The sequence below is a fragment of the Ambystoma mexicanum genome, chromosome 13 (genome assembly GCF_040938575.1).
Source record: "Ambystoma mexicanum isolate Mex_15411 chromosome 13, UKY_AmexF1_1, whole genome shotgun sequence".
Lineage (NCBI taxonomy): Eukaryota > Metazoa > Chordata > Amphibia > Caudata > Ambystomatidae > Ambystoma > Ambystoma mexicanum.
This window is the reverse complement of record NC_090938.1, coordinates 609,997,287-610,958,517: the sequence shown is the minus strand read 5'-3', so window position 1 is coordinate 610,958,517 and position 961,231 is coordinate 609,997,287. Positions and strand designations below refer to the sequence as shown.

The 961,231-nt window shown below is 47.0% G+C and overlaps 4 protein-coding genes, 1 long non-coding RNA gene and 1 other non-coding gene across 6 annotated transcripts; all 6 read right to left on the bottom strand.

Annotated features, from left to right (window-relative positions):
• Positions 1 to 50,236: 50,236 nt before the first annotated feature.
• On the bottom strand, positions 50,237 to 51,429 carry LOC138521550 (heat shock protein beta-11-like). The gene has a single exon (XM_069634475.1). The coding sequence runs from the start codon at positions 51,335 to 51,337 to the stop codon at positions 50,582 to 50,584; it is 756 nt and encodes a 251-aa protein (XP_069490576.1). The 5' UTR covers positions 51,338 to 51,429; the 3' UTR covers positions 50,237 to 50,581.
• A 33,130-nt stretch (positions 51,430 to 84,559) lies between these two features.
• Positions 84,560 to 85,757, bottom strand: LOC138521549 (heat shock protein beta-11-like). Its single transcript, XM_069634473.1, has one exon. It carries the CDS (start codon positions 85,662 to 85,664, stop codon positions 84,936 to 84,938), a length of 729 nt encoding a protein of 242 aa, XP_069490574.1. The 5' UTR covers positions 85,665 to 85,757; the 3' UTR covers positions 84,560 to 84,935.
• Positions 85,758 to 187,421: 101,664 nt separating this feature from the next.
• LOC138521548 (heat shock protein beta-11-like) lies at positions 187,422 to 188,640 on the bottom strand. The gene has a single exon (XM_069634472.1). It carries the CDS (start codon positions 188,550 to 188,552, stop codon positions 187,797 to 187,799), a length of 756 nt encoding a protein of 251 aa, XP_069490573.1. The 5' UTR covers positions 188,553 to 188,640; the 3' UTR covers positions 187,422 to 187,796.
• Positions 188,641 to 264,082: 75,442 nt separating this feature from the next.
• LOC138520640 (uncharacterized) lies at positions 264,083 to 264,764 on the bottom strand. Its single transcript, XR_011282831.1, has 3 exons — positions 264,657 to 264,764; positions 264,448 to 264,573; positions 264,083 to 264,202 (listed from the first exon to the last, which is right to left on the bottom strand). It is a non-coding gene; the product is annotated as an uncharacterized lncRNA (long non-coding RNA).
• A 166,023-nt stretch (positions 264,765 to 430,787) lies between these two features.
• Positions 430,788 to 897,511, bottom strand: RAB5C (RAB5C, member RAS oncogene family). Its single transcript, XM_069634471.1, has 6 exons — positions 897,372 to 897,511; positions 755,711 to 755,990; positions 659,735 to 659,886; positions 616,096 to 616,218; positions 479,046 to 479,139; positions 430,788 to 434,741 (listed from the first exon to the last, which is right to left on the bottom strand). Exons 2-6 carry the CDS (start codon positions 755,874 to 755,876, stop codon positions 434,626 to 434,628), a joined length of 651 nt encoding a protein of 216 aa, XP_069490572.1. The 5' UTR covers positions 755,877 to 755,990; positions 897,372 to 897,511; the 3' UTR covers positions 430,788 to 434,625.
• A 29,138-nt stretch (positions 897,512 to 926,649) lies between these two features.
• On the bottom strand, positions 926,650 to 926,800 carry LOC138522180 (5.8S ribosomal RNA). The gene has a single exon (XR_011283279.1). It is a non-coding gene; the product is annotated as a 5.8S ribosomal RNA (ribosomal RNA).
• Between the last annotated feature and the right edge of the window lie 34,431 nt (positions 926,801 to 961,231).

The following is a 961,231-nucleotide window of genomic DNA, read 5'->3' as shown; positions in this document are numbered from 1 at the left end:
TCTGAGGCATCTGTGCCGTCGGTTTCCCACAGATGGTGATGAATGCCTGGTGGTCTGTGATGATATTGGACGGTTTACATACAAAAATAGATGGAAATGTTTGCACGGCCAAACAACCGCCAGGACCTCCTTCTTGGCCTGTGAGTAGCGTTGTTCCACCTCCGAGAGGCTCTTGCTGGCGTAGGATACAATCCTTCTCTGAGCATGTTCATTGCCAGAGTGTTGGGCGAGAATTGCTCCGAGACCCCCAGGGCTCGCATCCACCGTCACTTCAGTGTGCATGTTGGGATCGAAGTACGACATAAAAAGAGCCGCTGCTATGTCCTTTCTAATTCTCTCGAAGGCCTTCTGCTGTGTTGGACCCCACTCAAATGGTTGGGTTTGTTTCATCAAAGACCGCTAAGAGGCGCTTGTGGAGGCAAAGTTTGGCAAGTAGCAAGTACAGTAGCTCACCAGGCCCAGGAACGATCTCACCTGCACACTGTTCGTCGGGTGAAGGGCCTCTGTTAGTGCTCTGATCTTGTCTGGATCTGGTTGGATGCCCTTTTCTGAGAAGATATGACCAACACATTTTAGTGTGGTCTTGCTGAAGGCACACTTGTCCTTTTTCAACATTAGGTTTGCATTGTTGACGGCTGCACAAATTTCCAGCAGTGTTGCATCATGGGCCTGCTGGGATTGACAGAAAATCAGAATATCGTCACTGTAGTTGATACAGTGCGGTATATGGCAGATGATTTTATGGATCTCTTCTTGGAATATCTCTGCAGCTGGATATAACAACACTTAGACGTTTGTAGCTGAATAATCCCAGGTGGGTGGTGAAAGTCGTGATATATTGCGATTCCTTGCAGAGTTCTATCTGGTTATAACATTTATTCAGATCCAGACGGGAGAAGATTTTTTCTCCGTTCTGTAGATGCATCATGCCCGTGATGCGCAGAGATTGATGGTGTTCTCTGAGTATGGCCTGGTTGGATGCACACATGTCTGCACACAACCTTATTTGTCCTTTTGGCCCCTTCTTGGGCACCGGTACCAAAGGGGACACCCATGGCGTTGGGCCCGGGTTGGTTCAATGATGTCGGCTTCTACAAGGGCGAGAAGTTCTTTTTCCACCAGGTGTTGGATATTAAAAGGAATGCCCCGGAAGTGTTGCACAATTGATTTGACAGTCTTGTCTATATTTAGTTAGATCTTTCATCCTTTTAACTTTCCAACTCCCTGCCACTATCTTGCAGCTGGCGATATGTATTTGTCCACCATCACTTGATATAGTATGTGAATGAGTACCATTTGTACAGCTGATTTAAAACTTAATATGCACCCACTGGTTACTTCCATAGCAAGGATGTGTATTAATATACGGTCCTGCTTGTCCTTGTGTCTGCACAAGGTTGTAAAAGCCCTGAGGCATGGAAGGGGCTCCTTCGCTCCAAATGCGTAAATAGCAACACATGCTTTCTTGAGTTTCAGAGTCTGGTCGAGTTTTCAGTATTTGCACTCAGGCATTGCATTGATCGTGGCCCCTGAATCCATAAGGAAATCAAAGCCTTTTCCCTGGATCGATGGCGGTAGTGTGGGGCTGTGGTCTGAGGCGGTAGGGTTGCCAAGTGCATACAGGTAGCCTCTCTTTGACTGGGATTCAGACGCACTCGTGGATGTTGTGTTGGTGTGCAGGTAGTGAATCCGCCTTCTTCCTTTGTGACGACCTTCCGGTGATGGTGAGTTCTTTTGTCGAGTGTGACGCCTCTCTTTGTGGCATCTTGATTCTGAGAACTTGGGCCTCTCTTCCATGTATTGGCGAGGGGGGGATTTGTAACTGCGCTGTTTCTGATTTGACGGGCTTAGTGTGGAGACCTTGGGATTTCTGCACATCACCCGGAAGTGGTCTTCTTCCCTGCAAGCCGAACAAACTTGGCCAATAGCTGGACACGATCCTTCATGTGGTAGATCTTAGCCACAACGAAAACATTGTCTTTCCTCCGATCTGTTTTCTTGGAATGTGGGTTGATGCCCCACTAGCTTATTTACGACCTCCTCTTGATGTTGGATGCAGAGGAGATGTGCGTTTTGCTCAGGGTGGATTTCTAAACATCTAATGTCGATGTTTTTCTGGCTAGAACAAGGATTTCAGCCAGCGAGTGGGGCACTTGTAGTAGTTTTCTCTTCAAGGGCACTGATTCACATACTGCTATTATTTGCGACTTGATGTCCTCGTTGTTATATAGATGAAATTTGCAGTGCTTTACCTTGGATTTTAGGCGTGTGACAAACTTGTCCATGCTCTCACCTGGGAGTTGCATTGTGGTATGGAACCCGTGTCTCTCGTAGTCTACATTCCTATGAATTGCAAAATGTTCATTCAGTATTTTTTTGAGGTCTTGCTATTTGTATTCAATGTTCGTGGTAATTCAAAAATGATGTCCCGTACTTCCGGGCCTGCAGTGACAGTGGGTAGTCCTATGATGCGCTTGTTGTCCTGCGGACCGATAGCATCCAGATATGCATCAAATACCTTCATCAATCTGTTCCATCTTGGCCCAAGACTGGTCATGTCAGTGGTGTCAAAAGGAAGTGGGGATGGCAGTGGGAATGCATTGCTCCCTTGTGGCATGGGCGCGGTTGCTGGCACAGGATCTTGAGCTTGTGCCTGATGGACATGCTGCCAGTGTGAAGATTGGGGTAACCCACCCCTTTTTAGCCACCTTAGGTGATTTTAGGGCTCTTCTTTGACCCAACAGGGTCTGTTGCCCCCGTGTCGTAGAGGGCTGGTGCCTGGCCAAAATACCTCCGCTGACTCTTAACCCAGAGTGCAGTGTCTGGGCCTCCCTCACTTTCAGGGACTCTCATCATACCTTCATGCGTGTGTGTGTTTCTCTTGGTCAGTTGGGCCAGATTCTCTCTGCATGATATGCGCTCTGTGGCTCCCACATGCTGCAGCCGGAAACTTTCCTTCCAGCCAGCCGTCGTAGTGGGGAGTCACTCAGAGCATGTGATCCACTGTCTCAATGTGGAGCAGAGCGGGCAGGCCGAACGGTCTCTCGCTGAGGCCCGAACCATTTTTTGGAGGTTTCTTTCCTCCATACCGGTGAGGGACACAGCCGCCTCACAGATGTGCTGGCGCACCAGGGAGCGCTCCCTTGAGGTGCCTTGCTGCCAGCTGGGAATCCCTCCTCGTTGCCAGTGTGAGATCCCCATCGGGGAACAGGTCGCGCCCAGCTACGCGCCTGTGTGACAGAAGACACGACCACACATGTAGGGTATTAAACATTAACTGATTTATCGCGTGCTTTGTGCGCCTCCCTGACGCTGGTCATGTGACCTGACTTGGGGCACTGCAGCGTGTCCCGTGGGGTCAGGCGGTCAGGTGCAATGCTACATCTACTAGATTTTAACAAGCAGCAGAGCATTCCAGTCAGGAGATGGTAGTTCAGTCCTGGTTTTAACTATTCATTCTGGGGCTTGTTTTACAGGGCTTGTAATGTGGAAATCCAGGACTAAAAGTTCCAGAATGCAAAATAAAAACCCGTACTGGACTACCATCTCCTGAATGGAATGGGACATGTTGGCAAGCATTCATAGGAAATATGGTAAAAGCTTTCTGCAGATGCCGCAATCTGAAACCTGCCTAGATTTTAATAGTATTTTACATTGACTTGTACTTGGCAAAGGGATATTTTAAGAGTAACAAAGTGAAAAAAGACAGCATAAGATGTCTCGTGGAATAGATTGTTGTCTGGAGAAAACACCGAATGGACTAATACTGCAGCAAAACTATTCGACATCGCTTTAAAAAAAAATCAACTCTCGCAACAAATAGGTGATCTAACGATCGTCAAGCACGTGCAACTCTCTGTCCATAGAGAATCACAACAAACAGTTCTTCCTTGTAAAAATCACTAAGTGATTATACACAAGTAATAAAAAAATATATATTTTTTTAAAAAAGACAGCATTACAACAGTTTTGGCAAAAGAATCAAGGGTATCCTGCCTAAGTAGGGGAGTGTGGCATGCATGTGTTAAGTTAATGCTAAATGAATATCAGGAGTCTGAAACCAAGCATTCTCTAATTTAAGATTTATTAATTTCAAAGACAGTTCAAGCAAGGTAAAATGTACTTAAATGCACAGGGGAGAAGCTCTTGCGGACGTCTCAGCATAGACCAGCTCTGCGTCAAAAAGTGGCAGGCTTCATGCTGTCAGCTTGCGCATGCTCTGTTACCCACATGCCCCTTCCATGGGTCCCTGCGTCAGCACACCACCACATACCTTCTTTTATTTGGAGGACACACTTGTCTCTGGATGAGATTCCGTTCATAGTCATGGCATGCATGCTAACCCTCAAGATTTGGATGGGAGAATGTACAGAGCAGTAAGTGTGTTTTTAGAAATTTTGAAATATAGAAAGGGACTGGAACGTGATCTTAGATTTTGTGATTAATGGGTTTTCTCCATTCCACTTTAAGGATAATACCAGGAGGGTGACACTTAGAAAGATGTTGGACACAGTCAGCTTAGATGATGTATTGAGGATAATGAATCTGGTGTCCACGTTGGTACTGGTGTCCAACATTCTGGAGCACCTGGAGGGAGAATTTGTCACAGAAAACGGGAGAATTGAATTTTCCCATTGGATTGCATTGGGGTTAGAATTATTTTGCTACGCAGAAAGTAAAAAATAGCATAATTTTTCATTTAAAAAATCGTGAGAGTTGGCATGTATGGTATAATAATACTTTTTTCTCGGCCAGGCATAAAACCTTTTCAAGGATTGGTTTCATATTGATTGCCTCAAGGCTTTTGATCTACACTGTAGATTCTAGATCTGTCTGGGGCGCTTTCTGATAATTCGGTGAAGACTCTTCTTTACTCTGTCGAAGCTGATCTTAAGCCTTGATCTTTCTCAATTATGAACCACACTAAACTAATAGTTTTTATTTAAGGGGGAAGGTTTAGTTACCCCCAAAATAATATGGGATGCATTTAAGATGATAGTTCCTGGAGAAGTATCAAAGTTGTATTTCTGCAAGAACCGGGTTCTAGAGTGCCTTGTGTTACTGGAAAAATCTGTTAAATCTCTAGAGATGTCTTATGTTTCGGATCCATCTGCAGAATCCTTTGGAAAGCTAAATAACGCAATAGAACATATACAGAGAAAGCGCTCTGTGAGGATAAAAAGTCAGTACAAGTTTACAGTCAGGGTAATAAATCAGGATGTCTGGTAGCTCATTTGACAAAACAAAGGCAGCTGTCTCACCACGTTTTTCCGGTTTACATTTCTCATGAAGGAATTACTGTGAATCAGAAATCAATCAATAAAGCAATTAGTTTCTTTTACAGCGTTATATACTTTGTATTTGACAAACTATGAAGCTGAGTGCACTACACATTTTCAAGATTTAAATATGTCTAATCATTCACCTGAAAGTACGGAGGAATTGGACCATCCGATAATGTATACTGAAGTTAAGGAGGCAATGGCACCTTTGGAAAATAATAATGGTCCAAGACCTGATGGCTTCACTTCTGAATACTATAAACAATGTGCAGATGTTCTGGTACCAGTGGTGAACCCCTGTTTTGCTAGTCAGTTCACCATGTTTCCAGAACTGGAACTCAGAGGCTAACGTCTAGTTTAAGGCAGCGGTGCACAACTGGTTTTGTTGGAGGGACAAATACACCACACACGTCTCATATAGTGGGCCGGAATGTCCATGGGAATGAGCGGATTGTGGGTGGAAGGTGGGATAGTTGTTAGAATTTGAATAAATAAAAATAGTAAAGGATTTTGAGGTATACTTGTATTGCTTGCTTGATTGAATAACTGTAACCCGTGTGATACATGGCCTTCTAATGGCATTACTAGATTGATTTATTTGTATTATGGGACCTCTGACGATTTGCACAGTGTAGTCACCTCTCTACAAAGGGGAGCCCTTTCCCATGAGGCTGGAGATGGCGGCCGCTGCCCAATAGTCCCTATAGGGGTAGTTTAATGCGAGAGGACCACATGGGGAGGGACTCCCCCTCTGGGGACAAGGACAATCACCTAGGGTACAGCTTGTTGAGCAGTGCCACTCCCCAACATTCCCTAGCCCCCCTCGGCACACCCTCTGCACTGGAGATTCAGACTTTGCAACCAACGCGGCTCCTGGCCCCATAGCACTAACCATACCTTGCACTTCATCTGCGGCTCACCCTCAAGCACAGACACCACTGCACCTACCCCACTGCCCTCTTCCACCCTGCACTTGCATGTTCTGAGTACTCACAAGGCATAGTAGGTTTGTCCGTCCCTTGCCCCTCTATTGTTTGGATTTAATTGTACTGTTATCCCATGTTCCCTCCCTGCTGCCCTGTGGGCGCTTTGACACAGAATTTATTTCCTGTATAAGCACCTAACAAGCAAACAATAAATAAATAAATACATTTAATTGAGAGCAAACCCATGTATCTTTGTAGTATATTAGTTATAGCCATAACAGAACATACTGAGACAAGGAAGAACACAAGAAAAATTATGAATAACCAACTATTAAGTACCGCCATGAGGTGGCTCATCGAAGGCATGAGGCATGCCAAAGAAACATTGATTCAGGTGTTGACGTGGCGCTGGAGAGGAGTCCCGGAGATAAAAAGGACAGTAAATGGACTAAAGAGTGTCCAATCACAAGGAAGCCAGGAGCTCGGGAGTTTCAAACTCCCAGTGAGGTCCAGAAGAAAAGCTGTGCAGAGGATGCCGGCCGCAGGCTGCCAGAGTCCATTGTGGGTCTGACAGGAGTAGACCCAACTGCGAGGCCCATCGGAAGAAGCAGTGGTGTGATCGCAACAAGGTGGACCATCGGGTCCAAGAGTAAAGCCAAGACCGTAAGGAAACAGAGGACAGCAAAGGTGCACCGGGCCGTTGAAGCTGACGAGAAGAGCAGAGAACCCCATTCCCGGAAGGACCGGTGGTGTGCTGCATCCCATGAGAAGGTAAGTAGAGGCACAGAAGACCCAGTAGGGATACAGGGGGGGCAGAGACAGGATTGTTTCTGACCCCAGTGGCAGCTATGAGGCTATTGGGGAACAGAACTGTGTAGAGGGCATCAGGGAGGATCTCCTTCGTCCCAGTAGTAATGAAAAAAGTACTGGATGACATAAGAACACTGACCACTAGAGACGGGTCGGGGACCCTGAGAGTTGTAAACCAGGCATCAGAGAAGAACGTCCTTGTTGCAGTGGCAACAATAAGCCCACTGACCAGCAGAGACGGGTCAGGGACCTAACAATAATGAATCAAGCATCCGAGGAGAACGTCCTCACCACAGTGGCAGTAAGCCCACTGACCACCAACAAAAGGGAACTGAGCATCTGAGGATAACTTCCCTGTCGCAGTGGCAGCAATAATCCCACTGACCACCAGAGAAGAGTCTGGGGCCCCAACATAAGTGAATTGGGAATCCAAGGAGGACTTCCTTGTTGGAATAACAAAGATGAGACCCTTGATCACCAGATTATGGTTTGGGGCTTAGCTAATGCTGAGAAAGAGTGGCAAAATATACATCAAGTGGAAAGACACGAAAAAGAACTGTTCAAATACCAGGGGAAGGGAGTCATTCTCCCAGAGAAGGAAGTAAAGCCCTTGCAACATACTCGAGAGATGGCAGGGCAAGGGAATCATTTCCCCTGGACTTATTGTGAACTGTACAGACCAATACCAGGAGAAGGGAGTCATTCTCCTGATCCAGAAGTTCCATGGATTTGTGCAAAGATTGTGTGGATCCTGCAAGCCAGGGGAAGGGAGTCATTCCTCCTGGCACCCTTTAGGTAAGAGAACATTTCTTTGAACATTACCTGAATATCAGGAGAAGGGGGGTATTCTCTGGGAAAAGGAAATTTCTGTTGGAGTATTCCTTAGTTGTAGTGTAAGGGATAGAAGTAGGTTGTGACACAGGACAGTGGAGTTTGATTTTGACAGACATTCTGACAGATCCTTTAGTATTTGTTTGAGGTACGGAAACCCCATCTTAGAAGATAGGGTTAGTGAGGGACTTTTTTCCATAAATACAAGTTTATAACTGTTGTAATCTATGCTTAGTAATTAGGTACGTTGGAGTATGGAAGTGGAACGTGGAAGGTTGTGTGTGAAGGTTTGGGGTGAGTGCTGGTTGAGATGGTTAAGGGAAGTGGCAGTTTATGTGTCATGTTCGTGTGACCTTATATTTAGCATGTATCTGACTTGTGATGACAAATAAAGAATACAACTAACGCTCACCCGCTTCGAGATTACTTCAGATGGTGACGAGGATGGGATGGAGCTGATTGCCCCACAAAGTTGGCGATGCAACTATACTTGTAAGGAAAGGTCGCACAGCACTACGTCCGCAAGGCAAGGCTTCCCCCGATTGCCTTAACGTTAATGATGGGAGTAGTGGAATCACTGTTTTCTGCCTTTTGCAACCTTATTAAAATGCTATGCTGCACGCGCGCATGCTGCCTTCATTAGTCTGTTACTTTCGGCAAGTCGATGCGCTGACACTTCTGACGAAAGGACCCTCATATTCGCCATGTGTGCTACCATCTTGGATCCAGGCAGTTCATTGTAACTCTTAAGGAAGTGTTATCCTTGGTACAGCATTTCTGCAATGTTTCAGGTATATCTCAAGAACCAATTGCCTTGTGGAGTACATCGCTCATTAACTATATTATAGTACAAGCACAGTAACTGCACCGTTTGAATGCATTGTTAAAGAAGTACCATTATTAAAGAAGTACAAGTCAGTTATTAAAGGAGCACCATTATAAAAGTTGTACCAGCCACACATCAATAGTTACTTGGTGCAGTGCAACAAAATGTATATTCAAGCACCTTGTTTCTGCCTTTTTTTCTCCCCTTTTTCAGGCAACATGCAAGGTGTAACTATTCATCCACCTCAACCATTTCTGGCAACAGCAGGAGAACCTTTAATTCCATGGAGGGAATGGAAATAATATTGGGGAAATTACATTGATACTATTGAAAACAAAAATGCTATTACAGCAAAGACGAAAAAGTTGCTTGTACATTCTTTAGGCCCTGAAGGACACAGGATTTACAGGGAACTACCTCCCTTAACAGAAGAAGATGGTGTATCATATATCATAGGGAGTTGGTGACCAAATCGGCTAAGGTGAATGTTGTCGAACCCAAGGAACCGGTGAAAGAAGCGTCAATGAACAAGACCAGGGATTGGGAGAGCAGAGAACCGCTGAAACTGATCACTTCATAGAATCTTGGAGAGGAGTATGGGAAGAAGACTTGGGGAGGAAATGTTTCTGCTGTGGCAGAAAAGGACAGTATGCCAATTCCCAGTTGTGTCCTCCTTTCAAGACGAAATGTACAAATTGTGGAGTCAAGGGTCCTTTCAGTGTGGTTTTCAGGAACCAGGAACAGAAAACAAAATCAGAAAGTAAAATGTGTACAGGATGGTGATGATGAGGAGCCAGAGTAACAGGAGGTTGAAGTAATCACTGTTGTGAGGTAGCGCAACAAAGGTGCTCCCAAATGTGTATTTGGCATTGATGGTATTAACTCTGAGCTCATGGTAGATTCAGGCTCACGTTATACTATAATCTCAAAGGATAAATGGTTGGAACTATGCAAAAAAGGATATAACACTGATTTAAAAAAAATAGACATTAAAAACCCTGGGGTTTTTGAAGGCTTAGTGATACAAATGTTAGGGCGCAGGATTGCATTAGTGGAATTCAAAGGCAGGTTAGCTGAAGTTAAAGTCTATGTAGCACAGACAGGTGTTAATGTTTTAGGCTGGGAAGACCAGGCTAAATTGAAAATCAAACTTAATCCAGGGAGTGAAGAAACCATCTCTATTGTTACAACCAACAGCATTGGTGACATTTCTAAATTTGCAAGAGGAAAGGAAAAGGAATTATTCCCTAATGTATTTAAGGAAGGAATTGGCAAGTTAGTGGGTTACAAGCACAACATTGAACTCAAGGATGGTATTAAACCTATGTCACATGCTGTAAAACATATTCCTATAGCTCTGAGGGATGATATTAAAAGGGAGTTACACAGATTGAAGGTGTAGGGTGTGATAGAAGTAGATGCCTCTGAATAGGTCTTTCTGATTGTAGTAGTCAGGAAATCTAATGGAAAGGAGATAATCTGCATGGACTTGAGAGAGTTAAATAAAGATAAAATCATAGAAAAATATCCTCTAGCAGTGATCTCAGAAATGTTGTATTTGGTGGCTGGTGCTGATATGTTTTCCACCATAGATCGTTCCTCAGCCTATCATCAAATACAGTTACACCAAGAGTCTAAGAAATATACTACTTTCATAACACCATTCGGTATGTACCGGTATACTAGAATGCCATTTGGTTTGGCTTCTGCAGCTGCTGTCTTTCAAAGTATCATGACGCATTTGTTGGGCGATTTGTCTGGAGTGTATGTCTTCCAAGATGATATCCTGGTGTGTGGGCAAGGAACTGAAGAACATGATGAGAGGTTGCATAGAGTTTTGAAAATACTGGAGGAGAAAGGTTTAACTGTTGAATGCAGTAAGTGCCAATTTAGATCTAGTGAAGTGGATTATTTAGGGCATACGTTGTCCCAAGGTGGATATAAACCCAAGTTTAAAGCAATAGAAGCTATTGGAAAAGCACTGTATCCCTGCAACAAGGACGAGCTATATTAATTCTTGGGTTTAGCTGAGTGTTACAGTACATTTGTGGAACGTTTTGCGGAAATTACTCAGCCGTTGAGAAAATTATGAAAAAGAATGCTAATCTACTTGGTGTGAAGAGCATGAGAGGACTATTGATGCAGTGAAGAAATGTATCATGGAAGCACCTTTTTTAGGAGGATTTGTACCAGGTAGGAAGTGCACTATCACAGTGAATGCAGGTAGTAAATGTTTAGGCTCTGTATTATCTCAGGTTGAGGGTGATCGAGAGAGGATCATAATGTTTGCCTCCAGAGCTGTAACTGATACAGAGGCATGTTATTCTGTAATTGAAAGAGAACTTTTAGCATGTTGTTGGGGAGCATAGCATTTTAGACAGTACGTGTAGGGAGAGAAATTTGTTATAAGGACGGATCATAAACCTTTGGTTGAAGTGCTGACTGTGATGGGTATGTCCAGAGCCATGCCAAGAATTGCCAGGTTAGGTCTTAGATTGATGGAATATAATTTCAATGTTGAATATTTTCCAGGGAAGCGGAATTATGTTGCAGATTTTTTATCTAGGATGCCCAATGAGAGTTGTAAAACTGGTACTGATGCTTATGAAGATTTCGAGGAACAGGTGTGTGGTGTTTTCAATGTTTTGAGTCAGGAGAAACGGTTAGAGAATGTTGGCGAAGATGAAGTTTTGACAAAAGGGTGGGCTGGAAGGGATGAAGTTGAGGAGAGATATAATGGTTATTACACGGTTAAGGATGAATTGACGATTGAAGGGCCTTGGATATTGAGAGGTATCAAGCAGATACCACTGGTTGGTTTGAGACAAAACATTTTCTATTTAGCTTACAAGGGTCATCCCGGATTGTAAGAGGATTTTTAGGGAAAAATATTGGTGGTCAGCAATGGACCCGCAAGTGGAAAGGATTTTACAGTCTTGCTCACCATGGAACCATTGTGACAAGAATCTGGTCACCAAGTGGTTACCTTTGACTCCTATACCAGTTACAAAGGGACCATGGATGGAACTTGCTATTGATGCTGTTGGTCCTTATGATGGTTTGGGGCGAGGGAATAGATTCTTGTTGGTACTTGAGGACAGATATACTATGCGGCCGGAGGTTGCTGTTATGGATTGTGTTACTTCTAAAAAGGTAATTGATTTCTTGAAAAAGATGTTTAGGAAGGAGGGTGTTCCGGAGGTGATTTTGAGTGATAATGGTTCCCTATTTAGGAGCAAGGAAATACATATGAGAATTTACTTGTAAAATGAGTTTCCAATGGAAGTTTTCATCGGTGCATCACCCAGAGACGACTAATGGGATGGTTGAGAGACAAAATATGGTTATTGGTGTTTGTGTGCAATTAGCGCTAGTGGATAGATTGGATTGGAAAGAGAATCTGTGTGATTTATTGTGGGGCATCAGAATAGTGCCACAGGTGTTTCTCCTTTTAGGTTGATGAGGGGCAGGGAACCCAATTGTAAACCTTTCCCTCTTGGTTAAATGAGGGTTTAGGCATTGCTTTGGTAAGCAAGGATTTTGTGGCCGATAAGATATTGACACAGCAGAAGAGCAAGGAGTATCATGACAAGAAGTTTAAAGGAAAAAATTACCATAATAGGGAGGATTTTCATGCTGGTGATGTGGTGAAAGTTAAAAAAGGAAAAAGGGGCTGTAAATGGGCTTCTAAATATACCAGTTCTAAGAAAGTGATTGAGTGTTTTAAGAGAGCTGTAAGGGTAGAAGGAGGCGCAGTGTGGAACCTTAACAGAATTGTCAAGTAGCCACAGCACGGTGTGACAACTAAGAGCAACACTGTAGAGAGAGAATGGGATCATTGGGATTATTCTTTGTCATGAGAGGGAAGTGAGAGGTGTAAGGAAGGCATGGTATCAGCAGTAAGACAAACACAAGTCACCACAGTTCAAGGGTGTTTATTGAACTTTCACAAGAGTGAGATAAACGCCTTTCTAAACCTAAATCTACAGAAGGGAGCAAACTATGAACATCAAATAATAATAATGCAGTCCTAGTGGAGTCTTGTAAAATTAAAAGGGCCTATAACACAAAACCTATTGCCAATCCTTACTACTAATTTACAAATAATATGGGGTGATGTTCATGAAAAAGAAAGAAGTGTTCACAAAATAATAAGTTCAGATGTTTGGGCCATTGACCTCCCTTCCCCACGTTTTCAGCATTGGAGAAGGCGGTTCACTCGAGCAAAGCACACACTCTGGCTTCTGTGGCACAAGTTCAAGATCATCTATGTCCAAGCTTCTTTACTTCTTGCAAGTCTCTTGACTCAGAGGACCTGGTATACAAAAACAACACAAAAATGTTATTTTCCTCTTCCAGTATTCAATTTGGGTGTTCACCCTGGATCCCCCTCAGCTGGGCTCAGATTCCTTTCAAAACAAAAGTTCAACATTGATACCCCTCTCCCGGGCTCAGATCCCTTTCAAACAAAAGTTCAACGGTGGATCTGCCTCTTCCGGGCTCAGATCCCTTTCAAACAAAAGTTTAAATAATTCCTTCTCGGCTGACTCACGGTTCACCCCGGATCCCCCTCAGCCGGGATCCGATCCCTTTCATTCACTCAATTAATCTCCCTCAGCCGGGCTCAGACCAATTGTGATGTACTTAAACTATTAAAGACTTTCAAATGTGCACAGTGTTCAGCTTGACCCGGTGCATGACCAATTCGATCTCAATATTACTTTTTCTCCCACTCAGCATCAGTTGGATAACTAACAGAGACTTTTGAATGAGCACCCACGTGGCGCTGGACCATTCTTTGGTTTCCAAGTATATCCACGTTGCTTATTACAAACGCCTCACACACTGTTCTCTTTATCTCTTTATACAATGTTGCTGCTTTGAACCTTTGTTCAAAACACAAGCTGGTTTGGTATTAGGCTCTCTGACTCACCGGCTGTGCTGTCTTTTCTGACATCGCTTTGTTGTAGGAGCCAAGGACAGTACCACAGCGGCAATCGCTTTTCCCCGCCTTGGTTATCGACGCGGGAGAGCCCCAGGTACCTCTGACACACTGTGCAGGTTTGATCAGCCTTAGTTCCTGGTCTTCGGTTTCTTACTTTCGAAGGCATTCGAAAGTATTGGAATTTAGAGGTCACAGGTACTTCCCTCATTGCGACTCTCTCTGGTCTCGCCGTCTTTCCCCTTGTATTAAACTTCCATCTTGGAACTGCTGTTTCTTCATGTGGATTGCCTCGCTCAGAGTGTGCTTTTCGTGCCGCCTTTTATCCGTCAGGGAAGTGTGATGGAAGTCAGGTGTGTGTGTAATAATCCATAGTATCCTGACCTTGCCTGTCCATGGTGTTGGGACATGTCAGGTATATGGGTCTGGTGTTAGTACATTGTCGCTCACGCTGAATGTCTGTGAGAAAGTGTTTGTGTCAGAAAAGGGGCGGCAGGGTTAAGTATCCTTCCTGTTAGGATGGGGAAAAGGTGTTATAAACCCTCATCCAGGGGATCTTCCCGCACTGGTCCACCCCCAGGAACTGGTTCCAAAACAGATGGCCGTGTCCTGGCCACCTGCATGACAGATCCCCGGGGACCAGCAGGTGAGACACCTTCTGGTTTCTCACATACCCTTCCCCTACTCGCACTGGATATGACTGGTGTTTGTCCAGATCAATCATTGTTAAGACCTGGGAAAGAACAGGGATGAGATATATCCAAAGACTCTCGCATATTCCACTGATTTCTTTTTGACTGTGTAGGTAGAGGCGAGGTGGTTTTATTGGTCTCTCAAAAATAACCAAGGGGTTGACTCTGTTTTTATGGGTTCTTTATATCTTGTGGGGGGTTCATGGAATTCCGTATTTTCCCAGTCTCATATTGGAGAGTTTTAGGAATAGTAATTATAGTGCCAGCAGTCCTAGGGTGAAAACTCTCTATAGGGTGGTGGGGTGTCCTGCAAAAGAGTGGAAAACGTACGGAAATCCCGACCCATAATGACTTCCTCAGGGAGCCCAGGAATGATGGCTGAAGATATTAAACATGACTCGCCCCTGATGTTAATGGGGTATATGTCATTGTCCCCGTGTACACAGGTTACTCTAACTAGGGTAGCATTCTCGAGGTCCACTGTTGTGACCAAGTCAGCTCTTATGGCGGTTTGCTTGCTACCAGAATCAATTAACGCCTTCACTTGCTTCCCATTCACCCAAGCATTTTCACATGTGAAGTCAGCAGAAGACTGACATAAACATATGCTGAAGGTCTCTAGATCTTCTTCAGGTTCTTCCCACTCTTTGCCCTTTAAACAGCATATTTCATAGGTTCTTCTTTTAAATATTTCAGACACTGTCTGGCCAAATGACCAGTTTCTCTGCATGAAAAGCAGATAGGGGGGTGGTCTGCTTCCTATAGGTTCTCCCTTTTACTTTCTTCTCTACGTTTAGGGTAAGATCTTTTGTCTTCTATTCAGTATCCCTTCCTTGATTTTATATGATCCTCCTTGTTTATCTACTCCCTGAGGTTGGGGTTGGTGGGTAGGTTTGTAATCTTTCTGTTCCTCGCCTCGATGTACCAAGTGGAAGTGTTTGGCAGAATCCGAGTGGTTTTGTGCAGTTTCAAAGGCCATGGCTAGGGTAGGTCGATTTAATTGCAATATGGCCTTTTGTAGAAATGGTGGAAAGGAATTGGTGAACTGTTCTAACGTAATCATTTCTATCAATTCTTCAAGGCATTTGTTATTGATCCAAAGGGCTACAGTATGTTTGATACATTTACCCAGGCTCTTCAATAGCCCTTTTTATATGGATACAAAGGTGGCTCCCTGGGCAAGACTGAGTAGTTGCTAGGTGGTCTGTAGTTAACCTTTCAACAGGGGCCCCAAATAACATACTTTAAGGTTTTCTTCCCATCCTAACTGTTCGGCTAACCGTTTGAAATTCAGAAAGAAGTTGCCTAGAGCTTTGTCTTCTTGGTATGGTTGAAGTATCCCCTGTGGTAGTAGGGGTCTGTCTTACAACACGAACAATTTTGTCAAGTTTTCTTGGGGCCTAGTTTCAGCCTGCATTTGATGGGCCGCCGACTGGACGATGACAGCTACTAGGATGGCCATTTCTTCCGGTAGGGTAATGGTTCATTCGGTGGTCTTTTCTGAATCAGAAAATTAACAGGTTTTGACTCCTTTGGATAAAGTTTCAAAGTCGTCTGATCCTTCTGAGTCTGATTCCGCCGAAGGGAGGGACTAAGATACATTGGTCTCTAACCCTGATGGCCCTGCGACTGATGGTAATTGGATGCCAAGAAAAAAAATAGGTTCAGGAGCGGGGGATTTACGGTACTAGGTCTAATGAAGGTAAAGGCTGTTAGAATTTTCAATGGTATTCGATCCCACTGTTGGATATTATAATGAGCGAGTGGGAGGGTAACTAATAGCACTTGAGGTTTAAAAAACAGGTCTTATTGGCTAGTTGGTATATGTAGTTGAGACAGCAAAACCTCTTTAAGAGTCGATACATGATCAGAGGCAAGGAGTTCAACAATTCCATTTTCCCCTTTTGGTGGTACGCTAATTATCACCATGCATTTTACATTTTTGGCAATTGAATCATATCCCACTGCTGACACCATATATAAGGAAGGCATGGTATCAACAGTAAGACAGACACAAGTGACCACAGTTCAAGGGTGTTTATTGAACTTTCACAAGGGTGAGATAAACGCCTATATAAACCTAAATCTACAGATGGGAGCAAGCTGCGACCATCAAATAATAATAATGCAGTCCTAGTGGAGTCTTGTCAAATTAAAAGGGCCTATACAAAAAAAACTATTGCCAATCCTTACTACTAATTAACAAATAATGTGGGGTGATGTTCATGAAAAGAAAGAAGTGTTCACAAAATGATAAGTCATGATGTTCAGGCCGTTGGCCTCCGGTTCCCACGTTTTCAGCACGGGACAAGGCGGTTCACTCAAGCAAAGCACACACTCTGGCTTCTGCCGCACAAGGGTACAGTTCCATTTTCACAGTTCAAGACTTTCTGTGTCCAAGCATCTTCACTACTTGCTAGTCTCTTGACTCAGAGGGCCTGGTATACAAAAACAACACAAAAACGTTATTTTCCTTTTCGAGTATCCAATTTGGGTGTTCACCTTGGATCCCCCTCAGCCAGCTCAGATCCCTTTGAAAACAAAAGTTCAAAGTTGGATCCCCCTGATCCGTGTTCAGATCCTTTTCAAACAAAAGTTCAATGTTGGATTCCCCTCTTCCAGGCTCAGATTCCTTTCAAACAAAAGTTCAACGTTGGATCCCCCTCTTCCATGCTCAGATCCTTTTCAAACAAATGTTTAACTAATTCCTTCTCGGGTGACTCACGGTTCACCCCGGATCCCCTCGGCCGGGCTCTGATCCCTTTCATTCACTCAATTTGTCTCCCTCAGTTGGGCTCGGCACCAATTGTGCTGTACTTAAACTATCAAAGACTCTCTCACATCCAAACCCTGATAACTGTGGGAAAGATGGAGGTTTGGCAATATGCCTCTTTCAACCCCTCATTAACGGACTAGCCATCCATTGTTCAGCCCTACATATTGTAGCTACGCCCCCTGCTCGTAGCGTTGCAACTTTCCAGTTACAGACGCTCGAGCTGCTTACCGCTGTTCCGTGGATCTTTGCTCCTTTTCCTCCGTTGCCTACCGCTCGACTTCCCTACCCTTGTGGTTCCTTTCTGCCTCTTGTACTTCCTTCGCTGTGGGCTTATGTGCCGACTATGTTACTTTCATTTTCAGAGCTGGCTTTATTGATTCCTCTTGACACGCGTGTCCTTCCTTTTCGGATACTTTCTATCCTTGCCTTTCAAAGCATTGACTCCTCTCTGCTGGCGTTTATGAGCGTGCATTTTTCCAATCTAGGTGAGCACGTCTGTCACTATTGACTCCTAATTCTGAAGAGAATTACAGTCAGATTGTGAAACCTTAACAGTGGCAACAAACAAAGAACAGATTATAAAACCACTGACCTGCTCTTGATCTACGTAGAAGTCGTAATGAAAAGCTCACCTGGAACTCTCCCACTGCACCGAAAGAATTTGGAGCCGGGGGAAAGCTCCAGGGAAACCCTCCAGGGGAAGAAAACCCTGTAAAGCTAGTGAGCGTTGGTGTGGCTAGAGAGCGTAGACGTCGCCGTTTCTGAAGCAGCTGGGATGCCGAATTAAAGCTGGTAGTACTCGCCAGGATACCAGGTGAGTGGAACCTTGGGATTTGTAGGAGGCTGTTTAAGAGAGAGAATAATTAGGGAGGATACTGAAAAGTGAAAACTTGTTGCAAGGACGGCGTACCTTTCTGTGTGCTTTACAAGACTCCTTGAGGAGGTGAAAGGCAAAAGGACGTCGGGATCGGACAGGTTAGTGGATAGCCTTGTGAGATGAAATGAATGTTAGCGACAGATGTGAAATGGAAGAGGCAGATAAGTTATCTAGTTCTTGGACCTACCGACAGAGTCTGACTGCCCGAGTGTTCGCTAAAGTTCCTAGTCCTGGAAATCACAGCGGAGCAAGTAGGGAGTTGTAGTCCTGTCGGGATCGGGGTTCCCTGCATTCAAAGTGAAAGGTGAGATACCATATGTGAAGTCGGAAGACTCCTAAATCAAAGAGATAAATGCCGGCTGGGAAACTTACAAGGAGATTGTAATCCGTATAGCTTGAAGAGTGCGAGTGATCGCAGATAGCGAGGTAGTTCTAGAGGGGGAAATAGAGGTTCTGAAAGAAAAAAGGCAACTCAGAGGGGTCCTCTAGAGGTTGAAATGTAACTACTAAGAGAAAGGATGTTAGTAGTCTAGTGTCAAACTTACGAAGCGCAGCCTCTGCAAATAGTAGCAATGCGCCGCGGTGTAGGAGTCACAAACATAAATACATTTTCCGTGTAAAGAGGAGGAGTTTCCTCTTCAGGCTCCGGCTGAATGAATGGACCGGCGCCCTGCTCTTCAGACGCCATCCTAAGGGAGGAGACGTTGTTGATGGAAACATGGCGCCAACGTCGCCATAGCGACCATCTTCGGGCCCGTAAACCCTACCACTCGTGACAGTATGCCCCTTCTAAGAGAGGACCGCCCGGTTTACCCGGGTGGTAACGTGTCAGGTTCATAGTAAATAGGTGGTAATTAAAGAATTATTATCCTTATGTTCTTTGTTTATTTCATTGTTAGGTTTAAAAACTAAATATAGTCTTTTCACTGTTAAAATGGTTGGGCCTTAACTTCATATTCAGAGTACTGCAGATACCCCAAGCCAAGATGGAGGGCAGAGGCAGGAGTTCTGATTGGGTGGCAGGTTGACAATGGTGTGACTCCCAACATTCTAAATTGCCTTTCATTAGTTTAGTTTTCTGAGCTGGTCATGTTTCTGTTTATCTCCTATGTTTTGGGCCTTGGAAAACTCATAAGAAAATATCTTCAAGACTAAAAGAAAAAGAAACAACTCATTCAAGTTACATCTACTCTAAAGAAATTAATTTTCCCTGTGGAAGAAAACGCTGTGAGGTCTTCTAAAGCAAAAAATAAGCTAAGTACTTTTTATGTAATTAATCTAATTGAACTGCCAAAGTTAGCCTTATCTTCTGTCATTTTCTCCTCTAAAGTGCAAGGATTAAAGCTTTGTCTTTTTTTTAACATTGACATTGGAAAACCAGGGGAGCTCTAGTCAAAAGTTGATTGCGTGCGCGCGCACAAGAAACTGTTTATTAAACACTGCACTTACCTTGTCAGATCGCATTCTGGATGACGAAAAAAGGTGAACTCATTCTTGTTTAAAGAAAACAAGGTAAGCCTGCATGTTTAATTCATTAAAAGACGTCGTGTTGTGAAGCCAGTGTTTTTACATGGCAAACTCATTCATCAGAGATTAAGTCATGAAAACATGATATTTAAAGGCTATTAAAGTTAATGACTGCACAGGCAACCTTGTTTTTTAAAAGCAGCACAAAGAAGGATATTTATTTTTGAGCCAAGGTATTTTTAACAAAGAGGAAAATATATAAGACTTGTGTACCATATTATATGAGGAATCTTCCAAATGCATCTCATTACATGCAAAGACGTTTTTTGAGGAATAACTTTACTTTAAAACTGCACTCAATATTAAATGGTATTTCCTTTGGTTGTTGAACTATTTCCATAAAGAGAGGAAAATGAAATGGAATGAACTGATTAAGGAAATAGTATCATTTTAAGGAAAACAAAAGATTATTTCTGTGTTTTCAACTATTTTTTCAAGTGTGCTTCATTCAAAAGACTCATCTTCTTGAGACATTCTGGGGTTTGTGTTCACAGTTTTATTGACATTGTTTGGAAACACATTTTCTTTTCTTCAAGTTCATTTATATCCACAAGGAACCTCCATCAGTTTAGTCACTTGAAATGACATTCAGTTCATTGGTTTTCAGCAGCACAGTTATGAAACATGACCACCAAAGTTTGCTTTTAGGGTAAAAGAGTTGGAGTTATTTCAAAACTAAAAAAAATATATAGAAATAATTATCATCCTCTGGGCTCTTTGCAGAGGGTATTCAGGTAGGTTTGTTGATATTCATAAAATAATAGTTGTTTAGTTTTGTAATATTATTTAATGCTTAACAATTTTCATTCATGCAGAGACCGGATGAAGATAGAAGATCCAGTGTCTGATTTGTTATTTTATCCACTTTTCCCCCTTCCCTCAAGGGTATCTAGTACTCAGCTGTTCAGTTTAGTTGTGAGCTAGACATCTTAGTGGGATCGTGGGACTCAGCAGCTCCTGCGTTGGATGTGGATATTACCAGCCTGACATAACGGTGGAAAGAGCGGACCAACCTAGGGGCATGAATTGCCGAGGCCGGCTCCCAAGAACGTTCCGCCTGGGAACACCCCTTCCAATCCACTAGGTATTGTAGCACCCCCCACCGGTATCTGGAATCACAAATAGCCTATACTTCATATTCTGGACCAGATGCAGTCAACACTGGGGGCGGGGGGTACACCAGCCAAGAGTGGGTGAAATCGACTTCTAACGTCAGATTTCAATTGTGATACATGAAAGGTGGGATGGATACGTTTCCATGAATCAGGTAACTGCAGCTTAAATGCAGAGGTTCCTCTCTTAGCTAATACAGGAAATGGCCCAAAGAATCTCAGAGATAGCTTGGAAGGAACAAGTCTCCTAGGAAGATATTTACTCGCCAACCACACCCTGTCCCCGATGTGGATTGAAGGAGCCGGAGTCCGATGTTGATCCGTGAGTCTTTTACTTCTATCCTGGGCATCCTGCAAGGCTACGTGCGCCCTCTTATGTCCTTGCTGTATTAAATCAATCATACTATCCAAGCTGGGAAGTGGAGTAGAATGAGGTACTGCAGTTGGGAAGACCGAAGGGTGAAACCCATATGTACAGAAAAAAGGGCTGGCTCTGATAGCTGAGTGAGCCGCATTGTTATATGCAAATTCCGCCAGAGGTAGGTGACTCTTCCAGTTGTCTTGGGTTGCCGATACAAAACACCTTAAATAACCCTCTAAGGTTTGGTTTAGACGCTTCGTTTGGCCATTGGTTTGCGGGTGATATTCTGAACTCAATGCCCGGGAGATCCCTAACTAAAATGTCGCAGAGATGCTTCCAGTACTTAGATGTGTATTGTGGACTCTATATCAGATATTATGGTTTCAGGCAAGCCATGAAGAGAAAAAATTCAGTCCAAAAATACTCTTGCCATGTGAGAAGCCAAAGGAATGGATGGTAACGGGAGGAAATGTGCCATTTTAGTTAAAGTGTCAATTGTGACCATTATGGTGGAACACACTTCGGACAGGGGTAAATCAACTATAAAGTCTGTCAAAATGATCTGCCAAGGTCTTGTGGGCAAAGGCATCCTTACTAATTCTCCAAGCGGAGGTCTTTGAGGAGTTTTGTTTTGTAGACAGATGGGGCAGGATGCGATGTAGTCCTGAACGTTCTGTCGGAGATCCGGCCACCAGAAATGTCTTTGTATCTGTTCCAAAGTATTGGCTACCCCTCGGTGTCCTGCTGCCTTGGAGTCATAACAAAGTCTTAACACTTCCTTTTGTAGATTTTCATCTGGAATGAACACTTTCTCTTCTTTAAACAGCAGACCCCTACTCTTTGTTAATCCGTACTTGGGGACTAGTTCATGCTGAGAAATTTCCAAATCCTTCGATTTATCTTCTAGTCTTCGTAGAAAATGATGTACGACGGGTACAAATACTGCCTTGGGGAAGATTTGTTCGGGTTGAAAAGAATAGTGTTCTCTGGAATCTCTTTGCATCCGCTTTATGGTTTAACTTGCCAGGGATAAATGTAAATATTATCCAAAAGGGGGGGAAAATGTGCCCATCGGGCTTGCCGACTGTTGCATGTTTGTGCATATTGAAGAGAGTGCAGGTTATGGTGGACTGTTCTGACTTTGATGGGGTATTGGGCTCCTAAAAGCAGGTGACCCCATTCCTCTTACGCCCGCTTGATGGCTAGTAATTCCTTCTCCAATACCGTGTAGTTGATTTCAGCGGGAGTGAGGGTCTTGGAAAGATATGCCACTGGTCTTTCGATGTTCCTAGCGTCGGGTTGGAGGAGAACTGCACCTAAGGCCTGATTGGAAGCATCAGATTCTAATATGAATCTGCGTTGTTGGTTGGGCACAGCTAGAATGGGTGCTTCTGTGAAGAGTAACTTGAGTCGGTTAAAGGATCTTTGTGTTTGTTCTGTCCATTTGAAAGTCTTTCCCCTCTTGAGTAGAAGAGTTAAGGGCTGAGTCAGAGAAGAAAAATGTGTTATAAAGCAACGGTAAAAGTTGGCGAATCCCAGAAATCTCTGTAGTTCTTTGATCGACTTAGACGCTGGCCATTCTGGAATTGCAGAAACCTTGGTAGGGTCCAAGGAGATGCCTTGTTCAGACAATACATACCCTAAATATGGATCAGTCTCTTGGTGGAACTCACATTTTTCTAGCTTACAGAACAAATAGTTCTGTCGAAGTCTGGTTAACACTTCTTTTACATGAGCCAGGTGATCCGTCAAGCAAGAGGAAAAAAACAATATGTTGTCTAGATAGATTATGACATAATGTAATGCTATGTCTGCGAATATGTGATCCATGAACCTCTGGAATACCGCGGGTGCATTAGATAAACCAAAGGGCATGACCCTAAATTGGAAATGGCCAAAAGGAGTCCTAAAGGCGGTTTTCCACTCATCGCCTGATTTAATACGGATAAGGTGATAAGCACCTCGTAAATTGAGTTTAGTATACATACTGGCGCCTCCCACTGCTTCCAATTTATCAGGGATTAGTGGCGTGGGATATTTATCCGGAATGGTGATTTTATTCAAACCCCTGAAATCGATGCAAGGGTGTAATTCTGTGGTGTTCTTTTTTGGGATAAAAAAGAGAGATGCAGCCGCAGGTGAAGTGGACTCCATGATTAAACCATTTTTTAAATTTGTGTGTAGATATTCTTTCAACACTTTGTTTTCTCTGGACGAAAGGATGTACATGCGACTGAATTGAAGAGGACTATCTGGAAGTAAATCGATGCACAGTCATCTCGATGGTGAGGTGGAAGTTCTGAATATTCGGTCTGAGTGAAGACTTTCTGAAATTCCTGATATTCGGGTGGAAGAGAGGTTACTTCATTCAATACCACGGGATTGGGCTTATTTTCAAACTTTTATGGACTACTGTGAGATAGGGGGAGTTTGGGCGTGTGACAATGATGAATGCACTTTTCAGATCCCAAGAACAAAGTTCCAGCCATCCAGTTGATGTACGGGTTGTGGGCCCGCAGCCATGGTAAACCCAGAATAACCAGGTAATGTGCTGTCCTTGTAATATCCAAGTCCAATGTCTCTGTATGATAAGCAATAGTCATGGTTAGCGAATAGGTGTGACTATCAATGGGACCCGATGTGAGAGGACTCCCTTCCACACTTTCAACTGGGATCGCCATATTCTTCGCTGTGTGGGGAATGCCATGGGTCTTGGCCCAATGATCATCTATAAAATGACCTGCTGCCCTGCTATCAATAAGAGCAGGCACATTTCTAATTGTATATTGTTCCAGGTCAACGAGACTCCTAAGACTCTCATGGCATTTTCGGTAGGAAGTGCTTGGGAAGAAGCATGAGGACTTTGTTGGGAACTAGGTGTTAAATTCGAACCCTGAACCGTCGTTCCCTTTACTGCCGGGTACTGGCATTTTCCGTCTTCTTGGGAGGAATAAGGGGACACTCTTTGATTGTATGATTATTGGCTCCACAGTACATACATAAGCCTGAAGACCTCCTTCTGAATCGTTGTTCGGTGGAGAGAGAGCCTTGTGTAGTTACCAATTGCATTGGTTTCTCAGTGAGCATAGGTTTGACCTTGGAGGAAAGACCTTCAAGATGGGACCTGGGACTCCAACCCTTTCTTTTCTCACGATGTCTTTCCTGAAGTCTATAGTCTAGCTGCATGACAACGCTATATATTCAGACAAGTTGTGGGGACGGGGCACTCTAGAGTCCTTGTACTTTAGTTCCTCAGACAAGCCGCGTCTAAAGATTGTCATCAGGGCGTCATCCGACCAGGCCGTATCGGCCGCCAACTGCTTAAATTTGGTTATGTAGGTTAAGATGTCTTGCCCACCTTGCTTAATATCCATTAAACGTTCTTGGGCTGCTACAGTGACTTCTTGCCTGCCAAACATATTTTTGACACTATTGCAGAAGGCGGAGTAGGAATCAAGTATGGGATTATTGCTAGTGACTGAAGGAGTGGCCCAGGCTAACTATGCTCCTGTCATTTGGGCAATCATGTGACCCACCTTGTCTCTATCTGTAGGGAAAAAAGCCGCCTTAAAGGCAATTACCGTCAAACTTTTCAGAGGGAAAAGGACCAGGAGGTACTTCGAGCTCTTGGCGGATCGACCTGTTTGCTGTCTAAGCATTACATTTTCCTGTTTGAGCTGTGGACTTCAGCCGAAAGAGCTTGAACCGCTGCAAGCAGCTGTTGAACCTATTGCTCCATGTGGTTTTCTGTTATACCAAATTGTTGCCACAGAAAAGTCAAATAAAACACCCGTAGAAAGTTCCTTAAAAAGTGTCTTGTTTTTGTATCATTTTCATATTCAGGCATTGCTATCTGTCACTATTGGCTCCTAATTCTGAAGAGAATTACATTCAGATTGTGAAACCTTAACAGTGGCAACAAACAAAGAACAGATTATAAAACCACTGACCTGTTCTTGATCTACGTAGAAGTCGTAATGAAAAGCTTACCTGGAACTCTCCCACTGCACCGAAAGAATTTGGAGCCGGGGGAAAGCTCCAGGGAAACCCTCGAGGGGAAGAAAACCCTGTGAAGCTAGTGAGTGTCGGCGTCGCGTGGATAGAGAGCGTAGACGTCGCTGTTTCTGAAGGAGCTGGGATTCCGAATTAAAGCTGGTAGTACTCGCTGGATACTAGGTGAGTGGAACCTTGGGATTTGTAGGAGGCTGTTTAAGAGAGAGAATAATTATGGAGGATATTGAAAAGTGAATGAAACTTGTTGTAAGGACGGCGTACCTTTCCGTGTGCTTTACAAGACTCCTTGAGGAAGTGAAAGGCAAAAGGACGTCGGGATCGGACAGGTAAGTGGATAGCCTTGTGAGATGAAATGAATGTTAGCGACGAATGTGAAATGGAAGAGGGAGATAAGTTATCTAGTTCTTGGACTTACCGACAGAGTCTGCATACCTGAGTGTTCGCTAAAGTTCCTAGTCCTGGAAGTCACCGGGGAGCAAGTAGGGAGTTGTAGTCCTGTCAGGATCGGGGTTCCATGCATTCAAAGTTAAAGGTGAGATACCATATGTGAAGTCGGAAGGCTCCTAAATCAAAGAGATAAATGCCGGCTGGGACACTTACGAGGAGATTGTAATCCGTATCGCTTTGAAGAGTTCGAGTGATCACCGATAGCGAGGTAGATCTAGAGGGGGAATCGAGGTTCTGAAAGAAGAAAGTCAAGTCAGAGGGGTCCTCTAGAGGTAGAAATGTAACTACTATGAGAAAGGATGTTAGTAGCCTAGTGTCGAACTTACGAAGCGCAGCCTCTGCAAACAGTAGCAACGGTGTAGGAGTCACAAACATAAATACATTTTCCGTGTAAAGAGGAGGAGTTTCCTCTTCAGGCTCCGACTGAATGAATGGACCGGCGCCCTGCTCTTCAGATGCCATCTTAGGGGAGGAGACATTGTTGATGGAAACCTGGCGCCAACGTTGCCATCGCGACCATCTTCGGGGCCTGTAAGCCCTACCACTCGTGACAACGTCATTTCTTTCAACTTTACTCCTTATTCATTTTGTTTCCATTTTACAAAGTGTTTGTTCGCTTCTCTCTCTCCCTCTCTCTCTCTCTCTCTCTCTCTCTCTCTCTCTCTCTCTCTCTCTCTCTCTCTGGCTCTCTCGTGATCCTCTCGCCTTTCTTGTTCTGTCTGATTCCCCCGAGTTTTTAGAGCATCTGTTTCAGTACTTCTTGCTCCCTTAGGTATCATACTCAGTTGCTTTTCTCTGCTCGCTCGATTTCTCATCCTTGGGGATTTGCTATATTCACTTTTCCCTCTTGTCTTTGCACCCTGTACCACTGTCCTAGGTCAGTGGGTCCTAACTTCCTCTACGCTGTCTTGACATATGAACCTCATTTTAGTCCAGACATACACATATATACTACCGCCATTATTTATCTCCATTCCAACACTTGGTACGGCACCCTGCAGACAGCAGCACCGGGTTTTTTCTGCTTATTACAGCTTTTTTCCTGTTTGGGGGCTGGCTCCTCTGGATACCCCTTTGGCTGTGTTCCCTTTGCGGTCAAGGTGGCTTCTGGAGGGGCCCGTCCCTACCTTTGCGAAAAGAAGAAAGATAGGATAGAAGAACGAAGAAGAGAGAAGAAGAGGAAGAGGAAGACACGAAGAAGACACGAAGAAGACACGAAGAAGAAAGAAGACCGACCCTCCAGGCAGAGTTTCAGAAGCCTCAGGTGAGGAGAGCCAGTGGGAGGAGTTCTCTGAAACTGACAGCTTGCAACACCAAGAATCCAACATGGCTTTGCTGGAGCAATAGCAAGAGATCATCAATGCTCTTCAAGGACTCCAGGTTGAAGTCCAATCTCTTCATGCTGAGAACGTAGCCCTAAGACAACAAGCTACTGCTCGAGAAGATAACTGAGGCGACTTACCTCCCCTGGCTTTCCCCTTTGGAAAGTATGATGGAAACCCAAAACTCTCAAAGAATTTTTGGATGCCTGTATGGTGTATTTCACTTTAGACACAAGGCCTATGAACTGGATAGAGCCAAGGTCGGGTTTCTTGTCACCAATTAAGCGGGCAATGCCCTAGCATGGGCAACTCCCCATATCACCATGGCTGATCCTATGATGAATGACTATGCTCTCTTCACCCAACAGTTTAGAACCAGATTTGACCGTCCAAAGATCCAATACTCATCATATGAGGCTTTGTTGGATCCTCGTCAAGGAAATCAAGACGTACAGACCTATGCCTCCACTTTCATGAAACCGGCGGTTGACGCAGGTTTTCCAGACTCCGCACAGCAAACCCTGTTTGTAGGGGGTTACATGATGACTTGAAGGACGATCTGGCTGGAGTGGTTAGCCCTGCGTCATTTCAGGATCTGGTGACGCTCACCCTTCAAATAGAATACCGACTGTCGGAGAGAAGACAGGAGAAGAGAAGAACGAGGTTCCCCCCTTCTATCGGAACTCCACCAGCTGTGCAACCCAGTCGAGTTAAGACGGAAGAACCTATGCAGATTGGTACGGCAAGAGGCCCCTTGTCTCCAGAAGAAAGCAAGTGATGCAGAGAGCAAGGTCTTTGTATGTATTGCAGTTCTTCTAAACATCTGCTACGCAACTGTCCTGAAGTACCACCCAGGCATTCGGGAAACGCAACCCCTTGGATCTAAGCAGGGAGAGATCCCGGGTGGAAGTTGCTGGTCCCTGCAATGTTACCCAACCAGAAGGAGATACTGAAGACAACAGACTCATGGTGTTTCTGGTTAAACTGAACTTCAAGACTTCGCCTACCTTGGAAGTATTAGCTGTGTTGGACTGCGGAGCAGCAGGCAACTTTCTGGACATACAGTGGGCCCAAGAACACCATATTCCATTGTGTGACAAGAGCAATCCCCTTCCGGTAGAAGGGGTTGATGGGTCACATTTAGTCTCTTGCCCCATAGTCCAGGAATCTTGTTCTGCTGTATTAACCATGTTTCAACATCAGGAACAGATCACATTTGATGTCATTTGGACAGCCCACTTCCCGATCATCTTGGGCATTCCCTGGCTCCGAAGGCCTAATCCTATGATAGATTGCAAGGCCAACACCATCTGTTTTCACTCTGAATACTGCAATCTAAACTGTCTGCCACAACCCACTCCGGAGTCCGGCGAGGGGACTGTGGTCTCCATGTCCACAACAGTCATACAAACTATCCCTCCATATTATGAGCAATTTTCGGACATTTTTGAAGACAAGCTTCCTCGAGTCTTGCCAGCCCATCGCCCTGAGGATTATGCTATTGCTCTGATTCCAGGAGCATCGGTACCCTTTGGTCGTATGAAAAAAGGGCCCTCAAGGAATACCTCGAAGCCAACCTGCAAAATGGACTCATTCAGGAGTCTGAGTCGTCTGCTGGGGCATCTATGTTCTTCATACCCAAGAAAGGAACATCTGAGTTGCACCCCTGTATAGACTACCGTGGCTTAAACAGTATGACTTTGAGGGACCGTTACACTATGCCCCTAATTAAGGAGGTGCTCGAGGTGGTACAAGGGTCGAGTGTGTTTACCAAGCTTGACTTAAGGGGGGCCTATCATCTGCTGAGAATCAAGAGAGGCGACGAGTGGAAGACGGCATTTAGAACCCAGCTGGGGCAGTACGAATACAGAGTAATGCCCTTCGGCCTGGTAAATGCTCCTGCTGTCTTCCAAAGATTTGTTGATAAGGTGTTCTCTGACCAGTTGTTTTCTTCAGTAGTGGTATATCTTTATGATATTTTGGTCTTCTCCTCTTCACTTACGGAACACCAACGACATGTCACAGAAGTATTGCAAAGATAGCGGAACAACCAACTCCTGGTTAAACTGGAGAAATTTACTTTTGAGGCTCCTTCAGTTTCATATCTGGGATTTATTCTCTCAAAGGACGGGGTCCAGATGGATCCTGACAAGGCCAAGGCTCTGTTAAAATGGCCCACTCAAAGGTCCACCAAGGATATACAGAGGTTCCTGGGCCTATCCAATTTTTATCAGAGGTTTATCCCCGGGTTCTCGGACATCATTTTGCCTATTACCAATCTCCTCAAGAAAGGAAGAAAGTTTGAGTAGAACAGGAACGCTGATGAAGCTTTTCAACATCTCAAGACAGCCTTCCCCAAAGCCCCTATACTGGTCCAACCCAATCAATCACAGCCGTTCGTAGTAGAAACTGATGCCTCTGGAGGAGCTATTGGGGCAGCTTTCTTACAGAAGGGGGAAGACAGCAAGGAACCTCCAGTGGCCTATTATTCACAGACTTTAACCTCTTGTGAACACAATTATTCTGTGACTGAAAAAGAACTGTTAGCCATCTGCCAAGCCTGTATTGAATGGAGACACTTATTACAAGGAGCGACACATCCCTTTCTGGTTCGTACCGATCACAGAAATCTTAAGGTGCTGCAAAAAATGGAATGTCGTAATTCCCACCATGCCCGTTGGGCTTATTTCTTCTCGCAGTACGATTTTGTCATAACGTACCTACTTGGGAAGGAGAATACCCTTGCAGATGCATTATCCAGATGTTTGGGAGAAGCTATTGATCAATCTCAAGGAAGTGAAGAGATATTAGCTGGGAAATGGATCTTGGGGCGGTCCACTCCTTTCTGAAGGAGGTCAAGAACTCAGTCCGTCTCTTACCGATGATCCATGGTCAAAAGCAAGACTTGGCAAAACAAGGGGATTTATACTTTCACAAGGGCTTGCTGTTTCTTCCATCCAAGCAACTACAGACACAAGCTCTCTCCTGGTGCCATGACCTTCCTTCCGCTGGCCATAAAGGACATAGGACAACATTAGACCTACTTACCAGACATTTCTGGTGGCCTACGATGGTTAAGGACATAAAGGCTTACGTAATATCTTGTCCAGTATGTGCTATGAACAAGTCCTCTACCCAACAGACGGTGGGTCTACTCCAACAAGACCCTATACCTTCACAGCCCTGGGAACACATTTCTACTGACTTTATAGTCGATCTCCCACAGTCACAAGGGTTTACGGCTATTATGGTTACAGTATGGTTCCTCCCTACCGGGTTTATCAATTGCACCTAAGGCCGCTTCAGTATTTCTGAAGGATGTGGTCCGCTTACATGTCCTTCCACACACTATTCTATCTGATAGAGCGTCCCAATTCACATCAACATTTTGGTTCACTCTCTGCAGGCAGCTGGGTATCAGATGTGCACTTTCTTCAGGTTACCATCCACAAAGCAACGGCCAGACAGAATGTCTCAATGCCACTCTAGAACAGTACCTCTGTTGCTTCTGCAATCAAGAACAAGATAGATGTGCATCCTTTCTGTCACTTGCAGAATTTACTTACAACATTGCCACGCACTCAGCTAGCGGAGGTAGTCCTTTCTACTACACCTATGATTTTCATCCCAGGCATATTCCTCTTTTTGGACTCACTCCCACGACAATGCCTGCTATAGATCAACATCTAGAAGACCTTAGGCGTATACAAGGAGAAGCACTACGTGACCTTGAAGCCAGCAATAAAAAGTATAAGGTCTATTCCGATAAGAAACGACAACCAAACCCCTCATGGGAAGCTGGCACACTTGTTTGGTTGTCTACCAAGTATTTGCCATGGTGTGTTCACCCTGGGAAGTTTTCAGCCAAGTATATAGGCCCTTTTCCCATCGTGTCCAAGACTAATCCAGTAGCCTTTCGACTACGGCTGCCTTCCAGACTCAAGAGGATTCACCCAGTCTTCCATACCTCACTTCTGAAGGCTTAACATCCTGATCCCCAAGGATTCACGATTCCTTGCCTTTCAGTAACCAAGGATCCAGAGCCCGAGGAATACAAAGTAGAAAGACTGGTGGACTCCCGGTACAGACGGGGAACCCTCCAGTACTTAGTCCACTGGAAAGGCTATACTTCAGCTGAACGAACTTGGGAACCCAGGAGTCACATAGATGCCCCGAGACTACTCCACCAGTTCCACAGGCTCCATCTGGTAAAACCCAGAGTGAGCTGCATGAAGAGGGGGCATATTGTCACATTGCGACCCTGGAAGCTGGGGGAAAGATGGAGGTTCGGCAATATGCCTCTTTCAACCCCTCATTAACAGACTAGCCATCGGTTGTTCAGCCCTGCATATTGTAGCCACGCCCCCTGCTCGTAGTGTTGCAACTTTCCAGTTACAGACGCTCAAGCTGCTTACCGCTGTTCCGTGGTTCACTGTTCCTTTTCCACCGTTGCCTACCGCTGGACTTCCCTACCCTTCTTTGACATCTGAACCTCATTTTAGTCCAGACTTCCACATACATACTACCGCCATAACTTACCTCCATTCCAACACTTTGAGGTACGGTGTCCTGCAGACAGCGGCACAGGGGTTTTTACTGCCTATTAAGGCTTTTTCCCTGTTTGGGGGCTGGCTCCTCTGAATATCCCTTTGGCTGTGTTCCCTTTGAGGTCAAGGTTGCTTCTGGAGGGGCTTCTCCCTACCTTCGCGAAAAGAAGAAAGAGAGAAGAATGAAGAAGAGAGAAGAAGAGGAAGACACCAAGAAGACACGAAGATGAAAGAAGACCGACCCTCCGGGCAGAGTTTCAGAAGTCTCAGGTGAGGAGAGCCAGTGGGAGGAGTTCTCTGAAACTGACAGACTCTCAAATGTGCACAGGGTTTAGCTTGACCCAATGCATGACCACTTCGATCTCAATATTCCTTTTTCTTGCATTCAGCATCAGTTGGATACCTAACAGAGACTTTCGAATGAGCACCCACGTGGTGCGGAACCACTCTGTGTATGGTATCTTTTCTTGGCCTTCCAAAGTCCAACTACTCCTTTGGTTTCCAATTATATCCACGTTGCTTATTACAAACTCCTCACACACTGTTCTCTTTATACAATGTTTCCACTTGCAACCTTGGTTCAAAACACAAGCTGGTTTGGTATCAGTTTCTCCGACTCACCGGCTGTGCTATCTTTTCTGACACTGCTGTGTTGTAGGAGCCAAGGACAGTACCACAGCAGCAATTGCTCCTTCCCACCTTAGTTATCGATGCAGGAGAGTCCCGCCTACCTCTGACACACTGTGCAGGTTTGATCAGCCTTAGTTCCTGGTCTTCGGTTTCTTGCTTTCCAAGGCACACGAAAGTAACAGTCTTTAGAGGCCACAAGTACTTCCATCCATTCGACTCTCTCTGGTATCGCCATCTTTCTCCTTGTATTAAACTGCCATCTTGGAACTGCTGTTTCCTTGTGTGGTTTGCCTCACCCAGAGGGTACTTTCGTGCTCTGTCTTTTATCCATGTGGGGAAGTGTGATGGAAGTCAGGTGTGTGTAATCATTTGTAATTGCCTGAACTTGCCTGTCCATGGTGCTGGGACATGTCAGGCATATGGATCTGGTGTTAGTCTGTTGTCGCTCACGGTGAACTGTCCGTGAGAAAGTGTTTGTGTCGGAAAAGGGGGTGGGGGGTTTGAATTCCTAAGCATCCCTGGTAGGATGGGGACAAGGTGTTATTGGGAAGGGGATACTGTGTCTCACCGTCCGGTGTCCCACTTCCACTTCCCGAGGACCCCACATCCAGGTGATCCTCCCGCACTGGTCCACCCCCAAGAACTGGATCCAAAAGCAATGGCCGTGTCCTGGCCACCTGGATGACAGATCCCTGGGGACTAGCAGGTGAGACACCTTCTAGTTTCTTAGAGAGGTCAGTTCAGGATACCAGTGGTAGTGTGGAAGATGGAGTTGTTGATTTGTGTGCTCACAAGGCAGTATGAACGATTGTGAGTATACGTAATTTGCTTAATAAGTTTCAGGAGTTTATGATGTAAAATACATGATTATATTCTTAACACATTTTCAGGAATTGAATTCTTGTGATGTATTTCTATTGGTTTTTTTGTTACTAACTTTTTTCCTTGCATGGCCAACCATGCCATCCTGCTCTGTGATAATCTGGGTATCACTGATCAGGCTCTGGCCTGGCTAACTTCTTTCCTGTCTGACCGACCCTCCCAGATCCAACTTGGGTCCTTCCTCTCTTCTATCTCTCTCTCACCACCTGTGATGTTCCCAAGGAGTCTAACCTTTCTCCCTGGTTGTTCAACCAATAGCTGGCACCTCCCGCCCTCCACATTGCTGCTCTCTGCTCCATCTTCCAGTGCAAGGCGGATGACACCCAGCTCGCCTTCAGACACCCCTCTGCTGCCCTTTCTCCTTCTTTCATCCCTGTCTGTCTGCAATCCAGGAGTGGTGCACCGCCAATGATCTCTGCCTGAATGCCAGTAAGACAAAGATCCTCCTTATTGGCACACCTGCTTCTGCCTTTCCCGCCACTTTCAGGCTTCCCTTGGCCCTCTTCCTGCTCCCACATGTGAGGCTAAAAGCCTTGGAGTTACCTTTGACTCCACCCTCTACTTCTCCCCTCACATTTCCAACGTCTCTAATAAGTCAAACTACCAACTGTACCTCCTCAGAGGTATTTTTCATTATCTCTCTTTCCCCCAGAAGCTCACTGTCTGGAGAGCTCTGGTTCTCTCTAGGCTTGACTAATGTAAAAGCCTCTTTTTAAATATACCCTCCTCTAGTCTCTGTCCTCTGCAACTCATCCAGAACAGGACTGCAAGACTTGTCCTTTGCCTCAAGCCCAGAGATCGTATCTCTCCAGCACTGAAATCTCTCCTTTGGCTCCCAGTGGCTGCAATGATAAAATGCAAGACCCTTTGCATTGTCCACAAGGCCTTCTGGGGCCTGCAACTAAAATACCTCCAGCTTTCTCTTCAGAAATATCTTCCTTCTCAAGCTCTTTGCTGTTCCACCTCCAGCTCCCTGAGGGTCAGTCATTTTTCTAAGCAACGAGTTGGGGGCAGATCTCTGTCTTCGGCCGGTGCCTTCCTCTGGAACAGCCTCCCTGCCTCTCTGAAACTTGAGCAGAATCATCTCTGATTCCGGAAGCAGCTCAGGACTTTTCTCTTTGCGTGTGCCTTCTTTCTTCCACCTCCCTGCTGATCTCCTGTATGATAATGCACTGGTTACCTGGCTACCCACTGAATGACGGACCCAGGTCCCTGACCTCCCAGTTGCACACTTCCACTGCCTGCTGGCAACCCTGCACTTGGGAGCTGTATCTGCATCCCTACAGTCCCCCTACTTGTACTTATCCAACACTTGTCTGCACTTAACCCCTGCACTGCCATCTGTTGGCTGCACTCTTTTCCCATGTCTTGATCCTATGTCTCGCACTTCTCCTCCTCACCTTTGCCTTGCACTTTTCCCCTTCCCTCTCCCCCGCACTTGCGCAATCTCAATGTCACTTAGTCTAGTAAGATCGTTGTCTTGTCCTCCATTGTTCCCCCTTGCGTCATCGCGCCTTGAAACACTTGTGTATAGGCACACTATAAATAAAATATCATATCATATCATATATCATATCATGGGTGAAGGACAATATATGGACATTTTCTCATATGTAACAAAACAAAGGGGCACCTGGCTCTTCCCTGACCGTTCCAGGTACTACAAGATATGTGTAAAACAATTGGTCAGGGTGAACCCAGACCGAACCACAGTAAAGGAAAAAAGACTATCTATTGAGTCAATTTGATCAAACAGTCATTGCTGTGTATTTATACAAACCGTTATAAATGACATATTATACCAAAGGCGTGGTGAACCCAACACATTTCACATAAAAACAAAATGCTACAACATTGAGTACATTTTTCAATCGTATAGTCACTTTTTTACATACAGAACCTTGATTTGTCAAGGGGTTACAGTGATACAATATAGAATAGAACATGAAACGTTTTGCCCAATTGACATACTAAAACAGAAAAAAGTCAACACAATAGTGTTTTGGCCTATTGCATTTTAACAGCTTCAAGTGTAACGGCCTTCATCAGGATGGGAAATGTGGAATAAATTCCTCACAGCTTGTGGTATGTATCTATGAGAAATTAAATGGATAAAAATTAGTGTTCTGCATCCGGATATCTATTGAAAGCTCTACAAGTAGCTAAGAAAAATGGTCCCAGACAAAGCTTACCATGCTGCATGGCGTGGCACAGAGAGTTTGAAAAGCCAACAGGACTATCACCATGCATGCATTGAACTGAGGCAGAAAAGCAGTAGTTACCCTGTGAAAAGCATGCACAGGATGGTCACTGCCGAGGTCTTTTGTGTATCTCATTTGACATATGGACATTAGCTGATTATTCCCAAAAACGGTTGAAAATGATGATCTTAATGTCTTACCTTGTGTTCACAGTGGGCGTAGCTCCTGGCAAGGTAATGTTTTTATGTCATATTTGGAATTCCTATTAGTGAATGCCTCCACTTCCCTATGAAGAGAAAGGATGATTTCTCGCTGTGAAAGTGGAACCTTATAACGGATCACGAGCATATGTGATCCAAGTAACATCTTACCTCTAAATGGAGCGTATGTTGTCACGGAGACCGCTCCTAACATTCGAGGGATTGCCTGCAACGACATGAAAATCTGTCTGTAATCCGAACCGCTAGGATGCCGAGGTGCTTCCACGTAAAAACATTTGGAAAAACGCATTACTTTTAATGCGACTGAACTCGTATTATAACCCTACCTTCATGCTCACTCGACCGTGGTGTTGGGTAGTGCAGAGTTGTTGTGCAGCATTAGTGACTTGGTTTATATTTTTCCATGGCATTCGTTGACATGGCAACCCCCTTTGTGACCTTGGAATTGAGGAAAACGGGTCCCCTATTTTAAGCGTGATAAAGCGCTAATACTTCTGAAGAGAACATATCTCCAGTCACGATGTATGTGTTGAAAAATAAACAATTCAGGGATTATATTTGTACCCATGAGTTGTGTCATGCCGCGGCATAATGGCCCTAGTGAGGGAATTAAAAATTGCTGTGCAGGATCGGACAACGCCAAATCTCCGCGTTTTTCTCAGAATGAGGAAGTATTGTGTAAATCGCCAGATTATACAAATGATGTTGTTGCATTTAAGGAAGTTGAGTGGTACAGATTACTCAGGAGTCTTAAATGACATAAGTAGTCTTTACTGGATTCTTTTAATTACAGGTAGGTATATTTCGATATATATAAGACAAGTTCATAGGAGAGAAGCATCCACCGGTCCCCCTGTGCCAAACATAAATTCCCAACGGACTTTTCTGGAACACAGGCACTCACATCATAACATTCCAACCAGAACACTCCTCCATACCCAACATTCCAGGCACAGACAACCACACATACAGGAAGTAGCCTGATAGCCAGATTAGGTAAAACCCAACAGATGTCCCCCTTGGATCTAATGCAACAAGCACGTTGAAGAGACACTCTATAATGTGAGTCCATGCAGTGTATACATTCTTGAGAATTACACTGAATAACATAGATATACATGCAAGATGGAGAATGGTCTGCGGGTATAGTGTTAATCAATCCAATGTGTACAACAAAAATGACACCCCTTGACCCAAATATACATACGACACAGCAAAGACTGCCAGGAATGGGTTTTAATTTCACACAACTCTCAAAGGTTTTCTCTCTTTGTGGTATTGGCAATGTGGGTTCCAGGTTTACCCAAACTGATGTCCCAGATGAGGGGAGTTGTACCATAGTCACCCTTTTTCCTCCACTTTATATGTTCTTGGCTGTTATGATATGATATGGCATTTATAACGCGCCTATACACAAGTGTTTCAAGGCCCAATGAGGCAAGCGAGGGGAACAAAGGGAGGACGGACAACGATCCTACTAGGCCAGGTATCATTCAGATCGCACAAGTGCGAGGGAAGGGGGAAGGGACAGTGCAGTACATGGCAACAGATGATAACACTAAGTAAGTAGCAGCCAGCAATTGGCAATTGCATGGGTAAGTGCAGACATCAGGTGTCAAGGGCTGGGAGGGGGACTGTAGGGATACAGAAACAGTCCCCAAGTGCGGGGGTTGCTAGGTGGGCAGTGCAGGTGTGTGACGCCTGCGGGGAGGGACCTGGTCCCGAGATCAGAGGGTGACCAGGTAGCCAGTGCCAGTGCAATTTCAGTTACAGCTAGGAGGTCAGCAGAGGAGAGGAGGAGAAAAAGCAGAAGCAAAGAGAAAGGTTTTGAGGTGCTTCCGGAACCGGAGATGGTTCTCCTCAAGTTTAAGGGAGGCAGGGAGGCTGTTCCAGAGGGAAGCACCAGCTGAGGAAAGAGATCTACTACCAACTCGTTGCTTGGAGAAGCAACTGACCCTGTGGGAGTAGGAGGTGGATGAGCAAAGAGCTTGAGAGGGAAGATATTTAGGGAGAGAGAGTTGAAGGTATTGAGGCCCCAGGTCAGACCAGGCGTTAAAGGAGGGACCCGCTAAGGGAACTCATATTAGGGCGGTAAGGGATTACCGGCACCAGTCTCTTTACCGGTGCCTGGTATCCCTTACCGCCCTACTCGTAATGAGGCCCAGTGAGCTTCTGGGGGACGGAGGGGAAAGGAAGAATACCTCTGAGGAGTTGCAGCTGGTAGTGTGACTTCTTAGAGACGTCAGAGATGTGAGGAGAGAAGGAGAATGTGGAGTCGAAGATGACCAAAGGTTTTTAGCCTTGCAGGTGGGAGCAGGAAGAGGGCCAAGAGAGGCCGGCCAGAGAGCTGCAGGGAAGGAGGGAGCGGGTGTGCCAATGACGAGAATCTCAGTCTTGCTGGCATTAAGGCAGAGGTCGTTGGTGGCACACCACTCCTGGATAGCAGACAGACAGTCAGAGATGAGGTAAGGAGAGGAGGAGGCCCAGGGTAGCCTGAAAATGAGCTGGGTGTCTTCCGCATAGCACTGAAAGTTGGGGCAGAGAGCAGTGATGCAGTGGGAAAAGATTGCCAGGTATTGGTTGAACAGCCAGGGAGAGAGGTTAGACCCCTGGGGGACACCACAAGTAGAGAAAAATTTATCAGAGAGGAAGGACCCAAGTTGGACCTAGGAGGGTCGGTCAGAGAGGAAAGAAGTCAGCCACGCCAGAGCCCGACGAATGATAACCAGGTTATCACGGTGACGGTTGAGGAGGATGGCATGGTTGACAGTGTCAAAGGCAGAAGAGAGATCAAGCAGGATGAGGATGCAGGGGGTGTTAGCATCAAGGTTGGAGAGCAGGTTTTCACGGATGTTCAGGAGAGCAGTTTCCGTGCTTCTGGCAGCTCTGAAGCCAGACTGATGGTCATGAAGATAACTCACAGATTCAGAGTGGGGATTAAGCTGGGCGATGGCCAGTTTCTCCAGGTCCTTGCCCAGGAAGGGAGTGATGGAGATTGGGCGATAGTTAGCCAGGCACAAGGGGTCGGTGGAGGGTTTCATAAGAAAAGGGTGCACAAGGGAGTGCTTCGGGGCATGGGAAGACTCCAGTGGCAAAAGAGTGATTGCAGAAATCAGCCAGGGTAGGAGCCAGGGAGCCGATGTAGTCCTTGATAGTTTTGGAGGAACAGGGGTGAACCTGTTTCGATAAGAATTTCATAGATCGGACTTGTCTAGAAACCTTGTCTGCGAGAACAGGGGAAAGGCAGAGAAGGAGGGAGGGGAGATGGGTGCACAAGGGCCAGAGGAAGAGCAGGGAGTAGAAGGAGGGGTTGGGGGAGGAGGAGAGTGAGGACAGGATGTGCTGTGTTTTAGAGATGAAGTGAGAGGCCAGTGCCGTGCAGAGGGCCTGGGAATGGACAGGAGAGGTAGAGACTGCAGCAGGATTGGCCAGTTCCTTGCAGATTTTAAAGAGTTCAGCCGAGTTGTTGGATGCCGCAGAGACGCGGGCTTGGATATGAGCTCTCTTCTTGGTTAGGACAGAGAGCCCGTATTGCCTGTGGAGCAGGCGGCAGGCCAGTTTTTCAGAGGGTGTACATGAAGCAAGCCATTTCCTCTCGGCCATTTCCAATCATTCACACTTGACTCCACTTGACTGTGTGTTCAGCTATAAAAGGTGTGGTCAATCACAGAGATTTGAACAAGCTTGTGATTCAGTCTAGAGTGAAGCCCAGAAGTGGAGAGAGATGGTGTACAGAAATGCTGGCCCGGTGTGTGTGTGCTGCAGCGTGGTGAGGGAGCTGGGCTTCCAGGGAGCCAGAGAAGCGCTGCCTGCATTCCACAAGCTGAATCCAGCAAAGTGCTTGTTCCCTTGGGGCCAGTGCGACCCCAAGGATGTCTGAGGGACAGCTGGTGAGACCCTGACCTCAAACCCGCATTTTCCGGAGGAGCCGACTCTCAAAGTGACACTGCCCGGTGAGTTTCATGAAGCATGTAAGAGAAACTCAGCAGCGTGCGTTTAAATGAGAGTGGAGCGGGAGAAAGGCAGGAGCAGAGAAAAAGCAGCACAGAACCGGAAAGAAAGAAAAATGTGAAAGTTAAAAGTGAAAGCGAATAGGCTGAAAGTGCAGCAAGGAGACAGAAAGCGAAGGAAAGCAGTGAGAAATGCAGATCGGGGCGAAAGGCAAGAAAAAACCTATTGAAGCTGAAAGCGAGAGAAAGTGAAAAAAAGCAGCAGGTGGCCCATAGTGAGAGAGGGGCATGAGAGAAAGACAAACAAGAGTGCTTTGGGCACACAAAGGAGGGTGCAAGTGTGCACGGAACAAAACAGGGTGCAAGAATGCACAGAAAGAACAGTAAAACAGTAAAGAGGGTGCAAGTGTGCACAGAAGTAAAAACAGATCAGCAGAGTGCCAGGGCCACTTTAAAGAGGGTGCATGTGTGCACGGAAAGGAAAGCAAGCGAAAAGGGGTGCAAAGGGCACCTAAAGGAAAAAAAAACAGTAACAGAAGAACGTGAGAGAAAAGAGATGGGCAAGAGGGTCAGAGTGGTCATGCCTAGGAAAAGCAAAAAGGCTGGCATTTTTGAAAGCCTCTGATTCTACCCCACGAAAGAATAGTTTATGAATTCAAGACAGAACTGTAATGAACCATGTGTTGTGTTTAGAAGCTGGAAGAAGCCTAGAGCTTGGGGGAAGAAAGAAACCCTGAGAGGCCTGTTTAAGAAATCAAAGTACATCCCGATAAAGAACTGATTTTGTGTTTCAAAGTTGGAAGAGGCCTGAGCCTGGGGAAAGGAACCTTAAGGGGCCTAACCAAGTTAGAGACTTGTTAAGTTTGTGTTGAACTGGTGAGAGGATACAAGCGTGGGGAAGGGAACCCAGAGAAGCTTACAAAAGGAACTGTGTTATTGTTTTCTATGGTGTTTTGAAACTTGATGAAGTTGAGCTTGGGGAAGTGAACCCCAAGAGACTTAAAGACACTTAAAGTATTTGGAATAGCTGGAGGGGACCTGTGGAGAAGGTCTTGCGAATAGCTCTGTTGCTTGAACTCATTTGTGTGAGGTCGACCCAGCAGCACCTGGTGAAAAGACCACCTGAAACCAATCCTGGTTTCCATTTCTGTTAAACCACTATGTTTCTTATTATTGAAAAGACTTCCTATCACATTTTTGTATAGAGTGAGGGCAAGCATAGGTTTAGATACAGACCGACTTTTGTTTGGGACTCTTAGACAACGACAGCCATTAGAAACATCAGTTGAGGGAATGATCCATTTAGAGTTTGGACCAGTCAGGTATTACACCAATCCAGGAACCTAAGTAAATAAAGGTTTTCAAACAAACCCACTTTACTCAGTGTCTCTCTTGATACTATGCCTGTCTCACAGTATCCATTACTCTTAGTTGCTTCTTCCTCATCTCAGTACCCGAGTGGGGGCGAAAAGTGTGTATTATTCACAACTCTCAGTTATTTATTACTCATTTCAGTACTGTTAGGTACCCCAAGAGAGGAATAAGGGGGGACTGACTTACAATAACCCATGAAGGTCAGTGAACGGGTAAGCTGGTTATAACGAGATGAGAGGGATACCATGTCTTGCCTAAGGATACCCCACTCCCAAAGGACCCTCCACCCAGGTTATCCTCCCTCACTTGCCGACCCACCTGCCACCTGTATAGAGGCTCCAAGGGCATTAGGAGTGAGAATACCCTGAGGTTTCTCACAGTTCGTCTGACACCTTACGGGAAGGGTCAGAAATGCGCTATGGACACATAGGTAGAGTTTTCTCACAAGCAGCCATTTTAACAAATGAAAATGCCTATCTCTCCCTGACCTAACAAGGATTTCCCTACCTGACAAAGTAAGGCTAAAGGAAAGTAACCTAATGTCCAAATGTACCTGTCCCTCACACTGATACATACAACAAAATCATAGAGGAATTATCTGTCTATTTCAACTTCACAAAATAACATATAAATTAAAACCTAAAAGTTATAAACAAGAGTCTGTGTGACCATGGTTGGATCACATTCCTCTGGATCAATTCAGGATGTTTCAAACCAAAGTTCAATGTACAGAAAGTTCTTTTCACTAGATCAAGATATAATACAAAGTTATTTTCCTTCTATATGTCTTGTGCTTGACAAAGTGGCAGTTTTAGTACAAAAGGGCTTTTCACACTTAAAGACAAAAGCTTCCCCAACCTGCTACTTTGCTAATCAACAAGACTTTTCTCTGAAGACCATTCACTTTTCATCACATCTTATTTCCTTCTTCATGAACAATACTTTAGTCAGGATGGTTCATTCAAAAGAATATATTTTTGGCAGGATGCTTATGCAATAGTTCAGCAAAAACAGTAGTGGAATTGCCTTCCAACCACAGCCTTTTACCACATCCAGAGTACTTCAAAGTATCTTCTTCCTGGTCTACTTGCCTAGGACTAACTACTACTTGTCCCTTTCCTGGTTTACTCGCCTGCCAGGATAAAACCCCTACTACTCCAACTTGTACTTTGTGGTAAGGCTTGTTCACAACTTTCCACACTTAAATCCTCAAAGGGGAAAGATAAATCAACAACTGCTTTTTGGGTTAGTCTTTTGACTTTCAACACACTTGGCTTACATCTTGTACCACAAGTACACTGTATAAAATGACAATGATTCCTATATTGATATGGTTGCCATCAGCAATGCAGTTTACAGTTCTTCCCCCTGATCCATTTAATCAGGAGGGCTTTTCTTCTGCAGGCTTTAGCTGTTTACACACCCTATTGGCTGTTGGCAACATAGTTTACAACTTTCTCCCAAGGGGCATTTTGTTCTGTGTTTGTTATATTCAGTTTACCTTGCTGTTACTGTCAGCCTTCTTTGGCTTGGGCAATGCAGCTTATAATGTTCCCTCTCACTTTAGGCAAGTTGTATTCAATCCATTTTGTTATTGCCGCTTGATGGCTTTGGCAATGAGGGTTACAATATTCTCCCATTTGACCTCTCCTACTAGGAGATGTTCACCCAGTTTACTTGAATACGAAAGATTGGTATTCAAAATATTTACTTTCATACAGCGGTCTACTTCGGAGAGACCCGGGGTCACCTGTATCAGGCCAACTCATCGGTATGTCCTGATGTCTCCTTCTGACTCGCCGCTTCTGCTTCTGCACTCGTTGGGTATCCCTCAGTGTATTACAGCTCTAGCCAGTCTTCTGCTCCTTGCGATGGCTCTCAAAGGACTTCTCACTGCTCTGTTCGCTCACCAGTGACAATCTCACACTGGAGCGGGGTATAGGATGTAGAGAGCTTCTCTCTCCTGTGAAGTAGATGGCCTCAATACCGCTTCCCGCTGTGCGGCATCTGCATTCCACAGGGATTTCAACTTTCTACAAGTTCTCTGTACGGCGTCCCGCTGTCAGCACAGCAGCAACTGCTTCTTCCTCTGCTTCTGTTTGGCCCACACCTGAAAGGACTTAGAATGTTTAAAGGTCCCACTCAGGTGTGGGCAATTACAACAACTAGACCGCTCATTGCAACTTGGTTACTCAGGACCCCTCTTCCTCGGTTCAGTACTATGAGCAATATAGGACTCCAAGTCCATAATATTCTTATTTGTTTGAACATTATTTAATCTACTATGTTGGAGTGATTTATAGAATGTATGGTTAAGGGACGAGCTCAAAGGAAGTAATGATTTCCTCTTGGGTCCATAACACAAACACAATGCAGAATTATAACTACTAGAAATAGTAGTATTAACCCTGTGACCCCTATACACATCATTCTTAGGTCTACAAAAAGGGTTTTCATACTTAGCACCTTGGGTAAGTTTGGGGGGGAGCTTACTGTAACAGCATGCCATTAAATATTCATGCATTAGGGAAACTTCCTCCTCAGAAGAAGATGACTACCACGTCTCTTCTGTTGGAGTTAGTACATTCCCTTGACAGCCTTCTCCTCCCATGTGATCCTTCCCCCTAACACTACCCCCAGGGTTACGATCAGATAGCGGCTGCCTTTCCCTGGTCACATGGCAGGAGATGTTAGGCTGGGATTCTGTGTTGATGCTGCAGGATTCATCACAACCCCCTAGGGAAATGGGGTCGTAGTCTCCAGATTCGTCAAAGCACATAGCTACCAATATGGCACTTCATCACAGTGCTGTCAGCATACCCTGATGGGACAATAAGACCTTACTAAATCACACCAACTTACGAGTTTAAGTGTAATGTTTATTCAGGGTTTCTCAAACATTAGTCAGATCAGGTTTGGGAATGCTAGATAAGTAAAGAAAAACTAAAATAGTATATTTTGTCCTAAAAGGTTAGCCTCCTTCGCCGTCTCTAAGTCTCATTATCTCCTAGATGGGTTCACAAGTATATCAAAGTAGTTGTTGTAAAGCATTGATCAGGATAGCAATTATTTCAAAGTATTTGTATTCTCAGCCTACATAAAAGGAGTATGTTTCAAACATCTCACTGGCCTCATCCCAGTTTCACTCACAGTCTCGAGGAAGAAAAGGTTAATCGAAGAGCAAGTAACTACGCATTGGGATTTGTGGGTCTCCTGTGTAAGGATTCAGTTCTCCGGTTTCAGTCTGTCTGGGAGAGTCGCAGTCAATGTATGAAATCCACAACAGTGACTGAGTCAATATCAATATGTGGTTTCAAAGTTCTTGCCAGAATGGGTACTGCACTTGGCTTTCAGCTGTGGAGTGGCCGAGTCTGTGCCAGAGGTAGGCTGGGTTTGAGGCACCCGATGGCACTCACTGGGGCACTGACTCTCCCTTATCCCAATGATCCTGATCCTATGGGCCCTCAGCCCCCTCTTACTATACATGTCGCCCCAACTTTAACATGTAATTAGGAGTTGGACCTCCTCTGTACCACTAAGCTCTGTGAAACTCCACACCACAAGTTTATTTCTCTGCACTCATACATCCCCATAAGCGTGGGGTGTGTGTTTCCCCATCTAGACTCTTCTCTTATCCTCCGACCCAGCCCCTACTTTCACTGCTTCTTCTGGGATTTCTCAGCTCCCCTCCCTCATTTTCTCCACTTTTCTCTATCTCCTCCTTTGTTCCTCTCTGTATCACCTCCTTGTCTGATCTTATCTTTGCCCCACCTTCTGCTTCATTCTTCACCCCTCCCCCTCTCAGCTTCTTCACCTTCCCCTCTACTCCCATCATAACAACCTCCTCTTATCCTTTTTTCTTCACCCCACCTAATCTGATATTTTCTTTACCTCTGCTCCTTTTTTCACCACTCTGTTTCTTGTCTTATGTCTGCCTTCTTATCCACTACTGTTTTCTTTTCCACCTCCTCGAGAGTTTGCGTCACAACCACCACCACTGATCTTCTCTCCACCCTCTTCGCCTCTGCTCTTTTCTTCACTGCAACCTCCTATTTTCTCTTAATGATCTCCTCCTCTGCTTCTTTTTTCAAAACCTCATCTCATCTTCTCTTTACCCCCTCCTCCTCTGCTCCATTCATCACATCATTCTTATCTCCTCTCCTCACCACCTCCGCTCTTAGATCTTACCCTCTTCACCACTACCTTTGTTCCTCCTGTTGCCCCTATTCTCCTCTATGCCCCCACCGGCTATTTGCTTCAGCTGCCTCCAAGCTAGCACTAACTGCTTCTCCAAACACTGACACCTAGGCACTCTCGAGGCTTCCTTAGAGATACCAGTGTCCCCTGCTCTTGGGCCAGGTTACCTGTGAGGGTCCGCACTTGTGTATGATTCTGTGTGCTAGTCCGAGATAGGGTGTGTCTTAAGTGATTCACTGCATCAGGTGCTTTTGTATCAGGTGGATGGTTAACGCAGACCAACCACATTCTCTGGATAAAGTCCATACAAAGCCGGTCTGCCATCTTGGATTTTGGCCAATTCTCACACATGCATTTGATCGCAAAGTGCTCTACGCTAGGTGAGCGAACTTGGTGTGGCTCCGACACCAATCCAGCCATCTGTTGCTGTCAGTGTCACTGTGCCAGTAAGAGGTATTCCTGCCTGCTCTGTAATACAGGTTCCAGTATCATAATACAAAGTGCTTCTCGACACAAAGCCTGTCTTAAAGGGCCCGTGAAGCTCTTATATTTTCTACCACATGCAGTGATGCTCTGTAAATATGTCCTTAAAAGTGTCAGATGTTTAAGTAGTACACATGTGACAAGTCCCTGTCCCCAGATCTCAGTGTTGTTGGGGTGACTAGGGAACCCCCCTCCCTCTGGGCCCTGTATCACAGAGTGGGTGATGGCATCAGGCCCCTCTGGTATCTAGTAACCTCCCCACACACCCGAAGGGTCATGAAGGTGGATTATAGCTGTACACAGACACCTCCAACTGCAGCCACTCTTCTCACCACTCCAGATAAGGTCATAAACTTGGACTGGATCTTTAATTGGCTTTAGGAGGGTTTATCTTGATTGTCAATTTCTTTTGGATCTGTAGAAGTTGGTCTGAAAATGGGGGAACAACTTTTTAGATTATATATGGCATTACTACTGTCTTCTAGGATATGTCGGTACCACAATAAAGAATAAACTTTCAGGATTCCGAATTCCCATAGATCTCTACAATTCCTAATCATTTTCTTCCTAGTTCGTGTTCATGGGGCAGGGTGGGTTCTAGACAGATAGCTGTTTGTTTACTTCCAGAGTCAATCATAGCTGGAGCTTTGTAGTTCTGAGCTTTGATGGATAGTATATATTGGTCAGTGATATTCCTATCTAAGTGAAAGCTCAGGAAATTCAGATCACAAGCCCAGGTTGAATTATTTTTGCCCCAATGACGGGTTCTAAAATTCTTCTTCCCCGAAGGCACCAACAGGAAGATCACCAAATCCATACTCCTGATGCCCAAGTGGGAAGCTCCTCTAAGAGACTGTAATGATAGTACTTGTGCATAGCCCATATTGCCATAGTTTCTTCATATGTTATGTTTAGACAATGCTATGTTAGGTGACTTGTATTGCCACATACAAAGCTTCACTTTGTCAGGGTGGACTAGGTAATGGGGTTGCCTTTCTACCAGGTTTAAAAGGCTGTCTGGTTTACCCAGGGAGGCCTTTGTGGCAGATTAAATGGACTGGTAGTCGTATCATTATGCTAGGGTGAGGTAGTGCTCTTATTTGTCTATGGTGAGCTAACCCAGTCTATATCTTCCTGTTGGTAATCTATAGAAATGGTGAAGTCTTTCTCCAAGCTTGGTTTATGAAATTGTGTGACAATTGCTCTATATGCATGGGCAAAGACCCTAGAAATTGTTCCAGGAGCACACCTCAAACATTTTAGATGCATCTGAATAAGGGTAGCCATTTAATTGCCAAAACGCATAGCCGGTAATACCTACTTTTATTCACCAAGAGTTTGTACAGTAACCTTTTTGGTAGTAAGATTACTTATCTTGACCGAAATCTCAAGTAAGGCTTTCTTGTTTGCCATATAATTGGTATCTGCTGAGGAATTGGTGCTCTGATAAGCCAGGTGTAATTTCCCCCATTAACAGGGGAGCTGAGTTTTGGATTCAGATCTCTCATAGGATAGTGGCATTCTGCCCGACCCTCTAAAAGTTAAAGAAGAATGCTGGGCACTCTTGTCCTTAACATTTATTTGTAGGACAGAGGGCGGATGCAGGGATGTACCTCAGATGAGGCAATACCTTCCCTTAAATGTGTACTCACTAAATGCTGGCTTTCTTGGGATGCTGTTTGCCTATACCCCTGGAACTTCAAAGCCTACTGTGGTTGTCTTCGTCATTCCACCAAAGCTTAGTTAAGTGCTTCTATGGCAGTAGAACACCCTTCTGGCCACTCAATGGGCTGGGAATGGAGGGTATTGGCTCTCACGGTTCCTTCTTAATCAGTAACTGGACTGTTCTTACTGTGTCTCAGGATAGTGACTGGGAGTGAATAGGGTGGCTATCTAAAGCACAGCATGCTCACCTTGGGAATGAGATGATTAATTGCAACATGGGTTTGAAACTATGATTCGGCCGTATCAGTCTTTCATCATCCCTCTGGGGTCAATAAATCGAGTACCATGAGTGGGTAGTAACACTGATTAGATACTTGTTGGTGTTGGGTGTGAAGGTGGCATGAGAGGCAGGTGTGGGAAGCGCTCATCCATGTTGTGCATACTTGCCTCCTGTCTCCACTCTCCACCCCATGCAATACTGATCTGCGGAGACAGCACAGCAGGGTGACAGGAACGCATACGCAACATAAAATGATGGGTACCCATCAACAATGGCGTGCATTTCAACATGGGATTCCTAGTGACATATAAGACCAGAGCAAGGCCCCAGGTGCCTATTAGATGTCACTCAAAATAATATGGAACATATTCCCCGTGTGGATAGTTTCCCATTTCTAATTCTATTTATGCTTGTGTCTTGATCTGGATACGCTGTTTGAAGACCTCCGAGCAGTGTGATGACACATGTCATATTGACAAGGCGCCCTTACAAAGTCCCTCAGAGACTACTTTTTCATACCTGTGTTTTTATTTCACACCCTGATGCAGTCTGGGATGTGTAGTTGTTATTACCTCTAGTTGAACCAATTTAACTGAAGCACCCGAGACAAATGATTGGCAAAAGGAAAGCAAAGGACTGGAAAAGGTGGTTCGCTGGTGACATGACGGTATTTGCCCTTTTGAAGAGTTGTATAAACAAGAGTGTGATCAAATCATGCACACCCGGTCATGCCTAGTGCATCTTAAGCACAGCAAACAAGAAATGTTAAATAATTATAGGTTGGAACTACAGTATTGTGTTCCTTTCATCGTGGCTTCTGGAGGGGTGATGATTTTGCAAAAATAAGTTCTTCATAGATTGTGGGGTCTTGAGAGTTCCTTGCAGGGGTCCAACGACCCTAAAGTTCACCCCTTCCTCCAAGGTAGAACCTTAAAAACAAGAAGTTGGCATCACCGAACTGAGCACCATGGGCAGCTAAGGAGTGCATGGTGTGCTTGTGCCATCTCACTAAAGGCTGAAAGGCTGATCTCAGAGTTCTTTTTGTCCACCTCGATAATGCTCACTTTGACATCCAATGGTTCCCATTCAATTTCTAACCCACCACACACAGTGCACTCTGGTCTCTCTGCAGCAGGAGCAACAATCCAATGAACTAACTTGACACCTTGTTTTTTCCTGTACAAGTTGAGACAGAGAGGACTGTTGCAAATGCCAGCCAAACCTAGAAACTATGAGTGTTTAGCCCAGAATATCCTGGATTAAGGTTTAAGGGCGGATGCAGTTTTCTCAAGGTATTTCACAATTTCTACCCACTGTATCCGGCTGTCTTCCGTCAATTTATCTATGGAGAGTTTTAAGTTTATTCGATTATATGTGTGTGAGGGAGTGAGTGGGAGTGTGTGTGTGTGTGTGTGTGCGCATATGCTGTTAGGCAACACAGCAATGAAAGCAGAATGTCTGCCATTTACTGATCACAGAGTGTGTCCTCATGATCTGGGGACAGGTTCAATGTCATTTTCAATTGTGGGTTTGCCTGAGAATGGGCTCCTTGAGATGGATTGGATTTTTCAACTATCCCAGAAAACCCTACCCTAATTTTCGAGAAGATAAATGTGAGCACTACACAGGTCACACACACTGCAATAACCGGCAAGTGTTGGGCTGCAAGTTACCAGCTTTCGTGGGATATGCCATCTTTCCTCCATCTACCTAAAAAGTGAATAACCTAGGATATCGCTATGTCATCAATGAATCCCAGTGTCAGCAAATCTCTTCCGTGGTGAGGCCAGCACTCCCCATTCTAAAATGAATTAATCTTTTATAAGGCGCTTAATACCGAAGACCAGTCTCTAAGCGCAGAACTGGGATTCAAACCTGTGTTTCTCTGCATTGTCTTGCTTCCAAGACAAGCACATTTCCCCTGAGCTATCCTCCCAGCAAAGAAGTGCTCCATGCTCCTACACCCTACAGAGGATACCTCTACATACACCCAGCAGAGATGAAAATGTCATATATTGTTCTTTTGTGACTTTTTGTAATTTGAAAACACACACAGTTTGCAAACACTATACTAATAATATGGGGGTTTATTTAGCCATTCCCAACAGACTCCTCCAGCTTCTAAGCGTTGCATAAATACCTGCTATTGCCCCATTTAATGATCCTCAATTTTTCAACCTCAGAAGGATGAAGGGCTGAGTCTGTGATTTCAACTTGCAAAGTGGAGTTTCCCCCTCGTGTCCGAGGTGAGCATGGTCACATCTTAAAGTGTGTGTGAGTGGGGTGAAGGACTGAGGAGACGGAATGAGGTGTGGAATGAGGAATGAAGAAGACTGATGAGTGAGGCATCAGATGGACAAATGAAGAGTAAGGCACAGGAGTGAGTGGGGGAAATGGGGCTGTCCTAAAATGAATGCTGTACCTGTGCAGGGGTGGATTGGCAACTAAAAGAGGCCCTGGAAATAGTTACTGGGGACCAAAAGAGGCCCAGGAAAAGAGGCCCTGGAAATAATGTTCAAAGTGGCCCTATATGACACATGTTCAGCAAGCCCGATGCTTTTCCTATGAGAAAATGTGGAAATACCACAGAGAAGAGGCCCAGGGTGAAGAGGCCCACTGGGAAATCTCCAGAGTTCCCTATAGGTCAGTCCTCAGTAACACACCTAAATTAACTCACCAACAATGGTCACCATTGAAATTCATTACATGATTTTTTCAAAAAGGAGCTAATTCAATTGAAATAAAGTTTGGAAGGGGCGTCTACCCAAGGATGCAGGAGGCTCCTGTTTGAATTAACTATATGTTTTAATGGAGCTCAAATAGATTAATATAATATGTTAACTATGAGGGGAAGAAAAGACAAATGCTATTTTACCTAGAACATCTCAGCACACACACCTGATCATTTTTCCAACCTTGGGAAGAGGTTTTGTTTCCCTTACCACCTGTGTGCGCCAGAGACTGGCAACTGCCCAATCACTGTAGCTTACATTTCAAGACGTGCAGAACAAATGTTGCAGATCAAAGCAGGATCAACCAACCCATGTCCACGAGTTACACATTTCAAAGAATGAAAAGGTTTATTTGGCTATGCTCAACAAAACAATGGCTAGCGTTTTAAATAGTGTCCAATAGTGTTGCCTCTGCCAGCCAGTCCTTTGGGCCATTGCCTCCTGTCAGTGTCCATAAGTCTCTTGCCTTACACCTCAGTGTCCATCAGTCTCTTGCTGTGGTCTGTACTTTCTTCTCATTGTCCCTCTCTTACTCTGGCCCCTTTCCTCTCTTTGCCCCCCCAGCCTGGCTGTGGTTTGTACTTCCCTCCTCTTGCTCTTCGGTTTTGGTGTTATCATTTTACTCCCCGTGCCCTTCCGTCTTGCTTTGGTCTGTAGTTTCCTCTCCTGGCTCCTTAGTCTTGGCTCCCAGTTGTGCTTTTAAAGTGTTGCGTTGCCTCTTGGCCATCGGTCCTGCTGGTGTCCCTGTGTTCCTCGCCTTGGCTCTTGCTTTGGTCTGTACTTTCATCTCCTTGCCCATCAATTTTGCTCTGGTCTTTATTTGGCTGCCATTTGCTCTCCTCTCGAGACCTGGCGGTTACAGCTGTCACAGGGCACAGTTGGATTGGCACATCCCATTCTGTCTTGGATGCCAGCGCCTGCCGTGGAGCTTCGATGCGCAATTGTTCCTCACCAGACAGCGAGCAGGTCAGGCGCTCCAGGTTTACGTCCTCGGGCAGCTCTGCTTCCCGCCGGAAGAGCTCGTACTTGTAGAAGGTGCCATGTCCATCGTCGCTCTTGGTCTCCTTGGTGCCCGTCATCATCAGCTTCCTACCAACCAGTTTCACCGTCAGTTCATCGGCGGAGAAGCCCGCAACATCCAGGCAGAGGGTAAAGGGCTCGCCAGACCTTCCGGTGTGTCTGCAGCCCGATACACTATCAATGGGCGCTCCGCCCAGGGCCTTGCTGGGAATGTTCACTTCCTGCAGCATCTGTCGATGGAACTGGTCCATCCAGTCCATCGTCCTCGCCATCTCCTTCATCATTTGGAGCATGTCTCGCTCCGCCCATGCGCAAATGGCCCGAGGGGTGGGCCAGAGGGTGCGCATGGGCTCCAAGAAGGGCAACAGGGAACCGGAGGGAGGCTGGGCGTGCAGGCGTGGGCACAGCATTGCCAGGGACAGGGCGGCTTTCTGAGGGGAGAGAAGTTCCTTACGGCCTCTGCAGAGCTAGGTAACGCAGGCTGCGATTCTTCGACACCCTCGCTCGCAACTACATATATAGCGTCCGGCCAGGTATTCTGGGCCCTTCTGTAATCATCTCCCCCTGACACAGCCACGCACACAGAGAACATGGGACATTTCCCAACCATGCGAGGAATGAGCGTGACACACTAAGAACTAAAATAGAAGCGGCCCAATGGTGTCGGCGCGCACACACAGTGCAAGTGTGGGCCAAGTGCCCTGGAGGATGAGGCGTGCGCGCGAGGGGATGCCTCGCCCCATTCCAGAAAATCATTAATACAGTCGCCATGACTATTGCCAAGAAAAACAAAATGATGGTGCAAAGAAATTAATTATAGAAATGACCACGGCGCTGGCTCAGACTTTCGTTGTTCAACAGTCGATCAATGGAGAACTAATAAAACGGATGCTAAAGTAATGGGCAATTTCACCGTTTCTGGAGGGCTTTGTTTTATGATAAGGACATTCTAAATATAAACATACAAGGAGTTCAGCAGAAGCCTACCAGGCGTTGTTCATCGGGCATATTATACAGCACCCGAGCATTTTCGCCCAGGGTATAGTTACAGGGGTGCCTGAGCCAAACCAGCCTGCTCCTCTAGGCCAGCGCACGTACAGGGTCCAGGGGCCACAAAGGGTTCAGGGCTCTAATAACCTGCTCAGCACAGGTCCATTCTGCGGTGTAGACAATCCAGGCACACAGCCAGACTGCCCATTCCAGATATAATAGCCGGTATTCTACCATACCGAGGGGAACTGGGGCCTCAAACCAACTGTCCCTGCTAGACGTCTCTTATGCCCCCCCCCCAAGCGCCTTTCCTCAGAGTTCAAGCTACCTCCTTCAAGACCTCAGCCAGCCTATGCCCGCACTGCCAGGTAGGCCGGATACCATGAAAATACACGGCTTGCAGCACCCTACCAACCTGCCCCTACCCTTGACAGGTATAACGACTGTCACAATGTAACAATGATTCCCAGCCCCTACCAGCCTGTCCATGCCACAAAGACCAGGCAAATTCAAGGCACCAGAACCCTGTCAATGCCAGGCACACCACGATAAAGATAAGCAGATATGTGGGCTCTACCAGCCTGAACCCCCCCCAGGCACCGCCATGAAGATATAGGATTCCCAGGGCCTTACCGGGCACAGTGGCATAAGGCTATATATAGATTCCAGAGCTCTGCTATCCTGTCCTTGCCAGGCAGACTTCCATAAAGAGACATGGTTTCCAGGCAGGGTCTTACCTTTGTCAGCCAACTTGCCACACGGATTCCAGTGCCCTTCAGCCTGTCCATGCCAGGCACACAGCCATAAAGATATGGGGCTACCCGGGCCTTTCCAGTCTGTCCCTGTTCCTGTGAGACACACTCCGATATAATACATGGAGTATTAATACATGTCCCTGCCTGGCACATGACCAAAAGATTATTCAGGACGCTGCCAGATTTTCCCTGCCGGACAAGTTGACAGAAAGATAAAGGGATTCCAGGGTACTGCCCACGTCTCCCTGCCAGACTCATTTCTACAATGATAGGGATTGACGTACCCCTTTCAGCCTGCCCCTGCCATATAGGGATTCCCAGGCACTGCAATAAGTATATGGGGTTCCCAGGGCCTTACCAGTCAGTTATTGCCAGGTACACTGCCATCAAGACACAGGGAATCCAGGGCCCTACCACCTGCCATCGCCAGCCACATTGACTTAAAGATACAGGGATTCCAGGGAACTACAAGCCTGTCCCCCGAGGCTCATCAACAAAGATACAGGGCTACCAGGACCCTCCAGCCATCCCTGCCAGGCCCACTGACATAATGACGTGGGGATTCCTGGGCCTTACCAGCCAGTCTCTTCCTGACTCACTACAATGCTCACACATATTCTTTTACCTTCCATTTCCCTTTCCCCGCCCTAGGACACCTAACTGTAGGAAGTGGCCATTAATAAGCAACAACAGTAAGGGAAAAACTGTTCTCCAGGCAGAGTCATTTCAGCACATGCACCTACTCAAAGCTAGACCTAGGTAGAACATGTATACTCCTAGCAGAAAATGAACATATCATTTATTTTTATTAGCACTTTGGTTTACATAAAAAAGGAAAACCTTTGGCTATTCCAACAAGCAAACAATCTTTTTTTAAAAAAAATAAAACAAGCTCAGTAAATCGATAGGAGAAAAGTATAAAAAGCGAGGAGAGTAGAAAGAAAAGAAATAAAATACCGCTGAGTAGCAAACCACCGTTATTCTCAGATAAAAATACAGATCTCAGCTAAAAAGTCTCCTAAAAAACAAGAAAATTGGAGGAAGGCTAAGTCACTTCAGAGTCTCATTGCCATTTCTTTCCCTCTGGCCAAGGTGGTCCATTGGCAAAATGACTCTTTTGTTGATCGTAGCTGTATTATGATCCTGGACTTGGAAGTTTCCCCTCTATTTTTCCAAAGCTAACCAGCATGAATTCTGCTACCGCCAAGTTGTTTTAGATCTTTTCTCCTTCCAGCAAATATCTCCAACAGAGATCAATTTCTTTGGACCGATAGTCCTGCCAAATGTGGCCAATGTGAGTCTGTTGTTCCTTTCTTACGGTCGGGCATTCCAGCAACAGGTGTTTCAAGGATTCAACCGCCTTTACATTTTGACATAATCTACAGTCCTTTGGTTCATCTTTTATTCTCTTTCTGTATTTGTTAGTCCTACTAGGCCATAGGTTGAGCCGGAGTCTTAGGAAGCCAGTTCTCAGAAACCAATTTGGAAATAATGATAAGTATTTTGGTAATGTGCCCAAAAATCTTCGTATCCTTGATATTTGTAAAGTTCTTCTATGGTTTTGATCCAGTCACTGGTGTACATTCTTTTTTTCGCCTGATCCGGATTGGCTAATAATGATTCTTCCAATTCGTTCAAGTTTCGTAGGATTGCTTGACATGTTTTAGACCATTGAGATAGTATCGGCTCGATCTGTTGTCCATTGCTTTTTTTAGGACTGAGAAACCACCAGTTGGCGGCGTTTCCAGGCATTTTCTGAAGAAAGACATTATCTTTCACTCTGAGATGACTTTCAACGACGACCGTGCCAATTCTCTTCGAATTATTTGGATTAGAAAGGATTTTGGCAGTCCAAGGGTCGTTCACCAGAATATACCATTTATTCGCGACCATATGTTGGCGTCCAAAAGGAGAGAGGTTTGTGCTCCATACGTGAGGATTGCCACCACTTTTGCTCGATAGAAATCTATCAAGGGTTTCAAGAAGAATCGACAGAATCGTGCCAGTAAGATCTTTGCTTAGCCCGTCAAGTTTCTTTTATTTCTCAGGTCCACGCGTCTAGGAGCTTCATTTCTGTTGCTCTTAACACAAACCCCTAAGTATGTAAAGGCAAAGACTTCCGTAATCTTTTTGTTGTTTAGAAACCATTGGTCTGTTTTTGTTTTTTTTCCACTTTTTGCGCTGGCAAATCTTAAAATCCTTGATTTTTCCGGGTTAATGATCATTTTATTTTTGGCCACGTAGATCTCAAGAGCTCTTAGTTGGTGTTGGAGGCCTATTGGGGTTTGATCAATTAGGACTATGTCGTCCCGTAGATTAATCTGGTACATTAGCGATTTTTGCCGGGAATATTCTTAAATCCACAAAGGCTTCTTCCATGTCTGAGGAATATAGATTGTATAATTCGGGTGCCAATGGGCAACCTTGCTTTAGCCCGATGGTCGTGGGGATAATCTCAGACAATAGGCCAGCTTGGTTTAACCTCACTCTCACTGAAGTCTTTGAGTGTAGATCTTTTATGTTGTGGAGAAGAACCTCCGGACAGTTCCATTTTTTTCGCTTTTTCCACACCTCTGCCCTGTCCACCATATCAAAGGCCTTTGATAGGTCTATAAAGGCCACAAAGAATTTCGCCTCTTTATTTCTTAGGGTTCTTGCTTTTAGCAGGTTTAGGATGAATATGTTCAGCGGAGTACCTTGTCCCTTTACGAAGCCTGATTGCCATTCGTCTTTGTGACCAGATCGTGCCGCCCATTTGGTCAAGGCTCTTAACAGGATAGTGGCAAAGATTTATCCTGCCACGTCCAATAGGGCAATTGGCCTATGATTTTCTGGGTTGGTTCTTAGGCCCTTTTTATATATGGGTACTACTACGCTCATCTTCCATGAAGTTGGTACTCTTCCTGATTTGAGGACGTATTTGTATAGTTGATGTAAGATCTTTGCCCATTCTACTGGGTCCTTTTTCAGTCCTTCGTTGGTCAAGCCATCGGGTCCCGGTGCTCTGGAGTTCTTCCGTTTTCTAATGAGCTCTTCCAATGTTGATGTATCAATGTCAAGCAGGCTTTCGTCCATTCTATCCGGTTTGCATCTACTTATAGGGGGGGGGTCAAATGGAAGTTGCCTTTGTTTATAGTATAATTGCCATTGTATACCTGGGACTGGCTTGGGTATTAGGGCGTCTTGCGCAGTGTCCTTCCTGTTTATCAGGGCCCACATCTCTGCGGTGTCTCTTTTGCAGATAGTAGATATCATTTCCTGAGAGTCATGGTTTAACATTGATTTATTGTGCATTCTTATCCAATTATGATAGGTTTGTTTTATTTTCCGTATTTCTGCGATTTTGTTCATCTCATTAGATTGCTTCAACTGCTTTAGATGTTTCCTTAAAGTTCTTTTCTTCGTAACAACTGCTCTGTCAAATACATGCCGGTTTGTCATTTTTGGTTTAGAACTTCCTGGTTTACTTGTGGTGTTAAAGATTTTAATAGCGGGACATAGTTGATTACCTGCAGAGTTGCCTGTGATTGAAGCTCTGTTATCATCGTCAACAGATTACCATTCAATGTCGGCAGTTTTCGCTGGTTGCATTCTTAGTCGATTTCTGCCAGCATTGGTTTCCAAGTTGAATGGATACATTTCCATTTCCCTTTTGGCAGAAAGATTTAGACAGGTCAGTTTGACCGGGTTGTGATCACTCGACTATGTAGTTCCTACCTCTAGTTTTTGAATAAATATTGAGAGATTGGACAAAACTGTAACGTAGTCGATGAATGTAGCTTCAGATTTCGGGCCCCGCCATGTAGATTTCCCAGGGATGTCTCCCATTGTGACCCCATTTAGGATTATACAGTACCGGTATTGTATCGCGGTCCTCCACGTTATTCCTCTTCTTTATTTTGTCATGGCCGTTGTTGATTCATCTTTATTTGCATTATTACTCTCATCGAAGCAGGTACAATTGAGGTCGCCCACCATTATTATCCAGGCGTCGTGCCATTTACCTCTCAAATCGTCAATTGTGGTTACGACTTCCTTCGGGAGTGATTTATTTGCTTTTGCTCCTGGCGTCCAGTATATATTGATGAGAATTACACACTGTGAATGTCGGTCTCTTGGGTTCCCTGATACTTCCGCCACTAAGATTTGAATATATGGTGATGGATTCACCGCTTGGATCACGTTCCAGTTTAGTTCATCTTTTATTTCTATAAGCAGACCAGCCATTGGTCTTCCTTTTTGCCCTTTCCTGGCTGTGTTTATCTTTACAGAATAGCCTTCAATCAAGGGAGTTTCTCTCAACCAGGTTTCTTGAAGACATAGGACGTCTGGCATATTTTTTGCGAATTCGTTTCTTGTTAGTAGGTGGTTGAATCCCCTTGTATTCCATGTTATAAGGGCCCATGTTTCTTTCCGGCGGTCTTTTAGGCATTATTGGGGCTTTATTTTTTCTGCTGCTAACCTGGCCAACCATCCCCATCTCGCCTGTTCTCCATCCATGGCCTGAGTCAGTTAGGATTGTTAAATTGCTTTTTTATGCTTGTCATATGCCTCTTGAAATAGTGCTTTCTTCATTAGAATTCCCTGCTCTATTACGTCCGGTTCCACTTGTTTGTTGTTTTTTTCCCGTTAACTTGAATCCCATGCTCCATAGGGCTCTCTCTTCTGTCAACAATAGTTGATGGATCACTTGTGAGCATGTTGATACCCGTACTCTGTCCATGTAGGTTTTATCAGGAAACTCAATTAGGGATATGTCACTCGAGCTTATTAGTCTCAATGCTGGGACGTGGTGCAACAGTCTTAGCACATTGGCCGGTTTAGAGTTAAACCGTCATTTGTGTGTACTAGTCTTTCCAGGAGAAGTCCCCTCCCTTTCTTTTCAGGGTTTAGCCTTGGTTTAGGTAACCTCACTGGACTTAACAAGAATTTTTCGTCTCCAATATTTTGTATTCTTTAATCTTAAGTTTGGGAAGGGTGCTATTTTGGCTCAAAACTCCCAGCTCCAGTGCTGGAATTGTAACCAGGGTTACTGAACCACCCTCCTTATTGGATTTTGATTTTTTCCTTTGGCTGCTTTCTGGGTTTTTAATCACTGTTTTGTTTTCAGTTCCTGGGTCATCTGTATAGCGTTTCTTTTTTGCTGTTTTTTGTTGATGAGTCTTTTGGTCAAGTGTTGTGTTTCCGTCCTGAGTTGTTTTTTGTACAGGACGGCTAATTTCTTCAACTTCTGATTGCTCCTCATTGACTTGTTCTAATACTTCTTCTTCCGAGTCACTTGAGGACCCGTCGTCTCCGTCCGAAATTTAGCACGTGGAAAGATCCATTAGGTCCAACTCCGATTTGTCCTTTGTTGCTTCCTCCTCATCCTCTTGAGTTATTTCGTCCAGCTTATTAGCCTTTTTTTGGTTACTGACACTTTGGTTGGCGTTAGTTGTCGTGAAATCTTTTGGCATAGTCAAGCATTTGAAGAATGTTTTACTTTTATTTGATTTCCGTGGCCTCTGGCATAATTGTTTTTTTGATTTTTTCACCGACGGTAGTGTTGGAGCTGTTCTTAGTTTCTATTTGACGGTGATGGTTTTCTCTTTGGCCCGCACTGAGGCGTTCACTAGCGTCAAGTCGCCTTTTGTTTTGAAGATTTCACACAATTTAGATTTGGGTTTGTCAGCCTAGGGTGATACAATTTCCATTTCAGCTTGTTGGGTTGCCGAAGTTGCTGGTTTTAAATGTTTCCCTTTTCTGCTCTTTTATTTTACTTCTGCTTGTGGCACGTTGTCTGGCCTGGTACTTGGACTTGTTTCATGATTATTATTTGATGTCTCCTGCTCCTGTTGTTCTTGGGGTAGCTGGTCCCTGGGGGTGATTGTGTAGGATTACAGTCCTCGTTTCTTTCTTCAGTGACATTCCCCATTGGAGTAACGGCTTCGATATTAAAGCCCTCTTCTGGTGATATTTTTGGGTCCTTAATCAGGTCTCCTTGCCCCTCTAAATTCTTTCCTTGTGAGGTTACTTGAAGATGCCCTTCAAGTAGCTCTTGGTAAAGTATTTTCTCCTTGTGTAGTTGATCTTTTGTTGTTTCCGTTGTTTGTAGCACAGAATTATCGGGACCTCTTAGTGAGTCTCTTCGGGAGTTCTTCCACTTGACTCCCTTCTCTTTCATAATTGGTTCTAGGATGGTGTGCAACATGTCTGAGATTCTTTGCTCGACATTATGCATGTTCTTTTGTAGAGCCGTTATGAATCCACCAATAAAAATTGTCCTTGACTGTACCATAGCTAGAAGTGTGGTGTGATCTTTTAGGGTATCTGTGGCATCTTCATGTAATTTCATGTAGGGGGCCAAAATTGCGGCCATTGTAGTGACCATCAAGAAGATGTCTTTTTCTGGTCTTTCTTCTATTACATCGTCCTTAAAATGGTGTCCCTTAGATGTATGAGCGGGTTCTGTTATTAGTGGTGACTCAGACGATTTTGGTTCTTGCCGGTGATTTGTTTGAGTTAACTGGTTTCTATTTCCCCAACACGTTGTTTGTGTCGCTGTCTCTATAGTCAAAATATCTTTTCACGTAAGCAAAGAGTTTTCCAACATTAAAGCGTCAGGGAGTTCGCTTGTTACAGTGTTTTTATGAGACTTTTTCTTGGGAGGTGGGTTGCCGTCTCCCCTGCCCCAATTTAGTAGAGATTGTTTCCCAAAAAAATAGTTGTTTCTGTCTTGGCCTTCTCCTGAAGATAATGTCTGAGGTTTCCATAGTTTTTTTTCTAGGTCTGAGGCCCTCATTAGGACTCCGGCAGAAAACCATGGTGCCATTAGCACCATGGTCGATGCCGGAGTCCGCCATGGCGGAATGGGGAATTACCACCCCATTCCAAGGTTGGCGGGGGCGGTAATTCCCCATGCCACCATGGCCCTTCCCCATTCCCATTTTTGCCCCATAGGGCTCAATGGGAATGGGGAAGGCGGCAATTACGGTACCGCAAATTGCGGTACCGTAATTGCCATCAAGGTCCCTTTGCGGGTCCCTACTTTAACGGCTGGTCCAGACCACCCGTTCAGGTCGGGAGCCATAAAGGGACCTCGTAGTAAGGCGTTAAGGGGTTAACAGCGCCGCAGCCTTTTACGACGCCATTAACCCCTTAACGCCTGGGTCCTAATGAGGCCCTGTGTATCTTATGAAGTCCATTCTAATTGATTTGGGGGTTGTTCTTCTTCCACTTGTTGTGGGAGAATTCCCCTATTGTAATCTGTCAGCTTGTTTACAGGGGACGTTTAGTTGTGCCACTGACCTTCTTTCTGGTTTTCAGCCCTTTTTGGTAATTCTGGCACTTGTTTGTTGGCATCAGAATCGTCATTTGACTCGATTAGTGCGGCTGCATTATTTTCCTTCAGGTCATCATTACCTTCTTGTCTTTCAAGTGGTTGCTCATGCTCATTTGTGTTGCATGTGGTATTAGTTGTGTTGTTGGCCATACTAGGGGTCTTCCCTTCCTCTAGGGTTTTGTGCTGTACGTCATCTGTTTCCATCTTCACTTCAATCGTGAACGGGCATGGGGCTCCCACCTGATTTAAGTCTTTGTTCTCAGAGCCTGCAGAGGCTTAATTTAAGCTTCCTGTGGCTCGATGGGCGGTGCCTAGGTCCTTAAGGCAACAGTAGGTGCAGATCAGTTTAAAGAAATTATCACGCCCCAAACAACAACGCCCTTGTCTCTGCAACAGGCTTTTCGCAGCGAGGGCTGCAGAGGCTGAATTTAAGCTTCCTGTGGCTTGATGGGATGTGCCCAGGTCCTTAAAGGAATGGTTCGGTCAGAAAGTATTATTGTCCCTATGGGTCAGCCATGTGCTTTTAACCATAATTCGATCGATCGCACAAACATTTCCTATGCACCTTACCCGAGTTTTTGTCTCTTGAACACAAGCAAAATCAGGCAGCAGGGCGCGGCCATCTTGTGATAATCTTATCACTTTCCACATAGCCCGACCTGCGTTTGCGGCACTAAATCATATCCCCCGCCCCTGAGCCTGACATCACTAGACACGACCGGCCATTTCACAACGCCAAAGCACGTCTCGTGTCAACATTCTCTGTGCCTCAGCTAATGACGTGTCGCCATGAAAACGGCAGATTTTCTTTTCCATTCCTCTCGCTGTATTTCTTTGAGTATTCTATGACTTTGTTTCTGTGCTTTGGTCAGCTACCTTCGTTGCTTGTAGCCCGTTTGAACAGATACCAGTACGACCGCTATAAATTCTTTTCGTTTCTTTACCACACAATGGCAACAATAATGCCCTACCTGTACGAGTCTGAGTATTCCGAGGAGGAATTACTGGAAAGAGCAATCTCTGTAAACGATGGGGATTTGGACAACAGTTGGGCGGACGTTTCAACAGATGAAGAGCCTGGGCCTAGTCGCATGGACGGTGTTTCCACCTGGTGTACCTGCAATCGGTGCGTGCTAATGCCAACCAAGGTGGAGAACTTCTGCTGCCGAGAAAACTCTGAATGCTTGTCCTACATATCGCAAGGCGATCCACAGCCGCAATGCGTTACCGAGCTGCCAGACTTCACGGCAGTCTGTCTCACACAGTCCGTGTTGAGGATTTTGATGGTGCTTATGCACGAACTTCGCACAACAGTTCGCCCTCATAATCCAAGTAATGAGTAAGTATAGTCTGGTTGTGATGTTGGTTAGGCCACTACTATTTCACGGTTGTCCCCTATATTCTCGTAACTTCAAGATATCATTGTCATATCTGTTTAGTCTTGCAATTCTCTAGTAATAGTCGCATAAAAGTCGTTCAATATTGTGCAGTGTCTAGTTAGCATTTGTCCTGCCAAAAATGCCATTGCATACAAGAATTATCATTCACAACTGAGGTTTAATACACTTATCTTGGTCATTTAAAAACAGATTGTATCTTTCTCTTTCATAGGTGGTACTGACTGGTGGCCTATCGTTCGTACACATGGTGGCTTCATGGGAGGCTTGGACACCGCGTTCGACGAGTAATACCCGCCTGTGTCGTTGGCACCATTAGACAAACTTTCCCCAGTGACAGCGGTCAGTACAGGGGATTTTCCCTCGCTGAGCTGCAACCAGACCTTTACAATGTCTAGTGTTTTTGTGCTATCAAAATAAGAAACCAAATAAAAAACAACATATTTTTTAACAATGGTTGTTTCTGTTTTTAAGTGCATCAAGTTTGTCTCCATTCAGCAGTGTTCCGGTGCCTTGTCTGCACGCCTCCCGGCCCATCCATCCCACCCCCCACCATCAAAGGCAGTTCGCACCAGTGGATGTGCGCTGCCATGGGGTGCTGTCAGGGGCGCGAACGGCCAAGGTGCCAAACAACATGTACACTTCAAAAGGTATCCTACGCCCAGGGGCCATTGTTCACATGGCTTCCTCAGACCCCGTGTCTCCAGGCAGGCCTCCCCTGAAGCAGACCGTGACCCTGCAATCCACATAAGTGTGTCTCCATTCAGCAGTGTTCCGGTGCCTTGTCTGCACGCCTCCCCACCCCCCACTATCAAAGGCAGTTTGCACCAGTGGATGTGCGCTGCCATGGGGTGCTGTCAGGGGCACGAACGGCCAAGGTGCCAAACAACATGTACACTTCAAAAGGTATTTAACGCCCAGGGGCCATTGTTCACATGGCCTCCTCAGACCCCGTGTCTCCAGGCAGGCCTCCCTGAAGCAGACCGTGCCCCTGTAATCCACATAATACCACAACATATACACGCCATTCATTCACAAACACACCCCTTTTTGTTATTCTTTATAAACCACTTGATATTTATCATGAGAACATATTTGAGCACTGCAAGTCAACTCGTGAACGTGCTAGTCTGTGACCGCTTCGAGTGAACTCATCAGTGTGCTACCTGTGAACATCTCCCTGTTCTCCTGCCACTAATTACTCTGCTTGCTGAGTCCAACTGTTTGTTGGTCAAGGTAAGGGCATGTATCCTAATCATATCGCCTTCATTTGTAAATTTATATCTATTCCGAAGTAACTAACTCTGTAGTGCTATGTTGATTTGTATCATTGCTTTTGACTTGAGTTTCTTTTGTTATGTTATCGATATATCAGTTTTTATCAGTGTCAATTGTCATCGTATTGCATCCTTCACGGACCGTGTCCATAATATAAACATGTTTCCTTTTCATGCACGATAGTACATTCAAGGGACGACTAACATGTCCTGATTTTCAACACATCAATGAATCGTTTCTGAAATGTATCCCATAATACAGCTGCACACGCTGCACTGGTTTTGCTGTGGTGCCCAAAAGAAAGCGTGCAATGAACAATGTATGGTCCAATTCATTCTTTCTCACATGTTTCTGCAAAATAATTTTCTAATAATGTTGACCTTTATTTTGCAGAATTTACACCAATGCCTGCATGGTCTATTTTCAGTTGCCCTTCGAAGACCCGTGACAAATCCAAAGGCATTACAATGCATGTATTCTCTAAGACTGTTGATCGAATAAGAGAATGGGTCAGACCTTGCGGATATCCACCGGAAGAGCTTGAAAGTAGAGTCAAACAAGTCTTGGAGGACAAGAGGGGTCATTGATACCGCATCTGCAGCCTGCACTTCGACCCAGATATGTACGACACATCCTTGTACACAAAGAGGAATCAACTGAGAACAACTCGAAAATTGCTCCCAAACGCTATTCCAACTTTATTAGTGAAAATGCTGCCACAGGTGAGTCACGCTTCCGGATTTAGCTTTATATTTTTGCCTGGTTTTTCAGTGTAAATGTCACTTATAGTACTTTCCATATTTATGTGATTGAATAGCTGTTGAAATAATGACTATTTTGCTAAACATCAGTCCTTGTTTTGTAGAACCCACATAGAAAAATTATTTATGGGGACGGATAACTATGCTATATTATGCATTTCAATAAGCATAATTTTCTCTTATTCAGTCTCCTTACATGCCACTTTTTAATGTTGGAATTTCTAAATCGGATAATACTTTCCCTTTACCACTCCATGACTATCCATCGAATATGAAGCAACAAGATTCAACATCCATGTCTTGCCTGGAGTCATCAACCACTTCGAGCGCGTATCAGGTAATCTTACCTAGCTATTCTGTTCCAGACTGGTTGTATGCATGGAATTCTAGATAATGTGATCATATTTCCGCAACGTATCATTGCTTTACACAATGTTTAATTCCTACTTTACTAATGATATGTACCTTTGTCGTCTTTCCAAATTGTGTGTCCAGTTTTCAATCTTTTCATCCTTACTAATGCAAGCACTGTGTTTCAGGGAGATGCTGAAGCGTCCACTACAGTTACAACATCCCTCTTAGTCGATCCGGTGCCAGTGGTATGGGTCTTCAGAGTTCAATAGGACGATATAATCGGATCATATTTACATATCGTGTAATAGTTTAACACAATGTTTCATTCCTACTTTACTATTGATATGTACCTTTGTCATCTTTCCAAATTGTGTGCCCAGTTTCCAATCTTTTCGTCCTTACTAATGCAAGTACTGTGTTTCAGGGAGATGCTGAAGCATCCACTACAATTACATTATCCCTTGTAGTTGTTCCGGAACCAGACCTTGCAGTTGATCCGGAGCCAGAGGTATGCGTACTATAGTACCATCTAATGAAAGAAAGTCAGTCTAATTATATGTGTAATGCAAATTACTTATTTTAAATGGATACTATTTTTTGGTAGGGATGTGTACAAGATCCGTATATTGAACCGGAGGTACGTGGATCTGAGTCAGTGCACCAGTTTGCTGATGTTAGAGTAAAGAAGGTTTCAAAGAAAAGAAATAAAAATAAGGTTAGTTATAAACACTTTATATTGTTGGCAATAGTTTTGTGTTAAGGCCTTCATTATATGCTTTCTTTTAATGTAAATTGTACAACACCGTATGTTGGATTCACACTGAACATCCCTTTTCCTATCTGTCCTGTAGTTGCCCGATGGGGTATGGACTATGCAGACACAGACAGCGATACAAATGACAGATGCTGCTTGCCAAACTGTTTTCACCATGGAGGAACTATTCATTGAGGCACGGCGTGTTCACACTCGAGATGCCTATGTCAAATGGCCAGAAAATGAATTTAATATGACCGGCGATTCCAGCAAAGTGTTTTTGGACCATTGCTACAATGTGCCTGCTCCGCCAGAGGAAGGTGAAATTGAATTTATAGATGATAGTTTAACATTACTAGATGAGCACTTGACACAATCGACACCTGCCAAACAATTTCCCTCCAAAAAACAGTCTACATTGATGTTTTCTCCTATCCATGGTCAAGTAACAGATGTTGAAATGACAGAAACTGAAGCATCAACACTGTTGACCGACGAAACAGACAAAAATATCGACTATAGTATGTGCGGTTTGGCTGATATGTCCACAACGGTTCAGTCCGAAACAACAGTGTTGCCAGATGACAGTATAATAAAAGTGGCCAAATACATAGTATTCAACAGCAGCTTGATGGAGATTATAAAGATGCTGAAATGTGTGCATTCAGTGGGAGGGGAAGTATGTGGAAAGCCATTGGTGAGTGTGACTCGTCTAACACAAGGCAGTAACCTCACAATACATGCCACCTGTGAAAAGTCACATAAAGCATTTTCATGGTCCGCTCAACCGATGCTGGGGTAACTGCCAGCTGGCAATCTACTGTGTGCAGCAGCTTTACTTTTCAGTGGCTCTAGTTTCACAAAGTTATCCAGTTTCTTTCAGTTTGTGGGACTCCATTTCATTTCTAAAACGCAATACTACAAATACCAACGTGATTATCTATTCCCTGCCATTAGTGAAGCTTGGAACATTGAACAATTGGCTATTCAAAGTACATTCCCCGACAAATGGTTCAGGCTAGCCGGCGATGGACAGTGTGACAGCCCCTGATTTTCTGCTAAGTACTGCACCTACCATCTTCAGGACATGGAAAGTAAGAAAATTGTGAGTTCGGTGGTCGTGCAGGTGTCACAATGGAAATCCTCGGTGGCCATGGAGAAACTTGGTTTTATAAAATCACTGGAAGATCTACAATCGAGGGGAATGCAAATTGACCTCATAGCCAGGGACAGACATGTTTCAATAGCTATGACAATGAGAGAGCAGTATCCAAATATTAAACATCAATTTGATGTATGGCATGTTGCCAAATCAATCAATAAAAAAATCTCGGCTGCAGGGAAAAAAAAGGTTTGGAAAGTATTTCGCCATGGTCACTGTCTTTCAGCAACCATCTTTGGTAGAGCTCCAAAACATGTGAGCGGTCTGTGGAAATTCTACTGGAAAAATGGCGGTAACTAATGCACCACTGTTCCAACGTTCACCACTGGACAGAAAACCAACATTTCCACCAATGTGAACATTGCACTTTGTCCCCAGAGCAGGCACGGAAGAAGAAGTGGTTGATCCCATCTTCACCTCCACACAAAGCCCTTGAGAAGATTGTGTTTGATAAAACTCTATCAAGAGATCTGAAGGGACTCACAGAATTCTGTCACACAGGAGATTTGGAGGTGTTCCACAATATGTGCCTAAAGTACAGTCCAAAGAGATTGCATTTTGGCATCCAAGGGATGAAATGTAGGACTTTACTTGCGGTATTAGCGCATAACGAGAATGTAGGCCGGGAACAATCTAGGACTGCAGGAAATTTAGGGATGCTTCGCTACACTATGCCCTTTACGAAAAGAAGCAAAAAATGGGTTGTCAAACCAGTATATGAGAAAATGGAATTCGATTTTGTGAAAGATCTTATTGTTAATGTTGTTGAGATGCATACTCATGGAATCGCGCACAAATCTGTTCAGAGCACACATACATTGCCACAAAACATTGCCAGCGTGCCATGTCCACCCAAAGCAGAGCTTATTAAATCGTTTAAATCCCGGTTGAAATGATTACCGTCTGTTTTTATTTTTGCAAAAAATGTTTCTATAAACTGTACAAATAAAGTATGCAATTTGTCTTTTGAAATCTACCCTCTCAGTCCTTTTCTTAAAAATGTATTACAATTATTACGATTGCTTTCACATTTTACAGTTTAGTCGAGATACTGTGGGACCTTTATTTTTCCTATTAATGACCAATGGGTAACAGTTTGTAAGAATATTTGGGTTTTGGCAGTTGCCTTGCAATAAAGTTCAGCAAAAAGCTGAATATCTGCTCGTCCTACAAAAGGGATTAGACCTAGGCCACAAAACATTCTAGGCACGCAAGAAGTACTGACTGTCAAAACATGCCATGGGGTAGGAGGCCATGAGATAAGCAGAGGTGGGCCTATCACTAGACACATTTTGACTCATTTTATGTGTTACATCGACTATAATTTCGGAATAGGGGGCATTCTGTCGTTGGCAATTTTTCCCCTACAGCTCAGCAGCGCCACGAAAAACGAGCGGTGACAGCACCCATTTCCCTGTGCCCGTGCTTCAAAATTCATGTTCTCATGGATGAGTTGACACAGGATGTGGCAAAGTAAGAATGTATGTTCATTTTGAGTGAAGGTCACCAGCTTTGAATTTTTTACTTTGGAGCTGGGAGGCCCACGCGTCCCGCGCACAGTATAAGGTTCTATTGTTTTTTGACCTTGTGACCACTGACCATCCCCAAAGGGATTGAATTGAAGGGGTGTTGTAATAACGTATGATATGATAAGGTTGCCCATTCCGAAACTGCACCTAGTTACATATAAGTTCAGTTTATGAGAAATCGTTGGCACGAACGGAGGAGTCTGCATTACGGTATGCATTACGCCAAGAGAATGGAAATGGCAAATATAATGGGCCTCATTATGACCCAGGTGGTAAGGGGTTAACGGCGCCGTAAAAGGTGGCGACACCGTTAACCCCTTACCGCCTAATTATGAGGTCCCTTTGAGGGTTCCCACCTTAACGGCTGGTTTAACCAGCCGTTAAGGATTGGACCCGCAAAGGGACCTTGGAGGTAATTATGGTACCGCAATTTGCAGTACCGTAACTACCGCCTTCCCCATTTCCATTGAGCCCTATGGAGGCAAAAATGGGAATGGGGAAGGGCCAATGGTGAATGGGGAATTACCGCCCCGCCAACCTTGTAATGGGGCGGTAATTCCGCCATTCACCATGGCGGAATCGGTAAAATACCGGCGGCAACCATGGCACTACTAGCGCCATGGTTACTGCCCGGGTCGTAATGAGGCCCAATGTAAGTTTCTCTTTAGACGATTTCATACCAGAACTAGTCCAAATACGAATAGCTGACCGTTATTGCTGGGTGACATTGTACTTGTTCGTTCTGCTTGGCATATTGCAATGAAGTGCTAGTACAACCTTTGTGTGTTGGGCTATCTACCGGGCACATGGGCAGGCCAGCATCGAGACGCATGTAGACCACCACTCGTTTCTCCCTGGCACTACGCTAATAAATCATTACATTATTTTTGCACCTCCAATTCTTGCCCCAGTTTACGCATTACATTTAGAGCTCAACATTCCCGATCACACTATCCTCGGAAGCAAATAGCAGAGTACTTTGATATTCCACATTGTATTCTCTCGGTTCACATTGTGTCACCTCTGCGCTAATAAAGAAAATGATTAATTGTAATAAAGATCGGCTACTGATACACATTTCGATTTTTATCTTTTGCGAACAGGTACATCGTGCTGTTCTGCAATTGTCATCTATTCCAGACCCCGACCGATGGCTTCTTCAACCCCCAGATCAGCTACATGTCAATCGCTGGATCTACTTAACCGTCTTCCGGGATGACAGACAAGGTCCAATATGTCCGTACGCGGTACCGGCGATTAGGAGCAACATAACAACCTTTACGGTGGTCTGGTGCCAAGTTGATGCACCAGCCTTGCAATTCACATAGCGACTGAAGTGCTTCATTTAGACAAAATGAACACTCTGTATACCAAAAAGGAACAGCGCGTGACTCACGATAAACATTTGCAGATTTATGGAACGAGAGCAAAGAAAAGAAATTCAATTTTCATTGATTATGTCAAATGCCGAATGTTATCGATACATTTAATGTGAAATAAATGTACTTTACCAATTGTACAGTCTTGCTGTTTCCTTTAATTGTGACGCGCTGTGCTGTGAGACGACGTGTGTTGTTTTCCGGGTTCCGCTTCTAGTCGCATAGGTGACGACTGGGCGCGTTTGGCTACGCTTCCCAGCAACGTCACGGGGAGAGGCGGAGAATATCAATGATTTGGTGATGTTAGGCTCAGGGGCGGGGGATATGATTTAGTGCCGCAAACGCAGGTCACCCAGGGCGCTGCGGCAAGTGATAAGATTATCACAAGATGGCTGCGCCCTGCTGCCTGATTTTGCTTGTGTTCAAGAGACGAAAACTCGGGTAAGGTGCTTAGGAAATGTTTGTACAATCGATCGAACTATGGTTAAAAGCACATGGCCGAACCATAGGGACAATAATATTTCTGACCGAACCATTCCTTTAAGGCAACAGTAGCTGCAGATCAGTTTAAAGAAATGATCACGGCCCAAACAGCAACACCTTCGTCTCCGCAACAGGCTTTTCGCCACGAGGGCTGCAGAGGCTGAATTTAAGCTTCCTGTGGCTCGATGGGCGGTGCCTAGGTCCTTAAGGCAACAGTAGCTGCAGATCAGTTTAAAGAAATTATCACGGCCCAAACAGCAACGCCCTTGTCTCCGCATATTTAAAAGTTATCGACTTTAATGACTAATGTACAAATAAACATTTTTATTTCCTTACAGTGTTTCTGGGTACTGTGTCTACTAAAATGAGATCTTCAAGTGGTTACCCCCCCTCTGTGAAGACCAAAATGTGTAAGTGAAATACATTTTTCATTTCACAAACCCAATCTAGTTTTCCTACTTCATAATTAAGCCACTTCTTTTGTAGAATAACTTTTGACTGAATTCATTGGAGCTCTTTGTTTTGTTGTTTATGTAGGGGTCAGTACCTCTTTTTTCTGGGTCCTGATGAAGGTGCTAAACTTATGTTATATATGCCAAAACTTGTAGGTCAACCATTGCTAGATCGTTACCAGATTCCACTAACATACTCTGTCAAAATCAGACTGATTTGACATCAATAAAATATGTTTAATGAGATGCAAAACAGGATAGGAACATCTATTGATTATGCCTTTCCTTGATTTGTTTCTGCTTGTTTTTTTTCCCTTTCCTCTCTCATTACTATTCCATAGTAAATATGTATTTGTATGAGGAGTTGAGAAATGTTGATGTGTAATAGCCTCTCTGCCTCTCCCTCTGGAGCAGGTTGGGTCTCAGGTATCTTAGTTCGGGGAGCAATTGCTTCCACTCCCTTTTAGATCTACCTTTACCTTGGTTAGAGGTCTCCCTCCTAACACTAGGACTTATTATTGGCGATCCATTCTTGTATCAAATGTATATCACATTATAGTGCTATCGTAACCATATTTTTCGTACTGTACTTATGAACAATGCTATGTGATGCCACTTCCTGTTTTGTCAAGGGGTGAAAGGTTGTGTTCCATCGCTTTCCATGATGTCACTTTGGTGTGGGGTCAAATGACATCACGTCCTGTGATGTCATCAGAGGTCGTGTGATATCACTTGCGCTACTCCAGGCATTTTGGTGAAATGACGTCCCTGCTTGCACATTTCATCTAATTCAGTATTCAATAAATGTAACTTTGTTCTCTTCATTCAATTTAGTATTCCAAAAATGCTGCTTTGTTTGATTCATTCAGTTTGTTAATCAACAATTGCAACTTTGCTTGTTTCATTCAATTTTATATTATAGAAAGGCAACTTTGCATTTTCATTCAATTCGGTATTCAATAAAGTAACTTTTACTTGTTTCATTTGTTTTGCTATTTAACAAAGGCAGCTTTGCGTGCTTCATTCAGTTTGGTATTCAATAAAGGTAACTTTACGTATTTCATTCGTTCAGCATTCAATAAAGGCAGCTTTGCCTGTTTCATTCAGTTCATTATTCAATAAAGGTAACTTTACGTATTTCATTCATTCAGTATTCAATAAAGGCAGCTTTGCTTGTTTCATTCAGTTCGGTATTCAATGAAGGTAACTTTGTATGTTTAATTAGTTTTGATGTTCAATAAAGGCAGCTTTGTCTGTTTCATTCAGTTCAGTATTCAATAAAGGTAACTTTATATGTCTCATTCGTTTCAGTATTCAATAAAGGCATCTTGGCCGGTTTCATTCCGTTTGGTATTCAATAAAGGTAACTTTGTATGTTTCATTTGTTACAGTATTCAATACAGGCTGCTTTCCATTGCCGCAAACCGCTAACAACTTCACATCCCTTGGAGCGGCTCGGTTGTTCCAGTGTCCCCGACACTTACCTGAACCTGGCAACTCTGCTTCTGTTAACGGCCTCGCCATTAGCGGGAAAGCCTGCTCGCCGGTGCTTCGCTCAGCACTCTCCAGACATCGTGCAAAGGTTTGCCTCTGCTTCTCGGCAGCGCTTGGTGCCAGCCTTCCCTTCTGTGGGCTCTCCATCCTATCCTATCATCTAGCAAGAGTCCTGGGGTTTTAGTTGGCTAATCTGTGGATTGGCTTCTCCTGCTTGCATGGCTCCATGATCAGCTTCTTACTCTTTCTCTGCCTCTCTCGTGGGGTTCAGACTCCCACCTTTTATACATCTGTGGTCCATTAATGGGCTGCAGGTGTATACCATTAACTAATACTGCCTGGCCCTGATTACATGGACATGCCTGACCTTCATGCATCTTCTTCATCCCAGTACCAATGTGGTGTGAGGAAATGGTATTCTGAGAAACCTGGGGGTATTCTCCCATGTAAACTCCAAGAATTCTCTACTCAGGTGGCCAGGGGAGGGCCATCACTTTTGGATCCCAACCCTGGGTAGTGGACAAGCGAGAGAGGATCACCTGAGGAGGGGAGATCAGGGTTGCCCTTGGGAGGATACCCTAGGGGAGATGCAGTATTCTAACCAGACAGTGGTGGAAGAGGAAGTCCCAGATGCCTTCTTGGGATATCTTGATTCCCGTAACCTAAACCCGGGTGACAGAACCCATATATCTTGCACTACCCATCATGGCCCCAGGGTAAGGAGGGAAGGAGCTACTGACCCAAGAGGGAGAGGGAGGAAGGTGCAAGTGACACATGATCAGAGCACTGAGAATAAGAATTATTCATTCTCCCCAACTCACAGAGAAAACCACTTAAAGCCCTATACGCATAGATCATCAGCAGACCGAAAAGAGGGGACAATTTCCTCCCGTGGAGACAAAGAAGCCAGGAGAAATTCATATATCCCCTGGCAGATAAGGTGAACAGAACTCAACTTAAACCCGGTTATCCCTTTAAACACTCTGTTTATGTAAGGTTTGTAATTGTTTATTTATAGAGCGCTTATACACAGGTGGAGTGCTTCAAAGCACTATAAAACAGGAGGGGAATAAGGGAATACAGTAATCATTCTTAGGCTGTTAAGTTTCCGAATGAATCTAAACAGAAAAACTAGCATACTAGACCAGACATCATTTCTCCTAGTGCAAGTACATGAAATATTACAGTTGGGGGGGGGGGGGGTTCAAGTGGGGACAGGACAGACGAACAATACCAGTCATAGTACATTTAGGTCATGCATGCATGCATGCTGACGGAGGTGCAAGGGTTGTGGAGGGGAACAAATGCGTCCAGTCCAACAAGTCCCTGGGTTAAGTGCAGTGAGGTTGCCTCACTCGTGGAGCATAAGATGAAAGTGCAGTAATGCTGAACATAGTGCAGTGGCCCGGAGGCAAGTGCAAAGACTGGCGGGGGGCTGGGACCCGTAAGGCTCTGAGGTGAGCCAGGCAACCAGTCAGCAAAACTGAACAGAGTTAGGGAGGCGTAGAAAGAAGGAGGGTGGAGAGAAAAAATAACTGAGTTTATCAGAGGAGAGGGAGAGAGAAGGAGGAAGAGAAGAGGAAGGTCTTGAGGAGTTTCCAGAACTTACGGTGCTCTGGCTCAAGACGGAGAGAGGTAGGGAGGCTGTTCCAGAGGGAGGCACCTGAAGTTCCCCTAATCTCAAGGGAAGATTTATAATCTCACCTCATCTTCCCTCCCATTTTGACATAATACTAAGAGGAAAAAGAGAAGAATAGGAGCAATATGGATTAGCAATAGGGATAACATGGGGAAAGTAAGGGCAACCTACTTTAAAGACAATGGGGGTCATTACGGCCCAGGCGCTAATTGCGCCAACTTTACCACCATGGTGTAAACTACGTTTACACCATGGTGGATGGCGGATTTACCGCCCCATTCCAAGGTGAGTGGGGCGGTAAATCCCCATTTCTCATTTTCCCTTCCCCATTCCCATTTTTGCCCCATAGGGCATAATGGGAGTGGGGAAGGCGCTAATTACGCCACCGTAAATTACGGTGGCGTAATTAGCATCATGGCAGGTTAGCGCCATGGATTTTAACGGCTGCTAAGAGCCTGGGTCGTAATGAGGCCCAATCACTATCCCACTACTAGAGTCAGGCAGAGTCAGGCATTGGTAGGTAGTCATTCACACCTGAGTCCACGTGGATTCAGCTATAAAAGGTGTGGTCAATCACAGAGATTTGAACAAGCTGGGGATGCGCTCTGGAGTGAAGCCCAGAAGTGGAAAGAGATGGTGTTCAGAGATGCTGGCCCGGTGTGTGTGTGCTGCAGCGTGGCGAGGGAGCCGGGCTTCCAGGTGTGATGCCCACCTGAGATGTGATGTCCACGTGACCTTCGTCAGATGGACAAGGAAATAAAGGGAGGCAGAGCCTGCCAAAAAGGCAGTTCTCGCTCGAAACACTGAAGCTGCATGTCCTGTGATTCCTTCCGCACTGCGAGACATGGCCGTGCAGCGCCACCCCTCCGGCCCGACTCACAGGCCGGAGTAGATATCACAACAGGGAGCCAGAGAAGCGCTGCCTGCATTCCGCAAGCTGAATCCAGCAATGTACTTGTTCGCTTGGGGCCAGTGCTGACCCCAAGGGTGTCTAAGGGGCAGGCAGTGAGACCCAACCTCAATCCCGCATTTTTCCAGAGCAGCCACCTCTCAAAGCGACGCTGCCTGGTGAGTTTCAGGAAGCATGTAAGAGAGACTCAGGAGCGTGCGTTTAAATGAGAGTGCAGCGGGAGAAAGGCTCGAACAGAGAAAAAGCGGTGCCGTTTCGGAAAGAAAGAAAAATGTGAAAATTAAAAGTGAAAGCGAATAGGCTGAAAGTGCAGCAAGGAGACAGAAAACAAAGGAAAGCAGTGAGAAAAGCAGATCAGGGCAAAAGGCAAGGAAAAGCCTATTGAAGCTGCAAGCGAGAGAAAGTGAAAAAAAACAGTGGGAGGCCCTAAGTGAGAGAGTGGCATGAGAAAGACAAACAAGAGTGCTTTGGGCATGCAAAGGAGGGTGCAAGTGTGCACAGAACAAAACAGGGTGCAAGAGTGCACGAAAAGGACAGTAAAACCGTAAAGAGGGTGCAAGTGTGCACAGAAGGAAAAACAGATCAGCAGAGTGCCAGGGGCACTTTAAAGAGGGTGTAAGTGTGCACGGAAAGGAAAGCAAGAGTAAAGGGGTGCAAATGGCACCTAACGGAAAGAAAGGTAACAGAAGAACGTGAGAGAAAAGAGAGGGGCAAGAGAGTCAGATCAGTCATGCCTATCAAAAGCAAAAAGCCTGGCATTTTCAGTCTCTGATTGTACCCCATGAAAGAATGGTTTATGAATTCAAGACATAACTGTAATGAATCATGTGTTGTGTTTAAAAGCTGGAAGAAGACTAGAGCTTGGGGGAAGAAAGAAACCGTGAGAGGCCTGTTTAAGAAATGAAAGTACATCCCGATAAAGAACTGATTTTGTGTTTCAAAGTTGGAAGAGGCCTGAGCTTGGGGAAAGGAATCCTAAAACCAAGTTAGAGACTTGTTAAGTTTGTGTTGAACTGGTGAGAGGTTCAAACTGTTCAACCACTATGTTTCTTATTATTGAAAAGACTTCCGATCAAATGTTTGTATAGAGTGAGGGCAAGGATAGGTTCAGACACAGACAGACTTTTATTTGGGACTCTTAGACAATGACAGCCATTGGAAACATCAATTGAGGGAAGTATCCCTTTAGAGTTAGGGCCAGTCAGGCATTACACCAACCCAGGAAACTAAGTGAATAAAGGTGTTCAAAAAACCCCACATGAGTCTGTGTCTCTCTTGGTACTATGCCTGTCTCACAGTATCCATTAATCTTAGTTGCTTCTTCCTTATCTCAGTACCAGACTCGGGCCGGAAAGTGTGTATTATTCACAACTCTCAGTTATGTATTACTCATCTCAGTACTGTTAGGTAACCCAAGAGAGGAATAAATGGGGACTGTCTTACAATAACTCCTAAAGATCAGTGAAGGGTTAAGCTGGTTATCATGAGGATGAGGGGATACCATGTCTCACCTAAGGATACCCCACTCCTAATCCCAAAGGACCTTTCACCCAGGTTATCCTCCCTCAATTGCCCACCCAGCTGCCACCGTGTAGAGACTCCAAGGGCATTAGGAGTGAGAATACCCTGAGGTTTCTCACAGTTCGTCTGACACCTTAAGTGAGGGGTCAGAAATGTTAGACGGATACATAGGTAGAGTTTTCTCAGAAGCAGCCATTTTAACAAATGAAAATGCCTATCTCTCTCTAACCTAACAAAGTAAGGTTAAAGGAAAGTGACCTAATGTCCAAATGTATCTGTCCCTCACACTAATACATACAACATAATCATAGAGGAATTATCTGGCTATTTCAACTTCACAAAATAACATATGAATTCAAACCTAAAGGTTATAAAGAAGAGTGCTTGTGACCAGGCTTGGATCCCCTTCTTCTGGATCAATTCAGGATATTTCAAACCAAAGTTAAATGTACAGAACGTTATTTTTACTAGCCATGTTCCACTCAAGAAATAATACAAAATTATTTTCTTGAATATTTCTTGTACTTGGCAAAGTGGCAGTTTTAGTTCAAAAGGGTTTTTCACACTTAAAGACAAAAGGTTCCCCAACCTGCTACTTGGCAAATCAACAAGACTTTTCTCTGAAAGACATTTACGTTTCATCACATCTTATTTTCTTCTTCATTAACAGTACTTCAGTCAGGATGGTTCATTCAAAAGAATATATATTTTGGTAGCATGGTTATGCAATAGTTCAGCAAACACTGTAATGGAATTGCCACTTCTTTTCCACCACAACCTTTTACCACATCCACAGTACTTCAAAGTATCTTCTTCCTGGTCTACTCACCTGCCAGGACTAACTACTACTTGTCTCTTTCCTGGTTTACTCGCCCGCCAGGATAAAACCCCTACTGCTCCGACTTGTACTTTGTGGTAAGGCTTGTTCACAACTTTCCACACTTAAATCCTCAATAGGGAAAGTTAAATCAACAACTGCTTCTTGGGTTAGTCTTTTGACTTTCAACACACTTGGTTTATATCTTCTTCCACAAGTACACTGTATAAAATGACAATGATTCCTATATTGATATGGTTGCCATCAGCAATGCAGTTTACAGTTCTTTCCCCCTGATCCATTCCACAAGGAGGGCTTTTCTTCTGCAGACTCACTTTTTACACATCCTCTTGGCTGTTGGCAACGTAGTTTACAACTTTCTCCCAAGGGGAATTTTGTTCTGTGTTTGTTATATTCAGTTTGCCTTGCTGTTACTCTCAGCCTTCTTTGGCTTAAGCAATGCAGGTTATAGTGTTCCCTTGATAGATATCTCACTTTAGGCAAGTTGTATTCATTCTATTTTGTTATTGCCTCTTTTTGGCCTTGGCAATGCGAGTTACAATATTCTCCTATTTGACCTCTCATAGTAAGAGATTTTCACCCAGTTTGCTTGAATTCAAAAGTTTGGTATTCAAAATATTTACTCTCTCACAGTGGTCTACTTCGGAGAGCCCCGGGTTCACCTGTATCAGGCTAACTCACCGGTATGTCCTGGCATATCCTTCTCACTCGGAGCTTCTGCACTCGTTGGGTCTCCCTCAGTGTTTGATAGCTCTCATCAGTCTTCTGCTCCTTGCGCTGGTTTTCAAAGGAGCTCTCACAGCTCTGTTCGCTCACCAGTGACAATCTCACATTGGAGCGTGATACAGGATGTAGAGAGCTTCTCTTTCCTATGAAGCAGACAGCCTCAATACTGCTTCCCACTGTGCGGTATCTGCATTCCACAGGGATTTCAACCTTCTACATGTTCTCTGTACAGCGTCCCGCTGTCAGCACAGCAGCAACTGCATCAACTGCTTATTCCTACTGCTTGTGTTTGGCCCAAAACTGAAAGGTCTTAAAATGTTTAAAGATCCCACTCAGGTGTGGGCCATTACAACAACTAGACCACTCATTGCAACTTGGTAACCCAGGACCCCTCTTCCTCGTTTCCGTACTATGAGCATTATAGGACTGCAGGTCCATAATGTTCTTATTTGTTTCAAAATTATTCAATCTACTATGTTGGAGTGATTTATAGAATGTATGGTTAAGGGACGAGCTCAAAGGAAGTAATGATTTCCTATTGGGTCCATAACACAAACACAATGCAGAATTATAACTACTAGAAATAGTAGTATTAACTCCCCGAACCTTATACACATCATTCTTAGGTTTACAAAAAGGGTTTTCATACTTAGCACCTTGGGTAAGTTTGGGAGGGGAGGCCTTACTGTAACAACATGCCATTAAATATTCAGGCATTAGGGAAAGGTCATCCTCAGAAGAAGATGAATACCACGTCTGTTCTGACAGAGTTATCACATTCCCTTGACAGCCTTCTCCTCCCATGTGATCCTCCCTCCTAACACTAGCCCCAGGGTTAGGATCAGATAGCGGCTGCCTTTCCCTGGTCACATGGGAGGAGATGTTAGGCTGGGATTCTGTGTTGATGCTGCAGGATTCATCACATCCCCTAGGGAAATGGGGACGAAGTCTCCAGATTCGTCAAAGCACATAGCTACCAATATGGCACTTCATCACAGTGCTGTCAGCATACACTGATGGGACAATAAGACCTGACTAAATCACACCAACTTAGAGTTTAAGTGTAATGTGTATTCAGGCTTTCTCAAACATTAGTCAGATCAGGTTTGGGAATGCTAGATAAGTAAAGAAAAACTAAAATAGGATATTTTGTCCTAAAAGGTTAGCCTCCTTCGCCGTCTCTAAGTCTCATTATCTCCTAGATGGGTTCACAAGTATATCAAAGTAGTTGTTGTAAAGCATCGATCAGGATAGCAATTATTTCAAAGTATTTGCATTCTCAGCCTACATAAAAGGAGTATGTTTCAAACATCTCCCTGGCCTCTTCCCAGTTTCACTCACAGTCTCGAGGAAGAAAAGGTTAATCGAAGAGCAAGTAACTACGCATTAGGATTCGTGGGTCTCGTGTGTAAGGATTCAGTTCTCCGGTTTCAGTCTGTCTGGGAGAGTCGCAGTCAATGTATGAAATCCACAACAGTGACTGAGTCAATATCAATATGTGGTTTCAAAGTTCTTGCCAGAATGGGTACTGCACTTGGCTTTCAGCTGTGGAGTGGCCGAGTCTGTGCCAGAGGTAGGCTGGGTATAAGGCACCCGATGGCACTCACTGGGGCACTGACTCTCCCTTATCCCAATGATCCTGGTCCTATGGGCCCTCAACCCCCCTCTTACTATACATGTCGCCCCAACTTTAACATGTAATTAGGAGTTGGACCTCCTCTGTACCACTCAGGTCTGTGAAACTCCACACCACAAGTTTATTTCTCTGCACTCATACATCCCCATAAGCGTGGGGTGTGTGTTTCCCCATCTAGGCTCTTCTCTTATCCTCCGACCCAGCCCCTACTTTCACTGCTTCTTCTGGGATTTCTCAGCTCCCCTCCCTCATTTTCTCCACTTTTCTCTATCTCCTCCTTTGTTCCTCTCTGTATCACCTCCTTGTCTGATCTTATCTTTGCCCCACCTTCTGCTTCATTCTTCACCCCTCCTCCTCTCAGCTTCTTCACCTTCCCCTCTACTCCCATCATAAAAACCTCCTCTTATCCTTTTTTCTTCACCCCACCTAATCTGATATTTTCTTTACCTCTGCTCCTTTTTTCACCACTCTGTTTCTTGTCTTATGTCTGCCTTCTTATCCACTACTGTTTTCTTTTCCACCTCCTCCAGAGTTTGCGTCACAACCACCACCACTGATCTTCTCTCCACCCTCTTCGCCTCTGCTCTTTTCTTCACTGCAACCTCCTATTTTCTCTTAATGATCTCCTCCTCTGCTTCTTTTTTCAAAACCTCATCTCATCTTCTCTTTACCCCCTCCTCCTCTGCTCCATTCATCACATCATTCTTATCTCCTCTCCTCACCACCTCCGCTCTTAGATCTTACCCTCTTCACCACTACCTTTGTTCCTCCTGTTGCCCCTATTCTCCTCTATGCCCCCTCCGGCTATTTGCTTCAGCTGCCTCCAAGCTAGCACTAACTGCTTCTCCAAACACTGACACCTAGGCACTCTCGAGGCTTCCTTAGAGATACCAGTGTCCCCTGCTCTCGGGCCAGGTTACCTGTGAGGGTCCGCACTTGTGTATGATTCTGTGTGCTAGTCCGAGATAGGGTGTGTCTTAAGTGATTCACTGCATCAGGTGCTTTTGTATCAGGTGGATGGTTAACGCAGACCAACCACATTCTCTGGATAAAGTCCATACAAGGCCGGTCTGCCATCTTGGATTTTGGCCAATTCTCACACATGCATTTGATCGCAAAGTGCTCTACGCTAGGTGAGCGAACTTGGTGTGGCTCCAACACCAATCCAGCCATCTGTTGCTGTCAGTGTCACTGTGCCAGTAAGAGGTATTCCTGCCTGCTCTGTAATACAGGTTCCAGTATCATAATACAAAGTGCTTCTCGACACAAAGCCTGTCTTAAAGGGCCCGTGAAGCTCTTATATTTTCTACCACATGCAGTGATGCTCTGTAAATATGTCCTTAAAAGTGTCAGATGTTTAAGTAGTACACATGTGACAAGTCCCTGTCCCCAGATCTCAGTGTTGTTGGGGTGACTAGGGAACCCCCCTCCCTCTGGGCCCTGTATCACAGAGTGGGTGATGGCATCAGGCCCCTCTGGTATCTGGTAGCCTCCCCACACACCCGAAGGGTCATGAAGGTGGATTATAACTGTACACAGACACCTCCAACTGCAGCCACTCTTCTCACCACTCCAGATAAGGTCATAAACTTGGACTGGATCTTTAATTGGCTTTAGGAGGGTTTATCTTGAATGTCAATTTCTTTTGGATCTGTAGCAGTTGGTCTGAAAATGGGGGAACAACTTTTTAGATTATTATGGACTTAGGTAGATATGGCATTACTACTGTCTTCTAGGATATGTCGGTACCACAATAAAGAATAAACTTTCAGGATTCCTAATTCCCATAGATCTCTACAATTCCTAATCATTTTCTTCCTAGTTCGTGTTCATGGGGCAGGGTGGGTTCTAGACAGATAGCTGTTTGTTTACTTCCAGAGTCAATCATAGCTGGAGCTTTGTAGTTCTGAGCTTTGATGGATAGTATGTATTGATCAGTGATATTCCTATCTAAGTGAAAGCTCAGGAAATTCAGATCACAAGCCCAGGTTGAATTATTTTTGCCCCAATGACGGGTTCTAAAATTCTTCTTCCCCGAAGGCACCAACAGGAAGATCACCAAATCCATACTCCTGATGCCCAAGTGGGAAGCTCCTCTAAGAGACTGTAATGATAGTACTTGTGCATAGCCCATATTGCCATAGTTTCTTCATATGTTATGTTTAGACAATGCTATGTTAGGTGGCTTGTATTGCCACATACAAAGCTTCACTTTGTCAGGGTGGACTAGGTAATGGGGTTGCCTTTCTACCAGGTTTAAAAGGCTGTCTGGTTTACCCAGGGAGGCCTTTGTGGCAGATTAAATGGACTGGTAGTCGTATCATTATGCTAGGGTGAGGTATTGCTCTTATTTGTCTATGGTGAGCTAACCCAGTCTATATCTTCCTGTTGGTAATCTATAGAAATGGTGATGTCTTTCTCCAAGCTTGGTTTATGAAATTGTGTGACAATTGCTCTATATGCATGGGCAAAGACCCTAGAAATTGTTCCAGGAGCACACCTCAAACATTTTAGATGCATCTGAATAAGGGTAGCCATTTAATTGCCAAAACGCATAGCCGGTAATACCTACTTTTATTCACCAAGAGTTTGTACAGTAACCTTTTTGGTAGTAAGATTACTTATCTTGACCGAAATCTCAAGTAAGGCTTTCTTGTTTGCCATATAATTGGTATCTGCTGAGGAATTGGTGCTCTGATAAGCCAGGTGTAATTTCCCCCATTAACAGGGGAGCTGAGTTTTGGATTCAGATCTCTCATAGGATAGTGGCATTCTGCCCGACCCTCTAAAAGTTAAAGAAGAATGCTGGGCACTCTTGTCCTTAACATTTATTTGTAGGACGGAGGGCGGATGCAGGGATGTACCTCAGATGAGGCAATACCTTCCCTTAAATGTGTACTCACTAAATGCTGGCTTTCTTGGGATGCTGTTTGCCTACACCCCTGGAACTTCAAAGCCTACTGTAGTTGTCTTCGTCATTCCACCAAAGCTTGGTTAAGTGCTTCTATGGCAGTAGAACACCCTTCTGGCCACTCAATGGGCTGGGAATGGAGGGTATTGGCTCTGACGGCTCCTTCTTAATCAGTAACTGGACTGTTCTTACTGTGTCTCAGGATAGTGACTGGGAGTGAGTAGAGTGGCTATCTAAAGCACAGCATGCTCACCTAGGGAATGAGATGATTAATTGCAACATGGGTTTGAAACTATGATTCGGCCGTATCAGTCTTTCATCATCGCTCTGGGGTCAATAAATCGAGTACCATGAGTGGGTAGTAACACTGATTAGATACTTGTTGGTGTTGGGTGTGAAGGTGGCATGAGAGGCAGGTGTGGGAAGCGCTCATCCATGTTGTGCATACTTGCCTCCTGTCTCCACTCTCCACCCCATGCAATACTGATCTGCGGAGACAGCACAGCAGGGTGACAGGAACGCATACGCAACATAAAATGATGGGTACCCATCAACAATGGCGTGCATTTCAACATGGGATTCCGAGTGACATATAAGACAAGAGCAAGGCCCCAGGTGCCTATTAGATGTCACTCAAAATAATATGGAACATATTCCCTGTGTGGATAGTTTCCCATTTCTAATTCTATTTATTCTTGTGTCTTGATCTGGATACGCTGTTTGAAGACCTCCGAGCAGTGTGATGACACATGTCATATTGACAAGGCGCCCTTACAAAGTCCCTCAGAGACTACTTTTTCATACCTGTGTTTTTATTTCACACCCTGATGCAGTCTGGGATGTGTAGTTGTTATTACCTCTAGTTGAACCAATTTAACTTAAGCACCTGAGACAAATGATTGGCAAAAGGAAAGCAAAGGACTGGAAAAGGTGGTTCGCTGGTGACATGACGGTATTTGCCCTTTTGAAGAGTTGTATAAACAAGAGTGTGATTAAATCATGCACACCCGGTCATGCCTAGTGCATCTTAAGCACAGCAAACAAGAAATGTTAAATAATTATAGGTTGGAACTACAGTATTGTGTTCCTTTCATCGTGGCTTCTGGAGGGGTGATGATTTTGCAAAAATAAGTTCTTCATAGATTGTGGGGTCTTGAGAGTTCCTTGCAGGGGTCCAACGACCCTAAAGTTCACCCCTTCCTCCAAGGTAGAACCTTAAAAACAAGAAGTTGGCATCACCGAACTGAGCACCATGGGCAGCTAAGGAGTGCATGGTGTGCTTGTGCCATCTCACTAAAGGCTGAAAGGCTGATCTCAGAGTTCTTTTTGTCCACCTCGATAATGCTCACTTTGACTTCCAATGGTTCCCATTCAATTTCTAACCCACCACACACAGTGCACTCTGGTCTCTCTGCAGCAGGAGCAACAATCCAATGAACTATCTTGACACCTTGTTTTTTCCTGTACAAGTTGAGACAGAGAGGACTGTTGCAAATGCCAGCCAAACCTAGAAACTATGAGTGTTTAGCCCAGAATATCCTGGATTAAGGTTTAAGGGCGGATGCAGTTTTCTCAAGGTATTTCACAATTTCTACCCACTGTATCCGACTGTCTTCCGTCAATTTATCTATGGAGAGTTTTAAGTTTATTCGATTATATGTGTGTGAGAGAGTGAGTGGGAGTGTGTGTGTGTGTGTGCGCATATGCTGTTAGGCAACACAGCAATGAAAGCAGAATGTCTGCCATTTACTGATCACAGAGTGTGTCCTCATGATCTGGGGACAGGTTCACTGTCATTTTCAATTGTGGGTTTGCCTGAGAATGGGCTCCTTGAGATGGATTGGATTTTTCAACTATCCCAGAAAACCCTACCCTAATTTTCGAGAAGATAAATGTGAGCACTACACAGGTCACACACACTGCAATAACCGGCAAGTGTTGGGCTGCAAGTTACCAGCTTTCGTAGGATATGCCATCTTTCCTCCATCTACCTAAAAAGTGAATACCCTAGGATATCGCTGTCATCAATGAATCCCAGTGTCAGCAAATCTCTTCCGTGGTGAGGCCAGCACTCCCCATTCTAAAATGAATTAATCTTTTATAAGGCGCTTAATACCGAAGACCAGTCTCTAAGCGCAGAACTGGGATTCAAACCTGTGTTTCTCTGCATTGTCTTGCTTCCAAGACAAGCACATTTCCCCTGAGCTATCCTCCCAGCAAAGAAGTGCTCCATGCTCCTACACCCTACAGAGGATACCTCTACATACACCCAGCAGAGATGAAAATGTCATATATTGTTCTTGTGTGACTTTTTGTAATTTGAAAACACACACATAGTTTGCAAACACTATACTAATAATATGGGGGTTTATTTAGCCATTCCCAACAGACTCCTCCAGCTTCTAAGTGTTGCATAAATACCTGCTATTGCCCCATTTAATGATCCTCAATTTTTCAACCTCAGAAGGATGAAGGGCTGAGTCTGTGATTTCAACTTGCAAAGTGGTGTTTCGCCCTCGTGTCCGAGGTGAGCATGGTCACATCTTAAAGTGTGTGTGAGTGGGGTGAAGGACTGAGGAGACGGAATGAGGTGTGGAATGAGGAATGAAGAAGACTGATGAGTGAGGCATCAGATGGACAAATGAAGAGTAAGGCACAGGAGTGAGTGGGGGAAATGGGGCTGTCCTAAAATGAATGCTGTACCTGTGCAGGGGTGGATTGGCAACTAAAAGAGGCCCTGGAAATAGTTACTGGGGACCAAAAGAGGCCCAGGAAAAGAGGCCCTGGAAATAATGTTCAAAGTGGCCCTATATGACACATGTTCAGCAAGCCCGATGCTTTTCCTATGAGAAAATGTGGAAATACCACACAAAAGAGGCCCAGGGTGCAGAGGCCCACTGGGAAATCTCCAGAGTTCCCTATAGGTCAGTCCTCAGTAACACGCCTAAATTAACTCACCAACAATGGTCACCATTGAAATTCATTACATGATTTTTTCAAAAAGGAGCTAATTCAATTGAAATAAAGTTTGGAAGGGGCGTCTACCCAAGGATGCAGGAGGCTCCTGTTTGAATTAACTATATGTTTTAATGGAGCTCAAATAGATTAATATAATATGTTAACTATGAGGGGAAGAAAAGACAAATGCTATTTTACCTAGAACATCTCAGCACACACACCTGATCATTTTTCCAACCTTGGGAAGAGGTTTTGTTTCCCTTACCACCTGTGTGCGCCAGAGACTGGCAACTGCCCAATCACTGTAGCTTACATTTCAAGACGTGCAGAACAAATGTTGCAGATCAAAGCAGGATCAACCAACCCATGTCCACGAGTTACACATTTCAAAGAATGAAAAGGTTTATTTGGCTATGCTCAACAAAACAATGGCTAGCGTTTTAAATAGTGTCCAATAGTGTTGCCTCTGCCAGCCAGTCCTTTGGGCCATCGCCTCCCGTCAGTGTCCATAAGTCTCTTGCCTTACACCTCAGTGTCCATCAGTCGCTTGCCTTACGCCTCAGTGTCCATCAGTCTCTTGCTGTGGTCTGTACTTTCTTCTCATTGTCCCTCTCTTGCTCTGGCCACTTTCCTCTCTTTGCCCCCCCCAGCCTTGCTGTGGTCTGTACTTCCCTCCTCTTGCTCTTCGGTTTTGGTGTTATCATTTTACTCCCCGTGCCCTTCCGTCTTGCTTTGGTCTGTAGTTTCCTCTCCTGGCTCCTTAGTCTTGGCTCCCAGTTGTGCTTTTAAAGTGTTGCGTTGCCTCTTGGCCATCGCCTTGGCTCTTGCTTTGGTCTGTACTTTCATCTCCTTGCCCATCCATTTTGCTCTGGTCTTTATTTGGCTGCCATTTGCTCTCCTCTCGAGACCTGGCGGTGACAGCTGTCACAGGGCACAGTTGGATTGGCACATCCCATTCTGTCTTGGATGCCAGCGCCTGCCGTGGAGCTTCGATGCGCAATTGTTCCTCATCAGACAGCGAGCAGGTCAGGCGCTCCAGGTTCACGTCCTCGGGCAGGTCTGCTTCCCGCCGGAAGAGTTCGTACTTGTAGAAGGTGCCATGTCCATCGTCGCTCTTGGTCTCCTTGGTGCCCGTCATCAGCAGCTTCCTACCAACCAGTTTCACCGTCAGTTCATCGGCGGAGAAGCCCGGAACAGCCAGGCAGAGGGTAAAGGGCTCGCCAGACCTTCCGGTGTGTCTGCAGCCCGATACACTATCAATGGGCGCTCCGCCCAGGGCCTTGCTGGGAATGTTCACTTCCTGCAGCATCTGTCGATGGAACTGGTCCATCCAGTCCATCGTCCTCGCCATCTCCTTCATCATTTGGAGCATGTCTCGCTCCGCCCATGCGCAAATGGCCCGAGGGGTGGGCCAGAGGGTGCGCATGGGCTCCAAGAAGGGCAACAGGGAGCAGGAGGGAGGCTGGGCGTGCAGGCGTGGGCACAGCATTGCCAGGGACAGGGCGGCTTTCTGAGGGGAGAGAAGTTCCTTACGGCCTCTGCAGTGCTAGGTAACGCAGGCTGCGATTCTTCGACACCCTCGCTCGCAACTACATATATAGCGTCCGGCCAGGTATTCTGGGCCCTTCTGTAATCATCTCCCCCTGACACAGCCACGCACACAGAGAACATGGGACATTTCCCAACCATGCGAGGAATGAGCGTGACACACTAAGAACTAAAATAGAAGCGGCCCAATGGTGTCGGCGCGCACACACAGTGCAAGTGTGGGCCAAGTGCCCTGGAGGATGAGGCGTGCGCGCGAGGGGATGCCTCACCCGCATTCCAGAAAATCATTAATACAGTCGCCATGACTATTGCCAATCCTGCATTTTTTTTTCACACACAAATAAAAAATTATGTTTATTGCAGGTGAAAACAAATTGATGGTGCAAAGAAATGGCCAGGGCACTGGCTCAGTCTTTCGTTGTTCAACAGTCAATCAATGGAGAACCAATAAAACGGGTGATATAATAGGGTGGATATAGGAAACTTTTACTACTATCTTCATTTTAATAAGTAATGGGCAATTTCGCAGTTTCTGGAGGGCTTTGTGTTATGATAATGTCATTCTAAATATAAACATACAAGGAGTTCAGCCGGAAGCCCACCAGGCCTTGTTCATCGGGCATATTATACAGCACTGGAGAGCATTTTACCCCAGGGTATAGATACAGGGGTGCCGGATAGGGTGGCCAACATTTCAAAATGGCTTCACAGGACACTTTACAAGTGGAGGCTCAAAAATGGTTTGTGGTGTGCTTGTGTTTTTGTCCAGCGCCATTTGTTCGTGCCAACCTTTGGATTCTTTTGTTTAAATGTCCTGTCCTGCTGGCCATCTATGTATGCAGAGAAAATGTTGGTGTTTGGAATGATTGACAGCTCAGGAGAATGTTGATGAGCGCTTGTTGTTGAGTGTTCTCTGAGTGGCAGTCAGGGGTTTGTGTGAGCTGGTGTGTGTGAGTATAGCCGGTGGGTGGCCTGTCTCCTTGTATATAACTAAGAGTAACTGGAACCCATACCTGTATGTGTGTAAATAAAGCTTACCTACCTCACAACAATGACACTTAACACATAGTTTGAAGCCTGGCTTGTTGCTGCTCAGCTCACTAGTATAGCCTTGTGACGCTACAGTGAGCGACACGAAGCGCCGATTTAAAGGTTTGTTTATATCCTTGATGCCTACTATCTTGACATGCGAAGCAATAAAGTTGCTTTAAGTCACTAATCAAATGTTTTCAACATCATGAATAACACCAAGCTGGAAATGTATCACAAAGAATCTGCATATCTATATTTGTTTATTACACAACTTCTTTTATTACATGTCTTAAATCACAGAAAGTACAGTGGGGTTAACTAGATTTTGCAAGTTGGCATTGCATTCTGGGAGTTATAGTTGACATTAAAGCTACAATCCTATTATTTTGGCTTAACATGTTTCTAAACGGATGCACATGTTGTAATATGGCTTTTTATGCAATTTGTTATTTTTCTAAGCACACTCTATAAGGCATTATTACTGTAGACAATGAAATCCAACTATTTGAGCAAAGTTTGCGATCCTGGTCACCCCCTGACCCTCAATCGACACCGTACCCCGCCCCACTCCATCTGACCATCCCACTCCCTCCTTTCTGACTGCAGGCAGCCAGGCACAGTACCACTAGTTCCGGTTTTTCACTTCCATTGCACTTGCACTTACCTGCCTTCGAGCCCTTGGGGGGGACTAAGTAAGTAGGTCCAGCAGCAGCACCTACATGCATTGGACGAGCTTGTGCTTCCCAGACCCCACGACAACAGACAAAATGCCACAGCAGAACAGCTACCCCTTCAGGATTCAGCAAGCCAACAAATGGACAGGAGGAGGGTGACAGAGGAGAAGGAAAGTCACTGTCACAAAGGCGCAGCACTGGCTGCACAGCCTGGGGCAAAAGGAGGCTTTGCTTGCCAGCAACTACTTGCAACTAACTTGTCTTGCTCGGGTTCACATCAACTGCGGCCTCTGCCGCAGAGACGCTGAGAGAAAGAAGAATGCAGGCAGCAGCAGGCAGCCGCGTCGTGGTGTATAGACAGTCACAGTGACATTTTCCACGCTGTGCTGCTGGCATCCAATGAGTGCAGCGGGAGCGGGTGACGGGCCTGCGCTGCAGTGGACTGTATGCACTCTGCGTCACCATCTCCCGCTTTATGGGAGAGGGACAAGGGAAGATTTTCTGCACTGAAACGGGGCTGAGCCGCTGGCGATTGGCGAATCAGACAGTGGCAATTGGCAAGGGATTGATACTACTGGTCTGCGCCTGCTGCCGCCCGGCCCCAACGTGACTATTTGTGTGCCTACTGAGAATCACGCTCCAGGGAACAAAGCAAGCCAGGACAACCTGCGTCCCGCACAGCCACTCTGCAAACTGCGGGACAGAGTTCACAATTACGGGACAATCCCCCAAAATACAGGACAATTTGCCGCCCTATTGCCGGTAAGAAACCAGCCTGCTCCCTAGGCCAGCGCACGTACATATACAGGTGCCACACAGGGTTCAGGGTTCTAATAACCTGCTCAGCATAGGTCCATTCTACGGTGTAGACAATCCAGACACACAGCCAGACTACCCGTTCCAGGTATAATAGCCGGTATTCTACCATACAGAGGGATCAGGGGCCTCAAACAGGCTGTTCATGCAAGACATGCTCTTATGACCCCCCCCCAGAGAGCCTTTCCTCAGAGTACAAGCTACCTACTTCAAGGCCTCAGCCAGCCAGCCTATGCCCGCACTGCCAGACAGGCCAGATACAACGAAAATACAGGGCTTGCTGCACCCTACCAACCGGCCCCTACCATTGCCAGGCAGAGAGACTGTCACAAAGTAACAATGATTCCTAGCGCCCTACCAGCCTGTCCATGCAACAAAGACTAGGCAAAATCAAGGCACCAGAATCCTGTCCATGCCAGGCACACCACCATAAGGATAAGAGGATTTGAGGGCTCTACCAGCCTGTCCCCTCCCAAGCACTGGCATAAAGATATAGGATTTCCATGGGGCTACCCGGGCCTTTCCAGTCTGTCCCTGCCACAAAGATGGTGCTCCAGGTCCCCAAAAGGCTGTATCTGCCAAGCACAGTACAAACACAGACCCTACTACCCTTCCCCTGTCAGACACACTGCCATACAGGCCTGAGGAAGGCAGGGCCCTACCAACCTGTCATTCCCAGACACAATGCCATCAAGACACAGGGATTCCAGGGCCCTGCCAGACTAATTGACATAAGGATACAGGGATTCATGGGCACTATCGGTCTGTTCCTGTCAGACTCACTTCCACAGATATTATACTTGGATTACGTGCCATGCCAATCTGTTCCCTCCTGGTACACTACCAGAAACTGATTCCAGAAACCTGCTGGATTTTCCCTGCCAGACATGTTGACAGAAAGATAAAGGGATTCCAGGGCACTGCCAACCCGTACCTGCCAGACTCATTTCTACAATAATAGGGATTCACGTGCCCCTACCAGCCTGTCCCTGCCATATAGGGATTCACAAGCACTACCAGTCTGTCCCTGCCTGGTACACTACAGTAAGAATATGGAGTTTCCAGGGCCTTGCCAGTCTGTCATAGCCAGGTACACTGCCATCAAGACACAGGGAATCCAGGGCCCTACCACCTGTCACTGCCAGACACATTGACTTAATGATACAGGGATTGTAGGGAACTACGAGCCTGTCTAGCCCCCCCCCGATCCCCTCCCCAGGCTCATCAACAAAGATTCAGGGCTACCGGGCCCTCCAGCCATCCCTGCCAGGCACACTGACATAATGGCATGGGGATTCTGACTCTTCCTGACCCACTAGCATACTCATACATATTCTTTTACTTTCCATTTCTCTTTCCCTGCCCTAGGACACCTACCTATAGGAAGTGGCCATTAATAAGCAACAACCGTAAGACAAACTGTTCTCCAGGCAGAGTCAATTGCAGCACATGTATTTACTCAAAGCTAGCCATAGGTAGCACATGTATGCTCCTTGCAGAAGATGAACATATTTAAAGTTATCGAGTAGCGACTAATGTACAAGTACACATTTGTATTTCCTTACAGCGTTTCTGGGTACTGTGTCTACTAAAATTAGATCTTCAAGTGGTTATCCCCCCTCTGTGAAGACCAAAATGTGTAGGGGGAATACATTTTTAATTTGGCAAACCCAATCTAGTTTTCCTACTTCATAATTAAGCCACATCTTTTGTAGAATAACTTTTGGTTGAATTAATTGAAGCTCTTTGTATTATTTGTTATGTAGGGATCAGTACCTCTTTTTCCTGGGTCCTGATAAAGGTGCTAAACTTCCATTATCTATGCCAAAACATGTAGGTCAACCATTACTAGATCGTTACCAGATTCCACTAACCTCAGAATGAAATATGTTTAATGAGATACAAAACAGGATAGGAACATCTATTGATTATGGCAGATAAATCACTGCCTTAAGTGTTTCTTTGATTTGTTTACACTTGTTTTGTGTCCCTTTCCTCTCTTATTACTATTCCATAGAAATATATATGTGTATGAGGAGTTGAAAAATGTTGATGTGTAATATCCTCACAGCCTCTTCCTCTGGAGCAGGTTGGGTCTCAGGTATCTTAGTTGGAGGATTAGTGGCTAAGCATGGTACATAATTACACTCCCTCTTAGATCTACCTTTACCTTGGTTAGAGGTCTCCCTCTTAAGACTAGGATGTATCATTGAGTCTCCAGTAGAAGATCCAACAGTCCCAAGGTTTTTAGCCTTAGACTTAAGATTTAAGTGTTCTGGTTTTCCACCAGTTATGAGAACTACCAGTCCTCAAAGGCCTATATAGGTTTCCAATTTTCCTATCCACCTCTTCCTCATGCGTAGTGTGGGACAAAGGCTTTATAGTTGCAACTGAAATGGTAGAGCATGGTTTAGGCTCCCATTTCCCTATAATTCTAGTTTTTGATTTGCCTTTGTTAGAGGTAGCCCTACTAATATAAGGTTTTACAGCGTGGTCCTCTGTAGAGGATCCCACAGATTTAGAGTTGTTTCTTGTTCCTAGCCCTTTCCGGAAACCTATCCACCTCTCCTGTAGGAGTAGTTGGAATCACAGGCTTTGTATTAGAAGGCCTAATAAGAAAGCAATGTTTAGACTTCTTATAACTCTTTTTGGTTTTCAGATTTTCAGGCCTGGAAGTTTCCTTCTGGGCACTCTGAACCAATAAAGGAGAACATTGAATTGCTAACTTTCCGGGTTGGCCAAGAACACCTACGTTCTGGACACCCTTCTGGATCCCCTCTACGGTAAGTGCATTTTCAGGAGCTCCTAGATTTCGGATTGTATGAACCACCTCCACAATATGTGGATTTTCAGAAGGTTCAGCCACTTCAGATTTAACTGAAGGTGCCTTTAACCTAAAGGACATACACCATATGGGGTGTGTGACAGGAACACACAGGTTCTTGTAAGCCCTAGGAATTGCCTCCACAGCATGTGGTCGAGAATCCATGTTTTGAGATTCAAGAACCCCCTCCACTGTCAGTGAGATTTCAGAGGGACTTGCTACCTCAGCCTCACCTGAAGGCAGTCAGATCTGCGACTGGAACAGTGGCATTACACTCTGGTATTGGTTTGACAGAACAGTCACCTTTTATCAAGATTATGAATCATCTCACAGGATGTAAGTTTTCAGAGTGTTCAATCACCTTAGTGTTAACCAAAGGTGGGGTCACCTCAGTGACCTGAACAAAGTTATTACACAATGTTATGAGTTGAACAGGAACACGTATGTTCTTGTCAATAGTGTGAACCACTTCCACTGTATGTGGGTTTTCAAGGGGTTCTTTCACCTCAGTGCTAACTGAAGGTGGGATCACATCAGTGACCTGTGTAATGGCATTATACTATATTAGGGAATACATAGAAACATTTAGGTTTTTGTCTACATTACACAGTATGTGGATTTTCAAGAGACTTAGCCACCTTAGTGTTAGCTAGAGGTGGTGTTACAGCAGTGACCTTCATCTTTGTGGGCCTAGGGGCTTGGTCCCTATTTAAAGCTATGGGTTTTTCACGCAAGGGCCATTCAGAGTGGCAGGTTATGCCTTTGGTCTCCGAGGAGGGGGTCCCCTAAATTGACCTCTCTGGCTTCTAGTTGAAGAGCCTCAACCTTTTTACAAGTTGGCTCAGCTGAGTCTAATACCACAGCTTTCCTGCTACATTCACTGGCCACAGGCCCTACAGGGTATACAGAGATGCGACTGACAGACCTATCTTTATTCTCATGTTCCCTTATGGGGTTTAGATATGGAGAAGGTTTCTTCTCTTATATAGTTTTGAGAGCTTGTCTCACCCTACTATAGGTAACTCTTTCAGCCTCATGCTTATCCAAGATCGCATGGTAGTCATTCCTGGGAAGCCTAAAAAGAACCTAGGGTATCTGATCACCCTCACACAAGCCAAACCTTTTACAAGTAAGGTCAAACATTTTCAGCCATACAACAATGTCATCCTTCCTGTCATATAGACTCACCAACTCTTGGATCCTGGAAGCTTAAGGAACAGTCCACAAAAACCTTTTCGATAGATGAGTTAGAAATGTTTTCCATGTTTCTGGTCTATAATAAATTTCCTTTTGTTTAATTCCATCAACACTCCATGAGTTAGGGTATTGGGCCAGGTGAGGACAAGAGAGGGGGTGGAGGGTGAGCTATCATCCTCCTCATCAGAACATTTATACTCATCCTCAGAGAAATTGTGACTGGTGCCTAAAACACCATCATCCTCACTTGCACCACTACGGTTAGAAGAAGACACAGGTACTGTAGAGACTTTTTGGTGGTCCCAAAACATTTCTATTATTTCAAGCTTACTTCCTTTACAGGAGACGCCATACTCCTTATAAAATGTGAACACGTTTTGCATTGGTACATTAAGGAATGCCTCAGGCTTAAAGAATTCCATGGTTATTTTTAAATTGAAAATACAATGTGTACACTTTTCTTTGGCTAAACCAAACCCACTGGATGGTTTGCTTTGGACACAAAGTATCTCAATAGTCAATGTAATCCAATCTACACAAATCCCACTGCATGCCAACAGTGTTACCACGTTCTAAAGTCAAGCTAAGGGCTTCATTAAACCATACATCTGAGACAGTACATAAGCTCCACTCTTAATATAAGGCTGTACCACCTGAGAATGATAGTAGCATGGACTGAGCAGCCAGCCTTATTTTAGGAGGGAGAGAGGGCTTTATCTTGGTACAAGGAAATTGTAGCATGCATATGTTCCAAAGAAACACTGAAACATTATGTATTGTAAAAATAAAGGGTTTATTTAAATATAAGTAGGCCAAGATAAATCTTGGGGAAATAATTACTATAACATTATATAACACAATTATGGAGGGCCCGGGGGGACCCAATCATTGCTGGTCTTTCATCATCTTGCTGGGCCTCACCCACATTGGGGGGCTGTGTCTGTGTCTGTAGTCAGAGGACTGCAGACCACACTGCTTATTCATATGGAGCATCCACAGTGCAGGCCTTTAATTATTGCCGCCCGTATCAGCCTGGATTCACAACGACCAGCGGTTCCTGGTGCTGCATGCACCAGATTGGGTGGGCCCACTGCTTTTACCCAGCAGCCCCGGGGAGCAGGCAGTTGAACGTCGTCCCCCACAAATGGCTGCCTCTAAGGGTTGTGTCCTACCCTGTCTGGATCCTGGAGGGCCCGGAGGGACCCCAACGTTGCTGACTCACTAGACCCTCCAGCGCACCTTAGCTGATAAACCCTCTACTCCCTGTGACATATGTGAGCCCCCCATAATGTGGTCTACACCTCTTGCTTATTAACTCATAGCCTGTAGATTCTCTGTTTTCTCCTGGGAGCGCCGACTACCTTACTATTTGAACTTTCTGATCTACTCATACTGTTGTATATTCACCTCGCGTGACCTCTAATGTTCCCTGTACTTGGCTTCTCACCTATGCCTCATGGATTCCACTTCCATTGCTTCCTGGAATTTTTCAAGCTTGTGTACGTCTCTCTGCTGCATGTTCTAGTGTAAGCTGTTCCTCAACAACTGCCTATCTTATGAATCATAGGCAACAATAAACTGGTGCTTGTTCCAATTTAGTGTGTTGGCCTTACTCATGACTAAATTGGACTATATTTCAAATCTTAGTAGTCTTCACATGTACACTTGATTCTTGGTGTGCTTCACACATACTTTTGTTCTCAAATCTAGGTGTGTTTTACATGCGTTTTTGAATCTCTAATCTTGGTGTTTTACATGTGCTTTTGACTGTCAAAAAAAAGTGTGTTTTAACTGCATTGTGTGGAAATCGAATCTAGCTGTCTAACATGTTAGCTCTGCTTTAACGTTGTTTTTTAACTGGATGCCTTACTCAAAGTTGCATTTGGACTGTGTTCTGGATCTAGGGCTGTTTTTACATTATGCTGCCTTGTTGAAACATTCTTCCCTGTACATTATGTTTACAACTTGGTTTTCTTAAAATTGTTGCCCTTGCTTAAACTCCACTCAAAGGTCCTTTTTCATTTGACGGTTGGCTACTAGGCCGCCTGGTGAATTCATCCTGCACAGTGCAGTCCCTCTTCCTGACCCAACTTCCCCTGTACTCATGGTGCTCTCTGTCTCTCCTATCTATTCTAACTGCTGCTCTCTTACGAAGTCTGGACGGAAAATGTTTAGGAAAGCGCACCTGGGCTCCAACCCAGGCTTACCACTTTTGCCAATACCTACGTCAGTGCTTCCTCCAAACAGACTATCACTGATCACTGACATCCTCTTCACTGTCCCTTCTCCTGACCTGTGGACTCCCCATATGGGTTCTATCCTATCCCTTCTTCCTCCTTGCCCAGTAATGGTGTAACCAGATGGGAAGTTCTCTTGGCATACTTCTCGTCATCTAGGTCCCTCATTATTAATGTCAACCAAAATGGCAATATCATGGCCCAGGGCTCTCAACCCAACCTCCTCCTGCTGCTGGATGGGCATCTCCCTTCCCTCTTTAACTTCCTCCCCTCTCCTGTCACCCCCCAAGCTGCCACCCCATGGCCTCTCCACCCCACCGATGGGTGTTCCACGTCCCTGTACCCCACCTCGGACAACCTTTAACGATGGCAACCAGCTTCACTTAGCTACCGTCAGTTCCTGCTCTGCTGCTAAACACTCCGACATCTGTCACCTCCTTGAAGACTTCAACCTCGCCATCCTGGCTCTCACAGAGAGGTGGTGCAATGCCAGCTCTGTCACTGCTTTTGACACTCTCCTTCCTGAAGGTTACAATATCTTCTCCAAACCCAGGACTAATCGGTCTGGTGGTGGAGTTTCCCTTGTCTTCCCCGATTGGATTCCTGCTACTATCATTCTCACTGAACTTACTCTTCCTTTGAATTACTTGTCTGTAGGCTGGATGTCTCTCCTACCCTCTCCCATACTTTTGTCACTTTCTGTAGGTCCCCTGGACCTACCTCCCTTTTCCTCTCAGAATGGGACGACCTCTCCTCCTCTCCCCTGACCGCCTACCCTAAACAACTCTTCCTTGGGGACTTTAATATTCATCTAGACTCTTCTGATATAGCCTCTGTCCTTTTATGAGTCCTCTGTGACTCTCTCTCCCTCACTATTCTTCCCTCCGGCCCGACCCACTCTGCTGGTCACACCCTGGATGCGCTCCTCTCAGCAGACATCACCCTCTCCAACCCGCTAACTACTCCTCTCTCCAGGTCTGACCATTCTCTGCTCTACTCCCACTTGCAGTTCCCTGGTCCCCAGGCAATGCCTCCACCCACATTGCCAGTCTCGTTCTCCGTCATTCGACTGATGAAGCCTGTGTCAGTTGATCCATTTTCCGCCACCTTCGTTCCTCCTCCCACCCCTTCTATTGACTCACATTCCAACTTAGTGCTTGCTAACCTTCATCTCCAACACTCTGGACATTCTTGCCCCAGTCATGAGGATCCGCATGAAGCCGGCCTTCGAGTGCAACTCTTGGTATGACTCTGACTTGGCCACTTTGAAACGCAAGTGCAGAGCTGCTGAGCTGAAGTGGCAGTCCTCAAGCACATCCTCTGACAAACTGGCTTGCCGCCTGCTCCAAAGGCAATATCGTCTCTCCATCTGCTCCATGTAGAGTGCTCACGTCCAAACCCATATTTCTGGGACCATCAATAACACGGCTGAACTTTTCAAAATCTGCAAGGATCTTGCCAATCCTTCTTGCCAATCCTCTTCCCCCTTCCCTCCCAGAGCCTCTGCACCGCTCTGGCATCCCACTTCTTCACCAAAACTCAGCACATCCTGTCCTCACTCTCCTCTTCACTCCTCCTGCCCTCCTGGCATGCCTCCCCTGGTCTCTCCGCCCACGCCCATTCTCTCCTCGTTCTCTTCCATTGCACCGGATGAAGTCTCTAGAGTCGCCTGCTCTATGTAAGTCTCCCCCAAACAGGTGCTCCCGTGCTCTTCCTGAATCATCAAGGACAATATCTCCTCCCTCGCCCCTGCTCTGGCTGATTTCTGTAACCATTCCTTTGCCACTGGCTCTTTCGCACAACCAAAATATAATTCAATATACAGTTTCCAAAAACAAGTTTCCAAAAGTAAAGAACAGTGTTACTTGACACACTTCAATGTCCAAACGATATCTACAAAATTCATAAGTGATGAGAAAAAACTGATAATAGTATTTGCATTGAATTCCACAACAATTACATCAACAATTTTATGACTTATAATTCACAATAAGAACTAGACACTGGTCGTCTGCTTCTAATTTTCCTTGGTGAGATTATCTTGATATCTGGGACAAGGAATCCCTAAATGAATGAACTCAACGGTACTCAGTCTGTCTAATACTACACGTTTCGGGCGTTATACCCTTCTTCAGGTAATGATACCGCAGATATTCATTCTGAAATTTCAACAGAAATACATTTGTTTCAGTCTAAATTATATTTACTGATTTTCACAAAAACAGATCAAACTCAACGTCAATCTTGATAACTTTAACTGAATATAGAAAGGTTCTGTTGACTAACCTGTCAAAGACATTCAAGTAGAATGAAGGTATTGTTCATTTGTTGCCAGAACAATGTTCCACTTCTAAAGCTGAGTGTAGAAAAGATAAAGAGTAAGGTGGTGTAACCATCCTATACACGGGGTATCAGACATAAGCATTTTGATCGTAATTCCCTAAATCCCCTTCACGTTTGATGTGAGGCGGGACAATGTGTTCAAGAAACGTGGTGTCCCGCTCAATAAACAGATCTACCTGAAGGCTGGGGAATCAGAAAATATTATTGAAACAATTAATGAGTGTGACTCACCGATAGAATGAGTAATTTTTGAGATCACGTGTTTATCTTCGTCTTAGTGTTCTCCCTTATTTCGTGTCCACTTGCTGTAATAATAAAAGCATTGCGGTCACTACCTGATTATATGTAATATATCTCAATTTCAGTGGCATTATGACTAGATGTACCTTACTGGATCTCAATCACTCCACAGTGAGTCCGCAGCACCGAGTCTTGAGTGGTATTAGTTGTTCATCAATAGCTCTGCACATGTTCAATTGGATTTAGCAGTTTGCAGAATTTTTCATTTATTTCCCTAAAGGAGTGAACAGGGAAATATATTCAAATATGCTAATTCATCAAAGGCGGTCAGCCTGTTTATCAATATATAAACTAAGGAATTATATAGTCGCTTACCCGAATAAGGCAGCATTGAGGTCGCTGTCCGGGTGAGACAGTTGAAAATGTATTTGGAATCAACAGCTATACGGTAGCGTGTTCCCAAAATTCCTTGTGTCCGCACTGTGAATTTAACCAAATGATACTGTCACTAACTTTCATGTCTAAACGATTAGACAAGCGGTAAGTAAGATGGAAGCTGTTAATCTACCTACTGTGCATATGCTATTTTTCCTCAGTTAGCGAATGAAAACAAAGTTTCCCACTGTTTCTGTGTGTTCCAACGTTGCGCAGCGATCGAACCAACTTGTTCCTGTTTGAGACAACTAGACTTGTACTCTACATTTGGGTAGCCATTTTGGAATAAAAAATGGCGGTGTAGCGGACTCAATGTTGTTAAAGTGGTACTTCTCTAATTTTAAAAGAAGCGTATTTAGATACTTACTAGTGATCGTTTGATGTTAAATGGAATCTCAAAATAGAATTCGCCTGGTCTGACGGATATATAATTTTTTTTTATTGTAGACAAAAACTGCTACTGTTGATAAGTTGCATTAAAACTAGTCGCATTAAAACTAGTTTCGGGAGCATTATTAGCAATTAATCGATATTCTCAGGTGCCCTACTAGTAATAGTTTCTATGAATGTTTAGTCAAACTCAAATTAGTCAGCAGAGATACCATATGCCACATTCTTAACATGTGAAAAATATACAACATTACTTTTTAGAACTCAGTTCAGAGTTGGTAAAACAACTCATATAATTTCTGGAGGGGCCTTAAGCTACTCAATCACAAGTTTTAACATGCAATAACTATTTCTGAATGCACTCAGCAATTCAAGGAAAGTAAAACCCAATTACACTTTAAGAAAGACCAAAGGTATTTCAAGGTAAGTAATGGACCTTATGACTATTTTGGAAATGCTCTAAGTAGATTCAGGGGAGGCTCAATCCAGTGTTACAAGTTTAGAAGAGAAGCAGCTGTTCAAGTAAGGCAAGGAACCATATACTTTTAAGAGGCGCTTCAAGCAACTCAAATGCAAGTTTTAACTCAAGGACTGTTTTAGGTCTGTATAAAGTAGATCCGGTAAAGAACCACCCTATGCAGGCATGTCATTTGGGGGTCGCTGAGGTCTCCCTTGCTACCCCTAAAAAAAGGGGTAGCTTGCTTTCACAGTAATTTGGTAATATGGGCCTATACACACTGATATTAACGATACATATGGTGATCCATTCTTGTATGAAATGTTTATCACATTATAGTGATATCATAACCATATGTTTCGTAGTGTACTTAGGGACAATGCTATGTGATGCCACTTCCAGTTTTGTCAAGGGGTGAAAGGTCGTGTTACATTGCTGCCTGTGATGTCACTTCGGGGTGGGGCTCAAATGACATCACTTCCTGTGATGTCATCAGGGGGTCAGGGGTTGTGTAATGTCACTGCCGCTACCCCTGCCATTTTGGTCAAATGACGTCCCTGCCCCTATGGTACACTTTAAAAAGAACACAATGTTATTCAAGGTAGGTAAACCCTATTGGTAAGCTTGTACACTTATTCAGTTAAGCAATGATAAAACAGTACCAACACGTATTACTTTTGAGAAGGAGGAAACACCATTCAATGCAAGTAGATCAATTTATATACTTTTTTAGAGGGCACACTGCAACTCAATGGTAAGTATAACTTAAGGACAGTATGTAACTTTCTTTCACAGAGATACAGTTACCGCACTCATTCTTTCAGCAAGTAAGTACCTTTACACTTGTTATACTTTTCAAGACAGAAGCCTTTTCTTATCCAGTCCTTCCTTAGTCTATTGCATGAGTTTTCTCTGAGGCAGATGAGGGACCCTAGTGGTCAAGGTGCCAGCTGTAGGCAGGTTGAGACAGGTTTCAGTTGCAGGAAAGTCAAAGTTCCATACGAGATCTTCGTAAACAAGTTTTTTTTTTCTCCTTCGATCCTCTGCACCTCTGGAGCCCTCGTTTTTGCTTTAGAAGACCTCCTGCTGCTTTACAAAGAAATCCAGCAAATACAGCACCTCTCAATGGGTAAGGGCTACATTTTTGGTGTGTTTAGCGCCTGATACGGTGCGCTCAGCGTTTTGTGCTTTAAATTGGAAAAATACCTTGCTGGCAAAGCACTAACTATCTGGAGAGCCCTCGCCTGGCTCATTTCTTCGAAAAACCCTGGTTTCCAATCTATTTTTGCCTCTCCCCCATTGGGGCCCATTGTTTCTTTCCTGCCTCCAAGATGGCTGCTCATTTTCCCTTTGTCTAAGCTCCACTGGGCCTGCACTGGTCTCCCCCTCCCATTGGTTGCGGAGGTCGCCATAGACCAATAGCAGCAACCGGGAGGCGGGAGCCTGCCCAGTGCACCCAGGCTCACACAAAGGCTCCTGTCAGCTTCCCTGTCTGCTTTACAGGCTGCAACATGATATTTCTGCCACAGCCAAACCCTCCCTGAGGCTGCTACCCCTGGACTATTGGACTACCATGACTCTTACAACCTATTCTGCTGTGGTTAGTCCCTCCTTTCGGACTTCCTTTGTACTACCTACTCTGCTGGTACTCCTTCAGCTCTCCTTGTTATGTCCTCAAATTGTAGTCGTGTCTGTACTCACCCTTACCATCTGACTCCATCTTGTCTCCTTAACTACAGGACCTTCATCTATCCTTAAAGTCAAACTTGGGTGTATTTTGCATTTAACTTGAAAGTCAAACTTGGGTGTAATTCTGCATTTAACTTGAAAGTCAAACTTGGGTGTAATTCTGTATTTAACTTTGCCCATTGATTGTAATCCTGCTAGCCCAGTGACTGTTCCATACCGATGCACCTGCTTTCTCCTCCCCCTGCCTCCTCTCTTCATGCTCATGGCGATGTCTGTTTCTCCCATATTTTCCAACTGCTTCTCTATCAACTATCCTTCCCTTCTCACTAAGTCTGGAAAGAAGAGGTTTAAAAAGGATATCTTGGCCTCCAACCCTGGTCTCCCTATTGCTGATACCTATACCAGCGCCTCTTCCAGACAGACCGTCACCGACATCCTCCCATATGATCTCTGTGCTCTGTCCTGTCTCCTCCTCTCCCATAAATGGTGGCACTCGCTGGGAAATCCTCATGGTTTCTTTTGACTCCTCCAGAGTCATCCTTAACGTCTACCTAAATGGCACTGTCATGGTCCAAGGTCCCCAGGCAAATCTCCTCCTCTTCGATAGGCGTTTCCCTCGCCTCATCAACTTCCTTTCTTCTCCGGCTGTCCCCTCCTCTCATTCCTTGGCTACCTTGCCCACTCTTCCCTCCTCTGCCCATCTTCTGGCTACCGCCACAACTCCGCAGGGCGTACCTCTGATTTGTACCCCTCCACGGAAGGTATTTAAGGCTGGCAACCTTCTTCATCTTGCACTCTCAACTCTCACTCTGCTGTCAAACACTCATCTGACATCTGCCACCTCCTTGAAGAACTTGATTCTTGGTCTTACAGAGACATGGTTCACGGCCAGCTCTGTCACGAGATTTGACACTCTCCTCCCTGATGGCTACAAGATCCTCTCCGCACCCAGATCCACTCGCCCTGGAGGGGGTGTAGCCTTGATCTTTCCTGAGTGGATTCTTGCCACTATAATTCCCACTCACATCTACTCCTCTTTCGAATGCCTCGTCTGCAGGCTCTCAATCTCTCCTAGCCACTCTCTTACTGTTGCCGCTCTCTATCAGCCCCCTGGTCAAATCACCTCTTTTCTCTCTGAGTGGGCTGACCTCTCCTCCTCTCTCCTGGCCTCAACCACTCAACTCCTCCTCCTTGGTGACCTCAACATTCACCTTGATTCTCCCTGTCCCTCAACATTGCTCTTTCACGACCTCTGCGATTCCCTCTCCCTCTCTATCCTCCCATCTGGCCCAACGCACTCTGCAGGACACACACTTGATGTCTTGATCTCCTCTAGTCTCCCCCTATCTATCCCTCTCTCCACTCCCCTCTTCTGGAGTGACCACTATCTCCTCTCCTCTCATCTCTCTCTCTCTCTTCCCCCCAAGCCAAGCCTACCCCAACACTGCCACCTACTTTCCAGGACATCCGGCCCATGAAGCGTGTGTCAGTCGAGGCTTTTGCTTCCACCTTCTCCCCACCCCCTCTTCCTCTGGCTGACTCACACCATGACACAGCCCTGTCTTCTCTCTATTCTTCTATTTCTGATACTCTTGATGTTCTTGCCCTTGTCATGAGGATCCACCTGAAGTCCAAAGCCAAGTGCAATTCCTGGTATGACTCCGACCTAGCTACACTTAAACATAGGTGTAGGGCGGCTGAGAGAAAATGGAGGGATTCATGCTCATCCTCTGACAAACTGGCCTGTCGCCTTCTCCAAAGGCAATACCGTCTCTCTGTCCGTACCAAGAAGAGAGTGCACATTCAAGCCCGTGTCTCTGCGGCATCTAACAGCTCGGCCAAACTCTTTAAAATTTGTAAGGAGCTGGCCAACCCTGCTGCAGTCTCTACCCCTCCCCTTGCCTCTCAGGCTCTTTGCAATGCCCTGGCCTCACACTTTATCTCAAAAACCCAGGACATCCTGTCCACACTCTCCTCCACCCCCTCTCCTCTCCCCTCTCTGTCGGTACTCACTGACCCTCCTCCAGCCACCCCCCCCACCCTCCTTCTCTTCCTTTCCTCTCTTCTTCCCTGATGAGGTCGCCGGACAAGTCCGATATATGAAAGCCTCGTCAAAACAGGTTCATCCCTGTTCCTCTAAAACTCTCAAGGACCACATTGATACCCTCGCTCCGGCCCTTGCCGACTTCTGCAACCACTCCTTTGCCTCAGGATCCTTCCCCTCCCATCTTAAGCACTCCCTTGTGCATCCTCTCCTCATGAAACCCACAGCGGATCCCTCTTGTCCGCCCAACTATCACCCAATTTCCATTCCCCCTTCTTAGGCAAGCTCCTTGAAAAGCTGGCCATCTCTCGGCTAAACCTTCATTCTGATTCTGTTGGCTGTCTCCATGACCATCAGTCTGGCTTCAGATCTGGCAGAAGCACGGAAACTGCTCTCCTGAACATCCGTGAAGATCTGCTTTTCAACCTTGACTCTAGCATTCCCTATGTTCTCATCCTACTTGATCTCTCCTCTGCCTTCGACACTGTCAACCATACCATCCTGCTCTACCGTCTCTGGGATAACTTGGGCATTACCAATCAGGCTCTGGCCTGGCTGACCTCTTTCCTCTCTGATCGACCCTCCCAGGTCCAACTTGGGTCCTTCCTATCATCTGTCTTCCTCTCCACCTGTGGTGTTCCCCAGGGGTCTAACCTCTCTCCCTGGCTTTTCAACCAATACCTGGCAACTCTCACCCGCTGTATTGCCATTTTCTGCTCAAACTTCCAGTGCTACGCAGACGACACTCAACTCATTTTCAGGCTTCCCTCGGCCACCTCCTCCACCTCTCTCAGCACTGATTGCCTAACTGCCCTCCAGGATTGGTGTGCCGCCAACGATCTTTGTCTTAATGCCAGCAAGAGAGAGATCCTCCTCATTGGCACACCATCACCTTCCTTTCCCCTCACTCTCTGGCCAGCCTCCCTTGGCCCTCCTCCTATCCCCACCTGCGAGGCCAAGAACCTTGGTGTCACCTTTGATTCCACACCCTCCTACTCTGCCTACATCGCTGATGTATCAAAAAAGTCAAACCTCCTACTGCACCTCCTCAGAGGTATTCTTCCTTTCCTCTCATTCCCCCAGAAGCTCACTGTCTCCCAGGCTCTGTTTCTCTCTAAGCTGGACTATTGCAACAGCCTCTGTCTTAATCTACCTGCCTCTACTCTCCACCCTTTACAACTTATCCAGAACAGGACTGCAAGACTTGTCCTTGGCCTCAAGCCCTAGGATCGTATCTCTCCAGGTCTGAAATCTCTCCATTGGCTCCCTGTGGATGCAAGGATTAAATTCAAAACCCTCTGCATTGTCCACAGGGCTTTCTGGGGCCTGGGTCCAACATACCTTCAGCTATCCCTCCGCAAATGCCTCCCATCTCGAGCACTCCGCTCCTCTACCTCTAAATCCCTCAGGGGCAGTTGTTTCTCAAAGAAACAAGCTGGGGGTAGATCTCTGTCTTCGGCTGGGGCCTCCCCCTGGAACAGCCTCCCTGCCACTCTAAAACTTGAGGAGAACCACCTCCGGTTCCGGAAGCACCTCAAAACCTTTCTCTTTGCTTCTTCCTTCTCCTCCCCTCTCCCCTGTTGATTCTGCTCTCCCTCGGCACCATGCACCTGGCCACCCTCTGTCCTCTCGGCCCAGTTACCTGCTCATCTTGCCACCCTCACGCACTGCCTCCGGGCCACCCCCTGCACTGGGGTCTGTATCTGTGCCCATACAGCCCTCCCCTTTTCTTCCTGCACTTTCAGACCTACACGGCCTGCTGCCATAAACCCAGCACTTGCCACTTGCTGGCTGCACTCCCATTGTTTGTTGCCTTTTTATTTATTATTTTATTATTATTTTTGTTTTTTTTCCTTCTCGCTCTGCACTCTCCTTTTGTTCCCCCTTCCATGCACTTCTCCCCCTCCTCCCTCTACTCTGCACTTGCACGTTCTCAATGTCACTGGGCCTAGTAAGATCATTGTTTATGTTCTCCCCTGTTCCCTTTCCCTGCCTGGTCGCGCTCTGAAACACTTGTGTATGAGCGCAATAGAAATAAAATATCAATCAATCAATCAAAGTAAGTATTCACTTTCAGAGTAAGTTAAAGTGTTCAGGGACTTCTGAGAAGGCTCCCTATATGGGTTTCAGCATTAGGCCTGGGCAAGTTGTATGAGCAAATTCCCAACCCACGAATCACCCACTCAGCCTCACAGGATGCACACGAGACTTAAAGTATTACCCAATCTCACACAGTGCCTTAGGAGAAAATAAGAGCTTTAGAGTGGATGCCTTCAGGATACAGTAGCACAGGACCCGGTCCCTGAATTCTTGCTCTGGAGACGAAATAACTGGATACTGGACAGGAACATGCAGCAGTAGTCATCAGAGGAGGCTTCCAGCAAAGGATACTTCATGGATTCTCGTGGCTCTCTGGATTTGGCACCTTTTTTCAGCAGCCAGATGAAGAACAAATGTCGCTCGTCGGATCTCTCGTTCCTGCACTCTGGTGAGGGGACTTCAAGGGTTCGAATCATGTCTCTGGAGAGCCAGGAGGAGGTCAACAAAGGTTCGGATGGATTTGGACTTCGGAAGCCCATGCACCGCACAATGGCTGGAGGTCCCAGAGTATTGGCGGTTTGCAGCCCAGCAAGGTCACAGCACATCGGGGGATGGCTTAAAATGCAGGTCTTCTTGAGACTACTGGATCTTCCTAGCCTCTGGGTAGGAGTTTTCACGTTTGGGACCCCCAGGTCGATTGGAAGGAAGGGTTACATCAGGCTCTTGTTACACAGCAGGCTCTACGGTCGCTGGAAATTGCTACAGACATCCTTTCTTCATCTTCCTCTTCGGTTTCAGCTCCAGTGGTCGACTTGTCAGTAGCTTCCAGGTTTGGAGTATCTATCAGGAACTACAGCACAACTTCTGCATTCTCTCCCTGCATTTTACAGAAAGGGGTGGTCTGGCTGTTCAATCAGGACAGCCAGTCCACCACTGGGAGTTGGTCCCTTTCAGGCAAGGTGAAAGACAAAGGGCTGCAGAGGTTTGAACTCTTCCCTCACTTCCTGCCTTCTCAGACACTCTGGAGCCTGAGCGGGGAATACAAAGGAATCCCACAAAAGATAAAATTTACACTGAGGTTGTTCCTGCCTAGAATGTCAGGGGAAGACCTTAGAAACAAAAAGCATGCTTAAAAATGGCTAAAACGAAGGAACCTACCATTCTAGCAGAATGGTGGTCCTTCTGTGCATTACCGAAGCTGAATTAACAGTCTGCGAGTAATAAGACTAAAAAGTCACTAAGGTAAAAGCACTGCCACAAACCATTCAATCATACACTATGGAGAGACATAAAAAGGTCACATTTGAAAAGAGTAAAAGACTAAAGAAATAATCCCCAGGTCCAGGAAACACGTTCTGAGGTTGATACAGTTTAGGAAGATTTATCACAAATATGAAGAACAATAAATGTTAGCAAGTGCCACGCTTAGATAGAATTGTGAACGTTAGCCTGCGTCGCATCTAGATAGGATTGTGAAGGCTAGCAAGTGCCACACTTAGATAGAATTATGAACATTAGCCTGCGCCGCATCTAGATAGGATTGTGAATGTTAGCAAGTACCACACTTAGAACTGTGAATGTTTGCAAGTGCCACACTTGGAACTGTGAATGTTGGCAAGTGCCACACCTAGAACTGTGAATATTAGCAAGTGCCACATTTAGATATAATTATGAACATTAGCCTGCGTCGAATCTAGATAGAATTGCGAATGTTAGCAAGTGCCACACTTGGAACTGTGAATGTTAGCAAGTGCCACACTTAGATATAATTGTGAATATTAGCCTGTGTCACATCTAGATAGGATTGTGAATGTTAGCAAGTGCCACATCTAGACTGCATTGGTAATATTACCAACGCCACATTTAGATAGAATTGTGAATGCTAGTTTGCTTCGCATCTAGACAGGATTTTGAAGGTGGGCCAGTGCCACATTTGGATATAATTGTGAAGATTGGCATGCGTCAACTATATATACAGGATTGTGAACATTAGCCAGTGCCGGATCTAGATAGAAATGCAGAGATATTTCCGCACCACATCTAGAAAGAACGTGGACATTTTGCACATATCACTTCTAGATAGCGAGGCCAATAAACAACCCACAAACAATTTCACCCCTCTGCATACACCTCTCAAACTCTAACCAAACACAAGCACAACCCTAAAGCACAACAAACCGCACAAAATTCACTACACCGCAATAACAACAAAAAACACACATAGCTTTGCACAATAGCACACAACGGCTACCGACCGGAAAGCACCCCCAAGCTCAGCGAACAGTGTTAACCGAACTGAAGCTGCCAACTGCACATCACTGCTCTCTTGCAGTTATCCTGCTCGTTCCCACTAACTCACCCCCTTTCCTTTTCAGATCTGCCAGAGTGCCATTGGACCATTCCGGTGGTGATAATGCGCGGAACAAATATCCTTTAACATTAACATAACATCTAAGGCACCTTCTTTCAACTAACATGTTTCACGCTTAATGGCCAATTCTGCACTTTCATCTGGTTACCAGTACTTCATTGCTTTCTCCTGCTCGTTCCTCTTCAACTGGCTATTGTGTTATTAGTTAGTGGTTCACAGCATCAAGCGCTCTGTGGATCATACACCAAAGTCACAATGTAACAGTAATTGATCCTTTAGGTTGTGAGAGTGGCTAATTTAATTTTCTTTCTTGCTCCACCACCATTTTCCTGTTTCTTGAGTTTTAGATGTTTCGGTTCCCTTCTGTTAAAGGTAACCGGCGACCAGTGCTTATAGAAAAAAACACATTCCCTGTTACTATGGTCAACAAGAAACCTAGTGCTGCCCATTTCTCTTTGCATACATTTTGACCAGAATATGTCTGATATTGTGTGGGATCCCTCTTCCCTCTCCAGGGTAATTATAATCCTTTCTACTAACAGCCTGTTCTCCTTTTTGCTACTAGGTGCTGGGAAGTAGCTCTCCTTCCCCCAAATGTAGATTGAACAATACAGTAATCGAACTAACCACCATTTGCCTCACTAAAATGCAGGACAATCTGCATGAGTTTTCTGCATGAGTTTTCTTTCCAACCATTTCCCTTCTAACCATTTCCATGCTTGTCCCAGCCCAACTTGCGCCTGATCCTTGGGTCTCCCTGAGCAGGAAGCTGGCTATATTTTACTGTTTGTTTTAAACATTGCAGGCCTCAGTCAATTTAAAACGTGGGCCTCTTTATGGCGGCGGCCACACAACCATTGCAAGTTCCACTGCACTACTGATGCCACTCATCCCAACCCCAATCACTTCACGCCTCCCATCTTAGCAGTTTTATCATTTGTGGCATTTCCCTCTTTGCACAGTGTTCAGATGTGACATGGCAATATGTTGTGTGGCACGTTTAGGAAAGAAACTAATAATCGTCCCGGACCTAGCCGACGCAGTCCTCCAGTCTCCACCATCTACCAGCCTACTCAACGAACAACTAACCCTTGATGCCTTTGACTCATGGCTCAATGCATCTCTGACGCTGTTCACACCCCCTTGCAAACCATCAACCCGCTGCGGCCTCTTCCCCAGATGGTTCACTCCTGAGTTGAGATCACTTAACAACTATATAAATACCTAGAACGCAAATGGCAGAAAGACCAAACCCAGGTGAATAGGGCCACCTTGACCCGACACCTTTATCAGTACAAGGCCGAAATCCGGAAAGCAAAAAAAGCCCACTACAACTCCCGAATCCAAAACTGCAAAAACCCAAGAAAAGAACTCTGCAAAATCATCTCCGAGTTCACCTATCCGGCTTGCAACACGACCGTCCCGACTCCCTCATAATCACTGTGTGACTCACTCTCCCTCCACTTCTTCACCACGGCTCTCGAAAGAACAAATACTCTAGCCACCAACCTAGCTCTCTTACATCCTCCAAGCAATTCTCCCCCCAAACCGGTCACCCCACCAGATGCAACCATTACGCAACCAACATTTGAATCCTTTAGTCCAATAACACCAGAGCAATTTCACAAACTTCTATCTGCCCGCAAACCATCTGGCTCGCCACTGGACCCTTGCCCAGCCACAACCCGCAAAGAAACTTTCACTTCCACCTGCACAGGTGAACACACAAGATCCATCATAAATACCTCCCTTTCCTCTGGTATCTTTCCCGACGCATTCAAAACGGCTTATGCCAAACTTCTAATTAAAAAACCTTCGCTCGACCCTCTCGAGCCCAAAAACTACCGCCCCATCTCAAACACCAGATTCCTTGCCAAACTCATTGACCGAACTGCCTACTCCCAACTAAATGCCTTTGTCAAAGCCAACAATCTCCTAGACCCCGCTCAATCAGGCTTCAGAGCCCGTCACAGAACTGAAACCACCCTAACCTCAATTTGGGATGACCTTAAAATGACTGCAGACTCCGCGGGATGCACGGCACTAATCCTTCTTGACCTATCCGCAGCCTTCGACACAATCAATCACTCAATCTCCTAGACCACCTCCACTCCCTAGGAATTTGTGGAACCGCTCTTAAATGGATAGCTTCAGTCCTCCAGGATCGGTACCAAATAACGATACTCTCCAACTATACCTCCCGAGCCCGACCAGTCGACACGGGAGTCCCACAAGGAGCGTGCCTATCCGCCCTCCTGTTCCAATAATTCGTTCGCGCAACATCCTGTGCTACAACTACGCCAACGACACTCAACTAATTCTAAAACTCCTGAACTCAAAACCCAACTGCAGACCTGACCTGGCCTCCTGCCTCCTTGACATAGAACTCTGGATGACCCAAAGCCACCTCCTGTTAAACCCCTCCAAAACGGAAATCATTTTATGGGGCAACCTGGAACTTCTTCCACAACCACTACCCTGGCCATCCGCCATGGGCAAGTCTCTGACCCCCTCCAACTCAGTGAAAAATCTTGGATGCACCCTTGACTTTGACCTAACACTCTCGCGCCAAGTCAACAACATCTCAAAGTCCTGCCACTACCACCTTAAAACCCTTAAGCGCATCTTTCCATATCTCTCCTTTCCCAACAGACTCTCTGTGGTCCAATCAATCGTTATATCAAGACTGGACTACGCAAACCCCCTATACCTCAGAGTCCACGCGTACCAACTGAATAAACTCCAAAGGGCACAAAACGCAGCAGCCAAATTGCTTCTTGCGCTTGGCCCAAGAGTCCACATCTCCCCAGCCCTTAAAACGCTGCACTGGCTTCCAGTAGACCGCAAGGTGACTTTCAAAACCTTGTGCATCTCCCATTGAGCACTGCATAAAACCGGACCTCAATATCTTCAAGACAAGCTAAAACCCTACAACCCCCCACGCACCTTAAGATCAAGCTCAGCCGGCCTCCTAGTCATTCCGAAGACAAACTCAATTAGGTTAGGCTGATCATCATTCTCAGCCTTGGCCCCCACGCTATGGAACTCACTCTCACCCCACATCCGCCAGACTGAGGATTTAATGGCTTTCCGCAAACTGCTGAAAACCTGGCTCTTCCCCTAAAGCCAACCCGTACCAAACTAACCCAAACAGACCAACAGCAACTCAATGACACCAATCCATCAAACCACCTGATGTGAGAAACTGACAGCTAACGACCCCCAATGTAAACTAGAAGGGCAAACAGAATTAAATTAATAAAGTAGATCAAAGCAGTGAATTGGTTAATAAGAGTAAATCATACGGGAACAGGAAAGAGATTTAAACTCCCAAAATGGATAGAATGCATGCAGAGTGAACAAAGTGAATGGCGTGGATGAATTACTTAGAACAGATAACTATGTAGTTTGAATGGAGGTGGGAATCGAATGAATATGTAGACCGGATGAGTGTATGGAATGGATGAACATGTTGAGTGGATGAGTGTGTAGAGCGGCTGGGTGTGTAGAATGGACAAGCGTGTAGAGCGGATGAGCGCGTAATACAGGGAAGCGAGTAGACCGCAGAAGTGCATAAAACGGATGAATGTCCAGAACGGATGAGCGTATATGGGATAAGTGTGTAGAAAAGACGAGTATGTGAACCTGATGAGTATGTAGAGCACATCAATATGGATAACACATGAATATGGAAGTGTGGAGAATGTGTAGACCTAGCGAATGTACAAAGTGGATGAGCGTATAGAGCGGAGGAGTGTACAAAGCGGAGGAGTGTATAGAGCGGAGGAGTGTATAGAGCGGAGGAGTATATAGAACGCAGGAGTGTATAGAACGCAGGAGTGTATAGAGCAGAGGAGTGTATAGAGCGGAGGAGTGTATAGAACAGAGAAGCATATAGAGCAGAGGAGCGTATAGAGCGGAGGAGCATATAGAGCGGATGAGCGTATTGAGCGGATAGAGCGGATAGACCGGATGAGTGGATAGACTGGATGAGCGGATATACCAGATGAATGGAGAGATCGGATGAGTGGATAGACGGGATGAATGGATAGACCAGATGAGTGGATAGACCGGATGAGTGGATAGACCGGATGAGTGGATAGTGTGGATGAGTGGACAGAGTGGATGAGAGGACAGAATGGATGAGAGGATAGAACGGATGAGAGAATGAGTGGATAGGGTGGATGAATGGATAGAGCGGATGAGCGAATAAAGTGGATGAGAGGATAGAACGGACAAGTGGATAGAACGGATGAGAGAATGAGCCGATAGGGCGGATGAGTGGATAGGGCAGATGAGTGAATAGAGTGGATGAGTAGAAAAAGCGGATGAGTGTTAGAACGTATGAGTGGATAAGTGTACAGAGTGAATGAGTTTACAGAACGGATGAAGGTATAGAACAGATGAGTGTAGAGATGAATATATAAGACAGAATATCGCTGTTGAATGCATGAAAGGCACAAGTGCTTAAAGCAGATAACTACGGGGAGCAGATGAGTGCGGGGAGCAAATGAGCGCGGGGATCAGATAAGTGCGTAGAAGGGATGAATGCGTAGAGGGATGAGTGCGTAGTGGGGATGAGTGCGTAAAGGGGGTTGAATTGCGTAGAGGGGTTGAGTGCGTAGGAGGGATGAGTGCATAGGCGGGATGAGTGCACAGAGAGGAAGAATGCGTAGAGGATGAGTGCGTAGAAGGGATGAGTGCGTAGAAGGGATGAGTGCGTAGAAGAGATGAGTGCGTATAGAGCGTGAGTGCATAGAGAGGGTGAGTACGTAGAGGGGGTAAATGCGCAGAGGGGGTGAGTGCGTAGAGGGGTGAGTGCGTAGAGGGGTGAGTGCGTAGAGGGGGTGAGTGCGTAGAGGGGGTGAGTGCGTCGTGGGGGTGAGTGCGACATGGGGGTGAGTGCGTCATGGGGTGAGTGCGTCATGGGGGTGAGTGCATCGTGGGGTTGAGTGCATCGTGGGGGTGAGTGCGTCGAGGGGTTGAGTGCGTTGAGGAGTTGAGTGCGTAGAGGAAGTGAGTGCGTAGAGGGGGTGAGTGCGTAGAGGGGGTGAGTGGATAGAGCGGATGAGCGGATAGAGCGGATGAGTGGATAGTTTGGATGAGTGGATAGAGTGGATGAGAGGATAGAATGGACAAGTGGATTGAACGGATGAGAGAATTAGTGGATAGGGCGGATGAATGGATAGGGCGGATGAGTGAATAGAGTGGATGAGAGGATAGAACGGATAAGTGGATAGAACGGATGAGAGAATGAGTGGATAGGGCGGATGAGTGGCTAGGGCAGATGAGTGAATAGAGCGGATGAGTGGATAAAGCGGATGAGTGTTAGAGTGTATGAGCGGATAAGTGTACAGAGTGGTTGAATGGATAAAGCGGATGAGTAGATAGAGCGTATGAGTGGATAAGTGTACAGAGTGAATGAGTGTACAGAACGGATGAAGGTATAGAACAGATGAGTGTAGAGATGAATATATAGGACAGGATATTGATGTTGAATGCGTGAAAGGCACGAGTGCTTAAAGCAGATGAGTACGGGGAGCAAAAGAGTGCGGGGATCAGAGAAGTGCGTAGAAGGGATGAATGCGTAGAGGGGTGAGTGCGTAGTGGGGATGAGTGTGTAACGGGGGTTGAATTGCGTGGAGGGGTTTAGTGCGTAGAGAGCAAGAATGCGTAGAGAGGATGAGTGCGTAGAGGGGATGAGTGCGTAGAAGGGATGAGTGCGTAGAAGGGATGAGTGCGTAGAAGGGATGAGTGCGTATAGAGGGGGTGAGCGTGTAGAGGGGGTGAGTGTGTAGAGGGGGTGAGTGCGTAGAGGGGTTGAGCGCGTAGAGGGGTTGAGCGGTAAGAGGGGTTGAGTGCGTATAGGGGTTGAGTGCGTAGAGGGGTTGAGTGCGTAGAAGGGCTGAGTACGTAGAGGGGTTGAGCGCATAGAGGGGTTGAGGGGGTGAGTGAGTAGAGGGGGTGAGTGCGTAGAGGGGGTGAGTGCATAGAGGGGGTGAGTGCATAGAGGGTGTGTGTGCGTAGAGGAGGTGTGCGCGTAGGTGGGATGAGTGTATAGAAGGATAAGTGCGTAAAATAGGTGAATGCCTAGCACATGTGAGGGGATAAAGCGGAAGAATGCCGAAGCGAACGAGTGCCTAGAGCGAACGAGTGCCCAGAGTGAACGGACATGTTGCGTAGAGCGGAGGAGTACGTAGAACGAACAAGCATGGACTGCATACTGATGAGTGCATAGAATGGACGAACATGTAGAGCTGCGAAATGCGTAAAGCATGGGGCAGACAGGAGTGCATGCGTAGGGCAGACAAGAGTGCATACGTGAGGCAGACAGGTATGCATCCATGGGACAGACAAGAGTACATGCTTGAGGCAGACAAGAGTGCACGCGTGGGGCACACAAGAGTGGATAGGAGGGCATGGAACAGAGTGAAGCGCATAGAATTGCGTGACGTATAAAGTATTGTTTGGAACGCAGAGAACGTTTAAAGAGCATATAACCCACAATGACTGGAGTACGCACGGTGAACTGGAGTGCACGGAGCGAAATCGAACAAATGCGGCAAGCCGGAATGCATGAATGCGTGACCGAAATATATGGAGCAGACTGGGATGCATGGAGTGGATAGGAGTGCATGGAACGGCTGGAGCACGAGACGTATATAGTATGATATGGAATGCAGAGAATATCTGTCAGGGCATATAACCCATCTTATCCCACCAGCACGCTTACTCTCTCCTTACATCACCACTCAACTAGAACACAGTGATACTATGACACGATTCGGTATAACTGTTCTCATACCAACACTCGCCGCTCACTCCACATCATTCTAAGTAATCACTGCCGGTAACACACCCCCCAGCCAGGCGTTCTCCTCAGGCCTAACGCAGCCACATCCGATCTGGATAAATCCTGCCAGAACGAACACATACTCCTGACCTCTCAACCAGCACACCTACCGCTAGAATGCAGCTATTACACGGATACCGCACGAGCTGCACACATACCCGGTGCTCACACGCACCCTTTTTGACTCTCTCTACTCTCTCTACTCTCTCTACTGATATGAACTTCGGTTCCCAAGGGCGTTCAACCTACCAGCGCCTTCAGACCATACCAATGGTATATAAGACGCTATATAAATGCAAAATAACAATAACAATAACACTGTACCGCAAGCTGAGCAAAGTGCTCTCCATGCAATGTGCAATTCAGAAAATAACCTCTTCTTTCTTATGCGAGGGCGTTGCCCTAGTTTGCACACTTCACGCATGCTAGATATACAAGGCCTCTAATGTACTCTACTGTCCTTCCACGTTTGTTCCCGGGAAACCAATGGCACTACATATAAGCATTGGCAATGCCAGAAGTATGGACTTTTGAATGGGCATGGGAAAGGCACTGGCTGGGCACCGCAATAGTAGTATTAACTGGCTATTGATGGTAGCAGGTGCAAAATGGTGCAAGCACTTAGGCATCTAATAGCTTTGCCTGGCAAATGCCAAATACTTATCCACAAACCAACACTGTTGGTTTTGCCAATGCTTGTTTTGCAGAGGACTTCAGTGAAGGATTTGCATAGTGCTTATAAACAGAGCAGGTGAAGCCAGACCTGGTTAAGAGAAATGTGTATTAAACCAGTTGCACATTTACAACTCCAAATAAGTCATTAACTCTCAGAAGACTGCTTTGAAGAAACACTGGCAGGCCCTTCAAGTGCAACATTTGATAGTAAGGCTTGAATAAAGCGAGCTCAAAGAGTTCCCATGAGAAGGTATTTTTTGGGCGGGGTGGGGAGCAGGGACTGGGTGGGAATGGCCACAGGGATTTGCATGGCCAGTCAATGGGTGGGCAAATAATCAAACAACACCTACACGCTTCATGTCCTTCCTCATGTGCCATTTCTCCCTATCTGTAATTAAATGCAATAGTTTTGGCTTATAGGCGGTGCTAATACACCACCCAATAGTCCAACCTAATAAAAGGCATACCAACATGTTTTTGTTGACAGGGACTTAGGGAAAAATGCTTAAACCATTGCAGATTCTTATTCCGGTGACATTCTGAGTGCCACACAGAAATGCCATTGTACTATATGGAACAGCTGAAACAAATAAAGGATTTTTTGGGGGTGGGGGTTGGCATTGCCTTAGCTTTTCACATCAGGCGCACACGTCAGGTTTTCTGGATTTTACAGGAATAATATATGACGATCATAGACACTGACTGCCTTGGGCTTCTATAGTCCACCTCAGGCCTCCCTTTCCTCTCCTGCGAGCCCATTTCAGGAGGGTGCCTAATTCTACAGGCTCGAGGGGGTAGGTTGCAGAAAAGAACATGCATCGGCCCAGCCCATAACTTCGTCATTTGCATCATGAAACACTCATGTTATCAGCCGATGCTGGATTGAAGGCAGATATTCCTTTAGGGGGCCCCAGAGCACTACCAGTTCCACGTCCCGAGGCGGGTCCAGTTCTCCCCTGGCTCCCGAGCCCCTCTGGCAGCTGGACCTGATCCTTTATACAGTTCTAATGATGGGGTATTTATTTGGAAGGGGAGGCTGGTGCAGGACTGTAGGGACGGTGAAGCAGCAAGGTGCCTAGAATGTTGCTTACTGGCATAGCGCTGCACCCGCTGCCAGGCCGAAGTGGCGAGTGTCAGGAACAACAAAGAGGAGCCAACATGATAATATTAAGGCTCCTTGTTAGGATAACATCCACACGTTGAAATGATTTAACCGGATTTATTAGGATATGAATATGCGACAGCAGGCTCCGTCAAGTGACAGAAACCAACTGAAAAATCACAACAATTCGGGAATATTACAACGTAGGAATACATTCTATGTTGGAACTATGTGAGTTCACAATGCCTGCTTAACATCCTATAACCTACAAAACACGCTTACTTAACTATTGGACATCACCTGTCACCAAGACCTGTATGAACTGTAAAGTGATTAAGGACATGAAGACACATAATTTGTATTTATATACCTTAAAAGAGGAATGCAACTAAACACCAAACTTAACACATCTCCTCCCTTGGCATCTGCTAATTGAATTTCATTCTACATAGAAGTCTTTGAGCCATGTTGGTCTATTTCTTACTCTATCTAGGCTCAGTCCTGTGTTTACATTAGTATCAGACACTCCCACAACCTCCTTATTTTTACATTGTTCCTCATCCCTTTAACACATTTTAAACTTAACCTGAGATTCTTGATCAAAACCATATTACCCTTCTCCCATTTTGTTTCCTTGGTTTTGTTGACCTCGTCAAACTTTTGTTTATACATTTTCTGTGCCTCTCTGATGAGTACCATGATTTTCTCACAATCGATATCTTCACTTTTTGCCCTTTCCAGCCAACCTGGACAAAGTTTGGTTCCAGGTTGTCTGCCCTTGAATGACATAAATGGCGATATTTTCGTTATCGAATGTGGTGTTGTACAATAGTTCCAAATCAAGCAATTTTGACCATCCTAACCCTGAAGTCAATGCCAATTGTATTCCACTCTTCGCAAACCTGTTAGCCCTTTCTACTAGGCCATTGGCTCTAGGATGATATAGCGCTGTTCGCACATGTTTGATACTGAATTCCTCAAAAATGTTAGCATCCTGTCCGAGCAAAACTGCACACCATTGTCGGTGACTAACTCAGATGGAAAACCCTCCCTGTAAAACACTTCTTCCAAAAATGATATCATCTCTGTCGTGGTAGCCTCACAAAGTGCTTTCCATTCTATCCATTTGGTATGGTAATCCATCATTACCACTAAGTACTTATACCCTTCACCAAGTTCGTGTATCGGTCCCACCAGGTCAATTGCCACTTTCTGCCATGGCTCACTGGGCACACTCACTGGAGCAAGTGGAACTTCCCTCACAACCTTGCCTTTATCGCTTTTCACACATTCCCTACAATTTCTAACAATTTTCTCTACATCACTGTCTATCCCAGGCCACCAGAATGATTGCCTTGAATACCTCTTGGTGCCTCCCATTCCCAAATGGCCCTGGTTAGCCACCTTCACTAATTGGGATCTGACACCACATGGAGGCACTAATTTACTTCCTCTTCTGAGTTTACAACCATCTTCTGACAAGCTCAGTTCCTCTTTCACTTCATTATATCTCTCAAAACTTCTGTCAATTTCATTTTTTTGAGGCCACCCTTCTTTTGTCCAGATCTTAACTTGATTCAATACCAAGTCCTCCTTATCCGCAAGCAACCATTCACTCTTATCTATGGCATTACACTCTATTTAAGAAATACAGAACTCTTGTTCCTTGGTGATTTCAGCATCTTCATCACTTTCAGTCGGCAACCTGGATAAACAATCAGCCACAACATTTTCTTTACCAGGTATGTAGCATACGTTAAAGTTGTATCCCAACAACTCCACCATCCACCTAGATATCCTTGGTGAGCCCTTGGCCCAGTCAACACTGCTCATTAACTGCACTAATGGTTTGTGGTTCGTTCTTACCTGAAATGCTTGGTCCCATAAGAAAAACAAAGTGATATGGCCCATGACATTGCCAATGCCTCCCTCTCGATTACGGAGTAATTCCTCTCCGCACCTCTCAGTGGTCTTGATGCAAAGGCTATCACATGTTCAACTTTCCCTGAGTCGTATTGGGCCAACGTTGGGCCCAACCCTAGAATACTGGCATCAACTGATAATGTGGTTTTCCTGCTTGAAATGAATCCACCTAAAGATGGCGCCTGTGTAATTCCCTTCTCAATTGACATAAAGGCCTCTTGGCAATCTTTAGACCCCTCAAATCTCACACCTTTCTTAAGTAAATCCCTAAGTGGAGATGATATTACTGCAAACCCATTCACAAATGTGTGATTGTATTCTGCTAAGCCCATGAATGAGCGCAATTGGTCTTTGTCCTTAGGCAGAGGGGCATTACTAATACTTTCCACAAGTGATCTTTTAGGTGAAATACCATCTTTAGAAATCCTGTGACCTAGATACTCTACTTCCTTAACAGCTGTTTTGCATTTACTTCTTTGAACTGTCAAACCTGCCTCTTTAAGCCTATTTAGTAGTTCTCAACACTCTCTCATGCTCACATTCATTTTCTGCATACACCAATATATCATCTTGAAAAACAGTTACTTTGTCTAGTCCCTTCAAAATTTCCTCCATAACTTTCTGAAACACGGAAGCAGCTGATGCCAGGCCAAATGGCATACGACTAAATTTGAATGTCCCTTCAGGTGTAATAAAAGCTGTAAGATATTGAGATTGTTTGGAGAGTGGAACCTGGTGGTACGCTGCCGACAGATCAATTACAGAAAACCACTTGGGTTCACCCAGGGTGGCTAGAGTTTCAGATATAATCGGTAGAGGTTGTCTCTCAACTAAGATGTTCTGGTTCAAACTCCGCAGGTCCACACATAGTCTTAGTTTCTGTTGCTTTTGGTGACTAGTACCACCGGTGATAACCATTCCGTCGCTGTCACAGGCTGAATTACACCTTTGCGCATGAGATCATTCAGTTCTTCGCGTAGTTCTCTCATGTTCAGAGGTACATGTCTCACTTTGTGAACAATCGGCTGGGCATTTCCGTTGAGCTTGATGTGATGTTCAAAATGTTTAAGTTTGCCTAGCCTTTCAGTGAATACTTCTGGAAATTCCCTGGACCATTTATCCTCCATTTCTGCAATGGTGACTGGATCTGGTGCACTCGCTTGAACTCTCACCCCTAATTTCCTCTGTTCCTCCCATCCAAGTAATGAGGCACCCTTTTTCGCTACTAAAATGTTTGCTGGGCACTTCCTGCCTTTGTACATTACTTGCGCATGGAACTGTCCTAGAATGTCTATGGAGGATTCTCCATAACCACAGGGTTGAACATCCGTGGGCTTGAGTGAGTTCTGATCTTTTCCTAGTACGTTTTTGAGGGTTTCTCCTGATATGATGGTCCACGGCAAACATGTGTCAACCTTAATCACCATTTATGTCCTTCAATTTCAAACTCATCTATAGGTCCCTTCTGTTCACCCGAGATGGCTGAAATCTCAAAGACATGCCTCGGAGCAGTCTCCTGAGTGGCTGTCATCTCTGGTGTGTTATATGTCGTCTGGTGTGTCTCTACATTGCTCCATCCTGATTCCACCAGATTGATTGACAAACTCTTGCAAACATTGGCAAAATGTCCTTTGCCCTTACATTTAAAACATTCAGCAAATCTGGCCGGGCAAGTAGGGGAATTCGGACCATGTTTAGGGCTACCACATCTTGTACATTTTGAATTCCATGTTTCCCTTCTGTTTGCGCTGAAACTAGGTTTCCTTCTTTGACTGACTGCGCAGACGGCATGAGGAGCCTGCTTATCAACCTTCAACTCCTTAATGTATTGAGTGGTCTGCTCTATGCTTCTGGCCAATTCAACTGCATCTTCCAATTTAATGTCTTTAGCAAGTAACTTCTCTTGAATCCTCATGTTGTTTATGCATCTCACCAGTTGGTCCCTTATTAATGAGTTAGTCAATGACTCGAAATCACATGTGTGACTTAATGTTCTCAGGGAGGCTATATAGGATTCTACAGACTCGGATGGATCTTGTGTGTGCTGGAAAAATGTATGTCGCTCAAATGTTAAATTTTTCTTCGGTTCATATGGTCTTGTAATTGCTTTAAAGCTGTGGCATATTCGTCTGCATCTCCTCCTTCTGCCCCCTGGGTCCTTGACAACCCATCAAATATACTGCCCTCTTCTGGTCCTAGGTTATGTAGCAGCAATGCTTTTTCTCTTGCAGAGCTGAACCTATCTCCTCCCATGGCCCCATATAGTTCTCAAAAAAATCTTCCACCTATCCTACCTAATAGTAGGACGACCAGGCTCATCAAGGAAAGATGTGGGTCGAGGTATTGTTGCTGCCATATTCGATAAAGTGTGGATTGCCAATACTGATTTGTATCCCTGTGAACTGCTTCCTGGTAGTCTTCCAGATGAGATGAGGCACACAATGTGTGAAAGTCAATAGTTGAGCAATAGAAGAACTCTATGCACTGTGCATTAGCCTCTGCTCAGCGGTCCTGAATCGTTTATCTATTGCTTTGCGAGGCACCTCCCCATGTGCCTGCTGCAGCGAGTAGCTGACATCATAATCCCCAGCTGGGAGGGCGTAGGATTGCTACCTTTATTGACGCACGTTGCCTGGTAACTGGCGTCACAATGCTGCAGCAATGCGGAGCTCAGGAGCACACCCGCTTTGTTAATTGCAGGCGGCCACGCCCCCTGGCGCGCGCAGAACAATGGTGAGAAACCACCGCTGATTTCTAATGTGAGCCGCAGCTTGCGGCGTAAGCCAGGCGCGTGACAGGCACTTAGCCGCTCGAGCATCAGCGGTACCCAGCCTACGTTGAGGCCCCCGCTTTGGCCAACTAAACAGCGTTGGCGCTTGTAATCGAAATTGACACGTTTCCCTGTCACACCTCCTGAACTCAAATCTTCCGCCTGCTGTCGCGCTCAGCCTTTGAAGGTCTGCCGGTAGTGCAGTCACCACGGAGACGTGCCCGACGCAGTCGGGGGGAGGGTCGCCAATAATCCTCGTCGCCAATGTTAGGATAACATCCACACGTTGAAATGATTTAACTGGATTTATTAGTGTTGGAGGGTGGAGCTGGCCATGGGACATCAGACCAGCTCCCCCATCAGATGCTATGGGACACCAGCATCAGGAGGCCCAGGGCCTCGGAGGTCAGAAGGGTGGGGGCTGGCCATGGGACATCGTACCAGCCCCACTCTGTAGTGCTATGGGACACCAGCACTTGGGAGGCTTCAGTGCCTCAGTAGGTGGCAAGGCTGACCTTGCTGACTTGGGCAGGCTTGTCTGGCTGGCCGTGTAGGAGGCCCCATGACGCCGTGGCCTGCACAAGAAAGGACACACACACGATTAATTGGTCATGGTGTCCGCAGCCGTACTGCCCGCATGTGCCTGCGGGCTTCCTTTTATTATCTTGGGCCATGACGGGCAACACAGTATAAAGGTACAACGCCCCCTTAAAGGGGAAACACATATCGGAGGTCCACTCCGTAACAATTAGGATACAAATACGCGACAGCAGGCTCTGTCAAGTGACAGACACCAACTGACAAATCACAACAATTCCAGAATATTACAACGTAGGAATACATTCTGTGTTGGAACTATATGAGTTCACAATGCCTGCTTAACATCCTATAAGCTACAAAAAACGCTTACTTAACTATTGGACATCACCTGTCAACAAGACCTGTATGAACTTTAAAGTGATTAAGGATATGAAGACACGTTGTATAATTTGTATTTATATACCTTAAAAGAGGAATGAAACTAAACACTAAACATAACACTCCTCATATAGGTTTCTCAGTGCTTTAAGTGAGCCGAGAAATCGAGAGGGGGCGTTGTAATGAGGGTGTGTGGCCTAAATGATAGGCGTGGCCTGGAGTGTGCCCAGCACGGGACAATAACTGAAAAGTGGCTTTCCTTGTCGTCTGCTTGCTTTTATTTCTATTGTTCTGTGCTGGGAATGCCACCACTAACCATACATTCCCAATCCAACCCCTCGACCTGGTTGTTAATACTGGGGCCTAGCGAATGAGCGGAAGTTAAGAGCCGTTGAGACGCTCTCTCTCTTGCTGCCCATCTATGGACCAGCCGTCCAATAGTCGCCTTCTCGCAGCCTGGCGGCCCACCCCCATGCAGCAATAAAGGCATCACTCCCACAACCAGGCTTTCAACTAGTGAGTACCAGGAAACAATGCATAAGACTAGGAGGTGTTGGGGGTCGCCGGCCAGGTCCATCTGGCAGGCGCCCCTGGGGTGCTGCTTCCTCACCGCACCCAAACAGGCCCAGCGCCTGTGGGAGTTCGGGGCCTGTCATGTCCATCCGGCAGGCCCCGCGGCACTATGGGACACCAGCGCCATCGGGGTGGGGGCACAGCCTGCCAGGGTCCTGACCATGCGGACCTCGCCACCGTCCTGGCCCGAGAGTCCCATGGCAACAGGGCCTGCAGGCCTGTGCCTCCCACAGGTAGGCCTGCGGCCTACATCAATCAAGAAGACACGGACTCAGACCAACCTTCCACGGAGTCTGCAGCCGTTCTCCCTCACGTGCCTGCAGGGGCTCCTTTTATTAGCTTGGGCCATGACACAGTCATGGCCCATCTTAAAGGGGCCATACACGTGAGGAAAACACATCCCCTTAAAGGGGCAACGCACACACAGGAGGGTCCCACCTAACACTCCTCCTTTTTCATAACGAACAAAAACAAACAAATATTGAAACACACAGGCATCCCACCTGTTATAAAACAATGACATTCTTGTCGGTTTAGAACTTGTGGGGTAGACAAATAATAAGATATTCCACCACCACATACTTTGCTTACTCAAACAATTAAAGACCTAACGCCTACTAATTACAGACTTAACATATATTGTCCCATTTCTAAACACCCTCAACAGGTGACAGTCGTGGCAGGTGGGCTGCCAGAGGACCACCGGCCTTTCCGCCACAGTTTGCAAAACCCTTTATTAACCTGGGGCTCTGAACGGTAACATAGAAACAAACGCCGTGGTTGGCGGTTGGTATTACATGCAACTGTGGGATCACAGCCTCACCTTATTATTCTTTACTGAGACCCCTTAAAGCATGTAGTTCCTATGCAGGTCAACAGCATCACAACACAAGAATATTGAGTCCTCTTTAAACAATCGCGAGGCAGCAGGAGACCCGTCCATTTCCCAGCAGCGTCCGTTCAGGAGTCACTTCCCGAGTTCAGGTCCATTGATGGTATAGTTCACGGCCGGCAAAGCTGCACCTGGCGGGTACCAGGGGCCACATCGGCATAGTCACTTGACGTTCGGAGCAGAGTAGCGAGACGCCGGTCACAGGGCATCCAGGCTGCTCATGTGCTGTTGACAGATTACTGTGGTGTTGATCGAGTGCGGAGTGACATGGCAGCACTCACCCCTTTTTGTTGGCGATGCTCCCCTGATCTGGCACATCTCTTTCCTCCAAGGGGCACAGCAGGGCGCACAAGCACTCATGATGAGCTGCAACCCATTTCTCGACTGATGCACTGAGTCTTGGTTTTAGGGCCCAGAGCTGCCTGGTCAATTGTTCACACCCCAGGTGTCGATTGAACTCAGGGATCCGGCCGGTGTCTTCACCAAACCCCATTGAGCTTGCCCCTTCGATGGCATCGCAAGCAGAGTGTCATTAGCAGCAGGCAGCCAGGGTGTTCCCAGTAGCGGACAGCCCGGGCTACTAATATGTCGAGCAGACTCGCTTGTGTTCGATGGCGTTGATCCGGGAGATGATCACTCCTCTGCTGATTGACCCTCCTTTCCACTCACTGTAGCGTTGTGCCAGGTCTTGTCTGGCTGCCACCTCTGGTTTGAAATTGCGCATCGCGCCTCTTCCCCGGTCCTGGAGGGTCTTTTCCTTTTCCTGCCCTGCCAGTGCCACATCCCTCGCTGGACCACACTGGCACCGAATGTGGGCAAGGATACCCGGTTTTACGGAGGGCCCGGTAGTACAGAATGTCTCCTGTCCCATGTAGCACCTCCTGGAGGGCACTGTTAGTCCGGTGTACAGTGCACCGATCGCTCCAACGTCCTGGCCTGACACTTCAATGAACATGAGAGTGGAGGCCCTCCGGTAGAGGCATTGCGGCTCTGTGGGCACCGGTGCCGCAGCTCTGTTACGTGTCCCATGTGCTCAGAGCGGGCCACGCCGTGGGACTAGCTGCTGGGGCACCTCTGTCCCAGAGCCGCTACCTCGATTGCCACCCGGCATCTTGGGACCTCGCGGGGCTCTTGATTCTTACTGCCCTTGCCCGGCGCCAGATCTTCCTTGGGGTACTTTGGGCAGCATGGCCCTCCCCAGGCACCACCTCAAGTCTGGGCCCTGCAGGGCAGGGATGTCGCATTTGCCCATCTTTGTTTGTGTGCTCTGGCCCTCATGATGGTCACTGACTGTGGCCAAGATCCCACTGGTGGTCGCCCAGGATCATGCCATGCACCCACAGGTGCCTCTCCATGCTGGAGCACGCCTTTTCCTTCACCGCCGGGCCCGATATCATGCTGGGGGTCCGGCAGGTGTTCAGTCTGCCCATCCCTGAGCACTGCGGCCCTGCCCCAGAACCAAGCACCCTCCAGATGCGCCCACCGCCGGGCCCGAAGACAGGCAGGGGCTCTCCCCAATGCCGCTCTGAAGTGGGGCCCCATGCCATTCGTTCACCACCACATGGCCCGGGCAGCTGGAACTGCGTCCGCTCCGGCAGGGCCTAGCATTCTAGTTCTCTCGTCACCGCCACGCGCCCCGGGCCTTGCTTCAGTGGTGCTCGATCTAGCAGGGGGCATACCTTCTTCCTCCCCTTTCTGATCTTCCTCAACGCCGCCACACACACCGCCCGCGGCCCGGGATCACTACGGGGGCTCCGACTGCGGATGATACTTGAGTGTGGCGGACACTGTTAGGGTGTGGGTTGGATCCTCTCCCCAGGTGGAGAGTTCTTTATTAATTCGTGGCATCGCCACCAGCACCTCCTTCCGTGGGGGCAGCGGGCGCCCCAGTTCTTCTTGGGGGCTGCTGGCGGGATCGGCTGTCTGACATCTCTCTTAGGGCAGCGGGCGCCCCAGTTCTTCTTGGGGGGCGCGGCCTCTCACATCGCGGCAGATGCCGCCCATTAGGTCTCGATTGGGGGTGGGGGGCACAGCCTCATGGCCGCGGCGGCTCATTTGTCCCTTTTTTTTCTTTGGGCACAGCCCCCTCACCCACGACAAGGTGTAGGCATGCTCCGCCGCCCCCGGCCGCACGAGCAACCTCCTCAGAGGGCCGCGGCCAGGGCGGAGACATGCAGGGCATATCCCCTCCCCGCGGCGATGGTGTTCCGCTCATTCTCCTTGCGGCTGCGACCGTGGATGCACCATTCCTTCCTCTGGTGCATCCGGGGCCACACCCGCAGCGCCAGCACAGCGTGCCACGTGGGTGGGGGAGGGGCAGGCAGCTCACCTCACCGCCGCGGCTCCAGCGGGGGAGGCGGGGATAGACATCCTCGCCGCCGGGCAGCCGGCGGTCATTCTTCACCCGCGGGAAAAAGGTGGGCAGCCACCTTCACTCCGCCCGACATTTCCTCCTGCTCCGGTTCCCGGAGCACCACTCATTCTTCATGGTCCCTGATGGTGGGGTTTCCGGCTCGCGGCGGGGCGGGGCTCCGTCTCCCCCGCACGCGGCAAAAGGCCGCTTGTATTTGCATCTTCGCGCGGCCGACGCCGCGGACCAAGCCTCCCCCACATGGTTGGGGAAGGCAGCTCCATCTGCGACTCCATTGCGGGCACTGCTGGGAATCGGCCCGCACCCAAATTATCCTGCGATGTTTGCCGCTCCTCCCCGGCACACGGGTGGGGGGGCCTCAGTGCCTCCTCCTTGCTTCTTTGCGGTGAACACCGCAGGGAGTGCGTCCCACCGCGGGGCAGCCCGGGCCCACACCGCCCACGCAGCGGCAGTGAGGCGCAGGCCACGCTGGACCCGCGGTGGGGTCGAATGTTCCTCTCCCCCCCCCCAAACCACTCACTGGCAGCGGGGGGGGGCACGTGGACACGTCCTCGTCGCCATTGTTGGGGGTCGCCGGCCAGGTCCATCTGGCAGGCGCCCCTGGGGTGCTGCTTCCTCACCGCACCCAAACAGGCCCAGCGCCTGTGGGAGTTCGGGGCCTGTCATGTCCATCCGGCAGGCCCCGCGGCACTATGGGACAACAGCGCCATCGGGGTGGGGGCACAGCCTGCCAGGGTCCTGACCATGTGGACCTCGGCCACCGTCCTGGCCCGAGAGTCCCATGGCAACAGGGCCTGCAGGCCTGTGCCTCCCACAGGTAGGCCTGCGGCCTACATCAATCAAGAAGACACGGACTCAGACCAACCTTCCACGGAGTCTGCAGCCGTTCTCCCTCACGTGCCTGCAGGGGCTCCTTTTATTAGCTTGGGCCATGACACAGTCATGGCCCATCTTAAAGGGGCCATACACGTGAGGAAAACACATCCCCTTAAAGGGGCAACTAACACACAGGAGGGTCCCACCTAACAGGAGGGGGGAGGGGCTAATTCATTAGAAACAAAATATTGTGCTATGAAAAACCTGGCCGTCACTGGCCCGGCAGCGTGACTGGTCATAAAATGGATGTATTTTAAGTGAGGGAATGGGATGTTCCCGAAAGAGGAGTCCGTGCTCTTCTATTCCGAGCCATGAGTTTCACAGTGTGGTGACTCAAAATATGCAGCCTACGACATAGGACGGGAAGGGACACTCACGATCGCAACGAGTCATCCATTGCCAGCTCCACTAAAATAGAATCGGGTTTGCAAATTGCACTGTAGTGGTGTGCATGTGCTTGTGTGTTCATGCAAGTGGGAGTATGGATTTCTGGAAGGAACTAAACATCTTTCGGCACAGTGTAAAATGAGTTACCAGAGTCAGTGTAACTTTTATAGGGGAAATGAACCACCTTTTATTGAATCCTCGATTGGGAAAATCAGACTGACAGCCAGGGTGCCACACTGCTTTTCTGTTTTTGCTACTACAAACTCAGCAGAACCTGGGAGCACATGTTTAGTAAAAATATGTGACAAATAGTGCTTTCTAATGAACAATAGGTCAATACCATTGGTAAAAACTACGAGCTGCACAGTACGTTAACCCATCAAACTGGCCGCACTAGCCAGGTGGGCAGGCCCCTCAGGCATTTGCCTATTCCTCGGTGGTTCAGTCCAGCCTGCTGTCAGTGAGTTGCCTCAGCCATAACCTGGTCCTCAAGCCTCGGCCGGGCTCCTGGAGTCCACTTACTGGGACCCATGGTCACACGTTGTTCCACCGCATTTTCGCTGAGCGGAAGCGCGACTCAATCCAGAGGATGAGGATCCAGGATGATGGCCACTCCTGCTGTGATGCAGACCAACACAAAACAAAGTCAGTCACTGGGTTAGTCTTATGGCAACCGACTGGGTGACAAAGAGCAGGCCGGAAACGCCTTTCCCAATCCCAAGCATTTTAGGGATTTGCTGCAGATGACGAAACCATGAAACTGGTAGGTAGGACGTTGCTGGAGAAGATCCACATAGGCAAGAGCAAGGATGAGACAGCTTTTTCTCCTGGAAGAGTGAGATATTCAGGCAGAATGACACATGCTGGTGAGGTAAGCCTCAGAGGCTTGACCTGCTCCTTGTCCCTTGCTGTCTATTGGCTTGTTGAAGCTCCATGGCAGGCACTGCTGGCCAGTACATTAAAAAATGGACGAAGAAAAAGGAGCATCGAAACGACTGTCCTGTTCTGAGGAGCAGGGCAAAGGGAAGGAAAGCTCATACCGCAGCACGACTGGAGGCCGTGGTGGCAAGACAACAGTGTAGGAAACTGATAGCCATAGGCGTTAGGCCACAGTGAAAGTAACTGGTGCTCAAAGTGGCAAGACAACAATGTAACAAAGTGATGGCCAAGAGACCAAGGTGTAATGAACCGTTGGTATAGGAGCCAAGGCAAAGGTGCACTAAGCTGGTGGCCAAAGCAACAGTGTGAGGGACTGTAGTCCAGAAGGCAAGGAAGCAGGCTAGAAGCATGACAATATTAACAATTTGTGTTACTTATTGAGCTCTGACAGATGGAAGGCAGGATTGGCCCTACAGCAGGATTCGAACTTGCGAAGTGCAGGCTGCCTCATGTGAGAGGAGAGTGCATAACTCTGGAGATATCCGCCACATTGGCCATGGAGGCAAGGCAATAGCTTTGCAGCCTGATGAATGGGCTCTTTCAAATCCATCATTTGTAGTGGATCCGTCACTTGATTTTGGATAGGTGAGGGTGGCGTGGAGGTGCATCTGTATAAATCTTTATATATAAAGCGAAATGTGTGTATGTGTGTATGTTTGTCCGGCTATACAAATCCACACCATTGAACCCACTGCTACCAAATTTTGCATGGATTCCTCATTTGTCTGGGGCAAGATTGTAGTCTATGTTAGGATGCAAAAATTCACTCCATAGACACCCTTATTTACTGATGCTCACCCCGATTCACTACAGTTGGTACTAGGAGGCAACATTTTGAAAAGTGTCTGAAGCAAGATGTTCGATGTGTTGGTTATTCCTTTGAAATCTATCACTACTGTATACAGTTTGAAAGTGTTTATTAAAGCTTTTTTAAAGGGAATAAAAATAAAATGTTTTATCACGCCACTCAAAATATGGGAAATGGCAAGGTTACAGTTTACTTAAGTTCATTCACGAGAAGAGAGCACAATCAATCAATCTTTCTTCGACATTTTCTCAAATGTGCTGAAGCCATTGAGTGACTGAAAAATGCCGCACAAAAAATGAACATCACTTGGAAAAGCTCCATCTGACGTAAAGCAAAAAATCAATATCAAGAGCTTCTGAAACATAATAACAAACAGAAGCATGACTTGTCGACATGAGGAAAAGAGCAACCTCCGGGTCACATGAGACAGCACTCGATCAGGACACATGCAACGCCGGGTACCCCAGCTAGTATTTTATATATGCATCTGTAAATATTTCTGACAATGTGGCTGAATTTTCTTGTGCTCAGTCTTTTGTTTCCAGTTGACAAAGAGAACTCTAACAACCAGGGAATAAGACACCACTGGGAGCAAGAAAAAACCCAATTCATTATTGCAATAAAAAAAGGTGGTGGAGGTAGTGGTAGAAGTGTACCAAAAAAGTAGTAGAACTGTGACTCCGGCAACGGACAGGGTAGGAAGGAAGGGGCAACGTGCAACACATATTCCAAGGGGTGCAGTCATGCTGGTTGACAGCCAATTGAGTTGAAACAGATTTCACTTTAGCTGTAACTGATATACCGTGGTAAAGTGAAGACGTGTGCTTCACCTTCACAGAAACAGTTCCGGAATGGTGAAAATGGTTGCAAAAAGTAGTGGGGCTGTTAACAGTTAAAGATGAAAGTAGTGGAACACTGTTCTCGACCGTTCTTGCTCACTACAACCATTGGGCAGGGGTTGTGCACCTTAAAACGGTTGTAAACAACAGTTCACTGCCGCAGTCTCTCCTAGGCACATCACAAAGATATGAAAAGACATTGCCAGACAAAAAAGAAATTGGGCACAACGTGTCCCTATAACACTCCACTTAGGGCGGTGTTTGTTACAAAGTAAAACCACATAAAAGTGTAAATGGGAGAACCAGTCTCCCTGCACGGGCAGCATTGGGGACAGACCAGTGCCCCAAGATCCCCAGACCATGACAGTTGAGCAGGTGAGTAAGGCTAACTCAAAAAGTGAGAGGGAAAAATTAAGGAAGCAAGTAACAAAACGTTCATGGTTCTCAAAAAAGGGCAAAGAGAGCACCCAAAATTGAATTCTGATGAACACAGCTACACAGAGTTAGGGTTGGGGACTGTATGGGTATGTATTTCAGTATTGCTTGCCCCACTTATGCATCAGCTATTGTATTACATACAATACAGAAATGACTTGTACATTAGAAAGTGCATCCCATATTAAAAGGTGTTCACGTTTGTCTCAGCACAAACCAAGGAATGGCTCCTCCCTAACAACCAAGCCCACACGCCCTCCACTCCCGACCCACCCTGTGACTGAGTGTTCCGTTACCCACTCCCCTGGTTGCTTGTAGATCCCTTGCTGCCGAATTGCCCGCCCTCGCCCTCCTCCGTTGTTAGCTCCTCACTCCCTTGTATCTCTGCTTCCCTCACAATATCCTTCCCCCTATGTTTTGTAAAATTATCAGTTGCTTCCCAGAGCTAGGTCCAGGCTTAATAAATGCCCTAACAATAATAAATGATAACACCACTCCCAGTTTATTCTGGTCAACAGTATGTACTGTGGCAGGTCGGAAGAAGGAGTCGGACTCATTGAGGACATCATGAATCGCCGTTTAACAGAATTATATTTAGAAAAGGCCTAGCTTTCCCCATTGCTAAAGGGATCACCCTGCCTATCTACAAAACAAAGGGTGCTTGTCTTTTGTCAGGAAATACCAAAGTAAAATGTCCTCGGTGCAAACCTAACTCTACCTGACCCTACCACTAGTTTAACCAAATTAAACTCAGCCAAGAAAAGGTCTTTCTGCTCGTAAGTCCTGGTCGTCTCTGTATGGAAATGTGTCTCTCTTATACTTGAGTTTCTTTATACAATCTTCTTTGGTAAGCTCTGGATATCTCCCCCATGAGCTCTTGTAAAACACTTGTGGGAATAGTTCTCTTTAAGCTGATGCTGGTAACAACCTGTTTTGAGATAATCTCACACACTCTTGTCTTCACTTAGGACTCTTTCATAGTCTCTCAATGTATCCTTGGCTACTTTGCATGGGACTTAATCCACTTTTAGATTCCTGCACTCCTGGTTTCTTTCTTTTATACTCTTTCTTCTAGTCTCTGGTTCTCTTGATATTCTTATCTCATATTCCTTAGATGCCCTGCTGGGGCTTTCCTTTAACCAGTCTTTGTGTCTTTTCTCAAAAGACCTTTTCCCATCTTCCCAGAGTAATTGTCTCAAGTCCCTCTTTATTGTTTTCAGTGGGCTATTTGTTACTCCTTTATGAACTTTTCACATTGGCAATCAGAAAACATAATTTTGTGTATCTCGTCTTTATCACTGGGGCTAGTTGCACTCTTTATATACGCCTGTATTCCTTGTATATCGTCCTTATGACTGGGATGAGTTGCACTCTTCATATACTCTTGACCCGGCGGACTCCCGTTTTTCCCTCTCCACTGGTACCTTCTTCTGCGTAGGGGAACGTTGTAGGGTTCGGCACGCACTCATGTTTTCTTCTTAGTTGTCGTTTCTCTCATTCTGGCTTTTCGTCAGAGTCCTGTTCTCGGCTTCCCCTTGGGCTGCAGCTGTCCACTAATGCGGGCAATAGGGAGTTTATTCTCCCAGCTGTAATGTGTCGTTCAGCAGGCATCTCACCCACCACAAGGCGAACATGGTCATGCCACCACCAGCTCCTGGATACTACTTTCTGCCCAGGTAGCAGTTTTCCATTGCTGTTCTCGACGGCCTCCCAGCGTCTAACTGTGGCATTCCTCGCTGATTCAAATGCTGCGGGCTCTGTGGTTTGGCTCTACTCCACCCTTCCAAGGCACAATCATGCTAGGGGGCTTCCCCTGGATACTATACTCTCTCTTCCTTCTTCCTACACTCGTATTAAATATACATCTCGTCTTAAAGAGACATCGTCTTTTCCTCTTTCTGATAGATTCACTTCAGCATTGCCTGCAGCCAAATACTAACATGTTACATTCTTTTAAGCAGGCAGTCCTATATATGCCCTAGGGAATCTAGGGAGTTCCTCGTAGGAACAGGAGTCCTTATCCCCTAAGGGGGAGTCACTCCCCTTAAGGTCCCACTGGCCCATACCCCTAGGGAGGGTATCGCGAATAGGCGCGCACCTCCCTAGCCTCAAAGTGGGTGGCTCCCCATTGCAGAGAAGTGGCAAATACTATTGATATGTCACAGTATTTGAAAAATCCTGTGTTGCATTCTGAGTCACTATCATCTGCAAATGCTACATCTGTATGGCCCATCCAGGCACAATTAGAACCAGCTGCGGATGATTTTAGAGTGTTGGTGAAAATAATATATGAAAGTACCTTTTAACAACAGACCCACAGAAAACTGCATCAACCCACAAAAGGAAACCAGTGGCTCGTGGCATATTTTCTTTTTGCAAATGGAGAAGCTGGCCCATTTGTGGCATTGCTCATTATTATAATATAACTTATACCGTTGGCATCCCATTTCGATGACTAGTTAAGTGTTTTCAAAATAGTTGGTATACACTCTGCCTAGCTCTCTGGTTAGACTTCAGTGCTATGAGAGTTGGGCCGCCCTATGTTGCTAGAGAAATTGTTCTTCCTTTGTTTGATGGGGTATATTGTCATGGTATTGTCTGTCTTTATCAGAATCTGTTGGCGTCTGAATGGGGCTTTAAAGGATTTCAGTGCTAGCGCCCCAGTAGCTTTCATTCGAATCACTGGTAAAACCCCACTTTGGATCATCAGACACACCGGCTAAACAACATGAGGCTTGGACATTCAAGTCATGGCAGAGGCACGCTTTACCAAATGCCCAACAAAATAACTGTTGCTGTATGGGCCACCTTCATATATCAAGTGCAGTCGTTTACCAAAACAACAGGAGGGGTCGTGTGTTCTAGGTTGGAGGTATGGGATAGAGTGTTGGACAGGTTTCAATAGGGAACCGTAAAAACCTGGATGGATTATATATTGAGATGGGAGTTTTAGTTCCATGGCTACTGGATTAATAATACGTATAATCTTGAAAGGACTGATGTAGCAAGGTTTGATCTTTTTGTTACAGGCTGGAAGTTTAATATGAACAATGGACAACAAGACCATATTATTGATTTGGTATTCCGGAGAAGCTCTCCTTTTTTTGTCGGCATAAAGTCAGTCTTGGTTTTGAGTATCTTGAAGATGAAGTTTGGCCTTCTTGAATCCTAATGATTGGCTGCAGGGACCGGGCTTGATTTAGAGGAGGGAACGGGAATAGAGACAGGATGTATACTGAGTGAAAGATGAAAAGGGCTAATGGTAGAAGTCATTATATGCGAATTCCGCTAATGTTAGTAAGCGGGTCCACCCTGGGTGCTGCTCAGTGACATAAAATCTTAGGTACTGCCCTATGGTTTGGTTGACTCTTTAGCTTTGTCCATCACTCTGGAGAAGTTTAACTGGACTCCCAATCCTATACTGATAGCTCTCCAGAAGGAAGATATACATTTGAGTACCACGGTCAGTAATTATGATTTTGGGGAGTCCACAAATCTGGAAAATGTTTTGTATGAAGCAGGCAGACAAATCCATGGCCGAGGGTACGTCAGGGAGGGCTACAAAAGGGGTCATTTTTGTGAAGGAATGATCCTCTCCAGGAACGCTGTGACACCAATGCAGCAAGGTATGTTGACTAGCATGGCTGGGTAGCCATAGTTTGTTATCATGGAACAGTAATCCTTGTTCTTCTGTATGGAGAGGCAATTGTTGTAGAAATTGTTCCTTCAGATGAGGAGCAGAATGTTTTCATAAGTCCTCTTCATAGGTTTGCAAAGGGTTATCGATCATGGAGATTATCTTTTTTCGGAGGAACGAATGGTATACCTTTATGAGGGTCAGAGGAAACCTTGTAGGCTCGGGAAAGAGCGTTGGCTTTGGTGTTTTCATTGCCTGGATATGGAGTCAATCTAACTAGATTGTTGTTTGACAAGGATGAGGTAGGCTGAGAGAAAGTGCATTCTAGTGGCTATTGTGAAGTAAAGAAGGTGTTGTTGTCTCCAATCTATGAAGGGGCTGTGGTGTTGGAGCCATTGGGTACCCAGGATGACTTAAAAATGTGGGGCAGGTATAGCGTAAAAACCGAGTACCTCATGGTGGCACTGGGCACATACCATGGATAGAACTTCAGTACCTACGGTAATGGGCCCAGAAATGAGCAGAGAGCCATCTCCAGACAGAATAGTTTCTGATTGCATCTGGTGTTTTAAGGGAATATGCTTCTTATGAGCAAAGAAGATGTCTATAAAATTCCCTGTGGCTCCCCTGTCCCCTGACTCCTGTCCATTTTTGTTGTTCGATGTGTAAATCTACCTCAATGAAGAAATGCATGGCTTGAGTAGGCATGAAAGAACATAAATCTTAAAGGGAACACTTTACCTGATTGCTCGCTCCCCAATTCCGGACTGAGGGTGGGCTGAAGCATTTCCCGAAGGAGGAGATGACCTTTTCGGACAAGCTCTCACAGAATGTCCTGCATCTCCAGAGTAAAAGCAGAAGTGCAGATGTTGTCATTGTTCCCTTTCTTCCGGGTACACTGGGCCTCTAGTGCTCACCAACTGCATGGGTTCTGGCTCACTGGAAAGAGGTGTTTCTTTATCCCAACGGAGGTTTGGTCTCCAAAACTCTATTCTCTGCTTCTCACCCTTTCAATAATTCAATAATTAGCCCTTTGATCAATCCTAATCACAAGAGCTATATGGTCGGATGACGAGTCAGGAGGATCTACTATTTGACTAAGAGCATCTTTCAGTTCTTCTTTCAACCCTTTGAGGAAGATGGTTAATTGGGCACCCTCAGGTCTGGGTGGCCAATCCCTGGAACTGTGCTATGTAGTGAATATCATCACGATTCCTTTGATGTATTTCAAGCAGCTCTGTCGGTATAGATTGGCCTGCATATTGTTTGAAAAGCAGTCAAGAAACCATTATAATCCTGGAGTTACGGACTGTTTCCATCTATATTAGGCATTGCCCAAGCCAAAGCGTTTTCCTCCGAATTTAACAAAATAAATGATACCCGATCCTGATCGGATGTATACACTTGGGGTCGGTCTTGGAAATTGATTTTGCATTGGGTCAGGAAAGGTTTCAACTCGTGAGGGTCCTCTCCATATTTGAGGGGCATAGATGGGGAGGGAACTGTGTGAGCAGCAACTGGTGGGGTAAAGTGGCTGCGTTAAGAATGGATCAGGTGTCAGACCTGGATGTAACTCCAGAGGCCGCACCCATATTTCCCAGTCCCCAAGGGTTACCTATAGGTTTTTTCTGCCTTGACTACCTGATCTACAGTACTCTGCAAGGCTGTCATGGACTGGGAAAGCAATGCGTTCCCATGACGGCATTTAGCTACATCTACCTGGAGTTTTTGCACTGTGGCCACTAAATCCTTTAGTAGGGCCTCCATGGCTGAGGAGGTAAGAAGGTTCTCGCAATCTGTCAGTCACTGAGACATCTTGATCACGGAAGTCGAGTCTTCGGGAGCCACAGACGTAAATGCTTTCAAACCCCGCAGAAGTCTTAGTTACTTACCTGTAACTGATTTCTCCAGCATTGGTATCTTTCATAGATTCACATGCTTGAATATTCCCTGTCGTCAGACTGGGAATCCTCTGTGATTTTAAAATAATTATATATACACTATTTCCATAGTAAAAGCAATGAGAATTGCTCATTATGTCCAATGAGACATTGGGCCTCATTATGAGTGCGGCGGTAAGGGTTTAACGGTGCTGGTAAGGATGCCGGTGCCGTTAACCCCTTACCGCCGCATTCCGAGGTCCCTTAGCGGGTCCCACTAAGGCCGACTGGTAAAACCAGCCGTCCTTAGCGGGAGCCGCTAAGGGACCAGGGAGCTAATAACAGGCCCGCTATTTGCAGGCCCGTTATTAGCTCCCTCCACATTCCCATTGAGCCCTATGATATTTTGAATGGGGACTTACGGGGTCCTCCAAGGTTCAATGACCCGGTAAGTCCCCATTCAGAGAACCCGGACCCGGACACGACTTTGGAGGCAGCCATGGTGCTAGTAGCACCATGGCTACCTCCAACTCGTAATGACCCCCATTGACTTGTGTAGTCCCTCCACCTCACTGTGGTCCTTTATGACCCTAACCTAACCAATGAGGTGGCAGGGCTTAAGCTCCACCCAGGAAGCCATCTTCAGATTTTGAGCCGTATGTATACTACATGTATGATGACTGCCGGGCCTTGGAGCAGCCTCTTAGGGGAGGCGGGCAGGCACATGTGAATCTATGAAAGATACCAATGCTGGAGAAATACAGTTACAGGAAAGTAACTAAGACTTCTCCAGCATTGGATGTTTCATAGATTCACATGATTGAATAGAATACAGATTTACGGATGATCAGAAGGAGTTGGGAATATTGTGTTCTCTTGTCAATGTAGACAGGTGTTAACAATAGATGCCTAATGAAAACTTGTTCTATATAAAATTCTAGTACCAGAAAACCAATGTACTAGGTAACAGATTGTCTATGGGACAAAATTGTCCCAATATAAAGCATTTTTAGAATTTGGTTTTGAAAGATGATGAATAATGTCTTTTATTGAAATGCATTTGATAAAATGAAAGTAAATTGATATTTTTGATAAAAAATTGGTAATAGTATGTTGTAATTTAATAGACAATAATGCATACGACTGGGCTGAAATAAAAAGGTACTCGAGAAGCAAGGGACCCTTTAAACAAATTTGTTGTTTTGTTGAATAGAATACCTAGCAGTTAAGCATGTGCAGAATTGGATACACCCTGAAGGTTAATCTTCAGTATCCCTAGTGTATAGCAACTCAATTTAAGCCACATTTACTAGAGAAGGCAAGAGAAAAAAGGCTGCTCCTACCTTAAACAAATAGGTGGCAGAGGACTGCCTGTCCAACCACTGATTCCTTGTTGGCGTCTTCAGTTAAGCAATAATGCTTGGCGAATGTCTGTAGCGTGCTCCAGGTAGCCGCTCTACAAATGTCTTTTATGGCTACTCCTGCGTGGAAGACGACCGAGGCTGCTCTTCCCCTGGTGGAATGAGCTGTAGAAGGTCTAGTGAGCGGGTCACCTTTAGACTGATGGCAGTTAGTCACCCAACAAGAGAGGCTTTATTTAGACATTTTTTGTCCCTTCGTGCGACATGAGAATGCCACGAAAAGCCTTGGCGAAGCACGGAACTCCTTGGTTCTTTGAATGTAGAATTTGAGGACTCGCGCAACATCTAATGAGTGCAGCGCTCTTTCAGCCATTGAAGTGTGGTTGCTGAAAAAAGTAGGGAGCACAATCTGCTCTGAGAGTGTCATTTCTGATACTACTTTAGGTAAGAATTGAGGTTGTGTCCGGAGGATGATGCGGTCCTTCTGTAATAGGGTGAACAGCGATTCCGACGAGAGGGCTTGCAGTTCACTGATTCTTCTTGCCGATGTGATCGCTATTAGAAAAGCAACTTTCCAGGATAAGAACTTTTGGTCACATCGATGGATGGGCTCATAGGGTGACTCCATGAGTGTTGATAGAACTGTGTTGAGGCTCCAAGAAGGCACCGGTTCTGGCATTGGTAGAAAGGTACGTAGCAATCCCTTGAGAATTTTATTTTAATCGCTGGATTGGTAAGTAATGACGATTGACTAGGGTTGGTTGTATAAGCCGATATGGCGGATAGATGTACTTTAATGGAGGGCAAGGAGAGCCCCGTTCTTGCCAGGTGTAGTAAATATGGTAACACTTGCTCCACTGATGTAGTAAGCGGATCTAAATGTGAAGTTTCTAACCATTTAGTGAAACAGGTCCACTTCCGAAACATATGTGGTCTGTGTGGACAAAGCTCTAGATGCTTTAATGATGTCCCAGCATTCTGACGGAAGCGTTAGGTTCGCTAATTTTCGCTTTTCAGGAACCATGCTTTGAGCACCAGGCTCGCTGGATTGTGGTGGACAACCTTGTTGTTCTGTTGCGTCAGCAAACTCTGATGCACTCTGAGTTGAATCGGCGACCCTTGGGAGAGGTGCCGGAGGGTAGGGTACCACACTTGTCGAGCCCATACCACGGCTATGAGTATCATCTTGCACGATTGCTCCTTTACTCTGCATAGCACTCGCGCTATCAACAGAGTCGGTGGAAAGGTATCCAGGAACCGGCCTGTCCAGGTTATTGAGAATGTGTCCCCCAGTGACCGAACCTCTGGGTATCTCAAGGCGAAGAGGTGGCATTTCTGGTTGTCGCTGGTGGTGCAGAGATCGATCTCTGGTTGTCCCCACATGCAGAATATCCGCTGAGTCTCTTCCTTGTTTAGTTCCCATTCATGAGAGGTCGTGTAATCCCTGCTCAATTTGTCCATGAGGACATTGTCTACTCCTGGCAGGTGTTCTGCTTTCAGCTGGACCTTGTACTGTAACTCCCATGTCCATAGTTTCTGTGCTTCCTTGGATAACATCTCTGATCTTGTGCCTCCCTACTTGTTGGTATAATGCATGGAGATTGTGTTGTCCGTCTGAATCGTGACTACTTGCCCTGGTAGTACAGGTAAAAAGGCCTTCGGTGCCCAGCGTATTGCTCTGAGCTCCAGGGCTTTGATGTGTAGTTCAGACTCTTGGGTTGACCACGTGCCCTTTTTCTGTAGTTCTGCCAAGTGTGCTCCCCAGCCTGGCAGGGACGCGTCTGTTCTGAGAAGAAGCATTGATGTGGGAGCTTGAAATGGCATCCCTTGTGAGATTTTGTGGTGTGCCCCAACATTGAAGTGCTCTGCGGAAAATTGGTGGAAGTTGGATGATGTCTTCCCATGACCTGTGTGCTTGGGCCCATTTGTGGTCCAGAGACTCTTGTATTGGCCTTATTAGTAGTCTGCAGTTGGGTATGAGATATATACATGAGGACATCACGCCCAGGAGCGATTTGAAAGATCATCCCGTGGTTGTACTGTTGAGGAACCATGAAATTAGTTGCAGCATCGTGGATATTCTGTCTGCAGAGGGTTGTACCCTGGGGATGCAAGTGTTCAACTCTGCTCCCAGGAAGAGGGCTGTCTTGGCAAGTACTCGATAGGATTTGGTTTCCTTTATGGAAAATCCTAGATCTTTCAGGATATTCATTGTCGGTTGCGAGGTTGAACGAACGTGCCTTTATTAACCAATCGTCTAAACATGGAAAAACCTCTGTTCCGGAGCGTCTGAGGTTTGCTGCCACAGGTGCCAGGCACTTGGTAAAGACTCTTGGTGCTGACATTAGGCCGAAAGGGAGAACCCCGGAATTGGAAGTGTGCATCTCCCACTGAGAACCTGGGAAATCCTCTGTGTGCTGGGTGGATCGGGATATGGATACACATCTTCCAAATCCAGGGTTTCTAGGAAGTCGTTTTTGTTTAACCATTGGAGAACATTTTGTAAGGATGTCATTTTGAATTTGATGCGCTTGACTAATTTGTTTAGCGCCCTTAGCGCCCTTAGTTCCAATATTGGTTGTCACTGGCCGTTCTTTTTTCTGATCAGGAAAAACCAGGAATACAAGCCTTTTCCCCTTTGGTCTACTGGGACTGGTTCTATGGCTGCTTTTTGGAAAAGTTTGCACATTTCTAGTGTGTTTTGCGTGGTTGGGGTGGGAGGGAGGGAGGATGGCTGGTCTAAAAATGTGACTGTGTGCCCCTTACGAATGACTTGTAACACCCACTTGTCTGATGTTCTGTTTCGCCAATGGTGGTAATGTTGGCTTATCCTCCCTCCCACCAAGGTGTTCTGTAGGAGGGATGGGTTGGATTGTAAGTTCTGTTTAGATTGTGTTTTGGTGTGATTTGAGCCACGTCTGCCTCTTTGAGAATTGAATCTCAAATTCATCGGGCAATTCATGGTCAGGGAGCCGAATTTTTGCAGCTTAAATTTACCCGATACCGTCCGGACAGGGACCTCCGCTCTGCTACTTCTAACCTGCTTACTGTCCCTAGGTTTAACCGGGCAAGGCTTGGAGGTAGAGCCTTTTCTGTCACCGCGGCCAAACTTTGGAACAGCCTCCCTGTATCTCTTAGGGCCACTGTTAACCATCTTGGATTCAGAAGAGCGTTGAAAACTAATCTGTTCTAAGCCCGACCACTCCATTGGTCTTCTTCGATTGGGTAGCTTCCTTTCCAGCGCCATGATGCCTTTGGGCGAACGTGCGCTTTACAAATGTAAAAAATAAAAAAAATAAAAAATCTGGCCATAGATTGGTGATATTTATTGTCTTGCAAGGTACTGCCCTGCATTCTCCGACCATAGGCTGTCTGCTTTAACCTCTGAATCTGGGGATTGGGCCCCAAAAAGACCGAAATGTGCGGCGGTCCTTGTCTTTGTCTTTCAGCAAACTGATAGCTCTAGCTGTGTCCGATTTAATGCCTTTAAGATGGTCATCAATCTTTTTGCCAAAGAGGTCATGTTCTTCGAAGGGCATATCTAAAATTTGTGCTTGAACTTCTGGTCTGGAATTGGTTGCTTTCCTCCAACCCTGTCTTCTGAGGACCATTCCGTGGACCATTTGCCAGAAACTTGATTCGGCAACGTCTACCGCTGCACCGATCATGTGATCGGAGGTGGCTTACCCATCAGTTATTATTGCCCTTGCTTCCTCTTGAAACTCAGCCGGTAGGTGTTTGGTTAGCTTTGATATACGAAGCCAGAGTTCTCGGTCAAATCGAGCTGTCCTAGCTAGAGCCTTACCTGCTCTGATGGTTAGAGAAGCTGATGATGAGACCTTTCTGCCCATGGCTTCAAGTTTTCGTCCTTCCTTGTCAGGTGGTGCTGTCAATGGTGACGAGAGGTTTGCTAGTTTCTTTCTTGCCGCAACTGTGATGACTGAGTCGGGTTTTGGGTACCCTCTTAAGCATACCGGAGCCGTGTCTGGGGACTTATATTTTTTTCTCTGGTCGTGATACCAGAGCGGGTGTATTCAGAGGTGTAGAAAGGATTCTTACGCCTGCATCCCAGACTGTCTAAAAGAGGGATAGGAGTGACAGTCCTTCTTCGCTTAGCCCGGTGGTCGTATAGGACTGATTTCTTCTGCTCTGAGGTTACCTGAATTTTGAAAAGGTCTGCTGCCTTGCCAATAATGGTGTGAAACTATACCAGGTCATCAGGTGGTAAGGTTTCCCCTGGGGAATCACGTTTTCTTGGTTTCTCTATTACATAGTCATCCCACTCACTATGTGTGTCTAGGTCGTGTGTGATCTCTCCTTCCTCTGGTTCCTCTGTGTCCGTGAAGTCAGAACGGGTCCTCCTGCCAATCTGAAATTGGGCATTTACGGGCTCTACTACTTGTGGAAGAGCCTCTAGAGTTACTGTAATGTGGTGACTTGTCTCTTTGTGGCATTTCTATGTCTGGGGGCAGAAGGTGCCAATGGTTGGGATATTTGGCGCCTATTGAACTCATCTGTGATTCTTTGCATGGATTCTATCAGCATAGGGTCATATGGGTACGTGACGTCCTCAGTGGTAGGGTGCCATGGTGGACTACTCTCTTTATGGGTATAAATGGGTTGTTCCCCCATGATTTCAGTGTCAGAGAACCCCTCTTGCAGAATGATGCCTGGTAACTCCTTGATTGGTGATAATTGTATTATTACAGGTTCTTCCTGTCCTCCCGGAGTGGTTGGAGTTGTGTCTTTAGCCTTATTTGCATTATCCTCCATCAACGGTGTTCCTGCTGCTGACGGAGTGCCCGTGGACGTTTTTTTCTGGCTTCTTTTTCCTTGCCGATTTTGGTGCTGATGCTTCGTCGACGATGATTTTGTGGGCGAGTGTTGTGACGTTGACTCCATCGAAGAGAGCTTCGTGCACAAATGGTGTGTTTCCTTCACCTTCTTCAATGATTGTTTCGTTGACGATGATTTTGATGATGAGGATTTGCTCATCGACAAGGACGTTTGGAGCGTGGTTGTACACGGTTTTTCCTTTGTGGACGGTTTGGACGTCGACAAACCCTTTTTATTACTACCGCTCGTAGACGGCGGTCACGTAGACGACCGTTCCCCAGATGAAGATTTAGAAGTTATCTCCTTACCTTTTGAGGTAGTTTTTTCTTCCGTATGATGCTTTTTCTGACACAGAGAGCTCAAGGAAGGCGTAAGGGAGCTCTTCTCTACATTTACATTTTTCTTGCTATGATGAGGAGGGGAGGACCCCCTTTCCACTGAACAGGCCTTTCTTTTAGAAGTTTGTCTATCAGTTGGTTTGTGAGATGTAACGGGCTGTTTTGGGAGATTCCTCATCCGAGGAGTGACACTTGGATTCCAGATGTAATAGTAGTCTCCTGTGCCTGTCTTGTAAAGTCTTGTTGGTGAAGGTTTTACAGATTTTACACTGGTGGATATCATGAGGGTATAAACCGTAGATGCACTGTTCATGTGGATCCCTCATGTACACTAGCTTCTTTCTGCATCTGCTGCAATCCTTGAACAAGGAAGGCTTCTTGGCAGTTGGTGTTTCCTCAGCCATGGTGTGTAGTAAATCTTCACTCTATGAAAAAAGGTTGACACCTTGTGCTTTCTGATCCCAGAAAGTCACAAATGGTAGTCCTTGACTAGATGAACAAGATAGAATGAAATTTGAAATGTAGCTTGAACAACTAAAGATAGTAAAATCAAAGAAAGCTCAGAGAGCTGGAGGATTCCCCCTGTCTGTTAGACTGCAGTGACAAAATCTGAAGATGGCTGCCCAGGGTGGAGTTTAAGCCCTGCCACCTCATTGGTTAGGGTCATAAAGGACCAAAGTGAGGTGGAGGGACTACACAAGTGAACGTCTCAATGGACATAATGGGCAATTCTCATTGCTTTTACTATGGAAATAATGTATATATATAATTATTTTAAAATCACAGAGGATTCCCGGTCTGAGTAAATCTATGAAAGGTCCAATGCTGGAGAAGCTCAACTGCTGGTAAGGAAACTAACATACAGTCCACCTCCCTAAGGGCAGGAGTGCTACTCGACACACCCCTTCCTGAAGATAGTGTAATGAGGACAGAGCACAATAGAGCTGTTAAAAGGGCAAAAAGTATATGGAGTAACACAAGGTAGGCACAGATTAGACTAGAACACATTCAGTTTCACATGTGGCAGCAAGGCTTACCTGGGTGTTGCATGTGTCCAGCCTTGAACCTGAAGTCTGAATGGGGAAGTGCACCAATATAACTTAAACAGTAAACTCCAATGACCTAAAACATAAAATGTAGAACTGGTTCATGATATCAAGGACCTCTAGGAAAGTTCTTTTAGCAGGGGAAGTTTGGCAGCGAATTCAGCAAAACAAGACCGTTGGGAGAACAGTGCGCCCTGCTCTCTGCTATCTGAAATACAAGACCTCACTCCCGAGCTTCCGGCCCTTGCGCGATGTGCTTCCACACTAGAGGAAAGTACTCAACAATGTGAGTGCGCACCACACAGGGAGCCGGAAGTATGGAGGACGCAAAACCACGTCAGGGATGTGGATATGCTTTGCAGAGGTCCTTAAGTCTCCACGTCAATCGGTGTCGTAATGGAGGTCAATGTGCTTTACCTACCCAGGTGCACGGCAGCGAGTTCCTGACAATGGGCGACAGGGAAGGAAGCAGAGAGAATGCGAATGAGAGTTGGCGTAACAGTGGTAGAAGTTCAGTAATGTATCAAATCTTTCTTGATGTTCCGAAGTGGCCTTCTATAGTGTACTCCGGGACCCCCAACCGGCCCATAGAGTCAGGGTTTGCCCAGAAGCACTTTAAGATAAGATAGCAGCATCCGTGAGATGGTTGGGGGTGCAGATTAAATCTCCAACACCAAATCAATAATGACAATTCAACGGTTTGGCAAAGGGAGTCCGTTTAATGACAAGTACAAACAACGGGGAGTCTCATGAATATCAGCGGATGCGTGATCTTCTCTCTCGCTTCACAACTCCAACGAACTTCATAAAAAACACATCATTTATACTAAAAACTTGTCATCAATGACGTTTTAACGCTTAAACGTTGGCATGCAATTCTATTGGTTCAGGAAAGGTAACTTTAATATAGGTACTATATCTGTATAGGGTAACAGAGTAAGGGGATTGGATAAACACTGTCAGGTGGGGCATCTAAGTCCTCCCCTCAAAATGGCTATTGTAGACGTCATTAAAAGTACGACGTCCCATTGGTTCTACTAACTATAGGACCCTAGATTACATGGTCCACTATGATTGGGTTGGCACCAACCCCACTCATACTTTTCCATTTTGCCTAGCAGCACGCAGAATGGTCGGCTAGGTGCAGGGTGCCCCTTAGCTCCCCCGGTCATCCTCCAATTATTGTTACAATCAATCATCACTTTAGTGTCCATGTGTCAATTATTTCACTGTGGTTGGCCTCGAGATTGCATCTCCTGTCTGGAAAAGTTCTGATATCTTCGCCTGGCCCACTGCCATGCGTATGTGTGAAAGTCTTGCTTCTTCTCGCTCAGCTGGTCACGTGATTCAGACACCGTGAATTTGCCTCTTCTTCATGTAATTTGTGTATTTGATTTTCGTTTCACCCACCACCTGCCTTCAGTTTCTTATCTTGACCTTTCTGAAGCAGGATATTCTGTTCTTTGCTTCAATTAATTTAAGTTACTGTTCGTCCATTTTAACTGATACGACCTTGGCTTTCTTGCCACAATTTTCCTCTGCTGAGTTTCGTTTCTGCCGCTTATTCTCGATTTTGCTAAATATGAAGCTCTCCTCGTGTGGCCTTTAGTAACCTTGGTTAATTCTGCTTCTTGTGCAAAGTGGAAGTATACTTATATAACGCTTCTTTTGAGGTAGATATGTATAGGTGGCGCTTGCCGCACTATCTTTCTACCAAGCATAGCAAGCCGCACGATTTTCTTAGCTTTCTTGCGGTTCCAAGCATATGTACATGCGTAAACTGGTCGAATATCTCCGCCATGCTTACAGCTTAAGCTTCTTATATTTGACATCGTCCTTTCACTTTAGGCTCACGATGCCCCTTGTCCATGGAGTTTTCATCTCTTTACGTCATTCTCTGGTCGTCATTTCTTCTATATGTGAGTCAGTCCAGGTTCTTGTGTCGTCACCATTCGTCTTCCATTAAGAACTTTTTGGCTTCTTCAGGGACTGTACTTAGACGATCTTCATTTCGTTTCATTTTTTTATATGGTTTTCTCAATGGGTACCATAGTGTCCATGGTTTCCTTGGTATTGGTACTTCAATAGGTGTTGTTCTTCTGATGGGTACTGGACAGAGCCCCACTGCGGCTCTCTGCTGGTTTATTTGCTCATCATACATCACATATTTCAGCGTGAATGTTCCTAGTACTTCAAAATGGACGGTTGGAGTGCGGGCTGTACTTGGAACCTCCTCTACACTCCCCCCTATGGGCGATTCATCGACCACTTTCACCTCTTTCTTTGGATCCATCTTCTTTGGCTCCTCTGTAATGACCTTCACTACATCGCCTGGGTCCATTCTTTCTTCATCTTCTGGGTCTATACATGATGGTCTGAAGAAATGTCTCTTTGGGGTCCATATCTTTATGACTCCTTTTAAACTTCCTGCTGTTCTCTCGTGTTCGTCCTTGTTCCACGTCATCAGTTGACACTGTCCATTTGGGCTGCAGTAAACCCATCTTCCCACATAATTTCTATGCTTCCTGGGATATAGAAACTTTGTTCCTTCTGGTGCATGATTGTTGGCCTTCACAAAGTCTCTTATTTCTTCATCAGGTCTTTAGGCTTCCATCCTGGTTCGACATCAATCATGATCTTCATCCCTATGGCCTTTTCTCAGTTTTCTGGCACTGAGAGATTATTATCTTGATAAGACAGAATCCTAGCAATATCATCACTAGCAGGGCTTCTAGGAACTTGAATGCATCTGCCATCCATTGTTGAACCCATGAGAATAGTGATCCAAACCAGCTGTCATCGTCAACTTCGTCAGTTTCATCAATCATCTGATTCTTTCATCAGCATACCTATGGCCTCTGTTAGAGTTCCATTTTCTTCATTGTGAGATGGTATAAATGTGCAACATGATTCTCCAATTTTTGCACAAACACATCCATCTATAGCTGTGATCATGTCAAGTACATATCTGTTCTGGAGAGTCATCAGTCAGACCACCCTTAACTCTTCTTTAATTGCGTTGAATCCTTTTATGGTCGTGTTGATGGTCTGCAGTAACTCCCACCTGGTTATCTGCAACCATTTAGCATTTGCTCCAACTTGAAATCTTGGCATGAAGATTGTCGTGAACACTGATGAAGTGAGGCTGAACAGCCTGTGTTCATATGGGATCACATGAAAAGCTTCTTCTGATTTGGCAGAAAAATAATTCTCTCTCTTCATTCGATCCAGCAGTTCCACAGTTCTCTTCTTCCTCAGGTGAGCATCTTCTTTCGGGAAACTGTCAATATTCAGGTCACTTTTCGGGATCACCAATGCTGGACCGTGGACATTCACTATTGTGCATATATCTCCCCAGTTTCTCGGCAGTCTGATGTATGCTTTGGATCCACATGCTGTCATGCATGCTGGACGTGGTTCTACCTCTTACGCGCATAGAACAGCTAGACCGTTCTATTCCAAATGGCGGTTGTTCGATACGTTGCCGGGAAAACGACGTCTGCACTTTTCACGTCGCTAAATTCACGTGTATTCTGCTTCGTCACGTGAACTACGGCATTACGTATATAAGTAGCGTGGAAACTTCACTCGCTGCTTCTGATCGAATCATTTGGCGTTGTGTAGCTGAACCTCCGATCTGCGTCCTTGCAGTTATTACTCAGCTGCTTCTTGGGCCTTCTATAGCGTGTTTTCCGCCACACGCTGATTCCTGGAGCTGTTTGTTCACGTGTAATTCCACACGCGCACGTTGTCTTCAAACGCGGCTGTCCTGGGCTGCGTGTATCCTGTTAGCGTGCAATCCACAAGCGCACGTTGTCTTCAAGCGTGGCTGGCCTGGACTGCGTGAATCCTGTTCGCGTGTAATTCCACACGCACACGTTGTCTTCAAGCGCTGCTGGCCTGGGCTGCGTGAATCCTGTTTGCGTGCAAATCCACAAGCGCACGCTATCTTCAAGCGCGGCTGGCCTGGACTGCGTGAATCCTGTTCACGTGTAATTCCACACGCACACGTTGTCTTCAAGCGCTGCTGGCCTGGGCTGCGTGAATCCTGTTCGCGTGCAAATCCACAAGCGCACGCTGTCTTCAAGCGCAGCTGGCCTGGACTGCGTGAATCCTGTTCGCGTGTAATTCCACATGCGCACGTTGTCTTCAAGCGCTGCTGGCCTGGGCTGCGTGAATCCTGTTCGCGTGCAAATCCACAAGCGCACGCTGTCTTCAAGCGCGGCTGGCCTGGACTGCGTGAATCCTGTTCGCGTGTAATTGCACACGCACACGTTGTCTTCAAGCGCTGCTGGCCTGGACTGCGTGAATCCTGTTCGCGTGTAATTCCACACGCACACGTTGTCTTCAAGCGCTGCTGGCCTGGACTGCGTGAATCCTGTTCGCGTGCAATTCCACAAGCGCACGCTGTCTTCAAGCCTGCTTTCAAGACTGCGTGAATCCTAATCACGTGTAATTCCACACGCGCACACTATTTTCTTCGCGGCTGTTCAGAACCGCGTGTACTTTATTTATACCACAAAAGGGCGCTATTTCCAACTCCTGCACCTGTGATATTAACAGGGGGATTTATTCATTTCTATACTTTTCTCTACGTGGGAAGGAAGCTTTTCAAGGACTGTTGGAAGGCGATTGTGAACAGTACTTTGGACGCTATCCTGTGGTGCATTCAACCCGGTATCTAGCGTGAGCCTCGTTCCGTTCGGGATAAGTCTCCCTTACTAACCTTCCCTTCCTTGTCGTTTGTTCTACTTCTGGATTTTCCTCAAGAGACTTCTGCTGGATTCTTCTGCCCTAGGCATAAGGTCAGTGTGTAAATTAATGTCAAATACTGTTCTATCATAGTGAGTCAATTTGGGGCAGTTTCTTATGATACTTTATTCTGTTCTAGGCTGACTTCCTATACCTTACCCACGCCCTTTCCAGTGATCCATCTCTCTGCCTGTTTTATCAGTCAGAGAGTTGTATCATTTGGAAGGTCTAAACCTGACTTCACAACTATCAAATCGTGTGAACAGGGATCCGGAAGACCCTACCATCTGTATCCTTTTGAGTACCGTATCCTTTTCAGTCAATACTTTGGTGCTTTATGACACATGCCCAGTAATGATCCATAATTACTGCAGTTCCATGCATCAATCCTGGAGCATAAAAGATTTGTCCACAGTTCTGATTCTCTTCCATCTTTCTAGTGCCATTATTCCTGAAGCAGAATTTTGGGCTTTCCAGTGGCACTATCTGCAAGGGTCCTCCTCTGTCTTCGACCCATGTCAGCAGTTTTTCAAGCTTTGGCCATAATGGCATGCATCCGTTTTGTACTATGTCAATGGTGCCTTGGTAATGACCAGTGACCAGCCAGGCTCTACAAATTACTACTCCTTTCTCCTATACGTCTGGTGAACGCACTGTTCTCCAAATCTGCATTTGTCCTTTGTTCTTCCAACTCTGAGCCTCTTCTGGAGTTTTCCCTTGGACATTTAGCTTCTGGTTTGCTTCTCTTCTGATTTCAGCTCGTTTAACTCCAGGCATCTCATATCTGATCACAATGTGTTTCATCTTTCCATTGTTTCTTGTCTTTATGTGCTGGACATAATCATCTTCATTTGGATCAGTTGCTTCAGTTGCCCATTTCACTGAGGCATCACTACCCATGAACTGGCCTCTGGTCTTGCACATTGCTACGTGTGAAAGACAGTGTGCTGTCTGGACATCAATTTCCACAGCTACAAAGATCTTTGATTTCCCCATGCTGTAAGGTAGGAGTGCACAAACAAAACATTCCCCCCCTGAACTGCGTCTTCCAACTTCTTTCATGTGTTGGTACCAGATGTTGTTTCCCAAATGTGCTGTGCTGTCTAAGTAATCGTTTAGTTCACTGTCATCTCCATGTAGGCTTCTCTTGATTCTTAAGGTTTTCATTTAGTTTGCTACAACTACATCTTTGAATGCGTCCGTATGGCTTCTGCTTGCTGGAGGATTCTCAGGTATCTTGATCCATGATGCAGGTACCTTCATCTGTGCCATTTGAGTAGACAAAAGTCTGGTGATTCTTTCCTTGTCCTCTTGCATCTTTTTTCTTCTTGTTAGAAATGTCCACATCCACTCTGCCATTGGTCCAGTATATGGCTGTATTGTAGAACTTGTACTTGTCCCCTTCATTGGATCACGTGTGCTTGTCAATGTTGTCTCTGTTGGTTTATTCTCCAACTCCTCTTGTCTCTTCATGAGCTCAGCTTCCTTCATGTGACTCTTAACTTCGTTACTCGTGGAGCTTCTCATTGTTGGTACTTCACCTTTCCCCTCTTCTTTGCCCTGTGGTCCTGTAGTTATTGACACTAGGCCTGGCGTGTGTGCATTCAATGTTTGCATGTGTGTGGTTGTCAGTAACCTTTTTACATTCATACTCTGCCGACCCTGTCTCCGGCTTTTCAATTTGCTTGTTACCATAACTGTGTGTGTCATTGCTAATCACATGCATCTCAAGTTCATTCATTCCACCATCAGATCTCCCAGGGACTGGAATTACTATGTAAGGTCTGGGGGCCTTCGTAGGCTTCATTCATGCATCATTAGGTGGGTGCACTGGAATTGGAACGCTTTGTGCACCAATAAAAAAATGCAGTTCTTTTTGTCAGTGGCAGTAAAACAATGATGAATATAAGGCATAAATACATAATACTTCTGTAGGTCAATCTACAGCATTTACTTCCAGAAATGTACGAATGTCTCGCCTCCTGAGGGAGGATGAGATTGCTGCTTTGGATCCCCATCTCGATCATCTGTTGAAAGATGCTAACTTTTAATACACTCTTAAACAGTATTATTTCTGGATTCTGTCAGTTCTGTTTATGTGTTGCAGGTACTAAAACAATTGCCCCTCCTTGTCTGAACAATGGATTGTCTATTATCTCTGGATACAGTTATCTTGCTAGGCTATGGGAAGTGTCAAAATCAGGCAATAATTTAGCAAGTCTCTTTACTGTGCATGTTCAAAATATATGAGTTCCCTATCAGTGCCTCTGATCTGCCTCATTCCCGAAGACATGTTTTGTCCTTATCAGTATAACAAAAATGAAGTCTCTCGCCCTACTTTCTCAATCTGTCCCTCAGCGGAAAGTTTAAAATCTTCTTAGATAGTTCTGCTGATGGTTAGAAAGTTCTACTTGCATCACCATACCATGCAAGAGCATGCTCATCTGCGTAGAATTAGCTGGGTCTCCGATGGATGTGAGGACGTCAACACCGACAGGTCTCCCCACAAGCTCTGGAAAATCCTCGTTTAGGCGGGAAAAAAAAAGTTACTTGCCAATCTGCTATCTTCTGGTGACAGGGACATTTGTCCTGCCTTTGCTGAAGTTTGGGACTGTTTGGCCCACACTCACTGTGAACAGTTTCTGCAATTTCAGTGTGCGTGAAGAGCAACTTGAATAATAATTCCGTTCAGGATTATACTTAAACGTTCTGTGTTTGCTGGATCTCAAAGAAATGTTAATATATCTGTAGTTCTTCCAACAAGATCTGGACAGTCTTCAATTAGGTTAAAGAACAGTACGTTAATAAGCCTATTCGCTTCTTCCTCTGCTTGGGACATTTGTTTTTTTCTCGCTGTATTCCGGATGTAGGAGGAACTGCTCTGCAATTACAGTGAGCAGTCTTTTCGTTTTCAGGATCTTGAAGAAAGTCAGTGATACTGGTGAGCCTCCCCACCCATGACGGGTACGATCTTAGCACTAGATCGAAATATGTTACCACGTACTTTGTGATGTCACTACTGTGGGACACTATAGGTGATTCCGAACAAAGGCTCTGTGTTGAAAGAGTCTGGATAATGTATTTTCTTCCAATTATTTGTCCTCGATCAGAATTTGGCATATTCTTTTCTGTTGCGGCTTCCACGTGCACTTTTCTTCCTCACCCTGCAACAAGGATGCACAGAGTGTCCGTTTTTATGTCCTTAACTTCCTTTTGCTCAGAGGAATGTCCAATATGAAGCCACAACTGTTGCACAAAAGTTTCTTGTCTTTGCCTTGCTGCTGGTCATGCGTCCTTCTTCCTTGTCATGGATCGCGTCTGCACGTGCTGTGGTTCTTCCCCTTTGTCCGTAGTCTCTTCGCGGTCAGGTGCAGGCAGGGGGCCTTCTCCGATGTATGGCTTGATGTCACCCAAAAAGACCCAAGCTCTTTTTCCTTGCAGCTTCACTGCAGAGGTAGTGCAGTATTCCACTGTAAAGGGACCGTTAAACCTTGGCTCATCCCACTTCTTTCTCATGTAGTTCTTCACCAGGACGGTGTCTCCAGGGAAGATTGATGGAATACGTAGTCCTTGAACTTGGTCACTTGTAGTATCTCCTTCTGTGTTCCGTGCTGCTCTGCACCCTTTTCGTCGTCGCTGCAGCTGGCCTGAAATTACAGTAAGACAAGATGTCATGCAATTCAAGTAATTTTGCATTTCAGACCCTAAGATTTCTCTTGTCGAATGGGCATCACATCTAGCTCTGTCTCGGGGTGTCAGGGGAGTGCGCATTCTTCTTCCTGTGGCTATTTCGTGTGGCGTAAGATGATGGTCAGAACCAGGCTGGTTTCTGAGTGCATACAGTGCCAAAGGAAGGCAGTGTAACCATCCCTTTGTTAGAGTAAGCTTCAACTTGGCTATCCTTTCCTTTAACAAGCCGTTGAGCTGATCACATATTCCGTTACCTTGCGGGTGATACGCTGACGAAAACCTGTGTTTTATACCAAGCAACAAGCTAATCTGTTCAAAAACTTAATTTACAAAGTGTGTCCCATTATCTGATCTCATGAGTTCACATACTCCCCACCTGGGAAATACCTCTCTCACTAGAAATGTGGCCGCACAGGTAGAGTCTGGGTGTGTACATGAACCTGCTTCTTTCCATTTAGAGAATGGACACACCACAACAATTAGATACCTCTACCCGTTACATACTTGAATCATACTGACATAATTGACATGCAAGTGCTGAAAAGGTCCATTGGGCCTTGGGATGACTCTTCTAATTACTTTTAGTGTGTGCCCAGCCGTGAACTGTTGGCAAATTATACAGTTCACCATAAAAAACACAACATGCTCTGCTAAGTTTGGTATGAACCAGTCTTCAGCTAGTGTTGCTGTGAGATTCTCTTTTGTCATGTGTGCTGGATAGTGTAACTGTTCCAGAGCTATTATTAACAGGGCTATATGCATTACTGGTTTACAAGTGCTGTCTTGTCGCCAAAAGCTTTCGGAGGTGGTGTAATGAACACCCTCGCCACTTCCAAAGTTCTTCTCCTGTGGTGCCTCCCCTTGGAGTTCCATTAACTGTGTTTGTCCCATATTATTGTAACTTTCAGGTTCACTCTGTGCGACAATAATTCTTTCATTTAAATTTGTGACTTCCACATCCATGATCGCCTCGCTCTTGGATGCCATACGCTTGGCTTCTGTGTCTGCTGCTTGATTTCCACGTGAGATAAAATCTGTCCCCCTTCGTGTGGGCAGCGCATTTCACGGCCGCTATGCCCACTGGGAGCTGTAGTGCCTTAATCAGCCTATCGAATAAGGCTGCGTGCTGCACTGGCGTGCCATCCGCTCAGAGGTAGCCCCTCCTTTTCCAGCGCGCTAAGCCTGCGTGCACTGTTGATTTCACATAGGCGGAATCACTGTACACTGTTACTTCCTGGTCTGCGTGATTCTCAACCGTGAGTATCAACGCCAATAATTCTGCAGCCTGTGCAGAATAATGAGATGGTAATCGTGCACTAAGAAGCACTTGAAACTCTCCATTTGCTGAGTGCTTCATTACAGCAGCGCCTGTATATCTTTGTCCATCGTTTTGATCGATTCTCGAGGAACGAAAACAATTTTTCTTTCTGCCAATGCATGTTCTTTTACTCTGGGAATTTCATCATAGAATTCTTCATAATTTGCACAGTCATGTATTGGCTCTCCTTCAGTGACTGGTTCTGCTATGAACATAGCTGGGTTCACTATTTAGCATCGGACTATTTTAATCGATGGATTTAATATGATCACTTCATAGGTGGAAGCTCTCTGAGATGTCAATGTGCCCTTTGGTGTCTCTAGAATAGCAAATAGCGAGTGCTCGACGTACAACGTCATTGAGCATCCCATTACAATGGTTGTAGCCTTCTCGATGGCGAACGATGCGGCAGCTAAACTTTGTTCGCAAGGGAAATTACGCCTCATCACTGGGTCCAAATTTCCACTATAATATGCATGGGGCTTGTACCCCAATGTGGTTCCCTGTGTGAGTACTGCCGTCATAACGCTGCCATTCGTGTGTGAAAACAGTTAGAATTCCTCTGCATAATTTGGAATCCCTAAAACTGGTGCCGTGGTCTCAGACCATTCAATCTTTTCTTTCGTCACCTGTGCCTTCTTTAGGGCCTGTAGTAAAGGCTTGGTATATGAGCTGTAGTCGAAGACCCATGCCCTGACATAATTGCAAAGGGTTATAGGTCAAAGTATTGAATTAAAAGGATCGAATGACAAAAGGGTCGAATCAAAAGGACCGAAAACAAAAGGTTTGAAATGTATTTATTTATTTTTTTACATTTTTTTGGGGGGGGGTCCCCCTAACCCCTGTTTTTGTGGTAAAAAGCACTTTTATTACCTAAACGGAAACTCAACAAAAAAAATATAATTACAACAAAAAAAATTCGAACCTTTAGTTTTCGATCAAATTGACTCTCACCTTTTGCATTCAAACCTTTTGTATTCGATCCTTTTAACTGGACACCATTGCAAAGACCTAAAAAGCTCTGCATCTGTTTTATCGTGTGTGGCGTAGCCATATTCAGTATGGCTTCAGCCCTTTCTTGGGTAACCCTTTTCCCCTCATGTGAGATCAGCTGATCTATGTATAGCACTTCTGGTTGACAATATTGTAACTTCTCTTTGTCAACCTTATATCCTTTTTCAGCCAATATAGTTAATAGCTGAACAGAATTGTGTCTGCATCTCTCTTCTCTCATGCTGCAAATTAAGATGTCATCCACATATTGTAAGACAACACTTTCTAATGCAATATTGCTTAGGTCCATCTGCAGGACTCTGTTAAAAATAGAAGGAGACTCACAGTACCCCTGGGGTAGCCTTGTGCTTTTCAGCCGCATTTGTCTGAACGTAAATGAGGTCAGATCTTGCGAGTCTCGGGGCAATGGGATTGAGAAAAAGGCATTTTTCAAGTCAATCGCTGTGAAATATTTTGCCTCAACAGGTATATTACATAGGATTGAAGCCGTGTTAGGGACTAAAGGTTACTAAAGGGAACTCGGCCTCAACAATATCATTTATTGGGTGTAAATCCTGAATTAAACGCCAAGACCCTCCCTTTGATTTTTTTTTATAGGGTAAACTGCAGTATTGCATGACAACTCTGACGTCACTAAGATGCCCTGCTCCATCATAGCCGAAAGTGTCTGCCTCCCTGGAAATGGGATATTGTCGTGCTTTTGGAAGAATTGCTCCTGGCTTCAGTTTAATTTTCACTTCTCCGACTCCTTTCAATAAGCCCACGACATAGAGGCCTGTGGTCCATACTGAGACAGGCACCTGGGCCATGTCGCCCTCGAAATATTCTGGACGGTTCTGTGCCAACATCATTCTCTGAGGCACTTCTCTTTTGATCATTTTCACCCAAAAAGTGAGGTTCGCCTCAACTGCTGTTTCTCCTCTATCTGCTTGCTCGTCAAACAGATCGTCATCAGTGACGTCAGTCAATCTGTATCCTTCTTCAATGGCGATTACTGTGCACCATTGTCGGCCTTCATCATCACAACCATCAATCAATTTTCCCTTGTATCGCAGCTGTGTGTATCATCAAGGGAAATACTTGTCCCTTTTCCTCGTGCATAGGTATTCTTGGCCTAAATAGAAATTCATCTGGGGTCCTCATGGTTTTCTCAGCAAGGTCTGGCAGCCCTGCCATTATCATGCATACTCCATACGTAAATATTTCAGGCTCTAATGGTACAGCCCTCATAGCTGTGTGTCCTGCGTATGCTCTAACCATTTCGCATGCGTTCAAATAGTGCATTCCTGGAGTTGAACATACTATGCCCTCCTCCGTGAACAAGACTGTCATGTTTAACTTCGTCATTAGATCTCGGCCCAAGATGTTTACTGGGGTTTGTCGCGAATATAATAGCGGTACATTCATATCACATTCTCCTATAGAGACTGGAAGTGCGTCTGTAAAAGGAACACGACTTGTAGCTCCTGTGAAACTCTGGGTAGTCATAGCATCGCCGGATAAGGAAAACTTGCCTTCATGCATACACGAACGTGTTGCACCTGTGTCAACTAAGAAGGAATATTCTTTATCCCCTATAACGACATCCACCCTTGGTACCTGGTGAGGGTTTGGTGTCACTGATAGGATAGAACACATCAGGGTTCCCAGTGAGCTGTCCTAGTCCATATATAATTTTGTCCCACCTTGTGAGAATGGACTTCCCACATCACCAGTGTTACTCCTCATTTCAGGGTTCGCAGCCTGTCCTGCACTTACTGTCTGTGACAGTTGCATCAGCGACTGGTGAGACTGTCCTTGTGGAAAAGTCATCAAATTCTGAGATTGCAAGCTTTGCATTGCTCCTGGCGTTTGTTGTTGCACCGTATGATTCTGTGCAACTCCATTTCCTCCCTGATGTAAAAACACAGGTGGATTCGCCATACCTGCTCTTGTTCCTTGGTCGTTTTGCATCATGCCTTGACTTCTGCATGTGCATGCTAGATGCCCTGTCATCCCGCACAACCAACAAATTGGCGATGGTCTAATTATTTGCCCATTTGACATATCTTGATTCCCATTTTGCACATTTTGAAAGCCTCCTTCATTACTCTGCCATCCTCTTCCTCTGAATCATCTTACCCTGGGATAAAACCCAGTATTGCCCTGATTATTCGGCTGTGGATTATTGGCCTGCTGCATGCTCGACCCGTCTGTGCTAGTTATCATTGCCCCTTCAAGGGCATATTTTGACAATTTCTTCTGCACTCATTTTGCCTCTTCACCCTTTCGTGTAGCCTCTTTTTTGCGATTCTTTTCTTGCAGCACCCTGCAATAGTGTGCTATGGTTAACTGTATTTCAGACAACAGTTTGGCCTCGATTCGTACCAATTTCTTGAGCTGTTTCTGTACCTGATCTGGCAGCCCAAGGCATAATATATGGTAAAACACGGGTATGGATTTCCCCCAAGATTCACCAGTCTCGAGTACTCACGCATCTTGGAAATTCTGGATGTAAATCAAAGGGTCCTCTGACTCCTTCATTTTACGTGTCATTATAGCTCCCATGTCGTAAGTATCCGGATATAGCAATCGTAATGCTTTCCATACTGCGGCTCTGGAATTGTTAAATGGAGCTCCGTCATGCGCATTATTAACTGTGGTCACACCAGGGTAACCTGCCCGTGCCCACACATCGTCTGCTCTATCACCAAGTATGGTGATTAAAAGACCTTTGATATCCCCTATAGCTAACGTGTTGCTTCCCGTCATTTTTTCTAGCTTGTGTATCCATTTTCTGGCTCCCGATGTCAATATTGGAAGCTTATTTTTCAGGTTTTCCCGATCCATGTGTGGCCATGGAATATACTGTGGTCTCGTTCTACCTTTCTCGAGCAACGGAAATTGGGACGCATAGCCCTCTCTCTTTTCTCTCATTGTTCTTCTGTCTATTGCAGGAGTAATATTCCCACATCGCCGCCTACCTGGCAATGTCCTTAGCCGGCTCACTTAGGGTGGTGGAGACACCCCCCTCTGGCCATGAGATACTTCTTCGTGTCGGTCTGACTGTGGGGCTGATGCTGATGCCCTCGGTGCAGACCCACTAGAATCTGACCATCTTATCCCTTTCCCTCCTGGGAATCGTTTATCGCGTTCTCTCTTCCTCCTTTTCCTCATGCTCCTCTCTTTCGGTGTCTGACATTGTCTGTGCCCAACTTCTGCAACTTCTTGTATCCTCTTTGTTCTTATTGATTTCCAACCTGTCTAGGGACAGTTCTCTAATTCCACTACTTCGGAGGAAGTCCTCAGTATCGTAAAGCTGAGTGCTCTCCAGGCGCTCGTCTTCCCCCTCCCCTTGGGGTACTTGTTGTAGCCCCATTTCATCATATATTCTATCGATCGTCTCTCCGATGCTTCTGATGTCGAAGTCATCCTCGATATTCGCCCTAGACGTGCCTGGTACTGAATCGTACTCAGGAAATAATTCTTCTATATCTTCCCAATGTGCTACTGGATCGGGTGGTTTTTTAACCTCCCTTTTCAGATATTCAAGATTGCATGCTCTTTGCCTTTGCTTATGTCCTACAGCGCCATCGAATTCTCTGCGCTTCCTCGCTTCTTCTCTGACCCTATATTCTTCCTCTTTCTTTGGGTCTCTACGTTCATTTGCCCTTCGGATTTCCTCATCCCTTCGTCTCTTTATTCTTTTCTCCCGTATCCTTTGTTCTTCCTCCATTCTTCGCTGCTCCTGTCTGTCCTGATCATTGGCTGCTCTCTGTTTATGATCGCGTTGCCTCTCTTGCTCTTCGCGATATAACTGTTCTCGTCTCTGCCTATCTTTTTTCCTTATTTTTTCATCTCTCAATCCCTTTTCTTTTTCCTTCTCTTTTCTCTGTAAATCATCTAGCTTCTCTCTTTGTTTCACGTCATCTATGCCTTTGCCATCGAGTTTCAATAAAATGTTCCCGTCTCCCTCCATTACCTTTCCCTCACTTGTTCTAAGGCATGCACTTTTTGCCAAAGCATTTAGTCTTTTTCACTCACTGTTCGCATGTTTCCTCTCTTGATGCTCGTGATCACCGCCTTCGTCACTGCCTCTCCTGCTGTTCGCTCGCTCAGCTGCCCGTAGGAGTGGGAAGGGGTTACGTGGGGAAACATAGGTCCCTTCAGACCTCTGCCTGCAGGTTAGGTGTTGTTCTTCTGATGGGTACTGGACAACAGCGCCCCACTGCGGCTCTCTGCTGGTTTATTTGCTCATCATATGTCACAAAATGGACGGTTGGAGTGCGGGCTGTACTTGGGACCTCCTCTACAATACTTAGGCCAAGTTGCAATAATACATCTCTCATATTCAACAATTTTGGTTCACCAAATCTTCCTGAAGTTGGTTCAAGATTACGATGTCCTTTTCCTCTGACTACATCCTTCAAAGACCAGTTTCCCCATTTCCTTTTCTAATGTTAGTGTTTTTGTTGGATTTAATGACATGTTGAGGTGATGTGATCTTAGACAGTCCCTTTGGCATTTGCTGAGGTGCCTTTACCCTGACCCGCTCTTGCGCCTCAATTCGAGTTGGTCCAACATTTATGGTCATATTATTGTTCATAAGCCATTTGTTTACAACTAACTAGCACTGACTCTTGGTTAGCATTTTGCTTACCCATGGGGGAATTGAACCTGCTACATGAAGCCCTGCCCCTAATAAGTATAAATGGTTTGATGAGTGTGGGGTGACTTTGTAGGTATTGAGGGTTTGTTACCATGGCACGGAACTTGCTACAACCAGTTGTATACTGCCCTTTATAAAATGATTCATTCATCCTTTCAACTAACCCTTTTTTTGGCTCGGTGGTAGAAGGCCATTAGCAGGTTTTCGATTCCATTATATTTAAAAAATGCCTACATTTCCTAGCATATGATCTATATTCCATTGCCTGTGTTGTTCTCTTCAGGGATGCCTTCTCTCTCAAACATAGTGAGGAACCTGATTACCTTTCTTGTGGTGACACTTTCTTGAACCACACCAATTTGGCAGTGCAGTCCATTAGCACCAAAACATAAATCCTATGTGATTCTAGTTATGTCCCTTGTGAGTGTCTTCCAGACAATCTGTAGTATTTCACTTGGTTGAAGGGCAATCGCACATGTTTTGTGGTCTGATCGCTCCACTCACATGGTTGGCATTCCTTCACCAATTCTACTTCAAGCATCACTGGCCACCAGTACTTCTCTCATGCAACGTTTTCTCATACTTCTGCCCAAATGCCTTTCATGACCCAGATGTAGAACTTTATGTTTAAAGGAGCATGGTAAGATAAAACTGTCACCACCAAATATACTTCCAGAATTTTCTGTAATCGCCACAATTCTTTGTACTCTGGAATTTCGAGCAATAGACTGCCATCCTTCTTGTAAGTGCTTGCATAGAATGTTTGCATCTTCACCCATTTCTGGGTCTTTTGCCATTCTTCTTTGGAAATATCTGGATGGATCGCAGCAACACTAGATTCATGCTCCTCAGATGACTGTAGGCATGATGAGTTCTCTGTATCATTCTGTTGTTCCATCAGCAGCAATCTAGATAGGCAGTCCCCCAGTGCTTCTTTCCCTTTGCCTTATCTCCACCATCCATCAGCCAATTCTCTGGGCGATGTATGTCAGACCATTTGTACTAAAGAGAGGTCTGGGGTTTGTGATGCGTTCTGATGATGGTTAGGCCTCTAATCCTTGTTTTAAAGTTTCATAAAGCCCAGAACACATCTAGTGCCTCTCTCTATAACGCAGTACCTCGGTTCTGAGCCACCAAGAGCACCGGATGCAAAAACTATAGTTACTTCTCCACTCTCTTGAACCCAACTCAGCACTACATCAAGTCCTTTATTTCAAGCATTAACATTTATCACAGTGATTTCAGTAGGTTTGAACACAATAAGAGTTGTGGCTTGGTTTTTATCCGTTTTTATTTTCTCAAAGTATTTTTGGCAATATACTAACCAACCAAATCTGACCTTATTTTTCATCAAATCCCTCAATGTTTTGGGTTAAATCTGCAAAATCCTGAATCCATTTCGAGTAGTATTGCACCATACCTAGTGTGATGAATCGCGCAGAGTCCTCACAGAATCCCTGCCTAAAGTCTCCTCCCAGGTGGCCACGGGAAGGCAGCCGCTACCTGATCCTATCCCTGGGGGTGGTATTAGCCGGTTGGATCACCTGGGAAGAGAAGGCCACCAATGGAATAGGTTGACCAAAGGGTGAGACTCCCATAATGCCGGAATACCTGATGGAGTGCTGTCGGAGTAATGCTCCCCTTTCCAAAAGCACCAACGTGTTAGTGGTAAAAACCTTTAGGGCCAGCATGGGAATATAACAGGTAAGGATCAAAGCATCAATACCATTACTCCTGATAAATGGGATTCCCTCTTTTATTTGAGCTATGAAATAAAGAATCAACCAGTGATTCCTCTAAAGCCCTTTCCTAGAGGTATATTTTATAGACAGAGTGAGTTAGATGAGGTTAAAAATAAAGCCTTTGAAAACATGGGAAACCCAAACATTAGGGACGTCAAGTTCCATAATGCCCTGGGTACTGGGAAGAGGAAGAGGGGCCCAGAGGCACAGAACTGCAGTATGCAGCCTAGTGTTTCTAATGGCCCACACCTCAGCAGGACTTTTGATTATTTGAAGCCCCTTCAGGTGCAGGCCATTAGAAGCAGTAGGAGAAGTAGTCAGCAGCCGTGTATGCAGAGAAACGAAGATGCTGGGGTCCCAGCTGCTGTGTTTGCAGCAGATTATGGTGCAGAGGGAGTTGCAGGAGTTAGAAGCCTGAACTGCAGAGGTCGCACAGCGGGAAGTAGTGCTGTGACAGCTGCCCCATGGGAGAGAGAAGCTCTCAGTTTCTTATGCCCTGCTCCGGTGGCTGGCGAGAATCGGAGAATGCAAGGAGGAACGCAGGCTCTTCTGGTGAAAGGCGCAGGACACAGGAAAACGACCAAGCTGTCTGAAGTTCCAGACCCAAAGCAGCAGCAGGGTAAACGGACACGCAAAGAGAGACTGGTGAGTTTGATAGGTGACCCTGGGGCACACCGTAATAAACCGCTGGCTGCTTACAAACGTTTTGAAGACAGAACTACTGAAAAAGTATTTTTTGTACAATTCTCTTATTGAAAGATAACAAGATGAGGACGTTTGCAACTATCATTGCCCAAGTAAGGAGTGGGCAATATTGAAACCAAACTGTAACCAACATTGCCAAAGTAAAGAGGAGGAAATATTTAAGCCAGATAACAACCAGCATTGCCTGGGCCAAAGAAAGGCCATTACAAACAAAAAGGGAAAAATCTTTCTCAAAGAGGGAAAATTGAATCAGAAACATTACCAGCAATTACCTGGTGTTAGTAGAAACCCAAAGGTGACAGGAGAGACACCCTCATTGTGGAAAGTATCAAGGGGGAGAGGAATATAACCTGCATTCTTCGTGGCAAATTAATCAGTGGAACAAACAGCATCCATGTGTTGTATCTTTATGGAAGAAGTTGTGAATCTTCCTGTTGTGGAAAGTCAAAGACTTTGCTAATGTTTGAAGGAAGACTCATCACAGAGAACTTGTAGTACAGGTAGGAGTTTTATCTTGGCAGGCGAGTATACCAGGAAAGGTACTGAAGTACTGCATTGTGGTGAGGGGCTGTGGTGGAAAGAAAGTGTCAAGGCCACTAGTATGTTTGATGAACTGTGGTAAAACCATCCTGATGAAAGAAGAAATGTGAAGTAGTTGTCTTTTCAAAAGAGGATAAGTCTATTGCATTATTCATCAGAAGTGTGAAGACAAAGACGTTTTGGTTTGACAAACAACAGCTTGTGGAATACTTTATCTGGAAGAGTGATGAACCTTGTTTAAAAATAAGACAATCCAAGTGCCAAGCGAAAACCTCACAGAGGGTAGGAACTTTGTGTTGTAAGCAGAACTTGGCTATTGAAAGGAACGTTGTGTTGCTCTTGAAGCAAAACTTGGCTATTGAAAAGAAAATAACTTTATTAATTGGAACTTTTATTTTGGAAAATCCTGCATTAATCCTGGGGAAGGGGATCCGACCCTGGTCACAAGGATATTTGGATATAAAGCTTGTGATGACTATAATTTTGTTGAATTTGAACAGGCATATAAATACCTATATGATTTTGTTGTATACATATGAGGGACAAATACATTTTGACATTAGAGTGTTTTCCTTTAGTCTTAGTTTTATAGGCAGGGACATCCTTTTGTTAGGTTAGGGAAAGTGAGGAGTTTGTCACAACCTTATAATTTAATAAAATGGCTACTTGTGTAAAACCACTATCAAGTTGTCCGCCTCGTATTTCTGACCGCTCTCATTAGGAACAACCTTAAAGGATCTTTGCTGGGTTGCAGCACTTTCATTATGGTGTCAATTAGACCTTTTTATGGGCTTGATGCCTTCTTCATTAATGGTGTGTCCCAGGTATTCCAATTCAGGTACTCTTATTTGTAATTGTTCTCATTTTATTGTGAGCCCTTTCTTTCTGATCACATTCAGTACCATGTTTAACTGAGTGCCATGATCTTCTGCATCTCTTCCTGTTACATGCATGTCACCCTGGAAGAAATTCACTCCATCAAGGCCTCCAAACCGGTGTTGAATCAACCTTTGGAAAATGGCTGCAGCCAAGCAAGTCACGCTGCACCTGTTTAAATCTGTATGGTCCTAGTGGTGTTACAAATGACCCGAGAGCTCTTGATCCTTCATATAACTCAATCTGGTAGTATGCCAAAGAGAAGTCTTATGTTTTACAATATCTTGCTGGTTTCATAGTGGGGGGGTCAACATCTGATTGCAATTGGGTAGTGGGTGTCTGTCTACCCACAAATAAGTATTTAAATCCCACATGTGCCTAGTGTCATTTTGTTTACGTACTATCACCATGGGAGGAAGCCAATCAGATGATTCTACTGGCTCTATTATTCCGCCTTCACATAGTTTCTCTAATCCATTTTTGAGTTCTTCTCTGTTGCCAATGGGTATGGGCCTTACTTTGTGCACACTGATTTTGCTCCTTGTTTCAAGATTAATTCATGTTTGAATCCTTTGAGGATTCCTATCTCTTTGAATATCTCAGGGCTCTCCACGTGTAGACTCTCGCACAGGCCATTGGGGGAGATGCAGAGGATGGGGCATGCATTTCTTGAATGAAGTTTCATTTTTAAGGCTGCTTGTTCCGCCCAGCCCACCAATGATTAACCTTGATATGATATGATATGATATGGCATTTATAACGCGCCTATACACAAGTGTTTCAAGGCGCGACAAGGCAGGGGGGGGAACAAGGGGAGACAGACAACGATCCTACTAGGCCAGGTGTCATTCAGATCGCGCAAGTGCAGGGTGGAGGGGAAGGGAAAAGTGCAAGGGGGAAAGGGAGAGGAGAAGTGCAGTACAGGTTTAGTAGAACAATATAAATAATAAGGGCCAGCTGGTGGCAAGTGCAGGATAAGCGCAGACAAGTGCTGGGAGGAGGGGCTGTAGGGATACAGAGACAGTCCCACCGTGCCGGGGTTGCCAGGGAGGCAGTGCAGGGGAGAGTGGCAGGGCCGCGGACCGGGATAGGTAAGTGGCCCCGTTGCAGATTCAGTGCAGTTTCAGTAATATTAACAGGGGAGAGGGGGAGAGAAAGTGGAGGCAAAGAGGAAGGTTTTGAGGTGCTTCCGGAACCGGAGATGATTCTCCTCAAGTTTCAGGGAGGCAGGAAGGCTGTTCCAGAGGGAGGCCCCTGCTACAGAGAGAGATCTACCCCCAACTCGTTGCTTGGAGAAGCGGCTGACCATGAGGGAGTTGGAGGTGGATGAGCGAAGAGCTCGAGAAGGAAGATATTTAGGAAGAGAGAGTTGAAGGTATTTTGGCCCAAGGCCCCAGAAGGCCTTGTGGACAATGCAGAGGGTTTTGAACTTAATCCTCGCAGCCACTCGGAGCCAGTGTAGCGATTTCAGTCCTGGAGAGATACGGTCCCTGGGCTTGAGGCCAAAGACAAGTCTCGCAGTCCTGTTCTGGATGAGTTGCAAAGGGCGGAGAGTAGAGGCAGGCGGATTCAGATAGAGGCTGTTACAGTAGTCCAGCTTCGAGAGAACCAGGGCTCTAGAGACAGTGAGCTTCTGGGGGAAGGAGAGGAAAGGTAGGATACCTCTGAGGAGGTGAAGCTGTTAGTGTGACTTCTTAGAGACGTCAGATATGTGATGAGAGAAAGAGAGTGTGGAGTCGAAGATGACCCCAAGGTTTTTAGCCTTGCAGGTAGGAGCAGGAAGAGGGCCAAGAGAGGCCGGCCAAAGAGCTGCAGGGAAGGAGGGAGTGGGTGTGTCGATGAGTAGAATCTCAGTCTTACTGGCATTAAGGCAGAGGTCATTGGTGGCACACCATTCCTGGATAGCAGAAAGACAGTCAGAGATGAGGGAAGGAGAGGAGGAGGCCGAGGGTAGCCTGAAAATGAGCTGGGTATCATCCGCATAGCACTGAAAATTGGGGCAGAGAGCGGCGATGCGGTGGGCAAGAAGTGCCAAGTACTGGCTGAACAGCCAGGGAGAGAGGTTAGATCCCTGGGGGACACCACAGGTAGAGAAAAAGATGTCAGAGAGGAAGGACCCCAGTTGGACCTGGGAGGGTCGATTGGAGAGGAAAGAGGACAGCCACGCCAGAGCCTGACCAGTGATACCCAGGTTATCACGGAGACGGTTGAGCAGGATGGTATGGTTGACAGTATCAAAGGCAGAGGAGAGATCAAGCAAAATGAGAACACAAGGAGTGTTTGAGTCAAGGTTCGAGAGCAGGTCCTCACGGATGTTCTGGAGAGCAGCTTCCGTGCTTCTGGCGGCTCTGAAACCAGACTGATGGTCGTGAACACTACCAAAAGATTCAGCATGGAGATTAAGCTGGGAGATGGCCAGTTTCTCCAGGAGCTTGCCCAGGAAGGGAGCGATAGAGATTGGGCGATAGTTAGCCGGGAAGGAGGGCTCGGAGGAGGGTTTCTTAAGAGGGGGGTGCACAAGGGAGTGCTTGAGGGGGGATGGGAAGACTCCAGAGGCGAAGGAGTGATTGCAGAAGTCAGCCAGGGCAGGAGCCAAGGAGTCGATGTGGCCCTTGATGGTTTTGGAGAAGCATGGGTGGACCTGTTTTGACAAGACTTACATAGATCGGACTTGTCTCGAAACCTCGTCAGCAGAAAAAAGGGGAAAGGTAGAGAAGGAGGGGATAGGGGTGGCTGCAGAAGGGCCAGAGGAAGAGCAGGGAATAGACGGGGGGAGGTGATAGGAGGAGAGTGAGGACAGGATGTCCTGAGTTTTTTAAATGAAGTGAGAGGCCAGTGCCGTGCAGAGGGCCTCGAAGGGGACAGGAGCGGTAGAGACTGCAGCAGGGTTGGCCAGCTCCTTGCAGATTTTAAAGAGTTCGGCCAAATTATTAGATGCCGCAGAGATGCGGGCTTGGATGAGGGCTCTCTTCTTGGTGAGAAGAGAGAGCCGGTATTGCCTTTGGAGTAGGCGGCAGGCCAGTTTGTCAGAGGATGCACATGAAGCACGCCATTTCCTCTCTGCCACCCTGCACTTGTGTTTAAGGGTGACGAGATCCGAGTCATACCAGGAGTTACATTTGGCTTTGGGCTTCAGGCGGATTCTCATGACAGGGGCAAGGATATCAAGAGCATCAGATATAGCAGAGTGAAGCGTGAAGAGGGCTGTGTCAGGGTGGGAGTCAGCCGAATGGGGAGGGGGGGGCGAGAAGGTGACAGCGAAAGTCTCAACTGACACGCGCTTCATGGGTCGGATGACCGAGAAGGAGGGTGGCAGTGATGAGGGTGGCTTTGCCTGTGGGGTAGGGAAGGTGAGGTGGGAGGATAGGAGAAAGTGATCACTCCAGGAGAGAGGAGTGGAGAGAGGGACAGAGAGGGGAAGGTCAGAAGAGATCAGAGCATCAAGAGTGTGCCCTGCAGAATGGATCGGCCCAGACGGGAGAATAGAGAGTGAGAGAGCATCGCAGAGGTCGCGAAAGAGTACAGAGGGGGGACCGGATGAATCCAGGTGGATGTTGAAGTCTCCAAGAAAGAGGAGTTGAGTGGTTGAGGACAGGAGTGAGGAGGAGAGGTCCGCCCACTCAGAGAGGAAGGAGGAAATTTGACCAGGTGGTCGATAGATAGTAGCCACGGTAAGGGACTGGCTAGGAGAGAGAGAGTCGGCAGACAAGGCATCCAAAAGAGGAGTAGGTCTGCGTAGGAGTGACAGTGGCAGGAATCCACTCAGGGAAGATAAGGGCCACACCCCCCCAGCACGGTTGGGCCTGGGCACGGAGAGGATCTTGTAGCCGTCAGGTAGGAGAGTGTCAAAGCTGGTGACAGAGCTGGCTGTGAACCATGTCTCGGTGAGACCGAGGACGTCAAGGTCCAGTTCCTCAAGAAGGCGACAGATGTCAGAGGAATGTTTGACGGCAGAGCGAGAGTTAAGAGTGGCAATGTGGAGAAGATTGCCAGCCTTGAAGGATTTCCGGGGAGGGGTACAGATCAGAGGTACACCCTGCTGAGGTGAAGGAGCACAAGAGGGGGCAGGGAGGGAGGGTGGAGGCAAGGTAGCCGAGGACAGAGGAGGGTGGACAGTAGGAGAGGAAAGGAAGTTGATGAGGCGCGGGAAGCGTCTATCAAAGAGGTGAAGGTTGGCCTGAGGGCCTTGGACCAAGACGGTCCATTAGCATAGACATTAATAATGGCCTTAGAGGAGTGGAAGGAGGCCAAGAGGACATCCCAACGGGTGCCACCATTAATGGGAGAAGAAGAGAAAGGAGAGAGCACAGAGACCATATGAAGGGTCCATAGGTCAGGCGAAGGCACGAAAAAGAGGATGTCAGTGAGAGTTTCCTTGGAGCAGGCACTGGTGCAGGTGTCAGCGATAGGGAGGCCTGGGTTGGAGACCAGGATGACCTTCTCTTGCTATGTACAGTTTGCAACATGTGGTTCTATCACTAAATTGGAGTTATCCATGCATACCCTACTACACATATGAGGTGCCTGTGGGTCTGATGGAGTGGAGCGTTTCTGTCTTCCTCAAGTATATGCTAAAAAGTGTGCATGTTTATCATGGTGAATGGTGAACTTGAGTCTATCATCATCATCTTAATTTCCATACCAATTATTAGTAAACGCTCCCAGGGTCCTTTGTCTCAGGAGATATGGTGAGTAGGAAATCCAGTTCAACACTCAATCATCAGTAGGCTGCTTGGCCCACCACTTCGTCTAGAGCCCTTATTGTATTGACTTACTTTGTTCTTACAATTTCTGCACACTCCCCCATAGTGTCCTATTATCGCACACTTGATGCATTCAGCGCTTACAGTTGGGTATTCTTTACACCTGTTGGGTTGTTTGAATCTTCCGCACCAGTGGCACTTGGGGGTGTTGCGTGCGCCTTGTGTCATTCTATTCTCAGGCCTGTCCTGGATAGGTTTATCATAATGTGGTGGTCTGCGGTTATGTCCTTAGTTTTGTACTGCGTCTGGTCTATACCATTTCCATGGGGCCCACATGCCTCCGTTTGGGTTATTTTGACTTCCGTAGTGTTTATGTCATGACTTTGAATCACTGTAATGCACCCGGCTCCCAATCCCATTGTCTGTGCAAGATCAATGGCCTGATGTAATGTAGTCGTCAGCTGTGTGCAACATTAATTGGTCTCAAGTAATCCTCTAAGTTGCCTGTAAATTTGCAGGAGACGATTAAGCTTCTAAGAGTTGCAATGTAGTCTACTGACTGTCTTCCGTTGTCTTTGCTTGAAGAAATAATAATTTTCCAGGACATTTTTCCCCTGCAAAACGCCTCTCTAATTTGGAAATTGCTGATTCATATCACTTAGTGGTGCCACTGGCAGATGCATCTCCTGCTCTCTCTAGAGCCTGAATACCCGATAAAGTATCTATAATCCTTCTGCAGCGAGGCTGTTAGCAAATATTACTTCCTTCGGATCGTTAAACATTGTTCCTCCTATCACCATTAGGTAAACATGGAAGGTATCCACCCACTGTTACCATGTGATGGAAGGCACTCATGGAGTGGGAAGATACGAGCACGGAGGAGTTATGTTCTGCAGAGTATCAGCGCTGTGCTCTCAAACTAAGGTTGTCGCTTTCCCTTATATTTTGTTTTTTTGAATGTCTGCACTTGGTTGATAAATTCTATCTGTTTTGAGTCTTCTGGACCATGAATGTACTGTCCAAGGGCCAATGGTTTGTGATTTGAAGTTCCTGCGGTAACTGCATGGTGGTATTATGAGCTCACAATATTTGATGATTTAATGGAGGGTGATTGTTCTGTGCCTTTTATGACATCCGTATGCGATCCCTGAGATATTTGGTGACCACATAGAAATTGTGAGGGCCTGCTCCCACCGCCATACATACAGAGTAGGATCCTTTCTTTCTGGTGCAGCCTAGGCTTACTGTATGTCTTCCATCTGCGCTCCAACATTCCTTCGTTTTCACTGCAATCTCCCACTTCTGCCCTTCTCAACGTCACTCCTGACTTTGCCGCAAAAGCGACAGCAGGTTCTGGTTGAAGGGTGGTCAGCTTATTTTTTATTCTTGTTTCGCTGTTCAGATTGAAACAGTGCAGCCAATGGACGTCACAGCTGGCAGCGTCCAGATGCAGGGGTTGTCAGGTTTCGCTCCTCACCAAAATATGTAGTGAAAACCCAACAAGATGACTGTGAAGTACCTTTATTCGGAGGACTCCACCGGTGAGCCAGCACCATCAGCAACTCAATATGTCTTGTACTTGGCAAAGTGGCAGTTTTAGTTCAAAAGGGTTTTTCGCACTAATAGATAAAAAAAAGTTCCACAACCGGCTACTTGGCAAATCAACACGACTTTCTCTTCACACACAAAAAGGGAGGTAATTTTTCTTTTCTCTGAAGGCCAATCACTTTCGATCACATCTTATTTTCTTCTTCATGAACAGTACTTTAGATAGGATGGTTCATTCAAAAGAATATATTTTAGTCAGATGGTTATGCAACAGTTCAGCAAACAGGGTAGTGGAATTGCCACTTCTTTTCCACCACAACCGTACACCACATTCACAGTACTTCAAAGTATCTTCTTGCTGGTCTACTCGCCCACCAGGATAAAACTCCTACTACTACAACTTGTACTTAGTGGCAAGGCATCTTCCAAACTTTCCACAGTGAAATCCTCAATGGGGAAAGTTAAATCAACAACTGCTTCTTGGGTCGGTCTTTTAACATTCAACACACTTGGCTTACATCTTCTTCCACAGGGACACTGTATAAAATGACAATGATTCCTATACTGATCTGGTTGCCATCAGCAATGCAGTTTACAGTTCTTCCACCTTGATCCTTTTTACAAGGAGGGCTTTTCTTCTGCAGACTAACTTTTTAGACAACCTATTGGCTGTTGGCAATGTAGTTTACTACTTTCTCACAAGGGGCATTTTGTTCTGTGGTTGTTATAGTCAGTTTATCTTGCTGTTACTCTCATCCTTCTTTGGTTTAGGCAATGCAGGTTATAGTGCTCCCTTATTAGATATCTCCTTTTAGGCAAGTTGTATTAATTCTTTTTTGCTATTGTCACTTTTTGGCTTTGGCAATGCAGGTTATAATATCCCCCTTTTTGACCTCTCCTAGTAGGCGAATTGTACCCAGTTTGCTTGAATTCAAAAGGTCAGTATTCAAAGGATTTACTCATACAGAGTGGTTTACTTCGGAGAGCCCCGGGGTCACCTGTATCAGGCCAACTCATTGGTATGTCCTGGTGTCTCCTTCTGACTCGCCGCTTCTGCTTCTGCACTTGTCAGGTCTCCCTCAGCATTTGACAGCTCCAGTCATTCTTCTGCTGCTCACTCTGGCTGTCAAAGGAGCTCTCACAGCTCTGTTCGCTCACCGGTGGCAATCTCACACCGAAGCGGGGTACAGGACCTAGAGAGCTTCTCTCTCCCGTGAGGTAGCCAGCCTCAATATTGCTTCCCGCTGCACGTCCTCTGCATTCCACATGGATTTCGATCTTCTCCAAGTTCTCTGCATGGCATCCAGCTGTCAGCACAGCGGCGACTGCATCAACTGCTTCTTCCTGCTCCTTCTGTTTGGCCCACACCTGAAAGGCCTTTAAATGTTTAAAGTCCCGCTCAGGTGTGGGTCATACCAACAACTAGACCACTCATTGCAACTTGGTAACTCAGGAACCGTCTTCCTTGTCTCAGTACTAAGAGCATTATGGGACTTGGAGTCCATAATGTTATTTCTTATAACATTATTTAATCCACTCTGTTGGAATGATTTATAGACTGTATGGTTAAGGAAGATCTCAAAGGAAGTAATGATTTCCTCTTGGGTCCATAACCCAAACACAATGCAGAAAAAGGGTTTTCATACTTGGCTCATTGGGTAATTTTGGGAGGGGAGGCCTTACTGTGACAGAACGCCATTAAATATTCAGGCATTAGGGAAACTTCATCCGCAAAAGAAGATGAATACCACGTCCCTCCTGACAGAGTTATCACATTCCCTTGACAGCCTTCTCCTCCCATGTGATCCTCCCTCCTAACACTACTCCCAGGGTTAGGATCAGATAGCGGCTGCCTTTCCCTGGCCACATGGGAGGAGACGTTAGGCTGGGATTCTGTGTTGACTCCGCAGGATTCATCACATCCCCCTAGGGAAAAAAGGGACAAACGGCCTCATTGCGAGTTAGGCAGTAAGTGGTAAAATTGGCAGTAGCTGAGTTACCGCCAATTTTACCACTATGGCAAATTATGAGTTTTGGTTTTGAGGGGAGGATTTACCTCCAGCAAAACCCTGAAGGTAAATCTTCCCACTCAATGCCCAAAAATCAGCAGAATTGGCAGAATTACAGTGGCAAAAATTCCGTGGCAAAAACCCCATTGGGTCCAATGGACCCAAAATAAATGGGTAATTGCACCGCCGCCGCCACCACCACCACCACTTGTAATCAGGCAGAAATTCAGCCTGACCAAGTGGCGGTAATGTTAATTCCTCAGGGCTATTTTTTGGAGGATATACCTACCAACATGGGACTTCATTACAGTGCTGTCAGTGCACACTCATGGGACAAATCACACCAACTTAGAGTTTAAGTGTAATGTTTATTCAGGGTTTTTCAAACATTAGTCAGATGAGGTTTGGGAATGCTAGATAACTAAAGAAAAACTAAAACAGGATATTTTGCCTAAAAGGTTAGTCTCCCTCGCCGTCTCTCAGTCTCATTATCTCCTAGATGGGTTCACAAGTATATCAAAGTAGTTGTTGTAAAGCATTGATCAGGATTTATTGATTTATTAAAATTTTTATAAAGCGCCACACGCCCATGGGCCTCAGAAGGATGGCAGTTCTTTCAAAGTATCTGCATTCCCAGCCTACATAAAAGGAATATGTTTCAAACAGCTCACTGGTCTCATCCCAGCTTCACTCACGGTCTTCAGGAAGAAAAAGTTCATCAAAGAGCAAGTAACTAAGATTTGGGATTTGTGGGTCTCCTAGATAAGGATGCAGTGCTCCAGTTTCAGTCTCTCTGGGAGAGTCACAGTCAATGTATGAAATCCACAACTGTGACTGTATCAACATCAATATGTGGTCCAATGTTATTGACAGAAAAGGTACTGGCACTTGGCTTTCAGCTGTGGAGTGGCCACGTCTGTGCCAGAGGTAGGCCGTGTCTGAGCCACTGGATGCTGCTCACTGGGGCCCTGACCTTCCCTTATCCCAATGATCCTGATGCTATGGGCCCCCAGCCCCTCTTACTGTACTTGTCCCTCCAACTTTAACTTGTAATTAGGAGTTGGGCCTCCTCTGTACCACTCATGTCCGTGAAACTCCTGCTCTGCTTCCTTGATGCCACACCACAAGCTTGTTTCTCTGCACTCATAAACCACCATAGGCGTGGGGTGTGTGTTTCCCCCTCTATGCTCCTCTTTCATCCTCAGATCTTTCCCAGGCTCCTCTCGCCCAGCCCCTACTTTCACTGCTTCTTCTGAGATTTCTCATCTCCCCTCCCTCATTTGTTCCACTCTTTTCTCTCTCCTCCTTTGTTCTTCTCTGTATCACCTCCTCGTGTGATCTTATATTCGCCCAACCTTCCGCTTCATTATTTACCCCTCCTCCTCTCAGCTTCTTCACCTCTTCCTCTACTCCCACCTTAACAACCTCCTCTTCTCCTTTTTTCTTCACCCCACCTAATCTGATCTTTTCTTTACTTCTGCTCCTTTTTACCACCCTTCCTCTTGTCTTTTCTCCACCATCTTATCCACTACTGTTTTCTTGTCCACCTCCTCCAGACTTTGCTTCACAACCACCACCACTGATCTTCCCTCCACTCGCTTCACCTCTGCTATTTTCTTCACTGCCACCTCCTCTTATGTTCTCTTAATGATTTCCTCCTCTGCTTCTTTTTTCACAACCTCATCTCATATTCTCTTTAACCCCTACTTGCTCTATTCATCACCACGTCATCTCCCCTCTTAGATCTTACTCTCTTCGCCACTACCGTTGTTCCTCTTGTAATCCTCTCCTCATTGCCCCACCCGGCTCCTTACTTCAGCTGCCTCCATACTAGTCTGAGACCTAGGCACTGTGAGAAACAAGAAGGTATCTCACCCGCCAGCCCCTGCAGATCTCTCTCTCAGGTGGGCAGGGCACGGCCATCGCTGTTAGAGCCAGAACCTGCGGGTGGACCAGTGCGGCAGGATCACCTGGGTGAGGGGTCTTTGGGGAGTGGGACACTGGATGGTGAGACGCGGTATCACTCCTCCTGCAACACATTTACCCCATCCTACCATGTAGGATATGTGGGAACCTTCCCCCCTTCCCTTTCCCTTTCCCTTTCCCTTTCTCCTTCCCAGCACTTTCACATGGACAGCCCATTCTGGGAGAAAACAGACTCACACTCGAGCAGTGTATCTCGCTACTGTGGTCAGGTGAGGTCAGGCAATTACTGACAATCACGCACACCTGACTTCCATTAGACTTCCCCACATGGATAAAAGGCGGAGCACAAAAGCACACTCTGAGCGAGGCAAAGCACACAAAGGTACAGCAGTTTCAAGTCGGCAGCTGAACGAGGGAAGAAAGATGGTAAACCAAGAAGGGTTCGTAAGAAGGGAAGTACGCTTAACCTTTTCGGCAAGACGCCGTTACTTTCAAGAAACCTTTGAGGCAGAAAGCGTAAGGCCAGGAAACCAGACTGAAGAATCCTGCATTGTAGATACGGATGGCCCTCCCGTGTAACTGACCAAGGCAGGGAGGAGCAGCAGCAGCCACTGTGGTGCCGTCCTTGGCTCCAAGAACAAGAAGCACCAGAAATATCAACACAGCTGGTGAGTTGGGGAGACCAATCCAAGACCGATCTGTGTTGAAGTCAAGGTTGCAAGCGGCAACATTGTTTAACAAGCGCTGGAACGAACATTGTTAAACGCGTGTGATGAAAGACGCGAGTAAAGCTAAACTGCTGATGAATGTTTGAGCTCGAGAAGGAAAGATACTATAACGTTGACAGAGTGATCTGGCACTGTGGATGTGCTCAATCGAAGGTCTCTGTAAAGTATCCCGCTAAGAGAAACAAAGGTAGAAGATTGACGAGAATAATTGTGTGAAGTTAATCAAAGTGGTGCTGCGATGGTTTAAGCAAAACCCATCCCACATTGGAAAGTCTTTGATTTCCATATCAAGAGGATCCAGGCCCGAACGAGGGAGGCCAAGTGTGAACATTGTGATAAAACGGGGGCTCAGCCTGAAGATGGAGACCCATGATGAACATTGAAAACGAGAACTTGTGCATGTGAAAATCCTGATAGGAATGGAACTTTGGGACTTTGTTTGTTACGACAGACACTCTTCAGTAAGATACTGTTATTGGAAAAGAGGCTTTGGCAGAAGCCCTGATGTCTGTGCTATGAACTGTATCCTCGTGGCCGAGAAGCCAGAGTGTGTGCGAAGCTCGAATGTGCCACCTTGCCCCGTCCTGAAAACATGGGGAAGGGAAGCCAACTGCTCAACCGTCCTGGCATATTATTTCTTGAACACTTTTTTTTTGTTTTTTGCTTACACCATTGTCCCACATACTTTTGTATTTAGAAGTAAGGATTGGCAATAAGTTTATTAGTATAGGCCCTTTTATTTGAGAGAGACATTTCTAGGACAGAGTTATTATTATTTGATGGTCGTAGCTTGCTCCCATCCTTAGATTTAGGTTTAGATAGGCATTCAACCAACCCATTTGAAGTTCAATAAACACCCTTAAACTGTGATCACTGGTGTCTGTCTTCACTGTTTGATACCATGCCTTCCTTACAGCACTCTGTAGGCTTCCTTAGAGATGCCAGTGTCCCCTGCTCTTGGGCCACGTTACCTGTGAGGGTCCGCACTTGTGTGTGATTCTGTGTGCTAGTGCGAGATAGGGTGTGTCTTAAGTGATTCACTGCATCAGGTGCTTTTGCATCAGGTGGATGGTTAACTCAGACCATCCACATTCTCTGGATAATGCCCATACAAGGCCGGTCTGCCATCTTGGATTCTGGCCAATTCTCACACATGCGAGTGATCGCAAAGTGCTCTACAGAGGGTGAGCGAACTTGGCGTGGCTCTGGCACCAGACCATCCATCTGTTGCTGTCTGTCACTGTGCCAGAAAGAGATTTTTCTGCCTGCTCTGTAATACAGGTTTCAGTATCATAAGACAAAGTGCTTCTCGACACAAAGCCTGACTTAAAGGGCCTGTGAACCTCTTATCTTTTCTACCACATGCAGTGATGCTCTGTAAATGTTTCCTTAAAAGTGTCAGATGTTTAAGTAGTACACATGTGACAAGTCCGTGCCCCCCGATCTTAGTGTTGTTGGGTTGACTAGGGAATTCTCCCTACAACACCCCTGAGCCCTCCATCACAGAGTGGGTGATGGCATCCAGCCCCTCTGGTAACCTCCCCCACACACCCGAAGGGTCGTGAAGGTGGATTATAACAGACATCTCCCACTGCAGCCACTCTTCTCACCACTCCAGATAAGGTCATACACCTGGACTGGATCTTTAATTGGCTTTAGGAGGGTTTATCTTGAATGCCCATTTCTTTTGGATCTGTAGAAGCAGGTCTGAAAATGGGTGAACATCTGTTTAGATTATTATGGATTTAGGTAGATGTGGCATTACTACTGTCTTCTAGGATATGTTGGTACCACGATAAAGAATAAACTGCAGGATTCTGAATTCCCATTGACCTCACAATTCCTAATTTTCTTCCTAGTTTGTGTTCATGGGGCAGGGTGGGTTCTAGAACGATAGCTGTTTGTTTACTTCCAGAGTGTTTCATGGCTGTAGTTTTGCAGTTCTGAGCTTTGATGGATAGTATATATTGGTCAGTGATATTCCTAGCTAAGTGAAAGCTCAGGAAATTCAGATCACCAGCCACAGTTTGAATTATTTTTGCCCCAATTACGAGTTCTGAAATTCTTCTTTCTCGAAGGCACCAACAAGAAGATCACCAAATCCATACTTCTGGAAGCTCCTCTAAGAGACTCTAGTGATGATACTTGTGCATAGCCCATATTGCCATAGTTTCTTCTGATGTTACCTTTAGACAATGGTATGTTAGGTGGCCTGTATTGCCACATACAAAGTTTCACTTTTTTAGGGTGGACTAGGTGATGGGGTTGCCTTTCTACCAGGTTTAAAAGGCCTTCTGGTTTACCCAGGGAGCCCTTTGTGGCAGATTAAACGGATTGGTGGTCGTATCATTATGCTAGGGTGAAGTATTGCTCTTATTTGTCAATGGTGAGCTAACATAGTCTATATCTTCCTGTTGGTAATCTGTAGAAATGGTGATGGCTTTTGCCAAGATTGGTTTATGAAATTGTGTGACAATTGCTCTACATGCATGGACAAAGACTCTAGAAAGTGTTCCAGGATCACACCTCAAACATTTTAGACGCATCTGCAATAGGTAGCCATTTAATTGCCAAAACACATAGCCAGTAATAATAGTTTTATTCACCAAGGGTTTGGTACAGTAACCTTTTTGCTAGTAGGATTACTCATCTTGACCTAACTCTCAAGTAAGGCTTTCTTGACTGCCATATAGTTGGCATCTGCTGAGGAATTGGTGCTCTGATAAGCAGGGTGTAATTTCCCCAATTAACAAGCGAGCTTAGTTTTGGAATCAGATCTCCTAGAGGATAGTGGCATTCTGTGCGACCCTCTCAAAGTTAAAGAAGAATGTTGGGCACTCTTGTCATTAACATTTATTTATAGACAGAGGGCGGATGCAGGGATGTACCCCAGATGAGGCCATGCCTTCCCTTAAATGTGTACTCACTAAATGCGGGATTTCTTGGGTTGCTGTTGTCCTATCCCCTTGGAAATTCAATGCCTCCTGTGGTTGTCTTTGTCATTCCACCAAAGCTTGGCTAAGTGCTTCTATGGCAGTAGGACACCCTCCTGGCACCTCAATGGGCTGGGAATGGAAGATATTGGCTCTCACGGCTTAATCAGATACTGGACTGTTCTTACCGTGTCTCAGGATAGTTACTGGGAGTGAGTGGGATGGCTATCTAAAGCACACCGTGCTCACCTATGGAATGGGAGGATTCCATGCAACATGGGTTTGAAACTGTGACTGGGCCGAATCAGTCTTTCATCCCGCTGGGGTCAATAGATCGAGTACCATGAGTGGGTAGCAACACTGATTAGATACTTGTTGGTATTGGGTGTGAAGGTGGCATGAGAGGCAGGTGTGGTAAGCACTCATCCATGTTGTGCATACTTCCCTCCTGTCTCCCTTCTCCACTCCATGCAATATTGATCCGCGGAGACAGCACAGCAGGGTGACGAGAACGCATAAACAACATAAAATGATGGGTAGCTATCAACAATGGCGTGCATTTCAACATGGGATTCCGTGTGGCATAAGACAAGAGCAAGGCCCCAGGTGCCTATTAGATGTCACTCAGAATAATATGGAACATATTCCCCTTGGGGATAGTTTCCCATTTCTAATTCTATTTATTCTTGTGTCTTGATCTGGGTACTCTGTTTGAAAACCTCTGAGTAGTGTGATGACACAAGTCATATTGACACGGCGCCCTTACAAGGTCCCTCAGAGACTACTTTTTTATACCTGTGTTTTTATTTAACACCCTGATGCAGTCTGAGATGTGTAGTTGTTATTACCTCTAGTTGAAGCAATTTAACTTAAGCACCCAAGATCAATGATTGGCAAAAGGAAAGCAAAGGACTGGAAAAGGTGGTTTGCTGGTGACATGAAGGTATTTGCCTACTTGAAGAGTTGTATAAACAAGAGTGTGATTAAATCATGTATACCCGGTCATGCCTGGTGCATCTTCAGCACAGCAAAAAACAAATGTTAAATGATCATAGGTTGGAACTACAGTATTATGTTCCTTTCTTCTGGGGGGTGGGGGGTGATGATTTTGCAAAAATATGTTCTTCATAGATTGTGGGGTCTTGGGAGCTCCCTGCACGGGTCCAACGACCCCAAAGTTCACCCCTTCCTCCAAGGATGCACCCTCAAAAACAATAAGCTGGCATCACCGAACTAAGCACCATGGGCAGCTAAGGAGTGCATGGTGTGCTTGTGCCATCTCACTAAAGGCTCAAAAGGCCGATGGCAGAGCTTTTTTTGCCCACTTCGACAATGCTCACTTTGACTTCCAATGGTTCCAATTCAATTTCAAACCCACAACACAAAGTGCACTCTGGTCTCTCTGCAGCAGGAGCAACAATCCAATGAACTATCTTGACACCTTGTTTTTTCCAGTACAAGTTGAGACATAAAGGACTGTTGCACATGCCAGCCAAACCTAGAAACTATGAGTGTTTAGCCCAGAGTATCCCGGATTTAGGATTAATCTCAGGGTCTCGACGGCGGATGCAATTTTCTCAAGGTATTTCACAATTTCTACCGACTGTATCAACCAACTATTGACTGTCTCCCATCAATTTATCTATGGAGAGTTTTAAGTTTTAAGGTTATTAGATCATATGTGTGTGGGAGTGTATGTGTGCGCCAGGCCCGGCTCCAGCAGGAGGGCCTGGGGTGCCAGCCCCCCCCCCAAGGTCATTCCCTGGCCCCCCTAGAAAGGAGGTATTGCAAGTGGGACCTGAGGGAGTGGAGGGATTGGGAGTCTGTGGTGGGTGGGAGGGCAGCATTTCACTCTAAGCATGCGGCAATGCAGAGAGATTAGCATTCTAATGGGCTGCACTGAAGGAGGCCTGGCCAGGATTTGTTTGCTTGTCCTGGACAATGATCTATGCCTTATAGCTATGAAAGCACAAATGACCAGGGAGATGAAGGACCATTCACACCTCTAGGTGAGGTAGCACTTACTCAAGAAGGCTGCATACAGCTATTTTCTCAAGCCTAAGTCACAAAGTTGGTTGCTGTAATTTAAAGTATGTTTATTTTTTGTGGGAATATAGCATTTTTTCACATCATGCTTAATAAAATGGTTAACTATGTCAAACAATAAATGGCAGGTGATGTTGATTGCACACAGATTTCCGCAGACGGTGCATCAACTGACTGGGGACCCTTACAAATATATTCTGCTGCATTAACTACTTGAGTATAAGCGAAACAATAAAGTTGGTAGTAACAAAAATGTAATTCTGGAAGGGAGAGCAGTATAGTGAAAAAGTGATGGATACAAGGCTTTGAATTAAACATTACCACTATCATTTCTTTGCACAACATTTCATGCTATAATTCTTTAGTATATCCGTGCCAATACAGAAGGGGACAAGCCATTAGCAAATTACTCTTGGTCCTATATCCAAAAAGTGCAGATTAGTCTCAGTTGTTAGGCCATGTACCCTCTGCACTGGAACACAAGCAACCACAGGGGTTGTGGTCTAGCAGTCTAGCAGTTTAGGCAGTGCTGCTCAGATTAATGGCAGGGCCAAGGTTGATTTGCAGACAATGTTATGGAAGGCTGACCAGAGCAATGCAGATGGTTATGATTGATTCAGAGACAAACATACATCCTTTTTTAGTTTTGCCTACTAGGTGCAAGTCAGAACTCTTGCGGTGGAACACAGATAGGATGGAGATAGGATGTGATGAGAAGCACTCATCCTATGGGCGTGTTTGATCATTTACCCACCCAATGGGCCTCATTCCGAGTATGGAGGTAGTCATGGCGCTATTTGCGCCATGACCACCTCCCATACCGGTACCGCCTCTGACCTGGTTCAATGGGAACTTACCGGTCCATTCCGACCCTGGAGGGACCGGTAAGTCCAGATTGAAAAATCCATTCCCTATTCCCATTTGAGCCCCCATAGGGCTCAATGGGAATGGGGAAGTAGCTAATAACGGTACTGCAATTTGCGGTACCGTTATTAGCTCCTTAGTCACTTATCGGGTCCCGTCCATAATGCCTGGTCAGACCAGGTGTTAAGGGAGGGACCCGCTAAGGGACCTCGGAATAGGGCGCAAAGGGATTACCGGCACCGGTGTCCTTACCGGTGCCGGTAATCCCTTAGTGCCCACCTCGGAATGAGGTCCAGTGACTAGCAATGGCTATGTGAATGCCTAAGCATTACTACCAACAACCTGCCCCTCACTGCCAAAACTTACCCTTTCTATCACAAAGTAACACCAATCTTTGTGCTTTATAGGACCTGCCAGTGTTGCATCTAAGCATTCTTTTGATTGTTTAATTAATTGCCTCTGTAAATGAGCTCCTGATGTGATAAAAATCTCTTTATATGTGTCTTCAGCCAGTTGATTTTATAAGCAACTAGCAAATGGTGCCTGTAATTTGCACGGGTTCTGTAGACAGACATGATAACTCTCATCAATTGTTGACAATCGCACAGCAGACGTGGAGGGGAGCACCATAATCGGACCTCATGTGTGCTCTCCCCACCTGTCGCCTCACCCTGGCGCGGTGCAGTATATTGCAGTGCATTGTGGTGCAGATATTTTGGAAACTGAGCATCCTAGGGCCACGTGGGTTTTGAGCCTTCAGGTTTTTTTCCTGGCATCGAGACGGTTAAAATGAGCTTTGCCCGGTCCTTCTATGACCACATTGATGTTTTGCACATTGCAGTGCGTTGACAGTGACATCCGGAGAGTCCTAACAGGTAATTGTGCAAAATATGGTGCAGACTGTCTGAAAGGTGTGGAATTGTATGAGGAACAAACAAACAAACAGATTTTCCATTTTATATATTTGTAGATATCTGTGTCAATGCCTCTGTGTGCAGTGGAGTCCTCTCTAAAACAAGCATTTGCACAGCCAACAGTTTTGGCTTGCGCATAGGTATTAGACAGATATTTGCCAGGCAATGACATCATATGCCCAGGTACTCGCAAAGTTTCCCAGTTGTTTCCATATTATGGCCAGGTGTTACCCTTATGGCAGTGACTGGCAACTGCCTATCCATGCCTAATCAAAACCCCAAGCTGTTGGCTTTGTCAATGCGTTTTGATTTCAGTTTGTCTCCCTAAGTAAAAGTGTGTTTGCCCGGATGTGGGTGTCTTGTTTGCTATGCCTAGGGAATCAAGCTGCACCTCACTGGGTTGATCCAACAAGGCCGTACCTGAAAATGACAAGGCTAGGGTGGCAAGTATGGACCACTTTCAGATGCTCTTCTCAAGCGTGCTTACCAGTCGAGTTACCACCTACGTAGAATGTATCTTTTTCTGTGTGTAAGAGTTGCCTGAACTGCCAGGACTTTTCATGATTCAAACTGATAAGTACTGAATTGATAGCCTCATACTGTTTGAGTAACTTAACAGCGTTTGTATGCAAACAGAATATGTCATGTGTATTGTGGGTCTTGTTTGGAAAGTATGATGAAAATCCAGCGTGCTGGGTGTTTAGGTAGGCAGTGCCGGAAATAGACATTATTGCTGTGGGACTCCATCAGTGATTGTGGGAGGGGAATGGGAGGATTGCTCCCACCCCCCACCTAAACCTTTGCCTCTCAGAAAATTAATCATGGACACTTGGAAAATAACACACAAGCGAGAGCATTTACTATAATGTTGCTGGTAAAATATTAAATATTAACATCTTTTAAAACAAAAATACAGTATTTAAATATTTCCTAAAGAGTGCAATCAGAGGTGGATTTCACATTTGGACAAGGGACAACTGGCCGTGACCAATCTCCCTGCTCTGCCTCTCTCCCCTCAAACACAGTCAGTGCTGCAAAGGTCCTCCCAGTGAGGTCTTATCTTTTTAATGTGTCTCAGAGGCAGATTATTTACAACAGGAAGTGATTAGAGATGGAAAAAGGTAACTGGCAGTGACCATTTCTGTGGCACCTTTTCTTGAAATTATATAAGGTGTGGTTGTTGGGTGATTGGAAGTTAAGGTGACAGAGAACAAGCTGTGTGAAACAATGACCTTGTATGAGATTGTTTGTATATTATCATTAATTTCTATGCTGGAGCTTGTAGGCTTCCATTCAGGATGAGGAAAATAAAGCTACAATCATGGGGTATCATTTTCCAAGTCAAGCGGAGTGGAAAAGTGGTGCTAAAAGCATTTATAGACACTTTTTATGTGCTGAAGGATTTTGTATGATGGGCAGTCGAAGTTGGAAAGCAGATCGCACAAGTTTGCCTGCTCTTACAGGTGCCCCTGCCCAATCCGATTCATTTTTCACCAGTATATATTTTTAAGTTGGTGGAAAACCAATGGATTCTTATGGAATCAGATTGACTTTTACACCTTGTAAAAGCAGGTAGATTCCAAAAGAAACCATTGTGGAGGGCGCCCACAATCAATAATTGTGGGAAGGATTTGCACTTTTCCAGACACGTAGTAGAAAAGTGAAGCTCAAAGGTGATATTTGCCAGTTTTTTATTCTTTACTTTTCCAGTACTTGGTAGAAGCACTTAAAATTGCATGGAGGGGCCCTTTTGCAAAAAACTGCAAACACGAGTGGTCCCCTCTGTGCAATTTACTGTTTTTCATTAACACATTTCCGCAATGATGCATACATTGTAAGGTTGGTTTAACATGTGACTTTTTTAAGTAATCTGTATAAAATGGAGTATTATTTTAGGTATTCAAGACCAAACTTCAACACATTTGTACCAACTTGAGCTTGGAAGGTGCGTGGTCAAGTTTCAGAATTTCTGGATAGGCTCAAATTCTGGCTTTACCACTTAACCAAAGTGTGTGATCCTGCGCAAATCATTTAATCACACTGTGCCTTACCTGCCAACATTAGGTGCCCCTAGAAGTGATTCAGTTCACAGTATAAGCTATTTAAAAAACGTCACACTCATGGTTTAAGAGATGGGCAGTACATGTGTCAGGATCTGCCAATAACACACACACACACTTTTCTTTGAAAATATCAGCCCACATTTATTGAACAAAATTGTTACATTCAATAGAAAATCAAAGTTAACACATCAAACAAAAAACCCTAATGGACAATTGCATGTAATAAACATTAAGTAAACAGTTTGTAGCAGACAATGACGTATAGGGAAGTGGCAGGAGAGCAAGGGCCCCTACTCCCTGCCAAGCCCCACCGGGAGTGATACCAGGAAGACAGAAATCCCTACACCTGCACCATCAGCCTCTTGACCCCACATCTCCCAACCTGGCTCTCTTTCCTGCATGCTAGCACTCTCTTGTGCACTCAACTGAATTAAAATGTTTTGCAAAAAGGCAACAAAAATATGAATTGTGCTTCAAGTTTTTATTTTTTATGAAACAAAGGGCCTCATTACACGTTGTGCGGTAATGGAATACCGGTACCGGTAAAGATTTACCGGTACCGTTAATTCCCTAAGCCAATCACGACCCCAACCCACCGCTATCTGCGCACCCGTTAATTACGGTGCCACTAATAGCAGCAAGGCCGCGGGCGCGCGACCCCCAGGCCGGAATTAGCGCCATGGCGCTAATACCAGGCCATCACAAGCCATGCGGACATGGTATTAGCGGCATGTAAAACACCCAAAAACCCCTTACCGGCATGGCGCTAATAACGGCATCGAAAAGCACCCGTTAAGAGACCTGAGCAGTGTACCCATCAACTACAGGTGGACACAATCAGCACAGGTGCATGCAATGGAGACAGGCAGCACAAAAGAGCACACCACACCCCTACCCACACCCCTTCCCACACCAAGATGGTGCCAATAGCAGCAGCATGACATGACAGCCTTGACTACATGACAGCAGTGCAGCACCAACAACAACAGCCCACACCAGAGGTGACCCGTAACAGGTACCCATTCCTCACACCATACAGGCAATGCCAGCGATCCACTGAGGAGGTGGCTCCCAACACCTGTACGGAACCCACAGAACCAGCAGGAAGAGGGCAACAATATAGTACATCCCTCCAATGACAGTGCTCCGCTGCCTAAGCGGCCTGGGTGTGGCACTCCTGTACGGCCGTGTCAAAGTGGCAAAGACAACCATGGCATGTGTAGAGCATCACAAAATGTGCATATGATGGAACGTGCCTATGCCACCTGAAATTGACATGCAACCACCAGAAGAGTATGATGTGGCTGAGGATGAGTGCGGGTGGAATGCCCCGGCAGGACATGAAACAGGCAGTGCCAAGGAGGCACACGATGTACATCAGCATCTGATTTTGTAATCTCATCATGCACCAAGGTGAAATAGCATGGACGTAGATGGGAATTGTTGCCCTGGTGCATGTTTCGAGGCCCACAAAGGACCCTGTCCACAATGAATGACACATACACAATAATGGAGACCACGCTTGGGTTTCAAACTCTGAACAGTGTATATTGAACATATTGTGGTACGAAAGTGCATTACCCAAACTCCCAAAATACACCCTTACCCCCCTCCCCCCTCAACACACCCAAACAGACCCTTACCCCCCTCCCCCCTCAACACACCCAAACAGACCCTTACCCCCCTCCCCCCTCAACACACCCAAACAGACCCTTACCCCCCTCCCCCCTCAACACACCCAAACAGACCCTTACCCCCCTCCCCCCTCAACACACCCAAACAGACCCTTACCCCCCTGCCCCCTCAACACACCCAAACAGACCCTTACCCCCCTCCCCCCTCAACACTCCCATGTGAGTCTCATGACGTGATTGTGTCCATCGCCACATGTGGCACACGAATCCTGGTGGCCCTATTTGCCAGTGCCTGCATCGTCATCTGGTGGTTGTGAAGCCGTGCGCCGCAGGTTCCGCATAGACCGGCGCAGGGGACTAGTCTGGCGTGAACTCCCAGACGAGGAGGGGCCTGGTTCTTCCTGGGCCGTGAGTGGGCACCGACGCTCAATAGCGTCTGCTATGCGGTTCATGGCCTGCCGCAGTTGGGCCATTTCACTGCAGATTCGGCTGGTGCATGCCTCCATGACCTCCATTGTCTGCTGTGCCAATGTAGCAATGTCCTCGCTCAGGCGGACTGTCTCTGCCACATGTTGACCTACTAGGCCACTCATCTCGTTCTGCCTCTGGTAGATGCTCGAGAGGTCATGTCGCATGGTGGGTGCTGGTGGGATGGCTGATGCACCTGGTCCCATTGCACTTGCATCAGGAGAGGATATCTGGGGGCTCCATATCCCTTCAGGGGTGGGTGAATCTCCATGACTACCCGGACCTGAGGAGTACCTCGGGCTTGCCTGTAAGGGGCTTGTTGGTCTGGGGCTCTGGCTATCAGCATCAATGGCAGGTGTGTCCTCCTCATCTGAAGGTGGGGCCGTGGCTGCTGCTTCACCCGTTGAGCTGGTGGCAGCAGAGTGCATTCCCTCGATGCTGCCCTCACCTGCTGGGAGACACACTTCCGTGGGTGCCACGACGGGAGCAGTCATGGCCTGTGGATGCGTGCAACTGGTGTTCCGGCTGCTTTTGTCCCTGTGGTCATGGACACTCGTCCTGGCTGCCCTTGTGGATGTGGCGGTGTCCCCTGTGGCATCCCTCCTTGCTTTTTTGCTGGATGTGGGAGCAGGTGTGGAAGTGCGTGCCTCCTCAGTGTCAGTGTGTGATCCTGCAAGGGTGAGAAATGTTGACAACCATCAGTGATGGATCGACCTGCCTTGAGCAAAATGAATACGTCATGCCGTTCTATGCATTCCGGGCTCTTCAGTGTGGATGCAGGTAATGGGGATGTTGGGTGGGTCATGCATGAATGGGTCTGTGTTGTCTGGGCATGTGGTGATGCATGCATGTCTGTTTGTGGCTGGAGCCACGGCATTGATATGGACACATGATTGGGGGGAACATCACACTTCACTGTGCATTGTTTGATGCATACACTCACCTCCATCGGACGAAACGGCCACGCCATGCTCCATTTGTCCAACTCCCTCAATGCATTCCACCCCGATGGTTGATGCGCATGTCTCCTCCCACTCGGTGAGCTTGATTGGCGATTCACTGCCTCCTCCTGTGCCCGTAGCCAGGTTGCGGTTCACGGATAGAATGTTCCGCACACGGAGCCGGAGGTCATCCCACCTCTTTCGGCAGTCTTTGACTGTGCGGGTTGTGGTGCCTACCGCGCTGACCTTGTGGGCTACCTCTTCCCAGATGGCCTTCTTCTTCACAATGGTCTCCCGACGCATGTCGTTGTTGGAGATGACATGAGCATTGTCTGCTAGTGTCTGCGTTAGCATCAGGAGCTCCTCCTTGCAAAACTTCTCCTTGCGTTGCCGCTCAGACGATTTTTTAATGGCCTTGGGCATCTTCACGGTGTCCTTGGTGTATTTCCCAACGTGGTTCCTGGTAAGGTGTCCTGGATAAGGGGGATGGCAATGGATTGTGTTTTTAAAGATGGCCGCCGTGCTCTTTCCCGTTCCGGTGCGATGACGCTATTTCCGTTTCCGCAATATAGCGGTGACCGCTATTAGCGGTGACCGCTAATGGCGGTCACCACTATTTGCATGTGGCGGCAGGGCGGAAGTGCTAACAGCGCTTTCGAGGATGCCGTTAAGGGACTTTTTGGGGACTTTTGCGGCATGGCGGTAGGCTCATTACCGGCATGGCGGTAGGCTCGTGCCCGCGATCTCGTAATGGCATGCAATTTGCGGCCTCTTGCGAGGGCGGACACGCTATTTACGCCATGCCGGTAATTGCCGGTTTTTACCGCATACCGTGTAATGAGGCCCAAAATGTCCTATTCCTTGCTTCAGTATACTGGAGGAGTGGGGGGTTGTCTTTCACAACAAGGTGGCGGAACCACAAGCACTTCCTCCAAGGCCTACTAGGAGTAGCCACAGTGTTCAGGAAGGCATTGTTGAGAGCACACCATCTGAGATGGAACAAACACTGGTGTCTTGCTCCTCAGCCCTCGCAGAGGAGGAAGCATCACCCTGGATTCTCCCCATCCAGGCCAAGACAGACATGGTGAGGGTTTTTGGGGGTAGTTGGGAGTGGAGATAAATGGAAATGGTGGTCAGGGGGGATGATGGAAGGTGACTGGGGGGTGAAAGGTGAAGTAGAAGTGGATATAATAGAAAAGGGAGAATAAATGGCAAGGGAATATAGGTAGATTGATGTTGCAACACTATTTTCCTTGATTATCTTTAGCTTTGTACTGTATTTTATAGACCTGTGCAAATGCATTTTTCTGGATCTGGGAAGGCATTTTTTTACTGAATCAAGGATCTGGGAAATCTGGATTAATGTCAGCACACTGTTTAGGGTACTCCTACACCCAATGGAAATTGGGCCCCCCTGATCACAAACCTGGCCCACCCAGATGCAAATTCCTGGAGCCAGGTCTGGTGTGCGCATATGCTGTTAGGTAACGTAGCAATCAAAGCAGAATGCCTGCCATTTACTGATCACAGAGTGTGTCCTCATGATCTGGGGACAGGTTCACTGTCATTTTCAATTGTGGGTTTGCCTGAGAATGGGCTCCTTGAGAGGGGTTCGATCTTTCAACTACCCCACAAAACCCTACCCTAATTTTCGAGAAGAAAAATGGGAGCACTACACAGGTCTCACACACACACTGCAATAAACGGCAAGTGTTGGGGTGCAAGGTACCATCTTTCGTAGGATATGCCACCTTTCCTGCATCCACCTAAAAAGTGCATAACCTAGGATATCGCTCTGTCATCAATGAATCCCAGTGTGAGCAAATCTCTTCCCCGGTGAGGCCAGCCCTCCCCATTCTAAAATGAATTCTACGAATCCTACGAATTCATCTTTTATAAGGCGCTTCATACCGAAGACCAGCCTCTAAGCACAGAACTGGGATTCAAACCTGTTTCACTGCATTGTCTTGCTTCCAAGACAAGCTGCCCCTGAGCTATCCTCCCAGCACAGAAGTGCTCCATGCTCCTACACCTTACAGAGGATACCTCTACATATACCCAGCAGGGATTAAAGTTTCATATATTGTTCTTGTGTGACTTTTTGTAATTTTAAAACACACACATAGGGCCTCATTACGACCTTCGCGGAACGGGTTAACAGGCTCTGCTAATGGAGGCGGACCGGTTAAACCCGTCCCGCAAAATTACAAGGTCCCCTCGCGGGACCCAGTAAGGATGCCTGGTAAAACCAGGCATTGTTACTGGGTCCCGCGAGGGGAAGAGGGAGCTAACAACGGGCCGGTTATAATCGGCCCGTTGTTAGCTCCCTCTCCCATTCCCATTGAGCCCTATGGGGGCTCACATGGGAATGGGGAAGGTCCGGGCCCGGGTTCCCAGAGAGGGGAATTACCGGGCCCTCCGAACTCGGGATGGCCCGGTAATTCCCCATTCTGGGAACCCAGTAAAGGAGCCCGGTTTGGCGGCAGCCATGGAGCTAATAGCTCCATGGCTATCGCCAAACTCGTAATGAGGCCCATAGTTTGTAAACACTATACAAATAATAAGGGGTTTTATTTAGCCATTCCCAACACACTCCTCCAGCTACTAAGCGTTGCATAAATACCTGCTATTGCCCCATTTAATGATCCTCAATTTTTCAACCTCAGAAGGATGAAGGGCTGAGTCTGTGATTTCAACTTGCAAAGTGGAGTTTCGCCCTCGTGTCCGAGGTGAGCATGGTCATATCTTAAAGTGTGTGTGAGTGGGGAGGAGGATTGAGGAGACGGAATGAAGTGTGGAATGAGGAATGAAGAAGACTGGTGAGTGAGGCATCAGATGGACAAATGAAGAGTAAGGCACAGGAGTGGGGGAAAGGGGATGTCCTAAAATGAATGATGTACCTGTGAACTATCCACCACGCTTAACTCAGAACATGTAACACACCTAAATTAACTCACTAACAATGGTCACCATTGAAATTCATTAAACCAATTTTAGGAAAAAGGAGCTAATTAAATTGAAATAAACTTTGGAAGGGGAGTCTACCCAAGGATGCAAGATCCTCCTGTTTGAATTAACTATCTGTTTTAATGGAGCTTAAATAGATGAATATAAACACTTGTGTATAGGCGGGTTATAAATGCCATATCATATCATATCATGTGTTAACTATGAGGGGAAGAAAAGACACATTCTATTTTACCTAGAACATCTCGGCACACACACTTGATAATTTTTCCAAAGTTGGGAAGACGTTTGGTTTCCCTTACCACATGTGTGCACCAGAGAATGGCAACTGCCCAATCAACGTAGCTTACATTTCAAGACGTGCAGAACAAATGTTGCAGATCAAAGCAGGATCAACCAACCCATGTCCAAGAGTCACACATTTCAAAGAATGAAAAGGTTTATTTGGCTATGTTCAAGAAGACAATGGTTAGCATTTTAAATAGTGTCCAATATTCTTGCCTCTGCCAGCCAGTCCTTTGGGCCATTGCCTCCACTCAGTGTCCATCAGTCTTTTGCCTTACGCCTCAGTGTCCATCAGTCGCTTGCCTTACGCCTCAGTGTCCATCAGTCTCTTGCTGTGGTCTGTACTTTCTTCTCATTGTCCCTCTCTTGCTCTGGCCACTTTCCTCTCTTTGCCCCCCCAGCCTTGCTGTGGTCTGTACTTCCCTCCTCTTGCTCTTCGGTTTTGGTGTTATCATTTTACTGACCGTGCCCTTCCGTCTTGCTTTGGTCTGTAGTTTCCTCTCCTGGCTCCTTAGTCTTGGCTCCCAGTTGTGCTTTTAAAGTGTTGCGTTGCCTCTGGGCCATCGGACCTGCTGGTGTCCCTGTGTTCCTCGCCTTGGCTCTTGCTTTGGTCTGTACTTTCATCTCCTTGCCCATCCATTTTGCTCTGGTCTTTATTTGGCTGCCATTTGCTCTCCTCTCGAGACCTGGCGGTGACAGCTGTCACAGGGCACAGTTGGATCGGCACATCCCATTCTGTCTTGGATGCCAGCGCCTGCCGTGGAGCTTCGATGCACAATTGTTCCTCACCAGACAGCGAGCAGGTCAGGCGCTCTAGGTTCACGTCCTCGGGCAGGTCTGCTTCCCGCCGGAAGAGCTCGTACTTGTAGAAGGTGCCATGTCCATCGTCGCTCTTGGTCTCCTTGGTGCCCGCCATCAGCAGCTTCCTACCAACCAGTTTCACCGTCAGTTCATCGGCGGAGAAGCCCGGAACAGCCAGGCAGAGGGTAAAGGGCTCGCCAGACCTTCCGGTGTGTCTGCAGCCCGATAAACTATCAATGGGCGCTCCGCCCAGGGCCCTGCTGGGAATGTTCACTTCCTGCAGCATCTGTCGATGGAACTGGTCCATCCAGTCCATCGTCCTCGCCATCTCCTTCATCATTTGGAGCATGTCTCGCTCCGCCCATGCGCAAATGGCCCGAGGGGTGGGCCAGAGGGTGCGCATGGGCTCCAAGAAGGGCAACAGGGAGCCGGAGGGAGGCTGGGCGTGCAGGCGTGGGCACAGCATTGCCAGGGACAGGGCGGCTTTCTGAGGGGAGAGAAGTTCCTTACGGCCTCTGCAGTGCTAGGTAACGCAGGCTGCGATTCTTCGACACCCTCGCTCGCAACTACATATATAGCGTCCGGCCGGGTATTCTGGGCCCTTCTGTAATCATCTCCCCCTGACACAGCCACGCACACAGAGAACATGGGACATTTCCCAACCATGCGAGGAATGAGCGTGACACACTAAGAACTAAAATAGAAGCGGCCCAATGGTGTCGGCGCGCACACACAGTGCAAGTGTGGGCCAAGTGCCCTGGAGGATGAGGCGTGCGCGCGAGGGGATGCCTCACCCGCATTCCAGAAAATCATTAATACAGTCGCCATGACTATTGCCAATCCTGCATTTTTTTTCACACATAAATAAAAAATGATGTTTATTGCAGGTGAAAACAAATTGATGGTGCAAAGAAATGACCACGGCACTGGCTCATTCTTTCGTTGTTGAACAGTCGATCAATGGAGAACCAATAAAACGGGTGATATAGTAGGGTGGATATAAGAAGCTTTTACTACTATCTTCATTTTAATAAGTAACGGGCAATTACGCAGTTTCTGGAGGGCTTTGTGTCATGATAAGGACATTCTAAATATTAACATATAAGGAGTTCAGCCGGAAGCCCACCAGGCCTTGTTCATCGGGCATATTATACAGTACCGGAGAGCATTTGAGCTCAGGGTATAGATACAGGGGTGCCGGATAGGGTGGCCAACTTTTCAAAATGGCTTCACAGGACACTTTACGCGTGGAGGGTCAAAAAATGTTTGTGGTGTGCACACGTTTTTTTACAGCGCCATTAGTTCGCGCAAACCTTTGGATTCTTTTGTTTAAATGTCCTGTCCTGCTGGCCATCTATGTATGCACAGAGAATGTTGGTGTTGGGAATGATTGACAGCTCAGGAGAATGTTGATGAGTGCTTGTTGCTGAGTGTTCTCTGAGTTGCAGTCGGGGGCCTGAGTGAGCTGATGTTTGTGAGTATAGCCGGTGGGTGGCCTGTCTCCTTGTATATAACTAAGAGTAACTGGAACCCATACCTGTATGTATGTATGTATGTAAATAAAGTTTACCTACCTCACAACAATGACACTTAAACACATAGTTTGATGCTTGGCTTGTTGCTGTTCAGCTCACTAGTATAGCCTTGTGACGCTACAGTGAGCGACACGAAGCGCCGATTTAAAGGTTTGTTTATATCCTTGATGCCTACTATCTTGACATGCGAAACAATAAAGTTGCTTTAAGTCACTAATCAAATGTTTTCAACATCATGAATAACACAGAGATGGAAATGTATCACAAAGAATCTGCATATCTATATTTGTTTATTACACAACTTCTTTTATCACAGAAAGTACAGTGGGGTTAACTAGATTTTGCAAGTTGGCATTGCATTCTGGGAGTTATAGTTGACATTAAAGCTACAATCCTATTATTTTGGCTTAACATGTTGCTAAACGGATGCACATGTTGTAATATGGCTTTTTATGCAATTTGTTATTTTTCTAAGCACACTCTATAAGGCATTATTACTGTAGACAATGAAATCCAACTATTTGAGCAAAGTTTGCGATCCTGGTCACCCCCTGACCCTCAATCGACACCGTACCCCGCCCCACTCCATCTGACCATCCCACTCCCTCAGGCAGCCAGGCAGAGTACCACTAGTTCCGTTTTTCACTTCCATTCCACTTGCACTTACCTGCCTTCGAGCCCTGGGGGGGACTAAGTAAGTAGGTCCAGCAGCAGCACCTACATGCATTGGACGAGCTTGTGCTTCCCAGACCTTCACGGCAACAGACAGAATGCCACAGCAGCACAGCTACCTCTTCAGGCTTCAGCAAGCCAACAAATGGACAGGAGGAGGGTGACAGAGGAGGAGGACAGTCACTGTCACACAGGCACAGCACTGGCTGCACAGCCTGGGGCAAAAGGAGGCTTTGCTTGCCAGCAACTACTTGCAACTAACTTGTCTTGCTCGGGTCCGCAGTAGCTGCGGTCTGCACCGCAGAGACGCCCAGAGAAAGAAGAATGCAGGCAGGAGAAGGCAGCCGCGTCGTGGTATATAGACGGTCACTGTCAAAGTGACATTTCCCGCGCTGTGCTGCTGGCGTCAAATAAGTGCAGCAGTAGCGGGTGACACGTCTGCGCTGTAGTGGACTCTATGCACTGTAAGTGCATTGCTGTCTCCTGCTTTATGGGAGCGGGACAAGGGTACATTTTCCGCGCTGGAGCGACGCTGGGCCGATGGCGATTGGCAAATCGGACATTGGCAATTGCCAAGGGACAGCAACTACTGGTCTGCACCTGCTGCGGCCCGGCCCCAATGTGACTAATTGTGTGCCTCCTGAGAATCACACTCCAGGGAACAAAGCAAGTCTGAACAACCTGCGTCCCGCACAGCCACTCTGCAAATTGCGTAACAGAGTTCACAATTACAGGACAATCCCGCACAATACGGGACAGTTGGCCACCCTAGTGCTGGAAACAAAGCAGCCTGCTCCCCCAGGCCAGCGCACATACATATAACAGGTCCAGGGGCCACAAACGGTTCAGGGCTCTAATAACCTGCTCAGCATAGGTCCATTTTGCGGTGTAAACAATATAGGCATGTATAATAGCCGGTATTCTACCATACAGAGGGATCAGGGGCCTGAAACAGACTGTCCATGCCAGACATGCTCTAAGGCCGCCTGGCCCCAGAGAGCCTTTCCTCAGAGTACAAGCTACCTCCTTCAAGACCTCAGCCAGCCTATGCTCGCACTGCCAGGTAGGCCTGGTACCATAAAATACAGGCCTTGCAGCACCCTACCAACCTGCCCCTACCCTTGCCAGGCATAACAACTGTCACAAAGTAACAATGATTCCTAGCGCCCTACCAGCCTGTCCATGCCACAAAGACCAGGCACATTCAAGGCACCAGAATAATGTCCATGCCAGGCACACCAACATAAAGATAAGAGGATATGAGGGCTCTACCAGCCTGTCCCCTCCCAGGCACTGCCATAAAGATATAGGATTTCCAGGGCCTTACCGGGCACACTGGTATAAAGCTATTAATAGATTCCAGAGCTCAGGCAGACTTCCATAAAGAGACATGGTTTCCAGGCAGGGTCTTACCAGTGTCAGCCAACTTGCCACAGGGATTCCAGGGCCCTACCAGCCTGTCCATGCGAGGCACACACCCATAAAGATATGGGGCTACCTGGGCCTTTCGAGTCTGTCCCTGCCACAAGGATGGTGCTCCAGGTCCCCAAAAGCTATACCTGCCAAGCGCAGTACAAACACAGACCCTACCACCCTTCTCCTGTCAGGCACACTGCCATAAAGGCCTGGAGCATCCAGGGCCCTACCAACCCGTCATTGCCAGGCACAATGCCATCAAGACACAGGGAATTCAGGGCCCTACCACCTGTCATTCCTAGGCACAATGCCATCAAGACACTGGGAATCCAGGGCCCTACCAGACTAATTGACATAAAGATACAGAGATTCCTGGGCAGTACACAGATATTATGCATGCAGTATGTACCATGCCAACCTGTCCCTGCCTGGCACACTACCAAAAACTGATTCCAGGACCCTGCCAGATTTTCCCTGCCAGACATGTTGACAGAAAGATAAAGGGATTCCAGGGCACTGCCAACCTGTACCTGCCAGACTCATTTCTATAATAATAGGGATTCATGTGGCTCAGTCTTTCATAGCCAGGTACACTGCCATTTTGACACAGGGAATCCAGGGCCCTCCCACCTGTCACTGCCAGACACATTGACACAAAGATTCAGGGATTCTAGGGAACTACAAGCCTGTCCCCCGAGGCTCATCAACAAAGATACAGGGCTACCAGGGCCCTCCAGCCAACCCTGCCAGGCACACTGACATAAAGACATGGGGATTCCTGGGCCTTACCAGCCAGTCTCTTCCTGTCCACTACCATACTCACACATATTCTTTTACTTTCAATTTCTCTTTGCCTGCCTTAGGACACCTACCTATATGAAGTGGCCATTAATAAGCCACAACAATAAGGAAAAACTGTTCTCCAGTCTGAGTTATTTTCAGCACAGGTATCTACTGAAAGCTAGACCTAGGTAGCACGTGTATACTCCTTGCAGAAAATGAATATATTTAAAAGTTATCGAGTAATGACTAATGTACAAATAAACATTTTTATTTTCTTACAGCTTTCTGTGTACTTTGTCTACTAGAATGAGACTTTGAAGTGGGTTTTCCCCCATCTGTGAAGACCAAAATGTATAAGTGAAATACATTTTTAATTTGGCAAACCCAATCTAGTTTTCCTACAGCATAATTAGACCACTTCTTTTGTAGAATATTTTTTGATTTAATTAATTGAAGCTCTTTGTTTTATTGTTTATGTAGGTGTGTGTACCTCTTTTTCCGGGGTCCTGATGTGAAAGGGGCCCCTAGGGGTCCCTTACGTCTATGGAAACAAGGCGAGTCACCACACACGATAGATATGCCAGACACGAGGTTGTATTCCCAAAGCTATGGTTTATTGCAAAGCAAAAGTTTCAGTTGGCCAACTCGGTCTCACGCCCCGCGACGGGTATCTCTAGACCTCGAGGGACGCAAGAGAGTGAATTACATACATCAGTTACATATATACAAAATGCATATCAAACAATCAGCTATGACATGTTTAACACCCCCCTTTATTGGGTTTCTTTGAACTTGGTGTGATGATGGACACTTTCGACAACTATGACACCTTCAAATATCTATTCTAGTAACAATTTGCAATTTGTGAGTGCGGAGGCATCTTTCAGTTGTTGAACAGAACACAGCGCTTCTGTTCCTGGAAGCGAGCAGCATACGGGGGGGGAGAGTTGCATTCCAGACCTTGCTATCTATGAGGTGCTATTTGTGTCCTGGGAGCCGACACGCTCTAACGGGGCTCAGCAAAGGGGGGCCGTAAGAAGAGCATAATTCAAGCCTTTAGCTGCTTTATTCTAACATATTCTACCATGTAACGAGACTGGCTGGCAACTGCGAAATGATTAAATGCCCTGCAGGTCTGCTTCAAGGCTAAATTCGGGAGGGAGCCGGGCATTCTTCCTGGCGCTGCCTATGTTGTGTTTCAATGAACTCTTGTTATCCTCGCGGCCCTGCGGCCTTGTCCTTTTACGTGCAGACAACAATGTTTTACAGTCGAGTAGTGTAAGCAGAAAAGGTACTGCGAAGCAATAAGAACAGAAAGCAATGAGCAATGGTTAGAAAACAAAATGGCGATTCTTGTTACATCAAAATGGCCGTTCATTGGCAAACTCGGAAACCTATATTCTGTCATATCGTGCATGAGACGGTTGGCCCACAGCCATCAAAATACGTTTGCGGTCACATATGAGGGATATCCATTTTTCTAGACTGACAGATGAAGGCGCTAACCTTTTGTTATATATGCCAAAACTTGTAGGTCAACTATTGCTAGATCGCTACCAGATTCCACTAACATATTCTGAACCTCACAATGAAATATGTTTATGAGATGCAAAACAGGATAGGAGCGTCTATTGATTAGGCAAATAAATCATTGTCTTACGTGTTTCCTTGATTTGGTTCTGTTTGTTTTTTTTGTCCCTTTCCTCTCTTGTTACTATTCCATAGAAATATGTATTTGGATGAGGAGTTGAGAGACGGTGTGATGTGTAATATCCTCACCACCTCTCCCTCTGAAGCAGGTTGGGTCTTGCGTATCTTAGTTGGAGGACTAGTGGCTAAGCATGGTACATACTTACACTCCCTCTTAGATCTACCTTTAACTTGGAAAGAGGTCTCCCTCATAACACTAGGGTGTATTATTGGGTCTCCACTAGAAGATCCAACAGTCTCAAGGTATTTAGCCTTAGATTTAGGTTTTCTGGTTTTCCACCAGTTTTGAGAACTTCCAGTCCTCAAAGGCCTAGAGAAGTTTCCAATATTCCTATCCACCTCTTCCTCATACGTAGTGTGGGTCAAAGGCTTTATATTTGGAACTGAAATGGTAGAGCATGGTTTAGGCTCCCATTTCTCTATAATTCTAGTTTTTGATTTGCCTTTGTTAGAGGTTGCCATACTAACACTAGGAACAGAGACCCTAGCTCTTTCAGAACACCTATCCATATCTCCTGTAGGAGTAGATGGAGTCACAGACTTTGTATTAGAAGGCATAGCAAGAAAGTTATGTTTAGATCTTTATAACTCTTTTTGGTTTTCAGATTTTCAGGCCTGGAAGTTGCCTTCTGGCACTCTGAACCAATAAAGGAGAAAACTGAATTCCTGGTTGGCCAAGAACACATGTTCTGGACACCCTTCTGAATCACCTCCACGGTAAGTGGATTTTCAGGAGCTTCTAGATTTCGGATTGTATGAACCACTTCCACAGTATTTGGATTTTCAGGAGGTTCAGCCACTTCAGATTTAACTGAAGGTGCCTTTAACCGAAAGGACATACACCATATGGGGTGTGTGACAGGAACACACAGGTTCTTGTAAACCCTAGAAATTACCTCTACAGCATGTGGTCGAGAGTCCAGGTCTTGAGATTCAGGAACCCCCTCCACTGTCAGTGAGGTTACAGAGGGACTTGCTACCTCAGGCTCACCTGAAGGCAGTCACATCAGTGACCGGAACAGTGGCATTACACCCTGGTATTGGTTTGACAGAAACAGTCACCTTTTATCAAGATTATGAATCATCTCCACAGGATGTAAGTTTTCAGAGGGTTCAATAACCTTAGTGTTAACTAAAGTTGGGGTCACCTCAGTGACCTGAACAAAGTTATTACACAATGTTATGAGTTGAACAGGAACACGTACATGCTTGTCAATAGTGTGAACCACTTCCACTGTAGGTGGGTTTTCAAGGGGTTCTTTGACCTCAGTGCTAACTGAAGGTGGGATCACACCAGTGACCTGTGTAATGGCATTATACTATATTAGGGAATGCACAGAAACATTAAAGTTTTTGTCTACATTGCACAGTATGTGGATTTTCAAGAGACTCTGCCACCTCAATGTGAGCTAGAGGGGGTGTTACAGCAGGGACCTTCAGCTTTGTGGGCCTAGGGGCTTGGTCCCTATTTGAAGCTATGGGTTTTCCACCCAAGGGCCGTTCAGAGTGGCAGTTTATGCCTTTGGTCTCGGAGGAGGGGTCCCCTAAGGTGACCTCTCTGGCTTCTAGTTGAAGGGCCTCAACCTTTTTACAAGTTGACTCGGCTGAGTCTAATACCACAGCTTTCCTGCTACATTTAAAGGCCACAGGCCCTACAGGGTACACAGAGATGGGACTGACAGACCTATCTTTATTCTCATGTTCCCTTATGTGGTTTAGATATGGAGAAGGTTTCTTCTCATATCTAGTTTTGAGAGCTTGTCTCACCCTACTATAGGTAACTCTTTCATCCTCATGCATATCCAAGATCGCATGGTAGTCATTCTTGGGGAGCCTAAAAAGAACCTAGGGTATCTGATCACCCTCACACAACCCAAACCTTTTACAAGTAAGGTCAAATGTTTTTTCAGCCATACAACAATGCCATCCTTCCTGTCATACAGACTCACGAACTCTTGGATCCTGGAAGCTTCAGACTTATCAGAACATGAAAAATAAGAACAGTCCACAAAATCCTTTTCCATAGACGAGTTAGAAATGTTTTCCATGTTTCTGAACTTCAGGTTATAGACTATAAGAAGTTTCCTTTAGTTTAATTCCATCAACACTCCATGGGTTAGGGTATTGGGCCAGGTGAGGACAGGAGACTGGGGGGGAGGGGGAGAGTGAGCTATCATCCTCCTCATCAGAACCTTTATACTCATCCTCAGAGGAATTTTGACTGGTGACTAAAACACCATCATCCTCACTTGCACCACTATGGTTAGAAGATGACACAGGTACTGTGGACACTTTGTAGTGGTCCCACAACCTTTGTATTATTTCAAGCTTACTTCCTTTACAGGAGAGGCTGTACTCCTTACAAAATGTGAACACGTTTTGCATTGATACATTAAGAAATGCCTCAGGCTTAAAGAATCCCATGGTTAGTTTTAAATTGAAAATACAATGAGTACACTTTTCTTTGGCTAAACCAAATCTACTGGATGGTTCGTTTTGGACACAAAGTATCTCAATAGTCAATGTATTCCAATTGTTACGCTCACCTGGGATCCACGGGGACGCCACCCAGCCCTGGTTGGATGATTTGCACCCTCGATCCCTCTCCTGGTCCCTTGGTAAGGCCTCTGGTTAAAGATGGGTCTTCAATATAGGAGAGCTGGATTCAATACCAGATTGTCTTTATGTTTTCCCACCTCCCTTGGCCTCAACTCCTTCCTCCCCATTGGGCCCTCTCCTCACCTTAATATTGTAAAAGGTGGATTCTCCATCCTGCTCCTCGTGGCAGGGGCGTGTAGATGTGGGGGGCGAGCAGCGACCAAGTTACTTCACTGGTGCAAGCCCCCCTACTGTGGGAATCCAGGCCTGCTGCGACTCCGTAGGCTTGCTGCTTTACAGTCTTTATATGCAGTTCTTATGTTCCTCTTAGTTCGAATAATAATGTCTTGCTTCTTTCCTTTAAGGTATGGAAAGGTATTTTGGTGTTGTCATGCAGTTTGAAGATGAGCATGGGCCTATAGGCGAAAGTGCGGTGTGCGCGATGCTGTCCGGTGAGTAATGCATGATGCACGGTGCTGTTTCGCCTTTTATATTGCTAACCTGTGTCTTTTCTCTCCTTGCAGGTTGCGATGTTCCTCGCCGAGCGCCGTAATGTTCCAGCAATGATACTGACCAGGAGATGACTACCCATGTAAGAATTGTGTGGCTTTCTTCATTCGGGAGAAAACGTGGGTAAACGCTTACTAATGCTGTCTTTCTTTCTCCTCTTTCCAGGTTATGGTATTCCAGGATGCATGTGATGCCGGATGATGGAGTTCGTACCTTCATGTGAGTGGAACAGAAATCGGCGATAGATTGAAGACAGGATACTGTTCCAGGTAAATTTCGTAGTGTTCTTTCTCTCTCTGCAGGTCCTTGGTTTCAGGTAAGCTGGCATCAAAGAACTGGACACGGTGAGCATTACGCTGCCCACAGCAGAATAACGCAAAGCATGTTCTGCTGTTTGGGTGTGGTTTAAATAGTCTCAGGTAAAGTAGTCCAGTTAAAATAGTCCCAGGCCTGCCACACCCAAAGTAGTCCAGGTAAAGTAGCCCCAGGCCTGCCACACCCAAAAGACTAGACCGCATAGCTCAGTTCCTTGTAACTGAGCTATGTGTGTGCCTCTATGTTGGCTGAACCCCCCAAGTTAAAAAGTCCCAAGTAAATAGTCCCATTCTAATGTTGGTCTTCATGATGGTTATGAGCCTGGTGCCAATGGCGCCAGGACTGACTCCAAGAGAGTCTTGGATGAGGTTTTAAGGCCTTTGACCTGGCCTTTACTGGAAGGCTGATTGCCAGTGAGGGCCAGGGGAAGGGTCATGACAGCACTCCCCCCCAACGCCCCTCTCACGGTGGCACTTCTGCCTGGTCCTGGTTTGGCTGGGGGATTCTGATGGAACTTTTTAATTAAGCGAGGTGCATGGATGTATTCACTAGGTTCCCATGATCTGTCTTGAGGCCCGTACCCCTTCCAATCAATTAAGTAGTATAGCTTGGATCTGGTGTATTTTGAGTCTAGGATATTCTTTACTTCAAACTCTGGTTCTCCGTCAGCTAATACTGGTTTTGGTGGTGCTGTAACCCGAGTACCGGGTTGTACCGGATTCTGGAGTGATACGTGAAACACAGGATGAATTTGCATAGTGGGTGGTAGGGCTAACTTAACTGCCACTGGATTTATTGTGGATTCAAAAGAATAAGGTCCCAAATATCAGGGACAAAAGATCTGCGTCCCTTTTATGGGCACACATTTTGATGCTAACTCGACCTTTTCTCCAATTTGATAGTCGGGGGCCTTACTACGGTGTTGGTCAGCAAATTTCTTTTGTCTGTTCTTGGCTTGGAGTAAATGTTCTGCTGCTTCTTTGAAGGCCTGGGAAATAGTCGTATGTAGGGTTTTAACCGCTGGCATTTCCAAAGGGGTTGGGAGATCCAATTCTGAAGTACGTGGATGTCTACCATACATAGTGTAGAAAGAAGTTTGTCCAGTGCTGGTGTGAAATGAATTATTATAGGCATATTCAGCTATCCATAACAAGTCCTTCCAATTTCTTTCCACTTGATGTAACATGCAACGTAAGTATTGCTCGAGGGTTTGGTTTGTTCTTTCTATTTGGCCATATGTTTGAGGATGGTGACTTGTGGATAGTCGAATGTCAATTTGGGCCATTGAACAGCATATCCTCCAGAAGTTGGATACGAACTGGCTACCTCGATCTGAGATCAAGATGGATGGAAAGCCATGTAGCCGTACGATTTCCTCCAGGAATACTTTTGCTAAATTGGATGCATTTGGAAGACCCTTAAAAGGAATAAAGTGTGCCATTTTAGAGAACAAGTCTACAACTACTAAGATGGTGTTGAATCCTTGACTGGGAGGTAGATCCGTAATGAAATCAAGGGACAGTGTGTATCATAGTGCGGGAGGATTTGCCAATGGTTGGAGAAGACCAGCTGGTTTCTGCTTTTGCGACTTGTTTTGTGCACACACACCGCAAGATTGGATAAATTGTATGATGTCTTTACGCCATGTGGGCCACCAATAGTTTCGTTTTACTTTAGCTAGAGTTTTGGCAATTACAGGATGACCTTCAATCAAGGAGTCATGATAACCTGAAATAACCTGGTCTGGTAAATCTGTACTTGGCAAGTATAGATGGTTCCTAAAATATGGTAACTGGTCTTTAATGGTGTAATGTCCTCCTTGAGTACGCCACTCTTGTGGGAAAGTGGGATCCATTAAGAGTTGGATCTTGTTTTGGAGTTCACCCTGTGTCAATGTTGTCGTAAGACCCAGGAGTTTGTCTTCTGGAATGATGGCTCCTGGATCTGGAGTTATGTATTCCTTTTTATCAACACCCATGCGGGACAAGGCATCAGCCTTTCCATTTCGGACTCCTGGCTGATAGGTGATCACATAGTCCTATTCAGCGAAGAAAAGAGCCCATCGCAGTTGACGGGATGATTGAGCCTTTGCTGTTTTTAGGTATTGCAGGTTTCGATGATCAGTTATGACCGTGACAGTATGTCTAGCACCAAGGAGATAGTGTCGCCATGCCTTGAAAGCTGATTTTATAGCCAAGACTTCTTTGTCTGTGATAGCATAGTTGAGTTCGGGAGGTGAGAATGTTCGTGACCAGAAGGCCACAGGGTGTAACTGGCTAGTTCCTGGGTCCCATTGTCACAATGTGCAAAAGTTCCTGCCCCCTGAGACTCCTCACCTGGTTCTTCAGCAGGGTTTGAAGACTTCGGTCTCCTTCTTCTCTCCGTTTGTAGACTTTCTCTTTCTTCACTTGACTGAATAGTCCTTCTTCCCTTCCTTCGTTCGAAGAGATAGGGGCGGTCTCCCCCCGAGGCCACCTTGCCCGCCTATAGATCTGGCAGTCAGGTGGACCCAGGGGAGTCCGCTCCTCAAACAGGGAAAAAGCCTGATAAGGCAGAAAAAACCCTGTGTTTCAATTGGGGCTCTTGATATGTCCGATGTGAAGACTGGAGAGGCTGGCGTAGTCCGGTATCAGTTGTAAATGCAAGCTCAAGGTTTGATCCTTATAGATGAGGGTTTGGCCACTCTCGGGAAGCGAAGAGAAAATCCAACCGGAGGCTAAGGAGTAGTTAGACGCAAAAGAATCCTGGACCAAGGTAAGAGAGGAAATAGAACGAGAGGCTACGAGCGTGAGAGAGTGAGAGTGTGTGAGCGCGAAAGAGAAAGAGAGGATGCGAGTGCGAGAGAGAAAGGGGAAGTGAGCGTGAGAGCGAAAGAGAGCAGTAGTGAAAGAGTAGGAGTGAAGGAGAGTGGAAAAGAGAGAGAGAGCGATAGCGAAAGAGAACGGAAGAGCGAGAGAAAGAAAGAATGAAAGAGGGATAGACAGAGAGGGAAAGCGAGCGTCAGAGAGAGAAAGAGTAATCGGCGCGGGAGTAGCACGGGTCAGCTGACACCGAACACACCGCGAAAGAAAGATAGAAAATCCAAGCAGGTACAACAGGGAGGAACGAGAGAAGAGGAATCAAGCGAGGGCTGACAGAAGTAGAGAAAAATCGGTCAAGACGCTAAGGATAGCGAAATAACAGATGAAGCAAAAGTAATAAGATTCGCTTGACGGGGCACTGCAAGCAGACGAAAGTCAGGAGACTAACAAAGCGAGTTGCAACGCAAGTTGCAGGGGGGCGTGGTCTCCTATTATACCTGCCGGTCCTAGACGACTAGACCGTCAGGCGGACCGCTGTAGAGACTCAACACCGCCTCCATCTTGCCCAGAGTTTCCACGGCCGCGGTGTGACACCCATTGTGAGAGAACAGCTCACATAGCCATGCTAGAGGGTTGCCAGTCATTTAGTCGAAAACAATTGGTGGACTGGACAACTGGTCGAATCAATTTGGTCGAAAACCAAATGGTCGAATTTTTATTTTTATTTTTACCCCTTTTTTTTGGGGGGGGGGTGCCCCCCCCAACTCCCTTTTTTTTCTTTCTTTTTTTTTTCTACACGAAAACCCACAAAACACATATATAAATTAAAAAAAAAAAATTCGACCATTTGGTTTTCGACCAAATGACGTCGACCAAATTGCAGTCGACCAGTTTGTAGTCGACCAAATGACTGGACACCATGCGAGAGGCATCTGTTTCAACTATATAAAGGAGGTCTGGGCGAGGATGCCGTAGAACTGGAGCAGAAGTGAATTTTTTAAACATTCTTTTATCAAGGTTTATTTATTCTGCAGATTCCTACAGAGTGTTAAACCAATGTAGTATTTTTAAACCACAACCATAAAACCATAAGCATGAAATTAACATTAATTCACCTCATATATGAAGATACATGCCCCATCTTCACTGAAACTGCAATTTTAAACTTTTCAACCTCCCAAAGTGCCCCCCCCTCCCTTCCTTCTTCAATTGGCCGGTTCCAGTATTGTCCAAAATGCAATTTTCAGGTTCTATGTCTACATAAGTCACGTTATGGTATTTCTTAATGAGTGTCTGGGTTTCTCAGAATCATGGGCCTAAAAAAGTGCGGTTCTCTGTCTCTTACCATTTCGCGAAAGGTCTCCCAAATTGCCAAAAATTTGAGATATCTGCCAGCCTGGATTGCACAAATTTTCTCCATTGCCAAGATACTCCAAATTTTAATCCACCACCAAGCAACAATCGGACCTTGTACAGATTTCCACCCTTGAGCCAGAGTCAATTTTGCGGCCGAGAGAAGGTGTGTAATTAACGTGGCGCTGTGTCCTTTTGCCGGGTAGATACCTTTCGCTACTGCCCCCAGCAGGACTAACCTTCGCATCATACGGCATTGTAATCCCTGTTATTGTCTTTATATGTCCAAGGACTTCTTTCCAGAATATCTCTGCTTTCGGGCAAGTCCACCACATATGATAGAAATCTCCCACTTTCCCACAATCCCTCCATCAGAGTGGGGAGTACCAGGATTAATTTTATGTAACCTAAATGGGGACATATACCAACAATAGCATATCTTGTAGGCCGCTTCTTTTATTGCAGTACATCTGGAGCTTTTATGTGCCCTTGCCCATATCTCCCCCATTCCTCCACAGTAATATTCTCTCCCAGGTCTTTTCCCCAACTCACTTTATAGTGTAATACATCTTCTGGGAGAGCCGCAACCAGCAGTTTATATAATCTAGAAATACCCTTCCTAGCTGACCCTTCTTGCAGGGTGAGTTCAAGGCCTATCAGGGGTCTGGTAGCAGCTCTTTTCACCGTTGGATGCTTTATCCAATGTCTTAGTTGGGTATATCTATATCTTTCTTTTTCCCCAATCTGAAATTTTTGCTTACATTCTTCAAAGGTAAGAGGTTCACCTTCTCGAAAAATGTCCGCCAGGGTCACATTCTCTTCAGCTATCCATCCCTCCCAGAAATGTGTATGGAGCCCCGGGGTAAACTCAGGATTATACGCAATTGGGGAATGGGGATCTAGTCCAGGTGTAATGTTTCTCCTTTTTAGCTCTTTATCCCAGCTGTTAAGTGCCAGTCTAGTGGTTTCTAACAGTTTCCCTTTCATTTGACGCTTGTGTGGTGGAAGAGTATGTATTGCTTTTAATGGAAACCCCGTCACTTCTTGTTCTATTTGCACCCAGCCCGGGGAGAGACCTTGCTCCCTCCAGTGTAACATGGGAAGAATATGTGCAGCTCGGATGTACCTCATTATATCTGGTAGTCCTAGGCCTCCCAGTAACGGGGAACGCGTCATGACTTTCTTCTGAATTCTAGGCTTTCTCTTTTCCCACACAAAGGCTGAAATTGCTATTTGCAAATTAGCAGAGATGTGGGGCGGAATACTGATTGGAAGAGAGCTAACAAGATATAGTAAACGAGGGAGCAAGGTCATTTTCACTGCCATTATACGGGCAAACCAAGACAGCTCCTGATTATTCCATCTGCTTAAGTCTTCTTGCAGTTGTTTCCATAACGGTTTGATGTTGGCCTCATACAGCTCAGCAAATTTCCTAGTTATACGAACTCCGAGATATTCTAAAGAGTCTTTTGACCAAGTGAGTAGATTTTCTCCCTCTAATTCCGCTATTTCTATCTGCTCCTCTGTTATGTTTAGCGCTTTAGATTTCGCATAGTTTATATGAAACCCGGAAACCTCAGCAAAATCGTTTAATTGCTGCAACAATCTCGGGAGCGTGACCCGGGTGTTTGACATGAAAAACATGAGGTCATCTGCATACAATGCGATTTTATGATTGGTCTCTCCAGATTTCACACCTTCGATATTCCTGTCTTGCCTAATTCCAGCAGCAAATGGCTCTACTGCCATGGCAAATATTAATGGTGATAGGGGGCAGCCTTGCCTGGTGCCTCTTTCTATCCTAATCTGCCTTGAAGTAGAACTATTGATCAAGAGATTCGTTGATGGTACTTGGAAATTTGCCAAAACTATTACCACATCCAAACTTCTTCAGGACCAGCTTTAGATATTTCCAGTCCAGACTGTCGAACTCCCTCTTGGCATCTAAAGCAGCCAGAGAGAAGCGCTGACCCGTTCTAGTACCTAGGTCAATCACATTTACCGCTCGCCTCACATTATCCTTAGTGCTTCTACCAGTGATAAACCCAGTTTGATCAGAGTGTGTGATTCTGGGGAGGACCTTCCCAAGTCTGTTTACAACAATCTTAGCATACATTTGTGCATCTGTGTTCAACAGAGCTATGGGCCGGTAATTGGCACAATCTGAGGGATCTCTACCCGGTTTAGGAATCAATAGGGTTAATGATTTGCCCATGTCTGGGGTGACTGTACCTTCTTCTCTAATACGATTGAATAATTTTACTAGGGGTGCCAATAATTGTGTGCGAAAGGTCTTGTAGAATCCCCCCCCAGCCCATCAGGTCCCGGGGTTTTATTCGATGGGAGACCAGTTATTGCCTCGCTAACCTCTTGTGCTGTTATTTCGGCTCCCAGCTTTTCGTTCTCTGCCTCCGTTATCTGAGGCAGGCCTATTTGTGACAGGTAAGATTCCTGAAGGTGGGGATCCAAATCCTCTCGCCTTGCCAGATTAGCTTGGAAGTTCATCATTATTTGCATCTCTTCTTTTTCTCCAACTCTTAATTCGCCCTGTGGGTCTCTCAATTGTGTTACATAATTATGAGTTTTCTGTTCTTGCAACTTGGCCACTAGAAATTTATTTGCTTTACCCCCGTGGACATAATAAGATTGTTTAGTACGTAAAAGCGATTGGGCTACTCTATCTGCCGTGTGGGCTTCCAATTGCGCCCTAATTTTCTCAAGTACCCTAAAAGATTTTTGCGTGTGCTTCAGCTTGTGTTGGAGCTCTGCCTCTCGCAATTCCTTTTCCAATTTTTGGGTGACTAATGCCTGTTCCCTCTTATACACCGCTGCCTGCAAGATAAATTCCCCCCATAAGACTGCCTTTCCAGCACCCCATACAGACTTGAAGTCCATCCCTCCCCGATCATTTTCACTAAAGTAATTACGGATAGCTTCTTCTATACATCCTCTAAGGGCTATGTCTTTTAGGATAAGTTCATTGAGTGTCCATCGCCTTGTTTTCCCCATATTCTGTACCCCCATGTCCATGCATATTATCACTGGAGCATGATCAGTCAGGTATTGGACCCCTATATCTACTTTCCTTATTTGTGGGATCAGTGTAGCCGACATGAGGAGCATGTCAATCCTGGAGTATCCCCAGTGGACTGCTGAATAGTGTGTGTACTCTCTTTCCTGTTCATGAAAGAACCTCCAGGTTTCAATCACCTCTAGATCTATGAAGAGTTTTCCTAATGCTTGCCTATTTCTGCCATCTGCTACTGTTGGAGGTAGGGTTTTGTCTAGTGATGGGTCCATGACACAATTAAAATCTCCCCCTATTATGGTATGTCCCTCACACCAACCACCAAACTTGTCTAAAACCCCCCGAATGTAGTTGTCTTGGTTATCATTAGGCACTGTAAGGCAACAATAGTATATCTTTGCCCCCTTATCCAACCTTTAAGGCCTAAAAACCTACCTTCAGGGTCAGTGAGTAGCTGATCTTTTCGGAACCCCAAGGCTCTATTCAGCAATATTGCTACCCTCTTGGATTTTTTGTTTGCTGAGGCAAAAAATTGCTGTGGGAAAAGTCTGTGGGCTAGACGCCCCTCATCTTTCGGGAGGAGATGTGTCTCCTGGAGTATGCCCACTGACACTTTGAGATCCGCCAACCTCCCTAAAATTGCTCAACGTTTCGCTGGGGAGTTTAACCCCTGCACATTCAGGGATATCACCACCTCTTCATGCATTAGGCCTACCCTGTATAGCTTGCTGAACCCCTCTAGTAACCGATGACAATTGACCACATTTATCCATTGTAATGTCTCTTCTTGTAATAGAACCTCGAACTTGGGACTGTGCCAAACACTTCACGTTATCGGATTTTAAATCTCCACTCCTCTTCCCCCTTGATCTTCCTCACCCCTCCCTTCTCCTCCCCCCCTCCCACCCCTCCTTTCTCCCTTGTATGGCCGTGGCCCAACCGGGCACTCCCCAATTCTCGATCAGGGTTTTGGGCCATTCCCAACTCATACTTCCTCCTCGGCCTGGGCTTGATCATACCCAGCTAATAGATCCAAGACGGCTTTCCTCCGATCTCCGTCCCCAATTGTGGATTCAAAATGCAGCTCGATTACCCTTTATCCTTCTTCTGACCAAGAAGCAGAACACCCATTGTCTTCCTCCTCCGTTCAGTTGCACATTTCCAGTCGTTCCGCAGCAGGCCCCAGTCGGGTCAACCTTCGATCTCTTTTCACAAGGCCCTCCCTCCTCCATTCCCAGTGAGGCTTTGCAGCTTTCAAGGGCGTCTGCCGTGAAGTCGATTCCATTTGCCCTGCGCCATCCTCAATATGTAGTATTGAGATCCCCTCCTCGCAAGTAGAAATCCGGTGAGCTTTTCCTTCGCATTTAAACACTAGGCCAAATGGACAGGCCCAATGATATCTAACTTGCCTGTCCGTCAGAGCTTTCGTCACTGGTCTCATTAATTTCCTTTTATGAAGCGTTGAGAGAGCCAAGTCCTGAAATAGTTGAACTCGATTTCTGTTGATCGTCAGCTCTGTCTGCGACCTGGCTCCCTTTAGGATTTCTTCTTTCTGGATGAAGGAGGTACAGGCGACCAGTACGTCTCTGGGTCTAGCCCCTGGTTCGTTTCTTTTCGGACCAATTCGGTGCACCCTGTCAAAACGAATCTCCTCCGGCAGGGTATCTCTGACGAGGCTGCTGAAACCAAGCTGTAGAGTGGACCGAAGGCCCGCATCCAACACTGACTCTGCGAGCCCTTTAACCCTTATATTCAATCTTCTGGATCTATTTTCTAAGTCTTCAGCCTGTATTTCCAAATTATTTGTAGCTCTGGCCAGCTGTTCTAACAGCATGCTATTTTGCTTATTGTCGTCTGCAACTTCAGAAAGACCTCTTTCAAGCACGTCTACTCTTTCTCCAATTTCATTAAGGTCTTTCCTAATGTCCTGCAAAGTTCCTTTTAGTTCTTCGTTCATTTGAGTCATTTGGAGTTGGAATGTGTTCATCATTCTAGTTTCCATTCCCTTCAAACATGATAATAGCTCTTCTTTGTCCGAAGCCATGTCAGATGACTGTTCAACGTTTTCCAGGTCCCAACTGTTCCGTCGGGGCTCCGGCTTCGGAGATTCCTCTGGTTGTTTATATTTCCAGCACCGCTCTATTCGGGATTCCGGACAAGTAAGTACTCCTTTGGATTTCCTCTGAGCCCCTCTAGGTTTTGTGCGTGGCATCAGTAGCTTGAATTCAATTTAATTCGTCCTGGGCTTGCAACCACAGCATATGCCACTTATATGCTCCTGCGCTTGTGTCCAGGCAGCCAATCTGGAATGAACTGGATTTGGATGCAGCGAACAACGTAACCGGCAGCAGGCCAGAACCTGTTTTCTATATCTAGGTGAGTGTCTATGACCAACCCAGAGAGCCCAGTCCCACAGGAGCCTCACCCCATCAGCTGTCACTTTGCATATGGTTCTCGAGTGCAGTCCAAGACGTTCAAATCGATGCAAGCAGTCTCTCTGCCTTTAACTCTATCCGCCCTGCAAAACTGCACAACTCCTACGACCTCCTAGGGGAGGTGTTTCTTGTCAGACCCGGTCTTCAATCTAGTGCAGTCCACATAGCGGATGGAGTTCATTCTGATGCACTTGATGCACTTGAAGTTATATTTGGGAAGGTGTTTTCGTGTTTCCCCTCCTCGAATCCATGCAGAATCCTTCGCTTTGCCTAAGTACGAGGGAGGGACCGGGGGGGAGGGGCCACTTCCTCACTCCTTTCTCAATACGAGAGAAGTGAATTTCGCGCTAAATTACACTGAGTACCGGCTCTTCTCACACCAGGCTCAGACCCCTTTCCTTTTCCCCACCGCCCCCGGCCTCACACCACCTTTGCAGCTTCTCGGCACTCAGCTCCCGGAGTCAGGAGCGCGCACTAGGCCAGCCCGACCGCAGCACTCGCCGGACTCCCGACCCCTCCCCCTCCGAGCCTCTGCCAGCTCCGAGGCCACTGGCGCTCCGGGTCTTCCGCTACCGGGGTTCAGCACACTAGATTCTTGCACGACGGTTCAGCCTCTATCCATATCATCAAACCGGGGGAGGGGCGCTCCGTTTCGCTCCGAGTCAATCACACACGCAACCAGTATGCGTGCTCAGAAGCCTGCGGTTCACCCGTAGAATCAGCAACCACGCTTCTTAACGTGGGCTTCTTCCAGAGTGTATCGGTCCGTTCCGCTTTCAATCCACAACGTCCACGGATGATTTCCAGCAGCACGGTGCTCCACTGCTGCTTATTTTCAGCTTTATAAAGCTCCAGTACGGACGGAGATCCGAGGAGTACGTCTCCTCTAGGCGGTGGCCATGTTGGAATCCCCAAGAAGTGAATTTATTCTTAAGTTCTTGAAAAGCCTTCTCTGCTTCTTCGGTCCAATGGAACTTTTTATTTTTTTTTCTCAATAGTGATATAATTGGATGCACTATTTGGGAAAAATCTGGGATGAATCAGTGGTAAAAGTTTGCAAAGCCCAACATACTCTGGATTCCTTTAAATGAAGTTGGTGACGGCCAGTTAAGAATGGCATCTACCTTGTGCCTATCCATTCTGATACCTTTTGGTGTTAGGATAAAACCAAGGAACTCCACTTCGGTGACATGAAAAGAGCATTTTTCAAGTTTAGCATACAGTTTATGTTGGCAGAGTTTAGTAAGGACGAAGCGGACATGCCTGACATGGTCTTCTTTTGTAGCAGAATACACTAAGATGTCATCAATGTAAACCAAGGCGCAAACGTCGATTAACTCCCGCAAAACATCATTTATAAAGTACTGGAATGCAGCAGGAGCATTGCAAAGTCCAAAAGGCATTACCATACAAGCCGTATATGGTTCGAAAGGCGGTTTCCCATTTGTCTCCTTTCTTCACTCGAACAAGATGGTACGCCTCTCTAAGGTCCAGTTTGGTATAGATTTGGGCATCTTTGACTTGATCCAATAATTCGGGAATAAGGGGCAGTGGATACTGTTTTTTTACTGTGATCTGGTTTAATGAGCGATAGTCGATGCAAGTCCTCAAATCTCCTTCCTTCTTTGGTACGAAGAATAAGGGACTGGCTGCCGGTGATTTAGATGGGCAGATAAATCCATTTGCCAGGTACTGATCAAGATAAGATTTCAAATGGAGGTTTTCTGGTTCAGTAAGTGCATAGATTCGACCACAAGGAATTTGTGCACCAGGTATGAGGTCGATCTGACAATCCTAGGGCCTGTGCGGTGATAGAGTATTGGCTTGTTCTTTCTGGAACACGTCTTGAAAATCTTGGTATTCATTTGGTAGAGTACTAGTCACACCTAGTACAATCGCCGCCGTACTGGGAGTAGCAGATGTACATAAGTCTGTTTTCACCTTTTCTTGGTAATAACAGGTGCAAGCACAATCATCGCAAAAGGCCAAATTCTTGGCACGCCAATCTATTAGAGGGTTGTGAGCTACCAACCATGGCATCCCTAAGATTAGTCGAAACTGAGGAGCTTTGATGAGATCGAATGCAATAGATTCTCGGTGTCCATCCGGGCACAGTAGGGTTAGTGCTGCTGTGCATTGGGTTACTGGTCCGGAAGCTATTTCTGTCCCATCAACAGTAGTAACATTTTCAGTAGTTGACTTAGAGCATAAGGGAAGCCCCATCTCTGCTGCCAGATCTTGGTCTACATAATTCCCAACTGCTCCGCTGTCTATGTATACTTCGACAGCATGCATCCGAGACGGTTGTTGGTGATTGATCAAAATTACTGGTAATGCAAAGTGTGAGGTCAGTGGCTCACCCTTCTCGCTCGACAAGCGGACCTCTACGCTTGCCGGGCTTGGTAGTTTTCCCATTCTTTGTTATTATCTTCCTTCTCTGTGGCTCCAACAGTTCTCCTTAGTGGTTTCACTGGACATTCTTTGAGGAAGTGGCCTGATTTTCCGCAATATAAGCATAATTGCTGTTGCCTTCTCTTGTCTCTTTCAGTTATAGTTAAAGGGCGCGGTACACCTCCGATTTGCATGGGTTCTACTGTGTTTTACAATGTACGTGGAACATTATCCTTTGACCGGACATACACAGCTTGAGTGTCTAACCTTATCCGGTCCGCTTTTCGGTCTTGTAATCTGTGATCTAATTGCACCACAAGGTTGATGAATTCTCCACAGTCTTTAGGTGGGTTAACCACTTGAGCAAGGACATCCTTTAGTTCCCCTCGTAGACCTCGATGAAATAGTGTGGTCCTTTTTTCCTCAGGCCACCCAGCTTCAACGACTAGTCTGTTAAATGGTGCTATATATGTAAGCAAGTCTTGACTTCCTTGACAGAGTGACAAAAGTTTGTTGTCTAAGGCTTGGCCTTGGGTATGACGAGCAAAGAGTTTTTCCATTTCCATCTGGAAACCCCCAAAGTCATGTAACAACGGGTTATCCTGGCTTACCAATGGTACCAACCAATCCGCAGCACTGCCACTCAGATATGACAAGACAAAAGCAACCCGCGCTTGGTCGTTAGGAAAAGCCCCAGCTCTGCAAAGGAAATGAAGACGACACTGGTTCATGAACGTTGCATACTTGTTGGGTCCCCTGTAAATCGTTCAGGTGAAGCTAAAGGAACTGCCCCAGGAAGGGTTATTTGTACTGGATTGGTGGAAGAAGTTGGTACAGGTGCTGGCGGAATGTTACCAGGCAATGGGGTCTATCCTGCTTGTGATTGGAGCAATTGTCTACTTATTTCGTCGGTACGATCCTTAGTAACAATCAAATCCCTCCTAAGAGTGTTGGTTTCTTGCCTGGCTGAATGTACTTCGGCGCATAATTGTCCCAACAACTGAACTAACTGGTCAGTCTCTGAAGTCTCCAGGACGCCCAGGTGGATAATATTATTGAGGCTTTGCATTCTGTTACGCTCACCTGGTATCCACGGGGACGACACCCAGCCCTGGTTGGATGATTTGCACTCTCGAACCCTCTCCCAGTCCCTTGGTAAGGCCTCTGGTTAAAGATGGGTCTGCAATATAGGAGAGCCGGATTCAATACCAGATTGTCTTTATGTTTTCCCACCTCCCTTGGCCTCAACTACTTCCTCGCCGTTGGGCCCTCTCCTCACCTTAATATTGTAAACGGTGGATTCTCCGTCCTGCTGCTCGTGGCAGGGGCGCGTAGATGTGGAGGGCGAGCAGCGAACAAGTTACTTCACTGGTGCAAGCCCCCCTCCTGTGGGAATTCAGGCCTGCTGTGACTCCGTAGGCTTGCTGCTTTACAGTCTTTATATGCAGTTCTTATGTTCCTCTTAGTTCGAATAATAATGTCTTGCTTTTTTCCTTTTCGGTATGGAAAGGTATTTTGGTGTTGTCATGCAGTTTGAAGATGAGCATGGGCCGGTAGGCGAAAGCGCGGTGTGCGCAATGCTTTCCGGTGAGTAATGCACGATGCGCGGTGCTGTTTTGCCTTTTATATTGCTAACCTGTGTCTTTTCTCTCCTTGCAGGTTGCGATGTTCCTCGCAGAGCGCCGTAATGTTCCAGCAATGATACTGACCAGGAGATGACTACCCAGGTACGAATTGTGTGGCTTTCTTCATTCGGGAGGAAACATGAGTAAATGCTTACTAATGCTGTCTTTCTTTCTCCTCTTTCCAGGTTATGGTATTCCAGGATGCAGGCGGTGCCGGATGATGGAGTTTGTACCTTCAAGTGAATGGAACTGAAGCCGGCGATGGATTGAAGACAGGATACTGTTCCAGGTAAATTTCGTAGTGTTCTTTCTCTCTCTGCAGGTCCTTGGTTTCAGGTAAGCTGGCATCAAAGAACTGGACACGCTGAGCGTTACGCTGCCCACAGCAGAATAATGCAAAGCATGTTCTGCTGTTTGGGTGTGGTTTAAATAGTCTCAGGTAAAGTAGTCCAGGTAAAATAGTCCCAGGCCTGCCACACCCAAAGTAGTCCAGGTAAAGTAGTCCCAGGCCTGCCACACCCAAAAGACTAGACCGCATAGCTGAGATCCTTGCAACTGAGCTATGTGTGTGCCTCCATGTTGGCTGAACACCCCAAGTTAAATAGTCCCAAGTAAATAGTCCCATTCTAATGTTGCAAAAGCAAACTTTTGGTTACTGTTTCTCTCATGCACCCTTATGCTTTGAGAAGAAAAAATCCACCAGATTCTCCTTCTCTTGATTTTGTAAAGGATGGATATGTTTTATTTAAACAACTTAATTGTACTCTTTATGTTACCCTTTATGATTACACGTGTTTCGACAAACACATCGTCTTTTTCAAATCAGGGCTGATTTATAGAACACTTCCAAGACACATAAACAATTAACAAATTTCAAACATAAACCAAAACATATACTGAAATGACTTAATTCCCATTTATTAAAAATTGAAAAGGATAAAATTCATAGAAAAGAGGCCATTTCATGGTCTGAATTAAGACCCCTTTCAACTGTACGGAATTTACAAATTAATTTCGCTTCCTCTTGTCTAAGTTTGGCTTCTTGATCACCTCCTCTTGGTCCTAGAGTCACTTTCTTAAACCCTATGAATTTGAGTTCATGTTTGTCTGTTAGTTGGTGATTTCTTTGCCAATGTTTTGCAAAGGGTAAATTTGTGTCTTGGCTTCCAATGGTTGACAAATGCTCCCTTATCCTAGTCCTTAGTTCTCTAATTGTGCTCCCTATGTAGATTTTCTTACAGTGGCAAATAATCGCATAGACCACAAACTTGGTTTTACAATTAATGGAGTCTACAATTTTTTCACTTATGCCATGTGTGTCCTTGAAAGTCATTGTGTTGATTGATGCATGTCTGCACATTGAACATGTGCCACATTCTGAAAACCTGTTGGTGGAAGCCACGTAATGGGGTTCTCTTTCTTAACTTCTGGAAGAAAAGAGGGACTCAAAGTGTTTTTGATGGTTTTCGCACGTCTGTAGATCAACGAAGGATCTGTTCCTATGTATTTTTTCACATTTGGGTCCAGTTGTAACAAGTGCCAATTTTTTCATAAAATGTTTCTCAGTATCTTGTTGTTGGCACAGTAATTTGTGATGAAGTTAATTTTTTCTTCTTCTTTTCTCACTGATTTAGGGTCTGTCATTTGAGGGTACTTTCTGTGTTTAATTTGGATGGTTTCTCCTGTGCCTGTAATATCGTCTTGTTTCCATAGCCTCTTGCTCTGAATCTGCTTGTTAATAATTTACATTCATCGTCAAAAACTTTCTGTTCACTGCAGTTTCTACGTGCTCTTATAAACTCACCCTTCGGTATATTCTTGATCACAGAGTTATAGTGGCAGCTTGTTGAAAATAAAGTTGAATTTGCCTCGGTCGGCTTCCTAAAGGTTCTAGTGTTGAGCTGGTTTTGTGCAACATATATGTTAGGTCTAAAAAGTTTATCTCTTCTTTGCTTGCCAATCCTGTGAATTCAATCCCCAATGGGTTCTGATTCGCTCTTAATCTGAAATCTTCCAGTCCTTTCTCTTCCCCTTTCCAAATGATCAAAACGTCATCTATGTATCTTGTCCATTGAATTACATTGGATTCATAAACTTTGTCTGTATAAATGTGCTTGTCTTCGTACATTGCCATTGTCAGATTTGCAAGTGCTGGGGCATATTTAATTCCCATCGCTACTCCTCTTGTTTGTTTGAAGAGTTGACCATTGAATATGAAAATGTTGTTCTGTAGTGTCAATAATAACATTTCTTTTAGCATACTGACTGATTGATAATTTGATGCTGTTTCTTGCAAAAAAGTGTAATCAATTGTTTCTAATGCGGTGTCGTGCCTTATAGATGTGTACAATGCTCTTACATCCCAAGTTGCTAATAGGAAATTTTCCTGCCATTCAATTGAACCAAGTTTGTTTATCGCTGCAGTTGTATCTCTCAAGTAAGATTTCGTTTTCATGGCAAACGGTTTGATGATGTTATCTATATAATGTGCCATATTCATACTCGACTAGCCTATACCGCTTAGAATCGGCCTTCCTTCTGGAATTTTGTCATATTCCTTATGAATCTTTGGTAAAAAGTATACTGTTGGAATAGTAGGTTGTTTAATTTCCCAAAAATGTTTTTCATCATCAGTGATGAGTCCTTGTCTATGCCAAGATGTAATGGCTTCTTTTAGTTCCAATACTATCTCCAATTTTGGATTAGATTTCAATTTGGTGTAACAGCATGGTGTATTGATGTGGTTCATTGCCATTTGTACGTAATCTTCTCTGTTCATTATAACTATTCTTCCACCTTTATCCGCTCCTTTGATTACCAAATTCTTGTCTTGTTTCAGTTCAAAAAGTGCTTGTCTTTCCTTGTTTGTTAAATTGTCAAAAAGTTTTTTGGATTCAGATCTGTTTTTCCTCACTGAATCATTATGGTTATTTAAATCTTTCGTCACTGCTTTATAAAAAGTATCCACTAGGTTATCCGGCATCAATTGGGGAGTACATTTAGATTTTTGTTTCAAATCTTTGACGGAAAGGCTTGTTTGATTTATTCGGAGTTCATGTAATGTCTCATGTATTGGTCTGTCTTCTGCTTCTTGTATAGCTCTCAATGTGTGTATGTTGGTCAAATCTTCAATAGTTAACTGACTTTCTTTGACTCTCACTTCCTTGGTCCGATAGTCTGTTATTTGAGTATCAAAGTATTTTTTTAATTTCTATTTTCTTACAAATTTAAACAAATCAATGTGAACTTCTATTTTGTCAAAGTTTGTGGTCGGTGCAAAAGAAAACCCTTTGTTTAATAATAATATTTCCTCTGGTTTGAGCTGATGGTTTGATATGTTCAGTATCAGATCATTCATTTGTTCTTTTTTGCTGCTTCCCTTGTTTTGGCTCTTGTCAATCTTCTGGAGTCTTCAAAAGCATCTTGATTTCCTGAGTCTACCACTCCCACGTTTCCCCCTCCTCCTGTGGGTGATTGTTGTAGGATTGTTTGTTGTGGCAATAAAAAACTCACTTGTTTTTGATTTTGATAGGTAAGTCTGTTTCCTTTTTTGTACCTTTTAATTTGTTTTAAAAAACCCTGTCCTTCTGTTGTCTCGATTGTGGTTTCTTGATCTCGTTCAGAGTCTGCATCTGAGCCCCCCGGGGAAGTGTTCGGTGTACTTTCATGCGAGGATGGTTTGGTGAGTAGTTTGTATTTGTCCTGAAAGGTGTACACCTTGTCATCCTCATAGTCTCTGTTATCTCTGAAAACTTTTCGCATTTTTCTTAATTTGATCTCATCTTGATATTCTTTTAGGATCTCAAACATCTTCTGGTTAGTTCTAGGGCTTTGGCGTCCTTCATTTCTTTTTTAGTTTCTTCAATTTTAACTGTTATTCATTTATGTTCCCTTGATGCATGCTCGATCAAAATTTCCAACATATTGTTTGAACTCTGGTTCAGATTCTTTTCCCAGGAATCTGCTAGATCTTTATCCTCGTCTTTTGTAAGGTCAGGGAAAATTAGTATTCTCAATCCTCTTGGGATCTGTTTCTTGGATATGTAGTTGTTTAATGATTTAATTTCCCAATATTTATCTATTTCCTTTTTCGATAATCTTTCTAGTTTTACAAATTTGTATCGTAAATCTTCCCTTTGTTTGGGCAGGTTAGATGCAAATGCATGTTCGTTGGTGCCTTTTGGGGCAAATAAATTAATGGCATCTTCTTCCCTGTTTTCTAAATATAACGCCATGAGGATATATTTCTTGTTTGTTAGCCTTGGGTGTTTTTGGGTCAGCGAGGTCTTGGGTGTCCTATGTAAAAAGAAAATACTTTTCGAGGAACCTTATTTGTTTGGGCTTCCCTTTGAACAACCTCAGCGCCCTGACAATTTCCAGATACTACACTGTTTTGTTAGGACTTTAAAAGGACTTGAAGTAATGTAAACAGGGAGACGAGACAGAAACACTAGGACCACTTGGAACAGGACATGCGGCCACAGGTAAGCGTGCGAGAGGGTCCCCTGAGGGGGCTGCATTATTTTCAATGTGGACACGTGAGTCTGCATGGAGGTGCGGAAACTAAACGGCAAATTAGAGAAAGTGATTTATTATTATTTTATTAAGTATATCGTGCGCCACATAAGGACCTCTTTAAGCAGAATTAACCACAGCGAGCTTCATTTTATTCATATTAGTCAAGAACTCATGAGCACGTTTAAATCAATTTCGGGCTACATTTGGATTCAATTTCCAAACACTATTGAGTAAACTAATGAAAAGTATAAACCCTGGTGTTACATGTAGTGTATTTTAATTTACAGGGATTTAACCCATGACAAACCCGTTATCAACAATAGAGACAGACTAAAGCAATATGAGTATTAAACAGGAAGCATTAGGTAAGAAGATGAAAATCACTACTCACAAATTTAAAACCTAAAACTTTCTTACACTTTATGGACAACATGAAAGTGGTAACTAACTAATATTTTTTTGCAAACATTTCTCTCTCTGTGTTTGTTATGTTTTGTGTGTTTTTTCATAACCCTCAACATGCCGACCCTTCACCCCTCCCAAAATGGCCATCCCATTGAGTGTTTATTGTAATGAAATAAATGTTTTGCTTATACTCAATGTCAAAAAATGGTTTATTATATTTTTTTTTGTCATTGTAATTGTACTTGACCGTACATGTTTTGGTTTATGTTTGAAATTTGTTAATTGTTTATGTGTCTTGGAATTTTTCTATAAATCAGCCCTGATTTGAAAAAGACGATGTGTTCGTCGAAACATGTGTAATCATAAAGGGCAACATAAAGAGTACAATTAAGTTGTTTAAATAAAAGATATCCATCCTTTACAAAATCAAGAGAAGGAGAGTCTGGTGGATTTTTTCTTCTCAAAGCATAAGGGCGCATGAGAGAAACAGTAACCAAAAGTTTGCTTTTGTGTCTTAATCAAAACGGAGTTGAGGAACCGGAACTCCATGGTTACAATCACATGCGACCACGAAAAAGCGAAAAGTCCTAACAAAACAGTGTAGTATCTGGAAATTGTCAGGGCGCTGAGGTTGTTCAAAGGGAAGCCCAAACCAATAAGGTTCCTCGAAAAGTATTTCCATTCTAATGTTGGTCTTTATGATGGTTATGAGCCTGGCGCCAAAGGCGCCAAGACTGACTCCAAGAGAGTCTTGGATGAGGTTTTAAGGCCTTTGACCTGGCCCTCACTGGAAGGCTGACTTGCCAGTGAGGGCCAGGGGCAAGGGTCATGACACCAATCTACACAAATCTCACTGCATGCCAACAGTGTTACCACGTTCTAAAGTCAAGCTAAGGGCTTCATTAAACCATACATCTGAGACAGTACATAAGCTTGACTCTTAGTATAAGGCTGTACCACCTGAGAATGATAGTAGCATGGACCGAGCAGCCAGCCTTATCTTAGGAGGGAGAGAGGGCTCTAGCTTGGTACAAGGAAATTGTAGCATGCATATGGTCCAAAGAAACACTGAAACATGATGTATTGTAAAAATAAAGGGTTTATTTAAATACAAGTAGGCCAAGATAAATCTTGGGGAAATAAGAACTATAACATATCATATAACAATTATGGAGGGCCTGGGGGGACCCCATCGTTGCTGGTCTTTCACCATCTTGCTGGGCCTCACCCACATTGGGGGGCTGTGTCTGTAGTCAGAGGACTGCAGACCACACTCCTTATTCATATGGAACATCCACAGTGGAGGCCTTTAATCATGGCCACCCCGTATCGGCCTGTATTCACAACGACCAGCGGTTCCAGGTACTGCATGCACCAGATTGGGTGGGCTCACTGCTTTTTTTTCCAAATAAACATTTTATTAGGGTTTACATAGAAAGAACACTGACCAACGCATCCTATTTCATTGTCACACACTTGAACAGATAAATCTCTCAGCGCTACACATAAAATCAGACGCAACATCCGTCAGATAATAGTTATGTTCATTTGGAACTCTCTGGGCCAATCTCAAATCGCCTCAGGGCCCAGAATGGCAAAGTCGGCCCTATTGGAGCCAGCGCGTTAGAGGGGGTCTTCTGGTGAGGCATGGGAACCTTTAAGCATATTCAGGTGTTCAAAAAGTAGTTCAGATTCCCGGTCCATGTAGCAGTCACTTTTTCAGCCACAACTATTTCCCAACATTTTGACCACCATAGGGGGATCGAGGGGCCATCTGGGTGCTTCCAGAGCCTGGCCATTGCTACTTTTGCTGCGAGTAGGAGATGCGTACATAGTCTAACACATACTTTTCTTTCTTTTCGGGATTTGATCTGTCCAGGAGCCAGTGCAGCAATTAGATCCTGCCCTTAGGGGCAGCGGACAGTAGTGAACTCTCCAGAGATGTTAGTTCTCTGGACCCACAACCCCTGACCGTTCTGTGGGAGACCCAGTGCTGGAGTTGGGCATAGTGGAACCGTTCGTTCTCTTTACACCGCTCAAATGTGATGGGGGAGCCTCCCTCTAACATGTCCGCTATTTTTCCAAGGCCTCCCTCTATCCATGCAGCAAATCCGGATGGGGATTGCCAGAGGTGAAGTCCTGATTGTTCCAAATGGGGCTAAAGGGCCCTCTGGGGGTCTTGTAACCCCATTTTCGTGCTGCTGCTTTCCAGCTTCTAACGGTCGCTAGCGTTGCTAAGAGTGGGCCCTGACTTGTGTGTGCTTTTATCGGGGGCAGGTGAGGGAGCTGTGCTTGGGGCACCGGGCTCCAAGCTTCTTCCAGCTGGGTCCACAATGGTTGGTCAGTAGATTGGAACCATGTATATGCGTGTGAGAGTTGGGGCGCATGCGCATAACTAGTCACGTCCGGGACTCCCAATCCCCCTGAAACCCTGCTCCGGAGCATTACCCTTTTTGCTATTCTGGGCTCCCACCCCCCCCAAATGAATTTTTGTATATTCCTCTGTAATGCCTTCAGTTCGCTTGTTGGGATGTTTACTGGGAGAGCTGCGTACTGGTATAGTAGTCTAGGCACCAGATTAATTTTTACCGCAGCGATGCGTCCGAACCAGGAGATTTCTAATGATTCCCACTGGGTCAGGTCTCGCCGGAATTCATCTAGGAGTTGAGGGAAATTAGAGGAGTATAAGTGGGAGATGTCTTTGGGGATCCGCACCCCAAGGTAGTCAATTGTGGATTCTGCCCAGGGAATCAGAAGGGTGTGGCTAAGAGTTGCTTTTTGCCTGTTGGTGAGGTTGATTGGGAGTGCTGAGGATTTATCTAAATTTACTTTGAACCCTGAGACCTGACTAAATCTCTCAATTTCCTCCCAAAGGGGCCCTAGGGATGTGCTCAGGGCCGTTGCTGTAACTAGCACTTCGTCCGCATATAGGGCAATTTTGTACTCATGGTTCCCCACTGTGAGCCCTTTAATGTCTGGATTCTGCCGGATCCTGTCAGCAAAAGGCTCAATGGACAGGGCAAAGATAAGCGGCGATAGGGGGCAACCTTGCCTGGTGCCTCTGGTTATCTTGAAGGGTTCCGACCTAGCGCCATTGACGCGGAGTTGAGTGGTGGGGTTGTGATAGTTCACCATTACCCACTTTGAGAATCTCGGTCCGAACACAAAGTGCGCCAAAGCCTTATCAATGTACCCCCAGTCGACTAAATCAAACGCTTTGTGTGCGTCCAACAATAGCACTGCTAGGCCCTTCCAAGTCCTGGCTGCGCTCTCTATCAGGTCTATAGTGCACCTGATTTTGTCTAATGTTCCCCTCCCCGGAATAAATCCTGTCTGGTCACGGGCAATTAGGTCTGGGATATGGGGGCTCAATCTGGCTGCTAATATTTTTGAGAAGATTTTACCATCGTTATTCATAAGGGTTATGGGCCTGTAAGAGGAGGCCTGCTTCGGGTCCTTCCCTGGTTTTTAATTAGCACCGTTATCGACTCCCCCATTGTTTTGGTTACTGAAGCCGTGGACAGGAAGGAGTTGAACAGCGCGGTTAACTGTGGTGTCAGGATGCGGGCGTAGGTTTTATAAAACTGTGCCGTGAGCCCGTCCGGGCCCAGTGCCGTGTTTTTCAGTGATTTTATAGTGTCTGTAACTTCATCTGCTGTGATCACACTCTCCAGGGCCGCCATAGAGGGCGCAAGGGGAGGGTTGTGGGGGGGTAAATAGCTGGGAAGGTTCTCCCGGTGAGTGGGTGGGCCGGACATCACTGCTTTATGGTAGTTTACCAACTCCTCCATTTTATCCTCCTCAGTGTAGAGAATTCTACCATTAGTGTCGGAGAGACTAAGAATGTTGTTCCTACTTTGGACTCTTTTCAGTTTGTATGCAAGGATTCTGTTTGCCTTATTACCTTTACTGTAGTAAAATTGTTTAGTGTAGGCTAGTGACTTGGCCGTGCGGTTCGCCCAGTGCATTTCGAGTGCCGTTTTGGCTCTCTTCCATGCTCGCTCGGTTTTCCGGGACCTCCGGGATTGAAGCTCCTTTTCCAGCAATACCACCTCGCCTTCTAGCTTGGCCGCAGCTATTTTTGAGATCCTAATTTGTTCCGCTCCAGCGCTAATGAGGGTGCCCCTAACCACTGCCTTCACGGCATCCCAAATTATGTTTAACGGGGTATCGGGAGTTGTCCGAAATTGTCTGAGTGTTTATGCTTATTTTGTCCAGGCTTGGGTAGATGGTGCTAGAGAACAGGAGAACGTCTATTCGCAAGAAGCCCCTGTGAGCATGAGAATAGTGAGTGTAATCTTGCAATCCTTTGTTATACAGTCTCCACGCATCAACAGTGTCCGTCTCTCTAAGGAGGCGGGCCATGGAGAGGGCCTGGACGTAACCTACTCTGGATGGGGGGGGGAGAGTTTTATCTACCAGGGGGTCCGGTACTACATTAAAGTCCCCACCCATGATCAGGATCCCTTCCGTAAAGGCTATAATTGTGGGAATCAGGGCAGCAATGAATTTGTCCTGCACAGAATTGGGGCAGTAGACTGTAACTATGGTGACTGGGCATTCCTCTAGGTATCCTTTTACCATTAGGAATCTCCCCTCTGGGTCTCTTTTGACTGTTATGCTTGTCAGGGGAACCCTCTCGCTTAGCAAAATTGAGAACCCCTTTTTATACCTCTTAAACTTAATGTGCTTTTCATCTGCCAACAACAGGTGGGTCTCCTGGAGTAGGACCATATCTCCCTCCAGTAGCCCCAATCTGTGCTCGACGGATCTGCGAATCCCAGGGTAGTTCAGGCCCTGGACATTCCATGTCAGGATCTTGATTTCGCTCTCGTCAATCGTAACCATTGAGTTTAATAGTGCGATCCGCTGCGGGAACTGTTCTGTTTGAGAGAATTAGTCTTAAGTTCGCGGAGATGCTCCGATCAAGTGTGTCTGGAGAAGTAGTCAGTGTTGGAATGGTGATTTTAGTAACTGAAGAAGGGAGGCGGGGAGAACTCTCACCCACCCTCTCCATCTTAAACCCACATTTTCCCCCCTCCCCCCTAACCCTAACCTGCCCGTAGGTAGCAATAACAGTGACCCACCCAACGGGGCAACTGGCGATGCTTCAGCAACGAACAATTGAGGCCAACTGGGCCCAGTGTAACATAAATAGTAGAGGAAACATCCCTGTAACAGCAGCGGATGGAGCTGCGATTAGCATGAGACACCAAAAAGGTCCGCCAAAGCCTTTACCGACCTCTCAGCTCCCTCCTCCCTTGATCCCCCTCCCTTGCAGTGCAGAAGACCCCCCTAAACTCCTGACAAAAAAAGGGGACGTAAGCCCGCGTGGGGGGCCTCGAGATCCACAACAGAGGGAGGCTCCAACCCCAAGGCTGCATGTGTCCCTTGTGATGGTCAGTCCGGTTTGGGGGTCCTCCGAGGGGGACCCCGGGTCTTGCGTCTTCTGTTGGCTCTGGCCCAAGACGTCCCTGATGGGTTCTCAAGGGCCCGCTGGGAGCCATCTTCCGGCCCGAGGGGCTGCCACTCCTACTAACTCCCAAAAACTTCTCGGACTCCTTCAGCGAGCGAATCTGACGATGGGTTCCCTCCCAGGAGAATTTCACCGATGTTGGGAATCCCCACTGGTATGAGATGCTTTTGCCTCGGAGCCATTCCGTCAGCACCTTTAGAGATATCCGCTTCTGAAGAGTGGAGTTCTTGGTAAAGCTGGACAGTCGCATCTCTGAAGTTGATTTGGCTTCTCTCATTATCTCCTCCTTCACTTTGTAGAAGTGGATTCTAGCCAGGACATCTGGCGGGAAGTTGGATGGTTGCCACGGGATCGTTCTATGTACACGGTCCAGTTCCAGAGGCGCGCCGCCCGGGTGCGTAATTATAAATCTAAATAGGTCTGACACGTATCCTTCTAAGTCCAGGACAGAGGATGGGATGCCTCTGGGGCGGATGTTGTTACGCCGTGACCTGTTTTCTGCCTCCTCCTGCTTTTATTCCAGCAATTCGCACCTTGCTTCCAGGGCTGTGATTCTGTCTTGTCCTTGTTCCCAGTCATACTTCTGGTCACACCACTCATTTTCCAATTTGGCTGTGCGGGACTCAACTTCCGCCACTCTTTTGTCCAGAAGGTTGATCTTCCTCGAGACCTCCTCGGTACCCCTCTAGATCTCCTTAGTGAGGGCATCAAGCAAATCTTTCAGGTCTGCTTTGGTGGCGGATTGCTCTGGAGCCGCGCTGGCCCCGGGAGCTGGTTCTTGATGTGCACCCCCTTCCTCGCCTTTTCTGAAGTGGAACCACTCATGAACGTCGCTATGTCCGCCTGTTTGGCCGATTTGCCACTTTTCACCATTGGGGGAGGTGTGTGCTATCGGCTCGCCGAGGGGAGCGTTTACTAGTGCTGTGTTTGCTTATTTCCCTTGCCGATCAGATGACTTCCCCGCGGGAGGGAAGAGTCCACCACCCGTCTCCTCACCTTCAGATATACATCGTTCCCCTACTAAGTATTAGGGAGGGCAGCCCTCAGTCGGAGCGGTTCAAGTAGGTTCTACAGGCTCAGAGCTCCTCCAGGTCTGTGCACCGATATAGTGGATGAGCAAGCGGCTTCCGCCTCCCTCCGGATCTGCTGGGCCCCTGCGTGAACAATTCCCCACTCAGGCTTAATGATCTTAGTTCCAAGTGCAGTTCCCCGCTGCAGGAAGCGGCGCATTAAAATGCGGCGCTGATGGGTTTAGCCAAGTCAGGTGTTGTTGAGGCCGCCAGCTGGATGAGGGTTGCCTGGGTTGTTGAGCTGGGGCTGGGGTGTCTTGCCCTAGAAGTTGGAGCCCGCTCCCTCCGGGATTCTATAGTTGGGCTAATGGCAGATTCCCTCCCAGCTAGCTTCGCAGCTTCAGGAGTTAATACGGACCCCTGGGAGATACAGCCGCAGTATCGGCGACAGTCTCAGGGGCCGGCAGCTGCGCCTTCAGCCTCTCACACGGGGTGAAACAGTATCAGGATCTCCCCCGCCAGACAGGGGAACCCTGGGCAGAAGCAGCGGGCCGCCCCGGTCAGCAACGGCTGCTGCTGTGCCTCAGGCGGGCCTCCCCCGAGCGGCCGCAACCAAGAACAGGTCTCGCAGCATCCATCTATCGGGATTCCATAGGAGGCAGACGCCGAACGAGATGCAGTCCACCAGCCGGGCGTCTTACAGGTCTTGCAGTCACAGCGCCCTCAGAGCCGCCCCCCCCTCGGGGCTTCGTCGATCTGTCGAAACTGATATAATATTGTTTCGTCTCCATTGTATATGTTGGCCTATGCCCAGTCGCTTTGCGAGGAAATCCGCATCGCAAGGTCGTGACCTAAAGTTAATCAAGCCTCCATTTTAGGTTAAAGCCGCCATTTTGGTTCGTCGTGCAAAGTCACCCTGTGGCCTAAAATGGCCGACCTGGGTTCTCTTTTTCTTACTTTAACCTCTTCAACCTCTGTAGGCGAGTTAATGTCCAACCTGCCTGAAGGCTACATGTTAGGGTCATGTAGACCTTGTCCTTTGTTGACCTCGGGATCAGGGGATTATTTGAATCGACGATGTTAACCTACAAGTATACAAGAACAATAATGCTATTTAAACATGATATGCAAAACATCTGTTTGACCTGCATTGAAGTGAATGTGTAAAGAGTGTAAAGTTAACCCCAGAGAATAATAGTATTTGTTAGTAAATGTATTAAGAAGTAAACCACATGCACGAGATATGTAAATTAGGAATGAACCTGGCGCAAACCCTAGCCCAGTACATGATTAACTCGTAAGAGGCTGGACATCGTTACGAAGAAACTGTATAAATATGCTGATGTCCAGCTAGCAATTCCTGTTCACTGCTCACATTGAACCTGCTGGTGGTCTCTGTGAAGTACTGACGGCCAAATAGCTATTTGTGTACTTTGTTTTATAAACTGTTCAGTGTTGCAATAAAGATTCTGGGAATCTTTACAAGCCCGTGTTGGTGTATTTCTCTTTGCATGGTGTAAAAGCCTTAATATTGTATTTTATGATTTCACAGATAGCACCCGAATAGGGACCCTCAAAATTGACTTCGTCTCGTTGAAGGTTGGCTCAGCTATCGGACTGGGATCGGACGGTGTCAACAAAAAGGCCCCTCTGGACGAGAAGCAAATTCCTCGACAGAACAGCACGATCCGATCCCTGAACGGTGAGCTGTAGCCCGAGACAACGTCTTGACGAGGGTCCATATTTCGAGGTGGGTAAATTTGCCGAAATCACCAGACACGTGGGTCCTTAGATTGTCCTTAGTAACCCGATCAGGCCTCCTAGTCCTTTGGTCAGGTGAATCATGACCCGATTCTTAAATTAACCCTGACAATTTGAATTTGGCGCATTGTACTTGCGAGCACAATTATTTGACCAGGTAACACCAGAATTCTGATATGCCTGGGAAATTGTTTCCCTGCTTCAGGGCATTATTCCGCAGCAACAGACAATCTTTGGAAGTTAGCCGTCCCGCACCACAGGAGGGGTCGCCGGCATGTACTATGTACTGTAAGAAAGTCTTTGGTAGTATAGCATTTAATGATATTTGGCACAGACAGACCAGACATAACCCTACTCTTCGGTGGCCAACCAATGGTAGCTTTGAAATCCCTCGGTTAGAATATTTAGAGTCTATATTGATAAAGAAACAGGCTAGACCTGCAGCATTTGACGCATTGCACAGTTGGAAAACAGAAGCTTTGCAGCAACAAAAGAGTAGAGAAAAACATATGCGTCGACATATGACGAATGCCGAAAAAGCATTGTTATATGATCAAAATAAACAATTGGAATCAGTTAGGAACACGGACAGAGCGTTTCAATTAGGCATTCAGAAAATGTACCCTTCGAAAGATTTTCATACGTCCGATGAATTGATTAACAAACTTTTGCATGAACGAAGGCCCGATGCCTCTGCGCCACCGCCGTACGTCCCTCCTCCTGGTGCTTTGCCTCTTCCTGTCGTTATTCCTCCTCCTATAGTTCCCCCGGTCCCTCCTATTGTTCTTCCTGTTGTTCCTCCAGTCGTCGCTCCTTTGCCTGCCCCCTTGCCTCCACATATTGACATTCAGAATGTGCCTACTCTTCCTCTTCCAAGTGATTCCGCATCGCTTGTAGTAGACCAGGGAGCGGGATCAAGGGTTGTGCCTCGTAATACTGTGTCCCCAGATAAAAAGAATGAATTGATTGCTTGGGCTAAACATTGTATGGAGAAGGGTGAACAAGCTGATGTTTTTTCCACACTCGAAAATCTAAAAAGTATTCCTGAGAAAAATGTTTTTATTGAAGGACTAGGAATTCATTTGAGCATAATGTGGAATAGATTAAATGATGTAGATCTCCCACAAGGGTTATGGGATTTGAACACCTTAGCGTTGTCTAGAGATACTGCGGAGAAAGTATATGAGCATGTCAAGAGGATTTTTGTGTATAGGAAGGAGTTGGAAGAGTTACAGAATGAAGAAGCAGATGGTGATAGTTTAGGCGCTATATTCTTACAGAAACGGTTTTCTCCTTGCCGTGAATTGGTAGGTGAGGAAGCGCGAATTTGTACAAAGGATGCGATAAGATGGATTTCGGATATGTTGATAACTCCAGATGAAGTATATGACACGTATGGTCAGTATATGTTAGAAATGCAAAAGAAAGTGGTACAGGTTATGGTAGAATACCTGCAGGATGAGTGTGTAAAAAGAAAGATTTGTTGTCCCGCAGAATTGTTGGGTGTTTATAAGAGAGCCTTTTTTCGATTGATACCTCTTCGACTGCCTTAGCGCTTGACTTGCCTATGTTGCTTAGTAAGCGTTCGGAGCTACCTACTTCTCAGTTGCCTATGAGAGAGGTCCCTCTGACATTTGTCCCAAAAGTTGAGATTGCGGCCGATGCTGCACGAGGTATAGTCGCTGTGGACATTCCTGCAGATTACGTATCGCAGTTTGTTCATGTCCCGTTCTCGAGACAGGAAGTGAACACCATAAAGCAACCTATTCCTGATATAAAAAAGAATCCGACGGGGTTCTATAAAGAAATAGAGTCAGTCTTACAATCATCGGTATTCACCTTAAGCGATATTGATTTATTATTTCCCGTACTCCTGCCAGTTGATTTGTGGAAACAGATTAGGACTGTAGATGATATACCTGGGTTAGGAGATACATGGGATAATATGGTTAGGCTCGACAGAGAAAGACCAGCTGGCGAGAGACCACCTCAAGTGATATTAACTTTGCCTGATAGGATTATTGTAAAATTGAAAACCATAGTTCCTGAAAAAAGAATTATTTGGGAAAAGCTTGCGGCCTGTGTCCAAGGAAAGTCTGAGGGTGCTACCGAGTTCTTCAATCGGTTCGAACAGGTATTTTCAGATTTCAGTGGACAAGACTTAGGAACAGAGTCAGGGAAAAGGCTGTTTGTCGACAAATTTGTACGTGGATTGCTGCCTGACATCCAGTTACAGATTATGCCCTCCGAAAGTACTTGGCAGGCGAAGTCTCAATCAGAAGTACTGCACATGGCTCAGTACTATGAAAATCGTGTGAATAATGAAAAGGAAAAACTTGAGAAAAGAAAGGGTGACCTGAAAACAAAAGTGCTATTACAACAGATTGTTAGAAGCCCTAGAGGGGGTAATACGCAATTTAGAGGTCAATACGTTCCACAAGGAAGTACGCCCCTGGCTCCAGTAACCATTAGCCAGTGTGCCTATTGTTGACAGGAAGGTCACTGGCGCGCACAATGTCCAACCTTGCAGCAAAGGTCATTTGGGAACATGGGTAGAAGATCCAGAGGTCGCCCAGGTGTAGGGGCCCCTGGTAGAGGCCAGTTTGCGCCAGAATCACAGCAACCTTCTTCACAGGATAAACAAGTATCGAGTTTGGATAATAGAAACATTTTTGATCATCCTTCTGCCGCGCACCTCTCTGAAGAACTTCCTTTTGATGACATTCTGTTTCGTTAGGATTGCCCGAAGCAGGATTTGGAACCAATGCCTATTCCCGTTCATCAGAAAGGTCCCTATGTTGAGATGGCGGTGGGAAATAGGAAGCATCTATTTTTAGTAGATACGAGAGCACAAAAGTGTCCCATTGACCATTCACGGGTTCCAAACATTCCCCTGTCAGGGCAATCCAACGTTTCCGTAGGGTTTTCAGGCCCACCTGTAGTTTGTCCAGTCTCTTTGCCGGTACCGATAACAGTGGGCCCCTTCACGGAGCAGTGTCCATTTCTACTTATTACAAACTGTGGAGAGAATTTCCTGGGGTTAAATTTGTTGAAGGAATTGAATGCAGCAATACATTGCTCCTCGGACGGAGTTCAGTTAACAATTTCACCTCAGCAATCACTTGCCTCTCAGTTTTTGACTCGACCTTTGCCGCAAGAATTCAGTAACATTTCGGAATGCTTATGGGCAATTGATGATAATGATGTGGGCATTCTTCAAATTGAACCTGTTAAAATTATTCTGAAACATGGAGTAAAACTGCCTCGCATTCCACATTATAAAATCTCAGTTGAAGGCGAACAAGCTTTGAAATGTATAGTTTCTGACTTTATACATCATGGAGTAATTGAGGAAATTACAGGTAGTTTGTGTAACAGCCCGATTTTGCCAGTATACAAAAAAAGGGATAATGCGATTCCTTTTCGGTTTATAATTCATTTGTGTGCTATTAACAAAATTGTGGCTCCTCAATTTCCCATTGTACCTGATGTAACTACGATACTAACTATGATTCCGGCTTCTGCCACTCACTTTAGCGTCGTTGACCTCAAAAATGCGTTTTTCCGTATTCCTATACACAAGGATAGTAGGTATTTGTTCGCGTTTACCCAAGGTGGACGCTCGTTCACATTCACTCGTGCACCACAAGGGTACACTGAGAGTTCAAGTATTTATAGTAGAACATTGAAAGAGCAACTCGATACTCTCGAGGTGCCTACTACTTGCACGTTACTACAGTATGTAGATGATCTCCTCTTGGCTGCTGATTCTGAAAGTGCCTGTAAAGAAGGCACCATGTTGTTGCTTTTGTCATCTAGCAAAACATGGCCATAAAGCTTCACTCAAAAAATTCCAATATTGTTATCAGGAGGTCACCTATTTAGGCTATCTCCTGTCAAAGGAGGGGAGAAGGTTGACACCTGAACGAATAAAAACTATTTCTGGCATGTCTGTCCCAAAAACGCAGAAGGAAGTTAGAGCCCTGATAGGTATGGCTTCTTACTGTAGATTGTGGATCCCTAACTTTTCGTTAACGATTAAATCAATGCTGGCTTTGACAAAGAAGGGCATTTTACTTTGGAACACCAGACAGCATTTGATTTACTCAAAACCGCGCCGTGTTCGGTACTGGTTTTAGGAACTCCAAATTATGAAAAGGCCTTTGTGTTGTATGTGCATGAACGTGATGGATGTGCTTTGGCTGTGTTAATGCAGGAACATGGCGGGGAGAATAGGCCGTGCGGCTATTTCTCATCCGTCCTTGATCCTGTTGCATGCGCTTTGCTGAGATGTTTGAGAGCTGTCGCTGCTGCTGCTGCGTCTGTAAAACAGAGCGAGGGAATGGTCCTGGGTCATGCGTTAACCCTAATGGTACCTCACTCTGTGGATGTTCTATTAAATAGAACTCAAACGCAACACCTTACTTCTGCATGATTGACAAGATACGAATTGATCTTGTTTGCTCCCCACATTCAAATTCAGAGGTGTTGTGTATTAAATCCGGCTGAACTTTTACCTGTCCCGCAAGATACTGTTGATGGTGACGAAACTTCATAAAAAAGATATATCAAGGTCGTCCCTTAAAGCAGAAAGTGGATTGGGACTAATGTGAGAAATATCTATATACCAAAAAGTATCCACTCTGCTAGAATGAAACACAGTTATTTTACAAAGGTTTGTTTAACCAACGTTAATAGTGTGACCTAAAGCAAGGAAATCACAAATATTATTTAGCCACAGTATTTATACTTAGAAAACATTCCTTATTTTCACAAAATAATTTATTATTGTGTTCTCAAATGAATAAGGTTAATGTATACAAAGAGTAGGAAATGCAGTTTGGAATGAAAGTAAAACAATAGAAAATAGAACTGCAAATTCAAAGAAGATCTAACAGAGAGACAAATCAGTGCACTTTTTTGACAAGTAAATAAATGCAAACAATAATTAAACCATCGCTTGTGGAAAATACAAAAACATGTATAATACCTAAGAAAACAAGTCAGCAGCCCAAATTTCAATATACAGGTGCTACTGCTTTGCTGAATGAGTGGATGCAGGTCTGCCTTGGAAAGACAGAGCAAACACACAGAGGCCAAAATAGCCTCAGGCCAAATACCCTCAGTTGGAGTGAAACTCTAAGTGGCCCACATTACAATATACAGGTGCCACTATTTTTAGTAAATAAAAGAATGCAGGTCTGCCGACGTGTTGGTGTTTGATGGGGGAGCGAAACTCTTAAGAGAAAGCACAAAAAATACGTGCAAAAACAATGTTTCAATGCTGGTTTGAATTCGGACTTCAGGTTAAGTTCCGAAATAGAGTTTCCAGTCAATGTGAAAAGTTCAAACATCCATGTCACGTTTCGGATCTGCCCCCTGCTGGGCATGTACAGTTGTAGTAGAGCCTTCCGCAGGGCGGAGAAATTAAGAGAAAAGGGGGAAATACAAACTTGACCCTGTATGAAGGCAGACAAAGAGAGGAGGGGTATCACAAAACAGGTTTGAATTTAAGGAATGTTTTCATCTTTTGTGGCATAAGTCTAAGTCCAAAGAAAATTATTTGCTTGAAGATTTTTTGCAACAATAATTTGAAAGCCCCTAGTGGGAGCATAGACCTTACCCTGATTCTGGGCTTGGACTAGATCAAGAAAAAACCACTTGGGCTGGGATTGTGTTCTTGCACAAACAGCGGGGACACAGCTCGGAGAACGAGGAACCCCAGGGTGCAGCCACCCGTAGTAATATTGGCAATTGTTCTATAGCGAGGAAAGAACAGAACAAAAACCAATTTGTCTGTCTTTCTTGCAACTCATAATTGCCATAGTTCATATGCTAAGAAGAGAAAAATTAAAATGATATTAACATACCACTTGTGGATAAAATTTGTGTCTGAATTACTTTTGCTCCCGTTCAGGGCGTAAGGTTCAGTGGTTGTTGTGAAAATGCACAGCCTAAAGTAGCCCAAAACAAAATGGGAGAAGAGAAACAGAATCAGTGATGTTTGCTTTGTGGTTAAAAAATGGCGTTTTTTTTCCTTGTATGTAGAAAAGCCTCACAGACGAGGGCTTAATTCAGATTTCTGGCAGAGAAAAGGTTACCAGAATGCGGGACACAGCGGTCCATTTAATACCTTGATGAGAGCTCCTTTTTTCGTGGAGCTGCCTTTGCTTTGGCCGTGAGTGCACGCTGTGCAGGCTGTCTCAGCTGGCTTGGTGCTGAGTCATAGCTGACGAGCAGACAGCACTGCCGTGACTGTAGCAGGTGTGGCTCGACGCACTAAGGCTGTCTATCAGACAGTGCTATGGGGGTGTGTTCCTCCAGCACTGAAACGTGGGGAAGAGGCGCAGTGTAATAGACGCTCTAGGGCTGTCTATCACACATTGCTGTGGGGGTGTGTTCCTCCAGCATTGAAGCGTGAAATGCAGCAAAGAAGGAGAGCGTGATCAGTTGCCACCCTTCCTACTGGGTTGAGTGGAGGCTCCCTGTAGTAGGTGCGGTTAGGCTTTCAATCTTTTGATACTGTGGCATTGAAACTTAAACCACAGCAAAGAAAGAGAACGCGATCAGCTGCCACCCTTCATAATAGGTGGAGTGAAAGAACCCTGTAATTGGTCCGTTTGGGCTGTCAGTCATTTACTGCTGTGGGGGTGTGTATCCCTCCAGCATTCAAACTCAAACAATATATGCATTGAAGCCATGATGAATCTTCAGCGCGGGTGCAAATGTCAATGGGGCTGCTCGGGGGGGCATGATCTGCGGCCGCATGATTGTGAATCATAGAATATCACTTGAGAGATACTCGACGGACCCGGCATTCATTCGTGATGCAGGGAGACATATGTTAAGAGATCTTTTGCTCAGCCGGTAACATGAAAAGTTTAGCCGGACAAAATGAAGTAGAGTAAAACTGGGAACTACTACCTCCCCTACCTGTCAAAGAGAGGTGGGTCCAGATATTTTAAATGGTCCAAGGTGTGCTTGCGGTGGCCAGTCAGAAGGACATAAGAGGTCACTCAAGACATGCTTCTGTCCTTGCTTGTGAGTTTGAAGACGATGTGCTCATACGTAGAGCTTCAAGTTTAATTAAATTAAGGGGACATATTCTTCATTGAGGCCATTCTCGTGGCTAGAGAGTCTGTGGATCCACCTTGCTTCTTTTTCCTGCAGACGAAACGTCACACAATTGCCTTTACACTACAGAACAAGAGACTAAAGGTAGAATTGATTTGAAAGATACGCCTTTGAATAGCCCACAAGGAGAGCTATTTTGTGATGGCTCTTGTTTCAAACTTCCGAATGGTACATCCACGGCTGCTTATGCCGTCACTACCTTAAGCACGATTGTAGAAACCAAAAGAATTATGCATAATTCTGCACAGGCCGCAGAAATTATAGCATTAACTCAAGCTTGTGAACTTTCTGAAGGGCTTACAGTAAATATATATACCGACAGTCAGTATGCCTTTGGGGTAGTTAACAACATCTGTAGACTCTGGAAAGAATGAGGTTTCTTGACCTCACATGGCACAAAAATACAGCACAGCACTTTAATAGTGCGATTAGTTTCAGCGCTCGCACTCCCTGTTCAATTAGCCATTGTAAAATGTACAGCACATCAGAAGGTTACAGATGATATAGGAAAAGGGAATGCTTTCGCTGATCAGATAGCTAAACAAACTGGCACTGATTTTAGTTCAGAAATGTATGCTGTAAGGGAAACTGTAAATCTTTGCACCTTTGGTGAAAGTATTCATTCTGTAAAAGACATTCAAGCAGATGCTACTGTAGAGGACACCAAGAAATGGGTCGAGGGTGCAGGGAGATTTGATGGTGATGGGTGTTGGGTGGACAATGTTGAAGGAAAATGGTTACTCCCTGATGCCTATATTACAATGATGGTCATTATGGCTCATGGTCCGACCCATGTCTGTGCGCGTAAATTGACTAAATGTTACACAGTGTATGGGCCAATGATAAAATGTTCAAAATTGCAGAGCGCTTTGTCCAAGGGTGCATGGTCTGCTTGCAGCACAATGTAGGAAAAGGTACCTCGACTCCTAGAGGAAGTTTCGCTCCACCTTCTGTTCCGTTTGAGGTCATCCACTTTGAGTTTATTGAGATGGAACGTTGCAACGATCTTAAATACGTGTTGGTTGTCATTTGTGCATTTAGCAAGTGGGTTGAGGCCTTCCCTGTTAGAGATGCAACGGCCATAACCACGGCAAAGACTCTGTTGAAAGAGTTCTTTCCTAGGTTCGGGCTGCCGAGAGTCATCTGGTCGGATAATGGGCCACACTTTATCGCTGCTGTAATCCTACAAATATGTGAAGGATTGCAGATTGATAAACAGTTCCATTCGGCCAGACATGCCCAAAGTGGAAAGGCATAAAGTCATTATAAAGAATAAGCTCGCTAAAACGTGTGCTGGCACCAAGTTAAAATGGCCGGACGCCTTACCGATCGTGTTGCCGTCGATGAGAACAACCCCTCAAACTAGGACTGGTCTCTCTCCCTTTGAGGTGGTGATGGGGAGGCCTGCTAATATTTGGGGTATGCCAAAGAGTCGCTCATTGCGGGATGTATAGAATGTGCTTCTTTCAGATTACTGTAACCAGTTGACTAAAAATCTATTTTCAATTTATCACCAGGTGCGAGAGGCATTACCTGTACGGTACGAGGGTCCCGGTCACAGTCTACGACCGGGGGACTGGATCCTCACGAAAGTTTTTGAAAGGTCGTCTTGCCTTGCACCTCGGTGGAGGGGTCCCTACCAGGTCCTGCTAGTAACCCAGACTGCGGTGCGGGTAGCGGGGCGGAAGAACTGGATACACGCAACGCACACCAAACGGATCCCGCAGCTCGTGCCATACGATACAGAAGACACAGAATCCCTTTCCAATGCTGTAACTAACGTGCCCGAATCAGCAACAACCAATAAGAGAGTATCGGAGACCGTTCCAGAATTCGTAAGGCCAGACAAAACGGCCATCTTGTCTCCGCACTCTCCAACAGTGGTACTTCCGGATCATCCATTTTCTGATCCCATTTCCGTTCACTCGCCACCTTCAGTGGAAAGTGACGACACACTGCTTTCTGATCCTTCAGCACCGGAAATTGTGAAATATAATTTACGTCCTAGAAGATAGACGTACAGCACGGTTTGACTGTGCGATTGGAGAAATCATTTGAGGGCATGCCTTTTAGCCCGGCTATACGAAAGGATTCTGTTGGCTAAGGGTTGTGGGAAAGACATTAAGAAGACGCGCGACTGGAGTCACCAGCAAACAAACAATTTGTGTTTTTTCGATTGAAGACTATGATGCCTGCACCCACTACCGCTCGTACCGAACTTTTAGATAAATATGTGACTAGCAGAGACAATGAGCAAGTGTGTAAGGGGACCCCGAAAACGTATTGTTGCCTTTTTGTAATAATAACTGGGTTTTTAGTAATAACTGGTTTTGGGTTGTGTTACCTGGAGGAAGCATATCCGCTAGAGGACTTTTTACCTGTTGAAAATGTATCTGTTATACCCACTCCTTCCGTGCAATTGCATACCTTGTCGCCTAGAGATTCTTCGCATTGACGGAACTATCACAATAATACTCTTTTGTTAATAATGAATGCCACTCATGCAATTTTTAATAGGACCAACTGCTGGATATGCTCGCATTTACCGCAACATGGGGTTAAGGGGCTAGGTTGGTACATTCATTCTTTTATCTTTGACAACTGCTTGTTATGCTTCTCTTAGAGCACTATTCTTCAGCCGTTGGAATGACAGCATCTCAGGGAACTTTGATGGTACAAATTTGAATAGTTTTGAAAAACGTGTTTTGATGCCCCTGGGATGCTCGCTTTTTGCAAATAGGAGTAAGCCAAACGTTGCTTCTGTTAGGCCCTCTGATAGATTGTCTCGTCCTTTTCAGTCTTTGATCTCTTTCAAAATGGCTCCTATAGGCAATAAGGATGCCACGCCTCCATCTTATTCTGTTAACCATAGCCCCGATTCAGTTTCCTTCTGCATACAGAGGAATGGAACACGGTTAATGGGTGATTTTAGAAGTTGTACCAACGTTGCGAATTTGACTAGTGAGAACAGACCTCTGTATGTAGGTGAACCTGTCTATTTTGTTTGCGGTAATGTGGCATTTCCATGGTTGCCCAGGGATTGGCAAGGAACTTGCTATTTAGGGATTCTATTACCTGGGGTATTTATTGCCAGGACTGCAAACATTTCGAAGACTCGTCCACGACGAGATGTGAAGGGGTATACTCCAGCGCAAACTCTAGGAGACATAATGAAATCCTTTGTGCCATTTTTTGGGCAAATTATGAATTCAGAAGATATCAGGGGACTAGCGATAGTACTGGAGAGAACCATCAATCGGACCACTGACATACTCTATAATATGACGTTAGAACAGAAAGTGATAAGATTAGTAGCTCTTCAGAACCGGATGGCATTAGATGTCATTCTGACTGAGCGTGGAGGAGTATGTAAATTAGTGGGGTCCGCTTGCTGCGTTTACGTACCAGACTCCTCTCCAACGATCTTTAGGGCGGTCCAAAATCTACATGTTCTTAGTTCGGAAGTGCATGTTCCAGAGGGAAACTGGGAACTTAGTGCATGGTTTTGGGACCTCCTATGGTCGTGGGGATGGAAGTTGCTTTCGGCCCTGCTGATTATCTTGGGTAGTTTACTGTTCCTTTGTTGTTGTATACAGTGTCTCCCTGGTATATGTTCGGTATTAGGGGGATGTTGCGCGCAAGCAACAAGTGTATTAGGACATAAAATATACGCCCCAGATAAGGTTTCTAAGGAGTACGTGTTCAAAGAAACTCTAGTGTCTGATCTGATGGCAATAGATATGTCTGATAATGATTCGGGGTGTATAGACGTTGAAATGTGGAGTTAGTCGTAAAGTGATCGAAGGTAGTTTAGCGCTTGGCATAGGCCAAAAGGAAGGTTTGTCGAAACTGATACAATATTGTTTCGTCTCCATTGTATATGTTGGCCTATGCCCAGTCGCTTTGCGAGGAAATCCGCATCGCAAGGTCGTGACCTTAAGTTAATCAAGCCTCCACATTTTAGGTTAAAGCCGTCATTTTGGTATGTCGTGCAAAGTCTCCATGTGGCCTAAAATGGCCGACCTGTGTTCTCTTGTTCTTACTTTAACCTCTTCAACCTCTGTAGGCGAGTTAATGTCCAACCTGCCTGCAGGCTACATGTTAGGGTCATGTAGACCTTGTCCTTTGTTGACCTCGGGATCAGGGGATTATTTGAATCGACGATGTTAACCTACAAGTATACAAGAACAATAATGCTATTTAAACATGATATGCGAAACATCTGTTTGACCTGCATTGAAGCGAATGTGTAAAGAGTGTAAAGTTAACCCCAGAGAATAATAGTAGTTGAGAGTAAATGTATTAAGAAGTAACCCACATGCACGAGATATGTAAATTAGGAATGAACCTGGCGCGAACCCTAGCCCAGTACATGATTTACTCGTAAGAGGCTGGACATTGTTACGAAGAAACTGTAAAAATATGCTGATGTCCAGCTAGCAATTCCTGTTCACTGCTCACATTGAACCTGCTGGTGGTCTCTGTGAAGTACTGACGGCCAAATAGCTATTTGTGTTTTATAAACTGTTCAGTGTTGCAATAAAGATTCTGGGAATCTTTACAAGCCCGTGCTGGTGTATTTCTCTTTGCATGCTGTAAAAGCCTTAATATTGTATTTTATGATTCCACAGATCAAGCTTCAGCGCGATGCGAAGGACTCAGACCGCCATCGACTCCCAAGGACACCGGATTCATCAATACAGCCGGAGCCCCTCAGCCACTGTCAGGCCCCCAGTTCCAAACCCGATAGTCCACATCCGCTGTCGGGTTGATGGTTGATGGGCACCCGGTCGGCTGCAGCGGGTCTCCCTCGGCGAGCGGTCAGCAGAACTCCGGCTGGAGGCGACCGCCATTTTCTGATCTCCCTCTCCGTGCTAGGCCATGTTCTTTAATCGGTTGAAACATCTTGATTCCAGCGGCACAGAGGAGACGTTTCTAATCGACAGACGCCCCCAGTCCTTCCTCATTCCGTGCGCATAATTTCTAGGTGAAAACGGAGAGGAGAACTCCCACAATTTCGCTCGGTGGGCGGAGATCGTCAGGAGCTTCTAAGGAGCCATGGCACTCGCGGCAGCTCCAAGCCACGCCCCCGGGCTCACTGCTTTTACCCAGCAGCCGGCAGGTGAACAACAGCCGCCTCTAAGGGTTGTGTCCTACCCTGTCTGGGTCCTGGGGCGCCCGGAGGGACCCCATCATTGCTGACTTGCTGGACCCTCCAGTGCATCTTAGCTGATAAGCCCTCTACTGCCCGTGACACATGTGAGCCCCCCTTAATGTGGCCTTCACCTCCTGCGCATTAACTCATTGCCTGCAAATTCTCTGTTTTCTCCTGGGAGCCCTGACTACCTTACTATTTGAGCTTTTTGGTCTACTAATACTGTTGTATATTCAGCTCGCTTCAGCTCTCATGTTCCCTGTACTTGGCTTCTCACCTATGCCTCAGGGATTCCACTTCCACTGCTTCCTGGGATTTTTCAAGCCTGTGTACATCTCTCTGCTGCATGTTCTAGTTTAAGCTGTTCCCCAACAACTGCCTAGTTTATGAATCATAGGCAACAGTAAACTGGTGCTCGTTCCAATTTAGGCTGTTGGCCTTACTCATGACATTGGACTATATTTCAAATCTGAGTAGTCTTCACATGTACACTTGATTCTTGGTGTGCTTCACATGTACTTAGGTTCTCAAATCTAGGTGTGTTTTACATGTGTTTTTGAATCTCAAATCTAGGTGTTTTACATGTGCTTTTGATTCTCAGATCTAGGTGTGCTCTACATGTGCTTTTGACTCTCAAATCTAGGTGTGTTTTAACTGCATTGTGTGGAAATCGAATCTAGCTGTCTAACATGCTAGCTCTGCTTTAAAGTTGTTTTTTAACTGGATGCCTTACTCAAAGTTGCATTTGGACTGTGTTCTGGATCTAGGGCTGTTTTTACATTTTGCTGCCTTGTTGAAACGTTCTTCCCTGTACATTCTGTTTTCAACTTGGTGTTCTTAAAATTGTTGCCCTTAATTAAACTCCACTCAAAGGTCCTTTTTCATCTGACGGTTGGCTGCTGGGCCGCCTGGTGAATTCATCCTGCACAGTGCAGTCCCTCTTCCTGACCCACATCCCCCTGTACTCATGGTGCTCTCTCTCTCTCCCCTATCTATTCTAACTGCTTCTCTCTCACAAAGTCTGGAAGGAAAATGTTTAGGAAAGCGCTCCTGGGCTCAAACCCGTGCCTACCACCATTGCTAATACCCACGTCAATGCTTCCTCCAGACAGACTATCACTGACATCCTCTTCACTGTCCCTTCCCCTGACCTGTGGACTCCCCATATGGGTTCTATCCAATCCCTTTTCCCTCCTTGCCCAGTAATGGTGGAACCAGGTGGGAAGTTCTCTTGGCATACTTCTCATCATCTAGGTGCCTCATTATTAATGTCAACCAAAATTTCAATATTATGGCCCAGGGCTCTCAGCCCAACCTCCTCCTATTGCTGGATGGGCATCTCCTTTCTCTCTTTAACTTCCACCCCTCTCCTGTCACCCCTAAGGCCTCTCCACCCCCACTGATGGGTGTACCACATCCCTGTATCCCACCTCGGAAAACCTTTAAAGATGGCAACTAGCTTCACTTAGCTACCTTCAGTTCTCGCTCTGCTGCTAAACACTCCGACATCTGTCACCTCCTCGAAGACTTCTACCTAGACATTCTGGCTCTCAACGAGACGTGGTGCAATGCCAGCTGTGTCACTGCTTTTGACACTCCTTCCTGAAGGTTACAATATCCTCTCCAAATCCAGGACTAATCGGTCTGGTGGTGGAGTTGCTCTTGTCTTCCCTGATTGGATTCCTGCTACTATCTTTCCCACTCAATTACTCTTCCTTTGAATTACTTGTCTGTAGGCTGGGTGTCTCTCCTACCCTCTCACACACTTTTGCCTCTTTCTATAGGTCCCCTGGACCTACTTCCCTTTTCCTCTCAGAATAGGATGATCTCTCCTCCTCTCTCCTGACCTCCTCCCCCAAATATATATTCCTTGGGGACTTTAATATTCATCTAGACTCTTCTGATACAGCCTCTGTCCTTTTTCGAGTCCTCTGTGACTCTCTCTCCCTCACTATTCTTCCCTCCGGCTCGACCCACTCTGCTGGTCACACCCTGGATACGCTCCTCTCAGCAGACATCACCCTCTCCAACCCGCTAACTACCCCTCTCTCCTGGTCTGACCCTTCTCTGCTCTCCTCCCATCTGGAGCTCCCTGGCCCCCCGGCAATGCCTCCACCGACACTACCAGTCTTGTTCTCCGTCATTTGGCTGATGAAGCCTGTGTCAGTTGATGCATTTTCTGCCACCTTCGTTCCTCCTCCCATCCCTTCTATTGACTCACATTCCGACTTAGTGCTTGCTAACCTCCATCTCTCCACCTACAACACTCTGGACATCCTTGCCCCAGTCACGAGGATCTGCATGAAGCCGGCCTTCAAGTGCAACTCTTGGTATGACTCTGACTTGGCAGCTTTGAAACGCAAGTGCAGAGCTGCTGATCGGAAGTGGCAGTCCTCAAGCACATCCTCTGACAAACTGGCTTGCCACCTGCTCCAAAGGCAATATCGTCTCTCCACCACTACAAGAAAAGGGCTCATGTCCAAGCCCGTATTTCTGGGGCCATCAGTAAAACAGCTGAACGTTTCAAAATCTGCAAGGATCTTACCAATCCTTCTGCAATCTCCTCTTCCCCCTTCCCTCCCAGAGCCTCTGCACTGCTCTGGCCTCCCACTTCTTCACCAAAACTCAGGACATCCTTGTCCTCACTCTCCTCTTCTCTTCCCCCCTTGCTCAGGCCCCCCCTGGTCTCTCCGCCCACCCCCATTCTCTTCCATTGCACCAGACAAGGGGCCTCATCACGAGTTGGGCGGTAACGCCGGCACTAATAGCGCTGGCACTATCTGACCTACCGCCAAACCTACCAGCGCTATTAGCGCCGGATCACGGGTTTGGCGGATTTGGAAATCCCCATTCCCCATTGAGCCCATTCGGGAATGCCCCATTCTCAATTGGGCTCAATGGGGAAATTTTGCGCTCATACCGCCGGCGGGCTCAGAGCTGGGGAGAAATCCACCGAAGCCCTGATTTGGCGGACCCTTAAATCCGGTGGTAACAGCGCTACCGCCGGATTTAAGGGTTACCGCCAAACTCGTGATGAGGCCCAAGGTCTCTAGAGTAGTCTGCTCTATGAAAGTCTTCTCCAAACAGGTGCTCCCCTACTCTTCCTGAACCATCAAGGACCATATCTCCTCCCTCGCCTCTGCCCCGGCTGATTTCTGTAACCATTCCTTTGCCACTGGCTCTTCCCAGAACCACTCAACCACTCCCTTGTGCATCCCCTCCTAAAAAGGCCATCTGTGGACCCTTCGGACATGGCTAAATATCGCCCCATCTACATCACCCCTTTCCTGGGCAAACTTCTGGAGAAGCTGGTCATCTCCCAACTGACCCGCCAACCGAATCTGCTGGCTTTCTCCATGTCCACCAGTCTGAATTCAGAACATCCAGAGGGACAAAAACTGCTCTCCTGAACACCCATGAAGACCTGCTCTCTAATCTTGATTCCAACTCTCCCTCCATTCTGATCCTTCTCGATCTTTCCTCTACCTTTGACACAGTCAACCATGCTAGCCTCATAAATTGTCTCTTTGATGCCCTTGGCATCACGGACCTGGCACTGGCCTGGCTGACCTCCTTCCTTTCTAACCAACCGTCTCAAGTGCAACTGGGCCCCTTCCTCTCCTCCACCCCACTCCCTACCTGCAGTGTTCCTCAGGGTTCTATCCTATCGCCGTGGCTTTTCAACATTTACCTTGCTCCTCTGGCCCAGCATGGGTCTGGCATGGATTCACATACGAACCCTCCCTCTGACCCCTCTGTGGCGCTTCCTGGTCATACTGCCCCTTCACATGCTTACCAAATCTGAAGATGGCTGCCAGAGGAGGGGCTTAGGAAGAGGACTGTCATTGGATGGGGGCAGTATGACCCAGAGGCCAGTGATTGGTTTAAACGAGAAATAAAGTCTGTAAGTGAAAGTGAAACTGTTTTTTCTTTTACAGAGGATTCCCAGCCTGACGCCACAGAATATTCATGATCATGTGAATCTATGCAGACCCATGCTGGAGAACAATAGTTACAGGTAAGTAACTTAAACCTTACCTGGCCCCTCTGGCCCACTTGATCTCCACCTTCTCTCCTCACTTCCAGTACTATGCGGATGACACACAGCTCTCCTTTATGCTTCCCTCCTTTAACTCCTCTTCTTCCTCTCTCATCTCTGTCTGCAGCCTTCGACACTGTCAACCACGCCATCCTCATAAAGAGATTAGAAGGACTAGGGATAACAGACAGTGCCCTACTATGGATCAAATCCTTCCTAACAAACAGAACAGAAACAGTATGGATGAAACCTTTTAAATCCAAACCCAGAGACTCCACGTGCGGAGTACCACAAGGATCATCCTTCTCACCGCTTCTATTCAACATCTACATGTACCTATTAATCAAACTCATCAAAAAACACGGCCTCACATGCTACAACTACGCCGACAATACTCAAATAATCTTCAACATACAAGATACCTGAGAAGAAAACACCACACTAGAGAATTGCCTTTGCGACATATTCAACTGGATGAACCTCAACCATCTCAAAATCAACCTAGGCAAAACAGAGATAATGATCGTTTCAAAAAAAGTAGGAGACATCAACTACATCCCCTGGCCAAGAGAGCCCGGCACCACACCAGAACCATCATCAACTGTAAAAAAAACCTAGGGGTCCTGATGGATAACAACCTCACTCTAGAGCCACAAGTAAACTCAGTAATCAAGAAATGTTTCTTCCTCCTGCGAGCAGCAAAAAGGATCCTACCCTTCCTGTCGTTTGCCAACAAAACACTTACCATCATCGCTCTGATCATGTCCAGACTAGACAATGCCAATAGCCTATACCTGGGCATGCCTGAACGACTTCTAAAAAAACTGCAACGCATACAAAATGCAGCAGCCAGACTCCTCCTCAAGCTACCCAGAAGAGAACACATCACACCCGCTTAAAATATTACACTGGCTACCACTAAAACAGCGAATAAAGTTCAAGTCCATGTGCATCACACACAGAGCAATACACTGTGCACAAACAAGGCGCACTGTGCACAAACAAGGCGCACAATTCCTAAGCGACAAACTACGCCTACATCAACCGACAAGAACACTAAGATCAAGCACCGATATACGCCTGGAACCAAAACCCTACAACAGAAAAAAACTCAGACGATCCTCTTTCTCTCACCAGGCACCCAAAACCTGGAACGACCTACCTAAGAATATACGGAACACAACAAACCACCTAGCATTCAGGAAACTCCTCAAATCATGGCTCTTCACAGCCTAACCACAATGGAGATGCACTAGAATGCGCAGACATTAAAACAAGATGAAAATAACTACAACCTCGGCCTCTCTCAAATTGGACAAACACTCAAACCAAAGAACCAACCACTCGACAGAGCATAAGATATCATGGAAAATAGCCACTAAAGGAAGGCTCCAGAGACTGATCACATACTTAGACCCAGACGAAAGCCCCCAAGTGACTCACACACTCGTGCGTATCGGACGGACCATATCCAGACCGGCAGACGCATTTAGATAGAATTGTGAATATTAGCATGGCCACACTTAGATGGAGTTGTGGATATTGGCCTGCGTCGCATCTGGATGGAACTTTGAATGTTGGCATGCCCGCACTTGGATAGAATTGTGAATACTGGCCTGTGTCGCATCAAGATAGGACCTTGAATGTTAGCATGCCCGCACTTAGGTGAAACCTGAATGTCAACATGCCCACACTTAGATAGATTTGTGAATATTAGCCTGCGTCGCATCTAGATAGGACTCTGAATATTAGCATGCCCGCACCTACGCTAAACGTGAAGACTAGCACAGGCCACACTTAGAATTGTGGACAATTGGCCTGCGTCGCATCTAGATGGGATTGATTGAAGGATAACATGCCCGCGCCTAGATGAAACTTGAATGTTAGCAGGTGCCACACTTAGAATTGTGAACACCAGCCTGCGCCGCATCCAGATTAAGTTATGAATGTTAGCATGCCCACACCTAGACAGATTTCTAAACACTAGCCTGCGCCGCACCTAGAAAAGACTGTGAATGTAGGCATGCCCACACGTGAAGGCCAACAAGTGCCACACTTAGACAAAACTGTGAATGTCAGCATGCTAAATGTCATGTAACCCACTAACCAATATAAGCTCAAACTCTGCATACTTATCTCACTCAAAAAACTCACACAACCATCTATCGCACAACAAGCCGCATGCACTTCACAACACTGCAACAACACATAAGCCGATGCAACAACACACGCGGACTGACACCGATCCAATACCTGCACCAAAGCTCAGCACTCGGTGTACACCGAGTTCAAGCTGCCAACAGAAAACCACTCCTCTCACTATCCTACTCCCTCTTCACTTTACTAACCAATCCCCCCCTTATCATTTACAGATCCGCCAGAGCGCCTGGGGACCAATTCCATTGGTGACGGTGCGGGGTACAAATACCTTTAACATTTAACATTCAACATTTAACATTTAACATACCTGACTGCTATTCAGGCTATTACCACCAGGGGGCGCATGAGCAAGGCTGCCTGAGCCTGCGTCTACTCAATCAGGCTGAATTATTTTATAGATAAAGCAGTTTAAATTGCAATTCTGCAATCTTCCCCCCTTCCGTTCCTGTTTCTTACCTTCTGGGGACCCTCTGGCTGCATTCCCAGCGAAAATCGGATCCGCTTTCTGCGACATCGGCTCGATCCTCGGGTAGACCTCCTCCTGCTCTTCCACCAGGCCGGCCCTGAGGGACCCTTCCCGCCTTGAAGACTTCTTGGACTTTTTGGGCGGCAGTCATTCCCTCCAGCCTCGCGCTCCGGTGCCAGCGGCAACCCCTGGATCATCCACCCGCCTGTGCAACCGGCCGTCCATGGAGCCAGCATCGGACCGGCATCGGGGTCTCTCCCTCCACCAGCCTCCATGCGGCCCGGTCCCTTCTCTTCTACTCATGGAGCCCTGGTGGACGACGTGGGCTGGGTCCGTCTGGATCAGCATTAACTTGAGCCCCTTGACGGCCTTCTTCCGCTCCTTCTTCGGTCCGGCTCTGCAGGCTCCGGGGCTGCGGTCGCCCCCGCCCACCACTGCGCACCAGGTACCGGCAGCAACTCCCGGGTTCTCCATGCGCCCTGTGCTGCCCCCGGAGGTCCTCTCCCTGATCGGAGGTCCGGGTGCAGCTGCCACGGATTCTGGCACGGCTGCAGTTCCGGGTCTGGGCCTTCTGCTTCTAAGCCCCAGCGGACGGCTTCACTCTAAGCCCCAGCGGACGGGGAGGGTCAGCGGTTCCGGGGCTGTGGTCGCCCCCGCCCACCACTGCGGACCAGGTACCGGCGCCAACCCCTGGGTTCTCCACACACCCTGTGCTGCCCCCGGCGCACCGCTCCCTTGTCGGAGATCCAGGAGCAGCTGCCACGGATTCTGGCGCAGCTGCAGTTCCGGGTCTGGGCCCACTGCTTCCTCAATCAGAGCCCCAGCGGACGGCAAGGGTCATCGGCTTCAGCCTGAGCTCCGGTTTGGCTTTCTCCCGCTTCGTCAGGCCGGCCCTGCGGGACCCCTCCCGCCTCGCTCTCTTCTAAGGCGGCAGTCATCCCCGCTCACCACTGCACACCTGGCACCAGGGACATTCCACTTGACCCTCCATCCCCCCCTGCAGCCACCGGAGCACCACCACTGCACACCTGATGCCAGGGACTATCCCCTTGACCCTCCATCCGCCCTCTGGAGCCATCGGAGCACCTCTCTGAGTCACAGCCACCTACCTAGCCAGCACCTAATCCAACTTGGGATCTCTCCCGACCACCGGGCTCCTCTTCAGCACACGGGGTCCCAACCCCCCCTCTTCCATACAAGGAGTCCCGGTGATTAACCAACATCGCTGCTTTGTGAGCCTCTTCTGCACCACACAGGATCTGGCCAAACCTGTATCCATCCGCTGTGCTGGCTCCAGAGTCCGGATATCATCGAGGCAATCCTGTGTGTCCATTCTGCGGCTTCGGTGCACTGCGTCCATTCACCAGCCCCTCTCGCCCACTGTGCCAGAGGTGGATCTGCCTGGTATCTCCATCTGTCGCCGCCCCCATTCCTGGGCTGAGACGAGGCAGCACTGCGCATCCCTTCCGCAGCTCTGAAGTACTCCGTGGATCAGTCTTCGGATCCCCTGGGACCTCCCCCTGCATCTCCTCCTGGGTCCTCCACCTTCCAACCTCACTGTGATTCTGAGGCGCCTCCTTAACGGTCCCTTTTCCACTGCACTGAGCTCTGGCGAAACTCCAACCGCACCTGGATCCAGCTACAGGTCCTCCTGAGTGGTGGAATGAACTGCGGCCCTGCGTTGTGGTAACCTCCTTCATTCTGCTCTCATACCACCCACCGCAGTCTGCTGGTCTCCCACTATCATCACTTCGCATACCTACTCCTATATATCTCTGGGCGTTGGCTGGACTTCTCTCTGCATCGGCCCCTTTTCCACCTTATAACCTGTTGGCTCATACTCTGGTACAGCGGCCCTAAACTGCTACTTTCCTTCTCGCCTCAGACAGCAGTTCTTCTACAACCACGCCCTTGAGTGCTTACTCCTTTTGACCAAATTGGGTCCTGCCGGTAAACTCTCAGCACTAGACCCGTGACCTCCTGCTACAATTCAGAACTTCCTCCCCATCTTCCTGCCTCAAACACCTGGTCTCCTCCAATCTCAGTCAAGCGAACTTGCACCTTCTGACTCTTTTAGCCCTTCCCGGCTGTCTCACACCACTGACTTGAGTCCACCTTTGTGCCATCTGCACTTGGACTCCCCAACTTGTTTACCCATTACCTACTCCCCCTGACCCTATGCGATCCGTCATTTCTTCCTTCCGCCTCTCCCCCTTCTCCCCTTGCCCTCTACTCCTCTCCCTTCTCCTCTCCTCGCTCCTCCTGATGCCTAGCCCCCTCCACTATCCTCTCCCCCGCTCTCCTAGCCACCCTCCTTCCCTTTCAGACCGCCCTCACCTTCTCTATCCTCCCACTTCCAACCACATTAATACTGCTCTCTGGAATGCCAGATCCATCTGTAATAAAACCGCGGCGACACTCAATCTATTCTTTCGTCTTAACCTTCATTTCGTCTGCCTAACTGAAACCTGGATTCCCCCTCATAATACCTCTGTCCCAGCTTCCCTAACGACTTATTCCTCCTCTTTCCTCCATACTCCACGCCCCTATGGCCGCGGTGGAGGTGTCGCTCTCCTGTATAACCCCAAATACACCTCCTCAAACTCATCCCCATCTCTTCCCTCCTTCCCTTCCTTTGAATTCCTCTACAAATCATTCTCCTCTCCCCACCCTATTTCCTTCCTGATCATCTATCGTCCCCCTGGCCCTCTCTCCTCCTTCTTCGAAGACCTAGATCACCTCCTCTCACTTATTTCTCCCTCCCCCTCCCCTCTAACTGTGCTTGGCAACTTTAACATCCATCTTCCTTCTCCCCCCCAATCTTCTCCCCTCCTCTCTATCCTTGACTCCTACCTCCTCTCCCCCCTTCCTTCCTCCCCTACTCACTCCTCTGGTTCCACTCTTGACCTCATCTTCAACTCCTCCTATCTGTCCTCCCCTATCTCCTCTCTCCCTGTCTATCTCTCTGACCACGCATTACTCTCATTCTCCCTTTCTCCTCGCTCTTCTTCCACTATTAATAATCCCTCAGTTCCAATCTACTCACGTCGTGACCTGCGTGATTTCGACACTACCCTCTTCTCTGAAACCTGCTCTTCATCTCTTCCATCTCACCATGACTTTGCACTACTCTCTCCTGATGAGGCTCTCTCCTCCCTCTCATCTTCCATCTCCACTGCCCTTGACCATCTCTATCCCCTTTCTCTCTTCCGCCCCACTCAGAAACCTCCTCAACCCTGGCTTACCTCCCATCTTCGTTCTATGCGGCACCTTCTCAGGCGCCTTGAAAGACTTTGGCTCAAAACTCCCTCGCTCTCTAATCAAACCTCCTACTTCTCCTACCATGCACTTTACAACTCTTGTCTTGCTACGGCCAAATCCACCTACTGCTCTAACCTTCTACAGTCTCAAGCCTCACAACCTTGTCGGACTTTTCAAACTCTTTCCCGCCTCCTCTCTCCTCCCTCATCTAATTCCACACTTTCTCCCTCTGACTTCGCCAACTACTTTTCCTCCAAAATCATCACACTCAGACAAAAAGTTAACTCCCTCTCTGACTCCCTCTCTTCTCCTCCCCCTCTCCTCCTTCTTCCAGCATGTCTGTTTTCTCATCTATTTCCCCCCTCCGAAGTATCCTCCCTTCTATCCAAAGCCCACCCCACAGCCGCTCCCTCTGACCCTCTCCCCTCCGTTCTCATCCCAAAAATGTACCCTCTTCTTATCCCTTACCTTACCACTTTCTTCAACTCCTGCCTCTCCTCATCTATGTTTCCCTCTGCTTTCAAACATGCAACGATCATTCCTATTCTTAAGAAACCCTCTGCTGATCCACTGCTCACTGCCAGTTACAGACCTATCTCTCTTCTGCCTTTCCTTTCTAAACTCCTTGAACTCCTTGCCTACTCTCAGCTCTCTTCCTTTGTCTCGTCTTCCTCTCTCCTTCCTCCTTTCCAATCTGGCTTCCGTCCCAAACATTCCACTGAAACTGCTCTCACCTCGATTCTCAACTCGCTCCTCTTTGCTCGCCATGCGAAGCAATCCTCCATACTTATTCTCCTTGATCTCTCTGCCACTTTTGACACTGTCGATCATCCTCTCCTGCTCCACACTCTCTCCTCCTTCGGGTTCAAAGGCCCTGTTCTAAAATGGCTCTCCTCTTAACTTTTCTCTCGTTCCTTTGCTGTTTCATGGGGAGGCCAGACCTCTCCTTCCTTCCCTCTGATTTACGGTGTTCCTCAAGGCTCTGTACTTGGCCCTTTCCTCTTCTCTCTCTATACCTCCCTCATTGCCCCTGTCATCTCCTCCTTTGGCATCTCCCATCATTTCTATACGGATGACACCCAACTCTTTCTCTCTTTCTCCTCCTTCACACCTGACCTCCACCTTAAACTCTCCTCTTGTCTCACAGCCATCAAGAACTGGATGTCCTCACGCTTTCTCTCACTTAACACGGATAAAACTGAAGTCCTTTTCTTCCCCGCTAACTCTCTTCCCCTTCCTCTCCTCCCCCGTTCATGCACTTTCCTCCTTCCAATCTCCCTATCTCCACTCATGCTCGCAACCTAGGTGTTCTTTTTGACTCTTCTCTCACCTTCTCGCACCACATTTCGCTCACCTCCCGCTCCTGCAGATACCACCTTTACAATATTCGCAAAATCCGTCACTCCCTCACATTCCATGCTACCAAGCTCCTAATCTCCTCACTCATCTTTTCCCGCCTCTTCTACTGCTCCTCTATAATTTTCGGTCTTCCCTCATCTCAGCTTGCCCCTCTTAAATCTATATACCACTCTGCCATTCGAACCCTCTGTCTCCTTACCTCCCGTGACTCCATTTCCTCTTCGCTCTCTCGACTAGGCTGGCTACCTTTCCACCTACAACTAAAATTCCACTTTCTCTGCCGCCTTGTTTTCAAATCCCTTCATGGTCTTGCCCCTCCTTATCTCTCCTCCCTTCTCTCCTTCTACTCCCCCTCTCGCTCCCTTCGTTCTGCTGACTACTTCCTGCTCTCTGTACCTCCTTCCCCTTGCGCTTCCTCCCGGTTCCGCTCTTTCCAACTTCTTGCTCCTCTGCATTGGAACTCTCTCCCCCTCCAGTCCCCACCTTGAAGCCCCCCCTGCCCTCTCTACTCCCCCGTCTTTCCCCTCTTCTAATCCCTCCCCTCCCTTTCCACCTTCCCGTTTTCTATTTTACACTCTCTCTCCCTTCCTTCTACTCTCACTCAATCCTTCCCCGTCCCTCCCTTCACTCTCCTGTTCGCACTCCACTTCTCCCCCCTCTCAGTAAATTGCTCTTTGCACTGTTTTGTTGTTGAATGATTCAAGTTGCCACTATGCTCACATTGTTATTTGTTGTTCTTACTCTGTATTTTGTTGTTCCATTGTACAGCGCCTTAGTGTAAAGCACTCTATAAATAAATAAATCAATCAATCGATCAATGGTGTCCTGCTAATGATCTCTGTCTTAATGCCAGTAAGGCTGAGATGCGTCTCATTGGGACTCCTGCTCCCTGTTTCCTTCCCACTCTCTGGCTGCCCTGCTTGGGCCACCTCCCTTCACCTACTTGTGAGGCAGAAAACCGTAGGGTCATCTTCGACTCCTCTCTCTCCTTCTCCCCTCACATCACAGACTGTCAAGAAGACCAACTTTCTACTCCACCGCATCAGAGGCATTCTCCCTTTCCCCACCTTTCCCCGGAAGCTCAATGTCTCCAGAGCCCTGGTACTCTCTAAGCTGGACTACTGCAACAGCCTCTTCCTCAATCTGCCTTGTTACTCCCTTCACCCTCTCTGCAACTAATCCAGAATAGTGCTGTGAGACTTATCCTTGGCCTCAAACCCAGGGACCACATCTCTCCAGCCCTAAAATTTCTCCAATGGCTCCCGGTGGCTGCAACAATCAAATTCAAGACCCTCTGCAAAACCTGCAAGACTTTCTGGGTCCTGGGAGCCCGCTACATCCAACTGCCTCTCCATAAATACCCCCTTTCTAGAGTTCTTTGGTCCTCCAGCTCCAACTCTCTGCAGATCAGATGCTTCTCCAAGCAGAGGGTGGGGGATTGATCTCTTTCTTCATCAGGAGCCTCCGCCTGGAACGGCCTTCCTGCCCCTCTCAAACTTGAGCCGCATCTCCTTAAATTCTGAAAACTTATCAAGACTTTCCCTTTCACCTCCTCCTTCCCTCTCCCCCTCCCTTGCTAAATGTTGACCCCTGTCGCTGTGAATGGTGCCTGGACCTTTATTTGCCCTACTGGGGCCAGGCCCTCCTTATCCAGTCCACCTCAATACCCTTTCCAGCACTTGCCCACGGGCACCCTCCCTTGACTAGCTTGATTCTGGCCCACCCCCTCTGCACTATCTACCCTGTCCCCTGGCCCACCTTGGCCCTTGCCCTCCTGGGCCCCCCCTCAGCACTTGCCCGACCCTGGGTCCCCTGCCTTCCTGCACTTGTCCCTCCTCGCTTCCCTCACCCCAGCCCTTTCTCCCTGACCTTCCCCCTCCCAACTGCACTTATTGTCAATGCACTTGCACGATCCGAATGTCACAAGGCCTAGTAGGACCGTTCCTTACTGTTATTGCTTTCCCTCGGTTCCCCTTCCTTTTTGTCTTGTGGTCCCTGGAAACACTTGTGTATACGCACCATTTAAATGTCCAATGAATAAATAATATTATAAAAACCAACTCAATACTTAAGGGATACAACTCAAAGTATAATCTTGCTAAGAATAGCAATCAGCAGTTCAAGGTGAGTCAAACCTATTACACATTCAGGATGCAATCAGCTATTCTTGGGGAGTAAAACCAGGTTAGATCTACTTTTAGAATACAGTCCGTAATTCAAGGGTAGTAAACCCTGTCAGTCACGTGGTGACACTCAGTTAAGAAATCACATAAGAAACCAACCCTGTACAAATATATTCCTTGCAACATTACTTTTTAGAACTCAGTTCAGAGTTAGTAAAACTCATCATTTCTGGAGGGGCCTTAAGCTACTCAATGACAAGTTTTAACATGCAATAACTATTTCTGAATGCACTCAGCAATTCAAGGAAAGTAAAATCCAATTACACTTTAAGAAAGACCCAAGGTATTTCAAGTTAAGTAATGGACCTTATGACTATTTTGCAAATGCTCTTAGCAGATTCAGGGGAGGCACACCAGTGTTAAAAGTTTAGAAGAGCAGCAGCTGTTCAAGGTAAGTAAGGGACCATATACTTTTAAGAGGGGCTTCAAGCAACTCAAAGGCAAGCATTAACCCAAGGACTGTTTTGGGTCTGTGTAAAGTAGATCAGGGCAAGAAACACCCTATGCAGGGATGTTATTGGGGGGTCGCAACTGTGAGCCCTGAGATCTTGCTTGCTACCCCTAAAAAAAAGAACAAAAATCTTTTTTTTTAATTGTAAGACCCTGGGCTGGGTGGGGTCAGTGCCATGTAGCTCTTTGTGTCTGGAGTGGCTGGCTTTCTTGCTCAGTCCTCTTAAAAAAGCATGGGGTTCCAAAGTGTAACACTTTGAGCAGTGACCCTAAATAAGAAAGAATAGGAATAAAAAATAATGTGTCTTTCTGTAATTCTAAACAATAATTGCTAGACTCATTAAAGGTTTGTTTCAGGCACACTTCAGGGGGTTAGGTAACTGATTTAGTCTGTTCTTAAACACCTCAACTCAGCCTTTCATTCTTCTGAGGTCGCTAAATGAGTACCAACACAGGTTGGCTGATATTGTATGTATATTTGTTCTATATAAAACTCTTAAGCATAAGTGCTATATAATAACACATCATTATCATTTGGCCTTGGGCGTCTGCTTGCATTCACAGTAATTTGGTAATATGGGCCTATGCACACTGATCTTAACGATACATATGACGATCCATTCTTGTATGAAATGTTCATCACATTATAGTGATATCGTAACCATATTTTTCGTTGTGTGCTTAGGAACAATGCTATGTGATGCCACTTCCTGTTTTGTCAAGGGGTGAAGGTCGTGTTCCATTGCTTTCCGTGATGTAACTTCGGGGTGGGGTCAAATTACATCACTTCCTGTGTCAAGGGACATATAATGTCACTGCCGCTACCCCTGGCATTTTGGTGAAATGACGTCCCTGACCCTATTGTGCACTTTAAGAAGAACAAAATGTTATTCAAGGTAGGTAAACCCTATTGGTAAGCTTGTACACTCATTCAGTTAAGCAATGATAAAACACTTACTTTTCAGAAGGGGGAAACACCATTCAAAGTAAGTAGAGCAATTTATATACTTTTTTAGAGGGCACACTGTAACTCAAAGGAAAGTATAAGGAAAGTATAACTTAAGGACAGTTTGTAACTTTTTCTTTCACAGAGATACAGTTACCACATTAATTCTTTCAGCAAGTAAGTACCTTTACACTTGTTATACTTTTCAAGACAGAAGCCTTTTCTTATCCAGTCCTTCCTTAGTCTATTGCATGAGTTTTCTCCGAGGCAGAAGAGGGAGCCTAGTGGTCAAGGTGCCAGCTGTAGGCAGGTTGAGATAGGTTTCAGTTGCAGGAAAGTCAAAGTTCCATACGAGATCTTCTTAAACAAGTAAGTGTTCACGTTCAGAGTACGTTAAAGTGTTCAGGCCTGGGCAATTGGTATGGACAAACTCCCAACCACACGAATCACCCACTCAGACTCACAGGATGCACACCAAACTTAAGGTAATTACCCAAGCTCCCACAGTGCCTTAGGAGAAAATAAGAGCTTTGGAGTGGATGCCTTCAGGATGCAGTAGCACAGGACCCGGTCCCTGAATTCTTGGTCGGAAGAAGAAGGAACTGGATACTGGACAGGAACATGCAGCAGCAGTCATCAGAGGAGGCTTCCAGCAAAGGATAGTTCATGGATTCTCGCGGCTCTGTGGATTTGGCACCTTTTTTCAGCAGCCAGGTGAAGAACGAATATCGCTGGTCGGATTCTCTTCACTCTCTCGGTCCTGTACTCAGGTGAGGGCACTTCAAGGAGTGGAATCGCATCTCTGGAGAGCCAGGAGGAGGCCCTCAAAGGCTCGCATGGATTCGAACCTCAGAAGACCATGCGCCGTACAATGGCTGGAGGTCCCAGGGTATTGGCGGTTTGTAGCGCAGCAAAGTCACAGCACGTCGTGGGATGGCTCAAAATGCAGGTCTTCATGAGATAGTGGATCCTAGCAGCCTCTGGGTAGGAGCCCTGGCATTCGGGACCCCCAGGTCGATTGGAAGCAAGGGTTACATCAGGCTCCGGTTACACAGTAGGGTCTCCGGTCGCTGGACGTTGCTACAGACATCCTTTCTTCATCTTCCTCTTCGGGTTTCAGCTCCAGTGGTCGACTTGTCAGCAGCTTCCAGGTTCGAAGTATTTATCAGGAACAACAGCACAACTTCTGCAATCATTCCCTGCATTTTACAGAAAGGGCGGTCTGGCTGTCGAATCAGGACAGCCAGTCCCACAATGGGAGTTGGTTCGTTTCAGGCAAGGTGAAAGACAAAGGGCTGCAGAGGTTTGATCTCTTCCCTCACTTCCTGCCTTCTCAGACACTCTGGAGCCTGGGCGGGGAATACAAAGGATTCCTGCCGGAGACAACATTTACACTGTGGTTGTTCCTGCCTAGAATGGCAGGGGAAGACCTCAAACAAAAAGGATGCTTAAAAATGGCAAAAAAGAAGGAACACACCATTCTAGCAGAATGGTGTCACTTCTGTGCATTACTGAGGGTGAATTAACAGCCTGCGAGTAATAAGACTAAAAGGTCACTAAAGCAAAACCATGCCACCACCCATTCAAGTAAACTTACAATTGTAACACAAATGTTACCAGGTAAGTAAGAAAGGGGATACATTGTATCCCCTCAGCACTCCACATAAAGTGGGGTGTGCTGGCTCACTATATAAAATGTAAAGGAGATGAAAATCCCTCTTCACACCTTGGGAACAGTAGTTCACCCAAGTACATTAAAGAAAAATTAACAGGGAAGCCCAAAGGGGCAACCCAGCCTAAGCCCAAAAGTTAAAGGAAACTGTAACTCTAACCATACACTATGGAGACCTTTAAAAAGAGTAAAATACTATGAGAGAGGGGGGAAATATTCCCACTCACCTAGGGACAAGGAGAAATAATCCCCGAGTCCAAGCAACAAGTTCTGGGGTTGATACAGATCAGGAAGATATATCACAAATATGAAAATCTTAACCAGTATTTCCCTGTTAGTCATGTTGACGTTAAGCTACAGGCAATACCAGCCTATCTGTGGCCGGGAAGCTATCATACAGACAATAGGGAATACAGGGCCCTAACAGCCTAACCCCGCCAGACATTCAACCAGAAATGGACAGGAAATACGTGGAAGGCCCATTTAGACTGTTGTCTGAAAAAAGGGGTAGAACCGCGATGCCTATCCAAGGTTCCCATCTTTACAAACCATTAACTCTTCTCGCTGCATATGTTCTGTCCTGGTTTATAGTCCATTGTTGCTTAAATATTTGCTTTCAACGATGCATGTAAAAGCAACATTTTGCCATTTTTATTGTATATTATTGTAGATATGTTTTTACATTAGTGAGAGAGGGGGGAAATATTCCCACTCACCTAGGGACAAGGAGAAATAATCCCCGAGTCCAAGCAACAAGTTCTGGGGTTGATACAGATCAGGAAGATATATCACAAATATGAAAATCTTACCTAACAGCTCCAACCAGTATTTCCCTGTTAGTCATGTTGACGTTAAGCTACAGGCAATACCAGCCTATCTGTGGCCGGGAAGCTATCATACAGACAATAGGGAATACAGGGCCCTAACAGCCGGACCCCGCCAGACATTCAACCAGAAATGGACAGGAAATACGTGGAAGGCCCATTTAGACTGTTGTCTGAAAAAAGGGGTAGAACCGCGATGCCTATCCAAGGTTCCCATCTTTACAAACCATTGACTCTTCTCGCTGCATATGTTCTGTCCTGGTTTATAGTCCATTGTTGCTTAAATATTTGCTTTCAACGATGCATGTAAAAGCAACATTTTGCCATTTTTATTGTATATTATTGTAGATATGTTTTTACATTAGTATCTCACACATTCAATTTAAAAAGGTTAGTAGATCATAATCAGACTTTATTGAACCACTTCAGTCCATATAATGTTATTGTATACTACAAAGCTTTGAAACTGTGCCAAACCTGAGCAGTACATTTCTAGTTCCACATAATGTACGTTTTATCTCTTGGATTTCAAATCAATTTCTGTATTAGGGACATTTGTATTAATCAGTTTGCTATAGTTATAAACCTGTGTCAGTCATCTAAGGCATCTTCTTTTAACTAACATGTTTCTCTCTTAATGGCCAATTCGGAACTTTCACCTGGTTACCAGTACTTCATTGGTTTCTCCTGCCTGTTCCTCTTCAACTGGCTATTGTGTTATTAGTGGTTCACAGCATCAAGCGCTTTGTAGGTCATACATCAAAGACACAATGTACCAGTAATTGATACTGTAGGTTGTGAGAGTGGCTAATTTAGTTTTCTTTCTTGCTCCACCACCATTTTGCTGTTTCTTGAGGTGTGAGGTGTTTCGGTTCCCTTCTGTTAAAGGTAACAGGCGACCCATGCTTATAGAAAAAAAACACATTCCCTGTTACTATGGTCAACAAGAAACCTAGTGCTGGCCATTTCTATTTGCATAGATTTTGACCAGAAGATGTCTGATTTTGTGTGGGATCCCTCTTGCCTCCCCATGGTAATTATAATCCTTTAACTAACAGCCTGTTCTCCTTTTTGCTTCTAGGTGCTGGGATGTAGCTCTCCTTCCCCCAAATATTGGTTGAACAATACAATAATCGAACTAACCCCCATTTGCCTCACTTAACAAAATGCAGGCCAATCATTATCTGCATGAGGTTTCTTTCCTACCATTTCCCTTTGTTCATGCTTGTCCCAGTCTTTCCACAGGAAAATACTTGCACCTCATCCACGGGCCTCCCGGAGCAGGAAGCAGGTATATTTTACTGTTTTTTTAACCATTGCAGGCCTCAGCCAAGTTCAAACGTGAGCCTCTTTCTGGTGGCAGCCACACAACCATTGCAAGTTCCACTGCACGACTGATGCCACTCATCCCAGGCCCAATCACTTCCCGACTCTCATGTTAACAGTTTTTGTGGCATTTCCCTCTTTGCAGTGTTCAGATGTGACACTGCAATATATTGTGTGGCACTTTGAGGGACACTGTACCACACGCTGAGCAACGTACTTGTATTCATGTAATGTAAAATTCTGAAAATTACCTCTTCTTTGTTATGCGAGGGCGTTGCCCTAGTTTTCACACTTCACGCATGCTAGATATGTAAGGCCTCTAATGCTCTACTGTCCTCCCACGTTTGCTCCAGCGAAAACCAATGGCACTACATATAAGCATTGTGTGGGGTGAAATATAGCCTCTGAATGCCAGAAATAAAGAGGCCAGACTGATTTATAAATGTCCATAGAAGTAAAAGCCCAGCACAGAAATGGTGATGTAAGACATGAGGCCTATTGAACCAAAAACAGGCCTAAGATCTAAAGGAAAGAAAGTGGGCTTGAATCAAAAGTCCGAAGATATGTGCAATGCATTTCAGCAAGGAAAAGAAAGACATGTGGCTGATAATGGCATTTAACTCAATCCATGGAGAGCTACACTTTTACTTAAAGAGACAGCATGGCGTACATTATCTTCAATGTAATACCAGACGGTGCTCCATTCATCGAAATTGAAATCAAGCTCCTTGCATTTATAAGAAATAAAAGAATTTCCTGTTTGTTTTTCCCTCATCTAAAGGACAGTATGCTAAGAGAAGTGCTCACTAGACTTTCAAAGTTTGATCATGGTTGTCTCATATAACTGCCCTATACATATGGACAATCCAGAAGTGATACTCATGTATTTTGAAACTGTGAAATTAAAGAGACATAGTACATATGGATAAGGCCCAGATGCCTTATAGGATGTCATGTAAATTGCATTGTGTGCAAGTTTAAAATGCCATTGCTCGCAGGGTACATGAGCCGGTCATTTCTCCAAATATGAAACTTAACCTTCAAGACCTTTCCTCTGCTGCCTTGAAGAAAGGGGCCTGGTTGTCAACCATCAATCAGGGCCATTACTTAAAAATATAGAAAGAAATACACTGCTTAGATGTAAATCACAGTAAAGACAGATAAGGCCATGCCTGTTCTTTCAGCAGAAGTGACCTTAAGGTCACAATTCCCATAAAATGTACATTAGAGTTGCTATCATGGCCTCACAGGCCTTGAATGGGGAGTTGGGCATACACATGAGCCAGCCTCTCCCTGGTCCGTGCCTAAGGGTAAATACAACTTGAGAGAACAAAGGAAAAGGCTGCAGTTGAATGAATAGGAAAATACATATTATTGCATAAAATGGGCAGCGTATACGCCACAACGGTCATTCCAGACTTGTATTAAAGGTGACAGTCACCCCCTTTGTTTTTTGTCTGAGAAACATAACTAAAGTTATTAATGAAAATTTGATTTGGGCCTTCCCTTGATTCCGAGAGATTTTAAAGTTGGTGTGAGGGTGAAGGACATAATTAACATGAAAACTATGAAGTGGCATATTTTTCATCGATACGGCTCCTGATTAAATGAAGAAAAACCGTATCGGGAGGAAAGCTCAGGGGCAACGTGCTCGCCTTGGAAGCAAGACGACACAGAGCACCACAGGTTCAATCCCCGGGTCCGCGCTTAGAAACCTCTGGGTATTAAGCACATTATAAATAACCTATCATATTGTATCTTTGAATAGGAAGGACATGCCAACTACAGATTAGACTCATCTATTTGCCTTCAAATTTGGTTCTTAAAAATATACTCATACATGTAAATATTTGAACATTTAGGGTACTTGCCATGTTGATAGATTTTTAGAGTTGTGAACATGCCGAGCCCACTGTCAGTTTGAGATGGTGAAGCTTTCTCCTCCCACACTTGTCCTAACTCACACCCCTGATCTCTTTTTCCGATTAGCACTCAGGTGGGAGGTGGGTAGAGAAAACCAACCAATCCCGTTCGCGTGATGTCATTTGCCCTATAAGTAAACCAGTTTGCATTAGAACTAGGCGTTTTCACATATTCTGGGGGGCATCCTGCTGCTGAACTCTTGCTGGAAACATTCCAGCAGAGGGGCCCAAATCTTGCATTGGAGACAGGAACCAGGAGACATAGAAGCTGACTGGGATTCCTTGGAGGATTTAGAGGAGACTCTCCTTGACTGACCCTTGCTGTCTCAGCTGTGCCCTGCTGTTTCCCGATGCCCATTCCAAGGCCTCTCCTTTAAGTGAAACTATCCACAAAGCCATAAATTGTTTAGGTGCTGCATTTTTAAAGTATTGTTCTAGTTATTTCCCCATAGCAAGATATCATGTTTGTCTGTGTAGATCCTTAGCATATTTACTTAAAGTAAATCAATTAATTCCGCTATAGAAATCAAGGGATGTATTTTGTTGGCATTCAAAACCAACAAGCTCTTCCAAGTGTGTTTATTCTGAAAACCCTGTTTCCACGTGAGTGTGCAGGGTGCAAAAAGAAATTCCCCATTGATCCCCTTCATTTTAAATCAGAAGTGTGAAGCCTGGTAGTGCCGTTACATGTGCAGGGTGCAAACAGAAATTGCCCCCTTGTTCCTACTGTGCTCTGACCAGAACCACAAAGCACTGCCTGTTCTTTTTAGGTGTGGCAAAACGAATTTCCCATTCATTTTCTTTCCCTCATATTGCATCTGTGATTAGAATCCCAAAAACGATTTTCGCATTGTGTTCCCACTCTCTGCCACTGGCCTCCAATTCAGAGGGGCCAAGTCTAATTGATGTTTGGAGGGTGGGGGTTGCTGGGATAAAAGAATTATAACCAAATCAACGATCACTGTGTGTATTGAATTGTTCTTTTTCTGGATTGGTGGGTGCTTTAAAAAGAAATTATTGTGACTTCATATCTCATTGTTATCTCTGTGTTGGTGCCTTTACGGAAGTCATTTTTGTTCTTGTGTTTCCACAACATTGGTGGCTGATGTTAGTCTGTCAAATTTGGTTTAAATAAATTAATAAATCTATATTCTTAATGCACACTGGCCTGATTCCTAGTCCATTGTGGCACCGGGCATTTGTTGGGGTTAGGTACGAGACGGGTTGGAGGCCTTACCAAACTGATCCAAATCAAAATCATAGTAATTTATTGTGCGCTACATTCATTGGGGGGAAAGATACTCCCTGAGTTGAGTGTGACCGCGTAATAAACCGCAACAATAGGCAAGGCCAGAAGTTCTGGATTTTACAGGAATAATATATGAGCATCATAGACACTGACTGCCTTGGGCTTCTATAGTCCATCTCGGGCCTCCCTTTCCTCTTCTGCGAGCCCATTTCCAGAGGGTGCCTAATGCTGCAGGCTCGAGGGGGAAGGTTGCAGAAAAGAACATGCATCGGCCCAGCCCATAGCTTCGTCCTTTGCATCATGAAACACTCAAGTGTTATCAGCCCATCCTGGATTGAAGGCAGATATTCCCTAAGGGGCCCCCTCATCTCGAGGCGGGTCCAGTTCTCCCCTGGCTCCTGAGCCCCTCTGGCGGTTGCACCTGATCCTTCATACACTTCTAATGATGGGGGTATTTGGAAGGAGGGGAGGCTGGTGCAGGACAGTAGGGACGGTGAAGCAGCAAGGTGCCTAGAATGTTGCTTACTGGCATAGCGCTGCACCCGCTGCCAGGCCGAAGTGGAGACGCCAGGAGCAGCAGAAAGGAGCTAACATGATAATATTAAGGTTTCTCGTATAGTTTTCTCAGTGCTTTAAGTGAGGTGAGAAATTGAGAGGGGGCTTTGTAATGAGGGTGTGTGGCTTAAATGATAGGCGTGGCCTGGAGTGTCCCCAGCAAGGGACAATAACGAAAAAGGGGCTTTACTTGCCGTCTGCTTGCTTTTATTTGTATTGTCGCGTGCTGGGGATGCTGCCGCACCAGCCAGCATCGCCTAGCACTCTGCTCTTACACCAGTACTGCGTGTCCTTTGTTTCATTCAGTAGACTATTTGACATATAAATCCCATTAAGGGTTTTACGTGTAGAGCAGTTTATCGGAAGAAACAAGAGAAATTGAGCACCAACCAATATAGTACAGTGCGATGGAACGATGGCTTGTCACTGGCAGGCCTTGGCTTCTGTTAGGGAGAATTCTCATTCTATGGCTAATTTCCCTTACCTATAGAGTCCCCCAGCAGCTTTGCTGGATTAGAAGGGGTTTGTTTCTTTCTCCTGCTAAGAGTGAGATTCTTTTTCCCACTCTTAGGCATGTGTGCTATGTGTGTTCTAGGCTATTTTTTGTGTTTAATGCCTATGGGGTTCTCACCCTCATAGGAACCATCTTTATCCACATGTGTTATACAACAGCACCCTCCGTGCAGTAACACAGGGGTGTCGTAGCGACCCCCAAACATAGACTCTTTACCCTGGGACTGACTACTGTCTCCCAGGGCATGTAAAGTCCCCATTGACTTTACTATTCAATCTTTATGAACTAAACCAGTACAACCCATCTTACTATGGAAGTACTGGGAAGGGTTAATAGTTTTTCCCTCATGTTCATTTTCGAGAGGGTACAGTACAGTCCCTCTCTCAAAGGTTTCTGGATGGTGGCAGTGGTTACTATCAAAAATATTCGACCGCAAATATTTTCCTATGGGATTTTCTCATTGTTCGAGGCTACAACATTTTCTGACAGCCTCTAACATACCGCCTGTTTATTCTTATATTAACTTTACTCCGGTAGGTTTTATTTGCCAGAACTTTTATATAACTTCTTTCTTGTGTCTTTCTCTAAACTCCTAACCCAGGTTGGGGATCCTTTGTTCGTCCTTTTGGCGGGCTTCTGCCAAGAAGCTCTCCTTTCGGCGCCACTGAGTCTGGGGTGGGTCCACTGTGTGGGAGGGGGAGTAGGACTCCTGGACGGGGTTGCTGCAGCAACCTATGTCGCACTCTGCCCTGATAGGCAGGAGGGTCTCCCGCCAAGATGACTGCTCCACTGTGTGAGTGACAGCTGGACTGTATGAATGAGGATCTTTTTGCATAATTGCAGTGTCCTGAGGACTGGAAGAGCAAGACCTCGCCACTGGAACTGAGGAACCGAAGAGGAGAGACGCCAAAGACATCTGCAACGACTGAACCACCGGTGAAGCCCTGCTGCAGCGTCTCACCACTTTTCTCCACACGACGAGAGAAGATCTTCATCTGCAAGAGCCTTCTTCCATTGAGCTAGTGGGGCCAACCAGTTTGCCAATCGCCTTCCTGGACCTGCCTTGGTCGAATCACCAGTGCCCTGCACTCGGAGGCCGGATATCCGGGCACCCGTCCACCGGGACCGCGATTTAAAGGAGCCTACCTTTTATTTCATTTGGCAGCACCGCAGCTGGTTTCCTCCCTGGGTAGTGCAGTAACTCGAACCTTCCTCCATGACGAGAGCCTCTCATCCTCTGCTGGATCTCCTGAACTGCAGGAACTACCAGGAACAACCGCCACGGCAGGAGCCTCTTCTTCATTTTAAGGTACTTTGTTCCGCCAGGCTGCCCTTTTCGTTTGGTAGCGCTAAAAGTGTTTTAAATCCTTTACCTACCAGCTGGGTTGGCAGCCCCTATCGTTTAACATTGTCTTTCACCTTCTGCATCCACCTTTTCAAATCGTTTCACAAAGACTTGACTGCAGCTACAAGAACATTTTGCTCCTGGGTACTTTGCTTTGTTTCACTGACTCTGGCACAGGCCTATTGACTCTGGCTAAATCTGTTACAACTGCCTTCTCTAGATTGCTTCTCAACTAGAACTGTGTTGGTGCAACTAATTCTTCTAACCACCTTTACCTTCCCACTTTAAAACTTGTGAAGTGCCATTTTGCTCAGTTTTCATTTAAGTATTCTATATGCTAAAGTACTGCCTTGCCTAAACTTGTTCACAAACTTATTGGGAAGTGTTGCTAGGGTGCCTAAGAATATATTCCTGTATAACTTCTACTTTCCCTCCCTTGTGAGAAATTGCTAGAGTGCCATTTGTGTTTGGTTTTCACTGTGCCGTTTTGCTCAGTTTTCACGCTTGCTCAAACCTGTCTACAATTTAACTAGGGAGTTGTGTATACTTTTCTTGACTGATTTTAACTTGCTTTATTAACTGTGATTAATGTGTTGAACTAGAAGTGTGTAAAATAAATATATATCTTTTTAATACAAAGCTTTGGTCAGTGTTTCCTTGTACCATAGTGCTGTAGTCCTATTGTGTAAACCCTGAATACTGCTCATTTCCCTCTTGAGATAAGTCTGACTGCTTAGCCACAGCTACCAACTAAATCTTTGTGGTACAGACTGATACCAAAGGGGAGTTATTGCTCATACCTGTAGTCTTAATCTTCTGTAGTGCTCCCTAAGGGAACTGCACAGGATTCTGCCTAACACTGGTGTACAGCGGTGAGGATAAAAGTATTGGATTTACATTTTAGTGTGCTGCTAGTACCTTGGTTCAATTAACCACAAGGCTAACAATCACAAAAACTTTATTTTAAACAAAGTCAAAGTATGGAAAGTTACAGCCAGGAGACCCTCCTTACTAATACTGCTGATTATTTAAGTGATCTGTGTAGACAGAAAGGTCTGTCATGATGCCTACCCCCGGGCATCAGGACCAAGGCCCTCATCTCTGGGAGCAGACATCCAGACATTTGTTTAAACCTCAGCCGCCCCGGCTAGGGGCTGTCTGGGTTCAGTCCTGGCGCCTTAGGCGCCAGGCTCATCATAGAAATCAGTCCTGGCGCCAGAGGCGCCAGGCTCATAGACTTTACTTACCTGATGCAGACCATGCTGCAAAAGAGTCCAAGCCTACATGAGGCCTGGATGGGACTATTTTGTTACAGGGACTATTTTTTACTCGGGGGTGGCTCTAGGGAACTTCTTACCTGGAACTACTTTGGAGGCTATTTAAACCACACCCGAACAGCAGCACATGCTTCGCGTTATTCTGCATCCAGCAGCGTGACGCTCACCGTGCCTGCAGCCAGCATCCAGTCTTCTGCCACGCCCGCGTGCCTGCAGCCAGCATCCAGTCTTCTGCCACGCCCGCCTCGAATCCAGAGCTCCTAGAATAAAGAAGAAGAAAAGGACAAGGTTAGAAAACTAACTTATTTCAAATTCCTCACCTAATTCCGGAACCATTTCATCTCCGGACCTGGAAAGTACATCAGTCCTGCATGCGTCGCTTCGCCAGCTCCAACACAGCGCCATACTCACCAGTTCTCACAGCATCTTTCGATCCAGCACTGTCTCCATCATTTCTTCTCCGTAATCCGGCACCTAGGGGACACAAGAAAAAACAAGGTGAGCCAAGGGAATCAACAAATACAATCTCTTACCACCATAGACTTACCTGATTTACCACCGGCAGTATTATTCCATAACTCTCCACATTTTCATATGCCGCATCTGTAAAGAGGGAGAAAAACAACACGTTAACGCATGCAATAGTTACCGGACAGGGTTGGGTAACACAGACTCTTACCTGAACGCCAGCAGCAGCTACGAGACCTTCTTCCCATGAACTCAGTTGCAACTTAAGGAAGGAAGGGGACAAGAGTGAACATCGGGCACATTGAACTCTTTGAACTTGATACTTACCAATCCCGCCAGGGACTTCAGAGTCAATACTTACTGGAACTCTCCCAACGCCTTCAAACCAGTGAAGTAACTGGTATCTACGCGCCCCTGCAAGACACGCAGGATGGAGAGCTCATCTTTTACGAACATAAGGTGAGGTTACTAAGGGGATATCGGAGGTGATTAGTGGGGGAGAACAAGAACAGTTGGGAGGCCATCACTAAAACCCACAGGTGGTTAATCCCTGTCTCCACTTGCAGGAAAATACTTCTTCGGGTCCAGCAGACAAGACTAGGCGGTCCAGTCCAGACAGTCATCTCTGCACTACGCATCACGTTGAAGGAGACCGCAGCTGTCCGGGTCCGATTGACACCCCTGTGGGGTCCAGGTGAGCTTAACAAGGTCTCCCTGTCAAAGGCAAGAAATCAGAAATGATTGATAGACTGTTAGAAAAACAAAGTCTGGACAGTGGTGCTGTAGTGCCCTGCTACTCCAGCAAATGTAGCAAACATTGAGGATGATAATGTTGAAAATGTTATTGTTGAAGCGGAAGAGGAGGATAACAATGTCACCCCCTCTGGCCCTCTGCCTGCTCAAAGGCCTCAGCCTGTGGCTACTGGACCCTTATCAGGTCCCACATTAAGCCCTGAATTTATCACTCTAGAATAAAATGAGACTTGAGCTAGAATTCAAAAGAATTAGTGCCCAAACTGAACAGACAGAGAAGAGAGTGGGCACCACCATGTATTCAAAAATGTTCAGAATATTTAAGTAAAAATCAAATATTTCAAAAAAGAATATACATCCAATTGAAAAGGAGCTGGCTGTGACAAGTCTGGAGACACCCGGACTTATAATTGCAACACACGCTGGAGACCAAGTAATAATACTGGGTCACACAACCGCTCTCATATGGGGCCCAAGATGGGCACGTATTTATATCTGATTCACGACAATATGTTCAAGTATCCATAATATACCATACTTCTTAGAGAAAGGAAGATGAGTCTTTCTGATTCATATCAAAAATGATGTATCCATAATAGTTCAAACAAAAAGCTATCACTAATAATCCTTAGTGAGGAAGCAGTTGCCACAATCCACATGTATTAGACTAAAAAAGCCAATGCATTTCGGAAATTATTTCCTTCATCAGGGCGAGTCTAATTATATAAGTCCAGCAAGCAAGTATATAACATAACAAATGCAAGTATGTGACATAAATTCATATAATGGTGACAATTCAAACGAAACATACATTGAAAAAAATGAAAGGAAACATACCAATTAGTAGATGTTACATCATGGGTAAATATCAATAGCAAAAAAGAAAAAAGAAAAAGAAAAATGCCGTAAGTGGTTTATAAGGTAAATAAATGAAACCAAAGAATATTAGGTGTGGATTTACCTCATTGGTGTGGTCAGTGGTGAAAAACAGAACGTCCTGCGTTCATGCCCACTCAGCAGTGGGTTGTAAATGACATTATGCACAAAGGCATGGAGAAAATCCACTCGTGCTTACAAGGAAACCAATCTGTGGATCATAAAAGATCCAATTAGATACTGTGTTTTACACTCATACTTGGTCAAAGAGAAGGATTGTAATCAGATTCTTACCTTGTAATACACAGAGAGAAACGATCCTCCACTGTGCAGCTGCAGGGCAGTGACTCAGACTGCAGTGTGAAGCCGTTGTCTAGGCAACGGTTCTTTTGTTTAGCATGTGACCACCTCGTTTCTGTGAGATGCAGGTGGTCACAATTAATGATGTAAAATCGGCCAGGGCCCACAAAAATGACAAACCAAATATTTATGGGGCATCATCAATAGGTGCCCATAATTGTGATGATAAAATCCGAAAAAAATTAAACATTAGAATAATGAAGATAGAAAAAATACTGTCACAGGTCCTGTGGCTGTCTGGTCACAATACTGCTGTAAAGTCGGCCAGGGCCCCCAAAAATAAAAAATGAGGTATTTATAGGGCATCACAAATGGGTGCCCATAATTGTAATAACAAATTCCCAAATTAAAAAAATTTATGAAAAAACAAAGTAGTAGTGATAGATTTATGCAGGTGGTCACAAATAATGATGTAAAATAGGCCAGGGCCCACAAAGATGTCAAACCAAGTATTTATGGGGCATCATAAATAGGTGCCCATAATTGTGATGATAAAATCCGAAAAAAAAAGTAAACATTAGACTAATGAAGATAGAAAAATACTGTCACAGGTCCTATGGCTATCTGATCACGAATACTGTTGTAAAGTCGGCCGGGGCCCACAAAAATTAAAAATGAAGTATTTATGGGGCATCACCAATGGGTGCCCATAATTGTAATGACAAAATTCCAAATAAATATATGAAGTAACAAAGTTGTAAAGATAGAAAAAATACTGTCACAGGTCTTTAAGCTGTCTGGACAGCAAGACATAACAAAATTAAGCTAAGGTAATAGTAAGACTATTCAAACGTAGATGAGCAGTTGAAGTACAGTCACAGTGCGTAAGGTGTCGCCCAGGGGCGGCACCTTGGGTCCCAGACATACGTCCGGGACTTGCACTAGGGCTGTTACTAGAATGCTCCAAACATAATTAGACAAAAGGCAACATATGCCAGACAATAATTAAGAAAATAAAGCAAAAAAGGCTACATGAGGTAGAGTGATTCGAACAAGTTAAGCTCAACGGCTGTCAACATGTGGAAATGTAAAAAGAGCAGTATCCAAATGTTCAGAACATCTTTCACAAATTACTCTGAGCATCATATAGAATAGCCAATGCAATCAAAAAGTAATAATTAGAGCACAGGGCAAAGAGACCCCTATGTATGAAAACATGTTAAAGTATACAACTCAAGCACAGAAAGAACAGTAGAAACAGTAAAGTCACAAGAGGAACAGTAGAGACCCTTATGTGTGAAAACATGGCAAAGCATACACCTTTAACACAGGCAAAACAGTAGTATCACAATCAAATATAACAGTGGTAATTGATCTCCTCGTTCAGACCGCTCGGGACCAAACTACAGAGTTTATCAATCCAAAATGTCTCTCTGCGATTGAGGCGCAGACCTAAATCTTCATGAGGATTATTTCTTGTGAGTACCTCCAGAATCAGAAACTTAATCTGTGAAAGATTGTGATTGTTCAAGGCCAGTGGCGAGCTACAGCCGAATTAGGGTTGGAATTACGGATACATGACCGGTGTTCGTTCCATCTGATTTTGGCTGCTCTAGTTGACTGGCCGACATAGTATTTTCCCCAAGGACATTTAATGCCATATATGATGTTGGCAGTGTCGCATGTGCCAAATGTCTTGAGGATGATCTTCTTACCTGTGCGTGGATGGAAGATTATATTGCCTTTAATGATGGAATTGCAATTAATGCAGTGTAGGCAGGGAAACGTACCAGTGCGTTGTGTGATCATTTTTTTCAATGGAGGTCTTGTATGTACAAGTTCGTCCCTGAGATTCCTACTCCTCTGGTATGCAAACACAGGTAATTCAGAAAACAAGTTTTGTACTCTTATGTCGTTTTTGAAAATGTTCCAGTGTTTCTTAATTGTTTGTTTGATTTTATTGCTCTGGGTACAGAATTTTGATACATATACTGGTGATTTAAGGTCCCTTGTTGGTTTCTTAGGAGTGGATAGTAAGGTTTTACGGTCAAGACTGTTGACCCTTTCAACTGCAGAATCCAGTTCTTCTTGATGGTAACCTCTTGCAAGAAATTTCTCTTTCATAGCCAGTTGCTGTGAAATACAATCCTCGGGGTCACTTACAATCTTTTTGACTCGAAGAAGTTGACTAAATGGCAGGTTCCTTAGTAAGCTAGGCTGATGGAAGCTAAGGCGGTGTAGCAGATTATTGCGATCAGTTGGCTTCCGGAAAAGGGTGGTACTATAACCATTGTCTTTCTTTATTATTTGTACATCTAGAAACGTAATCTTGTCCCGTGATGATTCCCTAGTGAATTGAACTCGTTGGTCAATGTTATTAAGGTGCTCAAAGAAGTCATCAAATGCTGCATCTGTGCCTGTCCAAATGCCAAAAATGTCATCTATGTATCGAGTCCACATGTAGATATCCTTCTTCCATTCGGGTTTGTTCAAAATGTGGTCCGACTCGAATTTGTACATAAAGCAGTTGGCGTAAGTCGGCGCCATAGTTGCGCCCATGGATGTACCAGAGACTTGAAGGAAAAACTGGTTATGGTATTGAAAATAAGAATTTTCAGCAATAAATTGCAGAAGGGTTAGAATAAATTCCTTTTGGGCTCGAACATCCGGTGATTGAAGTAAAAGCCATTCTACTGCTTCAATTCCAAGTTCGTGTGGTATAGAAGTGTATAGACTTTTGACATCTATAGTAAACATCAGATGATCCTGTTGGAAAGTAATATTGTTAAGCTTCTGTAAAAAATGAGTTGTGTCTCGAGTATAAGTAGGGGTTTCTTGAATTAGGGGTTGTAGGAAAAAATCAATGTAAACACCAAGTGGCTGGTTTATACTGTCCATTCCTGCGACAATGGGTCTGCCAGGGGGTTTGATAGGGTCCTTATGAATCTTTGGCAGAGTGTAGAAATTCGGAATTCTCGGATGTTCATTGAGCAGGAACTTATGTGTATGTTCATTTACCCAATTTAGTTCGAGTGCTTTGTCCAGCAGAATAACTAAGTTCTGTTTGATTGAGATAGTTGGATCATGATCTAGAGTGGCATATGTGGTCTGATCTTGAAGTTGTCTACTGCACTCAGAATCATAGTCTGTAGTGTTAAGGATGACAAGGGCACCTCCTTTGTCTGCAGGGCGAATAGTGATTTTGGTGTCGCTGTAGAGATCTCTAATAAGTCTCATTTCGTGAGGTTTCAAGTTCTTGTGTGGCGGGGTTCGATAATTGATCCGTTCAAAATCTCGAGTGACCAGTTTTTGAAAAATATCGATAGAGGGGACACTGATGGGAGGTATGAACCCAATTTTAGCCCTAAACTCTTGGAAATCAGGCATGTTGGGAGGTTTATCGTATGTTTCCAATTCTTCAAAGAACACTTTCAATTTAAGCTTCCTTACAAATTTATAGAGTTCGATCTTACTGTTGAACAATGTTGTACTATAGGTCGGAACAAAACTGAGACCTTTTTGTAATGTGTCTTCTTCCTGTTTAGTGAGAGTTCTGTCTGAGATATTAATCACTAAGTTTTCCTTAATTGTAGACGTGTTTGAGGTTTGGGTCTTAGGCTTCCTCCTCCCCCTGCGGGTTCTTTTGGCCGTGCGCCTAAAAAAACAGCGGTGGATGTTTGTGCATGTGAGTGGGCATGAACGCAGGACGTTCTGTTTTTCACCACTGACCACACCAATGAGGTAAATCCACACCTAATATTCTTTGGTTTCATTTATTTACCTTATAAACCACTTACGGCATTTTTCTTTTTCTTTTTTCTTTTTTGCTATTGATATTTACCCATGATGTAACATCTACTAATTGGTATGTTTCCTTTCATTTTTTTCAATGTATGTTTCGTTTGAATTGTCACCATTATATGAATTTATGTCACATACTTGCATTTGTTATGTTATATACTTGCTTGCTGGACTTATATAATTAGACTCGCCCTGATGAAGGAAATAATTTCCGAAATGCATTGGCTTTTTTAGTCTAATACATGTGGATTGTGGCAACTGCTTCCTCACTAAGGATTATTAGTGATAGCTTTTTGTTTGAACTATTATGGATAAATCATTTTTGATATGAATCAGAAAGACTCATCTTCCTTTCTCTAAGAAGTATGGTATATTATGGATACTTGAACATATTGTCGTGAATCAGATATAAATACGTGCCCATCTTGGGCCCCATATGAGAGCGGTTGTGTGACCCAGTATTATTACTTGGTCTCCAGCGTGTGTCCCAAACTGAACAGAGACATCAAGAACTAAGGCTCAAAGAATTGGAGCTCAATCATGAGCTTGAGATGAAGAAATTGTCTTTGGAAAATGCTTCTCTCCCCGAATCCTCTAGATCTTCCAGTCCAAAAAGACCCCAGATGCCTAAAGAGATTGTGGGTATGTATGAACCTAAGCTAGATGTATTAGATTGGTTAGTTATGTTTGAATATAATCATGGGCTCCAGGATATCAAAGGGAATCAGTTGATCCCCTGGTTATTCTCTAGGCTCCCCCCTGTTGCATCAGATGTGGTAATTGAGTTGGGGGAGGTGGATAGGATGGATTATGAATGTGTGAAACTAGCTTTAATAGCTAGATTTGGGAAGACTCCTTCCAGTACCTTAAGAGTTTTAGGACCCTCAAAAAGCATGATAGTACCCTTTGGGCTACTTGGGTGAATCAGTGTTTGAAGAACTTAGAGGGATGGATTAAGGGTTACAGAGTTAACACTTATGAAGGAATGGGAAACTTGTAATGTTGGAGTCTATCTATGATGCTTGCTCTCCTGAGCTCAGACAGCACTTGGCTGATTCGAAAGAACTAGATTCTAAGAAACTGGCTAAGGCTGCTGACTTGTGGGTTGCCAACAGGGCTACTCACAAGGATTCAGGGGTCACTCAGAAAAAGGATGAGGGAAAGCAGCCTAAGAAAGACAACAAAGAGAATTCAACTAATTCCAATTCCAAAGAGGCCCACAAACAAAATTCTAAAGGTAAGCCCCAAGGGAAACCTAATAAGGCTAGTGTACCTTCTGGTCCCAGACCAGAAGGAGGTCAGAACAAGCCACCATTCATAAAGACATTTGGGAAATGTTATGTTTGTGGCTCTACTGACCATGTGAAAGGGGATCCCAGATGTAAGGGTAAACCTTCAGGGTCCACACTGTCTCCTTAGCCTTCGCTCCAGAGGAGGAAGTACATATGGCCAGTGGAAACTTTCAACTACTAGCTGAAGACCCCATCAGAGTCTCAGCTAATGTATCTTTAGTATCCCTAGGGTTGTGGCAACAACAGAATTTAGATGTGTATAATTCTATCTCTCCTAACACTAAAGAGTATTATAAAGACAGTGTCCTCGTGAATGGTCAGGAGACCCCTGCCATTAGAGACACTGGGGCCAGCATAACTGTGGTGGATGAATCTTTTTTCAAGGTGGAGGATGTTGCTAGAGCACACAAACGCCTCACCAAGTTAGCTGGAGGGCCTGTGCAGATGCTTCCCCAATTACCAGCTCTCATCCAGTGCAATGAAATGACTGTGAGGATACCTGTTAGTGTGCAATCTGAAGTGCCTGGAAGGGTTCTTTTAGGGAATTACCTTAAGGTACTGGGGGTAGTGTCAAGTACTCCCAGACCTCCAAGCAAAAGATTGCAGGAGCTCACCAGACCTGCAAGGCAAGGGAGAGGACCTTGAGGGGCTCTCCAGAGGAGATGATGGACAAAGAGATCACTCCTTCTCCACTGGAGTTACTAACTGCTATTTCAAATCAACCAGAAGCAAAGGGGAAACCCAAGACTTCTAACAAGAAACCCGCAGAAAGCAATCCAGTGATTCCAACCAGGAAATCTCCTAGGTTGTCCAAAATCACACCTGTCATTCCTCCCCCAGCTGAGAGGAACTCATTGGATATCTTGACCATGTGGACCATCCTGAGCTGCAGTCTTTACAGGCAAAAGGTGGCCCCAAAAGGGCAGACTTCAGTAGGGGACAAAGAGAATGTCCACCTCTGGAAGGTCTTTGCCACCAGGCAGCTTCTCAGCTTGAAGGGCAAGAGCCTGGGAAGTACGGGTTACACTGGGAAGATGGCCGCTTCTATAGTGAACCGACAGAGTCAATCCCAGGAGACTACAAAAGACTTGTAGTGCCCTAAGAGAACCGACTCAAATTCTTGCAACTAGCCAATGAGATACCTTTGGCTGGTCACTTGAGTTTCAAAAAGACCAAGGAAAGGCTCTCTCTCTACTTTTATTGGCCTAAGATGGGGGCTGAAGTAGATAAGTATTGCAAGAGTTGCCACACTTGCCAAACTTCTGGTAAAAGTGGCTCCAAGAACGTGGCACCTTTAGTGCCTCTCCCTGTGGTGGGAGTACCATTTGAGAGGGTAGGAATTGACATTGTTGGTCCCCTTGATCCTCCAACATTTTCACGCAACAGGTTTATACTTGTTGTAGTAGACCAAGCTCTAGGTACCCTGAAGCAATTCCTATGAGGACTGTTACAGCTCAGGCTGTAGCTAAGGCCTTCCTTGGTATTTTTTACCAGGGTTGGGTTTCCTAAGGAGGTAATATCCAACAGGGGGTCACATTTTATGTCCCACTACATGAAGGCCATGTGGAAAAACAGCGGAGTTACCTACAAGTGCTCAACAGCCTACCACCCTCAGACAAATGGATTGGTAGAAAGGTTTAACAGAACCATGAAGAGCATGATAGGAGCTTTAGAGGACTCCCTCAAGAAAAGGTGGGACCTTCTACTACCATGCCTTCTCTTTGCATATAGAGAAATCCCTCAGGAGGGAGTGGGTTACAGTCCCTTCAAACTTCTCTATGGCCATCCGGTCAGAGGTCCATTGGCCCTGATCAAGGAGGGGTTGGAGAGTGCTCCTTCCCCCCACCCCAGTCAGAGTCACTGACTATGTGATAGGACTCCGGAGGAGAATGTCACACATAATGGCTGAAGCAAGTGAGAACTTCAAAGCAGGTCAGGCTCTGGTGAAGCTTTGGCATGACCAGAAGGCCAACATGGTTGAGTTCGCTCAAGACCATCTAGTTCTTGTTATTGTACCAACAAGGCAGAGGGCCTTGCAGGACAAATGGATGGGACCCTTCAAGATTGTGGGAAAACTTGAAGAGGTGAACTATTGTCACGACCCGTGACCCAGAACCCCCCTGGCATGGTCACATGCCTGGTAGGGTTAGGACTCGGGGTTCATTTGGGGTACCAAGGGCCTTACATTATCACCAGGGACTCTCCTGGAGTCAGTCCTGGCACCTTTGGCGCCACGCTCATATTTGGAATGGGACTTGAGGGGACTACTTTTTGTGCGTAAGCCTGCAGCCAACATGGAGGCACCCACACAGTCTAGTCCCTAAGAACCAGATTGTGCGGTGCAGTGTTTTAGGGTGATGTAGCCCGGACTACTTTACCTGGACTACTTTACAGGGGAAGGCTATATAAACCACACCCAAGCTACAGAACGTGCTTCGCATTATTCTGCAGCCAGCAGCATAACCCTCATCGTGTTCAGAGACCAGCACCCGGCGTTCCTGGAATAGCGGGCCTGCACATGAGACAAAAGAACATCATTAGCAGTCCCTGCTTACCTGCAGCTTACCATCCTTCGATCCCGCCTGCTCGCGGTCTTCCATCCCTTTGGCAGCATCTTCAGGACATCACGCACGCACCGGAATGAAGCACCTGGAGGGAGAGAGAAAAAAGGACAACGTTATACAGGTTACTCACAACAATCACAGCAGTAACCATAACCTCCTCATCTGGCTGGGCATATCTTGGCCGGTTCCGCTCCGCAAATCTCCGCACGCCCAGAAAGACCATTGCGACCTGAAATGGAATAAAGAATACAGGTTAGCCGAAAAAGACATTAGCGCGCCACACTTTGCGCTGAACCTACCATTCTTCATACGCTCCGCGTCCATAATCTCGGCAGGAGCCTGATCCAAGCAGCGCACTCAGCGAACCTCCGAACACCTAAGGGGGAAACAATCAGGGAAAGACATTAATAGCACGAAAGAAAAGCAAAGGCCTTCAGAGACTGCTATAACCAGACTTACCTCCTTAAAGACACTTGAATGGGTTGGCACCAGTGAATTTAACTCGGTCGCTTCAACCCGCAGAAAACTACGTGACCCTGCGTAGAAAGTAGGACGGAGAGCACGCCAGACATCATAACAAGGTGAGGAGGGGGCTATCAGGTCGAGTTCAAGGGGATGGTGGGAGGAAACGAAATATGTGCCTAAGTCCAGTCCTCCTGTGTTTTTAGGCCCACCTGCCATAGAAGACATCATCCCGAATTGGGCACATCCGTGGGGAATCCGGCAACCAGCGCATACAGGCGTCCCCGTGGATACCAGGTGAGCGTAACAACTATCTGGTGGACTTAGGCAATACTAAGGAGGCTCCTAGAGTCTTTCACACCAACCGTCTAACAGCTTATGTCTCGAGACCAGAACTGAGAGCTTTGCTCCTAGCTTCAGCTCAAGAGGAGGAGAAGAGTGAACCTCTACCTGACCTCCTCAGAGGCAAACCTTTAGACAAGAAAGTAGAAGGAGTTAATCTCTCTTCTAATCTGACACCTGAACAACAGGAGGAGTGAAAAGTTTTGTTAAATCAATTTGCCCCTCTGTTTTCTCTAGCACCAGGCTTGACCCCTTGGGGCCAGCATGATATCAAAACTGGTGACTGTTTACCTGTCAAAAGCAGGGGTTACAGAATGTTAGAAAATGTAAGAACCCACATCAATGGAGAGGTCAAAGAGATGCTTGATCTCGGGGTAATAGAGCCCTCTACTAGTCCATGGTCTAGCCCAGTTGTGTTAGTACAAAAGGCAGGATCCAAGGAGTTGAGATTATGTGTGGACTATAGAGCCCTAAATGCAGTCACTAAGACTGATGCCCATCCTTTGCCAAGGACAGATGAGCTGGTGGATAGACTTGGTTCAGCTAAGTTCCTCAGCACATTTCATCTCACGTCAGGCTATTGGCAAATAGACCTGACTGACCATGCCAAGGAGAAAGCTGCATTCTCCACCCCAGACGGCTTATACCAGTTGAAGGTTATGCCTTTTGGACTAAAGAATGCACCTGCTACATTCCAAAGGATGGTTAGTCAGGTTCTGAATGGGATGGAGGACTTCTGCATGGCATACTTGGATGACATTGCAGTGTTCAGCCCTACTTGGAAAGAACATGTTGATCACCTAGAATATGTTTTGCAGGCTCTTGAACAGGCCCATCTGACCCTAAAGGCAAGCAAATGTCAAACTGGTCAGAGTAAAGTGGTCTACCTTGGGCATGAGGTAGGAGGAGGTGAAATAAGGCCTTTGCTCAGCAAGATTGAAGCTGTGCAAAATTGGACAACCCCTTCTACTCAAACCCAAGTGAGAGCCTTCCTAGGCCTCACTGGGTATTACAGGAATTTCATTGAAAACTATGGATCTATAGCTTCTCCTCTGAATGTAATCTCCTCTCCAAAATTCCCTAAAAAGGTCAAATGGAATGAAGAGTGCAATCAGGCCTTTGAAAGCCTGAAGAAAGCCCTTTGTCAAGCTCCAGTTCTCAGAGCTCCTGACTACCACCAACCCTTCATTGTGCAGACAGATGCTTCCAATATAGGTATAGGTGCAGTCCTCAGTCAACTGGATGAGAAAGGTAGAGAGCCCCCCATTTGCTTCTTCAGTAGGAAACTGAGGAACCTGAAACAAGGTGGGCAACTATTGAGAGAGAATGTTTGCCATTGTGTGGTCTTTGAAGAAGTTTAGACCATACTTGTATGGATCTACTTTCATTATTCAAACCAACCCACCAACCCTTGAGATGGTTGATGCAAATGAAAGGGGAAAACCCAAAACTGCTAAGATGGTCAATCTGCCTCCAAGGGTTTGATTTTACCATTTTGCACAGGTCAGGATGTCACCACCAAAATGCTGATGGTCTCTCTAGGATGGTTATAACCAACTAGATGTAAGAGACTCATCCAGGAGTGGATTAGATCCTCCTGTCCCTTAGTCTAGGGGGGCGAGTGTTAGGGAGAATTCTCATTCTATGGCTAATTTCCCTTACCTATAGAGTCCCCTAGCAGCTTTGCTGTATTTGAAGGGGTTTATTTTTTTCTCCTGCTAAGAGTGAGACTCTTTTTCCCAATCTTAGGCATGTGTGCTATGTGCGTTCTAGCCTATTTTTTTGTTTAATGCCTATGTGGTTCTCACCCTCATAGGAACCATCTTTATCCACATGTGTTACATGTGCAGTAACACAGGGGTGTCGTAGCGACCCCCAAACATAGACTCCATACCTTGGGACTGACTACTGTCCCCATTGACTTTACTAGTCAATCTTTATGAACTAAACCAGTACAACCCATCTTACTATGCAAGTACTGGGAAGGGTTAATAGTTTTTCCCTCATGTTCATTTTCGAGAGGGTACCGTACAGTCCCTCTCTCAAAAGTTTCTGGCTGGTGGCAGTGGTTACTACCAAAAATATTCGACCGCAAATATTTTCCTATGGGATTTTCCCATTGTTCTAGGCTACCACATTATCTGACAGCCTTTTACATACCGCCGGTTTATTCTTATATTAGCTTTACTCCGGTAGGTTTTATTTGCCAGAACTTTTATATAACTTCTTTCTCGTGTCTTTCTCTAAACTCCTAACCCAGGTTGTCCGTTGTTCGTCCTTTTGACGGGCTTCTGCCAAGAAGCTCTCCTTTCGGCGCCACTGAATCTGGGGTGGGTCCACTGTGTGGGAGGGGAAGTAGGACCCCTGGACGGGGTTGCCGCAGCAAGCCCTGTTGCACTCTGCCCTGATAGGCTGGAGGGTCTCCTGCCAAGATGACCGTTCCACTGTGTGAGTGACAGCTAGGCTGTATGAATTGGGATCTTTTTGCATAAAAGCAGGGTCCTGAGAACTGGAAGAGCAAGACATCGCCACTGGAACTGAGGAACCGAAGAGGAGAGAAGCCAAAGACATCTGCAACGACTGAACCACCGGTGAAGCCCTGCTGCAGCGTCTCACCACTTTTCTCCACACAACGAGAGAAGTTCTTCATCTGCAAGAGCCTTCTTCCCTTGAGCTGGTGGGGCCAACCAGTTTGCCAATCGCCTTCCTGGACCTGCCTTGGTCGAATCGCCAGTGCCCTGCACTCGGAGTCCGGATAGCCGGGCACCCGTCCACCCGGACCGCAATTTAAAGGAGCGTACCTTTTATTTCATTTGGCAGCACCGCAGCTGGTTTCCTCCCTGGGTAGTGCAGTAACTCGAACCTTCCGCCATGACGAGAGCCTCTCTTCCTCTGCTGGATCTCCCGAACTGCAGGAACTACCAGGAACAACCGCCACCGCAGGAGCCTCTTCTACATTTGAAGGTATTTTGTTCCGCCAGGCCGCCCTTTTCGTTTGGTAGCGCTAAAGGTGTTTTAAATCCTTTACCTACCTGCTGGGTTGGCCGCCCCTATCTTCTAACATTGTCTTTCACCTTCTGCATCCACCTTTTTGAATCGTTTAACAAAAACTTGACTGCAGCTAATAGAACATTTTGCTCCTGGGTACTTTGTTCTGTACCACTGACTCTGGCACAGGCCTATTGACTCTGGTTAAATCTGTTACAACTGCCTTCTCTAGATTGCTTCTCAACTAGAACTGTGTTGGTGCACCTAATTCTTATAAGCACCTTTTCCTTCCCACTTTAAAACTTGTGAAGTGCCATTTTGCTCGGTTTTCATTTAAGTATTTTATATGCTAAAGTACTGCCTTGCCTAAACTTGTTCACAAACTTATTGGGAAGTGTTGCTAGGGTGCCTAAGAATATATTCCTGTATAACTTGTACTTTCCCTCCCTTGTGTGAAATTGCTAGAGTGCCATTTGTGTTTGGTTTTCACTGTGCTGTTTTGCTCAGTTTTCACTCTTGCTCAAACTTGTCTACAATTTATCTAAGGAGTTGTGTATACTTTTCTTGACTGATTTTAACTTGCTTTATTAACTGTGATTAATGTGTTGAACTAGAAGTGTGTAAAATAAATATATACTTTTTAATACAAAGCTTTGGTCAGTGTTTCCTTGTACCATAGTGCTGTAGTCCTATTGTGTAAACCCTGAATACTGCTCATCTCCTTCTTGAGATAAGTCTAACTGCTTAGCCAAAGCTACCAACTAAATCTTTGTGGTACAGACTGATACCAAAGGGGATTTATTGCTCATACCTGTAGTCTTAATCTTCTGTAGTGCTCCCTAAGGGAACTGCACAGGATTCTGCCTAATAGCTTCAAATCGCCAGCCCCAGTACGGGACAATAACAGTTTTATTTTTTGTCCCGTCCTGGGAATTCCACCCCGAGCCCTCCGCTCACTAGACAGTGTCATGCACTGGGCGCTTGCATAGATGCTCAATTTCTTTTGCTTTTTCAGTAGAACACTTGACATATACAGCTCTAATCAACTTTATGTGTCAGACTGTCTATTGAATGATCCAGTATGTGTGAAATAGCAGACAGTACTGCGTGACACTGGCTTATCACAGGGAACCTGCAGGGATTTCTTTTTTGTTTTAAAATGTGGCAATCCTATATGATGGGGCCCCCGGGTCGGTCAATGTTTCTGGAGACTGAAGGCGCTCTGCTCTGGCTAGCCCCGGCCCACTTAAAACCCGAGTATTCTTGTGCCCCAAGAATAGACTTTTATAAACCGTGTTGAGGGGCCATAAACGCACAAGGTGTTCAAGGGGATGGTTTTGAAATACCCATTTGCACTAAACTTTCCACATCCTTATCACTTTCGACAACATCCAGACATTCCCAGTCCAGCCACTCGACCTGGTTGTTAATACTGGGGCCTAGCGAATGAGCGGAAGTTAAGAGCCGTTGAGACGCTCTCTCTCTTGCTGCCCATCTATGGACCAGCCGTCCAATAGTCGCCTTCTCTCAGGCTGGCGGCCCACCCCCATGCAGCAATAGAGGCATCACTCCCACAACCAGGCTTTCAACTAGTGAGGACCAGGAAACAATGCATAAGAGTAGGAGGGGGGAGGGGCTAATTCATTAGAAACAAAATATTGTGCTATGAAAAACCTGGCCGTCACTGGCCCCGCAGCGTGACTGGTCATAAAATGGATGTATTTTAAGTGAGGGAATGGGATGTTCCCGAAAGAGGAGTCCGTGCTCTTCTATTCCGAGCTATGAGTTTCACAGTGTGGTGACTCAAAATATCCAGCCTACGACATAGGACGGGAAGGGACACTCACGATCGCCACGAGTCATCCATTGCCAGCTCCACTAAAATAGAATCGGGTTTGTAAATTGCACTGTAGTGGTGTGCATGTGCTTGTGTGTTCATGCAAGTGGGAGTATGGATTTCACGGCACAGTGTAAAGTGAGTTACCAGAGTCAGTGTAACTTTTATAGGGGAAGTGAACCACGATTGGGAAAATCATACCGACAGCCAGGGTCTGACTGGGAGGTGGGGAACAGATTTGGGCACCAACAAACAAAGTGGCCCACGATGCCACACTGCTTTTCTGTAATTGTTGCTACAAACTCAGCAGAACCTGGGGGCACATGTTTAGTAAAAATATGTGACAAATAGTGCTTTCCAATGAACAATAGGTTAATACCATTGGTAAAAACTACAAGCTGCACAGTACGTTAACCCATCAAACTGGCCGCACTAGCCAGGTGGGCAGGCCCCTCAGGCATTTGCCTATTGCTCGGTGGTTCAGTCCAGCCTGCTGTCAGTGAGTTGCCTCAGGCATAACCTGGTCCTCAAGCCTCGGCCGGGCTCCTGGAGTCCACTTACTGGGACCCATGGCCACCCGTTGTTCCACCTCATTTTCGCTGAGCGGAAGCGCGACTCAATCCAGAGGATGAGGAACCAGGATGATGCCACTCCTGCTGTGATGCAGACCAACACAAAACAAAGTCACTGGGTTAGTCTTATGGCAACCGACTGGGTGACAAAGAGCAGGCCGGAAACGCCTTTCCCAATCCCAAGCATTTTAGGGATTTGCTGCAGATGACGAAACCATGAAAGTGGTAGGTAGGATGTTGCGGGAGAATATCCACATACGCAAGAGCAAGGATGAGACAGCTTTTTCTCCTGGAAGAGTGAGATATTCAGGCGGAATGGCACATGCTGGTGAGGTTAGCCTCAGAGGCTTGGCCTGCTCCTTGTCCCTTGCTGTCTATTGGCTTGTTGAAGCTCCATGGCAGGCACTGCTGGCCAGTACATTAAGTAATGGACCAAGAGAAAGGAGCATCGAAACGACTGTACTGTTCCGAGGAGCAGGGCAAAGGGGAGGAAAGCTCATGCCGCAGCACGACAGGAGGCCAAGGTGGCAAGACAACAGTGTAGGAAACTGATAGCCATAGGCGTTAGGCCACAGTGAAAGTAACTGGTGCTCAAAGTGGCAAGACAACAATGTAACAAAGTGATTGCCAAGAGACCAAGGTGTAATGAACCGTTGGCATAGGAGCCAAGGCAACGGTGCACTAAGCTGGTGGCCAAAGCAACAGTGTGAGGGACTGTGGTCCAGAAGGCAAGGAAGCAGGCTAGAAGCATGACAATATTAACAATTTGTGTTACTTATTGAGCTGTGACGGATGGAAAGCAGGATTGGCCCTACAGCAGGATTCGAACTTACGAAGTGCAGGCTGCCTCATGTGAGAGGAGAGTGCATAACTCTGGAGATATCCGCCACATTGGCCATGGAGGCAAGGCAATAGCTTTGCAGCCTGATGAATGGGCTCTTTCAAATCCATCATTTGTAGTGGATCCGTCACTTGATTTTGGATAGGTGAGGGTGGCGTGGGGGTGTATGTATCTGTATAAATATTTTATGTATGCATCTATAAAAATAATGTAGCCATACACCACTCAAATTGGGAAACCATCTCAGCACTGTAAATGTGTCTGACAATGTGGCTGACTTGTCATGTGCTGAACCAATCTTTTGTTTCCAGTTGACAAAGAGGACTCTAACGACCAGGGAATAAGACACCACTGGGAGCAAGCAAAAACCCAAATCATTATCGCAATAAAAAAAAAACTGGTGAGGGCAGTGGTAGAAGTGTACCAAAAAAGTAGTGGAACTGTGACTCTGGCAACGGACAGGGTAGGAAGGAAGGGGCAACCTGCAACACATATTCCAAGGGGTGCCGTCATGCTGGCTGACAGCCAATTGAGTTGAAACAGATTTCACTTTAGTTGTAACTGATATTCCGTGGTAAAGTGAAGAAGTGTGCTTTAACTTCACAAAGAACAGTTCCGGAATGGTGAAAATGGTTGCAAAAAGTAGTGGGGCTGTTAACAGTTAAATATAAAAGTATTGGAACTCTGCTCTGGACCGTTCTTGCTCACCACGACCATTGGGTGGGGTTTGTGCACCTTAAACATGTTGTAAACAACTGTTCACTGCCGCAGTCTCTACTAAGCACATCACAAAGATATGACAAAACATTGCCATACACAACATGTCCCTATAACACTCCATTTAGGGCGGTGTTTGTTACAAGTATAAATGGGAGAACCAGTCTCCCTGCACGGGCAGCATTGGGGAGAGACCATTGCTCCAAGACCCCCAGACCATGACAGTTGAGCAGTTGAGTAAGGCTAAAAAGAACTCAAAAAGTGAGAGGGAAAAATTAAGGAAGCAAGTAACAAAACGTTCATGGTTCTCAAAAAAGGGCAAAGAGAGCACCCAAAATTATTGAATTCTGATGAACACAGCTACACAGAGTTAGGGTTGGGGACTTTGTGGGGTATGTATTACGATACTGCTTGCCCCACTTGTGCAGCAGCTATTGTATTACATACATTAATGAAATGTACATTAGAAAGTGCATCCCATATTAAAAGGTGTTCACGTTTGTCTGAACACGAACAAAGGAATGGCTCCTCCCTAACAACCAGGCCCACGCACCCTACACTCCCCACCCTCCCTGAGACTGAGTGTTCCATTTGCCACTCCCCTGGCTGCTTGTAGATCCCTTGCTGCCGAATTTCCCCCCCTCGCCCTCCTCCGTTGTTAGCTCCCCTACTCCCTTGTATCTCTGCTTCCCTCACAATTTCCTTGCCCCTATGTTTTGTAAAGTTCTCAGTTGCTTCCCAAAGCTAGGTACATGCTCAATAAATTCCTTGATAATAATAAATAACACCACTCCCAGTTTATTCTGGTCAACAGTATGTACTGTGGCGGGTCGGAAAAAGGAGTCGCACTCATTGAGGACATCATGAATCTCTGTTTAATGGAATTATATTTAAAAAAAAGGCCTAACTTTCCCTATTTCTAAAGGGATCACCCTGCCTATCTAAAGAAACAAAGGGTGCTTGTCTGTTGTCAGGAAATACCAAAGTAAAATGTCCTCGGTGCAAACCTAACTCTACCTGACCCTACCACTAGTTTAACCAAATTAAACTCAGCCAAGAAAAGGTCTTTCTGCTCGTAAATCCTGGTAGTCTCTATATGGAAATGTGTCTCTCTTATACTTGAGTTTCTTTATACAAACTTCTTTGGTAAGCTCTGGATATCTCCCCCCATGAGCTCTTGTAAAACACTTCTGGGACTGGTTCTCTTTAAGCTTATGCTGGTAACAACCTGTTTTGAGTTAATCTCACACACTCTTGTCTTCACTTAGGACTCTTTCATAGTCTCTCAATGTATCCTTGGCTACTTTGCCTGGGACTTAATCCACCTTTAGATTCCCCCACTCCTGGGTTCTTTCTTTTATACTCTTTCTTCTAGTCTCTGGTTCTCTTGATAGTCTTATCTCATACTCCGTAGACGCCCTGCTGGGGCTTTGCTTTAACCAGTCTTTGTGTCTTTGCTCACAAGACCTTTTCCCATCTTCCCAGGGCAAGTGTCTCCAGTCCCTCTTTATTGTTTTCAGTGGGCTATTTGTTACTCCTTTATGAACTCTTCACATTGGCAATCAGAAAACGTAATTTCCTGTATCTCGTCTTTATGACTGGGACAATTTGCACTCTTTATGTTCTCTCGTATTCCTCATATGTCTTCTTTATCAGTGGGGTGAGTTGCACTCTTTTTATACTCCTGTATTCCTCGTATCTCGTCCAAATGACTGGGATGAGCTGCACTCTTCATATACTCTTGACCTGGTGGCTTCCTGTTTTTCCCGCTCCACCAGTACCTTCTGCGTAGGGGAATGTTGCAGGGTTCGGCACGCACTTAGGTTTTCCTCTCCGTTCTCGCTTCTCTTGTTCTGGCATTTCGACGGAGTCCTGTTCTCGGCTTCCTCTTGGGCTGCAGCTGTCTACTAATTTGGGCAATAGGGAGTTTCTTGTGCTCCCAGCTGTGATGTGTCATTCAGCAGGTGTCTCACCTACCACGAGGTGATCGTGGTCATGCCACCACCAGCTCCTGGATACTTCTTTCTGCCCAGGTAGCGGTTTTCCCATTGCTGTTCTCCTCAGCCCTCCAGCGTCTCACTGTGGCCTTCCTCGCTGATTCAAAAGTTGCGGGCTCTGTGGTTTGGCTTTACCCCACCCTTCCAAAGCACACTCACATCAGGGAACTTCCCCTGGATACTATACTTTCTCTACTTCTTTCCTCCACTCGGCTTAGTTAAATATACATCTCGTCTTAAAGGGACATCGGGGGTCATTACGACCCAGGCGTTAACCATGGCGCTATTAGCACCATGGTTAACGCCGGCATCCCCCATGGTGAATGGCGGAATTACCGCCCCCATCACAAGGTTGGCGGGGCGGTAATTCCCCATTCACCATTGGCCCTTCTCCATTCCCATTTTTGCCCCATAGGGCTCAATGGGAATGGGGAAGGCAGTAATTACGGTACCGCAAATTGCGGTACCGTAATTGCCTCCAAGGTCCCTTTGCGGGCCTGCTCCTTAACGGCTGGTAACACCAACTGTTAAGACCGGGACCCGCAAAGGGACCTTGTAATTAGGCGGCAATGGGTTAAGGCGCCGTCACCTTTTACGGCGCCGTTAACCCCTTACCGCCTGGGTCGTAATGAGGCCCATCGTCTTTTCCTCTTTCTGATAGATTCACTCCAGCATTGCATGCGGCTAAATACAATGATGTTACATTCTTCTTCTCAGCAGGTAGTCTCATATATGCCGATATATTGGGGAATCTAGGGAGTTCCTCGTAGGAACGGGAGTCCTTGTCCCCTAAGGGGGGGTCACTCCCCTTGAGGTCCCACTGGCCCATACCCCTATGGAGGGTATCGCAAAGCAGGCACACCTCCCTAGCCTCAAAGTGGGTGGCTCCCCATTGCGGAGAAGTGGCAAATACCATTGATACGTCACAGTATTGGAAAAATCCTGTGTGGCATTATGAGTAACTATCATCTGCAAATTCTACATCTGTATGGCCCATGCAGGCTCAATTAGAACCAGCTGCGGATGATTTTAGAGTGTTGGTGAAAATAATATATGAAAGTACCTTGTAACAACAGACCCACAGAAAACTGCATCCACCCACAAAAAGAAACCAGGGGCTTGTGGCATATTTTGTTTTTGCAAATGGAGAAACTGCCCCTGCCATCAATTTTCGATGAATAGTTAAGTGTTTTCAAAATAATTGGTATACACTCTGCCTAGGTCTCTGGTTAGACTTCAGTGCTATGAGAGTTGGGCCACCCTATGTTGCTAGAGAAATTGTGCTTGCTTTGTTTTATGGTGTACATTGTCGTGGAATTGTCTGTCTTTATCAGATTCTGTTCGCGTCTGAATGGGGCTTTAAAGGATTTCAGTGCTAGTGCCCCAGTAGCTTTCATTCGAATCACTGGTAAAACACCACTTTGGATGATCAGACACAACGGCCACACAACATGAGGCTTGGACATTCAAGTCATGGCATAGGCGCGCTTTTCCAAAGGCCCAAACAAAATAACTGTCGCTGTATGGGCCACCTTCATTTTATCAAGTGCAGTCATTTACCCAAACAGCAGAAGGGGTCCTGTGTTCTTGGTTGGAGATATAGGATACAGTGTTGGACAGGTTTCAATAGGGAACCGTGAAAAACTGGATGGATTATATATTGAGATGGGAGTTTTAGTTCCATGGCTACTGGATTAATAATACGTATACTATTGAATGGACCCATGTAGCAAGGTTTGATCTTTTTGTTACAGTTTAGTATGAAGAATGGACAACCAGACCATTATTGATTTGGTATTCCAGAGAAGCTCTCCTTTTCTTGTCGACATAAAGTCAGGCTTAGTTTTGAGTATCTTGAAGATGAAGTTTGGCCTTCTTGAATCTGAATGATTGGCTGCAGGGACCATGCTTGATTTAGAGGAGGGAACGGGAATAGAGACAGGGTGTATACTGAGTGAAAGATGAAAAGGGCTAATGGTAGAAGTCATTGTATGCGAATTCTGCTAATGTCAGTAAGCGGGTCCACCCTGGGTGCTGCTCGGTGACATAACATCGTAGGTATTGCCCTATGGTTTGGTTGACTCTTTAGCTTTGTCCATCACTGTGCGGATGATAAGCTGTGGAGAAGTTTAACTGGACTCCCAATCCTTTACTGATAGCTCTCCAGAAGGAAGATATAAATTTGAGTACCACGGTCAGTAATTATAATTTTGGGCAATCCACAAATCTTGAAAATGTTTTGTATGAAGCAGGTAGCCAAATCCGCAGCTGGGGGTACGTCAGGGAGGGCTACAAAATGGGTCATTTTTGTGAAGGAATTATCCTCTCCAGGAACGTCGTGACACCAATGCAGCAAGGTATGTTGACTAGCATGGCTGGTAGCCATAGTTTGTTATGATGGAACAGTAATCCTTGTTCTTCTGTATGGATCGGCGATTGCTGTAGATATTGTTTGCTTGAGATGAGGAGTAGAATGTTTTCATAAGGCCTCTTCATAGCTTTGCAAAGGGTTATCGATAATGGAGATTATCTTTTTTCGGAGGAACGGATGGTATACCTTTATGAGGGTCAGAGGAAACCTTGTAGGCTCGGGAAAGAGCATTAGCTTTGGTGTTTTGATTGCCTGGCGACTTTTAAATAAATTAATCCAACAAATCTGTCTTAGGTTCATTGACTGGGCTGTTTAAGACATCCCATATTCCTGTGGTCAGTGTATACCATGATCATATGCTTGGCTCCTTCCTGGAGGTGCCTCCAATTTAGAGAGGTGCCTTTGTTAGCTAGAAGTTCCTTTTCAAAGCTACTGTAGTTCCTTTCTTCAGAGGTGAATGTACGAGAATAGTAGGAAAGTGGATGAGTTTCTTTGGATCTGGAATCCTTTTGTATTAGGAGGTCCCCTAGAGCATAGTGAGAAGCATCGTTTTCTACAATGTAAGGCAGGTTAGGATCATGGAGATGAAGGATGGGAACCAAAGTGAACAATTTATTGTGTGTTAAGAAGACTTTTTCTGTTTCCAGAGTCCACTCATAGATCATGTCTTTCTTTAGTAGTCAAGTAAGTGGTATCAGGAATCTTTAAAAGCTAGGTATAAATCTCTTGTAAAAATGGGCAAATCCTAGGAAGCGCTGAAGTTCCTTAACAGATCCTGGACAAGGCCAATCCATCACAGCTCGAGTAATGATATACCCTAGATACGCAATATGTTGCTGATGAAATTCGCATTTGGGGGGTTTTGCATGAAATCGGTACTTCCGAAGACGGTTCACGACTTCCTTAACATGGGAGACATGTTCGCAACATTTCTTTGAGAATATCAATATATCATCGAGGTATATTACGACAAAGACATCCAATATATCCCAAAACACATTGTTCAGGCAGTATTGGAAATACGGAGGGGCATTACATAACCCGAATGGCATTACTAGCTATTCGGAATGGCCGTAACGGGTTCTGAAGGTTAATGGGTTCTGAAGGTGGTTTTCCATTCCTCTCCCATGGCCATGTGAACCATGTTATAGACACCCTTAAGATCTAACTTGGGGTACATAAAACATTTTTTTATTGCCTGATCTAGTAACACTTGAATGAGGGGTAGAAGGTAGCATTTTATTATAGTGATTGCATTCATCTGTCGATAGTCCATGGACAGAGTTCAGTTTCGTCTTGCTTTGAAATGAAGAAGATTGGCGCTCCTGCAGGTGAAGTGAGTGTTTAATGAAACCTTCCTGGAGATTGGTATCTATGTACTCCTTTAAGATTATGTTTTCCTTCTCGGAAAGAGCGTATATTCTTCTGGAAAGTAGCTTCACTCCAGGGAGGATTTCGATTCAACAATCATATTACCTATGGGGAGGTAGTTTCTCCGCCTCTTTGGAGTCAAACACCTCAAGATATGAGAAGTATTCCGTAGGTATACCAGCCTGAATCACCAGGGCACTTGGGTCCTGTAACTGGATATGGAGTCAATCTAACTAGATTGTTGTTTGACAAGGATGAGGTTGGCTGAGAGAAAGCGCATTCTAGTCGCTATTGTGAAGGAAAGAAGGTGTTTGTTGTCTCCAATCTATGAAGGGGTTGTGGTGTTGGAGCCAGTAGGTACCCAGGATGACTTAAAAGTGTGGGGCAGATATAGCGTCAAAACTGAGTACCTCATGGTGGTAGTGGGCACATACCATGGATAGAACTTCAGTACCTAAGGTAATGGGCCCAGAAATGAGCGGAGAGCCACCTCCAGACAGAATAGGTTCTGATTGCGTCTGGGGTTTTAAGGGAACATGCTTCTTATGAGCAAAGGAGATGTCTATAAAATTCCCTGTGGCTCCCTTGTCAATTTTTTTTTCTTCACACAGGTGTGCTGCGGGGTTGTCCCCCGCAACACCCCGCTCACCATACCACACAGTATAGTGAGCGGGGTGTTGCGGGGGACACCCCTGCAGTCCCTGTTCTTTATTTTAATTTTCATTTTATTTTATTTCTTTTCCCGAAGTTGTGCTGCAGGGGTATTTGCTGCCACAGGTGCCAGGCACTTGGTGAAGACTCTTGGTGCCGACCTTAGGCTGAAGGGGAGAACTCAGAATTGGAAGTGTGCATCTGCCACTGAGAACCTGGGAAATCTTCTGTGTGCTGAATGGATGGGGATATTGTCATGATGCCTACCCCCGGGGACCCAGACCAAGCCCAGCAACCCCGGAAGCCGGCATCAAGTCATCCCAAGCAAGCCCAACAACCGCTGCTAGGGGCTATTTGAGTGCAGTCCTGGCCCCTATGGCGCCAGGCTCATATGGAGTCAGTCCTGGCACCATAGGCGCCAGGCTCATAAATTAAAACTTACCTGATGCAGACCATGCTGCAAGAGCTCCAAGCCAAAGGAGGCTTGGAAGGGACTACTTTACCTAGGGACTATTTTTTACTCGGTTGGGGCTGGAGAGGAATACTTACCTGGGACTACTTTGGAGACTATTTAAACCACGGCCGAAGAGCAGCACACGCTTCGCGTTATTCTGCATCCAGCAGCGTAATGCTCACCGTGTCTGCAAGCCTGCATCCAGTCTTCTGCCATGCCCGCCTCGAGTCTGCAGCTCCTAGAAAAAGGGAGGAACAGAAGGAGAAGACGTTAGAATAAGAGCAAAACCTTCGATCCTTACCTGAATTCCTGGTCCATCGCGTCTTCAAGCTGGAAGAAAGAAGTTATTTTATGCGCATCGCCTCGCCTGCTGCAGCGCTGTGCTGAATTCACCGGCCTTCGCAGCATCTTCACATTCCACTGCATCCTCCTGCATGTTTCACCGCACTCCGGCACCTAAGGAGAAGACAAGAACAGCAAGGTGAGCCAAGGGAACACACAGAGGAATATTAGTTACCCCCCATAGACTTGCCTGATTTTACCACCGGGGGTACTATTCCTCTTCACGGGTCGGCACAGCTTCCACTGCATCTTCGCCGAACCCCGGCCCCTAAGGGGAAACAAAAGGACAGCAAGGTGAAACAAAGGGACTAACTAGGGGAACCCTCCTCAACACAATAGACTTACCTGATTTTACCGCCGGAGGCATTATTCCCAGAGACTTCATACTTTCTCTCAGCGCCTGAATAAGGGAGAAAGCAACAGGTTACATATTGACATTACTTTATCGAACTGTGTTGGATAATACAAATCCTTACCAGAATATTACCGGTTGCCACGAGGAACTCTTCACTAGGGTCAAGCTGCAACCTGCAAGGAATCGGACAAGAGTGAATGTCAGGCATTTGAACTCTTACGAACTACATACTTACGGCGTCTTGCTGGAAATCTCGGAGTCAATATTGTTCTGGAACTCACCAATTCCTCCGAGCCAGTGAAGCAACTGGTTAATCTACGCACCCCTGCGCTCAATGCAGGATGGAGAGCTCATCTTTTCAAACCATCAGGTGAGATTATAAGAGGGGACATCAAAGGTGATCAGTGGGGAGAACAATGGGGGTGGGGGGATTTACGCTCAACTCCACAGGTGGTTAATTCCCTTTCTCCATTTGTAGAAGAATATTCCTACGGGCCAAGCAAACGAAGTTAGGTGGGCCAGTCCAGTCCGTCACCTCGGCCCTATGCGTCACATTGGTGGAGACCGCAGCTGTCCAGTTCAGATCGACGCCTCTGTGGGAGTCAGGTGAGCGTAACAGATATGGATACGCATCTTCCAAATCCAGGGTTGCCAGGAAGTCATTTTTGTTTAACCATGGGAGAACATTTTGTAAGGATGTCATTTTGAATTTGATGCGCTTGACAAATTTGTTTAGCGCCCTTAGGTCCAATATTGGTCACTACTGGCCATTCTTTTTTCTGATCAGGAAAAACCAGGAATAGAAGCCTTTTCCCCTTTGGACTACTGGGACTGGTTCTATGGCTGCTTTTTGGAACAGTTTGCAAATTTCTAGTGTGTTTTGCGTGGTTGGGGCGTGAGGGAGGGAGGGTGGTTGGTCTACAAATTTGATCGTGTGTCCCTTACAAATGACTTGTAACACCCACTTGTCTGATGTTCTGTTTCGCCAGTGGTGGTAATGTTGGATTATCCTTCCTCTCCCCGGAGTGTGCTGTGGGAGGGATGGGTATGAATTGTCAGTTCTGTTTAGATTGTGTTTTGGTGTGGTTTGAGCCACGTCTGCATCTTTGAGTATTGAATCTGGCCATAGATTGGTGATATTTATTGTCTTGAAAGGTACTGCCTTGCGTTCTCTGACCATAGGCCGGTCTGTTGTAACCTCTGAATCTGGAGGATGAGCCCCGAAAAGACCAAAAGGTGCGTCGGTCTTTGTCTTTGTCTTTCAGCAAGCTGATAGATCTTTTTGCCAAAGAGGTCATGTCCGTCGAAGGGCACGTCTAAAATTTGTGCTTCAACTTCTGGTCTGAAATTGGTTGCTTTCACCCAAGCCTGTCTTCTGAGACCATTTGCCAGAAACCTTATTCGGCAACGTCTACCGCTGCATCGAGCATGTGATCGGAGGTGGCTTTCCCATCAGTTATTATTGCCCTTGCTTCCTCTTGAAACTCAGCCGGTAAGTGTTTGGTTAGCTTTGATATATGAAGCCAGAGTTCTCGATCAATTCGAGCTGTCCTAGCTAGAGCCTTACCTGTTCTGATGGTTAGAGAAGATAATGATGAGACATTTCTGCCCAGGGCTTCAAGTTTTCGTCCTTCCTTGTCAGGTGGTGCTGTCAATGGTGACAAGGTGTTTGCTAGTTTCTTTCTTGCCGCAACTGTGATGACTGAGTCGGGTTTTGGGTGCCCTCTTAAGCATAGAGGATCCGTGTCTGGGGCCTTATATTTTTTCTCTGGTTGTGATACCAGAGCGGGTGTAGACAGAGGTGTAGAAAGGATTCTTATGCCTGCATCCCAGACCGTCTAAAAGGGGGATAGGAGGGACAGTCCTTCACTTAACCCGGTGTTCGTATAGGAATGATTTCTTCTCCTCTGAGGTTACCTGAATTTTGAAAAGGTCTGCTGCCTTGCCAATAATGGTGTGAAAGGATACCAGGTCATCAGGTGGAGAGGTTTCCCCTGGGGAATCACGTTTTCTTGGTTTCTCTATTACATAGTCATCCCACTCACTATGTGTGTCTGGGTCGTGTGCAATCTCTACATTCTTTGGTTCCTCTGTGTCCATGAAGTCAGAACAGGTCCTCCTGCCAATCTGAAATTGACGCAGTTGATGGTACTATAGTTGGATCCCTTGTTGGCGAGGGTCTCATCTGTCTAGGTGAGGATCTTGGGGGGTGAGACTCTTGTCGGTGAAGCACTGCGTGACAGTGGTCTGTCCCTGGGCCTGTGAGGAGGTTCAGGGGAGCATGGGCGTTTACGGGTTCTACTACTAGAAGTACTCTAATGTGGTGACTTGTCGCTTTGTGGAGATCTTGTGCTCCTTGAGCTTGCAGATGCATTCCTATGTCTGGGGGCAGATGGTACCAATGGTTGGGGTCTATTGAACTCATCTATCATTATTTGCATGGATTACTTCAGCATAGGGTCATATGGGTATGTGACGTCCTCAGTGGTCGGGTGCCATGGTGGACTATTCTCTTTAGGGGTGTAAATGGGTTGTTCCCCCATGATTTCAGTGTCAGAGAATTCCTCCTGCAGAATATCTGGTAACTCTACCATCTCCTTGATTGGTGATAATTGTATTATTACAGGTTCTTCCTGTCCTCCGGGAGTGGTTTGAGTTGTGTCTTTAGTCTTATTTGCGTTATCCTCCATCAACGGTGTTCCTGCTGCTGACGAAGTGCCCGTGGATGGCTTTTCTGGCTTGTTTTTCCCTGTCGACGTTGGTGTTGGTGGTTTCGTCTACGACGACGACTGATGCTTCATCTACAATTATTTTGTGATGAGTGTTGTGATGTTGGTTCTATCTATGAGAGCTTCGTGGACAAATGTTGTGTTTCCTTCGCCGACGATTGTTTTGTCGATGACGATTTTGATGTTGAGGATTTGCTCGTTGACAAGGACGCTTGGAGCGTGGTTGTGAAAGTTTTTTCCTTCATGGACGGTTTGGATGTCGATGAACCCTTTTTAATACTACCACTCATAGACAGCGGTCCAGTAGACGAGCGTTCCACAGATGAAGATTTAGAAGTTATCTTCTTACCTTTTGAGGTAGTTCTTTCTTCCCTATGATGCTTTTTCTGACACACAGAGCTCAAGGAAGGTGTAAGGGAGCAACTCAAGCCGGTGTAAAGAAATTTTCCCAAGGGGGAATTTATCCGGGCCCGAAGCAATTGTGCCGAACAAGAAATTTCAGACAAGAATGTGCTATTCTGACCAGTCGTTTCAAAGCCAGGGGCTATACAGAGAAATGCATCAAGGTAGCATGTGCCAAAGCACAGAAGATGACAATAGAACAAACACTGACACAGAAAGAAAAAAGCAACCATTATCCTGACAAAGTGAAATTTATTACCATCTATTGTGCCAACAGCCATCTAATTAGAAGGATTTTGAAAAAGAATTGGCACTTACTCAAACTTGATCCTCACATTAGAGACTTTGTTGAAGACATACCATCTTTAATTTTCAGGAAAGCAAGAACTCTGAAATCCAATCTAAGTCCGCCATTTCTCCCGGAGAGTAAGAAAGAACCAATCACTACCTGGCTACAGCAACACACAGTTGGTTTCAGGAAATGCAGCACCTGTTCAATGTGCAGGTATGCCATGGAAAGCACAGATTCCTTCAAAGACAAGTATGGAATTCATATGAGGTTTTTGGACAATACAAACTGTCGTTTGAAGTATGTCATCTATGCCATCACATGCACCTGTCATTTGATATACATTGGGAGTACGATTCGTGAACTACGCACAAGGATCCGTGAACACATATCTTTGATTGGCAGTCAAGACAGTTTGTTACCCCTAGCACACCACTGGCAGCAGAGATATCAACTTTGTGAGAAAAAGGAAATAAGATGTATAGGTTTTAAAAGTGTCATTTTAGGACCCAGGGCCGGTAATCATGAATGCTGTCTGAGACAAGAAGAAGCCAATTTAATTTGCCATTTTAGAATAGTGACAGAGGTTTGAACACTGACAATGAGATGGCATCCTTTCAGTAGGCTGAGATACATCCTGTTCACTTTCATTTTGTTGACACAAACTGAAAATATGATTTAAACACACATGTATAGACAGTATCTGTCTCAATACTGGAAGCATGCAAAGTGGTTTAATGTTTAGGATTGAAGACCTTTTGATGGTAACAATGAATGCTCACGCTCTGATTTCATTCATATGAAATTGTATACATTATGTGGTAAAAATAATATATGACAGTAGTGCTAACATTTGACTTGACGACAATGTGTTTTTGAAACATGAATGCGGCCTGTGGTGAGTCGACCACTGCCGTAGTCTGAGTAATTTCAATTGGTGTAATTTATTAAATACGTCGGCGCCATCTGGTTTCAAGTGACTATTGGCAACCAAAACGCCACTTAATTTAAATATGGAGCCAGCAAATTTTTGTATTTAGTATCCAGGTAAAATTAGTAATTCACCAATTCGCACTACTATTATTGCTAGGTAATGCTCTGTACCAAACTTTTGCAGGTAAGGAGTACATGAATTAGTCTTAAACCACCGTGCATTCTAATATTTGACAATCAATTATTTTGGGTTTTCCAAGAACCGTAAATGCCAGACCGTACAGATGCATTCATTAAACACAGCCGATCCCATAACATGGCAGCCGAAATCAAAATCGAAGACAGACTATGCTGGTTACTATGACAACCAGGATCAACATATCTTTTTGTCTCTGACGGCCGCGTGAGAACGCGGATGCCGAACCGACGTGTAGGAATGGACAATTTTCAGGTGAGCCCTTGACCCTCGATTTGGAGACCCTCTATCCAATTTCCCTGCAGCGCACTGAGACGTTTGCTGACAAGGACACGGACAATGCTCAGAACTTGATAATAAAGCTACAAGCTTGTCATGAACGAACGGGTGGCAGTCGCTTTTGACTACATATTTCTTTAGACATGCATGCTCAAATAATATATCCTTGCTTATATAAGGCCGTGTTACAGGCGATTAACCTGTTTGAGACTCAGCAGTATGTGTATAACGCACAGAGACAATTATAAAATATAAGATATGTCCAACACGGGCGGACATATCTGCCAATACGTGTTTATATAGTTGTAATCCCGATTTTTGAGATTTTTCTTTTGTATCAAGAGGGATTTAACCTGTGAGCAACTTTCTGAATACAAAGACTGAAACTAATATAAGAGCATTCCGGTAAGAGGTGGTGCTCCACCATTTGAAATTTATCAACAGAAGTATGTTTCTTTGATTATATGATGACTAACTCAAACTATGAGACTAGGCTAAGCTAAGTTACCAGATAGTTGGGTGCAATGCGGATATCATTTCTGGGTTTCAACAGGAGTCCAAGCGCAATCTGTGTTAATTTGTTTATTGGTTTATGAACCTCTCACTCATAATTCCTTAATTTTCTCTTTTTCTCGTTTTCTCTTTATATTTGTTTCACCCCGACACCACCTTACCCTGGCCCCCTCCCTAATCTCTGTGAACTGTATATCATTTATATTGTGTGATATTTATGTTCTGTAATACTATTATGTAACTCACACTGCTTGAATCTTTTAATGCAATGGATTGAATTGCTGTTTCTTTCTATATTTGTTTTCATGTTTATGTTACATATGTCACTGAACAGACTTGCCCTGATTTGAAAAAGGCAGACAGTTGCCGAAACAAGTGTAATCACAGAGGGCTAAATACTTATCAAGGAATAAATTACCTTTAAGACAAACAATTGAGGAGTACACATGCTTTTTTGGCGCATGCCCAGATGTGAAGATAACCTTCCTTTGATTGCACCAGACGGAGCAGAGGAACCAATGTCTCCTGTCTACTCTTCACACGCATGTGACATCCCTATGGGATTTTTTTTTAATAATACCAAGAGCACAGGAATATAGAGTTGGTGTCCCCCAGGCAGTTCCTCAAACCCCTTTCTACCCTTATTTTAGAAGTTTGTCTCTCAGTTGGTTTGTGAGATGTAACGGGCTGTTTTGGCAGATTCCTCGTCCGAGCAGTGGCACTTGGGCTCCAGATGTAATAGTAGCCTCCTGTGCCTGTCTTGTAAAGTCTTGTTGGTGAAGGTTTTACAGATTTCACACTGGTGGATATCATGAGGGTATAAACAGTAGATGCACTGTTCATGTGGATCCCTCATTTTCACTAGCTTCTTTCTGCATATGCTGCAATCCTTGAACAAGGAAGCTTCTTGGCAGTTGGTGTTTCCTCAGCCATGGTGTGTAGTAAATGTTCACTCAATGAAAAAAAGTTGAAATCTTGTGCTTGCTGATCCCAGAAAGTCACAAATATTAGTCCTTTACTAGATGAACAAGATAGAATAACATTCTAAATGTAGCTTGAACAACTAAAGATAGGAAAATCGAAGAAAGCTCAGAGAGCTGGAGGATTCCCCCTGTCTGTTAGACTGCGTGAAAAAATCTGAAGTTGGCTGCCAGGGATGGAGCTTAAGCCCAGCCACCTCATTGGTTAGGTTCATAAAGGACAAAAGTGAGGTGGAGGGACTACACAAGTGAATGTCTCATTGGACATAATGGGCAATTCTCATTGCATATACTATGGAAATAATGTATATATATATATATATAATTATTTTAAAATCACAGAGGATTCCTGGCCTGAGTGAATCTATGAAAGATCCAATGGTGGAGAAGCTGATCTGCTTGTAAGGAAACTACCAGACAGCGCACCTCCCTTAGGGCAGGAGTGCTACTTGACACACCCATACCAACATCTACCGCTCACTCCACATCATTCTAAGTAAACACTGCTGGTTACACACCCCCCAGCCAGGCGTTCTCCTCAGGCCTAACGCAGCCACATCCGGTCTGGATAAATCCTGCCAGAACGAACACATACTCCTGATCTCTCAACCACCACACCTACCGCTAAGAAGCAGCTATTACATGGATCCCGCACGAGCTGCACACATACCCGTTGCTCACACGCACCTTTAACTCTCTCTACCCTCTCTACTGATCTGAACTTCGGTTCCCAAGGGCGTTCAACCCACCAGCGCCTTCAGACCATACCAATGGTATATAAGGTGCTATATAAATGCAAATGAACAATAACAATAACAACACCCCATTCCTGAAGATAGTGTAATGAGGACAGAGCACAATGGAGCTGTAAAAGGGCGACAAGTATATGGAGTAACACAAGGTAGGCACTGATTCGACTAGAACACATTCAGTTTCACATGTGGCAGCAGGGCTTACCTGGGTGTTGCATGTGTCCAGCCTTGAACCTGAAGTCTGAATGGGGAAGTGCACTAATATAACTTAAACACTAAACTCCAATGATCGTGTTGGGAGAACAGTGCGCCCTGCTCTCTGCTGTCTGAAATACAAGACCTTACTTCTGAGCTTCCGGCCCTGGCACGATGTGCTTCCACGCTAGAGGAAGGAACTCAACAACGTGAGTATGCAGCACGCAGGGATCCGAAAGTATGGAGGATGTGAAACTGCGTCAGGGCTGTGGATATGCTTTGCAGAGGTCCTTAAGCCTCCATGGCAATCAGTACCGTAATGGAGGTAAATGTGCTTTACCTACCCAGGTGCACGGCAGCGAGTTCCTGATGGGTGGCAGGGAAGGAAGCAGGGAGAATGCGAATGTGAGATGGAGTAACACTGGTAGAAGTTCCATAATGGATCAAATCTTTCTTGATGTTCCGAAGAGGCCTTCTATACTTAGGCCAAGTTGCGATAGTACATCTCTCATATTCAACATTTTTTGGTTCTTTTTAAGATTATGATGTTATTTTCTTCTGACTAGATCCTTTAAAGACCAGTTTCCCCCATTTTCTAATGTTAGTGTTTCTTTTGGATTTAATGACCTGTCGAGGTGATCTGATCTTATACAGTCCCTTTGGCATTTGCTGAGGCGCCTTTACCCTGACCCGCTCTTGCGCCTCAATTCTAGTTGGGCCAACATTTATGGTCATAATATTGTTCATAAGCCATTTGTTTACAACTAACTAGCATTGACTCTTGGTTAGCATTTTGCTTACCCATGGGGGAATTGAACCTGCTGCATGAAGCCCTGCCCCTAATAAGTATGAATGGTTTGATGACTGTAGGGTGACTCTGCAGGCATTGAGGGTTTGTTTAAGTACCTCCTACCATGGCAGGGAACTTGCTACAACCAGTAGTATAATGCCTTTTATAAAATGATTAATCCTTTCAACTAACCCTTTTTTGGCTCGGTGGTAGAAGGCCATTAGCAGGTTTTTGATTCCATTATATTTTAAAAATACCTACAATTCCTAGCATATGATCTATATTCCATTGCCTTGTTGTTCTCTTCAGGGATGCCTTCTCTCTCAAACATAGTGAGGAACCTGATTACATTTCTTGTGGTGACACTTTCTTGAACCACACCAATATGGCAGCGTAGTTCATTAGCACCAAAACATAAATCCTATGTGATTCTAGTTATGTCCCTTGTGAGTTTCTTCCAGACAAACTGTAGTATTTCACTTGGTTGAAGGGTAATCACACATGTTTTTTGGTCTGATCGCTCCACTCACATTGTTGGCATTCCTTCACATTTCTACATCAAGCACCCCCGGTCCCCAGTACTTCTCTCATGCAACGTTTTCTCATACTTCTGCCCAAATGCCCTTCATGACCCAGATGTAGAATTTTATGTTTAATGGAGCATGGTAAGATAAAACTGTCACCACCAAATATACTTCCAGAATCTTCTGTAATCGCCACAATTCTTTGTACTCTGGAATTTCAAGCAATGGACTGCCATCCTTCTTGTAAGTGCTTGCATAGAATGTTTGCATGTTCACCCATTTCTGGGTCTTTTGCCATTGTTCTTTGGAAATATGTAGATGGATCGCAGCAACACTAGATCCATGCTCCTCAGATGACTGTAGGTATGATGAGTTCTCTCCATCTTTCTGGTGTTCCATCAGCAGCAATCTGGATAGGCAGTCCCCCAGTGCTTCTTTTCCCTTTGCCTTATCTCTACCATCCATCAACCAATTCTCTGGGCGATGTATGTCAGACCATTTGTACTAAAGAGGAGACTGGGGTTTGTGATCCGTTCTGATGATGGGTAGGCCCCAAATCCATGTTTAATGTTTCTTAAAACCCAGAACACCTCTAGTGCCTCTCTCTATACTGTAGTACCTCAGTTCTGAGCCACAAAGAGCCCTGGATGGAAAAACGATAGTTACTTCTTTACTCTCTTGAACCCAACTCAGCACTACATCAAGTCCTTTATTGTAAGCATCAACATTAATCACAGCGAGTTCAGTAGGTTTGAACACCATGAGAGTTGTGACTTGGTTTTTATACTAACCAACCAAATCTGACATTCTTTTTCATCAAATTGCTCAATGTTTTGGGTTTGTGTGCACAGAATCCCTGCCTAAATTCTCCTCCCAGGTGGCAAGGGGAAGGGAGCCGCTACTTGATCCTAACTCTGGGGCTGGTATTAGCCGGGTGTATCACCTGGGAAGAGAAGGCCACCAACGGAAGAGGGTGACTTTTAGGAGAGACACAATACTCATCTTTGGGGGGTGAGACTTCCATAATGCCAGAATACCTGATGGAGTGCTGTCAGAGTAATGCTCGCCTTTCCATAAGCACCCAAAGCATTAGTGGTAAAAACCCTTATGGTCAGAATGGGAATAGAACATGTAAGGATCAAAGCATCAATACCATTACTTCTGATAAATGTGATTCCCTCTTTTATTTGCGCTATGAAATAAAGAATCAACCAGTGATTCCTCTAAAAGCCCTTTCCTAGAGGTATATTCCATAGACAGAGTGAGTTAGATGAGGTTAAAATTAAAGCCTATGAAAAAAAGAGAAACCCAAACATTAGGGACTTCAAGTTCCATAATGACCTGGGTACTGGGAAGATGAAGAGGGGCTCAGAGGCACAGAATTGCAGTATGAAGCCTAGTGTTTCCAATGGCCCACACCTCAGCTGGACAGAAGTTCCAGACTCAAAGCAGCAGCAGGTTAAGCGGACATGCAGAGAGAGACGGGTGAGTTCGATAGGTGACCCTGGGGCACTCCGTTATAAACCGCTGTCTGCTTACAAACGTTTTGAAGACCGAACTAATGAACAAGTATTTTTGGTAAAATTCTCTTATTAAAAGAAAACGAGAGGAGAACCTTTGCAACTATCATTACCCAAGTAAAGAGGGGGCAATATTGAAACCAAACCGTAACCAACATTGCCAAAGTAAAGAGGAGGCAATATTTAAGCCAGATAACAACCAGCATTGCTGGGCCAAAGAAAGGCCATTACAAACAAAAAGGGAAACACCTTTCTTAAAGAGGGAAACTTGAATCAGAAACATTACCAGCAATTACCTGGTATGATAGTAGAAACCCAAAGGTGTCAGGAGAGACACCCTCATTGTGTAAAGTATCAAGGGGGAGAGGACTATAACCTGCATTGTATGTGGCAAATTAATCAGTGGAACAAACAGCATCAATGGGTGTTGTATCCTTATGGAAGAAGTTGTGAATCTTCATGTTGTTGAAAGTCAAAGGGCCTCATTATAACCCTGGCGCTCCCGTAATGAAGGGTGCCGGTACGGGACCGGCACCCTTCATTACGGGAGCGCCGATTACGAGGTTCCCTTTGCGGGACCCGGTAAGGATGCCTGGTAAAACCAGGCGTCCTTATCGGGTTCCGCGAGGGGAAGAGGGAGCTAATAACGGGCCGTTATTAGCTCCCTCCCCATTCCCATTGAGCCCTATGGGGGCTCGAATGGGAATCTGGATGGGTTCCTGCAAGGAGGAATTACCGGGTCCTCCAATGTCGGGATGAGCCGGTAATTCCTCATTGCATGAACCCGGTATTGGAGCCCGGTATGGAGGCCCAAAGACTTTGCTAATGTTTGAAGTAAGCCTCATCACTGAGTACTTGTAGTAGTGGTAAGAGTTTTATCTTGGCAGGCAAGTATACTAGGAAAGGTACTGAAGTACTGCATTGTGGCGAGGGGCTGTGGTGGAAAGAAAGTGTCAAGGCCTCTAGTATGTTTGATGAACTGTGGTAAAACCATCCTGATGAAAGAAGAAATGTGACGTAGTTGTCTTTTCCAAAGACGATAAGTGGTATCTGGTCTTTCCATCTAATGCCATTGCATCAAAATTTTTCCATCGAAAAACTTTGCATCAAATGCTTATTTTTGGGGGGTAAAGGGTTCATTTTTGTTTAGGTGCATTATAAAAAAATTCATTAGATGCAAAATTTTTAGATGGAATGGTATTAGATGCAGTGGCATTAGATGGAAAGACCATAAACCAGGATGTCTATTGCAATATTCATTGGAAGTGTGAAGACAAAGATGTTTTGGTTTAACAAACAAGAGCTTGTGGAAAACTATCTGGAAGAGTGATGAACCATGTTTAAAAATAAGACAATCGAAGTGGCAAGCGAAACCCTCACGGAGGGAAGGAACTTTGTATTTTAAGCAGAACTTGGCTATTGAAAGGAACTTTGTGTTGCTCTTGAAGAAAAACTTAGCTATTGAAAAGATCTTTATTAATTGGAACTTTTATTTTGGTCACAAGGATATTTGGATATAAATCTTGCGATGACTGTAATTGTGTTGAATTTGAACAGCCATATAAATACCTATATGATTTTGTTGTATACATGTGAGGGACAGATACCTTTTGACGTTAGAGTGTTTTTCTTTAGTCTTAGTTCTAGAGGCAGGGAAATCCTTGTTAGGTTAGGGAAAATGAGGAGTTTGTCACAACCTTATAATTTAATAAAATGGCTACTTGTGAAAAACCTCTAGCAAGTTGCCTACCTGGCATTCCTGACCCCTCACACTAGGAACAACCTTAACTGATATTTGTTGGGTTGCAGCACTTTCATTATGGTGTCAATTAGACCTTTTTATGGGTTTGATGCCTTCTTCATTAATGTTGTGGCCCAGGTATTCCAATTCAGGTACACTTATTCGTCATTTTTCTCATTTTATGGTGAGCCCTTTCTTTCTGACCACATTCAGTACCGTGTGTGGCTGAGTGCCCTGCTCCTCTGCATCTCTTGCCGTTACATGCATGTCACCCTGGAAGAAATGCACTCCATCTAGGCCTCCAAACCGGTATTGCATCAACATTCGGAAAATGGCTGCAGCCAAGTAAGTCACGCTGCACCTGTTTAAATCTGTATGGTCCTAGTGGTGTTAAGAATGACCCGAGAGCTCTTGATCCTTCATCTAACTCAATCTGGTAGCATGCCAAAAGAGAAGTCTTATGTTTTGCAGTATCTTGCTGGTTTCATAGTGGGGGGGTCAACATCTGATTGCAATTGGGTAGTGGGTGCCTATCTACCCAAATATAAGTATTTAGATCCCACATGTGCATAGTGTCATTTTGTTTACGTACTATTCCTATGGGAGCAAGCCATTCGGATGATTCTACTGGCTCTATCATTCCGCCTTCACATAGTTTCTCCAATCCATTTTTGAGTTCTTCTCTGTTGCCAATGGGTATGGGCCTTACTTTGTGCACACTGTTTGTTTTGCTCCATGTTTCAAGATGATTCCATGTTTGAATCCTTTGAGGATTCCTATCTCTTTGAATATCTCAGGGCTCTCCAGGTGTAGACTCTCGCAGAGGCCATTGGGGGAGATGCAGAGGATGGCATGCATTTCTCGAATGAAGTTTCATTTTATAGGCTGCTTGTTCCGCCCAGCCCACCACTGATTAACCTTCTCTTGCTATGTACAGGTTGAAACATGTGGTTCTATCACTAAATTGGCGTTATCCATGCATACTTACTACACATAGGAGGTGCCTGTGGGTCTGATGGAGTGGAGCGTTTCTGTCTTCCTCAAATATATCCTAGAAAGTGTGCATGTTTATCATGGTGAATGGTGAACTTGAGTCTATCATCAGCATCTTAATTTCCATACCATTTGTTAGTAAACGCTCCCAGGGTCCTTTGTCTCAGGATATATGAAGAGTAGGAAATCCAGTTCATCAACACTCAATCATCAGTACGCTGCTTGGCCCACCACTTTGTCTACATGCCTTATGTTGACTTACTTTGTTCTTACAATTTCTGCAGACTCACCCATAGTGTCCTATTATCAGATACTTGATGCAATCAATGGTTACAGCTGGGTATTCCTTACCCAAGTTGGGTTGTTTGAATCTTCTGCACCAGTGGCATTTGGGGTGTTGCGTGCGCCTTGTGTCATTCTATTCTCAGACCTGTCCTGGATAGGTTTATCATAATGTGGTGGTCTGTGGTTATGTCCTTAGTTTGTGCTCTGTCTGGTCTATGCCATTGTCATGCACCAACCCTGGAAGCTCGTCCATCGCTGGAGGTACTACTAACATGGATGCCAGAAGCAAGCCTTACGGTCTAGTCTATTCCAAGATGGCCGCCCACTTCTATGACCTGCTGATCAGACTAGCGCTCGGCGCGTTGTATCGAATTGCTACCAGCGCTGCCAATCCCTTTCAGTGACTCGCCTTCTTTATTCAGCTTAAAGTTCCTAGCCTTTATTTCTGTGCCTTTCCACTCGTGGTGCTTTCAGGTCTTCAGGTAAGGTGATCGGGATCTATTCAAGCTGTCTTAGATTTCACTACGCGTTTACTTCATTACACGCGTATTCCTTATCTTTGTTTTCTTTGCGTTCGTCCTGCCCCGCCGTGTACAACCGCTATCTCGGTTGGGGTAATTCTGTACCTTTTCTGATCTATTCCCTATCTGTGTTTCCTCTATTCCTTCCCTCTACCACTCCGTATATTCGGCTTGTTACACTCTATGCCGGTTTATTCACAGAGACCAGTGGAACCGAAGAGAGCTGCGGTATCCCCGTACGCTGAGTCCAGCAACCTGCTCCTTATTCCATGCCGGAGTGTTCCATAGCTGGAATTGGCGGACCAACGTTCCCGCTTCAGCAAGTCTTCGGCAAGACCTCAGATCTCATCACTACGGTCTTGATTCCATCAGGGTTTTTTGCTTATACGGCTTTTTCCCCGTTTAGGGCGTGCTCCTCTGGAAACCTCCGGTTCTGTATTACATTCAGACCACGGAGGCAGCCGAGGGAGCGCGGCCCTATTTACGACAAAAAAAGGAGAAGAAGAAGCCAGAGAAAAGGATTAAGAAGAGAAGCCCCGTCAGGGTGGAGGAAGAACCTGACCAAACAGGTGAGGAGGAGTCTGGGGAGGAGGAGACCCCGCTTGACAGTATACAACGCCAAAAGAAGGAAATGGCTTCGCCTGAGCAGCTCCAAGAGATGTGTAATGCCATACAAAGCCTCAGAGTGGACATGCAATCACTACATGCTGAGAACCTTCTTCTCCGACAGCAAGCTGCGGCCCGGGAAGCCAGCAGAGATGACTTACCTCCAATGCCCTTTACTTATGGGAAATATGACGGAAATCCCAAGTACATTAAGGAATTTCTCGATGCCTGCTCAGTCTACTTCTCTTTTAGACCTCGAGCATTTGAGTCTGGAAGAGCTCGAGTAGGATTTCTCATTTCCAATTTGGCTGGAAGTGCCCTTGCTTGGGCAACCCCTCTGGTTACCAGCCAAGACGCTCTGGTAAATGATTTTGCTCAGTTTGTACAGGGATTCAAGAACAGATTTGAACGCTCTGACGTGCAATATTCCAAGTTTGATGCCTTCCTCGAGGTTAAACAGGGCAATCAGGATCTTCAGAGCTATATTGCCCACTTCCAAGCCTTAGCAGTATCTACCGAATGGCCAGACTCAGCACAACAAGCTCTATTCCAACGAGGCTTGAATGAAGACCTTAAGGACGAGCTGGCCCGAGTAGTCAGGCCTAACACTTTCCAGGAACTGGTGACTCTGGTACTTCAGATTGATTTCCGTCTTCAAGAGAGACGAACCGAGAGAAGAAGAGGAAGAGGACCGACCTCCCAGCATAGCCCTCCCCAGGGAAGAAGAGAACGTCCTACTCCGGAGGAACCCATGCAAATAGGGTCAACCAGAGGACCTCTTACCAAGACGGAAAGAAGGCGGAGACAGGATCTGAATCTCTGTATGTATTGTGGGTCAGCTAAACACATGTTAAAGGACTGTCCAGACATACCCTCCATGCGACAGGGAAATGCCAAGCCCCAGGTATTTGCAAGGGAGACCATGGGGAAGACCGCCCAAACCCTTGCAGTTCTACCAGAACCACTTCAGACGGAATAGAAGATAATCGTTTGATGGTGTTCGAGGTTACGTTTACTTGCAAATCTGGACAGAAATGTTCAGTACTGGCTATGTTGGACTGCGGAGCTGCAGGAAACTTTATCGATGTAACCTGGGCTGAGGAGAACCAAATACCACTGAAGGAAAAGGACAAGCCAGTACCGGTGGAAGGAGTGGACGGAAGCCCTCTAACTTCAGGACCCATTACGATGGAGACCATTCCCATCACAATAGGCATGGAATACCATGTTGAGACCCTGCGTTTTGATGTAATCAGAGCAGCTCATTTTCCATTGATCCTGGGAATCCCATGGCTAAGAAGACATAACCCCAGAATAGACTGGACAAGGAATCGGATAAATTTCGATTCGGAATTTTGTCAAGAGCATTGCATGGAACCGAGAGAAGCTTCGACTGAAGTCTGATCCAGTCTGGCGAGGATTCAAGACCGTCTTCTGATATCTTCTTTACCTAGACAATATCAACCATTCGCAAGAGTGTTTGAGGATCATAACCCGAGACTCCTCCCACCTCATCGTAATGAGGACTGCAGCATAGACCTCAAAGAAGAAACCTCACTTGCATTCGGACGCATGTATCCTCTATCCTTAACTGAAAAGGAGGTCTTGAAGGAGCATCTAGCAGCCATTTTGGCAAACGGTCTTATCAGACCCTCGAAATCTTCAGGAGGAGCATCATTGTTTTTCATTTCAAAGAAGGACTCCAAAGAACTACGCCCCTGTATAGACTACAGGGGTCTAAACAGCATAACCATTCGAGACAGATACCCGATGCCGTTAATCAGAGACATACTTGAGGCAGTTCGAAATTCCAGGGTGTTCACCAAGCTCGAACTTCGAGGGGCTTAGCACCTGTTAAGGATCAAGAAGGGGGACGAGTGGAAGACAGCGTTTAGAACACCGCTGGGGTTGTTTGAATATTGTGTCATGCCATTCGGCTTGGTAAATGCTCCAGCTGTGTTCCAACGTTTTGTCGACAGAATATTCGCAGACCTGTTATACTTGTCAGTGGTTGTATACCTCGACGATATACTGGTATTTTCCTCTTCATTAGCTGAACACCGCGTCCATGTGAGTGAAGTCCCCCGTAGACTGTCAGAGAACAATCTGTTTGCTAAACCAGAGAAGTGTACTTTCGAGGCCTCAGAGGTACCATATCTGGGTTTCATCTTATCCACCAAGGGAATCCGTATGGACCCATCTAAGGTTCAAGCAATAGATCGATGGCCAGAACCCACCTCAGTTAAGGATGTTCAACGATTCCTGGGTCTGGCGAACTTCTATCGCAGGTTCATACCAAGATTCTCGGATCTCGTATTACCCATTACTAGCCTTCTCAAAAAAGGAGTAACATTCCACTGGGGACCTTCCGCTAGGGAAGCCTTCCAAAGCCTAAAGGAAGCTTTCACCTCTGCCCCTGTTTTGGTCCAACCTGACCACAGTAAACCTTTTGTTTTTGAGACAGATGCTTCTGGAGGTGCATTGGGAGCTGTTTTGTTACAGAAAGGAACCGATGAGCTAGAACACCCCATAGCATATTACTCCCGTACATTGACAGGAAGTGAAAGGAACTACTCAGTACTTGAGAGAGAACTGTTGGCTATACGTAGTGCATGCCAAGAATGGAGACATCTTCTGCAGGGAGCCTTACACCCATTTATAACCCGCACGGACCATCGAAATTTGAAGGTTCTTCAACAAATGGAGTGCAGAAACTCAAAGCATGCCCGGTGGGCATATTACTTCTCTAACTTTGACTTCCGGATCACCCACATACCAGGATCCCAAAACAGCGTCGCTGACGCTCTGTCCCGAAGCTGGAGTGTAGAAGAACTATCTGAGGTAAAGACGGAGAAGATCCTACCAGGACACCATTTCCGCACAATAGCAAACCTTTTTCTTCAGGAGGTTAGAGAGGATCTACTTCATAGCACACAGGCTGAGAAGGACTCCTGTCAGTTGCAGGAACGTGAGGGACTGTGGTTCCGTCTATCAGCTTTGTTTCTTCCTACACCTAGTTTGAGAACACAAGCGATAAGATTTTGCCATGACCTTCCCTTAGCAGGACACAAGGGAGATGTCAGGATCCGAGTTGCCCACGTAGTGTAGTGGACGAATTCTTCCACCTGATGTGCCCCTCTGGTGTTGCAATCAGACAACCAGAGCATCTAATCAGAGGAAAGAAGGATACCAGATGAGATCCGTGTGTTGCACTAGGAGACTGCTTCCAGAGGATCAGTGTCGTAGAAGCCGATGTCGGGAAGGCAAGACGGGATGCGTAGGACAGGAACACACAGTGAACCTACAAGCGAAGTGCGAGGTTTAATCACAATGTGCATATGCAGGACAACCACTCTTTTGGGAACCCAGACAGTAGTTTACAATGGTATACAGTTAGACGAGATGCATAAGTACTAGTCAATACAAGTCTAGGCCCCCTCCCCTTATCCAAGGCTAAATCAAATAGACAAGAAAACCCCTTACGGGCTTACCGGAGTAAAGTCTGTGCAGTCTTTGAAAGTTCCAATGAGAGAGGCAAGGTGGGACAGGTCCGGTCTCCAGAGGAAGAAACAGAGCTTAACCCGACGGCACGAGGACGCCTAAGTACACTGAGGCAGTCTCTAGTCCGTGTACAAAAGTTAGTGTTCCGAAATATCCCAAATTCCGCAGAAGAAGACACTGTTCAGAAATGGAGAAGATCGAGATCGAAGAGCGGAACAACAAGAGGGCCAGAAGCAAGGCAGTTCCGTTAGCTTTCCATGGTCATAACACAGATGCAGCAGAGGCGTAGCAAGGGGCAATCCAAGGCGAAAATCCAATAAACGGTCCGGGTCAAAGCACAAGAGTTCCAGAAGCAAGGAGAGGAAAAACCAGGGCAAGGAAACAAGGAAAAACACAAGCAACTTTCGTAACGCTACTAATGCAAATCAGAAGCACTGGGCAACAAGTGGGAGGTGCTTAAATACAGGTCATGTGATGACGCTACTTGCTACTCGGCGTTGACGATACCAGGAACAGGAAAGGACGGGATGCCAACGTTGCCATGCCAACTTCCAGGCACCTGGCTGCAGCGTTCTTAAAGGGCTATACGCGTATGGTCGTGGACCGATCGTACGCGTGGACATGACAGGAGAGAAGGCAACTTTTGAGCTTGTCCCCAGGAACTTTTGGTGGCCGTCCATGCGAAGCGACATAGCATCTTATGTTTCTTCGTGTCCCACTTGTGCCATCAATAAGACACCCCGTCATAAACCACATGGCCTTCTACACCAAGCTAAAGCACCAACACTTCCCTGGGAAGACCTCTCACTGGATTTCATCGTAGAACTTCCTACCTCTAAAGAGAAGACCAAGTCTTAGTTGTAGTGGATTCGTTCTCCAAGTTGGCACATTTTATATCCCTTTCTGGGATCCCGTCAGGATCAGAGACTGCTACGGTTTTTCTTCGCGAAGTGGTTGGATTACATGGTTTACCTCGTTCCATTATCTCAGACAGGGGAACGCAATTCACTTCAAAGTTTTGGGACTCGTTGTGCACCCAACTAGGTATCCAAACGGCCAAACAGAGAGGTTAAACGCCAACCTAGAACAGTATCTTCGCTGTTTTTGTACCAAAGAACAGGATGATTGGGCAGTTGTACTACCTATGGCGGAATTCGCTTATAACAACACCTATCACACAGCAATCCGAATGAGCCCCTTCAAGTGTACGTATGGGTACCATCCTCACCATCTACCAGGTATTTCCATTATCAAGGGTCAAACTACCACTCCAGCTTTGGAAAGGATGCTTACTGATCTTCGCAGAAGCCACGCAGAAGCCCTACGAACATTAGAAGAGAGCCGCAAGACATACAAGAATTATGTCGATACTAAACGCAGTGCAGTGCCTCTTTGGAAACCGGGAGACCTAGTCTGGCTGTCAACGAGATATCTTCCCCGGTGGACACATAGGGGAAAGTTTGCTGCCAGATACATAGGTCCCTATCGGATTAAATCTCAAATTAATCCGGTTGCCTTCCGACTACAGCTACCTCATGCATTGCGGCGAATACATCCTGTTTTTCACTCCTCTCTACTCAAGACATATCAAGAGGATCCATTCAAGCGATCTAGGAAGAGAACTGTGGTAACACCCCAGGAGGAACCAGAGGAATATGAGGTGGACAGGATTGTGGATTCCCGCTACAGAAAGGGAACCTTACAATATTTGATCCACTGGAAGGGCTATCCCTCAGCTGAAAGAACATGGGAGCCAAGAACGCATGTACATGCCCCCAGACTGGTACAGCGATTCCACAGACTGTATCCGGGGAAACCAGGAGGGAGTAGATATAGGAGGGGGCATACTGTCATGCACCAACCCTGGAAGCTCGTCCATCGCTGGAGGTACTATTAACATGGATGCCAGAAGCAAGCCTTACGGTCTAGTCTATTCCAAGATGGCCGCCCACTTCTATAACCTGCTGATCATACTAGTGCTCGGCGCGTTGTATCGAATTGCTACCAGCGCTGCCAGTCCCTTTCAGTGACTCGCCTTCTTTATTCAGCTTAAAGTTCCTAGCCTTTATTTCTGTGCCTTTCCACTCGTGGTGCTTTCAGGTCTTCAGGTAAGGTGATCGGGATCTATTCAAGCTGTCTTAGCTTTCACTACGCGTTTACTTCATTACACGCGTATTCCTTATCTGTGTTTTCTTTGCGTTCGTCCTGCCCCGCCTTGTACAACCGCTATCTCGGTTGGGGTAATTCTGTACCTTTTCTGATCTATTCCCTATCTGTGTTTCCTCTATTCCTTCCCTCTACCACTCCGTATATTCGGCTTGTTACACTCTATGCCGGTTTATTCACGGAGACCAGTGAAACCGAAGAGACCTGCGGTATCCCCGTACGCTGAGTCCAGCAACCTGCTCCTTATTCCATACCGGAGTGTTCCATAGCTGGAATTGGCGGACCAACGTTCCCGCTTCAGCAAGTCTTCGGCAAGACCTCAGATCTCATCACTACGGTCTTGATTCCATCGGGGTTTTTTGCCTATACGGCTTTTTCCCCGTTTAGGGTGTGCTCCTCTGGCAACCTCTGGTTCTGTATTACATTCAGACCACGGAGGCAGCCGAGGGAGCGCGGCCCTATTTACGACAAAAAAAGGAGACGAAGAAGCCAGAGAAAAGGATTAAGAAGAGAAGCCCCATCAGGGTGGAGGAAGAACCTGACCAAACAGGTGAGGAGGAGTCTGGGGAGGAGGAGACCCCGCTTGACAGCCATTTCCATGGGGCCCACATGCCTCAGTTTGGGTTATTTTGACTTCCGTCGTGTTTATGTCATGGCTTTGAATCACTTTAATGCACCCGGCTCCCAATCCCATTGTCTGTGCAATATCAATGGCCTGATGTAATGTAGTCGTCAGCTGTGTGCAACATTAATTGGCCTCAAGTACTCCTCTAAGTTGCCTGTAAATTTGCAGGAGACGATTAAGCTTCTAAGAGCTGCAATGTAGTCTAATGACTGTCTTCCGTTGTCTTTGTTTGAAGAAATAATACTTTTCCATGACTTTTTTCCCTCCAAAAGTCCTCTCTAATTTGGAAATTGCTGATTCATATCACTTAGTGGTGCCACTGGCAGATGCATCTCCTGCTCTCTCTAGAGCCGGAATACCTGATAAAGTATCTATAATCCTTCTGCAGCGAGGCTGTTAGCAAATATTACTTCCTTTGGATCGTTAAACATTGTTCCGCCTATCACCATTAGGTAAACATGGAAGGTATCCACCCACTGTTACCATGTGATGGAAGGCACTCATGGAGTGGGAAGATACGAGCACGGAGGAGTTATGTTCTGCAGAGTATCAGCGCTGTGCTCTCAAACTAAGTTTGTCGCTTTCCCTTATATTTTGTTTTTTTTATATCTGCACTTGGTTTGTTTGTTTGTTTATTTTATTTATATAGCGCTCCAGACTCAGAGGTAAGAGGGCGCTTAGGTAAGTGGTTACAGGATACATTTTATACATTTTACAAGTTATACATCACATTTAAAGAATGTCATGCGGAGGATGGATATGGGGGGATATGGATAGTGAGTGTGAGTTTTTATTCTGTAGCCATGAGATGACGTGTTTTCTGAATGATAGAGGTGGATTTGATGTTCAGTGGTAAAGTATTCCACAGTTGTGAGGCAAAGACCGTGAAGCTAGTTCCTCCAGCTCTTTTTAGGGTGAATCTGGGCACCAATAGGCATAAGGTGTTAGTGCATCTTGTAGTTCTAGTAGCAGATTTCAAAGTAAATTTGTTGATGAGATAAGGGGGGGCTTGGTGGTTCAAGGCTTTATATCTTTATATGTGAGGCAGATCATTTTTAGGTCGATTTTTTGTTGTATGGAGAGTCATTTGCATGATTTTCTAATGGTAGAGATGTGCTCCCGCCTGGGAATGTTTAATTCCGCTCGTAGAGCGTTATTTTGGAGTACCTGCAGTTTTTTGATTATGGATTGGTTTGCACCTAGGTAAAGACTGTTGCAATAGTCCAATTTGGACTGTATAAGACCCCTAGCCAGTATGAGGCAACTATTGGAGGACAGGACAAGAAGGGTCTACAAGCTCTGATCAGCTTACCTGTGTAGGCAGTGGCTGAGGCAGTCATGTTGATTTGTTTAGAGAGGTTGGTATTGGCATCAAGATAGAAACCTAGAGATTTTACACTTTTAACAATGGGAATAGTGTTTCCATCGATGATGATACTATTGTAGTTAGGGCTGAGTTTCAGCAGGTTGTTGGGTGAGCCGACAAGGAGGAGCTCGGTTTTCTCATCATTCAGGCAGAGGCCGTGTGTGGCCATCCATGCCTGAATGATGGTGAAGATTTCATTGATCCGGGTAACGTCAGCGTTGTAGTTACCTGATAGGGTCAGGAGTACCTGGGTGTTATATGCATAATTGGTGTAGGTGACACCCAGATGGTCCAGTTTGTCGAAGAGTGGCTTTGTAAATATGTTATACAAAGTGGGTGAAACAGAGGAGCCTTGTGGGACACCACATGTGATGGGGATAGGGTCAGCTGCCGCTGCAGGTGAGAAGACCCTCATGGTTCTATTAGTGAGGAAGGATTGTATCCACATGACAACAGAGGAGGAGAAGTGAGCTACTGATGATAGGTGGTTGCAGAGGGTTTCGTGGTCAACCAAGTCGAAGGCTGCTGAAAGGTCTAAAAGAAGTAGGATGGCAGCATTGCCTTTATCTTTAAATTCATCAATCTGGTTTTTGAGGTCGACAAGGGCCGTTTCTGTTCCATGTTGGGGTCTAAAGCCAGATTGACGAATTCCTAGTAGTTGGTTTGTCTCTAGATAATCTTGAATTTGCGGATAAGAAACTCTATTTAGGATTTTTAGTAGGAATGGAACCGTGGTGATGGGTCTGTATTTAGTGGGTATAGCCGGGTCTAATGTTTGTTTTTTTAGAAGTGGGAGAACCCAAGATTGTTTCAGATTACTAGGGACTGAGTTGGTAGAGAATGATAAGTTTATAAGTTTAGTGATGAAAGGGGATAGATCTCTGGCTGCATCTTTTATAGTCTGGACCGGGCAGCTATCCCCTTTACAGTTGGAGGGTTTCAGGGAGGCTATAATTTTTTGTACTTCAGGTATAGTTACCTTATTGAACGTAAAGCCTGAGTTAGTGTCAGTGATAGGTAGTGTGCTAGGGCTGGTCGACTTGCTGCAGGTAAATTGTTGTAATTTGGACTCTATTTTGGTTTGGAGCTCTGTGATTTTGTTGGCGAGGGCATTCTGGATGCTAGTGCACCAGGGTTTGTCCTTTGTGCAGGTATCTGCTGGGGAGTAGGGTTTTCTAGTTCCTTTAGAATGTTGAATAGTTCTCTGGTGCTGGAACCTGCCTGGTTTATCCTAACGTTCTAGGCTTCTTTCTTAGTACGTATTATCTCACTTTTGTATAAAGATGTGATATTAGTGAGATTCGTTTTATTTTCAGTGGAAGGTGTCGTTTTCCATAGTGTTTCTATTTTGGCTTTCTTTTTCCTCAATAGTTTAAGTTCGGGGGTGTACCAAGATTTCAGGTGTGCTCTGGGTTTATCTTTGCACATTTTCAGTGGGGCGATAGTGTCAATGGCTTTGGCCATGGAATCGTTATAGGTGTTGACCAGTAGGTTCAGGTCGGCCGTGGCCGGAAGTGCGTTGAGAGTGGGAAGTACCAAGGTTATTAAGGCTTCAACAGTAATGTTGCGCTTATTCCTGGTAGGACAGGCTGGTACAATGGGGGATTTTTTTGGTTCTTGGTTATTGATATTAATATCTAGTGAGATGAGATGATGATCAGTCCATGCGAGAGATGGGGAAACCTTACAGGTAATATTACAATTTAGCACAGCGACCCAATCGATAATTCTACCTTTCCGATGAGTGGGTTGAGAGCTGAGTTGTATGAAGCCATGCTCAGCTAGGGCATTGGCTAAGGAGCAGGCTGGGGGGTCATTAGAGTCATTGTACCCAAGGTTGAAGTCTCCGAGGATGATGGTTTGTGCTGATGGTTTAGAATTCTCAGCTATTAAAGAAGTAATGTCTTTTTGCAAAGGATCCAGGATGACCTGGGCGCCTATATATTAGGTGAATGGAGATTGTATTTTTGGGACAAGTCTGCAGCTTGATTGTGAGATGTTCACATGATTTTAGTGGAGAGGAGGTGACTGATCTGAGGTCTAGTGAGGATTTAAAGAGGATAGCTACGCCTCCTCCACGAGCATTAGGTCTGTCGGCTCTGAGCATGGAGTAGTTGTCAGGAATAGCTAGGGTTAAATAGGGTCCTGCTGCCTCATGTAGCCAAGTTTCTGTTATGGCATGGAAGCCGAGGTTGTTGGTCAGGATGATATCAGCGATCTCTGTAGGATGGGCCACAAGGGACCTGACATTTAGTAGAGCTCCTTTTAAAGGGAGTGGTTTGGAGTTGTTAGAGGTTGTGCTATTTTTATTTGTCTTAGTATTGGGTTTGGCTGATGGGTTGCTATTCATATGGGGGAGTCTAGTGCCTAGTGAAATGTTTCGGTCTGTGAGGTTAGGGTTGACGGTGAGTATGTTGCCAAGGTGATTAGTTGTAGCAAACTTAATGATGGGTTTGGGGTGATTGGGACTGGCGCCAACAACCAGGCAAGGTAGACTAGGTAGACTAGGTCTAGACTGGTGACATGAGGTTTTGTCAGTAATAAGGTTGGCTAGGGTGTCAACAGGGTGGTCACTGGTAGTATGGCTTTGGTAGTAGCTAGGTGGGAAGGGTGGTGTAGTGGGCAGTAACGGTGTGTGGCGGGGGATGGGGAAGTGTCTTGGGCATGCGGGTTTGGCTAGGCTAAGCTATGTAGTTGTTTCCGCTGCAAGGTACACTATCTTGCATGACACAAAACGGGAACATGATGAGGGTGAGCCAGGTAAGCATGGTAGGAATCTGTTGGTGTGCAGTTGGGGTGTTTAGCTTATGGGTTGGGTTGGAATGCACACATTAGGCAGATCCGATATTGTCTATGGTACACACAAATAGGCAGATTCAAATTGGCTAGGGTGCATACAAATAGGCAGATTCAAGTTGGCTAGGGTGCATACAAATAGGCAGAATCAAGTTGGCTATGGTACACCCAAATAGGCAGATTCGATATTGGCTAGGGTGCATACAAATAGACTAGTACAGTGCAGCATCAGAAGACGATAGTGCCAAGCTAGTACAGTGCAGCATCAGAGACCATAGGGCCATACTAGTACAATGCAGCATCAGAGACCATAGGGCCAGACTAGTACAATGCAGCATCAGAAGACCATAGGGCCAGGCTAGTTGATAAAGTTCCATCCGTCTCGAGGCTTCTGGCCCATGGATGTACTTTCCAAGAGCCAATGGTTTGTGATCTCACAAATCCTTGAAGTTCCTGCAGTAACTGCATGGCGGTATTATGCGCTCACACCATTTGGTAATTTACTGGAGGGTCACCGTTCTGTGCCTTTTATGGCATCCCTATGCTATCCTTGACATATTTGGTGTCCACATAGACATTTTCAGGGCCTGCTCCCACCGCCATACAGAGTAGGATCCTTTCTTTCTGGTGCAGCCTAGGCTTACTGGATGTCTTCCATCTGCGCTCCAACATACTCCCACTTCTGCACTTCACAACGTCACTCCTGACTTTGCCGGAAAAGCCACAGCAGGTTCTGGTTGAAGGGTGGTCAGCTTCACTTTGATTCTTGTTTCGCTGTTCAGATTGAAACAGTGCAGCCAATGGACGTCACAGCTGGCAGTGTCCAGATGCATGGGTTGTCAGGTTTCGCTCCTCACCAAAATATGTAGTGAAAATCCAAAAGATGACTGAAGTACCTTTATTCGGAGGACTCCACCGATGATTCGGCACCATCAGCAACTAGGTAACAGTCACCAATCATCTTTCAAGGAATAACACTATACAGTCGCATTGTGTTCTGAACCTTTCGCCATCTGTGATGGCGATTGCCTTCAGAACCCTCGAGCCATTGTGGGTCAACCTTTATCTACACAGTCAATTGCCATTACCTGCCCTTCCCCCTCCCAAAACATGCCCTCCTGGGTTCTCGGATCTCCATCACACAGTAACATCAAACTGTGCTGTATAGGGCCTGACACTTATTTTTAAGCAGTCTTCAGAGGTGGGGGCATAATGTGAGCTGTGAGATCCAGGTGTAATAACAATGTCTTACAAAGTGGGCATTTAGAAACTTCATTTATAATCAAGATGTGCGCCGCCCTCTCTGTGAAAAACAAGTATTTGCAAAGGCAACCGTTTTTGGCATGTCTATTATAGGTGTTATATAGGCATTTGCCAGGCCCTGCCATCACATGCCCATCTACTCGCACCATTTTCCAATTTATGGCCGGATAGTACCATTATGACAGTGCCTGGAAAAAGCATATCCAATTGCTGTGCACAAGTAAACACTGTGGGCTCTGACAATGCTTGATTTTAAACTTAGAGGTAGCCATAGTTACAGCTTATGACCAAAACATTAGATGGCAGGATTATGCAGCACATATCCATCTATAAACAAACACAAACTCTCTTGCCTACCCTATGGCAGGCAATATGGTACTTTGTAGAGAAGCAGGCAGGCATCTTGGCTCAGGCAGTTGTGTACTAGTTCCATTTTAATGGCTTTCTTGGATGCAGATCTTTGAATAAACGGATAGTGTGCCAGAGTGGTAAGGCTTGAAGTGAATACATTCTCCTGCCAACAAGCTGCTCCAAATTCTAGAACATTCTGCAACATTTCAAGGGATGGACAACAAAAAACTAAAAGCCTTAAGCCCATGGAATCAGCCCAAGTCTTGGAAATGCACAGCCGATTAAAGGTGAGAACTAGTCCCTTCACGGGGGACGTCACGGCTGATCTTTCTATTTTAATCTGCAAAACAGACTGACTGCTTCACAAAGTGAAAGGCCCCTCAGGATATTGGCACTACCTGTATGGGAAGTCAGCTTGTATTGAACTATACAGCATATTTTAGAAAATAATTGGTCTTTAGCTTTAATATTTATTTTACTGGTTCCTTAAGGCTTGGTGATTAAAGGTCTTGTCTAATCCAAGAAGCCTTTGGGGCCGTCCTGTTCTTTGCACCGTAGGAGTGCCCCCTGATGCGATTGAATTTTCCATTGATGAGTTGGGCCAAAACGAAGTAGCAAACCATTTCTCTACTCTTTCCTCCAAAACAGAGCTAGAGAAGGTCTGGGCCAGATAACATCACAGCTTGCTCAAGTGTACATAGAAGCATCCTAAGTGTGACATTCCAAATACCCTAGTAATCCCCTCCTGAGAAACAGTCCCAAAAAGGATGTAACTTGCCTCCTGCAAGTTGTACCTGGGCCAGTGATGTACAAGGAGCAGGAACCAGGCTGACCCAGGTAAGTAGAAACAGGAACATGCTTTATTGTCTCTTGGTTACATAGTATAGATGAGAAGTGGGCGAGAAGATCTACAAGCCTCTACCCTGGTTCCCTGCCCAGCTCCAGGTCCCAACCGTCCGTTCCTGGAACCCTCAAGCCTCCCACACTCCAAGCTCCACATCAACATTCCAAAAGGCCTTGCACTCACACAGACAGTCACACTAAACATCCAGGCTACAACAGTGTGCTGGGGTGCAGACCATAGCATTAGCTGCCGAAGGGCGCTGCGGCCCACAATGGGAGGGGTAAACGTTAAAATGGGGATACTTTTTCACATTAACTCTCAGCAAAGGATGAAGGAAGGCATTTAGGATCCATGAAAGACATTCTTCAAGCCAAGTCTGACATACACTTAGGAGCACATGATAGGTTGCCTGAGAAAGTGAAAACCAAGGGGAACCCAAAACATGTGATAAATTGCATGTCAGAAATAAAGTTAGAAGAGCCAATCTGCCCGAATACATACAAGAATACTTAAGAGCATAAGAAATTCAAATTCCCTTTATGACAATTCGCCTACTTGGTGTGCGACTCTCCCACCTTCAGGACTTGTTGGAAAGCCCTCTGCTGCAAAGTGATGACAAGTCAGTTGAATAATTTGGAAGATAGAACCCTGGTATGCAAAACCCATTATGTGCCAGAGAACCCACACTCCTCTATATTACGCATTTCATGCCAAACACTGGCAAATGCACAAGACGGTTGTTGGAGGGGTGGGGGGGGGCGTGAAGGAGAAAGAGCCAGAGACCAAATACAGGAGTCAACATGAAGATGGTTGTGTTACTCTTAGCCCATTGGCTCTCCCTCCCTTCCAACATGCTGGGACAGATAAAGCAACACATTTTATGCGAAGAAGATGCAGCGTGTGTCAGGTGGCTACAAGCAAACAGACGCCCCATACCTAAAGGAAATATCCAGTAAATATGGATTACAGAACCATTGGGAGTAGCCCAAAGCCAATGTGGGTGCCCCACAGATTTCACAGAAGGGTATGCACTTTTTATTTAAAGCTATGGCTGCTGCCTTCGATCTGATGGAATGTGGAGGTAATCTTTCAGGAACAGGAAGGCCATGCGAAGGGTATCTTTTGGACATGCACGACACAATCAAGCAGGCAACAGAGACCTTCATTGCCTCGAGTCCAAATAAAACAACAGTGACAAAAAGGGGGCCTGAACTGTGAAGAAAAACAAAAAGTCTAGTTCTTTCTTAATAAAGCCTTAAGGTTCTGGCCACATCCAAACTGTGCAGAACCTCTTCAGCTGGGTTAATCATGTGGCCAAAGCGGGAACACAGGTACATTTATTATTATTTTTTTTTTATTAAAAGTTGATTTAATCAAGTAAACTTGATTTTTCAACATACAATCTTGCATTACAAAATTTAAAACAAGAACATAACACATAAAAGTATACAAATTAAGTTATTACATAATCTGTTGCAATTCAAAAAGAAATATATTCATGAACTAAAAGAAACCAAATATATAAAATGTACAAGTAGCAAGATGTATGAACTAAAAATTGCCTAGTCAGCTCCTTACATACGACTTAAAGTAATCACTTTTTTTTGAAGCCCCAGGCTATAGAGATAATTAAGTATTGCACATCTAACGATTTTTAGATTGCTATGAAATAACAAATACCAACATCGTGTTTGAGATACAGTCATGTAACCAGAGAGCACATGTTCAAAATTTTTAATTCGTTTTGATAATAACATAGGGCATTCAACACGTAAATGCTTCATTGTTTCTGTGGCAAGCTGACAAAACCGACATCTTATCTCAATTTTTGTTATAATTCTGCGGGCACACAGGACTTCCTTTGTGGGCCAAATATTAAATCGGAATCTTATCTAATCATTCCGTTGTCGGGAATGTGGGAACATGATTAGATAACTTTTTGTTTCCCCATATCGTTTTAAGGCAAAAGGGTTGTTCTTGAATTTTTGGTACAAGTAGCATGCAGACCTAGTTTTTATCCAGTCGTCTTCCCATACTCGTTTTTTCACCTTATCAGGATTTTCTAACAATAATGCCAAAGAAAATCCGACATTGGTGATGATCTTTTTGACCTTGTTTCTCCATGATACTGCAAATGCATCAACAGATCTTAGAAGGTATGCTGATATGAGACTAACAGGCCACGTTGATCCACACTCATTATACATTTACGATATAACATACATAACTTCCACTTATAGATTGAGTAAAGACATAGAAGTCCAAGCTCGTGTCTCAGGATACATATGGGTTCCGACAATGGAAGGTTTAAGGCACGCTTCCAATAACAGCCCTCTATAATTGCCCAACATTGATACAATTTACCTAAAACAGCTTCCGTGCCATACAGAATTACTGGAATACATTTTTGTCTGTAATAGACGAGTAATGGAGTTATTGAGAATTTACAATACTTACTCCTAATTAGTCTGCTTTGCGAAATGGCAATCGTTAATCGCTGCTTTATATGCTGATGATTAGCATGCTTATTTGATGAGTTACTAATATAGACTCCCAGGTACACGTAGGAGGAAACGGAAACTAGATTAACGTTTTGTAAAGGCCATCTTTACGTAATATTCCGCCGTTTATTTTTGCCAAATTGCAAAATCTTTGTTTTGCTCGGATTAAATGTGATACAGTTTCTCTTTGTATAGTGGTCCAAGGCACTCAATAGCGCACGTAACCCCTTCGGAGTCTTGGAGAAAAGCACCATATCGTCAGCATAAAGCAGATATTTTACATTGACCCCATTGATTTTTGGTGAATCTGCCACAATGTTATCAAAATTTAAACCAATATCTGAAATAAAAAAAGTAAATAAGGCTGAGGCTAATAGACAACTTTGTTTCAACCCACACGCGGTCTTGATTGAATCAGACAAAAGACCATCACTTGATAATTGGATTTGGATAGAGGTATCTGTATGTAAATCAATAAGCCACTTTACAATAGACCAAGGACATTTATCTATTAATTTCTTAAAAAGGAGCTCACAAGGAACAGCGTCAAATGCCATTTTAAAATCTATAAAGGCTGTATAAAGTGGCTGCTGCTGTTGATGCGCCTTCTGGATAATGCTGGTTAGGGTGGTAGTGTTTACAGCCGTCCCATTACCTGGCAGAAACCCTGTCTGAAACCGATCACGAAACGTATTCGCATCCAGCCCACTTTTGAACTTATTCAACACTAAACGTGCAAAAAGAAATCCCGGGCAGTCCAAAAGCGTTATTGGGCAGTAGGATGCTGGGTCATCACAGTTCCCTTTTTTAAATATGGGTAGGATGATGGATTTCCTCCATGAATCAGGAATAACTCCTGTCATGAGTATTTGATTGAATATCTGATAAAGGATCCTTGCCCATTCATTTGGATGATCTTTAAGTGTACCATTGTGAAGACCATTTGGGATTAGCGCCCTCGAGCGACTCAAATTTTAAATGCACAGCTGGATGTCATCAATTAAGATGGTAAAGTGATGAGACATACCCGAAGATCCTGTATTTGGGGTCAAATTCGGGAATGGCGAAGAGTAGAGCTTGCCACAATAGGCCTTCCAGATCTCATTCGGGATGGCATTTATCTGAACTGCTTCCTGTGTTTTGTGTGTGGCCTCGTTCAAGCATGCCCATATGCCACTAGTGGACTTCTTGAGACTATGACATAACATTATCTCCCCATTGTGTTGGTAACGCAAAGAACGCTGACCCTTGAGCCATGTTCTTCATGAGGCCTTAAGTTGTTTTTTAGCTGAAGAGCGATTGGACTCTGGCAGAATTCTTAAATTAGTAAGGCTCTACGTAAGTCTGCTTTTTTGCACTGCAATGTAGGATCAAATGGGTGACAATGTTTGTGTCGGAGGCTCAAGTCCGGCATTTTAAGCTGCTTGAACATTTCTATCACTGTAATATAACAATTTGTTGACCCAGATGACTGCAAGAGAGCATGATGAAACTGTTCCAGTTTATTCGGATTCCATCTCACTCGTGTGCCACTATTATTAACGAGATTTGAATATGCATGGACATATTCCAAGCGCGGCGTTGTACCTTGATGTATCAGATAATGCATGACAAGCTTGTCATGATCGCTATGGTTGGTTGTGACCACCAGCATGGATTGCACATTATTTAGACATTTTTTATGCACAAAAACATAGTCCAGGGTTGCTTGCTGAGACCCCCTACCCCAGGTAACATGAGCAGGAACATCCCCCACAATTGCACCGTTCAGCATAACAAATGCTCTCTCTTTCATGATGTTTAACCAATTCAGTTCATCAACAGCCCGCTCCTGTGCGCCTTGTAATATCAAGTGGAGATTTAGATCCCCTACTATTATAGTCTGGCAAATATTCTGCTCAAGAGCCAAGCAGTCAAGGATCGAATTCAAGTGCCCAAAGAAGGAATCAGAAGTAATATTTCTTTTGCTCCAATAAATGTTGACAATCATTAAAGATCTCGTTATTTCTATGCAGTCTTACAATTTGGAAATACATGGATGGGGAGACTAGTCTCTCACTCACAAACCCGGAAGCTTTGCTGATAGCTAATAAAAGGCCACCACTGGGTCGACCCCTTCTGTTTTGTATAGCAGGTGTTATTATGATAGTGTGGGACACCCAAATGGGGCATTCAGTAAGCCAGGTTTCCTGGAGGGCTATGAGCTCATATTGTGCCATATCTTTACTTGCCAAATCAAACAAGTGCTTCTGCCCTCTAGTGTTCCACGAAAGTAAGATGCCTATACTAACAGTAGCATTATATTATGATCTTGGATTAAATTCATGTGATGTCAACATTTTAGGAGCAAAATTTGCAATCTGCTGTAATTCTCTATTCCTGGTGGATTGATATGTCTTAATTTGAGTTTTTTCCACCATATTACTTTTGATGATGGGTTCTTGGAATAAATAAAAGCCCAGTTCGTATAGAGCTGCTTTAGACTGGCACAGAATATTCATCACAATTGTAGAATGGAGGTGGATTCTAGCCTCAGATGGATCATTTATATTAGTGAATTCAACCCAATTAATATCTGTTGATGATAGCGCTGGCAAATTGGGAATTTCACTACATATATTCAAAATACTTGCCCGGTTCAGTACATATTTGGGGTATGGGTCTTCACGACATCTGAGCACCAGAAAGTGGGATTTAAGTTTGGTTTGTTGTTTATTTCCATCCATGAATTTAATATTAGTGCCTTGAGTATCAGTTGAAAAATTGGGTCTGGAGCGTATATCATTTCCTAGTGCCACCCGATTAACTGACTGAAGTGACCCCTTTAATAACTGGCTCACACCTGGACATCGCTGTTTTTGACTGTTTTCAATACCACGAGAACACTCCCTGGTCTCAGCAATAGATGCATCAATTGAAGATTTTACGGTATCTCGCAGGTCCTGTGCCATTGGGACCTGGACAGAATTTTCAGCTGGAGGCACCTGAGCATGAACAAGTGTAACATTATGTTGCTGATGCAAATAGACTCCCAGGGTATTTGATGAATATATGGGCATGGCTGAAATCAGGTGCATATCAGGTGAGTCAACTTGCAATATGGGCTCAGGGCACGGATTAGATGTTTGTGCTACTTGTGTGTAGCTCTCACCAGGAATTACCGTTTTTGTATTTTCCAATACAATAGCCTTTATTAACACACAAAAACCCTGTGGCATCAATGATCCTTTGCTACCCATTGGACTTCGAGGCACCCCAGGAATGTGAGACATGTATGTCTTTATGGAGGTTCTAATTTCCTCTCTTAAGTTCTGCAAGGGCCAATTGGCTCAGACAACCTTCTCTCACTCTAGCAGGCGACCCGGTCCGTGTATCAATGATGCCCACTTTACATGTTTTAGTGCTATTATTTACGGTATCTCCAAACTCAGTGGTATTTAGTATTTTTTGATGATTATTACTCTGTGCAAATTCTGGGATCTCACACCACCTGAAAGAGTAACCAGCTCATCTAGTGGCCCATACGGCATAAAGGTTTGGATGGCCTGCTTAGGACCTGATATCACCAGCTCAACTTTTTTAGCATTAGGAACTTGTTCACGTCGGGATAATGCCTTGATAAACTTTCGCCCTGTTGCCCGTGTTTTAGTACCCCACCCCTTCTTGGATGATTTCCTGGGGATGGGTGGCGCAGGGTCGGTAACTATGGCAGTGATTTTGCCAGCATCTGTCTTAACAGGTACAGAGGAGAAAAGTGTGTAGCTGGTCAGTACTACTGTAGTCACCACAGCCATCCCCTGGACTTGAACATCAGTGTCGGTCTCTGTTTTTTTATCTCCACTTTCAATGATATTTTGTTGTCACATCACCTATTACATCATGAGCACTATTTGCAGGACAGTGAATCACCAACGATGGCTGTTGGTTACATTCATCGTGGATTCTTTCTTTGCATCCTGCGTCATTCGGAGCACACACTTGCATACATGCCTTCTCCATATAAACTTGGGAAACAAACAGGTTGGAGCCTTAGTCTATAGTGGGCCCCACTACTCTGACATCATGTAAACCAGGGGATGACGAAGCACCGGCTTGAACATCATCTACTTCAGCTTGGATGGTCACTTGCCTATTGAGCGGAGATTGTGTTAAAACCGCCAAGCCGCTGCAACATTGTTCCAATAAAGAGGTTTGGTGGTTAACCTTACCATCAAGAACTTCATATAGTTTTGCTAGCGCTAGAAGCGCAGAATTCATAGCGCCCAGGGTATTATTGAGCGCAGGGGCTTCCTGAAAAGAGAACCACTTATAGCAGTTTTTATTAATGAACCGATTTGGTTCCTCGAACCTTGTCTGCCGGGGAGTAGGTTCAATAAATGAGCGTGATTCCTCTATACAATTGGAATTGGGCACCTGATCAATGTCTGGCGAGGCCTGATGACAGGTGTGGATTGGAGTTCCCCCTACTCCAGTCTCAGCTGGTTGATTATCAGCAATCAAGGAGTTATCTCGCTGTAGCTGAATCAAGTCCCCTGTATTTGAGCAAATGTACAGAACATCAGCTGAGGAGGAAATGGACCTTTCGGATGTATTTATAAAGTCCATTGCCTCCTCATCAATTTCCCCTTCCATTGTAAGCACCTCATGCGCAGCACGTAATCGATGTTGAACAGCCGCAGAACAGCAAATAGGCTCCAGCATGCGCTGCATGTCCCTATCAGCCAATGGCAAGAGCTCCCCGCAGGGCATAAGTCCCTCCGGGGCACAGGCAGTTACCATGGTCGTGTCTGGCACTTCAACTGACAGACTTGGGGCCACAGGCGTATCAGAGATAGACATAATGTCTACACTACCACTCTCGCTCACATTACTCACTTCAACTGACAAAGTTGGGGCCACGAGTACTCCAGAGACAGGCATAACATCAATACTACCACTCACGGTCACATCACTCACCAGGTTTTTTGGCTGTTCCACCACATTCTCTGAGCACAACAAATGTTTGGGAGCATTTAGCAATGAGTGCTCAGTTAATAAACACATGCCAGAATGAGGAACACTCTCCTTACTGGACAGCATTTCCTGGGAATAGCATAGGCGAATACCAGACGAGAGAGACATTGAACGCTGAAGATTTTGTTTCTTGCGGGTAGGTCTACAGGCAATTTTAATTGCCGCCATCTCAACATTAAATAATTGCCCAGGATTAATCACGGGCATACCTGAGGTCAATTTAAATTTTTTACTAACCATTGTGATCATTGCAGCTTTGAAAGCAACAATTCAAACAGGCAGCCGCAGTCCGCTCGTATGCGAGACAGCAAGACAGCCCATTCAGCAACCACTCTTGCGAAAACGCATGGAAATGCTTGTTATAACGAGGTTGCTGGGAAAGTGGGCCGGCAGGAAGCAGTCAATTTGACTCAAAGTTTCTCAATAACAGGGACAGGTTACAAAAGTAACTAAAAGAAAATAAAGAAAATAAGCCACTAGTTTCTTTGTTAAATTCTAACAGTTCCTTAGTGTTCTTTAAATAAAGTTTGTACCAGTCCAAGCAAAATCCAGACTCCACAGTAGTTCCACTGAAGGTTCGCTCTTGACACTGGAGCAGAGTAAGGGACAGCAAGACAGCCCACTCAGCAACCACTCTTGCCAAAACGCAGGCGTGAAAACACACGGAAATGCTGGTTATAACGACGTTGCTGGGAAAGGGGGCCGGCAGGAAGCAGTCAATTTGACCCAAAGTTTCTCAATAACAGGGACATGTTACAAAAGAAACAGTGCAGTCAAAGTCCACACTCCACAGTAGTTCCACTGAAGGTTCGCTCTTGACACTGGAGCAGAGTAAGGGACAGCAAGACAGCCCACTCAGCAACCACTCTTGCCAAAAGGTAAATAAATCTTCTGGTTCAAACATAAGTCAAAAGCTTTGGGAATGAAGGCACTATGCGTACAATCACCTTCTGCATGGAAACCCGTGTACGGCTCCTTACAGGAGAGTGCCTGAAACTCGCTCACCCTCCTGGCAGAAGCAACCACAACTAGGAAGGCAGTATTCCAGGGGAGGTGGTCAAGGACATAGGAAGTCGCAAGCTCCAAAAGCTTCTTCATTAATGACTCCAGAAGAAAGTTAATATGCCACTGGGGAGGCAGGGGTCTGACAGGGAGGCGAGGGAATTAAAGTTGAAACAATCAAAGTGATATCTGATAATTTCCTTCCGCAAAGGGTAAACGTCCTGTTTAAGTAAGCCCCAATAGCTAGAATAGTGTTTTCAAGAGTCCATTTTGATGCCAAAGAGGACTAAATGTGACATATGAACATACGACTGTCTACAAACGCAGTGGAAGAGTTGGCATTCTTTTTTCCAATAACATAAGTGCATCCACTTGCTTTTGAACAGTTTAATAGTTGAACGCTTCCCATGAACAAACAATTTAAATGTTGGACTTGGAAATTCTCTTTGGCATAAACTAGCTCCGAGGGTACCAGGCTCTCAAACTAAGTAATGGTAGGGCGTGGCAGGATTAACACTCTCTCCTGAGACAGAAGGCTGTTCTGTAGAGGAAGACGGTCAAATAACAGAATTCAAACATAGTACCAAAACTAGGACAGCCCATACAGAGAGCTCGGTATCGCTGTGAAGAGTGAACTGAGATACATTTTCTGAACCACCTTGTGAATTAACAGGAGCATAGGGAAGGCTTAAAAGGAACGCGCCTCATACAATCCAGAAGACAGTAATGAATTGTGACCTGCCCCCATTCAAGATACACAAGCAAATAAATCTATCTTTGGGATACTATATTGCAGTTCCAAACAATAATTGAGGTGTAGAAGATGACAGTGTCTGCTTTTGTGTTAATGACCACATGAATGGTACAGCAACTGGAAAGATGTTCACAAATGCTTAAAACCAAAGCTAGACTTCCAAAAGGCACAGAATGGGGGAGTTGGTGCCCCCTGCTTGTTCACATAAACACTGCTGTTAGTCAAGGCACCTTACTAAGAAGAAATGCTTTCATGGCCAAAGGGATGGCCTTCAATTTACAAAAAGGGCTCCTTTTCACATGCTGACAAAAGGCTGCACATCCGCAGTGTGTCAAAATGGGTCCCCTCTTACTATACGTTGTGAGTGAAATCAGAGGGAAACCAACCTAGGGAAGACTCCCAGGAGTAAATGCAAAGCAAAAGTCCACCAAACAGGAGTTTGCAAAACAGGTGGTGAAGTTTCTAATAGTTCGGGCTGAGAATCATTATGGTGGCAACAGTGTCTGGTTGGCTGAAACTGTACATCCAGCATCCCAAGCTTTGCAAAAGGCACCATATGAATGCACGAATCCACAAGGCTCTGCCTTAGCTGGTAGTAGATGGCTTGAATCATGGTTCTTTCTTGTAAAACGTTGGTCTTCTCAATGGTGACAATATTGTCATTGTTGAGAACGGTCCAATTGAACTGAATTCTCAGCTCTGGAGAACAGTATGATTTATGGAAAAAACAAGGCTGAATAGAGTGTGTCACAACCTCTGAATATTCACAAAGAAACTATCTTGAAAAAGGCTCTGATAAGCAAATCTGTCAGAGAGGGATACAAAATAATTCCCCGAAGTCTGTGTTGTGCTGCTACCACAGCTAGGACCTTGTGGGAAAACCCTTGCTGCATCATTCAGAGTGAAAGGAAGTCATTTGTGCCGATATTGTCCAACTCACATTGTAAACATCCAAACCACCAAATACGCTTTCCCGATGGGGATGTGAAAATAAGCACCATGAAGATAAAAGGGACGCTAATACTGCCTCTTCTTAAAATGTCCAGACCGTTCACCATAAGGAAAGAATCCAACAGGAGGAAAAGATTTGAAAATGATAAGTACAATTCTGGAATTTTAGTTGGTGGGTGGAGGCAGAGTACCAAGAAAAGAAGAGCCTGTTTTGCAGAACATCTCTATGGTATCTAAAAACAAGAGATTTTCAAATCCTAAGAGTTTGGTGCTTATTCTGACAACAGGCGGGTGACTCTAGAAGAAACCCTTAAAAAGTAACCCCATTTTACAATACCCTAAACATGGTGGCCATGTCATATCTGTCCACCTGCAGGCAAGGAAAAGTTGTTCAAAATGAAAGCGGGCTCAGGTACCAGAACCTGGGACAAGTGGGGCAGAAGATTTGATTGGGGCCATCTGAATTGCAGGCTACTTTTTAGAGTAGAGATGCTTATTAGCAGCATTACTCTTTGCCCAGGTAAGTTGCCTCAACTTCTAGACCTTGACGGCCTGGAAGATGGGCCAACAGGTTTAGCGGTAGGAGAAATAATGGACAACAGCCTGCAAATCAGAAGGTATTGCTGTCAAACGGCAGTCAGACACTCTCCTGCACAATGGCACCACTCTTAGGGGACTAAAAATTTCCCGTTCCAAGGTTGAGGAAAGAAAGTTGCTCCACAGTGTCCAGGGGGCAAACATTCAGAAAACATGTTGGGCTAAGTGATGTGAGGAAGGGGGCACTGTTGGCCAGCCTCAAGGTCAAGCAGGAATTCTGAAAACCCTTCTGCGCACCTTACTCACTTTGTCCAGAGAGTGAACTACATGGGACGAGGAATTTTGCACTTTCCCAAAACCGTGGTAACGCTAATTCAGCAGACAGCTTGCATTGAACTACAAATTAATCATTATTTGATTACTTTTGGTGATTAGCCAGACTTCCTTGAAAAAGCAGGCTCCAGAATAGTTTTTAATTTGTAGCAAATAGCAAAAACAGACTGTTTGGGAGGCACAAAAGAGGACTATACCCTAATGTTGGATTTGCAAAAATAAACAGAAGCATGCCGGCTTTTAGGTAGAGGCCAAACACAATGGGCCTCATTAAAAGTTTAGTGGTATCCCACTGGTATTACCGTTACCAGCACACGGTCTGCTGGAATTATTGGCAGATTACAGGAGCCGGCAAGGGCAGGTTAAACCCCATTCCATGGAGTCCTATAGGACTCCATCGGGTGATTGCTGGTAATACCGACTGTGTTTTGCCAGTGGGGTGCCTGACCTACCACAAGCTCTTGTCTGGAGGTAAATCAGGTTTGCCAGTCCATAAATAACATGCCAGTAAATGTTATTACCAGCACGTTAATTCCAGACTGGCAAACATATAATGAGGCCCAATGTCACTAAGGCCATCATTATCATGGCCGCAAATTGCTTAGTCCGTGAAATTGTATGCTCCTTCTCAGAGAAAGATGTGTTCATAAAATCAGCCTCCTTATGAGGAGCACGTTTGGCGACAAAGCTGCTAGAAAAATAGGGGAAAAGTCCAAGTGGACTGACTGCAAAGGCTCGAGGTGAGGCATGAGGAACTTTGTCCAGAGTTTATCAGGTAAAAGGCCTAGGAACTAATCTGAGGCCAGAATAGCAAGGAGAATGCCCAGTTTCTAGGAAGTGCTTGTAAGGCCTTCGTTTTCTCTGAAGAACAACTGAAAATACATTGAGCAGGTGGAAACAATAAAAATAAATTGGAGGAAGGCTGAAGCTGCAGGAGGCTGGCCTGGAAAAGAAGAGCGGGACAGCTGCTGAGAGTTCTAAAGCAAGGGAAGAGGACACCATGTTAGTTAAAATAGATGTTTGGTACCACAGCCCAAGGAGGAGACAACCCCAGGACTGGTCAAAAAGAAGCATGTAGGTGAGAAATCTGAGGGGTGTTAGGGCCAAGACAAAAGGGGAAAATGTGGGAATTGCAGTCTAATGACAGACAGCAAAGGCATTTGTGGAGTTGAGATAAAGATTCAGTGCATGTTAGCAGCATGTGCTCTTTAGTTTCCTTCAAGACTATATAAAAAAATGGTCACATTATTTAAACATTCTCCCTGTGCTCCAATGGTATTTATTTAAATACCAATTTGAATGGATTGTTTCCTCCAATGTATTCCTCATTTTATGATAATATATCTCCAGCTTCAGCTGCTTCTGAATTTTTTTTCAACAGGGGGCTCTGTGTGCCATCTCGTCGAGTCGATGTCCCTCGAGGACTGTCAATATCATCAGTATAAGTAGCGCACCAAGCGCCTGTTGGCTTCAGTTCTGTTTTTCCGAGTGAATGCTTCGAGAGAATTACAGAGCGCTTTGGTTCTTCTGTGAATTTGATAGTATTTTTGTCCGAAAATAATGTCTTCTTCGTCGGCTCCATCGACACCTACGACAGGCTTCAAGGAGTGCCAAGGCTGTGGATTGAAGTTGTCGATCACCGACCACGTATGTCTGTGGTGTCTTGGTACCAATCACTGTATCTCCAACTGTGGCTGCTGTCAGGCGATGACCGAAATGGCTCTCAGGGAGCGTAAAGGTAAATTGGCGGTGGGGAGGTTGCCTTCGAAGTCTCCTTTGAAGAGTTCAAAGAGAAAGACTGATGAGTCGAGGGATTTTTCGACGTAATAATTCTAAACGGTCTCGATCGAGAAGTCAATCACGCAATTCTTTGTCTTCCTCGAAGAAGGCCAAGAAACATGGTCATAGGTCACCTTCGACCTCCAGCGTTTCCTCGACTGAGGTAATCACGTGTCCAACTAGATCGGACTCCCCAGCAAAGTGGGATGCATTTTGTAATGAGATGCTCAAGATCTTCGAGAATGCGGCCTCAACCCCCTCAAAGAACAAGCAGAAAGCCCATGCCCCTGTCAATCTGCAAAAAGACAAAGGGAAGCCAAAGACAAAATCTTTGAAAACTGAGCCTTAAGCCGGTTCTACATCGAGAAAGATCTTGATCCGACGAGAAATCGAGGGCTTCCACGAGTAAGGAATGCAGCCCATCGAGGGTTCCGTTGTAGAAACATAAGAAGTCGACAACATCAGCGCCTTTGCTGACACCGGAGTCGTCGACACCGATATCGAAGTCAATCCAGACTTCAAAGCCATTGTCGATAATTACCTAAAAATGATCAAAGCCAGTGATAGTCGAGGAAAAGGTTTTTAAACCTTTGCCTAAAAAAATACTTCGTCTTTATCACCGATATATGAGGAAGAACATCCTTCTGAGGACAGCACTAGACCATTTGGGTTACAATTCGGCGCCAATAATGTGCCAGAAGAACTAATCCCCGATGAGTCCAGATTAAAGGATTGATTTGACACCTTCAGTCAGCCAGTGGGTTGGATACCTCTGCCGAGTAAGAGTTTGGCAAACCAGATCCAACTGAACATGCCGACTCTTCATATAGAAAACAAATTAGTAAGGTCATACAATTTTTAGGCTGGAGCAGGCGTACTTCTACTTTTGAACAAGATGACATGACAGACATCTTGGACCAGGGTCCTCAGAAAGATCCAATTTTGCCATTTCACACTGCATTACCCAAAAAGGTCTCCATAAACTGGGAGACACCAGAAACTGTGGCTGCAGTGAATACAAATTTTGCACAAAAAAACTATCCAGCAGCAACCCAGAGTATCTTACTAAACATCCAACACCAGAAGGTTTGGTGGTTCAGGCTGCTACATCTACCAAGCAGTCAGCATACCTATCCATCCCTCCTAATCGGGATGATAAGAGTGGATGCCTGGGCGAGAAAGGTTTTTACTGCTCGCAGTATGGCATTAAAATCAACTAATGTGACTTGTACCTTGTGAAGGTTTACGTTTACCCTGTGGGACTGCATAGCTATAGCGGCTGACCACATCCCAGAAGGAGAGGGAATAGATGGCTTCCTGGCAATCATCAAGGATGGTAAGGAGGCAATGGGTGAATGTCTCCTTGTCAGGTCTGGATACTGCAGACAGCATCAGCAGATCCATGGTGGCTAGCACAGTGTTTTGCAGATTTATGTGGTTGAGGAAGTCCGCGTTCGCACCAGATGTGCAAGCTAGACTACTCAACATGCCTTTTGACGGCTCAAGGTTTAGCAGCAAAGCGGATGAGAGTTTGGAAAAGCTCCAGACATCAATGGCGGCTAAATCACTTAGTGCTGCTATTAAACAGCCTCAATACCTCTACTCTGGCTCATCTTATTGGAGGGCAAGTCCTTTTGAATCTACTCCTCAATTTTAAGAGGAAGAGGATAAGCCGGTCAGAGGCCAGAAAAGATTCTCTCGTGGTGGACGAGGGAGATGTGCTAAGCCAACCCAAGCAACAGCAGTTTCACCATCTGCCACCACTTCAGCTGCCTCAAAACCACTCTGAGGCCTTGACTCACACGACCCCGGTGGGAGGTCATAATTACTCAGCATCTGAATGAATGGCGAGTCATTACTTAAGATGGTTGGTCACTGGAAACTGTAGCCCAAGGTTACTGCCTTCCTTTCCAAAGGAGGCCTCAGGATCATCCACCAGGGAACAACTCTTTCAAAATTCCAGATCCGCACCTTGTGCAGGAAATTTTGACCCTGCTAGAGAAAGGTGCACCAGAACATGTGCCTGTAGTGGAAAGTAACAACGGTTGGTATTCCCCAAACTTTCTGATTCCCAAAAAGGACAAAGGATGGAGACCCATATTGGATTTAAGAATCTTGAACAAGTTCCTCAGGAAGGACAAGTTCAAGATGGTTACACTTTCCTAAATCCTTCAGGCTCTCCAAGACTGGATGGTATCATTGGACATTCAGGATGCTTACTTTCATGTACCTATCCATCTCAAGCATAGAAAGTACCCGAGGTTCACGGTTCTCATTATCAGTTTCGAGTTCTGTCATTTGAGCTGCCCTCTGCCACAAGGGTTTTCACCAAGTTGATGGCAGCCAGTCTCAGGAGAGGGGGGATTCACGTCTACCCCTACCTAGATGATTGGCTGGTCAGAGCTCATTCACCCGAACAAGCCCTGGAACATCTCAGCATAACCTGCCACTCACTCCACAGTCTGGGCTGCTTTTTCAGTTACAAGAAGTCCTACATGATACCAGCTCAAAGACACTAATTTATTGGGGCAGTCTTGGATGCTTCCTCAGGGAAAACCTCGCCACCCGATGTGAGAGTTCAACACATTCTGCAGATGGTTTCCAAATTCCAGAGTGCCCAGCATCTTCTGGCTTTTGATTTATTGAGGTTGCTTGGTCTCATGGCATCCTGCATTTTCCTGGGGCCAGAGGCTCGCCTGAGAATGAGATCCCTCCAATGGGCTCTCAGGACTCAATGGTCCCAGTCTTCAGGCAAAATGTCAGACCTCCTGAAAGTTCTGATCACCGTTTCTCAGGACCTTCTGTGGTGGGCTTGCAAGGACAACATTCTCAAGGGAGAATCCTTTTGGCAGCCATGGCCGGTGATAATGGTAGTGACGGACGCCTCACTCACAGGGTGAGCCCACACCAATGAGCTGACAATCAGCGGTCCTTGTTCGTCATCAGAGTACAAACTACACATCAACCTTTTGGAGCTGAGGGCAATCAGTCTAGCGCTGAAGGCCTTTCTGCCCTCTTTATGGGGAAAGAATGTCCTGATAATGACAGACACAGTGGCCATGTACTATCTCAACAAGAGAGGAGGTGTAGGGTAACTACCACTGTGCAGAGAGGCAATGCAGCTCTAGTTCTGGCCAATTCAAGAAGGTATCTCCCCATCAGCAGTTCAACTAGCTGGAGAGGGGGTACACAGTGGCAGACGCCCTGAGCAGGCAGAGCACAGTCTCCAATGATGGGAACTAGCTCAGGAAGTCCTTCAAGAGATCTTCACCCTTTGGTGAAGGTGACTGTTCTTGACCAGTTTTAACCGGAAATGCAAATGGTTTTGCTCCAGGTAATTTCCCCCAAGTGGAGCTCTAGGAGACACATTTGTGGTGGACTGGAAGTTTACACTCCTGTACGCGTTTCCTCCAGTCCCCGTCATTCCTCACGTGATCATGAGGTTGAGAAAGTTCAGGAAATCCATTATCCTAATTGCTCTGGATTGGGCTAGGAGGACTTGGTACCCAGACCTTCTGGACATGTCTATCTGCCCTCCAATGCGTCTTCCGCAAAGAGAGGATCTTCGCTCTCAAGAGGAAGGTCGGGTTCTCCATCCAGAGGTCAACACTCTCAGCCTTCACGCATGGTTTCTTAAAGGCTGAGATACAAGGATTGGCACCTCCCGGATGATGTAATGGAGATGTTGCTTTCGTCCAGAAGGTCAGCAACAAAATCTTTGTACTGCTGCTGTTGGAACAAGTTCAGCCACTGGTGCAGGGATAAGAATGTGGATCCCTTTCTATATGACACCTATGATGCTTCCTTTTTTGCTACATTTGGCTAATCTGGGGCTCCAGATTGGAACAATTACAGGTTACCTGGCGGCGCTATCTATTTTCAAGCACTCTTCAGAGGAGGATTCATATTTTAAGATCCCTCTGATTATTAAATTCCTAAAAGGTCTCACTAATGTATTTCCACCAGTTCCATTCAATGTCCTTGTATGGCATCTCAATCTGGTGTTAAGATCTTTAACATGCATTACTTTTGAGCCTTTACATGCCCATTATGGTTTTTGGCATTACAAAGTGTTTTGCTTATTGTAATATCGTCAGTCCCCAGGGTAAGCGAGTTGCAGGACCTTTCCTCAAAACCTCCTCATACAGTTTTCCATAAAGACAAGTTTATTCTCAAGGTGAAAGCTTTCTTACCTAAGGTAGTCTCCAACTTCCACTTCATGCAAAAAATTACTTTACCAACTTTTTATCCACCTCCCCATCCAGGAAAGGAGGAAGAAAGATTACATAGACTAGACCCAAAAAGGGCTTGCAGTTTTTACATATCCAGAATGGCTAAATTTTGCCAAAATGACCACTTATTCATTGGCTATACTTGCCCCCAAATTGGGTTTAGCGGTTACTAAACAAACCATCTCCAGATGGATCATCCTGGCTATTGGTGAATGCTACAGATTAGTGGGCAAGGACCGCCGGAAGATCTAAGAGCACATTTCACAAGGGGCATGGCAACCACTGCTGCTCTTCAAAGAGGTGTCTCAATCAAAGATATTTGTTCAGCAGTCACGTGGCTGTCTGTCCACACTTTTGTGAGACATTACTGTCTGGATTCATCTTCCAGTCAGGGAGGATAATTTACAAAAGCGGTCATTCATTGAGTACATGATTAGAACAAACATTTCATTCGTACTCCCACCACAAAATTATTACTGCTTTGGGAGTCTATTATAAGATGAGAAATCCATGGGAGGACACAATCCATTCAAAGAACAAGTTACTTACCCCTGGTAACGTTCTTTCGATTGGATGCTGGCCCCTCCCAGCCTACCCTGCTGTACCATTTACATATTCTTACACTTTATGCTTTTTTGGGCGTACAGTATATGGTACGCCTGATAATTCCTCTTCAGGAGGGGAGGAAAAATAGAACTGAAGCCAACGTGCGCTACTTAAGCTGTTAATGACATCGACCGTCTAATGGCGGTCCTCAAGAGACATCGACTCGAGACAGCACACAGCACCCCCCAGTCAAAAAATAATTCTGAAGCAGCTGAAGCATAGGACGAGGAATACATGGGAGGAACATGCAATCGAGAGAACGTTACCAGGGGTTAGTAACATTTTCGTCTTTACCATCAGCCGCTACTTCAGCTGCCTCAAAACCACTCTGAGGTCTTGATTCACAAAACCCCGGTGGGAGGCAGACTGCCACAGCATCTTAAAGAATGGCGAGGTATAATTGTGGATGCATAGACAATGGAAACAGTAGCCCAAGGTTACTGCCTCCCCTTCTTACAGCGACTTCAGGATCATCCACCCGGAAGCCATTCGCTAAATGTTCCAGACCAATTCCTGTTGCAGGAAATTTTGACTGTGGTCATGTACTTCCTCAACACGAGAGGAGGCGTGGGGTCACTCACTACCAAGGTGCAGAGAGGCAATGCAGCTCTGGTTCTGGGCAATTCAAGAAGGAATCTCTATCTGCAGTTCACCTAGCCGGAGAGGAGAACACGGCAACGCACTCTCTGAGCAGGTAGCGCAGTCTCCCACAAGTGGGCACTAGCTCAGGAAGTCCTTCAAGAGATCTACACCCTTGGGGAACCCCTCAAGTTGATCTGATCGCAACCAGTGTCAACCAAAAGTGCGAACTCTTTAGCTCCAGATAATCTCCTCCAAGAGGAGCTCTAGGGAACGCGTTTGTAGTGGACTGGGAGTTTCCACTCCTGTACGTGTTTCCTCCAGTCCCCGTCCTTCCTCACGTTATCAGGAGGTTGAGAACGTTCAGGAAATGCATGATCCCAATTGCCCCGGATTGAGCCAGGAGGACATTGACCCGGACATTCTGGACATGTCCATCTGCCCTCCAATAAGTCTTCCACAGAGGGAGAACCGTGCGAGTGGAGGGCTGGGTTCTCCATCTAGAGGTCAAGACACTGTCTTCGCGCATGGTTTCTGAGAGGCTGAGGTACAAGGATTGGGACCTCCTGGATGACATAATGGAGATTTTGCGTTCAGCCAGCAACAAAATCATTATTGTCATGATGCCTACCTCCAAGGAGCCAGGTCCGACCCAGCGACCCCAGAGGCAGGCATCATTTCCCCCAGGGGGAGTGCCAGCAGGCCCAAGCTGGGGCCCTTTGGACGCAGTCCTGGCGCCTTAGGCACCAGGCTCATGTTGGACCTCTGTCCTGGCGCCTTAGGCGCCAGGCTCATAAAGCTAGACATGTGTTCAAGTGTTTTCATTTGCACTTACCTGATGCAGACGATGCTGCCACATCCAGGCCCTCTTGAGGCCTGAATGGAACTACTTTACCTGTGGGACTACTTTCCACCCCGGTGTGGTCGGGGAAGGATACATACCTGATCGGAGGAAGGATACACACTTGGGACTTCTTCCAAAGCTATTTAAACCACACCCTATCAGCAACTCACGCTTCGCGTTGTTCTGCTTCTCGCAGCTGGACGCTCACCGTGTCAGCTCCTGCTTCTGGACTTCAGCCACACCTGTCAGCATCCTGGGTCACCTGCAAAGGGAGACAAGAGACCTTACCAGCTAAATCTGCACCACGGAGACATCACCGACGATCCTGAAAGGGAAGACATTATTTTTAAAAGCATTTTGTTACGATCGCTGCAGCGCTGCATTTCACTCGCCTTTCCTGGGTTCCTCCATCTTCAGCAGCGATCATCCGGATACACAGCCACTTCCCAGAGCCTAGAGAAAAAGACAAGAATAAGAGGTGAGAGAAGGAAGGGAATAAGATTTACCTCATTTCATTTCGGGTCTTGCCGCTTCCAGGCATTTTCCGGACCCCGGCCCCTATGGGGAAAAAAGACAAAGACATTGAATGAGCGTATGCAAAGTCAGTTCCCGAGCGCTCATCCAGAACTAACCTGCCATTTACTGGAACTGGAACTGCACGTTTCACTTCGGGTCGGTGCCATATCTCCGGCATTCCGAACCCCGGCCCCTAAGGGGAAAAAAGACATAAACATTAGCGCTTGCTGCAAAAAGACAATGAACATTATTATTAAGCTTGGACTTTTGAACTTGCAACAGAACTTTTACAGAGCTTTACCTGAATAGTCAAGCTTACCTGAACTCCCATCAATCCTCAATCCAGTGAAGTAACTGGGTTTCAACGCGCCCCTGCATCAGAAGCAGGATGGAGAGCTCATCCTTCCTGACCCTAAGGTGAGACTTCACGGGGAATCGTGGCAGGGTATCGTGGAGGGTTGGAAGAGAGTGGGAGGCTTGATCATAACTCAGTCAGTAGGTAATACTCCCTTTTCACGCACAGGGGAATAGTCCTGCGAGCCGGAGAAGCCAGAGTAGAGGGCCCTTCCTGTCCATCTTCAGAGTCCTGCGCTTCACCATTGAAGAAGCATCAGCACTCGAAGCCAGACCTGCGCCTCCGTGGGAATCAGGTGAGCGTTACAGAACGCGAAGCCTACCCACAATTTCCCACCCGGGCGCTATGGAGACTTCCGAGACTGACCAGCTGGCCCAGCTTTTGGGGGAATTACGGGCAGAGGTGCACTCAGCCCGCCAGGAGACTAACGCTCTCAAAAGAGAACTGATCTTATCCAAGGAAAGAACAGATGACCTAGCCAAAAGGTTATTACAGGCCCAGGCAGGGCACACTCCTTTACCTAATTCCGGAGACATTTCCACATCAATGGGTTTGAGTAACCCGGTACAAATTAATCTACCTGGACACATGCCTTTGGCCCCGCCTGAACGTTTTGCGGGGGATCCCAAGAAATATGCCGTCTTTATGAACCAATGTCGTTTACACTTTCTATGCAGACCCGGAGCCTTCCCTAACGACCAGACCAAGGTAGCCTTTATACTATCTTACCTCAGTGGCAGTGCTGCCGATTGGTCTATTCCATTGGTAAATCAGGATGATCCCATTCTCCAGAATTTTCAGGGCTTCCAGGCCAGCATGGAAAGATTGCTCGCTCGACACTCTCAAGGACAGGCCCTTGATAACGAACTGCTATCTTTACGACAAGGTAATCAGGATCTTCTGTCCTACATAGCCACCTTTAACAGACTGGTTGTGGAAACTGGATGGCCAGAAAGCAAAAGGATCCCATTGTTTCATCGAGGCCTGCGCGGAGAGCTTAAGGATGTTCTAGCTCAGATAGTAAACCCACCCCAGGTCTGCGCAGACTACATTGACTTGGTGGTTCAACTTGATCACAGACTTCAAAATAGAAAAGCAGATCGGTTCAAGTATGAAAACCGAGCACCGATCAAAACCCACGCTAACTCCAAGAGTATCGACATATCTGAACCTATGCAAATCGGTGGTGTTAAAGGACCATTAACGCAGAAATAACGAGAGAGAAGGCGGCAAATGCAACTTTGTCTGTATTGCGGGACTTCCGGTCACTTTCTTCAAAATTGTCCAGTTAAACCACTTAAGAAGGTGGTTGGAGCTACTGATAACGAATTAGTGACACCTGATTCGGGAAATGACCTAGCCCTGCAAGCGTAGGGGTCCGCTTGCCGAGCTTGAAAACTAACTCTTTGACCTCGCATTTTGTCATGCCAATGGTGCTCATGGACCCAAAACAGCCTCAGCAGTTGCATGCTATAAAAGCATACATCGACAGTGGAGCTATTGGAAATTACATAGACCGTGAATTGGCTTCCAGGATTAAGCTTCCTCTCCGCCCGAAAGTAACCCAAGATGTCATTACTACAGTAGATGGAACCGAAATAGCCTCAGGGCCTGTAACGCATTCCACTGTTGAAGTGACACTGGTGGGTCAGGATGGACATCGGGAAGCAATCGTGTTTGATGTTATCAAGGCCCCACAATTTCAAGTAATTCTTGGAATTCCTTGGTTAGAAACACATAATCCCAGAATTAACTGGCGAGCAAAGAAGATAAGTTTTCCTGATTGTGAACCAACTTGTTATCCAAGAAATCCAGCTATGGGTCTAGCCTCAGCAACTTCCACCCCTGTACAGCTACCGTCAGAATACCAAGAATTCCAAGACGTTTTTCAGAAAGAACAGGCTAACACGTTACCTCCCCATCGGTCTTATGATTGCCAAATCGATCTAGTACCCAATGCTCAACTACCTTGTAGTAGGATTTATGCTCTTACGGAACCTGAGAACCTGCATTTGCGTCAGTATTTAGATCAGTACCTAGCCAATGGTTTTATTCGCCCGTCCAAGTCTCCTGTCTCTTCAGCTCTGTTCTTCGTGCCGAAAAAAGAAGGCGACCTTAGAACGTGTATTGACTATCGCGCCCTAAATCAAATAACGATTAAGAATCGTTATCCTCTGGCCTTGATCCCTGAGCTTATCGACCAGGTGAAAGACGCTTGTGTGTAGACCAAGTTAGATCTCCGAGGAGCTTATCACCTGGTGCGCATAAAAGAAGAAGACGAATGGAAGACTGCATTCCGCACCAAGTTTGGGCTCTTCGAATATCAGGTGATGCCCTTCGGTTTGTGCAATGCACCTGCCGCCTTTCAGTACTTTATGAATGATGTTCTTCGGGAACTTATTGATGTCTGTGTCATTGTTTACATTGACGACATCTTGGTGTACTCTTCTTCAGAATCTGATCACAGAAAACATGTTAGGGCAGTTCTTGAGAAACTGCGCCAGCACAGTTTATTTGCAAAACTCGAAAAATGCGTTTTTCATACCACTTAAGTTGAGTTTCTCGGATTCATCCTGACACCTCAAGGAGTCTGAATGGACTCGCGAAAGGTGGACACATCCTCAAATGGCCATCTCCAAGCTCTGTGAAGGGAGTTCAGAGCATGCTCGGCTTTGCCAATTTCTATCGAAGATTCATCCCGGAATTTTCCCGAACAGTACAACCCATCACCGCTCTCCTAAAGAAAAACAAACGCTTCGAATGGACTCTTGAGGCCGAACAAGCCTTCCAGGACCTGAAAACTAAATTCACCTCTGCACCTGTATTGAAGCACCCGCACCCAGATCTCCCGTACATAGTGGAAACCGATGCATCCAGTTCGGCCATGGGAGCTGTCCTGTCGCAAAGAGACCCAAAAACTAACCAACTACACCCAGTGGCCTTTTGGTCCAGAAAATGTTCTCCTCCTGAAATCAACTACGCAATTACCGATAAAGAGTTACTGGCCATCAAATCTGCTTTCAAGGCTTGGCGTCACTACCTTCTCGGGGCAAGACACACCATCACCATAATTACGGACCACAGAAACTTACAGTATTTAAAAACGGCCAAAGCTCAATCTTCACGACAACTCCGATGGGCTCTATTCTTTGCGGAATTTGATTTTGTAATTACCTATCGCCCTGGCTGCAAGAATGGAAAAGCGGACGCCTTATCCCGGATTGGCATGAAAGAACCTAATTCGAGCTTAGAACCTGTGCCCATCATACCTGAGCAAAGAATCTTAGGCTTGACTTCATTGCAAACTATTGAGGATATCCAAACGCAAGTAAAACAACTTCTTGACTCTTCAACCTTACTGGAATGGAGTCAAAAGGGTCCTCATTGCACCTTTAAGGATGACTTACCCTACTTCCAGGAGCGGTTGTTTCTGCCAAGTAAAGAATTGCAAGAACTTGTTATTGCCCATCATCATGAATCTTTAATGGAAGGACACCCTGGTATCGCTAAAACAGAGGAAAAAATCAAACGGCACTTCTGGTGGCCTTCTTGGAGAAAAGACATAAAGTCTTTTGTACTGTCTTGTGGAATTTGCACCCAAAACAAGGTTCAAAAGAAAAGGCCAGCCGGCCTACTTCAGCCCTTGGATATTCCACCGGCGCCATGGCACACCCTGTCAATGGACTTTATAACAGACCTGCCTCCTTGTGCTGGTTACAACACAATCCTTGTAATTGTGGACCTATTCTCCAAAATGGCCCACTTTATCCCTTTAAAGGGTTTGCCTTCAGCTTCCACCTTGGCCAATGAATTCCTGGAGAATATAGTTTGCATACATGGTTTCCCTTCCATATTAGTCTCGGATCGTGGAAGTCAATTTATCTCACATTTTTGGAAGAAGTGTTGCCAACTAGCACAAATAGATGTGCGGTTATCCACCAGCCACCACCCCCAGACCGACGGACAAACCGAGAGAACCAATCAGACTCTCGAGCAATATCTTTGGTGCATGTTACACCAATCCGAGTTAAATTGGAAAGACATCCTTTGGATCGCAGAATATGCATACAACAATTCAGTGCATTCTGGAACCGGACAAACCCCCTTTTATACTTTGTATGGTCACCATCCTCGGACCTCTGACCTAGATCCACCTCTGACCCTGGAAATGCCCGCAGTAAATCATCTGCATTCCACAATAACCCGAGCCTTCAAAGAAGCTGCAACTCATTTACAGCAAGCCAAGAAAAAGTATAAAGAAAACGCTGATTTGCATCGAAGTAGAACTCCTCCTTACCAAGTAGGAGACCAGGTATGGCTAGCAACAAAACATTTACCCCTCAAGGGCCCGCGAACCTTCAATCCCAGATTCATAGGACCTTATCCCATCAAAGCTATAATCAACCCAGTGGCCTTTAAACTGGATCTACCGTCCAATATGCGTATTCATCCAGTTTTTCATGCATCACTTTTGAAGCCAGTACAACCAGGAACCCGATTGTCCAAGCCTCCAGATCCAGTTCAAATTGAAGGGGAATTAGAATTCGAAGTTAAAGACATTTTAGACTCCAAGGTGGTAAAGTCAAAACTCTTCTATCTTGTTGACTGGAAGGGATATGGACCTCAAGAGAGATCGTGGGAGCCTAGTAACCATGTCCACGCACCTCGATTAGTACAAAGGTTTCACCGGAGATTTCCGAACAAGCCCAAACCCCCAGAGGGAAGAACCTTGGGAGGGGCCTTGAGGCGGGTACTGTCATGATGCCTACCTCTAAGGAGCCAGGTCCGACCCAGCGACCCCAGAGACAGGCATCATTTCCCCCAGGGGAGTGCCAGCGGGCCCAAGCTGGGGCCCTTTGGACGCAGTCCTGGCGCCTTAGGCGCCAGGCTCATGTTGGACCTCTGTCCTGGCGCCTTAGGCGCCAGGCTCATAAAGCTAGACATGTGTGCAAGTGTTTTCATTTGCACTTACCTGATGCAGACGATGCTGCCACATCCAGGCCCTCTTGAGGCCTGAATGGAACTACTTTACCTGTGGGACTACTTTCCACCCGGGTGTGGTCGGGGAAGGATACATACCTGATCAGAGGAAGGATACACACTTGGGACTTCTTCCAAAGCTATTTAAACCACACCCGATCAGCAACTCACGCTTCGCGTTGTTCTGCTCCTTGCAGCTGGACGCTCACCGTGTCAGCTCCTGCTTCTGGACTTCAGCCTCGCCCGTCAGCATCCTGGGTCACCTGCAAAGGGAGACAAGAGACCTTACCAGCTAAATCTGCACCACGGAGACATCACCGACGATCCTGAAAGGGAAGACATTATTTTTAAAAGCATTTCGTTACGATCGCTGCAGCGCTGCATATCACTCAACTTTCCTGGGTTCCTCCATCTTCAGCAGCGATCATCCGGATACACAGCCACTTCCCAGAGCCTAGAGAAAAAGACAAGAATAAGAGGTGAGAGAAGGAAGGGAATAAGATTTACCTCATTTCATTTCGGGTCTTGCCGCTTCCAGGCATTTTCCGGACCCCGGCCCCTATGGGGAAAAAAGACAAAGACATTGAATGAGCGTATGCAAAGTCAGTTCCCGAGCGCTCATCCAGAACTAACCTGCCATTTACTGGAACTGGAAATGCACGTTTCACTTCGTGTCGGTGCCATATCTCCGGCATTCCGAACCCCGGCCCCTAAGGGGAAAAAAGACATAAACATTAGCGCTTGCTGCAAAAAGACAATGAACATTATTATTAAGCTTGGACTTTTGAACTTGCAACAGAACTTTTACAGAGCTTTACCTGAATAGTCAAGCTTACCTGAACTCCCATCAATCCTCAATCCAGTGAAGTAACTGGGTTTCAACGCGCCCCTGCATCAGAAGCAGGATGGAGAGCTCATCCTTCCTGACCCTAAGGTGAGACTTCACGGGGAATCGTGGCAGGGTATCATGGAGGGTTGGAAGAGAGTGGGAGGCTTGATCATAACTCAGTCAGTAGGTAATACACCCTTTTCATGCACAGGGGAATAGTCCTGCGAGCCGGAGAAGCCAGAGTAGAGGGCCCTTCCTGTCCATCTTCAGAGTCCTGCGCTTCACCATTGAAGAAGCATCAGCACTCGAAGCCAGACCTGCGCCTCCGTGGGAATCAGGTGAGCGTTACACTTATACCGCTGCCTTTGGAACAAGTTCTGCAGCTGATGTAGGGAAAATGATGTGGACCCTCTTCAGTGCAATACACCTATGGTGCTATTGTTTCTACCGCATTTGGCAAATCTGGGGAGCCAGATTACAACAATCATGGGTCATCTAGCAGCGCTAATGTAGAGGAGCAGCTACATACCTCTGCAGGAAACCCTGCCCCTCTACCCCCCATAAGTTGGAGACCTGAGATCGTGCTGTGTTTGATATCAGCAGTTGTGCCAATACCACAGCGTGTTCGAAAGAAGATACCCATTGAGACAACCGTACCAAATGTATCCCCAGGCGATGACAACCTAAGGGAGGAACTCCTTGAAGGAATATGAAAAAGAGTAAAGAAAGAAGCTAGTCACGTCACAAGAGACATACACGACGTCCCGAGATACTGGCTGAAGAGGACGTATGGATCCTACAGAAACTAATGATGAAGTAAGGAATCAAGTGAACTTTTAAATACGAAAAAGAAGATTACATATGCACAAAGTGCTGCAGAGAGTCAACCGTTCAATAATTGTACAGACGCTGAAATGCAAGTAGAATAAGTCATCATAGAAGCTGGCTATATGTAGTGAATAGAATGCAGGCGAAGCCGCCATTATATAGAAGCTGGACATCGGTGTCATGGATTTTGTAAGCTAGGACTCATGGAGAAGAAAGGGAAAACTGTGGAACAGCAAAAATAAACTGAATCGTGGAGCTGTATGGCGAGGTTGTCTGGACTGCAGTCAAGACTGAAGCAGCCAAGGTCAGCTATCTATTCTGGAAAGGAGCGAACGTGCAAAGGAAAAATAATACCTTGTTAAGGTGCAAAGAAAGAACACCAAGAGTGGCAAGTTTGAATTCATTCAAGGCATTTAATACCTGCAAAATGGACCAAATCGTGGTCTCCTGTCACGTGAGCTGAGGATGAAAATAGAGTTTGGTCTTTGAGTCCCAGAACAAAATAGTAAGTGCTTGTACTTCCATGTATTCTAACGACAAGGATACGTTTGCAAGGGCAAGTTCAAAGACAATCTTCATGGCAGAAGGCATGGGCGATGTGAGATGCTCGGCTAACTTGGTGGGGACGTTGTGTCATGCCCTATCTCCTTGCACCTGGGTCTCGGCCTACATGCTGCTAAGTGTATTGAATGTTCCAGTCATGGCACAAGCGTACCAACCAATTGTAGTGGTCCATATATAACGAAGGACCTTATAGTTTGAAAACCAATGAGAAGCCGTGTATCTAATGTTTCTGAAGATTACATGTTTTAGAGGTAGGCATATATTGTCCACCTCACATTGGGCAGCCAATCAAAATCCTAGTTCCTATAGATAATATACTTAGATGTTCCCACTTAAGTCAATCACAACCTTTAGTAGGGTTTTCATTATTTCACGTAGTATGATGTCACCTCTGATGTATTTTTGATATGTAACCTCTGTTTTGTGAAACGATCACCGAGAGAACCTGAGCGTACGTCCGTTGATTTTCGTTGTTCGTAAGATGGATTTCTGAACTCTGACTTGATGGGCAGAGGTTCAGAAGGCCAGTCTAGTTTCTTGGAACAGGGTAACCTTCTGGACAAGCCAGATCAATCAAGGTAGCATTGGCGGCGGTCAAGACTAGGTCTCAGGAGGGGTGAGGGTGATCGAAAGCCCACAATGAGCACACACAGTAAACAACTCTCAGTCACTCTCAGTCAGGGGTATATCAAAAATACATATACATTTTTTTAAAACACTTTATTTATGTTTTATCAATCAGAAAAAAAGGCATTCACAAATCAAAAACTCACTCTGCCTAACATTGGGCAGGTAACGTGCATCAAACCAACACCGCCCTCCCCAACACTACACCCGCCTCCCCATCCGCTCGCCACAACACAACGCTTCAATATTGTTCTGTAATGCCTCGCACTAAACGTTCATTATGTTTCTCACATGACGTCTACTCATCAGTGACCCACCCGGTGCTCAACCTGGGGAAGAGGAAGGGAAGGAGTCGCTTTTGGAGTTTATCAAATATGCTACATAGGGCCCCCAGATGTCCGGCAGACGTGCATGCAAAGGTAATGTTTTAATGAACTCAGTCTCCACGTCCTGACAATAGAGTACATCCTTCCGCCATCCCGTAACCAAGGGGGGCGGGCCCCGACCCCAGGCCGTAGCCACCCTCCTCCGTGCCAGGAGCAGCAGAATATTTGCTAGTTTCCTCATTGCCGGTGTCAGATGCTTGGTCATCCTAACCAGTGCAACTGTGGGGATAGGTGTTAGTTCCTCTCCAATTATCGCCTCCGTCTCTTGGATGACTTGTGAGCAGAATTTGGACAGCGCCGGACAGTTCCAGGCAAGGTGGAGGAAGTCCGCAGCTGGTTTTCCGCACCTCTCACACTTCGCCTTCGACTCTGGTCTGTGTATGCACCTTTTAGCTGGAGTGTAGTGGGTTTGGTGTATGTAATGGAAGTGGATAAGCTTAAACCGCGAATTCAGAGCAACCCTCTGAGTTTGATTGAGTACATATAACCATTCTTCTTTGGAGATGGTAACCTGTAATGCCTTTTCCCATCTCCCCTTCGTGTGCAGGTTTTCTGATGCCGTGACAGTTATGAGGGTTCTGCATATTGAGCATACCAATCTACCCTCCCCCTCTGCTTGTATCACGCCATGGAGTAGCGCCCACGTTGGAGGTTGGCGTGGGAAAGAGGGGAATAGAGCTTGGATAGCATGGCGCAACCTGAAGTAAATGAATATATCTAAGGATGTGGTGCTGCCCCTCTCCTTGGCCTGCTGGGGTGATAAAAATGTTTCATCGACATAAAGGTCGCCAAGCGAGTGGGTTTGTGTTTTGTCTGCCCATTGAAGGAACACCTTCTCATTTGTGAGGGGTATCCCTGGTATGAATCTAAGGGGTAGTAGCGCCGAGTATCGCATTGTTACGCCGTATTTTTGGGTTATCTTTCTCCAAATTGCGTAAGTGATCAACACCACATTTAGTGTGGTGTATGGTATCGATTGTTGAATAATAATGACTGTTCTTAATAGATTAGATGATGCTAGGGCCCGTTCTATTTGAACATGGGGCCTGATGAAGTAAGTAGAGTACCATTGGCTCAGAAAGTGCACTTGTGCGGCCCAATAGTATCGTTCGAGGTCGGGGAGCGTGAGCCCTTCCCTCCTTGTCGGGAGTATAAGTGTCGAGTAAGCCACCCTAGCCGGTTTACCAGCCCAGATAAACTCTAGTATGAGACTTTCTAGCTTCCCCAGGTAGCGCTGCGAAAGTAAGAGTGGGATATTTGTGAACAGGTAAAGGAGTTTTGGTAATATCACCATCTTAACCAGTGACGCTCTGCCCCAGAGCGTCAGCGGCAATGACTTCCACCTGTGTACCTTCTCTTGGAGTGCTTTTAATGTGGTTTCGTAGTTGTCCTGGAAAATATCTCTGTGGTTCAGGATCCCGAGATATCGTACACGGGCATTTTCCCACTTAAAATTAAAGTCGTCTGTGAAGTTACTGGTGCTGGGAGTTAAGGGAAATATTACCCACTTGGAGTGGTTGATTTTCAGGCCTGAGACCATGCTGAATTTAATTATCTCGTGCATTATAGGATTAAGATTTTCAGTGGGATTTTGGAGGAATAGCACTACGTCGTCAGCGTAGAGTGAGATGATCACTTTATGGGGACCTAAAAGGAGTCTTCTGTGGAGATGTCGAGAGCGCAAGCTGGAGGCCAGCGGCTCCATCACTAGCACAAATATTAACACCGACAACGGGCACCCTTGTCTAGTCCCACGATGGAGAGGGATATGTGACGATTTCGATGAGCCAAGGACAATGGTTGATTGGGGCTTATTATATAGTAATGCCACTAGTTTTATAAACTGGTTACCCAGGCCATGTTGTCTGAGTACCGCAAACGTGAAAGGCCATTCGACCGAGTCGAAGGCCTTTTTGGCGTCTAAGAGGATTTCTGCTGCCTGTTGTGTGGGCTCTATCGCTGCCATGGCTCCAAACATTCTCCTGATCCCGAATGTCGTGTTGCGGCCGGGCAGAAAACCAGCTTGGTCAGCGAGTACTAATGCCGGTATCAAAGGCATTAATCTATTGGATAAGACTTTGGCCAATATTTTATTATCTAGATTTATTAGGGAAATCGGTCTGTTGGACCCGCGTTCCTCGGGGGGTTTGTCTTTTTTATGGAGAAGAATTACATTTGCTTCTCTTAAGGTCTGCGGGAGGATACCTGTCTCTAGTGCCTCTTCATACACTTTCAGAAGCAGGGGGGCCACTAATGGGGCGAATGCTTTATAGAATTCTCTGATTAGGCCGTCGAGTCCGGGGGCTTTGGTATTGGGCAGGCTGTTTATTGCTTGTAGGTCTCTTCCTGCGTAAAGGGGTTGTTCAGTGGTTTGCAAAGTTCACGCTCTACCCAGTAAAGTTCCGTGTCTGCTAGATAGTTATGTAATAGTTCAGTGTCGTTTGAGTATTGTGTACTTTACAGGTTTTGGTAGTAGGTGCGGAAGGTGTCAATTATTTCTGCTTCTGTGTGGACTAGGGACCCCTGAGGGGTGCAGATTCTTTCCACCAGGGTGGGCTTTATATCAGCGGTGATTAGGTGGGCCAAGAGTGCTCCAGGACGTTGCCCCTCACCATATTGGCGTATCTGATAGCCGCATCGTAAGAACTTCACCTCTCGTTCTGCTAATATTCTAAATTTGAACAGTTCTTTTTTGAGTTCCGCCTGAGTGTGTTTGGAGCTAGTATCAGTGCACTGTAATTCTAGGGCTTTCAAGCGTTCCTCGCTGGCCGCTAACTCACGACGTATTGTCTTTAGTATTCCGTTTTCTTTGGCAATGCACACTCCTCTTATATAGCACTTTAACGTTTCCCATAATATCCCTGCCGAGGAGACTGAGTCTTGGTTAATGTCTAGAAAGGATGTAATCTCCTTGCGCAGCTCTGCTGCGAATACCTGGTCTGCCAGCGCTCCAGGTTTAAAGCGCTAGTGCAGTGCAGTTGGTTTTGTATCAGGGAGGTTGCATTCAAGTGTCACTGTAGCGTGGTCCGAGAACGTTTTGGGAAGGATCTTGCAGTAGCCCCATTGGAGCCTGCTTTGTGCAGAGACGAGCAGGTAGTCTATGCGCGAGTTGGAATGGTGGACTGCGGAGTGGAATGTGTACTTGCGTTTCTCCCAGTTACTGTGCCTCCATATGTCGACCAGGTTGTATGCTTTGCAGATCTCTTGCACTTGAAGGCTAGCCTTGGATTACTGTGCAGAGGTGCCCTGAGATCTGTCTCTTTGCGTGTCAAGGTGCGTATTAAGGTCGCCACCCCAGATGATGGTCGTTGGTCCGCTCTGTGCAAGTCTTGAGAGGATCCAATCGAAGTTATTCGGGCCGTCCACGTTGGGGCCGTATGTATTTATAAGCGCGACGTCCTGACCGGCTATGATGCCTTGTACCAATAGGGCTCTGCCTTCACTGTCTTTCTCCACCTTCTTCAGGCGGAAGCCAACTCTAGTGTTGATGATGATGGCTACCCTTCTGGTGTACGACGAGTAAGAGGAGCAATAGCGATGGCAGCCCCAGTTTCGGGCCCAAAAGTGATCTTTCTGTGGGGTAAGGTATGTCTCCTGTATCATTGCCACATCTATTTTGTGCCGTTTGAGAAACTGCAGGATCTTCCTCGTTTTTGCAGGAATGTTGCCTTTCCTAATGTTCCACGATGCTACCTTGAATCCGGGAGAGGTCTCTGTTCACGATGCTTGGGTTGGGATCCGACCTGTGGTGGTCTGTCGTGGATCAGCCGATTATCCGAAGGCAAGTTTGTTTTCCTTGAATTAAGTGTCACATGCGGCAGGCTGGGGCAAAGCAGGGCCGGGGCCGGCCAAAGCGTAACCATAACAACTTTGATAAACAGTACCTTACACGGACAATCCCCAACTTGTCCATTTGGTTTCCCCCCAAAATGTACATAATACTGCTGCGCGTGGGGCGCTACCGACCCCCAAGAGGAAGGTGCTCCCTTTTACTTGGTGTGTTAAATCCTGACGTGTAGTGTTGCACTTCATGGCTGTTCAGCTTCGCTTCTGCGGTTCATGGAAGATTTCTTTCAGCACGTTCCCTTCGAGAGGTCGCCCAGCCACTGTTCGAAGCTGTGCAGCCGTGCTTGTCGAGCAATAGGGTGGTCTCTTCGAGTGAGTTGAAGAAGTGGACTTCCCCTTCAAACTGAATGCGGAGTTTTGCGGGGAAGAGCATTGAATATGTGATTTGGTTCTCCCGTAGCCGGTGTTTGACCGCTGTGAAGGATCTTCTTTGGGCATGGACTGATGGGGAGAAGTCGGGGAAGAGTTGAATTGTATCTCCTTCATATTGAAGGGACCCTTTCTCTCTGGCCAATCTCAGGATGGTATCTCGGTCCTTATAGTTCAACAGTTTGGCAATTATCGGACGGGGGGGTGCTCCAGGGACTAGTTTGATGGTTGGGATCCTGTGCGCCCTCTCAATCACAAATAGTTGAGAGAGAGCTATATCGCCGAATAGGACTCTGCACATTTTTTCCATGTGCTCTTCCATTTTGTTGGGTGTTGCTTGTTCCCGGATTCCGATCACTCTAATATTGTTGCGGCGGGATCGCCTCTCTAAATCCTCGTTCTTGGCCATGACTGTTTTCATTTGATTTTCGAGCGTGGACACTCTTGCAGTAAGTGAGGCCGCGCCGTCGTCCAGGTCCGAGATTCTTTGTTCGGCATTATCCAGTCTGTCTTTATGTTTGTCCAGGCGGTGTTGCAGTAGGTCTACTTTGGACGATAGCATATCCATTTTGCTATCTAGGTTCCCTATTCCTGTTTTGAGATCCAGGAAGATCTCACGGATGTCTATCTGCCGCTGGTGTTCGTCTTCTTGTTTGCTGTGGTTGAGCGGGGGTTCTGGGCAGTCTTCCTGTCTTGGGGTCTTTGACACACGTCCAGAGTCAAAGGTATGTTTCCGCTGTGATTTATCGTGTTTGCCCATCTTGTCGCTGGACCTGGTGTCGCCTGGCGCCACCAAAATGCGTGGACTGCAGGGAACTGGAATCGGCTGGGCAACAGGCGCGTTCCACTCAGACAGGGGGAGAGACCCCGTGAGACTGGGGTGTCCAGCGTGTTTATTTGTTTTGCTGGCGATTGTTGATGAGACCCCTTTGAAGGGTAGTCTACGTAGAGAGCTCTGCTGTCGTAGGTGGGGGAGAGAACCGGCCTCACAGCACTGCGCCGCAACCTCCAGGATACTAGGGAGCACAGAGAAGCGTGTCTTAGGGTTTCGGGTTCCAGATGGTGGGTTTTTCATCCCCCTGCAGCCGGGTGCCCCGAGGTCAGGTTGTCTTGGTGCCCCTAGGGCTGAGCAGGGGGTCTCCAGCAGCAGCCAGGACACGTCCTCCTGGTGCACTGTGCGGTGAAGGAGCTCAGTTGTGCTGGTCCTTGTCCTAGGGGCGGACCACAGGGTCCTGCCGGCCACCCACAGAGGTGATGTTGGCCCCCAAGTATACTGTCCCAGGAGCCGCCTGTGCCCGGATGAGAGGCAATGAAGGGTCTTGCATTCCCAGTGCTCCTCTCCGCTCCCTCTAGGTGTTACTTTAAAAACTTGGGTTTGTGGCTTATATGAGCGTGGCAGAGCACCGTGGGGAGGCCGTCTACTTCTGCTTTCCCCCGCAGGTCTGCCGCGCTCTAATGTGCTCCTCCCGCACACCTCCGTGTGTGTGCAGTCGCTAGGGCCCCCTCTGCACCTCTCACCTCCTGCGGGCGGCCCCCGCCCGAATCGCCCGCTTTCCTGTTGTCGCGGCCCCTCCTCTACCGCGGCTCCACTGCTGTGGCGCCCCAGCATTTTCACACGCCGTCCACGGCGCCGCCGCAAGCCCCTTCTGCTCGCCTCGCCGACTCTTCCTGCCTGGCTGGTCTCTCCCCACTGTTCAGGGGCGGAGGCACCCGTGCAGCCAGGGCCAGGGGCGGCGATCTTCGTTGCTTCCCAGGGGGCGGGGGAGGGCACCAACCTTGGCTCCTTAGGCCCTATCTGGCGTGAGCCTCTGCTGCCAGACGTGCCGGGGCTCAGAAAGCGTTTCTCTCCGGAATTTCAAGCGCCGACTACGCAGTGAGTGCTGATAAACTTGTGGCTGCACAATGTCCACGACAAAATGACAGGATTGCAGCGTTTTTTACAGGATTTATAAGGAGATTCCAGGGAGCTCACAGAGGAGCCGCCATCTTGGGTGGTCCTCTAGCGCCCTCTCTACATACTCCTGAATTAATGGCCTTTTTAATCAAACACCAGCAAAGATCAGCAGTAATACTTAAACCAACACAACACTGCTATAAAACATATATACAGATATCAATGGCGTAAAGGAATGGCACACAGTAAAGGTCCACCACCTGCAAGGAAAGGGAGCAAATAGTGCGAATATACTTTAGGCAGTCCTTCACTTTATCAACCCTAACTGAATGTCAGTCCAGTCCCTAAGATGAGTGGAGCCTTGTGCTCAAAAGTACTTTCGGATGCAGATGCACGCGATCGTACGGTTGGGCAAAACGGGGTCTCTTGCAGGGTCTGTAGCAGCTCAGGAAGGCAGGTGGGGTAGTGAAGAATAAGTTCCCACTATTCGAGAAGGGCCTCCCCAAGAGGGCAGAACAGAGTCCAAGAGGTGGGAATAGTCTGGTAGCACAGGCTACCTCGATAAAGGTGAGTGGCCTACAGGGGACACTTGTGCGTAAAAATGGATGGATGCGCCAGGGGCCACCGGTAAGGGTTGCAAATACTCACTGACCCAAGGCGCACGCTAGACCAAACTTCACCAGTCGAGTCCACTTCGGTTGCAGAACAGTGACGATTTCTCCTATCCTGCTGAAGGGATTAGCTCGATTTCACTGGAGCTCGTCTCAGGGCCCAGCAGCAGCAATTATTCACAATCACTCATACCTGACTTCCATTAAACGTCCCCACACGGATAAAAGGCAGAGCCAGAGCGCACACTCTGAGCGAGGCAAAGCACACAAAGGAACAGCAGTTTCGAGTCAGCAGCTGAACGAGGGGAGAAAGACGCAAACCAAGAAGTTTGCAAGGAGGGAAATACCCTTGACCTTTTTGGTAAGAAACTTACTTTCAAGAAACTTCCGAGGCATAAAGCATAAGGCCAGGAAACCAAGCTGAAGAATCGTACATTGTATGTCAGATACTGGAGGCCCTCCCGGGTAGCTGGCCAGGGTGGGGAAGCGCAGCAGCCGCTGTGGTATTTTCTGTCATACACCGCCCTTGGCAGTGCTGGCAGAGCTGGAAATACACATAACATGGTTTCCCCTTGTTCCGTGTTGACAGTCTAGTCTTCCTGCAAGATGGCCGCCGACTCCTTATACTGGGATGAATTCTCTTCTTCTTTGCGTTGTATCCGTCTCTTTGGTTCGCGCTGCCGGTTCCTGTTAGCTCAGTGTTCCAGCGTTCCCTTTTGCCTGCCGTTAGTCCACTTGTGTTTTCTACCTTCCTTCTAATTTTTCACGTTCGGGTGACACTCTCTTAAGGTAATCTTTCGCTGAGTTTTTTCTCTACCTTGCTCACGATTCTGACTTTCCTTGCGTTTGCGGGCTCTTTCCGCATCGGGGTCCATCTAGCTTTCTGTTTAATTTCTGCAGACGTTCTTTGCTATTTTCCTGGAAGTTCATAGGAACTGCGCCACACTGTAGTTCAGGTGAAAAAGGTAGACATTTAATATGCTGCCCTTTCCAGATAACACGTGTTTCGACACACAAGTGTCTTCTTCAAATCAGGGCTAATCGAAACTGACATAATGTAATAACATATATTAACCAAGTGATAAATGTAAAAAACCAAAAATACATACAATGAACAAACCATCCATAGTCACGTAAGTGTAAAAAAGATGCCACCAATTACCATAATACAGTTTAAAGTCACAGAAGGTCAGGGAGGGGTGAAAGGGGAGGAGGTTTAAGGTATATAAAAAAGAGAGAGAACAACAAATAGACAAAGGTAAAAAATAATTAGTTCAATTTAAATGAATGTTTCATCTCAACATGATATGACCAGTTCTTTTGGTGCACAAGGTTTTATATAGTTTTGCTCATGGGAACCTTACCTATCGTCCACATCTAGATTTCCATTTCAAAGAAGCACAAAATGTCATGGGATAAATCCCCCTATGTGAAATCATATTGCAAATCGTGGGTTAAATGCCGGTTTGAGCACTTTACGCTTTTCCTAATGATACGAATCAATAGCATCTTTTTAGCCATTATACATTTTTGGCTGACAGAGATAAACAATGTATATGTTTGGTCTATTAAAGGTAACAGAATATATAGAATATTAGAGAGCCTAACGATTTCACTGTATTCGTGCTCGTTAAACAACTTTACGCGTATTGTTTTTCGCTGGATGTTGCAATTCCCCAGTGTTTTGTACATTCAAGTAGGATCCGCGTAACATGAGCACACCCGCAAGTACCTCCGCGCAGCCACAATCGCGGCACCTCATGGTACTAAGGATGTGGCCGCCCAGTACCGCAAGGATGCAACCCCACATGTGATCCCGCATTGTCGTGTTATTGTATAGTTAGGGAGCCTGTTTATTCCAGCATGTAATGCTGTTTGGGCTTACCTCCGTATCACGCAAAGTATCCTGCAGTCTGGTCCTGAAGCCGGCTGCACTGCCCAGTGTATACAATGGTTGCCCTGGCAACCCAAGTCCTTCTATTTCGATCAATGTTTCCTCCTATGTATAGAAAAGCGGGGTGCCATGTTTAAGCTTCGTTCACCATATTACGGGTTACACAAAGTAAAGGACCTTATCGTAAGGTCCCATTATCTAGCACTTTACAATTTATGATGTCTTATCTCTATGAATAAATGCATGTGATCAAGTAGTAGAGCAATAAAACACTATCGTCCCTACATCATTCGATTATCGGTTTTGTGCGGCAAGTTACACCGCACAATTTCCCCTGATACGGTAAGTGAAGTATGTGTATTTTGCAATAAGTGTATGGCCAGATACTAGAACTGAACTGTACTGAAACATCCCTCACCTCGCCCCTGCACATGACATGGCATGTCATCCGGGCAGCACCACCAACTCAGAGCCAGCCGACCAACCACGGCCACATCCATATGGGCAATGTCACCTATGGCCCCACAGCAGTAGGCCACACACCCATATGCACTACCAGGGCATTGTTCATAACACTAACCCTGGCCCCTTGACTTGGAACTGCACCTGCAAACCCCTGTGAACACTGCACAGGCACATTGTGCTGGCAGGTGTAATTGCATGTACACCAGACACTCACGCAAGGCTGTCTGGTACCACGTATAACATATGTGGCAGCATGGCAGCCCATCCACAACAATCCAACAATGGCATCCCTCATCAGCACATGCACACAACCACCCCCCCCCCCCCCACAATGGCTTGGACATGGACCATCTACATCCTTGCCAAACTTAGCACAAACCCCACATGCACCACCTGGCACTGCCCCCATGTCCCACAACATGTGCCTGGTTCCCTGCACTAAAGTCCTGCCTTGCTTCCACCCTCAGGTACATCATCTAAGCCACACAAGGGGTTCCAAATGTGGTAGCAAGTCCACACCACGGACACAGTAGCAACACACACAGGCCACAGGGCCAGTGAGCAGGCCACCTGCCCAAGGCCCTACTCCTGCTGTTTATAGGGAGGCAGAGCCAGCAACCATAGACAACTCCATCTGCCATGGGCGACGCACAGTCTGCAGCCATTGCCACAGACCCAGCTGCCATTGACATTGCACGGCCTGCAGCCATTGCCACAGACACAGTTGCCAATGAGGTGGAACAGGCTGCAGCCATTGTCACCGTTCCATCTGCCACAAGAGTGGCAGCAAGAGGACAGCCATCCCCCCGACCCCTTGACACACCAGCCTCCAGTATATATGTCTGTGACCAGTGATGAGTATGCTGCACAGGATGCTGGGGACTCAAAGGAGGGCATCTCCGAGCACACCCCATACCAACGGCCAATCTTCAGCCTGTCAGACATGCACAGCCCATCACGTCCACCCTTCCCAGCAACACGGACATGGACGGCCTTCTACAGCGCATGGAGGAAAACCATGAACACATGGCGGCCCCGTGCAACAGCACCTAGGGGTGGCCAGTTTGCTGCGGGAGGAGGCACAATTGATAAGGGAGAGCATGCAGGTCACCTGGCGGCGCAATGCACGTGCCCTGGGACAAACACAATGTGCATTGGTGCTGCTTGCTCAAAGAGTGGACGAGGGAAATTAGGCCATGTCGGCCATGGCCGCGTCACCGACTCTATCCCTGCAGGCTGCCCTGGCACTACGTGACATTGACAACACCTGCCCATCCTCAACCAGCACCACGCCTACAAGCTCACGGCAGAGCAGCCCAAGGCACAGATCATGGCGCCTGTTGGGCACACCACAGGGAGCAAGGCAGCCATGAAGAAGCCAAGAAAGTGAGCAGGGCAGTGACAGTAAGAGTGACACTGACAGCTTATGGAGTGTGATGGTGTGCCTTTGCTGGTCAATCAGGGAGTGACTGGGGTAGGAGGTGGGATTGGGGGTTACATGGGTAGTTAAGGGTTTCGTGGGGGGATTAGTGGGAGCTTGCGTGGGGAGGGTATTGGTTTGGGGTGGGATTGGTGGGCCACACGTTTAATGTTTGTATTTCACGTTCAATAAACAGGGTTTTTCATTCAAAATCACAGCTGGACATTGCATTTGTGCCCATGTGTTATTATTGGCGCACGTTTCTTGTGCAGGTGCCGTGTGCTCAGAAATGGCTTCTAATCAGTTCCTGGCATCCCTGTCATGGTGGTGTTGCATGTCTACAGGTGGTCCCTCATCACTTGCGTCTCCATCATCAGCCAGGGGCATGTCAATGTCCGGGGGCAGGGGAATGTTGCACCTGATGCACATATTATGTAACATGGCACAAGCCAAGTCTATTTTGCCTGCTTTGACAGGAATGTACATCAATGCATCCCCCTGAGCGGTGCAGGCAACGGAAGCATGCATTCAACGGGCCAAAGGTCTGCTCAATAGTTGTCCTCGTACATATGTGTACATGGTTGTAGGCAGTGTCACTGAGTCACGGTGGTCTTGTGGGTGCCTGACCAGGGTCAAAACCATGGGAGTAATGGGTATCCAGATTCACCTGCATGGAAATAGACACATCAGTGTGGGGACAACGTGGTGCATCAATGGTGTATGTGGATATTTGACCCATGCGTCTGTGTGCTTGCTGGACACGCGTCACCTTGAATATCCCGATGACAGGTTCCGCTGGTCAGGGTGTGTGTGGGATTGGTACACAGGTGGAGTTTGTGCTTGTGGGTGGGGCATAGTGTAGTCTTCCTGTGCTCCGTGTCTTGGGAGTGATGCATTGTGGTATCTGTAGTGCATTACATGTGCATGTTCATCCATGCCCAGTTTGTGCTGTTGTGTCCCTCAGCGCACCCATGTTGTATGTGCCTGTCCTGGGCAGACACCCCTGCATGCAGTTTGGTCCCTGAATTTGCATCATGCCTGTGAGACCTGCACTATGGATAGCGTACATTTACCCCCCGCCCACCCGATTCACTTCACATGCAACATGATTAATGTAGCTTTTTGCACTCAACCCAGAAGCCAGGTCCACTGTCCAGCATAACACAACATGTAGCCAGGCAACGTGCTGTTGCGCAGGACCATTGAGTCATGTGTCGATCCTGGAAACCATGCATATCAATGTACGATCATGTATGCGTCACATACCATCTGCACATTCAGGGAGTGTAACATCTTCCTGCTGCGGTACACCTCTGTGGCATGCCCTGCCACTAGCTCTGTGTGTGTAGTCAAGTGCCCAAAGCACATTAGCACGCCGGAAAAGGCATGGAATCTGATCTTGGTGGCATTGACCTGTGCTTGCGTCGTTGGCAGGGCAATGTGCTGTGACACATGATCGAGGCAGGCATCCAGGACCTGAACCAGCACTTTCTTTTTTAAACGTTTTTATTGGCATTTTGAATAATAACAATAACTCTCCCCTTCCCAACCAACCTCCCGCTCCACCCTCCCAGAATCCCTGGATCACTGTAAGGTATGTCTTCTGTGGGTAATGTAGTGGTATATCGAATCGCCAATTATAGTATATCCAGCAGCCTAAGTCTATGGTGGCATCATTGTTTGCAATAATCTTTATGAAGGAAAGTTAGGACCAAGTCCCACTCGGTTTTGAATTTCGCAAAGTCTCCTTGAATAGTGTAGGTTATCCATTCCAGTGCAACATTTAAGCTATCCATTCCTGTTCGTTGAGGACTGTGGTTTGCTTCCACTTTTGCGCAATTAGGGAGAGAAGCCGCAATACTTGGGACCATATACGCTTTCCTCTGTGGCTTGGTCAGTAGTATGTCCAGTACATCGCTCAGGCCCAATCTAGTTTCTCCATATTCTCTTTGTACTTGGGGACCAAAGATAACTTTCATTTCTTTATTGACCACTTCCCAGAACGGCTTTAGGATGGGACAGGACCGCCATATGCGTAGCCATGTGCCCACCTCTTTGCATCCCCGCCAGCAAGTTTGAGCAACTGAGGGGTATATTTTGAGTAGCTTTTTGAGGGTTAAGTGGCATTGCACCAGACTCCTGGTCCACATTTCCCTGATCTGCATCCCTCTCATTAATTTGGGGATTCGCTACCATACTTCCCATCATTGTTCCACGTTGATAGGGAGTGGTAGCATGTCAGCCCATTGTCTCATATAGGGCAACTTGGGCTGAGTCGGTGTGGTGAGTAACCTGTACAATTTGCTAATCACTTGCCTGTCACCAGAGTTCGATACCACCTTTCTAGCAGGGTAAAGTCTCTGGCAGCAGATTTTTTCACGTCTTGAGATGAGCGCCAGTGCCTCAGTTGAGCGTAATGGTATTCGTCTTCCTCCCTCAACCCCATGTTTTGTTTGCATAGTTGAAATGATTTAACCTCCTGCCCCTCCATGTCCCTTATGCAGGTGCATCCCACTTCTTCCCACCAAGCAAATGCTCCTTTTTCCAACCCTGGGGTGAACTGTTGATCCCGAAATAGGGGAGTGAACGGTGATGGATAGGACGTGATCTTCGCCTCATTAACCATAGAGTCCCAAGTGTTCCCCATCAAGGCCGTTATTCTGCTCCTGTACATGTCGGGGGGGAGGGGGGGGGGCAATCTGCTCTGGGATACCACAGTACCTCGTCCTGGGGCCTGCCCACTAGTGCCCTGTCCATCCTACGCCAGATGCTGTCTGGATTCCCAATAAACCAGTCTCAGATTACCCTCAATTTGGCTGCCTGGTAGTGCATCATAAAGTTCATGGCACCCATTCCCACCACCCCCGTGGGGGTGGTAGTGACTTTCCATGCCACCCCCAGTCTTTTCCCCTTGCCTAATGTAGTTCCGTACCAGTTTATTCAGAGCTTTGAAGACATTCTTAAAGACCACCAAAGGGAGAGCCTGGAAGTAGTAAAGTGCTCTGGGGAGGATTATCATTTTAATGACACTGATGTGGCCCATCCGAGATATGTTAAGGAGCCTCCTTTCGCCCAGCCACGTATTAATTGTTTCCAGCAGTTGGGGATAATTTGCTTGGTACTTATCCTCTAGGGAAGGGGTTAATGTCACCGCCAGGTAGAAGAGGGATCCCTCCGCACATGTAAGTTGCCTTGTATCTAGTGGTTCTGGGGAAAGGTCTCCCTGCAATTTCATTATTTCTGATTTTTGGGTATTGGTCTTCAAACCTGCCACTCTGCCAAACTCCATCAGGAGTGCTGTTAGCTTCGGGATGGCGATGTCCATGTCCATGAGTACGACCAACAGGTTGTCGGCAAACGCCATTACCTTGTGGTCGTCCCCTCCGAAAGCAATCCCTTTTATTCCCCTCTCTGATTCTAGACAGGAATGGCTTGAGGAAGATCGCATACAGGACTGGTGACAGGGGGTAATCCTGTTCAGTTCCCCTAGAGATCCCTATCACTTGAGAGGTACCCATTGATAGCTAACCTGATCTGCTGTGTTCTGTAGTTGGCTTTGACCAGGCAAAGGAAGGACTGGCCAAACCCCATAGCTTCCATCGTAACAAACAAGAATGACCATTTGACCCGGTCGAAGACCTTCTCGACATCGAGTGTCAAGACCCCTCCCCTCATGCTCGCCCGGTTTTATTTTTCTATTAAGTGGGATATATTCACGTGATGTTATCCAACGTTTGTCTCCCCTTGACAAAGCCAGCCTGGTCCAGGTGTTTCAGGTCCAGGATTACTTTGTCCAATCTAATTGTTAAGATTTTTGTAAAGATTTTGGCATCAAGGTTTATTAGGGCGGTAGGATCTGCAGAGGGTAGCATTCCTATTAGGCTTAGGGAAGAGGACTACATTAGCCTCTTCCATGGACTGGGAGATGCAACCTATGTCAGAAAATGAGTTGAAAAGTGATGTCATTATTGGGACTAGTGTCGTCTGGGATGACTTGTGAAACATTGCTGGCAAGATCCTAGAAAGGCCTTTTGGAGGCCACTGTCCGGCATTTCTGTGGTCTAGAACTGGGTGAACACCTGCAGATCTCCTCTGTGTGGTTACCTGTACCCCCCCCCCCATTTGAATGCGGTGTATCACACCCACCACTACCCTTTTTTTGACCTGCCTGGCCAAGAGCCGGACCATTTTGTTAGCCTGGAGGTAGTATTTCTGCCTCAGATATAGAAGTGATTTTTCTACCCGCTTTGTTAGCAAGGTGCTGATTTGCCCTTTAAGGTGCCTATACTCTTGCCTGATCGCTGCCCCTTTGTCAGTTTCCATTCTCTCCATTACCCCTTTTAAGGGCCTTTCTAAATCCATCTGGAGGGCCCTTTCTTGCTTGGCCAATACTGCCTGTTTTGCTATGAGTACCCCCCCTACAACGATGCCTTAAAGGCATCCCAAACCACCAATTCCTGCACCTCCGGAGAATTATGTTCCACGTAAAAATTGCAGATAGCTTCACGTAGCTCATTACATATTACTGTGTCTCTGAGCAAGTGGCAGGGGAACTGCCATTTCCAAATTCCCGACCCCCCCCTTTTCCCATTTGATTTCTAGCTGCACGGGGGCGTGATCGGATAGGGCGATAGGCCCCACCTCTATGTACCGTACCTGACTGAGTAGGGACACTGAGACCCAGATGTAATCAATTCTTGAGAACGTACTGTGCATTTTGGAGAAATGTGCCCTTAGAGCCTCCTTTTAATTCACGCCATGTGTCTGCTATAGCCAATCTGGCAATACTAGCATGCAGCCAATTAGATGGGCCACTAATTGTGGGCGCCCTATCAGCATTTCTGTCTTTGCTCGGGTGCCACGCCAGGTTAAAATATCCTGTCATTATCAACTGGCCTGTTTTGAATTGGTCTAGTTTCTCCGGTTTACAGTCACTATTTAGAATAACACTTGGTCGAAAGTCAAAATGTCGAAAAAAAAAAATCTAAATGTCCCCCTCCCCCATCCCCCTTTTTAATATTATTTCTGTTTAAACCCTTTTTTTTTTGCGGAACCAAAAAATAAACATGTAAATAAAAAAAGAAAGCATTAGAAATCTTTTTTTTTTAAGACATAATTTTTTCGACATTTTTGTCATTCGACCAAATGTTTGACATTTTGACTGGATACCAGTTTCTCCAGAACAACCCGAAAGTATCCATCTTGCCCTGAGTTAGAGTCATACAAAGTGGCTATTGTGAGGGATTTTCCTCCCCCTTATAGTTGAACAAAGAGAAACATACCCTCCTTGTCGGCTTTTGTGGCAGTTATTTGGACGTTCGGTAGGTGACTGATCCCTATGAGGACCCCTCTATCCTCACTCTTGTCATTGGCCTGTAGGACCTGGGGGTACATCTCAACTTCAGTCTATGCTTGTCTTGAGAGCAGATGTCAGTCTCTTGGAGTGAATTTCAGGCTTGTCGTTCTGGTGGAGATTCTCCAGTTTCCGCCTCTTAACCAGCGTGTTCAGCCCTCTAATGTGGAGTGTAAGAATTTGGATTCCTTTGCTGCTACCAATACCTCATTGTGCCCCGATTGCTGGCATGTTGCTGCAATCCACCCCCCCCGCCCTCTCCCTTTGCCTCCGGCGGCTAAACTCTGCATATCTTCCCCAGGGCGCAACATCGTCCTGGGTTGCCGGGTCTTGTTCCATACCCAGAGATTAACTATGTGGGGAGAGCCATCCCTTTGCCCTCCCTCGCTTCCAAGAGCCGTCACCACCACCCCCCGCCTACCCAGACAGGCCCTTGGGCTGGTGTTCGTCTCGAGTCTCCTCTGGGTCTCGGCCCTGTACCTAGTTGTCCCAAATGGACCTTTTAAAAAGGAAAGTCTGTTTAGCCTGGAGACTTGGAACGTTGCTCCCCCCCGGGCCCGCCGATATTTGCATCTTGACTTTAATTCCCCTACTTTCCTCATCTCCCATGGCTTCTCTCAGTGGCTTTTGTGGTCCATTCTCCTGCTAGTCCTCTCCCCGCGTCTGCCACTTCTTCAATGTTCAAGATCTTGACCTCCAGTGTGGTGATGCGGTATTGGCACCCTTCCCACCTGAAAAGCAACCCAAGGGGGAATGTCCAGCTGTATCTTGTTTTAGCTTCCGTAAGGGCTTCAGTCATCTGTCCCATTTGCCCCCTCTTTGCAAGTGTAGATTTGGCCAAGTCCTGGAACAGTTCTATAGCAGTGTCGTCCACCTTTATCGGGGTAGCCTTCCTCACCACTTGTAGTATCCGTTCCTTTTGATCGTATCCCTAAGGGCCATCACCACTTCTCTAGGCCTGGCCCCAGGTTCTTCTCAGAGCAGGCCCACGTGGGGAATTCTGTCTAAATAAATTTCTCCCCCGGTCTCCATGTCCAGCAGTTCTTTGAACACGTGCTGCATTGTTTCCCCTAGGTCGGCGTTGCTCACACTCTCGGGCAGCCCCTTCACCCTAATGTTCGACCGCCTAGAGCGGTTCTCCAAATCCTCTGCTTGGAGTTCTAGATTGTGTGTTGCTACCACCAGCTGCTCGGCAAGTGCGTCTATCTTTCGGGTGTCTTCAGTGAGCTCTTGGATGGCGCTCATTCGAATCAACCCTGTCTCCCAGTTCTGCAATGTCACTTAATTTCCTGCAGGGATTGGGCGAGTTATGTGCGTATTAAGCTTAATTGTGTCTGTAGGGTGGTAGTCAACTGGTCACTTAATGTTTTGATGCACTGCTGCAGCACCTCGCTTGTGACTTCTTGCCCATTTGGTAGGGTTGGGGGTTCCTCCAGCATCTGCTTCTGTCCGTGTCCTCTTTTTCCGGGGTTTCCCCCTCTTTTCTCCAAAGCTTTTGGAGGGGCCCCTTCATGTTATTGTGTTTGGGCCCTGGGGCTTCTCCCCAGTTCTCTGGGGTTCTTCCTGGCCATGTATTGCTGGTCGGGTGTGCCGTATGGGGGGTGTACCCGTCTATCCCTCCTGAGCACCAAAGATATCTGGTTCCCCTTTGTGTGCAGGAGTAGCTGCTCCCGTAGGTATGTTCTGAGGTGACCTAGAAGCTGTCGTAGTCTCGATGGCCCACAAGCTGGGGGGTTTCCTTGGACTCTTCGTGGGGTGTGCTTTGTGCTCTTCCACTCCTGGGCTCATAAGCCAGATCCTGCTCCCCTGGAGGTACCTTACCTTTTGCCTTGCTTGGGAGCTTCTTTCCGTGTGGGTGGGCGGATGCGAGAACAAGCGTCTTGCTGAGGAGATTGATGGTATGGTTTCGGGGGGCGGGGGTCTCACCCACCCCCCATCCCCTCTCTCAAGCTGGAGGTCAGCAGGGGTACCAACAGTGGATGGGCACTGCCGCCTTCTGCTGTCTGCCTCTGCAGACTGGGTGCAGCTGCTTTCCCACCGTTATGGGTGACCCTGCTGGCTTTGTATCCCGTGATGGCACCCCTTTGCTGGGCCCAGATGCGCTTGATTGGGATCTTTGGTGGGAGTCACCTGCTATGGAGGAGCTCAATTGCGTGGGGATTGCAGCTCCCTGGGGGCCTCTGTGTCTGCTGGGCTGAGGCTGCTTGAATCACCCGCCTCGCAGCAATCGGAGCCTTGCGCTTAGTCTGGCCCTTCCCCTTCGGTGGGGCGTCCCGTTGGCAGAGGGACGGCCCCTCGCAGAGCTGGCGTTTGCTGTGGGGGGCCGGGGCGTTGGATTTGGGGGATGCTCGCCCGCCCCCTCCTTACTTGTGCGGCCAGGTGACCGGTACATTCCGCTCCGATTGTTCCGCTGGTGAGAAACCCTGTGGGGCACACACTCGCTGGTCTCGGCAGCAGTCTGGTGTGGTAGCCCGTCTCCCCCTCGGTTGCACCGCTGCAGCTCCTCGTCTTCCCCAGCCTTTGTGATTCCACGGCTGGTCAGGCGCCCCGGTATCTCATGCAGCCTGAGCGATGAGGCGGTCACGGCAGCCATCTTGGAAGGTCCTCAACCAGCACTTCTGAGAACGCAATTTGACATTCCATGTAACTCACCCACTGTGTGCTGAAACGTGCCAGTTGCCATGCAATGCAGCACAGACCCCACCTTCAACAGTGGGGGTATGGCCGTGCGGATTCCGATGGCACTATGGAGGTCATCATGGATGAAGTCGACTAATGTGAGGATGGTCTGCCTGTTCGGCCGGTAGTGGGTATGTAAACATTAACGGAATTGTTACAGGCACTGAGATTCGTGAAGAAACGGACAAATATCTACAATAATATAAAGCTGACCTCCCTTAACTGGGGAGTTGCAGGGTGAGGACAAACCCACCGATTAAACTATTGAACAGAGGACACATGAAATGATGCACAGGCAGGGAATGAGGGACATGTCGTCTGCTGGACACAACCATAGTGGGGAAGGGACTCTGAGGCACATGATCTGGGAATGTGGAAACGGAACAGTACACCCAAGTGCTCTCTCACTTGTGCACCCAGAGGAGAACACTGTACCCAGGGGCATATCCCAGCCAAATTTTAAAATGTGTTTTTATTTTAATCAGAAGAAAAAATGCATGAATGAAAAACTGTAGAGGTAGGTTAGTCATTTTCACCTAAATATTATAATTTACTAATTCATCTCAAGTCCTTGAAAAAGTGGGGGCCTTTGGAACCCTGTATGGGGAGATACATGAAGTTCCCTGGGGAGGATTTTTGAGAGATTACATAGGTCATCTGCTGCAGAGGAGCTAGTGCTTTTTGGAAGGCTGTGGCTGATGTTCTGAATAAGGTACTAAGGCGACTGAGCAACTATCACTTTGGGAGACAATTTTTCCTGGTTGAGCTACTATATCCCCTACAAAAGCGGGATTATTCAGGCCAGCAATGTTGGCAAATAATGCCTCATACTGATGACAAGGGAATCATGCAAGTCCCCAAGGAGAGAGAGAAATGGATCAGACTGTTTGTGGGTCCCCTTGGGAAAGGGGGGGGGGGGGGCGTCATGGTATGGCGTGGGGAATCATGTCTGCCATTGCAAGGACAAGCTGACACGGACATCAGCGGTGAGCACAACATGGCTGAAGAACTGGCCTAACCAACACAGTGCATAGAGGGATATTGCTAGGGATGGGGTAAGTGGACTGAGTTGGGGAATGGCTGGATTATTTTGCTATAGCTCCATGCACCAGTTTCTTTAGAAGCATGAGTATGTGCGTGTTGACCGGTTTAATTGCAATGCAAAAAAACAAATATATCTTTTTTTTTAATGCTGTTTGGTACAGTTCAGTAGCCCATGTTTCATGTCGGCTGGTACTTACTAAATGCTAAGCTACTTCTACAAATATTAAGTCAGTTGGCCTACGGTGTTGTGTGTATATTCCGCTAGTATACACAAACATTCATGGTGCATAAAATAAGTTAAAACAAATAGAAAAAAAGATACAGAAGACTGGCAACATTAAATTGGCCATCAGCAATCATGTCCAGTCTAACCAATTGTGGTCAAAATGAGAATGCACCGAATTCTAAATACATTATGCTGTATAATTAGTTCATTGTAAACTACATTGTCTCGAAGCAGAGAAAAACAAAGAAGCCATGAACATTGATGCATTTCAAAGGTTATGTACAGAGGACTAACTCCAAGGTAACAAGGAATCAAAGGCAACAAGGAACATCCCAAAAAAAAAGATGTCTCAAAATAATAAACCGGTCAGGATGAACTTCTCTTGGTCAATGTCTTTCCTACGGGCTTCAGGTGTCAAGCCCATTGGTGCGAGTGTTAAAGTCCCAAGTCCCGGGAGTATGCCCCACCTTCCACGGCAGGCTCTCGGGGTTTCTTCTCAAATCTGCCACCTCCTCTTTTTACCTTTAAAGTTCCACGGAAGGCTGCTGCGAAAACCCCTCATTCACCAGTGTCATGGGCTCATGGTTCCAAAGCCTGCTTGACTAGTCTCAGTGTGGGCTTTCTGAGGTCCGGAATCCCCATCACAGTAGTCAAAGGTCCCGAGTGGCAGCCATTGGTCATGGCAGGCAAGGAGTGCTAGAAAGGAGTCCCTGTGGTAGGGTGGCTAACTGTAGAGTCCCAACCCTTCTATCTCAGTCTGTACTCTTCCTGACCCAGTAGTTCCATTGCCTGCCTGAGGGCCAACCTGGCCTGCCAAATCTTGCCTGGTCTTGCTGGCCAAGCCCCGATTTTCCTTACGGCTGTTCTGCCTGCTAAAGCTATTCTGCTGCCTCCTCAACCCATCTGCGCCACTCACCTCTGAGGCCACAACTCATTCCGTCTCACTCCCAAATTATGTTACCTCCTACCTTCACTTGGCTACCACTTCAGTAAGTCTTGCTGCCGGCTTGTGCTCCTTGCCCCTCAGTTAGCATTTCCATGTGCCCATGTACATCCCTCCAATTGTTTTTCCGCTGGACCTTGTCCAGCTTCCCTGCGACCTCCCCTCGTGCCCCCACCCCCTCACTTCCCACACCAGCCACACATTGGCCACACCAGCCAGCACACGTGACCTGAATCCTCTACTTCAAAAGGTGCTCCCAGGGCAGTCTTGCACAGGCAGCCCGCAAAGGGCAGCTCCTATTCCAAGTGAGCCAACCCCAGGTCACACAACCTACCAGCAACAAAGCAAGTATCACACTTCCGCAATCAAAGATACTGGTTTCAGGTCATAAACCCATGCTTATTACCATGCCACATATCAGGTGACCATAGACATCACAATACTCTTAAAGTTGGTCTTGTACTGCATCTAGCTGTGATTTTGAGTTGCGCCTGTATTGCATCAAGCTGTGATTTTGAACTTTGCCTGTACTGCATATAGCTGTAAATCTCCAGTACAACCCTATATTGTTTGCTAATTGAAGACTTGGATATACCATGACAACTACATACACCACTCAAATAAACAGGGCACAACACCTCGAACACTAGAATGCACCTATGCCCCATGATAAAAGTCAGTCTAGCTGTACAAGTCTCTCCTGCTTCACATAATTTGTGCAGCACCTCTGCCATTAGAATGCAGCTATCCCCACGATATAACTCGGTCTAGCCGCACACATTATCTCTCTCACATACTCCCATTATGTAATTTCAGTAAATTTCTTCCCACTTTGTGAGTACCCGGGCATTTATGCTGGACTATTGGTTTTGTGGACTGATTATACCAAGTGAGTGGGAATGAAGTTATACTTTCCTCCATGTTTTTTGGCATCTACATTTTATCATTGCAGAACAAAGCACTTTCTGTGCAGTGTTGCTGGAGGCTCGTTGGGCTTTCCTTGTTATTGTACCTGTGTTAACACAACTTACCAGGGCAGGGGTATGGAACAAGTTACTTACCTGTAACTGTTGTTCTTCAGCATGGGTCTTGCATGGATTCACATGCTCATGAATATTCCCTGTCGTCAGGCTGGGAATCCTCGGTAAAAGAAAAAAAAGTTTCAGTTTCATTTCTGAACTGTCTTTCTACTAGTAACCAATCACTGGTCTCTGGGTCATACTGCCCATAGCCAATGCCTGCCCTCTACCTAAGCCCCTCCTCTGGCAGCCATCTTCAGATTTGGTAGTACGTAAAGTGGCAGGACCAAGAGAAGAGCTGCAGAGAGGTAGGCAGGAGGGTTTGCATGTGAATCCATGCCAGACCCATGTTGGAGAACAAAAGTTACAGGCAAGTAACTTGTTCCTTCTCCAGCATGGGGTCTGGCATGGATTCACATGCTCATGAATATAAGAATACATAGCAGTACACACATTCACAACCATAGGAGGTGGCAAGGCTCAACATTAAGCATTACAACAACTCAAAATTAAGCATCTCTTACCTCCTCACCAGGCTCACCTTTAAGCGAACAGGTTGCACAGCACTGCCTGGCGAACTCTGGACTCCTCCCTGGAATCCCGGTCGGCGCAGTAAAATCTCGTGTAGTGGGTGTCGACCTCCACGTAGCAGCCCCGCAGATGTCCAGCAGGGGCACACTAGACAGGAACGCCGTGGTAGCAGTGATCGCTCTGGTTGAGTGGGCTCTCGAACAGCCGTGCAAGGGTCGGTTTGCCAACCGGTGACAGTGCATGATGCAGCTGGAGAGCCATCTGGAAATGGAAGCCTTCCCTTGGTTCACACGTGCAAAATTCACAAAAACCCTTCGTGCGGTCCATGTAGAACTTCAGCGCTCTAACCACATCCAGCGAGTGCAAAGTCGTCTCAGATGGCGACAAAGGAGACGGGAAGAAAACAGGTAACACCAAGGGCTCGTTGAGATGGATTTCCGACGGCACCTAGGGCATAAAGGAGGTGTGCGTCCTCAGCACTACCCTCGTATCGTGGAAAGTCAGGTATGGAGGTTTACAGAAGAGGGCCTGGATCTCTCCCACTCGTCGTGCGGAGGTGATGGCCACAAGAAACGCTGTCTTCCACGACAGGAACTTCAGTGGTACAGAATGCAACGGCTCGAATGGCGGCCCCATGAGCCTGGTCAGCACCGCGTTGAGCTCCCACGCAAGGGCCAGAGCCCTCACCGGCAGGAACGTCGGAACAGTCCTTTCATAAACTCCTTCACCAGGCGATGGGACCATAGAGATGACCTCCCTGGAGTTCTGGTGTAGCGGGAGATAGCCGCCAGATGGATCTTGATGGACGCATGTGCCAGCCCCGCCTTGGCCAGCGATGGCAAGTACGAAAAGCACCGGAGGGGCCATAATCCACAGAGGGCTAATCTTCTGTGCACAGCACCAGACAGAAAACCTTTTCCATTTGTGTCCATAGCACTTGAGAGTCGAGGACGCCCTGGCCTTTGCAAGCACCTCCTTGCAGTCTGCAGGGATATCGTAGCCTCTGAACTCTAGTGCTGCAGGAGCCAGGCCTGCAAGTTCAGCGACTCCGGGTTGTGGTGAAGAATGGCGCCTCCTTCTCTAGAGAGAAGATCTGCGTCAGTCGATAGTTTGACCGGGGGGGGGGGGGGGGGTCGGAGGGGGAGACGCTGACAAGTCCAGAAGGTCCAGGAACCAGATCTGCCTCGGCCATGCCAGTGCGATGAGGATCATCCTGCACCGGGACCGTCTGAGTTGACTGATGAGTCGCAGCGGCAACGGCGGGAATGCATACAGGAATAGGTCGTCCCAGGGGAATGAGAAGGCATCGCCCATGCTCCCTGGCTGGGGAAACCTGCTGGCGAACCTCCGGCCCTTGGCGTTCGTTGCCGTCGTGAATAGGTTGATCTGGGGATTGCCCCATCGTCGGAATAGGAGATCCACTTGATCCTGGCACAAGCCCAGCTCCCTGCTGAGTTAGTCAGAGATGGTGTTCTTTATTCCTGCCAGATGGAGGGGTACCAGGAACATCCCTTGGTCGACGGCCCAGTGCCACAGATCCTGCGCTTCCTTGGATAGGGCTGGGGATCTGGTGTCCCCTTGTTTATGGATGTAGAACATCATGGTGGTGTTGTCAGTGAAGATACTTACCACTTTGCCTTTGAGGGACGGAAGGAACAACCGGAGGGCCCAGAACACGCCTCGGAGCTCCAGGACATTGATGTGTAGCAAGCTCTCTTCCGGGAACCAAAGGCCTCTTGCGTGGAGATCTCCGGTGTTTGCTCCCCATCCCTCCAGGGAGGCGTTCCGTCGTCACTGTTTCCTGATACGCTGGGTTCTGGAAGGCCGTGCCCGCCACCAGAAGCGCACAGGTGCCCCACCACTGGATTGCTTGGCGGAAGGTCTAGCTGAGTGAGATCCTGTCTTCGAAGCTGCCCGCCACTTGCATCCAATGGGCATCGAGGAACTCTTGCAGTGATCGCATCTGCAGCCTGCATAGGCACACGGGGTAGATGCACAAGGACATCATGCTGAGCAGGGACTTCATGGATCTCACCCTGGCAACGTCCATTCCATGGTCAACAACTGTTGTACCTTGCCCATGAGGACCTTCGTCCTCTGCTCCGACAGAGAAGCCAATTGTGCCACTGGGTCAAGTCTGGCTCCCAAGAACAGGGTGTCTTGCGACGGTATCAAGTGGGATTTCGCGAAGTTGATCAAGAATCCCAGATCCGCGAGCAGTTGGACAGTCTTCGATGTGTGGTCGACAGCGAGTTCCCTTTATTTTTAATCCCAAGGAATTTAAAACTGCCTATTTTTATGGTTTGCAGAAAGACATTATATCACAGTCTGCAAGTTCGATCGTGATAAATCCCTTGAATGGATTGTGCACCAAAGTACAAAACTGTATGAAGTGCTCTACTGTCAGGGTAGAGAGGGCGATAAAATGAAAAACAAAATCCTCTGCAACAGTAACAGAGATCAGGTCAGCTAAAATGTCACTTGAGTCCACTCAAAGCCCAAGCAAAAATATGACACCCGAACATAGGAGTACTCCACAGAGGTTACCACCCTCTGCACCAATGTTTCAGTCACATGATCCTAGTAATAGGGAGAGTTACATTAGCCCTAGGTACTTAGGAGACAGACCCCAGGCACGATATCGACCCGATATGTCAGGCATGAACAACAATCAGATACAAGATCAAAGAAGTAATAGTCCATACCAGACATTGGGGACACAGAGCAGATTGGACCCCAACACCATGATATATGGTAACCAATACAGACCACGGTATGTGGATCGATTTACTGAAAATGGGAATCAGCATAAGGGACAGTACTAACAAAATGAGGACAGGACACGAGGCAGAATATGAACTATGCTCCACGTCAATACAATCAATCACCGCCACCAGGCGATTACCACCAAAGAATAGGTACACCCCGCATCCCGCCCTACATGAATCAAGACTTCAGAAACAATTCAAATAGGAATCACTCTCCTGAGAGATACCAGAATAGATTTAACCAGGGGGAGAACAACCAATATCGGCATAGGGCGCAAAGAGAAGATTCTAGAGAAATGGAAAGATTCCAGTGTCTCGAGGCCAAAGTAAATATGTTGGCTGAACAAATAGGAAAACTCTGTACAGCTCAAAAACAGTCATCAAACGAAGGGTCAGTAGGTCATAGAAGTGACCTGGTGGCTTCTGATAATAAGTGACTAAATATTCATGACACCTGCAATGATAAAAAGACAAAATCCCCTCAACCGGTTTTGCATAATGACCCTGAGCTGTTTAATGATTTAAAAACGAAAATGCCTGCAAATGAACATGAGGCAGAAATTGCAAACGCATCTAAAAAAAAAAAAAGAGGTTTGGTTTAACCTAGCATTAAATCAAACGTTGGACATTTGTACAAATGCAAAAAAAGGAGAACAACATGAAATTCTAAAGGAACAAAGAGACAGATTTAAGAAAGCCAACTCATGCACTGATAAATTGATATGGGAGTAGATGTGAATGTTAGAACACCCTCCCTAGGCAATGAAGGTGCTAATAAAATACAGGCAGGAAGAATAAGTATTAAAAAGGAGGGTACAGATCATTCACCTGAAGAGTTCTTTGAGCCACCGTTTTTTGAAGAAATTAAAAAGACTGGTATCATGCCAAATACCCAGAATTAGAAAATGACAACCTATCAGGTGATGTTTATACACATATTCAGTTGGAGAATTGTAGTGTGAACTCTGATGATTCCCCAGATGGAAGGGCGAACAGTGGCCACACTCCAAATGACCTCTGAACATGGGGAGATGGGTAAGGTTTCTCCAACGGAAATGGAGAGAAAGGAGGGAAAAATGTCTTTTCATTTACCAATGTGCTTAGCCAAGAGTGAGAAGGGTCTGAGAAAAGTGAATCCTGAAATCAGTCAAAATTAGCACTTTTTGTGTGAATTAGAGGAAGTTGAAGACAGATATTATGCTCCCATTACTGTGGAAGAGAAGTGCAATACATTTGCTTTGATTGACACAGGTGCACAGGCCACAATTATGTCCAAAGAATTGGTAAAAAGTATCAATGAAGGGATATCTCCACAGAATCAGATCAAAGTGAGAGAGTGAAGGCCCCGTACATAACTTTAACAGTGAGGAGGTGCCTATTGAAGGTGTCACTGAAATTGACAAAGATAGGGAAACACAGAATGAAACAGAAAGTATTGATCACATCGATTTGTGAAATTCCATTCTTGATGGGAACAGATTGCCTGAAAAGATTGTCTCCTCTCATTGATGATGTAAATGGGGTTCGGTGGTCTCTAACCAAAAAACCATTAAGGGATAAGAAAATAAAATCACAAAACAGCAGCGTAAATAAATGCCATGCTGTTGCCAAATCGAATGATGCAGTGGAGGTGTACCTCCAGAATAGCTGTGTGCCTAGTGTCACCGTTATTTTGATGCGTCAGGACAAAATGCAAAGTGAAAAAGAAAAACAATCTGTGCAGATTTATTTGGATCCTAGGAAGAAATGTCAAACTGAAACAGATGAACACAGATTGCGTTTCTATTTAAAAGAGAAGTGCAAACAGAACACCATCCCTAAAGCAGACACAGAAAAACACATCACCACTCTTGCTGAAATACATATGCAAGATGAGCAGCCATGGATTCATATTGGTATAAATGGCCATTCTAAAATGATAAAAGCCACTTTGGCACTTGAACAGGAAAGGAGTTTTGTTAATGAGAAACTACTGCAGAGAATAATGGAACGGGAGGAGATCCCGAAGGTTAGAATTCAAAACCAATACATCTCTGGATTGGACAATCCAGATTTATCGAATCGCAGGAAGATGCATGCTAAAGATTAATTTTGGACAAAAAACCATCTACCATAATGTGTGGATAGTGAGTGGAACACAAAATGATTTTTATCTGGGCAATGATATCATGCACAGGATGTGCATGGTGTTAGATTTCCTTAACCAAAAAGTATGGTCCTGGCTAGACGGGCCTGCGCCCGAATTTGAAGACAAAAGAAAGGCTTATTATTGTGCACAATTGGTGCCATATCCAATTGAACTACAGGTGAAGAAGGATATTACTATTCCTGCATTGACCAAGCATGTTGCTATAACACTAAAGCGCAAGAATGGACAGCAAATGAAGGATTCTGATGCATTTGTGTGCTTGAATGAATCCATGAAACAGCAAGGGCTGGATTATGAATATACCCCATTGGTAGATATTGGGGAGGGGTCCGTCAAAATCATGGTAGATAATAAAGGATGTTGAGATGTTCATTTTGAAGAGAATTCCGTGCTAGGAATGGCAATACAAAAATCATATACTGCAGATTTCAACAATATTGTTTTTGGAAATTTCCCTGAGAGATATGTAGATGCACAAGGTGTGTTGCCAGAGTCCCTGGATTCTCAACCCCTGATTCCAATGAGACAGTGTGCTGTCACCAAGAGAATTGTATATTATTTGATTTAAATGAAAATGAAACAGGAAACTAGCACATTGAAATGGAGGCTGATATGCCAAAATAGTTAAAAGTGGCAACTCTGCAGAGAGATGCAGCCACCCAGTTGGACGAAAGCACAAAGGTTCCTGCATTGGAGGATTTCCCGGAATTTTCAAAAATGGTAGAGGAGCAGATTCTGTTAGCAGATGCCTGTGATAGTGAAGAGTATCTGAATGAATTGAGAAAAATATTTATGGAGTTCGAGGAAGTTTTTGCCAAAGACGCATATGATTGCAGCCTAAATGATTTGCATGTTGCCACATTACCAGAGGGGTGTGGTAGAAATCCAGTATTTGTGCGACACTATCAATTACCACTGGCATGCTTAGAGTCATTGGCAGAGATAATTAAAAACGTGGAGTCTATGGGAATTATCAGACCCATTCATAGTACCTCCAACACTTACATTTTGGGTTTATTAAAGCCAAATGGTCAATGGCGTCTGTGTGCAGACTTGAGGGAATTAAATCAAAGAGTGGCAGTGTCTAGGTGGCCGCTGCCATTCATTGATCAAGGCCTTGCTCAAGTGCATGGGTCAAAGGTATTTACCACATTAGATCTTAAATCTGGGTACTGGTGTGTGCCATTGGCAGAAGACATTCAGAATTTATTTGCATTTTCATTTGATAAAACGCAATACGCTTGGCCCAGAACACCATTTGGGTATGTCAATAGTGGGAGCGAATTTGCCATATTTTTGAGAAAAGCTATGCCAGATGCAGCGGAAAGAGGGACCATAGTTTATGTAGATGTCCTGATAAAAAATGAAAACTCAAAAAGTCATTTTGATGAAATTAGACATGTACTTGACCAATTGCAAAAGGCGGGTGCCAAAGTATCTTTACATAAAGCACAATGGTGCAAGAAAAAGGTGAATTTTTTAGGCCATGAAGTAACTGAACATGGGTTAAATCCACAAAAGAAAAAGGTGGAGGCCATACAGAAGTTGAAAGATCCTAGAAACATGAACGGTTTAAAATGTTTAGTAGGAATGACGGGATATAACAGGAAATTTATTGAAAATGATGCTGAAATCATTCAACTATTGACTAAACTATTGAAGCTGAATGAACCCTGAAATTTGGAAAAGGAGCAATCTGAGGCAGTTGTTAAATTGAAGGAATGTCTTATAAAGGCACCATGCTCGGCCTATCCCATCAAGAATAAAGATGTCTTTATAGAAATACGATTCACTGAGCAGTGTATGTCAGCAGTGTTATCTCAAAAACATGATTTGAACCATAAAACTGTTGCTTATGCAAGTAAGGCATTTTCTCAGGTTGAGACTAAATTTAGTGAATGTGAAAAGGCTCTTCTGATCACTGTATGGGCATTGCAACATTGTAGTCCCATTGTTCAAGGGGAAAAGGTGATCATTGAGACAAATCATCATCCAATGCAGTTTTTACAGAGTAAAAGGATTAGATCAGGCAATATAGCACAGTCTAGAATTACTTCATGGACATTGGCATTGCAGGGCTTTCCTGTAGAAGTGAGATATGGGCAGAATAAAAAGAGCCTAATTGCTCAAGGGTTGGCAGATCTACATGACTGTGCAGCTGAATGTGTATCAGATGAGGTAGAGGTGGAGTCCTGTTTGCAGGAGTTCAAACAATCATCACACAAAGCTTTTGATTTAAATACATGCAAAGAATTGCCAATTGTGTATGTTGATGGATGTGCTTTTCACATTGAAAATGACAGCAATAAACAGTTGGTGTCAGGGATAGGAAATGTCTGGTTGAGAGGACATTCCTAGTATAGGAATGAGAATTGGGGTTAGGAGTAGCCAGGTAGCAGAGTTAGCAGCCATTTATAAAGCAATTACTACTGCAGTTGATAACAAATCCAGTGAAATTATACTGGTGACTGATTTGGATTATGCACAAAATAGCTTTATAGAATATCTGTCTGGCTGGAAAGCAAGAGGCATGCTCACATATAACAAAAAGCCCCTCAAACATGGGGAAATGATTCAAGCTATAGACAAATTAGTGCTGGAATGATTGAACAGTATTCTGGAGGAAAATTCATGGACATTTGAAAACACCAGGAGAGGATAAAGAGTGAAATGATAGAGCAGATAAATTGGCCAAAATTGGGACTGTTGTGGGAGAATTGTTGCCCATTGAACACTTAATTGGTGAAATACAAATAGATGCAGTTACACGCTCTAAAGCTCCACAAGAAGTTGAACAACCCGTAGTGCAATGGAGGTATGATACACCAGCTCAGGATCTGATTAAGGCACAAAAAGATGACCCTGTATTGAGGGTCTATCATAATCATTTGATAGACCCCAAACAAAATCCTTTAACTGAAAATGATTGTACAGGAAAAGAAGAGTTGAGAGTGTTATTAAAGAACAAAAAACAAATTAAACTACAGGATGGTTCGATGATCAGGGAATCCATAACAGGGCAGATACAGTGGGTGATACCTCTTTCATTCAGAGGGCTAATGTTATACCATGCACATGATGCGATAACTGCAGGACACAGAGGTTCACAAAAAACTTTAGAGATACTGAAAGATTATGCTTACTGGCCACACATGTCCCAAGATGTGGAATTATATACCAGAGGGGTGTCTGGTATATACACAATTTAAACCTGCTTCACCAATGCATAGAGCTCCATTAATGAAAAGAGGTTTAACTCTTGCATGGCCAGATTTACAAATCGACTATGTAGGGCCTGTAAAGAGATTGAGCAGGGGAAACGGTTATCTTTTGACGGTGGTATGTTTAATGTCGAAATGGGTAGAATGTATTCCTGCACCAGATTGTAGTGCGCAAACAGCAGTTACATTGCTGGTAAATCATATTTTCAAGATTTGGGTTACCACAAACAATAGAGTCAGACAGAGGAAGTCATTTCATGAGCACCTTAATCAGCAAGGTGTGGCAGATATTGGGGGTAAAAAGGAAGTTGCACATCGGCCTGCCTCTTCTGGGAACGTTGCAATAGATCTGTAGTGGAAATACTAAAGAGGTTCGTAGTGGAGGCAGGTTCTAGTTAGGATTTGCGATTACCTTTAGTATTGATGGCCATTAGGTTGACTCCTGGTAAAGCAACAGGTATCAGTCCTCATGAGGTGTTGACAGGAAGGAAAATGGTACTGCCACAACATTTATTATACAGGACGTAAACGCAAACACTTGTGAGTGCATCTACAGTTCACAAGTATGTGGAAGAACCGAGAAAGCATTTACAATATGCATTTGCATAGCGAAATTTGGAAAGAGCTGCTGACAGTGTAAAGTCCTACTCTGATAAAAAAAAAATGACATCTGTGAAAGAGTATAAAATAGGTGATTGAGCATATAAGTTTCATTTCGGGAAAGGTAAACATAAAAACTCCAAATTTCTTGCGGTATGGCATGGTCCTTTCAAAATAATAAAGTGTCCCCGGTAGTGTATAAAATCTTGAAGACAGAGGGTGAGATAGCAACAGAGATATTTGTTCACGTTAATCAAACTAAGCCCCGTCATCCAAAGCATGAAATAAAGAGACTTGAGCAGGTGGAGACGGGTTAGGTGTACTAACTGCATGGGAAAGAAAGCTAGCAGTGAGATAAATGAACACATTAAGTTTGTATGTTACTGAAAGAGTGAAGAACTGTTGACCATATGATGTATGCATAATGAAAATGACGAGGTGGTGTTTTATTTCATGAGAAACAAAAAATATAGTAATATAGTTTAAAAAAACCAAAAGAAAAAGAGTGGGACATGTTTATGAAAAATGCCGAGTCAAATCAATCTATTCAAGCACAATGTAAAAAAAAGTTATTATACATGCAGGTCTTTGGAAATGTGTAATAAGGTGGAATATTTATGTTGCTTCTTTCTCTATAACATGTGCTTAATTGCAGGTATTCGAAAGTAAAGGATCATGATGTTTGGGACACATTTTTGTTTTTGGCCAAGTAGTAGAAAGTGTAAAATTGGTATTGTGCTATGAACTTAATCTGTTCCTTTTCTATTTGATTTAGATACAACTAACTATTGTACTGGCAGGGGTCAGAGGTCACAGGACCGGCGGACGCAAGAGATGATGGATTCCTGGAGTCCACGGGAGGAAGCCGAAGTAAAGCCTGCGGACCGAAGTATGGAGGTGAAGACAAAGACTGGGATGCCAAAAGAGAGGATTTCTGTGGAACAGCGCCCAAGAGCACCAGGCTGAAAGAATTCCACCGAAGGGATGATGTAATGGAAATTTGGTGATCAGGACATCTCAGAGGTGCAGTCATGAAGATGGTGAATGCCATCAATGGAGCAGTAGTGAGTTGAACTTAATTCTGCAGCGTTGCTGGTGAATGAAAATGGGAACAATGTTTTGTTGTCATACATACACTAATGAGAAATGTTACATATATATATATATATATATATATATATATATATATATATATATAGGACTAATTGAAAAAGACATTGTGGCCACAAACATACATGGATACTTCGGTTGGAAATATGCGCGTACAATGTTTCATTGTACGTGCACAGGTGTGTGAGGACTGATGAGCCTTATTTGGGATCTGTTTCACTTTTGTTATGATTAAGCAATGGTTTGTTGTGAAATATTTGAATCTTCATTTTATTAAGATGCTATTATTTCAACTGTGATTCATCTAACAATGGAAAAAGAGAGATGTATTGGGAAACATACATTTTGAAAATGAGGGTTTCCTCCAATTATGGGTTTATTAGCCAGAATTGTCGGAAAAAGGAGGGTATGTAAGGAATATATATATCAGAAAAAAAATTCCCGTACCAAGGTGCAGGAAAAGTGGATGGCACTCCGGGAAGAGGTTTGGATTTGAAGAGTCCTTTCCAAACCCAGAGTCAGGAAGTCAGGATGTTTGCAGGCACAAAATAGCTTTAATAATTATAATGTCCAGAGAGAGAAAAAGACACGAAAACAACGACGCGTTTCGCGGCAAAAAAACGCTTGTTCACGTTAGGGGTAAGGAACACAGAAAATGGACTATAAGTCTAACAGTCACTCTATGGTTTCAGGATAGACAGTGGTAATGCATAACACACGATCTCCCAGTCAAAAACGGCGGCCATATTTGAAAATGCATTTTCCTCTAACATTCATTACATTTTGAATCTAGAGTGAAAAAAGAGTAAAGAAAGAGTGAAAAGAGTATACACATTGCTCGGACTGTAATTACCTATTTTTATATACGGCGAACTAATGTGGCATCTAAGACTTAACTGTTTTACCAAGATTACTGTAAAAACAAAATTTCCATGCTAATAAATTTGCAAACGTCCCGCATTTATGTAGTACTTTATGGTAAATGCTCATTTTCAATTTATGTCCGTTTTTAATTAGCCAATTGTTGACCTTTGTTGTATATAAATCTCTGATTAGGATTACGCAAAGGTTAACAGCTATTAATAGAGTGGCAATGTCCTTTAACAGTCCACTGGGCCAGCCCATTATAGGTAAAGTGCAATGTGCTTTAGCAGGTACAAAAGTAAACCTCCCAATATAAAGATCAATAAAGTTTCTGACCTCTATTGTATGTAAATCTCTGATTGGGATTTTTTGGTCTTTGTATGAATATACTAAGGTGTTGAGATAAAATGCTTAGTGCATCTGCTAAAGTGCTAGTGCTAACGTAATGAGTAACTGTGCAAATACGCAATATTTTCGCTGCTGTTAATAAAGTGCCAGTGCCTTTTAACAGTCCACTGTATGAATATACTCAAGTGTTGAGATAGAATGCTTAGTGCATCTGCCAAAGTGCAAGTGCAAATGTAATGAGTAACTGTGCAAATACGCAATATTTTAGCTGCTGTTAATAAAGTGCCCGTGCCTTTTAACAGTCCACTAAGTCAACACTTTATAAGTAAAGTGCAATGTGCTTTAGCAGCTACAAAAGTGAGCCTCCCAATACAAAGATCAATAAAATGATTTGTGCTTTACATTTCTGTCGTAATTCATTCTCACTAATTAAAATGGCATTTTGACTTTAAGAACACAATACTAAAAGCATATCTTAGAGGAACAAGACAGAAATATCGACTGTTAGCTATTCTGTGTTTACCCATCAAGGAACAAGAAAAAGAAAAAAGGTATAAAAGGATGTTAAAATTGAGATAGCAAGAAGGAAATAGAAATAGAGAAAAGTTGGTCTAAAATTCATTCAAAGCTTGTTATGTGGTATGAAACAGTTTCTTAGGTTAATAGACCTTTTATCCTTAATGCTAGTGAAAAAACATCTCTCAATGACAACCACATGTAAACTATTTGTTAAACAAAACTTGTCTGTATATAGAGAAAAGCAGAGGAAAGAGGAAAGGAAAGAAAGGAAGAGGAAGAATTAGGCATACTATAATAATTATCATTCTTAGATTCTTGCCGAAGAGCAAGGCTGCCCAAAATTTGCAGTCCTTTTTGAAAAAATTATTATTATTATGTGCCTAGAAAGGTGTGCAATTCTTCATCTAGGTTATGGCCTTTAGGTTTCTTGGTCTCGAGGTCTAAGATGTATTTCGTTTCAGATTGTCTGAGGGAGAGTTCTCGATTACCACCTCTGGCTGTTTTTGGAACGGTGTGTATGCCGAAATATTCAAAGCCTTCCAATCTGCCTCCATGCTTCTCTTGGAAATGCAAAGCCATAGGGTATGTGGGGTCGACGTTTTTGATAGCTCTTATGTGTTGCAATATTCGAAGTTTCAATTTGCCGATTGTACTGCCCACATACCATTTGTTACATGAGCATGTAAGCACATACACAACATATTCTGTTTCACATGTGATCCTGGATTTTATGGGCACATTTTTTTGTAAAACTGGATGTAGGTAGTTTTTGATGTTTCTGGCAAATTTACAGGCTTTGCATTTTGCACAGTTTTGGAAGCCTCTTGGGTTGGCATTTTATATTCAAAAATCCACGTTTAGCCAAAGATCTCTGCGCTCTACCTCTATCAAATAGCTGGTGCTACCGGGCTACAGCTTGACTAAGCTAACATTTCAAAAATGTATCAAACTACAAATTCCAGCCAGAGAGGTGTTTAAGGCTGAGAATATCATAGTACAATAATGCCCAAGCACTATAGACCGCTTTGGTGAAAACATATGTATTTTATTTCTTCATTGCAATAATGAGCATCAGTGTTAAAAATTTCTTATTCAATTCTATGCAGACCAGGTAAAAAGCATGAGGAGTACCTCACCGGTGGAGTTCGCCACGCGTTCCGCTCTATTCCAAGAGCTTCGTCAGGCTATTTGTAATCCATTTGGTTGCACTCCCGCTCTTGTTTTTAAAAGGTAACCAAGTGGGCGTTAACGCGTTACGCGAGAGCTCCGTCTCACTCTCTATATTGGATCATGTGATCACTACTGCCTTTCTGACCAAACGCGTCATAGTCATGTGACTCTGAGCGAGCTGTGATCGAGATAGCTCTAAAGTTACACGCAGAATAATATCTGCCATCTTTGAAGGTCTAAGAGATTAAGTGATCTCCCAATAAATAAGGCTGGTGCCGTTTTTTTGTTGCAATGTGCCCGTTTTCTGTTCTCTCATATGTTGTAGGTCTGATGCTGTGGTAAGATGTAACTATGTGTCATGACCCTTGCCCCCGCCCTAATAGGCAAGGCATTGGGGCTAAACTACGACTCTCCATTACGGCCTTAAAGGCCTTGTCATCTCATCCAAGACTCTCCTGGAGTCAGTCCTGGCACCTTTGGCGCCAGGCTCATATATAAAGTGAGGAAGACTTGAGAACTGGACTAGTCAATGGACTTTTATACAATATGGATGCCTCCGCATAGCTCAGATCAATGAACCGTGCTACGTGGTCTAGTGTTTTAGGTGTGGTCAGGCCTAGGGATACCTTGGGGCTATATAGGCAACGGCCAAGCAGAGAAACATGCTGCGCATTACTCTGCGCTCTGCAGCGTGCCGCTCACCACGTTCTGCTCGGATCTTCGCATGCCTCCGGAGCCGCGTACCTGAAAGAACAAGAACACTATCAGTATAACACCTACCTGTGAGTGAATCCTGCTCGCCATCCACCGCTCTTTTGGTCTAGAGAACACAGCATCTCAGTGACGTCCCCTCGATCTTCGGAAAAAGCTGCAACCTGAGAAGAGAAGGAAACAGCATTAGTAAGCGTTTACACTTTAATTCTGAAAATGGCTAAAACAATTGCACGCTTACCTGGTTTCACTCTTGGTCAACATCCACGCCGGGCATAACAACGACCTGCAAGAGAGGAAAAACAGATTAGCACACGAAAAGTCAAGAAGGCACCGCGTGCTACGCATTACTCACCGCTCACTATTTTCTCAGCCAGCATCCATTCCAGGAAATTGCAGCGGCCTGCAAGAAAGAGAGAAAGACAGGTCAGCATAAGAAAAGGCAGATAGTGCCGCGCATCGCGCTTTCACTTACCTTCACGTGCTTAGCCCCAAGCAGCACGACATCACCATAGAACTCTTCCTGCACCTAGAGGACGAGGCAGAGACATTAACAGGGGCAATTGGAAAGAAAAGGACAAACTGCAAAAACCAGCAAACTTATCTTGACAGACTGGAGTCACAGCAGGTCTGGACTCTTAGGGCCTGCACCAGTGAAGCAAATACGTTGTGGCGCGCCCACACCAACAACGCACCCCTGCACCGAGAAGCAGGACGGAGAGCGCATAAAAGAAAGCAAGGGGAAGAGAGAGCTAAGGGGAAAGTTGGGTCTACAAGGGAGGTGGATTCCAAGCAACAAGAGACACGAAGATTACACCCGGAATTCCTGTATTTCAGGCCTGCTCCTCGGCTGAACAGAGTCCAAGGGAGGGTTTCGAGATCGCAAGTGGGCTAGTCAGGCTGAGTGGCATCCCCCTGGATATCAGGTGGGCATCACAGAAGGCAAAGTCATTAATAAAGCAATCCACCTGGGCTTCATGGAAACGTCAAAAACCAACCAGCTAGCTCAAATGCTGGGGTAGTTACGTGCGGAGGTGCATTCAGTCAGACAGGAGACCAACGCCCTGCGGAGGGAATTGATAGTTGCTAAGGAACGCACTGTCAACCTGAGTAGGCAACTCCTCCAGTCACAGGCGGGAGAAGCTCCATTACCTGGGAATTTCTCATCAGTGCCAATACCATCAGCCAATCTGGTACAGATAACCCTTCCTGGAGCAGTTCCTTTGACCCCACTGTCAGTCTAGAAAAATGGATACCTCTACTTGACTGTAAACGTATTTTGGTGGCCGTGGGCCAACCGTCTCATGCACGATATGACAGAATATAGGTTTTCGAGTTTGCCAATGAACGGCCATTTTGATGTAACAAGAATCGCCATTTTGTTTTCTAATCATTGCTTTCTGTTCCTATTGCTTTGCAGTATATTTTCCGCTTACACTGCTCGACTGTAAAACATTGTTGTCTGTACGTAAAAAGGACAAGTCCGCAGGGCCAAGAGGATAACAGTTTGTTGAAACACAAACTTAGGCAGTGCCAGGAAGAATGCCCGGCTCCCTCCCGAATGTAGCCTTGAAGCAGAGCTGCAGGGCATTTAATCATTACGCAGCTGCCAGCCAGTCTCGTTATATGTTAGAATAATACCGCTATAGGCTTGAATTATGCTTTTCTTACGGCCCCACTTTGCTGAGCCCGCTAGAGCGTGTCGGCTCCCAGGACACGAATAGCACCTAATAGATAGCAAGGTCCGGAATGCAACTCTTCTCCCCCCTCCCCCCGTATGAAGCTCGCTTCCAAGAACAGAAGCGCTGTGTTCTATTCAACAACTGAAAGATGCCTTCGCACTCACAAATTGCAAATAGTTACTAGAATAGATGTTTGAAGGTGTCATAGTTGTCGGAGATGTCCATCATCACACCAAGTTCAAAGAAACCCAATAAAAGGGGGGGGTGTTAAACATGTCATAGCCGATTGTTTGATATGCATTTTGTATATATGTATCTGATGTACGTAATTCACTCTCTTGCGTCCCTCGAGGTCTAGAGATACACGTCACGGAGCGTGAGACCGAGTTGGCCAACTGAGACTTTTGCTTTGCAATAAAACCTAGCTTTGGGAATACAACCTCATGTCTGGCGCATCTATTGTGTGTGGTGACTCGCCTTGTTTCCATAGACGTCAGCGTCCCCTAGGAGCCCCTTTCAAGATGGCGCCCGAATAAGGACCCTCCCCCACTTGTTCCATCGCATAACGTAATTGAGTAAGGCGGAGAACGGTGAGGATGGGATCAAGAGGTGTTCGGGCGCCCTGTAAAAGTGATGACTGCTTTGCAGATCTGCACACATCTGATCCCTGATCGACGTGCCTGGCTAGAGAACAACGAGTCGAGGGTCCCGAAACGAGGCGGAAGCCAAGAAATGCAGACACAACGTCCTTTGGTGCGTCAGTATACAGACAACTTGTTTTATCAGGCGAGTCATTCCCTGATTCAAAGTAATCCTGATATTGGTTGAGAGTTGACTTTGCAAAATCAAACACCCTAGGTAAGGTTGATTAACTAGGGGGAAGGTTGAAACATGCCTGGGGTATTGTCCACCTTAGCAGGGTTTTTCCACTGTGGTAGACAATCTTTGGCAGATGGCCAAATTGTACCACCTGGGGGAACGCCGGCGCATGAGATGTATGTGAAGTATGGAGAGGGTGCGATAATATTCTGTGAGACTTGGCATAGGCAAACCAGAAAGCAACAAGACCATCAGTGGCCGATTAATGGTAGTTTTGAGATAGCGAGGATAGACAACCTGGAAAGGGTGTTGATAAGAAATAACGCGCGTCCTGCAGCATTTGAGACTATTAAAGACTGGAGAAAGGAAGCTATGCTCCGATTTAAAAGCAGAGGGAAGCATGCACGAAGGCATAAATTGAAAGATGAAGTAGCGGACGAGAAAGAAGAGGAGGAGTGGACTGAGTCTAAGAAGGGCAGGTAGGCGAGACCAGTTGAATATAGAAAAGATATATCCACAACGAGAATTACATATAGCAGATGAATTGATAGAAAATATATTGACCCATACAAAACAAGGCCCAAAATCAGAAGTAAGACCAGACACGTCAGTAGCTATTGCCCAGACCCCGTCCGTAGCTCAAGCCCCCCTTCCGGTAGCTCAAGCCCTCCACAGCCACAGACCGCGTGCATAACACTTCCTATTAGCCAACCAGGCCCACAACAGACACTCCCTGTTCCCATTGTCCCATCCGCCCCTCCCGCCTCAGACACAGACTCGGTAGCGTCCGTTCCTCCCGGGGTTGAATTTGAAACCACGGGGGGGATGCACAAGGGTAACTCGCAGTGCAATCAGCAAAGAAAGGAAGGTGGAATTGCAGCAACAGGCAGAGATGTATATAGACGGGAATGATGGAACGGCAGCATTGGCTTCGATGTATGACTTCCGAAGGAGCAACGAAAGACAGGTAGTGTTGGAATACATGGGTGAATATTTGGTGGGGAAATGGAAACAGTTAATGGGGAAATTACCACCGCAGAGATTGTTAGATTTGAATGCATTAGCACGCTGTAGGGAGAGGGATGAAGCAGTGAGAGAACATGTTTATGGACTTTTTGAACTTAAAGATGAATTAGATAATGATTATGCCGAAATGTTTGCTACACCTGGGTACAGGAGTAGGGATATTGGGAGAAATAGGAAGGAAACTGTAGAGCCATATATACAACGACATTCAATGTCGTCAGTGCAAAGGGGCGACAAATTAAAAGTATGTATACGACAAGCGTTTAGATCGATGTCTAATCCCAGTATTCCCACAATGGAGATACACAAGATATTCAATGAATATTCCATGCCCATGAAAAGAAAAGCACTACAGTCGATGGCTGAACATTTATTAGAGAAAGATATAAAAAACGATAAGGCCAGCTGACCCGAAATAATGGCAGTATATAGAAGAGCACTAGAGCGAGGGACAGGATAAACAGCCCCATCGTTGGATCTGGCAATATTGTTACATCTAAGAGAGGGGGGGACGTTAAGTGGGGCATTTCCTATGAGAGAGGTCCCACCTACCTTTGTGCCCAAAGTGGAGGTTCCTGCAGTGTGCGGTGCAGCGGTGCAGGTAACACCAGCCCATTACACCGCCCAATATGTACATGTCCCCTTTTCCAGACAGGTGGTGAACAACATAAAGCAGACGATTCCTGATATAAGAAAGAATCCTGCAGGCTTTTACAAGGAAGTAAAGCCTGCCTACAATCATCCGTGCTTGCCATGGGTGATATAGACCTAATATTCCCGGTGATCCTGCCAGCAGACATAGGGAAACAAATAAGGAAGGTAGATGAAACAACGGCCTTTGGCGCCACATGGGCAGACTTGATAATAGAGGACAGGAATAAAGCGGTTGGAGGGACACCAGGAGCGAACCTGGTGGCATTACCAGCACGTATAGTGCAGAAGGTAAAAGAAATTGTCCCAGAGAAAAGAATTCAATGGGACACATTGACTGCATGTGCACAAGGCAAGGATGAGTTGGCTACAGATTATTTTAATAGATTTGAAGTATTCACAGACTTCAGTGGGCAGGATGTGCGCTCGGAAGCGGGAAAGAGGTTATTTGTTGACAAATATCTGAGGGGGTTAAAACTTCCAATTCAGGATCTGATAATGACATCAGAGTGCATTGCAAGCAAAAACGTTGGGCGAAGTATTACATATGGCCCAATATTATGAGCGCAGAGGGACTGCGGGAAAAGAAAAAGAAGAGAGTGATAGGGTAAATCTGAAAACACGGGTATTAATGCAGCAAGTAGTAGGACATAATAGAGGGTGAGGGAACGCACAAGGAAGGAGTAATTTGAATATGCATGGTGGAACAGTGGGACTGAATCAGTGTGCGTATTGTAAGGAGGAAGGACATTGGCGAGCGTAATGTCTGCATCTACAGAATCGAAATGGGTCTGGTCAGAGGAGACAGCATAGAGGACACCCAGGAGCGAATGGACCAAATAGGAATAGTATGCAGCAGCATCACAATAACGGAGGTAATCAAAACAAAGGCCAAAACCAAAATACCCCAAACCAGTGTCAGGGACAGCAAAATCAACAAAATGGAAACCAGAGTGGGGGAAATCGAGGAAAGAGTGGGAATGTTTTCGATACACAGCCAAACACGTATAACAGTAATAGTAATGATTACACATCGGACGATGTGTTATTGCCCCAATAGGATAGCCCAGGACAAGGGTCGGAACCAGTGTCTATTCCCGTGAATCAGAGAGGACCCTACGTAGAAATGAGTCGGGAATGAGGAGCACCACTTTCTTGTAGATACAGGAGCACAGAAGTGTTCAATAGACCATCACTTGGTTCCGGATATACCACTGTCAGGGCAAATGAATATTTCCGTAGGGTTCGCAGGTACACCAGTCATAAACCCAGTGTCAAAACCAGTCCCAGTTACCATAGGACCATTTACTGAACATTGTCCTTTCCTTTTAACAGAAAATTGTGGGGAGAATTTGTTGGGATTAAATTTGTTGAAAAAACTAGGTTCCGTTATACATTGCACGGCAGACGGAGTGTTTCTAACGATTTGGCCACACGATGCCCCTGTGTCAGAATTCATGTCTGAAGCGTTACCAGGGGAACTAACTAAAGTACCAACCTGTATATGGGCAATGCATGACAATGATGTAGGATGTTTAAAGATAGAGCCAGTAAAGATAATTTTGAAAGAAGGTGTTACCCTACCGCGAATACCCCAATACAGAATTTCGGCTGAAAGTGAAAAAGGATTGAAAAGGAACAAGTTACTTACCTGTAACTGTTGTTCTCCAGCGTGGGTCTGGCACAAGGGGGCAGCGTCGGGGACCCAGTACTACTTCTCGTACCGGTCCCTCTTTGCCGGCGCCGTGGCAGGGTGCTTGAGGAGGGCGAGCCCCTCATCCCAGATGTCATCAAGAAGGACCGTCTTCCTTTTAGCCTCGCGCCATTGGTAAAGGAACCCTTCTTTCTTCTTTTCTTCTGGGCAGAGCTGAAAAAGCTTGGATGCCCTGGAAATAATGGCATGAAAGAATCCAATCTCGTCGGGTGGGGACGCCCGAGCAGGGGGCGACGGGGGACACGTCCCGTCGTCGCCTCCATCGTCATCTGTACCTGTCGTAGCCGTGTCCGTGCCTGTATCATCCCCGTGGGTAGTAGACCGGGGGAAGGCAGAGCAGGCCGCAGAGGTGGGAGAGGTGGCGTAGGATGCGTCCTCTTCCTCTTATGCGGTGGACTCTCCGAAGGTCCTGGCTCTGGTTCCCCTGTCGGGTCTGGCTCAGGTACCTCCGTCGGGGGAAGGGGCAACCTTGTCCTTATCTCAGAGCATAAGGACTGGATCGCTGACAAGATGGCCGCTGAGGTGTCCTGCGGCGCCGGAAACGACGGGCGTGAGGGCTTTTGAGGAGCCTTGTCGGCAACACCGTCGCTCTTGTCGTCGCCCTCGTCGGGATCACGACTTCGATGAGCTCTTCTTCAGAGGTCGTGTCTGTATCCACGATGGCCACCAGCCCCTCCCCCACCTTTTCCAACGCGGACTTCGTGGGGGTCTTCTCAATGGGCCTGAAAGACTACTCCCTCCGCGGTGGCAGGGAGACTCTGGGTCCTGAGGGCGCCTCCACTGGTGTAGCCTCCACAGGCTGAGCCAGGGCCGCGGCAACATCCTCAATCAAGGTCTTAGCAGGGTGAATTAAGGCCATCGTCACCTTCTGGACGCCTGGGGCCTTCACCCTGGGGGGAGGGTCCGAGCCTCACTCTCCCTCTGCCGGAATCTTCGAGATCGACCGGGGCCTCTCCAGAAGCTTCGCCGGGTTCTCGGACTTCCTCTTACCCGAGCCAGAGCGTTGGCTTGTGGTTGATGGCGCCGGGGAGGATGCGTCCTGCCTGGCAGTGAAGGAGCCCGACCGTTCGGACTCGCGGTGCTTAGCCTTTTGTTGGGCCCCCGTCGCCGGGGCGCCCTCACAGGACTTAGAAGACCGCTCGGACTTCTTTTTCTTCTCGCCTGACGGGCTCTTGCCTTCCAGCCAGTTGGCGAGACGGAGGTGGCGATCCTTCATGGTCCGCTCCGACATGTTCCCACAAAACGCACAGTCCTTCTCCTTGTGCGTCTTGTCCTCATGGAGACAGAGGCATAACGGATGAAAATGAAAACATTCTGAAGCTGGCATCCAGGGCAGGTCCTGAACAGCTTCCCGGGCGTCGAGCTTCCTTTCTCCTGGGCCATGTCCGGGGTAGGCCTCGGAACTTCTGGAATCCTCCAAAAGCGTAACTCGACTAAATCTTCACCCTTGAGGGGCGTAGAAAACTCCGAAACGGATCCCCGTTGATCGGATGTAGAAATGTTGGAGCTTGAGGCTCTATTTAACCGAAAAAAGAGAAAAATCTCCTGAAAAAGTGCGAAAACGCAGCAAAAGCTTGAGAGCTACAGCACGAGGACTCCTAACACTCGAACGTGTGGTAAAAATCTGAGGATGACTGCTGGAGGCGGGGCTTAGGGAGAGGGCAGCCATTGGCTGGGGGCAGTATGACCCAGAGACCAGTGATTGGTTACTACTAAGAAAGACAGATCAGAAACGAAACTGATACTGATTTTTTTCTATACCGAGGATTCCCGGCCTGACGACGGGGAATATCCATGAGCATGTGAATCCATGCCAGACCCCATGCTGGAGAAGTATTGTTACAGATTTGGTGAAATTAGGGGTAATCGAGGAAATTACAGGCAGTACATGCAACAGCCCGATTCTTCCGGTTTATAAAAAAAGGAGGCAATGAGGTACCATACCATTCATAACTGATTTGCACGCATTGAATAAGGTAGTAGATCCACAATATCCTCTAGTGCCAGACGTCACTACAATATTGACAATGATACCTGTTTCAGCAGAATATTTTAGTGTAGTAGATTTGAAAAACACGTTCTTTAGTATTACAGTGGACAAGGACAGCAGATATTTGTTCGCGTTCATATTAGGAGGACGATCATTTACATTTACGCGGATTCTGCAATGTTACACGGAAAGTCCAAGTATTTACAGTAGAGCATTAAAAGAGCAGCTAGACATGCTGGAATTACACGTGGGTTGTGTACTTTTGCAATACATAGATGATCTATTGCTAGCTGCAGACACAGAGGAGATTTGTAAAGAAAGCACTGTATTACTACTGTCACACCTAGCAGCACATGGCCATAAAGCTAGTTTGAAGAAATTTCAATACAATCGAAAGGAGGTGGCCTATTTGGGCTACCTACTTTCGAAAGGAGGGAGAAGACTCACGCAAGAACGCATAGAAAGTATTTCTTGTATGCCTATTCCAAAGACACAAAAAGGAGTTAGAGCCATAATAGGCATGGCTTCATATTGCCGACAATAGATTGGTAATTTTGCGTTAATTGTGAAGCCGTTGGTGAATTTAACTAGAAAGGATGCGGTTATGCCTTTGCAGTGGGATGAGGAATGTCAGAAAGCATTTGATGGATTGAAAACTGCATTATGCTCGGCTCCAGTTTTCAGTACAGCAAATTATGAGAACATTTTTAGACTATTTGTGTGTGGAAGTGAAGGCTGTGCATTGGCGGTTTTGACACAGGAACAAAGTGGAAGAAATAGGCCGTGCGGCTATTTTTCTTCTGCACTGGACCCTGTAGCGCGCGCACTACCACGATGTTGGCGATCTGTCGCGGCGGTCGCTGCGTCAGTGAAACAAACGGAAGGGATGGTATTGGGGCACACTTTAATTTTGATGGTGCCACATGCCATAGACGTTCTATTAAATAGGACACAGACGCAACACCTCACCTCTGCTAGATTGACAAGATATGAGATTATCTTGTTCGCGCCCCATATCCAAATTATGAGGTGTAGCGCTTTGAATCCTGTAGAATTAATGCCACCAACCATAAAAGAAATTGGGAAGAATGAACCACCCCCCACGATTGCTTAATGGTCACTGAGGAAGAAACCAAGGGGAGAGTTGATTTAAGTGATGTCCCACAGAAAAAAGCCAGATGGAGTTATTTTGTGACGGCTCATGTTTTAAATTACCAGATGGCACAACAATTGCTGCATATGCTATCACTACCCTAGAGAGCGTTGTAGAAAACAAAAGTATTCCCTATAATTCAGCACAAGCCGCAGAAATAATAGTATTAACCAGAGCCTGCGAGATTTCTGAAAATTTGAATGTGAATATGTATACACTGATAGTATGCTTTTGGAGTGGTTCATAACTTTGGTCGACTCTGGGCTGAGAGAGGGTTTTTGACATCACATGGCGCCAGAATTCAACATGGCCCTTTGATTGTACGATTGCTGTCTGCACTCACGTTTCCAAAGCGCCTAGCAATAGTGAAATGCGAGGCACATAAAAAAGTAACATGCAAAGTAGGAGAGGGAAACGCATTTACAGACAGAATTGCGAAACAAACTGCCACTGATTTGAATACCAAAATGATGACGGTTCAGACAGAGGAAGTACCCTGTATGATAGAAAATGGAGTTGCCACTGTCAAAGAAATGCAGGCCGAAGCTACGGCCGATGAAATACAGGGGTGGGCAGAGGGATCTGCTGAGTTGGATCTGGAGGGTTGTTGGGTGGACAAGGGAACTAGAAACTGGATGTTGCCAAATTCGTACGTGACTGCAATGGTCACAATGGCACACAGCCCTACGCACATCTGTGCGAAGAAAATAACAGCACCTTTCCGCAGTTTGGCAGAATGCAAACATAAAACATAATGCAGAGAGGTTGGTGCAGAACTGTATCACGTGTTTGCAACACAATGTAGGGAAGGGAACAGTGACTCCAACAGGCAGTTTTGGGCCGGCCGCCCGCCCGCCCGCCCTCCATGCCATTTGAGGTGATTCATTTTGATTTCATAGAGATGGAGAGGTGCCAAAACCTAAAATAAGTCTTGGTGGTGATCTGTGCATTCAGTAAGTGGGTGGAGGCATATCCCTTGAAGGACTGCACAGCAATGAGCACGGCAAAGGTAATGTTGAAGGAATACTTTTCCAGATTTGGCTTGCCCCGTGGTCCTATGGTCTGATAATGGACCACATTTTGTGGGGGCAGTGGTATTACAGATATGTGCTGGTCTTCAGATTGACAAGAGATTCCATAGTTCAAGGCATCAGAGTTCTGCCGGTCTTGTGAAGATGCACAACGGGATTCTTAAAATCAAAGATTAGCAAGATTTGTGCGGGAAGCAAGTTGAGTTGGGTGGATGCATTACCAATAGCACTATTATGCATGCGTACGTCTGTACAGGCTAAAACTGGGCTCTCCCCGTACGAGATCGTGATGGGGAGGCCGGCAAATGTATGGTGCGCACCAAAGCCAAAACGACTTAGTGAGATAGAACATCATGTGCTTAGTACTTGTTGTGGCCTTTTAATGCAGAAATTGCGTTTGATTCATCAGCAGGTGCAAGAGGCGCTACCAGTGAGATACACCGGTCCGGGGCACGCGCTGGAGCCAGGCAACTGGGTGCTGCTTAAGAACTTTGAAATAAAGTCATCGTTAGCACCCAGGTGGCGCGGGCCCTATCAAGTAATCTTCGCGACGCAGACAGCAATACAGGTGGATGGAAGGAAGTCGTGGATCCATGCCACCCATGCCAAGAAGATTCCAACTGCACTGAAAGACTTGCCCGACACTGATGACCAGAAAGAGACAGCGGTCCCAGAAACGAAAGAAACTGTTGCCAGTAAGCAGCCACCTAATCTGCCAAAACGAGAAGTGAAACTCGAAACAAAGCCTGAGACGATTGCCAAAGAGGGGGAAAGGCAAAGAGTGCCCCAACGTTGCCCAGCAGAATCGACATCACTGCTGGCCGACACGAAATTTGCCTTGCAAATACCAGCAGAAATAAATCGTGTACCCCTTTGGCGCCCACCAGCACTTACCAGCACGCCAAAGAACGGATTTGCATCATTGGCACGGCGCACACCAGCACCTGCAGTAGCGCCACAGGCTGACTTTGAGCCTGAATCTGGAAGTGCACCGGCACTGTTCACGGATCATGCGATACCAGGGAGCAAGGCGATACAACTTGCGGTCTCGGAAGACAAAGTGATCCGCAGTTCTTTTTGGTGTTTATGTCAACCTCTGGTTCAGCTCATGGACGGAGAAGGAACCAGAGGTATAGAGGAGAGAAGCCTGAGAATTGAGCAAGCTGGACAATTCAAGACTTGCGGCTCCTCGTGCGATCAAAAAAAGTACATGTGTCCTGAACCAGAACGGACAAGCTGGGCGCACATGGTACTATGTCAAATGAGATAACTGGTTAAAAGTACATGCGTCCTGAACCAGAGCGGACAAGCTGGGTGCACATGATACTAAGGCGATAAGATAACTGATCAAACGTCCTCTTAGTAGTATAAGGAAGGACAAGTGATCTTGCCTAAAAACGAATAATCAAATCCAGGCTAAAAAAAAGGACAGGCAGAACTGAACTGTGACAATTCCATTGAACTTATTAACATCAGAGCAAGCGCGACGAAGAGAGATATGCACAACGAACTGCGATAAGAAAGAAGGACGACGAGAAACATGCCGTGACCGGTTCCAGCCTCCTCCTGCACCATCACCGCTGAGAAAGAGTCAATTATAATGACAGGAAGCTTAAAAAAACGCATGGTAAAACAAATTGTATGCTGGTACTGACAATAATAATGTGCTTTATGAGCGTGGTAGCACCAATATCGACAGCCCTAATATTATGGTGGGTGGAAACAATACACCCATTAGAAATGTTTTTTACCAATAATTAATATATCCACTACTGAAAGCCTGGTTCAGGTGATCACATATACCCTGCCCCCAATGGAAGAAAGACACAGGGAAGGTTTTGGAAATAATACTTTGCTATTGATCATGAACATGACACATGCAATTCTGAAGAAAACAAATTGCTGGGTATGTGCCCATTTACCAAAGCATGCTGGGAAAGGAATAGGGTGGTATGTGCAGCCACTACCATTAAGTTCTGCATGTAGTGCATCTTTAGGTGCAATGTTCTATGGGAAATGGAATGAGAGTAAAACGGGTCAATTATACAGAACCAACATGAATGAGTTTGAGGAGATAATAATGAAGCCTGTGGGTTGTTCCATTTTCCATAAAGCACAAGTAATAGCCCCAGAGCCCACGAGGAAAAGTACACAAAAGATGACAAAATAGACGAGATAGATTGTCCCCACCAGAAAAAAGATCTGTAATGACGTTTCGTGTAAGAACAGAAGGGGACAAAGATGCAATTCCCCATCTTACACGGTAAATTATAGCACAAGAACTGTCCCTTTCTGTCTAAAAAAGAAAGGCTCTTTTTCAGTCGGAACATATACTGGTTGCATGAATACAGTGGTATTAAAATGGGAAATAGAACCAGTATATGTAGGTGATCCAGTTTATTTTATATGTGGAGAGAAAGCATATCCTTGGTTGCCCAGAAACTGGGGAGGTACATGTTACCTACGGCTACTGTTCCCAGGGGTATTCCTCTTAGAAACAGCATCCATGGCCAGATTATCCAGAACTAGAGTCAAAAGGACTGACAAGGGTGTTTTAATAGCAATTGATGTAGCAAAATCATTCATTCCATTCTTAGGGCAGATTGTGAACTCCCATAATATAAGGCAGCTGTCCAGAATCCTAAAAAATACAATAAACACAACATATTTAACATGACGTTGGAAGAAAGAGGAATCAGGTTAATGACACTGCAAAATATAATGGCTCTCGATGTGATCCTGGTTGATCGTGGGGGAATTTGCAAAATAGTGGGATCAGCGTGTTGCGTTTATGTCAATGACTATTCCCCCACGATCTTTGAAGCAATAAAGAAAATGCACGTCCTAAGCTCTGAACTCCCTACTGGAGAAGGGAGCTGGGGAATAGGATCTTGGTTTTGGGGAAAACTACGTTCTTGGGGATGGAAGTCGATCTCAATATTAGTAGTGGTTTTTGGAATATTCCTAATGTGCTGTTGTATACATTGTCTACCCATAGTTTGCGCTGAGGTAACTGAGGGATGTACGGAAGGATGTATGCATATGACGACAAAGAAAAAACAACCTCATGGTCGAACTGACCCAGACCCAAAAGAGATGAGAGCAGTAAAAGAGTGAATGGCAATAGATATTGATGAAGACGATGTCTACGATAGCATGCAAAATTCAGACATAAGTACTTCAGACTCATCATCACTAGAGGAGGTTTCAATAAATAGATGAGATGTTTGGCATACGGCCAAAGGAGGGTTTGTCAGTCTAGAAAAATGGATACCTCTACTTTGTGACCGCAAACGTATTTTGGTGGCTGTGGGCCAACCATCTTATGCACGATATGACAGAATATAGGTTTTCGAGTTTGCCAATGAACGGCCATTTTGATGTAACAAGAATCGCCATTTTGTTTTCTAACCATTGCTCATTGCTTTCTGTTCCTATTGCTTTGCAGTATATTTTCCGCTTATACTGCTCGACTGTAAAACATTGTTGTCTGTACATAAAAAGGACAAGGCCGCAGGGCCGAGGATAACAAGAGTTTGTTGAAACACAAACGTAGGCAGTGCCAGGAAGAATGCCTGGCTCCCTCCCGAAGGTAGCCTTGAAGCAGGGCTGCAGGGCATTTAATCATTTCGCAGCTGCCAGCCAGTCTCGTTATATGGTAGAATATGTTAGAATAATACCGCTAAAGGCTTGAATTATGCTTTTCTTACGGGCCCCCTTTGCTGTGCCCGCTAGAGCGTGTCGGCTCCCAGGACACTAGAATAGATGTTTGAAGGTGTCATAGTTGTCGGAGATGTCCATCAAAACACCAAGTTCAAAGAATCCCAATAAAAGGGGGGTGTTAAACATGTCATAGCTGATTGTTGGATATGCATTTTGTATATATGTAACTGATGTCTGTTATTCACTCTCTTGCGTCCCTCGAGGTCTAGAGATACACGTCGGTGGGCGTGAGACCGAGTTTGCCAACTGAGTCTTTTGCTTTGCAATAAATCCTAGCTTTGGGAATACAACCTCGTGTCTGGCGTATATATTGGGTGTGGTGACTCACCTTGTTTCCATAGACGTCAGGGTCCCCTAGGGGCCCCTTTCACCACCTGAACAATTCACAGGAGACCCCAAGAAGTATGCAACATTTATGAACCAATGTTGTCTCCATTTCCTTTGTAGGCCTGGGGCCTTCCCTAACGACCAGTCACGGGTTGCTTTTGTGCCACCTTATCTGAGTGGCAGTGCGGCGGTCTGGTCTGTAGCCTTTGTTAGTCAGGATGATCCTCTGCTACATGACTTCAAGGGTTTTCAGCAGGAAATGGAAAAGCTCTTCGCTCGTTGTACCCATGGACAGGGACAAGAAGACAACAAACTTGTGTCCCTTCGTCAAGGAAACCAAGACTTATTAACATATATAGCAACCTTTAACAGGCTCGTGGTCGAAGCACGGTGGCCTGAGAAAAGAACTACGTTATTCAACCGGGGCATACGGGGGGGCAGCTAAAGGATGTTCTTGCCCAAGTGGTCGATCCGACAAAAGACTGTGCAGAGTTCATAAATCGTGTTGTTCAGCTAGATCATAGGTTGCAAGACCGAAGAGCAGATCAGAGTAGATTGGACACCCGCCCTACGTACTTATGACCAAAGGACAATGCCCAACGAGCAACAGAAAGTTTGGTGGAACCAATGCAAATAGGAGAGGTAAGGGCCCCTTTAACCAAGTCTGAAAGGGACAAGAGAAGGCAGCAGCAGGTCTGTTTATATCGCAGAAAATAAGGCCATTTCCTTAAAGAGTGCCCAGTGAGGCCACTGAGGAGAACGGTAGGAGCCACTGACAAAGAAGATGCAAACGAGGAGTCGGAAAACTACCAGGCCCGGCAAGTGTAGGGATCCATTTGTCGAGCAAAGGTGAACTACAGAACTCCCATTTTGCGTTGCCTGTGATCCTAATCAACCACCAGCAACCGTCTTGGATGCATACCGTAGAAGCATACATAGACAGCGGAGCAGTGGGGAATTATATGAACCAGGATCTCACAGCAAAGATGGGGCTTCCTCTATGCCCTAAGTCGACCACTGAAACAGTCACCACTGTTGATGGTACGGAAATAGCTCCCGGTCCAGTGTCCCAATGCACAGCAGTCTTAACCCTTCTGTGCCAAGATGGACACCGAAACCTATTGCTTTCAAGCTCATTAAGGCAGCCCAGTTAGGTTGATCTTAGGGATGCCGTGGTTGGTGGCAAAGGAGTTGTTCTTGTCCGAAAGTTGTACTCACACATGTTACGACCAAGAAAAACCACCAACAGATACAAGTACATCTGCTCATGGAACAGCAGCAATAACTCTGGGTGTAACCGGTACCCTACCAAGTGAATACCTTGCCGTTGCACAGGCCATATGATTGCCAGATCGACCTGGTACCCGGTGCACAAATCCCTTGTGGTCGAATCTATGCACTCACAGAACCAGAAAACCAACATTTGAAGTCCCATTTAGATCAATACCTGGCAAATGGTTTCATCCACCCTTCGAAGTCACCAGCAGCATCTCCTCTATTCTTCATGCCGAAGGAAGAGGACTTGCATCGACTATCGCACATTAAACCAAATCACCATTAAGAACTGCTCCCCCCCCTACTGCTTATTCCAGAACTGTTCGATCAAGTCAAAGACGTCCAAATCTAGACTAAATTGGACCTTAGAGGAGCGTACCATCTAGTTTGAGTGAAAAAGTGTGAGGAATGGAAGACTGCCTTTCATACCAAATAAGGCCTATACGAATACCAAGTAATGCCCTTTGGGCTTTGCAACACTCCCGTTGCATTTCAGTACTTCATGAATGATGTCTGTGCCTTAGTCTATATTGATGATATCCTAGTATATTCAGCTTCAAAACAGGACCACGTCAAGCATGTCCGCTCCGTTCTTACAAAACTCCAACATCAACTCTATGTCAAACTCAAGAAATGCTCATTTCATGTCACCTAAGTGGAGTTCCTCGGCTTCGTCCTCACCCCAAAAGGGATCCGAATGGATGTGCACAAAGTATATGCCATTCTAAACTGGCCGTCAACAAGTTCGTTCAAAGGAATCCAGAGCATGTTGGGTTTTGCAAACTTCTACCACCGATTTATCCCGGGGTTTTCCCAAATAGTGCATCCAATCACATCACTACTAAGAAAGAGCAATAAGAAATTCCAAAGGACAGAAGAAGCAGAAAAGGCCTTCCAAGAACTCAAGGTGTAGTTTATTTCGTTCCAATCCTGCGACATCCTCGCCCAGATCTTCCTTACGTGGTAGAAACGGATGCCTCAAGCATGGCAATGGGAGCTGTTCTCTCACAAAGGGACCCAAAAACCAGTCAATTGGACCCTTTAGCCTTCTGGTCACAAAATCTCACCACCTGAACTCAATTATGCCATCACAGATAAAGAGCTTCTAGCCATCAAGTCAGCCTTTAAGGCATGGCAACATTATCTCCTAGGTGCCAGGCATACAATCACTAATAACTGACCATCGAAATCTACAATACCTAAAAACAGCGAAGGCTCAATCCTCACAACAAATTCCTTGGGCCCTTTTCTTCGCAGAGTAGGATTACGTGATCACGTTTCAACCAGGGGTCAAAAACAGAAAGGCTGATGCCCTTTCCCGTATGGGTATTGATGAACAGGTATACACAACCCCAGATCCAGTGGCCATCATTCCAAGTGACAAGCTCCTGGGCATCACAACAACGATGACTCAGAATGAACTACAAGAAGAGGTCCAACACTTGAGTCCTGAGCTGTTACAAGAGTGGAATACACAAGGAGAACACTATACAATTAAGGACCAACTACCATATTTCAGGAACTGTTTATTCTTACCCAAAAAAGAACTTCAGGAACAGGTCATCTCTGACTATCACGACTCTTTGCTAAGACTCTAGCCAAGTTAAAAAGAAGCTACTGGTGGCCCACGTGGCTTAAGGACGTTATTCAATTCATCCTATCCTGCGGCGTGTGCGCAAAATAAGTCTAAGCAAAAACCAGCTGGACTCCTTAGACCACTGGAAATTCCACCGGTACCATGGCATACATTATCTCTCGACTTCATCACCGATTTACCACCCAGTCAAGGATTCAATACCATTCTAGTGATCATAGACTTATTTTCAAAAATGGCACACTTCCTGCCGTTTAAAGGTTTCCCAAACGCATCTAGCTTGGCAAAGGTATTTCTTGAACATATCGTACGGCTCCATGGGTTTCCTCGGGAATGATCTCAGACCGAGGTACCCAATTCGTGTCCAACTTCTGGAGGAAATGCTGTTCCACGGCTCAAATCGATATCAGACTATCCACTAACCACCATCCCCAAACGGATGGCCAAACAGAAAGAACGAACCAAACACTCGAGCAATACCTATGCTGTATGCTACATTAAGTGGAAGAAAGTTGGAAGGACTTGCTGTGGAGAGCGGAATACGCCTACAATAATTCTTTACACACCAGTACGGGACAGACTCCTTTTTATCCAATATACGGCAGACATCCACGCACTTCCGAACTAGATGTTCCTACTACCCTAGAAATGCCAGCCATTAAGACCTTACACACTATCATCTCTCAGACCTTTAAAAAGGCAATCCAAAATTTACACCAGGCTAAGAACCGCCAAAAGAAATACGCTGACCACCGTCGTGGAAAGGCTCCCAATTACCAGGTGGGAGACGAAGTCTGGTTGGCATCGAGACATGTGCCTATAAAAGGAACCCGGACGTTTCACCCACAATATTTAGGTCCTTTTACCATTGAATCTGTAATAAATCCATAGCAGTTAAACTGGCCCTACCATCCAACATGCAAATCCACCCTGTGTTTCACGTATCTCTTCTGAAACCAGTCCAACCTGGAACTCGTGTTACAACACCACCCAAACCAGTAATGATCAATGGAGAACCAGAATGATGTTAAGGACATTTTGGACTCGGAATATGTCAGATCTAAACTATATCATCTAGTAGACTGGAAAGGGTATGGCCCGCAGGACAGAACATGGGAACCTTGTGATTATATCCATGCACCATGTTTGATAAAGCGGTTCCATCAAAATCATCCCCCACTAAGCCAGGACCAGACAGAAGAACTACCCTAAGTGGGTACGGGGGGGGCAGTGCTGTCATGACGCCTGCCCCCGGCCCTAATAGGCAAGGCATTGGGGCTATGCTACGACTCTCCATCACGGCCTTAAAGGCCTTTGGCACCAGGCTCATATATGAAGTGAGGAAGACTTGAGAAATGGACTTGTCAATGGACTTTTATACAATATGGATGCCTCCGCTAAACTCAGTTCAATGAACCGTGCTATGCAGTCTAGTGTTTTAGGTGTGGTCAGACCTAGGGATACCTGGGGGCTCTATAAGCCACACCCAAGCAGAGAAACATGCTTTGCGTTACTCTGAGCTCTGCAGCGTGACGCTCACTGTGTTCTGCTCGGATCTTCGCCTGCCTCTGGAGCCGCGTACCTGAAAGAACAAGACCACCATCAGTATAACACGTACCTGTGAGTGAATCCTGCTCACCATCTATCGCTCTTTTGGTCTTGAGAACACAGCATCTCGGCGACATCCCCTCGACCTTTGGAAAAAGCCGCAACCTGAGAAGAAGAGACCGAAACAGCATTAGTAAGTGTTTACACTCCAATTCTGAAAATAGCTAAAACAATCGCACACTTACCTGGTTTCGAGTCACTCTTGGTCAACATCCACGCCGTGCCATAATGACCTGCAAGAGAGGAAACACAGATTAGCACACAAAGTCAAGAAGGCGCTGCGTGCGACACATTACTCACCGCTCACTATTTTCTCAGCCAGCATCCATTCCGGGACATTGCTGCGGCCTGCAAGAAAGAGAAAGACAGGTCAGCATAAGAAAAGGCAGATAGTACTGCGCATCGCGCTTTCACTTACCTTCACGTGCTTAGCCCCAAGCAGCACAACATCACTAAAGAACTCTTCCTGCACCTAGAGGACGAGGCAGAGACATTAACAGGGGCAATTGGAGACCACACTACAGACAACAACAGGCTGTCAGCTATCTATAATACCATAGAAAGCTGGATGAAGGCCCACTGGATGTGTCTGAATGGTTCAAAAACAGAACTTATGACATTTGGATCTACAAAAGCCTTATCAATCTAGGCCCAGTCTATTCGTCTTTCAATATCAAGGACTCCAACATCGTGGTCTCAAGTAAAGTGAAAACACTTGGCATATACCTGCAATCCTCACTAGGAGCAGATGCACAGGTCTCATACCTTAAAAAGAACTGCCAATACTACCAGAGATTATTACGCCGCATTAGGCCATATCTCAACGGCAAAAATAGCGCCACCATTGCTAGAGCCACGATTCTGTCCCGACTAGATTATGGGAATGCGTTGATGCTTGGTTCAAGTAACTCCTGCATTAAACAATGCCAGATAATCCAGAACAACGCTGTTAGAACTATCACCGGGAAATTCAAGCGCGAGCACATCACCCACGACCGAATAGGCCTCCACTGGCTCGTCATAGAGGAGCGTATTAAATTCAAATCGCTGACACTTGTCCACCGCCGTCTATTCGGTACGGCCCCATCATACCTTAAAAGGGAATTTCACTGGTATGAACCAAGCCGTTGCCTAAAATCAGCCAAAAAAGGGCTTCTTAAAGTTAGCCATACCAGAGTCAAAGCTACTGGACTTGGGAGAGCTTTTCCCACCAAAGCCATTGCACTCTGGAACGAGCTTCCAGATAACCTCAGACTGGAAAGCAGTTACTCCCTATTTAGGAAGCAGCTGAAAACGTTACTTTTCCGGTAATTCGTTAATTATTCAGCCTGGACTCCCTTGAGTCCTCCTCTTTTCTTTTTATGTAGTCCTGTGACCTCTGTTTTTTTTCCTGTTCTTGTCGCGCCCGGATGCTTGCGAGCTGCGGCGCGTTATAAATATATAAATAAAATAAATAAATAAAAGGACAAACTGCAAAAACCAGCAACTTACCTTGACGGACTAGAGTCACAGCAGGTCTGGACTCTTAGGGCCCACACCAGTGAAGCAACTAGGTTGCAGCACACCCACACCAACAATGCACCCCTGCACCGAGAAGCAGGACGGAGAGCGCATCATACAATAAAGCAAGGTGAGGAGAGAGCTAGGGGGAAAGTTGGGTCCACAAGGGAGGTGGGATACAAGCAATAAGAGACATTAAGATTAAACCCAGAATTCCTGTATTTCAGGCCCGCTCCTCGGTCAGAGTCCAAGGGAGGGTTTCAAGTTTGCAAGTGGGCCAGTCGGGCTGAGTGGCGTCCCCGGGGATATCAGGTGAGCGTTACACTATGTTTATAATGGTTGTATAATACATAGTTTACAAAAAAACAAAGGCTGGGATTTTAGTGTCATTTTATTTCTGTGAATCATTTCTGTACAAGGGAATCATAAAGGTTGTTGTTCATGCTCAGGCGATAAAACATTTACCATTTTATCACAAGTGCTTAAAGTAGTAAACAAAACTATCTGCCAGACAGAAGATTGTGTGGTTGTGAATGAGTCCTCCTTTGCATGCGGAAAAGAAGGCAGTGTCAGATAAGACACAGATTACTGGATATGAATAAGCCAGTAATACCAGCCACATACAATAGGTGGCGTTCTGGATAAACTCACTGGGTTCTCTAAGGGTGTGATTGGTCTGGGGGGTTCTCTACAGGCGACCAAGAGATATTCTAATAGAGATGAAAGATGTGTTTTATGATGGGGCTGTAGTACAAAAAGCCATGCTCACCACTATACCACAAAAATAAGGTAATTCTGAAAATACCACAAAGATACCACTAAAAATTACCACTAACACAAACTAACACTATATTGTCATCAAAATAGGGTAATACTAAACTATCTCTAAATGTAAGGCCAGTTTATCACCAGTGTACCACCAAAATATCACGGTAAAAAAATACTGCCAAATCCTGAATTTACCCCAATAAGACAAAACCTCCTACACTATACAAAATATGCCAAGGTTGTGAGGGAATAAAATAAAAAAAAATAAAAGAAATGTGTCGTTTCCATGTCCTAAAATTTGCAGTACATATATGCGTTTGTTTAAATCTATTCTCTACTCTAGAGAGGAGGATCAAGTGGGATAAATCGGTAATGAGTGCTGACTGTAGATTCTGCCAGCAGAAAACCGTAGACACCTTAAAAACGCATAGTATCACATTGTGTGGCTTTTGAAGAGGCTAGATGCCGCTACCTAGGGGTCTTGAAAGTATCTGAAATGTTTTGGATCAGATTGATGAGGGGAAATGGGTTCTATTAATATTAGCATTGTATGCATTTTTATGTGGTGTTTTAAAGAAACTGGATGAATTTTAGATATGCTTTAAATGCGATTGTTTTTCCAATTGTGCTCTTCTAATTTTGTAAATTGTTGGGATTTGTGAAAGGCTTGGCAAGCTATAAAACAATATATTTTCCTGTGTACATTTACACACAAGTTTAGAGCAGAGGGCAGTGCAAAGGTCAGGTTACTTGACAGAAACCAGAATGCTTCTTTTGATTTTTATCTACATTTATGCAATTGCAAGCCATGGAGAAAAGCCTCTGAAACAAATTTCTCTGTACACTGATAAAAGGAAAGGTTTCTTTCCATTTGGCTTCTGCTGTGTTGTGTGTAGATGCTTATTGAGCAAAAAGACGCACTGTGCATATTTTCCTAGCATTTAAGGATTGTATAATTAATAAGATGAAAAACCAAGTTGCAATTGAGAATTAATCTTTTGTAACAAATTATGCTTTTTTCCCGGCGCGAGCAAATAAGTATTGCACGATTGTATTTTTCAGAGTTCCTGTGCTGTGTGCATAATCATGCAGAGGCAGATACGTTTCACACTTACAATTGATCTACTCTAATTATAAAAACAGTGTGTAAAATAAGTATGAACGGCTTAGTTTACATCCATGCAACCTTGCAGTCAATTGGCTACAGTACTATAACTGGTCAGTGGCAGCAGAGTTTTTGCTCAAGGATGAGTGATTGTCATTACACCAATCACGTGTGTTATAGCCTCTCAAATCTTCAAGACTACAATTAAAACATCCAAAACTTGACTCTCCAGGAAGTGCAAGTGCTGTTCAAATACAAACAAATGTGATACATTTGTAATTGAAACTCATCAAAACCTGTCCCTGTGATAATCCAGATATTTAACTTTATGTAGCACTTCATACATGGTTCGTCCAACATCTAGGCACAGTGATTATTATACCTCAGTCGATAAGTTTCCTGACCTCTGAAGGATGTAAGATAGCTCAGCCAGTTGAGCACTCATTGCTGCAATCTGTGCGTAATCGGTAGGTTGCAAGTCCGATTCCTGGCAAGGCCCACTCAGCCTTTCATCATTTGCGAGGTTGATAAAGGAGTACTGACTTCTGTTTGGTGATAATTGTAATAAATACGTTCGATGTACAGAGCTTTTCCAAAAGCGCTGTATAAATAACCATTTGACCATGAGATTAGGTATAGAATTTAGCATGTAGTCCTTGCCCCTCTGCACTGTTGTATCATAACATTGGCATACCATTAGGTAGTAATAGCTCCAGGAAATGAGGACTCATTAAACATCAAAAGGCAATTCTGCTATTGAACCTCAAAACATACAATACAATTCATATTTGCTTTACCATTTAATTGGCTAGGTTCTTGTGTGTTCAACATTTAAATATATGCAGGACAGATCAAATGGCCAGACATTGGAGAACTAATGCAAGGTGTATTCTGTCACAATGCAGAAAGCTGCTGCATGGTAATGATCTCCATACAGTTTTTGCACACGTCGGCTACATGTCGCATACATTTTGCTCTTGCAAAGGAGAAAAGTAATTTTTACTCTTGAAATCACATTTGCTCTCAAAGTTCAAAAATAGGGAGTAAAATGCTCCTACCTCAAAATCTTTATCTGGAGCACTGGTTCCAATACATTTTAGTTAATGGTACAAGTTCATCTGACAGACTGGTAGCAGTGTATTTTTTAGCACGACTTTGTGGACTTTTGTCGCAGGCTGCCTTCAAAACTGCAATAAGGGATACATGGGTCACCATTTTCCTAAAATGATGGCTGTACCTTTCAAATGCATGTCCATGAAGAATTGTTCCTACTTGAGCCTTCTTCTACCTGCCTGGGTGGGTGGGTGGGTTGGGGGCGGTCCCAATGGGTCTTTTGTCTTTGGTGGACTCCCCTTGGAAAGCCTGCCAAGACTCTGAGTGCCTGAAAGAACAGGAAGGTGGAGGTGACCAAAACTCTCCAGTTCTTTGTCCTACAGTGTGCCTGCCTGGAACAAGTATGTGCTGGGAGGCTGGCTGTCCCCATTGGAGAGCCACTGTGAGAAACCTGAGGGTATTCTCACTCCTAAAACCCCTGGATCATCTTCCCAGGTGGCCAAGGAAAGGCCATCACTCTTTGATTCCAACCCTGGGGGGCGGAGAAGCAAGGGAGGATAACCTGGGTGGAGGGTCCTTGGGGACTGGGGCCCCACAAGCGAGACATGGTATTCCCCTTTCCCTATTGATGACCACCCTAACCTTTATGGGCTATTGTAAGCCAATTTCCCTCTTGTGACACTTGACAGTACTAAGACGAGGAAGAGGCGACCAAGAGTAAACACTATGCCGTTTCACCACTTTGTTACTGGGACAAGGAAGATGCCTTCAAAGTGTTGTGAAGGCCAGGCATGTCCCCTTAATCATAGTCAGGCAAGCTCTTTTGAGAAAGACCACGTGCAACCTGTTAAAGGGTTGTAGGTGTATAAAATGAGAGGCAGAGAACACCACAGGGAGGCCTCTGTGGGGGAGACCAGCAGGAGACCTTGTTTGAGAGGAGGCGAGCATTGGAGGGAATTGCTGTGAGTCAGTCTGCCGTTTGCAGAACGCTGAGGACTGCAGAGAGAAGTGGCCTCACGAATTGTGATGTGGGAGCTGGGGCTACTTGGGGCAGACTGAAGGCAAAGAAGGCAGCTGTGTGGCGAGGCCGTCCCTTTAAGCTTAAATACTTGTTCAGGAGTGTCCAAGGGGCAGTTGGACCCCCCAACACCAGAAGCAGAGGTTTGTGTGCTCTGTGTTGCTGTGAGAATTATCGATAGGACCGGTGAGTTTCTGAAAGATGAGAAACCCGGTACAACTTGGTACGCAAGTGCATGAGCAGGAAAATTTCCATTGTTGAAGTTTGAGAAGGAATACTTTCTATCGGAGTGGTCGCGCGTCTCAGACATTTTCTAACGTCTCTGGTTGTTCGAAACTTGCATATTGAATACCAAACTGAATAGAACCTTAAAATTAAGCAAAACCAAATGTACATTGAATTCCGAACTGTATGGACACTTAAAAATTAAACGGCATGGATGCATTTTGAACGCAGAATTAAAAGAAACCCTGAAGTTGAGCATAAATGCAGAATGGAATAACATTATGGGTCAAGAAAATAAAGAACAGCCAAGGTGACCATGTGAAAAATTATGAAACAGGGCACAAGTGTGACAGTCATAAGAAGGTGGGGTGCAAACAAAATATCCTCAAAGTGAACATTTATGAGTGAATGCAGTATGGCAAGGCCAAAGACTGGCAAGAGATGTGAGACAAGAGATGGCAGAGCCAAAAGGCTGACAAAGAAGCCAGAGGAGTGTAAACCAGCACAAAGTCTAGAGGCCAATAAATAGGAACTGAGTATAGGTGACTTGGGGCACAGGAGACATATAAAATAAAAAAAAAAAAAGAAAACGTGCGGACTGAAGAGACCAGGGATCCTGGTTGCGCGACCGGTTGTGTGCGAACCGTTCGGTCTGACAACTGCACTTAGACCAGTGAGCCCTGAATGCTGAAAACCAAGGCTATTGTGGTGGTGAAATTAAAGTCTTGGGGAATCCCTAAGACTTTAGTAACTACACCTGTTGTCTTGAGAAGGACCCTCAAGACCTTTTGTTTTTGAACTGTGTAGTTTGTAACCTGTGGAGGGGAACCCTGAGGATTCTTTGGAACTGCATCACCTTGGTCTTGAGAAAGGTCATCTTGAGACTTTTGAGGAACTATTTTGCACTTGGGCAAGCGGAGCTGAAAGCTCATAACTGAGTTCAACACTATCTATTTTATTATTGACACCCCTACACATTGTTTAGCTGTAGTTGTGAGCGCAAGTATAGGTTTTGAACACAGACCTTTGTTGAACTCTGATTCAGACTTTCCTTAGTTTCATTCAAGTAGTGAAACACCACCTTAGCATAGGGCAAGTTAAGCCTTCTACTGTCCAGGCATTTAATTTAATAAAAAAATGTAAAGCCACCCCCGAATCCCCCCTCCAAGTTTGAATGAAGGTCTGGTGATTGGTAGTCTCAGCCAGTTTTTTTGCATTAAAGACTAAAGACAAGAGTCCTGGAGCAGAAACTCAGTCGACCATTGGAAATTAAGATCCGGAGAAGGGCGTCCCCAGCCACTTCCAGCAACCACCAGAGCAGTCCGAGTAAGCGTTGCAGTCCCAACCTCAACTTCTGTGCAACAGGGAAGCCCCTAAGCGAACAACTTCCTCCCTTGGACTGGTGAACATAACCAGCCCAAGACAAACTGCATGCTGTGCCCGCCCTGGAATAGCCACGGCCCACAATTCAACAATATCTGGGGTCCTGTGCCATTTTGCAGTACAAAGTCAACCGAAGCACAGTTTTGTCCAAATCTTTGCAGGCATCCTCCTGGAACTCCAGAGACTTGATCCTACTTCTGAAATTCCCCTCAGCTGAAACGAGGACCAAGAATCACAGCAAAGTCTATCACACAACAACCATCCTTCTACAGAGCATTGAAAAAAGCACCAACGAGCCAGCTCTGCGAAGATCTTCTGCTGCACGTCCAAATACTCAAGTGCAACCACCAGATCCATTGCAAGATCTTTCCTTCAGTCGCCAAGACCAAGAAACCCGAAACTGGTCTGCTGTCGTCTCTCCTTGAGGACCATCCTTCTGCACAAGCTTCTTCACTGATAAGCTACTGTTCAGCCCCTTATACTTACCTGGGGCCTGCTTTGTCGTTCCTGTGCTTCAGAGGTTTGGAGTTAAGCCGTTTATTGCATCACCACCTAGGCCTTCATTGAGCTGTATTGGGGTGGACAACCCTTCGTGCTCTTTACCAAAGAAAAGTAACTGCTACTTACCTGTAAACTGGAGGACATCTGCACTTTGCCTGGTCTACTGCCTGCCTGCCTTCCCTTTCTGAGCCATTGGACACTGGTCCCCAGCGCCACCCTTGATTCTAAGAATCAACTAGAATAGGGTTGGCCTACTTAAGATTGGGTCAGCTAAAAGTTATACAAGTTGGTCTATAGTTTGCATATTTGTTTCAGAAATTTCCATCACTTGTTACTTTAACAAGTGTTCTAAAGTATTCTTTATCCTTTTAAACTGCATATATTCTGTTTTTAAACTGCTGTTCCATAGTAATTACCTTATCTTTAAGCTTCAGGGTATATAAAGCTAATGCTTATTTGCTTAAAGCATTAACCAAGATAAACTCGACTTTTGGCAGTTGATTAAAGAACTACCCATGGTTTTCAGCAAAACTACATCAGCGAATCACAATGACGTTATTTAAGGACGATGAGATTTCTTTAATGCCCGTTGCAGAATTACAGAATTACTTCAGGAATACTGGGACTTTGGTATAAGCCTAGAGGAGATTCGATCAAAAATCCAAAAACTCATTACATCGAGAGCACCAGGGCCTGATGGTCTAAATAATGCAACATTAAAATAAAACTTGGAAGAATGAGCGACCTTTATAAAAGCCGTCTTTGACAAAATCTGTAGAAAACCATGAAATCCCTAACTCATGGAAGACTGCTACGATTGTGCCAATTTATAAAAAAGGGAAAAAGGACGAGCCTCAAAATTATCGCCCAATTGCGTTGACGTCATAGGCAAAATCTTTGGATCATTTCTACTGACCAAATTCAACAACCGGACAAAAACCAACAGCTGGTTCGACCCCTTTCAAAAAGGTTTTATTCGGAACATTGGTACATCGGTGAACATTGTGATACTCAACATTTTAAAAGCCCAGTCTCACCAGGAAAATACCAGCATATACATCATCTCTGTAGACATGACCCAAGCCTTCGACAAGGTAAACAGACGAAGGCTCTGGCAAAAACTTCAGAAGAGAAATTGTCCTCAAGAAATCTTGGATCCATTGATGCAGCTACACTCAGGTACCTTGATTAGAACTCGCCTAAATAGAGGAGGCCTTCTAAGTGAGTCAATCCCAAATGGGAAAGGGGTCAAGCAGGGGTGTCCCATTACCCCGGCAATTTAGAACTTTTATATTGCCAACCTCCATGATTTTGAACCATCAATCTGGTCCTTCCCACCTAAGGAAAACTGTTACGCTCACCCGACTCCCTCGGAGGCGCTGGCCTGGTTCGCGTTGCTGTGACCTCTTCTAAGGTGATGCGCAGGGTTCAGAAGACGGACTGGACCAAGCCCCCAAATCTGGCTTGTCTGGCTCGCAGAAGTATCCTTCTGTAGGTGAAAATAGGGGATTAACTGTCTGCGGGGTAATGCAATCGGCCTCCCACTTTCCCCTCTCACCCTCCTCGAAACCCTTCTGTGATTCCTCATAGCGTCTCACCTTGGGGTCTGGGAGGAGGAGCTCTCCATCCTGCTTCTGATGCAGGGGCGCGTTGGTATCCAGTTACTTCACTGGATTTTCGGATTGGTGAGAACCAAACTTGCTTGGCTTCCAGGTAAGTTTTTTTGATAAGAGGTTCCCCTTGTGTCCATGCATTAATGTACTAATGCTAGTGTCTTTTTCCCCATAGAGGCCGGGGTACGGAATGCCGGGGAACAGGCACCGACCCGAGATGAGATGAGAGGTGAAATCCTTGTAGAAATCAGGTAAGTCTTTAATGAGCGTTTTTTGGTAATGTCTTTTCATTCTCTCATTAACGCTGATGTCTCTTTTTCCCCTTAGGGGGCCGGGGTCCGGAAATGCCAGGATGCGGCGCGGACCCGAAATGAAGAGGGAATGAATCAACAGGTAGGTCTTAACATGGAGATTTAGCTTTCCTTATTCCCTTCTCTCTCTCACCTTTCGTTCTGGTCTTTTGCTCCCTAGGCGCTGGGGCGTGACTGCGAATCCAGATGATCGCTGCTGAACATGGAGGTGCCCTGTAAAGGTGAGTGGAATGCAGCGCTGCAGCGATTGACGCAATGAGCTTTTAAATAAAAGTTTTCCTTTTCAGGATTGTCGGCGAGATGTCTCCGGGATGCAGATTTTAGCAGGTAAGGACTTTTCCTTCTTCTGTTCTCCTCTCTTCCTTTGCAGGTGATCCAGGATGCTGGCAGGCGTGGCAGAAGTCAGGATGCAGGAGCAGACACGGTGAGTGTCCAGCTGCTAGATGCAGAACAACGCGAAGCACGTGTGGCTGTTCGGGTGGGGTTTAAATAGTCTTGGAAGAAGTTCCAGGTATGTATCCTTCCTCCAATCAGGTATGTATCCTTCCCTGACCACGCCCAGATGGTAAATTAGTCCCACAAGTAAAGTAGTTCCTTTCAGGCCTCAAGGAGGCCGGGATCCTGCAGCATGGTCTGCATCAGGTAAGTGCACCCAAGCACTCCCATAATGAGCCTGGCGCCTATGGCGCCAGGACTGATGTCTTTTATGAGCCTGGCGCCATAGGCGCCAGGACACTGTCCAAAGGACCCCTATATGGGGTTGCTGGGTCCTTCCTTGGGGACTGGATGTCCGCTTTCGGGGACGCAGGGCTTGAACCGGCTCCCTGGGAGCGGGCATCATGACAGCACTCTGACTCCCCCCCCCCTGCCCCCACCTCCTCCCCCCCCCAAGGCCCCTACCAAGGTTGTTTCCTCCGGGGGTTTTGGTTTGTCTGGGAAGAGTCGGTGGAATTTCCTGACTAATCAAGGTGCATGCACATGGTCGCTGGGTTCCCACGACCTCTCCTGAGGTCCGTACCCCTTCCAATCAATTAGGTAGAACAGTTTTGACCTAAACATTTTTGAGTCTAAAATGTTCTTCACTTCGAATTCGGGCTCCCCATCTATTAGATTATGTTCTGGAGGTTGGAGTAGTCGGGTTCCGGGTACCAATGGTTTCAGAAGTGACACATGAAACAGGGTGAATTCGCATACTACCTGGTAAATCAAGTTTAACAGCCACTGGGTTAATTATTGCCGTAATAGAATAAGGTCCCAGATATTTTGGGTTAAATGTTCGAGGCCCTTTGAGTGGTAAATGTCTGGTAGCTAACCACACTTGATCCCCAATCTGATACGGAGGTGCTTCACTCCGATGTAGATCAGCATTCTCCTTGTATTTTCTCTTGGCTTGTTGTAAATGCATAGTTGCCTCTTTGAAGGCTTGGGTAATTATAGAATGCAGATGTTCTACTGCAGGCATTCCGAGGTTCTGAGGTGATTCAAGGTTTGAGGTTCGAGGGTGATGCCCAAACAAAGTATAAAAAGGACTGTGGCCAGTTCCAGAGTGTACCGAATTATTATATGCGTATTCGGCTATCCAAAGAATGTCTTTCCAGTTGCTTTCAGATTGCTGTAACATACACCATAAGTACTGCTCAAGGGTCTGATTTGTCCTCTCGGTCTGACCATCGGTCTGAGGGTGGTGACTGGTCGATAATCTTATGTCGATCTGCGCCATTTCACAACATTTGCGCCAGAAGTGGGAAATGAATTGGCTTCCCCGGTCAGAGATTAGTATAGATGGGAATCCATGTAGCCGAACAATATTTTCGAGGAATTCTTTGGCTAGGACAGAAGCTGAAGGTAAACCTTTCAAAGGAATAAAGTGGGCCGTTTTGGAAAACAAATCCACAATTACCAGAATAGTATTGTACCCCGTACAAGGAGGCAGGTCCGTAATAAAATCCATTGATAGGGTGTGCCAGGGTGCTGGCGGTATGTCTAGAGGTTGAAGGAGACCGGCTGGTCTTTTCTTTTGACTTTTATTTTGGGCGCAAAAACCACAGGACATCACAAAAGATTTAACATCTTTTCGCCAAGAGGGCCACCAAAATTGTCGTTTCACCTTTTCCTCTGTCTTGGCAATGCCGGGGTGTCCCTCTATTAATGTATCATGATAACCGGAAATAACTAGTTAGTGTAATTCCTTATGTGGCAGGAATAAGCGTCCTTGGAAATAAGGTAAACCATTATCTATGGTAAAGTCTGATCCCTTTTGTATCCATTCCTGTAAGGTTGTAGGGTCCAGGAGTTGTTTCACTCTGGCTTGAATGTCTTCAAGCGTCTGTAACGAAGTCATGCCTAGAATCCTCTGTTCGGGAATTATTGGTACTGGTTCTGAGTGTGTATCAGATTCTCCCATTCCAATTCGGGATAAGGCGTCTGCTTTGCCATTCTTGCAGCCAGGTCGATAGGTAATCACGAAATCAAATTCAGCAAAAAACAAAGCCCATCGGAGCTGCCCTGATGACTGAGCCTTGGCGGTTTTCAAATACTGTAAATTCCGGTGATCAGTGATCACTGTGATGGTATGTCGAGCGCCAAGCAGATAACGCCGCCAGGCTTTAAAAGCGGACTTAATGGCTAACAGTTCTTTGTCCGTGATTGCATAATTAACCTCGGGTGCCGAGAATTTTCTGGACCAAAATGCTACGGGATGCAGTTGGTTGGTTTCGGGATCTCTTTGGGACAGGACAGCTCCCATGGCTAGGCTGGATGCGTCAGTCTCGACGACATAAGGGAGATCCCCACGCGGGTGTTTCAATATAGGTGCAGAGGTAAACTTAGCTTTTAAATCCTGAAAGGCCTGCTCGGCTTCTTCAGAGCATTCAAAACGTTTATTTTTCCTCAAGAGTGCAGTAATGGGTTTTACCACGCGTGAAAATTCCGGGATAAACCTGCGATAGAAATTGGCAAAGCCGAGCATGCTTTGAACCCCTTTTACAGAGCTAGGTGATGGCCATTTGAGGGTGGCATCCACTTTTCTTGAGTCCATTCGGACTCCTTTGGGTGTCAGGATGAAAGCTAGAAAATCGACTTCTGTGGTATGGAAAACACATTTCTCCAATTTAGCAAATAGTTTGTGTTGGCACAGTTTTTCAAGTACTGCCCTGACGTGTTTTCTGTGATCAGATTCCGAAGAGGAGTACACCAGAATGTCATCGATATATACGACAACACAAACATCGATGAGTTCCCAAAGGACATCATTCATGAAGTATTGGAAGGCAGCCGGCGCGTTACACAATCCGAAAGGCATCACCTGGTACTCGAATAATCCGTATTTAGTACGGAAGGCAGTTTTCCATTCATCGCCTTCTTTAACTCGTACCAGATGATAAGCCCCTCGGAGATCTAACTTGGTGTATATGCAAGCGTCCTTCACCTGGTCAAGGAGTTCAGGGATCAGAGGCAGAGGATAACGGTTTTTAACCGTTATCTGGTTCAATGCGCGGTAATCGATACAAGTTCTAAGGTCGCCTTCTTTTTTGGGCGCGAAGAACAAAGCCGAGGATGCCGGGGACTTTGACGGGCGAATAAAACCAGTAGCTAGGTATTGATACAAATATTGTCTCAAATGCAGATTCTCAGGTTCGGTAAGGGCATAAAGCCTGCTACAAGGGGGTTGTGCACCGGGCACCAGATCGATTTGGCAATCGTACGATCTGTGAGGAGGTAACGTGTTGGCCTGTTCCTTTTGGAAGACGTCCTGAAAGTCTTGGTATTCCGGAGGTAGTTGCATGGAGGCAGAGGTTACAGATGCTAGATTAATCTTCAGGTTTTCTGGGTAGCAGGTTTGTGTACAATCCGGGAAGGTTATTCTCTTAGCTCGCCAATCAATTCGAGGATTATGTGTCTCTAACCAAGGGATTCCAAGAATAACCTGAAACTGTGGAGCCTTGATTACATCAAACAACACCCTCCCGATGGCCATCAGGACCAATAAGAGTCACCTCAGTAGTGGAATGTGTTACAGGTCCAGAGGCAATTTCAGTTCCATCGACTGTGGTGATGACATCTTTGCTGGTTTTAGGACGGAGAGGGAGGTTAATCCTAGAGACCAATTCACGATCCACATAGTTTCCAATAGCCCCACTATCGATGTATGCCTTTATTGCATGCAACTGCTTAGGCTGTTCTGGATCTACGAGAACCATTGGCACAATGAAATGCGAGGTCTGAGAGTTAGTTTTCAAGCTCGGTAAGCTGACCCCTACACTTGTCGGGCGGAGTCGTTTCCCGAAACAGAGTCCTCATGTTTTTATCAGCGGCTCCTACCGCCTTTCGGGGCGGTTTTGCCGGGCAATCTCGTAGAAAGTGTCCAGAATTCCCACAATAAAGACATAATTTTAACTGCCGCCTCCTTTCACGTTCCTTTTGAGTTAAGGGTCCTTTAACCCCTCCAATTTGCATAGGCTCAGAGACATCAACTCCCTTGGGATTAGCATGGGTCTTGACCAACACCCGGGTCTCAAACCTGGACCGATCTGCTTTTCTGTTTTGAAGTCTGTGATCCAATTGGACCACTAAGTCTATATACTCTGTGCATTCTTGGGGCGGATTTACAACTTGGGCCAAGACATCTTTAAGTTCTCCGCGTAGGACTCGATAAAACAACGTGACTCTTTTATCCTCTGGCCATCCCGTTTCCACAATTAGTCTATTAAAGGTTGCAATATAGGATAGGAGGTCCTGATTGCCCTGTCGCAGGGATAGAAGTTCGTCATCCAGAGCCTGCCCCTGCGAGTGTCGAGCAAATAACCTTTCCATGCTTGCTTGAAACCTTTGAAAATCACGGAGAATCGGGTCATCTTGAGTAACCAGTGGAACTGACCAATCGGCAGCGCAGCCGCTGAGATATGACAATACAAAGGCTACCTTGGTCTGATCATTAGGGAAGGCCCCAGGTCTGCATAGGAAGTGCAAACGACACTGATTCATGAATACGGCAAATCGCTTGGGGTCCCCAGCAAAGCGTTCAGGTGGGGCCAGCGGCATGTTTCCAGGTAGATTAATCTGCACAGGGTTACTGGAAACCACAGGAGCGGGGTTCCCTCCGGAACCGGGTAGAGAAGTTTGCCCAGCTTGACCTTGCAAAAGCTGTCTGGCCAGGTCATCAGTTCTTTCCTTCGATATTATTAATTCCCTCCTGAGGGCATTAGTCTCTTGACGAGCGGCATGTACTTCGGCCCGTAATTCCCCCAGTAATTGGGCCAACTGATCAGTCTCAGAACTTTCCATAGCGCCTGGGTGGGAATTTGTAGGAAGGCTTTGCGTTCTGTTACGCTCACCCGACTCCCTCGGAGGCGCTGGCCTGGTTCGTGTTGCTGTGACCTCTTCTAAGGTGATGCGCAGGGTTCAGAAGACGGACTGGACCGGGCCCCCAAATCTGGCTTGTCAGGCTTGCAGAAGTATCCGTCTGTAGGTGAAAATAGGGGATTAACTGTCTGCGGGGTAATGCAATCGGCCTCCCACTTTCCCCTCTCACCCTCCTAGAAACCCTTTTGTGATTCCTCGTAGCGTCTCACCTTAGGGTCTGGAAGGACGAGCTCTCCATCCTGCTTCTGATGCAGGGGCGCGTTGGTATCCAGTTACTTCACTGGATTTTCGGATTGGTGAGAACCAAACTTGCTTGGCTTCCAGGTAAGTTTTTTTGATAAGAGGTTCCCCTTGTGTCCATGCATTAATGTACTAATGCTAGTGTCTTTTTCCCCATAGGGGCCGGGGTACGGAATACCGGGGAACAGGCACCGACCCGAGATGAGAGGTGAAATCCTTGTAGAAATCAGGTAAGTCTTTAATGAGCGTTTTTTGGTAATGTCTTTTCATTCGCTCATTAAAGCTGATGTCTTTTTCCCCTTAGGGGGCCGGGGTCCGGAAATGCCAGGATGCGGCGCAGACCCGAAATGAAGAGGGAATGAATCAACAGGTAAGTCTTGACATGGAGATTTAGCTTTCCTTATTCCCTCTCTCACCTTTTGTTCTGGTCTTTTTCTCCCTAGGCGCTGGGGCGTGACTGCGAATCCGGATGATCGCTGCTGAACATGGAGGCGCCCTGTAAAGATGAGTGGAATGCGGCGCTGCAGCGATCGACGCGATGAGCTTTTAAATAAAAGTTTTCCTTTTCAGGATTGTCGGCGAGATGTCTCCGGGATGCAGATTTAGCATGCAAGGACTTTTCCTTCTTCTGTTTTCTTCTCTTCCTTTGCAGGTGATCCAGGATGCTGGCAGGCGTGGCAGAAGTCAGGATGCAGGAGCAGACACGGTGAGCGTCCAGCTGCTAGATGCAGAACAACGCGAAGCACGTGTGGCTGTTTGGGTGGGGTTTAAATAGTCTTGGAAGAAGTTCCAGGTATGTATCCTTCCCCGACCACGCCCGGATGGTAAATTAGTCCCACAAGTAAAGTAGTTCCTTTCAGGCCTCAAGGAGGCCGGGATCCTGCAGAATGGTCTGCATCAGGTAAGTGCACCCAAGCACTCCCATAATGAGGCTGGCGCCTATGGCGCCAGGACTGATGTCTTATGAGCCTGGCGCCATAGGTGCCAGGACACTGTCCAAAGGGCCCCTATATGGGGTTGCTGGGTCCTTCCTTGGGGACTGGATGTCCGCTTTCGGGGACGCAGGGCTTGAACCGGCTCCCCGGGAGCGGGAATCATGACAGTTACAATGCTGTAGACAAGTAATGTCAAGGAGTCACAAAGTATATACAGTAAATATGCAATAAGACAGGAGTGACATAAGTATAGCAGAACAGATATACAAAATATACATGAGATTCCCAGATGTCAGTCAGGTGAGGTTAGGCATCATGTTCTTTGAGCCGTTGGATCAGATTCGATCTGAATTGCCGGTAGGGGAGGTCTTCCCTTAGGGCAGGGGGAAGGGAGTTCCAATATTGTGCTGCTTTGACAGCGAAGCTGCTCCCACCAGATTTAGTGAGTTTGAACATGGGAACTAGTAAAAGGTTGGAGATGGCTTTTCTTAAGGGGCGAGAGGCTGTTTGTCTGGTGAATCTGTCTATAAGGTATTGCGGGGCTACTTGGTTAAAGCATTTGTGTGTAAGGGAAGCTGTTTTAAGGAGGATTTTGTCTTTTGTGGAAAGCCAGTTAGTTAGACCCCAAGGTCTGATATGTGGGCATTTTTAGGGAAGTTTAGGGCGGCTCTCAGGGCGTTATTTTGACGTGTCTGTATTTTGGCGGTGAAGTGATTGTTACTACCTACGTAGAGGGCGTTGCAGTAATCAAGTTTCGACAGGATTAGTGCTCTTGCTAGTGTGACACAATTATTAGGAGAGAGGAAGGGCTTGGCTGCTCTAATTAGCTTGCAGGTGTAGGAGGTGGCTGAGGCCATGGCACTCTCTTGTTTACCAAAGGTAAGCGTGGAGTCTATATAGAAGCTGAGGGTTTTGACTACTTTGGCCACCGTAATGTTATTGTCAATTATGAAGGAGTCATAGTTGGGTCCTAGTTTTTTTGATGTTGGAGGAGGTGCCTAGGATGAGGAGTTCAGTTTTGTCATCATTCAGGCATAGACCGTGAGAGGCCATCCATGCCTGGATGATGAGGTAGATTCTATTGACAAAGGCCAAATCCTTGTCATAATCTCCTGTCAACGGGATGAAGATTTATGTATCATCTGCATAGTTAGTGTAGGTGGTACCTAGACCATCCAGATCATCGAAAAGGGGCTTTGTGAAAATATTGTAAAGGGTAGGGGATACACATGATCCTTGGTGTACGCCGCAGGAGATAGGTACAGGGTCTGCAGCTGCTAGAGGAGAGAAGACTCGCATTGTCCTGTTGTCTAAGGACTGGATCCATGCGACTGCTTCATGGGAAAAGCAGGCTGCCGTGACCAGGTGACTGTAGAGTATTGTATGGTCTACTAAATCGAATGCGGCAGAGAGGTTGAGGAGTAGTAGGAGTGAGGTCATACCTTTATCTCTTAGTGTGTCTATTTGGGCCTTGAGGTCTAGGAGTGCAGTCTCAGTCCCGTGCTGTGGTCTGAAGCTGGACTGTCGAACTCCTAGGAGATGGTTTGGTTCCAGGTGGTGCTGAATTTGTAAATAAGCTACTTTGTCTAGAATTTTCAGTAAGAGCGGCACAGTGGTTATGGGGCGGTAGTTGGTTGGGATGGAGGGGTCCAAAGTTTGGTTTTTGAGGAGGGGGAGGACCCAGGAATGTTTCAGGTTGCTAGGTATGGTGCCTGATATGAAAGAGGCGTTTATGAGTTTAGTAATGAAGGGTAAGAGTTCACGGGCAGCGTCATTTATGATTTGGGCTGGACATGTGTCGCCCTGGCAGTTGGAGGGTTTGAGAGTGAGGATGACTTTCTCGACTTCTTTGGTGGAGACTTTGCGAAAGTAGAAGGGGTGGGGGTGTCCAGTGTGGGTGGAGAAGGGGTGGATTTCAGAGTTGGTAGTGAGTTCGTGGTAGCCTTGGAGGTGACAGTATTTGGGACAGTTATGGACGCTTTTTTGTTGTTGATCTTTGCCTGAAGCATTGTTATCTTGTTGGCAAGGGCGTTTTGTATGCCTGTGCACCAGTTCCTATCCTTGAGACAGGAGTCGGGAGCTAGGATGCTATTGTTCATGGGTGTGGTGGCTTCTAGGGTGAAGGATACCATGTAGTGGTCGGACCATAGCTGAGGCATTATAGAGGTAATAGTGATTGGGCAGTTATGTTCGGCAATCCAATCGAGGGTCCTACCTTTGATGTGGGTAGGATCTGTAATCTTTTGGGTGAAACCAAATTCCTCAAGAGTGCTATTGATTTGTAGGGCATTGAGGTCACGTGAGTCATTGAATCCAAGGTTGAAGTCGCCTAGGATGAGACATTGAGAAGAGTTTAAATTGTTAGATAGTAAGTTCATTAGGTCTTCCTCAAAGGAACCTAGGGGACCAGGTGGTCGGTATATTAGGTGGATAGTGATAGTTTGATTGTTGGCAATGGTAAGGTTAGCTGTGAGGGATTCATAGGAGTTGGTATTGTGAGGAGAGTCTTAGGGCTAGGCAATTTTTGACAATTATAGCAAGGCTGCAACCTCCAGACGTAGTGCGATCCATGCGTATAAGGGTATATTTATCTGGGATGGCTAGCATAATGGCTGGTCCTGCTGCGGGATGAAGCCAGGATTCTGTGATGGCCAGGAGATCTAAGTTCTCATTTTTGATTATGTCCGCTATTTCAGTTGCATGGGCTACCATAGAGCGGGCGTTTATTAAGGCGCCTTTTATTCCAGGTAGGGTGGGTGGAGCAAAGGGCAGCTGGACTTTATGTTGGCATTTTGGGGAGGAGGTGGATTCTCTAAAGATATGACTGTTGAGTTGTGGTCGGTGTTGCCCTATGTTGTATGTATGTGGTGGAATGTTGGTTGTATGCACCTATATGAGAACAATCCGGAAATAAATTAAAGCAAAACTAAAATCATCTGTCTCCAACAGGCCAAACCGAGAAAGAACAAACCCAGTTGGTTCTTGGGCAAAAAAAAAGCGAGGAAATCAAATACCTTGGGGTCACTTAACAATAGCTCTATAGAGGCACAAGCACAAGTGTCCCTAAAAAACAAGGTCACAGTTCTGTCAACACAGGGGCGCCTGATGGACAAAAGATTTGGAAGGTTTTCAACGATCGCATTGGTTAATTTCTATAGGAACAAGGTGGTCCCGACAATAACATACGGTGCAATGGGTTTGATCCACATGCCTACAGAAATGTGGGCCTTATTAGAGGGTAAGTTCTGGCGAGCAGTTCTAAACGTACCAAATTCAGTGGGAACTGTCAGAATAAGAAACAAACTGGCACCAACGTCACTGGAGGCAATTGTGGAGTGGAAGGCACTAAACCTATACCAGAAAACATTGCCTCCTTTTTGCGCCTCAATATTTGAAGTCATACATGATGAACTAGGTTCCTTGCCAAACTCATTGACCGAACCGCCTACTCCCAACTAAACTCCTTTGTCGAAACCAACAACCTCCTAGACCCAGCCCAATCAGGCTTCAGATCACGTCACGGAACTGAAACCACCCTAACCTCGATCTGGGATGACCTTAAAATGACAGCAGACTCTGCGTGATGCGCCGCACTAATCCTCCTCGACCTATCGGCCGCCTTTGACATGATCAATCACTCAATCCTCCTAGACCGACTCCACTCCATAGGAATCCGCGGAACCGCCCTTAAATGGATAGCTTAATTCCTCAAAGACAGGCACCAAATAACGACACTCTCCAGCTTTACCTCACAACCCCGAACTGTCGACACGGGAGTCCCTCAGGGAGCATGTCTATCCGCCCTCCTGTTCAATCTCTACCTGATCACCCTCCCACCAATAATTCGTTCACACAACATCCTGTGTTACAACTATGCCGACGACACTCAACTAATTCTAAAAATCCTGAACTCGAAACCCGACTCCCGACCTGGCATCCTGCCTCCTTAACATAGAACTCTGGATGACCCAAAGCCACCTCCTGTTAAACCCCTCCAAAACAGAAATCATGATTTGCGGCAACCTCCATCTTCTTCCGCACCCACTACCCTGGCCACCCGCCATGGGCAACTCACCGACACCCTCCAACACAGTGAAAAATCTTGGATGCACCCTAGACTCCGACCTAACACTCTCGCGCCAATTCAACAATGTCTCAAAATCCTGCCACTACCACCTCAAAAATCTTAGGCGCATCCTTCCATATCTCTCATTTCCCAACAGAGTCTCCGCGGTCCAATCAATTGTCATATCAAGACTGGACTACGGAAACTCCATATACCTCGGAATTCATGCCTACCAACTAAAACTCCAAAGAGCACAAAACGTGGCAGCCAAAATGTTACTCGCGCTCGGTCCAAGAGACCACGTATCCCCAGCCCTTAAGACACTGCACTGGCTTCCAGTAGCCCGTAGGGTAGCTTTCAAATCCTTATGCCTCTCCCATCGAGCACTACATAAAACCGGACTGCAATATCTTCAAGACAAGCTAATACCTTATCACCCCACTCGCACCCTAAGATCAAGCTCAGCCGGCCTCCTAGTAATCCCTAAGACACACTCAACCAGGTTAGGCGGATCATCATTCTCAGCGCTAGCCCCAACCCTATGGAACTCGCTCCCACCCCACATCCGCCTAACTGAAGACTTAACGGCCTTCCGCAAACTACTGAAAACCTGGCTCTTCCCCTAAAACTAACCAGCAATTTGACCGGAAGCAAGAAATGTACAACTAAATAAAATCGAATGTAAACCATAAGACAAACGATACCAAACGAATAATGTAGATCAAACCAGTGAAGTGGATAATATGAATAAATCATCAGGAAACTAGGAGATCTGGATGGACGCTTGACCAGACGAATGTGTAAGAGTGAATGAGCATGTAGAGGGGACGAGCGAAGAGGGCGGATGAACGTCGAGAACAAACGAGCGGGGAGAGCGCGGATGAGCGGGGAGAGCGCGGATGAGCGGGGAGAGCGCGGATGAGCGGGGAGAGCGCGGATGAGCGGGGAGAGCGCGGATGAGCGGGGAGAGCGCGGATGAGCGGGGAGAGCGCGGATGAGCGGGGAGAGCGCGGATGAGCGGGGAGAGCGGATGAGCGGGGAGAGCGGATGAGCGGGGAGTGCGGATGAGCGGGGAGTGCGGATGAGCGGGGAGTGCGGATGAGCGGGGAGTGCGGATGAGCGGGGAGTGCGGATGAGCGGGGAGTGCGGATGAGCGGGGAGTGCGGATGAGCGGGGAGTGCGGATGAGCGGGGAGTGCGGATGAGCGGGGAGTGCGGATGAGCGTTCTGAAACAAACTATTACGTGGAGCGGACGTAGGAGTGGCGCAGATAAGCTGATGGAACGGACGATTGTGCGAAAAGGTGAATGCGTGGTGTCGGTTGAGTGTGTGTGGAGTGGGTGAGTGTGTGGAGTGGGTGAGTGTGTGGAGTGGGTGAGTGTGTGGAGTGGGTGAGTGTGTGGAGTGGGTGAGTGTGTGGAGTGGGTGAGTGTGTGGAGTGGGTGAGTGTGTGGAGTGGGTGAGTGTGTGGAGTGGGTGAGTGTGTGGAGTGGGTGAGTGTGTGGAGTGGGTGAGTGTGTGGAGTGGGTGAGTGTGTGGAGTGGGTGAGTGTGTGGAGTGGGTGAGTGTGTGGAGTGGGTGAGTGTGTGGAGTGGGTGAGTGTGTGGAGTGGGTGAGTGTGCGGAACGTGCGAGTGTGCGGAACGTGCGTGCGGCGCGGACGAGCGTGCGGCGCGGACGAGCGTGCGGCGCGGACGAGTGTGCGGCGCGGACGAGTGTGCGGCGCGGACGAGTGTGCGGCGCGGACGAGTGTGCGGCGCGGACGAGTGCGGGGCGCGGACGAGTGCGCGGCGCGGACGAGTGCGGGGCGCGGACGAGTGCGGGGCGCGGACGAGTGCGGGGCGCGGACGAGTGCGGGGCGCGGACGAGTGCGGGGCGCGGACGAGTGCGGGGCGCGGACGAGTGCGCAGACGAGTGCGCAGACGAGTGCGGGGCGCGGACGAGTGCGGGGCGCGGACGAGTGCGGGGCGCGGACGAGTGCGCGGCGCGGACGAGTGCGCGGCGCGGACGAGTGCGCGGCGCGGACGAGTGCGCGGCGCGGACGAGTGCGCGGCGCGGACGAGTGTGCGGCGCGGACGAGTGTTATGAAACAGATGAATGTGTAGAGCGAACAAATACACAGTGCGGATGAGTGTCTGGAAAGGATAGTCACGCAGAACAGACAAGTAATATTATCAGGCCAACGAGTAGTATGTTTTGCCGATGTGTGGGTGGACCGGGTGATCGAGTATCAAGACTGTACGAGTGTCTAGACGGGACGAGTGTTTACACGGGACGAGTGTATAGACGGGACGAATGTGCGGAGCGGACAAATGTGCGGAGCGGATGACGTTTAACCAGACGAATGTGTAAGAGTGAACGAGCATGTAGAAAGGACGAGCGAGGAGGGCGGATGAACGTCGAGAACGGATGAGCATGGAGAGCGGATGAGCGTGGAAATCGGATGAGTATGGAGAACGGATGGGTGGGAAGCGTGGTGAGCGGAGCAGCGTGGGGAGCGGAGGAGCGGAGGAGCGTGGGGAGCGAGGGGAGCGGAGGAGCGAGGGGAGCAGAGGAGCGAGGGGAGCGGGGGAGTGCGTAGGCAGACAGGAGTTGATGCGCTGGGTAGACTGGAATACATGCACAAGAAAGACAGGAGTGCACACTTATGGAACACATGAGAGCATGCGTGAGGCACACTGGAGAAAGAATAGGTCAAGCAAGCATGAATGTGTAGGACAATCCCGAATGCCTGAAACTAACAAAATGAATAGAACGGACCTGCCCGCTTGGAACTGCGTGACATACATAATATGTTTTGGAATGCAGGGAACATTTGAAAGAGTACTTATCATAACACACCTCACGCTTACTCTCTCCCTTACACCACCACTCAACTAGAACACAGAGATACTATGACACCATTCGGTTTAACTGTTCTCATATCTACATCTCCCGCTCACTCCACAACACTAAGTAAACATTGCTGGTTTCACACCCCCCCAGCCAGGCGTTCTCCTCAGGTCTAACGCAGCCACACTCGTCCTGGATAAAGCCAGCCAGAGCGAACACATACTCCTGATCTCTCAACCACCACACCTACCGCTAAGAAGCAGCTACCACCTGAATTCCGCACCAGCTGCACACATACCTGGTGAACACACACTTTGACTCTCTTCTCTCTCTACTGACCCGAACTTCGGTTCCCGAGGGCGTTCAACCTACCAGCGCCTTCAGACCATACCAATGGTATATAAGGCGCTATATAAATGCAAAATAACATAACATAACATGAAATCTCTAAAACTTCAAACGAGGTTTTGAACACATGGGTCAACAGGTGCAAAAACACTCTAGAAGAAATAGGTAGCAAAGAAAGGGACTTGGTTGAAAATCCAATGAGGATAAAAAATAAATTATTTGAACTTGACTGGATTAAAACAACTGAAAACGCAAGTAAAAAGTAGTCTAGCAGGAAACCTACCTGCGATCGCTGTAAAGTTGAATCATTGGAGAGGTTACCTGAATAGATTCCCAGACAGATCATTCAGAGACACTTTCCTCAGAATGAGATTGAACCTGCTGAACACTAATGAGACCAACTATATCCAGGGAAGATCACGTTTGAAATCCTGTCGCTTTTGCGCTCCAACAGAATAGACTGAAACGATCAGGCACCTGCTGACGACCTGCACAAGATGGAAAACTTTGAGAGAATTACATCTGACTCCAATACTGTGTAACCACATCACAATAGATGCAGAGGACCCTTATATGTGGCGAGAAAACCAACATGACCATTGCTCCCGTGTCCATGATGAAGTCTATCATCCCAAACCTTATATAAGCAACAAGATCCAGAGGATGTTCCCCCAGGACGAACTTCTGAACAGATTTTTCTGTGTTGCAATTTTGGTTCTTTTTTTTTGATTGGAGGAATTGGACTCAACGTGGTGGGATGTGATTCTCTCTTCTTCATCTTCTGTTCTTTTGAAAAAATTGTTAAATCAATCAACGCAAATAAAAAAATAAGCTTATTTTTATATGTCTAGCATATAAGTGTTTCCTTGAGCTAAGTGTATGCTCTGAGTGCTGTGTGCCTCACTACAGCCCACATCGATCCTAGATTAAGCCTGGCTGCTCAGCCATTGCTACCAAACCTTTCAGTAGTTCAGGCTAAACCTAAGGGTTGTGCCCCTGTTCATCCAAGGTGGGGTTTCTAAAGTCTTATCACAGATAGGACTTTGGCAAAATCCCCCAACACTCTCCATACTTCACCTCTGTACCCACATGCCTGCTCAACATGGGTGACTAGCTGTGACTTGGCCACCGCCAACTACCTTTGCACACACTTATTCTATTACTCCAACATTTTCTCATACTTGGACCTTGCTCTCATAAGGGCCTACAGCGCTTTGAGGCCATAACAAGTGTGAAAGGCGCTATACAAATGCCCGTTACATTAAGGAACCACCTTCAAGCCAGGTCTAACTCCTGCCTCCTCTTCTCATCACTGCCTTTAGAGGGTTAACCACTTTTTATCTCCCCCCTGCCTTTCCTCTTCTGGTACCAGTCTTCTCCTGCTCTCCTTTGCCACCATCTCTCCAGTCTGCTTTGCTCCTGCCACCTTCAGGCCTTCTTCCTTCATCAGGTCTTAGACCTTCACCAAATGCAAGCTTCCTGCAAACCACAAGCCTCAAGTAGGGCTTCTACTGAGGATCTGCACATGTGAGGGGTAAGTGGATGAGGACCGGGATGTTAAGTGTGGCCTTTAACTTCCTTTGTGTCATAATGAGTCTAAGGGGGAAGGTCTAAGTCTAGACAGACACAAGCAGCCAGTTTTAAATCTGTGTGCATATGATGAACTAGATAGAGCTGTCTGTCATGGACCAGCACACCATTGGGATGTGTGCAAAAACGCTCTTTGGGAGGGCCAGGTGTATTTTACAGCACTTTTCCCATGTTCTGGCATTGAACCCACGTGTTTGTGGACTTAGTTTGCAAACCCAAATGAGTCTGTGGATTACATTGATAGCACGGCAGACCTGGAGGGTCTCCTGACCTCATGAACAGACAGATATGTTGTTTATGGTTATCTCCAGGTTTTTTAGTACCGGGGAGGGTCGTCCAATTAAGTGAATTCAGGGGGGGTGGGGGGAGTCCGATAGTGATTAGATGTTTGTCCCCCATTGGGGGAGGGGTTTTGGCAGCCTTCGTGCAAGCAGCCCCTGCCAAGTGACAGACAGTGGGTGATTATCCTGGATATCTTCCATATTCTGCCTCTGGGTCCATCAATCACTGGCTAGAGCCCTAAAAGATCTCACCGGTACACAGATCCAGCCTGAGGACTTCATAATGTCCACAGCAGACACTTTTTTAAGTATCCAATTATAGCAATCAGTATGGAGACACTAAACTGCCTAACAGTACTGCCTTTGCTCAAATGTTTTTTGGATCTATTGTGACGAATCCAGGGAATCAGTTCCCTCTTGCCAAGGGGGAGCCACCTTATTTGGGACTAGGGAGGGGAGCCCGTTTTACCTGAACATCTCCTAGGGGGCCAGGGCAATCAGGATCCCACTAGTGGCAACACCCACTTGGAAAACAGGGATTTGTTCTCCTCCCTTGCCCAGGCAGCTAATGTTAGTGGCTATGTGGCGATTACATCCGACAACTATGGGAACGTTTATAATCACGTAGCAGATACAGTTGCTGACCCTTTACTGTTGCTCTTACTGTATAAAATGCAGGATCAATGAACAAAGTGCTTGTGAGACTGACTTTAAGAGAGAGCAGGAGAGAGGAACGCAAGCCTGCCGAGATGCAGAGGAGGGCCTGTCCCTCATCGAGGCGGAGTCAGGAAGCAGTCAAACGCAGATGGCGTGGCATGAGAAAGCCAGCAAAAAGCTACTTGGAACCATACCTGTAGCTGGAGAAGCTCAGCCCCGCTGACAAGAGAACAGATGCGACCGCATGAAACATGGTGACCAGCGCCAGCTGGCGCCAACACTGAATTTACAAACTGACGGGAAGTACAGAAGCCTACGCACCGACATAGAAGACAGAAGAGAAGCTGGAGCCACGTTGCCGCTCTTCCCTAGGAACGGCACTCTACAATGCAGATACGCAGTGTGTTCAAGTAACTGGGAGGAAGGTGGACATGCCTGTATATATCCCAAGCCAGGGTGAGACGCTGAAGTGTCCAAGAGGTCTGTGATGTTTTCAGATTGGATTCTTTTCCTTTGTAGTGGTAGGAGCAGGGATCAGGTTAGTTTAGGTTTCTAGGTAGTGGACAGACTATTTTTTTACAACATTCTGATGTGCACCCTTTTAACTCTTTCTTAGCATATGGACCAGAGTATTAGGGCTAGGCAAGGGTGTTATGGACTGAAATAAAATCATTGAGTTTAAACCACGAGTTGTCCGTCTCCCGATTCCGACATATATATTATATCCAGGAATAATGTTTTGGGAAATTTCATTGTAGATGGCAACCCAAGTTGCATGAAAATGCGCCCCTTTATGCTGACAGTTGGAAATAGGCAGAAAATAACTAGGAGTTTCGGAATGCAATCTAGATTATTGCTAGAATGTTCGAGTGTGGACTGAGTATTATTGTATGTGCTCAAGCAGCTACCGATTCAAGATACACAGAAAGAGGTCTTATATAGACTGCTGTGATTGGATAATTCAAGAGTAACAGCCATGGGTCTATTCAAACTTTGCAATTATAAATGTATAAAGAGTCATTTATTTGAACTAATTTTGACTACAATTTATGAAGTTACAACTTGATTGCTGAAGACCATTTTATAGTTTCCTCCCTCTGTTCTAGTCTTTTTAACTTTCTTCTTCTGAACTGCTCATTGCAATGTGTTTTTATATATAGAGAAATAAAGACAGTGCCTATTAGTGATTGACTTAAAATCCCGTAGAAGTAGCCTAGCCATGAAAAAGTGCCGTGCAGCACAAAGCATGAGTCGCCACTCCGCGCTAACAGTGAATGTTACAGAATAGTACTAACATTCACATAGATCCAAGGATCTCAAATTTATACTACACAAATACCATCAGCAAAAAATATTTTTTACGTTAATTACCTGAAACTATTGCTGGCCAGCCTGGGTCTGGCATGGATTCACATGCTTATGAACATTCCCAGTCAGGCTGTGAATCCTCAGGAAAAGAAAAAAATAACTTTAAAACTATTTCTCCTCTAAACCAATCACTGTCCTCTGGGTCATACTGCCCCATCCAATGACAGTTCTCTCTCCAAGCCCAACCCTTGGTGGCCATCTTCAGATTTGGTAAGCACATAAAGGGGCAGTATGAACCAATAACCACCACAGAGGGGAGGGAGAGTTTGCATGTGAAAATGCCAGACCCATACTGGAGAACAATAGCTACAGGTAAGAGGCTTCTCCAGTATGGGGTCTGGCATGGATTCACATGCACATGAATAACAATTACACAGCAGTACATATACACAACCACGGGAGTTGGCAATGCTCAACAGAAGCAATAAACACTCACCCCTGGAACAGACTCCCCTCAAATTAACAGGTTGTGTAGCACAGCTTGGCCGACTAGAGACGCCTCCCTGGAATCCCTGTCGACGCAGTAGACCCTCGTGAAGGTGTGCGTGGACCTGCACATAGCAGCCCTGCAGATGTCGAGCATGGGCACACCAGAGAGAAACAAAGTCGTTGCTGCAATGGCTCTGGTAGAGTCGACTCTCTGCCGGGGTGGCAGTGGCCTGTTAGCCAGTCGATGACAGTGCATGATGCAGTCAGAGAGCCACCCGGAGAAGGAAGTCTTCGACGAGGCCTTGCCTTGATTTATAGGTCCAAAGTTGACAAACAACTGAGAAGTCCTCCAAATGTTCTTCATACGTACCAAGTAGAACTTCAAGGTATGAGCAACGTCTAGCAAATGCATGGCCCTTTCCGCTGGCGACAATGGATTCGGGAAAATGACAGGCAACACCAAGGGTTCGTTGAGGTGGAATTCTGATGATACCATGGGTGTGTACGCAGTACCACCCTTGAAGCGTGGAAAGACAAGTCTGCTTGCAAGACAGGGCCTGGATCTCCCTGATCCACCTGGTTGAGGCGATCGCCATGAGGAAGGCCGTCTTCCACGAGAGAAACTTGAGTGGGACCTGATGCATAGGTTCGAAGAGGCTCCCATGAGCTTAGTTAGCACTGCATTGAGCTCCCAAGCCTGGGCAGAGCCTTCACCAGTGGAAAAGTCCTGAAAAGTCCCTGGAGAAACTCGATGACACATCTGCGTGACCACAGGAAAGGTCTACCCAGAGACCTGGAAGCAAGATGCACCTCTGTAGAGGCGTGCGTTAGCCCCACTTTGGCCAAGGAAAGACAGTATGGTAGAGGTTGCAGGAATGCGACACGCAGAGTCCAGCACCACACGGAAAAGCACTTCCATTTATGGCCGTAGCACAAAAGTTGACGAGGCTCTGGCCCTGGCCAGGATGTCCTTACATTCTGCGGGAAAAGCATAACCTCCAAACTCTAGGGCTGTAGGAGCCATGCCCTCAAGTTCAGAAGAATCACACCCCCCCCTTTCTCTGGTGAGAAGGTCAGAGAACAGTGGCAGCCTGATGGATGGTACCACTGACAGACGCAGCAGGTCTGGATAGCAGATTTGTCACAGCCACACTGGGGAAACTAGTTTTATCCTGCAGTGGCACCGTCAGTGTGTTGATCACATGTAGGAGGTGTGGAAAAGGAGGAAATATGTACAGGAACCACCCCGCCCACAGGAACACGTCCCCCATGCTCCTCGGCCAAGGGAACCTGCTGTCGAACCTCTGGCACTTGGAGTTTGCTGCCGTCACGAAGATACCGAGCTGGGGTTTGCAGCTCCCTGCTGAGCGAGCCCGCAATGGTGTTCTTGATGCCTGCCAGGTGAAAAGGGATGAGGAACAGGTCTTGCCGAATGGCCCAGCGCCACAGGTCCTGGGCCTCCTTGGAGAGTACCGGTGAGCGGGTCCCCCTAGTTTCTGGATGTAGAACATGGTGGTGGTGTCTGTGAAGATCCTGACAAACTTGCCCTTCAACGATGGCAAAAAAGACTTGAGGGCCCAGAATATGGCCCGGAGTTCCAGAACGTTGATGTGGAGGCCCTTCTCTTCCAGTTGTCGGAGGCTTCTGGCATGCAACCGTCTGGTGTTGGCTCCCCAGCCCTCTAGAGATGTGTCCGTGGTGACTGTCTCCTGGTAAGGCTGGACTTGAAACTGAGTCGGCTGGACAAGTGGCAGCTGTACACCCTACCACTGTATCACCCAATGAACTTCTCGTGGAGGGATATCTTGTATACACATCTACCCGATACTTGCATCCACCTGGCATTTACAAACTCCTAAAGAGGCCTCATGTGAAGTCTGCAGAGGCAGACGAGGCTGATGTAGGAGAACTTCATGCCCAGCAGCAACTTGATGGCCTGCACCAGTGCTGTCTGCGTCGATGACAAACTCTGTACTTTCCCTTGCATGGGCATTACCCGCTTTTCCAAAGGGGACTCCAAACACTACTGTGTTGAGCCCGGGAACAAGAAACAGTGCGTTCTGAGATGACGTTATGCAGGACTTTGGATCGTGTATGGAGAACCCCAGCTCCGCCAGCAGATTACGGTCCTCCATGTGTGCTTCTTCGTCAGCACATTTGAGGGGGAGCGCACAGGCAATCGCCCACGTAAAGGTATAGGTGGATGCCTTGTAGACGAAGATGCGCCGTCATCAGAGCAGATTTATGCCAAAGGGCAGAGCCTTGAACTGGTAGTGCTGACCCTCGACCACGAATCTCAGGAATTTTCAGTGTTTTTTGTGAATGGGGATGTGGAAGTAGGCTTCATCTAGATCCAACGTCATCAGAAAATCCCCTTCCTCCAGCTCCCAAGCACATGACCATCGGACATTTTTGGGACTTTAAGTACTTGTTGAGTCCACGCAGATCCAGGATTGGCCTCCAACCCTTCTTTCAAACCAGAAAGTATCCAGCGTATACTCCAGAGCCCTGTAGGTGCTGGGGCACAGGGAGACAGGTTACATCGCCCCCTTCTGTACCATGGCACCTCTTGCAGAAGCTGTGGGACGTGTTCTTGCTGCTGCACCAGCGGAATATGAGGACACCTGCGTTGGAACTCCAAGGTGTGTCCCTGACCGAGCACCCATCTGTCGGTGGTGAAATTCCACATGCTGACGAACTTCACCAGCTGTTCCCCCACTGAGGTGCATAAGTGGGCACCTGAGGTCATGGACTGCTTGGGGGTTGGGGCCCTGCCATGTGGGCATCGCCGATGCTGTACTCAACTGCCTTGAGACACCCCCCTGTATGCTTGAGTGGAGGAGTGCAAAAGGCTTATGGTACGGAGTCTTATATCACTGGGACAAGCTGCCAGGCTTTCCTCTAGACGAATGACAGGAAGACAGCCGACGATGTTGCAGGGATCCCAGGGAGCTTGCCGTCTCTGCTTCGGTCTTCATGGCTTGTAAAGACTCGTCAAGGCCCTTGCCGAAGAGGTTGTCACCATCAAATGACAAATACAGCACCTTAGCCTGCACGGCCTGACGTACATTTGTTGCCTGCAACCACCCTTGGCGGCAGAGGGAAATGTCGTTCCCCCTCTGGTGGAATCCCATGTCTACGATGTCCACCACCACTAATGGCGTGGTCCAAGGCCACTTCCCCCTCTGGAAACAGTTCCAGTGCCTCAGACTTCTTGTCCTCTGGCAGGAAGTCTAGAATAGGCCCCAGCTTGTACCAAAGTTCCTAGTCAGATGAGGCCAAAAAGGCTAGGGCATTAGCTGCCTTGATGGTAGAGACTGCTGTGTAGATTATTCACTGGCCCATTGCGACTAGCTTCTTCCTCTCCTGGTGCGGAGGTACCATGGCTGCCGACCATGAGTTTGCCAAGTGCTTCCTGGCTGCGGCTGAGGCCATTCAGGCGAAGGCTGAGCTCTTAAGCATCTTGGAGCTAAATCTGGTACTCTGCACCTTTTCTCCAATCTGTTGCGCTTGGGCGGGCCGTACTCTGGTTCTTCATTAGCGCCAGGCCCTACTCCCAGATATCATCTAGGAAAAGGACAGACATGATGGTCTTTCTTCTGGACTCAATGCTGGTACAGGAACCCCTCAGTTTCCTTGGTTACCAACTGAAACAGTTGAGGCCCTGGACATCATGGAATGAAAGGCTCCAACTTCATCTGACGGGGAGACCCTAGAGGGGGTAGTCCGTGTGCAGTGTTTCCCCCATCAGCTGGCACAGTAGTACTCATCAGTGCTTGAAGCCTTAGTAGCCGTGCCTGTAGCTGGGGCTCCAGTTGGAGTCAGCTCGCAGTGCAGTGGCGGCAGAGTCGGATGACGGCAAGGATCAGCACCTCCCGGCTTTCTTTTCTGACGAGGAGGGCTCACCCTCAGGGTTTCCTGAGGGTCTTGTGGTGTAGGTCCCGGTGCAGGAGGCATCCTCTGCTGGAACTCCGACAGCAGTGTGTGTAGAGTTGTTCAATTATCCAGCGACACGTCCCTCGGCGGAGGGGTGAAAGAAGCCTTTGGCACAGGGTCAGGACAGACGAGTCTCCTTTAGTGTGCAGGGGAAGAAGGCTCACCGCCCTCCGATTCCCCTCCTTTGTGGTCTGTATCGTAGTAATACGGCAAATCATTGTTGCTGTCTGAGCTTGAATAAATCTGCTCCGGTTTATCTGGAGAAGCACGTGAGTCCACCTCCTGTGGAGATTCCATCAGGGGCGACTTGTTCTCCTCTCTCTCCTTCTCTGGAGGCTTCTTGGCTGATGCGGTCGCAAAGCCTTGCTCCAACCCAAGGGCGCCTATTTTCGTTGCTGCCTATGCAGCTGTATCATACTGCAGGGGTAAGGCCACACATGGGGTGGCCATAGCAGGTATCACCTTCGCAAACCTGCTTTCCAATGCTGTTGTCGACTGTCGATGTGCTCATCGAGGCCCTCGTTGACTGGGCTGTCGAATCAGTTGACTTGGAAGGCTGAGGTCTTTGTTTTGACAGGACATCCCGGGACTTCTCCCTCGTCGGTTTGTCCGTCGATTAACAGAGTTTGGACAGGGTTAAGGACTCTCCCTCTCTCTTTCTCTCTCTCTCTCTCTTAGACGAGGCCCCTTCATCAGTAGGCTCACCGTGGAGAATGAAGGTGATGGCGATCGCTCTGTGCCCGACTTGGGACCCACAACAGCGACAAACCCAGCAGAACCAACATTCCGGAGCTTGGCCTTCTCTTGAACCCCTGCTTCTGGGGCGTCCTCAAAAGGATCTCAACCTCCTCCCGGAGGAATTTCGCTCATTAAACCGGCTGATCCTGGGTGAAGCATTACTCTGCCCGGAGGCTGAGTCAGAGAACTTTCTCGATTTGAGCCATGCTGCAGCCAGCCGCCTGTAGCGCTCCATCTTGGTTTTCTTTGATAAACCATGGCACATCTAGCATCCCCCATCGTGGTCCTGATGAAGGCAATATAAGCATTTTAGATGCTGATCTTCCACAAATACTTTCCTCCTCTTCCTCGCACATGGTGGAAAGACGCGAAGGCGGCCCAAAAACGGTCCATTTCGAAACTTCGACAGACGATCCACCGGTGGATGAAGATCTTCGGTGGTAGCGTATACCTGTCGGTAGCGGTTCTTTGTCGAAAAAGATTAAGCAAACATTGTCCAAATTATTACATTTCTATGGAAAATTTCAAAAATGCACAAAGAAAACAGCCAACGTGACACCTCCCAACACTGAAGCGTGCAGTAAAAAACTGAAGATGGCCACCAGGGGTGGGGTTTAGGGAGAGAGCCGTCATTGAATGGGGCAGTATGAACCAGAAGCCAGTGATGGGTTTAGAAATTTAGTTTTAAAGTGAAACCTTTTTCTTTTACACAGAGGATTCCCAGCCCCATTCTGACGACAGAATATTCATGAGCACGTGAATCCATGCCAGACCCAAAGCTGGAGAAATAGTGCGACCATTGATGGTTGAGATATTCCTGGAAAAAAAGTATGGCACATGCTGCTAAGATAAAGAGAAAATGCCACTTATCTAACAGAAGAATTCAGATGAAGTACAGCTCAAGAGATCTATCAACTCTCACTGAAAAGATGAAGTCAGATATGGGCCGCAGCCAGTCATACTTTCATAGACGCACCTGCATAGGTATTTGTGGGTTGCTCTACTTCAAAATCAATGGACTCCCAATTAACAACATTTCTTTCAACGCAGCCTTTCAATTATGAAGTTGTATTTAAGTATGTCCAATAATCAATTACATTTAGAACGTTGATTTGGTGAACAGCAAAAGTGGTCGGATACAGAGTTAACAAAAAAAAAGTTTGTGGGAAAGCAATAATTGTGATAAACATTGTTAAACGCAAGAAAGAGGTTTAATTTAATACCTCCCTCCATATTTATTTTGAAGAATTACATGTTATTTTTCCATAATACAGATGGTTTCCTCTCACACAGACAAATAAGACAGTTATTCAAAATGTTATCCGTCACTGTATATGGGCAAACCAGGCCAGCTTGTGGTAAGAGTGAGTCGTTAACATTAGTGGTATCACATCACTTCATGAAATTCTCATCAAGGTCTTGCTTTTTTCCCCAAACATGTCATTTGTGAAAAAGAAATCAAAAATACATGTGGGTTTGCAAATGGATCGTTAATGCATTAAACCAAAACTGAGAAGATAGGCTGTACATTTATCGTGCTACTTTGATACAAAATAAAGAATGGAGGCTTTCAGTAGGTGCCATATAAACAATATTGATCAGTTACTGTTGGAAAATACCATACAAAATATAGAAAAATGAAACAATCTGCCCTCCCTGCTTTCAGTACTCACAACTAAGATTTGGTCAAAATACATTTTCCCCAGCAGCCTTGAAGATAATGAAGAATGTTTCTCTTAAAGGATAGCTCATGTGATTATAGCAGGCCACCCTGTCGTCACTTTTGGGAAAGTTGCACAGCTCCTCTGCTCAGGAACACTGGTAGTCAATGGACCATGTCACAACAGATCAGAAGGTCTAGTAATACCTTGAAGGTCTTAACTGTGATTTTACCAAAAACCTTTTTCGATGGATTTGTTAGCAAAACAAAATCCATTGAAAAATTATTGTTTTATTGGGGTCCCCCATTAGCCATTTCCCCATGTTTTAACCACCCAGCCCAGCCCCCTGCCCACCAGTTTTAACCCCTTAACCCATATATAAATATTTTTTAAATTAGACTTTTTGATAGATTTTACTCTATAGATTGAAAAATGTTTTTCAGTAAAATCACTGGATTACAGCGGGGCACTCCGGTTTGTTTAGGTGGTCATTGCATACTTAACAAATGCTTACTGTTGGACAATACGTCTTCCAACTGTTCTTTAATGGTCAAAACATGTGTTACTTCCAATGGTTCCTTAATGCAATTCACTTCAATCTCATCCTTCCCAAAAGCTATGCCGTTTCAAGTGAGCATCTGTAAGCCCACAAACTGATAAAACCGAAATTGTGCATCTTTGTTGGAGAAATAGGGTCGGAACAGGAGGTAAATGTTATTTTAAAATGGCCACACCTAATTATCCACCATTTGCTTATGCCGACTGATCAAATGGCAAAACAAGAAGTGGGCATAACATTGGAAGCCAGCATTTTATTATTTTAGTTAAAGGAATGGGCAATTTCACAATAGCAAGATAAAGACAGACCCAAACATCTTAAGAATTCATAATTTACAAGTGTAACAGCCTGATGGTTCCTCAAAGAGGCAGTATGATTTGTTAAACAGAGGCCCAACAAAATAAAATATCCAATCAGGATCAGCGAGGTAATATCTACAAGGGGAAACCAGGTTACAGACTTTCTGCAATGTTTCAGATATTTCTTAGTCAACCAGATTGCCACTTCGTTATAACTCAAAATGGTCTTCATGCAAATTTCCCTGGAGTGTTAATCAGATGTTTACAGACAAGATAGCCCATCAGAAAGAATGGTTACCAAATAACATCTTTTTTTTAGTGAATTTGATGGCTGGCTATCACTACAATTAGCCAAGTGGTGATCGTCCAGTAGAATTCATACCAACTTACCACAGAAAACACGAACGTCCACCTAATCGAAACCTTTCTCAATCTACTGCAACAGAGACCTAAGCCTGTGGCTTTACTCCAGATGGACACCAAACACTTGCTGGACTTTCAAAGTCATGAACCTTTGAAATTCTGTTTCAATGCTACCCCCCAAGGAATGCACAATGCAGTTTTATTAAGTACAGTCACCAGCACAATAAATGGGATGATGGCAGTGAACAGGGGACAAATGAAATTGCCTACGTCCGACAAGTTGCTGTTGGGTTCAGTGACCGCTCACTTCAAATGGTGTCCTGTACAGGAAACAAAAGCATTCCAGAAAAAGCATGTCCTTTTTCAATAGTATTGTTGAAAGAAAAGGTGTTCATAAATGTCCTTATCCCATAGGACTAAAACAGGCCTGGAAGGTACCAATGAGCGCTTTCAAGTTTCCCTTACTTTCTGTGCACCATCAGAGAAGAAGCCCATGTGAGGAGAGCCTTACTTGCCAGAACGCTCATCTGAACATGGAGCATGAATCACAAACTAAATCTCCAATATGTAGCAGATAGTGTGAGATCCCAGAGTGCACTCTAACCGTAACATCGAACAGTAGCTATATTAAGAGGACACGGGAGAAAAGACAAGCTTTCAGAAAATAGAAGTAGAGTTTGGGAAAATTCATTTGAACTACCCAACTAAGGAGATAAAAAAAAGGCAAATCAGAAATCTGGAAAAACAAGTTATCTGAAGCAAATGTCCGATTATTTCACCTGTACAAACTGGCTTTTGTTAGATGTTAACTTGATAGTAGTTGCAGTTCTTGACCAATAATGTAACTGTATACCTATTAACAGGCTTGAGAGCGCATTTGTAGCTTCTTTTGATGTTTCTTTTAAGGCTCAATGTGACTGTTGACTGGCAGAGTTATCTGCGCTGTATTAAGTGTGAGAAGACATTATACGGGCAATGCAGCATGGAAAGGCAGTTTTGTCATTATAACCAACCCATAGCCTCCAATTGAGTGCTTGGGGCACATTAAATTGCTGTGCAAGAACACCAGTCTGACATGGGTACAGAATTGCTACATTTCAAATTGAACGCTTGCACAAATACTAACTCTGAGCCCACTGCTCAGCACATTTCATACTGCTGTTTGGTGCAAAGAGCTCCTCTGAAGGAAAAGCACCAAGTCCACGAACCTAAGTTTAGCTCCCTTCAGAATCATCTTCTATTCTGCACTCCTACTCCAGACCACTAAATACTAAACACCATACATCGAAAAGACCCCCAAAAGAATAAATGATAGTCCCCAAAAATACTGTTCGCTTTGTTCTTTGTTCCTTATTGGTCCTATGGCGGACGCATTTGTGCCAAATACAGCATGGTATGATTACCACTGTTACAAAAGAGCATAGGGCTTAATATGGAATATTTCAATTGCATTTATATTCCCACTAGCCAGAGGTTACATATGGCATATTTCCGCATTTTCGGAAAAGGTAGCCATCTTGCACTTCAATCAAGTAAGCTCTACCCAGGTTTAGGAGTAAAGTCTTCTGTTCTTTAACAGTACGAAAAAAAATCAAGTAACCATTATTGTTTATTTTGCCAAGAGGGTTCATTCATGATGCAGTCCTCATTTTCACAACAATTATTCTTGAATACGATTCTGCCCCAGCCTTCCTTGGTTTCAAAAGGTCAAAATGACAGCAGGGAAGCCAAAAAGACAAAGATAATGTCAACCCCTTCTCACCCAATCAAACCCACTCAGTGTCGCCCACACTGGCTATGAAATGAGGATGTTTTGGAAGTAGGGTATTCCTAGGGTGGTGGGTGCGGGCAGGGGAAGACCAAAACAAGCCGGGACACTGTATCCACCACCAGGCAAAGGGAAGAGCAAAAGTTCATATATATTAAAAAAGTGACTTAAGACTTAAAATTGAATTAGTATTTGTACAGAAAAGTGCAGGTGGAATACCCCCTCCAGTCAATCAGAGGTTTACGGAGAAATCACAGCAGCTGCTCTGCCTTAAGTGCGATTGGTTAATGCTGATTCCAGTCAGGTCATTCTCTTGTTGATGTTTTTTGTAGATTTTATTTTTTGGACAGAACATATTTGGATCTGGGACAAAAGGCTCAGTTACTGCAGCATGCGGTCCGGTGGGGTGGGTTGTTCTCCTGTAGGTCCACACCTCTATTTCGCCCAGGGGCACCAGGAGTGTTCTGAGGCTCATTCTTGGGCAGTTTCTTGGCTGCAATTAACAGAGTAAGGGGACAATTTAGGACAAACAGGTGGTGACAATTTTAGACTATACAATTTCAGCAACATTAACAAAATTGCAAGGTAAAGAATTAACCACCAGGATAGCAACGTCTGAATTAACACCACAGTAATGGGAGCTGTAACTTTTCCTTTAAAAACAAAAATAACTTGATAACCAATAGAAATGACCACAAGAAAAAAAAAACACTTAACACCACACAATAGAAAAGCATCTGAAAAGTAAAATGCATTGTAAAGAAAGCTGTTCCAGGTGTTTCCATGAAGGAAATTAAACTTTAGGAACTCCAACTGAGAAGGGCTTTTCCCTTTATTAGACAAAAACGTGACAGATTGTGTAAACTTTGCTAAAAAAAAAAAAAGTCAGTAAACCTCCAGGATCTCTAGGTTTTGTGTTATTGTAGAGGTCCTTGTGTGCAATACAAAGTACTGAGAGCACAGCTAGTAGTTTTAATCTGCAGCCACGCGTCTCAAAATGCCAATAGAGTGTGCATCTCTCAGACAGTTAAGCATCCAACATCAAAATATAGTTGCTAACGTTTAACTTGAATTGTATGCATTTGAGTTAATCTAATGCTTTGAACCCGGAACGCATAACAAGAGAAACAGTAAGCGGAGCAGTCCAGTTCAGTGCTTTACGATGTTAGGGTATCTAAATGAAGTAGACGAAACAGTGGTGAAAGTGGAAAACGGGAATACATAACAGCTGTGTGCCAAGTGCAAATTACTCCATGTGCTGCACTCAGGCAGGACACCCCACTCTCTACAAAGGTCGCAACATTATCGTATGGTATTTCATGCTGATCCAGCCACAACCTTAGCGTTCTAGGAGTACAGCTGCTTGTCCTGAGAGCGGTGTTAGGATGAATTCTCAGAAATGTGCCAATTCCTTTCTACCTTAGAGACACCAAGCAAATTCGCTGGATTTTGAGGACTTGAATTTTTAACCTGGAGAGAGTGAGACCCTTTTCCCCACGCTCTCATGTATTTTACTGTGATTTAGAACACTTTCTTTTGGTTGTGGAGTCTGACAAACTCCATAGGCATCATCTTTTACAGTATGTCACACAGCACCTTCAGTGCAGTGGCACTTCCCCCAAGGTTTAAATACCTTCTCTCGGATAAAAGTACTGTTTCCAAGAGCAGTAAAGTGAAAGTGACTTTCTTACATTTGTAACTTTCTAGACCCAGCACACACTATCTTACAATAGGGTGCTGGAGGGGTTACTTAGTATCCCCTTTGTCTAGCTTCTCATGTAAAATTGTTATGCTACCCTTTCCTTGATTATTGGCTGGTGGCAGTCGTTTACATTTTACTACTGTTGTGTGTTTTTACGCAGGCTGCGTTAGCCCGCGTAAAAATGTCAAAATGGCCCTGGTGGTCTTTTTTTGCCATTTCTTTGTGGAAAGGTCCTTTTTGAGATTTACTCTGCGCACCAAACCAGGTTTGGTCCCTTGTTTTTTTTTTGTCTTTGGCGGGATTCACAAGTGGCTCCAGGGTCTCTGGTGGGGCAGGATGCAAGGGAGGTGCCCGAAACTCCCTGTGCTTAGTCTCCTAGGAGACAGGAATGCACTCTTAGGTGACCGGCCGGCTGGACAGCCACCCTGCTGGGTGACCGACAGCTAGGCTGGAATGAATGGGAGAAACCTGCATAAAAGGCAAGGCTTTTTGGCTTGGAAGGCAGAGACGACCAAGATGAGCTTGGAAGACACGCCTGCTGCAACTCCTGGACCGTTGGTTTGCCCGGTGAAGCCCTGCTGCTGTGCTGAAGCTCCAAATTCATATTGACAGAGACGCCACTGCAAGGACGACTTCTCCCTTTGAGTTGGTAGGACCAATACACTCCAAAGTAAGCCACCTGTATATCCTCTCGAAGCTGGTTGAATTTCCACTGCAGTCGCTGCTGGAACCGAATAGCCAGGGAGAGGAACACCAGATCGTGTGCGTCACTTTTAAGATGGCCAAGAGCTCCAGGAAGATCCTCCGGGCTCTCAGGAAGCAGGACTGACCGAGCCTGAGCCTACTCAGAGTGCGGGACCCCAGATGCAAGGAAAGCCCATCTCGACAGCCAGGAACTGCAGTGTTGCTATTTGCGGTAGACGTGAGGAGCTGAAACACCGAAGTGCCACTTGTTTAAAGATTGCTGGTTGCGGTTGGTGACTGTCCCATTGCAGTGCAGGAGTCCCCAGACATCCTCCCTCTTGTCACCACGACTGAGGCACAGGACCACACCAGGATCTGCAGAGCTGCACAGGAACAGAAGCCACCTGCCACACTTTTCTTCAACCTAAAGGTACTGTAAAGTCTGAGAGAATTTACCTCTTGTTGTGCCACCTTGCTTGAGCTCAGTTGAGACTGTTGCTCTTGTCGAATTGCTTGCAGCTTCTTTCCCTCACAAGCCCAATCAGCTTGCGGCCCTACTTTGATTTCTTCTATCCTACAAAGACTTTTTAAACATTGTGCAAGACTTTCTATTTACCTGCAAGAAGTGCTTCAACTCACCTTGACTTTTGCTAACTTAACATTATCTGGCCTGGCTCCCTGAATGACTGAATGACTGCCCTCTTCTGCTTATGCGTTTCGCCTTCCTTCCAGGAAAGGTTTGACTAACTTTGCATGGGGGGCAAGAGGGGGGTTACTTTGAAAGTACTTACCTGCTTAAGAATAACTGTAAATACTGGTCTTATTCTGAAACCTCTTTCTTTGACATACAAGAATATTCTAAATGCAAACAGCGATATATTAATATCAATAGCACCCTAGCTACTGAAGTCACATGAGGGTGTAGGAAATGTCTGTATGCCATCCCAAATGGGTATTTTCCGATTTAGAAAAGTGTGTATTTTGAAGTATATTTGTGTGTTGCTTTATATTACTCCCTTCTGAAGAAGGCTTACTCTAACTGACTGATACATTAATAATTGTTTAATCAAGAAACCTTGTGTGTAAGAGTTTATTTGAATACTCTGTGTAACTCCCATACAGCTCACATTGACCCCTCTTGAGATAAGCCTGGCTACTCAACCACACTACGAACCTGTGTAGTACAGACTAATACCAAAGGTTGGGTTCCTATTGCCAGGAGGTCAGGGTTGTTGTAGTGCACCCAAATGGTACTGCATGCAATCTTGCCCAACACTGGTGGCAGGCAGTGAGGATCTATTGTAGAGTTATTACACTAGGAATTTACTTTGCTTGTGTTCAACTAAAAACCTTCACAAGGCTAAGCTCCACTAGAAAAGCAATTGTAGCATGCCAAATATTGGAGAACTTCAGTCAGGAAGCCCTGATCATGTTAACAGAGCAACTGAATGAAATGTGTAAAGTCAGGAGTCTCCCTGTTAAAGGAAAGAAAAATGAATTGCAAGATTGTTGAATAATCAAAGTCTGGGTAGTAGGCCTGTCACACCTACTAACCCAGGAAATGTGGAAAATGGTATTGGGATGATAATGCAGAGTAACTCTGATGTCTTAGAAGAGTCAGAAGAGGGAGAGGAGTCTCAGGAAGAGAGCCCCTCTTTGCCTTAACAGCCCCCTCTATCTCAACCTTTAGCCACTGAGACGCCACAAGGTCCATCACCGAGTCCAGAATGTGTGTCTCTTGAGAAAATGAGACTCAAGTTGGAATTCAAAAGATTACAGATCCAAGCTGAAACCAAACATCAGGACATCAAACTTAGGGAAATGGAAATGCAGCATGCTCTTTAAATGAAGAAATGGTCTCTTGAAAATTTTTCTATCCCAGAGTCCTCTGGGTCTTCCAGTTCAAAGAGGCCTCGCATGCCCAAAGAATCAGTGAGTATGTATGATGTGAAACTTGATATTTTGGATTGGTTGGGTGCTTTTGAATACAATTATGGGATTCAGGGTTTCACAGGGAATCAGTTGATTCCTTGTCTTTTGTCTAGGCTCCGCCAGGTTGCAAATGATGCTGTAATTGAGGTGAGGGTACTTGAAAGATCGGAGTATGAAAATGGGAAGCTAGCTTTGGTAGCTAGATTTAAAAAGACTGATGGTACCCCTTGGGCTACCTGGGTGTGTGAATGTTTGAAAAACCTAGATGGTTGGGTTAAGGGTTACTGAGTGAACACCTTTGAAGTAATGAGAAGAACAAGTTACTTACCAACTGGTAACGTTCTTTCGACTGGATGTTCCTCCCACGTATTCCTCATCTTTGATATACATATCTCGCCAGCTTCGCTGCTTCGGAAATGTTTCTCGGCAGAGGGCGCTATATGCACGATGATGTGGCATTTATGTCCCTCGAGGGCCGCTGTGGCGCGTCGACGTCACCAGTACCATAAATAGCTTGTGCCGCACCTGTTGGCTTCAGTTCTGTTTTTTTTGTTTTATAATTCAAGGATCCATCCAGGCGTGCCCCAGACTGTAAGCTCTTCGGGAACGCAGAGTGTAAATCACATACATTGTACAGTGTGGTAGGATGGGAGGGGCGATGAGGAATACTTGGGAGGAACATCCAGTCGAAAGAACGTTAGCAGTTGATAAGTAACTTGTTCTTCAAATGGATTGCGTCCTCCCACATATTCCTCATCTTTGATAGTCTCCCAAAGCAGTGATCATTTTGGAGGTGGGAGTACTATTTAGTACTATCATGAATGGAATGAAGTACGGCCTTTGTAAAAAGGCCTTCTTGGGAAGAAGAATAGTCTAAGCAGTAATGCTTAACGAAAGTATGAATTGACGCCCAAGTTGCAGCTGAACAGATGTCAATTACAGGGACTGCCCTCTGAAGAGATGCAGAAGTTGACATGCCCCTCGTGGAATGAGCCCCAAGCCCTTCCAGCGGTTCCTTTCTAGCTAACCTGTAACACTCCCCAATAGCTAGAGTAATCCAGCGGGATATAGCCTCTTTGGTCACAGCCAAACCCAATTTAGGACCGGTATAAACCACAAAGTTGGTCATCCTGGCGTAATTTTGCCATTCTAGCTATATAAAAACTCAAGAGCCCTTTTTGTGTCTAGTCTATGCAACATCTCCTCCTCTTTGCCCAAATGAGGATGAGGGTAGAAAGTTGGGAGTGTTATTTTTTGTGACAAGTGAAAGTCAAACTACTTTCGGCAAGAAAGATGGTTTAACTCTAAGGACTATCCTTATGGAAGGTAGTATACAGAGGTTTCCATGAAAGAGCCTGCAGCTCACTAACCCTGCGAGCTGATGTTAGTGCCACAAGAAGGGGAGTTTTCAATGTGAAAAGTCTTAACGGGCAGGAATGTAAAGGCTCAAAGGATATACACGCTAAAAACTAACAAGATTCAAATCCCAAGCAGTGACATGAAATGGTACTGGGGGTACACGTTAGTGAGCCCCTTAAAAAATTGGACAATCACTGGAATTTTGAAATAGGAAACCTCTTCAGAGGAGCGCTTAAAGATGGAAAGCGCGGGTAGGTATCCTTTTATTGTTCCAATCTGGAGAAACAGGAAACCAAGCACTATAGGAGTGCCACATTGAAAGGGGTCCACATTGTTGTATTTGCACCAGTTACTGAACTTATTCCAATGACACCAATACAAAGACTTGGTTGCTGGCCTTCTGGCTGAAAGCAAGATCTGCATTACGTCGTCTGGGAGGTCCCAATCCTTATATCTCAGCCTCTCAGAAACCACACGTGAAGGCTGAGTGTCTTGATGTCTGGATGGAGAACCCAACCTTCCTCTTGCGAGAGACGATCCTCTCTTTGTGGAAGAGATATTGGAGGGCAGATAAATGTCCAGCAGGTCCGGGTACCACGTCCTCCTGGCCCAATCCAGAGCAGTGTTTTACTGAACATTCTCAACCTCCCGATTACGTGAGGAATCACAGGGACTGGAGGAAACGCGTACAGGAGTGGAAATTCCCAGTCCACCACGAGCGCGTCTCCTAGAGCTCCTCTCGGAGGAAATTCCCTTGCGCAATACTGTCCGCACTTTCGATTGACCTCGGTCGCGAACAGATCCACCCGAGGGCTTCCCCAAACGGTGAAGTTCTCTTGAAGGACTTCCTGAGCTAGTACCCACTTGTGGGAGACTTTGCTCTGTCTGCTCAGAGCATCCGCTGCCGTGTTCTTCTCTCCAGCTAGGTGAACTGCCAATAGAGAGATTCCTTCTTGTATTGTCCAGAACCAGAGCTGCATTGCCTCTGTACAGTGGTGGTGACCCCAAGCCCCCTCTCTTGTTGTGGTAGTACATGGCCACTGTGTTGTCCGTCATCAGGACATTCATTCCCCGGGCAGAAAGGCCTTCAGTGATCGTCTGATTGCCCTCAGCTCTAAAAGATGGAGGTGTAGTTTGGACTCCGATGGAGACCAACGACCGCTGATTGTCAGTTTGTTGGTGTGGGCTCCCCACCCCGCGAGTGAGGCGTCCATCACTAATGTTATCTCTGCCCATGGTTGCCAAAAAGATGGTCCTTCGAGAATCTTGTCCTCGCAAGCCTACCAAATAAGGTCTTGAGCCACTCTGCTCGGAACCTGCAGAAGATCTGACATGTTCCCTGAAAGTGTCCCGAGAGCCCATTGAAGGATTCTCATTCTCAATCAGGCATCTGGCACCAGGAAAATGCAGGATGCCAGGAGACCGAGCAACCTCAAAAGGCCGGCAGATGTTGGGCATTCTGGAATTTTGTTACCATCTGCTGAATGTGTTGAGCTCTCATCTCAGGAGGCGAGGCTTTGCCCGAGGAAGTATCCAAGACCGCTCTGATGAACTGGAGTCTTTGGAATGGTATATGGGACTTCTTGTAATTAGAAGAAGCCCAGTCTGTGTAGGGAGTGGCAGGTGATACTGAGATGTTCCTGGGCTTGCTCGGGTGAGCAAACCCCGATCAGCCAATCGTCCATGTAGGGGTAGACGTGAACACCCCCCCCCCCCGACCCCCTGAGACTTGCTGCCACAGCTTGGTGAAAACCCTTGGGGCGGAAGTCAGCCCGAATGGCAGAACTCGAAACTGAAAGAACCGCCAACTGCGAACCTCAGGTACTTTCTGTGCTTGAGATGAATTGGCACATGAAAGTAAGCATCCAGAAGGTCCAATGATACCAACCAGTCTTGGAGTTGGAGAGCCTGAAGGATCTTTGAAAGGGTTACCATCTTGAACTTGTCCTTCCTGAGGAACGTGTTCAAGTTTCTTAAATCCAAGATGGTTCTCAATCCTCCATCCTTCTTGGGAATGGGAAAATAAGGGAAATCCCAACCCTTGTTCCTCTCTGCTACAGGTACTTGTTCCATCGCACCTTTCTCTGGCAGGATTAAGATTTCCTGCACAAAGAGGATGTGGAATTTTGCCAGAGCTGGTGAGCTGAAGCACTTCTTGCAGGTAAGTAAAAAGTCTTCCACAATGTTTAAAAAGTATTTGTAGGGTAGAAGAAATCAAAGTAGGGCCACAAGCTGATTAGGCTTGTGAGGTAAATAAGCTGCAAGCAACTCACAAGAGCAACCGAGACAAGTCTCAAATGAGATCAAGCAAGGTGGCACCACAAGAGGTACGTTCGCTCAGAGTTTACAGTACCATTAGGTTGAAGAAAAGTGCAGCAGGTGGCTTCTGTTCCTGTGCAGCTCTGCAGATCCTGGTGGTCCTGTGCCTCAGCCGTGGGGACAAGAGGGAGGACATCTGGGGACTCCTGCACTGCAATGGGTCAGTCACCGACCGAAACCGGGAAATATTCAAACAAGTGGCACTTTGGTGTTTCAACTCCTCGCACCTAACGCAAATAGCAACATTGCCGTTCCTGGCTGTAGATATAGGCTTTCCTTGCATCTGGGGTGCTGCACTCTGTTGGGGCTCGGTCAGTCCTGCTTCCTGGGAGTCCAGAGGATCTTCCTGGAGCTCTTGGCCAGCTTAAAAGCAACGCACACAAGCTGGTGTTCCTCTCCCTGGCTATTCAGTTCCAGCAGTGGAATTTCAACCAGCTTCGAGAGGATGTCCAGGAGGCTTACTTTGGAGTTGATTGGTCCCACCAACTCAAAGGGAGAAGTTGTCCTTGCAGGGGCTTCTCTGTCGATATGAATTTGGAGCTTCAGCACAGCAGCAGCAGCAGCGCTTCACCGGGCAAACCAATGGTCCAGGAGTTGCAGCTGGCCTCTCTTCCAAGTTCTTTTTCGGATTCCTTCGTCCAGTGGTCGACTCTGCCTTCCAAGTCAAAAAGCCTCACTTTTTATGCAGGTTTCTCCCATTCATTCCAGCCTAGCTGGAAGTCATCCAGCAAATCACCCAAGAGTGCATACCTGTCTCCTAGGAGACTAAGCACAGGGAGTTTCTGGCACCTCCCTCGCTTCCTGCCCCCGCCAGACACCCTGGAGCCAGAAGCAAGCTTCACTCGTGAATCCCGCCAAAGACAAAACAAACAAAGGGACCAACCCAGGTTTGGCGCGCAGAGTAAATCTTAAGGAGCTTTCCACAAAGAAATGGCAAAAAAAGAAGACTGGGGCCATTTTTACAAAAATGGCACCCATGTGTGCTTTACCGTGGCTGCGAATGCAGCCTCTGGTAAAAACACAACGGTAGTAAAAAGTAAACTACTGCCACCAGCCATTCATCACAGAAAGGGTAACAAAATGTGTACATGAGAAGCTAGACCAAAGGGATACTAAGTAACCCCTCCAGCAGCCTATTGTAAGATAGTGTGTGGTGGGTCTAGAAAGTTACAAATGTAAGTAAAGTTAATTTCACTTTACTGCTCTTGGAAACAGTAGTTTATCCAAGAGAAGGTATTTAAACCTTGGGGAAATCTGAAACACTTCCCGTGCCACTGCACTGAAGGTGCTGTGTGACACAATGTAAAAGATGATGCCTATGGAGTTTGTCGGACTCCAACACCAAAAGAAACAGTTAAAAAATAACAAAATACATGAGAGAGTGGAGAAAATGGGTCTCTTTCTAGGTTAAAAATTCAACTCCTCACAATCCAGCAACTTTGCTGGGGGTCTCTAAAGTAGAGAGGAATTGGCACATCTGAGAATTCTCCCCAACACTTGTCTCCCCATCTCCCCCAGACTAAGGGATGAGAGGATTGAATCCACCCCTGGATGAATCTCATTACTCCAGTCGGTCATATTTTCTGGAGAGACCATCAGCATTTTGGTGATGACACCTTGACCTGTGTTCTATGGTAACATCAAACCCCTGTAGACTGATTGACTATCGTAACAATTTAGGATTCTCCCCCTTCATCTGCATTAACCATCTCAAGGGTTGGTGGTCTGTTTTAATTGCAAAAGTAGATCCATACAAGTATGGTCTAAACTTCTTCAAAGACCACACAATGGCAAAACATTCACGTTCTATGATTTCCCACCTTGTTTCAGGGTCCTTCAGTTTTCTACTGATGAAGCAGATTGGGTGTCCACTGCCTCTCAGCCAGCTGACTCAGAACTACACCTATAACTGTATTGGAAGCATCCGTTTCTACAATAGAGGGTTGGTTGTAGTCAGGAGCTCTCAGGATTGGAGCTTGACAAAAAGGGCTTTCTAGTGCACCCCTCATTCCACTTGACCTTCTTGGGGAATTTGGGTGACGAGATCCCATTCAAGGGAGAAGCTATGGTTCCATAGTTCTCAATGAAGTTCCTATAGTAACCTGTGAGACCTAGAAAGGCTCTCACTTGGGGTTCAGTAGTAGGGGTGGCCCAATCTTGTACAGCATGTTCCTTGCTAGGCAATGGCCTTATTCCACGTCCTCCTACTTCATGTCCAAGGTAGACCACTTTACTCAGACCAATTTGTCATTCACCTGCCTTTATGGCCAGATTGGCCTGCTCAAGAGCCTACAACACATATCCTAGGTGGTCAACATTTTCTTTCCAAGTAGGGCTGAACACTGCAATGTCATCCATGCATGCCACGCAGAAGTCCTCCATTCCATTCAGAACATGATTAACCATCCTTTGGAATGTAGCAGGTGCATTCTTTAATCCAAAAGAACTCAACTTAAACTGGTTGAGGCCTCCTGGGGTTGAAATCCCGTTTTCTCCTTGGCATGGCCTGTCAGAGCTATTTGCCTATAGCCTGAGGTTAGGGCAAATATACTGAGGTACTTGGCTGATCCAAGTTTGTCCACCAGCTCATGCGTCCTAGGTAAAGGTCTCCACGATGCCTCCGGGTTGCTGTGCGCTCAACACATGTGAATAAATAAAGGATGGGCATCAGTCATGGTGACTGCATTTAGAGCTCTATAGTCCACATAATCTCAACTCCTTGGATCCTGCCTTTGGCACTAGTACAAGAGGACTAGCCCATGGACTATCCAATAGATGGCTCTATTACCCCAATATCAAGCATCTTCTTAACCTGTTCCTTTATGTGGGTTCTTACATGGTGTGACATCCTGTAACCCTTGCTTTTGACAGGTAGACAGTCACCAGTGAGAAGCTCATGCTGGCCCCAAGGGGTTAAGCCTGGTGATAGTGAAAACAGAGGGGCAAACTGATTTAACAGAATGTTGCACTCCTCCTATTCCAGTGTCGGATCACAAGAGAGATCAACTCCTCTTGGCAGAGGCCATTTACGACTGTCCTCACACCTAGCATTTCCTGCTTTGCAGCTTATCATTGTTTCCTTTGGCCTCTGTAGACCAGGTTCTTTCCAAACCCTACAATTATGGCTTTGGTGTGATTTCCTGGTGGAGGGAAAGGCCTTCCCTTCTGAGAGGAAGCGGTTATTCCAGTTTGGTAGCTTTAGCCAGGCTTGATTTTAACTGTTAATTCTGGTGAATTTTCCCTTAGCATACAACAAACTTTTGGGATCAAATCACAGCTAAATACTTATTCAAGATTTTAAACCATGGGATCAAACAATTACAAGATGGGTTACTCTCAATAGCAGGCCTCTGAGATTGCAAACATTTGATTTCAGTTTATACATGTTTAAAGTTTAATCAGGCAGGCTCCTCACAGCTGTCATTCAGGCGGCACAGGGTACTGCACCCAGATTTTGACAGATCCACAGACAGGCCACTTTTGCTGTGGAAATCCCTTTATGCTTTCAGCTTTCTAGGACCTTGCAAGTTCACAATGATTTCTTAAACTAAGTGAATTGTAGCACCCAGTAAGAATTTTGGATTTTTGAGGGTGCTTTGTACCGGCATTCTGCAGTTTCAGCAAAAAAGAAAAAGTGATTTAAAGCAAGATTTTGGGTTTCCTTTAGCAAAGCACTGCTTTTTCCTTCTGTACTCCATTTTCACATGTTGTGGAGCCCAGTGAGATGTTTCAGGAGTGAGATATCCGTTCCACCACTGCATGGCAGATTGGGCAGCCATCTTTCTGTGCTTTACAAAGCGCGATTTTGAGAGGTTTTGGCGCGCACCAGGTTTTTGCAGCCCTTTTAATGTTTCTGGCACCATCATAACAGTGCTGCAGCATAGCAGAGCAAAAGTGGGTCAAAACATCCCACACAGTGACTCTCACTGGCTTGTGGGAAGGAGCACTCTCCAACCCCTCCTTGATTAGGGCTTATGGACATCTAACCGGGTGACCATAGCGTAGCTCAAAGGGGTGAAGCCAACCCCTTCTTGTGGGACTTCTGTTTGCTTATAGAGAGGGGGTTCTTCTAAAGCACCTATCATGCTCTTTATAGTTCAATTAAACCTCTCCACTAACCCATTGGATTAGATATGGTAGGCTGTTGAGAACTTGTAGGTCACTCCACAGTTTTTCCCCATTGCTTGCATGTAGTAGGACATAGAATTGGTCCCCTTTCTGAGATAACCTCCTTAGGAAAACCTATCCTGGTAAAAATACCAAGTAAGGCCTTAGCCACCCCCTGAGCAATAACAGTCCTCATAGGTATGGCTTCAGGACACCTGGTAGCATGGTCCATCACAACCAATATAAATCGGTTGCATGAAGATGTGGGAGGGTCTAAGGGACCAACAATGTCGATTCCCACCCTCTCAAAAGGGACTCCCACCACTGGGAGAGGCACCAAAAAGGTGCCACGTTCTTGGCTCCACTCTTGCCAAAAGTCTGATAAGTGTGACAGTTTATACAGACTTTATCTACATCAGACCACATCTAAGGCCAGTAGAAATAAAGATAAATCCTTTGATTGGTCTTCTTAAAACTTAAGTGACCAGCTAGAGGAATCTAGTGGACCAACTATAGAAACTGTGGTCTTACCTCCTGAGGCACTACAATTCTTCTGTAGTTCCCCTGGGGGAGACTCAATAGGTCCACTGTAGAGGAGGCCATCCTCATAGTATAACCTGCGCTTCCCTGGCTCTTGCCCTTCCAGCTGGGAAACTGACTGTTGGCAAAGTCCTTCAAGAGTAGGACCCTCTTTGACCTCTGCCCTACAGGGGCCACCTTCTGCAACAAGGTCTGCAGCTCAGGATGGTGTTTAGGATCCAGATCTCCAACAGGGGGAAGGTCTTATTCCAGCAGTGTCAACAGTAGCCGATTCACCATCCTTTGGTGGTTTCTCACACTCAGCTGGTGGAGAGGTCACAGGTGTGACTTTGATCTGTCCACTAGCAGATGTCCTGGTTTTGTGCACAGGAGTGCTACTTCTCCTGTGTCCTGAGACCTTGTGTTTCCCGGTTGTCTTTTTTACTGGAAGTAGAAGTTTACTCTTCCTGTGGACTGGGTGTTTTAGGTTATTCTGTAACAACCCAATGAGAGTCATCTAAAGTGAGCTCTCTGGCCTTCCTAGTCTGCTCTTGCTTCCTTTTACTGGGAGATCTGGGAGTGCTTGATACAACGCCAAAAGTTTTTAAGTCATTCCCCAACAGAACTCTCCCAGGCACCTCACTTTGTACACTGACAGGTATTCTTACAGTCATATTGTTGCACATGAGATGAGAGCTGGTAGTATTGTAACTATCTGGAAAGGGCCTCCAGCAAGCTTAGTGGGGCCTTTGGGTGCCTTAGCAACATACTATGGTTTGAAAAAGGTTTCATCCACCACTGTGATGCTGGCCCCAGTGTCTCTAATGGCAGGGGTCTCCTGAACATTTACAAGTACACTGTCCTTGTAGTCTTTTGTGTTATCTGGAATAGTTACACATCTAAATTCTGCTGTTCCCACAGACACTAAAGAAACACTGGCTGAGACTCCAATGGGGTCTTCAGCCAATAAGTGAAAGTTTCCACTTGCCATATGTACTTCTCCCTCAGGGATGGAGGCTAAGGAGGCAGTGTGGACCCTTGAAGGTTTACCCTTGCACCTGGGACCCCCTTTCACATGGTCAGTAGACCTACAAGCATAACATTTACCAATGTTTTCTGGAATGGGAGTTTCTGCTGACCTCCCTTTTAGCACCAGCGGTTTCACTAGACTGACCTGGTTTCCCAAATGGCTTTCCCTTTATATTTTTGGGGCCCTCTTTTGACAGATTTGGTTCCCGGTGGATTATCCAGAGGCCATTTTAGAAAAGGAAGGCAATAGCCTAGAGCTACTGTTTCCAGTGCCCAAGCATCTGAAGTAATACCCCGCCATTCGTTCAGATGCTAAGATATTCTGCCTCTCACCGGGGTCTTGTGTGTCAATGCCTCAGAGTGGCTTAGAGGTGGCTGCAGCAGTGGCTGAGGGCAAAGATGCCGCTGCTGGGGCTGCTTTAGCACCCCTTCCTCATCCAGCACGAGAGAATTTTCTTTGTCCTTTCTGTACGGCCTGTCCTCTTCCTCTACCAACTAAGGAATAGTAACGAGAAGGACGACCTCTCCAGGAAGATGAGCCTGAATAAGTTTGCCGAATGGAGGCACTAAGGAACTTAGCTGCCGCCTTGGAGGTTTGCAACTTCTCCAGGCTTTCATCCCCCTTGCTGCCGAACAACCTTGATCCGTCAAAAGGCATGTTGAGTAGCCTAGCCTGCACGTCTGGTGCAAACCCTAACTTTCTCAACCACGCAAATCTGTGCAGTGCCGTGCTTGCAGCCATGGATCAGTTAATGCTGTCAGCAGTATCCAATCCTGATTCGATAAACTCTCACATCGCCTCCTTGCCATCCTTAACTATATTCAAAAAGCATTCCCTTTCCTCGACTTCTGGAATATGTACGCCTATTAGGCCTGGGAGGCAACTCAGGGAAAACCCTGGTAGCAGAGCTTCTAAAGCCCCTCCGGGACCTGGAGGACCCTAGTAAGGAGCCCCCCGGTCGCAGTGCCCTGAAAGATAAGGAACTTACTGGCCGTCTTCTTTCCGTCGATGAAGAGTTGGAAATGCGATGGAGGAACCCTTCTGGGAGATCTCCTCCCACTGACGAAGACGACGCTGAAGTGCCCAGACCGAAAGGGAGTTGCAGAAGAAACACGTGTCCTAACGGTGATCCGGACCCAGACACTCCAAGCAGAGAGAATAGGGATCCACCCCAGCAAAGCGACGTTCGCAAGAGGAACAAGTGGCAAATGCCAAATGATCCGGCATAGACTGAGGACTACGCGACTGCAGAACTGGAATAGGAGAGAAGGACAACGGGAAGAAAAAGGTCTTCCCAGTGATGCTAGTGTGTCCAGCCCCGACCGTGCAGAGAAAAGGACTGAAGGCCGATGCGCGGGGCAGAGCTAAGGAGGACGGGGTTATGGCCACGTGTGGTACCCCGCATTAAAAAAAAAGGACATTATCAACTTGATTTTTTTTTTTTTTTCTTTCACAAAAAGTGCTCCGGTCCCATCCCACAGGACGGAATTTCCCAAAAGTATGGAGGAAAGGGGACGGGATGTAGGAGTAGAACTTATTTTAGGATAGCATAGTTATACTCAAGGTAAGTAAACCCTTTATATTTTTGTAAGGAGCTACCATCAACCTAAAAAGGTAAGTATGACCCAGTAATACTTATTCTGGACAGGCTAACATTTAATTATCCTAAAAGGAATAATAAAGTGAAACCAACAGCATTACTTTTGGGGAAGAGGCACAACCAAGCCACATTTGAGTAAGTAAGAACTTTTGTAACTGTGCACCCTCAGAGTTAGCTACCAACCAACTTCTTTTACAAGTAAGTTGGTTTCAATCAGAGGCAGTAGAGGAAACCTAGTGGTCTAGGTGCCAGCTGTAGGCAGTGTGAGATAGGGTTCAGTTGCAGGCAAAGTCAGAGTTCCAGAGGAAAACTGTTCAAACAAATAAGTATTTCACTTTAAAGTTAGTTGAGGGTCCATGGACTTCAGGTAAGACGCCATACAAGGATACCGCAGGGGCCTGGGTGAACTGGGCGAGTGGCCTCCCATCACAGAAAACACTGCAAAGCTATACAGAAATCACAAAGGCTTAGGGCAGGTAAAGTACCTCAGCCAACAGTACCTCAGCACAGAAGAAGAGTTGCAGTCGGAAGACTTCAGGATATGAAGCCAAAAACCCAGTCGATTGATTCCTTTGTCAAGAAGACAGGACTTTGGAAGGACTTTAGCAGCAGGGATCATGTAAGGCTCCAGGCAAGAATTTCCTTTGGACTGGATGCGGCTTTGTGGATTTGGCGCCTTTTCAGGAGCACAGAAGGAACAAGTTACATGAATATTCCCCATCGTCGGGTCGGGAATCCTAGGTAAAAGAAAAAACAGTTTAACTTTCACTTACAAACTGCATTTCTCCTCTAAACCAATCACTGAGCTCTGGGTCATACTGTCCCCAGCCAATGACTGCCCTCTCCCTAAGCCCCTCCTCTGGTAGCCAGCTTCAGATTTGGTAAGCATGTAAAGTGGCAGTATGGTCAAGACGAACCGCAGAGGGTATGGTGGGAGGGTTCACATGTGAATCCATGCCAGACCCATGCTGGAGAACAATAGTTACAGGCAATTAACTTGTTCCTTCTCCAGCATGGGGTCTGGCATGGATGCACATGCTCATGAATAAAGACTACATAGCAGTCGAAGATTACACAACCACGGGCAGTGGCAAGGCTCAACAGAAGCAATTACTCTTACCTCCGGAACAGGCTCACCTTGAAGCGAACAGGTTGCTTTGCGCTGCTTGGCCGAACCTTGACTCCTCTCTGGAATCCCTGTCGAAGCAATAGGAATCTGTGCGTGAACCTCCACGTAACAGCACTGCAGCTGTTCAGGGGAACAATCGAAACAGTCCTTTGAGAAACTGTTTGACGAGACAGTGGAACCAAAGAGAAGACCGTTCAGGGACATGGTGTAGCGGGAGATAGCCGCCAGATGCACGTTGATAGAGGCGTGCGCCAGCCCCACCTTGGCCAAAGACAACAAGTACGGAAGGATCTGCGGGGCAGTGAACCTCAGATGATTGATCTTCTGCGTCGTGCACCACGTCGCAAAACCCTTCCACTTGTGCCCGCAGCACTTACGAGTCAACAATGCTCTGACCCTGGCAAGGACCTCCCTGTAGTCTGTCGGCAACTCGTACCCTCAGAACTATAAGGCTGCAGGAGCCAAGCTTTCAGGTTCAGCGACCCTGGGATATGATGTAGGATTGCGCCTCTTTGGCGAGCAGATCCATGACCGCTGGCAGCTTGACCGGGGGCACATTGACAGGCTGACAAGATCCGGGTACCAAATCTGCCTCGACCACACCAGGGCAACGAGGATCATCCTGCATCGGCACAGTTTGAGTTCATTGGTGACTCGCAGCAGGAGAGGCAACGGAGGGAACGTGTACAGGAACAGGCCTTCCCACGGAAAGGAAAATGCAACCCCCATGCTCCTCGGCTGGTGGAACCTGCTGGCAAGTTTTAGGCATTTGGAAATCGTCACCGTCATAAATAATCGATCTGGGGTCTGCTCCACTTGAGGAAGTCCACTTGATCCTAAGTTTCCACTCGTGGCAGGAGCGCAGCCCTCTGCTGAGGGAGTCGCTGATTGTGTTCTTGACACCTGCCAGGTGAAAAAGGATGAGGAGCGTTTCTTGGGCGACAGCCCAGTGCCACAAGTCATGTGCCTTTCTGGAGAGCGCTGGGGATCTGGTGCCCCCTGCTTTCTGATGCCAGACCACATACTGGAGAAAGCTTGTTTTAAGCTTTCAGTGAGTTTACAAGTGATGCTTTACTGGCTGCAATGCTGCTGTTTGTAAGTGGTTTGCTCCAAAAGCTTCATGCCTTTTGTTTTTTGAGCAATCTGAAAAATAAATACATGACATGGGTATATGGAAAGACCCTTTCGAGCACACAGCTGGGGAAAAAACAGCAGCATCCCAGGTAGCTTGTTTGTGACGTCTTTATTTAGGGTGTGAGTGGAACAAAGGGGGAGAGACAGTAACAGTAAAGTTCTAGATAGTCACTGATGTAGTGAGTGACATGTGAAGTAGAGCTTAACAGTTGATGCTGGTGACCGGCTCTTATTTTGGCCTGAACCCCCAGGAAAAAAAACCCTTTACACAGTAACGGTGTTCGGAAATGTACATGGTGTAAGACATGTATCCACAACATGGTGTAAGGCATGTAGCCACAACGCCACAAACATCAGAAAGAACATTTCCTCTTTTGGATGTGTTCATGTTACGGCAGCTGGTCCAGAAATCTAGTTTTGTGGTACTGATGGTGATGATTCCAAGCATTTTTAAAGGGACATATTGAACATGCACTAAGAAACTAATATTTATCGTCTTTGTACATTGGCTTGCCTGACATATGATACTCAACCTCTTAATTAAAGAGGGTTGTTCTTCAACATCAATTTGCCACCCACAATACGTGCAACGGTCACCCCCACTGGCCTTACACAAACCTCTGCATGCATTTGCTTGTGGTTCCCAGGGGTGTCTTAGGAATTTCATTAGGTGTCTACAGTATAGTGAAGGTGGGTGTGTAAATCACTGGCTTGAAGTTTCAAGTGAAACTGATATTCTGAAAGCTGTCTCACTCCAGGAGTGACTCGCAGTGAGTGACTTGTAAAGAAAATCACACATACTATTACACAAATACACAGGAATACCAGGAAGCGTTGCAGTGCCACACAGTGCTATTCTGTTCAGAACCATTCAATGGGCACTAGTAGAGAGCCATCAAGCTCTGCCATTTCCTGTTGACCAAAGCACTGTGTGGTTAACCTCGTGCCATTTTGCGAAGGTCAATGAGGGTGCGTTGCACGTGATGAAGACAATTAAATGTCACAATAGGCAATTTTCATTTTAAAATATTATCAAGCATGTTCAGCTTCACATTACACGGGCAAGGGTAGTGCAGGTGGTTTGTGACATTATTTCTTAGATGCAAGAATTCTTCAATGTCTTGACTTTACGAACAGAAGACATTCAAGCTGCTTGACCAGCATATTGTGTATAGGTTCCGCCCCCAAAGACCCACACAACCGAGCCAATAACAAGGGTTGCACTAATACTATTATGTTTTGCACCCTTTCCTTTACAGTTTCCGATTAACCTGAGACACTAAAGGGCTTGATTATTAAAGATTTATTTTATCAAGCAAATGGTGGCCTGAAGAATGACTCAGGGGCAACACATCTGTCTTGGAAGCAAGACCAAGCATAGCAACATAGATTCGAATCCTGGACCGGCACCAAGAGGCTTTTATAAAAAAAATATATTAATTCATTAAATGATGTGATGTGATGAATGTGAGCATCTCTAGTTTTCGCCTGCTGCAGAAACTGTGGGACACTTACAATAACTTGTTCTGTTTACATGTGGAACATTATGCAACCTGTGTAGGGTGCACGGTCTACCACAATGGTATTTACATAAATGTGTATACCTTTCCTGCAGAGGGAGCATAGTGTGGGACATGAGTCGTTAACCTCTGGCTCGCCACATGCTTTAGACTCCAACCAGTCCTACTAAGCTTAGACAATGCTGAGGGATCCTGGGGGTTTTCGTCACCAGCCGCCATTGAAACCTTATTTAATGCACACAAATTTTGCATGCATTAAATGACGAAAAAGCTACTGTGTGGTGCTTGCCTCTGGTGACAGCATTGTGCCGAAAATTATATGTTGGGTATGTATCGAGCACTAACCTAGCTTCGGGAAGCAACAGCGTGCTTCACAATAATGGGGGAGATGGAGAAGGTTAGGGAGCAGAGAAACAGGTGAGTGGGAATAAACAGGGGAGGGAGGGTAGTTGTCAGCATTGGATCTGCAACTAACAAGGGGAGGAAACAGTGGGGATCTCCTAGTCTCTGGTATGGTGGGGAGTGGTTAGTGTATGGACATAGGTGTTTGGGAAAGGAGGGTCTTGTACTCCTTCTTGGACTGTAGAAGCGAGGGGGCAAGTCCAATGTTGATGGGGAAGTGTTACAGAAATTAAGTGTGCTTATGGTGAAATGCACCATTTCACAGAATGCCTTGAAAACTAAGGCACACGACCTGCAGGACTAGTGCCATTTTTTTTAGATTTCTCTCAGAACAGTCGGGACGACTCGGATTCGCTCAGCAACACCCAATGCAGAGAGCCAAGCGAAACATCAAGCTGCACAGTCATATACACCACTACGTGGACACCAGACGCAGGCACGGCAACCCAAGCACGCCCCACTCTAATACACAAAGCAGAACAGCCATCATACTGCAGCTCTGACCTACAATAATATTCTGTCAAGCTGGTCTCATAGCAAATCTCTTGCACTCCCTATGTTCTCCTGTCCTCCCCAGCACCCATCCATATGGCTGACCTTGAGTTGCTTAGTGGAGCACGCCCAGCCCACCCAACCTAGCTCAGCCTCGACTTATTCCAACAATCAAGTCCAGGAAAATTGCTAGTAATGCGAGGTAGTTGGTGTGATGTTCCCTGTCTAAGGAAGATCACAGATTGAACACCTCCAGATGACCCAGCATCTGCCCCTTAGACAAGCACTGAAGAATCTGTTGTCAATGTCATATGAGGAGACTGTTCCAGAAAGGGGGTCCCCGCCGAGAAGGTTGAAGTTCGACCACAGATGGAGGTTGTGAGTCCTCGTTGGGGAAACCTGAATTGAGACCAGGTTTGTCTGAGCGTCATCTGTGAATGTTTCATCTTTAACCTTGCTAGAGGAAAGGCCAAGACGTAGGAAGCCATTAAGTCCAGAATCCTCTAAAACTACTATGCTGACCTGTGGGTGGAGATCAGCAATGGGGAAACATGTAGGCACCAGGTCCTTCATCCTGTCAGTTAGAAAGACTTTGGCACTATGTTCAATCAGAAACCCAAGAAAATCAGATTTTGCAAGACCTTCATTGAGGAATTCCTCCAGTTCACGGACAATCCCAGTTTGAAAAGAAGCTGAAGTAACACATGCATTTGTAAAGCTGCTAGGTGACATCTACGTCAATCATAAGGCTGTGCGCTGAAGTTTCAATATGATGTGCAGCGGCCTCCAACAGGCCCTGAGCCAGAACTCTGGAATCAGATAAACCGGTCTATAAATGGTCATGTGCGTCATGGGTAATTAACTGTAAAATTCCGAAAGCTGCTTCAGAGTTTTAGGTTTTGCGCAGCGAGCACCACTTGGAAGATGGGAGGGGGGCACGTGGTTAGGGGAGATACCTCCAACACCTGTATCGAGCATCTATCTTTTTGTTGATGTGCTGGCCTGTGTGTGCCTACTCCCATACTTCCCTGGCCTCAGCCAAAATATCCTGAACGATCCTGTGTCTTCAAAGTAAGAGCTCTAGATAAAGCCCCTGCTTGTAAGGTAGGAGATGAATGTCTAAATAAGACATAAGAACAACTGCCATAATGCCTGATTGACTAAGGGGACTTCTCTTGTGCACATCCCCCACACCTTTAGTAAGAATTTTAGCAGGTTGGACCAAGCGTAAAGCATGCGACACAGGCTTTGGCTCTTTAGGCTCATGATGATGCTCCACTGGAAGAGCGGTTGGAGGCAGAACCTCTAACCAGCCCCGGGAGAGGGGCAGTACTTCCATTGGTTTTGGAGGCTCTAGTGGTTTGGGAAAAACGTCCTGAAAGAGGTCCTTAAAGCAAGTCTTCATTGGGTCTAAGTGCATAAGGTTTTGGATATGGAAGAAAAAGAAAAAAAAAAGAACTTCAGAAGAATGTCTTTGCTGTGGAGTTGGAACCGGTCTGTCAAACAGATTATGCCTCTATGATTCAGTTGACACTAGCTTCCAAAAGGGCCCCCCCCCATACACGACTAATGGTGCCAATATAGCAGGAAGAGATCATCGGTGGAAGTGGCACTCTCGGATTCCAATCCGTTCTTGGGAGTGTACATATTCCTCCCCAAAGATGCAGACGGCAAAGATTTGGGCCTAGCATCCACACCAGCCGCAGCAGAAAGCGCAAACAAAATGGCAGACACTGCCATTTTGAGATGCTATGTGGCGACATGTGTCAGATCTGAGGAGGCCATGATGGGTTTGGCTGTTATTTTAGGAGCTTTCAATGGTTCCTTAGCACTTTTTGAGGTATCCTCGATAGAGCCGAAAGATGTAGACTTTGGTCAAGCTTCTGTCGTTTTGCTCTCTCAGACTGGTCGGTACAATATTTAGCCCCCAGCCCTAGCTGACCTATACGCCATCAACCTTGTTGCCCCTCATCCCCAGAAAGGCTAAACCCACTTGCCACCTCAACACTTGGTTCACCGCAGACCTTCAAACCCTGTGCTTAAGAAAACACAAGCGGAAGCGCTCTGAAAAAAACAGCCCACAAAGCTGCTAAAAACAGCCTTTAACAAAATCGCCTAACAATACAAGCAAGCGATCACAGCTGCAAATGCCCAATTATACAACACTAGAATTGAGAATGCCAACGCAAACTGTAATTGTTCAAAATCCGCAGAATGTGACACCCACCACAGCCCCTAATCCATAGAAGAAAATAAAGACGAAACGTGGTGCACAAACATTGCAAATGCTATGTGCAAGAAGAACACGTTACTTACCAACTGGTAACGTTCTTTCGACTGGATGTTCCTCCAACGTATTCCACATCTTGGACATTACATGTCAAAGATGTGGAATACGTTGGAGGACACAATCCATTCGAAAATCTCCTTGCTACAGAAAGAAATTGAACAGAAAAAACAACCCCCTCCTAACTCCCCCCACACCCCTCTCTGGTCCCCCCCCAAAGTATACCCAGCACCTGCCTTCAAATTCAGGCAATTATCTGAGGCCGAAACAGCCAACATCCCAAATTATCTTAAACCCTTCAACTGTAAGGGTGTCATCTGCCCAGCAGCTATTATCAGAGACTGCTCAGAGCACTTGGTGCCATTCATCACCAAATGTATTAATGCTTCCTTCACCAATACTGTTCCAGTGAGCCTTAGGGAATCCTGGGTCCGCCCACTACTTAAGAAACCGTCACTGGACCCCGTAGCTCCAATAGCTACTGCCCCATAACGACAGTACCTTTCCTCCTGAAGATCTTAGAATAGCATACAACCAGATCCAATCCCATCTCGAATCTAACCACGTCCTGGGTATGCAGCAATCAGGCTTCCGTCCCGGCCATGGCATCAAAAGAGCACTATTCTACCTTAAAATCCAACTCTATTCCTTCAGACGCAAGGGCAAACCAGCCCTCCGTCTCCTGCTAGACCCATCGGCTGCGTTCGACCTTGTATGTCATCACCTCAGCCAATTTCTCCCCCAATGCCACATCATGGATAGCTTCCTTCTTGGAAGATAGAACCATGAGAGTCTTCTCAGACACTGCCAGTGCCCCCACCGCCATCCCTAACCCTTGCGGCGCCCCTGCATCTCCCCTTCCCTTTACAACATTCGCAAAACCTCTAGACATCCTGGATGAAATCGGCATATCCTACACCAACAATGCCGATCACAACCAAACCCCCCCCCCCTTTGTCAAGCTGCTACGAAGAAGACACGCTTGCTTAACAAAATCTATTCCATGATATAATCATGGATGGCAGTTAACTACCTATATGTCTAAACGATGACAAGACCAAGATCCTACTGGCAGGCCCACCTGCAATACTGCAGAAACTCAGCACCCCAATACACTGCCTTTACCATAGATGTACTCCAGATTCCAATATCAGCCACAGTAAAACACTGGGGTCTACATAGACACTGCGCTCTCCCTCACCAAACAAGTTAATGCAATCGCCTCCTCAGCAGCTTACACAGCGAAATGTATCACTGCAACAACCTCACAGTAGCTGCTTAACCATCGCCAGAGCAACAACAGGAGCAAAACTGGACTATTGTAGTGCCTTCTTTGCAGGAACTTCGACAAAAAGACATTAATAAACTCCAAATAATCCAAAAACAATGCCCTTCAAGCAGGCCAAAACATCTCAAGGAGAGACCACATAAGAGCCGCCAGAAGAAAAGTGCACTGGCTCCCCATTAAAGGATCATTTTCCAAACAAGGCATATATTAGTTTTCAAAAATGGATTAGCAGAGTTTGCGAATTTAAATGTGTTTGATCAGCAAACAGACCCATTTAATTAGCAATTTTCTACTAATATTGTTAATGTCACAAGGCGTAGTTTACCGAAGACATGAAATGAGCAACAATACAGCAGTTATGCGTACCCCTTAAAACATTAGCGAGAGGAGTCAGGCCTTGCCAATTCTTTAAATTTCAGCTAGACCTGCACGTCTGGTAACTTAGTTTACCTATTCAGCCTAAGAGAAATGCAGACAACCCTATGGGACGGAGGACAACACATTTAAAAATGCGTTATGTCAAATGGTGCATTTTACTACAATCCCACTATGTTTGGCACAGTGCTGCACCCCTCCGCCCCCCGAGGCCAGCCATGCACAGTTCAACTTTTATTTCATATTTATTGCAAACTAAGTAAATGTTAAATAAAAATGTCTAACTTCTCTTGTAAATGCTACTCGCTCATAAAATCTACTCGACTATGCTAGTGGGCATAAAGACTTTTCAAGCCATAGATTAGTCTGTGAAATGTAAAAGGTTAGCTGCATGAATGGACACAAATAATTAGATATGATAAAAAAGCCTCTGAAAACAGTTTGGCCAGTTGTCTCCCACAGGTGGTAATATATAATACAATCATAAGCATAAAGCAAAGTGAGCTCTAGAGGCCAACTACAGTGTCTGGTATTGCAGTAGATCTGTAGATGTACAGACTGTATGGTACTATTGATCGCTACTTTGCTTAAGCATCTAGTTTGCTTTGTGTAGTCATTATGTAAGAGGCAAGAAAGAGACTAAGCAGAGTGGCTTGCGTAGCAGGCAGAAACTGGGCAAACCAGGTTGAATATTGTAGTTTGTGGTCATCTCACTTTCAGGGTACCTGGTATAAAGCAACAGGGGGATAATATAGAATATCAAGGAGTATGGGTATGCTCATGGGTTGAGCACCAGTTGCAAGATGTATGCAACCTACAGGCTACAGAACAGGGTTCGTCATCAAATGCATTTGATCATATGCATTTTTAAAGGTGTTCACTCGTCAATATGATGCATCTTTGCCAACAAAATGAAATATAGTTGACACTATGACATGTTAGTAGATACACTAACCTAAATATTACTGAAAAGCATGGAGATGATGCAGGGTTTTACAGTATCAATACTGTAATTATGCATTATGTAACTACTTACATTTTAGGAATGGAATTGCACAACTATCTTTTAAAAAAATATATAGTTGACACATGCATCTTTTTGCCAGACAGGATATAGAAAGCTTAATAAAAGTATCATCCTGATTACTTCTGTATTGCAATTATTGAAAAAGAAAATAATTCCTGGGTAGCACTCCCACACATGCATTCCGCACTCGAGTGGAGGAGACGATTACTGCTGCACTTTCTCTCCATTAGCACTTGAATTGAACAGAGAAACGAGGGTGAAGAGCACCGAGGGTAAGAGGAATGCAAGGCGAGCTGTGCTTTCATTGAAGAGGACAACTTAAATAGCTAAATTTGCTACACAAGTGTCCATTTGATTAGCAAACCTACAGAATAGCATAGCAAATTTCTATGCAACACCGCTTGTTTTATGCCTTGACAAAATGCCAGCAATGGCTCACAAATGTTTGAGCAACTCAGCACCGCAATACAAAGCCCAGAAAATTGAGAGACCCTAATCCAATCGACCGGTAAGGTCCACCTATATCCACCGCCTCACCCTACCTAAAACCAAAAGAGCGAAAGGAGGAGGGGCGAGCTTCCCAACGATAGCAGTCAATCACTGGAACTCTCTCCCCACTGAACTAAGCCGAGAGCTCCTACTGGACAAAGCTCTAAAAACATGGCTTTTCAATTAACTGATAAGCACCCACTCTGTCCTTTTGGCCTCTGAAAACGGTTTGCTGTCCTTAATCTGCTATTCATGCAGTTATATCCTTTAATGTGAAATTTACTATTTAGTTCGCTAAGATTGTATCAGACAACTAGTCTTGCAACAGCACCCTGCTGCCTCAGGGTTTGGGCGCTTTACAAATGTAAAAAAATAAACACATTTGTTTTCTGGCTGAGATAAGTCTCTGGTAGAGGAAACCTTCCTTCCTCTTCTCCTCTGGTACCAGATTAAATAGGGCAGAAGCCCTAGCCATCATGGAATGGAATGATCAGACTTCATCCGGAGGTGAAGCCCTGGGGGTATCATCAGTACTGCTGCCACTCAATCCGCCACAATTAAGTCAACAAATTCATCCATGTCTGTTGGGCCGCATCCGTGTTAGTTGTCGTATCAGTGTGCCGCGCCTCGCCTGGCAGTGTTGGAACAGGCAGTGGTGATGGTGGTCGCCTCGGGGTAGCAGAGCGATGCCTGTGGGGAGGCCTTGGGAGGGCTGTACTGGGTTGCTTCCTGAAGGGCCCGCTACGGGTGGTAGCCGCAGCTGTATCTCAGACCAGAGAACTAAGCACTGCAAGGATGTCCTGAAACATCCCTAGGAGCTTGCGGAGGGGCCCTTGGAGGAATGCTTGTGTGCCTCAACGGGTCCATGCTTACAGGGCTGTAGCCCTCTGCCTTCAAGCACTCCTGTCGTGTCTCGTCATCGGTGCTAGTGTAAATGACCAAAGGACCGACTGCACTCTCCATGTACTTTTCTCCTAGTCTGGTCACTTCCCTCAGGGCTGCAGACATGAGTCGAGCTTTAATTGACTGGGTAGTGGCAGTCAACAAAACAGAAGTCGTGGGTCTTGGCGGCAGCAAAACCAAAACAGCAGGTTTTTCCAGTGGCTTTTCCTTACTCGTCAACAACGTGGCCGCTGACTAAGCAGTCGCCAATGAGTCGGCTGTTGACCCCAATGCTGCAGACGATGAAGCAACCATTGATGGTAAAGCATCTGTCGAAGGTCTGGTCGACGTAGCCGTAGACTGTTTTGCAGTCAGTGAGGAAGTCGTAGCAGTGGTCATCGCCAAGGGCTTTGACGAAGGTTCCTTTCGGGAGGGCGCCTTCTTCCATAATTAACCACTGTTCAAGGACTTTGTGCTGGCAAGCTCACTCTAGACGGACAAGGTGATGGAAAGCGCTTGTGCCCTGAACTAGGACCTGTGTCAGCAGTGTCTCTAGCCGGACCAATAACCTAGCGTATGGCATTACTGGAGCCCTCCGGGGTTACCTCCTCGGCCGATCTGGATCTCTTAATAGGTGGAGTGTGCACTGGAGAGCGGCCCAATCTGGGCTTCGTCTGTGCGTGTCTGGAGGCCACGCCAGAGCCCCCGCCCTCTCAAACATGCCACCAACTGTTCATAGCGGTCCCTTTTCGTTTTGGCCAAAAAACTTCGGCAGATGGTGCATCAATCCTCCTCATGGTTGGGATGTAGACCGAGACATCTAGTGTGCTTGTCCTCCACATGGATGTTTGCAAGACACCAGGAGCAGAGCCTGAAGATACTTCTCCTGTCTTCCTCTGACATGGAAGGCTTCGGTAGGCCTTCCCCAAGCTTGGAGAGCAAAACTCGAGGACTCCCTGCACCGAAACGTGTGGCAATAATCTGAAGATAGCCACCGGGTGCAGGGCTCAGGAAGACGACTGGCATTGGATAGGTGCAGTATGAACCGGTCTTCAGTCATTGGATAATGGGTGAAAGGCAGTATTCAAGCTTTTAGAGCAATACTGCTTTCTTCTTTTTACAGAGTATCTGCAGCCTGATGGGGAATATTCATGAGCATGTGAATCCATGTCAGATTCCATGCTGGAGAAGAACAAGTTACTTCTTACCTTGTAACGTTCTTTCGACGGGATGTTCCTCCGACGTATTCCTCATCTAAGATATCTCCTTCCAGCTCTGCTGGCCTCGGAAAATTTTCTCTCTCTAGAGGGCGCTGCGCGTCGACGTCCTCCAAGTCGATGTTCCTAGACAGCCACCGTATCGATGTCGACGTCATCCTGCCTATAAAGGCCGCGCGCAGCGTCCGTTGCTCAGTTCCGTTTTGTAGCCCACAATAACACTTTCTGGACTAAAACTAATCACCCTGAAGGAGCGTAAGCTGCAACAACAAGGGAAGTAGAACTGCGGGGATGGATGGGAGGGTCGATGAGGAATACGTCGGAGGAACATCCCGTCGAAAGAACGTTACAAGGTAAGAAGTAACTTGTTCTTCGAAGGGATTGTGTCCTCCGACGTATTCCTCATTTTAGATAGGCTCCCATAGCAGTATTCTATTATTGGAGGAGGGAGTACTGACTTCACGCTGTCTTCTATTGGTGAATAGAATGCAGTACAGCCCTTCCAAACCTAGTCTCTTGACTGGAGGAGGAATCCAAATTGTAAAAACGTGTAAAGGTATGGACAGACGACCATGTAGCGGCCGCACAGATGTCTTTAACCGGAACGCCTCTTTTGAGGGCCGAAGAAGCTGCAATACCTCTGTTCGAATGAGCCCTAAGGTTTTGAGGGGGTTCTTTCCCTGCCAGTTTATAACATTCCAGAATGGCTAGACTGATCCATCTGGAAATGGTCTGCTTAGTTATTGGTAACCCCAGCTTGTGACCTGCGTAACCTACAAACAGCTGGTCTGCCTGTCTTATCCTGGCTAGTCTACTGATGTAAAAACTTAAAGCCCTCCTAGGGTCTAGCCTGTGTAACCTCTCTTCCTCTTTCCCCGGGTGAGGAGGAGGATAGAAAGATGGTAGGGTAATCTTCTGAGTGATATGTAATTCAGAAACCACCTTTGGGAGGAAATTAGGCTTCACTTGCAGGACAGCTTTGTCTTTGTGTAATATTGTGTGAGGGGGTTTACAAGAAAGAGCTTGTAATTCGCTCACCCTTCTAGCAGATGTAAGTGCTATTAATAAAACAGTTTTAAGGGTAAGAAACCTTAACGAACAAGAGTGGAGAGGTTCGAAAGGTGTGCCCATCAGGAAAGTTAGTACTAAGTTTAAATCCCATAGGGGAACTCGGAATGGTCTTGGAGGATAAACATTGGTTAACCCCTTTAGAAACTGTATTACCAAGGGTAATTTGAAATAGGATGGTTCTTCCGCAGTACGCTTAAAGATGGATAGCGCTGCGAGATAGCCCTTAATGGTGCCAACTTGAAGGCCTGAATTTGCCAAATATAGTAGGAAGGACAAAACCATTGGTGTACCACATGAAAAAGGGTCGATATTCTGTTCTCTACACCAGCTGCAAAATCTGTTCCAACGGCAGCGGTATAAAGACTTTGTTGCTGGCCTCCTTGCCGAAAGCAACACCTCCATATCATCATCAGGGAGGTCCCAATCCTTGTACCTCAGCCTTTCAGAAGCCAAGCGTGAAGGTTGAGGGTTTTGATGTCTGGATGGAGAACCTGACCTCCCTTTTGTGAGAGTAGGTTCTCTCTGAGTGGAAGTCGAATTGGAGGGCAGATGGACAAGTCTAGAAGGTCCAGGTACCACGTTCTCCTGGCCCAATCCGGGGCAATTAGGATCATGGTTCTCCGGAATCTTCTCAACCTCCTGATCATTTGAGGAATGACAGGGACCGGTGGGAACGTGTACAGAAGCGGAAACTCCCAGTCCACTATGAACGCGTCTCCCAGAGCTCCTCTCGGGGGAAATTCCCTTGAGCAGAACAGGTCGCATTTCCTGTTTAGGCTGGTGGCGAACAGATCTACCTGAGGGGTTCCCCAAAGGGCGAAGATCTCTTGAAGGACTTCCTGAGCTAGTTCCCACTCGTGGGAGACTGCGCTCTGCCTGCTCAGAGCGTCCGCTGTCACGTTCTTCTCTCCGGCTAGGTGAACTGCCGATAGAGAGATTCCTTCTTGGATTGCCCAAAACCAGAGCTGCATCACCTCTCTGCACAGGGGTAGTGATCCTACGCCTCCTCTTTTGTTGAGGTAATGCATGGCCACCGTGTTGTCGGTCATTATCAGGACGTTCTTCCCTTGTACAACTGGCAGGAACGCCTTCAGCGCAAGTCTGATGGCTCTCAGCTCTAACAGGTTGATATGTAGTCTGGACTCCGATGGAGACCAACGACCGCTGATGGTCAAGTCGTTGGCGTGGGCTCCCCACCCCATGAGTGAGGCATCCGTGACTACTGTTATCTCCGGCCAGGGTTGCCAAAACTGTTCTCCTTTCAGAATGTTCTCCTGACAGGCCCACCACTGAAGGTCTCGAGCTACTCTGTCGGGGAACTTGAAGAAGATCTGTCATTCTCCCTGAGAATTGTGACCACTGAGTCCTCAGTGCCCACTGGAGGGATCTCATTCTCAAGCGAGCCTCTGGCACTAGGAAAATGCAGGAAGCCATGAGGCCTAGCAACCTCAAAAAGTCGAAGGCTAGGAGACGTTGGGCATGTTGGAACTTGGTGACCATCTGTTGAATATCTTGAGCCCTCACCTCTGGTGGCGAGGCTTTTCCCAGGGAAGTGTCCAGGATCGCTCCTATGAACTGGAGTCTCTGCGATGGTATCATTTGTGACTTCTTTAAATTGAGGGAGAAGCCCAGTCTGTGAAGGAAGTGGCACACGTGATTTAGCTGGATCTGAGCTTGTTCTGAAGAAACAGCCCTGATCAACCAATCGTCCAGGTAGGGGTAGACGTGAATACCTTCCCTCCTTAGACTTGCAGCCACTACCGACATTAACTTGGTGAAGACCCTCGGGGCGGAGGTCAGCCCAAATGGCAGCACTCGAAATTGATAGTGAGAGTTGCCAATTGCGAACCTCAGGTATTTCCTGTGTTTGAGATGGATAGGCACATGGAAATAAGCGTCCTGAAGGTCCAGAGATACCAACCAGTCCTGGAACTGAAGGGCCTGGAGGATCTGAGAAAGAGTGACCATCTTGAATTTGTCTTTTCTGAGGAATTTGTTCAACTCTCGCAAGTCCAAGATGGGTCTCAGTCCTCCGTCTTTCTTTGGAATGAGAAAGTAAGGGGAGTACCAGCCCTTGTTCCTCTCCGCTACAGGTACTGGTTCTATGGCACCTTTCTCTAGCAGGTCCCAAATTTCCTGCAAGAGGAGCGGATCTGGAGCTTTCTGAGAGCTGATCCCCGGTGGATGACTGAGGTATACGTAGGAAAGGCAGGCAGTAACCTTGGGCAACTGTTTCCAATGCCCAAGCATCTGACTTGATAGCCTGCCATACCGCCAGATGTTGAGTCAACCTGCCTCCTACAGGTGTCCTGTTACGGAAGTCCTCAGAGTGGTTTTGGGGCGGCTGATGCAGTTGCCGATGGTAAAGAGGCACCTGCTGTTGCTGCGGCTTTTGAATATCTACCCCGTCCACCTCGGGTAGTTCTTCTTTGTCCCCTTTGAGCCGGTCGTCCTCTACCTCTTCCGAATGGGGAGTAGAAGCGAAAGGACTTACCCCTCGCAGAGGTTCCTGTGGGACGAAAAGGAGTCTGATGGATTGCAGCTCCTAGGGATTTGGCCGCTGCTTTTAAAGTTTGCAGTTTTTCTAAACTGTCATCCGCCTTTTTCCCGAACAAAGAAGAGCCATCGAATGGCATGTTCAAGAGTCTGGCTTGCACATCTGGGGCAAAACCAGACTTTCTCAACCAAGCGAATCTCCTGGTTGATGTACTTGCCGCCATTGTTCTGCTGATACTGTCAGCCGAATCAATACCCGTCTGGAGGGATTCGCACATAGCGTCTTTACCGTCCTGTATAATATTCAGGAACGCATCCCTTTCTTCTCCCTCCGGGATGCAGTCAGCCGCTGTAGAAGCACACTCCCAAAGTGTATGGCTGAACCTAGCAAGGGTGCAAGTAGCATTCACAGATTTTAACGCCATGCTACATGCCATAGAATCATATTTTTTTATCGACCCTGTCCTGTGGGACGGTAGGATAAGCCGTCTTGACATCGGTAGAGGATGCTGCCTGTACCACCAGACTTTCTGGGGATGGGTGTTTAGACAAAAACACTGGGTCTGTAGAAGATACCCTGTACTTTGTAGACAGTTTATTTACTGCTGGTACTACATCTGGGGTTTCCCAGTTTGTCATGATCTTCCTCTGAAGAGCTTTATGAAAAGGCACCACAGTATCCTCCTGTGGGCCTTTGTCAAGAATATCCGTGAGGTCATCTTGTTGGAAAGATTGTGAAGGTGCAGACCACCCCATGAACTCTGTGATCCTGGCCATTAAGGCTCTATAGGGGGTTTCAGCATGCTCCCCCGGGTCTGGCCTAGCAAACTCCACCTCAGGGGAAGTGTCTAATCCACTTGCCTCATGTAAGGAATCATGAAGATCCTTTAACCTGCGTTCTTCAGAGGAAAATTCCTCTCTAATTGGGGTTACAGGTCCCTGCAACTCAAATGTGTCTTCCTGTTCAGACAATTCACCCTCTTCCAAGATTGAGGACATAGTTCTCAATTGTTCTGAACTCATAAAGGGAGTAAATCCCATTTCCAAGGCAGAGGGTGCCGAACTTGTCATTATCGGCCTCGAAAACGTCGATGTCGTCGACGCCGACGTCGAAGGCTTCGAACGTGGCATCGAAAACAAAGGCGAAGGCCTCGAAGACCTCGACAGAATTGGAATTCTACTCGACAATCTCGAAGCCATCGACGTCGAGGACCTGGGGATAGTCACTGGGTGTGTCGTAACCGTGACTTTTCTTGGCGTCGAAGCTGGCGTCGAGTCGACAGACCCGTGTGTCGAAGGTCCCTTCGACAACGGCGTCGAAGACACCGACCTCGGCGTCGACGGAACCCTCGTCGACGGTGTCGACGGAACCTTCGAGGAAGGTTTGGAGGTCATAGTCCTACTCGAGGGTTCGAGATGCGCTTGAGAGGTTTCCTTCGCCGGGTACTGCGACTCGCGGCGTTTTTGACCTTTGGGTCTTTCGACCAGAGCATCGCTCTCGGCAGTCTTCGAGGGGGTCAAGGCCGCTTTCTCGAAGACGCTAATATTTTTGCGGAATTCCTCCCATTCAGCCCGGGAACTATGTTTCGTGGGGCAAGGGATTCTTTTTGGCGAAACAGAGGAAGAGGAAGACGGAGAAGGGGATCTTTGACGTCTCCTCTTCGAGTGCTTCGATCTCGAGGAGTGATGGGACCCACTCCGAGACCTGGAGCGCGAATGGTGACGAGGAGACGAGTGTCTCGACTTCGTCGACGAAGAAGAAGCTTTAAAAGTCTTACCTTTCTCCAGCTTCCCCCTACGCTCCTTCAAGGCCTTAGCTGTCATGGACATACAGTCTTCGCATTCCGAACAATGGTGTCTTTTTCCCACAATCTTGGCATTTTTTGAAGCCGGATCGAGGTGTTGTCGGTTCCGACAGGAAGCCATCGAGTACAGATCGAATAACTCGAGGTAACTAGGTATTAATCTGACAAGAACTGAGCAACGGTATTCCGAGGCACTGAACAAGCGCGGAAAAACGGAACTGAGCAACGGACGCTGCGCGCAGCATTTATAGGCAGGATGACGTCGATACGGCGGCTGTCGAGGGACATCGACTCGAGGACGTCGACGCGCAGCGCCCTCTAGAGAGAAAAAATGTTCCGAGGCCAGCAGAGCTGGAAGGAGATATCTAAGATGAGGAATACGTCGGAGGACACAATCCCTTCGAAATGCTGTTACTGAGCAGATGTGGGATGGGTAGTTGTCTAGGATTGTACATCCCTTACCTGTCAAATGGTGCAGCTACTTCTGACTGGAGGGCTGGTGCCCAACACACATGGTAAACAATCCACATAATATATCACCCATCTCCCACCCACAAAGCTCCATTGATATTTTCAAAGCAGTGGCCAGCAGAGCAGTGACATAGGAAGGAACCCTACTAATATGTTGGTCTCATTTCAAGAGGAATGATAAGGGGAAAGAAATCGTGTAATAGGCATAAGTATCCCTATTGGCAAAGCAAATTATTTGACTCCCTGAAAAATCATTTGATTCCATGTCGGGAGTAAAATCTCAGAGCCCTAATCGCAACCCTGACTTAGGAAGTGAAAGGAGAGGGCACATAATACGCTGGTAGTGAAAGGAGGGCACATAATACGCCGGTATGGTATTGCCATCCCTTGCCCAGTACAGCCTAGATCAAAATTCAACAAGAGCCTTATTGAGGTTTCTCATGGAGCCTGTGGATGAAAAGCACATGCATTTGTCTTATTATGTTAAGAGCAGCATTCTCAGAGGTACAACAGTTTGAGTTCCATCTTCTGTAACTAGGAACCCCTCTTCTGCAATTCACTGTTATCAGTTAAACAAGAAAGGGCACTAAACACAGAACACATGATTATATTGGAAAGCCCTCAGCTAACGAGCACGGAAAGAAACAGAAGGTGCAGCTAGCTAAGTTATGGTGCTTGAATGTTTCTCATATTACAACAAACATAAAACAAGTGGATATAGGTACAAATCTGGTAACCTTTCACAGAGCCAACTTAGGCAGAGGGAAGGTTGTCTAGTAATATATAAATGCGGACTGAGGCAGAAGATACACTAGGTACAAGTGTGTTAGTGTGAAGTATAGAAGTCATGGGTGGGGACGAAAGGTTACTTAATTGATGTATGTGGGCATATCGGAGTTAGATCACATGTTCATGGAGCCACTTTTCCATTTCCACCTCTTGAGGGTGTATTCTGTTTTAGGGTTTTTAGGGTCACGCTTTCATAGTAGTGTAATGTATATAGGCAAGACCAGAATATCAAGACTAGTAAGTATAATTTAGTTTTATTAGGAGAGAAGGCAAATGCCAGATAACTGCTAAGGCATATGCCTTATTACTTCTTGAGATGATGGGCATTGTCTGGGTGCGCTGCTAAGATTCTTCTGAGTGGGACTCAGAAGGAAGCTGAGCAATTACACATGCGCACAGTTTATAGGGAACATTGGACCCAAGATAGGGGTTTCTTCCTTGCTTCTCTTTAGCAGAGTTCTGGGGGGTCCATCTTCATTGCGGGAGTCAGTAACTGCTGTCCCAAATCGTCTGGCCTGTCCAGCTTCAAGTCTGCTGTAACGGCTCCAGGCCGTGTAGCAATCAACATTCCTAGCACTTAATCTGTGGCTCACCCATGAGCTCAGATCCCTCAGCACTGACCCCTGCCTTCTTACTTGCTGCACTTGCACGTTCTGCTTACTCAAGGCTTAACCGGTTCACCCCCCCCCCCTACCACCACTGCTCATTTTATTGTATTTTAACGTATTCAAACATTTCCCACCCCTGCTCCCTCCCTTGCCCTGTGGGCACTTTGAAACAGTATTTTGGTTGGTAATTACCCTTTGCGGGCCCCCTCAAAAGGTATGGAATTGGAAGTGCAGTGCAGAAATCGGTTATTAAAAGTGTTAGACTTTTCCTGTATCAACTACCTTTTAGCTGAAGACCTACTGAAATTCTCAGCACTGACCCAGGTACCTACCTCTGAACTTGCGGCATGTGTCCCCTAAAGGAAGGACTTAGCATTGTGGTAATAACTTAAATTATAAAGTAGTGTTGTTGGCATGAACTGATTATTTTCCTCTTATTTTACAGTGATTTTATGGTCCAATTGTTAAGTGAAACAATGTAGTGTTGTGTAACCCCAAGCATGGGTTGCTGGACATCTTATGGTGTGCAGTACTGTTGATTGTACATGTGTTTTCTTTTTAATAGTATAGTTGTATACATGGAAGTGGAACGCTTAATACTAAACATTTCTAAACCAAAATCCGGACGCAAATCTAAGCCTTTCTATTCAGCCTATTCCACACACCTTTGCTAGACCTACTAGGTTGGCCTTTGAAATCCCCACACCAGTAATGGTTTTGAAAATCCCTCCCAACACTCTGGATCAATTTATCCAGTAGAGATATTAAGCATCTTTCTGCAAGAACGTTTGCTATATTCAGCTGTCAATTCTTCTTCGTTAGGATGATTTTGCATGTTTTTATTGTGTCCGATATTAGAGCTTCGTTTAACCAAAGTAACAACTTGGTTGCTATGCACAGGTTTTACTTAACCTTCCAGTGATCACGATCTTCATTGTCTTTGGTTTACAAATCAGTGACCCCAATCCGCTGCTTCAAATCGGGTTTGCATGCTCTTCCTTTAGATTTTTGCAATATTAGGAAGGCTACAGTTCCACTATTGTTAGAAAAACAAAAGATTAATCTGGACTATTCTGATCTTTGTCATCCTAGATTTCTTCTGCACTTATGTTCTCAGGTTACTGAAAAGGCCGGTTTATGCCCAACTCATCTGACCTTAGTTTGCATTGTTTATTTTCTCCTTTGCAGTCACGGTTTCACCCTCGTCACTCCAGAGACGGTGCGTTTAGCGGTCTGGTCTCAAATTCTACACTGCATGCTAGTCATTACAAACTGTTGTTCCTGCAAAGAATAGTTGATGTCATCATACTGCCAAGTTTCATTCCGTTTCTGTCAGCTAGTGGGCCTCTAGCAAAGGGGAACTATAGGAACGCTTGAACATGCCTTGTGACGGTAAGGCACACTTCTTTGAATTTAACATTGTGCTCAGATGTTTTGTGCTGTTATGCTCTACTTGGCTAAAGTGATAGTGAACACAAATTGGTGCATTTATTGCATTGTGATGTGGTATTTGTATCCACGTTACACTGACTGGCAGTGTTGCCAGCCAGCAGCCAGTAGGCAAGGTAGGGTACACATACTGCCCATCAGTGTAGATGCACTGTCGTGAATATCCTTGTTGCTGAGGTTATCTGAACGGAAATACCTTGAATGGATGACATTGAATCGTAGGTGCTCTGTGCTTCTGATGCATTGAAACAGGAACATTTGCATTGTGCGGTCCAACGTGGCCATGCAGTCTCCATGCTGTATGAAGGGGATGACTTCTTGTAGCGTCATTTCACATTTTTTTTTAGCAATGCGCAGTCTGAATTGTTTTTTCTTGGGAATACGTAAATGTTGGATAGATACCACAATTGCATTTTGCTCGATACTTTCACTATGACATTGTTTTGTAATTAGGCAGTTAACTAGCAACAGAGGGTGATGCCGTTTGTTCCTTCCGTCTGGTTTTTGTTATGTTGCATGGTTCCTCTTGAACTCTATGCAATAGCACCTTTTCATTATTTTACCCACTTGTCGTGGGTGATGCCCGTCTAATTCGTGGGCCTAGGATTTGTAGTGCATTTGAGTGAATAGGGTGTCACGACCTGAAACATGAAGAGTAGTCCTGGCCATCCTGCATGTGGTGCCTTATCTGAGAGGGAAAGGTAATGAACACTTCACCAGTCAATGTAGGGAAATGTACGATACAAGGATGAGGAACAGGACAAGAGAAGAGTAGTCTGAGGCAAAAGGATATTTAGAGGGGGTGTTGTCCTATATACAGTGGAGCTAGTGACAGAGCAGTCAGCGGGCAAGTGATGCAACAGGAAAATTAGAGTGCACAATCCTGGCTCACAAGAGGACTTCAAGAGTGGGAGATAGTGACGTTAACATTAAAACGGGAGGAGGCGGGTAGATGGGGAGTTTGTGGCATGAGGTGCAAGATGGAAGAAGGGGTAAATGCAAGAGGATGCACAGGGTGGCCAGGGGACAGGGTGACTAAGGATGATTTTAAAGCAGATGTGTAGCAGATGTGTAGTAGTGGGAGTTTGACAAATTATTAATTTTGTTGGATAAATGTGAGGCAAGTCCACAAATGTACATTCAAACAAGCAGTGGAAACTTGGAGAAGGGCATTTAAAAGGATGTCCAAAGAGAATGGATACGAAGTTGGGAAGTGGGATAAGAGTGGGAGGTTAGATGGTGTGTGGCGCGAAGGAGTATGGTCCCAGGCAGAAAATAGGATCAGTGAGGGAGGCTAAGGAAGAGGCTAGCCCAATAGTCAAAGCAATTTAGGTACAGACTTAGTGCAAGTGTTGGGAAAAATGGTGGGGGAGGAGAGGGCACATTTTCTTAATAGGAAGTTTAGTTCTGCCTGTGGTTGAAGCTGTAGTTATGAAGTGGTTTAGATTGAAATAGATGTCAAAAAGGAAATGAAGGTTAGTCTTCCCCTTATTGGAGAAGCATCGGACTGCACGTCAAGCTGTGGTCGCCTGCTTCGAGACAGTTTCCTCCAGTGCCTCTGATCTATACTGGTTTTGGTAACATTGCTGTATGTATTCCGACAATGCCTGTGCCTGTAGGGGGGCAAAATGTCGGCTGTTCGAACATTCTAAACAGGGCAATTGCTTACTAAATGTGGGTGTTAGTATTTGCAATAGCCTTCATATGGGACCTACGTAGGTTCATGGAATTCATACTGTGCACTGCCGGCACTCTAGCAGATCTTAAAATAAGAGGGCTATGTTCGTTAGTGGGAGGAGAGGGAGAGCGCACAAGTGCTTTGCTGTTGTGTTGGTAGTTTGTTTGGAAAAAACAGTCGCTGTGTGTGGGTTTGTTCCTAGGAGGTATGGGTCAGGTGACGTGCAATTGAATGGGTCCAAAAGGGTCTTCTGTGCTTGTGGCAAAGGGTTGCAATAACTGTCGAGATTGTGTGTATTAGCGGTTTGATGTTTGCAGTCAGTGTGGGTGTTGCATTTGCAGTGTGTGGGTGGCATAGTTGGTTAGAGTGCTTGCAGGAGTATGTAGAGTTTTAGCAGGGTTATTGGGGAAAGAGGAGGGACGATCCTTGTGGCATAGGACTGAATTAACGTTACACATGTTTGTTGGTTAACTAGAAAATGCTGTGCAGTGGGCTTTGTCACTGGTAGGCCAATTCGGCATGAAATACTTGGCAATGAAAGCCTGGAGGTGAGAACTGGTATTTTGGGCTGTACATCTCTGCATTAGAGCTGCATGCTTCCGAGTATGAGACAAAGTTGGGTCGGCAAACCAAAGGGCGAAACAAAGGCATGATGATATGCTGCTGTCTGGTGCCACAAGTAGGTTTTGACCAGCAGCGCTGCAACTGTTTGCCTTCCTGCAATTTCATTTGCATCCAAACTGCTCTTAATGCGTTTTACATTATCTGTCCCTCTTGTAACATTGCTTAGGGTTCTAGCCTCTTCTGGCAACAACTTGACGAGTAACGCAGTTCATTCTATTTAGACCAGTCACGCCATGCTTGTGCCATATGCTGTAGCCCATCTTTCACCCCATAGTGTGAATTCACAATTCCCTCATCAGTTGATGCCTCTGAAGTGGAGGCTGGTGTTCCACGCAGTCTTGTGGCAAGGGAGCAGAGTGTGCACTTGCCAATGGCTAGTGATAATTGACTCTTGGCATGCAAGACGTGGTGTGCTCTTTGTACGCACAGAAATGATGCGGCAAGTAACTTTTTATGGCTGGCTAGCAACTTGAAATATTTATCAATTTTCCAGCCGTTATGACAAACATGCCAACTTGCCCTTTTGGCATCCCCTTAAAAAGCAGCATAGCAACACTTGCCTTGAGATGACTGGTGCTTGATGGTAGTCTTGAGTTGCTTTTATAGATGCATCATGAGTGGTATCAAGTTTAAAATAGGCTTTGGCTCTTAAAACCTCATCTGTCTGCATCTTGATATACAATCCTGTTTACTATATACTTTCGCAGGTCCTCATTTGGGAATGAAGACATAAGGGCCTTCTTACCTTCCGGCGGTTTCACGTCAGTCCTGCCAGATGCCTTCAATCCATGTACGGTAGATGCTCCCCTTTTCGCAATGAGGTTACAGGACCTTTTACACTTTTTTTTAATGTTCTAGGGCCAGTGGGTGTTTGCAGTGCTGTTTCTCTTTCATGAGGATAGATACATTATGCAGCGATGACTCTTTCATGAGGATGCTACATTAATCTTTGTCTGCTTGAAAGACGTTTGTTTTCTTGAGCCTTTGTTCTTGAAAGCTTCTTGGAACACCACATTGTCCATATCCATTTATGTTGCCGAGGTATGCATTTCTACTTCGGAGGCTTTCTGTGACCTCGGTTTCCGTCTTCGGTGCAGTAAACAGTCACAAAACGTTTCAGTGCAGAGCACTTCAGTGGGCTGTTGTGTTCAGCACAGTGCATCCACTTTGTTCCACGAGCCTTAACCTCCAGGTGTCTTTTGGCTTGCATGCTTTTCAGAGTCTATTCACCACCAAGGTTTTGTTTGAGCACATTTAGCAGGGCCATTCATTTAAGCTGTTTCGTCGCCTGGTTTCCAGAGTTCTCAGAGCTTGTTGCACTGTCAGTTAACTCCCTAGAGGACTTCTTGTAGGAAACCTTGCCTTTTTCCAAGCAAATATGTTTGACTAATATAAGAGCACTGTGTTAGTAGCTTTTGCTGGAGCCTTGGGACTACACTGCTTGGGAGCACTGATTGCCGGTTCCTATCTTTGGAGCATGACTCTCGCTAGAGTAGGTCATTTTGGCTTCCAGCTCCTCCGTCTCCCATCTGTAGTGACTGCCCCGAGACTTATGCCCCAATGGAACAGGCAGAGGGCAGCAACTGCTTCTCCTTTCACTAAGTGTTCTGGTCTTAAACCTGTTACACATCTGGCATTGACCTTTCCTTGTGGCCTCTAGGCAAACACTTCATGCAGAAGTTACATTCACCTGCAGAAACCCATGGTGCTACACGTATGATTTCGTTTTTACAAAAATGTTAAACACGACCAAACCGATGGACGAAAAATATCCAAGCTGCGGAGCGATCCGAATGTCAGGAGCATTGTGGGCAGCACACAGCTAATACTTATTTGCAGTTTTGTAAACACGTTGTAATACCCTACATCAACCGCTAGATGGCAGAGTAGGCCTGTACAATGCTGGGTGGAGCATTACGTTTTGGTGCGACAAGTTTGGCGCTTGGCGTTCAGCCAGTAGGGCGCGAGGACCTTTTGGCGCCAGTATGTTTTGGCACGATGTCATGAACTTGCACCTGTAAAATGAATGCGTTATAGGTTCACTTATCACGCAAGCCTTATTTTACTTTGCCAGTACTTGCGTTTTTGTTCAAATTGTGCTTTATTTTATTATGGGGTGAATCGGCGTCATGGAGTTGCCCTCGAATATGTCACACTGTAAAGCTGGTTAAAGACTAGACTTCATTGTCAGATGCTTCTAGATTACTAGCCCTGAAGGTACTGCTTATTCCACACTAGTGACAGTTGGCATCAAAAGTGGACATCCGATAAAAACATGAGCGACAAATGACTACTCTTAAAATTAAAAACACTGTAAACAAGACAGAAATATTGAATAAAGAGCGATCACAGTGGGACAAATGGTGTTTCGTTTTCTTGGTATTTGAAACCCATGTTGTGAATGCATGTGCTGGGCGCCCTCTGTATATCCTTCACTGTTTTGGGAAACCTACAAAGGCAATGTTTAGAGAGACTTTTACAGCAGTAGGTTGCACTTGTGGATGGGCGAAATGCGCAAATCTGCCCCTCTTTGAAAACTGAGTGTTGCACTCAGAGGAAGTGCCGAGTATTCACAGATCTTACTGGGATCTCTTGAAATAGGTGAGCCTTGGTGTCCACAAGTCGCAGCACTGGGTGGTGAATAAATGTCATGGTGTGTTGCAATGCTCATTGTTTTCTCTGCAATACAAATGTCCCACTGACTATAGTGCACAAGGTTCACTTGGCGCAAGGGCCATTTGCACAGAGGCGGCAATGTCAGCTACGTCCAAACTACCCCTGTGCCAAATGACCGGCGCCAAACTGGCTTTCGTGCCACTCTGGCCGTACCAAAACAGCCGGTGCCTAAAGGGTTGCGCCAAAACATGGCATGCCAATGCAGGGGGGGGGGGGTTTCATGGGCCTGTTTTGAGGAGCAAGGAGAAAGGAGAAATCCAAGAATGTAATTGAAGAGCCTCTACAGACCATAACACGGAGGTTTTGTTCATGCAGTAAATGAGGTGGTCTGAGAGCACAGAGAACACTTAAAAAAGCTATTAACGCCTAAATACTGCACAGATTTAGTGATCAATATAAAGATCTAGTTACAGGCCCTCAGCCAGTCAAGCCCCAAAAATAACTTATCAATAGTACAAGATAAGTAAAGAAGTTTAATTATCACTTTCTGCACTCTACTTCCCTATGAGCCTGGCTCCAATACAAAATAAAGAATAATGGGATGTGCGAACTGGCTCCTTGCCCAGGTTCTGACAGATATGGGGCAAACATCAAATATCGGATTATGGCATATCGAGTGAACGTTTTACCCATAAAGCGTGCATTGATCAGAGCTCAGGGGTTCTTGCCCCCTAGGAGTCGTGCAACATATACAATATACAAAAAAAGTTAATACTAAAAAGTTAAAAGCCAACGCTGGGCCTTATGCGGGTCCAAGAACGATAAACTAGTATGCAGCACTCAAACAAGTCGTCCTTATAGATCCTGGTAATGCAAGAAAATAACCTGCCACACAAAAGCATTTCTAGGAGTAATAATAGAAAATCTCCTAAGTAGGCTAAACACAGTTAGAACATCCTCAAGATTCTCGACCGTTCAGCCCACATCCAAGTACAACAATACCTTGAAGCCAACCACATCCTCAGCACCCATCAATCAGGCTTCCCTAGAAGGCATGGCATGGAAACTGCCCTGCTTGATATCTGAAATATCAACTAGATGGGTAAAACTGCCTTGCTCCTCATGCTGAATCTCTCAGAGCTGCTTTTGATCTCGTCGACCAGTTTCTCTGCGATCACCTCACCACCACAGCAAACTTATCTCCTGCAGTGACTGACTGGATCAAGTCCTTCCTAGCTGACCGATCCTCTCGGGCCTTCATAGACGATCATGCCTCCTCAACCATGCCAGTTACCTGCGGCGTCCTCCAAGGTTCTTGCCTTTCCCTGACTCTGTATAACATCTATACAAAGCCCCTCTTCGATCACCTGGATGTCCTCAGCATCTCCTACACAAACTACACCAATGACACCCAAATTCTCCTTCCCCTCTCAGGCTCTTACCACCAAGACACTGCTACCATCAACTCAGTCTACAACATCGTCCAAAACTGGATGGCAACACACATGCTTTGCCTAGACGATAAAACCGAGATTCTCATTGTTGGCACTCGCACCACTTTCTGTAATTGGATTAGGCCTACAATTCCTTCAACACCAACAGCAACTTAATCCCCATCTCACCTGCTGGCAAAACGCTGGGTGTCTATCTGGACACTTTACTCACGTCAAGTTAATGCCATCTCCTCCGCTGCCACCTACACAGCCAAACTGATGAATGCCAGTAAGCCTTTCCTCTCCATACCCAATCGCCTCACTATTGCCAGAGCCATCACTGGGGACAAGTTGGACTGCTGTAACGCCCTCTTTGCTGGCACTTAGGAACACAACCTGAAAAGGTTACAAATCATTCAAAACAATGCCCTCCAAGCTGCCCTTGCACTTCACAAACACACCCACATCTCAGAAGCCAGAAAAGACACCCACTGGCTGCCGATCAGAGAGTGGATCCACTTCAAGATCCTCTCTATCGTTCACAAGTCTCTCTCCGAAACTGCTCCTGCCTACCTTTCTTAGCGTGTGGAAAAATACACACCCTCTTGCCCACCAAGATCCTCACACGACCACTTGCCGAGCTTCAATCACTAATCTGCAGGAGGCTCAAGCTTCCCAGTCATCGCCGCCAAGCTGTGGAACAATCTCCCCTTGTTCTTGAGAATGGAACCCTCCTATTGGTCCTTTAGAAAAAACTTGAAAACCTGGCTTTCGCCTAAGGTCCTCGGAGGCAAAACACGATATCACTGCTGAATGTCCTGAACATACACTTCCTACTTTCCCAGATTACATTTACCAGTGCACCCCTTCCTCTTGTGCAACTAGAGCTTAGATACCTGAGGGTTCATCGCGCAGCTACAAATGCAGAAATAAATAAATCCGTGGTCTACACAGGATGTGTGGTTAAAACCAAGGAGCATCTTGCAAGGGGATATAGAATGAATACATCATACTCAACTTGGGCTGTGCAATGGCGTAATGAACACAACACTAATCCGAAGATATACTAGGAAGGGAAACTCATTCATTGCCAACATCTGTACCTAGATGTTATGCCCAAACCAAGTGATTAGCTATTTTTCATTTGGAGCAATCAGAGGCAACAATTGTTTAGATTAAGAAGGTATGGTATGTGTCAGTGCACATGTAGTTTAGTCTGCACATGGCGTCAAAGGCCGTCAATCTACCTTATGGCCACTCTGAAGCAAACATACTTTCTCTAGTTTACAAAATCTCCATACATTTCGAGGGCTATATGGTGATAATGTACGAGCTAGATTCTATTTATAATTCCAATATTGGTGACTCCTAATAGGAAACACTCAGTTGGTTCACATACTAAAGACGGTCAGTGCTTATGTAGTGTATAGTATAAATAAACAATTCTAATATTGTGCTTCATAAGAAATTCCTGCTGCTGCTTCCAAGTGTAACAGACATTAACCAATATATTGATTCCCAATTTGACCTCGGAAGGATAATAAGCCCTGCACCAACTTTCAAACTTGTTAAGTGCCGTCTGGTCCCATCGGAGGCGGGCATTTAACTCAGCCATCTACCAAGACAAGTAGATTGTTTATCATATAGTATAGTTTTAGATTTGAGCTGAAGTTGGCCAATTCAATAATTGCAAAAGGTCTACAGATAAAACATGTTGGTTTAAAAATATGCTATGAGGATTTAGGTGGAAAATTTAAAGATCTGGTAATGACCTGTATGTCATTTTGCTATTGTCCTTTGCCATACTCCATGTTAGGATCTCCGTTTCTGCATAATGGTCTAGGTCTTAACTCCATCTAATCTTTCAATTAATTTGAACATTGAATGTATACTGTTTTTGTTGATAAATGGATAATGTAATTATACATTAATGGCATCTAAACACCTATATGTGACATCTAGGCAACAACTCCAGCAGCATTCAAAACAACTTCAAAAGCACTTTTTCACCTTCGCAACTTTTTGCTATTTTTTCATATATTGCAAGATTTGGAAACTGAAAGGACATTAGCTCTCAGAGGCATCACAACAGCAACTTCAAACAGATACAAAGCGTGGTTCTTTTTAATATTCCCAGTAATCCAGCAAGGCTTCCCAGCCACCCACACGTGAGGCACCAATTCAAAAAAGTTGAACATGTTAAAGATCCAATGCTTGAGAAACAAACAAAAAAATGCCAACTATAACCAATAAAATACTGTACCTATTGCCATAAAGATTTCATTCACATTCATTGCAGTCTTAGCAGAGGTCTCCATGAACAGCAGACTGTTGTCATCTGCGTAGGACTGCGCCTCCTGAAAAATAAGGGATACACAGGATACTGATTCAATATTACTTCGAAATGCCGCTATTCAGTTTCCAATGTACAGAGTCGGATATCCAGACAATGCAGAGAAGCAAGAGGCAAAGCCCAAGGCATAGCAACAAGGCTTGAAGGCAGAATTTTATTGACACACTAGCAAGACACAGTAAGACATCTATAGATGCTCGGGCAAATAAGTCACATAACACCAAGGATTACCCAATCACACTCTTGAAACCCTTGTGCAAGCATTACATGATGTACTAAAATACTAGTCTCGAAATCTACCTTGAAACACAAACTAATTATCATACCACATCAGGCCACTCTTGTTTTCCATCCTATTATCTTCCTCTTGCTCATATGCTTTCCTCTAGCAGACCAAGGTCTGTATAGCCCTGACAGGAGCAAAGTAAGATGTGCCATGGACAAGCCTAGGATCACTAAACAACTGCAGTGGTGTTTTGGCATAGTATAAAAAACTATTAAATTTAACAAACCTATTTCATAGAGGACAGCCCAAATTTGCTGAAGACCGAGGCACAGTACATACTGGCCTGGCTCAGGTACAAAGATTGAATACAATAATCGCTACAGGACACATTTTGAACATGTGAATCTTAGGATGTCTTTGGTATGTATTCTCCAAAGGGTTCTAGGTCTAACGTTCTAAATGGATCTACCTAGACCGATTGTCCTCAAGCGATCATACTGCATGGCACCTCAACAAGAAAGAAAGGATACTGGTATGTGTTGGGTTGGCTACTGTGAAGTCTGAATAAATTGGAAAAGTTCACCTGGTCTCAACCCATATAGTCTTGATAATTTATCAAAATTTACATGCACAGAAGGTGTGCTAGAAACCTCCACAATAATGGAACAAAAAAAGGTTTTTTAGAAAAGAAACTTTTATATCACAACTTAGTGCATATAATAAAAACCAACTTGGAGGTACATATATAATTGAAGACATAAATACAAATCTTCCATTTGTGGAAATAAAGAATGACAATTTTAACACAAAGGGAAAAAAAGAGAAGGATTAGTGCATCAAAAAGAAAGCATACATAAAAATACATACGACAATTTTCCTATTAGCAAAACAACAGTTATTTATCACTAGAGTATTGGAATAGATCAAATAGCAAAACATTGGAGTAAATATAGTGATAAGTACCATACTGTCTCTATTTGAAATTATAGAAACTCAAAAATGAATATTCTTCAGTGTTTTGAATAAATCCCCAAGGACTCAGGGATGAGAATGGGGTCTGCATGGCACAACATGATTTATAAATGGAAAAGTGGTAATTTTACCCCCTGGTGGCATTACCCGTTTGTTCACAAATTAACTAAGACACTTTAAATGTCCTTTTCCTTGCTCCCCCCTCTTGCTTTATCCATCCTCTTTCCAACAGTTTTCCTTTAGTGCCTTCCATTCTTAATTACCGCCAGCCTTCCTTTCAAATGGATTGTGTCCTCCCACGTATTCCTCATCTTATGATATTTCCATATCCAGCTTCAGCTGCTCTGGAAATTTTTTCCAGCAGAGGGCGCTGCGGTCGATGCCTGTCGACCATGTCCCTCGGAGGCCTCCGTCTCTATTTCGACCATCTATGGTATAAAGCGCGTGCGCGCATTGACCAATGGCTTTAGGTCTGTTTTTCCGCGAAAGTTATCACTTCGGATAAAGCGCGTTTCGGTTCCCTACGAGAATCTTTGATACAAATGGCATCGTCTTGGGCATCATCAACTCCGAGATCGGGATTTAAAAAGTGCCAAGACTGTGGGGCAAGATGTCCCGTACGGACCTCCATCGTAAGGCCTGCCTATGGAGGACGGCGAAAGCAAAGCTAGCTGCAGGTAGGTAAATCCCCATTGACAACTAAGTCGAAAAAATGCTCAGACGAGTCGAGAAATATTTTTCCCCGTCGAAAGATGACAAAGATCACAATCACGCAGTGGCTCTCACCACTCGTCATCGTGGCATTCGAAGAAAAGACACCATAGGTTGCCGTCTTCATGTTCCTCACCAGAACGGGTCAAGTGCCTGACGAAATCAGACTCTCAGGCTGAGTGGGAAAAATTCAGAGTAAAAATGATGAAAGTATTTGAGAATGTGGCCTAGGCCCCGAAGACTCATGAAAGCCATGCCCAAGTTGAAAGACAAAAAAAAAAGATAAGGGCAACACCCATGCGCCTTCTATCCAGGACTCATCAGGCACTAAAATTCCTCAACACTATAATTGTCGAAACCCTTAACGACTGGGTCGAAAATCGAGGCATCCCGATCAACGCCATCGAGGGTTACTGAAAAATCATACACACCACTACCAAGAAAGGATTTTTTAAATCAATTTCTTCTATTTATGAGGATGTAGAACATTCCTCTGATGATTCACGTCCCTTGGGCCTACAATATGGAACACCGGGGGTCCCAGAACCCTTGATCTCGGGGAATTCAAGGATTAAAATGCAAGTGGACTAGATACGTCCCCGAAATTAGAATTTTGACAACCTGATCCTAATGACCATGCAGATGGGTCTTCCAGACATTTAATGTCCAGGGTGGTTGAATACATGGGGTGGAAAAGACCCACACCAATATATGAGCAGGATGATCTCACAGATCAGGACCCCAGGAGGATCCTATTCTTCCCTTTCAAGTGGCTCTGCAAGGCAGATAAATGCCAATTGGGAGTCGCCAGAGTTAATTCCGGCAGTAAATAAAAAGCGAACATCTAAATACAGGGCATGCAGTAGTGACCCTGGTGAAACACCTGGCTTTTGAAAGTTTGGTAGTGCAGGCTACCACGTCCACATCAAAACAAAATGCATACCCAACTTGTCCCCCAGACAGAGATGACAAGCATTGCAACACACTGGCCAACAAAGTTTTCTCTGAGGGGGAACATGGGCTTAAAGTCAGTGAATGCTACGTGCACGTTGGCCAGGTTCATTTTCACAATTTGGGAATGTATACCAATGGTGGCTGAACATATCCCCGAAGGGGAGGAGAGACAGATTTTTATATCTAGTCAAGGACGGGAAGGACGCAATGTGTGAATCCCTCCAGACAGATCTTGACACTGCTGACAGTATCAGCAGGTCAATGGCGGCTAGTAAAGGAATGCAAAGATTTGCCTGGTTAAGAAAATGTCTGGGTTTGCTCAGATGTGCAGTCCAGATTTCTTAACATGCCCTTTGACGGCTCACATTTATTTGGTAGCAAGGTTGACGAGAGCCTGGAGACTCTGCAGACCTCTAAAGCAGCCGACAAATCCCTTGGTGCTGCTATTGAACAGCCACAAAAAAGATTCCCCTGTGGTGGACGGGGGGGGGATGAGGTACTAAGACAGTCCAGGGAGCAGCTACTTTACCACAAGTCACTGCTTCAGCCGCCTCAAAACCTCTGAGGCTTCAGTTCACAAGACCTCAGTGGGAGGCAGACTCACTGTATCCGAAAGAATGGCAAGGCATTACTTCAAATGCATGGGCAACAGTTGCCCAGGGTTACCACCTTCCCTTTCTGAAAGCCTCAGAATCATCCACCGGGAACAGCTCTTTCAAAGTTCTAGATCTGCTGCTTATGCAGGAAATCTTGGCCCTGCTAGCAAAGAACAAGTTACTTACCCATGGTAACGTTCTTTCGACTGGATGTTCCTCCCATGTATTCCTTATCTTTGATATTTCCAATATCCAGCTTGCTGCTTCGGAAAATGTTTTCCCAGTAGAGGGTGCTGTGCGACGATGACTGGTCAAGTCGATGTCGCTCGGAGGCTTCCGTCCTGACTCGACATCAGTGGTATAAGTAACTTGTACAGCGCCCATTCTTTAGTTACGTTTTGAAAAGCGAAGCATTGTCTTGAGTGGACGGTTATTACCCTTGAGAGAGTGCAGACTAACCACAAGGGAAGTTTTATTGCAAGGTAGGATGGGAGCGAGATAAGGAATATGTGGGAGGAACATCCAGTTGAAAGAATGTTACCATGGTTAACTAACTTTTCTTCGAATGGATTGTGTCCTCCCACATATTCCTCATCTTTGATACCGGTCAAGTGGCACAGCGAGTAGAGCGCTCACTTTGACATCCGTGCATAGCATGCTAACGCAGGTTCGAATCCCGGCAGGGCCAAACTCAGCCTTTCATCCTTTCGAGGTCGATAAATGAGCACCACACCCCGTGGGTAATAATAAGCAGCGCTCAGATACCAGAGGGTTCGTAGCGCTATATAAATGCAAAATTATTATTATTACACTACCAAAGCAGTTATTTGGAGGATGGAGTAAAATTGAAGTCATCAAGAATGCACTGAGTGCAGAACTGCCTTTCCAAAAATAGACTCTTGGGGTAGTAGAGGAATCCAGACTGTAGTATTATGTAAAGGTGTGTGCAGAGGTAGGTCTCTCTCCTCTCTTTGTGGAAGACGAATTGGAGGGCCGATGGACATGTCCAGAAGGTCTGGATATCACGTTCTGCTGGCCCAGTCTGGGGCAATTAGGATCATGGTTTTCCTGAACCTCCGGATTACATGACGAATGATGGGCACTGGAGGAAACGCGTTAAGTAGTGGAAATTCCCAGTCCACTATGAACGCGTCTCCTAGAGGTCCTCTTTGGGGAACTTCCTAGAGCAGTATCGTTCGCACTTCCTGTTGGCACTGGTCGCGAAGAGATCCACTTGAGGGGTTCCCCAAAGGGTGAAGATCTCTTGAAGGACTTCCCGAGATAGCTCCCACTCGTGGGAGACTGCTCGCTCAGAGCGTCCACCGTTGTGTTCCTCTCCGGTTAGGTGAACTGCGGATAGAGATTACCTCTTCTATTGCCCAGAACCAGAGCTGCGTTGCCTCTCTGCACAGTGGTAGTGACCCTACACCACCTCTCTTGTTGAAGTAGTACATGGCCCCTGTGTTGTCCGTCATTAGCAGGACATAGTTTCCCCGTACAGTGGGCAGAAAGGCCTTCAGAACTAGTCTGACCTCAGCTCTAAAAAGGTTGATGTGTAGTTTGGACACCGACAGACCAACGGCCGCTGATGATCAAATCGTTGGTATGGCCTCCCCACCCCGTGAGTGAGGCGTCCGTCACTACTGTTATCTCGGCCCTGGTTGCCAGAACGGTTCTCCTTTCAAGAACTTCTCCCAATAGTCCCACCACGGAAGATGCCGAGCATTTTGAAATTTGGTCACCATCTGAAGAATGTCTTGAGCCCTCACCTCTGGTGGCACGGCTTTTCCCAGGGATGCATCCAGGACTGCTTTGATGAATTGGAGCCTTTGTGATGTTATCAAGTGGGACTTCTTGAAGTTGAGGTAGAAGACCAGCTTGTGGAGGGAGTGGCAAGTATAGCTGAGATGATCTAGAGCTTGTTCACGGGGGAACTCGCCCTGATTAGCCAATCGTCCATGTAGGGGTAGACATGAACACCCCCCTCCCCCCTCCTGAGACTCGCTGCCACCGCCGCCATTAGCTTGGTGAAAACCCTCGGGCGGAGGTTATCCCAAATGTCGTAACCCGAAACTGATGGTGAGAGTTGCCAACAGCGAACCTCAGGTACTGTCTGTGCATGTGGTATATCGGCACAAACTTAAGCATCCTGGAGGTCCAATGATAACATCCAAACCTGAAGCTGGAGGTCATGAAGGATCTGAGAAAGGGTTGCCATCTTGAACTTGTCCTTTGAGGCACTTATTCAAGTGTCTTAAGTCCAAGATGGGCCTCAATCCTCCGCCCTTCTTTCGAATAAGAAAATAAGGGGAATGCCAACCCTTGTTCCTCTCCGCTACAGGTTCTATAGCACTTTTTCCAGCAGGGTTAAAATCTGCTGCGTAAGGAGCGGATCCGGAACCATCAGAGTTGTTCCCCGATGGATGACAGGTCTTTGCAGGAAAGGTAGGCAGTAACCTTGGGAAACTGTTTGCAGTGCCCAAGCATCTGCAGTAATAGTCTGCCATTCTGTCAGATGCTGTGACAATCTGCCTAATACTGCAGTTTTGTGAGGAAGACCTCGGAGGTTGTGAAGCGGCCGACGCAGTGGCTGAAGGTAAGGTAGCCCCTGCTGTTGCGGTCCTATTACCTCTACCCCATCCACCACAGGGGAATCGTCTTTGGCCTCTTTTAGCTGGCTGTCTTCTGCCTTTTCCAAATCGGAATCATAGCGAAAGGACCTACCCCTACAGGGCGCAGCTGTGGGGTGGTTTGGAGTTTGCCGTATTGCGGCTCCAAGGGATTTGGCTGCTGCCTTGGAAGTTAGCAGCTTCTCCAAACTTTCATCAGCTTTGTTCCCGAATAGATGTGTGCCATCAAAGGGCATGTTGAGAAGTCTGGATTGAACGTCTGTGGCAAATCCTGACTTCTGTAACCACGAAAATCTGTGGATTACCATACTAGCTGCCATGGCTCTGCTGATGCTGTCAACAGAGTCGAGACCGGTCTGGAGGGATTCACACATAGCATCCTTCCCATCCTTAATGTTCAAGAAACCGTCTTGTTCATCCCCTTCGGGGATGTGGTCAGCCGGCATCGAAATACAGTCCCAAAGGGTGTGGGTAAACCTCACCAGCGTGCACGTCGCATTAGCAGACAATAGTGCCATACTACTGGCCGAGAAATCCTTCTTGGCCATGGTCGTATTTTTTGTCATCTCTATCTTGTGGGATTGTAGGTTAGGCATTTTGTTCGCCAGAAGCGGTAGCAGCCTCAACGAGCCTTTCAGGGGTTGGATACTTTGACAGGTGTAGAGGGGGTCAGAAGCTGAAGCTCTGTATTTGGCCTTTAGCCTTTTATTCACAGCCGGGATAACCTTGGGTGTCTCCCAGTTACAAGTTACCCTCTTTTGTAGAGGGTTATGAAAGGGGACAATAGGGTCTTCCTGTGGTCCCTTATCTAGAATGTCCATCAAATCATTCTGTTCGAAAACTGGTGCGGGTCTGGACCACCCCACGTATTCTGTTACTCTAGACATGAGCTGTCTGTAGTTGCTTTCAGCATGATCCCGTGGATCTGCTGTACCAAACTCAACTTCAGGGGGGGCAGGGGGGGGGGTCAATGCCACTTGCCTCATGCAGGGAGTCTTGCAGATATTTTTTATCCTGGATTGTTCAGAAATAAGTTCTTCTGGGACAGAAGGTGTCCCATATTCCAGCCCAAATGGTCTCTCCGTCAGATTCTTCTGCCTCCTCACAGATTGAGAAAAAAGTTTTAAAATAGTCTGAACAAGGTTGTGGTGCGTAAATCTTCCCTAAAGGAGAAGGAGGAAGAAGGCGCTATAGATGTCATGATAGGAGCAGACAGTGTTGAGACTGTTGATGAAGACGTCAACGGCTTTGATTTTTCCAAAGACGTCTATGTCTTCGATGCAAATGTCAAGGACTTCGACAAAACCGAAGGAATTGCTGTTTACGGCGTCGAGGTCGTCGATACTCGAGGTATCAATGACCTGTCCTTCAATTTTGGCACTGATAGCAAAGTCGGATGGTGTCGTCCACGCCATGTGGGTTTCTTTCGGCGTCAATGACATCGATTTTTTTGTGTGTCACAGAAGTGCTCTCTCTCTACTCGAGGGATTAACTCGCTCTTGAGGAGTTTCCACAGCCGATGTGGGGGACTCTCAGCTTCTGTGCTTCCCAGATGATGTGTCTGGGTATTGCCTCTAGGTGCTTCCGAGTGCGCAAGGCCCCGTTCTCAAAGACCTTTAACATACTCAATCTGAATTCCTCCCATTGAGCTGCGGAACTATGTTTCGTGGGACAGACAACCCTTTCGGGTGAACTAGAAGTGGAGGGCGATCTCTGGCACCTCTTTTTAGCATGCCTCGAAGACTAGGCATGGTGTGATTCACTTCATGAACGGGAGTGTTGAGGTTTTTTTATGATGGGGAGACGAAGGCCTCGACTCGTCAGATGACTTGCGTTTACACGGGGTAACAGATTTTGGAGTCCTACCTCTCCAACTTTCCTCTGCGCTCCCTCAAGGCCTTGGCCGTCATCGACATACATTCGTCACACTCCTAACACGGGTGCTCTGCCCCTATGACACCAGAGGTAGCTCCTGTGCGGGTCCGTCATGGACATTTCTGTCTCGCAGTCCCGGCATTTCTCGAAACCGGACTGGGGAGTAGATAGGGCAGATGAAGAAGCCATCTTGTCGGAACTTGAAGGTATTCCCACAGAAAAATCTCAAAGAAATTTGAAGATTCACACGGAACAGAGCGTTACGTTACCAAAGCTGTGCTTATACCACTGAGGATGTCAAAGTCAGGACGAAAGCCTCCAAGCAACGTCGACCAGTCAGACGCGCAACGACCTCTACTGGAAAAAAAAATATCCGACGCAGCAAGCTGGATATTGGAAATATCAAAGAAAGAATACATGGGAGGACAATCCATTCGAAAGGTGCTATAGAACCAGTACATGTAGCGGAGGGGAACAATGGTTGGTACTCCCCGTACTTCCTAATTCCAAAAAAGGACAGAAGATCGAGACCCATTTTGTCCTCCGGAAGGACAAGTTCAAAATGGTTACCCTTTCTCAGATCACTCAGGCCCTCCAGCTTCAGGAATGGATGGCATCACTGTGGACCTTCAGGATGCTTACTTTCATGTGCCAATCCATCACAAGCACAGACAGTACCTGAGGTTCGCTGTTGGCAGTTCTCATGATCAGTTTTGAGTTCTGCCATTTGGGCTGACTTCTGCCCCAAGGGTTCTTACCAAGTTGGTGGTGGCGGCAGCGAGTCTCAGGGGAGGAGGTGGGGGTGAGGGGGGATTCACATCTACCCCTACCTGGACGATTGGCTGATCAGGGCCAGTCCCACAAACAGGCCCTGGAACATCTCAGCTCCACTGTCACTCCTTCACAGAGTGGGCTTCTCCCTCAACTTCAAGAAGTCCCACATGATACCATCTCAAAAGTTACAATTCATTGGATGCATCCCCAGGAAAAGCCTTGCCACCAGAAGTGAAGACCTACTGAAGATGGTCACCAAATTCCAAAGTGCCCAGCGCCTCCCAGCCTTCGATTTTCTGAGGTTGCTCTGCCTCATGGCATACTGCATTTCTCTGGTGCCAGAGGCGCGCCTGAGAATGAGATCTCTCTCCAGTGGGCTCTCAGGACTCAATGGTCTCATTTCTCAGGCAGCATGTCAGATCTCCTTTAGGTTCCAAGCAGGGTTGCACAGGATCTCCTGTGGTGGGCCTGCAAGGACAACATTCTGAAGGGAGACCTTTTTGGCAGCCATGGCCGGAGAAAACAGTGGTAACGTACCACTCACTCACAGGGTGGGGAGCACATTCCAACAATCTGACAATCAGCTGTTGTTGGTCTACATCAGAGTCCAAACTACATATCAACCTTGGGCCGAGGGCAATCAGCTTAGCGAGGAAGGCCTTTCTGCCCTCTGTGCGGGGGAAGAAAGTTCTGATAACGACGAACACCACAGTGGCCATGCACTACCTCAACAAGAGAGGAAGCGTAGGGTCACTACCACTGTGCAGAGCGGCAATGCAGCTCTGGTTCTGGGCAATTCAAGAAGGAATATCCCTATCGATAGTTCACCTTGAGTGGAGAATAAAGTGGCAGATGCTCTGAGCAGGCAAAGCACAGTCTGACACAAGTCCTTCAACAGATCTTCACACTTTGGGGAACCCCTCAAGTGGACCTGCTAGCGACCCAAGTCAACCGGAAGTGTGAGTGCTACTGCTAAAGGGAATTTCCCCCAAGAGGAGCTGTAGGGGCCGCGTTCATAGTGGACTGGATGTTTCCACTCCTGTATGAGTTTCCTCCAATCCCCGTCATTCCTCAAGTCATCAGGAGGTTGAGGAGGTTCAGGGAATCCATGCTAATTGCTCCAAATTAGGCCAGGAGGACGTAACTTCTGGACCTTTCCATCTGCCCTCCAATACGTCTTTCAAAAAGAGAGGACCTTCTCTCGTAAGAGGGGGGCCAGGTTCTCCAAGCAGACACACTCAACATTCATGCATGGTTTCTGAGAGGTTGAGATACAAGGATTGTGACCTCTTGGTCGACGTAATGGAGATTTTGCTTATGACCAGAAGGCCAGCAACAAAATCCTTGCACTGCTGCTGTTGGAACTAATTCTGCAGCTGGTGCAGTGATAAGAATGTGGATACTTTTACATGCAGTGCACCTATTGTGTTATCATTCTTATTACACTTAGCCAATCTGGGGCTCCAGGTTGGTACAATTAAAGGATATCTGGCAGCACCATCTATTTTTAAGTGCTCCTGTGAAGAGGCTTCTTTCTTCAAGATCCCACTAGTTATACAATTCTTAAAAGGACCGACAAATACATTTCCTTCTGTCCCATTTGAAGTCCCAATTTGGGACCTCAACTCAGTGTTGAAATTTCTGTGTGCTCCTTTTGAGCCGATCCATTCCTGTCCTTTAAAGGTTATTAACCTTAAAGGCCATCCTTTTAGTGGCCATTACATCAGCCTGACGAGTGAGTGAACTTCAGGCCTTGTCCTGCAAGCATCCTTACACAATCTTCTAGAAGAACAGAGCGGTCCTTAAAGGCTAAACCTACCTTCTTACCCAAGTTTGTGTCTGAGTTTTATTTAACTCAGAAAATAATTCTACCTTCATTTTATCCTCCTCATCTTGGAAAGGTAGAGGAGAGGTTACACAGGCTTGATCCAAGGCGTGCACTTTGTTAATATACCTACAGGATGGCTAAACTAAGAAGAGAGGATGACCAACTTTTTGTAGGCTATGCGGGCTTCAAGTTGGGTATGGCAATCTCAAAACAAACTATCAAGATGGATCATTTTAGGAATATCTGAATACTACAGATTAGCTGGAAACAATCCTTTGCAGGGTCTTAGAGCTCATTCGACCATGGGCATGGCTACCTCCTCTGCCTTACAGAGGGTAGAACCAATTAAAGATATTTGTGCGGCCGCCACAAGGTCGTCGGTACACACTTTCACCAAACACTATAATCTGGTTTATTTGGAAAGGCTGTGCTACATTCTGTGTACACAGACGTATAAAGGAACTCCTAAATTATGAGTCTGAAAATTCTGACTCCCTCCTCCAGGAATACATACACTGCTTTGGAAGTTTATCATAAGATGAGGAATATTTGAGAGGACAATCCATTTGAAGAACAAGTTACTTACCCATGCGAACGTTCTTTCGACTTGATGTTCCTCCCACATATTCCTCATCGCCCCTCCCTACCTGCCCCGCAGTAGAATTTCCCATGCTATTGCACTCTTGGCTCTTTCAGGAGGAGTAACTGTCGGGTGTATGATATCCTATACATGTAAAAAAACAAAAGTGAAGCCAACGGTCGCTGCACGCGCGTTATACCATCGATGACGACGGCATCGAGACGGAGGCCTCTAAGGGACCGAATCGACAGGCATTGATGCATAGCTCCCTTTGCTGGAAAATATTTCCAAAGCAGCTGAAGCTGGATATGAAAATATAAGCGGAATACTTTGGAGGAACATCCAGTCGAAAGAACGTTACCATGGGTAAGTAACTTGTTCTAACTAATTGCTTTATTTCGGCTCGTAACAAATACATAAAACAACAATCACCATTAATTAAAAAAATTATTAAATGTCTTAAATATCACAATATTAAATCACAATTCGCCACAGATTTCAACCAACAGACAGCTCATTTAGAATTAAAAGTAACAAGTAAACAATACTCCCATTCTTAATATAAAAACAATTTCAAACCTGAATATATGTACAGCTTAAATATTTTTGGATCTTTCATTTAGTAGAAACACAATTTCTAGTTTCATCATAGATGTGCTTCCCAAAAGTCACATATTCCATGTTCATTCAAGTATATTTAAAAAAAAAAAAAAACACACTTTACAGAAATCACTGCAGAATGGGCAAATGAACATGAAATTCTGCAATTCTGCACACTTTCCTCTACACTTCGACAACCAAAACAGTTACTATATTGATTTCCTATGATCAATGTGTTTAGCTACTGACAAAATTCCAAGTCTCAATTTGAAACAAATATGTCCCAAACTTGGCTTTACGATAATACAAACACCCTAGCCTTAATATTTCTTAGTTATGACTCCAAGCAATCTCTGGTATGAAATAGCTCTAGTACGCTTCTTTCACTTGTAATTTGTTCGTTATTAATCCTATCAGGTTCTTCCATTAGCACACAAAACCATTTGATAGCTCTAGCTCTTGGGGTAGACAAAATTACTCAGAATTCTCCAGTAGGGTTTAAGATGTTGATTGGACCAAAATCTTATCCAAGAACTTTTTGGTCTCAACAAAATAATCTCATCAATAAATTGGACATAAACCTCCATACTAAGAAGAGGATAGGGAGCACTTCATGGTAAACCCAGAAGCTGTTTTGAAGAGGTTTTTCGCTGTCCTTAACTGTTCATAATTTTAAAGCCTAAGCTTTGTTTACTTCAACTTCTTAGGCCTACTTTTGACAATATAAACAAAAATGCGGGAGCCCTTTTACTGAGAACGAACATGGGTTCAATGGAATTTCTCTCGGGTCTACAACCACATTTTAGCCCACTGCACCCTAGGCTACCCAGGGTAATCCAGATGGGGACCCCCTTGCTCACTGTGTTTAGAGAGGCACAGCTCCACCTCACTGATGAGGCCTAACAAGGCTGAAACGCGTGTTTGGGGATGCTGTTGGTATTCTTGTTCAGAGGAGAATTGCCTAGCATTTCGGTGCTGGACTGTCAAAGTGGATGGGACCGGACTGATCCGGAAATTGATATTTCTCCTCTGTGAAAGATAGTGTGCTAGAACGTGGTTGTAGACCCTCTCTAAGGAGCAACTTCCCATAGCACATGTTAATTGGCTGTGATAATTCACGGTAGTGGGGCTCCCAGACCCTTTTGTGTACTTAATAACCAAACCATATGCGATTACTAAACTGAGAAGTTCACTTAACTGCAGGAGCGGGCAGAGCCTACAACAATTTCCTATGTGATTTCAGGATGAACATACACAGATTAAAGTGTTTCCTAGTCTGTATAGGTTACTATCGCAAAGGACAGTCTTGTATGTAGAATTTACAGGGCATGCTTTCGTAAAACCTGAAATGCAGGTGCTACACAATGCTTCAAAGCTTGAGATGAAAGCACCATTTTGAAAGTGTATGCACTCATAAAACTGTAGTGCATAGGATTCTCTCACTTTGCCAATAGCTGTATTTCTAGTCTTCTAGTCATACCTGCAACCTTGAGCTAAGCTTAACCAGTGTGACTTCTGGTTGTATGGCTGCAGTTTCCATAGCATTTAGACTATTTTATGAAAAGGTTTCAAAGAAACCTTATTACAAGAATTGCCCACTTGCGTGAATGTTTTAAATGAATTTGTATTACACAAAAAATTCAAATTTCAAATTCCATATTCATTCCAATAGTGGTACAAGGGATTCATCATCCACAAAAAAATTAAATTTCCAACTACACATTAAACATTGGGTATTTGATCATAATGTCGAAATTTGGCTTTTTCTAGTGTCTTCACATTTCAAATTAGTGTCAATAGTACTACAAAGGAATTACAAATGTATTAATGTATGAAACAAATACACCTTTATTAGATCTTAAATATCAATGAAAATTGGATAACACCGACAATTGCCAGAAAAATTGAGAAACAAAAAGGATACTCTCCATGAGTGTGTAACTGCAATCCAAATGAATGTATATCAGCAAACAGAATAAAATGAACACGTTAATGTGATCCTAAATTTGAAGCCAATGTGTGTTAAGGAACAAATAAGTTTAACTGGTCAGTAGGTAAACAGTGTTTCTTTTCTCTTTCTATGCTATGTATTTGTTGGCATATTTGTCTGTGTCTGATCACATACAATAATTGAAATGTGCACATTTATTAGATACAACAGAATAAGTAAGCCCTGAAAAAGCTCACTTACAGGGCCATGATAGTTAGCGAGGACCAAGGAGTACAACATGTTTAGTATAGGCTTTAGAAAACAGACATCTCTTGATAATGGAATTGAATACCCAATGTATAATGTGTAACTGGGAATCGAGCATTTTTGTGGATGAAGATTAATCTTGTGCTGTTGAATTCTATGTGTAAGAATTATAAATTAATTGAAATAAATTGCACAAGTGGCCAATTCTTGTTATAAGGCATATTTGTATACAGACATACAAGTGAACTGTTTTGAATATGCCCAAAGCAGCAGAATGTTGAATTGTAAAATACCAGACCAATTACTATTTGGAATAGTGGCGCAACAAGGCTCGTTTAAGGCACCTGTCAGATTGATGTAGAAATTGGGTTTCAAACAAGCTCATCGCCCAGGGCCAGTGCTTGTGCCTCGACTCTTACCTCAACAGGGAGCCGTTCTATAATTTGCTCCAATTTGTTCTATTTTGTCATATTACATCCAGAGAAAAGCATGTTAGAATTGGCAATACGTATATATTGTATGCTGCAGCGTTAGCAATCTTTCTACCCAATATGTGTATATGCCTCCTTTATCTGTTGGGGCCTTAGCGGTAGAAGCAGCTGCTCCAAAAGTTTTTCCAGTAGTGGTAATTCATTAATCTGCTATTGGGTGACCTTGTATAGCAATCAAATGATTGGTGGATGGCTATTTAATCAATACACACATTTACAGTTATGCAGTTACTAGATTAGGCCTTGGGTGCTTCAATTGCTTGATTTACTCCATGGCATGATGGGGAATATTTGTAGAATGCTCTTCGGTTCCTTGAGGCTTTGATTATATATATATATATAAAAAAAATGTTCCCTTTCTCCTCATCTACTTGATAGTGAAGGTCATACCTGTGTCACACTGAATAACTGAGCGATATTTGGATTGGTCCTCGCTAGGCAAAGAGGATGTAAGGCGAGCTTTGTAGTTTTAGGAGTCCAGAGTAATTCTCCAAAACACTCCTCATCCCGGAGTTGCTCTTCTTCCTATGGCAAGTATGGGCCAACAATATCTCCCACCAAAGAAACTACTTGCTTTGGTACCCAGGCAATTTAGATATCCCTTTTAGACCCCTCGTCTTTTACCCACAGGCTTGTCTTTCATCATGGTATTTTGTTTTTTATGGCCTGTTGAAATTGTTTCCAGTTGTCCTACTTTCCCATTGCTAATTTCTCTTTTGTGATGTGAAAACAGACATGATTGTCCCACACTGAATCAATTTAGGTTGGATGGACATAGGTTTCCTCTTTGGAGTAATCATGGACATCCATGACTTCCAAGATTTGTATGTGCTCCTCCACAACAGTATACTCTGCTCTTGGCACCAAAACCCTTCCTCTGTATGGAGGCTTAATTCGTGGTGTACATCTTTTCAGTTCAATGACTTATACGTAGAAAATCTTCCAGCAGGTAAACTGTTAAAAAATCTCAGTTGCAGTCTAGTTTTCTGGCACCAAATTCTTGTTTGGTGGCCTTTCAGTTTTGGGGACAATCTTGCACATGCGTCTTTCCTATGCCATGCGTCGGTTTCCTGTTTTTGCACTTTGGGGGTTGTGTTTTCAAGTGTCATGTTTCACTGTGCCCATATGGGGCTTGTTGGACCCATGTTTTAAAGGTCTCCTCTCCCTGTTGATTTGGATGTTTTCGCACACCATGTTTCTTCCTATAGACATTAGGAGTGCGAGTGTGGAGTGCAACTTTTTGGGAGACTGCAGGCAGATTAAGCAATAGGGCCAATTTACATTACTGAATGGCTTTAACACTCACATTTTAGGATTCACAATAGACTCACTCAAGCCACACGCAAACTCCTTCCGATGTCTTTTCAACTTCCCTTATCGGGCTTTAAGTAATCTTTTTGCAGTATTGTTGTCGCTGTCAAATGTCATCTTGCATGGCGTGCCTTCAGTTCTACATTTAGCTAGGAGTATGCCACTTTCCACTTCCTTACTTTACAATCTTCTGTCACCAGCAAGGTTTGAGACGACTTCTCAACATGGTAGGATTTAGGATGTTTAATTTCCGAAAGTGAATGGAGTAGTTTATGTGCAGCCCCCTGCAGATTCAAGCTTGATGTGGCGTTGAGGTACACCCAGCATAGTATTTACTGGTCTCCATGGAAAATGAAACATGGCAAACTTAGTCTAGATGACATTTGCTGGAATTGTAAGAGGGAGGTCGGCACCATTCTTCATGTCCTTTGGCTTTGTAAAAAAAATGCAGTCGTTTGGGGGTAGGTCCTTCAGCATGTTGATATTGTGTTGGGCTCTTTTCTCCCCCGTACAACGATGTCTGTGCTGGACCTGTTCCCGGCTGGCATCAAACTACCTAAAGAAATGTTATGGTGTCTGATCTGCCTGCCTGGTGTACGCCACCAAGCACTATCCTTTGCTAGACTAATGTTTTGGCTTAAACAAGACTACAAGATGAGCACAACCTAAAAAGGAGTTGTCCATGGTTTCAAAACCATAATTACAAGAGTTGAAATTATCAAACATATTACACATTCTTCTACAACTTGTCCTCCTGACATCAACCCCACTATACAGTAGCTCTTCCCATCCTGTCATAAAGCACATTTCAAGTTGAAGAATTGTAGATATTGCAAGAGTTTTTGTAATAGGGTTGTTTCAGGACCAGAACATCAGCGCAAGGTATCGGCCATACTTCCATCTGGGCTGAAATTAAGCATATGAAGGTCTATGAAATTTCCTGATGAATGCGATTGAGCCTTTACTCATTTGGCTTCCTGTCTGTCAGACAGCCAGTGATGCACCTGAACACTATCCACATACACTTTATAGTTGGCATGATGCTGTTCGATATGTGCCTTGAGCCTTTATTTGGTACTTCACAGTGACGATTAAGTAAAACTGGCTGGACACATAGGTTGTCCCTGGGGACAAAGACAGACTTTTTTATCAGCTCGTTTTGGTCACTGCGAAAATATTGTAAAGAAAATAGAATAACTAAAATTAGAAAGGAACAGGTGTCCTCTCCAAAGCTAGTTAGATTGAGGAAGACAAGACTACAAAAGATTTTAATTACTAAAAAGGTGCTACTAAAAACAGCCAATGATTTGTTTCTGGCTGCCTGCACTGAAACTTTTGAAATTAAAGGTCTCCAAAATAATGAAGAGGTCAGCATGACGCTTTGGCTTACATTTTTTCTCCCGAATGATTTCAAATAATCGAAGGCCGTGTGGAACATAGTTACGGCAGAACTCCGTTTGTGGGCTCTCTTCGTGGGATCCCTAAACCTTTTGCTCACCTCCCTGATGGTTTTTTAGGATCTTTAGCTTTCTTTTTTGCGATTAGGGGGACTTCTGCAAGTGCCCGTCACTGCAATCCTTTTCCCTGCACTGTCCCATGGTAGCCCATAGAGCTCCTAGAAAAGGGGTTCTCATTACAAACATTAATTTTAGGGTAAGTCTAACACTTAACACTTGTGCTGTGGAATATGCTGGTGGCAGCTGTCATTTTGTTTTGGCTTTAACATGGGTGCAGCCAGTCTTACCTCATTAGTAGCCAATTGACCAGTATGGTAGCCAGTGGGGTACCAATACATTTAAGAACTACTCCCTGACATTTTGTTTTGGGCCTTCCTTTTGTCTTTCTTTGGGTACCAGAGTCAGATCTTTACATGCCTGGCACCCTCTATTTTGGTTTAAACTGGCCTACAATGGTTTCCTGCACCAGATGTGGTCATTGCATATCTAGTGTGGATAGACCAAAGGTTAAGGCATTTTGTAGGGCCAGCCTCACTGGTTGGCCACCAAAAACTTTGGGTCTTCCTTTGTGTGTGATTGGAGGGCTGAATTAGGCCAGACCCTTAATGAGTGCATTTAGGAAAGACCCTGCTAAATTCCTCTGATCCGTTGTTTCATACCTGAAAAACTGGAGGACTGCTTCGAAGATGGGTTGCTGAATACTTCTTAGACAAGCTGGACCATACTGGCTGGGCTCTGCTTCCTATGTCCTTCGCCCTGGTTCCTTCAAAAAAGCTGCCAACATCCTTGAAATCCTGCACCCCACTGCACACTGGTGGAATGGACGTCACATTCTGGGATCATTTCTGGGCCTTTTTATTGCAGTCTTCCGGTTACCCTCATGGACATAGATCCTGGAGGTAGGAAGCCTCAGTCATCTAGAATAGTGGTGGACCACTCACTACTCCACCTCAGTTGTACATCATCCACCAAACATTTCTCCCATCATTTGACCGCTCCTTGATGGCTGGATGCCCAGTTGTAACCCTTAAGCTGTCTGGAGACCCTTTGACAGGTTCTTACGGTCTACTGGTACTTTCCCCGTCATTCCTTTCACTTCTGGCTGGCAGTTCATCCTGGGTACCCACAATTGTGCTTTGTTCTGCTTGTCTGGGTCTTCACTGGTCCAGGGTTTAAGTTTGTGCATACTGGATCTTTCCCCTTCCCCCCCAATCAAAACTCATGTACTCATCAGGTTCTCCAACCATTGAAGAGCCGCATACTCAATCACTGCGCCATGTGTACTAGCTTTGTGTAACTATTGGGACTAATTGTACCTCACTGCCAGACAACCTGCTCCCTAGACGGAAGGTTGCTCTGCCATAGCTACCCTGTGAGTGTTTGATCTAGCTTTTTGTTGGAAAGCCTGCCATTAGGTTAGATGGTTTTACATTCTTCATAAGGCGGCTGTAAAATCTCCATAACAAGCATGAATGATGGTAGGTTAGTTACCACAGTTATCGTCTATATACAGCTGTATCCCATCGCAAAAACCTTTTGCTTTGACTTACGGGCCTAGTTACTGACCTCAACCCGCTGGCCAAAATGAATATTTATCCTTATTAAAAAATAAAATATTCTGTAGTAAATCCACCCCATTTTCTACTCACTACATTACTGCCATCAACAACCCTCAGAAAGCTGTAAACTTCTCATGATAAACAGACCCAAACATCATTCCCGAACGCTATTTACAGGCAACATCAATATGTTTGCCATGGCAGAGATTAGTCTACCACAGCCTTTGTAAGAAATTGTTTCGCTGACAAAAACCCATTACCTATGCAGAGTCACAAATGTTAAATGTATTTGTACCGCGCACCGTCACCAACGTCCCAAGGCGCTCAAATGGCAAATATATCATAAAAGTAGAGAATACATTATTGCTAAAGGGTTTTTAGCCATTTCAATACTACAGATTGAGTTGGTCAATGACTAAGCAGCAACCCAATGTTTAATGGACATTCATGACGAGCAGCAGACCAGTTGTACACCAGGTAACAGAATGCAGGCAGCCACAAAGATGCAAGGCGATACGGAAAAGGGGAAGGAGAGCAAGAGGCTACTGTGCAGAGGTGTAAAGTTTGATAAATGCATATTACTTAGAAAGTTTAAATTTTGAAACTGTACAGGTGCCACTGTGTTCAGGTAATCCTCACTTATCCACAGGATATTACTCAACTTTGGAAAGTTACTCAACATAGTGACTACTGTGCTCCTAGTCCATAGCCCCCTTTCCTTCAAATTTGTGGAACATTCTGTCCTTTGGGATAGGACCAGAGCTTTTTGTCGCACCACACAAACATTTTCTGTTGTATGTCGGAGGCTGAGTACATGCTTGGCCACAGGCTCCACCTCCCCAAGCCCCACCTCTGGGCCCTGCTCCTCCGTCCTTTTCAACCAGCGTAGGTCGGGAAGTAACTAATAAGCTAAAGACTTTTAGGGTATGGAGGGCGTATGGAGGAAAGGGGTCTATGGACTAGGAGCACAATAGTCACTACGGGGAGCAGTGCTCCAGATAAGATTTTGAGGTGGGTGCATTTTACGCATGATTTTTGAAATTAGAGAGTAAATGCAATTTCAAGAGAGTAAAAATGAGTTTTCTCCTCTGCAAGAGAGGAGAACGTATCCAACATATACACCCAGTGCATATGTAAAATCAGACCTGTAGACAAAAAGAGTTGTAGCTCAAAGTTGTCTGGCTTGCCTTTAACCATTTTATTACACTTGCGGAAAATATTCTGCCATGAAATAACTTGCAAGTACAAGTGCACACATCCAAGGGTGCACCTGGGGTACAATTTAGACAGGGCTAACCCTTCAAATGTTGGGAGAAGCACTAACTTCAGAGACAGTGGAGGGGTGGCAAACTTACTCGTGTATGGGCATTTAACCTCTTACTTGTAATGAGACTATTCTAGTGCAGCTTCAATGTTACAATCAGTTAACTCTTTTAAGTCTGAAACACCCACTTCTTGCACATCCTAAAGGTCCTAGAAAGTGTCCAAATGGCAGATAGTGTGCAATGAAAGACTCAATATCATAACAGGGACATTGCAGAGTGGGGGGCAGTACTCTGGACGGCCTAAACCACTTCAGTTGCTGGGAGCAACAGGGGAGAAAATGTAATGTTGGTTCTACCAGTCTGCTATAATAGAATTTCTGGTGCACTGACTAGCTGGTGGGACTGTGTCAAATCCAGTGTTACGAGATTGGAGGCGGGCCACTGCAGCAATAATGCATTTCTTTTTTTTTATTAACTTATAAAAACCTTTAAAATAATGCATTTCCATGCGGCAGTATTGGAGCTACTAGGAGAGGAGCACCCGCGTACACCAATGTGGCCCTACACTTATTAAAACTATCCTATTGTAGTAAGGGTGTACATGTAATCATTCATAAGCACTCCATTGTTTGCAGTTGAAGTTAGGGTGAGATTTACAATATTTGCCCAGGATCACACACTTACGCTAAACAGCGACGCAGGGATTTTAACCCACTCTTTCAATTTGGGCATGGCCACTTTCTTCCATTCCTTACTTACAAATATTTAAGTTTTGGGTGTCAAGACCTACAAAAATACTGTCCTATAGAGTTTACTTGCAAAATACCCAAATTGCATAGTAAAGCATCATGACAACATGTAAATCCTTATAGCAGCATGTTGGGGCAAAATAATATCACTGTACCTTTATTTTCCACATCCTGAATGGAAAACGATATGATGCAAAAGAAAAATATCCTGATTTAGCCACTTTATTTTCAGCGCTATAAAAACACCAAAAAATAAGTTGTGCGCATGACACACGGTAACGGGGGGCATGGGGACACAGAGTCAAGGGAGGGGGCGGGGGGACATGACACGGTAACGGGGGCATGGGGGCAGAGAGTCGCGGGGGAGGGCAGGCATGACACGTAATGGGGGTAAGGGGGCACAGAGACAGTCACGGGGGCCGGGGGAGGGAGTGGAGGCATGAGACGTAACTGGGGGGCATGGGGGCACACAGACAGTGACAGGGGAGAGAGGGGAGCATGACACGGTAATGGGGGCAGGGGGCAGAGAGTCACGGGAGGCGAGGGAGGGGAGGCATGACACGTAACGAGGGCATGGGGCACAGACAGTCACGGGGGCGGGGAGGGAGAGCAGGCATGACACGTAACAGGGGGCACAGAGAGTCACGGGGGTGGGGGAGGGAGGGCAGGCATGACACAACAGGGCAAGGGGGCACAGAGACAGTCACGGGGGTGGGGGAGGGCAGGCATGACACGTAACGGGGCAAGGGGGCACAGAGAGTCACGGGGCGGGGGAGGGAGGGCAGGCATGACACGTAATGGGGGCAAGGGGGCACAGAGTCACGGGGAGGGAGGGGAGGCATGACACATAACGGGGGGCAAGGGGGCAACAGAGTCACAGGGCGGGGAGCGGGCTATGCTGCTGATGACAAAGGAAACCTGTTTCCCAGAGTCACAGCCCCCCCCCCCCCAAAGACCCACAGGCTGCGTCGACAACACTGTGGTGGAGTTCATCAGGGACACAGCCTGTGTCTCAGGGGGACTGTGACTCTGGGAAACGGGCAGTTGGTTGATCATCCGACCCGAGCAGATGGATTTGCTTTGGAAGAAACAAAATACTTTGAACTGGTTTCAATTGCGGTTTTATTTCTCTCTGACAGCCCGGACCATGCGAGATTCGATCAGATAGCGGTCCGGGCTGTCAGACAGAAAATAAAAATGCAATTGAAAAGCGCCTGCAGCAGAAGGGCGGGTTGCTTACCTGGCTGGTGTCACCGCGTTTGTGGCCTCCTCTCTCATCTTACTCTACAAATGAAAAAACATAGCAGAAGGACACGTGCGTTTCTGGAAAGGTCTTCCAGGGCTGAGGGGGTGGGTTGAGCCCTGGATTAGGATGCATGTCTCATAGACTGGCAAGGGAAGGGCCTGCCTGCCTCAAGGGAGGAGCTTGCTACAGTGCCATCTAGTGGTGGAAAGTATGCTCTTTTTAATTAATAAATACAGCGTACATGGTACGCAGTAGAAACAAAAATCATCCGTATTTCCCATAATTAGATGCGTAAATAAGCACGATACGCACCTTATCTAGAGGGCCGACAGTGAGTAACTTTTCCTTACTTGCGTCCCGTCTCCTTTCCTGCATACTTGTGGGAGATTCACTTGTCTCCCAAGGGGTGAAAGGTTCTATTTGTAACTTTAGCTGAAGAGATTCTTCAATACTGCCTGACCGAACTGAGTATCTGCTCCCGAAATCATTTCCAGGCAATATGGTCTGCAAAAGGCCGAAGGAGAGGACCAAATTGCTGCTTTTGCAATAATGTCTCAGGGGACATGCCTTTGAAAAGCAACTGAGGCTGCTTTTGCCCTAACGAGATGGGAGTGAAGACCTTTTGGGTGCTGCCACTTCTGTATAGAATAGCTTTCTAGAATTGCTGCCACAATCCATCTGCAATGGCCACTTTCGAGGTCACAGAACCCTTATTCGCACCTCCAAAAGTGACAAAGAGCTGGGGGGATTTCCTAAGTGGGCTCAGCAGGGAGGCAGTACCAACATACCCAGTTCTTGGAAAGATATGGCCACATTTATTTTCACAAATCGCAAGCCATAAAAACACACCAAAATTATAAATTTGACCCAAAACCCAAACATTATCAAAGCAGGTATTGATTGAATTTATCATCAGGTAACATAACCGCGATTCCCTATGCGACAAGTCAAGTTATCCTGGTGGAACAGAGTACTCTGCCCCCATGGGCGCACATTGGCCTCCGTGCCCTACCCTTATTGGGTGGGGGGGCGATACCCCTTAGCCCCACCTGGCCATGCCCCTCCCTGTTGGACCCCCAACGGCCTGAAACCACACAGTGGGAGGCAGACTGTGCCCTTGCCACTACACCCTACTGGCCCTAGGGTCCCCCGGAAGGGCAACTCAATGTCCACACGGTCCTCCAACACCTGCCACAGGGACCTAGACCACATGGTCGGGGGCTCCCCCCCCCCAATCCATGTTGTGAGTATCGGCAGAAAAAAGTTCAACAGTTAATCGGCACCCTGTATGGACAGGTGAATGCCATCAGAGTGCAAGTTCTCGTATCCCCGCACCTGTCCATTGGCCACAACCTGAAGCTGCCCGTGGGCCAATGCCAACCAAGCCAGTTCATTATTCATTCAGTTTGCTTGTGGCTATGTTCACAGGCCTAGCGTGGCCATGCACACCGCTCCTTGGCTTCCTTGTCCTTGGGATAATTTGCGACCCTCACTTTATTATACCTTGGGCAGGCCGTGTTCTACAAGCCCTAGGGCTGACTATATTGGGCATGATTTTGTGCTGCATAGCCAGTCCTACCAGCGGACATCTCAGCCGTTGGGGGCTGATACTAAGTACTCAGTCTGGACACCCGACTATGGGCTGTTTGGACAGTTGCAATGCTTGGTTCCATACTCTTGGGGTTGGGGCATAGGGGTCAGTGTGAAGTGGGGACTGAGGCTCCTTATTGGCCAGAGGACTGTTGAGGTTGGGGGAGCGGGGTTGTGGTGGACTGCCTCCACTGATGGATTGGGAGCCTCCAAAAGTCCACCAACCCAATTTATGATCTCCTCATGGCTCCCTCTCCCATGGGCTTCCACAAGGGTGAGGAGCAGCGTTTTTATGGCCGCTAGCTCAGACAAAACAAGGCTACATTTGCAATCGCTGGGCATAGGGGCCCTATTGTCAACGGGATCAGTGATACACAAAGTGGGTGGACTGTGTGGCATGGGTACAGAGGGGGGGATTGGGGCTCGGCAGAGGGCCACTCCCAACACATGTCCAGTTCACTCTAGTCTCTGAGCCCAAAGGTGAGGTACTAGTGTGGGTGACAACACACATTGTCCTCTCAAGATTGTTCCCATGTGTACTGCAGGGCTTTTGAGGCCTGAGAGTGATGGCAACATTTTGCGATCACATTGGGGGTCCTGTGAGGTAGAGGTCTCATCGTCCTTATTAGCTCTCAAGGCAGTTTCCCTGTGTCCAGTTCAATAATTAATTGCAGGGTTCTGGCCTGAAGACAGACACAAATGCAGGCACTAGATTGTCATTACCCCTGCAAGTTCTGTTTGCGTGTCTATCTAGGGTGACGGAGCAAGTTGCCGGATGCTTGTTGGTAATCAAAGCCTCAATGGCTGGGATAGCTCCATTACCACCCTCTATTCCCCCTCACACATGGGTTGTGTCCACCCAAGGTGCTGAACAGACCCTCAAAGTTTTTGTTGTCAGCTGTGGCATTGTTCACGGAATTATCCCTTTCCCAGCGCTCGGGGCTGCAGAAAACCGGTCTACTACTGCTGAAAGCGTACAGGTGGTTCGTTGCCTTGTCCCAAGATTTTAGTACCCCAAATGTCCCGATTGGTGCCAAGGAACTGATTAATTTCCTCGATCAAGAATGAACGTATGCCTCTCCTGTGATTCCGTTAGTGCTGGGGGTTTGTTTCTTCTTAGTGCATATGTCAGCGCGTAGTGAGGCGGCAGGGGTACGGTCCCGCTACCATCTGCCGATTTACTGTTAGTATGTTTCGCTTTAGTTTTACTTGCTCTTGCATGACGGGGATGACGTGCAAGGTAACATTTTGTTTGGGCACCAACAACCACAGTGGGCCTTGCGCCTCATGGCTTCTCACCATCGTCGGCCGCTCCACAGCCATTTCTCGTGTTGTTGCACACTTGCATATGCTCCACAGACCAATACGACCGCCTCCCCCCACCTCCCGAGGTCATCAAACACCACTGCTTTTTCCCATGGGCTTCGCACTGTGTGGAGTGTCTGGGTCCTTGTGGTGTAGAGGGCGTGACTTCAATGCAGCAAGTCAGCTGCCAAAATCTTTGCTGCAGCAGGAGCAGGGTGCGCCAAACACCCACACCCTTATGCTTTTAATAACACTGATGAGTGAAGGGAGAAAGAGCAAATAATGAGCAGGCAGTGAAAAAGTGTGCTCAGGCAGATGTTATTTCATGTAAACTGCAAAAGTTCAACCACACTGGCTCAATGGCTTTCTGGCAGCTTTAAATACCTTTCAGATTACACCGAACGCCAAGTCCTTTCGTTTTCCCTCAGTTTTCCTTTCTGCTTTTACACAGCTTGCATGGGTTGACAACGCCCCCGCCTCCCGAGCAGCAATTTGATCTCCCATGTCTGTCCAAGCTGCACCGTTAACGCACACGTCAAACGGGACGATAAGCACGCACAGCCCATTTGCGCTGTGATGGTAGTGACTGGTCCCTCGGTCTTGTCCCTGGTCATGGGTGCCCCCAACCCCCCAGTCAGCTCCTGGAATGCTCGCAGGACGTCAAGACATTGTTCTGACCCCGGCTTCCCTAAGAATAAGAAGTCATCCAAGTAGTGCGCAACTCAGGCCCCACTGCACTGCTATTTAATGACCCATTCAAGAAAAGTACTGACCGTCTCAAAATAACTGCAGGATATTGAGCACCCCATGGGCATGCATTTATCAAAGTAAAATAACCACCCCACCCCCCACAGGCCTGGAAACGCAGCAAACAATCTGGGTGCACTGGGAGGAGTCTGAATGCAAACTCAATGTCTGACTTGGCCAATAGTGCACCCTTCCCAAGAGCCTGCAATTGCCAGAGCGCCTCATGGATGCATATCTCACTGAGCACACATCCTCGCCGAATGCATCGTTTACTGATGCGCCTTTCAAGAAGGACAGATTATGAATCATTCTGAACTTGACCTCTTCCTTCTTAGGAACAATGCCAACCAGGAGCGCACTAAGGCGGGGAAGGGAGGTTGTCCAGAGGGGTCCGCACCCTGCTTTCTTTTTCAATGTTTCCATCAAAACACCCATATTAAAGCTGAAAACAAATTATTTGGTACTGGTGGGCGTAATGCGAAACTCAGCTGAAAAGCCCTCCACCAAAAACCTTGCTTCCACCTCCCTCAGGTATCTCTTTGCCCATAGGTGCAATACGTCTACCTGGACAGGTGTGGGTAAAGTGCCTCGCCTCAGTGAGGGTTTGCTTGGGCTCCCTGTCTTTCGCCCGCTTGATGCATTTGGGCTCTGGGTGTCTTGCCAATCCAGAGAAAGAGCATGCACGTTTGAATTTGCAGACTGTCCTGATACAGGTTTTTGTATGAAATGCCCAACATGTGCCTTTCCTAACCCTGTCTTGGGGAGGAGTCTGAACGGACTGCCCTGGGTTCTGTGCCCACACCCCCTGTGACCGCCCCATCTGCGGGCGACCCATGGTGCAGCTGGCCCACAGATCCAAAGCCCTGGTGCCCCATTCGAGTTGCATGCTCCCTCCCTTGCAAGTCCTGAACCTTTCATCATATTTCAGCCATGCCCCGAAAGTGCATTTAAAAAAAAAATAATGAGCTGAAACACGGCCCTTCGGCATAGAAGCGCGAATACAAGATACATACTCACATTAAACATAAGAAAAAAATAAAGGAGTGAACAGCAGCATTCCTAAAGAGTTCACAAATCAGTCCAGAATAATTCTCAACTTATTGGGAGAGGACAGTCCTCCGATTTATAGATTTACTCAAACAATCGTAAATAACTTTGATCCCATACAATAACAATGCAGTCAGTATTATCTATAGAGCACCAGTTATTAACAAGCATCCTGCGAAGGGCTCTCAAGTCCCAAGTTCTGATACAGCTTTGGGCCACTCTCTGATGTAACCATTCCAAAACAATTGTTTTAGCGATTCTCTTGATTTCGGTGCCTTGGCTTTCTCAACATAAGTACAATATTCTGAGGGTCCCAAATAAACCTCCTCAGGGTCGGATCTGCAATTGTTGGCATATGTGATATTCTTATACAATGTCTTTTAAGGATGAAGAATCAGATATAATATTAGACCTGGACCCAAGTCCACAAGACTTTACAAGGGAGGAAGAAATTCCAAGGATAGGAATCGCTTGATCTACATGCTTTACCCCAGTGACCATGTTGCTCTACTGGGCAATTTAGTAACAGCAATTCAGTCAGTATTTGTTTGACAATGCCGATTAACCATTACATGGATCAGGTCCGTTTGACAGGACTTATCCACAGTTAAGGTGTGTACCAGAGGGACGACCGTAGTGTCCAATGACTCAACCTAGGAGCTGAAATCAGCTACATTTGTGCATGCAAATGATATTCATATTACTGATAAATCTTCCTGACCTACGTCGACCCCAGAACCTTTTGCTTGGACTTGGTAACAATTTTACCTTGTCCCTGGGTGAAGGGGGATCCTTTCCCTCTCTCACCTAGTCTTTTACTCTATTTATGGCTGGTATTTTTATTTCTCTTCATAGTGTATGGTTGGAGTTATTTTCCTGGAACATTTGGGCTTAGGCTGGGTTGTTAATTTCGTTCATGTACTTGGGTGAATTACTGTTCCCCAAGTAGTAAAGAGGGATTCGAATGGATTGTGTCCTCCAACGCATTCCACATCTTTGACATGTAATGTCCACAGCTGTGCACTCTTTTCATCCCCTTTTCATTTTGTATAAGTGAGCCAGCACACCCCTCCTTATGTCGAGTGCTTTGGGGATACAATGTATCCCCGTTTCCTACATACCTAGTAACATTTTTGTTACAAATGCGAGTTAAGATGAATGACTGGTGGCAGTGGTCTTACCTTTAGGACTTTTAGTCGTTTTTACTTCCAAGCTGTTTATTCAGCCTTGTTAATGTACAGAAGGGCCATCATTTTGCTAAAATGGTGGGCTCCTTTTTTGGCCATTTCATGTGTGCTTGCAGTTCGAGGTCTTCCCCCTGCCATTCTAGGTGCAAACTACTTCAGTGGAAGTTTTGTCTTTGGCTGGAATCCTTTGGATTCCCCACCCAGGCTCTAGAGTGTCTGAGAAGGCAGGAACTGAGGGTGGAATCCAAAACTCTGCCGCCCTCTGTCTTTCACCATGCCTGAAAGGAACCAACTCCCAGTGGGGGGCAGGCTATCCTGAATGGACAGCCATACCGCCCCTTTCAGTAACATGCAGGGGGAGAATGCAGAAGTAGTGCTGTAGTTCCTGTTAAATACTCAGAACCTGGAAGCTGTTGACAAGTCTACCACTGGAGCTGAAACCGAACAGGAGGATGAACAAACGACGGCTGTAGCGTTTTCCAGGTACCGCAGAGCCTGTTGTGTAACCGAAGCCTGCCTTGCAATCGACCTGGGGTTCCCGAACGCGACTCCTACCCAGAGTCTGGTGAGATCCACCAGTCTTAAAAGGACCTGCATTTTTGAGCCATACCTTGGCGTGCTCAGATCATGCCGGGCTGCAATGCACCAGTATCCTGGGACCTCACGCCATTGTGTGGTGCACAATCTCCCAAATTCTGAATCTTGCTCAAACTTCGGGGGCATCCTGCCGGACCTCCAGAGACTGGATTGGAGTCCTTAAGTCCCCTCAACAGTGCAATACCAGATTAGCGACAAGAAACCGACTGGCAATATTCAGTCTTCTCCTGATTCCTAAAAAGGGTGTCAAACCACAGAACCGCAGAAACCCTTGCTGGGGGTCTTCCCAGTTGATCCCTGCCTCAAATTCCATTTCAGTGTCCAGTCTTCAGTCTCGACTACAAGGAATTCATCGACCAGGTATGTGGCTGCAGATCCTGAAGAAAAGATGCCGTCTTGAAAAGTATAACAAGTGTTTAAAAGTTACTTACTTGTAATAGAGTTGGTTTGGTAACTGTCCCTCAAACATGAGCAGTTACATAACTACTTACTATCCTTTGAATGTGTTCTGCCATTCTTAAAAGTATATATAAGGTTATTTTACTCACCTGTGAATTGGTTCTCCCAGTTCTCAAAAGTAATGCTGTTGGCTTCAACTAAGAATTTGTTTCAGAATATAAGTATATGTTCACCAACTGGGTTTTGCTTCCCCATACCTGCTGTTTAGCTCGTCTAGAATGAAGTCTGCCTTGGGGTTTACCTACATTGAATAGCTGTGTGCCATTCTGATTAAGTGTACTGTGGGTTATGCTGATCTTGGTCTGCTTGGTGCAATCCTAAAATAGTGTAAATAGTTCTTGCTTACCTTAGTCTGTGTTCCACTGATCTGAAAAGCAACTGTATTTATTACACCATTAGGTCTCACCTAGTATAACAATGTTATCATTAATGTAGTTAGGGTTTTACCAACCTTGGCTTGCCTTGTGCCACCCCAAAATATGTTAGAGTTATTGCTACCTCAATCTGTGTTCCACTGATCTGAAAAGCAGCTGCAATAGTTCATTACAACATTAGGGCGTACTCACCTAGTATAACTAAGGGTTATCCTGAATGTCAAAGGTTTACACCATTCCATGAATTTGTGTTCCACTATTAAGAAAAGTAGCCTGTCAACAAGGTTGGTTTACTAAGCGATTTCTCAGCAGAGTGTCACTGCATGACTGACCGTGTCAACTACCCTTGAATTACTCTAAGTAATCTAAAAGTAACTTGTGGTTTTACTCCCCCCCTGAATAGCTGTGTTCTAATCTAAATGTGTATGATTAGGTCTGACTTGCCTAGAGATGCTGTTAGGTACTCGGAACAAGGCCGATGATTAGTTCTGTGTCCCTTAAACATTGTGTTGTGTTTTTAGATGTGTTTATTATTCTATGACAAAGTAATTACACACCAAGAGTGACCTTGGCCTATTTGTATTTATATAGAAACTTTTTTTTTTCATAGTACTTCTGGGTGGTCAGGTTTCTTTTGAACCATTTGTACACTACAGGTTCTTCTGTAATTGTAAATTTGTAAAGTGCTTATACACAAGTGAAGTGCTTCAAAGCGCTTCAAGGCGGGAAGGGAGCAAGGGAATACAGTCATTCTTAGGCCTTGAAGATTCCGAATGATCTAACAACAATAACTAGCATACTAGGCCAAAGGCATAGCTACTAGTGCAAATGCGTGACAAAGAAAGTGGGGGGTTGGGGGGGAGGGAGGTAAAAGGACATACAGAACAATAAACAACCATACTAGGACGTGCAAGTGCGCAAAAGGAAGTGCGAGGGAGGGGAACAAGTGTGCCCAGTTCAGCATGGGCCTGGGTTAAGTGCAGAGTGGTTGCTCCTCTCATGGAACATATTCCAAGAACAGTAGTGCTAAGCAGAGTGCGGAGGCCCAGAGGCAAATGCAGGACTGGCGGGGGGACCCTAGCACCTGTGAGGCTCGGGGGGTGCACCAGGCAACCAGTCACCTGAGTCGGTTGGGGAAGAGAGAGAAAGAGGAAGAGAGAAAAAGAAAGTGAGAAAGGGAGAGAAAGTGAGAAAGAGAGAAAGGGAGAGAAAGAGAGAAAGGGAGAAAGTGAGAAAGTGAGAAAGTGAGAAAGTGAGAAAGAGAGAAAGAGAGAAAGAGAGAGAAAGTGAGAAAGTGAGAAAGAGAGAAAGAGAGAAAGAGAGAAAAGAGAGAAAGAGAGAGAAAGAGAGAAAGAGAGAGAAAGAGAGAGAAAGAGAGAGAAAGAGAGAGAAAGAGAGAGAAAGAGAGAGAAAGAGAGAGAAAGAGAGAAAGAGAGAAAGTGAGAGAAAGAGAGAAAGTGAGAGAAAGAGAGAAAGAGAGAAAGAGAGAAAGAGAGAAAGAGAGAAAGAGAGAAAGAGAGAAAGAGAGAAAAAGAGAGAAAAAGAGAGAAAAAGAGAGAAAAAGAGAGAAAAAGAGAGAAAAAGAGAAAGAGAGAGAAAGAGAGAAAAAGAGAGAAAAAGAGAGAAAAAGAGAGAAAAAGAGAGAAAAAGAGAGAAAAAGAGAGAAAAAGAGAGAAAAAGAGAGAAAAAGAGAAAGAGAGAAAAAGAGAGAAAGGAGGGAGAGAGAAAGGAGGGAGAGAGAAAGGGAGAGAGAGAGAAAGGGAGAGAGAAAGGGAGAGAGAAAGGGAGAGAGAAAGGGAGAGAGAAAGGGAGAGAGAAAGGGAGAGAGAAAGGGAGAGAGAAAGGGAGAGAGAAAGGGAGAGAGAAAGGGAGAGAGAAAGGGAGAGAGAAAGGGAGAGAGAAAGGGAGAGAGAAAGGGAGAAAGGGAGAGAAAGAAGGGGAAAGGGAGAGAAAGAAGGGGAAAGGGAGAGAAAGAAGGGGAAAGGGAGAGAAAGAAGGGGAAAGGGAGAGAAAGAAGGGGAAAGGGAGAGAAAGAAGGGGAAAGGGAGAGAAAGAAGGGGAAAGGGAGAGAAAGAAGGGGAAGGGGAGAAAGAAGGAGAAAGGGAGAAAGAAGGAGAAAGGGAGAGAAAGAAGGAGAAAGGGAGAGAAAGAAGGAGAAAGGGAGAACGAAGGAGAAAGGGAGAGAAAGAAGGAGAAAGGGAGAACGAAGGAGAAAGGGAGAGAAAGAAGGAGAAAGGGAGAACGAAGGAGAAAGGGAGAGAAAGAAGGAGAAAGGGAGAGAAAGAAGGGGAAAGGGAGAGAAAGAAGGGGAAAGGGAGAGAAAGAAGGGGAAAGGGAGAGAAAGAAGGGGAAAGGGAGAGAAAGAAGGGGAAAGGGAGAGAAAGAAGGGGAAGGGGAGAAAGAAGGGGAAGGGGAGAAAGAAGGAGAAGGGAGAGAAAGAAGGAGAAAGGGAGAGAAAGAAGGAGAAAGGGAGAACGAAGGAGAAAGGGAGAGAAAGAAGGAGAAAGGGAGAACGAAGGAGAAAGGGAGAGAAAGAAGGAGAAAGGGAGAACGAAGGAGAAAGGGAGAGAAAGAAGGAGAAAGGGAGAACGAAGGAGAAAGGGAGAACGAAGGAGAAAGGGAGAACGAAGGAGAAAGGGAGAACGAAGGAGAAAGGGAGAACGAAGGAGAAAGGGAGAACGAAGGAGAAAGGGAGAACGAAGGAGAAAGGGAGAACGAAGGAGAAAGGGAGAACGAAGGAGAAAGGGAGAACGAAGGAGAAAGGGAGAACGAAGGAGAAAGGGAGAACGAAGGAGAAAGGGAGAACGAAGGAGAAAGGGAGAACGAAGGAGAAAGGGAGAACGAAGGAGAAAGGGAGAACGAAGGAGAAAGGGAGAACGAAGGAGAAAGGGAGAACGAAGGAGAAAGGGAGAACGAAGGAGAAAGGGAGAACGAAGGAGAAAGGGAGAACGAAGGAGAAAGGGAGAACGAAGGAGAAAGGGAGAACGAAGGAGAAAGGGAGAACGAAGGAGAAAGGGAGAACGAAGGAGAAAGGGAGAACGAAGGAGAAAGGGAGAACGAAGGAGAAAGGGAGAACGAAGGAGAAAGGGAGAACGAAGGAGAAAGGGAGAACGAAGGAGAAAGGGAGAACGAAGGAGAAAGGGAGAACGAAGGAGAAAGGGAGAACGAAGGAGAAAGGGAGAACGAAGGAGAAAGGGAGAACGAAGGAGAAAGGGAGAACGAAGGAGAAAGGGAGAACGAAGGAGAAAGGGAGAACGAAGGAGAAAGGGAGAACGAAGGAGAAAGGGAGAACGAAGGAGAAAGGGAGAAAGAAGGAGAAAGGGAGAAAGAGAGAAAGAAAGAGAAAGAGGGAGAAAGGGAGAGAGAAAGCGAAAGAAAGGGAAAGATTGCCACCCAGGTTGAGGGCTCAAGACATTCTACAGATGGTCAAGACGTTTCAGAGTGCCCAGCAACTCCAGGGAGAAAGAAGGAGAAAGGGAGAAAGAGGTAGAAAGGGAGAAAGAAGGAGAACGGGAGAAAGAAAGGGAGAACGGGAGAAAGAAAGTGGGAGAAAGGGAGAGAAAGCCACCCAGGTTGAGGGCTCAAGACATTCTACAGATGGTCAAGACGTTTCAGAGTGCCCAGCAACTCCAGGCATTCGTTTTTTTTAGGTTGCTCGGTCTCATGGCATCCTGCCCTTTTCTGGTACCAGAGGCCTGCCCGAGAATGAGATCCCTTCAATGGGCCATGAGAACTCAATGGTCCCAGTTCTCAGGAACGATGACTGACCTACTTCAGGTTCTAAGCAGGGTCGCACAGGATCTTCTGTTGTGGATCTGCGAGGCCAACATTCTGAAGGGAGAACCCTTTTGGTAACCATACCCGGAGATAACAGTAGTGACGGACGCCTCACTCATGGGGTGGGGAGCCCACACCAAGGATAGCACAGTCAGCGGTCTCCATCGGAGTCCAAACTACATATCAATCTTTTGCAGCTGAGGACAATCAGACTAGCGCTGAAGGCCTTTCTGCCCTCTGTGCGGGGAAATAATGTCCTGATAATGACGGACAACACAGTGGCCATGTACTACCTTAACAAACAGTGGTGTAGAGTCACTAACACTGCTTCGCGGCAATGCAGCTCTGGTACTGGGCAATTCAAAAAGGAATCTATCAGCAGTTCACCTAGCCGGAGAAGAGAAAACGTGCGTACGCTTGGATCAGGCAGAGCAGTCTCCCACGAGTGGTAACTACCTCAGGAAGTCCTTCAAGAGATCTTCACCCTTTGGGGAACCCTTCAAGTGGATCTGTTTGCGACCAGTGTCAACTGGAAGTGCAAACTGTACTGCTCCAGGGAATTTCCCCCAAGAGGAGCTCTAGGAGACGTGTTCGTAGTGGACTGGGATTTTCCACTCCTGTTCCTCGCTTCCTCCAGTCCCCGTCCTTCCTCACGTGATTAAGAGGTTGAGAAAGATTGGGAAACGCATGATTCTAGTTGCCCTGGATTGGGCCAGGAGGACATGGTACCCAGACATTCTGGACATGTCCATCTGCCTTCCAATAAGTCTTTCACTAAGAGAGGTCCATCTCTAGCGGGAGGAGGGTTGAGGTCAAAACACTCAGGCATGGTTTCTGAGAGGCTGAGATACAAGGATTGGGGCCTCTCGGATGACGCAATGGAGATTTTGCTTTCGGCCAGAAGACCAGCAACAAAGTCTTTGTACCGTTGCAACACATTCTGCAACTGGTGCAGAGACAGGATTGTAGACCCTTTTCCGTGTTATTCTTAACCAATCTTGGGCTCCAGGTTGGAACAATTAAAGGCTATTTAGCGGCGCTATTCATCTTTAAGCGCTCGTCAGAAGAATGTTCATATTTCAAGATTCCACTGGTGACACTTTCTAGGGGCTCACCAATGTGTACTCCAGCACCCCTGACCGCCCCGTCCACCACCCGGTCTCCTTTCTGGGTTCCGATTTGGGACCTTAATCTAGTACTAACATTTGTAATGTGTGCACCCTTTGAACCTTTACACATGTCCATTAAGCATGTTAACTTTTAAAACCATTCTCTTGGTAGCACTAACTTCGGCCTGTAGAGTAAGTGAATGTGCAGGCACTTTCATCCAAGCCACCCTTTACTATCTTTCATAAGGATAGGGTCGTTCTGAGGGCTTTGCCTACATTCTTACCCAAAATCATTTCCGATTTTCACGTAGGGTTGACAATTGTTTTACCTTCTTTCTATACCCCACCTCACCCTGGCAAGGAGGAGAGATTACATAGGTTGAACTATCACAGAGCTCTGAGCTTTTATGAAATGCATTACTCACCGTAATAGCATTTCTGATGATTGTATCTGCTTAGATTCACATGCGGTGCATATGGTCTGACATCCAGTGGTAACCGCGGAGTATTGCATCTTGTCTTTCGGGGACCGAGAGGGGACGTCAGCATAGGCATGTCTTTAACACTATCCCTAACATGACGTGTAGTGTACCCAAAATCCCTCACGCGACAAGGTCCCTCCGATTGTATTTGTTCTGCCATGGAGGTAGCCCAAGGCTATTGTGAGTACATGAAGAGAGAAAGTAGAAAGACGTCTATGTTCCTTCCACCCAGAGCGGGGAGGCAGGGAGGGCGCATGTGAATCTAAGCAGATGCAATCATCAGAAATGCTATTACGGTGAGTAATGCAGGCCTTCTGATGCTTGTTAATCTGCTTAGAATCATATGCTGTGCATAGACTAGCGAGCAGTACCCGGGGTTGGAAGTGGGTTGTGAGAAGGAACAGTAGAGAAAAGATGTCCATACTGCTTGTCCCACCTGAGAGTCAGGGAACTTCCCGTAGTCTCTGTCGAGGTAGCTTGAATCGCCGAAGTGACTTAAGGGGAAATAACCGACAAAGTCAGAATGAAGATCAACAATGTCTCCTATGAAGAGCTCCGCTATAGGGCGACCAGCATCCTGGTGGAAAAAACAATCTGAGGGACCTCGGCGCGTTAGGGATTTTGGGTACACTACACGTCACGTTAGGGATAGGGTTACAGACCCGCCTATGCCGACGTCCCCTTTCGGTCCCCGAAAGACAAGATGCAATACTCCGCGGTTACCACTGGATGTTAGACCATATGCATAGCATGGGATTCTAAGCAGATTAACAAGCATCAGAAAACTAGGCTATCAAAACTTTGCCTTGATGATCAGCTTTTTATTGGTTATACAGGCCACATAACTGGGTCAGGCTGTTACAAAACAGAATTTATCAAGGTGGATCATTCTGGCAATTTCTGAATGTTACAGACTAGCAGGCAAGGATCCTCCTGAAGGATCAAGGGCCCATTCCACCCAGGGCATTGGCTACCTCTACAGCCCTGAAAAGGGGTGTACCGATGAAAAGTATTTGTGTGGCAGCAAAGTGACCTACTATTCACACGTTCACAGAACATTACTGCCTGGAGTCTTCCCTCGGTCAGGATGGGAGCTTTGGAAAAGCAGTCCTGCATTCGGTTCATGAAAATCATTAAAAACTAAATTCTTACACACTCCACCAAATCTAATACTGCTTTGGGAGTCTATCAAAGATGAGGAATACGTGGAAGAACACAATCCATTTGAAGAACAAGTTATTTACCCCATGTAAGGTTCTTTCAACTGGATGTTCCTCCCATGTATTCCTCATCACCCGCCCAACCTACCCTACAGTAGAATTTCCCATGCTATTACAGATTGTGCTCCTTCAAAGTTGAGTACGGTCAATCCCGTGGTTATGCAGGTATTTCTACTTTAAGAAAACAGAACTGAAGCCCTCGAGGGACAGCAAGTCGACTGCATTGACGCACTGCGCCCTCTGCCAACTTTCATTCTGAAGCAGCTGAAGCTATATATCGAATATCAAAGATGAGGAATACGTGGAGAAACATCTAGTCGAAAGAACATTAACAGAGGTAAGTAACTTGTTCTTCAGCACCAGAGAGATGTATTCCCTGGGCTTGAGGCCAGGGATAAGGCTTGCAGTTCTGTTCTGGATAAGTTGAAGAGGTTGGAGAGTAGAGGTAGGAAGATTGAGAAAGACTGTTGCAGTAGTCCAGTATGGAGAGAAGCAGGGCTCTGGAGACTGAGCATCTGGGGGAAGGTGCAGTTGGTAGTGAAACTTTTTGGACATGTCCGAGACGCGAGAAGAAGAGAAGAGTCTAGGAGGACACCCAGATTTGTTGCCTCACTAGTGGGTGAGGGCACAGGACCAAGGAATGCCGGCCAGAGTGGGAAAGCGGGAGCAGGGGACACAATGAAGACGATCTCTGTCTTACTTATACAGAGATCATTAGCAGTACTTCAGGACTGGATTGCAGACAGTCGGGAATGAGTGAGGAAGAGGCCGAGGGTAGCCTGAAAGAGCTGTGCATCATCCGCATAACACTGAAAGTTAGAGGGGGAAGGCAGAGATCTTGTGGGCCAAAGGGGCCATGTAGACATTGAAAAATCAGGGGGATAGATTAGATCCCTGGGGGACACCACAAGTAGAGAGAGTGATAGCGGAGAGAAAAGACCCAAGTTCCAACTTGTGATGCCCAGGGTTATCAAAGAGACAGGAGAGCAGGATGTTGTGGTTAACTGTTTTGAGAGGAGAGGTAAAGGAGAAGGAGGACAGAGGAAGAGTTAGATCAAGGTTTGAGAGCATGTGTTCAGAAGAGCAGTTTTGTGCCTCTGGATGCTCTAAAGCCAGATTGATGCTCATGATGGTCATCTACTCCTTAGCACAAGGCTTACCACGCCATGCACACGCACACCCCTATGTTGCTCGCACTCAGATCCTGCTATCTGAATATAATGCTACCATATGCCTTGGCTGCTACTTGCAAGGTCTACTCTGAGAGGCAAAACAGTTGGCTGCCAAAGACCCCGCTCACATGCCCAACAAACATAGCATCTCACTAACCATGTTCACCCCATTACCACCCGCTGATACCATAACATTTACCAAATACCTGCAATCTTTCCAATCAGGGACGATAGCGAGTAATCATTGCCCGCTCACTCCTCTCAAATGGATCCAGCTATCCGCTGCTCGGCCTACACCTAACCAACCCTGCCCTGCAAACATCAGTAACATTAGATTAGGATCTAGACTAAAGAATGCCCATCTGCTACTGACCAACCACAGAACAAGAACCAGTACCAAGACTACGCCCACTAGGAAAAAAATGTCAAACTAGACAACTGCAAAGACAATAGTAACTTTACCTCATCTGCCAATACTCCCCCCACCTACAGCCACTTCGGACGCAAACACCCCACTTATCAAGGGTGCCCTCATAAACGCAAGATGTCTACTAGCACATGCGTTCGATATTGCCAACCTCATAGTAACGAATGATCTTGACTTCTTAGCAATTTCTAAGACTTGGCTTCACACTGCAGCAGGCCCCACACTCTCCTTAGCCATCCCGGAAAACGACACCATCCTCAGACTAGACAGAGAAGCCTCCAGAGGCAGTGGAGTCGCCTTCACTACTAAAACTCAGCTTGGCAAACTATTCCCCTCAGGAGAACTGTGTCAAATTACCTCTCACAGCCTCACGAACAGTAACGATCCACCTCATGTACAAAACCACCAGCCAAATATCTTCCTTTGAGGAAGATATCACATGACTTCTCACCGTGAATAGCAAACCAGGCTGCCAAATTATGATGCTGGGAGACTTTAATCTAGGCCTCCATCACATGAATGACAATGTTTCAGCTCTAGCTAACACTATCTCAGAATTAGGTTTCTTGCACCGCATCACCAAGCCTAGGCACAGCAAAGAAAGAACCTTGGATTGGATTGCCGACCTGAGCTGTGACACAAAGATCTTATCCAATGTACCTTGCACTTGGTCAGACCACCACATTATCTCTTTCACCATTTAGGACAGCCTCCGACCTAACTAGCAATTTACATGCACCTCCGGCACCTACTAGAAACAACTGCAATATCACAGCAGAGAAACTACTGCCCCTACTACAAACTATCACCAGGCACCCTAATCATACCAGCCTGGACCCCCTTCACTAGTGGAGCTATACAATCGCACTTTACGTCAAGCGATTGACAAAGTAGCGCCGTTAAAAATGCGCAAAGCTAAGCCACATGCTCACCTAAACACATGGTTCACCCCTAACCTCAAAACCTTGCGCAACGAAAACAGCGCTGAAGCAAATTGGAAAAATCACCCCTCAGCCCTGAACAAAGAAAAATTCACAAAAGCCTAATAGTTACAAAACCGGCATTCTCCAGACAAAAAATGACACGTGACAGAATCACGAAAGCTAACTTAGCAACTAAATAATTATTCATCATCCTTAGAGAACTAGAATCCCCCATACCACCACCAGAAACTGTACCAAAGATGCGACTTGGGGCACAAACATACAAAAAGCGCTGCTTGACAAAATCTCTTACAAGCTAAAATTGAAACTAAAAAAAAAATACTCAGCCTACCAGCCGATACACAATCAATCGCGAGTGCCACAGGAGGAGTCCTCAAACACCTGCAGCCTATTTAAGGTCGCCTCGGTTACCATTCGTTAGTAGAGGGGAATAATATCCAGCCTCAAACCATCAAGATGTCTAGGGGACATCTGCCCAGAGACAATTATCAAAGAGGCAGCGGAGGATCTTGTGCCTTTCATTACCACCTTAATGAATGCATAATTCGAAACTAGTACGGTCCCAACCAACAGGGGACTGGGATGAGAGAAGCAGCAGCATGGTGGGGACGACCGAGGGTGCTCAAGACATGATGGTGCAGGAGTGGTTATAGGTCAAAGGATCGAATCAAAAGGACCGAAAACAAAAGGTTCGAAAAAAAAGTTACAATTTCTTTTTTGGGGGGGGGGGGGGGGGGAGGTTCCCCCACCAACCTGCGTTTTTGTGGTATAACCCACTTTTTTTACCCAAACGAAAACCCTAAAAAATGATAATTTAAAAAAATGTTTTCGAACCTTTTGTTTTCGATCCTATTGACTCTCACCTTTAGCATTCGATCCTTTAACTGGACACTTGCAGGAGTGGGTGCAAAGGAAAGAAGTGTGCAGCTAGGGCCCTGTGCAGGTCCTGGGTGGATGCAATAGAGGATGAGGCTGCAGTAGGGTTGGCAAGTTCATTGCAGACTTTGAAAATGTTGCCCGTGTTGTTGGATGCCGCAGAGATGCAGGCTTGAATATGGACTCTTTTCTTGAACCGCATGCAGAGTGTATATTGCCTTTGCAGAAGGTGGCAGGCCAGCTTATCAGAGGGTGCACCTGAAGATCCCCATTTCGGCTCCACTGCCCTGCACTTGCATTTAAGGTCAGCCAAATCAGAGTTGTACCAAGAGTTGCACTTTTTGACAGGCTTCAGTCGGACCCTCATGATAGGGGCAAGGATGTCGAGAGTATTGGAGATGGACAGGTGAAAGTTAGAGAGGGTTGTGTCAGGGTGGGAGTCAGCCGCAAAAGTAGGAGGGGGGAGTAAGTGGAGGCAAAGTCAGTCACTGGCTCTTTTTTCATGGGTCAGAAGACCTTTTAGGTGGGAGGCAGTGCAGAGTGTGCCAGTGCTAAAGGAGAAGAAAGCTTCAAGTGAGAGGAGAGAGTGCTCAGTCCATGAGAGGTAGTGAGAGGGAGAAAGGGATGACTGGAGAGAGCATACAAGGTGTGGCCAGCAGTTTGCATTGGACCAGAGGGGGAGGGGGAAGTGGAGGGACAGAGGGAGAGAGCTCCTGAAGAGTCAGGAGTCAAGATGGATATTGAGGTCCACCAGCAGGAGGAGCTGGGAGGAGGAAGAGAGAAGATGCCAGGTCAGCCCATTCCGATAAGAGGGTGGACTGGCCAGGCGGCCTATAGAAGGTGGCGAGTGACAGAGTGACAGAGTGACAGAGTGACAGAGTGACAGAGTGACAGAGTGACAGAGTGACAGAGTGACAGAGTGACAGAGTGACAGGCCTGAATGGGAATGGTGGAAACAGTGATCCACTCTGGAAAGATCAGGGCAACCACCCTTCCTGGCCTGTTGAGCCTGGGCTTGGAGAGGATCTTGAAGCCCTCAAAGAGAAGTGTGTCAAAACTCGTGCCAGTGCAGTCCTTAAACCAGGTCTCAGTGAGACCAAGTATTTATCTGAAAGACACAGGGAACCCCACATGAGAAAGAACATCAAGGTCCAGGTGTTCAAGGAGGTGGCAGATTTCAGAGGAGTGCTGGACTGTGGAGCAAGAGTTAAGCGTGGCAACGTGGAGCAGATGGCCATTTTTTTAGAACCCTCATTGGGGGAGGGGTTAATCGGGGTACAGGGGACAGAGGTTCCCCCCTCGTAAGCAGCATGGGTGCCCGAGAGATGGAGGCAAGTAAAGGCAGAGGGGCCAAAGGGAGTGCAGGCAAGAGCGCCGGGACAGTAGTATATGGCAAGGGAGCCAGTGAAGGAGTGTGTCTGGAGTGGGTGATGAGGGCACATGTGTGGGAGAGGCTGACAAGGATGTCAGTACAGAGAGTATGGGCAAGGAAGCAAAGGTGTGCCTAGCAGGCAGGGGAACCAGTGAGGCAGTGGGTGCAGTTGGCAAGGGAGCCAGTGAGGTGGAAGGTGGACAGTTGATCAGACGACAGTGGAGCCTATCAAGGGTTGACGCCCTTGTACTAAGATGGTACCATTTCGACCATAGACATTTATGATAACCCTGGAGGTCGAGGCAGAGGCAAGTAGGACCTCCCAACAGGTGCTACCATTGATGTGTGAGGAAGAGTAGGGAGAGAGCAGAGGGAGAAGCAACTACAAAGAGGATGTCTGTGAGCGTCTCTCTGGCTGATGCACTGACGTAGGTGTCATCAATAGGAAGGCCTGGGCTGGAGCCAAGTGTGTCATTCTTTTGTTTCTTCCTGTCAGACTTGGGGAGCAGTGAAGGATAGGCGATGGAGAAACAAAGATGATGGGAGAAATAGAAAATGCCGCTGCATGTTGAAAATTAATCTCTTCTGGACTAATCTTCTGGCTACCTCCTTTGTATCCCTTGTTTCTGGGCATCTTGCAGCCCTGCCTTTGAACAAATGCCATTTTCAAAAATGGCCACATTATTTTTACATCTAATTCTGTTTGTGGTCTGGCCCTGCTCCCCCTCCCATTGACTGCCCTTGGCCCTTAAGCCAATCAGGGCAACCGGGAGGCAAGAGCTGGCCACCACTACCAAAGGCCCCATCTACCCCTGTCCACCAAGGTACACTGCAAGCCTTCCCACAAGTCTTCCCGTGTGCCCCCACCGGCCCTCTTGTCCTCCAGTGTGCCCCCACCGGCCTCCTTGTCCTCCCCTCCTCCCCCTAAATGTTCCACGCACTTGTACTATCTGCTATATGTTATTCTCACATTCTGATTGGTTTGTAAGAATGTAACTATTTTCCCATGTTCCCTCCCTCCTTGAAGCACTTTATTTGTATAGCATCTATACACAATGTTTCAATCAATCATTGAGAGGGGGCACAGAGTGTGCTGCACTTAACCAGGCTGAGAAGCTGAGGCACAGGAGAGGGAGTTGACCGGAGGGAACAAGTAAACACAATAGGAATGGGAGGAAGGAGTGGGAGCTAATGAGGGCGGGAGGTACAAGGGAGCAAGAGACCGAAACAATACAGACAGCAAGGAAGTTAGTAGTATAACTAGCAGAACAAAACAAATGCAAGATGGGAGCACGCCTAAATTCGATTTTTCTTAACAGTCACAATCCATGCAGAAAGAAAAACCCTAAATTCGATTTTGCAACTAACAGCCACAATCAATGTAGGAAGAAAGTACACCTACATTCGGCTTTGTACCTTCCTAAAGCCATTTCTCCCTCCTAAGATAAGCCAGCTGCTCTGTCTGTGCTATGAAATACTCAGGTGGTACAGACTTGTACTAAGAGTGGAGTTTTGTACTGTCTCAGTTGTATGGTTTTACTAAGCCCTTAATTGGACTTCAGAAAAACTGTCCTAATAATGCATCAAGATCATATATAAAGTTCCCTAATACACTGCCATTGGTCTGTATCAAGTGGTTCATCATTAACCCCTTTCTTCTCTAAAGAGGACTGCCTCACAGCTTCATAAATTACGTCCTCCATCTTTCTAGTTGGAGACTGCATTGCCAACGAATGGCAAGTACCAGATCTACAAAATTGCCAGTTCTATCTCCTGATGAGATTTCCAACAGACTGGGTATTGCTTTCTTCCCAAACTCCTTCACAGAAGTGATAGAGCACTGTGTTGAGTCTAGATCTAGTTCATCGTCAGCAGAATTAAGGAATGAGGCATCTTGTCCTGAAGTTGTCTCCACCTCTGGGAATTTAGTGCTAAAACCAACAGTCAGCTTCTGCTGCCATCTAGGCCTGAAGATTCAATGGGCATCATACACTTGGGGGCAAGGATAACTAGTGAACATTCCTTTCTTACCCCCAATTGTGGGGATTTTGCCACCAATTTATCAGGAACTGGATTGGGAAGGGGCATACACTCTGCTGACAGGCATTTTTAACGATTACAAGCACTCAAATCTAAAAGCCTGCCAATCTGGTGCTAAGTCACAAAGGGGCTGAGGAACTGAAAGGAAGCTATAGAACTACAGCCCTCCAATCTCCTCCCCACTCCATGACTCACTAAACCCTGTTCACTATTGAAGGTTACCAAGCCTCTAAACACAGGGCTCCAAACAATACTCCTTACCCGCCCCAACCAAAACAAGACTGCATACGGTGAGCAGGAAACGCGGTGAGACAAGAAGGAACAGAACAAAAGCAAGGACAATGCTGGGAGAAGCATTCTCGGTACATGGTGAGAATTAGGTCCAAGTATGTAATAACTTCAGCTGCAGCTTGGGAACATATCCACCATTACTGCAGAGAAAATTTTCAAAACCCGTAGCCCGATTGACAATTGTCCTCTCCACCTGTGCCTTTTTATCCTTCCCACTCACCTTTAGAGTTCTTAACCACCTCCGATACTGTATAACCAAGCAAGGAAACATCACAAATGTGTCCTTCCAAATCTTATCCTTTAACTCCGGTGCCACGTGAGCATACCTGATGGATTGGCGATAGGGGCAGAGACTGCCCTTGCATCCACTACAGAGGTACCTGCCGGAGGAATTCCCATAGTTCCTTTTACTCCTGCTATGTCCACCCCCAGGGATGGTGTTGCTAGAGTACGCTGACCGTGACCGGCCAACCCTGGTCCTGTTGTAGTATTGATGGAGCCTGTTCCTGGGGAGCCAAGGGCCCCCATTACTGTCCCCCTCACCCCCGCACGTAAACGACAGATGCTGTTCGAAGCTTTCTCTGTACCGCCGTCGCAGGCCCCACTGGGGTACTGCTGCTCCCTGGCACATTGAACCATGCTACTCCCTGGAACAGTGATCCATGGCACGGTGGCCACCTGCCGCCCCCACCCCTGTTGGCCACCTGCCGCCCCCCCCTGTATCTCCACACCCTCTACGGGGAATCACATGGGGTATTAAAAAAGCTTTTTTTTTTAAAAAAAAAGCCACCAGGTTAAAACATCCCATGTGCCAGCCAAACTCCCACTAATCCTGACGACTGGGTATGGCGTTGTAAGCCCTGACAAGTAACACCTAGTCACTCAAATATCCACCCAGTTTGGGGTGGTGCCACAACACTGGCGTGCACCTCACTGGTGTTGGGATGGAAATTAGTCTATCGAGTCTATCCCAGCCCCCCCTAGACGCTTTAGAGTGAGGGGGATCCCATAAGTAGCCATGTAGGTGTGCTAGGGGGAAAGGACCATGCTAAGAAACAGATATAATCTAGTGGGAACGATAGATGAATAGAAAGAAACGCCATTTTGTAGTTCTGGTAGGAGCATAGTCTTGACTGGCCGTGCGGCACAACTTTAGCTCAATGGAAGAACTTGACTAGGTCCAGAACATTAAGACGGGATGAGCCCGCATGGCCAGTTCTCAAGGAAGCTTCCCTTTGTGTTTCTTCACTGTTGCAATTACTTGGTATCACTGGGAGGAATGCACCCCCAAGGCTGTGAGAAACCAGGCACCTCGTAGTGTGCATTCATCCCAGCCAAGTTATCAGCAGACCCTTAACCTCCACATAGACTACCAGGGCACTGGGCCACACCACTGACCCGGTCCACACACCCCTGCATTTCATGACAGTGCAGGACACCAACCATAAAACCAATGACCATAAACGATCTGAGCCTGTACGGCCGTTTCACCTCTCCACATAAGTACATCCTTTGTAGTGAGAGGTAAAAGGAGGGATAAATTATAAATCAAAACCTTCCTCCGTTCCCCCTAGCACCAGTCCCCGAGCCTACCAGGTGAATGTCACAGTGATATATCATAGCAGTCTCGATACTGTAACTTACGAGGAACCTGACTTTCACTCCTCAGAGAGATGAGCCCAGCTGACCCACGTGGGAACAGACAGACGGCAGAGAAGAGAACCAATCTTTGCCCGGCATCCCCTATGGAGTAGGCCCTTTTATAGGGTCTCACCAACCAGCAATGCTAGTTTTTAACTGTATAGCAATGACAATGTACTGCCCTTTAAGCTTCAGCTTGACAGTTTGACCAGAACGTTTGAGCAGAGTTCTTTGCTGATACCTTTGTATTCTGTACAATTAAACCTTGCTATCCTTGCAAGCAATCTCTTGGCCTTTTTCCCTAGAGGGTTGTATTCTTTCTGGTGTGAGCGTAAACAGGGACTTGCCTTCAATGGCCTGCGGTCTCCATCCAGACCCCTTCTAGTGAACCATTGTGCACAAGACAATCCGATCCAGAGATGGGGACGAATCTGGGACTGCAGAAGGGGAGTGGGGGCAACCATCAAACCAACTAGACCCAGGAAACCCACACCCATCCCATACCACTGACAGTGGTCAAACCCAAGGGCTGCACCGCTGACCCGCAACTGGCATGCCTACTATGGTCCAGACACCGCATGGCCCACAGGACAACTATCCGCGAGCCAGAAACCTGCCAACGTTACACCACCTCATCCCCAACCTCAAGGGAGCAGCCAATATATGTGTGGCCAACACAGCCTCACAACCAACTAACAGTCCTTGAAATTAAGGACTCCAACCAAAGCAGACACCTCTACAAAGGTATTGTCCATTGGCCCATCCATTGGCCCCTCCAAGGCCCCTCCTGGATCCAGATCCCGATGACAAGAGGAACTATAGAATGAACAGGCAACAAATACCAATATTCAAAAGTGATTAACTTTTCTTTAGCAAAATGGTTACATTGCATTCTTTTCAAAGTAACCCATTTAAAGTGTCAAGGTGCCGCTTTCCTTAGGGAATGAGCCAGTTGGAGAAAATGAAGCTCCTTTGGGTAGGCATGTGTGTCGGCGAGTGGCAGCGGAGGGCAAGAGTGGATGAGCCAATGCTCTTGCTGTCCTTGTTCTGCCACATTTTATCCTCCAGTTTTGGCGCCATTGGCCGGACATCCCTCCACCCCCCACCGTCACCTGCATTGTTGCACCAGAGTGGTGCTCTCTGCAGCTACCAGTTTCTGCTGCCGTTTTGACACCTCTCGCCCCACCCAATCCAGCAGACCCTCCACTGTGGGAGTTGACTCTCCTTCATTCCCTGCTCCTGTTCAGGGGGCCACTGGAATACCGGTCAGGGGCAGTCCCCTCCCTCCACCCCCCAGGTAAAACTTCAAGGCCGTCCTGACGTCCAAGGCATGGAGGACTCTCTGATTCAGAAGTTGGATTTGGAAAAAAATCCAGAGGGAAACCTGCTGGTTGATGTGAAACTCTTGATACTATTTTTGGAACAAATTACAAGTGTTTTGAAAGGTTGTGAAGGGCTCATCTGTCGCTAGAGCCTTTATCCCACTTATCCTCCAGGCTGAAGTTATGGCCATCAGGAATGCTGTCTTGCAGAATACAAGCCCGACGTCCGCTGAGGCCATTGGCTAAAACGGTCTGTGGCACAATGCTGTTAGGACTACGTTCAAATCCCATTTGGGGTGAGATCAGACCGTTGGAAACAAACAGCAGAGACCAAAGTGATGCCTTACTACCAGTTTCACCGATGGACAAAGCACATTGTCCGAGTTCAGATACGCAATCAGGGCTGAAAAATAAGTGATGCAGTTGTCAGGCTTGCTACCTGATGCAGCCAGATGGGGGCTAAACAAAAGGCCATAGTCTAGGGACGCAGATGAATGATTCTTGTGCTTCCCCAGTGGCAGAATCTTAGCCACTTGCTTTTATACTGCACCCGGGTGGATTCCTTTCGGGCCGATTGTGAAACGTGCATGTTCTCAGACAGCCCTAGGGACCCAACCTCAGGCACCATGCTGTCAAGTTCAGCGATTGTGGGGAGGGGTGTTGAATCTTCCACCCCTCCATCGACACCAAGTCTTGGCGAAGTGGCACAGATAATGGGATCTGTTTGGCTAGGTTCACTAAATCCGAGAACCACAACCTGGCTGGCCACCATGGCGCAACTATGAGAGACCAGCACTTTGCTTCCTGGAATTTCCATACAGCCCGATGTATTAGGGGCACCGGGGGGAAGCATACTCAGTCATCCCATAACATAGTACATGGAATCTGCAGCACGTCGCCCAGATAACCCCTGCCCCTGGACACATACACTGGGCAGTGGTTCTTGCTGGTGGCGAAATTATCTACTTGGGGGGAACCCCCACCATGTAATAGATCCTTCACCACACTCTGGTAGAGTTGCCACTTGTGGCTGGCTTCTGCGAGGCGGCTCAGTTGGTCCGTTTCAGAGTTCGATATACCTGGCAGGTGAACTGCCTGAAGTCATATGTTGTGACAAACCGCCCATTCACACAATTCCAAGGTCAGACAAATTAGAGGATACCACCTTGTGGACTCCCGTTCGTGAATGTAGAACATTGACATGGAGTTTTCGGTCAATATGGATACCCTCTTGCCCCGACTATTGGGGAGAAAGTCTTTCAAACGGCAGGAAAATGGATATCAGTTCTGGGTAGTTGGTGTGCTTGGTGCGGTCCTCCCGCCCCCAAAGGTCCTAGACCTGCAGATAGTTTGTTGCGCCCCTATCACCCAGCCCAGAACAGAAGAATCTTTTGTGAAAGTTGCATGGGATGAAGGGTCATGGAAGGAAACTACCTGTAACAGATTCAGAGGATTGGCCCACCAAATTAAGTCCTGAATCAAGCCGTCGGGCATCAGCTAGGAGGTAGTGGGAGTAAGCTTTCACTTTCTCCGGGGAGCAACCCCTTACCAAGCAGTCGTCCAGGTATGGGTAAACCTGTATACTTTGGAGACAGAGGAACGAGGCCACTGTACCCATCATTTGTGAACATTGCTGAAGATCAAATGGGAGGGCCCTAAGTGGGACTACCCACCGAAAATCTCAGAAATGTGCGATGTGGGGGTCCATAATAATAATTTAGCATTTATATAGCGCTACGAACCCTCAGGTATGAGCGCTGCTTATTATTACCCACGGTGTGTGGTGCTCATTTATCGACCTTGGAAGGATGAAAGGCTGAGTTTGGCCCTGCCGGGATTCGAACCTGCGTCAGCAGGCTCTGCACAGGTGTCAAAGCGAGCGCTCTACTCACTGTGCCACTTGACTGTGCCATATAGCAATATAGCAATATGGAAGTAAGCATCCTTCAGATCCACTGCACAGATCCAATCTCCCTGCCGTAAGGCTGACCGTATCTACACAGGAGTAATAATCTTGAATTTCTGAAGGGGAAGGAAAAAAAGTACAAGTCGACAAGGTCCAGAAATGTGAGCAGACCTGCCTGGTTGGACTTTAGCACCAGGAACAGACTGGAATAGTACTCCTGTCCAATTTCTGGAGTTGGGCCTTTTCTATAGTGCTTCCTCCTACTGGGGTCCCGAGGGACCACACACACGGGAACATCATTTAGTTGCCTGGTCAGCGGAAGATGCTGAGGAACTGGTTAAAGCAGCCTGGTGGGAGAAAACCCCTCTAATAGGACTATTTGGCTGCTTCTTCCTTTGGGTCCTGGACGATCTGGCCTGCAGTCTGGCCTTTCACTCCTGAAACCCCCTGAACACAAAGAACGTGCATCAGCCCTAAACACAGAAGTTTGTTTGGTTGAGGCCGGCTTTGTAAGTACGGACAGCAACTTCACTGTTCGTTTACTAGCCTTCTTTTCGGCCAGCTATTCGTCATCAATCTGTGGAACAAATCTAGCACAAACGGAAGGTCTAGGACCTTATCCTGCACCTCTTTTGTAAATGTTTTTGTGCAGCCACACCTGCCTGCACGCAGAAGTTCCAATTGCCACCTCCCTCGCTGACGTATCCATATGTTGCAGCCACCTCAAGTAGATCTTGACCGACCACCCTAGCGTCTGCCAAGCCCCCCTTAAACATCTGAACCTTCTTGAACTCCAGAAGGTCTTTTCACAGCCTTTGGGTTGAAGCTGCTAGCAAAGCTGTGGCGTTAGCTTGTCTAAGCTGTAGAGCAGTGTTCATTAAGACTTTCCCACAGGGCTTCTAGGGTGCAATCCTCTTTACTAAGCACCTGCGATGTGGATGAGGAGGATGACGTGGTTGCTTGTTTTACAAACCGTGGCCGCTGCGACTACTGATGAAGAGGGCTGCAGGCACGGCAACAGCACAACCTCCTGACTGGAGCCGCCTATACCGAAGATCAATTATTTTAATGGTGGGAGTCACCGAATGTGGTTTAACCCAGATCATCTTCGCCTCTGACGGAACATCCCACTGTAGCACTATCCCTGTTCTTTCCGACTTACATGGATTGGCCTGCTGCCAGAATTCCTTCCTCTGAAGGTTGGGGAGATGGGACGGGGGGGGGGGGGAGGGCTTCACTGTGCCAGGGAGTAGCAGTACCTCAGTGGGGCCTGTGACAGCGGTACAGAGAAAGCTTCGAACAGCATCTGTCGTTTACGTGCGGGGGAGAAAGGGGAGAATCGGACTGGTATTTCCAGGAACCCCAAAAGGTCCTTAAGCAGGTCATGAAAGGCTGTCGCTGAGGAATTTCCTCACCCTCCTCAGGGAAGATCTTGTGGAACCTGCAAGTCCAGACCCTAATGGTGGAACTGGGTCTTGGACTGGAAAGACAGAAGGGTCAGGAGCCTGCGGTAGGGGTGGAGAAGGCTGTGGCTCCACTGGAGGTGGCAGAGGAGGCGGGTTAGGCATAATTTCTTTGAAAACACTGTTGAAATACTCCCTCATAGGATTTGACTGCATTAGCACGTGGAACCTCTGAAAAAATGCATCCTCTGATTGATGTGGTCATTGCCGAGTCTCTGAAATGCGATAGGCCTGGACCACGACTTCGTAGGCCTGGACCAGGACTCTGTAGATACTGGCTGCCAAGTTGGCCTGGACATCCACGGGTCCACATAATAGAGCGGAGAAGAAGTGATGTGGAAGGACAGAGTAGGTGGTAGAGACATCCTAGTAGGTGCCAACCACTCTACCCTTGGGTTGAAGGGATTGTCCTATAAAGGTACTCTTTGAACAGGCCCCGATTGGTCACATACCAAAAACTCACTGGGAGTGCATTTGGGCTGCTCCCTTTGCGCCGAAGACGCGGTCGACGTCAGAGGATGGAACGTCGGAGCCGGTTCCATTTTGGGCTGCACCACCAATAAAAGGCTCTTCGTGGTCTGAACCTCACTGTGATTGGCCCTCGAACAGGGAACCTCAGCAGTGTGCCTGTGTCAAGTTTATTCCTCAGGGGGGAAGGCCTGGTGTATTTAGCCCCGTGGGGAGCCTCAGCAACGCCGCAAAGAAATGTAGTCCTGCTGGAGGGAACCTCGTGGAGAACTCCAGTAGATTTAGTACCCCCCACCCCACGGAAAACCTAGCTTGCCGGTGCTAACTTTAGCCCTCGTAGAGGGAACCTCAGGGAAGAACCTGGTAACCTTAACCCCTCAGCATTGCCAGTATGTACTTTAGCCCCTGCATGGGGAACTTTGGAGTGAGCTCCGGTATTCGATTTAGCCACGTGGGACTCGTGATGAGTTCTGGGAGTGGTAGGGTGTGAACGACACGTCCCACAATTGGGGACCTCAGGAGAGGAACCACAAGCCCAGAGTACCCGAAAAGGAAATCACTTAACAGTCACTGTTTTTTCACTGTGACAAATTCCAGAATGTGCTCAGGCGCTACCTGACGAAAGACCTCTTCCCAGCATTGAAGAAATCTAGTGATGGCCCGAGCTGAAAGTGCGTCACAGGTGAAGTAAGCATCCTACCTGTGATCCAAGCAGAGCTAGTGAAGATCCAACACTGAGTAACTGATTACACAACGCGGAGGAGGCGAATCCTTTTAGCCCCGGCATAAGCAGACGAAAAAAAGACAGCAAAACCGGAAAGAAGGGTAAATAAATCGTGACAGAAGAAAAAGTTAGTAAAAAAGCGTTAGGAAAGATTACTCTTTACTGCATCGTTCCTTCCATTTTTATAGACCCCCCAAACTTATTGCTTTTATTTTTTATCCCGACTTGTACTTTTTACAGTGCAATGAAACCTTAAGCTTCACTACGCTGTCCTTTGCTCATCTGTTATGGGGAAACTGACATGTCCGTCAGGCTGTCAGCAGAAGGAAACATTGTTTGCCATAGTTTTGCGACTTTGTTAGTACTTTTAGTAACTTATCACTTGTGGTAACTGTTTATCATTATACAACGCAACTTACAATGCAGTACAATGGGGTACACTGTTTTGCCCTAGACTAACACTCAAGGGATTTTTGGTTACTCTAGGTGTGCTAAATGGACAAGCTGGTTGTAGCAGTGACTTGACAATTTTTTGGTACTTTGTTTTAGTTTAGCCTTACCCCGTGTAATGCGTGTGTGAAAATGAGCTAAAACATGGTGCCGGCGCGCAGCCATTTTGGACATTCACTTCCAAACCGCAAAGTAAGTAAGTTTCTGTGAGCTCAGTTAGAAGGCAGGCATGAATTCTGCAAGGGCTGCAAGATTAGATTATGAAACAGATGAGCTTACCATGAAGGATAGTTGTTGCATTGTTAGCTCAAGGACGAGCATAGAAGGGAGTTGGAGATGTGCAGGTGCACTGATAAGGTGGTGCTGGGAACAAGCATGCGGAAGACAAACAGTGTTTTCCACTACTGACTGGATTTTTCCGCTCTTTGCTTCCCATGCTTGCTTTTTGTCCTTCGGCTGTGGGAGGCTGGCAACCTAAGGGGATTTCCTCCCCTCCCCCATAAGAAGAGTGGTATCCTGATGGTAGAGAGAGTTGGAACCCTGGGTGATCAAGTCTCGCGGAGAGGGAGGATGCTCTGCTCCAAACCCAGTTAGCATGTGAGATCTCTCGGCCTACCTCCCTTGGGGCTGGGTAGTGTTGTCAGGGCTGAGATGACATTTTCTTCTGCAACTGCACCATCATTCTTGCTTGTGTGTATGTATAACCAATTGCATTTAATCAACTATTTAGCTGTATACCTATGAAATGTGAATAAAAGGCCTGTAAAGAGCCAATTAAAGTCCGATTGTGAGTCTAAGTGTGTATTATTGCCTCCCTGAGCCCAAGAACTTTGGTCCGTGTAATCAGGTAAGTGGTTCGAGCGTCATTACACATAACAGAAAAGCAAAACATAGCGCAGGGTCTTTCTGCTGATATTGATGCTAAAGAACTCAGCGAATTTGGAGCTTGGACTCAGAAAGGTTATTTTCTTTTAGTTTAAGAAAGAGAGAGTGAGTGTGGTTTAAGGTATTGATGATAGGGATGTGAAACATTGACACCATAAGTTCCCTATTTAGGAAAAAAGGAAACTCTGCAGGCAGAGACTGTCCTGGAGTGACAATCGCAGGGTGGACAAAGAGTCCACATGACAAATTGGCACAGTTTGGGCGTATGGCGCAGGTTTGAGTGAGACCTGGGATACGAGTTTAGGCAAAGCCAGTCCGGCGGAGGTGGCAGGGTGCCTGCAACAGGTACCTGTGGAAAAGGGAAAGGATTTTTGCATGTATTCTTCAGAAGGATGCATCAACCGAATGTAGAATTGCAGGCAAGTGTCCTAAGACTGGAAAAGGAGCTGGCTGCCGAGAAACAGATTGCGTTAATGCTGCAGCCTCAAATGAAGTTGTAACATGACAAGGCAGATGAATATCAAGCAGTAGTCGAGCGAGCTGCTGTAAAGTCGCCAGATACAAATATCGAAAGAAAAGAGGGAGGGATACCCGCGAGGTAGCAACAGTGATTGCCTCTGCAAGGGTTGATTGGGATCCCGACCAATGGGACAGATGTGTTCGAGAGTAACAGTTCAGTGAGTGGGTGGGTCGGAGAGGGAAGTGCTGTCCAAACCAGAACCTGGGTGGCACGGCATGACTGTTAAAGCAGTCATGCGTAGGTGAGCTGGGCCAAATCCGAATAATCCTGGGAGGTGGTTTAGTGGATTTGACAACCTTGGAAGATTAATTATTTCCCCAACCTCCTGTTGAGAATAATCGATTGAAACAGAGGGCTGGTGAGCCTCTGTTAACCTGGATGGTCAGATTATCCGACGGAGGTGCAGCGGGTCTTCTTGTGGACGTAACGAACGCCTCAAAATTTCTGCCATTGTCACAGGAAACACATTCAGGAGTTATTGTGGGCAGGGCCACCTCAGGATGGTGAAGGGAGAGAACCGCAAGTGTTGTTATTACAGTTAGCTGCTCAAGGGTGTAATCGCAAGTATCCAATTACATCAGACAGGCCTAGTGAGAAGAAATGGTACACATTGAGAGGCAATTCAGAGGCTTAGGTAACATGCCATGAAAAAAGCCATCCATGTTGAGGATCCCGAACCCATGGGGGGAGTAGAGTTATCGGTCTCAGACCAGAATACAATAATTTGAACTGCTCCTCCGGCATACAAAAATGTCATTATGACTCTGCTGGTGGGGACGACCGGTAAAATAACGGATGAGGTGATCGATGCTATCAGACACTTGGCAGACCTAGGGGAATGGGACAAGATAGAAGAGACCCCGAGAGAGAGGGGCGCAGTGATAGGCAAACCCCTGGAAAAAGGTTAATAGTAGAGATTCTCATGTGTCCAGGAAAGATGTGTTTTTGGCACTACTAAACGATGGAGTGCCACGAGTATCGCGCTCATACACAAGTGCGACAAGGCAGAGGAGGGGAACAGGGGAGATCAAAACAACGATCTTACTAGGCCCAGTGACATTGAGAACATGAAAAGTGAAAGGGGAAAAGTGCATGGAAGGGGGAGAATGGAAAGTGCAGAGCAGAGGAGAACAGATGAATAAATACAAATAGATAATGACGCAACAGTAGTGCAGCCGGCAAGTGCTGTGTTTACGGCACCAGAACTGGGTAAGTCTGATAAGTGCATAAAAAGAAAATGGGGGGTGGGAGACTGTATGGGTACAGATACAGTCCCCAGTGCAAGGGGTGGCCGGGAGGCAGTGAAGAAGGGTGGCAGCGTGAGCAGGTACCTGGGCCCAGGGGACAGAGGGTGGCCAGGTACATAGTGCCAACAGAGCAGATCAGCAGGGGGGCAAAGGCAGATGCAAAGAGGAAGGTCTTGAGGTGCTTCCGGAACCAGAGCTGGTTCTCCTCAAGTTTTAAAGTGGCAGAGAGGCTGTTCCAGAGGGAGGCCCTAGACGAAGGCTCGATCTACCCCCAGCTCCAGTCTTTGAAAATTGACTGACCCTGAGGGAGTTAGAGGTAGAGGAGCTAAGAGCTCGAGAGGGGAGGTATTTGCAGAGGGATAGCTGAAGGTATTTTCGACCCAGGCCCCAGAAAGCCTTGTGGACAATGCAGAGGGTTTTAAATGTAATCCCTTTATCCACTGGGAGCCAATGGAGAGATTTCAGAGCTGGAGAGATACGATCCCAGGCTTGTAGCCAAGGACAAGTCTGGCAGTCCTGTTCTGGATTAGTTGCAGAGGGCGGACAGGTAGATTTAGAAAGAGGCTGCTACAATAGTCCAACCTAGAGAGAACCAGCGTTTGGGAGACAGTGAGCTTCTGGGGAAGGAGAGGAAAGGAAGAGTACCTCTGAGGAGGTGCAGTAGGAAGTTTTCACTTTTTAGAGACCTCAGATGTGGGCGGAGAAGGAAAGTGTGGAGTCAAAGATTACCCAGAGGTTCTTAGCCTCGCAGGTGGGGATAGGAGGAAGGCCAATCGAGGCCAGCCAAAGAGAGGTGAAAGGATGGAAAAGGTGTGCCGATGAGGAGGATCTCGGTCTTGCTGGCATTCAGACAAAGATCATTGGCGGCACACCAATCTTGATTGGCAGTTAGGCAATCGGAGATGGGAGAGGAGGTGGCTGGGGGCAGCCTGAAAATGAGTCGAGTGTCGTCACCATAGCACTGGAAATGTGAGCAACGAATGGCAATGCAGTGGGCGAGAGTTGCCAGGTATTGGTTGAAAAGCCAGGGCGAGAGGTTAGACCCCTGGGGAACACCACAGGTAGAGAGGAAGATGGATAGGAAGGACTCCAGTTGTACCTGGGAGGGTTGATCTGAGAGGAAAGAGGACAGTCAGGCCAGAGCCTGATCAGTGATACCCAGGTTCTCCCGGAGACTGTTGAGCAGGATGGTATGGTTGACCGTGTCTAAGGCAGAAGAGAGATTGAGTAGGATGAGGATTGAGGGAATGTTCGAGTTAAGGTTGGAGAGCAGATCTTCACGGATGTTCAGGAGAGCAGTTTCCGTGCTTCTGGCCGCTCTGAAACCAGACTGGTGGTTATGGGAACAGCCAGCAGAATCAGAATGAAGGTTAAGCTGAGAGATGGCCAGCTTTTTCCAGGTGTTTGCCCAGAAAATGGAGATTGGCCGATAGTTAGCTGGACAGGAAGGATCAGCTATGGGTTTCTTGAGAAGAGGATGCACAAGGGAGTGTTTCAGAGGGGAGGGGAAGGATACTGAGGCAAAGGAATGGTTGCAAAAATCGGCAAGGGCCGGAGCGAGGGTGTCAATGTGGTCCTTGATGGTTTTAGAGGAATCGAAACCAGAGAAATGTATCCGCTATATAAAAAGAGAAGGCTTGAAGGAAAAGAGTGGTACAAACAACTGAAAAGGCAAGATGTGAATAAGCCAAATGGGGGCAAGATCCATTCTGCGCCGCCTGAGGACGAGGAGTACATGGGGATGCTGTCACCATACCAGCCGACATATGCCGATTTACAGAAAGCTGTGAGCGCGATGTTGGAGTGTCAAAATACACGCATTCAAAATACAAATAGGAGTGTGGTCAAACTCTGGTAGCGGCTGCCAGAATTAAGGTAGACAGACAGCCTCATGTGAATGCGAAGTTATTCTGGCAATCAGGAAACAACCAAGAGGTTCTCGCCTTAATAGATACCGGGGAAGCGGCCTCATTGATTCATGGGAATCCTTATAGATTTAATGGAAAGCATTTCACCATTACTGGATTGGGATGGAAAGCGACCCCTGCAGTCCAAACCAGAGTTGACATGAAGATTGGTAATCTGAAAAGGAATACATACCAAGTCTTGATTGTTCCCATACCTGAATACATTATTGGCTTTGATATTCTGGAGGGGTTGACACTAGGATTGGGAGGTAAAACCTATGATCCGATATGATAGGTTATTTATAATGCGCTTATTACCCAGAGGTTTCTAAGGGCGGACCTGGGGATCAAACCTGTGGTGCTCTGTGTCGTCTTGCTTCCAAGGCGCGCACGTTGCCCCCAAGCTATTCTCCTGAGACATCAGTTTGGGGCGAGTGCATTGACGTGTACGCCCGTCATTGTGGGAAAATTGAAAATGGCCACTTGTGCAGGTTCCCTTGGCCACAAAACAATATTGTATTCCTGGGGGGCAGAAGGAGATTTCAGACACCATTACGTGGTATGTTGAAGCAGGCGTGCTACCACTGTAACCACAGCTTGGACAATTTGGTCTGGCCGGTCAAGAAGCCGGACAGAAGCTATAGGATGACTGTGGATTATCAAGAGTTGATTAAGTACACCCCCTTTGTTAATACCCACAGTTCTAAAAAGCAGTTACCTTGAATGTAAACGTGCATAAGTTCGAAGGAACTTGGTACGCAGTGATAGATTTGGCGAAATGCATTTTTCACCGCACCGATTGCAGAATAATGTTAAGAGCAGTTTGCCTTTTCTTGGAATGGGAGGCAGTATAGGTTTCAACTTTTGCCCATGGGATATATGCATAGTCCGACAATGTGTCACTGGCTGGTGGCAGAACATTTGGATAAAATTCTGTGCAAACGTGATGGGCAGATTTCGCACTATATCAATGACATTTTGATACAGGAAAAGGATGAGCAGAGTGTGCGGATGCACCTAAACATTATTGAAGGCTTGAGAAAGGAAGGATGGGAAATTAATGAGTTAAAACCAAAAGTCCAGCAGAGACCGTGATTTTCTGGGAATCCAGGTGCACAATGGGCATCGGGAAATGGTGCCAAAAGCTAAACAAAAGAGCCTTGAGTTTTCTACACCTATGAATAAGAAACAAGCTCAACAGTTCATAGGGTTGTTTGGGTTCTGGAGACAGCATATACCACATTTGGGGCAGATTCTTGCGCCCCTCTACAAAGTGACCCAGATGAAATCTAGCTTCAAGTGGGGAGAGGAGCATGAAAAGGCATTTCAGTTATATAAATATACTATACAGAGAGTGCTTGATTTATGGCCATTGAGGGCAGGGGAATTAAATTTGTCGGTACAGGAAAACTATGCCAATTGGAGTTTGTGGCAGAAACTGGACCGAAAGAGTGTTCCTTTGGGGTTTTTGAGCTGCAAGTCACCTGAAGCTAGTGACCGATGCACTCCTTTTGAAAAGCAGTTGTTGGCATGCTATTTGGCTATTGTGGCTAGAGCAAATGACTGTGGGTCACAATATATTGATCCGACTAGAAATTCCAATCATGCAATGGGTACTGAGCTCTCCTAAAAACACATTGAATAGGACATGCTCAAGAGGCTAGCATCATTAAATGGAAGTGGTACATTCAAGATCGGGCCAAAGCGGGAAAGGGTGGAATTGCAAAATGACATGAGCCAGTGGCTGGGGTTTCATTGGTTTATTAGGAACCTTCAGAGATCCGGAGTCAGTGAGTCTCTTGTAAAATGTGGAGTCCCGTATGGAGAGTTGACGAGTGAACAAACTGAACATGCGTGGTTGACGATGGTTCAGCCAAATATAAGGGTACTACACTGAAGTCGGTGGCGTAAATCCCAAAATAAAGAAGATATTGACATCGGGAAAGGGGAAGAGAAGTCAAGTTGCAGAATTGTATGCAGTTTATCAAGCATTAAAACAAGAAGCACCTGATATATATATTTATATACACATATGACAATACATTACTTACCGTGAAAGCATTTCTGATGGATGTATCTGCTTAGATTCACATGCTGTGCATAGTCCGACATCCAGTGGTCACTGCAGAGTATTGCATTTTGTTTTTCGTAGTGGAAAAGGGGACGTCGACAAGGCGTGTCTGTAACACTGTCCCTATAGTGACGTGCAGTGCACCCACAATCCCTCACGCGTCGAGGTCCCTCTGTTTGCATTTTTTCTGCCCTGAGGGAGCCTTATAGACGCGAGTGAGTACAGAAAAGAGATAAAAGGATGTCTATGTTCCTTCCATCCGAGCGGGGAGGAAGGGTGGGCGCATGTGAATCTAAGCAGATACAACCATCAGAAATGCTTTCACGCTAAGTAATGCATTGTCTTCTGATGTTTGTTAATCTGTTTAGAATCATACGCTGTGCATAGACTAGCGAGCAGTACTCGGAGTTGGAGGTGGGTTGTGAGAAGGAACAGTAGAGAAAAGGTGTCTTAATACTGCTTGTCCCACTAGTGAATCAGACCTAGAGTGGGCATCTAGACAGTGGTGTTTTGTAAAGGTGTGTACAGAACTCCAGGCTGCCGCCTTGCAAATGGACTCAAGAGGGACATTTGCAATGAATGCTATGGAAGCCCCAGTGCCTCGAGTAGAGTGTGCTCTTGGCTTGAAGGGTAGTTCTCTCTTAGCAAGAGTGTAACAGAGGGTGATGCATTGTACGATCCATCTAGATATAGTGGATTTTGAAACTGCATCTCCTTCTCTTCCTGCTGCCACCGAGACAAAGAACTGATTAGTCTCTCTCAGTGGTCTAGTTCTTTCCATATAAAACATAACAGCCCTGCACACATCCAGTGTATGCAGGCTTTTTTCTCCCAAGTTTGAAGGATTTTGAAAGAACGTTGGTAGTTCTATAGATTGGTTCACATGGAACTTAGAAATGAATTTAGGTGCAAACCTAGGGTGTGTGCGTAGAATCACCTTATCTTTGTGAACTGTTACACAGGGGTCTAGAATAGATAGCGCTTGTAGTTCACCTACTCTCCTGATGGAGGTGATAGCTATTAGAAAAGCAGTTTTAAGGGTGAGGTCCTTAAGCGTTGCTTTGTGCATAGGTTCAAAGGGAGAGCCCATGAACCTCGTTAATACCACATTTAGGTCCCTTCCGGGAGTTGGGTTAGCTATGGGAGGGTGTATTCTTTTAGCTATGGGAGGGTGTATTCTTTTAACTCCTTCCATGAAGGCTTTAATAACTGGGACTTTCCACCACGACACTAAGTTGAGAAGTGGTGTATGCGGAAAGTGCAGCTAAATGAACCTTAATAGAACTAAACACCAATCCTGAGTCTAGTAGGTGAGTCAGGTAGAGAACAATTTGTGTGGGAGAGCAGTCAACCGGGTTGATGCTCTCATTTCTACACCATATGACGAATCTCTTCCACTTGCTAGAATAACAGTGACAAGTGTTAGGCTTTCTAGCTTCTTTGAGAATGTCCATGCATCTCTGCAGGAGTTGTAAATGAGCAAATTCTATGATCTCAGGAGCCATGCTGCTAAATTCATGGTCTGTGGGCATGGGTGTAGTGTCTTGCCCTTGTCCTGTGACAGCATGTCGTATGGGCAGGGTGGAGACAGACATCTCCATCAGGTGAGCGAACCATGGTTGCCGGGCCCACATAGGGGCCACTAGTATCATGGTGACTGGTTCCTGGTGCATCTTGTGCACTATCTTGTTGAGAACGGGAGTCGGGGGGGTTGGGGGGAGGGGGAAGCGTAAACAAATTTCCCCGACCATGGTATCGATAGACCGTTGCCCATGGACTGGTTCTGGGGGTACCTGGAGGCATAATCTTGGCATTGGGAGTTGTCCAGAGTTGCGAACAGATCTATTCCTGGGAATCCCCATTGTGTGAAGACGTCGAAGACGATGTCTTCTTGTAACCGCCATTCGTACTCTGCGGGCAGAGGGAAGTCTCTGCTGAGTTTGTCTGCTAGCAGATTGAGTTCCCCTGGTACATGTTGTGACAACAGGAACATGTTGGGTTTGAGAGCCTACTTCCAGATGTTCTGGGACAGCTTGGACAGTCCTGGAGAGTGAGTGCCCCCTTGCTTGTTCAGATAGTACATGGCTGTGGTGCGGTCTGAGAGGGCCATCACTGTCTTCCCTTGCAGGTGAGCCTGAAAAGCCTTCAGTGCTTTGAAGACCGCTAACAGTTCCAGCAAGTTTATGTGTTTGGACGCTACGCTCGGAGTCCAAACTCCATGTGCAGTCTGATGGTATAGGTGAGCCCCCCAATCCTGTGAGGGATGCGTCTGTGGTTAGAGTGGCCTCCACTGCGGGGGTGGCGAATGGTTTCCCTATTACAAGGTTTTCTTCGACCACCACCGTAGCGAGTGAACCAATGCCTGCGAGACCACCACTAGATCGTCCCATTGTCCGCTGGACTGACACCACTGGCTGTTGAGCCACTCTTGCATAGGGCGCAATCGCGCGTGAGGTACCAAATATATACATGACGCCATCATTCCCAGCAAACGCATTGCTTTGCGCACCATCACCTCTCCACCGGCCACATATCGAGGGATCTGAAACAGCATATTTTGTACCCTCTCGGAGGGGAAGACGAGGCCGTCCTTTGTTCGAATTGGAGCCCCTAGGAATTGTTTTATCTGGCTGGGTTCTAGGCTGGACTTTTCATTGATGGAGAAGCCCAGTTGGGACAAAAGTTCTACAGTCTTGTGTATTTGAGAAGCATGTCTCGTAAGAATCCCCTGTTATGAGCCAATCGTCGAGGTAAGGATATACTGGGATGGACAACCTGTGCAGGTGGGCCGCTGCCACTGCCAGTACTTTCGTGAATACCCTCGGCGCAGACGCTATGCCGAAGGGTAGCACTCTGAACTGGTAGTGTTTGCCCTCTATCATGAACCTCAGGTATTTTCTGTGCGCTGGCAACATTAAAATATGAAAGTATGCATCTTTCATGTCCAGTGTTGTCATGTAATCCCCTTGAGATAACAGGGGGATTACTTCCCGTAATGTCACCATACGAAATTTGAGGTTTTACAAATTTGTTTGCTGGGTGCAGATCTAGTACAGGGCGCATGGTTAAGTCCTTTTTGGGTACAAGGAAGTACACTGAATAAATACCTTCCGTTACCTGTGATAGAGGCACAACCTCTATTGCTCCTTTTTCTAGTAGCTAGTCCACTTCTTGAAGGATGGCGAGGTGTTCTGGTGACAGGAGTCATCCCCTTGGGAGTCTGTACGTCGGGGAGCGGTTGAATTCTATACAGTAGCCGTGGGCTATGGTTGAGAGTACCCAGCGGTCTGATGTTATTCCCTCCCATGCTGGCAGAAAGGATGTTAACCGGCCCCTGACCGGCGATGCATGGGAGGGGACCCGAATCTTCGGGTCATTTGGTGTTGGTGGCTTGGGAACCTCTAGGTGTGGGACCCCGACCTCTTCCCTTGCCATGACGCTGTCCTCTCTGGGTGTATTGTCCACTGGTTCCTTGATTCCAGGACCAGTTGCCTGCAGAGTATTACTACTGTTGATGTTGCTGGCGTTGGCCTCGAAAAAAGCGTCCGTTTCCATAACCTCGCTTGTTGGGAGGCCTTGAAATTTGATCTAGGGTCTTAATGGTGTCAATCCTTTTTTGCAGTCTCTAGTGCATCATCCACCGTCTTCCCAAAGAGGTTGGCATCCTCTATTGGTTTGTTAATGAGAGATGCTTGTGTTTCGGGTTTAAACCCTGAATTATGTAGCCAGACATGACGTTTGAGGAGGATTCCTTGGACTAGGGAACGGCCAGCCGTTTCTGCAGCATCTAGAGTACTCTTAATGATGCTCTGGTTGACTAAGGTTCCCTCAGTAACAGTGGCCAGAAGACGAGTTCTTAGGGGTTCAGGTACCTCCTCGAAGTCTTTGCGTAGTTTGCTCCATTGGGCATCTGCATAACTTGCCAGTAAGGAGGAGTTGTTGGCAATCCTGGTGGAAAAGGCTGCCGAGGCTGTAATCCTTTTACCTAGGGCATACAGCTTTTTACCTTCTTTATCTGGTGGTGCCTCGCTGGTTGATAGCGGGACCCCTGCCCTCTTTCTTGTATTTGTTACTACTAAGTAGTCCGGTACAGAGTGGCCCCTGATGTATAATGGGTCCGATGCAGAGGGACTACATTTTTCTATCCTGGGGTTGACCCCTCCGACCAAAGCGGGCACAGATAGCGAAGGAATGATTCGTCTCTTTACTGAGGCAAGGAGGGGAATGGTTTGACTGACGGGGGGTTTCTCCTTGATGATCTTTTCCACAAAGTCTATGTCAGGAGAAATTTCCCCAGTCTCGATTTCGAAATGCGCTGCTGCTTTGCGTAGTAGTGCACTAAAGGTAGGTTGATCGTCTATAGGTGACGTATTCCTGAATGTTGAGTCTTTGTGGGGGGGGGGAGGGGGGGTGACCAGGTTTAGGCGTCAGGGTCTGTAGACGCTAATGGGGACTGCCAGGGCTGTGAAGCACCTTCTTCTGGGTGTTCTTCAAAGCCCCCACCACCCATGTCTGGGTTATCCTCAAAACCTTCCTGGTCTAGGTTTTGTTCTTGTTCGTTAGTTAAGAACTCCTGATCTTCATGAAAGTGGGAGTCCTCTTCAGTGAGGTCATATAACTCTACATCCTCCTCGGGGGGGGGGGGGGGGGGGGGTGTTTAAACAGCCTAGGGTATTTAGCCCTAGGAACCTCCTGAGGCCCCTCTTGGTCTTTTGGGTGTGGGTAGGTATTGAGTACACATAGAACTCTCCACTTTGTCCATACAAAGCTGGAGTCTCTCTAAGGTCCCTTGTGGTAACCCAGAGAAGTCTGAAGGGGGGGGGGGGGGGGGGGGGGGGGAAGAGGGAAGGCTTTCGGCCTGTAAATGCTTTGACCTATCCCATAACGTCGAGGATAAACTCCCATCGCCTTCTGAGAAGCCTTCTAGTAGGCTAGGAGTCCCTTTTGACGGAGGGGGCAGTTCCTGCCTTCCTTCCACCCCTTTCAGTGTTTCCCTGGCCTTGCGAGCGGTATTCGGCACCTCTTTCGCCGTCCGTCTCTGGCCATCGGTGGAAACAATACGCGCCAGGCTCTCGACGACTAAATGGTCTGTCTAGTTCCTCTGGCGTCGACGTTACAGGTGTCGCATTCCCTACGCCGATGGGCGCTCGCTGACGGGGCACGTCGTCTTGCGGTTTGGTCATAGCGCCCTTATCTGGGGGTAGCCCAGTCGCTGGTTGCGAGGGGGGCTTTGGACACTTACGTTCTGTGGAGGCCGCCGGTAGGACCTGCGTCTCCATTGGCGCTAATGCTTTCTTCGTCTTCGACGAGGAAGAGCCGTGGGTCGTGTGCTTATGTGAGTGCTTGTGTGCGTCAGTGTCGCCGGGGTGTTCATCCCCATAAGCAGGGCGTGAGCCGAGCTGGTCGGGGCCGGGGACAGACGAGGAGCATGACCGCTCCCTAGAGGGGTCTACAACCTCCGAAGCAGAGGTTGTTTTATCAGTTTTCTCGTCACTTTTGGAGGCGGCGGGTGAGGATTCAGACTTAGACATGGCGTAGGCTGCCCACCTCTTGACCCTGCGGTCCTTTAAAGTCTCAGGCTTAAGAAGCTGACAGGCCGCACAATCGTCTTCTTTGTGGTCGAGGGGCAAGCAACGGTTGCACCGTTTGTGCTGGTCTTTCCAGGTGAATTTGCCCTTGCAGCGCCGGCAAAACCTAAATGGTGTCCTCTCCATAGCTGAGGAAACGATCAGACGTGATAACAACCCCGAAGGAAAAGGTGGGGAAAGAGAAAGGCATTCTTAAAGAGAAACAAGAAATGTCCCGCGACCCCACTCTCCCTACTGTTTGAGGCCGGCGAGGCCAGGCCACGTGTTCGGCGACGCCGAAGGATCTCCTCCGTCGAAGATCTTGTCGGCGGAGAACAGTTTTGTCGAAGGAGGAACCTAAGGTAAAGTTAAATAAAGACCAACGGTCGAGTGAATATTTAAATAATGACCAAATGGTCGAGTGAATATTTAAATAATGACCAAATGGTCGAGTGAATATTTAAATAATGACCAAATGGTCGAGTGAATATTTGCAATGTCTCTCGAGGAGCTCTGCATAAAAGCGACCAATATCTGGGCAGAAAAAAACAATCTGAGGGACCTTGACGCGTGAGGGATTGTGGGTACAATGCACGTTACTATAGGGATAGTGTTACAGACACGCCTTGTCGATGTCCCCTTTTCGACTACAAAAAACAAAATGCAATACTCTGCAGTGACCACTGGATGTCGGACTATGCACAGCATGTGAATCTAAGCAGATTAACAAACATCATAAATATATATACATATATACACACATACTCATGGTCCGTTGAGAATGGACTTGCTGTTTGGCTGCCAACATGGCAGAAGAATGGAAGATTCATGCAAAAGAATTATGGTGAAAAGAACTGTGGCTAGAGTGACTGTATATCATGTAGATGCACACTGTGCGAAAGAATCATTAGAAAGTTGGTTCAATTCTGTTGCAGATCAACATGCCACAATTTCAGCTATGGATGCGATGTCGTAGGAAAATTATCTGGAAGGGATTGCTAAGTGGGCACAACAGAAAAATGGGCATCTTGGAGAAAAGGCTATCAGGTGGGCACAAGTTATACGTCGTACACTAAAACCAGGTATTTTACCTGGACAAATTTGGCAGATCGATTATATCGGTCCAATGCCATTTAGCAGAGGATGTTTGTATGCGTGTTCGACTGTTCACATGTATTCTGGATACTTGGTGCTGCAATGCAAGAGAGCCACGCAAATGAATACTATTAAATTGTTAGATCAAGTGGCGGTGTATTATGGAATACCTTTACAGATTCAAAGTGACAATGGGTCACATTTTAAAGGAAAACTGATTCAAGACTATTGCCAGGAACAGGGCGTCAAATGGATCTTCCACGTCCTGTATCACCCGGAGGCTTCAGGATTGATTGAGAGAATGAATGAATTGTTGAAAGGACAGTTGGGGGAAAACTCTTGAAGGTAATCTGAAAGGGTGACGTGAGCATGTTTTGGATGCAGTGCAAATATTGAATAATAGACTAATTGCCTATGGTGAGACTACATTAAAACGTATGTTGACGCCAGCCTTAAAAATGAAGCAAAACAAGCGTTCCAGACATTGATGTACTGGGAAATGTCACCTGGGCATCTAGGCTCCTTATTGAGCCACACCAGAGTCTGCACGGGTGGATTTACACGCGAGAGATGAGATTAGATGAACCCAGAGTAATCAGTGTTCTCGACATAGGAATTGGAGTGCAAATTCCATCAGAACATATGGGATTCATTGCTCCTATATCTGGATTAGCATTGAGAGGAATCCAGGTATCGGGAGGGATTGTTGATGTTGATTGTTGATCAAGGAGCGATAAAAGTGATGCAATCAGTAGTGGAGAGAACATGCTGCCTATACATAAGGGCAAAAGGGTGGCACAGTTCATTTTTGTACCTGTAAAGTGGTCTATGGTAAAGAAGGGAGAGCCACCCACTGTGATAACTACACATGGGAATAAAGTTTTTGGCTCAGACAAAACGGTTCCGGAGCGAAAGTTTGGGTTGAGAAACCTAGTGGTCCGCCTGTTCTGGCAGATGTCATTGCAAGTTCTTGTAATGCAACCACGGAATAAAAGATTGAGTCATGTTCCAGCTGACAGATGTTATTTACCTGAGTGATGTACTTCACTGATATCTTGTTTCTTTTCTTGAAATGTTGTTTTCCAGACTCTGTGTGTGGTGTTTGCGCTTGGGGATTTGTGTGGAGTCATTCCAGAGGGTCAGGGGACATGCGAGAAATGGTGGAGTGTGTCTCCATGTTGCAGCTGAATTTGACGATCTAGATGACGACCGACTGCTTTGATTTACCACGCTGCCTGCTGCCAGGTCCTGTGCGTGATATCGTGGTATAATTTCACAGGAAATGTTGTGGACATGGGCATGATGCGACTTCCATGTCTTTGGTGTGGCATGGCTATGCTGCAACTGTGGGGCAACCTGAGAATGTATGCGCTTGTCGTGTGCTGAACATCTCACGCTTCTGCTTGGCTGATGTTCATGATGCTGCAAATTTGATTTTGACGTGCCTTGTGGCTGTGCCTACGCTTGTGTTGCGGCATGTTTCCGGAGTACTGCATAATGATTCTCTCATGGAGGATTTGGATGTCGGAGGCTCTTTTTCTGTCTACGAGTACTGCGGATTTTGCACTGACACTGATCGCAAATGGAGAAATATGACTCGTATTGTCATTTACAATATTGCTCTTGGTGATGTTTGTTACCCAATGACTTGTGATCCGCAGCATATTGGCAAATGTCAACAATTGAACTTGAATGCTTGAAACAGACTGACTTCGAAAAGAGTTTATGTACCCGATCTATGTCGGTTTGTAAGGATGTGTCCAATGACATGTTTTGTAATTTTATTGTTTTAGCGGACAGTCATATACGCCATGCTAGGCTTCCTACTGGTTGGCTATTTTCCTGCGGTAATATTACCTACTCCTGTATTCCGGCTAACATTTCTGGTGGCACTTGTGCCTGGACACCCCTTAGCTTGATGAGGTTTCCTTTGCAGCCTGCTATTCGTCGCTTTACGCAGGCTGTTCATCATATTGGCCTGTCTCCCCACTAGGATTCTAAAATGAGTTTGTTGGCTGAAGTGTTCGTGCTTGCAATTTCCTTGGTGGGAGGGGTGGGGGGGGGGTTTGATTTAGCTGCTGGGGGCTATAAATCCTTCATCAAGTTGGCTTGTGTGGTAGTGAAAGGACTTCATGAAACCTCTCAAGCTTTGACTGAGCCGCTTTTAGACACGTTAGAAAAGCTATTTTGCAGAACAGGGCTGCTATTGATTGTTTTTGAAGCACAATTTGGGTTGCAGTGCTGTTGAAGGGATGCTTTTTAATTTGGATAATCATTCCCTTTCTATTGATAAGCACTTTGGTGGTTTAAAAGGACCTGATTTTCCAAGTCACTCAAGATCAGTGCGGGAGTTGATGGGATCAGGTGTTTTCGTGGATTCCGGGTGCAGTGTGTTATATTTGTTTGGGTTTTTGCTGTGCTTATTGTTTTAATTGTTGTTGTTGCATTTCTTGCATCCCGAATTTGATAGGGATGTTTCGTCGGTTTCAAAAACAGTCTTTTTTAATCGGGATATGGCAGTTGATTGTCCAAAGGATGGAGTGAAATGCGTGCGCAAAAATGAGCTAAAACATGGTGCCGGTGCGCAGCTATTTTGGACATTCACTTCCAAACCGCAATTTATTTTATTTTTAGTATTTGGAAAGCGCACTGCAGCCCAAAGGCATCGAATCGTTGTTGCAAGCATGTGACTTAGTTATAGGTGCAAAGGACTGCTCGTGGGTTACAGTGCAGAAACCTGAGCAAAAAATGCAACGCATATGCTTTGAAAAAGTTGGTTAGTTCACAAAAGACCAAAGAAAGTCTATGTTTCTGTGAGCTCAACTAGAAGACAGACATGAATTCTGCAATAGGATTATATTATGAAACAAATGAGCTCACTATGAAGGATAGTTTTTGTATTGCTCGCTCAAGGACAAGCCGAGAAGTGAGTTGGAGATGTGCAGGTGCTTTGATAAGGGGTGATGGGAACGACCGCGCAGGATACAAACTGGGGTTTTCCACTACTGACTGGATTTTTCCACTCTTTGCTTCCCATGCTTGCTGTCTGTCCTTCGCGAGGGACGGTTGGCAACCTAAAGGAGGGCAGGGATATTTCCCCCATAAGAGAGGTATCCTGATGTTAGACAGAGTTGGAACTCCGGTGATGAAGTCTCGCTGTGAGAGAAGACGCTACGCTCCAGACCCAGTTAGAACGTGTGATCGCTCTGCCTACATGCCTTAGAACTGAGTAGTGTTGTCGTGGCAGAGATGAAGTTTTCTTCTGCAACTGCACCAACGGTGATGTAGAATGGTTATGTAGACCTTTGTATAATCACACAAGCAAGAATGTGTTTATGTATAACCAATTGCATTTATTCCACTATTTAGCTGTATACCTATGAAATGTGAATAAAAGGCCTGTAAAGAGCCAATTATAGTCCAATTGTGAGTCTAAGTGTGAGTCTAAGTGTTTATTATTGCCTTCCTGAGTCCAAGAACTTTTGGTTTGTGTAATTACGTAAGTGGTTCTAGGGTTATTACACGTGACAGAAAAGCAAAAAGACAACTTACCGCATTTGGCTACCAACTGAGGCTAGTGTCCAAACATGGCCGTGCCACATGGTTTTTCGCTTGTCCTTTGGCCACCTTGTTCTTTAGCTTTCTCCCTGGACTGGGAGGCCAGGAAAATCCTTAAATGGACTTACAGTGCCCAGGAAAGCAGAGGTGTTTGGCAGGCAACTGGAGGGCTGTCTGTCTGCTGGCAGGATGTGGGCTGGAACGGTCTGGTCCCAATCCACAAACTGGTTTCAGTGCATCTGAGTGGTATGCATGAGTGTTCCAGCTAGTGGTCCTGATTGGACCACTGCTGGTGTGTGCGTGGCTAGTTCTGCTATTGGGAGTTTCGGCTCTTACCTGGCTTTTAGGATAGGATATCCTGAAGTAACCTGCAGGAGCAAAGACTCCTATCCAGCTGCGAGACCCGTGAAGAGACCAGAAACCCGACTGAAGGAGGCCTGGCGACAAACTTCTGCGGCTGTCCTGGTGGAGCCCTGTCTTGCTATTGATCTTTAGCAGTCCTGCAAGGGTGCTGTGACCCTTGAAGTGGAGGGAACATCCATTCCAGACGTCCGATTGGTACGCTGCGAACCAGAGCTGTCTGAAGTGTCCCAGGATCGTCCTGCATCATGTTTTTCTGCATTGCTCATACGAATCCTTGCACCAGCGAAAGACCCAGACAGGAGATCAGCTCGAACCTGCAACCCCTGTGAATTAAGGACTGAGGGTAACTGCAGGAAAAGCAACCTCAGACCTTTCATTGACCTGCCAAATCCTGGGAAGAATCAGTATTGGGGGATGGGAGGGTAGGTTACAGTGGTTCTTACCTGCTCCTAAACTCCCTTTAAAAGTGGTCCTAAATTTTGCAAAACCTTTGCTATACTTTGGCTTTGCCATTGCTTGGTCGCGCAAGTCTTCCCGAAAGTTGGGGACACATTATTTAGAAGAAAATGTTCTATAACCCTTGGAACTGTTCACTGCACCCCAGAGACCCTACCACCATTTGTTCCTGCATCACCAACTGTGTTGGAACTTTACTGAACTTTTGGGCATAAGGCACCAGACAACTTAGGGAAGGACTTTCGAAGTTGGCGTTAATTCTCTGTGGACCTGTACTACATACCCTAATCTGCACTCTCTTTCACAGGGGTTTGATTTGTGTTATGCCCTACTTCAGTATCTGTATGTATGTATGTAATCTATTATTAGTGTTGTGTGATACTTCTACCTGTTAGAAGTCATTTTTCATACTGATATTTGGCCATAAATAAATAACTATTTGTATACATACTGGTCAAGTGTATTTTGTGATTCCCATTGTGTGTATTCATTGTGGACCCTTTAAAAGCTCACCAACTCTTGAGACTTAGCCTAGACCTCTCGTCACTGTTATCTAGAACTGGTTTAGCTACAGCTCCCAGAGTTGACCCCGTCACAATATAGGTTTGCCATCTATACATCTGTCCACCAGGCCAGAGTATAGAAAATCAGTCCTAACAAAAAGTATGTGCTGGTGCTGAAGCATCCGTCCTTAACCGCACGGAGAAAAGGACTGAGGAGCGAGGCCCAAAGGGGGGGGCTTGAGTAAACTAAGCAGGTGGCCAAGAATGCAGACCCTTATCGCACCGACTCTTTCATCTCCAAAACAGCAGCTCCCCTCAACAAGGGACGTCCGCACGGAGAAAAGGACTGAGGAGCGAGGTCAAGGGGGGGGGGGGGGGGGTACTATCCCCTACTATTCTTCAGCTACAAACCTCAGTATCATCTATGACCCTTATCGCACCTACTCTACTTTCATCTCCAAAACAGCAGCTCCCCTCAACAAGGGACGTCATTTCGGGGTCCCGCAACTGCGACCCCTGGGTACTCCCTTCCGACCAATGATTTTTAAAGACAAAAAAAAAGAAACGTAAGCTCCTGGTGTAGCTGGAGCCGCCGCAGGCGCGGGGGCCCCACCACATCAGGTGTCTAGGGGGTCACGGCCCAGTCTTCATCCATCAGGATGAAGGCAGGGCCAGGGATATGCTCAGGAGGGGTTGGAGTTGACCGTGACATGTGACATTTGTCACATGCCAAGCTCAGCTCCAACCGCTTCTCCCTTGGCTCCTCCGTTCTGCTCGCATACAGGAACCAGGAAGCTCTTGCAGCTTCTTGGTTCCTGTATGTGAGCAGCACCGAGAAGCAGAGGGTGGTCTGGAAGGATGGACCGAAGCTGCAAGAAAAAGGTAAGGCAGCGTTTAAAAAAAAAAAGTGCTGCATGCGTGAAGTGCGTGTCAGATGTATGCATGTGAATGGTGGGTGAATGCAAAAAGTGGTGTGTTTTTGAATGTTCTGGGTGGGTGTGTGCCTGTGTAGAGCATGCAATGAGTGGATGTAAGAGAAGAACAAGTTACTTACCAACTGTAATGTTCTTTTGACTGGATGTTCCTCCCAAGTATTCCTCATCTTAGATATCTTGTCTCACAGCTCTGCGGCTTCTGAAATTATTTTTCACCAGAGGGCGCTGTGCTCGAAGCTGCGGAGTTATAGTCCCGAGGGCAGCCGTCAATGTCATCCGCAGTATAAAGGGCTCGAGCCGTGCCCGTTACCTCAGTTCTGTTTTTACAGTGTTAATGGTCGCATCAGTTGATCAGGCTTTCAAAGTCCTTTGACTCTTAAGGAAGTTCGAGTGCAACTTGCTTAAACTGTATGGAGGGGTAGGTTGGGAGGGACAATGAGGAATACATGGGAGGAACATCCAGTCGAAAGAACGTTACAGTTGGTAAGTAACTTGTTCTTAGAATGGATTGAGTCCTGCCACGTATTCCTCATCTTATATAGGCTCCCAAAGCAGTAAGAATTTGGAGGAGGAAGTACCAGAAATTTCAATCATGGGCTGAATAAAGGACGGCTTTTGCAAAGAGGCCTCCTTGATATGATGTAGAGTTCAAGCAGTAATGCTTCACAAAAGTGTGCATTGACCAGGCGGCCGCAGAACAAATCTCCTGCACCGGCACACCCCTCTGAAGAGCCATGGACGTTGCCATGCCCCTGGTTGATTGAGTCCTTAGCCCATCTGGAGGCTCCTTCCCAGCCAATTAGCACTCTGAGATTGCTAGAATTATCCATCTGGATAGAGTTTGCTTAGACACTCCAAGGCCCAATTTGTGTCCAGTATATCCAACAAACAGTTGGTCACATTGTCAGACATTTGCCAGTCTAGAAATATAGAAACAGAGCCCTTTCTGGGTCCAGTCTGTGCTATCTCTCCTCCTCTTTACTTCCATGTGGAGGAGGGTAAAAAGAAGGTAAGATAACCTTCTGTGACAGGTGGAAATCAGACTATTTTAGGTAGGAAGAACAAGTTACTTTCTTACCTGGTAACGTCCTTTCGATGGGATGTTTCGACGACGTATTCCACATCTATGACAGGTAATCACCACAGCTGAGCTGCTTCTGAAAATTTTCGGCATCTGCGTCGACGTCGATACGCTGTCGTCGAGGGCCTCTGTCGAGCCAACGTCACCGGATGTTATAAGTAGGACGCACAACGCCCGTAGCCTGAGGTTTTTTTTCCCCCAGAACGTGTGGCACCAATCTTCTGCCAGAATGACTACAGAAAGCCTTGCGGAAACCAAAGCTGCAATTGCATAAGAAATTCTGTAGAGGGGCAGGTAAGGAGGGAGCAATGTGGAATAAGTCGTTGCAACATCCCATTGAAAGAAAGTTACCAGGTAAGAAAGTAACTTGTTCTTCGAAGGGATTGGTTCCTCCGAAGTATTCCCCATCTATGACAGACTCCCAAAGCAGTACCAACGTAAGGAGGTGGGAAAGAATTTAGAATCGTAGAATGCCCAATTAAATTGCAGAATAGAGGACCACCTTGCCAAAGGCCAGATCTTGCCCATGGATAGAATCCAAGGAGTAGTGTTTGACAAATGTATGGACAGAGGTCCATGTGGTTGCTTCACAAATGTTACGAATGGTAACACCCCTCTGCAGGGCAGTAGAGGCAGCTACATCCCTAATAGAATGGGCCCGTAAGCCTACCGGAGGGTCCTTACCCGCCAAGGGGTAACATTCAGAAATTGTCAAGATAATCCATCTAGATAGTGTTTAGTAACAGCTTGTCCCAAACGCTTTACAGCCTATCCAACCTATAGAGCCTCTCTCGCTTCCTTACCAGGATGCGGAGGAGGATAGAACGCCGGAAGAACAACCTTCTGGCTCAAATGAAATTCTGACAACTTTCGGAAGAAAATAAGGACGAACCCTGTCTTTATGGAACACTATGAAGGGTGGCTTAACGGAAAGTGCCTGCAACTGGCTCACTCTGGGAGCAGAAGTGACCAACTAAAAACACAGTTTTCAAGGTCAACAGTCTCAAAGGGCAAGAATGCAAAGGCTCAAACTGAGCTCCCATAAGGAATTTTAGAACCAGGTTCAAATCCCAACCGGGCAACTGTGGGAACACATTAGTGAGCCCTTTGAGAAACTGGGAAATCAAAGAAATCTTAAAATAAGAACACTCCTCAGACGACCGTTTAAATATGGACAGCGCCGCAAGGTAACCCTTAATGGTACCCACTTGCAGGCCCTTGTGGGCTAAAGAAAGCAAAAAAGACAGAACCACAGGAATGGCAGATGAAAAAGGATCCACATTTTTTTTTAAAACTTTTTTTATTAAACAGCTTGGCAGCAGAACACAGGCGAACAATACACACGGTAAGCACAAGGTAGGAACAGTTAAACCGGTACAGGCATACAGTCAGTGCATCTAGCATTAACATTTTCCATCAAGGATGCATACAGTGCAAACGCAGTATAAGAGAGCCCTTGGCTCAGGAAGGATCACCCGCATGAGTGGGTCTAGTAGTTGGGGAAGTTGTATCAGGCGTCGCATTTAAATCTGACATATAGGAGCGAAACTGGATCCAGACATCCCTAGCCCTCGAGTGGGCTGGTTGTAGACAGGTCCACGCTTCCTCAGTGTCTGAGGCCCATGTGAGAGCCCTGAGCCATTGCGCATGCGTGGGGGGTGCGGGGCGAACCCAGCAAAGCAGAATGGCTCGTACCGCAAGGAGCATGCAAAGGCCGGCCAGTTTCTTGGAATTTCGGGGTAGCGCTGGAAAGTAATGGAATAGGCCCTTCATTGGGGAGGGGTCGATAGATTGATAGAGTATAGCAGATACGGTTGTGAACACCGTCTCCCAAAATTGGGAGAGGCGGGGCAGTCCCAGATCATGTGCATATAGTCGGCGCCATCCTGCCCACACCTGGGGCATCTTGGGGAGTGATCACTAAGCATACGATGCAACCTGCTCGGGGTATAATGAAACCTATGCAACACCTTTAGTTGAATCAAATTAAAACGGGAATTGAAAGATACCTGGTGTATACGGGCGCACATGTGAGTCCAGCGCTCGTCCGTCACCTCCACTCCGAGGTCCTCCTCCCACTCTCGCCTTAGCCCAGTGAATTTCAGAGTGGTTCTGGATTGCATCATTGTGTATAGACTAGATATTTTCCCTCTGGTAGGTGTGGGGGAAGACAGTTCTTCAATAGCGGGATCATCCGGTGGCATTGCTGGAAACACGGGGTAGTTTCTTTTAAGGGTTTTACGTAGAGCTGAATACTGAAGCCATGCACTCGGGCCACCCCTCAAGGGCAGCGGCAGGTCGGGCCACTCAACAAAGCTACCCTGCTCGAATACGTCACGGAGCAACTCGTATCCCGCCTCAGCCCATCTGTGCGCAGTCGACGGCGGTACTCGTGGGATCCCGGGGAGAAAGTTCCACAGTGGGAGATTGCCATGAAATGGATGAGGAGTATCTAGCAATTTCCAGGTTTTTTTTGTTAGCGCCAGGGAGGTGCAAGCCACCGGATTCAGTGTATCCCGTGCAAAAGGAACGGGCTGTATCACCAGGGAGCGGATGTCTCGGTCGCTGACCGGCAGCCTTTCAAGTCTAACATGTGGAGGAGGGTCTGCTGTGTTAAACCAGTAGGACGTGTATTGGATTTGAGACACCAACCAGCATTTAAGAAAATCGGGGGCCCCCAAAGCCGCCGTCAGCCATCAGGGTGGACAAGGTCCCGTGTTTGAGCCTGACTGCGCCCGAATGCCACAGAAAAGAGTTGATGCTGCGTGTCAATGCTTGGAAGAAACCCTCGCCCGGCCACAGGGGGACGTTGGTGAACCTGTATAGTAGTTGGGGTAATACTATCATTTTTAATAACCCTATTCTACCCGCCAGGGAGATCAGCAATTTGCTCCATGCCAGAGCCTTAGTCACCAGATGCGCAAGGTAGTTTTGATATTTCTCCTCGAGGGTCGTCTCAAACTGACGTGTTATTTCAATCCCCAGATATGTGAACTTCGATTGTGCCCACAAGAACCCCATAGTGTCGGGGGGAGGGGAGAATGGGGGGGAGGGTGCATTCCGTGAGCGGAAAGAGCATAGATTTTGTGCAGTTCTCCTTGAGGCCTGAGATGTACCTGAAGTGGATAACATCTTTCAATATCGGGGGTAAATTAGTGGAGGGGGACCGCACAAGAAGGAGTGCATCATCAGCGTAGAGGGATACAATATCGGCTTGACCCGCCGAGCGAAGCCCTCTGTGCGAGTGAAATTGTCGAAGCATGTCGGCGAAAGGTTCCATCGCTAAAGCGAAGATCAGAGGAGAGAACGGACAGCCCTGTCTTGTTCCCCTGGCAATATTAAAGAATGGGGAACATCTGTCCTCCGTGCGGACACTGGCCACAGACCCTGAGTAAAGTACCTTGACCCAGGAGCGAAAAGCCTGCCCGAATTTGCATTGTTCGAGCACCCGCCAGAGGTATCTCCAAGAAACTGAATCGAACGCCTTCTGCATGTCGAGGGTTGCGGCGACCGCCTGCACATTGGGGCTGATCCTGCCGATTATATTAAAGAGCCGTCTAATGTTCAGAGCGGTGGAGCGCCTGGAATGAACCCTGCCTGGTCCGGGTGTATAATAGATGGCATACAGGGAGCAAGCCTGGGCGCTAACATTTTAGCAAAACATTTTGTGTCACAGTTTATGAGGGAAAGTGGGCGATATGAGCTGCACTGGGTGGCAGGTTTACCAGGTTTAAGCAGTACCGTAATTGTGGCTTCGCGGAGTGATGAGGGGAGTGTGCCTGCCTCTACCGATTCCTCCCAGAGAGCTATTAAGTGAGGGAGTAAGAGTCTTATAACATTTATAGAATTCAACCGGGATGCCATCAGAGCCGGGGGCCTTCCCCGAGGAGAGAGTGTCTATGGCCTCCGTAAACTCTTCCGGGGTGAGTGGAGAATCAAGGGAACCAGCGGTCTCGGGAGAGAGGACCGTTAGGGGGAGAGCTGTAAGATAGGAGTCCACCTCCGCCTCCGTGGCCTCGTCCGAATTGGAGTACAGGGCTTCGTAAAAAGCGAAGAACTCCGAGTTGATGGCCTGTGACGTGGTAGCTAAGGAGCCATCCGAACAAACAATCCCAGGTATATGTGGAGCACCTAGCTCATGACGGACGAGTCGAGCAAGGAAGCGGCCAGGGCGCTCGCCCTCTCCGTATCTCCTCGCCAGGCCGGGGCTATCTAGGAATTTTTGTTCCCGTCCAGCTCTACTCCTATAGCTGCAAGGGTCGCAGGGGTTGAGGACCGCGAGCACTGGGCCTCCAGGGTCGACAGTTTGGTTTCGCTGACAGCGATATCCCTTTGAATTGTTCCAAGTATGCCACTCTCTTTGGACAGTGCTATGCCCCTAATATATGCCTTAAAGGCCTCCCATAGGGTGGCCTGGGAGGACACAGAGTCCTTGTTTATTTCAAAATACTCCTCAATGGCTACCTTGAGCTCTGATCTGAACAGAGGGTCAAGGAGAGAACGAGGTTTCATCCTCCAGCGTCTGGTACGGTCACCGTCCAGTCCCCAGCCCATGGTGATGGTCACCGGGGAGTGGTCAGATAGGGTCCTAGGGAGGATCGTTAATTGTACCACATTTTTGATCAATACATCAGATTACCCACCTATCAATTCGGGAATAGGAATCATGGACTAAGACTAAAAGGAATAGACACGGGAATCAGGGTAGAGTAGTCTCCATGCTTCTACAACCGCAAGGCAGGGGAGGGACGCCAGTGTAGCATAGTCTGCCCTGGTAAATTGGCGGGGCCTGGACCCAGATCTGTCAAGGTCTGTATCAAAAATGGTGTTGAAGTCCCCACCCCAGAGGATAGGAACCAAAGGGAAACCATCTAGGAGGGATGTGAGGTGTGTGAAGAACTCCAGGTCATCTATGTTGGGGCCATAGATGTTCAGCAAGATCACCTCCCTATTCTGGAATATAGCATGAAGTAGTACATTTCTACCCTGGGGGTCTATTTGTGAAGAAATGAGTGTACATTTAAGACTCTTATAAATAATAGTCATAACCCCACGACTGAGTAGAAAAGTTGGTGAAGTATCTCTGGGGGCCCCAGGTTCTGGCAAATCTCAAACAATGTTCAGAACGCACATGTGTCTCTTGTAAAAAAAAGGATCTTGGATCCATGCCGTTCCACTTGCAGCTGTATCTGTCATTTTTTTTAAATTGCCCAGTCCCCTCACATTCCAGCTCATGAAGGTTAGATTGTTCTCCGTCAGAGGAGCGGTGACGCTCATATCGCCGGGATGATAATGACCAGTGGACCGATGTAGCAGCCCTGTAGCCCCATTAACACTGCATTACCCTGCGGTCCGACCCCGCTGCCAACGCCAAACTTTTTTATAACAAAACACCCATTACAACCCACCCCCATCCACAACCCTCCCCCAACAAGGGGAATGACACACCCAAAACCCCTTAACCAAATCCAAACCAGTGGCATCAACGCCTGTGGGCCGGACTGATGACGCCGCTCCGGGCCTGTGGCAGATCCAGCGAGAACATGGTGCCTACAATGATGCTTCGGACGTGACTTGACAACTATAATTGGCACAATTTACCTTGGCAAAGTCATGCAGAGCAATCCAACTGACAAATGTTGAGAGGTACAAGTGTGGTATATTCTTGGTGTCGGGGGGAAAGCCGGTGTGGGCAATGATCGTCGATAAACCTGGAAGCCTCCTCCGGAATCGTGAAGAATGACACCCGATTGCTGTGCTCCACTCGTAGTTTAGCGGGGTATAACATGGAGTATTTGACTCTGTGATCACTAAGCCTTCTTTTCACAGCCAAGAAAGTCTTATGCTCCCGCTGGACAGCCACCGAGAAGTCAGGGTATAGGTGTATCCTTGCTCCATCCAGTAGAAGTTCACCTTTGAGTCTTGCGGCTCTATGGAGGGCATCGCGGTCTCGGAATTTAAGGACACAAGCTATAATGGGTCGCGGAGGTGCACCCGGATTGGGTTTAGGCGTCAGGGCCTGGTGTGCCCGCTCTATAGCAAACTGCGGAGAGAGCTTTGGTGAATCCAGAAGCGACAGTAATGTGTGTTACACAAAGTCTTCCATCGGCTCTCCGATGCCACTCTCAGGGACCCCAATGATACGGAGGTTGTTACGCCTCGAGCGAGATTCCAAGTCTTCATTTTTCTTCTCCACCTCAAAGACGCGGTTGGATAGAGCCGTGACCTCCGAACGCAGCGCCCCCAGACCGTCCTCGGCAGAGCTCACCCTGGTTTCGACCTCCAACACTCGACTGTGAGTCCTCTCAATGTGGGCCTTGATAGAGGAGATGGTGCCATTCATGTCATCAAACTTCGAGTAGAGCGTGGTAAAACCCTCACGGATAAAGTCCATCATGTTCTGATATTCTGAGGTAGCAAGGGATGAGGTAGTGGCAGGGGCCTGCTCGGAGACCTCCTCAGCAGGGCCGACCGGAGTCATCGTGAACATGTTTATGGAGCTCTGTTTTTTCCCCCAGTCCCTTTAGTCATTGTGGCGGTGATGTGACTCAGGAGAGAAGAGGGAGAGCCGATGGTGTCCCTCGCCTCCACAGACAGATCAACGAGGTACAGCCCCCAGGGGATCCAGACCTCAATGGCAGAGGCTAGCAGGGTACAACCCAAGCAGCGCCGGGGAGCCCGAAGTCAGGTGCCCTGGAAGGAGGAGAAGCGGGGACAGGGCAAATCTTCAGGTGTCGCAAGGTGTCTGGCGCGGGGCAGCGGGGCCGGATAACGTGGACCAGGGGGGATCCTAGCATGCCGCGGCCAGGCCGCAAGGGGTCCCGGCCCCTCCAAGTGCAGACAAGAATCTAGTCCGGTCTGCGAGAGGGTCACGGCACGTCGCTCGGCAGGAGCAGGTCGTCCTCTATCGGGTGCGGATGGTTGGTGACCCCGCGGAGCAACGCATCAATTTGTCCCTCTCTCCGCTTCAGGACGGCCAGGGGTTAGCAGCATCCCCAACCCCCACGTACCTTACGGGCGCCAAGGGTCCGGAAACCCAGTCCACGACAGCGGGGGAGCGCAGCACCTGGCGTCGGTTGGTGTGCCGCAGCTCTACCCCGGGCGCTGAAATCTCATTGAAGGGGGGGGCCCAGCGAGGGAGACAGCAGGGTGAAGGCCGATATAGGAGTCGATGAGGCCTGAGTAGGAGCCGCCCAGCTTGGGCGCGGGTCCAGCACGCGAGTGGTTACAGTTCTAGTATCTGCGGTGCTCCGCGCCGGCGCCGTACGGCCCAAGCAATCCTGTGGTTCGCTCCCGGTCGTCGACTCAGGTGTTCCACCGCCACACGGGCCTCCACAGGGGTAGTGGGGTGTTACGGTACCGAGGGCCTGGACCGTCTGACTCTCCTCGAGTGCCGGATTTCGGCGCGCAGATTCGCGGGCGATGGGGGATGGTCGCGGCAGTTCCCGATTACAGGGTTACCGGCGCCGATTTTCTTCGGGATTTGGTCCAGCAGCTCGCGAATCGTAGCAGTCTGTAGATCGTAAATGCCCAAGATCAGGATCAAGCGATCTGCCTGCCACGGAGCTCACGTTTCAGGCGGCCATCTTGTTCGGCGCACAACAGCGCCCCCTCGGATGCACATTCTTAACCCGGCACTAGTCGCAAAACTTTCTCCAACAACAACGGTATTAGGGACTTTGTTGCGGGCCTTCTGGCTGAAAGCAACACCTCCAACACGTCTTCAGGACGGTCCCAATCCTTATACCTCAACCTTTCAGAAGCCAAGCATGAAGGCTGAGGGACTTGACCTCTGGATGGAGAACCTGACCCTCCTCCCGCGAGAGCAGATCGTCTCTGTAGGGAAGACGGCGTGTAGGGCAGATGGACATGTCAAGAAGGTCTGGGTACCAAGTTCTCCAGGACCATACCAGAGCAATGAGGATCATCCGGAAACCAAACCTGCGTAACCTCTGCAGCACTTGTGGAATGACGGGGACTGGAGAAAATGCGTACAGCAGTGGAAAGGACAACTCACTATGAACGTGTCCCCTAAGGCTCCTCTTGGAGGAAATTCCCGCAAGCAGAATCTTTCGCACTTACGGTTGGCACTGGTGGCGAAGAGATCCACTTGTGGGGTCCCCCAAAGGGCGAAGATCTCCAGGAGAATCTCCTGAGCCAGTTCGCACTCGTGAGAGACCGTGCTCTGCCTGCTCGGAGCATCCGCCGCCACATTTTCGTCTCCGGCCAGATGAACTGCCGAGATCTAAATTTCCTGCTGGATGGCCCAGAACCAGAGCTGCATCGCCTCTCTGCACAGAGGGAGAGACCATGGCCCCCCCCCCTTTTTGTTGAGGTAGTGCATGGCCACTGTGTTTTCTGTCAGAATCAGGACATTCTTCCCCCGCACAGACGGCAGAAAAGCATTCAGGGCTAGCCTGATGGCCCTCAGCTCCAACAGATTGATATAGAGTCTGGACTCCGACGGAGACCAACGACCGCTGACTCATCTCGTTGGCATGAGCTCCCCATCCTGTGAGGGACGCGTCCATCACGATCGTTACCTCTGGCCAGGGTAGCCAAAATGGAGCCCCCTTCATCAGATTGCCTTTGATGGCCCACCACAGAAGATCCTAGGCGACCGAGGGCAGCACCTGAACGGGGTCCGACATCCTGCCGGAGGACTGCGACCACTGGAGCTTGAGAGCCCATTGCAGAAATCTCATCCGCAACCTGGCCTCCAGGACCAGAAGAATGCAGGATGCCATGAGGCTGAGCAACCTCAAGAACTTGAACGCCTGGAGACTCTGGGCATGTTGAAACTTGTGCACCATCTGCAGAATGTGATGAGCCCTCACCTGGGGAGGCGAACACTGCCCCAGGGATGTGTCTAGCACTGCTCCGATGTACTGGAGCCTCTGGGTAGGTGTCAGGTTGGACTTCTTTAAGTTGAGGGAGAAGCCCAGCTTGTGAAGGGAGTGGCAGGTGACGGACAGATGATCCAGGACTTGCTGGGGAGAGCACGCCCTGATCAACCAATCATCCAGGTAGGGGTAGATGTGAATCCCCCCTTTCCTGAGATACGCTGCCACCACCACCATGAGCTTGGTGAAGACCCTCGGGGCGGAGGTTCATCCGAACGGCAGGACCCGAAACTGAAAATGCGAGTCGCCAACCGCGAACCTCAGGTACTTCTTGTGCTTGGGAGGAATCGGCACATGAAAGTAAGCGTCCTTGAGGTCGAAGGGGCAACACCAACCAGTCCAGAAGTTGAAGGGCCTGGAGGACTTGAGAAAGAGTAACCATCTTGAAATTGTCCTTCCTGAGGAGCTTGTTCAAACCACGCAAGTCCATGATGGGTCTCAATCTCCCGTCTTTTTTCGGGATAAAAAAATATGGGGAATACCATCCCTTGTTCCTCTCTGCTACAGGCACCAGTTCCATGGCGCCTTTCTCCAGCTGGGATTTGATTTCCTGCGCAAGGAGCGGATCCAGACTCTTCAAAGAGATTCCCTGGTGAATTGTCGTGAGGCCTCTGCCGGAAAGGAAGACAGTAGCCGTGGGCTATGATCTCCAGAACCCACACATCTGAAGTAATGACACGCCATTCTACAAGATGCTGCGCCAGCCTTCCCAAAACCGGCGAACCATGGGACATGGCCTCATGACTGAGCTGAAGCGGCTGCGGCAATGCCTGAGGGCAAAGAGGCAACTGTCCGAGCTGCCTTGGCACCTTGAGTACCTTGTTTTCCACCTCTGGTACTGCTATGGTGGCCCCTTTGACTTGCAGCTCCCGTCGATCTACCAAAGGAAGAGTAGTATCGAAAGGAGCCTCCCCTCCATTGCTGTCCTCCAGGATGAAAAGGCAGAGGTTGGCGAACTGCAGCGCTCAACGACTTCGCTGCAGCTTTGGGGGTCTGCAACCTCTCAAGGCTCTAGTCAGCCTTGCTGCCAAAAAGATGTTCACCGTCAAAAGGCATGTTGAGGAGCTGGGACTGCACATCAGGAGCGAACCCAGACTTTTGCAACCACGCAAATCTGCGCATTACAGTGCTCGCTGCCATGGAGCGGCTGACACAATCTGCCATGTCCAGACCCGACTGAACGGATTCACACATGGCATCCTTGCCATCCTGAATGAGAGCAAGAAAACCAACCCGTTCCTCCCCTTTGGGAATATGTTCAGCCGCCAAAGACAATTCCACAGAGTGTGAATGAAACGTGCTAAGGCGCACACGGAGTTGGCTGCCTGGAAAGCCATACCCCCTGAAGAAAACACTTTCTTCGCCCAGCCATCAAAACGCTTGTCGTCCCTATCAGGAGGGATGGTAGGGTACAACGCCTGTTTTTCTGGGGCCGTAGCCGCCTGCACCACCAAACTCTCCGGAGTGGGGTGCGTAGTCAAGTAGCAGGGGTCGCTAGTGGCTGGACGGTATTTCTTCGGCAAAGACTTGCTCACTGCCTGGACAGTCTCCGGAGCAGTCCAAGCCGCTGCCACCCTCCTCTGTAAAGCCATATGGAATGGCAGCACTGGGTCAGTGGGTGGACCTTGGTCGAGGATATCCGTCAGGTCATTCTGCAGAAAATCCACTGGTGGCGCAGACCGCCCCAAGTACTCCGTTACCCTCGACATGAGTCGCCTGTACGAAGATTCAGCATGCGTACCAGGCTCAGGCCTGCCAAACTCAACCTCAGGGGAGGTATCAAGACCACTGGCATTGTGCAAAGACTGACGCAGGTCTGCCAACTGGCTATGACCCGATAACAGGTCATCAGGAACCTCATCAGGAACCAAACCTTCCTAAGACCCTTCCTCCACCTCAGAAATATAATCCAGAGGCTGGAACAAATCCTTGGAAGAGGGCGCAGAAAAAGGCTCGAGTACAGGCCTTACTGACTTCTTCAGGGCCTTCCTCCGAGTTTCCACCGACACACGGGGTACCTCCGGTAAAGCGTCCACAAAAGGCGTTGAGGGCATCGACGGAATCGGCATCGATGTAGAGCGTGGCGCCGATGGCTTCGACACATGCCTCGAGGGCGGTGCCCCGAGCGTGTCCTTCGACGGCCTCGGCGCCAATGACTTTCTCGGAGCCGGAGCCTCGAGAGAATCCCTCGACGGACATGGCGCTGATGGGGTGGACGTCTTCTTCGAAGACCTCACAGGCTCCAATGGTCTCAAGGGTGTTGAGGACCGGTACCTGGAGGGGGCATGGCTAGAGCGATCCACCTTGTCCGACCGAGACCTCGAAGGTTACCGGTGATTGCGTCGACCGCCCGAACCTGAAGGCGTGCAAACGGTGGCCCTAACGCGTTCCTTGCCGGCGTCTCTCGACGGTGCGGACGGAACGGAACGGAGCCCTGCGACTCAAACATCGCCATAATTTCCTTAAGAAATGCATCCCATTCCGCAGGAGAAGAATGCTTGTTGGGACAAGCAACCCACCGACGGGCGGAGTCCTTGGACAAGGACGGGGAAGGCGACCGCTGACGGCGCTTCCGAGAGTGTCTCGAAGAGGCATAGGAATGGCAGGACCCACTCCGGGACCGAGACCCCCCTGGACTTACGCCGACGATGCAGAGAGTCGCCTCTCGAATAGTCAGTCGAAAGCTCAGCGGATTTCGCCTTTCAGGGCTTGGACACCCTACCGACAGAAAGCTTTTTCCGCAAGTCCTTCGATGTTAACGAATGGCAATCGTCACAATCATCCGTGGCGTGGTCCTCACCGAGGCACCAAAGGCAGGCGATGTGCGGGTCCGTCAGCGACATCTTGGAATCGCAGTCCTGACACTTCTTGAAACCCAGCCGCAGGGTAGAAGAAGACAAAGACATGATCTCTTCACAAACAAGTTCGAAGAACCGATAGACGTACACAGAAGAACCGAGGCGCGCCAAGATCTCCGAAGCGAACACGTTCACGGAAAAAACAGAACTGAGGCTACGGGCGTCGTGCATCCTACTTATATAACATCTAGTGATGTCGGCTCGACGGAGGCCCTGGACGACAGCATATCGACGTCGGAGCTGAACATTTTCAGAAGCAGCACAGCTGTAGTGATTACCCGTCAGATGTGGAATACGTCGGAGGAACCAATCCCTTCGAAGGATGGTTTGACCTTTAGAATGACCTTGTCTCTATGGAAAATGGTGTGGAGGCGGCTTACAAGAGTGCCTGCAACTCGCTCACCCTGCGGACTAATGTTCTAGCCACTAGCAAAATTGTTTTCAAAGTGAGGAGCCTTAACGGGCAAGAATGTAAAGGCTCAAAAGGGGCACACATTAGAAACTTTAAAACTAAATTTAAATCCCAGATGGGAACCTAAAAAGGCATTGGAGGGTACACTTGTCAGCCTTTTAGAAATTGGGTAACTAAAGGCATTTTAAAATAAGAAACCTCTTCCGAGGAGCGCTTGAAGATAGATCGTGCTGCCAAGTATCCTTTAATAGTGCCAGCTTGGAGCCCCAAATTGGCTAAATGTAAAAGGAAAGAAAGTACTGTAGGAGTAATACATAAGAATGGATCCACATTCTTATCCCTGCACCAGATAATGAACTTGTTGCAACGACGATACAAGGATTTTGTTGCTGACCTCCTGGCCGAAGGCAAAATCTCCATTACGTCATCCGGAAGGTCCCAATCTTTATATCTCAGCCTCTCACAAACCATGCGTGAAGGTTGAGTGTCTTGACCTCTGGATGGAGAACCCGACCTTCCTCTTGCGAGAGAAGATCCTCTCTTTGTGAAAGACATATTGGAGGGAAGATGGACATGCCCAGAAGGTCCGGATAACACGTCCTCCTGGCCCAATCTGGGGCCATTAGAATCATGGTTTTCAGTACTTTCTCAACCTCCTGATTACACGAGGAATCACAGGGACTGGAGTAAACGCGTATAGGAGTGGAAATACCCAGTCCACCATGAATGCGTCCCCTAGAGCTCCTCTTGGGGGTAATTCCCTTGAGCAGTACAGTTTGCACTGGTCGCGAACAGATCCACTTGAGGGGTTCCCCAAAGGGTGAAGATCTCTTGAAGGACTTCCTGAGCTAGTTCCACTTGTGGGAGACACTGCTCTGCCTGCTCCGAGCGTCTGCCGCCGTGTTCTGCTCTTGGCTAGGTGAACTGCTGATCGAGAGATTCCTTCTTGCAATGCCCAGAACTAGAGCTGCATTGCTTCTCTGCACAGTGGAAGTGATCCTATGCCTCCTCATTTGTTGAGGTAGTACATTGCCACTGTGTTGTCCATCATTATCAGGACGTTCTTTCCCCGTACAGAAGGCAGAAAGGCCTTCAGCACTAGTCTGATTGCCCTCAGCTCCAAAAGGTTGATGTGTAATTTGGACTCCGATGGAGACCAATGACCGCTGAGAGTCAGATTGTTGGGGTGGGCTCCCCACCCCGTGACTGAGGCATCTGTCACTACTGTGATCTCCGCCCATGGTTGCCAAAAAGGTTCTCCCTTGAGGATATTTTCCTTGAAGCCCCACCATAGAAGATCTTGAGCCACTCTGGCCGGGAATTGCAGAAAATCTGAGTTCTCCCCTGAAAATTGGGACCATCGAGTCCGGAGGGCCCATTGAAAGGATCTCATTCTCAATCTGGCCTCTGGCACCAGAAAAATGCAGGATGCCATGAGTTTGATGCTGGAAATGCATCCGAGGGACAGGGCCTCTGTATCCTGGTCCTTTACTGCTTTTTATCATGTGTTCTGTCGTGTTTTCCGTGCACGAGTTCATGTGGGACTCCTGGCGGTACAGCTCTTTTGGTTTGGTGTACAGACCTATGGGATACCCTTATGGCACCCATGGGTCGGGGTACAACCCTGTGCCCCTACGGTATGTTTTTGGGCACCTTTGTGTGGCCCACAGAGCACGGTAGGGGCTGGTGGCAGCTCCGTGCTGAATTGAAAGGTGCCCAGAGTCCTCCATTTTGGGATGCCCAGGCCCTGTCATTGGAATCAGTTGATTCCTGATGGAAGCAAGATGGCCCCCGTGGCCCTTTGCCTTCCATCGCCTGTTACCTTGGTTTTCCCAAAGCCCTGACTGTCCGTTCCCCCTGACTGGTTGTTGGGTGGAAGTTCCATATATGGTAGTGTGGGGGAAGTGTTGACCAGACTGGCTGGAGCCTTCCCAACGACCGTATGTTGTGGGTACACCTGTGGGTGGGACCTGGGTGAATGGAGTGTGACGAATACGCATTCTGTGTTGTGGATGTCTAGCATCTGGTGTTTGACACAATGACTGACAGCCCTGCCCGAAACTGGTATGAATGCAGTGTGTAGTATTGGATGGCCTGGTACTTGTCCGAATCCACATTGTGCTGCAAGTGTCTGGATGGAGAAGAAGGGCCTGAATGCACTGTGCTCCTGATTGGCTGACTGCCTGAATGCCCTTCTGAGTGATTGGTTGCCCGAGTGTGACCCAGCAGAATGAATGGGAGAGGAGAACAGTAGTATATCTGGGGGCCTCTCACTGCTAGAATTCGTTCAGAAGTTGGAGTTGAAACTAATATTGAAACTGAAGCTTAACCTTGAAGCCCTGCTGGAAGCGAAGTAGTGCTGTTGCTCTACGTCGATCTGAAAACTTCTTTGTCCTCAAGAACTGATCCAGAGAGGACCTGGTTAGGCGCCCTCTTCCCGAACTACAAGGGACCAATGTGCACTGCTAACCTTAGCTGAAGCGCCCTGGAAGTCAGCCTAAGAAAAACTGTCAGCCAGATACGGGGACCGCCGACGAGACACGAAGAAGCACCGGACAGCCATCCACCGTATTCGACCCGGGTGCGCAGGTTTGCTATAACTGATGGAGGCCCGTCAAAGTTAGTTGCCCAGACGCAGGGACTGCTTGATGCTGTGCCGTCGATGACTGGAGCCACAATGCTCCTTTGCCTAAGAAATTTGAGTCCCGGACGCGCTCGCCCGCACCGCCGACCGCTTTATCCCGCCGGAGAAGGCCAGGCCATCGACGTGCCGAGGATCAACCGCCGGTGGGTTTCCCACCACCCAAAGACCATAGAGGACAGCGGACGACTGGACGCCCTTGCTGGGCCACAGTTCTTCACAAACTCTCTGCAGCCATGAACTAGCGACACCAAGGTGCCCCGCACGCCTCATTCTTGCAGGATGTCTTCGACTCATCGTCGAGCACCGTCGGGATCGAAGCTGCTGCCTCGTCGCCAAGTTCAGTCTTCGAGGCCCATTTACGATCCGCGACTCCTGCTTTAAATGGAGTCACTCGAGAAGGATCCAACAACGCCTCCTCAAGGAAGTCTGCTATTCCAGCTACATTGGGGTGGTAGAAACACTTTAGAAGGAAATAAGACTCATTGAACAATATATGGACTGGGCTTGTAGTAGATCTTTATCTTACAGGTTGCCGTGGTGGAGGGGGTGGGAGCTGAGATCTCCACACAGAACTGTGCCTAGAGGTAGGGGCCAGTATTCTGCCAATTGTTCTAACCAACTGCTTTCCTCCTACGTCTATTGTTGGTTACCTTTATTAAGTGATTTGTTTGACATTTGACCAGAGTACAGTTGATGCACTTTAATGAAATCGGATAATTGTGGTACCACTTAGAACTGTATATATTTGCCATTGTAGATTAACTGAGCACAAAGTGAGTTATTGTGGTTGTATATAACCTCGAAACTTAATTATATAAAGAATGTTTTAACTAATACAGTGTGCAGACATTCCTTTGTGGGTGCTTGGCGACTACACTGTACTTAGGAACCAGCCTGCATCACCTCCTGAGAAGCTGGGCGTCGATTGCTCGTCCATTGCTACCGTAATAGATAATCTTTGATGGGGTCCTCTGTGCCTCCCCTCCACCATATAGAGAGCCGAAGTACAGACACCCCCCTCCAGTCTTTACAATGAGGCCCAGCAACATCAGAAAATTAAAGGCTGGCAGATGTTGGGCATTCTGAAACCTTATTACCATCTGCAGAATGTGGTGCGGTCTCTCCTCGGGAGGCGAGGCTTTACCTGGGGAAGTAACCAGGACTGATCCGATGAATTCGAGTCTTTTGCGTGGAATCATTTGCAAGTTCTTGCAATTGAGGGAGAAGCCCAGTCTGTGTAAGAAGTGGCAGGTCATGCTCAGATGTTCCTGGGTTCGTTCGGGTGAACTGGCCCCAATTAGCCACTCGTCCAGGTAAGGGTACATGTGAATACCCCCTCTCCTGAGACTTGCTGCCACTACAGCCATCAGCTTGTTGAAAACCCTCGGGCTGAGGTCAGCCCAAATGGCAGAACCCGAAACGGATAGTGAGAACTGCCAACTGCAAACCTCAGGTACTTTCTGTGCTTGAGATGGATTGGCACATGAAATTAAAGCATCCTGAAGGTCCAAAGAAACCAGCCAGTCCTGAAGCTGAAGAGCCTGAAGGATCTGAGAAAGGGTCACCCATCTTGAACTTGTTTTTCCTGAGGAATTTGTTCAAATTTCTAAAGTCCAAGTTTGGTCTCAATCCTCCGTCCTTTTTGGGAATGAGAAAATACAGGGAGTACCAACCCTTGTTTCTCTCCGCTACAGGTACATGCTCTATTGCACCTTTCTCTAGCAGGGTTGAAATCTCCTGCACAAGGAGCGGGTCTGGAATATTGACAGAATTGGCTCCCGGTGGATGATCTTGAGGTCTTTGTTGAAAACGAAGGCAGTAACCATGGGTCACTATCTCTAGCGCCCAGGAATCTGACGTAATGCCCCGCCATTCGTTCAGATACTGAGTGATCCTGCCTCCCACCGGAGTCTTGTGGGTGAAGACCTCAAAGTGGCTTTGCAGTGGCTGCAGAAGCGGCTGAGGAGGAAGTAGCCGGTGCTGGGGCTGATCTAGCACGCTTCCCTCTTCCACCACGAGGGGGTTTTCTCTGTTGGCCTCTGACTGGCCTGTCCCCTCACTCTTCCAAAAGAGGAGTAGAAACGAAAGTGATGGCTCCTCCAGGAAGATGACACTGCGTAGGAGTGTTGCTGAGGCGGTCTTATAGCGGCAACGAGTGATTCAGCTGCCGCTTTTGAGGTCTGCAGCTTCTCCAAGCTGTCCGCCTTGCTGCCAAAAAGCCTCAAGCTGTCAAAGGGCATATTGAGTAATCTGGACTGCACATCAGGTGCAAAGCCAGATTTCCTCAGCCATGCAAATCTGCATAGGACCATGCTAGATGCCATGGACCTGCTTACACTATCAGCAGTGTCCAATCCTGACTGGAGGCATTCCCTCCATTGCCTCCTTTCCATCTTTCATGATCGCCAGGAAACCATCCCTTTCCTCACCCTCCGGGATGTGTTCAGCCGCTGATGTCATGCAGTCCCACAGGGTGTATGTAAACCTTGCCAAAGTGCAAGTTACATTCGTAGATTTAAGGGCCATGCTGCCTGAAGAGAGGTCTTTCCGGGGCCAAACAACATTTTTGTCATCCGTGTCAGGTGGTATTGAAGGATAAGCCGACTGCCCAGTGGAGGTTGCAGCTTGTACCGCCAAGCTTTCTGGCGAGGGATGCTTAGACAGGTACTCTGGATCTGATGAGGATGACCTGTACTTTCCTACAAACTTTTTATTTATTGCAGGCCCAGAGTATGGAGTATCCCAAGTTGCCATCACCCTTTTTTGCAGAGCTTTATGGAAAAGGAGAACAGGGTCCCTCATTAAGGATGTCCGTCATATCGTTCTGGTCGAATCTTGGGGAAGTTGTTTTCCATCCCATGAAGTCAATGACTCTTCCCATTAGCTTTCTTTACCCAGGATCTGCAGGTCTGACCAGCTTCGCCCTTGGTGACCTCCAGACATTATTGAGTAATAAACAAATAACTTACGCACCAGTCAGTAACAGGCACAAGCCTGGTACCCGTTCACAAAGCCAGCTTACAGCGGCACAACTGCAACAGCCACTTAGGTGCCCCAACTCCCCGAAATACACTCTGGGAGGGGGGTTGGGGGGGGGTCATAGCCACTTGAAAAAGTAACGCCTGAATCAACTTAGACGTCCCAGCCTAGCTGACCCTCCAACAACATCAGACGCAGGTGAACCACGAGAAGCCTTCTCAGATACCACCTTGCAACAAGGGCTTGAGACATTAGTTCCCAGCTACCTCAGATCATCCAATAGCACCTACCACGCACAGTCCTAGGAAAATCTGCTAAATCACAGCGAAATTTGAACTTTGAAGCTGGGGCGACATCCAAAGCATTGTACCACAGCGATGAGACGGAATCCACATCGCTCGCACCAACCCATGAGGCCGACCCCTCCCAACCTATCGATATTACAGAAATCCTTTTAGAGCTAAAAGAGGGAATCAGGGGCCTCGACAACAGAATTGATATCCTCTCCTCTAAAGTAGACCAATGACAGCACCGGCTCGACAATCACAACAAACGACTAGATACGGTCAAACAGTCGGTATCCGACCTGGACGACGGCACAACGGCCCCGAACGCTAGGGTATCCACACTAGAATCTCAGATGAAGATAACCAATGCACGAAACAAAGACCTGGAAGGCCGCTCGAGAAAAACAACGTGATGATTGTAGGGGTTAGAGAACAGCAAACTCAGAAAAAAAAAAATGGAGGATCACATAGAATCGATGTGCATAGAGCTTTTTGGGACGCAGGCGCTGTCTCACCTGTTCGTCGTGGAAAGGGCTCATATAGACCTGAATACACCACTCAATCCCGCCAAAGATAAATCCAACAATACAGCGACTGCACCTTGCAATGCGAGCCTGCAAATCGCCAAGATATGTAAAGCATACGGTCTTATAGACATCTGGAGAGCCCAACACCCGGACACCCAGGAATACATATTTTATTCCTGGGCCCACAAAACCAACTCAAGAATAGACTACCTCCTTGTGTCCTCACGTAGCTGCTTCCAGTGGGGCGACTGCCAAATCCTGCCCAGATCCTTATCCGACCACTCGTCAGTAACCCTGGAATGCACCATATCACGAACCAGCAACGCTAAACCCCACTGGAGATTCAAACCCAGAGCTCTACAAGACACAGTCTTTGCAGAAGAACTCCGAACAGAACCAACGAGCTTTCTCGAAATCAATCAGGGCTCGGTGTCCTCGGCAGGGACATTGTGGGAAACCCTAAAGTGCTTTACCAGAGGTATGTGCCTGGCAAAAGAAAAGGGGATTCTCAAACTAATATGCAGAGTTGAATACGAGCGAGTCCCACCTCAAAGAACTTGAACGTGCACTCTTAACAGACAACAGCCGACAGAACTTAGCAGAACTCACGAAAGAACTAGAAACATTCTGAACAGCTGCAGAAAAAGAAATAAAATTCTTGGCCAGTCATCACAAGATGCGCTAGTATGGTGAGGGTCAACAACCCGGGGCGCTCCTAGCACGCTAGTAACAGCGGAGAGGAAACCCACCATGGTCGAATCAGTCATTGACCACTCCGGCAATCCAGTCTACTCTGCAGAAGACCTAGTCGAGACATTTCGCCGATTCTACCAGGGCCTATACGACTCAAACTACCCCAGTGACCCTACCGATTTAGCGAGATACCTAGATACAGTCGAACTGTACTGGACAGAGGCCGATCTTAAAGAACCGCTCAATGCACCCATCACCACGGAAGAAATACTCCTCAAAGTAATTAAAGAACTGTCCAATACCAAAGCACCTGGCCCAGATGGCCTGACCGGCGAATTTTATAAATGTTTTGCGAACCTACTAGCCCCGCTCTTGTTACAGGTCTTTGACGAAGCCCTTGACTAAGGCCAACAAACACCAACACTCTACATGGCCAACAATCCTCCTGCATAAACCCGGCAAACCCAGGGACAACTGCGGATCCTAAAGGCCGATATCACTGATAAACTTAGACAACAAAATCTTTGCAAAGATCCTGACCAGAAGGCTGCTGCCGCTAATGCCCGCCATGGTGCTAGCCGACCAAGCCGGCTTCATCCCAGGCAGAAACACCTCTTACGGAATAAGAAGAATTTCGGAGTGATGAAGCCCTAGACCTAGATTGCCAAGCAGTGGCGTTTTTTTGGACGCTGAAAAGGCCTTCGACTCAGTCGAATGGCCCTTCCTCTTTGCGGTCCTAGAACATATGGGCCTCGGCAGTCGCTTCATTCAGCTAATCACACTTCTATATAAACAACCAACATCTACCATTACGCTGGGAAACACTCGTTCATCCGACATACAACTAAGACGATGAACCAGACAAATCTGCCTGCTATCCGCACTAATGTTTGCCTTAGTAATGGAACTCCTAGTCTCGGACCTGCAACTGCACCACCTTCACAGATGCCTTTCCCTGGACCCACACAACCCGATCATTTCTCTGTACGCAGACGATACCGCGCTTTTCCTTCAGAACGCTAGCGAGAACCTGAACCCAGTGATGCAAGCCTTAATACAATTCTGACATTTCTCGGGGCTGAGAATTAATAACACCAAATCTATAATCTTCCCGCTCACTGCCTCCACCAACGAATTCGACAACTTTGGCTTTAGATGGCAACACTCCCGAGTTCGATACCTAGGCATCTACATGTCCAGATTGAAAGAGGGCGTCCTGCGTGATAACTATGAAAATACAGTAGACGCGATCCAAACCAAAGTTAACAGGTGGAAATCACTGCCACTTACACTTTGGGGCAGAGTTCAATAGTCAAGATGATAATCTTACCAAAACTACTATATCTATTTTCAAATATTCCCCTGATGCCGACAACAGTTTTTACAGAGTATCAAGAGCATGGTCCTTGATTTGGGCAGGCAAGGTGGCGAGAGTGGCATACACCACACTGACTCTGCCAACATGACAAGGAGGATTGGCCCTTCCTGACATGGAGCGTTGTTACTGGGCCGCCCAGGCTCACTATCTCAGTCACTGGAATGCTACATCCTTCGTGAGACCCCACGTTCAGGTCGCAAGGACTCTTGCGGCGCTGCACCTCCTCCATGCCATTATCTTCAGCCAACGCTCTACAACTCAGACATCTAAGAACATTATTTCAACAACATACCTAGTCTGGCGAAAGATTGCCAAGAAAAACGAGATTGCAATCAGGTTTTCCCCCCTCCTTCCGATTAAACACATCCCAGACCTTTCCATCACTGCAGAAAAAATCTTCCCAACAATGGATGGAAAAACTCCAGTTGCAAACCATGAATGACCTCTTCCCAGATGGTTTGTTTTTGTCCATACAACAGGCCCATGACCTGGGTAGTGACAACGCTCTTGACACTCATTTATTTCAGGCTGCAAAACGCTCTACAAGCTATCATCCCAAATTTTCCGCAACAGCCACCTGTGTGGCCACTATTACATAACAAAATACAAGCCCAAGGAGAAGGCCACATAATCACAAGTATCTATAAGACCCTCCTGCCCGAACAAAAACCACCCTGTTCAAACGCCAAAAGATGATGGGAGAAAAAGCTAGAAACAACGTTTACAAACGGAGCGTGGAACTACATACTAAATCTCACTCAAAAAGTAGCCATTAACGTGAGATACAAACAGATACACTTCAACTATCTCCACCAAACATACCACACCCCAGCAAAACTCCATACCCAGAGACAAGCAATATCAGTGGCGTGCGACATGTGTGGGTCACCAGAAGCTGACTTCCTACATCTGGCATGGTCCTGCCCACCGGTGGCGGCATTTTGGAGCTCTGTATTAGAGAAAACATTGATTATAATCGGAACAAACCTGATCTGACCCCAAACTAACAATGCTGGGCCTGACTGCTGCCTAGCACTGAGGAGGCTAGCAGACCTACTAATATTAGCGCGAAGGAGAGTGGCGTGCAACTGGGGCAGAGGACCGCCGCTGAAAAGATATTACAGTCAGGATGTAGAGACCAATTTCATCAAGACACTGCTGCTTCACTCGCGACCGCCGGACATTTGGCAATCACCTTCCTCAGCACGGAGTAAGAGTGCCTCCCCACCACACGTCACAGATGACGCAGAAATCTCGTAAAGCTGATCTTGATGCATAGAACTGGTATCTGCTCACAAAGAGTGAAGACTGGTAGAAAGGGATAATACGGAGGGAGGGAGGGATGGAGGGTGGGCCCGAGACAGTTAAAGCGGCCGGTGCATGGCCTGTTTGTTTTGTTTGAAAATTTCAATAAAGAAAGTAAAAAGAAAAAAGAAAGGTTGCTCAAATCATAGAAAGAACGCTTTATGGGCAATTATAATTTTGGCGCCATTTTACAAATCCTCACCAAACACTGTAAAATAAGTATATGGGGACCTCGGAATGATTTTGCGACGTTTGGTGTGGTTTCATCCAGGTAGGGCAAAGTTATAGGGAGGGGAGGGGGTCCCAACATTGTTGAAATCCTCAGACACAATGGAAAATAAATTTTGGTCACGCCTACAGCCCACCCTGCTGTATGGATTTTCACCAAAATTGTGCGAGGAGCAGCGGCACCCAAAAGTGTGCTTTCACAAATTTGTAAGAAAATCGATCGAGCAGTGTTTTTTTTTTTTTAAATGGCCAAAAAGGTGGTAAATAACGTTTGTGATATCAGGGTCTGCGGACACCCCTGGACCAATCAGAGGGTGGCTTGGTGTCTGCAGACATCCGAAATGCACACCGATTGGATGTTCAAAAAAGTGAGATGCATCATAAGTTTTGAAACTGTCCCATATTGGATGCGTGGACCGCAGCCGATGTCTGCGGACAGCGCAGTGAGAAAAAAAAGTCTAGAAATTACATTTGGGGTTATTTTGTGGCAGAAAGCGTGCCTGGAAAGGGTGGGAGAGTGTTAAAAAGTTGATCGGGAGCTGTTTTTATGTGAGAGAAAAGCAGTGCATGTGCTATCAAGTCCGTGGTCAATTTGACTGTCCACGGACGTCATTGGGAGTGGGGAGGTTCAGGGTGAGCCCGGTTATTTGAAGGTGTATTATACAAAATTGTTATATGGTTTAATTTTATTGTGGTGGTTGTGCCCAGTGGCCAGATTCTTGGGGACATAGCCATAGGTTGTGCCCCTGGGAGTCTGGCCGCTGGTCACACACACACACACTATATGGGATACATTACTCACCGTAATCGTATTTCTGGTGCTTGTATCTACTTAGATTCACATGCTGTGCATAGGCCGACATCTAATGGAAGCTGCAGAATATTAGTTTGTTTTTCGAAACTCTAAAATGGGCGTCGACACAGGGTGCGCCAGTAATACTATCCCTAGTGTGACGTCCACTGTACCCATGATCCCTCACGCGTGTAGGACTCTCAGATTGTATTTTTTCTGACATGAGGTAGCATGAGGAGAAGCGCGAGTACAGATGATCCAAGCAGATATAAAGAAAGGTAAGACTAAGCATCGATGCGCCTTCTCTGAGGGGAGGAAGGGTGGGTCGCATGCGAATCCAAGCAGATACAAGCATCAGAAATACGTTTACGGTGAGTCATGGATCCCTTCTGAGGCTTCTGGAATCTTCTTAGATCACATGCTGTGCATAGATTAGCGAGCAGTACCTGAAGGAGGTGGAATGCGAGAAGGGTCATGAGCAAATAAATGTCTTAGAACCGCTTGTCCCACTTGGGTATGTGTCTTGGAATGGGTGTCAATGCAGTAGTGCTGAGTAAAAGTGTGAATAGAGCTCCAAGTAGCTGCTTTGTAAATGGTGTCAAGGGGGACATTTGCAAAGAAAGCCAGAGTGGCCCCAATGCCTCTTGTAGAGTGGGCTCTTGGCGTGAAAGGCAGAGTTTTTTCAGAAAGGGAGTAACACGGCTGGATACAGTTAATAATCCACTTAGAGATGGCACCTTTAGAGACGCGATCCCCCCCCCTCTCTGCCTGTAGCTACGGAGACAAACAGTTGGTCTGTTTTCCTTAGCGGTCTGGTCTTGTTTACATAGTAGAGGACCGCCCTAGGCACATCTAGGGTGGGTAGTTTCACCTCAGCCGAGCTCTGTGGGTCTTGGAAGAAAACCGGAAGCTCGATGGACTGGTTCACGTGGATTTTAGAAATAAACTTAGGTGAGAACCTAGGGTGTGTGCATAAAACCAGTTTATCTTTATGGACCGTTAAGAAAGGATCTTGCACTGACAGATCCTGAATTTCACTGACCCTTATTATAGATGTAATAGCTACTAAGAAGGCCGTCTTCTAAGTCAGGTGTTTGAGACTGCTTTTATGCATGGGCTCGAACGGGGGGGCCCATGAGTTTAGATAGCACCACGTTAAGGTCCCATCCTGGTGGTGGGTTAGAAATAGGGGGGTGAAGTCTCGTTACTCCTTCCATGAAGGCTTTAACTACTGGTACTTTCCACCACGACACCTTGTTATGGGAAGTGGTGTATGCCGACAGGGCTGCCAGGTGTACTTTCAGTGAGTTAAAGACCAGTTCTGCATCCAGCAGGTGGAGCATGTATGTAACAATAGTGGAAGGAGTGCAATCAACTGGGTTGATTTGTTTATTCTGGCACCAGATAACGAATCTCTTTCATTTGTCAAAGTAGCAGTGCCTCGTGTTTGGCTTCCTAGATTCTTTTAGGATGTCCATACACCTCTGAGGTAAATTGAGATGTCCGACCTCTATGATCTCAGGAGCCATGCTGCCAGGTTCATTGAGTTGGGTTGAGGATGCACTGTTTGACCTTGGTGCTGGGACAGTAGGTTGTACCAGGTCGGAAGTTTGATCGGTTCGCACACGGCTAAGCTGCATAAGTGTGGGAACAACGGTTGTCTCGTCCAAATGGGAGCAACCAAGACGAGCGTCATCGACTCTGTTCATCTTGTTGACCACCTTCCTGATGAGGAGTTGGTGGAAAAGCGTACGCAAACATTCCTGACCAGTTCATCCACAGGGCGTTCCCCCTGAGAGTCTGGTTGGGGGAACCTGGATGCAAATCCTGGGCATTGTCCGTTTTTGCTTGTGGCGAATAGGTCTACAGTGGTTAAACCCCACTGAGAGAAGATATCTTCTACGACTTCTCTGTGTAGACACCATTCGTGTTCCTCTGGGAGGGAGTCTCTGCTAAGATCATGCGCTCGAGAATTGAGATCCCCTGGAACATGTTGCGATGACAGGAAATGTTCCGTCTGAGTGCCCATATCCAAATTTTCTGGGCAAGCTTGGACAGATTTTGCGAACGAGTCCCTCCTGGTTTGTTCAGGTATAACATGGCTGTAGTGCTGTCCGTCCGGATTTGCACTGACAGATTTAGCAGGTAGGGCTCAAACGCTTGAAGCGCTCTGAATACTGCCAGAAGCTCTAGCAGGTTGATGTGATTCTTGGCCACTGAGTGAGACCAGAGACCCTGAGCTGTGTGGTGGAGATGATGAGCTCCCCCACCCTGTCAGGCATGCATCGGTTGTAACTACCTCCTGTATCTCGGGGATCATAAAAGGGTTTCCCCTTGGACAGATTTTCTCTTGTCCACCAGTTTAGGCTTTGTACAAGTGTTGGTGAAATGACCACTAGATCGTCCCACTGACCACTTGCCTGAGACCACTGTTTCGCCAACCATTCCTGCATGGGACGCATGCGCAGGCACACGTGGGGGACCAGGTAAATACATGACGCCATCATGCCCAGCAACCGCATTGCTTTGCGTACCGTTATCTGGCGACCTGACTGATATTGCAGAATTTGCAGCAGTATATTCCGAATTCTTTCCTCTGAAGGAAAGGTCAACCCCTCTTGAGTGTCTAGGATAGCTCCTAGGACTGTTTGGAGGTGCTTGGCACCAGACTTGACTTTTTCTCGTTTATTAAAAAGCCCAATTGTCCTTTGAATGTTTGTTCTGCAAATTACTGGGGTCTCTCCCGTGATGAGCCAGTCGTCCAGGTAAGGGTACACCGGGATTGCCTCCCTGCGTAGGTGTGCCTCCGCCACCGCCAGTACCTTGGTGAATACCCTTGGAGCTGAAGCTATCCCGAAGGGCAGTACCTTGAACTGGTAGTGCCGACTGTCCACCTTGAAGCGCAAGTACTTTCTGTGCGCTGGGAACATGGAAATATGAAAATAGGCATTTTTCATGTCCAATGTTGCCATGTAATCCCCTTTTTTAGGAGGGGGATTTACCTCTTGGAGAGTAGTCATGCAAAATTTTTGGGACTTGACATACTTGTTTGCAGGCCGTAAATCCAATACTGGGCGCATTGTCAAATCTTTTTTTGGCACAAGGAAGTAAGTTGAATAAATACCCTTGTTTACTTGGTGTCCCGGGCCGAGTTCTATCACGTCCTTTGCTAGCAGATTGACTATCTCCTCGAGGAGGATCTTCTGGTGTTCCAAAGAATGTATTATTTGTCGTGGAGGATGGTTCCTGGGACGCTCTAACAGTTCTATGCAGTACCCAGCAGATACTGTGGACAGCACCCATCTGTCTGATGTGATCCCTTCCCAAACTTGGGTGAAGTTGGAAATGCGTCCCCCTACTGGGGTTGCGCGAGAAGGGACCCTGAACGGAGCGTCACTGTTTTGGTGGAGGCATGCCGCCTCCTTTACTGGGACTGCCTCTACCCTTACCACGTCCTCTCTTATTACCCCTGCCATAACCCTGGGTAGTCTGTTGGTTATTATTGTTCCACGGTGTACCCTGCACCTGGGAATAGTTAGATCCTCTCTGGGAATTTTGGCAGCCTGGGTGACGAAAATTGCCATTCCCTCTCCGATTAGGGGGTTTGTTGGTTAGTTGGCCTAGGGATTTGAGTGTCTCATACTCGTCCTTGGCATTTTTCAGCACGTCCTCGACCGCCTTACCAAACAGATCCCGCTCCACCGGTTTATCTAACAAAGATGCTGGGGTTTCAGCTTTGAATCCAGACTGCCGTAACCAAGCGCGTCTCTTGATAACAGTTCCTTCTGCTATCAATCTGCAGAAATGCAACTGGACACAGCTCTTCCCTCCGCTGCAACTCGTGCCAACTGGCTCTTTAAGGGTTCTGGGGCGGAGTCTATGAGTGCCGTGACTTCTTCCCACTGATGGCAGTTGTAGCTGGCCAACAGGGTGGTGGAGTTGGCAATCCTTGCCTGGCAGGCGGAAGTGGAGGCTACTTTCCTGCCCAAACCATACAGTTTCTTGCTCTCCTTGTCGGGAGGAGCTTCGGACGATGACAAGGGTGTTCCAGCCCTCTTACGGTTGTTAGTAACAACCAGGGAGTCCGGTTTCAGATGCCCCCTTATATATATTGGGTCTGACTGGGCTGCCCTGAAAAGTTTCTCAATCCTGGGGTTCACTGCCCTGGTGAGGTTAGGATTTAAAAGTGAAGGGTCTATTCTTCTCTGAATAGACTTAAGGATAGGGATGGCCTGAGCAACAGGCCTCCTTTCTCCCACTAACTTCTGCGAAGTCACTCTCCTCTTGAGCACCCTGAGTGTCAATGTGGAAATGTTCTGCCGCTCAGGACAGAACTTCATTCAGGAGAGGTTGATTGTTGACAGGGGAGTCGGTAATCGGGGGTTCTTTTTCTACCGGGGAATCTACTCTGTAGGTCTCAGGGTCTTCCACTTCTTGGTCCTCATCCCCATAGTAGCCCGTACCAGTTTGCTCTTCCAACATGCCCAAATCTGGATCCTCACAAAAGGAGGTATCCCCTTGATATTGGGAGTGGGGCTGTATATAGAAGGGGTCCGAAGACCGTGTTGGAGCTTCAAACCGGGACTTCTTGCTTGGAGGTATTGGATCCTTAGAGCCTGAGGGCGCTGACCCGTCGGGAGTATAGGAGAGAAAGTGTTCAGGGTTTTTTGTGTACAAATCTGCCAATGAAGACATCCTTGACATAACCCTGTCTATGTCATCACTAGACCAGTCTTTAGAACTGGGAATCATCTTTTCTGGGGCTTTCTCCGCCTTATCCTGACTAGAGTTACTGGTTTTAGCAGGTGTCCTTGGGATAAGAGAGGACTGGGACTTCTGTCTATGTGGAGTGGGAAGTTTGAGGTGTGTGAGGAGGCTGAGACTGCTTCCTCCGTTTTCCCCCCTCCCCGTGGGCGGAAGTGTGTTTTCGCTGTTTTTTCGCCCCTCCGGAGCCTTCCGACGCCTGGCGTCGAGGTTCGGGGGTAGTGTCCCTATCTTTAGAACGTGGAGGTAGGGACTCGGGAGCCGCCGTTGCGCGGTCTGCGGGCGCCGAGTGCGGTCTGGGGATGGAAGTTGGCTTAGTCTTCAGACGATCGAACTTCCGTTACCTTGGGGAGCGAGGCACTCTTGTCAACAGTGGATGATTGCCTGGAGCCATGCGGCGGTCTAGATCGAGAACTCGCAGAGGACACTGATTCGGACCGTTCTCTATGCCTCTTTCTGAGAACTCGACGTGCGTGTCGAGTCTCGGTTGGACTTCATGTGCTTTGTGGAAGTGCTGTGGGTAGCGCTTGTGTCGCCGGGGGTCTTCCCCATAGCCGCCCTGCCGGACGACCTTCCGAGGTCAGGGAATTGCGCTCGGCTGTCTCTTGACGCCACATTGCCCTCACCGTCTGAAAGTACGGCGTCGCTGCCACCACTGAAGGCGCCCTCTGCTGCCATGGCCTCCTGACGCCTGGCGTGGTGGGCCCAACTCTTGATTGAACGGTCCTTAAGTGTTTTCGGTTTAAACCTACTACACGCTCTGCAGTTCGCCTTGGGGTGGTCCCTCGGCAAGCAGAGATTGCACGTGCCGTGTCTGTCGACCCAAGGGTACTTGCGGTTGCACTTGGGGCAGAATTGGAAAGGGGTACTCTCCATACGCACCTTGTGGCAGCGGGCTAGTAAGTGTAGGAATATATAAGAATGTACATATACAAAAAGAGTGTAGAGTATGTCCACCCCCCCACTCTCCCTACTTGCTGAGGCTAGAGGCCTTCCAAGGCCGGGGCCGAGGCCCAAATCCGTCGTGCAGCTGTCGACGGTCGAATTCTTCTCCAGCCTGGCGTCGATTGTGGAAGTTTAGTGACTCGACGTTGGGGTGGAGAAATGGGTAAATATAACAATATTTAACAAAAGTATGGCTAAGGCCAGGGAACTCCTCGAAATGCTTCCGACCAGCATGGAGGAAAAAAACAATCCGAGGGTCCTACACGCGTGAGGGATCATAGGTACAGTGGACGTCACACTAGGGATAGTATTATTGGCACGCCCTGTGTCGACGCCCATTTTCGAGTTTCGAAAAACAAACTAATACTCCGCAGCTTCCACTAGATGTCGGCCTATGCACAGCATGTGATCTAAGCAGATTCCACAAGCCTCAGAGATGAACAAGTTACTTCTTACCTTGTAACGTTCTTTCGACGGGATGTTCCTCCGACGTATTCCTCATCTTAGATATATATCCTTCCAGCTCTGCTGGCCTCGGAAAATATTTTCTCCAGAGGGCGCTGCGCGTCGACGTCCTTCGACAGCCGCCGTATCGACGCTCAACGTCATCCTGCCTATAAAGGCCGCGCGCAGCGTCCGTTGGTCAGTTCCGTTTTGTAGCCCACAGTATTACTGTCTGGACTAGACTAATCACCCTGAAGGAGCGTAAGCTGCAACAACAAGGGAAGTAGAACTGCGGGGATGGATGGGAGGGTCGATGAGGAATACGTCGGAGGAACATCCCGTCGAAAGAACGTTACAAGGTAAGAACTAACTCGTTCTTCGAAGGGATTGTGTCCTCCGACGTATTCCTCATCTTAGATAGGCTCCCATAGCAGTATTCTATATTCGGAGGAGGGAGTACTGACTTCACGCTGTCTTCTATTGATGAATAGAATGCAGTACAGCCCTTCCAAACCTAGTCTCTTGACTAGAGGAGGAATCCAGATTGTAAAAACGTGTAAAGGTATGGACAGACAACCATGTAGCGGCCGCACATATGTCTTTAATCGGCACGCCTCTTTTGAGGGCCGATGAAGCTGCAATACCTCTGGTCGAATGAGCCTTAAGGTTTTGCCCTGCCAGTTTATAACATTCCAGAATGGCTAGAATGATCCATCTGGAAATGGTCTGCTTAGTTATTGGTAACCCCAGCTTGTGACCTGCGTAACCTACAAACAGCTGGTCTGCCTGTCTTATCCTGGCTAGTCTACTAATGTAAAAACTTAAAACCCTCCTAGGGTCTAGTCTGTGTAACCTCTCTTCCCCTTTCCCCGGGTGAGGAGGATAGAAAGATGGTAGGGTAATCTTCTGAGAGATATGGAATTCAGAAACTACCTTTGGGAGGAAATTAGGCTTCACTTGCAGGACAACTTTGTCTTTGTGAAAGATTGTATGAGGGGGTTTACAAGAAAGAGCTTGTAATTCGCTTACCCTTCTAGCAGATGTAAGTGCTATTAATAAAACAGTCTTAAGGGTAAGGAATCTTAACGAACAAGAATGGAGAGGTTCGAAAGGTGTACCCATCAGGAAAGTTAGTACTAAGTTTAAATCCCATAGGGGAACTTGGAATGGTCTTGGGGGATAAACATTGGTTAACCCCTTTAGAAACTGTATTACCAAGGGTAATTTGAAATAGGATGGTTCCTCCGCAGTACGCTTAAAGATAGATAGCGCTGCGAGATAGCCCTTAAATGGTGCCAACTTGAAGGCCTGAATTTGCCAAATATAGTAGGAAGGACAAAACCATTGGTGTACCACATGAAAATGGGTCGATATTCTGTTCTCTACACCAGCTGCAAAATCTGTTCCAACGGCAGCGGTATAAAGACTTTGTTGCTGGCCTCCTTGCCGAAAGCAACACCTCCATAACATCATCAGGGAGGTCCCAATCCTTGTACCTCAGCCTTTCAGAAGCCAAGCGTGAAGGTTGAGGGTTTTGATGTCTGGATGGAGAACCTGACCTCCCTTCTGTGAGAGTAGGTTCTCTCTGAGCAGAAGTCGAATTGGAGGGCAGATGGACAAGTCTAGAAGGTCCGGGTACCACGTTCTCCTGGCCCAATCCGGGGCAATTAGGATCATGGTTCGCCGGAATCTTCTCAACCTCCTGATCATTTGAGGAATGACAGGGACCGGTGGGAACGCGTACAGAAGCGGAAACTCCCAGTCCACTATGAACGCGTCTCCCAGAGCTCCTCTCGGAGGAAATTCCCTTGAGCAGAACAGGTCGCATTTCCTGTTTAGGCTGGTGGCGAACAGATCTACCTGAGGGGTTCCCCAAAGGGCGAAGATCTCTTGAAGGACTTCCTGAGCTAGCTCCCACTCGTGGGAGACTGTTCTGCCTGCTCAGAGCGTCCGCTGTCAAGTTCTTCTCTCCGGCTAGGTGAACTGCCGATAGAGAGATTCCTTCTTGGATTGCCCAAAACCAGAGCTGCATCGCCTCTCTGCACAGGGGTAGTGATCCTACGCCTCCTCTTTTGTTGAGGTAATGCATGGTCACCGTGTTGTCCGTCATTATCAGGACGTTCTTCCCTTGTACAGCTGGCAGGAAAGCCTTCAACAAGTCTGATGGCTCTCAGCTCTAACAGGTTGATGTGTAGTCTGGACTCTGATGGAGACCAACGACCGCTGATGGTCAAGTCGTTGGCGTGGGCTCCCCACCCCGTGAGTGAGGCATCCGTGACTACTGTTATCTCCGGCCAGGGTTGCCAAAACTGTTCTCCTTTCAGAATGTTCTCCTGACAGGCCCACCACTGAAGGTCTCGAGCCACCCTGCCGGGAACCTGAAGAAGATCTGTCATTCTCCCTGAGAATTGTGACCACTGAGTCCTCAGTGCCCACTGGAGGGATCTCATTCTCAGGCGAGCCTCTGGCACAAGGAAAATGCAGGATGCCATGAGGCCTAGCAACCTCAAAAAGTCGAAGGCTGGGAGACGTTGGGCATGTTGGAACTTGGTAACCATCTGTAGAATATCTTGAGCTCTCACCTCTGGTGGCGAGGCTTTTCACAGGGAAGTATCCAGGATCGCTCCTATGAACTGGAGTCTCTGCGATGGTATCATTTGAGACTTCTTTAAATTGAGGGAGAAGCCCAGTTTGTGAAGGGAGTAGCACACGTGATTTAGCTGGATCTGAGCTTGCTCCAGAGAAACAGCCCTGATCAGCTAATCGTCCAGGTAGGGGTAGACGTGAATCCCTTCCCTCCTTAGACTTGCAGCCACTACCGACATTAACTTGGTGAAGACCCTCGGGGCGGAGGTCAGCCCAAATGGCAGTACTCGAAATTGATAGTGAGAGTTGCCAATTGCGAACCTCAGGTATTTCCTGTGTTTGAGATGGATAGGCACATGGAAATAAGCGTCCTGAAGGTCCAGAGATACCAACCAGTCCTGAAACTGAAGGGCCTGGAGGATCTGAGAAAGAGTGACCATCTTGAATTTGTCTTTTCTGAGGAATTTGTTCAATTCTCGCAAGTCCAAGATGGGTCTCAGTCCTCCGTCTTTCTTCGGAATGAGAAAGTAAGGGGAGTACCAGCCCTTGTTCCTCTCCGCTACAGGTACCGGTTCTATGGCACCTTTCTCTAGCAGGTCCAAAATTTCCTGGAAGAGGAGCAGATCTGGAGCTTTCTGAGAGCTGATCCCCGGTGGATGACTGAGGTATACGTAGGAAAGGCAGGCAGTAACCTTGGGCAATGCCCAAGCATCTGACGTGATAGCCTGCCATGCCGTCAGATGTTGAGTCAACCTGCCTCCTACAGGTGTCCTGTGAGGGGAGTCCTCAGAGTGGTTTTAGGGCGGCTGATGCAGATGCCGATGGTAAAGAGGCACCTGCTGTTGCTGCGGCTTTAGAATATCTACCCCGTCCACCTCGGGTAGTTCTTCTTTGACCCCTTTGAGCCGGTCGTCCTCTACCTCTTCTGAATGCGGAGTAGAAGCGAAAGGACTTGCCCCTCGCAGAGGTTCCTGCGGGACGAAAAGGAGTCTGACGGATTGCAGCTCCTAGGGATTTTGCTGCTGCTTTTGAAGTTTGCAGTTTCTCTAAACTGTCATCCGCCTTTTTCCCGAACAAAGAAGAGCCATCAAATGGCATGTTCAAGAGCCTGGCTTGCACATCTGGGGCAAAACCCGACTTTCTCAACCAAGCTAACCTCCTGGTTGATGTACTTGCCGCCAATGCTCTGCTGATACTGTCAGCCGAATCAATGCCCGTCTGGAGGGATTCGCACATAGCGTCTTTACCGTCCTGTATAATATTCAGGAACGCATCCCTTTCTTCTCCCTCCGGGATGCAGTCAGCCGCTGTAGAAGCACACTCCCAAAGTGTATGGCTGAACCTAGCAAGGGTGCAAGTAGCATTAACAGACTTTAACGCCATGCTACATGCTGAAAAGACTTTTGCCATAGCATCATATTTTTTATCGTCCCTGTCCTGTGGGACTGTAGGATAAGCCGTCTTGACATCGGTAGAGGATGCTGCTTGTACCACCAGACTTTCTGGGGATGGATGTTTAGACAAGAACTCTGGGTTTGTGGAAGACACCCTGTACTTTGCAGACAGTTTTTTATTTACTGCTGGTATTACATCTGGGGTTTCCCAGTTTGTCATGATCTTTCTCTGAAGAGCTTTATGAAAGGGCACCACTGGATCCTCTTGTGGGCCTTTGTCAAGAATATCCGTAAGGTCATCTTGCTGGAAAGATTGTGAAGGTGTAGACCACCCCATGAACTCTGTAATCCTGGCCATTAAGGCTCTGTAGGGGGTTTCAGCATGCTCCCCCGGGTCTGGCTTAGCAAAATACACCTCAGGGGAAGTGTCTAATCCACTTGCCTCATGTAAAGAATCATGAAGATCCTTTAATCTGCGCTCTTCAGAGGAAAATTCCTCTCTAACTGGGGTTACAGGTCCCTGTAACTCAAATGTGTCTTGTTCAGACAAATCACCCTCTTCTAAAATTGAGGATATAGTTCTTAATTGTTCTGAACTCATAAAGGGAGTAAATCCCATTTCCAAGGCAGAGGGTGCCGAACCTGTCATTATTGGCCTCGAAAACGTCGATGTCGTCGACGCCGAAGGCTTCGAGCGCGGCGTCGAAAACAGAGGTGGAGGCCTCGAGGACCTTGACAGAATTGGAATTCTACTCGACAATATCGACGCCATCGACGTCGAGGGCCTGGGGATCGTCACTGGATGTGTGGTCACCGTGACTTTTCTCGACGCCGGCGTCGAGTCGACAGACCCGTGTGTCGAAGGTCCCTTCGACAACGGCATCGAAGACATCGACCTCGACGTCGACGGAACATTAGTCGACGGCGTCGACGGAACCTTCGAGGAAGGTTTGGAAGTCATAGTCCTACTCGAGGGTTCGAGACGCGCTCGAGAGGTTTCTTTCGCCGGGTACTACGACTCGCTGCGTTTTTGACCTTCGGGTCTTTCGACCAGAGCATCGGCTCTCGGCAGTCTTCGAGGGGGTCGAGGCCGCTTTCTCGAAGACGCTCATCATATTTTTTCTGAATTCCTCCCATTCAGCCCGGGAACTATGTTTCGTGGGGCAAGGGATTCTTTCTGGCGAAACAGAGGAAGAGGAAGACGGAGAAGGGGATCTTCGACGTCTCCTCTTCGAGTGCTTCTATCTCGAGGAGTGATGAGACCCACTCCGAGACCTGGAGCGCGAATGGTGACGAGGAGACGAATGTCTCGACTTCGTCGACGAAGAAGAAGCTTTAAAAGTCTTACCTTTCTCCAGCTTCCCCCTACGCTCCTTCAGGGCCTTAGCTGTCATGGACATACAGTCCTCGCACTCCGAACAATGGTGTTCGGCTCCCAAGCACCACAGACTATTTCTGTGAGGATCGGTCAACGACATCTTTTTCCCACAATCTCGACATTTTTTGAAGCCGGATCGAGGAGTTGTCGGTTCTGACGAGGAAGCCATCGAGTACGGATCGAATAACTCGAGGTAAACAGGATTATCTGACTAAATAGGATTATCTGACTAAGAAACTGAGCAACGGTATTCCGAGGCACCGAGTAGCGCGGAAAAACGGAACTGAGCAACGGACGCTGCGCGCGGCCTTTATAGGCAGGATGACGTCGAGCATCGATACGGCGGCTGTCGAAGGACATCGACTCGAGGGACGTCGACGCGCAGCGGCCTCTGGAGAAAAAAATTTCCGAGGCCAGCAGAGCTGGAAGGATATATATCTAAGATGAGGAATATGTCGGAGGACACAATCCCTTCGAGATATATATGAGAATGCATTACTTACCGTAAAAGCATTTCTGATGGTTGTATCTGCTTAGATTCACATGCTGTGCATAGGTCCGACATCCAGTGGTCACTGCGGAGTATTGCATTTTGTTTTTCGTAGTCGAAAAGGGGACGTCGACCAGGCGTGTCTGAAACACTATCCCTATAGTGACGTGCATTGTACCCACAATCCCTCACGCGTCGACGTCCCTCTGTTTGTATTTTTTCTGCCCTGAGGGAGCCTTCTAGACGTGAGTGAGTACAGAAAGAGAGAGAGATATATAAAGGAAGTCTATGTTCCTTCCATCCGAGCGGGGAGGAAGGGTGGGCGCATGTGAATCTAAGCAGATACAACCATCAGAAATGCTTTTACGGTAAGTAATGCATTCTCTTCTGATGTTTGTTAATCTGCTTAGAATCACATGCTGTGCATAGACTAGCGAGCAGTACCCGGAGTTGGCGGTGGGTTATGAGAAGGAACAGTAGAGAAAAGGTGTCGTAATACTGCCTGTCCCACCTGGGAGTCAGATCTAGAGTGTGTATCTAGACAGTAGTGTTTTGTAAAGGTGTGCACAGAACTCCAGGTAGCCGCTTTGCAGATGGCCTCAAGGGGAACATTTGCAATGAATGCTATGGAAGCCCCCGTGCCTCGAGTAGAGTGTGCTCTTGGCTTAAAGGGTAGTTCTCTCTTAGCAAGAGTATAGCAGAGAGTGATGCATTGAACAATCCATCTAGAAATAGTGGACTTTGAAACCGCATCTCCTTCTCTTCCTGCTGCCACCGAGACGAAGAACTGATTAGTCTTCCTCAATGGTCTGGTTCTTTCCATGTAGAACATGACCGCCCTGCGTACATCAAGTGTGTGCAGAGTCCTTTCTCCCAAATTGGAAGGATTTTGAAAGAACGTTGGTAGTTCTATAGACTGGTTTACGTGGAATTTAGAAATAAAAAAGCAGTCTTAAGAGTAAGATGTTTAAGGGATGCTTTGTGCATGGGTTCGAATGGAGAGCCCATGATTCTGGTAAGTACCACATTAAGGTCCCATCCGGGAGCAGGGTCAGCTATCGGGGGGTGTATTCTTTTTACTCCCTCCATGAATGCCTTTATAACTGGGATCTTCCACCACGACACTTTGAGTTGGGAGGTGGTGTATGCAGAAAGTGCCGCTAGGTGGACTTTAATGGAGTTAAACACTAGGCCTGAATCCAAGAGATGGGTCAGGTATAGTACCACATGTGTGGGAGAGCAGTCAATAGGGTTGATGCTTTTACTCCTGCACCAGATGACAAATCTCTTCCACTTGCTAGAATAGCAGTGGCGAGTGTTCGGTTTTCTGGCTTCCCTGAGGATGTCCATGCATCTTTGCGGGAGTTGTAGATGCCCGAACTCTATGACCTCAGGAGCCAAGCTGCTAAATTCATGTTCTGAGGGCATGGGTGCAGAGTCCTGCCCTTGTTCTGAGATAGCATGTTGTACGGGCAGGGGAGTTTTACTGGGGGAGATAGAGACATCTCCATCAAGTGAGCGAACCATGGCTGTCGGGCCCACATTGGGGCCACCAGTATCATGGTCACTTGTTCCTGGTGCATCTTGTGCACTACCTTGTTGAGAAGGGGAGTCGGGGGAAAAGCGTAAACAAATTTCCCTGACCATTGCATCGATAGACCGTTCCCCTTGGATTGGTTCTGGGGGTACCTGGAGGCGTAACTTAGGCATTGAGAGTTCTCCAGGGTTGCGAACAGGTCTATTTCTGGGAATCCCCATTGTGTGAAGACGTCGAAGACGATGTCTTCGTGCAGACGCCATTCGTACTCTTCGGGCAGGGGGAAATCTCTGCTGAGTCTGTCTGCCAGCAGATTGAGTTCCCCGGGTACATGTAGTGATAGTAGGAACATGTCCTGTTTGAGAGCCCACTTCCATATATTCTGGGCCAGTTTGGACAAGCCTGGAGAGTGGGTGCCCCCCTGCTTGTTGATGTAGTACATGGCTGTAGTGCTGTCCGTAAGGACCATTACTGTCTTGCCTTGTAGGAGTTCTTGGAAGGCTTTTAGCGCCTTGAATACCGCTAGTAGCTCCAGTAGATTGATGTGTTTGGATGCTACGTTCGGAGTCCACACTCCGTGAGCAGTCTGATGGGATAGGTGAGCACCCCATCCTGTGAGGGATGCGTCTGTGGTTAGAGTGGCTTCCGCCGCGGGTGTGGCAAAGGGTTTTCCTTTTTCCATGTTCCCCTTTGTCCACCACTGTAGCGAGAGAACCAAGGCCTGCGAGACCACCACTAGATCGTCCCATTGTCCGCTGGCCTGACACCACTGGCTGTTGAGCCACTCTTGCATTGGGCGCATGCGCAGGCGCGCGTGAGGTACCAAATAAATACACGACGCCATCATTCCTAGCAAGCGCATTGCTTTGCGTACCGTCACCTCTCGGCCGGTCACATATTGGGGGATCTGAAACAGCATGTTTTGGACCCTCTCTTTGGAGGGGAAGACGAGGCCGTCCCTTGTTTGAATTAGAGCCCCTAGGAATTGTTTGATTTGACTGGGGTCTAGACTGGACTTCTTTTCGTTGATGGAGAAGCCCAGTTGGAACAAAAGGTCTACCGTCTTTTGGGTATTGGAGAAACATGTTTCGTAGGAGTCCCCTGTTATGAGCCAGTCGTCGAGGTAAGGGTAAACTGGGATGGACAACCTGCGCAGGTGGGCCGCAGCCACTGCCAGTACCCTTGTGAATACCCTTGGTGCTGAAGCTATACCGAAGGGTAGCACCTTGAACTGGTAGTGTTTGCCCTCTATCATGAACCTTAGGTATTTTCTGTGCGCTGGCAACATTGAAATATGAAAGTATGCATCTTTCATGTCCAATGTTGTCATGTAATCTCCCTGTGAAAGCAGCGGGATCACCTCCTGTAAGGTCACCATACGAAACTTTTGGGGTTTGATAAACTTGTTCGCTGGGCGCAGATCTAATACAGGGCGCATGGTTAGATCCTTTTTGGGTACAAGGAAGTACACTGAATAAATACCTTCCGTTACCTGAGATAGAGGCACGACCTCTATGGCTCCTTTTTCCAGCAGTTGTTGTACTTCTTGAAGAAGGATGGCAAGATGTTCCGGCGTCAACCGCCGTCCCCTCGGGGGTCTGTAGGATGGGGAACTGTTGAATTCGATACAGTATCCGTGGGCTACGGTGGAAAGTACCCAACGGTCTGACGTTATCTCCTCCCATGCAGGAAGAAAGGATGTTATCCGGCCCCCGACCGGTGTTGCATGGGAGGGGACGCGAATCTTCGCGTCACTTGGAGTTGTTGGGGGCTTGGGAGCCTCTGGGGGTGGATCCCCGACCTCTCCCTTTGCCCCGGCGTTGGCCTCTTTGGCTGTACTGCCCACTATTGGCTTGGTAATTGGTGGCAGGGTATTGCTGATGCTGACCTTGTTGTTGTTGCCGTTGGCCACGAAAAAAGCGCTTGTTGCCATAGCCGCGTCTGGTAGTGGGCTTAGAGATCTGGTCAAGAGTCTTGATAGTGTCGAACTCTTTTTTGGCCATCTCTAGGGCTTCATCTACCGCCTTTCCGAAGAGGTTGGCGTCCTCGACAGGTTTATTTATTAAAGACGCCTGTGTCTCCGGTTTAAAGCCCGAGTTGCGCAGCCATACATGGCGCTTTAGGAGTATTCCTTGTACCAGGGAACGTCCTGCTGTTTCTGCCGCGTCCAGAGAGTTTTTTACAATGCTCTGGTTCACTTGTGTTCCTTCGCCAATAGTCGACAGTAGGCGTGTACGTAAAGGCTCCGGTGCTTCCTCTGCGTCTTTGCGCAGTTTGGCCCACTGCGCGTCTGCGTAGCTCGCAAGCAAGGAATTGTTGTTGGCAATTCTTGCTGAGAAGGCAGCCGAGGAAGTAACTCTTTTTGCAAGGGCATATAGCCTCTTGCCCTCCTTGTCAGGGGGTGCCTCACTGGTGGAAAGTGGTACCCCTGCCCTCTTTCTAGTATTAGATACAACTAGGGAGTCCGGTATGGAATGTCCCCTAATGTAGAGCGGGTCTGAGGGTGAAGGAGCGAAAAGTTTCTCAATCCGTGGATTGACCCCTCTGATCAATGCGGGAGTGGACAGCGACGGGGTGATCCTCCTTTTCACTGAGGCGAGGAGTGGAATGGTCTGGCTGACCAGGGGTTTTTCTTTAATGACTCTTTCTACAAAGTCTAATTCTGGAGAGAGTTCTCCCGTGTCCAGTTCGAAATGCGCTGCTGCTCTGCGCAACAGTGCATTGAAAGTAGGCTGATCGTCAATTGGAGACGTGTTCCTAACTGGAGAATTATCCGGAGGAGTTAGATTTAGGGCATCAGTGTCGGAACACACTGATGGTGATTGCCAGGGGTGCGAAGGTCCTTCTCCTGGGCTAATCCCGAAGCCTTCTTCTATCATATCTGTTCTGTCTTCTAGACATTCCTCCTGGTCCATGAAATCATCTTCTTCCTCGAAGTATTGTTCCTCCCCAGTGAGGTCATATACATCTTGGGAGTCTGAGGCTGTGTCCAGCAGGGGATCGACCAGCCTCGGTTTTTTGGCTCTGGGGTCGTCTTGAGGCCCTTCTCTAGTTCTTCTGAGAGTTAGAGGGGCTTGGGTACTCATAAACTTTTCCATCCTCTCCATACAGAGGTGGAGTCTCTCCATAGTTTCATGGGGTACCCCAGAGCGGTCTAGCGGGGGAAAACTCGAGTTGTCTACCTCGAAATGGCTCGACCTCTCCCAAAGCGTCGAGGAAAGTGTCCCGTCGCCCTCCTCAAAACCCTCAGGTGTGTCGGGAGACTCCCTGACTGAAGGGGGTAGTCCCTGCTTTCCTTCGGGTGTTTTCGGCGTATCCTTTGATCTATGCGTAACGCTCGACGAAATCTTCGGCGTACGCTTTTGGGCGTCGGCTACAACGATCCTGGCTAAGCTATCGGCGACATTCTTGTCGGCGGAAGCTTGAGTTTTCGACGCTATGGGTATCGAGCGCTGTACGGCGGTCTGCGCCTTCTGTTGAAGCGCACCGGCCGATGGTTTGGTGGTGGTGCCCTTGTTTGCCGAAAGCCCAGTCGCAGGTCGCGGCTGCGGTTGCGAGAGGGGCTTCGAACCCGAACGGTCTGAGGAGGCCGCCGGTGGAACCTGCGTCTCCTTGGGCGCCGAAGCTCTCTTCGACTTAGACGAAGAAGAGCCATGGGTTGTGTGCTTACCTTTATGTGAATCTTTGTGTGCGTCAGTGTCGCCGGGGTGTTCATCCCCATAAGCAGGGCGTGAGCCGAGCCCGTCGGGGCCGGGGACAGACGACGAAGCGCGTAAGCGCTCCTTAGAGGGGGTTTCGACTTCCGTGGCGGAGGTCGTGTCATCGCGTTCCTCGTCACTGTCGGTGGTAGCAGCGGCGGGTGAACCTTCGGCCTTCGACATCGCGTAGGCCGCCCACCTTTTAACCCTACGGTCTTTTAGAGTTTTAGGCTTCAGAAGCCGACAAGCCGCGCACCCTTCCTCTTTGTGATCGAGGGGCAAGCAGCGGTTACACCGTGAGTGCTTGTCCTTCCAAGTGAATTTGCCTTTACAAAGTGGGCAAAACCTAAATGGTGTCCTCTCCATAGCAGAGGCAATAAATCGCGATAAACACCCCCAGGGAAAGGAAGGGGAAAGGGAAAGGCATTCTCAGAAAGACCCAGAGATGTCCCACGACCCCACTCTCCCTACTGTATGTGGCCAGCGAGGTCAGGCCACGTGTTCGGCAGCGCCGAAGATTTCCTCCGCTCGACCCTCCGTCGACGATTTTGCTCGGCGGAGAACAGCTACACTGCGTCGAGGGAGTGCTGTATTAATCTTCGTAGAAGAAACGACCAAAGGTCGAGGGTTGCAATGTCTCTCGAGGAGCTCCGCGTGAAGGCGACCAGAAGCTGAGCGGAAAAAAACAATCTGAGGGACCTCGACGCGTGAGGGATTGTGGGTACAATGCACGTCACTATAGGGATAGTGTTTCAGACACGCCTGGTCGACGTCCCCTTTTCGACTACGAAAAACAAAATGCAATACTCCGCAGTGACCACTGGATGTCGGACCTATGCACAGCATGTGATTCTAAGCAGATTAACAAACATCAGAAATATATATATATATATTTTCTCTCTATCCACTCTTCTACTTTTTCCTCTTTCTGCACCTCCCTCAAATCTCTCCTCCATTCCCCGCCATGACATCCCCCTCCTCTCACTCCCCTCTCCTACCCATTTCCCCTCTTGCTCCCTTAACCTCTCCCCACCCTCTCCTTTCCATCCTCCTCCTACCTTCCGTCCATCTTCCTCTTAGCCCTCCCCCTCCTTTCCCCTTCCCCCTCTGAATAATTGCTCTACATACTGTTTTTGGTGACTGATTCAGGTTTGTAATTTGCTTCTGTTACAGTTTGTTATGTTAAATGTACCCTGTTGTAACTGTACAGCGCTTTGGTATAAAGGCTATATGAGATTAATAAATACAAAATACAAATATGGTAATGTGTATAGTAATTATAGTTACTGTAGGGGGAGTATACAATATGTGTAATAAGGTGGAATGATATAATTGGTGTATATGGTATATATGATCGTAGTAGAATTGAGGATAGTGCTTATTGAATCTGTATTTGTTTCTTTGTGAAGAAATACAATATAATACAGGGTATGGTTACTTAGTTGCATATGGTAATAAAGCTGGAATCTCTGGTTCTTTTTCTGTGAAATAAAACAGTATAATGTGTTACACAAGATAGTTTAAATTGCTTACTATTGTACATTTACTTTTTTGACCCTCTTAAATAGTACATTCTATGTAGTATTTTTGGTACAACAGTGAATGGTACACTGTTTCATTGACATGAAATAATCATTGGGTAATTGGGGAAACAAATCCATAGTTTTAACGACAGTACATTTTACTGATGTTTGATATCAGATTATTCTTTTGAAAGTTCAAAATGCATTGAAAAGGTTTTGTGAACACGTGAAATATGAAGTGAAGTAGTAAATAAAGAGCAAAAAAACAAAAACTATCTTTAACTGTCCAAGAGATGACTTGCCAATGTTCAAGTACAGCTTAAAAATTCTTCAATGTATTTGTTACTCAGTCTTCTTTTACAATATTGACCTGCAAGTGCAGCGATTTTGACTTATTAACCCCTTAAGTGCCAAGGGCGAGCTATCTCGTCCTTGACATTACCTCCGTAGTGCCAAGGACGAGATAGCTCGTCCTTTTTGGCACCTTGTTTTGTGGGATCCCTGCAAAGCAGGGATCACACAAAACTGTAATCCAACCCCCGGGCTATGTGAGGGGGAGGACCCCCTCACTGCCACTGCCAGGGGCCTGAATTACCTTCAGTTACACCTTGGCGTGCGTAAAGCACGCCGACGTGAAAGTAATTTTCACCGCAGCAGCCATTTCGGGCTATTGCGGTGAAAATGCAAGGCGAGTGTTCACCTTTCTCCCCCTCGATCTCCGGCTGTATTTCAAACCAGAGATCGAGGGAGGTGTTCTTGGAAAGGGGAGATTCTTCCCTTTCCAACAACACCTTGTGTGAAAGAATTGCTGGGTGCAGAGCGCTCGATCCGCGACCAGCAATGCCCACTAGACACCAGGGATGTCTTTACAGTGCGGGGGGAGAGGAGGGGCTGCTTACTAGGTAAGCGGCCCCCTCCCTCCCGAGGCCCCAAAGCATGGGGGCACATATATTAAGACCCCAGGGCAGACAGGTGACCATCTGCCCCCAGGGGTGGGGGAATAAACAAAATGTAAAAAAAAAAAAAATACGCGATGGGAAGGCGGGAGGGGGTGTGGGGGCCCTAGCCACCAGGGATCTTTTTGGGGAGGGTGTCGTTGGAAAGGGGAGATTCTCCCCTTTCCAACGACACCCTGTTTTGTAAGCATTGCTGCTCCCAGATCAGGCGCAGGGCACTCGATCCGGGGGCAGCAATGGCCACTAGACACCAGGGGTGTGTTAGAGGTGGGGGAGGGGGGCAGCTTACTAGGTAAGCGCCCCCTCACCCCCCATGGCCCCAAAGCATGGGGCCACATGTATGGAAACCCCTGGGGGCGGATGGGTGACCATCTGCCCCCAGGGGTGGGGGGGAAAAATAAAAAAATAAACAATTAACATGGCTGGTGTTAAAGGGGGGGGGGGAGCTGGAGTGCCCCCCCCATCCACTGGACCACCAAATTTTTGTTTATGGAAAGGGGTTGTCTCCCCCCCCCACCCAAAATGGACTTGGGGTCATATCATGCAGCCCTCCCTGGGGGCAGTTATCTGCTCTTAGGAAGGGGCATGTAACCCCAGGGAGGGCTGCATGAGAACCCCCCCCCCTTATCTGTCCCCAGGGAGGGATGAAGGAGATGCCCCCCTCCTGTATTTGGTGTGGGGGAGAGGGTCAACCCCCAGTACATTAGAAAATTATCTGGCGGTGTAGGGTGTCCCTCATCCCCCGCTAAAGGGCAGCCTGCCATTTTGAATTATTTTGTTTACTAAACTTGCCTTTGCGCAGAGGGGCACATTGGGGGGCCTGTCCCACCATTTTTGGGGGCCCTTTCCACCCCTCACCCAAAATAGGTGGCAGGAGTACCTCTTGCAGGCCTCCCTGGAGGCAGATATCTGCCTGTAGGAAGGGGCAAATGGGTTTTCAGTAGGGGGTCAGGTTCAGTAGACCACCGGGGATGGCTTGCAAGGGGCGGGGCATGCTTGAAAATGATTTGTTTTGCTGGTGTGACCGTGGGTAACATGTTTTGTTTTCAGCTTTTTCTACGCGAGCAGCTGCAACGTTATTTGAGTACTGTTTTATTATTCTATGGTTAGGGCCCACTGTCAAAGGGGTGGGTGAGACTGGGGCTGGATTGTGGGTGGGAATGGGCCGTCTGGGCAGATATGTTGGGGGGTTCAGACACAATTGCAGGGGCAGGACACAAATTGCCCCCATGCCTGAAGAACATCGGCGTTTCCCTGGGAGCGGATCCCTCCCATGTGGGTTGTCCGTCTGCAAGCCCAGGCTCCACTGGCTGTGCTACATTACAGATGTCACCTCTGGGGAGGAATGAGGATCCTGCCGGGGCTCCCTGGAGCTGCTGCTGTGCTTGGGGGACGGTACACCCACATGGTACATGGATGTCCAAGGCCAGGGACATCACCTCCAACCGTCTGGCCTGCATTACAGCTTTTCCCTTTGCGGAGGTATTGGCACACTGCTGAGACTCCCCGGTGGGGAGAAGCTGTAATACAGGGCAGCCAGGGCTTCAGCAAAGTCAGCGGTAATATCCCTGGCCATGGGCACCCTTCTCCCATGTGGGTCTTTGCTGGGGGTTCTGGGTAATAAATTCTGGGCTGATTTGCTTAAGTCAAAGTCAGACCTCTGGATTCCCACGGGTGTCGGTGTCTTCTTTAGGGAAATGCATGGGGTACCCCGTTTTCCTTGGTGGCTTCGACACCCTAGGCCAAAAATCTGTAGGTTGCCCTGTGGGAACGCGGGAAGGTATGACATCTATTGTTGGGGACGTGTTTTGTTGAGTGGACACAGGAAAATGTCTGAAATTGGCTAGAAAAAAAAAAGAATTCATATATTTAGCTCTGGCCACCCACCGAAACACCCCGCCAACACATGGCCAACCTTCCCGCGTCCCTACACGTGTCCCGATGAACAGTACTGCACATGTGTGCGTGCACCTACCTGGGGCGCAAAAGGAAAAGGGTAACCCACTGGCAACACCAAGCCTTTCGGCACCGCGCATTTTGTTTATGCGGGCAACCTGATCTGGGCCTAGTGTGTCGAAGCCAGCAAGGAAAACAGGGAACCCCATGCATTTCTGAAAAGAGGACACCCGTGGGAATCCACAGAGGTCCGACTTGCGCAAATCGGCCCAGAATCTACTACCCAGAACCCCTGGCAAAGTCCAAATTTGGGGGTAAAAAAAAACACAATTTGACATTTCACTCTGCTCACCCACCGAAACACGCCGCCAACAACAGATGTCATACCTTCCTGCATTCCCACAGGTGTCCCGACGAAAACGGTACCTCACATGTGAGGGTACAAAAGGAAAAAGGCTACACCACTTGTAACCCCCAAAGGGTTTGGGGAGACAACCTACAGATTTGGGCCTAGGATGTCCAAGCCACCAAGGAAAACAGGGAACCCCATGCATTTCCGAAAAGAGGACATCTGTGGGAATCCACAGAGGTCTGACTTGCGCAAGTCAGCCCCGAATTTATCACCCAGAAACCCTGGCAAACCACAAAATGTGGTGAAAACCCCCCAATTTCCGCACATTTCACTCGGCTCACCCACCGAAACACGCCGCCAACACATGGCCTACCGTCCCGTGTTCCCACACGTGTCCCGATGAAAACAGTACCTCACATGTGCGGTTGCACCTACCTGGGCGCCAAGGGGAAAGCCTAAAAGACCACTACCCCCAAGTCTGTTCTGACAGCTGAATTTCACAATTCTTCCAGACGGGCACAACATACAGATATGGGCCTAGGGTGTCCAAGCCACCAAGGAAAACAGGGAACCCCATGCATTTCCGAAAAGAGGACACCCGTGGGAATCCGCAGAGGTCTGACTTGCGAAACGGCCCAGAATTTATTACCCAGAATCCCTGGTCATCTCTCCCTCTTCCACTCTGCCCATTGCTAACTACCGGCCTCCAGGCGCTACCACTCTGTTCTTCTCTAAATGGGCCGATTTCTGGCCCTCCTTACTTTCATCCACTTCCAACGTCCTCCTCAATATCCAATTGGAAGTCTCTGCCTCAGCATCCAATCTTTTCATTGACCTCTGCGCCTCGCTTTCCCTCTCCATCCTCCCCTCCGGTCCAACCCACTCAGCCGGAGACACCCTGGACGCCATCATCCACTCCGACCTCTCGCTCACTCTCCCTCTGGTAACTCCTCTCTCCTGGTCAGACATGCTCTCCTCTCCTCCCACGTGGGTCACTTCCCACCCCAGACTCTACCCCAGACTCCACCTGGCCACTCCCCCTTCCACCTTCTCCATCACCCCTGTCACACCTCAAGAAGTTACCAGAGTGGTCTGCTCGACCAAGGCTTCTTCCAAACAGGGTCCACCCCCCTGCTCACCCAGAACTTTCAAGGACAACATTGACTCTCTTGCCCGAAAAAGCCTTCAGCAGACCCTACCTGTCCATCCAACTACTGCCCTATTTAAATTACCCCCTTCCTGGAGAAGCTGGCCTTGCCCCAACTCAACTGGCACACTGAACTGATCAGTGGTCTCCAAGATAATCAATCTGGATTCCGAGAATCCAGAGGTACTGAAACTGCTCTTCTGAACACCCGTGAAGAACTGCTCGCATCTCATCTCAGGACTCCAACTCGACAGTTGTCCTCATTCTACTTGATCACTCTTCTGCCTTTGACAGTCAACCATTCCAGCCTCATACAAAGGGCTCCACGATACCCTTGGTATCTCGGAACGGGCGCTGTTATGGCTGATTTCTTTCCTAAATGACTGCTCTTCCCAGGTCATCCTGGACACCTTCTGTCCTACTTCCTTCACCTGTGGTGTCCCCCAGTTATCTATCCTCTCCCACTGGCTGTTTAACATCTACCTTGCTCAGCTGGCACACCTCATCTCCTTCTCCAACAACTTCCAGTGTTATGCAGACACTCTTTTTTTAAGACTTCCTGCTGACTCACCCGCGCCTTCCGTCATCCCCGACTCCCTGTCTGCCATTCAGGCTTGGTGCTCTTCCAAGGATCTCTGCCTCAATGCCAACAAAACTGAGATCCAACTGGGAGCCCTACTCCCTCCTTCCCTTTTCTCTGGCCTCCCACCTTGGTCTCTCCGCCTGATCCTTCTGAAGCCAGAAACCTTGGAGTGATCTTGGACTCCTTTATCCTTCCTCCCATACACGCAGGACATTGCCTAGAAGTCCCATTCCAACTCTTCCTTCTCCAAGGAATTCTCCCATTTCTCACTCCCCTCCCACCTCCAGATGCGCAAGGTTTCCCCGAGCACTGGTTCTCTAAGCTGGACTATAGCAACAGGCTCCTCCTCAATCTACCTTCTTCCACTCTGCGACACCTCGAGATAATCCAGAATAGTGCAGCAAGAATTCTCTTTGGCCTTACGCCCAAGGACTGCATCGCTACTGTCATGAAAGGCCTCTTAGTGGCTCCCGGTTGCTGCATGGATCAAACTCAAAACTCTCTGCATCATCCACAAGGTTGTCTAGGGCCGGGGAATCACACTATCTGCAACTCTCTTACCAAATTCTCTCCTTCTAGACCTCTATGCACCTCTGGCAACAACTCTGTGTAAAGTGTTTCGCTAAACAGAAAGCAGTAGGCCACTCCCTTTCCTCAGCTGGATCCCTCCTCTGAAACAGCCTCCAATTCCCGCTGCGTCTTGAGAAGGACCTTCTGAAGTTCAGAAAACACCTCAAGACTCATCCTTTCCTCCTCCTTCCTTCTGCTAATCCCAGAGTTGCTGTGATTGGTGTCTTGGACCCTTATGCATCCTCTGGGACATGTGACCATTCACACCCAATCTCCCCAGCATCTGTCTTCATTCAGCACTTGCCTCGGCGCACTCCGCTCTAGAGATTCGCACTTTCCACCCAAAGCGGATCCTGGACGCATAGCACTTACCAAACCTTGCACTTCATCGGCGGCTCACCCTCGAGCACCGACACCACAGCACCTAACCCACTTCCTTCTTGCACCTGCACGTTCTGAATGCTCACAAGGCATATTCGGTTTGGCTGTCCCTTCCCCCTCTATTATATGTGTAGTTAATTGTACTGCTATCCCTTGTTTCCTCCCTGCTGCCCTGTGGGAGCTTTGAAACAGAATTTATTTCCTGTATGAGTGCCTAACAAGCAATAGAGAGCCAACCGCTACCTACCATCATTGCCATAAACCAGTTCCCTACGATGACTACCCAGCCCAACACGCCCTCTATTTCTAAGCAGAAAACCTTCTGGTAAAGTGCAAAATCCTAGCCAAATCGAACATAGCCAAGAAAACATCAGATAATCTTTTAACACCTTCAATAATGACAGAGGAGGCTAATGTGCTGATAGGAAAAATAAACCAGTTCCTAGGATCAATCCAACAGTCTTCTGATTCAGACATACTGGGAGAAACACCCAGTGACAGATACACAAAGGTCACTAAGGATGATTTCGACATTGTGAATGGGAATAGCGCCACTCTCTGCAGTCTCACGTGCCGGCATATAGCAGCCATGGGAGAGGCAATGGAAACGGCAGTCACACCCAGGATCAAAACATTAGCCTAAGATGCTCCAGATGAATGTCGGGCCAATTCGGCAAGGCTTTGGGAAGCGCTTAGGACACTTTGATGACTAATGCCCTGCTTGATGCCAAACTCCCCAGGTCCAGTGCCCTGACTTCCCCCGGCTCCCTATCACTGGGACTATTGCCCCCACAAATAGCAGTGGGGTGAAGGAAGAAATAGCGTTCGAGAAGGCTAGTCTAGGCCTGCTACCTTTGACCTGTCTGAACCTCAAAAGCAAAAGAACGCAGAGGTGGGCTGGGATGGGTAGTAATAGTGCTAAGAAATTACTGATACATTAACTCTGAATAAAACTATGCAAGGCAGCCCACTGAGGCGCACACAGCTGTGCATAGAGTAGCTAGCAGTACCCGGAGTTGGAGGTGGGATGTGAGAAGGAACAGTAGTGAAAAGAGGTCTTAGTACTGCTTGTCCCACCTGGGAATCAGATCTAGAATGAGTATCTAGGCAATAGTGTTTTGTAAAGGTGTGTACAGAACTCAAAGTTGCCGCTTTGCAAATGGACTCTAAGGAAACATTTGTAATGAATGCCATAGAAGTCCCCATGCCCAGAGTACAGCGTGCTCTAGGCTTGAAAGGCAGTTCTCTCTTGGCAAGAGCGTAGCAGAGTGATGCAGTTGACAATCCATTTAAAGATGTCTGATTTAGAGACAGGGTCCTCTTCTCTACCAGCTGCCACGGAAATGAAAAACTGGTTTGTTTTCCTTAGTGGTTTAGTTATTTCCAGATAGTACATGACTGCCCTGTGCACATCCAGTGGGTGTAGGCTTCTTTCTGCCACATTGGTGGGGCTCGGGAAGAATGTTGGCAGTTCTATAGACTGGTTCACATGCAATTTTGAAATGAATTTAGGTGCAAACCTTGGGTGAGTGCGCAGAACTACCTTCTCTGAATTGTGACAAAAGGATCTAGAATAGAAAGGGCCTGTAGTTCACCAACTCTTCGTATAGAAGTGACTGACTAGGAAGCCGGTCTTGTAAGCGAGTGCCTTAAGGCTTGCTTTGTGCATAGGTTCAAAGGGAGACCCCATAGGTCTGCTTAATACCACATTTAGGTCCCATCCGGCAGATGGGTTGGAAATGGGAGGATACATTCTCTTGACCCCTTTCATAAAAACTTTAATTACAGCGATCGTCCACCATGACACTTTCTGCTGGGACTTAGTGTATGCTGAAAGTGCAGCTAAGTGCACTTTCAGGGAATTGACTACTAGACCCAAGTCCAGCAGGTGAGTCGGGTATAACACAATATATGTGTAGGAGAACATTCAATGGGATTGATGGCCCTGGGATTACACCAGATTAGTGTTTCCATTTATTGGAGTGGCAATGTCTGGTGTTCGGTTTTCTTGCTTCTCTAAGTATATCCGTGCATCTCTGAGGAAGCTGGAGATGTGCAAACTATGATTTCCGTAGCCAGGCCGCTAAATTGAGAGTTTGCAGGCATGGCTGGAGAGTTTCACACCTGTCCTGAGACAACATGTTGTAAGGGAAAGGCAGTTTGATCAGAGGAAAGACATTTCCATCAGATGTGAGAACCCGGGCTGGCGTGGGTGTGCCCATAATGGGGCCACCAATACCATGGTAACTGATTCCTGGTCCATCTTGCGCACAATCTTGTTGAGTAGGGGGAGTTGGTGAGGAAAAGCTTAACAAATCTCACTGACCATGTTATCCAGAGACATTCCCCTTGGATTGGTTCCGAGTCTGAGGGTACCTGGAGGAGTAATCTGGGCATTGTGAGTTCTTCAGAGTTGGGAACAAGTCGATCTCTGGGAATCCCCATTCTGTGAAAACACTGGAGACTATGTCTTAGTGTAGTCACCATTCGTATTCGAAGGACAGTGGGAAGTCTCGGCTGGGCATGTCTGCCAGAAGATTGAGTTCTCCTGGAACGTGTTGAGACAATAGAAACATCTTTTGTTTGAGAGCCCACTTACAAATGTTCTGCGATAGTTTGGAAAGCCCTAGAGAATGAGTGCCCCCTTGCTTGTTCAGGAGGTACATGGCTGTGGTGCTGTCCGTGAAGACCAGTACTTTCTTTCCCTGCAGCTGCGTCTGTAAGGCATGCAGTGCTTTGAACACCGCTAGCAGCTCCAACAGGTTTATGCGGTTGGAAGCTACTGCTGGGGACCAAACCCTGTGCACCGTCTGTTGAAGGTGAGCTCCCCACCTCGTGAGGGATGCGCCTGTCGTGAGTGGCTTCTACTGCAGGTGTGGTGAAGGTTTGCCCATTCAAGAGGTCTTCCCTCGACCACCACTGCAGTGAGAAAACACGGGCTGCCGAGAACCACTAGATCGTCCCATAGTCCGCTGGACTGACACCATTGGCTGTTTAGCTACTCTTGCATGGGGCGCATACACAAACATGCGTGAGGTACCAAGTAAATGCAGGACGCCATCATACCCAAGAGTCGCATGGCCTTGTGTACCGTCATCTCGCGACTGGCTACATACAGAGGGATTTGAAACAGCATCCTTTGAACCCTCCGAGGGGAAGACGAGACCGTCTTCTGTCCGAATAAGAGACCCCTAGAAACTACTTGACTGGGGTCAAGGCTGGATTTCTTGTTTATGGAGAAGCCCAGACTGAATAAAAGGTTGACCGTCTTGAGTATTTGATAGGCATGTTTCGTACGAGTCCCCCGTTATGGGCCAGTCGTCGAGATAAGGATAAACTGGGATGAATTGCCCGAGCATGTGAGCTGCTGCCACTGCCAGTACCTTTGTAAATACCCTTGGGGCTGAGGCAATGTCAAAGGGAAAGACTTTGAACTGATAGAGCTTGCCCGCTACCATGAACCTTAGGTACTCTGTGTGCCGGCAACATTGAAATATGAAAGCAAGCATCTTTCATGTCCAATGCTGCCATGTAATCTCTCTTCATGAGAAGAGGAATTACTTCTTGCAGCGTCACCATACAAAACTTTTGGGATTTGACAAACTTGTTTGCTGGGCGCAAATCTAGAACACGGCGCATGGTTAGATCCTTTTTGGGTACAAGGAAATACACTGAATAAATACCCTTGTTTACCTGTAGAACAGGGATGACTTAGATAGCACCCTTTTCCTGCAGGATCTGGACCTCTTGTAGCAGATCTTGGTGTTCCAGTGTTGGGCGTCTGGATCTTGGAGGTCTGTACCAAGGTGGCCGGCTGAACTCTATACAGTAACCTGTGGATGACGGTCTTGAGCACCCACTGGTCTGATGTGATCCCCTCCCATGCATGCAGAAATGTTAAGCGTCCTCCGACCAGGAGGGGACCCGGATTCTAGTGACATTTTTGACCAGAGGCCGGGAAACCTCTAGGGGTGGCATTACGACCCCCACTTTCCTTTCCCTGACGTTGTCCTCTGGGAGGATAAGTACTGGGGGTGTTGGATCCTTGTCCTGAAGGCCAATTGTTCCCTGTGCCATACTAATTATGTGGGGAACGTTGATGGGATTGCCCATGAAGGGAGCGACGAGAACTTCCCCCTCTCTGTTGAAAAGGTCTGAGTAATCGATTCAAAGATCGGAGAGTCCAGTGTTTCTTCTTGGTGGTCTCCAGAGCCTCGTCAACCGCCTTTCCAGACAGATTGGAATCTTCCACAGGATTGTTGATCAATGATGCTCGAGCCTCGGGTTTAAACCCGGAGTTCCCCACCCAGGCATGGTGCTTTAAAAAGGGTACCTTGTGCCTGGGTACGACTAGCTGTTTCAGCAGCATCCAAGGTATTCTTGTGGATGTTGTGATTGACTTGTTTACCCTCTGACATGATTGCTACTAGGCGGGAGTGCACTGGTTCGGTGACTTCCTGCATGACCTCCTGTAGTAGGTTCCATTGGACATCCGAAAAACTAGCCAAGAGCGTGGTATTATTGGCTATGCGCGTGGCGAAAGACGCGGCAGTGGGGATTCATTTCCCAAAGCATAAAACTTTACACTCTGTCTGGTGGCGATTCACCTGTTGAAAATGGGACCCCCCACCCTCTTTTTTGTCGTGACCAGAGAATCTGGTGTGGCATGACCTCTAATACATAGGGGATCGGTTGGGGAGGGCCGAAAACGTTTTTCTATTGTAGGATGAACAGCTCTGGTTTGAGAGGGTGTCAATAAGGAGGGGGCGATGCACCTCTTGGTGGAATAAAGTAGGGGAATAGATTGGCAAGCTGGAGGATTTTCTTTTAAAATGTCCTCCACAAAATCTGTGTCTACCACTGCTCCCGTGTGGCTATCTGGAAGTGCTCAGCCGCCTCCATAAGAATGGTGTTAAACGCCATTAGGTGGTCCACAGGAGAGGCTTGACGCAGAGGAGACGAGGGAGGGTCAAGGCAAATGGCCTCTGGGTCCAGGGTATGGGATAGCCAAGGTGGGTTCTCATCAACTGGCTGGTCATCTCCCCAATCCAGGGCGTGATTAAGAGGATTGTCAAAGGTATCATCCCCCTGTGCATAAGGGTCAAGAGGAACCTCTTCTGGATCAGATAGGCCAAAGACCTCCTCGTGGAGAGGATCTGAGGTACTCTGGTATTTAGTTTTTGTAGGTACATCATAAGCAATCTCCTCACAAGGCATTTTTGGAGTGAACCTCTCCGAAAAATCTACACATTTTTCTAGCCCGTCATACAACCCTCAAATTTCTCCCTAGTCCATATAGATGACCCAGAGGTTTCTAAGGGGGGGGGGGGGAGGGGTGGGGAGGAAGAGGGTTTCTCTAGAGGATCCTGCAGCATAGAACGTCAGGATTTTTCACTGAGAGTCTTATACAGAGACTGGGGACTCTCGGTAAAGTCATGCCGTTTACTTGACCTTTCTGGCATCTCCGACGTACTCTTGGGCCAATCCTGCCCTTACGGGTGTCCTGATAGGTCTTGCGACGTATCTTTGTGTTTACTAGCCGCCGAGACAATCTTTGCAAGGCCTTCGCTGATGCTTGGCGTTACAGGCAGGTGTTTAGGCTGGGAGGGTGGGTGGATAGAAACTTTCGGCGCAACCAGAGCTTCAAGCGTCGGCATGCAATTGGAAGGCGCGTCAACGGCCATGAGGGATTTGGTGCTGGCGCCCTTACTTATAGAGTGCCCGGTCGCATGCCACTGGCACGGTTGCAGGGCAGGGCTGTCGAACCTACGAATCGGCGGGTGTCGTTGATGCACCCGTTGGCACCTTGGACCGCTTCGACCGAGGAAGCACGGTGGTACCAGGGGTTGTGTATTTAGTCCCATGTGAAGTGGGTACCTCCTTGTCACCGGGGTGTATCTTTCCCCACAGCAGGACTTGCATCGTGCCTATCGGTGCCGGGGACAGACGTCTTGTAGCGTGTCTGCTCCGTCATCAGGGTCAATGGTGTCTGTCGGAGCCACGGTCGTCGCTATCGGCCTCATCACTTTCGGTGACAGCCTCGACCGGAACGCCAGCCGTCGAAGTCTGTTCTGTCTTCGGCGACGGTTCCGTAATCGAAGAGGGGACGATTATTATATAAACGACCAAAGGTTGGGATTTTAACAAATTTGCAATTTAGGTGAAAGCTCTGCATAAGGCGACCAGCTAGCTGGGTGGAATAAAAACTATCTTGGGGACCTTGACGGGTGAGGATTTCTGGGTACACTACACGCCACATTGGGGATAGTGTTAGACACGCCTATGACGACGCACCCTTTCAATACTTGAAAAAAAGATGCAGTACTCTGCGGTTACCAATAGATGTCGGACTATATGCACAGCATGTGATTCTAAGCAGATTCACAAGCATCAGAAATAATGGTTGTGCTGCTATCTTTAGAGACGGTGGTTGGTACACCCAGTATTGGCCCAGATTTAACCCAGAAAGGGCAGCTAGGGTGTGCCAAGAAGGATCCTGGGCCCTATAGTGACCATCCTGCCAACCCCTACCCACAGGGAAATCCAAGCTTAGTCAGTACACCTGCCCCAAACCAAGATAAGGGGGCGGGGGGGGGGGGTTAACTTGCAACTAGTCGTGCCAATGTAGAATGGTTCTGGCAGAACTGGTAGAACTGAAAAAATGTGTTTCTCCGTCTTTGAAGCACAAGGAAGTGGAGGAACAGCAGAGCTATTAACATGCTTGAAGGGCCCTATGGGAAATGCTAAATCGTCTGACCCAGCAGCTAGTAACAATGTTGCTGGCACAAATCTGAAGTATACTAAAGAAGATGCAACATAACTGGACTGAGGAAACAGACTACTGGGCCTAAAAGTGACTTGCTCGATAAGGGGACCCAGACAATCTATGCAAGCCCCCCCAGAGCCTAAACTAAGTATTGAAACCCAGGGTAGCTGCACCTACTGTGCAGTCCACTAGCATGGCAGATTGTGCACCATACAGCAATCTTGGGGTCAACAAGATAGTTAGCAGGGATGATCATGCAGACCCCAATAATTACCACTATGGAATCACCGGAGTAGCTGGGCCATGATCACAATCAAGGGTGATACATAGGAGGGGTCTTATTCTTGGATAAAGTCCCTAAAGTGCCCCAAAATATCCCTGAATCTAGGGAAGCTCTCACTAACAAAACGTATTCACTGGCTTCATACAGTGCGAGGATGCACATCTTCAATCCATGAGGCCATAATAAGATAGACCTGACTGCCAGGGAGATAGAAATGCTGACACAAAAATACAATTTTACGAGATCCCAACACCCATCGAACAGCGTAATAGAAATGAGAGGTTAGATGCCTTATAATGTTGTTCGCTTACGGGTAAGTGGGTCAAACCTCCCTAGGCTATCTGGTGCCAATGCTACAACCTTAGGAATGATAGTGGGCAACCCTGCGTGGCCCACACCACTATAGAGAAGGCAAGTGTCTGCAAATCCGAGACGGTTTTGAGACCACTCTATGACTGGCCATTAGATAACAATTGAATGGCCTGGCACGCCAAACCATGGCCCATATAACAAAAATGTGCAACCTGTGTGTAATCCCACCTAACATTGAATAAAGGACTTGTCCACTTAACCTTCTATGCTGAATTGATAGCTGCTTCTTCTACAGACACATTAACACGGAACTGAGCTAGTGGGAAAAAGGGCAAAGCCATCCTAACCGTATTATAGATGAAATGTCCATTCATTTTTTATATTTTATTTTTTATTTATTACTATTATCATTGTTGTCTTTGATATGTTATCATGTACTTTGTGACCCCAATGGGCAAATAAAAGAGGATATGGTGAGAAAGCTTTGGTTTAACAGTGGGTATCACGTTTTCTCTAAATGATCACAGTGCCATAAGGCATGAGCCCCCATTTAAAGACTGAGGTAACCTTCCTGGTGTTTTTAGGTCTTATCTGTTGAACAATTTCCCACTGAGTCGAATATGAGATACTGGTTTCCCAGGTGACTATTGTATTGGGCTGGAGTGGTTTTGAATTCGGAGGCTAAAATGATAGTCTTCTGATGCACACAAAGTGCTTTGGAAATTCACTCCATGGCTAAACATTCTTTGTGGACATCACTTATTTTGTATTTATAAACCATAATGATCAGTGATTCATTGCAGATACACAATATTAAAGAGAAAAGTCATGCAAAACCCAAAAAGATTTACTAATTACAACCAAATAAGGTTTCCTTCTCAGTCATCAGATCTTCGTTAATGTTCCTAAAAACTGAAAGGCATAGAACGCTCACCAAGGAAGAAAGGTCAAAAAGGATATTTGGGTAAAATCTGAAAACAGACCAGAAAAACACTGCTCAGCAACACCGATTTCTCAGGGAAGCCAAATTAAGCATGTCACCTTCTGCAAAGGCAATCTAGACGCAGCATCCAGCTCAAGAAGAGTCCATATTCAAGCCTGCATCTATGCGGCAGCCATAAACACAGCAGAACTTTTCGAAGTCTGTAAAGAGCTGGCCAACCCTACTGCGACCTCATCCTATATTGCACCCACCAAGGCCCTTTGCAGTGCCCTCGCTGCACACTTCCCAGCCCAAATGCAAGACATCCGCCCCTCTCTCTCCTGCACACCTATTCATGCACCATCATCTCCTGGGCCCACATCGGCCAGCACCACACGACCCCTCTCTCCTCTGTCACACCTGAGGAGGATTCTAGACATGTACGGTCTATGAAAGCCTCCTCCAAACATGTGGACCCTTGCCCCTACAAAACCATCAAGGACAACATGGACTCTAGCGTCAGGCTTGGCAGACCTTTGCAAACTCTCCTTCGTCACTGGAGTTTTCCCCACTTGCCGCAAGCATTCTCTTGTGCAACCGTTGCTCAAAAAAACCTCTACCGATCCCTATATTCCAGCTAACTATCGCCCGATCTCCATCACTCCTTTCCTGGGCAAACTTCTGGAGAAGCTGGCTATCTCTCAGCTCACCCTCCTCACTAAAATCGATTGGTTGTATTCATGACCATCAGTCTGGCTTTAGAGCATCCAGAGGCACAGAACAACAAGTTACTTAACCTTGGTAACGTTCTTTCCGCTGGATGTTGCTCCCACGTATTCCACATCTTTGATATTTGATATCCAGCTTTAGCTGCTTTGGAAAAGACATTTTGGCAGAGGGCGCTGGGCGTCGACTCGATGTCCCTCGAGGACCTCCGTCTCGAGGATGTCTTCATCAAAGGCATATATAGCACCCGCAGCGCCCATTGGCTTCAGTTCTTTTTTTTCTTACAGTAGAAATACCTGCATAACCACAGGAATTGCCATACTCAGCCTTGAAGGAACAAAAGATGTAATAGCATGGGACATCCTACTGTGGGGTAGGTTGGGAGGGCAATGAGGAATACGTGGGAGGAACATCCAGTCGAAAGAATGTGACCAGGGGTAAGTAACTTGTTCTTCGAAAGTATTGAGTCTTCCCATGTATTCTCATCTTAGATAGACTCCCAAAGCAGTGTTGGATTTGGTGGAGGGAGTGAGAGTTTCAGTTTCTTATAGGTTTTCATGAACCGAAAGCAGGACTGCTTTTCCAAATCTCCCATCCTGACCGCAGGAAGACTAGGCAGTAATGTTTTGTGAACGTGTGAATCGTAGACCATGTTGCTGCCTCACAAATGTTTTTGATCGGTACACCCCTTTGCAGAGCTGTAGGAGGTAGAATGGGCTCTTAACCCATCAGGAGGATCCTTGCCTGCCAGTCAAACATTCCGAATTAGCCTCAATGATCCACCAGTATAAGGTTGGTTTCTTAACAGCCTGACCCAGTTTGTGGCCAGTATATCCAATGAAAAGCTGAAAATCAATGCATAGTTTCGACAGCCTAGATATATAAAAGCTCAGCGAGGATCCAATCTGTGTAATCTCTCCTCCTCCTTGCCAGGATGAGGTGGAGGATAGAAAGAAGGTAAAACAATTTTCTGTTCTACGTGAAAGTCAGAAAATATCTTGGGCAAGAACAAAGGCTTGACCCTCAGAACAACCTTATCCTTATGGAGGATAGTAAAGGGTGGCTTAGATGAAAGTGCCTGCAGCTCACTCTACGGGCTGAGGTTAGGGCTACGAAGAGAGCGGTGTTAAAGGTTAACCTTAAAGGACACGAGTGTAAAGGTTCAAAGGGTGCACAAGAAAAATGAATCCCAAATTAAGGTCCCAAGTTGGAACCTGGAAAGGAGAAGGGTGGTGGGGGAACACATTGGTGAGCCCCTTTAGAAATTGTGTCACCAGTGGAATTTTGAAATATGAATATTCCTCTGACAAGCGCTTAAAGATGGACAGCATGGCCAAGTAGCCTTTAATGGTACCAATCTGGAGTGCCAGATTGGCTAAATATATAAGAAAGAATAAAAAAATCTGGCGTTTTACAAAGATCTGCATTCTTGTCTTTGCACCAGTTGCAGAATTTGTTTCAACATCAACGGTACAAAGCCTTTGTTGCTGGCCGCCTGGCTGAAAGCAAAATCGCCATTACGTCATCTGGGAGGTCCCAATCCTTGTATCTCAGCCTCTCAGAAACTAAGCGTGCAGGTTGAGTGTCGTGACCTGTGGATGGAGAACCTGACCCTCCTCTCGCGAGACAAGGTCCTCTTTGTGGAAGACTCATTGGAGGGCAGATGAACATGCCCAGATGTTTCGGGTACCACGTCCTCCTGGCCCAATACGCAGCAATTAGGATAATGTGTTTCCTAAACGTTCTCAACCTCTTGATCACATGAGGAACATCGGGGACTGGAGGAAACTCCTACGGGAGTGGAAATTCCCAGTCCACCACAAACGCATCTCCTGGAGCTAGTCTTGGGGGGAAATTCCCTGGAACAGTACAGTTCGCACTTCCGGTTGACACCGGTCATGAACAGATTCACTTAAGGGGTTCACCAAAGGGTGAAGACCTATTGAAGGACTCCCTGAGCTAGTTCCCACTCGTGGGAGACTGCTCTGCCTGATCAGGAGTGTCCGCCACAGTGTTCTCCTCTCCGGCTCAGTGAACTGCTGATCGGGAGTTTGTTCTTGAATTGCACAGTACCGGAGCTGCATTGCCTCTGCACAGTGGTAGTGACACTACACCACCACTCTTTTAGAGTTAGTACATGGCCACTGTATCGTCTCATTATCGGGACTGATTGCCCTGCGCTCCAAAGATTGATATGTAGTTTGGACTCCGATGGAGACCAACGCCCGCTGACTGTTCGATTGTTGCTGTGGGTTCCCACACCCTGCGAGTGAGGCGTCCGTCACTACTGTCATCTCCGGCCATGGTTGCCAAAAAGGTCCTCCCTTCAGAATGTTGTCCTCGCAGGCCCACCACAGAAAATCCTGTGTGACCCTGCTTGGAACCTGTCAGACATCTTTCCTGAGAAATGGGGCCATTGAGTTCCGAGAGCCCACTGAAGGGATCTCATTCTAAGGCGGGCCTCCGGCACCAGAAAAATGCATGAAGCAGAGCAACCTTCCACAAAAAAAATGTACAAAAAATAAAATAAAAACAAAGGCTGGGAGACATTGGGCACACTGAAATTTGGTGACTATCTGTAGAATGTATCGAGCCCTCACCTCGGGTGGCGAGCTCCTTCGCAAAGATGTATAGAGTACATCTCCGATGAACTGGAGCTTCTGAGAAGGTGTCATACGGGACTTCTTGTAATTGAGGGAGAAGCTCAGTCTAAAGAGTGGTAGGTGACGTTGAGGTGATCCAGGACTTGTCGGGTGAACGCGCCCTGATCAGCCAATCGTCCAGGTAGCGGTAGACGTGAAGAGGGAACTTTCTCCTGCATCTTTGACCAGCCATTTCCCTCGCTCTTCTAACCGAGTAGTAGCGAAAATATCTACACCCTACAAGGCTGTCAACTGGGACGAAAAGGCCGAGACTACCTAATAGCGGCACCTAAAGATTTGGCTGTCGCATTTGAGGTCTGCAACGTCAAGGCTTTCGTCAGCCTTGTTGCCAAAAAGGTGAGTCTCGTCAAAGGGCATGTTCAGTACTCTGGATTGCACATCCGATGCAAAGCCTGACCTCAACCACGCAAATCTGCATATTATGGTGCTTATAGCTATGGCCTTGCTGATGCTGTCAGCAGAATCCAGACCCGCACGAACATGGCTTCTTTGTTGTCTCCAATTATGGCTAAGAAACAGTCTCTTTCATCCCACTCAGGAATATGCTCTGCCGCCATGGAAAGGCAGTCCCATAGAGTGAATGTAAATTTTGCAAGTGCACATGTGGAGTTGCGTGTATGTTTGGGGTAACCAGGACAAAGTGCGCTGTGGCTAAGGTGAAAGAAAATATGCCTAATTCCTGGACATCCTGGACAGCTGCAGCCCATGGAACTGTAGGTTACCCCGACCTAAAGTGACAGTAGAAATGTTAGATGTGTTCCTGTACATGCGCTGTCATAGTGTCATTATGAGACGAAACAGAGCTCTATGATCAGTGTTTATTACAGGGTCAATACTGTAGATGACTGCCGACACGTGTTTCAACCACATCAGTCTTTTTCAAGGCACAGTGTCTGATCTCTAATGCACATCATTTATATAAAAACACATTGATATTCATTCATGTCAATGTCCATTTTGAAAAAATAATTTGCAAAGATACATTGCATAAGCCAATAAGACCACATTGCATGCCATTACAAAATGAAATCGTCAAGTGGTCATGGGAAGACAAGGGAGAATGAGGAGAGAAATGTGATGAGAAAGGAGGGGAGAGCAAGATAAAACAAGAAAAAACAATTGAATATATGTAGAGCCAATATATAATGTTCAAACATGTTCTCATCCTAACTGATTAGTAAAATCATGTACTTTGACATGTGATATGTTCAGAACGACGTTCAGTTGCAGGTACTTATAGCATATTTTTTCTAGCCGAATTAAACACCAGTTAAAATAGGGTCTAGTTGAACAGAATACAATTTGTGGGGGTCATTCCCAGTTGCAAGGTATCTATCTAATTTCAAGACCGGGGCTAAACATCAAATCTAAATATTGTTTTTCAGGCGACCTATGGTACCTCTTCTTGGACTTCGACGATTAGTGGTGATGGGAACCACTCCTCGATCCGGACCTCTTACTTTCTTACTCCGAGGAGAGTTGCCTCTTGACTCGTCAGGTTTTTTGGTCGCGGTAGATGATTTGGGGTTACAACCTACCTTAAACTTCCCCTTTTGGTCCTTTAAGGCCTTTCCTGTCATCGACTGGCACTTGGAGCAGTCTGAGTGTTATGCTCCACTGCAAGGCACCATAAACATATGGTGGGGATTGGTCAGTGACATTTTCCACCCACAATCGACACTTCTTGAACACGGTCTTCCGAGTAATCGGTATCGATGAAGACACTATTTTCTGGAAGCAATGAAGTTTTAATGAAGTAAAGAAGCGTGCCGTATTTCCCGTAGCGATCGTGTTTGCAGAAAAACAGAACTGAAGCCAACGAGCGTGCTATATATGCCTTCGATGACATCCAAGATTTGTTTTCCAAAGCAGCTGAGGCTGGATATTGAATGTCAAGGATGAGGAATACGTGGGTGAACACAATCCATTCGAAACTGCTCTTCTGAACACCTGTGAAGACCGGGTCTCAAACATGGACTCCAACTCTCCCTCTGGCCTCATTCTCCTTGACCTCTCCTCTGCTTTCAATACAGTAAACCACAACATCCTGATCACCAGTCTCTGGGATACTCTGGGCATCACAGATCAGGCCCTGGCGTGGCTTGCGTCCTTTCTCTAGGACCGTCTTTCAAAGGTGGAACTTGTGTCCTTTCTCTTCACCATCACTCTCTACTTGTGGTGTCCCCCACGGATCTAATCTAGCGCCCTTGTTTTTCAATGTCTACATGGCGCCTTTAGACCGCAATCTCTGCATTCACCTCCGACTTGGTTATGCGGATGCCACACAGTTCTCTTTCAAGCTAACCTCAACCTCCTCCTCGCTCATTCCAGACTGTCCGCAATTCAGTCCTGTGTCCTGCGAACAATCTCTGCCTTAATGCTAGCAAAATAGGGATTGTCCCTGCTCCCACTTTCCCATGCTCACTCTGGCCGGCTGGACTCCCTTGGTCCTGCGCCGCCCCCCCTCAACCCCCCCACCTACCTACCAGTGAGGCAAAAGAAAACCTTGGGGTCATCTTCGACTCTCTCCTTCTCTTCACACATCTCGGATATGTCCAAAAAGTCTCACTACCGGCTTCACCTCTTTAGAGGAATTCTACCTTTTCTCACGTTCCCCCAGAGGCTCACTGTCTCCAGAGCCCAGTTTCTCTCCAGACTAGACTACTGCATTAGTCTCTCTCAATCTTCCTACTCCTACTCTATGACCTCTGCAACATATCCAGAACAGAACCGCAAGACTTCTCCTTGGCCCCAAGCCCAGGAACCACATCTCTCCAACGCTGAAATCACTACACTGGCTCCCCATGGCTGCAAGGATCAAGTTCAAGTCCCTCTGCATAGTCCACAAGGCTTTCTGGGGCTGGGACCCTTACTATCTACAACGCTCTTCCCAAATGCTCTCCTTCTAGAGCCATCCGCTCTGCCTCCTCTAACTCTCTGCAGATGAGCCATTTCTCCAACCAGATTTGGGGGTAGATCATCTTCTGCAGGTGCCCCCCTCAACACCTACCTCTTCTCTGCTCTACCTCTCCCCTCCCAATCTCCTTTCTCCTCACTTCTTTCCCTCCCTCCTTCCTTCTTTCTCTTCCCTAACCTCAGTTAGCTGGTTGGTCGCCTGGTGCACCTCCAAAGCCTCACAGGTCCCAGGCTCCCCCGCCAGTCCTGCACTTGCTGGCCTCCGCATTCAGTCAGGCACTACTGCAATTTGCGCAATGAGAGGGGCACCCACTCTGCACTTAACCTGGGCCCCTGCTATACGAGGCACAATGTCCCCCTTCCCATCCCTCGCACTTCCTATTTTGTGTACATGCACGTTCCTTGACCTTGAATGTTCTAGGGCTTGCAAGTCTGTCTGTCCGGTCTCCCCTCTGCCCCCCCCTTCCTAGCTGGCCATGCTTGAAATGCTCCTGCATAGGCACATTGATGACCAACTACCAAGCAATCCCGAAATGTTGGCCATTTTAGCACTGCTCTATTGACCTATATGCTCCCCCCCACCCTCACTATGTGTCAAGCACTTCACTAGTATATATGCCTCTGGCCTAGCATGCTAGCTATTGTTGTAAATCATTCAGAATCTTCAAGGCCTAAGAATGACTGTACTCGCATGCTCCTCTCGAAGCACTTTAATTGTGCATTAGCGCTCTACAAATAAACAAATACAATTTATTCTAGCGCAAGAAGTCAGATAGAGGTGCCTGGCGAAAGTATGAACTTGCAGGTGCTTTGAAAATTTCAGAAGGGGAATGAGCCAGAGAAGAGCAGCTACAGCCATTTTAGTCTTGGGCAAAACACCTTTAGTTGTGCTGTTAAAGATTGGTTAGCCTTCCAACAATATATCAAAATGTAGGCCATTAACCAGATGTTTAGGGTTTGTTTAGAAGGCCTGAACCCAGTTCTGCTCATTGCATAATTTACAAACAATTGCTGTGATCGTATGTCTTTTGTTTAGCTAACAGATGGCCCGCTTCACATGTCAGATATGCAAAGCTCTCTGTAGGGGGTATGGGTTAAGGAAGGGCTAAGAGAAATGGTCTGGACGATGTGAATATCTTAAATTACCTTTGTAAAGTAAGGTGCATCGTAACCACCTTATTATGCAAATCCATACATGGGTGATCTATATGCCACTAGAAAAACTAGTGGTTACCGGATCATGTGTTACACAGTGCTCAGTTGTATCTCAGCTAGGTTTGTGCAGCAGGGAATCAAATACATTCAAACAAGATAGGTGATCTAGGTTCCGTTTCTGTTCAAAAGGGGGACTATTTGACTTGGGTAATGGTTATTCTGAATTCTCAAGGAAAACAAGGTCAAGGCTCCCTCCTGGAGTTGTTAGAGGAATACCTTGCTCTATTCTTCTAGAAAATGATTAATCATATCCATCGTGGGAAGAAATCTGGGTAGAGCATGACCTGTAGATGCCAATATCCACTGAGTCACCTTTTATGGCAGACACCTGCAAAACAGATTAGGATAAATAAAAGGAGAGAGGCACGTTGACTGGTCACAAACTGTGCAGGAAGCATCAATAGAACTTTGTCCATTTGAACGCATAGTAAGCTATAGTTTAAGGACTTTTCTCCTCCTTCGCAATTCTGCAGGTACTTTGGCAGCCAATTTAAATGTCCATATTCCAGGTATTCAGGATCCATGCAGTATATACAATAATGGTAAATTGTGATGGCATACGTATGGGTTCAATCCCAACAGGAGATCTGTCCTGCAAAGCATTTTAATGCAAGACATCATCCTGGCACTTCTAGATGGCCCAGCGGAGTGAAGATGTTCAACATTTTCCTTTTGTTTGAGACCTACTGATTTGAGGGTGTTGGTTTTTCTTTGTCGTCATTTCCTAGTCTGCAAGGGCTTCAAAAATTGTTGAACCATAAAAGGATCTATGCATCGATCTATATGCTGCCTCAATCTTCAGGTCCCTGAATCTCAGTCACACTACTGTTTCATGGATAATCCATGGTCATATCAAATTGGTAATTATAATTTTCTTTTATAACTCGCTTAATACCAGAGATTGGTTTCCAAGCACGAAATCTGGATTCAAACCTGTGTTGCGCTGCATTGTCTTGTTTCCAAGACTAATGTGTTGCCCCCGATTTATCCTCCTCACCAATGAAATGTCAACCTCGCTTGCTGTGCAGATTACTGGCCGAGGTGTTTCCTGCTTTATCATCACCTCTAAGAAACTGTTCATCGCCTCTAAGAGTTAGGCTGCAAAGATCTCAGACTCCAACATGGACATTTAAATTCTGAAAAATAGAGCAGTTGCACTGGCTGGGCTACAAAGGGCATGTGTTCCAAGAACATGTTAATCAGCTAGCCCATGGATTTGAGGAAGCAGGGCAATTAAACCTGCACAAGTGGACCAATAGGCACTGGACACATTCAGTCACGTGGGACAACCAATCTGGCTTTCTCTTCTACAAGGGGGATGGGGAGGAGCACAGGATGTGAAGAGCGGGTACGGCTGTTGTGCAAATGTTATGGTGGCAGATGGGCCGCTGTAGAGAAGCTGCTTTGGGACCAAGAGCCTTGGAGATCTCTGTGGGGTCCTAGATCTTGATAGCATCAAGGTGCACTGATAGACGCTCCGAAAGGGTAAAGTTCCTAACTCTATAGACTTTATGGGACCTCAGCAAGGCCACAAGGGTTTAAAGTTGATCAAATAAAGCAGGGGTCTGAAACCTTTAGGTCTGCAGATGCTTTGGACTACAAATCCCATCAGCACAAGGCAGCACGGACAATGAAAGCAGAAGCCCAAAACATCTGGAGGGTGGCAAGTTACAGACCCCTGTACTAAAGGAATATAGGAGGAGGATCTTAGTTTGGCAAGCACCACTGTTCATCATTTATCAGTCTCTCTTTGGTCCAGACTAAAGTTTTTATGTTGGGCACATTTTCTAGTAGGATTGACTTCTGCAGTCCTCAATTATTCTACTCTGTAATGGTCCACTGAAACTACTAAGTGATTTGGCAGCAACTGGTCTACTTGGTATTTGCAAGTGTCTGACATGTGCTGTGCAACTTGCTACGTCCTCACTGTCCATCGCCAACTTCTCAAAGTCCTCATTACCTCCTCTGCCTACATCACTTCCAAATGGTAGACTACTTGAACCCTTCATGCGAGGATTTCATTATGCCCACTCATTGTGTTATGTAGCAGTGCACGTCCCTGGGGTGTACTCACAATTAGTTTATAGACTCGGGAGGAAAGGTAATACTCAAAATGTATATTCAACTGTTATGAAGATTAATTGAATATTGCAACCCCCTCTTTTTAACACTTCTGCCAAAAAGAAAACGCAATTTAAACAGGGACTTGACTTTAAATTAACAATAACACTGAATTCCTTAAGGGCACGATTATATATATTTTTTTTATGAAAAATGCAAAACCAAAGAAGCAGTTCTCAAGCTCACCTGGAAATCCACAGCCCTCTTATTGGCAAGATCAGCTTTGTTGCCTGATAAAGCAATAACTATGTTGGGACTTGCTTGTCTCTGAAGCTCCTTCACCCAGTTTTTGGCTCGTGTGAATGTGTCCTTGAGAGAGAAGGAGGTAATGGCAGAAAGAAATTGAAAAACATTATGGGGCACATCAAAAGTCTTTTACAGAATATATTGTATACAAGTTCTGCAATGAAGGAGTCAGCACTTTTACAAATGTTGTAGAGTGAAGTTTGATGAAGGGACAAGAATTACAAAAGCAGATAGCCGTTAGGAGTAAGAAAAATCAATATTTAAAGTTATTTCAAATGTTTTACTGCTGATAACTTCTATTGGACCAACCGATATGATATGCTGCAGTGGAATAATTCAGTAGCGCGCAAGTCTCAAAGACCTTCACCATATGGCAACAGGTGAAAAAAGGGCACAGGAGCCTTCCGAGAGCTCTACATTCAGGGCTGGCATACAGTGCTGCGATCATCTTAACCAATAGTTGCAAATCCGAAATAAAAACCATTATAGCTTGCAGACAGAGCAGTTGGAAATATTGCATTCTTTAACCCCTTTAGTGCCAAAGATGAGATTGCTCATCCTTTGCACTACGTATGGAGTGCAGAGGATGAGCAATCTCAACCTTTTAAGCATTTGAATTTGCTCAGAAACTCGAAATCAAACCCCGAGCCATGTGAGGAGAAGGTTCCCCCTACCTCCCTGGGGTTTGATTTCCATCCGTTTCACACCAGTGTGCGTAATGCGTGCCACCGTGAGACTGTCATTTCCAGCATTTGTACATTTTTTTTGATCGAGGGAGGTGTCGTTGGAAAGGGGAAGAGTCTCCCCTTTCCCACGCACCCAGCAATGCCACTAGAGCACCAGGGATGCCTTTCTTGAGGGGGCGCTTGGTAAATGAGCATCCCTCTCCCCCTCCGGACCATATGGGATGGGGCAGTATAATCTGCCGCTATGAAGGGGCGTGTGAGTGAGAGAGAGAGAGAGAGAGAGACTGGGGGAAGGGTTTGGGTAAGTGTATATATGTGCTGACAAGGCACGTGAAAAATACCTTGGACCACTCCCTTCTATTGGACAGGACACCCCAAGTCAACTGCTCAGAAGCCACAATCGCTTCGTTTACCCAATTTCTTGGCCCCAGAACAGCACGGGTAGCGATCAACAACTCCAAGACCCCCCCCCCCCCCCACTCCCCTGAATCCTTGGTGACAATATACATCATCTTTGTGTAAACAGTGTTTACGACATGATTGAATCCTGCCTGATCCATAACTCCTTGGCATTGACAAGACGAAGCTCATGATTGTTGGCTCGTCTCAGAATTCAGAAGCTTGGTATACAATACTCTCACGTTCTTATTTCTAACTGTTCTAGTGTGGTTAGTTACCATGTAAAAACTGTTACCTTGGATTCTGCCCTGATCATGAATCAACATGTGTCTCAAATAAAATCCTCTTGTTCCTACACTAATAAGCTTTTGAGACAGATTAAACCGTACCCGTCTCCTGAACATATTGCCTCCCTCGCTGCTGCGCTTGTCAATTCTCACCTTGACTACTGCACTGCAACAGCTTACTTGCAGGCACCTCCAACAAGAATCTTCAGTCTCAAGGTGGTTCAATACAACTTGGTTAGGACAATTTGCAATCTAAGTCCGTGTGATCATGCCACCCAATCAAGACGAAATCTACATTGGTTACCAATCCAACATCGCATTTCTCATAACATCTTATAAATGTCTCTCCAACCAAGCACCTAGCAGCATAGCAAAGGATCCCATGGCTCATACTCTGAGGTCCACTAATAACCTCAAGTTCTTTGTTCCTCGCTTTAAGTTAAGCAATTTTGGTGGCCGACAACTCTCAGTTCAGGTTCCCATTCTATGGAACTCTATACCCGTCTGCATTCGTAATGCATCATGTGTCATAGGCTTTAAAAAAAGTCAAAATAATTAGGTTAGACCAGCACTTGGTGTTTTTCCCTGGTTTTGGTCTCTCGGATTTGTTATTTCTTGCAACGCACTGAGGCCTTTTGGACATGTTGCGCCCTATAAGAAATAACCTAACCCGTTGTGTTTGGAAGGGTTGCAGCGGTTCAGAGCCGATTGAATTAAATGGGCAAATCGAAGGTTTGGCGGGTAAAGATTCACATGCTGTGCATATAGTCCGACACCTAGTGGTAATTGCAGCGTATTGCATCTCGTCTTTCGAGCAACGAAAGGGGACGTCGACATGGGCATGCCTGTAACACTATCCGGGATGTGTAGTGTACCCAAAATCCCATACGCATCGAGGTCCATCCGATTGTATTTTTTCTGCCATGAGGGAGCCTCTCATGAGTGAGTACACAGAGAGAAGAAGTAGTAAGATGTCTATGTTCCTTCAATCCAAACAGGGAGGCAGAGTGGGCGCATTTGAATCCAAGTAGTGAAGGCAAGCGTCCCCACACAGCACGATCCTCCCCGCAATGAGAGACAATAAAGGACTCTCCCAAGATGGGAATAAGGCCAAGACAGAGTGCGGGTGAGCGTAAATGGGAGTTTATCAATCAGAATAGGGCATGCAAAGGACTCTGCAAACTCCGAGAGCGCTCTGTCTGACAATAGCAAAGACAGGCGTATATATTTACAAAAAACGTCATAAGAACCTACACACTATAGGGGGCACAAGTTCATGGGGATTGGGTGGCGATGACTAACTATAGGTGCTGCTGTGATGTGGTTGGCTTTGGCTGGAAGACGTCACTGGGCAGCCTCATGGGTTGGGCTGGGCCTGGCAGGGTGGCAGAGTTCATCCAGGCGGTGTTGTGGGGCCATCGCGTCCAGTGGCAGAGATGAATGTCTCCTCCTGACTTATTAGCCCTATGTCATGCACACCGCAGTCATTCGAGCATTTTTAGCAGTATCTTCTTCAGTAAATCTTGCAATAGGTTATACAACAGGTTAATGCAACACAGGAGGAATGCACCTTGTGAGGGGACTGGAGGTAATATGTCAGGGCATGGTTACCAGTGTCCTGTTGACCGGGGCCATAGGTCGAGGGGCTAAGCTTCAGGGCCTGGCACGGGCGGTGCATGTCTTCCTGCCTTGTTAGAAGTTGTTATGGATGTTCCGCTGTATGTTGTCAAAGTGTTGGGTGTCTTTATTGCACAGGGCCATAAGTCTGAGGTGGTCCGGTGGGTTGTGAGGTTTACGAGGGGGCGCGTGCGTTCAGGCAGAGGTTTACTGCTGTGCTGTAAATAATGCAGGTGGCGGGTGGTGGCCTTGGGTGCTACAGAGGGGGTTACAAGTCTTTCAAGCGGCTCCAGCCTAGTTGGGGGAGGTAACGCAGCGCGGCGCGGTTTCTGCTCTCATGCCTTGGCAGCCCTCGCTGGGTGGGAGGGGGAATGACCTTGCACATATTTCACAAAGGTATCTCCCTCGTGTGTTGCCGGTTTAGGTAAAGACATCACAAACATTTGAACATTCTATAATACTTGTTCGAAACACTACAGAACATGCATTTAAACTTTGCTGGATGTGTCTTGATTATAACCAGTCTGAGTACCTTGTTTATACATTTATGTTTTAACACGTATAGTATTTAGTTATATGCATATATATTTACAGTAAGTGAGGTAGAGTTAGGGTTGGTGGAGGACATAGAAAGTAACCCGCCACTTGTGCGTGATGGTGGTGGCGCATGTGGGGCCTAGACATGCACCTTCTCATGCATTCTTCACATGGGCCCTTTGGATGGTTTACATTCGTTTTCTTGTGTCCTCTAGCAGCATTAGTTCAGTTATGGCACGGGCCCCAGGGGGTGTGCGTTTTGCAGTCATACATGTATTCGTGGTGTGTGCCGTTATTATTAGTACCCAACTGCAATGGTATATGCTCACCATCGTTCGTATCATGGGGGCATGATCTCTTGTAATCATACATCCTACAGGCTTTTTGTAATATAAGGGGTTTTATACAATATTAATATACAAAGATTGTCGGGCCTGTAATGACCATTTTACTGTTCATTTCATTTTGCCTAGGCCTGCGGGCCGGGTCATGCTGGGAGCGATGATACGATACACTGCGGGAGGTGAACTGTTACAATGTTAGGCTATTACGCTAGCTCATGTCCGTCTTGTTCGTGGGAACGTGCTTGCAGCGGATCTACCAGGGTGCTGCGGCAACAAGGATGACTGAAACCCTCCAAGGGTGGGGGCCGCGCTACAGTGCGCTGAGCTCACACCATCTTTACCAGACAATAATGGTTTCTAGGCCTAGCTAAATTTTAATACGTGCGGGCAATTAATACGTGCGGGCAATGTCTCCAGTGGGTGAGCCCTCCACCACCTGGGCCCGGGTGGCATGAGGGGACGCCCAAGAGAGCCATAGTCCTTACCTGGGGAGAAAGTGCGGGCGAGGGGGGTCGTCTTGGACCAGTCCTCCCCTACATTTCCCCCCTTTCGTTACTAAAGTAACGAATTCTTTAAATCTTCTATCCTCCTACATTCTGCCTCGTCCATCACCGCCTCATCCCATGCCGGAGTTCCTTTGATGGGCATCCATGCTCTGCACACTGCTCTTAAGCTCTCACCTCTCCGGGCATATTCATCTGGAGTACACGTTAGATATATGCACCCACCATCTGCTTCTAAATCTACCCAAACTTCCTCATACCATTCTAGTATACGGGGCTCTTTGATGGTGGTGTGCCACAACTTATCTACAATATCTTTATCGTGGTATATGGGCACCAGTTGGTACCTGGGCGAATTATCTATCCCTGTTTGTACTTGTGCTTCTTGCATTGTTTTCATTGTACCATGTGAGTTGCCCATTGTCACCATCATCATTGCACCATTTGGTACTGCGTTAGCACAGACTCGAAGACCCACCTGGCACAGGCAAAAAAGTAGAAGGAGGAACACAACAGCTGGTATTAAAAACTTCACAGTTGTTCCAAGCCATGAGGGAACCCAGGAGAAGATGTTGTCGAACCAGGTACTCGCTTCTGCTCCACCTTCCATTTTCATTTTTTCTCCTAGGTTGTGGACTGCTTCGATCACATGGGACAGGGAGCCATTCTCTGCATCTTCAGAAGGTACGAAAGTGCAGCAGGCACTTCCTATTTTTCGGCAAACACCACCGTCCATCGCTGTCAACAGGTCTAGAACATACCTGTTTTGCATGGTCATTAGTCGTAAGGCTCTTAGTTCAACTCTGATGATATTGAATCCTTCTTCAGTGTCGTTCGCCAGCTGAATCAATTCCCAGCGTGTTATCTGGAGCCATTTTGCGTTTGCCCGTGCTTGGACACTTGAGACGAGTGAGGCAAAAAATGTTTCTGCTGAGCTGAATAATCGATATTTGTCTGGGATCTGAGCCAATAGTTCTGATGATGCCTTTGATATGTAATTTGATGCTCGCCTGTTGCGGGTCAGCACTTCTTCCTTGTTTCCAGAAGACAGGACATATATTTGTGTCTCTGCAGTTGGTTGAGCCACACTCTGCATGCGTTCCCGTGTCCCATCGACGTGGCTTTCTGGTATCACCATCAGGGCTGAGTGCAGAGTGGCCATTGAGCAGCTGCCACTCCATGACTGGGGGAGGTGTAGGTATGCCTGTTTGCCGCACACCCAGTACGTGTCCATCAGGGCCGCTGTCCCTTTCCTTAGGTCTGGGATGGCGAGGGTCTTGTTGCAGTTCTTGTTTGTTCCCATGGGGGTTCTCCCTTCTCCTCTAAAGCACAGTTTATAGTCCATTTCGCTCTGTAGTTTGAACGGCTTTTCAATGGCAGTTACCCAAGTTAGCTTTGAAATGTGTTCTCTCCATACTGGTGTACATGTTTCCACTATCCACTGTAATTTATCCGGCGCCACACCTCTTAGTGCTTCCGCTTTGCACAGTACTTCTTCATCCTTCCGCTTATTGTCAGAAAAAAGTGTCCCACCTATCACAAAAAATGGTTCTTTCAAACATACTACTCCTGCCGTTTTTGGGTAACACGTTTTCTCGTTCTGCAGCATTTGAAAAGTCACTTCGTGTGCCTGGAAGGTGTTCTTAATCCTGCACAGCGTGAGATGAAGGAGACATTGGGCATCCACAATAGGCAACTCTTTGGGTAACAACACTTTGGGTGTACCTGATGCATGGGGGATGAGGGAACAGACATAACAGCTCTCGTTTGTTGTCTGTTTAGCTGTGGCACTCATGTCTGCATACCACTTATTTGTTTGATGGGGTGTCGTGGGTCTTCCATCTCATCTAGACTTAGGCCATAGTACTCATCGTACTTTCTCCTCCCTGCTTCTCTCTTTCGTCTGTTGTTCTTGTTGCTCATGTACTTCACACCCCCCTGGGCAGTGGACAATCTAGACCCCCCTTTCTCATTCCCGCCCCCCTTGACCCATTCATCATATAATATTTTGTGCATTTCTAGTAGCTTTTCGTCTTCTTTCCTGACGTTATCTGGCACATTGTTTTCTGGGGTGGGGGTAAGCTGGTTGGTGGGGGTGTTATATAACCATGATATGGCAGACGGGTTTCGGTCATTGAGACTGTGGGCATTGTAAGTGGATACCCCTGGTGGAGACACTGTGTTGCTCTGTATTCCACCTTGTGGCTTTTCTCTTTGTGAGGTCACAACACTGGATGGTGTGGTATGATACCCCCACACAAGTTTAGTTCCGTCCCATATCAAAAAATCACCTTCCCTGGTATTGACACCTGCAGTTGTATCGGGCCCGGTGGTACTGTTAATTGGTCCAGTAGTGTTATTACTCCCTCCCCCCTCGTACATCTCGATAGAGATGAACGCTATAAACCAATATGTAACCAAGCCAAATATCATAAAAAACAATGTGATGCATACTGATAATCCACACTCATACGAATATCTACATCTCTCATATACTAATTCTCTCATTCTACTAATTCTATCCGTTGCAGGCTGCCCGTTAGATGCCATGGAAGCTCCTGTTTTGAGATATAAAAGTGCATTAAGTGCATGCATGTAAACGTTTTGCTGGCACCATCTGTGCCAATACATTTGACGGGGGATGGAAGCGGGTGGGGATGTGGGGGAGGGGTATTCACAGACAAGGGTTTATAATATTATCATTTCATTAATACATACCACTCAAGATAAAAAAAAGGAAAACACAAAAAAATTTTTTTTTTTTTTTTTTTGTAATATCCTTGTCAGTCATTATTCCATTGAAGTCCAGTGCTGACACACACACACACACACGTCGGTATTTAGACATTTTATTCAGTTGCATCGTTTGCTGTTGTCTGTGCCTCTTCATTTATTTCCTCTTGTACATTGCTGTATGCTTTTCGTACGTCGGTCAAGTGCACCCAGTACCTCAAGCCCTTCACCTTTACTGCCGTGGGCGTGCAAAATATTACTTCGTATGGGCCATGGAATCGTGGTGCATTCCACCGACGCACGAAGCTTCTGACATAAATTGAGTCGCCTGGCATTAGCTGTAGCTGTTGCTCTGGCTCCGTGACAGATCCTGTTCCATTTCCCTCTTCTCTAGTGAAGGGTGGGGAGAGTTGCTTCGATATTGCGCGTGCTGCCCTTGTTAATTTTCTTAGGTAGTCTGTGAACTCATCTCCCAATATTGCGGCGCTCCTGTGAGCATCTGAGTGTTCACGCAGTGGAGAGTGTGCTGTGTTCATTCGTCTCCCAGTCACGATCTCGTGTGGGGACAAATGGTGGTCTTTACTTGGTTGATTTCTCAACTCAAATAGTGCCAGGGGTAGACAGTAAATCCAATTTTTCTTTAATGAGAAGCATAGTTTTGATAACCTGCCCTTTAACAGGCCGTTCATCTTTTCCACTACGCCATTACTTTGAGGATGATAAATCGAACACAATTTATGTTTTATACCCAATAACGTGGTAACTTCCTTGAAGAGTTCATTCACAAAGTGAGAGCCGTTATCTGAGCGAATCACGTCACAAATTCCCCAGCGCGGGAACACTTCCCTTACTAGGAACTTGGCGGCGCTTTTGGCATCAGGTCGCGCACAGGGTCCTGCTTCCACCCACCTTGAAAACGGGCACACAACCACGATCATGTACCGTGCGCCATTACACCTTTCCCCCATATCTGCATAGTCTATATGCAGTTCTCTGAAGGGGCCAATGGGTTTGGGAATTGTTCCCCGGAGTGTGCGTAGGGTCATTCCTGAGTTGTATATTTGGCATGTTGTACATTCCATTGCCAATCGAGACACATGCTCCTGGAGACAGGGCACAAACCATTCTTCCTGTATTTCTGCTGCGATGTGCTGTTTAGTGTTGTGTGCGGGGAAGTGTAGCTGTTGAAATGCTACTTCTAGTAACTGTAGTGGCATTACCACTTTCCCTGAGTTATTTTGCCGCCATAATAGGTCTGTTCCTGATTGGCCGCATCCCCGTTTCGTCCACGTCAGTTTTTCTTCTGCACTAGCTTCTTCCTGCAATTCTAGAATTTGTGATAAGGACATCATGTTGTACCCTTCTGACAGTTCTTCGGTTGTTGTGTTCTTCATCATGAACTCACCTGTGTCGTATTTCTGAAAATAGGAAGCCTCCTTGGCGGCAGCGTCCGCTGCCGCGTTCCCTAAAGACACAACGTCTGTATTGGATGTATGGGCCTGGCACTTCACTATTGCTACAGCAGTAGGGTTTTGTAGGGCCTCTATTAATTCTTTTAACAATTCTGCATGCTGCACTGGCGTTCCGTCTGCCCTTCTGAATCCCCTACGGCCCCATCTTGCTAGACCTCCATGTACTGTCGTCGTCATGTAAGCTGAGTCTGTGTATATTGTAACTGCACAGCCCTTTGCTGCGTGTAGTGCTTCTATGAGCGCAACCAGTTCTGCTGCTTGTGCAGAGTAATGTGACGGGAGGCGGTACTGTACTAGTGTTTCAAACTCACCTTCCTCTAGTCTCACTACCGCCATGCCAACGTGTTTTTCTCCTGTGTTCATATCAATTGATGCGGACCCATCCACAAAGTACACTTCCCCCTCGCTGAGAGCGTTTTCACACACCACTGTGCCCTCCCCTCCTTCTCCTGTGTAGGTTGTGCAGTCGTGATTTTGCATATCCTCCAATGTGCACGCTTCTGTGATAAACGTGGCGGGGTTCACTGTTTTACATCTCACTATGTGGATGTTGGCGCTGGACAATATGATCTCATATGATGTTGCCCGCTGTGTGGTCAGCGTGCTTTTTGATCTTTCGAGTATTGCAAATAATGAGTGTTCCACAAACAATGTTACAGAGCATCCCATTACTATTGTGGCACTTTTCTCAATCGCGAATGCGGCTGCTGCGAGCGATTGTTCGCACGCGAAATGACCCTGCATCACGGCATCTAAAGTACCACTATAGTAAGCTAGGGGCTTGTGTCCTAAGGATGTCTTTTGTGTCAGCACCGCTGTCATAAGTGTTCCTTTGCAATGGGAAAACAAGTAAAATTCGTGTCCATAATCAGGGTTTGCTAGTACTGGAGCGCTTGAAATTAGCTCCTTCAGTGATTTGAACGATATGCTCATTTCTTCTGACCATTTTATTTTTACATTCTCCTGTTGTGCTTCTTTGAGTGCTTGTAGGAGGGGCCTGGTGTATGCTGCATAGTCTAGTATCCATGCTCGGCAATAATTGCACATCCCCAAAAATGTTTGCATGTCTTTCACCGTCGTGGGCTCTCCCTACTGACCTTATTGCCTCCACCCGGTCGGGAATTATTCTTTTTCCATCTTTTGATATGAGCTGTCCCAGGTATAGGACCTCAGTCAGGCAATACTGTAGCTTCTCCCTGTCTACCTTGTACCCTTTGTTGGCCAGTAAAGTCAGGAGCGTTGTTGAATCTTTTCTACACGTTTCTTTGTCTTGTGCACACACCAATAAATCGTCCACGTACTGAATAATCGTACTCTCTACTGATAGGTTCCCCAAGTCTTCATGCAATATGCGGTTGAATATGCTCGGGCTTTCACAGTATCCCTGTGGCAGTCTGCAGTGTTCATATCTTTTTCCCCCCAGTGTGAACGCTGTAAGGTATCTACTCTCTTCAGCCAGAGGTATTGAGAAAAATGCGTTTTTCAAGTCCACTACTGTAAAATGTGATGCTGGTTTTGGGATACTGCATAGTATGGATGCAGGGTTCGGGACTAGAGGGAACTCTTTTTGTATTACATCATTGAGGGGGCGTAAGTCCTGTATCATCCGCCAAGATCCCCCCTTTGCTTTTTTGATTGGATAAATACATGTGTTACATGGGGAGTTTGAAGGCACTATTATTCCTTGTACTAGTAGTGCATTTATGGTCTCTTTTATCCCTTCTTCAGCTTCACGGGACAATGGATACTGTTTAACTCTTGGTAAGATAGCTCCTTGTTTTAGTTTTATTCTCACAGGTTGTACTCCATGCAACAGTCCTACATCATGTGGGCCTGTTGTCCATAAATTGTTTGGTACTAGCCTCATGTCATCATCAAAAAATGACGGTGGTGTTCCTACCACTGCCATCAATTGGACGGGGATCTCTCTGGCTTGGATCAAAATGTCACAGGGCATCGCTATTTCCATTACTATCTCACCATCTACTTCTGTATCTGAGAAGAGATCCTCATCTGTTACCTCGCGCAGGGCAAGGTTTGCGTTTGTACACAGTACGGTGCGCCACTCACATCCTTCTCTGTCTACCCCAATCACAGCGATCCGTTTCGTTGATACCTGCACGGCGTGCAATCCAACGACACCACTGATCCTGGTGCTGCATTTGGACACACTATGGGGCGGAAGAGGAATTCTGCTGGAATCCTCCAATCCATGTTTTTTAGCTCTGGGACTATAAGGGCCAATCTTTTTAGCCCTGCAATAAACATCTCTTCCTTTTGTGGCAGCCCTCGTATTTCCTGTGTGGTTGTGTAGGCTTGCACTACCAACATTGCACGCAAGGGGCATATCCCGGGTGTAGAACACACTATTCCTCCTTCGGTAAATGATATGGTCATGTTAAGTTTATTCATAAGGTCCCTTCCCAGCAAATTTATCGGGGACTGTTCATAATATAGTAAGGGTGCTTTTATAGTCTTGCCCCCTATGGTTACATCCAAAGCTTCTGTGTAAGGAACTTCAATTACAGCCCCAGAGAACCCCTGCGTCTCTAACTTCCTGTTAGATAACGGGAACCGGCCCTCCCTGACACATGATTTCTCCGCTCCCGAATCAACCATGAATATAAATTGCCTGTCTCCTATCTGCGCCCCCACCAATGGTTCCTCTGCTGCACTGTGGGTGGTAGATAGAACTGGACACGCAAGTGTTCTCTGTGGGCTGTCCTATGCGGGGTGTCTCATCGCCCCCCCTTCATTGAATACGTTACCTGAGACCACTGACATGCCGTTATAAGGTGCTGGTGCGGGGGCCCCGTTAGCTGCTGTCGCGAAAGGGTTGCCTGGTGTATACTGCATGCTGTCATTGTTATGCATGTTTTGTGGGTGGTTCTGTGTTCTATACTGGGGTCCCTGTTGCTGGCTCGTGTTACCCTGGCTTGGGTCTCTCAGTTGCTGTTGTCCCATTGGAAGGCCATATGGGCTTCCCGGGTGGGGATGGCCATACTGTTCCACCTCCTGGAACCCGTTGTTTTGTCTACTTCTGCACTCCCTGGAGTAATGTCCCCATCGCCCACAGTTCCAGCAACTCCCCTGAGGGCCCCTGGGACCCTGCCATCCACTTCCTCCCATTCCCCCGTACCCCTGTGGTCCACCTCCTCTTCGGCTCCTGTACCCACCTCGTCCCCCTCGAGGGGTCCACTCTTGCCACTGCGGACCTCCACCCTGCTCCTGCTCGTTCCACTGCCGCTGTCCTGTTCCCGCCCAATTAGTTGCCATCCCTTCCTTGTATTGCTATCAGCCCCTCCTCCTCATCTTCTCCCTCCCTGCTGTGTGGGAGCGCGGCTACTGCTGCTGCAACCTTCACTAACTTTGTCTGCACCAACTTCGCCTCGTCTGCCAATCTTTTCTGCGCCACCTCCTTCTCCCGTTCCTTGATTCGTTTACAATGGTGTACTATTATGCTCTGAATTTCCGGCCATCCCTTTGCTTCTATACCTGCTATTTTGTCAAGCGCCTTCTGCACTTCCTTTGGGAGCCCCCTTTTTATAATGAAGTAAAATAAAGATGTCGATTGATACCAGGGCGTGCCCGTCTCCGCTCTCCACATCTCTTGGACCCGAAAAATGTAATCCATAGCCTCCTCCCCGTCATTCATTGCACACTGCATCACAGACTGTAAGTCAGGTGTGTCTGGAAATGTTTCGCGTAAGGCGTCCCACACCCTAGCCCGCACTGTGTTAAATGAGGCCCCATCATGGCGGTCGCAGTCTAATGTTACTCCCGGGAAGCCGGCTTTAACCCATACTCTTTCAGCCTGGTCGCCTACCGCTGATATGAGCAGACTTTTCACATCTCCTACAGCTAGGGGTACCCCAGCTGTATGTTTTTCGAAGGCGTATATCCACTTACTTGCCCCTCCTGATAACGGGGGCAATAACTTTAATAAATTAGCTTTATCCATCTGTGCCCATGGGATATAGTTAGGCCTCCCTCCTCCCCTATGTATCAACGGGAGCTGTAGCTTTCCTTTCGTTGTTGCATCCGGACCCGTTTTGGCTGCTGATGTTCCTAGTGATGCCATCTTTCCCACTCTGTTCCTCAGTCGCCCCGACCAGTCATCATCTAGAGTTCTCATAGAACATGCACCTTCCTCCCCCTCGCTTCCCCCTCCTATTGCCATACTCAATCTGTCGCTTTCGTCTAGCTCTTCTCTAATATCACAAAGTAATTCCTCTCCAAGTCCCCCAAGCCTTTCTTCGTTACCACCATCTTCCTCTCGGGTCCCTACTTCTATTATTCGCGTTGGTTCTTCCTCAATCCTAAACAGGATCTCGCGCTTCTTCCATCCTTCTTCGGGCCGTCTGCTTTCATCCGATGCTCTAGACGTACGTCCAGCTCTAGTTGTATCCAGTGCTGTCCGTTCGCATATGTTTTTTATCCTCGAGAGCTCATCTTTTGCTATAGACAGTCTTGATTCTAGATCATCTGTGAGTTTCTCTATGTCCACCCTTTGTGTACCCGCCTGGCCTCGTTCCCTTGTACTTTCATATGGTGGGGGTGCAGTGGGCCGGTGGGGTGTGGTAGTTGTCGGGGGAGGTACATACGTTGGATCACTGTATCCTTCTGCGGGTACAGGTTTCTTTAATATCGGGTATAAACTTATTACCTCTACTGGTGGTGTTACACCTGGCACTTCTTTGATATCTTTCTGTAACATCAGTGGATTGTCTGTAGTAGATGGGAGATCAGGATTTGGTGCTGGCGCTTTAGGCGGTGGTACCTCTTCGAATAACCGCCAAAGATCTAATATTTCCCTCCTATTCTGCAGCTGTTTCCCTCGGTACTTCAAGAAAATGCATGTCATTACCGTATCTAGAATGCTTTTGTCAAATGATCCTCCCTCTGGCCATAACTGGGGTAGCCCCTCTCCTTTCAACTCGGTTACCCATTGGTCGTGATATTTCTTAATCCGCTCCGCGTGCCCTGGAAGGCTTTTACAAATATGTGATAAGGGTGTTTCAGCCCCCATCTCTGTGTCCTCCTAGCGCTTATGTGTCGCTGTGTGTGTGTTTCTTCAGCCACAATGTGAATGTAGTATAGATATTTTTTAGTATTCTACTTCACATTCAATGTTATGCTTGGTTGGGCTCTCCCTCCCTTGACTGCACAACACGGAACAGGCGGTACACAGTTTTTAACTTGTTCTCTTTGGGAGACACATACAACAGCAACCCATCTTTTATTTTGACAACATCAACCCGGAAATCAAAAAAGCACCCACTCACGTCGCTGTCTCAATGTTGCCTTCAAAACGTTTTATCCGGTCACACTTACCATGACCATTTAACAATTATATATTTATAGCTGTTTTACACATTCTCAACATCGCAGTCGTCCCTTGACACATACGAGGTGCACACACCTCTTGGTAACACTCAGTACACCATTCACACTGTCCTCCCTTTCCTCCCTAGCCGGCTGTTCCTGTCTATCTTACTTAGGGCATATGCATATATTTATAGGTTTTAACCTGCTCTCCCCCCCTCTAGTAGGACCTTTGTTCTCTTATTTTTCTCCCAAGTTCGTGCTAATTCCGTTTTTATTCTCCCCCTGCCCTTAAAGAAAAAGAAAAGAAGTAGTAGCGATCACTAATATATTCTCAGTGCCCCCTTTTGCTGAACACTTTTATCTTGTATTTCACTTTGTCATATATTCCCAGCACTAGTCAATATAGCACTATGCGGCGCCGCCTTCCACCCCCTTTCGGAGCTAGGTTCCCGTCACTTCTATCTCTTTATTCACCTCGTAATCCTAATGGCCATATGCAAAGAAAAAGAAAGGAAAATTTTAGAGTAATCTTTAGTATATTTTCGTACCCCCTTCTCGCTCCCTTTCCTACCCTTCTCTCCCCGCTCCCTTTACAATCGCTCACACTCGGTACTCACGTGCCCGTCTTGAACCGATAGTCTCCGAAACTGGGTCCGTCCAGGCAGTGTCGCCGTTAACTCAACAGTCAGCCCCGGCTCCGGCGAGCGGTACTCAAAGGGGATTTTTTTCCAATCGGGATCCCGTACCCTTTCTCTATTGAGTGCGCACTTCTTAGTGTACCGGTCGCCGTTGGCGGGCAGCCTCCTGGAGCCGGCTCACCGTGCGTATCCCTTTCCGACCGGAGATTCTCGTGCCAAAAGGGGACGGTTATAATGGGTTTAGGAAAAAATAAAATCACGCTATCGGGGTCACCACTGAAGGCAAGCATCCCCACACAGCACGATCCTCCCCGCAATGAGAGACAATAAAGGACTCTCCCAAGATGGGAATAAGGCCAAGACAGAGTGCGGGTGAGCGTAAATGGGAGTTTATCAATCAGAATAGGGCATGCAAAGGACTCTGCAAACTCCGAGAGCGCTCTGTCTGACAATAGCAAAGACAGGCGTATATATTTACAAAAAACGTCATAAGAACCTACACACTATAGGGGGCACAAGTTCATGGGGATTGGGTGGCGATGACTAACTATAGGTGCTGCTGTGATGTGGTTGGCTTTGGCTGGAAGACGTCACTGGGCAGCCTCGTGGGTTGGGCTGGGCCTGGCAGGGTGGCAGAGTTCATCCAGGCGGTGTTGTGGGGCCATCGCGTCCAGTGGCAGAGATGAATGTCTCCTCCTGACTTATTAGCCCTATGTCATGCACACCGCAGTCATTCGAGCATTTTTAGCAGTATCTTCTTCAGTAAATCTTGCAATAGGTTATACAACAGGTTAATGCAACACAGGAGGAATGCACCTTGTGAGGGGACTGGAGGTAATATGTCAGGGCATGGTTACCAGTGTCCTGTTGACCGGGGCCATAGGTCGAGGGGCTAAGCTTCAGGGCCTGGCACGGGCGGTGCATGTCTTCCTGCCTTGTTAGAAGTTGTTATGGATGTTCCGCTGTATGTTGTCAAAGTGTTGGGTGTCTTTATTGCACAGGGCCATAAGTCTGAGGTGGTCCGGTGGGTTGTGAGGTTTACGAGGGGGCGCGTGCGTTCAGGCAGAGGTTTACTGCTGTGCTGTAAATAATGCAGGTGGCGGGTGGTGGCCTTGGGTGCTACAGAGGGGGTTACAAGTCTTTCAAGCGGCTCCAGCCTAGTTGGGGGAGGTAACGCAGCGCGGCGCGGTTTCTGCTCTCATGCCTTGGCAGCCCTCGCTGGGTGGGAGGGGGAATGACCTTGCACATATTTCACAAAGGTATCTCCCTTGTGTGTTGCCGGTTTAGGTAAAGACATCACAAACATTTGAGCATTCTATAATACTTGTTCGAAACACTACAGAACATGCATTTAAACTTTGCTGGATGTGTCTTGATTATAACCAGTCTGAGTACCTTGTTTATACATTTATGTTTTAACACGTACAGTATTTAGTTATATGCATATATATTTACAGTAAGTGAGGTAGAGTTAGGGTTGGTGGAGGACATAGAAAGTAACCCGCCACTTGTGCGTGATGGTGGTGGCGCATATGGGGCCTAGACATGCACCTTCTCATGCATTCTTCACATGGGCCCTTTGGATGGTTTACATTCGTTTTCTTGTGTCCTCTAGCAGCATTAGTTCAGTTATGGCACGGGCCCCATGGGGTGTGCGTTTTGCAGTCATACATGTATTCGTGGTGTGTGCCGTTATTATTAGTACCCAACTGCAATGGTATATGCTCACCATCGTTCGTATCATGGGGGAATGATCTCTTGTAATCATACATCCTACAGGCTTTTTGTAATATAAGGGGTTTTATACAATATTAATATACAAAGATTGTCGGGCCTGTAACGACCATTTTACTGTTCATTTCATTTTGCCTAGGCCTGCGGGCCGGGTCATGCTGGGAGCGATGATACGATACACTGCGGGAGGTGAACTGTTACAATGTTAGGCTATTACGCTAGCTCATGTCCGTCTTGTTCGTGGGAACGTGCTTGCAGCGGATCTACCAGGGTGCTGCGGCAACAAGGATGACTGAAACCCTCCAAGGGTGGGGGCCGCGCTACAGTGCGCTGAGCTCACACCATCTTTACCAGACAATAATGGTTTCTAGGCCTAGCTAAATTTTAATACGTGCGGGCAATTAATACGTGCGGGCAATGTCTCCAGTGGGTGAGCCCTCCACCACCTGGGCCCGGGTGGCATGAGGGGACGCCCAAGAGAGCCATAGTCCTTACCTGGGGAGAAAGTGCGGGCGAGGGGGGTCGTCTTGGACCAGTCCTCCCCTACAGTAGATACAAAAATCAGAAATGCTATTACAGTAAGTAATGCATGTCTTCTGATGCTTGTGAATCTGCTTAGAATCACATGCTGTGCATAGGCTAGCGAGCAGCACCCGGAGTCGTCAGGGGGAAGTGAGAAGGAACAGTAGTGAAGAGATGTCTTAGTACCGCTTGTCCCACCTGAGAAGCAGACCTAGAATGAGTATCTAGGCAGTAGTGTTTTGTAAAAGGTATGTACAGAACTGGTTGCCGCTTTGCAAATGGACTCGAGAGTGACATTTGCAATGTACGCAGTGGAAGCCCCAGCGCCCTGAGAAGAGTGCGCTCAAGGATTGAAGGGCAGATCTCTCTTGGCAAGAGTAACAGAGTGCGATGCAATTGACAATTCACTTAGAGAGGGCCGATTTAGAGACAGGGCCCCCTTCTTTAACAGCCACCAGTAAAACTGGTTGGTTTTCCTTACTGGTCTAGTTTTTTCCAGATAATATATGACTGCCCTGCGCACATCCAGTGTGTGTGTAGGCTTCTTTCTGCCACATTAGTGGGGTTCGAGAAGAATGCGGGTAGTTCTATCGATTGGTTCACATGGAACTTGAAAGTGAATTTGAGCGCAAACCATGGGTGAGTGCGCAGAAACACCTTGTCTTTTTGGATAGTGACAAATGGGCCTAGAACAGAAAAGGCCTGTAATTCACCAACTCTTCTTATTGAAGTGACTGCCACAAGGAAGGCAGTCTTGCAAGTGAGTGCCTCAAGACTAGCCTTATGCATCTGTTCAAAGGGAGATCCCATAAGTCTAGTAACACATTTAGGTCCCATCCAGGAGCTGGGTTTGAAACAGGGGGATGCAGTCTTAACCCCTTCCTGGATTACCAGGATCTTCCGCCACAAGACCTTTCTCTGTGACATGGTATATGCTGAAAGTGCAGCTAAGTGGACCTTCAGGGAATTAAAAACCAGACCCAAGTACAGTAGATGAGTCAGGTCTAATACAATGTGTTGGAGTGCAGTCTATAGGATTGATGCTCTTGGAATTACACCAGATAACAAATAGTTTCCATTTATTGGCGCAGCAATGTCTGGTGTTAGGCTTTCTTGCTTCTTTAAGTATGTCCATGCATCTCTGAGGACATTGGAGGTACCCAAACTCTGACTTCAGGAGCCAGGGCGCTAAGTTGAGAGTTTGCGGGCATGGATGGAGTGTTTCGCCACTGTCCTGCAAAACCATGTTGTATGGGCAAGGTAGTTTAATCGGAGGGGAGATGGACATCTCCATCAGATGGGAGAACCAGGGTTGGCAGGCCCACATTGAGGCCACCAATATCATTGTGACTGGTTCCTGATGCATCTTGTGCTCTTTCTTGTTGAGTAGGGGAGTCGGGGGGGATGTAGGTAGCGGGAAGTCTCTGCGGAGCATGTCAGCCAGAGGATTGAGTTCTCCTGGAACATGTTGAGACAGGAGAAACATCTTGTGTTTTAGAGCCCACTACCATATGTTTTGGGACAGTTTGGATAACGATGGAGAGTGTGCCCCCTTGTTTGTTCAGGTAATCCATGGCTGTGGTACTGTGTGAGGACTAGTACTGTCTTCCCATTTGGGCTGCTTTTACCGCTGTTAACAGTTCCAACAGGTTTATGTGGTTGGATGCTACTGCTGGGGGCCAAACAATATGTGCAGTCTGCTGAAAGAGGTGAGCCCCCTAGCCCGAGTGGCTTCTACTGCGGGGGTGGTGAAGGTCTTCCCTTTCAAGAGGTTTTCCCTCGACCACCACTGCAGAGAGAACAAGGGCTGCCAAGACAACCACTAGATCGTCCCATTGTCCGCTGGCCTGACACCATTGGCTGTTGAGCCACTCTTGCATGGGGCGCAATGCGCAAACGTGCATGCGGGACTAAATAAAATGCAGGAGGCCATCATTCCTAACAGCCGCATGTCTTTGCATACGTCACCTCTCGACTGGCTACATATTGAGGGATATGCAACAGCATGTTCTGAACCCTCTCTGTGAGTAGAAGAGAAGACAGTCTTCTGTCCAAATCAGAGCCCCCAGAAATTGTTTGACTTGGCTGGGGTCTAGGCTGGACTTTCTAGTTTATTGAGAATCCCAGACTGAAGAGTAGCCCCATCATCTTCTGGGTATTTGAAAGGCATGTTCCGTACAAATCCCGTTATGAGCCAATCGTCGAGGTAAGGATAAACTTGGATAGATTGCTGCGCAGGTGAGCCGCAGCTAATGCCAGCACCTTCGTAAATACCCTTGTGGCTGAGGCAATGCCGAAGGGAAGGACCTTCAACTGATATCTCTTGTCCTCCATGATGGACCTTAGGTATTTTCTGTGCGCTGGCAACATTGAAATATGAAAGTATGCATCTTTCATGTCCAATGTTGCCATGTAATGCCCCTGTGTCTGTAGAGGGATTACCTCTTGATATGTTATCATTCGAAACTTGTGGTTTGACAAATTATTTGCTGGGCGCAAGTCTAGCACAGGGCGCATGGTGAGATCCTTTTTGGGTACAAGTAGTACACTGAATAAATATCCTCGTACACCTGTAGAACAGGGATGACTTTGATTGTGCCCTTTTCCTGCAGGATCTCAACCTTTTACAGTAGGATCTTCAGATGTTCCGGTGACAAAACGCCTGGACTGGGTCAGTATCTAGGTGGTTGGCTGAACTCTATACAGTAACCGTGGGTGACGGTCTTGAGCACCCACTGGTCTGTGGTAATTCCCTCCCATGCGTGGAAGAATCATGTTCTCCGTCCCCCGACCGGTGAGGCATGGGACGGGACCCCGGATCAGCAAGCCATTTCTGATTCGAGGCTGGGGAGCCTCTAGGGGTGGGGCTTCTACCCCCTTCCTTTGCCACAGCGCCGTCCTCTAGACAGATATTGGTTTGAGGCAGCTGACCCCTTTCCTGGGGACCATGCGTTTCCCGTTCCGTACGGATTGTGTGGGGAACGTGGAAAAGATTGTCAGTGAAAGAGTGTTGAGAGCTTCCACCTTGCTGCTGAAAGGGTCTTGGAGTTATCTGGGTCAATGACTTCAAAGTCTCACGTTCCTTCTAGCGTCTCATCTACTGCTTTGCCAAACAGGTTACATTCCTCTACTGGTTTGTTAATGAGGGACGCTTGCGTTTCTGGTTTGAATTCTTAATTTTTCAACCATGCGTGCCTCTTCAATTAAGTACCTTGGGCCAGTGTTCTCCCCATCTGTGCAGCTTCTAGGGTGTTTAAGAATGATTCACCTGCCTCCCTTCAGACACAATCGCCAGCAGGTGTGACTGTTGGTTCAGGGACCTCTTGCAGGCCTTCCTGGAGCAGGTTCCACTGAACATCACTGTAGCTGGCCAACAACGTGGTATTGTTGGCAATTCTGGTGGAATAGGCTGCCGCAATGACGACACGCTTGACCAGGGCATACAACTTCTTGCAGTCCTTGTCTAGTGGTGTTTCGCCCTTGGACAAGGGCACTCCTGCCCTTTTCCTAGTTGTAGTGACCACTAGGGAATCTGGGGTGGCATGTCCTCGAATGTAGAGTGGGTCTGAGGGTGAGGGGCGAAAAAGCTTCTCAACCCGTGGTTCACAGCCCTTGTTTGCGATAGTGTCAGCAAAGAAGGGGCGATGCGCCGTTTAATGGAGTTCAATAGAGGTATAGCCTGGCTTGCAGGTGGTTTCTCCTTCAGAATATCTTCCACAAAGTCGGTGTCTTGCACGGCTTCTTGCATGGCAATCTGAAAATATTCTGCCACTTTCTTCAGAATGGCATTGAATGCCATCTGGTCCAAAGGCAATACCGTCTCTCTGTTCTCACCAAGAAGAGAGCCCTTATCCAAGCCTGCATCTCTGCGGCATCTAACAACTCGGCTGAACTCTTTAAAATCTGCAAGGAGCTTGCCAACCCTGCTGCAGTCTCTACCTCTCCTGTCCCCTCCCAGGCCCACTGCACTGCACTGGCCTCCCACTTCATCTCTAAAACTCAGGACATCCTGTCCTCACTCTCCTCCTATCACCTCCCCCCCCTCTCTTCCCTGCTCTTCCTCTGGCCCCTCTGCAGCCACCCCTCCTCCCTCCTTCTCTGCCTTTCCCCTTTTTTCTGCTGACGAGGTTTCCAGACAAGTCCGAACTATGAAAGTCTTGTCTAAACAGATTCACCCCTGTTCCTCCAAAACTATCAAGGACAACATCGACTCCCTGGCTCCTGCCCTGGCTGACTTTTGCAACCACTCCTTCGCCTCTGGAGTCTTCCCATTCCCCCCTCAAGCACTCCCTTGTGCACCCTCTCCTTAAGAAACCCTCTGCCGACCCCTCCTGTCCGGCTAACTATCGCCCAATCTCCATCACTCCCTTCCTGGGCAAGCTCCTGGAGAAACTGGCCATCTCCCAGCTTAACCTCCATGCTGAAGCTGTTGATAGTCTCCATGACCATCAATCTGGCTTCAGAGCGGCCAGAAGCACGGAAACTGCTCTCCTGAACATCCGTGAGGACCTGCTCTTGAACCTCGACTCCAACACTCCGTGTGTTCTCATTCTGCTCGATCTCTCTTCTGCCTTTGACACTGTCAACCATGCCATCCTTCTCAACCGTCTCCGTGATAACCTGGGTATCACTGGTCAGGCTCTGGCGTGGCTGACCTCTTTCCTTTCCAATCGACCCTCCCAGGTCCAACTTGGGCCCTTCCTCTCCGACATCTTTTTCTCCACCTGTGGCGTTCCCCAGGGATCTAATCTCTCTCCCTGGCTGTTCAACCAGTATCTGGCACTCCTTGCCCACCGCATCGCCGCCCTCTGCCCCAACTTTCAGTGCTATGCGGACGATACCCAGCTCATTTTCAGGCTACCCTCGGCCTCCTCCTTTCCCTCCCACATCTCTGACTGTCTGTCTGCTATCCAGGAATGGTGTGCTGCCAATGACCTCTGCCTTAATGCTAGTAAGACTGAGATCCTACTCATCGGCACACCCACTCCCTCCTTCCCTGCAGCTCTCTGGCCGGCCTCTTGGCCCTCTTCCTGCTCCTACCTGCAAGGCAAAAAACCTCGGGGTCATCTTCGACTCCACACTCTCCTTCTCTCCTCATATATCTGACTTCTCTAAGAAGTCACATTACCAGCTGCACCTCCTCAGAGGTATTCTTCCCTTCCTCTCCTTCCCCCAGAAGCTCACCGTCTCCCGAGCCCTGGTTCTCTCGAAGCTGGACTACTGTAACAGCCTCTATCTTAATCTGCCTGCCTCCACTCTCCGCCCTCTGCAACTCATCCAGAATAGAACTGCGAGACTTGTCCTTGGCCTCAAGCCCAGGGACCGTATCCCTCCAGGACTGAAATCTCTACACTGGCTCCCAGTGGCTGTGAGGATTAAGTTCAAAACCCTCTGCATTGTCCACAAGGCCTTCTGGGGCCTGGGGCCTAAATACCTTCAACTCTCTCTTCCTAAATATCTTCATTCCCGAGCCCTACGCTCATCCGTCTCCAACTCCCTCAGAGTCAGCCGCTTCTCGAAGCAACAAGCTGGGGGTAGAACTCTCCCCGCGGCAGGGGCCTCCCTCTGGAACAGCCTTCTTGCCTCCCTGAAACTTGAGGAGAACCATCTCCGGAAGCACCTCAAAACCTTCCTCTTCACTTCTGCTTTCTCTCTCCCTCTGCCCTGCTAAATTCTTCACCAAAACGGCACTGATTCTGCAACTGGGCCACTCTCACCGACCTCGGTCCTGGGCCCAGTCACTCTTCACTTGCACTGCCTCCCTGGCAACCCCTGCACTGAGGGACTCTCTCTATATCACTACAGCCCCCCCAGCACTTGTCTGCACTTACCTTGCACTTGCCGGCAGCTGGCCCTATTTATTTATTATTTTATTTCTATTCTACTTATTTGTACTGCACTCCCCCCCCCCCCTTCCCCTTGCACTTTTTCCCTTCCCCCTACCCCTGCACTTGCACGGTCTGAATGACACCTGGCCTAGTAGGATTGTTGTCTGTCTTCCCCTTGTTCCCCCCTCCCTGCCTCATCGCGCCTTGAAACACTTATGATATGGCATTTGTAACGCGCCTATACACATCTATGGGAGATGCCTGCCATATAGGAGCAGATGCGGGAGGATCCATGTACAATGTGTCTGGATCAGGGGTATGGTCGGTGACGGCCATGGTGCATTATCGACTGGCTGTTCATCCACCAATCTGGGGCTTGGTCAATGGGGTCCTCAAAGGGATGATCTTCCTGTACATAAGGGTCTTGAGGAACCTCAGGTCAAACACCTCCTCATGAAGAGGGTAGGAGGTTCTTTGGAATTTAGATACAGTAGGTTATAGATCTTCCTCACTAGGCCTTTTGGCATGGTAAACCTTTCTGAAAAGTCCACAAATTTTGAAAGTTTATTCATGCACCCCTCAAACCTGTCTCTGGTCCATAAAGATGAACCAGAGGGGTCTGGAAGGGGGGGGGCTCTTCCTGAGGATCTGTGACGTTAGGCCGTCAAGATTTATCTTGAAGAGTCTTAGCCAGGGGCTGGGAACCTTCAGAATAGTCTTCCTGCCTTTTTCGGCATGTAGACATGTCCTTAGGCCTATTGGCCGCCAAAACGATGTTCGCGAGACTCGTGGATGGATGGTGTATCTGGGAGGGATTTCGCCCGTTCTGGCGGCTTCGTCTTAGATTTCGACGCGGCCGGAACTTTCTGCATCAGCGCACTCTTGGGTATCTCGACACTCTTATGAATCTTGGTGCGGATGCCCATGTCACTGGAGTGCCCAGACGCATGTCGCCTAGGCAGTTGCGGGGAGGGCTGCCGACCCTGCAGATTCCAACTAAGGACTCGGCGTACCCGTGGGAGTCTTTGACCGTCCCGACGAGTCAGTCGAGACGGTTCGGGGGTTGTGCGTTTACCTTTGTGAGTATTGTGTGCGTCCCTGTCACCGGGGTGTACACTCCCCATAGCAGAAGATAGGTCAATGGCATCCGTGTCAGAGCCACGGCTGTCACTCAATTCCTCGTCTGAGCGCCTGTGGCGGCAGGGGAAGCTACCCACGGCCTGCATCATGGCGTAGGCCGCCCACCGCTCAACTCGTCGTTCTTTTATAGTCTTAGGCCTCCTTGTGGTGATCGCGAGGTAGCCACTAATTGCACCTCCGGTGTGTGTCCTTCCAGGGATACTTGCCTTTACAAGGGCAACATTTAAAAAGGTGTCCTGTCCATATGTCCAGTTTATAGCGACAGCAAAACCAGAAGGGAAAAGAGGGGAAAAGGGAATCCTTTCTTGAAAAGAAACAGAGCCCCGGACCCCACTCTCCCTACAGTGTAGGCCTGGCTGGAGGGCTAAGGCCACATGGTCGAAAGCGTCGACCGGAGCACCAGCCGTCAAAGTCTGGAGTTATCTTCTGTGGTCTTCGGCGGTGGTTGTCAAGTAGTAGTCTATGAAGGGGACGAATATATAAGCAACCAAAAGGCTGTGGACAAAGATATTAATTAGCAATTTTACGAGCTCCGCATAAAGAGACCAGCTAGCTGGGAGGAAAAAAACAATAGGACGGACCTCGACGCGTGAAGGATTTTGGGTACATTACACGCCACGTCAGGGATAGTGTTACAGGCACGCCCATGTTGACATCCCCCTTCGATCCTCGAAAGACAAGATGCAATACTCCACGATTAACACTATGTCGGACTATATGCACAGCATGTGATTCTAAGCAGATTCATAAGCATCAGAAGTTTATTTACAGTTGTGGCAGTGTAGCATTTGACGGTGGTTGCAGCTCAGTTTTAGCCTTCGAATGTAAGTATTACAGAATGTGCTACTTTCCTCATTACACAAGGGGGGTGGGGGTCGTCAGTGGGGTGGGCAGGACTGGGCCTAGTGTGGGTGGGAGAGGCTGCACAGGTAAGTGTAGAATGATTTGCATGCCCTGAATAGAGGGTGATGGCTGCTTTGCATAAAAACGGAGTGCATTTTGGGAACATAAGAATGACCACCAATTTATGAAGCATGTGTGCTAGCAATTCCAATATTCATTCCTTCATAGCATGCAATGGTGCTCATTTCCTCTGCACACCCTGATAAAATGAGTGCAAAGCTTTGGACAGTTTCATTGAGCTTGGGCTGTTGTGCAAAGGTAGGAGGTAGGTTGTGCTGGCGCGATCCGCTATCTGAGGAGCTTGAAGCTCTTTTGTTGCAGTTTGTGAAGTGTATGGTGGTAAGGATTGTTGTGTAGTGCAAGGTGGAAAAAGGCAGATAGGTAGTTTGTGGAAGAGTTATGCATAGTATACTGTGCCCTAAGCAGTGCTAGCCGTGGAGACTTCACTGAGGTTTAGTCCTCCTTTCTGGCAGTGTCCCGCTCTCTCTCCCCCCCATTTACCTTCTCTGATTCCTATGCATCACTTTATAAAACATGCAGCTCTCCTACCCACCTTGAATTACACAGTGTCCCCGAGGAGCAGGTACCATCACAGAATACAATAATGCCAGAACCACTGTGATATTTGCACAACCTGATGTAATGTTTCCACCACCTCTCTCCCCTGAAAGAGGCGTTTATTACACAATAACCTTGACGTATGGTACACAGTGTTCCCTCACAAGACAAGCTTATTATAATACTGGGGGGAGTGTGTGTCTGGGATTGCTGCAAGCAACGTGTGCATGCACTTGCTGTGCCATTGCTGGACTTTATGTCTGTCTATATTCATGTTCATTTTACTTTTCCTAGAGAGGATGAGGGTTGTATGGATTATCGGACACTCATCTGAAGGGAAGCAGCACATTTCACAGGCCAAGACTCATCTGGGTGCGAGAGGGTTGGTGTGTTAAACTGGTTTGGAGTAGTGGTTATGCGCCTTTAACATCTCAGAGGCATGATCAGCGATGTCCAGGCCAAACGGGAAGTTCCAACACATGGTTTCTTTTGGACAGAGGGGATACGGGAGCTTATTTGCTGAACTGGAGTGGATTTTTCGCTTAGGTTCACTAACACTGTGGTGGCTTTGTCTCAAATGATTCCAAGGAGGGATTGGAGAACTCCAAGGAAGGAAAACTCCAACTCCTCAGTGAAGAAGCTGGACAGTGAGATGGCAAGACTGACTATGGCAAATGACAAATTAATAGTTACTCACCATAGTGACTAGTCCCCTTTCCTCCATACTGTATGGGCATCCTTTGCTATGGACGGGAGACTTGACCCTTTTCACCCAAAAAAATTCATCTTCCTCTTTAAATTTAGAGGCATGCAGGGGCGTGGCCCTGGGAGCATGCGCTCCCCTGACTCCGCCCACTGGCGCCACTCCTAAGTCCCCATTGACACATCGAAAATATTTAACACTGCCCAATGACACCAGAATTATGAGGCGGATGGTGGGATGTATGGCAGAAAGAGGACTAAGGACTAAGTATGTTCCTCCATACTGCATGGGTGATAACAACTGAATGTAGTCCGAGGGTGGAGAGGAGACCATACTTAGGAAAACAGATTCCTTAGAACCGCCTGTCCGAAAGCCGCGTCCGACTTCGAGCCAACGTCCAAACAGTAGCGCTTACAGAAGGCGATGGGGTGGCACAGGTTGCCGCCCTACTGATGACCTGACACGGCATCTGCCGCTGGAATGCGATGGCCGTGTCTGACAGTGTGGGCATGCATGTTAGCTGAAAATGGTTTGTGCTGCCCCTCATAGGCAGGATAGCCGCAACCCATCCACCTTGTTATAGAGGCCTTGGATGCCTGGTATCCCACCCTCGACACCCCCGAAGAAGACGAACTGAGCGTCCGACTTGCGGAAGCCCTTGGTCCTGTCCAGATAAAATTTCAGAGCGCGTCTGACATCCAGACCATGCAAGACCCTCCGAGCGTCGTCTTTAGGACTGGCAAAAAACATAGGTAGGATCATCTCCTCGTTTAGATGGAAAGCGGAGGCTACCTTATGTAGGAACAAGAGTGTGTTCTCAGAACCACCTTATCCTTGTGAAAGGTAGTATAGGCTTCTGAAGTCACCAGTGCCTTGATATCGCCGACTCTGAGCAGAGGTGAGGCCCACCAACAGAGCTGTCTTAATGGTGACCAGGCTGATGTCCACGGATGCCATTGGCTCTAAGGGTTTGTGCGCTAAGGCACCCAAAACTACATTGAGGTCCCACTCAGGGCATGGTTTTTGATGGGCGGGAAGAGCCGGGCAAGGAGTCATTCTCCCCCCTCCCCACATGGCTGCCAAATAGGTGCAGCATGTATCCACCTGCACTCCTGAGTGAGCAAGGTGTGCAGAGAAGGAGAGCACGTCATCCAGCGTGCATCTAAGGGGGTTGATCTCCTTAAAGTCCGCCCAGTGACAGAACCTAGACCACTTACACTTGTACTGGCTCCTAGTAGCCCTGCTCCTAGCGCCCTGAAGGATTTCTAGGTTAGCCTGTGATAGCCCCCAGGTGCTTCGGCGTGACCTGCCCAGGAACCACGCTGCAAGGGCTAACTTCTGTGGAGCGGGGTGGATGACCCTGCACTCCTGCTGCGCAACGAGATGAGCTGGGTCCATTGGCAGGTGAATGGGAGGCTTGTCTGAGAGGTTGAGAAGCTCAGACAACCATGGTCTCATCGGCCACAAGAGAGCCATCAGAATGATGCTGAGGTGACGTGATTCCCTTTTCTGATTCCTTTATCTTGCAGATCACTCTGTGGACCAGGGGTGTGGGAGAGAAGGCATATGCCGTCATGCCGTTACACTGAATCTGGAATGCGTTGCCCAGGGAGCCAAGGCCCTGCCCCTGCCAGGACGCAAACTGCTGGCACTTGTCCCAGCAGACAAAGAGATCCACCTGAGGATGCCCCCTCTGCTGAAGATCTGCAGCAGCACCTGGTCGTTCAATTGCCACTCGTAATTGTCCGCTTCCAGGTTGGACTCCCCCAGATGGCCATCAGGTATATGTTGTTCTCCAGGGCCCATTCCCACATGTTGATCGCTAGGTTGCACAGTGGAGGGGACCAGGTACCACCCTGTTTGTTGACATAGTACATGCTGGTGGAGTTGTCTGTCTGGATGAGGACGACCTTGCCCCCAATGAGCAAAAGGAAAGCTTTGAGAGCTAGACAGATGGCTTTGGGCTCCAGCAAGTTGATATGAGACTCCTGCAGAGTCCAGACACCATGGACGCTGTGGTTGTCCAAAGCTGCCCCCCCCAGCTTTCCAGGGAAGAATCCGTAGTGATGGTGACCTGTGGGGCCTGCTGCTGGAAGGGCTTGCCCATCCGCAGGTTGCAGTCATTTGGACCACTGGGTGGAGAGGAGGAATGCTGACGAGCTCCGCTTCCAACTCCACGAGGCTGCGAAGTGCAGCTGCAATCGCCTCATCTTGAGTCTGGTGTAGGGTACGGCCAGTAGGAATGCAACCATCTAATAAGTGTTGGTACCACCTGGCCGGTCACTTCTCGGGTGAGGAAGTGAGTAGTGGCCCTCTTGACGGCCATGACCTTGTCCTACAAGGTGAAAACCCTCTCAGAGCTTGTGTCCCATATGAGGACCAAAAAGGTCAGGCTCGGAGTAGGCTGCAGCTGAGATTTCTTGAGTTTGACAGAAAACCCCAGCTTGTGGAGTGTGATCATAAGGGCAGAGGAAGTGTGATGCACCGCCTGCGTAGATCTTGCCCTGGTGAGCCAGTCGTCCAGGTACGGGTAGACGTGGTGGCCCTGAGGAGGGTTGCCACCACTTTCATGAGCATGGTAAATACCCTGGGGGCTGAATGGAGGCCGAAGGGTAGCACCTTGTATTGTAAATGGCAGTCCATGATCCTGAATCATAGAAAGGAGCAATGCAGCAGCCAAATCGGAACATGAAGATAAGCGTCCTTCAGATCCAGGGAGCACATCCAGTCTCCCCTGCACAAGGTCTCCGCAATCAGTGCTGGCGTATCCATCTTGAATTTTTGAAGATGGAAGGAGAGGTTGAGGGCGCAAAGGTCCAACACAACTTTCAGGCCAGCCTGGTTCTTCTTTCGTATGCCGAAAATCCTGGAGTAGAAGCCCAATCCTCGCTGGGAGGCTGGGACTTCTTCCACTGCCTGGCTCTCGGCGAGCAACTGACCTTCTGCCAACAGAGTTGCTGTGCCAATCCGTGGGAGTGGGGGGGGGGGTGTGTAAGGAAGAGTAAGGGTTTGGTAAGTGGTACCCCCATGGATACTACAGAGGGGATCCAGGGGTCCGCCACAACTGTGCGTGAAGGGCAAACCTGCCCCTCACCAGAGACACGTGGATCCAAAAGGGGCGCATCATGCCTTCTTTCTCTCGGAGGCTGTTGCGGAGGAGGGGGACTGAAAAAAGCCCTCCCCCCGCCCCCCTTTGTTGTTTGCACTGGTGCTGATTCGGAGAACAGTCCGGCTGTCTGGACCTCTGTTCTTGGAACCCCCGAAACCCACTGAACACCCACCCCTTGTCAGAGCGTTGATGCGACTGGGTGTACGCCTTGGGCATAGCCTTCATAAGGATAAAGAGTTTGCAGTTTGCAAACTTTTTCTTTTCAACTAAAGCCTCATCGGTGGTGGTGGTGGTGGTCACCACCCTCGAATGGAAGATCCAATATGCGTTCCTGGACGTCTGGTTAAATTTAGTAGCCCGGAGCCAGGCAGTCCTCATGTCCGTGACAATGCATATGGCCCGGCCAGAGGTATCAATGTGGACCACGGTGGACTCTGATGTCTTGCGCCACCATTTTAGTCTCTGCCAGTCCCGCCTTGAAACTTGACTGGCTCTGCGCCGGAAGCTCAGGAAGGAAGTCAGCTATTTCCCGCCAAAGTCTCCGATTAACGGCTGCCAGCATGGCATCTGCGTTGGTTTGACTAAGATGCAGCAAAGTGTTGGAATACAGCTTCTTCCCATATGTCTCCAAAATCTTCTGCTCCTTGCCTAGCAGTGTCGAGGACTAGGTAGCCGAGGACGACAGGCTTTGAGTAGAGTGACGCCGCAGCAATCACTGACGAGTGTGGTTGTGGATGGGCCGACAGCAAGAGTGGCTCCCCCTCCATTTGCCTATACTTGGTGTTCATGCGCCAATTGACATGCTGGGCCGAGTGGGGTTTGAGCCACCCCTTCTTGGCCAAGGCGACAACGTCCTTCTGCATCGGGATCCCTGTTCTAGCCGCGGGTTGTAGAGTGAGGACCTCATCAGGAACTGCTGCCTCCGGTTGCTTAACCTCGGGTTGAGGAAGGCCCAAATACTCTGCCAGACCTGCAAGTCGTTCTTGGAAGGCCTTGGCAGATGATGGTGTGTCAGGGTTTTCTTCCTCGTCTGTGTCCACCATGGCGTCCAGCTGGTCCTGAGCGGGTGGAGGAGTGCTGAGGGCTGAGGTGTGGAGACCGGAGCAGGAGGCTGCAACCGAGGCTGGTATGGAACCTCCTGAACTTTAGAAGGCAGGGGAGCTGGAATTGAAGGAGCTGGCACGGGCAGCAGGGGCTGCACCAGGTATCTGCGGCGCTAGAGCCATAGGAGGGATGACTACAGGTGCAGGAGGAGGGGCCGCAGGGAGCATGTCTGTGATGACCTCCCCAAGAATGGCACCCATCTGAGGAGATCCCAGGAGAGTGGGGAACTTTTCAAAGCACCCATCCTAGCAGGCCAGTGGGGTGGTAGGTGATATTGACGGGGTAGCGGGCGGCTGCTGGGGCCAGTGCGTACTCTCTAGCTGGTTGCGGGGTAAACCTGCCCTGCGATGTTGATGGATAAGCTGTAGGCCACGTAACTGGTTGACACCAGTCCCACCTTGTAACTCGTTCTTGCACTTGCTCCGTTCCTCAGGCCGGTATCGGACGAGTGGCCATTTTGTCTGGCGCCGCAGCCATCTCATCGAGCTGCGTCCCAAAATCATGGTGCTCCGCTCACTCAGCCCGGCCTCCTCCAGGACTCTTGGCGATGGAACATGAGACCTACCCTGCACTTCAGGCCAAGGCATGGCAGGCGGGTCGCCCTCAGCAGTATCGCTGGCAGTGCTGCGTGCAGGCACCCCTTAGACACGTTGCCGTTACAAGGGCGCAGCCCCTCTTGTGTGCACGTGGTAAAAGAACCTTGCGGTCCCACAGTACTGTCTCCGGAAGGATCTACCGACCACTAGGCCCGGTGGCTGGTAGCTGAACTAGCCTTGGTATCCATGCTGGTGCGAGAACCTGAGCAGTTCCTCCCACTCTGGTGTTTCCTTGGGAAGGAGTTGCCCTTGCAGGGTGCACTAAAAAAAAAAAAAAAGACCCTCCCTTGGGCCTTGGCTTATATATGACCAAGTCCTCTGGAGGCGACTTCTCGAAGAGCTTCCGCCACGTAGCTAGTCTGTTCTTCAGAGCACGCGATGAAAGTGTTGCACGCGGTACAACCCTCCCAGCCGTGGTCAGTGCCAAGGCAGCGGAGGCAAAGAGCATGGGGATCGGATGTAGGGAAGAGCCCCTCACAGGCTGGACACGTGCTGAAGTCCACATGAGCCGGGGAGGAGCGTGGCGCCAGAGGACAGAGTACCCGATTGATAAAAGACAAAAAGATAGAAGTATCTGGGGAAGAGCGCGTGGTATTACATGGCTGAAGCCAAACGCAGGCACGCTGGTGAAATCGCCCTGTTCCAGTCGACGTGGAAAAGGAGACTGGAGAGTGGTGCTGGTGGGTGGAGTCAGGGGAGTGCATGCTCCCTGCGTGCCTCTAAATTTAAAGGAGGGGGGGGGGTTTCTGGTGAAAAAGGTTCCTTCTCCTGTCCCTAGCGAGGGACGCCCATGCAGTATGGAGGAAAGGGGACAGGACGCAAGAGTAAATTACGACAATTCACCATGGCTTCATCAAAGGTGAACTGATGTTCATTGTGGACATAATGTAGTATGCCTACACCTTGTGGGTGCAGGGCCTTCCCAAAAATTGATGCACTAAATGGGTGCTGTGGCATAATACAAGGGTGACTACATCCATTGGCAGTGAGACCCTGATTAGTGACATGATTGTACTTTGTTTTGGTGGAATCTCAATGTATTCAATGCATCAGTGCTGCCTATTTCTTTCCAATTGGTCACAGCATTGTGTAGCTTATTTCCTCTTGCTGCCCCTTGTGGCCATTTGGTGCTCGTGACTTAACCCCTCTATCCCTGTCCTCAGTCAAGGAGCAGGGGCTTTTGTGAAAATGTTGCCAGCATTTTTCTTGAAGATGCCTCCCATGTAGGTTCCTCATCCTCACTTTCTGCTCCCAGTGCCTCTGCCTTTTCACCACACCCAATTAGAAACACATTGCAATGTCTTTTCTCACCTGAATTTGCCACTCACCAGCATCCCATGGGGAAGTGGAAGGTGTACTTCAGGGCCGGTGTCTTTGGATTGTCATAAATTAAAGTGTGGGTTCCATCCTCTTCCCCACACTTGTCATATGTATGGGTAAAGATATCTTGCTTACATCTTTCGTTCCGTTTGTTTTAGATGCAGGTGTGATGCTGCACTCCTATTTACCTTACTTTGAAAAGAAAAGCTACTTGGTGTTTCAGTCTTTATCTGTTCTGACAGTAAATGTTTAGATTAGCACATTTGTCATGGCTTCATGGCCGTTGTCTGGTGAGGAGGAGGCTCTCAACCTACTGTTGCAGTCCAACTCGAAGCAGGGCACAGAAGCAGAATCTGAAAACGAATCTGCTTCAGAGGGTGAGCATGAGGTAGATTCAGGAAGCTAGTTTCCTTTTGAGGCTAGTTCAATCTCACCATCTAATGAAGGGAACCAAGGGGTGCATGCACATTGTGTGACACTTCCCACAAAAAGTTAACCTGCAAGGTTTAGGGTAGGGGACATGCAAGGAATGTGCCAGATTATCACATGGATGAGCAGTGTGACTGTGTGGCTCCAGCAATGGCTCAGCCTGTTGTTCCACCTTTCACTGGAGTATCAGGGGGCACAGAGAATGCAGATGGTTTTCAGCCAATTGACTTTTTCAACCTTGTGGATGATGGGTTCATTTCAGATATGGTTGAGCAAACCAATCTGTATGCTGAACATTTCTTCAGGGCACAGGGTGCCAACACGAAACCCCATTCCAGATGACACTTTGGGATCCAACTGCGGGTGTTGAGATGAGAACATATTCGGGTCTCTCTGCTCATGGGAATAGTGTGGATGCCTTCTATCTCACTATACTGGTCTACTGAAGTTTCATTGACAAGCCCTTTTTTCCAGCAATAATGAGTAGAGACTGTTGCCTAGCACTGCAACATATGCTGTATTTGAATGATAACTCTGCAGCAATACCAAGAACTGACCCAAATTGCGATGGGCTATTCAAAATTCAGCCATTACTGAAGGACTTTGCACATCGATTTTCTGAGGTCTATTTAGTATGTTCCTAGTCAACAACTGGAAAAGACTCCAGCATAAACCCTCCAGCTGTCCAGCCCATTTAGGGATAAGTGAGAAAATCGTGTGGGATCTTGCCACATCCTTATGGAACATTGGTCACCATTTGCATGTGGACAATTTCTACACAGGAATAACACTGTTTAAGGAATTGTACAATGTGGGCACACTGGCATGCATTACGATCCGCATTACGATCCGCAGTAATCGCAAAGGCTTCCCCAGAAAACGTGTTGGTAAGAAGCTGGACTGGGGTGCATTTATGGCTTTGCAGCCGGATGAACAGTTGGCAGTAAAATTCTGCAACAGACAGGGTGTGCACATGCTGAGTACTATTCATGATGAAAGTACTTCCCTAGTTGTTACTGTGATGGGGCAGGCTCTGCAAGTGTTGAAGCCCAAGCGTAATCGGGACTACAACAGGTACACGTTGCAGGGGAGGGGGTGGAGTTGACAAAACAGAGCAATTACGTGAGCCATACCATGCAGCATGTACATCTTGCATGTGGTACAAGAAGTTGGACGTTCACATTATGCATGTCGCTACATACAATGTATGTTGTGTGTATCGTGCTGCTGCTCCAGCAAGCAGACATTTTTGAAGTTTGAATACGCAGTTGTAAATTTGCTGACCGTTGTGCATGAATCAACTCCCAACTTTGAAAAAGTAGAGGATGGAGCCAGATGCATGAACAACACTTTGCTAATTATGTTCCTGCCACACCCAGGAAAGACAACCATACAGAAGATGCAAGGTTTGTACAAAACAAGGGAGTGGGCCGTTTTACTGTCCCCAATGCCTTTCCAAGCCAGCCCTCTGCCAACAGTCTTGCTTTGTATCATACAAAGAAAAAAGTATTGGGCGATCTAGTGATATCCTGGAATGCCCATTTCTCCTACAAAGTAACCTATAGGCTCTCCATTCATGCAACACCCAATTTAGTAGTGTCTTGGAAAAGTCAGGAACACCATTCCCGCTCCCTCCACTCACGGCGTGCCTTGGAAAGTAAAGGCACCCCAGTTCCCTCCATCGGAGGCGTGTCTTTCAAAATATGGAAACACCAGTTGGGCTCCCACCCTTTGAGGTCCAAATGAAAAAAATGGGAACTGGACACCATGTATATGGCACCAGTGCCTTGTATAACTTGTACCACCCTGCCATGTTTTTTTAAAACCTGTTTTTAACTTCAATAAAAATTGATGTTTTGTATGACGGAAGGCCTCGTTTTAGAATGACAGATGTGATTTGGGAGTGAGGTAAAGCTAAACTGTCCATGCAGATATGATTGCTGTGAATGCACTTTTCCGTCACTGGAAACATGCTTAGTATGAGTGGATGTGTATGTATAGTGTGTGCATGTTTGCATGTATGGTTGGTGCGACATGACTTAAATTCAGGCACAGTTAATACGCAAGAACATGAAGTTGATGTGAAAGACAGCCTGGAGATAAGGTGGCTATGTGAGCATATGTCTAGTTGCTATGAGTGTGCAGATATGGTTGCTGTGCCAAAATGGATGGCTAGTGACGCACACAAAAAGGCGTATGGATAGTCAGTAAAGCGGTTGGTGCCTTGACGCAACTTAACAACTCACAAGTACATTTTTGTCTTGTGCTAAAACCAACCACGGGTGTCACTTTGCACTGTACATATGAGGAGAGTGAGCAAAAGGTGCCTTTGAAAGAGCTTGAAGTGGAAAACCGGGGTGGCGGTGGCTAATGCACAGTGATTCTTTTATTCCTAAAGCACTTGGCATACTAATGATTTAACCTTTTCTGTCCCGGTGCACATACCCACGCATGTGAGGTCTGGTTTTCATCAGGAAATATTTGGAAAACCTGGGAAGGTAGTGCATGCATTGTTGCGCATGTATTTGTCGTTTCCCACTGGCAACGGCAGTGTGTGAAAATCAAGTATGTGTCACATTTGCAACTTTGCAGTGCATTCTGGGTAAGAAATGGAAGCCTCTTTGGATTTCCACAGGTGTCTTTCCAGAAATGCAGGGGGGTCCCACTTATCTCTGGGTTGTCCCCAAATACAAATAGAGTACAGATTTGGCCTTCGCAGGGAGTTTGTTGCCAGTGTTTTAGCCTTCCCCCGTTGCGCTCAGGTCAGTGCACCCACACGTGAGGTACCTTTTTCATCGGAACAGTGGGAAGGTAGATCATGTTTGTTGCCTGGGGGTTTTGGTGGTTTCCTGGTCGCAAACATCTCCAAATAGTGTTTTTTTTCTCTAGATTTTTTTACTTTGCTGTGCATTCGAGGTAATAAATTCTAGCACCATTCACGCAAGCGAGACATCTCGATTCCCACGGATGTCGTCTCTTAAGAAATTCATGGGGTTCCCCATTTTTCCTTAGTGGCTGTGACCCCAGGCCGAAATATGCGAGTTGTTCACAAGGCCAAATACAGTATGGATTTGGTCTTCCCGGGGTGTTTAGAGTACCAGTGGTTTAGACTTTTCCATTTGTTCCCATATCAGTGCACCCACACGTGAGGTACAGTTTTCATCCAAACACCTGCGGGAACGTTGGACATATGTTGCTGCACAGATGTTTCAATGGTTTCCTGGTTGCAAATATCAAAATTGTTTTTTTTTCGTTGAGGTTTTGCACTTTTGCTGGGTAATCAATTCTAGCACAATTCACACAAGTGAGACCTCTTTAGATTCCCACACGTGCCTTTTCAGAAATGCACAGGGTTCCCAGTTTTCCCTGGTGGCTGTGACACCCCAGTCCTAAATGTCTGCCCAGTCTGCAAGGGTAAACCAGTGTCAATCTGGTTTTCGCATTGCACCTGACATACTTATACTTTAGCCCTTTCCCTTTCAATTCGGCCAGTGCACCAAACATGTGAGGTACCGTTTTCAATGAATACCTGCGGGAATGTGGCCATGTAAAAAGGATTTTGTTTCCCGTCGATTTCTGTGGTTTTCTATTGGCTAATGAATCAACATTGTATTTTTCCAACTTTTCCCATGTGCTGTGCATTCTGGGTGCAAAATTCTATAGCGATCAACCAAAGCAAGATGTATTTGGATTCCCCTGGGTCTATCCTTTTCAAAACTGCGTGGGGTTCCCACCTTTCCTCTGTGGTTGTGATGCCAGCACCCTCAATGTATGTGCTTGCTGCAAGTCCAAATATACTCGGCACAGAGCATTTCCATGCTGGCAGTTCAGCCCGTTCCCTTTGGCCCAAGCCAGTGGACACACGTGAGGTACCATTTCTATCTGGGCACCTATGGCAACATGAGAAGCTAGGTCATGCACAGTTTATGGAGCATTTCAGTGTTTTCTCAGTAGCAAAATACTGTATTTCCTCCACTTTCTTGCATTTGCAGTGCATTCTGGGTAGGACATTCTTGTACCAACAATGCATGCTGGGTGTATTTAAATTCCCACGTGTCTCCTTGTTTTCCTCTGTGGGAATAATGCCCCAGCCCTAAATCTATGGGCTGCCCACAAGGCCAAATACACACTAGAGCGTTTGCCATACCAGTGTTTTAACCATTTCCCTTTAGGCCAGGGACAGTGCACCCACACCTGTGAGATACCATTTTTAATTGGGACACCTTTGGTAATATGGGAAGGTAGGACTTTAGTCGTTTCTCCTGGTAATAACGTTTTCATACATTTGACTGAAGGAACTGGCCAATCCTGCAGCAGCCTCCTCTTCTGTCGCACGCACCCAGGAACTTTGCTCGGCCTTGGCTGCACACTTCACTGCAAAAATCCAAGACCACCTTAACTCTCTCTCTTCCACACCACCTCCTTCACCAACACCTCTGGAGTCTCCCTTGGCCCCTCCACCACTTCTCTCTTCTCTTATTCCCAGCACACAGGACGAGGTTGCCAGACAAGTCCGGTCTATGAAGGCTTCATACAAAACAGGTGGAACCCTGCCTCTCCAAAACCATTAAGGACAAGATTGACTCTTGCTCCAGCCTTAGATGATATCTTGAATCTCTTTTTCCACTGGAATTTCCCCAACTTCTCTTAAGCAGTCCCTTGTGCACACTCTACTTAAGTAACTCTCTGCCGACCCATCCATTATTGCCCTAACTCTATTACCCCTTTCCTGGGCAAACTCCTGGAGAAGCCGGCTATCTCAGCTCACCCGCCACACAAACTGCTGGTTGCTTCCATGATTATCAGTCTGGCTTTAGAGCATCCTGAGGCACAAACTGCTCTTCTGAACACCCGTGAAGACCTGCTCTTAAATCTCGACACTGCCTTTGACACAGTAAACCACAACATCCTGATTGCACGTCTGTATGACATGCTGGGAATCGCAGGCCAGGCTGTGGCATGGTTAACCTCCTTCCTTTCCAACCTCCCATCCCAGGTGGAACTTGGGTCCTTTCTCTATACTATAACTCTTTCAACCTGTGGCGTTCCCCAGGGATCAAACTTTTCCCCTGGTTCTTCAATGTCTACATGGCTGTAACGTCCAGCGTTATGCAGATTACACCCAACTCTCCTTCAGGCTACCTTCAACAACCTCCTCTACCTCGCTCACATCCGACTGTCCACAATTCAGTCATGGTGTGCTGCAAAAGACCTCTGCCTCAATGCCAGTAAGACTGAGATCATTAGCATTGGGACTCCTGCTCCCGCTTTCTCGCTCTGGCCGGCCTCCCTTTGGCCCTGCACCACACGCACCTGCAAGGCAAAAAACCTTGGGGTCATCTTCGCCCTGGTTCTCAAGGCTGGACTACAGCAACAGCCTCTTTCTAAATCTCCCTGCCTCTGCTCTGCGCCCTCTGCAACTCATCCAGAACAGAACTGCAAGACTTGTCCTTGGGTTCAAGCCCAAGGACCGCATCTCTCTGGTGCTGAAATCCCCCCCCCCACTGGCTCCCAGTGGCTGCAAAAATTTAGTTAAAGACCCCCTGCATTGTCAACAAGGCTTTCTGGGGCATGTGACCTACCTATCTGCAATGTTGCCTGCCTAAATACTGTCCTTCACAAGCCCTCCGCTCATCTACCTCCAACCTTCTGCGAGTGAGCCGGTTCTCCAAGCAGAGATTTGGAGGGAGAACTTTATTCTCTGCAGGGGCCTCCCTTTTGAATAGCCTCCCTGCTGCACTCAGTCTTGAGCCTGATCTCCTTAAGTTCTGAAAACTCCCAAAGCCATTCCTCTTCCCCTCTTCCATCTCTCTCCCTCTACCCTGTGAACCTTGTCTCCCCTCTATCGCTCTCCCTCCTTTTCTGCACAGCTTGCTGACTGGCTGCCTGGTGTACCTCAGTTTCACAGGTCCCTGGCACCCTCGCCAGGCTTTCACACGTGCCTCCGGGCCATGCACTTGCCTCTTCGTTACTGCGCTTGGTCAATGACACATGAGAGTGGCATCTCTCAGCACTTACCCCAGCTTCTGAATGACTGGGCACTCTTGTTCGCCTCCAGCTCCCCACTCCAACCCCTTGCCACAACCTCCCCTCTCCTGTACCTGTCTGCGCACTTGCATGATCTTAATGCACCATGCCTTGAAGCTAGTCTGTTTTTCACTCGTCTCCCTTCCTTGCACGGTGGTGCCTCAATGCACTTGGAAAAACTGCAGAATCACTGTCAGACCCATTTGCTGTTATGTACACTGTTAGCTGTATTATATGCACTTGTTCTATGCACCCACTCTGCCCGTGCAGACTTGTATCATCAAAACTCAAGGGCTCTGACTGACTGCTGTTTTATCCCCTTGTTCCCTCACTCCTTGAGCACTTTGAAACACTTGCTTTGTGTATAGGCGCTTTACAAATAAATACCATACTACGTTTTGTTGCACAAACCTTTAATTTCCCAAATGTGCCCTAAAGTCAGACGCTGCTTTAGGCACTGCGTGCTTGTGTGACCTGCGCAAGTCAGCGATCCTTCAAAAGGTCAGCCTGTGTTCTTCCAAAAGTCGTATGCTAGACATTCTTCACCACATTGGTTCTTGTAATTTTCAAATGCCATAGGTCACTTTAGACCGTCTGCATAAAAATACTGTATACCATCACTTGGTTTTTGGCTCATGGTATTGGTTGTTTTGTGAAATATTACATAAAATGTGTGATTTCCTAAGTAGAATAGTCAGAGGGAATGTAGCAAAGCACTGCTTTTCTGAATATTAATAGAAGCCATTACCTTACAAGTGCAAACATGTACAGTACATTTTTTTTTCAGTCAAATTACAGGAATTATTAGCTCTTACCTGATCTGCGTAAATAACCCCTTCCTGATCCTGGAATGTTATGTACTTTTCAGAAATGTACGCCTCTGTGTCCCCACTATGTAACACTAATAGAGAGTAGAGTTTGACCACAAAGAACAATCCTCGTTTTAACATCCAACACTAGTGTGCTCTTGTGGTCTAATGCTGTGTAGAATACACAATGATGCCTATTTCTACCCATCAGTAGTGAGTTTCCTTTGCATGATTATCAAGAAGGTTAGCCAAAAGGTACGCGATTTAAAAATGTTTAATATAAATTCATTTACTGTTCTACATACAATGTTTTCAAATTAAAGTGCAAATACTGTGAGGTATAATTGATTTTCAGTAGGCAGTGCAACAAAGTTTCACAATCTCTAAAAATACAATAAAACTCTACAGTACAACTGCGGTTCAAAGCACTCATTCTTTCAAACGTTCCTACAAACTCGTCTATATGCATCCCAACAAGTTTCATTTCTTCCATTCTCTTAAAAATCAGTTTTGAGGAATTTCTTCATGGAAGCGCTGTCTACTGTTTAGCATTCCTATCTCTAAACACGTCTAACTAGAGCTTGAACTGTTTTTCTTTATTTCGCCTAGAGCGCTTTCCCAGTCAATGTGGGTTGTTTTCTTTAATAACACTTGTAGCAAAACATTTGTTAGATTCTCTTGTCCCTTCTATTTACAGTTTTGTATTCTGGTATTTACAGCATCCTTGTGGTTCCTTCAACGACATACTGAAATGGGTTTTAGTACCCATGTCTTTTATTATACCAAGTTCACATTCAGTTTAATTATTCAATTTCAATTATTTATTACTGGGTTTTTAATTCCAGTTTCACCAAGCATACTGGAGTAGGGTGTACCAACATGTCTTCTGTGCATTTCTCAGTCCATGCTAGCTCCATGAGTTTTCTGCTCGTTTTGTAGTGCCCCTTTTGTTCCTCAGAGGGCTTAACCTAGGCTTGGTGGGGAGGGGGACAGTAAACACTTCCATTATGTAATGGTCTCTATGCCTCACTCACTATTCGTTGTATAAATAGCGCTTGGTAGTGGTTTGATATTTACCTTAGCCGCTCAATAACTTTCCAGTGGCTCTACAGTGGGGAGAAGTGCTTATAGGGTCTTATCCTGGATGCCCCATTTCTATCTCGAACAGAGGATGTGCTTAATGTGTTGAAAAATATAACAGAAGAACCAGAAAACCGGCTGTAGTACTGTGTTGCCGTCTGTGCTATCAAACAGTGAATATGTATTTCGGCGTGCAACATTAGTTATATATTCTTCATCATGCAGCTTACTTTGTCGGTATGATTAAGCTGCTTCAAGAAGGATTTTATGTTGTGGGACTATCTTCTCCTAATTTGCGCTCTCTAATTAGTTCTTTATATGCGCCCATGTTATTCGTTGCTCCATGCTGTATGGGGTAGAGGAGACATTTTTTTTCTTAGCTATTACGGCTTTCCGCTCATCTCCTAAGCAAGCTTGGATATTGTTACGAATATGTAATGCGCCGAATTATACTATTACTACTTTTGTTTGATCTCTGCTTACCGTTTGTAATACGCTGTCTCTTATGAAAACTTCTGTTTGCCCCTCGCGTTCATCTGCTTGTTACCAGTGCACACTATAGCAACTCTGCTAGAGCACGTTGTAGGTTGCCATTTTCTAATGTGCCTGCTTTGCGTTCATGGTGTGCACAAATTACAAAGAAAACCAATTATATTTGTGTTTGTTTCAATGCTGTTATAATGTTCCTTATTGTATTACTCATTCAATTCCAGAGTTTGTAAAGCTCATATTCATATACGGATATCAAAGGACAGGCTAACCAGATTTGTTCTAGTTGGTGCGGGATGTGTTCCATACCCTTCTTATATTGGTTGCAGCAATTGCATATGTGTTTTTTCACTGTTCCTTCTGAACTACGCCAGCTAAACAGGAATTTCGAAACTCGAGTATGTGAGCTGCTGCTTCAAAAGATCACAACGTGGTTTATTTCGATGGAGTGGATGTTGGATTCCCATTGTATTGGCGCTTCATACACCATTCGTAAGGATTTTAGAAAGTTCTTATGATTCGTTGGATCAAACTTTGTTGAAAAAGGAGTCCACCAGCTTTAGAATTGTGCTATTAGGTCTTTATTGTCGCTGTGGGTGCAGACACATGTTTCAACCTCTCAAGGGTCTTTATCAAGGCAAGCTGTAATATTTCTTGGACAGTGGGTTGTTAGGGCGTGTTGCCCGGAGTAATTCAGTGCATTGAGTAGTGCTTCTTGGAGGCAGAGTGCCTCAGTCGTACGTATTTTTCCTGGTCGGTGATCGAAACCGGTCGACCCATTGTTACTCCAATGATATCCTTGAAGTCTTGTTAGGATACATGTTTTACATCTACTTGTGAGCACATTTTTATTCAGATCCCTAATGTGGGACCTTCCTTTTAGGATCCAGGAGTGACTGACGCATGCTCTTAGAGCGTTCTGCCCAGCTGGTTAATAAAATCATAAAGTTATGTGAAATTCCCCAGGCAGCATGCATCTTGTGAACATACACTAGACAGGGTTAATCATGTACACCTGTCCTGGGGCACTCCTTTTGGATTTTTAGCTTTTGAGTTCATCTATTGTGCTATATTGTTTAGTAGGTACAGCTTTCTCCACCTTTCCCTTTTAGATAGGCGGCGCACCACCGTCATCCTAGGGACAGCACCTACTGACAGGGTCAGGGTGTGCTTCTCGTTGAGGGTCAGCGTTAGTGGTCCACAGGCACTTTTTCACTTTATAATGAAAACACATGTACAAGAGAGAAGAGAGTGCTCCTTTGTCGGTTTTGATGTGTGAAAATGTTATGGGATATAACAGAGTAATGAAAGTGTTTTCCCACTTAGAATCTTAAAATCTTTTACCCTGTTGTGTTGTTTACCCCATTCAATTATTGCACCAACTGCTACTCCCCATTTCCCCAGCCCCACGTTCTGTACTATTATTTGTCCGGGTTCATTTCTTCACAAGCAATAGCATCCTGTACAGAAATTAACTCTGGTTCCAAGCATTGCACGTGTGGTTTGGGAGTAGAACGGTCAAGAGCAGTAGGTCTGCCAGTTGCAGACTTAATTCATTAGTAATTTGGGTCCGTTTGATTGAGGGTGGCTTAGATACAGGAATGTTCTGAACCGCTAGGTTTTGATAAGTTTCAAAATATTACATTTGTTCGTAAAGTAATGGATAGTCAGAGGTTTCTCCATTAATTTAGGGCCGAGCAACTCTCCTTTGGAGGAAAAAATAAATAAATAAAAAGAAGCGTATATAAGTTAGTGTTTTGGCAGTGGATTCCGTTCTTTGGTGTAAATATCTTTTGTTTGTTGACTGGCATGAGGATGCAGTTTGAAAGTACAAAATGACAGCAATTGCAAAATGATGCAGATGCGAGAATGTGTCCAATCCTGGTGATGTAGAACATAGCTGTACTTGTATGAAACCGATTACTTTCCCTGGAAAGTGTATAGGGTAGCAGAACCATTATACAACAGAGTATGTACTAAAATTGGCAGTGTGAGATACCAAGCTGATAAAGGAAGAAGTGACAACTAGATTCTTCACAAGATTATTGTATTTACCTCTCCAGGCGAGTGCCAACAAGCACGAATCAGGAAGGTGTCCAATCTTATGAGACATGCTTCCTCCTCTCATTTTCCTAGCTGACTCCAAACAACTTTTGTTTTCCCCGGCTTTGATATTCACTCCGTTTTGTGACAAAAATCTTGCATAGTCTTTTAGGGTTTCAGATTCAGCTGGAACTTGCTCAACAAAGGTGCAAAAGGCATCCGTTTAAATCTGAGACATGGATGGGTGGCATTTGGGCATCAAAAGACTGAGGGTGGTGGCAAAGGGCTATCTTAATGGAGCCATATAAAGGGCAGGCACTGGCACTAATTCAGTTGGCCATAGATTTTTTTTTTTAAACTATTCACTGTTTGGATTGCAATGCAAGTTTAAGACTGGTCTCATTCCCATTCGCCATTTGTTCACACTTCAGATTATCCCAGGTAGCTAGAAGTGCTTAAGGAATAAAGTGTCAAAGTGCGGTTTTTGAAATCAATGTAATACCCATGTGACTACATTCTACATTTGGGCCCTTAACCAGTGGAGGTAATCAACAGCTTGCAGTCAACAGAATAAATCCAATACGTCAAACATGTATGCCAGAAAGCAACCTATAAGACAATGATTAGAATAAAGTACTTACTGTGTTAGTGATATCATACACCACAATGGCTGCCTGAGCTCCTCTGTAGTACATGGGCGCCAAACTATGATATCGCTCCTGACCTGCTGTGTCCCAGATCTCAAACTTTACTGTGGTGTCATCCAAGCAGACTGTCTGTGTGAGAAAAGCAGCTAGAAAGAAGAACAGGAGTGTGTTAACCAGAATTCACAATACGTCTCTAGCACACGACAATCATGCAAAGTACACACTTTGATTAATAAACAGAATTAAGACACATCGGAATCAGCTTTCACAGTATGTAACTTGCCACCAACAGTTAGAAATCGTAGCCCTTGTCCTCAAGCACTGAGCACATCTAAAGTTACATTTCCCCATGCAAGGAAAACAGAAGGATTCATAAACTGACAGAAGTGTAATCAACTAAACCATATTTAAAATGCAAAAGGAATGTCACTTGAGAAGGTCTGCCGAATAATATATTTTTACAACAGATGGAAAGAATAAGGAAGTATTACAGGAAAGATGGTTCAATATGTCATTACATTTTATTGAAGAATATCTGAAGAAAGATAATGAACAGTGCGACGAAATGACTACTTTTCTGCAGATGTACAGGGACGAGCACTGACTAAACCGCCTCCTTACCCCCATACTACACAGACACCAGCAGCGATCTTAATCATGAAGGTGTTACAGGCTCAGCCCGACCGCTATACCATCTTTGCCTCTTTTGGTAGCACAGTCCGAGGGCAGGATATCTTAAGGAGGGATGTTCGCTGATACAGTTGCAACACAGCAGTACCGTAGTTCCAAAACAAATGCATATCCAATGAAGGTTCTATAATAAAAATAGTACTTTCAATCCATTCCATGTCTTGCCGTAACCGCCATCCCCAGAACACTTTCTCCTCTTTAGCACCACAAATTACCTTTGTACCACAAAACTACATTCTGCTCTTGTCATGGGTAGATGACCCATATGAGGTGCTTGGACTGGCTAGGATAGCGTTCTGCTTATTGTCCAGTGGGGTGACATCCCTGCTCTGGGCTTACTCCATGGCTGTGATGCTTTCTAGGACCAAGTACATCGGGCAAGTCTTTAAATGGGGAAGCCACCATCTTGGATCTCACTACAATTTGCATTTGTTGCTGCCTCAGAGGGTGCTGCTGGTGTGTTCATCAGTCACATGTTGGGGAGTTTCCCCCTGTGCAAAGCAGTTCAGGGTATATTTTAACCACTAAGTGGGCTCTGGCTCCCTGGCACCTTCAGCGCCCTGGAGGGGGGGAAAGAGGAGGTCATGGGGGGAGGGCGGGGCTCACATGGCTAGCTCCACCCCTTGAGACTACTGTGCATTGAACTCAAGCTTGGCCGCTTGTAGCGATACTCCAACAAGGGCTCGCTTCGTTCGCACCCTGCGCCCCATCATGGGGAATTGGAAAGTTGGACAGCATGCCAGCGAAGTTGGAGAAATGTGGGACGGAATGACAGCAGACCCATATTTTTAGGGCATACAAGGACCCCAATGTAAAGCGTTAAGGTACCGTCACATCACTTACACAAGTTCATCACACAACTTCATCAGTTAATGTCAGTTAAGTCCCGCCCACTTTCCTCCATCCTGTATGAGCATCCCTCGCTAGGGACGGGAACCTTTTTTCAACAGAAAAACACTTTCTCTTTAAATGTATACAAGCTAGGGGCGCAGCCCTGGGAGCATGCGCTCCCCTAATCCCACCCACCAGCGCCACACCTCAGTCCTCTATACTGCGTCAATGGGAACGGACCGCTTTCACCAGCGTTCCTGGGTGAGGCCTCAAGCATTCCTGAATCTTTTGCTAGCTAGTTCTCAGGTATTTGGAACATAGTCCACCGGTGCCCTACTCTGTCCCGAGGGCATGCCGACTGCGGCTGGCTTCAGCAGGTATGCAACAGTTCCTTTCCCATATCGGGACTGCACATGCTTTGCCTCTGATGCCTCTGGGAAGACCACAGACGGGAAGGCTGCTTAGCGTGCAATGCTCTCACAACCCGATCCCTCAGAAACAGGCTGGCACAGTGGAGAGAGTTGTTATTCATGACTCCGCCGCAGAGCATTAAGGAATACGTACGCGGGAAGACTAAGAAGGTAAGCATACTCTTTCAAAAGCAGCCTGCAGCGACAACTCCTTCCCGGGAAGCCTACTGATGGGAGGGGGCAGTCAGACTTTGGCACCAGCAGCAACACCACCAATGCTCTTGTAGCTACTAGCTACTGGCTTAATGATCAAGGGGTCCAAGGGCCCTACCAAGGGGCTTAGCTCCACTATCTGACACACGCCTGAGGGGGCGTCAACACGCAGCGCAGACAGCACTACCGGCCACATGGCCGAGGGCCAATTGCCTACCAGACCCACGCCTGAGGAGCAGGGTCAGGGAGAGCCGCTGCGTCCAGGCATGCAGGCCTAGCCCAGGGCCACGCTGTCCACAGAGGCACGTGCGGAAGGCACAGACAAAATGGCGGTGCACGCGCAGACAAAATAGTGCCTAGGACAGAAGCCTGCCAACATGGTGAACCGCCAAGGCGCAAGCCTGTGGCCAGGGCAGATTGAGGTCCTGACACTCAGGTCACAAGGACCACGTCATACCGACATTCATGGATCAGGCATGGTACCATGAGGGCATGTACTCGCAAGGAGGGAGCAGACAGCATGCCTTTACTCCACCACATCCAAGGCAGGACTGCACCCAGTCCTGCTTGCGAGGATCTTTTTTGGACACATTTTTTACCCTCACGCGGTCTCCGCAGATGGGGAACATCCTCAAGGGCATAATCCAGGAGATGCTACCTCCCACACAGCCGCCGGTGCCTGCCCAGCCTTTACCTTCACCACCACCCATGCCTCTGGCAATTCCGGTAGCAGTGCCTACACCCACAGCTCCAGCACATGGGCCTCCTTCAGTGGCAGAACTAACACCCGCTGACCCAGGGGCCCCTTCTAGCAGAGGTGCCCGATAAGACACTGATGAGAAGGAGCAGGGCACACCTTTGGCAAGTGCATTCCATGATAGAATTGCCGGGTTAGCCGATTACCTGAGCATTCCTCAGCCCCAGAGGGAGCTGCTGCAGTCAGGAGTACTGGCGGAAGTGCGTACCATCAAAGCAGAATCTAGATCTCGCATCCCGTTACAGAAGCATGTGGAGGGCCTTGCCAAGAAGGGGGAGCTCCACTCACTTAGCCAACAAATAAAAGGCTGCACACAAAGTTCAGGCAGCTGGAGGGAGACACACTGCTCTTGTCTGTGAACTCCCAGACACTGTCTTCAGTCATTGCGGTAGCATCTATGAATGGCAAGCCCCAGACCACTACCACAAGCACTGCAAGTTCAGCTTTGCTGGGCAAGGAAGAGAAAATGCTTGATGCCTACGGCAATAAGGTCTACTCGGACACAGGACTTCACCTCAGGCAGACCAATGCCGACGCTATCCTGGCAGTGGGCAACCAACGGGAAGAGGAAGAAAGAGAGCGAAAGAGAGAGACAAAGACTTCCTTCCGGATATTCTGGCTGACAAACCAGCCTCTTTCAAGGCAGGACTCGCAGAATCGAAACTCGTGGCACAGGACATCACAGAGGCACACATGGATACTGCGAGCAGGGCCATCTGTGTGACAACTGGCATAAGGAGGGCATGGCTCAAGCCAACCAGATTCAATCCTGATGTTCAGGACCGGATCCTAGACCCACCCTTCGAGGGCAGTGATCTCACACCTCCACTAATGAGGCACTCGATAAAAACAGAACAGACGGCCAAACCACCCCCACCTGGGCAGTCTCACCAAGTCAGAGGACAAAACCTTCACGCAGGGCCACTCTTGATCAGACAGAGGCAGATTTTTCGTCAGTTTCCGGGGTTTCCAGGACCGCTGGTCCATGTAACTGGACAGGCCACTCAGCCAACCTAGGCAAAAACATCGGACGTCTTCGCACAAAGGCTTTTTTCAGTACCCCTCTCAGTCATCTGTCTCCGACCCAAAAAAAGCAAGGACGGCTCTTCTCAGGTCACCAGCACCCCAGTCGACGGTAGGCTGGCCCTGCACAGTCAAATTTGGCGTTCACAGACTCATGGGTGATTTTGGTGGTCTCCTCAGACTTCAGACTATCCCCCCACCCCCAATCACCCTGCCCTCCCGCCCACCCCAACAGATCGGGGCTCCTTCACTCTTGGCAGAGATTCGCTCCCTGGTGGAGAGCGAGGCAGTGGAGGTGGTTCCTCTTTCCCCAGCAGGGGCAGGGCTTTTACTCCTGCATCTTTGCCATTCAAAAGAAGAACCAGGTGGGCTTGTGAGTGGTCCTACATCTTTCCTTCCTGAATCTATAACTACCTCTGCAGAAGTTCAAAATGGTGACGCAAGTGCTTATAGCGGACACGCTGTGTGTAGGGGGGGAGGGGGGGGGACTGGACGTGCTCCCTGGATCTGAAAAACGCATATTTGCATGTCCTCAGTGAGGTCCCATCAATCCTTCCTCAGGTTCAGGGTCATGATAGTGATGTCACAGTATTGATTTTTTGATAGTATAACCTTCATATGACATGACTGTATACTGTGGTTATCGCGGTATAGCACATACGTGTGTTTAACCATTATCTTAAATAATATTTTGCCAGGACAAGTCACATTTTCACCAAGACACAACACAAACAAGCAATGCCACCAAGAAGTTGCCTTATTTCTTCTTACATTTTATGTTAGTTTAACTCAGCAGAGGGGTATCTACACATTTAGTTGCTTTGATAATTGTTATATGCCACAGACAGCAACTTTTGAAAGATATTCTTGAGAAACAAAAGTAGACTGAACACCATAACACTTATACCTGTAAGGCCATGCCACAGTAATACATGGCTAGACTGGCTGCCCCAAAATGCCAGTGTAGCCATGTAATAACAGATGTGATGCATGCTTTATTATCGATGCCCATTAGAAAAAGGTTTTTAAAAACTGTCACTCATGCCACAGTAATAAGTAACCAGACCTGCTGTACCAAAATGCTAATCACAACACATATGCCGAAGGAAAACCTAGTGTGCACAACTACACAACCCCTTACCCTCGGATGTGAAAATACACATAATGTCATTATACATGTTGGCTCGCATCTGTGGGGAGGGACTGATGTGAGCATTTGATTTTGCTGATGCAAATGAGCGATGGAAGTCTTTGAAAGTAGGAGCTTTAAAGTGTTAATGAATTAGTGCAAGTACATTTATCTGCAAAAACACAATAAAAACCTGAAATCTGCCAGGCTATGCTGCTCACCTGTCTGCCAATTGCAAGTAAGCACATCAGCACCTTCCAGGGGTGCGCATAGGCTAAAATATCAGGGGGTGGGGGAACTAGCCCTTCAAATGTTCGTGGAGGCACTCATTTCAGAGAATGTGGGGGAAGGGCAAACTTACTTGTGTGGGGGCATCAAACTTCTTTACACATGCCAATGAGACTATTCGGGTGAAGCTTCAATGTTAAAAACCAGTAAACTCTGCCCGCTACCTCTGAAAGCACCCACTTAAGGACTGCTGTGAGAATGAGCAATCTCCTGTACCCCCTCTACTCTTCCAATCGCACCCCTGGAATGAAAGTGCTAGCCCCACATCACGATTTGAATAGCTTAAAAATGTATGCATAGCTGGTTTCGTAGTTTGCCTCTGTGGATCACTTGACACAGACATTAGAGCATATATAAAATTCCTCATGCAACAATGTGTCTTCTTTCATTGTTCGCTGTGTTACTACCTTCATTAAATGTAGTGGTGTATCTGGCAACACTACAATGCCTTAATGGGAAATAGCCCACTACACATTTGGCCACCCCTTTGTTCTGTAGCGATAGGTTCTTTGGTGGTGAGTTCTACATCTAGCATGTACTAGGTGCTTCTGCAGGTTTTTCTTTTAGGCAAACAGTTGCCATTTATCAAATTCAAAATCTTCCCGTAGTAAAGGCAAACATCAGTTGCGCGTTACCAAAACAAAACATTTTCCAATAGTCGGCAGCATTTTTTTCCATCGCTTTGATTTTTGCAATTTATTTCTTCACTACCTATTGCCTGCAGGCACCAATGGCCCTCATCTGCAGCCTAACATTTTTCTCTTTTTGATTGTCGAGTTGATTTCATGGACAGGGATGCTGGCCACCCAAAGGCAGGAAGATGGCAGCAGGGATGTCACTTTGACTGAAACCTTTTCCCCCATACCTGGTTGCCCGTTGGTAAAGAACCCATCTTGCAGCACACAGCATGACCCTGCCTGCCCGCAAACATTAAGAGAAGAAATGCTAAACATTGCTCTCCAGACAGCCAACATCACAAGAATAATGTATTGTCTAGTCTTTTGATGAGTCGGCAGAAATATATACCAAAATGTCCGCCAGAAAGGTGCTTGGTTTATGAATCCAAGCCCACATCATACAATACATTTGCCATCTGGTGGTACCAAGGCATTATTGCAAAGCCAAAGCTAAAATGGGACACCGACGCACAAATTAGATTTCAAAATTTGATTAGCAGCGTTTGCTAATTAAAATGATCTTGATCAGCAAACAAACCCATTTGATTAGCAATGTTGTACTCATATTTTCAATGTCACAAGAAGTTATTTGTACACAATGTGAGCAACAATACAGCCGTTTTGTGTACACCTGAAGACATAAGTGAGATGAGGCGGGCCCTGAACATTTCTTTAAAAATTCCACTAGACATGAAGGTTGAGTAACTTAGTTTACGTACTCTACCTAAAATTATTTAAGAGGAAAGAAAGTAAGAATCTAAGCAGATTGGATGGCATAGCAGGCAGAGATCTGGGCAAACTAGGTGGAATAGTGTAGTAAGCAGCCATCTCACTTTCGGGGTAGACTGTATAAAGCAACTGGTTTATAAGCTAGAATGTCAAGGAGTATGGTATCGGCTCATGGGCACGACTTCCATGATGTATGTAACCAGCAGTTCACAAAATTAGGTTTGTCATCAAACGCGATAGCGTGACACCAGCTTAATCTCAGAACTTGACGCTACACCTTACTAGTTTCAACTGCTTAGGTTGGAAAATTGGTTTATGTTGATAGTGAGCTGCTAACTATGATTCATGTGCCCTGAAGCTGGCCAGTGCTCAATAACCGATAGACCAAAGAGATAAGAATTCAGTCACGCTTTTTCTGGTTGCAATTGTATTTGTTGGATAATAGATATAAATAATGACAGTATTCACACTGTAGTTTCTTCAAGTTTTTTTTACTTTATGTTGATGCCTTTTAATCATGGTATGTTGTCTTTAGCAGTACTTTGAAACCGGTCCTATATTGAGTTCATTTAGTTAATGGATCCGTCGTAGGAGGAACAATTGAATTGGTAATCATTCAGTTGCTGTCTTCCTTCTTCATTAAGTTTGTGGATCCTTGGTTCAATGTTTAATAGGCTTTAATGTCATTCAATTGTTGCCTTTAGATCCTTATTTCATTGCATGACAATTGTCATTCAGTTTTTGCCTTCAATTTGTTTACTCTTGGGTTCTTGAAGTTTGTGGATCCCTAGTTGAGTAAATAATTGGATAGGATATAGATCAATTGCTGATTTCTTTATTGGTAGGTGATGACTGTTCTTACACGTTGCTTTTGAGGTAGTTAGAATTATACTGTCATTCTGGTGATTTGTCGATAGGTACAAAGGTTGCCCCCATTTATTTCGTGATTTGCTCCTCACACGTGTTTCCCCGCCTTATGATATGGCGATTCATCAGGAGGTGCATAATTTTTGTTTGATGATATAAATGATGCCCTTAAGAATGAAAAAGAAGAATGAAACTGGGATGCAAGTGTCCCAAACGTGTGCTGCATGGGTTTAAGGCTATATTTGTTTGAAAAGAGAAATCTGTTGATACTTACTAGGTTTTCAAGTTGTGGGTCCCTGAAGGATATTGTTGCAAAGATTCTTATTGGTTTTCCATTTATTGCATTACTTTGTCATAATTCTCAAAGTATAGGTATAGATGTAATCAATTTTTATCTTTCGGTTTTCAGCCTGTAGGCAGAATTGCATAGGTTAAGTTTGCACATTAGCTACAGATGTCCTCACTCTGGTTTTCAAAGACAGCAAAAGAGGTAAACATTTGTTTTTAAACATACTAGTAGCATTCTAGGTCTTAAACTTTACCCGAGATACTCATGTGCTCTCATCCTTATGCTGTCCGCTGGTTGGGGTAATTCTAAGTACTTCTGAGAGTGAGGATTGTGTATATTGGGGTGTCTTGCTACAAGCCCAATAGATCAAAGTTAGCTTCCTGTAAGAAAAATATGACTGTTTTCTAAGCTATTTCTTTCCCAAAATTGTTGCAGTATCAAGAGTATGCTTGGTTAAAAGGAAGAGATCATAGGGTATCTAATTTGGGGAAAAAGACATTTTACCTTGTTTTTGTAGATTCCCCTTTTTCTGGTTGCCTCGGTCCAATTCCAATGTTTGTTTAGTGATTTCCGCTTTTTTATAGTGCACGATGATGTCACTGAGTTACATTATGCAATGACGTAATGCGCACGGACGCCATTTTGGATAGATTTTTTTTTCCAATAAAGGTTACATTTTCTTGATCCCAAATTTTTTTTTTTGTAAACTTGTTTTGATAGGATGCATCCCTTATTTTTTGTTTGATAATGATTCCAAATAAATGTTTTTAGTGTATGTGTTTGAGTTTCACGGAATTCATGGAGGCTGGACCATAGATAAAATGAGTAGTGATGACTAATAGAGTTCATAGTTGGCATTAATGGTTAAACCTAAAGAGGGTTTGTTAGTTGTACTATTTCGGTGTGGGATTTGAGAATTGCATTTTTGATTGCTTTGGTATTGTCTGATTGGGGTCAATTAGAGGCTGTGAATAGTTGTAATTGTGTTTGGTGCACCTGTGAGTATTAGTGTTTTGTAGATTTATGTTTGCAGTGTTTAAAGGAATAGGTGTAGTTCCTGGTCAGAATTTAGACTGTGTGGCAGGTGCCCATATTGTTTATCCAACATGCTTCTCGTTTGCGGAGCATTTTCTCCAAGTTACCTCCTCTTGGAGGTGGTGAAAGTTTTTCAATTCCAAAAATGTTTAGTTGTGCCAGATGTTCTATATTGTGATTGTTCATATAGTGTGTTGCCAGGGGTGATCTGAGATCTTTGTTTTTAATGGCTCTGATGTGCTCACCTATATGTATTTTGAGTGCTCTGATAGGGCTCCCAATGTAGAGTCTATTGCATGGGCATTTGATCCCGTAGATTACAAACTTGCTGTTAGTTGATAAGCTGTTTGATGGGTATGCCGTTGGGTTTGAGAATTGGGCTTTTGGCATTTTCTGAAAAATGGCACATTTGGCATTGTCTACATTTAAAATATCATGTTGTAGGTGGTTGTAGCCATGAGGTTGATGATGTGGTTTGTGTATATTTCTTAGGATTGAAATTTGAAGGGCTCAGCATGTCTGAGATTTGTGCACTTGTGAAATGTAATAGTTGGTTGATCATCCAGTATGTTGTCTAGTTCTTGGTCCAATTTTAGTATATTCCAATTTTTCTTAAGAAAAAGTTTGATTTGTTGGCTGTTGCTATATGGTGTGATGAACCTTGGTTTAGACAAGGTTTGTCGAACTGGTGATTTGTCAAGTAAAAAGGTCTTGTCTTGTACGGTTTGAGGTTTTGTCATATGACTTAATGCTGAGGATTATAGCGTCTTTCTAAACTTCAGTATGGAATTGGTTGCATGTTTTTCAAATTCTTCAATGGTTGTACAATTCCATTTTATTCGTAACATTTCTCCGTACGGGATATTGTGGATGACGTGTGTTGGATGGTTACTTGTCGCGTGCAATATGCTGTAGACTAATGTTGGTTTGATGTATAGTGTGGTATGGATGGTATTTTTTCGACATATAGTTGGAGTTTTGCGTTTGACTGGATATAATTGTTACGCTCACCTGGCTCCCGCAGGGGCGTTGATCAGAACAGGACAGCTGCAGTTTCCACCAACGTGACGCGTAGTACAGAGATGACAGACTGGACTGGCCCGCCTAATTTCGTCTGCTTGACCCGCAGAAGTATTTTCCTGAAAGTGGAGAAAGGGAATTAGCCACCCGTGGATTTGAGTGATAACACCCCACTGTTCTTCCCACTAATCACCTCCGATATCTCCTTTCATAGTCTCACCTTATGTTTATAAAAGATGAGCTCTCCATCCTGCGTGAATTGCAGGGGCGCGTAGATAACCAGTTACATCACTGGTCCGAAGGATTTGGGAGAGTTGCAGACCAATATTGACTCTGAGGACAAAAGGCGAGGAACCGTAAGTATATAGTTCGCAAGAGCTCAAAATGTCTGATATTCACTCTTGTCCGATTCCTTTTGTCTTGCAGCTTGACCCAAGAGAAGATTGCCTTGTGGCAGCTGGTAGCGTTCAGCTAAGAGTCTATTACCCAACACTGTCCGGTAAATGATACCTGTGTTTAATCTGTTGCTTTCCCTCCTTTTACAGGTGCGGTGTGAGACATTATGACGTCTATGAATAATGCCTCCGGCGGTAAAATCAGGTAAGTCTATGGTGGTAAAAGAGATTGTCTTGGTTTACTCTCTCGGTTCACCTTGCTGTTGTTTTGTCCCCCTTAGGTGCCTGAGTTCGGCAAAGATGTGATGGAGACTGCGGCAGATCGTGGAGGTGCTGCGAAGGCTGGTAAGCGTATCAAATGAACGTCTCTTTCCTTGTTTGAAGGCGCGATGGATCCGGAATCAGGTGAGGAATAGAAGTAATGTTCTTGTTCTAACCTTTCCTCCTTCTTCCCCTTTTCTCTAGGAGCTCCAGATTCGAGGCGAGCCTGGCAGAAGGCTGGATGCTGACTTGCAGGCACAGTGAGCGTTACGCTGCTGGATGCAGAATAACGCGAAGCGTGTGCTGCTCTTCGGGCGTGGTTTAAATAGCCTTCAAAGTAGTCCAAGGTAAGACGTTCCCCCAAGACCACACCCGAGTAAGAAAATAGTCCCTGAAGTAAAGTAGTCCCCTTCAGGCTTCACATTGGCTTGGATTCTTAGCAGCATGGTCTGCATGAGCTAAGTGTAAGCATATGAGACTGGCGCCTATGGCGCCAGGACTGACCCCTTTTATGAGCCTGGTGCCTACGGCGCCAGCGCTGTACCCAGATAGCCCCTAGCCGGGGCTGCTGGGCTTTTTCTAAGCATCTGGATGCCTGCTCCCGGGTCTGATGGGCCTGGTCCGAATGCCCCGGGGTAGGCATCATGACAGCAATTGTTAATTTCAAATTGCACATATTTTGATTTAGGCGATTGTAGTACTCCATTCATTTTTCTTGGGTGCCCTTCCAAATCATTATTATGTCATCAAAGTACCGTCCCCAAAATATCACATTGTGGATAGTGAAGACTGGGTGTTGCCATGCATGTTCTAGCTCAAAGTGACACATATACAAGTTTGCATAAATGGGGCGAACTTAGCGCCCATTGCAGTGCCTTGTTTCTGTTTAAAGAGCTGGTGGTTGAAGGTAAATATATTGTTATAGAGAGTGTAATGCAGCATTTCCAAAATCATCATGTTTTGTTGATAATAGGACACTGATCTGGTTTTTAAGAAGTAGTTGGTTGTGACCAAGCCTTTATCGTGAAGGATAGTGGTATAGAGTAATGTGACATCGAGAGTTGCTAACCAATATTTGGGTAACCACTGTATGTATTTGAGTTGCTGGATAATATGCTTGGTCTTTTATGAAGGATGCTAGACTGGCTGCAAGAGGTGGAAGTTGATGGTCAATATATTCTGATTCTTTCGGTCATTGATCCAATGCGGTTTATGATTGGCCGACATGATGGTAAATCTGTATAAGGTTTGTGAATTTTGGGAATGAAGTAAATTGTGGAAATGATTGGAGACAAAATGTTCATATACTGGTATACACCCTCAGTAAGTAGTCTATTTTCTAGCCATGTTTTACTCATTGGGTGCCAGTCTGCCTGTAGAGTTGGTATAGGGTTACTGGTTAGTTTTTCATAGCATTCTGTGTTGTCTAGGTGTTCAGTGGCTATCTTGACGTAGTCCTCTGCGCATAATAGTACTATTTTAACACCTTTATCTACTATTTTCACTGAAAATTTATCTCTGATTTGAGTTGTTTGCGTGCTTGGTACTGAAGTAGACTTAAATTGTGATGGGTGAATTTCTGTGGTCCTTTGAGGTAGATGTTTGAGATCTGATTGCATTGCTTTAAAGAAAAGATCAATTGTGTTGTCCGCTGCCAGGATTGGGATAAATGCTGATTTAGGTTTGAGTGATGTTTCTTTGGAGAGGCCCCAGGATTATATTTTGTTCTTCCGCAAATGTCTCAATCGAGTGAATATCGTCTGTTTCTTGCAGGTTTAAGGGATCTACTGTTTGTTCCACATGTCGTACTGTTCGGTCAGATGACAGGTTTGTATTGGAAGGTTTGGGTTTGGTAATATGCAGAAAGTGATTCTGCAATTTTAGCTTTCTGCAAAAGTGATAAAGATCCACAGTAGTTGTAAAGTAGTCATAATTGTGTGTTGGCCAGAAAGTCAAGCCTTTGTTGACGGCTGAAATAAGGTGCGTTGAGAGCTCCTTTTGTGTTAGGTTCACCACTAGGTCTTCCGAGGCGGGCGTTGGTTTTTGGGTCGCGTTTGAACTCCTCCTTGTGTTTCTCCTTGCGTTGGGTTGTTTCCTGTTCCCCCTCCTGCTCCTCCTTGTCTTCCTGAGTTTGGTGTTTGAATCGATGTATTGCCCCAGTTTCGGTTTCTTGCTGGGTGTTGTCTCATGTGTTTGTGCTGGATGAACTCCTCTAAAAAAGATGGAGGTGAGGGCAATATGGATGTGTTGGGGTTCATCTGTAGCCAATGTGCAAACTTAACCTGTGCAATTCTGCCCACAGGCTGAAATCCGAAAGTTAAAAACTGATTACTTCTATACCTATAATTTGAGGATTATGACAAAGTAATGCAATAAATGGAAAACCAATAAGAAAATATTTGCAACAATATCCTTTATCGACCCACAACAGATTTCTCTTTTCAAACCCATGCAGCACACGTTTGGGAAACATGCATCTCAGTTTCATTCTTCTTCTCTTTTTCATCCTTAAGGGCATCGTTATATGAAACAAAAATGATGCACCTCCTGATGAACCGCCATATCATAAGGCCGGGAAATGCGTGTGAGGAGCAAATCACAAAATAAATAGGGCAACCTTTGTACCCATCAACAAATCACCAGAATGTCCGTATAATCCTAACCACCTCAAAAGCAACGTGTAAGAACACAGTCATCACCACCTACCAATAAATAAATCAGCAACTAATCGATATCCTATCCAGTTATTTACTCAACTAAGGATCCACAAACTTCAAGAACCCAAGAGTAAACAAATTGAAGGAAAAAACGGAATGACAATTCAGTCATGCAATGAAATAAGGATCTAAAGGCAACAACTGAATGACATTAAAGCCTATTAAACATTGAACCAAGGATCCACAAACTTAATGAATAAGGAAGACAGTAACTGAATGATTACCAATTCAATTGTCAAACGCATTTGGCTGTGTGATCAATATGATGCATTTTACCCAACAAAATGAAATATAGTTGACACTGAGCTTTAGATGCACAAACCTAAACTTTCCTCTAAAGCATTTAGACAATGCAGTATTTTACAGTAGCAATACTGTAGTTATGCATTATGTTAATAACTTGCATTTTTAGAATTGGAATTGCATGACTGTCTTTAAAAACAAAGCTACACATACCCGTCTTTGCCATACAGGATATAGTTCGCTTAATAAAAGTGTCATCCTATTACTTCTGGTTTGCAATTATTTGAAAAATAAAACATTCTTGCCTAGCACTAACACACAGGCCTTTGGCACTTAAAATTGGAGGCTCCTGCGCTCTCTGCCCATTAGCACCTTTGAGTGGCGAGAGCCCTGGAGGCAAGAGTGGAATGCACGGCCAACTGTAATTAAATTGGCATTTGTGAAGCAAACGCACCAAATTGAATAGCAAACTGCTATGCAACACTGCTTATGCCTTGGAATAGGTGTGTGCAATTGATATCGCAAAGGAACTGACTTCTTGAGTAGTGAGATTCCTTAAGTGCAACCTCTTTCCATCAAAAAAAATATATTCAATTTCATGGATTGAACTTCACATTTATTTAAATTATTGGTTGGCGCTGGCCCTACCAGAGGGTCTCGGAGAGCCTTACATGGTGGAAAGGTTGAAAAAAAGTTGCAGGTTTTCAGGAAAGGATAGGAAGATTAGGATAGACAAGTGATAGCAGTGGAGGAGGGCAGTGATGTGCGAGGAAACCGGTACGTTTTGAGGCTTCTTCTGAAAGTGGCGCTTGAGGATGCAGTGCATATGTGAAGAATGGGTTCCATGGCCTGGGTGTGCAGTGGATAAATGCTTGTTTTTATGTGTATGCGAGTTTGCAGAGTGAAATGTATAGAAGGTGTTGGCTGGCTTGTCTGGCATATGTGCATGTGTGGGTGATGGTTTTGAATTAGTCTTGAAAGTAAGATGGAGTTTTCAGCCATCAGATACTTGTAACCCCAATGAACTGTTGAACCTGTATGGAATCTATATGTAGCAAAACCCACTAACCGATCTCTGTAGGTTTTGTAAGCTGATATTATGTTATGATGTCAGGGATGACGAGTTTGTAATCAATTAAGCAATTGTTTTTGAATATGTTGAGAGCTATGAGATTTCAATGCTAATATGCTGTCCCCGCTTTGTTTCGATGTGAATAAAGTTGGGGTTTGCCGTGCACTGTCTACTTAATCATTGAGTCTGGTTGGGATGGACTCTGATTCCTCTGGGCCTATCTGGGATTTTGGGGCCACCTTAACAAGGTGTAATTTTGCGCTACGAAAGCTGCAAACTTACCAAGCTACCCAGAGTTTGAGTGGATGAAACCAGACTTCATCTCCTCACCAGGGTTGACCAGCAAGATGGAAAACTTGGAGTTTCTTAAAAAGAAATGAAACATTCACCTTCATCCTCTCCCACCTTTCAGCCACTTCAAAAACAAAGAAAAACAAGCATTGGCGATGGCCCAACAGTTTTGTCTATCGTGGAGGCATGGAACAGCACTTGCCAGACACAGCTGTAGTGGTAATAACTGGCCACTAATGTAGCAGGTGCAAAATGGTGAGTGTCTGGATATTTAATAGCAGTGCCTTGCAAATGCCTAGCAGTGCCTTGCAAATGCCTAGCAGTGCCTTGCAAATGCCTAATACTTTTACACAAGCCAAAACTGTTGGCTTTGCCAATGCTTGCTTTTACCAGGACTTCAGTGAAGGAGCTTGAAATGCTCCTATGAGGAGGTGTTTTGGGCGGGAGCGGCGAGAACTGGGTGGGCATGGCCATAGGGGTTAGCAGTGACAGTCAATGGGTGGGTATAATAACAAACAGCACCCACAGGCTGTGTCTCCCTCCCGATATGCCATTCCTCGCCATCTGTACTCCAATGTAATGGTTCCGGCTTGACAATAGCCCAAACTAAAAGCACAATCTCAAAAGATTTGCAAGTAGGAACCGCATCATTAGAGGTTAGAAATGGTCTCAAACGAGATGCTAAGACTACATTATTGATACAAAACGCAATGCCAACCGTGACCGAGAAATGCTTCCTCCACACATTCGAGGAATCTGCTTCCTGGAAAAGGGGGCCCACGTCCGCTCCTATCTGAGAAATGAGATTTCGGACTTCCTTACGGGCGTAAGGATAAGGCAGGGTCGCGTGTTCAGGCACGCTGCATCTACACGTTAGGGTGGTGGGCGGCTTTCTTTGAAAGAATACACACCACATTAGTAGAGGAAAAGCCTCGAGAGTTCAAAATACTAAATCAACACAAATCAATGATTTCAAGTCCCTCTGCTAAACCTAAGGGCATGTTGCAGTTTCTGTTGTGGTAGGTTCGTTGCTTGCACAACATTAAAACACTGCTGGCAGGAGCGAGGGTGAGAAGATTCCACTGAAAGCGAGCACATACAAAGACAGAAATCATGAATATCTTTCACTGGTTTCTTGTCCAGTCTACAGCAAAAGAGCGATGTGTGAACGACAAGTAGACACTTAACCAACGTTTCAATTTCATTTCTGTATAGTCGCTTAGGGTGGACAGTCATGATGACTCAACAAGAGAGGGTAGGAAAAACAACTTTCAAAGCAGCTCGCACGACCGGTTTCCATTCCACGTGCATTCCTGGTTACGTTTTAAACATTTCCCGAAGCTGTACTTTTGACCTACAGTTCAGACGGGATGTTAGGCCTGCAGAAAAAGTGCTGACGGCAGCTTCCTGCAAGATTGGAATGTTTCCGTCACTCTTGGGAGCTGCAAGGAAAGCCCTTTGCGGTTTCACATATGCAGGAAATGCTGACCTTTCCCATTGTGGGGGCTTCTGGCTGCGAAGGATGGATCTCCGCATTACTGATCCTCGATTGGCACTGAGCGCAGAATGCCCTCATAACCTCATTGATATAAAGATGTGATCTAAGCAGGCAACACGTCACTGCACAGTCAATACGTTCACATAAGGGGAACGGGGCAGGGTTGGAACGGGGTGAGAAACGAATACGAGCGTCACATAAACAGGATACCCCTTGAATATTATCGATCTAAACTTCCGAAGGTAAGTCCTGGAAAAATAACGTTTCACATATAGATTATGGTCTCGCCTCAGTACCCTATCCCTACGTCATTAAGGTCAACCACGCCAGAAATGGACCATGGGAAACGGCGGCACATAAATGAAGCGTAACTGTTTTTGAAAGTAGCCTCCAGAAACAGCAAAGGAAACGATGCTTTAAATATTCTCAACTTAGGCACATGGCAAATTATACCGTTTGCAGCACGGCGGGGGAGGGGAACTCCATTTGTATTGCAGAATGAGCTGCAAGGCCCGTCCTGCAATGCCGAATGCACGTCTGCTGGATTTGAGAGGCTGTACCCTCAATCGAAATCGTAACCTGTGCGAGTTAGTGGCACTTTACCACCACCCCCGCTCCAAGCCCGTTTCCCTCATTGGAAGTGGAAGGCTGGTATTGAACAATGGTATTTCCCAATAGCTACAGAAAATCCACCACATGGGTATACAAAAAAACATTCTTTATAAAGTTAAATAAGTACATTGGGTTAAACCTAAACACATGGCAAGACACTGGATGGCGGCCAACAGACTATGCCTAAACAGAGACAAAACGAAAATCCTGCTAGTCGGGCCCAAGGAAACCCTTAAGAAACTGGGCAACCAATACAGCTCTTGCACCATAGGCAATACACAAACCATAGTCTCACCCTTGGTGAAGACCTTGGGGTATACCTCGACTCCCCACTATCCATGACACGCCAAGTCACTGCGATTGCCGCATCGGCCTCCTTCACCACTAAGAAGATCAATGCAGTCAAACCATACCTTTCAACACACAAATGCCTTTTAATAGGCAGAGCTACCATTGGAGCCAAGAACAAATTACTTTCTTACCTGGTAACATTCTTTCGATGGGATGGTCCGACGACGTATTCCATATCCATGACAGGTAATGTCCACAGCTGTGCTGCGTCGGAAAATCTTCGGCGTGTGCGTCCTGCGTTGATGACGCTGATGCGCCGTCCGAGGACCTCCTCCGACGGCCGACGTCACCCGATGTGATAAGAAGGACACACGACGCGCATAGCCTCAGTTGTAGTTTTTCCCCCAGAACGTGTGCCACCAGTTTTCTGCCAGTCAGACACAAGGCCTTGCGGAACGCAAGCTTCAATCGCAAAAGAAAGTCTGCAGTGGGGAAGGTAGGGAGGGAATGATATGGAATACGTCGTCGGACCATCCCAGCGAAAGAACATTACCAGGTAAGAAAGTAACTTGTTCTTCGAGGGGATTGGGTCCTACAACGTATTCCATATCTATGACAGACTCCCAAAGCAGTACCAAGCAAGGAGGTGGGAAAATAATTTACAACACAAATTTAGCATGCCCAATCAAATTGCGGAATAAAGGACTGCCTTGCCGAAGGCCAGATCCTGTCCTCGGATGGAATCGAGGGAATAGTGCCGTACAAAAGTACGTACTGAAGCCCAGGTGGCTGCATCACAGATGTGACAAATAGGAACACCCCTCTGCAGGGCAGTAGACGCAGCCACTCCCCTGGTAGAATGGGCCCGCAAGCCAGCCGGAGGGTCCTTACCCGCCAAGCGGTAACACTCGGAGATAGCTAAAACAATCCAACGAGACAAAGTGTTTCGTCACAGCTTGTCCAAAACGCTTTCCAGCGTAACCAATGAAAAGTTGATCGTCCACTCTGACCCGGGACATGCGCAAAATATAAAAGCTCAACGCTCTCCTAGGATCAAGCCTATGGAGCCTCTCCTCTTCCTTACCAGGATGTGGAGGAGGATAGAACGCCGGAAGAACAACCTTCTGGCTCAAATGAAATTCCGAAACCACCTTCGGAAGAAAAGAAGGACGAACTCTAAGGACAACCCTGTCCTTATGAAACACAGTGAAGGGTGGCTTAACTGAAAGGGCCTGTAACTCACTCTGCGAGCGGAAGTAACCGCAACCAAAAACAGTTTTCAGAGTTAACAGTCTAAAAGGGCAAGAATGTAAAGGCTCAAACGGAGCACCCATAAGAAAATTAAGAATAAGGTTCAAATCCCAACCGGGCACCAGAAAAGGTGACGGAGGGAACACATTAGTGAGCCCTTTCAAAAACTGAGAAATTAAAGGAATCTTAAAATAGGAACATTCTTCAGACGAGTGTTTAAATATGGACAGCGCCGCCAGGTAACCTTTAATGGTCCCCACTTGCAAGCCCCTGTGGGCCAAGGAAAGCAAAAAAGACAGAACCATGGGAATGTCGCATTCCAAAGGATCCACATTCTCAACTCTGCACCAGTCGCAGAACTTTCTCCAACGGCAACGCTACAGAGACTTTGTTGCCGGCCACCTTGCCGAGAGCAACATCTCCATCAAGTCTTCAGGGAGGTCCCAATCCTTGTACCTCAACCTTTCAGAAGCCAAGCGTGAAGGTTGAGGGATCTGACTTCTGGATGGAGAATCTGAGCCCCCTCCCGTGAGAGCAGATCGTCACGGTAGGGAAGACGACGTGGAGGGCAGATGGACAAGTCGAGAAGGTCCTGGTACCACGTCCACCGGGCCCATGCCGGAACAATGAGGATCATCCGGGAACGGAAACCTCCGTAACCTCCGCAATACTTGCGGGATGACGGGACTCGAGGAAACACGTAGAGCAATGGGAATGACCACTCCACCACAAACGCGTCTCCTAAGGCTCTTTTTGGAGGAAATTCCCGCGAACGGAACCTTTCGCACTTCCGGTTGACACTGGAGGCGAAGAGATCCACTTGAGGGGTCCCCCAAAAGGCGAAGATCTCCAGGAGAATCTCCTGAGCCAGCTCCCACTCGTGAGAGATCGTGCTCTGCCTGATCAGAGCGTCCGCCGTCTTGTCGTTGTCTCCAGACAGATGAACAGCCGAGATCAAAACTTCCTGCTGAATGGCCCAGAACTCGAGCTGCATCGCCTCCCTGCACAGAGGAAGTGACCCTGCCCCCCCCCTTTTTGTTGAGGTAATTCATGGCCACCGTGTTGTCCATTGGAATCAGGACAATCTTTCCTCGCACAGTCGGCAGAAAAGCCTTCAGGGCAAGCCTGACGGCCCTCAGCTCCAACAGATTGATATGGAGTCTGGACTCCGACAGAGACCAACGACCGCTGACTGTCAACTCCTTGGCATGAGCTCCCATCCCGTGAGGGATGCGTCCGTCACGATCGTCACCTCCGGCCAGGGCAGCCAAAATAGGGCCCCCTTCATCAGATTGCCTTCGACAGCCCACCACAGAAGGTCCTGGGTGACCGAGGGCGGCACCTGAACAGGGTCCGACAGCCTTCCGGAGGACTGAGACCACTAGAGCTTGAGTGCTCACTGCAAAGATCTCATCTGCAGACGAGCCTCCGGCACCAGAAGAATGCAGGATGCCATGAGGCCGAGCAGTCTCAAGAACTCGGACGCTGGGAGATTCTGGGCAAGTTGAAACTTGTGCACCATTTGCTGAATGTGAAGAGCCCTCACCTGGGGAGGAAAACACTGCCCCAGGGATGTGTCGAGCACTGCTCCGATTTACTGGAGCCGCTGCGTTGGTGTCAAATGGGACTTCTTTAAATTGAGGGAGAAGCCAAGCCTGTGAAGGGAGTGGCAGGTGACGGACAGATGCTCCAGGACTTGCTCGGGAGAGCTCCCCCTGATCAACCAATCGTCCAGGTAGGGGTAGACGTGAATTCCCCCTTCCCTGAGATGCGCTGCCACCACCACCATGAGCTTGTGAAAACCCTCGGGGCGGAGGTCAATCCGAATGGCAGGACCCGAAACTGAAAGTGCGAGTCGCCAACCGCGAACCTCAGATACTTCTTGTGCTTGGGATGGATCGGCACATGGAAGTGAGCGTCCTTGAGGTCGAGAGACACCAACCAGTCCTGAAGTTGAAGGGCCTGGAGGACTTGAGAGAGAGTAACTTGTCCTTCCTGAGGAGTTTGTTCAAACCGCGCAAGTCCATGATGGGTCTCAATCCCCAGTCTTTCTTCGAAATCAAAAAATAAGGGGAATACCATCCCTTGTTCCTCTCCGCTACAGGCACCAGTTCTATGGCGCCTTTCTCCAGCAGGGCTTGAATTTCCTGCGCAAGGAGCGGATCCGGACTCTTCAAAGAGGTTCCCAGGTGGATTGTCGTGAGGCCTCTGCCGGAAGGGAAGACAGTAGCTGTGGGTTATGATCTCCAGAATCCACACATCTGAAGTAATGGCTCGCCATTCTACAAGATTCTGCGCCAGCCTTCCTGCAACCGGCGAACCATGGGACCTGGCCTCATGACTGAGTGGTAGCGGCTGCAGCGTTGCCTGAGGGCAAAGAGGCAACTGCCCGAGCGGCCTTGGCACCTCGAGTACCCTTGTTTCCACCTCTGGCACTCTTACGGTGGTCTCTGACTGCTAGCTCCTCTCGCTTTACTCAAGCACAAGTAATAGCGAAAGGAACCTCCCCTCCATTGCTGTCCCCTAGGACGAAAAGGCAGAGGTTGTCGAATTGCAGCACCCAACGACTTCACTGCAGCTTTGGAGGTCTGCAACCTCTCAAGGCTCTGATCAGCCTTGCTGCCAAAAAGATGTTCACCGTCAAAAGGCATGTTGAGGAGCTGGGACTGCACATCAGGAGCGATCCCAGACTTCTGCAACCACGCAAACCTGCGTATTACGGTGCTCGCCGCCATGGACCGGCTGACACAATCTGCCATGTCCAAACCCGACTGAACGGCCTCACACATGGCATCCTGGCCATCCTGAACCATCGCAAGGAAACCATCCAGTTTGTCCCCTTCGGGAATATGTTCAGCCGCTAATGCAACACAGTTCCACAGTGTGTGTGTGAAACGAGACAAGGCACATATGGAGTTGGCCGCCTGAAGCGCCATACCCCCTGAAGAAAACACTTTCTTTGACCAGCCGTCAAAACGTTTGTCGTCCCTATCCGGAGGGATGGTAGGATACGACGCCTGCTTTGCCGGGGCCGTAGCCGCCTTTAGCACCAAACTCTCCGGAGTGGGGTGCCTGGACAAGTAGCAGGGGTCGCTACTGGCTGGATGGTATTTTCGCGACAAAGACTTGCCCACTGCCGGGAGACTCTCTGGAGCAGTCCAAGCCGCCGCCACCCTTCTTTACAGAGCCATATGAAACAGCAATACCGGGTCAGTGGGGGGGGGGACCAAGATCAAGGATGTCCGTGAGATCATCCTGAACGAACGCCCCTGGGGGAGTCGACCAACCCAAGTACTCGGTGACCCGAGACATAAGGCGCCGATATGAAGAATCGGCATGAGTGCCAGGGCCCCGGCCTACAAAACACCTCCGGAGAGGTGTCCAGTCCACTGGCATCATGCAGTGACTGCCTCAGGTCATCAAACTAGCTTTGGCCCGAGATAAGCTCACCTGGTACCGTAACCAGACCCAAGCCATCATCAGAGCCTTCATCACACTCTGAAATGTACTCCAGGCGGTGAGAGGAAGACATCTGTGGGCCAAAGCTGTGCCTGACCTTAGCCAGAGCCCTTCTAGGGGCTAACCCCGTGCCACGGGGCCCCTCCGACACCACCGCCTCAAAAGGCATCGAGGGCGCCGAACGAGTCGGCGTCGAGCGAATCGGTGTCGACGTCAGCTACAGCGCCGCCAGCACCGATGGCGTCAACACAGGCCTCGAAGCCGGAGCTTCGAGCGTGTCTCTCGACGACCTAGGCGCCGACGACCCCCTCGGAGGTGGAACCTCGAGAGAAATAGTCGACGACCTCGGCGCCACAGGTGTCGACGTCTTCTTCAAAGACGGCACAGGATCATGCGGTCTCGAGCGCATTGAGGACCGGGACCTGGAACGGGCATCACGAGAACGGCTACCCTTGTCCGAGCGGGACCTATCCCGCGAGCCGTGCCGACCACCCGAGCCCAAAGGCGTACGAGCGGTGTCTCTCGACCGGTGCCGACCGACCCCATTCGGAGGCGTGGACGGACCAGTGCCCTGCGATTCAAGAATCGCTAGCATCTGCTTCCCGAAGGAAGCCCATTCCTCTGGTGTCGTTTGCATGGAGGGATCAGCGACCTGCTGACGAGCGGAGTCCTCGGAAGAGGACGGGGAAGGCGACCGATGCCGGCGCTTCTGGGAATGCCTCGAAGAGGCGGAGGAGTGGCGCGGCCGACTCCTGGAAGGAGACCCACTGGACTTCCGACGATGACGCAGAGTCGCCTCTCGAGTCATCTGTCGAAAGCCCCGCAGACCTCGACTTCCGGGGCTTAGACACCCGACCTACCGACAGCTTCTTCTTGCGTTCCTGCAAGGCCTTTGCTGTGAGCGACTGGCAGTCGACACAGTCGTCAGTATTGTGGGCCTCCTCGAGGCACCAGAGGCAAGCGTTGTGCGAGTCCGTGACCGACATCTTGGACCCACAGTCCCGCGTCCGGGCTTCAAGAAATGCGGGGATAGAAGACGAAGTAGACATCACCACAAACAAGTCTTCACAAAAAAACCGAACAGGTTCAACAAACCGAGAAGTAAACAGCAAACTCCAAAGAGTCGAGGCGTACCGAGATTCACGAAGCGAACACGTTCGCAGAAAAAACGGAACTGAGGCTATGGGCGTCGTGCGTCCTACTTATCACATCGAGTGACGTCGGCCGTCGGAGGAGGTCCTCGGGGACGGCGCATCAACGTAGGACGCAGACGCCGAAGATTTTCCGAAGCAGCACAGCTGTGGACATTACCTGTCATAGATATGGAATACGTCGAAGACCCAATCCCCTCGAAACGTGATTACAGCAATGTGCTCCTGGCCGGTACCTCTGCAAAAAATCTGAACTACAAACTATTCAGAATAACGCGCTCCGGGCAGCATTGAACATTCCCAAGCAGGGAACACATTTCCAATGCGAGGCACAATGGCTCCCAGTCAAAGAACGTATTATCTTTAAGACCGTTGCCATAACACAAATGCCTATCGCTCACAGCCCCTTTCTATGTCTTAGAGAAAGTAATCAGAGCCAGCACCTCCAGGCCCAAGCGATCACGCTACGCCAACCAATTGAACATCCCCACCTTCAAAAATGGCCAAAGTAGGCAGCGCCAGTCTTCCCTTCATAGCTCCAAGTCAATGGAACGCGCTTCTAACCACTCTAAGGAATTAGACCTTCCATCTTTCCTTCCGTAAAGCCCTCAAAACGAGGCTCTTCAACTAGCCTACACACCACAGTAGGTTTCCTCCTTGTACCATGTTTGATTCCATTTGTTACCTGCAGCCAATTCAATTGTAACCCATTGAACCTTAGAGCCCACGACCCTATGTAAATCTGACTGTTAGCAGCCACATGCATGGTCTTAGGTTCCCCTATAAGCATGAACCACAGACAGGCTGTCATGATGTTTAATTAAGTAAGCCTTTCCCGTAACAGCGCCACAATGCCCATGGGCTGCTTTGTGCGCCTCATAAATGCAAATGCAGTATGTATAAAACAATATGCAAAAAACAAGGGGGTCCTGGGAGTCTCTCTGCTAGAGATTAGTCCTGGTTGTGAGAGTCTTACCCCAATTCTTTAGAGCACTAGCTTTCACAAGGGAGAAATATTCCAGGCATATCAGTCTTTGCCCTGCCCAGGGGCAGTCCAGCCCCATTAACTAGGCAATTCTCTGAACAAGAGTACCAACAGCAACCCCAGACATGTGTTTCCAAACCCAAGCTAATCCTCACAAGGTTGAAACATGTCTGGGGATGCTTGTCTCGTGCAGATGGAATGTGACCTAGCAGTTCGCGCTGTACTACCCCTTTGGGGGTGGGACCAAGCCTGATTTTCATATGGTCTTTCCCCTTTTGTAATGGCTTGGCAGGCGAAGAACAATGGTCTGGAGGGTTGTCCAGAGCAAATCCAGTGCTTAAGATTTATTCTAAACCTTCCAGCCATCACCTCTTTGTTTTGCTGTATAAAACAGTAAACAGACATAGAACGACCTTGCCCACTCATAAGCTAGATATGACATGCATTACTTACCATAATAGCATTTCTGATGATTTTATCTGCTTCGATTCACATGCTGTGTATATAATCGACATCTAGTGGTAATCGCAGAGTATTGCACCTTTCTTTCGAGGATCGAAAAGGGGATGTCGACATGGGCGTGACCAACACGATCCCCAACGTGACGTGTAGTGTACCCAAAATCCCTCACATTTCGAGGTTCCTCCAAATGTGTTTTTTCTGCCATGAGGGCGCCTCACAGTCAGCATACGTGAGTATAGAAGAGAAGGTGTAAAATTTCCAGGTTCCTTCTAGTCCATGAGAGGAGGAAGGGTGGGCGCATGTGAATCTAAGCAGATACAATCATCAGAAATGCTATTACGTAAGCAATGCATGTCTTCTGATGCTTGTTAATCTGCTTAGAATCATATGCTGTGCATAGAATAGCGAGCAGCACCCAGAGATGGTGGTGGGATGCGTGAAGGAACAGTAGCAAAGATGTCTTGGCACTGCTTGTCCCACCTGAGAGACAGACCTAGAGTATGTATCTAGGCAGTAGTGTTGTGTAAGGAACAAGTTACTTACCTGTAACTGTTGTTCTCCAGCATGGGTCTGGCATGGATTCACATGCTCATGAATATTGCCCGTCATCAGGCTGGGAATCCTCGGTATAGAAAAAAAAATCAGTATCTGTTTCGTTTCTGATCTGTCTTTCTCAGTAGTAACCAATCACTGGTCTCTGGGTCATACTGCCCCAGCCAATGACTGCCCTCTCCCTAAGCCCCGCCCCTGGCAGCCATCCTCAGATTTGGTAGCATGTGAAGTGGCAGTATGACCAAGTGAAGAGCCGCAGAGGGGTAGGCAGGAGGGTTCGCATGTGAATCCATGCCAGACCCATGCTGGAGAACAACAGTTACAGGTAAGTAACTTGTTCCTTCTCCAGCATGGGGTCTGGCATGGATTCACCTGCTCATGAATATAAGAATACATAGCAGTATACACATGCACAACCACGGGAGGTGGCAAAAGGCTCAATATCAAGCAATAGAACAACTCAACATTAAGCAACTCTTACCTCTTCACCAGGCTCACCTTAGGCGAACAGGTTGCGCAGCACTGCCTGGCTGACTCTGGACTCCTCCCTGGAATCCCGGTCGACGCAGTAGAATCTCGTGAAGGTGTGCGTCGACCTCGACGTAGCAGCCCTGCAGATGTCCAGCAGGGCCACACCAGACAGGAACGCCGTAGTAGCAGCGATCGCTCTGGTCGAATGGGCCCTCGGACGGCCTGGCAACGGTCGGTTTCCCAACCGGTGACAGTGCATGATGCAGCCGGAGAGCCATCTGGAAATGGAAGTCTTCGAGAGAGCCTTCCCTTGATTCACAGGTCCAAAGTTCACAAACAGCTGTGATGTCTTCCGAAAACTCTTTGTGCGGTCCACGTAGAACTTCAGCGCTCTAGCTACATCTAGCGAGTGCAGAGTCCTCTCAGCCGGCGACGAAGGCGACAGGAAGAAAACTGGCAACACCAAGGGCTCGTTGAGGTGGAAGTCCGACGGCACCTTGGGCATGAAGGAGGGGTGCGTCCTCAGCACCACCCTCGTGTCATGAAAAGTCAAGTATGGAGGCTTGCAAGACAGGGCCTGGATCTCTCCCACTCGTCGTGCAGAGGTGATGGCCACGAAGAATGCTGTCTTCCACGACAGAAACTTCAACGGCACTGAATGCCTTTGCAAGAACCTCTCTGCAGTCGGCCGGGATGTCGTATCCTCCAAACTCTAGTGCTGCAGGAGCCAGGCCTGCAAGTTCAGCGACTCTGGTTCGTGATGAAGAATGGCGCCTCCTTCTCTGGAGAGAAGATCCGCATCTGTCGGCAGCTTGACTGGTGTGGACGCTGACAAGTCCAGAAGGTCAGTGAACCAGATCTGCCTCGGCCACGCCGGTGCGATGGGGATCATCCTGCACCGGGACCTCTTGAGCTGGTTGACGAGCCGGAGTAGCAACGGCGGGAACGCATAAAAGGAACAGGCCGTCCCAGGGGAATGAGACAGCATCGCCCATGCTCCTCGGTTGGGGAAACCTGCTGGCGAACCTCCGGCACTTGGAGTTCGCCGCCGTCGCGAAGAGATCGATCTGGGGTTCGCCCCATCGTCGGAAGAGTCAGTCCACTTGATCCTGGTGCAGTTCCCACTCGTGGCACAAGCGCAGCTCTCTGCTGAGTGAGTCGGCGATGGTGTTTGTTTTATCCCTGCCAGATGAAAGGGTACCAGAAACATCCCTTGGGCAACGGCCCAATGCCACAGATCCTGGGCTTCCTTGGATAGGGCAGGGGATCTGGTTCCGCCCTGCTTCCGAATGTAAAACATTGTGGTGGTGTTGTCGGTGAAGATCCTCACCACCTTGCCCCTTGAGGGACGGAAGGAAGGACCTGAGGGCCCAGAACACTGCACGGAGCTCCAAGATGTTGATGTGGAGTGTCTTCTCCTCCAGGAGCCAAAGGCCTCTCGCGTGGAGACCCCAGGTGTGCGCTTCCAGGGAGGCATCCGTCGTCACCGTCACCTGGTGGGCCGGGGCTAGGAAACCTGTTCCCGCCGTCAGATGAGAGCGGATACCCCACCATTGTATTGCCTGACGGAACGCTTTGTCGAGCGGGATCCTGTCCTCGAAGCTGCCTGTCGGCTGGATCCAGTGGGCGTCGAGAAATTCTTGCAAAGGCCGCATCCGAAGTCTGCAGTGGTGCACCAGATAAATGCAGGAGGACATCATTCCGAGAAGGGACTTGATAGACCTCACTCTGGCCACGTTCGTGGCCAGCAGACGTTGCACCTTTCCCAAGATGGTCCTGATCCTTTCGTCTGACGGTGAGGCCAGCCGCGCCTCTCTGTCGAGCTGTGCTCCCAGAAACAGGGCGACTTGCGACGGGACCAGGTGGAATTTTGGAAAGTTGAGAACCCCAGGTCTGTGAGCAGCTGGATGGTATTTGCAGTGTGTTCCACGGCGAGCTCCCTTGTCCTTGCCCGTATGAGCCAGTCGTCCAGGGAGGGGTAGACGTGGATCCCCTGTAGGAGCAGCCAGGCCGCCACCGGTGCTAGGCACTTGAACACCCTGGGTGCCGATTTTAATCCGAACGGGAGGGCCTTGAACTGGTAGTGCCGCCCTTTGACCACGAACCTGAGGAACTTTCGGTGTCTCTTTAGAATAGGGATGTGGAAGTACGCATCCTCCAAGTCCAACGACGACAGGAAATCGCCCTCCTCCAGCTGTCCCAGCACATGCTGGAGGGTGACCATCCGGAACTTCTGTGCCTTGATGCATTTGTTCAGTCGTCGCAGGTCCAGGATGGGACGCCATCCTCCTGTCTTCTTCTTTACGAGGAAGTACCTTGAGTAAACTCCAGAGCCCAAAGCCTCTTTGGAACGAGCTCGATGGCACCTTTCCTGAGCATCGCCCTTACTTCCAAAAGCAGTTGAGGGACGTGATTTTCCTTCCTGGCCACGGGAGGAATGCGGGGCACTTCTTCTGGAACTCGAGGGCGTGCCCCAGGGCCAGGGCGTCCAGCACCCAACGGTCGGTGGAGATGGACTCCCACACGCCGACGAACTTCGTCAGCCGGCCTCCCACCGGGGTGCTTTGGCGGGGGCCCGACCCGACGGTCGGTTCAATCTTGCTTGGAGGCCGCTTTGCCTCCTTGACCACCTTGGCGACGACGGCGGGATCCACCTGACTTGCCGCGTCTCCTGTAGGCCTCCTGCGACGAAGATATTGCCGCTTGACGGTACGTAGAGGAGCTGCTGCCGGCTCCCTTGGGAGGCACCCCGTCTGCCTCCGGAGCTCCGAAATGATGGCCCTCGCTGTTGGAGCACACCCAGTGCACGGGCCGTCTCAGTGTCCGTCTTGATCGCCTGAAGGGACTCATCAACTGCCTTGCCAAAAAGGTTGTTCCCATTGAAGGGCATGTCCAAAACCTTGGTCTGTACGTCCTGGCCGAAATCCGTCGCCTTGAGCCATCCTCGTCGTCTCAGGCAAACGCAGTTGCCCCACTGACGGAAACCGGTGTGTCGGCGATGTCCGTAGCCACCGTAATGGCGTGGTCCGAGGCAATCTCACCTTCCTGTAAGATTTCCAGGGCCTCAGCCCTCTTGGCGTCTGGAAGGAAGTCCAACAGAGGGGCGATCTTGAACCACAACTCCCTGTCGTAGCGGGCTACGATGGCCAGGGCGTTGGCCGCCTTGATGGTCGTTGCTGCAGATGAGATGACCCGCCGTCCCATCGGATCCAGCTTCCTACCCTCGCCGTCCGGCGGGGAGGTTGAAGTCGAGGCCAATGCCCCCCCCCCGCTTTCTTTTTGCCCACCGCCGAAACGACCGAATCCGGGGTAGGTTGCGCCCTAAGGCACAAGGGGGCAGCTTCGGGGACCCGGTACTTCTTCTCGTACCGGTCCCTCTTTGCAGGCGCCGTGGCAGGGTTCTTGAGGAGGGCAAGCCCCTCATCCCAGATGTCATCAAGAAGCGGTACGGCGAGGACCGTCTTCCTTTTAGCCTCGCGCCGTTGGTAAAGGAACCCTTCCCTCTTTTCTTCGGGGCAGAGCTTGAAGAGCTCGGATGCCCTGGAAATCATGGCATGGAAGGATCCAATCTCGTCGGGCAGGGGGCGACGGGGGACACGTCCCGTTGTCGCTTCCGTCGTCATCCGTACCTGTCGTAGTCGTGTCCATGCCTGTTACATCCCCGCGGGTAGTAGACCGGGGGGAAGGCAGAGAAGGCCGCAGAGGCGGGAGAGGAGGCTTAGGATGCGTCCTCCTCCTCTTAAGTGGTGGACTCTCCGAAGGTCCTGGCTCCGGTTTCCCTGTCGGGTCTGGCTCAGGTACCTCCGTCGGGGGAAGGGGCAACCTAGTCCTCATCTCCGAGCATAAGGAGTGAATGGCTGACAAAATGGCCGCCGAGGTGTCCTGCGGCGCTGGAAACGACTGGAGCGAGGATCTTGAGGAGCTAAAACCTCAGGAGCCAGGCTGCTAAATTGAGAATTTGAGGGCATTGATCTAGTGTTTCCCCCCTTGACTTGCGATAGCATGTTGTAAGGGCATGGTAGCTTCCTGGGAGGAAAGACTGACATCACCAAGAGATGGGAGAACCAAGGTTGGCGGGGTCACCAGGATCATAGTGACTGGTTCCTGGTGCATCTTGTGCACTACCTTGTCAGGGGAGTCAGGGGTGGATTTCCCTGACCATGTTATCCAGAGTCCGTTCCCCCTGGAGCAGTTCTGCAGGTACCTGGAGGCGTAATCTGGGTACTGTGTGTTCTCCAGAGTTGCGAACAAGTCGATCTCTGGAAAAACCCAGTCTGCGAAGACATTGAGAACAATGTCATTGCGTAATCGCAACTCATACTCTATGGGTAGTGGGAAGTCTCTGCTGAGTACGTCCGCCAGAAGATTGAGTTCCCATGGAACGTGTTGTAACAGGAGGCCATTCCCATATGTTCTGGGACAGTTTGGATAGCCCTGGAGAGTGAGTGCCCTCCTTGTTTGTTCAGGTAATACATGGCCGTGGTGCTGTCCACAAGGACTACGTCTGTCTTCCCATGGAAGTCTGTTTGAAATGCCTTCAGAGCTTTGAACACTGCTAGCAATTCCAACAGTTTTATGTGGTTGCTTGCTACCCGCTGGAGGCCACACGCTGTTTGCTGTCTTGTGAAGGATGTAAGCCCACCCCGCCAGAGATGTGTCCATGGTGAGAGTGGCTTCTACTGCAGGGGTGGGGAAGGTCTTCCCGTGCAAGAGGTTTTCCCTTGACCACCACTGCAGCGACTGAACGGGGGCTGCTGAGACAACCACTAGATCTTTCCATTGTCCGCTGGCATAACACCATTGGCACGAGAGCCACTCCTGCATGGGGTGCATGCGGAGACATGCGTGAGGAACCAGGCAGATGCAGGAAGCCGTCAACCCCAACAGTTGCACGGCCTTGCGTATGGTCACCTTGTGACTGGCTACATAGTGAGGGATCTGGAACAGCATGTTCTGAACCCTCTTGGCAGGAAAGACTAGGTGTCTTTGGTCCGAATTAGAGCCCCCAGAAACTTTCACTTGGCTGGGGTCTAGACTGGATTTCTTCTCATTGATCGAGAACCCTAGACTGAATAGGAGATCTATCGTCTTCTGGGTGTTTATAAGGCATATTCCATACAAATCCCCTGTTATGAGCCAGTCATCGAGGTGAATGGGATGGACTGCCTGTGCAGGGGAGCAGCTACTACCGCCAGCACCTTTGTGAACAATCGTGGAGCTAAGGCAATGCTGAAGGGAAGAACCTTTAACTGATAGTGCGCGTCCTCCATCATGAACCTTAGGTACTTTGTGCGCTGGCAACATTGAAATATGAAAGTATGCATCTTTCATATCCAATGTTGCCATGTAATCTCTTGCACCAGCAGCAGGATTACTTCCTGCAGTCGCTCGCTGGGCGCAAGTCTAAAACAGGGCGCATGGTAAGCTCCTTTTTGGGAACAAGGAAGTACACTGAATAAATACCCTTGTTTACCTGATTAATAGGGACCACTTCTATGGCGCTCCTGTCTTGAAGGATCTGCACTTCTTCCAGCAGGATCTGCAGGTGTGCTGGTGATGGTAGTCTGCTCTTTGGAGGATTGTATCGAGGTGGCCAGTAGAACTCGATACAATAACCGTGGGTGACTATCTTGTGCACCCACGGGTCTGAGGCGATTTCCCCTCCCATGCGTGAAGGAATGACAGCTATCCCCGACTGGGAAGGAATGGAAGGGGACCTGGACTGGTGAGTCACTTTGATGCAGAGGCCGGGGAGCCTCTTGGGGTGGAGTTTCTGTCCCTGCACTGTCCTCTGTTTATACATGCAGTACCCAGAGAAGAATGGTCCGCGTGGGGGATCTGGATAAGGATTGCCCTAAAAATGAACGGCGAGTGTTTGACCCTCCCCGTTGTTGAAATGGTTTGGCTGTTATTTGGTTGAGGGACTTTAATGTCTCATGCTCCTTCTTAGCCGTTTCTAAGTTAGTGTCCTCATCTGGCTTCTTTATCAATGAGGCCTGGGTCTCCAGCTTGAAACCTGAATTCTTAAGTCAGGCGTGCGTTTTGAGAAGAGTACCCTGTGCAAGGGTGCGTCCCGCTGTTTCTGTAGCATCGAACATGTTTGTAAGGATGTTGTGGGTCATTTGCTTTCCCTCATAAACTAGGGCCGCAGGCGTGATCACACTGATTCTGGGACCTCTTGGAGGCATTCTTGAAGCAGGTTCCACTGCACATTGCTATAACTTGCGAGAAGACTAGTGTTTGCTATTTTGGTCGAATATGCTTCCGACATGTTGATGCGCCTGCCAAGGCTATAGAGCTTCTTTCAGTCCTTGTCGGGGGTAGTGGAGATGGGGCTCTGCATTAGATCGTGGCATACCAGCCCTTTTCCTGGTGGTGGTAAAAACCAGCAAGTCTTACGTGGCATGCCTCTGAATGTACATCGGGTCCAATGGAGGGGCAAAACAGTTTCTCGATCCGAGGGTTGACTACTCTTGTGAGTAAGGGGACAGTAAGGAGGGTGCAAGCCGCTTCTTGATGAAATTCAGCAGGGGAATAGCTTGGCTTGTGGGAAGTTTTTCCTTTAGAATATCCTCTACAAAAATTAGATTCTTGAACAACCTCCCGAGTGGCTAGCTGGAAGTGGTCTGCAGCCCTCTTCAGGATGGCACTGAAAGCAATTTGGTCATCAACAAGCAACGGCTGCCTCTGTTGAGGCGAGGAGGGCAGGTCCACGCAAAGGACGTCTGGGTCAGGAGTCGGGGTGGGTGAGAGCGAAGGTGCTTCACCTGCTGGCTGATCTTGCCCCCAATCTGGACACTGGTCAATTTCATCCTGCCCAAAAGGATAGTCCTCATGACCATAAAGGTCATCGTATCTCTCCTGTGGTTGAGAAAACAAGTAATTCTACTTGGTGAGTTTGGGTTGGAAGCTTCTGCTGCTTTGGTAAAATGGGGCAGGAATCCTCCTACCTTTGTCTTTTAGGAGTATGTCCACAAATTGTGACAACTTGTCCATGTCATTTTCAAACGTCACCATAGGGATGAACCAGAGGTGTCTGGAGGAGGGAAAAGGCTCCTTAGAGGGAGGGGATTTATCAGATGAAGCCCTAGCGAGGGCCTGTGGCCCTTCAGAGTACTCCTCTCGATGGAAGGGTGTGCTTTGGGGCTGTTTTGCCGCAGAAACAATAGCCATGAGACTCTCGCCTAACTCGGGCGGCTGTATAAGTGCTTGACGTGCCCGAAGGTTTCGTCACGGTTACCGGCTCTGCCAAAACCTTTGGCGCCGACACGCCACTAGACAGCACGTCAGTGCTCGCATGCTTTTTAGAAGAGACGCAGTTATGGGTGGAATGCCCGGACGCATGCCTCAACAAAAATGTGGGGAGGACGCTGGATTGTGAGGATCGGCAGGCACCGTCAAAGATTTCGGGGCGTCTGATGCTTCTTAGTCGTATTCATCGCGGTAGCTCAGGTGTTGTATGTCTATCATTAGGTGGTGCATGTGTGCCCTTGCCGCCAGGGTGTGATCTTCCCTGTAGCAGTACTGGTGGCCTGCCTGTCGGGACAGACGCCTGGGAACCGGATGGTTCCACCGAAAGGTCTATGGCCACCACATCAGAGACATGGCTACCGCTAGAGTCCTCGTCACTCGAAGCACCTGCGCCAACGGGGGAGCAACTTTCAGCTTTGGTCTGCATAGCATAGGCCGGCCACCGCTTTATCCTATTTTTTTTAAACTTATAAGGAATAGGAAACATTAACCGGGCAAAAACTCTGGTTTACAAACAATTCCATCCCGTCCCCCCACCCCCAAAATCATCCCCCCTCCTTTCATCGCTTTTCACCCTCCCTCCCCCCTTTGAACAGGGTCTTCTGTGTAAATTTCAGTTGATCTTTTAACGTCTTAGGTCAAAAAAGGTTACAGGATCGCTCGTCGTGGTCACGAGGTAAGCACTCCTTGCACTTTCGATGGGTGTCCTTCCAGGGGTATTTTCTGTTGCATGACGGACAAACTCTCCACAGTAGAGGAAAAAGGCAGTAGCCAGAATGAAAGAGGGGAAGAGGAAATGCGTTCTCAGAAGAGAATCAACCCAGGGCCCCACTCCCTACTGTACGGGCTTGGCCGGAGGGCCAAAGCGCCAGTCGACAGACGATCGTTACACCAGTCGCCGAACCAGCAGTTGGATGTCAGCGTAGATATCCACGAAGTGCTCATTGAAGAGAAGTCAAAGAACTAAACAACTATCGGTCATGAGACAACAATTATTTTTGCAAAATAATCTGTCGAGCTCCGCATAAGGCAACCAACTAGATGGGTGGAAAAAAACGATCTGAGGGACCTCGATGCGCTAGGGATTTTGGGTACACTACAGGTCAAGTTAGGGATAGGGTTACAGTCACGCCTATGTCGACGTCCCCTTTCGATCCTCGAAAGAAATATGCAATACTCTGCGATTACAACTAGATGTCGGACTATATGCACAGCACGTGATTCTAAGCAGATTAACAAGCATCAGAAATGTCTTAACTGGTGGTAGGCACAATACACAAAGGCTAATGGGTGGGCAGGAAAAGGGAACCCGAGACAACAATAAGAACAAGGGTACACATTTCAATTTGCAAGCTACCAACCAAGCACAAACAGTAGCCCCGGAAGAAAGAAAACAAAGCTGGACGGTGCCAATGTAATGCAATGCTTAACCAAAATAGAATGTGAACCACAGAAAAACTACCACAACCCACAGGTCCCCCAATGGGAACTCCTGGGAATATCCCACTAGCCTAGGTTTGAGATGCAAGTTCGCACAGCACCAGTTTTTAAGTACTTGGCTCAGGAACTGTGAAACAACCTGGTAAGTACAACTATTTTGCAGGGAGAGTTACAAGAGCCAGTCACCCAGGGACATGAACTCCAGGCCAACAAAATAATAACTAGCCGTTCCTGAAGGGTGGCCCGCAGCCAGGAGTCAAAGCATTTACCACAAAGGCACCCACAAGGTCTAGAAACCTAAACAAATTGTATCTGAATGGAATGGAGGGTAAATGGAGCAGCCAGCTAGCAGAAAACAGCCCTATTAACCAGACAACAGTAGGGGAGTCAAAAGATGTCCCAGAAGAAGAGCAGAAGCGGGGTAGTGGTGTGCCATCACTCTTCTGGTTCATTGAGGCAACCTACTCTGAGCTGCTACGACCAGGATAACAATGGGAAGACAGCAGAACAGCTGCCCAGAAACATCCCCAGCAGGGAAATTCAGTTCATCAATTGAGAACCAGGTGAGGACGAATCACAGCCCAGGCAGGTAGTCCACCAGCTACATTTCTTAAAAATAAATAAATGTATTGGCCATTTAGCTAAAAACATAACTTGACCACACAAGAGAAAAATACAAGACTTCATTACATAAACGAACAATACATTTTCCAACACCAAAGACATTGTAAAAGAAAAGTTCAATAAAACATTTAAAACAATTAAAAATATTACAATTGTATTAAAAGCTAGCATAAACTGCATCTGCTCACCATACTTCCAGTCCATTAAAGACTTGAAGTAAAGTGCATTTCAATAAGTGCATTCAATAGAGTACATTCATTAAGGTGCCTTCAAAGTGCATACAGTAAAGTGCCTAAAGTAAGGTGCTGGAGTGGTTACGAGCATATCCTATGAGGTTTTGCCCAACTGCAGACTATCCAAGAAGCCAACAATTGCGATTACCATAGAGGTCGTACGACCTGCCAGACAATCATTCCAAAACTCTCCACCATTGCAGTCAGTCCAATTTCGACCATTAGAAATCTGTACAAATACAATTGCCTTTTGCTCCCTAGCTTAGGACAAACTACTACTAAGTGATACAATGTTTCTTTCACATTAGTCTGAGTACAGAAGTGACACAGCAGATTGTTTCTTTGCAATTGATATTTTCCAGAAACCTATCGAGTCAAGTACAAATTATATTTCAAAAAAGTATCTTCTAAACTGTCTGTTCAGGTATCTACAGGTATCTGGCAATCGCGCCTTGTTTTAGGGACAACAGTCAAATGTTAAAGGGATCGATAGGAGTGGAACTCCTCAATAGTTTGCACCCAGTTGCCCATGTACAACATCTTTGTCACCCGACCCGGGTTACTCATGAGGTCTACCAGTTAAACCAATTTTCGCAAGGAGGGCAGCACAGAATGGCACTAACTCTTTTAAATAGGTTTTGTGACATGACTTTGCCAGATGGAAATATAAGAAGAGTGAATCTTTAGCAGGCACCATTAGATTCCTGTAAAAAGATAGAAGTCTCCAGTGGGCTCTAACATCCAATGAGCACAAGCCAAGTTCATAGTACACAAAAGAAATGGGGATGGATTTTTGTATTCTTAGCACAGCTTTGCAAATCAGACCTTCCAGGCTTCTTAAAATCCACAGAATTACGTATACAAATCTGAGTAAAAGCTTACCTTCATAAAATAACGATTGGTCTCACCGAAAACATTGCCAAATTTGGAATCGACTTGCTTCATTTCGTTACCATTACTGTTGTGCGGGCTCCGACACATTCCTGTACTTTGTAGATACTGGGTTTAGAGCACACTGGGAAGCCTAGATAGATCACATTGACAACTTCTTCAGTGACTCTGCTCTCCCAGTCAACATTCATAAGGGGATGCCTTAGTCTTTTCTGTGGTTTATAGCCATAAAATCAACTAAATATTGTAAACCTCGTTCTGTGCAATCAAATAGGAGGAAATGTATAGCTAAGCCACATTTTCAAATGAGTCCCTTTTGATAGTGTGAATGATCAATTCTTCCCCTAGGTCTGAGTTATACAAATTAAATAGACATGACGACCGAACGCAGCCACGTCAACACCTCATCAGAGAGGAATCCTACACGACAGTGCACCATCCTGGTTTAGTTTTACTTGCATACAGGAATTCCCCCACCCCTGCAGTTTCTTCCACAGAAGATCCGATTGACTATCAAATGCAGCAGTCAAGTCGACTGTTGCGATAAATACCAAGGAGTATTTTTTTGGCCAAGCTGTGGCTTCAATACATTTCAATAGAAATACATTTAAGATGTCCCAATCATCTTCCAAAAACCAGTTTGCCACTTTTGAATTCTGACAGTTTCCTGTGCCCAATTCTCCAGGTGTGACAGCAGTAAGGTGGGGAACACCTTGCCGTCTGCGCCCAAAATAGAGATTGGGCAATACTTTTCTTAGATCATCTTTAAGGCCTTCTTTTTTATAAGTTGGGACCACATGTGCCAGGTGGTAGGAAAATAATTTGTGTTCATCACATCTTTAAATAATTGGGCCAAGAGTCCAGCCCACATTGGTAGGTTACTACAGAACACCAGATTTGATCATTTGTTAGGTCCCGGGCCTCGCAATGTGCTTATTTTGCCCCGAATTTCCAGGACAGATTTTGCGTCAACTTCTAGTTGCCATCCCACCCGCTTTAGGTCAAATTTGAATATAACATTTAATTATCCAAGGAATCGATTTTTCTCGAAATTGGCTACTCGAGGCATGTTCCGCCACTGCATTTAACTGCTTGCATGATTGTGTTTTTACTCTGTTCATGATCTGCCAGAAAATGGAGGCATTTTTTTACAGCCCAACACTTCCAGCATCCATGTCCAGAGCACATCCTCGCACCATCTGAAGTTGCAGGGTGCTGGAGCCCCTGCCTCGCTCCCACCACCATCGGGAGTTCGGACTCTGCACCAGACAACACCCGGAAGCAGGGTAAGCCACATGTCTAACAGAAAGAAAAATCTGCGTTAGAGCGCGATTTTTATGTAAATGCACATTTAATATCTAAAATTCATAAAATACTGTGCTGAGCAGCGGATCCACGCTGCCTTTGGAAATACTGCTTGATATAAGGCCCCACAGTGTTTTCCTCATTGTTTAGGGGTCCTGCATTGCCATTCCAAGATGGCCGGCCCGCATGCACCGGAGTGCCCGGGCTTTTTTCTGCCACTCTGCCCTGTTTGGCTGGGGTTAAGATTATCCTGGCCTATGGTAGAGCCGGCAAGCTTGGCCGGTCCTCCCTCCAAGGCCCACTCCTAGGGCCCCTGTCTGCTAGAGGTACGCTATGGTCGCCTGGTGCCCACACCCTCCTCTATGGTCACCTTTGCGCTGCGTGTGCCCCCCACCTCCACCTATGGTCGCCTGTGTTCCTCCAAGCCCCCTATGGTTTCCCATGTGACCGCCACCCTCCTCTATTGTCACCTTTGTGCTGCGTATGCCCCCCCCTCTATGGTCGCCTATGAGCCCCCCCCTACATCACCCTATGGTTGCCTGTGTGCTGCTTGTGGCCCCCACCCCCTTCCCGAAGTTCTTCCCCCTCCCTTCCCTCTCCTTCAAGCCACGCCCGCCTAAACTGTCTTGCGCATTTGGATGCTGCCACCCTGCAACACGTTTATGACACCTATACTGTCTTTAAGCAACTGGTATGTTGCTGCACCCTGCAACATGGTGTTCAGCAACATGTTGGTGCCACCTATAATGACTGCATTGTATGCTGCTGCCTCCTCCCTGCAACATGGGGTCATGCAAACTGAATGTCGCTGCAAACACTTAAGTAACTAAGTAAGCCACCCCCTGCAACATGGGATTAGGCAACATGCATGTAAGTTTGCTTTCGCAAGCACTTATGCAACTATGAAAATACGGTATGTGGAAGTGAAGCCCTAGTCAGGAATGCGCACAACTGGATTTTCATGAAAGGAAATGAAGTAAAATTGTGGCTGAGCTGCTGTCGTGTAGGTAGTGAGATGATCCTCCACTATCACCTTGAAGTATATCAAATTATTGTGAATTACTATCTACACAGGCTGCGCTTGGTAACCAACGTAAAAGCACTGATGTGGAAAATTTAAACATAAATGATGGGGAATTAATCACAGAGATATTCAACTGATTTATTAGTGACAAAGAACAAGGTTGGAATTGAAGTATAGAGGGCTTCCACATCTAAAGTCACTAAATAGTATGTGGGTTTCCAGATAGTCCCTTGTAATATTTGCAACGTATGTGTTGTGTCTTTAATATATGCTGTAATCTCAGGTACCAGGTGTTTGATACTACTGTCTATATAGTCAGCGAGTGCTTCGGTAACTCCTTCCTGGCCACTCATGATTGGTCGAACTGTTGGAAGAATAGGAAACGGTTTGTGGACCTTGGGTAAGAAGTAAATCGTTGGCATAAGTGGTTTGGAAATCGATAAAAACGCTTTTTCATCATCTGAAAGTAGTCCTTGGTGATACCAAAACTGAAGTAAAGTTTGTAATTCTTGTGAAGTTAGTAGTGTGGGGTTAGTAATAAGTTTCTCATAACATCCAGGCGTAGATAAATGTTCCATTGCCATTTTAATGTAATCTGATTTATTCAAAATGACAATGTTGCCTCCTTTGTCAGCCTCTTTGATAATGATTGAGCTGTCCTCACATAAATCTTGTAGTGCCTGTCGTTCCAACTTGGTGAGATTCTGTTTCCTGCTGCAACAATTTTGTTGAAATCCATCTAGGTGTTTATGAATTTCCTTGGTGATTGCCTTGTAAAAGATATCAATGACATTGTCTCCAGCGATAGGTGGCATGAATTTCGATCTGTTCTTGTGTTCCTTAATATCCATATTTCGTTGATGAATGCCGAGTTCTACTTGTATATCACTGACAGTTTTAGATCCCTCTTCCATGAGGTTGGAAAGTAAGTGTATATTTTCTATTTCTTGTATACTTTTAGAACTGGTGGCTGGGAGTTGCTCAAAAGGTCTATACATTTCGACTTTATTATGAAAGAATTTTTTCAGTTTGAGTTTTCTTGAAAATTTGTAAAGATCAATTTGGAGTTCAGTCATATCAGATGTAGCATACGGTGCAAATGAAAGCCCATGATTAAGTACAGATTGTTGTAGTGATGAGGTGTTTATCAGACAAATTGATAACTAGACTTTTAGTATAGATTTCGGTTTGGTTTTCTTGAAACTGGATCTGGTGAGTCTTTTGTTTGTATCTTTCTCGTCCTCTCCTCCTTGCTCCTCTTCCTCCTCTGAGGTTGTTGGAGTAGGTAGATTTTTGCGTCCTAAAGGGACATTTTTAAGAAATCGGACTTGTTTGTTTTGAGAGTTATAAGTAGATTGGTTACCTTTCTTATATCTTTTAATTTCTGCCAGAAAAGTGCTACCCTCGTGTCGTGAAAAGTCAAGTACGGGGCCTTGCAGGAAAGGGCCTGGATCTCTCCCACCTGTCGTGCGGAGGTGATGGCCACAAGAAACGCTGTTTTCCACGACAAGAACTTCAACGGAGCCGAGTGCAGAGGCTCGAACGGAGGTCCCATGAGCTTGGTCAGCACCACGTTGAGCTCCCACGCCGGGGCCGGAGCCTTCACCGGCGGGAACGATCTGAACAGTCCCTTCATGAACTCTTTCACCAGACGATGAGACCACAAAGACGTCCGCCCCGTGGTTCTGGTGTATCGGGAGATCACAGCAAGATGAATCTTGATGGATGCGTGCGCCAGTCCAGCCTTGGCCAGCGTCAGTAGGTACGGCAGTACTTGGGGAGCCGTAATCCGTAGAGGGTTAATCTTCTGTGCGTGGCACCAGACAGAGAACCTCTTCCAATTTTGTCCGTAACATTTAAGAGTTGAGGACGCCCTGGCCTTTGCAAGAACCTCTCTGCAGTCGGCCGGTATGTCGTATCCTCCAAACTCTAACGCTGCAGGAGCCAGGCCTGCAAGTTCAGCGACTTCGGGTCGTGATGGAGGATGGCGCCTCCTTCCCTGGAGAGAAGAGCCGCGTCCACTGGCAGCTTGATTGACGGGGACGCCGACAAGTCCAGAAGGTCTGGGAACCATATCTGCCTCGGCCACGCAGGTGCGACGAGGATCATCCTGCACTGTGACCTCTTGAGCTGGTTGATGAGCCGGATCAGCAATGGCAATGGAGGGAACGCGTATAGAAACAGGCCCTCCCAGGGGAACGAGAAAGCATCGCCCATGCTCCTCGGCTGGGGAAACCTGCTGGCGAACCTCCGGCACTTGGAGTTTGTCGCCGTCGCGAACAGATCGATCTGGGGTGTGCCCCACCGTCGGAAGAGGCGGTCCACTAGATCCTGTCGTAGTTCCCACTCGTGGCACGAGCGCAGCTCCCTGCTGAGTGAGTCGGCGATGGCGTTTTTTATCCCTGCCAGATGAAACAGCACCAGAAACATCCCTTGGGCGACGGCCCAATGCCACAGATCCTGCGCCTCCCTGGACAGGGCTGGGGACCTTGTTCCGCCCTGTTTCCTGATGTAGAACATGGTGGTGGTGTTGTCGGTGAAGATCCTCACCACCTTGCCCTTGAGGGACGGAAGGAAGGACCTGAGGGCCCAAAACACTGCACGGAGCTCCAGGAGGTTGATATGGAGGGACTTCTCCGTCGGGAGCCAAAGGCCTCTCGCGTGCAGATTTTCGGTGTGCGCTCCCCACCCTTCCAGGGAGGCATCCGTGGTCACTGTCTCCTGGTGGCCGGAGGTCTGGAGGTCCATGCCCGCCGCAGATGCGCGCGGGTGCCCCACCACCGGATCGCTCATCGGAAACTCTCGAGTGTGATCCTCTCCTCGAAGCTGCCCGTCTGGATCCAGCGCGCCTCCAGGAACTCCCACAACGGGCGCATCCGGAGCCTGCACAGGGGGATGAGGTAAATGCAAGAAGACATCATTCCGAGGAGGGACTTGATGGACCTCAATCTGGCCGCGTCCGCAACCAGCATCCGCTGCACCTTGCCCAAAATGGCCCTCGTCCTTTCCTCCGACGGATAGGCCAGAAGCGACACTGTCGAGCTTCGCTCCCAGAAACAGTGCGTCTTGCGCTGGCACCAGGTGGGACTTGGCGTAGTTTATGGAGAATCCCAGGTCCGTGAGAAGTTGGACGGTCCTTGCTGTGTGATCCACGGCGAGCTCCTTCGTCTTCGCTCGGATGAGCCAGTCGTCCAGGTAGGGGTAGACGTGGATCCCCTCTCGGCGCAGCTGCGCCGCCACCGGTGCGAGGCACTTGGTGAACACCCTGGGTGCCGACCTCAGTCCGAAGGGAAGGGCTCTGAACTGATAGGGACGCCCTTGGACCATGAACCTGAGAAACTTTTGGTGTCCCTTTAGGATGGGAATATGGAAGTAGGCATCCTCCAAATCCAACGACAGGAAATCTCCCTCCTCCAGCTGACCCGGGACGTGTTGGAGGGTGACCATCCGGAACTTCTGTGCCTTGATGAATTTGCTCAGTCGTCGTAGGTCCAGGATGGGACGCCATCCTCCCGTCGTCTTCTTCACGAGGAAGTATCTTGAGTAAACTCCGGAGCCCCGAAGCCTCTTTGGGACGAGCTCGATGGCGCCCTTCTTGAGCATCGCCTTTACCTCCAAGAGAAGTTGAGGGACGTGATGTTCTTTCCTGGCCACAGGGGGGACGCGCGGGCACTTCTTTAGAAACTCGAGCGTGTGGCCCTGGGCTAGGGCGTCCAGCACCCAACGGTCGGTGGAGATGGACTCCCACACGCTGACGAAGCTCGCCAGCTGCCCTCCCACCGGGGTGCTTCGGTGGGGGCCCGACCCCATGGCCGGTTCAGTCCTGCTTCGACGAGGCTTTGCCGCCTTGACCTCCTTGGCGACGATGGCGGGGTCCGCCCAACTTGCCTCGTCCCCTGTAAGCTTCCTGCGACGACGAACGGGCCGCTTGACGGTAGGTGGAAAATCCGCCGCCGGAACCTTTGGAGGCACCCTGTTTGCCTCCGCCGCTCCGAAAGGGCGGCCGCCGTTGCTGGAGAACCCCAAGAACCCGGGCCGTCTCCGTGTCTGGCTTGAAGGGAATCGTCCACTGTTTTCCCAAACAGGTTGTTTCCGTCGAACGGCATGTCCAAGACTCTGGTCTGCACGTCCTGACGGAAGTCAGTAGCCTTGAGCCATCCACGCCGCCTAAGGCACACGCCATTGCCCAACTGGCGAAATCCAGTGTCAGCGATATCCGTCGCAATCGTAATGGCGTGGTCCGACGCCACCTCCCCTTCCTGCAAGATCTCTAGTGCATCCGCCCTCTTGCCGTCCGGTAGGAAGTCCAGCAGGGAGGCCAATTTGTACCACAACTCCCTGTCGTAGCGGGCTACGATAGCCAAGGCGTTGGCCACCTTAATCGTCGTGGCTGCAGACGAGATGACCCTGCATCCCATTGTATCCAATTTCTTTCCCTCGCCGTCCGGCGGGGAGGTCGACGTAGAGGCCGCCCCCCCTCTTTCTTCCTGGCCGCCACAGAGACGACCGAGTCCGGGGTCGGCTGTGCCCGAAGGCACAAGGGGGCCACGTCCGGGACCCGGTACTACTTCTCGTACCGATCTCTTCTAGCCGGCGTCGTGGATGGGTTCTTGAGGGCGAGACCCTCATCCCAAATATCGTCCAGTAGAGGTACGGAGAGGACCATCTTCCTCTTGGCCTCCTTCTTCTCTTCCGGGCAGAGCTGGAAAAGCTCGGATGCCCTGGCGATCATGTAGTGAAACGATCCAATCTCATCGGGCGGGGAAGCCCGGGTGGGAGGTGACGACGGCAGATCCTCGTCGTAAACCTCGTCGTCCGTACCCGTCGCGGCCGTGTCAGTCCCCGTATCATCCCCACGAGTCGTGGACGGGGAGGAGGGCTGAACAGGGTGCGATGGCTGAAAAGGAGGTGGAGGATGAATCCTTCTCTTAGGGGGAGGGCTCCCAGAAGGGCCTGGCTCCGAGTCCCCCGTTGGGAGCGGTTCCTCCGCTGGTGGCAACGGCAGTCTCGTCCTTATCTCCGAGCATAAGGACTGTATAGCCAACAAAATTGCCGCCGAGTTGTCTTGCGGCACTGGTTGAGGGGATTCCGACGGGCGGTCAGGGGCCTCGTCGGCACCCTCGACATTATCGTCGTCTCCCACGTCGGGGTCCCTCCCGACGGGCTGGCCTTCTTCCACGCCAACGCTGTGGCTGAAGACTTCGATCAGCTCTTCCCCAGAGGTTGAGGCCGAATCCACGACGACCTCCTGCCCCCCCTTTTTCTTCTCCGTCGGAGGTTTCACGGGGGTCCTGTCGATGGGCATAAAAGAGGACTCCCTCCGCGGTGGCAGGGAGACTGAGCCCCGAGGTCGCCACCACTGGTGTAGCCACCACTGGTGTAGCCTCCACAGGCTGAGCCAGGGCCGCCGCGACTGTCTGGATAGAGGCCTTGGCCGGATGGATTAAGGCTTTCACCACCTTAGGTGCGCTCACCGCCTTCTCCTTGGGCGGAGGGTCACTGCCTCGCTCTCCCTCCGATGGGGCCTTCGAGCTCGACCGGGGCCTCTCCAGGAGCTTCGCCGGGTGCTCGGCCTTCCTCTTACCCGAACCAGAGCGTTGGCTTGTGGTTGATGGTGCCGGGGAGGATGCGCCCTGCCTGGCGCCTGTAGAGCCCGACCGTTCGGTGCTCCCGGTGCCAGCGGACTCGCAGTGCTTGGCCTTGTGTTGGACCCCCGTCGCCGTGGCGTCCTCAAAGGTCTTAGAAGACCGCTCGGATTTCTTCTTCTCGCCTGACGGGCTCTTCCCTTCCAGCCAGTTGGCGAGACGTTGATGGCGGTCCTTCATGGTCCGCTCCGACATATTGCCACAAAACGCACAGTCTTTCTCCACGTGCGTCTCGTCCTCATGTAGGCAGTACAGACAAAAAGGAGTGTTCGTCCTCAAAGACATTCTGAAGCTGGCATCCAGGGCAGACCCTGAACAGCTTTCCGGGCGTCGAGCTTCCCTTCTCCTGGGCCATGTCCGAGATGGGCCTGAGAAACTTCTGGAGTCCTCCAAAAGCGTGGCTCGACGAAATCTTCACCCTTGAGGGGCGTAGACGAATCCGACACGGGTCCCCGTTGATCGGAAGAAACGGTGGAGCTTGAGGCTCTTTTGACCGAAAATCGAAGTTTTTGTGAAAAAAACGTGAAAAAGTATCACTAACACTCGAGATCAATAGCACGAGGATCCCAACACTTGAACGTGCGGTAAAAATCTGAAGATGGCTGCCAGAGGCGGGGCTTAGGTAGAGGGCAGTCATTGGCTGTGGTCAGTATGACGCAGAGATCAGCGATTGGTTACTACTACGGAAGACAGATCAGAAACGAAACTGATACTGGTTTTTTCTTTACCGAGGATTCCCAGCCTGACGACGGGGAATATTCATGAGCATGTGAATCCATGCCAGACCCCATGCTGGAGAAGTCTTAGTTCTGCTCTCGAGGTGCATAGGTCAAGGGACTGCAATGGAGGACTAACGGGTCAGGAATGCAACGCTGCTGTAAGGTTTACATGAATGAGGGTGGCAGTCGCTGCATTTCAGTCACAAAAAGTCTTGCCACTACCAAGCTGTGCCCTGTGTCCCCTGCCGAACACTGCCAAAAACACTGCACACTCTGCACTGGGTCTTTCTGAATGATTAACAGTTGCCACCTCAAAGCCAATAAACTGTGTAGAAAGACTCAAACAATCATGGTCTTAGGCAACAGCGTAGTCTCCTGCCAGGTATTTCCAAACACTGCACAGCAGCTAAGATATATGATAAAGAACAGGCAGCGTGGCCAAACCCTGTCCAGAAAATACAGCAGCACACCTCAATGAAATCCACCAACAAACAGTCAAGTAAACTTACAATTACACAAAAGGGGGTGCCACACAGATTTTGGCAGTCAGACAATCGGGCTTGCCCTAAAAACCACCAAACATAAACAGCGTGTATTGGCCTGTCTAGGACAAGGGGCAAGTTTAAATCACTACAAAGTGTGCAGGGTTGAGCATGTGCCCATCTATGCACAATGGCCATTTTAAGCCTGCCTCATGGTTTCTCCAATTAAAGCAATGCTACAAAATAAGTGGCAGACCGGAAGACTTAAAAGAAATACACTAGTACCCAAACAATTACCAGAAAGGTACTCTGGGCTACTAACAGTAAAATCAGGTTTAACCCTAGTGAAGTCACAATGAATTTACAGCTACCACCAGCTTACACCACAACTGTAGAGTGGTATAATCACCCCATGGCCACAACGGGGGGCTTAAACTAGCAGGACTGTCATAGGAGCAATATGGTCTACCATAGCCAACACAGTAACACAAATTGGAACTCTACTTAAGTCCCACTCACCACAAAAAACATGTCGGAGATCCTAGAAAAACCAAAATGAAAGGTCCCTCTAGTACTCCTGCCTCTCTGGGTTCTGCTGTTCTCATTACTGTTTCCATTGGGTCGCAATTCCCCAATTCTTCATTGTCTCCTGATGCACCGCCTTCATCGCTAGAGCTGTAAGAAGTGCTTCTAAATCGCAAACGGCGATTTTGTTTAGGTCCAGTCGGTGGGACTCCAAAATTATGTTCTTTAGTTGCATAGGGAAAGGCATTTTCATGTGTAAAGGAGAGTAAATCCCTTTTCACCGTCCGATGGTTTCTCATTTGAATTCCTGCATCTTTCAAAGGGGAGTCTAATTTTGTTTTAAATGTCTTTCGAACTTTCTCTTTATTTCCTCTACTAGCATATTTAGGTCAATTTCCATTTTTTTGCTAGTTTATTGTGCGGTCTCAATTATCAAAATCAAACAGTCGCGTCCGTTTGTTGGACAAGAATGATTGAATACAGGAGTTGCCTAAAAAATAAAATCGAATTGGCACACTTAAGCATTTTATGGAGAAGAAACATGCCTTTCCAGAATTTGAGTGGATCATTATGAAAAAAAAAATGAAAGGGAAATTTCAGGAAGATGATAACAGAAAATTGTTGAACAGAAACTTATTTTTTTTGACCCAGAGCCACATAAGCAGGCTCAATGAGAGTGGCATAATGTAACATAGGCACTGGACTGTTCATCATCCATAGAGTACACTTGAGTGTGATGGGGAGACAATGTATTTTTTTCTATTTGCATTAGGAGGTGCTTATTACAGAGCATTGAAATGTTTAAGAATGGTTGAGGACTATACCCATAACATGTTAAAATATTAGACTACATAATTTGTATTAAGATCACAGTCATATGTACTGTAGGTTGGATGGGGCACAATGCTTTGATGTGTTGCCAATTATTTCACTTCGAAAAAAGGCATTTTAACCCTGTAGAATTGTGGGCGAGTGCAGATCAATTTAATATTCGTCTTTTGGGAATATTGGTGCAGGGGAAGGCTTAAAATCTTGTCAATTAACATGTCTGCAATTGTCATTTGTGGGAGGAATTGATGTATTGATTGTGTAAATGACAGATATTTTATCTCATGATGCCATAAAACCAAATAGACACTTCTAGAGTATGGGAAACAAGGAAGTCCCATAACTTGGGTGTTTTTTCTTGTGTACTGCCAGATGAAGTGGCTACAAAATTGCCAGCCTCCAGGCTGCAATGCGGCAGCAATGACATCACGTAGTGAGATGACTTCACCGTGCGGGTCATAAACTGAATGCAGAGGAAAATGGTTTCTCCCATGTTTTTAGTGAAGATTAGATCCAAAGTGGAGAGTCTAAGATTTCCTAGCATCCAATAGGGAAATATAAATCCATATAGGGTTTAAGTCCCATGGGATTTAAACTAAACTATTGATTTATGGATGTTTGCAGGTCTCTTAAGGGAAGAAACAGTTTCATTGGGTACATGACCTGTGATGGAGATTATGCCCATAATGCTAGTAATGGGGTGTTATAACTAGAAGTGTTTCTACAAGTACACTGTGACTTAAAGGCAGCACTATTTTACAGATTGCTTCTCTCATTAGGAGGTAAGATGACAGATTTCTTTACGCCAATCAATACAGGAATAAGAGTGGTTATAAACAAACGTACACTACTGTAGTGTAAGTGGGTGATGTTTTTATCCCTCTAGGTGAGGTCCAACAGGACAAGCCGGCACCCATCCTGACATAGGAAAGTCAGCAACACAAAGTTGCAGTATGGTCGAAGTGGCATATACAGTCATACCACTCGGGTAGAGAAATGTATATCTAACCTGATTCCCCTGGGGGAGAAGTGTGGGTAGGTCTAATTATAAGACCAGTCACTTAGAATTTATTGCATCCTTTCTCCCATAGGGATCCGCAGGATTACACAAGAATTTAATTTAAGATACACATGGGGTTTCCCCTGATGCATGTCTGGCAAATTCAAGCCACACAGGACAGAAACTTATAAGTTGGGCTATGAGAAACATAGTGCGATTTAGGTTTGGACATGACCGACGCGGTGTCGAACCAGGTCATATTGACTTGCAAATCAAGGGGGGGTGATGCACATAATTTGTGAATCAATTTTTATATGAATTTAGTTTTTGATATGAATTGTTTAAAGTTGTCATATGGACTTCTAATTGCAGTATGGTGTGAAGTATGGTGTGTATTATGTTTGAGTAACATCTGTCTTTTTGACTTGTATAATAAAGTTGATTTTTATATTTTGTAAGGCATTAGATCCCAATTGGAAGAGCTATTTGGTTTAAACTCTTCTAAGAGGGTTGCGAGGGCATTAGTAGTGACATTTGACCTAGGACCGTTTTTGCTTTATTGATAATGTGGCACTGTAGTGATTTCTGATCTGATGCACTCTGAAGACTGATGCACCACACCTTAGGGGCGTACCCATAAATTGGCTGCTTTACGCCGATTACATAGTGCTCATGTCCAAGACACCCCAAGGACTTAAAAGCATGTTAAAGACTCTTGATAGTTATGCTCAATTCAACCGCATAACATGCCACCAAAACCCAAATTATACAATTTGGGAATCCTAGGCAAAGATTCAGAACCTATTCATGGATTCTGCAGAATAGCGCCTTAAGCATCGTCATAACATACTCTTACTTGGGCATTTTGATAACTAATCATCCATCTGATTTACCCTATGAGGAAATCAAGAAGGCCAAACTTCACAATGCCATATCACAAGCCAGAATCATCAGGAGCAAATTTTCGATATGCCCCCTTATAGCATATTACAAACAGAAGATGTCACCTGTATTGCGATATGGAACAGAAAACAAACAATGGCGGCCTTACACCTGCTGGGCCACAATGGAAGGGGCTTATTGGAGGAAAATGCTGCAGCTACCCAACTCTGAACCTCTGCCTTTAATTCAATACAAGTTGGGATTAATATCCTTGCATGGCAGATACAAGTGGCTGTGGTGTTCTCTGTACCGCAAATTCATAATGGGCAATCTGCAAAATGGCTTAGCTCGACTTATGGCAAGCTACGCTGCAGAAGAAACCCATGATGATTTTATGAGAACATGGAGGCTTAGAGCGCTAAAGTTGCTTGATGGATGCTGACATATCTACACACTTGTTAATTAATCCCTGCAAAGCAAGAGAGAAGATGTGGCAACATGATTGGATCTTCACAAATGCACACTGTGCATGTTACAAAAAATGTAAAGAGAATCCATTTGAATTAAAAAGGTATGGTCAAACTGCCCATTATTTGCTGGTGTCCCCTAATCCTCAGCATCGTCAGGCCTATTTGCGCTTTAGGCTTCAATTGTGCTCCACGGCAGACCTTTGCAAACGCAACATGCGGCCCAAGGACGAAAACAAGTGTAGGTTTTGTCAACATCTGCCGGAGACTCTGCGCCTGTGAGCACTTGTCAGCTTTAAGAGGTAAACTGTTTAAACCTTTCTTTGAAGGACATATTAATGTAACGCATGAACAACTATGGTTTACATTGTTTCATACGGACAAGAAGTCAGTACAATATGCGATAATTGACTTCTTGAAAACTGTTAAACTGAATATGTCGCCACTAAGTTGCTTGTACTGATTCTGCCATTGATTGCTGGAATTATTAATTGTTGAACTTAACGTATCATAGTAGATTGTCTGCTGGAGCAATCTTATTCCTTTTTCATTTTTTTTTCTCTTTTGATTTCTTTAAAAATGAGTAACTGCTTTGTTCATTCTAACATAATTCCTTTTTCGAGCTCAGGATTGTTATTATTCAAGTTTTGTGTAAACGATTTTGAAAATGTAATGTTGAAAGGTTGGAAAAATGTATTTTTCTATAGCCAAAACAATAAAAAAAAATTCTGATCTAAAATAAGCACCCCAGTTGCTCAGATAAACACAAATAGAATACATCCATCAGAAGGCCACAACATTATGGTCTGACACCAAAACGAACTCGGACATGGTGGACTGGTGCTGCCCATTTAAAAGAATGGAGACCCTGGGCACCTGGCAAAATGTTCAAAAATTGATTTTGGCCAACTACTCCATCCCTGGCTCGAGAAGCTTGGTTTATGGTCATCAATTTCAGCATCCAAGGGGGTACATGCCAGATTTACTCACTATTTCCCCTAACAGCGTGTTATTAGAACAAAGTAAGGGGGAAAAGCGCATCAGTTTTGATGAGAGAAATTAATTTAAGCAAGCTTGCTGACAACATACTTCGACTCATCACCAATCTGCAGCACACATTTCATTTATTGGCAATATTGGATTGCTTCTTTGAAACGAGTTGAAAATGTAATGCTACTGTGTCTCTTATACCACCAACAACTGCACATTTCTATCCCCATACTGTAGAATTCATTTTGCAAACTTGTTAAATCATTCTGAATGATTTTTGTCTAGGAAATAAATTCAGCAATCAAGATCTGAGGTGCGTCTCCAACTCCCAAACAATGCTGAGAAGAATTGGTGGGAGATGGGCTACAAAGGTAGCACTGTGGGGTGTGATTTGGTCGAAGCAGATCCTAGTATCTCTATACAAAACACACTAAAATGGCCTTTGAGGTAGGGGATCAAGTAACCTCTAGACTAATTTCGACTTCCTTCCATGCTCCCTTCACAACTGTTGGGAAACAGACTACTCCCAATAATTGGAGAATCCCGCTTCTGTAGATGGTAGGAGGTGCCTGCATTAGACTCTAGACATTAGATCTTCCACAGAGATAGGACGTTTGACAAATCCAAATCCCAGTTTTCATTGAAGGAGCTGGGCAGATGAACCACTTACATCAGAGACAAAAGAACTTTCAAAACCCCTTTATTTTGTATGACCCTCAAGAGCCCAAAAACACTAAATGTCTTCTATCATCTTTATAGAGAGTCCCATCAGCTGGCCAGAGGAACACATGTCCAAAATGGGCAGGTATTTGAATAGATATTTATCTGAGGGATGGGAGCCAGCCGGGAGAGGCATCAACTATACACTTTGCATTCAAAGAGTTAAACTACAGAGCAGTGGACATTTTGGTGTCATTCGCCTTACAAGGAACCAATTGCACCGCTCATTCGCTGAAAGCGACAGACCAATTAATATACCCATTAGCAGTTTCAATGTGAGCCCCTATGATCGCCTATAAATACAGGCATGAAACACGTGTAGGCTTCACAGATCTAACTTAGATGAAAGGATATGGAAATGTTGCTCACTGTAATGATTACTGAAGTCTATAGTGTTCTAAGTCTGTTTAAGGTTGCTCCAAGAGAGGCTGCTTTATTTTGGCCACACGGGGATGGCCTCAAGTGGGAGAGAAATTAGACAAACAGCATTCATAGGATGGGAGTTGTTAGCAAGAAAGCTCAGAAATGTGCCAATTCCTCTCTACCTTCGAGAACCCCAGCACTTTTGTTGGACTCTAGGACTTAATTTTCAACCTGGAGAGAATGAGACAATTTTCCCACTCTCTCATGTAATTTTCTGTGATCTAACAGTTTTTTTGGTTTTGGAGTCTGACAAACTCCATAGGCATCATCTTTGCATTGTGACACACAGCACCTTCAATGCAGTGGCACAGAGAAGCATTAGATTTCCCAAATATTTAAATACCTTCTCTTGGATGAACTACTGTTTCCAAGAGCAGTAAAGTGAATTTGACTTTACTTACCATTTGTAACTTTCTAGACCCAGGACGCACTAGCTTACCATAGCGTGCGGGAAGGGTTACTTAGTATCCCCTTTGTCTAGTTTCTCATGTTACATTTTTAGGTTACCCTTTCTACAATTAATGGCTGGTGGCAGTGGTTTACTTTTCACTACCATTGTGTGTTTTTACTGTGGGCTGCGTTCGCAGCTGCAGTAAACCCCCATGGGTGTCCATTTTGTCAAAATGGCCCCCGTCTTATTTTTTCTCCATTTCTTGCTGGAAAGGTCCTTCTTGAGATTTACTCTGCGCGACAAACCAGGTTTGGTCCCCTTTGTTTGCTTTGTCTTTGGTGGGATTCACTAGTGAAGCCCGCCTCTGGCTCCAGTATGTCTGGCAGGGGCAGAAAGTGAGGGAGGTGCACGAAACTCCCTGTGCTTAAACCCCCTTGGTTACAGGAATGCACTCAAAGGTGATTGGCAGGCTGGCTGTTTGGCAAGGACAGCCACCCTGCTGTGCGATTGACAGCTAGGCTGCAATGAATGTGAGAACCTGCATAAAAAGCTAAGGCTTTTTTGCTTTGAAGGCAGAATCAACCACTGGGGGAAGGAAACCGAAGAACATGGAAGAGATGCCTGCTGCAACTCCTGGACCGTTGGTTTGCCCAGTGATGCCCTGCTGCTGTGCTGAAGCTCTGAATTCGCCTCCAGCAAAGACGACTTCTCCCCTTGAGTTGGTGGGACCAATCAACTCCAAAGTGAACTCGTTTGGACATCCTCTCAGAGCTTGCTGTACTTACATTGCTGCTGCCGGAACCATAGTGCCAGGGCGAGGAACACCAAACTGAGTGCATCACTTTTAAGTCTAACACAAGCTTGTGAAAGAACCTCTGAACTCCCAGTAAGCAGGGCTGACCAAACTCCATAGGCAAGGAAAGTCCAGAGTGGTATCTGAGAGTCCACGGTCGTGCTATTTGCTGAGACGCGAGGAGCTGAAACCGCAAAGTGCCGCTGAATAGAAGTTGGTCCTTTTCTTTATCATAGAGTTACATCAGGTCAGAGCCGTGCTACAGACAGCACACAAGTACATCAAATACAGTCATGATATATATTTGCACATTTTACAGCAAACCAAACAGGTTATGGTGATATCGGGGGTGTAGTGTCCTCACCCGGTAGCAAATTACATAAATAAAGTTGGAATGGGGTCCAAATGTCTTTAGGTCGGCAGGTTGGTGGTACGGTTAATACACATTTTTCCTCACATTCATTCGCCATTGACAAGTCTTTAAGGAAGTCAGCTCGACTGGGTCTGCCTGTGGACCGCCAGCATTTCAAGATACAGCGTTTTGCAATAACACATGATATGTTATACAGTCTCTGCCACCTTGCCAATGTCCCCAAACATGTATTTCAACAGAGAGATGCAGTGATTGCTGTGATTGTGTGATTTCCTCAAGGAGTTCTGCCACTTCCCTCCAAAATTCCATCACCAAAAGGCCACGCCCAGTCCATGTGGTATGCATCTGTGTTCGGTGCATCCCATTTTAGGCATTTTCCCGTGCAGCCACCTACGAATGTGGTTAACTTTGCAGGGGTGTTAAGAGTTCATTCAGTATCTTAAATTGCATCAGTCGTAACCCTGAGTTCATGGACACAGTTTTAGTGAGTTGACAGCATCGGAGCCATAAAGTTTCATTTATTTCAATGCCCAAGTCTCGTTCCCAAACCTCCTTAATAGTGTTGCATGAGTTGGAATACGACTGTACCAAGGTGTAGAACATCAAAACCCCTTTCTTTTGTCCACCGGCCGTTGTCATGGCGGGCTCCAAGGGAAATGTTGGCCATTTAGCAAAGTTGGTCCTTTTCTGTCGCTGACCGTCCCGTTGCAGGAGTCCCCTGAAGTCCTCCCTCTTGTCCCCACGACTGAGGCACAGGATCAAAAGGATCTGCAGAGCCACACAGTAACAGAAGCCAGCTGGAACCATTTCTTCTTACCAAAGGTACTGTACAGTGTAAGAGAACTTACCTCTTGTTGTTGTAACCTTACTTGATCTCAGTTGAGACTTTGTTGCTTCTGTAGAGTTGCTTGCATCGTCTACCTCTCAAGCCTCCCAGCCTGTGACCCGACATTGATTCTACTTTTTCTACAAAGACTTATAAAACATTGTGCAAGACTTACTTACCTGCAAGAAGTGCTTTCGCTCACCTAGACTTTCACGCAATTGACTTTGGCTGGCCTGGCTCCCTGAATGACTCTTCTCTCCTCTGCTTGCGTCTGGTCTTACCTTCCTTCCAGGAAAGGGTTAATTTACTTTGCATTGGGGGGGTTCAAAAGTACTTACCTGCTTCAGAATATTTGTGTGATCTCTTGTTTTATTCCGACGCCTCTTTACTTGAACACTTACCTCAGTATTGCTCTAAATATACCAGTGATATATTAATGTCCACAGTGTCCTAGCTATTTTAGTCACCTGAGGGAAGCATCTGTGTGCCATCCCAAATGGGTACTTGCTGATTTAGAGAAACTAAGTGCGTATTTTGGAGTGCATTTGTGTTACTATTATATTGCCCCTCCCTAAGAAGGCTTATTCAAACCGACTATTAAATACATTATTAATTGTTTAATCAAGAAACCTTGAGTGTAAGTGTTTATTTGGATACTTGTCACTGAATCTCTAACTCCCCTACTGCTCACATTGAGATAAGCCTGGCTGCTCAGCCACACTACCAACCTGTGTAGTACAGACTTATAACAAAGGTTGGGTTCCCATTGCCAGGAGGCCAAGATAGTTGTAGTGCACCCAAAGGGGTACTGCTCCAAATCTTGCTAACAGGAGTGGGGGCAGGAGGATTCATATCCTGCCGCCCGAGGAAGCCCCACTCAGTCATGCCCCAAGCCTCGCCAGATACTGTTTAACAGCCTGTCCAAATTGAGCATCATCCCTTGAGGGGCTATCCAACGTACAATACTTGTAGAAAGTCGGAGGCGCCCAAGTAGCCACTTTAGTAATGACATCCCACTTAACATGCTGCTGGAACGCAACTAATGATGCTTTTGTGTGAACCACATGGCATGACGCCCTTTAGGTGCTGGGAGTTTCTAAAGAGTAACCTTTGAGTATATAAGAGATTGGGCAACTGAAGCTTTAGAAGCTTGATTACCCAGTTTGCACCCAAAGGTAAAAGGAAGTCCAGGAATATTGGTTTCTGTGTCTAGTAAAACATTAGGACCATGCAAACATCCAAGCAATAAAGAACTCTTTGCGTATCTGGGAACAGATAGTCTAGTGCAAATGGAGCTCAACACCACAATAGGGACAAAAAGTGTGTCAGTAAAACCACCTGGTCTTTATGGAAAAATAAACTGCTCTGCTATCAAGAGTATCTGCAATTCTCTTACTAGCGTGCTGACATGGAAAGTGGAAGATGCCAATTGTGAAATGAAGGTGAACACATCAACCAGGAACATGGAAGAGGATTATTCTCCCTCTCAAGAATCCAACATCAAAACCTAGCCCCTCTGCACTTATATTGTGTGCACAAAGTTTTCTTGTTGCCTGCATAAACTGCATATTCTCTGCGGATAGAGAAAGATGACCTAAAGTTAGCACCTCAGGAACCACAATGTTAAGAAGATGGTTTAAAGGGAGAGGTACAGAATGCGTCACCCACCCCCTTTGTTCCCCAGAAGTCTCCCTGCAAATATTGGTCATTCTATGGCCACTTTCAGAGGTCCAAAAACCAGCACCTACTGGCCACCAGGATGATGGAATATTGCCATCTATGGAAAAAAGTTTGCACGCTCAGCCTATTGAGGGGTGGGGAAAGGGATAGGCAGTCAATCCCATCAGTAGATTTACAGATCGAGCCTGGACCTTGGCCTCCGTGAAAGGTGTAGATGAACAAGTTACTTTCTTACTTGGTAACGTTCTTTCGATGGGATGGTCCGACGACGTATTCCATATCTATGACATGTAATCACCACAGTTGTGCTGCTTCGGAAACTTTTTTCGGCGTCTGCGTCCTGCGTCGATGACGTCGATGCGCCGTCGAGGACCTCCTCCGACGTCTGACGTCATCCGATGTGATAAGTAGGACGCACGACGCCCGTAGCCTCAGTTGTAGTTTTTTCCCCCAGAACGTGTGACATTAGTCAACTGCCAGTCAGACACAAAGCCTTGCGGAACGTAAGCTGCAATCGCAAAAGAAATTCTGCAGCGGGGAAGGCAGGGCGGGAGCGATATGGAATAAGTCGTCGGACCATCCCATCGAAAGAACGTTACCAGGTAAGAAAGTAACTTCTTCGAGGGGATTGGGTCCTCCGACGTATTCCATATCTATGACAGACTCCCAAAGCAGTACCAGAGCAAGGAGGAGGGAAAGAATTTAGAATCAAAATTTAGAATAGCCAATCAAATAGCAGAGCAAAGGACCGCCTTGCCAAAGGCCAGATCCTGTGCTCGGATGGAATCAAGGGAATAGTGACGTACAAATGTATGTACTGAAGCCCAGGTGGCTGCATCACAGATGTTGCGAATAGGAACACCCCTCTGCAGGGCAGTAGATGCAGACATACCCCTGGTAGAATGGGCCCGCAACCCAGCCGGTGGGTCCTTACCCGCCAAGCGGTAGCCCTCCGAGATGGCCAAAATAATCCAGCGAGACAAAGTCTGTATCGTCACAGCTTGCCCTAAACGCTTTCCAGCGTAACCAATAAAGAGTTGATCGTCCACTCTGACCCGGGACATGCGTGAAACATAAAAGCTTAAAGCTCTCCTAGGATCAAGCCTATGGAGCCTCTCCTCTTCCTTGCCAGGATGCGGAGGAGGATAGAATGCCGGAAGAACAACCTTCTGGGCCAAATGAAATTCCTTCACTACCTTCGGAAGAAAAGAAGGACGAACTCCAAGGACAACCCTGTCCTTGTGAAATACAGTGAAGGGTGGCTTAACTGAAAGTGCCTGTAACTCACTCACTCTGCGAGCGGAAGTAACCGCAACTAAAAACACAGTTTTCAGAGTTAACAGCCTCAAAGGGCAAGAATGTAAAGGCTCAAACGGAGCACCCATAAGAAACTTAACAAGGTTTAAATCCCAACCGGGCACCAGGAAAGGTGACGGAGGGAACACATTAGTGAGCCCTTTCAGAAACTGTGAAATTAAAGGGATTTTAAAGTAAGAACACTTCAGACGAGCGCTTTAAAGATGGACAGCGCCGCCAGGTAACCTTTAATGGTACCCACTTGCAAGCCCCTGTGGGCCAAAGAAAGTAAAAAGGACAGAACCATGGTGATGTCACATGCAAAAGGATCCACATTCTGAACTCGGCACCAGTCGCAGAACTTACGCCAACGGTACAGAGACTTTGTTGCTGGCCTTCGGGCCGAAAGCAACACCTCCAGCACGTCTTCAGGGAGGTCCCAATCCATATACCTCAACCTTTCAGAAGCCAAGCATGAAGGTTGAGAGATCTGACCTCTGGATGGAGAACCTGACCCCCCCCCTCCCGTGAGAGCAGATCGTCTCGGTAGGGAAGACGACGCGGAGGGCAGATGGACAAGTCGAGAAGGTCCGGGTACCACGTCCTACGAGCCCACGCCGGAGCAATGAAGATCATCCCGGAACCGAACTTCCGTAACCTCCGCAGCACTTGCGGGATGACGGGGACTGGAGGAAACGCGTACAGCAGCGGGAACGACCACTCCACCACGAACGCGTCTCCCAAGGCTCCTTTTGGAGGAAATTCCCGCGAGCAAAACCTTTCGCACTTCCGGTTGACACTGGAGGCGAAGAGATCTTGAGGGGTCCCCCAAAGAGCAAAGATCTCCAGGAGAATCTCCTGAGCCAACTCCCACTCGTGAGAGATCGTGCTCTGCCTGCTCAGAGCGTCCGCCGTCACGTTTTCGTCTCTGGCCAGATGAACTGCCGAGATCGAAACTTCCTGCTGGATGGCCCAGAACTCGAGCTGCATCGCCTCCCTGCACAGAGGAAGTGACCCCCCCCCTTTTGTTGAGGTAGTTCATGGCCACCGTGTTGTCCATTGGAATCAGGACAATCTTTCCTCGCACAGTCGGCAGAAAAGCCTTCAGGGCTAGCCTGACGGCCCTCAGCTCCAACAGATTGATATGGAGTCTGGACTCCGATGGAGACCAACGACCGCTGACTGTCAGCCCGTTGGCATGAGCTCCCCAGCCCGTGAGGGATGCATCCGTCACGATCGTCACCTCCGGCCAGGGAAGCCAAAAAGGAGCCCCCTTCATCAAGATGCCTTCGACGGCCCACCACAGAAGGTCCCGGGCGACCGAGGGCGGCACCTGAACCGGGTCCGACATCCTGCCGGAGGACTGCGACCATTGCGTCTTGAGCGCCCACTGCAAAGATCTCATCCGCAGGCGAGCCTCTGGCACCAGAAGAATGCAGGATGACATGAGGCCGAGCAGCCTCAAGAACTCGAACGCTGGGAGCGTCTGGGCATGCTGAAACTTGTGCACCATCTGCTGAATGTGAAGAGCCCTCACCTGGGGAGGAAAACACTGCCCCAGGGAAGTGTCGAGCACTGCTCCGATGTACTGGAGCCGCTGTGTTGGCGTCAAATGAGACTTCTTTAAATTGAGGGAGAAGCCCAGCCTGTGAAGGGAGTGGCAAGTGACGGACAGATGATCCAGGACTTGCTCGGGAGAGCTCCCCCTGATCAACCAATCGTCCAGGTAGGGGTAGACGTGAATCCCCCCCTTGCCTGAGATGCGCTGCCACCAGCACCATGATGAAAACCCTCGGGGCGGAGGTCAATCCGAACGGCAGGACCCGAAACTGAAAGTGCGAGTCGCCAACCGCGAACCTCAGGTACTTCTTGTGCTTGGGATGGATCGGCACATGGAAGTAAGCATCCTTGAGGTCGAGTGACACCAACCAGTCCTGAAGCTGAAGGGCCTGGAGGACTTGAGAGAGAGTAACCATCTTGAACTTGTCCTTCCTGAGGAGTTTGTTCAAACCGCGCAAGTCCATGATGGGTCTCAATCCCCAGTCTTTTTTCGAAATCAAAAAATAAGGGGAATACCATCCCATGTTCCTCTCCGCTACAGGCACCAGTTCTATGGCGCCTTTCTCCAGCAGGGGTTGAATTTCCTGCGCAAGGAGCGGATCCGGACTCTGCAAAGAGGTTCCCCGGTGGATTGTCGCGAGGCCTGTACCGAAAGGGAAGACAGTAGCCGTGGGTTATGATCTCCAGAACCCACACATCTGAAGTAATGGCTTGCCCACTCTACAAGATGCTGCGCCAGCCTTCCCCCAACCGGCGAACCATGGGACATGGCCTCATGACTGAGTGGGAGCGGCCGCGGCGTTACCTGAGGGCAAAGAGGCAACTGCCCGACTGGCCTTGGCACCACGGGTACCCTGTCGTCCACCTCTGGTACCCCTGCGTTGGCCTCTGACTGCCAGCTCCTCTCGCTTTACTGAAGGACGAGTAATAGCGAAAGGAACCACCCCTCCACTGCTGTCCCCTAGGACGAAAAGGCGGAGGTTGGCGAACTGCAGCGCCCAACAACTTCGCTGCAGCTTTCGAGGTCTGCAACCTCTCAAGGCTCTCGTCAGCCTTGCTGCCAAAAAGGTGTTCACCGTCAAAGGGCATGTTGAGGAGCCGAGACTGCACATCAGGAGCAAACCCCGACTTCCGCAACCAAGCAAACCTGCGTATCACGGTGCTAGCCGCCATGGACCTACTGACGCATTCATCTAAGTCCAAACCCAACTGAACCGACTCACACAGGGCATCCTTACCATCCTGGACCATAGCAAGGAAACCATCCCGTTCGTCCCCTTCGGGAATATGTTCAGCCGCTAACGCAACACAGTTCCACAGAGTGTGTGTGAAACGAGACAAGGCACAAATGGAGTTGGCCGCCTGAAGCACCATACCACCAGAAGAAAACACTTTCTTCGCCCAGCCATCAAAACGTTTGTCGTCCCTATCAGGAGGGATGGTAGGGTACGACACCTGCTTTGCCGGGGCCGTGGCCGCCTGCACCACCAAACTCTCCGGAGTAGGGTGCCTGGTCAAGTAGCAGGGGTCGCTACTGGCTGGACGGTATTTTCGCAACAAGGATCTGCCCACCGGCGGGAGACTCTCCGGAGCAGTCCAAGCCGCCGCCACCCTTCTCTGTAAAGCCATATGGAACGGCAGTAACGGATCAGTTGGGGGACCAACATCAAGGATGTCCGTCAGATCATCCTGCACAAACTCCCCTGGGGGAGCAGACCATCCCAAGTACTCAGAAACCCTAGCCATAAGGCGCCGGTACGAGGAATCGGCATGAGAGCCAGGCTCAGGCCTACAAAACTCCACCTCCGGAGAGGTGTCCAGTCCACTGGCATCATGCAGTGACTGTCTCAAATCGTCAAACTGACTATGGCCCGAGACAATTTAATCTGGAACCTGACTAGGAACCAGGCCATCAGAATCCTCATCCGCCTCTGAAATATAGTCCAGGTGGCGAAAATAAGGCACCCGAGAGTGCTTGCTCTTAACCAGAGCCTTCCTAGGGGGTTCTCCTGTGCCACGGGGTACCTCCGACACGAAAGGCGTCGATGGCGTCGAGCGAATCGGCGCCGAGAGAACCGGCATCGGTGCCGAGAGGATCGGCGTCGAGGAAATCGGTATTGACGTCAGATGCAGCGCCTCCAGCAACGGCGGCGTCGACACAGCCCTCGAAGCCGGAGCCCCGAGCGTGTCCCTCAACGACCTGAGCGTCGACGGCTTCGACGACTTCCTCGGAGCCGGAGCCTCGAGAAAGCCCGTCAACGCCCTCGATGCCTCAGACGTCGATGTCTTCCTCGAAGACCTCACAGGTGCATGCGGTCTCGAACGCGTGGAGGACCGGGACCTGGAACGGGTACGTCGAGAATGAGTCTTCTTGTCCGAACGGGACCTCTCCCGTGACTCGTGCCGACCACTCTTGCGAGCGGTGTCTCTCGACCTCTCACGACCGACCCCACTCGGGGGTGCGGACGGCATAGTACCCTGCGACTCAAGAATCGCCAGCATTTTCTTCCCGAAGGAAGCCCATTCCTCCGGCGTCGCACGGCTGGTGGGGTAAGCGACGTGCCGGGCAGAGTCCTCCGAAGAGGTCCTGGAAGACGACCGGTGTCGGCGCTTCCGAGAATGCCTCGAAGAGGCTGAGGAGTGGCGAGACCGACTCCTAGAAGGAGACCCACGAGACTTCCGACGATGACGCGGAGACTCACCCCTCGAATCATCCGTCGAAAGCCCCGCAGACTTCGACTTCCTGGGCTTGGACACCCGACCTACCGACAACTTCTTCTTACGTTCGCGTAAGGCTTTGGACGTGAGCGACTGGCAGTCGATACAGTCATCCGTGTCGTGGGCCTCCCCGAGGCACCAGAGGCAGGCGTTGTGCGAGTCCGTCACCGACATCTTGGACCCACACTCCCCGCACTTCTTGAAACCCGGGTGCGGGGTTGAAGACGAAGTAGAAGACATCTTCACACAAAGGATTTTCACAAAACGAACAGGTTCGAAGAACCGAGAAGAACAGAACTCTAAAGAGTCGAGGCGTGAACCGAGAATCACAAAGCAACACGTTCGCGGAAAAAACGGAACTGAGGCTACGGGCGTCGTGCGTCCTACTTATCACATCGGATGACGTCAGACGTCGGAGGAGGTCCTCGACGACGGCGCATCGACGCAGAAAAAAGTTTCTGAAGCAGCACAGCTGTGGTGATTACATGTCATAGATATGGAATACGTCAGAGGACCCAATCCCCTCGAAAAAGCATTACTTGTTGAGGCGAGAACCATAAAGATACAGTTTACGGGAGGGGTTACCAGTGTCAAAATTATACATTATTTTGCCACGATTGCCTTGCTCTGCTGCATTTGCGGTTCACAGCTGTCAACTGGGCTCAGTGAGACTGCTTCATTCGATTTGCCTGGAAGGTGAAGAGCAGATAGATGGACACCCTTACTGTTGCCCACTCCAACATTACCAGGATCATCAAAAGGTAGGGGATCTGGCCCTCGCCCTACTTGTTGATAGGCCATTGAAATCTAATTGGCAAAACTCCACCCACACAATTTCTGATGTTTTTTCAAAAAAGCCTTGCAACAGGAAATTGCTCTCAGTTCCAATAAGTATATATGGTCGTTGCGCCCCCGAGGAGATGACAGATCATGAACCTGAAACTTCCCCATGGTGGCTCTCCACACTAGCAGAGAGAAATTGGCCATAATCCTCACAGTGGGATTCCAAAGGCAACCTAGAATGCAAAGTTGCATGTATCCAAGCACCATCTGAGGTCCTGCTGTAGGATTTTGTACCAAAACAGTTTGCGACTTGAAGGCTCCCAGAAATTACCAGGTTAGAAGCATTTTCAGATCGGCTAGAGAAGGGGTTTGCAACATTTGGCTCTCCAAATGTTTTGGATTACAACTCCCATCATCCCTAAGTAGCATAGTTGATATCCAGATCTCATGGGAATTTTTGTCCGAAACATCTGGAGAGCCAAAGGTTGCAGACCGCTGGGCTGGAGGAACCACTATGGTACACGATCACATGAGCGGGCAGTTAAACCAACAGACTTGGAGATATTTTAAACCCAGAAACAAAGCTTCTGTGAACAAAATGTCAGAAATACTGTCTGCCATGCGGAAGAAACTAAGGCAGCCTACTAAGGCAGACTATGGGAAGCCTATAAAATTAGCAGCTCCGGAACATCAAGGAAGACTTCTGAAAGGCCACTGAAATACCTAGGTTGAATGGGAGGTTCAGCAGCAATTACATCTCGTGCTTTGCTTTCTGTGGCGACAGCCCCGATCAACCAGTCAACCACGTAAGGGTGCACATGGAATGCGTCAAAGTGCAGATGATCAACTACCATCACCCTCACCTTAGCAAACACCCATAGACCAAACTGTAGCACCTTACATTGAAAATACCAGCTTCCCCACCAAAAACCTGAGGAACCAGCAATGTACACACCAAATGGGAATGTGCAGGAATGTATTTTTCCGATCTACCACACAAATCCACTGTTGTAACAAATCTGAATTGTACTGAGAGCAGGTACAGATTGAGCCTGGAAATATCAATGAAAAAGGTCATCAATGGCGCAAAGGCCTGCCTGGTTAGGTTTTGGCACCATGAAGATATGAACAGAATAGCCTGAAACGTCCTCAGAAAAAGTAATAGGTACAATGGAATCCACCTTTAGAAGTTTATTTATCTCCCGAGGTGGGGGGAAACCCGGATAAGTACCAGGAGGATGAAAGGTGGAGCAGGAAGGATAGGAATCCAGAGGCCCCGACTTTTCCAAACAGAGAACCCACAGGTTAATTGTTATGGTCCTTCACGTGTCCACATGGAGTCAGCCGAGCATCTACTTTACCGTGCAGAGGGGAGTGCCGCAAGACTAAACCTGAAAGACTCACGAAGAAGGGGGAGAAGTAGATCAGGAGGTGGATTGTGATAGAAACCCTGTGTTCCTGCTGTCCAGTGTGCAAATAACAGCAGCGATTGAGTACGGTTGGGACATCTGGCCTCACGATCCTGCTACCCGCAAAATTCCATGAAAGAAAGTGATTGAAATTACTACAGTGGTTGGCCAGACAGAGTGAGGCTTGTTTAGTACAGACTGGAACCATAAGGGTCCCTGCCTTTATGTTGGCCAGCTGCTTAGCCTTTGAACTTTGGAACATATATATTTCATCATAAGGAAAGTCTAGAACTGTGCCCTGCACCTCTTGTAGGTTTAGTAGGATGGGATGCAGCGAAGCCAATCTGCAGAAATCTATGCCTAGAGATATGGCCCTGGCAGCAGTGTCAACATGGAGTGCCGCAGACTAACATATCCTGGCTAAGACTCACATCTGGCTGGACCAGACCCAAATTGATCCTGCTTGTCCACATGAACTTTTCAACATTACCAAGTTCTCGTCAAAGCTTAAAAATGTGCTGCCATCAATAGTGCATTTGCATGTCGAAGATGCAGGCCTGAATTAGCATAGACCTTAATATGATATGATATATGGCATTTGTAACGCGCCTATACACAAGTGTTTCAAGGGGCGACGAGGCAGGGAGGGGGGAAACAAGGGGAAGACAGACAACGATCCTACTAGGCCAGGTGTCATTCAGATCGCGCAAGTGCAGGGGTAGGGGGAAGGGAAAAGGGGAAGGGCAGGGGGGGAAGTGCAGTACAAGTAAGTAGAATAAAATAAATAAATAAATGGGGCCAGCTGGTGGCAAGTGCAAAGTAAGTGCAGACAAGTGCTGGGAAGGGGGGGGCTGTAGGGAAGCAGAGACAGTCCCGCAGTGCAGAGGTTGCCAGGGAGGCAGTGCAAGTGGAGGGTGGCTGGGCCCAGGACCGAGGTCGGTGAGAGTGGCCCAGTTGCAGATTCAGTGCAGTTTCAGTGAAGGAATTAGCATGGGAGAGGGAGAGAGAAAGCAGAGGCAAAGAGGAAGGTTTTGAGGTGCTTCCGGAACCGGAGATGGTTCTCCTCAAGTTTCAGGGAGGCAGGAAGGCTGTTCGAGGGAGGCCCCTGCCGTGGAGAGAGATCTACCCCCAGCTCGTTGCTCCGAGAAGCGGCTAACCCTGAGGGAGTTGGAGACGGATGAGCGAAGGGCTCGGGAAGGAAGATATTTAGGAAGAGAGAGTTGAAGGTATTTAGGCCCCAGGCCCCAGAAGGCCTTGTGGACAATGCAGAGGGTTTTCAACTTAATCCTCACAGCCACTGGGAGCCAGTGTAGAGATTTTAGTCCTGGAGAGGTTTCCAAAGGTTTCGAGAGTCTTGTCATCCTTAATCAAAAACCATTGCTGTGGAAAAGGGGAAGAGGGCATTGTGTAAAACAAAATAAAACTGGCCACAGCCACTACAGAGGTTAAAGGCACCTCTTTGGTGGCCATAGACCAGTAACAGAAGTCTTTCCTCTAGTCAGTGAGACATGAGGCTTAGCCCACACTTTTCTGCCTTTGGCAAGGACATCCTTTTGTAAGGAAATGCCTATCCATTCAGACAATAGAACACTCTCCCCCTTTTATTTACCCCAGACTCTACCTGCAATAACTAAGAAATAGGAATTTTTAGCAAGCCTATAAAACACTTGAAATTGAAGGTGAATAAAGCTCATCATATGTGGTGGGGTATGTGCCCTCAAATATATTGGGGGGTCTTGTATTAAGGGGATCGCATCATGATTCAGAATCAGACAGTCACCTGAGGAGTAGCAGACAAAATGGCCAAGTCAGGTGGCACATGGGTTTACCGCCTTTTTGTTACGTTCTGAAGATGCCTGCATCACAGGAATGGGCCTTAACGAAGCGCTCTTCAAGGCTTATAAAGTTTATATACCACACAATAAATTGATTTAAATTGGTGAAAGCAATTCAGTTTTGATAGATAAATTATTTCTCACCAAACCAACTCCCAAGTGCAAATCCATTGTATACAGTACTGAACGTATGTCACTTAAACCCTTGAGAAAAAAAATCTAGCTTTGATGCCAGCAATTAGTAGGGGGTGTGGTCGACTCTTTTACACATTTTCTTTTTTCAAATCAAATTTTTTTATTAGTTGTCAATAATGAGACAGGCATTAAAACAGTTTACAGCGCATCGCATAACATTTTCAATCCCATTAAGCCTGCTCAACCACTCCCTCCCCCGAGCAACCCACTACAATTAAAACCAGTTAAAAAAAGCAACCATAAACGTAATCCATCATATTGTCTGGTTTCATCTATCATTTGGGTCATTTTCCATATTTAGTAAAGAGGGGCAACTAAAACTCTGATCTTGGACTTAAGATGTGTGAGGTTCTCCATGTCGTATTCGGCCCTTACCTTCTGGACCCATTCTTTCTCCAAAGGGTCCCATTACAGTTCCATAACAGTGACACACAGCACCTGGCAGCCACCAGCAGGATGCGCACAGTGTGACCCCTTGCATCTTCCCCCTAATCCTCCTTGTACACACCAAACAGACACCAAGGCATGAGACTTCGCGAAATCCCATCAATCACCTTAATGCAAGAGACCCCCGCCCCCAAACATTTATATGTGGGTTCATCCCCCATCCACTGTAAGGGATCTCTTTCTGGGGTACCCAGAGCCATTCACCCAGTGTTACCGGGTCCAATAGTGTGTTGTCCATCTTCACTCACCGCTTCCTAGAGCCCTGATCCAAGTGGTCTTGGTCCATCAGTATGCACGATTGGGCGGCCTGGTAATGTGCATCAATGGAACCATATGGAACATCTGGAACAAGAAGACATTTGGGGAAGACCACATTTTAATACACTTCAGCCTCGCCATCCAGGAGCAATTCTGCCTGGCCCAGCAATCTAGATCCACCGGTACCTTATCCCACAAGGTGAGGGGGACATTTTCCTTTAAGAGATTACCAAGATCCCTTGTTATCTGCACCCCCAGTTACCTAAACCCTTCCATTTGGACGCAAAAGTCTAAGCCCTCTCATATTCCCCAGGTCCCACTGGATAAGCCACTGATTTTCCAAAGTTTATCTTGAAGCCAGATAGCTCTCCACATCTAGTCAATCCTTCAGTAAATTTGGGAGGGAAATCCGAGGCTGCGTTAGGTACAGGAGGGCACGATCAACAAACAAACTTCATTTATATTAGTCTTCCCCTACGTTATCCCCCTTAATCAAGCTATTGGCTCTAGCGCCCCAGGGTTCCATAACAAGAACAAAAGGAGGAGCAACATTGGACAACCCTGTCGGGTTTCCCTTCCAAGTGGAAACTCCCTAGATTCCTGCTCATTTACATAACTTTCACACTAAGCCTAGAATAAAGAGCAGAGACCCAAATCATCCATTTCGCCTCCATTTGCACCAAAAATCCGACCACCTTAAAAAAACTAACGCAGTCAAGGGCCTTTTCAGCGTCAGGGACAGTATCGGAGCCCCCTTCTTTTTGACTGCAGAAGACTAACACATGCATAGTCTTGCAAAGGTGGTCTGCTCCTGGCCGGTTCATAATAAAGCCTGTCTGATTGAAGTGGCTTAGTCTCGGGAGGTGGCTCTCTAACCTAGAGGCCAATACACAAATAATTTGGCATCAACATGCAACAACGAAATAGGTCTATAATCCTGCCATTGCGTAGGATCTTCCCCTGGCTTCAGCAATACCATTATTCGTGCTTTGAGAAATTTAGGTGGGACCGCCCCTGTATCGTTGTTGGCATTAAAAGGCCTTAGCTAACAATTCTGCCAAAAGCTCCTGGCATTGTTTATAAAAGTCTACTGTATAGCCACCATGCCCGGAGGCCTTTCCGGCTTTCAATCTCCCTATAACCACTGACACCTCTTCCGCTGTAATGTCAGCCTCCACGAGGGCCATTTCCTCAACCGTCAGCTTTGGCATTGCTAGACCCTCCAAGTATGAGCTGATGGCCTGACCCTCTGGTTCAGGGGCCTGTGTATATAATGCTTCATAATAGTCTGAGAAAGAACAAGGATCCTGTCTCGCAGACCCACCATAGTCCCACTAGTACTCCTGATCCTACCCACCCTTGTTTCCTCTCTAGTACCTTGTACCCTATTAGTCAGTAATGTCCCCACCCGGTCAGCCCTCATAATATTGTTGCTTTGTGTATCACATTTTCTTAACCATCTCACCGATGCCAGTCACCTGTCCTGCATGTCATTCAATAGGCCCTCACTATCTGGGTTAATACCATTCAGCGGCAATCTCAGCCCCTGTATTTCTGCCCATAGTCTACTTTCAATTAGTCCCCTCTCACCCCCTCTGCAATAAGGAGTCCCTCATCATAGCTTTGGCCGCATTACATATCAGATTTGGGTGAAACCCACCTGCGTTATTGGCTTAAAAAAACATGCATCTCCCACCCGAAAAACACCTTAAAAACAGGATCTCTTAGCAGGACATCATTGCGACGTCATCCTGGGGTACCCAGTCTCAGCAGCCATGCAGCCATGACCATCTCGTGGTTCGACCATTAACAGTTTCTAATTTAGGAGCGATATTGCTCTCCTGGGACGAGTAGAAGATCGATTCTGTATATGTGGGGGTGAGAAAAGGTGTACCTTCCCGCATGAGGACATTTCAATCTCCAAACATCCACCCAATAGTCTTCCAGAAGGTGTGAAATCCCAGGAAGGGTGTGAAATCTCTGTCCTCTGTCTTGAAGGAGCTCATCGGCCTCACCTTCATGCATTGTGTAATTCGCCCCCATAATACCCGAAGGCCAGCGCAAAGAGGAATATCCAGCGGTAACGCACACCCTTTTCTTGGAGCAATCTCATCAACGGCCTGCATTTTCGTCAGGGTGTACAAGGTGACCTTGGAAAAACGTTACTTACGCTCCCTCCCAATCTATAGTTCCAGCTTCACAGCCCTTTATATAGAGACAAGGAAGACATTCTTCAGCTGTGACACTTTTCCACCAGTGAACAAGGTCTTTTGCCAGACCCAGCGCCCCTATGGAGCCTATCAAATCCAATTTCTCTCATGGAGGTGGATCCAAGCAACTTGTGGAACAAACACCCCAGCGTCCGCTACAGGTCCTGAGGCGTTTCTTTGCCAGTGAGACTCCACATCCCCAAGTTATTCCTCCTTTCCCTATTCGATATCTTGCAGATGAACTACACATTCAACCTCCTCAAGTCTCGCCTCCACTCCAACCTCTGCAATATCGGGCGAGTATCGATTGGGCTCCAGTGCGTCAATCTGAACTTCCACTTTCGTGGCGCAGTTCATGAGCACCCCTGATCCTTGCACCTCTGCCAGATACACCAGAAGCTACAATAGTACTGCAGCCATGTCTTGATGTATACCTCCTACATGCCACCTGTACTTTAATCCATTTAACATGCCCTTGGGGTGTATGACGCACTATCGTTGCACAACCTCCTTATCTGGTGCATCTTGCCAATCTAACGCTCGGCAGGGGTATTCTGCTTTCGGGCCCTGCACTTCCCAAGTCACTTCATGTGGCCAGTCACCTCCACACCTTCTTTGGGGTGCAGTACTTCCAACAGGACCATGGTCAGGCCTGCCACACTGGACCACGATGCCTCACTACGCTGGTGTGAGAAAAACAATCAGCTTACCATGCCGGGCAAGAGAGGAGTTTGGGCAGAGGGGTGAATGGAGGAGTGTGACTTGCCCCTTCTCTGCACATTAAAGTACTGATAGTGTGTGCCCCAGAGCGAAGTGGGCCCACCGCAGTCCTCAACACAGCTGGCAAGCACCCCAGCACGCTGTCAGAGATCCCTCCGCCTGCAATACTCGGCAGTAAGGTTTCTGCGCCACAGCAGGCTCTCTGCACACCACTGGCTCTGCTCAAGCACCATTACACATTTAGTGGTGCAGTACAGGAATGCAGTTTCCAGAATGGTGCAGAGACAATAATCAAAGAGATCATAGCTGCTGCATTCCCATGGGGTCTGGGGGAGGGTGGATGGGGGTGAGGGGGCAGTGTGTGAGATGTTAATTTTGCCTGATTGGTGGAGAGGGGCTTCTAACGAGGCATGGAACAAATGCATTCTTGCTGGCAAATTAACTATCTGCAAACCCTTGTGGGGAGGGGGAAGATGCTTGAACATCTAAAGCCAAAATCTAAGGGAGATATGACCGGACCGCATTACCTACAGGGGCTGCCATCAATTATGCGAGATGTGGTCCCCTCTTAAAAAAAACACTTTTCTAAATTCAATTTGAAGAGTGGGTCCCCGGAATTCCCCTCACCCCTATGAGCATGACAGCCCGAAGAGTCAAAAACGCACAGTCACTCACTATTCGAACATTCCCCCAGGAGGACTTCTGACTGACATGTATGCAGGAAGCTATTCTCTCAGACAGCTATTGAAACCTAATCCAGCGACTGTCTTTAGGAATACAGGTGCTTCATTAGTCATGGACACAAATGCCACAATGCATGACGTTGACTAATGCAAGAAACCAAATATGCCGATGTCACTAGGGACACCTAGACGCAGCCAAGTTAGTCATGAAGTACACTCAACCATGCACAGACTTACAAAAACACACGTGAATACACGAACATGCTTACACAGTTCTGTAGATAGACAGATACATACTGACAAAAGCTTTTATTATTTTTCTCATTAGTCAAACTCTGAACGCAAGGCAACGAAGAGATGCAGAGCAAGCTTGCAGATGCTTATGGCAACTAACCCTATGGAAGTACAGGACCATTTAAGGAGCCTGGAAGGACCAAAGATGACTAACCTAGAGAACATATAGCATGGAATAAATGTGTAGAGATCACAGTATAAGTATAATGAAGATCATATGAGGCCACAAGCTGCTGGATGAGACAAGGAAAAAGGGAAAGCAGAATCAGGCTGCACAGAGCAGGCCAGGACTCGTAACCAAGGTCAGAGACCAGTGGCGCATTCCAAACCGAAGACAACAAGGGGCCATCTGCAGAAAAACAGAATAAATCCTCATAAATTTCAGATTTCGTGGTCCTCAACACCGCGATGCAGCCGAGCTAGACGGTTATCCACCTCCGGTGGGAATAAGAACAGTGCTAAGAGACATGAAGTGAAACAAGTCGTCAACAACTTTGCAACGTTGAGGGCACTCTCACAGGCAAAAGTTGTACTGCTACCAGATACATTGGAACAGTCATCCTCATCACCTTGAAGAGGTGCACAGAGCTTTGAGAACAGAGCTGGGTCCCAAGCCTGGGGAGAACAGTTCCAGCCAATCAGGGGACAGAAATCCAGGGGTGGATGGCAGAGTGCCAGGGCCAATGGTAATCTTGCAATCCTGCAACAACGTAATAGATAGTTTCTTGGGGAAGGGGCAGGCCAGTCACCTGACATGTGAGGGCCAATTAACTAGGGTGTGTAGGGGTGGTCTATAGGGGTTCTCTATAAGGTATACCACTCAACCAACCAGAAAGTAGAATATGTTTATTCAGGGAAGGGCCCATGTTGTGACGTTACTTTGCAACAAAACAAAAAAATGTGGGTTTGGGAGCGGTGACTCGAGAGTTTTGAATGTCCTGTATGATCCCAGTTGGTTTTTGTAGTAAACGACAGTTCTAACTTGCCCTTAGCCGAGTCCTCTGTTTATTATTGGGGGAGGGTTGCTGGTCCCTGGGAGCTGAATGGTTAAGCTCATAGTAGCCCCCAGACCTCTGGCAAAACTAAACCAACAAGTCTGATATTTTACCTGTCCTACGATGTGTTCACTAAACCCATTTGGAGCCTTGATCTGAACAAAGCGACAGCACGGATTTAAAAAAGGGTGAAGCTGTGCATAGACAATGTGAGAGATCATTAAGTACACTTGCTCCTATATGGAATGTACTACTTGTCTGTTGGGATTTACCTTCTTTATTGGAATGTAATTTTAAGAAAAATAAATTCCCCATAACCAACATTTTTATTTTAGTCCGTACAGTGAGAAAAAATACATATGGGCATAACGTAGCTATGAGGGAACAATCCCCCTCCCCCACCACCATAAGGCAAAGGAAGGGCAATTAAATGAAAAAAGGGACATTATTTCGAAAGGGATGAGAGAAATGCATCAATCCGCCAATTCCTCATACTATAGTCACTTGATCTGCTCTAGAAGGAATGCCAGTAAACTATACGTGCCCGACATTTTGTGATGAAATGGCCAAGCACAGTTATTGTCAGGAATAATAATGAATGGGGATAAATTGTCAACAAAACACACATTGGATTAAACAAATTCCAGTCACAAGTGTTGCTCTTTTGGGCAGTTATTGAAGTTACTCACCGTAGTGACTAAGGGTGCTCATAGTCCCTAGTCTCCTTTGCTTCTTCATTGTGGGGGCGTCCCCAAACATGGGGGCAGTACCGGAACATTTGCCAGCAAAAAATTAAGCTTCCCCTTTAAATTGAGAATAGCACCCAGGGGAGCGGCCTCTGGCATGTGAACACCCTGCCAAGGCCTCAACTCAGTCCCCTTTGAACACATCGGGCGCTTAGATACCTGGCTATGCTTATTGCATATTAGCAATCGTCATACTAGCGGGGGAAGGTGGGTGGGACATAGGGAGGAAAGGGGACCAAGGACTAGGAGTACTCAAGTCACTATGGTAACTTTAATTACTCATACGTCCCTGTCCCCTTTGCTCCATTCTTGTGTTGGCCATTGCACCGAACAAGAACATAGGATGGAGCTGGGATAACCTGCCTCATATCCAGGACGAGGCAAAGGGTTCTTCAGAACTGCCTGACCAAATTAGGCATCACGCCTGGATCTGTGGTCCAGTGAATAGCGCTTACAGGAGGCCCGAGTGGCCCCAAGTAGCTGCCTTGCTGATGACATCCCAATAAGCATCTCTGAAACGCAACGGCTGTGGCCTTGGCTCAGACCGGATGGGCATGAATCCCCTCAGGAACAGGTCTGCCTATGGCTGTGTCACCTCCGAAAGGGCCTGGACAATCCAACGGATGATGGAAGCCTGAGAGGAGGAACCCCAAAATGTCACGAAAAATGCCTCAAACTTCCTGAAGGATTTTGTCTGAGCGAGATAAGACTTGAGGACCCTCGAAGTCCTAGGAATGCAGGGCCGTCTCTGCCGCAGACTGCGGGCTTGGTCAAGAACACTGGCAGGCAGATCTCCTGATTCAGATGAAAGGGAGACTTGGGCAAAAGACTGGGTGAGTGAAGACGACTCTGAAATGTGGTGCAGCTCACTAACCACGAGTGCAGAGGTGAGAGCCAGAAGTAAAACAGTCTTTAGGGTCATCAAGCGGATGGCCACAGAGGCCATCGGCTCGAAAGGCTTGCGCTGCAAAGCTTCAAGAACCACACTGAGGTCCCAGACCAGGTGCAGCCTATGCAGCGGCGAAAAAAGCCTAGACAACGCCTTAAGGTGGGCCTTAACCACCGAGTTTGCCGCAGAAAACATGCTCAGGGAAATTTTTGTAGGCCGCAATGGCTGCCAAATAAGTGCAGTAAGTATCCACCTGAACTCAATTAGCCAGGTGCGCCGAAAAGCCAGTACGTCATCCAGACAGGTGACAGGGTCCAGACCCTTGTCACGAGCCCTAGGGCAGAACCTAGTACATTTACTCTTATACTGGACTGAGTCGAGGGCCACCTGGCCGGCTGAAAGATGTCCCAGTTGTCATCTGAAAATTGAGCACATTGATGCTCAGCTGGTCTGAAAAGCCGCCAGCGCCAGCTTGGCTGGGTCCAGATGCTCTGATTCAGGAATTCACTGCTGGAGCTCAGAAAGGTGGACAGGACCCTAGGTGGACAAGTGCAGCAGGTCAGAAAACCAGGTTCTCAAATACCGAGGAGGGGGGGGGGGGGGGGGGGGGGGATGCAAACAAATCCAGGTCTGCGAAACCACAACGCCAGAACAAGGGCAACAAGGAGTCTTTGCAACTCCCACTGGTAGGTGAACTCCAAGCAGCTCTGCTTCTGCATTGTTGTCCCCTGTGAGATCGACTGCTGGCTGAAATCCAAATCGATACAACTTCCATTTCGAGAAGGGGGAAGTGTGTGGGGTGGGAGAGGGGGTTTGATGAGGGACAGGTGCCACCATGCTTGTTCAGGTAAAGAAAATAAAAAATAATACGTAGAATTGTCTGTCCTGACCAGACCAGACCTGTCCCTGATGAAGGGCAAAAACACCTTGAGGGCCAGGCACTCTGCCCTGAGCTTGAGCAGATTGATATGCAGGAGGGCTTCTATCCTGGTCATGCTTCATGAATCGCACAGCCCTCCAGAGAAGCCTCACAGCCCAAAAAGGAGGTGTCAGTCGTCACCACAAGCATAGGCTCCAGTCAGTGAAGGGGGCTCCCACTGAAACCTTGCCATCTATCAGCCACCAGCAAAGATTTAGTATGAGCAGTGGTAGTGGCACCCTGTACGACAGACCCCAGTCTCCTGATCCCAATTGGCTAGCAGGTGGAGCGGGAGGCGCCTCATCTTGAGGCAAGCATGCTGTACAGTGAGCAGGCAGGAGGCCATTGGGTCCTGAATGTGCTCGAATCACAATGCCAAGTTGGTGGATTCAGCCAGAAAGTGTCCCACTGCCTTGCAGAGGGACAGAAGCCTCTCAGGCATAGGGAACACCCGCTGAATGGTAGTGTTCCAACACAGCCCCTAGGAAGACCAGTTCCCGAGATGGGCACAACCGACTTCCTCAGGTTGAGGAAGAACCCCAGCTGATGAAGAATATCCGCAAATCCCTGGGAGGAGGGCACCACCCCTTCGGGTGATCCCGCCCTCACCAGCCAGTCGTCCAAACAAGGCTACAGATTATGGCCCTCCAAGCGGAGAAGGCCTGCCACTTCGTTCAACTTCGTGAAGACACGAGGGGCCGAGTTCAGGCCCAATGTCAGCACCTTGTGCTGAAAGTGGTATGACATATGTGAACCACAGCAACTTACGATGCAGTTGGTAGATGGGTACATGCAGGTACGCATCCTTGAGGTCCAGGGAACACATTCAGTCCCCTGCGCACACAGACTCTGCTATGTGTGCAGGACTAATCATTTTGAAACGTTCCAGTGGTAAAGGCAGGTTTAGAAAGAACAGTTCCAGGACAACCATCAGGCCAGCTTGGTTGTTCTTGGGTACTGTAAAAATCCTGAAATAGTACCCAGAGCCCCCGTCTACAAAAGGGAACCGGTTCCATCGCCTGCAACCCCAGAGCGAAAACACCTCCTGTAAAAGAGCCAGAGACCCAATCTGACAAAGAGGAGAGGATGGTAGAGGCAAAGGAAGAGGAAGACAAGCCCGTGGAGACTACAGATCGGATCCACGGGTTGCTGACAAGACGCTTCCAGGTGTCCTGGAACAGAGTTGTGTTCCCTGACCTTGACGTCACTGCTTCTTGGCATCAGATGTGGGGGCAGGGAAAGGCGAGTGGAAAAACCCACGCAAACATCTCTGTTGCTTCCACCTGTTGTCACTGGGCGACCTGTCAGGACTCTGCAATCCCGGAACCCCCTTGAAGCCGGAGAAAGCGCAGGGCTTGAACTCAAGCCCTCCCTGGGACTGAGGGAAAGATTTCTGTCCAGGTTTTGTTAGGATGGCCAAGGACTAGGCGGCTTGAATGGAGATTTTCTTCATCAACCAGTCATCGGTTGGCGAATGAAAAAAGGCCTGCGTCCTTGAAGGGCAGATCCAGGATCTGCTCCTGCACGTCGGATAGAAAATTAATGGCATGCATCCTTCTCATCTCTACACCAAAGCACAGCCCACTGCTGGCTGTGTCAATGCGCGAGACAGACTCCATGAGGTCCTGCGCAATTGTCCAGGAATCTGCCAAACGAGCCTTGAAGGAGGCTGGATTGTCCAAAGGGAGTTCTGGCATAAATTCCCCAAGCTCCCGCCACAGCTTCTGGTTATCCGCAGCCAAGAGTGTCTGCGTTGGATTGCCGCAGATGCAGTCCCGAGATGGACAGCAGCGCTTTCCCAAAGATTTGAGGACTTGGTCCTTCTTGGAAAGACAACTGGAGGTGACTCGGTGGAGGAACACAAAGACTATGGTTTAGAACACAAGGAGGCAGCAGCCACCACTGAAGAATGAGGCTGCAGGTGAGAGGCCAGAAGGATTGGCCCCCCGTCCGTTAGCCTGAACATGCTGTCCAACTTCTTGTTCATCTGTGCTCTGGCCCTGGGCTTCTCCCAGACCTTTCTCGCCACCTGGAACTTGCATCCCTCTCCCTTCTGGAGAGGGATGCCAGACCGGACTGTGGTGCACCTTCCCAATACCTCTGCTTGCATTCCCGACTCCTGGGTGGCTTCCATCGGGCAGAGGGACTCCCAAGAACACCACCAGGCACTGAAGGCAGTCATGAAAGGCCTTAATGGATGCCAAGGGTTCTTTGTCCTGGGCATCATCGTCCTCATAGTCCTCCCCACCCCCCTTTTTCACAGACCCAGAGGAGTCTGGGCCCTGAGGCACTGGGCCTCCACTCCGGATCAAAGCGCAGAGACACCTGGGGCATGTAGCCACAAGAATGTAATGGGTGGATGTATCCCTGGTGAGACCAGATTCCTGTACCGTACAATCCGCTGCTGCTTCCAGAGGGAAGGGGTCTGGGATCATCTTGCAAAGCACATTCGATATGTGAAGGCAGGGGTGGGCACAGAGCTGGATTTAAGATGGCCACCGGCCTAGCAGGCTCCACCGCATGAGGCCCTGAGCAATGGGAGGATACAGCTTGGGTCTTGCACACGAAGCAGAAGAGTCTAGCGCAGAGACCTCGGCCAGCCGGTAGTCTTAACACCCTGACTCACGACCTAGGAGCGAGCTTCCGGTAGGCTGGACACCCTCGGCAGACGTGCTGGTGATGCTGAGGACAGACTCTTGTGAATCCTCCTGCAGCTGACATGAGCCGGGGGAGGCCAGGCACCGAAGGTAAGTTAAAAAAAGATTGATAAAAGGCCACCAAGGGACGCACTGATGGGTCCTCTTTTCGTGTGAGCTCTGTAGCTGAGGTCCGTAAAGTGGTTTTGAGCCCCCCCACTTCCTGAGCCCCCCCCTTCCCGGACTCGAGATATGAGCTGACGATACATGGGTGGCCCCCCCACACCGCGAAAAACCTGATGAGAAACGGGCCCCAACTCGTGGAGAAATTGCCTGGAATCCACGGCAGTCTGAAGTGTTGCTGCCAAACGAAAGTGAAACCTGAAACAACGCACGCTTGCACGGACAAACAAAGGACCGGACTTCCAGCCTTTTTGTGGAACCCTTCAGCAGTGCCCTGGACGATCAAAAGCCTGCCTTTGGTCTAACGTGAAGGTTGCAGAGGAAAAGGGAATCCTGGGACGTGCGGTGCAAATAAGTGCTCAAACCTGGTAGAGGTATAAGTACGCAACCCCGGCTGGCGCCAACGAAATCCGATCCTCTCACATTGCAGCCACAAGGCGGAGCAGGCTAGCGAGTGACCCTGCGGGCCCCCGTGCGACTCCACGCAGTTAGCATAGCTGCTCGAAAGTGCCGCCCGCCGCGCCCCCGGGACACGCAAAGGCCCAGCGGGATACAGAGCAAACTTGTGCAACCAGTCACCACAGACCACCAGCATTTCTGACGGCCCCCCCTATCGGCTCTTTACTGCATCCTACAACAAGGCGCTGCCTTGGCTCTGCATGGGTAAAGCTCCTGCCACGCAGGAGCCTTGTGGATGATCCTGTCAGCCAGTGCCTCGTAAACTATCAGCACGCGGACCAATGACCAAGTAATGAGGCAAATGACATCCATCTCCATAGCACACGAGCTGCACCTCTCACCCCTAGAGTGTAGAGGATCAAGTGGTGAGCAAAAAGGGGGGGGGGGGGGAGGTTTGGGGGGGGCGGTCGGAGAGGGAGAAACAATACACTTTACATAACCAGCGAGGAGTGCTCCAACGCTGAAGGGTGTATACTGGTCCACTGACCCCAACAGAGGCACTGACCTTGGCCATCCACACTCGGAAGTCAAGGTAGGAAACTGCACATAAGTGTCTGCATAGCAGGCCCACGGCCCCTCTTGTCCGAGAAGAACTGATCCATGCTATTGACAAAGACGGCCTAATCAGCCCCACAACTCCACAAGTGCCACAACTGCGGGGGAATGAAGTACTGTGGGTCAAGTTATCTGTGCCCAGTAACAACCGGTGGGGTGTCCAAGGAATTGCATCAAATGACCCCGACTCCACCAAGACAGCGGATCCTGTGCCCCGCACCCATAATACACACGCAACAGATGCGCCCACAGCACCCCAACCCATGAGTGCCCCTCTGCTGACCCGGCTCTTGACCGCAGACATCCCCAGCACCACCAGGAAAGAGAATAGGAAACCAGAAGTAGGCATAAAACATGGGCATCAATGCACTTCATGTGAGTCACCTTGAAAGCCTGCATAGAACTGCCTTCACACAGGAGCAAGGCAGTGGGCACCCAAACGTGGGCCCACGGAGAACTTCCCACAGCGCTCAACAGACCACTCCAAGGCGCGGACCGCTCCTCTGTCCTGCCAGATCCCATACAAACTAAGATCCTGAACAATAAGCCACCTCCCCTAGACCACTGGGACCCACATGTCCCTGCACTCACCAAGCTTTAGCGGGAGGGTGTAGGGGGCCCTCACATGGAAGTAAACTAGAAGCATGCAACCCTGAGAACGTAGGAACAAAAGACGGAGAACTAGAACACAGGAACAGAACGGCCACATCGCACAAACAGTGTCTCAGAAACCCTACTGGGTAAGCAGGGCATACCTTCACCTTGCTGACCGCCCCCTCCCCCCCACACCAAAGAGGCCCAGTGAGGCTACTCTCCCTTGGAACCACACTGAAATCATCAGACTTGGGATGCTATGAAGGGTTGGGCCCCCGCAATCGGGGCGAGTGCCTCCTCCGACACAGCGGAACCTTTATGGACATCAAAGAAAACTAGCCCGGTACGCCTACATTTATCCCCTGCCACTGTCAACTACAGATACCCTGAATAAGGTGACCATGGATACACTCGCCTCAGAGGCAACAGCGACGAAAGGCGACATTGCTGCTCTCCTCAACGAAATAAAGACGATGGGAGCCAACATAGGTGGCAAGATAGATAAGATAACAATGAATGGACAAGATTGAGGAAAGACTTGAAGGGGTCGAAAGCAGCCAAGCCTGGATAGATACCCTCGAAACCCCGCATAAGAGAAATCGAACTCCGGTTAAAAATGGAGGACTTGGAAAATCGGGAGAAACAACCTGCGCTTTTTCGGCATCCCGAAACACAAGGGTGAGACGGAGGGTGACCTAAGGATAACAATCCATGACATTCAAATATTGGTGGCAGACGATGACATCGATGAACCAGAAACAGAATACATAGGGCATGTGGTCCTACAGGTGGACCAAGATCTGTCCTTGCCAAGTTCCACAAATACCAAGATAAAGCGAGAATCCTCGAGAAAGCAAGGAGTGGGGGCACGCTCACCCTCAGAGGAGCACAGATCACCATCTTCCAGGATCTGTCATCACAGACTGGCACTGAAACAAAATGTGTGCCCCCCTCACAAAATGGCTCAAGGAACGAGGCACCCGATACAGGTGGGGATACCCCTTCTCCCTATCATTTGAGCATGAAGGCAAGAAAATACGACTGATTTCTGAAAGAGATTTGTGACTTCATTGATGACCTTCTGGCACCGCGACCGGCGAATGGTGAACAAGGAGAAGCAGGGCAGAGTGCAGGGGTTTGGGAACTCCAAGGAGGAAGAAAGTCAAGGGATCGAGAAAATATAGGCGAGGCAATAGCACACCTGACAGTGACAAATTAAAAGAATGGCCTGTTGAAACAACGCACGCGTGGATCACCGAAAGGCGAGATCAGAGAGCCCGTATGGATCCGAGTGCTCCAATGTGCCCCATATCTCTACACAGGGAGCAGGCATCTTGGGTGGACACTCCTCTTGGAATGGAGGGCGGACAATCCACCGAAGTCACGTGGGTCACCACATATCCTTTTACAGAGTTAATGTTGGGGTTTTAAAACACGAGCGTTGGGTGGGGGGGGGGGTGGAGAGAGAATGGGGCTCAAATTGAACTGAGAAGGTTTCTTGATACGGACCGTGAGGTAACGGTCCACACACAATGGTAGTCCGAAGTCAGGTCGATCCTTTCCAACTGACCCAGGTCGGACGCCACCACTAGGGAATGGGCGGTGGATGTGGGAAGGAGGGGGGAGTGGGTGGGAAGTAAGGGGTAGGTGGGTGGGGAAGAAAATTCACACTAAGACTTGCATGGTCACACACATGGCATGATATCACTCTGACGAAGTGCCAATTGACGCTAAGAGGTCCTTTGAAAAGCATGAGAACACATGGCAGCTGAAACAGATCGAAGGGTGGTGAACCCTTTCAGGGTGGAGTTGTTAAAGGCCTTAACTCTCCGACAAAGATCACTAGTATACCGGAAATTACGCAGGGGACAATTAGATATTATTTTCCTTCAGGAAACGCAATACACAAAAGGAGAAGAACGGAAGCTATTGGGCATGTAAACAGATGGAATTCTAGGGGTCAGGACCTCTGAGAAGGGGAGTAGTGGGGATACTCATCCGAAAGGGGCTGGGCTTTGTGATGTCCAAACCATGTAAAGATATGGAGGGGTGGGCTCTACTTGTGGCAGGTACGCTGGGAAAGGTAAACATTACCCTGGCAACCATTTATGCACTGAATACGGGACAAACAAGATTCCTTGCCAAAACTATCCCTAAAATAATGAGGGAAGCGAATGGAAATGTCCTCCCGGGTGGTGACTTTAGCCTGTGGGCCGACCCCAAAAGGGACAGGAAAATGAGTAAAAAGGAAGCGAAGGACCCCTCTGGAGGGGAGGCATAGCGAGGTTGCGAATATGTTTGAAATAAATGACCTAAGAGATGCTTGGCGGGAACTCCACCCAGATGAACGAGGGTTTACCTTCCATTCTGCCCCACACAACATCTCGACTAGAATATATTGCATATATCTAACGGGAGAACTATGTCACGTCACGCAAAGGTCCGATATCGTACCAATTACCTGGTCCGATCGTGACATGGTCACAGCTGACATTGACTGGGAGGCACTACCCAGTAAAGGCGGACGATGGTGGTGCAATGAAAGGTTATGGAAAGACTGAATATTTAAAACTGAGATGGAAACTGAAATCACAGAATACATAAAGACGTACAACACCAGGGAAGTGTTCAAACTAATAGTATGGCAAGCAAGGAAGGCAACGTGGCGGGGAACTCTGATTAGAGAAGGGGCGACGAAGAAAAGGGAAAGCCACTTATCGAAAACAGGCTCAGGAATGAGATATATCACCTAGATAAGGAGGCGAGAGAAGATGAATCCGGAAAGGAGGACAAACTAAATGAGGCAGAAAAAGAGAAATACTCCGCCTCCTGGAACACTACTTGATAGCTGTCTCTGTCGATGCAGAGAAAGCCTTTGACAGGGTGAAGTGGGGCTTCCTAATGGCAATCCTCTGCAAAGTTGGCATAGGTCCGAAACTCGGAGGAGGAATCCAAGCAGTATACTCAGCCGAAAGCCTCGGTCTTTGCCAACAGAGAATTTTCCCGCTGGTTTGGACTAAGTAGAGGAACATGACAGGGATGCCCAGACTCAGCGATCCTCTTCTCCCTCTCGGTGGAACCCCTAGCCCAGAAACTTAGAGACAATACCCAGGTCTAAGGCTAGGACCCATAGAGTACGTGAAACAGAAAGTGGTACCAGGGTGAAGAAGGAAAAACTGATGCGCGAGAGAAAAAGAGGAGAGATATATTAAATCATTATATTCTGATTCAAGTATAAAAATATCAAAATCATTGAAGATTTTTCATTAATGCTTTCTTAAAACAAGACATCCTAACATCATGCATTCATTCAAACTAATATAATTCGTAAAACATTTCATTATTTTACAATAAAAATCCAATTTGATTCCACTGTAATTCAAACAGTTGTTCACTCCAAACAAAAGTATCGACCATCGGTGCCCAACAGCATAGGTCTTCTTTAAAAACAGGGCTTCCCAGTTGACAAATAGTTTCGACTTGACAGATTGCGTTTGTCTTCATCAGGATAGGTGAACATTAACAAGATTCTAAAAACAAAGTAGATAAAATACAATTAAGATAGCAACTCCTGTTCCTACTCACTCAATTTGTCCAACAATGTTATAGGTCAAACCTAGGGGAGCACTGCGAGTAGTAAGCCTCTTACCAAAAAGTTAAGCCAAAGGTGGGGACCCTCTAAATAAGATCAGTCCTAGACTTCGCCAAATGTATAGTTACAGCAAATATTCTTGAAAACTACAGCATACCTATATGCAGAGTTTCACTGGTCATGCCGGACCCTTTGTTTATTTAGGGTCAGTGGTCACCAACAAAATCATTAAGACTTAAACGCTATTCCTTAATGCAATAGCTCTGTACCCAATCCCATATCCCCACACCCTAAATATGTCGTAGTTCAGTCACAAAGATATATCACACCAATACCTGCACAAGCCAGGTGATTCGCCGTATAACTTAGACTCCAGAACCTCTGGAAAAGTTAAATGGTAATAATTCCCAAATTGGGTCTAATAAGGGAAAAGTAAAAAATAGAAAATAAATTCCATGCCAAGCCACAGTATAAACGCAGAAACATCTGTCTCAATCGTTTTAGAAAAAAAAGTGAAGGAAGAAATACCTTCAATCTGAAAACTTTTTGATTCCAAACATACATTCCGGTCCAGCAATGTGTGCCATAGTACTTAGAAAAAGACAGACAAAAACTGTAATATAAGTAAATATTCAAGCTCTTAACAATAAAGACGCCATGTTAATGGCGAAAAACAAAGGTACATATTACCTATTGAAATGTCCTCTCGTTCAAGCACCCACTTCGAGTGCGATGTAATTGAGGAGAAAAATAGAAGTAAACACTTCTTCTAAAGTCTATGCAGATGGCTTGTTAATGCAGGTCACAAATCCCACGTCCTGGATTCCCAGGGCAATCCGGTTAATAAAGGAATACGGAACCATCTTGGGCTTCAAGATCAACAAAGCCAAATCAATCCTATTCCCCCTACATGAGATCACATACGCAGACACGGATAGATTTTCCCCACTAGGCTTTATTCTAGAAAATGTAAAGTTCAAATACCTAAGCATACAGGTCACCAGAGATATAACGAAACTATATTCAACCAATTTTCCACCTCTCCCCCTACAACTTCAGTACAACCTAATCAAATGGAGGAAACTTACAATCTCATGGATGGGCAGACTTGACGCAATAAAAATGGTACGTCTCCCTTGCTTCCTTGATCCCTTTCAAATGCTCCCCGTAAGAATGCCCAATTCCTCCTTTGAAGAGATCAAGAGGACCGTTATGAGGTTCCTGTGGGATGGCAAGAGAGCTAGAATAGCCTACAACATCTTAACATTACCCAAAGATAAGGGCGGGATGGAACTACTAGACCTAAAGAAAAATACTACATAGCGGTCCAACTACGAATTCTAATCCCACATCTACGTAATTGCAAAAATACTCAATGGGTGGCAATGGATAATCACTTCCTGTCGCCAGCGACGGTTTCTGAATGGCTGTGGGTCCCGCGAGATAAACTGACACGAAGATTGAGAGAGCACCCGATACTGGGGACCATTTCAGAGATATGGAGGGAAGGAAGGGAAATGAGGGGCATAACTTCATAGCCGTCCCCCTCTTAGTCATCTATGGGCGCCGGGTATTAGAGAGAAAATCCCCAATTTAGATAGATTTCAGACCTGGGTCGAAGCGGGCAGGTCAACTATGGAAAGAGGGGGCATTTATTACGATTGTAGAACTAGATGAACACCTTGGGCTGGGTCCCCTCCCAGTCTTTCACTTCTTGCAGATCAAGGGAGCCCTGACAAAAGGTGAGTGGAAAGATAAAGTGGACAGGGCTCTCACTCCCGTCGAGAAGATTCTAAATTCCAGAACGGAAATGAAGGGCTTAATATCGACCATGTATAAGGAACTGGTTGGGGGGGGAGGGAGGGGGGGGGGAGAGAGATTCACATCCCATTTGAAGGCCCGTTGGGAGAAGGATCATGGAGAGGTGATCGAACCCGACATGTGGGCAAGGATGTGTAGGACTGCCCTGCGGATCTCTATTGCATACCAATACAAACTGCACACCATAAAACTACTACATAGATGGCAATCTGATCCCCCTCAGACTCTCTAAAATGTTTCAGTTGCTAAATCCAAGATGCTGGCGTAAGTGTGGCACGATAGCGTACTACTGGCACATGTGGTGGGGTTGCTTCAGGGTTTAGATCTATGGATTGAGGTCCTGGGTTGGATAAAGGACCTTGGAGTCACAAGGCAAGCGGACCCCTTCTTGGTTCTTTTCGGATTTGAACTAGGAGAAGACGAAAGGGAGCGAATCAAGGGTCTAGCAGGCCACCTGCTACTGGCAGCCTCTGCCGCCCTGGTCACTAAATGGAAGTCTGAACAAACCCCAAGCAAGAATGAATGAGTTAATGTAGCCTCAAACATATGAGTTATGGAAAAGATCACAGCAAGCTTACATGGACAATCGACCCAGTGTGACAATGTGAGGAGACTTGTAAGTGAATACATGCCCGGAACCAACCAGTAACCCAAGTCCTATAGCTAGCAAACAGCACACCCACTGGGGAGACCACCCAAACTATTTTGCTGGGAAAAACAAACAACGAGACTCAGAGGACTTCAAACTAAATTAAATCAATGGGAGTGTGAACTTCAGCCATGTCATTGTGAATAGATTTCCTATCCCCTGAACATGATAGTTGTGAGACAGGGGATAATTGAATTGGGGGTGGAGGGTGGGAGGGGCGGGGAAAAAGGGGGTATTAGTTATGGAATAAAGGACAGTTTTTTCATTGTTTTCGTGTTGGGGGAAATGTGACGTAAGTCATGTTTTTATAAGGACCTATCTGTTCCTGAAACTTTGTGTGTAAACGTATCTTTATAGGACTTTGAAAATCTCAAACTTAAATATGGGAAAAAAAAGATTGAAAAACTAAACTGGGAGCAAGCAGAAAACTAAAAAAATCTGCGCTGGCTGCCAGGTCAGACACCATCCTTGCAGAAAAAGGGACAGAGGCGAGGCGCCAGAGCCTTGGCAGGGCGTTCCCATGTCAAAGGCCGCACCCTATACTAAAATTAAAGGGGAAGCTCAATTTTTTTGCTGCCAAAGGTTCTGTTACTGTCCCCAGGTTGGGGGATGCCCCAACAAGGATGGAGAAAAGGGGATAGGACATACGAGTATAAAGCATTATGGTGTTAGAACGTGCAGTTTTCCATAGACAGTAAGTTGGTGACAAGCTGGAGATAGATTTGTAGTCCTGGGGGTGATCACCAGTGAGGGATTTCACATTCAAGGTGATAACTATCGCTGAAAGAGCCATCTGGAATTGGGCCCAGAGGAACATATGGGATAAAGTACCACCCATGGTACGTTATAGGGATATTGCAATAACCCATCTTGCTTAATCTAAGATGTTCCAGTTATTGATACATATAATCATTGCAGAAGCTGCCTAGCTAAAAATAAATGAATATGCAGCTTATAATGTGTTACAAAAAGAAGTTTAAGCAGTTAAAGAAAATGCATTTAAAAGGTTTTGCAATTTAAAATCAGTAATAACATGTAGACAAATCCCATTTCTCCAGCAGCGCAGAAACTAGCCATAAACAGTTAATCAGTTAATGGATGTAGTGTGTCACAGAAAACTATTTTACTAGGAATTTGAAAAAATCTTGATTGAAGAAATTATATTGTGCTCACAACAAACTGAATCGAATCCTGGCACAGTTGGAACATTAGCTAATACAAGTAGAGAAATCAGTCAAATTGTTGTTGCTGCTAGTACAAGATGAGAAAAAAACACAATTTAAATAGGTCTTTAAACCTGCTCTAAAAGTCAGCAAAGAATTTGCCCTTCTTAAATTCAAAAGGCAAGCTGTTCCATAAACTGGGTCCAGCGACTGAAAAGCTGCGATCTCCTCTTGTTACACAGTTCGAACTGGGAACAATAAGCAGGCAATTATCTTCTGATCATAAAGAACGACTAGGCTTCAATTAAATGTATTCATTAAATAGATTGGTGCCAGTCCATTTAGGCATTTAAACACTAAACACCCAATCTTAAATTGAATGCGGTCTTCAACCGCTAGCCAGTGTAAAGAGCGACGTAAGCCTGAGATTGGGGCGTTTTTGGATACACCAAACACCAATCATACTCCGACATTTTGCGCCTTTTGTAAGCGATGGATCTGCTTAGCCGGAGCTCTGGCCAAAAGTTCATTACAATAATCTAATTTGCAATTGACCAGAGTTCCCAACAGAGAGGCACGATCCGTCTCAGGTATATATGGTAGTACCTGGCGGAGAAGAATTGTATAAAAAAAAACAGACTGCAATGTAGGCGACACCTGGCCACTACAGCCCAGGTCACTCTGCCACACACAGCCAAGATGAGTAACCTTTATAGCGTATTTAAGGCTGGATCCCAAAAACTGGGGTGGTGGACTACTTTTTCCTTCAAGCAGATGTTTTGGTCCAAATAGAATAATCTGTCTTGTTTGGATTGAGTTGCGACCAGTTTTCCACCATCCATGACCCTACTTCCTCCAGGCACTTAGCCACTGTAGCAAGAGGGTCCTCCATATCTTCAAGTCTAGTGTACAGTTTTCAGCGTATGAATGGAATCTGAGATGGTATTCCTCCAGATTTTCATTAATAACCGAAGATAAATATTAAATAAAAGAGGGGAGTGTCCCGATCCCTGTGATACGCCACAGCACTGGTGGAGGATTTCAGACAGGAAGCCTCCCACCTGCACACACTGTTTGCGCCCTGTGAGGAAAGAAGTGAACCAATCTACGTTCACCAAGTTCTTCATATGACCCAAAAGAATGCCGTGATCCACCGTGTCAAAAGCGGCAGATAGGTCGATCACCACAAGCAGGGAAAGCTTACCTGCATCCCCAGCTTGTAACGTCTTGTCCCATAACGCCATCAGTACCGACTCAGTCTCATGCTTGGGGCGAAAGCCAGACTGCAGTGGGTGGAGAAGGCCGCTGTCTTCAGCAAAGTTCTGGAGCTGGCTTGTGACCACCTTTTCCAGAACTTTACCTGGCCATGGTAGACCTGCAATCAGGCGAGAATTATTATAATCTTCCGGATCAATATTGACCTTTTTTTAGTAGTGGTGACAAGACTGACAGTTCCAATGAGTCAGGAAGTAGCCCCTGAGTTAATGAGGGGTTTATAAATCTAGTCATAAAAGGGGTAAGCTCTAGCGAGAGTCGATTGGTAACTAATGCAGGGATGGGGAAAAGAGAATCATTAGTAGGTTTTAGTTGCGACATGTGACTAAGGATCACGTCCTCAGTCACCTGCTTGAACTTAAACTGTGCAGTCTTAATCAGTACATTCTCTGGTGTTCTGGGCAGTTGTACATTTACAACATCAGAAAACCTTATAGGATCTAAATCTCTGCCGATTTAGGTTATTTTGAATATTTATAATTTTATCTCTGAAAAACATGTTCAAACCATTAGCATGGTCAGCCGATGACATTTTTGTAGTGATGTTTGGGTTGGGCTTAACAAATTTGGCAATTCTTTTAAATAATTCTTATGGACTATTTGCCGCTGCTGTAATTTTCTTGGACACAAAAATTCAATTTAGCACTAAAGACAGCTCTTTTATAGTTAATCAGTGCTGTTTTGGCTAGCAGAGCATGTTCTGATTATTTCAGCAGATACTATCTATTCTCAAGGTATTTATGTTCCTTTTTTAGTTCATGAAGTTGCCTACTCTGTAAAGGGAATCAAAATAGTTTGCACATGGTTGGAGATGGGTTAAAGCAGGTGCTTGCTTACACATTTATAGAGAATGTGAAGCTCCATTTTATCGAGGTGAGAGCGCCAGAATACCGCCAATATTTTACAATAGTCACTAAACACTGCTTCAGATTGGGCTAGATGGCAAATTGGTCACCTGCGCTGTGGGCTTTGCACAATTTCAGTTTATGATTTGTGTAGGCTAGGCTAGAATATTCTGCATGCAAAACTATTAAAGAACAAGGTACTTACCCCTGGTAACGTTCTTACTATTGGATGTTCCTCCCACGTATTCCTCACCTTATGATAGACTCCCAAAGCAGTAATAATGTGGAGGTGGGAGTACCAATTACTAATCATGGACCGAATGGCGGACGGCTTTTGCAAAAAGTCCTCCCTGACTAGTGGAAGAATCCAGACAGTAATGTTTTACGAATGTATGGATAGACAATCAAGTGGCCACTGAACAAATATCATTGATTGGGACACCCCTTTGAAGAGCTGCAGAGGTTGCCATGCCCCTTGTCGAATGAGCCCTTAGGCCTTCCGGCGGGTCCTTGCTCGCTAGTCTGTAGCATTCGCCAATAGCCAGGATAATCCATCTGGATATTGTTTGTTTGGTAACCAAAAGTTCCCATTTGGAACCAGTATATTCAATAAAAAGTTGATTAACCTGGGGAAATTTAGCCATCCTGACATATAAAAACAGAGCCCTTTTTGGGTCCAGTCTATGTAGCCTCTGCTACTTTCCTGGATGAGGAGGTGGATAGAATGTTGGTAAGGTCATTTTTTTGACAAGTGGAAGTCGGAGACTACCTTTGGTAAAAAAAGGTTTTACCCCGAGAGTGACCTCGTCTTTATAGATTACTGTATGAGGAGGTTTGCAAGAAAGAGCCTGCAACTCGCTTACCGTGCGGGCTGATATTGCAATAAGCAAAACAGTTTTTAATGTCAAGAGTCTTAAAGGACATGAGTGTAGGGGCTCAAAGGGAATACATGTTAAAATATTTAACACAAGATTGAGGTCCCCTACAGGTACATTGAATGGAACTGGTGGGTATACATTAGTAAGGCCCTTCAAGAATTGGACAATCAAAAGGGATCTTAAAATATGAATCCTCCTCCAAGGAGCGCTTGAAAAGGGAAAGCGATGCTAGTTAACCTTTAATGGTTCCAATCTGGAGCCCCAAATTGGTTAAATGTAACGGAAACGAGAGCACCATAGTTGTGTCAAATAGAAATGGATCCACATTCTTATCCTTGCACCAGTTACTAAACTGTATTACAACAGCACAAAGATGGCCTTCTGGCCGAAAGCAAACTCTCCATTACGTCATCTGAGAGGTCCGAATCCCTATATCACAGCCTTTCAGGAACCATCCGTGAAGGCTGTGTGTCTTGACCTTTGGATGGAGAACCAGACATCCCTCTTGAGAGAGAAGATCCTCTCTTGATAGACATACTGGAGAGCAGATGGCCATGTCCAGAAGGTTTGGGTACCACATCCTCCTGGCACAATCCGGGGCAATGAGGATCATGGATTTCCCAACTTTGTCAACCTCCTGATCACATGAGGAATGAAGGTGACTGAGGAAACGCATAAGGAGTGGAAATTCCCAACCCACTACGCGAACGCGTCTCCTAGAGCTCCTCTTGGGGGAAATTCCCAGGAGCAGTACTGTTCACACTTCCGGTTGCCAATGGTCACGAACAGATCCACCCGAGGGGTTCCTCAAAGGGTGAAGATCTCTTTAAGGACTTCCTGAGCAAGTTACCACTCGTGGGAGACTCTGCTCTGCCTGCTCAGAGCGTCCGCTGCCGTGTTCTGCTCTCCGGCTACGTGGACTGCCGAGAGAGATTCCTTCTTGTGTTGCTCAGAACCAGAGCTGCATTGCCTCTCTGCACAGTGGTAGTGACCCTAAACCACCTCTCTTGCTGAGGTAGTGCATGCCCACTGTTGTCCATCATTATCAGGACATTCTTTTCTGTAAAAATGGCAGGAAGGCATTCAGCGCTAATCTGATCGCCCTCCGCTCCAAAAAGGTCGATATGTAGTTTGGACTCCGATGGAGACCGACTGCTGATTGTCAGATCGTTGGTGTGAGTTCCACACCCCACGAATGAGGCGTCCGTCACTACTGTTATCTCCGGCCATGGTTGCCAAAAAGACTCCCTTGAGAATGTTGTCTTTGCAAGCCCATCATAGAAGGTCCTGAGCAACTAGGCTTGGAACTTGCAGGTGGTCCGACATCTTGCCTCAGAACTGGGACCACTGAGTTCCGAAATCCATTGAAGGGATCTCATTTTCAAGTGAGCCTCTGGCACCAGGCAAATGCAGGAGGCCATGAGACCGAGCAACCTCAGAAAATCGCAGGCCGAAGATGCTGGGCATTCTGGAATTTGGTAACCATTTGCAGAATGTGTTGAGCTCTCACTTCGGGTTGCGAGGCTTTTCCAGAGGAAGTATCCAGGACTGCTCCAATAAATTGGAGTCTTTGAGATGGTATCAAGTGGGACTTCTTGTAATTGAGGGAGAAGCCCAGTTTCTGAAGAGAGTGACAGGTTATGCCGAGACGTTCCCAGGCGTGTTCGGGTAAACAAGCCCTGATCAGCCAGTCATCCAGGTAGGATTAGACTTGACTCCCGCCCCCCCCCCCCACCTCCCCTCCTGAGATCCGCAGCCACCACAGCCAGCAACCTGGTGAAAACCCTTGGGCGGATGGTCAGCCCGAATGGCAGAACTCAAAACTGATGAGAACCGCGAACCTCAGGTACTTTCAGTGCTTGAGATGGATTGGCACATGAAAGTAAGCATCCTGAAGGTCCAATGATGCCAACCAATCTTGGAGTTGGAGAGCCTAAAGGATCTGAGAAATGGTAACCATCTGGAACTTGCCCTTCCTGAGGAACTTGTTAAAGTTTCTTAAGTCAAAGATGGGTTTCAATCCTCCGTCCTTCTTTGGGATGAGAAAGTATGGGGAATACCAACCCTTGTTCCTCTGCGCTACAGGTACATGTTCAATTGCACCTTTCTCTAGCAGGGTGAATATTTGCTGGAGAAGGAGTGGATGCAGAATTTCGACAGTTGTATCCCAAAGGGTGATGCGAATGCCCAGACATATATTCAGATACTGAGAAAGTCTGCCTCCCACCAGGGTCTTGTGGGTCAAGTCCTCAGAATGGTTTAGAGGCGACTGAAGCAGCGGCTGAGGGTAAAGTTGCCGGGGCCGTCGTCGAGGCAGCATTTACGAAGATTTGCATCATCTCACTACAAAATGCGTCCCACTTTGCAGGGGTATCAGATTTGGTAGGACACCAGATTACCTCAGTGGAGGAATCATTGGTGGTCGAAGGTGACCTATGGCGTCTTCTTGGCCTTCGTAGAGGAAGATGATGAAGAGTGACGCAATAGACTCCTCAATCGGGACCTTTTTGACTTTTTATGCCGGGAAGAATCCCTTGACTCAGTCTTTTTCTCCCTCTTTGAAGGTTAGTTCGAAGCTAACCTCCCCACCACCTCAGTCATTGCCCGACAGGATCCGCAGTCGGTGGTACAGTGCCCGGAGGGATCTATGAGATTATTGCGACCCTCACAATTGCGGCGGCCGAAAATGCAGACTTTTTTTTAAACCCGTTTACACCATATATATGCAGGGGGGAGAACCCCTGCAGCCCACGATAATATTATATTCTATACCCTCCCCCCACATATATATGTGGTGGAAAGGGGGGGGGGGGGAGAAATCGGGCCTAAAAAAATATAAAGTTGGCATTTTAAGCCATTGTAATTGTGAGGGCGACATTTTGGTACGATTCCTGCCAGAGCCCAGACACCAAAGGCAGACCCAGTGAGGATCTGTAATTGACATTTTCGACCTGCAGTCCTGGCATTTTTTTTTTTTTTTAAACCCGACTTGGCCATCGATGGAGTTTAAGAAAATGTTTTTCTTAATGAAAATCTTTCACTGAAGCTCACCGTAATTCACTAAGCATTAGCTCGGTAAAACGGACCTGAAGCAAACGGGTCCTGCATGCACCATTTATGCTGATGATGACCGTCGAACAGAGGCCCTCGGGGGACATCGACTCTACTGCATGCAGCACCCTCCGTCGAAAAAACTATTCCGAAGCAGCAAAACTGGAGAGATATTTATCATAGATGAGGACTAAGTGGGAGGACACAATTCATTCGAAGTATGTTTTTAGGAAACCATTACATGCCCAAGGAGCATTTTCATTTGTATTGTACTTTCGAAAGCGGATTGGGCTGTTGGTAGATCTACTGATTAAGCAGTTGTGCCAGGAGTAGGCTTACGTATTTTAATCATAATTAACCACCATCAAGCTTAAACCCTTTTATTTTTAATATATGTTGGATCCTCCAATGTCATGTTTGAGGAAACATTGATTTAAATACATTTTCCAATGCATCTTGAAAAAATTACATGCATCATGAGTGATTTTCTGCACGAGTGAGCCCACAAAAAAAGCAATCAATCAATGCATGACCGCTTCATTTGCCTTACAAACGCACCTTCTGAAGCACACATTAAAACAATGAACGCTTCCCTCACTATAAAGCAATGGCACGCGATGTTAGTCGGGCTCAGATACTGAGGAGCGCTGGACCTCTGCAGCCAGCTGGTTGCAAGCCCTGGGACATATGGCCACCCTTCGGGTCATACCTGCAGGCACTGGCAGCTGAGGGTGGTGTAGGCACGGATCCACCCGACCCCTCAGGCTCTCTTGACACAGCTGATGCCACCTGTTAACCTGCAAATTAATGTTATATCCTACAATAGGTTCATGCATATAACTCACCTGTGGAATGCTGCAATCATGAGCATCAATACCGCCCTGTGTAATGTTTTTTTTGGTCTGGCTGTCCTCGTTACCTTGCGAAGCAATATTAAATAAAGTTTAAAAAAAAAAGAACACATTGCTATATACTTGCTTTTTTTTTAAGGCAAAACACAATCGCCTCCTAGAAATATGACCATTCCAACTATCCATTATTGAAATTGCCCCTTTATATAAAACATGGTTGGGTGGGGAAGATTCTCACCCCGCCCCATGCACAGTACTCTAGATAAGATTTAGAAGTGGGAGTATTTAACTCCCTATTTTTTAAAGTTGTTTTAGGGATTATACATTTAAGTCCAGTTCCCAATGAGAGTATTTTATAAGCGAGTAAATCGGTTTGAACTGAAAAACAGAAATGTTTTTGTAATAAGTAGTTCTTTGCGCCTAGTTATTCATACACATAAAAATACAGGTGCACTTCTGCCGATAAGGCAGTTATAATAGTTTCTTCCTGTGGTACTACATGCACTACTTGTCCAAACACATCCATGGAGCTTTGAGGGTGAAAGTAGGGTCCCAAGATTCTAAATGTGTTTTCCTATTTTTTTGTTGAGAGCATTTTTACTCCAGATTTTTATTTTTGGGGGGCATTTGTTTATTTTAGGGAGTAAAAGTGGCCGATGCACCCCTTCTATGTAGGACTGACGCCACCCACATTTTGCCAAAATAAAAAACTCATTATCACCACTCTCCACCCCTCTGCACCCTCCAAACACCTGCAGTCTCCTGCCAAACCATCCTATACCTCTACCATAACTCAAAAGAAGAAAGGCAACAGGGACTTGAACCCGGCCCATGACCTCTGTAGTTCCACCTGCACATTAAAACAGAGGTCCCACCTGAACTCCATTCTGCTCCTTCACCTTTCTAAAACTATTAATATTTGTGATCAATTTATTTCTGAAATATTGATTACTCTACGAAAATGGTAAAATAAATTAAAACAGCAAAGCAAACAGTCAATTGATTTGTCAAATGAACAGGTCAGATGAAAGGAGTGTTTCTTTCTACTCTTAGAGCTCATTTTTAGAACTGTACCTCAGGTCAACTGAAAATCTTTCAAGAAACCTACAATTTTACTTTTCCAAACTCAGTACAGTAGGCGATGATGTTCGTTACATAGTGCTCCAACCCAAATGGCACAGTCTTTTCTTATGAAATGTCATATGGGTACGAATGAAGACTGAGAAAAGGCCAATGTTTCATATGGTGCCACTCAAAACGGCACACCTCAAACAGTAACATTCAGTAAGTAAAAAGCCATGATCAACCGTCAGACAGCTTTATTTTTTGGTCAAGGAACACTGGTTATGAAATAAATACCTCCACACAAAGCAGAAAAAACTTTGCTATGGATAAGGCAGGGTCTCTCGGGGCACTCTTTTTCAATCAACTGATCATGCAAAACACCAATAAGACTGTTTATGCACTACTGCCAAATAAAAAAGGCTGTGAAAAGCTACATCGGTTCCAATGTGGCAATTGCCAATATCTGAAATCCACTAAACTGATCTGATGTTTTAAATATTATTCTCAAACAATTGTTTACTGTTACCCTCTGCATGCATGGTGTAAGGCCTCTTGTGAAGTGCTAGCCGCATGTTAGAGGCGAGGGCTTAAACCACGAATTTGCCAAGCTTATTGCAAACTACATAAGAAATAGTCAACAACCACACAGTTGTGTGAGCCTGATGGAACGCTACAGGCAGGTGCACATCAATGTAAAATCCCATCTTCTGGAATAGAAGTGAAGGTCTATATGAAATGAAGATCAAAAACCGGAAGGGAATAAAAACCCAAGACCTTAACACAATGTGTCAGCAGGAGATCCATGGCAGCGAAAACGGGAAACCTAGACAAATCATTACGTCGGCAGATCATTACATTCCTTGATAATAGACAAGCAGTGATTAGGTTATGTATGGTGCCACTTCAGTGTTCTGAACATCTTGACCACTGGTTGTTTCAAGTTTTTGTGTGTGCATATTTACCATACTGCTTTGTTTAACACCACAAAGTTTGCCAGATGCTTTCCTTTACAGCATTCACTGGTGATCTCAACCATAGCTGCACAAGGAGCAAGGGTTTCATATTAGGTGTCATCTGTTCAGATCACGCCACGGAACTGAAACCACCCTAACCTCGATCTGGGATGACCTTAAAATGACAGCAGACTCCGCCGGATGCGCCGCACTAATCCTCCTCGACCTATCGGCCGCCTTTGACACGATCAATCACTCAATCCTCCTAGACCGACTCCACTCCATAGGAATCCGCGGAACCGCCCTTAAATGGATAGCTTCATTCCTCAAAGACAGGCACCAAATAACGACACTCTCCAGCTTTACCTCACAACCCCGACCTGTCGACACGGGAGTCCCTCAGGGAGCATGTCTATCCGCCCTCCTGTTCAATCTTTACCTGATCACCCTCCCACCAATAATTCGTGCACACAACATCCTGTGTTACAACTACGCCGACGACACTCAACTAATTCTAAAAATCCTGAACTCGAAACCCGACTCCCGACCCGACCTGGCATCCTGCCTCCTTAACATAGAACTCTGGATGACCCAAAGCCACCTCCTACTAAACCCCTCCAAAACAAAAATCATGATTTGCGGCAATCTAGATCTTCTTCCGCACCCAATACCCTGGCCTCCCGCCATGGGCAACTCACCGACACCCTCCAACACAGTGAAAAATCTTGGATGCACCCTAGACTCCGACCTAACACTCTCGCGCCAAGTCAACAATGTCTCAAAATCCTGCCACTACCACCTCAAAAATCTTAGGCGCATCCTTCCATATCTCTCATTCCCCAACAGAGTCTCCGCGGTCCAATCAATTGTCATATCAAGACTGGACTACGGTAACTCCCTATACCTCGGAATTCATGCCTACCAACTAAACAAACTCCAAAGAGCACAAAACGCGGCAGCCAAAATGCTACTCGCGCTCGGTCCAAGAGACCACGTATCCCCAGCCCTTAAGACATTGCACTGGCTTCCAGTAGCTCGTAGGGTAGCTTTCAAAACCTTATGCCTCTCCCATCGAGCACTACATAAAACCGGACCGCAATATCTTCAAGATACCTTATCACCCCACTCGCACCCTAAGATCAAGCTCAGCCGGCCTCCTAGTAATCCCTAAGACAAACTCAACCAGGTTAGGCGGATCATCATTCTCAACGCTAGCCCCAACCCTATGGAACTCGCTCCCACCCCACATCCGCCTAACTGAAGACTTAACGGCCTTCCGCAAAGTACTGAAAACCTGGCTCTTCCCCTAAAACTACGCTGGGTAGACTGGAATGCACGCACAAGAAAGACAGGAGTGCACACTTCTGGAACACATGAGAGCATATGTGAGGCACACTGGAGAAGAATAAGTCAAGCAAGCATGAATGTGTAGTACAATCCCAAACGCCTGAAATGAACAAAATGAATAGAACGGACCTGCCCGCTCGGAACTGCGTGACATACATAATATGTTTTAGAATGCAGTGAACATTTTGAAAGAGTACTTATCATAACACACCTCACGCCTACTCTCTCCCTTACATCACCACTCAACTAGAACACAGAGATACTATGACACCATTCGGTATAACTGTTCTCATATCTACATCTCCCGCTCACTCCACAACACTCTATGTAAACACTGCTGGTCTCACACCCACCAGCCAGGCGTTCTCCTCAGGCCTAACGCAGCCACATTCGTCCTGGATAAAGCCAGCCAGAGCGAACACATACTGCTGATCTCTCAACCACCACACCTACCGCTAAGAAGCAGCTACCATCTGAATTCCGCACCAGCTGCACACATACCTGGTGCACACACGCACTTTTGACTCGCTCTTCTCTCTCTACTGACCCGAACTTCGGTTCCCGAGGGCGTTCAACCTACCAGCGCCTTCAGACCATACCAATGGTATATAAGGCGCTATATAAATGCAAAATAACATAACATAACATAAGCACTCTTACATTAAGACAGAATGGAAGCTATGTCGTTTACCAAGAACACCATCATTTGTACAAGTGAGGACGCTGGGATAAGAGCCCTGTTCTTAAAGTTTCATATCTCACAAACTACACCAGAACTAGCTGCCCCGGTCAGTTAAAATAAATAAGATATTGGCTTTAGAAAATGGTTGGCCATCTCCGGAGATATCAGTAGGTGCTTTGTAACATCAGCACAGGTGTAACAGCATAGAAAAACGTGGTATGCAGGAATCTCACCTCCTATCGTGCTCTCCTGGTACTCGTGAAACTGGCCTTTAACGAAGCGCAGGACTAGGCTAGACTTCCCCACTGCAGACTCCCCCAAGAGAACAAGTTTAAATTGGCATATCTTGCTTGCGGCAGCTGGTCCATTTGGTCGGGCTGCATTGCTTCGAGCCGCCATGCTCAGTTAACTTGCGCCTCCAGGAGACAGAAAGACGACGTGCACCACGAAAAGGGGAGAACACCTACTTCAGTACAATCCCCTCTGCGGCAGGCGGAGATGTTAGGTTTAAATCTACATGGGAGAAAAAGGAGGCAAGAATATTACGAAAATTGACAAAAGCTTAGACTATTAGTTTTCATACTTAAGCTAGTACTTGCAATGAGTCTATATTTGTGCACCTTCAATACACACTCGACCCCTTAGTGGTCCCCCCTCCCAAGTGGTGGGGGAAGATGCACTGTTGATTGAGAGCACAGCATCCCCTCGGGTCAACTTAAAATTAAAAAGAACCAGTTTCATCCTAGTACCCCCATCAAAATGTGCATGCGATGTGGAGCAAATGCTTTCTTTTTCTCTATAGTGAACAGTAAAGTTTGTAGAGCTAAAAGCATAAACCAGTCACCCACAACCCTAGTCAATCCACAAGGCACAAGAATAAATCAGAAAATGAGTGGGGTGCAAACCAAAATGGGATCCAGAAGCAAAGAATAAGATGCATTGCATCCTGACAGATGCTTGCTCATAAGATCCACAAGACCCTCGGCAAAGGAGGCAACCACATTCTATTCATGGCATAACACAGACATGATTGCAGATGGAACTATCCCTAACCACATCAAACTCTTCCAAGCAAACCACAATTGCAAGATAGGATGGATAACCATGGCACATAAGGAACGCCTTAGCAGTACTACACTTCATCCAGATTTTCCTAAACGATCAGACCATCCTCTTCCAGCTCATCTACAAACCACCATCCTACAATTTCCATCTTTACAGAGAATCTCTTGGATGTTTTGGCTGACCTCGTAGTTGAACACCAGTATCTAATCATTAGGGATTTCACTATCTGGTTCGAGGAAGAAGATACAACGAACACAATCTGCAAGATCCTTTATGGCCAATGTTCACCTTAAGCAAATAGTCAAGGGAGCAATTGCAGGTTGAAGACCACATACTTGATGCAAATATCTGAAGGGCTAGTGACTACACCCCTTGCCCTCCCACCCCTCGATCCACATTGTGTGAAGTGACCATCTCATGATAGCACATCTTGCCATCAATGCAAAGGACAAGCCACCAAAGCCTGAATAAAGTGGAAAACATTCAACTGAGGAACTGGAAACATTAACTGGAGGACAAATTCCACGATTAACTGACCTCTCCTTGAGGAAAATATAAAGCCCCAAGAATTTAATTTCAGAAGCACTTTATACCACTGAAATTCACCACCCTTTTAGACAGAAAAGGTTTGTTAAAAAAAATATCTGTAGCAGACCAGAAATCAGGGCAATCAGTCCTGGCAGATGAATCTTAGTGCCACAGGCACGCAAGGCTCCCCTCTAGCTACTTCATGCTCCCAACACAGGCCATCTATAAAAAGGGACCCACACGCAAAGCTGAGGGTATTTCCTGACTGCACACATCAACCCGAGCAAAGCTCTCACCCCCCCCACTGTCCCCACTAGCCACCCCTTCCCAGTGTCAAGAGTACCTTGAGACCATGCAAACGGCAGTTGTGGATGGTACAAATCCTAAAAGCCAACATGATTGTACATCATTTTCTAAGCAACCTGCAGGTCAATGAGTCAGTAATTGTATGAGGTATAGTGAATGGCTCATGCTTAAACAATAAGCAGTTATTAGACAAGGGCAGATACTTGCACTCATTTACAAAGCACATGAACTCTATGGAAAAATGAACAAAATGGCATATAATGAATTCAGTTGGCATAGTAACAGGAGCAAGACTGATTGCTCCTACCACTCAAAGTACATGCAAACCTTCAAAAGTGGAATTGTGGGAGGAGGGGGCTGTAAAGTTTTCTTTGTATGGAATGAATACTTTATGGCGAACATGCGGGCGGTGGGGAAAAGAAAAAGTAAAATATGTGAGAATTGACAGTTTGAATGGTTTCCATAGCACTGTTCTGGCTAAAGTGGGTCAGGCAGAAGATGGAGTAGACTAGACAGAGGGGAGGGGGCGTCAGTTAACATACCCATTAGCTAAACCTCTCCAGTCTTCCAGACACCACCGATTTCTCTATAGCCATAGATTGAAAGAAAGGACGTAATGCAGGAAGCAACATGTGTGTATTTACCGAACTGTAGAGGCAAGCGACTGTTTATGGCTGCCTAGTCGCTTGCAACTTGCCATTTGTACCCCCGCATATTGCATCAGTCAACAAATTAACATAACAAAAAGAGACATCAATACCCCCCCCTCCCCCCCGGTAATTAAATGTTTATATTCAATCGGACGTCGCCCCTTTTTTTAAGCAATTGATCAAAATAAGAATGTTACAAAACCTTAGGGTATTCAATGAAATGAAAGAGCAGGTTAAAAGGATCCAAGGCTTACAGCATGTGTAGTTTCCCCTTCAAACAAGCATTCATCAACAGTGTCAATTTTCAGGAGGGATAGCGGGAAAAAGTAATAAAAGATGCGCAAAATGCAGTTTTGCTTCCGATTCAGGAAACTGATGAGGAGCAACTTAAAAAAATGCAGATCAGCCCCAGGAAAGATGGGGTGGGGGGACACTTCCAATGAGCCTACGTGGAAACAAGCAAGCACTGCTGCATCGCAACCTCCAAGTCAATGAGGCAGTAATCGTTGCTGGTGACGCATTGGATGCACTTGTATGTATTAACTAAGAAAAAACGCATTCACACAAGATGTACCAGACCAGTCAGACTAGAGGAGTCTCACAATACCTGCATGGACATACACCAACCAAACAATAACACCATTAGGAACGATTCACCCCCCCCCCCCCAAAACCACCTCCCTCCCCCCAAGACAAGAGTTTTAGTTGCAATATCAAAGCTTGAATGGTGTGTTCTGTTCTTTGAAACTTGGCAGGAAAGGGTGTTGTATGTATCTTCATGTAAACCCATGAAGAGTATACTCCCAAACCTGTAGGTGTACTCCTCTGTAAACAGTCTTGGACACAGTGTCCTAGGCAGACTTCGACAGTGCTACAAAGTTACAAACACTGCTCATGGGTTTATATCCCCGTCTGGCAAATTAGCCCCCAAAGGTCAAGGATTTCGAAGACCACAAAAAAAGTGAAAATAAATTACTAATGCATTTCAGCAATACAAGCTTGAAATGTGGTAGAAAGAGCTTACAATGTGTAACATTATGTTCTCCTCACTTGCCCCACCATGAAGCAGAGCTAAGATTCAGTGCTAGAAAATCAAAATAAATCCTTAGATCACGAGGATGCAGAAATAAAACACTCGCAAAAACACTTACACGTTTCGTAAGAATGTTTCTTTTCAGTAGTATGATGGTAGAGTAAAAGGATAATACAAAGCAAAATGGCCATCGTGGCAAGGTAGAGTCCCAAAAGCAACTATGGATAACCAAGCGTAAAAGACTTTCCGATAGTGGACTTTCCAGAGGAGTACAGGCACCTCTTCTCCATGGTATATGGATCCAACAGGATCTCACCGTCCCATCTTGGCAAATTTGCTTGGTTTAGGCACGTACAGGTTGGACGACAGCCTAGAGGTAATGGGTACCTCAAGAATTAAATTATCTAAGTAAAACAGTGCAAGATACTGCAATAAATCACAAATCCTGTGAGGGTCGAAATGCCAGTGTTTCTCCCTCACTTCATTTGCTGGTGGCTCCCACTCCCGATCGGTTACTCTGTCTCGCTCACTCCCTCCCTCCCTCCTCTCGCTCTCTGTTCAGTCTGTACATCCACCCCCCTTAGTCTCCATCCCTCTTGCCACTGGTTGCATCACTCTCAGTCACCTTAATTACCCATCTCCCCTCCTTGCTGGGTCCGAGCCAGTCAGTTTGCCTCTCAGTACGAGGTCCAGTGACCAGTTGCCCAGGATCCTTCCCACGAGATTGGCTGGTCTGCCTCTCTGGATCCAGCTACCTCCCTCTTTTCCTGGAATCTCCCTACATAAAACCCCATTGGGGTATATCCATCCCACTCGCGAAAAATCTTCAGGCCCCACTCCCCAGTAAATTTTAAAGTTATCATGGTAACCAAGACGTACAGGTCAAACAAATAGGCACACTCAGCTGCTTCTTTGGGCCACAGGGTTAACAACGGTGCATTAACACTTACCAGAGGTCATTCATGATATGTGCAGCATAACAGGTATTGTATACGTAACCATGGGAACTTAAAAACTGATAAACCATCAGAATTTAACAATACAAGACCTGAAGCCTTTAAAAAGCACCAAATGGAGGTAAAACACAGACTGAACTAGGTTGAAATTAAAGGTGAACTAAGAGGAATGGTTAAAATAATGAGGTGAAATAAGAGTGTTAAAGAAACGTGTCATGCCTCAAGATAGAAGTATCACATGCTGTTTATTGTGAAAAACGTTTTGCATGCTGAAATGGTTATTGAAAGGAGATAATAGTCTTAGATGTTAGGGAGCCCAGTCATTTCCTGACTCCAGGATAGGGATAGGAGGGCACAATTGTTCTCCTTGTATATGTAGCCATGTGCAGCCAGTGTAAAATTTAAGCACAGCAAAAGTAGATTGCAATCACTTTTTTCAGGTGTACTAACTCACCTTAAGTCTAATAATTAAAATAATAATAATTTGGCATTTATATAGCGCTACGAACCTTCAGGTATCTGAGCGCTGCTTATTATTACCCACTGTGTGTGGTGCTCATTTATCAACCTCGGAAGGATGAAAGGCAGAGTTTGGCCCAGCCGGGATTTTAACCTGCGTTAGCAGACTCTGCACCGATGTCAAAGCAAATGCTCTACTCGCTGTGCCACTTGACCGTCTATGTATGTACCAGATTCCGCTCCTTAATCTTGTCGTGAAAGCAACCCCCCACCACACACAAACTTAGAGAATGTGCTAGAGACCCCATCCTTTCTGTATATCCCAGGGTTTGGCTTAAGCAAGCAGCCACTGGGTCAAACTCTGGGATATAGCACGAGAGGGATCCAAATTTCATAAATGTTCTCCCTATTCTGGTCTGATCTGAATCGAATCACTGTTATGTCCCTTAACACTGGGGGTATACCCAAGACAGCTTAGACCACCACCATGAGGAGCTTCAGACCATTACCAACATCTCAAACTGCGTTTGCCAATTCCTTCAATAGACCTGCTGCAGTCCATTTCTAGGCACCACTGTAGAGGAATGAGATCCTGAAATAGCCAGAGTGCCACCTGTATGGATATCCAAGCTCCTAAAGTATAAATATGGTTAAAAAGAAAAATGAATACTAAAATCAAAACAAACCCCCCCCCTTCCACTAAACAAGGAATAAACAGTTCAACAGAAAGGAAAAGGCACATATCAATTCTGAGTCAACACTGACAAACTGCCATGCACAAAGCTCAAAAGGTAGGAGTTCTACGCACCAAGAAGGATTTTTACCAATGGTGAATTTGCCTTCTCCACACAGGACCTTTGATTTCTTCAACAGTATAATGGAATGACCAACTCATACACCTCCAGTGAAGCCGGAGGCCATCACAAAGACTCTGCAATGAACGGTCAACCAGCTATATTAATAAAATTAGCCATCTGTACTCCAACATCATCCTCCATCACTTAACACTGCCTCCAGATGAGATGTGGTGGCTGGGCATGAAGCACCGTTTCCTCTTCATACTGTAGAAGTCGCTCCATGGACCGTCCCCCACTTTACACCCTGCTGCCTAACTAATTTGCCAGTTACTCCCCTCATCACACTCAATTTTGAAACCATCCTCAACAGCTGCCCCCAATCCCCACCTACTCTATGCTACCATATGCTTTGTTTAACCTTCTTGCTGTCGCACACTTTGGCCTATTAAATCAACAGTCCAGCCTTTAAGGTCACAACTGCTACTAAGTGTCCTGTACATACAACTCCTGGCCCCTTCTCTTGTACAGCGTTGTTGATAGCCAGCTTAGTTTCATTCTAGTAAACTCAAACATACAAGACTGAGGTCTTTCCTAAAAGTATGGGTCTACCAGTAAAGACTCTCTCAAGAAATGTTGAAGTTTGGACTGTTAGTCAAGAGCCTTAGGATTGAAGTTAAAAAGACCTGCAGGTAAATGGTCTATGTGGAGAAGCTAAAATGATACACCCGTACCCAGGGAAGCACTAATTGGGTCAGAAAGATTGCACCCACAACACCGTTTTATTTCCGTTCATGTTTATCAATTGGGTTTTGCATGCACTATGAATTGGGAGAATTCTTCTTGGCTACCAATCAGCCCTACAGATAAAGGGTGCATCGACCACTTTAACCTAAAAGAAGGCAAATACTCCCAAAAAAGAAAGTACAAATTATAGAAAAGATGCATAAAAGGTGCCTGCCCCCTCTTTTCACCCACATAGCTCCATAGATATGTTTAGACCATTAACACATGTGGTGCCACAGGAAGAAACTAACATTTCCTAATGTTAAGAGGTAAGAATATACCTTATATACCTTTTAATGTGCATGAATAGCAAGGCATTAAAAAGAAAGTAGGTATATTTAACATCTTTTCTCGCTTATAAAATACTCCAATTAGAAATGAGACTTATTCTTACTCCCCAAAAATAACCTTTTACACCAAACATTTAAAAAATGGGGAGTAAAATTGCAAAATCGTATCTGGAGCACTTCTACTAACAGTCAAAAGAAGCACCTAAACCTCCCCCTCCTCCCCCCCCCCCCCCCCCCCCCCCAAGTAGTCACTGGCATAAATATTACTCGGATGCCTTAGAATGTGATCTAAAATAGCTAGGCAAAGAAACACTCCAGCAAATATTTTATCAGCACACCATTATCAAGAAATGTCTATAAACTGGCATCTGTCATATTACAGTCATTCCAGATGAGAACATGCCTGATAAGTAGCAAAAAGCACATAAGGAAAAACGGTAGTAGGCCAATAATTCGAGCAAAATACAGGATGTATTTTTTTTATATTTTCTTTACACATTTCTAGACCCATGCCTATCCAGAATGTTGATATTGTTACCTAGCATATGTAGTTATCCAGAACTCTTACTTTCAAAATGATGCCATATAAAACTATGTGCGTAATATGCCCATCAGAAAGCAGTGGCAGTTAGATTTACTCGTGCACTTCTAGATTGGCACCTCAAAAATCACATGTGTTTTTTGCATAGTACACATTTTCTCTTAGCCCCACACTTGTCGTGATGGGGCATAGATGCATACATAGCCTTGAAGCTGCAGATAAAGGAATGCAAGGTGAAAAGGGGGTATGAACCACATAGATCATGTCAGATTCTATAACAAGACAGGAGGTGAGCGTTATGCCTTCCTTTCTTTATTGCCACCAATCCAGCAATTCAACTTTTAAACATTTAAACTAACTTTTTTTCTGTTTAGGGTAGCCAGAAAGACATTTTACTAAGGTTAAAGGTTTCACCCAAGTATCTATGCTCCAAACTGCAAGTCCCATGAGCCTCTCTCTGGCTGGTAGTCCTGAGGCTGTTCCTCTCCACCTAGCCGGTGACAGCTCCCTGTAGAACTTCCCAACTCCAGGTTCTTTCCTCTTTTTTGCTGCCATCCTTCAGATAAGGAACAAGTTACTTACCTGTAACTGTTCTCCAGCATGGGTCTGGCATGGATTCACATGCTCATGAATATTCCCCGTCAGGCTGGGAATCCTCGGTAAAGAAAAATCAGTATCAGTTTAGTTTTTGATCCATCTTTCGTAGTAGTAACCAATCACTGATCTCTGCGTCATACTGACCACAGCCAATGACTGCCATCTCCCTAAGCCCCGCCTCTGGCTGCCATCTTCAGATTTGGTAGCACGTGAAGTGGCAGTATGACCAAGTGAAGAGCCGCAGAGGGGTAGGCGGGAGGGTTCGCATGTGAATCCATGCCAGACCCATGCTGGAGAACAACAGTTACAGGTAAGTAACTTGTTCCTTCTCCAGCATGGGGTCTGGCATGGATTCACATGCTCATGAATAAAAGAATACATAGCAGTACACACATGCACAACCACGGGAGGTGGCAAAGGCTCAACATTAAGCATTACATCCAAAACTCAACATAAAGCAATTCTTACCTCCTCACCAGGCTCACCTTAGGCGAACAGGTTGCGCAGCACTGCTTGGCCGACCCTGGACTCCTCCCTGGAATCCCGATCGACGCAGTAGAATTTAGTGAAGGTGTGCGTCGACCTCCACGTAGCAGACCTGCAGATGTCCAGCAAGGGCACACCAGATAGGAACGCCGTGGTAGCTGCGACCGCTCTGGTGGAATGGGCTCTCGGACGGCCAGGCAGCGGTCGGGTTGCCAACCGATGACAGTACATGATACAGCCGGAGAGCCATCTGAAATGGAAGCCTTCGAGAGAGCCTTCCCCTGATTGACAGGTCCAAAGTTCACAAAAAGTTGTGATGTCTTCCGAAAACTCGTCGTGCGGTCCACGTAGAACTTCAGCACTCTAGCCACATCCAGCGAGTGCAAAGTCCTTTCAGCCGGCGACGAAGGCGACGGGAAGAAAACAGGCAACACTAAGGGTTCGTTGAGGTGGAAGTCCGACGGTACCTTGGGCATGAAGGAGGGGTGCGTCCTGAGCACTACCCTTGTGTCGTGAAAAGTCAAGTACGGGGGATTGCAGGAAAGGGCCTCGATCTCTCCCACCCGTCGTGCGGCGGTGATGGCCACAAGAAATACTGTTTTCCACGACAAGAACTTCAACGGAGCCGAGTGCAGAGGCTCGAACAGAGGTCCCATGAGCTTGGTCAGCACCACGTTGAGCTCCCACGCCGGGGCCAGTGCCTACACCGGCGGGAACGTTCTGAACAGTCCCTTCATGAATTCTTTCACCAGACGATGAGACCACAAAGATGTACGTCCCGTGGTTCTGGTGTGTCGTGAGATCGCAGCAAGATGAATCTTGATGGAAGCGTGCGCCAGTCCAGCCTTGGCCAGCGTCAGCAGGTACGGCAGTACTTGAGGAGCCGTAATCCGTAGAGGGTTAATCTTCCGTGCGTGGCACCAGACAGAGAACCTCTTCCATTTGTGTCCGTAGCATTTAAGAGGTGAGGACGCCCTGGCCTTTGCAAGAACCTCTCTGCAGTCGGCCGGGATGTCGTACCCTCCAAACTCTAGTGCTGCAGGAGCCAGGCCTGCAAGTTCAGCGACTTTGGGTCGTGATGGAGGATGGCGCCTCCTTCCCTGGAGAGAAGATCCGCGTCCACTGGCAGCTTGATTGACGGGGACGCTGACAAGTCCAGAAGGTCCGGGAACCATATCTGCCTCGGCCACGCAGGTGCGACGAGGATCATCCTGCACCGTGACCTCTTGAGCTGGTTGATGAGCCGGATCAGCGGCGGCAATGGAGGGAACGCATATAGGAACAGGCCCTCCCAGGGGAATGAGAAAGCATCGCCCATGCTCCTCGGCTGGGGAAACCTGCTGGCGAACCTCCGGCACTTGGAGTTCGTCGCCGTCGCGAACAGATCGATCTGGGGTGTGCCCCACCGTCGGAAGAGGCGGTCCACTAGATCCTGTCGTAGTTCCCACTCGTGGCACGAGCGCAGCTCTCTGCTGAGCAAGTCGGCAATGGTGTTTTTTATCCCTGCCAGATGAAACGGCACCAGAAACATCCCTTGGGCGACGGCCCAATGCCACAGATCCTGAGCCTCCTTAGGCAGGGCTGGGGATCTGGTACCGCCCTGCTTCCTGATGTAGAACATGGTGGTGGTGTTGTCGGTGAAGATCCTCACCACCTTGCCCTTGAGGGACGGAAGAAAGGACCTGAGGGCCCAAACACTGCACGGAGTTCCAGGACGTTGATATGGAGGGACTTCTCCGTCGGCAGCCAAAGGCCCCTCGCGTGCCAATTTTCGGTGTGCGCTCCCCACCCTTCCAGGGAGGCATCCGTGGTCACGGTCTTCTGGTGGCCCAGGGTTTGGAAGTCCATGCCCGCCGTCAGATGCGCGCGGGTGCCCCACCACCGGATCACTCGGAAGCGCTCGTAGAGTGTGATCCTGTCCTCGAAGCTGCCCGTCTGGATCCAGCGAGCGTCCAGGAACTCCTGCAACGGGCGCATCCGAAGCCTGCACAGGCGGATGAGATAAATGCAAGAAGACATCATTCCGAGGAGGGATTCGATGGACCTCACCCTGGCCGCGTCCGCAACCAGCATCAGCTGCACCTTGCCCAAGATGGCCCTCGTCCTTTCCTCCGACGGAGAGGCCAGAAGCGCCACTGTGTCGAGTTTCGCTCCCAGAAACAGCGTGTCTTGCGCGGGCACCAGGTGGGACTTGGCGTAGTTTATGGAGAATCCCAGGTCTGTGAGTAGTTGGACGTTCCTCGCCGTGTGCTCTGCAGCGAACTCCTTTATCTTTGCTCGGATGAGCCAGTCGTCCAGGTAGGGGTAGACGTGGATCCCCTCCAGGCGCAGCCACGCTGCCACCGGTGCGAGCCACTTGGTGAACACCCTGGGTGCCGACCTCAATCCGAAGGGAAGGGCCCTGAACTGGTAGTGACGCCCTTGGACCACGAATCTGAGAAACTTTCGGTGTCCCTTTAGGATGTGGATATGGAAGTAGGCATCCTCCAAATCAAACGACGACAGGAAATCGCCCTCCTCCAGTTGACCCAGGACGTGCTGGAGGGTGACCATCCGGAACTTCTGTGCCTTGATGAATTTGTTCAGTCGTCGTAGGTCCAGGATGGGACGCCATCCTCCCATCTTCTTCACAAGGAAGTATCTTGAGTAAACTCCGGAGCCCCAAAGCCTCTTTGGGACGAGCTCGATGGTGCCTTTCTTGAGCATCGCCTTTACCTCCAAGAGAAGTTGAGGGACGTGATGTTCCTTCCTTGCCAAGGGGGGGGGGGGGGACGTGCAAGCACTTCTTTAGAAACTCGAGCGCGTGACCCTGGGCCAGGGCGTCCAGCACCCAACGGTCGGTGGAGATGGACTCCCACACGCTGACGAAGTTCGCCAGCCGGCCTCCCACCGGGGTGCTTCGGTGGGGGCCCGACCCCACGGCCGGTTCAGTCCTGCTTCGACGAGGCTTTGCCGCCTTGTCTTCCTTGGCGACGACGCGGGGTCCGCCAGACTTGCCTCGACCCCTGTAGGCTTCCTGTGACGACGAACGGGCCGCTTGACAATAGGTGGAAAATCCGCCGCCGGAACCTTTGGAGGCACCCTGCTTGCCTCCGCCGCTCCGAAAGGGCGGCCGTCGTTGCTGGAGAACACCAAGAGCCCGGGCCGTCTCCGTGTCCGTCTTGATGGCTTGTAGGGAATCGTCCACTGTTTTCCCCAAACAGGTTGCTTCCGTCGAACGGCGTGTCCAAGACTCTGGTCTGCACGTCCTGACGGAAGTCAGTTGCCTTGAGCCATCCACGCCGTCTAAGGCACATGCCGTTGCCCAACTGGCGAAATCCAGTGTCAGCGATGTCCGTCGCTATCGTAATGGCGTGGTCCGACGCCACTTGTCCTTCCTGCAAGATCTCTAGGGCCTCCGCCCTCTTGTCTGGTAGGAAATCCAGCAGGGGGGCGATTTTGTACCACAACTCCCTGTCGTAGCGGGCTACGATAGCCAAGGCGTTAGCAGCATTAATCGTCGTCGCTGTTGATGAGATGACTCTGCGTCCCATCGTGTCCAACTTCTTTCCCTCGCCGTCCGGCGGGGAGGTTGACGTAGAGGCTGAGGGAACCCCCCGCTTTCTTCCTGGCCACCGCGGAGACGACTGAGTCCGGGGTCCGCTGTGCCCGAAGGCACAAGGGGGCCATGTCCGGGACCCGGTACGTCTTCTCGTACCAATCCCTTCTCGCAGGCGTTGTGGATGGGTTCTTGAGGAGGGCGAGACCCTCATCCCAGATATTGTCCACTAGAGGTACAGGAGGACAGTCTTCCTCTGGGTCTCGCGCCGTTGATAAAGGAAACCTTGCTCCTCTTCCGGGCAGAGCTGGAAAAGCTTGGATGCCTTGGCGATCATTGCATGAAACGTTCCAATCTCGTCGGGCGGGGAAGCCCGGGGAGGAGGTGACGACGGGAGATCCTCGTCGTAAACCTTGTCTGTGCCCGTGTCAGTCCCCGTATCATCCCCACGGATCGTGGACGGGGAGGAGGGCTGAGCAGGGCGCGATGGTTGAAAAGGCGGTGGAGGATGAATCCTCCTTCTCTTAGGAGGAGGGCTCCCAGAAGGGCCTGGCTCCGGGTCCCCCGTCGGGAGAGGTTCCTCCGTTGGTGGTAACGGCAATCTCGTCCTGATCTCTGAGCATAAGGACTGTATAGCCAACAAAATGGCCACCGAGTTGTCTTGCGGCACTGGTTGAGGGGAGTCCGACGGGCGGTCAGGAGCCCCGTCGGCACCCTCAACGTTCTCGTCGTCTCCTACGTCGGGGTCCCTCCCGACGGGCTGGTCTTCTTCCATGCCAACACCGTGGCTTAAGACTTCGATCAGCTCCTCCGCAGAGGTCGAGGCTGAATCCACGACGACCTCCTGCCCCCCCCTTTTTCTTCTCCGTCGGAGGTTTCACGGGGGTCCTGTCGATGGGCATGAAAGAGGACTCCCTCCGCGGTGGCAGGGAGACCCTGGGCCCAGAGGTTGCCACCACTGGTGTAGCCTCCACAGACTGAGCCAGGGCCGCCGCGACTGTCTGGATAGAGGCCTTGGCCGGATGGATTAAGGCTTTCACCACCTTGGGTGCGCTCACTGCCTTCTCCTTGGGGGGAGGGTCACCGCCTCGCTCCCCCTCCGATGGAGCCTTCGAGCTCGATCGGGGTCTCTCCAGGAGCTTCGCCGGGTGCTCGGCCTTCCTCTTACCCGAGCCAGAGCGTTGGCTCGTGGTTGATGGCGCCGGGGAGGATGCGCCCTGCCTGGCGCCCGTAGAGCCCGACCGTTCGGTGCTCCCGGTGCCAGCGGACTCGCGGTGCTTGGCCTTCTGTTGGACCCCTGTCGCCGGGGCGCCCTCAAAAGGTCTTAGAAGACCGCTCGGACTTCTTCTCGCCTGACGGGCTCTTCCCTTCCAGCCAGTTGGCGAGACGCAGATGGCGGTCCTTCATGGTCCGCTCCGACATATTGCCACAATAGTCAGAAACAGCAAACCACAGAGCCACCTGAACAACTGTTCACCCCCTCCTAAAAAATCTGAGATTAGAAAAAAGGAAATGGGAAAATACGTGGAAAATTAGCCCCACTCCAGAAAATAAACTAAAACTAGTTAATATCTCCTCTCATTATAAAAAAGAAATCTTAGCTAAACAAGAGACTTCCAATAACAGAATTACACAAGCTAGATCAAGCACAAAAGAACTGTTCGCCATACTCAGAGAACTGGAAAACCCAATAACACCTCAAGATAACTGTCTTAAAGATAAAAAGTGGTGCTCTGAAATCCAGCAAGCTCTCACTAACAAAGTCCGAAACCTCCAAAAGAAAATAGAACTAAAACGCGAGACCTTAGCATCCAATATATTACCGCCTACTAAGACACTTTCTAACTTCAAACCCACTACGCAATTCCACTTCTCCAAAGTCTCCATACTAGAAGTAGAAAAAGTAATACTTGGCCTAAAACCGTCCAACTGCAAAGGAGACCTCTGTCCAGCACAACTCAAAGATGCCGCACGAGATCTAGCACCATTTATCACTAAGTTAATTAATGCCTCCTTTACCACAGGCATTATCCCCAGTAACTTAAGAGTCCTGGGTGCTCCCACTCTTAAAAAAGGCTACTTTAGACCCCACTATACCCACCAATTATAGACCTATTACTACGGTACCGTTCCTTTTGAAGATACTGGACAAGGTGGCTTATATCCAAATACAGAATTTCCTGGAACAAAACCAACTATTAGGCTCCCGACAATCTGGCTTCCGCCCTCTTCACGGCACAGAAACTGCACTGATTGACCTTAAAGCCCAAATAGACAAAGTACGAGATTCTGGAAAACCAGCACTCCTCCTGCTACTAGACCTATCGGCCGCTTTGGATTTAGTGGACCATAAAGTCCTATGCAACCACCTAGATTCAGCAGCACACTTCTCCACTGAGGCCATAGCATGGATACAATCCTTCCTTAGTGACCGCACCATGAGGGTTTTCTCACCTACAGCAGCTGCAGACCCCATCCCTATTACCTGTGGTGTGCCTCAGGGATCGCGCTTTTCACCAACGCTATATAACATATTCACTAAGCCCCTGTTTGATGATTTGGACCATCTGGGTATCACGTATACTAACTACGCCGACGATACCCAGATCCTCCTCCCACTCACGGGGGTTTACGAAGAAGATCTAGCACTGGTGAACAAAATATACAGCATCGTTCAGGCATGGATGGCAACCCACGCCCTATGCCTGAACGATGATAAAACTGAGCTTCTTATCCTAGGCACCGCACCCCTCATCAATAAACTAAGCACAAATTACTCTTCCTTCATCATAGATGGGAACTGCATACAAGTTGCTAAAGAAGTTAAAACATTAGGGATCTACCTTGATTCTACCTTATCATTTTCCAAACAGGTAAATTCCCTAGCTTCCTCAACAGCCTACACATGTAAGCTCATTAGAGCAGGAAAACAATTCCTATCCCAGCACAGTTGTCTAACACTAGCCAGAGCCCTTATCTCTAAACTAGATTATTGTAACGCACTGTACATAGGAGCCTCTAAATCCATCATCAACAAAATCCAGATACAGCAAAACAAGGCCCTCGAGCGGCACTGGATATCCCCAGGAGAGAACACATTACAGAAACAAGAAGGAAACACAAATGGCTCTCCACCCATGAGAAAATCAGACTTAAAACTGCATCTCTCACATACAAATCTCTACACAACAAAGCCCCTCAATACCTTAAGGACAGATTCACCAGATCACACCCCACAAGACAAACCAGACTGGCTTACACCAATCGCCTCCAAGTACCTCGCTTTAAACTGACCACCATAGGCGGAGCTAGCTTCCCAGTCAAAGCTGCTCAATTGTGGAACGAATTACCCACTACCGCGAGGCTAGAACATTCTCTTTCCAAATTCAGGCAAATTGTAATTAACTGGCTGACGACAGCTACTGCTAATTGAAATTATGATAATGCTCACGCCTGTTTGCTACACAGCATCTGTACCATATGATTGTAAACTTGCATTGTAAACTAGCATCTGTAACTGGTAATTATCTGTAACATGTAACTGTAACCTGTAATTTATGCTCTAAGCTGTACATCTTCTTACTTCCTGCGCCCTTATACCCCAGGGTCCGGTGCGCATAATAAATACTAAACAAACAAACAAAACGCACAGTCCTTCTCCACGTTCGTCTTGTCCTCATGTAGGCAGTAGAGGCAAAGGGAGTGTTCGTCCTCCTTAAAGACATTCTGAAGCTGGCATCCAGGGCAGACCCTGAACAGCTTTCCGGGCGTCGAGCTTCCCTTCTCCTGGGCCATGATCGAGATGGGCCCGAGAAACTTCTTGAGTCCCCCAAAAGCGTGGCTCGACGAAATCTTCACCCTTGAGGGGCGTAGAAGAATCCGACACGGGTCCCCGTTGATCGGATAAAGAAACGGAGCTTGAGGCTCTTTTGACCGAAAAAGAGAACATTTTCCTAGGAAAAAGCGTGAAAAAAGCACTAAAGCTCGAGAGCAATAGCACGAGGATCCCAACACTTGAACGTGCGGTAAAAATCTGAAGATGGCTGCCAGAGGCGGGGCTTAGGGAGATGGCAGTCATTGGCTGTGGTCAGTATGACGCAGAGATCAGGGATTGGTTACTACTACGAAAGATGGATCAAAAACTAAACTGATACTGATTTTTCTTTACCGAGGATTCCTAGCCTGACGGGGAATATTCATGAGCATGTGAATCCATGCCAGACCCCATGCTGGAGAAGTGCCTTTTCTCCTAACATTGCGTTGTGCTAACTGTTTATGTGTAAAAAAGGTGCATTTTAACACAATATATTGTTAAGCGCGGCACGCGCACAATATTTAAATTATATTTCTATATTTGAGATAATATAAGATCATATCCCACATTATTTATTGGCATTGGAGGACTGTGGCGACCGGCACTATCTTTTACCCGTCGGGTTTCCAAGTGCGTCCGAAGATCCAGCGTTTCAGATTGCAGTGGAGGCGGGGGCCTGAGCCACGAGTGAACGCGCTGGTGTCAGGCTGCCAGCCCCGCTCCACATTAACTGCACGCGTAGGAGGCGCGGGACACCGCCAAGCCTTCCCCGGGCCTGAGCATTTGCGCAGTTTCTCTCCCATGCAAGGAGACGCGAGTGAGCGCAGGAGGCGGAGAGTATGCCCAGATTTGAAGAAAAAAAAGAAAAAAAAATATACTAATGAAGGCCACACTAGCGGATCAGGACAATATAATCTAGCATCCTTAGCTGATGCACGTGTCCCCAGAAGGCCTGCAGCAAGTACAGTGAAGCTGCTTTACACTGAGCCCTATTCAGATGACACAAGACAGTTGGCATTGCCAACACAAGACACCATGGCTCAATAGGAGGAGGATCACTCCACACCAGAATATAGCGAGGAAGAGTGGGAAGAGATGCCCTCTCACCAGGAGACTGAGCGATCACTTAGCTTTATAAGAAGGTGTTGGGGGACTTGCTGTCCCAAGCAGTCTCCGAAGGCGTGCAGCCAATAGCACAGAGACTGGACATGCTGGAGGCATGGATGCTAGAAAGGGACCAGAGATCCTCCAGGAAGAAGCAGGCTCTTAGTCCCGGAGAAGGTACGTCTGCTGGACACCCTCCCACCCCCAAGAGGGGGTTGAGCAGGGGTGCACAGCTTGGAAGAGGAAAGACTTTGACCACCCGCTCCCCCCGAGCAAGGAAAGTAAGGTCAACTGACCCCCAAAAAGGTAGACAATCCAGTCGCAAGACTAAAGAAGGCCTTCCTGGCGAAGTCAGCAGACCGCCAAATAAGACCCCCCTGCCCCAGGGGCAAACAATTCAGGGGACATAAACGAGGGCTACTTGCCCGATGGAGGGGCGGATGAGGACCTCCCCGGGCACCCCGCTGCGGATCCTCGAAGAAGAGGATGATACGAACGACATGTTCGACCCCAAAGCCATCAGGCATCCGAAATCCCCGGAGTGGGTCCTCTCACCTAGAGTAGCGCTCTGCATGGCGCAGCACATAAGAAAGCCTCTAGATAGAGGTACGCTCTCGCATAAGGGCAGAGTGCCCCCGTCCGGAATTGCCGGACAAGCTATCAGAGACCCCCGACCTCGACCCTAAAATGGTCACTTTTGTGACAAAAGCCTCCAGAGATATCAGGAAGGGCATGGAGAGGATGCAAGGACAAGGTCCTTGACCTAGCCAGCCCGCTGGCTAAAATCATGGACTTAGCCGAAAAGTCCAAAGATGCCGGGAACCCCATCGGCCCCCAAGCCTTAGCAAATTGGGTGCAGCGAGCAGTGTGCTTGTTGGGAAATGCCAACTGCGCCCTCTCAGAGAGAAGCAGGGGTGTACTCCTGAAAATAGACACTAAATAGGAGCGACCTTTCGTCCTATGAAGCAGGCTAAGGAGCGAAAGGTCTCCTCTTCGGCAAAGCTTTCGCCAAAGAGATGTCTCAGTTTGTGGGGACCTACTCCGCCCTCGAAAAGGCTCAAAGTTCTATAAATTGGATCTTCCCCAGACAAGCTTTTGCCGGGACCGGATGACAGCAAGGTCGGTTGTCCGGTCGCTTCGCCTTTCATCGCAGGCCCCAGGGTCACCGCGCCCAGTACTGAGAAGGGAGGCAGCAAGACGACTCCTTCCCTTCCAGGTCGAGATTCCCAAGAGGACGCAGACAGAGGGGCCTACAGGCAACCCGGCGCCTCCGGCGGCGAGTATAGTCGGCATGCACGTGGGCGGTTGGGGGCGCGAGGGGGGCGGAATGACCCGCCAGTTTGAGCGCATGGCAGGTGTTATCCAGCGATGCATGGGTGCTCCAGGCAGCAGCAGGCTTGCGCATAGATTTCCTGGGCGACCCCATTCAGTGACAAGAACCCCAAGCGATCCACATGCCGGCTCAGGAAGCATCTCTACTCCAGAGCGAGCTAGTAAAGCTTATGCAGAAAAAGGCAATAGAAGGCGATGCGCAGGTAGAACAGGGATTTCATCGGCAACATGTTTCTCGTGCACAGGAGAGGGAAAGTCAGGCCAGTTATCAACTTATGAAGCTTAAACGAGTGGCTAAGATAATCATTTCAAGATGGAAGGGATCCACCTTCTCAGAGACCTTCTGCGCACAGGAGATTGGGTAGCGCGCTTAGACCTAAAAGATACATACTTGACCATACCGATTGAGGCTCATCGCAGATTTCTGCGGTTCCGATGGAACAAGGAAGTTTGGCGTTTCACATGCTTGCCATTGGGCCTCGCATCAGCTCCATGGGCTTTAACCAAGCTGATAAGGCCAGTCGCCGCAGCCACAAGAGGCATCCGGATCATAATATATCTGGACAATATTCTAGTGCTAGGATCAGACAAGGCCTCCCTAGCCAGCGACGTGCGTTGGGTGTTCACTCTTATCCTCCCCGGGGTTCCTAGTCAATCTAGAGAAGTCTCAGCTACAACCAGTGCAGAGGATCGAGTTTCTGGGGTTTACTATAGACACAGCGAAAGTGACGCTAGAGCTCCAGGGCCACAAAGTGAGAGCGATTAAGAAGGAACTCAGGGCAGTTCTAGCGAAGATCATTTCTCTTCGGAATCTAGCCAGGATAGTTTGTCTGCTCGCAGCCTCCATTCAGGCCATCTTCCCAGGTCCACTCCATTACAGAGCGCTGCAGCGGCTCAAGATCAAACACCTGCAAGGGGGCTGGGATATCACCAGCTAGTGACCCTAGACAGCAAGGCGACGACCAAACTGCACTGGTGGTTGCAGAACATGAGGCCTGGAACAGTCAAGCTATCTTTGGCGGCGTCCCAGACTTAGTGATAGAGTTCGACGCAAGAAGAGCAGGATGGGGAGCCAGGTACGAGCAGGAAGAAACAAGGGGAAAATGGTCTGAAGACGAATTGTAGTTACACAAACTGTCTAGAATTACTAGCAGGCTCCTTCCCGGTGCAAGCTTTTACCAAAGGCAGAGTTAAAGATTGACAACATCTCGGCAGTGCGCTATATAAACAAACTCGGCGGTACCAATTCGAGAATGTTAGCAGAGCTAGCGAAGGATTTCTAGCACTATTGCCTTAAGCATCAGGTAGCAGTAGCAGCTGAGTATCTTCCAGGAACACAGAACAACGTGGCAGACTGGAATTCGCGGTATCTAGTAGATTCCAGCAACTGGAAGCTGATGCCCCTAGTTAGTTTTTCGCAAGTTCGAGGAAGTGTGGGGGCCCCCTGGATACAGATCTATTTGCATCCAGACTGAACGTGCAGACGCCCATATACTTCAGCCGGAGGATGGATCGGGAGCAGCAGGCACAGACGCATTCCTCCAGCCATTGGCGGGAGTAGTGCAATACGTGTTCACGCCATTCATCATGATCACGAGAGTTCTGGTGAAGGCTCGCAGGGAGGAAGCAGTGTTAGTGGTCCCATTCTTGGTTTCCAGGAGCGATGGAACTTTATTCAGAATTGCCGGGGATAGTTCTGCCTCACCCAGACCTTATCCGCAACCCCACCGGCCAGCGTCATCCGCTGGTGGAGCGGGCTCCTTTGCACCCGATAGCCTGCATGCTTTTGGGAAAAGATGGACACTGCCAGGCACTTCGCAGCTCGCTGCGGACTGTATCAGAGACTCCTGGGATCCTTCCACCATCAGGAGCTACAGTTCAGCATGGAATAGCTGGTCCCGATGGTGCTCAGACCAGGACTTGGATCCCGTTTCTGCACCTGTAGTGCACGTTCTTAACTTTCTAGCAGTCAGGTTCCAGGAAGGTAACACCCGGCGGTGATTAGACTGCCGAGAGGGATTAAATTGAAGAGGCCACCGGAACCCAAGTACGCATCCTTATGGGACATCCGGGACATCCTGCAGCTATTTTTGAGATGGCCAGAAAACAAGTGCCTCTCTCGGTCTCAACTTTCTGGGAAATTAGCGATGTTGCTGTGTCTAACAGCGTGTTGACGAGTATCAGATGTGAAAGCTCTGGAGATAGACATGAAGATTTTCTACCCGGAGGGAGTAGCGTTTACCATAGTGCAAAGGACTAAGACTGATTCTAAAGTAATTTCTTACCCGTATTTTCCAGACGAGAAGCTATGCGTAGCGCAGAGCATTAAGGATTATGAAGCAGCGACAGCGCAGGTTAGGCCGCGAGGCCAGCTGCTCAATGCGCGTAGAAAGCCACATCATGCTGTAGCCACGGCGACTATCGCTAGGTGGGTGAGAGAAGTGATGCAGTGGGCAGGTATAGATTTGGCCTTATTTGGCGCGAATTCTGTTAGGGGCGCGATGGCTTCTAGTGCATTCTCTGCGGAGGTGTCCCTACAAGACATAATGAAAGCAGCAGATTGGTCTTCAGAGTCAACATTTAAAACGTTCTATTTTAATCCAGTGTCAGACATGGCTAATAGAGTAGCTAGCTTTGAACAAGCATAATGCTCGTCTCCTGTCTTGTCATAGAATGAAGATTGCCCATGCTTACTGCACAGATCAGTCTTAATTCTATTGAAGACACAGACAGGCATTATATCCCACCCTTCTGAATGGGACAATGCGGGGGTTATTGTGATGTACCTTTTACCATGTACCCAGCATTTTGTATCCCCGCCCTCATATCGTGTTTGTCATTTTTCGAAGGAGATCAGCAGAAGTCGGCTTGAGATTTCGACACGTTGGGTCATGACAAGCAGAGTTATCCCATTGGACCAGTGGAGCCTCACGTCAAGAGATCAGACATCGTCCCGGCTTGGAGCGGATGGAGTTGGTTCATTCGTGGTTAATGTTTGGGTCATTGCAGTCAAAGAAAGAGGAAAGACCCAGGAGTTGGGGGAAGTTATACAGGGAGCCGTCACCGGATAGGTGGAGAGGAACAGCCTCAGGACTACCAGCCAGAGAGAGGCTCATGGGACTTGCAGTTTGGAGCATAGAGACTTGGGTGAAACCTTTAAACTTAGTAAATTATCTTTCTGGCTACCCCAAACAGAAAAAAGTGTGTTAAACTGTTTAAAAATTGAATTGCTGGATTGGTGGCAATAAAGAAAGTAAAGCATAATGGTTGCCTCAGTGTCTTTAATAGAATCAAGACTGACCTGTGCAGTAAGCATGGGCAATCTTCATTATTGAGCAAACAGTTGGAAAAAGTTATGAAGTTGAGGTGGCACTGTTCAAGGAGGGGCCCCAAATTATTCCAGCATGGTGGGGGATTGGTGAACACAGTTCAACAGACAGGCACAGTGCTATGAGCAAGGCCAAAGTTGTTAGAAAGTGTAGTTGATCTTAAGATAAGAAATTGGAAGGATAAAACGAACTCTTGTTGGAATACTTTTGTTTCATGTAAAATAGTACAAGTGGTATTTAATGCATTTATAAGCCACACTGTGGTTGCTTATTGGGGAGGGGACTGGGAGCAGACAGTGTGTGAAGAGTAGCATAGCTATGCACTGCTCTGTTCTGTAAGAGGAATAATTCATATCAAGGAGGCGTACACAACAAAAGTGATGCTCCTGATGAGCTTTGCAAATAGGGTTAATACGATTCGAGGATACACAGCTTTCTATTGCAAAGATACACATTCAGTTTCATCATTTCTCAATTTACATCACAATTTAGGGAGATTGCGATTGTCACAGTCCAAGGTAAAGCTAGACTTGGCCTCAAGAGTCTTCAACAGGTAGGGAGATGGTTGGACCAAATGCAACATGCAGACAGATTCTAAGAGTCTTGATAAATTAGACGGCAAGTGCAATATACACTTTAGCACAGTGCCCAGTATACACCCCCAATTGCCTTTGGCTGCAGCCACTGTTATTCCAAATACCACTGCTTTTTGTGGCAGGATGTTCTCAGACGTAGCTACAAGGCAGCATTTGGTGTAATCCAAAAAGGTCCATACAAGTCAAATGAGAATTCTTCGTGGGAGGTCTGTCGCTAAAGAAACTTCAACTTGGCATTCATTTTAACTAACATTTTGCCCCCAACTGTATCCCACTACTCTACTCCAATATCCTTTTCTGTGCCCTTCCAACCCTCCATCACCCGATACATTTACACAAATGGCCTTTCACAAGCCCCATCTCTGCTCTACTCTTCAATTTCTGATACGCTTGATGCTCTTGCCCCCGTCATGAGGATCCGTTCGAAGTCCAAAGCCAAGTGCAATTCCTGACCTAGCTACACTTAAACTTAAGTGTAGGGCGGCTGAGAGGAAATGGAGGACTTCCTGTTCATCCTCTGACAAACTGGCCTGTCGCCTGCTACAAAGGCAATGCCGACTCTGTCCTCACCAAGAAGAGAGTCCACATTCAAGCTCCTGTCTCTGCGGTATCTAACAACTCGGCCGAACTCTTTAAAATTTGCAAGGAGCTGGCCAACCCTGCTGCAGTCTCTACCCCTCCTGTTGCCTCCCAGGCTCTTTGCAATGACCTTGCCTCTCAATTCATTTCAAAAACAGGACATCCTGTCCACCCTCTCCACCCACACCCCTTCTCTCCCCTCTCCACCTGTGCTTGCTGACCCTCCTTTAGCCACCCCCCCCACCATCCTTCTCGTCCTTTCCTCTTTTCTCCCCTGACGAGGTCGCTAGACAAGTCCCATCTATGAAAACCTCATCAAAACAGGTGTATCCCTGTTCCTCTAAAACCATCAAGAACCATATTGACACCCTCGCTCCGGCCCTTGCTGATTTTTGCAACCACTCCTTTGCCTCGGGATCCTTCCCCCTCCCCTCTGAAGCTCTCCTTTGTGCATCCTCTTCTCAAGAAACCCACAGCTGATCATTCTTGTCCAGCTAACTATCGCCCAATTTCCATTAGTCCCTTTCTGGGCAAACTCCAGGAAAAGTTGGCCATCTCTCATCTTAACCTTCATTCCAATTCTGTTGGCTGTCTCCATGACCACCAGTCTGGCTTCAGAGCTGCCAGAAGCACGGAAACTGCTCTCCTGAACATCCGTGAAGATCTGGTCTCCAACCTGGACTCCAACATTCCCTCTGTCCTCATCCTCCTCGATCTCTCTTGCCTTCGACACAGTCAACCATACCATCTCTGCTCAACAGTCTCTGAAAACCTGGGTATCACTGATCAGGCTCTGGCCTGGCTGACCTCTTTCCTCTCAGATCGACCCTCCCAGGTCCAACTTGGGTCCTTCCTTTCATCCATCTTCCTCTCTACCTGTGGTGTTCCCCAAGGGTCTAACCTCTCGCCCTGGCTTTTCAACCAATACCTGGCAACTCTCGCCCATTGCATTGCCACTGTCTGCTCAAATTTCCAGTGCTACGCTGACGACACTCAACTCATTTTCAGGCTGCCCTCTGCCACCTCATCTACCTCTCATCTCTGATTGCCTAACTTCCATTCAAGATTGGTGTGCCGCCAATGATCTTTCTCTGAATGCCAGCAAGACTGAGATCCTCCTCATCGCACACCTTCACCATCCTTTCCCCTCACTCTCTGGCCGGCCTCCCTTGGCCCTCTTCCTACCCCTACCTGCGAGGCTAAGAACCTCAGGGTCATCTTTGACTACACCCTTTCCTTCTCCGCCCACCTCTGAGGTCTCTAAAAAGTCAAATTTCCTACTGTACCTCCTCAGAAGTACTCTGCCTTTCCTCTCCTTCCCCCAGAAGCTCATGGTATCCCAAGCTCTGGTTCTCTCTAGCTTGGACTGTAACAGCCTCTTTATAAATCTACCTGCCTCTACTCTCCGCCCTCTGCAACTAATCCAGAACAGGACTGCGAGACTTGTCCTTGGCCTCAAGCCCTGGGATTGTATCTCTCCAGCTCTGAAATCTCTCCATTGGCTCCCAGTGGATGCAAGGATTAAATTCAAAACCCTCTGCATGGTCCACAAGGCTTTCTGGGGCCTGGGTCCAAAATACCTTCAGCTATCCCTCTGCAAATACCTTCCCTCTCGAGCTCTTCGCTCCTCTACCTCCAACTCCCTCAGGGTCAGTCGTTTTTCAAAGAAACAAACTGGGGGTAGATCTCTGTCTTCGGCTGGGGCCTCCCTATGAACAGCCTCCCTGCCACTAAAACATGAGGAGAACCATCGCCGGTTCCGGAAGCACCTCAAAATCTTCCTCTTTTCTTCTGCCTTCGCTCCCCCTCTCCCCTGCTGATCTGTTCTCTTGGCACCGTGCATCTGGCCACCCTCTGTCCACCGGGCGCAGGTACCTGCTCACCCTGCCACCCCCCCGGCACCGCCTCCGGGCCACACCTTGCACAGGGATCTTCATCTGTACCCATACAGCACCCCCCTTTTTCTTCAAGCACTTATCAGACCTACCCTGTCTGCTGCCTTAAGCCTAGCACTTGCAAATTGCTGGCTGCACTACCACTGTTTGTTGCCTTTATTATTTATTTATTATTTAGCCGTTTCTCCTCTGCTTTGCACTTTCCACTTCTCCCCCCCTTCCATGCACTTTTCCCCTCCCCCATGCACTTGCACGTTCTCAATGTCACTGGGCCTAGTAAGATCGCTGTTTTGTTCTCCCCTGTTCCCCTCCCTTGCTGCGCTCTGAAACACTTGTGTACGAGCGCAATAGAAATAAAATATCAATATCAATGCAGTTAAAATCTTTTAACTGCAGAGGCAAAGCATAGAAATAGTTGCAGCAGTGTTTGGCATCTTATTTAAAAAAAAAAACAACACAAACGCATCCCTGCAAAAGACATGGTAAAAGCAAATTCAAAGCAAAACTGTTTCTCGCACCTGCTCTCCCTCCAGCCCCACCCTCATAACATGTTCTCACCTTTGTCATTAACCTGTAGGAGTCCTACACAGACAATTTGGTAAGAATGAGAGCTTGAAAAGCATCATGGATTTCCAAGCAGCTCAGAGTATTTGAGCCGCCCAAGTCTCAACGTAAACCGTTCCAGAAGAACTTCTTGCCTCGACAGTTAATTATGGCTGCACGACATTTAGAGGTCATTTGCTCTAATGCGCAATTAAAATTGGCAGGCATTTTGCAGGTTTGAAAAAACAGCCAGTCATCTGTTTGCTGCAGATAGAGATTATCCTGTCAACAGAGATAAGGCCCACTACACTGGAAGTATTCCCTGCGTTTCAGAGTACAGTGGTCGATTTGTATCGCAGAGTAACTGAAGGTGCAATAAAAAATAAAAATAAAAAAAAGGACTACCGATTACGATCATCATAAATCAGGTCTGTGTGAATGTCAAGTAGGCTACATCGAAAGGCTTACGTCATTGATTTAAATGTATAAAGCGTGCAGCGGCCATGGGGCATCGTGGCGCTGTTACAGTATATTTGCTTAGAGGAACAGGCAGTTTACGTATGGCAATCACCAAATGGAGATATACATTCAAGTGAAGACAGAATCAGGCAGCATAATGTAAGGTGCATATTTTGGCAGTGAAGCATATTGAATAGGAGTCAGGCTAGCGGAAGAGTTTTCAGAGCCTTGCAGAATGCTGTGAGGGATGTCTCTTCCCTAAGGGCAAGTGGTAGCGCATTCCAGTTCTTTGGAGCTAGGACGGTAAACCTAGAGCCTCCAGCTTTGGATCTTTTGAATGGATGGATTGCGATTTGGGTACAGTGCTGGGCCGGTTAGAGGTGATCTGGTGGATGGTTTCAGAGACGTATGGGGGTGAAGTGTACAATATGCACGAGTGTGTTGGAATGCTTCAGATACATGCGTTGCAGTCACTCTCAAATTCACGATTCCAAGAAAACTAGAATACAATATATACATTGACAAAAGGGTGTTCTTTGATTGGTGAATTCCGTAGCTTTCTCTTATCCTTCAATTCATCATCAATTGAGACAGATCATCTTAAAGCCATTTCACATAGCTCCATCATAACGAGCTACTTTAAGAATACGTCAAACCTTTTTTCTACCCTAAAATATCCGTATTTTCAGAGCAAAACCCTTTCGGCAAACTGACTTCTATGTGATGCCTTCAACTGCCGTCACCTTGTGGCGTTTGCCCGAAATTGTTCTAACACCATTTTTTGTTCTTTACCTGAATGGGCATGCATTAGTCAGGTCCCTAAATATCGCAGAAGCACTTGAAGAGGTGGCCATCAGTCCTACTGTGCAACTGGTCAGCAATGGGATGATATGCATGTTCAGATTCACCATTGTGATGCAGGAATATAGCCCACTTGTAAGCACTTTTGGTACTGGCAAGTATTACAGTTTGTGAATTGGTACCACTTGAACAAAAAATGGACAGTGCCAACAGGCAACATTTCGATTGCAGCTGCAAAAACTAAAAATACAATAATTTTAAAAAATGTATACTGTATATGATATGTCATATCATTTATAACGTGCCTATAAACAAGTGTTCTCATATGCGAGATCACGACATTTTCATATCAAGAAACCTGGATGGCTAAAGTGGAGAACAAGAGTTTGCTATTTTGAAAAATGCGCAACAAAAGCCAAGGGGTGCGACGGTGGGTACAGGGTTGGTTTGTGAACATCAAAGTAAACTACTTGGTAATTATTATATGAATAGGGTGTATTCAATGTAAAGAACAAGCAATGAAAGCTACCAAAAGATGCCAATTTAGAAATGACCTGAATGTGAATACTAGCAGTAACCAAGCCATGGACATCAGCCATTCAAAAGAGCAGAAGAATTTGTTGCATACCTACAGAACCGCAATATTGAAAGAGCATCTGTAAAAACAATAGCAAAGTAACGTTAAAGTGTAATTCCGAAAAATGTAATTATGTGAGTTTTGAGCACTGGTGTAGAATATAGCAATGACACTAAGACAGCCTAGCGGCAAGGTATAGGCCAGAGAGCAGCGAGGGCCTCAACCATGGGCCCCCATAGCCATTGCCACCCAATAATTGTTGGCATTAGCACCTTAGGTTTTAAACCCTTAAACCCAGGGTGGAAATAATGTTTTTCTTTTTTAAATTAACAGGACGCCCATACTTACATTTTATTTATTTACAGTGTTTATATGGTGTTTTTATCCAAGGCGCTTCACAAAAAAGGTATGCTACAATAACAAAGAGGAAGACAATTAGTAGGTGTGGATCAATGACTAGATACAGTTAGCAAAGTCAAAAAAATGAAACCTGTAATAAATGGCTCTTGGAGACTTTTTAAACTGAGAAAGAAAGGCAAGGGTGAATGCCGAGAGGGTGAGGTTCCAGTGTTGGAGGCTAAAAGCTGATAAGAGGGAGCACAAGGTGGATGGAGACTGAAAGAAGAAACTGATGAGAGCGGAGGTTCCAAGCAGGGTGATGAAGAGCAACAAGGGAACAGTGATATGTAGGAGCAAAATGGTAATTAATAATGATTTGTTTTTTATATATAGCGCTTTAATGTAAAATGCTTTACATAGGATATTATACATTACTATTATTACCCAATCGAAAATTGCTCAAGAGAGCGAATACATTTAAAGACTAAGCAAAGGAGGTGAAGTTCGCAATGACACTGACCTGGCAGTCATTTGAGGCAAGCAAGAGATGCTAGTAGTGGGAGGTAAACGGAAAGAGTACCAACAGACTGCAGAATGGAACGTTAAGGGAGAAAGACAGTTAGGCAGCCTGACGTTAAGTGAACAAGAATACTACAGATGGGAAAGAACAAAGAAGAAGAGTTTTGGTGTGAGAGACGGTTAACAAGTTAAGTTAATTTATTCTGCGCACCGATACCACCCAATGGCAGTCTCCAGGTGCTCACGTGGCTCTGCAAGAAAGAGTAAGTTGTTGGTTAGTGAAGGAAGAATGATAGGCTATGCCCAGAACCAGGAGAAATTGGCATCTGGGTGTAGGCTTGAAGATGGTAGGTTGTAGGACGGGTAAGGTAGAATGCCTGTTTTTTTTTCTGTGTGGCCGTTTGTTGTGCTGGGGTGTGCCTGTGCTTTATGTGTAGATTGCTGGTATTTAGTGTTGTGCGCACTGGTATGTTGTGTCCGGGTTTGTTTTAACTGTGTGTTGCTTGTGTTGGGGGTGTGTTAGGCTATAGGTTGGCTAGCCCCGTAGCAGTGTATAGTGTTTGGGTGGTTATTTAAGGAAGTAGAAACAGGGTGGTTAGTGCTTTGACTACTCGCCAAGTTCTTCCATGTGGCTAATCACAGTCCTACATGTTGTGATAAAGTACTAATCTCCATAATTCTATTTTAGTGCGACAACACATAGTTAATCTTCTCAATTCTTTTTAAATGTGACTCATGGCTAAACTTCACAATTCTATCCAAGTGTGATGCATACAATTCTATCTGGATGGGTCGTGTGATGCATGTCTAAGTTTCTACAAAGAAACAGGCGATTTGGGATAGAACTGGTCTCTACTAACAAAGCTAACTAATACACCATTAAAAAGGGCACAATATTGGGCAAACGTACCCTGCCCAGCTGTATTTTATCAGTAACATCACCAATAAATGTGAGCTACCCCTCCTAAAGCACCAGATTTAGTTGGCCGCCAGTATTTGTACTTGATAGTTTTTGAAGTTGGATAGAATAAATCTGACCTGTGCAGCCCCGGTCATGAATGGATTCACTCGTTCAGGCTTGGTGTCTTCAAGTATAGACTTGATGGCTTTCAAGTAATCTTTAATATAATGTTTGAAGGACTCCTTTGTAAATCCAGTTTCCGATTCAATATTTTATCGACTCCGCCGACTGTTGTGTGGTGTCAACGACCTTGCTCGCTCTGCATTCTACTCAAGCATTCCCACCGATAAGTGCATCAGGTGACAAGTGACAAACGTTCCTCATGTTGTACAGGTGAACGAGACAGGAGCGAATTACAGATGACTTAAGATGGCTGCTGTGGAAATGGAAGACGAGACACCATGCGGTAGCCCCTTTTCCATTTTCCATTTTTACAGTGGCCCAGGAGGCTGGAGTGACCAAAGCATTCAGGTAAGTGAGGACATGGGAAGGGGATCAAGACCGAAAAAGGGGGAAGGGTGACGTGCAGAGAAATTGCTTGGATCGTCTGATTCAGCCCGTGATCCGAGCAACCCAACTGGCTGGTTCCCGGCCTCTGGTGTCAATTGATTGTGGAAAGTAAAGTATTAAGTCTGAATGTCAGCAGGAAACCTTCAGCACACAAATGCCATAAGCGTTGCACAAAACATGGAATAGAGCAGTGGTCTTCTAACTAAGGGTCTGGCCCCACTAGGGGGCAAGGGGCAGGGGTTTGGGGGATGCATGAAGGATGTCCTGGGGTGGGGGGACAATACTTTAAAAATGGACTAAGGTGACTGCTTTTAATAGAAAATAAGCAGTATAAAACCTGCTGTAGACAGGCACTTGGAAAGTTCCAGAGCCAGAGTAACAAAAAGGCTGGGAAGTCCCACACCCATTAACGGAAATAGTCAAGGTAAATGGCAAAAGCCGGTTTTATTAACAATCCATATAAAACAGGTACAACAATAAATATCCAAGTCTCTAGAGCTCTCAAATATCACAATACAAAACAATAGTTTAGAAGGCATAAAGAGCCGAATACTGACGTCACACATTTCAATCTTGGTTACAAAAACCTACGGGGATGGGGGAATGGTCTACATATATGATGCATAGTTGTTAAGTCTTCATTTGTATACCTATCTGATGGCTACACCTTTGAAAAGCCCTAAAGTGAAACAAGTAAAAAAAGACATCATCTTACCAATACGCAATTGGCTAGTGCAACAGTTACAAGACAAAATCATTCGAGAGTTGCGATTGGCTGGCATTGATCTCACCAACCTTTAACATTTGGCATGTCATCAGCACATGAGCAAAATAGTGGTAAGGGGAGCGACACCAAGGAGCTGTTTTCTCCAAGTAAATCAGGAACCATTGCTGATTTCTTAGGCCATACACGCCAGGGTATCTACCTTTTAACTTGGCCTTGTTCATTTTTCGGAATCTATGGGGAGTTGAGGCAGGTGTCTGTCTGGAGCTTAATGAAAGGACATGGTCTCCAAACACAGGTCACGTGGGAGGAGACCACATTTTGAATTATTCTGCTTGGCTTTTATTAGGATTGTTGCTCAATTGTATTTACCCTCTGGCCACTGGAGACCTGTCTAATAATTAGAAGCTTAATACTGAAATGACATCAGCATTGAGAGGCTCTTTATTCTTTTACGTAATCTAAGAGAAACATGCCTCACTCTTGGGAATTATCTTCGGGGCTAGCCAAACCTACATTTTCTTAGTAACCTTGGAGGTAGCTGTGCAACTACTGACTGCCCTGCACGGAACAGTTTGCTCAGCTTATTTCGGCAAGCCAAATCTCTCTGCAGTTGCAAGGCCTTTTCAATGCTTTCCATTTATTCTAACATGGCTTGCAAAATGACCACTCGTTACTGTTGCATTTCTACATTTAGCAAGCTTTATATGTAGATCATGTGTCTTTCATTTCAGCATAAACATTGCGTTACTAATATCTATAGGGTGCAGGGAATATTCATGTCTAAATGCAAGGTTGACCTAGTGTAGGCGTTTATTCATGGTGAATGCATATTTGTTTCAGGTCTACTGCATCCAAGTGTATCAGTTTGGCAGTGATGTTACTTGCACTCGTCATCTTCAGTTACAGCATGTTCATGTCCTCCTGAGCTTTCAGATCCATCTCTTACTCTATTGTTCCATGATAAGGTCGGTGGGGATTTCCTAGTGAATAGCGTCTCTCGCACTTGCAGTATAGAGGAGGGGTAGTCTCCATGAATGACTCATTTGCCTCTCGACACTGCTTATATTTTAAAGAGCCTGGGCCCCCTGGACATCTGTTGGGCCTGGGGGGGGGGGGGGGGGGGGGGGGGGGGGGCGGGTTGAAGCAGCCCCTAGGTGGGGGCAAAAACAATATTTTTACCCAACGGCTGGGCTCAATATGAAAATGTTTGAATACCACTGGAATACATGGGGCAAATGGGTGGGTGGGTAAGCACAACCTCTCCAAACATGGAATCTCATAGGGGAGCGGGGGGACAAAGGAGGGATAGAAGGTGGTGGCATGGGGTGTAATTTCAACAGGAACAAGCAGAGCACTGACGACAACAGTGGCACAGAGCCATCAGCATTTAGCAGGATGTGGAGAGAGGTGAAAACTGAGCAACAGTGGTATTAAAGTAGAAAGACACCAGCATTAAGGGACATAGATATGCAGACCGGCCTGGATCCAAGTAATCACTACTCTCAATTATTGATTACAGTGCACCCGGAGAGCAAAGCACATATAAACTCTTACAAAGTGGGCAGTGGTACTAAAACGGTCCCAAGAGCCATTACAAAATGTGATGTTAAGTAAATATTGATAGGCCATTATCCTAAAAATTGTGGTGTCTCCAAATTATAAATAACCAATTTGATTTACGTATGCCTCAATTACCTATGGATACCTACTTATCAGAATCCTCAGCTAGGTAATCTAAAAAGATGATCAGAGGATGTTTTATTTCTTTGGCACTAGCCAGAAAAGGATTAAAGTTAGATAGCAATAGCACGCAGCAGCATGTGGTCTAATTAATCACTGATGACTTGCAAACCTAAAGAAAATAAATAATGGATCAAGAAAAAGAAGGGGAAATTTGCACTGGAAACATTTTTGTCCACGTCTGCATCACAGGACATCAGGGCTGCCATCCCTGAGCACAGACTGCTACCTTTGAACAAAATAACGTCCCTAACATTCGCAACAAACTTCATAAAGCGTTGCTCCTTCTGTTCAGGCATACCACGCCCAAACCCTAGACCTGCCATACCAAGGCACAACCTCACCCACACTACAGAGCACCCCAGTCTCTGCAATGCAAGCAAACCACACTACCATCCATAAATCCTTGGAGTCATAACTCGTTAAGCCACGCTGAAGGTAATGTACATTCCCGCCCTCTTAGAATATGACCAAAGCCAACCAAACACTCTAAACACCACCACTTCTCCTACAACAATAACAAGAAAAGACAGGAAAGTAATAAACACAAAGAGCACACTAAACAGTGACGTTACCACACAGGCATGTTGCGTGGGGATGCACAGGCACTGTAGGAAAGCCCACAAGCATTCTGTGTAAAAACTGTAGGCAAGCACAAAAAGTTGGAAAGATTCTGTGCTTGCCCCAAAAAAGAAATCTAAAAATGGTGGTAAAACATTTCCTCCAAAACGTGTACTATGTTATATCAACTGGCAGTGTTTTAAACTCCATAGGTCATAGCAGGATCACATGCCACCAAAAACCACTTTAAACTCTGGAACACAGCATTGGCTCATACTCTGTGTGCCCCAATAGGAACTCTATCCTAATACTCAATAAGGCATGCCACAATGAATAAGGCATGCCAAAATGAACTCATATCTTAACTCTCAATGTGACATTACCCAGCACCACAAACCTCTAAACATGAATGTCAACCATTACTCATTAGAGTGACATTCTGACCCCTGTCTACCAGTTCACATGTAAAACTTTAACATCCAACACCATGGATACTTTATATGTCACTTGTCCAAACTTTCAACCATAAGATGGAACTCTAATCATGGCTGCTCTGACACCAGATGTGACTCAGGACTCCAAAACTACTTGTACGCTCTCATAGTATGCGTCTCAAATCCCAGTTATAACAGGCTCTTAACTTCACTAAAATGTGGGCACCACACCCTTAACTTCATGCACGCTAACCCTATTTAACATGCACAGATCTCCATCCATAATTTCATGCACACCACATTTCAAGAGTGCACACTCACTACACTTCATGCACTCCAAGAAATAACTTCATGTGTGCATCTCCTCAAACATGCACATCAACATTAGACATGCACTCATTTTCACATCTACACTGCACAACTCAAACTTTAAAACAAAATGTATAATTGAGGGATGTACAGCACACAGATGATCAGGCACCGTTCTGTAAGTGTGCACTGATTACAATTTAAACATGCATTTCAAAACATCCCACCCGACTTTAAAATGCACACATAATTTAAAAGGAATATTGTGTGCAACTCATAACATTGCCTAATACTGTGCATGTTTTCTCCCAATCCCTTAATGATTAATAAGCAACTTCATTATTAATTCAGCATTAACTTTCACTGCTATTAAGCAATCCTATTAACTCCATATCTCCAACTCGTCAGTACTGATTGCAGCCGTACATTACTTCACTGCACCACTGCTCTTCATTAGCTGTGAGGTACCGAATTCCCTGGATCTCCTAATCAACAAAAATGTTACTACAATTCTACTCTTCAACACTTCGATATAATATATTTTATTTATATAGCGCCCATACACAAGTGTTTCACAGCCCAAGCAGTGTTATAGGCAATTTTAGCTGGACTAGTACTACTAAAATCAAATCTCTGCCTAATCAGCATAGCGTTCTTCTCCGCATATGAGGAAACCTGACCCCACCCCCATTTTGTTTTAGTGCAGTCCAAAATCAGCCGAAAACCTGACCCAATAATTGCCATGGGGCACTAAACTTCAATGTATCCTTTTCCAACTCTCCAAGCTGATGCTGCTGTAGTGCTTTGATTTACAAACCACCAAGTGAAATCTGGGAGCCTTTCCCAGCGCCACCACTTAACCTGTATCGCATACTACCAGCTCTGTGCCACCACTCGATCAAGTCCACTACAGTACCTTGATAAAGAAACAAAAGTCACTGCATAACAGTTGCACGATAAACAAGTACTGCTGCCTTCCTCAGATATGGGCAACAGTATGCCCCCCTTGTACTGAGTCTGCGTGGGCTGAAACACAACACCAATGTTACGTAGCTCAGAACTTACTTCCTCTGCAAACATACATATTTGGAATGGCTATATCATAATTTAAACACAATAATATGCAAATCAAAGTATAACCTGATTTAGAGCAGAAATGTGCAGTTCAAGGTGAGTGAAACCGAATGTTACACATTTAGAATGGTAATCAGCTATTCATGGGGAGTAAAACCAAATTAGTTAGACTTTTAGTATACAGGAAGTTATTCAAGGGCAGGAGACCATATTGGTCAACCTACAGGGTTATTCAGTTTCAAAACCCACCTAGTTAGACCAACACTGTTACAATTATACGCTTTGCAACTCTGCACTAAATCATCCTACTGGCCTTTCATGAAACAACTAAAAATCAGCTTATTCCATTGTCAATGAACCACCACTGTAGCAAACTAACCAGCCCCCCTGTTGCTTTGCGCTCCTCATCTCCCCAACCCCTTTCATGCAACCAGCGCATTGATGCTGGTGGGTTTTGTGCACTCTACAAATGTAAAAATAAACATATGTAACTTATTGTTGGGTAATATTTTCGTATTTGTGATAAATCTTTCTACCTGTGTCAAGCCCAGAACTCTTTGCTTGGACTTGGTGATTATTTTACCTTGTCCCTAGGTGAGTGGGAATCTTTTTCCCCTCTCACCTAGTCTTTTACTCTATTTATGGGAGACGAATCTCCCTTCTGTCCTCATTCTCCTTGATCTATCCTCTGCTTTTGATACGGTCAACCATACCATACTGCTCAATCGTCTCTGGGACAACCTTGTTATTACAGATCAGGCCCTGGCCTGGCAGACCTACTCAATCTCCGACCGACCCTCTCCGGTCCAACTGCGGTCTTTCCTCTCTTTTATTTCTCCTTCTACTTGTGGTGTTCCACAGAGGTCTAATCTCTCTCCCTGGCTCTTCAACCACTACCTGTCACCTCTAGCCCATTGCATCGCTACATTCTGCTCCAAATGTCAATGTTATGCAGATGACACTCAGCTCTCTTTCAGGCACCCCTCAGCCACCTCTGCTTCTCTCATACCAGACTGTCTGGCCACAAGTCAGGAATGGTGTGCCACCAATGATCTCTGCCTTAATGCTAGTAAGACCAAGATCCTCTTCAATGGGACACCCACTCCCTCCTTTCCGATCTCTCTGGCCACCCACTCTAGGCTCTCTTCCTGCTCCTTCCTGTGAGGCTAAGAACCTTGGTGTCATCTTCGACTCCATCTCCTTCTCTCCTCACATCTCTGATGTCTAAGAAGTCAATCTATCAGCTGCATCTCCTCAGAGGTATTATCCCCCCCTCCCCCCCCCCCCCCGAGAAGCTCACTCTCCAGAGCTCTGGGTTCTCTCTAGGCTGGACTATTGCAACAGCCTCTTTCTAAACCTTCCTGCCTCTACTCTTCGACCTTAACAACTTATCCAGAACAGGACTTCAAGAATTGTCCTTGGCCTCAAACCCAGGGATCATATCTCTCCAGCTCTGAAATCTCTTCACTGGCTCCCCTTGGCTGCAAGGATCAAGTTCAAGACCCTCCGCATTGTCCACAAGGCTTTCTGGGGTCTGGGACCACTTTCTCTCCAACCTTTTCCTTCCCAAGCTCTCCACTCAAACCTCCAACTCTGAGGGTCAGACGCTTTGCCAAGCAGAGAGTTGGGGCAGATCCATCTCCTCAGCTGGGGCCTCCCTCTGGAACAGCCTCTCTGCCCCTCTCAAACTTGACGGTTCCGGAAGCAACTCTAGACCTTCCTTTTCGCCTCTGCTTTCTCCATTCCTCACCCCTGCTGATGCATCCGACTGCTTTGCGCACTGGTCACCCTGTGAACTCGGGCCCAGGCTCCTGCATTTCCAGTCGCCCTTGCACTGCCTCCGGGCTCCACAGCACTTAAGGGTCTGTATCTGCAACCCTACACAGTCCTTTCTCTCTGCACTTATGAGCCACCAGCTGGCTGCACTTACGGGGGTGGGGAGAGGAGTGCAGATAACACCTCCCCCTGGCACTTTTCCCCTTCCCGGACTTGTGCGATCTGAACGACATCAGGCCTACTAAGATCGTTATTTTGACCTCCCTTGTTTCCCCCTCCTTGTCTTGTCACGCCTAGAAACACTTGTGAACAGGCAAGTTATAAATTCCACATCATATCACTGGGTGAGCCTTTGGATAGATCAAGCAGTGTGTTGGAAACAGGCAATTTAATATGTAAATTGAGCTTGCCATTGGGATATCTTTAACTGACTCAAATCAATTTGGATTAAAAGAAAATCTATTTTGAATTTCATACTTCTTGGCCATGTGTAATTCAAGCAAATCAAAACATGCATTTTATGTTACCTTAAGGTTCCTAATCAGTTTGCAAAGCAATAATATTTCCTTCCTGTAGAATTGCTCTTCTGATACCACTTTCTAAACAGATGCGTGGAGTGGTGTAACTGTACACACAGGGCAAGCTTGTGTTATTTTCCTATGTAGAATGGAGTATTTTTTCAAAACAGTAATCCAAAAATAAAAGTAAGAGTGGCCAGGATGCTGCATATCACAGGGCTAGAGAAAGATTTTCCTATGTGAAAGCCACATCAGAGAAAACAGCACCATGTGATAGCAATAATGAGATTTGAGAGTAACAAGGTCAATAGATCCATTAAAACCTTAATAGAAAGAAAAATGTAAAGATTAATCAAATTCTGAACTCGTAGACTGGGAAGTGGCATGACAGCTATGACTGATGCAATGCCAAATACTTGCCCTGCGAAGATTACATTGTCCAATGCATAAAGGAACCGCTGGAAGTTCGAAGTAACACCTTCAGAAGTTTATTAGGGACAGCACAGAGCCAGTCAGTGTAAATTCAGCCCAGAGACTTAAATATGTCACCATTGGAAGCTACTTATAGAAGTGTGCTTAATTCACATAATTGTGTTCGGTGCTTTGAAACAGTGCATGCTTTTGTGTTTTTCTGCAGGTGCGTTGCCCCGATTAAGACCGAGTATGTCAAAGGAAGATCGGGAAACTAGTTTTCTTGTTCGATACAGAAAAACTACTAGTAGGCAACAACAAGAATGTTATAGAAAATATAACGTGATGCACAATGAATGGCAATAGAAGGAATGTTAATGAAAGTGTAACAAGACTAAAGTGTCGAGCAAAATAAGTAACAATGTGCTTACCATATTGCCATAGCAAGTTTATGCATTTAGTCTAGTGTTAGTTCATATATTTATTGCAATATTTGTACACGGATATGAATGTAGTAAATTATTGTTCAAGAATGAGCGTGAATGGAATAACTGGTTTTAAATGATTGAATGTTGGGGTAAAGTTTAGTTTACCTTATAGCACAATATGAAATGTATGTATAATTAGATGTATTAAGAGTAATAGAGTGCTTTTGTAATATATCTAGTTATGAAGCTCCTATGGTTTTACATAGCACTGTGCCATTTCTGTTCTAAGACATAGGATGGATTAATTCCGAACATTGAATAGGTTATTAATCTCATGTGGTAGTACTCTTTAAATCCAGCGTGCAGAATTTTCCTTGCCGGTTTTCTGCTATACGTGTAATTCCCACAAAGGAAAACCATGGTGGTAGACCCTCAAGTCGAGGGAAGACGAGGCCCCATGTTTGAAAGGTATCTTCAGTTTGTTCAGGGATACTTTGGTCTTCTTAGATAGATCCCTGAGAAAGGCAGCTTTTCTTTTCCAAAGGGAGTGGGGTCGCCTGGCAGAGATATTTTCAAAGATTTACAAGAGATCAGGTAGGATCCTCATTTTTTTTAAAAAACTTTATTTTTGCATTTTAGTGAAACGTGTACAAACAAGCCCAAACAGTTGGCTGAAAACATGCCACTGTTGCCCCCCCCCTACGCCGGCCCCCCCACCGACAGTCCCAATACGCAACGAGCTTCTATTGCTTTGGTTTACTTGGGTGTAGTTTGCGGTGGCTGATCATGTGGCTCAGTTGGCGCGGTGCCGGAGAGGAGGTGCGAGATGTACGGGCCCCAAATATCCAGAGGTCTCGCGTGGAGGCGTAGTGTCTTTATGAATTCCGTTTCTGTTTCTTGGCAATGGATAATGTCTCTCCTCCAGTTTGCTAGTGTGGGGGGCGCACCGCGTCCCCACGCCATGGCCACTTACCAATAGTATGCTTGCCAGTTTTCTAACGTGCGAGGATAGGAGTTAGCCCTAGGAGTGCCACTAGTGGGGAGTGCTCCACCCTCTCGCCGATTATTGCGTCAGTTTCATCGAGCACATCTGACCAGAATTTGGTCACTGTTGGGCAGCTCCACGTCTGGTACAGGAAGTCAGCATCAAGAGTCCCACATCTGTCGCAAGATGCATTCGACTCAGGGTGATATCTTTTTCTCTTTTGGGGGGTATAATACATTTGGTGCAGAAAGTTGAAGTGGATTTGTTTGAAGTGGGAGTTGAGTGCCACTTTTTGGGTCTGTTGTAAGGTATAGTTCCAGTCTTCATCTAGGATGGGTGTTTGTAGCGTGGTTTTCCATCTTGCTTTCGTTTTGGGGTTCAATGGTAGAGTGTCCATGAGCAGGGCTTTGTAGATAGATGAGACCAATTTGCCCTCCCCTTGTGCCTGAATCACTCCGTGCAGCAGCTGCCAAGTGGGTGGTTGTTGTGGGAACGATGGTATGAGGGCCTGAAGGGTGTACCGAACTCTGAAGTACATCAAAATGTCAAGGGAGGAGGTGCCACCTTTCTCCTTCGCTTGCTGTGGTATTATGAAGGTGTCTTGTATGAAAAGGTCACCTAGTGCGTTTATTTTGCACTTGTCCGCTCAGTTCAGAAACACTTTCTCGGCGGTGAGTGGGACTCCGGGGATGAATTTAACGGGTAGTAGAGGAGAGTATCTGAACTGTATCTTGTACTTTTGGGCCATTTTCCGCCATATTGTGTAAGTAGATTGCACTATGTTCAGCGTCGTGTGTGGCACAGCCAGTTTGCTGATGATCATGGCCCTCAGCAGGATGGGTGAGGCTACTGCCCGTTTGACCTGTACGTGTGGTCTTACGAACTGGGGCTTATACCAGTGACTGAGGAACTGGACTTGCGCTGCCCAGTAGTACCGTTCTAAATCGGGTAGAGCTAGGCCTCCCTTAGTGACAGAGTACGAGGGACGAGTATGCCACCCTTGCGGGTTTACCCGACCAAATGAGGTCTAGAACCAGACGTCTCAGATTACCCAGGAAGCGCTGAGTCAACAGGAAGGGTAAGTTGGAAAATAGGTACAGGAGTTTGGGGAGAATTACCATTTTTACCAGTGAGGATCTTCCCCAGAGGGCGAGTGGTAGAGTTTTCCACCCGTTCACCTTATCCCTCAATGTTTTCAGTGTGCTTTCGTAGTTGTCTTTGAATATGTCGTGGTGGTCAGGGACATTAGCATTCCTAGGTATCGGACGTGAGCTTTTTCCCAATGGAAGTTGAAATCGTCTTTAAATATTTTGGTCTTTGTGTTTAAGGGAAAAACCGATTGATTTAGATTGATTGATTTTCAACCCTGATACCAACCCAAACTTTTTTATTTCTCGCATGATCAGGTTAAGGTTTTCGCTGGGGTTTTGCATGTACAGGATTATGTCTTCGGCATAGAGGGATAATATCAGACGGTGAGGTCCTATTTTGAGCCCTCTGAATTTGGCGTTCACTGAGGCCCGCTGCTAGGGGCTCCATCACAAGGGCGAATATCATGGCAGATAGTGGGCATCCCTGCCTGGTGCGGCGTTGGAGATTGATATATGCCGAGCGAGTCGACCCAAGAGTGATTGCTGATAGGGGCTGATTGTAGAGAAGTGAGACCAGCTTAATAAAATGTTTCCCAAGTCTGAGCTGCTGCAGCACGGCAAACAGGAAGGGCCACTCGACGGAGTCTAACGCCTTTTTCGCATCCAGCAGCACCGCCACCGCCTGCTGTTCGGGGTCGAGGGCAGCCAGAACCCCGAACATTCTACGTATCCCAAATGTAGTGTTTCAGCCAGGCACAAATCCTGCCTGGTCAGCGAGTACCAATGCAGGCATTAGCGGGAGAAGTCTGAGAATCTTTGCCAGGATTTTATTATCGAGATTAATTAATATTGGCTGATAGGATTTACATTCTTCGGGAGGTTTGTCTTTTTTGTGTAGAAGGATTACGTTGGCTTCCCTTAGTGTTTGTAGGAGAATGCCAGATTCGATCGCTTCTTCAAAGACATTTAGCAGAAGGGGGCTATGAGAGGGGCGAAGTGTTTATAAAACTGGCCAGTTAACCCATCCGGCCCCGGGGCTTTGGATGGCGGTAGACTTTTAATGGCTTCTTGGATCTCATCTAGAGTTATGGGATTGTTCAGAGGCTCACAGAGTTCTCTCTCCACCCAGTACAGTTCTGTGTCGTTGAGGTAGTTCCGGATCGCCTCGGTATCTGTCGGGCACCCGGCACTGCATAGGCCCTGGCTGAATGCGCTGAATACTTCGACTAGGTCTTCTTTGTGCAGCATATTTCCCTGCGGTGTTCGGATACTGTCCACCCTTGTTGGTCTCCTGTCTGCAGATATAAGACGTGCAAGAAGGGCCCCAGGCTTCTGGCCTTCGCCATATTGTCTAATTCTAGGATTGTGGCCCAGAAATTTTAACTCCCGCTCTGCTAGGTTTCTGAAGATAAGTTCTTCTTTCAACATTGCCTGGATGTGGTCCGAGTTGTTAGCGGCCTGCTGCTTTTCCAGTTCCTTCAGGTGGGTTTCGCTGGTCCCTAGATCACGTCTGATAAGTTTCAGGATTCCGTTTTCTTTAGCTAGACAGACGCCCCTTACATAGCATTTGAGTGATTCCAACAGCACTCCGGCGGAGTTGACAGTGCCATGGTTGATTTCAAGAAAGGTGAAGATTTCCTCGCTTAGTTCAGTGGCAAATATTTGATCTGCAAGAGATCTGGGTTTGAAGCGCCATTGGGGGGGCCGTGGTCTGGTAGTCGGTAAACAGCATTCGAGTATCACAGTGGCGTGGTCCGAGAAGGTTTTGGGGAGTATTTGGCAGTTGCCCCATTGCCAGTTGGTGTGTGCGGAGACTAGCAGATAATCGATGCGGGAGTTCGTATTATGTACACTTGAGTGGTATGTGTAGTCTCCGATTTCCCAATTCTGGATCCTCCATATATCCGATAGGTTGAATGCTTTGCAGATCTCCTGCACTTGTAGGCTGGCCTTGGAAGGGTGCACGGTTGTTGGCTGTGATTTATCTTTCTGTGGGTCGAGATGAGTATTCAGGTCGCCTCCCCAGATTATGGTTGCGTTGCGCACTTGCGCGAGGCGGGACAGCACCCAGTCGAAGTTGTTTGCGCCATCTGTGTTGGGGGCATAGGAGTTGACGAAAACCACCTCCTCTCCCCCCATCATGCCCTGAACCAAAAGTGCCCTTCCATCGTTCTCTTTCCATTTTGATCAAGCGAAACCCTAGCAAAGTGTGAAGAATTGCGACTCCCCTGGCGTAGGATGAATATGAAGCGAAGTAGCAGTGGCATCCCCAGCAGCGGGCCCACAGGTGTTCATTTTGTAGGTAGAAGGTGGGTCTCTTGTATCATTGCCACCTCGATCATGTGACGTCTGAGTAATTGCAGGATCTTTCACGTCTTGGCCGGGATGTTGCACCCTCTAATGTTCCAGGTTGCTATTCTGAATTGGAACAATGACGTTTTACATGAAGCCCGTTCGAGGGAGAAGCAGTGTGCCACTCCTCGGTGGTGTCCTGACATTTTGGGCAGCTGGATTGCATGGGAGCTGCATCAGGCTGGAGGGCGTGCGGAGGACGGCGGCGGGGCCTGGGGCGAGGCCCGCGGCTGGGCGATGGCGCGTGTTTCAAACAGTAAAACGATTTTCCTTACACGGACAACCCCCAACTCGTCCGTTTGGGAACCCCACCCCCCACGCCACAACTAGAACACAAGACGTGCTGTGCACGGGGCACAGGTGGCCTTCCTAGGCTTAGGCCCCAACCTCCGTTTGCGAAGATTGACCTGATGCCTTGTGTCCCTCCTTGCTTTGGGTCAGTGGCGCAGGTGTTCATCAAGGCGGGACTCTCCCCGCTCTTTGTTTATGGCTCTGGACATTTGGTTTGCGGCTTTATATCCCTGCCTGTCGAGGAACAGTGTGGCTTCTTCGGGGGAGTTGAAGAAGTGGGTATTTCCCTCGAGTTGAATGCGCAGCCTCGCAGGGAAGAGCATTGAATACGTGATTTGGTTGGCGTGCAGTCTGTGTTTAACATGGGTGAACAACCTCCTTTGAGCTTGGACTGACGGCGAGAAGACCGGGTAAAACTGGATGCCGTCCCCATCGAAGTGGAGTTTGCCCTTTTCTCTTGCCATTCTTAGGATCACGTCCCTGTCCTTGTAGCTTAAGAGCTTGGCGATGATCGGGCGGGGAGGAGTTCCCGGGGCAGGTCTTGTTGCAGCGATTCTGTGGGCTCTTTCCACCACAGATAATTGCGACAGAACTGCGGGGCCAAATAGCTCGGTGCATAGTTTTTCGACGTGCTCCTCCATTTCTGTTTGGTAGTAGTTGTTCTCTGACTCCGATTATCCTTATGTTATTCCGTCTGGAGCGGCCTTCCAAGTCCTCATTTTTGGCCGGTACTGTTTTCATTTGGCCCTCGAGCGTGGAGACTCGGGTGGTGCGTGCTGATGTGCCGTCGTCCAGATCCGATACCCTCTGTTCGACGAGTCAAGCCTGTCACTGTGTTTGTCCAGGCGGTGCTGCAGCAGGTCCACCTTGGACGAGAGCGAGTCTATCTTGCTGTCCAGGCCACCTATCCCAGCTTTTAGTTCCATCGGGATTTCCCTTATGTCCTTTTGTTGCAGTTGCTCTTCCTCTGCTGGATTATTCGGGGATTCGGGGCGGTGGTCCGGCCTGGGCGTTTTGGGTGCTGGGCCCGCGTCAAAATTGAGTCTTCTCTGGGACTTGTCAGGCTTCCCAATCTTGGTCTTGGCGGGTATATGGGCGCAGCACGGTTGGTTGTCCCCTGCTGTGGTCGGCAATGTCGGAGCATCCGATTTTTGGATTTTATAAGAGGCGATGTCGAAGCGTGGGTTTAGAATATATCCCTCTTCGGCTCAAGTTCTGATTTAGCCGCTGTGTACCGCACAACGGTCTGGGACCCAGCCGCTTGGAAAGTCGTTATGGGCTAAGATGGCTGGGGTGCCGTAGTGACCCTTTCTTGCTAGCGAAGCGTGGGCTTGCCGTCCTGCTTGTTTTGCGTGCTTCTGTGTGCCTTTGTGCGCCTCCCGCCTCTCACCTGCAGGTGTCCGCTCAGACACAGTCTTTTTGCTGGATGTGAGCCGTGTAGCTGCTCCGCAGGGCCGGTGAAGCTGTGCCACCATCCAGAGCGATTCTTGCAGTGCTGCTCTCCGGAGTCAACTTCACGCTGTTGCTAGTCTCGGCAGGTCCTCCGCCTCTCCTTTCCGTCTATGGAGGATTGATGCCGGACGGGCCAGTGTTCCAGGGGCCCACACGATTCGCGGTTGTGCGGCCCATACCACCCTGTGGGTATCTTGCGGAAGGCGAGACCAATTTTCTCAGGATTTTCGGCAGGGATGAGGTGCTGCGCAAGAGTAGTGCATTTCTTGCGAATTTGGTGATTTCGCCTCAGGAATGCCGCGATTAAACAGGATTCATGCGGGAGGTAGCCGTGAGCTTACAGGGGAGTGGCCATCTTGGTTGGCCCTCTAGCACCCTCTGGTAATATCCTCATCTTGAAGGCGTTTAGTTTGGACCACAACAATAGATGTGTAACATTTCACTGCAAAAGGTTCAAGCAAGATCTGCTCCACGACTAGGTTGACAATTACTGCCAAAGCTTTTTTTCAAACTTTCCTTTAATGGCCATGTCGATATCTTATAACTTTTGGTTCCCATTTTAATGGGCAGACATCCATGCCACCATACCATTTGTGAGCTTCGATCGTGACAGAATTCAACCAACTGAAGATTGAAATAAAGACGCCATAAGAGCAGCGGTAAAAATGGCAGGTTGCAAGATCCTAGCCAAGCACAAATGTCAGCGTCTCTAGGCAAGAAAGCCAGTTCGACACATGCGCGAAACACACAATTTCTTATTTGCCAAGAGTCAATTATCAATAGCCAATGATGATCACAGGTACACATTTTGTGTCCATGTTCTGAAGCAATGAAAAAGTTGGGTGGGGGAGCAATACAAAGCATGTTGAGTCTTTGTCTACAAGATACAAACCTTTACTCTTGATAATCCAAATTGCTATAGGCTCAAGTTGTATGCTGAACAAAAAAATAAACTGGTAGGGGATAACTTTCTTTTGCCCCTTTATGAGTTTGAATCAGACTGAAAGAGTATTAATCCAAGCAGAGGTAAAGACATAGGAGGAAGTAGACAAAGGTTATTAAAGTGCAGGACCTTTGCAGGACCTCTGCAAATAGTTCTTTCCAAATGACGATCATGAAATATTTTTTGTGCACCTACACTGAAGCAAGCATGTGGTGAACATTGCACAGTTGTAATGTAAAATGATGGGAACTTGCGGTACTTGTTCCGTGTTTTTTCACACCACCAGCCTGGTCACTATCAATAACTTCAGTCACTATCACCTTGGATAGTATTTGTGTGGCAAAATAAATTACAGATGGAGATGTACAACATAAATGTTCACATTCCTGATGGTCTCTAGACAACAGGACTAAATTGAACCTTTTTGTTTGAATCAATGCAGATAAATTGTGGGCTAAGATTTGACCAGCCTGGTCACCACATTCGGGAGTTTCAAAATTAGATTTGCCAGACATGTACCGAAGAACTTGTCAGCAACTGATGTTGGGAGCATGGGTTGACCGTTGTAAACCAATAACACCCAAAATAGTTGCTCGACAATAATATCCGTTTTGGATACATTTCGAAGATAGCCCAGATGAAGAGGTTTTTCATATTCAAAGGGAAACTGATCTCTTCAAGGAAACCAGAGGCAACATTTGATATGACCGACGTGAGAATTTACCAGCTACAGTCGTCATGTTGCAAGCTTTGTCCCCCTAAAAGTGCACAGCATACCTACACTTATTGTTCTACTTGACCATAATGTATTCAACAACTTTAAAAGTGGTTAATCTGGCAGCCTCAAACTGAAGGCATGTTTACAATGAGATGCAGTAGAACCCGGGTGGGTATCTTCTCTATGGTTGAAGTTCACCCGAGACCTCATCATTTTTAAGACCACTTTCTAGTCGTGGCCTTCAGGATAAAGCAAATTAAATATGTAGTAGTAATGATTTAATGTTTAGTAAAAGTACAGGCTTTGGTTCTCAAGTTTGTCCCAGAATGTTAAGACAAATAACTTGTAACATACAAAGGATTACAGATTCCTCCATGCATCTAAGCCTTAAAAAAAAACTTTTAAAAAAAAACTGAAACTGGTTAAATATAGTAATTAAAATAATGTAATCGAGCTAGAGTATAAAATAAAGTTTGTATTTTGAGTTAGTTAAAATGTCAATAGAAGCTGAGCATATAAAATCAGCACATAGAAAGAACATCCTACCCATATTAAAAGCATCTGCCTCATTTAACTAGAGCTATAGAACTAGCACAAACAGATTAGTGAACCTGTGAAATTCTTCATTTAAATATGAGGGATGTTCAACATTTCAACTTATAATCATGGCTTCTGAAAGAAAGTAGACCTTTATGAAAGTGTATTTCTGCTGCCACTTCCATTTGCCTTTCGCTATCCGAAACAGGCCTCATCGGTGCTGCCAGTGCTTTAAACATTCAAGGCTGTATTAAAAAAAGGCAATTATAATGGTGCATTTAGGACTCCTTGGGAAAGCAGGTTTCGATATCTGGAGTCAATAGCAGGTAAATATACCTAGTGTCGCAGGTGGCTTGGGTCCATAGGAGCCCAATGCAGGGGTCTCAAACTCATGACCGTTGTCTAAACGCCAGGACAAACATGGATCCTTTTATACAAATATGCCATGGATGCATACTTTGGGACCACTGTTTATAAACCTTCTGTGCCACCTTTGTTCAACGCCACGGCACCTTACAATACCAGATGTGGTCTATGACATGCTGGTCTCATACAGTAGTTCCCTGCTGAGGGAGTCTACAATCGTGTTCTTGACTACCACCAGGTGGAGAGGGACAAGGAGCATCCCGTTCGACGGCCCAAGCCCTGCGCTTCCTTGGAGAGCCCTGGGGATTGAGTGCCCCGCTGGTTCCTAATGTAGAACATGGTGGTGGTGGTGTTCATGAAGATCCTCACCACCTTGCCTGAAGATCCTCACCACCTTACCTTTCAGACACGGTAGGAACAACTTGAGGGCCCAGAACACTGCCCATGGCCCCAGGACGTTGATCTGCAGACCCTTTTCCTCCGGCAGCTACAGGCCTCAGATGTGCAGACGTCCAGTGTGCACTCCCCACCCTTCCAGGGAGGCGTCTGTGGTGACCGTCTCCTGGTATGGGGGGTTTGGGCGATGTTGGAGCGGACGCCCCACCACTATCGCCCGTTGGAAATCTTCGTTAAGCGGGATCTTGTCTGTGAAGTTCCCCGACACCTGTATCCAGCAGGTGTCCAGGAATTCCTGGCGGGGTCGCATCTGCAACCGGCAGAGACAGACGAGGTAGATGCAGGACGACATCATGCCCAGTAACAACTTAATGGCCCGCACCTGGAATAGCCCGGAGGCCCTGGTGATCATGGCGTAGAACGGCCCCACTTCATCCGGTGGGGACACCCTATTTGGAGCATCCAAATGTGGCGATTCACCGTCCGCTGCAACAATGTGTTCGTCATAATCCTTAGTTGTGGCCGTATCCATTCCTGCACCAGTGGCTGGGTCTGCTGGGGGATAGGGGAACGACGTGGTGGAGGAGGCCAATATGGGGGTGTCAGATGATGCTTAATCTCTCCTCCCTCCACCCTCCACCCTCCACCCTCCACCCCCCACCCCAAGGGACTTCAACCAGGGCCTGGGTCGATTTCACCCCTTCTGGCGTGTATGCAGACTTTGCCAAAGTCACAGCAGTGGTGTCGCACCTTGGGTCAGGGATACGGAGCAGTGGGAGATACCCTCGTAGGATCAACACTCGTAGCTGCAGTGGCAGTAGCAGTCGTCTGAGTCGCCACCAAGGTCTTTGCCTGTGCCGGTTGAGCCTGCTTGGGCTGCGCAGCCTTCTCCATCCGCAGCTTCTCCGTTTTTTCCCGTAGTTTAGCCGGGGTAGATTACTTCCTCTTTGAAGATGAGCTTTAAGGTATTCTGACGATGGAGGCCGAAGGTGATGCTGATCACACCCTATGCATTTGGGATCCGCTACCGCAGCGAACACGATGGACTCAGACTTGCGGCTCTTGGCCTTATCTTGGGCCCCCCCCCCCATCGATGAGGTGCCCTCAAAGGACTTAAAAGACGCTCCTCAGACCAGCCAGTCCAGGACCCGGCTTCGAGCACTGGTCAGAGGCCTTGTTCATGTTCAGCCATGCCGCCAGCCTACTATGCCTGCCCTTTGTCGTTTTCTTGGCGAAACCAAGGCATATCTCGCGCTCTACTTCCTTGTGGTCTGGGTACAGGCAATAGAGGCATTGCAGGTGCTTGTCCTCCACAAACACATTCCATGGCCAGCATTTGGTGCAGGGCCTGAAGAGGGACCTTCCCTCCATCAGGGGCGCGGAACTTCACAGACAACGGGTCCCCGCTGTTGGAAGATGAATAAAAGAGCACACTGGCTTCTTTGAAATAAACATTTTACTTTTCCTGTCGAAAAATGCAAAAAACCCTACAAATAGCTCAGAGAGCAAACTCGAGGACTAAACGGAAGCGTGCAGTAAAAATCTGAACATGGCTTCCAGAGGAGGGGTTTAGGCAGAGGACGGTCATTGGATGAGGGCAGTAAGACCCAGAGGACAGTGATTCGTTTAGATGAGAAATACTGTTTTTAAGTGCAAGTGAACGCATTTTTTCTTTTATCAAAGATTCCCAGCCCGACGGGGGAATATTCATGAGCATGTGAATCCATGCCAGACCCCATGGTGGAGAACCAACATAATGATGTGAATTTAACTGTGTATATTTATAGATTGTCCCAAATGCAATGTGAAGTCACATGATAAAGGGTCCTACACAAGGGAGAAAATTATACATTCGCATTTTAGGTGGAGGCTAGATTTGCGGATGGCTGTCCTAGCTCCTTGTTCCCCAGTGGTAGCGCCAGGTCACTGGTTAATGTTAGATACCAGGAGAAGCTTTTAGTTCCTGCTGACCACATTTTATTTCGAACCCTGCATTGTATTTCAAAGACGTACTCCAGGCCATTCCAATCTATATTTACAGTGGCCATTTTGTAGAATTTAAAATAGTAATTAAATTGAGAATTTGGATCAAAGCTCTGAACTACCCAATAACGAGGCAGAAACTTGTACATTTTTTTAAAAAAAGGCACTTAAAAGAAACTTCTCTCTGAAGCAAAATATGAAGAACTTTAAAACTTTTACCAAAATCAAGGGGGAGAAAATAGTATTGCCTTACATATAAGCAAGGAAAAGTGAATTTAGAAGGAAGATTAACAAGACCACGAATAATTACAGATTCAAATTATAAAAATATGGCAATATGCATTTATTACACTACCAGCAATTTAGGGTCCATAATGCACATGTTTTGGGCCCGCAAGAATGTGTCCTTCTTAGAGTAACACATTGGATACAACATTCTATTTCTCGGGTCAGAGGTCTCCCGGCTGGCAGTGGTCCTTGTGATGCTCCCACACAGGTTTGCGAGGAAATGGTTGTAGAAGGCCCTCCCGCCCCCCCCCCCTCCAACGGTAAATTATGAGACACTCAAAAAGCAACAAAAGCCAACATGAGGACTGGATCCAAGAGTTAATAGCTCTCTCTGCAAGGGAAAAGGTCTCTTAAGTAGAAAAGCAAAATGGAGGAATATGACCTTAATTGAATCTGTATAATTGCTAGGTCCTTTTTGCTCTACTTGGGAATCCTCTGGTTATTTATGAAAATGCCCCCTCACCCAGATAAAGTGTTTTGTACAGTTGTAGGCAGGGGGTACACCCTACTCTCCTACTTGCTATACCTCGTTTTTTGCCACTTTAGAGGAAGAGAATGCACAAAGAATAATTAAGTTGGTTTATTAATGAACACAGATATAGGCTCTTTTGCGGAATTGCACAAATCATGCCCCAATGTTCGAGCATTGGACGAGCACATAGCATTCATTGGAATAAGTAAATGGTGACTAATCCCGTTGCTGCTTAAAGACTAAAGCTTTCTAGGACTGTTCACACAAAATTATTTTTAAAGCTTGGCTTAGACACTTTCTACTAGCACCGTGGACTCCACTGCATTTATATTAGTGAATGAGATGTTTAGGCATTTGTCAATCATGTCAAATTAACTATGACCAATAGTTAAGCAAAGACAACATTACTCATTGTTAAGGTGAAATATCATGGTGGGGTGAATCGAAATAAGGCCAAACCATCAGTATGGTGACAGAATATGTATAGAGCACAGTCACCTTTAGTGAATATGTGGGCCCTAAACCTACCCAACAAGTACCAACTAAAAAGAGTGAGCACTGTTTGTGGGAACATGCAAGTCTTGAGTTCATATCTGAACTCCAGATGGCTGGCAGTGAGGAGGCAGTCGCGAGGGACAGAGTTCCACAACTTAGCCATCCGTCTCCGCTCCCCAAACTAAAAGTTAATAGAAGAACACCATCATGGTCCTGAATGACAAGAGATGGTAACAATCTGCCTAGCAAAGCCACATGGCACAGAAAAACCTTTGATTTGTTTCAATGGGCATTCTAAATTAAAGCTCAAGTGGTATGCATCAAGACCGACATTTCACAGATATCTTGTGCAGACATTTATGTACTTTTTTTAGGCAAAAGGAATAAAATGTTCTGAACAGAAACAAATTATATATACAAGTCAGACTGGGCAGAGCATTCCCATAGCTGGACCTCCCTATGTGCTCACCTCAGACATGGTATACCAGGACACATTAAGAGTACCATTAAATTGGGTAACAACGCTGGGTGCACAATTTTAAATCACCATTAGTTATTGCCTAGTGATATTTGTCTCTTGGCGAGTAAGAAATGGTGTGCTGTGTGTATGTATAGCATTGAGGTTGCAAGTTCATGTTTATGGCCACCTAGTAGCTTTTAATTTGAAATGCTGCATCCGGATAACAGCTATTGTTAAAGCACTATATGAAACCGGATACATAAACAAGCTGATTAGTGGGCAATAGGACCACCAAAGAGTGCCAGCACAGACATTGATTACTGAATTACACAATAGATCTGGACATCAATTTGCACCATTTAGAAGTAAATGCAGTTTAAGGTTTTGGGAAGATTAAGCAGGTGAAGTGACACGTAGGTGAGGTGTTTCTTCAATAGTTGAGTAGTGCAATTTATTTTTAAGCCAGTCTTGCCCTTTTCTCGTTCTGCCCAGGTCAGGAATTGTGCTTTTCTTTGGACGCCTGGCCGAGAGATGCCCTTATTCTAAAAGTTAAGGAAAGGGCAGGGCTCAGCAGGTGGGTGGGGCTTAGGTCACGTAATAAAGATCTACTTGCACCTGCTCACCAACAGCAATGGAAGAGGCTGGAGGGCTGCTTAAGTAGGGAAAAAGGGCTGCAAGAAAAGATTGACAGGTGGGTGGGGCTTAGGTCAGATGAGCAAGATCCACTTGCATCTGCTAACCAACTGCCGGTTCTCAGTCCAAGGATCGAGGCCTGGTACGATGGTCCAAGGGAATCTCACATACACATCTTCCAGGCCCCACATCAGTGCGGATGTTGGCACCAAACCCCTGTGACGGCCAGTTATTTCAAAGTACAGACAAGGGACTTGGTCACAGCAATGGGAATTCAAAATATTAATCACAAATCAGAAAGACCGCAACCCATCTGCTACTGTGTACGACATACACATTGGGAACGTTTACCAGTAGCTTGCAAGATTTAACCATACTTCACAATATATGGGACTAGATGCACACGTCCCTGTTGATGCAAGTCCTAACCAGGCAAACTAGACATTTCAGAAAACAAAACGGTCTGTTACTCCAAACATGATGTACTTGCGTCTCCATTCTGCATGGTTAGATCCCCATTATCGGTTGTACATTATGAGTTTCACCACATTTGACTGGTCTATCAAAAACAATTGCTCTACTATATATACTCCCATGTTTTAAAACAATTTACTAAGGAAAGCAAAAAATTGGCACAAACCCTAACCTCACAGCTTACTCATCCCACAAGAATTGTCCAACTTTCACAAAAACTACATCTTGGTAATCGGGTTGTGAATGGCTACAAATCAACCATAGGGAAAAGTCCCTGAGTAATGTGCAAACGAGGAAATTGACCACATTAAAAACACATACAACCCTATAAATATAACAAATGGCCAACACAGGTGGTATAGCCTACACCAGACACCCAATAGGATTTTGAGGTAGGAGCAATTCACTTTTTCTTTAAAGCTGGGACCAAATTTTTTGGGGGGTGGTGGGTTAGGGTTTAAGAAAAAGCACAAATCACAAATGAAGTTATTTTTTTGGTCAAGTAAAATCATATTTAAAAAAACAGCATAGTTTTGCATTTCATGCAAATTATAAAATGCAGTGGCTACCTTGGCATTACTCGTCAGAATATTAGACAGCAATACTACAAGCTCCTTCGTGTGGCACTGCTCTTTGGTACCATTCATCTGAACAAATCCTTAGAGCTGCAGCAGAATGAAGCAGGGGTGTGGTGAGAGTGGGGTGGGACTCCTGCTCCCTCTTTTTTCCCCTTCACTCTGGCCATCCTCTATGGCCTCTCTCCCTGCTCCTTCATCTGAAGCCAGAAAACTTGCCCAACGATTCCTCTCTCTCCCCTTCCTCCCTCCCTTAGACTCAGGACATTGCCAAGAAGTCCCACTTTCAACTTCTTCTCAAAGGAAATCTTGTTTTCCCCAGAAGTTCGTTACCCGAGCCCTGGTTCTCTCTAGGCTTGACTACTGCAATAGCCTTCTCCTTAACCTACCATCTTCCACTCTACGACCTTTCCAGCTAACCCAGAATAGGTTAGCATGACTTATCCTTGGCCTTAAGCCCAGGGCATGCATTTCTCCTGCCCTAAAAACACTTCACTAGCACCTGGTTGCTGTATGGATTAAACTCAAATCCCTCTTCATCATCCAAGTGGCTGTCTGCAGCCTAGGACTGTGCCATCTAAAACTTTCGCTAACCAAATACCCTCCCTCTAGACCTTTATGTTCCCCTGGCACTAAATCGGTGTGCAAAGGGTTTCGCTAAACAGAGGGCTGCAGGCCGATCTCTTTCTTCAGCTGGCTCCCCTCTTATGTCCTTCCTCTTCATCTTAAGCAGGACTTCCTCAAATTCCAAAAGCTCCTCAAGAATTTCCCCCTTCACCTCCTCCCTCCCTTCTTCCCTCCTCTGCTAACCTAAGTCGCTGTGATTGGTAACCAGGGCCCTTCGGTATCCTTCGAGGTCCTGCCCTACGACTACCTTGTAGCACTTACCTCAGCACCCATCGGCCTTTGTTCTGAAGGCTTGCACCATCTACCCAACGCGGCTCCAGCACCTACCCCCACTCCCACCTCCCCCTCTTCTCACTGCACTTGCACGTTCTAAATACTCACATGGCATAGTAAGTTAGTCTTCATCTTCCAATGCATTTATTGTTTTCAATCCCATGCTCCCTTCCTGCCTCCCTGTGGGCGCTTCGAAACATAATTAACTGCTTATGCGCCTAACAAATGCACAATAAAATAAAAATACTTCAGTATTAGTGTGACTAGTAAGCAGAGTGTAGAATGGTGGAGGGAATGTGAGGTCAGGAAAGTCTCCAATTTTGCAAATATTTGCAGTGAAGTTATTCAGCTAGGTCATAGCCGTGAGAGTGGAGTTGATAGTGATAGGTTTAGGAGGAGCGAGTTTAGGCTGCACTGCAGCCAGCAGGATGGTTGGAGTGAGTCAATGAGGGTGCAGTAGAAATCAGTTTTCATTCTATCAAGAGAGGACTTGAGAGGGTTCAGGACAGAGAGGTAATGTTTCAAGTCCTCTTGCGAGTGGGTACCGCTCAATTTTCACAGCAGCCGACATGTCTGGGCGGAGAGCGTATGAAAGGGCTAATCCATGGTGGAGGTTACGGAGACTGCGGGTGAAAGTTAGCAGTGGGAAGTGAGAGGAGAAGGAGTCATAGTAGTGAATGGAAGCTGGAGAAGGCAGTGTTGGTGGAAGAGGCATTAGGTGTGAAGGAGGAGAGTGAACTGTAGGTCAGAGAAAGGGAGGAATAACAAGGTTTAACATTTTTTAGTAAGAGGTGAGGCAAGTGGTGAGGAGAGGTCAGAGGGTGGGATAGAGATGGTGGTGGAAACAATGGAATGATCCAGTAGGGATGGTGTGACAGCATTAGTGGCTGAGAGAGGTGGAGATGAACAAAAGGCAAAGAGTTAGCCCCAGTATGGGTAGGTAGGTTATGGAAAGATGAGAGCATGGTCATTAAGAAAAGATTGAAGTTCAGATTTCAAAGTGGTTGGCGAGGGAAGGTTAAAGTCACAGGATAATGAGGTGCTGCTCAGTGGGAGAGAACCAAGGAGTTGCCCAAGTTAATCAAAGAATGGTCCAGTGGGACTGGGAGGGCGATGGATGGAGAGGATGTGAATCCAGTGAGGCGGAGCAATGGCAGGGATGTAAAATTCAAAAGCGCTAAGAGGATGTGGCATTGGAGATTTGTGAGGCATTGAAGAGGGACGAGCATAGGTATTGACGCCCAAGTGTCCGACGCCTCCACCTCTGCCAGTCAGACGAGGAGAGTGAATGAAGGATAGTTTGGGGTCATGTAGGGCCTCCAGGTTATCAGTGTCAGATGGATTAATCCAAGTTTCAGTGATGGCAACGAGGTTATAGGAGAGGAGAGCCGATTTGAAAGTTTTGTTGCATACAGACTGTGTATTCCAGAGTGCAAGGTTCAGTTGATGCGGTAAGGAGGGTAGAGAAGTTGAGTCTCAGAGGAAGAGAGGCGAGGTGGATAGGTGTTCAAGCAGGTGTGGTTTGCTTGTCTGCTTTGTTGGAAATCTAAGCTGCAAGAGAGATGGAGCAATGGCAATTTCAAGACGCGAGTTTCAGGATGGGAGCAGTTTGTTACCTGTAACTCCATTCCTCCAGCGTTGGTATCTTTCATGGATTCACATGCTGTCAATATTTCCTGTCGTCACGCTGGGAAACCTCGGTAACTTTAATATATTGGTTTTCCTATGGAAAAACCTCAACACCTTGAGTGGCCTATCAACGACTTTATGGGTGCTTTAGGCAGCACAATGGGATGTCCAGTATATATAGCCCTGCCCCCACAGCTTCAATTTTAAACTCTCCAAACCCAGAGGGCACCTTAAGAGGCTGTTTGCCTAAAGGGGGAGGCCACGGGGCGCATGTGAATCCATGAAAGATACCAACGCAGGAGAAGTGGAGTTACAGGTAAGAAACTACTCCCTTCTCCAGCATTGGATCTTTCATGGATTCACATGCTGCGAATAGACTACGCAGCAGCAAGAAATACCTGGCGGTGCACAACAGGCAAAAAACTCATACAAGAGACAATATACACCACCATCACAGAAAGATAAACCTTCAGTTAAAAGGAACATGAACATATGAGCAAACGTCTAACCCACAAAGCTGCAGGGCTTCCCTTACTGGAACAGGCGTTGAAGCACAGCACACCCAAACCTGCACGTCCTCCGCATGGTGCTGATGCAGGCAGTGTCTGGTGAACGTGTGTTGCACCGCCCATGTCGCTGCCTGGCAAATGTCACCGAGCAGAATGCCTGCCCAAAGCACCGCCAAGGATGCCGTGACGCTCGTAGAAAGAGCCCTTGGAGTAGATTGTAGAGGCTTGTTGGCTGTGTCGTGGCAGAATGTTGTCGTAGACACCCATCTTGAAATGCCTTGCTTCAAAATTGGCTTCCCCTTGTTGGAGGGGCCGAAAGCCACAAAGAGTTGCTTGGAAGTCCTAAAAGACTTAGTCCTGTCCAGATAGAACTTCAACGCCCTCTTGACATCCAAGGAATGCAACGCTCTCTCCGCTGGAGAGAAAGCTTTAGGGAAAAAATTTCAGCAAAGCTATTTTAGTATTGTAGCATTTTTGTGAAAGTCCGGCGGAACTTTAGGAATAAAGTGCGGATTTGTAGAGAAGAGAACCTTGTCCTTCATGAAACGCAGGTATGGAGGGACAATGACCAGGGCCTGCAGTTCTGAGACCCTCCTGGCTGAGGTAATGGCCACCAGAAACACAACCTTCCATGTAAGAGATTTGATGGCTGCTGTTGACATCGGTTCCAATAGAGGTTTCATGAGGTCCGCGAGAACCAAGTTGAGGCTCCAGACCAGATAAAACCTCTTCTCTTTGGACAATCTGTCACTGAACAGAGATGTAGAGATGCGCAACCGCATTAACCTTGAAATGGCTGCCAAGTGGACCTTGATAGATGACAATGCCAGACCCTCTTCTGCAAACATGAGAAGGTAAGGAAGGAGTTGTGGAGACGAAACTTGCAACAGCTGCAAGCCCTGCTGCCAAGAACACCAGGCACAGAATCTTTTCCACTTCCTGGCACAAGACATGTTGGTAGACGGAGCCCTTGCCGCAGCCAAAATGCTACGACATTCCTGAGGAATTGTCAGACTTCTGAATTCAAAGTGGTCAGGAGCCACGCTGCTAGGTGAAGTGAGCCTGGATTGTGATGCCACACCATGCCCATGTCCTGTGAAAGCAGATCCGGCTCCGAACCCCGATGAAGCGGGTCATCCCTCGCTAGGTGAAGGTGGTCTGAAAACCAAGTCTGCCTGGGCCAGAACGGAGCAACCAGGATGATCCTGCATGGAACCGTGGAGGGAAGGCATAGCAACAGGCCCATCCACGGGAATGAGAATGCATCCCTTTCGAGCCCAAATGAGACACTTGGCTGGCAAAGAGACTGCACTGCTGGTTTTCGGGGATGGTGAACAAGTCCAGAGTCGTCCCCCACTTCTCGAATATCCTCGCCACCTGCTCACCTTTCAGCCGCCATTCACCCATCTAGGCGGACTCACTGCTGAGAGCATCTGCCTGAATGTTTTGACTCCGTGGTAGGTAAAATGCCCTGAGCTGAACACTCTGTGCCAAGGTCCAGTGCCAGATGGCTTAAGCCTCCTGGCACAGGTGCCCCGAATGCATGCGCCACTGCGTGCATAGATAGAACATGGTTGTGGTGTTGTCGGTGAGACGCCAAACCACCCAGTCTTGAATGAGGGGAAGAAAGGATTTCAGAGCCCAGCGATCCGCCCTTCACTCCAGAATGTTGATATGTAACAAGACTTCCTTGGGGGACCACAGGCCTTTCACCTGCAACTCGTCCAAGTGAGCACCCCAAACGACCTGGGAGGCATCGGTGACAAGGGTATACCAAACGCCTTCTCCAGCAGGGGCATGCCTTTTATGAGGTTGTCGGAGCAAGTCCACCACCGCAGGGCTTTGGCTAGGGAAGGGGAGATGATCACCCTGTCAGACCTGGAGCCGTGGATCTGAGACCACTGTGAAGAAAGGAACTCCTGTGCATGTCGCATAAACAGATGACAATTCGGGATGAGCGGGATGCAGGATGACATGGTGCCGAGAAGAGACATGTACGTCCGGATTGTGGCCGAGGTTCCTGGTGCAAACAAACCCGCCAAGGACAGTAGCTTTGAGTCTTTCCTGGCCCTGCTTGACTTGTGTGAGTTCGGTCTGAAAACAAGCCCCTAGAAACACTAACTCCTTGGAAGGCGTCAGACAGGATTTTCCAAAGTTGCCGGCAAAGCCCAGACGCTGTAACAGGCGCACAGCTGCGCTTAGCGAGTCCACCACCTGCTGACGAGTCACCCGCCCGACCAAGCGGTCGTCCAGGTACAGATGCACATGTCGTCTTTCTCTGCGTAGGTAAGCCGCCACCGGCAGCAAGCACTTGGTGAATGTCCTGGGAGGCAACTTTAAGCCAAAGGGAATGACCCGGAAAGGATGACGATTCTTGCCGACCATGAACCGTAGAAACCTGTGTTGCTTGGGGTGCCTGGGGATGTGAAAATGCGCATCCTCAAGATCCCACAAGGCCAGAAATTCTCCCTGCTGAACCGAGCGAAAGACGTCCTGCAACGTTAGCAGCCTGAATTTTTGGCGTTTTACATCCTTGAGTGGAAGCAGGACCAGAATGTGGCGCCATTTGCTGTTCGGCTTCTTGATGACAAAACAGAGTATGTACTCTTTCCGCCACCGGCACTTTCTCGACCGCCCCCTTCTGCAGCATCAGACGTACCTCTTAGCGTAAGACCTGCAGGTGTGGTTGAGCTCTTTCTACCAGTGGAATTGGAAGTGGCGGACGCCTGAACCCAAGGAGTGGCCATAGTGGACGGCATCAAGCACCCATCCGTCAGTAGTGATCAAACGGCACTCGTCAATGTGGTGCAACAAACTCCCTTCTAACCGACTGCCCTTGTGGCAGTGATTGTTGAGGCTTGGACTGAAGGCCTCTTTCCGAGGAGGAAGAGGCTCTTTCGCTGTCCTTGATATTCTTTGCTCCGCTGCGAGGACTGGAAAGATCGTCAGAAGCCCTGGGAGAAACAGGTAGACCGACCATATCCCTTATTGCAGGAGCCTGCAAATCTGGCATTCCCGACCCCCCCCCCCCCCCAAAGGAGCGAAAAGGGAAAAAAGACTGCTTCCCCTGCAGGGCAGTTAAGGTACTTGCCGTATCAGAGTCCTACTTCATATTCTTGAGGGCATCGTCAATCTCACCGAACAGCTGCTCCCCATCGCATGGCATGTCATGTACACCACCTTGTGCTGAACCTCGGGCCAGGAATCGGTACAGCACAGCCAGGTCTGCCATCATAGCACCACTCCATTATTGGTCTGTTTAAACCCAGACTCCGCCAGGTCCACTGTAATATTGATACTGTGGTTCTATGCTTCCTCCTTCCTCCCCCTCACAAACCAAAAGCATTGCCTCCTTTTACTGCTGCTCCAGCAAGTGGTGCAACAGGGGGTCCAATCTGTGCCAAATCTCACAGTCGTAGCACGCCATGATTGCGAAGGAGTTGGCCGCCTTGACCAGACGAGCCTACCACCGAAGCTGGATAGGCCCCCTCATTCAGCCAGCAAATCAACTGCCAGTTGCGGCCTTCTGGGAGTACGCCAGACAGATGGAACAGTTGTCGGCGTAGTGATTGGGGTACAGGCAGTACAAACAGTCTGCATGGCATCCCCATCATACACGTTTTTAAGGCAACAGGTAGCACAAGGCCAAAACAACGATTTCTTCGGTCGCACAGATTAAATGGCAGGGCCCAGAAGAACCACACTGAAAACAGCGAAACTGCAGAGAAAGCACCCATAAAGACGTCGATAGGACACTCAAGGTGTCAATGTTTTTCCATAGGAAAACCACTATATTAAAGTTCCAGAGGTTTCCCAGCCTGACAGAAAAGATTTACAGCATGTGAATCCATGCTGGAGAAAGGAGGAAGTTGTAGCATGATTGGAGAAACATAGGGAGAGGTGCGTAGGAAGAGCAGCAGGAGCAAATGCATTGGAGGAGAGTACTGCAGTGTTAAGATCCAGCACAGTAATTAACAAGCTAGGAGTACTGACGGGCGCAGACAGGAGAAAGGCAAACACAAAGTTTCTTAGGCGGAGTGGCAAAGAGGCCCCTCCTCCCCCTCCTCCCCCTCCTCCTCCTCCCCCTCCTCCCCCTCCTCCCCCTCCTCCCCCTCCTCCTCCCCCTCCTCCTCCCCCTCCTCCTCCTCCTCCCCCTCCTCCCCCTCCTCCCCCTCCTCCCCCTCCTCCCCCTCCTCCCCCTCCTCCCCCTCCTCCCCCTCCTCCCCCTCCTCCTCCCCCTCCTCCCCCTCCTCCTCCCCCTCCTCCCCCTCCTCCTCCCCCTCCTCCCCCTCCTCCCCCTCCTCCCCCTCCTCCTCCTCCCCCTCCTCCCCCTCCTCCCCCTCCTCCCCCTCCTCCTCCCCCCCCTCCTCCTCCTCCTCCCCCTCCTCCTCCTCCTCCTCCCCCTCCTCCTCCCCCTCCTCCCCCTCCCCCCCCCCCCCTCCCCCATGAGGATCCGCTTGAGGCCCAAAGCCAAGTTTAACTCCTGGTATGACTCTGACCTCATCACCCTTAAAAGCAAGTGCGGGGTGGCTAAGAGGACGTGGCTAGCTTCTTGTGCATCCTCTGACAAACTGGCCTGCCGCCTGCTCCAAAGACAATACTGGCTCGCTGTCCGCACCAAGAAGAAAGCGCACATCCAAGCCTGCGTCTTTGCAGCATCCAACAACTCAGCCGAAATCTTTAAACTCTTGAAGGAGTTGGCCAATCCTGATCCAGTCTCTACCTCTCCGGTCCCCTCCCAGGCCTTCTGCACAGCCATTGCTTCTCATTTCATCTCTAAAACCCAGGACATCCTGTCCACCCTCTCATCCTCTTCCCTCTACTCTCTCCTCTACCTCCACCCCCTGTGGCCACCCCTCCTCCCTCTTTCTAATCCTTTCCTATGTTCTCCCCTGATGAGGTTTCTAGACAAGTCAATATGAAAGTCTCGTCAAAACAGGTTATTCCCTGTTCTTCCAAAACCATCAAGGACCACATTGACACCCTCACTCCTGCCCTGACGGGCTTCTGCAACTACTCCTTCGCTACTGGAGCCTTCCCCACCGGAAGCACTTTTGTGCACCCTATTCTCAAGAAACCCTCAGCCGACCCCTCCTGCCCTGCTATTATCTCCATCACTCCTTCCCTGGGCAAACTCCTGGAAAAACTGGCCATCTCCCAGCTTAATCTTTACACTGAGTCTGTTGGTGGTCTCCATGACCACCAGTCTGGCTTCAGAGCAGCCAAAAGCACAGAAACTGCTATCCTGAACATCCGTGAAGACCTACTCTCTAACATGGATTCTAATCATGACACTCTGCTCATTTTCAGGCTCCCCTCTGCCACCTCCTCTCCTCATCTCCGACTGTCTGCTATCCAGGAGTGGTGTGCCGCCAACGATCTCTGCCTTATGCCAGCAAGACAGATTATCCTGAACATCCGTGAAGACCTACTCTCTAACATTGATTCTAATCTCCCCACTGTCCTCATCTTACTCGATCTCTCTTCGGCCTTTGACACTGTCAACCATGCCATCCTGCTCAATAGACTCTGTGATAACATGGGTATCACCGATCATGCCCTGGTCTGGCAGACCTAGTTCCTCTCCGATTGCCCTTCCAGGTCCAACTTGGGACCTTACTTTCCTCCATCTCACCCTCTACCTGTGGTGTTCCCCAGGGGTCCAACCAATACCTGGCACATCTCACCCACCATACTGCCACTCTTTGTTCCAACTTTCAGTGCTATGCGGATGACACTCCGCTCATTTTCAGGCTCCCCTCTGCCACCTCCTCTCCTCATCTCCGACTGTCTGCTATCCAGGAGTGGTGTGCCGCCAACGATCTCTGCCTTATGCCAGCAAGACAGAGATTCTCCTCATCGGCACACCTGCACCCTTCTTTCCCGTCAACTCTCTAGCCGGCCTCCCTTGGCGCTCTTCCTGCGCCCACCTGTGAGGCTAAGAACCTCTGGGTCATCTTCGACTCCACCCTCCATTTTGCCTCATATCCAACGTCTTTAAGAAGTCAAACTACCAACTGCACCTCCTCAGAGGTATTCTTCCTTTCCTCTCCTTCCCCCAGAAGCTCACGGCCTCTAGAGCTCTGGTTCTCTCTAGGCTGGACTACTGCAACAGCCTCTTTCTAAATCAGCCTGCTTCTACTCTCCGCCCTCTGCAACTCATCCAGAACAGGACTGCAAAACTTGTTCTTGGCCTCAAGCCCAGGGATCGACCAGCACTGAAATCTATGCATTGGCTCACAGTGGCTGCAAGGATTAAGTTCAAGACCCTCTGCATTGTCCACAAGGCCTTCGGGGGCCTGGGTCCTCAATACCTCCAACTTTCTCTTTGTAAATACCTTCCTACTCAAGCTCTTCGCTCCTCCACCTCAAACTCCTGCAGGGTCAGTCGCTGCAACAGGTTGGTGGTAGATCTCTTTCTTCGGTTGGGCCTCCCCCTGGAACAGCCTCTCTGAAACGGGAGGAGAACCATCTCCGGTTCCAGAAGCAGCACCTCAAGGCCTACCTCTTTGCTTCTGCCTTCTCTCTTCATCCCCCCCGCTGATTTCCTAATACTGCACTTGTCACCTCAATACGCTCCGATTTTGGGGCCAGTTCCTGCCCGCCCAGTTGCACACCCACACTGCCTCCCAGCAACCCTTGCACTTGGGTCTGTATCTGTAACCCTACAGTCCCCCACCTGCACTTTTGGACACCTGCAGTCTGCACTTAACCTTGCACCTGCCACTTGCTGGCAGCACTTCCGTTATTGTTTTGATCCCATGAACAGCACTGCCCCCCCTCCCCTTTCCCCCTGGCACTTTTCCCATATCCTGCACTTGTGGCGCGATCTCAATGTCACTTGGCCTAGTAAGATTGTGTCGGTCCTCCCTCTGTTCCCCCTTTCTTGCCTCGTAGTGCCTTGAAACACTTGTATAGGCATGTTACAAATGCCTTATATCATACATAAGCCTGTAATTCTCAAACTGAACTGTACAATCAAATGTTGCTGAAAACTCTGCAATAGGGCAACACAAGTGACCTTTCCTTGGCTCATTTCACCAAAAACATTTTGAATGGCCTAGTGTTTAATGGAGGATCTTTGGAAAACAAAGCTATTTGATCAAGTTGTATATTCAGATTTTCTCTGCCAGGTCACTAACTGAATTTTTGAGATTTGGAGCTTCGAAGACACAATAATTAATACCAAATTGCTACTTTTTAAAAAGTGCATGATGCATATAAAAAATAATTTTTAGGGGAACATGTCATTATGGCTTACTTCAGTTTCGATCCTAGTCGAAACAAAATGTCTGAAAATGTCCACTCGATGGCAGTGCTGACCTTGCTTTTATATTTTCACTTGAATGTAGCAATCCATGCGTAGCAAGGTCGGTGCTGCCATTTGGTGTACATTTTCAGATAAAACTCCTAAAAGGGAAAATTCTTTGCAGGCGATGGGGGGTGTGGTGTTGAGGGGGTCGGGGGATGGGGGGTGCAGAAGTCACATTTTACTGAAATCCAAAAAGCCTACTAACAGGTAGGCACAGTGTATGGAACAAGGGCCAAATGGCGAGAGCTTTCCCCATTTGGCACCACTGATAACTGACCTCATCCACTTCTAGGTGCCCAGCGACTGCTAAGTACCTTATGGAGATGGGTGTAGCGTTGTGAAAGGTTGGGTCTTTCTTGGGCTGAACCTTGGCTCTTACAGGGGTAATCATTATTAACCCACTTTTACAACGATCACTTATTAAGCAGTGGCCTTCTTTTAAGAAACATTGGTTTTCAAAGTCCCCACAGGGGTTTCAAGCCACCTTTCTAGAGAACTTCACTACACAGGGTGGAGATTTTGGCTATTGTATTCTGACGAACTGCTGAAATCCAAGCGGTAACCACAGTTCTAAACACCTTCCGATTTAGCTCTTCAGTGAGAGACACTTTGTTGGGTCGAGAAGAAGTAGAACTATGTAGGATCGCAAGTACTGCAAGCAATTGTATTAAAAGTATTAAAGGAAAAGGACTGTGCGATGAGTTAACTTCACTGAAACTGACTGGTGCAAGAATAACTGCACAGCCGTGCCACATCATATAAGAGGCTTACTGCACATAGACTTGTGCATGAGAGCAGATTAGCACCCTAGGGGGAGGCTCCAGCCAGCCCGGACAAAGAACCAAGAGGAATCTACCAGTAACCATTCACACCTACACACCTCCACGCCACCACGCCACCCCTGGCTACATGCACCTCTCATGTGGGTTTGCCATGTTTCCGTGGCTTGCTTCCTGGACCCATGTTCACACTCTCCTGGACGACTTCTCCCAACGCCGAACACCCCAACCCAGCAGCCTACACTTACCCGTGTCTCAGCATCAGCATATTGCACCATGCATGCTTGCCACAGGTCAATGGAAATAGTAAAAGGGATTATCTCCTACTAAGATGGCCGAAATTACAGTAGCTTTTTTTTTAAAAAAAAAAAAAATTAAGAAAAAGAATGCGACACCAAGCAGATTTGTCACTAGGCTTAGGCTCCACGTGCTAATATCATTAGCAGGCAGCTTCGGAAGTGGGCACAGGCAGTAATATCCCCTAACTCTTGCTTCATTGAGGTTTACAAAGACTCGGGGCTATCGGCCAAGTTTACCCTCAATCCCAGGACGTCCACAGGAAATGGGAGGGGATGGGGGGGTTTGAGGGATATAGGTTGTAAGTGCTACATTTACACACAGCTGTGATTTAGGAATATCACTGCACAGGAAAGGTTTCTTTTGGGTTCCATGTCATTTTACCGACACGTTTTTAACGACAGGTGTTTTGCCATGGGAGTTTCAGAAAAAGGTTTTGAAATTTTTGGGGAGCCCCTCCCCCCCCCCCCCCCAAAAACCTCCTTTTCATTTTTTCCGCCACCCACCCCAACCCTTTGCCGTTTCCCGCCGACACCCAAAAAAATGTCTTTTTTGGAAAAACTGCGCCAAAACACTAGTCGTGAAAACAGGTGTTGGCGAAAGGACGCTATACCTTCTTTTGTAGGCACTTGTTTCGTTTATTTGCTTTTATAGCGCACCCCCCACCAAGGGTATCTGGGCGCTTTTTCTCAGCTACAAGGATCCATAGTTACAGATATAATACACAGAGCCCACAAAGCAGGGTGTAGGTGCGTTACATATCACCTTCCTTACCAATAAAAAGGTACTGGAGGTGTGCTACAAATCACCTTATAGATCGAGGCAGTGAGTAAAAGATCACAAAGGCACACAAACAAACGGCTGAGCGGACAAGTGAGTAAGCAGGAACATTTATAGTTCCAGATACAAGGCAGTAGATCCACACAAACTAGGTGTGTGCGTTCTCCAGGATGGAGTCATGCTCAGGAGTCGTTTGAGCCAAGGATCCAGGCTTTGGTTTTGGCTTTGAAGGTCCAGAAAGCGGGCTTTGCTCTAATGTCAGAGGGGAGGGGTTCCAGCGTTGTGCTGCTAACACTGGGAAGCTGGAACCTCCTGCTGTTTTTAGGTTGAATTTGGGGATAGTGAGTTGGTTGAGGTAGTTAGATCTGGTGGGTCTTTTGGTCTGGTGTCCCGAGAATTTAGCTGTCAAGTACTTGTAAGCTTATGGCCAAATTAAAGCGCTTGTCCAGCGTGTGCCAGTGTCAAGTGATCTCTGGGCATCATGTTGATTATTGATGCAACAGATCGGTCAATTGGTCATTGTCCAGAGTTTGAATAAGAATGGCCAACTGAGTGTTCTCGGATTGGTGGGGTCTAGTTAAGGGGTAATGTGGGATCTCCTGTGGAGCAAAGTCTAGGTTTTGCTTCCCCAGCTTACAGAAACAGGAAGCAGACATAGGTCAGCAGCCTGGGTTGAGCACGGTCCAAAACCTTTATGTGCAGTATGTCACCCATGAGCACCATGCCAACTCAGGTGAGAGAAGAGACATTTTAGGTGAATAACCTTTTAAATCATCAACCTCGACCTTCCAAATTCTCTGCTCTGTTAAGTGAACCCCACTTTTTACGCAGTACTTTAATGTACACAAGCAAGAAGAGTCATCTACTGTGAGAAGTGCCAAAAAAAGACAAGTCCACAATTGTTAACTATCATCAAATCGCGATTGGAGTTGCCACATAACCATTCTGCTTTTGTTCGAGTAATGGTCCAGAACAAGTATAAGCTACTACTCATCGCAGTTTACCATTTTCTGGGACATTCTTACATGGCACAATTTTGCATCATCCAGAGGTCTGTATCCAATCTGCACTCAGAAATGCGTGCAGATATGGACAACAACCTCAAAGCAGTCTAAAGAGGTCCCAAACAAGATAAATGAATGCATACAAACCAATAGAATCCGTTTTGCACATCCACATTAAACTGGCAACCACCGATGGCTTTATAAAAGACCACATGCATGTACAAAGGAACCTGCACACAACAAATTACAAAATGTGTGCCCTGTGCTAATTTCAGGTAACTGGAAACGCTGGCATTATCTGTCCAGACAATCTTTGCTCCCTGCGATCAGTCCCTACTGCCTTCCAAGCTCAATGTTTCTATCCTGGATCTTTACTTTAAGGTCACTCATCGAGAACTGAACCCCCCTCCCACGCGCCCCTGGCTCCCAGCCTGTGTCGCCGGACAAGACAAAACCATGCATGTCATCACGGTTTACTTTTTAATACTGTTTCCTTGCATGCATATATACAGGACGCAACATTTGTGCTTGCTACTAGCAAATGGTTAGTGATATTTAACTCTTGGCGAATAAGAAATGGTGCACTGTGATTAGGTTTGGAATTGGGGTGGAGCGCGACTTATAGCCGGCTAGTAGCTTGCGAATTGTTGCCTTCCGATGTAGATAAATACATATATAAATACTTACACCACCGGTTTTAAAATTCTGAGCAATATATAGGGGCGAGTGCGCCGAGGTGGAGGACCAGTGCGCCGAGGGGGCGAGTGGGGCAGAGGGGGTGAGTGGGTACATGCTTGAGGCCGACAAGAGAGCACGCGTGGGGCAAACAAAAGTGGATTAGGGGGGCATAGAACAGACTGAAGCGCATAGAATTGCGTAACGTATAAAGCATGGTTTGGAACGCTGACAACGCGTAAAGAGCATTTAACCCACAATGACTGGAATACGCATGGTAAACTAGAGCGCACAGAACGAACTCTAACGCACGCGGCAAGCCGGAATGCATGAAAGTGTCTGAAATATATGGAACAGACTGGGATGCATGGAGTGGATAGGAGTGCATGGAATCGGACTGGAGCATGCGACGTATATAGTATGATTTGGAATGCAGAAAATATCTGAAAGGGTATATAACCCTTCTTATCCCACCACCACGCTTACTCTCTCCTTACATCACCACTCAACTAGAACACAGTGATACTAGGACACCATTCGGTATAACTGTTCTCATACCAACACTCGCCGCTCACTCCACATCATTCTAAGTAATCACTGCTGGTAACACACCCCCCAGCCAGGCGTCCTCCTCAGGCCTAACACAGCCACATCCGCTCTGGATACTCCTGACCTCTCAACCAGCACACCTACCGCTAGAATGCAGCTAACACACTGATACTGCACGAGCTGAACATATACCGGTGCGCACACGCACCCTTTTGACTCTCTCTACTGATATGAACTTCGGTTCCCAAGGGCGTTCAACCTACCAGCGCCTTCAGACCATACCAATGGTATATAAGGTGCTATATAAATGCAAAATAACAACAATATATCCATATATAGCCAATGGCTACCCATCCCAGGGTGACAACTATACTTAAAGGTGTGCGTACCATGTGGCAATTCCCCGCAGTACACTGGTAATGATTTTGCTTTGCTCAGGCCATTACCAAAGGGTAAAGCGCACCTCAAATGGCCTTAACGTGTAAATGTTCAACTACTTACAGTTATCAGAAACCTTGGCAGCCATGCTAGGAGCAATAGTCCCACAAAGCGACTGGCTAAACTATATCGCTGATGTGTGCGCCCGTCTTAATTCAAAGCCTGGAAAGGATATATAGTACCTACGTGCCTGTCGAAAAATGAGCTAAACACATATACCCTCATTCAATTACAAAGGGATGTTTGGTTTCTGGGCACACAAAAGCACCACCAACTGCAAATGTGCAGCTTAAACTCCAAGCTCACTTTTAGGCAGGCTCAGAGGGATTCCTCCAACTTCAAGGAGGAGAAACATCTTTCTGAAGAAGGGGAAGGGGCAGGCCAAGTGCCGGATTTATCTCCAACTTCTTTCCAATGCTGACGCAAGACTGAGTGAATTCTAAGACTCCTTTCCCAAATACTCCCAATTAAAGATCATGGGGCTTTGCTTGGGTTGTAATTAAACAAAAAGCCGTTAAGAACTAGTTAAAGCCCTTACTATAACGCACCCAACACATAAAGATTGTATTTTGGCTAGCACTGGAAACATTTTCAAGGAAATCTTGAAAACCAGGTGAGATAATAAACTAGGTCTTCCAAAGCTCTCCCTGCAGAGCTACAAATATCACAGCTACGTAACGACAGGGATGCATAGCATTCGAGATCCAATGAACTTCCAAAAAAAAAATAGAACAATTGCCCACTGCAATAAACATGCCAAGTCACATACTTGGGCCCGACAAGTGCAGGATTCAGCGCTCTCCACTTAATGTGCAGATACATTTTTAAATCTACCAGACATTGTGCAACTCCCTAATATTAACCAACAGGTTTACAACCAATCAATACAAATCTTAAAAGATGATCCATTTAGAGATAATTAAATGCATATTAATAGGTCAATCTCATTTCTTGTTGCAAACAAGTTACAATTCTATTCTTTGTTTAGCTTGATTTCCTCATCAATTTGTCACTTTTGAAAGTAGTAGTACAGCATTTTGCCATCCAATTGTAGCAATCTGCTAGATACATCTAACTACTCAATTATCGGTCAAAAAACAGGTATGCTGGAAATATTGCCAAATGAACAAATGAAGTGGTCAGGTGGTCTGAATAGAGGAGTTCCACAGCCTATAGATATGTACCCCTCTAAAATATTAGCATTGCTAAAGGCAGGGTTGGAAATTGCTGCGAGCTCTTTAGCTCCTGCATCAAGCCTAACGGTCTAGTTAGCTTGAAAACTAAAGCTGCCAGGAGCTACTTTTGGCTCCCCAGGTCAACAGGTGTCTTACAAACATGCATATGTGACATTAATGGAGTACTGGAAAATGTTAAAGACACATTAGGACACACCTACTACACATTTCAGCATAATGAACATAATGGGCAAAAGATCGTACATAGTGAGCAAAAATTTTAAGTGTGAATCTCCCGTCAAAGTTCGCTTTACAATGGACTGTACCCAGTGAAAGCTCCCGTCTACTGGGTGATGCCCGAGTTTTAGTAAATCGAATCCCAATTTCGTGTATGAACAGGGTATCGTCTCTTGTTAGCAGTGTGAGCAAAGTGCCGAAGTGCTGCATTGGTATGAAGTCTCAACTCTCCCTTTAGCCGACTGAGCAAGCATAACACATTGGTGAGGATTGAGAAAGGACCTGCATGTCAGCAACGCAGCTCTATATTCCACAAGACAACGGACATACTTGTAATACTTTTATCTCGCCTGTTGATGCTTCTTCATTGGTACGCCATTTATTGTAGTATAATATTAGTGTACAAGTATAGACTTAATTTTAAAAGGTAATGGTTTTTTGTTCTGGTTGGTAGTCGTCTAAGGTGTTTAAGTTTACTTCCTAGTGAGTTGAATAAACGTTCTGCCTGTCTAAGCTTACTCGGGCTCCTTATGGGCTGGTTGCTGTGATCCAATCGTGTAGTGGTTGTTTACAATGCGGCTCAAAAGTCATTTTCCATTCAACTGCATACTTTTGGTGATGCGTTGCTCTTTATTGCAAAGGTTTTCATCTTAACCAGATGCAACACATCCTTGTGCACCTCTCCTGAAAAATGTAAACCACATAATGCAGTGGTATAGCAAAAAGGCTGAACGTGTTGGCTCTTTACTGGTGTGCATTGCATGGTTCTGCAAGGAATACTACTCCAAAGCACTGCTCGAGTGCATTGGTATAACTGAAGTTCTTCTCGCCTCACTCCATGATTCAAAATATGTGTCCCCACTGGTGTGGTGTGACATTATCTTTTGAAGTGCTGAAAGAAAATGAAACTCTAGTCAGTGACCTTCCCACCCACCTTCACTAAACTGTAAACACCCAATAAGATTCCTGAGCCACACCTCGGAAACAAACACGCAGAGAATGTGTGGAGCCAAAGAGGTGAACTGCTGCACGTGTTGCGAGCGACAAATGGCAAGGTTACAGAGAACTGACATTTAATGAGAAGAGATTGCGCATTGGCTTGCCCAGCTTGTGAACCTCAAAGTCTCTTTGCACTTGGGCATTAAGTGACTTAAAAGCGTTAGAACTACTAAGTCAGTGACATGATAGGTTTTCTGGGCAATGGTGGCAGACAATTAACAAATCAAAGCGTGAAAATGTTCCGATTGATGTTGGTGGCGTTGTGCTACATGCCTTACTCAAACTATGTACATTTTCGGACACTGTCCGTTTGTAAACTGCTTTTCCGTGGGTTCAAAGGCAAAGCCACTCACGTGACACAAACAGCACCATCGTCAGTAACAGTAAAGTTCTACTTCTATACAAGTCATACACTGCCTCAGTGACTAGTGAAGGTGTGGAACTTTACTGCCTCAGTCTCTCTCCCTATGTCCCATCCACTCCATAAAATAAACAGACTAAACAAACGGTCTGCCTGACATGGTGTTTTTTTTTAACCACCGTCTGCTTAAAAACGTGTTTTACAGCATCCCCAAGTCACGTGTCAATTTTTCCGATTGCTAAAAAACGGTATAAATACGCACGTGACGTGGTGGAGAACACCTTTTTGAGCACACTGGGGGGAAAAAGCAGCTCGTCAGCAAGTAGAGCGTTCAGAATGGAAAGCATGTAAAATGCAATGCAAGCTTGAAACAAACTACACAATGCGCAGGTGAAGCTACTTGACATGCATATTGTGTACACTTTGCTTTCGAAGATGCGCGCCATGCAATTTCACAACGCTGAGCGGCATCGCTCTCCATGGCACACGAGAAGGTAATGTTCCGACCACTCCCAAAGAGTGACATACTGACATTATCTTTTGAAGCACTCCGAGTGACTCGTCCTGAATGTGTTCACTAGGTTACTGTGGAATCCTGTTGCTGGTTTTGAATGAATCTGGCGTGGCCAGCGCGCATAGTGAGGACGTGTTCTCCTCGCGCTCCTGCCCGAGATCCTACAACGGACCAAATCGTTCGGCCTGCTTAAGCTGAACAAGCACACCTGAAGTAACTACGGGAAGTAAAACCGTTTCCCTACCCCCAACGAAGTTTCCGCAAGAAAATCTGACCGAGATAACGGTTAACCGAAGCGAACAGAGAGGAGACCCCGGCCCAACAAAATGGCGGCGCCCGCCAGCCCCATCTGAGACGCGCCGCTGGAGGGCAGATAGCCTCCGGAGGTGAGAGAGGAGAGCCCACAGCGTCCAACCCAGTGATCCAGCAACACCCGGGAGGGTGGGGGGACCCCCGCGGCTGGCAGCGACCCGGGTCTATGTCGCCAAGACAGAGTGCTGGGAGGAAGAGACGAAGGGGGGGTGGCCCTCAGCGCGAGACCACGTGCAGGAGAGGCACTGGCTGGCGGGAGGCCGCGAGAGACACGAAGAGAGAAGCCGACGGGCAGTTCCCTCCAGATCATCCACGGGCTGACTCCCCATCTGCAACGACCGCCCTCGCAATCGATCCTACATACACGTTCCCGCTGAACGGGAAAAGGCTGCGGAGCACGCCCAAAGACAGGCGATGTCGCCCCCCAAAAGCAAATTGAAAGCCGCGACCATGGACTCCTTCACCACGGTCAGGGCGAAACAACAGGGGACAGAGGCAGCAGACGACCCGCCGGCTAAGGAGGACGATCCGACAAATAACCAAGTGCTACAAGCCATAGCGGCGCTACGGACGTCCATCGAAACCAGGATCGATGAAATCAAGTCGGACATGCAACTGATGAGACAGGACGCCCGTAACCTTACAGAAAGGGTGGCCACAACGGAGGCAACGCTCCAAGACAATGTTAACACCAAAGAACTTAAATCTAAAGTCCAAGACCTTGAGTTGCAATTAGCGCGGCTGGAGGCGCGATCAGAGGACGCTGAAGGACATGCCCGCCGCGGCAACATCCAAATCCTGGGGGTACTGGAAGACACGGAGGGCCCAGACCCAACCGATTTCGTAGAAATGATGCTCTTGCAAGAAATCGGGGCCGGCAAACTGACCCAGGGCTTCTCAATAGGACAGGCCCACACATCACTTCAGAAGAGGCCCCCTCCGGGCTCCCGACCGCGCCCTATTATTGCAAAAGTCTTGAACTTTCGCGACAGAGAGACTCTACTGAGATTCTCAAGAGAAGGAGGGGAGATTGAGAAACATGGCGCCAAAATAGTCATTTACCCAGACTATACCCCCGTGGTGCAGCGAGCACGGAACTCATTTGTACCGGTGAAAGCTAGGTTGCGCAAGCTAAACCTCAAGTACATGCTACTGTACCCATCCCGCCTTAAGGTACTATACAAGGGGAAAGTCATCTTTGAGACTCCGGCAGCGGCAAATATATGGCTTGAGGACAACAACCTTGCCGATAAGCAAAGCACTGCACATGAAGTCACAGGCCATTGAAAGCACCAAACGACAGGAAAATAAAGATTTGCACAACTGCTGAATGAATACCGGACCGCTTGAGATCTACAACTCTACGTACGCCATGACGGGCAGGAGTGCACCGACCCATGCAAACAACAACGAAGCTGACGCACCCCCCTGCAACACGTGGAGTCCGACTGCCGACACACCACCCGCACCGGGAGGCCCGGAAAGGCCTGGAAGGATCGGGTGCCCCCGAGCGCTTCAAGTTTGAGGCAACTGCTGGGTGCAGTTTTGAGTTGAAAGGTTTGTTGCCCTTATTCACTAGAATGAGGATTGTTAATGTTAATAAGTCTCCAATTGACATAGAGGGAGGGGGGAATGGAGGGAGGAAACGATGAGGCTCGCGCCCCAACCCCAACACAGACCGACCCCTGGTTAACAGGTCCAGGCCTGGGGGCGGCAGAGGCGGAGAAAGTGCAGGGGGGAAGAAACAGATCCGTTACTAAACCCCTATGGCTGCGACCACCATAAAAATAATGACATGGAATGTAAGGGGCCTAAGGACTTATCTCCGAAGGAACAGGATTAAAACCTACCTGCACAGAAAAGGGGTAATGACAGCATTACTACAGGAGACCCACTGCACGGCGGACTTGATGGCCAAGCTACAAACACATTGGGGTGGACAGGGGTTTGATACCACTTACTCTTATACGCAAGAGGGGTCTACACCTGGATTCACCCGCAGCTCCCATTCCGGGTGGACAAAACTGAGATAGACCCAGAAGGTAGGTTTGTCGTAATTTGGGGATTCATTGAACAAGAACCTGAACTCACTGTACCCTAGAGTTGCACAGTACAGAAACAATCTCTTTATTTGGGGGGGGGGGGGGGGGGGATTTTAATTGTGTCCATGACCCGCGGCTGGACAGATCCACACCACAGCTAGGAGGCCCATCGACCGCTATGACAGCACTATCCGCCATGTTGGGGAGGCTGGAAATGACGGATGTGTGGCGGGAAAAACATCCTGAAGCACACGAATACTCATTTTACTCATCCCCACATAAGTTACACACAAGACTAGATTACATATTCATAGACGGGGAAAACTTACCCCGGGTGGAGGGAGCACAATACCTGGGGAGGACTATCTCTGATCACTCCCCGCTTCTGATAACATGGAACCACAGAGGGCCCAGACCCCCCATTCCCATGTGGAAAATGCCCACAGACACCCTGAGGGACCCAGCTTTCCGAGAAGAATTACGCGATTCTATTGATGCATACCTAGAGGTTAACACCGGAAGTGTAGCTTACAATAGCACAGTGTGGGAGGCTCTAAAGGTGGTAACCAGGGAAGAAGTAATTGCAAAGGCGGGAGGTATCAAGAAGCAGCTCAGGAAAGAACTCGACCTAGTGGAACGGCAGATTGAGCGACTTGAGGCTACCCCCGTAGACACCCAACAGAGGGAAGAGGAGCTTCTGAAACTTAGAGAGGAAAATAACTGCGTGGAACAGGCTAGAAAAGTTCAACTATACTGCCAGAACAAATAGAGCACACGTTGAGGCCGACAGACCGGGCAGACTACTCGCCTGGCTCTGCCGTAAAGAGCACCCCAAACACTCCACCACCTCACTACAAGATGAGGATGGAAACACACTGTAGGCAGCAGGGCATAAATGACACTTTCACTCGCTTTTACACCCACCTGTATTCACATGAGGAGCAGGACCCCCATGAACGGTTGGACGAAACACTAGAAGAGATAGGGCTCCACAGGCTGTCCCCTGAGCAAGCCGACTCCCTAGAAGCAGAAATCACACCCGAAGACATTACCGATGCAATCAGATCCCTGGCCACAGGCAAAGCACCGGGAACAGACGGGTTGCCCACAGAGTTTTTTAAAAACATAGGAGTCCTCCCTGACCCCCCTGTTACACGCAGTATACCAGGAGGCATACCAGGAAGGAATACTACCCGAAAGTATGAGGGAGACGCTTGTGATCCCGATCCTCAAGCCCAATAAACCGGCAGACCAATGTGCCTCATATCGCCCGATTGCAATGTTAAATTAGGACGTTAAAATCCTGACTACGATCTTAGCGAAGCGGCTGTCTAGAATAATAGGAGACATAGTTCACCCAGATCAGTGCGGCTTTGTGCCGGGCCGAAATAAGTCCATGAACCTACACAGGCTGCAGCACATTATAGCGCAAACCAATAAAGACAAGGACTCCTACGCGCTGCTGTCCCTAGACGCAGTCAAAGCAGTTGACTCCATTTACTGGGAATGGCTTGTGGCAGTGCTTAGGGGGTTTGGTTTTGGTCCCGGGTTCATCAGGTGGATTAACATCTTGTACGCTAAACCTAAGGCAAGGGTGAAATATGGGAAGTATGTGTCGGAGGCCTGGGATATATGCAGGGGGACTAGACAGGGTTGTCCACTATCCCCAATGCTTTACATACTGGGACTAGAACCCATAGCCCTTTACTTTAGAAAGCAATTCTTCGATGCAGGCATTAGACGTGGATCACATCATCTCGCTCTACGTGGATGACGTTCTCATATACGTCAGGGACCCACACCTCAACGTACCAACCATGTTAGAAGTGCTGGACAATTATTCCAAGGTGTCTGCGGTAAGTTTTAGCAGGTCAAAGTCTTGTATGTTCCCCCTAGCGGCCCTGAAAACAGTTTAGAAGCACTCCCTGAAGTTGGGATCCAGTGGCAGAATACGTCATTCCGCTACCTTGGAGTACACATTATGCATACCCCCGAGCTAACGCACGAACGAAACACAAAGGCAGCACTCCCGCCCTGCGCAAATCAATGGCGTCCTGGGCGAAACTCCCCGTCTTGATGATGGACAGGGCTTCGATAACTAAAATTATCATTCTCCCGCGTTTCCTTTATAGGTTTCAAAATGTACACTACTATATACACAAGCCCTTCTTACGACTGCTTGAGACCATACTGCGAGAGTTCCTATGGGGGAAAGGCAAGCATAGAATAGCGTTGCAATTGCCAACCCTACCATATAGCCAAGGCGGTATTCAACTTCCAAACCTAGAAAAATATTACATAGCAGCACAGCTTAGTTTTGTGACCAAATGGCTAGATAATGAACCCACATCTGAAACACCATTGCTACAGGCCAGGCTGCCCCAATTCCATCTGAAAGAACTGGTCTCGGCACCGTCCAAACTGCTGGGATCTACCCTTTTTGGCTGACCTGGGAAGGAAAATTTGGCACAGGGCGAAAATGCTCACTAGCTCACGGAACTCCTATACCCCAGAAGTCCCCCTGATTGCAGACCTATGCACAACACTTTCGGATTTGAAACATATCAGGCTCTGGGAGAGGGAAGGGGTCTACACCTGGGGAGGTCTGTATGATGAAGGCACTTCAGAGAGTTCACCTCGCTGCAGGAGACGGAAGGCATACATACCGGCCAGTTTCTGTGGTACCAAAGAACTCGTGCTGTGGCCCGAGGCAAATGGGACTTGTGGCCGATGGAACCAGACACAGACCCACTCCTCACCTTGATGTACAACTTGGGAGAGGGCAGTAAACCCGTTTCGCAAACATATGGCCACCTGATCGACCTGCCAAATCCTCGGAGCATGGAAATGAAAAGCAAATGGGAGGAGGATATAGGCTGGGAAATGACTGAAGGGGAGTGGAACAGAGCTCTCACATTCCCCTAAACGGTGTCCAGAACCCATAGATTAAGGCAGATTCTGTTGAACATACTACACAGAACTTACCTGACCCCGTGCCGCATAGCCACCTTCAATCCCCAGGCACAACCGACCTGCAACTGGTGCAAGGGGGAAAGAGCAGATCTGATCCACATGTTATGGGAATGCCACAGGACAAGGGCTCTGTGGGACAGGGTCCAACAAACTTGCGAAAAAGCAGGCCTGAGTAAATATAATTGGACACCCGGCAGGGCCTCTTAGGAACCTACCCCAGAGCAGCCAAACTCAAGCATGCAACAAGGCTCATGGACATTTCGTGCAAAATAACTATAGCAATGGCCTGGAAGAAACCCATGGGCCCTCAGTTCAAACTATGGCACAAAGAGACTGAACGGTGGGTGCTGGCCGAAACTGTGGCATGGGAGGACTGTGTGGCCAGATCCACGGATGACTCTAGCATGTCACTCGAGACATGGAAGGAACTCACCAGACATGTTCCACCCCTCAGATGATAAACCCCCCTGAATCGGAACTTAATCCAGACCCATGTGAGACCGGTCATAAAGCCAGCGGCAGCGGAAGTACAACAGAGGACAGAGACCTTGCGGAAGCCTTTCCCCTATTGTAGTTGCCGGATGGTTCCCCTTCGCTCCCACCCTCCCCCCAAAACAGTTAACGATATTTGAAACAGACAGAATATGGAGACAGTTACGGTTGTTTTGTATTTGTAATTTTTTTTTACGTTAAGTTAAACATATGCTTATAACTATTTGAGATTGGCTCCATTGTACACAACTTGTTTGATATTATTGAAAAATGCCAATAAACAAATTTGAAAATAAAAATTGAATGAATCTGAACCACTGGCATTGCTCTGGGAAACCTTGCACACCACCGTTTTTTAACCCGTCTGCGCCATTGAAAAAGGGGTCCAGCCATATGCAAATCAGCCAGGTACTCAATGATGGCAGCCAGAGCCAGCCCTGGGGGGGGGGGGGGGCACCTTTTGGCCACGCCAGCGCGGGGGGAGTCTTTCAAGGGCTCCCCCGAGCTGGTGTGGTGGCAGAAGGCGTGGCAGGCGCATCATTGTCATTGAACGAACCCGCGGCGGCGGGCTCATTCAATGGCAATGGGGTGCTAACGCACCCTAATTAACCTCCTCGCTGGAGTGAGGTGGTTAAAAAACCCAGGGCGCTGCTGCCCTTAAGGCCGGCTCTGATGGCAGCCCAGCCCGAACTGCTAGGCCAGGTCCCCTCTGCACAGAAACACAGTGAGTGGATCATCTGCCTCTAAAGACCTGCTGCTCCCGCTCGTCCAGGCAGTGGTGATCAGTGAGCTCTGCTGCCTTCTTCTCAAGAGCACCAGCACTGTTGTACTCTGTGGTCCACTATGACCGAGTGTTCCTCCTGACCACACCCTGTCTCAGACAGGGCTTCCGGGTAGTTGGATATCATGTGCTGCCGTGCACGTGGCACCACTCTGTCTCATTCATATTAAATTTCATTGGCCAACTAGCAACCAATGAAATGTAACCAACATCTCCTGCTGGTACACACTAGGAAACACTGCGCTATTTGCGCATGTAACAATATCGTGGGGCGGCACCTCTGCTGCCATCTAAAGCTGTGCATTACAGTGACGATGGCAATTTTGTTTAGGTGGTCACTACTGTAGTCGCAGAGTGCACATTTCCATGCAGTGCACACCTCTCGGTCTGAACTCTTGGGGGTGGTGGCCCACCCCTAAACAATCAGCTTCCCTACACTTGCCAGCAGGGGAGAGAGAGTAGCATGAAAATAGTACTCGTCCTTAATACAATCTCCTCGACTTTGCGAGTGGGCAAGCATTTTCCGAGCCATGAATGTTCACCAGGCTCATGTGGTTACAAAGCATTTCACATATATAGCTAGACCAGGAAACATACTACCAAGATAAAACAATGATGGCACGCTGCATTTCATTTTCAGAGAATGGCACATTATGTTCTGAATGTAAGGGATGTATGCAATGTCTGATATACAGTAAAGCAAGATCTTTCCGAAAATTCAGACAAGATTGTATTTTCAGTGTCAATTCGCTTGCCTTCCTTCCCAAGAACAAAAACCATTGAGAGTTCCAACAATCCCCACCACTAGTCTGAAGGGATCCCTTGTGAGGAGATCTAGGTAAAGACAAACAAAAAAAAATACAGACATCTGTAGTGCGTTTTTCTGGGAATGTTTGGGTCCAATTTTCCAAATGGACCTGCAGGGAATGGAAGAGTTATTGCACTTTAGGAATCCTAGTAACAGCATATATTCTTCTAGAATGTATACATTCTGAGGATTCCAAAGTGAGAAGGTTCCCACTGGTTGTGCAAGGAGTGGGAAAACACTACACGAAATCTAATACTTTCTTTACGTTTACTTTGAAACAGAAAATGCTGTTAAAACCATGCATTGTCAAACATCTACCTCAAACTTTTTAATATTCATCGCATTAAAAACTATGTACACCGAGTGAAAAGATTCCATGTAGCTTTTTGGGAAAATGTAACAATTCCCCAGAGAGCATGCGTACAGAACACCATGCAAACCTGCACTAAAGCACTCCTCGGAACAGTTTCCAGTAATGTAGGCCCCGCCCTCCCCCCTCCACCAGCTCCCATCCCCCTGAGACATACACAGCAAATGTGTCAGGGTAATTGTGCAAGGATTTCCTCCGAAAGAAATGTCAAGGGAGCCAGAAGCGGTTTGCATTAAAAAAAACGAATTTCCTACACATTGGACCAAGAATCTACAGGAACTAGACACCAAGAGCGAACGTCTCATTTCACAATCAGATGTTACTCCCGTTCAAAAGAAGCCAGTATTTGCCGCCCACCCCACGTGTGCCCGTTTCCTCATTACACCAAGTGTGTGCAGTAGAGTAAGGGAAACACAATCTTGTATTAAGCTACAACTGAATACTTTACAAAAATCAATGCTTGGCGTTTGCATAATTTTCAAATCTCTGAATCAGAGCTTGCAACTCAAGCCAGCTGCAGGTTTCAGTTTCACCAGTGCCCTCTACGCACTTTCTGAAATGGCAATGCTACTGCAATACAGAAACATTCATAACAAAACAAGGCACTACAAATCACTCGACTGTCTAACTAGGCGTCTTCTGAGCGCCCCACAAACCTAGGAAGGGATACTTTAGCTGCATAGTGCTCTGGGATGGGGCTCTTGCAGGAGCACAGACTAGCAGAATCTGAGAAGTGCTGTACCACGGATGGAACTGCTTCCTTTTTTGGAAGCCAAGGGCCGAACAAGTGAAGGAAAGGAAACGTTACTAACCGTAGTGACCAACGTACTCAGTCCATAGTCCCCTTTCCTCCCTACGTGTAGGACATTTAGTCTTTTGGGACAGGACAAGCGCACTTTTTGGTCCCAAAAACATTGCCCTTTTTATTTTTATGCCGGACCAGCGTGCGTATGGCTCTCGCTCGCCTTCCTGAGCCCCGTTAAGTGCATCGCCCTTCAGTCCTTTATGATCGGCAAGGTCGGTAGACATCAGCAATTAAAGGGAATTTTTTTAAAAAAACAGGACTGCAGACATATGGAAGAAAGGTGACTATGGACTTCGAGTACATTGGTCTCTATGGTGAGTAACCTTCTTACTCCCTATCCCATTTCCTCCATAGATGGGGGAGATTCCCAAGCACTGAATTATAGATAATGGGGGGATGGATTTATCTCCCGTAGTTAAAAAGGTTTCTAAGGACCGCTTGACCAAACAGAGCGTCAAGCCCTAGAGTTGAGGTTGATACAATGTTAATAAAATGCAAATAAAGAGCCCCAAGGGGCCACCTCGGCGATGGCTTCCCAGTGAACGTACTTCTGGAAAGCCACAGAAGCCGCTTTACCAACAGATGTGCCTGGATGCCTTTGGAAGTCTGCAAACTCTGCACTGTGTGGGCTTCTGTGATAGAGGAAACTAGCCAGCGGGGAATTTTAGCCTTCCAGGCCTGTGTTCCTTTGACATTCCCAAATGTTAAAGGAAAGGTGAGAATGCATTCTAAAGTCCTTTGTCCTATCTCAATAGAACTTAAGAGCTCTCCTGACCTGGTTGAGTAAGATCTGTCCATGTCTAAAGCGGAGTCCAGAAAACACTACAGTAAGGTAAAAGATTGATATGAGACTTAGAAATGATCTTTGGGGGATGGGGGGGGAAAGAGATGCGTGACCCCCCCAGTTCTTCTCATCATCTCAATTATATACAGTTTGATTAACAGCCAGATCTGTAACACTTGGCATTTGTTTCTTTTCTCACATCTACTGTAACCAGAGCTCACATTGTTAACTCTGCACCGGTCTGCCATGTTTACTTGATAAGTAATACGTCGACTGCTAAATGTATTTCCTGTGAAACTGCTGCTACTGGTTCAAGCAAAAACGCCCAGATACCTCAGGGTTAGGAGCGCTCAATAAATAAACTAAACTGATCAGTGCCAATTTATCCATATGTAAGGACAAATGCTTCTTCAATGCACAGAGCGTGCAGTTCGCTAATTCTTCTTGTTGAAGTGATTGTGAACAGGAAGCCCACCTTCTAGGTGAGGAATTTGAGATCCAGTCGCCATGGGTTGGAAATGCTTATGAGAAAGCAAGTCGAGCACCACATAGAGGTTCCATTTAGCCTGAGGAGACTGGACAGCATGAAAAAGATGCAACATGCCTACAAAATGTTTCATCACTGGATTTGCGAGTAGTGAAGACAAACCAGTATTAAGGTATGCCCAATTAGCCGACTTGTATGTACAGTAAGAGTAAATATGAATGCCTGTGAAGGCAAGGTCTGATGAAGGCAAGGACGTTAATTCACTGATGCTTGAAGAGGATCAATCTTTGTTTATGCACCAATGACTGAAGCAGAGCCACTTGTATTTGTACTGTGCACGCATAGAAGGCTTGAGCACCGCCTGTATAATATGCATATTATCACCAAATAGATTGAACTGTGACAACGGCCTGATCTCGGGAACCATACTGCTAAATTGAGAATTTTTGAGATTCTTGGCGGGGGTGGGGAGGTAGGGGGCATGCCACACTGACTGTTCTAGTGCATGATATTGGGAACCTCCGGCAACTGAAGCAGTGGAGAGACTGGCAGGGTCTTGAGCTCCATAAAAATCAGAACCTGGCTGGCCACCAAGGTGCTCTTAACACCACTTGGCAGACTTCGCTTCCTGCAGTTTCAACAAGTCAAAGAGAATTAAAGGGAGGGAAAGCAAATGCCCACACTCAATCCCAAGACATCTCTAGGCTGCATCTCAAGCAGCCTGGGTCTATACCCACTAGAAGCATACATTAGAGGTTTCTTTATGCTGTGGGTCGCAAACAGGTCTATAATCTGGGTCTCCCACTCGCTGAAGAGACAGGAAAGAAATTTAGATAGTTTTAATTTCCATGCGTGGTTTGCTGAAGACAGGCAGCTAAGGAAATCGGCCGCTGTGTTTTCCTGGCCAGGAATGTGTATTGGTTGAAGCCATATTCCTTTCTGTAGAGCGCATTCCCATATCTGTAAGGATAGACCAATCAGGGGAAGGGACTTGGTCCCCCTCGGTTCTCTACGTAAAACCATCAAGACTGAGCTGTCTGTCCTAATGCAAACTAATTTGTTGGTGATGCTGGAAAGCTTTCAGGACCAAAAAATAGCTAGCAAATCAAGGTTATTGACATGGTGTTCCTGTCTGCGGGAGACGACAGGTCGAACACCTCTAGGTGACTGAGCAGCGCCCCAGAAGAGGGAGGAATCTGTTAACGTCACATGAGGAGACGGCTCAGAAAAGGGGGTCCCATCTAATAAGTCTATTTAGCCAGACCACCGTTTGATATCAGAAATCATCTATGGAGTCATCGGAATCAGACCAGAGTCTGGATCAGCAGTCCCAACTGTGTGCGCCTCATTTTTAACCTCACCAAAAGGAAGAGCTAAGACACAGGAAGCCATCAATCCCAGAAGCCTCTGGAACCACAATGCTGACATGTGGGTGGAATTGAGGAGAAGGGTACATGTATTGACAAGAGTCCTCAAAAGTCTTTCGTTAGGAATCGTTGCCTCAGTGCTGTTCGGCGGTTCTAAAGCACTGGTCGAGACTTCTCGGGTGGCTTTAAACGACTGCAGCTTGTTAACAGTCAGTGTTGCAGTTGGCTGCAGCTAAAGGAACTAGACTGGCTCGAAAATGTCCTCCAAGGCAGGTGTCGGTAGATGCGCGTCGAGAAACCTCTCCCAGCTTCTTCAATGGGCACGGTCAGGCTTTAAAGCGGACGGCCTAAAGCCGAGAAGTGTTTTGCAAGCAGCTGCCTTGTCCTTTGAGTTCAGGGAACTTCTGGCACTTACCGCCTAGGAAGCTTGCTGCAGAGCCTAGCAGGGCACGCTATGTGCTGGGTAACGGTTCTGAGCAGCTAGAGGGTCCTCTGGATTCAGCATCTCCCTCTGTTCCCTGGGAGAGGTTTAGGGGAGGGACCTTGCTTCCCTCTTTGGAGGTCCTGGCCTTCCTTCACCGACAGTAGATGTAAGGCACACTGTACCTTCAGCCAGGGTCCAATGAGGAGTTATTCTGGCTACTCCTTAGACCAGTGCTCTATAAAACATTTTTGCCAAAGCCCTCCAGAGCAAAATGTGGGCAGGCCGGGACCCCACCTCCCAAATGGCTATGAACTATTGTGCACCATTGCTGCACCCGAGTCCCAGAGCTCCCCCACCAGTTCCCATCACAGTATCTGGACTCCCTCATCCAACACCTAGCCCAGTCCCTGGGGTATCCCACCCCACCACAGACCCTGGGCTCCCCCCACCAAAGTCCCTGGGCTCTCCCCATCCTACTACCCACCACTATCTCCTGGCTATGCCCCCCCCACCAATCCTCCTCCCAGCACAGTCCTAGGGCCTGCAGCGTCTGGCCATTTATTTTATTTATTTTTTACGTGGAGGTGCATAAAAATGACCCCCAGATATGCCATAGCGACCAAGCGTAGAGGGGAAGCCTGAACCAATCAAAAGGGGGTTGGGGTTCAAATGCTGCATTTTAGAGCAGACCTTTTTAATTAACCCCATTCACCACTCTTACCTCCCATCCCTAAAGCATATTAACAAGTCTTTCTGGAAAAAATGTTATCATGTGAGGCAGTAGAAGTAAAGAAGAATGAACATGTTTACCAATCTCTTTGTAGGTGTCAGGGTGGAAGTTTACTTATTTAGGCTCACTTGTTTTGGACCTGACGGTACACTTTCAGTATTTGCACACTCACCGTTGGACTGTCAAGCACCTAGCATTAGACAAGTCACTACCATTTTAATACCAAAAGGGTACCTTCACTGTAGGGCTAATAAAAATGTGTTTCCTGCGTCAGGGACACTTGTCTGACTTTTGTCATCATTAACACTCTTGCCCTCGTCATGAGGATCGGATGCCATAAAAAGTTAGAATGCGTAATGTCCAAGAGAGGAAAAAAAGCCAAAGTTATTTGAATGCAAATGCCTCGTTTGTTCTCTCCCCCTGACATTTCAGGCTATCCGCTCCCCCCAAACCCCTTAACGTTTGGCGGCACACTTCGTTGTGTGCCGGTGACTCCCTGCAACGCCTGTTTGCTTCACTTCTGGTGCTGCAGCCTTTAAAAAAAATAAAATTCTTTTGGTAGCGGCCACCACCCTCCACAACCCTGATGCCATTATAGCAAACAAGGGAGCAGGGTACACCCCCCGCAACCCTACCTTCCCTTGTTCGCTATAATGGTAACGAACGGGAGAATTGTTCGAAGATTTTTTGGCTGTATGTAATTTTGGTACAGCTGAAATTTGAACAAATCTACCATTTTTTTTTAACCTTTTATACGGATACCATGAGGATCTTCCTGAAACCGTCTCCAAGCTAGCCGCTCTGAAACTCGCGTGCAGAGCTCCTGAACGGAAGTGGCAGACCTTGGGCTCATCGTCTGACAAACTGTCCTGTTGACTGCACCAAAGGCAATACCGTCTCTCCATCTGCTCCAAGAAGATAACCCACATTCAGGCCTGTATCTATGGGGCCTCTGACAACACGGCTCTTCAGAATCTAGCCAATTTATCTGCAACTCGCTTCTGCCCTCTCAGGCCCTCTGTACTGAAATGGCCTCACATTTCACCACCAAAATTCAGGACATTCTGATCTCGCCCTCTTCCCCTTCTTCCATTCCTCACCTGGTCCCCCTGCCTTCCTTGGCCTTACTTCCTCCTTCTCACCTATAACAACAGAGATCTCTAGAGTAATCACTCCATAGCATCTGGCTCTTTCCCTTCTCTCAAGCATTCCCTTGTGCAACTCCTCCTAAAAAAATCCTTCAACCGACCCCTCGTGTTGGGGCAACTACCAACCTCTCTCTACTACACCCTTCCTTAGAAACTCCTGGAGAAGTTGGACTTACCCCTACTGACCCAACACATTGTGATTGTTGGTTGTTTACACAACCATCAATCTGGATTCCAAGCATCCAGAGGCACGGAAACTGCTCTCCTGAACACCTGTGAAGAACTGCTTGCAAATCTTGACGCCAACTCTCCTGCTGTTCTCATTCTTCTTGACCTTTCTTCCGCCTTTGACACGGGCAACCATTCTTTCCTCAAAGCAGCTCCAAGATACTATTGTTATCTCAGACCGGGCACTAATTTGGTTGACCTCCTTCCTCACTGACCGCCCCTCCCAAGTTCTACCGGGCTCCTTCTCCTCCACTCTCTCCTACATGTGGTGTTCCCCAGGGCTCAATCCTTTCGCCCTGGTTCATCAATATCTACACAGAGGATCACAGATAGGGTCATCTTCGACTCCTCCCTCTCCTTCACTCCTCACATCTTGGGCCTTGCTAAGAAGGCCCACTTACAACTTCACCTCCTTAGAGGCACTTTCCTCACCTTCCCCCAGAAGCTCAATGTCACTAGAGCTCTAGTCCAGTCCACGCTGGATTATTGCAACAGCCGCTCTCTCAACCTACCCCTTTCTTCCCTCCGCCCTCTTCAACTAATCCAGAATAGGTCTGCAAAATGTATCCTTGGCCTTATGCACAGGGACCGTATCTCTCCATCCCTAAAATCTCTCCATTGGCTCACGGTTGCTGCAAGGACCAAATTCAAGACCCTTTGCATCATCCACAAGGCTGTCTGGGGCTTGATGCAACTCTCTCTCACTAAATACCTTCCCTCCAGATCATTTAGATAGTCTTTCTCCAATTTTCTGCTGGCCAAACGCTTCTCCAAGCAGAGAACTGGGGGCAGATCTCTCCCTTCGGCTGGCTCATCCACTGGAACAGTCTCCCTTACCTTCTCTGTCTTGAACCTGATCACCTCAAGTTCCGCAAGAAACTCAAGACCTATCTTCTCCTCCCTCCCCTCCTGTGCTAACCATCCCCTCAACCGCTGAGATTGGTGGTTCGTTCCCTCAAGAGTCCCAAAGGGTCCTGGTCATTTGCACAACCACCAGTTCCAACCCCACCCAGTGGGCTTACATCTGCTAGTTGGGCGCTTTTTTTCAGCCCTGCACTTAGATGATGGGTGTCAGACCTCCCCATTGGCTTGGTATGTCTCCGCCCATGCACTTACCCGTTGTCTCCCCAACAGGTACCCTGCAACCTCTCACACATCTCAGAGCCCCTTAGCACTTACTTCCTCACCCCGCCCCCTCTTGATCTCTGCACTTGCACGTTCCGAATGTCACAATGGCTAGTAAGACCGCTGTTTGTTTTCTTATTTATTCATGGTCACTCCCATGGTTTATTTGCTCCCTTCTCTCTTGCCTTGTGGCGCTTTGAAACACGGTCTTGTTGTATAAGTGCCATATATATATATAACAAACTACTAGCGTAAGAAAGCGAAGATAGGTGTGGAGCCTTGGCACCCACACATCAATCCCTTGGCCCATATCACCCTTGCAGGCTGGGCCTTCCCCCCCAGCCGATAATGCCCCCTTCTCTTTCTCGCTTCCTGCCCGCACCGCTCCCCTGCATTGAAAGCTGCTGGAGGGCGGCTTCCATGGCACACTGTAACCCACGATTGTTCAACGTTGCCCATCCACCATGCAGGCCGCTCCACTACTGGTTGAACAGGTGACATCAACCGTAGGTACAGTCTCCACCCCACCCCCCAGACACCCGGCAGCAATAATCAGCCACCTCTGTGGCCTCCCGTTACTGTGCCCCCATATGCTTTTGATAAGCCCTCCTTCTATACTCCCCTTGCCCCCACACATGAGCAGAGCAAGAAGTGAAAACACAAAGGGGCCAGAAGTTTAAAGGGGGAAGGGGTAGAAATTAAGACGGAGTAATAGAAATGCCAAGCAGGATTTGAAAACATAGAAGGGCGAATGTGCAGAAGTTTTAAGAGGGAGAAGGTGTGGAAAGGGCAAACGGGTAAAGGTAGATTTCTCAAAAAAAATGTTTAGTGTTTGTAACACTCAGACTGGAATACTCAAAGGGTAGCATGGGAAGCAGGAGAATATGTGGCCTTGGGGAGGGGTGCGACAGGAAGTATATTGGCAGACTATGGCATAGGTAGAAGATGGGTGTGGATTGGGTGGAAAGTGTCAAGAAAATAGCAATCATGTGTCCTTAAATTAGGACCCGGTGGGATACCATTGCAAAGGGGAGCAAGAGGGAGGGGTGGGGATGGCATAATGCCAGGTAAAGAATGGGGGGAAACTGGGGTAATCCATGGGGGGATCCATGAAGGTCCATGTTAGTGCTACAAGGAAACTATGAAAATAAAATGAAAATTGATGATGATGAAAATAAAATGAAAACGGACAAGGGGTAGAGAGGGATGGACAAGTAGACAGATGGTTGATCCAACCGGAACTTCAGTGTCCAGCTAGGGCTTAGAAAACCACGCCATGCCCAGCACAGAATCCTGAGGTGCTGCTGGAGAAATAGAACACATGCAAGATAACTTGTGCTTAATAAAGCAAGCTGCAGCAATTTTACATTCCCATTTTATCAACTGGTCTTGACTCTTCATTTGTAGGAAGGTGAAGGGATTCCAGTTAGGTGGATTGGAGCAGAGCATCTTCCGAAAGGGCCAGGTTTGGGAATGTAGTTTGTTGTGTGAGGGAGGAGCAAGTGTGGGCTGTCAAAGCTATGCCAGGTTACTGCACGTCATGGGCAGCATTTGGCAGGCACCATCTTTAGCAGTGGCACCCACCGCATCGACTGGAACTGTTGCTAGGAGGGAGTCCTTAGGGTGAAGTGGCCAAGCTGTAGTAAGTTATGCACGGCTGAATGCTAGAAGGGGAGGGCTGTCTGGAACAGTATTTAGGGGCAAGTTGGGTGTAGATTCACCTTCTTTGACTGGGAAAATGCTAAGCAAGGACTGCAATAGTTAGGGGTCTTGTTCGTTAGTTTGCTCTAATCGGCACGAGACAGGTAACATTGCAATTTAAATAAGTGTCAGACGAGAGTGTTCAAAGTCAAGCACTTACAAGTATTTCTACGGACAGGTCGCACATATGTTGGTGAAAGAAAATGACTTGCAATTCTGTATTTAGGCTCACACATGTAGCAAACACTTGGAAAAAGTTCACACAGAATCCGGTTTCCTTAGAAAGTATCTAGCTTGCAGAGTTGTCTTCGGGAAAATCCGAAGGTGGAAGAATGTGAACTTTGGTATTGGGTTAATCATTCCTCAATCATGTGCTGTGCGATGGCACGCTGTACTGACCAGCAAGTAAAACTCACTCGTGAAACAGATAATTGTAATATTGCCTTCAAATTTACAGCTGCAGCCAAGAAACTAATAATACTCAACGTTCCAAAATGTAAGGTAAATCTGAGACTGGGCAAATCATGACCCCCATAAGATGTTATATAGCTCTAACCAGAACATTGGCTTTTAACAAAATTCAAAACTTTAAAGCCTGAGCTCAAAATGTCAGTTGACTCGATGCAATAATATATGCCCTTTTAGAGAGTATTTCTGCCAATGTACCTTTTAATAAGCAATGGTTTTATGTAAAGAGGTCGAAAGTGGTACAGCAAGGGGGGGAGCTGGGGAGGTGGGGGGAGCAGGCACACCACCACTGAGCAAACTCCCCTGCACTAGTCCACTTCTTGGACTAGGGCAGGGGAGCAGGGCAAACTCACCCTCTGCTTCTGCTGAACCGTCTCCCGTCCCTTGTGGTGTCCCACAAGGGTTGTGCTTTTCCCCACCCTATACAATATGTTCACAAAGGGACTCTGACATTCACGACTATCTGGGTGTCACCTACACGAATTATCCCGACGACACCCAGATACTCATCCCAATCACTGCAACGACACAATCGCTTAACGAAGTTTACACAGTCATCCAAGCCTGGATGGCGCAGCATGGGCTCTGCTTAAATTATGAAAAAACTGAGTTACTTATTCTCGGTTCACACCAGACTCAACAAATTGGACGCTGCCTGCAAATCTCATTATTGATGGAAATATCATAAAGGTCTCTAATGACACTAAAACGTTAGATATCTACCTCAACGCTACACTGTTCCTCACGAGACAAACCAATGCTGTGGTAGCTGCCTCAGCCTATACCTGCAAATTAATTACTGCATGCAGACCTTTCCTCACTGCATCCAAATTGCATTATCTTCGCTAGAACCCTCGATTTGGCCAAAATTGACTACTGTAATGCCCTCTACTTAGGGACTAGCCAAAGAAATATCAACAAGCTACAAGTAACCCAGAACAATGCCTTTAGAGCTGCCCTTAACATTCCGAGGAAACTACACATTGACACGAGACAAAACCTACACTGGTTATCTGTAGTGTACAGAATCTCCCTTAAAACCCTTGCATTGACTCACAAGGCACAGGCAAACCTCACCCTGGTATACCTGTCCAACCGGTTTACTGCCCACACCTCCAATAGACCCATTAGATCTGCACAAGCCTACTCTCCAACTATGCCCAGATTTAAGCTCCAAAAAGCTGGAGGATCCAGCTTACCTGTTCTGGCTTCTAAACTGTGGAAAACACTACCCATTACACTTAGATCCGAACCCTCTTACCTACTCAAGAGCAAAACCAAACTCTGGCTTCATGAGCTTGACTTAGATGCTTCACGCACATAATGTGTATCCTTCCGTAATCATGAACGAAGGGTTTCTCTGCTTCACTCCATTCACCTTATTGTAACGATACTGACTGCTATTGTAAATTATGCACCATGTTGTAACCCTTGTACTTGCCTAATATTGTGTATGTACCCTCATAACTATCCTGTATGTAACCTTTGCACTCCTTAAGAAATGTGCCCACGGGCAAGGTGCGCAATACAAATAAAATACATACAAATTGGGGGAACTTTTTTTTATTGTTAATAAACTCAATTTGTCCCCTGAAATGGTTTGCTGGCACTACAATTCTGAAACGAGTAGGAAGGGATCGTCCCTTTTCCTCCAATGCTGCCACAGACGTTGGCATCCTTAAATGGACAAACAGCCTTTGCCACTGCATCTCCTCCACCGTCCCGTACCACCCAGATAGCAAGAAGCTTTGTTATTTTTGCTCAAGGTTTTCATACATTTTATTGCAGCTCTAAAGCACAGTAAGAAAATCGTTCACGATTACTTAACAAAAGAATGCAGATTTTAAAATCAACCATGAGGTGAATCAGGAGGTGGAGAAGATGAAACATAACCATAGAATAGGGGAGAGTTCATAAAATCCAGCTCTTCAATATCATGTGAGAGAATCCCATCCTTTTATCTGCACGGGCCAGAATAGAACAAAAAGATAAAACCAACAAAAGCAGGTGAGCTAGCAAAAACAATCCAACAGATACCGACAACAAATGAGGTTAACAAAAATGATGTACTAAATAGGTTATGTTGCACAAATTAACCAATCGCCATGATACAGAAATCTCTTCTTGCTTAATGTGGACCAAGTGTGTATGGTAAAGCATTCTCTTGGTATTTTGGTAGGTTGGTGCTTCACCCAATAGGGCATTTAAATACCAGGGTACCTCTCTTCGAGAGTCAAAAAATCTACCCCTCAACAGACACTACGTTCGAACAAGATGCTGCTGGTGCAACCACATGCTGCCCTGAAAAAGCTTGGTGGGGCAAGCTTTAATGCTTGGGCTCCGTCACTTTGGAACCTGCTTCCCTTCGACATCAAGGGATGTGCCTCCACTCAACAAGTCAGGAAACTTCTTAAAACATTTCTTTTTGACATATAGCTGAATTGACAAAATCTAACTGCCATCCTGGCATGTCCCAACGTCCAGTCTTTTAAAGTTGCTCAGCAAGATTCTTTCTGTCATGAGAGCGCCCTGAGGCCTTCGCGCGCTATATAAAAATCGTCTTAGTCTGCTCTTCGCACACTGCGCGATAACATGCATACCGCACTGTTCTGAGCAATGTAAACTTATTAGACATGATTACCCTCAAACAAAATAAGGGGATGCATAAGTATTGCCTGTACTACTATTCTAAACACAATCAGTTTGGAATTTAGAAAACTGGTCGCTGAAGGGCTTGTATGTAGGCTGGTGCGTTATAGTCGACAGGGTAAGCTTACTTCTATTCTGTTGCCAACACTGGGAAAAGTATGGCAGTAAACGACGGGAAGATCAAGGAGTCCGACTGGTCTCTCACTGCTTCACTTGCAAACCAAAAAGGATTCCTGAGCGCGTGCGCGTGTGTGGAGAAGAAGAGTATGCTGGACGATGGGATGAACTAGCAGCACAGCACAGAAGCAGCTTGCCCCCTGGTTCATTGCACCACTGGCCCAAACCAACCTAAAGCAGGAGCTAGGACCGAAGCCCCAGCAGCCGGCTGCTCATGTCAAGATCCTGCAGATGCTTAGATGTCCTGCACTGAACCAAATTAGATCCAAGCATGAAAGGAGCCTTTCATGGGTGTAGAGACACTACTTTCAAGACTAAAGTACAGCTCACTTACAAACGGAGTTCTCACAATATCAAAGCAGTACTCAATGAGAGAGCACCAACAATGTATGGCTAATCCAATCGCAGTGATACATTTTACTATTCATGATGTAAATATAAGAAACCACAAACATAAGCAAAAAACAAGAAATTAATCTCTACGCTCGAATCTAGCCCGCAACATCATGCACATTAAAAACACACCTAATAGGTCTCACAGAAGCGTGCCTCTGACGAACAGCTGCCTTTGTGGTATGGGTAAAATTTTAAACTTTCTATCACAGTGAAAAATGGCAAATGCACTACTAACATCCATCGCAAGACTACAGATAGAAACTTAAACAATGGCGTCAATTGTTTAAGTTTCCATCAGCCGAGTCTAATTAAGAATCTCCCATTCTGTCAAATGTTAAGTCTGAGAAGAATAGTGAGCGACCCAAAGGATTACGATGAACAAATTGAAAAAATGGGTCACACATTTCTAGCAAGATGTTACAGACCCGAAGATGTTGATGCATCCAAGGAATGTGTAGTTAAGACTGCACAATTCAAAGAACTCAAGAGTTCGAAAAGAAACTATCATCAAAGTAGAAACATCAAGACCATTCAGAAAAATTGGAGAACCCTAACCTGTGACACCCGGGCTGAGCACCTGTTCAAGGAACAACCCACATTAGGATACAAAAGAAGTGCCAATCTCAAAGACCGCCTAGTCAAAACAGGCACTCAAGACATTGTCCATGCCTAAAAAAACTGGCACATACCCATGTATTCATTGTACAAACTGCAGGTTTGTAACCACAGTAAACATTTTACAGCGCCCCAGAACGGGAGAGAAAATTAGTATCAAGACATTCGCTACTTGTGACACTAAGAATGTTATTTATACAATAAAATGCCCATGCAGACAACCCAAAAGACCTTGTAAACAAAGGTGGAACGAGCACCGCACATGTGTACGCACTCAGTATCGCAATTCAGCCGTTGCTCGCCACTCGATTGAGAAACACCATAACATCCCACAAATACGTTTCCAAGTAGTTGAAGTAATCATCAGGGAGGGGCCCACACAGGAAGACGACTCCGTGTGAACACATTGGATTGAAAGATTGGACTTGCTAGCCCCCCGACAGAATCAACAAAGAAATTGACTATGCATGCTACCTATGAACCGCATACCTTCTAATGGACACTCAATACCCGTCATGACCCCTTTTGATTCAATTTCTATTTTTGATTCGACTCAATATATCTGTCATATTTGTATGTTATTCACCATGGTATCCATCTTTGAGGGATCAGTTTTGAAATGTTCACCCATGTGCAAACTGTTCATAAATTGTCCGTTTGATTCACTCCGGTATTCTACCCGTGCATGTAATGTAGTCTTTGTAATCCAGTGCACAATATTTGATATTACTTTGCATATTATTTTTCCTATTTTGCAAATGCACATGGATGTTTTAATAACTTTCATATCCAGATGCAGCGCTTTGCTGAATCTGCAGGTAGGTTTTGCTTTCGTCTAATCTGCCATGGCATTGAACCGGCAATTTACATTATGTCACACCCTCTCGGTTTGAGTTCAGCACTGATCCCATTACATACATTTAGTTTGTTGTGCCCCATTGCAAATTCACTCCAGCGATCACAGTATTTTACTGCATCACTATGCATTGTGTACAAACAGTAAGCTTGTGATCTCACTGCAACACCCTGTCTTGGATACCCGTGATGTCATCGCACAGGAGCTCAGACGGAGGCTGATGCTTTACCCACAGAACATGCTGACGGGACCTGCTGTAATCCGATGCAACGCATGTTAACCACATTTTGTGTGAGGTTTGAAGAGAACACAGGTGAGGGGATCACATGGTCACTAGGTGGCAGTGTATCATGTACCATATAAATAGATTTGAACATATTGTTATCTCCATCGCTTGCAGTTTTTAATTAGCAGTGAAAGACAAAGTAAACATGCTTTTTGTTTGGTTTTATTTTTGCCTCACATTTAGATCCGTGACACATGTATTAGCCAGTTTTCTTTTGTTTTCATTTTGTTTTGTTTTTTATGTCCGTTTCCATTCATCACTATGACTTTCTCATGTAATTTCCCCATGATTAAATACGGATTGGTTATTTCATTTTTCATGTGTATGGATTAACATAGGGTTTGGCCCCGATGACGGACTACATCTGAAATACGTAGGCACCTTTTTAATCCTCGTTAGCGCTTCACTGCCTCACCCCTGTGTGTATATTTAAACTATACTGTGTTAAGATTGCTCTTGCAGCTTTGGTCTTTAAACATAAGGAATATTCGTGCAGAAGTGTTGTTCTAACTAATAATTGAAATTTTACTTTTTTTCAGCCCATCAATAGGGCATCACGAGAGCCTGTGGTTCTTAAAGGAGATTTCCTGCGAGTTCTTTACTGTGCAAAATACCAGCAAGACATACAAAGTCACTTGTCCGTCAGTTCTCCAAATGGTCCTGAGAGTTTGGACAACAGGGTAGGTTACAAATGAGCGGGTCACAGTGGGATTTTTATTTTGCAACAGAATTTGTAGCAGCAAATAGTTCTGTACTTTCCTTAATGGGGGGGGGGGTGGGGGGGGAGGGTTAGTGGGGTGTTAATTAAAATTATTTTCTTTTAAAAGATGGGCCATACTAAAAAATATATAAAAAATGTTTTTACAAAAAGTTCCTATGTAAACATTTCACCAAATGATAAATTGTTCTGTCGGGATCTATGTTGGTACAACCTCTTCTGTTGGAGACCAAGGTTCAATTGTTTTAGGCTTTTCAGCCGTGTCGCATCTTATGTGACATTTGTTGGAGGAAAATCCCCTACCTCCTTGGTTAAACACAAAAAAGAGATTGGCTGCCACTCAAAAATTGTGCCACACTTAAGTTGTTCCAAAAACACAAAAAGCCCTTTATTCCTCGTTTACACGTGTTTCGGCTACTCAAGAGCCTTTTTCAAAACAAATAGGGCATTGACAAAAGACCAATCATATTCCGTCTTTTTTCCATAAGTCCCGGGTAAATCCCTCGAGCTTGTTTCAATCCAGTCTCCTCGCGTCGGCCTCGTACAGTGCGGAATAAAGGGCTTTTGCGGTTTTGAAACAACTTAAGTGTGGCAGACCATCTCTTTTTTGTATTTCACCAAATGAGCCTTAAGTTAGCACTAGGAGGCATCCATTTTGTGAAATGAATGAGCTTCCTGTGTTTATGTCTTGCGGCAATAATCAAGCAAAAGCTTTTGCTTACTGCTGTCAGAGAGCAGAGAATGCCGGCAGGCTACTGCCTGCCAGCTTTGTATTGATTATTGCAATTACTTTCTTTTTCAGCTTCATTCCATTGAACAGTGTATTCAGCCAAAGATATTATGCATTTTCCACCTATGTTTTTATCATCATGGCCTGCACTTTCAGGTTGGCAAAGCCAATACTTTGATTCTAGAGTTATCTAATTGTTTGCCAAACTTCTCCTTGCCAGCCCAAAATGTACCTGTGTAACAGAAGGCAGGATCAGCACCCTTGTGTGGTGAAGTGCCGGATGCATGAGCAAAAAAAAAAAAAAACAATCGAAAGTAATTCCTCAATCAATCATCTTCTCAAAATCTGGCTTTTATCTAGCGCATTCAATCAGAGCCTCCATTGGTTCTCTTTTCCCCACGTTTTGGATCTAACGAGCAGAATTTGCCACGAAGAAATAACACTGGTGGTTTACTCTAGGCAATTTATTGACCACTGAATACATTTTGCAGTAGTCTATGTTTGTGCATCCCAGAGGACTACCAAAGAGTTTTAGGTCAGAGCAGTGGTTTAAATCTCATGCACAATGAAATGTGGTTTTAGTTCTCCTCTCAACAGTGGTTGACAACATCAAACAAGGGCTCCAACAGGGGGAGGCCATAATGAAAGACACAAAGCCCATACGCTTCTATTTTTTTCCCTTGTTAAAATTTGAAATCTCTCTTAAGTACTGCCAGGTATCATTGGGAATTAAAGCACTTTCCTTGGGGCATCCACTCACCTGGGCGTCCAGAGCAAAGGACTGATAGAGCTATGGGTTACTGAAATTTTCTGTTTTCGTTCTTTGCTCCCTATTAGCCCCACCGGGTGCCACTAAAACTAAACACAGCACAAACAAAGCACACACAAATCAAACTACCACAGCACACCAATACAACTAATTGCATGCACCTACATTCTGCTTAACTGCCACTCCGGATCTCAATGAACTCATTAGCACACACTCACCAGACATGCTCAAACCTCACCATACACACATCACCCCCGACATGCTTCAACCACACCAGCTCATCCACCAGAGACCTCTCACAAAAACAGGTGGCATTGCCATCATTTATAAAGATTCACTCACACTTGGAAATCCCCCACAGACATCCTTCTCTCTCTCACTACCACACTTCATCCACCTCATTTACTGCACCCCAACACAATTCCAACCTCAAAACTGACTTCACAACAACCACAGTAGTATCCTCATTACACACACACAAAATCCTCTCGCCCTTTACTGTCCCACACATAGCTGGCAACAGCCTGAACTTTTGATTGGAAACAAAAATCATGTCAACGCAGAAAATGTAATCTGGGCATCGTGGTTGAACCACTTTGCAATCCTCTTCACACTCTACCACACACCCTACCTGCCACACATCCTCTTTACCCCCATCCAGACAAATCAGAGCTGTAGCAGCAGGCATACCACCTCCAAAAAAATAAAAAAAAAAAAATAAACCTCCATTCGCCTAAAAAAATTACACCATCACCACACAAGACGAAAAACATTCCCCGACACAAACCATGCAGCCACCACCATCAACCATGGTTCACAAGTTCCCTTCTCTTGATCAAGCAGAAATCCTGCACACCAAAACGCCATTCAAGCACTGCAGCAACAAACACCCAACAGCCAAACGCAATGCAAAGCCACCCGTTGCCTCCAAGAACTGCAAATCGCCATCAATTGTAAATTGTACACAAACGATTCAACATTGCCAAATTCCTCTCTAAACCACCATCCATTGCATTATGCAACTCTCTCCACTTTTACTCCAAATCACATATATCAAGTCCTCCCCTGTGCAACTCCCACCCCCTGCTCCTAAACATGGCAACAGATGGGACCCCATCATCACCCGTACAGCCAAAACAAAACCTGCCCACTTCCTAGATGATGCATGTCCACCTCAAACCACATCCATTTGCATCACCACCCGCTCTCCACACAAACTCAACAAACTCTTGCATGGCCTTATCCCCTTTACACTCAAAACTGGACCAATCTCCCCTGCCTCAAAAACATCCATTGACCCCCCCCCCACCCTCCCTGAAAATTACTGCCCTCTCACTACACTTCTATACCTCACCAGAATCGGAATGCTTTGTCACTGCCCAAAAGCATCACCACAATCAACCTACTCCACCCCGTCCAAGCTGGCATTCGACCTGAGCAGAGCACAGAGACTGCTACACTTGACTACCTCCACAATATCACTGAAAGGACACAGCTCTACTTATAATTCTTGTCTGCTTTCCACACCATTCTACTTGACATCCTAGTCCACAGAATGAAACTCTAGGGCACCATCGGATTGATAAACCTCCTTTACCGACAGGACACACAGTCTTCATGCAGACTTTTGATACGACTCCATGCCCCTTCCCCCGACCAGTACAACGGCCAGCAAGGATCCCTCCAACCCCTATCTCCACTCATCAACCGATATGTTCAATCCTTTGGACAGACCCTTAAAAACAATGTTCATTTCCACCAATACACAGACAAACTCAAATCTACTTCCAAAACTCATCCCCCTCACACCCTCAAAAGCCACCTCCATCCCACCACCACCACCACCAGGATGACCACCCACTTCCTCAAGCCCAACCCTTCTAAAACATAATACGTCACCTGGCCCCTTAGACACAAACCCCAAACTCACCCCCCAGATCAAAGAACTTGCCACACACAACCTGCACGTATCCCTCTACACATATGCCAAATCCACTGGCTTCACCATTGCCCCCCACCTTTCCTTCACACACCACACAGCTGTTGTCACCAAAACATGCAACCTACAACGGCACCCCCTACGAAAGATCAGACTCATCTTTCCTCCAGGCGACTTCAGCACAAACAATATTGGTCGCCAAGCTGGACAACAGCAAAGCTCTTCTCACTGGACTCTACTACAGCCCCCTTGCCCCCCTGCATGTCATACAAAACTTGGCAGCCAGACTCCACATCCACCTAGCCAAACATGAACACCTCAGCTCCCGCCCAGCTTCACTGGCTTACTGTACTGCAGAAAATGGTCTTCAAAAGGACTCTACATGGTTTTCAAAGCTATCCACCACAAAACCCCTTGCCTACGTTACAAACTCAAAACCCACAGCAGAAAAGCAAGCTATCATCTCCTACACTAGCATTCACCCAGAGCCAGGAACACCCTACCCCCTCCCATCACATTGCATCCTCCATCACCACTTTCAGTAAGAGCGTCAAAACATCCCTTTTTCACCACCCATAAACCAGCCCCTCCACCTCCCCTTTTCACCACCCATAACCCACTCCCCTCACAAACACCCCAGACCTTCCAATTCCCCTGCTATCACTGGTATTTCGTTTTCTTCCTATCCTGTAAATATGTTTTACTTCAAATTCACTTCACACATTTTCAACCTTTGAACGCGCTCCGAGACCCTGCGAGTAGGGCCGGCAATGAACATTCCAATAAAATGAATACTGAGTTAATGAAAAGCAGACCAGCGCCATCCTCCAGCAAAGAATGCTCATGAGATACATGCATAGATTTAATAGCCTTTTTAGTTTTAGCTATTATGGAGGTGCATATGGGTGGTTGGAGTTTGGAGGACAAATTGGGCCTGTGCGCTAACTGGTGATAATTAAATGTGTTACTGTAATAAGACCTGTAGTCTAACATGGTTTGTCAGGGAACCAAAATGCAAAGATTCCCAATTAATGAGTTTTGAGATGGTTTATTTGTCAAACCTGGTTAAGTAGAGGCGCTGGTGGATGGTTTTAACCAATGGTTGTAGCCATGAATTACTTGATTCTTGAAATAATGGAGCAACACCTGACTTGTCATCAGTGAAGGTTTTAATGTTGTTACACAATTAAATCCAGAGGGTCTAGCAGAAGATGCTAGGTGCATGTGAGGGGAGCCAACACGTGTTTCAACCGTAGTCTTTGTCAAGGCAGTTGGTCGATGGTCCTGTATAGGGGTTGTTGCACCTGGTGAGTAAGTCCCAATTCCTGCTGGGCTGGTTAACCAATCTGTCAAGGTGAAATGCATTCCGTGGTTCGGGTGCCTTTGTGCAGCAAGGAGGGGTCCAAGCATGTGCTCGCTGGGCTGCTTACCGAAAAAAGGACATCCAGGGCCATGCTGATCCCTATGGCCATTTCTGTCCACACCTACCGCTCTAAACAAATCCTCCTGGATCTCTATGAAATAGCTATCGTGCAGTAGCATCAGACTGAGATTTTATGGGTACGTCTTTGCCATAATAGTCTTCTGAAAGGTAATGGATTAATTGCAGTAGTAAGGCACCTCCTAGTAAAACAAATATCTTAATGAAGTACAGCTTCAGCCACTTGATTATTAATACAATATGTGTCTGTGCATTTGTTATTTGCATAGACCTGTTAAAAATAAGCATTAGCAAAGCCAACAGCTTTGGCTCTTTTACAAGGACTAGACAGGCATGTACCAAGCACTGCCATCATATGTTCTGGTATTCACACAATGGGCATGCTGTTGTCGTCCTATGGCCTGCTAGTGCAATGAAGGCAGTACTTGACAAATGCCTATTCCACGCCTACACAAAAGACAACACTGCTGTCTTCGCCAATGCAAGTTGATAACTACCAGGTTAACTACTGGAGAGCGAGCAGTGTGTGGTCTACTGTGGACTTGTGGAGCCGGAGTCTTTCAGTCTCGCTGCAGCATCTATTGGCAGAGGCGGAGCAAAGTAAACATTCAAAAATGCCTCACTCGCACGGAGAGCAAGCAGAGAGTGGTCTGCTGTGGTCCACGGTGGATCGAGGGGCAAGGTTAACAACTCTGCCCGTTTGTGTCTGAACAAGAGCAAGTATCTGTCCAATTTTCAAGATCTGAAGTGTACTCTGTTGTTGGCTGGTATAGCACACTACTCTGCACTATACTGGGAGTGCTTCCAGGCACCATTGCAATCTATTGGCCTCACGAGTGGGCAAAATAGCATGTTACCAGCAGGCCCTTGTACCAGACGGCAGGGGATGTTACGAGAAGAACTGATAACTTCAATGCCAAGTGGCCAAATAAGCCCCACTTCAGATTTTAAATCGGAATGCACCACTATCCCAGGAAAACCCGCAAAATGGCGGTGATGGTGGTTATGCTGGACAGGGGAACATGGTTGAGCCCAGTAGCTTGACGGGGCAAACATCTGATGGAGGGAGACCGCATAGTAGACCTCCCCATGCTGGGTGCAAAGAGAAGGGGGTGAGGGGGGAATTCAGTGTCTGCGCTCCCAGATTTTTCCATCAGTCACTATCTTAACCAACACAAAGTTTAGGATTGGGATCCCTCCCCATTCACAGAACGTCCTCCCCAATCACTCAGCGAGCCTCACAGGAAGCCCAAGAGGTTCAGGTGGATCCCACGACTAGTGTGGCAAAGGAGGATCGTGACTACGAAGAAGATTCAGAGTATCGCAAGGTGGTCTTTTAACCCGCCAAGAGTATGCCATATTATGGCCACCGGAGGTCACACTGAAGCACGCTCCTCTGATTTTTCCCTTTCCACCAGCTAAGACTCTGGAGCGACAGCACTCGGCGCCAGCTGCGAGTTTTGCTCAAGACATCGCCAAGCTCAGTTTCACTAGATTAAATCAGCCAAGGCTCAGTGACTTTGGCAATACTAACTGCTCTACTTCGAAGTCTAGTGATCTCACCCGAAGGGGGGCAGCATTTTATTAAATCTTCTATGCTAGAGAGTAAACCATTAATTGGCCAACTATGGAGCACTAGGGAGGAGAAAAACTAACTACATAGAAACTACCGCAATGGATAAGGTTTCAAAAATAACAGCCTCTTCAACCTCATAATTCAAAGGTGGCCCAATAACCATTCTGATCCTCAGGTTCCAACCTGGAATCCCGACTGAGCCCAACACCTAGGAGAAGCAGCCAAGAAAGGTGAAAAAAAAAAAAATCAACATCTGTCAATAAAAGTGAAATGTAATGGCTCCAGATCGTTTATAAGGAACATTACGCTCCAGAGACCTCAAAGTTCAGATAAATGCAGTTCAGATAGCCCTAGGAAAGCAACCATCCGCAGTTTGCGACTCAGGGGCAAACAGACATACGTAATAAATGGATGAGAACACCTTCTTGCTGATGAATCCATTAACTTATTCAGATGAATTGGAAGCCGAAGACAGGAATGACAACTTTATTTTGCCCCTGAAGTGTTGTCTTAGAGCAAAAATGCAATCAAACTCAAGTTGCATCTGAAAATCCTCAGCACTTCCATCGTGGTTGAATCTATTTGGGGGGCACCTCTCTTCCAGAGTCTTTAACAAAAGAGACAGTTCTTGGCTGTGGAAAAAATTAGCGAGTTCTCACACCGACCTCCATTACAGTAGAGCAAAGAGAGGAAGGTACCATGAGAAGACCGTCATGCTTGCAGGTCCCACTGAAAATAAGTCCCAATTGAGAAGCCGATTCCGGAGAGAGACAGCCTAATTATGAATAGGAAAACATTTCTAAAATTACTTAATTGCTTGCCTAAAATGCGATTTACTCAGTCATCAAGATAGTGTCTTTCATTAACGAAAACCGCTTAGATGGGTGATTTTACATCTACAATTGGTGAGAAATGCTTTGCTAGAAGAGTTTTTGGACTTTCTCCTTTTGGGTTCTGAACTATCTGATGGCTCCCAACTAAGTCTCAAATCCACAGGAACCTATATGTAATACAACAGAAATGCTTGTCGGGAGGTATCCTAGGAAACAAGCTTGAGGTAAAAATGAGGTGGTAGACAGCAGTGAAGATGAGTCAACACCATTGCAGGCACACAGTTTCTCCAGATAACTGGTCTTGGTTGGCGGGTGCACTGGCGTAGGCCCATGGTCTAACTCGCTGAGCCACAGGAAGATGTGCCCCCCACTATGCCTGGCCTCATGGAACACTAGAGGGTTCATGCATCTTTTTAATGAGGGTGGATTGGACAACACTAGCTATGACACATTTTGCATGCAGGAAACCTGGTTGTCCACCAAGCCGATCTGCAAGGGCTTTGAAGTTTGTCTTAATCCAGCCCAGAAAAGACCAACGGGGAGAACTTCAGCTGGTTTATTGATGTTAGTGAAACTGGGGAAGCACCTTAAGATTTTGGAAATGAGGCACCCGAATACCTAAATTGGGCCTATTAAATTGGAAAAGGGATCCTGGTAAAACACCATGGTTACTAGTTTAGTTCAACCTGTATGGTTATTCTGCGGGTATTGGGGAAGAACTTATTGATGACTGTTGGGTGGAGGTGAAGAACCCCCATATAGTGCTCTGCAGAGATCTTAATATAAGGTGCATGGATACAACGTGGGTAACTCTGCCCAAGTCTTTGTTATCTTAAAAAGCGTCGTAGTTAAGAGCAAGGCACGTCTATGGTGAATGGTTATTCGATAGGGGAAGATTCGATAGGGGATATTCCGGCCAGTGTTACATGGTTCTGTGGGTCCCAAAAGGCTCAATTGGACTAATGTCTACAGTCTATGATCATCAAGCCAATGGATGATAGTGACCATCATCTTCTAACTCTAACCCTCAGAGACGCGGAATGGCTAAGTGATTTGCAGAAGGGAGTGGAACGGCATACAAACAGCCTGAGAATACTTCTGATGGAGGTATGCAAGGTTACGGCCAAGTAGTTAAATGAATATATATATATATATATATATATATATATATATATATATATATATATATATATATATATATATATATATATATATATATATATATATATATATATATATATATAGCACTGTAACGAAGGGGGTAGATTATTCATGAGTTTGGTTGAGCTTTCAAATTAAATCCAACATAGGTGTCAAATATGATTTCAAGAGATAGCAACTCTTAATTTATTTGGATATTGCAAAGAAAAACTTTAGAGCCGATCTATGTAGGAAATATAGATGCAGGTGGGTGATAATGTGGCATTAAAAAAAAAACGTAAATGGCAATATAATAATTGGCTGCTAGCAACTAAAGACCAACGTTTCCAAGCGGATGCAGAAACCAGAATGAAGCTAATCTCAATTAAGAACACGTGACTTTTGGGCACTGCTTAATAATAATGCTACTTTTCAGTTGGCCACTGTTCTTCCAGCAGTCTCGGAGAAGGCATGGACGGTTCTTGCAGCCCCACCCCCACTAAAACTCTACACCCTGACAAAATCTAGTGTACTGTGGTCCATTGAGTTAGAGCGGGAGGATATAGTGATCTTAATAAAAAAAAATTGAATTCTCCAGAGCTGTAGGCCCGGATGGTCTGAACAACTCCATGCTTAAAGAAAGAGGATTGGGCTGATTTCTGCTGGATTTTGTTTTATCAAATCCTATATGCAAGCGCTCTCTTGGAGGTCGGCACTGATTCCACCAATGTTTAACAAGGGCAACTGAGAATCTTAAAAATTAGATGCCCATTGTCCTTTTAGATACACTTCAGAAGATCGTTGCAACCATTCTGTTAAGGGGCAAGTACTAGCCTTAACCTATTGCTTTTAAACATTTTGAAGCAGAGGGCTATCAAGGCTTAACAGAAAGTATACCTAGCGCTTATCGACCTGGAGCAAGCCTTTGATAGCATCAGTGGAGGAAAGCTGGGGGAGAAATTGAGCTGGCAGTGCCTGCACTTGGTGGAGGCAATTAAGGCCCTATATTCGTCCGCTGCAGTCCAAATGAGAATGTCCCTCAAGGGTTCACTCACAAAGGCTAGCCAAACATTTAGAGGTTTCAAACAGGGGTGCCCCTTGGCCCCAGAGTTATTTAAGCTCTACTTGTCGGACATGGAACTCAACCAGGTGGGAGTAAATGTCTTTACCCTCAAGATATACAACTAAGTGATTCCGTGGGTTTTATATACAGCCGATTTGGTCTTCATTGACCAAACTCTGTTAGGCTCCAAAGTAGATTGAACCAACTAGAGGCTTACCTTAAAGGTGAATTGTGAATAAACAAGGGAAAAACCAAAAGTATGGTTTTACCGATGGCTTCTAGGAAAAAAAAAATCATTCACCTGGATGGTGGGTTCAGTAAAGAATGAGTGTGTAGACTCCATGTATTTGGGAGTCCCAATCAATTGTAGCCTGAACGAGAAACCATGGATGGAAGGTTTAAGATTGAAATCCGTAAGATTAGCTACATACAAGACAAGCCGCATACATATGAGATTCGGGAAAATGTACTTGCCACCAATAACCTTCTACAGACTCAAAATTACTTCGATTCTTGTATGCAGAGCAGAATCAGTTCCTAACCTCCCCCTTAGGGATCTGGGTATAGCTGGAGGGCCTCTTGGAGGAGTGTACTGGGTCTTCCCAATTGCCTACCATTTCCCAGATTAGGTTTGAATTGGGTCTTCGATATCTGCACGCCAGGATTAGGTGGAGCCAGCTGCGCTTGTTACGGGAATAGCCTCCCCCCATTTGAAATCTTAAGAATAAGGGGGGGGGGTGCAATAAGGGGTCCAAACTGATCCTAGATTACGGAAAGGCTACTTGTAGGGAGTGACTTATAACCCATAACCAAATGGAAGACACAGTTACCAAACCTGATGTGGTTAAACTCCAGATTAAGCAAATGGACTGGATCGATATCGTAGTACAAAGAAGTCCTTATAGACTTACGCGGAATCTCAAGCATGAAAGATCAATAAACCAAAACCCTGATTATTTATTAAAATTTACGAGTTATAGATACAGGGAGCTCTTTATGCGGCTCAGACTGATGAGTCTGCCAACTAGAGAAGTTCTTTGTATGAGAAGGCAACTACAGGATAAGGATCCCTCTTGCAGATTTTGTAGAAAACAGGATAAAGTGGAAACTTCTCAGCATCTATTGACAGAGTGTACTGGTCTGGACACAATGGAAATACATGAGTGATGTGGCCAAACGATATAAAAAAAAACAGGGGAACACAGTCAATGATATTGACTGCAATTAACTTTATGGAGGAAATCCTGGGAGGATGGGTGGTTCAATCTTGTAGAAATAAGAGGTCATGGGAAAGTTTGTAAATACTGCTAAGATTTTGATTTTATGATGAAATGCAAGTGACTTTTTTATGAGAGGTTTGAAATAAACCGAAAAAGACAAAAATAAAAACACGACCAGGTTATTGCCAAAGGTTTTTGAAATTAACTGAGCCATGAGTATCTTCATTAAAAAGAAACGTCAAAGGCAAGTTACTTTATATACAGAGAAAAGTTAATAATATCTAAAAAGGGTTAGTGAGTGCAATGGCTAACATTTGTTTTCCTTCCATTACGACTGTATTTAGCGAATTGCGATTTTACTACAGGCACCATTGGGACATGAAATAACTATGTACATGGAATGGGACATCCCTAACAAACAAGTAGTAGCCATCAAAGTACTCGCTCCATATTCATTAGCAGAGGATGTAAAATGTGCCAATGGGTAGCTTGGTGAGTAAGAAATGGCATGCTTTGTGTATGTACAGAATTGAGGTGGCAAGTGGTTTTATATGGTTGGCTAGTAGCTTGCAACTTATGCCCTTTGTATAGACATTTGTGTTTGGCATGCGCCCCTTGCATAGACATTTATGGTGGGCATGCTGAAACATATAATTTTTATAAAAGGTTAAAAAAAAGTTCTCAAAAACAGACTATGCGATTCCAAGATGGCCACCGCACAAGTGAGGATCTGCGTGTGGTGTGCCCCGCCTGATCCTCCTTACATCAAGGCAGCGACCCACTCCCACTTTCATCTCCGATCTGCAAATTAAATCCGGGAAGACCCCAGGCATAATGGAACAGCAACGCTTGCCCACCAAAGCATCAGCGGTGACATGCAAATAAGAATCTGCCTCCACACCTCCTCCGGACCTACCTATACCAACAGAATTACTGTCTTTCACCCGCAGCAGGCGGGCGGTTCCAGCTTCCCCAAAATGGCAACCACCTACTGGAACTTACTCTCCCTTTCATTAGGATGATTGACTCCCATGCAACCTTCAAGAAAGCCATCAAAACGAGGCTCTGTTTGACAATGTTTGTCTATGCAATTTATACTCATGTATGCCTTCTGCTGTTCTCCATTAATCCTGTAACTGCAACATTGCTCTCTGTATCAAGCTTTCTATGCTGAGGCTGCATTTGTGTAACCTTGAATCAGGCCTTCTTAAATTATCTCATAGCTCCTCGGTGCCAGCGGGCAGCAGTGCACTCTACAAATTCAAATAAATGAAAAATAAAAATAATGTGGAGAAGGTAAGCTCTTGTCAGGGTGTGGCCCACTGGATCCCAAGGCTGGCTGGGAAGGTGGGGCAAGCGCAGACTCTCCCCACCAGTTGGGCGTTGTCAAATAAGTGACGAGTAGGATAGGGGACGAGGGGAACAAACACCATGTAATGCCAATCAGGGTGTTGCCTGCCCACAGAGACAATGAGACCCCAACAGAAGCGTCATGTCCACCAGCCCTGCTAGACCCAAGGAATAACTGGTGGGCTTGTGATCTACAATGCTGTGGCACCCGTTACTAATCTGGTATAACTATTGGTAAAGTTTCAGCGCAGAAATACATTTATTGCTCGTGGTCGGAAACAGATTGTGGCTGATATATATATATATTCATGCAGCAGCATCCCAATATACAGAATTTTTACTTAAACACCGGGCGGGAATCACCAAAGACCCTCAGGCACTGGGCCAGGTGACATCTTCAGCTGGAAACACGGGACATCTACCCCCCCAGCGAGGAGTTGAGCAGCCTTGTCTGAGAGATGGCAGCTTCGAAAAAGGACTTTGCAATGAGCTTCCAGGAATTTCAGGATACGCTGCTAGCCTCATTTCAACTAGTTTACTTCCTTTACCACTGAAATTAGGCAGTCAGGAAATAACTACCTGCTCCCCAAGGGAAGCAATTCATGAGCGGGCAATCCAGGAACTGACACGGGAGAGCAAACCGTCGGTTATCGCACTTGGAAGATTTGGACAGGCTAACACGCAACATTAAAAAACAGTGAGGACTTTCAGAATAGATCTAGACGCTCTAACATACGAATAAGAAACTTGCTGAAAAATCGAAATCGATCTTGGATGCAGTCTTGCAGGTCCCTATAACCCCCATTTTTGAAGACTTATTTGCATGAGTGGAGACTGCCACGGTTTTGCTGGATCGCCTTCATAGAACTGGCCCGCATAACCTGGGCACATGAAAGTGGTTACATACATACAAGCCGCTTTCCACAAGAGAAAAGGCAAATCATACAGTGACAGTGCAATTCAAGAAGGACACTCAAAAATACAAGGGAAGAACAGCAATCTGACTACAGTAAAGGTGAAGTTAGGTGGAAGAAGCAGGTGCATCACACTCATGAAGCCAGAGTTTAGTTTTGTTCTTAAAGGAGTGGATGGACTGTTCTGTTCTCAGTGTGAAAGGAATAGAGTTCCACAGTTTGGCCGCGAGGACTGGGAAACTAGAGCCCGCGGCAGTCAGAAGAATGGTCGCTTGGCTCAACAATCTAAGCCCGGGGAGTGGTCAACTTCAACCCGTTGTGGGAGAAAGGAGCAAGCGAAACACCAAGAGGACTGGAAGGTGAGACTTGGAGGTCCCATCACCAAACCACCAGAATAATAAAGATTCAATGAAGGAAGTTATTAGTAAACAGACCAAGCACTGAATTAAGGACTATCGTGAGATGGAGAAACCGAGCACACCATCTTGGAGTTCATCTGTTTAGGTAACAGATTGGGGTACTAGGATACCCCGCATGTTGCCCTGGAGTTAAAGATGACTCACGGCTGGGTCTTGCGCCCCAAGTTATGTTCGGGGATACAATTGGGATGGTTGGTGTTGCAATGCATGGTATTTTGATTGATAATATCTTATTAGGATACTTGATTCTATCGAATGGTATCTTTTGATGTGCGCCAATTATTGTATTTCATTAGTTATTGGGTAAATACTTCCATGTTTTAACAAATCACAATGAGCAGTCAGTACTTGTATTCTGCATCTTCAGTTTTTTTCCCTGATTTTCCAAAAATGAAAGCAGATTTTCCATTGCCTTGTTTTGTTAAACTGTACATATCACAGCGTTCTCTTTATTTTTGCTGTTTATCCAAAGATGAAAACCAAATTTCCCTGGTTTTCTTTATCAGTACATATCAAAACATTTGTTCCCTCTCAACACGTGTTTCACCATGTATTTAACACGGATCTTCAGGAGAGAATCCACTTTTTGATTCTATGCATGTTGTCCCAAGTGGCTTGTTTGTCTGATGTTACCATCTTTTTCTTTGCGTTTGATTTACACAGCAGATTATGATCCTTAGCAGTGGAGCTGTGTTTTGTCTCCTCCATCGCCGATCCGTGATGTGTTAGGATAATTGAAGTGTTTAACGTTGAATATCAGGGGCCTAAATGTGCAGGCGAACCACAGGACATTAGAACCTCTCCTGGGGCGTTACCAACCGGATTTGGTGGCGCTCCAGAGACACATAGGTTTGGCAGATAGATATAAATTTCATCTGCGATGCTATCCGGTGGTATTAAAGGCAAATGCAGTGGGTGAGTTGGCTGGAGTTGTGATAGCGATGGGGGCGGCTTCCCAAGTGCTCCTAACAAAAACACACAAAGAGAGTTGCTATGTTTTTTACAATTTTGGTTATAGGCCCAAAGAAAGTAAAGGTGGGCTCGATTTAGGATCCCAATACTGGCCAGGAAGTTTGTTTTTTTTTTAAATCAACTACCACGCAATTGGAAGCCTTTAGTGAGGGGGAAATCATTCTTTTTTGGGGGGGGGGGGGGGATTTTAACATGGCTTGGAACCCTTTGCATGATCGTAGTTGCCTTCTAAAATGCTAAAACAAAAACGTGCAAGTTTAACCTTGGTAGACGTGTGGCCAACACTAATCAGGGTCAGAGAAAGGATATACTTTTTATTCACACGTGCACTGGTCTTTTTCCCGTACTAATAATGCCTGCCTCTTCTGTGAACGGTCACCCAAATCACTGGTCATTCGATTACACTTTGTCCAGGTGCCTCCGATTATAGACCCGAATAAAGCTGGGGCAATTCAGAGGGTATAGGATTGTCAATACCGGTGTTAAATTTTGGAGGACTCTGTACTGAAAAATAAAATTGGAGGGCAAGATCTTAAGAGTTTAATTTGATGCATGAAACCTCCACAAACGTATCTTGGGATGCTTTTAAAGTGACTCTCCGCAGAGTCTTCATAGCAGAAGCTGCTTTCAGATGGAAACACAAAAAATAGCCTCGGAGATAGAGTTGGAGCAAGAGCTACAACAAATAATGGGAAAAATGGGTCCCTCCATCCAAAGAGCTTCGAGAACTGTTGCTGGCAAGTTAAATTTACTCCAAGCAAAAAAAAAAAAAGGCAGAGAAGTCCTTATATCTTAGGCAGAAATATATTAAAGCCAAAAGGGCAGACTGCTTATTAGCTAGACAACTACGCCAAAGAACAGCATCACAAACCATTAAGTCGATCCAATCATCCTTAGGGGAAACACCTCAAATCATTTTGCAGTTTCACATTTTCTATTTGAATCTTTGTCGACCAGAATCCCCAGACCTGCGAGCTCAGGTGATGTACTTCGATGCAGTTACCCTCCCTTGGATAGCATCAGAGGATCGGGAATGCCTTGAGATGGCTATCACTCCAGAACAAGTACTTAGGGTTATAAATGTTCACCCCCGAATAAATCTCCAGGCCCAGATGGATTTCCTGCCATGTTCTCTAAAATACACCAGAGGTTACCGACCCCAAAGCTTTTATATTTATATAACACATTTATACAGTCAGGCCGTATATCCTCCACCATGGAGGAGGCAAAGATAGTTTGGTTTCCAAAGCCTGCAAGAGACCCCAGTAGATATGGATCCTACCACCCTATAGCTCTTATTAATCTATACACTAAAGTTGACCCTGAAATATTGGCCAACAGGATAGAGGATCTACTCCCTACAATTACACAGCCAGATCTGGCTTTATAAAACATCGTCAAACTCACGAAAATATAAGGCGCACTTATCACATCTTATAGAAGGTTGGAAAAAAGGGCATTATAGTGGTCCTACTGCCAATGGATGCCGAAAAGGCCTTTGACTGGGTGGAGTGGTCGTTTCTCCTTTTGCCCATGGTGGGCTTCAGCTCGAAGTTCATAGAGAAATTAAGGGTAAACTATAAATTCCCATCTATTGATTAACAGAAACCTTTCTCCCCACATCACTCTCCAAAACCTGGGCTAAACAGGGTTGCCTGATGTCGCCAATGCTATACACCATCTGCCTTGAGTCGTTCCTTACTAGGGTCCAACAAACTGAAGATATTCAAGGAATACATTTTTATCCTTATATCCGATACATCAAGAACATTACCCTCAGTGGAACGAGAGAGAGTTATGGATCGGTGGTAGGTTCGAAAATTAATCACCCTAAATTGGACAATTTTTAATGCTCCCTCCCCCTAAAGAAGTACAGTCAATGCGAACACAAAAATGTGGCTAGGCATAGAGGGCGCTAGAGGGCCACCCAAGATGGCCACGTGGGTCTGAGCTCCCGTTTAGCTGTACATCAATCCTGAGAAATCCTGCTGTTCCCGGTGGTTTTGCGAGCTTTACCCCCCAATTCCTGGCTCTCTGATCTCTCCAGCTACTATCTCCCGAAAACTGGGACAAAATCTGGGACAGAAATCAGCCTTTTTCTGCCATTAAACGGCCCACATGACCTTAAAGCCTAGCTTCCTATAGCTGGCCTGCGGGGCGCCAACTCGCTCGCGGCCGATCACCGACCATCAGTGGGCCGGTGGAGAATCCTGCCTCCCTCTCCCCGTTCGGAGCCGGCGGGCGAGGCAGGGCCGCGGCGGAACAGCGACTGGGCAAACAGCCGAGACAACTCAGCGAGGGACGAGCTGACTCTCCCCCTGTCGTCCCCCACACCCACCACACCTGCTCTGGTATCCGGCGACCCACTTGCAGGACCGAGGGCGGGAGCTCCCCCACAGAGCCCAGGAGCACCGCATCACCTAAAAGCCGCCCCCACCGCCGTAGGCCTAATCCATCAGGCGAAGGGAGGAGAAGAAACCAGCCGTGCGCGGAGATAAGGAGGGGGAGGGAAGTCGCGCTGCTCCCCGAACGGAGCCATCCCTGGCGCCACCCCCCCACTCATAGAGCCGCCCTGAGCTCAGCTGAAGGCAAGACCCCGCCCACATACACAGTGGCGGAGAGGCGGCCGTGGCCGCACTCGGCTCAGAGTGAACCTTCCCCCTTATCACAAACGCGGTGTCACCAAAACCTAAGTGGTCCGAGTACTCCTCACATTCCAAAGGACAACACCACCCAATAATAAGAGGAGTCGGCCCCATCATAAAGGGAAACCACCCCCTCCCCCCACCCCATCACCACAGGACCCACTCCTACAACACACTAACTACAGCTGGGAACCCTGAACCCATCTCCCCTGAAGGAGGGGGGAGGTCCTCAGAGTTTTGTCCACACACGCTGCGACACTCACTCCAGGAAAACAAACAAAAAATTTGACGGGGAGTCCATTAACCACAGTATAAGAAGACCACCCAAATACTAGATCCAACAGACATCACCAAAACCTCAGGCACAATGGGGAAAACCGATAAATCCCAAAGGAAACTGACCTTCGAGAGTGGCACAACTCCAAAAGCACCCCTCCAACAAGATGACCAGGTCCTAGTGTCCGACTGTTCACACCAGGTGGAAACAAACGAAAAACCCGACCGAGATCAAAGAAATCCTCCTCGACCTAAAAGCGGGCATAGGCAGTTTGAACAATAAAATGGATGGTCTAGCCTCTAAAGTTGACCTCCTGCAACACCGCATGGGCACCCATTCTGAACGCATGAATGTGGTCGAGCAAAGAGTATCTAACCTTGATGATAACACAACAACCCTATCAAGGAAAGTCTCGCAATTAGAATCCCAAATGAAATCGAGTATAGCCAAGTGCGAGGATCTTGAAGGTCGCTCAAGAAGAAATAATCTCTGGATCGTCAGAGTGAGAGAACACCAGCCGCAAGGGAAAATGGAAGACTATGTGGAGTCCCTCTGCATAGCCCTGTTCGGCCAAGACGCCTTGTCTCAACTTTTCATAATAGAGAGCACACAGGATACCTTCAACCAGACCTTCTCCCTGCACACCACCCAGGCCAATCATCGCGAGGCTGCTTAACTAGAGGGATCGCAACACCATCCTTCGACTGGCCAGGGAGAAAGGAGACCTCCTCCATGAAGGAGATAAAATACATTTCTACCCCGACTTCTCCCCCGCAGTACAATCACAGAGGAAAACGTTGTCCAATATCAAGCAGAGGCTCAGAAACAACCAAATAGCCTACTCAATGCTCTTCCCAGCACGGCTTAGAGTGCAACACGACGGGAGGGTCCACTTCTTTCAAACCCCGGACGAGGCAAATATGTTTCTAGACCAAATGGGCTGCCCCGAACAAAACCATATTCGCCCCAGACCTCAAAGGAACAGAAACCACAGGAATCCACCATAACCAGAAGTGATCAGAATCACGCAATATGTTCACTCACCTCACTAATACCGGAACAACCACAATGAGTCTAAAGCGGGGCTGGGATACTTGGGAGGCCCCAAGTGCCCCTATCACAAGTTGAGTTAATGGGTGGGAATACACCCGACGTCATGGCAACTCCATGGACCGCTATTTGTTCTTTCTTGTTGACAAGGGACCTTTCTGTGGGCCAGTTGGAGGTTGCCCACCCTAGGGAGGGAAGCTGTACGGGCCAGCTGGGAGTTGCCCGTGGACAATACTCAACAAGGGAACCAGGAAAGTTTTGCGCCACCCATTCAATGCCACCCTCTGACCCCTCCACCCCTCCGCTCACCATCAACGCTGCTACACCGTCCGGCTAATGAACCTCCAGGCAACGACCACAATAACAGGCCAAACCTAGCCACAACATCATCGATCATTGAAAACAAAAAGCGGAACATAGACTTTAACCCGTTCCATTCAAAGTCATAACCCGGAACATAAGGGGAGGCAATATCCCATCCAAAACCAGGAAAAATCTGCAATACCCAAGACGACATGAAGTGGACGTAGCCATGCTTCAAGAAACACTTACTCCCAGGGAAAGATCACCAGTGGGATAAGAGCTGGGGCTGCCACAGATACTTCTCCTCATACTCATCTTACTCCAGAGGAGTCGTAATTTTTATACACAGGAGGGCTAGCTTCCGGCTTGTTCACACAGACAAAGATACCAAGGGGATAAGTGGCATTATAGCGGGCCAAAAAATAACCCTCGTCAACTCCTATGCACCAAACGTGGACAGCCTGACAACTTTGGCTGGGTATTAACAAATCTCTCCTCCCAAGACCCCGCAACCATAATTGGGGGGAGGCGACATGAACACAGTGCTAGACCCAGCGAAGGACAGATCACGGTCCACTCCACAACCCCAATCCAAAGCCTCCCTTCAAATAAGAGAAATCTGCAAACCTGAACCTGAAAGACGCGACCTGAATCTGCGACCTGAAAGACGCATGGAGGGCATCCAATGGGGAGCTACAAGACTACACCATTCACTCCGCGGTGCACAACACAAGCTCCAGGATCGACTAGATCTTCAGATCAGCAAATGGCCCACTGACGAGTGGCCCGTGCCACATCCAGCCAAGAACTCTCTCCGACCACTCCTCAATCTCAACCCATCCAACCCTAAATCCCCACTACAGCGGTGCCATTTTAAAAACGGCTCTATGCGAGATAAGGTATTTGCTTCCGAACAGAGAGGAGATCACTGTGTTCCTCGAAGCCAACATAGGGTCAAGTTCCCTCCGCCAGCACAATCTGGGAAACACTAAAGTGCTTTATTAGAGGGGTCTGCCTCGCCAAAGAAAACGGTATCCTCAAACTTATTAGGCGCGAGCTGGCAACCAGCGAAGAGAAGCTAAAACACCTAGAACTGCAAAACACAAGCACGCCCGACCCAAGAATAACAGCCGCTCTGAAAGAGGAATTACAAAAATTCAGCACCACAGCAGATCGCGAAATCAAATTTTATAAAATCGCAGCAGGCAGGTCAGACAGTATGGAGAAGGCCAAAAACCCGGCGCACTCCTAGCAAACCTAATCAGAGCTGACAACAAACTGTCTCCAATAGAAGGGATTCGGACCAAGCAAGGTGAGATAGTTCACACCGACGCAGGAATAGCGGAAGAATTCAGGCTCTTCTACCAAGATCTCTACAGCGCCAAACACAACAGAGACTCAAACACTCTGCTGGAGTACCTTGTAGAGACAGAGCTGTACTGGGTCGGAAATCACCTGCGTGAACCACTGATCACACAAGAAGAGATCAGTGAGGCCATCAAGACCCTCCCTAGCTCCAAAGCTCCTGACCCATATGGCCGAACGGGAGAATTCTATAAAGCATTCGCAAGCACCCTAGCTCCCCTCCTGGTGGCGGTATACGACGAGGCACTGGAAAAAGGGAACCTTCCCCAATCCTCCTGTGAAGCCAACGTAGTTCTACACAAACCCGGAAAGCCACCAGAGGATTGCACATCCTATCGTCCCATCTCCCTGCTCAACCTCGATAACAAAATACTCGCGAAGGTGCTCACTAACAGGTTGATGCCACTGATGCCAGCCCTGGTGCGTGCAGACCAAGCAGGTTTCATACCAAGCCGCAATACGACCTTCGGAATCAGGAGACTGTTCAGCGTCATCGAAGCACTAGACCCCTCACAACAGGCAATTGCGGTTCTTCTTGATGCCGAACAGGCATTAGACTCGGTGGAATTGCCGTTCCGGTTCGCTGTACTCACCAGGATGGGTCTGGGCGCCCGCTTCATCAAACTCGTATCTATATTGTATACCAAGCCAAAAGCTAACATTATCGTAGGCACAGCAAAACCGGCCCCCATTGAGCTCCAAAGAGGCACCAGACAAGGCTGCCCGCTATCAGCGTTGATCTTCGCCTTGGTAATGGAACCACTAGCCTCCAACCTAAGAAAGCAACGACAACAAAGGGGACTCATCATAGGACCACACAAGCTCTTTATATCCCTTTACGGAGACGACGTAGTATTGTTCATACGCAACCCCGAAGACAATCTGAACCCAGTCATGAGGGAAATTATCAAATTCGGAGCGGCCACCGTATTAAAAATCAACCAATCAAAATCCAGCATATTCCCGCTGACCACGACCACCAAGCCGTTTACAGACGACTTCCAACTCACATGGAAAACATCCAAAGTCTGATACCTGGGGATACAAATGTCGCTAAGTTACCAAGAGGTATTCCGAGACAGCTACGAAGAGGTGCTCAAAAAAGAGTGACACGCTGGAAGACCCTACCACTAACTCTCTGGGGAAGAACCTCCCTGGTCAAGATGGTGATCCTACCAAAACTGCAAATACCTATTCACCAACATTCCTATATTGCTACCTCAAACCTTCTTGAACAGTCTGAAAAGCATGGTCCTCGAGCTACTATGGGCGGGCAAACCGGCTAGAGCGGCACACACAACACTGATACTCCCGGTAACAAGTGGAGGTCTAGCCCTTCCAGATCTGGAGATACACTTTTGGGTGGCACAGGCGCAGTTCCTCAGCCACTGGTACGCCAGTCAAGCAATCAGACCTCATGTGAAGTGGAACAAGTGGAACAAGCCTTAGCAACACCTAACCTGTTAACTGCTGTCATCTTTAGCCAGACCCCTGTCCCCAACACCACCATGAATGTGATGCTCTTGATGTACAAAATCTGGAAGAAGCTAGCCCAAAAGTACAGGGTGCAAACGCAATACTCTCCCCTTCCGTCCGCCAAGTTCATACCAGGGGTTCCACTGACGTCAGAGAAAGTATTCCATCAATGGGTCGAAAAATTGCACATAAAGACCCTAGGAGACCTCTTCACTGAGGACAGCTTTATAACTCCTCAACAAGCAAAATTGAAAGGCGGCAACACCGCACTCGACGTGTTCCTCTACTTTAGGACCCGGTACACCCTGCAAGCACTCCTGCCCGACTTCCCATGTCAGCCACCAACCTGGCAACTGCTGCACAACGTAATACAGGCACAAGGTGAGGGCAGGCTGGTGTCGCAAATCTACAAATCTATTATCACCGACACAACCCTCAACATCACTCGCACAAAGGTCAGGTGGGAAAAGTCCCTACACAACCATACCAGAAGGGGATTGGACCTACATCCTGAAACAGACACCAAAAAAAAATTGCCCTCAACTCACGCTTTAAACTAATCCACTTCAACTTTCTTCACCAAACCTATTATACACAAGCAAACAAACATCACCCTGAAGCATCTGCAAAATGCGAAAGATGTGGGACACATTCAGCAGACTTTGTCCATCTCGCATGGGATTTGCCCTCAACTAACCCCTTTCTGGAACCAAGTCCTAGAGACAACAGCTGCAATTGTGGGGAGGTCGGGGGAAGAGCGTTACAACCGATCCAAACAGCAGCCCTACTTGGAATGACAAAACTACTTTCTGCACCAATAAGGAAACTGGCAGGACTTCTGCTGACACTAGCCTGTAGGAGAGTTGCCATGGCCTGGAGCCAGGCCCCCCCCCCCCAATCAATCGCTGCCTGGCGCAAAGACATCTACTGTCAAGATGTAGAAACAGACTTCGTTAAATAACTGCCCCTACATGCCCGTGCACTGGACATCTGGGGCCCTCTGATACTATTCTTGATGAAGGAAGCAGAGGAGGTTCCTTCCTCCCCGGCAGACACTTCAGAAACAGAGGATACGCTCCGGTGAAGACTCTGACCTAGCTCATCTGCCTCCATGAAACAATGAACTGGAATGGTGCAGTACATACAAGTGAGGACACTGAACTAAAAGGGGGGGAATGGGGTTTGGCGCAAAGTTTAAGTTCACCCTAATGTGGGTGTGAAGTTGTATTATGTTTATAAAAAAAATAAAAAAAAAAAAATTACATTTGGCTAGGCACAAGATGGAATTAAATTACTGGGCGTCACTATAACCCCTGAAATAGCTGGGATGTACGAGGCAAACTATCATCCCTTACTGAAAGAAATCATGAGCCAACTAGTTAAATGAGGTCTGTTAACGATCTCCTGGCTTGGGCGAATCAATATGGTAAAAATGGTTATCCTCCCCAAAGCACAATTTCTTCCAGGCACTCCCAATCCAGGGTCCGGCCCCCTTTTCAAAAAGCTTCACGGAACGATATCTGCATTTGTTTGGAAACTCCAAGAGCAGTTTACAATGTTTTAATTACCCCACAAATAGAGGAGGTGTGAGTCTTCCAAATGTTTCATCAAGTGGCTCAACTTCGAATAGTGTAGAATTGGTGGGATGCAGACGTTGAGAAACAGTGGGTACAGATTGAATTCGCAATAGGAGGGAGGGCCACAGCTTATTGTCGCTGGTTCCTAGTGATTCCATCGACAGCCAAACCATCAACAACCATACATAACATTGACAAAAAAAGCATAAAAAAATGCATTTAACCTTTAAAACCAATTTTTAAACTAAACCCTTTACCATTGAAAAAAAATGCATTCAATGGTTTTTTTTTTTCAATGGTATGGTCCGTCGATGCTTTGAGTTCGATGGAATGACCGGATACCAGTGACCAATACCCAATACCCCACAACTGTAACAAACTGTTTCTAAGGGCCGCCTATTGTAACCCTCTAGCAAGCCTCCTTATGTTTCCTTAAAGCGCCTTGATGCCCGTGGGCTGTAGTGCGCTCTACAAATCCAAAAAATTAAATAATATCCATAAAAGCAGGATTACGAGCTTAGTGGAAGAGGTCTGGGATAATGCTGTTAAGCAATATCAATTCATGACATTTCCCTCACCCTTTACGCAATTGTCTCTTAATCCCAAGTTTATACCGGCCTCGATCCTCGTGCATTCACTGGTAGGCTGTAAAAAACTGCAAAATACAACAGGACTGGTCAAATCAACTACCCCTTTCTCAATCCGCTTAGTTCAAGGTGAAAGGCATGTTACTTACTCCATTTCAAAACACTTCAAAATAGACAGCATGGGTGCATCAATTCTTTATAATACAACTTATTTTGTATTTTTTTTTGTATTATTTATTAGACACAATATTGATTTTAATTAATCAGGCATGGTTACAATACATATATGGTTTTAACTCAGTATTTTTAGTTGATGTGAGAGGACAACTTGAAAATCTAATTATTCCTTGTCCTGAAGAAGGCCAAAGACATAAAACAATGATGCTAGAGATAGAATCTAACTCATTCTTTTGGGAAAAAGGTAGAAAAATATGAACATATGCAGCACATCTGAGAAGTTTATATTATAACAACTTTATAAACTAGGTAACATCTATTAATTAATAACAGTTTTTGTCAAGTACTAACCTCACAGCAAGCACTATGTGCTCACATGAAATTAAATTAAAGTGCCAAATTGATATAGGCACTCAGCCTTTCATCCAATGGAAACTATAACTGGAACTGAAGGAATTCACTCATTTTCAGTATTTCCAGGTCGGGCACTGGCTACCCCGAACAAATAGGTAGCAACCAGAAAGTTAACCTTGTTTGGAGAAAGAAAAAAAAAAATCTCCAACCCAGGGAATAAGGCTCTTTCTATACAAATATATAAGGTTTCCCCACAATAGCTCCCCAAAATTAGCTTACACTGGGACAACACCTTTCAAAACAGAATGGGAGGGGCTCTGGAAAGATATTCCCAAATTTACATACTCAATCCAAATAAGAAAATGTTGGTATAAGCAGCCAATTAAATGGCATTATATGTTATGTTATTTTGCATTTATATAGCGGCTTATATACCATTGGTATGGTCTGAAGGCGCTGGTGGGTTGAACGCCCTTGGGAACCGAAGTTCGAGTCAGTAGAGAGAGTCCAAAAAGTGCGTGTATGCACCAGGCATGTGTGCAGCTGGTGTGGAATTCAAGTGGTAGTTGCTTCTTAGCGGTAGGTGTGGTGGTTGAGAGATCAGGAGTATGTGTTCGCTCTGGTCGGCTTTATCCAGAACAAGTGTGGCTGCGTTAGGCCTGAGGAGAACGCCTGGCTGGGGGTGTGAAACCAGCAATGTTTACTTGGAGTGATGTGGAGTGAGCGGGAGATGTAGATATGAGAACAGTTATACCGAACGGTGTCATAGTATCTCTGTGTTCTAGTTGAGTGGTGGTGTAAGGGAGAGAGTAAGCGTGGGGTGTGGTTTGATGTATGTTTTTCAGGTGTTCCCTGCATTCCAAAACAGATTATGTATGTCACGCAGTTTCGTGCGGGCAGGTCCGTTCTATGCATTTTCATTTCAGGTGTTCAAGGTTGTCATACACATTCATGTCTGCTCGACATATTCATGTACTCTGGTTCACCTTGCGTGCTCAAGTCTGTCCTTCATTTTCCAGTGTGCTTCACGTATGTTCTTCATGTGTTCCATACGTATGCACTCCTGTCCTTCTTGCGCATGCACTCCAGTCTACCCCGCGCTTGTACTTTTGTTTGTCTACGCGCTCATCTGCTCTGTATACTCAACTGCTCTGTATACTCAACCGCTCTGTATACACATCCGTTCAGTGCTCTCGTTTGATCAACACACTTATCCGCTCTACACCCTCATCCGGTCATCCCACTGATATCCTCAACATACTTTTCCTCAGCTCCATGTACTCATACATTCAGCATACTGCTCCGTTCAGCATACTCATTCGCTCTACCAGTCCATCTGCTCCATGCGTTCATCCACTCCACACACCCATCTGTTCTGTGGACTCATCCGCTCCTCAGACCACCACATACATTCTTCAGCTCCATATATACTCATTCGCTCCACGTACACTCGTCCGTTGCACATACTCATCTGTTCCACACACTGGTCTGCTCCATATACACTCGTCCGCTCCAGACACTCGTCCAGTTTACACACTCGTTCAGATTGGGCACTTGTTCAGTCCATAACACTCATCCGGTCCACCCACTCTTCGGCACAACATAATACTCGTTGGCTTTACAATACTACTCGTCTGCTCTGTGTGTCCATCCATTCCACACACTCATCTGCTCTATGTATTTGTCCGCACCACATATTCATCCGCTCCATACACTCTTTCACACTGCACATTCACTCATCCACTCCCCACACTCATCCACTCTCCACTGCATCATACGCTTCTGCGCTCTTCACATTCGGTTGCTCTCCACCCTCGTTTCTGCGCTTTCCACATTCAGACGTTGTTCACGCTCCTTCGCTCTCCACACTCACCCGCTCTCCACACGCCATTGTGCCCCCCTGGCTTGGTGTTTGGAGAGGGTGATGGCAGGGATTGCCGAGGACGGTGGGTTGTCTTGGGAGGGGGGGGGGCGGGAAGGAAGGCAGATCGGAGAGTGGAGGAGGTCCACGGGAGTCGTTTCTGACAGGCACAGGTGGAGTTGGTGCGCTCATGATTGGTGTGAGCTTTGGGTTGATTTAGAAGGGTTTTCTGATTGTAGTTCTAGGATCGGTGACTCACGCGTTTAGGCTCACTTCTAGGTTCAACTAGTCAAAGACTAATTGGTGCCTCTAAGCAATTGGGTATACTTCTAACTGCAATCTGGTATGCTTCTAAATGCAAGTGGGAACAATTCTAAATTCAACTTTGGCCGGTCCGTTCGCATAAAATGAGATAATCTGTTTCGGATCAATGCTGGAGACAGTGTGGCTCGATTGGGGGCATGCGCGGCGAGCTGCCCGATATGGACAGGATACTGGGCAGAAATTGATATTCATGTGGCGCAAATATTTGGTTCGTTAAAAAACTAGTACTCTCAAGTTTCATGTACTGTTGACCCTGGAGGCAAACATGACAGTTTGCAACAAAAATGTAAAACTTCGGTTATATTGCAATTGGCAGCTCTATTGGGGGTAGCACAAACGTGGAAATCCAAGGACCCACAACAATTTGATGAATGGTTATCCAGAGTATCGTCGAGTGGCTTACATATACTATTCAAGGAGATCAATCGAAATTCTCACCAGACTGGGCTGAGGTAATTAACTTTTTTACAAAGGGACTATAACATTTGATACAGTTATCAGCATCTACGAATCCTCTGCATTTATTTTAACAGTAGAATGAGTTTGGGGGGTAGAAAAAAAGGAAAACAAAAACACAAAAAACACCCTGTGGCGGCAGTTCCCCACTAACTACTGGGAAAGGGCACTAATGTTGCAAGGAGAGGTAAGTGCACAGCCCACTCACATGTATTTAGGTGTAACCAGGAAGCTGGCAGGGGGTGCTGGGATGCAGGAAATCATTATCCAAGCGATCACTGCGCCACTTTTGAATTTTACATGGTCGGATGCGAAATTATGGACTGCGCAGGGATCACGTAGATCCAATTTTACAATACATGACTCATCTGTAGATTTAAATTCACATAAAAAATTGAGAATAAGGAGAAGGCCTAGTGTAACGAAATGTTTAACCACTTCTGTAACATGCCAACCGAAAGGTAACTACAAAACCATGCTTAAAAAACACAACTCTGAAGCCAATTAGAAGGTAAGGTTTTTAAACAGCAATGTATGAAATTATTACAGGTCTACAGTTTATTTAGTTTGAAACACCAAGTTTGAGAATGAAAACCCAAAATAAGACTTTGTATACTTTGCATTACTATATGGCTTTACGTTTAAAAATATATTTTCTTGGTGCATTTCCTTTGACCTAGGATTCCGCTGCTCGGACAGCCACCAAGTACTGCATGCCAAACTATTCTATAATTCATGCTTTCAAGCCTATACGCATGCAATTCATTTTGCCATAATGAGGGGATGCACTTTGTTGCCCCCTCCCCTCCCCACTTTGCCTGAAGCTCCTTCCTCTTTTTCCAGAGACCATGCAATCTTCCGCCCACAAAAATTTAAAAAATAGTTTCATATTTAAAAATGTGAATTAACACCGATCTGCAACCATACAACTATTATTTTTAATGGATGCTTCTTTGTTGGTTTTGTTCGCAAGCTTGTTTTTTTCCAAATCTAATTTTCGAATTTAAAGACCCGTACAAAGCATCTTATACTCCTACATTCCAGCACCTTTCCATTATCCACTAAAATGGGATGAGACGAACAATTGGATTAACATGGTACATTAAAAAGCTGAACAGTTTGCAATTGGTTTTAAGGGTAGCTCCAATCCAAAAATGCAACAGCTGCAAGTCGCCAACGGTGACAGGAGCATTTCCCCAACACATTTTCAAAATGCCTTTGCCCACAATAATTACCAGCACGAAAACACTTTCACACTGGCTTTGCCCATATATTAACATGCTGGCACCACAAATATGCTCCAGATTTCCATTAAAAGAACATACTCATGTTAGCTTTGAACAATGGCAGCAATGATACTACAGGAAAACATGTGAACACTGGCTCTGCAAATATATGGCAGTATCCCTATTAATTATTTCATACGCTCATTCTTCCTATACTCAATTATAAATATCAAATCCTTGGAGCATAACGGTAAAAAGCCCTTGGCATAAAGGCTGTAGAATACAAACAGATGTCTGGGTCGCCCTTTCAAAAAAACCACATGCTCTCACTATGCCCTAAATTGGGCTGCAAATTATATATGTGGTCAACAAATAAGTCCCGATTCTGCTGTGGCTAAAGTCATTCAGAAGAACATTAATTAACAGTTCAATTTAATTAAGGCAGTGTTTATACATAGCTGCAAAAGTGCCCATGCATTTCAAACTTTTGTCTTCAGGGCTGAACGCTTATGATATAACCAATATAAACAAGTGCAAAAACATGAAAACAAAACAAAGAGCAATAGATTAGTACAAGGTTCCAAAATAAATGTTACTTCCAATCTCAGTAGCAATCGTATTTATGAGAGGTCATGTCTCTTCTCTATCCAGTGTCTTGCCACTGCAGAGTTCCTCTTCATCATGATGCATGTGCCGATGCTCATTCAAACGCTGTTTGAACTGCATCTTTGATTGGCCTATGCAATACATCCTGCCCTGTTGGTCTCTTTCTGGTAGATGTTAGTTGTGTATTCATTATTCTTAAGTGTTATTACTACATCAAGGAAATGGATCTGATTCTCCAAGTTTAATTAATAAACATCATCCAAGAATCAATGGTGCGAATATAGGTAAGAAACACTTGTAAACTTGCTGCGGTCCCTTCCAACACGCCAAGATTCAGTCTATAAAACATACACAGAATTGTAGGCAATTCCGCCAAACATGGTGTCTTATCAGGTGGTCTCTCAATTTTGAGCATGAAGCCGTTTGCTTATGTGTGTGCCATAGTGGCCCCCCATAGAGGTTCCTGAGGTTTGGATATAGAAACGGTCATTATATAGAAAGTACGTTTTTTCTGAAACAAATAGTAATACAAGTATAAATTCCTTTGAAGCTTTCATGAGTGCCTCCATAACCCCTTAAGTGCCAGGCTATTATGCAAGTCTATGCAAAAAGGACGAGCATACTCATCCTTAGCGCTCAAGGAGGAACCACTCTATTGCTTCCATTCTAAAACGTAAAGAATGGAGGTGTACAAACTTTTCACATTTACTGTAAACACGATATATGCTGGAGAGTATGATTTGGCTGAACTGTAGAAAATGTGCGGTGTCACGAATGTTCGTAGTAATTTTCTGAATAATGGGCTGTGGAAATAAATCTATATGTTTAACTAATGGCTGTAGCACACTAACTGCCCATGCCAGCCACTATGGGTCTCCCTGGAGGAGTAGTGGGAAGTTGGGTACTCTAGGGTGGGCAGCCTGTAAACTTATTAGGTATATGGGAAATCCATTCCAGTTCTTCAGCTCCAGGCAAGATCTCTGCAAGGTCAGACATGATTGCTGGTGTCGATCTGTTTCTAACAACGCATATACTGCGTTATGATCAAGTTGCCTCTTACATTAATTCTCGTAGTCTATAGTGTTCATTATGAATGATGCGCCCCCTCTATCACCTCGTCGAATAGATCACTAGCAATGCTCAACTTTGGTATCAAATAGCATAGCGCTATATGTTGGGACAACATTTAAGCCCTTCTGTAGAGCGTTAATCGCTGCAGAGTTGAGGTGCCTATTGGATACATTCATAATTGTTTTCTTCTGTTGTCTCACTCTTCCTCTTCCCCCTCCTCGTTCTTTGCTTTCTCTTGTTCTTTCTAAAAAGGTTGACGGCAGATGGTGTGGCTTGCGCTATATTGCCATCGGCTGTGTCTCTGATGTCTTCTCCCCCTCGCGTTCTAGTGTCAGGTTCGCTGGCGGGTTGCAAGTCTGCACTACAGGCATTTGTAGAGCTTCCTTGTCAAAATGTTCTTTGCATTGGCTTAAATGTATCCATCCACGTGAACACTTTCGGGTTCGGATAATCATACGTGTCCCGTCTAAACTTGCTCACTTTTCTTCCCTTCAATTCTCCCATATAACTTTCTAGTCTCGGGTTGATGTCTAGCAGCATGGTGTCCAATTCTTCCTGTCCTAAAAATTCAAATCGATTCATTCTCCATTTCTTGTATCTCTGTCTTAATCCCCCCCCCCCCACCCCCCCCCCCCCCCCCCCCCAAGTTCTGTGATAACTCCTGTATGGTTAGTATGATCAAATCAAGTGAACGCTTGTTTAGTATAGCCTCGCATTTATTCACAAATTGTGGGCTCTCTTTGCATAGTATGGGTCTTAGTTGGATCCTCATGCCCCAGGGTATTTGTTGGTTCTTATAGTATCTGCCCAATGTGATGGCATGCAATTGCCTATTAATCTTTTCATATTAGGTACTCGCCATCTACACTGCTGCTGAAGTTGTGAATGGGGTGTCACTGATAAGGTTTAAAAGTGCTTCTACCTCATGTGTGGAGAAACCCAAGGTCTCTGCTCTTATGTTGGTCAATGATTCAATGTCTTCATTTGGAGGCACACTAAAATGTCTTTTGAAGTGCCTATAGTGCAAATAACAAAAACTGCAGGTGGGCACCGCTAGATTTCTCTGATGTATTCTGAAATTATTTCACGAGCTCATTCTTCATATACTGAAATTATTAATATCAAATCCTTGCAGGACAAAGATAAAGATCCATTGGCACAAGGCTGTAGAATACAAACAAAGTCCAGGGTCACCCTTGAAAATAAATGTGCTCTCGCTATGCCCCAAATTGGCTGCATATCATCAAATTACTCCCAATTCTGCTGTGGCTAGTCAGCCAGCAGAACACCACATCAATTAACAAAGTTCAATTTAATTCTGAGTTGAGGGAGTGTTTATACATAAATCCTATCTTGCCAATGCATTTCTGACTTGTCCGTCTTCAGGGCGGAACCCTTATGATATAACCAATATAAACAAGGGCTAAGTGTAAAAACAAAAACATTGAGAAATAGATCAGTACAAGGTCCCAGTGGGAAGGAAAAAAACGGTTGCTTCCAATCTCAGTAGCATAATACCTCTGCATTTACACTCCTTTTTGTTTCACACATTCAGCTCACACCAGAATGAGTAGGGAAATTAGTTTGATCATTCCAAAATGAAAAACAAAAAACACAAACATGCCTTGTGCACATTCAATTCATCACCTATCTCTTCATCTATTCCTGGTGAGTAACCAGGTTAAGGTTTATAATCCCCTAAAAAGGAAAAGAAATGTCAGGTGAATAAAAAGCCTAATTACACAAAAAGGAATTAACTTGCAATCAAAGAGACAGCGCAAACAAAATTGAAGTGAGCATGATGCATTAGGTTGAAGAACATGAACTCAGCAGTGTCCTGGCTTTGGATAGAAAAGAGAAATGGTGGAAGTAGTGTTGAAAAGAGGTCCCTATGAAGATTTGGCAAGGACCAGATCAAAGGGACCAAGAGATTGAACTCAGTGGGATTAATGAAGAGATTAATTACCTTTTCTTCTTGCAAAGACATTGTGATCTTCACCATTGTATGCAGCGATTGAGGAATACACACTAATTTGTGTTGTGGTATCACGCATTGGCATATGCAGATCATTGGTGTTTAAACTAGTGAATAAGTGATGGGGACACTCATTGCAATCTCTAGTTCCTACTGTGGTTTTAAAAATGCATAATACTAAAATGCATGCTGTTAAAATGGATTTCTGAACTCTGACCTGGTGGGTAGAGGTTCAGAAGGCCAGCCCAGTTTCTTGGAACAGAGTAATCTTCTAGACAAGCCAGACCAATCAAGGTAGCATTGGCGGCAGTCAACACTAGGTCTCAGGAGGGTTGATCGAAAGTCAACAATAAGCACACGCAATATTAACAATACCAATACAACACTAGGAAACATATATACAGTAACTATTGGTCTAAATAATATTCAACATCCACAACCTGAAACAGAAGGGGGTCAGACAGTGCAAATATACTTTAGGCAGTCCTTCACAAACTCAAACCCTAATAGGAAATCCAATCCCTACGAAGTGTGGATCCTTGTGCTCAAAAGTATGTTCAGCGCGGGAGCACTCGATCGTGCGGTTAAGTACAAAAAAGGTCTCTTCAAGGGGCTGTATTGGTTCATGAAGGTGGGTGAGGTGAAGAATAAAGTTCCACTATTCAAGGAGGGTCTCCACAAGAGGGCAGAGTGATTTCCAGGAATCGGGAATAGGATGGTAGCACAGTCTACCCTAACAAAGGAGAGTGGCCCGGAGAGTGGCCCTTGGGGGACACTTGTGCGTAATAGTCTATGGATGCGCCAGGGGCCACTGTGAAATGTTGCAAGTACTCACCGACCCTCGACACACAAACTTAGCAAGTCAAGTCCAGTTTGCTTACAGGTTCAAGTCCAGCAGTTGAGCATCTCTCTGGCTTTCAGGGGCGCGTTCTGGGACCTCAGTCCGTGGCAGGGCAGTGGCGTTTTCCCTGCTTTTGGGGAAGGGACCAGGCCAGTTCCACTGCAGCTTATCTTAGGGCACGGGGGGCACAGCAGCAAGGCACCCACAAAGCTCACCACCACAGTGAGGCGACACGGGTACCACGTAGGCTCGGGTTCAGGCCGACTCTCCCAATTCCAGACCTAGGAATGCTAGGTGTACAAAATTCTGCGGGAGAGTGCCTTCTACCAAGAGCTTACAGTTTGCAAAGTCACAAGTCGAAACTCGAGATGGCAGCGGTTCCAAGGCAAAGGTCCGGTACACGCTGGTCAGTTTACTGGGCGGTGCAGGAACACTCCCGAAGAGGATCGTTTGCAGGAGGTGCCGAGGGTAGTTAGTCCCACTACTCCGACGGGTCGAAGCGCCCTAGCAGGCCTTCTGTGATCGATGAGAAACAGGTGCTTCGATGGGACAACAGCAAGGTCAGGGTGCCAAACCTTTCAGCGGTTCCACAGATCTGCTTCTTCGGTTCAGGATACTTCGTTCCTTTACTTAGTTCAGTGTCAACTCAGAAGATCGACCTGGAATAGGACTAGAGTGCCTTCTCTTATCCAGAATCTCCTTTGCGCCAAAACAAAGAGAAACTAATAGGAGATCTGCTCACATCCAACCAATCCAGACGTCGACCAATCACGGAACACAGTGGCCCCAGTCATCCCAGTACACCAGACATCCTGGCACCCAGGATGTGTATTGTAACTAGATGGCTCCAGCCCACATCCTGCACGCGCGTGTACAAACACACACAACTGAAGGGAAAATTACACATAAATGGAAATATTTCCCAACACATGCAACTTTATTTATAAATGTAGTGTATGACCATTATGCATCACATAATACACATTCTCTATGGATTGTATTTATAGCAATATTTACACAACACTGATGTTGACATATTTGGCTGCACTTTTATTAAATGGAGCACAGTAATTGTGGCTGAGTTCGAACCTGTAGGATTACAGAGCATTAGCTCGGTTTTTGCTAGGGTACAGTTTTAGTCTTGTTTGCGGCTATCCATGTGTCCACCTGTGCAAGGCAGTTTTTTAAGGCATGGGGCCTTTGGTGATGGGTGGTTCACAAATGTGTAGATTGTGTCATCCGGGTAGTTGTTAACAGGAGATACCAGATGTATTGAGGTCTAATAGGGGTGTCATTTAGATGATGAAAAGTAGCGCTGAGACTGTGGGTCCTTGGGGTACTTACATAGGTAAATGGGTGAGACAGGGAATTTTAGGGAGCCAAAAATAATAGTTTCTTTGGTGAGACAGGGAATTTTAGGGAGCCAAAAATAATAGTTTCTTTGGACAGTGTGTCCAAAGCGGCTAAGATGTTTAGCAGGATGAGCGCACAGAGTTGTCATCCTCATTGTTTATCCCAGATTAATGTACTCCTAGAAGGTCTAAATCCACAGCGAGCCTCATTCTGGAGTTGGTTTGTTTGAAAATGCCAGAGCCAACGATAGATTCATTTCTACAGAAGTGAAGCGCCTGGAGATCAAGAAAATGGCAGCGGTGCAAGGAATAAATCACAATAAGACATGTTTCCTGATGAAAGGTGCGTTTCAGATTGGACGATAGCTGGATGGGTCACATCGGTGAGCTCTGGGCTTTCTAAGCAAAGTTCTAATGTATGCAGATTCAAATGAGCTGGGACTCTTCCGGTGCCGATTAGTCATTGAGGAGGGATAGGAAGATGGATGCTAAGCCTGGGGATTTCATGACTGAAGATTGGACAGACATGGATAGTCGCGAGATCTTGATGGGTTTCATATGCCAGTGGTATGTTGTAGGCCATCTGCACACAGGAGATGCAAAGACAACGGAGAAGAGGTAGTGTGGGGTGTTGGTGGGATTGTCAAGATGATCCTGGAGGTCAACGATCTTTTGGTTGAAGCATGCAGCAATCGGGTCACAAAGCTCTTGTCTAGGGGTTGCGTTGCAGGCAGTCAGGTTTTGGATTTGTCTGATGATCTTATACATTTGCCACTTCACTGTAGTGAACCAAACCAATGCGTTTGGAGTAGTGTGCTTTCTTAGCTTCTAGAACTGGAGCCCTTTAAAAAAGGTGTAATTGATGGTAGATGAATTTACTAGTGTGTAGGTTGCTTTTCCTCCAGTTCCCTATTTGTTTTAATTATTTTCTTTAAGTGATTTACTCCGGTGGTGCAGTGCATAAGGTTTGCTCCAAGTGACTTTGTAAGAGCGGCATCCTTTTCTCGAGCCAGACGTTGAAATCTCCAAGTGTAGTTGGCGATCTAGGATAGGATGGCAGCGTCAGTGAGCATGTCAGCAAGGTGTGGTCTGTAGGAGGGAGGTCTGTAGATTAAGAAGCTTAGTGTAGTCGTGAGAGAGATGGAGCCAGCCTGAACGAGTGATTCACAATCCAGGATGTCATCAATGGAGTATGTGGAGACTAAGAAGGAATCTTTGTGCACCAGGGCTATGCCACCTCCTCTCCTATTGTGATCAGCACAGATGTTCTTGAAGCCTGTCTGCTTCACCACTGACAACAGTCTGTCCTTTTAGGAACAGATAGCCAAGAAGGGCCTGACTCCAAATCTCCTCCCTTTGCAAAATCAAAGCCTTTATCCTGCCGCAGGACGTCCGGATGGTACTGTAGGCCCCTGTGGTCTTGCACAGCGATTAGGGAAGGAAAAGTCCTCCTGACTGGACGCCAAGCTCCCACTATGCCCCCCGAAAAGCAGTCCACCACGCGGCAGCACGTCTTATTACAGAAACACGGAAATGTGACTGAATCGCCCGAGTCCTACACAAACCACATGGGCTTCCTCCACAGACCAGGATACTTTTCAATACTGCACGCATCATCTACAAAGCACTCCGAAGTAGCACATCAGGGTACCTGGCAGCTAAACTCCCACCTATCTGGTGGCACATACAGTGGAGTAACTTTGCTGAAAATAATGAAGGGACATGACACCTAAAGAAGAGGGGCACCTGGCAAAAGAGGGGGACAAAATGGTGTGCTACAAAGTAGGGGTTAGGGGGCAAACACCTGTGTCCCCCCCACCCCTAGAATTATGCCTATAGACACATGTTCGCCACACAGGGAAATCGATCAACAGGCTCGAATCACAACGCGCACGCAAACAAGCCTTCAATTGTCATGCACCCAATGTTTTCAAACTCAATCCCAGTATCGGCTCGGAATGCTCCACACAAGTACCAAATGTCACAAATCTCTCACAACATGGCTTTTTTAAGACCAGACCATGGACTAATCCCAACGATGTACACACCGAAGCACAAACCGCAACTCGCAGCACTGCGCTGTTAAAACTTTCAGTACATACGCCTACCACCAACACGCTGTACAGCGCTCTGCTCCTCTCGACCTATGGCTGCACTTTATACAAAATACAATTCTAACACTCTAACAGTAACAATGATGGCAAAATAGGAGTCATATACAAATCTGGAAGAGGTAGCCTTTGGGAGTCAAACACTGGCTGTCCTGCTTCAGCTGGCATACAGTGGCCATACACACATTTCTTTCACAGTGCCAGCACCTCTGCTGCACCAACGATTACTCCGGACTAAAATCTAGCCGAACGCTACTCATGGGGGACTGAGTAAGCCTGGCAGCGCCCTCGCTGAAGGAATGTTTCTGAGACTGCCAGGGATCGGACCTAGCCCACTACCCAGTTCTATGAAGGAAAGTAAAGTTAGGGTCTAGGAGTACAATGGTTACTAAGTTAAGTAACCCCTGTATGCACATTTTCCGACAGCCTTCACCAAACACCCCTTTTATCATTATTATATTTATTGAGAGTGGGCCTAGCTTCAGGAAACAATGGGGTGCATTACCACCATAACACGAAGCATAGCGAGGGAAGCAGATGGAAAAAAATAAATAAATAAAAATAATAATAATAATTGAGGGGGAGTGAACAAAGAAGGGCAGGCAATTGGCAGCAAGGGCTCTACAAGCAACCAGGGGAGGAAACAGTGAGAGGGAGATCACAGACTCAGGTAGGGCGGAGGGTGTGTGGACCTAGGTGATAGGGAGGAGCCATTCTTTGAAGGGGGAATGTCTTGGGCGCTTTCCTGAACTGTCCAAGTGATGGGGCAAGTCGGATGTTGATGTGGAGGAGATACCAGGGTCTTGGGGCATAGACCGACAAGGCCGGTCTTCCGATTCCTTCCCTCCTGCACCAGCGGAATTCAAATCTGCACATGCCCCTACTCCTACCCCCTTATAGTGTGAATATATACACACAAAAACAAAGCTCTCCGGCAGTCCTTGCCCCCAGTCTAGCAGTTACGATCATAGTAAGGCAACTACATTGCAAGAACCAAATCTCTTCAAGCTTACAGTCACAATATTCTTTGAAATGCAATTTTAAGAAAGAAACATTTGAAGAATATTCTAAATTAGTTTAACCCTAGTACAACAGTACATAAGAAGACTTGGCTCATGCCATTCACTCCAACGACGATTTTTTAAAACAAAGTACTAGATTAACTTCACTGAGGCAAAACAACCAGCTCGAACCTGGAATGAGAAAAACATACCATTTTGTAACAGTACGCATTTGAATAACAAAATATTGCTATATGCCGATTTGGTAAAAACACAATAAATCATGTAATCCACGTTCTATGCTATTGCTCCATTTCTCATATGCCTGGTGCATTCTACTTATAAAGGCTACAGGCAACAACAGTTTTTAACATATGGTTTACGAGTTAGAAAAATAAATTAGCATTTTCTCCCCACCCTATCACCATGAGGAAAGCTGCGCGAGACAATAATGAACAAAAAAGAAAAACGGAAACATAAAAAAGGTGCCATTTTATTTTGCTAAAATGGCCATATCGTCTCAATGACCATCTGGAGGGATAGGTCCCTTAGAAATATGAAAAGGCCTTCCTGTTTCAACAGTAATCAGGAGGGTACACAATACCTTATATATTTTTTTTTTTTTTAAAAAAACACATACCGTTGCCAAATTTCCCAGCAACAAAAAGATGTACGTGCTTGCGTTCACATGGCACATAAGTGAGCAGGTAACCAATGTAGACTTGTTGAGGCGAGCCAGTTTTCTCTAGTTTCCTCTATGCTTGTGAAGATATGTGGTTTCAGTTGATCTGAACAGTCTGCTTGCTTCTGCTCATCTTACTGGGGACGACGTTCGAAAGTTTGAAGAATGTTGGAAAAAGATAGATGGTCTAATGCAATCATTTATTTGTGATGATAAACCACCGAGACTTAAGTTATGGAAACTTCAGTTGCCTTTGGAGAAGGGGGGCGGTGGGGTCTTGGTGTTCCAAATTTCAGAGCTTATCATAAAGCCTTTTCAAGACACTTTATCATGCCTTTTTTGAAAGAACCTCCAGAAGAGTGGGCTGTAGCAGAGGCAGTTTTATTGGGCCGGCTTCCTCCTAGGGCAGTTCTTACATCCACAAGTAGGCATCATAAGAAAACTCCTATAACTGTATTCTTGGGGGAGACATGGAAGACTCTACATCAATTGCTGTGCTCAGTGGCTTTAAAGTCATCTAGTGCTTCTGTTTGGATGAATCCAGCAATTACTGATAGGGGTAAAACTTTATTCTGGCCGGAGTGGTTTCTAAGTGGAATAAATTGGATTTGTGATATCAACAAAGATGGTAAATGGATAGATGGTGACGAGTTATGTGAGAAATATGATATTGACCATTTTTCGAATGATTTCAGAAAGTTGAAACGCTGTATGGAAAAGTATATGGACGGGGGGGTGTAACCTTGGACCTCTTTCTTAGGGGGAAGGCACCGGCAATGGATCAATAGCAAGTAGGGTGTACAATAAGATTAGGTCGAACTATAAAGAGAATTCAGAACTAAGGGAGGATTGAAGCAGGAGGTTGGGCTATGTGATTTCATCTGAGATGTGGCTAGGAATGTGTGCAAATATAAAACTTTGTTCGATTAATTTGAATGAACATTCAAGGCAAATGAAGATCCTCAATAGAGTGTACTGGAGTCCGGAAAGGCTGTTGGAGAGGTATGTTGGATTCTGATGACTGCTGGAGTTATGGGTAGTCTAGAACATATGCTCTGGGACTGTGTACAAGTTTGTGGATTTTGGCATGATGTATGTAACATTTGTCGCGGATTCTAAATGTGGATATTGATTTCTACTTCAAGACAATGGTCTTAGGGAGTGATGACTTGCTTGGGGGCCCTTTCGCTATCTCCGAGGACATTTCGATTCAGAGGGGCTTCGGTATGCAAAAAAATGATTGCAAGAGGCTGGAAGTCACAAATTGCTCTGACGGTTATGGACTGGATTGATGAGATGACCTGTCTTGCAAGCATAGAGAAGGTAATTTCGAAGAGACAAGGGAAACTTCATTTTCATTCAAAAATCTGAGCTACATTTCTAACTTTGTACTAGTTCAATAATTGAACAGATGTATTTTCTATCTGCATGTAGTTATGTTTTTGTTTCTTTTTTGCTATTGACTTATTTGTTTCTCCACAAAATGTATAAATAAAGAATTTAAAAAAAGAAAGTTTGAAGAATGCAGATTGAACCCATGGTATGTACGAGACCGGAGGGTATACCAACCAAGCCAAATTGATTGACGGGTGCTTCAAAAGCATTAATCACAAAAGTATACAATACCTGATCTAATTTACGAAACCGGTCTCTTCCTACTGTTGCAACCGTGCTCCATTTCATTCATGTTTGTTCCGCAGTGTGCAAGCAGCTCCCTATCCGTGGAGATGGCACATGCCACACGCCGTCTTATGGAGGTCATGGGGACAGAGCACGTGTGCCTTGCAACATGCTCATTGCCTGTGCTGCCCCAATGCTCTTGGCCTGCCTCTACAGCTCCTGGATATCAGATGCCGTTGCCATGGAGTATTCTTGCCTTGCTGCCCCTCAGCTGCTCTCGGTTAAAAGCAGCCTCTTGTAGCATACATGGCTGCAGGTTTGGAACCGCACTTCCAGTCATTGCCTCGGTTACCAGCAGCCAGTGCCGGCATATGAAGCCGCCCACTTTTCCTTTACCATGTTCACGACCGCCCGTTCAAAGGGTTCTCCACCCCATTCTACTTGGTTTCTTGCCAGCAGAAGCTCCCGACATATGCAGCCAATATCTTGCTCGCACCAGTATTTGGAACTGCCCTTTCAAGTTCCTATATGTGGGAGGACTAGCTCACGTACGTCTGCATCTGTGTGAAAGCATTCAGGCCAGACATCCCCCACATCCATTTTCTCTGGTGCCTTTTCTGTAACTCTTAGCACCTTTCCCGTGTCCATTCTTTACCCTGTACGCCTGCCCTGAAGTAACCTCCCTCAAGACTCGCAAGAGCAGCCACTCTGGAAAACCTCCCTCGCTTTCCGGTTAGTTGTGCCGCCTACCTAGGTAGGTGTTTCATTAGACCCGAGATGGAAAGGGGGGTGGAGGGGGGGGGGGGGATTACGCTACTCTGCACGACCCAATCTTAAGTGTCTTATTTTCTCCACAGCCCCACTAGCTTGGTGATATGCTCCCACTTGCCTGGGTCCTTCTAGTTGCTGCGGCCACTGCCTCCAGTGCAGAAGTGTCCCCATCTGTGGTTCCAGCCCTTCATCAGGCTTCATCTTTTGCTTCTGCAGGGGTTGGCCCCGGTTTTGGATCGGAATTTCCTTAGCATCCATCCATGTGCAACTTCTGGCATGTCCATTTCTAACAAAATGACATTCACAAATCCAGTCTGGCAATTTCTTGTAAGATCGCCTGGCCTTCCAACAATTTCAACTAGCGTGCATGCTTTAACACCCAGTCACCAATGCGAAACTAAAAATCCCATACCACCAACACTCATTCAAAATCAATGTTCACGTTGGCCCTACCCCACCACCCCCAAAAAAGAAACTTGTTTTCCTGACAAACCTAAGATTCTCACCTAGCTGACATTTGAGGACGAGCGTCACTTGTATAAATTGACTAACTCATTTTCCCTAACAGTATGTTTGTCACACTGTGTGTATGGCACTCAGAACAACAAGTTGAAGAGCAAAAAAAGGTTTTTCTACTGCAACGGCTTCAGTTTCTACATCATAACAGGAAGAGGCTCTCACCTGAAGTTGAGCAACCGCAGTTCACCACTAAACTAAAAGCAAAATATGGGATGGGATAAAGGAAACAATGCAGTGACAAGTGAAAATATAACCAACGAAATAAAGAGCAATAAACAGTCACCTTACCATTAAACAGCAACCTTCTTGCAAACAAAGGCTTAATGATAATTGTTTCTGCAGCCACCCCTTAAGCAGTTGGAACAATTTATGAAGTGAGAGGGCAATTGTTCCGAGCACAAGATGGCACAAAAGTGCCCCATAAAATATTCAACACCCTATCACAAGTATTACACACTTGAAGACCTAATATCTGAAGCCCGGGTATCTACAATATTCATCTTTCAGAGTCCACTGCAGCAACACAGGTGCATCGCCATTTGCATCCTTACTTCAAAAGGGAACTGCTTAACAGGGTACATTGTATTAAAAAAGTACAATTGAAACAAACTTACAAAACAAGTTACCTTTAAGATCCAGAGCTTCTCAAATCAAATATTTTAAGATGATGTACTTTCTGACATTTTCCGTAGTAGGGTAGCTGCAATTACATCAGGCCCTGCTTTACCGACAGGCCTCAAAATTGAGGGGAGCTGGGAGCCATTTAGCTCCTGCTTGTAGCCTAGAGGAGCATGGCTAGCTTGACACAAACAGCTACGTTTAGCTCCCCCATGCCAACTAATGCAGAACAAATGCACCTACGTGAATTTAACTATGTGCATTTGGGATAATCTATAAACAAACATTAGGGCACATCTAAAGTATAAGGGGTCCCAAATAACGTACAGAAGGATAGGTTTGTATGTTATGTGAAAGTCAGAATTGCAGAATGCTATTTGCTAGCCCTGTGTTACTCTGTGGTACCTCCTGGTAACTGGTTAATGCTGGATACCCAGAAGCTGCTTTTAGCTCCTGCATATCCAGTCTTAATTCTGATCCCTGTAATAAATCATTACTATTGATATTTTATTTCTATCGCACTCGTACACAAGTGTTTCAGAGCGCGGCAAGGGAGGGGAGGGGAACAGGGGAGAACAAAACAACGATCTTACTAGGCCCAGTGACATTGAGAACGCACTAGTGCATGGGAGAGGGGAAAAGTGCATGGAAGGGGGAGGAGAAGTGGAAAGTGCGGAGCAAAGGAGTAACAGATAAATAAACAATAAAGGCAACAAACAGTGGTAGTGCAGCCAGAAACTGGCAAGTGCTGGGTTTAAGGCAACAGTCCGGGTATGTCTGATAAGTGCAGGAAGAAAAATGGGGGGCGAGAGAACTGTATGGGTACAGATACATACCCTAGTGCAAGGGGTGGCCCGGAGGCAGTGCGGGTGGGTGGCAGGGTCCAACAGAACAGATCAGCGGGGGAGCGAAGGCAGAAGCAAAGAGGAAGGTCTTGAGGTGCTTCTGGAAACAGAGATGGTTCTCCTCAAGTTTTAGAGTGGCGGGGTGGCTATTCCAGGGGGAGGCCCCAGCCGACGACAGATCTACCCCTAGCTTGTTTCTTTTAAAAACGACTTACCGGAGGGAGTTGGGGGAAGAGGGGCGAAGAGCTCGAGAGGGGAGTTATTTGCAGAGGGATAACTGAAGGTATTTTGGACACAGGCCCCAGAAAGCCATGTGGACAATGTAGAGGGTTTTGAACTTAACCCTTGCGTCCACTGGGAGCCAATGGAGAGATTTCAGAGCTGGAGAGATACAATTCCAGGGCTGGAGGCCAAGGACAAGTCTTGAATTCCTGTTCTGGATTGGTTGCAGAGGGCAGAGAGTAGAGGCAGGTAGATTTAGAAAGAGGCTGTTACAATAGAGAACCAGAGCTTGGGAGACCATGAGCTTCTGGGGGAAGGAGAGAAAAAGCTGAGTACCTCTGAGGGGGTGCAGTAGAAAGTTTGACTTTTTAGAGACAGCAGAGATGTGGGAGGAGAAGGAAAGTGTGGAGTCAAAAATGACCCTGAGGTTCTTAGCCTCGCAGGTGGGGGTTAGAGGGCGGCCAAGGGAGGCTAGCCAGAGAGTGAGGGGAAAGGGTGGTGAAGGTGTGCCGATGAGGAGGATCTCCATCTTGCTGGCATTCAGACAAAGATCATTGGCGGCACACCAATCTTGAATGGCAGTTAGGCAATCAGAGATGGGAGAGGAGGGGGCTGAGGGCAGCCTGAAAATGAGTTGAGTGTCGTCAGCGTAGCGCTGGAAATTTGAGCAGAAAATGGCAATGCAGTGGGCGAGAGTTGCCAGGTATTGGTTGAAAAGCCAGGGCAAGAGGTTAGACCCCTGAGGAACACCACAGGTAGAGAGGAAAGAGGTCAGCCAGGCCAGAGCCGGATAGTGATACCCAGGTTATCCCGGAGACGGTTGAGCAGAATGGTATGGTTGACCGTGTCGAAGGCAGAAGAGAGATCGAGGAGGATGAGGACAGAGGGAGAGTCAAGGTTGGAGAGCAGATCTTCACGGATGTTCAGGAGAGCAGTTTCCGTGCTTCTGGCAGCTCTGAAGCCAGACTGGTGGTAATGGAGACAACCAACAGAACAACATTACAAAGTAGTCTACTGTGCATCCGTTGTTTCTATGCGCGCACAATTTTATGATTGTTACAAGCATTTGCCTTGTTGAAATGCTCCAGAGTATCGTTAGTGCAGTGGCATATGAAAAACTGCAATATTTTGTGTGTTTCCCTGCAGCTCTTTTTCCTCCGACCATGGCTTTATTTAATGGGGTACTGAAAATTGAAATCTAAAATGGACCATTTCAGCCAATATTTTTAAATTCTGTGGGAGATAAATCCCCTCTGAAGGATGTCAGGTTGGTTGGCTTTTCTTGCACTAGCAACTTTAAAAACCTTCCGGCTATCAGCGTGTATTAGTACGCTTTGAAACAAATTCCAGAGATCAAATCCAGCCCACGAGAGGTGCTTTTGAATCCAAATCTGCCCCGTCTGAGAGCTGGACACTCCTGATATAAATGCTAGCCCTCACAGTAGCACACATCCAGTCAAATATATACAGCAACCTAGCGAAAATACTATCCAAATATATTGAGAGCCGAAGGTGCTGGAAAAGAGCAGGGAATAAACTAAAACTCTGTATACTTTAAATTGGAAGAATGGAGACAACCATCTAAATAAAAATATAAATAAAAAAAAATAGTAAAACATGCCATCTTCGACAAACCTAAAAAGCACTTTAAAGGGATCGTGGTCTTGAAATGACAGTGAATAATTTAACATATGCCGCGACCTACCACCAAAAACATACATCGGGCCATTAAAGACAGGACAACTTGCCATATAATTTTTTGGAGCACATGCATTCCCCTGCTCTTGTGTCCTAGCAACAACTTCTTAGTGGACAAAAGGCTTGTTTACGAATATACACCAAAAAAAAAAAAAAAGACGTGTGTGTCGTGTGGTTAGAGCTGTGGTGGGCTGTCTGGCTCATTTTTGGTTGCACTAGACTAGTCTGGTTAGACGTTAAGACATGAGGAGCAAAAATTAGTGTAGAGCATGCAGAGGCAAGGAGAATCAACAGCAAGTAAGACTTAAATAGGTTTTGGAGCTATGTCTTCTTTCTATTCCATTTCATAGGCCACTCTTGTAACGGCAGGGCAAACATTCTGCTCCGCCCAGGATAGGAAATAAATGGCAACGCCAATCGTTTTGGCTTTTGTGTAAGCATTTCTAGATACTGCTATAATGGTACTATCAGGCGATGAGATGTCAACAACTGGCAAATTACATTAGTACTGCGATTATATCAGTGCCCGGAGAACACCTATACAAGAATCAAAATAGTTGGCTTTTCTACTGTTTGTTTTTGACAGGTATTCGGGGCAAAGTACATACGCAAGAACACACCGATTAAAAATCAAGTGGCTGAAGGCAGCCAACGTGGTTAAGTATTATTACAACAGGAGTCGGTTTACAGCTGCATTTAAGCTATTACATGAAGACTTTAGAACTACCAATGGCAGCCCAATCAAATCACAGAGCTAGCTCGCAGAGATCTGGAGGGGAAAGTTGGGGTTTTGCATGGGGAATAATTCCCCAAAACATCTACAGACTGCATTCCTCCTCACAACCCATTGGTCTCCACTTCAGAGCAAGTAGTATGTCAATAGGCAACACTTAAAACACTGCCCAATAGCCAGAACTAAAATGAATACGATAACACAGAAGTTTTATAAACAAACAAAACTGACAAATAATGTAACACTACTCGTGGAGGTATGAGAGAAAAAGTGCTGGAGAACAGAAGGGAGACCTTAAACACCAAAGCAGCTGGAGTAAAAGCAACACTTGCTACAGTCCAGGACTACAAGGTACTTGGAGACAATGCAGGAACAACCACCAACAAAACGATGCTTCTCGTTGAAAGAAATGGGGCTGGGACAGCGATCAGCTTAAAAGTTCACCTGCTAAAAATGAGAATAGTTTGGTAACAGTGTGCCTCAGAGAAAGCAGCAGGACAGCTTTCCGGAGCAGACGAGAGGCAGTATGAAACAAATCATCAACCACACTGTACCCGACCAAATAATTCAGTTGCAGGGGACTGGAGAACCTTCCACAGGTAGGGTCAAAGTGACCTCCCATCAAAACAAAGAGGTGAATGCTGGAAGGTTTAGAATTAATCTTAACCTCTGCCATTGTTCTGGGCAACACTTCATGCGATCATTCTTTGCCTACCAATCCATTACAGAAAATGGAAAGACCATATGCAAATCAAGATTGGTCCAAGCCCAAAAAGGGCAGCCCAGCCCTAACTGTTAGGTCACACCCTTTCTGCACGAGGCCACAAGCATCCCAGACATGTTTCAGCCTCAATGAGAATCATCACGGAGGAGTAGCTTGGGTCTCTAGGCCAAGCAGCCACAGGACCCACATTGGGGCATACCCATCCCACTCAGGGTGACTAAAGCAAAACAAGCGGTGATCACTAGAATGTGTAGAATGAATCTTCTCTGGCATCGCTCTGGGCAACCCTCCAGACCGTCATTCTTTGCCTGTCAAGACATTATAGAAAAGGAAAAGACCATATGCAAATCAGGCTTGGCCACACCCCAAAAGGGGCTGCCCAGCCCGAACTGCTGCGCCTTGCCTAGCAGTCCAGGCTGGGCTGCTCCCATTGATGGCAGTAGCAGTTTAACAGAAATTAACATTATTTGATTGTGCATTAGCAAAATAAAAAAAAGCCTTTCACATCACTGGCTAAAAGGCAGCATTCTGCCACTTCATTCCTTAATCCAGCTGGCCAAAAACATGAAAACCACTCAAGGAAATAATACTGACAGTGTATGTAGGTGCTTCTGTATAAGTTCACTACAAGGTTTTAAGAGTTTACCACAAAAAGGTGAAAATAAAAAGTCGATGCTCTTCTGAAGATTATATGGCCGTGATTGACAAGTCTGCTTTTGTCAACGAAGTACATGTCTTCCCCCAACTTGCATTACAGCAAAGGTCAAAGTCAACAGTTTTGGCTTTTAGGCAGGCACAGGAAAGGCATTTCCCATGCAATGCCATAACAGTACTACCGAGCCGCAAGATCTGGAACATGGTGTGATTGCCTGGGAATACGTTGGCACTGTCAAATGCCTATCCCAGACCTATACACACACAAGCCAAAAGTGTTAGCTTGGTCAATGTCGATTTTTAACAAGACTTCTGCACCCTTTTACACAGTTTCCAATTCTGTCTTTGGGGTTTAGCACATGATACATGTACAATACATACAGAGCAAGGAACAGACATCAAGTGCCTGAAGGCACACTTGGTAAAGCTTTTAAATCAAAGAGTTCCAAGGAGAGGGGTGTTGGGTGAGGAGGAGCAATTAGTCGGCGGGAATGGCCAATCAAATTAGCAGGACCAAGCAAGAGGTGGATAAATAACCAAAACACCAGTAATCTGTGGGTCCCTGCTCGTATATCAGATCCCCCCAATGCAACAGTGTTGACATGTAGGTGGCGCTCACAGCCAAAACTGTATACAAGGCATAATAACAGAAGCCACGAATTCAACAATCAAAAGATATCTGCTGAAGTAGCAATCACTGTCAGTTTGGAAGTTAAGACTGCAGACTAATTTTCTATAAACACAAGGGCCCTTTGCTGATCAACAGCCCAAAACATGATTTATAACAGGGCATTGTCTCAAGGGTTTTAAAAAACTGCCCATGAACGGCACGTAATTCTTCTCCCCATTTACGTTATTGACCATGTATTGGCACACTCAGATAGCGTTTTCTGGTTTGAACCTACCATGTAATTACAAACTATGAAATACTGGAAAGTTTCGCTTGGAGGATGGAAAGGATAAGGCACTCCACCCTGCGTCCTGGCCCCTACGAGTTGAGTGTCCCCCTTCCTGCACAGTGCGCCCCCAGCTCTTCCTTTTTTTCTGCTTTTTGCATACTTATTCTGCCTTTCTTTAGATCCCAGGCTGAAGGTAAGCATGGCCCAGGTGCTCTTTGTATCTTTTAAAATGCCCCCCTTTAGAAATTAATCCAGCGCGCACTCCCGCGCTTGTTCCCTTGGGCCCATCCCCACCTCTCCCGAGCCTCGATTGGTCCCACCCACCTTCAAAGCACAACCAACCAGGGAAGCCCCCTATATGAACTGTACCCTAACTGTGCTAGTCACGCCAAATAGAACTGTGAATATTTGCTTGCATCGCAACTAGACAGGATTGTGAATATTAGCCAGTGCCACATTCAGATAGAACTGTAAATGTTAGCTTGTGTCGCATCTAGACAGGAGTATGAACATTAGCCAGTGCCACATTCAGATAGAATTATTTAAGGTCAGCTTGCAACGCACCCCAATAGGATCACGAGTTCAACTTTGTGCCACATTTATATAGACGCACCACATCTAGTAAGAATTTGGAAATTACCATGCATCACATCTAGATAGCGATTCCACTAACCAACCCACTAAAAAGCTCACCTTCCTGCATACACCTCAAACAAAACAACCATAGCAAACTGCACGACCTTCACTACACCGCAACAAAACAATCACACGTAGCCTCGAACAACAGAACATGAAGACTACCAACTGAAAAGCTCACCCAAGTAAGCTCATCGAACAGTGCTAACCGAACTGAAGTAGCCAACGTCACGTCACTGGTCTCGTGCACTTTTTCCCCTGCTGAGTGCTACTAACACCCACCCACTTTCCTGTCCAGATCTGCCAGAGGACCACTACGGTGGTAATAATGTTAAAGGACATTTGTACTATGCTCCAACATTTAACAAACCCCGTCTCCCCTCAAGAAACAGTGTAAATGAACAGTCAAACAGGCGAGTGAGAGGTGGGGATAAGAAACATCTGCCACTGCTTATTGCTAAGCGACCCTGAAACGGATCACTGTGGACGAGTGTGGCTTGGGCAGAGTAAATGCCATTTCAAGCATTTTAAAGTCGTAGGATTCCCGTTAAGAGGCGACAACACTTAAAAATCAGCCTACGAATAGCGAGAGACAGCGAGTGGGAAAAAAAGGAATCAGCAAAGGGATGTGCTACAGAACAGAAGGCTCACGGAGACACTCTAAACACGTTAGGGTGGAATAGTCAGCACATCTGGAGTGGCCATCATGGTTTTGGTTCTGTGCAGAATCTCACAATAATTCTTATAAGAAAGCGGAAGTTTGCCAACATATTCCTCCAGTCAAACGGCCTTTTTTTAGATTCAAAGATAAAGCTGCGCCAGCACTTCAATGTCAAATAGTCCAGGATATAACCTCGAAAGGTTGAGCTCTATAGCTGATCTGGCGAAAGAAGGGTTTGAAAGCCGGTGATGAAAGAATGAAAAGGGGATACGAAAATAAGAAGGAAAATGTAATCAGATCTGGGGTGGCGTGATAAAACGATGCAAGAAGTTAAAGAGAAACGGGAAAATAAGTACCCAGGGGTGAGAATGAATCAATATGGGACAGATGTGCACAAGGAGCCATGGGTTAGGGACTGAAGGAGCAAGAGGCAGTACGTGAGGTGGAGGAGCTTTGAGTAGGAAGTAATTGTGATGGGCGGTAGCACATTAATGCGGTGAGACGAGGGGGGCGTGGGACAAGCAGCTATACAAGGAGAAGGCACCCAAGAGAAAGATCCCAAGTAGCGCTTTCCGATTACAGCGCTACAGTGAGGAACTGGACGATAACAATGTAAGACTCTTCGAGTAGGCAGGGCGGCCAATAGACGTGTTGCTTGTGACAAAAAGCGCATCACCGGGGGCGGGGGTCATATCCCCGGTGTGAGAGTTGGCATCAGCAACACCCACATTGGTAGTTTTAGGGCAGGTTTCTGGCCCTTTAAGATTCGGTGTTTGCAGGCTAAGCGATCACTGGACGTCTCTCAGCGCAAACATGAACCCTTCTATGCACTCACCGCCGCTCAGAGCAAGGGTTTCCACTGTCCGGGAACCGCCACTCTCTCCACCCTCAGGCTCTGGCCTCTACTTCCGCCTTTCGCCGCTTCTTTCCGAAGCCGCATCACTTCCGGTAGTGTCTAGTTCCTATCCGAGAAACGGACCCTGGCAACACTCCGCCCTCCTCATCGTCACGTGACTTTGAGCACGTTACGTTCCCTGTAAAGTAAGCTCTGCACCAGCTTGTCGATTGGTTGATACTAGTTCCCATCCGAGAAACGGACCATCGGTTGTCAGGGCCATTTCTCAGATGGGAAATAGCTGCTTCAGTGTGAGTGAGCTAGTTCCCATTAGAGAAATGGCCCTTTTTTGCCCCCTAGTGGCTAAGTCCTGCATAATAATGGGAACTAGCCCACTCACACAGAGAAGGCTAGTTCCCATTAGAGAAATGGCCCTTTTTGCTCCCCTAGTGGCCAAGTCCTGCATAATAATGGGAACTAGCCCACTCACACAGAGAAGGCTAGTTCCCATTAGAGAAATGGCCCTTTTGCCCCTAGTGGCCAAGTCCTGCATAATAATGGGAACTAGCCTACTCACACTGAGAAGGCTAGTTCCCATTAGAGAAATGGCCCCTTTTGCCCCTAGTGGCCAAGTCCTGCATAATAATGGGAACTAGCCCACTCACACAGAGAAAGCTAGTTCCCATTAGACAAATGGCCCTTTTTGCTCCCCTAGTGGCCAAGTCCTGCATAATAATGGGAACTAGCCCACTCACACAGAGAAGGCTAGTTCCCATTAGAGAAATGGCCCTTTTTGCCCCTAGTGGCCAAGTCCTGCTATTTCCCATTAGAGAAGTGGCCCTTTTTGGCCCTAGTGGCCAAGTCCTGCATAATAATGGGAACTAGCCCACTCACACAAAGAAGGCTAGTTCCCATTAGAGAAATGGCCCTCTTTGCTCCCCTAGTGGCCAAGTCCTGCATAATAATGGGAACTAGCCTACTCACACTGAGAAGGCTAGTTCCCATTAGAAAAATGGCCCTTTTTGCCCCTAGTGGCCAAGTCCTGCATAATAGTGGGAACTAGCCCACTCACACTGAAGCAGCTATTTCCCATTAGAGAAGCGGCCCTCTGACCTGGAAAGGCAGAAAGGTCCTCTCGGCTAATGGGAACTAGCCCACTCACACTGAAGCAGCTATTTCCCGTTAGAGAAGCGGCCCTCCGACCTGGAAAGGCAGAAAGGTCCTCTCGGCTAATGGGAACTAGCCCACTCACACTGAAGCAGCTATTTCCCGTTAGAGAAGCGGCCCTCCGACCTGGAAAGGCAGAAAGGTCCTCTCGTCTAATGGGAACTAGCCCACTCACACTGAAGCAGCTATTTCCCGTTAGAGAAGCGGCCCTCCGACCTGCAGAGGCAGAAAGGTCCTCTCGTCTAATGGGAACTAGCCCACTCACACTGAAGCAGCTATTTCCCGTTAGAGAAGCGGCCCTCCGACCTGCAGAGGCAGAAAGGTCCTCTCTTCTAATGGGAACTAGCCCACTCAGACTGAAGCAGCTATTTCCCATTAGAGAAACGGCCCTCCGACCTGGAAAGGCAAAAAGGTCCTCTCGTCTAATGGGAACTAGCCCACTCAGACTGAAGCAGCTATTTCCCATTAGAGAAACGGCCCTCCGACCTGGAAAGGCAAAAAGGTCCTCTCGTCTAACGGGAACTAGCCCACTCACACTGGAGCAGCTATTTCCCATTAGAGAAGCGGCCCTTTGACCTGCAGAGGCAGAAAGGTCCTCTCGTCTAACGGGAACTAGCCCACTCACACTGAAGCGGCTATTTCCCATTAGAGTAACGGCCCTCCGACCTGGAAAGGCAAAAAGGTCCTCTCGGCTAACGGGAACTAGCCCACTCACACTGAAGCGGCTATTTCCCATTAGAGAAACGGCCCTCCGACCTGGAAAGGCAGAAAGGTCCTCTCGGCTAATGGGAACTAGCCCACTCACACTGAAGCGGCTATTTCCCATTAGAGAAACGGCCCTCCGACCTGGAAAGGCAGAAAGGTCCTCTCGTCTAATGGGAACTAGCCCACTCACACTGAAGCGGCTATTTCCCATTAGAGAAACGGCCCTCCGACCTGGAAAGGCAGAAAGGTCCTCTCGTCTAATGGGAACTAGCCCACTCACACTGAAGCGGCTATTTCCCATTAGAGAAACGGCCCTCCGACCTGGAAAGGCAAAAAGGTCCTCTCGTCTAATGGGAACTAGCCCACTCACACTGAAGCGGCTATTTCCCATTAGAGAAGCGGCCCTCCGACCTGGAGAGGCAGAAAGGTCCTCTCGTCTAATGGGAACTAGCCAACTCAGACTGAAGCAGCTATTTCCCATTAGAGAAAGGGCCCTCCGACCTGGAAAGGCAGAAAGGTCCTCTCGGCTAATGGGAACTAGCCCACTCACACTGAAGCAGCTATTTCCCATTAGAGAAACGGCCCTCCGACCTGGAAAGGCAGAAAGGTCCTCTCGGCTAATGGGAACTAGCCCACTCACACTGAAGCGGCTATTTCCCATTAGAGAAACGGCCCTCCGACCTGGAAAGGCAGAAAGGTCCTCTCGGCTAATGGGAACTAGCCCACTCACACTGAAGCGGCTATTTCCCATTAGAGAAACGGCCCTCCGACCTGGAAAGGCAGAAAGGTCCTCTCGTCTAATGGGAACTAGCCCACTCACGCTGAAGCGGCTATTTCCCATTAGAGAAACGGCCCTCCGACCTGGAAAGGCAGAAAGGTCCTCTCGTCTAATGGGAACTAGCCCACTCACACTGAAGCGGCTATTTCCCATTAGAGAAACGGCCCTCCGACCTGGAAAGGCAAAAAGGTCCTCTCGTCTAATGGGAACTAGCCCACTCACACTGAAGCGGCTATTTCCCATTAGAGAAGCGGCCCTCCGACCTGCAGAGGCAGAAAGGTCCTCTCGTCTAATGGGAAATAGCCCACTCAGACTGAAGCAGCTATTTCCCATTAGAGAAAGGGCCCTCCGACCTGGAAAGGCAGAAAGGTCCTCTCGGCTAATGGGAACTAGCCCACTCAGACTGAAGCAGCTATTTCCCATTAGAGAAACGGCCCTCCGACCTGGAAAGGCAGAAAGGTCCTCTCGGCTAATGGGAACTAGCCCACTCACACTGAAGCAGCTATTTCCCATTAGAGAAACGGCCCTACGACCTGGAAAGGCAGAAAGGTCATCTCGGCTAATGGGAACTAGCCCACTCACACTGAAGCAGCTATTTCCCATTAGAGAAACGGCCCTCCGACCTGGAAAGGCAGAAAGGTCCTCTCGTCTAATGGGAACTAGCCCACTCACACTGAAGCAGCTATTTCCCATTAGAGAAGCGGCCCTCCGACCGACCTGGAAAGGCAGAAAGGTCCTCTCGTCTAATGGGAACTAGCCCACTCACACTGAAGCAGCTATTTCCCATTAGAGAAGCGGCCCTCTGACCTGCAGAGGCAGACAGGTCCTCTCGTCTAATGGGAACTAGCCCACTCAGACTGAAGCAGCTATTTCCCATTAGAGAAACGGCCCTCCGACCTGGAAAGGCAGAAAGGTCCTCTCGGCTAATGGGAACTAGCCCGCTCACACTGAAGCAGCTATTTCCCATTAGAGAAACGGCCCTCCGACCTGGAAAGGCAGAAAGGTCCTCTCGGCTAATGGGAACTAGCCCACTCACACTGAAGCAGCTATTTCCCATTAGAGAAACGGCCCTCCGACCTGGAAAGGCAGAAAGGTCCTCTCGGCTAATGGGAACTAGCCCACTCACACTGAAGCAGCTATTTTCCATTAGAGAAACGGCCCTCCGACCTGGAAAGGCAGAAAGGTCCTCTCGTCTAATGGGAACTAGCCCACTCACACTGAAGCAGCTATTTCCCATTAGAGAAGCGGCCCTCTGACCTGCAGAGGCAGACAGGTCCTCTCGTCTAATGGGAACTAGCCCACTCAGACTGAAGCAGCTATTTCCCATTAGAGAAACGGCCCTCCGACCTGGAAAGGCAGAAAGGTCCTCTCGTCTAATGGGAACTAGCCCACTCACACTGAAGCAGCTATTTCCCATTAGAGAAACGGCCCTCCGACCTGGAAAGGCAGAAAGGTCCTCTCGGCTAATGGGAACTAGCCCACTCACACTGAAGCGGCTATTTCCCATTAGAGAAACGGCCCTCCGACCTGGAAAGGCAGAAAGGTCCTCTCGGCTAATGGGAACTAGCCCACTCACACTGAAGCGGCTATTTCCCATTAGAGAAACGGCCCTCCGACCTGGAAAGGCAGAAAGGTCCTCTCGTCTAATGGGAACTAGCCCACTCACACTGAAGCGGCTATTTCCCATTAGAGAAACGGCCCTCCGACCTGGAAAGGCAGAAAGGTCCTCTCGTCTAATGGGAACTAGCCCACTCACACTGAAGCGGCTATTTCCCATTAGAGAAACGGCCCTCCGACCTGGAAAGGCAAAAAGGTCCTCTCGTCTAATGGGAACTAGCCCACTCACACTGAAGCGGCTATTTCCCATTAGAGAAGCGGCCCTCCGACCTGCAGAGGCAGAAAGGTCCTCTCGTCTAATGGGAACTAGCCCACTCAGACTGAAGCAGCTATTTCCCATTAGAGAAAGGGCCCTCCGACCTGGAAAGGCAGAAAGGTCCTCTCGGCTAATGGGAACTAGCCCACTCAGACTGAAGCAGCTATTTCCCATTAGAGAAACGGCCCTCCGACCTGGAAAGGCAGAAAGGTCCTCTCGGCTAATGGGAACTAGCCCACTCACACTGAAGCAGCTATTTCCCATTAGAGAAACGGCCCTACGACCTGGAAAGGCAGAAAGGTCCTCTCGGCTAATGGGAACTAGCCCACTCACACTGAAGCAGCTATTTCCCATTAGAGAAACGGCCCTCCGACCTGGAAAGGCAGAAAGGTCCTCTCGTCTAATGGGAACTAGCCCACTCACACTGAAGCGGCTATTTCCCATTAGAGAAGCGGCCCTCCGACCTGCAGAGGCAGACAGGTCCTCTCGTCTAATGGGAACTAGCCCACTCAGACTGAAGCAGCTATTTCCCATTAGAGAAACGGCCCTCCGACCTGGAAAGGCAGAAAGGTCCTCTCGGCTAATGGGAACTAGCCCACTCACACTGAAGCAGCTATTTCCCATTAGAGAAACGGCCCTCCGACCTGGAAAGGCAGAAAGGTCCTCTCGGCTAATGGGAACTAGCCCACTCACACTGAAGCAGCTATTTCCCATTAGAGAAACGGCCCTCCGACCTGGAAAGGCAGAAAGGTCCTCTCGGCTAATGGGAACTAGCCCACTCACACTGAAGCAGCTATTTCCCATTAGAGAAACGGCCCTCCGACCTGGAAAGGCAGAAAGGTCCTCTCGTCTAATGGGAACTAGCCCACTCACACTGAAGCAGCTATTTCCCATTAGAGAAGCGGCCCTCCGACCTGCAGAGGCAGACAGGTCCTCTCGTCTAATGGGAACTAGCCCACTCAGACTGAAGCAGCTATTTCCCATTAGAGAAACGGCCCTCCGACCTGGAAAGGCAGAAAGGTCCTCTCGTCTAATGGGAACTAGCCCACTCACACTGAAGCAGCTATTTCCCATTAGAGAAACGGCCCTCCGACCTGGAAAGGCAGAAAGGTCCTCTCGTCTAATGGGAACTAGCCCACTCACACTGAAGCAGCTATTTCCCATTAGAGTAACGGCCCTCCGACCTGGAAAGGCAAAAAGGTCCTCTCGTCTAATGGGAACTAGCCCATTCACACTGAAGCAGCTATTTCCCATTAGAGAAGCGGCCCTCCGACCTGCAGAGGCAGAAAGGTCCTCTCGTCTAATGGGAACTAGCCCATTCACACTGAAGCAGCTATTTCCCATTAGAGAAGCGGCCCTCCGACCTGCAGAGGCAAAAAGGTCCTCTCGTCTAATGGGAACTAGCCCACTCACACTGAAGCAGCTATTTCCCATTAGAGTAACGGCCCTCCGACCTGGAAAGGCAAAAAGGTCCTCTCGTCTAATGGGAACTAGCCCATTCACACTGAAGCAGCTATTTCCCATTAGAGAAGCGGCCCTCCGACCTGCAGAGGCAGAAAGGTCCTCTCGGCTAATGGGAACTAGCCCACTCACACTGAAGCAGCTATTTCCCATTAGAGAAACGGCCCTCCGACCTGGAAAGGCAGAAAGGTCCTCTCGTCTAATGGGAACTAGCCCACTCACACTGAAGCAGCTATTTCCCATTAGAGTAACGGCCCTCCGACCTGGAAAGGCAAAAAGGTCCTCTCGTCTAATGGGGACTAGCCCACTCACACTGAAGCAGCTATTTCCCGTTAGAGAAACGTCCCTCCGACCTGTAGAGGCAGAAAGGTCCTCTCGTCTAATGGGGACTAGCCCACTCAGACTGAAGCAGCTATTTCCCGTTAGAGAAGCGTCCCTCCGACCTGCAGAGGCAGAAAGGTCTTCCCTTCTAATGGGAACTAGCCCACTCACACTGAAGCAGCTATTTCCCGTTAGAGAAACGGCCCTCTGACCTGGAAAGGCAAAAAGGTCCTCTCGTCTAATGGGAACTAGTCCACTCACACTGAAGCAGCTATTTCCCATTAGAGAAGCGGCCCTCCGACCTGCAGAGGCAGACAGGTCCTCTCGTCTAATGGGAACTAGCCCACTTAGACTGAAGCAGCTATTTCCCATTAGAGAAGCGGCCCTCCGACCTGCAGAGGCAGAAAGGTCTTCTCTTCTAATGGGAACTAGCCCACTCACACTGAAGCGGCTATTTCCCATTAGAGAAGCGGCCCTCCGACCTGCAGAGGCAGAAAGGTCCTCTCGTCTAATGGGAACTAGCCCACTCAGACTGAAGCAGCTATTTCCCATTAGAGAAAGGGCCCTCCGACCTGGAAAGGCAGAAAGGTCCTCTCGGCTAATGGGAACTAGCCCACTCACACTGAAGCAGCTATTTCCCATTAGAGAAACGGCCCTCCGACCTGGAAAGGCAGAAAGGTCCTCTTGTCTAATGGGAACTAGCCCATTCACACTGAAACAGCTATTTCCCATTAGAGAAGCGGCCCTCCGACCTGCAGAGGCAGACAGGTCCTCCCGTCTAATGGGAACTAGCCCACTCAGACTGAAGCAGCTATTTCCCATTAGAGAAACGGCCCTCCGACCTGGAAAGGCAGAAGGACAGCCGCTGCACTTGTAGATGGTCACTCCATATGGGAGACAGCTGCCCAAGGCCAGGAACAAACTATCCTGGAGTTCTGGCTGGCCTGTGTTACAGCTTCTCCCTCTGAGAAAGGTCGAGGAACCTGCCGGGGCTCCCTGGGAGTCCTGCTGCACTTGGGGATGGTGGACCCACATGGTAGAGTCATCCAAGGCCGGTGATATCACCGCAGACCATCCTGGAGCTCTGGGTAGGCAGCATTACAGAATTTCCCCTCAGGGAACGGATGGAGACCCTGCTGGTGCTCCTTGGGAGTGCCGTTGGACTTGGTGATGGTTAACACTTTTTCACCCAGGTAGGTACACCCGCACGAGGTACTGTTTTCATCCAGACACCTTTGGGAAGGTAGGCCATGTGTTGGCGGTATGTTTCAGTAGTTTCCAGGTTGGAAATGTCTGAAAATTGTGTTTAATTTCCCTAAATTTCAGACTTTGCCAGGCTTTTGGGTAATAAATTCTAGGGCAATTGGCACAAGTCAGACCTCTGTGGGTTCCTACGGGAGTCTGCTCTCCTGAAACACTTGGGTTACCAGTAGTTTAGCCCTTTCCATTTGCACCGAGGTAGTTACACCGACACATGAGGTACAGTTTTCGTCAGGACATGTGTGGGTATGTAGGATAGTAGGACATTTGTTGTTTTCTCTTGGTTTAACATTTTCATGCATTTGCTATTACACTTTGTTACACAACCCTTTAATTTCCCAAATGTGAACTACATGTAGTTGCCGATTTAAGCACTGTATGCTTTTGTAACCTGCTCAAGTCACCTACCCTTCAAAAGGGCTGCCTGTGCTCTTTCAAAAATGGTATGCTTGCCATTCCTCACATTTATTTTCCTTTTTACACATGCTAAGTATGTCTGTTTAGGCCGTCAGCATAAAATTCCTGTGTACTATGGCTCCGTTTTTGGCTTATGGTACATGCGATTTCCTAACTGGAAAAGTCAGGGGAATGTAGCGGGGCACTGCTTTTCTAAATATTCATAGAAGCCATTACCTTACAGGTTCAACCATGTCCAGCACATACCTTTTTTAACTGTAATTTTTCAAATCTTTCCCCAAACTATGGGCATTTTCCCTACATAGATGTTGCCTCACCTGCACAAATCACCCTTTCCTAAACTTGGAATTTTGTCTACTTTTCAGAAATGTATGCCTTGGTCTTCCCTTTCTGCTTTCCTACCCTCCTCTCCCATTCCGTCCCCGCATGGACTATTGGGGGTGGGGGGGGGGGGGGGTAAACCTGCATAGCTCTCACAAAATTGATGGTAACCTTATTTTTTTGGTTTTCACTCAACCTGTTCTTGAAAGCCTGGAAAATGGCAAATTCAGCACAGCAAATCATTTGTTCCTAGCTCTTACAAGGAAACACCCACAGGCTTCTTTGTACATAATTTTATTGGCATTGTCTGAAAAAACACGAAATGTAACTGAAGTGTTTTTATTATGACAAGTGCTTACACTGTAAAGCAACAAATAATACATATACATGTGTAATCCAAAGATCAAATTGGTGGAGGCATATGGAGTGAACCTGCTTTACCTGGGGGATTGGAAGGAAAAAGAAGCCGAATAGTGAAACATTTATGGAAAAACAGTTCTCATAACTGCACATGAGTCGCTGCAAGAATTGGATAAAAGAAAAAGTAAACTTTATTATTGCAAATGTTCACAATCTTTTGTCACAATATTTCCTGTAAGGGCTCAACAGATATTACGACTTCACACCTTCAGTAGGGGAACGATGATACACAGTGCCGGAGGTTTGTGACGCAATTATCGATCTATAAATTATTTGCTTTTCATAATGGTGCTGTAGTGTGAATAAGTACAGGTAAACTATAGACAACTAAAGGTCTCAGAATATTTGCAAGTAAAAAATGTCACTCGAAATATGGATTTATAGGACAGTGGGCCTCATTACAAGGTGGGCGGAATGGGTTTAACAGCGCCGGTAAACCCAATCCACCCTATTAAGAGGTTCCCTTGCGGGACCCCCCTCAGAACGTCTGGTCAGACCAGACGTCCTTTGCGGGTCCCGCACGGGGACCATTCCCATTGAGCCCTGTGGGGGCTCAAATGGAAATGGGGATGGGTTTTTTGAATGAGGAATTACCGGATCCTCCAAGGTTGGAATGGCCTGGTAATTCCTCATTCAAGGAACCCGGACCAGAGTTTGGAGGCAGCCATGGCGCTAATAGCACCATGGCTACCTCCAAACTCGTAATGCGGCCCAGTGAGTTAAAATAACATGAAAAGCAACTCACACTGCCTAAAATTAAAAATGCGATTAGAGTGGAAGGAACTCAGAAACACTTGACACGTTTCTCAAGCGCACCTGGCACTTTTTGAATCCGTTATACTCTTGGCACTTTAGTCAGGCACTTGCAATAGTTACGATTTGCCTTGAAGTAATATGGTTCTGCTTTAACTTTATGACGCATTTGCACACAGCACTTTTATATGGATGTATAATGGATTTATATGTACAAGGCAGTTTGTCAGTATTTAATATCAGGCATTCCAAGCGAAGTGGCCGAGCACGAATGTACAAACAGACTTTAGCCTGTAGACATTCTGCCCCAGTTCCATAAAAGGCATGATGTACTAGACATTAGCCCTTGACCTGAATGGGCTTGGCCATGGGTAGCCAATGAAGATGGTGCACACATGGAGTAATGTGAGCACAACTAGGTGTGTAAGTGGCTACTCTGGCTGCAGAGTTCTGCAGGACCTGAAGGTGCCATAAGAAGTAGCCAGTTTGTGCCAGAAATGGGGCGTTGCAGTGTTCCATGGAGGACATAACAAGTAAGGACACCACAGAGGCACGTAACTGAGAAAGGAGTAAACAAAGAACCTTGCTATGGGGTTTTCAGTTGAAGATGGCCCCTTTGACATACTAGACTTAGCTTTCCTGTCTGCGGAATCTCAGATGTCATATTTACCCCCTAAAGATGGCCAAAAAGAGGGGGTCCAAAAGGCAGTAGAGGAAGGAGGGCCCACCACCAACACCTCATTTTTTCCCCTTGAAGCAGCTATTACACATCCATGCACCCACAGCTTCGAGACAGGACATAAATCTGGTCGCTGTCTCGACAAGAGAGAGAGAGATCTAAACGGACCAGGATCTGTGTGATCTGTTAAGAATAACAGTGGAAGCCGTGAGAGCAGATAAGCTTGGTAAGAGGTTACATGTACATGTTAAACAAAAAACAAAACCTGGAAGATGGAGGAAACCTGAGGGAATCCACATCTCAAGGCAGACGGTACAGAGTGAAAAGGGGGGGGTGGAAATTGACTGTTCGGTTAGAGGAAAGCAAAGAAAACCAGGAAAGTATGGCACCAGAAAGGCCGGCCCAGACGAGCAAGGCGGCATGGTCAACGGTATCAAAGGCGGCAGATAAGTCTAGTAATAAGCACCGACGCTGCCAGAGTTGTGCATCCAAGCCGCATCATCAGCGTTGGAGACCAGCACCCCCTCTGTGCCACATCCTGGACGAAAAATGGATTGAGAAGCGTGGAAGAAAGATTACTCAAGAAAGGGCAGACAAAGGTTCAAAAAGCTTCATAAGAACATTCCAAAAGGGCCCCCGCGACCACCCCACCGTGAGGAACGCGCTCCTCCCCGGCCATCCGAAAAAGGAGCAATAAGTGGCGTTATAAGACCACAGGGCAGCAAAAGCAAAGACCCGTGAAGCGAGCGGTCCCCAAGAAAACTTCAACTGCAGCGTTTGGGGGCAGAGTTAGTGGACCTGAGACCGCCAGCAGCGATGCCTGTGTGGGGACTGGCAGTCAAGCCGGAGGAGATCAGAGAACCCACGCGGGTGGTGCAGAAGACACAGGGTGCCCATTCAGCCAAGGCAACATAGGCGAGACTGGGGAGTGTGAGCGGACCACCGCGGATCCACTGGCAATACAGCAGAGCCGGCGCAGCCAGGACACCGAGCTACAAATGAGAGGGAGCGGGTAGTATTCCCCTGAAATCCTGCGCCTGCCTCTGCCCCATACAGCAAGCCCGGCTCCACGCAGCGCAGGGCCTCCACGAACCACGCGGCACCGGGCCCCCATGAGCTGTGATGCGCCCCAGCTAGCGCAGGGTAAGTATGCATAATTAAGGGAGTTGGCAGCCATGAAGCAGGCGCACACAAGACGCTCCTCTCCCAAACAACGGACATGGAGGTTTATGAAAGCATCTGCCCCAGGGCACCATAACCTATACTTGGAAGGAGACCCCCCCCTATGGCAGGAGACCCGCAGCATACCCGGACCCCAGCAAAGGCCCCATGCCCATACCATTCAGTAACATCAGAGGCAAACTGCAGTAATAGAAGGGTGACAGCACTAAGTCTCCTACAGCATCCCCCCCCGCTAACGGCCAGGGAAGGAACCCGGGGCGAGGGGTGGGGACGGCACGTGCCCCCAACCCTCAACATTTGACTCTGCAGGAGAGCGCTGCTTCGCTCCACCACCCACCCTTATGAAAACTAACCCTGCCATGCAAGATTAACCGGGAAGGAACCTCCATGGGTTCAAGAGCATACTTAGAGGCTCAGGAGTGGTGGGAGCACAGGGGCCCCCCGGGAAGAAATTCAAGAAGCTCCTGGGCTCCAGGCCAGTGTGACACTGCGACCATAACCACTTTCACCTTTGAGCGTATTAGTCCCACAGCCCCCAGGGGGCAACCAACCCAGGCTCTAAAGGGGAGCTAGACCCCCGCTGCGCACAGGAGGGAGAGAAAAGCATCCCCTTCCTACAGAACAACTGGCCAATACCCCGGGGTCAAGAGGAACCTCAGAGGCCTGGGAAGAAGCCCCCTACAGTAGGGTGCAGGCACTCGCCATCAGCAGGCAATGTTGCGCAACAAGGCCAAGGAGGCCAAAAAAGGCCCCTCAAGGACCAAGATCTCAAGAAAACAGAAGGGACCCTCCAAAAGCTATGTAGAAATGAGGGGGAAGCCCCGGAGGAAGAGGATCCATGGGTGACAGAGAGGCAGCAGTTGGAGGAGCCCCCAACGTTACCACAGGGGCAAGAGGTCACGAGCAAGGGGCTGCAACAGTGCTTTAAGGCATTCAGTGACCAAATGACTGCTACCCTTCAGACACAATTAAGCCTAATACACACAGAACTTGCACAATCCCTGCAGGAAATCAAAGGCAACAGTTGAATTGATACAAATGAAACGCAATTCAAGAACTCACTTAAAACACCCGGAAGATAGATGTATTAGCAAAGCGGCAGGCGGTAGCGACACAACCTGGAGCTCCAAGCCAAGGACTTGGAGAACCGCTCGGAAGGTCCAACATCAGGGTGAAGGGGCTGCCAGTAAGTGTGAGCGATGCTGACCTCAGGGAAACAATGCAGCATGTGTTCAAAGATTTGCTGGGCATGGCTGGGGGAGAAATTCTCAGATAGAAGGTCCGCAGCGAGAAGAACCCGGGGCCAGGCCAAGAGAAGTGGCGATGGCTTTACAGCGATACGACCGAAACAAATGGATCCTCCAAGCGGCAAGGAAAGCAATCCTGATAAAAGTGAACAGCGCCGTCAGAACTTTTCCAGGACCTGGCCAAATCCATACTATCAATGAGGAGGCAAATGGGCCCGGTGACCAAAGCCCTTACCAAAGCCCAGATAAGATCCAGGTGGACATTCCCCTTTGGAATGGTCTTCAAGTGGGAAGGGTGCCAACACCACATCACTACGTTGGATGAGGGACTGAATGATCCTGAATATTGAAGAAGAAGGGGATGCAGGGGGAGGACCTAATAGGAGGCCAGAACATGAAAGCCACCAAGAGAAGCCATGGGAGTGGAGAAGAGTAGAGAGGTACACAAGTCCATCCGCAACTTCTTTGGGGAAAATAAGACCCCGGAGGTGCAGGAACATGTAGTATGGGACGCCTTTAAGGCAACCATGCGGGGGGTGCTCATAGCAAAGCAGGCATCTCGAGCCAAACAGGAGAAGGCCCTCCAGGTGGACCTAGAACAGGGGTTAACGGAGACAGATAGGGGGGTAATGATCAGGAGGGAGTATAGGCATATCAAAGGGCAAATCAATATCCTTCTAGCTAAACAAGCAGTAAAATCGCTCCGATTCTTGAGGCAGAAGTATTACCGCCAGCAAACAAGACAGGCCGGCTGTTAGCCAGGTAGGTTAAGCAGAAGGAGGCGGCAGGTACAATACGCCACATTCAGATGGTGGAGGGACAGGAAACCACACGTACAGAAGAGATCCTTCAGGCGTTCACATAGTTCTATACAAGCCTCTACTCTGCGGAGGCACCGGAGAGTGACCTCCAAAAGGCCTTCTTAAAATCTTGCTGGCTAAAAAGATTAGAACAGAGCCAGCGTGACGCTTTAGATTGGACGATTACCTAAGATGAGGTGCGTGCAGCGATCAAATCGCTACAACCAAATAAAGCCCTAGGCCAGAACGGGTACCCCGCCACCTTCTATAAAGCATTCCATACCACATTAGTCCCGTTAATGGCATCCCTGTTCAACTCCTTCTCCGATACGGGCCGCATCTCCCAGTCCATGGAGGAGGCCATGGTAATCCTCTTCCCTAAGCCAAACAAGAAACAAACCCTCTGTAGCCTACCGCCCTAATAAACCTTGATGCCAAAATCTTTACAAAAAATTCTAACATCTAGAATGGATAAAGTAATCACTGACCTGATCCACCCGGATCAAGCAGGCTTTTTCAAGGGGCGACACACGTTTGTCAACATTAGGCGAATATCCCACCTGATAGAGAAGTCAAACAGGGCAGTCATGAGGGCAGGGAGTGTTAGCACTAGATGCAGAGAAGGCATTTGGCCGAGTCAAATGGTCATTCTTGTTTGCTACGATGATGGTTATGGGGTTTGGCCCGGAACTTGTCCACCTGGTCAAAGTCAACTATGGAGCACCACTTATCAGGCTGGCTATCAATAGGCATGTCTCCCAGGCGATAAGGATCACTAGGGGTACTAAGCAGGGCTGCCCATGTCACCATTCCTGTACGCAAACTTTCTCGAACCCTTCCTAGCTAGAATTAGACAGGAGAGGGGAATAAAAGAGATTACATTCGGTGGGGAAGACCATAAGGCAATGGCCTTTGCCGACGACCTCCTAGTCGTGCTAACAGACATGGACACTTCCCTCGGGAAGTTAACCGCACTCCTAGGGGAATTTGGCAGAGTGGCAGACCTGAAGACCAACAACCAAAAACAACAGTAGATTATTGGCTAATGCCTTCACTTTGGTTCGTCTTGCGCTGGTCCAAGAATGTTACCTCTAGCGGCACAATACGAATGCCCCCGGCCGTCCGTCTTAATCATGGCCCCAGTTCCGAAAAACAACACAATAGAACCAGTGTCCTATTACATTATTCCTAGCTTAAGTATTCAGGTGACCAGCCTGCTTTGAACACTGTACTTTTTTTCAAAGTAAACGCTTCAGACCCCCAGGACGCTCAGGCAGGGGCTGGGACAGGCAGTGGTAGCTCGCCTCACGGCGGACCGCCAGCTCAATCCCAAAATCCAACTACAAGCTTTTTAACTGCAGCAACTTTAATATATGCTATTGAAGCTGGAGTTACCGTGGCTGCTGGCACCAGACTTGCCCTCCAATGGGTACTCGTTAAAGGATTTAAACATTGTACTCATTCCAATTACAGTGCCTCGAAAGAGTCCTGTACTGTTTTTTTCGTCACTAACTCCCGGAGTCGGGATTGGGTAATTTAGGCGCCTGCTGCATTCCTTGATGTTCTAGCCGTTTCTCAGGCTCCCTCTCCAGAATCAAACCCCGATTCCCCATTGCCCGTGGTCACCAAAGTACCATCGAAAGTTGATCTGAATCCATCGTCACGGTCACATGGATGTGCGATCGGCCTGAGGTTATTTAGAGTCACCAAAGCGGCCGGGCGAGCCCGGATTGGTCTTGGTCTGATAAATGCATGCATCCCGGGAGGTCCGCGCTCGTCGGCATGTATTAGCTCTAGAATTACCAGTTATCCAAGTAACAGATGGCACGATCAATGGAACCATAACTGATTTAATGAGCCATTTGCAGTTTCACTGTACCAGTCGTTTGTACTTACACGTGCATGGCTTAATCTTTCAGACACGCATATGCTACTGGCAGGATCAATGAGGTAGCCGCACCTGATGGAGGGTGGCAACGGGAGGAGCCGCGCGACTGCCTCAGAGCCAACCTGCGCACCCTCTTGGGCTGTCTGCAGGACCCGAGCGCCAAAGAGCATCCCTAGACGTGTGCGTGTCGGGTGGACAGGTTGGTCACGCAGGCGCCCGGGCCTGCTCAGCCATGCCACAGGGTGGGTGGGAGGGAGAGGCCAGGCACAACTTGAACCGGTAGTGGGGTTTGCCAGCACGCTGCCACTGGTATGGCAACAGAGGGGGTCAGCAGCCAACGTGTGTTCCGAACTGCTGGAGAAACGTGCTTGGTGGAGGAGGGGCCGCGTCGTGGCTTGCGAGGGGAACCCGTCTGATCTGACCACTGGGGAGCTGCCGGGCTGCCTAGCCTTCGCTCTAGAGCTGCCCAAACGAGGGGGCCCTCCCCGAGGGAAGCAAACCCTTGACACGGTCCCAAGGCGGGTGGAAGCAAATTGCTTGAAACAGCCGAGGATGGCCAAGCAGTCCAACCCTAGACAGACCAAGTGCACCAAATCGATCCCATGGAGTGCTCGGAAGAGCACCCCCAGCAGGCCAGTCTCTGCTGGGGCATTGCGTGGGGCACGCCCCCCGGCTGGCCCGGGTTTTCACCATAGAGCCTGGGTTGGGCAACGAGAACCAAGAGGAGTGCAGACAGGTCCCTCTCACCCAGTCTATAGTAATCCGGAGGAAGGAGACTAAGTTTCGTCATCTGTGTACCCAGAGTGACAGAGCGGGACCTCTCGGCAAAAGCCTCGGGCTCCTTAAAGACCCAACTGGAGAAACATTTTAAACTGACGCCCATCAGAACTTCCAGAGCAGCCAAGCCGCCTGGTCCTTGCAGACATTCCTCTGGCCAATAACCAGATGGCCGGGCTCAGAGAGCGGCCATCTGGTAGGTCAAAGCATTCCAATGGGCCTGGATGGGAAGGGCCTTTGCCCCCCCCCCCCCACCTGACAAAAGACAAGGCACCGGCAGGTGCCCAAAGGCATGGGCCAACACCAATCGTCATCCTCGAGCTCTGGCAAGGCCACCTTAGAGTTTTTCTCCCCCCCCTCCACATAAGAGGTTTTTGATCCACCCTGGAGCTTATCCCTCTGGGGAGGGGCAGTCGCCCCACATGTGAGACAGGTACCCAAGGCTGGGTGCTTGGGGGGGGACCAGCACCCCCCCCAGCCATCCTGGAGCTTTAGCAGGGTCCACTTAGAGCTTCCCCTTCCAGGGCTCCCAGCAACTACCGCAAGGCTTGGGGACTCCACCCACACGCACAAGGCTGGCACCCAAGGCCAGTGGGGGCAGCAGCTCCAGTCACCATGGAGCTCTGGCCCGGGCCGCCTTAGAGCTTCGCCCGCCACATTAGAGCTTTACCCTCCAGAGGGGGACAGGGCTCCCCACGATCACCACCAGGCTTGGCGACAGTCAACCCAGACGTGAGACAGGCACCCAAGGCCAGGACACCCCCGCCGCCAGCCACCCTGGAGCTTTAGCAGGGCCCCTTTAGAGCTTTTCCCTGTGGGGTGCGATGCGACTACCACTGGGTCCGGGGGCTTTCTCCCTGGAGCTCTGGCCTGAGCTGCTCCCACAACATTAGAGCCTTTCCCTCCAGGACTAACCCACAAACACTGTGGAACTCAGGGCCGGCCACTGCGAGAGCATTTACCCCCACGCGGAGGAAAGGGACCCGCTCAGGGCGCCCCTTGACACACGCACCTCGTCTTGGACCTGACCACAACTGGTTGATACTTGCCAGAGGACCGGGAGCAACCCACGAACGCCATTGAACTAAAGCCGGTAATTGCGCCACGGCCGCCCTGAAGGCCGCAAGGTGGCACTTCCATGCCAACCGTAGACAAATGCAGGAGTCAGCCGTGGCAACCACAACTCGGGCCATCTGGGCCTACTCCCCGGGCCAGATGGCCCAGCGGCCGTACCTGCCCCCACCGCCCAGGGGCACAGGCTTAAGGTACCACCCCGCGTGCTCTGGGGTAGGTGCTTAAGCTGCTGCCTCTCTTCCCCGCCCTGGGTTTAAGGCACCAACTCAGCGTTCTCGGGCCGAGGAGACACTTCCACGCCGACTATTAAGCTTACGGAACCCGACCGGAGACAAATGCAGGAGTCAGCCGCAACTCGCGCATCTGGTCCACCAGCCACAACTTGGGCCATCTGGGCCTACTACCAGGCCAGGTGGTCCAGTGGCCAGCCGGGCCTGCCCCAACCCCACCTTCCAGGGGCACAGGCTTTAGCTACAACCCCGCGCCCTGGGGTGGCTGCACCCTCTCTTCCCCTGCCCTGTTCGGGGGCTTAAGGCACCACCTCGAAGGCCCGGGCCCAAGGCCATCTGGTCTGCCAGGCTGACCAGGAAAGGTGAGAAGAGTGCTCCCCGCCCAGCCCGCACACCCCCGCAGGTGCGCCCCTGTGGTGGGTGGTATTTTCCTGTGTACCCCGCATGCCCCAGGAGGAAGGATGGAGAACCTTGGCGGTGCTGCCGCCTTGCAACAAAAGCTTGGCTCAGAGGATGACTTCCAATAGATCGCAGCGACGTAGCTGCTCTGCTACTTACGAAACCCTGAACCAGAATCAGGTTGTCGATGAATGATTTAGCACCAGATTCCCACAAACATGCGGTGCACTATGGGTGAGAGAGGTGGCCCCCATTCTGTCCACACTCAAGTCCTGAGGCAAGCGGCTCTACACACCGGCCCCAAGGCCGGCTGTCCTAAGCTAACTGATGCTCGACAGCGCTGCAGTATCACGGTCTGGGGTGGAGGGGGGGATTTTGGACGTAGATGCGTTCAGTCATAATCCCACAGAGGGTAGCTTCACCCCATTGGCTCCTCAGCCAAGCATGCACACCAAATGTCTGAACCTGCTGTTCCTCTCGTACTGAACAGGATTACTATTGCAACAACACATCATCAGTAGGGTAAAACTAACCTGTCTCACAACGGTCTAAATCCACCTCACGTTCCCTATTAGTGGGTAAACAATCCGATGCTTGGTGAAATCTGTTTCACAATGATAGGAAGAGTCGACATCGAAGGATCAAAAAGCGACGTCGCTATGAAGGCTTGGCCGCCACAAGCCAGTTATCCCTGTGGTAACTTTTCCGATACCTCCTGCTTGAAACCCAAAAAGTTAGCAGGATCGTGAAGCCCTGCTTTCACGGTCTATATTCATACTGAAAAATCGAGATCAAGCTAGCTTTTGCCCGTCTGCTCCGCGGGAGGTTTCTGTCCTCCTTGAGTTCGCCTTAGGACACCTGCATTATCCTTTGACAGGGTGTACCACCCCAGTCAAACTCCCCACCTGCCACTGTCCCCGGAGCGGGTCGTGCCCGGCAGGTGCCGGGTGCTTGGAGCCAGAAGCGAGAGCCCCATGGGGCTCACCCCCCGCCTCACCGGGTAAGTGGAAAAACAATAAGAGTAGTGGTATTTCACCAGCGGCCCGAGGGCCTCCCACTTATCCTACCTCATGTCTCTTCACAGTGCCAGACTAGAGTCAAACTCAACCGGGTCTTCTTTCCCTGACGATTCTGCCAAGCTTGTTCCCTTGGCTGTGGTTTCGCTAGATAGATAGGGACAGTGGGAATCTCATTCATCCATTCATGCACATCACTAATTAGATGACGAGGCATGTGGCTACCTTAAAGGTCATAGTTACCCCATCCGTTTACCCACGCTTCATTGAATTTCTTCACTTTGACATTAGGAGCACTTGGCAGAAATCACATTGCGTCAACACCCTCCACAGGCCTTCGCAATGCTTTTTTTTTAATTAAACAGTCAGATTTCCCTGGTCCGCACCAGTTCCAAGTCAGCTGCTAGGTGTCGGCCGAGGCAGAATGCCGGCCCTGAACCCCCAGAGGAAGAACAAGATTGGCGAACACTGCAGCTGGGGTGATCCCCAGGAAGGGACCGGCTCGCATCCAGAGGCTGACTTCCCGTACCTACATTGTTCTGACATGCCAGCGGTTGTCCGCCTTGGAGACATGCTGCGGATATGGGTAAGGCCTGGCGTGAGATTTACAAAATCTCACCCAAATTTTTAAGGACCAGCGGAAGCTCACCGGACGCCGCCGGAACAGCGACGCTTTGCAAAGCTCGGGCCCCTTTCTCGGGGCAAACCCATTCCAGGGTGCCCTGCCCCTCACAAAGAAAAGAAAAGAACTCTCTGTGCGGCTGGGGGCGTGGCTACAGAGCCATGTAGGAGGACGTGTTTCCAAGGAGGCTCCTGATGATCCTGAAATGATCCGAGAAAATGTGACACATTGAAACCATCCTGGTCTGAATACATCGCTTGCCCGAGTTCATGAACTAACACTGCCCAACTGGAGCTGGAGATGGTGAGGATCAGCGCTGTGATGCGAGCGAAATCAGCTGGAAGAATTTTGTGGCAGTGCGCTTGTGAGGAATCTAAAATGGCGATCCGCCAACAACAAAGAGATGTGGAGGACAGCTGACTCGCGAGCAGCCCGTTGTAGGAGAGAGAGCTGCGCTCAGATCGGGTCTGCCAGAAGGGGCCGCGAGTAGAGCGGAGCTGTGAAGACCCCCTGTGGCCACAGCGCGGGACACATGGGAGAAGCCAGACGTCGGAGTAAAACGGCAAACAAACAGTGCCGTGATTGAAAAGCGCATGCCCGGTGCGTGACGAAACGGGACTGGAACCCCAAGCAGTCCGCGTGTATGCGTGATAGACTACAAGGCTGCTCACCCATGAATAAGTGACAGTACAATATACACTGCAATACTCGGCAGTGTATGCGCAACACATACGAGGCACCGGCGTGTCCACAAGCAGCTGTAGCGAAGTGACGGCGTGTGAGCCGTCCAAGCATTATGGGCGGTTTCGCTTGCAGCCGCAGTGGAGACTTGGTCATTAGACAGGCCTATGACAGGGCAGCTTTTCGGGTCGCGCATGGTGTCCACGGCTGCAGGCTCTGTGTTGCGGCCATCCGGACCGAAGGTAACGCAATAACATGGATGTACAGGGCCAGCTTAGTATACGGAGTGCCACACAGGAAGACCCTGAAACGGATGCAATCAAGTTTCACTGATAATAAAGCCGAGCACAGCCTAAGGGTTGCCTGAGACCTGACGGAGGCACACAGGGGGACCCTGATTAGATGTGATAGCAGCTCCTAGCAAAACAGATGCCAGCTTAATCATATTACCCTTTGCAACGTGTATAAGTTCACGCATCCACCGGGGACAAGGGAGTTGATCTTGCAATTGCAGTACAGGGCAGGGTCATGCAGAGCGCTGACCCTGCAAACATGGAACTATTGCATGGTGGAATGTGGAACCAGTAACTAGAATGAACCGGTGGCGACCAGAGCACTACTGACTTATATTGAACTAACTATCACGTTGCCAAGCAATTCTTTGAATGGGCTGCGATGCAGAGCTTGGATAGCGCATTCAAAATGGCGCCAATGCGCGCGTGTATATAGACGCAGGGAGCTGCCCGGTACGCTGTGCACCAAGCGGATCGATCAGAGGGAGGCGACGCTGGGAGCATCCGTCTCCTTTAACGAGGTGATGGGAGGAGAGAAAAGAGCACCGTTGCTGCTCACAGACAGCTGATAAGCTGAAATGCCCATGACACAATAAACCCAGCGCCGCACCGTGAGACGAAGAGGCGCAGGCACACATCGGCAACCCAACCTGCAACAAACTCCACTAAACCATCCTGTGGAGGCTAGTAAACACAATAGCACAACGAAGAACAAGACATGCCTATGATTGATTTACGAATGCTGATCCAGCCACCCGAGCGGCACAGACAGGCTTAGACAGAAACACAGAGACTTGCAGCCGCCTGAAGTGGGAACAAAGAGATGCAGACAGCGTGCCCGAGGTGGCCGCAAGAGGTAACTGCAGATTAAGGTGTACGGGGTTGCCCCATGAAAGTGGGGACCAGCAAGAGTGGCCACCGGAGCCCGCAGAGCCACACCAGCGCCAGGCAGACAGCCCAGGGAGCTAGATCGACTGGGGCAGGGTCCTTAGTCCTGTGAAGGCTGAATGAACCGACATGGGTACGTGGGAGGACACAGTCCATTCTAGAAATAGGGGAGGTCGCTGGAGGACACCCCTGAAACGATCAGGCCGGGCCTAGACATTTTGGGCAACTTAGCATGTTCTAAAAGAGGACAGCACGTTTTGGGGCCGACTCACTTTACCCTGACGCAACAAGATGTCCAACAAACCCATCAGAAAGAAAGGCAAGCAGCCCACACTGGACGATTTTGCCAAAACACCACCAGGCGCAGAAGGGGCCAGGAAGAAAGACAGGACCCCCGCTGGGGGCCGACATTATGGGCAACCAGGAGGTGCTTGCGGACCTGAAAGTGGCCTTGGAGACCAAACTGGGCCTGGCAATCAGTGAATTGAAAGCTGTACTTGAGCTCAAAGTTGGAGCGGTGCAGGAGGACGTAAATCTTCTCCGGCAAGACGTACGATTGTTGGCCGAGCGCACGGAGGACCTGGAAAAAGAGGTGGCCCCGAACACAGCAGCCTGTGCTGCCCATAAATCTGAACTTCACGCCTTGGTACAACGTGTGGGCAATCTGGAGAGCAGGTCGGAAGAGGCGGAGGGACGCGCCCGAAGGAACAATATTCCCATTGTCGGAAGGAGCTGAGGGAACTAACCCTATGAATACATCGAGTCTATGCTATTACAGGAGATAACCGGGGGAGCTCTGTCCTAGGGGTTCGCTGTAGAGAGGGCACACAGGGCCCTGATGAGGAAGCCACCGCCGGGGAACCCTATCCCCCCCCCCCCCAGGCCGGTGATAGCGAAGATCCTAAACTACCGGGAAAAAAAATCCTTGAACACTTTCGGATGGGCGGCACGATACAAAGAGGTGCTGCGAACATAACGGCATACCCGGATTATACCTTGCAAGTACAGCGCAGCCGCATGAACTTTGGGTCCGGGAAAAGAAGATTGCGGGATGCAGGCCATAGGTACATGCTGCTTTTTCCAGCTAAACTGAAGGTTTTCTACAAGAGCAGAACCTTGTTTTTTGACACCCCAGAGGACGCCATGGGATGGTTAGATGCGCAGAGCTGTCCCCAGGAACCGGACATCCAGGGAGCAGAAGGTGGAGATAAGTAACATGCGTCGGAAAAGCGCCCTAGGTGCTGCAGCTCATGACAATGGGACTTGAATATAGCATTGCATATACCGGCAGAGGAGTGTGTTCAGAGCTACAATTATAAATATGAGACAGTGGCACTGGAAACCTTGATATAGATATAGGAGCTATACGGAGCATGACCTCACACCCCCATAGGAAATAGTTTAGTTAGGTCACTGGTAGTTCGGTGACACCCTGCTGGGTTCTGGGCTGGGGCCTTTTAGGGCAGACCCAAACGCAGGGGGGCCCGAGATCCAGGGATGGAGCTGGGCACTTGTTGGGGTTGGGGTAGACGAAGGGGGGGGGGAGGTGGGAGGGTGAGAGGGGTGTGCAGTGGTTTGAAGTTGGGGGATGGGGAGTTGGGAAGGGGGTTGGAGGGAAGTTTGAGGGGAGGGAAAGGGTATTGAGCCAAAATGTGACCCTTAAGAGGCGGGATATCATGGTGATGGCGCCAGGGTGCCTTACAGTGGTTACCTGGAATGTCAAGGCCTCAACAGCTATCTGAAACGTAACAAGGTGATGATGTATCTGAAAAGGATGAGGACCGACATAACATTATTGCAAGAGACCCACCTTACTAGGGAGAAATTGGAGGTGGTTAAGAAGAAGTGGAGGGGGTGCCTGGTGGGATCCACATACTCGGCCTACGCTAGAGGAGTTATCATCTGGGTCGCGCCGCAGGTGCCATTTCAGCTGCTTCAGGTCACGGGTGACCCAGATGGCAGATTGACTGTTGTGAAGGGTATATTGAAAAACCGAGAAGTGTGTATTGTAAATTTATATGCCCCTAACCAGGACACAGCGGCTTACTTTAGGACCCTGTACGGTAGAGTCGGCCCTCTGCTGGGTGGTGGGATTATTTGGGGAGGTGATTTTAACTGTGTACTTAACCCTAATGTTGAAAGATTGGATAGTAAGATAGACAAACCAACCCCAGCAGCAAAGGTGCTGCAGGCCCTCCCGAGGGACTTCGAACTAGTGGATGTCTGGAGGCAGTTGCATCCAGTGGATAGACAATACGCGCACTATACGGCACCACACGCCCTTCACACAAGATTGGACTATGTGTTCGCCTCCACAGATTTGGCAGGAGAGATGGAAGGTGCGGAATACAAAGCTAGGGTGCTTTTGGACCACTCCCCCCTAGTCCTGGAGTGGCGGCATCAACCTCCCAGGGCACGGATTCCCACTTGGAAGCTCAGAGCCGAGGCTCTGCAGGACCCGGGATTCAGGGAGGATTTAAGAGAGGCGATCACTGAGTACTTCGAGATAAATACTGGTAGTGTAAGCTCTATGGGAACTGTTTGGGAGGCGTTTAAGGTGGTTTTGCGGGGGGTTGCCATTTTGAAGTCTAGGGGGCTCCAGGGGGGCATGGAGCAGAGTGGAAGGGAATTGAGGAGGAGTTGGAGGGCAGGATGCGTACGGAAAGCACCGCTGATGAGGACAGAGACAGGATAAGGCAATTACAACAGGCCAGTGGGGACTGCTGGGACAGGTTATGTAAACTAAGCTATAAGAAATACGTGGAGAGACAGCACGCAGGGGGAGATAAGCCGGGCAGGTTGCTGGCCTGGCTATACAAGAGTGAGACGCCGCGAACGGTGATCAGGGAAATTAAAGGCAAGGGAGGGTGGACTCAGAATACCCAGGAGGGGGTGAATGAGGAGTTCCTGAGATTCTATAAACATCTTTATGAGGACCCAGGTGGCCCTAGAGACCACGAAATTCGGGTAAGATTGGAGGACATGGGCCTACCCACCTTAGATGAGGCAGAACGCGCAGACGTAGATGCCCCTATTACGATGGAAGAACTCGAACTAGTGGTTCGCTACTTGCCCACCTGTAAGGCCCCCGGGTCCGATGGGCTTCCAAGTGAATTTTATAAAACCTATGAACAAGAGTTGCTTCCCCCGCTGCTGGCCATGCTTAACCAGTCGTATGAGCAAGGCAGGCTACCAGAGACCCTGCGAGAGGCGGCGATTATCCCACTTCTGAAGCCGGGCAAGCCTATCACTGATTGTGGGTCGTACAGGCCCTTATCGATGCTCAATCAGGTTAGTAAAATCCTCACTGCTGTACTGGCAAATAGGCTTGAGGCTGTCATTGGTAAACTGATACACGCCGACCAAACGGGCTATGTCAGGAACATAACTGATAATCTCAGAAGACTGCATCACATCCTTGACCAGACAAAAAATGACCCAGGTGAACTGGCAATAGTTTCACTAGACGCGGTCAAGGCCTTCGAGCCAGGGAAAAGGCCCTAGTTGATCACGACCTTTAAGGGCTATGGAATGGGACCGGGGTATCTCAGGTGGGTGACAATGTTATACAGCTCCCCGATCGCCAGGGTCAAAACGGGTGCTATCATTTCGGACAAATGGTAACTAAGCAGAGGCACTAGACAGGGCTGCCCGTGGTCGCCCATGTTATACATATGGGCACTGGAGCCATTGGCCACCTGCCTGAGACAGCAATACGAGGAGATAGGTATTAGCACTGCGGATGGCATGCACCTTGTTTCTTTATATGCGGACGACATACTGTTATATTTACGCTACCCAGAAGAGAACATGCAATATATTCTAGACATGATGGAGCAATTTGCCATTCTCTCTGGCATAGCGGGGAACCCCAAAAAGTCTAGCGTGTTCCCTCTGGGGAGATACAAGCTTGTCTTGCCTAGGAGTCTGCCAGTGTTGCCGATTACCCTGGCACACAAAGTCGTTCCGATATCTCGGAATTGACATATACCATATGGCAGAAGAACATGCAAGCAACACGGTTAAAGCAGTAGAAGGAATTAAGAACAGCATGGGATTCTGGTCCAGGTTACCCCTGGCTATGGTGGGGAGGGCTGCTCTGCTAAAAATGGTAGTTTTGCCCAGACTGTTGCATTTCTTTGTTAACATCCCGCATGGGATCCCGAGGTGCTTTTTCGCTAGCCTCCATAGCCTGTGTAGGAGCTTCATCTGGGGCAAATCCAGGAACAGGGTGGCCCTCTGGAAACTACAGAACTCGTGTGATAGGGGAGGGATCAACCTGCCAAATTTTGAGCTATACTATCTGGCAGAGCAGGTGCAGTATGTAGCAAGATGGCTGTCTGGCGAGGAGACGGCAGAAACCAGGCTGCTGTGCAGGAAACTGCTCCCCTTCTTTCACAAAGAAGTGGTGTGGCTGTCCAAGTCGAGGGTCCGGGGGATGGCAGGGCTGCTGGTACTGGGATGGGAGATATGGCACAGAACGTGGCAGATTGCGGGACACCTGGTTCCGTACTCTATGCAGGTGCCGCTTGCAGCACTATGTGGAGAGGATCCCCAGCTGATACAAGGGGTCCGCAAGTACTGGGAACCAGTGGGCCTGGGCACCCTGGGAAACATATGGCTGGAAGGGGAGGCATTAGAGTTCCCGAACCTGATCGAAGATACTGGGGTGCATAAAGGGCAGTACATAACTTACACCAGAATTGTCAAGAGAGTACGAGTGAAGTGGCCAACAGAGGTGCTCACCGGACGCCACCATGGAGGCTATATATGATATTTCAGAGGGTGGGCATGAGATTTCCCGCATATACGAGCTGTTGGGATCCAAGGTGGGGAAGGACTTGACCCAACAGACAACTTTGGGAGGATGAGGTGGGAGAGCCCATGTCGGATGGGCTCTGGAAAAGAGCCCAAAGATATCATAAAAAAGTGTCCCGGAACGCAAGGCTCCAGCAGATCCAACTATATGTCACACATAGAGCATAGCTCACCCCCAGTAAGATCGCTAGGTTTGGTGGCCATACGACTCAGAAATGCCCTAGGTGTGGGGTGGAGGAGGCTGGGCTACTCCACATGTTTTGGGCCTGCCCTGAGGTGGGGCGGTTTTGGCAAGAAGTGAAGGCACGCTTAGCAGGAACCGGAATTACACTGGAGGTGGAGTCGGCCTGGGCATGCATGCTGGGGGGATTCCCTAGGCCACGTAACTTAAAGCACATAAGCAGAATGAAAGATCTAGCATATGTCCTGGCCAAACGAAGGATAGCAATGTGCTGGAAGGCAGCCCAGAGGCCGAGGATAGAGTTGTGATGGGCTGACCTCTTAAAATGGGCAGAGGCAGAAACGGCTGTTTGGTGGGACACGGTTTGTAGGGGAGGGGAGGAGGTAGGACCCCTAATTGAATGGAGGCAGCTGGTGGCTACCATGAGTGGCCCCCCCCAGTCTGATCAGAGCGATGATAAAACGGATAAAGAGACTACGATAAACCTGCCTGAAAAATCACAGGATGATGACATGGACATATTGGCTCAAGTTAGGGGGGGAGGGAGTTTCATGGGACTGGACAATGCTGATTGTAACACTCTGACGCTGAATCTGATGATGGAAGTCCCAAGAATTGTGTGTTATATAAAATAAACATTGTTTTTTCCCAAAAAAAAAAAAAACTCTGTGCGGCTCCCGCCGGCTTCTCTGGGATCATTTGCATTGCCGCACTGGACGCCGCAAGGGCGCCCGTCCCTGCCACTCTGGATTTGGGGATCTGAACCCGACTTCCTGTCGATCGGCTGAGGGCAATGGAGGCCATAGCCCATCCCTTCCGAACGGCGCTCGCCCATCCCTTAGGACTGACTGACCCATGTTCAACTTCTGTTCACATGGAACCCTTCTCCACTTTATTCTTCAAAGTTCCCGTTTTAATATTTGCTACTACAACCAAGATCTGCACCTGCGGCGGCTCCACTCGGGCCCTCGCCCCGGGCTTCTGTGCGTACTGCAGCAGCCCTCCTACTCGCCTGACTTAGCCCCCCGCGGCTCTCAACGCTGGCCTGGTATGGGCCTGATGCTCCAGGGCCATCCATTTTCAGGGCTAGTTGATTCGACAGGTGAGTTGTTACACACTCCTTAGCGGATTCCGACTACCATGGCCACCGTCCTGCTGTCTATATCAACCAACACCGTTTCTGGGGACTGATGAGCATCTGCATCATGCGCCTTAACCCCGGGTGCGGTTCATCCCGCAGCGCCTGTTCTGCTTACCAAAAGTTGCCCACTGAGCACTTTCATACAATACCCGGCTCCACGCCAGCAAGCCAGGCTTCATACCCATTTAAAGCTTGAGAGCAGGTTGAGATAATTTTGGCCCCAAGACCTCTAATCATTCGCTTTGCTAGATAAAACTGGGGTTTCCGTGCGCCAGCTATCTTGAGTGAAACTTCGGAGAGAACCAGCTACTATATCATTCGATTAATCTTTTGCCCCTATACCGAGGTCGGATGACCGATTTACACATCAGGACCGCTACGGACCTCCACCAGGCCGAGTTCACCATCTTTCGGGTCCTATCACACACGCTCATGCATCATCTCTGACAGAGCGGGGGAGACGGGTCGGTGGAGAGCCCACCGCAACAGGATGCCACTGCAATCGCCGGGCACCGGCCCTCAACATCATTACATCACAGGGTTTCATTCATCCCTCTGACTCGGGCAGGCATTATATTCTTAGTCAGTGTTTCCAGACAGGTCGGGTGGTTAACCGACCCCTGGCGCCCTTTGTGGGCCTCCCCGCCCGGCAGCACGACGTGGTTGGGGTGTATTGAGGGCAGTCCACCACAGTCACATCGGGAGCCCCGTCTCCCGTGGCCACTCTAGCAACCCCCAAGAGGGGCCAGGACAGTTGCCGGATAAGGGCCCGGTGGTGGTCTATCTCCCTCAGCTCCGTGGACACAGCAAAACTGCTGTCAGGGGGCTGTAACACTCTGCTGGAGCAGAGAGCCACCTGCCCCCTGGGGCCTTCCCAAATGCACCCTGCTGGGGCTGGATGTGCCCGGGCCGCAGACCCGCAAGGGCCTCCACCGTTCCAGGTGACCAACCTGCCTGCCGTGTTGAGTCCTGTGGGTGGACTGCACAGACCCCACCAGTTTACCGCTCAACCGTTTCACACCCTCTTGAACTCTCTTGAACTTTCCCTTACGGTACTTGCTGGTCACTAGTCTCGCGCCCGTATTTAGCCTTAGACAGAGTTTACCACACGCTTTGGGCTGCATTCCCAAGTAACCTGACTCCAAGAAGACCTGATCCCGGTGTGCAAGAGGCCGCTATCGGCCTAACACCATCCGCGTGGGGAGACTCGATCAGAAGGACTTGAGCCCCCTGAGTGATGACGGGGAGTCGGTCTTCTGTACGCCACATTTCCCACGCCTGCTGCTGAATGGGGATTCGGAGCTGGGCTCTTCCCTTTTCACTGGCCGTTACTGAGGGAATCTTGGTTAGTTCCTTTCCTCTGCTTAGTAATATGCTTAAATTCAGCAGGTCACCATGTCTGATCTGAGGCCGTGGTCGGGGAGCACAAAGCTCAGGGCAGCTGGCCTCGGGCCAGTATGGGGGGTTGCCCCAGCCCTTGGCGCAGGCAAGTGTATTCTGTCCCAATCTGTGACCGAAGCCCACATGGTCACGAGGTCCGTGCTCCATGGTCATCCTGCGCCGGCAGCCGTGGGACACCAAAGACAGCCACACACAGCACGGCCAGGTGCCCCGGGGTAGGGTGAAGGTGCGCCAGGCTTTTTTAAAGCCTGCTGCCGCCGCCACCACATCCGGGGCGCGTCGGCCACCCGGCCCTCCCGAAACCTGCATGAGGTGGGGAAACTGGGGAAACCAGGACGCGTCGGCAATGAGCTTGCACGCCAGATCCAAGGATCCAGCGACGGTGCTGATCGGGGTCTGACCTTAGGGGGATGAATGGAATGGGGTCCCTGCGACAGCCCCAGCCACGCCCCTGGGAATGAACCCCGGGGCGATTGATGTACAAGCGACCCTCAGACAGGCGTAGTCCCGGGAAAAACCCAGGGCCACATGGTGCGTTCGAAGTGTTGATCAATGTGTCCTGCAATTCACACTAATTCTCGCAGCTAGCTGCGTTCTTCATCGATGCATGAGTCGAGTGATCCACCGCCAAGAGTTTTTTGTCCTAGACGTCGGCCTGACCCTGCCGGTGCAGGAGAGGTTGGGGGAGGCAGCGCTGGCTGTGGCAGGACAGCCCAGCTCCCTGTCTAGCTCGGACGAAACCATTGTGGTTTCAAAAAAATAAAAAATAATAATCCAGGTGCTCAGCCTGACCGCCAGCTGCAGCAGCACAGCGCTTCCCAGGGGGATGGAGGTAGGCCGCTCCGCCACCTGCCCACACGGCCTGATCCACTCATCCTTCCCCGACCCCGTCCGCTTCCCTTTTGGGATGGGGGGCTGGGAGATGGACAACGAGGCAGGCCAGAGACAGCACAGACAGGGGGTCGGGTGGGACCACTAGAGTCTTCAAACCCCAGCCCGGCCGCATAGGACCCAGCTCCAGGTACCTGGGCAAGAGGGAAGGTCACCCACTGTGCCAGCGGGCCTGGCCTTTGCTCACACACAGATGTGGGCGGCTGGAACCTTGGCGCCCACCGTCAAGTGAGCCAGCTGCACCATGGCTCATGCCTGGCTTGCCCGGGTGCCTGTCTGCCTGGGGAGGCACCCCTCGAGAGCAGTCAGGTTTCCCTTGGTTCCCGGCTGCCCCCAGTCAGGGCTTCCCTGGTGACCGGGGTGTGCCCACCAATGCCCAGCCGCTGGCAGGTCAGAGAGAGGAGTGTGCGCCCCCCGGCCAGCGCAGGAGAGGGGGCTGGTTGACCACGCGCACCGGACCGCTCTGCGAGAGGTGCCCCGGGCTGTGGGTGTGCACGTCTGGGATGCAACCGAGGTCGGGCCCACGGCTCTCCCTCCCGCTGCTCCGCTGTTAATGATCCTTTATGCCCCCACCCACAAGCAGAAACCATTCACACTCAAATGCCCCATTTCTCCTTCCAAACACGTTCCAGATTCAAATGCCACCTCCCTCCTGACCTACATGCCACCATCCCTCCATCCAAACCCACACAAAGACACCAACATCCGTCCCTCCATACCTACACCAAGATGCTCCACCCCTCAGAGCCACACCCATATGCTTCATCTCTACCTCCACACTCAGATGGCGCCATTCGCCCTCTCTCTATACCCACACCCGATTACCCCATCCCTTCGACACACACATGCTCCCACCACTCCAATAAACCAACATCCTTCTCTCCAAACATACCCCATCCCTCCATTCACACCCAGATGCCCCCTTCCTTCCCACCAGAGCGCTCCAGCCCTGACCCACATGCTCCACCATTCCCTCACATGCCCCCATCATATGCCCATTCCATATCAACAATGCCCCCTCCGATCCAGACTCCACGATGCACAATCCCTTCCTCAAGACCCATACCATGATGGCCCATGCTCCCTCCACACAGAAAGATGCCCCTATCCGTCCTCCGACCAATGAGCCCCAATCCTTCCCTCCAGACCCACACCAATGTGCCCCATCCCTCCCTCCAGATGCACATCAATGTGTCCTGTGCCTCCCTTCATACCCAAAGCAATGTCCCCATCCCTCCCTACAGACCCACACCCATGTGCACCATCCCTTCCTCTCAGAACCACACCAAGATGCCCCATCCCTCCCTCTAGACCAATACCATAATGCACCATCCTCCCTCCACATAGCAAGATGCCCCTTGCATCAGATGCCCATGTGCCGATCCTGAATCACATGCAGATAGCCCCAGCCAAACCGCTCTAAAACCACCCATCCTAGTATGCCCCCATCCGCCCAGACCCACACCAATGTGCCCCGTCCCCTCCTTCCAGACCCACACCAATATGCGGTCATCCCTCCCCAGACCAATGTCCCTATCCCTCCCATCAAACCCACACCAATGTACCCCCAACACCTCCCTACAGAGTCACAACAAGATGCCCAGTCCAACTTCCCAACCCACACCTAGATGACCCATGCCACCCTCCAGACCCACTGTGCCCCATCTCTCCCTCCAGAAAAACGCCCATGTGCCCCATCCACCTCCCTCCAGAGCCATACCAATGTGCCCCACCACCTCCCTCCAGAAACACACCAGTGTGCCCCCACCGCCTCCCTCCAGAGCCACACCAATGGGACCCGACCACCTCCCTCCAGAGCCACACCAAGATACCCGTCCCACTTCCCAACCCACACCTAGATGACCCATGCCACCGTCCAGACCCACTGTGCCCCATCTCTCCCTCCAGAAACTCACCCATGTGTACCATCCCTCCACCCAGATCCACACCAATGTGCCCCACCACCTCCCTCCAGATCCACACCAATGTGCCCCCACCACCTCCCTCCAGAGCCACACCAAGATGCCCCATCCTACTTCCCAACACGCACCTAGATGACCCATGCCACCCTCCAGACCCACTGTGCCCCATCTCTCCCTCCAGAAACACGCATGTGCACTATCCCTCTCCGCCCAGATCCACGCCAATGTGCCCCTACCACCTCCCCCCAGAGCCACACCAAGATGCCCCATCCAACTTCGCAACCCACACCTAGATGACCCATGCCACCCTCCAGACCCGCTGTGCCCCATCTCTCCCTCCAGAAACACACCCATGTGCCCCCACCACCTCCCTCCAGAGCCACACCAAGATGCCCCGTCCAACTTCCTAACCCACACCTAGATGACCCATGCTACCCACCAGACACACTGTTCCCCCATCTCTCCCTCCAGAAACACACCCATGTGCACCATCCCTCCGCCAAGATCCACACCAATGTGCCCCATCACCTCCCTCCAGAGCCACACCAATGTGCCCCCACCACCTCCCTCCAGAGCCACACCAAAATGCCCCGTTCCACTTCCCAACCCACACCTAGATGACCCATGCCACCCTCCAGATCCACTGTTCCCCATCTCTCCCTCCAGAAACACACCCATGTGCACCATCCCTCTGCCAAGATCCACACCAATGTGCCCCATCACCTCCCTCCAGAGCCACACCAATGTGCCCCCACCACCTCCCTCCAGAGCCACACCAAAATGCCTGGTTCCACTTCCCAACCCACACCTAGATGACCCATGCTACCCACCAGACACACTGTTCCCCCATCTCTCCCTCCAGAAACACACCCATGTGCACCATCCCTCCGCCAAGATCCACACCAATGTGCCCCATCACCTCCCTCCAGAGCCACACCAATGTGCCCCCACCACCTCCCTCCAGAGCCACACCAAAATGCCCCGTTCCACTTCCCAACCCACACCTAGATGACCCATGCCACCCTCCAGACACACTGTTCCCCCATCTCTCCCTCCAGAAACACACCCATGTGCACCATCCCTCCGCCAAGATCCACACCAATGCGCCCCATCACCTCCCTCCAGAGCCACACCGATGTGCCCCACCACCTCCCTCCAGAGCCACACCAAAATGCCCCGTTCCACTTCCCAACCCACACCTAGATGACCCATGCCACCCTCCAGACACACTGTGCCCCATCTCTCCCTCCAGAAACAAACCCATGTGCCCCACCACCTCCCTCCAGAGCCACACCAAGATGCCCCGCCCAACATCCTAACCTACACCTAGATGACCCATGCTACCCACCAGACCCACTGTGCCCCATCTCTCCCTCCAGAAACACACCCATGTGCACCATCCTTCCGCCAAGATCCACACCAATGTGCCCCACCACCTCCCTCCAGAGCCACACCAATGTGCCCCCACCCCGTCCCTCCAAAGCCACACCAATGTGCCCCCACCCCGTCCCTCCAGAGCCACACCAAGATGCACCATCCCACCAACCCTCACCTAGATTACCCATGCCACATCCAGACCCACTGTGCCCCATCTCTCCCTTCTGAAACCCGCCCATGTGCCCCATCCATCCCCCCAGACCCACACCAATGTGCCTCATCCCTCCCATCAAACCCATACGAATGTGCCCCCCACCAACTCCCTCCAGAGCCACACCAATATGCCCCATCCTACCCTCCCAACCCAAACCTAGATGACCCATGACACCCTCCAGACACACTGAGCCCCATCTCTCCCTCCAGACCCACACCCATGTCCCCCATCCCTCCCCCAGACCCACACCAATGTACCCCAAACCCACACTACTGTCCCTATCCCTCTGCTCAGACCCACACGTTCCTATCCCTCCAGCCCTACACCAATGTGCCCCTTCCACCAGACCCACACCAATGTGCCGCTTCCTGCCAGACCCACACAAGCATGCCCCTATCCATACAGACCCCAAGATGCCCCATCCCTCCCTCTATACCAATACCATAATGCCCCATCCTCCCTACACATAGCAAGATGCCCATGTGCCGATACTGAATCACACGCAGATAGCCCCAGCCAACCCCCTCTAAAACCACCCATCCTAGTATGCCCCAGACCCAGACCAATGTGCCCCATCCTCTCCTTCCAGACCCACACCAATATGCGGCCATCCCTCCCCAGACCAATGTCCCCGTCCCTCCCATCAAACCCAAAAAAAATGTGCTCAGCCCCCACATCAAACCCACACCAATGTGCCACAAGACCAACACCAACGTGCCCCTATGCATTGCAGACCCCACCAAGATGCCACCATCCCTCCATTCACACAGCAAGATGCCCCCATCCTGCCCTCCAGACCTACACCTAGATGAACCACCCCCCCAATCCCACAATGTGCCCCCATCCAAAGCCACACCAAGATGACCCATGCCACCCTCCAGACCCACTGTGCCCCATCTCTCCCTCGGAAACATATCCACTGTCCCCCATCTCTCCCTCGGAAACATACCCATGTGCCCCATCCCTGCCCCTAGCCCACACCAATGTGCCCCATCCCTCCCATCAAACCCACACCAATGTGGCCCCACCCCCTCCCTCCAGAGCCACACCTAGATGACCCATGCCACCCTCCAGACCCACTGTGCCCCATCTCTCCCTCCAGAAACACACCCAGGTGCCCAGTCCCTACCCCCAGACCCACACCAATGTGCTCAATCCCTCCCATCAAACCCATACCAATGTGCCCCCACCCCCTCCCTCTAGAGCAACACCAAGATGCCCCATGCCACCCTCCCAACCCACACCTAGATGAACCATGCCACCCTCAAGACCCACTGAGCCCCATCTCTCCCTCTGGAAACACACCCATGTGCCACATGCCTCCCCCTAAACCCACACCAATGTGCTCCATCCCTCCCATCAAACCCACATGAATGTGCCTCACCACCTCCCTCCAAAGCCACACCAAGATGCCCCATCCTACCCTCCAGACCCACACCCATGTCCCCCCATCCCTCCTCAGACACACACCAATGTACCCCAACCCTCCCTGCAAACCCATACCACTGTCCCTATCCCTCCCCCAGATCCACACCACTATGTTCCTATCCCTCACTCCAGACACACACCAATGTGCCCCCTTCCTCCAGAACCACACCAATGTGCCCCATCCCATCAGACCTACACCAGCGTGCCCTATCCAACCATTCAGGCCCCACCAAGATGCCCCATCCCTCCCTCTAGTCTAGACCAATACCATAATGCCCCTTCCCCTTGCAACAGATGCTCAGCCGCAGTCGACCCCTCTAAAACCACCCATCCTAAACACACCCTCATGAAAGATTAAATTACTCTATTAGTCCCCTTTGATCAGTTAAACACCACAATCCACTGTCTCCCTGTTCCTTTTCTTAGCCCTCCATACCTTCCATGTGGAATAGCTGAACGTGATTAATAATAAATGCAATTTCCCGCTTCCCTGTGGAAATCTGGTGGTTTGCAGGAACGTTCATGGTATCTCGAAAGAAAATGCTAATTGTATTTGTAGCCAGCCAACAGCACACGGATTGCAGCTGCTCCTGCAGCCTGAGCCTCGCTCCAGGATCTCATAGAAACGTTCCGGTATTAAAAATAAAATGCCCACTACAAGCAGAAAGCATTCAGTGCCCTTGCACCAGCAGCCACAGCAGCCACAGCTTTCCCGCTTCCCGAATCCCGCTGCATCCCAAGCAAGAAAGTGCCCCGGAACCGCTTCATTGCTCCGACGGAAATCGCAGGGATGACATCACAGACCACGTGATGAAGAGTGGGCGGGCCGTTGCTATGGTCCTTTTCTCGGATGGGAACTAGTCGCTACCCTTGTCGATTCGTTATCATTAGAGTGAAGGGAGCTGGACTGGATAAAAGTGTGTTACTGCTCGGCCAAGCCCAGCTGAAGATGGTGGTGGGTGGGCGCATTTCAACACGATGGTTGGGGGCAGGGGTCCTGCTGTTATGATGATGTTATTCAGACATGCCAACATTCTGAAGCCCCTGAGAGTGAAATTTCAGCACCGTAATCGGTAGAATGCATTTTCCACATAGTAATGCGTTGGGGATATAACAAACAATACTGTTTTTAATTAAAAAATCGGGAGTCTCAAACCTAAATCGGGAAGGTTGGCATGTATGGTTACAAGTTGTTTGCGGTCGTAGTGTTCTCGATTCCCGGTTCTTGAACACTGCAGGACAGCAGTTGAGAAGTGGGAGTGGGGGGGGGGGAGGGGGGTGTGTTTTTTTTTTAAAAGGGCTACGAGGATCAAATGCTCAGCTGAGAGCCCGGAGGTGACCCCAGAGAAGGAGGGATCGGCTCACCGACCGTCAGCACCTTCAACACTGGTGAGTGAAAGCCGATCACCAGTGGCCACTGGGAGAGCTCCCTTTCCCCCCAACAACCATACCCATAACAAAGCAACAGCACGAGCAACTCCAGCAGTTCGCAAGAGACCTCAGAGTAAAAGGCTTCTCGACATGCAACGTTTGTCCCTCTGTTGACACTGGTAACCCGGATTACCGTACAACGCTCTGCCTGCCAGCGGAAGCAGAGCAGGTAAAGGCAGTAAATAAGGAACGTTTCCAAAGTAACCTGAGAACAATAATACAAGAATGCACCAAGAACATGTTTTTGTTCTCATGGATAAAGCACAAAGAAAGTGACTTATCAAGGGTGAACCAACCAGTAAAGCATTGCTAAAGGTACGGAAAGAAGGAAGAGATTGCGAGCATTCGCTGGACATCCACAACCACGTTTCAGAACATGCAAAACACTTCTGCACCATGCGCATTTCTGGCCTCCCATACCCTGGGAAATAATGGGTAGACTCTTTTCAAGTGTACCTGCGTGCTCTGGGAGGAGGAAAGTTCAACGAAGACCTCGAAGCATCCCGTCTCAATTGCATTGATGCTGAGGCTTTCCGCACCCATCCCAAAACAACTTACCCAGGGGCGTCAGGAGGGTAACACTCCTACTCCTCAGGATCTACCAGGAAATATGAATCGTCACTGGCGAAACTGAAAAAGCACTTTGGGAATAAAACAAATGTCCTGAAGAGATTCTATTTTTTTTTCAAGGAAACAAAATAAAGTTGAATCTGTGGATAATTATATAGCGACTCTTAGGGGCCTCATTGCTTCTTGCAAGTTCACTGGAGTCATAGATGAATACATCAGAGATCAACTAATACTACACACCTCAGACCAACAAATCCAGCCGGGACTCTGGCAAGCTAAAGATCCGACATTAGATCAAGCAATTGATCTGGCTAAAACACTCGAATTAGGAAAGAAGTGCATGAAGGTTGTACAACAAGAGGAAGGGACTTCCATTAAAATTATAGAAGAAGATGACGACGACGGAACTGTTGCCTTAGTGAAGAAAAACACAGCAGCTACAACATGGTGTAGAGTAAATGCCAATGACAGATCTGAGAAGAGCAAACATCCCCAGTCGAAGTGTTATAAGTGTGGGCGCGATAGGCACTGCAATATTGAAACGGAGTGTCCAGCTGTCAATGCTGAGTCTTACAAATGTGGTATGTTAGGGCATTTTAGGAGAGTGTGCAAAATTCTCAGACCTAAGGGACATCGCACCATAAGAGCAAGAGCACTGGAAGACATATGGGACCCAGCAGCCTTCTCAATATCACTGATCCTCAAGGGGATCCGATATGCATCCTTTCACTTAATGCACCTAAAAAAAGAGGTCCTTGGGAAAAGGTTGAAGTGAATAAGGTACCACTTGAAGTGATGATAGATACCGGATCACCTTACACAATGGTGGACGCCTTTACGTTTCAGAATGAGTTGGGCTGTTCCATCCAAGAATTTAAATACTCCAATGGGAGAGCAACTGGTTATGGCCAAAGCCCCATCAACATATTAGGATTTAAGTGGGTACACTTCAAATTTGGAGAAAGAGAAACTTATTGCAAGTTGTTTGTAGCTCAGAAAGGATCATCTGTGTTAGGATGGGATGAACAGGCTGCGTTGCGAATGAGGATCCATTCAGGAGAAGAGAAACCAATATTGAGCATCACAGTGTTGAGTTTGGCAAGATCTTTTGTCCAAGGAGGGTCTGGTTGAACAGTTTCCACGAGTGTTCACTGACATGATGGGGAAACTCCAAGGATTTAAACACTGCATAGTGCTAAGAAGAGGAACAAAACCAACAGTACACACAGTGAGGAACATTCCTGTTGGCACCAAAGATGCACTTCAGAAAGAATTGAGGAGGCTCTGCAGAGAAGACATTATTGAACCAATTGAGTCCTCAAATTGGCTTTCTCCTATTGTTATTGTGTGGAAGGGAGACGGTTTGATACGCATTTGCGTAGACCTGAGAGACCTCAATAATAACACCTGGATTGACCAACACCCTCTACCAAATATCAATGAACTCTTAATGACAGTGAAGCCTGCCAAGTATTTCACGCCATTGGATTTGTTGTCCACTTATCAACAGGTAGTGCTTGATGAAGAGTCAAAATATTTAACGTCTTTTGTGACTCCTCTGGGTGCATTTAGTTACAAATGCATGCCGTTTGGTTTGGCATCAGCGGCTGCGGTTTTTCAAAGGCTCATGCAGCAATTGTTCGGAGGTCTGGAAGGGGTCTACTTCTTTCAAGATGACATCTTGATAGTGACACACACTGAAGAGGAGCATAATGCAAAGCTTTTAGGAGTTTTGCAGGTAATTAGAGAAAAAGGACTTACGCTGAAGATAGAGAAGTGTAAAATTAAAGTGCAAGAAGTGATCTACCTAGGACATGTAATAAGTAGTGAAGGAATAAAGTAAAAGAAGGAACTTGTGGAAATGATGACGACCATGCCTGTCCCTGTTAACAAGGATCAACGCAGGTCTTTCCTTGGGTTGACTGAATATTAATCAAAGATTGTTGTATGCTTCACAGAGAAAACACATCACATGAGGGCACTCATGAGGAAGTGTGTACAATTTGAGTGGTCCGAACAGTGCCAACAAGAGTGGGGGATGATAAAGAGGGATGTCAGCAAAGCACCAACTCTTACAATGTTCAATACTGTACTACCAGCATAATCACAGTAGATGTCAGAAATGTAGGTCTGGGGGGAGTACTTGAACACATTCAAGATGGTAGAGAAGTTACCAATGCCTTTGCCTCCTGAGTGCTAAAGGAGGCAGAGTTAAACTATTCCATCATTGAAAAGGAAGCTCTGTGTGTGAAATGGGCACTAGAACATTTCAGGACACTTATTTGGGGCCTGCCAGTGATAATAAAGACAGATCACAAACCTTTAATCCACATAATGAATTCAAAGAACCCACACCTAGCATCACCGAATATTTGCAGATGGATGTTAGAGATCATGCAATACAATGCCACAGTTGTAGATACACCAGGATAAAGGAAAGTCATTGCTGATTGCTTTTATCGGTTACCGTGGGCTGGAGGAGTGGGTCAGCAAGAGAGGGATTAGACAGAAGAGAGCATCATTAGGCAGATTCAGGCAGGATTTGTCAAAGAGGAGTGGGTGAGAGAAGCAGCAGAAGACCCAGAACAGCAATTGTTAAAACATGCCATATGCCAAGGATGGGAGAGTGTTGGAAATGTCCTTCCGAAGTACGATCACATCCGCAATGAGATTACAGAGCGCACAGAGTGCGTACTAAGAGGAGACAGCATAATTCCACCAAAGTCCATGGGGAACAAAATTCTTAATTTGGCACATGAAGGGCACCTAGGGAGGAACCTTACAAAGAGAAGAGTGAGAGAGAACTATTGGTGGCCGAGGATGTGGAGTGAGGCTGAGGACCTAGTGAAGTCATGTAAGGCTTGTGCTGTAAGCGATAAATCAAATAAAACCAAAATAGCACCCTACAACCTGTTCAAGTTCCTGAATCGGTATGGAAAAAATCCACTATAGACATAGCAGGCCCATTTTAGGAGTTGGTGCAATGCAAAGTGTTTATAGTAGTCCTCATAGATTATACATCGAAGTGGGTAGAGTGGTGCGCTATGGAGGAAAATGTGACAACCCCAAAAACTGTAACATTTCTAGAATCTGTATTTGACAGAGAAGGTGACCGAGAGGAACTAGTCACTGACAATCAGTGCAGTTAATTTCTGAGAACATGCAGATATTTCTGAGGGATCCGGGAATTATGTTATGATATGATATTTTATTTGTATCGCGCTCGTACACAAGTGTTTCAGAGTGCAACAAGGCAAGGGAGGGGAACAAGGGAGAACAAAAACAGCGGTCTTACTAGGCCCAGTGACATTGAGAACGCACAAGTGCATGGGAGAGGGAAAGGGGAAAAATACATGGATGAGGGAGAAGTGGAAAGTGCTGAGCAAAGGAAAACCAGATCAATAATAAATAAATAATAAAAAGCAACAAACAGTGGTAGTGCAGCCAGCAAGTGAAAAGTGCTGGGCTTAAGGCAACAGACAGGGTGTGTCTGGTAAATTCAGGGGGCTGTATGGCTACAGATACAGACCCCAGTGCAAGGTATTGCCAGGAGGCAGTGCGGGTGGGTGGCAGGGTGAGCAGTTACCTGGGCCTGGAAGTCAGAGGGTAGGCCAGCTGCACAGTGCTGAGAGAGAGCAGATCAGCAGGGGACAGGAGGGGCGAAGGCAGAAACAAAGAGGAAGGTCTTGAGGTGCTTCCGGAACCGGAGATGGTTCTCCACAAGTTTCAGAGTGGCACGGAGGCTGTGCCAGAGCAAGGCCCCAGCCAAATATAGAAATCTACCCCCAGCTCATTTCTTTGAAAAACAATTGACCCTGAGGGAGTTAAAGGTAGATGAGTGAAGCGCTTGAGAGAGGAGGTATTTATGGAGGGACAGCTGAAGGTATGTTGGACCCAGGCTCCAGAAAGCCTTGTGGACAATGCAAAGGGTTTTGAATTTAATCCTTGCATCCACTGGGGGCCAGTGGAGAGATTTCAGGGCTGGAGAGATACGATCTGGGGGAAGGAGAGGAAAGGCAGAGTACCTCTAAGGAGGTGCAGTAGGAAGTTAGACTTTTTATAGACATCAGAGATGTGGGCAGAGAAGGAAAGTGTGGAATCAAAGATGACCCGAGGTTCTTAACTTCGCAGGTGGGGGTAGGAGGAGGGCCAAGGGAGTCTGCCCAGAGAGTGCGGGGAAAGGAAGGTAAAGATGTGCCAATGAGGAGGATCTCGCTCTTGCTGGCATCCAGGTAGACATCACTGGCAGCACACCAATCCTGAATGGCATATAGGCAATCAGAGATGAGAGAAGGAGGGGAGGTGGCATTGGGAAGCCTGAAAGTGAGTTGAGTATCGTCAGCATAGCACTGGGAATTGGAGCAAAACATGTCAATGCAGTTGGCGAGAGTTTCCAGGTATTGGTTGAACAGCCAGGGTGAAAAGTTAGACCTCTGGGGAGCACCACAGGAAGAAAGGGAGATAGATCAAAGGAAGGACCCAAGTTGGACCTGTGAGGGCCGATCAGAGAGGAAAGAGGTCAGCCAGGCCAGGGCCTGATCGGTGATACCCAGGTTGTTACAGAGATGGTTGAGCAGGATGGTATGGTTGGCGTGTCAAAGGCAGAAGAGAGATCAAGTAGGATGAGAACAGGGGATGTTAGAGTCAAGGTTGGAGAGCAGATCTTCACTGATGTTCAGGGGAGAAGTTTCCATGCGTCTGGCAGCTCTAAAGCCAGATTGATGGTCATGGAGACAACCGACAGAGTCAGAGTGAAGGTTAAGGTGCGAGATGGCCAGCTTTTCCAGGAGTTTGCCCAGAAAGGGAGTGATGGAGATTGGGCGATAGTTAACCGGGTAAGAAGGGTCGGCTGTGGGCTTTTTGAGAAGAGGGTGCACAAGAGAGTGCTTCTGAGGGAGGGGAAGGTTCCTGAGGCAAAGGAGAGGTTGCAGAAATGGGCCAGGGCAGGAGCAAAGGTGTCAATGCGGTCCTTGGTGGTTGTGGAAGAACAGGGAGGTACCTGCTTTGACGAGACTTTCATAGATCAGGCTTGTTTAGAGACCTCGTCAGGGGAGAAAAGCGGGAAGGACGAGAAAATGGTGGGGGGGGTGGTTATAGGAGGAGCCGAGTTCGCGGGAGGAGGAAGGAGAGGGGGAGGGGATGAGACGGTGGACAGGATATCCTGGGTTTTAGAGATGAAGTGAGAGGCAAGGGCCGTGCAAAGGGATTGGGAGGTGACAGGAGAGGTAGAGTGTCATGCGATGAAGTAGTAGTTGCTTGACAAATACCCTCCTTGGTTCCCTCCTCCTTCTCCTCACCTGTACTCAGTTCTTCTGAGGAACTGTCGGTGTCTATGGCTCTCCTTTCTCTCCAAAGGTCCAGTCCTTTCCTGTTGAGTTTGGGACGAGCTCCACTGGAAGCCACCCTGCCCGCTGTCCAACAGCAAGGCAGAAGGGACCCTCAGGGAGTCCGCCCCCAATTCCAGGGAAAAGCGTGGCTGAAAAACCCTGGTGTGCTTGGATGTAGTAGCACTACGAATATGAATATCTAGGCTGAAGGCTTCCGTTGATGTAGAAGAGAGGACTTCTATTCCCAGAAGACACTGCTGGAGTCGAGCTAGCGATGGAGACCTTAGCCGAGGAACGAGGAAGAGGTCTGCAGAAGGCTGCGGTGGGAAGGAGCATACAATCGTAGTTGTATGTACAACAAGTTAGGAAAGAGCACTAGAGTGGTAGAAGGATCAAGGACTACAAAGCGGGAGGAACAGAAGAGTGGAGGAATCACCAGGAGAGATCAAAGGCACAAGCGGGAAAAAACAAGGGGAGTCAGAGAGGAGCACTAGCGTACAAAACCTGGCGAGGAAAGCAAGGTTGCAACGCATCGATTACCGCGAGTGACGCCTATATATATGCGTCATGACGGTAACGTGCAGGACGTGGGAGACTAGACCGCTGGTGGAGGAACGGAATCAGCCCTTCCATCGGCTCCATAGCTTCCATGGAGCGCGCGTCATGACAGTATAACCCCTTCGCCAAGGCCTTCCTCCAGGCTTGCCCGGATGGTGTCTGTGGAATATGCGTAGGAGTCTGGAGGCATGTAGATTTTTGGCTGGTTCCCAAGATCTTTCTGTCCAAGGGTATCCTTTCCACAGTATGAGGTATTGTAGGACTCCGTGTTTGTAACGAGAGTACAAGATGCGTGAAACCTCATACTCTTTGGTGTCATCATCCACACTGGGTATCTTTCTTCTGGAGGTTCTCAAAACAGGATCAGGTTCATATTCCTTAAGAAGCGAGGTATGGAACACTGGATGTATTCTTCGAAGAGAGTGTGGGAGGTTTAGCCGAAAGGCCACAGGATTGATCTGTTGTTTTATGGAAAATGGTCCAATATATCTCGGAGTGAATTTACCTGAGTGGACTCTCCGGGGAAGGTATTTAGTGGATAACCATACCTTGCTTCCTTTCTTCCAATCAGGATTAGGTCTTCTGTTTTTGTCAGCCCATCTCTTGTAAGTCTGACGACTGGCTAACAGGGTTTCTTGAGTAGACTTATGAGTTTGTTTCAGAGTGTCCAGTAGTAGGTCTATAGTAGGGACATTAGTGGGTTGAATAGTAGGAAATGGGATGTGTTTGGGTTCGTACCCATATGTACATTTGAAAGGACTCATTCCTATTGCAGTATGTTTGGTGTTGTTATACGAGAATTCTGCAACCGATAAGAGATGATACCAGTTATCCTGAGTCTGGTTGCAGTAACATCTTAGGTACTGTTCTAGTGTCGCGTTGAGGCGTTCGGTCTGTCCATTTGTTTCTGGGTGAAAGCCAGAAGACAACGCTCTCTGAATCTGCAACTGTTTACACAAGGTTGTCCAGAACTTGGAGGTGAACTGGGTTCCTCTATCAGACACAATTGAGGAAGGTAGACCATGGAGACGAACTATCTCCTTTAAGAACACGTCTGCTGTGGTAGTGGCAGAAGGAGTGCCTTTAAGAGGAATGAAATGAGCCAGCTTACAGAAGGAGTCTACCACTACCATGATGGCAGAAAATCCTCCCGATCTGGGTAACTCAACGATAAAATCCATAGATATATGTTGCCAAGGTCCAGCAGGTGGTTCATCTTGTTGTAGCAGCCCCAATGGTTTAGCCGAACTGTGTTTGCTTTGAGCACAGACTGGACAGGAAGAGACGTATTCTACAACATCCTTATTCATCTTTGGCCACTAGAAATTCCTCTTCAATAGTTCCAGTGTAGCAGTACGGCCCTTGTGACCAGCCATGGGCAGATCATGGCACCACGAAAGAGCTTGGTTCTGGAGTTCTTGGGTGGGTAGGTAAAGCAAGTCATCTTTAAACAGGTATTCTCCTTTGTAGGATAGAGAGGGATCTCTTGGAAGAGAAGTGGTTTTCTGGGCTTGCAGAACCTGTTGTAAATATTTATTTACTGTTCCTATGAATCTCTTCCCATTGAGCAGCCATTCCTGTTCGGGGTGATTCCCTGATCCTTCTTGATGGCTGCGGGAGAGTGCATCAGCTAAGTGATTGTCTTTACCCGGTAGGTATGTGAGTATGAAATCAAATTGGGAGAAGTAATAAGCCCAACGAGCATGACGAGAGTTCTTGCATTCCATCTGTTGGAGAATACTTAGGTTCCTGTGGTCTGTTCGTACCTGAAACGGGTATTTCGCTCCTTGCAACAAATGGCGCCATTCCTCACAAGCCTGTTTTATTGCTAACAGTTCCTTTTCGATCACCGAATAGTTTCTTTCACTGGAGGTGAGTGTTCTGGAATAATAGGCAATGGGATGTTCGAGTTGATCTTCCTTCCTTTGTAGCAGAGCTGCTCCAATAGCCCCTTGTGAGGCGTCAGCTTCTACGATAAAGGGTTGTGACTGATCAGGCTGCCTGAGGATAGGTGCGGAGGTAAATGCTTGTTTGAGCTGATGAAAAGCGTAATCTGCTTCTGGCGTCCAACGGAACTTCACCCCTTTCTTTAGCAAAGCTGTGATAGGTAGGACTATGTTGGAGAAGCCTGTGATGAATTTTCGATAGAAATTTGTCAGCCCCAAGAACCTCTGGATGTCCTTGACTGAGTTGGGAACAGGCCAATCGTTAATAGATGTAGTCTTGTTAGGGTCCATCTCAATGCGGTTTCTGACAGAATAAAGCCCAGATATGAAACTGTAGAAACCTCAAAAAGACATTTCTCTGGTTTGACTACTAGGTGGTGGTCTCGAAGTCTCTTGAGCACTTCTCTTACGTGGAGACGATGTTGTTCAAAAGTGTGAGAGTAAACTAAGATGTCATCCAAGTAAACTACAGTGGACTTGAACAGAAGATCACAGAAGACCTTATCCATAAATCTTTGGAACTGGGCTGGCGCGTTAACCAAACCAAAGGGCATTACCTTGTACTCGAAATGGCCTAATGGAGTACGAAAGGCGGTCTTCCATTCGTCCCCTTGTTTGATTCGTAGGAGATGATAAGCCCCTCTGAGGTGTAGTTTGGTGAACCATTTTGCCCCTTGTACTGCTTCCATGATCTCCTTTATTAGAGGCATCGGGTATCGATCTCGGATGGTTTGACTATTCAGGCCCCTGAAGTCAATACAAGGTCTGAGTTCCTTGGTTCCCCTCTTTGGTATAAAGAACAGAGATGCTCCAGCCGAGGAAGTAGATTCTTGTATCAAGCCATTCTGTAAATTGCTGGCTAGGTAGTCTCTTAATGCTTCCTTCTCCGGGAGGGATAAGGGATACATTCTCCCAAATGGAACCACCGCATTAGGTATAAGGTCGATCTTACAATCCTCGGCTCGATGTGGAGGGAGAGGTCTAGGAAGAGTGTCTGCAAATATGTCGGTAAACTCTTGATAGGCTACAGGAATGGAGTTAATACTCCTCGCTGGCACTGTGTCACCCCGATGTGAATGTTGCCCTTCCTCCATCAAACAGGACTGCATACAAAGGTCTGACCTGAACTCTATAATGTTAGTTACCCAGTCAATTCCCGGATTGTGTTTTCTTAACCAGGGTATCCCGAGTATCACGGGAAAGTGGGCAGCCTTAATCAGATCGAATATCACGGTTTCATGGTGAGTCTTCATCTTAACCATGACTTCTGTAGTTTCTTGTCGGATAAGACCGGAAGACAAGGGGGTTCCATCCACTCCTTCTACCGGTATGGGTTGAGGCTTTTCTCTCCTAGGAATGGCGTATCTACTGGCCCATTGGTCGTCCATGAAGTTCCCAGCTGCACCACAGTCAAGCATTGCCAGACACTCAACTGCTTGGGTAGAGGTCCATTCCAGGACGATCTTTAGGACCATAAGTTGGTTTGAGGGAGTACATGGTATAGGTGGATTTGTAACACAGGGATTAGCAAGAGAAGCCCCTTCCGTGTCCCTGCTCAGGGTCGGGGTCTGTCGTTTCCCGATCTTCGGGGAGGTACTTCCGGACAATCTCTTAGAAGGTGCTTCTCAGAACCGCAATACATGCACAAGTGTAGGTCTTTTCGTCTCTTTCTTTCTGCTGCGCTGAGGGGACCCCTTGCTGCACCTATTTGCATGGGCTCTTCAGTCTGGGAAAGAGATCTGTCTGGAGCAGCAGGCGTGTATGAGGATGGTGTAAAAGGCGGATTGGATCTGGTCTTCCTTCTTTCTGCTCGTCTCTCGGAAATTCGGAATTCCATCTGGAGGGTCAGAGCGACCAGTTCTTGGAAGGAGGAGGGTCTTGATACTCGAGAGAGTTCATCCTTCAAGTCTTCATGTAGTCCTCTCCTAAAGAGAGTCTGCTTAACTGAGTCAGGCCATCCTGTCTCCAATGCTATCCTCTGGAAGTTCGAGGCATAGGTTTGTACATCAACAAGACCTTGTTTGAAGTCTAGTATGTTTTCGTAGGACGCGTACAAAGTCTCGGTCCTTTCAAAGCGTTCTCTGAATTGTAGTACAAAGGCATTGTAATCATTCAGCACAGGATCAGTTTCTGTAACTAACGGGGTAGCCCATGCTAGAGCATTACCCCCAAGGTTTGAGACGAGGAAGCCTACCTTTGCTTTGTCGGATTCATACATCTTTGGGCGAAAAGTGTAGTATACTCTACAGGCATCGAGGAATTCCTTAATCTTCTTGGGGTTCCCTTCATACTTCCCACAAGGTAAGGGCATAGGTGGGAGATCACCCCGAACTTCTTCTCTCAGAATCATTTGTTGTCTCAGAGCGGCATTGTCAGCCTTAAGGGCGGTATTTTCTACCCTCATGGTTTGGAGCTCCGCAGTTATCCCCTGTATGGCATTGACCAATTCTTGATACTGCTCTAAGCTAGCCATCCTTTGGCGTTGCAAACTGTCATGCGATGAAGTAGTAGTTGCTTGACAAATACCCTCCTTGGTTCCCTCCTCCTTCTCCTCACCTGTACTCAGTTCTTCTGAGGAACTGTCGGTGTCTATGGCTCTCCTTTCTCTCCAAAGGTCCAGTCCTTTCCTGTTGAGTTTGGGACGAGCTCCACTGGAAGCCACCCTGCCCGCTGTTCAACAGCAAGGCAGAAGGGACCCTCAGGGAGTCCGCCCCCAATTCCAGGAAAAAGCGTGGCTGAAAAACCCTGGTGTGCTTGGATGTAGTAGCACTACGAATATGAATATCTAGGCTGAAGGCTTCCGTTGATGTAGAAGAGAGGACTTCTATTCCCAGAAGACACTGCTGGAGTCGAGCTAGCGATGGAGACCTTAGCCGAGGAACGAGGAAGAGGTCTGCAGAAGGCTGCGGTGGGAAGGAGCATACAATCGTAGTTGTATGTACAACAAGTTAGGAAAGAGCACTAGAGTGGTAGAAGGATCAAGGACTACAAAGCGGGAGGAACAGAAGAGTGGAGGAATCACCATGAGAGATCAAAGGCACAAGCGGGAAAAAACAAGGGGAGTCAGAGAGGAGCACTAGCGTACAAAACCTGGCGAGGAAAGCAAGGTTGCAACGCATCGATTACCGCGAGTGACGCCTATATATATGCGTCATGACGGTAACGTGCAGGACGTGGGAGACTAGACCGCTGGTGGAGGAACGGAATCAGCCCTTCCATCGGCTCCATAGCTTCCATGGAGCGCGCGTCATGACATAGAGACTACAGCAGGGTTGGCCAGCTCCTTACAGATTTTAAAGAGTTCGGCCAAGTTTTTAGATGCTGTAGAGACGTGCTTGGATGTGGGCTCTTTTCTTAGTGTGGACAGAGTCGGTATTGCCTTTGGAGCAGGCAACAGGCCAGTTTGTCAGAGGATGAACAAAAAGCCCTTCATTTCCTCTCTGCCACCCTACACTCACGTTTAAGTGTAGCTAGGTCAGAGTCATACCAAGAATTGCATTTGGCTTTGGGCTTCAAACGGATCCTCATGACGGGGAAGAGCATCAAGAGTATTGGAAATAGAAGAGTAGAGCATAGACAGGGCTATGTTAGGCTGTGAGTCAGCCAGAGGTGGAGGGGGGTAAAGGTGGTGGCTAAATCCTCAACTGGAACATGCTTCATGGGCCGGATGTCCAAGAAGGTAGGTGGCAGTGTTGGGGTAGGCTTCACCTGAGGGGAAGAGAGGGAGAGATGGGAGGAGAGGAGGGAGTGATCGCTCCAGGAGAGAGGAGCGGTCAGAAGGATGGAGGAGATCAAGACATGAAGAGTATGCCCTGCAGAGTGAGTCGGGCCAGAGGGGAGGATAGAAAGGGAGAGGTCATCACAGAGGTCACGAAAGAGTACTGACGAAAGAGTACTGAGGAGGAACAAGGAGAATCAAGATGGATATTGAGGTCACCCAGAAGGATGAGTTGAGTGGTTGAGGCCAGGAGGAAGGAGGAGAGGTCCGCCCACTCAGAGAGAAATGAGGTGATCTGACCAGGAGGCCGGTAGATAGTAGCCACAGTAAAAGAGTGGCTAGGAGAGGGAGACAGCCTGCAGACAAGGCATTAAAAGAGCATGTCTGTGTGCGATAATAGAGGCAGGAATCCACTCAGGAAAGATCACAGCTACAGCCCCTCCGCCCTGGGTGGATCTGGGTGTGAAGAGGATCTTGTAGCCATCATGTAGGAGCATGTCAAAGCTTGTGACAGCACTGGCCTGTGAACCATGCCTCGGTAAAACAGAGGACATTGAGGTCAAAGTTCTTCCAAGAGGTGGCAGATGTCAGAGGAGTGTTTGACAGCAGAGCGAAAGTTGAGAGTGACAAGATGAAGAAGGTTGCCAGCCCTAAAGGCCTTTCTGGGGAGGGGTACAAATCAGAGGTACACCCTGCGGAGGTGAAGAAGGAACCCGAGGTGGGGCAGAAGAGGAGGGAGGAGGTGGCAGGGTAGCCAAGGGGGGGAGGTGGGGACATCAGGGGAAGAAAGGAAATTGATGAGGCGAGGGAAGCGCCTATCAAAGAGGAGGAGATTGGCCTGAGGGCCTTGGACACAGTGCCATTAAGGTAGACATTAATGATGACTTTAGAACAGTGCCATTAAGGTAGACATTAATGATGACTTTAGATGAGTCGAAGGAAGCCAAGAGAGCTTCCCAGCGAGGACCACAGTTACTGGGAGAGGAGGAGACAGGACAGAGCACAGAGATCATATGAAGGGTCCATAGATCTGGCGAAGGAACGACAAAGAGGATGTCAGTGAGATTCTGTCTGGTGAAAGCGTTGGAGTAGGTGTCAGCGATAGGGGGACCAGGGTTGGAGTCCAAGATATCCTTTTTGAACTTCTTCCTATCAGACTTAGTGAGAAGGGAGGGATAGTCAATAGAAAAGTAATTGGAGAAGATAGGAGAAACAGAAACACCATTGGTGTGGTAGCGTGAAGAAAGGGGGAGAAGCACAAAAGGGTGGGGGTGGAAAGCAGGTAGGAGTGGAACAAAGAGAAATATAACATCACTGGGCCAGCAAGTTACAGGGAGGCACAAAACAAGCAAAGTGCATAGCAAGTTAGCAAAACACAGCAAGATTTCACTTTAAACCCAAGAGCAAAACACAGTAAGATTTGAAATTTACAATTAGGGTGTAGATGCTAGCAACAGGTGTTCAAAAATGCAATACTGTTCAGAATGTAAACATGGGAGAAACAAGCAGAGAGGGGCAGTAGAAATCAAAAGAGGGTCGGAGTGATTCCATAAAGGAGGTAACTAACCCACAGTTAAATAGGAGTGAGTGTCATGGTAGTCCAGATTTCAATGAAGAGTGAGGTAGTAGCATCATGGAGGTTACAGGTGCTAAGATGCAGAAAAGAACTCCAAGTAGCGTTCTGGTAGCAGACAGGGAGCGGACAGGGGCCTTAGGAGTGGACCTTTGGTGAGGGGGCCGGCTAAAGCCTGCTGGTCCCCAGTTGGCTACAAAAAGGCATCCGGCAGCCAATGGGAGTGAAGGTGGAAGAAGGCAGCTCAACCCCACTGCCTCGCAAACAAAGAAAAGAAAGCGGCCATCTTTAAGTGCCACAGGGTATTTAAGTAAAACAGGCACCAATGAAGAAAACGCTGATTATACCATGTACCTGGCAGCTAGTATCAGGAGAGAATGAAAGGTAGCGTGTTATCAATGTGCATTAAAAAAAGTGATTTTTAGGCCAAAATTAAAAGCTGGATTTTATAGTTTTCTTTTTTGAAGTTACGTCTTTATTCCCCTGGAGGTGCAGCACATCAGGGCAAGTGCACCTACCTCGTTGAGGGGGCGGCAGAAGTCCAGTACGAGCACAAGTCGTGCAAAGCAAATGGCAGGGTGGGGGGATGCAGGACGTTGCACTCAGTTAGCTGTGGCTAATTCATTAACCTGGAAGGAGAAGCTGAGAGAGTCATTGAATGCATACAGTATGACCCCTCATACTATGACCGAAATTGAACCATTTGTTATGATGAGGGGCAGGGTGCCTTGTGGAAGGCTTAGTCCCTCGTGGTTAATAGGGAAGGAGCGTCAAGAGGATTGATATGGATGAAATCCTTAGGCGGGTAAAAGAAAGGCAGAAGAGGTACAAAGAGTATTATGATCGGGTGAGAGCCTCCCGTGAGAGTGTATTCAAGGAAGGAGATCGAGAGCCTCCCGTGAGAGTGTATTCAAGGAAGGAGGTCTGGTGAGAGTTTGCAAGCATCAGCGAGTGGTGAAATGGTTTTCCAAATTTAGAGATGCTCAAAAGATTGAAAGAGTTGGAAGGAAAGAGGTAGGGCTAAGTTTGGTCCTTCAGTGACATTGTGCACAACGATGAACGTGTGGCAGATGACAGATTTTGCTCCATTGCAGAAGTGGCAGGAGACGGAGAAATGGAGCAGTTTGTACATCCTCCAGAGGGTCCTTAACATTCTGCTTAGAGGAGAAAAATGTTACCAAACACCAGAAATAACTTAATATATTAATGAACTGTATCCTTTTTCCTCAGAACATGTTTGCGATTCCTTTTCCCCAAAGGACCTGGTCAACCCCGCCAACCCCCCCCTCACCTTTCCCTCCTCCACTTTCCCTTTCTCACTGTTATGGGGGGAGACGTTATGATGATGTTATTACACGTTGTTTGCTGCTGTAGTGTTCTAGATCCCCGGTTCTAGAAAAAGTGCATTCTCTATAAAATGTTTTGTTACAAAATATTCGATATATGTTCATTCTGTATACAATATTTCAATATAAAGACATGTAACCCCGCTGATTATCACCTGATGGTGAGCCACTGAAGAGCTCCAAACACTTCTTTGTCAGCAAGAGACTGATGTGGAGGAACCAGTGTTAGAGGGCAATGAGGTGATAATACTTCTTTATATCCTGTGGGAAGAGAAAACGCATTGTGTAATGCGAGCGCTGCAAAGTGCACATTTTTTGCCCAGACCGAAAATAGATAAATGAACATATTGCAGTGTTACAAGACAGCTAACTGGCAACATGAGGGCAGTTGCTGGGGCCCCCCTGAGGCTTGAGACCCCTTTCATTTGAAAGGTTTGAATAGGCCCTGACGCTGTCCCTAATAGCAGCTGATAATCACTAGAAGGCCAGACAGCATGGAGTTAAAACAAAAAACATCTACCCAAAGCAATTAATCCTTTTTCAGCAAGGGGTTATTGTGGAGAAACCAGAGTAAAAGGTTCAGCAGTGACCTCAGGCAGGTGGTATTGTTGTATTGTATTGTACTTGTCATTTACATAGCGGCTTTTACCATTATTATAGTCGCAATGCACTGTTGGTGGGAACACCTTTGGAGAACCGAAGTCCAGTGTGTTGGAGGTCATGGAGTAACATTAGGATACGTGTGTGCATTTGGCCAAATAAAGCTTAGCATGGCTGGCCAGGCTTTGGTAGAGAGCAACCCATACAGTCAGGCAAGTGGATGGGTGCTGAGAGGAGTCAGGAGTCAGGAGATGGCGTGAGTGTTAGAGACTTGCTGTATGTTCAGCGTGTCCTAATTTGTCATAGGTCTGCGCTGCATGTTGATGTCAGAGGTGTTGAGCCATAGTCTGGTGTAGGTAGGCGGAAAACATTGTGAACAGCACAACTAAATGTTGTCATAGTCCTTGCTGTATTCTGATGTGTGCAGGTAGCCATGCCTGTGGCCAGTGTCCATTGGAGCGGTGCATTATACGTACCTAGCAGAATTTGGTGGTGATTTGTTGTTTGTGCGCCCACTCAGGTAATTGGCTTCTCTCGATTCGTGCGGCTGCGATAAAATGGTTAGTGACAGCAACAGTCTATGCTCCAACTATTTCAACAAGAGGAGCATGGGTTGTACTTCCAGGTTCTTCTAGGTGGATAGCGTGGCAAGTCTACCCAGATAACGAGTGCTTAATTAACCTTTTCAGTTACCTTTACTATGGGTTGCCCATCCTGTAGATCATATATGTGCAATACCTGCCCTCCCCCAACCCTTCCTTCCAGAGCGATTCTAGGGCTGGTTCTTCATTGTCCTCCTGGAGTATTGCACGTGGGACCCCCACCTGGCCTACTGGTTTGAGGCATGTCAATGGCACAGGTCTTCCCATGATAAAACCCTGCAGTGCATCCCAATCTGTCCGTTTGTGATGGTGGTGATTCTATCATAACTACAGCAAGTGCAATTTGCCTGTTTTCCCTTACATGCCAGGTGCAGTGACTCATCAATACCGTGACATTTCATATGCAAGGGTCTGTTATTCAGCTAGTGGTGCTCATGGGGAACCAGGGTCATGATTGATGTATGATAGTGTGTGTGGTGTGGTGTGGTGTTGTCTAGGCTGCCATGAAAGTACCCGGCGCTGGCAGGTTCTGAATGTTTCAAAGTTCGGAACAGGCATTTTAAGTTTTAGGGAGGGGTTTCAGGATAATGCAGCAAATAGCCATGTTTTGAGGACTTTTTTAAGGTAGTTTTCGATGCAGCAGATGTGCTTACGAAGGGTGTTCCAGATGGTGGGAGCTAGGATAGAGAAACCTGAGCCGCCAACTCTGGTGGAGTGCTAAGGGGGAATAGCGAGGAGAGCTGAGCCCTATCAGAGGTTTCTGCGGGTTGGTAGCGGATGATTTTGTCCTGAAGGTATTCACGTCCTGTATTATGGAGGGCTCAGTGTGTGATGCACATGGCTTTGAATGTTGTTCTTAGGCTAACAGGGAGTCAGTGCAATATTCTGAGTGCAGGGATAATGTGTCCTCTGGGCGAGAGGGCAAGGAGCAGTGTTGCTGCTGCTTTCTGAATTTGTTGAAGTTTCCTGAGCTGGCGTGCCGGAATGCCGGGATAGGGGGAGCTGGTGTAGTCTAGACGGGAGGTGATGATGGCCAGTATTGCAGAGACTCTTTGGGGGTAGGAGAGGTAGGGAAATATTAGTTTTAGGATGCTAAGTGGAAGTAACAGGTTCTGGATACAGAGTTGATGTGTTTGGAGAGAGAGAGATGGGTCTGCATCCATGGTGCATCAAGATTTTTAACAGCGGTGGAGACAGCAAGTGAGTCTCTCAGGGAAATTGGCCACGGTAAAGGTTGGGGATCAGAGCAGTTTTGCTGCACTTTAGGATTTCTGATTTGCCCGGGTTGAGGTTTAGGTGGTTGGTCATCACCCACACGCCGATATCTGAGAGGCAAGTGGGGAGAGTGGAGTCTTGGGGATTTTTAAAATGATCTGGGTATCGTCTGCATAGTTGTAGTTGTTGAGTCTATGTGAGTGGTTGAGAGCTGGCAGTGGGCTTAGGTAGAGGGTGAAGAGGAGGGGTGAAAGGGAGGCTCCTTGTGGCACCCATTTTGTGATGGGCGAGTGGCAGAGGAGAAAGGAGATAGGAGAATAATTTGCAAGTGTTTGTAAATAAAAGAGGTGATCCCATTAAGGGCAGAGTCTTTGATGCCTAGGGTGAGGAGCCTGTTCTTGAGTATTGTGTGGTTGATGGTATCAAAGGCTGCAGATAGATCCAGGAGGATGGGTGCAGCACACCCTTCATTCAGAATCAGCAGTTATTTTTAGGTGGTCCCAGATAGAGACCAGCGAGGATTCCGTTCCACAGTGCGGTCGGAACACCGTTTGGGCTGGGTGGATGAGTCTATTGGCTTCTGTGAAGAGGCCAAGTTGCTTATATACTGCACAGTCAATTAGATTAGCAATGAAGTGGGTGTTCGGGGTTGAGTTGTAGCTTGATCAGGAGAGTGGGTCGAGGCTGGGTTTTTTGAGTATCTGTTTGACATGAGAGGTTTTGAAAGCCTCATGGAAGGTGCCAGATGAGAGGGATTTATTAATGATAGAGCGGCTACAATGCTAGCACAGGTGGAGGTAAGGATCTTTGTTAGAGGGGATGGTGGGCAAGGATCTCCAGGCAGGCCCGTTGGTCAGGTCAGAGCTAGTAGATCACAGAAATTGGCCTGCGAGAGAGGTATGAATGAAGAGAAAGTTGGTTGGGAGGGCGAGAAAAAGTTCGGGTTTCAGAAAGGGCCGGGTGTATATGGCAGGATCCGGGCTAGTTTTCCGGTGATGGTACAATGTCTTTCAAGCGCAATGTTATGAAAGTAGTTGGAAAGTTTGTCGCAGAGAGCTTGTGAGTTATGGGGGTGGGGAGGACCTTGAAGTTCCTTGCAAGGATTTTTGAAGTTGGAGATTCTGTTTCCATAATGTTTTTTTTGCTTTCTTAATTTCGTACAAATATGCTCTGTTCAGTCTTGCAAGGGCCGTTTTGTTTTATGGGGTAGTGTTGGTCCTCAAGGTTCGCTCTAGACTATGCTTGAGGGTTTTGAGGGCGGGGGTGTAGTACCTATGGTGTTGGGTTGATTGTTGGGAGGGCCACGGGTTGGTGTGAGGGGGGTTTATAGCTTCAGAGAGCCATTGGTCAAAGAGGTCAATGGAGGGGTGTCCTTCCTTGCGGGAGAGATCCGGTAGTGTATGAAGTAGGGAATTAGCCAGGTCTGGGTTGATGATCATTTTATTCCAGAGATGGAGGGGGGTATATTTGTTGGAGATAGACGGGTGGGGGAGATATGTTGAAATGAGAAAGGTATAGCGTGGTGATCATTCAGATGAGGGGGTGAGACAGGAGTGGCAAGGCTTGACCTGATGTGCAGAATAGTTTGTCTAAGGTGTGTCCTGCAATGCGGGTCGGGTGGGAAATCAATTGTGTTGAGAGCTTCCAGATTGTCTATGAGGGAGAGGGTCATGGGGTTGACAGGAACATCAAACCAGATGCTGAAGTCTCCTAACAAAGTGAGCGTGGGGTGCTGGATCAGCGTGATTGAGAGGGAGTCGCAGCAAGAGTCGCCGAAACTTTGGTCGTAGCTGTAAGGTACTCATGGTGACAACAAGTAAGACAGGCACAAGTGACCACAGTTCAAGGGCGTTTATTGAACAATGAATGCTGCATGCAGGGTGGAAACACGCCTAATCTAAATCTAAGATAGGAACAAGCGTCAACCATCAAATGAAAATAAGGCAGACCTAGTAGTGTTGTGCCAAAACAAAAAGGGCCTATACTAAGAAACCTATTGCCAAACCTCACAACTAATACAAAAAGGGGTGTGGGATAGTTCTCAAGAAAAGGAAGAACTGTTCTCAAATAATATGTCAGGATGCAGTAGCTTGGGTCTCCCTTCCCCCTGTTTTAGCATGGCGTAAAATGGGAACTTGGAGCACAGTACAGTCTCAGGCTTCTCCAGCACGAGGCAACAGTTCCAATGGCAGTTCTCAAGACACACTCTCAGGCTTTTCTAGCATGAGATGATAGTTCTGCTTTTAGCCCTCAAGCTTTTCAGTTATCAGGGCCATCGATGGCCAAGTCTCATTTCACTTGAAAGTCTCTTGCCTTCGAGGAACTGACGTGTTCATAGAACAAAACAAAAGTTCCTTTAACAAATGAAAGTTCTTTTCCAGTGTTCACAGGGTGATGATTCACCCCTGGGTCTCCCTCTTCTGGGTGTTGACCATTCTCAATTGTATTCCAAAATTCCAATAGGGTGATGGTTTCACCCCTGGGTCCCCCTCTTTGGGGCTGATCCTTTTCAATTGTAATCCATATATATATATATCAGTTTTCTTCTTTTCTTGTATGATAGCTTCACCGCTGGATCTCCCTCTGCCAAGCTCGGATCTCTCTCGACTATCAGTACTCGGGTATTGGCTTTACCCCTGGATCTCCCTGCGCCAGACTCAGACCTCTCTTGACTGCTAGTACTTGGGCGATAGCTTCTCCTCTGGCACCCCTCCTTCGGGGTTCATCTTTGCCGTCTCTCTACTGTTGCTTTCAGTTTCCTTAATCTTGGGGTGACCACTTTTCTCCCTTGAATCCCCATCTGCCGGGCTCTGATTCCTCTTGATTCTTATCAATTCTTAGCCTCCACTCACCGGGCTTACTGTGGCTCTCGATTAGGCTGATGGTGGCTCACCTTTGTGTCCCCCTCTTCTGGGCAGTGCCCCCTTTTACTTTTAAGGTTCTCCTTCTTAGACAGTTAATTGTTTTCAGGATTCACTTCCCTTTCTTTGAAAGTGCTTGTAGACCAATGTCTTTCGACTCTACAGGGATTTTGCTGGATCCTCGGTAGGACCACTTTGAACTATTTCGCTGGCCTTCCTACAGTTTTCTGGTACTTGTAGTTTCTCTCATATCGGGCTCAACTAGATTCTCTCGAGTTAGCACCCACGTGGTGCCGCTTTCCCTCTGTAGCTGGTCTCCCCTTTACACTTTCAACAGTTCATTCAAAGTTCATTAGCTTTGGTTCAAAACTTGCCACTTTGCAATTCTCAATCAACACAGCTCGGTTCTTATTGGTTCTCCCCTTGACTCACTGGCTGTGTCGAACTGCTTGGCTTTTGATTCTATGGAGTCAAAGCCGGCACCGGGGGCGCTGGAGCTTCCCTCACTGCTGCTTATCGGCATATGCTTGCCCCATGTACTGTTGACATCTGCTGCAGGACACTTGTGCTATTGTCTGCTGTTTTAGGCTCTCTTCCACAAAGGTTCCGCGAGACTGGGACGAAAAGGGCAGGGTCACTTCTCTCCTCACCACCGTCTTGATTTCTGCTGCTTTTCTCCTTCTTTTGAACTGCTGCGTGTTAGCCTTCTCGTTGTGCTGTCTGGTGTACTCGCCTTCCTTGTACTGCGCTCTCTTGCTCGACCTTTTATCCCTGTGGGGAAAAGGAAGGGCCATCAGGAGTGTGTGATTTAGGTCAATTGCCTGACTTTGCCTGACCTTCGGGTTGGGACATGTCAGGTACACAGGTTTAACATTAGTCTGTTGTCTATTGTGTGGTGCAAAGGTGTTCATGCCAGAAAAAGGGGGGCAGTGTCTTTGAATGTCCAACAGGAGAGGATGGGGAAAAGGTGTTGAAGGAAGGGGGTGTTACGCTCACCTGATTCCCACGGGGGCGTCAATCTGGACTGGCCCGCTGTTGCTTCCACCAGAGTAACACATAGAGCCGAGATGACAGACTGGACAGACCCACTTAGCTTCGTTTGTTGGACTCGTACGAATATCTTTCTGCAATGGAGAAAGGGAATTAACCTCCCGTAATCTGAGGGTTAACCCGCCTTCCCACTCCCTTGTCTGCCCACAGAACACTCCTGAAGTTCCCTCTTAATCTCACCTGAAGATTTGGAAAGATGAGCTCTCCATCCTGCGTCGAGCGCAGGGGCGCGTAGACGACCAGTTACTTCACTAGCGTGGAGGAATTGGTGAGTTCCAGTATTGACTCTAAGTCCAATTGTTCGTAAGAGTTCAAAAGTCTGATCTTCACTCTGCCAGATTCCTTGCAGGTTGAGCATTTAAACCACCAGAAGAGTTCCAAGTGGCAATTGCAAGAGATCCTGGTAAGTCTATTGTGGTTCTCCCCTTTGGGGCCGGGGTACAGCGATGATGCAGAATTAACTGTGCCGACCCGAAATGAGGTGAGTACCCCCCTGTGGTAAATCAGGTAAGTCTTTGGGGTTAGGTTGTATTGTCCTTGTTTTTTCCCCTTAGGGGCCGGGGTGCAGCGGTTAAGCGGAATTGACTGCGCCGACCCGAGATGAGGTGAGTACCCCCCTGTGGTAATCAGGTAAGTCTTTGGGGGTGATTTGTATTGTCCTTGTTTTTTCCCCTTAGGGGCCGGGGTGCGGCAGTGATGCTGAATTGACTACGTCGACCCGAGATGAGGTGAGTCCCCCCCTATGGTAAATCAGGTAAGTCTTTGGGGGTGGTTTGTATTGCCCTTGCTCACCTATCTGTTCTTGTCTCTTCCAGATCGACGATGTGCTGGATCAAGGATTCAGGTAAGGGTTTTGTTCTGACCTCTTCTCCTTCTCCTTTTCTTGTTTCAGGTGTTCCAGGGCTGAAGCGGGCGTGGCTGAAGACTGGAGCTGCTGAAGACACGGTGAGCGTTACGCTGCAGCAAGCAGAATAACGCGAAGCACGTGTGGCTGTCCGGGTGTGGCTTAAATAGCCTTAGAAGAAGTCCCAGGTAAGTATTCTTCCACAGCCCCACCCGAGAGGAAAGGAGTCCCTGAGGTAAAGTAGTCCCTTTAAGCCTCATTTGGCTTGTGGCCTTGTGCAGCATGGTCTGCATCAGGTAGGTATGCAGCATGGTCTGCAACAGGTAAGATTTCTGTAATGAGCCTGGTGCCATTGGCGCCAGGACTGTAGCCAAAGAGCCCCTAACTGGGGTTTTTGGGCATACTTCAAGTGGCATGATGCCTGCTTCCGGGGTTGCTGGGCCTGGTCTGGCCATCCGGGGGCAGGCATCGTGACAGGGGGATACCTCTTCTGACCCATCAGTGTCCCACTCTCACCCCTCAGGGACCCCTCATCCAGGTGATCCTCCACCACTGGTCCACCCCCAGGAACTGAATCCAATAGCAATGGCCATGTCCTGACCACCTGGATCGAAGATCCTCAAGGTTTAGACAGGGAGACACCTTCAAGTTTCTCACATAGCCAGGTGGCCTATATAGGAGAAGGACACTGTGGGTTGCGGAAAGGGCTGATGTGGAACTTAGCGAGAATAGCTGTCGCAAGGTAGATTCTCAGTGGATATTACTGAAAGGTGTTTGTGTAGGATGGCTATTACCCCTTTTCTGCTGGACCTGCTATGGACGGGCATGGAGTAGCCCGGAGGGAAGGCCTTGTGTGCGATGGTGTTGAAGTCATCGGTGAACCAGGTTTCAGTGATGAATAGAAAGTCTGGGTTTTTAGTGGTTATGAGGTCAATAATGTTGTGCCTCATTACAAGTCTGGCGGTCCCGAAATAAGGGTGCTGATAGCAACGTACCGGCACCCTTTCCGGACCGCCCAACTACGAGTATGCCTGCAGGGACTGTTGCTCCCGGCAGGTCTGACCTGCTGGGAGCACCAGCCCCTGCAGACATGTTTTTCATGGAAGCTCCAGCACCGTTAGCAATGGTGCCAGTGCTTCTGTGTCCCCATTCACATGGAGTCCTATGAGACTCCACGGGAATGGGGACTTACACTTTCCACTGTCTGCCATCCTGGGCCGCCGGGACTTGTAATGTCCCGGTGGCACTGGGATCTCAGGTGGCGGAACTGTGTTACGAGGGCAGGGGGCAACCCGCCGGTAGGGTTACTGCTGACCTTGTAATGAGGCCCATTGTGTTTATTTTTGCCGCCCTATCTGGCGTTGATGAGTACGCAGAATAGTGTGAGAGAATTCTGCTGTATGGTGGGCATCAGGAGTAGTAGTGGGTTGGATGTGGTGGGGAGAGGAGCAAGAATGTCTGAGTGCGTGGTGGGAAGTTCAGATGGAGGGCGGTTTACAGGACATTGATCTGGGAAGTGTGTTTAGGAGGGAAGGTCAAATGGGCTAGGACAGGGTTGGGAGTGGGCGGGGTGACTGGGGAGAGTAGGGAGGGGAAGCAGGGGTGCCCTAGGAAGGAAAAGGGGGATCAATGTATTGGTGGTGGTCTGCGATGAGTACGGCCTGTTCGATTTGCGGGGTGCTTGATGGGTACTGGAGTGTGCGAGAGGGTAGGAGGGTTTGCTGACAGGAGCTTTGTTGGCCAGGGCGGCTCATGCTGCACTGAGGGAGGGGAAGTGTGAGTTAGGTGTCTGAGGGGATGGTTTGGAGGGCAGAGAGACGGTGGCCGAGGGGCAGTGCAACTTTCCCAGGGGTGGGTGAGAGGATGGGTTGAGCAGGGGTGGGTGGTTTATAGTGTGGAATGTACATTGTGGTGTCAAAAAGGGATTGGTGGCCGGGCTGCCTTATTTCTGTGCGGGTGAGGGTGGTTGGTGCTAGCGATCGGGGGTGGAGTTGGACAGGGGTGGGGGGAGTTGCTGGAGGGAGGGGCTGGTGAGTACTGACAGTGGTCTGGAGAGTGGCACGCCAGTGGGCTGCCTGAGTCACTTTTAGAATGTTGAAGTGTCAGCTGGATGGGCGGGGGGGCTGCTGAGAGAGAGGAGACATTTGTGGTGGGGAAAGGGGAAGTAGTGGGGATGGGTGTGGTACGTCCGGGGCCTGCATGGCAGGGCGAGGAGTGAAAGCTAGAGTCACCTGGAATCAACTTTGGCACCACACTGGAGAGACACTCAGGTTCAACTTTGGCACAGCAATGGAGCACTTACCTGAAGTAACCTTTGGTAGGCCAATGGAAAGCACTCTGATTTAACTATAGCACAGTACTGGAAGCTGTCTAGAATCAATTTTGGCACAACAGTGGAGCTCACCTGGATTAAACTTTGTTACAGTGAGGGAAACACTCAGATTCAACTCGGTTGAAGCAACTGAAGAACCACCTAGATTCAGCTTATGGTAGACCAATGTGAAAACACTTGTATTCAACTTAGGCAACAATTTAAATTTAGCAACACAATGGAAAGACACCCCGATTCAACTAGGTTGTAGCAGTTAAAGACCACATAGATTCAGTTTATGGTAGAGCAATGTTAAAATACATGGATTCAACTTAGGCAGTGATTTAAATGTGGCACTGCAATGGAAAGACAATCAGATTCAAGTAGGTTGAAGTAGTTGAAAATCACTTAGATTTAACTTCGGCACTACTGTAGAAGCACCTAGATTTAACTTTGGTAGAGCGGAGGGAAATGGCCTGGATCTAACCTTGGCACAGCAACAGACACACTCAGTATTGACTTTGGCACAGCAATGGACACACTCAGATTTACCTTTGGCTCTGCTATAGAACATCTAAATTTAAATTTGGGAGAGCGAAGGGGAAAAAGGCCTAGATCTAACTTTGGCAACAGTAACGGAACACACTCAGTATTGACTTTGGCACAGCAATGGACACACTCAGATTTACCTTTGGCACTGCTGTAGAGCACCTAGATTTAACTTTGGTAGAGCAAAGGGAGAAAAGTACAAAAAAGGTAGAAGGTGCCCCTTTCTAGAAAGAACATGGCATGATAACCTGTTCTGTGGTTTTTACCCACTTTGAGAGTCTACAGCCATTGCTTTTCTGCTCACTGTACTTTTCACAAGGGAGGAATATCCATTTGCATATCAGTCTTTGTCCTGCCCTCAAGGGCAGTCCAGCACTGAAATCCCTGGCAAACCTCCTTTGAACAAGAGTGCCAACAGCAACCCCAGACACGTTTTTTCGGCAAAGTCGAGCCTCATCAGTGAGGTGGAGCTGTGCCTCTCTGAGCACAGTGAGCAAGGGGTCCACGTCTGTTTTCCCCCAGGTAATTTGGGTGACCAACCCCAAGTTCCTTGCAAAAATACTAAAAAGGTAGCAGGCACCCCTCTCTAGAAAGAACATGGCATGATAACCTGTTCTGTGGTTTTTTCCCACTTTGAGAGTCCCCGGGTAAATGCATATAGGTATATGGTACAAGGTAATAAGAGTGGTGGGGTTTTACTGGTGTGTGGATGGGCCTCCAATCACCATAACCCAAAATAGGCTCACCATTTAAGAAGCGAGTGCATGTTTGCCCGTAAAGCAGTTTTAATGTACAATCAGTCCGGAGGAGCTAGATGACGCTGTAGAGTCAACCTGACCCAAGTCTCCCTGACCCACACAAACACTTCACATTATATACATTTTACAGTAGTTAAAACACTCCCCCCATATGTTACTACAAATCCTCCCCCCACACTGATTGGTCAGCCCTTTACAAAAGAAATCCAATCTTCTTGAATTGCCACATTCTCATTGGTCACATTTTATCTAACTACCATCATCAACTCATAGTTACAGCACACCCATTTTTGGGATTTGTCCATGGTAGGTCATGACATCATCACATAAGTTACACATTTAAACACAAACATAATTCATTACAAGTTCCAGTTGCCCTGGTACCTTCTAACACCAGCCGTGATTGCACATGGTTTGCAAGGACTCTTCAAACAATATGAGGAGGGGGAGAGTAAATAAGTTTCCTTTGAACTGGTGATAACTATTGCGACAAATCAAATTCCGGGGCACCAGTGGTCCAGGGATGAATATCGGTTTCTAAACCATCAATCAGCCCCACACCTCTAGTACACCAGAAGGGATCCGAACAGATTGGAACACAAGTCAATTATAAACTTCCTTGTCCAATTGTGTTAACGTGAACGGAACGGCAGACCTCTGCAAGATCGTGGATCGTTGGATAGTTGCAACACAACGAAAATACAATTACTACCCAATGATAAAAGGGACTGTCCAGTCAAGGTTGTATGAAAATATCTACTTTATTATTGCTACAACAGACAGTTCTAGTACACTACAAAATACAACCTACCCTGTAAAAGACACAGAGGACAGACAGATTCATGAAGGAAAGGGATGCACTCTGGATACTAACAGAAGAGTAGTTGGTAAAGTAATCAGTCTTACTGTTCAAGGTTATTTGGTTTCAGCACCAAGGGGCAAAGGGTCATAACTGTCTCTAAGGGCCTTCGGAGAAGGACCAGGGGGGTAGAACCACAATGTACCTGGTGCTTAAGATGTTCTTGATGCTCGACAGCATAGATGCAGGTGTAGGGCTCTTGGCAGCTCCTAAGACAGAGTATGAGATGGGAGACAGCTGTGAGTATCAGGCGGGAGATAGTTTGGCAAGGGAGGCTGGACGGACGGCTGCAGGCTGGCCTAAACGGTGGCTTGGGGTCAAGAATCGTTATCTCTGTGCTGTTGGTGGATCTGGATTGCTGGTCGAGGCGTCTCGGATAGCTTTTGTGACTGCGGCGTGACAACAGTGAGCGGTGCAGCCGGTTGCGGTTTGAGGCCTCGACTGTCTCGAAAAAATTCTTAAAAGATGGATGCTGGTTGATGCTTGTGTGGCACTCTTCTTAGCTTCTTTGCAGGGCTTGTGTCGTCCTTTCAAGGCGGATGGCCCAAAGCTTAGGAAAGTGTTTGCAGGCAACGGCCTTATCCTTAGTTCAGATACTCTCCGGCACTTCACACCTAGGAAGCTTGCTGGCAGAACCTAGCAGGGCACACTGTGTGCTGCCTGGGTACCGGTTCCGGAGCTGCTGGACAGATCCTCTGAGTCCAGGATCTCCCTCTGTTCCCTGGGAGATGTTAAGGGGAGGGATCTTGGTTCCCTCTCGGAACTCCTGGACAGGGTCGGACTGGGACACCAAATAGGCCCAGACACCCAAACAAAAGTGGCCCACCCCTCGCCTCACGACCCTTGACCTCTGATGACATCACCGGAAGTGATGTCATTTGACCCCACCCCAAAGTGACATCCCGGGAAGCAATGAAACACGACTTTCACCCCTTGACAAAACAGGAAGTGGCATCAAATAGCATTGTTCCTAAGTACACTACCAAAAATATGGTTATGATTTCACCAATGTGATATACATTTCATACAAGAATGGATCACCATATGTATCATTAATATCTGTGTATAGATCCATATTGTCAAATTACTGTGAATACAAGCAGACGTCCAAGGCCAA

What these genes read in the sequence shown, in the direction of transcription:
- LOC138521550 (XM_069634475.1), bottom strand. Translation starts at nt 51,337, where the DNA reads ATGCTGTGCCCACGCCTGCACGCCCAGCCTCCCTCCGGTTCCCTGTTG.
- LOC138521549 (XM_069634473.1), bottom strand. Translation starts at nt 85,664, where the DNA reads ATGCTGTGCCCACGCCTGCACGCCCAGCCTCCCTCCTGCTCCCTGTTG.
- LOC138521548 (XM_069634472.1), bottom strand. Translation starts at nt 188,552, where the DNA reads ATGCTGTGCCCACGCCTGCACGCCCAGCCTCCCTCCGGCTCCCTGTTG.
- RAB5C (XM_069634471.1), bottom strand. Translation starts at nt 755,876, where the DNA reads ATGGCGGCTCGAAGCAATGCAGCCCGACCAAATGGACCAGCTGCCGCA. An exon ending in TGTATGATATCACTAACACA is followed by an intron (nt 616,219 to 659,734) that starts GTAAGTACTTTA and finishes TTCTCTCTCAAG; the next exon opens with GACACATTCACACGAGCCAA. An exon ending in AGAGGGCTGTGGATTTCCAG is followed by an intron (nt 479,140 to 616,095) that starts GTGAGCTTGAGA and finishes CTTATTTTTCAG; the next exon opens with GAGGCGCAGTCCTACGCAGA.